The 1,093,656-nt window shown below is 41.4% G+C and overlaps 13 protein-coding genes, 1 non-coding gene and 4 pseudogenes across 32 annotated transcripts; 7 read left to right on the top strand and 11 right to left on the bottom strand.

Moving 5' to 3' along the window:
- The first annotated feature begins 92,220 nt into the window (after positions 1-92,220).
- Positions 92,221-139,692, top strand: ZNF41 (zinc finger protein 41). The gene is made up of 7 exons (XM_052662698.1): positions 92,221-92,309; positions 107,652-107,886; positions 110,873-110,878; positions 120,634-120,754; positions 121,019-121,114; positions 131,052-133,073; positions 139,580-139,692. Exons 2-7 carry the CDS (start codon positions 107,815-107,817, stop codon positions 139,690-139,692), a joined length of 2,430 nt encoding a protein of 809 aa, XP_052518658.1. The 5' UTR covers positions 92,221-92,309; positions 107,652-107,814.
- A 30,090-nt stretch (positions 139,693-169,782) lies between these two features.
- ZNF157 (zinc finger protein 157) lies at positions 169,783-200,264 on the bottom strand. The gene is given in 5 exon segments (XM_052662697.1): positions 169,783-169,903; positions 169,905-170,961; positions 173,854-173,949; positions 174,242-174,368; positions 200,193-200,264. Coding segments are annotated over 5 exon segments (1,473 nt in total).
- Positions 200,265-274,659: 74,395 nt separating this feature from the next.
- LOC128070480 (glutathione peroxidase 7-like) lies at positions 274,660-275,193 on the top strand (annotated as a pseudogene).
- Positions 275,194-280,815: 5,622 nt separating this feature from the next.
- Positions 280,816-295,881, bottom strand: USP11 (ubiquitin specific peptidase 11). Of its 7 annotated transcripts, none has more exons than XM_052663644.1 (21): positions 295,666-295,881; positions 289,108-289,217; positions 288,803-288,933; positions 288,393-288,510; positions 288,108-288,253; positions 287,923-287,984; positions 287,703-287,802; positions 287,160-287,333; positions 286,912-287,070; positions 286,296-286,520; positions 286,070-286,153; positions 285,857-285,951; positions 284,766-284,972; positions 284,018-284,109; positions 283,581-283,838; positions 283,436-283,506; positions 282,986-283,098; positions 281,899-282,048; positions 281,678-281,793; positions 281,422-281,510; positions 280,816-281,342 (listed from the first exon to the last, which is right to left on the bottom strand). In XM_052663644.1, exons 1-21 carry the CDS (start codon positions 295,812-295,814, stop codon positions 281,205-281,207), a joined length of 2,787 nt encoding a protein of 928 aa, XP_052519604.1. In that variant the 5' UTR covers positions 295,815-295,881; the 3' UTR covers positions 280,816-281,204. The 7 variants fall into 7 exon arrangements, with proteins under 7 accessions (XP_052519604.1, XP_052519605.1, XP_052519606.1 ...); XM_052663645.1 differs by having other exon boundaries at positions 283,596-283,838; XM_052663646.1 differs by having other exon boundaries at positions 283,581-283,841; positions 284,057-284,109.
- Positions 295,882-298,873: 2,992 nt separating this feature from the next.
- Positions 298,874-310,063, bottom strand: CDK16 (cyclin dependent kinase 16). 3 transcript variants are annotated; one of them, XM_052663653.1, is made up of 16 exons: positions 309,747-310,063; positions 304,678-304,885; positions 303,937-304,070; positions 303,709-303,834; positions 303,567-303,623; positions 303,354-303,468; positions 302,597-302,691; positions 302,437-302,499; positions 302,060-302,183; positions 301,738-301,858; positions 301,531-301,628; positions 301,341-301,446; positions 301,217-301,259; positions 300,979-301,069; positions 300,121-300,198; positions 298,874-299,707 (listed from the first exon to the last, which is right to left on the bottom strand). In XM_052663653.1, exons 2-16 carry the CDS (start codon positions 304,877-304,879, stop codon positions 299,667-299,669), a joined length of 1,494 nt encoding a protein of 497 aa, XP_052519613.1. In that variant the 5' UTR covers positions 304,880-304,885; positions 309,747-310,063; the 3' UTR covers positions 298,874-299,666. The 3 variants fall into 3 exon arrangements, with proteins under 3 accessions (XP_052519613.1, XP_052519612.1, XP_052519614.1); XM_052663654.1 differs by lacking the exon at positions 298,874-299,707 and adding an exon at positions 299,760-300,020 and having other exon boundaries at positions 309,747-310,060; XM_052663652.1 differs by lacking the exon at positions 309,747-310,063 and having other exon boundaries at positions 304,678-304,942.
- Positions 310,064-313,678: 3,615 nt separating this feature from the next.
- Positions 313,679-332,506, bottom strand: UBA1 (ubiquitin like modifier activating enzyme 1). Its single transcript, XM_052662843.1, has 26 exons — positions 332,444-332,506; positions 327,680-327,796; positions 327,492-327,550; positions 327,223-327,391; positions 327,000-327,134; positions 325,959-326,065; positions 325,607-325,697; positions 325,367-325,499; positions 324,777-324,874; positions 324,521-324,667; positions 324,213-324,389; positions 323,982-324,086; positions 323,814-323,894; positions 323,305-323,460; positions 321,503-321,668; positions 321,141-321,337; positions 318,785-318,849; positions 318,346-318,541; positions 317,547-317,621; positions 317,238-317,427; positions 316,014-316,102; positions 315,633-315,725; positions 315,325-315,516; positions 314,328-314,429; positions 314,125-314,225; positions 313,679-314,011 (listed from the first exon to the last, which is right to left on the bottom strand). Exons 2-26 carry the CDS (start codon positions 327,794-327,796, stop codon positions 313,876-313,878), a joined length of 3,177 nt encoding a protein of 1,058 aa, XP_052518803.1. The 5' UTR covers positions 332,444-332,506; the 3' UTR covers positions 313,679-313,875.
- Positions 332,507-342,878: 10,372 nt separating this feature from the next.
- On the bottom strand, positions 342,879-369,201 carry RBM10 (RNA binding motif protein 10). 9 transcript variants are annotated; one of them, XM_052663886.1, is made up of 24 exons: positions 368,888-369,201; positions 366,897-367,038; positions 358,039-358,222; positions 356,327-356,557; positions 354,464-354,533; positions 352,322-352,395; positions 350,881-350,967; positions 348,749-348,809; positions 348,429-348,608; positions 347,906-348,066; positions 347,644-347,741; positions 347,470-347,557; positions 346,676-346,790; positions 346,436-346,575; positions 346,216-346,333; positions 346,031-346,122; positions 345,779-345,943; positions 344,716-344,865; positions 344,341-344,406; positions 344,075-344,263; positions 343,921-343,995; positions 343,506-343,612; positions 343,301-343,430; positions 342,879-343,214 (listed from the first exon to the last, which is right to left on the bottom strand). In XM_052663886.1, exons 1-24 carry the CDS (start codon positions 368,955-368,957, stop codon positions 343,089-343,091), a joined length of 2,919 nt encoding a protein of 972 aa, XP_052519846.1. In that variant the 5' UTR covers positions 368,958-369,201; the 3' UTR covers positions 342,879-343,088. The 9 variants fall into 9 exon arrangements, with proteins under 9 accessions (XP_052519846.1, XP_052519841.1, XP_052519843.1 ...); XM_052663881.1 differs by having other exon boundaries at positions 346,676-346,862; positions 368,888-369,200; XM_052663883.1 differs by having other exon boundaries at positions 346,676-346,862; positions 347,909-348,066; positions 368,888-369,200.
- Positions 369,202-369,505: 304 nt separating this feature from the next.
- NDUFB11 (NADH:ubiquinone oxidoreductase subunit B11) lies at positions 369,506-371,909 on the top strand. The gene is made up of 3 exons (XM_052663891.1): positions 369,506-369,925; positions 371,399-371,529; positions 371,684-371,909. Exons 1-3 carry the CDS (start codon positions 369,719-369,721, stop codon positions 371,808-371,810), a joined length of 465 nt encoding a protein of 154 aa, XP_052519851.1. The 5' UTR covers positions 369,506-369,718; the 3' UTR covers positions 371,811-371,909.
- Positions 371,910-413,009: 41,100 nt separating this feature from the next.
- On the bottom strand, positions 413,010-428,947 carry RGN (regucalcin). The gene is made up of 7 exons (XM_052663705.1): positions 428,919-428,947; positions 426,749-426,926; positions 423,805-423,987; positions 416,321-416,536; positions 414,615-414,746; positions 414,104-414,258; positions 413,010-413,187 (listed from the first exon to the last, which is right to left on the bottom strand). The coding sequence occupies exons 2-7, from the start codon at positions 426,915-426,917 to the stop codon at positions 413,137-413,139; spliced, it is 906 nt and encodes a 301-aa protein (XP_052519665.1). The 5' UTR covers positions 426,918-426,926; positions 428,919-428,947; the 3' UTR covers positions 413,010-413,136.
- Positions 428,948-436,429: 7,482 nt separating this feature from the next.
- Positions 436,430-437,381, bottom strand: LOC128070090 (serine/threonine-protein phosphatase 2A catalytic subunit alpha isoform-like; annotated as a pseudogene).
- Positions 437,382-456,266: 18,885 nt separating this feature from the next.
- Positions 456,267-534,345, bottom strand: JADE3 (jade family PHD finger 3). The gene is made up of 11 exons (XM_052663794.1): positions 534,314-534,345; positions 525,471-525,527; positions 524,611-524,690; positions 504,262-504,419; positions 487,670-487,860; positions 484,289-484,500; positions 479,607-479,774; positions 477,196-477,312; positions 463,418-463,882; positions 461,541-461,658; positions 456,267-457,297 (listed from the first exon to the last, which is right to left on the bottom strand). The coding sequence occupies exons 2-11, from the start codon at positions 525,514-525,516 to the stop codon at positions 456,387-456,389; spliced, it is 2,466 nt and encodes an 821-aa protein (XP_052519754.1). The 5' UTR covers positions 525,517-525,527; positions 534,314-534,345; the 3' UTR covers positions 456,267-456,386.
- Positions 484,651-1,005,526, bottom strand: CHST7 (carbohydrate sulfotransferase 7). 3 transcript variants are annotated; one of them, XR_008201614.1, is made up of 3 exons: positions 1,003,935-1,005,526; positions 978,403-978,712; positions 484,651-484,660 (listed from the first exon to the last, which is right to left on the bottom strand). XR_008201614.1 is itself a non-coding variant. In XM_052663799.1 (2 exons), the coding sequence occupies exon 1, from the start codon at positions 1,005,424-1,005,426 to the stop codon at positions 1,003,966-1,003,968; it is 1,461 nt and encodes a 486-aa protein (XP_052519759.1). In that variant the 5' UTR covers positions 1,005,427-1,005,526; the 3' UTR covers positions 928,851-928,920; positions 1,003,935-1,003,965. The 3 variants fall into 3 exon arrangements, 2 of the variants coding, with proteins under 2 accessions (XP_052519759.1, XP_052519758.1); XM_052663799.1 differs by lacking the exons at positions 484,651-484,660; positions 978,403-978,712 and adding an exon at positions 928,851-928,920; XM_052663798.1 differs by lacking the exon at positions 484,651-484,660 and having other exon boundaries at positions 978,231-978,712.
- On the bottom strand, positions 626,294-676,302 carry RP2 (RP2 activator of ARL3 GTPase). The gene is made up of 5 exons (XM_052663801.1): positions 676,201-676,302; positions 646,353-647,018; positions 641,049-641,163; positions 627,835-627,920; positions 626,294-626,377 (listed from the first exon to the last, which is right to left on the bottom strand). Exons 1-5 carry the CDS (start codon positions 676,300-676,302, stop codon positions 626,294-626,296), a joined length of 1,053 nt encoding a protein of 350 aa, XP_052519761.1.
- On the bottom strand, positions 679,894-728,821 carry LOC128069543 (60S ribosomal protein L5-like; annotated as a pseudogene).
- Positions 728,872-777,349, top strand: LOC128069542 (FACT complex subunit SSRP1-like; annotated as a pseudogene).
- SLC9A7 (solute carrier family 9 member A7) lies at positions 804,387-971,891 on the top strand. Its single transcript, XM_052663795.1, has 17 exons — positions 804,387-804,714; positions 894,783-894,982; positions 898,690-898,767; positions 904,858-904,934; positions 909,068-909,180; positions 923,154-923,259; positions 923,591-923,732; positions 925,528-925,633; positions 927,102-927,190; positions 927,282-927,395; positions 929,900-930,011; positions 933,999-934,152; positions 943,762-943,821; positions 951,877-951,940; positions 961,625-961,707; positions 966,948-967,053; positions 971,616-971,891. The coding sequence occupies exons 1-17, from the start codon at positions 804,387-804,389 to the stop codon at positions 971,889-971,891; spliced, it is 2,208 nt and encodes a 735-aa protein (XP_052519755.1).
- On the top strand, positions 993,497-993,569 carry TRNAG-UCC (transfer RNA glycine (anticodon UCC)). The gene has a single exon. It is a non-coding gene; the product is annotated as a tRNA-Gly (tRNA).
- Positions 1,005,527-1,058,196: 52,670 nt separating the features above from the next.
- Positions 1,058,197-1,059,681, top strand: LOC128070493 (germ cell-less protein-like 1). Its single transcript, XM_052663796.1, has one exon. It carries the CDS (start codon positions 1,058,197-1,058,199, stop codon positions 1,059,679-1,059,681), a length of 1,485 nt encoding a protein of 494 aa, XP_052519756.1.
- Positions 1,059,682-1,093,656: the final 33,975 nt, after the last annotated feature.

The raw sequence follows: 1,093,656 nt of genomic DNA, 5'->3' as shown, positions 1-1,093,656 counted from the left end.
AGTTTATATGCCATGTCATCTGAAGTTCCTAGTTATGAGTTGCCTGTATGCCCCCTTATTGTTAGGTCACCCATTTTTATATTGATTTGCAAAAACTCTTTCCACCTTTTCATAGCTATGTTGCAAATATTTTCTCCCATACTGTGGCTTATCTCTTTATTTTAATTACAGTATAATTTGATGAACAAATCTCTTAATTTAATAGAGTAAAATAAATCACACATTTAAGATTTGTGATTTGGAGTTCTCATTTAAAAAGAAATTCCTTGCCACCAACTCATGAAGATATTCCCCTATCTTATCTATTAAAGGATTTATAGTTCTGCCTTTCTTATTCAGATCTATAATGCCCTGATAGTTGATGCTTAGTGGACAGTGTGAAAGAGGGAACCAATTTCAGCCTTTTTCCATATAGATACACAGTTGGCCCAGAGCCACTTATTGAAAAGGCCTACCTTCCCCATTGCTCTGTAATAACACCTTGATCATAGGTTAAGGGTCTCTACTGGACACACTTTTATACTTTCCATTCAACTTCATTTATTTGCTTGCCTGCTATGTCACTTCAACTGTGTCCAACTCTTTGTGACCCCATGGACTATAGCCCACCAGGCTCCTATGACCATGAGATTCTCCAGGCAAGAATACCAGAGTGAGTTTCCATTTCCTTCGCCAGGGGATCTTCCCAACCCAGGGATCGAACCCACATCCCTTACGTCTCCTGCATTGGCAGACAGGTTCTTTACCACTAGCGCCACCTGGGTTAGTATTTGCTTGCCTATCCTTATAACTATTAACATTGCCCTAATTTGTCAACATTCTGATATCTGGTGGAACAAGTTTTCCAAACTTGCTTTTCTTCAGAAAGATCATCTACACAATTTAAGGCCGGCTCTATCAGATCTTAAAGCAAAAATGAAGATACAGGCCACATACTCTCTATATATGTATAACACACACACACACACACACACACACACACACACACACACATACACACACATATCAATAATGCATATGTATATATATACGCTGGTAAGTCGCTTCAGTCATATCCGACTCTGCCCCATAGACGGCAGCCCACCAGGCTCCCCCATCCCTGGGATTCTCCAGGCAAGAACACTGGAGTGGGTAGCCATTTCCTTCTCCAATGCATGAAAGTGAAAAGTGAAAGTGAAGTCGCTCAGTCGTGTCCAACTCTTAGCGACCCCATGGACTGCAGCCCACCAGGCTCCTCCGTCCATGGGATTTTCCAGACAAGAGTAGTGGAGTGGGGTGCAATGGCCTTCTCCGATATGTGTGTGTATATATATATATACATATTTAAAAGATATAAATCTAACTAAAAATTTAACAAAACGTGTTGTCTCTTCCAGTCTTGACAAACTTCATACTGACCAATGACAGGTTTTTTTCACACTTTAAAAAATTAGTTTTAAATTTACAGAATAGGGGACTTCCTTGGGCTAGTGGTAAAGAATCCGCCTGCCAATGCAGGAGATTCAAGAGATGCAGGTTTGATCCCTGGGATGGGAAGGTCTCCTGGAGAATGAAATGGCAACCCATTCCACTATTCTTGCCTGGAGAATTCCATGGACAGAGGAGCCTGGCAGGCTAAAGTCCATGGGGTCCCAAGGAGTCGGACATGACTAAGGAAGTGAGCACTGCTACTAGTGGTCCAGTCTAAGAATCCACATTCCAATGCAGGGGACGTGGGTTGGATCCCTGGTCAGGGAACTGAGATCCCACATGCCATGGGGCAACTAAGCCCAAGTGCCACAACTACAGAGCCCACATGCTACAGCTAAGATCCGATGCAGCCATAAATAACATATTTTTAAAAAATAAATTTACAAAAAAATTGAGCATGGAGTTTCATAGAGCCCTGTCCCCCACATCTCTCCTGCCACTGATACAAGTTTCCTCTCTTATTAACATCTTGAATTAATATGGTATATCTGTTACAAGGAATAAATCTTTATTGATACAAAATTATAATTAAAACTCATAGTTCACATTAAGGTTCACTCTTTGTATTATAGTTTTACGCATTTTTGCAAATGCAAAATGATATGTATCTAGCATTACTGTATCATACTTGACAATTTCACCACTCTAAAAAATCCCCATGTGTCACCTATTTATCCCTTTCCTCCCTTATACTGAACCCTAGGCAACCACTGATCTTATATTGTCTTTATTGTAGTTTTGCTTTTTTCAAAATATCACATACTGGGAACCATACAGTATGTAGCCTTTCAGACTGGCTTCTTTCACTTGGCAAAATGTGTTTAAAATTCATCTGTATCTTTCATGGCTTAATAGTTCAGTTCTTCTTATCACTGAATTATATTCTATTATATGGATGTACTATGGTTTGTTTGCCTGTTCACCTATAGAAGGACAGTTGGATTCCTTCTGTGTTAGTCGCTCAGTCATGTCTGACTCTTTGTGACCCCATGGACTGTGGCCCACCAGGTTCCTCTGTCCATGGAATTTTCCAGGCAAGAATATTGGAGTGGGTAGCCATTCCCTTCTCCAGAGGATCTTTCCAACCCAGGCATTGAACCTGGGTCTTCTGCATTGCAGGCAGATTCTTTACCATCTGAGCCTGATCCCATTTAGTTTTGGGCAATTATGAATACTAATTTTTTTTTAAAAAATTTTGTTCCAGTTTTACTGAGATAAAATTGACATACAGCACTGTATAAATTTAAGGTGTATGGCATAATTATTTGACTCATGTACATCATGAAATGATTACCACAGTAAGCTTAGCAAACATCCATTATCTCATATAGTTTAAAGAAATAGAATTCTTTACTTATGATGAGAACTCCTAGGATTTACTATCTTAACAACTTTCATATATAACATACAAGTGTTAATTATGTTTCTCATGTGGTACATTTCATCCCTAGTACTTATTTATAACTAGAAGTTTGTACCTTTTGACAGCCTTCATCCAATTCCCCCTCCTCCCACCCTGTCTCTGGTAACTACATTTCTGATCTCTTTCTCCATGAGTTTGCTTTTGAAGTATAATTGACCTACAACACTATGTTAGTTCCTGTTATTATACACAACATAGTGATTGTATATTGCTATACATTTCAAAATTATCATCACAATAAGTCTAATTACTGTCTGTCACCATTCAAAAATATTACATAATTATTATATTCTCCACACTGTACATTTCATGCCAAGACTCATTTATTTTGCACCTAGAACTCTGTACCTCTTAATCTCTCTCACCTATACTAAAAATGATTTTTAAAAATCCACGTGCAGGTTTTTTGTGTGGACATAAGTTTTCAACTGACTTGGATAGTATGGTAAAACTATGTTTACCTTTGTAAGAAACTGCCAAACTGTCTTCCAAAGTGACACATTTTGCATTCCCACTAGCAGTAAATGAGGATTCCTGTTTTTCTGCATCCTCACCAGTTTTTGATATTGTCAGTTTCTGGATTTTAGCCATTTTAACAAGGACATAGTGGTATCTCACTATTGATTTAATTTGCAATTCTCAAATGACTTACTGTGTTAAGTATCTTTTCATATGCTTGTTTATCATTTGTGTATTTTCTTCATTCTTTCTTATGCTCAGATATTTTGCCCATCTTTATTTTTTGATTTATTTTTATTTAATATATTTTTTAATTGGAGGAAAATTGCTTTACAATGTTGTGTTGGTTTTTGCTGTACAATAACACGAATCAGTCATAACTGCATATATATCTCCTCCCTCTTGAACCTCTCTCCCACTCCATCCCACCACTTTAGGTCCTCACAGAGCACCAGGCTGGCCTCCCTGTGTTATACAGCAACTTCTCACTAGCTATCCACTTTACACAGATAGTGTGTGTATATATATATATCAATGCTACCTTTTCAATTCATCCCACTCTCTCCCTCCCGTACTGTTTCCACAAGTCCATTCTCTACATCTGTATCTCTATTCCTTGCCTGCAAATAGGTTCATCAGTACTATTTTCTAGATTCCATATATATGCGTTAATATACTATATTTGTTTCTATCTTTCTGACTTCACTCTGTATAACAGGCTCTAGGTTCATCCACCTCATAGAACTGACTCAAATCCGTTCTTTTTATGGCTGAGTAATATCCCATTGTACATATGTACCACATCTTCTTTATCCATTCATCTGTTGATGGACATCTAGGTTGCTCCCACACATGGTAATTGTAAATAGTGCTTCAGTGAACACTGGGGTACATGTGTCTTTTAGAATTATGGTTTTCCCAGGGTATGTGCCCATTAGTGGAATGGATGGGTCATATGGTAGGTTCCCCAATGGCTCAGCAGTAAAGAATCTTCCTGCAATGCAGGAGATGTAGGAGACTCAGGTTCAATCCCAGGGTGGGAAAGATTCCCTGGAGGAGGAAAGGGCAACCCACTCCAGTATTCACGCCTGGAAAGTCCCATGGACAGAGGAGCCTGGCAGGCTATAGTCCACAGGGTTGCAGAGTCAGACACGACTCAGTGGCTGAGCATGCACACACACATAGCAGATTTAGTCTCAGTTTTTAAAGGAATCTCCATTTCATTCTCCATAATGGCTGTATCAGTTTACATTCCCACCAACAGTGATGAGAGTACCCTTTTCTCCACATTCTCTGCGGTATTTATTGTTTGTAGATTTTTTTGATGATGGCCACTCTGACTGGTGTGAGGTGATACCTCATTGTAGTTCTGATTTGCATCTCTAATAATGAGCAATGTTGAGCACCTTTTCATGTGTTTATTGGCCATCTGTATGTCTTCTTTGTAGAACTATCTGTTTAGGTCCTCTGTCCATTTTTTGATTGGATTATTTTTCTGATACTGAGCTATGTGATCTGCTTATATATTTTGGAGATTGTCAGTTGCTTCATTTGCAATTATTTTCTCCCAATCTGATGGCTGTCTTTTAATCTTCTTTATAGTTTCCTTTGTTGTGCAAAAACTTTTCAATTTAAAGGTATCGTTTGTTTATTTTTGTTTCTATTTCCATTACACTAGGAGGTGGATCAGAGAGAATCTTGCTGCAATTTATGTCTAAGAGAATACTGCCTGTGTTTTCCTCTAAGAGCTTAATAGTTTTTCTGGCTTTACATTTAGATCTTTAATTAATTTCGAGTTTATTTTTTGTGTATGGTGTTAGGAAGTTTCTAATTTCATTCTTTTGCAGGAAGCTGTCCAGTTTTTCCAGCACTACTTATTGAAGAGGCTGTCTTTTTTCCATTGTATAGTCTCGCATCCTTTGTCAAATATAAGGTACCCATGCTTCCCTTGTAGCTCAGTCGGTAAAGAATTTGCCTGCAGTGCAGGAGACACGGGCTCGATCCCTGGGTTGGGAAGATCCCCTGGAGAAGGAAATGGCAACCCACTCCATTGCCTGGAAAATCTCATGGACAGAGGAACCTGGTGGATTGCAGTCCAGGGGTCTTAAAAAGAGTCGGGCACAACTGAGCGACTAACACACACACATATGTGTGTGAGTTTATCTCTGGACTTTCTATCTTGTTCCATTGGTCTATATTTCTGTTTTTGTGCCAGTACCATACTATCTTGATGACTGTAGCTTTGAAGTATAGTCTGAAGTCAGGAGTATTGATTCCTCCAGGTCCATTTTTCTTTCTCAAGATTGCTTTGGCTATTTGGGGTCTTTTGTGTTGCCATATAAATTGTGAAAATTTTTGTTCTAGTTCTGTGAAAAATGTCATTGGTAATTTGATAGATATTGCATTGATCTGTAGATCACTCTAGGTAGTATAGGCTTCTTGACAATATTGATTCTTCCAATCCAAGAACACGATATATCTCTCCATCTGTTTGGGTCACCTTTGATTTCTTTCATCAGTGTCTTATAGTTTCTACATACGCATCTTTTATCTTTTTAGGTAGGTTTATTCCTACATATTTTATTCTGTTGCAATGGTGAGTGGGATTGTTAATTTCTCTTTCTGATTTTTCATTGTTAGTGTATAGGAATGCAAGGGATCTCTCTGTATAATTTTATATCATGTGACTTTGCCAAATTATTTGATTAGCTCTAGTAATTTTTTGATTATTTTGTCCATTTAAAAATTTATTTTTTAAATTTATTTTAGGGCTGTACAGGTTCTTCATCCCTGTGCACAGGTTTTCTCTAGCTGCAGGGAGCAGTGGCTCCTCTCTAGTTGCGGTGTGAGAGTTTCTCATGGTGGTGGCTTCTCTTGTTGTGGAGTACAGGTTCTAGGGTGCACAGGCTTCAGTAGTTGTGGCACATGGGCTCAGTAGTTGGGGTTTCCTGGCTATAGAGCACAGGCTCAGTAGTTGTGGCGCACAGGCTTATTTGCTCAGCAGCATGTTGGATCTTCCTGGATCAGGGACTGAACTTGTTTCTCCTGCATTAGCAGGGGGATTCTTTACCACTGAGCCACCAGAGAAGCACTGTTTTGTCCATTTTTGATTGGGGTGCTTGTTTTCTTGTTGAGGTTTAAGTGTTGTTTGTATATATTAGATACAAGTATTTTTTTTTAATCAGGTATGTGTTTTGCAGATATTTTCTCTGAGTCTGTGGCTTGTCTCCTCATTCTGTTAACAGTCTTTTGCAGAGCAGAAGTTTTAAATTTTAACAACCATTTTTTCTTTCATGGATTGTGCTTTTGGTATTATATTTTAAAACTCACCGCCAGGCCTAAGGTCACTTAGATTTTCTCCTGTGTTATCATCTAGAAGTTTTATTTGTTATTGTTGTTCAGTCACTAAGTCATGTCTGACTCTTTGCAACCCCATGGACTGAAGCACACTGGGCTTCCGTGTCCTTCACTATCTCCCGGAGTTTGCTTAAACTCATGTCCATTGAGTCAGTGATGCCATCCAGCCACCTCATCCTATGCCGCCCCCTTCTACTCCCATCCCAATCTTTCCCAGCATCAATGTCTTTTCCAATGAGTCAGCCTTTTGCATCAGGTGGCCAAAGTACTGGAGCTTCAGCTTCAGCATCAGTCCTTCCAATGAATATTCTGGGGTGGTTTCCTTTAGGATTGACTGGTTTGATCTCCTTGCTATCCAGGGGACACTCAAGAGTCTTTTCCAGAACCATATTTTTATAGTTTTGCATTTTACACTTAGGTTTAAGATTCATTTTGAGTTAATTTTTGTGAAAGGTGTAAGGACTGTGCCTAGATTTCTTTCATATTGATGTTCAATTATTCCAGCTCCATTTGTTGCAAAGACCATCCTTTCTCCATTGAATTGCTTTTATTCCTTTTTCAGAGATCAATTGACTATATTTGTATGGTTTTATTTCTAAGATCTCTATTCTGTTCCATTGATCAATTTATGTATATTTTCACTGATACCACACTATCTAAATTAATGTAGTCTTAAGTTTAGGAGTTAGCTCTTTGACTTTGTTCTAGTTCAGTATTATGTTGGCTATTCTGGGTCTTTTGCCTCTCCATATAAACTTTAGAATCAGTTTATCAGTATCTACAAAATAACTTGCAAGGATTTTTGATTAGGACTGTATTGAATATATGCATAAATGAAGTTTCAGAGAATTCCAAACCATGAATACAAATCTGTTCATCTAGTTATATCTTCTTTAATTTCTTCCATCAGAGTTTCACAGTTTTCCTCATACACATTATGTCCATATTTTGTTAGATTTATGCCTAAGTAATTTTTGATGTTAATGTAAATGGTATTGTGTTTGCAGTTTCAAATACCAATTATTCATTGCTGGCACACAGGAAAGCAATTGACTTTTATATATTAATTTTATATTCTGTGACCTTGTTTAATTGCTTATGATGTCCAGAGGTTTTTGTTGTTGCTGTCGATTCTTTGGGATTTTCTACATAGAGAATCATGTTATCTGTGAACAGAGTTTACTTCATTTTCCCCAATCAGTATAATTTTATTTCTTTTTCTTGTCTTCCTGCATTAACTAGGACTTCCAGTACAAAGTTGAAAAGGAGTAGTGAGAGGGGACACCCTTACCTTTTCTTGATCTTAATGGGAAAGTTCTAGTTTCTCACTCTTAAGTATGTTATCTGTAGGTTTTTGTAGAGGTTCTTTATCAACTTGAAGAAGTTCCTCTCTGCTCCTATTTCACACAGAGCTTTTGTCTTGAATAAGTGCTGCTGCTGCTGCTGCTGCTGCTGCTGTTGCTGCTGAGTCACTTCAGTCATGTCCGACTCTGTGCGACCCATAGACAGCAGCCCACCAGGCTCCCCCGTCCCTGGGATTCTCCAGGCAAGAACACTGGAGTGGGTTACCATTTCCTTCTCCAGTGCATGAAAGTGAAGAGTGAAAGTGAAGTTGCTCAGTCATGTCCGACTCAGCGACCCCATGGACTGCCGCCTACCAGGCTCCTCCATCCATGGGATTTTCCAGGCAAGAGTACTAGGACTCATCAAACGTTTTTTCTGCACCTAGCAATATGGTCATACCATTTTTCCTCATAGGCTGTTGATGTCATGAATTACATTAGTTGACTTTCAAATATTGAACCAGCCTTACATACTTGACATAAATCCTACTTGGTCGTGCTGTATAATTGTTTCTTGGATTCAATTTGTTACTGTTTTGTTGAGGATATTAACATGTGTGTTTATGAGAGACATTGGTTTATAGTTTTCTTTTATTGGAACGTTTTTATTTTGTTTGGGTATTAAGAATCATGATGACCTTGCTGAATGAATTAAGAAGTAATTCCCTCTGCTTCTATTCTCTCTCTTTCTTCACATATAAATTATGCATCTTTTAAAAATTCTATTTTAGTGGTTACCTTAGAGTTTGCAATATACATTAAAACTAGGCCAAGTCCACTTTCAAATAAAGCTATAGTGCTTCATGGGTAGTACATGTACCTTATAACAGAGTGTTTGCAATTCTTCCCTCCCATCTTTTATAGCATTGCTGCCATTCCTTTCATTTATCCATGCTATAATCACCTAATACATTGTTGCTATTATCACTTTGAAGAAACAATTCTCTATTAGATAAGAATAAGAAAACTATTTTCTCTTGACCTCATTTATTCTTTCTCTGATGCTCTTCATTTCTTTATGTATATCCAAATTTATGAACTATATAATTTTCCATCTTTCTGAAGAATTTCTTTTGACATTTCTTGCAAGTCAAGTCTACTAGCAACAAATTCTCTGTTTTTGTTTACCTGATAAAGTCTCTTTTACCTTCACTTTTGAAGGACAATTTCACTGGATACAGAATTCTAAGTTAATAGGGTTTCTTTTTAGATTTTGAATATTTCACTCCACTCTCTTCAAGGTTGCATGGTTGACAGTATGCCTAGATATAAATGTTTTGGGTTATTTATCCTGTTTGGTATACTTTGAACTTCCTGAATTTGTGGTTTTGTTTATATCAATAAATTTGGGAAATTTTCAGCCATCATTATCTCAACTATTTCTTCAATTCATTTGTTCTCCTGATATTCCTATTACATTTTTTCTTACATCTTTCATAATCATCTTATGGATATTCTGTTCTGTTTTTCTCATTGGTTTTTTCTTTTTGCATTCTAGTTTGGGAAGTTTCTAGTGACAGACCTTCAGACTCACTGATTCTTTTCTCAATCCTGTCCAGTCCTCTGATCAGTGCATCAAAAGAATTTATTTCTATTACAATGTTTTTGATTTCTAACATTTCCTTTTTATTCTTTCTGGAGTTTTTATTTCTCTGCTTACATTATCTATCCTTGCATGTTGTCCATTATAGTCATTACAGTCTTATTCCATTACAGTCTTTAGCACGTCATCAGAGCTGTTTAAATTCTTGGTCTGATCATTCCAAATCTATGCTATATCTGAGTCTAGTTCTGTTGCATGTTTTGTCTCTTCAGACCATGTCTTGCATGTCTTGTAATTTTTTTGGTTAAAAGTCATACATGTACCTTAATTGGGTAATAGGAACTGAGGTAGATAGACCTTTAGTGTGAGGTTTTATATTGATACGGCTAGAGGTAAGCTGTGTTTACAGTTTGTCGTATCTTCAAGTTTCAGGGGCTTCAATTTCCTCTAGTGTCATTGTTTTACAGCTCCTATTGTTTTGGGGTTTCCCTAGAAACTTCTTCTTAAACGGAGACCAAGGCTCGAAGTTCTTTCAGCTTAATCCACTGCTGTTATACAGGAACCATGTTGATGGTAGGTGTGGGAGGAAGAGAAACTTTCCATAATCATATGATTAGGTTTCTCTCTTTTAGTGACTCTTTGCCCCTGGCCCGTGACATACACAAGTGTTTCTCAGCTCCTCCCTGACCCTTAGTTCAGACAGAAAGCCTGGAGAGGACTAAAGTTGGGTAATTTCCCTTCCTCCAAGTTGGATAAGGCCCTGGCAAAGACTTTTCCATTGTGAGGTAGTTCTTTGCTATGGGATTAACATTATGGGAGAACATTCTGGGATTATTTCTGAATGGATACTTTTCCCCCTTCCCTGGCCAAATGTAACCTATTTATTGGCTCCAGTAGCTTCTGCTTCTGGTAAACTAACATGAATTCTCTGTATTCATGGGTCTCTCCAGTTTGGGGGTGGAAGTTTGTCCTGTGACTTCAGTTCTCTGGTGGATCTAAGAAGAGTCATTGATTTTCAGTTTTACCAACTTTTTTCTTATTGTAAGTATGAGAGAGACATCTTCCAGCTCTTACAGGTTGGAGCAACTGTAGTTTTATGACTGAAAGTCAGCAAAATATCATAGGTGGCTAAATGTAATTACAGAGAAGGCAATGGCACCCCACTCCAGTACTCTTGCCTGGAAAATCCATGGATGGAGGAGCCTGGTAGGCTGCAGTCCATGGGGTCGCTAAGAGTCTGACACGACTGAATGACATCACTTTGACTTTTCACTTTCATGCCTTGGAGAAGGAAATGGCAACCCACTCCAGTGCTCTTGCCTGGAGAATCCCAGGGACAGGGGAGCCTGGTGGGCTGCCGTCTATGGTGTCGCACAGAGTCAGACATGACTGAAGTGACTTGGCAGCAGCAAATGTAATTATGGCTTCCCTGGTGGCTCAGATGGTAAACAGTCTGCCTATAATGCAGGGGGCTGGGTTTGATCTCTGGGTTGGGAAGATCCCCTGGAGGAAGAAATGGCAACCCACTCCAGTATTCCTGCCTGGGAAATCCCATGCACAGAGGAGCCTCGTGGTCTATAGTCCATGGGGTTGCAAAGAGTTGGACCACTTAACACCACATGCATCACAGCCAAAAATAAATAAATAAAATTAAAAATTGCTTTCTAATGTAAAGCACTTGGTGCTTTACATTATCATTATAATGTAATCACATTGTAATTGTCATTGCCCAGATGTATTCTGTTGATGAATAGCTGATATTTTGATGAATAATAAAATAAGAATTCACATAAAATGTTTAGGTTATTACATGTACATTCCATGTAATTTATTTTCATTTTAGCAAAAATACTAAAATCAAGATCTTGTGAAATTTTGGTTGTATTGATAGTAATGAACTAAAGGATTAAAAATAAAATGCAATTGAAATAAGTATACAAAATTTTATGTGTTCCATGACAATATAAATTAAATGAAATAGAAAAAGAAATGAAATGAAAATGTAAAAACTTTTTTACATTTAAAATTATTTGCTTCAAAAATACTCAATATTAACTGCTATAAGGAAAACGTAAATTGTAATTGATAAATTATAAATAAAAAGCTTTAACATGCATTTTGATGTTTAGTCGCTAAGTTGTATCCAACTCCTTTGTGACCCCATGGACTGTAGCCCAGGCAAGAATACTGGATTTCCCAGGCAAGAATACTGGAGTGGGTTGCCATTTCCTTCTTCAAGATTTAATATGCATACAAATCTTGATTTCTAAATTTCATTCCCCATTAAAAGGAACCTAGGGAAGAGAAAACAAATGAAATTGGAACATCTTGTGCAATTAAGTGAGGATGTGCTCAAACAATGATGGAGACACGTCAAAAGGACACAAAAGCCAGCTTGCACTGGCCAAATGTGGTATTATTTGAGCAAATATGGAATCATATGAGCATCAAAATAGATTGTCATCGTAATAGACTGTAACCATTTTAATAAACTAAGAATCCATGAATCCATACCATATATATATATTATATATCATATAATATATATGGGCTTCCCAGGTGGCCCTGATGGTAAATGACCTGCCTGCCAGTGCAGGAGACATAAGAGTTGTGGGTTCAATCCCTGGGTCGGGAGGATCCCCTAGAGGAGGGCATGGCAACCTACTCTAGTATTCTTACCTGGAGAATCCCATGGACAGAGGAGCCTGGCGGGCTACAGCCCATAAAGTTGCAAAGAGTCAGACATGACTGAAGTGACTTAGCACACACGTGTCTATGTTATATTAGTTTGTTCAAACTGCTAAAACAAAATACCACAGACTGGGTGGCTTACAAATGGCAGAAATTTATCTCATCGTTCTAGGGGCTGGGAGTCCAAGATTTTAGGGTGCCAGCATTGCTGGATTCTGGCGAAGGCCTTCTTCTGAGTTACACACTACCAACTTCTCTCTGCACCCTCACTTGGTGGAAGAGAAGAGGGAGCTCTCTGGGCCCTCTTTTATTCCATTTATGCGGGCTCCACCCTTGTGACCTAATCATGTTCCAAAGGCTCCGCTTCCTAATTCAACCACATTGGGTATTAGGTTTTCAACATATGAATTCAGCAGTATGCAAATATTCAGTCTATACCAAGTGCTTTACACTAGAGAGTACTTTTTAATTTTATTTCTTTATTTTTGGCTGTGATGCATCTTTCTTGTCGGGCTGGCTTTTCTCTAGTTGCAGCAAGTGAGAGCTACTCTAGTTGTGGTGCATGGGCTTCTCATTGCAGTGGCCTGTTGCAGAGCATGGGCTCTAGGGCATGTGGGCTTCAGTAGTTGTGGCAGGTGGGCTCAGTAGTTGCAGCATCTTGGCTCTGGAGCACAGGTTCAAAGTGGTGCATGTGTTCAAGTTGCTCCAAGGCTTATGGAATCCTCCCAGATCAGGGATTGAACCCAAGTCTCCTGCATTGGCAGATGGAGTCTTTACCACTGAGCTACTAGGGAAGCCCAGAAAGCTATTATTAAAAGTAGAAAAAAAATTAGAGTTAGAAAAATCATTATTTTCAACCATTCTTGATGTAGGCAAGAATAATCAATGAATGGGCTTCCCTGGTGGCTCAGTGGTAAAGAATATGCCTGCCAGTGCAGGAGACATGGGTTCCCTGGATCGGGAAGATCCCCTGGAGAAGGGAATGGCTACCCACTCCAGTATTCTTGCCTGGAAAATCCCATGGACAAAGGTGGGCTACAGTCCATGGGGTCTAAAAGAATTGGACACAATTTAGCAACTAAACAACAAAAGCAACAACAATCAATGAATGGGAGGGGAGGAGTTTGAGTCTATAAAATATCCTATTCATCAAAGTGTCTCCTTACAAGATACTTATTAATTAGGAAGAAAGAAATAGTAACTTTACAGTAGAGAAACCTGGCAATCATCACCTTACCCAGGTGATCAAAGTTAATATTGAAACAAATCTATTGTTTCAGATTAAAAGTAACTAAAATGAATTTGACAATAAAATGCAATGTGTGATTTTGGATTGTATCCTGGGCCAGGAAAAATTGTTTTAAAAGGCATTATTAGGAAAAGTGTCAAGTCTGAATAAGGGCTGTAGAGTAGACAATATTCATATTAATGTTAAGTTTCTTGAATTTTATAATTGAATTGTGATTTTGTAAGAGAAGGTCCTTGTTAATAGGAAATTCAATCTGAAGTATTTGATAAAATTTTAATATCTGTATTTATTCATATTATATTGAAAGTAAACATAAGATTTCAAGGCAGGTTATTTACTTACAGGAATAACTACATCAGTTTCCCTTTGCCCCTATCTTTCCCTCTTCTAGGGGAATTCATTATGAGTTAAATTGACAGACATGCAACACCGGGTTTAGGTTATAAGAGAGGAGGACCAAAATTAGGAATCTTGGAACTTATACAGGAATAGGACAGCTGCCCACCCATTTCCTTTCTATGAAAGAGAGAGAGAACCCATTGTACCTTAGTTCCAGTCCTTCAGAATCCTCTGGAAGGTAAACAACTGGATCTGGATTTCTTCTCACTTTGATATGTAAATTCATATCTTTGGGATGCTGAATTTCTCCCAGTGGTCTCCTACTATCTAATCACCCTTAAGCTTCTAAGGCTTGTCTTTTAGCCTAAATTTCTTTGCTCAGAAAACCCTGAACATGCAGAAACAAGAAAATATTTTCTATAAAGTCTCACAATGTTTAAGGGTAAATGGAAATCATGCCAAAATATTATATATATTGTGAAGTGGTATATTTCCTTTCATATCAATAAACAAGGATGTCACAGCCATCAACTCTCCTGGCCCTCCAAATGTGAATTTCTGGGCCCAGAGCGCACCCAGGAAGAACTGTGTTCTTCCGGCAGCCATCAAGCTGCCACCATGAGGCTGCAGCCACTCCCTGCAGTGAACTGAGAAAACCAAGGATATAAACCAAGGATATAAAAAAGCCAAGATACTGGCCTCAGATAGCAGAGATGCATATGAAAGGAATGATTTCAGTGAGCCCAGACTCTTGCTTCTTCCCATATATAGAAAAGGGCTAAGTTCCTTAACTTTGAGATATCTGGTTTTCCTTAATTAACAATAATCTTTTGATATTCAGACTACCTGCCTTTTGTTGCAAGCTTCTATATAACCTGACTCCCCTCCTCACCCCCACCTCCTCAGACGTTCTCTTAGGGTCTCTTGAGATGCTGTCTCCTGAGCTTGAAGTCCTAAAAATTTCCACCAAATAAAAAACAACTCTAGACCTCTAGGTTATGACTATTTTTTAAGTCATCAATATAAATGAAGGGAGGTGCAAAGAGAGAAGGATAAAGCAAATGAGACAAAATGTTAGCAAATGAGGAATCTGGATGAAGGAGTTCTTTCTACTGTTCTTACAAGTTTTCTAAGTTTAAAATAATCTCAAAATAAACACTTAAAAATGTAAAATAGAAAGCAAATTTATGGTTACCAAAAGGGAAAGGGAGAGGAGGAGGGATAAATTAGGAATATGGGATTAACAGATACAAACTACTATAGGAAGGATTTACTGTATAGCCCAGGGAATTATATTCAATATCTAGTAATAACCTATAATGGAAAACAATCTGAAGTATATATGTATATAACTGAATCATTTTGCTGTGCACCTGATTTACATTTTGTAAATCAACTATGCTTCAGTTTTTAAAAAGTAAAATAAAATATGGTGGGAAGGAGAAGGAAGACCCATCTTGGAACTAGAGAATGCTTACAAAACCACTTTTTCTATAAGTACAGTTCACTTACACATACATAAAATGCAGGTTTGGCTCAAGAATTTTCTGAGCCCTTCCTTCCTGGTTCAGCAAATGACCTGGTGGTAGACAGCAAAAGCTAGTTGCAGTGGGGGAAGATGAGTAGATCTCCGTGAAGAATAGTTGGAGAGTGAAATCTAAAAAATAAAACAAATAAATACAGCAAAATATAAACAAACTCACAGATATAGAGAACAAACTAGTGGTTACCACTGGCAAGGAGGGAGGGGAAAAATAGGGGTAAGGGATTAAGAGGTACAAACTACCATGTATAAAATAAATAAGCAGCAAAGATATATACTTCAGCACAGGAAAATATAGCCATTATAATAACTTTAAATGGAGTAAGTGTCTAGCTTTTTGTGGTCCCATGGACTGCAACACACCAGGCTTCCCTATCCTTAACTGTCTCCTGGAGTTTGCTGAAACTCATGTCCATTGAGTCCGTGATGCCATCCAACCATCTCATCCTCTGTCACCCCCTTCTTCTCCTTCCTTCAATCTTTCCCAGCATCAGGGTCTTTTCTAATGAGTTGGCTCTCTTCGCATCAGGTGGCCAAGGTATTGGAGCTTCAGCTGCAGCATCAGTCCTTCCAATGAATATTCAGGACTGACTTCCTTTAGGACTGACTGGTTTCATCTCCTTGCAATCTGAGGGACTCTCAAGAGTCTTTTCCAGCATCACAGTTTGAAAGCATCAGTTCTTCAGCGCTCAGCCTTCTTTATCATGCAACTATCACATCCATACACGATGACTGGAAAAACCATAGCTTTGACTATATGGACTTTTGTCAGTAAAGTGATGTCTCTGCTTTTCAATACACTGTCTCCGTTTGTCATAGCTTTTCTTCTGAGGAGCAAGTATCAGAATTTCATGGCTGCAGTCACCATCCACAGTGATTTTGAAGCCCAAGAAAATAAAATCTGTCACTGTTTCCATTGTTTCCCCATCTGTTTGACATGAAGTGATGAGACTGGATGCCATGATTTTAGTTTTTTGAACGTTGAGTTTTAAGCCAGCTTTTTAACTCTCCTCTTTCACCCTCATCAAGAGGCTCTTCAGTTCCTCTTTGCTTTCTGCCATAAGGATGGTGTCATCTGCATATCTGAGGTTGTTGATATTTCTCCCAGCAATCTTGATTCCAGCTTGTGATTCATCCAGTCTGGCACTTTGCATGATGTACTCTGCATATAAGTTAAATAAGCAGAGTGACACTATACAGCCTTGATGTACTCCTTTCCCAATTTTGAACCAGTCTGTTGTTCCATATCTGATTCTAACTGTTGCTTCTTGACCTGCATACTAATAAAATATTGCAAATCAACTATATTTCAATTAGAAGAAAAGAATAGTTGGAGAACCAAAGAATGAAGGAGGCTTGGGTAAGTCACAGCTGGATTTGGGGAGATAAAGGACCTGCTTAAAGGAGATAAGATGGTAACATGTTTAGTTTCCTGATAAGGGCATGTGATCTAGATTAGGCAGGCAAACCTTTTTTGTGGTTTTGATAGGGGAGCATTCAGGGTGTGAAAGTGCCTGGCACATAAAAAGAATCTAAATATTTGTGGAATAAAGGAGTAAATGATCTTTTAATTCAAAATATATGTTAATGACAGAGTCATCAGACAGGGTTTTCACCCCTCCTTGAAACGGAGATAAAAACAACAGTACTTCATAGTGCATCTTTTAAACTTTGTTTCTGGAAAAAAAGATCCATGCCTTCTTCACATAAGTGGATTCTTCCAATATTTTTCCCTGAAAAGATTAAAAATGACGAATTATATATTGTTATTATTCAGTCGCTCAGTTGTGTCCGACTCTTTGTGACTCAATGGACTGCAGCTCACCAGGCTTCCCTGTCCTTCACCATCTCCCAGACTTTGCTCAAACTCAGTCCATTGAGTCCATGATGCCATCCAACCATCTTGTCCTCTGTCATCCCCTTCTCCTCCTGCCTTCAATCTTTCCCAGCATCAGCATCTTTTCTAATGAGTCAGCTCTCTTTGCATCAGGTGGCCAAAGTATTGGAGCTTCAGCTTCAGCATCAGTCCTTCCAATGAATATTCAGGATTGACTGGTTTCATCTTGCAGTCCAAGGGATTTTCAAAGTCTTCTCCAACACCACAGTTCAAAAGCATCAATTCTTCAGTGCTCAGCCTTCTTTACGGTCCAATTCTATATAGGCTAACTGAATCATTTTCACATACATTATTTTATACCGTTCTAAAAACTCTTTCAAATAAAGATTGTTTAAAGTTGTTCCAAATGTTTTGAATCTTTTTGATAAGCATTACACTTCCTGTCTGTTGCTTTTTCATTCTTCTATATTTTCTCTTTTTGAAAGTGGAATATTCAAAACAAAAGAACTGCACAAACTGTAAAGTTTAGAGGAAAAAAGAATGTAGCAAAATCAACCATAATCTCTTCATTAATAACCATTGTTCACCACCACTGTGATGTGTTTCTTTTTAATGTATTTTTCCTGAGCATTTATGTTATACACCTGTATATCTTTCAAATACATTTTAAAATGAAAATAGGAACTTAGGGGAATAAAAGCTGCAATATAAAATACTTGCATGGTAATTCACATAATGGGGATAAATGGGGATACTTTTCCAAGCTGCTAGTTATTCTTAGAAACCATTTCTTCTGACTCCTTGATTAAAAGGAAGGGCAAACACCATCTGTTGTTAGCTGAACAGCTGTAACTAGAACTTGATAGCCCTGTGGTTGGAGTGTGGGTGGTAGGAGCCCTCATTCCTGATTCCCTAACTGGGTGTCTGCAGTGTCTTCTATGTATGCCTGACTGTGCCTCAGAACACAGAGCCCTCTTCTGGGCCTAATGCAAAATTCCATCCAGGGAGCTTTCTGGAAGGAAGCAAGCCAAGGAGAATGTAATGTAGGGAAAATTTTTTCTGAGAACCAAAGAAGACAACTAAGTATACATTTTATTTTGTATACAATTTGGAAACTTCTTAGAAGATATAATGTTTAAATCATCAAATTAGAAAGCTCATTTTTCCTCTCCTTTTTGTTAGCATTACCTGAGATGTATTGATGCATTAAGTTTATTTTTTAAATTTACTAACATGGTGCATTTTATTACCACTCTGAAAAGCAAAATTATGTCATTTTCAACATCCATAACTTTATTTTCTTCAGAATCTTACTTTTTTTAAATACTAAACTTGATATCCACCTGTGGGTGGTGTAAAAAATATGCTTCATGACTCAGCAGTTTTCTCTTCAGAATCACTTATTTCCTGCCACTTGTTGGAGCAAAGAATATCAGGAAAGCATTGCATTAGGTGTTTTGAAACCCTTTGATAAGAACCTCTAGGCATTATAAGTGTTGGTGTTTCTCCTATAACCTGGTTAGTTAAGATATTAACAAAAGGGAAGAATAAAAAAGAATACATTATAGATTTCCATATAATGAGATATATTTTTATTAAAACAAAAGCACTGATTTGGAAAGATGCCTTTATTTTATTTCAAAGTGAATAAAAATAAGTTGCAGAGCAATAAGCATTTACTGATCTTATTTTTTGTTAAAAAATTTTGTTGGTATAAGAATAGCAAAATGTTCAGAAGCATACACAAACAATTATATTTTTAGGAGGCTTAATTTATCAATGTTTTTTGTTTCATGACATCCGATCTGTCAATTATAAAAATATTTGTCCTTATTTTAATTTAACACTTTCAAGGTTTTTTTTTCTTTGAGTTTTCTTTTCTTTTTCCTTTTTTTTTTTTTTAACATTTAGAGTTTCAAACCAGATAGAATTTTCTTTTTTGGTAGAAGGAGAAGACAGATATCATGTTTTCATTTTTTCCTCAAATAACTACTAGATACCCCAGAAAACTGGAAATATTTCATTTATTTTTTATTTAAAAATCTGCAATTTTATAAGTAGTGAGATAGAGAAAGAAAATGCCATTAAACAGGTAATTAATCACTACCAAAAATCGAACAATGTCATGGTATTACTTGAATAGGGAAAAGTCACAACACCTGAAAATCATGATGCATGCTATTTTGAAATCAAAATCTCCAAGTTGGTAGGGAAGAAAAGAGTTCTTATTGCCTTCACCTACCTTAAGTTTATAAGAGAGTAGTTGTTTAAAGGGATTAATAGTACAAGGAAATTTTGTTCTCTAGCTTTCAGCCAACAGAATGTAAGGCAGCTAACTGAAATATATGTTTCCTTTACCCTTTTGTTGGGTAATACAATGTTGCTGAATGTGTACCACTCACAAAAAATGAACTCAAAATGAATTAAAGACTTAATTTAACTCTTAGAAGAAAACTCTCAGAAGAAAATGCAGGGAAAAGCTCCTTGACATTGGTCTTGGCAGCAACTTCCTAAATACATCAGCAAAAGCACAAGCAACAAAGGCAAAAATAAATAAGTGGGACTACATCACAAAGAGAAAACCAACAGAATGAAAAAAAGAAACCTATGAAATGGGGGAGGATATTTGCAAATCGTTTATATGATAAGGGGTTAATATCCAAATATATTAAAAACTCAAACAACTCAACTCTAAATGGGCAGAGGAAATGAATAGACAGTTTTCCAACAAAGACATACAAATGGCCAAAGATACAAGAAAAGGTAATCAACATCACGAATCATCAGGGAAATTAAAATCAAAACCACAGTGAGATAGCACCTCACACTTGTTAGAATGGCTATCATCAAAGAGACAAGAGATAACAAGTGTTAGTAAGGGTATGGAGAAAGGGAAACTTAGTGCACCATTGGTGGTAGTGCAAATTGGTATAGCCACTAGGGAAACAGTATGGAGCTTCCTCAAAAATTAAAAATAAAACTACCATATGATCCAGCAATCCCACTTCTGAGTATATACTCAAAGGAATAGAAATTGGGATCTTGTTGAGATATCTGCACTCTCATGTTCAATGCAGCAATATTTATAATAACTAGGAAATGAAAACAACCCAAGTGTCTGTCAACAGATGAGTGGTTAAAGAAGATGTTATATATATATATATATGCTGCTAAGTCACTTCAGTCGTGCCCTACTCTGTGCGACCCCATAGACGGCAGCCCACCAGGCTCCCCCGTCCCTGGGATTCCCTAGGCAAGAATACTGGAGTGGGTTGCCATTTCCTTCTCCAATGCATGAAAGTGAAAGTGAAAAGCGAAAGTGAAGTCACTCAGTCGTGTCTGACTCTTAGCGACCCCATGGACTGCAGCCTACCAGGCTCCTCCGTCCATGGGATTTTCCAGGCAAGAGTACTGGAGTGGGGTGCCATTGATAATGGAAGATTATTCAGCTGTGAGTAAGAAGGACTTTTGTGATGACTTGGATGAACCTTGAGGGCATTATGTTAAATGAAATAAAGCACCAGACAGAGAAATACAAACACTGAATGATATTACTTATATGTAGAACGTAAAAAAGCCAAACTCAGAAATGGAGTAGAGTGGTGGTTATCTTGGGTTGAGGGTAGGAAAATGGGGAGATACTGGTCAAAGGCACAAAATTCAAACTTTAAGATGAACAAGAACTAGGGCTCTTTTGTACAGTATGATGACTATAACTAATGATACTGTTTCATATACTTGAATGTTGCCTACAAACTAGATCTTAAATGTTCTTGTTACCAAGTCCAAGCTTGCTCTGTTCACTGCATGACAGGCCATTAATTCAAGAGACAAGATGTTGAAGCAAGGAATATGACGTTTATTTGGAAAGCCAGCAGACCAAGAAGATGGCAGACTAATGTCCCAAAATAACCCTCTTGTGGGGTCTAGATGCCAATTTCTTTTATAGAACAGAGGGGGAAGGTGAGGAAGTAAAGTAAAAAGGGCCATTAATCTTACAAATATCTCCTGGAATGGCCAGCTTCAGGGTAGAGATGTGTCAATTCCTTCCTTCCTGAAGCCTTCAACAGGTGGAAAGAGTCCTAAACAAAGGCATATCGGATTAACATTCAGGAAGGGGGGCAGGCTTCCTTGAGGCAGGCTATTATGTATAAACAGTATCTTTTTAGTGAACAAAAGCATTAGGAAGCAAACATTAAAGTAAAAGAAACAGATACAACATGGAGTCAAAGTTGGATCTTCCTTGTAACATTCTCACCACACACACAAAAATAAAATGGTAACTATGTGACAGGATGGAGGTGGTACCTAACACTATACTACCTGTCAATTATTGACTGAAGAAAAAAAAGCAAAACCTAAAAGTTGTGAGTTGGGTGTTATTCAAGGACCTTACTGAGGACTATAGCCTGGGAGACAGCCTCTCAGATAGCTTGGAGGAACTGTTCCAAAGTAATAAGGAAGGAGCCAGGATATATAGGAGTTTTTTTTTTTGTGGGGGAAATAACCCAACATATAGTCAAACATGAAAAGATTACTACTAACCAGAAAAACAGACATCTCAAGTTAATTACTTTAGTGCTTTTCTATGTATGGGAAGATGCAAGAATCTAGATCCACTGAAATTATTCCTTAGATATGCATGTTAACTACCTAGGGCCAGTGTCTTGTTTTTCTCCATCCTGAATTCCCCTCAAGGTGCATCATCAGTGGTGGCTTCAGTGATTGATGACTTGATGGCAGGCAACATTTGTCATTTACTTGAATGACAGGCAAGATTCTTTGTTTACTGAAATAGCAAGCAACATTTTTTTTCTCTGCACAATTATTATCTCAATAAAGCTGTTAAATAAATAAATACACATTGTAGAACAGGTTTGAATCACTATGAAGATCAAACACTTTAGCTACATTTACTCATATGATATTGAATATACTAGGTACAAATCATTTTTATATGTATGATGAGGAAAGCAATCATTTTCTCATTAAGTAGGTTTTACAGTATTGGAAGATCTCCAGTATTGGAGATGACTGCTGCCTCTGGTTCTTTATGAGATTTTATTCATGAGCCTGAGCATCTTCTATATGATTGTTTGCTTCTTTTTTCAATTACCTGCTTAAATTTTTCTTTTTCAGATTTTTAAATATCTGGACCATTTCTTTAAAGTTTTTATTAAATTTGTTACGATACTGCTTCTGTTTTTTATGTTTCGGTTTTTTGGCCACAAGGCATATAGCATCTTAGTTCCCAGGCCAGAGATCAAACCCCATGGACATGACTGAGCAACTGAGCACATTGTCCCAACAGCATTCATTATAGCAAAAGAATCCAGTTTAGGATTACGTTTAGCATTTAGTTTACATATCTCTTTCATATTCTTCAATTGGGAATAGTTCTTCAGTCTTGCTTCATCTTTCATAAACTTTTGAAGATCATGTGTGTTAGTTGCTCAGTCATGTCCGACTCTGCAACTCCATGGACTATAGTCCACCAGGCTCCTCTGTCCATGGAATTCTCCAGGCAAGAATACTGGAGTGGGTTGCCATTCCTTTCTAGAGCAGTTATTTCATAGAATGTCCTGCAAATTGGATTTGTCTAATGCTTCCTTATGATTAAACTCAGGTAATTAATCTTTGTCAGGGATAGCACAGAAGTGAGGCTGTGTCCTGAGTGCATCCAATCAGATGGCACAAAATGTAAATTTGCATTGTAACCAATGATAATTCACTATGATGACTCAAATAAGGTGAGTCTGCCAGACTTCTCCACTGTAAAGTTATTCTTTCTCCCTTTGTAATTAATATGTAATTTATGGAGATCATGTAAATATCCTGTTCCTCATCATATTTTCAATGTATTCATTTATTTATATAAATATGGACTCATAATTCCCTATTTATTCTATTAGTTATAATCTGTTTCTATTATTTTATTTTTTAATGTATATTATTTTTATTATACAAATAAGGATAAAGATGGAGAAGAATGAAGTAATTTAAAACAAAATCTGAATAGTCATTCAAATTATTACATAGATGCTATTTATCCCCAGAGCATAGTGAAATGCTCATGAGTTAAATATTCATGTGATATGATTTTTATGGAATTATTTTAAGATGTCAACTTAGTATTTCTGTAGCAATGCCAGAAGTTGAGCATATCCTTCCTCGAATAGAAATAACAAACCCTTGAGTGCTATGTATCAGTTGCTGTTCTAAATGATTTGTACATATTAATTCATCCACATTTTATAGTGAGGAAACTGAGGCACAGAGGAAGGGAGTAACTTAGCCAGGGCTGTAGAACTAGTATGTGGCAGAGTCAAGATTCTAGACCACTTAGTGGGGCTCTTGCCTCCATATGCTTGCTTGGTCTTCTCTTCTGCCTCCAGAAAATTTCCTCTTTCACTGCCTTATTCTCACTGCCCTTCTGGTTACTACTTTGTAGCCATGCTCTAAAGCAGAGATACACAGCCATCATGTGTGAGCTACGCATTTTAAAAAATGAAAGATTTTTAAAATTTTGAAAGCACTGTAGAGTCACATGCAATTGTAAGAAATAATACAGAAAGAACCTATATACCCTTTATCCAGCTTCATCTGTTAGTAACATCTTCCAAAATGACAGTACAGTATCATAACCAGGGAATAAACATTGACAGGAGGCACAGAATTGCTCCTGCTACCCTTTTACAACCACATCCACTACCTTTTAACCCTCCATGACCCTAACACCTGACATTAATTTGTTCTCTATCATTTTGCCATTTCAAGACTATTATATAAATGGAATCATATAGTATTAATATATGACTTTTGGGTTTGGCTTTTTTCATTCAGCACAATTCCCTGGAGATTCATTCAAGCTGTTGTGTGTATCAACGTTTTGTTCCTTTTCATTGCTGAGTAATATTCCAGAGTATGGATATACCACAGTTTCTTTTCCTATTTACCTGTTGAAGGTCATCTGGGTTGTTTTGAGGTTTTCACTATATTAATAAGGCTGCTATGAACATTTGTGTATAGGGTTTTGTATGAACATAAGTTTTTGTTTTTCTGGGACAAAAACCCAAGAATACAATTGTTGGGTAATATGGGCTTCCCTGTGGCTCAGACAGTAAAGAATCTGCCTGCAATGCAGAAGACCCACGTTCAGTCCCTGGGTCGGGAAGATCCTGTGGAGGAGGGAATGGCAACCCACTCCAGTATTCTTGCCTGGAGAATTCCATGGGCAGAGGAGCCTGGCGGGCTACAGTTCATGGGTTCACAAAGAGGCAGACACAACTGAGTGACTAACACTTTCACTTTCATGGCAATTCCATGTTTAGTTTATTAAAAACTGCCAAACATTTTCAGAGTGCTTGTGCCATTTTACATTCCCACTTGCAAAGTATGAGTAATGCAGTTTCTCTGCATACTTGCCAGCATTTGGCAATATGATTTTGTATTTTAGTTATTTTGAGTGTGTAGTGATAGCTCATTATGGTTTTCATTTTCCTAATGGTTAATAATGCTGAATATCTTCTCATATGGTTATTTGCCATGGTGTATCCTGTTCAGCAAAATATCTCTTCATACCCTTTTTGCCCATTTTCTCCCATCCAAATACAAACCAGGCCCTACCCTGCTTAGCTTCTGAGATCAGGCACATTCAGGGCAGTATGGCCATAGGCCCTTTGACCATTTCCTAAAAAGATTTTTTTCTTTAATGTTGAATTTTAAGAGTTCTTTATATATTCCAGCATATTATTGGTTCATGTTTTTAAATCCACTCTGCCAATCTCTTTTAATTAATGAATTTAGACCATTTATACTGTAACTATTCATACATTTAAGTTTACCATTTTAATATTTATTTTCTGCTTGTTTCCTCTTTAATAAACTTAACTTCCTATGGGTTGCTTGAGCATGTTTTGGATTCTATCTTAATTTATTTATAGTTTTTATTATTTTATTTATTTATATTTTTTGAGTGTATTGCTTTGTATAGATTTCTTAGTGGTTTCTCTAGGTAACTAGTAGATACATAGTTTATCTATTGGTATCAATATTTACCACTTTGAATGAAGTGCAGAAATCTTAATTTTCTTTTGTTTTGGTGAAGCCAGGGCACAATTGAAAATTTTCCCTTTTTAAGGTCATTTGATCACTTTTCTAGCTTTATATAAGAACTCTGTATATGCTCACTCAGTCATGTCCAACTCTTTGTGATCCCATAGACTGCAGCCCACCATGCTCCTCTGTCCATGGGACTTCCCAGGCAGGAATACTGGAGTGGGTTGCCATTTCCTTCTCCAGGGGATCTTCCTGACCCAGGGATCAAACCTTGGTCTCCTGCATTGCAAGCTATCCTCCCCACTTAAAAAATATAATTTTCTTGAATATCCCCACTATACACATTGAATACCACATCAGATGTTATCTATAAGAAACTCTCTTCAAATACAGTGACTTAAGTAGATTAAATATTAGTTTTTAAAAAGGCAGGAATGAAAAGTCAGATAAAGTAGACTTCAGAGTAGGGGGAAAAAATCTCACTAGAAACAAAGAGGGACACTGCAAATGATAAAAGGATCAATCTACCAGGAAGACATAATAATCCTAAATACACACATTTCAAACAAAAGAGCCTCAAAATACATGAAACCAAAAAATGATAGGGCTGAAAGGAGAAACAGACAAATGCACTATTATAGCTGAGACCTTCAACTCTTACCAACTGATCAAAAAAATCAGCAATGGAATAAGTGAACAAAATAATGAACCCCCCCAAAAGGGTGTATATATAAATACACCCTCCACTGTAGAATACACATTCTTGTCAAGTGTTCATAAAACATTGGTGGAGATAGCCTATGTCATAGGCCATTAAAAAAACCACAACACATTTAAAATAATTGAAATTAAACAGAGTATGTTTTCTGGCTATAATGGAAACAAACTAGAAATTAGTAAAATTTTCACACTTGGAAATTAAAGAATATATTCTTAAACAATTCATGAGTCAAAAAAGAAGACTCAAAGGAAATTGTTTAAAAGATAGAACTGAATGAAAATGAAAATATAACAAATTAAAACATGGAAAGCAGCTAAATCTGTGGTGAGAGGGAAATTTATAACACTAAATGCTTACATTTAGGAAAGAGGAAAGTTCTCAAATAAATAATCTAAGTTTCTACTTTGAGACTAAAAAAGAGCAAAATATGCCCAAACAATGGGAAGGAAATAATGGTAAGAACAGAAATCAATTAAATTGAAAGCAAGAAATCAATAGAAAAAATTAATGAAACAAAAAGCTGGTTCACTGAAAATATCAATAACATTGATAAACCTCTAGCAGATTGACAAAAGTAAAAGAAAAAAAAGATGTGAAAAAAGTAAAAAAGAAAAGCCATTAAAAGGATAATAAGAAAATAAATTCTACAATTTAGAAGAAATTGACCAATTCCTTGAAAACCACCAACTACGAAAGCACAACCAAGCTGAAACAGATCATCTGAATGGTCTCATAACTATTAAAGAAGTTGAATTTGAAATTAAGACTCTCCCCAAAGAAATTTCTCTCACTGGAGAATTCTATCAAACATTTAAAGAAAGAGTCCATACCAATTTTACACAATCTGTTCCCAAAATAGAAGGAAAGGAAGCAATTCCAAAACCCATGTTATGATGTCAGCAATACCCTGATACCAAAATAAAACAATCATGTACAAAACCAAGAAATTTATAGACTAATATCCCTTAAGAACATAGATTCAAAACCTTCAACAACATATTAGCAAACCCAATCCAGCAATGTAGGAAAAGAAATAGGCACCATGACCACGTGGGATTTATTCCAAGTATACAAGGCTGGTTCAACATTTGAAAATTAGACAATTTACTCCATCAGAAGAAAAATCATGTGATCATGAAAGAGTATTTGACAAAATGAGAGAGGGATTACCTCAAGCTGATAAAGAGCATCTACAAGGAACCTATAGCTGACATCATGCTTAATCATGAAATACTGAGCTTGTAATTACCTGTTGAAGCGACTTTATGGTGGCTGCTTTAAAAATCCTTGAAAGAAAACTTCAATATATGATTTATGTTCATGTTGAATGTCTTTTCTCATTCAAGTTGTGGATGTTCCCGGTTCTTGGTATGACAAGTGATTTAAAAAAAAAAAAAACAAATTATATCCAGAGCATTTTGGATATAATATTTAATCTTCTCTTTGGGAGAGGGCCTTTGGGATGCCAGCCCAGCCAAGGTGAAGGAGTGATTGTTCACAACGCCTCCATGTAGGTGAATGGGATGGAAACACACCTTCCCAGAAAAATGAGGACACAGACTGACATCATCTGCTTACCTCTGTGTGTGGGTGTAAGCTCACTTGCCTGCTGGGCCCTGCTGACACCAGAGGTGAGGGGAGTGGGGAATCCTGATTAGATCTAATCAGGTACTGCCTTGTTTAGGCTGTGGATGCTGGGTGGGGTGGAGGCTCAGTCCACTTCCTCCTGCTGAGGGCTGGGGTGGAATACCAGATCCTTGGTCTCCTGATGAAACATGGGAGTGTGCGTGGGATGCTGGTTTTCCCCTTGCTGTTTGGTTGCTGTAAAAAATGAAAGTGTTACAATGGAGTATTACTCAGCCATTAAAAAGAATACATTTGAATCAGTTCTAATGAGGTGGATGAAACTGGAGCCGATTATACAGAGTGAAGTAAGCCAGAAAGAAAAACACCAATACAGTATACTAACACATATATATGGAATTTAGAAAGATGGTAATGATAACCCTCTATGCGAGACAGCAAAAGAGACACAGATGTATAGAACGGACTTTTAGACTCTGTGGGAGAGGGAGAGGGTGGGATGATCTGGGAGAATGGCATTGAAACATGTATAATATCAGGTAAGAAACGTATCAGGTAAGAAACGAACCGCCAGTCTATGTTTGATACAGGATACAGGATGCTTGGGGCTGGTGCACCGGGAGGATCCAGAGAGATGATATGGGGTGGGAGGTGGGAGGGTGGTTCAGGATTGGGAACTCATGTACACCCGTGGCTGATTCATGTCAATGTATGGCAAAACCAATACAGTATTATAAAGCAAAATAAAGTAAAAATAAAAATTAAAAAAAAAATGAAAGTGTTAGATGCTCAGTTGTGTCTGACTCTTTGCAACCCCATGGTCTGTCCTTTCTCCAGGCAAGAATACTGGAGTGGGTTGCCATTCCCTTCTCCAGGGCATCTTCCCAACCCAGGGATTGAACCCGTGTCTCCTGCATTGCAGGCAGATTCTTTACCATTTGAGTTACCAGGGAAGCTGTAGGGCTGGTATTATCTAAAGGATTTTTCTGTTGTTAGGTCACCTTTTGCCCTGACCTTTGGCTAAAGGAAGCAGACTTTTCTCAGAGCTTTTGTTTGTTTTTTGATAGGTGCCTGTTGGCAGTTCCAGATCAGAGACTTCTGGAGCCCCTGGTGCAGGGTTTATCAGCCACAATAAGGAAGCTGAGGAAATTCACTGCTGTGTTATTCCTCACGTCCTGAGGTCCTTAGACCATCTATCCGCTTTCTTTTCACCTTCCAGAGTCTTCCTGTGTTTATTTTTTGAGTTATGTACAGTACGGGGGGTTTCAGTTGTAAGAGAGAGGGCTTGGGAGGAATGGGCTACTCCACCTTGACAGGCACAGGAAGTCGTTATTATTTATTTGGGGGCCCAAACTGTCCAAATTTGGCCCAGGGAGAGACCCTTCAAGCCACCTCCTGTATCATTCTGATATGTCCCCCTTATTCTCTGAGCAATTCATTACTTTCTGGTGCAAGATGTTCTAAGCACATCTTGTACTTTCCCTACTGTAGCCACAGAATAAGCCATTCCTCCAAAGAGCCCTGTATCCTTTAGCTGAGAGTGGTATTTAGAAACCATTAAAGATGGGGGTGGGGGTGGGGTGGAGTATGGGTGGGATTGGGGCTGGGGGGGTATGGGGTGGGGGTGGGGGTGGGGGTAGCAGACACTCTCCTCATCTCTCCAGGGCTCCAACGCTCAGCTTTTCCTGAATGAAGATGTGTAAAGGACAAGTTAAGTTGTGCCTCTGACCACGGTAAATGCTCCTCTTGCAGCTCCTGAGGTCCCCAGCAGGCGCTCCAGTCACCCGGCATCGGTCGCTAAGAAGGTACGGGCTTGGCTTTCTGGAGGTGAGCTTGCACTTTGCTGACTGCAGAGAAAGCTGCAGGGTTCGAGAAAGATCCGAAGGCTGAACCAATGAACGCCTTAGTTTGCTGCGCGGCGGAAGCGGGGGGGTAGCCGGTAGAGGGTAGCGAGGGCGGGGATAGGTTACGTGAGCAAGGAGACTTGCTAGTTGGGTGGGTGAGTTCCTGTTTCATCCGGTCAGATGCTTGCAATCTGTCAAGTCACTACAGGGTGTACCTTGGCCTGGAACCTCTCCTGCCGTGGGCGCCCTGTCGCCCTCTCCCGCATCTTCCCCTCTTTCGGGGAATGGCTACCCTCTGCCATCCTTCTCTCCCAGCCCCTCGGTCTCCAGCTTCTCTGCTGGCTGTTTAGTCTCCAGTCCCTCCTTTCCAGGTCGCCTCCTACCTCCCCTATTCCTTGTCCTTTGGAGGCTATGGGCGCCTCTCATTGGTGCCATCTTCGCCGCAGAGACAGGCTGGGACGCTCCTGACTGTGCAGCCCAAGTGGCGTCTCCTTGGCACTTGTTCCTTGGCAACAGGGGCAAGGTTTGTAAGATCCATAGGGAGTTGCAGAATGGTGAGTTAGTTCTTAGCCTCTTGTTCAGGGGTCCCCAACTTCTGGGATCTAATGCCTGATAATCTGAGGTGGAGATGATGTAATAGTAATAGAAATAAACTCAGGATGAATGTAACGTGCTGGAATCATCCCTAAACCATCCTCGCCACCCCCCCACCCCCAGTGCTATCGGTCTCTGGAAACATTGTCTTCCGTGAAACCGGTCCTCGGTTCCAAAAAGGATGGAGGCCGCTGCTCTAGTTAATAACAGGAGAGTATTGAAGGCTTACTAAGTGCCAGCCACCATGTAGCAATGGTTTACAAGTCCAGTACTTTAAGACTGCTTGAAATCTCATATAATTATCTGCATTTTCTTTTCTTTTTTAAGCTTTATTAAGGGATAATTGATATACAAAAATGTATGTATTTAATGTACACATCTTGATGACTTTGCATATATGCATACACCAGTGTTGTCATCACTAGAAGCAGGGTACTAAACATATCCATCACCTCTAAAAGTTTCCTTGTGGGGACTTCCCTGGTGGTCCAGTGGCTAAGATTCCGTGCTCCCAGTGCAGGGGGCCAGGATTCAATCCCTGGTCAGGGAACTAGGTCCCACATACCACAGCTAAGACTTGAGGCCATCAAATGAATAAACAAATAAATAAATATTAAAAATAAAATAAAATAAAAGTTTCCTTGTGTTCTTTTATGTTTCCTTTTCCTTCTGATGATAACACTTTACATGAGATCTAGACTCAATATATTTTGAAGTGTTCAGTTCCTTCTTGTTAATGACATGCAGTGTATTTGGTTAATTATATATTGGTACTGTGTTGTACTGGTCTCTAGAATTTATTCATCTTCCATTACTGAAACTTGATATCCATGAGCAACAATTCCCATTTTCCCTTCCTGTCAGCCCCTAGCAATCACCACTCTATTCTCTCTACTTCTAGGAGTCTGAGTGCTTTATGCTGCTGCTGCTGCTGCTAAGTCGCTTCAGTCGTGTCCAGCTTTGTGTGACTCCATAAACAGCAGCTCACCAGGCTCCTCTGTTCCTCGGATTCTCCAGGCAAGAATAGTGGAGTGGGTTGCCATTTCCTTCTCCAATGTATGCATGCTTTATGTCTCATTTAGATGGAGCCACACACTATTTGTCCTTCGGCAACTGGCTTTCTTCATTTAACATGAAGTCCTCTAGATTCACCCATGTTGTTGCAAATGGCAGGATTTCCTTCTTTTTTAAGGCTGTATAATATTCCACTATGTGCATATACAACATTCTTTTTTAAAAATGGGTGTACTTTTTAAAATTTCTTTTTAATTGGAGGATAATTGCTTAATAATGTTGTGTTGGTTTCTGCCATTCAACAACATAAATCAGCCGTAGGTATAAGTACCCTTCCCGCTTGAACCTCCCTCCCACCCTGAATCCCACATATGTAAAATAGATAGCTAGTGGGAAGTTGCTGTGTAACACAGGGAGCTCAACCCGGTGCTCTGTGACAGCCACATTCCCTTTATCCACTCCTCTGTCATGGGTGTTTGGGTGGTTTGCATGTCTTGAGTATTGTGGATAGTGCAGCAGTGAACATGGGAGTGCAGATATCTCTTGGAGATCCTGATTTAATTCTTTTGTGTATATACTCAGGAATGGGATTGATGCATCATATGGTAGTTCTATTTTTAATATTTTGAGAAACCTCCATACTATTTCCCCTAATGGATGCACCATTCTACATTCTCATCAACAGTGTAAAAGTTCTCCACATCCATACTAGCAAAATATTTGTTGTCTTTTGTCTGGATAATAGTCATCCTGATAGATGTAAAGTGACATTGCACTGTGGTTTTGATTTGCATTTCCCTGATGATTAGTAATGTTGGGCACATTTTCACGTACCATTTGTATATGTCTGGTGGCAGTTTGTGTGTCTTGTTTGGAGAAATATCTATTCAAGTCCTTCACCCATTTTTAAATTGGGGTATTTGATTTTTTAAGAAAATTTAGATATACCTGACATACAACAAATTGCACATATTAGAGTGTACTATTTGCCAAGTTTGATGCCTACTTCAGAGAACCCATCACCACAGTCAAGAGCATGAACACATCCTTTGCCCCCAAATTTTCCTCTTGCCCCCTTTTAATCATTCCCTTCTGCTCCTTCCTTTCCCCCCAGCCTCCCAGGGAACTCCTAATCTACTTTCTGTCACCATAGATTGACTTGCATTTTCTAGAATTTTATATGACTGGACTCATACAGTATGCACTTCTTTTTTGCATAACTTCTTTCAGGCAGCAATATTATTTTGAGATTCATAGGTGTCATTGTGTGCATCAGTATGAATTCCGTAATTACTGAGTAGTATTCCATTGTCTGGCACAGTTAATTTATTCATTCACCTGGACATTTGGGTCATTCCTAGTTTGGGTTGTTACAAATAAAGTTGCTATGAATATCTGAGTGCTAAATGGTATGTAAAAGTTTTATTACTCTGATCATTCTTGTGGGTTAACATATAAGATTTACCATTGGAAGAACAATATCTAGTTTATTTATAACATCTCTTTTCAACAACATGCATAAATTTTTTGTTGATGCTTTTTATATTATAAATCAAGTTTAGAAACCTTTTACAAATAGCTTATTTTTGAAAGTCACTGGAGTCAATAACATACAAGAATGATATTTTTTCAGTGAAGTATAGTAGGGGTGTTAGAATCACTCCCGTGGTTCCTGGGACACGGAACTCTTGATTTTTCATATGCCCCTCTGAGTAGCTCATTCAACATTTTATTCATTTAATATTTATTGTATAGCTACTCTGTACCAGACATTGTTATAAGCAGTTGAATAGATAGCAGTGAGGAAATTAGACCAGTCTTTTTTCTCATGGATCCAACATTCCCATGGAAGATAGCTCCTTCTTGGAATTTTCTTTTATTGCTGGAAATGTTCTGTCACTCTTCTTAAAATGTTTAAATTGAAGTATAGTTAATTTATTAATACAGTGTTGCCTTAGTTTCAAGGTACAACAAAGTGATTCAGTTACTATATATATAGCTTCCTTGGTGCCTCAGTGGTAAAGAATCCACCTGCAATGCAGGAGTCACATGATTTCCCTGGGTGGGAAAGATCCCCTGGAGGAGGGCAAAACAACCCACTCCAGTATTCTTGCCTGGAGAATCCCATGGACAGAGGAGCCTGGTGGACTATAATCCATAGGGTCACAAAGAGTCGGAGGACATGACAGCACAGCACACACAGCACCTATATATATATAGTTATATGTATATATATGTACTTTTTCAGATTCTTCCATTATAGATTATTACAAAATATCAAGTATAGTTGCCTGTGTTATACAGTAAGTCCTTACTCTACCTATTTAAAGTGTGTGTGTGTGTGTGTGTGTGCATGTGCACACTCAGCCTTTTGTGATCCCATGGACTACAGGCCACCAGACTCCTCTGTCCATGGAATTTCCCAGGCAAGAATACTGGAGTGGGTTGTCATTTCCTTCTCCAGGGAATCTTCCCAATCCAAGGATCAAATCTTGTCTTGTGTCTCCTGCATTGGCAGGCGGATTCCTTACCAGTAGCACCACCTGTGATGCCCTATTTAATACATAGTACTGTGTATATGTTAATCTAAAACTCCTAATTTCTCTCTCCCCACTCCCTCCTTGGAATTTTTTCAATCAACTTCTCACACTAAGCACTGTCTGTATATCTGGTGTTCCCTACCCTCTTGTTCTTGACCCTCTATCTTTCCTTTGCTTTCCTAGGACAGTCACCTCCTTGCTCATCACTTTAAACTTCTACCTACATGCTTCTCACTACCGAAGGTATGTTTCCAGCTCTGATCTTTCTCCTGCCTGACCGATGGGAATGTTTTACAGATCTTTCAAGCTTAATATACAATATCTAGGGTAATCTTGTCATCTTACAGTCCAATCTTCTTTATTCCCCTTCCCCATCCTCCTCCTTTAGTACTAATACACAAATAGCCCTGGAATGGAAATACTCCAAGGGCTTCTCATGACTCAGTGGTAAAGAATCTGCCTGCCAAGCAGGAGATGTGGGTTCGGTCCCTGGGTCAGGAAGATCCCTTGGAGAAGGAAATGGCAACCCACTCCAGTATTCTTGCCTGGAGAATCCCATGGACAGAGGAGCCTGGCGGGCTACAGTCCATAGGGTCACAAAGAGTCGGACATGACTTAGTGACTAAACAAGAAATAGTGGAGTACTCCAAACCTGGAAATTGAACTCTCCTTCCCTTACATTTCATGAAAGAGCAAGACTTGTGGATTTTACACCTCCAAATGAATTCTGTCCTAGTCCCTCCATCTTGTCTGTCCCTCCACAGCCCTAGTTTAAGTCCTGGGCTCCTAATCTATTCTCCCCCTTTATTATGAGCTGAATAGTTTCCTTGTAAAATTCATATGTTGAAGCCCTAACCCCCCAGTACTTCGGGATGTGATCTTATTTGGAGATGGGGTTTTTACAGAGGTAATCAACTTTAAATGAGATCATTATGGTGGGCTCTAGTCTACTATGATGTCCTTATAAAAAGGGGAGATTTGAACACAGAGACATGTACATAGGGAGAATGCCGTGTGAAGGTAAAGCCAGAGATCAAGGCGATACTTCTACAAACTAAGGAATACCAGAGATTGCCAGCAAACTACTGGAAGTTGGGCAAGAGGCAGGGAACAGATTCTCCCTCACAGCCCTCAGAAGGAACCAACCCTGATAACACCTTGATCTTAGACTTCTAGCCTCTGAGACAGTAAACTTCTTCTGGAAAGCCACTCAGTTTGTGGCACTTGGTTACAGCAGTCCTAGCAAACTAATACACCCTTCTATTTTGGATACCAGCCAACACTGCAGCCGGGGCAGGGTGTGGGGTGGGAGGTGGAATCAAATCTGAAGACAAGTTTTCCCGTGTCATTCTCCTGCTAAAAGTCATTCACTAACTTTTCTCATCTCCAAAATGTAGCCCAAAGTTCTTCCAGTGGAGTTCAAGGTTATTCATACTCTGGCCTCTCCCCTAGCCCCAACTGCTTTCAAGCCCTCCAGCTCTCCCACTTCAGCCTTATGCATCTGCTTTTCAAGTTCTGCACCACCTAGTGCTGGTTCCTGCCCCAGCCCTTTATTCCTGTGGTTCTTTCTGCCTGTGAATTCTTCAGTTTTCTTCTGATGGTTCAGTCTTATTCCTTGTACTTGGTGTTTTCTTTCAGGGGAAAATGCTCCCCTTCCCTATGCCTGATACAAACCCCTATCTTACTACAGTATTGACATGATCTCATTAGGAGTTCTGCTTTCCCATGAAGAGTTTCATCTGAAGGGTAAGGCATGTGTTGGCTTCATCTCCATATTGTTGTGGCCTTGCACAATTCCTGCATGATACCAAGTAGGAATTCATTAAAACTTAATTGAACAGAACTAACTTTAAAAAAAAAACACACAGTAGATACTCCAAGGATAAAGTGGCAAAGGGCCTGAACAAACAAGTATTAAGGTGATTTAAAGCTATGGGAAAATGTTCACTTTACTTGGGGAAAAAAAGAAACTAAAATGAACATAATCAGAAATCATTTTCCAGTATTGAAGTAGCATTAATGAGAAATGATGATACTTAGCACTGAAGATGGAGCAAAGTGCAGGTGGGAGTAGAAAATAACTCACTTGGAAAGAAATGAACATTCACTTAGCAGATGAATAAGAAACCTTAAGGAGAGTTATGCCCTTGGGCCTAGTAATCCTTCTGTGGTTATAGAACTAAAGGAGAAAATGGAAAAACAGGAAAATCTTTCCAGATGAAAGTGATTAGCTTCTACTCTTTACTGCCTCATCAGTGCTCATGTCCTAGTCTGGCCCTGGGCCACCCTGACATGGGGCCACAGTCACAAAGAAACAACTATTTCTTTTCTGTGCTTCTGAGAGCTGGAGGGCAGAGCCCCAGATGGCAATCATGGAACTGAGCCCTGGGTCAAGAAGAGCTTGACCACTCTTCCTGCATAGGTGACTGCTGCATAGCTGATGGTGTGGAGACAGGACTATCTTGTCTGTAGGCCATGAAGAGAATACCTATAACGAGAATTACTCCAATGTGATACTCAGTCTTCTCTGTTAGACAATGAGTCAGGGAAGTTATGTGGAGTGGGGGCAGGGACCTTTCTTCTGTTCTCTTTTTTGAAAAATTTTATTGAAGTATTGTTTTTCAAAGAAGTATTTATTTTTCACTCTGCTGGGTGTTCATCGCTGTGCACGGGCTTTCTCTATGCAGCAAGGAGGGCTATTCTTCACTGGGATGCCCGGATTTCTCACTGTGGTGGCTTCTCTTGTTGTGGAGCACTGGCTCTAGAGCACACAGGCTTCAGTAGTTGCGGCATGCAGGCTCAGTAGTTGTGGCACACGGGCTTAGCTGCTCCACAGCATGCGGACCAGGGGTCAAATCCATGTCCGCTGCACTGGCAGATGGATTCTCATGCACTGTGCCACCACGGAAGTCCCTGAAGTATAGCTGATTGTTACAATGCTGTGTTAATTTCTGCTGTAGAGCAAAGTGACTCAGTTATTTATACATGCTTTTTCATATTCTTTTCCATTATGGTTTATTACAGTATATTGATTATAGTTCCCTGGGCTATACTGTAGGAAGGGGGGACCTTTCTTTATGTTTCTGGGAGGGTGAGCAGGGAAGAACCAAGGAGTGTGGTAGCTTATGTTGCTACCCTGAAGGAACTCCCCTAGTGAGAGCTAGGGAGGGGCTCCACGTACTAACCTGGCCCTGGGCCGTGGAGGTTGCTCACAAGGGGGTCAGGAAGGCCCAGAGCCAGTTACAATGGAGGCCCTCCAGGCAGGGTCAGAAAGTCAGACCAGCTCTCTTCCAAGTCAGGCAGGGCTCTGAACTCTGGGCATAGCAGCCCCAGAAGCTTCCAGTTAGGCAGGATTCCCTCCCCTATCAGCCTGGAACAATCTGCTGGACCATTGGAGAAGGAAGCAACCAACCTATGGGCACATTTCTTCTCCTGACAGAGACATGTGGCTTCCAGGAGTGGGCTCTCAGAGTGGGCAGGTGCTGACTTGGGGGCCTTAATTCCCCCAGCTCCCCCCAGACAAGACCTGCCTCTTCCCATGCACTTCTCACCCATGTTCTCCTCAGATGAGGCCATGGTTGCCTGGGGCACAAGGCACTGACTCCATCAGACTGTCAGCAGGGCCCACTGGACCTCCAGCCCCTGCTCTTTCGCTTGGCATGTACTTCTGGAACAAGTCACAGGGGGTCGGTGTGCAGCAGACACTGAGTATATGATGCTAAAGAAATGTCTCTGGGATATATAGATCCTCACCCTCAAACACTCCCTCTTGCACTGTAAGACATGATTTTGGAGTGGAAGTTGCCCCAGACTGGACAGCGTGTGTGGGGGGATTATGGCGGGTCTCAATCTCTGGTATTTCTCGCACTTACACTTCACTGAAGATATGCTGAGGTTAATTCCACTCCTGGGGCTATAGATCCAAAACGAAAACAAAGGCACTAATTAAAAAAGATACATGCCCCCGTTTTAACAGCAGCACTACGGACAGTGATCAAGACATGGAAGCAACCTTAATATTCATCAACAGATTAATGGATAAAGAAGACACATACACATATACAATGGAATACTGTTCAGCCATAAAAAAGAATGAAATTTTGCCATTTGCAGCACCATGGATGGATTTGGAGGGCATTATGCTCAGTGAAATAAGTCAGACAGAGAAAGACACATACTGTATGATGTCACTTATATGCAGAATCTAAAAAATAGAGCAAACTAGTGAATATAACCAAAAAGAACCACACTCAAAGACATAGAGAATAAACTAGTGGTTACCAGTGAGGAGAGAAAAGTGGGGAGGGGCAACACACAGGTAGGGGATTAAGATCAAGCAGTGCACACTATTAGGTATAAAATAAGTTTTAAGGATATATTGTACAACAGGGAGAATATGGCCAATATCTTATACTAAATAAAATGGAGTGTAACCTTTAAAAACCTGTAACTTACATAATTTTGTACAATAACTATACCTCAATAAAAATTTAAAAATTAAAAAAAGATACAAAACACAAAGACAAAAAAATTTTAAAAAGAGAGATGTTGAGGTTACTGAGGCGTTGTGGGTAAATCCAGAGGAAGAGCTGGACCAGAGACCTAAGAACCCCGCTCGACCTCCATCTTCTCCGGCTACCATCTGAAAGACCTCCCTTCTCTCCATTTTCCTCCTCCTGTTCTGGTTCCTCCTCTCCCTCTTTCTCTTTCCTTCTCTCTCTCTTCTCTCTGTCTCTCTCTCTCTTCCCCTCCTCCAGCCCTTTCAAACTTGGTTTCTAGACCCCCGTCTTTCTCCTTCTCTATCCCTTTCTTCCCTCCTCCCATCCATGCACCCGTCTTCCTTCCTTCCCTCCTTCCGACCTAAGTGAAGAGATCTGCGCTCCTTAGGCCCCCTGGGTAGCTCAGGGTTGCGTTGTTGTGTGAAAGAGCACAGTGAGGTTGGGAGGATAAAGCTTGAGCCAGGGGATTCTGCAGTCTCTGCCTTCTGTTCCCTAACATCCACTTCACTCCTTATGTTGGAAAACCTCATGCGAGAGTGAAACTTTTTTTTCCTGGGAAGGGGAGGTAGTTGGCTGAATTTGAGCTAGACACAGGGGCTTGGGAGGCTGCCAAAGTAAGGTGAGGGACCACTGGGGCAGGAGGGTGAGGGCCTGAGAACCTCTCAGAGAACAAGCAGAGGCCCCCACAGCAATCCTCACCCTTGAGGAGAGCCCTTGAATGACAGGAGAGTGTGCTGGCCTGACTCATTTGGTCACCTCCTATGCTCCCTCATTTCTAGAAGCCCTTTCCAGAGCTGAAAGGGGCATGACATCCCTTGGGAAACTTGCCACAGTATTAGGAGCCAGAATAAGACTCCTAGCCTATACCTACAGATAGCACCCATGGGCCTGCTCTCTGACAGAATTTATCTCAGGGAGAGGGAAAAGTAGCAACAAAGCACTTGTTTGACACCAAGTAGTATGCCGGACACCATGCTGGCTGCTTTTCTCTAGCCTGACTTCAGATTCACAGGAAGCTTATGTGGGATAGGTGTACCTGCCTCCCCACAGCTCTTGCCTTAATTCATATCATCATCCCTTCTCATCTGTATTACAGTTTTCATTTCCTAAACCATTCTCTTTGCTTCCAGACTTTTGGTTTGCTTTGTCTTTATAGAGAAAGTTACAATATTTCAAACTTTTTTCAAACACATCTATGGTGACAAAGAACACCAACAAGTGACAGGTACATTTGTTAATGTCAGGATCGAAGGCCAGGAGCAAGCTTGAGAGAGGCTGCCAGTCCGTGCCCCTTCCTCCCCCTTACACCTGGCTGTCACTTTTGACAGCGGTTAAACACAGGCAGGGAACAAAATCAAGAAAGCTGGGCTCCGCCTCATTGCCAAGAAGTCCTTCAGCTTCTGAAGAAAAGCAGACATCGGAGAAGCCAAACTGCTCCCTGCCCTTGGCCTGCTCCATCCACAGTTCCACAGTCACCCAGGTCCTGGCTGGGACTTGGAACAGAGGAAAAACCAGGAGGGCACTCTCCACTCTGCCATACTGAGAAGCTGGAGAGACTGCGAGTCACTGACCCCATGAGACTCCCAAAGTAACAGGTGGAACTTTGGGTGGTTACCGTCTTCTTCTGGGGGAAGAAGTCGTTCAAGAAAGAACAGCAATTTGGTTCACACCAGGCTCAGGTCAAATACTTTGACGGAAATCTTAACCCATGACTAACCATCAACTTTTGGGCTTCTGTGATCATCTCTGCATTGTCCAATTTTTGCAAGAGTTCTGCTAAGTCAATTTAGCCAGAATCCCCCATTCTTTGTATCTGATCACCCCAGATAGCTGATGTGGTTCCCCATCCTCCACCATCTCCCAGGTGATGTCTGATCACCCTTGCTGCCCTCACCAAGAATCCCGTTAGATGGATTTAACTAGAATCCCACCTTACCCCTAGATATTTCGTTTTAGTAATTTTCCACCCACAGATATACCCACACCCCCACTGCTCCTTGGTGATAATTTTCACTTGCTCATTCTATATTCCAGAGAAGGAAATGGCAACCCACTCCAGTGTTCTTGCCTGGAGAATCCCAGAGACGGAGGAGCCTGGTGGGCTGCTGTCTATGGGGTCGCGCAGAGTCAGACACGGCTGAAGTGATTTAGCAGCAGCAGCATTCTATATTCAAAATTAAATCTGGTACTATATAGAGGTCTCTTTTTTTCCCTCTTGCAGTAGTCTTGAGTTAAATCTGTTTTTACTGCTTTAACTGAAGCCCCTGTTGGCTCAGAAGTTAAAGAATCTGCCTGTAATTCAGGAGACCTGGGTTCAATCCCTGAGTGGGGAAGATCCCCCGGAGAAGGGAATGGCTACCCATTCCAGTTATTCTTGCTTGGAGAATTCCATGGGCAGAGGAGCCTGGTGGGCTACGTCCAAGGAGTCGCAAAGAGCAACTAACACTTTACTACTTTAACTACTGTCCACTGTGCTGAGTCACTCAGTTGTGTCCAACTCTTTGCAACCCCAGGGACTGTAGCCCGCCCGGCTCCTCTGTCCATGGGATCCTCCAGGCAAGAATACTGAAGTGGGTTGCTATGCCCTTCTCCAGGGGATCTTCCCTACCCAAGGATCAAACTTGGATCTCCTCCATTGCAGGCAGATTCTTTACCGCTGAACCACCAGGGAAGTCCGACTGCTGTCCAGCTCTGCTTTATGTTTGACAATGGCAGGTCCCACCTCAGAGACCCCATGCCTCTGGCCCTTGTGTCCCACTTCCTGTGTCCGCGGGAGGGCCTGTTGGGGCCAGGGCGGTGCAGTCCCCCGGGTTTGATCCTTTATGGCATCTCCTCCGGCGACTACAGAGAGCAAGAAACCAGGAACCGCTAGGAGGCGCCACGAGCCCTGTGGCAAGCAGCCTCCGCTCAAGATCTGTGCTCTCCGGAGCTGGGAAGGGCTTGGGCCCCGCTGCCAGCGGTCCCCTCCCACTCGGGCACTATCTCTGCCTGCTCCTTTGGGTCTAACGACGGTAGCTAGTTCCGCAAGAGGCTCCTCCAGTTGGGAGCCTTAAATTAATAAGCGGAAGACTGGAGAGGGACACGGAAGGGAGGGATGAAAGACAAGGGATGTAGAAGCAAAATGGTGGAGGCACTGGCTAAGGGAACGAGCACTAAGAACAGCAGCCCTTTGCAGACTCACAACGCGGACGGCAGGGGGCGCCAGAGACCGCCCAAAGCCAAAGCTAAGCGCTACTGCCACAAGGCCCCCGCCCGGTTCTGCGCAGTACCGGGGCCTGTCCTGGGCTTTCAGGCTCTTGGTGGCTCCGCCCCTATCCGCAGCCGCTGCCCTGGTGACTGTCGTGCGCACTGCGGTCTCCGCTCCCCGGGACCACGGTTCTTAAGAAGGAGGAATAACCCTCCTCCCTTGCTCTGCCCCTCCTCCTCACCCCCGCCTCCTCACCCCCGCCTCTTCCATCTTCTCATCCATCTTCTCTGTATTTATCTTTTTTTGTTATATAGATAATGCATGCATAGATAAAGATATGTATGTGTGGAGATATTTATCCAAGCATTATTCGTAAAAACGGAAACATTTGGAATCACAGTTGCCGAATAATCAATTAAGGAAACCAAAGGTAGACGGTCTCTCTAAAAATATTACTGAAACGCTAAAACAGTCGTCTGTCAGGACCATGTAACATCATGGAAAAATGACTTCCATATAATAGTAAGGTGAAAAAAATGAATCACCATCTTAAAATGTTAGCTGTACACAGAAAGGGAATGACAACCAAAACTCCTCCAAAGTATGAATAATGGTTTTCTACAGGTACAGTAATGCTTTTACAGATCTTTCACATTCCTACAGTATGTATAAATTCACACAAAAAGAAAATGAAACCTTTTTTTACAAATAAAGGAAGCAAGCTACATCCGGCTCTGTGTCTGGGCAGGAGGGGGAGCCTGGGCAAGGCTTGAGTTGGGTATGCGGGCTTCTCAGTGACTCCTTGTCAGCTCCCCCATCCCAACAGTTCCTTGGATCTACCCCTACCCATCTCTGCAACGGTAGTTTTCTGCTCCCCTTCCACTGTGCCCAGGAATCCCTACCTTAAGATCTCCACCTCCTACACACCCCAACCACACCCACCCAAACTGAAAATCTTACTCTGTAGGCTTCTTGAAATAATCTCCTGTTAACATTTCTCGGTTCAAAATATTTAAGAATCTCTCAATTGATCTACTGAGTTGAAGAAATTTATCCATGCTTGGCTTTGAAAATGCTCACATTTTGGCCCCGCTTCTCCATCCGCATGTATATTAGACAAAGACGGCTTCTCCATCCGCATGTGTATTAGACAAAGAGGGGGTCAGCTTTCCATCCCTTAATTCCTCCTCGCCTCACTGATGGTGCTCAGCAATCCATGCCCCTGGGCCTTGAGCCCTGAGCCCTGATGGGCAGTACAAAGTACCTGCGTGTGTTAACAGAGGCCTTCAGTGTAATAGACGGGATTGAAGTTAAAAGACAAGTAAATGGTATGTAACTAGTTGCCTGAGTGGCAAATTCAAGTTTTGCTATTTTGTAACTTTCTGGAATATTTTACCAAACACACACACACACACACACACACACATATTGGCTGCACCCTGCAACATGTGGTGGGATCTTAGTTCCCGGACTAGGAATTGAACCTGTGCCCTCTGCAGTGGAAGCACGGATTCCTAACCACTGGACCATCAGGGAATTCCCTCAAATATTGTCAGTTTGGGGGTGTGGAATCTGCAGATGTGGAGAGTCAACTGTACATCTTTATGGAATACAATATACATTAAATGGCCACGAGTATGTTAAAATATCAGCAAAGTAACCAGCAAGGTTTTAAAATACACATTGAATATCAAAGTGTACAATCCACTTTATCATCATTTTCTGGCACTGCCAAGGCTATAGCTCCTAAAAGTAAATTCCATTTGAGTATATCAGGCCTAGGATGGCAGATAAGGAATTTGGATTCAGTCCTGGCTCAGTGCTCCGCACAAGGGTACAGAAAGACAAACAGCATCTTGTGTCCAGATATGAAGGAGTGCTCTGTCTTAACCCTTCTAGACCACTGGGGCAGGCAAAGGCTATGCCTGGGACCTTATTTAAAGCTCTGGCTGCAGTAGGGCAGAGACAGAGCTCCTGACTGAACTACTGAACTTCTGGAAGAGCCTCCTTTCCCCCCAGCACATCTGAGCTTCCTGGCGGATGGGGTGAAAGTGACCCCAAAATAAATTGGGGGAGTGGCAGTGAGAAACAGAAGCCATTCCTATTCTGTTGCCCTCATTCCCCTTTTCCCTAATCAGACCCTCTCCCTCATGTTCTCTGCACCTGACGTGTCCTTCTCTTCCAGCTTGTCACTGTGACTGGAATAAACGGAGGGATGAGTCAGGACCTGGCAGTGCCCAAGGAGCTGGAAGGGAGGGGCTAGGTCTCTGGCACTAACACTTCCTCTTACCAATTCGACCCCTGCCTTCAACAGCTAGATAGGTGGCTGGGAGGAGGGGACCCAGTGGTCGAGAATCAACATTGGTCATTTTTTCTGCTCCCCTCAGCTTTCTTTGGCTGATATTTCTGCCCTATGTCCCAGGCTGACCTGACACTCAGTCCCAATGTCCCAGCCCCACCAGGACCTCTGTCCCCACCCTATCCACTGCATGCCAAATTCTGATCCAGAATATTATTAGGATGTGAAACATGCATCTCAGAATCTACAGCACATGGCTTTTCTCGAATTGTCGAAGTTAAAATTGAAATGGTGCTTTTGAGGCCCATCTGTTTAAAGGGGCTTCCCAGGTGGCACTCTTGCCAATGCAGGAAATACGAGACATGGGTTCGATCCCTGGAGGAGGGCACAGCAACCCACTCCAGTATTCTTGCCTGGAAAATTCCATGGATAGAGGAGCCTGGAAGGCTACAGTTCATGGGCCCCCAAGAAGTCGGACACAACTGAAGTGACTTAGCATGCACGAATCTGTTTAAAAGAAGGAATCTAACATACATCTGATCATTGATATGTCCTTTCCCAACCCTGTTTGTTATCATTTTAAACATAATCTAGGGCTTATGGTTCATACAGTTATCAATATACTATGTAACAATTTTGTATAATAATCTTTCAATCATGTTTTGGCATTTGGTTTTTAATTGGATTTAGAATTTTATAAACCATGATTATGTCTAACCTGCTTCAGGCTTCATTGCCAGAACCTGCCAGGAGCAGCACTCTTCTGTAGAAAGATTTTGCAAGCCACTTAAAAATAAAATTTCTTGTAGCCACTTTATGAAAAGTAAAAAGAAACAAGTGAAATTAATTTTAAGAATACATTTCATTTAACCCAGTATGTCCTAAATTATATCATTTTAGCCTATGAAGAATCTGAAGTTATTAAGGAGATATGTGCATTCTTTTTTTATACTAGAATCATTGAAATCCTGTGTGTAGTTTGCATTTCTCAATTCCTGTAACTAGTGGCTACTGTATAGGACAGAGCAAGTCTGTGAATTCTCCATTCTTTCATAAACAGAGTGAGGAATCTTGCATTAATGTAATCTGAAGATGAAGCACTGGCACACTATTTTGAACTATGACCTCTTAGAGAATAAGCAGATCATAGAGCCAAGATAGTTCCAGTTTTTCTTTCATACAGTGTGTTGAAACAGGATAGCCGCTGTTTATGAACTATGTCAACTATACCTAATCTTTGTATTACTCATCTTAATAACAACAACCACTTATTAAGCATTCACTTCATCCCAGCTTATGTGTGTTTGATGGGATTTCTGGAAGCACATTGTTAACATGTGGCTCTGGAGGCAGACTGCCTGTGGATTAATTTTTTATTGAAGCATAGTTGATTTACAATGCATTAGTTTCAGGTGTACAGCAAAGTGATTCAGTTATATATATATATATTTATAAAACTGAATATATATTTATTCTCTTTCAGATTCTTTTCCCATAGGTTATTACAAAATACTGAATTTAGTTCCCTATGCTATACATTAGGTCCTTATTGATTTTCTATTTTATATATGGTAGTGTGTATATGTTAATCCCAAACTCCTAATTTGTCCCTCCCCCTCCTTTCCCCTTTGGTAAGTGGGTTACAGTCCATGGGGTCGCAAAGAGTCAGACACAACTTATCGACTAAACAGCAACAACAAACCATAAGTTTCTTTTCTATGTTGGCGGGTCTGCTTCTATTTTGTAAATAAATTCATTTGTACCTCTTTTTTCAGGTTCCAATATAAGTGATATCATATGATATTTGTCTTTGTCTGACTTACTTCACTTAGTCACTTAATCTCGAGGTCTACCCACATTTCTGGAAATGGAATTATTTCATTTTATGGCTGAGTAATATTCCACTATATATATATGTATATATATTTATATATATATACACACACCACATCTTCTGTATCCGTTCATCTGTCATCACCGTGGATTAATTTTGATTCAGTCATTTACTTCTGTAATTTTCAATAAGGGCATTGACTACTCTAATCCTGTTTTCTCGCTTGTAATATGGAGAATATAATAATGCCCACCACGTGGTCATTGTGAGGATTAAACGAGATAATTCTTATCAAGCCTTCTCCACATTGCCTCCCCCAGGCAGCCCCTCAATGCATGTTCATCTGCTACTATTACTATCCTACTCAGTCTGTATGACAACCACACCAGGTAGGTATTATTACTTCTATTTGAGAGGTGAGGAAACTAGGATTAGGTAGCTTTTCCAAGTTATAGGGGCTGTCAGACGATGAAACTAGTTTTTAAACCTGTTATCCTGATCCAGGGACTTGCCCAGTGGCTCAGCGGTAAAGAATCCACTTGCAATGCAGGAGCCACAGGGGACTCGGGTTCAATCCCTGGGATGGGAAGATCCCCTGGAGGAGGGCATGGCAACCCACTCCAGTATTCTTGCCTGGAGAATCCCATGGACAGAGGAGCCTGATGAGCTACAGTCCATAGGGTTGCAAAGAGTCTGACACAACTGAATTGTGTTAGCACATATGTTAGCACCCTGATCCAGAATCCAGGGTTTTAACTTCCGTGATACATACGCTCTCACCTCAGTTCTCCTCATGAGCTACATAAACTGAGGAATTGGTTACATATGATTTGGGATCCATCCAATACAGAGGCTTCTTACAAGGTTTTAATATAAAAGCTGAAAATAAATACATAATTGCAGAACCTTTGGGGAGGAAATGACTCCAGAAATAGAACAATTTTATGTAACTTTTATTGGCAGGACTTTTGGATACATTTTTTTTTAATGTGAATGAATGTATAACTTTTTCTGTTCTTAGATTGATGTTAATTGTTTATAAAATAGTTGGAGTAAACAGAACAGCATAAAGTCTTTTTAAAAGGCATCTGTATTCTCATTACCCTGATAAAATCACCAGACTTAGTAGATTGACAACAGAGAAGCAGACCAACAGAGACTGTTCATATGGGTATGGAGCTGAAAAGACTCTGTATGTGTGTGTGTGTGTGTGTGTGTAGATATTTAAATATCTGGACCATCCTCACGGCTTTTGCCTTGGAGAATGTACCGGAGTCCTGACATGTGAGAGCAGCTGACATGAGTAGAGGGCCTTTTTGCTGGGACATCTTAGAGGAGTTTCTGTTTCCCCCAATACTATGGAAGTCCTGCAATCAAACCTAGCTGGCCTTCAAAGCTAGACTCTCTGGGGCCTCCTCCTCCTGTTGCTGGATCCCCAGACTTTCACTCCTGTGCTGTATGATTATTTTCCAGTTTGTGGACTGCCTACCCAGCAGGTATGGGACTTGATTTTATCATGATTGCACCCCTGTCTTTGGATGAATGGTATCTTTTTTGGTAGGTTACAGCTTTTTGTTGTTGTTGTTGACGCCTTCCCTGATGGCTCAGGGCTAAAGAATCTGCCTGAAATGCAGGCGCTGCAGGTGATGCAGATTTGATCCCTGGGTTGGGAAGATCCCCTGGAGAAGGAAAAGGGCAACCCCTTGCAGTATTCTTGCCTGAAAAATCCCATGGACGGAGAAGCCTGGCAGGCTGCAGTCCAAAGGGTCGCAAAGAGTTGGATATGATGGCACACACATATTCAACAGTTAGTTGTGATTTGGGTGTTTTCATAAGAAGGGGTGAGCTCATGTCCTTCCACTCTATCATCTTGAGACTATAGTGGGACATTTCATAGGAGAACCACAAGATTATAGCCTTTTGGAACTTCCCTGGAGGTCCAGCGAAAACTCCGTCCTCCCACTGCAGGATGTGTGGGTTCGATCCCTGGTTGGGAACTAAGATCTCACATGCCACAAAGGGCAGTCAGAAAAAAAAGATTATGGCCACTTGTGTTCAGACTAGCTTTGGGCAAACAGTTGAGAATTTCAGTGTGAAAATGAGATGACATCATCGGCTTCCATGTTTTAATTGGCATCTCTATACCAGCCATCACAAGATTTATATTTTCCACCCATTCTTTTTTTCCTCAGCTTCAGTCTCCTTGATATTGTTATTTAAATGTTTCTGCTGTTTTTACAGCAGCATTAACCTCCTGTAGCAACTAGGATGTTAACCCCAGGGGCAGGACCTTTGTTTTGTTTGCTTGTTGTTTCACTCCTGTACAGTCAACACTTACAGTAGTTGCTCAATACAAATTTGATGAATTTTGAATAAAAAATAAACATACTGTTCCTTTCAGTTAAACAGTATTAGAGTATATTGCTATGACATAATTTACTTAAAGTATATATGCAGGGTTTTCCATGTGTAGAGGGTCTATTGCAAATAATATTTTCATTAAATTTTATGCCTATAGTTTTTAGTGATATTGAGTAACTCTTAAAAGAAAAATTCTGAGACATGGGGTTGACATGCTAAATGCTATGAACATTGGTATGGCGAATGATAAAGATTGTCAAATTGTTCTCCAATAGGGACTTTAAAAACATCATAGCAATGCTAGACTAAAACACAAGTGATTTTTAAAATATGTTTTAAAAATATCCTCATGAGTATAATCAGCATACAGTCTCCTTTGCTTCTTTTTCTTTGGCTTTTTTTTCTAGAAGTCTGGCTTGTCAAGCATTTGGGATGTCAGAGTAAGTGTCCAACTACTTTGGAAACAAACAGTAGAATAAAGACAAAACATTGCAGTTGAATATTTATTCTTAGATGTCTAAAAGGCATAATAAGATCTTTCCAAAGTAAATCTCAGACAGTTTATTCTTGAACATATAGATAACTTGCATCTCAGATATTTGAGATAATTTGCTAATATAACTGTGAAACTTATGAGTGGCAGGAAACAATTCCAAAATTTGCAACCTCTGTGGTTATAAACCACAACTGTACCAGCAGTTTGTACTGTATAAGGACCCCAAAGAGAACTCCAGCATGTCTTCCTTACAGACTAACTAGATAAGCTGGTAGATTCTGACAGTGAAAGGTATCTACATTATATTGATAAGGAAAACAAAGCAAAAAAGTTTCAATACTCAAAGCCACTGGCCAATATTTGCATCACAAAAAGAGACACAATGCAATATCATGTGTGTATCAATAGATGCAATTAAAAGTGCAAAGCATCTCCTATAAAATATTCTTATCAAAATATCACACTGGAATCTGCTCAAGCCTCTAATACCTGTTTACAGGAAATCCAGGTGATAGAGCTTTATATTGTAGGACACAGTGAAAACACAGGAGGCTAAATCCACAATGTGAAATGCTAGGACAAGTGACAAGGATGCTTTGAAAAGTAAAATATAATAATTTTAAAAAAGGGATAAGAAATGTTAATAATGAAAAGATACTTGAGTCTTATCAAGCAAACACAGTGTGGACAACATTAGACTCTTATTTGAATAATCTAGTTGTTAATAAGAGACTTCAGAGGCAATCAGAGAAATTTGAACATTGATAATATTAAGGAATTTTTGGTAAATTTTTAAGTATGATAATGGTATTATGGACTTCCCTTGTGACTCAGCTGATAAAGAAATCTGCCTGCAATGTGGGAGATCTAACCCATACTCTACTGTTGTGAATAGTCATACTATCTAGGTTAGATCCCTGGGTTGGGAAGATCCCCTGGAGAAGGGAAAGGCTACCCACTCCAGTATTCTGGCCTGGAGAATTCCATGGACTGTATAGTCTATGGGGTGGTAAAGAGTCGGACACAATTGAGTGACTTTCACATTCACATCCACAATGGTATTATGATTATGTTACTAGAAGAAAGAGTTTTTATGCTTAAAAAACACATAATATACTATTTACCTTAAAAATGATATGGTGTCTGGGACTTTCAAATATTCCATTGGGGAGTTGAAGTACAGAAAAAGCAAATTTAGTTATATTTTGATAATTGTTGAAGTTGGGTGATAGAAATATGGTCATTTTACTAGTATTTTTCTTTTATATAGGATTGAAAATCTCTATAATAAAAATTACATTTATTTATTAATAAACATATTTAAACATAGGCTTTGTGATAATGCATAATGCTAGAAGTTTTGGAAGAATTGTTGGGGTGTTTTGGAACAACTGTAAGATCAGAAGATATGTGCAAATAACATCAACAGTGATACAGTCTGGGAGGTTGCATTATAAATGTTTTTTTTTTCTGTATTTTAATTGTTTTCAATGATTGGATATTACTTTTTATCATTAGAAATATAGAAAGAAGTAAATTGAGATATATTCCCAAGAATATTTAGTTCAGCCTTTTGTAAGGTAAGTGGGGGGAAGAGATTCAATAAAGTGTGGTACAGACTTAATGTGTCACAACAGAATAGTATGCAGCCATTTAAAAGTATGGGTCTTGATGAATTTCATATCTATATCTATATATAACAAACCCACAGCCAAACAGCATACTCAATGGTAAAAGGTTGAAAGGTTTTCCTGTCAGATCAAGAGCAACATAGCAGTGCCCACTCTCACCACTTCCATTCAACATAGCACTGGAAGTCCTGGACAGAGCAATCAAGCAAGCAAAGAAACAAAAGTCATCCAAATCAGTAAGGATGAGGTAAGGATGTCTGTTTGCAGATAATATGATCTAATATATAGAAAACCCTAAACTCCAGCAAAAAAAAAAAAAAAACCCACTAGATCAACAAATTCAGTAGAGTTCCAGGGTATAAAATCAACATACAGAAAATGATTGCATTTATATACACTAACAACAAAATATCTGAAAAAGGAATAAAGAAAATAATCCCAGTCATAATAACACCAAAAACAATAAAATACTTATGAATAAATTTGACCAAGGAGGTGAAAATCGGTACACTGAAAACTACAAGACTTTATGACAGAGATTGAAGAAGACACAAACAAATGGAAGGATATCTTATGTTCACAGATTGAAAGAATTAATATTGTTAAAATGTGCATATTACCCAAAGCCATGTGTAGATTCAACAAAATCCCTATAAAAATTCCAATGGTATTTTTCACAGAAATAGAAAAAAACAATCCTAAAAGGTATATGGAGATACAAAAGACCCCAAATAGCCAAAGTAATTCTGAGAAAGGAGGATAAAGCTAGAAGCATCACACTTCCTGATTACAAAGCTGTAATAATTAAGGCAGTATGTTACTGGCATAAAAATAGACTACTGGAAAAATGTAGACTACTGGAACAGAAGAGAAAGACTGGAAATAACCCCTCATATACACACCCAACTAGTACTTGACAACGGAGCAAAGAACATTCAATGGAGAAAGGATAGTCTCTTCGACAAATTATGAAATTGGACCCCTACCTTACACTCCTTGTTCAGTCACTAAGTCGTGTCCGACTTTTTGTGACCCCATGAACTGAAGTATGCCAGGCTTCCCTGTCCTTCACTATTTCCCAGAGTTTGCTCAAACTCATGTCTATTGAGTCAGCAATATCATCCAACCATCTCACCCTCTGTCTCCCTCTTCTCCTCCTGCCCTCAATCTTTCCCAACATCATGGTCTATTTCAATGAGTCAACACTTCGCATCAGGTGGCCAAAGTACTGGAGCTTCAGCTTCAGCATTGCATCAGTCCACCCAGTGAATATTTAGGGTTGATTTCTTTTAGGATTGACTGATTTCATCTCCTTACTGTCCACGGGACTCTATTGCCAGCACCACAATTTGAAAGCGTCATTTCTTCAGCACTCACTTCGACCTTACACTACTCACAAAAATAAACTCAAAATGTTAAGATTAAAGGCTTAAACACCAGACCTGAAACCATAAAGCTCCTCAAGGAAAACATAGGGGAGAAGCTCCTTGACATTGGTCTTGGCAGTGACTTTCTGGGTATGACAGCAAAAGCACAAATAACAGAAGCAAAAATAAATAAATGAGTCTACATCAAACTAAAAAGCTTCTGCATTGTAAAGAAAACCATCAACTAAATGAGAAAGCCACCTATGGAATGGGAGAAAATATTTGCAAATCACATATATGATAAGGGGTTAATATCTAAAATATATAAATAATGCATAAAACTCAATAGCAAAATAACAACAATAAAAAACAAATAATCAGATTTTAATATGGGAAAGAGAAAATAAATAGACAGTTTTCCAAAGACATACAAATGGCCAACAGGTGTATGAAAAGATGCTCAACATCAAATACAAATCAAATATAATCAATACAAATTAAAACCACAATGAGATAGCACCTCACACCTGTTAGAATGGCTATTATCCAAAGACAAGAAGATATAACAAGTGTCGGTGAGGATGTGGAGAGAAGAGAACCACAGGGCACTGTTGATGGGGATGTAAATTGGTACAGCCACTATGGAAAACAGTGTGGAGTTTCCTCAAAAATTAAAAATAAAACTACCATATGATCCAGCAATCCCACTTCTGAGTATATATCCAAAGAAATGGTATCAGGATCTTATACAGATATCTACACTCCCATGTGCATATTACTTACAATAGGCTAGCTATGGAAGCAACCTAAGTGTCCACCATCACCAGATGAATCCATAAAGTAGATATGGTATATCCTTTTGTGTGTGTGTGTGTGTCTGTGTGTCTGTGTGTCTGTGTATAGACATATTACTTAGCCATTAAGAAAGAATGGAAACTTGCTATTTGCAACAACATGAATGGAATGGTATTATGCTTAGTGAAATAGTTAGACAGAGAAGGATAAATACTGCATGGTATCACTTATACGTGAAATCTAAAAAAGTCAAACTTAGAGAAACAAAAAGTAGAGTAGTGTTTACCAGGGACTGAAGGTGGGAAAAATGGGGAGATATTGTTCAAAGGCAACAAACTTCCAGTTATAAGATGAACAAGCTCTGGGGATTTACAGTAGAGCACAGTGATTATAGCTACTGTTACTGTATCATATACTTAAATGCTGCCTAGAGAGTCAATTTTAAATGTTCTCACCCCAAAAAGGAAATGGGAACTATGTGACAGGATGGAAGTGGTAGCTAACCTATGGTGGTAATCAATTCCCATTCCCAATAGACGAATGTATCAAATCAACATATTGTACACCTTGAATTTATACAATGTTATGTGTCAATATATCCCAATAAAGCTAAGGGGAAAATCCTGCCTAGGAGGGGTGAAGAAAGGTTTAAAGAAAATCACAGCAAAACTTTGATGAATGTCATTACATTTCAGGAGTATTCTTGCTCAACGAAAGAAGCCATAGATAAAGTCAATAGACATAAAAACAAAAATTGGGAGAAGATAGTTTAAAAGTCTAACACCAAGCAGGGTATTTACCTAGTATACACAAATGAAAGTGAAAGTCGCTTAGTCATGTCCGACTCTTCACGACTCCACGGATTGTAGCCTGCCAGGTTCCTCTGTCCATGGACTTCTCCAGGCAGTTCTACTGGAGTGGGTAGCCACCAGGAGTATATACAAGGACCCCTGCAAATCAATAACCACAACGAAAGATAGTGAACAAGCAGTTAACAAGTGAGATGCTAAGAAACATATGAAGAGATACTTAAACTTATTGATATTTAGAGAAATGCAAGGTAAAACAACTCTGATATTTATACCCAAAAGACTATCATACATTGAAGACCTCGGTCATGCCAAATTTTGGCAAAAACGAGAGACAGAGGAGATCCATTCCCAGTGGGTAACAGCAGCCTTTTGAGAGTGCCATCTGGCACTATTTTTTTTAATGTAAGTTAATACTACAATTTAGAAATCTGAATCCTAAGCAAATATCCCTGAGCAAATCGTGTCCTCACAGTGAACATAGATGAGGACATCTATTTGTTTGGAGGCAGCCTGGGTGTCTGACACTGGTGGACAAGCACTGTGAAAGATTAAATAGTGTATGGATGTATCTTGAAAATACAAGCTTCACAAAACAGGAAGAATCCAAGTAACTGTATGACCAACACCATTTGCATTAATCTTTTAATTAATAAACTTCTTTTGCAGTTTTAGGTTTGTGGAAGATTGATCAGATTATACAGAATTCCTATATACCTTGTCTCTCCATAGCTCACAGTTTCCCCTGTTGACAAAAATTCAAATAATAATCAAGTTAAGAAGAAAAAAAGGAAATTTTATTCAAGCCAAACAAGATTATAACCCAAGAAGAATCTGCTTCTCAGATTCTCAGAAAGCTCTGAGTTCTACCTGTTAGGAGTTAAAGTTTTGAGACAAAGGATTGTACATCAAAATGACATTTTAATATTTTACATAAAGTTCATTCACCGAGGTTACGTAGTCCAGGTAAACATGTACTAAGCGAACAGCAAGTCACCATGACCCCTTACAGAGTTGGGAAAGAATGCTATTCTTTTAAGAAGTTACATTGCTAGCATCAGAATAAAGGAAAAAATTGATCTTTATAGTTAAACAGGCACTTCTGTCTTTTAGGTGCTCTGATTAATGCATAACGTAGATGTACACTGAACATTAAGGAGGGAAGGAGGAGCACTGAACAAACAGAGAATTTGATATTTAATTTTTCTTGTCCTGCCTTAAAATATCAATTTAATTTCATCACCTCTGTTATTAACGCCTTGCATTGTTGCTATTCAGTCGCTAACTCGTGTCCAACTCTGTAACTCCATGGACTGCAGCACAGCAGGCTCCTCTGTCCTCCACTATCTCCCGTAGTTTGCTCAGAATCATGTCCATTGAGTCGGTGATGCTATGTAACCATCTCATCCTCTAATGACCCTTCTCTTTTTGCCTTCAATCTTTCCCGGTATCAGGGTCTTTTCCAGTGAGTCAGCTCTTCACATCAGCTGGCCAAAGTACTGGAGCTTCAGCATCAGTCCTTCCAGTGAATATTCAGTGCTGATTCCTTTAGGCTTGACTGGTTCAAGCTCCTAGAAGTCCAAGGGACTCTCAAGAGTCTTCTCCAACACCACAGTTCAAAAGCATCAATTCTTCGGTCCTCAGCTTTCTTTATAGTCCAAATCTCACATCCATACATGACTACTGGAAAAACCATAGCTTTGACTATAGGGACCTTTGTCAGTAAAGTAATGTCTCTGCTTTTTAATATGCTGTCTAGGTTTGTCATAGCTTTCCTTCCAAGGAGCCAAGCATCTTTTAATTTCATGGCTGCAGTCACCATCTGCAGTGATTTTGGAGCCCCCCAAAATAGTCTCTCACTGTTTCCATTGTTTCCCCATCTATTTGCAAAGCAATGAGACCAGATGCTGTTATTTTTACTGTTAGAGATCCCAAAAGAACGTTTCATGCAAAGATGGGCACAATAAAGGACAGAAATGGTATGGACCTAACAGAAGCAGAAGATATTAAGAAGAGGTGGCAAGAATATACAGAGGAACTATAGAAAAAAGATATTCATGACCCAGATAATCACGATGGTGTGATCACTCACCTAGAGCCAGACATCCTGGAATGCAAAGTCAAGTGGGCCTTAGGAAGCATCACTACGAACAAAGCTAGTGGAGGTGATGGAATTCCAGTTGAGCTATTTCAGATCCTAAAAGATGATGCTGTGAAAGTGCTACACTAAATATGCTAGCACATTTGGAAAACTCAGCAGTGGCCACAGGACTGGAAAAAGTCAGTTTTCATTCCAATCCCAAAGAAAGGCAATGCCAAAGAATCCTCAAACTACTGCACAATTGCACTCATCTCACATGCTAGTAAAGTAATGCTCACAATTCTCCAAGCCACGCTTCAACAGTATGTGAACCTTGAACTTCCAGATATTCAAGCTGGATTTAGAAAAGGCAGAGGAACCAGAGATCACATTGCCAAAAACCATTGGATCATTGAAAAAGCAAAAGAGTTCCAGAAAAACGTCTACTTCTGCTTTATTAACTATGCCAAAGCCTTTGACTGTGTGGGTCACAACAAACTCTGGAAAATTCTTCAAGAGATGGGAATACCAGACCATTTGACCTGCCTCTTGAGAAATCTGTATGCAGGTCAGGAAGCAACAGTTAGAACTGGACATGGAACAACGGACTGGTTCCAAATTGAGAAAGGAGTATGCCAAGGCTGTATATAGTCACTCTGCTTATTTAACTTCTATGCAGAGTACATCCTGCAAAATGCCAGGCTGGATGAAACTCAAGCTGGAATCAAGATTGCCAGGAGAAATATAAATAACCTCAAATATACAGATGACACCACCCTTATGGCAGAAAGTGAAGAAGAACTAAAGAGCTTCTTGATGAAAGTGAAAGAGGAGAGTGAAAAAGCTGGCTTAAAACTTAACATTCAGAAAACTAAGATCATGGCATCTGGTCCCATCACTTCATGGCAAATAGATGGGTAAAGTGGAAACAGTGTCATACTTTATTTTTCTGGGCTCCAAAATCACAGCAGATGGTGACTGCAGCCATGAAATTAAAAGACCCTTACTCCTTGAAAGGAAAGTTATGACCAACCTAGACAGCATATTAAAAAGCAGAGAGATTACTTTGCCAATAAAGGTCGGTCTAGTCAAAGCTATGGTTTTTCCACTAGTCATGTATGGATGTGAGAGTTGGACTGTGAAGAAAGCTAAGTGCCAAAGAATTGATGCTTTTGAACTGTGGTGTTGGAGAAGACTCTTGAGAGTCCCTTGGACTGCAAGGAGATCCAACCAGTCCATCCTAAAGGAAATCAGTCTTGAATATTCATTGGAAGGACTGATGCTGAAACTGAAACTCCAATACTTTGGCCACCTGATGGGAAGAACTGACTCATTTTAAAAGACCCTGATGCTGGGAAAGATTGAAGGCGGGGAAAGAAGGGGAGAAGGGGATGACAGAGGATGAGATGGTTGGATGGCATCACCAACTCAATGGATATGAGTTTGAGTAAACTCCAGGAGTTGGTGATGATGGACAGGGAGGCCTGGCATGCTGCAATCCATGGAGTCATAAAGAGTTGGACATGACTGAGCAACTGAACTGAATATGTGGAATATGCTGATAAAATTTACACATCTGGAAAAGGGCTCTCAATTCCATTACTGGTGTGCTGTGAGTTTAGTCTCTCAGTCGTGTCCAACTCTGTGATGATGAATAGTACAGTCCATGAGATTCTCCAGGCACGAATACTGGAGTGGATTGTCATGCCTTTCTCCAGGGGATCTTCCCAACCCAGGGATCGAACCCAGGTCTCCTGCATTGCAGGTGGATTCTTTACCATCTGAGCCACCAGGGAAGCATATGGAAAACTAAGCAAACACTTAGTCAGACAATTACTAGCTGTAGGAAAAACCAGAAGATGAGCAGGAAAGAAAAATTACAACATGGCTCAGTTCTGAATAGCTTACATAGTCAAAATAATAAATACTGACCATAGGTCTAACCAAATGACACAAACATGTTAGAAGTGTGGAGCTTGGGAAGTGAGGGTGTGATGCACAAAAGAAGGCTAGCTTTTTATCTTCCATGGTGGAAAAACAAGATCATGCCTGCAAGAGAAAGAACTAGCAATGTATGTGTATAATTTAGAGATGGGGAGGTAATGCAAAAGAGATCAGGTAGGCACCTGTGAATTCAACCAGAGTTTCTGGAGCCAGAAGGAAGATCCTGAAGCCTTCACTATGGTATCTGGCCCAGGGGCTCCACAGACACTCAGAGGAGCCTGGAGAGATAGTGTCCATATGGCCAGCCATTCAGCATTCACCCCACAGAATTTAACCATGAACTAGAGAGCAGATAGTGTCAAGGAATTACTAACTTTGTTAGGTTTCACAATCGTTTTGTGGTTATGTTAAAGCAAATAATAGGAAAACCTTGAATGAACTTTTTGGACAACCCAACACTTATGCCTGAAATAATAACGTCTGGGATTTTCCTTAAAAGCACTCTAGCAACGGCAAGGTGTACTGGCGTCTGCAATTCATGTTGCAGCGCATTAGTAGATAGGACGGATGGGCCTGGGGTCGGACCCCAGAAGAAGCAGGCAGATGAGAGCTGGAGCCTTCAAAGCCAGGTTTGGGGAATCTCCCCAAATGTATACCCCATTCAGCCTTCATCAGATTTGAGAAATTAAGTGTACCTGTGGTTTGTTGGTTCCTGGCCCTGATGCCATGTGCCAAGGCCCGGCTTCTGGGGTGGTGGAGATGGTCAGGGGAGTGGGTCCATCTCCTTCCCCAACACTCTTCTTGTGGGTACCAAAAGGTTGTGTTAGATCTGGGCCCCCTAACCAGGGCTGAAGGACAGCGTAACCACTGTCAGGATCCAGAGTCCACCTGCTGCACTGAAAAGGGGGCAGCTGGGACAGGTGGACAAGCAGTGCCGGGCTCTGCCTTTTACTGCCTCAGACTTTGGGTCTGCCCTTTCTCCTTGGTCTCCTCAGCTGAAGCTGCAGTGGTGGAAAGCGTGAGTTCTACAGCATCCCCAACCCCCAAACTTGGGCAGCTTTCCCAGGCTTCCAGCAGATCCTAGATGGAGCCCAACAAAGGAGGAGTGATGAATCCTCTTTAAAGAAAGTGCCTCTGCACCCGCTGGCAAGTGTGGCCTGAAAGGGAGGCCAGCTGGCATTCTGCAGGGGTGCTATTTCTTCACACCCTTTCCAGATAGATCAGCTTCAGAGCAGATGAAAATGAGCCTGTGCCTTCCTTGTCCCAGGTGTTGAATGACCCATCTTGCTTACACACCCCACTGTTTTCCTGACTGGGCAGGACCTATGGCAGAATCCAGGTCTACCTGGGGCAGGTAGATGTGGTGCCAGCGAGGATAATCATGGCACCAGTTGGACCCCTCACTTTGCCACTTATCTGTCCTGATTCTTTCTGGGCTAGCGCACAGGGATTTCAGGTTTTGCCCTGGTTAGGGGAGCCATGCTGAGCCCTAACACTAGGAATGCAAAGGGGAGTAAGATGTTTCCTGAGCCCCGGTGAAATCCATGGACTAGAGAGAGACGATCAAGGTGACAGGACAGTGCTATGATGGGAGCACAGCTGTGGGTTTCACCCATCCCTGGGATATGTGAGGCTCCTGAGCGAGAGAGAGCAGGGAGCTGGGGTCTGCAGGGCAGGCCTCCCCCTCCACTCACCCCACTGAAGTCCCTATGAGGAGCAGCCCACTCTGCCAGTGGGCAGGCTGAGGAAGAGTGGCTCAATGAGACAGAGCCTGGGGGTGGACAGGCACTCACCCAAGTCACCATCAAAACCCAGCTTCTGGTAATGTCTGGTGCTGGCAGGTGCAGGTCTGACGGCCACACCTGGGCGTGGGAATGTGAAGTTCAGGACTTGTGGCTTGGAGGCCTCATGACCTGGCTTCTCAGCTCTTTCCACCGGCTCTTCCTGCTGCCTTCCTGTTGTGCTCTCTGGGCTTGGGGTGGGATGACTCACTCCACTTAGCTGCCTCCATCCTGGGCAGAGGGTGGAATCTGTTACCAGGCTCTCCAGGTGGTTCTGGTGCTCAACCCAGGGCCTCAGCCTCATAAGACCCTGTGAGCAGAAGAGAGCTGGGTCCAGGGGATCAGTGCACACAGCAGGGCTTGGGTTCGAATCCTGGCTCTGCTACTTGGCCATTTGTGAGCTCCTTGCTGTGCTGATGTCTCTGGGTCTATTTCCCCATGTGTAAGATGACACAAGTTGGTGAAGAATCTGCCTGCAATGCAGGAGACCTGGGTTTGATTCCTGGGTCAGGAAGATCCCCTGGAGAAGGAAATGGCAACCCACTCCAGGATTCTTGCCTGGAAAATTCCATGGACAGAGGAGCCTGGTGGGCTACAGTCCATGGGTTCGCGAGAGTTGGACACGACTTAGCAACTAAACCACCACCAAGATGACATAACACACCTACCTATTGGGGCCACCCCGAGACTGAAATGAACCAACTCCCATAGCACCTGGCATTCCCAGGTCTGCCTTCATTGGGTGTTTTCTGCTGCCACCATCTGCTGAGACATCTGACTTGGGTCTCTTCTCCCACGCCCAGTGACATTGGGTCATTTACAACTTACATCTACAATCTGCAATATTTACAAGTATTAAATTCCTAACCACTCTCAAGGAAAAAAAAATCGGTGGGTAGAGGGATGCAGACATGTAAGCAAATATAGGAAAATGTTGGACTTCCCTGTTGGAACAATGGATAAGAATCCACCTGCCAATGAAGGGCACATGGAGTTCGATCCCTGGTTCAGGAAGATTCCACATGCCATGGAGCAACTAAGCCTGTGAGCCACAACTACTGAAGCCCCACACGTGTGCCATAGAGTCGGTGCTCCCCGACAAGGGAAGCCATCGAAAAAGAAGCCTGCACACTGGGACAAACAACAGCCCCTGCTCACCAAAACTAGAGAAAAGCCCACCTGAAGAAATGAAGACCCAGTGCAACCAATAGTATAAAATAAGTAAATAAATTATATATTAAAAAGCAGTAAAGCCCAGGCAAAATGGAGCAGAAAGTTCTTTAAAAATATAGCAAAATGAAAAAAATATAGCAAAATGTTATTCAGGTAAAGCAGACTATTGATAAAGTAAATATATTAAAATGTTAATTAGAGAATCTAGACAATAGGCACATGGGTATTCACTGTACAGTTCTTTGAACTTTTGTAGATATTTGAAATTTTTCGTAATAAAAAGTTGGGGGGGGGAATTCTAACAAAAAAAGATTTCACAGAATATATGAAACAGAAACGGCAAATGGATGACATTTGTTAGAGCTGGGTAACAGTTCATAGGCACTCTTTATACCATTCTCTCTTATTTTGTGTATGTTTGAAATTTTCCAAATTACAAGGATTTTTAAAAATTTTACTGGGATGAAACTTGAGGACATTATGCTAAGTGAAATAACCCAGTCAAAAACAAAAATAGTGCATGATTCCACTTACATGAGATACCTAGAGGAGAAAAATTCATAGAGACAGAGAGTAGAAGGGTGGTTGCCAGGGGTTGGTGGTAATCGGGGGGAGATGGGGCTCTAGTGTTTAACACGTACAGAGTTCTAATTTTGAAAGGTGAAAAATTTCTGGAGATTGGTTGCACAAAGATGTGAAAAAACTTAATATTACTGACAATGTACACTTAAAAATTGTTAAGATGGTAAATGTTGTGTGTATTTTACCACAATTAAATTAAAAAATTTTTCCATTTACTGGGCAACTATATTGTGGGGGCATCTGATCTGGTGACAGTGCTAGATACAATAAGCAAATTTCAGTGAATATCGATTCTAGATTTTAGTCATTATGAAATACTGGAAATACCACAAAATTCTGAGTAAAATTAACAAGTTTCGATTCCAGTTCTTCTTTTGACGTGTAAGACTAGTAAGAAGTTACTTCCTTTTTACGTATCTTAAAGATAAGTATGAAAATTCTTCTCGCTAAGTGAAAGACATTTTTATACAAAGAGAAGAGAATTTACCATCAGTGTTCTGGGCTTGAGGAAAATAGTTAACAAAATTCTTTAACCTTACAATAGAAATCTCAGCATAGGAGGAAAACAGTATCAAGCAATGACTTTTGCAACATATGCATAAAATGGAAGATGACTGGGCATTTAGGATAAATATTCTCAATTTCTAAGGGGTGCTTTTGAATTTTGGTGCTGGAGAAGACTCTTGAGAGTCCCTTGGACTGCAAGGAGATAAAACCAGTCAATCCTAAAGGAAATCAGTCCTGAATATTCATTGGAAGGACTGATGCTGAAGCTGAAGCTCCAAAACTTTTGCCACCTGATGTGGAGTCAACTCATTTGAAAAGACCCTGATGCTGGGAAAGATTGAAGGCAGGAGGAGAAGGGGACGACAGGGGATGAGATGGTTGGATGGCATCACTGACTCAATGGACATGAGTTTAAGCAAGTCCGGGAGATGGTGAAGGACAAGGAAGCCTGGTGTGCTGCAGTGCACGGGGTTGCAAAGAGTCAGACAAAACTTCAGTCAGTCAGTTCAGTCACTTAGTCGTGTCCAACTTTTTGCGACCCCATGAACCGCAGCAAGCCAGGCCTCCCTATCCATCACCAACTCCCAGAGTTGACCCAAACTCATGTCCATTGAGTTGGTGATGTCATCCAACCATCTCATCCTCTGTTGTCCCCTTCTCCTCCTGCCTTCAATCTTTCCCAACATCAGGGTCTTTTTAAATGAGTCAGCTCTTTGCATCAGGTGGCCAAAATATTGGAGTTTCAGGTTTATCATCAGTCCTTCCAATGAACACCCAGGACTGATCTCCTTTAGAATGGACTGGTTGGATCTCCTTGCAGTCCAAGGGACTCTCAAGAGTCTTCTCCAACACCACAGTTCGAAAGCATCAATTCTTAAGCACTCAGCTTTCTTTATAGTCCAACTCATATCTGTACATGACTAGTGGAAAAACCATAGCTTTGACTAGGCGGAACTTTGTTGGCAAAGTAATGTCTCTGCTTTTTAATATGATGTCTAGGTTGGTCATAACTTTCCTTCCAAGGTATAAGCATATTTTAATTTCATGGCTGCAATCACCATCTGCAGTGATTTTGGAGCCCCCCAAAATAAAGCCTGCCACTGTTTCCACTGTTTTCCCATCTATTTGCCATGAAGTGATGGGACCAGATGCCATGATCTTAGTTTTCTGAATGTTGAGTTTTAAGCCAACTTTTTCACTCTCCTCTTTCACTTTCATCAAGAAGCTCTTTAGTTCTTCATTTTCTGCCATAAGGGTGGTGTCATCTGCATATATGAGGCTATTCATATTTCTCCCAGCAATCTTGATTCCAGCTTGTGCTTTATCCAGCCCAACTTAGCAACTGAACAACAACACTATCAGTAACAGCTCTGGACTTGAAGATTTTTATTAAAGTAACATTATATATATATACATACAGAAGGCCATATGACACAAAAGTATAGTTTAATGGGCTATTATTAGGCAAACACCTTTGAAACTGCTAAATTCAAGAAGAACTTTGTCACTCACTCCAGAAGCCCCATCCAATTTCAACCTACCAACCATTACCCTGACTTTATAACAATTACTTTCTGACATTTCTTTATCATTATATCGCACAAGTATACATCCTAAACATTGTAATTTAGTCTTGCCCATAAAGAAAAATTGTTAGGCTTTTAAAATCTTTTACTGTCAAGTTTCTCAGTCAAGTCTAGATTTTCCACAGCCAAGATTTGAGTGATAGCACACATTTCACTTTCACACATGTGGTAGTACAGTGTGTGGAAAACCTACCATACTCCTCCTACACATGCCTCCTGTACTCTCACACTACTAGCACACTCACACTTCTGACATCAGATCCGTGGGGTTTTTTTCTCCCACACCAAGCAGTTTTCTGTAACACCAGCCAGATGTCCTACAGTTTAACTCAATTCTGACAGTATCGACCTGGATAGAGTGTCAGATCCCACAGGTTAAGGGCTCAGTCCCAGGATTCTTCAGATGCTAGTCACGTGTGCAAGTCTCTGTGCTTCCTACCAATCAGCTATAGATCAGAGGTTCCCATGATCCCCTTCTCGGATTTGATTAATTTGCTAGAGTTAATTTGCCAGTTTACTCACTGCATACCAGTTTACTTTAAAAGGATATGATAAAAGAAACAAATGAACAGCCAGATGGAAGAGATGTATAAGGCAAGGTATGTCTGAAGGGGCGCTTCCCTGTCCTCTCCCTGCACCTACATGTGTACACCAACCTGGAAGCTCCATGAATCCTGTACTTTGGGGATTTTTTTATGGAGCCTTCATAATATAGGCATGATTAACTCCATTTTCAAGCCCTTTCCCCTATCTAGAGAGTGCAGAGTAGAGCTGAAAATTCCAAGCTTCTAATCATGACTTGGTCTTTCTGGTGATCAGCCCCCATTCAGGAGCCTACTTAGAACAAAAGGTACTACTGTCAACAACAAATTCTAAAAGATTTAGGATCTCTGTGTCAGGAACCAGGGTCAAAGACCAAATATATACATACATACATACATATATATATATGTATGTATGTATATATATATATTCTGTTATTTCACATGTAGTTCAGTATACTTCTCCATATTCTGTTTCTGCAAATTGTCAGGTGAATGCAGAGGCCAGATCTCGTTCAGGTTTGACCTCTTTAGCAAGATTTCAGGTAGCTGCATGTACTCTCATCAGGGGCACTAATGTCCAGTTGTCATTCTTTTTGTGATGTTAGCAATCAAGATGCTGAAAGCCTAGATTCATTCAATAGTTGTTGAAAAATGGTGACATTCAAATTCTAAAACTTCTTTTTCATTTATTAGTTGCAATACTTTTTATAGAGTTGCTTTTATTCATCTGTCAGTTGGTTACCAATGCTACAGTTCATAAAGGAAAGGCAGGACAAATACTTTATTCTTTTCCTTTTATTTATCAGTTTTCAAGAGTATGATTTGGTTCCCTATCATCCTTCAAAGGTTACTGCTTTATTAAAGATCATTCTGAACTCACTCATTTAAACATATTAGATGGGTTTCAGTCAAATCACAGCTAGTATCGTCTCAGATTGTCTCATCTGAGACCATGACCCTAGTAGACCTTGAACATTTCCTCACCATTTATGACAGGATTTCAGATTCATCTTGTACATTTCCAGTCCCAATCATTTCTCTGAGAAATTCTGGTTTCTTTTCATGGGAAATGGCATTTCAAGGCCACAATCTGGATGCCAGGGTTGCTCATTACTACTGAATTGGTCACTGTTTCTAGGCCTCATCAGCCAACAGATGCTAGAAAGTACATACACACAAACACACAGCAGTCTTTTTAAAAAATAAATAAATAAATAAACCATCTTCTGAGATCATACCGATAGCTGTAATTCAAATTCAGGAATATAGGTTGGTTTCTTGGTGGGTTTTTTTGTTTGTTTTTACTAAATATCTGCTATTGTATTTGTTTTTCCTTTCTTCTACACCAAAAATATAGATTCTGAAAGATATAGAGGATGATAGAATTAGAATATCTCATAATTATTCATGCACTCTACCCCACTGTGTTAAGGGTTCCCAGGATCACCTCACATTTGATAACTTGCTAGAAAGACTGACAGGATTGAGCATATAATTGTATTCACAGTTAAGCTTTATTACAGCACAAGGATATGTGAGAGAATGAATGGGCAAGGGGAAAAGACACAGGTAGAGGCGCAAGGATGCCATGGAGCAGGCTTCCTTATGCTGTTTTCCTCCCACAATGGGTCCTGTAGAGCTCGCTGTTCCCTAGCAATGAAAACACAGCAACATGAAGCCGTTAGAGACTCACTGCCCAAGGTTTTGACTGGGGGCTGTCGCTAGGCACTCTCTGCCTAGCACGTACCAAAATGCCAGAGTCTTAGCAGGAAAACAGATAATATAAACCATGCTGTTTGTATAACAACCTGGGCAAGTGAGCTATCCTTATCAATTCAGCAATAGTAGAAATGCTCCCCAAATGCAAGTTTCCAGCCAAGGGCTAACCTTACAAGCAAGCCTTTCGAAAGATACCAGTCTCAGGCCTGTTCTGTTAATCCCTTTCTGGCTAGTACACCCCTTGGCCCTTGGCCAAGACATCTTTACAACAAAATTATCAGTAGGACCCCATGCTGCAGGTTGAGACCAACCTCCAGTATAACCTCACTTATACCCTCTAGAGGCTTTAGATTTCACCAGTTAAAATAAATCCCACTGACCACAAAGCTCTATCTTAGAAAGCCAGGTGGCTTCCTCCTTAAATTTCCATATGAACTATTTTTTGCCTGACTCATGGCATCCATTCAGGCACACCAAGTGCTCAGTAAGCAGAAGCTGAGCTGAAAGTCTTCCAGGCTGAGGGCAGGGGATATTCAAGGCACATGCACAGGAACTGCAATCCCAAAGGGTCACGTGACACCCCTGGAAACAAAGCTCACAATTGTTAGGGCGCACCAAGCAGGACATACATTGGGCAGGCAGGACAGCTCCCCAGGGCTCCCATGTGGCCTCCCACCCAGGGACCTGCCCCTCTAGGACTCCCCATCCAATTTGAATAATTCATTCATGATCTTGGTCTCAGGACAGACATTAGTAAGAATGAGCTAACAGGTTTCCCAGTGCGGCCTTCCACCTTGGAGCCTCCCACCCAGTCCAATCCAAATTATCCAGTCTAGTCCTTGGTTTTAGAGGGACTGCCTGAAGGCAGCCAGTCTCCATCATTTGGCTTGTCCTGTTCATTCCTCCTGTGGACTACAGCTGGAAGTGCTCTGCAGATAAAGTCCAGGGAGCTGGGGCCACCCCTGTGGTCCTGTAGTCTGAGCTCTGCCAGGTGTGACAGGTGCCTCAGCAGACAGTTTGCATTCCAAGTGCTCACAGCAGCTTGGAAAGGAAACACCACAGGGCATCTGTGTTCGAGAAGAAGGGAAAGTTTCCAGGAACAATTCAGAAAAAAGAAGCACATTAAGGCCCTCTCTACTCCCCAGCTTGTTTTTCTCCAGGGTTACAACATCAGAGTGTCTCATTCAGTAATCATAGCCTGACATTTCCCAATCACCCTCCTCCAGACCTTTTGTCTGGAAGGGCTCTATGCGAGAAGGAAACCCATTTTCCCAGGGAAATATTTTTATACAATTTAACCAGAAAGACACATCACGTTCAGGAATTGGTCAGGAAGAATCCTCAACTTTCAATCATTTTTCAGAATGGGGTCACATAACCTCTCATTTCTTTAACCTTGATCTCTCCAGTGAGTAACCTAGGGGGAAAAAAAAGTAGTCCCTTGCTGGGAACAGCTGTATTTAATTATCAAAAGCCTTGTTACAAGTGTGTGTAGCAGGAGAGAGATGAGATAAGTAGAGTCAGGCTATCAATTCACTGGTAAAAACTACAAATCTTTTTAGAAAGTGGAACACAGCAACTTAACAGCAGTGAGACACCACCGGCGGGAATCACAAGTCCCATCTGCATGGAGTTGAAGGGGGAGAGGTCACACTCCCTGTGATGTCCTTGCAGCCTTCAACAGTAACCACAAATTAGCCCCACAGTTAGTCTCTGTTGGGCTTCCCTGATAGCTCAGTTGGTAAAGAGTCCGCCTGCAATGCGGGAGACCAGGTTTAATTCCTGGGTCGGGAAGATCTGCTGAAGAAGAGATAGGCTACCCACTCCAGTATTCTTGGGCTTCCCTGGTGGCTCAGCTGGTAAAGAATCCACCTGCAATGTGGGAGACCTGGGTTATATCCCTGGGTTGGGAAGATCCCCTGGAGAATGGTAAGGCTACCCACTCCAGTATTCTGACCTGGAGAATTCCATGGACTACAGTCCATGGGGGATACAAAGAGTTGGACACAACTGAGCGACTTTCACTCGCTCACTTAGTCTCTCTACCAGAGTTATAGAGCCTATTAGCAACTCAGTTTCAGAGAACAAGCCCTTTGCCCTCAGCATGCGTATGATGATCAAATATCATACTCAGTCAGCGTCCATATTTTCATAGTTTATGGCCCCACAGAGGCTGTCTGAAATAAGCAACCGTTTCAGAATCTGAGTTCTGTTCTTTGAGATGCACTTTCAGTTCAGCACAGCTCACAGTGAGGCTGAGACAGCTGCAGAAGACAGTTTCAGGTTTCAGCTTAGTCGGGCCCAGGCCATTAGGATCTGTGAATCCAGGATGTTTTAAAAGCCAGTGGCTTTTCTTCAGTAGCAGCAAAACCACAAGCAGGAAGGGCCAGACAACTGCATTCTCAGTCCAAGTGACAAGCAATGGTTTCCTAAAAGCCCTTCTTTTTTTAATTGAAGTACAGTTGATTTACACTATTGTGTTAGTTTCAGGTTTATAGCAAAGTGATTCGGTTTTGTGTGTGTGTGTGTGGGTATGTTTGTGTGTGTGTGTGTGTTAGTCACTCAGTCGTGTCCCACTCTTTGCGACCCCATTGACTGTAGCCCACCAGGCTCCTCTGTCCATGAAATTCTCCAGGCAAGAATACTGGAGTGGGTTGCCATTCCCTTCTCCAGGGTATCTTCTTGATCCAGAGATCAAACCCAGATCTCCTGCATTGCAGGCAGATCCTTTACTGTCTGAGCTCCCAGGGAAGCCCATAGATAAAAATAGATTTTTCAGATTATTTTCCATTTTAGGTTATTTTAAGATATTATAGTTCCCCATGCTGTATAGTATGTCTTTGTTGCTTGTCTATTTTACGTATAGTAATTTGTATCTGCTAATCTCATATTCCTAATTTATCCCTCCCACCGTTTGAAGCCCTGGTGGCTCAGAGGTTAAAGTGTCTGCCTCCAATGAGGGAGACCCGGGTTCGACCCCTGGGTTGGGAAGATCCCCTGGAGAAAGAAATGGCAATCCACTCCAGTATTCTTGCCTGGAGAATCCCATGGACGGAGAGGCCTAGTAGGTTACAGTCTACCGGGTCACAAATAGTCGGACACGACTGAGCGACTTCACCTTCACCTTCAAGTTGTTTTCTATGTCTGTGAGTCTGTACCTGTTTTTTTGTTTTGTCTTTTTTTATAGCAATACAATCTTTTTTCTTTTTCTTTTTTTTACTTTAAAATACTGTATTGGTTTTACCATACATTGACATGAATCCACACAGGTGTACATGAGTTCCCAACCCTGAAACCCCCTCCCACCTCCCACCCGATATCATCTCTCTGGATCATCCCCATGCACCAGCCCCAAGCATCCTGTATCCTGTAGAACCTAGACTAGCGATTTGTTTCTTACCTGATAGTATACATGTTTCAATGCCATTCTCCCAAATCATCCCACCCTCTCCCTCTCCCACAGAGTCCAAAAGACTGTTCTTTACAATCTGTGCCTCTTTTGCTGTCTCGCATACAGGGTTATCATTACCATCTTTCTAAATTCCATATATACGTGTTAGTATACTGTATTGGTGTTTTTCTTTCTGGCTTACTTCACTCTGTATAATCGGCTCCAGTTTCATCCACCTCATTAGAACTGATTCAAATGTATTCTTTTTAATGGCCGAGTAATACTCCATTGTGTATAGGTACCACAGCTTTCTTATCCATTCGTCTGCTGATGGACATCTAGGTTGCTTCCATGTCCTGGCTATTATAAACAATGCTGCGATGAACATTGGGGTACATGTGTCTCTTTCAATTCTGGTTTCCTTGGTGTGTTTTCTATGTCTGTGAGTCTGTACCTGTTTTGAATTAGATTCATTTCTATTATTTCTAAAAGCTCCTTTTATCTTGTCGGTTTTAGAGACCAAATAGACTCACTCAAAAATATGTATATTGGGCTAGAAAACCAGCAGTCTCTGCAGGCCAGGCAGTTCATTTCAACAAGAGTACACTAGCAAACTAAAAGCTGGATTTCAAATCTCCAAAAGTACATTTCCATTTGGAGGCTGCCTCTATTTTCAAGTTGTCTCTCTTTTTCCAGAGGTTCTAAATAGGGAAAAAGCATTCATTATGGGGTCCTTTTCTGTTTATAATGCTGAAATAGTTTAAATTGTAATCACAAAAAAACAAGGGAACTATGATCCACAAACACCTTTTTTTTCCTTTGCAGCTTTCCCTATCAGGATGATCTGTCTAGCACTGGTGAATAAGGCATATAGCATTTTATATAACCTTTTATCATATGCCTGGATGTTATATACATAAATACAAAGTCTTTTAAAAATTCCTCACTTGGACCTGGAATGTATTATGCTTAATAAAATAAGTCAGACCAAAAAAAGACAAATATTATATGTTATCGCTTATATGTGGAATCTAAAGAATAAAACAAACTAGTAAATATAACAAAAAAGAAAGATTCACAGAGAACAAACAACTGGTGGTCACCAGTTGGGAGAAGGAAGGAGGGCAAGATAGGAACAGGGGATTAAGAGGCACAAATTACTATGTATAAAATAAGCTACAAAGACATATTGTACAGCACAGGAAATACAACCAATATCTTATAATAACTAAATGAAGTATAATCTATAAATTTTTGAATCACTATGTTGTATACCTGAAATAATATAATATTGTAAATCAACTATACCTCAATATTTTTAAAGGTAGGCAAAGGAAATGATCAGACCATATAAACACACAAATCTCCCTTTTTTTCCTCAAACCCGTAGCTATAAAATCAGCATTTATGGGGTTAACATTACAGCTGCCTAGAGATCCAAGCTGCAACTTAAGGTGGGGCTGCAGTGGAGCTGAGGCAGCTGCTAAGCTGAAGAAAAACTAGAGTAGCTTTTTGTTGTTTATTTCACTCATTTTTTCCCCTTCTGGCTTATCTAAAGCCTTACTCCAGTCCTGGGACCTGATTTAACTATTTCCCTTCCACTTGGAGTAGAGAGCAACGCAACCTTTTAACATTTTTGGTCCACCCAAAGCCTTCAGGAATTTGGGGACCCTTCCCCTTCTACCTAGAGGAGAGAGCAGCTACAAACTCATTTTTATTGTCTTTAGTTCATATGAAGCTCATTTGGGAAGACTATTTGGGTCCTTTCTTCTCCCACTTGGAGGAGAAAACAAAAACCAGAGCCATCAGCTGAGTTGCTCTTTTTCCTCCTTTTAGCTAGCACAGCCGAGAAGAGTCAGGGGATGGAGCAAGGCAACTCCTATGGTTGGATTTACCATTTTTCAAATTCCAGAGGGAATTTGCCTCTCACAAGAAATGGCAACTCAGTTGCTGTAGGTAACCCCATCACCATCCAGTCACTGGGGTTTTGTCACCACCCACCACCCGCCTCCCTTTTTCTTTCTTCTTCCCAAGTTGTGCTGTAGCCATATTTCAGTGAGTCAGTGTCTTTCTATTCTCTACTGCCGCTACTGCCACCACATCCGGTGATTCACTGCAAGAACTCATACCACCAAGGATATAATTGTGTTTGCAGTTAAGGTTTACAACAGCAAATAGATATGTGGTGGAATCAGTAAAGGAGAAATACACAGGAGGATGCACTGCACAGATTTCCTTACGCTGTCTCTCTCCCATAAGGGGTCACACAGAGCTTGCTGTTCCCTCAGCAACAAAAACACAGCAGTACGTGCGTGCGTGATGGTTCTGCCCAGCGAAGCCAATTATAGACTCACCACATAAGATCTTTCCTGGGACTTAGTCACCAGGCACCCTCAGCTGAGTATGTGAAATTCCAGATTCCCAGAAGGAAAGCATTCCCAGAAGTTTGGCATAAACCACACTGTTTGCACAAACAGTATAGGCATAATGGGCCACACTTTTCAGTTAGGGAATAGTGGGAACTTTCTTGAAATCCAAGTTCCTAGACTCCAGCCAAGCGCAAATATTGTGAGCAGGTCTTTCAAGGGAAGCAGTCTCAGGCTTGCTATGTTAATCCCTCTCTGGGCACACATGTTATTCAGCCTCAGGAAAACAATAATACCACCACTGATATAATTACCAAGAATAATTAAAAATTTTAAATATGGTCTCCCCATTCTCTCTCATATTTTTCATGAGAAAAATATTGTATTGCCCAAGCCATTACATTCTAAATTCTCCGTTTGAAATGTTATTTGGTCTTAATTTTTAGTTCAGTGCTTACCACCTGTTTTTGTGTTAAAGACGCTAATCATTTTGGTTTTCCAAAGCTTGTTCTTTAATAGGTTCTTTATGAAGGACATATATGGACAATATTCCTTGAGCTCTTGCATGTCAATAACATTTTGTCCACGTCCGTTATGGTTGAAAGGCAGTTTTTCTTGGTATAAATTCTTGGATCATATTTTCTTTTCTTGTTCTAGCTTAAATGTTACTCTACTTTATTCTGGCGTAAAGGGTTGCTAGTAAAGTCTGATGACTGTTGAATTTCCTTACCCTCAGAAGTCACTTGCCATTTTTGTCTAGATGCTACAAATATTTTTATCTTTAAATAATTTATGAGACTATGACTTAGTGGTGGTCATTCTGGGTGGATATTCTCAGGTACATGTTATTGTTTCAAATATTTTTTCTGTAGCTCCTACCTCCCAGAGATACCAACTACATATCTATTCAGTTCAGTTCAGTCACTCAGTTGTGTCCAACTCTTTGCAACCCCATGGACTGCAGCACACCAGGCTTCCCTGTCCATCACCAACTCCTGGAGCTTGCTCAAATTCATGTCCATCGAGTCGGTGATACCATCCAACCCTCTCATCCTCTGTCAGCCCCTTTTCCTCCTGCCTTCAGTCTTTCCCAGCGTCAGGGTCTTTTCCAATGAGTTGGCTGTTTGCATCAGGTGACCAAAGTATTGGAGCTTCAGCTTCAGCATCAGTCCTCCCAATGAATATTTAGGATTGATTTCCTTTAGGATGGACTGGTTGGATCTCCTTGCAGTCCAAGGGACTCTCAAGAGTCTTCTCCAACAACACAGTTCAAAAGCATCAATTCTTCGGCACTCAGTTTTCTTTATAGTCCAACTCTCATATCCATACATGACTACTGGAAAAACCATAGCTTTGACTAGACGGACATTTGTTGGCAAAGTAATGTCTCTGCTTTTTAATATGCTGTCTAGATTGGTCACAGCTTTTCTTCCAAGGGGCAAGCATCTTTTAATTCCATGGCTGCAGTCACCATCTGCAGTGATTTTGGTGCCCAAGAAAATAAAGTCTGTCACTGTTTCCATTGTTTCTCCATCTATTTGCCATGAAGTGATGGGATCAGATACCATGATCTTCATATTTTGAATGTTGAGTTTTAAGCCAGCTTTCTCCCTCTCCTCTTTCACTTTCATCAAGAGGCTCTTTAGTTCTTCTTCGCTTTTTGCCATAAGGGTGGTGTCATTGGCATATCTAAGGTTATTGATATTTCTCCTGGAAGTCTTGATTCCAGCTTGTGCTTCATCCAGCCCAGCATTTTGCATGATGTACTCTGCATATAAGTTAAATAAGCAGGGTGACAATATACAGCCTTGACATACTCCTTTCCCAATTTGGAACCAGACCAGTTTTTGTTCCATGTCCAGTTCTAACTGCTGTTTCTTGACCTGCATGTCCAGTTCTAACTGTTGCTTCTTGACCTGCATTCAGATTTCTCAGGAGGCAGGTAAGGTGGTCTAGTATTACCATCTTTCTAAGAATTTTCCAGAGTTTGTGGTGATCCACACAGTCAAAGGCTTTGGCATACTCAATAAAGCAGAAGTAGATGTTTTTTCTGGAACTCTTTCGCTTTTTCTATGAGCCAGCATGTTGGCGATTTGACCCCTGGTTCCTCTGCCTTTTCTAAATCCAGCTTGAACATCTGGAAGTTTTCAGTTCACGTACTGTTGAAGCCTGGCTTGGAGAATTTTGAGCATTACTTTGCTGGCGTGTGAGATGAGTGCAATTGTGTGGTAGTTAGAGCATTCTTTGGCATTGCCTTTCTCTGGGATTGGAATGAAAACTGACCTTTTCCAGTCCTGTGGCCACTGCTGTTTTCCAAATTTGTTGGCATGTTGAGTGCAGCACTTTCACAGCATCATCTTTTAGGATTTGAGATAACTCAACTGGAATCCCATCACCTCCACTAGCTCTGTTTGTAGTGATGCTTCCTAAGGCCCACTTGACTTTGGGCTCCAGGATGTCTGGCTCTAGGTAAATGATGACACCATTGTGGTTATCCGAGTTGTGAAGATCTTTTTTGTATAGTTCTTGCCACCTGTTCTTAATATCTTCTGCTTCTGTTAGGTCCATACCATTTCTGTCCTTTATTGTGCCCATCTTTGCATGAAATGTTCTCTTGGTATTTCTAATTTTCTTGAAGAGATCTCTAGTCTTTCCCATTCTATTGTTTCCCTCTATTTCTTTGCATTGGTCACTGAGAGTCTCTCCTTGCTATTATTTGGAACTCCACATTCAGATGGGTATATCTTTTCTTTTCTCTTTTGCCTTTAGCTTCTCTTCTCTTCTCAGCTATTTGTAAGGCCTCCTCAGACAACCTTTTTTTTTTTTTTTTTGCATTTCTTTTTCTTGGGAATGGTCTTGATCACTGCCTCCTTGATCACCGTATAATCTCAGGCACTCTATCAGATCTAATCCCTTGAATCTATTTGTTACTTCCACTGTATAATCATAAGGGATTTGATTTAGGTCATACCTGAATGGTCTAGTGGTTTTCCCTACTTTCTTCAATTTAAGTCTGAATTTGGCAATAAGGAGTTCATGATTTGAGCCACAGTCAGCTCCTCGTCTTGTATATATATTCAGTTCAGTTCAGTTCAGGTCAGTCACTCAGTCGAGTCCAGCTCTTTGCGACTCCATGAATTGCAGCACGCCAGGCCTCCCTGTCCATCACCAACTCCCAGAGTTCACTCAAACTCATGTCCATCGAGTTGGTGATGCCATCCAGCCATCTCATCCTCTGTCGTCCCCTTCTCCTCCTGCCCCCAGTCCCCTCCCAGCATCAGAGTCTTTTCCAATGAGTCAACTCTTCGCATGAGGTGGCCAAAGTACTGGAGTTTCAGCTTTATATATATACTAGGCAGCTTGATTTTATCTGTTCATTTTTCAGTCTTTTTTCCTCCTACATTTCAGTTTGGATAGTTTCTATCACTATGCCTTCAAATTCACTAATCATTTTTTTCTGCTATATCTAATCTGCTGTTAATTCTATCCATTCATTTTTCATTTCACATATTGTAGTTTTTCATCTCCAGAAGTTTTATTTGGGCCTTTAAAGAAAAGCTTCCATAAAAGCAGTGAGAATGAGCATTCTTACATCTTTGCCAACCTTAGGAGGAAAGCATTCACCACTAAGTATCACATTAAGAATAAATTTTTCTGTGGATGCCCATTAGCAAGTTGAGCTAGCTTTCATCATTTTTAGTTTGCCGAGTGTTTTTATCTCATAAATGTCTGATTTTGTAAAATTGTTTTAAAATATATCTATTGATATGATCATGGTTTTCATTCTTTATTCTGTTAATATGATGAATTATGTTCATTGGACTTTGAATATGTAACTGATCTTGCATTCCTAGAATAAATCCCACCAGACCATGGTTTTTTTTAAAAATTCCATGTCTCTACTTAATATGCATAATCTAGGCTTTTGAACATTTGTAATAGAGTTATAATGACTGCTTTAATGTTCTTCACTTTTGATTCGTAATCTATGTCATTTCTGGATCAATCTGGTCAGTTTATTTTTCTCCAAATTTTGTGTCCTACGTTTGCCTGCTTCATTGCATATCTCATTATTTTTTTAAATACTTCGTATTTATTTATTTATTTTTGGCCACACAGTATTTGGGATCTTTGCTCCCTGACCAGGAATCAAACCCATGCACCCTGCAGTGGGAGTATGGAGCCCTAACCACTGGACCACCAGGGAATTCCCCATGCATGGTTATTTTTTTTAGGAGATGAAAGACATTGTGAATTTTATCTTGCTTGGGGATGGATATTTCTGTATTCTTATAAATAAAAGATTTATTCTGGGACACAGTTAATTTATTGGGGAAAGTTGGATTTTTTTAGATCTTGCTTTTAGGCTTTATTAGACAGGCCCAGAGGGCTTCCCAGATATTGCTAGTTATAAAACAACAACAACAAAAAAACCTGCAAGAGACCTGGGTTCCATCCCTGGGTCATGAAGATCCCCCGGAGAAGGAAATGGCTACCCACTCCAATATTCTTGCCTGGAGAATTCCATGGACAGAGGAACCTGTCGGGCTACAGTCCATAGGGTCAGAAGAGTCAGACCCGACTGAGTGACTTAGCACACATGCATGCAGGCAAGGCCAGAGCAGCATATCAAGGTCAGGTGTTAGTTGCTCAGTTGTGTCCAACTCTGTGACCCCATGGACTGTAGCCTGCCAAGCTCCTCTGTCCATGGAATTCTCCAGGCAAGAATACTGGAGTGTGTTGTCATTCCCTTCTCCAGGGGATATTCCCAACCCAAGGATCCAAACCGGGCCTTCCACATAGCAGGCAGATTCTTTACTGTCTAAACCACCAAGGAAGCCCAGAATGACATATAGCCTAGGGCATATTTTGCCCCCACTGTTGGCCTTCTAAGTACTCTACTTGATTCCCTGTGGATTATGAGGTTTTTGACTCTATCTGATGAGATTAGGAACTATTTGCCGTCTTCTGTGAACTCAGACAGTAAAGTGTCTGCCTGCAAGGTGGAAGACCTGGGTTCAATCCCTGGGTCAGGAAGATCCCCTGGAGAAGGAAATGGAAACCCACTCCAGTACTCTTGCCTGGAAAATCCCATGGACAGAGGAGCCTGGTAGGCTACAGTCCATGGGGTTGCAAAGAGTTGGACACGACTGAGTGACTTCACTTTCACTTTCATTTTGAACTCTAAAGATAATTCTCTTTAATCCTTTCTGGTGGTTCTTTACCCAGCCTTCTGTTGTTTCATCACTTGCATGAGCTGAGGAGTACTCAGCCAAAGACTCAAGCAGGACCCTCTGCAGATCTCTGGAGTTCTTTCCATTTCTATGTATCTCTTTTCTCTACAGGGCCCTAACCTGTGAACTCTAGCTTCCTTGGTCTCCTTGGACTCCCAAGTCCATCTCCTTAACTCAAGGAGAGTACTGGGCTCCACCTGAATTTTCCATTGTCAGTGCTATGACGGGAAACTCTATCCAGGCTGAGGCATCTGTAGGACTCATTTCATTTGTTTCCCCTTCTCACGGGTCACTATTCTTCATTGCCAGATGTCCAACTTGAAGACCATTGTTTCATATTGTTTTTGTTCAGTCACTAAGTTGTATCTGTCTGTTTGCGACCCCATGGACTGCAGCACGCTAGGGTTCCCTGTCCTTCATTATCTCCCGGAGTTTGCTCAGATTCATGTCCATTGAGTCGGTGATGCTATCTAACCATCTCATCCTCTGCCACCCACCTTCTCCTTTTGCCTTCAATTTTTCCCAGCATCAGGGTCTTTTCCAATAAGTCAGTTTTTTGCATCAGGTGGCCAAAGTATTGGAGCTTCAGCTTCAGCATCAGTCCTTCCAATGAATATTCAGGGTTGATTTCCTTTAGGATTGACTGTTTTGATCTACTTACAGTCCAAGGGACTCTCAGGAGTGTTCTCTAACACCACAGTTTGAAGCATCAGTTCTTCAGTGCTCAGCCTTCTTTATGATCCAATTCTCACATCCATACATGACTACTGAAAAAACCATAACTTTGACTACACAGACCTTTGTTGGCAATGTCTTTGCTTTTTAATATGCTGTCTAGGTTTGTCCTGGCTTTCCTTCCAAAGAGCAAATGTCTTTTAATTTCATGGCTGTAGTCATCGTCCACAGTGATTTTGGAGCCCAAGAAATAAAATCTGTCACTGCTTCTACTTTTCCATCTATTGTTTCATATACTTTTTGTCATCATTTTAGTTGTTTCAGATTGGAGGGAAAATCTGGTCCCTGTTACTCTATCTTGGCCAGAAGCAGAAGGAAGTAAGGTGTTCTCTCTTAATATGCTGTTTTAATCATTTAAAATTATTCTAGGAAGTTTTCTGGAGCTATAATTTTTAATATTTGTTTTGTTCCCTCCATCTGGTTTTCTTTCTCAGGGACTTCTATGAAGTATGAATTGGATATTCTTTTTCTACCTTTAATATTGATCATTTGTCCTCAAATATTTTTCTTTCTTTCTTTTTTCTTAAAGAAACATGTTCCAGGGCTTTCCTGGTAGCTCAGTGGTTAACTGGGATGACCCAGAGGGGTGGTATGGGGAGGGAGGTGGGAGGGGGGTTCAGGATTGGGAACATGTGTACACCCATGGCGGATTCATGTTGAAGTATGGCAAAACCAATACAATATTGTAAAGTAAAAATAATAATAAATAAATAATAAAAAAAAAAGAAAAAAGAATCCACCTTGTAGTGCAGGGGACATAGGTTCAATCTGACTGAGTCCCACAGGCTGCAGAGTAACTAAGCCCTCGTGCCTCAACTAAGACCCAATGCAGTCAAAGAAATAAATATTTTTTAAACATTCCTCCTTTTTGCCTTCTATTTCCCTTAAGCCATCATGTATTGTGTTTATTTGCTTTGTGCTCCTTATAGTTTAATCTTCTATTCTGAAATTACTTATTCTTTTATCCCCAATATTTCCCAACATACAAGTTATTGCTGAATTTTTCTATTACTTGTTTGTGTTATTCTTTTATTGCCTTGTACCATTTTCTTAATGTCTTTTAGCTTGTTCTAAATAGCTGCCTCGGTAATTTTTTGGTGGTCCAGTGGTTAGGACTCCATGCTCTCACTGCCGAGGGCCTTGGGGTTCAATCTCTGATTGGAGCTCAGAAGTGGTGCAGCCAAAAAAAACCAAAACAAAGCCAAAGCTGGCTATAACTTTGATGTGTTCTATAAGCATGAGTTTCAATCACGCTTTCATTGTCTCTAAGGTTGATATTCTGCCTTCTTATTCTTTTATTTTACAGCACATTGTATGAGACTTGCTTTCTGTACTTTTTTTTGGCCTTCTTTCCTTTTTTTTTTCTCTTCTTTGTATGAAATTAGCTTTCCTTAACTTTTGGAAGGAGGCAGAGGTTCAGAGTAGCTTCTCAAATGTCAGAGCTCCCTCTTCTGTTTTTGCATAGTGCTAGATTATGGCAAGTTATTTCTGAGATTTCTTAACTCTATTCCCCTACTTTTACCTGGACATTCTCTTTTCTTACTGATGTAGACCAAATAATGGCTCCCTAAAAAAAGCAATGTCTGAATCCCTGAAACCTAGGAATGTTACCATATGGCAAAAAAAGGACTTTGCAGAGGTGATTAAGGATTTTGAGATGAGATTATCCAGAGTTCTCCAGGTGGGCCCTTTGACAAGTATCTTCATAAGAGAGAGGCAAAGGAAGATCACACAAATTGAAGAGGAAAAGGATATATGACTACAGAGGCAGAGTTTGGAGTGATGTGGCCACAAGCCAAGGAATGCCAGTAGCCACCAGGAGCTGGAAAAAGCAAGGAACAAATTCTCCCTTAAAGCTTCCAGAGGGAGCATGACTCTGCCAACACCTTGGTCTTGGCCAAGAGATACTGATTTGGATCTTTTGGCTTCCAAAACTGTGAGAGAATAAATTTATGTTGTTTTAAGCCACTGTTTGTGGCGATTTGTTCCAGCAGCAATAGGAAACTAATGCAGAGTTTGGTACTTGAAGTGGGGCGTTGCTATAACAAATATCTAAAAAATGTGGAAGTGGCTTTGGAATAGGGTAGTCGGGTAATATGCAGAGGCTGGAAGAATCTTAAAGAACATGACAGAAAAGCCTAGATTGCCTAAAATACACTTCTGATAGAAACAGAGATGCTGAAAGCACTGCTGGTGAGGGCTCAGAAGTGAGGAATGCTGGCAACCTGGATGGAGCTGGACGCTGCTGAGACCTTGATTCTGGCCCAGTGATACTGATTTCAGACTACTTGCCTCTAGAACTGTGAGAGAATAAATTACTGTTGCTTTAACCACCAAGTTTGAGGTAATTTGCTTCAGCAGCCTTAGGAAGTGAATACACCTACTCTCCATTGTCCTAACCTGCTCAATTTTTATTTTACCCCCAGAACTTTCTCCTCAGTGTAGAACTTTGTTCTGGAAGAGAGCCCTAGTGGACCGGTGTACAATGAAGGATTAACGCAACAGGTCTGTATTGTCCAAACCTTGCACATTCCAAAGAAAGATTTGGCCCTTGCCTAGCTCCTGGTAGACAACCTTAAAGCCATTGGAATAGCCTGTCTGTTAAGAGTATTTTTGTTTGCCTGAATCCATAAGCCATGCCATATAGTTTATTTTAAAGCTGTAATTTATGGTGGAGGTCTTGGGCCATCCAGAATCAGCTTGAACTTTGGAGGGACTTAGTAACTAAGGTCAGCTCTGCCCACATAACCAACTCCAAATAAAAATTCTGACCAAAGTTCAAATGAGCTTTCTTGGTTGGCAGTATGAGCTTCTGTGTGTTACCCCATATCTTGTTGGGAGAATTAAGCACTGGGCTAGATGACTCTGCTGGGAGAAGAGAACTGGAAGCTTGCTCCTGGTCTCTCTGCCCCATGTGATCTTTTCTATTGCTGATTTAAATCTCTATCTTTTTGTTGTAATAAACCTTAACAATGAGTATAACTGCTTTGCTAAATTCTCTGAGTTCTTCTGGCAAATCATTGAATTGGAGGGTAGTCTTGGGGACTCCCAAGCACAGTCAGAGTTCACAGCCCCCTCAGATCTTACTGCAGACCCCTTACATTCACTTGTTACTAGATGAAGTAAAACATCTCTCAGTTTCAGCTGCTGAATTCAAATTGGCATGCTACCCCTGTTGACTGTTTTGGCATTCTCCTATTCTCAGGTCTGTCAAATGCTCCTATTTCTCCCTGCTTTTTCCTACAAGGATAACTATACTATACAATTCTTGTGGCTATTGATGAGCTGTCTTCACCTTCACATATTTTGAGATTCATGGGTATTTTGACTATTTATTGCTGTGGAAATAAACTGCACCAAAACTTAGTGGCTTAAAATAATAACCATTTTATTGTTCACAATTCTATGGATCAAAAATTTGGGCAGGGCTCAGTGGAGATGGCTCCATTTCTTCCCCATATGGTGTCTGAGGCAACTGGAATGGGGTTGGAGGATCCAAGGTGCTTTCATTACAATTGGGACCTTGGTGCTAGTTGTCAGTTGGACCTCCGTTGTCATGCACATGGACTCATTTTTAAAATGGTATCTCAGAGCTTTGGTCTTCAGAAAGATAGAAAGACTTTTTTTACAGGGTGTCTAGGTTCCCTTCACATTAAAGCAGAAGTTCAAGTCCTCTTAACACTTAGGTTCAGAAGCCCCAGAATGTCACTTCTACTTCATTTTATTGATGAAACAGAAAATAATCCCAGCCCAGACACAAAGAGTGAAAAAATATGCTCCACATGTGAATGGAAGGAGTGGCAAGCCCTAACGGAGATAAAAATATTGTTGGCAGTCATATCTGCAGGAAATCTACCATGCTGGAGATATTGTGTCCCCTAGTTTCATTGAAAATATTGTCTATGGGTTTTGGTGTTGCTATGTGGTTGTTCTGTCTGTTTGCATGTTGGCATGAAGAGAGATTTAAAAACTGCTCTGCTGCCACCATGTTCCCAGCTTCCATTCTCATTTTTTAAAATTATCTCAGGAAAGAATAGAAATTTGGGTGAGGGTCAAATGAAGAAGTAAAAATTTCTAAATGATAACCTTCTCCTGAGAAATGAGGAATAAATGAAAGTGTGTGTGTGTGTGTTTCATGGACCAATAGAGAAAATTTGAATCATGTTTATAAGTAATGGAAGGATACTCACCAGCAGAACTGATAAGCAAAATCAAATTTCCAAATTACTAAGAGAGGGAGAAGGAGAATGAATAGACACAGAGACAGCAAATGAAATTGAAAAAGAGTGTCACTAAGAAAGCAGAAAAAGGGAAGCAGTCTGATGGAAGACAAAATCGGCATATTTTCATATGTTCTCCTATACAAAACTGTGAAATGGGTTTAAAAAACAAAAGTTACCCACTGTTTCCTAAAAGCACGTTTCACACAGAGGCAAAACTAAACACTAGTAAAGATACATCAGGTAAATGCAAGCATAATAAAGGAGGCCTGATGATACAATTATCAGGTTAAACTCAAAAGCCAAAAGCATTCAACAGATTTATAGAAAGAGACATTGTGTAATAATAAAGCATACATTAGATGAAGATATATTTAATAATGTATATAAATATTTACACTAACACCAATAACACCAGCAAAAATTCATAGAAAAGGCACAAAATTCTAAATTCATAATTTATAGTGGAGGTGATACCTCTTTCATAATATGATAGATCAAGCTAACAAAAATAATTAAAAGTAGAAAAGATATGAAAATTGTAATCAATAAGCCACATTTAAAAGACATAAGAGAATTTTGAATCTTACAAGCAGACTATATAATCTATACTCTTATGTCCTTACAACATTAAAAAACATTCAATTGTCTAATTTTGCCTCAGAGAAATGATTGATACATTTTTTTTCAAGTGGGACTTTGGCAGATCACATTCTCTGATAAAAGCCAACAAAAACAGAAATAAATTCAAATGTTACCAAAACATCTTTAATCAGTTGAAAATTAAGAAACACTATCTAAAATAAATTGGGACTAAATGGGTCTATAGAGTCCAGTTCATAGAGAAAGATGGAAGTTTCCCAGTTTATTTTATAAAAGGAGAATAATTTTAATACCAAAGCTGAAATATGTTGCGTGAAAAAGAAGATAACTAGAGACAATATTTCATGAATATGGTTAATTTTTCTAAATAAAATATCAACATATCAAATAAATCCAGATATGTCTTGAGAAAATAACACACCATAACCATTAAGATGATTCCAGGAAGGCTAGTATGGTTTAATATTTGTAAATCAATTGACATACTTCATTACACCAACACTTTAGAGAAGCCATGTAACACTATTAATATAAAAAGGTATACGATGCAATTCATGAGCTATTATGTTAATAATAAAACTAAAAAAACAGTAATAGAAGGAAACTACTTAAAATCGACAAATCCAATTTTCCAAAAATTGCCAGAAAACTTTATACTAAATGGTAAAATGGTTAAAATAATTTCCATTAAAAGTGACAACAGGATAAGAATGCTCTCTATCATATCTATTACTCAACATTATTTTGAAGGTTCTATCTCAGCATTGTCTAAAACAACTTTCCACAATGATGAAGTGTTCTATATATAGAGCTGCCTAATACAGTAGCCACAAGCCATGTGCTGCCATTGAGCACTTAAAATGTGGCTAGGTGACTAAGAAACTGAGTTTTATTAATAAATTTTATATAGCTTCAATAAATTTAAATAGTCACATAAACTTAGAGGCTACCATATTGGACAGTTAATTCAGTGAAAAAAAAAAAGAACTAATCACATCAATTCGCAGATACAAGAGAGACTATTATCTAAATTTGATATGATTATACAATTAGAAACCTAAAAGACTATACTACCAAAAGCTACCAGAATTGGTAGGGAGTTTTGGTGAGGAGCTGAATATAAGATAAAATCATAAAAATAGGTCTTTTCTTACTATACTAGCAGTTAGCAGATAGGATTAGCAAAAACTAGTCTTAACAATGACAATACAAATATTATAAATATCTAAGAATCAATTTGGGCTTCCCAGGTGGCTCAGTGGGTAAAGAATCCACCTGCAACACAGGAGATGTGGGTTTGATTCCTGGGTTGGGACGATCCACTGGAGGAGGGTATTGAAACCCACTCTAGTATTCTTGCCCGGAGAATCCCATGAACAGAGGAGCCAGGCAGGCTAGAGTGTATGGGGTTGCAAAGAGTTGGACACAACTGAAGTGACTGACATGTGCACACGCACGCACAAGATCAATTTACCTAAAAAGGTAGTGGACTTATAAGAAGAAAACCATAAAACATCATTGCAGCACATAATACAAGACATAATCAAATAAAGACACATCAAATCCTTAGATATAAAGCCTTATTATACTCAGTTCAGTTCAGTCACTCAGTCATGTGCACCTCTTTGCGACCCCATGGACTATAGCACGCCAGGCCTCTCTGTCCACCACCAACTCCCGGAGTTGACTCAGACTCGCGTCCATTGAGTCAGTGATGCCATCCAACCATCTCATCCTCTGTCGTCTCCTTCTCCTCCTGCCCCCAAACTTTCCCAGCATTAGCATCTTTTCAAATGAGTCAAACTATTGGAGTTTCAGCTTTAGCATCAGCCCTTCCAATGAATATTCAGGACTGATTTCCTTTAGGATGGACTGGTTGGATCTCCTGGCTGTCCAAGGGACTCTGAAGAGTCTTCTCCAACAACACAGTTCAAAAGCATCAATTCTTTGGCTCTCAGCTTTCTTTATAGTCCAACTCTCACATGCATACATGACGACTGGAAAAACAATAGCTTTGACTAGATGGACCTTTGTTGGCAAAGTAATGTCTCTGCTTTTGAATATGCTGTCTAGGTTGGTCATAACTTTTCTTCCAAGGAGTAAGCGTCTTTTAATTTCATGGCTGCAGTCACCATCTGCAGTGATTTTGGAGCCCCCCAAAATAAAGTCTGTCACTGTTTCCCCATCTATTTCCCATGAAGTGATGGGACCCGATGCCATGATCTTCGTTTTCTGAATGTTGAATTTTTTTTTTTTTTACTTCATCATTTTGAATGTTGAATTTTAAGCCAACTTTTTCACTCTCCTCTTTCACTTTCATCAAGAGGCTCTTTAGTTTTTCTTCACTTTCTGCCATAAGGGTGGTGTCATCTGCATATCTGAGGTTATTGATATTTCTCCCGGAAGTCTTGATTCCAGCTTGTGCTTCTTCCAGCCCAGCATTTCTCATGATGTACTACACCTATAAGTTAAATAAGCAGGGTGACAATATACAGCCCTGACACACTCCTTTCTCAATTTGGAACCAGTCTATTGTTCCATGTCCAGTTCTTACTGTTGCTTCCTGACCTGCATACAGATTTCTCAAGAGGCAGGTCAGGTGGTCTGGTTTTCCCATCTCTTGAAGAATTTTCCACAGTTTGTGGTGATTCACACAGTCAAAGGCTTTGGCATAGTCAAGGCAGAAGTAGATGTTTTTCTGGAACTCTTTTGCTTTTTTGATGATCCAACAGATGTTGGGAATTTGATCTCTGGTTCCTCTGTCTTTTCTAAATCCAGCTTGAACATCTGGAAGTTCATGGTTCACGTACTGTTGAAGCCTGACTTGGAGAATTTTGAGCATTTCTTTACTAGCATGTGAGATGAGTGCAATCGTGCGGTAGTTTGAGCATTCTTTGACATTGCCATTCTTTGGGACTGGAATGAAAACTGACCTTTTCCAGTCCTGTGGCCACTGCGGTTTTCCAAATTTGCTGGCATGTTGAGTGCAGCACTTTCACAGCATCATCTTTTAGGATTTGAAATAGCTCCACTGGAATTCCATCACCTCCACTAGCTTTGTTCATAGTGATGCTTCCTAAGGCCCAGTTGACTTTGCATTCCAGGATGTCTGGCTCTAGGTGAGTGATCATACTATCGTGATTATCTGGGTCGTGAAGATCTTTTTTGTACAGTTTTTCTGTGTATTCTTGCCACCTCTTCTTAATATCTTCTGCTTCTGTTAGGTCCATACAATTTTTGTCCTTTATTGAGCCCATCTTTGCATGAAGTGTTCCTTTGGTATCTCTAATTTTCTTGAAGATCTCTAATCTTTCCCATTCTATTGTTTTGCTCTATTTCTTTGCACTCACTGATCACTGAGGAAGGCTTTCTTATCTCTCCTTGCTATTCTTTGGAACTCTGCATTCAAATGGGTATATCTTTCCTTTTCTCCTTTTTTTTTTTTTTGCTTCTCTTCTTTTCACAGCTATTTGTAAGGCCTCCATAGACAGCCATTTTGCTTTTTTGTATTTCTTTTTCTTGGGGATAGTCTTGATCCCTGCCTCCTGTACAATGTCATGAACTTCTGTCCATAGTTCTTCAGGCACTATGTCTATCAGATCTAATCCCTTGAATTTATTTGTCACTTCCATTGTATAATCATTGGGGATTTGATTTAGGTCGTACCTGAATGGTCTAGTGGTTTTCCCTACTTTCTTCAATTTAAGTCTGAATTTGGTGATAAGGAGTTCATGATCTGAGCCACAGTCAGCTCCCAGTCTTTTTTGTTGTTGTTGACTGTATAGAGTTTCTTCATCTTTGGCTGCAAAGAATATAATCAATCTGATTTCAGTGTTCACCATCTGGTGATGTCCATGTGTAGGGTCTTCTCTTGTGTTGTTGGAAGAGGGTGTTTGCTATGACCAGTGCATTCTCTTGGCAAAACTCTGTTAGCCTTTGCCCTGCTTCATTTTGTACTCCAAGGCCAAATTTGCCTGTTAACTCTGGGTGTTTCTGGACTTCCTACTTTTGCATTTCAGTCCCTTATAATGAAAGGACATCTTTTTTGGGTGTTAGTTCTAGAAGGTCTTGTAGGTCTTCATAGAACCATTCAACTTCAGCTTCTTCAGCATTACTGGTTGGGGCATAGACTTGGATTACTGGGATAGTGAATGGTTTGCCTTGGAGACGAACAGAGATCATTCTGTCATTTTTGAGATTGCATCCAAGTACTGTATTTTGGACTCTTTTGTTGACTATGATGGCTACTTCATTTCTTCTAAGGGATTCCTGCCCACAGTAGTAGATATAATGGTCATCTGAGTTGAATTCACCCATTCTAGTCCATTTTAGTTTGCTGATTCCTAAAATGTCGACATTCACTCTTGCTATATCTCCTGTTAACCACTTCCAATTTGCCTTGATTCATGGACCTAACAGTCCAGGTTCCTATGCAGTATTGCTCTTTACAGCATCTGACTTTGCGTCTATCACCAGTCACATCCACAACTCCTTTTTGTTTTTTCTTTGCCTCCATCTCTTCATTCTTTCTGGAGTTATTTCTCCACTGATCTCCAGTAACATATTGGGCACCTACCGACCTGGGGAGTTCATCTTTCATTGTCCTATCTCTTTGCCTTTTCATATTGTTCATGAGGTTCTCAAGGTAAGAATACTGAAGTGGTTTGCCATTCCCTTCTCCAGTGGACCACATTTTGTCAGAACTCTCCACCATGACCCGTCTGTCTTGGGTGGCCCTACATGGCATGGCTCATAGTTTCATTGAGTTAGACAAGGCTGTGTCCATATGATCAGATTGGCTAGTTTTCTGTGATTGTGGTTTCAGTCTGTCTGCCCTCTGATGGAGAAGGATAAGAGGCTTATGGATGCTTCCTGATGGGAGAGACTGACTGAGGGGGAAACTGGGTCTTGTCTGATTGGTGGAGCCATGCTCAGTAAATCTTTAATCCAATTTTCTGTTGATGGATGGAGCTGTGTTCCCTCCTTATTATTTACCTGGGGCCAAACTGTGGTGGCCCCTAAGACTTCCCTGGTGGCTCTGATGGTAAAGTGTCTGCCTATAATTTAGGAGACCCAGGTTTCATCCCTGGGTTGGGAAGATCCTCTGGAGAAGGAAATGGCAACCCATTCCAGTACTCTTGCCTGGAAAATCCCGTGGATAGAGTATCCTGGTGAGCTACAGTCCATGGAGGTCACACACAACTGAGCAACTTCACTTTCACTTTTTCACTTTCATTGCAAACTGTGGTGGAGGTAATGAAGATAATGGCGACCTCCTTCAAAAGGCCCCATGCACGCACTGCTACACTCAGTGCCCCCAACCCTGCAGCAGGCCACCACTGACCCACGCCTTAGCTGGAGACTCCTGGACACTCCTGGGCAAGTCTGGGTCAGTCTCTTGTGAGGTCACTGCTCCTTTCTCCTAGATCCTGGTGCGCACAAGGTTCTGTTTGTGCCCTCCAAGAGTCTATTTCCCAGTCCTGTGTAAGTTCTGGCAGCTCTATGTTGGGGTTAATGGCGACCTCCTCCGAGAGGGCATATATCATATCCAAGTCTGCTGCACCCAGAGCCACTGCCCCTGCAGCAGTCCACTGCTGAGCTGTACCTCCACAGGAGATGCTCAAACACAGTTCTGTCTCAGTCTCTGTGGGGTCTCTGGGCCCTGGTGCAGACAAGGTTTGAGCCCTCTGAGTGTCTCTGGCTGGAATGGGGTTTGATTCTAAATGCAAATTCGCCCCTCCTACCATCTTGCTGGGGTGTCTCCTTTGCCTTTGGATGTGGGGTATCTCCTCAAAGTCATAATAAAAAGCATTAACTCTTTCCAAAGTATAATATTGATATAATATAATTCCAATCAGAATTACAATAGTTTTGTTTTGTGGAGGGTCTTTTTTTTGAGGAGGGGTAGTATTCAATTTTAAACTTTATAAAATGATTTTAAACTTCAAAGTTTCTAGAAAAAGTAAATCTGTGAGAACAAAAATCTTTTGAAATCATATAGATTACAGAGACACGATAGAGTTCAGATTAAGCTAAATATATTTGTGAACTTATATGACAGAAATGACATTTAATTCAGGGGCTTGTGAGTAATGTATTCCATAAATGGTGCCAGCTGATAATGTTGAATTTTACCTGAGCCCCGTGATCCTGGTAAATAGTGAAGGTTAAGAAATTCCCTTACTCTTTTGTGTTCTTCTGTGTTACTCTTTGCTTACAGCAAAGATCCCCCCTTCCCTGGATGACTTTGGACTCACAGACACCACTTGTTTGTTGATAACATGGCCAGACACAGACCCTCCACATTCTCATTCTTTTCCCCCATAAACATTGATTAACCACAACAAAATGCTTATTAGTCGAACTTTAGCCAAGCTTCTCTCTTTCCTACAGGTTCCTGAACTCTGCTTGCCCTCAAGACTGAGGAAGCTCAGAAAAAATGTGGAACATGCCCTTTTCTCAGCATCTCCTGAGAACTGGCTGACCACAGTGGACGCTCTTCTGTCAGATCCCATTGGTCATTTCCCTGATTGTGCAGGTTCTCTTCCACAGAGTCTGCTTATCTTGGCTTGCCTCCTCCTTATCCTATCTATAAAAGAAAAGCCTTCTTCTGTTTGGTTTTGAGATGCTTGCAGATTTCTGAGATGGGGATTCTTCCCCTATTTGCAATAGCCTTTCTTTCTAGTCTCTCCCTATCCAAGGCTGGATTTGTTTCTATTTGATGCAGCAATAATGAAGCTTGATCTTAATCTCATACCATACATCAGAGTCAATTTCAACTAGATTAAAGGTATAAGTAGAACATTTTAAAACACAAGTGAAATAAATGTTAAGACTATCTTTTTAGGAGTACTTGGGATGGAGAAGGGGTCTGTGCAAGGCAGGAAACACAGAAGCCAGAAAAGAAAGCTTTTTTAAAAAAATGTTTATTTTTGGCTGCCCTGGGTCTTTGTTGCTGTGCTTTCTGTAGTTGTGTTGAGTGGAGACCACTCCTATTGCAGTGTGTGGGCTTCTTGTTGCAGTGGCTTCTCTTCTTGTGAAGCATGGGCTCTGGGTGCATGGGCTCAGTAGTTGTGGTGCATGAGCTTAGTTGCTCCATAGCATGTGGAATCTTCCTGAACCAGGGATCAAACCCATGTCTCCTGCAGGCAGATTCTTAACCACTGGACCACCAGGGAAGTCCAAGAAAGCTTATTTTTGATGAAAGAATACATTTTTCTAATTATAGATAAAAGGACACCTACAAAATGCAAGGGACAAAATGAGTTGGGGGAAAATATTGCAATGTAACAAATATCTCTAGTTTACAAAGAGCTCTTACAAATTGATAAGAAAAAGACAAATCACTGCAAAGAAAACTTAACAAAAGCTATGAAGATTTGCAAAGAGAAAAAGCTAAATTGTCAACAAACAGAAAAAGAGCCTCAGTTTCACAAGTGGTCAGGGTAGTGCAAGTTAAAGCAGTTAAATTACCCCTCAGATTGGCAAAAATTAGAGCATCAACATTCAGTGCTAAAGATTTGCGTTGGTGGACTCATACTGTGCTGGTGGGAGTAGGAAATGCTAAAATATTTTGGGGAAGTGATTTGGCTGTATCTATTCAACAACACAATACCCTTGGATTTAATAGTAAAACTTCAAAATACAGGAAGCAAAAATTGACTGGTGCAATGAAAATCTGACTTACCAGTACAGTGGGAGATCTCTCTCACTAACTCAGAGAGCAAGCAGAAGAAAATCATCAGGAAGAACATACATATTTTAAATAGCTCAAGGGCTTCCCTGGTGGTGCTAGTGGTAAAGAATCTACCTGCCAATGCAGGAGACACAGGAGACACCGGTTCAATCCCTGTGTCAAGAAGATCCCCTGGAGAAGGAAATGGCTACTCCAGTATCCATTTGGCAATTCCAGTATCCTTGCCTGGAGAATTCCATTGACAGAGGAGCCTGGCAGGCTGCACAGTCCATGAGGTCGTATAGAGTTGGACACGACTGAGCAACTAACACCATGTCGACTAAAAAAGTATAGTCACAATCTGAAAGTAGAGGGTTATTTTGTTTGGTGGGAATGTTTAGGACTCTGAGCCAGGGAGACAGCATCTCAGTAGCTCCGAGAAAACTGCTCCAAGGAGGCAAGAAAGGAAGTCAGGCTATATGCAAGTTTGCAACAAAGTGAGCAGATAGTCTGAACACCACATATCAGGTATCAAGTTAAGGAATTTAGCCTTCTATGTATGGGAAGATGCAAGCTTCTGGGCTCACCGAATTCATTCCTTTCACGTGCACCTCAGCTATTTGGGGCCAATCTGTTTCCTTGTTCACCTTGCCTCTTGTATTTCTCCAGCTCCTCAGCAATCACTATGGGGGGTGGCAACGCCCACTGGATGGCAGTTTTGGGAGCGATCATTCACATTTGGAGGCCAGAAATAGCTGATGGCTCTGACATTGTAGAAGGCAGTGGCACCCCACTCCAGTACTCTTGCCTGGAAAATCCCATGGATGGAGGAGCCTGGTAGGCTGCAGTCCATGGGGTCGCTAAGAGTCGGACACGACTGAGTGACTTCACTTTCACTTTTCACTTTCATGCATTGGAGAAGGAAATGGCAACCCACTCCAGTGTTCTTGCCTGGAGAATCCCGAGGATGTCAGAGCCTGGTGGGATGCCATCTATGGGGTCGCACAGAGTCGGACACGACTGAAGCAACTTAGCAGCAGCAGCAGCAGTGACATTGTTGTAGCCTCGCATTCCTGGAAACAAACTCACTCAGAAGGACAATGCAGATAGTGGAGTGCAATTTATTACACTGGCGGGCCCAAGGCTGAGTGTCCTCTTAGCCAAGGACCCCAACTAGTTTTTGTGAAAACCTTATACACCCTAAGTGTACATGTTCAAACCCACCTCCTCAAATTCTCCGAAACTAGTCTGAACAAATGAAAAGAAAGATACAATGTTAACTAGTGATTCGTATGCCTTAAGCATAGGTAGTTAACAGTGGACAATTATCAATAGGCCTGTGGTCATACCCCCACAAGCATAATAGAATTTATGATTCTATTTGGTTACACAAATAATTAGGGTATTCTTTTAGCTGACAGAGAGTCTAGGTAGGAGCCCTGGGGCTCTTCCACCCCCGGGGTCTGGTTTTCTAGTTGTATGTTATTTCCATAGATACTGGGCATATAACTCAAAGTCCACAGTCCGGCCCAAGATGGAGCCTGTTCTCTTTCCTCCTTCAACATTTCTTGTTTATTAATATGGCAGGAGATTTTTCATTTCACAACTAACACACACACTAACAAGCTCAAACCAATAAACACATATGCTAAACCCAACAGCTGGAAAATACAGTCTTTTCCATCAAGTAATCAAACATTGCCGAAAACTGGGTCCCATGCTTGAGGCTCAAGGCAAGTTTGAGTCTTGGAGAAGTTTTGCAAGTTTGACACTGGATTTCTAAATAATCCTTGGGTCAAAAGGGGGAAACAGTTACAAATTAGCACTTGAAACTGAATACTAATGAAAATGTATCAAATCAAAACTTGGAACTTGGGGCTTTCCTGGTGGTCTAGTGGTTAATAATCTACCTGCCAATGCAGCGGAAACCGGCTCCAAGGTCCTACATGCTGAGGAGCAACCAAGCCCCTGTGCCACTATTGAGCCAAAGCTCCGTGACTACTGAAGCCTGGTGCCTAGAGCCCGGGCTCCCAGAGAAGCCACCGCAAAAAGCCGACACGCCACAACTAGAGAAAACCCGCAGCAGCAAGGAAGAAAACCAGCGCAGTCCAATATTAAATAAATAAATCTTAAAAAAAAAAAAAAAAAGAAAAAAACCTTGAAACCTTGGCTATTCAGAAGAGAGCTTTAGCCTTCATGCTTATATAAGCAAATAGGGAAGCCTGAGTACTCGAGTTTTTTCTTGTTTTAATGGATGACATGTCCCATTACTGATGTCACAAGCCCCCCCCCCCCCCCCCCACACCACTGCCGCGTGCACAGATACTTGGTTTCTGGCGCTCAACCACCTCAGCTCCCCGCGCCCACAGTGGTTAAACTCTCGCTGCGGGCGACTTCCGCTTCCTGGCCTAAATTTGACACGTACTATTCCCCCCGTGGCAAATACCCAGGGTCGGTGACAGCCAGAGCAGGGCGATGCCCCCAGCCGACGGGTGGACAGAGGCGCCGTCAGGTGGGCACCCAGCGGCGCCCGGGGCTCTGCCGCCGCGAGCCGCCTGCACGGATCAGGGGCCTTTCCGCACCTGGGGAAGTGGAGCGGGGGTGGGGGCTGGGGAGGGGGCGCCAGTGTCAGGCCAGTGGCTTGGAGGTGTCTTTCTAGCTAGGATAGGGAAGGGGGCAAGGGGAGTTACTACGTGTGAAGATGCCTCGGTCCCTGGGGATACGGCCGGAGGGCGGGGCCCCGGGACGCAAAGAAGGGAAGACACCAGGCCTACGCTTGGGGTAACGGCGGAGGATGCGGCGCAGGAGGGAAGAGTCTGGGAGCCGCAGCCCGACCTGCTGGGCCGGATCGGCTCCCAGGAAACCCCGCCGAGGCAGGTCTGAGGAGGGACCGCTGGTTCCGCAGCCGCAGAGATGCCCACCCTCCCAAGATGGCGACTCCCGGAGAGACACTCCCAAGAGGACAGCCATGTTAGTGGTCTGACAAAGTCACTAAAGAAAATTGGAAAGCCCGCCTCTCCTCTGACACACACAGACACGCGCACGCACTGACACCTCGTGAGTGCACCGGGTGTAATTGGGGTGGACGGCGGCTTCGGCGTCGACACTGAGCATGTGCAGTGTGAAATCCAGAAACGTCAGCGTCCCGCAGAGGCAGTTCCAACACTTTGGGCTCTGGGGCTGAGTTTAATTGAGATGGCGATTTAGCAGCAGTAAAGCATTGACATAATTATGGGGGCGTTAGGACATGGCTTTCTTGCTCAGTGATGGTACTCTGTGGGGTGAGTAATGGGGCTTCTCTGGAGTCTGTGAGGTGGTGCATAGAGCGACACAGGGGTTTGTGGGTGAATGATGGAGGCAGTAGGGAAAGTAATAAGCAGTCTGTGTGCTGAATTTTGGCGAATCTGTGCGGTCAGTGATACAGTCTATAGGGTGAGCATGGGGCATTGATGAGGTGAGCGATGAGGAGTCTGTAGGGTGAGTGATGAGCCTCCTTAGAGGCCACTGATGGGGTAAGTGACTGGGTCTGTGGGATAAGCAGTGCAAGTCTATGGAGTGAGTGATCAGGGGTAAGTGGAGTAAGGAATGGGGACTATAGTGTGAGTGATCCGATGTCAGAGATGTGATTCGAGCTCTGTGAGGTTAGTGCTTGGAGGTCCTGTGTAGCGAATCATGGGCGTTCTGTCAGGCGTCATGGGGATTACTGAGGTTATGTGATGGAGCTGTCTGTGAGGTAAATGATGAGGTTCAGTGATGTGAGTGATGAGGATCTTTTGGAGAGTAATGGGTGGTCTGTAGAGTGCATGGTAGAGAGCCTGTGAGGTGAGGATTGGAGAATGAGCGAGTGAGAGAGTTTTTGAGGTGAGTGATGAGGGCCGTGGGATGAGTGTTGCAGGGTCTATAAGGTATATGGTTGGGTTTATTGGGTGGATGGTCAAGGTTTCTGTGGTGTGAGTGATGGGGCTCTGTGGGATGAATGATACATTTATTTGGGACTGTGGATAGTGATAGAGGGGCCTATTAACCACATGCTGTGATCAGTGGTTTTAGAATTGAGATGTGATTGTTTCCAAAACCTACTTTTGACCTTCTCGGTCCTCCTGTATCTTTGTTTCCTGTGTCATTAGTTTCTGCCCTTGATTTCATTATCTCTTTTCTTTAGATTTTTTTCTTTTATTCCTATTTTTTAATTCCTAAATTGAATCCTTATCTCAATTAATATTCCATAATTTTTAGTATAGGCATTAAGTCCATGAATTTTTCTCTAAGAACACTTTAGTTTCATGTCACAAGTTTTTATATGTAACACTTCCACCATAGTTTATTAATAATGTTTTCTAATTTCTGTTGTGGTTTTCTCTCTGATCCCTTAGTTATTTAGGTATGAGATTTTGATTTCCCCCAAAGTTGAAATTTTTGTTATTGATTTCTAAATTATAGCCAGAGACTGTCGTCTGAGTGATCATTAGGTGCAGGAATGGATGTTCCTTAAAGTGGATGGTATGTATTGAAATTTCAGTTAAATTATTTTCCAAAACTTTTGTAAAAGTACATCTCCCACTAGCAGCATATAAAAGGGCTCACTCCAAAATCATCTCCCGTACTGATTGTTGCTGCTTTTTTAATTTCTGCTCTGAGGGCCAAACAAAACAGTATGTAGTTTACTTTGATGTGCATCTTCCTGACAACTGGTGGCCGAACATCTCCTATTTATTGACCACTGAAATGTATTTAAAAATTTTTTATATCCTCTGCTCTTTTTTTCCTTTATGTAGTTTGTCTTTCTCACTAATTTATGGATATTAACCTTCTGTCATTCATTGTAATTTTCCCCTTTATCTCTCTTTATATCTTGATTTTTGAAAATGTCTTCATATATAATTAGAAAAATAGTCATCTGATTAATTTTCCTTTACAAGTTCTAAATATCGTGTCTTGCCTAGTGAGTTCTCCCTGATTTGGTGCTTAAGTAAATATATGACTTAAATTTAAATTTTCATTGTTTAAGGGTTAAATTTTAATCCAACTGGAAAATTCTGGTGTGTGGTATGAGATGAGATTAAAGTTTGTATTTTCCATTTGGTTAGAAAATTGGAAAGCACCAATCATTAAATGAATACCCTTTTCAAACTCAGTTAAATGCCACTTTTGTCACATAAATTCCCAAATGTTCTATTTCTGAACTCAATTTTTTCTTCTGTATGTGTACCTACTCCCTTTCAAAAAACTGTTGTGACTTTAGGAATACTTTTAATATTTCATAGTGCTAATCCCCTCACTCTTCCTTTCTTTGGTTGTTTTCTTTAATATTTTTTAGCATTTATTCTTTCATATGAATGTTAAAAACCACTTTATTTTACTTCAAAAGAAACCATTAAAACTATATTTTATAGTTTTCTTCTTACAGATTTAGGACCTTTTTTTAAAGTTCATTCTTAGATATTTTACACTTGATTTCACCATCACAATAAATAGCACATTTCTCCATTTCCATGGGGGAAAAATATTGATTTAAATTTTTTTCTTTTTTGTATGGTATTTCTTATCCAATCCAGTTATCACATTCTCATGTGAATTATAGTTGCCTTTTATGGTCTCTTAGTTTTTCTAGATATAATATCATGTCACGTTCAATTAACAATGATTCTCTCTCTCTTCCTTTCAAATATTTTTTTCTGATTACTTCATTTTCTATTGCATTAGCTAGAGCTTTCAGAACAATGTTGAATGATACTTGATAGAGAGAGAACCTCTATCTTGTTGCTAATTTGGAAGTGAAGGATATTCATTCATTCATTCATTCAACAAATGTTTGTTAAATACCTTCCCCTTTCCAGATACTGGATTTGAAATCCTGCATGGCCACTTACTAACTACATGATCTTTTCTTTTTCTAACAGCTTTATTGATATAATTCACCTTCCACAAACTTCAACATTTAAAGTTTACAATTCAGTGGTTGTTAGTATGTTCAAGTTGTGCAAATCACCCTCATAATCCAATTTTAGAACATTTCATCACCCCCAAAAGGAAACATTGTACTGATTCCACATTCCCACCCCATACCTCCAGCTGCAAGCAGCCACTGATTTATTTTCTGTCTCTATAAATTTGCCTATTTTAGACCTTTCATATATATGGAATCAAACAATATATGCTCTTCAGTGGCTATCTTTTTTCACTTAGAATGTTTTCAAGATTCATCCATGCTATACCATGTATCAGTACTTCATTCTTTATTACTGAATAATATTCCTTTGTGTTGATATACCTCATTTTGTTTATCCATTCATCAATTGATAGACACTTGTGTTGTTTTTGCTTTTTGACTACTATGAATAATGCTGCCATGAACATTTGTGTACAAAAACTTGTACACAAGTTTGTATATTTTCATTTCTCATGGAAGTGGAATTGCTAGGTCATATGGTACCTTTAAAGAACTGCCAAACTGTTTTTCAAAATAGTTGCACCATTTTACATGCTACCAGCGATATATGAAGGTTTTAATGTGTCATTTTTAACACTTTGTTATTGTCTGTTTCTTTTTTTTAATTCTAGCCATCTTAATGATTGTGAAGTGGTGTCTCATTGTGGTTTTTATTTCTATTTCCCTAATGAACATTGAGAATCTTTTGATGTGTGCAATGGACTGCATGTTTATGTGCCCCGTCCCACCCAAATTCACACCTTGAACCCCTAAATCCCAGTGTGATAGTATTAAGAGGTAAGGCCTTTGGGAGGTGATTAGGTCATGAGGGTAGAGCCCTCATGAATGGGATTAGTGTCCTTATAAAAGAAACCTCAGAGAGCTCCTTTCCACCTTTTGCCATGTGAAGACACAAGAAGATGGCTGTCTATGAATCAGGAAGCAGGTTCTCACCAGACACCAAATCTGCTGACATTTGAGCTTGGATTTCCCAGCCTCCAGAATTGTAAGAAATAAATATTTGTTGTTTAAGCCAATATTCTCTAAGTAAAGTGATGGTGAGTGGGATTGCTGGGTCATATGGTAGTTCTATTTTTAGCTTTTTGAGAAACCTCTATACTGTTTTCCACAGTGGCTGTACCAATTTGCATTCCCATCACAGTGCACAAGGGTTCCCTTTTCTCCACATCCTTGCCAACATTTGTTATTTGTAGGCTTTTTGATCATAGCCGTTCTGACAGGTGTGTGGTGATATGTCATTGTGGTTTTGATTTGAATTTCCCTGATGACTAATGATGCTGAGCATCTTTTCATGTTCCTGTTGACCATCTTCATTTCTTCTTTGGAAAAATGTCTATTTAGTTCTGCCCATTTTTTCTGTGTGTTTTTAATTGGAAGGTAATTACTTAACAGTGTTGTGTTGGTTTCTGCTGTACAACAATGTGAATTAGCCATAATCATGCATATATATTACCCCCTCCCTCTTGAGCCTCCCCCACCGGATCCCACCCCTCTAGATCTTCACAGAGCACCCAGCTGGGCTCCCTGTGTTATAAAGCAGCTTCCACTAGCTAGCTATATACACGTGGTAGTGTATGTACGTCAGTGCTACTCTCTCAATTCCTCCTATCCTCTCCTCCCCGCACTGTGTCCACAGGTCTGTTCTTTATATCTGCGTTTCCATTCAGTAAGATATATTAAGAGAGAGAGGCCACATTTACCTAACTTTTGTCCCAATATATTGTTATAATTGTTCTATTTTATTATTAGTTGTTGTTAATCTCTTATTGTACCCAAATCATAAATTAATTTTATCATAGGTATGCATGTGTATAAGAGATACAGCATATATAGGATTTGGTACTATACACAGTATCATTTCTGCCCATTTTTAAATTGGGTTGTTTGTTTTTTGATATTGAGTTGTATGAGCTGTTTATATATAATATGTTGGATATTTCTTATCAGTCATATCATTTGCAAATGTTTTCTCCCATTCAGTAGGTTGTCTTTTCATTTTGTCAGTGGTTTCCTTTGATTACAAAAGCTTTGAACAATTTTTTGAACAGTGACATTGAACATCATTTAAACATTTTTTAATTGAAATATATTTTGAGATAACTGTGGATTCACATGCAGTTGTAAAAAAAATAATGCAAAGTGATCCCTTGTGCACTTTGCTCAGTTGTGACATTTTACAAAATTAAAGTATAATATACCAACCAGAATTGTGATCCTAATACAATTCAACCATCTTCGTCAGATTTCCTCAGTCTTCTCATACATATATGTGTGTACTAAGTTTCATACAATTTTATCACCTGTGAAGCTTTGTGTATCCATCACCATAGTCAAAATACTGAATGGTTCCAATATCACATTGATCCCTAGCCTTGCACTTTTATAACCACACTGTTCACCTCTTGTCTCTACTAACCCTTGGAAACCACTGATCTGTTCTCCATGTCTAAAATTTTGTCACTTCAAAATTGTTATATTGATCAAATCACATAGTATATAAACTTTAGACATTTTTTCAGCTAGGTAGGAGAGATCCAGTTATTCTGCATCCTCACCAGCATTTTTCATTGTCAGTATTTATTTTAGCTATTCTGATATATGTGTAGTGATATCTCATTGTAGTTTTCATTTGTATTTCCCTGGTAGATAATAGGGGAACTATTTCATATGCTTATTTGCCACCTATGTATCCTCTTTGGTGAAATGTCTGTTAGTATTTTCTAATTGAATTGTTTGGATGATTTTACTGTTGAGTTTTGAGAGTGTTTTATATATTCTACATACCAGTCTTTTGTCAGATATGTTATCTTCACGTATTGTTCATAGTCCGTAGCTTGTCTTTTCATTCTCTTCATCTTTCCCATCCTCTGGTCTTTTTCAGAGCAAAGGTTTTTAAATTTTTGACAAGACCCAGTTTATCAGTGTTTCCTTTTATGGATTATGCTTTTGGTGTCCATTCTCTGATTCTCTGACACCAACTGAATGTCCAACAACTCAATTTTTTAAACTTATTTATTTTAATTGGAAGCTTATTAGTTTACAATATTATAGTGGTTTTGCCATACATTAACATGAGTCAGCCATGGATATACGTGTGTTCCCCATCCTGAGCCCCCACCTCCACGCCCCTCCCCATCCTATCCCTCTGGCTCATCCCAGTGCACCAGCCCTGAGCACCCTGTCTCATGCATCGAACCTGGACTGGCGATCTGTTTCACATATGATAATATACGTGTTTCAATGCTATTCTCTCAAATCACCCCACCCTCGCCTTCTCCCACAGAGTCCAAAAGACTGTTCTATACATCTGTGTCTCTTTTGCTGTCTCGCATATAGGGTTATTGTTACCATCTTTCTATTTTGACACTGCCTACCAGTATTCTTGCCAGGGAAATCCCATGGGCAGAGAAGCCTGGTGGGCTACAGTCCATGGGGTCTCAGAGTCAAACATGACTTAGCAACTAAACAACAACCATCTGGAGTTAGCATCAGATCCCATAAATTAAAGGGCTCAATCCCAGTGCCCCCACTTCAGATGCCAGTCACTGCAAGTCCCAGGCCACCCATACTTCTGATTTACTGGCTATAAATTGGGAGTTCCCAGGACCTCTTCCTCAGGTTTAGTAATTACTAGAATAGCTCAGATATCAAGAAAACACTGTTTACCAGTTTATTATTAAGATACAACTCAGAAACAGCCAGATGGAAGGGATCCACAGGGCAACTTATGGGAGGAGAGGTACAGAGCTTCCATGCCCTCTCTGGACATGCCTTCCTCACAGAACATCTATATTCAACCTGGAAGGTTGCTCTGGATGTACAATTGTTCTAGCACCATTGAGTTGTTTTACATGTTTGTAAAAAAAAAAATCAGTTGGTCATACTTACGTGGGGCTATTTCTGAATCCTCTGTTCTGTTCCATTGATATGTGTCTGTCCCTCTGCCCAAATCAGTTTTGATTAATATATCCATGTAGTAAACTTTTAATATTTATTAGGATGATTCTTCCACTTTATTCTTCTTAGTTAAGACTGGTTTAGCTCTGGGTCCACTGGACTCTGAAGTCTACTGCAGAAGGTGTGGGTTCAATTCCTGGTTGGGGAACTAAGATCCTGCTTGCCACATGGCATGGCCAAAAAAACAGAGACTGGTTTAGCTATTCTAGGGGTCTTGTCTTTCCATATAAATGTTAGGATACGCTTGTCTGTGGATGTTGAACATATTCTCATGTGCTTATTTGCCCACCACATATTCTCTTTGGTGAAATGTCTCTTCATGTCTTTTGTCCATTTAGTTCTTTATATGTTATAAATATTAGTCTTTTGTCAAATAAGGGGTTTGTGAATATTTTCTCTCAGTATGCAGCTTGTCATTTCATCCTCTTAAGAGTGTCTTTTGCAGAGCTACAATTTTTAATTTTGATAAACTTACCTATTTTTTTCTTTTTAAAAAGTCATGTTTTTGGTGTCATACTAAGAACTCTTCACTAAGCCCTGAGTCCTGACAATTTTCTCTTCTGTTTCTTTCCAACAGTTTTACATTTTACACAGAAATCTATGATCCATTTTGAGCTAATTTTTTATGCATTCTCATGCTCAATTGCTTCAGTCATATCTGACCAACTCTTTGCAACCCTATGGACTGTAGCCCACCAGGCTCCTCCATCCATGGGATTCTCCAGGCAAGAATACTGGAGTGGATTGCCATGCCATCCTTCAAGGGATCTTCCCTACCCAGGGATCGAACCAGCATCTCCTGCATTGCAGGCAGATTCTTCACTGCTGAGCCACTATGGAAACCCCAGTGTAACAATTAGAATGAGATTAATTTGGGTTTATTTTGTTTGTTATGTTTATGTCTTGTTGTTTGTTTTTTGCTTGTGAATATCCAATTACTCTAGCACCATTTGTTGAAAAGATATTGAATTGCTTTTGTATCTTTGTAAAAAAATTTACATGACTGTATTTGTAGGAGGCGATATATGTGTCCTCTATTCTGTTCCATGTGCTTCGCTCAAGCGGCTATGAGGAGATATCCCACGCCCAAGATCAGAGAAACCTCAGCAAGATGGTAGGCCCTGGAGCAGCGGGAAAATGGCTGTCTGAGAAGGCCTTACAAATAACTGTGAAAAGAAGAGAAGCAAAAAGCAAAGGAGAAAAGGAAAGATATACCCATTTGAATGGAGAGTTCCAAAGAATAGCAAGGAAAGATAAGAAAGCCTTCCTCGGTGATCAGTGCAAAGAAATAGAGGAAAACAATAGAATGGGAAAGACTAGAGATCTCTTCAAGAAAATTAGAGATACCAAGGGAATATTTCATGCAGAAATGGGCACAATAAAAGACAGAAATGGTATGGACCTAACAGAAGCAGAAGAAATTAAGAAGAGGTGGCAAGAATGCACAGAAGAACTGAACAAAAAAGATCTTCATGACCCAGATAACCACCATGGTGTGATCACTCACCTAGAGCCAGACATCCTGGAATGCAAAGTCAAGTGGGCCTTAGGAAGCATCACTATGAACAAAGCTAGTGGAGGTGATGGAATTCCAGTTGAGCTATTTCAAATCCTAAAAGATGATGCTGTGAAAGTGCTGCACTCAATATGCCAGCAAATTTGGTAAACTTATCTGTGGCCACAGGACTGGAAAAGGTCAGTTTTCATTCCAGTTCCAAAGAAAGGCAATGCCAAAGAATCCTCAAACTACTGCACAATTGCACTCATCTCACTCACTTGTAAAGTAATGCTCAAAATTCTCCAAGCCAAGCTTCAACAGTACGTGAACCGAGAACTTCCAGATGTTCAAGCTGGATTTAGAAAAGGCAGAGGAACCAGAGATCAAATTGCCAACATCCGCTGGATCATCAAAAAAGCAAGAGAGTTCCAGAAAAACATCTGCTTCATTGACTACGCCAAAGCCTTTGACTGTGTGGATAATCACAAACTGTAGAAAATTATTAAAGAGATGGGAATACCAGACTACCTGACCTGCCTCTTGAGAAATCTGTATGCAGGGCAGGAAGCAACAGGTAGAACTGGACATGGAACAACAGGCTGGTACCAAATAGGGAAAGGAGTACATCAGGGCTGTATACTGTCACCCTGCTTATTTAACTTATATGCAGAGTACATCATGAGAAACGCTGGGCTGGAAGAAGCACAAGCTGGAATCAAGATTGCTGGGAGAAATAGCAATAACCTCAGATATGCAGATGACGCCACCCTTATGGCAGAAAGTGAAGAAAAACTAAAGAGCCTCTTGATGAAAGTGAAAGAGGAGAGTGAAAAAGTTGGCTTAAAGCTCAACATTCAGAAAACTAAGATCATGGCATCAGGTCCCATCACTTCATGGCAAATAGATGGGGAGACAGTGACAGGCTTTATTTTGGGGGGCTCCAAAATCACTGCATATGGTGACTGAAACCATGAAATTAAAAGACACTTACTCCTTGGAAGAAAAGTTATGACCAACATAGACAACATATCAAAAAGCAGAGACATTACTTTGCCAACAAAGGTCCGTCTAGTCAAAGCTATTGTTTTTCCAGTCGTCATGTATGGATGTGAGAGTTGGACTATAAAGAAAGCTTAGTGCTGAAGATTTGATACTTTTGAACTGTGGTGTTAGAGAAGACTCTTGAGGCCCCTTGGACTCCAACCAGTCCATCCTAAAGGAAATCAGTCCTGAATATTCATTGGAAGGACTGATGCTAAAGCTGAAACTCCAACACTTTGGCCACCTGATGGGAAGAACTGACTCACTGGAAAAGACCCTGATCCTGGGAAAGATTGAAGGTGGGAGGAGAAGGGGACAACAGAGAATGAGATGGTTGGATGGCATCACTGACTCAATGGACATGAGTTTGAGTAAACTCTGGGAGTTGGTGATGGACAGGGAGGCCTGGTGTGCTGCAGTCCATGAGGTTGCAAAGCGTCAGACACAATGGAGCAACTGAACTGAACTGAATTGAATTGAACTGATGCTGTTCCATTGATCTGTGTGCCTATCCATTCATCTATACCTCATTGTCTTGATTCCTATGTGTGGGTCCTATGTTGCTTCAGTCGTATCCGTCTCTTTGCCACCCTATGGAATGTAGCCGGCCAGGCTCCTCTGTCCATAGGATTTTCCATGCAAGAATACTGTAGTGGGTTGCTGTGTCCTCCTCCAGGGAATCTTCCCAACCCAGAGATCAAACCCACGTCTATTAAGTCTTCTGTATTGGCAGTCAGACACTTTACCACTAGTGCCACCTGGGGTAAATAAAAAGTATGAAATCAGGTATGTTGATTTTTCCCACTTGATTCTTTGTCAGAATTGCTTTAACTATTCTCTATTGTATATCCTTTGTCTTTTCACACAGATTTTAGAATAATTTTGCCTATATCTACAAAAAATTCTTGCTGAGATTTTGGTAGAAATTGTATTAAATCTGGAGAATTGGTATTTTTACCATGCCACAGACACAGTATCTATACATTTATTTAGATCTTTGTTGATTTGCCTCATCAGCATTTTATAGTTTTCAGCATTTGTTGTTGTTTTTGTTCGGTCACTAATTTGTATCCGACTGTTTGTGATCCCATGGACTGTAGCATCAGGCTCCTCTGTTCTGCATTATCTCCCGGAGTTTGCTCAAGTTCATGTCCATTGAGTCGGTGATGCTATCTAACCATCTTATCCTCTGCCAACCCATTCTCCTTTTGCTTTTAGTCTTTCCAAACATCAGGGTCTTTTCCAATGAGTCGGCTGTTTGCATCAGGTGACCAAAGTATTGGAGCTTCTGCTTCAGCATCAATCCTTCCAATGAATATTTCAGGATTGATTTCCTTTAGGATTTACTGGTTTGATCTCCTTGCTGTCCAAGGGACTCTCAAGAGTCTTTTCTATCACCACAGTTTGAAAGCATCAATGCTTTAGCACTCAGCCTTCTTTATGGTCCAACTCTCACATCTGTTGGAGAAGGAAATAGCAACCCACTCCAGTACTCTTGCCTGGAAAATCTCATGGATGGAAGAGCCTGGTAGGCTACAGTCCATGGCATTGCAAAGAGTCGGACACAACTGAGCGACTTCACTTTTGCTTTCTCACATCCATACAGATGGATGTCATCATAACATAATGATTAAGAGAACAGGCTCTGGAGTAAGACTTAGAATCTGTGTGACCTTGGATAGGTTATTTAAATTTTTTTCCACTTAATAATAATGAAGTGAAAGTCATTCAGTTGTGTCCGACTTTTTGTGACTCCATGGACTATACAGTCCATGGAATTCTCCAGGCCAAAGTACTGGAGTGGGTAGCCTTTCCCTTCTCCAGGGGATCTTTCCAACCCAGGGATCGAACCCAGGTCTCCTGCATTGCAGGCAGATTCTTTACCAGCTGAGCCACAAAGTAACAGTGTTATTTGTTCCAAATGCCCAATTACATTATTTTTCTTTACTCAGCTATAAGTATATATCAATTGCAATAATCATTTCTCAAAAGTGCATTCCTCCAATTTTGAGTTTTCTATTACTATTTACTTTGTAATTGTTTATACTATTCCCTTGAGTATTCTCCTAAGATGCTAATATTGCCATATAATACTGTAAATGTTTGTATGTCTAAAATTGTGTTTTGCTCTGACAGAAGAATGGTATTGAGTGTGAGTGGGTTTTAAATGCTTAAATCTCAGTCCCTTTCTCTCAGTAATTTTTAGATGTTTTTTGTCTAATATGTTTTTTAATTGTTGCAAATAAGTCTAGTGCCATTGTGATCCCTTTCCATTGTAAATAGCATGTTGTTTCTGCTTGGGAGCATTTTTTTTTTACAACTATTCTTTTAATGGAAGCTTTTCATGTGATATTATTTTTATGTATTTATTTATTTTTAAAATTTATTTGGTTGCACTGGGGCTTAGTTGTGGCACCTGATGTCTTCAGTATTAGTTGTAGCATTCAGGATCTTTAGTTGCAGCATGTAAACTCTTAGTTCCAGCATGTGGGATCTAGTTCTCTGACCAGGGATTGAACCCAGGCTCCATGCATTGGGAGCATGGAGTCTTAGTCAATAGACCACCAGGAAAGTCGCCCCGGCAGCATTTTAAAGTTTCTTTTTACCCTTTAAATTCAGTGCCAAACCAGATTTGGGGTTGGTTTGGTTCCTCTGGAAGTGAAGGATTGCAAGGATTTTTGTGGGGGAGGGTCATGGAGTTAAAGTCCAATAAGATTATCTGGAAAAGGTCAGTTTTCATTCCAATCCCAAAGAAAGGCAATGCCAAAGAATCCTCAAACTACCACACAATTACATTCATCTCACACGTTAGCAAAGTAATACTCAAAATTCTCCAAGCCAGGTTTCAACAGTACGTGAACCGAGAACTTCCAGTTGTTTGAGCTGGATTTAGAAAAGGCAGAGGAACCAGAGATCAAATTGCCAACATCCGTTCAATCATCAAAAAAGCAAGAGAGTTCCAGAAAAACATCTGCTTCATTGACTACGCCAAAGCCTTTGACTGTGTGGATCACAACAAACTGCGAAAAATTCTTAAAGAGATGGGAATACCAGACCACCTGATCTGCCTCCTGAGAAATCTGTATGCAGGTCAAGAAGCAACAGTTAGAACTGGACATGGAACAGCAGACTGGTTCCAAATCAGGAAAGGAGTACATCAAGGCTGTGTATTGTCACCCTGCTTATTTAACTTAAATGCAGAGTACATCATGCAAAATGCTGGGGGGAATGAAGCACAAGCTGGAATCAAGATTGCCAGGAGAAATATCGATAACCTCAGATATGCAGATGATGCCACCCTTATGGCAGAAAGTGAAGAAGAACTAAAGAGCCTCTTGATGAAAGTGAAAGAGGAGAGTGAAAAAGTTGGCTTAAAGCTCAACATTCAGAAAATGAAGATCATGGCATCTGGTCCCATCACTGCATGGCAAATAGATAGGGAAACAATGGAAACAGTGACAGGCTTTATTTTTGGGGGCTCCAAAATCACTGCAGATGGTGACTGCAGCCATGAAATTAAAAGACACTTGCTCCTTGTGATAGCTTATGGTAAACGATGTCCAATTCGTGATCTCCGAAGAAGAAGATTTAGCTTTGGGACGAGGGACCAGGCTTGATCTCTTAAGAGCTTTTGTGTAGCAGAGTTTTATTAAAGTAAGAAAAGGGACAGAGAAAGCTTCTGACATAAACATCAGAAGGGGGATGGAGAATGCCACCCCTTGCAAGTGTTAACAAGGGAATTATATACTTTTAAATTAATTATTACAATAAATCAAAAGAATGTCTCAAGTCTTTGAAAATTTTACCAGACCCAGTCCCATAATTTACACTGTAAGATATCAGGATTAGTCAGAAGGTTTTCAGGAAGGAGAAACTGTCCTCAGTCAGGATACACTGCTGTTGTATCCTGACTGAGGACAGTTTCTCAGAGTTTAAACTGAGCTGTTTGTGGTGTAATCATCAGTTTCATACTTAAAGAAAAAATGTATTATGTGACTAAGACTAAGGAATGTAGAGAAAAAAAGATGTTTGTCCTTTCCTCCTCCTTGAGAATTTCAGAGCCCTATCTCCACTTTGAGAGCCCCAGGCCCCTTTCTCCTCCTTGGGGACCCCTAGGAGATCTTATCAATCTGCCTAGGAATTGACTCTCTCACTCGAAAAAAAAGCTATGACCAACCTAGACAGCATGTTAAAAAGCAGAGACATTACTTTGCCAACGAAGGTCCATCTAGTCAAGGCTATGGTTTTTCAAGTAGTCATGTATGGATGTGAGAGTTGGACTATAAAGAAAGTTAAGCACCAAAGAATTGATGCTTTTGAACTGTGGTGTTGGAGAAGACTCTTGAGAGTCCCTTGGACTGCAAGGAGATCCAACCAGTCCATCCTAAAGGGATCAGTCCTGGGTGTTGATTGGAAGGACTGATGCTGAAGCTGAAGCTCCAATACTTTGTCCACCTGATGCGAAGAGCTGACTCATTTGAAAAGACCATGATGCTGGGGAAGATTGGGGGCAGAGGAGAAGGGGACGACAGAGGATGAGATGGTTGGATGGCATCACCGACTCAATGGACATGGGTTTGGGTGGACTCCAGGAGTTGGTGATGGACAGGGAGGCCTGGCATGCTGCAGTGCATGGGGTTGCAAAGAGTCGGACACGACTTAGCGACTGAACTAAACTGAACTGAACTGAAGATTATATAATTTGGGGCCTATAGACTGCATTCATGTTGAATCAGTGAGTGATAATCTTGGGAAATCCTTGAAGAAACATAATTAGACATATGTGGGTAAGTAATTGGGACCTCTGTAGAAATTTTTGAGGTTTTATAAGAGTTGGAGATTTGAAGTCATTGATCAGTCCATGAGAGTTATTGATTGGGACACTGAGGTGGTAAAAGAGTCATTGCAAGCCTTGGATTTCAGGTCTTTGGGGGTCAGTTTTAGCAACCCTATAGGAGTCATTGATTGGGACCTATGAACATTGGTAATTGCAGGACCTTTGATTTAGTATGTGATGGTCTATTTTGGGGTTTATGAGTGTCACTGACTCTATATATGGGCTGTGAGTTATAGAGTCCTACAGGAAGTCAGGTTGGACCCATTGAACAGATTAATAGTTGATTTTCTATTGAAGTTGTGTTGCCTGTGTTGTTGATTATTTGAAGAGCCTAAGGAAACCAGTTGATGGCACCATTTGGGACACAGTTTTTGTCAAGCAGTGTAGGTTACCAATTTAGGAGCCTGTGCAGACATGTTGACTTTCAGGGCCAGATGGGAATTGGGAGAGAGGGTACAAAGAGTTTATGTTTCCATCTTTGGCAAAAGAGAGTGGGCTCTAAATTTCCCAGAATGTACACTGAATTATACAAAATACTGGTTTATGCATTTGTGATATGGTCACCCTTCAGCCAGAGCACTTTAAAGGCAGCAAGAAACAGAAATAATGTTTGTTGTGATTCTTATCACAACAGAAATAATGTTTGTTGTGACTCATATAGAATACCATATGGCCCAGTAGTTAAAGAAAATGTACTTTAGAGTTAGGCAGACCTGGGTTTGAATCCCTGTCCTTCCCCTAATCTAAGTAACCTTGGGGTAATTTATATATATATATATATATATATATATATATATATATATATATATAGCTGCACCACGTGGCTTGTGGGATCTTAGTTCCCTGACCAGGGGCAAATTTCTTAATAGCTACAAACAGCTCTATCTGATGGTAAAGAGAATAATAGGAAAAAGTAATACCTAGTTCATATGATGAGTTTGAAAATTAAATGAAGTACTAACAAAACATTCCTTGCACCTTATAATAACAGCAATATTTAATATCAATGGGATGTGTTTTCCCAGTGCCAAATAAGAGTGAGTACTTTTGAAGTATCATGTCATTTAACTCTAATAGCCCTGTGAGATGGGTGTTTTCATTCTCAGTTTTAAAGTGAAAAAACTCAGACTAAAGTGACTTCCCTAGATTCTAGCTAGAATGCAGAAGAGCTGGAATTAAAATTCTCATTCATTTTTACATGAGTATTGTCCACATCCTACACAGGTGTTGGTTACTGAACACACTATCCAGTGTTAACTATTCTTTGGTGCCCCCAGGAAACGCTTGTGGGTTGAATGCTGAATGCTGAATGATTGACCACATGGACACTGCCTTTCCAGGTTTTTTGAAATCTCTGCGGAGCCCTTGGGCCAGACCCCATAGTGAAGGCTGCAGGATCTTCCTTCCAGCTCCACAAGCTCACACTGAGTCCACCGACCAGCCTGGCCTCAGGGTCTCAAGAAGAGCAGCGTTGTGGGCAAGAGAGTCCAAGGGTTGAAGAAGATGCCAGCCAACCAGAGCTATCGCCAGTGGTCCCCAGACCTGGCTGCAGAGGGACAAGGCAGCATGTGTGAGGTGAGGAGGGAGAGGGCTTCAGGGGCAGGAGTTCATTCAGTGAGGAGATGGTTCTGACCTGTTGCTAGGGACTTAGGGCGGGGACAGGAGGGGCAAATTGCAGACTTGCTGCCCCTGAAATGAATCACCATCCCCCTGCTGAGGGTGAGCACCACATGGCTGGTGTCCTGCATCCAGATCCCTTCCTGTTTCAGTGGAAAATATGATGCAGCTGATGGAGGAAAGGTGGGATGGAAGGTCAGCCGCACAGCCTGGGGGAAGGGGAAGCAGCTCCCTGCAGAGTGTCTGTGGGTAAGATCCAGCTAGAAGTGACCACTGGCCCCAGTCATGGAGACACTATCCCTGATGCCCTGCATAGACCCTCCACTACCCATTGGCTCTGTGCACACACTCAGCTGATCCTCGGGGATTTGCTGATTCCGCCTCTATCCTGATCTAGGGAGAAAAGTCCCCTTTTTTGGAGCTTAGAGGATGGCAGGGTAGTAGGGTGAGCACAGTCTCTAGGGCCCTTCTAGTTCTTCCTACTCCTCTCAAAGATTAATAAAGTGGCCTGGGAAGGTACATGACTTGCCCAGGCCCCTGGGGTTTTGAGTGACAGCAGTGGACTGGTACCAGGTCTCCTGACTGTGTCCTCCACCCTCACCACACTCCAGCCAAGACCAGCTTTCCCACTAAAAGTTCCCTGGAAATTGTGTAAACAGAGGAATACAAGGGAGCCAGACCCTGCCCCACAGCTTCCAACTATCCTGAGTCTACTGTCAACTCTGGGGACAGGCTGGTTGTCACAGGAGCTCAGGATCATGTGGTCATTAGAATAACATTAAGCTTTTAAAACTTATTTTGATATTTATTTTTTAATAATTTCATTATTTAGAATATGCAGGTAAGTAAATAGAAGAAAATAAAACATTGCTTGTAATTTCAGCATTAGTCAAAGTTAACCATTGTTAGCATTTAGCTTATTTCCATAGTTTTTTCCCTTTATATGTGCATGTATGTGGGTATGTGGATATACACATGTGGGGCTGAGAGTATACATACATACCACACACATATACACAATACAGTTGAAGTTTAAAAATGAAATTGTAATATTTGGTTGTTTCCTTTTTTAAGTTGGCACTTCAGTATAATTTTCTAGACAGTGAATATTTTTCTTCACATGATACATAAGAGCTTTTTATCCTTTGGATAAACTATCATTTAACCAGTCCACTGTATGTGAACTTAGGGCATTCGAGGTTTTCTATTGTGATGAAAACTGCTATGGTGAAATTCTTACATTTAAATCTTTTTGCCCAAGTCACTGAAGTTATATTTTGAGTAAAATGTATAGGGACATTGAATGATAAACAAACTGCTGCCTAACAGTAGGGTACTTCCACTCTGGAAAACTGTCCTTGTCTGGTTTCTGCTCTATCAGATCAGTCACAGACCCACGAGTTGGGGGTCACAGCCATGTGGTCCTCCCCAGTCCTTCTGCACATGGCCCCTTGCCCAGCCAATGTGTGGGAATTTCTGGATGAATGATTCTGGTCTCTGCAAGGCACAAGACTCGTGTCTTCCTTCCCAACCATAGACTTATTTTTTAATTTAATTTATATTTTTAACACCAAAACCATTTTTGCATTGGGGTATAGCCAATTAACAATGTTGTGATAGTTTCAAGTGAGCAGTGAAGGGACTCAGCCATACATATACATGTATCCATTCTCTCCCAAACCACCCTCCCATCCAGGCTGCCACATAACATTGAGCAGAGTTCCCTGTGATATATAGTAGGTTTTTGTTGCCAACCATAGAGGTATGCCCCCTGTTCAAGAAGAAATGGAAATGACAAAGACCCTGGTGAATGTTATTTATTCACGTATTTATTTGTTAAGTTCTTAGTTTTTTTCATTAGATGTCAAGAAGCAGGAAATGGGCAGAGATACCACGAAATCAATAAAAATGTCCCCGGGGGTAAGGAACAGCCAGTTGGGCTAAGAAATAGTGACTGAAGCTGAAAAACATGAAGAGGAGTCAGTAAAAGAAAGAGAGATAGGGAATAGCCCAGGGAACATCTAGAGGGACCATGGTGCACATACTTCAGATGGAAGATAGCCAAGGGGTACAGGAGACAGGTGGGAGTGCAGTGGAACAAACAGAGGCAATGGAAAAACAAGAGCCAGAGGCCAGAGAGCAGCAAAGAGACCAAGAAACAGTAGTCTAAGCTGGAGAAGTTTTACTAGTGGGGAGCACGCAAGAGCCAGAAGGTATGAGAACAATCAGAAAGATTTCAAAATAGGAGGAGAGACCAGGAGATAGAGGAATCAGATAGCAGCCAGAGGGAACAGAGACCAGCCAGAGGGATGAGGAAACAGAAAACTCAGCTAGATGGAAAAAACAAAAATGTTTGGTGTGTTGGGTAACAGCCTGCCAGATAAGCCACTTCAAAGATACCAGGGGTCAGACGGAAAATCTGAGGGGGTGGGGAAAGGCACAGGTATTGGGTGACAGGAAATGGGGAGAAATGGGAAAGACATGAGCCTGGGAGTAGGCAGCAGCCAGAGGAAGCTGCTACCAGCTGCTGAAGCTGCGGAACAGGTTGGAGGAGCAGGGAAGTGACAAACCCATGGGACAGTTGGAGAGACAGAAAGGGGCCTCCAAAGCTGAGGAGTAGCCAAGGGCACCAGGGGCAATAAGGAACAGTCGCTGAGGCTGGGGAACAGCAAAGCTGTGCTGGGTGTGCTCTAGAAGTTCTGGGGCCTAACCAGAGGACTAGGGAACAGCACAGTGGGCATCAAAAGTGTACCTGGTATTGGATAGTAGCCCGACTTACTAGCGAACAACTAGAGAGACTAGAGAAGAGCTGAAAGGCATAGTATCCATTCCCAAAGCCAGAGGCCCCATGTAGTGGGTACTGGGGTTAAGAGAGAGTTGCAGGAGCCAGGGAACATCCAGAGTTCCAGAGGGATAGGGCAACAGGGGCTTCCTGGGATGTGAGGCTTCAGTGCTAAAACAGGGAAAGTCCTGGGCATACTCGGACAGTTGTTCACCTTGCCCAAGAAACAGTCAAAGGACCCGAAGGTCAGACATAATGCAAATGATGGAGAAGATGAAAGTACAGTGTCACAGAGCACACAGAAGTAGTATACACTGATGATCAAGAGCCTAGACTAGGAGCCGGGTAGACCAGTGCTCCACAGAGTGTGGTCCATGGACCAGACACAGGAGCATCAGATGAGAGCATATTAGAAATGCATTCCAGGACAGCCTAAGGGACAGGAAAGAACTGAGTCTAGAGAGAAGTCAGAAAACTCAAAGGGCAGTCAGTCTGTGTCAAGTAGAAGGAATGAGAAAGCCTCATCAGGACCAGGGAGCAGTCAGATGGAATGGGCACAACCATAATGGTACCACAGACTAAGGATCAGCTAGAGGGACAGCTGCCAAAGGGAACACAGGACAGTCAGGGGCACCAGGGATCAGTCGGAGGGAAGAAGAAATAGGAGGCATGGAACAATGAAACAAGGGACCATCAGAGGAAGCAATAAACAGGCATCAGGAAAGAGACCAGAGGACACTCAGAAATAACAAGAAACATTTAGAGGGAACAGTAAACAGGGGCCAAGGAAGAGTCAAAATGGGGACCATGCAGAGGAAACAAGAGCCAGTAGAAGGAGCCGGAGAAGTCAGGGGACAGGAGTGGGCAGGGTAAGCACGCAAAGACAGAGGGAGGAGTACACAGAGAACAATCTGATGAGAAGGGAAACAGCCAGAGGGAGCAGGAAAGACCAGGGCACCCCCAGCTAAGTAGGAACATGCAGAGAAGTTGGGTATCTAGCCCTGAGTAAGGGCAGAGTGAACTACATTGCACTTTTTCAGGCAGCCTAGTAAGTGCCCTGAGAACGCGTCTGCTAGGCTGGGATAGGGTTTAGAAGGGCAGGATCATCTCACAGTAGGTGATGGAGAAGTGTGCTGGGGCAGGAGTGAGAGCAGCCCTGAAGCTGGAGGACTGAGCCCCAGCAGGCTGACTGCAGAGTGGGACAGAGCAGATGGCCAGGGACAAAATGGGCAGTGATTGACGGATCCTGGCAGCATAGTGTGCCCCAGGGCTGAGAGTGCAGAGTGTTCTGGGACACAGATGACCCTGAAGGGAGACACTGCTGTGTGGTTCACTGGTGAGCCATCAGGGGCTTAGCAGGGATCCTCACATAGGATGAGGAAGTCCTTGTAGGGGTTCTGGTGGTGGCAGAAACACAGGCCATCCTCCACGGTGGAAATGGGCCAGAAAACCATACCTTTTAGTATGTGGCTGGTGAGGCTAGAATCTGGATGGGTCTGTATTAGCAACTTTGTATCCTAATTGCTAGCTCCAAAACCCCCTGTCCATCACCTCACATAACCCCTCCCAGGCAGGGTAGAGTCCGAAAAAGTGTCTTATTTTGGTGGGGAAAGGGATGGAAGTGGGGCATCTGTGCCTGGCAAGATCTTTGTACACTTTCCCTGTGTGAATCCAAGGGAGGGAGAGACAGGTGAAGATGGTCTTTTTGTCTGCCAGCTTGGGCTGTCAGAGTTGTTAAAATGTTTCACAATGTTTGAAAAGGAATACATATATGCATATATAATACATACATATATATGAATATATATATATGTTTGCTGTATACCTGAAACTAACACAACATTGTAAATTAACTATCATTCAATAAAAAAGTTTTTTTAATGTTCAACAATGCCAAATGGTAGAATATTTTAATTTTTCCGCCCTAGTTGGCAAGTAGCCACCCCTCCCCCACATCTGAGGCTCCTCCCCTGTGTCACCTACACACCTCCCAGTCTGTCCTGGCTCAGGTCACAGGCAAGAGAACAAGGATCAGGAGGGTGGGCAGGCAGAATGAGAGCTTCCCTCCAGCCTGACCCTGGGACTTGCCCTGGGTAAGTGCCCTTGGGCAGTGAGGGAGAGCAGGTCAGGTGTGTGGCTAGAGGCTCCGGTGGATTTCCTCCTCTTGGCAACCTTTGAGGCTGTGCCCAGGAGAACTGGTGGGTGGAGAAGTGCTGGGCATGGCCCAGTGCTTGTGGATCTCCCTCTGCAGCTGCTGGTGGTGGAGCAGGTACTGTGAGTTCTGTGCCTGCTCTGTGTCCCTGCGCATTTACTAATAAGGGCCCCCAAAGAACAAAGGATCTTTCGATGAATAAAGGCTCCTCATTTCCTCATAGCTGAATCACTAGATCTTGTCTTGATACTTAGTGCATTTTCTGTCCTGTTTAAGAAATCCTTGCCTTAAACGAATGTTCACCTATGTTTTCTCCTGAGTTTTAAAGCATTGATCATTTTGAAACTTGTTTCTTTTGCCTTTCACCCCAAATCACTGTTAACATTTTGTCACATTTGCTTTCTCTTCTCAATTTATGTATTTATGTGTATGATGTTGTTCAGTCACTAAGTTGTGTCTGACTCTTTGTGACCCCATGAACGCGAAGGCTCCTCTGTCCACTATCTCCTGTAGTTTGCTCAGATTTATGTCCATTGAGTCAGTGATGCTATCTAACCGTCTCATCCTCTGTAACCCCCTTCTACTTTTGCCTTCAATCTTTCCCAGCATCAGAGTCTTTTCCAGTGAGTCAGCTCTTCACATCAAGTGTCCAAAATATTGGAGCTTCAGCTTAGACATCAGTCCTTCCAATGAATATTCAGGGTTGATTTCCTTTAGGATTGATTTATCTCCTTGTAGGCCAGGGGATCTCAAGAATCTTCTCCAGCACCACAGTTTGAAAGCATCAATTCTCTACTAACATACCATTTGTAAGTAGTTTCCCCAATTGTCACAATACATCCTTTTTGGCATTTCTGCCCGATTTAGGATCCAATCCAGGCACATGTATTGTGTTTAGTTCTCATGTCCCTTTAGCCTTTCTGAAAGAGTTCTAGCCCTTCCTTGACTTTCACGACACTGATCATTTGGAAGAATGTCCCTCATTTTGGGTTTGTTTCTTGCTTCCTCATAATTAGATTCAGGTTATTCATTTTTGTCAGGAATATCACAGAAATGATGCTGTGTTCTCAGTGTGTCATATCAGCAAGCATTCAGTATTAATTTGTCCTTTATTGATAATGTTAACTTTGATCACCTGACTAAGATGTTGCCTGTCAGGTACTAAATAAGTTACTATCTTTCTCTTTGTAATTAATAACTATTGGGTTGGCCCAAAAGTTCATTCAAGTTTTTCTGTAACCTTTTGTGGAAAACCCTGAATGAACTTTTTGGCCAACCCAAAATTTTGTGGGAAAATACTCTGGGACTATGTGAATATCCTGTTTCTCATGCTTTTGTCCATTGATTATAGCATCAAGCAACGATTCTTGCCTGTAGCAATTAATAACTGTGCTATTTTCCTAATGGTGTTTTTCTGATTCCATCATTTCTTCTATATTGATTAGTTGGCAGTCTCATATAAGGAAAAACATTCCTTGCTCTGAGTGCTGAAAGGACGATTATATGCCAGGCACAATGAGCACACCTTGATTTACCATTTGTCACTAATAGGAACTAGAACTTCTTGGAGAAATGACTTACTCCGGGGTTAGAACAGAGAAAAGTACAAAATGATTATAGAAGAACTCATTATGCTGGGAAGTAATGAAGCACTCAAATGATGGGAACATGTCAGAATGACACAGGAGCCACTTTTAAGGAGCTCCCTCTGGTCAAATCTGGGACAATTTGAGTAGCAAAAGAAATCATAATAGTAATAGATTATTATCTACTGAATAAAGTAGAAAGTGACCAGTCCCTATGGAGAACAATGTGGAAATTCCTTAAAAAACTGGAAATAGAACTGCCTTATGACCCAGCAATCCCACTGCTGGGCATACACACCGAGGAAACCAGAATTGAAAGAGACACGTGTACCCCAATGTTCACTGCAGCCCTGTTTATAATAGCCAGGACATGGAAGCAACCTAGATGTCCATCAGCAGATGAATGGATAAGAAAGCTGTGGTACATATACACAATGGAGTATTACTCAGCCATTGAAAAGAATACATTTGAATCAGTTCTAATGAGTTGGATGAAACTGGAGCCTATTATACAGAGTGAAGTAAGCCAGAAAAAAAAAAAAAAACACCAATACAGTATACTAAGGCATATGTATGGAATTTAGAAAGATGGTAATGATAACCCTGTGTGCGAGACAGCAAAAGAGACACAGATGTATAGAACAGTCTTTTGGACTCTGTGGGAGAGGGCGAGGGTGGGATGATTTGAGAGAATGGCACTGAAACATGTATAATATCATATAAGAAATAAATCGCCAGTCCAGGTTTGATGTATGATACTGGATGCTTGGGGCTGGTGCACTGGGATGACCCAGAGGGATGGTACGGGGAGGGAGGAGGGAGGGGGGTTCAGGATGGGGGACATGTGTATACCTGTGGCAGATTCATGTTGATGTATGACAAAACCAATACAATATTGTAAAGTAATTAACCTCCAATTAAAATAAATAAATTTATATTAAAAAAAAAGAAAGTGACCAGTCCCTATAATAGGTAGGTAGGTACACAGGTAGGCAGATAAACAGGAAAGAAGTGAATGCTCCTTTTGTTTTTTTTTGTTTTTTTTTTGTTTTTGTTTTTGACTGTGCTGCACAACCTGCAGGATCTCAGTTCTCTGACCAGGGATTGAACCCGGGCCACAGCAGTGAAAGCTTGGAATCCTAACCATTAGACCACCAGGGAACCCCTGTGAAGGCTCCTTTTTAATAACATCTTGATTTTTTTTGCTGTGCCCCTATTCCAGTCTTTCTGAGGATAATTTAGTAGTTTGTTAAAACTTTCTATTTGGAAATAATTATACATTTACAGGAAGTTGTGAAGATGGTACAGAGAGGTCTCATGTAACCCTTTACCCAGTTTCCCCCAATGCTTACATCCTGTGTTACTAGAGTACAATTATCACAAGCAAGAAATTGACATTTCTGCAGTGTGCTTGTTATTCTCTGCCATTTTACACATGTGTAGATTCCTGTATAATAATTACAGAATTATTCCATCACTGTATAGGCCTCTACTGGTGTTTACATTTTATCAGTTAGAGTGAAGTGTAGAAAACTTAGTTCCCTTTTAAGTCCCTTTACCCTCACCTGTTACTAATATCTTAAATATTTCCTCTATATACATGGAGATCCACATCATAAAAATGTTATACTTTTTGCTTTGACCTTCAAATGTAATTTAGAAAACCCAACAGGAAAAGGAAAGTCTATTGTATTTATTCATATTTTTTCTTTTTCCATTTTTCTTCTTTCCTGATGTTGCAGGACTTCTTTTATCATCTCCTTCCTATTTAAAAAGCTTCCTTTAAGGGTACATCTGCTGCCAACAGATTTTCTTAGTTTTCCTTCATCTGAGAATATCTTGATTTCCCCCTTTGTGTCTTCTTTCTTAGTGACAGCTTTATTGAGATATAATTCACCTACCATACAATTTACTCATGTAAAGTGTCCAATTCAGTGTTTTTTATATGTTTATGGGTATGTGCAACCATCACTAAAATCAATTTTAGAACATTTTCATCACCTCAGATAGAAACCTCATACCCTTTAGCCATCACTCTCTTCCACCTCACCTCCCTGCCTCCTCCAACACTAAGCAATCACTAATATGCTTTCTGTCTCTATAGACTTCACTATGCTGGACATTTCACATTAATTGAATCATATAACATGTGATTTTTGTGTCTGACATCTTTCACTCAGCATAAATAAATCATGATAATAATAGGTTATAACCCACTGAATAAAGTAGAAAGTCACCAGTCCATATGATAGCTCATTAGGTATATATGTAAGTAGGCAGATAGCTCATTAGGTATATATGTAAGTAGGCAGATAGGGAAGAAGTGTAGCATGGACATGTTGTAACATGTATCAGTATTCATTCCTTTTCATGGCTGAACAGTATTCCATTGTTCAAGTGTACCACATTTTGTTTATTCCTTTATCAGCCAATGTATATTTGGATTGTTTCCACCCTTTGGCTATTATAAGTAATACTGCCTGTAAACATTTTTATGTGGACATATATTTTCGTTTATCTCAAGTATACATACACCTAGGAGTAGAATTTCTGTTTAATCATTTGAAGAACTGCCAGACTGTTTTCTAAAGCAGCCACATTAGTTTACATTCCCACCAGCAGTGTGTGAAGTTTTCAATTTCTCCACATCCTCACCAGCACTTGTTATTATCTGAGTTTTTGGATCTAGCCATCCTAGTGAATATGAGGTAGTATCTCACTGTAGTTTTGATTTGTGTTTCCTTGATAATTAATGATGCTAAGCATCTTTTCATGTATTTATTTGCCATGATATTTCACTTCTTAAGGATAATTTTGCCAGATATGAAACTCAGAGTGGACAGTTCTTTTCTTTCAGCACTTGAAAAATGTTGTGCCACCTCTCTCTACCATGGTTTCAGATGCCGTCAATGTATTTTTCCCCTATAGGTAAGGTATCATTTCTCTCTTGCTGACTTCAAGATTCTTTCTATGTCTTTAAGTTTTTGGAAGTTTGACTATAATGTGTCTTGGTATAATTTCTTTGGCTTATCCTTTTGGGGTTTGCTCAGCATCTTGAAACTCTGTTTATATCTTTTACAAAACTTGAGAAATTTTCAGCTATAATTTTTTCAAACATTTTTCAGCCCCATACTTTCTCCTCTTCCCGGGACTCTGATGACATGAATGCCAGATCTTTTTTTATAGTCTCAGATTTCCCTGAGGCTCTGCTCATTTTTTCCCATCAATTTTCTTTTTGTTCTTCAGATTGGATCATTTCTATTGTTTTATCAAGTTCTCTAATTCTTTCCTCTGTCCTCTCTATTCTGCTGTTGAGCTCATCCATTGAGTATTAAAATTTTAGTTATATTTTTCAGTTCTAAAATTTTCATTCTGTTCTTCTTTATATCCTTTTTTATTATGAGACTATTTTTGCATTTAAATACATTGAAGCATTTTTATGGTGGCTACTTTACAATTGTTGATAACTCTAACATCTGTGTCATCTCAGCCTTTTCTCATTCCAGTTGAGATTTTCCTGCTTCTTCACATGATGCCTGATTTTCAGTTATGTCCTGGATATTTTGGGAACTCTGAGATTCTGGATACTATTTAAATCCTATTTTTTTACCAAGCTCCCTCCAATACTGTTCTGCAAAAAAATAAAAAAAAAAAAAGGAGAATCTCCTTTTTACTGCCAGGTGGAGGTGGAAGTTCAGGTCCCTACTTGGCCTCCTTTGACACCCCAGAGGGGACAAGCATCTTGCTGCTGCTGGGTGGATGTGGAATTTCATGCTCCGCACCAGACTATCTCTTTCACCATCCAGGTGGGGAGACAAAAAAGGCACCTCATTACTGGGTTGGGGATAGAAGTTCAGGACCCCCCCAAATTTACAGTGGCCTAAATTTACACTGTCAGAGAGGGGCCTCATTATTCCCAGGCAGGGATGAAAACCAGGACTCCCTCCCTGTTTAACCTTTACTGATGGGAATGGGGATGGGGCAGTAATTATCTAAATTTTTCTCCCTTGTTACATTGCCCCTTTCCTGGTACTTTGGCTAGAGAGAGCAGACTTTCTTGAGGCTGTTTTTTATCTGCACCATTTGGCATTCTGGATTGCCAAATTCTCCATCACCAAGTCCAAGATACATGGAACAAAAAGAAAACTCAGGGAAATCATCACTGTGTCACTCCTCAGGTTCCAAGGTCCCTAACCAAGTCTCTCCAACTGATAGTCTTCGTTTAACATGTAATGTCCAAAGATCATAGCTGTACTTAGTACCAGAAATAGGGAGAATTCTGTCTATTCCATTTTGGACCCATGGGTAATTTTTAACTTATTTTTTAAATAAGTAATACATTCACATGGTTCTCTCCCCCAATCCTACAGATCTCCCTAACCAAAAAACCAGTCTTGATTAGTTGGTGGGTGTGTGGTATATGCTTAGAGATTATACAGGTAAAAGCAACTAAGAAAATATTCTTGATATTTTCCCACAAAGAAAATAGATGCTATTATGTTACTGTTAACTTAAAACTTTTTATCATGAAACATTACATACATTTTGAATAATGCTGCTGTAAATACCCTTGGACATGCCTCTTGTTGCACATGAGCAAATATTCCAATTGAGCATATTTCCATGGATAGAATCACTGTGTCCTTTTGTATGCATGCTTCAACATTACCAGGTGAAGCCAAAATGCTTTCCAATGTGGTCATACCAATATACGCCTCCATCACTTTGCCCCTCCTCACTTCTCTCTCCCTACCAGTAACCACTTGTTTGTTCTCTATGTTTGTGAGTCTGTTTCTGTTTTTGTTATATTCACTAGTTTGTTTTTTTAGATTCCACATATAAGTGATATCATACAGTATTTGGCTTTCTCTGTCTGACTTACTTCACTTAGCCTAATACCCTCCAAGTCCATTCATGTTGTTGCAAATGGCAGAATTCCATTCTTTTTTATGGTTGAGTAGTATTCCATTGTGTGTGTGTGTATTCCATTGTGTGTGTGTGTGTGTGTGTGTATATATATATATACACTATATCTTCTTTATCCATTCCTCTGCAGATGGACACTTGGGTCGCCTCTATGCCTTGGATATTGTAAATAGTGCTGCTATAAACATTGGAGCACACATATTTTTTCAAATTAGTGTTTTCATTTTCTTTGGATATATACCCAGGAGTGGAACTGCTGAATCATTTGGTAGTTCTGTTTTTAGTTTTTTCAGGAACTGTTTTCCACAGTGGCTGTACCAGTTACTTTTTCTCCACATCCTTGATATTGCCAGTCTTCTTCATTGAAGACATTGTAGAAGTTGTGTAATGGTAACTCATTACTTGAATGTACATTCTCTGGTTACTAAGGAGGTTGAACTCTTTTTGTGTTTATTAATGCCTTGCATTTCTTTTTTCATAAAATCCTTGTTCAAATCTTTTGCCCACTTTTCTACTAGGTGGCCTCTTTTTTAAAAATTGGTTTCTAAGAGTTCTTTACATTTCTCTAGATAGGAGCCCTTTGTCAGTAATATTTACTGGAGATATCTTCTATTTGGTGGATTTTCTTTTTTTTCTCTTATAATATGGTCTTTTTTAAAAATAGAAATTTTAAACTTTATTGTAGACAGATATCAATCTTTTCTTTATGGTTAGTGTTTTTTGCATCCTGTTTGAGAATTATTTTCCACAATCCAAGATCATAAAGATATTCATCTATGTTTTTTTCCCTGTTACCTATTAAAGGTTTTATTGTTTTGCTTTTCCCCTCAATACATTTCTTTGAAATGCCTTTTAGACCCCTTTATATCTTCTTATGTTGGTTGTCCAAATTTTTTTTTCAAGTTGTTTTTTATTTTAGTCAATTCTATATTGCCATTGGCTGGCACATAATCAACCAGTAAATGTATTATGTATATAGTTCCTACATTAACTTGAGGACTTAAAGGGAGCCTATTTTAATCCTTATTTTTGAAGAAACAGGGACTGAATAAATAAATGAATGAATGTAATACATAGCAAATGTCTAGATACTTTAGTGTGTTTTTCTCTCACAAAATAAAATGCAAAACTGGGTGCTGAGTGAAAAGCCTACATGATACATTATGGTAAATATCATTAAAAACAACTAACTTCCTAGTCCTCTTCCTCCATCGCCCAGTGCTCACCATGTCATCTTGAATGGGACTGTATTTTTACAGGTGTCATTCGAGGATGTCACTGTGGACTTCAGCCAGGAGGAGTGGCAGCACTTGGACTCTGTTCAGCGGCGCCTGTACTGGGATGTGACACTGGAGACCTACAGCCACCTGTGTGCAGTGGGTAAGCACAGCTGCCCTATGCACTTTCTGGGGGCCTCAGAGAGGCTGCTTCCATTCTCTGCTGCTGAAAGCTCTGGGGCATCTGAAGTGTGTAACGGTGTCATCTTTGATTTGCCTGAGATTCTTCAGTCCTTTTACACTTCTGTGATTATTACTCTATTCCCAGGGAATGGGATTACTTTCCTGAAGAACAAATAGAAACGTGGTTGAAAGGCCTAGAAACCCAATTAATGGGAACCAATCCTGTATCATGTCCTGTTCACAGGTTACCAAGTTCCCAAACCAGAGGTCATCTTCAGACTGGAGCAAGGAGAGGGGTCATGGACATTGGAGAAAGAAACTCCACATCACAGCTGCTCAGGTGAGTGAGTGTGATCTGAGAAAATGGGGGATGCGGAGTGGATCTGTTTTTCTAGGAGAGGCTGATCAACCTTTGAAAGGCTCTGAAGATAACCTGTCTTGAAAGCTCTAAACTTTCGCGGTCACTTGGAGAGAGTTGACAGAAGCCCCTTTAATACCCGAGGGCCAACTCCCAAGTATGACCCTCACCAGTATCCACTGTCTTCTTTGCTTTTTGATAAAAGAGCTGTCTCTAACCTCTGTACCCTCTGTACCAGCACATATATAGTACCCTATCTTACTGGAGTGGGTAGCCATTTCCTTCTCTGGGGGATCTTCCCGACCCAGGGATTGAACCTGTGTCTCTTATGTCTCCTGCATTGCAGGTGGATTCTTTATCACTAGTGCCACCTGGGAAACTATTTTACCTGGGATCTTTTATTCTTCCTACTCCACTCCCACCCTCTTAGGTTCTTTCCTTGTACATTCAGGTATTTTAATTTTTTTTCCCTTTTATTCTAATTCCTCATATCCATTCCTTATGCCTCCTCCCACTGGTAACAGATCTAATGTATTTGATCTTTGAATTCATGTGGTATTCTCTTAAAGCCTAAAGTATGAGTTTACTTGTGGTTGTTGCTCAGCCGCTAAGTCGTGTCCAACTCTTTGTGACCCCATAGACTGCATCATGCCAGGCTCTCCTGTCCTTTTCTATCTCCTGGAGTTTGCTCAGATTCATGTCCATTGAGTTGGTGATGCTATCTAACCATCTCATCCTCTGCCAACCCCTTTTTCCTTTTGCCTTCAATCTTTTCCAGCATCTGGGTCTTTTACAGTAGAATACTATGCTGCATAGTATTCCACAGTGTGCCAGTACCACATCTTACTGAACCATTCTTCCAGTGGTGGAACCTAGGTTTTCATTAACGCCCATCTAAGACAAACAATTCTACAATACATTTCTACACAAATTTTCCTTTATAGAGTGTGAGATTTTCTCAGGGATGTATACAAAAGAGGGGTTGCCTGAGATCATTGTATATTCTCATCCTGAATGTTTCTCATTTTTTGGCCAACAATGGGTATAAAGTGGAATCTCATTTTTTATTTCTCATTTCTCCAGTACTTAGTTTGAGCATTTAATCACTGACCTGTTGTGGTCTCTTGAGTTTCGCTCCTTTGAGTGACCTTGCTCATCTTCCCCTTGTTTTGATTAAATTTACTCTGGTTCACACTGATTTGCATCCAGTTTTTTTTATTTTCCCACTTTTCCAGGCATCTCCTCATTATCCTCATAAGTGAGATTTCCCTATAAAGACTGTCTGCTGTTCACCAGTCTTATATATATGCAAGGATTCATCCATCCTGAAATTCTGATGATTCTGTTTTTGACATCTCAAGTCTTTTTTTCCCTAGTACTTTTTAGCACTATATTTAGCTACTCAGAAAGTTCCCTTGAGATGTTTCTCTTACTACTCAATATATTAGAAATTGAAATCATTACCTCATATATCAGAAGCCCTTCTCACTTTCCAACTTTTGTCACATTCTGTCAATGTTTCTTAAATCTTGCAGTCATTTTAAATTAATCACTCTACAGTTCCTATTGCTTTTTCATTTTTGCAAATATTTTTAGTTCTCAATCCATCTTCTTAGTTCTGAAAGGTTGTTGCTGAGCCGTTAAAGATGCCAGGATTTTTGGCCTCCAGAGGAGAGAAATTCAATCCAGGGCCTGTGATGAGGCTTGATCGCTCAGAGCTTTTGTGTGATAAAGTTTTATTAAAGTATAAAAGAGATAGAGAAAGCTTCTAGTCTTTAGCCAGAAGTTATATAGCTACTAGCAAAAAGTCAGACATGACTGAGAGACTAAGCTAAACTGAGCAGGCTGCTAATTAGAGAAAGGCAATGTCTCAAAACTCAGAGACTGGCACCAGGCCCCTCACCCACAACATGCATTTTGAGATAATATTGGCACAAGGTGAGTTGTCCTGGGCCATAAAACAACTGACATGAATCTTGAAGAAAGGCAGGTTTCCAAGCAAAGATGTAGTCTCATTAACATAGCTTAACAGAACATTTGCATGAGTAAAACATATTGGTTTGTCAAGTCGGTTCTGAGTCTTAGGCGGAACTGACTTGAAGAAAGACAGAGTCTAGGGTAAATGCATTCATTAACATAGCTAAAGAAAAATATTTCCATAAGCTCAACGTTTGAGAAAAGTTAAGTTCAGGTGGCAGCACAGAATTTTAAAAGACACCCGCTTTTAAATTTGTATATGTGTCAGTCACTCAGTCATGCCCAGCTCTTTGCAGCCCCATGAACTGCAGCCCACCAGGCTCCTCTGTCCATGAGATTTTCCAGGCAAGGATACTAGAGTGGGTTGCCATTTCCTTCTCCAGGGGATCTTCCCAACCCAGGGATCGAACCCGGGTCTCCTGCACTGCAGGCAGATTTAAATTTGTATAGAAAGGGGAAAAAAACCTGACATTTGTAGTTTGTTTCCTCTTGCAGCTTAAGACAGAGATTAAAAAATGTCTGACACTTGCAGCCTATTTCCTCCATTTGGAGACCCCTAGCCTTCCTGCCTGTTACCCTTTGAGTTCCATCCAAAACCAGCTCCATATTTTCTTATGCCTGGATTATAATTTTTCTATTACTGATTATAGTTGCTGATTCCATTCTTTTTATTAGTTCACTTCAAATACTAATGACAGATTTCATTGCCTTAAATGTTTTTATTTTGACATTAGCTTTATGAAAAAAAAACCTAATATTATTCACATATAACTGTTCATTCAAAAAGACAAAAAACATGGCCATGTATTTCCAATTCAAATGTGTGTCTGAATGTTTTGTATAACCTTTGCGCAACTCCACTTTTAACATATCTTATGATTTTATGAGGTCTATTTTTATTAATAATTCTATGAGTTTTGGGGAATTCCCTGACAGTTCAGTGGCTAGGACCCAATGCTTTCACTGCTGAAGGCCTGAGTTCGATTCCTGGTCAGGGAATAAAAATCCCACAAGCCTCAGAGTGTGGACAAAATAAAATAATAATAATAATAGTTATATGAGTTTTGACAAATGCATACAATCATGTAACCACCACGATAATTAAGATATAGAACAAAAATTACCTCAGGTCCTTTATTGTGTCACTCCTTCCCACTGCTTACAGACCTGGAAAATACTGATCTCTTTTCTGTTTCTGTAGTTTTGCCTTTTTCAGAATGTCATATAAATGGAATCATACCCCTGGCTTCTTTTACTTAGCATGATGCATTCAAAACTTACTCCTACTGTTGTGTTTTCCATAGCTTGATTCCTTTTTATTGCTGAGTAGTATTCCATAGCATGGATGTACCACAGTTCATCCATTTACCAACTGAAGGGTATTTGTCAGTTTGATTAGTATGTGTCTTGGTGTGTTCCTCCTTGGGTTTATCCTGCTTGGGATTCTCTGTGCTTCCTGGACTTGGTTGACTATTTCCTTTCCCATGTTAGGGAAGTTTTCAGTTATTATCTCTTCAAATATTTTCGTGGGTTCTTTCTCTCTCTCCTCTTTCTGGGACTCTGTATTGTGAATGTTGGTGTGTTTAATGTTGTCCCAGAGGTCTCTTAGGCTGTCTTCATTTCTTTTCATTCTTTTTCTGTATTCTTTTTCTATATTTCTATATTTGTGGCAGTGATTTCTACCATTCTGTCTTCCAGGTCACTTATCCATTCTTCTGTCCCAGTTATTCTATATTGATTCCTTCTAGTGTGTTGTTCATCTCTGTTTGTTGTTTAGTTCTTCTAGGTCTTCGGTAAACATTTCTTGCATCTTCTCCATTCTTCTTCCAAAATCCTGGATGATCCTGGATCATCTTTACTATCATTATTCTGAATTTGTTTTCTGGAAGGTTGCCTATCTCCACTTTGTTTAGTTGTTTTTCTGGGTTTTTATCTTGTTCCTTCATCTGGGAGATAATCCTCTGCCTTTTCATTTTTTATTAACTTTCTGTGAGTGTGGTTTTCATTCTGGAGGCTTCAGTACTGTAGTTCTGTTTCTTCTGTCTGCCTTCCAGTGGATGAGGCTAAGAGGCTTGTGCAAGCTTCCTGATGGGAAGGACTGGTGGTGGGAAAAACTGGGTCTTGCTCTGGTGGGCAGGCTGTGCTCAGTAAAACTTTAATCCGGTTGCCTGCTGATGGGTGGGGGCTGTGCTCCCCTCCTAGTAGTTGTTTGGCCTGTGGCGACCCAGCCCTAGAGTCTACAGGCTCTATGGTAGGGCGAATGCCAAACTCCCAAGAGGGTTCACACCAAGGGGCAACTCCCAGGACTGCTACTTCCAGTGCCCCCATCCCTGTAGAAAGCCGCTGCCGACCCACACCTCCAGAGGAGATCCCCCAACACTAGCAGGTATGTCTGGTTCAGTCTCCTGTGGGGTCACTGCTCCTTTCCCCTGAGTCCTGCTGTGTACAGGATTTTGTGTGTGCCTTCCAAGAGTGGAATCTGTTTCCCCCAGTCCTGTGGAAGTCCTGTAATCAAATCCCACTGCCCTTCAATGTGAGATTCTCTGGGGATTCCTAGTCCCTTTGCCAGATCCCAGGCTGGAAAGCCTGACATGGGGCTCAGAACCTTCACAACAGTGGGAGAGCTTCTTTGGATTATTGTTCTCCAGTTTGTGGGTTGCTCACCTGGTGGGTATAAGATTTGATTTTTATCATGATTGCAATCCCTCTACCATCTTGTTGTGGCTTCTTTGTTTTTGGACATAGAGTATCTTTTTTGGTGGGTTCCAGTGTCCTCCTGTCGATGATTGTTTAACAGCTAGTTGTGATTTCAGTGCTCTCACAGGAGGAGATGAGCGTACACCCTTCTACTCTGCCATCTTCAATGATCTGAAGGATATTTGGATAGTTTCCAGTTTGGGTGATAATGAATAAAAGTGCTATAAATATGTTTACATATTTTATGTGATGATGAGATTTCATTCACTTGAGTAAATATCTGTGAGTCAGACTGCTGGGTTGTATAGTAAGTATATGTTAACTTTATTAAAACTGCCAAATTGTTTTCCAAAGTGACTATACAATTTTAAATTCTAACCAGCTATGTATGAGAGTTTCAGTTGATCTATTTCTCACCAGCACTTGGAATTGTCCATTTAAAAAATTTTAGCCATTCTAACAGTAAGATAGTTGTATCTTACTGAGGTTTTAATTAGCATTTCCATAATATCTAATATTTGACATCTATATATCTTCTTTGGTGAAGTGTTTTTATAAATCTTTTGCCTAGTTTCTATAGGAAACATTGTTTTCTTATTGTTGAGTTTTAAAGTTCATTATATATTCAGGATAAAAGTTATTTATCAGATATGTGTTTTGCAAATTTTTTCTTTTTATTTGCTTATCAATATCTTTCATGGGGCATTTAAAATTTTAACAAAGTCTAATTTATCTTTTTTCTTGTTTTATGGATTGTGCTTTTGGTATTGCATCTAAGAAATCTTCACCTAATCCAAGGTCACAGAAAAATTAGGTTTTACATTTAGTTCTATGATTCATTTTGCATTAGTTTTTGTATGTGATTTAAAGTATGGATCAAAGTTTTGTGTTTGTTTTTTGTTTTTACACATAGCTATTCAATCATTTCAGCATCATTTACTTAAAAACCATCCTTTCAACTGAAATGCCTTTGCACTTTTATTGATAATCAGTTGTCATATGTGTGTGGGTGTCTTGCTAGACTCTTCATTTTGTTCCACTGAAGTATTCATCTGTATTTACACCATTCCCACACAGTCTTGATTACTGTAGCTATATAATAAATTTTAAATCATGTAGTATTAGTCCTCCAAGTTTGTTCTTCTCTTTCAAATTCATTTGGCTACTGTAAGAACTTTGTGTATCCATTTGAATTTTATAGTCATTTTTTGTTGCTATGAAAGTGAGTTTTGATTGTGATTAAATTTAATCAGTTTAGAGGTAATTAGCATCTTGATATTATCAACTTTTTCAATTCAGATATATAAATGATTTGATATATTTATATATTGCAAATTGATTACCACCATAAGGTTAGCTGCCACTTCCATCTTATTGCAGTTACTATTTCTTTTTTGTGATAAAAACATTTAAGATCTACTCTGTAGGCAACATGCAAGTTTATGATGCAGTATCATTATCTATAGTCCCTATGCTGCACAATAGGTTCCCAGAACTTGTTTATCTTGTAACTGGAAGTTGGTGCTCTTTGACCAGTATCTCCCCATTCTCTCCACCCTCCAGTCCTCAGGAACCACTACTCTACTCTGTTTCTCTGAGTCTGGCTTTTATAGATTCTATATACAAGTGATAATACCATGCAATATTTGTCTTTGTCTGACTTATTTCACTTAGCATGATGCCCTCAACGTTCAGCCAAGTTGTAGCAAATGGCACAATGTCCTTCATTTTCATGTATGATATTAGTGATATTCCATTGTATATGTACACCAAATCTTTATCCATTCAGTGTTGACAGACACTTGGGTTGTTTTCATATCTTGCTGTTGTGAATAATGCTGCAATGAACATGGGAGAGCAGATATCTCTAAAAGATCCTGATTTCAATTCCTTTGAATATATGCCCAGAAGTGGAATTGTGGGTTTTCTCTGAATTTTTTGAGGAACCTCCATACTGTTTTTCACAGTGGCTGCACCAATTTATACTCCCACCAACAGTGCACAAGGGTTCCCTTTTCTCCATCTCTTTGCCAACACTTGCTATTGCTTATCTTTTTGATAATGGCCATTCTAATAGATGTGAAGTGATACCCATTGTGGTTTTGACTTTTCATTTCCCTGAGGATTACTGATATTGAGCACCTTTTCATGTAGCTATTGGTCATTTGCACAGATTCTTTGGAAAAATGTCTATTCAGTTTCTCTGCCCATTTTAATTGTTTTGTTTGGTTTTTTGTTTTTGCTGTTTTGCTGTTGAGCTGTGTGTGTTCTTTATATATTTTGCCTATTAACTCTTTATCAGATATATGATTTGTAAATATCTTCTACCATTCCAGAGGTTGTCTCTTCATTTTGTTAATTCTTTTGCTGTACATTTTTAGTGTTTTCTTGATGTCTGCCATATTTGATAGTGTTTCCCTAATCTGATCCTACTCTGTGCTCTCTCTATCCAGATGATACATTTTCACCTTGTGATCAGATTTCACTATTTCATGAAATGGCTCTTAAGTACTCCAGAATGTATGTCTTTCTTTTTTTCTCATCCTCCATCCCACAGGAACTCAGGGAAAACATAGGATTTTAGGCCGTGTAATAACTGAGGCTTTTGTGTGAAGTGTTAGTTGCTCAATCATGTCTGACTCTTTGCAAACCCATGAACTGTAGCCTGCCAATCTCCTCTGTCTATGGAGTTCTCTAGGTAAGAATACTGGAGTGGGTAGCCATTCCCTTCTCCAGGGCATCTTCCCAACTCAAGGATCAAACCTGTGTCTCCTGCATTGCAGGTGGATTCTTTACATCTGAGCCATCAGGTAGGCCCCTAAGGCTTTTACTTGTATGTTTTTAGAAAGCTCCCAGAATTAAGAGCCTACTTTTCAGATTCACAGACATAAAGAACATACTTGTGGTTGCCAGGTGGAGAATGGGTGGACTGGGAGTTTGGGATTAGCAGATCAAACTATTATATATAGGATGGAAAAACAGCAAGGTCTTACTGTATAGCACATGGAACTATATTCAATATACTATGATAAACCATAGTGAAAAAAGAATTTTTAAAAAATCCATTCTTACACTGAAGAAAGAAAGCCAGTTTCTTATTGTATAACTTAGGGCCTAATCAGGGAAAGAAACTACATACTAATTTGAACAGGAAAAGTTTAACATTAATTATTGGCTATTGTGGGATTGAAGTAATAAAGGATTAGCCAGTAAGAGTAAAGAGAACTCTAATGAATAAAGAAATAGCAGATTAGTGTGTGAGAGTACCTCAAGGGCTGTGAAGGAACACCCAAAGAAGAGCCTCCTCTGCTTCCTACAGATGAATACAGACCTTATAGGGAGGGCATATCCACGGCTCATGGCATGGCAGAAGAGTTGCTGTTGTGCTGCACTGGTGAAACTTGCTGGAAATCTGTCCTCCGGTTCCAGAAAAAGCTGATCATGGGGCAGTGTTTCATTGGAAATATTCCACTGCAAATCATCTGAGAGGAGTGCCAGAAGTGCTGGGTGCTTCTGGCTGCAAAGAATTGCAGAAGCTGGGTTCTTGGGAAGCCATAGGAGCAGCAGGAGTTGGGTGCTAAAGAAGTCAAGATCTGGGTGCCTGGGAAACTGCATGTGTATCAGGAGCCAGATGCTGCTGAAGCCGCCACACTTCTGGAGCCTGGTGCTAAACAAGCTGCCCTTGCTGGAGGAGCATGCTGAGTGAGCTCACTAGAACCAGGAAGCAAAACCCCTTCTTCCAGTGTTTCTCCATCACCCCATGTTGATAAGGTTCAACATCATGCCAGCTACCAAAGGAAAAGAGACTCAGATCCATTTTTGTAGAGTGGGCAAGGAAGTGTGATTCGGGGTTAAAAGGCAATAAATTGATAACTGGAGCACTTATTCTTCAATTTTTCTGAAGCAAAGCATGGAGAATATTTATTAAACTTATTGAATTTGGGGAGATAGTCAGAGGAAGGTACTTTGTTCTCTTTCAGAAGGATTCTTCAAGTGTATGCTCAGAGGAATTCAAAAGACCATAGATTATATTTAGAAAGGGAAGATAACTGCATGAAATGTTAATAATGTCAGCCTTTGTGTGTGAATTCTTTATGTTGTAACAGAATTGTGCCAAATTGAGTATCAGTATGAGTGGTACCATATCTGCTTTATACATTCATAACAGACATTCATTTATATACCTCCCTAGAGGTGTACTGAAATTACAGCTGATAATCAAGGGCAATAAATTTTGAATATGCACAGAAGAGCAAAGCAACAAGCTTAATATAGCTCTATCCTCTCTTACATAAGCATTCTCATGTGAATGGGTCCATTCAACAAATCAACTCCGATCCTGTTGGGTTATTCAGGAACCATGTTCCAAGTTATTGCTCTGCCATCTCCTAGGCCATTGTTGTCAGCTGGGTTGGTTGATGTTGGATCATTGTTGAGTCCTTTGGGCTGGGGAAGGGAGAAATGGAGATTTGCCCACTGTCTTAAGGCCTGGCCTAGGTGCAGCAAATGTCACTTCTGCTCACACTCTACTGGTAAGAACGAAGTGAGACTGATAAAGGTAAAGTCCAGCTATGTTCTATTTCTATAAAAGAAGAGGTGAATAGATACTGCTTACAGTTTCTACCATAGATGGATGGCTTACCTTATTTGACACTTGTTGAAAGCGTATATTTTTCCTATAGACATAGAGGAATTGGTATTTGAGGACTATAAATTTAATGGAGATGCTCATAATAGTTCAGAGGGAAAAACAAAAGGAAGCAGAGAGATTATTAAGTTTTTAGAGCTAATATATAATAAGGACATGCATTCTGAAATATTTCTTCCTTTCATTCTTCACCCATAACAGACTTCAGTTTCGTCTTCTGATTACCCTACTCACTGTCCTGACTTCCTACATAGTGGATATGGATTCCCAAGGTTCAAACCCCATCTCTTATTTAGCTATTTAATCTTCAGCAAGTTACATAACTTCTCTGTGCTTCTGTTCTCTCATCTGTAAAACATGATTGATAATGATGGCTACCCATTAGGGTTTAGTGAAGATTAAATGAGCTATTTTGTGTAAAACACTTGGAAATAGTACCTGGTACATCATAAATGGTATATAATTGTTTTGCATATATTAAGTATTCTAGAAGAATTTTCATGATTGTTATATGGACTCTTCTATTTTTTTGTTCATCCTGTCCAAACTTCATGATAACTGTTCTGAAGTCATTTTCATTTTTTTCTTTCTTTTTAGATGAGGATTTTGGGCAAACTCAACAACAGAGAATTTCTGGAGAAGTTTCATTCCACTGTGAGAAAATTGGTCAATCCATAGGAAAAGATTCATTGTGTTCCATTATAGAAGAACTGTGGCAAGGTAATGACCAGCTAGAAAGAAATCAAGAAAACCAAAATAACCCTTTAAGTCATGTGAAAATATTGACTAAGGAGAGGGGCTATGAATATAAAAATATTGAAAAAATAATTCATGTGAGTACCAGGCTTGTTCCTTCAATTAAAAGACTCCATAACTTTGATACATTTGGAAAAAGTTTGATGCATACTTTAAATTTACATAACCACAATAAAAGCAATGCAACAGAGAACTTTGATAAGATTTTTGGAAATGGTAACAATTTTGCACATAGCTCTTCCTTTATTAAGAATGAGAATGCTAATAGAGGAGCAAAGTCCTATGAACTTAATCAATGTGAAAAACATCTTGAGCACAAACAAGTTCTCACCCACCATCAGAAAATTCATACTGGAGAGAAACTTTATGTATGTACTGAATATGTGAATACCTTTACCCAGGAGTCACATCTTTTTGAGCATCAGAGAATTCATGCTGGAGAAAAATCTCATGAATGCAATAAGGATGAGAATATCTTCATTCAGAAGCCACAAATTGAGGTACCTCAAAGTGTTTACACAAGAGAGAAACCTTTTATATGTATTCAATGTGGGAAGGCTTTTACCCTCAGGTCAAACCTCATTACACATCAGAAAATTCATACTGGGCAGAAACCCTATAAATGCAGTGAATGTGGAAAAGCCTTTTTCCATAGATCATATCTCTTTAGACATATGAGAATTCATACAGGAGAAAAACCTTATGAATGCAATGAATGTGGAAGAGGATTTTCTCAGAACTCTGACCTCAGTATACATCAGAAAACTCATACTGGAGAGAAACACTATGCATGCAGTGAATGCGGGAAAGCCTTCACAAGAAAATCAGCACTCAGGATGCATCAGAGAATTCACACAGGAGAAAAACCCTATATATGCACTGAATGTGGAAAAGCCTTCATCCAGAAATCCCATTTCAATACACATCAGAGAATTCATACTGGAGAAAAACCTTATGAATGCAGTGACTGTGGAAAATCATTCATTAAGAAATCACAGCTGCATGTGCATCAAAGAATTCATACAGGAGAAAAACCTTATATATGCACAGAATGTGGAAAGGTCTTTACTCATAGGACAAATCTCACTACACATCAGAAAACTCATACTGGAGAGAAGCCATATATGTGTGCTGAATGTGGGAAGGCTTTCAGTGATCAGTCAAATCTCATTAAACACCAGAAAACTCATACTGGAGAGAAACCCTATAAATGCAATGGCTGTGGAAAGGCCTTCATATGGAAGTCACGCCTCAAAATACATCAGAAATCTCATATTGGAGAGAGACACTATGAATGCAATGAATGTGGAAAAGCTTTTATCCAGAAATCAACACTCAGTGTACATCAGAGAATCCATACAGGAGAAAAACCCTATGCTTGTCCTGAATGTGGGAAGGCCTTCATCCAAAAATCACACTTTATTGCACACCATAGAATTCATACTGGAGAGAAGCCTTACGCGTGCAGTGACTGTGGGAAATGCTTCACAAAGAAGTCACAACTCCGAGTGCATCAAAAAATTCACACAGGAGAGAAACCCAACATATGTGCTGAATGTGGAAAGGCTTTCACTGACAGGTCGAATCTCATAACACACCAGAAAATCCATACTAGAGAGAAACCTTATAAATGTAGTGATTGTGGAAAATCCTTCACCTGGAAGTCACGCCTCTCTATCCATCAGAAATCTCATACTGGAGAGAGACACTATGAATGCAGTAAATGTGGGAAAGCTTTCATCCAGAAAGCAACACTAAGTATGCATCAGATAATTCACACAAGAAAGAAAGCTTATGCTTGCACACAATGTCAGAAGGCCTTCACAGACAGATCAAATCTTATTAAACATCAGAAAACTCATAGTGCAGCAAAACTATAAATCCAGTGACGGAAAATACCTTCAGCTGGAAATCATAATGGGATGTGCATCAGCTGTCTCACAGAGGTGACAAGGAGTGCCTGATGCTGCAATCATTGCACAGGGGGAGTAGATATGACAGACTATAAATAGCTTAAGTGAACAGAAGGTCAACAAAGCCAAGTATTCTTCAGTCAGGTGGAATACAAGTTGATATGCGATTATATGCGTAGGGAGCCACTTTGGTAAAGCATTTGAGCAATAGCTCTGATTGGTTTCATGATTCACACAGACACTCTCGTTCTCCTGCAGATGGTAGAGATAGAGACCCCAGGAGATGACTTGTAATCTCTTGTGCTTCACTTTTTGAATAAAGGGCTTTATAAATGCAGCACTGATTTGTTCTTCACACCCTGAAATGTAAAACTACTCAATACTGACCCAATTTTTTTCAAATTTCTAAGGTGGGGAGAAGAGCATTCATTGTCCAAACACTTCTAGGGCATTGAAGTCAAGGCAAAAACCAATTTAGGAATATATTAATAGATCTATGAGTAGAAGCCGGAAGTTTTTATGATAATTGACATTTAAGACACAGAAAAGATTGCCCTGAGGAAGCGCTCTTTTTCTTACCTTTGAGACATCACCGTGGTATATTTTTAAAATATGAAATACAATGTTTAAATTTAATTTCTGACTTTATGCATTGGCAAATTAAGCATAGCTCTAGCCTATGTTACAGGAATGTAACATATTAAATGTTACATATGCCTAAAGGTGGCAGTTGTTCCCTTATCAATTCCATGCTGTGGCAGCAGGTGATTCAGACTTGAAAGTAGTGAACACACCTTCTAATCTGTACTCCCAAAGCTATCATTTAGGTAAGCCACAGACCATAAACTTCTTATCCCCTTAGTAACTGAACCTAAGACAATGAAACTGAGCCACAGCACTCTGGACTTCCACTGAAGCTTCTGCTTTCTTGGGGGTTCCTGTTTGAAAAACAACAGTTGAGAAATTGGGTTTCAATACATAAAATGGTGGGTTTTCTTCCAAGTTAGTTAATTTTACATATTCATGTTTATGTGCACATTAAGAGTAATTTTGTGTGGATTGCTATGGGATAAAGAGTCATGTTGCATTAGTTATTTAGCCTAAGATATGATTATAAATTATAGTTGAATAACCAGAAGACTTCTCTAAAAAGAGCACTGCTTTTTTTAAGCACTGATATGTAAACACTTTCTTGTTTTTAATTAAAAATTTTTTACAATACTCATAAGAAAAGGGGCTTTCTTTCTAGCATGTAGTTTTATTTTGTTTTTAAACTTTTTAATTAAAGTATAATGCATACTGAAAATGCATATATCATAAGCATACAGTTCAGTGAATTCTAACAAACTGAACACACTCAGATCAAGAAACAGGACATGACTAGCACCCCTGAAAAACTCCCTGTGCTCCCTTCCAGGTCTTATTGTCCACCTCCCCCACTAGGTAAACACTATCTTGACTTAAATAGTTTTGTCTACTTGGTATTTTATATAAATTAACTCAGTAGTTATATTTCATATTTTGGTAATATACTGTTAAGTATCTGTCTTTCATTCACATTATAAATGTGAGATTTGTCCATATTGTTAAATGTAGTTGTAGGTAATTCATTCTTATTGTCATGTTAAATTACACTCTGTGAAAATTCAACAGTATATTTATCCATTCTATTGTTAATGGACATTTGTGTTGTTTGCAGCTTAGAGCTATTGGAAATAGTGCTAATATAAATATTTTAGTACCTATCTATTGGTGAACATATTTATGAACTCTGTTAGGCATATATCTAGGAGTTGAACTGCCAGATTATATTGTATCCATATGCTCAGCTAGTTTATGAAACTAGTTTTCCAAAGTGATTGCACCAGTGTATACTCCCACCAGCACAGTAGATGAGTTCTAGTTGCTTCTTGTCAATACTTGGTATTTTCCATCTTTTTTTTTAAAAAAAACTATAGCCATTATGCTGGATGTATAGTGATATCTCAGTGTGATTTAATTTTTATTTTCTTATCCTCCAACCCCACCATAGTATCTTCCCAAGACAGTTGCATGATATCTCAGATCTGAAACTTAGCATGGTTCTCACGTGGCTGTACCATTTTACATCTCACCAACAATAGTAAGCAATTAGTAACTTTAAATATTCCCATACAAAAATGCCCAAAGCTTGATGGTTTGATTGGTTGAGTGCATTTAACATTTGAGTAGAAATCTTTCAGAAAATAGAGGAGGAAGGAACACTCCCCAACTCTGTGAGGCCAGGATTACCCTGATACTTAAGCCATACAAACATATCACAAGAAAACTACAAGCAACATTCCTCGTGAATATAGATGTAAAAATCTGCAACAAAATATTAGAAATTGAATCCAGCAACATATAAAAGGATTATACATCATGACCAAGTGGGATTTATTCCAGTGATGCAAGACTGCTTGCTTCAACATTCAAAAATCAGTCAATGCAATCTACTGTATTATATATACAGAGTAAAAAAAAAGGAAAATCACATAAAGCACATAGTCTACATATTGAATACAACTTTATCAAATCTCCAGCAGGCTTTCTTCCCCAGAAATTGATTAGCTAATCCTAAAATTTATATAGAAATAGAAAAGACCAAAAATAGCAAATAAGAATTTGCCAAAAAGCAAAATAGAAGGACAGTAGCTTCCCAATTTCTTGATTACAGTTATCAAGACAGTATGGTACCAGTGTGGGGAGAGAGACAGAGATCAATGGAATAGAAAAGAATCCAGGAATAAACCCTGATACCTATGGTAAACATAGTTTTTTACAAAAATGTGAAGGCAATTCATTGGGAAAAGAAAAATCTTTTCAACATTTGGTGCAGGAATGATTACATATCCATATGCAAAAAGATGAATTTAAATCTTACTTCACACCATACTAAAAATTAACTAAAAATGGATCAGAGATGTAAATATAAAAGCTAAAACTATAAAAGGTTTAGTAGAAAACATAGGAGAAAAATCTCTGTGATCTTGTATTAGGCAAGGAATTCTTAAATACAACACCAAGAGCATGATTCATAAAGAAAAAATGATAAATTAGACTTCATCAAAACTCAAAAGGTTCAAACTTCAAAAGATACCATTAAGAAAATGAAAAGACAAAGCACAGACAGGAGCAAACATTTATCTGATAAAGAACTTGTACATGGAATATATAAAGAACTCTTACAACCCAATAAAAAGAAGATACACAACCCAGTTTACAATTAGGCAGAAGATTTGAAGAGATAGTTTACCAAATACTTTATATATATATAGGCTTCCCTGGTAGCTCATTTAGTAAAGAATCCATCTGCAATGCTGGAGACCCTGGTTCAATTCTTGGGTCAGGAAGATCCCCTGGAGAAGGGATAGACTAGCCAGCCACTCCAGTATTCTTGGGCTTTCCTGGTGGCTCAGACGGTAAAGAATCAGCCTGCAAGGCAGGAGATCTGGGTTCAGTCCCTGGGTTGGGAAGATCCCCTGGAGGAGGGCATAGCAACCCACTCCAGTATTCTTGCCTGGAGAATCCCCATGGACAGAGGAGCCTGGCGAGCTACAGTCCATAGGGTCACAAAGAGTCAGACAAGACTGAGCAACTAAGCACAGCACAGCATATATATATATATATATATATATATACACACACACATACATGAATAAACATGTGAAGAGATGCCCAACATCATTAGGCATTAGAGAAATTCTAACTAAAACCACAAGCTTCCCTAGTGGCTTCAGTGGTAAAGAATCTGCCTGCCAATATAAGAGATGTGAGTTCAATCCCTGGATCAGGAAGATCCCCTGAAGAAGGAAATGGCAACCCATTCCAGTATTCTTGCCTGGAAAATCCCATGGACAGAGGAGCCTGGTGGGCTAGTCCATGGGGTCACAGAAAGAGTCAGACATGACTTAGTGACTAAACAACAGCAACTAAAACCACAAAAATACCACTTTATATGTACTAAAATGGCTATAAAGAAAAGACAATTATAACAAATGGTGGCACAGATAGGGAAAATCAGGAACTTTCCTACATTTCTGGTGTGACTGTATTAAAATGACATAGCCATTTTGGAAATTTTGGCAGTTTCTTAAAACATTGATCATAAATTTACCAGAGGACCCAGTACTGCAACTTCTATAATCTACCCAAAAGATATACAACGTGTTCATACAAACACTTGCACTTGAATATTAATAATAACATTATTCATACAAGACAGAAAAGTAGAAACAATCTAAATATCCATCAACTTACAAATAGACAAAATATGGTATATTCAGCAATAAAAAAAGAACAAATGCTACAATATGGATGAACTTCAAAAATATGCTAAGTGAAAGAAGTGAGATGCAAAACATCTAGTATTATATTTGAATATTGCATTTATGTGAAATGTCCACAAAGGTAAAATCTATAAAGCTGTCTAGATCAGTGGTTGTCTGGAAGATCCCCTGGAGAAGGAAATAGCAACCTACTCCAGTATTCTTGCCTAGAAAATTCCATAGACAGAGGAATCCATGTGGTCACAAATAGGATACAACTGAGCTACTGACCATAGGGGTAAGAATGGGAATCATCACTAACTGTTAATTAGTAAGAGGAATCTTACTGGGAAGATAAAAATGTTACAGAACTTGACTGTGGTGATGGTTGCACAGCTAGGTAAGTTTAATGAAGGTCATTGAAGTGATCCTCAATTCCATTCCTGTTTAAGCATCTGGGTTCCCTGCCATAACATCTATTGCCACCCATATCTAGAATGAAGTGTTGTCTTGGAGCCTGTTGTACATTTAAAAATAAACTTTTTTTAAAAGGTCATTGAACTGTACAATTTAAATATGGAACCTAAATTATACCTCAATAAAGTTGTTTCTTTTTCAGAGTTGTTTTGGCTTTCTAGGTCCTTAACATTTGCATATAAATGGTAGAATAAGTTTGTTCATTTCAACAATATAAGAAGCTGCTGTGATTTTTATTGAGATTGGTTTGAATCTATAGATCAATTTGGGGAGAATTGAAATGTTAACAATATTGAGTTTTCTGACCAATAAATAAGACATATCTCTCCATTTAATTTCTCTCAGCAGTATTTTATAGTTTTCAGTGTACAGGTCTTTCACATCTTCTGACAAATTGTTGCCTAAGTGTTTCATATTTTGATGCTATTTTACTTGATGTTTTATTTCCACTTTACTGTATAGTATTCATTTTTTTTCAATTACTTATTGTTAATTACTAGTATATAGAAAAGCAATTGCCTGAAGAAGGGCATGGAAACCCACTCCAGTATTCTTGCCTGGAGAATCCCATGGACAGAGGAGCCTGGTGGGCTACAGTCCATAGGGTCGCAAAGAGTCAAACAAAACTGAAGCGACTTAGCACTCACACAGAAAAGCAACTGATGTTTGTATGCTTATCTTGGGCAGAAGTTAAAGGGAACAGTCCCTACATAAGACTGCCCTCACTTCCAACACCAACTGCAAGTTCAAGGGTCTCTAAGAACACCCTCAATTTTAATCATTACAATCCATCCTGTCAAGCCATTAAATACACATTCATATTTTATACCACTTTGATTATTCCTCCTCTCTGATCTGCCTCTATTTGTACCTTATGATAAACTTGTGTGGAACTATTTAGCTTATGATTAGCTAAATCCAGTTCTTCCTCAAGCTAGTCATTTGCCATCAATATTATATCCTGAAAAATCCTTTAACTCAATTTCCCCATATATTTGACCATCAATACAAATATAATCTTAGCAACAATGCCAGTGTTACACCATGATAGTAGTGTAACCTGCATACAACATTGATAATATGTGTAGCCTGCATACAACATTGTGCCTATAGTCAACATTATATACTCTACATTTTTTAATATAAATTTATTTATTTTAATTGGAGGTTAATTACTTTACAGTATTGTATTGGTTTTGCCATACATCAACACGAATCCACCACAAATATACACGTGTTCCCCATCCTGAACCCCCCTCCCTCCTCCCTCCCCGTATATACTGTACATTTAAACTGTATAGTGTTTTTCCAAAATAAAAGATATCAAAAGATACTGGCACATTACTAGAGTCCCACTAGGTCATCAACAATTAATCCAGTTCATCTCCCAGAACAATATCGCTCAGGTTTGCAGACTTCCATTTGACCTTCTCAGGTTTCAAAAGTAAGAGGAGTCTTGGCAATAAGTGGCTTCATTCTCTCTGGCATCTGGTTTAATTAAATTGAGATAGTATTATCACTTATTCTGAGCCTCTCGGGGCACCAATGTAATGGATTTCCCTTGTTGCATAACTTATTTATTCATTCTTTTACTTTCAGCTATATTCCTCATTCTCTCCATTTATCATTGAATTTGACCCGAATTTTTCCATCTTTGAAAGAGACAATAAGTTCAGCCACTGTGCTGGTCCAGATGGTCATCAACAATATCAATCTAGCAAATGCTTCCCCTTCAACCCACTCCCATTTGTACAGGATATCATTGCACAAGTGTGGAACTTATGGTTTGTCTCAACCACTTGGTAATACAGCTGTATTCACCATCGACCCCAATTTTCCAAGTTGGGTGAAGGCACAGTCTATCACATTAGGCCATTACAAATTCTGACATTAAAGTTTGAAAGTACAATGAAAGTTTCTTGCTTAGAAATCATCCCTGCTTCTGGCCCCTGCAATTGTGGCCCTGGTCCTGGGACCACTGCATCAGGTAGGAATAAAACGACATTGAGCTGCTGTTGGGGAGGGAGGGAGAACTGTATGGTCACAGTGGAATCCTCCCCCTCCTCCTTTTCCCCAGATTCTTCCAAAAAGTGAAGGAATCTATCTATTGGAGAACTTCCCTTGGCCATCCTCATGTTGAGTGTGAGCACACACTTGTGAAGACGTGAAAGTCAGCCCTTCATGCTTTTATCTCTCCCAGTTTTATTTTTTAATATCTATCATTTTAATTTTTTTACTTGACTGCACCAGGTCTTAGTTGTGGCCTGCAAATTCTTCACTGTAGCATGTGGAATCTAGTTCGCTGACCAGGGATTGAACCTGGGACCCCTGCATTGGGAGCACGGAGTCTTAAACACTGGACCACCAGGGAAGTCCCTCTCCCCCAGTTTTAGACAACAAATGTTTCAATTGCCTGTTCTCTATCAAAGCACTGCTCTTAGAATATCTCTTTGTTCACTGTTGCACATTATGAATTATTATTGTAGACTGAATTGTGTCCCCACAAAATTTATATTTTGAAGCCCTGACCCTTAGTGTGGTTACATTTGGAGATAGATACTTCAAGAAGGTAATTACAGTTTAAATGAGATCATAAGCGTTTGGTTCAGTTCAGTTCTTTTCAGTTGCTCAGTCATGTCCGACTCTTTGCGACCCCATGCACTGCAGCACACCAGGCCTCCCCGTCCATCACCAACTCCGAGTTCACTCAAACTCGATGGACAAACCATTTCATCCTCTGTTGCCCCCTTCTCCTCCCACCTTCAATCTTTCCCAGCATCAGTGTCTTTTCCAATGAGTCAGCTCTTCGCATGAGGTGGCCAAAGATTTGGAGTTTCAACTTCAACATCAGTCCTTCCAGTGAACACCCAGGACTGATTTCCTTTAAGATGGACTGGTTGGATCTCCTTGCAGTCCAAGGAACTCTCAAGAGTCTTCTTCAACACCACAGTTCAGAAGCATAAATTTTTCAGTGCTCAGCTTTCTTTATAGTCCAACTCTCACATCCATACATGACTACTGGAAAAACCACAGCCTTGACTAGATGGACCTTTGTTGGCAAAGTAATGTCTCTGATTTTTAATATGCTGTCTAGGTTGGTCATAACTTTCCTTCCAAGGAGTAAACATCTTTAATTTCATGGCTGCAGTCACCATATGCAGTGATTTTGGAGCCCCCAAAAATAAAGTCAGCCACTGTTTCCCCATCTATTTGCCATGAAGTGATGGGACCAGATGCCATGATCTTCGTTTTCTGAATGTTGTGCTTTAAGCCAACTTTTTCACTCTCCTCTTTCACTTTCATCAAGAGGCTCTTTAGTTCTTCTTCACTTTCTGCTATAAGGATGGTGTCATCTGCATATCTGAGGTTATTGATATTTCTCCCAGCAATCTTGATTCCAGCTTGTGATTCGTACAGCCCAGCATTTCTCATGATGTACTCTGCATAAAAGTTAAATAAGCAGGGAGACAATATACAGCCTTGACGTACTCCTTTTCCTATTTGGAACCAGTCTGTTTTTGGATGTCCAGTTCTAACTGTTCCTTCCTGATGTGCATACAGATTTCTCAAGAGGCAGGTCAGGTAGTCTGGTATTCCCATCTCTTTCAGAATTTTCCACAGTTTTTTGTGATCCACAGAGTCAAAGGCTTTGGCATAGTCAATACAGCAGCAATAGATGTTTTCCTGGAACTCTCTATGTGGATCACAGTCAGCATTTGACTGTGTGGATCACAAAAAACGGTGGGAAATTCTGAAAGAGAAGGGAATACCAGACCACCTGACCTGCCTCTCGAGAAACCTGTATGCAGGTCAGGAAACGACAGTTAGAACTGACATGGAACAAGAGACTAGTTCCAAAAAGGAAAAGGAGTACGTCAAGGCTGTATATTGTCACCCTGCTTGTTTAACTTCTATGCAGAGTACATCATGAGAAACGCTGGGCTGGAAGAAGTACAAGCGGGAATCAAGATTGATGGGAGAAATATCAATAACCTCAGATATGCAGATGACACAACCCTTACAGTAGAAACAGTGTCAGACTTTATTTTTGGGGGCTCAAAAACCACTGCAGATGGTGACTGCAGCCATGAAATTAAAAGACGCTTACTCCTTGGAAGAAAAGTTATGACCAACCTAGATAGTATATTCAAAACCAGAGACATTACTTTGCCGACTAAGGTCCGTCTAGTCAAGGCTATGGTTTTTCCTGTGGTCATGTATGGATGTGAGAGTTGGACTGTGAAGAAAGCTGAGCACCGAAAAATTGATGCGTTTGAACTGTGGTATTGGAGAAGACTCTTGAGAGTCCCTTGGACTGCAAGGAGATCCAACCAGTCCATTCTGAAGGAGATCAGCCCTGGGATTTCTTTGGAAGGAATGATGCTAAAGCTGAAGCTCCAGTACTTTGGACACCTCATGCGAAGAGTTGACTCATTGGAAAAGACTTTGATGCTGGGAGAGATTGGAGGCAGGAGGAGAGGGGGACGACCCAGGATGAGATGGCTGGATGGCATCACGGACTCGATGGACGTGAGTCTGAGTGAACTCCGGGAGATGGTGATGAACAGGGAGGCCTGGCGTGCTGCAATTCATGGGGTCGCAAAGAGTCGGACACGACTGAGCGACTGAACTGAACTGAACTGATGGCAGAAAGTGAAGAAGAACTAAAGAGTCTCGTGATGAAAGTGAAAGAGGAGAGTGAAAAAGTTGGCTTAAAGCTCAACATTCAGAAAACGAAGATCATGGCATCCAGTCCCATCACTTCGTGGCAAAGAGATGGGGAAACAGCGGCTGACTTTACTTTTCTGGGCTCCAAAATCACTGCAGATGGTGATTGCAGCCATGAAATTAAAAGACACTTACTCCTTGGAAGGAAAGTTATGACCAACCTAGGTAGCATATTCGAAAGCAGAATTACTTTGCCAACAAAGGTCCATCTAGTCAAGGCTATGGTTGTTCCAGTGGTCATGTCCATGTATGTATGCTTGTCATGTATGCTTGTGAGAGTTGGACTATAAAGTTGAGTGCAGAAGAATTGATCCTTTTGTACTGTGGTATTGGAGCAGACTCTTGAGAGTCCCTTGGACTGCAAGGAGATCCAACCAGTGCATCCTAAAGGAGATCAGTCCTGGGTGTTCATTGGAAGGACTGATGCTGAAGCTGAAACTCCAATAGTTTGGCCACCTGATGCAAAGAGCTGACTCACTTGAAAAGACCCTGATGCTGGGAAAGATTGAGGGCAGGAGAAGAAGGGGACGACAGAGGATGAGATGGTTGGATGGCATCACCAACTCGATGGACATGGGTTTGGGTGGACTCTGGGACTTGGTGATGGTCAGGAAGGCCTGGCGTGCTGCAGTTCATGGGGTCGCAAAGAGTCGGACACAACTGAGCAACTGAACTGAAGTTGCTTTTTCGATGATTCAACGGATGTTGGCAATTTGATCTCTGGTTCCTCTGCCTCTTCTAAATCCAGCTTGAACATCTCGAAGTTCACGGTTCATGTATTGCTGAAGCCTGGCTTGGAGAATTTTGAGCATTACTTTGCTAGCGTGTGAGATGAGTGCAATTGTGCAGTAGTTTGAGCATTCTTTGGCATTGCCTTTCTTTGGGATTGGAATGAAAACTGACCTTTTCCAGTCCTGTGGCCACTGCTGAGTTTACCAAATTTGCTGGCATACTGAGTGCAGCACTTTCACAGCATTATCTTTCAGAATTTGAAACAGCTCCACTGGAATTCCATCACCTCCACTAGCTTTGCTCATAGTGATGCTTCCTAAGGCCCACTCGACTTCACATTCCAGGATGTCTGGCTCTAGGTGAGTGATCACATCATCATGGTTATCTGGGTCATGAAGATCTTTTTTGTACAGTTCTTCTGTGTATTCTTGCCACCTCTTCTTAATATCTTCTGTTTCTGTTAAGTCCCTACCATTTCTGTCTTTTATTGAGCCCATCTTTGCATGAAATGTTCCCTTTGTATCTCTAATTTTCTTGAAGAGATCGCTAGTCTTTTACATTCTATTGTTTTCTCTATTTCTTTGCACTGATCACCAAGGAAGGCTTTTTTATCTCTTCTTGCTATTCTTTGGATCTCTGCATTCAAATGGGTATATCTTTCGTTTTCTCCTTTGCTTTTCATTTCTCTTCTTTTCACAGCTATTTGTAAGGCCTCCATGGACAGCCATTTTGCTTTTTTGCATTTGTTTTTCCTGGGAATGGTCTTGCTCCCTGTCTGCTGTACAATGTCACAAACCTCTGTCCATAGTTCATCAGCAATCTGTCTATCAGATCTAGTCCCTTAAATCTATTTCTCAGTTCCACTGTATAATCATAAGGGAGATCTTATCTTCCCCACTTTCTTCAATTTAAGTCTGAATTTGGCAATAAGGAGTTCATGATCTGAGCCACAGTCAGCTCCCAGTCTTGTTTTTGCTGACTGTATAGAGTTTCTCCATCTTCAGCTGCAAAGAATATCATCAATCTGATTTTAGTATTGACCATCTGGTGATGTCCAAGTGTAGAGTCGCCTCTTGTGTTATTGGAAGAGGGTGTTTGCTATGACCAGTGTGTTCTCTTGGCAAAACTCTGTTAGCCTTTGCCCTCTTTCATTCTGTACTCCAAGGCCAAATTTGCCTGTTAACTCTGGGTGTTTCTTGACTTCCTACTTTTCATTCCAGTCCCCTATAATGAAAAGGACATCTTTTTTGGGTGTTATTTCTAAAAGGTCTTGTAGGTCTTCATAGAACCATTCAACTTCAGCTTCTTCAGTGTTACTGGTCAGGGCATACACTTGGATTACTGTGATATGGAATGGTTTGCCTTGGAAATGAACAGAGATCATTCTGTCGTTTTTGAGACTGCATCCAAGTACTGCATTTTGGACTCTTTTGTTGACTATGATGGCTATTCCATCTCTTCTAAGGGATTCCTGCCCACAGTGTAGATATAATGGTCATCTGAGTTAAATTCACCCATTCCAGTCCATTTTAGTTCACTGATTCCTAGAATTTCAACGTTCACTCTTGCCATCTCTTGTTTGACCACTTCCAACTTGCCTTGATTCATGGACCTAAGATTCCAGGTTCCTATGCAATATTGCTCTTTACAGCATCAGGCCTTGCGTCTATCACCAGTCACATCCACACCTGGGTGTTGTTTTTGCTTTGGCTCTGACTCTTCATTCTTTCTGGAGTTATTTCTCCACTGATCTCCAGTAGCATATTGGGCACCTACCGACCTGGGGAGTTCATCTTTCAGTGTCTTATCTTTTTGCCTTTTCATACAGTTCATGGGGTTCTCAAGGCAAGAATACTGAAGTGGTTTGCCATTCCCTTCTCCAGTGGACCACATTTTGTCAGAACTCTCCACCATGACCCATCTGTCTTGGGTGTCCCTACACGGCATGACTTAGTTTCATTGAGTTAGACAAGGCTGTGGTCCATGTGATCAGATTGGCTAGCTTTCTGTGACTGTGGTTTCAGTCTGTCTGCCCTCTGATGCCCTCTCTCACTGCCTACTGTCTTACTGGGGTTTCTCTTACCTTGGACATGGGGTATTTCTTCACGGCTGCTCCAGCAAAGCACAGCCGCTGCTCCTTACCTTGGACGTGGGGTATCTCCTCATGGCCTTTGCTCCTGACCATGGACATCAGGTATCTCCTCTCAGCCACTTGCCACTCCAGCACTGCACAGCTGCCACTCACCGCTCATAAGGGTAGAGCCCTAATCTAATAGGACTGATGTCCTTATAAAAAGGGGAAATGACACCAATGGTGTGCATGCACAGAGACAATGTCATGTGAGGACACAGTGAAAAGGTGGTCATCTATAAGCTGGAAACAGAGGCCTCAGAAACCAACCTTACTGGCAGTTTGATCTTGGACTCCCAGTCTCCAGAACTGTAAGGAAATAAATCTGTTGTTTGTCACCCAATCTGTGGTATTTTGTTATGGCAGTCCAAGCAGACTAATACAGTTTTAAAGTGTGTCCCTTGGTCTGAAGAATGTAACTCAGTGGTACAAATCAATACAATGTGTTCTGTTCTGGTCCTTTTATAGTACTATGAACATTTGCATTTACCACCAGATATGCACAGCTCAGTTCAGAGTGTATTCCTGTCAGGACCCATTTGTAGCCTCTCAAATTGTTGAAAAGCATTAGTCTACATAACCAAGGGCTCAACAAACTCCAAGTAGGATAAATTTTAAAAGATTCAGGGCTTTCCTGGTGGTCCAGTGTTTAAGAATCTGCCTGCCAGTGATGGGGACAAGGGTTCAATCCCTGGTGCAGGAAGATTCCACATGCCATGGAGCAACTAAAAGCCCAAGTGCCACAACTACTAAGCCAGTGCTCTAGAGCCCACAAGCCGCAACTACTGAGCCCATGTGCTGTAACTACTAAAGCCCACATGCCTAGAGCCCATGCTCTGCAACAAGAGAAGCTGCTGCAATGAGAAGCCACAGAGAAAGAGTAGCTCCCGCTCAAAGCAACTAGACAAAGCCACACACAGTAATAAAGACCCAGCACAGCCATATATAAATAAATCTTTTTTAAAAAGGATCCATGCCCAGATACTTCATAATAAAAAATGCAGAAGGGCAAATACAAAGAGAAAATCTTGAAAGTAATGACTCATCATATAGAAGAAAACCCCAATAACATTCACAACTGACTTCTCTTCAAAAACAACAAAGGCTAGAAGGCAATGGGATGACATATCCAAAGTACCAAAAGAAAAGACCTACCAAGTAAGAATCTTATATCCAGCAAAAATTTCTTTTAAAAATGAAGGAAGAATAAACACACTCGCAGATTACTCAACTTCTTGAATCTGTAGGTTTGTCTTTTACTAAATTTAAGAAGTCTTCAGCAATTATTTCTTTAAGCAGTTCTTCAGGCATGCCCTATTTCTCCTCTCCTCCAGGACTGTTGAATATTTTATTGTAATCCCACAAGTCCCTGAAGATCCATTCATTTTCAAATTCTGTTTTCTCTCTGTTATTTGAATTGAGTAACTTCTGTTATTATGTCTTCCAATTCACTGCTTCTTTCATCTGTTTCTCCACTGAGGTCATCTTTTGAGTTTTTTTATTATGGTCATTCTATTTTTAAGCTCTAAATTTCCATTTGGTTTTTATTTTATATCCTATATCTTTGCTGGGTCTTTCTGTTTCTTTTCTGTGATACTATTTTGTCATTTGTTTCAAGTGGAAGCATTTTTATTATGGCTACTTTAAAGTCTTTGTCAGATAACTCTAACAACTCTGTCACCTTGGTGTTCACATGTATTGATTGTCTTTTTCATTCAACTTGATACCTTCCTGGTTTGTGGTATAACAAGTGATTTTCAACTGAAAGATGAACATTTTCAGGGAATTACCTGGCAGTCCATTGGTTAGGACTTTGTGTCCTCACTGCTGTGGCCCAGGTTCAGTCCCTGGCTGGGGAACTAAAATTCTACAAGCTACACAATCAAAAAAAAAAAAAAAGAAAAGAAAGAAAGAAAGAAAGATGAACATTTTCGATATTATTAGATCCTGGTTTTCTTAAGCCTTCTTTCTTTTCTCATTTTTAAAGCTTCTTATTTTGCTTTTTTAAACTTTTTATTTTATATTGGAGAATACCCAACTAAAACTGTTGTGACAGTTTCAGGTGGAAAGCAAAGGGACTCAGCCATACAGATACAATGTATCCATTCTCCCCCAAACTCCCCTCCCATCCAGGCTGCCACACAACACTGAGCAGAGTTCCCTGTGCTATAAGGGCTTCCCTGGTGGCTCAGTAGTAAAGAATCCACCTGCAATGCAGCAGTTGCAGGAGACGTGGGTTTAATCCTTGGGTTGGGGGGACCCTCTGGAGGAGGGCATGGCAACGCACTCAAGTATTCTTGCCTAGAGAATCCCCTGGACAGAGGAGCTTGGCAGTATCAGTCCATAGGGTTGCAAAGGGTCGGACATGACTGAAGTGACTTAACACACCCTGTGCTATACAGTAGGACTGAGTTTGTTACTCATTTTAAATATAGCCATGTGACTTGCAGGATCTTTGTTCCCTGACCAAGGATTGAACCTAGGCCACAGCAGTGAAAGCACCAACTCCTAACCACAAGGAAATTCCCTAAGCTTTCCTACTAAGGTGGCTTTTTCTGACACCACTCCAGATGGAAAAGGAGTGGAGGGTGCCAGTTTGCTAATGCCAACTATGAGGAGAAGTCTTGTTTCCCCACTCAGCTTCAGTTGATAACAGAAGATAGAGGCTCCTTGCTACTGCTGGGCAAGACTGGGAGTTCCACAAAACAAGTAGAGCTTCACTGATACTTTCCTGGCTGGAAGAGGTAGCAGTGCCTACCTATATCTTTCCACATGGCCTCCGATGACACCATCCTGGGGAAAAAGGGAGGGGTAACTTCATGCTGACATGTGAAAGAAGTCTAGGCTCTCCATATGGTCTCCGTTGATACCATATAGGGGAGGACTTGTTCCACCCAGTGGGGACAAGAGTCCTGGCTTCACAGTCAATTTTTTCTGACACCACCTCAAGAGTGGGTGGAATGACTCTTACAGTCTGTTGAGGGGAAAATACAAGCTCATCACTTGGCATTTGTTGGCATGGGTGGGAATTTGGCCACATTTTTTCTATACTGTTGGGGTGCAGTAAAGCAACTATTTTCTAAAAGTTTACCATATTGTTAAGCTACCCATTTCCTGGTTCCTTTACTAGAGAGAACAGGTTTCGTAGGGTCTTTTTTCTTGTCTGGGCCCACTGGTATTTCTAGGTTGCCAGGTTCTTCACTGTCAGATATATAAGGCAAAAAGAAAACCTATGGAACCAATGTTTTTTGTTTGTTGTTGTGGTGGGGGGGGGGGGGGGTTCTGTTTTTTGTTTGTTTTTTGCCACACCGTGCAGCTTGCAGTATCTCAGTTCCTCAACCAGGGATTGAACTGAGGCCTCAGCAGTAAAAGTGTCGAGTCCTAACCATCAGGCAACCAGGAAACTCCCAATATGCTCTTTTCTTTGGGGTCCTGAGGTTCCTAGTCTACCTCCTTCACTCCACCTTTCTGAGTCAGCTTATATTTGTTTTATAAACATCATTTTCAAAGTTTTTCATTGTACTTAGCAGGAATAGGAAAAAACACATCTGCTCCTTTTCCCCAGAAACGGAAATCCTGTAATTGGATATTTTAAAATGTTTTCCCAAGTCTCTACTTCCTTTCTGAGCATGTGGAATACATTTACAACTTTTAAAATATCCTTGTCTATTAATACTAACCTCTGTTTCAGTTCTGGGTTGGTCAATTGCTTTATTATTCTCATTACATTTCTTATTTTCTTAACTTTTTTCATCCCTGGTAATACTTAATTGAATGCCAGGTGTGAATATTATTTTGTTGGGTACTAGATATTTATGCATTTCTAGAAGTCACCTGGAGTTTTGTTCTGGGACACAGCTAAGTTTTTTGAAAGGAGTTTGATCCTTGGAAGATCTTGCTAATATAATTTTTTAGGTGTAACTGGAGCAGTGCTCAAGTGAAGGTGGAGGTTGCTTAGTCACCTCCAACTCTTTGCGACCCCATGGACTAGTCCATGGAATTCTCCAGGCCAAAATGCTGAAGTGAGTAGCCTTTCCCTCCTCCAGGAGATCGTCCAAACCCAGGAATCAAACCAGGGTCTCCTGCATTGCAGGCAGACTCTTTACCAACTGAGCTATGAGGGAAGCCTGGAGTGGTGCTCAGCCTAGGGGTAATTATTCCCCATTACTGAGGCAATAGCTTCCTGAATTCTCTACACAATACCCTATTTTTCCTGTCCAGCTATTGAGAACAGGCACTATTTCCAGCCCTGTGTGAGCATTAGACACCATTTCTTCTTATTCTTTCAGATGGTTCTCTTCTTGGCCTCAGTTTCCTCACACACATGTGCTGATTGGTACTCGATAGAGAATACTCGAGGAGGACCCTAGGCAGATCACCTGGATCTTCTTTCAGTGCAGTTTTCTCCACTGTGGTGGTATGTCCAAATTCTAGCTGCCTTTTTTCTCCCTAGATTCTCAGTTCCTTCTTAACTCAGGGAATTCACCAGTCTCTTCCTCAGTTTCCCCTCTCTGTGCAGTGCCCTGGCAACTCTCTCGAGGAAGTATATTGGACAAATCATAGGACTCACTTAATTTATTTCCCTTTTCTCAGGGATCACTGTTCTTTATTGCCTGAAATCTAGTGTCTTGAAAACAGTTGTTTGGTTTTTTTTTTCTCAATGTACTTTGTCTGTTTTTTGTTGTTTGTTCCTGGCATGAGGGTAAATCCAGGCCCTGGGACTCCATGTTGGCTGGAAGAAGTGACAGCCAGGAATTTATAAATGTGGAGATTTGCCCATGGACATCATCAGTAAGACATATATTTGAGTTGGTGTGATTTTTATGAGTGAGGAATATTGTAACCTGAGTTTGAGACAAGAATGCCAATGAGGCTGTATCTATAAATGGGGAACTTGTATCTATTAAGTCTGAATTTGGCAATAAGGAGTTCATGATCTGAGCCACAGTCAGCTCCTGGTCTTGTTTTGGTTGACTGTATAGAGCACAGACTGGTTCCAAATAGGAAAAGGAGTATGTCAAGGATGTATATTGTCACCCTGCTTATTTAACTTATATGCAGAGTACTTCATGAGAAGCACTGGGCTGGAGGAAGCACAAGCTGGAATCAAGATTGCCAGGAGAAATATCAATAACCTCAGATATGCAGATGACACCACCCTTATGGCAGAAAGTGAAGAGGAACTAAAAAGCCTCTTGATGAAAGTGAAAGTGCAGAGTGAAGAAGTTGGCTTAAAGCTCAACATTCAGAAAACTAAGATCATGGCATCTGGTCCTATCACTTCATGGGAAGTAGATGGGGAAACAGTGGAAGCAGTGGCAGACTTTATTTTGGGGGGCTCCAAAATCACTGCAGATGGTGATTGCAGCCATGAAATTAAAAGATGCTTACTCCTTGGAAGAAAAGTTACGACCAACCTAGATAGCATATTGAAAAGCAGAGACATTACTTTGCCAACCAAAGGTCCATCTAGTCAAGGCTATTGTTTTTCCAGTGGTCATGTATGGATGTGAGAGTTGGACTGTGAAGAAGGCTGAGTGCCGAAAAATTGATGCTTCTGAACTGTGGTGTTGGAGAAGACTCTTGAGAGTCCCTTGGACTGCAAGGAGATCCAACCAGTCCATTCTGAAGGAGATCAGCCCTGGGATTTCTTTGGAAGGACTAATGCTAAAGCTGAAACTCCAGTACTTTGGCCACCTCATGTGAAGAGTTGACTCATTGGAAAAGACCCTGATGCTGGGAGGGATTGGGGGCAGGAGGAGAAGGGGACGACCCAGGATGAGATGGCTGGATGGCATCACTGACTCGATGAACGTGAGTCTGAGTGAACTCTGGGAGTTGGTGATGAACAGGGAGGCCTGGCGTGCTGCGATTCATGGGGTCGCAAAGAGTCGGACACGACTGAGCGACTGAACTGAACTGAACTGAACTGAACTGAACTGCATCTATTAATTGCTCATCAGTGTGGGATAGATTGAGAAGTATTTATTAAGAAAACATTATTAATAAGAAAGGGGAGATATGTCAATGTAGGCTGTTAATGTAAGACATTCTCCAGTAGGTGAAAATTTACATTCTGCCAGGGTCCTGCCCCGGTGGATCCAGGGAATTCGAAGGGGAGATGGAGTAGGCGAGGGAAAACTTATTTATGTAGAAATATAACAGAAATTATGAAGAAATAGTATAGTAGGAAAATTTAGTGAAGAAAAGATGCTGAATAACTTGGTTTATGGGGAAAGCCAATAAAATTCCAGGACAAGAAGTTTGCACCATCTACATTAGGCCACCGGTGCTCGTTTGAATAGCAGAGGGTGCCCTGCCTTGGGCTCCCTCTCTCACGGGACTTAAAAGCCGGGGCAAGTTAGTAGACATGGCGAGCCTCCCCGCTCCAGATGGGAATTCAGCCAGAAAAGGAGAGGAAGGGAGAGAGAGAAAGAGAGAGAGAGAGACACGGGGGAAACCAGATTTTCAAGAAACTAGTTCGAGAGACTAGTCCGAGAAACTGGTCCATCCTTTATTGTTCAGAAGGCTTTTTATACTTTTGATTGTACATAGAGATCAATGGGTAATACAAAGTTATGCAGCATCAGCAGCCCTGACTCTTATTGAGACCAGGCTTTCTCTCTGCATACCTAGTTGTATACACAAGTCTTAGGTGATTTACATCATCTTCTGGCCAGAGAGCCAATTAGCATTTTACGGCCTTTTTTCTGATAAGGGTTTGTCAACCAGAAGACTTATTTATGTTGTTCTTCCCAAAGTCTGGTGCCACTCTCAGAAAGCACTAAATAAAGTTACATTCTTACATAGCAAAGATACAACAATTTATAACAATGAAAAGGAGTACAGTGATTTATAACAAAGAAAAGTAATTAACTCAAAAGTCTAGTGTTGCTAACATCAAAACTACTATATTCCTATTTCTATATCCCAATTACATTGATTAATATCCTTCAGGTGCCTAAAAGATAAAGAATATGGAGGCCTGGCAGCAGTCATTGACTCAACAGTGAAAATCCGTCACCAATATGATTTTTAGCTCTTTAGAAAAGGCTCTGTATCTTTAAGATGATTTAAGCTTCGAGCCTCTCGCGGTTGGGGGGCTGTAAACAATTCACAAGTTGTAAAAAAAAAGTCCGGGAGAACCTGTTAGACAAGTTAGAGAGCCATCAGAGGGGGTTTGAGCTGAAACATTCCTTTCAAATGCAGAAGACTGAAGCCCTAAGTTAACTTTTTCCAGAGAGTGTCAGAAGAGTGGAAAAGCACAGTACAATAAGGCAGGCAGATTTTGGTTTTGAGGGGTAGATGTTCAGGGAAACTCAGGGGGAACCCCTGAAGCCGGATCATGCCTTTGCGTTTTGTCGGGCTTCCTTCCTCATGACCTGTGGCACAAGCGGGATTCCTCACACAGGCTCCTGGCATCTTTCAACCGGTATTTTCAATGTATAAAAATTCCAGTGGGCAGGTATTTCCAAATCAGATTTGTAAATTGGGTTGTCAATGAATGACATGCCTTTGGTGAGTATTTAAGAATAAAGCGATTTGTCACCAGTAATCATTAATGAAGTTATACCTGGTTGTGAGGAGAGGTTTTTATGAATATAATCCTGGTAAATATGGAGCTACCAATTAGGGATACTTTGATAGGTGAATACAAATAGGGAGATATACAATAGATATTGTCACTGGGGTATATGTCAACAGAGATATTTATGATGGGTATATTTGTAAAACGAGCTGGGCAATAGGATATATGCCAATAGGAAAGTGTTTAAAAAACAGGGAAATCTGTCATCAAATCAAGTGGGTGTTTAAGACTATAGAGATTTTTCAATGGACAAACAACAATGAAGTATGTATTATGGAGATTTTTTATAAAAAGATTTTTCAATAAGGAGTATAAATAAAGAATCCAACGGATGTTTATGCATAAGATTTTTCACTGGCAGACATCTACCGATACGTCAATAGTTTTTATTTCTCAGTGAAGAGATTTGTCAAGTTCAGTTCAGTTCAGTTCAGTCGCTCAGTCATGTCCGACTCTTTGCAACCCCATGAATCGCAGCACACCAGGCCTCCCTGTCCATCACCATCTCCCGGAGTTCACTCAGACTCACGTCCATTGAGTCCGAGATGCCATTCAGCCATCTCATCCTGGGTCGTCCCCTTCTCCTCCTGCCCCCAATCCCTCCTAGCATCAGAGTCTTTTCCAATGAGTCAACTCTTCACATGAGGTGGCCAAAGTACTGGAGTTTCAGCTTTAGCATCATTCCTTCCAAAGAAATCCCAGGGTTGATCTCCTTCAGAATGGACTGGTTGGATCTCCTTGCAGTCCAAGGGACCCTCAAGAGTCTTCTCCAACACCACAGTTCAAAAGCATCAATTCTTCGGCGTTCAGCCTTCTTCACAGTCTAACTCTCACATCCATACATAACCACAGGAAAAACCATAGCCTTGACTAGATGGACCTTAGTCGGCAAAGTAATGTCTCTGCTTTTCAATATGCTACCTAGGTTGGTCATAACTTTCCTTCCAAGGAGTAAGTGCCTTTTAATTTCATGGCTGCAATCACCATCTGCAGTGATTTTGGAGCCCAGAAAAATAAAGTCTGACACGGTTTCTACTGTTTCCCCATCTATTTCCCATGAAGGGATGGGACCAGATGCCATGATCTTCGTTTTCTGAATGTTGAGCTTTAAGCCAACTTTTTCACTCTCCTCTTTCACTTTCATCAAGAGGCTTTTTAGTTCCTCTTCACTTTCTGCCATAAGGGTGGTGTCATCTGCATATCTGAGGTTATTGATATTTCTCCCGGCAATCTTGATTCCAGCTTGTGCTTCCTCCAGCCCAGCGTTTCTCATGATGTACTCTGCATATAAGTTAAATAAGCAGGGTGACAAGATACAGCCTTGACGTACTCCTTTTCCTATTTGGAACCAGTCTGTTGTTCCATGTCCAGTTCTAACTGTTGCTTCCTGACCTGCATACAGATTTCTCAAGAGGCAAGTCAGGTGGTCTGGTATTCGCATCTCCTTCAGAATTTTCCACAGTTTCTTGTGATCCACACAGTCAAAGGCTTTGGCATAGTCAATAAAGCAGAAATAGATGTTTTTCTGGAACTCTCTTGCTTCTTCCATGATCCAGCGGATGCTGGCAATTTGATCTCTGGTTCCTCTGCCTTTTCTAAAGCCAGCTTGAACATCTGGAAGTTCACAATTCACGTATTGCTGAAGTCTGGCTTGGAGAATTTTGAGCATTACTTTACTAGCATGTGAGATGATTGTAATTGTGCAGCAGTTTGAGCATTCTCTGGCATTGCCTTTCTTTGGAACTGGAATGAAAACTGACCTTTTCCAGTCCTGTGGCCACTGCTGAGTTTTCCAAATTTGCTGGCATATTGAGTGCAGCACTTTCACAGCATCATCTTTTAGGATTTGAAACAGCTCAATTGGAATTCCATCCCCTCCACTAGCTTTGTTCGTAGTGATGCTTTCTAAGGCCCACCTGACTTCACATTCCAAGATGTCTGGCTCGAGATGAGTGATCACATCATCATGATTATCTGGGTCGTGAAGACCTTTTTTGTACAGTTCTTCCATGTATTCTTGCCACCTCTTCTTAATATCTTCTGCTTCTGTTAGGTCCAGACCATTTCTGTCCTTTATCAAGCCCATCTCTGCATGAAATGTTCCCTTGATATGTCTAATTTTCTTGAAGAGATCTCTAGTCTTTCCCATTCTGTTGTTTTCCTCTATTTCTTTGCATTGATCGCTGAAGAAGGCTTTCTTATCTCTTCTTGCTATTCTTTGGAACTCTGCATTTAGATGCTTATATCTTTCCTTTTCTCCTTTGTTTTTCACCTCTCTTCTTTTCACAGCTATTTGTAAGGCCTCCCCAGACAGCCATTTTTCTGTTTTGCATTTCTTTTCCATGGGGATAGTCTTGATCCCTGCCTCCTGTACAATGTCACGAACCTCATTCCATAGTTCATCAGGCACTCTATCTATCAGATCTAGACCCTTAAATCTATTTCTCACTTCCACTGTATAATCTTAAGGGATTTGATTTAGGTCATACCTGAATGGTCTAGCGGTCTTCCCTACTTTTTTCATTTTAAGTCTGAATTTGGCAATAAGGAGTTCATGATCTGTGTCACAGTCAGCTCCCGGTCTTGTTTTTGTTGACTGTATAGAGCTTCTTCATCTTTGGCTGCAAAGAATATAATCAGTCTGATTTCAGTGTTGACCATCTGGTGATGTCCATGTGTAGAGTCTTCCCTTGTGTTGTTGGAAGAGGGTGTTTGCTATGACCAGTGCATTTTCTTGGCAAAACTCTATTAGTCTTTGCCCTGCTTCATTCTGCATTTCAAGGCCAAATTTGCCTGTTACTCCAGGTGTTTCTTGACTTCCTACTTTTGCATTCCAGTCCCCTAGAATGAAAAGGACATCTTTTTTGGGTGTTAGTTCTAAAAGGTCTTGTAGGTCTTCATAAAACCGTTCAACTTCAGTTTCTTCAGCATTACTGGTTGGGGCATAGACTTGGACAACTGTGATATTGAATGGTTTGCCTTGGAGAAGAACAGAGATCATTCTGTCGTTTTTGAGATTGCGTCCAAGTACTGCATTTCGGACTCTTTTGTTGACCATGATGGCTACTCCATTTCTTCAAGAGGGGTCATGAAAAGAGATATTTTAAGGGTTTTTTTTTTTTTTCCAATGGAGTGATTTTCTTCCCTAATAGGTTTATGAATGAAAGATTTTCCAATAAGTAGATATTTATGTGGAGAAAGAAATGACACCCACTCTAGTATTCTTGCCAGGACGATCCTTTAGACAGAAGAGCCTGAAGGGCTACAGTCCATGAGGTCGCAAAGAGGCGGACACAACTGAGCAACTGAGCACACACAGATATTTATGAGATGAGAGATTTGCCAATGGGGATCATCAATGGAGCAATGCCAGTGGAATATTTGGGAATAAGAAGGTAGTGGAGGTCTTTCCTCATGGTCCAGTGGTTAAGAATCGGTCTTGCAATACAGAGGACACAGGTTGCCTAATCAGGGAACTAAGACTTCACATGTTGCAGAGCGACTAAGCCCCCTCGCCACACTACTGAGCCCAGGATCTTGCACATTCCATAACCCATGCACCACAGCTAGAGAGGGTGTGCTGTGTAACTACTGAGTTCATGTGCCACAATAAAAGATCCCTCATGACACAAGGAAGATCCCGTGTGCTGCAATGGAGACCCAATGCAGCCAAATAAATAAATAAATTTTAATAGATAAAATTAAAATTTATGTTTTAAAAAAAGAAAATAGCACAATGTGATTGCAGGAGGCAGGATTCTAAGAATGGCTTCCAATATCCCTCTCAGCTTATATAAACATCTTCCCTTGACTGTGGGTCAACCAGTAGGGGTGATGAGTTACAATTCCTTGATTATAACTATATAGCAAATTAATTGCAAATAATTAAGGGTACTAATCAGTCTGCTTTAAAACAAGGAGATTATCCAGGTGAGCCTAATCTAATTAAGTACATTAGCCCTTCAGAAATGCCGAGTTTTCTCCTGCTGGTGACACAGACGCTGGAGAAACTGTAAGCATGGGAAGCAGTTGGCACATCCTAATTGACTTTGAAGACAAAGAGGCCCACATGGTGAGACATGCAGTTGGCCTCTAGAAGCACAGAGCAACCACCACAGGCTGACAGCCAACAAAGAAATGGGAACCTCATTACTACAACTGCAAGGAACTAAATTGTGCCAATAACATGAATAAGATTGAAACTGAGTCTTCCTAAGAGCCTCCTAGAAGAGACCAGTGTAGCCAACACTTTGACATTGGTTTTCCAAGACCATTAAGTAGAGAAGCTAGACAAGCTCACTTGGACTTCTGACCTACAGAACTGTAAGACCATAAATAAGTGTTGTTTTAGGCCACTAAGTTTGTGGTAATCTGTTACACAGTGATAGAAAATTAATACAGTATTTGCCATTTGGGTATTTGTGAAGGGAGATATGCTGCATTAAGGATAGGGTACTTTTCAAGGGAATTGTTTATTCAGGGCTTGGGGATTTGTCATAGGTTCTTGTCAGTAGTAGAGATTTGTAAACATGGGGATTTGCCCATAGTGAGGACTGCATAATGGGAAACTATTATGGGTTGTATTGTGTCTTCCAAAATCATACATAACCCTCACCATCTCAGAATGTGACCTTACTTGGAAATAAAAGCAGGAACAATATCATTTGGGGAGGGGTGGCTGTCCTCAGAAGTCTTTGAATGTTGGTATTTCTCAGTGTGAGCATTTTTACATTAGAAATTAGTATATGAGCATCATCATAAGAAAAACATTACAAATGAGCATATTAAAGAGAGACTTATCAAAATCATTAGTTAAAGGGGCCAGAGGGCATGAAAGTATTATTACTAGTATTATATATTATTTCCAATATTGTAAATTATCATTCCTAATAAACCATTATTTGCAATAATGTAAATAGTCATTACTAAGATTTATCACTACTGTTATAAATTACATTTACCATTACTATTACTGATAGTAACTAGTATAGAGAGCTATGTACCTAGCACATATATAATATATATAATACAATATATATATAATGTCATTTAATGTTCACACTGTCCTATGAGTTAGGCATTATTTTTACCCCCATTTTACACATATAGAAACTGAGGCATAGAGAAGTAATAAGATGTCCCCAAGGACACACAGTTAGGAAAAGGCAGGATTTCTTTCTCAAAATCATAAGCAGGAATTGTTTTTCTTTAAAAAAATATTACAAGGAATCAAATTGAGAAATACTGACCTAGTTAATATTTTTATTTTTATAATATTTCTTAAACTTCATTGAGATACAATTTACATACAATAAAATTTATTCATTTAATATGACAATTAATTTTAGTATATTCACAAAGTTGTGCAATCATCACAATAGAATTTTAGAATATTTTCATCATCCCCAAAAGAAGCCCATTAACATTCACTGTCCACTTCTCCCACCTCCTTCCCCAACCCTGGCCACAGACAAGCACTAATCTACTCTGTCTCCATAGTTTTACCTATTCTGCACATTTCATATAAATAGAATCATACAATATGTGGTCTTTTGTGACTGGTTTCTTTCAAATAACAGGTTTTCAAAGTTCCTGCATTTTGTAGTATATATCAGTACATCATCCCTTTTTATTACTGAATAATATTTTATGTTATGGATATACCACATTTTGATCACCCATTCATTAACTGATGGATATTTGGGTTGTTTCCACTTTGGGGCTACTATAAATAATGCTTCTATGAACAACTGTGTGTAAGTTTTTGTATGGATATACGTTTTATTTTCTCTTGGGTGGATATCAAGGAATGGCATTCCTAGATCAGGTGGTAACTCTGTTTACCATTTTGAGAAACTTCCAAACTTTCTTCCAAAACAGCTGTACACTTTACATTTTACCAGCAATGTAAAACAAGTCCAATTTTTCTACATCTTTGTCAATACTTGTTGTTTTTCTTTTTTATTCTAGCCATACCAGTGGTTATGCAGTGTTACCTCATTGTGGTTTTGATTTTTACTTCCCTAATGCTAAATGATGCTGTATAGCTTTTCATGTGCTTAGGCCATTTGTTTATCTCATTTGGAGAAATGTCCCTTCAAACCCTTTGCCCATTTTTAAGTTGGATTATTTATTTATGTTTTTATTATTGGCTTATGAGTCCTTTATACAGCCTAGATATAACTCCCTTATCAGATATATGATTTACAAATATTTTTTCCTATTTCTGTGGGTTGACCTTTTACTTTCTTGACAGTATTATTTGCAGAACAAAAGTTTTTAATTTTGATGAAGTCCAATTTATTTCCTTTGCTTTATACAATGTGGGGTTTCCCTGATAGCTCAGATGGTAAAGAAAGTGAAAATGAAAGTGAAAGTCGCTCAGCCATGTCCAGCTCTATACAGTCCATGGAATTCTCCAGGCCAGAATACTGGAGTAGGTGCTTTCCCCTCTCCAGGGGATCTTCCCAACTCAGGGATCAAACCCAGGTCTCCCACATCAGGTGGATTCCTTACCAGCTGAGCCACAAGGAGATCTGCCTGCAACGCAGGAGACCTGGATTTGATCCCTGGGTTGGGAAGGTCCTCTGGAAAAGGAAATGGCAACCCACTCCAGTATATTCTTATCTGGAGAATCCCATGGACAGAGGAGCCTGGCCGGCAACAGTCCACAGGGTCACAGTCAGACAGGACTGAGTGACTAAGCACTCACTGTATAGTATGTGCTTTTGGTGTCACAGCTAAGAAACCACTAAGACTCAAAATTTTAATATAGATTTGGCTCCAGTGCTCATATACTTCATCATAACACTACACTGCCTGTCTAGCAATTAAATCACTCTTAGTAATATTACACAGGAACTTATTAAGAGAGTTTTATGTTTTGACCTGAAAAACATACCCAATGGGTGAATGCACCCATGAATCATCCTCCAACGCTATCACAGACCTCAGAAGGATTCTGGGTAGGGACTATGAGGCCCATCTTTTAGGGAGAACTAAGAGGTGGCAAGAATACATAGAAGAACTGTACAAAAAAAAAAAAAAAACTTCACGACCCAGATATTCACAATGGTGTGATCACTCACCTAGAGCCAGACATCCTGGAATGTGAAGTCAAGTGGGCCTTAGAAAGCTTCATTACGAACAAAGCTAGTGGAGGTAATGGAATTCCAGTTGAGCTATTTCAAATCCTAAAAGATGATGCTGTGAAAGTGCTGCACTCAATATGCCAGCACATTTGGAAAACTCAGCAGTGGCCACAGGACTGGAAAAGGTCAGTTTTCATTCTAATCCCAAGGAAAGGCAATGCCAAAGAATGCTCAAACTACCACACAATTGCACTCATCTCACATGCTAGTAAAGTAATGCTCAAAATTCTCCAAGCCAGGCTTCAGCAATACGTGAATTGTGAACTTCCAGATGTTCAAGCTGGCTTTAGAAAAGGCAGAGGAACCAGAGATCAAATTGCCAACATCTGCTGGATCATGGAAAAAGCAAGAGAGTTCCAGAAAAACATCTATTTCTGCTTTATCGACTATGCCAAAGCCTTTGACTGTGTGGATCACAGGAAACTGTGGAAAATTCTGAAAGAGATGCGAATACCAGACCACCTGACTTGCCTCTTGAGAAATCTGTATGCAGGTCAGGAAGCAACAGTTAGAACTGGACATGGAACAACAGACTGGTTCCAAATAGGAAAAGGAGTACGTCAAGGCTGTATCTTGTCACCCTGCTTATTTAACTTATATGCAGAGTACATCATGAGAAACGCTGGGCTGGAGGAAGCACAAGCTGGAATCAAGATTGCCAGGAGAAATATCAATAACCTCAGATATGCAGATGACACCACCCTTATGGCAGAAAGTGAAGAGGAACTAAAAAGCCTCTTGATGAAAGTGAAAGAGGAGAGTGAAAAAGTTGGCTTAAAGCTCAACATTCAGAAAACGAAGATCATGGCATCTGGTCCCATCCCTTCATGGGAAATAGATGGGGAAACAATGGCTGACTTCATTTTTCTGGGCTCCAAAATCACTGCAGATGGTGATTGCAGCCATGAAATTAAAAGGCACTTACTCCTTGGAAGGAAAGTTATGACCAACCTAGATGGCATATTCAAAAGCAGAGATATTACTTTGCCAACAAAGGTCCATCTAGTCAAGGCTATGGTTTTTCCTGTGGTCATGTATGGATGTGAGAGTTGGACTGTGAAGAAAGCTGAGCACCGAAGAATTGATGCTTTTGAACTGTGGTGTTGGAGAAGACTCTTGAGAGTCCCTTGGACTGCAAGGAGATCCAACCAGTCCATCCTAAAGGAGATCAGTCCTGGGTGTTCACTGGAAGGACTGATGCTGAAGCTGAAGCTCCAGTACTTTGGCCACCTCATGGGAAGAGTTGACTCACTGGAAAAGACCCTGATGCTGGGAGGGATTGGGGGCAGGAGGAGAAGGGGACGACCCAGGATGAGATGGCTGGATGGCATCACCGACTCGATGGACGTGAGTCTGAGTGAACTCCAGAAGTTGGTGATGGACAGGGAGGCCTGGTGTGCTGTGATTCATGGGGTCGTAAAGAGTCAGACACGACTGAGTGACTGGACTGAACTGAACTGAAACTTGAGTGAGGGATGGGCCAGCCCCAAGGCTACACATGGACCTGGACCCCATGCTGCACACCACATAGGACTGCCACCCTCTTCGTGCCTCTCAGCCACCAGAGTCTCTTCCAATCAGAGATTCACACACAGACACATGAATGTGGGGGTGAGGGATAACTCACTTTACTTACCTTAATGGATTTTCTAGAAAGGTAATGAGAAGAAACATAGTGACTCACATCAGGACTCTGAACTAAGCCTCTCTGTAGAGTCTGCTTCTCCAGGGCAGCTACAGCTAAAAGGATCTACTGAAAGGAAGGTGCTCCCTCTGGAGCCTGCAACTACCACTTGCTGTTTAAGGCCCAGATAGTAAAGAATCTGCCTGCAATGCGGGAGACCCACGTTCAACCCCTGGATTGGGAAGATCCCCTGGAGAAGGGAATGGCAACCCATTCCAGTATTCTTGCCTGGAGAATTCCATGGACAGAGGAGTCTAGTGGCCTACAGTCCATGGGGTCACAAAGAGTCATACAAGACTGTGCGACTAACACTATCACATCCAGTGTATACAACAGTCCTTGGTGCTGAGACATAATTGGCAAAACCAGAAAATAGGCAATAGGAAGTGTGAACAAGCCTAGAATTGAGGTAAGATCAGGGAAGGCAAAGTAATCTATTTCATGTACTAGGGAACTGCTAGAAGAGGCAGTCTCTGGTTCCAGACAATAGGTCAGGGCTGAGGAAAAATCCCCAGACACTAGAAAACAGCCATACAGACCAGTAAACAGTCACAGCAGCGATGTGACCAGTCAGAAAAACTATCAAATGGCCAAAGAACGAGAAAACAGTCCTTGTAATTAGAGGACAGCCAGAGACACTCCAGAACAGTCAAATGGAAAGAGAAAATACCCCTAAATGTCATACAACAGCTAGAAATACCTAGGAGACAGCAAGACAGATAAGAGAACAATCTCAAGCTGAGAGCACAGCCAGAGAAACAAGGAAACAGCTAGCCAGACAAAGGGATAGTGTCTGGACCTGAGAAATAGGTGGGGGGCATCATCAAATATCTAAAGAGACCACAAAACAGTCCTTGTATTTGGAATACTGTCAGAGGGGCAACAAAAGAGCCAGAGCAACAGGGACTAAACCCTGAGGATCAGGTCAATAACATCAAGGAAGAGTCCCTGAAGTGCAGGGAATAAAAAAATTTTTTAAAGCAGTCTGTAGGACTAGGGAACCATCAGAGTCCAAGGAACAGTTACAGGGATTGAAACAGTCAACAAACCAATTTACAGAAATCAGGAAATGATTACTGGTCGTAACATAGGGTCATCAGAAACTGTGGGGAGTAATTACAGAAATCAAATACAGTATTTTAATGACTAGTGAGGATTCAACAGACACAGTCATGGGAGCTAATACAGCACCAGCAGACTTCATTATGGGGGCTCGTGGGAGTCAGACACTGTACTGGTGACTAATAGATCATCAGAAACCATGAAGGGTCTAATGGTAGGGAAGGCTCTAATGAGGCCCAGGTATTATGCTGGGGCTCATGAGGATAATACACTGTATCAGAGGATGAAGAACTGGCATCCACAGGATTGAGGGTAGCAAATGGGCTGATGCTTAGATGGAGACAAAAATCACTTTAGTGGTGGCTAATGGCTAATGAGCAGGATGATAAAGTACTAATATGAGATCAGCAGACACTAATCAGATTTTTTATGAGGACTCAAAAACACTCTCTACTCGTGACCAAGATTAGCAGACACAGTGACGACAGCAGATACTGTGAAAAAACATGAGCCAAAGACTCTAAACTAGTGCCTGGTAATCATCTGTCCCAGTGTTGAGGCCAGTATAAGGTTAGCAAATATAGAGATGGGCTGTAACATGTGGTCAGCATGCACTGAACTGGGGCATCATTGCATTCAGATACTGTATTAATGGCTAATGGGGAATCAACTGGCACAGTGATGATGGTTAACGCAGGATCAGCAACATTGTGACTGTGACTTACGAAGATCAGAGACATTGTACTCATTGCTAATGGGTGGTCAGAAAGGTGAGACTAGTGTGGAATCAGCAGATACTGTGCTGGAAGCTCCTGGAGGTTAGTCTCTGATCTTATGGCTACCTGGGGATCAGCAAGTATATTGCCGGAACTTCGTGCACATTGAAGAAAATGTACTGCTGCCTAATTGAAGATCAACAGACACTGTGATGAGAGCTAATGTGGGGTAAGCAAACTCTATGGCCTCAATGGATCAAAGACACAATGCTGCTGCGGCTGCTCAGTCGCTAAGTTGTGTCCAACTCTTTGCAACCCCATGTACTGAAGCTCTCCAGACTCCTCTGTCCATGGGATTTTCCAGGCAAGAATACTGGAGTTGGTTGCCATTTCCTTCTCCAGGGAATCTTCCTCACCCAGGGATCAAACTCATGTCTCCTGCACTGGCAGGTGGATTCTTTACCACTGAGCCACCTGGGAAGCCCCAAAGACACAATATGTGCAGTTAAAGGTGGGGGAGGAGGACTCAGCGCAGACACAGGGATTTGGCTACTGTAAGAACAAAAAACATGGTAATGGGTCCTCAAGGAGGTCATACTCTGTATTCAGTTCAGTTCAGTGGCTCAGTCGTGTCTGACTCTTTACGATCCCATGAACTGCAGTACGCCAGGCCTCCCTGTCCATCACCATCTCCCGGATTTCACTCAAACTCATGTCCACGGAGTTGGTGATGCCATCCAGCCATCTCATCCTCTGTCGTCCCCTTCTCCTCCTGCCCCCAATCCCTCCCAGCATCAGGGTCTTTTCCAATGAGTCAGCTCTTTGCATGAGGTGGCCAAAGTACTGGAGTTTCAGCTTTGGCATCATTCCTTCCAATGAACACCCAGGACTGATCTCCTTTAGGATGGACTGGTTGGATCTCTTTGCAGTCCAAGGGACTCTCAAGAGTCTTCTCCAACACCACAGTTCAAAAGCATCAATTCTTCGGCACTCAGCTTTCTTCACAGTCCAACTCTCCCATCCATACATGACCACTGGAAAAACCATAGCCTTGACTAGACAGACCTTTGTTGGCAAAGTAATGTCTCTGCTTTTCAATATGCCATCTAGGTTGGTCATAACTTTCCTTCCAAGGAGTAAGTGCCTTTTAATTTCATGGCTGCAATCACCATCTGCAGTGATTTTGGAGCCCAAAAAAATAAAGTCTGCCACTATTTCCACTGTTTCCCCATCTATTTCCCATGAAGTGATGGGACCAGATGCCATGATCTTCGTTTTCTGAATGTTGAGCTTTAAGCCAACTTTTTCACTCTCCTCTTTCACTTTCATCAAGAGGCTTTTTAGTTCCTCTTCACTTTCTGCCATAAAGGTGGTGTCATCTGCATATCTGAGGTTATTGATATTTCTCCTGGCAATCTTGATTCCAGCTTGTGCTTCCTCCAGCCCAGCGTTTCTCATGATGTACTCTGCATATAAGTTACAATGTACAGCCTTGACGTACTCCTTTTCCTATTTGGAACCAGTCTGTTGTTCCATGTCCAGTTCTAACTGTTGCTTCCTGACCTGCATATAGGTTTCTCAAGAGGTAGGTCAGGTGGTCTGGTATTCCCATCTCTTTCAGAATTTTCCACAGTTTATTGTGATCCACACAGTCAAAGGCTTTGGCATAGTCAATAAAGCAGAAATAGATGTTTTTCTGGAACTCTCTTGCTTTTTCCATGATCCAGTGGATGTTGGCAATTTGATCTCTGGTTCCTCTGCCTTTTCTAAAGCCAGCTTGAACATCTGGAAGTTCACAATTCACGTATTGCTGAAGCCTGGCTTGGAGGGTTTTGAGCATTACTTTACTAGCATGTGAGATGAGTGCAATTGTGTGGTAGTTTGAGCATTCTTTGGCATTGCCTTTCCTTGGGATTAGAATGAAAACCCACTTTTTCCAGTCCTGTGGCCACTGCTGAGTTTTCCAAATGTGCTGGCATATTGAGTGCAGCACTTTCACAGCATCATCTTTTAGGATTTGAAATAGCTCAACTGGAATTCCATCACCTCCACTAGCTTCATTCGTAGTGATGCTTTCTAAGGCCCACTTGACTTCACATTCCAGGATGTCTAGCTCTAGGTGAGTGATCACACCATCGTGATTATCTTGGTCATGATGGGTATCTACAAATCAGAAGACTAATGTGTGATCAGCAGATACACTGATGATTGGGGCTATTTAGGGGTCTTTAGGTAAAGAACTTGGAACTTGGTAAATGGGGGATCAGAAGATAGAGTGACAAGGTCACGTTCTACAGACATTGTGCTGGGGCTCAAGAGGATCAAAGTCTATTGGTGACTAATTAGGAAACAGCAGATAAATATTGGTGTAACTATGCTGCATTGTGGGTTCATGAGGTCAAAGACACTGTGAAAGTGTTAGTCGCTCAGTCGTGCCAAACTCTTTTCGACCCCGTTGATTGTAGCCCACCAGGCTCTTCTGTCCATGGAATTCTCCAGGCAAGAATACTGGAGTGGGTAGCCATTCCCTTCTCCAGAGGATCTTCCCGTCCCAGGGCTCGAACCTGGGTCTCCTGCATTGCAGGCAGATTCTTTACCGTCTGAGCCACCAGGGAAGCCCCAAAGACAGTGTACTGATGGCTAATTTAAAAAATCAGATATAATGAGGAGATCTAACGTAGGATCAGCACACATGTCAATTAGAACTCATTGGGTTAAATATACTGTACGGTGGCTGATGGGGAATGAACAGACAAAACGGTGAAAACCAACATGGAGACAACAGCCACTGCAATAGGTCTAAAGGAGGTTATAAGTTACACTGCTGGGAGCCAATGGAAGGGAGGTTGGTAGCCACCATGCTGAGTCTAAAGGAGGGCAAAAAGATGTGATAGTAGATCATCAGTCACTAAGCTGTAAGCAAAAGGAGTGAAAAGATGATATGCTGTGAGCAAATGGGGGTCAGCAAAACTTGTAATGGCAGCTGAAAGAAGTGGTGAGACATGATGATATGAGCTAAAGGGAGTGAGTAGATTCTGCTGGAACAAAAAGTGGAAGAAGACAAACTATTGTGAGCTAATGGTAGGTTAGCAGACATTGTGCTCTTGACTAGTGTCAATGATAAGAACTGCTATAAACTAATGCGGTGTTAGTAGATACTGTGCAGACATGTCATGGGGGTAAAAACTACAGCCTGGTAGCTAATGGAGTATGAGGAGAGACTGTGCTTAGGCTATCAGGAGCCACATACATACAGAAGTGTTGGCCAGTAGGGTTATCACATAAGTGACGGTAGCTAATGGAGGACCAGCACAACCCACCATGGAGCCTTAGTAAAGGTCATTTTCATGGAGTAAAACCATTTCTAAAGCCTTGAAAGAATGAAGTCTCCCATTGCCAGTGTCTTTCATCTGATCTAGTGGTCAAGATTCTTTGTTTTTCTCCCAGGCAGCCTACATCTGACTCCTGATATGGAAATGGGAAACTTTTTATTGTTGTGCTTTAAATTTTTAATTGAGAGATAATTTACATACAATAAAATGCACAAATCTTACATTTAATCATTTGATGACTCCTGTGTATTCTCATTAACACACACTCAGTCAAGATACAGAACAGTTCCGTCATGCCTGGGGAAGTTCCCTCCTACCTCTTAGGAGTTAATTCCTACTCCAGAGGCAACCACTGATCTGCTTTCTGTCACCACAGATTACTTTTTTTCATGTTTGACATTTTCCATAATAATAGTCATTTTAAAACATCAGATTTAATTTTTTAATGGATGAGCTGAAGATTGGAAGAAATGAGGAGATGGCATCTTGATAAACGTAATGCTTAGCAAACAAGGGTGAGGGCATGCTATATACAAAGTGAGAAAAGTGTAATATGTATATTCGAGTGTATGCTGTATTGGAGGACATCTAATAGTTAATTCAAATACCCTGGGTTGTCGTAATCCTTATGGAACACTCAGGGGGAAAAGCAAAAAAAAATCATGTAATTTAGTATCAATATTTATTATGGCACAGTGCTACCCAGTACTAAAAGTGAAGGATTTGTTTCTGCTTATCAAAAAAGTACAAGGGGAAGCATGCACAAGGTTGAGAGATTTGTCATTGATAGACCTCCGCTAAAGAAAACTCTAAAGGATATTATTCAGGTAAAGAAGAAAATGATCAGGAAGGAAATGTGGGAAAAAATAAAGAGCAACCAAAGTGGTAAATATGTAGGTAAAATAAATATATAAAACAAAAGTGTTTTCTGGGGAGACATGCACACGTGTATACACACATACTTAACATATAGATAGATACATATATTACATATATATATACCCCATAATACATCATATTTTAAAATATATGTATATACATATATATGAGCAAATTTTCTATTAAAAGATTAACTTTCAAAGACAATTTCTTAGAGAAAACCATAAAATACTACTTAAAATTTAACAGATTTTAAATGAGTTAGATAAAAAGACAAATACATTCAAGGATGGAAGGGCTTAAAGCCATTTTACACCTTTCAGATAGGCAACAATTTATAAAAAAAAAAAATAACAGATAAGTCCTAGTGAATATGTGGGAAAATGTAAACTTTTTCTCAAACTGCTCATGAGAGTGTAAAATAGTACAATTTTTAAAAACTTTAATATTTAGTCAAATTGAAAAACTTCTATATCAATCAGAACCCAGCTAGGAGACAGAAGCCATACCAGTTACTTTAATAGAGAGAATTTATTATTAAAAAATTTTTACTAGTTATGAAGTTATTATGAAGTTACTAACCACATACCTTAAAAGCAAAAAGAACATTAAAATTCTCATGGACTCAGCAACTGCAGAAAGCAGTGGGGCTAGGGTAAAAAGGGAAGAAGTTGGAATTACTAAAAATAGAAGGTTTTAAGTGGGCTCTCATGTGACTGAGATTCATAGTTCTAAGGAGGTGGCACTAGCCAGATGTTCCAAGTGTCTCTGAGGGGGTGCAGTACCATAGAGCTGTTAGTACTGGGAAAGTGCAAACTGGATTAAACTGCTGCTACCATGAGGATCTGCTGCTGCCCAAGTGAAGAAGCAATGCTGGGCTGATACTCAGATAAACAGGGTGCCAACTGGAATTGAAAAAAAAAAAAAGAACAAGTCCCTTCTTCCTTCCAAAGGCTCAACATTTATATTTCATATCTCTTATTGGCAAGACCCAACAGAGAGTAGCAGCTGGCAAGACAGGAATGTGTTCTATAGAGTCATGGCCCCAGCATCACAAAGTCCCAGTATAGAAGGGCAGGTTTGGAACTGGGGCACAATAGATTAATAACTGGCATACTGCCTACACCCTATGACCCATCATTGCCATTTCTAGATTTAAATACTAAACACAGAAATGATACAAATGCCTTTCACTAGGGGAATGGAGAGATAAATAGATAAACCAGAGCTATATTTACCAACATGGATAGATCTTGGAAAGGTAACATTTCATGAAAAAAAGCAAGCTGCATAAACAAAAATAGTGTGATACTACTGATGTAAAGTTTCTAAAATATAGCATTATATATTGGAGACTTCATATTATACAGCAAAAACTTAGGGTAGATTAAAATTCTCAATGTTGAAAATGAAACCTTCACTTTAGAGGAAAGTATAGGAGAATATTATCACCTTGAAACTAATAACATAAAAACATAAAACCTAGGCAGAAGAAAAGAGTTAACAAAATTAAAGAACCAGTCACAGACTGAGAGGAGATATCTGAAACACAAATGACTGAAAAGGGATTATGTTCTCATATATTTTTTTAAAGAACAAGGAAAACAACATTTAAACCAAGAAGTAAAAGACAGCCTATTAGAAAACAATGAGCAAAGGACATGAACAGTCATTGCACAGAAGAAATATAACAATGACCAGTCAACAGGTAAGCTGATTCTCAACCACTAATTAGGGAAATCCAAATGAAATGAAAACAACAATAAGCCACTCCCTAAGGGGATCAGGACAATTTTCACACCAAGGTAGGAGCCATATTGTTACAGGTACACTCTGTGTGCCCCAGTTATCAGATGGCCCAAAGGGCTTGATCAAATGGTGAGGGGAGTCTTCTCAGAGAAGCTTTCTCCACAGTAAGGGCTGGCCTAAGTGAGTTCTCTCATGTTCTGTGAGGTGTGCCTTCTGGCAGAAAGCTTTCCCACATTCTTGACATTCAAAGGGTCTCTCCTGTGTTAATGAGGCATACTTTCTCAGAGAAGGCATTTCTTCATTCACAAAGTTTCTCTCCTGTGTGAGTTCTCTGGTGCTGACAAAGGGATTTCTTCATACTGAAAATTTTTCCACATTCACTACATTCATAGGGTTTTTCTCCTGAATGCATTCTCTGATGTTCAATGAGGCGTGCTTTGACATAGAAGGCATTACCACATTTGTTACATTCATAAGGTTTCTCTCCTGTGTGAATTCGCTGATGTATTCCAAGAGATGAGTGCACACTGAAAGATTTCCCACATTCATTACACCGGTAGGGTTTTTCACCCGTATGAGTTCTCTGGTGATTATTGAGAGTCATCTTCAATCTGAAAAATTTCCCACATTCACCACATTTATAGGGTTTCTCACCTGTATGAATTCTTTGATGTTGGTTTAGGGATTTTTTTGCACCAAAGTTTTTCCCACAAGCACCACATTCATAGGGTTTCTCCCCTGTGTGAGTTCGCTCATGTTGAGTAAGAGATATCTTAACACGAAATGTTTTCCCACATTCGCCACATTCATAGGGTTTCTCCCCTGTGTGAGTTCTCTGATGAATCATGAGGGTTGCCTTCTCAGAAAAGGTTTTCCCACACTCAGTACATTCATAGGGTCTCTCTCCTGTGTGTGTTCTCTGATGTAGAATGAGTTGTGACTTCCTGCCAAAAGATTTTCCACATTCATCACATTCAAAGGGCTTCTCTCCTGTGTGAGTTTTCTGATGAGCAATGAGGTATGATCTTGCACTAAAGGTTTTTGCACATTCACCACATTTATAGGGTCTCTCCCCTGTGTGTATTCTCAGATGTTCAATAAGGTTTGATTTCCTGCAGTAAGTTTTCCCACATTCATTACATTCAAAGTTTCTCTCTCCTGTGTGTGTTCTTTTGTGTCCAACAAAGCTCGTTCTCTTGTAGAAGGCTTTCTGATATTCAACAGTTTGATCCAAAGTTTGAATCTTCCAATGCTGAAGGTCACTATCATGCCTGAGGCAATTACCCCAAACAGAACTGTTGGCACCTGGCAGTGAAAAAGAGCCTTTAAAAATAAATCAGACCATATCACTCTCACTCAAAACCCAACATAGGCTTTCCCTTGTCACAGTATAAAGCTTAACAAAGCCTATAAAAACTCTACATAATTTAGTCTCCAGCTAACTCTCAGATCTGTGGGATATTCTAAAAGAGATGGGAATCCCAGACCACCTGACCTGCTTCTTGAGAAATCTGTACACAGGTCAGGAAGCAACAGTTAGAACTGGACATGGAACAACAGACTGGTTCCAAATAGGAAAAGGAGTACGTCAAGGCTGTATATTGTCACCCTGCTTATTTAACTTATATGCAGAGTACATCATGAGAAATGCTGGGCTGGAGGAAGCACAAGCTGGAATCAAGATTGCCGGGAGAAATATCAATAACCTCAGATATGCAGATGACGCCACCCTTATGGCAGAAAGTGAAGAGGAACTAAAGAGCCTCTTGATGAAAGTGAAAGAGGAGAGTGGAAAAGTTGGCTTAAAGCTCAACATTCAGAAAACGAAGATCATGGCACCTGGTCCCATCCCTTCATGGGAAATAGATGGGGAAACAGTGGCTGACTTCATTTTTCTGGGCTCCAAAATCACTGCAGATGGTGACTGCAGCCATGAAATTCAAAGATGCTTACTCCTTGGAAGGAAAGTTATGACCAACCTAGGTAGCATATTCAAAAGCAGAGACATTACTTTGCCAACAAAGGTCCATCTAGTCAAGGCTGTGGTTTTTTCAGTGGTCATGTATGGATGTGAGAGTTGGACTGTGAAGAAAGCTGAGTGCCGAAGAATTGATGCTTTTGAACTGTGGTGTTGAAGAAGACTCTTGAGAGTCCCTTGGACTGGAAGGAGATCGAACCAGGCCGTCCTAAAGGAGATCAGTCCTGGGTGTTCATTGGTAGGACTGATTTTGAGGCTGAAACTCCAATACTTTGGCCACCTGATGCGAAGAGCTGACTCATTGGAAAAGACCCTGATGCTGGGAAAGATTGAGGGCAGGGGGAGAAGGGGACGACCGAGGATGAGATGGTTGGATGGCATCATCGACTCGATGGACATGGGTTTGAGTGAACTCCGGAAGTTGGTGATGGACAGGGAGGCCTGGAGTGCTGCAGTTCATGGGGTCACAAATAGTTGGACACGACTGAGTGACTGAACTGAACTGAACTCTCAGATATCACTTCCTAACACTCTCACTACCCAACCTTGATACACACCAGCATCTTTGCTAGATACCCCTGAGGTATATATCCCTCAGACTAGGCTTAGCACTATCTGTTCTCTCTGCTCAGAATGCTACTAAAATCTACATGGCTCGGTCTCACTTCACTGGTGTTGGTGTACTAATGTTCAGTTCAGTTCAGTCACTCAGTCGTGTCCGACTCTTGGCCCCAATCCCTCCCAGCATCAGAGTCTTTTCCAATGAGTCAGCTCTTCGCATCAGGTGGCCAAAGTATTGGAGTTTCAGCTTCAAAATCAGTCCTACCAATGAACACCCAGGACTGATCTCCTTTAGGACGGCCTGGTTCGATCTCCTTCCAGTCCAAGGGACTCTCAAGAGTCTTCTTCAACACCACAGTTCAAAAGCATCAATTCTTCGGCACTCAGCTTTCTTCACAGTCCAACTCTCACATCCATACATGACCACTGAAAAAACCATAGCCTTGACTAGATGGACCTTTGTTGGCAAAGTAATGTCTCTGCTTTTGAATATGCTACCTAGGTTGGTCATAACTTTCTTTCCAAGGAGTAAGCGTCTTTGAATTTCATGGCTGCAGTCACCAACTGCAGTGATTTTGGAGCCCAGAAAAATGAAGTCAGCCACTGTTTCCCCATCTATTTCCCATGAAGTGATGGGACCAGATGCCATGATCTTCGTTTTCTGAATGTTAAGCTTTAAGCCAACTTTTTCACTCTCCTCTTTCACTTTCATCAAGAGGCTCTTTAGTTCCTCTTCACTTTCTGCCATAAGGGTGGCGTCATCTGCATATCTGAGGTTATTGATATTTCTCCCGGCAATCTTGATTCCAGCTTGTGCTTCTTCCAGCCCAGCATTTCTCATGATGTACTCTGCATATAAGTTAAATAAGCAGGGTGACAATATACAGCCTTGACGTACTCCTTTTCCTATTTGGAACCAGTCTGTTGTTCCATGTCCAGTTCTAACTGTTGCTTCCTGACCTGTGTACAGATTTCTCAAGAAGCAGGTCAGGTGGTCTGGTATTCCCATCTCTTTCAGAATTTTCCACAGTTTATTGTGATCCACACAGTCAAAGGCTCCCCAAAGAGTCTTCCCTGACCACATTCTCCAAAAGCACAAACCATCTCTGTCTACTCTTCTTATCTTGAATTGATTTTCTTTTCTCCACCAAACATCATGTATTCATTTGTTTCTGGTCTCTTTTCCTCATTAGACTGCAAACTCCAAGAGAAGAGAGATATTACTTTATTCACTATTGGACCCCCCACCTAGAAGGTGACCAGCATATAGTTGACCCTCATTTAAGATTTGGCAGATGACTAAATGAATGTATAAATGAGTGATTGACAACAGAAGGCATCCAAGACAACGGAGGGAAGGAAGACAATTGAGAATACTAAAGAGAAACAGACTAGCTAAGAATAAATATCTAAGCTGAGGCAGGCAGGGAAAGACAAGAGTGGTAAATACAAAAATCGAGATAAAATAGGAGAGAGCACTTAAGTGTGAGCATGATATGGGGATGTAGGATTTAGGTATCTAAAGCATATAGACCTTCTGTCCTCCAGTCATTTTCAAAGAGCAAGGGCCTCTGAAAAGAGATTCCTGAAAAATACTACCCAAAGATAACCTTTGATTTGAATTCCTTAAGTCTTATTTCTCCTACTTTTCATATGTTGAGTTTTTGCTCACTCACCTGTGTAACCATGGTCTGAGGATTCCTCCTCTAATATCCACAGTTCTTCCCCTCGCTCCAACTTGAAGATCATCTCTGGTTTGGCCACGCAGAGGCCTGTTAATGGGAAATGGCACAGGACGTGGGCCAGGTTGCCTGAGCTTTAGGGCCTCTGATGGAGGAGAAAGGTGCATCTTCATGAACTGCACAAGGAAGGGTACACACTGAAACCTTTCACTGGGGGAAGTGAGAACACACACACTCTTCCTGGTGCTCCAAACTGATAAATTATCTATGACCCCTTGAATCTAGAACTGAAGTATCACTGAACTCTACAAAGGCTGCCCAGGTGATAGCAACCAAGAAAGGAAAAACATGCTACCAGGAGTTAGGTGGACAATATCCTCACCCACAGATGCCAGGTTGCTGTAGTTCTCCAGCATCACATCCCTGTGCATGGTCCTCTGGGCAAGATCCAGTCTGTGCCACTCCTGTCGGGTAAAATCCACAGCCACATCTTCGAATGACACGGATCCCTGTAACAACAATCTGCAATGATCAGGATAGAACATCTGGAAAAGATACGTGGGAACTAATTTTTCCAGTAGAGCACTTCTGAAAGTTGACTAGAAAAAGCTTCACTGGTGTCAACTGAAAAAAAATGTACAACGTGAGAGTTGTGAGTTAAGTTTTACTTAGGGCAAAATGAGAACTATAGCTTAGGAGACAGCATTTCAGATAGCTCTTAGGAACTGCTCTGACAAGGAAAGTGGAGGTCAATATATATGTGATTTTGGTGAAGGGGGTACATACAATCAAGCACACATCGCAGTAGAAGATTGCTGCTAGTCACAAGAGGCAGATGTCTCTGTTAACGATCTTAGTGCTTTTCTAGATATGAGAAGATACAAGAAATTGGGTTCAGAATATTTTCTCCTGAAAATATCTATCTGAAGGTCTGCTCAAGACTATCTCATTCCTGATCTCTGCCCTCAACTCCTTTCAGGGTATGCTGAAGGCCAGTGACTACAGTAGCTAGTGACCTAATCCTTATAGAGGCAAAGAACAAGTGACAATCTTTAGCTGGCACTGGAAACCTGACTCTGTCTTGCTTGATACCATCCTTTGGGAAAGAAAAACCTAGAACAGTCCTGCTAGTGTATTAACTTTTCGATTCATGGAGAAAAGACCACTGACTGCTGAGTTAACACTCTGTGTCTGGACGCATCCTAACTGCTGAGGAAACAGAGTGCCTGCTCCCAAGGAGCTCATACCCCAGTAAAGACACCTGCATAGGTATGCATTGTCTTACAGCACTTTGCTTTATTGTGCTTCAGAGATACCATGTTTTTTCACAAATTGAAGGTTTGTGGGAACCCTGCACTGTCCAGATGGTGGTTAGCCTTTTCTAGCAAGAGTATTTTTAAATTAAGGTATGTACATTGTTTTTTTAGACATGTTATCGCACACTTAACAGACTACAGTATAATGTCGGTGTGACTTTTATATGCACTGGGAAACCAAAACTTTCACGTGACTCACTTTATTGTGATATTTGTTTTACTGCGGTGGTCTGGAAACAAACCTGTAGTATCTCAAAGGTATGCGTGTATATGAACACACCCCTGCTTTGAGATGTTACAGGAGCTATGCTGGACATGGGTACAAGGTGCAATGGGCTTTTACAAGGGATGGAATAAGATTACACCTTGTGTTAACAGACTGAACTTCACTTGGGGAGGCAGAGCTTTGAATCCTTAAACAAGAATATAATCTTCCTCAGGAATATGGGGCAGTAACATAAAAAAAAAGGCAGGAAGACACGAAACATGCAAGATGAGTTAAGAGAACTACATATAGCACAGTATGACAGGAAAACAGTGCTTTGGACAGTGATGAGATAAAGGGTTACAGAGACATTCAGGGGCAGGCAGTGGAGGGATTTCCAACTTTTTTTTTTTCTAAAGATCATCAATCTCCAAAATACTTGACTATACAATCAGAATATTTTCTGACATTCCCACAATGTATTTACATTTATAAATTACACAGAAGTACTGTCAAGTAAGAGAAAGGGAGAGAATATTACTCCTAGGATAACAGCATGAGCAGCTGAGTTGAGGCTGGTGCCATATATGATGGTGGTGGTTTAGTCGCTAAGTGGTGTCTGACTCTTGCAACCCCATGGACTGTAGCCCTAGCCTTCCAGGCTCCTCTGTCCTTGGGATTTCCCAGGCAGTAATACTGAAGTGGTTTGCCATTTCCTTCTCCAGGGGATCTTCCCAAGCCAGGGATTGAACCCACTTTGGTGCATTGCAGGGGCTTCCCTGGTGGCACTGGTGGTAAAGAACCCACCTGCTTATGCAGGAGATATAAGAGATGCTGGTTTGATCCCTGGGATGGGAAGATCCCCTGGAGGAAGACATGACAACCCACTCCAGTATTCATGCCTGGAGAATCCCATGGACAGAGGAGCCTGGGAGTCTATGGACCATAAGGTCACAAAGAGTCGAACACGACTGAAGAGACTTAGCACGCATGCATGCTCCTGCACTGCAGGCAGACTCTTTACTGCTGAGCCATCAGGGAAGCCCCGGTACCATGTACTGAGAATAGCAAAAAAGGAACACAAGGGGCTGGCAGAGGGGGAGATTAAGATCAATCTTGGACCTGAGCTGGAGTGTTTATGTCACATACTGATAGAGATGTCCAGCTGGCAGATTAATATATGATGCTGGAGCTCTGAGAGAAGGCTAAGACAGACCAGTGATTGAGAGGCAATAGTATTTCAGTACCAACTGAAGCCACCATAATAAACTGGATGGCTAAGAGAACACAGAGCTTGAAATAGGCACCAAGTGCATGGTCAGTGGGTATACCAACATGACATGAAGATTGAAAAGGAGTTGGGGGGCTCCTGTGGGACAGAGAAAGCCTCTCTTTTCTTTGTCATGCAGTCCTGTTCCAAAGTAAATCCCAGTACCAAAGCTGCAACCTTGCAGTAGCAGGCCCCTCAGACTCTAAGGGAGAAGAATCCTCTTCTTTGGCCAGAGAATAATGTTCTGAAGAGTGTTAGAAGGATCCCCATTGCCTTTTTTATAACCTATCACAACTTGGACCCAAGGGCAAACCTAGTTGTAGAAAGTGAATACCAGGGTAGAGATGAAAGCCCTAACTGTCCAACTAGAGGAAGGGGAAGCCCTGGGAACAGAGGTGTGGGGAAGATTGCCCTTATTAGATTGCCCTATATTATTATATAGCTTCAAAATACATGAAGCAAAACTAAAAAAATCTGGAAAAAAAAATAGGACAATCCACAAACATGGCTGTCAACCTTTATCACCTCTCTTAGTGGTTAAAGGAACTAACTAGTAGACAAAAAAAATCAACAATGATATAGAAAACTGAACATTACCAATCAACCAATTGATTTCGTAAAATATTCCACTCAAAATTGAGAGATCAATTGTTTCTTCAAGAACACATGGAATGTTCACCAAGCTAGACCATATCTAGGATCATAAAACAAATCCAAAAACAATCAAAGGGAGCACTGGGTACCAAGGGAAATTGACTTGGAACAATCAACTCTGAGATATATCCTAAATAAAACTATTAGAATTTAAAGACAAAGAAAAAAATTTCTCAGGGCCTTCAGGCAAAAAAAAAAAAAAATTAGATTGGCATCAATTTCTCAAAAACAACATACAAAGCAAGGCAATATAGTAGTTTCAAGAAACTTAAAAAATACAAATCAAGGAAATTATACCCAGCCAAAGATACCCTTCAAATATCAAGGGTTTTATGAAAAGTTGTAAATATACCAGAATATGTGTGGTCTTCATAAGGAATTTGCTAGAGCTGCGCTAATATGGTAGCCACATACCATATGTGGCTATTTAAATTTTGATTAATTAAAGTGGAAGAAAATTTAAAACTCAGCTCTTCAGTCACACTAGGCACATTTCCAGTGCTCAGTAGCCACATGTGGTTGGTTACAGTATTAGACAGCACAGATACAGAATATTCCCATCACTACAGGAAGTTTTATTGTATACCGCAAGCTGGAATCAAGATTGCCGGGAGAAATATCAATAACCTCAGATATGCAAATGACACCACCCTTATGGCAGAAAGTGAAGAGGAACTAAAAAGCCTCTTGATGAAAGTGAAAGAGGAGAGTGAAAATGTTGGCTTACAGCTCAACATTCAGAAAATGAAGATCATGGCATCTGGTCCCATCACTTCATGGGAAATAGATGGGGAAACAGTGGAAACAGTGGCAGACTTTAATTTTTTGGGCTCCAAAATCACTGCAGATGGTGACTGCAGCCATGAAATTAAAAGGTGCTTATTCCTTGGAAGGAAAGTTATGACCAACCTAGATGGCATATTAAAAAGCAGAGACATTACTTTGCCAACAAAAGTCCATCTAGTCAAGGCTATGGTTTTTCCAGTAGTCACGTATGGATGGGAGAGTTGGACTGTGAAGAAAGCTGAGTGCCGAAGAATTGATGCTTTTGAACTGTGGTGTTGGAGAAGACTCTTGAGAGTTCCTTGGACTGCAAGGAGATCCAACCAGTCCATTCTAAAGGAGATCAGTCCTGGGTGTTCTTTGGAAGAAATGATGCTAAAGCTGAAACTCCAGTACTTTGGCCACCTCATGCAAAGAGTTGACTCATTGGAAAAGACTCTGATGCTGGGAGGGATTGGGGGCAGGAGGAAAAGGGGATGACAGAGCATGAGATGGCTGGATGGCATTACCGACTCGATGGATGTGAGTTTGAGTGAAATCCGGGAGATGGTGATGGACAGGGAGGCCTGGCGTGCTGCGATTCATGGGGTCGCAAAGAGTCGGACACAACTGAGCGACTGAACTGAATTGATACTAAACAATAGGGCTTCCCCGATAGCTCAGTTGGTAAAGAATCCACCTGCAATGCAGGAAACCCCAGTTCGATCCCTGGGTTGGGAAGATCCCCTGGAGAAGGGAAAGGCTATCCACTCCAATATTCTGGCCTGGAGAATTCTACGGGATCACAAGGAGTTGGACATGACTGAGTGACTTTTTTAATATATATATACTAAATAGTGAGCGTCAACCGAAAACAATGGATGGGAAAATTTTGGCAAAAGGACTGACAGTAAGTATTTCATATATTTAACTGCAAAGCTAAGACTAAAAAATAATTTTAAAATGCAACTAAAACTGAATAAGATCATTTACTATTGTATAGGAAACAGATGAGAGACAAATTAGATAGTAAAAGATTAATAAAGAAAAAAAGTAAAAGGGAGGGTATATATGTATATTAATAGCTGATTAACGTTGTTGTATAGCAGAAAACAACACAACACTGTAAAGCAATTATCCTCCAATTAAAAATAAATTTAAAAAAAAAGAAAAAAGGTAAACTGGTATAGCCATTATGGAGAACAATGCAAAGGTTCCTCAAATAATTAAACGAGAACTACCATATGATCCATCAGTCCCACTTCTGGGAATATATCTGAAGGAAAGGAAATCACTATCCCAAATATTCACTGCAGCATTATTTGCAATAGCCAAGATATGGAAACAACCTAAGGGTCCATCAATAGATGTATGGATAAAGATCTGGTATATAAACTGCTGCTGCTGCTGCTGCTGCTGCTGCTAAGTCGCTTCAGTCGTGTACGACTCTGTGCGACCCCATAGATGGCAACCCACCAGGCTCCCCCATCCCTGGGATTCTCCAGGCAAGAACACTGGAGTGGGTTGCCATTTCCTTCTCCAGTGCATGAAAGTGAAAATTGAAAGTGAAGTCGCTCAGTCCTGTCTGATTCTTAGCGACCCCATGGACTGCAGCCTACCAGGCTCCTCCATCCATGGGATTTTCCAGGCAAGAGCACTGGAGTGGGGTGCCATTGCCTTCTCCCGGTATATAAACAATGGAATATTATTCAGTCATGGAAAAGAAGTAAATCCTGCCATTTGCAACAACAGGGATGAACCTGGAGGACATTACACTAAGTGAAATAAGTTAGACAGAAAGACAAATACTGTATGATCTCACTAATATGTGGAATCTAAAAAAAAAAGTCAAACTCAGAAGCAGAGAGAATGGTGGTCACCAAGGGTATGGGGGAAAGGGGAGAGATATTGGTCAAAGAGACAAAGTTACATTTATGGAGAATAAATAAAGTCTAGAGATCTAATATACAAGCATGATGACTATATTTAATAATATTATACTGAACAATGGAAATATGCTAAGAGAGCAAATTTCAGGTGTACTCATCACACACACAAAATGGTAACTGTAATGAGATGATAAGTTAATTAGTTTAACTGCAGTAATCATTTCACTATGTATATGCATAGCAAATCATGTTGTACATCTTAAATATATACAATTTTATAAATAAATATGTAAATAAAAAGATAAAAGGGTTGAGTAAGAATACCACAGAAGAGATACATACAAAGGTAACCACCAGAATGGGCTTCCCTGGTGGCTTAGACAATGAAGGAGGCTTGGATTTGATTCCTGGGCCAGGAAGATCCCCTGGAGAAGGGAATGGCTACCCACGCCAGTATTCTTGCCTGGAGAATCCCATGGTGGGCTATGGTCCATGGGATCGTAAAGAATCAGACACAACTGAGCAACTAATCACAACTACCAGCATAAAAATACAAACCTTCCTAACTACCAAAAACATTTAGAGGAAACAATAGAGAAAGAAACACAGTAAATATAACATTTACACACTGTAATTACATCATAAGATAAAACAAGAAAGTTGAGGACATTTTGTATTAATTATATTACAAATAGTAATACAAATAAATGTGAATAGGCTTACTTCATCTATTAAAAGAAATAGATTTTCACATTGCCTTGTTAAACCAAAACCCAACACAATGCTGTATACAAGAGGCATGCTTAAAACAGTCTTTCAAAAAGGCTAAAATTAAAGAGATGGACAAAGATTTACCAAATGAAAATGATATAAAAGCAGGAATTGAAATCCTGATACCAGACAAAGTAGAATTCCAAAAGCAATTATATGAGATAAAGGATACTTTGTAATGTTAAAAGCCCTGTTCACAACAAAGATATAAAAATAAAGATATTTGTAAATTTCTAGATCTCAGGCCTATGGGCAGAGACGCTGGCCAGACTGCCCCACCTATTTAATTGTGGGTCTGAGTGGGGAGCATGTGGCTTCTGCCCTATTGCAAGTCATCTCATCTGTTGGCACCAGAGGTGTACCACAGCAATAACTCAGTCACCTAGGTCATATCCTGATTTCCAGGCCTTTTCTAGCCTAAGCAGTAATCACTCTCCCCCTTTCTATTACCCGTGCCATCAACTAGGAGAAGGTGACTGTGTTAATGGCTCAGATTTCTCCAATCCAAACTCTTACCATTCGTCCTTAGTAAGCAAGCATGTCTGGCATCTGTTGGCTTCCTTGAGTTCTGCCCAGTTGCCATGTCCAAGCCAGGAGGACTAGAATAGCTGCTTGAATGTGCTGTGGATAGTGCTCCTAGGCTCCTTGGGGCCCCTTTTCAGACTAAGATGCTTACTGGCCCCAGGACCTCATGAATCAAGCAAAGCCAAAATAGATACAAATTAGCAAGAGGGAAAAAGGAACATTCTGGGAGGGAAGTTGATAATGATGTATAGAAATGGAATTCTCTGTCCTGGGCTCTCATGAAAGGAAGCATAGTTGCTCAGGGGACTTTTGGGGCAATACCTTCTGGAAAGGCCTTATTACATCCGTGGGAAATTCATGGGGGTCAGGGAGGCTTAGATTTCTGCTATAATTTTTGCCCCTCATTAATCAGTGAGGAAATCCATTCTCCTTATGAGTCTCAGTTTCCCCAGTAATAATATATGGGTGGCATGGGCATACGTTAGGCTTCCCTGATGGCTCAGCAGGTAAAGAATCTTCCTGCAATGCGGGAGATGAGAGTTTGATCCCTGGGTCAGAAAGATCTCCTGGGGGAGGAAATGGTAACCTGCTCCAGTGTTCTTGCCTGGAGAATCCCCATGAACAGAGGAATCTGGTGGGCTATAGTCCAAAGTATAGCAAAGAGTTGGACATGACTGAGTGACCATGCACACACACACAGCACATGGGCATAGATTTGACTAGACTAGTTTCCATATGTAAGACAGAAGACTGGGCTACCCCCAAGTGACCTACGGAATTTTGTCAACTACCTAAGTCCAGCACGCCCCACCCTATTCTAATTCAGTTGGACTTGGGGGAAGTTCTGTTGTGGTTCCCAGTGTGACTGTTCTACTCTGACTAATGGCTACCTTCGCTGTGACCCCCTGGGGAGTCCTTAGCAATACTGGAGCGAGCCATTGGTGGAGGGAACCTCTAAAGACCTTTCTTAGATCATCAAGAAAACTGCCTTGGTCAGCTCTAGTGCTATTCTCTGGCCTGCTTGGGCGCTGGGGTTGTGCGTAGTGAATGGCCCTTCTTTGTTTCTCATTTCTGTTTAGAGCAGATGGAAATCTGATAGACAAGAGACATGTGTGCAAGTCTTTTGGAGGATGCTGTCGACAAGCTGCTAGCTCTCTACTGCCTCTACCCTGACTGGATTCTGGGCCCCAGTGACTGTGTTCCTCTTCTCTCTGGATAATTCCTAGACTTTGGCCTGTATGATTTTTGTGGGCCAGACCTAGCCAATAGGAACAAGTGGCCTGAGGTAGCACTTTCTAGTCTGCAAATTCCTTCTATCTCCATTATTTTCTGAAGCAGTTGGGCAGAATGGATGACTTTATCCCAACTTTACAGATAAGGACATGGAGGCAGTGAGAAGCGAAATGACTTGCTCGTGGTGATCTAGAATACTGACTGCAAGTCAGGATGGGTAAGAGGATGGGCAGGCTGGGGTGAAAGATGTGGTGTAAGAGAGTACTGCTACTAATTTTCCAAGCACAAAATAAATAATATAATTGATATGTGCCAGGCACTAGACACTTTAACTGCATTATCTTGTGTAATGTGTATCTTAACTACATGAGGTTGACATTATTGTATCTGCATTTTCAGATAAGAAAACAGAGCCTCAGAAAGGTTAAGACCCTTGCCAAAATTCACACAACCAGGTCATTAGATTTCAAATCTCCTGCTTTTTCTGTTGCACTTGTAGTGAAGCTGCTGTTTCGATGTACGTTGGGGTTCTAGGGGTTGAATCTCGGCAGCAGGCCCAAAGTCAGAGCACCCGAAAGCTAAACTGGACCTCTGGCTGTCTCTTTATCCCACTGAGCCCAGCCAAGCTTCCCAGCTCCAAGCCCAGGTCGGAGGCCCTTGTGAGCCCAGGGAGCAACTACTTTCCCCCATTCCCACCTCTAGCCTTGGATCTCTGGGAATTGTTCCCAGCCAGGTGGGCCTATCCCTTCTCCCATTTAAACCTGCGAATAAGCAGCCTGGGGAAAAAAAGATGACTAGCAGAGTGAAGCAATAGATGTGAGCTTGGAGAACTGGCATCTGGCCACTCAGACCTTCACCATCAGTTGGAGCATTTCCTCATGAAGAGTTATTGCAAATCACTTAACAGTCACAGTGAGAAACAGTCTCATTTTCTGGAAGAATAATTGCTGTCTGATGGGCTCTTGAAGGCTACTCTCCTCTGTTCCTTCCGTTTCTCTCCTGCTTTTCCACTTCCTCCCTCTGGATGCCTGAACATATTTTCTCTCAGCCCACGGAGAACCTCATGAGATTTCCAATGGGCTCCTATGTAGAACCCAGTGCCAACAGGAAGTGCGTGCTCTGTCTGTCCACAAATGCTGTGATTAAAATTAATATTTATGTCCTTCAAGAGGCAGAAAATGGAATGGACATCTGTGTCCATCCACAACCTCAGATGTGGGCGGGCAAGAAAATAGTCCTTGTTTGTTTTATTTAAAGTAACTGAATTCTGACTCCAAACCTCCCATTCTAGCAGAGAAGCAGAAAATTCCATGTTTTTCATGACTGGGGACCCACTTAAGGTTGGCACTGGAATCCAAGGGGTACTTGTATTACCCAGAAATTAGGCAAGGGCAAATAATCTCTAATCTATTCAGTCATCACTGATATCCTCATTTTCCATGCCTGCAGTGATGGAAGTGAAGCTGAGAGCCCCAAGGTCCTAGGTCCTGCCTCCCTCTGGGTACCTTAAAACCATCTCCTCCCCATCTTTGAGGCACTGCCCTAAGCAGTTTTTGTGCTTCTCTACTGCCCCAGACTTAGGAGCTCTCCATTCCCACGTGGGGCTGGGAGTAGGAGGGATCCCTCTTCATTTTTTTTTTCTTTCAGGACTTTTCCTTGTCCTTTATGATTATATATCAATGGTGTTTTCATACTTTTATAAAAGAATGATAGATTCAGTGATGTCAGCCTGCTTTGGCTTTCTACACTGTGAAATCCATCTTGCAAAAGGTCTTTTAAGGGCCTGGTTACCTCCATGTAGCCGGGGGTATGGGGTGTGGGGATATAGAGGAGGAGCAAATAAATAAACATGAATATTTCCAGAAGTTACCCTGCCACAAAATACTGCTTTATTGAAGGAAAAAATTATTTCACTGTCCTACAATTTAGGACACCAAGATTTTAGTCCCTGTTCTACCTGCAATTGATGGAAACTTCATATCTCAGAGCCTCAGGTTCTTCATCCTTAAATGAGTTGGAGAACACAGAATCTCAGACTGTGGTCCTTTCCTTACCCTTTCCTTTTTTGATGCTTAAATTCTTCCTATATCATCTGTCTTGCTCCTACTCACCTCCACTGGCATAGATTCCTGGGGCAGTTTTAACGCCTGCTGCTGCTGCTGCTGCTGCTAAGTCGCTTCAATCGTGTCCGACTCTGTGCAACCCCATAGATGGCAGCCCACCAGGCTCTGCCGTCCCTGGGATTCTCCAGGCAACAACACTGGAGTGGGTTGCCATTTCCTTCTCCAATGCATGAAAGTGAAAAGTGAAAGTGAATTCGCTATTTACGTTGAGTTGGAATAGGCCTAGCTTAGTCCCTGGGAGTCACACAGATCCTATTTGCTATCTACTCTCTTTGCCCTATAACAGTCCTTCCAGATCTGAAGGCAGAGATGGTATTCTTTGGTTCAACAAATGTTAAGTACCTATTCTAGGTGCTGAGGGTCCAGCAGTGAATAAGCAAGATTAAAAAAAGAAAAATCCCTCTCCCCATCCCCCCACTTATGGGACTTACTTTTTTCTGCAGGTGGGCAGATAATGAAGCAAAATAAATAAAGTTATCATATGTTAGATGGTGATAGGTACAATGGAGGGAAATAAAGGAAAGACAGGAGGTTCCAATTTAAAATAGAGTGGTCAAGAGAAGACTCACTGTGCAGGTCACATATGAGAGAACTGAAACCTCAAGGTAAGAGAAGATAATAAATACCAGGAACAACCATGAGTCCAGTGTACCTGAAGTGGAGTGAGTGAAGGGATGAGGTCACAGAGGTAATGCTGGAGTGAGGGAGATGAGAAGACTGTTGAAAAGACTTTGACTCCTGTCCTGAGTTAGAAGGGAGCAGAGAACGACACGGAGAAGGAAATGGCAACCCACTCCAGTGTTCTTGCCTGGAGAATCCCAGGGATGGTGGAGCCTGGTGGGCTGCTGTCTACGGGGTCGCACAGAGTTGGACACGACTGAAGCGACTTAGCAGCAGCAGCAGCATGTACAAAGTAACACAGCAAAAGCCTACAGAAGCTAAAAACTACAGGAACACAAGAAGAAATAGAAGTTTTCTCTAGTGGAAGACTTTTAACATACTATTCATAGAATTGGCCAGATTAAGTGAACAAAAAAGAAATAGGTAATGCTATAAAAGAGCTAATCAATAAGGTGGGACTTGAGGGAGTGGGGAGGAAGGAAAGAAGGAAGGAAAGAAAGGGAGAGAGAAAGAAAGAAAACACTACATCCAGATCATACAGAATATACTTTTTCTCAGGTGTACATGGAGCATGATCATATACTAGCACACAAAGAAAACAATCTTAAAATAGAAATATGACATAACGCTAATTATAATCAATAAAGAAATTTAATAATTAAAAATTGACAAGCTTATTCTAAAATTAATAAAGAAATAAAACCACATGATTTAGAATAAATGAAACTATTTTGAAAAAGAAGAAAAAAGAGGACTTACATTATCTCATTTCAAGACTTATAATGCTATAGTTTTCAAAACAGTGTAGTATTTTTGTAAAGATATACATGAGACAAAATAGAATTTAGGAATAGATTCACACATATATGATCAATTGATGTCTGACAAAAGTGTCAAGAATATTCAGTGAGGAATGGATAAGCTTCTGAACAAATGTCTCTGGAATAATAAGATAGTCACATCCAGAAAAAACTTCAGAATTCCTATAATTGCCCTCTGTTCTTCCTCAATAGCATATTGAACACCTTCCAACCTAGGGGGAGCTCATCTTCCAGTGTCATATCTTTTTGCCTTTTCATACTGTTTATGGGGTTCTCGCAGGAAGAATACTGGAGTGGTTTGCTATTTCCTCCTCCAGTGGACCATGTTTTGTCAGAACTCTTCACAATAACCCATACATTTTGGGCGGCCCTGCATGGCATGGCTCATAGCTTCATTGAGTTATGCTAGCCCCTTCACCACAAGGCTGTGATCCATGAAGGGGAAGGATATGTACTGAATTGTTAAGACTGATTATCTCCAAAAGATGAGATTATGAGGACTTTTCAAATTAAAATTTTTATGTTTCTATTAAGATAGTGTTTACCAGGTTTCTCCACTGTATAGTTACCAATGTCCCTATGTAATAAGTGAGTAATCTGTAGGAATATACCTTGAAACTATGTAAACACTTTGTTCCTCATTAAACTTTCATCCAATAGCTTTGGCATCCATCAGTGATTCTTTCTTGGCTCAGTTATTATTAACTACAGTGGTTGCAAAAAGTTATTTTTCTAACTCCGTCATTTGTTCCATATTACTATTTGGAGTGCATGCATGCTTAGTTGCTCAGGCCTGTCTAACTCCTTGCAACCCCATGAACTGTAGTCCACCAGGGTCCTCTATCCATGGGATTCTCCAGGCAAGAATACCGGAGTAGGTTTCCATTTCTTTCTCCATACTATTTGGCATTGGACCTTAAAGAAGAGCTTTCCTGTCTCCCTCATTCAAGCATTTATTATCAGTATGAACTCATGGTTTATCTTAGTCTCTAGCCAGGCTCAACACCCAGATGGGCACCCAAAGGCTGTATGGACATATGTAGGTAAATGGTCAAAAGGCAGAGAAGAAACTTTTCTGGGACTCTTTGACATGGAAGAATAATGCACTGTGATTTCAAAATCTGTTGGTCAAGTTCTAACAAGGGCCACAGTTAGGTTAGAAGGCTACAGGGATGCAACAGTTGATGGAATTAAAGTGAAAGTTTGCAGGAAAATAGGAATATTTGAATAGATTTCAAGTGAAGTACATCTCCTTCATCTAAATGAATTCCTCAGATGGATATTATATCTGACAGGGGAATACTTCTGTCTTGTTCAGTCACTCAGTCATGTCCAACTCTTTCCAACACCATGGACTGTTCTTCACTATCTTCTGGAGTTTGCTCAAACTCAGGTCCATTGAGTTGATGATGCCATTCAACCATCTCATCTTCTGTCATCCCCTTTTCCTCCTGCCCTCAATCTTTCCCAGCATCATAGTCTTTTTGAATGAGTCGACTCTTTGCATCGGGTGGACAAAGTATTGGAGCTTCAGCTTCAGCATCAGTCCTTCCAATGAATATTCAGGGTTGATTTTCTTTAGAATGGACTGGTTGGATCTCCTTGCAGTCCAAGGGACTCTCAAGAGTCTTCTCCAGCACCACAGTTTGAAAGCATCTATTCTTTGGCGCTCAGCTTTCTTTATAGTCCAACTCTCACATCCATACATGACTACTGAAAACACCATAGTTTTGACTACATGGTTTGAATTCAGGTGAATTCTTAAATAGGTTTTTAAAATATATATATACCATCAAAAACTAAAAGTGAAGTAAGTACGTACAAGCTCTGTTTTATTTATTTTACCATGTGTGCTCAGAACCCTCCCTTTTCACCTGCGTTTATCTCTATATTTGCATTTATTTTAGTTTAAGACTCAGTCATCCCTTAGTAATTGGAATAACTAAAATAGCAAATGTAGTTGCTAGTGTGTGTTCCTGGGTGGCACATGAAAAAGGTGGATGGCTCAGGGAGACTAACAGCAGACCATCAATAATTAATTAGTATCACCAGTATCATCAGTAGTTCCTAATTTGGTTTCAGAGTAGAAAAATACCGAAGCTAAAGGAAAGCGGTTCTCAGTGACTGATCCTGCAAATGTTTTTTTCCTTTATCTCAACATAGGAAAAGAGTCAATTGTAGTTTGCTTTCATGTAAAAAGGTCCTAATTTACATTTACTGTACTGCCAAAATGTTATTGAATTCAACAGCTTCATAATTCAACTGTCATAATTTAGTTAGAAGGGAATATACAATGGAGAAAAGATAATTTCTTTAACAAGTGGTGCTGGGAAAACTGGTCAACCACTTGTAAAAGAATGAAACTAGAACACTTTCTAACACCATACACAAAAATAAACTCAAAATGGATTAAAGATCTAAATGTAAGACCAGAAACTATAAAACTCCTAGAGGAGAACATAGGCAAAACACTCTCCAACATAAATCGCAGCAGGATCCTCTATGACCCACCTCCAAGAATATTGGAAATAAAAGCAAAAATAAACAAATGGGACCTAATTAAAATTAAAAGCTTCTGCATAACAAAGGAAACTATAAGCAACATGAAAAGACAGCCTTCAGAATGGGAGAAAATAATAGCAAATGAAGCAACTGACAAAGAACTAATCTCAAAAATATACAAACAACTCCTGCAGCTCAATTCCAGAAAAATATATGACCCAATCAAAAATGGGCCAAAGAACTAAACAGACATTTCTCCAAAGACATACAGATGGCTAACAAACACATGAAAAGATGCTCAACATCACTCATTATCAGAGAAATGCAAATCAAAACCACCCTGAGGTACCATCTCACGCCAGTCAGAATGGCTGCTATCAAAAAGTCTACTAGCAATAAATGCTGGAGAGGGTGTGGAGAAAAGGGAAGCCTCTTACACTGTTGGTGGGAATGCAAACGTACTAAGCCACTATGGAGAACAGCGTGGAGATTCCTTAAGAAACTGGAAATAGAACTGCCATATGACCCAGCAGTCTCACTGCTGGGCATACACACCGAGGAAATCAGAATTGAAAGAGACACGTGTACCCCAATGTTCATCACAGCACTGTTTACAATAGTCAGGACATGGAAGCAACCTAGATGTCCATCAGCAGATGAACGGATAAGAAAGCTGTGGTACATATACACAATGGAGTATTATTCAGCTATTAAAAAGAATGCATTTGAATCAGTTCTAATGAAGTGGATGAAACTGGAGCCTATTATACAGAGTGAAGTAAGCCAGAAAGAAAAACACCAATACAGTATACTAACGCATATATATGGAATTTAGAAAGATGGTAATGATAACCCTCTATGCGAGACAGCAAAAGAGACACAGATGTATAGAATAGACTTTTGGACTCTGTGGAAGAGGGAGGGTGGGATGATTTGGGAGAATGGTATTGAAACATGTATAATATCATATGTGAAACGAATCGCCAGTCCAGGTTCGATGCATGATACAGGATGCTTGGGGCTGGTGAACTGGGATAACCCAGAGGGAAGGGATGGGGAGGGAGGAGGGAGGGGGGTTCAGGATGGGGAACACGTGTACACCCGTGGCAGATTCATTTTGATGTATGGCAAAACCAATACAATATTGTAAAGTAATTAGCCTCCAATTAAAACAAACAAATTTATATAAAAATAATTTAGTTAGAAGGGATCTGGACTTGATGCAGGTCCCAAGTATATTTAATAATATACTACAGCAATGATAACATGATGATATTAGAAACTGAAGATCAGAAACTGCTAAGATTGACTTAAATGCAATAGGGACACATAGAATCAGCAGAGGTTAGTTGATAAATCCAACAAAAATCTAAGGGCCCACTTGAATGGTGAAATTCTTAGGACTATTCTGGGTAGTAGTCCTCTGATCTGGCAAGGTCCCCTGGAGAAGGCAATGTCAACCCACTCCGGTATTTTTGCCCGGGAAACCTCATGGACAGAGGAGCCTGGCAGGCTATGGTCCATGGGGTTGCAACAGTCAGACACGACTTAGTGACTAAACAACATGACACACATGACATTCCACAGGCAACAAAAAATGAACTGCTATTGCCAACCCCTGCTACTAAGAAATGCAGCACCTGAGCAGGTCACTTGGATTACGCAGGATGCATGTTCCACATCTGCAAACATTGCTAGTTCCTCTCTATCAAATGACCCCACAGAAGGCCATATTTGTATAAGGGCCTGAAAAAAAAGTAAGTTATGTCTGAATCACAAAAAAGCAGTAGCTCTCTTGATGTCTTTGGGCATTCTGAACAGAATGTTTGCTGACAACAGGCAAAAGTGGAATTCAAAAGGGAAAACTTATGCTAGAAAAAGAAACACTGCTGCAGTAACTCAATTCTGTCTTCTTGACGGTTCTTCCTTTCTTTCTTTATAAGTCAGTTCCCTCTGGATGCTCCTGGAGAAAAAGCATGGCTGTTTGCTGCATACTCAAAAAGGTCAACTGCATTTACGATGCACTCTCTCACTGGAGACATTTGCACACTGCTGGAGACAGTACTTTATCCATACTTTGTCATCTTGACACTGATTAGCAATTTCTTATTCAGTAATGCTCTTCCTGCTCAGACTTCTTTGATAACATCATCAGAACCCTCAAACTGTACCATCTAGCAACTCAGAGAAAAACAGAACCAGCCAGAAAGGAGTGTCAGAAAAGCAGGCAGAAGACTTCAAAAAGGAAGGGAGATAGATTAAGGACTCAATGATGGTCAAGATGAAAATACTTGGAATGCAAATTCCATGTGCATGGACTCCCCATGACGGTGCGAGACTGGTACAATATGTGCAATAAGTACTGCATTTCTCTTACAATTTAATTCATCCGAAATTCTACTGGATGTAGGATTACTTTATGTTTTCCAATTAATCTTTATTTAAAGTGTCTTTAATACTGTTTAGTGTATGTGGTTAAAACTGTCTAAATCAGAAAAGTCAAGAGATAAAATAAGGAACAGGCTGTGAAGCCCTTGCATATAGCAACCAACTGTTAGAAGCCTAAAGAATCTAAAGGTCTTATATGTAATATAGATAAACAAGGTCCTACTGTATAGCAAAGGAAACTATATTCAATATCTTATAATAATGCAATCTTGTAATGAAAAAATATATATATATATAATATATATACATGAAACTGAATCACTTTGCTACACATCAGGAACTAACACAATATTGTAAATCAACTTCAATTTTAACTTATCTATTTATAACAATAGATTTTAAATTTTATTTTTGACTGTGCTTTGTGTGGGCCTTCTCTCATTGCGGTGAGCAGGGACTACTCTTCGTTGTGGTGTGTGGGCTTCTCACTGCGGTGGCTTCTCTTGTTGCAGAGCACAGGCCCTAGGCACGTTGACTTCAGTAGTCGCAGCACACAGGCTCTGTAGTTGCACCTTGTGGGCTCTAGGGAACGAGCTCAGTAGTTTTGAAACATGGACTTAGTTGCTCCACAACATGTGGAATCTTCCCAGACCAGGGATCAAACCTATGTCCTCTGCACTTACAGGCAAATTCTTATCCTCTGCACCACCAAGGAAGTCCTATACTTCAATTAAAAACAAAAGAATCTAAAGGTCTGACACAACTACCTTCCATCAGCTTTCTTACGTAGCATTTTATGTACCAAGTATCCCTGTGCTCTCAGATATCATATTTTGTTTAGAAGTATTTTGGTCAAAAATGCTTAAGCCCATACAAAGTAACTGGTATACCACTGAGTAATTTGACTCTGGGTCAGATGAGTTAATTATACAATCAGAGGATAATTTGTGCTCAGTCTTTCTCCTGCAATGCAGGAGACATGGTTTGACCTCTGATCTGGCAAGGTCCCCTGGAGAAGGCAATGGCAACCCACTCCAGTATTTTTGCCTGGGAAACCTCATGGACAGAGGAGCCTGGCAGGCTACGGTCCATGGGGTTGCAACAGTCAGACATGACTTAGTGACTAAACAACAGCAGTGAATAATTCTGCACTTATAACTTAGATGAAATGAAACAATTCATAAAAAAAAAACACAAATAAACACAAGTCATCCAATATGAAACAGATAATTTGAGTAGCCCTATAACTATTAAGGAAAATTTATCCATAATTTAAAATTCACCAAAGAATCTAAAAATAGTAGGTCTATGATATGTATTTTATAACTGATTCACTTTGCTGTACAGCAGAAACTAACACAACATTTTAAAGCAATTATACTCCAATAAAAATTAAAAAAAAAAAAATGAAACTCAACCCCCAAAAAAGGTATTTCTGGCCAAACGGTTTCCCTGGAGAATTTTACCAAACGTTTTAACAAAAAATTAACACAACTATATAATCTCTTGCAGGAAACAAAAGAGGAAATAACTCTTTCATACTCATTCTATGAAGCTAGTATTTTCCTTGAATAGGTAAAAAGAGGCCCCCAAAAGACATCCACATCCTAATCCTTGGAAGCCATCAATATCACCTTATATGGCAAAAATATAAAGGTCTTTGTAGATGTGATTAAGAATCTTCAGATAAGGAGAGTATCTTGGATTATCCATGCAGCTTCTAAATGTAACAAATATCCTTTAGGAGAGGGAGGCCAAAGAAGATCTGATGCACACAGAAAGCAGTGATGTGAAGACAGTAGAGAGAGATTTGAGGATGCTGACCATGAAAATGAAGGGATGAAGCCACAAGCCAAGGGATAGTTGCAGCCCCCAAAAGCTGGAAGAGGCAGGGAACAGATTCCCCAGAGCCTCTGCAGGGAGTAAGCCCTGGCAACACCTTGATTTGGGCCCAGTGATGCTTATTTTGGATTTTTGGCCTTCAAAAACTATGAGAGGATAAATTTCTACTGTTTTAAGCCACTAAGTTTGTGGTAATTTGTTGCAGCAGCCACATGAAACCAACACATTCCCTGATTACAAAATCAGATAAATATAATACAAAAAAAAAAACCTACATAACAATAGCACTTGTGAATATAGAGGCAAAAATTCTTGACAAAATATTAGCAAACATAATTCATTAATATATTAAAGGAATTATACATTGTGACCAACTAGGGTTTATTCCAGGGATGCAAGACAGGCTCAATATTCAAAAACCAATCCATGCAATCCACCATATTAACAGGATTTTTTAAATTAAAGATAAATATATATTATTATTAAGTTTGAGGTTCTTATTTTTTAATTGAAAGATAATTGCTTTACAGAATTGTTGGTTTCTACCAAATATCAACATGAATCAGCCATAGGTATACATATGTCCTCTCCCTCTTGAACCTCCCTCCCATCTCCCTCCCCACCCCACCCCTAACAGGATTTTAAAAATCACATGATCATATCAATCAATATAGAAAAACACTTGAAGAAATACAACATTCATTCCTCCAAAAACTGGAATAGAAATACAGAGAAACTGCCTCAATTCGATAAAGAGCATCTAAAACAAAACTACAGGTAACATTATATTGGGTTGGCCAAAAAGTTCGTTTGGGTTTTTCCATAATAAACTTTTTGACCAACCCAGTACTTCATGGTAAGAGACTGAAGACCAAGAACAAGACAAGAATGTCCATTCTCACGACTCTTATTTAATATAGTGCTGGAAGTTCTAACCAGTGCAACAAGGCAAGAAATTAAAAGGCACACATAATAAAAAGGAAGAAATTAAACTTTTCCTATTTTCAGATGACAACATCATAGGAAGCATAGAAAACCACACAAAAACCAAGTGTATTTTTATATGTTAGCAATGAAAATGTGGACTCCAAGGCAAAAAACTATGAAACCATTGATAATTACTCAGAAGTATGAAATGCTTAATTATAAATCTAACAAACCAAAAAAGCAAGACATAAGTACTGAAACACACTGGCAATCTTGAAAAAGAAGAACAACACTGGAGGCATCACACTATCCAATTTCAAACTCTTGAACAATGAGGGACTGGAGTATCAGTGCACTGTGCAATTGAAAATCCCTGTAGAATTTACATTTAGCCCACTGTAAACTTGGTTCCCCCTTAACCCCAGTTTCTCTGTTTCCAGAGCTTCAACTAATTGTAGATTGTGTAGTACTGTAGTATTTACTGTTTAAAATAATCCACTTATAAGTGGACCCACACAGTTCAAACCTGTGTTGTTCAAGGGTCAACTGTACATTACAAAGCTACAATAATCAAAACAGTAAGGGAGAAAACTATAATTCAAAAAGATACATGCACCCCAATGTTCACTGAAGCACTACTTATAATAGCCAAGACATGAAAGCAAACTAAATATCCACTGACAGATGAATGGATAAATAAGATGTGGTATATATACAACAGAATATTACACAGCCATGAAAAAGAATGAGATAATGTCATTTGAAACAATATGGATGGACCTAGAGGTTATCATACTAAGTGAAGTAAGCCAAAGACAAATATCCTATGATATCACTTATATGTGGAATCTAAAAAAAAAAAAAATACAGGGAGTTCCCTGGTGGCCTAGTGGTTAAGACTCAGCACTTTCACTGCCATGGCCTGGGTTCAATATCTGGTTGAGGACCTGAGATCTTCCAAGCCTTGTGGCATGGCAAAAAAAAAAAAAGATACAAATGACCTTATTTACAAAACAGAAACAGACTCACAGACGTAGAAAACAAACTTATGATTACCAAAGAGGAAAGAGGGGAAGGGACAAATTAGGAGTTTAGGATTAAAACAGATAACCAATAAGGACCTACTGTATAGCACAGGGAACTATACTCAGTATTTTGAAACAACCTATAAGGGAAAAGAATCTGAAAAAAATTATACATATTTATACACACACATACACACACACACACATATATAACTGAATCACTGTGCTGTACACCTGAAACTAACACAATATTGTAAATCAACTTCACTTCAATTAAAAAATTAAAATTAAATAAATTTAGTGAATAAAAAAAATATGGTACTAGTATAAAAACAGACACAACAACAGAATGGAATAGAGAGCCCAGAAATAAACCCATACATACGTGGTGAATTAATTTATGACAAAGAAGCCAAGAATATGTAATGGGAAAAGAACAATATCTCCAAAAAATAGTATTAGGAAAACTGGACAGCCACATGCAAAAAAATGAAACTTCAGAGCACTATCTTACACCATACAAAAAATTAACTTGAAATGGATTAAAGAGTTGAATGTAAGACCTGAAACCATAAAAACTCCTAGAATGTATGGGCAGTAAGTTCCCTGACATCAGTCTTGGAAATGATTTTTTGGATCTGACTCCAAAAGCAAAGGTAATAAAAGCAAAAATAAACAAGCGGGACTACATCAAACTAAAATTCTTCTGCACAGCAAAGGAAACTATCAACAAAATGAAAAGGCAACCTACTGAATGGGAAAAAAACATTTGCAAATCACATATCTGATAAGGGGTTAATATCCAAAATATATAAAGAACTCATATAACTCAATAGCAAAAAACAAACAATCCAATTTAAAAAGGGACAAAGGATCTGAATAGACATTTTTCCAAAGAAGTCATACAGATAGCCAATAGGTACATGAAAAAATGCTCAACATCACTGATCGTCAATGAAATGCAAATCAAAGCCACAGTGAGCTATCACCTCACACCTCTTAGGATGCTAAAAATTATCAAAAGGACAACAAATGACAAGCGTTGGTGAGGACACAGAGAAAAGAGAACCCTTGTGCACCGTTGGTGAGAATGCAAATTGGTGCAGTCACTATGTGAAACAGTATGGAGATACTTCAAAAAATTAAAAATGGAACAATCATATGATCCAGCAATTCCATTACTGGGTATTTATCTGAAAAAAATGAAAATACTCACTTGAAAAGATATCTGTACTCCCATGTTCACTGCAGCATTATTTAGAATAGGCAAGATATGGAAGCAACCTAAGTGTCCACCCAAAAGATGAATGGATAAAGAAAACATGAGATAGATATAGATATATACACATACACAATGAAATAGTATTCATCCATGAGCAAGGACATCCTGCTGTTTGCAACAACTTGGACAGGACCTGAGGGCATTACGCTAACTGAAATAAGTAGGATAGAGAATGATAAATAGTGTATGATCTCACTTATATGTAGAATCTAAAACAAAAAAAAAAAAAAAAAACAACCAAGCTCATAGATTTAGAGAACAGGTTGGTGGTTGCCTGAGGTGAGAGGAGGGGGTAATATGCATGAAGGGAGTCAAAAGGCACAAATTTTCAGCTAAAAATAAATAAGTCATGGGGATGTAATGTACAGCATGGTGACTACAGACAATAATCTTGTTGTATTGCATATTTGAAAGCTGTATGGTGATGGATGTCAACTAGACTTATGGTGATCATTTAACAGTACATACAAATATCAAATCATTATGTTGTATATCTGAAACTAATATAATATTGTAAGTCACTTATACCTCAATTTAAAAATAAATAAGTAAAAGTGTGATACTGGTAAAAGAAAAATGGACAAATTTGTCAATGGAACAAATAAAGAGCAAGGAAATAGACCCACACAAAAACAGACTACTGATCTTTGACAAAGAAACAAAGGCAATTCAGTGGAGAAAGGATAGCCTTTTCAATAAATGTCATTGAAACACTTCAATATCCACACACACACACACACACACACACACACACACATCCAGACCAAGTCCTTACAACTTTCACAAAAATTAACTCTAAATGGATCTTAGACCTATATGCAAAATGCGAAAAAATAAAACTTCTGCAAAATAGGGAGTTCCCTGGTGGCCTAGTAGTTAGGATTCCAGGCTTTTATTGCTGTGGCCCAGGTTCAATCCCTGGTCAGGGAAATGAGATCTTGTCAACTGTATGGTGCAGCCAAAAAGAATGTAAGCAACTGCAAATAACAGGAGAAAGTCTAAGTGACTTTGGGTTTGGCAATGTTTTAAAATATAACACCAAATGTACATTACATGAAGGAAAAACTGACAAATTGGACTTAACTAAAATTAAAAAAATTCTGCTCTTTGAAAGGCACTGTTAAGAGAATAAAGAGACATGCCCAGAACAGGAGCAAATATTTGCAAAACACATATCTGATAAAGGACTTGTATTTAAAATATATCAATACAAAACACTCTTAAAATCAACAATAAGAAAACATACAATCCCATTAAAAATATGCAAAAGATGTGAATAGACACTTGACCAAAGAAGATATACAGATGGGAAATAAGCATGTAAAACCATGTTCAACATCATTTTTCATTAGGGAATTTCAAATTAAAACAATGAGTTACCACTACACATTTATTAGAATGGTTAAAATCCAAAAAACTGATAATACCAAAAGCTGGCAAAGATGTGAAACAAGAATGTTCATTTGTTACTGGTGAAAATGAAAACAGTGAAAAACTTTGAAGACAGTTTAGCAGCTTCTTACAAAGTGTTATCATATGACCTACAATTGCACTCCAAGTTATTTATCCAAATGAACTGAAAACTTCTGTACATACATGTTTGTAGCAGCTTTATTCATAATCATCCAAAACTGGGAACAACCAAGATGTCCTTCAATAGGTGAATGGGTAAGCAAATTGTGGTACATCCCTCCAATGGAATATTATTCAGTGATTAAAAAAAAAAGGAGGAACCTTAAATGCAAATTGCTAAGTGAAAGAAGTCAATCTGAAAAGGCCACAGACAATACGATTCCAAATACATGCTGCTGCTAAGTCACTTCAGTCGCGTCCGACTCTGTGCAACCCCATAGACGGCAGCCCACCAGGCTCCTCCGTCCCTGGGATTTTCCAGGCAAGAACACTGGAGTGGGTTGCCATTTCCTTCTCCAATGCATGAAAGTGAAAAGTGAAAGTGAAGTCGCTCAGTCGTGTCCGACTCTTAGCGACCCCATGGACCGCAGCCCACCAGGCTCCTCCATCCATGGGATTCTCCAGGCAAGAGTACTGGAGTGGGTTGCCATTGCCTTCTCCAAATACATGACATTTTAGAAATGGCAAAACTATAGAGACAGTAAAAAAAAGTCAGTAATTACCAGAGTTTCAGGCAGAGGTAGAGGAAAGATGAACAGCTAAGCACAGATGAAACTGTCCTGTATGAACTGTAATGATGGAAACATGTCATTGTGTATTTGTCAAAACCCATAGAATATGCAACACAAAGAGTGACCCATACTGTAAACTGTTGAATAATAACATATCAATATTGGTTTATTTAACAAATGTACCACACTAATGCTATCATCTCAATTATTCTGTAAATCTAAAACTGTACTAAAAATTAGGTCACTTAATTGTTTTAACGCTCTTAGCATATAATCAGGCAATGGCACTCATGTTCATTCATTTGATACAAAAACCTTACACAATCATAGCATCCTTATTTGTAACAGCCAAAAACTGGAAACAACCAAGATATCCTTCAACTATTGACTGGTTAAGCAAACTGCGATAAATCCATACCATTGAATGTTATTCAGCAATAAAAAGGAACAAGCTATTCATATATGCCAACAATCTGGATGGATCTCCAGAGAATTATGCTGAATAAAAAACAGCCAGTCCCAAAAGGTTACATACTGTATGATTCTATTTATATAACACTTGAAATAACAAAACTATAGAACTGGAGTACAGATTATGGATTGCCAGGGGTTAAGGAGGGAAAGCAGGAGAAGGGAAGTGCGCATGGCTATTAAAGGGCAACATGATGGAAATGTTCTATGTCAATATCCTAGTTGTGATATTGTACCAAGATTTTACAAGATGTTATGATGGGGGAAACTGGGTAAATTGAATCTACAGTTCAGTTCAGTTCAGTCGCTCAGTCCTGTCCGGCTCTTTGCGACCCCATGGACTGCAGCACACCAGGCTTCTCTGACTATCACCAACTCCTGGAGCTTACTCAAACTCATGTCCATTGAGTCAGTGATGCCATCCAACCATCTCATCCTCTGTTGTTCCCTTCTCCTTCCCACCTTCAATCTTTCCCAGTATCAGGGTCTTTTCACATGAGTCAGCTCTCCGCATCAGGTGGCCAAAGTACTGGAGTTTCAGCTTCAGCATCAGTCAATCCAATGACTATTCAGGACTGATTTCCTTTAGAATTGACTGGCTTAATCTCCTTGCAGTCCAAGGGATGCTCAAGAGTCTTCTCCAACACCACAGTTCAAAAGCATCAGTTCCTTGGTGCTCAGCTTACTTTATGGTCCAATGCTCACATCCATACATGACTACTGGAAAAACCATAGCTTTGATTACACGGACCTTTGTTCATAAAGCAATGTCTCTGCTTTTTAATATGCTGTCTAGGTTGGTCACAATTTCTCTTCCAAGGAGCAAGCATCTTTTAATTTCATGGCTGCAGTCACCATCTGCAGTGATTTTGGACCCAAAAAAGTGAAGTCTGTCACTGTTTCCATTGTTTCTCCATCTATTTGCCACAAAGTGATGGGACCAGATGCCATGAACTTAGTTTTCTGAATGTTGAATTTTAAGCCAACTTTTTCACTCTCCTCACTTTCATCAAGAGGCTCTTTAGTTCTTCTTCGCTTTCTGCCATAAGTGTGGTGTCATCTGCATATCTGAGGTTATTGATATTTCTCCAGGCAATCTTGATTCCAGTTTGTGCTTCATCCAGTCCAGCATTTCTCATGATGTACTCTGCATACATGTTAAATAAGCAAGGTGACAATATATAGCCTTGACGTACTCCTTTCCTGATTTGGAACCAGTCCATTGCTCCATGTCCAGTTCTAACTGTTGCTTCTTGACCTGCATACAGATTTTTCAGGAGGTGAGTCAGGTGATCTGGTAGTCCCATCTCTTTAAGAATTTTCCACAGTTTGCTGTGATCCACACAGTCAAAGGCTTTGGCATAGTCAATAAAGCAGAAGCAGATGTTTTTCTGGAACTCTCTTGCTTTTTCAATGATCCAGCAAATGTTGGCAATTTGATCTCTGGTTCCTCTGCCTTTTCTACAATTATCTCAAAATTAAAATCTGTCTAAAGTAAAAAAAAATTTTGTCTAAAAAAATAAAAAAAGGGAAAAATGGGAAAAGTAGGTGCTCTTACTTACCTCAAATGATCCACCAGGTTTTCCTGGAACCAGGGCAGGAAACCTCTGGGGTGATTTCCCATTAGCTGGCATGTTGACTCCGGATACCAGTCCACCTTCCAAAGCTGGAGAGGTGTGTATATATGGGCTGCAGTCAAAATAAATGGAAGATCCTGCAGCCTCCATTAAGGGGAAAGCTCAACAGCTCCACAGAGATACCAACAAATCCTAAAAGGACAGTATCCATGTCATCAGTGTCATTCCACATTCACCCCACAAAGTTCAGCAATTCTCTCTCTGAGCATTATTCAGGGCAGATTATGGAAATAATCATGATACTTGGAGTCAAACTAATGAGCTCAAAGGGGTGCTTCACATTTTACCCGACAAGCCTGTCCCTCAATTCCAGGTTCAAGGCAGATCTGGGTTTGGGGAGAAGGTAGACCTGAGGGAAGTGAACGGTGCTGAAGTCCCATGGAATAGGCAGGGGAAGGACTTGTACATGGGGTCCTGGTGGGTGACTGTGGAAGCAGAAAACCTGGAAACTTGGTAATCTAAATGAAAGAGATCTCTTTTGCCCACTTTAATTACTTCGCCATTCTGGGTGAAAAATCTCTCTTAAATTCTTTTACAAGGGGACTTCCCTGGTGGTCCAGTGTTTAAGAATCTGCCTGCCAATGCAGAAGACACAGGTTTGATCCCTGGTCAGGGAACTAAGATCCAACATACCCTGGAGCAACTAAGCCCACACGCTGCAAGTACTGAGCTGGCACCCATGCCCATGTGACACAACAAAGATCCTGGGTGCCACAACTAAGACCTGAAGCAGCCAAATAAATAAAAATAAATTTTAAAAAATATTCTACAGGGAAGTTCTCAGCCTGTTCTTTCTAGAAGATGTTCAACATTAATAATATTTATTAAATCAACCCATTAGAGGGGGAGAAACACACTGCTTTTAACTTACACTAAGAAAAAGGCATTTGACACAAGTCAACAGTCATTACTAATAAAAACTCAAAATTAGGGAAGAAGTAAATCACTTAAATATCACAAAAATCATTTACAAAAAATAGCTCTGAAATACTATGTTGAAAAGTAAAATGATGAAGCAACTGCCATTAAAATTAGTAAAAAGATAGGGATGGCCAATACAATTCAAAATTTTCCTGACTCTAGCACACACGAAAGATGAAATAATCAGAATAAATATTGCAAAGAAATGAAAATATAGCTTTCTTTGTCAGTGATATGATTTATACATAGAAAACCTACCAGACTCTACCAGAATTCATAGGGTAATTTGATACAGGACTGGATACAAGATGAAGTTATAAGAGCAGACAGTTTTTTTCTGTTTAATAACAATCACAAGAAAACAGAAAAAACCATTAGTAATAATAACAAGAAAAATATAAAAGTATGTAAAATAAACAAGAGCTATATCTAAAAATTTTTAATTAAAAAAATTGATATAGTCACACAAACAAAAAGATTTAATTAAAATGGAAGAAAAAATTTAATTACAACGTTAACCCTCCCAAAAGCATTACAGCAAAGAATAAAAATGAAAAAGAAAAATTAAACACAAAGCTCAATAATAATAAGATGGTGTCTAGAACACTTTGCAGAATGCAGCTAAAGAGATTCTTAAAAGGGAAATTCATGCTCTGAAATGTTTTGTAACAAAGAAAGGTTGAACATTAATAAATTAACAACCAATTTAAGAAGTTAGATAAAAGAGAAAATAGTACAACTAGAAGGAATTACGGAAACTGAAAACAGGTACATCAGGGAGGATCAACACTACCAAAAGGTGGTTCTTGGGAAACGCTAATAAAACTAGCAAATCTCTGGGGAGACTAAGGAAACCATCTAAACACACATACACTATTAGGACTTGACAGCAAGATGCAGCAAGGAATCTAAAAACTGACTACTTAAGAAGCCTCCATCCCTGACCCGCTAGATTCTCATTCATCAGACTCTTCAATTCCCCACCAACTGACCGCACAAACTGACAGTCTGCAACTCCCCAGAGCCAACAAAGCCATCACCTCAAAATCACTGTCACGCCCCAAACCCTCGTGTACTCACTCACTTTAGTGCCGCGCGCCAACAAGACTTAAAACAGTCTGAAGGTCACTTCCGTTTCCTGCCCTCACCTCTGCCACTGCCCCTTCTGGGGCTGTTGATTTCGCACACAATCACACAAGAGCTCTGAGACTGTGGTCCACTCACTCTGAACAATGTGCAGTTAGAGACTGCAGAGACTTGAACCATGAGCAGCGGCGACGGGCGAGGAACATGGCTGCGCCGAGGTGTTCCACCATAAGGGCCGTCATCTTAGCGTCCTTTCCGTACAGTGGGCTGTTCCACAGAAGGCGACGGCGGGGGGCGTCGCTCATGCGTAGAAACTTTCTTAAGGCCAGGTTTCAGGAGAAACTGACCTTTGGAACTGGGTTCTATGGGTCTGTGCAAAGTTTACAGAAGCAGAAGTTCCAAACCGCATCCCAGGGGAAGGGGAGATGTGCCCGGATCTTCAAGGGAGGTACCACTAAGAACGGGGAAGAAAGGCAGGATCACAGTTTCCCCTTGGGAGATATCACTGGATGAGAGAAGGAGTCAGGGTGGTACAATCCCCTCCTTGAGGATACCACTGGTAAGAGAGGGGAAAGTCAGGTCCCCTCCTGGGCGATACCACTGTAGAAGAGAGAGGAGGAGTCAAAGTGGTACAGTCTCCTTTTAACGTACTGTGGAATTGGTATCAAGAAGTGTTCGAGCCCTCAATTTTCATTACCCCACAAAAATGATTGTAGCTAGGAATAATGTTACTAGTCTTTGATATAGATAATTAATGTTTTTCAGAAAATTATCAATAGAAAGACATTTAGAAAAGTTATAAGCACACTTTCAGTGAAAATGAATCTCTAAGATGCACCCCCAACATCTGCTATCAACCAGGTTAGCCTCTCTTATACAGAAATTCAGGAGCTGCTGCTGTCTCTTGGGACAGAAGAGGATTCTGGGTGTTCTTCACCTCTGAATTCCTATGCACGTGCTTTAAAACCCAGTCCCAGTATACCCTCCTGCAGGGAACCTACTCTGACAAGAGGTAAAGAGCTCTTTTCTCTGCTGAAGGTGTTTCAAACCCAGCAGGTAGACCCTGGCTAAGTGTGGGTATGGATTGCTGAGTACCCTGAGGACATTAATTTCTTCTCTCTGGGCCTCAGCTGAATAATCTGGAGTAGTTATGAACTGGATGAAGACAGAATGGCAAATGTGAGAACATTGCTGTAACACACACACCTCTACATAAATTTCCAAAACTTATTATTGTTGTGATTTCTGGTCAACATCTCAAATCCTAGACCCTATTTACTTCCATCAGTGCCTCTCTGAACTGATGTCAAAGCTGAGCCTTTCTTAACTCTACCAACACCTATGTGATCTGGATTCATGTTCTCTATTAATCCTTTACTGAAAGTTTTATTTTCCTTTTAGGTATGAAGGATTCATTAACAAAAGAAACCACTTGTTATATACATATAAACAATCTCAATTTTTGATAGAAGAATATTTAACTTAATTTCAATATATAGTCATTAGAAGCATCAAAAGAAATAGAAACAATAGAGAAAAGCAATAGCATCTACGTGGCCAAATTGGGCTGACACTTACATCCAGACTTGACCAGCACTTAGAAAGTCCCAAATGACAGCAATCTGGAGTCCCAGTTGAGAAAGGGTCCTGGGCAGAGAGTCCACTCCATGAATAAGACTTCACACTGAAGCTTTGGAGGCTCCCCCATATAATCCCAGGCCACAGACTGATATCATCATCCATTTGCTGGCAAAAATGCAGCTGTTTTTTCTTTTTTTTTTATAATGCTGTTTGTTTCACCTTGTGAGTCATAAGATTAGTTAGACCTCAGGAGACTAGCAAGGTCCCCAGCAGCTTAAGAAATTCCAAGACCTACTCCCTTTCTTATCTAAAGTGTCACTTGACTTGCTGGTAACAATTAGTGTGCTTGCAGGCAGGCATGAAGTCCAGGCAGGGTCAGGATTCGGTCAGAGGCCTGCTTCCCTGATTCTGACACCTGAACAAGACTACCTCCATTTTAATTTCCCTAACAAGTAATGATTTAATCAATGTTCTTGTATTTTGACTTTTGAAAATATTGCACTAAAATGTTGTTTTGATTACTGAGCTTTGGGTTCCCCTTTAACTTTTGTACTTTTGCTACGGGAAGTACACTGATTGAAACCGCCCACCCTGGCCAGGCACCATAGTAACTATTCACATGAGTTGTTTTACGGCGGGAGGTCCTGGTAAGGAACAGGGAACTAATAAGCCTCCACCAACCAGAAGAGTTTGGGAAAGGTCAAAAGGAGACACCACCTGTCCAACCACCTCCCAGAATCCTTCTCACTGGTGCACAAGGGCGTGCACCACCAGGAAGGACTCTGAGTCAGAATGATTGGCTAAGGACAACCCAGAAACTAATCCCATCACCATAAAACCCGAGACTGCAAGCCATGTGGCAAAGCTGTTCTCCTTGGTTCCCTTACCCTACTGTTCTCCACCCGGGTGCCCCTTCCCAATAAAATCTCTTGCTTTGTCAGCACATGTGTCTCCTCGGACAATTCATTTCTGAGTGTTAGACAAGAGCCCAGTTTCGGGCCCTGGAAGGGGTCCCCCTTCTTGCAGCACTTTGAAGTGAGTGTCTCTTTTGCCTGAAGCTAGTCCCAGCCCTACTAAAAAAAAAACTTGTTCTCTAACATCAGAACTTTATTAATTGAAATTATGTCAGTAAGAATAAAACATCCCACTCTTGCCTGGAGGATCCAAGCTACTTTGGCACAGAAAAGCAGAACTGATTTCCAACCCAGGTTCAGAGATTCAAATAAGGGGCATCTGAAGTGTCATATCTTTTTTTTTTTCTTTTATTTATTTATTTTGGCTGTGCTGGGTCTTCCTTGCTGCACATGGGCTTTCTCCAGTTGGAGAGAGTAGGGGCTACTCTCCAGTTGCGGTGCTTGGGCTTCTCACTGTGGTGGCTTCTCTTGTTGCAGAGCACCATCTCTAGGGCACCTGGGCTTCAGTGCTTGCAGTGTGTGGGCTCGGTACCGCCACACACGTTCAGCTGCTCTGCAGCATTTGGGATCTTAATTGCCTGACCAGGGATCAAACCCACATCCCCTGCATTGGAAAGGGGATTCTTTACCACTGGACCACCAGGGAAGTCCCATGCTTCATTTAAATTTTAACTAAACTCCACTTTTCCCCAACATCTTGTAGTAATCCTATTTCTTCCTTTGTTTGGTGGGACTAGGATAATCAACCATCCCTGTGTGTGTAGGACAGACAGGTTTATTGAAACAAGGGAACTTCAGTGCTAAAATTAGGAAAGTCCTGGGAAAATTGAAACAAGTTGGCCACCCTAACTGAGATCCTGCACAGTTCCTGTGATGTGTGGCCTCCTTGTTACAGCAAGTTAAAACCTATTTCTAGGGAGTTCTGAGCTTTCACTGCCATGGCCCAGGTTCAACTCACAGTTGGGGAACTGAAATCCCATAAGCCATGGGGGCACTGTCAAAAAAAAAATTCTGTCCAACTATGGACGTGACACTTGCGGTCTTTATCAGATGGACTTTATCAAGGTCATTAATGTTGGAAGGGTTCACAGAAGTTGAGTTTGAGATCACTCTTAGTATGCATTGATGGTGGAAAAATTGCCAGGCCTGGGTTCCAGCTCCAGATCAGAGAGACTTTGATGGAAGAATAGTTCATTGAAGGCTGAATGTTAAATGATACTAGGAAGAAATTGATGGTAGAAGAATTATCAGAGTTCTAGATTACCAGTCAGACTAGAGCAATACTGAAAGGGTTGAAAATTGGCCGAAAGGTAGTAGAATTGTTAACAGTGGCCTGGATTTTAGCTTTTGACAAGAGAGTCATTGATGGTTGGTTAGTAAACAAATGACCAAATTCAAGGTCCTACCATATGAGTGACTTCCCTCATAGCTCAGTTGATAAAGAATCTGCCTGCAATGCAGTAGACCTGGGTTCAATTCCTGGGTTGGCAAGATCCCCTGAAGAAGGAAATGGTAACCCACTCCAGTATTCTTGCCTGGGAAATCCCATGGACAGAGGAGCTTAGCAGGCTACAGTCCATGGGATCGCAAGAGTCAGACACAATTTAGCAACTAAACCACCACCACCACCTTATGAACAGTGGTGGTGGAAGAGTTAATGCAAGCCAGTAATTTGAGCTCTCTTGTCTAGACCAAGGGGTTGCAAATAGATAGTACAGCTGGCCAATGGCTGTGTATAATAGCTGGGATCTGGTTTCTAGTGACCAATAGGATGAAACAGCAGCCTGTTACCAGGGAGAAGCCCCTGCTGCTATGTGCAGAGTGAGAAAGGCAGGCTCTAGCCTGAGTTGCTACAGACAAATAGTTAGCCAATGACTGCAGACACTGGGCTTTAGCTTCGATAGCCTACGGTAAACTATTGCCAAGTAGTAACCCTTATTGCCATATGAAAGGAGGCAGCCAAAGTGGCACCTGAGAGGCTGTAGACAAAAGACAGCCAATGGATGAGTAAGAATGGGGCTCTCTGGCCTCCCCCAAGCAGGTGAGGCTTCCTGGTCTGTAAATCAGGGAGGTCCTCATTGTCCAACGCAGGGAGAGGGCAATGCATAGCCTGAGGGTGTGCAGATAGGTAACAGAGCTGTGTGTGGGAAGTGGAAGTGGGTGGGAGTGGAAACAAGGCCTGAGGTGCTTTGGGCAGGCGGTGCAGCTAGCCAATGGCTCTGTGTGGGAGGCAGTCTTCAGTCTCCCTGCCCAAGCCAATGCTAACAACCCTGTTACTATGCAGAAATAGCTTTGCTCCAAATTGTATCAGAAAGAATGGAGCCTCTCAGTCTTGCCTGTGCTGTGCTGTGGTAGTCACTCAGTCATGTCCAACTCTTTGCAACCCCATGGATTGTAGCTTGACAGGCTCCTCTGACCAAGGGGATTCTCCAGGCAAGAATACTGGAGTGGGTTGCCATGCCCTCCTCCAGGAGATTTTCCCAGGGATCCAACCCAGGTCTCCCATGTTGCAGACAGATCCTTTACCATCTGAGCTACCAGGGAAGCCCCTGGAGAAGCTAAATCACTTTGACAAAGAGCAGCAGCCTCAATTTCCAACACAGGAAGAGGAGGAGGAAACGTGGCATGAGGGGTTGCAGACAGGTGACAAAGGAAAAGAAACAAATGAAATCACTTTAATAATATAGTTTATCTAAATTACATATCCAAAATATTATCATTCAACTTATAATCAATCTTTGAAATTATTAATGAGATATTTGGCATTCTTTTTGTTGTAGTAAGCCTGTGAAATCAGATGTGTACTTTACATTTACAACACATCTCAATTTGAATGCTAAATTTTCGTCAGAAATACTTATGAAGTCTAAATATAATGGACTTCATAAAATTTACTGTGGAGGACTTACCCCGCAGTCCAGTTATTATGACCCTCTGCTTCCACTGCAGGAGGCTCAGGTTCAGTCCCTGGTTGGGGAACTAAGATCCCACATGCTGCACTGCGTGGCCAAAAATAAATAAAAATTAAATTAAATTTATAGATGATAATTTAGGTTAATATTCACAGGTTGTTCCAAACATACTTTAAAAGTTTTCTAATAACTGAATTGAGTATCTATTTTTTAACAGAAGAAATGTCTAATATTACCAAAATGTACAATGTTACATTTAGAATAGTTTTTCTTTCAAATGGCAGCTAGATATTTGAAAGGTTTGCCACAGAAAGGAATGACTATAATCTCAAAGCTCAATTGGTGGCCAGTAGAGACAGGACGTCATTTCAGATCTCTTAATCCAAAGTTGTAACACATTTTATTGAAGCACCGATCTTCTGTTTGTGCGTCTATTTCAAAATTTTAATTAATTAAAATTAATAAAATTTTAAATTCAATTTTCAGCCTCATTTCAAGTGCTTAATAAGCTACATCTGGCTAGTGTCTGCCATATTGAATGGCACAATTCTGAGCTATGTGCCATTGATGGTGGTCAAGTTGAAAGAGCCATGGTTTTGAGTTGTAGACCAGAGGAGCAGGGATGGTAGAAGAGTTCATAGAGACTAGGATTGAAGATATACTAAGATGAGCACTGACGATGAATTGCTGACAAAAGCTCACATTCAAGGGCAGAGCAAAGTAGCACTGATGGTGGAAGAGCTAGCAGAGGCTTGAGTTTGAAGTCAGACCAAGATGTTCATCGTAAAAAAAAAAAAAAAAAAAGAGAGATCCAGTTCAGGCAAGATAGCATAAACCTGTTTTTCTCCCTGTTCCTTCCTGCTACACACAACTATCAAGCTTTGAAATAAAACAAGGGAAATCCATATGAAAAATATGAAACATGGTATAAGGAAGGTAGACTCACTTAGGATCCCAGGACTGAAGGAACAACACACCTGCCAGGCATCATGTCCTCCCACCCAACAGAAGACAGCAACTCAGGCCCAACATTTCCTGATGTCCAGCCTAGCAACAGAAGACAGCTCAACTAGGCTCATTCCTACCTTGAATTAAATGGAATTCTCTCTGACAAAGGGGGCTTCTCCAGTGGCTCAGCAGTAAAGAATCTGCCTGCAGTGCAGGAACCACAGGTGACACGGGTTCAATCCCTAGGTTAGGAAGATCCCCTGGAGAAGGAAATGGCAACCCACTCCAGTATTCTTGCCTGGAGAATCCCATGGACAGAGGAGCCTGGAGGGCTATAGTCCACAGAGTCACAAAGAGTTGGAGGTGACTGAAGTGACTTGTCACAATACCCAACGGCTCTCTGACAACATGCAACAAACCCAACACCATCAAGAGGATGGATTTGGAACCCACTTATAATAAGGGACATGAGAAGTGCTCCCTTTCCCCAGTGGGCCCTGAGAAGGCAGGGGGAACCTGCAGGAGAGATACAGCCACAGCAAGAGACCAGGCCTAGAAACTTCTTTTACCTTGAAGGCCCAAGAGATCTGAGATTCCCTTCTCCCAACAGGAGACATGAGGCAAAAAGAATCCCATCAGGCAGCCAGACTTGAAAAACCTCTCCCCTACCCAGGGCACCAGGGCAGGCACATAGAAACAGCAAGATGGACCTAACCACAGCAAGCATCCTGAACCAGGATGCCACTTTGACCTTGTAGATCTGAGATTCCCTTTCCTGGCACCAAGACACCTGGGCAGTCAGAAGGCACTTGTCAGTGGGGGTTAGCACATCCCTCTATCACTGAGCAACCCCCAGAGGTCTGACCTGTAGAAATCCTACATACCCTTATACAGCACCAATAAAGACAAGTGGAAGCCCCAGAGGAACCAGATAGACCAAGCAGACGGAAGTAACACCACCATAGCTCAGAAAATTAAACTGATATTGGAAGCACAGCATCAAAATTAGGCCAAAATTTTCATAGCAAACCAAAACAGAGTGACTGACTACTAAAATAAAACATTTCAATAGGACCCAGCATTTCCTAACATCATAGATGAAGGCGTGGAATACAATAGAAAATCATCTGTCACATCAAGAACCAATACCAAATTGAGTGAGAAAAGACAATCAACAGATGCCAACACTGAGATGACTTGGATGTTCAAAGTATTCGACAAGATTGTAAAGCAGCCAGTATAAAAATGTTTCAACAACAATTACTGATGCTGAAAGCTCAGCTTCTCTGTACACCAGTGCTGAACCAAATCTCAGAGATAGAGCTTTGGTGAAATAGAAAAGGATACCTTTATTGCTTTGCCAGGCAAAGGGGGACACAGTGGGCTAATGCCCTCTCAAACCCGCATGTCCCAACTTGAGGAAGATAATGAGAAGTTTTATAGTAATGATTCAAAGTGGGTGTGATCAGCTCGTGGACTTTCTTCTGATGGATTGGTGGTGAGGTAAGTAGGAGTCAGCATTATCAACCTTCAGGTCCAACTGGTCTGGGGTCACGTGCTTGTGAGCAGCATACCGTTATTAATCGTTAACTTCTCCCACCTGGAGGGGGTTTCAGTATCTGCAAAATAACTCAAAGATATTGTGTGTATCCCTTGATGAGGAAATAAGACCTTGCCCCAGCACTGCTCTTGGGGAAACACTGACTGAACCCGCCTGCTCTGGCCAGACACCACAGTAACTATTTGCATGAGTTATTTTAGGACAGGAGATCCTGGTAAGGAACAGGGAACTAACAAGCCACCACCAACCAGAAGAATTCAGAAAAGGTCAAAAGGAGAGAGGAGACACCAGTCTACATGTCCTTCCAGAATCCTCTCTGGAATCCATCTTGGTTGAGCAATGAATGCACCAGCAGGAAGGACTGTGAGTCATAATGTTTGGCCAGAGACAACCCAGAGATGAGCCCCATTACCATGAAACGAGAGTGCGAGCCATGTGGCATAGTCCACCTGGGTTCCCCCAGCCTGCTGCTCTCTCCGCAGGCGCCTCTTCCCAATAGTCTCCTGCTTTGTCAGCGCATGTGTCCACAGACAATTCATTTCTGAGTGTTAGATAAGAGCCTACTCTCAGGGCCTAGAAGGGGTCTCATTTCTTGCAATACCTTCCCTTCCTTAATTAACAACTGCTTGAATCTGCCCATTGGAACTCAGGGAAGATCATGGAGGCTGAATGAAGGCTGTTTCCTGTAATCAAAGAAATGGGGGTGTAGCCTAAAAAATTAGTTTACAACCTTAAAGCAAACTGTTTTATTCAGAAGGGAAAATCTTAGGACTTCAAGCCCGGGAGATAGCATCTCAGGTAGTCCTGAGAGATTGCTCTGAAGCGGTGGGAGAAGGAGTCGGACTATATACAAGTTTGCAACAAAGGGAGCAGACAGTCTGAACATCAAAGATTATTGTTAAGTAAGGAAAACCAGATATCATACCAAGTTAAGGAATTTAGAATTTCTCTATGCATGGGAAGATGCAAGAGTCTAGGATTATTGAAGTCATTCTTTCCATATGCATTTCAGCTATCTGGAGCCAGCATCCCACTTTTCTGATTTCTCACAATCTCCTGAGCTCCTCAGCAATCCCGATGGAGAGGGGTGGCATCATCTGGATCACAGGTATTGTTTCCCCTTTGGTGAGCTTTCATTTACATTTGGAGGCCGAAATTGCTGATGGCTGTTACATCCTTGTTTAGTGGTATGGCAAGAGATATTCCATTTAACAGGGGACACAGAAAGCCTTTGTGCCCAGGAGTCCCACAGAGCCCTGCTCAGAATCATTATAAACTCTACAAATTCTATTGGAACAAATGAAAAATGAGAAGAATCTCAGCAAAGTTTTTTTTTTTTAAACCCAAATAGATATCTGTTGTTATACAGTCACTCAGTCGTGTCTGACTTTTTGTGACCCCATGGACTGCAGCAGGCCAGGCTTCCCTGTCCTTCACCAGCTCCTGGAGCGTGCTCAAACTCATGTCCAACCATCTCATCCTGTTTTCCCTTTCTCCTCCTGCCTTCAGTCTTTCCCAGCATCAGTGTCTTTTCTCATGAGTCAGCATCAGGTGGCCAAAGTATTAGAGCTTCAGTTTCAGCATCCGTCTTTCTAATGAACATTCAGGACTGATTTCCTTTAGGATTGACTGGTTTTATCTCCTTACAGTTGACTGGTTTTATCTCCTTACAGTCCAAGGGACTCTCAAGAGTCTTCTCCAATACCACAGCTCAAAAGCATCAATTCTTCAGCATTCAGCCTTCTTTTTGGTTCAACTCTTACATCCATACATGACTACTGGAAAAACCATAGCTTTGACTATACAGACCTTTGTTGGCAAAGTAATGTCTCTGCTTTTTAATATGCTGTCTAGATTGGTCATAGCTTTTCTTCCAAGGAGCAAGCATCTTTTAATTCCATGGCTGCAGTCACCATCTGCAGTGATTTTGGAGCCCAAGAAAATTAAGTCTGTCTCTATTTCCATTATTTCCCCATCTATTTGCCATGAAGTGATGGGACTAGATGCCATGATCTTTGTTTTTTTAATGTTGAGTTTTAAGTCAGCCTTTTTACCTTCTTCTTTCACCTTCATCAAAAGGTTCTTTAGTTCCTCTTTGCTTTCTGCCATAAGGGTAGTGTTATCTGCATATCTGAGGTTATTGATATTTCTCCTGGCAATCTTGATTTCAGCTTGTGCTTCATCCAGCCCGGCATTTCGCATGATGTACTCTGCATAGAAGTTAAATAAGCAGCATGGCAATACACAGCCTTGATGTACTTACTCCTTTCCCATTTTTGAAAAATGGATATCACAGAAACAAAAAATGCAATGACAGAAATAAAAATCTCACTGAATGGGCTCACTAGTAGAGTAGAGATGACAGAAGATGGAATCAGTAAACTTGAAGACAGATCAAAAGAATTTACCTAATCTGAAAATATTAAACTGAGCCTCATAGACCTGTAAGACAATAATAAAAGACCCAGCATTCATATCATGGAAATACCAGGAGGATAAGAGAAAGACACTGAGACCAAATGAGTACTTGAATAATTAATGAAATGTCACACATTTGGCAAAAGATACAAACCCAAGTCGTGCAGTTGGTAAGAGTCCATCTGCCAATGCAGGAGACAAAAGAGACATGAGTTCAATCCCTGACTTGGGAAGATTCCCTTAAGTAGGAAATGGCAACCCACTCCAGGATTCTTGCCTGGAAAATCCCATGGCAGAGGAGCCTAGTGGGCTACAGTCCATGGGGTTGCAAAGAACTGGACACAACTGAACACACACACACACACACACACACACACACACACACACACACACAAACCTACAGATCAAGAAGCTGTGGGAACCTCAACAGGATGAACCCAAAGAAATTCATGTCAAGATATATCATAATTAAACTTTTGAAAACTAAAGACAATAAAAATAACTTTAAAACAGTGAAGGGAGAGAGAAACTGATCCTTCTAGGTTCTTTGACTGCTTTAATAATTAAACTGACGTAAGGCAGATTGACTGGAGAAGGTGATGGCACCCCACTCCAGTACTCTTGCCTGGAAAATCCCATGGACGGAGGAGCCTGGTAGGCTGCAGTCCATGGGGTCGCTAAGAGTTGGACACGACTGAGCAACTTCACTTTCACTTTTCACTTTCATGCATTGGAGAAGGAAATGGCAACCCACTCCAGTGTTCTTGCCTGGAGAATCCCAGGGACGGGGGAGCCTGGTAGGCTGCTGTCTCTGGGGTCGCACAGAGTCGGACACGACTGAAGAAACTTGGCAGCAGCAGCAAGGCAGATTGACAGGAGAAAAACAAAAGTTTAGTAACATGTATACCTCCTGTACACATGGGAGATACCCAGGAAAACTAACTCTCTGAAATGGCCAAAGCCATCATCTTAAATATCATCTTCCAACCATTGACTAAAAAATTAATCACAATCTGAAAGTAGAGAGTTATTTTATTTGGTGGGAATGTTAAGGACTCTGAGCCCAGGAAGCAGCATCTCAGTAGTCCTGAGAGACTGCTCCAAGGAAATGGGAGAGGGAATCAGGCTATATACAAGTTTGCAATGAAGAGGGCAGGCAGTTTGAACATCAAAGATTATTGTTAGTAAGGAAAACTAGATATACAGCTAAGGAATTTAGTGCTCTATGTATAGGAAGGTGCAAGCCTCTGGGCTCACTGAATTCATTCCGTTCATATGCACCTCAGCTTTGATGTTGTTCAGATGCTCAGTCGTGTTCGATTCTTTGGGACCCCATGAACTGCAGCACACCAGACTTCCCTGTCCTTCACCATCTCCCAGAGTTTGCTCAAACTCATGTCCATTGAGTCAATGATGCCATCCAACCATCTTATCCTCTGTTGCCCACTTCTCTTCCTGCCCTCAATCTTACCCAGCATCAGGGTCTTTTCCAGTGAGTGGGCTCTTCACATCAGGTGGCCAAAATATTGGAGCTTCAGCTTTAGCATCAGTCTTTCTAATGAATATTCAGGGCTGATCTCCTTTAGGATGGACTGGTTAGATCTCCTTACTGTCCAAGGGACTCTCAAGAGTCTTCCCCAGCACCACAGTTCCAAAGCACCAATGCCAACTCTGTTTCTTGATTGCATCCTTAGTTCCTTGCTTACCATGGGTGCATGCTAAGTCGCTTCAATTGTGTCCGACGCTGTGTGACCCTGTTGGACTGCAGCCCACCAGGCTCCTCTGTCCATGGGATTTTCCAGGCAAGAATACTAGAGTGGGTTGCCATCCCCTTTTCCAGGGGTTCTTCCTGATCAGGGTTTGAACTTGCGTCTCTTACCTCTCCAGGATTGGCAGGCAGATTCTTTACCACTAGCACCATCTGGGAAGCCCCCATATGGTGGATGGCTGCTTCTTGCATTCCCCCTAACTCCTCAGCAATTACAGTGAGGGGTGGCAGCATATGCTGGATCACAGGCATTTTGTTCCCTTTTGGGAGCCCTCATTCACATATGGAGGCCCGAAATCAGAGATGGCTGTGACATTTCTTGCCCATGGATGTGGCAGGAACTATTTCATTTCCCACAACTAAAGATGAAAGAAAATCTTGGAGGGTGTGGGAGGGGAGTCAGTTATGGAAGATGACTGGGGAAAGCATGGTAAATAGGGGTAAAGTTGTTATGCATCCTGAACTTGTTGCCTTCTCCATTAATAAGAGCTTTCTAGAGATTTAAAGTCATCTTTCTCTTCCTGATACAGGAGGGAGATACCCTAACAAATGGAGATTTCCCTTATAAATGTAAACGTTTCTTACAAAAGGGTAACTTCTACTCAGTTTTCAGAACTCTCAGGGCTGTTGTCTTTTAAAAAATAATCAGCTTAAAGTAATATGCCAAAAAGACATATTTTGAGGTGGCAAAATCTGCTCCCATTTAGCAGCCAGTGAAAAAAAAAAACCAAAAACAAAACAGTATTACCTCTAGGGGAATGCCAATTTAAGTGACAGCAAAATGAGCAGGGAAATTGGAGAGATGCTGTTTAAGAGTACAAACTTGCAAGTAGTAGATAAATAGGTTCTGGAAATCTAATACACAGCATAGTGAATATAGCTAGTGAAAATGTATCGTATATTTGAAAGTTGCCTGAAGAACAAATCTTAATTGTTCTCATCGCAAAAAAGAAATGGTAACTTGTGATGGGATAGAGGTGTTAGCTAATGCTATGATGATAATCATTTTGCAGTACATAAATGTATCAAATCAATACATTGTCTACCGTAAACTTATACAATGCTATATGTCAATTATATCTCAATTTTTTAAAATTCAAAAGAGACAAAAAATGAAAGTAGATTTCTCACCAGTGGCAAAATATTTTTTAAAGTACAGAGAAAATAGTTGTCAAGTGCAAATTCTTTATCTGGTGAAACTATCCCTCAGGTAAGAAGGGGAAATAAAGAGCTTTCAGGGTGATGAACATGTGAAGATGTGGGAAAAGGGGTGCACCTAGAGAGGGCATAGAAGCTCCGCCCCTCCCTCCCTTCCCAGACATCCTGCTCTATGCATCTCTTCCATCCAGCTGTTCCTGGGTTATATTCTTTTTTTTAAATTTCAATTTATTTATTATTAAAAAAATTTTTTTTGACTTTACAATATTATATTGGTTTTGCCATAACAGAGGGTTATATTCTTTTATAATAAACCTGTAATCTAGTAAGTAAAATATTTTCTGAGTTCCGTGAATTAATCAGATTTCTGCTTTGTGGAAACTCTTAGTTTGTACTTAGTCAGTCAGAAGTACAGGTGACAATCTGGGCTTGTGACTAGCATCTGAAGGGAGCTGGGGGGAGGGCAGTCTTGTAGGACTGAGCCTGAACCTGTGGGATCTTGTTACCAAATTGCTCAACTTGACGTACCCTGGGGTCCTAGCCTGGGCTGAGGCCACTTGGCTAGGTCAGGGAGTTTATTTTTCCTCAGATTTGCAGTCAATCATGAAACTGATGCTAAGACTGGAACAGCACAAGCTTTATTCAGTGACCAAAGAATGAAGAAATGGGAACCTAGTTTGCAAATCAACTTCTCAACTCAATTTGGGTGAAGACACCATGTATAGATTGCAAGGAGAAATATCAATAACCTCAGATATCCAAATGACACCACCTTTATGGCAGAAAGGGAAGAAGAACTAAAGAGCCTCTTGATGAAAATGAAAGAGGAGAGTGAAAAAGCTGTCTTAAAACTCAACATTCAAAAAATGAAGATCACCTGATCCCATCACTTCATGGCAAATAGATGGGGAACTAATGGAAACAGTGACAAACTTTATTTTCTTGGGCGCCAAAATCACTGCAGATGGTGACTGCAGCCATGAAATTAAAAGACGCTTGCTCCTTGGAAGAAAAGCTATGACCAACCCAGACAGCATATTAAAAAGCAGACGTTACTTTACCGACAAAGGTCTGTATAGTCAAAGCTATGGTTTTTCCAGTAGTCATGTATGGATGTGAGAGTTGGACTATAAAGAAAGCTGAGAACCAAAGAATTGATGCTTTCGAACTTTGGTGTTGAAGAAGACTCTTGAGAGTCCCTTGGACAGCAAGGAGATCAAACCAGTCAGTCCTAAAGGAAATCAGTCCTGAATGTTCATTAGAAGGACAGATCCTGAAGCTGAATCTCCAATACTTTGGCCACCTGAACAAATGACCCATTGGAAAAAACCCTGATGCTGGGGAAGACTGAAAGCAGGAAGAGAAGAGGACAACAGAGGACGAGATGGTCGGATGACATCACTGACTCAATGGACATGAGCTTGAGTAACCTGCAGAAGATAGTGAAGGACAGGGAAGCCTGGTGTGCTGCAGTCCATGGGGTTGCAAAGAGCTGGACACAACTGAGCAACTGAACAACAATCTGAGGACAGGGGTGTGGTTTGGACAGGCTTTTTCAGTCTTTGTGTGGGCTTTTCTGATTGCTGTCATGGCCGTTGCCACCTGTCATGGCGCTGGTGGGTGTGCCATTTAGCATATGCTAAAGTATTACAATGAGCTCAATGTCTACTAGAAGGCAGATCTTCCATCTTGGGCCTAGTTGGTCCTAGCCAGTTATTTTTCTCTTTGCAGCTTCCTCTTGAAACTTAGGTTAAGAACAAATGGTTTCCATTTGAGGAAGGGACTGGGGTATGATTTGGAGCAAAAGCCTTGGTAGCAATCTGGCACTTAGGGAAGGTCAGAGAAGTGGTGGAAGGTATCACTCATTATCAGAGAAATGCAAATCAAAACCACCATGAGGTACCATCTCATGCCAGTCAGAATGGCTGCTATCAAAAAGTCTACAAGCAATAAGTGCTGGAGAGGGTGTGGAGAAAAGGGAACCCTCTTACACTGTTGGTGGGAATGCAAACTAGTACAGCCACTATGGAGAACAGTGTGGAGATTCCTTAAAAAACTGGAACTAGAACTGCCTTACGACCCAGCAATCCCACTGCTGGGCATACACACCGAGGAAACCAGAATTGAAAGAGACACGTGTACCCTAATGTTCATCGCAGCACTGTTTATAATAGCCAGGACATGGAAGCAACCTAGATGTCCATCAGCAAATGAATGGATAAGAAAGCTGTGGTACATATACACAATGGAATATCTCTCAGCCATTAAAAAGAATACATTTGAGTCAGTTCTAATGAGGTGGATGAAACTAGAACCTATTATACAGAATGAAGCACGCCAGAAAGAAAAACACCAATACAGTATACTAAGGGACATATATGGAATTTAGAAAGATGGTAACAATAACCCTGTATGCGAGACAGCAAAAGAGACACAGATGTATAGAACAGTCTTTTGGACTCTGTGGGAGAGGGCGAGGGTGGGATGATTTGGAAGAATGGCATTGAAACATGTGTAATATATATGAAATGAATCACCAGTCCAGTTTCAATGCATGATACAGGATGCTTGGGGCTGGTGCACTGGGATAACCCAGAGGGATGGGATGGGGAGGGAGGTGGGAGGGGGGTTCAGGATGGGGAACATATGTACACCTGTGGCAGATTCATGTCAATGTATGGCAAAACCAATACAATATTGTAAAATAATTAGCCTCCAATCAAAATAAATAAATTTTTAAAAAAGAAATATACATAATGTAAAATCAGAAGTTTATGATTACATATTACTTGTGATATGAAATAAAGATGTTCTTAAAAAGGATGCAATTAAAAAAAAAAAAGAAGTGGTGGAAGGAAGCCTGTTTCTTACAAATGAGAAAATGAGGGACACAAAATGTCTTTTGTGCCTACGAGGGAGCCACAGCATTCTGCTCAGTTTCAATTACCTATCTATCTATATACACACACACATGTATAACATGATGCATTTGTTATAAATGAAACATATGAATATGCACATTTGGAAATAGAATAAATGTTTTATATTTAGATATATGGGCATCTTTCTAAATCTTAAGCTGAAGACATTTAGTGGTCATAAGTGGATTTAGTTGCATAATGGTGAAATATAGTGGCCAATTCTGAAACAGGAGGGAAGGGCTAGGGCACAACCTTTAAAAGAATGATATAGCTATTGAGGATACCAGTTAGAACCAACTAGGTCCAAGATGGCAGAAGATTCCACTTTCAGTAGACCTTGAACCTCATTCTACACTCATTGAAATATGTTAGCATATGTCAAATGAGACACCAACCAGAGCCGAGACAGCTCCAAGGCTGATCATAAAAGGCCAAAAAGTGGGCAGTGACTAAATCTTAGAAATCCCTGCCCTTTCTCCAAAATAGTCCTCCCATTCACTAGCCTATGAATTTACCCAGCTCATAAACTAACCAGCCCATATTTGGGGGACTTTCTCACCTTTTGAGACAAACTGAATTTTGTCTGTGGAATGTGTATCCCTCTAAGTAAATCCGTTTTGTCTCTCTCTGAATTCTTTCTGTGACAAGACATAAAAACCTGAGCATTAAGTCCTGAGGCCAGGTGAGTGATTTCAATTAAATGACAGTGGGTTCAATCCCAAGTTTTGGTATACACACACAAAAAGACAGTGGGGTTCAAGTCCCAGGCCACAGGCTCAAGTCTCAATCTGAGTTTTGCCTGGTTTTGAATTCCATCTGAGTTACACAGTTCCAATTCACCCTATGTACTTACAAATATTAACTGTTGGTGACATATATGTGTGTGTGTGTGTGTGTGTGTGTGTGTGTGTGTGTGTGTGTGGCTCATTTGGTAAAGAATCCACCTGCAATGTGGGAGACCTGGATTCAATCCCTGTGTTGGGAAAAGCCCCTGGAGAAGGGAAAGGCTACCCACTCCAGTATTCTAGCCTGGGGAAGAGCCCCTGGAGAAGAGAAAGGCTACCCACTTGAACAACATATTCACTGTTTTGTTCCATTACCTTCTGCCATTTGCCAGGTAACTTCATAATTCCATCTTCCCAAATCTTTTTATTTTTTTGAACAGAGAACTGTTCCAAGTGCCTTCTACAGTCTTCCAGGGAATTGGAATTTTTTCCATTAACAGAATTTTGTAAAGACCAAAATAAATGAAAATCCAAGGGTGCAATGGTGCAATGTCTGGTGAATATGGCAGATGAATCAGAACTTTCCAGCCAACCTAAAAAGTTTTTGTCTGGTCATCAAAGAAACATGCAGTCTTGTATTATCCTGGTGGAAGATTTTGCATTTTCTGTTGACTAATTCCAGACACTTTTCACCAAGTGCTGCCTTCAGTTGGTCAAATTTGGAGCAGTACTTGTTGGACTTAATCCTTTGGTTTCCTAGAAAGAGCTCTTAATAGAGGACCCCTTACAATCCCATGATCGGAGAAGGCAATGGCACCCCACTCCAGTACTCTTGCCTGGAAAATCCCATGGGCGGAGGAGCCTGGTAGGCTACAGTCCATGGGGTCGCTAAGAGTTGGACATGACTGAGCAACTTCACTTGCACTTTTCACTTTCATGAAGAAGGAATTTTGCATTGGAGAAGGAAATGGCAACCCACTCCAGTGTTCTTGCCTGGAGAATCCCAGGGACGGGGGAGCCTGGTGGGCTGCCGTCTATGGGGTCGCACAGAGTCGGACACGACTGAAGTGATTTATCAGCAGTAGCAGTACAATCCCATGATATATACATCACCTTCTTTGGATGAAGACCAGCCTTTGGTATAGTTGGTGGTGGCTAATTTCACTTGCCCCATGATTTCTTCCACTCCACATTATTTTACAGTATCCACCTTTCATTGCCTTCACAATTTGTTTTTAAAAATGGAATGTTTGCATTACATTTAAGTAGAGGGTCTCGTGCAGAAATACGGTCAAGAACCCAAACATCGAAGCGATGAACATAACCAAGCTAGTGCAAATGATTTTCAGTGCTTGATTTGGATATTTTGAATATGTTGGCTATCTCCCATGTGGTATACATTGATTGTTTTCAGTTAATGTCTCGATTTGATCACTAACAACTTCAACTGATTTATCTGATCATGGAGGATCGTCCAGCAAGAAATCTCAAGCATGAAATTTTGACAACCATTTTGATATGTTCAGTCACAGCACATTATCCATACACTGCACAAATCTTTTTTGCACTTCACTTGCATTCAGTTCAGTTCAGTTCAGTCACTCAGCCGTGTCCAACTCTTTGTGACCCCATGAATCGCAGCATGCCAGGCCTCCCTGTCCATCATCAACTCCCAGAGTTCACTCAGACTCACGTCCATCCAGTCAGTGATGCCATCCAGCCATCTCATCCTCGGTCATCCCCTTTTCCTCCTGCTCCCAATCCCTCCCAGCATCAGAGTCTTTTCCAATGAATCAACTCTTCGCATGAGGTGGCCAAAGTACTGGAGTTTCAGCTTCAGCATCATTCCTTCCAAAGAAATCCCAGGGCTGATCTCCTTCAGAATGGACTGGCTGGATCTCCTTGCAGTCCAAGGGACTCTCAAGAATCTTCTCCAACACAACAGTTCAAAAGCATCAATTCTTCAGCACTCAGCTTTCTTCACAGTCCAACTCTCACATCCATACATGACCACTGGAAAAACCATAACCTTGACTAGACAGACCTGTGCTGGCAAAGTAATGTCTCTGCTTTTCAATATGCTGTCTAGGTAGGTCATACCTTTCCTTCCAAGGAGTAAGCGTCTTTTAATTTCATGGCTGCAATCACCATCTGCAGTGATTTTGGAGCCCAAAAGAATAAAGTCTGACACTGTTTCCACTGTTTCCCCATCTATTTCCCATGAAGTGATGGGACCAGATGCCATGATCTTCATTTTCTGAATGTTGAGCTTTAAGCCAACTTTTTCACTTTCCTCTTTCACTTTCATCAAGAGGCTTTTTAGTTCCTCTTCACTTTCTGCCATAAGGGTGGTGTCATTTGCATATCTGAGGTTATTGATATTTCTCCCAGCAATCTTGATTCCAGCTTGTGCTTTTTCCAGCCCAGCATTTCTCATGATGTACTCTGCATACAAGTTAAATAAGCAGGGTGACAATACACAGCCTTGATGTACTCTTTTTCCTTTTTGGAACCAGTCTATTGTTCCTTTCTTTAAATAATAAAGCATAAAATTCCAAAAATGTTGCTTTTTTCTTCAATATTAAAATGACTAGGCAAAAATTCACCAATGTGAGTAAGTTTTTTAATACATACTGATATAACAGCTGTCACAATACAATCTAATAAAATTGTTTTGAATGAAGTTAAGAACAACTAAGTGCTATTAGAGCCATCTTATGGAAAAAGTCAAACGAACTTTTGGTGGTGGTTTAGTCACTAAGTCATGTCCGACTCTTGCACCCCTGTGGACTATAGCCTGCCAGGCTCCTCTGTCCCTGGGATTCTCCAGGCAAGAATACTGGAGTGAGTTGCTATTTCTTTCTCCAGGGGATCTTCCCAACCCTGGGATCGAACCTGGGTCTTCTGCATTGCAGGCAGATTCTTTACCAACTGAGCTATGAAGGAAGCAATGAACTTTTGGGGCAACCCAATAGTTCTATATGTTGCTAGACATAAATGACACGATGCTTTAAGGAGTGTGCCTGGAGTTGGAGTAAAGTAAGGATGAAAAGAGGAAAATAAATGTTACTGAGTTCAAGCTCTCTCTGGTTGCCGCACGACAGGCCAATAAATCTGAGAGATGAGGTGTTGAGATAACGAATAGGACTTTATTTGGAAAGCCAGATGACCAAGATGATGACAGGCTAATATTTCAAAATAACGATCTTATCTATGTCTGGATGCGGATTTCTTTTATAGAATCAGAGAGAAAAGCAGTGAGGAACTAAAATAAAAAGGCAGAATGGAGAGGGAGAGGTAATGAGGAAGTAAAACATCACCTGGAGTGGCCAACATGGGGGAAGGGATGTGTTAATCTCTTTTTCCTTGCAGCCAGTCACAGGTGGGCAGTCTTATTATCTCTCCTGAGCTGAACAAAGGCACATTAGTTCAACAGTCAGGCAGAGAAGCAGTGTTCTCTGAAGAAGGTCATTATATATGATTATAATAACAAAAGCAACGAAAAGCAAGACAAAGAAACAGAGCCAACATGGAGTCAGAATTGGCTCTTCACTGCAACAAATATATATTAAAAAGTACAATTTAAAAAGCAGGGAGAGGGGCGTCCCTGGTGGCTGTGATCAAGAATCTGCCTGCCAGTACAGGAGACTTGGGTACATGGGTTCAATCCCTGTGTTGGGAATATCCCCTGGAGTAGGAAATGGCAACCTGCTTCGGTATTCTTGCCTGGAAAATTCCATGGACAGAGGAGCCTGTTGGGCTACAGTCCATTGAGCCTCAAAGAGTTGGACAAGACTGAGTATGCATGCATTCCAGACCTGAAGATTATAAGGATAGGATGACATTTGTATTGAGCAAGATGAGTTTGTTGCATCTATGTGACATCCAAATAGAGATATCCATCAGATAGTTGGATAAAGGGGTTAATGGCAGCATTTCCTGAAGCAGTTTTCCCCCAAAATGATAGTTCTCTAGGGCATTAGCAAATGTTAAAGGGAAAATAAAGGAGAGGGCTCTGTGTAAAAGAACTTAAGGGGAATGTTTCGTTACACGAAGTTAAACAGGTACTGAACCTTTAATATGTTAATATACATTGTGAACTTCCAAGAGCAAAGGTATTTCCCAAAATCATTTGACCATGGACCTGGTTTTCTTTCCATACAGTGTCTTATGGGATTCATGTTGCAAGGAACCATTTTTGAAATGCTTGCTTTGAGCTTGAGAGACAAAAGTATGGAATAGCAACATGAGAGCACTCTGCGTTAACATGGCAACTGAAGGCATGGGAACAGCAACATTAATACAGAGTACATGGAATGAGAAGAAATGTTGGCTGAGAAGAAAGTATGAAGACAAAAGAGAGCTTCGAAAGGACACCTTGAAGGATTGGCGTGGACAAAGAATGTCACCTGCCATTTCAGTAAACAAAGGGTGTTGTGGCCAGCAGCCACTGCAGCTGCTCCCTGCTCCCCCACTGCTCTCTGAAGGGAGTTCAGAATGGAGAAAAACAGGATGCTGATCCTAGATTTTTGTTGTTGTTCAGTCACTCAGTTGTGTCTGACTCTTTGCGACCCCATGGACTGCAGCACACCAGGCTTCCCTGTCCTTCACCATCTTCTGGAGGTTGCTCAAACTCATGTCCTTTGAGTTGGTGATGCTATCCAAGCATCTCATCCTCTGTTGTCCCTTTCTCCTCCTGCCTTCAATCTTTCCCAGCATCAGGGTCTTTTCTAATGAGTGGGCCTGACTGCAAACTAAGGTGCCTTTGTTCAGCTCCTGGAGAGATAGTTTGTCCCTGCCCACCTGTGCATAGAAGAGATTAACACTTCCCTTCCAAAGGCTGGCCATTCCCTTGGAGATGTTTTGCAAGACTGAAGATCCTTTCACTTTACTTCCCTACTGCCTCTCTCTCTATTCTGCCTCCTGAGTTTAGTTCCTCATTGCTTCTCTCTCTCTCTCAGATCTATAAAAGAACCTGGCATCCAGACCCCAATAAGATGGTGATTTTGAGGTGCTAGCCTGACATCTTCTCGGTCTGCTGGCTCCCCAATTAAAATCTCTTCCTTGTTTCAACACCTCATCTCTCGGATTCACTGGCCTTGCCTGTGGCAAGCAGAGCGAGCTTGGACTCAGTAACAAGCTGATAGTGTTCACATGGGGGTCTCATTGTTAAGATGGCTCATTATGTTGACCTCATGAACAAAGAATAAAATCACAGTGATCCTTGAGACTGACCAAATTGCCCAAATGACATTCTGTTTTCTCACTGGCACCTACCTTCTTTAAAGCTATGAGACCACCAGATTCCAGACTTCCAGCTATGTGAACACAGGACTCAACTACAGGCTAAAAATTAACAATCCCTTCAGAGAATTTTTCATTGGTGGGGTACAAGAAAGACCCCATCAGAAAGGGAGGACACTGGCTCTCCTCAAGGGCCAGTCATCCTCTCTTTTCTCTCTAATAAATTTCCCTTTTCTTGCCTGACTGCCCAGCTGGCTCTCTTTTTCTCTGCACTCGCCTTACATTCTGGTGCCGAACCCTGGGAGGGAAGATCCACCGAAACTGAGTGGGCTCCTCTCACGAGCCCACCTCCGGTGGTCCCCTCCCTTGGATCTTGTTGAGAAACTGAAATGCGCTCCAGGACAGGACTTTTCACTTGCCTTGCTGGGCTGACACTCACACACCGGCCCACATTTCATCCATAGGTTACAAGGGCCTCATTTCCAAGTCTTAGCGCTAGGCGGGAGGATCCCCATGGGCTTCAGGCCGTTGGCCTTGTGCCCCGTCTGACTTTGACTATTATTACTTTCTGAGAAAGTCATGAGAACGGGGACGCCTTTTCTCTTGGTCCTTTCTCCTCGTTTTCTCTCGCCCTTGTCTAACCTCCCTATTCAGCCGCAATAGGAAATTCTCAATCCCAGACTTCAAAATCTACTCCTTTAGGATGCCTTCTCCAAAACCTAAAAGCTTTGGGCTTCCAAGCGGAGATAAGACCAAAAAGACTTATTTACTATTCTAACATTGCCAGGCCTCAATACAGACTTGATAATAGGGCCCAATGGCCAGAAAAATGGAACTCTTGATTATAATACTCAATAACTTGGGCCACCGCAAGGACAAGTGGTTAGAAATCCTTATGTTCAGGCTTTGTTCACTGTTTGCTCTCGACCCTCCCTCTGAGAATCTTGTTCTACTTCGCAAATACTCTTATCCCACTCTAGGCCACTTTCTCCTAATACAATGTCTCCCGATCCTTGTTCAGACTTTTCTTCTTCCTTCGACTGTTTTGACCACAGTTCAGTTCAGTTCAGTTCAGTCACTCAGTCGTGTCCGACTCTTTGCGACCCCATGGACTGCAGCACTCCAGGCCTCCCTGTCCATCACCAACTCCCGGAGTTCACCCAAACTCATGTCCACTGAGTCAGTGATGCCATCCAACCATCTCATCCTCTGTCATCCCCTTCTCCCCTTCTTTCCCCGCCTTCAATCTTTCCCAGCATCAGGGTCTTTTAAAATGAGTCAGTTCTTCCCATCAGGTGGCCAAAGTATTGGAGTTTCAGCTTCAGCATCAGTCCTTCCAATGAACACCCAGGACTGATCTCCTTTAGGATGGACTTGTTGGATCTCCTTGCAGTCCAAGGGACTCTCAAGAATCTTCTCCAACACCACAGTTCAAAAGCATCAATTCTTCTGCACTCAGCTTTATTTATAGTCCAATTCTCACATCCATACATGACTACTGGAAAAACCACAGCCTTGACTAGACGGACCTTTGTTGGCGAAGTAATGTCTCTGCTTTTTAATATGCTATCTAGGTTGGTCATAACTTTCCTTCCAACTTCTGACCACAGCTACCCCCTATCGCTCCCCAATCCCCTTGCAGCTGCTCGAGATCCAGTTCCACAACCTTCACCTTACATCCCCTTCTCCCTCCCTTCTTCTCAAGCACAAGCTGCCCACTCCCAACTCCCCTTCCCTGCCTGTGCTGGAGGCAAACTCTGAGACCTCAGCCCCACCCTCTACTCCGAGGGTCCCAAGGCTTTACCCAGACCTCCCTGGATTCCCTTCCCTGTACCCAGTCCAGAACAACTTTAAAACAGGAAACTTCACCACAGGACCCCACTCCTTTCCCTGATCCACTCTCCCTTTATGGGAAGTAACTGGAGCAGAGGTATTGTTCGGGTTCATGTCCCATTCTCCTGCACGAATCTATCTCAGATTGAAAAGCGTCTTCGTGCCTTCTCCTCAGACTCTGATAATTATCTAAAAGAGTTCAAGTCTCTTATCCAGTCTTACGACTTAACCTGGCATGATATTTACATCATACTTTCCTCCACTCTTCTCCCAGAAGAGAAGGAACAAGTATGGTAAGCCTCTCAGGCGCATGCTGAGGACTGATGACACTAAGCCTGTGGGGGCAATGGCTGTCTGCTGAGATGACCCCAACTGGGATTATCAGGCAGGGAGACCTGGACAAGCAGCCCGTAATTGTGATCATTGCTTGCCTCATTGTGGGACTTCAAAATGCAGGGCATAAAGCCGTCAGCTTTGATAAGCTCCAAGAAATAACTCAAAGACTAGACGAAAACCTGGCACAATTTCTAGCCAGGTTAATGGAAGCCCTATAAAAATGTACAAAATTAGACCCCACTTCAGCAGAGAGCACCGTTATCCTTAACACCCATTTTATCTCCCAATCATCCCCAGATATCCAAAAGAAACTAAAACAGGCAGAAGAAGGCCCTCAAAACCCTCAATGAGACCTTTTAAATTTAGCCTTTAAGATTTTCAATAACCAGGAAGAACAGGCAAAGCTAGAAAAGGCCCAATGAGATCAGGCCAAATACCACATTTTAGCCACTGCCCTACATGGCTCCAAGCCTCCATCAACCAATAAAAAAAGGAAGCCACTTGGCCCCTGCTTCAAATGCGGCAAAGAAGGCCACTGGGCCTGCTCATGCCTAAAGCCAAGGCCTCCTCCAGGTTCGTGTCCCAGCTGTGGCATAAAGGGACATTGGAAGGTTGACTGCTCAAATTCCCCCTCCAGGGATCTGGACATCCCCTCTGGTCCCAAGCCCAGCCTCCTCAGACTCACCACTGAAGACGAAGGTGCTTAGGGCTCCAGGCCCCAACTCTCATCACCTCTGTGGAGCCCAGGGTAACTCTTACAATGGCAGGTAAGCCTATCTCCTTTCTCATTGACATGGGGGCCACTTACTCGGCTATGCCTGCCTACTCTGGAAAAACCAAGGTCTCTCAGGTCTCTGTTGTGGGGGTTAACGGTTTAATATCAATGCCACAAATAACCAAGCCTCTACCTTGCACAATTCAAAATACCCCATTTTCCCATTCTTTTCTCATACTCCCAAAATGTCCCACTCCTATACTTGGGAGAGACCTTCTTTCAAAATTCAAAGCCTCTATTACTAATCCAAGCCCACTGTCTGATCTAGCCTGGCTATTGCTCCTCAACCCCACCTCTTCTTCCCCAGCCACATTGCCCTCCTCATCGGTAAACCCCGTAGTTTGGGATACAGATAAGCCATCTGTTGCCTCTCACCATGTTCCAATTCATATCTGTCTCAAAGACCCCTCTAAATCCCCCAATCAACCACAGTACCCCATCTCCCAAAAACATCAACAAGGGTTATAGCCTATCGCCGCTAAATTCCTACGTCACAGCCTCTTGCGCCCAACTCACTCTTCCTATAACACCTCTATCCTACTTGTCAAAAACCCAAATGGCTCGCTCCTATCGCCTGGTCCAGGACCTGAGACTTATCAATGTGACTGTTATCCCCATATAACCAGTAGTTCCAAATCCCTACACTCCTCTCTCTCATTCCCTCTTCCACTACCACTTCACTGTTATAGACCTCAAAGATGCCTTCTTTACCATCCCTTTACACCCAAATTCTCAGGACCTCTTTGCCTTTACCTGAACTGATCCAGACAATCATCACTCCCCACAGCTGACATGAACAGTCCTCCCATAAGGCTTCCGTGATAGCCCTCATTTCTTTGGCCAAGCTCTAGCATCAGACCTAACCTCTCTTGACCTTATTCCAAGTACTGTCCTCCAATATGAGGATGATCTCCTCCTTTGTAGTCCTTTGCTTAGACACTCTCAACAACACACTAATACAACTCCTCAATTTTCTAGCTGATTGAGGCTATCTCCCACCAAGGTTCAGCTCTCTCTTCCTAGAATCACCTATCTTGGAGTCCTTTTAACACCAATAAAAGATATATTACTACTGATAGAAAGCCCCTTATATCCACCCTATCACTCCCTACATCAAAAACAGATCCTGTCCTTCTTGGGGTTAGCTGGATATTTACGCCCCTGGGTTCCTAATTTCTCTATCTTGGCACAACCCCTATATCAAGCCACCTGAGGAGATCTTTCAGAACCCTTACAGCTAAAATCAAACATCCGTTCAGGCTTTAACACCCTTAAGCAAGCCATTCTCTCAGCCCCAGCTCTAACACTTCCTGACCTTTCTCCCCCCCTTTATACTCTACACTACTGAGAGACACAAAGTTGCCCTAGGAGTTTTGGGACAAAATCAGGGCCCCTCCTTCACCCTTGTCACTTATCTATCAAAGCAATTAAATACCGCAATTCAAGGATGGCCAGCCCACTCAGGAAAGTAAAAATCTTACTTTTGGAGCACCCACTGTCATTCGTTCACCACATGACTTTAAGGACTTACTTACTCACAAACCCAAGACCCTTCTATCTCCTTCATGCATCCAACTAATTCATGTCACCCTTCGTGAATCTCTCGAGTTCTCCTTTGAACGGTGCCTACTCTCAACCCTGCCACCCTTATCCCTAATTCTTCTGAGGCCCCCATCCATACTTGCAAAGAGGCATTAGAAGATCTGATGCCTCATTTCTCCCGCATTTCCTCAACCCCTTTAAATAACTCTGACTTTACTTGGTATCGGAGAAGGCAATGGCACCCCACTCCAGTACTCTTACCTGGAAAATCCTAAGGATGGAGGAGCCTGGTAGGCTGCAGTCCATGGAGTCGCTAAGAGTCGGGCACAACTGAGCGACTTCACTTTCACTTTTCACTTTCATGCATTGGAGAAGGAAATGGCAACCCACTCCAGTGTTCTTGCCTGGAGAATCCCAGGGACGAGGGGAGCCTGGTGGGCTGCCGTCTATGGGGTCGCACATCGAACACGACTGAAGTGACTTAGCAGTAGCAGTTACTTGGTATATTGATGGCAGCTCCTCTACAACATCAGAAAGGAAAAAAGTAGCTGGATATGCAATTGTCTCTGACACTGAAATTATTGAATTCCATCCTCTCCCCTTGGGATCCTCTTCCCAAAAGGCAGAGGATCTTACTGCATTAACTAGAGCCCTTACCCTCACAGCTAACAAGAGATCAAACATATACACTGATTCTAAATATACTTTCCACATCATACACTCACATGCTGCCATCTGGAAGGAACGAGGGCTCCTATCTACTAAAGACTCTCCAATAACTAATGCCCTGATTATACTCCAACTTTTTTTCTTAAATTTTATATTTATTGGTTGTGCCAGGTCTTAGTTGTGGCATGCAAACTCTTACTTGCAGCATGTGGGATCTAGTTCCCTGACCAGGAATCGAAGTCATGCCCCCCTGCATTTGGAGCATGGAGTCTTAGCCACTGGACCACCAGGGAAGTCCCTATACTCCAACTTTTAAAAGCAGCTAACATGCCAATTGAAGTAGGCATCATACATTGCCGAGATCACCAGGTGACTTCAGACCCCATTTCATGGGGCAACGATGCTGCAGACAGAGAAGCAAAGCAAGCCTCACTCCAATCACCAGCTCAAAAACTTATGGTATCTCCAACATAAAGCCCCTTTACCTCCCCGAAGAAAAACATGATTATTACAAGAGGATGCACAACCACAAGGAGACTGGTTACAGAAACAGGGTCGCTATGTCCTTCCCCAATCTCAGGCCACACAGATTCTTAAAGATATTCATCAGGCCCTACATGTAGGCACTAAACCTCTTCATCATCTCTTAAGATCTCTTATCATCTATCCTAACCTTCTTTCACTCCTACAGCAAATCACTCACTCCTGTATTAGCTGCTTCTCAGTCTCACCGCAGGGAGCCCTAAAGCCTATTCCCTCATTCCCAACACACCAGGCTGGAGGACATATACCAGGAGAGGACTGGCGAATTGACTTCACTCATATGCTTCCAACACGAAAAATAAAACTCATGCTCACTCTAGTAGACACTTTTTCAGGGGGTGGATTGAGGCTTTCCCTACGAGATCAGAAACTGCCTCTGAGGTAACAGTTTCTCATATGAGAAATCATCCCTCACTTTGGCCTCCCACTCTCTCTCCATTCCAATAACAGGCCAGCTTTTATCTCCCAAATCACTCAACAAGTAGCCCAATCTCTGGGACTTCCCTGGTGGTCCAGTGGCTAAGACTCTGAGCTCCCAGTGCAGGGGGCCCAGGTTTGATCCCTGGTCAGGGAGCTAGATCCCACATGCTACAACTAAGACCCAGAGCGGCCAAATAAATAAATAAAATTTTATTTAAAAAGTAGCCCGGGGATGACCCAGAGGGATGTTGTGGGGAGGGAGGTGGGAGGGGGGTTTATGTTTGGGATCACATGTACACCCGTGGTGGATTCATGTCAATGTATGGCAAAACCAATACAGTATTATAAAGTAAAATAAAGTAAACATAAAAAGTTAAAAAAAAAATAGCCCAATCTGTTAGCATAACCTGCAAACTACATATTCCTTACAGACCCCAATCCTTGGGAAAAGTAGAAAAGGCAAATTCTATCCTCAAAACGCACCTAACCAAACTCTCTCTAGAACTACAAAGGCCATGGACCGAGCTCATGGCTTTGGCTCACATTAGGGCTACTCCACAGGCCTGTCTTTCCTCAGTCCTTTCGAGCCCATGTATGGACTCCCTTTTCTCTTAGGTCAGATCCCTACTGCCAGCCCCTTGCTGGGAGATTATCTTCCCACCCTTAACCTTATTAGACACCTCATGAGAGAACATGCAGATCACTCTCTCCCAAAGCCTCATCAAACGAATTCAGCTGACTTAACACTCATACCGGGAATCGAGTCCTGCTTAAAACCTTACACCATAAGGACCTCAAGCCTCTAATGGACTGGTCCATTTAAGGTTATTCTAACCACATCAACAGCTGCTAAACTAGTAGGTCATTCCTCTTGGTTTCATATCTCTATTTTAAAGCAGGCCCAGGAGACTCTCCATCTCTGCCAAGAAACATTCCACACTCAGATGCTCCTCACTACACCAGCACTGTCCTGGGACCCACCAGGCTTCGATTGGATCAAAGTCCAGAAGAAACAGAACAGCCAAAAACAAATATTGATAAGTAAAACAAAAACAGAAGTATTGGTTACTAATTGGACTGGGATTTCCCCTACTTACCCAATTCACGATAGGACTTTACTCTGTGTTTCCCCCTGAGTGGACTATCATTCAAAAGCTTTCCCTCTGTTTTACCTACTTCTCCATAGTTCTTGTTTTGGGGGGCATGGCCCTCCTTTTACTGTGATCAACCTAGATGAATTCATCATCTACTTTCCTTCACGGAGTAACACAAGCCCTTACCTTTCCTGGAAACACCGCTGTTACTGATCTCCTTTTACTCCTTGACTTTATAACTGATCTTTGGCTCCAGGGAGATTTCATAGAGTTCACACCAACCCAAATTGATTTCTACACTTGGATTCTTATTTTTATCATTTTCTCCCCTTAGACATGAGCCATCATATCCTGACTTTACTCTTACTTTCTCTTCTTTTACAGTCCAAACTTCACATTAATACCCTGCCTATAACTCACGCTGCCCCAAACCTTGCCTACCTATTCAGAACTCTAAATCTGACCCATCATTTACTCAGTACCTCAAACCCAACCCTGGCCAGTGATTGTTGGATTTGCTTATCCATCTCCTCGCCCAGAGGATCAGCACTCCCCATTTCCACAGATAAATGGACTCACATAAACACTTCTCTTTATCACACATACAAACGAGAATCTCTCTTTCTATCATACATATGTTATTTCTATTCAATTGATCAAATTCACAATCCTGACAAGATACTGACCTCCCTCCTTACAGATCTTCTACTCATAAAGGACCAGCTATAGCAGGACCTGATGTGAAGAACTGACTCATTTGAAAAGACCCTGATGCTGGGAAAGGGTGAAGGTGGGAGGAGAAGGGGATGACAGAGGATGTGATGGTTGGATGGCATCACGGACTCAATGGACATGAGTTTGAGTAAACTCCGGGAGTTGGTGATGGACAGGGAGGCCTGGCGTGCTGCAGTCCATGGGGTCACAAAGAGCTGGACATGACTGAGTGACTGAAATGAACTGAACTGACAGGAGGACCCACCACCTCTGACGTTCATCTACAACAACAGGCTCCTTTCTAAGTTTTTCCAGACAAAACTCTATAAACAATTCTTACCCCCAACTAGGAACTATACCACCACACCTCTGTAATCACACTTCATATCTCTCCTTCCTTTACCACGTCTCAGGAACTGCAGAACACTCTTTTACTTTCTCAGGGAGATTCCCTTCTGCATATGGTGTAAATACTCCTCTTGTAGGCTCTACACTGGCGAGTTCATTGTCAGTTTCAGAGACTACTAACAAGTTCCCAGAAAGACTCCTATTTGCTATCGATTTCGGCTGTTGCCTTCTTACTCCTGGAATATTTTTCTTATGTGGAACCACCACCTGTTTATGTCTTCCCACTAACTGGACAGGAAAACTGCACCCTGGTGTATCTGGCCCCAGATATTTCTATTGCTCCTAACAATCAGACCCTTCCTATCCCACTAACTCATAACCGACCCAGACGGGCAATTCAATTCATTCTTCTATTAATCAGTTTAGGAATAGCGGCTGGGATTAGGACAGGGACCACAGGACTCTCTTTAAATTACTATCAAAACCTTTCTAAAGACCTCACTGACAGCCTAGAAGAAATAGCTACCAGCTTTATCACTATCCGAAACCAGCTAGATTCCCTGGCAACCGTGGTCCTCCAAAACAGAAGAGGATTAGACCTCCTCACAGCAGAAAAAGGAGGCCTATGCCTATTTTTGGAGGAAGCCTGCTGCTTCTACGCCAATAAATGAGGGGTTGTAAAGGAAGCAGCAAGAAATCTGACAAACAGGGCCTCGAGAATACATCAATACCTCAGTAATTCATGGGAAAACTGGTTAAGTGATTGGAATTGGATGCCCTGGGTCCCACCTTTTCTAGGCCCTCTCCTTCTACTTACTCTCATCCTAACTTTTTGACCATGTTTAATGCATCTTTTTTCAAAAATTCTTCAGGACCCCTTACAAGCCTTCACCAACCGAACTATCCACGAGCTACTTCTAACTCACTCAGATTATCAAAAACTTCGACCCCACACAAATCCCCTTGACCCACATTCCAGCCTTTTCTTTTCTCACCCCCATGAAGCCCCTGTCCCTCAGGAAGCAGTTACAGAAGACTGACCTTTGGCCCTTATCCTAAATCAAAAAGGCTGGAATGACAGGGCTCACATGGGGTCTCTTTGTTAACACAGCTCATTTTGTTGACCTCGCAAACAAAGAATAAAGTCACAGTGATCCTTGAGACTGACCAAATTGCCCAAATGACATTCTGTTTTCTCACTGGCATCTACCTTCTCAAAGCTACAAGGCCAGCAGTTTCCAGACCTCTGTCTACATGACCACAGTACTCAACTACAGGCTAAAAATTAACCATCCCTTCAGAGAACTTTTTATTGGTGGAGTATAAGAAAGGCCCCATCAGAAAGGGAGGACACTGGTTCTCCTCAAGGGCCGGTCACCCTCTCTTTTTCCTCTAATAAATTTCCCTTTTCTTACCTGACTGCTCGGCTCGCTCTCTTTTTCCCTGCACTCGCCTTACACAAGCCTTTGCCTTATAGAATCCCCTAGACTCCTCTTGGAGGGAGGGCACAGTTCTTGAGGCCTGAGCCTACTATGATCCCCTCTCCAATGGCTGAGAATAAAAGCCACCTTTCTATTTTCCCCAAACTCTGTCTCCCTACTTTTCATTTGGCTTCGGTGGGCAAATAAGGGCAAGATTTTGATTGGCAACAATTTTGGGGGCTTGTCCGGGATTTGGTGGCAGGCAGGAAGTCCCACAGGGCCCCTTGGCTAGTGGACAGCCAGGGACTCCTGCCGTAGAGCCCTGCCTGGGATAACACCTGACCCTCCTGACCACTCGGCTGGGGAACTCTGAAACTGTGGTGGAGAACTGGAAAGAAGTTACCCTTTGCAGCTGCCAAGGCTCCTTTTGTCTTAAGGGCTCTTTTTTTCTTCTCTTGTCCGCACCAGCCCAGACTTGGGCCCGGGGAATACTAAATATTGGAGGATCAGAAAGAGGGTGTCTAGTAATGTCACAACACCCACCAGCATTTTGTAGGTTTCTTGAGGTACACCTTCTGTTTGGGGAACTGTTTGCTGCTGTTAAGTCGCTTCAGTCGTGTCCAACTCTGTGCAACCCCATCAACGGCAGCCCACCAGGCTCCCTCGTCCCTGGGATTCTCCAGGCAAGAACACTGGAGTGGGTTGCCATTTCCTTCTCCAATTTGGGGATTCCTCTCTATAAAGGAGGATCCTGTTGGTAAGGCGCTGCTTTGGAGAAGCGTCACAGGCTTAGTGGAACTTGAAAGTCACATCTGGGCAGTTTTGCCTGTTGGTTTTTGGATTTGGGGCACTCCTGTGCCATTTGTTTTTTCTGGTGACTTCTCACTGGCATGGTTTTGTTTGTCTGTCTTGGTACAAACATCTGGTACTAACTGCTCAAGATAAAATGGGAAGCACTATCTCTAAAGTTCCATCTCAGAGTCGATAGGTAAATTTCTAGGTGAATGATCAACTATAATTATGACAAGTATTTACTTAATTGGAAGTTAAAGATGATCACATAAAAAAATAATTAAAAAATTTTTTTTCCGGGGAGGTTTTTGTTGTTGTGTACATAATTAAGGTGATGAGAAAAAAAGGTGGCTTGATAACTTTAAACAAAGCCCTCCTAGGGGTAAACTTACATTTCTCTGTGTTTTTGAGATGTAAATGTTCTATCTGATCTTCTTAAGTTCTATTGTGTGTTTGTTTGTTCCTGTTAGGCCTATAAGAGGTCTTTTTATAATTTATTGGTGGCCAAGTGATGGATCCTTCTAAAATTAGAAAAACTAACAAATTATTAAATCTAGAGTGCTTTCATTATAAATAACTGCTTTGTGCACACCTATAAAACAAGAGTCAAATTAACCTGAGAACGAGGAGAACTGGTTTGGGGAAATGTCATTGTGATCTTCCCTTCAATGTCTCTTTGTTGTTCAGTTGCTCAGTCATGTCCGACTCTTTGCGACCCCATGGACTGCAGCACACCAGGCTTCCCTGTCCTTTAACATCTCCTGAAGGTTGCTCAAACTCAGGTCCATTGAGCCCGTGATGCCATCCAAACCCTCGTCCTCTGTCATCCCCTTCTCCTGCCTTCAGTCTTTCCCAGCATCAGGGGCTTTTCCAGTGAGTCAGCTCTTCTCATCAGTGGCCAAAGTATTGGAGCTTCAGTTTCAGCATCAGTCCTCCCAATGAATATTCAGGACTGATTTCCTTTAGGACAGACTGGTTTGATCTCCTTGCAGTCCAAAAGACTCTTAAGGTCTTCTCCAACACCACAGTACAAAAGCACCAGTTATTTGCCTCTCAGCCTTCTTATAGTCCAACTCTCACATCCATACATGACTACTGGAAAAACCATAGCTTTGACTATATGGAACTTTTTTTGGCAAAGTAATGTCTCTGCTTTTTAATACACTATCTAGGTTTGTCATAGCTTTTCTTCCAAGGAGTAAGCATCTTTTAATGTCATGGCTGCAGTCACCTTCTGCAGTGATTTTGGAACCCAAGAAAATAAAGTCTGTCACTGTTTCTATTGTTTCCCCCATCTATGTGCCATGAAGTGATGGAACCGGATGCCATAATCTTAGTTTTTTAAATGTTGAGTTTTTTTTTTTTTAATATTGAGTTTTAAGCCAGCTTTTTCACTCTCCTCTTTCACCTTTATAAAGAAGCTCTTTAGCTCCTCTTTGCTTTCTGCTATTAGGGTGGTGTCATCTACATATCTGAGGTTATTGATATTTCCCCTGGCAATCTTGATTCCAGCTTGAGCTTCAAGCAGCTTGGCATTTCATGTGATGTACTCTACATCAAGTTAAACAGGGCGACAACATACAGCCTTGATGTACTCCCTTCCCAATTTTGAACCAGTCTGTTGTCCCGTTCCAGATCTAACTGTTGTTTCTTGACCTGCATACAGGTATCTCAGGATACAGGTAAGGTAGTTTGTTATCCCCATCTCTTTAAAATTTTTCCGCTATTTGTCGTGATCCACATAGTCAAAGTCTTTAGTTTAGTCAATGAAGCAGAAGTAGATGTTTTTCTGAAAACCTCTTGCTTTTTTCTATAACCCAACAGATGTTGACAGTTTGATCTCTGATTCCTTTGCCTTTTCTAAATCCAGCTTTTATATCTGAAAGTTCTCTATTCACATACTGTTGAAGCCTAGCTGAAAGGATTTTAAACATTACCTTGCTAACATGTGAAATGAGTGCAATTGTACAGTAGTTTAAACATTTTTTGACGTCGCCCTTCTTTGAGATTAGAATGAAAACTGACCTTTCCCAGTCCTGTGGCCACTGCTGAATTTTCCAAATTTACTGGCATATTGAGTGCAGCATTTTAACAACATCATCTTTTAAGATTAAAACAGCTCAGCTAAAATTCCATCACCTCCACTAGCTTTGTTCCTAGTAATGTTACCTAAGGCCCACTTGACTTAACACTCCAGGGTGTCTGGTTCTAGGTGAGTGATCACACCACTGGTGTTATTTGGGTCATTAAGACTTTTTATTGTACAGTTCTTCTATATATCCTTGCCATCTCTTCTTAATATCTTCTGCTTCTGCTGGGCCCATACCCTTTCTGTCCTTTATTGTACTCATCTTTACATGAAATATTCCCTTGGTGTCTCTAATTTTCTTAAGGAAAACTCTAGAAGTCTGGTCTCCAACATTAAAAATCAAACAAGTCTGTTCTATTTACCCTAGTTTTGAGTTATATATTTAAGGGGCTAAAAAATTTTACACTGAGATATCTGTCCAACAATTGAGATAGTCAGACAGAAAGGGTCTGACCTCCTCAGCTCTACCCAACTCCGGGGATCCCGGAGCCTTTTATATAAAAACTGCAATTTTACTTTGACTCATTTTATAAATTTAAAAAGGTCTTTGCTGAATGGCTTATACAAAACTTTAAAGACTCGAAACTTTATAACTCAGAATTTATACAACATAAAACTTTGTAAAATAAATTTCAGTTTGACTAAAAATCTTGTCACTGATTTTAGTAACTTTAGGTGACAGAACTGTTCCTTGAAAGACTAAGCAGCTATCTTTGTCTTACAAATGTCTGAACCAAAATGTAAATACAGGCCTCAAGGACCTGCAACCAAGAAAAAAAAAAGGTGACACTTAAATCTAAAGGCTCAAAAAGTCCCTTAGCCAAACTTACAGATAGTAGGCCTTGGTCATCTGAACAAACAACCTTAATATATATCAACTACTTATAAACTAGTAAGTTTCTGTTGTAATACCCGATTCATAACTAAACTTTTAAATGAGTCCATGAGATCTCTAGTTTGCCTGTTTATGTCTGTGTACATATTGTATATGAGATATCTCTACCTCTAGAAAGTAACATCAAAACTAAGACCACAGAAAGAGAAAAGACAGTGTGGCTACTGTCTCTGGCCTTAGGCTCTGGAGAAAATAAGCTAGGCAAAATTTCTTTTAAAATTACAGATTATGCAATTAAAAAACAACTAACTTGTTTTAAAAAATGCCTTAAAAAAAACCTTGAAGTTAATTCTAATCATGTCCTTAAGATACACAGCCCACTTTGCCTGAAACTTCAGCTTTGGTTTAATTATTAATAGTAGCTTATGCTCACCCATCTATAAAATGCTAATATAAAGGTCAGTTCTTGGTTGCTTAAAGAAAATAGGATGTGTGTTTTTGCTTAAAAAAGATATGAGAAATAAAATTACATATTTTTAAGAAAAAATAAGTTTGACTTACAGGTGACTGCTTCTAAATGGAAAAAGTGACAGATACAAAAACTTAAGAAAAAAATTGAACTTTTTTTTTTTTAATTAAAAGTTTGTTTCTAAACCTTATCTCACTAATCTATCTTTGGATGAAGGTCCAATGTCCTGTGACTTGGAAACAGAGGATTGCACATTCTGGAAAGGACAAAATTCAAAGGACCATCACCAACCTGGACAGAAGGACTCTTTTCAAGTTTTCTTAACTAGCTCATGTACCATGAAACTGAAGGAAATTAACTCTTAGATCAATTTCCACTCACAAAGGGTCCCTGCATTGGACTGACCTAGAGAGAGGATAGCTGATCTCCAAATCACCTTGAAAACAATGCTCAGAGGAAAAACTACACTCACGTGAAAATAAAAAGATGACATCAGTAGACAAATTGCCTAAAATCCTCGACCTGATTCATATGATCTTTTAAAATGTTTTCTTGACTTCTTGGACCTTTACATATAAGTCCAATGTTTTTCTATGATAGACATGATCCTATGCTAGTTTTAAGGATCAATCCAATTTTGGGTTTGTGCCAATTACCTATGACTAGCACTTCTGGGTTACCTTAGTGGATTTCCCTACTCCAAGGCTCTAATTAGCTGACTGTTAGAAAATTTACCTTTAAAAAAATTATAGTCATGTTCAAGTCACTATTGACATTATAAAATCTCCTCACCTTATCAATTAATAATTGATAAGTTTTTTTTAAGGAAAAACACACATCCTATTTCCTCCTGCAATGCAGGAGATCTGGTTTTGATCCCTGGGTAGGGAAGATTACCTGGAGGAGGGCATGGCAACCTACTCCAGTGTTCTTGCCTGGAAAATCCAATGGACAGAGGAGCCTGGCAGGCTACAGTCCACGGGGTTGCAAAGACTGAGCAACTAAGCACACACAGCTCTGACCTTGGCCATAAATAGAAAATTTACTCTATTACTCAAGTTTAATCAGAGCAACAAACAAAATTTCAACCAAGAAATAAAACCTCCCACAGTTACAGGATGGATTTATACAGTTAACATCAGGCTATGGTAATTTAAATTCAAAGGCTCCTCTATCTTGGGAACAATTAACTCATATTAAGATAATTAGTCTAGTAACACTAGAAAACAGGCTGGGTGCCTTATGGACAATGCCAAAATATAGTTTCCCTAAGAAATAAAGATTGGTACAGAACAAACTAAATCAGATGACATAGGTATAATCTGGGGCGAAAGTGAAAAGTAAAAATCGCTTAGTCGTGTCCAACTCTTTACGACCCCACAGACTCTATATACAGTCCATGGAATTCTCCAAGCCAGAATACTGGAGTGGGTAGCCTTTCCCTTCTGCAAGGGATCTTCCCAACCCAGGAATCGAACCCAGGTCTCCTGCATTGCAGGCAGCTTCTTTACCAGCTGAGCCATAAGGGAAGCCCAATATACTACAGGGAAGCTCCATATACTAGGGTATGTACACCTAAGAGAGGTCCTTAAGTTCTTACTTATGACTTTACTATTACTGCTAACTATACTGCTTTGTATCCTGCCTGTTTCATGAAGTATTGTCCCTTGCGCTATGAAGTGTGTGACTGAGCCACTGATAAAGTGATGGTATACAGTTCCGCAGAAGATCAGTGATTATGATAGTGGGGCTCTAGATATGGGAGGAAACAGCAAAAGAAAAATATTTCCTTGGACCACAAGAGACTAGTAAGTACAGGTAGTTCAGAGAATTTTGAATACTGTTTTATGGTCTAGTCCAGTAATAGCACATTGAGTGGCCTGTCAACAAAATTTTCACAAGACCTGGGAAAGAAAGTGCAGTTCCTAGCACTGTGGAACGAAAAGGTCATGTAATGCCCTCAAACCATGGTCAAATTCATTACACTGAAGGGGCTCTGGCAGTTGGAAATTGGCACTTGTCATCTGTCTCTACAAAGATGGGCCACTAAAGCTGCTGACCTTCAACACCCCTGAAAGGAATTCAGGGTGGAAATTAGGAATGAGGCACTCTATGCTCTGGAAAAACTGGTAGAAGTGGCCTTCAGGTAATTAAGACACTTTCAGGAGGAGATTTTTATGAACCCTGATTCTTGCATCTTATCATACCTAGAGGAACACTAACGTCATTGACAATGACAGTCACTTTGGCTATTAAGTAAAAATTATAATTAATGTCAAAATAGAGTAACTAAGGAAATAACTAGGTGACACTATGGTGTGATTTCAGAAAACTCCTTGTTTTGTTAAGAATTTGAGTTTTCTGAGCTGTGTCAGAATCAGGATGCCATCAGCCATTCTAAAAACAGATCTGCCAGCAGCAGGTGACTACAACCTTATTTTATTTTTTAAGATCTCTTCTTGAACTGTTATATGTTTAGACAATGGGATTGCTCTGGACCATATGTTGAAAAACAAGAAAAATGCATGTGTAATAACCAATAGTCATGTTAAAGGTTAAGACCTACCATCTCCTCTTCCATCGTACACTTCTCCTCCTGCCTTCAGTCTTTCCCAGCCTCTGGGGCTTTTCCAAAGAGTCAGTTCTTTCCATGAAGTGGCCAAAATATTGGAGTTTCAGCTTCAGCATCAGTCCTTCCAATGAATATTCAGCACTGATTTCCTTTAGCATGGACTGGTTGGATCTCCTTGCTGTCCAAGGGACTCTCAAGAGTCTTCTCCAACATCACAGTTCAAGAGCATCAATTCGTCAGCACTCAGCCTTCTTTACAGTCCAACTCTCACATCCATACATGACCACTGGAAAAACCAAAGCTTTGACTAGGCAGACCTTTGTTGGCAAAGTAATGTCTCTGCTTTTTAATATGCTATCTGGGTTGTGAGCTTAGCTTTTCTTCCAAAGAGCAAGCGTCTTTTTATTTCATGGCTGCAGTCACCATCTGCAGTGATTTTGGAACCCAAGAAAATAATCTGTCACTGTTTCCATTGTTTCCCTATCTACTTGCTATGAAGTGATGGGACCAGATGATCTTTGTTTTTCGAATGTTGAGTTTTAAGACAGCTTTTTCCCTCTTCTTTTTCACTTTCCTCAAGAGGCTCTTCAGTTCCTCTTCACTTTCTGCCATGAGGGTTGTATCATCTGCATATCTGAAGTTATTGATATTTCTCCCAGCAATCCCAGTTTGTGCTTCATCCAGCCTGGCATTTTGCATGATGAACTCTGTGTATAAGTTAAATAAGCAGGGTGACAATATACATACTTGACATACTCCTTTCCCAATTTGGAACCAGTCTGTTGTTCCATGTCTGGTTCTAACTTGCTTCTCGACTTGCATACAAATTTCTCAGGAGGCAGGTAAGATGGTCTGGTATTCCCACCTCTAGAAGAATTTTCCAGTTTGTGGTGATCCACACAGTCAAAGGCTTTGGTGTAATCAATAAAACAGAAGTACATGTTTTTCTGAAATTTTCTTGCTATTTCTATGATCCAATCGATGTTGGCAATTTGATTTCTGGTTCCTCTGCCTTTTCTAAATTCAATTTGAACATCTGAAAATTCACGGTTCACGTACTGTTTAAGCCTGGCTTGAAGAATTTTGATCATTACTTTCTAGTGTGTGATTAAGAGTGTAACTGGACAGTAGTTTGAACATTCTTTGACATTGTTCTTCTTTGGGATTGAAATGAAAACTGACCTTTCCCAGTCCTGTGGCCACTGCTGAGTTTTCTAAATTTGCTGGCATATTGAGTGCAGCACTTTCACAGCATCATCTTTTAGGATTTGAAATAGCTCAACTGGAATTCCATCACCTCCACTAGCTTTGTTCATAGTGATGCTTCCGAAGCCCCAGTTGACTTCACTTTCCAGGATATCTGGCTCTGAGTGAGGGATCAGACCATCGTTATTATCTGGGTCGTGAAGATCTTTTTTGTATAGTTCTTCTGTGTATCCTTGCCACCTCTTCTTAATCTTTTCCGCTTCTCTTAGGTCCATACCATTTCTGTCCTTTATTGAGCCCATCTTTGCATGAAATGTTCTCTTGATATCTCTAATTTTCTTGAAAAGATCTCTAGTCTTTCCCATTCTGTTGTTTTCCTCTATATCTTTGCATTGATCACTGAGGAAGGTTTTCTTATCTCTCCTTGCTATTCTTTGGAACTCTGCATTCAAATGGGTGTATCTTTCTCCTTTGCCTTTAGCTTCTTTTCTTTTCTCAGCAATTTGTAAGGCCTCCTCGGACAACCATTTTGCCTTTTTGCATTTCTTTTTCTTGGGGATGGTCTTAATCATTGCCTCCAATACAATGTCACGAACCTCAGTCCATAGTTCTTCAGGCACTCTATCTATCAGATCTAATCCCTTGAATATATTTGTCACTTCCACTGTATAATCATCAGTTCAATTCAGTTCAGTTCAGTCACTCAGTCATGTCCGACTCTTTGCGACCCCATGGACTGCAGCAAGCCAGGCCTCCCTGTCCATCACCAATTCCCGGAGTTCACTCAAACTCATGTCCATTGAGTTGGTAATGCCATCCAACCATCTCATCCTCAGTCGTCCCCTTCTCCTGCCTTCAATCTTTCCCAGCATCGGAGTCTTTTCAAATGAGTCAGCTCTTGGCATCAGGTGGCCAAAGTATTGGAGTTTTAGCTTCAGCATCAGTCCTTCCAATGAACATTCAGGACTGATTTCCTTTAGGATGGACTGGTTGGACCTCCTTGCAGTCCAAGGGACTCTCGAGTCTTCTCCAACACAACAGTTCAAAAGCATCAGTTTTTCAGTGCTCATCTTTCTTTATAGTCCAACTCTCACATCCATACATGACTACTGGAAAAACCATAGCCTTGACTAGATAGACCTTTGTTGACAAAGTAATGTCTCTGCTTTTTAATATGCTTTCTAGAGTGGTCATAACTTTTCTTCCAAGGAGTAAGTGTCTTTTTATTTCATGGCTGCAATCACCATCTGCAGTGATCTTGGAACCCCCCAAAATAAAAGTCTGTCACTGTTTCCACTGTTTCCCCATCTATTTCCCATGAAGTGATGGGACCAGATGCCATGATCTTCGTTTTCTGAATGTTAAGCTTTAAGCCAACTTTTTCACTCTCCTCTTTCACTTTCATCAAGAGGCTCTTCAGTTCTTCTTCACTTTCTGCCATAAGGGTGGTGTCATTTGCATATCTGAGGTGATTGATATTTCTCCCAGCAATCTTGATAACAGCTTGTGCTTCATCCAGCCCAGCGTTTCTCATGATGTATTCTGCATATAAGTTAAATAAGCAGAGTGACAATATACAGCCTTGACGTACTCCTTTTCCTATTTGGAACCAGTCTGTTGTTCCATGTCCAGTTATAACTGCTGCTTCCTGACCTGTATACAGATTTCTCAAGAGGCAAGTCAGGTGGTCTGGTATTCCCATCTCTTTCAGAATTTTCCACAGTTTATTGTGATCCACTCAGTCAAAGGCTTTGGCATAGTCAATAAAGCAGAAATAGATGTTTTTCCTGGAACTCTCTTGCTTTTTTGATGATCCAGAGGATGTTGGCAATTTGACCTCTGGTTCCTCTGCCTTTTTTAAAACCAGCTTGAACATCTGTAAGTTCACAGTTCACGTATTGCTGAAGCCTGGCTTGGAGAATTTTGAGCATTACTTTGCTATCGTGTGAGATGAGTGCAATTGTGTGGTAGTTTGAGCATTCTTTGGCATTGCCTTTCTTTGGGATTGGAATGAAAACTGAACTTTTCCAGTCCTGTGGCCACTGCTGAGTGTTCCAAATTTGCTGGCATATTGAGTGCAGCACTTTCACAGCATCATCTTTCAGGATTTGAAATAGCTCACCTGGAATTCCATCACCTCCACTAGCTTTTTTCATAGTGATGCTCCCGAAGGCCCACTTGACTTCACATTCCAGGATGTCTGGCTCTGGGTGAGTGATCACACCATCATGATTATCTGGGTTATAAAGATCTTTTCTGTATAGTTCTGTGTATTCTTCCCACCTCTTCTTAATATCTTCTGCTTCTGTTAGGTCCATACCATTTCTGTACTTTATTGAGCCCATCTTTGCATGAAATGTTCTCTTGGTATATCTAATTTTCTTGAAGAGATTTCTAGCCTTTCCCATTCTGTTGTTTTCCTCTATTTCTTTGCACTGGTCACTGAGAACGGCTTTCTTATCTCTCCTTGCCAGTCTTTGGAACTCTGCATTCAAATGGGTATATCTTTCCTTTTCTCCTTAGTTTTTTGCTTCTTTTCTTTCACAGCTATTTGTAAGGCCTCCTCAGACAGCCATTTTCCTTTTTTGCATTTCTTTTTCTTGGGGATGGTCTTGGTCACTGCCTCCTGTACAATGTCATGAACCTCCATCCATAATTCATCAGGCACTCTGTCTTTCAGATCTAGTCCTTTCAATCTATTTCTCACTTCCACTGTATAATTGTTAAGGATTTGATTTAGGTCATACCTGAATGGTCTAGTAGTTTTCCCTACTTTCTTCAATTTAAGTCTGAATTTGGTAATAAGGAGTTCACGATCTGAGCCACAGTCAGCTCCCGGTCTTGTTTTTGCTGACTCTATAGAGCTTCTCCATTTTTGGCTGCAAAGAATACAATCAATCTGATTTCGGTGTTGACCATCTGATAATGTCCATTTGTACAGTCTTCTCTCATGTTGATGGACATGAGTTTGAGCAAGCTCTGGGAGTTGGTAAAAGCCTGGTGTGCTACAGTCCATGGGGGTCACAAAGAGTTGGACATGACTGACTGAACTGAACTGAAATAAACCTAGACAACTGGCTACGTGGCTACAAGTCTCCTGAAAATGTTAAATCTAAATTAGGATTCATGCTTAAATTTTTCTATTTTGTCTATTAATGTTGAGGTTGTCATTCCTCCAACTACTTCTGAGTCCAAATGGCTCCATTCCTTTGGACAGGATGACCCATCCACTGACTCTACCTGGACCACAGTCAAAATTGTCATCAAACATGACTTGATTCTTACTCCTTCTTTGATCCTTAATTACATTAACTTTTACTGATCCAAGGTCTCTATTAAAGAAAAAAAAACTTATATTTTGTCTCCTCCAGATGACAACAGATTTAGGTCAAGATAATGATGATATGGAGAGAAAACCCACACCCCCAAAGAGATTACAACCACTCCTCTGAACAGATCCTGTGGAAATAACCACAAAAGTCACCCTGGGGCCCCTTAATAAAACAGGGAGCAAACGCTGTGACCTCCATCTACGTAGGGTCTATGAATCCCAGGTCAGCATTAAAGTTACAGAAGACTGACCACCTGTCCCTCATCACTCCAATAAAGATTTTTTGGAGTTCACATCTCTCAAGATAAATTTAAAGTAGGAGATAAATGGGCCTCTGGGCCGAACAGCTGGTGATTGTCAAACAGAACAAAACTGATGTTTATCCTCAGCCAGACAAGAATGCCATCTATTTCCCTTCCTCTATTGATATGGAGAGAATAAACTGACAGGTGGAATTTGTTACATTGAAAAGGAAAAAAGAAGAATGAGTGTTTCTCTTTCCTTTTCCTAAGAACAAAGAAGAGAATAGTGAGCAGGCCTGAACACTCCAGGTTAACTTTTCTGCCCCCCTAACTCTGCAGGAGCTACAATTCACATTTTCTCCTTTGACTCAACGCTAAGTACATCTCCTATCTGGTGTTTATTCTTACAACACTCGTCTTCTTGTAGTTACATAACAGAGAGAAGGCCCTCAGAGCCACCGAACTGCCAAACTACAGGGTTACTGACATCAGTTTATGACTACCTTTAAAACAATGCAAGAGGAAGAAATCAAAATCCTATCATCTTTTTTCCTCATCACCAACTCCTGACCTGGCCCCCTTACCTTATATAAGCTCCTAGACTCCTCAAGGAGGGAGGGCTAAGTTCTTGAGACATGAGACTACTGTGTTCCCCTCTCTGCTGGCTGAGAATAAAAGCCACCTTTCTATTTCCTCTAAACTCTGTCTCCGCATTTTTCTTTCAACCTTGGTGGGCAGAGAACACCAAGATTTTGGCCGGCAACAGGCATGACACTTTAATGACACTGGGTTATTGTAAAAGCAAAAAGTAAAAATAGTGACCTTACCCAAATCGCTCTAATTCTGCAGGTTTAGATGGGCTCGGTTTTCCTTACACGATTTCTTCAGTAATAGGGTTCATTATATTTATAATTATCATAGATTCCTGTACCTAAGGCTGGTTCCAGGAGTAGGGACCCCTCCTTATATTTTGGATTTTATATCATAGTATGAGACATTTTCATGCATTAATTTGTATACATTATATGCATTCACATGCATTTATTTTTTTATTTTTTTTAATTTTTTTTATTTTTTAATTTTTTATTTTTTATTTTTTTAATTTTAAAATCTTTAATTCTTACATGCGTTCCCAAACATGAACCCCCCTCCCACCTCCCTCCCCATAACATCTCTCACATGCATTTAAAGGATATGACTCTCCTATCCCCTCCTTAACTGAAACTTTCATTTACATGGTTCTGTAAAACACTGGGTTTCCTAGGTGGCGCTCATGGTAAAGAACCTGGCTGTCAGTGTAGGTGACATAAGAGACTTGGGTTCGATTCCTGGGTTGGGAAGATCCCCTGGAGAAGGGAATGGCAACCCACTCCAGTATTCTTGCCTGGAGAATCCTGTGGACAGAGGAGCCTGGTGGGCTACAGTCCATGGGGTCGCAAAGAGTCAGACAAAACTGAAGCAACTAGCAAGCCAGCTAAAACACTATTTGGCTGAAATTATCTTACTCTTAAGATTTTGACTGCTTTGGTCCCAAACATCACTATGAATATCTGATGGTCATTCAAACACAAATACTATCCTGGCTGACAGCATCAGGGAAGGGCTTTCAACAACCATCTTCCTGGAGCAAGAGAAGAAAGTATTACTGAGTCCAAGCTTGCTTGCCACATGAGAAGCCAATGAGAGAAGCCAATGAACCCAAGAGACAAGGGGTTGAGGCAAGGAGGAGACTTTAATCAGGGAGCCAGCTGACTGAGAAAACAGCAGGCTAACGCCTCAAAATAACCACCTTACCGGGGTCTGGATGCCAGGTTCTTTTATAGATCAGAGATGGGGGCAGGTGAGAAAGCAAAGTAAAAATGCCATTAATCTTGCAAACATCTAGAATGGCAAGTCTCGGGCAGGGGATGTGTTAATGTCTTCCTTTCTGCCATCCACACGTGGACAGGGTTCTGAACAAAGGCACTGTAGTTTAACAGTCAGGCCAAGGGGCAGGATTCTCTGAGGCAGGTCATTATGTATGATTATAATCACAGCAACAAAAAGCAAGTCAAAGAAATAGTTCCAACATAGAGTCAGAATTGGCTTCTCTGCAACAGAAGCACATGGGTTCTGTGCTAAGAGTGTTCCAGCTTCTCTGGAACAGCAATGAGAGCTGAGGCTGTGTAATGCCAGGGCCTACAGTTGGTGGAATGTAGCATTGCCTTTTGCCTCTGAGTTGGGCCACAACCCAAAGAAGTGCCCACTCTCATCTGCCTCTCACTATTTCCTTTAGTTTTTGAAACATGGTTGACATTGTGTCCCCTATAGTATTATACACCAAGTTTAAACTTAAGTAAGTATTGTTATTGCTTCTTTTTTTTTTTGCTCTAATTTGAAGTATAGTTGATTTACAATGTTGTGTTAATTTCTGCTTATACTGCAAAGTGATTCAGTTAAATATATGTATACATTCCTTTCCATTATGGTTTAATCACAGGATATTAAATATAGTCCCCTGGGCTATACAATAGGACCTTGCTGTTTATTCATTCTGTATATAATAATTTGCATCTACAGTATTATTTCTTTATATAATTTTTATAACTCCATTGTATGCACAAGGTGCATTTAAAACATTTAAAAAATGTTTTGGAATGCTATATTAATAGCATCTAAGAGCCAAAAGAAAAATGTCTATAGTGAATGCACATCAAGCGTATTATCTCTTGAAAGGTCTCCAGTGTTTTATAAGGTTTTTTAATAAGAAACTCTATTAGCTGGGAATGAAAATTTCAATAAAGAAGTATAATTTTCCTTCATGAATCTTGTAATTTTTTAAAGGTGATTTCAATTACTGGCCGTTGCAAAGGTTAAGATTCTTAGAGATTATTCTAACAATTTTCAGAAATAGTAAAGCCTAAAAAATTGGCATATTCCCCCCTACTATATAAAAAAATGAAACATCTTTCCTCTTCCTTTTTTTCCTTTTACCTTTTTTCTTCTTTTATACTTCCAGTTACTCCCTTATCTTTTATCTTTCCTCTACTTTTCAATGTATCCTTATAAGAAAATTTTACTTTATGAAAATATTACCAGCTGCACAAAGGTTTTTTTTTTTTTTTTATTCAGTTTAATCTAAAGCCTGAGGGGACACAGAATTTACCCAACATAGAATGAGAAATAAACAGGTAACCATGTGTTAGAAGAAATGTAGATGTTTGATAGTAATATTGATTTAAACATATCTCTGGAAACAGAAAGCTGTTTTATTTACACTACTCAAGGGTTTACAAAAAGTGACTATGAATGTGCAGCAACTGTACAAAAGACAAATGTCAAAGGACCTTTACATTTATTTATTTATTTATTTATTTCATTTTTTGCAAAACAGTGATCTTTACTTTATTGTCATCTCATCAAGTTTTATCTGTTAGAAAGCCTCCAGATTATGAAACCCAGAAAGAAAAAAAATAATCAACCAAAAGCAGGACCATCAACTTGATAATCCAAACATGCAAACCAAACAGGAGTTACAAGATCATAGCATTCCTCTATGACCTGGTTCCTGTAATTCAGGTAGAGATAGGAACACCGTGCACTATGGAATCTGGGGTGTGCTTTGAAGGTCTAGTTTCTCATGTACAAATCTCTGTGATATTGGGCTACTCAGTTTACCTTGAGAAGCCTTGGTAGTCTCACCTTTTTCTTTCCTTTGTTTGTTTAACTTTTTTTTAATTGGAGGTTAATTACAATATTGTAGTGGTTTTTGCCATACATTGACATGAATCAGCCATGGGTGTGTATGTGTTCCCCATCCTGAACCCCTCTCCCTCCTCCCTCCCCATCCCATCCCTCAGAGTCATCCCAGTGCATCAGCCCCAAGCATCCTGTCTCATGCATCGAACCTGGACTGGCGATCTGTTTCACATATGATAATATACATGTTTGAATGTTATTCTCTCAAATCATCCCACCCTCGCCTTCTCCCACAGAGTCCAAAAGACTGTTCTATACATCTGTGTCTCTTTCGCTGTCTCGCATATAGGGTCATTGTTACTATCTTTCTAAATTCCATATATATGCGTTAGTATACTGTATTGGTGTTTTTCTTTCTGGCATACTTCACTCTGTATAATCGGCTCCAGTTTCATCCACCTCATTAGAACTAACTCAAATGTATTCTTTTTAATGGCTGAGAGATATTCCATTGCATATATGTACCACAGCTTTCTTATCCATTTGTCTGCAGATGGACATCTAGGTTGCTTCCATGTCCTGGCTATTATAAACAGTGCTGCAATGAACATTGGGGTACATGTGTCTCAATTCCGGTTTTCTCGGTGTATATGCCCAGCAGTGGGATTGCTGGGTCATATGGCAGTTCTATTTCCAGTTTTTTAAGGAATCTCCACACTGTTCTCCATAGTGGCTGTACTAGTTTGCATTCCCACCAACAGTGTAAGAAGGTTCCCTTTTCTCCACACCCTGTCCAGCATTTATTGCTTGTAGACTTTTTGATAGCAGCCATTCTGACTGGCGTGAGATGGTACCTCATTGTGGTTTTGATTTGCATTTCTCTGATAATGAGTGATGTTGAGCATCTTTTCATATGTTTGTTAGCCATCTGTATGTCTTCTTTGGAGAAATGTCTGTCTAGTTCTTTGGTCCATTTTTTGATTGGGTCGTTTATTTTTCTGGAATTGAGCTGCAGGAGCTGGTTGTATATTTTTGAGATTAATTCTTTGCCAGTTGCTTCATTTGCTATTATTTTCTCCCATTCTGAAGGCTGTCTTTTCACCTTGCTTACATTTAAATGTATAAAATAATTCTACCCCAAAGCATAAAGACTTTACCTTACACTTATCCTTTTATCATAATACTAAAGTCCTTAGCTTTAATTCTTCTGTTTTCGGTTGCCCGGCGTCTTCCTTGCTGCACAAGGGCTTTCTCTAGTTGCGGTGAGCAGGGGTTACTCTTTGTTGTAACGTGCAGGCTTCTCACTGTGGTGGCTTCTCTTGTTGCAGAGAACAGGCTCTAGGTACATGGGCTTCAGTGGTTGTGGCGCACAGGCTCAGCTTTGGTAGCTCAAGGGATCTAGAGTGTGGGCTCAGTAATTGTGGCTCAAAAGCTTAGATGCTCCACGGCATGTGGAATCTTCCCAGACCAGGGAAAACACCTGTGTTCCCTGCATTGGCAGGCCGATTCTTATCCATTGCACCACCAGGGAAGTCCTAGCTTTTAATTCTTATTTTACCTATTTGCCTCTATGTTTTTATTAGGGGAATTCCAAAGTCATAATAATGAATGGCACATGAATAATAAGAAAACATTCATTTTCTTTTCTTTTTTAAATATTTATTTTCTTGGCCGCACTGGGTCTTAGTTGTGGCATGTGGGATCTAGTTCCCTGACAGGGATCGGACCTGGGCCCCCTGCACTGGGAGCATGAAGTGGATTTACAACACTCGTTCCCTCTGGAAGCCAAGTTTAGAAACGTACTATCTTCTACAAAACAGGGAATGGTTGTCAGACTTGTAACTTCTGGTAAAGTTCTGTGATTAAAGAGCCCCCATTACACTGGGCATTGGCCCACCTGCTCCTAATAGATTAACATCATACCTGTGACACTCTTTCTGGTTATCAGTGGTGCCTCATCACAGTTGATGTTTGTTCAAATTGTGTTATATTTTACTTGATGGACATACACCCAAGTGGTTCTAATGGATGCTGCTAAAAGTACTGGAATAATAGATGTTTTAACTATGCATAATGGTTCTCTTGATTGTATGGAATGTTTCCAGTGGAGAAATGCCACAACTAAAAGTAGCAGTAGAATAAGACACAATCAGGAGCCCACCTGGCTTCCACACCCATATGGTATCACTGAAACAATACAAGATGGGGAAAGGGGAGCTGATCATGGTATTAAAACAAAAACCTAATAGAGATGGATGTGCTTTTTAAAAAAATTCAACAGATGTAAGAAAAAAAATTCTATAGTATGCTCATGTACCCAAAGCAAAGCAAGAGGAGAGAAGCAGAAGAATAAGAATCAGAGAAAACAAATAATAAAATGGCAGAAATAAGCCCAGATATATCTCACTAATTACTTTAAGTTTAAATGGTCCAACTATACCAACTAAAAACAGAGATTGGCAGAGTGGATAGAAAATACAAACCAAATATATACTGCCTACAAGAAACTCAACTTCAGGGACTTCCCTGGTGGTTCAGTGGTTAAGACTCTGTGCTTACACTGCAGGAGGCATGTTGGGGAACTAACATTCCACATGCTTTGTGGAGTAGCCAAAATAAAAAAGGAAAAAGATAAGCAATGCAAACATATATTTTTAAAAAGTAGACTTGAGGGCTACCCTGGTGGTCTAGTGGTTTAAGTCCACCTGCCAGTGCAGGGGACACAGGTTTGATTCCTGGTCCAAGAGGATCTCACATGCTGCAGACCAACTGGGCCCATGCACCACAACTACTGAAGCCCATGCGCCTAGAGCCTGTGCTCTGCAGCAGCAGAAGCCACCACAGTGAGAAATCCGGGCACCACAACTAGAGAAAGCCTGTGTGCAACAAAGAAGACTCAGCAGCGTTAAAAATTAATAAGCCAATCAATCTCTTTTAAAAAAAAAAGTAGACTTGGGAGCAAATAAATTTATAGGGACAAAGAGAAACTTTGTATAATGATAAAAGAATCAATTCACCAAAAAGACATAGCAATCCTAAATGTGTGTGCACTAAACAAAATAGCTTCAGGATATATGAAGAGCAAAAACTGATGGGGCTGAAAGGAGAAATAGATACACCACAATTATAATCGAGGACATTAGCAATTAATAGAACTAGTGCAGAGAAATTCCAGCAGTGATAAAGAACTGAACACTACCACTGATTAACAGGATCTAACTTATATTTATAAAACATTCTACCCAACAGTAACAGAAAACACATTCTTTTCAAGTACCCATGGAACAGATTCACCAAGATGGACCATTACCTGAGCCATAAACCAAATCTCAACAAATTTTAAAAAGGGCCTGCGGTTCAGTACTTGGTCAGGAAATTAAGATCCCACAAGCTCCACAGCCAAAAAAAAAAAAGGTGGAATCAAACTAGAAGTCAATAACAAAGACAACAGGGAAACATCTAAAACGCTTATTTAAAAGCATGCTTCTTGGGACTTCCTTGGTGGTCCAGTGGCTAAGACTCCATGCTCCCAACACAAGGAGCCCAGGTTCAATCCCTAGTCAGGGAACTAGATCCCACATGCCACGACAACAACAACAAAAAAGTTCCTGCATGCCACAACTAAAGAACTAATGTGCCACAGAGATCGAAACTGCTGTGTACCACAACTAAGACCAAGTGCAGCCAAATAAATAAACATAAAAAAAAGATTCTTAATCATCTATCGGTCAAAATGGAAGTCAAAAGGAAACTTTTACAAATACACAGAACTGAAAGAAAAGAGAAAATAAAACATCAATATTTGTGCAATGCACTAAAGCAGTGCTGAGAGAGATATCCACAGCACTAGACGCTTACATTAAAAAGGAGGAGTGTTCTCAAATCAATAATCAAAATTCCTACCCCAAGAAACTAGAAAAAGAAGAGCAAAATAGATCCAAAGCAAGCAGCAGGAAGGAAATAATAAAAATAAGAGCAAAAATCTGGGACTTCCCTGGTGGTCTGGCAGTTAAGAATCCACCTTATAATGCAGGGGATGCAGGTTTGAACCCTGGTCAGGGAACCAAGATCCCACATGCTGCAGGGTAACTGAACCCATGCCTGTGTGACACAACTAGAGAACCTGTGTGCCACAATTAAGACCCAATGCAGCCAAGAAAATAAATAAATAGATATTTGTTAAAATCAAGAAAATTGAAAACAGAAAAACTGTAAAAGTCAATGAAACAGAAATTTAGATCTTTGAAAAGATCAATAAAATTGAAAAACCTCTAGAAAGATTGAGAAAGATTTAAAAAAAAAGAGAGAAGATACACATCACCAGTATCAGGAATAAAAAATAGGATAGCTCTACAGATACTGCAACAGTTAAAAGGATTATAAGATATAATAAAACTATGAATGACTTTAGGCTCATAAATTCAACAACCCAGAGGAAATAGACTGAATACTGCAAAACCACAAACTACCAAACTCATCTAAATAGTCCTATAGCCATCAAAGAGATAGAATTTTTTATTGATATTTAGCCCCCGAAAAGGAACTCTCTAGGCCCAGATGTTTTCACTGAAGAATTCTACCAGACATTTAAAGAGAAATTAGCACCAATTTTATAGACTCTCTTCCAGGTAAGAAAACACTTCCCAACTCATTTTATAAGGCCAATTTTACTTTGCTATCAAAACCAGGAAAAAAAGGAGAAAATTACACATTGTTATCTCTCTTGAACTTATCCACAGAAATTCAACAAAATGTTAGCAAATCAAAAACATTAAAACAAAAACAAATCAAAACATTACCAAGGTTTATAAAGAGTTATACACCACAACCAAGTGAAATGTATCCCAGGTATGAAAGGCTGGTTCAACATACAAATTATACACCACAAATAAGTGAAATATAGTCCAGGTATAAAAGGCTGGTTCAATATACAAAAATCAGCCAATGTCTGCCACTATACCAAGAAAAATCAGATGATTAAATTGATGAAAAAAAAAAAAACAAACACCAAAACCCCATTTGACAAACTCTAACAGCCAGATTTCTGGTTTCTGGAGATGATGGAGTAGACATACTTTTCCCTATTTCTACCTCTAAGTACACTTAAAAACCTAGATATTGTATATAAACAAGACTCTAGAAGACTCTGAAAGGTGGAGAAAAGACAGCAGACTGGCTAGAGACTCAAGGAGGGAATGACATGGCAGTTAGTCCCCTGGGTTTTATTTCTGCATGATAGATCCAAGACGAGGTACTGGAAAAACCAGCAACTTCAAAACACGAAGTAGTGCAGACAAGAAAAGATCCAAGCCAAAGAAGCAGGCAACAGGCAGCCTGCTCGAGAAAGAAGGCGAATGTTGCGACATGAAGATGATACATGGAAAAGGCTTGGAAACAAACTTGCTATGTGCAACTGCATTAAGAAAAATCTCAATTCTCCTCCTACCTTTCTCCTTTACTTTCACATAGAACACCACTTCTGATTTTTTTTTTTTTGGCTGTGCCAAAAAAAACAGTTACTGTTACTGTTACTGTTAAGTCACTTCAGTCGTGTCCGACTCTGTGTGACCCCACAGACGGCAGCCCACCAGGCTCCCCCGTCCCTGGGATTCTCCAGGCAAGAACACTGGAGTGGGTTGCCATTTCCTTCTCCAGTGCATGAAAGTGAAAAGTGAAAGTGAAGTCTCTCAGTCGTGTCTGACTCTTCGCGACCCCACACGGCTTGCAGGATCTTAATTCTCAGACCAAGGATTGAAACTGGACCCTCAGCAGTGAAAGCACAGAGTCCTAACCAGTGGACTGTCAGGGAATTCCCACTTCTGATAATTCTGGTCATTAAATGTGTGGAGGTTTGTCCCCTACCAAGCAATTCCCCGTGACACCAGTTGCATGTCCTACTACTCAGCTCTGACACACTTATCTCCCTGGAGATTGCATGGGATCTGTCAGGTTAAGGGCTCAGTCCCACAAGACTCCTCCCACAACTTTGGATGCCAATCGAAAGTAGTAGGTCCCCAGGTTACCCACAACTTCTGTCTGACTCAGCTACACACTGGAGATTCCCGTGACCTCTTCTCCCTTGGATTCACTGAAAAAAGCTCACAGAACTCAGGGAAACATCCACATTTATCAGTTTATTAAAGGATATGATAAAAGATACAGATGAACAGTCAGCTGAAGAGACACACAGGGTGAGATCTGAGAGAGTCCTGAGCACAGGCGTTTCATCCCCATGGAGTTGGGGTACATCACCTCCTGGCATGTGGACAGTTCACCCACGCAGAAGTTCCTGGAACTCCATGCTATTGGGATTTTATGGAGGCTTCCTCATGTAGGCACAGTCAATTATTAACTCCACTTCCAGCCCTCGTCCCTTTCTGGAGGGTGAGGAAGTAGGGCTGAAAATTCCAAGTTTCAATCACTGCTTAGTCTTATTGGTGACCAGCCCCCATCCAGGAGCCTATGCAGAGTCACCTCATTAGAAAGTCCAAAGGATTTAGGAGCTCAGTATCAGGAAACGGTGAAAGACCAAATATTAGAAGAAAAGATTCTCCTGCGCTCTTATCATTTAAGAAATTACAGGAGTTTTGGGAGCTCTGCGCCAGAAAGAGGGGGTAAAGATCAAATATATATTTTTTATTATAAATCACTATATCACAGTAACAAAGACAGAGAAGCTACTTACATTTCTGGGCATGCATGATCTGTCTAAATATTTCATCCAAGGAAAATAAATCAAAGAGATTTTCTCACTTGATTAGGAGATATTAATATATAAAAGGGATTCAAAAGAAGAAATTCAAAATGTATGTGGCTTAGCCATGGAGATATGTGCCTGTGGCCTAAAAATAACCATAATATTACTAGTGAGAATTAAACATTAGAAAGCTTTTTAAGTGTAAATGACAACTGATTGTATTTTTTTGGTTTGTTTGTTTAGTAATAATGGAAATCTGCCTTTGAGAAGGAACTTGAATATATCTTAAGAGTGTTAGTCTGACTCTTTGTGACCCAGTGGATTATAGCCCACCAGGCTCCTCTGTCCATGGAATTTTCCAAGCAAGAATACTGGAGTGGGTTACCATTTCCTTCTCCAGGGGATCTTCCCGACCCAGGGATCGAACCCGGGTCTCCTGCATTGTAGGTGGATTCTTCACCACTGAGCCACCAAGGAAGCCTATGGCCCATGATCAAATACAGGCCACTGTCTCTTTTGGTAAATAAGTTTTATTGAAATACACACACATGCACACACAAATGGCATTTCTGTATACTATTTATATTAATATAGATAAAAACACAATGCCGTTTATAATTGCTCCAAAGAAAATGAAATACTTAGGTATATAGTTAACAAACATGTATGCTAAAAATTACAAAATACTGATGATGGAAACCAGAGGAGCTCTAAATAACTGAAGAGATTTCTTGTGTTATGGATTGGAAGACTCAATGGGGTAAGAAATGTCAGTTCTTACCAAACAGATCTATAAGTTAATGCAATTACTATGAAGATGTCATAGATATATACAAAGATTTTCTAAGATTTATATGAAAAAGCAAAGGCTAAAATAGCTTAAACAATCTTGGGGAAAAAAAAGGAGGAACCATTCCACATGGTATTAAGGTTTACTATAGAGCTATAGGAATTAAGACAGTGTGGTGTCTGCAGAGGCATATGGATCAAAGGAAAAGAATGGAGAGTCTGACATAGACCCACACAAAGACACCCAACTAATTTTTGTCAAGGGAGTGAAAGCAAGCCAATGGGAGAAGGACAGGCTATTCAACAAATGGTGCTAGAGCAAATGAACATCAAAGGGAAAAAAACCTGGAATCTGGAACCTCACATCTTACACAAAATTAACTCAAAATGGATCACAGACTTAAATATAAAATGTACAACTTTAAAAACTTTGAAAAGAAAATATAAGAGAAAATCTTCAGATATCAGGCTAGACAAAGAATTCTTATACATGATGCCAAAAACACAATCCATAAAAGGGAAATATGACTAACCAGGTGTCAGCAAAATTAAAAGTTTTTGCTCTGGGAGGAACTCTGTTAAGAAAATGAAAAGACAAGCTACAGACTGGGAGAAAATAATTGCAAAATGTATACCTGACAAAAGACTTGTATCTAAAATATGTAAAGAACTCTCAAAATTCAACAGTGAAAACCAAAAAATCTAATTAGAAAATGGGCAGAAGTCATGAAGAGACATTTTACCAGAGAGGATATACAGATGGCAAATAATGATATTAGGCATCATTAACCATCAGGGAAATAAATGAAAACTATAGTCAGATATCCTTATGCAACTATCAAAATGGCTAAAATGAAAAACTGTAACAACACTAAATACTGGAGAGGATGCAGAGATCACCTACACATTGCTAGAGAGAGTTTTAAATGGTAAAGCTACTTTGGAAAATAATTTGAGTTTGGCAGTTTCTTAAACAAGCAACTAGTATATGACCCACCGTTGCATTCCTCAGTATTTATCCCAAAGAAATGAAAACTTATGTTCACCCAAAAATCTGTATAACAAAACAGTCTTAACAGTTTTATTCATAATACCTGAAACTGGAATTAGCCAAGATATCAAGTTGTGATAAAGCTTAGTTGCTGCGCAGTATGTGGGATCTTAGTTCCCTGACCAGAGATCAAACCTGTGCCCCCTCTGCATTGGAAGGTGGATTCTCAACCACTGAAACACCAGGGAAGTCCCAATTTCCTCATTTGATATTGTACTATAGTTATGAGAAAGCCCCATTGTACATTTTTCTTTGCAGGAAACCCTTTGTATCTTTTTTTTTTTTTTGCAAGTTCATGTGAATTTATTATTTCAGAATTAAAGAAGAAAAACTGTGCATGGAGAAGGGACTCGCACTCAATAGGCAGAGCTGCAGACTGTGGAGCTTGCCCTGGACATATGTAGCCTGGCATCAAGGTGACTGGATCATCAGCCTCCATGGGGACAACAGTATGGCAGCAGATCGTTTTAGACTCACAGTTCTGTTTGTGACCCATGCAGTGGATGCCTAAGGAATAGGACCCTTTCGGGATTTGCATCAATAAATCAACAAGATGGTAAGCACCATGCTACCCAGATAAGGACTGTGGGCTCCTACTGCTACAGTTCAGGACCGGGCCCCAGAACAAGACCTGGAGATTGCAGTACACGAAGGCTTCTTCATGAAAGAATCTCCCATTTGGAGAAAATGTTTTAATTATGAAGTTGAGGGGTAAGAGAAGAGGCCCAAACTGACTGTAAGAGACCCAAATCACCCAAGTAGTCTTTTTCATTCTGCCTCTTCCCTTCCACTCTGACCTGCACAAAGCCAGGACTTGGCAACTAGGTGAGAAGAGATGGGAGGCTGGCATCACTAACTTGGTGTTTCTCTTTCCTCCAGGTTAATGATAATCATAGGTATGAAGTGACGACTTCTAAGTTGGTCCTGGAGGGGTGCACACATCTGGGGGTGGGAGACAGTCTAGAAGGGCACAAGGTATACAAAGAAGAAACCACTGAGCCATCTTAGGATGAGTGTAGACAAAAGGTATGAGAAACACATGGGGAGCTTAGAAGATGGGAGTGCTTTTGGAGACTGGGCATACCCATCACATGACCACAAAATGAGACTGAAAACCTGGGCTGATAGGGAAAAAAACACCTTAGACCCAGGGATTGGCACAGATGGGGGAACATTAGGCTCTCTTGGCTCTTGCCTGCAGGACCCCTGACCTGTCCTGTCATCTCAGAAAGCTGTGGTAACCTTGTCCCAAGGCAACAAAACATTGTTGCTGAGGTTGCAATAAACCTATTAGCAGAATCTGGTTACCCCAGATGGGGCTTCCCAGGTGGCTCAGGGGTAAAGAATCTGCCTGCAATGCAGGTGACTCAGGTTTGATCCTTGGGTCAGGAAGATCCCCTGAAGGAGGCCATGGCAACCCACTCTAGTACTCTTGCCTAGAGAATCCCATGGACAGAGGAGCCTGGCAAGTGGCAGTCCATAGGGTTGCACAGAGTCAGAAATGACTGAAGCAACTAAGCAGCAGTTACACCAGATTAGGCAATGGCAGGGGGCTGAGTTGACTGGGGTTGCCTAATCATTCTCTTCAGAAACACTTCTGCTTGCTTTTACAGAAAGATTTAAGATTCCCTGATGGCTCAGATGGTAAAGAGTCTGCCTGCAATGTGGGAGAAACATGTTCAATCCTTGGGTCAGGAAGATCCCCTGGATAAGGAAATGGCAACCCACTCCAGTATTCTTGCCTGGAAAATCCCATGGATGGAGGAGCCTTGCAGGTTACAGTCCACAGGATTGCAAAGAGTTGGACATGACTGAGCAACTTCACTTTCACTTTTCACAGGAGCTATTTAATTCAGCTGAGTTTGTTTACCATAAGGCACAGAAAACTGGTTTATTCCTGTCATAAGAAATGATACACTTCTGCAACAGTTTATGCCCCAGTAGGGTTCCACTTCTGACATGGACATCAAGCCTATACTTGTCTGCCACACATGAACCAGTCTAAGCAGTGAAGCAAGACAAACTACCAGCATACAGAAAGGCCGCCCCAAACACAGTAATCTAAACAAGATGAAAAGGCAGAGAAATGAAGGAACATGATAAATGCCCACCAAACCAAACAAAAGAGGAAGAGATAGGGAGTCTACCTGAAAAAAAATTCAGAATAATGATAATAAAAATGATCCAAAATCTTGAAATGAAAATGGAGTTACAGATAAATAGTCTGGAGACAAGGATTGAGAAGATGCAAGAAATGTTTAACAAGTACCTAGAAGAAATAAAAAAGAGTCAATAGATAATGAATCATGCAATAAATAAGATAAAAAAAAAACACTCTGGAGGGAACCAACAGTAGAATAACTGAGGCAGAAGATAGAATGGTGGAAATAAATGAAGCAGAGAAGAAAAAAAAGATTTAAAAGAAATGAGGACAACCTCAGAGACCTCTGGGACAATGTCAAATGCTCCAACATTCGAATTATAGGAGTCCCAGAAGAAGAAGACAAAAAGAAAGGCCATGAGAAAATACTTGAGGAGATAATAGTTGAAAACTTCCCTAAAATGGGAAAGGAAATAGCCACCCAAGTCCAAGAAACCCAGAGAGTCCCAAACAGGATACACCCAAGGCGAAACACCAACAGACACATATTAATCAAATTAACAAAGATCAAACACAAAGAACAAATATTAAAAGTAGCAAGGGAAAAACAACAAATAACACATAAGGGGATTCCCATAAGGATAACAGCTGATCTTTCAATAGCAACTCTTCAGGCCAGGAGGGAATGGCAGGAGATATTTAAAGTGATGAGAGAGAAAAACCTACATCCCAGATGACTGTACCCAGCAAGGATCTCATTCAAATATGAAGGAGAAATCAAAAGCTTTACAGACAAGCAAAAGCTGAGAGAATTCAGCACCACCAAACCAGCTCTTCAACAAATGCTGAAGGATCTTCTCTAGACAGGAAACACAGAAAAGGTTTATAAACTCGAACCCAAAACAACAAAGTAAATAGCAACAGGATCATACTTATCAATAATTACCTTAAATGTAAATGGATTGAATGCCCCAACCAAAAGACAAAGACTGGCTGAATGGATACAAAAACAAGACCCATATATATGCTGTCTACAAGAGACCCACCTCAAAACAAGGGACACATACAGACTGAAAGTGAAGGGCTAGAAAAGATATTTCACACAAATGGAGACCAAAAGAAAGCAGGAGTAGCAATACTCATATCAGATAAAATAGACTTTGAAATAAAGGCTGTGAAAAGAGACAAAGAAGGACACTACATAATGATCAAAGGATCAATCCAGGAAGAAGATATAACAATTATAAATATATATTCACCCAACATCAGAGAAGGCGATGGCACCCCACTCCAGTACTCTTGCCTGGAAAATCCCATGGACAGAGGAGCCTGGTAGGCTACAGTCCATGGGGTCGTGAAGAGTTGGACATGACTGAGCGACTTCCCTTTCACTTTTCACTTTCTTGCATTGGAGAAGGAAATGGCAACCCACTCCAATGTTCTTGCCTGGAGAATCTCAGGGAGGGGGGAGCCTGGTGGGCTGCCATCTATGGGGTCACACAGAGTTGGACACGACTGAAGTGACTTAGCAGCAGCAGCAGCATTCACCCAACATAGGAGCACCGCAATATGTAAGGCAAATGCTAACAAGTATGACAGGGGAAATTAACAGTAATACAATAAGAGTGGGAGACATTAATACCCCACTCACATCTATGGATAGGTCAACTAAACAGAAAATTAGCCAGGAAACACAAACTTTAAATGATATAATAGACCAGTTAGACCTAATTGATAGCTATAGGACATTTCACCCCTAAACAATGAATTTCACCTTTTTCTCAAGTGCACACAGAACCTTCTCCAGGATAGACCACATCCTGGGCCATAAATCTAGCCTTGGTAAATTCAAAAAATTGAAATCATTCCAAGCGTCTTTTCTGATCACAATGCAGTAAGATTAGATGTCAACTACAGGAAAAAAACTATTAAAAATACAAACATATGGAGGCTAAACAACAAACTGCTGAATAACCAACAAATCACAGAAGAAATCAAAAAAGAAATCAAAATATGCACAAAAATGAATGAAAATGAAAACATAACAACCCCAAAGCTATGGGATTCAGTAAAATCAGTGCTAAGGGGAAGGTTCATAGCAATACAAGCTTACCTCAAGAAACGGGAGAGAAATCATATAAATAGCCTAACTCTACACCTAAAGCAATTCCAAAAAGAAGAAATGAAGAACCCCAGGGTTAATAGAAGGAAAGAAATCATAAAAATCAGGGCAGAAATAAACTAAAAAGAAACAAAGGATCATCCCAGTGCACCAGCCCCAAGCATCCTGGGAGGGAGGTTGGGAGGGGGGTTCAAGATGGGGAACACGTGTACGCCCATGGTGGATTCATGTTGATGTGTGGCAGAACCAATACAATATTGTAAAGTAATTAGCCTCCAATTAAAATAAATAAATTTAAATTTAAAAAAAAGAAACAAAGGAGACCATAGCAAAAATCAACAAAGGTAAAAGATAGTTCTTTGAGAAGACAAATAAAATAGACAAACCATTAGCCAGACTCATCAAGAAAAAAAGGGAGAAGAGTCAAATCAACAAAATTAGAAATGAAAATGGAGAAATCACAACAGACAACACAGAAATACAAAGGATCATAAGAGACAACTATCAGCAATTATATGCCAATAAAATGGACAACTTGGAAGAAATAGACAAATTCTTAGAAAAGTATAACTTTCCAAAACTGAACCAGAAAGAAATAGAAAACCTTAACAGACCCATCACAAGCACGGAAATCGAAACTGTAATCAGAAATCTTCCAGCAAACAAAAGCCCAGAACCAGATGGCTTCACAGCTGAATTCTACCAAAAATTTAGAGAAGAGCTAACACCTATCCTACTCAAACACTTCAGAAAATTTCAGAGGAAGGTAAACTTCCAAACTCATTTATGAGGCCACCATCACCCTAATACCAAAACCTGACAAAGATGCCACGAAAAAAGAAAACTACAGGCCAATATCACTGATGAACATAGATGCAAAAATCCTTAACAGAATTATAGCAAACAGAATGCAACAACATAATAAAAAGATCATACATCATGACCAAGTGCACTTTATCCCAGGGATGCAACGATTCTTCAACATTCACAAGTCAATCAATGTGATACACCATATTAACAAATTGAAAGATAAAAACCATATGATTATCTCAATAGATGCAGAGAAAGCCTTTGACAAAATTCAACATCCATTTATGATAAAAAAAAAATAATCCTCCAGAAAGCAGGCATAGAAGGAACCCTCAATATAATAAAAGCCATATATGATAAACCCACAGCAAACATTATCCTCAATGGTGAAAAACTGAAATCATTTCCCCTAAAGCCAGGAGCAAGACAAGGGTGCCCACTCTTACCACTACTATTCAACATAGTTTTGGAAGTTTTAGCCACAGCAATCAGAGAAGAAAAAGAAATAAAAGGAATCCAGATTGGAAAAGAAGAAGCAAAACTCTCAGTGTTTGCAGATGACATGATCCTCTACATAGAAAACCCTAAAGACTCCACCAGAAAATTGCTAGAGCTAATCAATGAATATAGTAAAGTTGCAGGATATAAAATTAACACACAGAAATCCCTTGCATTCATATACACTAACAATGAGAGAACAGAAAGAAAAATTAAGGAAACAATTCCTTTCACCATTGCAACAAAAATAATAAAATACTTAGGAATAAATCTACCTAAAGAAACAAAAGACCTATATGTAGAAAACTATAAAAGACTAATGAAAGAAATCAAAGATGACACAAATAGATGGAGAAATATACCATGTTCATGGATCGGAAGAATCAATATAGTGAGAATGAGTATACTACCCAAAAGAATTTATAGATTTAATGCAATCCCTATCAAGCTACCAATGGTATTTTTCAGAGAACTAGAACAGATCATTTCACAGTTTGTATGGAAATACAGAAAACCTCAAATAGCCAAAGCAATCTTGAGAAAGAAGAATGGAACTGGAGGAATCAACCTGCTTGACTTCAGGCTCTACTACAAAGCTACAGTCATCAAGACAGTATGGTACTGGGACAAAGACAGAAATATAGATCAATGGAACAAAACAGAAAGCCCAGAGATAAATCCACGCACCTATGGACACCTTATCTTTGACAAAGGAGGAAAGAATATACAATGGCAAAAAGACAATCTCTTTAACAAGTGGGAAAACTGGTCAACCACGTGTAAAAGAATGAAACTAGAACACTTTCTAACACCATACACAAAAATAAACTCAACATGGATTAAAGATCTAAATGTAAGACCAGAAACTATAAAACTCCTAGAGGAAAACATAGCCAAAACACTCTAACATAAATCACAGCAGGATCCTCTATGACCCACCTCCCAGAGTAATGAAAATAAATGCAAAATAAACAAATGGGACCTAATTAAGCTTAAAAGCTTTTGCACAACAAAGGAAACTATAAGCATGGTGAAAAGACAGCCTTCAGAATGGGAGAAAATAATAGCAAATGAAGCAACTGCCAAAGAATTAATCTCAAAAATATACATCCAGGTCCTGCAGCTCAATTCCAGAAAAATAAACGACCCAATCAAAAAATGGGCCAAAGAACTAAACAGGCATTTCTCCAAAGAAAACATACAGATGGCTAACAAACACATGAAAAGATGCTCAACATCACTCATTATCAGAGAAATGCAAATCAAAACCACAATGAAGTACCATCTCAAGCCGGTCAAAATGGCTGCTATCCAAAAGTTGACAAACAGTAAATGATGGAGAGGGTATGGAGCAAAGGGAACCCTCTTACAGTGTTGGTGGGAATGCAAACTAGTACAGCCACTATGGAGAACAGTGTGGAGATTCCTTAAAAAACTGGAAATAGAACTGTCATATGACCCAGCAATCCCACTGCTGGGCATACACACTGAGGAAACCAGAATTGAAAGAGACACGTGTACCCCAATGTTCATCACAGCACTGTTTACAATAGTCAGGACATGGAAGCAACCTAGATGTCCATCAGCAGATGAATCGATAAGAAAGCTGTGGTACATATACACAATGGAATATTACTCAGCTATTAAAAAGAATGCATTTGAGTCAGTTCTAATGAGGTAGATGAAACTGGAACCTATTATACAGTGTGAAGTAAGTCAGAAGGAAAAACACCAATACAGTATACTAACGCATATATATAGAATTTAGAAAGATGGTAACGATAACCCTATATGTGAGACAGCAAAAGAGACAGATGTCAAGAACAGACTTTTGGACTCTGTGGAAGAAGGCGAGGGTGGGATGATTTGAGAGAATAACATTGAATCGTGTATATTATCATATGTGAAACAGATCACCAGTCCAGGTTCGATGCATGAGACAGGGTGCTCAGGGCTGGTGCACTGGGATGACCCTGAGGGATGGGATAGAGAGGGAGGTGGGAGGGGGTTCAGGATGGGGAACACATGTACACTCATGGCTGATTCATGTCCATGTATGGCAAAAACACTACAATATTGTAAAGTAATTAGCCTCCAATTAAAATAAATAAATTTTTTTAAAAAAAGAAAAATAATATTAGATAACAGTATTCATTTAGTATATGGATATGGCCAAAGTAGTGATTGTACTAAAATTACTAAATTCTTTACAGCACTGTTTTGTTATATGAACATGTTTTCTATGTATGTGCATCACATATGTATATGTATCATATGGAATAGATATAATAGAAAATCCATATATGTGTATACACACACACACATACACACACAAATATATAATACAGTCTACATATTAAAACTCTGGAAATTATAAGGAAAGTATCACAGCCTCTGGATTTCTTTTTTCATTTTTAGCTGTAGCTAGAATTTTTTGTGATGCAGTGAATTGAGGAGAAGTCAACAGGAGAATTAAGCTCAAATGAATACATCATACACCAACTTCAAAGAATGGACTTCATCGGCCCTTTGCCCATGGCTGTGTTTTGAGCACCACCTTGTTAGTAAGCTGAAACTTAAAGCAGTTCTCTTGACTCCAGTGCTTGAGTGGTTTACATTATGCTATGTGAGTTAGTAACTGGGGAAACCACATGTGATAAGAAAAACCTATGGTGATGACAAGAGAAATTGATTTTTTCCATAGTTTTCACACAACATAAAAACATAAAAGGAAGGGTTTATTCTGAACAATTTTCCACTGTTACATAACTATACAATGTTCTGAGTAAAAAGAAAGACCACTCTGAGACTTTTGAATTCAAAATATCTCCATTTGCTGTACAGCAGAAACTAACACAATACTGTAAAGCAACTATACCTCCAATTTTAAAAAATGTGGGAAAGGTGGAGGCAGGAAAATCCAAGCTGCTAGGTGGAAGAGAGTCCTTTCAAATAGTGCTTTGCATGATTGTCTGTAGCTAAATCAATAAGAAAGTCAGGTAAGTTACTTAGAATTTATCATAGGATATATGTAATATAAGGAACTAAAAAAATAGTCTTCATGAGTACCACCATTTGATGCTTATCTAAACAAAATTTGCATCATTTGCAAAAAAATCTCCCTATAGTGTCAAAAATGGAGCGGGAGAGGAGTAGATATTTACTCCATAGAGTATTACATTAAACTATTTTAATATATTATATGAAATCTAAATGTTCTAAAGGCCAACCTTAAAATGTAGACAAAAATGTTGCAACTGTACTAACACTCATTACACATATTTAGACAACTTTATCACTATTGCTCAGGAAAGGCCTGTCCTGGTCTGGTAGAATTCTACAGAAAAGTCTTGTGTTTGGTGTAGTAAAGGATACTGGGCTCTAGCAGCCCACTAATCTAATTAATAAAATGGTACCCTTTGTACCAGGAAATGTCAACCCACTCCAATCTTCTTGCCTGGGAAATCCCATGGACAGAGGAGACTGGTGGGCTACATACAGTCTATGGGGTCGCAAAGAGTCAGACATGACTTAGCAACTAAACAACAACAATCACTTTTCATATCACACTTGAATTATTAATTTTTCAGAGAATTTGAATGCAAAAAGTAACAATCAATATAATTTAAATGTCATCTCACAATTAAGAAAGTATCTCACAAGTCTGTTCAGTTGCAAGTTTTTATGTTTTATTACATTGCTAAGAAACAGATACCTGGCGCTTCCCTGGTGGTCCAGTGGTTGAGATTCAGAACTCCCAATGTGGGGGGCCTGGGTTCGATCCCTGGTCAGGGAACTAGATTCCACATGCAGCAACTAAAAAATCCCATGTGCTGCAACTAATACCAGGAGCAGCCAAATAAAGAAAAATAAATTTCTTTCTTAAAAAAAAAAAAAACAGATACTCTTTCTGAATCATCCTTGTGATTCAGGGAATCACAGACTATTCCCTGGCCATTTCACAAACTTTGTTGGATGTGTTAGAATTTTCTAGGTGGTAAAAAGAAAGTTTTTAATTTTTTAAATTACTATGGACTTAAATGAGTAGCAAGTTTCTGCCCTGTATTTCTGAAAAAATATCTGGGAATAACTATAACAATAACAAAAGCTGAAAATTATTTTCAAGGACTAAAGAAAACAAATGCATTATCGTGCATGCTACATGTTATCAGTTAAAATAGCCAACGGTGATGAAATATCTGAGGGAAAAAGTAGAGCCTTTTACAAATGTAGAAGAAAATGTTACTTCTCTGGGTCTAAGTACAGAGTACCAAGGACAAGGAGAAATACGTCAGAACAAGCAGAAAAATTGGGTCATATACCTCGAGAATCAAAACTTCTTATTTATTCTCACTGAGAGAATTACTGTGAATAACTAGGTGAGTTTGATACCAGCATAAGGAACAGAAAGGGAATGAGAAAAGCAGGGAGCAAATTCGAATAGCCAGAAGAGTGGCTTTGACTATGAGCATGGTGTCAGAATTTCAAGAATGACAGAAAAAGCAAGTAGACAGATGGCAGAGACACTTGCTGAAACCATAGGGAAGAGAGTTTCAAATATGTTATCATTGCTTTTGAACATTCAGTCAAATATGTTATCATTGCTTTTGAACATTCAGTGCCCATAACTCTCTGTGAGGAAAGCTCTGCTAGCCTTTAAGACCTTTTGCATTGGGAAATATGGGAGGTTTAAACTGAAAAAGCCTAAGGTTTCTTGAGGAAAACAAATCTATGATGGGGCATTCAAACCCAAAGCAGCATTTTAAAAAATCGAAGTACTGATGATTTGCAATACTGAGTTAGTCTCACGTGTACAGCAAAGTGATTCAGTTATGTATTTTTTCAGGTTATTTTCCGTTACAGGTTATTACAAGATATTGACTGTAGTTCCCTGTGCGTGTGCGTGCTAAGTCACTTCAGTTGTTTCCGAGTCTTTGCAACCTTATGGACTGTAACCCGCCACGCTCCTCCGTCCATGGGATTCTCCAGCAAGAATACTGGAGTAGGTTGCCATTTCCTCTTCCAGGGGATCTTCCCAACCCAGGGATTGAACCTGGGTCTCTTATGTCTCCTGCATTCACAGGCAGGTTCTTTACCACTAGTGCCACCTGGGAAGCCCTGTAGTTCCCTATTAGTGAAGTCACTCAGTCATGTCCGACTCTTTGCGACCCCATGGACTATAGCCTACCAGGCTCCTCCATCTTAACCTATCCCTCCTCTCCCTCCCTTCCCTTTTGGTAACCATAAGTTTATTTTCTATGTCTGTGAGTCTGTTTCTGTTTTGTAAATAAATTTATATGTATCATTTTGGGGGTGCTTCCCTGGTGGCTCAATGGTAAAGAATCCACCTGTCAATGCAGGAAACATGGGTTCAATCCCTGGTCTGGGAAGATTCCACATGCAGAGGAGCAACTTAGGCCCAGTGCCACAACTACTGAGGTTGTGCCCTAGAGCCCACGCTCTGCAGCAAGAGAAGCCACCACAGTGAGAAGCCCAAGCACCACAACTAGAGAGCAGCCCCTGCTTGCCACAACTAGAGAAAGGCCCTTGGGCAGCAATAAAGACCCAGCACAGCCAATAAATAAACCAACAAATAAAACTATTTAAAAAAAAAAAAAACAAGGTCAATGCAGAAAGGCATCACTGAGAAAGGTGTTTGGGGTGAGGGAGAGGGGAAGTAAATACAAAAATCATCGATGTAATCACCTGTTTTTTCCAGAAAAAGCTTAAAATGAGTCATCTCTCTCCCTGTGTCTCCTCTACCCACCTCCTCCACCACTCTTATGATTCCAGAGAGGAAATAATAGCCAGTAATCACTGTGGTCACAAGTAACTGATGGTCACAAATGCATGATCATGTACATAAAATTATTTCTACTTTAAAATACAAATTACCAAAATGAGGAAATATATGCATACACTCAGTTAATGAAGGTTAGCATAGAGACAGCCAGCTGTACTGTTCCCAGTTACTGCTCTTCATTGCTCAGAATGCATCTACTATAATTATATTCTTCCTAGAACACTCGGATACACATGTTCATGTGCACACACACACACAGGCAGGCTAAACACAGTCAAGCAACATATTCCCACAAAATTTAGCTTATGTTGTTATTTCATCTGTGCTCTTGGAACCATGGAAATTCAGAGCAACAAGAGGCTCTGTGTCCAGAGTCTTATCCAACATACTACGGTTGCAGCTGTAGAAAATTAGGTCAAAGCCTGAGATGGGAGTTAGGAGCAGGCTTCTGACTAGATTCTGAGTGTGCTCCTTGTCCCAAGATTAAGATGGCATGAAAGAGACTCCCAGAAAATGCTAACTTCCCATCAAAGAGGCCCCCTTTGACATTGGAGAGTGACAACATCTATCATACATAAAGCACTATTGTGAGGACATTACTGAGCTCTGGAGTGTGAATTATTCTTTTATCTTTAATTTTATCATCTAATAATGCTTTGAAAGTACAAATATCATTTTTTGATGCTATGCCTGCAGGGAAATTAAGAAGTGATCACTGCAGTTTTAAACACTGTACTTCCAAAATAGACATATAACTTGTGATTTGGGAGGAATGTTGTCACCTAAGGGGCTGGATTATAAAATTCCAACTTAAAAACAGGATAGGTGTGAAAGGTGTTAGCTGCTCAGTCGTGTCCGACTCTTTATGACCCCATGGACGATGGCCCACAAGGCTCCTCTGTTCATGGAATTCTCCAGGCAAGAATACTGGAGTGGGTTTCCCGACCCAGGGATCAAACCCAGGTCTCCCAAATTCTACTTTAGGAAAGTGTTGGAGGAAAAGTGGGGGAGGGGATGTTAGAAGGATACCATAGGGAAATTAAGAAATATCACAGCATTCCAAAAAAAGTTAAAGAGGAATCCTCATCCCCTCCCCCACTTTTCCCATAACGCTTTCTTAAAGTAGAATTTGTGGAAAACCTATTTTGTTTTTAAGTTGGAATTTGATAAGCCAGCCCCTTAAGTGATTGCATTCCCCCAAAATCAGGAGTTATGTGTCTATTTTGGAAGTACAGTCCTTCCTTCAGGGGCTTCCTAGGTGGCTCAGTGGTAAAGAAATCTGCCTGCCAATGCAGGAGATGCAGGTTTGATCCTTGGATGGGGAAGATGCCCTGGAGAAGGAAACGGCAACCCACTCCAGTACTCTTGCCTGGGAAATCCCACGGACAGAGGAGCCTGGCGGGCTATAGTCCATGGGGTCGCAAAGAGTTGGACACGTCTGAGCACAAACATCCTTCTTTCAAAAAGATCTCAGAACAAACTGGAGGCTGCCAGAGAGAAAGGGTTGGGGGTGCTGATGAAATAAGTGAAGAGGATTAAGAAGCACAAACTTCCAGCTATAAGATAAATAACTCCCATATATATAATGTACACATCAGGAATATAGTCAACAATATTGTAGCATACTTGTCTGGTCATGGATCGTGACTAGACTTACCATGATGGTCATGTCACAGTATATTCTACTGTTCTGTTCTACTGTTCAGGGCATGTGCATATACACATGCTAAGTCACTTCCATCATGTCCAACTCTGCGACCCCATGGACTTTAGTCCACTAGGCTTCTCTGTCCGTGGGATTCTCTAGGCAAGGACACTGGAGTGGGTTGCCATTTCCTTCTCCAGAGCATCTTCCCAACCCAGTGATCGAACCTGCATCTCTTACATCTCCTGCATTGGCAAGCAGGTTCTTTACCACAAGTGCCACCTGGGAAGCCCAATATATATCACAATATATACATATGTCCAATCATCATGTTGTACATCTAAAACTAATACAATGTTCTTTGTCAATTATATCCTAATAAAACCAGGAAAAGCAAAAAAAAAAAAAAAAGAAAAAAAAACCTTTTTAAAAAAGACCTCAGAACACATACCACCACATACATGCCAACTTGTATTCAGCACTCACTTTCCCTGAATGCTCAGATCTCTTTGCTAAGAGATTTAGGGCTTAGATGTAGTCAGGTAATACATATACACTTAATACATTTTCTTGTCATTTATTTCAATATATTTAGTAAAAGTAGCCTGCTGCATATGTCTAACTCTCTTGGGCGGTTCCCAGTTCTATCTCCTACAAAACAATTTCATTTGGAGTTTTCCTCTGAGTTTTAACATCAGAAAAGATGAAAGCTTTGGACTATTGTTGTTGTTTAGTTCCTAAGTCATGTCCAACTATTTTGCAATCCCATGGACTGTAGCCCACAAGGTACCTCTGCCCATGGGATTTCCCAGGCAAGAATACCGGAGTGGAAAAAAAAAAAAAAAGAATACTAGAGTGGGTTGCCATTTGTTTCTCCAGGGGATCGTCCCAACTCAGGGATCGAACCCACATCTCCTGCATTGGCAGGTGGCTTCTTTACCACTGAGCCACCGGGGAAGCCCAAGCTTTGGACTATAGTTATTATAAACTCTCTTCATTCTCCAAAAGCACAAAATTAACTTGTTTTCTTATAAATAAAATTACTCCACTGACTACAACAGCACAATCTGAAGCTTCCAGTATTTCTGTATCCTGTGACAATGGAGAAGCAGCCCTGTGTGGTTCCATGATGGGAGTCCTCAAAACATGCCAAAGATAGAGATGGAGATATGGATGAATTACACTGTAGCAGTCAAAGCAGGCAATTTTCAGTCTCTGCTTGGGCAACAAAATAACCAATCTCTTCATTTTTTGATTCTAGGTTAAAACAAAGAGCTACCACAAATAGCTGAAATTTGGTGGTGGGGGATTCCTAGAGAAAGTCAGCTTCGTTAAAGTGCTATCTATCAAACCTCATGCCAGAACCACTAAGAAAGTAAGAAATCCCCTGAACTTGAGACATTTCGTCCTTGCCCACCCTGTGATGATGGAAACTCCTTTAGTAACCAGGAGGCATTAATCTCACCATGGCAGGGTGCAAAGAGATAAAACTAGGGAACAGGATGGTCTAAAATAATTAACAGCTCTCTAAAGAGTTGGCCCTACTAACATGGCTCATTCTTTCCAAATATAGGAATACATTTCCTTGGGGTTTTGTTTTTTTTTTTTTTTTGGCCCTGCCATGCAGCATGTGGGATCTTAGCTCCCCAAACAGAGACTGAACCCATGCCCCTCTGCAGTGGAAGCTCACAGTCCTAACCACTGGGCCACTGGGGAATTCCCAATACATTTCCATTTTTTAAAAAGCTTACACATGATTAAATTCATTAGGAGGACTGAAAGTACTATCTTTTTCTTCAAACAAACAAAATTGCTTTTCAGCACATGTTAGAAGGAATATAGTAGTAGAAAGAGTGGGGCTGTAAAAACAAGACCTAGCTAAAAGATACCACTTATTTGCTATATGACCTTGGGCAAGGGCAAAATGCATACCTGCCTCAGCAGCAGCTCCATCACAACTATAACACCATATTCCACAGTCTCATGCAGAGAGCAAGTGAGAATGTATCTCGAAACTTTTTGGTAATTCCTGAAGTCTCATATACATTGTTTTTATGACATTAGAATAGTACACAGTTTATAATAATTACTAAAGTATTTTTGTCTGCAGGATAGATTAAAAAACAAATTTTATGTGAAAACACATATTTTACCTTCACTGAAACTCATACCCCTATTCGTACATGACAAAAAGAAAGGGTCAGCTGAAAGCTAGAGACAGGGACAAGAGCTGAGGAAAAGGCAGCAGTGTTACCAAATAGACACAAAGTCTGCTGCTTTCAGTACAGCGTCCTTTTGGAAAGAGGAAAGGTCCTCCCCAACCTGCCCCATCTCCAACTGGGCACAGGAAACCTATTAACTGAGGGAAGGAGAAAGAGAAAAGCACTTTAGTGACTGCAACTGCTAGCACACACCAAACCTAAGAATTTGTTAGGTTCTAATATGGAAAGAAAAAGATTTTAGAGGGGCTCAGAGAATAGGACAGGAATCTTACACAGAAATAGAAAAGAAAGGAAGAGCCCTTGGAATCCTGATTTTAGACATTGTTCATTCTTAAAAATACAGAAAGCTATATTCTCAATTAAGTTTTCTTCTATAGTGTATTTACATACTGGTGTTTTTAAATTTTATTTTATTTTACCATTTTATAGAGTAGCTAACACAGGCAGTGGTCAGCTCATTGGGGTGGCTGGTGAATGCACATGGACCATGACCAGTCATGCGTCACATTCTATGGAAACTATAACTGAAGATATAGAAACCATAAGGGTTATATGCCATTTCTATAAACCTCATCCATGTGCTACTTTTTTCTAATTTTCTGTTCCCTCTTCTCCTTGCTTTCTTCTGCTGTCCATATTTCTTTTGTAACTTACAAATTGCTCTCTCTTCTATCTCCTTTCCACACAGAAAGAGTGTACAAGTTTTTAAAGGTACGATAAGTTTTCAAAATACAGAGATATCCATATTTATATACATTTTGTCCAGTTGTTAAGGAAACTTTTTTCAAGATTGAGTCTATGATAGCACCAAAAAAACTGTAAGTGTTTCACAAATGCATTACTTTTTATTTAAAGAATTCAACAGTGTCAAAAGTAATCTATTTACATGGGGTTTTCACAATCCATGTTTCTCTGTCTTTTATTATCTAGGATTATAAACATAACAGGGCTTCCCTGGTGGCTCAGACAGTCTGTCCACAATGCAGGAGACCCAGGTTCGACCCTGGGTCAGGAAGATCCCTTAGAGAAGGAAATGGCAACCCACTCCAGTATTCTTGCCTGGAAAATCCCATGGATGGAGGAGTCTGGCAGGCTACAGTCCATGGGGTCACAAAGAGTTGGACATGACTGAGCGACTTCACTTTCTTTCTTTTCTATAAACATATCAAGGCAAAAAGTTATAATAATTAATGAACTAAGTCTTCATCTCAAGAAGTGAGAAAAAGAACACTGAAACAGTAAATTTTATACAGTTGAAGGACAGCAGTTCTGCTTCCAGCCACATGGACAAGACTCACCCTCCACGCAATGCAACTAGAGTAGCTCCCGATCACCCACAAGGAGGGAGAGCCCGCATGCAGCAACGAAGATCTGGCACAGCCAAAAAATAATGTGCACTATAAACCATAAAGCAATCAGTGAATAAAACCAAGAGTTAGAGCTAGTAAGCCAAAAAAAGAGATGAAATGAAATCATTTTAAAAAACCTAATTCAAAATAAAGCAATAAAAAAGGGAAAATGACAAGAGGGAAGGGGACAAACAGAATCAGATAGCTGCCTCACCATGCCACCTGCTCTAGAGCGAGTCATGGTGGTGGCACTGGTGGCCTGGTTGCTCCTGGCATCCATGGCTGGCATGCAGCAGCAGCAGGACACCAGTAACCTCAAGGCCGTCAACATTCAGGGCAAGCTGGTGTTGCTGAAGAAGTACGATGGCTAGGTGTCCCAGGTGGTGAATGCAGCTAGCAAATGCGGCTTCATAGACCAGCACAGCAGGACCTGAGGCCCCAGCACTTCAATGTGCTTGCCTTCCCCTGCAACCAGTGTGGCCAGCAGGAGCCCGACAGCAGCAAGATTTAGAGCTTTGCCCCGCCTCACCTACAGTGTCACTTTCCCCATGTTTCGCAAGATTGCAGTCGCCAGCACTGGTGTCCACCCTGCCTTCAAGTACCTGATGGAGACTTCTGGCAAGGAGCCCAGCTGGAACTTCTGGAAGTACCTAGTGGCCCCAGATGGAAAGGTGGTAGGAGCTTGGGACCCAAGCATGACGGTGGAGGAGATCAGGCTCCAGGTTACAGCACTGGTGATGAAGCTCATCCTGAAGAAGCAAGAAGACTTATAACCACTTTCCTTCCTCTCCCCCATCCCCTCCCCCCACCATGCATGAGTGACCAGAGCAAACTCAAATGGTGCTACAAAGACTCTCCTCCACTCTTATCCTGATACCTAACCCATCACTCTTGTCAGGGGAAAATTCTAGTAGTTTGATTATTTGAATCTTAGAGCAGCTTCTAGGAACCAGTGAGAGTTCTTGACCAATGACTTACCAGCTGGTAAGAACCTCTAGCCCATGAAAACATGTGGCAGATAGAAGCATTTCAAGCAGTAATCTCCTATCTATAAAGTGGGATCAATTCCTACCTCACAGGGCTATTGTGAGGATGAGGATGAAAAGCCTATGGAAGCGCCAAGGGCAGTGCCAGCTAACCAGGAGGCATTCAAGAAATGGTTTTTGCATATGAACCAAAAAATAAGTTGTGATCAACAAAAACTTGAACCCAACATGAATTTCTAGCCCTAAGAATCCAGGCCAAATATTTGCTGTTGTTACTGTTTTCCTATGTATTTTTTTCAATTACAAAAGTAATACATTTCATTGTAAAATAATACATGATACAAAATAAAAAATGAAAGCATCTCCCTCAAAAAAATAATCAGATAGCTAGATGAAATACTAAAACTTAAACATATCGATAACAACATTAACTAAGTGATCTAAGCATCTCAATTAAAACTCAGACAATGTAAGATTATGTAAAAAGATCCCAATTGCATTGTTTCCTACGTGTGTTAAGAAACACACTTATAATACACAAGGGGAGTGACATTAGCAACATGGCAGACTAGGAAGCTCCAAGCTTATGTTCCTCAACAAAAACCTAAAACTAAATTTGAAAAGAAAAAAGCAAGCAAGCCAAATTGTCAGAACCAACTGTCAGCACTTCTGGAAAAGTCACAGGTTTACAGCAACAGAACAAGTGTCCAATCAAGAAAAAGTCATTTTCAAAATCATGGGAAAGTTTTGCAGCATTCTTACTGACCCTCATCCCAGCTTCTACCTAGGATGGTGGTAGTTGTGGTCTGAAAGCAGCTGCCTGATTCCCAGTCCCCTCCCTTGAACTGGAGGAAACACAGCAGATTATTTGCAAGTGGTTGCCTATGTGCTTTCTACCCATCCACCATGTTCCATGTTCCTTTCTTCTTGCCTTCTTTTGGATTATTCATCTATTTCCCTCCCTCTTGTTTGAAATGTGTCAGTTCAGTTCAGTTCAGTTGCTCAGTTGTGTCCAACTCTTTGCGACCCCATGAATCGCAGCACACCAGGCCTCCCTGTCCATCACCAACTCCCAGAGTTCACTCAGATTCACGTTCATTGAGTCAGTGATGCCATCCAGCCATCTCATCCTTGGTCGTCCCCTTCTCCTCCTGCCTCCAATCCCTCCCAGCATCAAAGTCTTTTCTAATGAGTCAACTCTTCACATGAGGTGGCCAAAGTACTGGAGTTTCAGCTTTAGCATCATTCCTTCCAAAGAAATCCCAGGGCTGATCTCCTTCAGAATGGACTCGTTGGATCTCCTTGCAGTCCAAGGGACTCTCAAGAGTCTTCTTCAACACCACAGTTCAAAAGCATCAATTCTTCAGCGCTCAGCTTTCTTCACAGTCCAACTCTCACATCCATACATGACCACAGGAAAAACCATAGCCTTGACTAGACGGACCTTAGTCAGCAAAGTAATATCTCTGCTTTTTGATATGCTACCTAGGTTGGTCATAACTTTTCTTCCAAGGAGTAAGTGTCTTTTAATTTCATGGCTGCAGTCACCATCTGCAGTGATTTTGGAGTCCCCAAAAATAAAGTCTGACACTGTTTCCACTGTTCCCCCATCTATTTCCCATGAAGTGATGGGACCAGATGCCATGATCTTCGTTTTCTGAATGTTGAGCTTTAAGCCAACTTTTTCACTCTCCTCTTTCACTTTCATCAAGAGGCTTTTCAGTTCCTCTTCACTTTCTGCCATAAGGGTGGTGTCATCTGCATATCTGAGGTTATTGATATTTCTCCTGGAAATCTTGATTCCAACTTGTGCTTCCTCCAGCCCAGCATTTCTCATGATGTACTCTGCATATAAGTTAAATAAGCAGGGTGACAATATACAGCCTTGACGTACTCCTTTTCCTATTTGGAACCAGTCTGTTGTTCCATGTCCAGTTCTAACTGTTGCTTCCTGACCTGCATACAGATTTCTCGAGAGGCAGGTCAGGTGGTCTGTTATCCCCATCTCTCTCAGAATTTTCCACAGTTTCTTGTGATCCACACAGTCAAAGGCTTTGGCATAGTCAATAAAGCAGAAATAGATGTTTTTCTGGAACTCTCTTGCTTTTTCCATGATCCAGTGGATGTTGGCAATTTGATCTCTGGTTCCTCTGCCTTTTCTAAAACCAGCTTGAACATCAGGAAGTTCACGGTTCACATATTGCTGAAGCCTGGCTTGGAGAATTTTGAGCATTACTTTACTAGCATGTGAGATGAGTCCAATTGTGTGGTAGTTTAAGCATTCTTTGGCATTGCCTTTCTTTGGGATTGGAATGAAAACTGACTTTTTCCAGTCCTGTGGCCACTGCTGAGTTTTCCAAATTTGCTGGCATATTGAGTGCAGCACTTTCACAGCATCATCCTTCAGGATTTGAAACAGCTCAACTGGAATTCCATCACCTCCACTAGCTTTGTTTGTAGTGATGCTTTCTAAGGCCCACCTGACTTCACATTCCAGGACGTCTGGCTCGAGATGAGTGATCACACCATCATGATTATCTGGGTCGTGAAGATCTTTTTTGTACAGTTCTTCTGTGTATTCTTGTCACCTCTTCTTAATATCTTCTGCTTGTTAGGTCCATATCATTTCTGTCCTTTATCGAGCCCATCTTTGCATGAAATGTTCCCTTTGTATTTCTAATTTTCCTGAAGAGATCTCTAGTCTTTCCCATTCTGTTCTTTTCCTCTATTTCTTTGCATTGATCGCTGAAGAAGGCTTTCTTATCTCTTCTTGCTATTCTTTGGAACTCTGCATTCACATGCTTATATCTTTCCTTTTCTCCTTTGTTTTTTGCCTCTCTTCTTTTCACAGCTATTTGTAAGGCCTCCCCAGACAGCCATTTTGCTGTTTTGCATTTCTTTTCCATGGGGATGGTCTTGATCCCTATCTCCTGTACAATGTCATGAACCTCATTCCATAGTTCATCAGGCACTCTATCTATCAGATGTAGGCCCTTAAATCTATTTCTCATTTCTACTGTATAGTCATAAGGGATTTGATTTAGGTGATACCTGAATGGTCTAGCGGTCTTCCCTACTTTTCTTCAATTTAAGTCTGAATTTGGTAATAAGGAATTCATGATCTCAGCCACAGTCAGCTCCTGGTCTTGTTTTTGTTGACTGTATAGAGCTTCTCCATCTTTGGCTGCAAAGAATATAATCAATCTGATTTCGGTGTTGACCATCTGGTGATGTCCATGTGTAGAGTCTTCTCTTGTGTTGTTGGAAGAGGGTGTTTGCTAGGACCATTTTTTTAGTTTTTATACCCTTATTAAAATATAGTATTAGTCTAACTTAAAATCTTCTAGAAGATGCATTTCTTAGTATGCCCTAAACTGTATTCAATTCACAAAATCCTTCCTTGGCTAGGTCTGATTTGTTGCTAAACTCATTCATTGACTTTTTCCTACTAAATGCTAGTTTTAGTGATATAGAATTCTATTATTTTCTGTTGACCAACCATAATACAATGGTATTAAGCAAACGTTAGTTACATAATCACAACAGTAAAAGATGTTTATCGGTTTCACAGTAAGTAGCCAGACAAAAAATAAAAGATAATTCTTAAGTTTTGCTATTATCTAGCTCAGATCTATCACTTGTTGGTTCTTTCTCAACTTATTTTTACTTGTTTTCATTTTCACTTTTAAAGGTTTTGAATTTCTTTTTCACATGTATCTCTATTTCCATGACCAGAATAAGCATGTTTTTCACTGATGTCTGAGGATTCTATTGTGTCTCTGTGTTACTGTGTTGTATTTTATTTCTCCTGATTCTTAGGCATGTTGTCTTTTCAAGGTGTCTTTGGTTAAACCAGGGAAGTTATTTTGAGTTAATTCCTTTTAGGTGGATATTTGTCCAGGAATGATTATTCATAGCTAATGAGGACTTATTTTGAACCAGCTCTTCATGCCTGCTTCATCTGCAAAATGGGGTAATAGTGCTTAAACCATATAGTCTTGAGGACTTCAGTTCAGTCAGTTCACTCAGTCGTGTCCGACTCTTTGTGACCTCATGGACTGCAGCACACCAGGCCTCCCCATCCATCACCAACTCCCGGAGTTTACTCAAACTCATGTCCATTGCATCAGTGATGCCATCCAATCATCTCATCCTCTCTCATCCCCTTCTCCTCCCGCCTTCAATCTTTCCCAGCATCAGGGTCTTTTCAAGTGAGTCAGTTCTTCACATCAGGTGAAGTATTGGAGTTTCAGTTGTGAGGACTAAATGACAGCTTATGAGCCCCTGGATCCAGTATTTTTATTTTTTGCTTAAGTTAGTTTGAGCTGAGTTCCTCAGAGCAACTATCTTGATTTCGCCTGTATCTACAGCACGACTGACTGGAGGTTTGTGGGTGATAAGGCTGGGCTGAGTGCCCCTCAGAGGGGGCTTCGCAGGCCCAGTGCAAAGGCAGCAGGCTTGGCAGGCGAATGATCTCTCAGCCGCCCTGATCAGGATTCCCTTCTTCAGTGTGAAGGGCTGGGGTGCTTGTCTATGTCCAGATACTGCACACTGGTCCACTCTATTCTGCCCCACAGTTGTCCCCACTGGAGCTCTGTTTCTCTGAGGTGAGAGCTGGCACCCACAGGAAGGCTCAGGCCGGTGCGGGGGGTGCTGTGCAGTGCTTAGGTGGCATTTTCTGCTCACACAATGCTGCACCCATTCTATAGGAGGTGTTCCATCTCACTCTTCTGTGGGATGAGGCTGGAGGGACCCTGCCTGGTGGGGAAGCTGCAGTCATGGTGGGAGGCTAAGCATAGAGGCAACACAGACACAGCCCATCTGTCCTGTCACTCTGGGTGGCTCGGGCCAGATGTACCCCCTCCTCAGATGACACTACTGGTGGCCTGTGAGATGGTCTGGTTAGTATCTTTATATCCAGAACCCAGTCACTTGCCCCCACACATGCCTGTCTGTTCCAGGCACACCTTTCCCACAGTAGCTGAGCACAAGTCATGTCCACTACCACTTCCATCCTGGGTCCACAGAGGTCAAATATCCCCTTTGGGGACTACTACCTCCAGTGTAAGTGATGAGGTGCCTGGACCTCTGGACATAACCAGAGCAATTACTTGACCTCTGCATCTGTTCCCCATCTGAAATTGGCGATGACAACTCCTGCGTGAGACTGTTGTGAGGATTGAGTCAATATTTGCAAAATGCTTTGGAAAACACTGGGCATGCAGTAGGTGCTGAGAATTGTGTCTGGCACACAGATGGCGCTTCATAAGCACTTAGAATAGGACCTGGCACACAGATGGTGCTCAATGAGCACTCAAGAGCAGCAGCCATCACACACCTGGCATTCACTATGCACACAGGCACAATATTGGTGCTTGGTTAAGGATGCGGAAAAAAAAAAACCCACAATGCCAAGGAACACACTGGCACTTTTATATATACACAAGCGCAAGGTACAGGGTCTCAATAAGAAAATACACTCTGTTCAGGTGCACCCCACCCCCACCCCCTGAGAACACCCCAGATTGAGGACAAGAAGGAAAGGGAGAACCATAAATAGAGAATAGAAGGGAAGGTTAATGCTCTAAAGGGCAAACACGGGCAGGGAACACACTGCTGGAAGGAGACACGACCTCTTCTTCCCTCGGAGAGCGCAACATAGCAGCAAGGAGAACAGTAGCCACAACTAAGCCTGTGACGTCTGGCGTGGGGCACCTAACTCAGGTTAAGAGAATGGGGGTGACTTCAGGAAGGAAGAGAGCCAGGACAGTTTCCTTCCCGGGCAGGGACAGGGCCCCTCAGTTTACAGCCATGGACTCCGATTTGGGTGGGGCACCACAGGCAGACGATGCGGGGGGCTTTGACGAGCTGGCCTGGGTTTGCAGACGGCGTGCCACGTCCTGGCGTTGGTAGAAGAGGACATAGGCTGCCTTGGACTGTGAGGAGAAGACAGGAGTCAGTGTGGGTTGGGGAAGAAGGTGTCAGGAGAAGGGGAGGAAGGAAGATAGGAATCACCTCAATCTGATTCTCCGTCACAGGTGAGACGCTGCTGTCATCAAAGTAGTGCCACTGACCGCTGTCCTTGTTGCAGGCAAATGTCGTGTCTATAAGAGAGGGCAGGCTGTCCTCACCCACCCTCCTGCCCCTAAGAGGGGTCCACATTGGCTCTCTCCTCCGGCACCAATGACCTCGCCACCGGTTCACACATCTACTTACCCACTGGGGCATCCCAACCCATCCCCCCGCCCTGAGCATGCCCCCGGGTACATACAGTGTCCATCCCGCAGGCCCCCATAATGGTTGGAAACTGCGATCAGATCGTATTTGTACAGCTCCCGGGCTGAGTCATTCTGCGGCTTGATGACAAACTCAGAGAAGTCCAGGTCCCTGTGGGTGTGGCAAGGGTTACTATCAGTGGCACCCCCTTCCCCCTGTCCCTGCCTTCCTCCCCACCCCACTCCTGCCCCCAGCCAGCCTCCCCAGGCCCCAGACCGGATAGGAAACTCCACAAGGGTGTCCAGCTTTTCTCTGGAGAACTTGGTGTAGGAAAAGCGCTTCAGGTGGATGATGAGTGTCTCTGGCAGCATCCACAGGTCCAGCTTCTTGGTGGCCAGCTGGTGCTGCTTGCAAGTGGGGCAGTACCTAGTGATGGAGCCCAGGTCAGGAAACAGACACTTTCTGAGCTCTTGTTGCCATACAGCTTTGATGGGCCACATCTGGTCCAGAGATGCTACTCCTACTCCTATGTTACTTTAGCATGCTTGTTAAAACCTTGCCACGTACTTATCAATTGCCCAGCATATGCACTTTTGTACTGACATGCGTTTTTGTTTGGATTCTGGTCTGGCAGACCCTAGTCATCTTTTTGAGCCTGCCTCTGTCCCTCTGGTTTTCTCTCTTCTGTTTTACTCACTCACTCGCCAGGTATTTGCTGACGGCCTACCGTTGATATCTTTGGCACTACTTCTTAATTTGTTCCCTTTCTGCTTCGTGGAGATGCTCCTCTTATTTTCAAGATTGGCTTTATCTTTTCAGTTCTTTCTGTTTTGCTTATTCTCCAACAACTTAATGAGCATCTACTGCACAGCCCACACCATTATAACCAATGAGAAGAGACACACAGTGAACTTAAAAATGTTTTCACTCTCAAGGGGCTCACTCTAACAGCAAAGACAAAAAACGACTTAGAAGAATCTAAGATGTGACATCAAGGGGTGTTATGGAGCAAGAAAGATATGGTTGCACATGGAAGGAATAGAGGGAGCTGATGGCTGGGGGAGGAGCAGTTTTTAACAGAAGAATAAGAGAAGGTCTCTCTGATAAGGTGATATTTGAAGAGAGACTTGAGCAAAATGAAGGAGGTCAAGTCCTATAGATAACTGGAGAAAGGATGATTTTGGGAGAAGGAACAGCTAGGGCAAAGGCTCTGAGGTGGAAACAGGCTTGGGGTGTTGGTGCCCAGAGGGGCAGGAGGCGATCGAATGAGCAGGTGGGGCAAGGTGTATATAGTGGTAACAGAGGCTGGGCGGAGGTGGTCCTACCTAATAGCACCCCTAGAGGCCCCGTTCTGGTCCCTTACCAGGGGTTTTCCTTCTCCAGGGTCTCAACGGTGGTAAAGAGCTCAATGCATTCCTGCAGCTGCACTGGTGCCTTCTTCAGCACGTACCCAACGCAGTCATGCTTCACGTAGCCCTAGGTTGGGGGAGTGGATGGCCAGGTATGAGGATGAAAAGTGAAAGTCACTCAGTTGTGTTGGATTCTTTGTGACCCCATGGACTGTAGCCTGCCAGGCTCCTCTGTTCATGGAATTCTCCAGGCAAGAATACTGGAGTGAGTAGCCATTCCCTTGGGGGATAAAAAGGAGTGGGGTGGAAGATGCACACCAAGTGGTTAAGGGCATAGACTTTGAAGTTAAGAATCTGAGGCCCCAGGAGCTCTGTGATTACAGCTCAGCTGAGGTAGGAGAGGGCGTGTGTGGTGCCAACTGAAAGTGCAGCCCCCTCCCTGCCATCCCCGAGATCTCCTTTACCTCAGCCTCCACCTCGTCATAGTAACGCTTCTTCATCTCTGGTTCCCAGTCGATGGCAATGTACGGCTGGGCTAGGGGCGAGGGGAGGTGGTCATGGGCCCTGCTGCCAAGGAATACCCCCTCCCGCCTCCCAATCCTGGCTCACAGCTGAAGGAGACACCATGGGTATCCTCGTTGAAGGTCGAGCGGTCACTGGTCCCATTGGAATTCACTGTGTGCAGGGTGAAGAGGTGCTTGCGCCGTGCCCTCTGGGGCCAGTGAGATGGCCCAGGAGAGTTGTCCACAGGAGCCCGACTTCTGCTCACGACTCTGGAGCTGGGCCCAGCCTGCTCCAGCCCAGGGTCTTGGGAGCTGCCCTCAGTCACACGTCCAGGCTTAGGGAGGCTATCCTTATCCTCCAGGTCTGCTAGGATTGGGGGAGGATGTCAGAGGTGGGAATGTGTGAACCCCAGCGGGCTGAGCAGCAATGCACATCCAGATGGACCCTGTGTGCGTGTCAGACCCACCCCAGACCCACCGCTGACCCACTGACCCTCCCTCAGGCCATGGGAGACCCTCATCCTTGTAGATCCATGTACAGACCCTCATCCTTGTGGATTCTCTCTCCTTCCTCTTCCTCACCTTTCTCATCCCCATCATCCTCATCATCTGAGCTGGGTCTGGTCACATAGCGTCTGCCAACAGAACAGAGGAGACTCTCAAGGAGGGGGCCCGAGGGCGGGGAGGACAGAGCCCGGAAGTCTACTTTGCTTATGATGGGAAGCCATGGGTCAACCCCCACACACACAGTTGTGGAGGAGGAGCCAGAAGGTCTCAGGAGATGCTACAGGAACGTGGGAAGAGATGGTCTGACAATGGAGGATCTTGTGGGCCACAGTTAAGGAGTGTGGATCTTAAGTATGATAAGCCACTGTTATACAGATACATGATCAGCTGCACATTTCCATCAGGGAAGGCCTCCGAGGAGCATGCATAAGTGCCACGTGAGGGAGAGGTGAAGCCAGATAGTGTACTGCTGTTTGCCTGGTGGGGACTTTGGGTTTTAAGCACAATAAAAATCGATTGAAACACAAATACCCAAGACTCTCCTAGGAAGACAATTAAGTACAAGATGACGTCTGCCATGTTCACTCCTATATTCCTGGCACCTAGGTGAGGTGGTGGCGAAGTCAGAAATTTAGAGGAAGAAAAAAACCTACAAGTTACTCTCTGGCCATGTTAAGTTTGAACTGTCTTCGGGAGCTGGACGGGAGGTGGCAACCAAGCGGTTAGACACTTGGCTCTGAGTTCTGACCCCACCTCCCCACCTGACCCAGAAGCGCAGACTCACGAGAGGCGGTACAGCAGGATGTGATACAGGGCGTCCCACGAGAGCCGGTCCCGGGGCACCGACACCAGGAGCGGGTGCCCAAAGAGCATCAAGCCGTAATAGGAACTGTTATAGTCCCGGGCTGGGGTGCGCTCCCGCAGGTAGATAGGAAGCACAACATCCTCTCTGGAGTTCTCACCAATAGCAGCCCTGCCAGACACCTCGTATCTGTGGGAGATGAACATCAGGTCCCATCTGATAAATATACCCAAGAGGGATTCAAGGATTCTGCCCAGTTGCTCCAGCCACTCACCACTCACAGCCTGAAAGTATTTTTATTTTTGTTTTTTATATTTGTACTTTTTTTTTTAATTTTTATTTTTACTTTATTTTATTTTACAATACTGTATTGGTTTTTAAAAGGGTCCAAAGAGTCACCCAGGGTTTTGGATCATTTACACAGCACCTTGTTTATGTGACATTAGATAAAGTCTTCTGGTGTTATTAGAGCACTGAGGGAGCTGACAAAAATTTTTTGCGACACAAGGATCTAAAACAATTTTTTGTTTTTGAAAACTGCTTGGTTACAAAGAACTTTTCTACTCATAAAGCACCTTCTATTTCAGTTACCCAAACATTTCAAACATCTTTTTTCTTTTTGGCCACACCACATGGCATGTGGGACCTTAGTTCCCTGATCAGGGATAGAACCCATGCTCCCTGCAGTGGAAGCACAGAGTCCTAACTGCCAGGGAAGTCCCAAACTTGTTCTGAATGCTTGTATGTTCAGAAAGCAGCTTAGCATTCCCTATCTTAAAAATCATTTGGGTTTTGTGGCCTGCAAAGTAAATAAGGAGTGCAGATCAGCATCTGATATATACGAGGTACTAGTTAAGTGCTGAATAAAATAAAAAGGAGCCTCCCTCACATAATAAGGAAGAAAACACCCAAGGACACCCTGCATAAGGATTTCACCCCACTCACTGACAGCCCCTAGAAGCCTGCCCTGCTAAGGTACATGGCTGAAGCCCTGAGCAAGCTGAGGGAGAGGGAAGGTGGTTAACAAAGGAGGTTCCTAAGAAACCCCCATCTCCCCTTGTCTTCTTACTCACATGAAGATATCATCTCGGTCTAAGATGCTGCTCAGGGACTCCTCCAGCTGGTAGATCTTGTAGAAGCGGTGACTGAAGACATCAGCCACCATCATCTGCGAATGGGTTACGGAGAGGGGACCAATCAGTCTGCAAGATCTCCCACAGGCCTTTCTGCCTTCCTTGGACTCCTTGCCCCTGTATCCCACCTTCCTTCCATCTGCAGAGCCTCACCCTTTCTGGCGAGATGCCAGTGTGTTTGGCCAGAGCCACACACAGATCCGAGATCTTGCCTTTCTTGGGGACCACGAGCCGGTGCTGAGGGAGAAACAGTAACCACAGAAGAGCAGAAGGATGTGTGGTGAGTTAGTGCAGGAAACCCTGAGGTATGGCTGAGTAATCAAACCAACTCTATGAGTGCAGGTCCCTCATTGCACCCCAGTCCTCGTTCCCCTCATACCTGCTCCGGCTTGCGGCGGGGGTCCATGGAGACAAAGAAGACCTCCATGACCCTCTTATGGCTCACAGGCAGTGGGACACTGAGGTAGCAGAAGGGGTCGAAGGTCACAGACACATTGCCACAATCAGGGCACACCAGTGTGGACTTGAAGAGGCCATGGAAAGTGTCCACGATTACAGAATCATTCCGCCGTTTGTGGTTCTGCCAGGCTTCCTGAGCAACCTCCTGTTGACAGTGTTGTGCTGAGTGGTGAGGGATGCTGGGGGCTGGGGGAAACCATGGTTTGCAGGTGGGGTGCCCATGGGAGTAAAGGTTAAGGCCACTGGTAAAGTCCAGAGACAGAGTTATAGTGAGGGCCACCTGGAGACTGTGTTGTTCACTGTCAGGGCTAGGGGTTACTTGGGGAAGGAGAATGGGTGGGAGTTAACTCTCACTGGGTGTAGGAGCAGATGTGGAGATATGGTGAAGACGACGATGGGACTGAGGTCAGGGAAGATGAGCTTAACCAAAAATGGGGAGTGGTGAGGGTATCCCAGGGGGCCAGAAAATCCCTGTGGCAGAGGTCCTAGTGGCTTTAACAAGGCTCTCATGATGAGGGTCTTCTGGAAACACCCACCTGATCCGGCCTCCCAGCAGCATCACACAGCTCCACATATTCCTTCTTCTTGACGCGATTGAGGTCCTCGTGTAGCCCATCCAGGAGGAACGACAGCAGCTCCTGTGAGTCATGCTGCTGGTAGCCCAGAAACTGGGATGCAAAGTGGCCGACCTTGGTCTGAGGAGATGGGCAGGGCGTCAAGGCATGAGGGAGGCAATAGGTGGAGGCTGGGGGGCAGATAGGGGCTAGCCAGGGCTGAGCCACACCTTGAACACCTGGGGCACAATGGAGCGGTGGTGGCCAGACCACGCCTGTTTCACCAGGTCCGCATAGGCCTGTGCAATCTCCCCCTTCATGCCCAGTGGGTTGCAGAAGTTGAGCTCCTCCAGGTATCGGTTTTTCAGGAAGTACTCGGTGAGCTGCGGCACGTTACTGAGGCACTGCAGGAGGCAGGGGCCAGGTGAGTGAAGGGGAGAAAAAGGTAACCAAGGTGGGGATGGATGAAAGGAAGGGGGAGGAAGACGAAGGGGAAAGAAAGGAACAGGCAGAGGAGTAAGGGAGAGGAGAGATCAGCACTTCAGGAGAAAGAAGAATGTGGTGACGAAGCAGAGGAGACTAGGCAAAGCAGGGAGCAAGTGGAGAGGAAAGGCACGGATATTTCAGAAAGAAACATGGGCACATCAAGTCAGACTGTGGGGACCTAGCTTCCAACCTGACACCTTGCCCTGCAGTGCCCCCAACTCTGTCCTCCATTTCCAATTCGTGAATCCACCCCCATGCTGCACCAGACCTAGATCTCATGGTCCAACCTGCAGGGCCGAGTTCATGAAGCACGTGTTGCCCAGATTGGTAAGACCACAGATGCCTGGCTGGCCCTGGAAGTCCTCTTCCTCCTCCAATGTGCTGCTCCTGAAACAGATGAGAAATTTTTATCAGCTGAGGAACTACCATGCGCAGAGAGAATGTGCTCATGGGCTCAGTGTGCCGACTGTGAGATCCCACTCTGGACCGGAAACCCCGAAGGCTCACGTGTCATGCGACTGCGCACTGGGCCAAGTGCCATCCTTGTTTCGGGTCTCCATGACAACCACCTGGGTTGGAGAAAGAGGAGTAAAAAACAGGGAAGGCATTCACGGAGGGCCCATGGGTACCGAGCTCTCATTTCTCTGAATCTAAGCACGGCCTGTGGGCAAACAAGTCCTCCCCTCCCTCACCTGCCCAGTCTTGAGAGCGGCGTCAAGCACTGTGACACGGGTGTTGCACAACCTCTCAAAAGAGCCCTCCGCGTTCTTGATCCACAGCCGGGTCTCTTCCTGGGGGCTCACCAGAAACTGCTCTCGAGCGGTGTGTAAAACTAGGTCTGTGGAGGGGAATGGTGCATGTTCAAGGTCTTCCTGGCACCCTGAAGGATCCCCTCCTTCTTGACTTCAGACTCCTTAGGTCCCTGAACCATGACTGTTGCCGGGAATGCCAATCCATTCCATGACCCATGGGCTCACCAACAGAATCTGTCTGGCTGAATTGAGCCGTGTGAGGTGTGTCCATATCACTGTGCTGGACAAGCAACAGTTCTACTGAGTACACTTCAACCTTGTGGATGCTAGCCAGTTCCACAACCTGCAAGGAGGGAAGGGTACACACACTGGCGTACCCACCATGTGCACACTGACACAGGGTGACGACCTCTGCAATCAGAGGAGCATCCACAGAGACAAACACACATGGCACAGACACAAGTACAAGGCTGTGTGAGGTGAGCACACACAGGCAAGCAAACACAGGGAACACAGCAAGATACCGTCTAATGACCTAAGAAGAGCAGAGCCAGGTGTATGGACCCGTCCTGGACCTCTAAGGCCTTCTTCCTACGCTTCCCCCCACCCTGCAGCACCCGCGCCACCCACTATACCTTGCGTTCAATGGGAGGCTGGCCATGCTCTAGACCATACCAGTTGACCAGGTAATGCCAAGCAGCCGCTGGGAGCAGCACATAGTCCTCACCTTCCACCAATCCCTTCTTGAGGCGCCAGTTTACCTGGTCTGCAGGAGGGCGGGGGGAGGTGGCAGAGGAACAATCAGGGAAGGAAAGTGATGAGTCAGTCTGGCCATCTCACCAATGACCTAGCACAGAGAAGGGGCTCATGATCGTTTGTTGGGACAGAGATGACAAGAAGTCCAGGGCTCAGCTGACATGGGGAGGCAGAAGCCTGGTACCTTCAAAGAGTTCAGCATTGTTGATGCAGCCAGGGAAGGTGCTGGAGTCCCGATCTCCTCCCTGCACGTACACCTCCCACTGCTTGTACCAGTGTTGCCCCACGAGGAACCTGGACCAGACAGGTGACAGGGGTGTCGCACAGTTACTGGTGGTGTGTAGTACTGCCAGATACACACACACCACATCCCATGGTTACTGAACTAAACGTATCCACACATTGCCAAGAGGATAAGTTTCATGAACATCTGAAACTAATACAGAGCTAAAAAATAAAACAACAACCAAAACCAAACTCATACCATGATGCCAGAAAACATGAGATTTTATAATAGAATAAATGATAATTTACTTGTATTAGTCTGTGGCGTAACACAATCAAATTAGATTCAAAATAATTGTTATTTGCAGCTAATGTTATAAGACTTCAGCCATTTTTTGAATGTGTAATGTTTGTACAGGATACATAACTCTTCAGCTAAGAAATGGATTGTTAAATATGGAAAATCCAATGAGAAATTTTAAAAAATTTCAACTGCTAAAAAAATCACAAAGTTCTCCTTCAAAAACTGCACACTGTGACCTTTAAAATAATTTTTTTGTCTTTAGGATTTATTTTGATGTTATAATTTCTAATCGTATGGTGACTAGCTCACTCTGTGTAAAAAAAAACTGTGAAAAACATGTAACATAAAATTTACCATCTGAACCATCTTTAAGTACAGTTTGACCTGCTCTCTTTTAAAGGAGACACTTTTATAGGCACTACTAGGATAAACATTTAGGACTGCTGAAATCTGCCTTTGTAGAATGCCATGAGAAATTCTCAAGTCTGCAGAATATCTGATATATAGAAAGTGGTAAATAAACATTAGCTGTTATCATTCCAATCCTAGGGCTTAGACAAAAAAGGTCACGTACACATTATCCTCATGCTGGCCCCACCCCCACCCCCACCTCAACGCTCTGCAACAGAAACCTGCTCTGCACCGGACTTTTTTTTGAGGGGGGGGCATGCCCCACAGCATGAACCTAGTACCCCATCCAGGGATTAAATCATGCCCCCCTGCAGTGGAAGCTGACAGTCTTAACCACTAGATTGCCAGGGAAGTTCCTGCTATGCAACTTTTGATACATAGAAGGCTATCCAAAGTATTTAACAGCCTCAAATAAAAACTTTTAAAAAAGCTACAAAATGGATGAAAAATATGTAACCGTTTTCTAGCTATTTAACTCTATACATTGGATTCTTTAAAATGGCACTTTTCTTTGTTAACCTGGAATGTTGTCCAAAATAGGCAAACTTTTCTGTGGGCTGTTTTATTTATTTGGGGGGGGGCGGTTTGCAGTGACCCCCACAGATCCCGCACTTCACTCAGGCCGGGGACACACACACACCCTCCCCAGCCTGGTCGTTCATGCCACAGACACTCATCTAGAAGATTCTATCACGGACTTTACCCTCTACCACTTGCACCTTCAAGGTTTTAACTGGTTCCATGGATGGTCTATGAGGTAAATTTACTCAGTAAAGCTAGTTTCTTGTTAATGGGAACTTTGACACAAAAGGAGGCACAGCTTAACAGGTTTTTTTAAAGCAAATTTTAAAGGAAAATTAACATTAAAATAACTTTTTATTTAGAGTGGTAAACAAAACCTCCACACCTGGCTACAACATAAATTTCTGAAGCCTTCATAGAAGACTGAAGCTTTACATAAATTTTCACCAAATATTACTACCATGTTTTTTTCAATTCAAAGACACTGAATTTTTTTTAACATTTCTGAATTGGGATTGGTCATAATCTGTCAGCTCAGGTGACAGGCATGACATATAGAGTTGTCACTGTCTAATGGAAGAGCACACACATCATTACATTTACTCCTACATGCTCATGGTTTTGTTTTTTTTTTTTTTGGTTGCTACTGTAAATGTATCTCTAAAATTTTAACTTTCTAATTTCTTATTGCTAATATCCAGAAATAAGATGGATCTTGTTAAAGTCACTTATGTTTCTGTTTCCTCCAATTTGTTCAAGTGATATGAAACTTGTACTTATGGAAAGAAATTACTAAACAATATTGTCTGTCCTCTAGATTTCTTGTGTCTGGAGAAAATATCTGTTATTTTGGTTAATCATTACATTACTAGGTATAATAATTATGGAGAAACAGAAATATGGATATAAACTAAGATATGATTTCCTACTCATTTTATTAAAAGGTTGTTAGCTTATTCGGATATAAATTACACTGTTCTAAATTACTTATATATCTGTATAAGCCTAAATACATAAATAAAAATGGATATAAATAAGTCCTTTCTGTAAATTGTTACATGAATAATGTACCAAAGGAGAAAAACTAGAATTGGGTTTGTTTTTTTTTTCCCCTAGAAAATGACTACGTTAACTTATGCCCAGACTGGAAGCTCCTTTTTTGTCACCAAATTAGTTTAACTCTTGGTGCCTTTTGACCTCTCTTAACTCACTTTTAAAAAAGAATTCTTGCTTTTAAGAAAAGTTAAGCTCCTAATAATCATTGCTATTTATCACTGTATGTTTTACAAGGTTGACTATAAATATTTGATTTATATCTTGTTTTAAAAAAAGCAACAACAACTATTCTTGGGATTCCCTTGCTGGTTGAGACCTGCCTTACCATGCAGGGGATGGGGGTTTGAACCCTGTAAGATCCCACATGCCGAAGGGCTACTAACACACTGCAACTAAGACCTGACACAGCCAAAAGTACAGAAATAAATAAAAAACAACGAACTATTCTTGCTTTGTCTTTCCAAAATTCAGGCCAAAGTAAGAATAGTAACATTGTTCAAATGTTATTTTTTGCCTAAACTATCTCTGGGAGATACCACAAAGATCTACTCCTTCACACTACAAAAGGAATGCATTAGGTTTACCTAAAATTCCCCCAATTTTAATTAACTTAAATATTTTAGAAAAGCTCTTTCATTTTTCAAACTTTTTTAAATTTTTAAAAATGACAAACCAAAAAGAAAGTTTATCTTCCTAGGTTAGTTATGATTAATTACATTTATATTAGATATACTAATATAAAAACCTTTCAGTAACTGCATACTTTTGAAGCTAAACAGCATACTCGTGTTCAAGCAACAAAGACTAGTACTACAATAACTTTCTACCAAAAGATCCCCCCTCTAGAATTCTAGACTCACAACCCCCTTTCCCTTTTTGGTTCATAAAAAATCTGAGCAGATACTAGGGGTGCTGACTCAATTACAGGGGAATTGTTGGAGGCCTAATATTTATGTCACTCTTTCATTAGATCCAGTGGCCAAGGCATAATTATCCTGTGTAACAGCTTTAGGAGAAGTCTGCACAGCACTAACCTTTAATGAAGACCCTAGAACTAAACCGACTGAAATTTTCACACTTTTGGTTGGCAATTGCTGCTATAGCTGTTACACAGGATAAATATGCCTTGGCCACTGGCTAGTCTCTTAAGTTCTGGTGAGAAATTGTTTTCCCTTCACACATCACAATCGATTCTGCAACACTACACCCAGGCACCCACCTTCTTCGATCTGAACAAAGACAGACTCATGCTTATTTACCTCTTGTTAGGAAACTATCTACACCCTGCAAACAACCAGAGGTTCCTTCAGCTACCCCAGATTTAACTTCAGATGGTTCACTTTCGAAAATTTGCCAAGGAGGCTATACTATCATTGATTTGAATTTTCTCTTAAAATTTAAGCTTCTCCCAGAAATTAATCAGCTTAGATAGCCAAATAAATTAAATGTCCTCACCCAGATCTGCCAGTTGACAAAAGCTAGAAAGTGCAAATATTAACATATGTATTTAGGTATATGATTTGGGGTAGGTCCGAGACTTTGAAATGCTTTATGAACACAAAAGTCCTCATCACTCCAGTGACCCCTTATAAAACAGACAGCAAATTAAACTGGCTTCAATGCTTACCCAACATTGATGGGATAACTTTTTATTGACACATCATCATTTTATTATTCATATAACATAAAATTAACCATTTAAAAGTCAATGATTTAGTGGCATTTAGTACATTCAGTGTTGTGCAACCACAAACTCTATCTACTTCCAAAACATTTTCAACACACCAAGAGGAAACCTGGTATGGGTGGGATACTTTTAAAAGCTATTGTCACAAGGCTGTAAAGGTAAGTAAGATGGGGCAGGAACCAAAGCCTGCAAGCCCTTCTGAACACCTCCAAATGGGCTATATATAGAGCAATATTTCTGTTGTTGTTTACTCTCAAGATGGACTGAGGCTTTACCTTGCTGGAGAGCTATAGTGTAATAGTAAAACTGCTTGGTTTCATATTTCTGATTTGGGGAATCTCAACTTGTCTCTCCAGTAACAGGAATATGTATTTCGCTAGTACTGTGATTAAAGAACTCTAAAAGGAGCAAACCTCACTCCTATCCTAAAGGCTTTCAGGTGAGAGCTTGCTTGCGGCGATGGAGGAACGCCAAGAGTCCAATATAGCCGGATGGAGAAAATGACGGGGGAGGGTAATCTGAAGAGAGATGGGAGAAATGATCACAGCCAGACACCAGCCTGGAAACTGTAAAGCCCTGCAAGTCACTGTAAGAATTTTAGCATTTACACTGCATGAAACAGTAAGACTGTTGAAACGTTCTGAGGAAAGGATGGACATAAAGAATCACTGTGTATAGAAACAGGAAAATAGTACTAGCACAGTGGAGAAACCCAGCAAATACCTTCACCAAGTGATCAAGGCTAACGTCACCAGTGACATCATGTAGATACTGAGTACCACATGATATGATGCAAAGGGTACTCGATACACAGCCAGTCTGATTTCACACATAGCCTCCCATAAAATGAAAGCTTAGACCACAAATACTATTCAGGGATGCATACAATGGTGGGAAACTGATAACGAAATCAAAAATTCAGGGTAATAATTTCCTGTGGCAGGGAGGGGAATTTTCATCAGGGAGCGGCACAGAATTTCTTAAGGTAACGGTTTGAATCTTAACCTAGGTGGTTAATTCACAAATTTTGTATTATTCTTAAAATTATTAACTTAGAAATAGACTCAGAAAAGTCGTAAAAATAATACAAAGAATTTCTGCGTGCCCTTCATTCAAGATTCTCCAAATTTAAATTTTTACTCACTTATTCGGTCATTATTTCTTTAAATACGTCTTTATATATGCTATTCTTTCAACCATTTCAGAGTAAGCTTGCTTACACAATGGTTCTTTAACCTTAAATACTTCGGTTCTTTAACCCTAAATGAATGTCCTAAAAACAAAGATATTATCTTTCACAATCACAATACAATGATCAAAACCAAGAAATTAGCAGTACTAACATCTAGTCTACAGACTTTGGTAAACATTTTATCAATTTCCCCATTCATATCTTTTACAGTAAAAGAGAGAAAGTTCACTTTATGAGGTGAAAAAAAAAGATTTTTAAATAATTTATTTTTTCTGCTCCGGGATCCAATCTAGGATCACACATTGCATTTAGTTATGCATTCGTTAAATCCCGTTAATTTCTTCAATTTGGGACAGTTCTTCCCGACCTTGAAATTTTTGAAAAGTACAGATCGTCTATTTTTATAAAATGTCCATCAACCTGGCCTACGTAAACGTTTCATATAATCTTTGCAGGTCTTACGTATTTCACAACTTAAAAAACGAGATGCAACTCGGCGAGAAATAAAATGAACCCAGAAACAGTACATTTCGAGCAGAGGTTAGCAAAGAAAGCAATTAAACAAGTCGATTTATCAAGATACGCATTGATATTTTTAAAATAGCTGTTTTTTCTTGATTACAAAACAAAGCACTACTAAAACAGAAAACAAACGCAACATCGAAGGCCCCTCCCGTGCCAATTACCTGCACTTTCTCCCGTCCTGGGAAAATGAGCTTGGTCAGAGGCAAAAACCTCGCCGTTTCACAAGCTTTGCTCACTCGCAGGCGCCATTTTCTGCTTCACGGGCACCACCTCCCCTCTGCAGTCTATCCACGGCCTCAGGACACGCCCCTCGGCCTCGTCACAAGCCTCGTTCCCAGGCTCCAGCTCTCTCCACCACGCAGGGTCTGACTCCCTCCCTCTTCCTCCACCCGCTCCGCCCCCGGCTCCCAATCCGCTCCTTAGCCAGACGTCACCGGCACTGACTTCGTTCTCAGGCGCTGTGCAGTAGTCACGGTCCGCCCCCAGATGCTTTGTAACGCCCCGCAGACTACGCTCCCCAGCTCTGTTGTTGAGATCCCCTCCTTCCCAAGTTCCAAGGTCCACCTCGCTGGCCCGGCCCTGCCGCCGCAGCCTTCCCTTCTCATGACCCGCCCCCTGCCTCTCCACGCCAAATCGCGCCGCGCTATCAGGCTGCACCGCACAGGCCCCACCTCTTTCTCAGACTAGGCACTTCCCCGCCCCTCTCGTTCCCAGTCCCATAGGCCATTCCTCCTCCCCAGAGCGGCTCTCACAAGGACCTCCGCCGCCTCGTTCCCCACAGTCCCCTCAAGCCGAGGCTCCGCTTTCAGCTCTGCCTTACCAGCTTTCGCCGACCTGCAGCGGACGCCCTCGCCCATTCTCGATCTGGCGCCGCTGGCTCTCCAAGCCTGGCACCGCTTCCCGCTGTGGCTCTCGGTCGTCGACCGCAGTCGCAGCCGTATCCGCGGGATTCGGTGCGACCGCCGCCATAGCTGTTTGCCCTCCTCTAGCGGCCACCGCAGCTGGGAATAGGAAGGGCCCCTCAAGTGCCACTTCCGGATTTTGGTCCCGGAAACGGAAGCAGAGCCCCTCATACAGCCAGGGGGCTACTGCGGTCTTGAAAAGGGACCCGTGCGCTCGGACTCGTCGAAGGGCTGGGTGGGCATAGGCCCGTGGGCGGTGATTTCCGCCACCGGTAGGCGGGGTAAATCCTCCAGTTGGGAACTAAGGACCAGGGTGTCTTGTGGGATTCTAACGCCATGTTGAGTCAGGACAAACGACTGTGTGGAAAGTAGAGGTAGTGGTCCCCAAGGTGGACATACTGGCGCGTGCTCAGGGGAAGCTTCCAGGACCTTTCGGTCCCATTCTCTGCTGAGGACCGCGCGCCTGTATCCTGGGAGCGGCCTTTTTGCAAGCCTGACCAGGATGCCCTTCCTTCATTGCACTACCCTTCTCCGTCAGAAACTAATGCAAAAGAGGGCATCACTTCCAGGGCGCTACCCAGGCCTGCGGGCCTCTTCCTTGCGTGAACTAGATTTGTCCTCTTGACAAACGTGTTGAAGGCAAGTCAGCCCCAGGCCAGGTATATTTTTATTGGAGTTACAGCACTGATAATAATAGTTGGCCCTGTTTAGGTGTTTTATTGCACATAAATAGTAGTCTTAGGCAGCAGGTTGCCTATGGGAAACAATGGGGATATTGAGGACCAGAAACGTTAATTCACTTTGCCCCACTAGTAAGTAGTGGAGTTGTGGTTGGAACTCAGGAATTCCAGTTCCAGACGTGCCACCTTTAAATTCCAGGCCAGAGATTTTCAAACTAGGGTCCTTTTTGGCTTTCTACCCGTTCAGGAGACCCTTTCAGGTTCACGAAGTCAAAACTATTCACAAGACTTTTTCATGGTCATTTTCTATTGCGTGTGCCATGGAATTTTCCAGAGACTGCATGACATAAGCAAAAGCTCTTTGGATATCCTTAAGAATATGAAGGAATTCTGAGACCAAAAGTTTGAGAACCAGTCCACTGCACCAGGGTTTTTCAGCTTAGGCACTATTGACATTTCTGTTGTAGGATGTTTAGCTGCATTGGTGCCACTACCTGCTAGATTCCAGTAGCATCCCCCAATTGCAAAACTTCCACTGCGGGTTGGGGAGATTATCTCCTGCCGAGAACCGCTGCTCTAGGCTATGTCTACATTTTCTCTGCTGGGGCTCCCCGCCCTCTGTGTTGGTGATAACTAAAATTTCCCTCTTTGGCTCCCTATTGGCCTGCCTATTGGCTGTACCCACCTAACCATTGCACAAACTCCCTAAGACAGGATCATGATTCTGGGTCTGTTTCAGTGTATTTCCCTCACAATCACTACCCATTCCCACACGCAAACACACACCTTGCTTTTTCACCTTTAGGCCCATGCACACACAGGTGTCCAAAATACCCTTTGCACAATTTCAAACCCCACTGCCACCAATACACATGATCTCACAATTTACCTCTATTTTCAGTTAACTTTGGTAGGGCAGGAGTTGTGAATTACTGATGCCAGCCTCCAGCTCAGACCTGGCACAGATGAGGGGGTCACAACTCAGTTGTGTAATCTTTGAGGAAAGGCAACAGCCATTTCACCTCAGGATCTGTAAAGTGGCATTCGAGTTGGATCTGGCACATGGTAGATACATGCCCTTCAGGCCTACCAGAAGCTTGTCAGGTTCTCTGAACTGACTCTTGTTGCCCATCTGCAGATACCTCCTCCCAATTTAATTTGAAGCCTGTCCGTCCTACAATCCAACAAGAGGCCTCCCTCCCTAGGTTTGATTTCTCCACTTTCCAGAGACCAATCTCTGCCCACACTGATGACCCTACCAGTTCTGAGAGCAGTTGGGTGAATTCTAGTCCTAAGTCCTGCCTGGCAATCTTGTCCCCTTTTGCAAGGTCTTCATTTTCCCCACCTCCCTTGCTATCAGAAGTGGCCATGTCAACTGATTCTAGCCAAAGGATGGCACAAAAAGTCTGCTGAGGAGCTTAACAGTTTTAGCCGTTATAAGGAAACAGGGAGGGTGGTTTTCCTTGCTTTATTTCCCATCTTTGGGGACTTAACAGTCATTGTGGAACCATAAGGCTGTAGACTATCACCAGAGTGCTTACAGGGACACAGTAGAGGTCCACTGGCACCGCTGGACTTCAGCAACCAGCCACTTAGGCTTGCATTTCCTATAGCATCTGGCAGGCCCTGCCAACCCCACATCTTCTGCCTGGAAATCTATCCTAGGCTTTGCTCAAGATGGTGGACAGGAGCTAGAACTCCCAGGACAGAGGAAATCAAAGCCTCAACTTGAGTCCCAGGCTATCTATAGACTTCTGGCCTCACAAACCTTTGCATTCTTTCCACAGTCATCTCATACATGTCCATGGTTTCCATTACTTCCTAGATACCAATAACCTAAACTTCCATCAATGGCCCTAGTCCTAAATTTGACCCATGTATTAAAAAGATTCCCGTATCTTCTCCATGGTTTAAAATCTACCCTATCATATTCCCAACTGGCCTGCCTCATGGTCCCAGCTAGACATGTCTTAGTCATACTCTTATCTCCCCCAAATCCTGGTTTTATTGGGCCTTTCAAGTGTCTTTCAAAGAAACAGCCTCTCCATAGCTACCAGTCTATCCTCTATCTGGTTTCATATTCTGGGGTAAATCTAATTCCTCTCTGCTCAATCCTTAGCCCATCCTCTATACAGCCTGCTCTACCTGCTATTATGTTCCACCATGGTATGTGCAACCCCTCAGATGCTTTTTCATAGTCCGGACACATCCCTGGCCCACTCGCAGTGCTCTTCTAGACAATAGGCACCCAGTGTGAATTCTCCAAGGTCCCAGTACTCACCCTGGGTTGAGCCCACCCCCACAGGGATTTGCAATCAGGTTTTTCACTTTAGACTTTTTAATATTTCATACAGCGATTACGGTGCATTCAGGAACCCACCCCTCCCAACTCCCCTAGGAGGGCCCCTGCCCCTGCCCTCCCACCCCATCTGAGGGCCCCAGGGTTTAGAGTGGAGGAAGGGAAGGTAACCACCCATCTGGGAATTGACCCCAGAGACTGTCCCTGCCCTGTCTCACTTTTCCCAGAGGTTATGGGGTAATGCCTGGGCACAACCTCCCATGCACCCCTCTGTCCCTGCTTGTGCGCATATATACACTATGGCTCCATTGCTGAGTTGGTCAGTTCCTGGCAGGGCCCCTACTCAACAGCACCGTGAGGGATGGGGGCAGGAGGGCTGGGCTAGGGAGACCCTGAGAAGGAAGCCCCAGCTATGGGACTGCAGGAGGGAAAGAGTGGGGGCCCCCCACCTCATCCATCTCCCAGAGAGTCTCCAGTAGTCCCCAAGTCCCCCTGTGGCTGGGGATGGCAGGTGGGGGTTGGAAGGCGAGTTGTCAAGGCATGCTTTCCCTTAGCTGACCCCAGGGTCTGGTGATGATCAGGGTTCTGAAGAGGGGCTATGTCCCTGCCATGAAAAGGCTGGGAGCAGGGCTTCATTGCACAAAATACTGTGGGAGGGCCACACACAGTGAGTGGGGCCCAGCAGTCTGTATACAGAGATATTGCATTTAAAAAATGAAAACCTCATTTAAAATAATTAAAAAAACAACAATGAATGAAACAAACAAACAAGGCCCACACAACATGAGGCAGGAAAGCAGGAAGGGGAGCCTCAGACCCAAGGCATCACCATGTCTTGTCTGAGTTGAGATCCCCAGCCTGGGCTAGCTCCAGACCCCTGGATGGCCATGGGGTAGTGGTCCTGGGGGAGGGTATGATGGGGAGAGGTCTAGGCCTGGCTTCAGTGTGGGAGGCTGGCACGGCCACGCTGTCCACCAGCAACTACCAAGACAGAGAGAGAAAGAGACACAGACAGACAGACAGACAGACCAGGCGAAGGAGCGATGAGAGCTTTGTTAGCACCCAGCAGACAGGCCAATGGGTGGGCCAACAGGCCAATGGTCGGATGTTCAGACAGGCAGCAGGGGACATGTGGGCATGGGAGCATGAGTCAGGCAGGTAGGCAGGCAGCAAGCAGGGAGGATGCAGTTGGGGGCTGCCCTGTGAGGGGTGTGGCATCCCTCCAGCTGCTGCCTGCTGGGGCCTCGGTCTGTGGCTTAGAATTCGGTGTCCACCACTCGATAAGCTGGCCTGCCTGCAGGGGAAAGCAGAGCGGATGGCTGTTGGTGAGCAAGCAGGTAAGTGGACGGGGGCCAGGGGGCAGGGAAGAGGGCAAGGGTCACACCTACACTTACCTGAGTCAGGCAAGGACGAAGATCGAATGCTGGCCTCCTTTTGTAGCTGGATCTCCTTTAGTGCAAATATGGAAGTAGCTGTGGGTGGAGGAGAGACAGAAGTGGGGCATGACCCATGAGGCAATCCAGGACCACCTCCCGTGTGACCCCATCAGGGCAATTAGAAAAATTTCTAATTTTCTTTGAGTCTTGACTTTCATCGGCCAAATAATCCCACACACAAACCAGCTACTAGGGAAAATGGAATGTAGACTATTACGTGACACTGAGAAATTAGTAATTTTGTCAAGTGTGACAGTGGTATTGCAATTACCACCTGTTGAATCTAGATGATGGATGATGTTTGGGTTGTTACTGACATTAATCCAATGTGTGTGTGTTTTTTTTAGTGTGACCGTTGTATTATTGTTGTGCTTAAGAAAATATTTTAGAGGTACATGCTAAAATTGTATAGATGAATGATGGATCTGAGACTTGATTTAAAATAATCAGAGTGAATATAGATAAAACCACTCTGGCCATGAGTTGATCACTTGTTGGAGTACTGGGGACTTATTATTTGGTTCAATATATAATAGACCATATTACTTGGTTTAATATATAAATATATGGGATTTTAAGGTAAAGTGATGGATGTTCTGTCAGGTTTTATGTTTGAAAATTTACATGAAATGTAAAAGAAACTGAAAGCTAAAAAACTTTTTTGTAAAAAACAACATATCACATATGTGAACAAGGGCATATGCCTCACCCATCAGAGGTGGCACAGCTAGAACTCAACACAACTGCCCAGCTATCTGCAGAAATCCTGTTCCATAAAGCCCCCCACCAGCTAGTCCATTCCCCAGCCCCACTCACTGTCAGGAAGTTTGTGGATCCGATCCCCCAGACTGAGGAAGAATGGATGTTTCATGGCATCCTCTGCGGAGATCCGATTGCGACCTTCAAACTGAGTGTGTGTTGGGGTGGGGGAGTATTGACACTTTCAACAAGTAGGCTTCTCTTCCTCCCTGCCCCAGACCCTGCCCCTGTAGCTCTGTTTCCCCACACCTGGAATCCGCTAGCCCCCTAGGGTGGCCCAGGAAGGTGGTCTCACCTGCAGCAGCTTGGTGAGGAGGTCAGCCCCGTCGCTGTCAACTCTACCTCAAGGACAAGGGGACCTGTTTTAAACTGAGTTTGGGTACTCTGGCCCCTAACAGCCACCCACCCACCAGCCTCACCGGGGTGCATGGCTCAAAAGGGCCTCGGCTCGGTACTTGGGGTAGTTGTATGTCCTGAACTCTTCATTGGACAGGATGCCTGGCCACGTATCTTCATTTGGGGTTCCTGGTGGGGAAACGGAGTTATCCTAAGCATCTCACAGGGCCTCCCTGCATGTCCCCACAGTTCCTAGGGTTCATGCCTCCTTACCCAAGATGCGGAAGATGAAGTGCAGCTGCTCCTCCACTGTGGAGCCTGGGAAGAGGGGCCGGCCTGTGGCCATCTCATAGAAGATGCAGCCCACACCCCTGGGCAGGGAGAGCACAGTGAATAGTCAGGTAGTTGGCTGGTTGGCTGTTGTGACCAAGCCACTCCCCTTTACTGCGTGGCCCCTGCCACACTTCAGCCTGTCCTTACCACATGTCAATCTGAGTGGAGTAGTCCGTGGACCCGAGCAGGATGTCAGGGGGCCGGTACCACAGTGTTACCACCTCGTTGGAGTAGGTCTTCGTTGGAATTGACTTGGCCCGGGCCAGGCCTGATAGGTGGAGATAATGAGCAGCTGGAATTGAGGAGGTCATGGGCCGTCTGGGGGAGAATGTAGTTGGGACTGAGGGTTTCCCAAGTGAAGCTTAGAGAGGCTGAAGGGGAGGGACTGAGACGAGGTGGTCAGGGGGAAGGAGGGGCTGGGAGAGTAAGGTTGGGGGATCACTGGGATGAAGGGGGAGGCCAGGGGTACCGAAGTCAGCCAGCTTGAGCTCTCCTCGCTCATTGATGAGTAGGTTCTGTGGCTTGAGGTCTCGGTGTAGCACCTTCTGCCGGTGGCAGTAGGCCAGGCCACGGAGCAGCTGGAACAGGAACAGCTGGGGACCCAGGAACGGCAGGCAGAGGTCAAAGAGTAGCCAGCAGCCTGACCCTAAGCAGGCACTGCTCCCCCTCCCAAACACAAGCACTGAGCCCAGAGCCTTGTCTCACAAATAGAGGATAGGGTCCCAACGCCCTTCAAGGGCTCCCAGCAAAAAAGCCAAACGGGAAACGTCTGTTTCTGGGAGATTTGTGGGGTGGAGTGGGTGAGTGGGGGCCCCCTTGTGCCCCTGCTTCCTGCCCCACACCCACTTTCACGTTGTGCATGTTGATGATGTTCCCACAGTCATCCAGGTACTGCTTCAGGTCCTTGTCCTGAGGAGAGAAGAGCAGGTAGAGGAAAGAGGGTCACATCCTGTGGCTCCTGGCCATCTCCCCACCTCCCCCAGGACCCATGGCCACCCAACCTTACCAGGTACTCAAAGACAAGGGTGAGGGACTTCTCCGTGTGAATAATGTCATGTAGCGTGACGATGTTGGCGTGTTTGAGGTCCTTGAGCAGGGACACTGCAGGAAGCAGGGAGTTGGGACGGGGGACGAGTCAAGGCCCATACTCAGGACAGAGGCGAGGAGGAGGACTAGACAGGGTCAAGCCCAGGGTTTCCTCCTTTCCCTGTGTGGTTTGGGATGGTGGCTCACAGTCCACTCCAACCCAGCTCCAACCCACCTGCTATCAGGAAGAAGTTGTGTTCCCAAGTTCCAGACATGCAGAGCCAGAACCTGGGATCGCAGCCTTAAGCTTACATGACACTAGATCTTTACAACCAGTTTTTGGTTTTGGAAAGGGCCCGTGTTCTAACCCTCAGTATACAGACCTGCAGCTTCATGTAAAAATGAGTTTGTACACTCAATTTCTATACAATTCAGACTCATTCCATGTGATTTTTCTGACTAGAAACTATTGTGTCAAGTAAACTGGTGAGCACTTCAGGGATATTCCCAGAACCAAAGCAAACAATTTACCTGACTCTTCTCAACACAGGAAGACTCCTGGTTACCCTGATTTATTATCTGGATATGTGGATGATGAGCATTTTTTCATGAAGCCCAGAGCACCATGAGAGAAGTCCCAGAACCCCCAGTCCTGTCCTCACTATAGGTGTGTATGTGCACATACACACCATGGGGAGAGCCTGGGAAGCCTGGAACAGATGGGGTGGGACCTGTACCTTCCCGGATGGCGGTGCAGGGTGCCCCCTCTTCGTGTTCCAGTCTGATCTCCTTGAGTGCCACAAGGTTGTCTGTGAGCTTGCTTTTGCCTTTGTAGACAGTGGCATAGGTACCCTGGGATGTGAGGAACAGTGACAGGAGAGAAGCTATGAGGCTACATGGAGTTCCCACTGATCCCCAGCCTTACCATGGGTCTCCTGGCTGTCTCTCACCTCTCCCAGCTTGTCCAGCTTGATGTAGGTCTCCAGTTTCCCAAAGCCGATCTCAGACTGTTGGGTAAAGGAGGGAGACTGAAGTAGGCTCAGCGGAAGGGACTGGGAGGAGGAAAAGAGGACAGGAATAGAAGATGCTCACCAAGCTGACACGGCGGAGACGGCGGCTGAGGGGCTTGTCAAAGATGGGGCTGTTGAGGGTCAGCTTCTCAAGGTAGCCCTCAGGCAGCCGGATGTCGGCTGGTAGTGATAGGCGCTTGTTGATGTCCTAGCAGGCAAGATGGGGGAGAAACAGGACCATCAACTACAAATCTCCATATCTAACCCTTTTTTTCCAGCCCCACCACTGCCCGGACAGGGAGTTAAGCACCTCAGTGGAGATCTTGCGTGGGGGATGGTTGCGCATGCGCACCCTCACTGGTGACTGCACCTCATCGGAGGACGTGGCTGAAGCCTGGTCACTTTCCCCGTCAGACCCCATCTTCAAGTCCTCATGCACAATCTCTGGTAGTGGGGACAGGGGGAAGGCACACCAGGTGGGCTCAGGAGCCCCAGGACAAATCCCCCCACCCCCATAACACATTCCCTCATCACACATTTACGCACATGGACTCCAGAGCAGCCTGGAGTTCCTCAGGGAAGAGGGTGGGAAGACCCCGGGAGGTTCACACAGGTCAAGACAGGTTGAATTGGGCAGGGGGGGCAATAGTCACCTAGTGGAGCACCCCGTGTCAGCGGCGAGCTGAGACTGTGGCTTGCCCAGGGCCAGTGGGCAGGCAGCGGCAGAAGTAGCCGAATGCCCTGGGAAGGCAGGCCTGGGGCAGGCAGGTGCCAGGAGGCCTGAAGGGGCTGTCACAGAGCGCAGAAGGGCAGAGGGAGGCTTGGGGCAGCTGTGGCAGGCGGGGTACCCTTCCTCCCCCTGAGACCTGGGCACAAAGCCAAGGAAAGGGGCACAGATGGACAAGAGAGAGAGGGTGTTGAGCAAGGATGGCAGAGGTGGGGGAGAAAATGGAGAAAGGAAAGTGAAAATAATACAAGTCTAAGAAGAAATCGGTTGGCAGGCAGCACCCCTGGGGACCAGGCTAGGAGCGGGAATGGTCAGTGGACCCACCTGGTGCAGAGCTGAGTGGGCCCCGTACAGAGCGAGGTTCCCCAGGGGCAGCACGTGTGGGGGCCTCTCCAAGGTCACTGCCGCCGCCCCCGCCACTCTCATCCAGGCCTATCTGTTCAGGGGCACCATTGGTCTTATCTATACCTCGGCCCCCTCGGAGTGTCATTGACAGCTGCCGTTTGATCTTCTTCATCCGATCCATGGCGACCTGAGCAGGGCGTAGGGATGGGAATGGGTCCCACCCTAGCAGTCGCCTGACCCTCATGGGCCCCCAAAAACCCAGTGAGGTGCACTGACAGGAACCTGCGGCAGTGCCCACCCAACCACTGTGGAACCCTGGAATCACGCAGGATTCCTGGAAACCTGGCACGGATGGAGACCTCAGTCAGTGCCCGCCACCTACACCAACCAGACCCAGCAGACCCTGCTCCTAAGAGCCCACCTGGGTACTAAGGCTTGGGTGGCTGGCTGAGGGAAAGGGCACAACTGGTGACGTGTTGGCCCCTTTGGGGGCAGCCTCACTGTGGGAGCAGAGGGCTCTACAGCAGGCATTCTCAGGTGCAGCGGCACTGATGGACCCAGCCATTGGTGAGGTGGGGGACTCTCTCAGGACCCTGAGACCACTGACACGGCCCCAGGGATGTCCATACAATGGCATGTTCCGCTGGCACCAGCCCCACATCACCCCCAACTGCCAAGGCAAAACGCTCCCCGTGGCCACAAGGTCCCTCCCGCCTCCCCCAGCAACCATCCTCCCCCAGCAACCATTGTCAAGGTGACTAGTGGACTACCCCACTGGGCTACCCAGATGAGGGGTGCAGGGAGAGGGAGAGGTTTCCTGCCCAGACCCAACCACTGGGTGGGGTTGTGGGGGGAATCTCAAAGTACACCAGCTATCCTGAGAGTTGCTGGAAAGGTTCCATCAGGTTTGGACCACAGGGTCCCACCGAGATTTTTACAAGCCAGGTCACATTTCTTGTCTAGCTGAGAATGTACTATGTGTCCCTTATCACCCCAAATAAACATCTCAGTCCTTCATGTGGCCCACAAGGTCTTACCCCACTCACACTACTACCCTTCTGGCCTCACCTCACTGCTCATTGCTGTTCTGCAACTAGAAGTCCCTCCTCAGGGCCTTTGCAGTGGCTGTTTCCGGTACTTAGAATACTCTTCCACTAGATTTCAAAGTAGCTCACCCCCTCACCCCCTTTAGGCCACTGCTCAAATATCACTTTTTTTCATAGATAACCATGAATAACCCTATTTAAAAATCTGAACCATCCTGAGCTCCCTCACCTTGTCAATTGTCCCCTCAGCACTTATCATCTCCTCAGAAATCACACCATCTACTTATTGGTTTCTTTATTCTTTACTGTCTCCTCACCACCATAACTAGAAGATCAGCTCTGCCAGGATAGATGGATGTCTGTTTAGGTCACAGCTATATCCTGAGGACCTGGAACAGTGACTGATAACACAGCAGGTGCTCAAAAAGTGCTCATGGCAGAAATTAATGAATCAAGAGCTAAGGACCTAGGACCAACATTTGTCAGGGTGAGTCCCTGCTACTCATTAACAACCCCAGACAAGGTGGCCCAGGGACACTGGCATTGGCAAGATGATGACCTAGATGGGGCTGCTGGCAGGAACGGGGCCACCAAAAGGCTTAGGCTGGCCTTCTGCTTCCTCCTGGCTCTGGGCCAGCAAGGAGGGGGAAAGACCTGGCCCAGGGACCATCTGGACTCACAGCATGGCCTAAGATGGCCCTGGGCCCAAGGGAAGCTAGATAGGAGGCTGGGCTGGGGCTGGATTTGAGTAGAGAAGTGAATCATCTGTTACCGTGAAATCAGGTGCTTACCCCAGTGGTCCCCACACCCCACTTCTGCCTGCCTGAATTCATCACCCCCAAAAGGGTAGAGGGGCCAGCCTAGCAGAAAAGACCCCAATAAAGAGGATGAAGTCCAACCTGGGATAACAAGAGCAAAAAGACCCAGGAGAGTGAACACTGGACCTGAGGCTGAGGAAGATGAAACACGGCTAGTCCCCAAAGACTCTTGTGTCTGTCCATATGGCATGGATACCCAGTTGTTTTGCCTGTTGTGGAAGGGAATAGGGGATCTGAGGAGGGTGGGGGGAGTGTATTGTAAGTAGGGCTGGATGGAGGAAGGAGCCAGAAGGAGCCATGAGTCCATGACCTCTAAGTGGAAATTCCAAGGGCTGGACATGTTCCAGGGCTTAGTTTTGGGGAGATTTTAGGAAGATGGGGGTACAAAACCTGTGTTTCATGCAATGCTCCCAGGAGGGGGACCCTGCACCAGGTCCTGTGAGCAGAGACACTTGAACATTAACATGCAGTAAAACTTTTAAATATCATCTCAGTTTTCTCAGCTTTTTAGATTTTAGAATAGTGAATGAGGAAGCAAGAAGCTGGATACACAACCACACTCAAAAAAGGGCACATGTTCTTTTTGACTCTCCAAGGGGATGTTTCCATCCTCAAAATATTTTCATACCCAAGGATACTCACCACCTCACATCACACCAGCCACTGAGGACACAACGATCACATTCTAGTAACTCCCATAGGAACATACCATCCTCATTCTGTTCAGGCACATCATCCCATAAGCACACACTGGACTCTCAGTGTCCTGCTTCCTTCAGTACACACTGGACCCTCAGGAAGGCTTCTCTGCATTTTAACTGCCAACAGCACCGCAATGTCCCTATTTATCTTTGACCCTATTAGCATACAAAGCCTCAACAGAACACTGAACTCTGTTAGCACCCAGCCGGCTCCTCTAAGTTAACTCTTAGCACGACATGCTGCCTGTTAGCTTCTCCACAGCACTCACTGTTCCCCAGCAAGATTCTGATCCCTATTTACATGCACTTGGGACCCTCTACAGCTGTAGAGAGTAACCTACATTAGCACTCACTGGACCTTCGTACTGCCCTGAATCCCATTAACACAAAGTGAATCTTGCAGATCCCTGAACCTGTTTTTGCCCATACTCAGACCCCTCCACAGCTGTGATCATTATTAACATGTCTTCTGGTCCTCCCACTACCCTGTCTCCCCACTTCCCATCAGCACAGGCTGGACCTTCACTTCACCCTGACCCCTATTACCATGCACCGGGCCTCACAGTGCCTCCCCATTAGCACACCCTGAACCTGTACTCAGCCCCATTCTCCAGGGACACACAAACACGCTGTTCTATAATGGCCTGACCCTCATTAGCACACACAGATCTTCATCCAGCCCAGAGTCCCAGTAGCGCACTTCAGCCCTCCATGGCTCTAATCCACTTTAGCACACCTAGACCATCACATATTCTTTTCTTTTATTTCTCTTTGCTTCAACACTTCCTCAGCTATAACCCCTGTTGGTTGACAACTGGATCCCTTCACAGCCCTCATCTTCTTTATTGCACACAAGATCTTCTCCATAGCTCTATCCTCCATTAGCATTCCCTGCTGCTGCTGCTAAGTCACTTCAGTCGTGTCCGACTCTGTGTGACCCCATAGACCAGGCTCCCCCGTCCCTGGGATTCTCCAGGCAAGAACACTGGAGTGGGTTGCCATTTCCTTCTCCAGTGCATGAAAGTGAAAAGTGAAAGTGAAGTCACTCAGTCGTGTCCGACTCTTCGAGACCCCATTGACTGCAGCCCACCAGGCTCCTCCATCCATGTGATTTTCCAGGCAAGAGTACTGGAGTGGGGTGCCATTGCCTGGAACCTCAACAAATCTCAGGCACTCAGGAACACACTATCTTTACAATATTCTGACACTCACTAGCATACTCCAGAGCTCATACTGCTCTGATTCTCCCCACACTGCCACACATTTACATACTTCTGTCACTAAACCCACATGAGCAGTCACTAGAACTTCATACATTACCCTCCCTCTTCTTTATAGGGCGTCCTGGTGGCTCAGACAGTAAAGAATCTGCCTTCTATGTGGGAGACCCAGGTTCGATTCCTGGGGTGGGAAGATCCCCTGAAAAAAAGCATGGCAGCCCATCCCAGTATTCTTGCCTTGAGAATCCCCACAGACAGAGGAGCCTGGCAGGCTACAATCCAAGGGGTCACAAAGAGTCGGCCACGACTGAGTGTCTAACACACACATACACACAATTTCACATCCCATGACCTCATAGATACAAACTCATCTCACACCATTTTGATCCTTAATACAATGAACCTCTTACAATGCTAAGATTCTTCCCTGACCACCAATCCCCACTCCCCACACACATATATCCACAATTCTGATACCTATTAGCACAGGGCTCAGGTCTTCCACCGGTTTGCCCTCATTAATATACTGGGCCTTATACTGCCCAGATCTTCATTACCATATGCACATACCCTTGAGAGCTACCACCCCACTGGCACCCTCTCAACACTGGACCCTGCCCTCTATGAGCACACTGTATCCTCAAACCCTGCAGTCCCTCATAGACAAATACACATGTTAACACCATCGTGACTCCCTTACCACACATAGGACCTCAGAGCTCCGATCCCACCAGCGAACCTTCCGGCACCTCTACCACCTATCCACCAGCAACACCCACAGGGCCTTTCTACAGCTATAACTCCATTTGCATATCTCAGCACTCCTCTGACGTCCTCTTCCTTGTTATTCATCCTCGGGTCCAGCACCGCCCCTCTGCTAGCACACACTGAGCCTCAAAACCTTACACAGCGGTTAAGACTTATTACCACATGCTCTGACCCCTTCACAGCTGAGGCCCCCGTTAGCAAACCTCTAATCTTACACCACTCTGCCACCCATTTACACACCCCCTGGTCCTTCGATCACCCTACTCCCCACTAGCACCCATAGTACTTCCCATCCCTAGCTCCCAGACCAGGCCCAGGGCGGGGCCAAGGTCAGTGAGGCCCTGAATGACCCCCCACCCCGGTGCATTCTGGGAAACTCGCTGGGGGAGGGGGCACAGGCCAGCGGTGCAGCCCAGACCCCTGGGCACCGCCCGGGGTCTGGGTTGGTTCTGCAGGAAGAGCAGCCCCCACCCCATGCCTCGTGAACGCGCTCACCGGCGGGGGCGCGCGAGCAACCTCAGTGCCGCGGGGCCGGCGCGGTGGCGCCTGGGGCGGCGGCCCGGGCTGAGGCCGCGCGACCTCCTTCTCCTCCAGTTCGCCGCAGGCGCCCGTCCCAGTAGTCTTCGGCCATGGCTGCTGGGCCCGGGCCGCCGCCGGCTGAGGAGGAGGAGGCGGCGGCGGCGGCGGCGGCGGCTGAGGCGGAGGCGGCGTCCCGCTCAGCCGGCCATGAGCTTGGCCGCTGCGGGCGATGCCCCCGGGCTCGCTGGCGCCGGCTGGAATCCGAGAGCTCACGGCGGCTCGCGGTTCAGAGCCTACTGCTCACGGAGACGCGGCGAATCCCAGGGCCGAACAGCCAACGGCCAAACCGCTGCGCGCGCCGCGCTCCGCGCATGCGCACGCACGCGCTGGAAAGGGTGAAGTGGGAAGGAGGGGACTCACCTCGGACTGCAGGTACCAAAAGACCCGTCCGCAGCGGTAGGGGGCGCGGCCATTGCGCGCCCACTGGGGAATGTGGCGCTGGCCCTGGAACGGCGCCAGCGGGGAAATGTAGAGGTTATTTAGTACTGACTTCCGATCTTGCTAGAAGTTTGCTAACGCCGAAGTGGGCAGCAGCCAGTGACCAGCGTGCTGGTCACCACTCGCTCACCCTACTCGGTCTCACTTGGTACATCCCCATAATAGAAAACGGGACTTTTGCAAGGAGGAAAAAGACAGATGAGGCAGTCAGTCCTAGTCCCCCGAGGTGCCTCGGGAGGCAGGGATTTTAAAGGTTCGCGAGATGACTTTTCTCGGAGAGGCGGCCTGGAGAATCATTGGCCTTTTCCACCTTAGATAGGACAGTGTCTAGCCCCGCCCAGCAGCTCCCCCGCCTTCCTCCCGGACCGCGAGCTCTTTCCAACTGTGAACGTTTGCAGCCCCGCCCTTTGAGGTGTCGCCCCGGCAATCGGATTTGCTCCCTGGGGTGAGGCTGAGCAAGAATGAAGGGCGTGGCCTGCCTTGAGAGGCGTGATTTCACCGCCCTGACCACGCCTCCGCCAGGTTTTCATTGGTTTCGCCGTGGAGGGGGCGGGTCTCCTTTTTGTTCTGAGCTCCCCTTACCATAGGTCGAATGCCTCGCAAGGTGATTGGTCAAAAGATCGCTCAATCGAATTTCATCCCGCCTCTAGCCACTCCCATCTCCTTCAACGAAGCTCACAGGGTGGAGCCTAGGCTCATGGGAAAGACGGACCTTTAAAGGGGCGAGTGCATTACTTGGCATGGCTGGGGCTTTGACTTGGAAGGGGACGTCTTTTTCCCTTCGCCCGAGGACTTGCACCCTAAATTGGGTTTTACTGCCACCTTTCACCGACTCGATGGACAGGAGTTTGAGCAAGCTCCAGGAGTTGGTGATAGACAGGGAAGCCTGACGTGCTGCAGTCCATGGGGTCGCAAATAGACATGACTGAGTGACTGAACTGAACTGCCACCTCTCAACTACCTCTTCTGAGCCTCCAGAGCCCCGCCCATGACTCCTCCTGCGTTCTCCAAGTTTTCCATTTTATTTATTGCGTGCCTGTCGTGTGTCAAGCATTGCCAAGCCAACCTAATCCCTTACCCCTCTCTGCCTGGAAAACTCCTACACTATCACCAAGCCCAGTTCAAATGGAGGTAGACTCCATTGCACATCTTTACACAGTCTAAAGCCATATCCCCCACCTCTTCTGGGCTTCCCTTTATGATACCCTTGGCCATACCAGTTCATGCAAACAAGGATTTACCAGAGCATGTTGAGATTGGAAAAACTTGACAAAAGTCCACCTCAGGATAGATCTTCAGGTCCATTACTTCCCAGGCCTCATCTGTTACCCTTCTCACTCCACTCCAGCCATACTATTATCCTAGCTGTTCCTGAATAAAGCAGGCACAATCCAGTCTCAGGGACTTCGGACTTGCTGTTCCCTTTGCCTGGAATGCTCTTCCCTCAGATATTCACATGCCTCATTCTCTTCAAGTCCTTGTTTTAATGTCTCCTTCTTCATAAAGCCTTCTCTGACTCCCCTATTTAAAACTGCCTACCTGCACCCCATCATTCCAGACCTCACCTGGCTCTACAGACCTTTTGAATTGCACTGATCAACTTCTAACATGCAATTTACTTACTGTGGTTACTGTCTATTCTAGGTCTCACCAGTATGTGCATGCACACACACCTCCCACCCCAGGACAGGGATTTTTAAAAATCTGTTGCTGTCTCCAATGCCTGCAATACTGCCTGGCTCACAGTAAGCAGCTGACAAATGTTTGTTGTGACTGATGATAAATAGTATTAGGCAGCGACAAGAGACCACCTTATCCCTACCCTGTCCTTTGTGCCTGCTGGATGCAGAGGGCTCAGTGCAGTGACTAGAAACTCTGCCCACTGAGCCCTGGTCTCCCATCTTGCTGGTGTTATAATGGTAGACAAAAATGACAGAGAAGTAAAATGGCATGTGTGGGCAACAAAGATGCAACCAGAAATCATGGGTTCTTGATGAAAAAGCTGTTCTCATACCTTGTGTGAATTCGGTAGCAAGGGGATCCAGGAGCTGTGCTGAGGGGGATACAGTGAACAAGGCCTAAAGTACCCACAAAGGTACCAGGATAGTAGAAGCAGAAAATCAAGTTCGTGTGCAAGCCTCAGATGCTGCAACAGTAAAAACAGTGGACAGAGGTAGAGTGTTTGGGGTACTCTAGAGCAGCAATAATGGACAAAGTAGTTGTAGTGGGAAAACCTCTCCACTTGACCTAGCCAGCCAGCATGACCAGTAAATGGATCCCAGAGGTAAAGCACTTCAATCCCTAATGTCCTGGTGGAGAATGAAGGGAAGTATGGAAGGATGAGGTCACCCAAGCAGCAAAGGCCAAGAAAAGTAACCAGAGAGAGGTAGGCAAGGGCATCTGGAGCTGGCCCAGGAGGCAAAAGTTGTGCAGACAGGCTGTGATGGGTGTCAGGTCAAGTTCAGGCCAGGCTGTGCAATTCCCAATACTCAGGTTTGAGTGAAGGAATTTCTAAATGGAAAAGGAAAAAGTTGGAAGTCTGGCTAGGTGAAAGACAGTGGTTATGAATGGCAACCTCTGGCACCATGTGGCCAGTCAGACTGGTGCTTTCAACTGTCTGGTGTGCTCAGCCAAGACCTAAGACAGAGTGTGGGAAGTTCTGTAGTCCTGGTAGGGTTTGTGGTGGGCCTCCTACTGCCTGCTCTAACCAATCAACAACCCACAGCCGGCTCTCACAGGTGGGAAGCCTCATGACAAGAAGCCCAGACCTGAGGGACAGGAAGAAGCTTTTCCTCCACAGATGTTCTCAGCCGAATATTTTCATCACAACTTCAAAGTATGCACAAACACTGGCATTCCTCAGTCCAGCAGAGCTGTTGAGCCCTCCCTTCAGCAGGGAAGTTCAACGAAGGGCACCACAGGCATTCCTGGCGCTGGGAACCGTGATGCTGAAGGCTTGTCCAGGGTCTGAGTGCTTCGATCCAGGTGGGAAGGGATCTTCCCCAAGGACATAAGCCACAGTGATCAAGCCCTGGCTGACTGGTTGCCATACGTTTTCCTTCACAGAGGAGGAACAAGGTTAGAGAAGTTAAAGGACTTGTTCAAACACTACTTTTTACTACCTCTCAAAATCAATAAGGCAGGGAGTTAGGAGCTAAAGACAGAGAAGGCTCATTTGAACCCAGCTCCAATGAAGTCACAGAGACCAAGATACCTGCTCTCTATGGCCTCACCCATGCTGCCACTTCTTCCTAAGCAGAAGGACAGGGGGGAAGACATGGCAATTCCCACATTTTCTCTGCCTGGGATGCTGGCAGCTGGGATGAGGCTGAGCCCTTTGGGTTACCACATGAACTACACAGCTCCAGGAAGTCCCTTCTTTCCCTGGAACCAGCAGGGTATGCCACATCTGGGTTAACAATTCTTTATTAGGAGTCAGGTTCCGAACAAGGTAGAAAGCAGTGGCAAAAGGAGTTCAGGTAGGGGGATGAGGAGGGGAACACCAAGCCTGGCTAGCTGGGCCACTGCCAGAGGTCAAACGGGAGCCCTGGGATGGAAGGGATCTGGAGAGGGGGTGCTGGGGTCAGTCTACAGGAGAGGACACAGATCAGCGGATGGTGTATCGTACATAGGGGACCTCAACGTCCTCGCCGCTCTCATCGTTACAGCACAGCTCAAGCACCAGTGCTCGCACATGGCGCCCAAGCTTTCGTTTCGACACACGGCTTACAATCTCGGTCATCCTGGGGACAAGGGAGCAGAGGGTCAGGAAAGCAAAAGGTGAGAAGGGGGCAGCTGGGGGCAGTGAGCAGCAGTCGGACAGCTGCAAGTTGAGGCTCCCCACCACCCAACTCACGGCTGATCCAATCGTTCCTTGAGCTTGGCGGCTGGCATGAAGAAAGAGTAGAGCATAGACACGCCCTGGGACAACATAGTGATCTCCAACTTATGTTCTGTCTGGAAGAGGGGGAGGACATCAGTGTCACAGGGGTGGACAGGCCAGTCAGTCACCTGCACACGCCACCCCCAGGTCGGGTGAGAGTCAGAAAGGGCTCTCACCTTGAAGTAGTCGAGGAACTGTTTGAGGGTCATCTCCTCACCGTTAGGCTGCAAACCCTGTACCTCAAAGCGATCCCACAACGTCCACTCTTGGTTATAGTACTGTGGGGAAAGTAGCAGTCTATGGGATGGGGGCCATCAGGGCACCAAACCCCATCAGTCTCCCCCTCATTCATGCAGACATGCTAAGTCAGACCACAAGCCTCTTTTGTCCAAAACGTTCTTGTGGCTTTTGTCTGGCCTTGAGTAAGCAGTGAAACCCTTATGATAATTGAGACAAGGCTTTACATCATGGAATCATATTCTCTTCTGCTCATTTCCTATCCCCTCATCTCTCCCACATTCTGCTCTAATGACTTCTTCTTCAAACAGGCCAGGCACACTTACCTCAGTACCCTTGCAGACACTGGTCCCTCTCTCTGGAATGCCTTTCTGGCAAGGCCTGGCCTGTCTTCTCACCTCCTCCAAGTCTGGACTTACATGTCACCTTCTCCTTAAGGCCATTCCTGACTATCCCACATTTAAAATTCTAAATCCATCCCCTTGCCCCCTGGTATTCCCAAGTTCTCCTTATCTTGTTCTTTTTTGGAGGTTCTAAAATTGTTAAATATAACCTTAGCACCTGTAAGAGTACCTAGCCCACAGTAGGTGCTCAATAAATATTTTAGTGCATAAATGAATGAAGCAAGTAAAAGCACTGAGCATAGTAAGCACTCAATAAATGTTGGGTGCTACTTTTGTGCAGTTATTAATCATAATCTAATATTCAAATATCTTTTCTGAGGGCTCCCACAGTCAGAATCAGACACCTACTTAACACATAGAAGGTACTTAAAAAAAAACATGGTGAGTGAATAAATGAACAAGGGTATACACGAAGGAAAGAGGTACACATTGACAGAAACCCTCTCCTGGTGACAGGCTATGAAGCAAACTACAGCCAGCTCTACAGACAAACATCCCACCCACAAACCCACTTCCTAATGTAGACCCTCACCTGGTGACGAGGTGCTGCAAGGGGCTCGGAGAAGCCAAAAAAGGGCAGGGCCAAGTTAAGGAAACCATTCTTGTAGGAGTTGAGCTGTCGGTGCCCCTGCACCACCTTGTACAGCTCTAAACACACAAGGCCAACCACGGCTGCTGTGGTTGTGGCAATGGCTGGGATGATCTTTCCTGCAATCAGCTTGCTCTGTGAGGCAGAAAGGTAGAAGTTAAGAGTAGAAGAGGCTGAGTCTAAAGAAGGGATGAAATGTGGGCAAATCCAGCCCGGGAGAGGGTGGAACATTGGGTCTGGGTTTGCCCCACCTTGTGCCGGTCTGCAGGAGGAATGTCATAGTTCTCTGCTCGGAGGTTGGATGCGGCCACAATGAAATCCATATGGAAGTTGGTGTCATCATCCTTTTAGGAGTGAGAGGTTAAGGGAGGAGGGTGGGGAGACAATAGGAGAAAATCAGAGGAAGAGGATTCCTGGCCTCTAGGGGCACAAGTATCCACTGCAATTACCTGCTGGGCTCTCAGATCACAAAGGCATGGCTGGGAACATCTATTCATTCAGGGCCGCGTAGCAGGCCCATGATCCAGTCCCACAAAGGCCTGGGGCTGCCTCCCGATCCTTAGAAGCCTGTTCTGTCCAGCCCACCTATGTTTATCCCATCCCCACTGCCTGCTGGGGCCCCCACCCAGCACCTTCTCAAAGTCGATAGGGTACATCTTGAACCCAGGGAGCTTTTCGGGACTGGGCAGTGTGGCCTTGAGTTCTTCCAGACGGCTGTCATCTGCAGGGAGAGAGGGACACCATCAACGCTTTAGACCCAAGGCCAGGGTCTGAGGTAGAAACAAGGGGGGCAAAAGGTGTTTAGGGAGACAAAGGATTTGAAAAGGAAAGATATCCTGGGAGAGACGAGGGACAATGGCAAGAAACAGTGCAGGACAACAGAGTACAAACCTGAAGAAGATTGGGGCGGGAAGGGTGCAGTGTGGAATATCAAGAGAGGCAAGAGAGACTAAAGAACTGAAACAAGGACATTAGGAGAAAGTGGGGGTGGACAGATAAGGATGGGAGAGCAGTAGATCTCAGGGAGAATGATGCAGAGAGGTGGGGAGACATGGAGGATACAGGGGAAAAGGGCAGGGAACTACAGAGAGGTAGTTGGGAGAAGTGTGCAGATGTGGTTAAGATGGGAGGACAGAAGATACAAAAAAGTAGAGAATGGGGCATATATAGAGGGTGAGATAGGTGAGAAGCCTGTATACACCCTATATATACTCTACATACACTCTGTCTGCGTGTATATTACACACACACACACAATGTTTATACCCATTTTACATGTACCTGTGTATGTTTTATACGTATACAAATACATGTATATGAGGAAAAAGATGAAGGAAATATGGGTGAAATGCAGAAGTAGAAAAAATATACAGAGAGGAACATGAGGGGGTAGATATCTGGGAAGAAGATGGGAGACATGGGAGAAAATAAAAACAGCCACATTCATTCATCGTGGATGGCTGCTTTTGGGCTTCAACTGCAGAGATCATTAGCTGCAGACACTATATGGGCTAAAAGAGTCAACTGCTTGGCCCTTCACCCGATAGAGAGAATGAGCTGGGGGAGAGAGATGGGCAACTGGGGTGGAAATATGAAGAAGGGGATGAGGAAAACTATGTGGAGGGTAACATCACGGAGAAGACACACACGGAGGAACATGGGGTGAGAAGATGGGAGCAGATACCAAAGGAGCAAGACCACTGGTGGAAATCACACCTTCCAGATAAACAGATCAAGAAGGAAGTCTCAGGACAGGGTTGCACAGTAGTGCCGGGGCAGAGAACTGGTGAGAAGGCTGCACTGGGCAGAGGACCAGTGGGGCAGTAACTCCTGGCAGAGGGGCCAAACATCCTCACCCACAGAGGCATTGGCGCTCTGCAGCTCCTGGTCAGAGACATGGATCTTGACTCCAGACTTGGGGGTGAACTCGGGGACCTGCACGGACTGTAGAAGCGTGGCCACAGCAGCTCGGTCCTGAGAGCCTGTCAGCCCGTAGGTCTGGGCGAACAGGTTGGCAGCAGCTATCACGTAGTCCAGATGAAGGGGCTGGGAGAAGGCAGGGCCCAGAAGGGTGAGCACGTCTGCCCTCACCTGGGGAGTCTCGGCCTCCTTCCCTCCCACCCACTCTCCACCTGACCCTAGGAGACCCCAAGGAGGAGACTTACGTTGCTGACATCAAAGGTGAGTGGGTGTGGACAGCGTTTGGGCCCAGACCAGAATGGAGCTCCTGAGCTTGTGAGCTAAAGAAGCGGAGAGATTTTTGAGGAGTAGGATCTAAAACTGGAGCCTCTCCAGCAATCCTAACTTCTCACCTGGCCCTTGGGTGTGCCCTATTCACTAGCCCTGGCTGGGCACGCATGGCAGGGGATGGAGTCAATCATGAACAACCCAGACAGTAAGGGTCCTGTGAATGGAAGTTCTGATGCCAGGGTGAACTAGGGGTGTTGCTGAAAGAACTCCTGGCACTCACTCTGTGCAAGACACAGCTTAACAAACTCTTTGAACTGCCAGGTACTGTACTGAGTTAATATTAACAAATACTAAGAAATCCTCACAAGAACCCTCATGAGGTAATTATTACCACCTCTACTTTACTGACAAGGAAACTGAAGTATATAGAGAAGCTATGTGACTTGCCCAAGTGCAAATGGTGCTTGGAGTTGAACCCCCACTGATTTCCTGAGCTCTTAACTCCAAGATTTCTCCTCTATGATCACTACAGTCCTAGGAGGTGGATGAGTCAGCCCACCCCACAGGTAAGGGAAACAAAAATGAAAGTCTCTTGCTGCAAAGAAAGGGGATGGCAAAAATAGGTCAAGTTCAATCATTTTTCTGAGACTCCCCACACCTTGGGGCATATGCCACAGCTGGACTAATCTCCAGGAGGAGCCAGAGAACTCATAGCAGGCTCCCCTTATGGAAAAAAACACACTCTGACAAATGGACCTGGCAAGTGGGCGTTACCTGATCAGGAGGGAAGTTGTGTAGCAGCTGCCGGATGTTGTTAGAGTACTGCGTGTGCCAGTGGTGGCAGGCCCAGGTCACACAGTCAGCCCAGGTCTGTGGCCGCTGCAGCACAAGACTGCGCTGCACAGCCTCCAGCACCTCCAGGGGTTGGGTGCCCGCCAGTCGCAAAGTCCGCTCCACAAACTTGGAGTCTCTATCAGGAATTGGGGGGGTCAAAGGGGTAGGATTACACAGAGGCCTCAGGAGTGGGCTCCAGGGCAACCTCACTTTCTCCAGAGAAAGCTAATCCTGTCTGCCAATGGAATGAGGCCCAAGCCTCATTCACAGATTCATTTGAGAAGTGTGCCTGTGCTGAGTGTCACAGCAATGAGGAAAGCAACCAGGATGCCTTGACTGGCGGGCAGGGGGTGGGCTGAGTGGACATTTGGTTACTTACGTGAGGTATTGGTTGACGTTTTCTGCTGGCTGCTTGAAGAGGCCTTCGAACTCATCTCTAGCCCACTACAGACAAACAGATTACAGGGGGCAATGGTGGACAAAACAGACTTCTGGAAGCATTAGAAACACCATCAGTGAACAAATCCAATGGGAAGAACATAGCTGCTCTGGGAGAAGGTAAGCCCCCCCAAACTTCCCCACTCCTTGACCCCCTAACACCTCAACTGAAAAACCAATGAACTTGACCTGGACAGTGGTTACACTAGTGAATGTGTGAAAAAAAAATTAAGATCTGTATACTTTACTTGAAATATGTCATGCCTCAATAAAAAAAAAAGTTCAGTTATGTATATATTAAAATTTACAAATAAAAAAAAAAAGAAAATTCAGACCAAACCGAAAAATAATTTCTATACAGGCCCTGAAGATTCAGCAGCAAACTGGACAGAGGCTCTGCCCTCTGAGTGGGTTTGGAGAACACAGATGTGAGATCTAGGTTCAAATCCAGCTGTTACATAGTATCTAACTTTGTGACTTCACGAATACACTTAACCCTGTGGTGGTGCTGCTGCTAAGTCACTTGAGTCGTGTCCGACTCTGTGCGACCCCATAGACTGCAGCCCACCAGGCTTCTCCGTCCCTGGGATTCTCCAGGCAAGGACACTGGAGTGGGTTGCCATTTCCTTCTCCAAAGCATGAAAAGTGAAAAGTGAAAGTAAAGTCACTCAGTTGTGTCCCACTCTTAGTGATCCCATGGACTGCAGCCTACCAGGCTCCTCCGTACATGGGATTTTCCAGGCGAGAATACTGGAGTGGGTTGCCATTGCCTTCTTTCCCAAATAGATACTATAACAGTCCTAAGTACCTCAGGGGTTGCAAGTGTGTATACATTTACAGTTTATTTAAAATAGCACCAGATACATAGTGAATGCTAAGTGCTTTACAGCAACCCTGTGAGGTATACACCACTGTCAACTCCATTTCATGAGACAAAGAAGCTAAGTCCAAGGTTACTTACTAGTGACCTAGTGACACTGTGACAGGTGCACAAATATAAACACACTCAGCCTGGAACTAGAGAGGGGGAAGGGAAAATGATGGAGGAAACTTTTTTTTCCTCTCCCTATTTTGTTCGCATATCCCATACTTCAACTAAACATTCTGAATGGTCTGCTTTCAAAGACTGCAGTAAGAATCATCTGATAGCACAAAATCCTCAGGTTCTGACTGGAGGCATAGGTGCTGGATAACCTAGATATATTCATTTTGTAAAAACCTCCAGGCAGATAATATGTGCACTGCTGTGTATTATATATGTATATGCATCATACCAACAAAATCATCCTGGAAAACCAGCTGTTAAACCCATTTGGAGCAATAGCAGGGGACACATGAATATGAACTGTTAGAGACAAATAAGTAACCAGGAGAGACAGTAAGAATTACCACTAATGTTGTTCAACATGAAGGTGGTGTTTTGGCTAGATGCAGCAGTTCTCACCTGGGAGGGATTCTGCCCCCAGGGGACACCTGGCAATGTCTGAAGACATTTTTAGTTGTCACAAACAGAAGAGGGTGCCATTGGCATCTCGTGGAGCCAGGAATTGTGCTAAACATCCTATGGTGCTTAGGATGCCCCCAGGATGCCCCCATGACAAAGAAATATCAGGCCCCAACTGTCACCAGTGCTGAGGTTGAGACCCTGTTGTGTGGGAATATAGCCTCCCTTTGAAGAAGTATAGGGAGTGAAGCATTGTGATGTCCGCAGTACACATGAATCTAAGAAAATGTGGCAAAACATTAACAAATGTTAAATCTAAGAGTATTTGAGTGTTCCTTGTACTATTCTTTGTATTTTGTCTAAATGTTGAAAATTTTTCCAAAAGAGAGAAATAAATGGATCATTCTAGCAATATAGGCTGCAATTTACACATTCCATGCAATTCTCCAGGCCAGAATACTGGAGTGGGTAGCCTTTCCCTTCTCCAGGGGATCTTCCCAACCCAGGGATAGAACCCAGGTCTCCCGCATTGCAGGCAGATTCTTTACCAGCTGAGCCACAAGGGAAGCCCAAGAATACTGGAGAGGGTAGCCTATCCCTTTTCCAGCGGATCTTCTTGACCCAGGAATTGAACCAGGATCTCCTGCATTGCAGGTGAATTCTTTACCAACTGATCTATCAGGGAAGCCCTAAATGTTGAAAATTTTCCCAAAAAAGAAAGAAGTGGATCATCCTAGCAATCTAGGCTACAAGATGGGAAGTAAGAGACATAGGTTTAGAGAAAAAGCAGAGGGGCTGGTAGCCATGAGGCCAGAGTGCCTGCTCCCTGCTCTCTCCCACCAATGCTGATCACCTGCAGGGTGTGCTCGATGGCATTGGGGAAGTTCTTCAGTGTGCAGATGGGGATGGACTTTTCAGGCGGGTCCTGGCTGGAGCTGTAAGATTCTGTTAGGAAGGGGATCACCACCTGCACGTTGCCCTTGGTGCCCAGTGTGCCCGACTCCAGCAGTGGCTTACGGTAGTACACGCAGCGGCGGTCCATGTACATGCCTGGGGGTGGGGTCACAACATAATGTGAGTGGCAAGATGGAACATTAGGAGGCAGGAAGACAGACACCTCCAAAACATACACACACACACACACACACACGTGCGCACGCATACATGTAACTTGGCAACTTGGCCCCTGACCTCCTCACCCGCCTCCAAACTCACGGGCATCCACATTATCCAGGGCATTGGTTACACCATCCAGGTTTTGGAAGAAATCATCGTCATAGATGCGCTCAGTGTCAGGACCTACACGGTTCTGGTGGCTTGTCACTTGGATATGAGGATTCATCTGGCGCACAGCTGCAGCAGCTGTGTCAGACTTTAATTTCTAGGGGGAGTGAGAGTGGGAATGGGGGAACAAAACTCAAGTTATTCATGTGTGCAACCAGAGAACCTCTACAGAGCTGTCCTCCTAAAGGCTGACATATTTAATGCTGCGAAGAACTAGGCCCTGAGTTCAGGAAGCTCTCTGGTTTGGCAGGAGACAGTTCATGACAGTACCACAGGGCTAGGGCAGGGACTGATATGCCAGGGGTTCAGTGGAAAGGGAAGCAGTAGACAGGCACAGATTGGAGACAACAGGCCAGCCTTCTGTCCTTCTGCCTACCCAACATCCACTGTTCTTTCAGGTAATGGCACCTAGGCTGGGGAACATTCCCCCCAAACAAAACAATCTTAGCATACAGACAAGAAGTTCAAATCAGGCCATATCCTTCCTCTGCTGAAAACCCTCCCTTGCTCCCACCTCCACCGAAGGTAAGATGACTTGGTCCCCATTTCCTCCAGCTTATCTCCTACTCCCCTCCCACCTCAGGATCTTTGCCTGAGTGGTTGAGGAACTCTACTTCCTCACGCCCTCCAAGCTGGCAGAGATGAGCCCTTCCACATATCAAAATTGCAAACTGATCTCCCTGGCCTGCCCACTTCCCTCATCGTGCTGTTGCTCTTTCCTCTGCACAGCACTTACCAAGAACGCTGAGTATAAATTTTATTACTGTACTGTGTTTATTCTTTACTCTCCGTCCCCACTCCACCAAATCTTTGTTTCCTTGGTGTACTCCAAGTACCTACAAGAGCACCTACATGGATAACTACTTGGTGAATAAATGAATGAACAAAAGGGGAGTCGATCCTGGCCAGGCAATGATGCTGTTCCCCACAGAAGGCCTACTAGCTAGATCCCTGTATAACCTAGCTTCTATCTGTGCAGAGAACAGTGAACCTAGCACAAGGCTCTCCTAGGAAAGAGGCCTCCTGGCCAGGTTGGGCCTTGGCTGCAGTCTGGAAACCTGGATTTCAAGAGTTCTTACCATTCCCCACCTGGTAAAGGCTGCTCACTGGGCCTAGGCTGCTTATGAAAACCCTACGGTTTAGGCCAAACTCCTGCTCTCCTTTTGGAGTCTGCAATTTGGGGATGTTCCCAGAAGAGGGAGCCTACATGACCAGCCCACAGTAAAATCTTTGGGTACTAGGTTTCTTACAAGCTTCCCTGAATGGCAACATTTCACATGTGTTGTTGCAACTTGCTACTAGGGGAATTACAGGTGTCCTGTGCAACTCCACTGGGAGAGAGTCTTGGAAACTTGTGCATGGTCTCCCCCAGACTTCACCCCAACTTCTCTTTGCTGATTTTGTTATGCATTCTTTCACTGGAATAAATCATAGCCCTGAGTATGACTATATGCTGAGTCCTGTGAGTCCCCCTAGTGAATCACTACACTTGGGACCCCCAACACACTGTCCCAACCAGCATTCATAAGAGGTCAAGGAAAAAGAAAACAGGACATGAAAAACGGTGGATTCAATGGAAGGGTACTCAGCATTCATTGAACGAGTGACAGAAATTGAGGGAGAGCTGGAGGAAAGAAAAAGGCAGTAAAGCCCCCTTTCTAGGAAGAATGGGAACAAAAGACAAGACGAAAACAAGATGACAAAGTACCGCCTCCACCCCTCATCACACTCACAGTGACATCCCAGGGCCGGAACAGAAACTGTCTGTTCAAATTTGACTTCTCAATGGTGTCCATGTCTGTGACAACAATTTCTCCATCTTCTGCACAGCCCAGCCCAATCATGGCAAAGTTCTTGAGCAGTTCACAGCCAATGGCCCCTGCGCCCACCTAGAAGACAACCAAGAAGAGACACAGAGTGTCTGGGTCAGGGTGATGCAGGTCAGCGTGAAGTCATTCATCACTCTGTACTCTCACTCCCCAGAAGACAGCAAGAGAGGGTTGTCTAGTGCCACATCCTTAAGTGCCACAGCTATGAAAATAACCTAGTCATCTGAGGGTGGAGGCACAGATGGGGGAAACAGGACATACTAAGCTTTCCCAAGATTAAAAAAAAAAGGCAAAAGTCATGTGATACAGATACAAGAACCAAAAGACACTCCCTCAGGTGGCAAGAGACATCGTAACAGGTAGCCAGAGGCCAGGGGATATGAAGGAAGCACGTGTCCCAGCGGATCACTCACCAGGAAGTACTTCTGCTTGCCCAACCTCTCCTGCAGGTCGGAGCCAAATACAGCCACCTGCCCATCATAACGGTTCTGGCGCTGAGGAATGCAAAGGGAGAAAGGTCAGAAAGCAGCCTCACCAGAAATGCCCCCTATGTCACCTACCCCAGGGCCCTACTCACATACCGGGAGGCACTTGTCCTCCGTGAGGGCCTCTTTGTCCTCAGGGAGACACTCGAGGGCATCAAAGTACAGCCACTGCATGATGGGCATAAACTTCCCAGAGCAAGCCTGGAGAATAAGCAGGAGAGGGGAAGTAGTCAGTGCTTACCTGGGGCCTCATGCAGATGGGACAAGTGACAGAGGCAGGGAGGCGCCTGGCCTATGCCAACCCTGGCCTTTTCCACCTATGCTGACCTTCATGACCTCCTGGGCAGCAAGGCCCCCAATGAAGGCATTTATGGGAGCCAGGTCCCCAGCAGCCACATATGCTAGCTTCCGGATGAGGTCCTCATCCAGGCTGCCCTGCTGCACTGCAGGCAGGGATCGAGTGTTCACAGCCTGGGCTATGGTCACCAACTCTGCTGCATCCTCCTAGTGGGGCCAAAGGAACCAAGAGCATGCCTGTTAGGTCACTGTGTTGGGGGCGAGAGGTGTAGGGAGAGGGGCAGAATGGGCCTGCAGTGCCAAGGTCATCTACCCTGGCTTGGCTCACCCACACCCACCTCATTGTGGGGTCGAGGGGACCGACCATGCTGAGCACAGAAATGGTGCAAGGCCTGGAAGCCAATGTGTAGCTGGGCAGGGCGGGAATACTTGGCGAAGTCTGTCATCACAAAGTCAGGCTCTGCTAGGGAGGCTGGCAAGGATTTCTGTGGGAAGCAGGGCATCAGAGAAAAAAAAAAAAAAGAATCAGAAGAGAATTGAGAACCGTGAGATGCCCAGCCCCAGCTCCTACAGCCCACTGCCCCTCACACTCACAAAGCTGATCTTCTTGGGTACTTTGACCTGGCTGACGATGCCTCCGCGGATATAGTCAGAGAAGCTGGAGGTGTCACAGATGCTAAAGGTGTAAGGACCTAGGGCAGACAAAACAGTCAGGACACCCACTCTCCCTAAAACCTACAACCACCTACAAGATGAGGGAAAATCCATTCCTGACCCAGCTCAGACATCAGGAGTAATCTCCTCTCCATCCTGAGTTCTACTCGAACTTCAGAAACCATCTCCCCTCTACCCCAGACCCAGCGCCCACGGGACCCCACGTCTCTGATCCCAAGTCTACAACGGAAGACGTTCTCTGCTCCCTGTCTGAATTAGCTCAGACACAAGTGGATCCTCTGATCTTTGTTCAAACACCAGAGACCTTGCCTCCCCTCAGTGCAGCTATCAGGGGCCTATTCTACGAACAGCTCAAACACAAGACAGCATTTCTCCCCCACACCCTGCTGGGCAGACCTTAGGAGACTCTACCTCTGGTTCATCCCAGATACCCAGGATATGTCTCCCCTCACACAGAGCCCAGGGAAACGCCTCCTATCTCCCCTGGTTCCTCCCTGGCCCTAGCTCACCCAGGACTTTGATTTCCATGGGCTGACTTCCATTGAGTTCAATCATGCCCTGTACTTCCGAAAAGGAGACGAAGTCGCCACTCTCAAAGCCATGTCGGGCCTCATCCAGACAGGTAACCACACCGGGGTTGTCCTGGTTGAAGGAGGAGTACCTCAGAGGCAGGTTCAGGGTACTGGGAGCAGACAGGAAGGCCTGTGACTGCCCATCCGCCTGCCAGGACCCAAGGCTGGCCTCCTCACCTTGGTGACCATAGAAACCATAGCACTGAGCGGCTGCTCCCCATTGGAATCAGTGAGGATCATTTCCTCTCCAAAATCACAGAAGAGCTGCCTGTAGAGGGAGGCAACAGGGCTGATGCCCGAGTCCCACGCACACTGAGACTGCACGTGTCCCTCAAGATGCAGCGAGTATTTGCTGAGCAAATTCAACCCATCACTGCTGGGAATCAGACTGTGCTCATGCTACGTGGGGCAAGGTAAACACACAGCATCCAAAACCCAAAGGCCTAAGGGGGGCTGAGGGCAGTCAGAGCTTGGGGGTCTTTTCTTGGGCAAGGCAGGGGTCGGGGTGGAAAAGAGCAGGGGCACTCACCCGAACAGGCCCCGGGTGTCTGCCACCACCAGCTTGATGCCATGGCTGTGACAGAACTCACCCACCCGCAGCTGGTCCTCCAGGGGGCTGTTAGTGAGGACCACCACCTGTGGAGAGGTGGAAGCTCAGGCGAGGGCCCAGCACCAGGGTGAAGGGTAAACGGAGCGATCATGGAGGAAGGCTGGTAGGAGGGCTCACGGGGTCCTTAAGGCTTTGCTGGTTCAGCTCTCTATCACAAATAGAAAGTATCTACCACGTATCAGATTCAGCCCAAGCAAAACTCAATGAAAGGAAATGTGAATCCCTAGACTATGGCAGGCAAGGTAAAGAGACAACTGGGAGGACAGTCTGGGTAACAGCTGACTCCTTCATTTGCCAACACCCACTGCTGCCTGTTTACAGCCCTGCCATGCCCTGGGAGAGACAGAAGTAAAACTGTCCTCAGCCAAAGTCTGAGCTCACTCCTACCACACCCACTTGCTCCCAATTCTTAAAACACCTGCTCAGCCATGGGTCTCTGCTGAAAGCCTACCCATTCCCATCAGGGTAAGCTCCCATGGCTACAGCAGGGTTCAGCAGCAGTGTCCTGGCTTTCAGGGACACCCTGGGGCAGAATTTCAGCTCCCACAACTCCTCCTTCTGGCCCAGAGTTTTTATTTAACCAACAACCAGCTGCTAGTCCATAGCCCTCACAAAACCTTTATCAAGTCAGCATTACTACCATTCCCATGTCTGCAGACAGACAAAGGCAGAACAGGAGACTCCATGACCGGCCTGACGTATGCAAGTACAATGAGAGACTCATGCCAAGGCAGTTTGGCTCCAGTCTGTGCAAATAACCACTATGCCTTCCCATCTGCTGGCTCACATATTCCTCCTAAAGAGGCAGGCCCAGGGTCTAAAGCCTGCTCGTATTCCCTCGCTGCAGCCTTAGCGTGAAACCTGACACACAGGCTAGCCCATTAAATGTTTATCAAAAGAATAAACCAGAGCTGGGCTCTGAGAGAACTGAGCAGGAGGCCAGATGATGGCCCATGGTACCTGGAAGTCACTGAGAAAGTCCTCCACAAGGGGCCCGGTGTAGGCGCTGACAGGCACATAGCTGTTGAGCTCAGCGAGGCGGGGCTGGGAGACCTCAGCTCGGTTTTTCCCTATGTCTTCTTCCCGCAGGTAGAACTGCAAAGGAGAGTGGAGGAAGAAGTGAACTGGCTGTATAGCCCAGAGGGCTGGGGCCTTGGCAAAGAAGGGGGATGGTAAGAGGAACCTGGGAGGAGAGGTCGGCCCACTGGGCAGTGCCCTGGTCATGCAGGGTGACAGCCTTGACCCCACCAAGGATGATGTTCTTGGCAATCTCCACGCCCAGGCCCCGAAGGCCTGATACCAGTACGCTGGAGGTCTGGAGCCGCTTCATTGCCTCATGGCCCAACACATACCTGCCAGGTTAGAGGGTGTCACAGGTCAGGGTCACACCCTCCTGACCCTATCCACTCAGAGCCCCCTCCCACCTCACAGTCCAACTTCGGCCCCACTCACAGCTGCCGGGAGTAAAGGCCTTCATCTATGTCTGCGTCACTGCCATTTTTCGCCATTCCCTAGAAATGGAGGGGAAGACTAGGTTCAGGGAGATGTGCAGGAGGAGGGACGGGACAGACAGGACAGGCATACAGAAAACGTTCCCACCCACCACCCCGCCTGCCAGTCTCTAGGAAGAACACACTCACGTTAGTTGGCACCGAGGGCACTTCGGACAATACGGAGTGGGCAGGGGAACAGTTAGAACCCGGCTTTGGATCAGGCCCGGACACGCGACGTTTCTTGGACAGCGGCGAGCTGGACATCTGGAGAGGATAAAAGTAATCAGAAGTGAGCCTGGGGCATGGGGGTGTTCCTGCTGGTTAGTGATGACTGGGGGGGGGCGGGAAGGAAGATGTAAGGGCTAATATCCCCATTTTACAGAAAAGGAGACAGGTACAGAGAGGTGAGGTGACTTTCCCAGGGTCACATAACTGTCAGAGCTAAGATCTGAACCCAGGTGATCTGGCTTGCAATCCATGCTGCTGACCACCAGGCCATTCGCTTTTCTCCCCCACCCAGCATAATGAGGGAGAGACTCCAATCCTGTGGGAGGAAAGGAGTGACAAGAATGTACTTGTTGGGGAGTCAGAGGAAGGATGTAGCTTCAGGTCAGACCTTGCCACTCCTCAACAGATATCATTTAACCCTTATGGGCTTGGTTCCCTTGCCTGGAAAACACAGGTGAGAATACCACTTACCTACCCCATGGAGTTGTTGAAGCAATGAGATATAACACAGACCAGAGAGCCTGACATGGAGCAGGGAGGGAGGCAATAGCAAGGAGCCATTCTCCTCCCCCTTAATCCCAACGACAGGGGTTAGAGAGGGACACGTGGCTTGGACATCCACCAGGGTGGCATGATGGCAGGAGATATTATGCTGAGAACTCAGCTCCCAGAGGGGTTCAGAGAAAAGAGTTTCACAAAGTCCAACCCCCTCCCCACCACCTCCAGCTCCAGGAGGGGAAAACAACCAGAGCCAATAAAAGAAGTTGCAGAGAGAAAGAGAGAGGAAATACACACTTCCCAAGCCTTGTCCCTGTGTGGAGTCCTTTAAACAGATCAACAATGATACATGAATATTTATTAGGAGTCCTCCCAGTGCCAGATATCAAACTAAGCACTTTATGAGCTATGCCTCACTTTGTCCTCAGGGCACCTCTGTGGGGTTTGGACTACTATCAGTAAGACCGCCCCTCAACTCACACTGGAAGGAAAAAAATCCACTCAGGGACTTTGGAGACTTGACCGAGGTCCCCACAAAGAGAGTGGCCAAGCTGGAATCACACTAGGACCTGCTGACCCTGGAAGCCCAGGCTGCCTCCTAACCTTATGGTGTTTCATCCACTCAATGGTCCTGACCCTGCGAGGCAGGGCTGAGTGTCCTTGCCAGACAAATGGAAAAACCTGAGCTCATGAGGACTAGGTCCCAGAGACAGAATAATGCAGCCTGCTGTGAAAGTGAGATCTTGGAGCGAGGGGGTGACTGGACCCAGAGGCTGGAGATGACAGGACTCTGCCTCATTTCCCCTCACCCCCAATGCACCTCTAAGCCTCTGTTCTCCTACACTGAGCCTTTTCTGACACCAATCACACCAAGTACCCCCACTGTACCTAAGAGGCCACTTTGGCACTTGTCACATGCTAGCACTAAGCAAGATAACAAGAGCACCCTAACATCTACTAGGAGCTTACTGCCAATCAATCTCTGGGTAAGGGGCTTTGTCTAGTTCTAACAATGCTCACAAACCAAATAACCTTATACCTATGCCACAAATTAGAAAACAAGGGCTCAGAAAACTCCAGTCACTCCAGTCTAGCTGCTGCTAGACTGTTTACCAAACACCTCCTGGGGGAACAGAGTCAGGACCCAGCTTGGGGCACAATCCACATGGCTGACAGATGAGAGGTGAGGGAGGGGTACCCAGGAGGCTGGCTACGGTCCAAGGCACCCAGCTGAACTGCTGGGAATGCCAAGAACCAACCTAGGTAGAAGAAGCTTGGTGAGTTAGTTGGGAGACCAAGGCAAATTCCATTTTCCATGACTGACTTCCTGAGACAGAGTAGGGAGCTCATTTCCTTTGAGCCCCATTTTCTCCGCCCTCCCCCCCCACCGCCGGCAAAGCAGGGACAAATGGAAATACCCTCAAGGGGCTGCTGCTGCTGCTAAGTCGCTTCAGTCATGACAGACTGTGCGACCCCATAGATGGCAGCCCACCAGGCTCCTCCTAGGGAGGTTAAAAAAGTCAAAGTCTGTGGTCAGAACTCAGCGACTTAAGCTCCTCCCCAGACACCTCCAGAGAGGCCCGCATTATTTAGTCATCTCCTTGCCATGCCACTGATTTGGTTGTTGAGCACACACCATCTCCCTGCACCTGAAATTAGAAATGGTCCAGGGCCAGAGAGATCTCTGCTCTCTAGACTGACATCTGGATCCCTAGGGCTGGCAGTGAGGGTCTAAGCAGGTTTCAGCAGATGGTCTGAGAGAGGACTTCAGTTGCAGAGATTGGGAACAGGCCAGTCTCAGGGCAAGCAGAAAGGGGTTTGGGGCAGAAACCCCAGAGCAGATCTAAAGATCCTCCACCCCAAGTATAAAATCAATACCTTTTCTCTCTCAACACATGCTCAGGCTCCAATGAAGACACACGTACTACCAAATGTTCAGCAAACCTGAACGAGGACTCAGAGAGCTTCAGAGCTTGCCTGAGATCTCCAAACTGCTGATTTTGAAGCCTGAGCATTCTCTACCACCCAAATCAGAGACGGTTTGAGGTAGGAGCCCTGGAGCAGGCTTGAGAGCAGGCAGCCACAGGTCAAGACATCAGCACGGGGAGAAGGTAGGACACAGGATGCTGGGGCCTGTCAAGCCTCCTAAGAGGGATTAACTGAGAAATCCCTAGGAATATAAAAGAGAAGCATCAGGAAGCGGTTGCCTGAGCCTCTGGAGGGTCAGAGGGAGACAGGAAAGGGGATGTTAGAAGTCCGGGGGGGGGGGCGGGGGGGGTGTGTTGTGGACAGCCAGGGTGTGACTAGGCAAGGTTGTTAAGACTCAAATCCAGGTCTTTAGAAAAGGAGCTTTCAGGAAAGGGCGGGGAAATTGCATTTGAGGCCCCAGTGGTTACACAGGGAATGGATGGCGGATTCTGGGCCCCAAGGAAGTTTCAGGAAGATGATGGGGTCTCGGGGTAGGGATGCTCTCCATCAGGAGGATGCTGGGGCCCTGGGGATCTACACTGGTGGCAGAGGGAAATCTTTGACCAAAATTAACAGGGACTTGCAGGGGAAAAGGTGTCTCTGACCTTGATATCAGAGATCCAGGAGGCTACAAGGGTGGATGCTGAGGGTGGGGCTGTGGAGGCATTTCTAATGGAGCAACAAGGCCTCGTGTTGATCTCTGATTGGTACATGCTAGGTACTGTAACTGCTCTGAGGAGTGGAAAGAGGTTGAGCCCAGACAGTTCTGGCCCTAAAGATTTCAGTAAGCAGGGTTTCTCTGACCAATTATGTGGAAGCCCATGGAGGCTCTGAGAGTCAGTGCTGAGGAGGGGTTTTCTACTCTGATGGAGAACAAATGGACCTGTTGTGGGAAGGGACAACTGACCATGATGTTGGGGTCCAACAAAGCTGAAACCCTGAATGAAGATGCTGGGATCCTGGAAGGCTTTGAGGGCAGATTCTGAGGCCTGATGCAACGTTAAGCGATCTGTGAGAGAAGCTAGAACCCTGGTTGGCTTTTGAAGGCAGAGGTTGAGTGAAGGGTGGGATTTGAGAGGCAAGTCTCTGATGCAAGGGGCTAGGAGCCAATAGGGTCTGCAAGGGCAGAAGCTGGCAGAGAGATCTCTGATGGAAGATTATATGTCCAAGAAATGCCTCCCTCCTGTCTGGTCCCCTGGGAAACTCTGAGGGAAGATACTGGGGGTTAGGAGTGTCTGATGGGGGAGATGTTGAGGCCCTCAAAGGATAGTCTCTAAAGAGAATACTGGGACCACAAATAGGAGGCACTCAAAATAAAGGAAGTCTTTAAGGACAGAGTCTAGGAATGAAAGCAGTCTCTAAAGGTGAATGCTGAAGTGGACCTCTGAATAGAAATGCTGGCCCAGAAGGGTTTCAGAGGTAAGATGCTAGAGCCAAGGTGGGTTGGGAGACCTCTGGTATGTGAAGGAGTGGTCTCTGACATGGAGGCCAAGCACAAACTGCCTTTTACAGGGTCTAGACTCCTTGAAAGCTCTAAGGGCAGACTGTGTGTGTGTGCCTATGCGTGTGGAGGGTGGTTCTGAAGGAAGATGCTAGAGAAGGTTAAATGAAACCAAATGGACCCTTCCTGAGGTTTGGCCCCTCTTGGAAGCTGCGAGGACAAATTCTGAGGAACGAAGGGTGAATGAAGAAAGATTCTGGGGGTACGTCTTTAATGACATACACTGATAGGAGGCTTTGACCAGGAATGTCGATCCCGTTTAAGTCTCCATTGCTGACTGGGGGAAGTTCCGATCTGCCATGCAAGAGGCAGGACAGGGCCAGGTCCCTGATTAGGAATGCTGACTGAGTCTCTAATAGCAGATTCTGGAGGTCTGAGCCTAAGGTCAGATTCTGGAGCCGGAGGGACAGGGCTGGTCCCGGATGGGGAATATCGGCCCCGCCCAAAATGGACCCCTACTTCTCTTCAACGATCCCTCCGTCCAAGTCATCACCACCTGCCCCGACATCAGCTTGGCCCAGCACCGGCCCAAACCATCCAATCCCGAAACCCCTGCCCCGGCCAAGGCGCTGAGAAAGGCCGTTTGTTACCAATGCCGGTTCCCCGGGTCGCGCCGCCGCCAACTCCTCTAGGAGCCGAAGCCAAGCCCGGCCGCCACCCTCCTCCTCCTTCTCCTCCTCCTCCTCCTCCCCGCCGCCTGGGCCGCCTAGAATCACCGCCGCCGACTTCTCCCGCGTCGTAGTGGTTCTGCTCGTTCCTGCCACCTCCTTCACCTCCGCCGCCGCCGACACAAGATGGCGGCCGCGGAACCCGAGGCCGGAACAAAACCTTGGGCCCCACCCCCTAGAAACCCGGATGTACGCAGGCCGCGCCCATTCATGAATCATGTATGATGGTCCCCGTTTGTAACTCATTCGAAGGGGAACACCACCATCTGGTGGCTACTCTGGCAGTAACTAGGCAAACAGGTAAAACGACAGAAGGCACACCCGCCAAACGTGAATAATGAATACACTGTTACAGCCAGGCTACCATGGAAACCAAGACAGGCCACCAAAGACACATTTCCTGATCGTGAATTATGCATGAGGCCGGGTGACTGGTTGACTAACACCCCGCAACCAGAAAGCCAATGTTAAAACATGGAAGCCACACCCCGATGCTCATGAATAATGAATAATCTTGCTGCAGCCTGGAAGCCAAGGAGACTGAGGCGACATCTCATGAATAATGCATAAGGTGGGCAAGGACAAAAGAGACAGGTCCGCCCACTGCTGCATCTGATACCCTGTAAACAGAGAAATAGGGCTAACACAAGAAAACACTCTCACCTGGCTCATGAATAATGAATAGTGATACTGCTGCAGCCCAACCTGGAAACTCAAGAGAGGTCAAGAAAGGTCCCACCCAGTTACTGATGAATTATGCATGAGGCTGGATGGACAGAAATACTCCAGCCAGCCCTGCCCAGCAAGTAAGGATTATTGTATTCCAGCCAAGGCAACGTGGTCACCGCTTCCTGTTCATGAATAATGAAAGATGCTGCAGAGCCGCAGGGGAAACCCACGGGGAAGTGGAGCTGCCTCCTCCCCACCGTTAACTAAAAGCACGTGAACCAGAGCTGCTTTGGTCCACCCGAATCCAGGTTTACTACCTGCGTTTGGCAGTTGCCTGTTTCTACAACCGTAAAATGGGGGTAGTAGTAGAATCCACCTACATCATAAAGGCAAAATGTGTCACTATGAAAACCAGAGAGTATAAACTATGAAATGAACTCAGAGCAGTGCTGGCACAAGAGCACTGTTACATTTTTAAAGCATTATATATTAATGTAAAGGTAACATGTAAAAATAATATTTTGTATTGATATAAAATTAGTTATGGGTGAAGGTATACCCAGACACCAGAGAAACCCCCAACTTGGGGCATTATATAAAAAATAATGCCTTGAAACACCCTTCCAGATTTACACTGTAAAACAGAGCACTAAGGCCACCAATGTTCATTAAATAGGTAGCACAGACTACCAGGTCACCAGAGACACAACTGTATACCAAAGCCCCAGGCACACGATAAACACCCACTACATTTCTATTTAATAATAATAGATCACATTAACCAATCGCCTGCTATGTGGTGGTTCCTTTGGTGAGTCCTTTCCATGCGTTGTGCCACTAGTCTCAGGAATGCAGAGCAGGGAATCACTTCCTTCAGGTCTCAGGTCAAAGGAGACCTCCTGAGTTCTCAAATCCTCACAAAAAATCACTTCCACCCATCGATGACTAGCTTTGTGACCTGGGACCAGACAGTTCTCTGGGCCACTGTATCCCTACCCATAAAATGAGAACAATAGTAACCTACCTTGTGATGAAGTTTAAATGAATAAACATGTAGAAAGGGCTCAGAACAGTGCCTGGCCACCTGGTGCTATATGACTAACAGTAGTAGTAGTAGAAGTACCAGTGAATTGGGTGGGTGGGAGAGAGACATTATGGTATTTAAGACTACAGACTCTCGAACTAGACTAACTGGATTTCAATCCTGGCTTAGCCACTCACTAACTGTGAATAACCTTAGGCAAATTACTTAGCCTCCTGGTGTCCCAGTTTCCTCATCTATAAAGTGGGACGATAATAACCTACCTCCCAGGGTTGTTGTGGGGATTAAATGGTCTAATAAGGCTGCTAAATGAGTGCAAACTAACCTGATCACCATTATGCTCAGACTCATTTTTTCAAGTTCACAGATCTGCCAAAGATCACACAGCTGGCAAGGATAGATGTGACTTGAATCTAGAGTCTTTGTTGATAATCTGGGATTATCGGGCCGCAAAGAATGAACAGTGCGCCAGGCCTCATCCCTTCGTGAGACGCAAAACTTTTAAATCCTGAAACCTCTTAAGGAAAAGCCAACAGCGGATCGTGCCGATGAAGCCCTAAAAGCTACGCCCCTCATGAATTATGCACAATGCCCCTAGACAAGCCACAGAAAACTCGGGCCGCTACTCACCTTCTTACGCTTTATCTGTGTGATCTAAATTTACCCGGCAGACTGCAAGGCGCCCCTTTCAGCACGCCTCTTAAGCACAATGAACCGCTCCCTTGTGAATAATTCACACGCTGATACTTCCAACGAACCAGGTGCGAAAAGGGCCAAAATGGTCTTCCTCAACAGCTCATCTCCTCATACATAGCGAATAAAGCCATGGCAAAGGAAAGCCGGTGACACTCTGTCCCCTCGGAAGAGCCTAGCACGCTAGGCTCCAGCGTCCCTTCTACAGCCTGGGCTGGGGGCTCCTCTTCCTAAAACAACATGTGGGCCTCAATGTGTCCGGTCTCTCAGCCTTTAATACCCAAGCGCGGTGAGACATCATAATAGAAGCAGAGGTCACAAAGGCCATTAGGTATCTCCACATGCCACGTCGGTCCCGCCTGTTCCCACCGTCACCAGGACCCTTCCTGAATCAAGCCCTTCCCAAATTCCGCCTTGAGTTCAGGAACCTCAAACTTTGCCTCTCCCCTTGGGAAGCACACCAAATCCCTACCTCATGGACAAGAGTATTCATACACGGATCCTAAGGGTCTCCCCAAACATCCCCCTAAACCCAGTCTCTAAGGGGTATAAACCCTGCCTCCGAGGGACGCTCGGAAAACAGACTTCAAAGTCCCACCCCGGAGTCCCTAACGCCACTTGCGTCCCCTCAAAAACAGCCACCTCTAAATGCCACACGGGGCTCAGAGCTCCCAAATATGCCCCTTCGAGGATCCCAGAAATTGAGCCCCCTCCTTCGAATGCTGTTCGGGGGACTGGGGGGAACCTTCATCCAGCTCACCCCCTGTGCCGGGCGGAAGCCTCGCCTTCCTGCTGGAGATGAGCCGAAGCCACGGGGCAACGGAAGAGCAAATCACCTCAGGCGTAGAAGAACCAGAGTTTGCGCTGAGCTCAGAAGCGCGGGGCCTTGAGGGGGCGGGGGGGGCGGTTTGGGACGTACCACAGGTGCTAAGCTAGAGGGGAGCCCTCCCCTGATCCTGCTCTCTTGGAGCCTGTGTCAGACCCAGACACCCCTATGAGTTGTGGTACTTCCCAAACGCGCGAGGCATGCTGGGGGTCGTAGTCCAGTTGGGCCGGTGCCTGGTGCACGTGGTGGGCAGGAGCGCCCAGGGTACTGGAAAATGTGAACCTGGGCTGTGGAATTCCGGGAGCTGTACTCTGGGGGGTGGGGTGGGTAGGAAAAGGAATCAGAACACGGAAATAACTCCAAATGGAAAGGCACATTCATCCTACAGATGGAAAAGCTGAGGCTCAGGTGACCAAAGGAGTTCATTCATTTGACACTTATAGAGCTCAAACTGTGGGCCAGGTGCTAGGCATCTTCCTTGCTCTCAGGGAGCTGACAGACTAGAGAGGACAGCCCATAAATGTAAAAATTTTATCTAATAAAATGTATCAATATTTGTAAATGTTACATGATAACTAGTATCAATATGTAAATAATTTACATCTGTAGGGAATTCCCTGACAGTTAGGACTCTGCTCTCACTGCCCAAGGCTCAGGGCAATCACTGATGGGTCAGCTAAGATCCTACAAGAGAGCAGGGTTGCCAAAAAAAAACCCCTACATATATAATAAATATATACACACTGTGTATAGTCTATATTCATATGTGAATATACAATTAAATAGACATGTAAATATGTGTTGTGTATATGTGATAACTACTACGGAGAAAAATAGAACAAGGTAAGGGGAAATTAGGCTTCCCAGGTGTCGCTAGGGGTTAAGAACCCACCTACCAATGAAGGTAGACATAAGAGACACAGGTTTGATCCCTGGGTCTAGAAGATCCCTTGGAGTAGGAAATGGCAACCCACTCCAGTATTCTTGCCTGGAGAATTCCATGGGCAGAGGAGCCTGGCGGGCTACAGTCCATGGGGCCTCAAAGAGTCTGACATGGCTTAAGTGACTCAGCATGCACAAGGGGAAATCTGTGGGGGAAGGTTGCATTTTTAGGTAGCCTGGTTACAGAAGGCCCTCCAGAGAAGGTGTTGCTCCAGCCAAGGTAATTAACACAAAATGCCTTCATCGCCTTATCCCAAATTCTGTATCACATATCCTGTCCTCAAATCCTTCAAATTTGCTCATCTGAAAAAGATTCCTTGAGTGCCTACTAAGTGCAGGGCTCCGGGAACATAGCAAAGAACACAGCAAGGAGACTCAGTTCAGTTCAGTCACTCAGTCATGTCTGATTCTTTGTGACCCCATGGACTACAGCATGCCAACCTTCCCTGTCCTTCTCCATCTCCCGGGGCTTGCTCAAATACATATTCATTGAGTTGGTGGTGCCATCCAACCATCTTGTCCTCTGTCATCCCCTTCTCCTTCTGCCTTCAATCTTTCTCAGCATCAGGGTCTTTTTCAATGAGTGAGTTTTTCACATCAGGTTGCCAAAGTATTGGAGCTTCAGCTTCAGCATCAGTCCTTCCAATGAATATTCAGGACTGATTTCCTTTAGGATTGACTGGTTTGATCTCCTACCCCCCTTGCAATGGTTAAGAGCACTTTTCCATCACATCTTTTCCTTCTATCATTTGCCTCTCTCTGAGAGATCTTCTCTGATGTCCCATGTAGAGTAGTCAGGGAATAACCCTCTGAGGAGGTGGCCTGTGAAAAGTGAGGAAGCAAACCACGTATATTTAACATGGGGGGAAGCATCAGATAGAGGGAATGTCAGGTGCAAAGCCTTGAGGTTGGAAATTCTTGGAATGTGTGTAGCTGGAGAAGAGTGAGGAAGGGAGAGCACTGGGAGATGAGATCCAAGGCCATCTCAAGCAAAGCCTTGTACACCAGGCTGTGTGTTTGGTTAGGTTTTTATTCTAAGACCCGTGGGGAGCCATAAAAGGATTCCACATAGGGAAGTTGCATTATATGAATTATATTTTAGAATAAACAATCTGGCTGCTCTGTGTGGAAGGAGAAAAAACTGTTGGGGGAGGGGGGTGGGCAGAGAGAGGAAGCAGAAAAGCCAGCGAGAAAGCTACTAGAGTCCAGGAAGAGATGAGAGAGTGTCAGGTCAAGGGGGATGTGGGGGTGGGGATTAGATTTTTCAATTTATTTTGAAGGTAAAGACACCAGGGTTTGCTGAGAAATCAGATACAGGGCATGAAAACTAGAGAGGAGCCCTGGCTGACCCCTGGGTTTTTAGCCTTAGCTGTTGGAAGGATGGTGTTGTCCTTAACTGTCAGGGGAAATACTCCATTAGGAGCAGTCATGGGGCAAAATCAGGAGTTGGTTTTCAAATGTGTTACATTTTCAGTGCCTGTTAGACATCCAAGGTCTGGTATATGTCAGTTGAGTGAAAACTTTGGGGACTAGATCTGAGATGCAGGGGTTGGATTTGGGGGCCATCAGAGGTGGCAACTGAAGCCATGGGTGTGGCCAACTTCTCTGAGGAATTGACTGCCTTCAAGTGGATCAGTAGGAGTAATTGAGACAGGATTTGGCCTTTCCCAAGTGAGAGGGAAGGGCACTATAGTCAGAGGGAACAGCTTCAACAAAAGCCTGTGGAAGTAAGAAAGCAGGGAGAGAGAGAAGTGGGGGTGAGCAGTGTATCATTCACATTGCCCACAGCCACGTATGATAGTGCAGCTGGTTTATTGCTTCACTGACAAGATCGTCAAACCTTTGGATGTTTGCCAATCTGGTGTAATTATAATATGCGTTTCTCTTACTAGGCATGAACTTGGGCATCTTTTCATAGATTTAAAGGTATTTGTCATTTTTCTGAGAGTTTTCGGTTTGAATCCTTTATCCATTTTCTATGGGGTTGTTGTACTTCTTATGGATTTTTTGGGACTCTCTATATATTAGCCTCTTGAAAAATGGAGTCTTGAGGATGAGAGAGATTTGAACAGTTGTGGTGTGTATATTTATTCGTGCTTCCAAGGTCCAGTATGTGCCAAGCCCTGTTCAAGGCATTACAGGCACAGTGGTGAGCAAGACAGACCAAAGTCCCTTTCCTCATGAAAGCTTTCATTCTAGTGAAGGAAACAAATAATGTAGGAAAAAACATATAGTATATTAGAAATTGAGAAATGTTATGGAGAAAAAGAATACAAAGAATAGGGCATAGGAAATATTGACAGGGCAGAGTTTGGAACCTTAAATGGGGTAGCCAGGAGGCGACATTTAAAAATTCAAATGGGATATCTCCTTCAGTCTGGAACAGTTCTTCAGTCTTTCCTTGACCTTCATGACACTGACACTTTTGAAGATTATAAGCCAGGAGTTTTGTAGACTGTCCCTTAGTTGGACTTCCTCTGACATTTCCTGTGGTTAGATTCAGGTTCTGCATATTGTCTAGGAGTATCACAGAAGCGAAGCTGTCTCCTCCTTTCATCCTATCGGCTCAGGATTTTAATACTGCTTTATTGACTACGCCAAAGTCTGACTGCATGGATCATAACAAACTGTGGAAAATTCTTAAAGAATGGGAATACCAGACCACTTTACCTGCCTCCTGAGAAATCTGTATGTAGGTCAAGAAGCAACATACTGGACATGGGACAATGGACTGGTTTAAAATTGGGAAAGGAGTACAACAGGGCTGTATATTGTCACCCTGTTTATTTAACTTATATGCAGGGTACATCATGTGAAGTGCCAGCCTGGATGAAGCACAAGCTGGAATCAAGATTGCCAGAAATATCAATAATCTCAGATATGCAGATGACACCACCCTCATGGCAGAAAACAAAAAAGAACTAAAGAGCCTCTTGATGAAAGTGAAAGAGGAGACTGAAAAAGCTGGCTTAAAACTCAACATTCGAAAAACAAAGGTCATGGCATCCGGTCCCATCACTTCATGGCAAACAGATGGGGAAACAGTGGAAACAGTGACAAATTTTATTTTCTTGGGTGCCAAAATCATTGTAGACGGTGACTGTCATGAAATTAAGACACTTGCTCCTTGGAAGAAAAGCTGTGAGAAACCTAGACAGCATATTAAAAAGCAGAGACATTACTTTACCGACAAAGGTCCATATAGTCAAAGCTATGGTTTTTCCAGGAATCATGTATGGATGTGAGAGTTGGACCATAAAGTAAGCTGAGTGCTGAGGAACAGATGCTTTTGAACTGTGGTGTTGGAGAAGACTCTTGAGCATCCCTTGGACTGCAAGGAGATTAAGCCAGTCAATCCTAAAGGAAATCAGTCCTAAATATTCATTGGAAGGACTGATGCTGAAGCTGAAACTCCAATACTTTGGCCACCTGATGTGAAGAAATGACTCATTGGAAAAGACCCTGATGCTGGGAAAGATTGAAGGCAGGAGGAGAAGGGAATGACAGAGGATGAGATGGTTAGATGGCATCACCGACTGGATGGACATGAATTTGAGCAAGCTCCAGGAGTTGGTGATGGACAGGGAAGCCTGGTATGCTGCAGTCCATGGAGTTGCAGAGTTGGACACGACTGAGCGACTGAACTGAATTTCACTTTTCCCCCTTCATTAAGATGGTATCTGTCAAGTTTCTCTACTGTAGAGATACCATTTTCTGCCTTGAAACTTTGGAACTATGTAAATATCCTGTTTACGTCAAAGTGTAACCACTGGCTTTAGCACCCAGAGATTTAATCACAGCTGAACATCATTACTGTACTGATTGTTAGTTGACATTCTACTGTAAAGGAGATATTTCTCTTCTCCATTTATCTTTAATTTCTGTAAGTATGGATTTATGGATTCTTGAACTGTATCAAACGCTATTTCTGTGGTTGCTGTTTGTTTTAGTCTGTTTATGTACTGTATATAGAGTATATATATATATTCTCTATTGTTGACCCAATTTTGCATTCCTGAGATAAAGTATTTGATTAAAACATATTTGCTAAATATACTATTGGACTCTTTTAGCTAGGATTTTATTAAGGATTTTTACATCTACAGGTTCAAGTGGCTTGAAATGTTTTCTTGTATTATCTCATCTGTTTTGGGGATCAAGATGACACCAGTCTCATAAAATAGACAGCTTTCATTCTTTTTTCTTGTATCTAGAACAACTTTGTATGAGATAGTGATTAACTGTTCCTTGGGAGTTTGGTAGAGTGCATCTATAAAAACTATCTGGGCTCTTATTTTGGTGAGGAGAGGGAAGATTTCAACTTATTTACTACTTTGCTCTATTCGAGTAATCTGTTTCTTCACAGAAGTTTTGGCATTTTATATCCCTCTACTAATATATTCATTTCATCTATATTTTCAGATACACTTTCTCTGTTGCATCTGTAGTGAATTCCCCCCTCTGGTTTGTATTTTGTATTTGGTCTGTTTGCTTCTTTTTAAATTGATCAGTCTTGCCAGAGGTCTGCTTTTCCTCTTAATTTTTGTTTCAAAGATTCCACTCTTGATTTTATTAACTTGTTGTTTCCCTCCCTACTTCATCTATTTCTGCTCTTCTATTATTTCCTGTTCCTGAGGTTTGCTCTGGTGGTCTTTTTCCAACTTCTTGTATAATTTATGACAAAATGCCCAGATTTTAATTATATAGCTTATTGAATGTATACATAGTTATACACACATATGACCAGCACCCCAGTCAAATACAGAACATTTCATTTTTCTAGAAAGCTGCTTTGCAACTCTTTCCAGTAAGTCCAGAAAATCTATCACGGCAAATGTGCTGAGAACTCGATACAAACAGAACAGTAAACAATGTACTTCTTTTGTATCTTTTTTTACTTAACATGTTTGTAGTTCATTTGTGTTGATTTTTGTATCAGTGATTTTGTCACTTTTTATTGCCAGTTTGTATTCTGTTATATGACTATACCACAATTTATCCATTTCCCTCTTGCTGGATGTTTGGGTTGTTCCCATTTTGTGGTTATTCTGAACACAGCTGCTGTGAATACATGTTAACAAGTCCTTTTGTTGACATGTTTGCATTTATTTGGGATAAACATCTAGGAATGGAATTTCTTGTTTACAGGGTAACCTTATGTGTACCTTTTTATGAAACAGCCATATTCCAGAGTGGCTGTACCACTGACTATTGCCAGCCATGTATGAGGCTTCCTTGACATGGGATTCCTGGGGGCTACACTCTAGGGAACCGCAACAGGGAAGGGAACATGGGGGTGTCTCCAGACTGAAAGCCACCCTTTCAGGTGGCCTCTTTCTGTTCCTATTTCCTCTCCCTTTCCCACTGGGCCAACACCCCCACCCCAGATCAGCACCATCCCACTCCTAGGGGTCCCCATCTTTCTCACCTGTCCCTGCCACTGGTGTGCGTTGATGTCTCAATGCAGACTATTAAGTGGGGGAGGGGCTTTGAGCCAATTGCTCTTCCTACACCACCTCCCTTCCTGTCTCATAAGCTTGTATGTTTGGGGGAGGGGCGGTTCCTGGCCCTGTTGCACAGCCCAGCCCCCTAAAGCCCGGAGAGGGCAGGCCCAGCTTTGTGTTCTGCTGTATTCAGACCTGTGCTGAGAGCACACACATGTATTTGTGAACCACAGGGTGTAGAATGGTTAGCATGACCAGAGCAGTAGGGCACTGTGGTAAAAGCCATGGAGAAGACTGGGGTGTGGGCGGGCCCAAATGGTGGGGCATCCCTGGGACCTGGGTTTGGCAGGTTGACTTCTCTATCTCCACGCCTCTGAGGTCATCAGCTCGTTGAGAGCACAGGGCCCACTGGGGCCAGAGTGCCCATTATCATTCGCTTAGAAATGCCCTCAAGCACGGTCCCCAGACCTAGGGAGGGCCAAGTACAGTGTAGCCTCGTGACTGTACAGCAAGTGTAGCTGTGGGGTGGCGAGGCCAGGGGGTGGGGGTTCCTCGTCCTATTTCTGATCTGGAGGGACAAGCCCAACAGTACCCTGGTGGTGCTTGACTTCCTGGTACAGTCTAACCTGCTGGACCCGAAATGGTGAGGCGCTGTGACCAGGATCTTGCATGCTGGGGCACAAGCCAGAACACCATGTCTTGCTACCAACCCTCACCAAGCTGGGAGCCACCGTGAAAATCACTGTGAATGCCACCACTGCCAACCACCTCAGCCTGACAAAGCCTTGTCTATCTGTGTTTATGTCCCCATGTCTGCATGGGCCACAGACCACTCTGGGACATGAGAAAGAGACACAAGCTGCGGACTTTTCAGCTTTTATTACAAAAACAAGGGTGATTCCAGCCCAGTTTTCCAATAAAAGTCTGCAACTCAAAGTTTGACTTGGTCACAGCTTCTCTGGCTGGGGAGTAGGGCTGGTAGACAGGTGCAAGGCTTCGCTTTAACCACCCAGTATTTCATTTTCCCCCGCCCCACGCTGGACCCCTGATGCAAGTATAAGTAGGTCTTGCAGCTGCTCACTGGGCCTCGTTGAAGCGGGTCACCATGGTCTTGTGCAGCGTCTCCTTGTAGGACTCAGTTGACGTGACCCCATAGGAGCTGCCTCGGGCACCCAAGCCAGAGCCCCGCACCCGTGTCTGGGCCTGTGTGAAGGAGGCAGACTCTGTTAGTCAGTCAAGGCTACAGTGGAGAGCACTGGAGGATGGGCAAGGGATCCCAGCAGGCTCACCTCAATGGGAGTCACAATGCCCTGCTTCTTGCGGCCCAGGCCACTGCCCTCTTTCCAGCCCATGGCTTGGAGCATGCGACTGCCAATATTGTCACTGCCCAGCCCATCCCGCGTGGGCTGCTCAAAGTCCCTGCAGGGGACAGGGGCACAGTGTGAGCGGCAGACCTGCTGGCCCCACGCCCCCCACCTGGCCCTGGACACTCACACGGAGGCCGCAGACATGCTGCTGTACTTTCTCCTCTTGGGCTCCGGTGGCTCAGGGATGCCGTACTTCTCTCTGCGTTCAGCTGCGCGGTCCCGGTACTTCATTTGCTGAAACAGTGTATATGTGTGAGAATGAACGGGCTGACAGCTCTTTGCAGGAAACATGGGCACAGCTGGGGTCGGGGGGCCCACAGGGAATCAGATCTGGCCAACAGGTCTGAGGTCCTGCAGCTACCAGCCGCCCGCCAACACGGGGTAGTTGGGAAGAAGCTCGTGCATGAGGACAGATGTGAGGTGGCTGATGGCAGCCAGGCTGTGTCTAGCTGAGGAACTTGCCCGCACCAGTTGCCTGCATGACAGACGGGGTGCTTGGCAAGGGACCGACGGATGGAGCCGGGGAGTGGGTCACACCTCACCTCCATGTCATTCTTCTCAAGTGCCTCCAGCTCGTTTTCTGACAGGTGGGCTCGCCGGTGAATCTCAAGGTTTTGCTGTAAAGGAGGACAGGAGGAGAGTGAAGCGGTTGGGCCAGGCCAGGCTGGGGTTCCCTGCCAGGCCTCCCTCAGTCACCTTGTGGAGCCCGGAGAGCTGCTGGTGCCGGATGAGCGCCTCCTTGCTGGGGAACTGGCGCCGGCAAAGCAGACAGGCCAGCTTCTGCCAGTCGGTGAGCTTCTCCTCCCGCTCTGGGCCCCCGCGTTCCTGCTCCTCCTCACTGTCACTCTCCCCACTGTAGGCTGCCACCAGCCCCCTAGGTGGGCTCTGGAAAAGGGGAAGGCAAGAGGTCAGGCTTGGCTAGTTCACAGCCCCCCACCCTTCTTTCTGCCCCAGGCACTCACTGGGCGGTCATCGCTGGCCAGTTTGGGGAGGTCCATGCTGGTGTGCTGTCTCTCAGCTAGTGCTCCCTGGGGTGGAAAAATGTAAGTGTTAGTTGCTCTGTCATGTCCGATTCTTTGCAACGCCATGGACTATAGCCCGCCAGGCTCCTCTGTCCATGGGATTCTCCAGGGAAGAATACTGGAGTGGATTGCCATGCCCTCCTTTAGGAGATCTTCCTGACCCAGCGATGGAACCCATGTCTCCTGCATTGGAGGCAGATTCTTTACCATCTGAAGCACCAGGGGTGGAGGGACAGGGAAATTCAGGGACTCCACAGAAGGACCAAAGGGATGACAAGCCTGGGGACAGAGCACAGATGGATGGCCACAACACACCTTCTTCTCAAGGATGGCGTAGCCTGCATCGGCAGTGGCTGACTCCCGCCTTTCATCATCTCGCAAGTTGCTGATCGGCTGGAAGCTGTTTTTGAAGTTTTCTTTTTGTTTGTTGAGGCTGCGGGCCCAGCGTTCCATGTCCTTCGCAATCTAGGGATGAGGGTGGTGGTGGGGTGAGGCTCCTAGGAATCTACCAACTGCTGGGGTCACCAACTCCAACCACTGCCCTTGTAGCAGCCCGCCCCTTCCTGCCCTGCAGCCTCAAGTGGAAGGACAGAGAGGCAGAGGTTAAAGTCCCCATTTCTCTGTCATCCTGTCATTAGTGCTCCTCAGCAACCCCCTCCCTTGCTGTGTCCCTATTCTGCTCACAGGTGTCCATGCTATTAGGGTCGCTGTGAGTTTTCATCATTCTGAAATGCATAGAATGGCTTGCTCTGCATACAATTTTAATTAACAGGTGTGATTCTATGCCACACTTCGTATTGATGCCCAATCCCTACCCAGGCACACCATCAGTTTTAGAATTTACCAGGCTATCAAGGGAACACGAAGTTCTTGCTTCTAAGTGTCGCACCCAGACTGTCACACTCTTCCTCCTCAGAGAAGACATGGAGGTTCCCTCCAACTGCCCACCACCACAGAACACTGCAATGGCTGTTTTCCTGCCCACCCCCTGATGGGCCTGGAAGAAGTTCTCTGGCATGTGTATACACAGACAGATGAATACACACCATCAGGTGGGGTTCTGGGCCCACAGGAGCAGACTTGTGCATCTGTTTCCCTAGGCAGGATTAGCCTGGCTTCAGGTGTGCCCAGACCAGCCCACACTGTCACCAACAGCACAAAGGTTCCCACCAGGGGACAGGATAGTGGATAGACTGCACTTGGATGGCAGTGGCCACCTCAGGAAGGTGGGCAGCCTGACTGTGTACCGAGGAGACGGCCCTGGCTCAAGATCACACAGCGCAGAGCAGAGCCAGACCAGGAGCTGGGTCTCTCTCAAGCACAGATACTACCCAGAAGATACCTAACGGATAGTGACTGCTGGGCTCCCAGTGTTCACCTGTTGGGCTGTCTTAGTCTTGTGCTTTTCCTTCTTCTCTTTGCCCTCCTTGGAGGGCGCTCCTGTCTCCTTATGCCCGTCAGCTGACTGCTCCAGGGCAGGGACGTAGGTCCGCCTCTCCCCATCCCAGTACAGGTACTGCTGGCTCTGGGCATTGTAGTAGTACTGGGGTGACGGGAGAAGAGACGTGAGGGAGGACTGAGATGCCGCAGAGCAGACGCCACCCCCTCCCCTCCCGGGCTGCCCCATCACCTGAGAGTTGGGATCATAGTAGAGACCAGTCTGGGGGTCGTAGTAGTAACCAGATGTCTCATCGTACTGGTAGGTGGAGACGTCAGGAACAGCTGGGGAGTGACAAGTGTGTGGGAGGGGTGTCACACACCTCACTGCTTTGTGAAGGAGCCCCCTGCCCCTCGCTGCAGGCTGTGGCTACTCACGGTACTGGCTGTAGGACTCTTGGGCAGAGGGACTCGTGGCCGGTGGCAGGGTAGAGCTGGGATGGGTGGGACTCTGGAGCTCTGACTTGAGTACAGCAGGTGATATGATGGTGTATGACTGGTCATGGGGGCAAGAACAGGGAACAAGGCTCAGTGTCTGCCAGTGACCCCATGTCACCCAGGAGCCCCACAAGGACCCTTCCCCCTTGATTTCCCTCACCTGGCTGTTGGCAGCGCCCTGGCTCCCACTTGCTTCAGCTGCTGACTGCTGGTAGACACCAGGAGTGGCACCAGGCTGGGCACGGGAGAAAGCCTGTAGGGACACAGAGTCCACCCCAGGCTCCAGGGAGGTTTCGGGACCTGGGTAGGGGAACAGAGAAGAGAGAATGTGAATGGCAGGACCCAGGACCCTAGGCCTGCCAGTCCCCACCGTGGGTTTGGGGGAGACGCTGAGGCTCACCTGCTCCAGCCGGGTCCCCTTTGGTTCCGGTGATGCCAGGGCCCTTTGCGCCCTTGAGGTAGCCATGGGCATAGAGAGAGGACTCTGTGCCCTGGCTGCCGCCATAGCCCTCATCCTGTTGGTAGTAGCTGTAGTCGACCGTTGGCTCCTCGGGGGTGGCCCAGGCACCCTCCCCACCCTGGGAGGCCTGAGGGGCAGGTGGGAGGGGCTCATTAGCAGAGGAGGTGGTGTAGAGGGGAGGGGAACCAGCTAAGAGGCATGTGCCCACAAGGGAAGCTAGTGTCTGTCTGCTGACAGAAACCATGCAGCCTTCAGACAAGAACACCGGGCCACAGCGGAGCGGGGTGGTGACAAAAACAAGACTGGAACAAAGACACGTGCCAAAACACTCCCAGAGCTGACATTGCTAGATGTGCTGTGTTATATGGGTTGGGGGGGTCAGACCAGGGAAGATACCATCCTCCCCGCCTATATTTTCCTCTCCCAATTTTCTTACAGCCACTTCTAAGTTCCCTTTTATCAAAAAAAGTTGAAACAATTCACAATGACACATGAGCACCAAACAGAAGAGAAAAGCAGCTGTGTGGCCCTGGAAAGGGAAGCCTGGGAGGAGGGGCTGGGGAATGGAGCTGCCATCAGGCCCCTGCAGCCCACACCGGCAACCATCGGGAGAGGGTTTCTGGTCCACGGGAAGCCGCTACAGCAAGGCAGCCCTCCTGTTTGCAGAGAGGGAGCGGGAGGGTGGAGGTGGCCCAGGTATGGGGGAGCTGGGGTGGAGGGGAGTCTCTGAGTACCTGTGAGATGGCCCACTGGGCCGCGGCAATGGCAGTGCTGGCCACAGAGGCAGCGTTGATGCGACTGCCTTCGTTGGAGGCCATATCCCTGGGGAGGATGTCAGAGACTGGAAGTGAGACAGGAGGTCCCAGGCTGGGGGGCAGGCTGAGAAGGGACACAGGTGGGGCCCTGACCTCTTAGAACCCTTGGCAAACTCGACGTTGATGGTCTTGCCGTCGATGGTAAGTGGTGGGTGTAAGGCCTGCAGGATCTGTAGTAGCTGGGCTGCCTCCTGGGGGTGGGCAGGGCAGAAGGGTCAGGCCCGGGGAGGCCCCCGGCTCCATTGCCCCATTTCCAGGTTTGGGGCCGCGGTTGGGGAGCTAGGGTCAGTGTCCCTCCTCCCTGCCCTGGGGGCCGGGACTCTGGCTGCCCGGCCCCCCCCTGTGCCGCCCTCACCACGATGGTGGAGAGCTGGATAAAGGCGAAGCCACGGTTCAGTTGGGTCTGCTTGTCCTTGATGACGCGTACATTGGAGGAGGACAGCACTGCGTAGGGTGCCAGGGCCCCCAGGATGGAGTCCATGGTGCTATGCGGGTTCAGGTTGCGCAAAATGATGGCTGTGGGAAGGGACTCAACATTAGGGAGCACCGATAACCCCCTCCAGCCCTGCCCTCTGCTGGCTCCCCACTGCTTCCTCTCCCTGGCCTCCATGTTCTTGTACCTGTTGCTTCCTCCCACCTCTTCCTCTCTGCTTGTCGGCCCAAGTCCCAGCTCAGCCACTTGCCTGGTGAGAATCGTCTCAACACACCCTTCAAGTAGAGTTTGGTAATGCTCTTATTCTGCTCTCCCTACATTATGTGTCTGACTCCAAACCCGGTGGACCCCCGGGAAGACTAAGTCCTGGTCACCACCGTCTCTCTGGCCTCAGGGAGCCCAGCCTAGACACCCTAAGGCAGAGAGGAAGGAGCAATGGACTCACTGTCATTGGCATTCTCCGAGCTTGGCTCCGAGCCCTGTGACAGGGCCTGGGAGGCCAGCACTCCCTGGGCCTGGTAGGGCTGTGGCAGGGGCAGCAGGCCCTGGCTTAGCTCCCGACCCCCCAGCGGCAGCGTCTGCTGATCCAACCTCGCGCCCAGGGGCAGCTTCTGCTCCGCCTCTGCTAGGGGCATCAGGAGAGAGGCTGGTGACAAACTGGAAGGAGCTCCCAGGCAGGTCACCCTCCTTCCAGAGCTGTGACCTGTCACCCTTCGCCCCTCTCCCCACAATGTCCCAAGGAAGAGGGAGGTAGGAAGGCCATACCTGACTTGGGCACCCCACATTTGAAGCACTTCTCGCGGCGTTTGAAGTTCTGGACGCCACACTGTGAGGCACAGGCCAGGCTGTCAGAGGCAGCAGGGGGTGGGGGGTGGGGGCTTTCCGTTGCACCCTCCAAACGTGGATCCAGAAATCTTCCAGGGATCCCGCCATGCCCCAGGAAGGTCCCAGGGTCAGGGGAGCGGGGAGCAAAGGGCTTTGGGGAATGGCTGTCATTCTCAGACACACGACTCTTTACATGGTTTCAAATTTCTCCTCAGCGCCCACCCCTCAACTCAGGAGTCGGTAACCCACCCCCTACCTCTGTTACCAACTGCTGCCTCCTCCAAGGGACCAGCTCAGAGACGTTTCCGCCTCCAAAGTCCTTTTAGTAGGTTCCTCTTCCCAGAACGTACTTTCCTTCTCAGAAACCTTCATCACTTTTCTATCCTTAAAAAGTCAGTAGCCCCTCTCCTGCCAGGCCTCACCCCTTCATCTCGAGGTTGGATCTTGCCACTCTTGAGAAATAAATCTGCCTTGGGCATTGCAGCCTCTGGAGACCCCCAGTTTTCACCACATTTCGGTCTCTGATCCGCGGTCAAGTCCTGAGCACTGTTCCCATGCCACGCTCTCCGCAGCATGCGGCCTAACAGTAGGGAGCGGATGTAGCACAGAGGTGCAGCAGGTCAGTCTGGAAATGGTCACCACCAGGGACTCCAGGAGAGGAGTGGGCCTTGAGGCCCAGCTTACTCAGCTGGGTATAGTCCGCATGGCTGTTTCACCTGGGAGGCCCAGAGGTTTGGTTTTGCTGGGAAGCACTTGCTAGCAGAGGACACAAGACATTTTGTGTAGCTGGTGTAGGAGGGTGGAGAGAAAGGCAAAAGCCAAGGCTAGAGAAGTAAGGTGACATTAGATCCCAGAGGAGCGTCACACTCACGTTCAGATATGTGCAGGTTTTTGGCAGAGTTGGAGGGACATGGTCAGGAGTGGGTGTGAGGAATGCCAAAGGTGAGGGAGTGGGAGACAGGCAAGAGGCCAGAAAACCAGAGAGGGGCCCATGGTGACTGTCTGGAGGAGGGGTGAGGACCAGTCTGCACAGTGACAATGGCAATGGAAGGTGTTTGTGTGATGGACGTGACAAGACCAGAGAGCAATAGGATGTGGTAGATAAAGGAGAAGAAAGAACAGACTGCCCTAGTTTTAAGGAGTATCTGAAAATACAGGAGAGATGGAGTGAGTCCTCCTGTCACTCTCTTCAGAGAGGTTGGACATCTGCCTTCTGGTATTACTCTTTTCATTTTCAAACAAAGAGCCCCCCCCCTTTACTGGGCAGAGTTCTTCTTGGGGAGAGGCTTGGGGGCCCCTGCAAGCTCTCAGGACTTAGGTCTCAGGGCTGCCAGCTGGCTGCAGAAGGTGAGGTTGGCCTAAGGGGAGACCTGAACCCACGGTGGCACCCACAGCCTATGATTAGGGATAAGACGCAGCTCGAGGTTCCATCTCTCTGAGCTTCAGCCTCCTCCCAGGGAACATGACCGCAAAGACCTACAGCTTGTACAGTCAGTCTCTGTGGACCTGGCTCTGTCAGGGGTTGGGTCATCTGACACAAGCTCTCAGAACACCCTACACGTTATTTAGGACAGCAGCTGACAGGCGCTGTTCCAAGTGCTACCCTCTCATCACTGCATTTCAATCCTTCTGACCACCTCTGGGTATTTAGTATTTGCATTTTCGAGATGGGGAGAGTGAGGCAAAGAGAGGTTAATACTCTGACCTCAAGGGAGATTTTGAGGGAGTCTAATTTCAGCCAGTCTGGCCCTGATGCCCACTTTTCATACACCATGTTATGCTTCACCGTCACTAGTCACTCACATAAACGTCTGTGTGACATCTAATGGGGCCTCAGGCAATATCGTGCTGCATGAGGGCAGAGCCTGGCACTGAGTGAAAGCTCAGTATGAACTGGCAGCTGGCTGGGTGGACAAGGAGGGGAGTCGTGGGGGAGGCAATGAGCGGTGCTGCTGGAGCTGAGCCAGTTCCTCCATGCCCACACCACTCAGAGGCCCCAGGGAGACAGACATGTTGCCACCCCTGCCGCGGCTGTCTCAATCCATGGCACCTGCGTCCCACCGCCCCTGTACCTTATTACACAGCCAGTCCTCATTGATCTTGGGCTTGGGGTCGCTGTAGTGCATGGATACCTTCTGGCCCAGGATGTTGAGGGAGTGCTGCGGGGAAAAGCAGAGCACAGTGAGGCCTGGGCAGCAGTGCCCCACGCACCGTTTCAGCACAGGAGAAGAGAGTGAGCGAGCCCTTCAGCTGGATGGATGAGGGACAGGGAACGGAGGGAGGTCGGAGAACTGACAAGGGAAGAAGGAAGGGAAGGAGGGAGGGAAAGAGCCACAGCCCTCGGGCGCAGCTGTTTGCTGCCTTTCCGGGCACGCACACGTGAACACACTCCACCAGGCATACAGTGCTCGGCTGCCCAAAGCTTGCCGGACAGTGCGGCAAACCCCCACTCAGCCCTAACACTGCCAGGCCACACCCAGGGCCAGCACTACACAGGCTACACTTGGGATGAAGGGGACAGGGAGGGGAGGGAGAGGAGGGGAGAGAAAGAGAGAGAGAGCGCACGCGCGCTAGTGCTGGAGAAGGGGAGAAAGAAAGAGCCATATTTAAAAGATGGACGGTCCTGCAGTGAAGCTGTCTTCCCGTGGCCAGCTGGGTCCTTGGGCCCACTAGCCTGTGGACCAGCAGAGATGGCCCCAGGGCCGCCATATCGCCCCATCGCCCCATTCCCCTTCCCGAGGCACAGTGCCCCATAGCAGTCAGCTGGGCTCTGGGTGGGTGAGCAGAAGCTTTGGGTCTCTGAAGGTCCCAAAGCTGTTGGGTTAGGAGCCCATGCCAGGCTAGGGGAGTGAGCTCCCCTCCCTTCCGGACAGCAAGACTCCTTGCTGGGAGGGCAGGCCTGTCCCCAGTGGAGACTCCTGGGCAGGCAAGGTGCAGTGGGAGGGGTGGGGCACCAAAGTGAGTCCTGGTGAATGAAACTATGACCCCTGACTGGTACTTTAGGTCAATAGAACCCTGCTGGCCTGTCCTATGGAAATCACAGGGCCAAGCTCACAGGGAGAGAGCTGGCAAAACAGGACTATGCCAACAACTAAGTTTCCCCAGCGGCTGGACTTGCAGTGGTGCCTGAGTGAAACAAAGTCCTGGCTCTGCCTCACCCCAGGGCAGGGTGGTCCCCCGGGGAGTGGGCACCTGGGTGGAAGAACCCCCCTACCACCCCCAAGGCAGCCCTTCCTCTTAAAACTCAGCTGGGAGAGGAGCAGAGGCAGAGCTAGCGCCTGACCAGCGGGAAGGGCCAGTGGCAAGTGTGGGCTCTTAATGGGAAGCCCAGTGGGTAGCGAGAGACAGGAAGAGGAGACAGTGAGGGTCAGGAAGGGGTAGAGAGAGGGGTTGGGGGGGATGAGACACAGGACCACAGGGCAGGGAACTGTGTCCGTAAGAATCAGGCGATGGGGAGCGCTCGATTACAAAGTAGTATTTGTTTGGGGGGGGGTTCAAGTGCGGCAAAGCAACCTGATTGGCTTCCATCCATCGTGTAGCGTCCTGCAAGTGACTAAACTCGACGAAGGCGAAGCCCCGGCTCTGACCTGGAGACAGCATTCAGATACAGACGCAGTGGGTTAGTCAACAGCTTTGGACACACGGCGTTCCCGGGGGCGGGACCCGAGGGGAGAGGACTGGGGGTGGGGGGCAGAGAGGGAAGTGGAGAGAGGAAAAAGGAAGAAAGGGAGAGAGAAAAGCAAAGAGAGAAAGACCAGGATGTGGGAGGCCAGGGAGATGGTCGGTAGGGGCAGGAAGGAGGGAAGAAGGGAGGCAGGAAAACACAGCCGGAGAGGAGTTGGGGGCGGGGGATACACACACGGTAGCTGGGAAGAAAAGACAGAGATGGGGGCTCAGGCACACCTGCCCAGACAGCCTGGGGTGACAGAGACGGAGAGAAGGAGCTGGGAGGGAAAAAGTACAAGGAGAGGTCTGTCTCCAGAAAAGGAAGGAGGGCAGAGGGGCAGGCTGATGGTTTCACCTGGGCCAGAATCACCAACTGGAATGGTGAGGCCCAGCACGAGGCCAGGGTAGTCCAGGAGGGGTCCCACAACAGGTGTGTAATGGAAGGAGCAAAAGAGAAGCGGGGCTAGGCTGCTTGGTGAGGCTGGAGAGGCTCCAGGACCATCAGGAACCAGGGGAAGTCAGGGACACAATGTTTCCCTCAGCCTCACCACCATGCAGGGAAGGTGGGACTCCCCAGGGAGCCACCTCAGGGCCAAGCTGGGAAGACTATAGCCACCCCAGTCCAGGTCCTCCAAGATGGCAGGAGAATGGGGGCCAGGTAGTCCAAGGAGACCTTCAAGAATCTGTAGGGCCGTGGTAGGAGCACCCGGGGCCACAGAGGGGGCCTGGGACACCACCCCGGGGAGACCAGAATCCTGCCAGCCTGGCTAGGGTGCAGCAGAGCAAGACCAACATGCTACCAAGAGAGACTCCAGGCCTGGCTAGGGCTGGGAGAAGGATCCAGGGCTTTAGCCCGCCGGAAAGCAGCTCCTCCTTTGGAGGTGCACACACTGGGAGGGCTTAGACACGGCGGGGCATGCTTGATCTCCAAAAGAATAACGGTTAGGATGCACAGGAGGATGAAATGGTATAATTACAGAGAGAGTGAGAGGTAGGGACAGAGAGATAGACACACACACACACACACACACACACACACACACACACACACACACACACACACACACACACACACACACACACACACACACACACACACACACACACACACACACACACACACACACACACACACACACACACACACACACACACACACACACACACACACACACACACACACACACACACACACACACACACACACACACACACACACACACACACACACACACACACACACACACACACACACACACACACACACACACACACACACACACACACACACACACACACACACACACACACACAGAGATGGAGGAGTGGGGAGGAGACTGAAGATGGAGAGAGAAGCCCAGGCAGAGCGAGGCCTCACTGGGCCTGACTTGGGTAGCCTGGGCCGGAGATCCTGCAGAGACACCCCACCCCGCCCACTAACCTCAGGCCAGCTCCAAGCAGCCTGCAAGAGGGAGGGAGGGAACGAGCGAGGCCAGCGACCTGGGCTGTTCCTTGGGATGCACTCTTGGACAAGAGCCATCCCCTGCCTCCCCTCCTGGGACACATGGGTGGGACCTACTTTCTGGTCAGAGGCTGTTACCAGAACAGTGTCAGGGAGAGCAAGGAGCAGGGAAAGGAGAAGAAGAGGGAAGGAAGGGAGTCTACGAGGGGGACGGGGTACCGTCTCAGATTCTCAGAGTCCCACAGAGGACGATCCTGGAGCCTGGCCCTGGCCCTGCCCCCGGGGAGCACTCAGCGCAGCTCACAGCTGCACCCCCTCCCCGACAGGCCCGCATCAGAGGCTCCTGGCCAGAGCTGTGAGGAGGGTGGGAGGAGGGGTGAGAGAAGAGAGGGTACCCCCAAGTGGCCCATTCCCAGCTGTGGCAGGAAGGCAGGGTGGGGAGGGTGGGGGAGAAGGCAGAGGCAGGAGGGAGACTCGGAGGCTGAGGCTGGCCAGCAGAAGGGGAGGGTACTGGAACGAAAGCTCACCTGAGGATTTGTTCCGCATCAGCCGGACCTCCCGCGCTTGGATGCCATGGGATTGCAGCTGGCCACGGATCTGTATGGGGTGATATGGATTGAGGCAGGCTCAGCACAAGGGGGCTGTCTGTGGGTACCAGGGCCTGGATGGAGGTCTCTGGGACCCCAAGGGGGTCACAGGGGTTGTGCACACACTGTATCCACTCCCTCTCTCAGTGATTCTCCCCCAGTGATCACAGCTCCGGCCCCCTACCAGTACCCAGTCTCAGCTTTCAGCCCCAGATTTGCAGAGGGAACCAAAGGAAGGAAGGGGTGGGCTGCAAGGTGAAGCATGGCAGTGTAAGGACCTTCAGAGGCAGAGAATGTCAAGAGCAAGTGAGCCAGCAGCTCAAGAATGGTGGGCATGGGTGGTCTGAAAACGGGCTTGTTGCAGCCACAAAGCAAGGAAAGCTGGGGCGCAAACCTGGCCCTTCATGAATGGACTGCCCTCCAGCTTGCATCGAGAGAGACCCATGACACAAGCCCCAAACTGGGAAGGACTGGGGTCTGAGCAAAGCCCAGCCATGGGCACTAGATCACGAACAGAGTGGGAACTTGAGGTTGAGACCAAAAGGCACAGCTGTGGGGTATGGAAAGCTTCCTGGATAACCTACACCAGGCGAAGCTGCAGATGCAACTTGGGATTTGGACCAGGTGAGGCAGGGTCCTGAGGCCAGTGGCGCCTCTCGCCAACAACTGGATGCCTGTGCTGGGCACTCTGGGCCAGTGGCTATAATGCCTCTGGACCTCAGTGCCCTCACCAGGGTCAGCAACAGATTGGAGGTTCAACAGGCACACATGAGAATGGAGAAGAGAGATACACAGGAGATCAGGATCACAATACTCAGGGAGGGCTCAGGAAACGGCTGGAACATGGGCTCTGGGGCTCAGCTGCCCAGGTTCAGACCCCAACTCTGCTCTGTCACTTGCTGGCTATGGGAACTGGGGCCAGCTGCCAGGGGCCTGGCCTCCTCATCCGTAGGATGAAAAACACAGAGGACCTTCCCTGAAAGGCGGCTGTGCATGTGGCCCACCATGTGACAGATCCTCCACAAATGGAAACATGCAGCTACTGCCTGACCCTGAACAGGGCAGGTGGGCCAGACCTGAGAGCTCTCAGACACACAGGTGGGGTTTTCTCTGCGACAGCACAGGCAGCCAGCAGGTTTCAGGGGAGAGCTGAGTGGAGCCTTCACAGGCCGTGAGGAGGAGGAGGAGAACTGGGTAGGGTAGTGAGGAGGCTATTCTAGTGGCCCACATGGGGTTTTCCTGCTCATGAAGGGAAGTTGGTACGGACAGGGAGGGAATGTCACACAGGCAGACAGGGTGGGAGGGCTGCAACAGCAGTGAAGGAAGGAGGACTCAAGGCTCTGTAGTTGTGCCAGTGAGGAGATCTGGGGCTGCTGGCAAAAGAGAGCAGGTGGTAGGGAATGAGAATAAAACCTCAGAAAATCCCATGGAGAGCCTCCCCAGCCTGCAGGGTCTCCACCTCACAGCAATATCTGGCAGCGGGCCTGGTGAGCATTTGGCCTTTGATCGGCATATGCAGAAGGGATGATCACCAGCAGAATGCGTGGAAGGAATGCTCTATTCCCTCCCACAGCCACCGCTGCAGCTCCCTGGCCAAACCAGCCTGTGCCACACTCCTCCCTTCCAGATTAGGAGATGACGGGGCCTGCCCCGGGGGCAGAGCAGTGCTGGGGGACAGGGCTGGGGGGAGAAGGGCTGAAAGGTGCCGAGGAAGTGGGGGTAAGGGAGGGGCTGAGGGCCCTGGAGGGGACCCAGCCTGGCCTCCTGCTCTGCCGCCTGCCCGGGGACATGGGGAGCACGTACGTCATCCTCAGTGGCTGCCTGTGGCAGCATCCTCAGCATGACGATGTTACTGGCCTTCTCCTCCTCCTCCTCCTCCTCCTCCTCCTCCTCCTCCTCCCCTTGCTCGGTCCGATAGTCCTGGTCCCGATAGTCGCCGTCTCGGGGGAAGCCTGGCGGGCCGGTAGGGCTGTGCCTGTGCCGCCGCCGCCGCCTACGCTGAGTCTCGGAGCCCGGGGAGGCCTCGTAGGAATCCTGGCCAACAGAATGAGACGAGAGACACCAGGCGGGCAGTCAGTCTGAGGGTGGGCCTAGGGGCTGGCCGCTGGCTCTCCGAGGCAGGCAGGCTCTGAAAGCCAGGGGTGGGCGGGCTCCGGCTAAAGGCTCGGGGCAGGCAAGGTGGGCAGGCCCTAAACTGCAATCCTCCTGGGAGTTGAAATTCTCCCTCAGATGCTTTGCGGGGGCTGCTTTGATGGGGAGTTGGGGAGAAGCAGGGGGCAGTGTTGGTGTCGGGGAGGAACTCCCACAGACAGGTGAGCAGACGTCCCTGAGACGAGACTGTTGGAGGTTGGCACACTAAACCCTACACTCTTTCTGCCCCCTCCTCCCTCGCCAGCTCACCTAGTACAAGCACAATTGTTCCCTGTGCCACAGAAGGACACACGTCACTTAAGACGCCCAGCCTGGGCCCTGTCACCAAGTTGTGGGTTTAGGAATCGCTTAAGACCTTGGCCAGAGTCAGCCAGCAAGGGCTGGCAAAGATTGCGAGGACTACAGCACTGCCCCTCGGTCCCTGATCCTCTGCCTGGCCAGTCCTCCGTCACCACCATGCTCCTTCCTAACAGGGTGTGGTCACTGGATTCCTGGGCATTGCCCAAACCCTTTGCTCAGCACTAAGCAAGGCAGGCCTGGGTCCATGCCCATCCTGCCCTCACGGGGGCCGGAAAACTCAACTCTCCACTCTTGCTGGTCCACCCAGGGCCCACCCAGTGCTCTGGACATATCCAGGCACAGCTCACAGTTGCCACCAAGGAAGCCTGACTGCCCACCATAGGGGTCTTTGTGCTGGACCCCCAGAGGGTGGCTGGCTGCCCATATTCTGCTTCCCAGGGCTGGGGTTGCAAGGGTACCCTTCCCACTCCTCTGTACCTGTGTGGACCAGGGCCCTGAGTACCCCCTCAACCTGGGGTTTGCATAAGGCAAGGCTGCTTCATCCCCTCAGATGGGGGCTCCCTGATGGTGGGCATTATGCCTTCCCCTCAGGCCAGGGCTAACTATCCAATATGGAAGTGGCTAGCTGGAGCTCAGAGGAGAGTCCTGAGGGGGCTTTCCTTTCTGTCTAGGGGCTCTGCCACCACTGGGAATGCCCACATTTAGCCTCCCAGAGCCACTCCGCTTGTTGATACCCACGTGACATCCAGGTACCCTCCTGACCCTAGGTGCTGGGTCCCCAAACTGGCTGGGAGCAGGCAGTAGAGGGCTTGCAGTGAACCCTGAAGAACAGGGAAGAAGGGAGAGAGGTGGTGGCCAGGGGACCTCAGAAGTACAGAGCCAAGCACGTGGAGGTCAGGGAGACCCAACCTGGGAGAGGAGCCCTCAGAGAGGGGAGTGGGGACAGACCCTTCAGGTGAGGCAAAGCCCTTGAGCACAGTCTGAAGGCATGGGAATGGAGAGCTACTGCACGCGGGGCTGCAGCCAGATCAAGGCCCTGCAGGAGCCGGCCCCCCAGCCCTCACCTCTGCACTCTGCTCCTCGGACGAGTCATCATAGTCATGCTTGCCCTCCTGGCTGCCATACTCGCGGGGATATGAGCGGTAGTCCATGTCTCTGTAGTCATGATCCCGGCTACGGTTTTCCCCACTGTCATCCTGTGAACGATCGGTGGCTCCGTAACGGCCAGTCCTGTCTCCACGTCCCCCTCTGGGGAAAGAAGGATGGGAAGGGATGAAAGGACAGTCCTTTCCGAAAGAGGTCCTCAGCTCCACCTCCACAGGGATCCCTAAGGCCAACCCCTAATTCCCAGGCTGCCACCACCTCTCCCTCAAAGCCAGCCCACTTCTCTCCTTCCCTTCCCCACCTCTCCATTCCCTCACTGGGCCTTCAGATGTAGCCCCCTGCCTGGTCTCCTCAGCCCCCACCCAGGCCTCCTCCAGTTCTTTCTCTCCACCCTCAAAGCAAGTGAGTGTTTCATAAGGCAAAGCCAATCAAGCCCAACCACAATGCTCCTCCGATGGCTTCCTCTTATTCTCAAGACACCAAAATGCTCACCAAGATCCTACAAGGCCTGCAGGGTCCTGTGGGCTGAGGTCCCTGCTGACCTCTTTCCCTTCAGCTCCCTGGGCACTGCACCACTCTGCCCCTCTGTTTCATGGTCACCTTGCTAGTGCTGGCAGCTGTTTTATTAAAATTTCTCCTACTGAAATAACTGTAAAATAATTAGCTCAACACTGATTTAATGTGCATTTCTTTGGTGATTGAGTCTGGGGAAGGGACCACGCCTGTTTGGTTCACTGCTGTATTCCCCAAAGCTTAGCTTAGTGCCTAATACTCAGCAGGTGCCCAATAATTCTCTTTTGATAAAATAATGACTCTAAAGAGCACTAAGTCCTAACCACTGGACCAGCAGGGAACTCCCAGTATTCTAAATGCAACCAATACGTATCTACTTAAAACAAGAAAAACTGGACACCAACGTAGACTACTACTAGCAGGATCGTAATCCTGGTTAGAAATGACACTAGAATGCCCATTATCAACACCATGATTATTATTCTAAGAAACTAGCTAGTAAACAATTAAACAAAGGAAAAAGAGATTAAAAGCTGGAAAGGAGATGGTAAAATTACTATTACTTGTAGATGATATGAGGATGTATCTGCCTCTGCCTAAGAGAATCAATGGAAAAATCATTACAAATAAATCAGTCAAGATGCTGTGTTCAGAAATTAATATTCAGGAATAAATACCTTGCTGGTATTCAGAGAGCCACTGTTCAGAAATCAGAAGATTCCAAGTGTAATTGCATCAAAAGATTAAATACCTAGACATATGCAAGATCTTATGACTATACGTCACACATATGAGCCAGAATTCATCTGAAATTGGTCAAAGATTTAAATGGAAGAAATGAAACCATAGAAGAAAAGAAGAAAACATGAGATAGTTTTTTTTTAATAATCTCGAAATGGAGAAAACTGTGACCCAAATCAAGAAGCCATACAAGAAAAGGCTATCAGATCTGACCATATAAAAATAAAACATATCTGTTTGGGAAAAAAAACAAAATCAGAAAAACAAAAACCATCACAAGCCAAGTCAAGACAGACAATAAACAAGGAAAAGGTATGGGGGAAAAAAAAAGAACTGGATTTACAGAAAATAATACAGTTGACCCTTGAACAAGCACTGACCCTCTCCTCTGTTGAAAATCCGAGTATAATTCATAGCCGACCCTCTGCATTTGTGGTTCCTCTACATGCTCAGATTCAACCATGGATTGTAGCACACTGTAGTATTTATTCCAGGTTCGGTGCATGATACTGGAAGCTTGGGGCTGGTGCACTGAGACGACCCAGAGGGATGGTATGGGGAGGGAGGAGGGAGGGGGGTTCAGGATGGGGAACACGTGTATACCTGTGGCAGATTCATGTTGATGTATGGCAAAACCAATACAATATTGTAAAGTAGTTAGCCTCCAATTAAAATAAATAAATTTATATCAAAAAAAAAGAATCTATATATCAACAGACCCGTGCAATTCAAACCTGTGTTGTTCAAGGGTCAACTGTACGGACGGTTTATATTTGAAAAGATGCTCTATCTCACTCAACAAAAGATGAAAATTAAAACTATACCAGACAGTTCATTTTTGTAACACTTAAAATTTATTTTTGTGTATTTTCCCAAATCTTTTTTTGTGATAAATCATATACATAATTAACAAAAATGTTACCATTTTAAAGGGTACAATTCAGTGAGTAGCACAATGTACACTCACAATGTTGTGTAATCATCACTACTACCTGTTCCAGAAGCTTTTCATCACCCCAAACAGAAACTCCATACTTTAATTAAATAATCATTCCCCACACCACCTAGCAACCTCTATTCTCCCCTGTAAGTTTGCCTTTTCTACGCACCTCATATAAGTGGAACCATATAATATTTATGCCTTTGTGTCTGGCACGTTATCTCAGCAGAATGCTGTCAAGGTTCATGTTGCAGAATGTATTAGAATTTCATTTCTTTTTATGGCTACCACATCTGTTGACAGACAACTGGGTTATTTTCACCTACTGGTTATTTTGGACACTATGTATAATGCTGCTATGAACAATGGTATACAAGTATCTGTTTGAGTCTATTTTCAGTTCTTTAGGGTACATACCCAGGAGTGGAACTGCTGAATCCTATGGGTTTCCCAGGTGGCTCAGTGATACAGAATCTGCCTGCCCAATGCAGGAGACACAAGTGATACCAGTTCGATCCCAGGGGTGGAAAGATCCCCTGAAGTAGGAAATGGCAACCCATTCCTGTATTCTTGCCTACTCCATGGACAGAGGAGCCTGGTGGGCTACAGTCCATGAGGCTGCAAAGAGTAGGACATGATAACTCTAATTTTTTGACGAATTGCCAGTGTTCCATAGCATCTGTACAATTTTACATTCCTACCAGTGATGCAGTTGCCAGTTTATCCACATTGTCATCAACACTTGTTACTTTGCCTTTTTTTCATGTGCTTATTGGTCATTTATACCTCTTCTTTGAAGAAATGTCTATTTGAATCTTTTGCCCATTTTTGAATTAGGTTTTTCTGTTACTATTGTAGTTTTTGATATATTCTGGGTGTTAATCCCTTATAAGATATATGATTTGCAAACACATCCTCCCACTCTTTAGAATGTCTTTTCATCCTTTTGAATAGTGTTCTATGATTTACAAAAGTTTCTAATCTTCAAAAAAAATTTATTTAATTTTTTGGCTGTGCTTGCTCTCAGTTGTTGCAGTACGCAGGCTTATCCCTAGTTGTGGCATGTGGGGTCTCTAGTTGAGGTGTGCGAGTTAGTTGCCTTGAGGCATGTGGGATCTTAAGTTTCCTGACCAGGGATCAAGCTCATATTCCCTGCACTGGAAGTGTGGAGTCTTAACCACTGGACTACCAGAGAAGTCCCAAAGTTTCTAATCATGATAAAGTTTATTTTAAAAAATGATAATTTTAGATTTACAGAAAAGTTCAAAGATAATAGAATTCTCATATACACTTCACACAGTTTTTCCTCATGTTAAGAGAACCATGGTACATTTGTCAGAACTAAGAAGTTAACTGATCTATAGATTTTATTAGCATTTCACTATTTTTCCACTACTATCCTCTTTCTGTTCCAGGATTGAATCCAAGATACCATATTGCATTCAGTTATCATGCCCCTAGTTTCCTCTGGCCTGTGAAAGTTTCTCAGTCTTGCCTCGTTTTTTTTTTTTTTTTTTTAATGACCTTGACAGTTTTGAAGCATGCTGGTCAGGTAATTTGTGGAATGTACCTCAACTTGGGTATATCTGATATGTTCTTGTTATTAGATGAGGTTAACAGAGCTGACGGAGAAGGCGATGGCACCCCACTCCAGTACTCTTGCCTGGAAAATCCCATGGACGGAAGAGGCTGGTAGGCTGCAGTCCATGCGGTCTCGAAGAGTCGGACACGACTGAGCGACTTCACTTTCACTTTTCACTTTCATGCACTGGAGAAGGAAATGGCAACCCACTCCAATGTTCTTGCCTGAGAATCCCAGGGACAGGCGAGCCTGGTGGGCTGCCGTCTCTGGGGTCGCACAGAATCGGACACGACAGAAGCGACTTAGCAGCAGCAGCAGTAACAGAGCTGAGCTACCCATTTGATCACACTACATCTCAGGTGCATGCTATCAACATGACTTACTACTGGTGACGCTGAACTCGATCATCTGGTTATGGTGGGGTCTGCTGTAAAGTTTCTTTTTCCCTTATACTCCATTCTGTAGAAGCAAGTCACTAAATCAGCCCACACTCAAGAGGAGGAAAAATTAATCTCTACCTCCTAGAGTGGGGAGTATCTACATATATTATTTGAAATTCTTCCCTAAGGAAGATCTTGTGATCAAATGTTTTTAACTCAACAAATCTTCAAAAGTCCAAATGTTTAACAACAAACTGTTGGCAGGGCTGTATGGGAAATAGGCACTCTCATATTGGTGGTACGAGTGAAAATGGAATGATCCCCATGGAGGGGAACTTGGCAATAGCTGGCAAAACTAAAAGTCTATATGCTTTCTGACCCCCAATTTTTCTTCTGGGAATTTAATGTGCTGAAGCAGTATGTATACAGAAATAGTATTCAATGTGACACTGTTTATAATAGCAAAGGACAAGAAACAACTTAGAAGAGTCAGGAAAATTCTGTTTAAAAAAAAGACTAATGATGGGGAGAGGAACCCCATCAACTATTAAAATGTATTATAAACATCCTAAAAGGACATTTTTGGAACAACTGATGACATCTGAAAACAGACTTAAAAGACAAAAGTACTGAATCAATGTTAAATTTTTTGATATTGATAAGTATCTTGTGATTATGAAAGAGAAAGTAGAAGAACTGTAATATTTTCTATAGTATTTACTGCTCATCCACTAACTCAAAAGATTCTGAAAGAAAAAGGTGTTACGTATAGAAAAGGAGAGGGAGAGGGGAAGGGAGAGGGGAGGAGAAAAAAAGAGAGAGGGAAGGAGGAGGGAAAGAGTAGGCTTGTAGGTAGGCAAAGCAAATGTGGCAAAATATTTACAGTTAGTGCTTCTGGGTAGAGGATTAAGGGAGTTCACTGTACTTGCAATTTTTTTTTTTTGGTAAATCTGAAGTTTTTTCAAAGTAAGAAGTTATAAACATACATATACATACCATGATCAAGGAGGGTATACCTTAAGAATATCAAGGATGCAATTTAATGCAATTATGAAGTTGATAGACAAAAGGAGAAAAAAGCATGTAATTATGAAGTTCAATACTCATTTATGATCGGTTTTAGCAAACCAAAATTAGAGAATTTTCTTGACTTATTAAAGACTACATTTTAAGAGCCTACAGTACACATCACACTTGATGCCAAAGCAAAGGAGGTTGCCTATCAGGCCCGGACTGATTTAGAAAGACAATAAAAATCAACAATGATTGAGTAGAAATAACAAGAGAACACAGCAGAGATAAGGTAATTTACAAAAATCAGCAGCATTCATTTACCCCAGCAAATACCAGCTTGAGAAAAAAAAAGATGCCAATAAAAACTACTGAAGCACCTCTGAATTACTTTAACAAACAGTACACAACCAGATTAAATTTAAAACCTTTTGCACAGCAAAGAAAACCATCAACGAAACAGAGACAACTGACTGAATGGGAGAAAATATTCACAACCGGTACGACCAATGAGGGATCAATATCCAAAATATATAAACAGCTCATAAACTCAATATCAAAACAAACAAAAACAAACTTGATTTAAAAACATAGAAGACCTGAATAGACATTTTTTCGAAAGATGACATACAGATGGCCAAGAGGCACATGAAAAGATGCTCAACATCGTTAATCATCAGAGAAATGCAAATTAAAACCACAGTGAGATACCACCTCACACCTGTCAGAATGACTATCATCAAAAAAAACACAGACAACAAATGCTGGTTGAGAATGTGGAGAAAAAGAGGACCTTCATACACTGTTGGTGGGAATGTAAACTGGTGCAGCCACTGTGCAAAACAGTATGAAGGCTTCTCAAAAAACTAAAAACAGTCCACTCCTGGGTATATATCTGAAAAAAAAAAAAGATCAAACACTAATTCAAAAAGATACATGCACCCCAATGTTCACAACAGCATTATTTACAATTGCCAAGATATGGAAGCAACCTAAGTGTCCAGCAATAAATTGAGTGGATAAAGAAGATGTGTTATACACATACACATACACACACACACACACGAATTAATCAGCCATAAAAAAAAAAGAATGGGATTTTTCCATTTGCAACAACATGCATGGAGTTAGAGGGTATTAATGCTAAGTGAAATAAGTCAGACAGAGAAAGATAAAGTCTGTATGATATCACTTATATGTGAATCTAAAAATTAAAACCAGTGAACATAACAAAACAGAAATAAATTCACAGATATAGAGAACTAGTGGTTACTAGTGGAAAAAAGGAAAGGGACAGGGACAAGATAGGTGAGAGCATTAAGAGGTACAAACAACTATGTATAAAATATATAAGCTACAAAGATATATTGGACAGCAGGGGGGATACAGCCAGTATTTTGTAATAATTATAAATCAAATGTAACCTCTCAAAATATATCACTATGCTGTTCACATGAAATAATGTACATCAACCATACATCAATGGAGAAAAAAAAGGAGTATCCAAGACTTGTATTTTAGTTTATTCAGATTTTTATGTCCTTTAAATGAACCTTATAGGTCTTTATGACCTGTTTAAGAGGATGAGATGACTACTTACAAAGATGACAATTTTCCTGAAGTATATAAATTTAATGCAATCTCAAAGTTCTTGAACTTTTTGAAAGACTTGATAACTTCTTACATAAAGCTACAAAATGACTAAGTCAATTTCGAAAAATAAGAGCAGAGTAGGCACTATTAAGACATTCTATAAGGCCACAGAATGCTAAGGTTCTGCAAAAGAATAGCAAAAAGACCAATGCAACAAATCAGACCACTCAAGACAGATCCATGTACATGAGGGAACTTGAGATGAGATGAGGTACCACAAATCAATAAAGAAAGAATGACCTATTTTGGGGGTGATACTAGGAACACTGCCTACTATATGGAGGAAAATAAAACCAGAACCTACATTATAACATATTTAAAAGTGGACTCTAGATGGATTTAAAGACCTGAATGCAAAAGGTAAATAAAGTTAGGGATCCAGAGACAATAGAGAAGATTTTTCAAAGGACAGATTTTAAGAAAAAAAGTGATGAGTTTTAGCACACCAAATTTAAGAACAGATATCCACCCTTGAGAGAATTATTAAATAAGAGGCAGCAGACACACCCCATGGTGTCCTTGGGACCAATTAGAAGCAAAGCACTAACATACAGGTAGCAATACAGACAGATCTTTAAAATGCAGTGCTGAATAATATAAAGCTCAGGAAACAGAATGAAAACTGTAACATTCTGCCATTTGTGTAAATTGAAAACACTCCAAACAAAACCACATATTTTAGAAGGATACATTTCAAAGACAACAGAGCTGCCTACAGCTATGGGAATTGCAAATAAAACAGGAAAAAATAAATATGGCAAGAGGCGGTCTTGTACCAACCTGTGACAGAAACATACCTTGAACTGGAAAAGTATGATTAACTCAAACCCTTGCACTTGAGGTTCTTTAAAAGCCCAAAGAAAGCCAGTGACTTTACCTTGTAATGAAGTCTGAGGCAAGTAAGCTACCTACTCAAAGTTAGAAATTGCCACACAGCACTACTATTGAATACCATCCAAAATCGAATGCCTTTCACAAGACATTTTGAAAGGTCAAGGCTGAATAACACCTGATGATAACCACATCTCAAATTCGGGCTCATCACTTTTCAGAAACCAAAATGTTATAATTCTACATTTTTCAAAAGGGGGTGGTAGCAGAAACACTTTGTAAGGCAATAAAAAAAATTATTTCCTCCATGACTTTTTCATAAATCTACTGTCTTTTGATAGAGGCTCTCTGGGACAGTTAGGTCTACTTTTCTATACAATCTTTAAATATCAGGAATGAATCATCTACATTAGAATCAAGTAAGGTGATCCACCAGTATGGTAAGGGTATGATCTAGGATCTCTGTATTTTACCAAGTGTCCCATCTGTTTCTGGTTAGTCCCAGAGTTTAAAAATAACTGGATAAGAGTGTCCACACCAACTTCACCCCATCCTGTCCCTGAATCCCAGATCTTAAAAAGACCGTGGCTGAGTAATACTATCTGACCTGGTTTGCCCCATACATTTTCTGGGCAAATTTCTGACTCTGAAGGCAACCCCTCCCCCATCCATCCCTCAAACCCAAAGCTACAGCCCACACCTCTCCCCTGAGAATCCACAGGCACTTACAACCCAACAATTGCCCACCTGTCACCCACCTTTGTCTGTCCTGTGGTGGCTGTCCATACCTTCCATACCTACCTGGGTCATCCAAAGTGGAAACCTGGGCATCAGTCTCCATGCCTCCCTTTCTCTTGATCCCTTCCCACCCTTCAACTGCACGTGGTGCCTATCAACCAGAAACTGTGTGGCCTCCCTTGTGAGACCCTAAGTGAGGAGAAGGCTGCAATCTTACTTGTCTCGTTTATCAATGCACTCCCAGAGCCCAGTACATGTCCTGGCTCTTGAGTGCCAAGTACATGTTTGCTGAAAAGAAACCAATCATCTGCGGCACTGTTTGGTTTTTTCTTGCCCAGATGCCCCCTCCAAGCACTTTCCTGGATCGATTCTCACACAGGAACAAACCTAAGCTGCTTGGGAGAGGGTGGGGTTTAGAGGGGAACTCACCGTCTTTCATACTCCATGTCCTGACAGGGCCTGCGAGGGCTGCTGGGGCCCCTCCTCAGCCGCTGGCTCCGTTTCACTTCCCAGCCACCCCCAGTGCTGCCACCATGATCTGCCAGCCTGGGTGATGCCTCCTGCAGGGACTCTGGGAAGAGCAGAAGGAAGAAAGAGGTCAGGGCAGTTGTGGCAGAGAGGGTCTCCTTGAGAAATGCTTGGTGCCGAAGCTCTCTGCTGTCCCCAAGCCCAGCAACGCTGTATCCCAACTCCTAGGGCTCCTGAGGATTGGAGCAGGAAGGCAGCCCTTATTTGGCCTGCTGCTTCCCTTCCCTACAAACACGAGGCTAGAGCCGGCCACCCTGGAAATAGCACAGCCCTCGGCAGGCACGGAGCATCTTGCAGAGAGACCTGGTGGTGCCACCCATCCTGGGATCACGGCTTTGCCATCTGAGACTGGTAGACCAAGCCTGGAGCTACTTGCCCGGGGGTGGGGGTGGGCTCTCAGTGCTGGACGATTTGTCTGAGATTGGGCACACTAGGCATGGAGGCAAGTTTTCATGACAGGAGTCCCAGGCACCCACCAGGCTCCTTCCATGAGCTGCCAGGTGCCATTTCATCCTTCCAAGAAGATGTTGGCTGCCCACTATAAGACGGCAGGAGACCATGAAAGGCTCCGGGGGTAAAGGGGCGAACTTGGCAATGAGACAGCTGCCGCCTCCCTAGGCTCTGGGCCAACACAGTTTTGGTCCTCACTCGGCAACTGGCTCGGCCCTGAGCCTGTCTCTTATGCACAGCCAGGTTCCCCAAGACGGCTCCCTACCCAGGGCTCTGGGCCCAAGTTATTCAGAGGTTAAAAGCAGCCCTTTTGGAGCCTGTTTTGAAGCATTGTGTTATTCTACTGGAATGGGAGAGCAGTCACTTCACGGCAACCCTCAGTGCTGCGGTGAGAACTAAGGAGGGCCGAGAGCCATGTGACCGGGCCAGGGGTCACCACAAAGTATCCCTGAATCTTCAGGCCCCACCCTCTGAACAACAATCAAGCAAAAGCCAGGCGTTAACAGCACCTGCCCAACACTAGGTTGCCACCACACCTTTCCTTCATGTATACACTCCTACCAATTTTCTCTTCCTCCTAAAGTCTCAGGGAATGAGAGTTACCTGCTCCCAGATGGGTAAGACTTAGAATCACAACCAGGGAACCCAGTGGATGAGAGCCAGAGACAAAACCCTCAGTATATCTGGCAAAGGCATCCATAACAGATAGGGACCCAAGTCACAGGCTCGAGCCCCGAAGAACTACAGGCCAAAACCACGGACAGGGACCCACAATAAATACGGGTCATAATCACACAGGACCCCCTTTCACAGAACAAGCATTAGAGTAACCAATACGAACCTCCCCTCCCCCCCAAAAAAGGAGCAGTCAAGTCTTACACACCTTCCTTGCACTTTCCTCCCCCACCCAGTAAGTGGATTATGGCCAGTCCTAATAAGACTCTATGGGTAAGGACCCCCTCCCCATGGATAACCAGAGTTACAGACAGAGGTTCCGAGGATAGAGACCCGAGTCAGATCGACGATTTCCCTTCTCCTCCACCCAAGAATAAGGACCAGAGCCACAGAACACTTCCCCATGGGTTGGTTAGTACCAAAGTCACACACGAAAGCAGAGAGCACACTTTTTCGGCTAAAAAGAAAAGTCGCAGACAGCGGCCTCCCACGGAAAAAGTTCGGCGTCGCAGACACAGTGAGCCATAGGAGCCCACTCCCATCCGTCCCTCCCTTCCCCCAAGCCGCGTGCACCCATCCAGTGCCCCAATCGCGCACGCGCCTCTGCTCTCAAAAGGAGAAAAACAAAAAACAATAAAAAAAAGACACCCTCTCCCAGGCTCACAATGTGCAAAGCATCGGTCGGTTCTGCGCGAAGCCCAGACCCATCGACCACAGTCCGCCCTCGTGGGTCCTCTATGCAACCCCCTCCACCCCCGGCCCCTTACCTCCGCCCCCACGACCAGCGTCGACTCTCACCTTCTGCACCCGGGCTGTCAAGGGAGGGCTCCCGGACATCACCTCGGCCCGCCGCCACCTCCTCCAACTCTTCCAGCTCTGCCCGAGCCGGTCCGCGCAACTAGCAAGTCCGAGGCTGGAGGCAAAAGGGCGGAGGAGGGGAGGGGAAAAGCGCCAGGAGCGCTGCCCTCCCCGGGAAACCCACTGTCGCCTACTCCCAGCCGGCCGCGATCACCAACACAAAATGGCGACGATGAGAAAGGAGCCGGCGCTTCGACCACCATCCACCTACTAAGGGAGCGCGCTCTGGCCAACCCCGTCTATTGGTCGCTGTCAGCCCTCGGTCATCCCTGGCCTATTCTGATTGGCAAGCATATTGCCACCCCTTGCGAACGCCCGCAAGTAGAGAAAAGCGGCAGCTATTGGCCAATCCGGCGAGGCTGGCGTTTTAGAAGCTTGGCTTCCTTCGAAGCTGAAAGACCAACGGAAGCTCCGCCCCTTTCGCCGGAGGGCGAGGCAGCTCTCCGCGCGATTGGTTGGGAACATCCACGCAAGTGTCATTGCTTTCTTTTCGTCAAGTAAATTCCAGAGCCTAGCGGTCAGACGTTCCATAGTCTGAGAGAATAAGAGGGTGGTTGCTTCCCTGAAGTCATGACAGAGTGAGGCAAAAAGAACCTCTCACCCGTTCTAAAGCAAAGTCCTGATTCGGGACCTATTTCGTGCGGCGGGGGCGGAGCGACAACTCTCGCGCTTAGAACAACTGCAGCTGCGCGGAGTCACACTTCCGTCCCCGACCCCGAGAGCTTGCAGAAAGATCTGTTATGGCGGCGGGGATGTTGGGTTTGTGCGGCCGCCGCCTTTTGGCAGTAGCGGCGACGCGAGGGCTCCCGGCTGCCCGTGTTCGCTGGGAATCTAGCTCCTCCAGGGCTGTGATCGCCCCGTCCACTCTGGCGGGAAAGCGGCCGTCAGAACCGACTTTACGCTGGCAGGAGGACCCAGAACCCGAGGACGAAAACCTCTACGAGAAGGTGAGAGGGAGGGGAAACGGGACGCTGGAAGGGTCAATCGGGGACCGGCGGATAGGGCGCCGTAGAGGACGGTCTTAGTCGGCTGGGAATTGCGCAGCTGGCGAAATCTTCGAAGATTTGGAAATTCTGCCTAGCTTGTTTCCTCCTTTGTATGGGTTCAGGGTCAGAGATTGGCCTTATTTTGCAGACAGACATCAAACCTGAAGTGGGCAATGTTCAAAGCACGTTTGAAGCAATATAGAATAACAATGTTAGTAAACACTGGTGTGGTGCTTGCTCAGGTGTTTGAAGCACTCATACATTATAATAACCGTATTTCGAGGTAGGTGTTTTGGTGTACCCATTCTACAGATGAGGAAACTGAAGCATAAAGATGTTAAGTGACTTGCCTAAGCTCACATAACTGAATGTGTGGCAGAACTAGGTTTGCTGTGCTATCTTATAGTGGACTGAAATCAGAATGCCATAGTTGGAATACAGGCATTGACCTTGGGCAAGTAGCTTAAGCCCTTGATGCTTCAGTTTCTTTTGTAAGATAGGGAAAGTATTAGGACATTTTCTAAAAGAATAAAATACTATATGTGCCTCCGGTATTTAAATGAGTCAAAATGCTCAAAACGGCAGCTGGCACTTAGTACAAATACTCACCATTAGAAGGTTTTTGTTGTTTTTTTTTTTTTTTTTGCCACTTTCCACCTCAATGGGTTATTGTGCAATTTGTGCTTGTGAAAAGGCCTGGCATATAATAGATGCTTCATCCATAGTGACCCCTTGTTGAGGGGCTTGGATATATAGGATACTCATTCATGCATTCTGTAGCTATGCATTGAGGGCCTGCTGTATGCCAGGCTAAGTTCAGGGTGCTATAAATTCAGCAATATAGAAATCAGATAAAGCCCTTGCTTTCATAGAGCTTATGTGGTACTGGAGAATACAGAAAATAAACATGTAAAATATTAGAAAACAGTAAGATAGGGTATGCAACCAATAATATAATGTGATCAGAGTATTTGAAGGATATGATACTTTGGTAAACAAATAAATGCTTGAAAGAAAGTTAAACAAGATAAGTGGATGGAGTTATGGGGATAGGAAGTTATGAGGTTGAAGAAATAGGAAATAGCCAATATCAATCATTTTTGACCCGTAAAAATGTCAATTTCCTATAGGTCAACTTAACAGATAAGGTGACTAGGGAGTGCCTCCTAAGGGGAATGAAGATGAAGCCGAAAGCTTGAATAAGGAGACAGATCCAGTCCCGACTAAATCTGGGGGAAAGGCTTTCCAGACAGAAGGAACAGCAAGTGCAAAGGCTCTGTGGTGGCAAGGAGCTTGACAAGTCCTAAGAACAGACAGGAATTTAGGGAGGGAGGAGAGATTGGTTCAGGGTGAAGTTGGAGACCAAGTTATACAGGACCAGCATCAGGCTCTGTGGAACAGCAGGAAGCCCTCATTGACTTCTCTCTGCCATAGAACCCAGATTCCCACGGTTATGACAAGGACCCTGCTGTGGACGTCTGGAACATGCGAGTTGTCTTCTTCTTCGGATTCTCCATCGTCTTGGTCCTTGGCAGCACCTTTGTGGCTTATCTGCCTGACTACAGGTGCGTGGGGTGTCCAAGAGAGTGGGATGGATGGGGACAGAGGCAGGGGTGGATACTGTAGGAGACTGCCAGGAGTCCATTCCCTGGGGAACTAAGATGGGGATTGATGTCCACTGAGGCTCCCTCACATCTTCCCCCATGCTGCTGCCTCCAGGATGCAGGAGTGGGCCCGCCGGGAAGCTGAGAGGCTTGTGAAATACCGAGAGGCCCATGGCCTCCCCATCATGGAATCCAACTGCTTCGACCCCAGCAAGATCCAGCTGCCAGAGGATGAGGACTAACTGGTTGCCAAAAGAGGCATAAGAAGCACCACCTTCTCTACCCTGCCTGCCATTCTGCCCTCTCCTCAGAGCCCCTAATTAAAGGGACTGAAAGTGTGACTGGCTGGTGTTGCTTCTGTTGTGAGAGGGATGTGGGAGTGGGGGCGTCAGAGTAGGGGTGCCTCTTCTGGGTATTCTGGTTATCTGTTGCCATGTGACAAACACCCTAAAACTTGGTGGCTTAAAACAATTTAGTATTATGTTTCATGGTCCGATGGTTGACTGGGCTCAACGAGGTAGTCCTTCTTGAAGATTTGGGTGGTTGCAGTCAGATAGTGGCTGGGGCTGGAATTATTGGAAGGCTCAACTGGGTTGAACGTCCAAGATGGCCTCTTTATTTCCATGTTTGGTACTTGAGTCTTCTATGTGGCTTCTCTCTCCAGCAGAATAGCCTGGGTCTTTTGTACGGTGGCTCAGGCCTCCTCTGCATAGAGGTGTAGCACATGGGAAGAAATGGACAGCAGCCATCTTTAGAAAAAAAGCTACCATACTGGGACTGCTTATGTTGGAAGAAGGGCCAGGGTGACCAGGGATTGAGGGTGGTGGCTCAGAGCTGGGCTTTTCTATTGCTGAGGATGAGTGTTTGTCTCCCTCCCTGCCTTCTCTGTTTTTCTCAGTGCTGGGGCTTTCGCCTCTGCCTTGTGTCTTGGTGAATCTGGATGCCTCTCTCTTCCCCTCTGTCCCAATCTGAGTGGTCTCTGACTCAGGATGCACATCTCTCCTGTCTGTGCATGTGTGTCCATTTCTCTCCCTGCCCCCTTATCTGTCCCTGTGTTTCTCTGTCTCTCTTTTGAGCAGGAAGTCTCTCCCCACTGCCTTACCCCAAACATTCTTTTTTCTGGGAGTAGGCCATCTGCTTGCATCAGGGACTCATTCTCAGACTCTCTTTGTCTCTGGATCTGGAAGATGGAGTTGGATACTTGTTCTGGCTCTTTGTTTCTTTCTGGGGAATATCTCCTAAGATCTCTGTTAACTCGCCATCTGGGCTCCTCTTCATGCCCCTGCCATCTCTGCCCTCTTCTCTGTGGCCCCCTTCCACAGCTCCAGCTTTCAGATTCCCACATCATGCACTCATTGCTCCCATCTCTGTGAGTGTCCCTGCCTGGGATATCGGAAAGTGCAAGAGCCTCCAGTCACTGGCTACCAGAAGAGCATCTGGCCTAATGAACCCTCCACTACAGGTGATGCATATCCCTAACTTCTGACTCGGGAGGAGTCCTAGTTCACTTGTATGTGGCTAAGGTGAGAGCAATGTCCATGTAAACCTTCCTGGAAGTGAGCAGTGTCATTCCCTGAGTGCTCTCCTGTGGGGCCAGTCTCCCAACTTGAGGGCAGCTCCAGAGCAGACAGTACTAGTGTGTCAAGGGAGCACTCCTACTACTGGGCATATACCCTGAGAAAACTACAGTTCAAAAAGACATACGTATCCCAATGTTCATAGCAGCACTTTACAATAGCCAGGACATGGAAGCAACCTAGATGTCCACTGACAGATGAATTGATAAAGATAATATCACACACACACACACAGAAATATTATTCAGCCATAAAAAGGAACAATTTTAAGTCAGTTGTAGTGAGGTGGATGAACCTAGAGCCTGTTATACAGAATGAAGTAAGTCAGAAAGAGAAAAACAAATACCATATATTAACACATACATATGGAATCTAGAAAAATGGTACTGATGAACCTATTTGCAGGGAAGGAATGGAGCTGCAGAAGTAGAGGATGGTCTTGTGGGCACAGCAGGGGAAGGAGAGGGTAGGACAAATTGAGAAAGTGACATTGACATATATACATGATCATGTATAAAATAGATAACTAGTGGGAAGCTGCTACATAACACAGGGAGCCCAGTCTGGTGCCCTGTGATGACCTAAAGGGGTGAGATGAGGGCATATATGTGTGTGTATATATATATATATATATATATAAAATTATGACTGATCCTCACTGGTGTACGGCAGAAACCAACACACCATTGTAAAGCAAAGATCCTCCAGTTAAAAATGATAAAAAAAAGGATGATGTGAAACAAATGCTAAAAGCTCCCTTCAGGTCCAATCTTCCACCCCAAGGGTAATCACTTTCTGGACTTCTAACGACTTTTGATCTTATGATGTTGGCACGATGGATCCACGTTGTTATGGAACTTGTGGTTTGCCCATGTTCACTGCTGTATTCTCTTCCATTGCTGTGAGTAGATCACACTTCATCTATTCCATTGTTGATGGGCATTTGGGTAATTTTCTATTTGGGGCTATTAAGAATAATTCTTCTGTGAACATTCTTGTATATATCTTTTGATGGATATATGCAGTCATTTCTCTTGGGCATATACCCAAGAATGCAATTGTTCAATCATGGGAGTAGACATATGATCAGCTGTGTAAATCATGCCAGTTCTCCAATCTATGCTTCCCCAGTGGTGAATGCCACGTCCTCAGTGCCACATGGCACTCCCCATCTGTTTCATCGTAGCCATTCTGATTACTGACTGACCTTCTACGGACCACATTGGGATGAAGGGCTGGGAGGTGAATGCCTACTGGTGCCAAGCCCTGACAGGGTGCCAGGAATGACAGATACCAGGATCCCTGTCCTCGGGAATTTCACAGGGTTGGGGTGGAGGCCAGTGTGAGTGGTCAGAGACTTAAAGTCAATGTTTTCATCCTGCTGTTTGGCTCCAAGGATATTTGAACCTTGCTTTTGGGGTCAAGCTTTGCTCCAGCAACATAACAGGTAACAAGCACCTTCATCCTTCAATCTAGGGGAACATTTATTATGGGCAAGGCCCAGTGAACAGGATGGTCACAGTCCCTGTGGCAGACACTGTCAGTTCCCTGCCCATAACCCTGTGACCTCACTGCTTTACCGTGTGCTGGCCAACTGGCAACTGCCTGAGTTTGTATCTCTTGGCTAGAGGGCTTCCTCTCAAGCTGCAGAAGGCTGTTCTGCCTCCAGGTCTGGCAGGCTGGAAGGGGCTAGGAAATGAACACCTCCTGGCGGCAACCCTCAGCCAATGACTGACAAGAGCTGGTAGATAAATACCCCTTCCCCCTTGCCCCTCAGATGGGACATGCCTGAGGTCTATGTTCTCCATCAATCCTTAGAACTCCACAGTGGGAACAAGCCCCAGTGCTAAGTCGCTTAGTAACACTCTTCATCGACTGCCCTCCCTTTGTCTCACTTCCTTACTTCCCACTGCCCGACAGGTGCTTTCTGGAATCACATTCTAGATAAGCTGTTTGACTTCAATCTTTGTCTCAGGGTCAGCTTCCGGAGGGACATAAATGAAGACAGTCTCTGTCCTCATGGACTTTACCTCAAGGTGGTGGGTAAGACTGAAGTAAACAAGCATGGAAACCAACAGAGGAGATAAATTCCACCAGAAGGCCAGTGTGGTTGGAATATTGTGCTTACTAGAGTCACTGGAATCCTCCTGCAAAAGAATAGTTACAGATGAGATTATAGAGGTGGTCATGAGCCATGTCTGTAGGTCCCCATGGGCCATGGTTGAATGGAGTTTAGATTTTTTTAAATTGAAGTATAGTTGATTTACAATGTTGTGTTAGTTTCAGCTGTACAGCAAAGTGATTCATACACACACACACATATAGGGGCTTCCTTGACAGCGGTAAAGAATCCGCCTGCAGGAGACCCCGGTTCGATTCCTGGGTCAGGAAGATCTGCTGGGGAAGGGATGGGCTACCTACTCCAGTATTCTTGGGCTTCTCTTGTGGCTCAGCTGGTAAACAGTCCGTCTGCAATGTTGGAGACCTGGGTTCCATCCCTGGGTTGGGAAGATCTCCTAGAGAAGGGAAAGGCTACACACTCCAATATTCTGGGCTGGAGAATTCCATGGATTGTATAGTCCATGGGGTCGCAAAGAGTCAGACACGACTGAGAGACTTTCACTTTCATATATATATATATATATATATATATATATATATATATATATATGTCCATATATGTATGTTTCAGATATATATTGCAGTTATATATCAGATACTTTTCTGTTATAGGTTATGACAAGGTATTGAATATGGTTTTCTGTGCTCCACAGTAGGTCCTTGTTAGAAGGAGTTTAGATTTTATACACTATACAAAGTTGACCAGAACCTTACTGAAAAGCCAGCTTAGCAAAGCCCATTTCAGACAATTCCTGAGTGTCTAAGGGGACTGCTTACAATTTTTCTCCTGGATTACCCAGGAAATAAAAACAAACTATCTTACCAGTTTCACAGTGGCTATTACTGATAGACATAATCACTGCAGAATAAACTGACCACAGCTAAAACAGATAGATCCAATGCTCTCAACCAAACATGAACTTGCAAATTTCAATCCTGAAATATTAGACTGGGTGAAAACTTGTCACAAATAAAGCTCAGAAGAACTAGAGCTGTTCATTCAACAAATATTTATTGAGTACCTACTGGTTGCCAGGCACTATTATAGGCAGGAGGGGATATAGCCAGGAACAAAAGATTCAAAACTTCCTGCCCTCGTGGAGCTTTTATTCTAGTAGAGGGAGATAGACAATAAAGAAGGCAATAAATTACATTATATTTGTATATTGGGGTGTGATAAGTATGAATTAAGTGAAGAATAAAGGCAGAAGAGGGATAAATTAAGACTTTGGGATTAGCAGATATATAATATTATATATAAAATAGATAAACAACAAGGATCTACTGTATAGCACAGGGAACTATATTCAATATCTTGTAATAACCTATAGTGGAAAAGAATCTGAGAAAGAATATATATATATATATACATATGTGTGTGTGTATGTGTATATATATATATATACATATATATATGTATCAGTTCAGTCACTCAGTGGTGTCCTACTCTTTGCAACCCCATGGACTGCAGCACTCCAGGCTTTTCTGTCCATCACCAACTCCTGGAGCTTGCTCAAACTCATGTCCATCGAGTCGGTGATGCCATCCAACCATCTATCTATCCTCTGTCATCCCTCCAATATTTTGGCCACCTGATGCGAAGAACTGACACATTGGAAAAAACCCTGATGCTAGGAAAGATTGAAGGCAGGAGGAAAATGGGACGACAGAGGATAAGACATATGTATATGTATATGTATATGTATATGGCTGGGAAAGATTGAAGACAAAAGAAGTGGGCAGCAGAGGATGAGGTGGTTAGATGGCATCACCGACCCAATGGATATGAGTTTGAGGTAACTCCAGGAGATAGTGAAGGACAGGGAAGCCTGGCATGCTGCAGTCCATGGGGCGGCAAAGAGTCAGTCACAACTTAGTGACTGAACAGCAGTGTGTGTATAATTGAATCACTTTATACTTGAAACATTGCAAGTCAACTATATCACAATTAAAAAGATAAATAATTTTAAAATAAAGGCAGTAAGGGGGATTCGGAGTACAGTATGGGAGAAGATTGTATTTGAATAGGGTAGTCTGCTTAGGCCTTGTTGAAAGGTGATTTTTTTTTTTTGAGGAAAAAAACCATGAAGAAAGACTACAGATGCAAGAACATTTCTGGCAGATGGAACAACCGTACAGTTCCTGAAGCAAGAACGGGCCCGAGATGTTCAAGGAGCAGCCTGAGGTTAAGGAGATATCTGGGGCAAAGCTATTATTGCTGAAATATGACACAGATAAGAATGTGTGGATCTAATCATCACTGTAAAGATTAACCCAAAAATGAGTCATCCCAGTGAAAATAATTTCAGAAAGTGAAAATGGCCAAAATTGGCTCTGGGTTAACTTCATCACTGTATGGCATTGAATGAGGAATTACATTGGCTCAAAATTCACTCCAGGGCAAACTTTCTCAATAGAAATTCATCTGCATTGGTATAATTCTGATTTTAAACATTAATATTTGTAAACAGAGCCAATATATCTGCGGTAAATAGCATGGGAGTTCGAAGGGTGAATCCAGGGCCAGCCAGGGTCCAGGCAAGGTAGCGTGGAATCAGCCATCATTGGAAGGGTTCATTCACTCACTTATTCATTCATTCCACAAAGGAAGGGTTCATTCATTCATTACACAAATATTTGCCAAGTGCCTACTGTGTGACAGGGGACACAGCAACAAATAAAACAGGTGAAAATTCTTGCCCTCTTGCAGCTGACTCCTAGTGCAGGAGACATATTAAATGTAAAGAACAAATAATAATTTGTGATAATCATTGCAAGATAAATGAAATATATAATATAGTGATAAATGTTGAGAAAAATTACTCAAGAAAGGACATAGTGAGGGAGAGTGTGTGTGTGTATAAATTTTAGCTAGAATGGCCATGGAAAAGGCCTCACTGAGAAGACTTTTAAGAAAGACATAAGGAAAGTGTCTATTTGAAGAAAGAACTTTGAAACAAGAGCCATGATTGCAAGACAGTCATAGGGGTTAAGGGTATGGATTCTAGAGTCAGACGGAGTTCAAATCACCAGCCCTCTCCATATCCAGTGTGTGACCTTATATTTCCATCTTCCTCATCTATCAGCTGGGGCTAGCAACATTAATTACCTATGTGTGTGTAAAGTGGTAAAGAATCTGCCTACCAGTGCAGGGGATGCAGCTTCCATCCCTGGATCAGGAAGACCCACTGGAGGAGGAAATGGCAACCCACTCCAGTATTCTTGTTTGAAAAATTCCATGGACAGAGGAGCCTGGCAGGCTATAGTCCATGGAGTTGCAAAGTCAGACACAACTGAGCAACTGAGCACACAAGGATCTTGAGAGAATTAATCTGAGAAAACTTACAACACTGCCTGCCACAGATTGGGTATTTGTAAATGTTGGTTGAGTGAATGAATCCTCATTAACATTAATGTAGTGGCCATGGACATGCCCTATAAAATGAACTTGTGGTAGTCATGGTTTTGGGGATGATCAGGTTGTGGAGTTGGTGTGGACGGTGGTTTGGAACCCTAGCAGTCAATACTGAGAGGTTTAGGGTCTGGTATAGAAAGCTGTGGTTCCAGGAGACAAGGTTTGAAAAATTACTCAAGCCAGCCTGTTTAGTTACTCTAAGTAGTAGCTATTGGAAAAGCTGCATGATTCTTGGAATCAGTTGTCTCAAAGGTATAGAGGGTCTGGCAAACTCTGCCAGGGTCGGAATAAGGATCTGGGGTCTCAGCTGTAGAATAGGAAGAGAGCAGCCATCAGTGAATGCCACAAGGTGTCAGTTAGAGGTACATTTCTGGGGGCCCTGCAATGCTCTGGCCTTATCTTTTTATTCTTTTTCCAACTTCTCACCTCCTTCAATTCTTTGCTAAATATCAGCTTCTCAAAGAGGACTCCTCTTATTTAAAAGAATAATCCCCCTTACTATTCATTCTGGGTGTTTTTTTTTTTTTTTTAGTTCTTTTTTTCCCTTCATAGCACACACAAACTGCTTTATGTGTGTTGTCTTTATAATTGAGGTCATGTTACCAGTAATTAAACAAAAATAAACTAGATTGTTATTTTAATGAGGGGGAGAGAGAGAAAAGGAGAGAGAAAGGAGGAGGAGAAAGAAGAGAGAGGAAGGGGGAATGAATTTTCAAAAACCCTAAACCCATCAAGGTGAGGTAGGAATGGTGCTTTGGGGCCAGATCATACTGGACTCTGAATGTCACACTGATGTTAGGCATGTGTGTGTGTGTTTCAACAAATTCCATCTAAATGAAAAACATCCTCTGCACAGTTTCCAAACTCTGCTTCTGCCAAGATTCTAAGACATAACGACCTCTGGGCCACTGTCTTTTCTCACCAGGAATCCACTTTCTCCAGAGAATTTTTCAGAAAATTCCACTCACCCTACAAACCTGGCCTCTTTTGGGGGAAGAGCTCACTTTGAAAAAAAAGCTCAGAGGGGTTGCTTGGGATCTGACCTTGAAAAAACTTTTGATTAATGAAATTTACCACTTTAAATTTAAAGTCTACTTTGTCTGATAATGTAGCTACACTTGTCTCTTTTTTTTAGCAATCATTTGCTTGAAATACATTTTTCCATCCCTTTGCTTCCAGTCTATATGTATCTTTAAGACTAAAATGAGTCTCTTGCAGGCAGCGTATGGTTGGGACTTGTATTTTTTATCTGTTTTACCTACATCCTTTGATTAGAACATTTACTCTATTTACATTTAAGGTAATTATTGATAGGTAAGGATTTACTGTGAGTTTGAGCAAACTCTGGGAGATAGTGATGGACAGGGAAACCTGGCATGCTGCAGTCCATGGGGTCCCCGAGTTGGACATGACTTAGCAACTGAACAACAAGGATTTACTATTGCCATTTTGCCCATTATTCTCTGGCTGTCTTGGAAGTCCTTGTTCCTTATTTCTTATCCTGCTGTCTTTGTGTTTGTGTGTTTTTCTGTGTGTGTGTGTGTGTGAGATGTCTTTCCGGTATCAGTATGTTTGGACTTTTTATCATGTTCTTATGTGCAATTACTGCAGGTTTTCCCCTTATGGTAACCATGAGGCTCAAGTAAAGTATCTTAAAATTAAAACACCCTATTATAAGGTGATAACTTCAATAAAATTTTACACTTTTCCTCGCAATTTAGGTTTTTGATGTTACAGTTAATATATATTTTTATATTACGTAATCAATGAGTATTGTAGTTATGGTTATTTTTTACTACGTTTGTTTTCCAGCTCGAGTTGTAAGTGAATTACGCACCGCCATTACCATATTACAGAATCTTAAGAAAACGCAATTACAGAAAGTTTAAATATATTTTGAAAAAATCAGACATGCACACACGCAGGTAAAATTTCCCACGCAATCTGAAGGAAAGCCAATACTTAAGCGCCAGGTGAGAACACCAAAGCAGCTCAGCAGCTCGCTGAGTTAAATCTTTAAAAGTGTTTTGGACCCACCCTCAGGATTTTGTTTTTCCAGAATGCGGCTGCGCGAAGACTCTCTTTCAGTCTGGGAAGCCAACACTGCCCCAAAGTACCCCTTTCCTGGTCGAGACAGGCCTCCAAACTGGACATCTTAAAAGGACCAGCAGAAGAAAGCTGGGATGGACGCAGAGCCTGTTTGTGGGCCCGTGTCTTCGTGTCAATAGATGTCTGGAAAGAGGCAGAGCCAATCGTGATAGATCTGTGCGCTAGTGACAGCCCTTGGGATAATCAGCAGTTTATCACAGCAGCTTTGCCTCCTTTGGTGGGGTGGGTTCTCCATTTGAAAGGGCAGCAGGCGGCCAATCAAAAGCTCTGGCTCCTGGGGGCTCTGGGTGTGCTGGGCCAGAGGGTAGAAGACTGATTCAGCAGCCACCCTGTCTGTGAGTACAGGGTCTGGACCCACTCCTCTTCTGCTAGCAGGGGGCGGGAGAGAGACTTGATTGATAGCCTTCCAACCAGTGAGAACGTCTGAGTCACAGGGCATGTGTCTATTGGCAGTCGAGGGTAGGGTCGTGCTTTGACTGACACATTTATCATCCAGTAAGCATGTCTGCTTGAGTTGGGGGGCGGGATGGCTCGTGGCAGAAAAGGCAGGGTCTTGTCCTTGACTGACCCTTGTTTTGTTTAAAGAGGAAACTGAGATTTCACAAGAAGCCCCCGCCCTTTTCTGTTTTTGAAAAGGCTATGATACTTTACAAAATTGGAAAATTACAGCTTTAGAGCAATTTAGCATTCTCATGCTGGACAGAAACGGCAGCTCACTGAACCTGTGAAAAAGAGCAGCCCCTAGGAAAGGTGATCTTAGAGGTGGAGACTGGAACTGGAAGTGGTTCTCAGAAGCAGCTGAACAGCAGTTGGCATAGAGTTAGGACTTGATTTGAATTTTAGGGCTTGAGAGACTGTGATGGAGGAGGCGGTCTAATACAGGGTCTCTGGTGAGAGTGATGGGGGTTTCTGAGGACAGTGGTGGGAAGTCTGTAATGGATGGTGAGTGGTTGAAGTCAGTCTGGGTGACCCGTGTTGACGCTGATAGTTCAGGTTTGTTCTTTGATGAGACCGACTGGAATCAAGCAATGGATGGAGCCTGCACTGTGCAGATCACTGCTGCTGCACCTTGGACATGGCATCATATCCACCACTAGAGACTGGGTACAAAGTAAAAATCTCTGTGTTGCTAATGCAGACTGTTTGCAGTCTGACAGTGGTGCACCCAGGGATGCTTCCTACTATCAGCAGATATCTGATATTGTTGAACATTGTGTGTTGTGTTTACTCAATCATGTCTGACTCTTTGTGACCCCATGGACTGTAACCCACCAGGCTCTTCTGTCCTTGGTGATTCTCCAGGCAAGAATATTGGAGTGGGTAGCCACACCCTCCTCCAGGGGATCTTCCCAACCCAGGGACTGAACCCAGGTCTCCTGCATTGCAGGCAGATTCTTTACCATCTGAGCCACCAGGGAAGCCCTGAACATTGAACAGCCTCCTAAGAAATGAACTGAAGGATTTCAGATACTACCTCTCTCACCTCTTCCTGGTTCACACACTTAAATAAGTCAATTTGCTCACTGAATGTGACTGTCACCTGAAAGGGATCATTGCCTATTGGGTACCTTCTGGATAATGGTTAGAACAAAAGAGGTGACAACTCAGCCCAAAATGGGTCTAGGGGATTTGAACTTCATTCTGGTTCAGTCACCTGGATTTTCTTGTTGAATGGACATGATTGTAGATCATAAAAGCATGATGACCACTTAACTGGAGACACTGTTCACTGAATTCCCCTCCAGTGGCCCACAGGGGCCAAGATAGATGACATTTAAATAATCTCTGTAAATTTTATAAAAATGCCTTTTATCCTCTTGCATCTGACCCAGCGTCTGGATGAAAGGTCTGTGTGCAAACAGGAGATGATTGAATAAAAGTGAAGTTATAGGCGCTAGAATGAGACACCAATTTCATGGCTATGGAAGGAATGTACTTGGGGAAGGAAAATCTTAGACCCTGAGAGGTGTGAGATGGGAGCCAGTTAGTATTCTTTGTCTCCTACATTGAGCACTAAAACCTGGCCAAGCAATCGAATGGTTTCCCAGAGTCAGGCAGACAGCTAGCAATCTGACCTGCTACTAGTTGTGTCATCCCTTCCATGGGATGACAAAAACAGAAAATCTCACTTGAACATGGCTGGTCTTAAACTATTCTGCTGTGCCAGAGGCCGTCAATGTCACCTCCTGAACACAGACTCCCTCGTCACTGTACAAACGCAGGGGCCAACATGACTTTATTTAGATCTGACTGATACAAATTCATCTTCTCCTGATACCTGAGAGGTCTTGGATTATGCCACATTTAGCGATTGATGTTACTAAGCATGAGACTTAATCAAATCCATGTTGTGGTGTTCCCAATCAGATCTAACAACAAATTCTGAACTGAGTTGAACCATGTCCCTTTGGGTTATGTGTATGTATATGGAGGAAAGACAGGGGTGCAGATCATCTCTCCACTGGGATTGGGGTTTGATTTTGGACTCTGTCATTATTGCCGGTGACACCAAATATGCAAAAGTCAGTCTAAACTCCTTTGTGTGGGTTGCAGTGTAATAGCCTGGCCTTAAACTACTTTGTGGTTGTCGAGGAGTGGGCTCTGACCACTTACTACCTTAGCCATTTCTCAGGGCTATGTTGACAGTGAGGAATCTTGAGGAATGAGGTAATGTCTCCCTCTGGGACAAAGAGCTGGCTGGATTCCCAAGTTCAGCTTTTCATGACTGTGATGTAAACCCACTGTGTGTGCTACATCCACCAGGGTCCCTCTGTGTCACCTCTGCGGGACTTAGAGGACATGGGGTGCTGATATGATGTGAGTGCTGCGCCCACGGTGAGTAGTAAACTTCCTTTGTCTCTGCCTCAGGAATCTCTTGTCTTCTGTCATCATCTCTAAAATTTGCTATCCTATAAGAGAGTAAAGTCTCAGACCCTTTACAGAAGAATCTTGACCCTGACTGGGTCAGTCCCTCCAGGACTGAGGGATGGTTCTGTATATTCTGATAGTCCCTGTGATTTGGCTATTGGCAGTTTTGGAAGGTCAGTGATCTGCTGCCGGTGGTGTCAGGAACACGATTCCAAAATTTTGAGTCCTGAGGTAATTAGTGATTGGAGACCTGCAGGGCTGCTGGCATGTGACTGTCAATCACTGGGAGGGAGGCTGTGCTGATAGAATTTATGAGGCAGGGGGCAGTGACGAGTAACACTCTGATGGAGTTTTGTTGTCTCCTTCGTTGGATTCTTTGAGGGTCAGTGTTTGGGGCTGTGTCATGGGTGTTTGGGGATTTCGGAGGACCCTGTGGGAAATAGAGCTGTCTTCAGAAAGATATGGAATCTTCAGGGAGATATTGGATAGAATTTTTCTTAGATAATAGTTACCCTTTAGATTAAGACCCACCTGCATTTGATACTTAGCTCTTAAAAGTGAAAGAAAGTCAAAGTGAAAGCCGCTCAGTTGTGTCCGACTCTTTGCAACCCCATGGACTGTATAGTCCATGGAATTCTCCAGGCCACTCTTATAGTCCATGGAATTCTCCAGGCCAGAATACTGGAGTGTGTAGCCTTTCCCTTCTCCAGGGGATCTTCCCAACACAGGGATCGAACCCAGGTCTCCTGCATTGCAGGCAGATTCTTTACCAGCTGAGCCACAAGGGAAGCCCACTTAGCTCTTAACCACTTACCAACTGTGCAGAAAAATCATCCAGCCCTTTTGCTTCTGTATAGGAAAAATAAAATCCTACTCTCTCCCTTCCTTCTCTGTCCCTTGCTAACACTTTACTTCTGGCACTCTGGTCACCAAATATGTGCAGGTTTTTCCCACATCAAGCAAAATTCTCTGCAACACCAGCTGGTATCCTACAATTTAACTCAATTCTAACACTACCTGGAGAGTACATCAGATCCAAGAGGTTAAGGGCTCAATCCCACAAAATTTTCCCATACCCCACTACAGATGCTAATTACAAGTAGTAGGTCCCCAGGTTACCCACAAATTCTGTCTGATTTGGTTGCAAATTGGAGGTCCCCATGACCCCCTCTTCAAGTTAGATTAATTTGCTAGAGCAACTCACAGAACTCAAGGAAATACTTACGTTTACCAGTTTTTTAAAGGACATGATAAAGGATACAGATGAACAGTCAGATGAAGACATACATAGCGTGAGATCTGGGAGGGTACCAAGTGCAAGAGCTTCTCTGTCCCTGTGGTGTTGGGGTACATCACCCTCCTTTAATGTGGATGGTCTGCCCATCCTGAAGCTCTTGGGACTCCACACTATTGGGATTTTATGGAGGCTTCCTCACGTAGGCATGATCAATTATTAACTTTATTTCCAGCCCTCTCCCCTCTCTGGAGGATGGGGAGATGGGTCTGAAAATTTCAAGCTTCTAACTATGGTGTGGTCTTTCTGGTGACCAGCCCGCATCCAGGAGCCATTCAGACCCACCTAGAGTCAGTTCAATGAAATAAAAGATGCTGCTGGTGCTCTTATCACATAAGAAATTACAAGAGTTTTAAGAGCTCTATGCCAGGAACCGGGGGCAGAGACCAATGTATTTATTTTATATTATCTCACACCAACACAGTTTTACCTTGGTCAAATTCCTTATTCCTTCTGAGCCTCAGTTTCCTGATCTGTAAAATGGAGATAATATATAGTACAAATAGTATATAAAATGTATAACAGATTATTGTGGAAAATGCTCAGCATGTCCATAGTATAAGACTATACACAATTTGGGGGAATGGGTACAGTAATACACTGGGATAACTCCTATGGATTCAGGACTTGCAGGATGGGGGGACATTGTGGATAGGGAGTGACTTACTTTACACTGTATGATATATTTATTAGGATTTTGTTTTAAATTTCAGCAGTTACTTTTTAGACATCTATTAATTATTACCTGTTATTTTCTTGTTTAACTTGATTGTATAATAAAAAATTTCTGATGTTGATCCTTGGATTTATTTTAAATATATTTTATTATAGCATAGTTGATTTACAATGTTCTGCTCATTTCTGCTGTACCACAAACTGATTCAGTTACATATATATACATTTTTTCATATTCTTTTCCATTGTTGTTTATCACGCATATAGTTCCCTGTGCTCTACAATAGAACCTTGTTTATTCATTCTATATATATAAATTTGCATCTGCTAACTGTAAACTCTCAGTCCTTGCTCTTACTTCCCCATGGCAGCCACAAGTCTGTTCTCTATGTCTCTTGAGTTTGTTTCTGCTTTGTATATAAGTTCATTTGTGTCATATTTTAGATTTCACATATAAGCGGTATCATATGGCATTTGTCTTTGTCTGATTTACTTCACTTAGTATGATAATCTCTAAGTCCATCCATGTTGCTGCAAAAGGCATCATTTCATTCTTTTATATGGCTGAGTAGTATCCACTGTATATATATATTTATATGTATATATGTGTGTGTATGTAAGAGTCCCTGAAATCAACCCTTTTATTAATAGCAAATTTCTAGTATACAAAACCATATTATTAACTATAATCATGTAGCACATTAGATCTCTAGAACCTATCCTACAGAACTGCAACTTTCTCCACTTTGACCAGCATCTTCCTATTTCCCCAACCTCATGACCATTGTTAACCACTGTATTTTTCTTTTCTCAAGATTGTTTTTGACCATTCAAATTTTAGAATTGTTTTTTCTATTTCTGTGAAAAATGTCATTGGAATTTTGATAGGGATTGTATTGAATCTGAATCTGTATAGCACAATATTGATTCTTCCAGTTGATGAATACAGGATAGCTTTCCATTTATTTGTGGCTTCTTTAGTTTATTTCATCAATGTTTTATACTTTTCAGTGTACAACTCTTTTACCTCCTTGGTTAAACTTATTTCTAAGTATTCTATTCTTTTTGTTGCTATTAGAGATGAGATTGTTTCCTTGATATCCTTTTCAAATAGATCATTGTTGGTATAAAGAAACACTACTGGTGTTTTTTGTTTGTTTGTTTTTCCATGCCGAGAGGCATGTGGGATACTAGTTCCCTGACCAGGGATTGAACCTAGGCCCCCTGCATTGGGAGCTCGGAGTCTTAGTCACTGGACCACCAGGGAAGTCTTCCTCTTTCATTTCTGACTTTATTTGAGTCGTCTCTTTTCTGTAGTCAGTCTAGTTAAGGGTTTGTTGATATCCCACTTCCACAAACGCACTTAGTTTTTGGATTTTTCTACTGTGTTTCAAGAAAATTAGGGATACCAAGGGAACATTTCATGCAAAGATGGGCTTGATAAAGGACAGAAATGGTATACACCTAACAGAAGCAGAAGATATTAAGAAGAGGTGGCAAGAATACACAGAAGAACTGTGCAAAAAAGATCTTCATGACCAAGATAATCATGATGGTGTGATCACTCACCTAGAGCCAGACATCCTGGAATGTGAAGTCAAGTGGGCCTTAGAAAGCATCACTACAAACAAAGCTAGTGGAGATGATGGAATTCCAGATAAGCTATTTCAAATCCTGAAAGATGATGCTGTGAAAGTGCTGCACTCAATATGCCAGCACATTTGGAAAACTCAGCAGTGGCCACAGGACTGGAAAAGGTCAGTTTTCATTCCAATCCCAAAGAAAGGCAATGCCAAAGAATGCTCAAACTACTGCACAATTGCAATCATCTCACATGCTAGTAAAGTAATGCTCAAAATTCTCCAAGCCAGGCTTCAGCAATACGTGAGCCATGAACTTCCAGATGTTCAAGCTGGTTTTAGAAAAGGCAGAGGAACCAGAGATCAAATTGCCAACATCCTCTGGATCATGGAAAAAGCAAGAGAGTTCCAGAAAAACATCTATTTCTGCTTTATTGAATATGCCAAAGCTTTGTGTGGATCACAATAAACTGTGGAAAATTCTGAGAGAGATGGGAATACCAGACCACCTGACCTGCCTCTTGAAAAACCTATATGCAGGTCAGGAAGCAACAGTTAGAACTGGACATGGAACAACAGACTGGTTCCAAATAGGAAAAGGTGTACATCAAGGCTGCTTATTGTCACCCTGCTTATTTAACTTCTATGCAGAGTACATCATGAGAAATGCTGGGCTGGAAGAAGCACAAGCTGGAATCAAGATTGCCGGGAGAAATATCAATAACCTCAGATATGCAATGACACCACCCTTATGGCAGAAAGTGAAGAACTAAAGAGCCTCTTGATGAAAGTGAAAGAGGAGAGTGAAAAAGTTGGCTTAAAGCTCAACATTCAGAAGACGAAGATCATGGCATCTGGTCCCATCACTTCATGGGAAATAGATGGGGAAACAGTGGAAACAGTGTCAGACTTTATTTTTGGGGGGGCTCCAAAATCATTGCAGATGGTGATTACAGCCATGAAATTCAAAGATGCTTACTCCTTGAAAGGAAAGTTATGACCAACCTAGATAGCATATTCAAAAGCAGAGACATTACTTTGCCAACAAAGATCCATCTAATCAAGGCTATGGTTTTTCCAGTGGTCATGTATGGATGTGAGAGTTGGACTGTGAAGAAAGCTGAGTGCTGAAGAATTGATGCTTTTGGACTGTGGTGTTGGAGAAGACTCTTGAGAGTCCCTTGGACTGCAAGGAGATCCAACCAGTCTGTTCTAAAGATCAGTCCTGGGTGTTCTTTGGAAGTACTGATGCTAAAGCTGAAACTCCAGTACTTTGGCTACCTCATGTGAAGAGTTGACTCATTGGAAAAGACTCTGATGCTGGGAAGGATTGGGGACAGGAGGAGAAGGGGACGACAGAGGATGAGATGGCTGGATGGCATCACCATCTCGATGGACATGAGTTTGAGTGAACTCTGGGAGTTGGTGATGGACCGGGAGGCCTGGCATGCTGTAGTTCATGGGGTCACAAAGAGTCGGACACGACTGAGCGACTTGAACTGAACTGACTGTATTTCTATTGTCTATTTGATTTATTTCTACTCTGATCTTAATTATTGTCTTCCTCTGCTAACTTTGAGCTTAGTTTGTTTTCCCTAGCTTCTTGAGATTTAAAGTTAGGTAATTTAGTTGAGATCTTGTTTTTAATGTAGGCATTTACACCATAAACGCCCCTCTTAGTCTGATGTTGAGTCCCTCTACTGAATTTTTCAATTCAGTTATTGTATTCTTCAGCCCTATGATTTCTGTCTGGTATTTAAAAAAATATTTTCTCTTTATTGAAATTCCTACTTTGTTCATGCATTCCTCTCCTGACCTCAGTGAGAATCTTTATGACTGTTATTTTGAATTCCCTGCCAGGGGAGTCACTTATCTTCATTTCATTAGGGGGAAGTTCCTGGAGATGTATCTTCCTCTTTTGTTTGGAACTAAAACATCTGTTTCTTCATTTTCCTTGACTCCCTCTGTTGGCTTCTGTGCATTAGATAAGCAGCTGCTTCTCCCAGTCTTAACAGACTTACCTTGTGTAGAGATGAACCTCACCCAACTTACCCAGCCAAAGATTTGGAGTGCCTCTCAAGCTTTTGTGCTTGTCCAAACCACCATCTTTGTTCTTAGTGGGGCCCCAGGAGACTAGGGTGTACCTAGTCCTTTCAGTGCTGTAGAAGCAAGGCAGAACCTCACATGCCTGTTCAGTCTCCCGAAAGACTACTACTTGCCTGCCCTTTCAGCTCCCAGTGGCAAGCTAATTTGTTTGTTTTGTTTCTTGTCTGTTTGCTGCACTGAGTCTTGTTTGCTGTGTGTGGGCTCTAGCGTGCAGGCTTAGTAATTGTGGCACATGGGCTTAGTTCCCCCATGGCATGTGGAATCTTCCCCAGTCAGGAATCAAACCTGTGTGCCCTGCAGTCGCAGCTGGATTCTTAACCACTGGACCACCAGGGAAGTCTAAGCAGGTTAATTTGAAGCTTGACATTATATCTACTACTGTGGGCAAGAATCCCTTAGAAGAAATGGAGTAAGCCTCACAGTCAGCAAAAGAGTCTGAAATGCAGTACTTGGATGCAATCTCAAAAATGACAGAATGATCTCTGTTCGTTTCCAAGGCAAACCATTCAATATAAGTCTATGCCCCAACCAGTAAAGCTGAAGAAGCTGAATTTGAATGGTTCTATGAAGACCTACAAAACCTTCTAGAACTAACACCCCAAACAGATGTCTTTTTCATTATAGGGGACTGGAATGCAAAAGTAGGAAGTCAAGAGATACCTGGAGTAACAGGCAAATTTGGCCTTGGAATACAAAACGAAGCAGGGCAAAGGCTAACAGAGTTTTGTCAAGAGAATGCACTGGTCATAGCAAACACCCTCTTGCAACAACACAAGAGAAGACTCTACACATGGACATCAACAGATGGTCAATACTGAAATCAGATTGATTATATTCTTTGCAGCCACAGATGGAGAAGCTCTATACAGTCAGCAAAAACAAAACTAGGAGCTGACTATGGCTCAGATGATGAACTCCTTATTACCAAATTCAGACTTAAATTGAAGAAAGTAGGGAAAACCACTAGACCATTCAGCTATGACCTAAATGAAATCCATTACGATTATACAGTGGAAGTGACAAATAGACTCAAGGGATTATATCTGATAGATAGAGTGCCTGAAGAACTATGGATGGAGGTTCATGACATTGTAGAGGAGGCAGTGATCAAACCATCCCCAAGAGAAAGAAAGGCAAAATGGTTGTCTGAGGAGGCCTTACAAATAGCTGAGAAAAAAAGAAGTGAAAGGCAAAGGAGAAAAGGAAAGATATACCCATTTGAATGCAGAGTTCCAAAAAATAGCATGGAGAGATAAGAAAGCCTTCCTCCATGATCAATGCAAAGAAATAGAGGAAAACAATAGAATGGGAAAAACTAGAGATCTCTTCAAGAAAATTAGAATTGGGGGCAGGATGAGAAGGGGACGGCTGAAGAGAAAATTAGAGATACCAAGGGAACAAGAAAATTAGAGATACCAAGAGAACATTTCATGCAAAGATGGGCACAATAAAGGACAGAAGTGGTATGGACCTAATAGAAGCAGAAGAGATTAAGAAGAGGTGGAAAGAATACACAGAAGAACTATATAAAACACATCTTAATGACCCAGATAACCATGAAGGTGTGATCACTTACCTAGAGCCAGACATCCTGTAATGCGAAGGCAAGTGGGCCTTAGGAAGCATCTCTATGAACAAAGCTAGTGGAGATGATGAAATTCCAGTTGAGCTATTTCAAATCTTAAAGGATGATGCTGTGAAAGTGCTGCACTCAATATGCCAGCAAATTTGGAAAACTCAGCAGTGGCCACGGGACTAGAAAATGTCAGTTTTCATTCCAATCCCCAAAAAGGGCAATGTAAAAGAATGTTCAAACTACCGCACAATTGTGCTCATCTCACACACTGTCCAAGTAATGCTCAAAATTCTCCAGGCCAGGCTTCAACAGTATGTGAAACGTAGACTTTCAGATGTTCAAGCTGGATTTAGAAAAAGCTGAGGAACCAGAGATCAAATTGCCAACATCCGTTGGCTCATAGAAAAAGCAAGAGAGTTCCTGAAAAACATTTACTTCTGTTTTATTGACTACGCCAAAGCCTTTGACTGTGCGCATCACAACAAACTATGGAAAATTCTTCAAGACATGAGAATACCAGACCACTTTATCTCCCTCCTGAGAAATCTGTATGCAGGTCAAAAAGCAACAGTTAGAACTGGACATGGAACAATGGTCTGGTTCCAAATTGGGAAAGGAGTACATCAAGGGTATATGTTGTCACTCTGCTTATTTAACTTATATGCAGAGTTCATCATGCGAAATGCCAGGCTGGATGAAGCACAAGCTGAAATCAAGATTGCCAGGAGAAATATCAATAACCTCAGATATGCAGATGACACCACCCTTATGACAGAAAGCAAGAAAGAATTAAAGAGCCTCTTGATGAAAGTGAAAGGGGAGAGTGAAAAAATAGGCTTAAACCTCAACATTCAGAAAACGAAGATCATGGCTCTGGTTCCATCACTTCATGGCAAATAGATGGGGAAACAATGGAAACAGTGAGAGACTTTATTTTTGGGGGGTTGCAAAATCAGTGCAGATGGTGACTGTAGCCATGAAATTAAAAGACACTTGCACCTTGGAAGAAAAGCTATGACCAACCTAGACAGCATATTAAAAAGCAGAGACATTAGTTTGCCAACAAAGGTCCATCTAGTCAAAGATATTGTTTTTCCAGTAGTCATGTATGGATGTGAGAGTTGGACTGTAAAGAAAGCTGAGGAACGAAGAATTGATGCTTTTGAACTGTGGTGTTGGAGAAGACTCTTGAGAGTCCGTGGACTGCAAGGAGATCCAACCAGTCCACCCTAAAGGAAATCAGTCCTGAATATTCATTGGAAGGACTGATGCTGAAGCTGAAACTCCAATATTTTGGCCACCTGATGCCAAGGACTGACTCATTGGAAAAGATCCTGATGCTGGGAAAGATTGAAGGCAGGAGGAGAAGGGGACGACAGAGGATGAGATGGTTGGATGACATCACCAACTCGATGGACATGAGTTTGAGCAAACTCTGGGAGTTGGTGATGGACAGGGAAGCCTGGCATGCTGCAGTCCATGGGGTTGCAAAGAGTCAGACATGACTGAGCAACTGAACTGAGCTGAACTGGGTCTTCGTTGCTGCATGCAGGTTTTCTCTAGTTGCAGAGAGAGGGGGATATGCTCTAGTTGTGATGCATGGGCTTCTCCACTGTGGTGGCTTCTTTCATTGCTAAGCACAGGCTCTAGGCACACAGGCCTCAGGAGCTGCACACAGGGTCAGTAGTTGTGACCAGCTGGCTCTAGAGTGTGTGGACTTCAGTAATTGTGGCACAGAGGCTCATAAGTTGTGGCTCTCAGGTCTTAGAGCACAGGCTCAGCAGTTGTGGTGCACGGGCTTAGTTGCTCCACAGCATGTGGAATCTTCCCGGACCAGGGATCAATCCATGTCCCCTGTGCCCTCAGAGAATTCCTGAAGCAGCAGGTTTTAAGCACTGAACAGCAGGCAACCAAGGACTGAGAGATGGGAAACAAATGAGGTGAGTACTTAGGATTCCTTGAGACTGCCTTGAAAAAGTGTTCAGACCATGGCACAGGGTGGAGGAAGTGAGGCAGAGCCCAACTGACTCCCTGAGTTGAGGATTTGGAGCTGAGTCTCCTGGAAGATTGAATCAACTAGAGATGATAGAACAAAGTACCAAAGAGTGAAAAAAAATGTGCAGAGAATGTGACAGTTAATTTTTTTGTGTCCACTTGAGTAGGTCACAGTATCCAGAGGTGTGGTCAAACATTATTCTAGATTGTTTCCTATTGTTTTAGACTGTTCCTGCTGGTTCTGTTTCTCTGGGTGAACACTGACTAATGCAGAGAACCCTGGAGAACTGAAGAGAGTACCCCTGAGTATTCAGAAGAGTACTAATCAGTGCATGCATGTGAAAAGAACACCTGAGGCCACAGAAAGAACCATCTGAAATGATTAGAGGGAACAGTGCCTGAGACGCACACAGGAACAAGAATAGGTCCTGCTCCCACTAGTCAGACTGGGAAAAACACCTAATTCATCAAACATTGAGTAAAGTCCTCAGGAAAGTCTTGCCTCAGAATAACTGTCTCAGGAGAATAATCAATCCTAGACTGAGCATTGGTCAGGATCCCATCTAACAAATCCTAAGGGCAAGACTTGAAAGGATACAAATATTTCTAAGAAACTTAACTACATTCCAAAACAAAGTTTAATAACATTTATAGTAATATAAAAGTATCCAGCACCCAACAAAATGAAACTCACAGTATCTGACATCCAATCAAAGCTTACCAGAAAAGGCAGGAAAATATAAAAACAATAATCAATCAAAACCAACCCAGATTTGACACAGATATTAAAATTAGCAGAGAAAGACATTAAAAGTTACTATAATGGTATTCTACAAGTTCAAAAACTCAATGAGAGACATGGAAAATATAAAAATGATCCACTGGAGCTACATCTTTAAAGTAATGAATTAAAAAAAAAAAAGATAGCCTAGAATTCTATACCTGGCCCAAAAAAAAAAAAAAAAAAAAGCTGCAAAATTGAAAGTTAAATCGTCTAGTTTTGAGAACAAGCAGGACTCAGTATTTCTAAGTCTCCCATGACCACAGAGGACAAAGAATTCTTTTTAAATGGGTGTACAAATACTACTGATGGCTACTCCCCCTGGTTCAGCACAGAAAAACAGGCAAAAACACCCAGATTGTAGTTCCTCCCTGAAAGGGGATAGACTGCAAATTTAATGACCTGACTTTCCCACCTGCTGCCCAAAGATCAGTTCAGTTCAGTTTAGTCACTCAGTCGTGCCAAACTCTGCGATCTCATGGACTGCAGCACACTAGGCTTCCCTGTCCATCACCAACTCCCAGAGTTTGCTCAAACTCATGTCCATCGAGTTGGTGATGTCATCCAACCATCTCATCCTCTGTCGTCCCCTTCTCCTCCTGCCTTCAATCTTTCCCAGCATCAGGATCTTTTCCAATGAGTCAGTCCTTGGCATCAGGTGGCCAAAATATTGGAGTTTCAGCTTCAGCATCAGTCCTTCCAATGAATATTCAGGACTGATTTCCTTTAGGGTGGACTGGTTGGATCTCCTTGCAGTCCACGGACTCTCAAGAGTCTTCTCCAACACCACAGTTCAAAAGCATCAATTCTTCGTTCCTCAGCTTTCTTTACAGTCCAACTCTCACATCCATACATGACTACTGGAAAAACAATATCTTTGACTAGATGGACCTTTGTTGGCAAACTAATGTCTCTGCTTTTTAATATGCTGTCTAGGTTGGTCATAGCTTTTCTTCCAAGGTGCAAGTGTCTTTTAATTTCATGGCTACAGTCACCATCTGCACTGATTTTGCAGCCCCCCAAAAATAAAGTCTCTCACTGTTTCCATTGTTTCCCCATCTATTTGCCATGAAGTGATGGAACCAGAGCCATGATCTTCGTTTTCTGAATGTTGAGGTTTAAGCCTATTTTTTCACTCTCCCCTTTCACTTTCATCAAGAGGCTCTTTAATTCTTTCTTGCTTTCTGTCATAAGGGTGGTGTCATCTGCATATCTGAGGTTATTGATATTTCTCCTGGCAATCTTGATTTCAGCTTGTGCTTCATCCAGCCTGGCATTTCGCATGATGAACTCTGCATATAAGTTAAATAAGCAGAGTGACAACATATACCCTTGATGTACTCCTTTCCCAATTTGGAACCAGACCATTGTTCCATGTCCAGTTCTAACTGTTGCTTTTTGACCTGCATACAGATTTCTCAGGAGGGAGATAAAGTGGTCTGGTATTCTCATGTCTTGAAGAATTTTCCATAGTTTGTTGTGATGCGCACAGTCAAAGGCTTTGATGTAATCAATGAAACAGAAGTAGATGTTTTTCTAGCATTCTTTTGCTTTTTCTATGAGCCAACGGATGTTGGCAATTTGATCTCTGGTTCCTCTGAGATCAATAACCTCAGATATGCAGATGACACCACCCTTATGGCAGAAAGTGAAGAGGAACTCAAAAGCCTCTTGATGAAAGTGAAAGAGGAGAGTGAAAAAGTTGGCTTAAAGCTCAACATTCAGAAAACGAAGATCATGGCATCCGGTCCCATCACTTCATGGGAAATAGATCGGGAAACAGTGCAAACAGTGTCAGATTTTGTTTTTTGGGGCTCCAAAATCACTGCAGATGGTGATTGCAGCCATGAAATTAAAAGACGCTTACTCCTTGGAAGAAAACTTATGACCAACCTAGATAGCACATTCAAAAGCAGAGACATTACTTTGCCGACTAAGGTCCGTCTAATCAAGGCTATGGTTTTTCCAGTGGTCATGTATGGATGTGAGAGTTGGACTGTGAAGAAAGCTGAGCGCTGAAGAATTGATGCTTTTGAACTGTGGTGTTGGAGAAGACTCTTGAGAGTCCCTTGGACTGCAAGGAGATCCAACCAGTCCATTCTGAAGGAGATCAACCCTGGGTGTTCTTTGGAAGGAATGATGCTGAATCTGAAACTCCAGTACTTTGGCCACCTCATGAAAAGAGTTGACTCATTGGAAAAGACTCTGATGCTGGGAGGGATTGGGTGCAGGAGGAGAAGGGTATGACAGAGGATGAGATGGCTGGATGGCATCACTGACTCGATGGATGTGAGTCTGAGTGAACTCTGGGAGTTGGTGATGGACAGGGAGGCCTGGCGTGCCATGATTCATGGGGTCGCAAAGAGTCAGACTGAACTGAACTGAACTCCTCTGCCTTTTCTAAATCCAGCTTGAACATCTGGAAATTCACGGTTCACGTACTTTTGAAGCCTGGCCTGGAGAATTTTGAGCGTTACTTGGCTAGTGTGTGAGATGAGTGAAATTGTGCAGTAGTTTGAACATTCTTTGGCATTGCTCTTTTTGGGATTGAAATGAAAACTAACCTTTTCCAGTCCTGTAGCCCAGCATAGCCAAAAATAAATAAATAAGCAATGAATATAGCAGTGTGTACATGTCAAAGAAGCCCCCTATTGTTTCATTCATTCTGTCAGGGTCCTTTGATTGTTTCGTGTGGGAGTACAAATCTGGTCCCTGTCTATATTTGATGGAAGCAGAACCAGAATCATACATTCTTCTCCAATATAACCGCTCAATATGACTTAGAAGAAATCTAGACGAAACCAAATAATTTACTTTCAAATAACTTGGGCTCTTCAAAAAAGTCTTAATTGGGTTTCAATAAATCTAAATGAAAGGAAGTACTTATATGAAAATAAGCTCAGGGACTTCCCTGGTGGTCCAGTGGTTAAGAATCTGCCCTCCAATTCAGGGGACTCGAGTTCAGTCCCTGGTTAGAGAACTGAGATCCACATGCTGTGGGGCCACTAAGCCCTTGTGCCATAGCCACTGAGGCTGCACTCTAGAGCCCACTTGTCACAACTGGAGAGAAGCCCGGGAGCCGCAACCAAGAGCCCCCAGGAAAGACCCTACGTGCCCCGACCAAGACCCGACACAGCCAAACGAGTAATAAATAAATATTTTTTAAGAAGATCAGCCTCTAAAAAAAGAAAAGAAAAGAAAGAAAGCAAGCTCAGAATCTGCATTCTTCTTCAAAGTAACTTCTCAATACCAGTTAGAATAAAATCTAATGAAACTAGCAGTTTCTATGTAAATAGTTTAAAATCACATATTTCCTGTAAATAAACTCTTTACAGTGAGTTAAAGTAAATCTAAGTGAAACTAAGAGCTTTATTTTATTATTTACTTATGGCCATGCCACCTGGCTTGTCAGATCTAGTTCCCCGACCAGGGATTGAACCTCGGCCCTCAGCAGTGAAAGTGCAGAGTCCTAACCACTGGACCTCCAGGGAACTCCCAAGAGCTTTATTTTAAAACATATTCAGAATCAGAAATTTTTCTTAAAAGTGCTACTTTTATGGATAGAGTAAATGAAGAAGAAACTAAGCTGTATATGTTTAAATAAGCACAGGATCACACATAATTCTAAAAAATTATGCATGTAGTGATTTAGTGCAACTTAAATGGAATTAAGCAATATAAATGAAAACAAGCTTAGAATCACACATTCTTCTTAGAAGTAAATCCTCAGTGAAAATTAGGGCAAACTTAGACAAAAAGAAGCAGTATGTTTTAAAACAAGCTCAGAATCTCAGTTTCTTTGCCAAGAAAACAAATTCTTGAAAGTTAGAGCAAATTTAGATTAATCTAAGTAGTATATGTAAAAATGTGCCCACAATCACACATTCTTCTCCAAAGTAGCTACATACTGTGATTTAGAGTAAACTTTGATGAAACTTAGCAGTGTTTGTGAGGACAAGGTCAGTGAAAACATTAAAATAACACATTTTTCTTAAAAGTAACTTCTTATGACTAATAAGAGAAAATCTTTTTATTATTAACAGTATATGTAAAAACAAGATCAGAATAACACATTTTCTTGCAAAATAAGCATAGGATCAGGTTTAGAGATAATATTAGTATCAACGTTATGGCTAGATTTAGGATCAGGGTAAGGTACAGGATCAGGGAAACAGTTAATTTCATGATTAGTGTCAGGTTCATGGTCAGAGTTAGAGTGAGTGTCAGTTTCAGAATCGCTATCAGAGTGAATCAAGCTCATTGTCAGGGTCAGAATTAGGGTTTAGTATTAACTTCAGGGTCAAGATTAGAGTTAGATGTGAAGTTATGCCAGGTTCTCAGTAAGGGTTAGTGTTCTGGTTAGGTTTCAGTCAGGGTCAGGTTCATGATTAGGGATAGGGTTAGGGTAAAAATCAAGTTTAGGATTAGGTTAAGGGTTAGTTAGAGTCAGGGTCATGATCAGGTAATGTTTAGGATCTAGTTTATGGTTAGTTTTAGGGTTAGGGTTAGGGTTAGGGTTAGGGTTTATAGTCAAGTTTAAAACTAGGTTTTGTTGTTGTTCAGTTGCTCAATTGTGTCCGACTCTTTGAGATCCCGTGGACTGTAGTCCACCAGGCCTCCCTGTCCTTCACCATCTCCTGAAGCTTGCTCAAACCCATGTCCATTGAGACAGTGATGCCATCCAACCATCTCATCCTCTGTCCTCTTCTCCTCCCACCCTCAATCTTTCCCAGCATCAGGGCCTTTTCAAATGAGTCAGCTCTTCGCATCAGGTAACCAAAGCATTGGAGCTTCAGCTTTGGCATCAGTCCTTCCAATGAATATTCAGGATTGATTTCTTTAGGATTGACTGGTTTGATCTCCTTGCAGTCCAAGGGATGCTCAAGAGTCTTCTCCAATACCACAGTTCAAAAGCATCAATTCTTTGGTGCTTAACCTTCTTTATGGTCCAAATCTCACATCCATACATGACTATTGGAAAAACCATAGCTTTAACTTTAGGGTTATGATTAATGTGAAGGTCGAGTTCATGGTCTGAATCAGTGTTTGGGATTAAGTTTAAGTTGAGGTCCATATTTAATTGTTCAATTTCGGGGTCAGGGTTAGCTATGGCTGAGAAAGAGGGCCAAGAAGCTCCTTACTTGACATTGGTTAGATAGCTGGCTACAACTGGGATTGGGGGAGCATGTCTTGGGGATTGGGATCACCCCAATTCCATAGTAAGCCTTTTCTAAAAGGTCTCTGAGTCCTCTGTGTTGAATTCCATGGACTTCCCACAGATATCCCCCACAGTCTCTGCACCCCTTGCACAGGCTCTTGAGGCCTCTTGGTACTGGTTCTGCTCCTATAGACCTCCTCAGGTTAGGATTGGAGGGGTCAGAGGACAATCAGAACTATGCTAGGCAGCTAGCTATTTACAGGTCAGGGAGCACAGTGTTGGGTTTCAGATGGCCCTGCGGTCTGCTGAAATTCCACCTGATATGCTTCTTCCTTCACTGCAGGGACTCTCAAGGGCTCAAGTCTTTTCAAATGCAAATGACTTCTTCTAGCTGATAACCAAAACCAAGATGTCACTGGGTTGTAGTAACCTGGTTAACTTGCTGCAGTTTGAGGAGGAGTTTGATCTGGAGGTAGGGACTAGCCCTGAATGTCAGAGCTTTCTTCATAAAGGCCTCTTCTTCTCCTGAAGAGGCCCCCAGGGCTCCTGGCACTGGTCCTACTGATTGCAACGTAGGAACCCAGGGCCCCACAAGCTTATCCTGTGTGGAAGCCATCAAAGGACCAGGAAGCCTGTCCTACTACTCTCTGACCTCACCTCTGAGAACTGGGGCTGGGAAGCAACAGGGTTGATGTGAAAGTGTTAGCCTCCTGAGGTGTGAGGAGCTTGATCTGAGGCTTTTCCTAGAGCTAGATGTGTGGAGGGGACCTCCTAAAAGGCCTCTGCACCCTGTGTGGAGGTCCAGGCGAGCTGACCAAGTCAGTCAACTTTCCAGACTACAGCATGAGAGAGTGACAGTGTTAGGCTGGAGAGTGTGGAGCTTAGATGAGGTTTCAAATGGTCCCTGTTCCATAGGAGGTTCCTCTGAAAGATTTCTTTATACTTCACATTGGCTCGTGGGGTCATTGCATAGGATTCCTTTGCTCCTTCACATGATAAACTGGAGCACAGATCACTGGTAGTTATTGGAAAACTAGCTGGATGCAGAGAGGGGGGCTGCTTGGGGCCTCAGATCCATCCAGTTCTGACATTGCCCCTCCTGAAAGGCCACTCACTGCACCCACCAGGGAGAACACCAGAGTTGACTTGTGCTATTTTCATGAATCTTTTATCCCCTACATAAGAAAGTGAAAGTGAAGTCGCTCAGTCGTGTCTGACTCTTTGTGACCCGTGGACTGTAGCCCACCAAGTTCCTCCATCCATGGGATTCTCCAGGCAAGAATACTGGAGTGGGTTGCCATTTCCTTCTCCAGGAATGAGGCCACAAAGTGTCCAGGTGCAGGTTGTGTGTCTAGCCAATGCTGTTGGGAGAACATATGCTTATACTTGGGTTTACCCCTTTTTCCCAGTGGGTCCATCCTGAAAGGCCTCTGATGTTGTGCCACTGCTCTCCAACTTCCTCTACCCAAGAAAGAGGGCTTCTAGGTGCCTGGGTCATTATCAACAGACCAACCAGCCACAGAAGGTAGGAAGGGCCTGCTCAGAGTCTCTTATTGTTCCTGGTTTTCCTAGGATCAGTCCTGAAGGGACTCTGTACCTTCTCTGGAAGACTCCAGGGTCTACCTTTGCTAGTCTCTCCCCTTTCCTTTCTCCTCTGCCTGAGAAATGGTACCATGAAATGTTTGGTTAAGGGCAGGTGGTTAGATAGCTTTGGCGATCACTTGTGGAAGTTGGGACTTAGCCTCTTCACTGAAAATTGGAGACTTCATCTCATGACTAAGAACAAGGACTTAGATCCTGGAGCTGAAATTGGGACTTAGCACTTGGATGGGGAGTAGAGATTTGGCCTCTGGTAGAGAAATTGGGGAACTTATTGATCATGGCACAGGATGGGAGGCAGAGAGCCTGACTTGATTTCTGGCAGGAGAGGTCAGAACGTGGTCTCTGTAGGGAAAGACTGGAATCTAGTCTCTGAAGCATAAAGCAGGAGGTAGATTCTGGAACTATATGTGTGGAATTAGCTTCTGGAGGGGGAATTGGGGCAGTAGTAGCTGGCAGCAGAGGTTGGGAGTTGGTATCTGGCAGGGGGGAGACAGGATCTAGTACCTGGTATGAGGAGCTGGTGTTACTGCCTGGCCTGAGGGCCCTGGACTCAGTGTCTGATGAGTGCAGATCAATGTCCAGAACTGTAAAGCATGGCTCAGATGGTAAAAAATCTGCCTTCAATGCAGGAGATCCACGTTCTATCCCTGGGTCGGGAAGATCCCCTGGAGAAGGGACTGGCAACCCACTCCAGTATTCTTGCCTGGAGAATTCTATGGACAGAGGAGCCTGGTGGGCTATAGTCCATGGGGTCACAAAAGAGTTGAACATGACTAAGAGCGACTAACTCTTTCACACTGAGATTTTACCCTACTTACAAGCTAACACGCTATCCTGTTTCAAGCAGAAGACATGAGACTCCTGGGTCAGAGATAAAGGACTTTACTATTCACAGCAAAAGCAGTAGCCAAAGAGCTAGCATAGTGTTTGAACTGGTTCTCCAAGCGGGTAATACAGGTGAGCCTAGATACATGCCTGTGCACATAGTGGAAAGGAACACTAAATTTGGGGTATTAATTGCTCCAAAAAGCAGCAACAAGCCTACTTTTTGTCTGGAAGGAAATATTACCTCATTTCTCAAGGGAGCTTGCTGCAAACACAACTCTGAAAAATAAACTGAGTAAAGAGTGACTAGGGCCTTGCATTCTTGGCATGCCCAGCAAGAAATGTGCAGGTACCCTCAGAGATAGTAAAAAAATTTCCCTTTGATAAGTCAAGGTGACCAGATGATCTGCTTTGGGGTTTGACAAGATGTTTTGATTCAGGGGTTGATCTGAACTGTGCATTTGTGAGTTAAACAGATATCTTGATTCACTGCCAAGTAGATGTTATTTTAGAAGTTTGGTTGACTAGATGGCCATCTGGGCAGCTAGCCAGAAAAGACTCAGATAGTGCAAGGGGGTTGTTTGTCATGGGAAAGACTTCCACTGCCAGGGAAGGGGGCTAGAGCCTGGGTTCCACTAGGTTGAGTTTCTGGGTCTAGGGGTCTTGGAGAGAGGAGAGTCACTCTGGAAGCTTGGAATCACCTGAAATTCTAGATTTGCTCCTCAAAGTCCTTAGACAAGCCACCTTGGTCCCTGGAGATCCTCTGATATTTCACCACTCTCTGATCTACCTTGAATGATGTGCCTCCTCAGCCATTCCACAGCTGCCACTCTTTGGAAGTGAATGGGTTTAGAGGTGAGCCAGCTGAATTAAGGGAAGGAGAAGGTGCCCTATTTTGTGTGTCAGATCATCCCTGGTCTCCTGATGGTCTACAATAAAGCTTTCCATACCCTTCAGGAGTGCTGGGAGTCTCCTCACCCCAGCCTAGTTGCTCTCTGAACTCCCTTGAGAAGTGGAAGTAGGACAGGACCAAGCAGAGATCAGACAACTAGAGGACTGCAGTGAAGACTGGGGCAGAAGGCTGGCTGAGGCTTCAGATCCACCATGCTTGCGTGAGATCTCCAATGAAAAGGCCTATGCAGATTGAGCTTGAGCCCAGGTATTCATAAACAACTTTATGGAGTTTCTTTCCCTAGCAACTGACCTGCACGTGCATGGATTGGATCTTGATTAAAGATCCAAAGACTTTAAGAACTGAGCTAATGCTGTACCTCTCCCCTGGTCCCAGACTCACCACTGGGGAGTACACACATGAGGCAGACTTGAATAACACTGAAAAGCTTGTGAAAACTGAACTGACACTGGAACCACACTTGCAGAAGATAGGATAGAACCTGTGGACTGAGCTTAACTATGAAGATTGTATGTTAAAACAAATGTATCAACATTCTTCTGGCTTCCCTGGTGGCTCAATGATAAAAAAATCTGCCTGCCAATGCACGAGATGTGGGTTCGATTCCTGGGTTGGGAAGATATTCTGGAGAAGGAAATGGCAACCCACTCCAGTCTTCTTGCCTGGGAAATCCCATGATAGAGGAGCCTGGTGGGCTACAGTCCATGGTGTCACAGAGAGTTGGATGCAACTTAGTGACTAAAACAGAAACAGCAATCAACAGTCTATATAGGATTTAAATAAGACCTAGAGTCTCATAATGTAATATTCAAAATGTCCAGGATACAATCCAAAATTACTCAGCATATAAAGAACAATGAAATATTTGATTCAAGTGGGGAATGACAATCAACAAGTGCCAAGAATGAGATAATGCAGATGTTGGAATTATCTGCTAAGCACTTTGTAAAAATGATTGAATGAACAATCATGAAAATTCTCAAAACAAATATGAAAATGGAAAGCATTAGAATATAAAAAAGACATAAAAATTAACCATTTTCATTTGTTTCTATGCATTTTTAAAATTTCCTCTGTTATTTATTGTTTATTCAGAAGCATGTTGTTTGGGAGAAGGCAATGGCACCCCACTCCAGTACACTTGCCTGGAAAATCCCATGGACAGAGGAGCCTGGTAGGCTACAGTCCATGGGGTCACTAAGAGTCAGACACGGCTGAGCGACTTCACTTTCACGCATTGGAGAAGGAAATGGCAACCCACTCCAGTATTCTTGCCTGGAGAATCCCAGGGACGGGGAAGCCTGGTGGGTTGCCATCTATGGGGTCGCACAGAGTCGGACATGACTGAAGCAACTTAGCAGCAGCAGAAGCATGTTGTTTATCCTCCATATATTTGTACCTATGGGATTCAGTAAAAGCAGTGCTAAGGGGAAGGTTCCTAGCAATGCAAGCTTACCTTAAGAAACAAGAGAAAAATCAAATAAATAATCTAACTTTACACCTAAAGCAACTAGAAAAAGAAGAAATGAAGAACCCCAGGGTTCATAGAAGGAAAGAAATCATAAAAATTAGGGCAGAAATAAATGAAAAAGAAACAAAGGAAACTATAGCAAAAATCAACAAAACTAAAAGCTGGTTCTCTGAGAAGATAAACAAAATAGACAAACCATTAGCCAGACTCATCAAGAAACAAAGGGAGAAGAGTCAAATCAACAAAATTAGAAATGAAAATGGAGAAATCACAACAGACAACACAAAAACACAAAGGATCATAAGAGACTACTATCAGCAACTATATGCCAATAAAATGGACAACTTGGAAGAAATGGACAAATTCTTAGAAAAGTATAACTTTCCAAAACTGAACTAGGAAGAAATAGAAAATCTTAACAGACCCATCACAAGCACGGAAATCGAAACTGTAATCAGAAATCTTCCAACAAACAAAAGCCCAGGACCAGACAGTTTCACAGCTGAATTCTATCAAAAATTTAGGGAAGAGCTAACACCTATCCCACTCAAACTCTTACAGAAAATTTCAGAGGAAGGTAAACTTCCAAACTCATTCTATGAGGCCACCATCACCCTAATACCAAAACCAGACAAAGATGCCACAAAAAAAAGAAAACTACAGGTCAGTATCACTGCTGAACATAGATGCAAAAATCTTCAACAAAATTCTAGCAAACAGAATCCAACAACATAATAAAAAGATCATACATCATGACCAAGTGCGCTTTATTCCAGGGATGCAACGATTCTTCAATATTTGCAAATCAATCAAGGTGATACACCACATTAACAAATTGAAAGATAAAAACCATATGATTCTCTCAATAGATGCAGAGAAAGCCTTTGACAAAATTCAACATCCACTTATGATTAAAAAAAAAACCCTCCAGAAAGCAGGCATAGAAGGAACCCTCAATATAATAAAAGCCATATATGATAAACCCACAATAAACATTATATTCAATGGTGAAAAATTGAAAGCATTTCCCCTAAAGGCAGGAATAAGATGAGGGTGCCCACTCTCGCCACTACTGTTCAACATAGTTTTGGAAGTTTTAACCATAGCAATCAGAAGAAAAAGAAATAAAAGGAATCCATATTGGAAAAGAAGTAAAACTCTCACTGTTTGCAGATGACATGATCCTTTACATGGAAAACCCTAAAGACTCCACCAGAAAATTGCTAGAGCTAATCAATGAATATAGTAAAGTTGCAGGATATAAAATTAATACACAGAAATCCCTTGCATTCTTATACACTAACAATGAGAAAACAGAAAGAGAAATCAAGGAAACAAGTCCTTTCACCATTGTGACGAAAAGAATAAAATACTTAGGAATAAATCTACCTAAAGAAACAAAAAAACTATATATAGAAAACTATAAAACACTGATGAGAGAAATCAAAATGACACAAATAGATGGAGAAATAGACCATATTCATGATTCAGAAGAATCAATATAGTGAAAATGAGTATACTACCCAAAGCAATCTATAGATTCAATGCAATCCCTATCAGGCTACCAATGGTATTTTTCAGAGAACTAGAACAAATAATTTCACAATTTGTATGGAAATACAGAAAACCTCAAATAGCCAAAGCAATCTTGAGAAAGAAGAATGGGACTGGAGGAATCAACCTGCCTGACTGCAGGCTCTACTACAAAGCTACAGTCATCAAGACAGTATGGTACGGGCACAAAAACAGACATATACACCACTGGAACAAGATAGAAAGCCCAGAGATAAATCCACGCATCTGTGGACACCTTATCCTTGATAAAGTAGGAAAGAATATACAATGGAGAAAAGACAATCTCTTTAACAAGTAGTGCTGGGAAAACTGGTCAACCACGTGTAAAAGAATGAAACTAGAACACTTCCTAACACCATACACAAAGATAAACTCAAAATGGATTAAAGATCTAAATGTAAGACCAGAAACTATAAAACTCCTAGAGGAAAACATAGGCAAAACACTCTCTAACATAAATCACAGCAGGATCCTCTATGACCCGTCTCCCAGAGTAATGGAAATAAAAACAAAAATAAACAAATGGGACCTAATTAAGCTTAAAAGCTTTTGCACAACGAAGGAAACTATAAGCAAGGTGAATAGACAGCCTTCAGAATGGGAGAAAATAATAGCAAATGAATCAACTGACAAAGAATTAATCTTAAAAATAAACAAGCAGCTCCTGCAGCTCAATTCCAGAAAAATAAACGACCCAATCAAAAAATGGGCCAAAGAACTAAACAGGCATTTCTCTAAAGAAGACATACAGATGGCTAACAAACACATGAAAAGATGCTCAACATCACTCATTATCAGAGAAACGCAAATCGAAACCACAATGAGGTACCTGTCAGAATAGCTATCAAAAAGTCGACAAACAATAAATGCTGGAGAGGGTGTGGAGGAAAGGGAACCCTCTTACAGTGTTGGTGGGAATGCAAACTAGTATAGTCACGATGGGGAACAGTGTGGAGATTCCTTTAAAAACTGGAAATAGAACTGCCATACGACCCAGCAATCCCACTGCTTGGCATGTACACAGAGGAAACCAGAATTGAAAGAGACACGTGTACCCCAGTGTTCATCGCAGCACTGTTTACAATAGCTAGGACATGGAAGCAACCTAGATGTCCATCAGCAGATGAATGGATAAGAAAGCTGTGGTACATATACCCAATGGAATATTACTCAACTAGTAGAACACATTTGAATCAGTTCTAATGAGGTAGATGAAACTGGAGCCGATTATACAGTGTGAAGTAAGTCAGAAAGAAAAACACTAATATAGTATATTAACATATATATATGGAATTTAGAAAGATGGTAACGATGACCCTATATGTGAGACAGCAAAAGAGACACAGATATAAAGAACAGACTTTTGGACTCTGTGGGAGAAGGCGAGGGTGGGATGATTTGAGAGAATAGCATTGAAACATGTATATTACCATATGTGAAATAGATGACCAGTCCAAGTTCAATGCATGAAACAGGGCACTAAAAGCTGGTGCAGTGGGACAACGCTGAGGGATGGGATGGGGAGGGAGGTGGGAGTGGGATTCAGGATGGGGGACACATGTACACCCATGGCTGATTCATGTCAATGTACGGCAAAAACCACCACAATATTGTAAAGTAATTAGCCTCCAATTAAAATAAATAAGTTAATTTTTAAAATTAACCAAATGGATATTTTAGAACTGAAAAGTAAAACAACAGCAAGAACAAAAAAAATCACTGGATGGACTCAACAGCAGAATAGAGATAACAGAGAAACAAAAGCTAGTGAATTTGAAGCTAGATCAGTAAAAATTATCCAACCTGAACAAGAAAGAAAGAATATTGAAAAAATTAACTGAACTTCAGGAACTTGTGGTAAAACAATAAAAAGTATAATATTCAGGTAATTGAAATCCCACAAAGAGGAATATGAGGCAAAAAAAAAATATATTTTAGAAACAATGGATCCCCCGAACTTCTCAAGTTAGGTAAAAGACATAAACCTATAGATTTAAGATGCTGACCAAACCTTAAACAAGATCAACCCAAAGAATTCATCTTCACACACATTATAATCAAATTGCTCAAAACTAAAGACAGATTGAATAATCTTGAAATCAGTTAGAGAAAAATGACTCTTTGCCTGTAGTGGAACAATGATTTCAACAACTGCAGATTTCTCATCAGAAACCATGAAAACCAGAAGGAGATGGCACATTTTTAAACTGCTAGAAGGCTGAAAGAAAAGAACTATCAACCATGAAGTCCATATCCAGTGCAAATAGCCTTCAAGAGTGAGGGTGAAATAAAGACATTCTCCTACAAAGAAAAATTAAGAGAGTTCATAGCCAGCATATCTACTCTAAAAGAACTGCTAAAGGAAGTTCTTCAGACAATAAAAATAATATAGGAAGGAAACTTGGAATATCAGAAATGAAGAACAACAAAAATGGTAAGTATCTTGGTAAATATAACATTCTTCTCTTGAGGTCTTTCAAACATGCTTGAGAGTTCCCTGCTGGCCCAGTGGTTAGGATTCTGGGCTTTCATCACCGTGGCCTGAGTTCAGTTCTTGATTGGGGAACTGTGATCTCACAAGCCACGTGGCATGGCCAAAAAAAAAAAAAAAAAAAAAGAATTGAATATGCTTGATAGTTGAAAGCAAAAAATTTAACACTGATGATATAAATATGGTATGTAGATATAGTATGTATACAGATATAGTATATAATACACTTATAACATGAAGGAAGAAGGGTAAAGGGACATCTATGGTGGTAAAGTTTATACATTCCAAGTAAAGTGACAAAACATTGATTCTAAATAGACTATGAAGAATTAACTATGTATTTTATAATCCCCAAAATACTCATAAAATTAACGTAAATAGATACAATCAAAATCATGATAGACACAAGAATAAGTTCAACTAACCCAAAAGAAGGCAGGGAGGAGCAAACAGAGGAGTGTTAAACAGGAAAAAAGAGAGAGAGAGAGAAAGCACATAATAAAATGACAGACTAAATTCCAACATATCAGAAACTATACCAAGTGTAAATAGTTTAAACACATCAGTTAAAATATGAGATTATTAGAAGATTTTTTAAAAATGTCTCAACTTACGCCTGAAACTAACACAATATTGTAAATCAGTTATTCTTCATTTTTTAAATACTCAATTATATGCTATCTAGAAGAAACTCATTTCAAATATGATATAGGTACTTGAAAAATAAAAGTTTGGAAAAAGATATACCATGCAAATATGAACCAAAAGAAACTGACAAAGGAGACTTTGGAACCAAGAAAATTACCAGGGATAAAGAGAGACCTTACATATTGAAGAAGAGCCAATTCACCAAGAAGACATACAATTCTAAAGGTATATGCACCTAACAACAGAGTTCCAAAATACACAAGCCCAAAACTGTCAGAACTGAATAGGGAAACAAATTCAAAATTATATTTGGAGATTTCAACACTCCTTTCTCATTAACAGAATTAGGATGTAAAACTGAACAACACCATCAACTGAATCTAACTGACATCTGTAGAACACTCCACTCACAACAGCAGAATATACATTTTCCTCAATGCACATATAATACTTAGCAAGATAGCAATACTTACCTAGGTCCCAAATCAAACATCAATGAATTTCAAGACCTGAAATTATAGAACGTATGCTCTCTGACCATAATGAAATTAAACCTGACATCACTGCCAAAAAGATAACAATAAAGCTCTCCAATCATTTGGAAATTAAGCAGCACTCTTAAAGAAAGTCTCCAAGGAAATTAAAATATTTTGAACTTAACAAAATGGAAATACAACATATCAATCTTTGAGGGCTGCAGAAAAAGCAGTGCTGAGGGAAAAATTATAGCATTAAATGCTTGTTTTAGAAAAGAAGAAATGTCTCAAGTTCATAATCTAAGATTCTAATTTAAGAAGCTAGAAAATGAAATAGACATATATACAAATAAACATAAATAGAAATAAAGCAGAAGGAATAAAATAATGAAGACAGGGTAAACCAATGAAATAAAAAATTGGTTCTTTTAAAAGATTAATAACCAGATAAACTTCTGGAAAGACAAAGAATAAAGAGAAGACACAAATAATCAGTACCAAAGGAAAAGGGGGATGTTATTACAAACCTCATAGACATTGTTAAAAAATATGGAAACACTATGAACAACACATAAAAATTTGACCATTTATATGAAAATGAACAGTTCCTTGAAAGCCAGAAACTAGCAAACCTCACCAAGATTAAATAAATAACCTGAGTAGCCTTATAATTACTTAGGAAAGTTTGAAAAACCTTCTGAACAAGAAATTTCCAGGTCCAAATGGCTTCACTGGTGCATCTGCTAAGTATTTATAAAATAAATAACCATAGATAAACACCATCTTCTCCAGAGAATAGAAGAGGAAAAACTACTTTCTAGCTCATTTTCTGAGGCTAGTATTATCTTGATATCAACACCAGACAAAGACAGTAGAAATAAACTAGAGACAAATATTCCTGATGAGCACAGATACAAGAATCCTAAACAAAATTTTAGAAGGTTGAATCCAGTAATATATAAAAAGAATAATCCAGGGCAGGGTTTATCCCAGGAATAAAAATCTATCATAGCAATGTCTAAAAAAGAAAAGCCATATGATCATATCAACAAATGCAGAAAAAATGGATAAAATCTATCCATAATAATAATAATAACTCTCAGCAAAGTAAACTAGAACAGAAATTCCTCAACCTGAGAAAGGCCATCTACAAATTACTACAGCTAGATAATCATGATGGTGTGATCACTCACCTAGAGCCAGACATCCTGGAATGTGAAGTCGAGGGGGCCTTAGAAAGCATCACTACGAACAAAGCTAGTGGAGGTGATGGAATTCCAGTTGAGCTGTTTCAAGTCCTGAAAGATGATGCTGTGAAAGTGCTGCACTCAACATGCCAGCACATTTGGAAAACTCAGCAGTGGCCACAGGACTGGAAAAGGTCAGTTTTCATTCCAATCCCAAAGAAAGGCAATGCCAAAGAATGCTCAAACTACTGCACAATTGCACTCATCTCACACGTTAGTAAAGTAATGCTCAAAATTCTCCAAGCCAGGCTTCAGCAATACTTGAACCATGAACTTCCAGATGTTCAAGCTGGATTTAGAAAAGGCAGAGGAACCAGAGATCAAATTGCCAACATCCGCTGGATCATGGAAAAAGCAAGAGAGTTCCAGAAAAAACATCCATTTCTGCTTTATTGACTATGCCAAAGCCTTTGACTGTGTGGATCCCAATAAACTGTGGAAAATTCTTCAAGAGATGGGAATACCAGACCACCTGACCTGCCTCCTGAGAAACCTATATGCAGGTCAGGAAGCAACAGTTAGAACTGAACATGGAACAACAGACTGGTTCCAAATAGGAAAAGGAGTACGTCAAGGCTGTATATTGACACCCTGCTTATTTAACTTATATGCAGAGTACATCATGAGAAATGATGGGCTGGAAGAAGCACAAGTTGGAATCAAGATTGCCAGGAGAAATATCAATAACCTCAGCTATGCAGATGACACCACCGTTATGGCAGAAAGTGAAGAGGAACTCAAAAGCCTCTTGATGAAAGTGAAAGAGGACAGTGAAAAAGTTGGCTTAAAGCTCAACATTCAGAAAACGAAGATCATGGCATCCGGTCCCATCACTTCATGGGAAATAGATGGGGAAACAGTGGAAACAGTGGCTGACTTTATTTGGGGGGGCTCCACAATCACTGCAGATGGTGACTGCAGCCATGAAATTCAAAGACACTTACTCCTTGGAAGAAAACTTATGACCAACCTAGATAGCATATTGAAAAGCAGAGACATTACTTTGCCAACAAAGGTCCGTCTAGTCAAGGCTATGGTTTTTCCTGTGGTCATGTATGGATGTGAGAGTTGGACTGTGAAGAAAGCTGAGCGCTGAAGAATTGATGCTTTTGAACTGTGGTGTTGGAGAAGACTCTTGAGAGTCCCTTGGACTGCAAGGAGATCCAACCAGTCCATTCTGAAGGAGATCAGCCCTGGGTGTTCTTTGGAGGAAATGATGCTAAAGCTGAAACTCCAGGACTTTGGCCACCTCATGCGAAGAGTTGACTCATTGGAAAAGACTCTGATGCTGGGAGGGATTGGAGGCAGGAGGAGACAGGGACGACAGAGGATGAGATGGCTGGATAGCATCACTGACTCGATGGACATGAGTCTGAGTGAACTCCGGGAGTTGGTGATGGACAGGGAGGCCTGGCGTGCTGCAATTCATGGGGTTGCAAAGAGTCGGATATGACTGAGCGACTGAACTGAACTGAACATCATATTTAATGAACAAAGATTGCATGCTTTTTTCCTAAGACTGGGAATAAGGCAATGATATCCACTCTTACTATTCTTATTCAAAATAATACCAGCAGTTGTAGTCGGTGCAATAATGCAAGAAGAAGAAGTTAAAATGTACATATTATAAAGGACAAAATAAGACTGCCTACTCACAGAGGACATGATTTTATATTCAAAGAATCTCAGAAAACCTCTAGAGATAGTCAAGGAAGTAATAAAGAACTAATAAGTGAGTTTATTAAAGTCATCACTTGCAGGGTCAACCTACAAACACCAATCATAATCCCATAAGTGAGCAATGAACAACTGGAAATAAAAAAATTAAATAATAATGATACTTATGACAGCTCCAGAAAATGAAATACTTGGATATAAATCTAACAAAACATGTATAAGATTCGTATGCTGTAAACTACAAAATGCTGATAAAAGAAGTCAGACAGGATTAAATAATTGGAAAGACATGCCATGTTCATGGATTTGAAGAATCAAAATAGTAAAAATGCCATTTCTCTTCAAATTGTTCTACAGATTTAAAGCAATTTCAATTAAAATTGCTCCAGGATTTTTCATAGATATAGTCAAGCTGATTCTAAAATTTATATGGAAGGCCAAAGGAACTAAAAGAGCTAAAGCAATATCGAAAAAAAAAAAAAAAAAGGAAGTTGAGAAATCACAGTATTCAATTTTAAGGCTAATTTATAGTGACAGAAATCAGATCAGTGGTTTCCTGGGGATGGGGGCAGGCATACAGAAGGACCAAGGGAAAGACACAAAGGGACACAGGGAAGGTCTTGGGGTAGTGGATAGATTCATTATCTTATTTGAGGTGTTGGTTCCATGAATACACACACACACACACACACACACACACACACACACACACGTCAAACTTATCAAACTGTACACTTTAAATATGTAATATGTGTAGGTCAATTATAACTCAATAAAGCTATTTTTTAAGTGTTCTTTCCAAAGTGATGCATTACTTTTACATCTACATCTAAGTGGCAGTTGGAACCATGCATTTTGCCAAAATGTTTTATTCTTATCCTCTAGCAATGTTTTAGTTTGTAAAATAACATATAGGAAGAGTAATATGAAGATAGGCTGGCTTTGCAGCATTTAAAACATTTTTCTGCAGCATTTTTTATATGATTATGATGAAAATAAAAAGGAACATAATCACAATAAGTCATTGCCAGACTACTACTTATTAGTGTTTTGAAGCTTTAGGTATAGTAAGTATGGAATGCAGAGTAAAGAACAGATACAGTCTCTTCTCCCTCCCTCAACTCCACCCGCAATTTGCAAAGAATCAAGAAGCTTCATTGATAGTTAAACACCCCTATATTTCTATAGTACCTTTGCAGAAGGCCTTATAGTAGGTTATCAAGACCACCTGTCACCCCTTGTTAGAAATGCTCTACCTTTTAAAAATTGTAAATAAAAATTTAATCCTGTTAATGTCATTGCTTCGTTTTTGGTAACTAGATGGAAATTTCAGCTCCAGAATTTTCTAATTGTCCTCTACGTCTCCTCCACTAGGAAGAGGATGTCACTCATCCTGTGTAAGGATAGGGAGGAATTCCTTTGACTCCTAGGCCAGTTATCTGTTAAAAAAAGAAAAGAGAGAAACTCTGATACAAGGTAATTCACAAGTATTCTCCAAAAGCCTTTTTATGATTCACAATAGTATATTTAGCCAACTATTATCCTTGTTTTATTTCCTATAATAAAAAAAGAATTATTTGATTAGGTATTTATGGTCCAACCAATTATTCACATGATAATAATTCAACTAGCAACCATTTACAATTGGGATTGAAAGCTGAATTTATTACTATCTTCTTCCTATCTGTTTAGCAAGGGATTTCTACATTTCTTTTCAACTCAAAAGGTCTATAATTTTTACCAGTGTTTATTTCACTGCCAAGAAGTTAAGAACATGAAAATATTCTTGTAACATCAAAGCAATCGACTAATCTTATCAGCACGTTTTAAACATTGATTTTCTAAGCCTATTCTACTGATTTATAGAATTTAGACAAACACTACTGAAGCAAAAAATATTTTAAAGTACTGTTCAAAGTAAGCTAAACACATTGTCCTGGACTTCAGATAACTTAAGGTCTGTGGTGGTGGTAGTTTAGTCTCTAAGTTGTGTCCAATTCTGTTGACCCCATGGACTGTAGCCCACCAGACTCCTCTGTCTATGGGATTTCCTAGGCAAGAATACTGGAATAGGTTACCACTTCCTTCTCCAGGGGATCTTTCCAACTCAGGGATCTAACAGGGATCTTGAACCCACGTCTCTTGCATTTCAGGCAGATTCTTTACCACTGAGCCACCAGGAAAGCCTAACTTAAAGTCTAGAAAATCTAAATAAAATGTTTTTAAGCCTAGCACGATGAGCTTAAAATGCCAAGTAGAATTATGTTTGGAAAGTATGAAAAAGCACTAATTACTGAGTTACTTAACTGAAAATCTCCCACCTCACCCTCAAAATATAAGAGATAGCCAGATCACCTTGAAAATTCCACCAGCCTCAGGTTGCTGCAGAAGACCCTTGGAGTCCAACCCATCCCGGGCACAGGTCACGTACATTTCAGAGTAATCCTTCCCTCCGAAGCAGCATGAGGTTGTTTTATCAACAGGCAACTTCACAGTTTGGAGTCTTTTCCCTAGATCACCAAATATTTCATTCAAAGTCTAGCTCTAGCAAATCTCCAACTACACAACATTTTGGGACCCCTTGTGGAGCAATAGGAAAGTTCAAAGAAGATTTGAAGGTCAATTCTCCCAGGAGTTTCACCTATCTTTCTTGACAATTTCTTTTGAGAAAAAAGATTTACCTCTACAGATAAAGGAGTTCTGACCATAACATTTGCTTTATCTTTGGCCTTTATTTACAAAATCATCCAACTGAGACCTTTGAATATATTTCTCTATAACTTCATTAGTCAGGAAGTTTCTCTGGCCCCTAGTGTCTGGTGTTTTCTAGACATGGTGGGAATTTATCATTTTGCTGTGGGCCTACCTGTCTCAGGATCCAAACGGATCACTCTTCCTCCATTGTAACAGGCCACCCAGAGCTTCCCCTCAACATCAATACACATTCCATCTGGGATTTGTTCTTCCTTCTCCAGCTTGTAAACACTTCTGCGGTTGGCTATGGTAAAAAAGAAAACAAACCAAAACAACACCAAACCACACTCACATATACACGCCCACCCCAAAACCACAGGTCACTCACTAGTGAGCATCAAACAATGAGCAATCAAGTTGATTATAAATACTGATTACTTCTGCTTATCCAGGGTCTGACAAGTGGGTGCCACAGGCAGGATGATTCAGGAGGATTCCTAACTCTAAAAAAGTTTAGAAACATGAGTGGGCATCCTTCAACGAAGGATTTTTCACTGTAGGATTTGGGGTGGATTTGCTCCCTTCAGTCTGCATACAGACACGGCTCTCTTAAGCTTTCAGAGGAGGAGAGAAAAAGGAAAGCAGAATTCTTAATAAAATACCAAAAGACCTTTTTGAGACTTACCTGAACTGAAGCCCTGCCTGCCCACCTCAGATACACTTCAGTCTATGGTTAAACCTTTGCCGCTTTACTTCCAAAATTGCCTGCTTTGTGGAATTCCCTGGCCGTCCAGTGGTTAGGACTCCATGCTCTCACTGCCGAGGGCCTGGGTCCGATTTGCAAACAGTTCATGCACAAAAACTGGCAAGACGTAAAGGCTCTGTTTCTGCCCAATTAAATGCTCCAAAATCACCTTATTGAAACTAAATATTAGAAGGGCTTGTTTCTGAAAAAAGGGGGTATTTTGAAACCAGCTGGCTGGCCTTAAAGAAAATCATAATATACAAAATAAAACAAACATCAAAATTCAGAGGAACTTTACACTATACAATCCAAGTCATTACAGTGATCAGATTGAGGTATAATGGAAGGAATGTTGAAACCATGTGTAAGTAAAATGGGTAAAAACAGTCATGAAATAGGGCACTACATATTTCAAAGCAAAACATCTATGCTGGAAATTTTCTGATTAAATCTGTATAGACTCTTAGGATATTTTTCAAGTCATTTTTATGATTGGTTTTGCTCTTGTGGTCTGGCACCTTTCATGAAAGTTTCAAGCATGCCCTTTTAAATTCCTCCCAATAATTCCTTCCATCCCAGCTTCCAACTATGGCTCATTTAGAGCCCAGTGGTAGAGTTGAACAATCTGTAACTACCTTTTTAATTTTTCCATTTTGAACAGTTGTTAATTTGTCTTTGAGTATTTGCTTTTAGTTAACTAAAGTACAAATAAGAAATATCAACCCCAAACTCTGATTTTCTGTTCTTTTGTCCCATTCGGCTGTATATTATTTGACTTTAAACACTGGCTGGCAGAACAGGATCCGTTTTACAGAGAGCCTCTTTCTAGTGATGGTTGCAAGAAAAAAGATTGAGGACCCAGCCATCTTATGACAATAGCGGCCATACTGAGTTGAGAGCTAAAGCCATGAAAGCCGTGGCTGAGAGCCAGGGACTGAACCCAGGTCTCCTGCTGACAGCCATGGCTTGACGGGCAGCATAGTCAAGTCTGGTAATCATTACAGTATTGGAATTATAACATTGGGCAATTCTCTGAAAAGTAAGGACCTTTTCAAATGGATTAAGGGAGCAGCAGCTGACTAGTCATATGCATGTGAAAAAGATACCATGAAAAAGAATGAAAAGGCACATACAAATCTTTCCCGTCTGCAGGTCATAGTCAAAGGCATCCACGGAGTAGGACAGGCTATCTATGTAATAGAAGATTTTGTGGTCCATAGACCAATCCAAACCGTTGGAGATGTCCACCTGGTCAAAGTACTTTTCCACATGGTGGTCAGGAAAGAGGGAGTACAGGGACCCTTGGCGGCGCTCCAAAACTGCCGGAGCTGTTTCCTCAGCCATGGTACCTACAAAACCCAAAGAGCATGGAGCTCAGCCACACAGCCTCCTGCCTGTGCACGGTGTCATCTTCTCTCACCAGGGCTCCTTCCCCATGACGAAATCAAGGAAATGAAGATACAGTCCCAATCTGGGTCCTATGCTTTGTTTTTTTAATGGCAACTACCTTGCTTGCCATGCTGATTAAAACTACCCGGAGAGGTTTTAGTTCAAGACATCTGCACCAACCTCATTTTCTCCCACTGAGCAAACTCCAGTGTTAGTTGCTCAGTCATGTTGCTCAGTCAGTCATGTTGCGAACCCATGGACTATAGCCCACCAGACTCCTCCATCCATGGGATTTTCCAGGCAAGAATACTGGAGTGGGTTGCCATTTCCTCCTCTAGAGGATCTTCCCAACCCAGGGTCGAACCTGGGTCTCCTGCGTTGCGGACAGACTCTTTACCGTCTGAACCACCGAAGCAAACGCTAAGACTTGGACAAAACACACAGCGTATTTTTTTGAGAACTCTGTGATGTAAGTCGGCTCAGAGAAGAACACAGAATTTGAAGTATCACCTAACCAGTGGCGAGGTTTCAAGTTCTCCATTTTATCCTCCAGTGAGGGACTAAACACAGCACAACACATGTCCCGGCCTGAACTCAACCCAGCCTGAAACGTGGAAGTGAGCACTGTGGTGCAGGCAGAACGAGGTCCAAAAGAAACCTCCGAATCTGGCACAAGGAGCAGAAAACACTCCTGCGGCTCAGAGAGAGAGAGAGTGGAAGAAATCCCCTGCTTATATTCCACTCCCTTTTTTCCATTTTCTCATGCATCAGCCCCCAGGCAATTTTGCAGCTAGGGCAGCAAAGGCAGAGAGCCGTCAGCAACAGGAAACTACAGGAATCAAAGGTGCCATTCCTCTCCATTTAGTGAAGCTTCAGGGACAAAAGGGCAGCTCAAATGCTGTTGCTTTCATGTTCTCTCTCTCTCTCTCTGCCTGCCACTTGGCCCTGAAGGCAGAATAATCATAGAAGTGGGTGGTTTCTGGCTGGAGGAATGAAAAGGAGAGCTCCAGGAAGCTGGAAAGTACTAGAAGCTAGTGAAGAGGGATGATGCTCAGGAATGCAATCTCATAAAGTTGTTTGTGATCTGCTTGTCCATGCACGCATCTAATTCTCATTAGCATACTAAAAGACTTGGAGAATGGAGCTAATGGATAGAACTCTTTCTGATTCTCAGACTGACCACTGAGGGGCACACTTAATGCCGCCTAATAGAAAGCAGGTTGGAACTGGTGGGTGCGTGTGTGCTCAGTTGCTTCAGTTGTGTCCGACTCATTGCAACCCTGTGGACTGTAGCCCACCAGGCTCCTCTGTCCATGGGATTCTCCAGGCAAGAATACCAGAGTGGGTTGCCATGCCTTCCTCCAAGGGGTTTGATTGATTTCCTCCTCCAAGGAATTGATGCTTTTGAACCATGGTGTTGGAGAAGACTCTTGAGAGTCCCTGGGACTGCAGGGAGATCAAATCAGTCCATCCTAAAGGAAATCAGTCCTGAATATTCATTGGAAGTACTGATGCTGAAGCTGAAACTCCAAATCTTTGGCCACCTGATGAGAAGAGCTGACTCATTGGAAAAGACCCTGATGCTGGAAAAGATTGAAGGTGGGAAGAAGGGGACGATAGAGGATGAGATGGTTGGATGGCATGACTGACTCAATGGCCATGACTTTGAGCAAACTCTGGGAGATGATAAAGGACAGGGAGGCCTGGCGTGCTGCAGTCCATGGGGCTTCAAAGAGTTGGACACAACTGAGCGACTGAACTATGAACTACCTCCAAGGAGTCTTCTGGACCCAGGGATCGAACTTGCGTCTCTTACGTCTCCTGCATTGGCAGGAGGGTTCTTTACCACTTGCGCCAACCTAGGAAGCCCTTTGAGAAGCTGAATAAACCTCAACAGGATCAGCCCAAGGAACCTATACCTAGACACATCATAATTAAATTTCCAAAAACTTAGGTTAAATAGAAATCCTTAAGATTAATAAAAGAAAAATTACATACTACCTATAGGAGAATAATGATTTCAATGACTATTGATTTTTCATGAGAAACTGGAGGTCAGAAGGAAGTGATGAATATTTAATTTGTCAACCTAGGTAGGATTCTATATTAAGTGAAAATACCCTTGAAGAAGAGAGGAGAAATAAAGACATTCTCATGTGAAGTAAAACTAAGAGAATTCATAGCCAGCAGACTTGCTCTAAAAGAATCGCTAAAGGAAGTTCTTCAGATAGAAAGGAAATATTGAAAGAAAAAAATACCAAAAGGAATATCAGGAATGAAGAAAGAGCTATAGAAACAGTAAATGTATGAGTAAATATAATAGAAAGCAAAAATTACATTTTCCGATGGGATTTTTAATCTATGTATATAAAGACAACTATAACATAAATGGGTGATTATCAACTGAAGTGGTAAAATATTGGTTCTAGATAGACTGAAAAATTAACTATATATTTGCAACCCCTTCAGGAGCCCTTAAAAAATTACACAGAAAGATATGATGAAAATCACAATAAATAAATTGAATTCTATAAAATACTCAAATAACCCAAAAGAAGGCAGGAAAAGGGAAACAGAATAACAAAAAAATACAGCGGGAAAGAAGAGAAAATAACAAAATGGTAGCTCTAAGTCAAAGCGTGTGCTTGTGTACTTAGTCGCTCAGCTGTGTCTGACTCTTTTGTGACCCCATGGACTGCCAGGCTCCTCTGTCCGTGGGATTCTCCAAGCACGAATACTGGAGTGGGTTGCCATTTCCAACTCCAGGTGATTTCCCCACCCAGGGATCGAACCTGCGTCTCTTGCATCTCCAGCATCGGCAGGCGTGTTCTTTACCACTAGCGCCACTTGGGAAGCTCAAGATACATACTATGCAAATATTAACTTAAAAAACTGCAGAGGCTATGTTAATATCAGATAAGATATACTTAGAGCAAAGGAAGTTACCAGGGATAAATAGGAGTACTATATATTGTGAAAATGGTCACTTTACTAAGCCGACATAATAATCCTAAATGTTCCTGCTCTTAACAACAGAGCTTTAAAATACACAAAGGAAAAGCCAGAACTGAAGAGAGAAACAGACAAATCCATAAATCTGGCTGGAGATGTCAGCATCCCTTTCTCAATAATAGATCCATATAGATAGAAAATCAGCAAAAAAATAGAAGAACTGAACACCATCATCCAACTGGACCTAAGTGACATTTATAGAAAACACTCCACTAACTCAGGTGCCCATGGACAATTCACTTAGATTTGAGTGTGATCTCCAGGGACAGAGTAGAATTTCACATAATGTAGAAACTGGAAAGCTCATTTACTGTGATATACTACATCTGAAAGAAGAGTAAGTGAGAGCAAAATGGACTGAAACCGGGAAGCCTGAATAGGAAGCTGGACAGGGTAAATCCTTCCTCCCTGTTTTCTTGCTATAAGACAATTGGGCTTGTTTCGTTACTATTCCACTGCACCCCCTCCCCAACTCATCTCTTTCCCCCACTACCTGCCTCACAGAAAGAGATGTCTGTAACATGAAAGGGAATCCCCCACTGCTTGGAAAGGGCTCTTCTTTAGTGGGAAAGAACAACCTGGAGCCCTGGTTTATGCATCACTGTCTAGTAGTGAGACCCAACAGGTGAGAACATGGGTGTTGGGATACCTTCAGGGTACTACCCACCACTAAGAGACCCCATCCAGATTATCAGATGGTCTCACCCTTTTCTGGGCCAGGGACAGCTCTCAACACCTGCCGAAAGCTATGAACTCTCTGTAGAAAAAGGTTCTTTGATGCTACTGAGAGATGCACACGACCAGTGTGTATACTCACACTGATGCCTACAACTTTATGGGGTCTCCAGAGGGCAAAGGTTAAGAGCTAGGGACTGGGGACTCCAGGCTAAGAAATCAGGCCTCTGAGGACATTATAATTTTGTCTCACCAAATGCCACAGAGCTGTATACTTATAGCTAAGAGGGAGAGAGAAAATCAATTTCAACAGGAGGCAGGGTATCTGATCATATTTCTTCATCCCACAGAAATTACTGGCTGAAGGGCTTCCAATGGATTCTCAGCTTTAATCTTTCAACCTGTCTTGGACTAAATCTGTGGTTGTATAAAGTCCAGGTAGATGGGAAACTATTCACACCACCTGCTCAGATCTTACCTACCTTCAATGTTGAAAGTGAATGAAGCCAGACAGCATGGCTGATGATGTGAGGGGCTGAGTGGGGAGTGGAAACAGCAGGCATTTAGAATCAACTTTGGCTAATTATTGGGCTTCCCTAGTAACTTAGACATAAAGAATCTGCCTGCAATGCAGGAGACCTGGGTTCAATCCCTGGGTCGGGAAGATCTTCTGGAAGAGGAAATAGCTACCCACTCTAGTATTCTTTCCTGGAGAATCCCATGGATGGAGGAGCCTGGTGGGCTATATAGTTCAGGGGTTTGCAAGAAGTCTGACACAACTGAGCACCTAACACTTGGCTAACTATAGGGTTGTTATGTTGGGATGAAAATGAGAACTAAATATGAAATGCATTATTAATTTCAACATAGACTTAAAATTCATTTTAAGCTGTGTATAAGTCATTCTGCGGCCATCTTCTTAAAGATGGCTTCAAGCAAAAATCATCAAGTAACATAAAACCTAAGGGAGAAATTTTGATGAGGACCAGGATATTTGCTTGAACTTAAAGTGTCTCCTCATGTTGTAGCCAGTCTCTAGGATGGCCCTGAATGATCCCTGCCTCCCAGTATTCACGCCCTTGTCTAGTCCCCTCCATAATTATGTGGCCAATAGCACTGGCAGAAGTGATGCTATGTTATTTCTGAGATTGCTTATAATAGGACTGTAGCTTCCACCTTGAGTGTTTTCTCTCTTTCTCTCTCTCCCTCCCTCCCTCCCTCCCTCTCATCACCGGATCTAGGGAAGCCAGGTCCTGAGCAATCTTATGGAGAGGCCCACGTAGTAAAAAACTGAAACCTCTTGCCAACTGCCATGTGAGTGAGCTCTGAAGCAGATCCTCCAGACCCCTTTAGAGACTCTAGCCTCCTCCAAGGCTATAGCCCCAAACAACAACTTGACTGCAATTTCATGACATAGCCTTGAACCATCCAGCTAAGCCAGATTCAGGTTTTTGACCTTCAGAAGATAATAGATGTTTGTTATTTTAATTACCAAATTTCAGGGTAATTTGTTACACAGTAATATATCACTAACAAACCCCACAAGCTGCTTATAAATCTCAATGAAAAATAGTAACTATGCAGTAGAGAAATCTAAGACCTCAACTGGGTGATCAAAACTAATATCATTGATGGGGGACAGATGGTACCCAGACGGGAACCCTGAGAAGGACAGAACTGTGCAGTGATTCCAGCCATGAATGTATGCTGCTGCTAAATCGCTTCAGTGGTGTCCGACTCTGTGCGACCCCATAGATGGCAGCCCACCAGGCTCCCCCGTCCCTGGGATTCTCCAGGCAAGAACACTGGAGTGGGTTGCCATTTCCTTCTCCAATGCATGAAAGTGAAAAGTGAAAGTAAAGTCGCTCAGTCGTGTCCGACTCTTCACGATCTCATGGACTGCAGCCTACCAGGCTCCTCCATCCATGGGATTTTCCAGGCAAGAGTACTGGAATGGGGTGCCATCGCCTTCTCCGCATGAATGTATATATAGCATCAATCTAATCACAAGGAAACAGTAGACAAATGCAACAGCATGAGGAATCTTCTATCAAAACAGAGGCGAGTTGGGTAGGACTGTAGTCTTCAGTACTTTATGGCAATGTCATAAAAAAAAAAGAAAGGGTATGTTCTGTTCTAGAAGAAAAAAAATGAAAGAGAAATGACAACTAAATGCAGCACATAATCTTAGACTGGATTCTGTACTAGAAGGAAAAATACTACTCTTAAAAACATTTTTATATATAATGTTTATATAAACTATATAAATGTTATATTATATAATTATATATTTTAATACATATAGCATACATTTTATATAATATGTTATATATTTAATAATAAACTATATTATATATAAATAATATATATGTAAAAAGGTTGGTGAATTTGGTGAATTGACAGAATTGGAATGTAGGCAGTGCATCAGATAAAATTGTTATATAATGTTAAACTTCTTTGAATTGATTACTGTACTGTGGTTATGTAAGAATATATCATTTTTTTCTTGGGAAACTCACAGGGAAGTATTTTAGAAGTAAAGATACATGATATATACAACTTACTTTCAATGATCCTGGAGAAAAATGTTTATATGTACTAAGAACAGACAGAACAAAATGCTGTTAATAGGTGAGTCTTCTGCTGCTGCTGCTGAGTCGCTTCAGTCGTGTCTGACTCTGTGTGTGTGAGTCTAGGTAAGGGCTATCGCAATGGCACCCCACTCCAGTACTCTTGCCTGGAAAATCCCATGGACAGAGGAGCCTGGTGGGCTGTAGTCCATGGGATCACTAAGAGTGGGATACGACTGAGCGACTTCACTTTCACTTTTCACTTTCATGCATTGGAGAAGAAAATGGCAAGCCACTCCAGTGCTCTTGCCTGAAGAATCCCAGGGACGGGGCAGCCTGGTGGGCTGCCATCTATGGGGTCCCACAGAGTTGGACACGACTGAAGTGACTTAGCAGCAGCAGCTGGTAAAGGCTATACGGGTGTTGTTTGTGCTGTTCTTACTTTTTTTTCCTGTAAATTTGAAATTATTTCCAATTTAAACAGCAATCACAGTATAACCCTGTATTAAAACTTATTTAAACTACACAATACCATACAAATTTAGGCTGCCTCAGACAGCAATTGAAAGGAATATCTATGAAGTTTTTCTCATGGGATTTTTTTTTTTTGATACAAGTGACTTAAGTAATAAGAAAAGAAGAACCCAAGACCCATTATGGATACTTCTTTTACCACTGCAGCTGTGAGACTTTTATAAGTCATATTCTTCTGTTTTTTTTTTTAAAGTCATTCAGTCATGTCTGACTCTTTGCTACCCCATGGAATGTAACCCTCCAGTCTCCTTTGTCCATGGCATTTCCCAGGCAAGAACACTGGAGTGGGTTGCCACGCCCTCCTCCAGGGGATCTTCTCAACCCAGGGATCGAACCCTCATCTCTTGCATCTCCTGCTTTGGCAAGGGGGTTCTTTACCACTGAGCCACCTGGGAAGCTCCAAATCTCAGTGAGTAGGTTTTAACAATAAACCATACCGGCAAAGTATCTCCCAGCAGGATCCACCTTCCCATCATTGAATCGATTGTTTTTCTTCTCTTTATCTACTGTGGCCAAGACAACTGCTGACTGATCTTCCCAGTTCAAAGCACAGAACTTTGTTCCAACTGTGGCAACATAGCCTCCCGACTGGCGAAGGGCCACAGAGCTGACAGGGGCATCTGCAGAGGCAAAAGCAGCAGTTAGAAGGTAGCCAGCAGTCACACTGCAGCCATCACACTATCCCGCATATCTAGGTGTGTGCAGCTCTTTGACAATAGGAGTGCTCCCTCCTTTCTGTTGAACAGTGAAGGCTACATAACTGAGTATATTCATTGAGCATGAACTCTGTGTGCTGCTCTGGGCATCAGGGATGGAAAGATGGATGAAGTCCAGCTCCCAGCCTAGTGGGCGAAGCAGAGAAGTCAAACCACAGCAGTCACCATACACTGGGGCAGGCACCAAAGCAGGTTCAGAGGAGAGGTTCCTAAGCGTGTGTGTGTGTGTGTGTGTGTGTGTGTGTGTGTGTGTGTGTGTGTGTACCAGGACAGTTGACACAGAAGAAGTGATACTCAATTTGCCTGATCTTCAGGAAATTCAGAGACAAAAATTGTGTTTTGTTTTAGCAAGAGGGTTTTGCACCATCTCTTTCTCCAAAAAAGGGCTTGTCTTGTTTTTCTTTTTAATTAGGACTTATCTTTTTTTAAGGGACATATTTTGTATACTTTTAATTGAAATTTTCTTTTCAAATCCTTTTTGGTAGTAAGCATAGTAAAAAAAAAAAAGAAATGTAGATACAGTGATTTAAAACTCACATTGTCTTTATAGTACTCTATTTTGTATATTTAAATTTTAGGTTTCCTGGGTTTAATATTTTTCCATGGAAACTTTTTTTTTAAGTGGATAAATTGATTACTGTGGTGACTGCTCAAGGGAAACAAATTGACAGAATTTATGGTGAAAACATTTTGCAAGCAGCTATTCTGTACAAGACGGTGCTTGGGAGCATCTGGGTGTTTGGGAAGGGCTCTTAGCTAACAGCCCTGCAAAGTAGTGGATTCCAGCCGTGAATTGTCCCAGGGAATGTGTGTGCGCGTGCTCAGTGATGTCCGACTCTTTGTGACCCCATGGACTGTAGCCCGCCAGGCTCCTCTGTCCACAGGATTCTCTAGGAAAGAATACTGGACTGGTTTGCCATTTCCTCCTCCAGGGGATCTTCCCAACTCAGGGATCGAACCTGTGTCTCTTACATCTTCTGCATTGGCAGATGGATTCTTTACCACCTGGTGGCGCTAGCGGATTCTTTACCATCTGATGGTGCTAGCGGATTCTTTACCACCTGGTGGCGCTAGTGGTAAAGAATCTGCCTGCTAATGCAGGCGATGCAAGAGACTCGGGTTTGATCCCTATATTGGGAAGATCCCTGGCGGAGGAAATGGCAAGTCACTCCAGTATTCTTGCCTGGAGAATCCCATGGACAGAGGAACCTGGCAGGCTACAGTCCATGGAGTCACCAAGAGTCGGGCACGAGTGAGCACTCGCACACACATTCCACCTGGGAGGACTCTCAGGGAATGTGCAGGACACTATTAGAAGCGTCACATCCTCATCAGGGATCCCAACCTGTGGCCTGTGATGTATTCTGTGCTTAGTCGCTCAGTCTGCTCAGTCCCAACCCAGGAATCGAACCGGGGTCTTCTGCATTGCAGGCGGATTCTTTATCAGTTGAGCTACCCGGTTAGCTTTTAAGCCCTTCAGAGGGTTTGGGTTTTTGTCTTTGTTTTGCAGATTAGGGTAGGGATATATCCCTGGGCTTCCCTGATAGCTCAGTTGGTAAAGAGTCCGCCTGCAATGCAGGAGACCTCTGTTCAATTCCTGGGTCGGGAAGATCTGCTTGAGAAGGGATAGGCTACCCACTTCAGGATTCTTGGGCTTCCCTTGTGGCTCAGCTGGTAAAGAATCCACCTGCAATGCAGGAGACCTGGGTTCGATCCCTGGGTTAGGAAGATCCCTTGGAGAAGGGAAAGGCTATCCTCTCCAATATTCTGGCCTGGAGAATTCCATGGACTGTATAGTCCATGGGGTTGCAAAGAGTTGGACACGACTGAGTGACTTTCACAATTCACATATATCCTTAATATGTGCACCCTAGGAAAGGGAGTCTAAAGAAGGTCGTGGGTCCCTCCCCCCACTCTGATCATAGCAGGTCATAGTCATTATTGCCTTTAGCCACAGTCATGTCCCTGAGTGTATTAAAAGCTGTTCCCTCTCATTAAAAAGAAAAAAAGTCCCCAGTTCTGAATTGAGAGAGTGTCCTAAGGTCACAGGACCCTGGTATCTCTTTCCCACCAGCACAATAAGGAAAAGAAACTTCTTTATTACTTCTGAATCCCATACCCTTGGGCCATAGAAGGTGTTAAACCCCTCCTTGGGAAATCACAGGGCCATTAACAGGCGCTTGAAACTCTCTTGTGAATCCCATTTAAAACAACAAACAGAAAGTCCAGGTTTGTGCTTTCTAAGTCCAAAAGCTCTTCTTTGCACATTCAAAGAGAGGATATATCTGTTGTTTATTTGTTTGCAAACTAAGGCTTTGGACTGACCCAAGGTAGATAACTTTTGCTGTGCCACAAACTGGGTCTCCAACTTTCAATGCTGGTGTTTGAAGGTATTAAGGAAAGAGCCTACTTTCTTGGACTGTGACTCACCATCCCAAACAAGACAGGGAATGTGGCACAGCACCCACAGGGGAAGAAGAAAGTATTGACTATCCAGATTTTACTCTTGGGTCAAAGTGGGGGATCCAGAAAGGGTGACAATGCAATAGTTTTCAAGCATAAGCTTTAACAATCAAGTCTCAGAGGAAAAACACACTAGGTGACTGCCCCTCCCCAGGGAAGAAATGGCTGTGTGGGCAGATCCAGGCCCATCCTTCATCCTTACCCATGGTCATTCGCTGCACTTGCTTGCTGAGAGAATCCCACCGGCAAACCTTTTTGGCAGGAATATCTACGAAGAGCAGAGAGTTGGACGCCTCCTCCCACACTGGAGACTCACCACAGCGGCAGTTCTCCCGCAAAACACACTCAATCTTCATGGAAGACATTGTCATGGGGGAGACCTACTGCAGGCAACAGAGATATGTCATCGCATAGAGCAAATTCAGTAAAACACCTGACTTAAGACCCTGGTAAGATCCCAATAGAGGCTGTTTTTAAAATCGGAACTGGAAAGGCTGGACACAGTTTCTCCAGGTAAGAACACAATATGCAATGTGGCAGGAGGAGATGCATAAAAAAGAAAAAAGAAGCCATAACACAAAACATCTTCAATCAACTTACCAGTGTTTTTTTTTTTTTTCAAGGTTTCTGTAAAAAAGAGAACAAAAACAACACTCCAACATCCACACCTTGGCTCTAGCTGACTCCCAGAGAGAGCTGGCTGGTTGCACAAGGCAAGGCTGCTTTTATGCCAGCACCCAAGCCCCCAAGGCTGGTCAGGGGGCGGAAAGTTCCCTCATTGGGCGTCTGCAGGTCACCTTCTTCTCTGCCCTTCAGATCCGCCCATGGTGTCGATTGCCTTCTCTCACTGCCCAAAGGCCAATCTTCCTTCTCTGCATTTTTAGAAATGCACTAAATACACTAAATTAGAACTAACATCCATTTTCTTTTTTAAAATTGAAATACAGTTGACTTACAATGTTGTGTTAATTACTGCTGTACAGAAAAGTGATTCAGTTATACATATATATGTACATTCTTTTTAAAATATATTATTTAACATTATGGTTAATCTTAGGATATTGAATACAGTTCTCTGTGCTGTACAGTAGGGCCTTGTCTATCCATTCTATATATAAAAACTTACATCTGTTAACTCCAATGTCCCACTGCATCCCTCCTCCAAACCTTCCCCCTTGGAAACCACCAGGCTTTTCTCTATAACATTCATTTTCAAATTCAGACACCAGAAAAGGGGGAGAAAAAGACCTCTCTGGGGTACCCTTGTAGGAAATGACAGGCCCTTAGCTATTCCTTGCTATCTAGGAAGACACCCTGCCAGTTTGGCAAGGATTCTTGAATTCCACAGGCAGGAACATTTTTTTAAATATAAATTTATTTATTTTAATTGGAGGTTAATTACTTTACAATATTGTATGTAAGCCAGAAAGAAAAACACCAATACAGTATACTAATGCACATATGTGGAATTTAGGCAGGAACATTCTATGCTGGGACTTTTAGGCCAGAGGCTGTGACTGGTGAACTGGTAGAAGAAAAAGAAAAATTATCAGAAAAGAAAAAAATCCTTACTTAAGCAACTCATGTGGGAGAGGAAAGACAACTTTTCAGAGCTTTCTCTCTTTCCCAAACTCTGTCCTAATGATAATCAAAATTGCCTGCATCTTTATCCTTTTTCCTGACAGCTATCTGATTTGAAGTCAGTGGTTCCACACACAGATGGGCAAATTGACAGGGGGAAAAAAAAGAAAAGTAATCTTTGGTTTAATATTTCCTTCTATAAACAGGTTTTTTTTTTTAAAGAAACATACAGCTCAAATCGTCCTCACATACAGCCTGTCAGCGCTGTAGCATCTCACTGGTTGTTCAAAATTGGCAGAGGTTCCAAAGGCCTTCCTGCTATCAATTTGAGATAAGGCCCAAGATCAGACGCGGGACTTTTGCAATCGCAACTTTCAGCCCCACGCTCCGTGGCGCAAGCTGGGTGATGCTAATAACCCCTTTCCGCTCGGGCTTCAGAGAGCAGGGCGTGAGAGGCCATGGCTGTGAATGGGTGGCCTGCCCGGCGGGGACACGACGTCATATGGCCGCGCTGCGCGGGGCCATCTGTGCGGGCGAGGGGGCCTCGCCCCCGCGCACCCGCTGGCGGCGCGGCTGCGGCCTCGCGTGACCGCGGGAACGCTGAACGTTGCGCCTGCCTAGTCCCCAGCCCCCGTCGGCCCCGTGGGGTGCGCGCGGGGCGCGGGTCCCCGGGGTGGCAGAGGCGATCGGTCTTCTTCCGGCCGCGCGGGTTTGTGGGTGGGGGTGGCTGTTGCCAGATGGTGCCTCTCCAGGGAGGGGGCTGGGAGGCCGGCCCGACCCGGGGAACTCACCAGGCTGATGACTAGGAGGAGGCTGGCGGTCAGATGGACAGTCGCCTGGCCGGGGCTGCGGGTTGGGGGTGGGGATCGGCTCCCTCCACGCCGTCCTCTACTCTTTGGCTGCAAGAATCTGGCAGAGCTACCGGGGGCAGGGAGGTGGGGCAAAGGCTTGGGGCCCAGTGAACCCAAGCTTTGGAGTTTGGACGGATAGCTAAAGGTTATCTCTGACTTAACAGAAAAAAGATATTGAAATGCCTCAATGAGAGATTGGGTCGAGGGTCTGATTAAACACAAATAGGTTCAAAGGGAAAGTTCAAAGCGGTTAAACAAACCTTCAGTTTTCCTAGTGGAGGCCAACTCTTGCAAAATAGTTTTTTTTTTTTTTTTTGGTTGGGGAAGAGGAGAGGCTTTAGTTGATGTGAAGTGAAATAAGCCAGACAGAGAAAGACAGATACTGTGGGATCTCACTTATAGATGGAATCTAAAAAATACAACAAACTAGTAACAAAAAGAAGCAGACTCACATATAGAGAACAAGCTAGTGGTTATCAGTGAGGAGAGGGAAGGGGACTGGGGTAAGAGACAGGGGTAGGGGATAAAGAGGCACAAACTATTATACTATGTACATATGTATAATATACTATGTATAAAATAAAGAAGATACAAAAAATATTGTACAGCACAGAATATAGCCAATATTTTATAATATCTATAAGTGGAATATAACCTTTAAAAATTGTGAATCATTGTGCTGTACACCTCTCCAGATGTTGAGGTTCTCTTGTGTCTTCTTCCTACCCAGCAGCTTCCTCTAACTCCTCACTGCTGATGACTCCCCCAAATATATCTCACCTCAGATGCCTCCCCTAAACTACAGTCCTGTATCTCAAACCCTCTACTTAACAGCATCATTGAGCTGTCCAAAATCAAGCCCTTCCTCTGCACAAACCGCCTCGGCACTCTCTGCACAAACCGCCTCGGCACTCTCTTGGTGACTGGGACCATGGTCCAACCAATGGTGTGTCTAAGAAACTTGGACACTGGACCTCGCTTTTTCCTTGCCTCAAGTCCAGTTAGTCACCAGGTCATAAATATTGTCCCTTCAGTGTCCTTCTAATTATGTTGGCACTGCCCTAGTTCACTCAGGCCTTCCCCGCTTCTTGCCCAAATTGTTGTCATCTTCTTGGAGATCCTGTCTCACACCTTTGGATCTGCTGCCAAGATGGCCTCCTAGACTGTGAGTCCAGTAGGGTATGGGAGCATCTTATTCACTCTCACCTCCCCAGGTCCCACCACAGTGCTAACACATAGAACCTTTCAACTACATGCTTTTATTTATTTATTTTTTGGTAGTTCAGTTCAGTTGCTCAGTCGTGTCCAACTCTTTGCGATTCCATGAATCGCAGCACGCCAGGCCTCCCTATCCATCACCAACTCCTGGAGTTCACTCAGACTCATGTCCATCGAGTCAGTGATGCTATCCAGCCATCTCATCCTCTGTCGTCCCCTTCTCCTCCTGCCCCCAATCCCTGCCAGCATCACAGTCTTTTCCAATGAATCAACTCTTCGCATGAGGTGGCCAATGTACTGAAGTTTCAGCTTTAGCATCATTCCTTCCAAAGAAATCCCAGGGTTGATCTCCTTCAGAATGGACTGGTTGGATCTCCTTGCAGTCCAAGGGACTCTCAAGAGTCTTCTCCAACACCACAGTTCAAAAGCATCAATTCTTCGGCACTCAGCTTTCTTCACAGTCCAACTCTCACATCCATACATGACCACTGGAAAAACCATAGCCTTGATTAGACGGACCTTAGTCGGCAAAGTAATGTCTCTGCTTTTGAATGTGCTATCTAGGTTGGTCATAACTTTTCTTCCAAGGAGTAAGCGTCTTTTAATTTCATGGCTGCAATCACCATCTGCAGTGATTTTGGAGCCCCCCAAAATAAAGTCAGCCACTGTTTCCACTGTTTCCCCATCTATTTCCCATGAAGTGATGGGACCGGATGCCATGATCTTCATTTTCTGAATGTTGAGCTTTAAGCCAACTTTTTCACTCTCCTCTTTCACTTTCATCAAGAGGCTTTTGAGTTCCTCTTCACTTTCTGCCATAACGCTGGTGTCATCTGCATATCTGAGGTTATTGATATTTCTCCCAGCAATCTTGATTCCAGCTTGTGTTTCTTCCAGTCCAGCATTTCTCATGATGTACTCTGCATAGAAGTTAAAGAAGCAGGGTGACAATAGACAGCCTTGACGTACTCCTTTCCCTATTTGGAACCAGTCTGTTGTTCCATGTCCAGTTCTAACTGTTGCTTCCTGACCTGCATAAAGATTTCTCAAGAGGCAGGTCAGGCGGTCTGGTATTCCCATCTCTCTCAGAATTTTCCACAGTTTATTGTGATCCACACAGTCAAAGGCTTTGGCATATTCAATAAAGCAGAAATAGATGTTTTTCTGGAACTCTCTTGCTTTTTCCATGATCCAGAGGATGTTGGCAATTTGATCTCTGGTTCCTCTGCCTTTTCTAAAACCAGCTTGAACATCAGGAAGTTCACGGTTCACGTATTGCTGAAGCCTGGCTTGGAGAATTTTGAGCATTACTTTCCTAGCATGTGAGATGAGTGCAATTGTGCGGTAGTTTGGGCATTCTTCGGCGTTGCCTTTCTTTGGGATTGGAATGAAAACTGACCTTTTCCAGTCCTGTGGCCACTGCTGAGTTTTCCAAATGTGTTGGCATATTGAGTGCAGCACTTTCACAGCATCATCTTTCAGGATTTGAAACAGCTCAACTGGAATTCCGTCACCTCCACTAGCTTTGTTCGTAGTGATGCTTTCTAAGGCCCACTTGACTTCACATTCCAGGATGTCTGGCTCTAGATGAGTGATCACACCATTGTGATTATTTGGGTCGTGAAGATCTTTTTCGTACAGTTCTTCTGTGTATTCTTGCCATCTCTTCTTAACATCTGCTTCTGTTAGGTCCATACCATTTCTGTCCTTTATCGAGCCCATCTTTGCATGAAATGTTCCCTTGGTATCTCTAATTTTCTTGAAGAGATCTCCAGTCTTTCCCATTCTGTTCTTTTCCTCTATTTCTTTGCATTGATCGCTGAAGAAGGCTTTCTTATCTCTTCTTGCTATTCTTTGGAACTCTGCATTCAGATCCTTATATCTTTCCTTTTCTCCTTGGCTTTTCACTTCTCTTCTTTTCACAGCTATTTGTAAGGCCTCCCCAGACAGCCATTTTGCTTTTTTTGCATTTCTTTTCCATGGGGATGGTCTTGATCCCTGTCTCCTGTACAATGTCACGAACCTCATTCCATAGTTCATCAGGCACTCTATCTATCAGATCTAGGCCCTTAAATCTATTTCTCACTTCCACTGTATAATCATAAAGGATTTGATTTAGGTCATACCTGAATGGTCTAGCGGTTTTCCCTGCTTTCTGCAATTTAAGTCTGAATTTGGTAATAAGGAGTTCATGATCTGAGCCACAGTCAGCTCCCGGTCTTGTTTTTGTTGACTGTATAGAGCTTCTCCATCTTTTGCTGAAAGGGTAATTGTATTTTGACAAAGTTGCAGTCTTACAGAATAGTTACAGAAATAATATAAGGAATTCATGACTATCCTTTGCCTAGATTCCCCAAATATTAAGTTTACCACATTTGCTTTATGCTTCTTTCATTTACATATATATTTTTTTTTTCTGAGCAGTTTTCTAAACAGTTTGAGAGTTAGTTATGGACATGATTTTCCTTTTCCTAAATGTGGTGCACATTTCCAGAAGACAAGGACATTTTCTTATATAACCGCAGTACAATTATCAAAATCAGGCAATTTTTTTTTGGGGGGGGTGCTGTGCCACATGGCTCCTGGGAATCTTGACCAGGGATTGAAACTGAGCCCTCAGCAGCAGTGAGAATGCAGAGTCCTAACCACTGGAACCCAGGGAATTCCCAAGATCAGGCAATTAACATGGACATAGTACTATCTAGCTGAGTTACATCAGTTGTCCCATTGACATCCTCTCTAGCAAAAGAAGAAAAGTATTTCATTCCCAAATCCAGTCCAGGGTAAAGCATGGTGTTTAGTCATGTTTAGTTTCCTTGAACCTGGAACAGCTTCTCAGCATTTTTTGTTTGTTTGTTTCATGACATTGATATTTTTGAAGTTCAAAATGTAGAATGTTCCTTAATTTGCAATCATTTAATTTTTCCTCAAGGTTAATTCAATTTATGCCTTTTTTGCAATACAACAAAAGTGATGCTGTATCCATCTTAACATCTGGAGGTAAATGATTTTTTAACTTTGATCGCAGTATGTGGTTATTGAATCTTCATAAAATACAATTTAATCCTACCACCCTTCAGTGGACCTAAAAGCATATAAGGCCCAGAAGACTTGTTGGTAGTCCCTGCTTGACCTCAGCCATGGTCTAGTTATATACTCTCTCTGCTTCTTGCCTTTGAGCTTATTACTCTCTCTGACTAAAACATTATTTTCCTCCCACTGAATCCAACCCCTGCCTCTGTACTGGGCTAACTTCTACCTAAGATTCACCCTAGTTTCCCCTGTCCCAGAAAGCCTTCACTGACACCCCTGGCTCTGATATGTCACTTGTACAGCATCCTGTCCTTATGTTTTATTATGATATTCATCACACTGACTGAGAACTGTTTCTTTGGCTCTCTTGCTACATCATGAGCTCTTAGGGGGCAAGTCCTGGATCTTTTATTATGATGTAAGTCCTTTCATTCATTAATTTGTTCATCTAGTCATGCAAATCTGAGTTCATTGATTCCTTGTCATGAGGGAGAACATACATACCACGGGATGTCTCAATAAGAAGGTGTTAGATTCTTTTATGGGATGTGGCCTCATATAAGGCGATTTGTGGGGGAGATTCCAAGGACTGGAGGTTCTTAGAAAGTGAGAGTGATTTTATGATTGGGTATATTAATTCTTATCTAGAAAGGTGAGGCGAAGGGAGTGATTGACAAAGAAGCAGCACCCATTTATTTACATGAGCTAGGAGAGGGTAATGTTTAGTCATTTTGGGAATTTGGACAATGTTTATTAGTCTAGTTTTGGTCTTGATCCATTAGTCACAGAGTGGCCTTGTCTGATGTTGGGAATCTGTTCAACAGGAGAGCACCAGCGCCTTGCGGTGAGTGCCAGGCCAGCTCCTGCATGTCAGGGGCTGCATGTCTCTCTTGCTCCTCCCTTTCATCCAAGGCCAGATGAGGTCAGGCCACAGGACATGAATCTATGTGTTCTAATCATCACCATTACTGAGATTTTGCTGATCTAGAGGTAGCACTGAGAGAGCTGTCTGCAAAAGGACTTGGGCAGGTCTCTCATGCTCCTTTTATTGCAGGATGAAGTGCTGAATCTTGTGATGTGACAAGGGCTGCTCAATGGCATTTAAGACTCTGGACAGGCTCTGCCCCAAAGCACCACAGGCAGTTACCAGAAACAAAATGATGATCATTCATCCTTGTAATAGACCCTGGACATAGAAGCCTAGGTGACCTAACCCAGGCCATGGAAACATGCCCTATGGTTCAGCTGGTCTCTTGTAGACAGCCCGGTGCCTTTTTCTTTTAGCCTCGTCAGAAATTGTTCTATTGACCTGTAGTTTTTATGTAAATGCCTCAAGAGGTGTTTGCTAAAGGAGAACCCTTTCCTCTGCTAGCCAAGGAAATCAAGGGCTATAAGACTGCTAGTGACAATTTGGCTAATTAATTTAGACATTTTTTTGGGCGGTGAGGGGGTCTTCTTGAGTAGAAGTTGTGTCGTTTATGGCATCTGTTAAGATAAGAGACAGGTTTGGGGCCACATTTTCACCAGCGTGGGAACTGCAGCTCACAGAGGATGCATGAAGAATCAGTTACCTTTCTGGAGCTGTCCAGATTCTGCTGTTTCCCTCTACTTTTCATGAGAATTTGATCCATTGGAAGACAGGTAGTTTTAAATATCTGAAAATCTCTAACAATTACCTCAAATATATTGGATAAGTTAGTGTGTGGCGGGTGGGCATAAGTCTGATGATCACAAAAGAAATGGTATCCTAATGGAGCACAGACCTTATTGGAAGTATAAGTATCATTTTGCGTGAGCTAATTATATGTCCCTTAAAATGGGTGGATAATGTGAGTGGAAGTAAACAGTTCCCCAAAAGAACAGTCTCTGAAGAGAAAAGTATTTGTACCCTTGGTTGTCCAATGGTTAGAACTCCGTGCTTCCACTGCAGGGGGCCTGGGTTTGATCCCTGGTTGGGGAACTAAGATCCTGCAAGCCTTGTGGCGAGGTTAAAAAAAAAAGGGAAGCCTGGTGTGCTGCAGTCCATGGGGTCACAAAGAGTCGGACATGACTGAGCAACTGAACAGCAAGCCTCAGTAGAAGTATTTTGTTGATGTGAGGTCAGTTTTTTTAGTGGCCTTGATTCTTATTTTTCTTTATCTGGAATTCTACAGATTCTAAAATTAATCAATTGATGCATCCTTTAAATAAACAACACCAGTCTTGCCCATTGATCAATTAAAATTTGACTTTCTCAGTTCTTAGTTCACAAGTTTATTATGAAAAAACACTGCAGTGCTCTTGTGCAGTAACATCATTTTATAGGAGGGAGAAAAAAAAAAAAAAACTCCGTTCAAAACAAATCACCAGGTTCTGACAGTAACAAAGGACAATATGAGGCCAAGATTTTAGAAGCGGAGATAAATTAAGGCAGACAAATCATATGATTAAATCAAATGGTATCCCTAAAAATAAACAAAATGATTTCAAAACTCACAAATAGAAGGGATGCTTTGGTGCTTATTTTTAAAAATGTTCATTAAGCTCCAATGATTGCTGCTATTCTTATCTACAGGCATACTGAGTAAAGCTATAGCTAAATGGAAGTTAAATTGTATTCACAAGGTGTTAATGTTTACATCTTATTATCTGCAGTTTCTCAGAGAAAGCAAAGTAACTACAAACAGCGCTAGGACAGAAATCGGTTTCTTGACCAACAATGTCGCTTCAGCATGCAATGAATTGGTTCATTCTAAAGTGGTCATGGCTGTTGATGACAAGTTCAGTTCAGCCTCTCAGTCGTGTCCAACTCTTTGTGACCCCATGGGCTGCAGCACACCAGGCTTCCCTGTCCTTCATCTCCCAGAGCTTGCTCAAACTCATGTCCATTGAATCAGTGATACCATCCAACCATCTCATCCTCTGTTGCCCCCTTCTTCTCCTGCCTTCAATCTCTCCCAGAATCATGGTCTTTTCCAATGAGTTGGCTCTTCGCATCAGGTGGCCAAAGTATTGGAGCTTCAGCTTCAGCTTCAGTCCTTCAGCTGAGTCCTTCATCAGTCCTTCCAAGAGGCTTTGTATTTTTATATGGAACATCTTTTTGGTCCACGTGAAAACAAGTTTTTTTGAGTGTTAACTGTTCTCTGACACTTGTGGAGTTGCTCTTCCCATATCCATTATATGGCATGGAAAGAGCAAAACTATACAAGTTTAAAATTTCATTACAGGAAGCAGTCTAGGGTACCATGAGTAACATGTGGCTCAGTTCTGCAAGGTGCTGGGAGTATTTTCAAACTGCAAGAAAACTTGATATTTTAGAATATCAAGTTCCATGATTGCAGCTTGGTTACCACAAGGATAACAACAGTCTGGAGCACTGAAAATCGTTACTCCATTTAGGTCATGGCACCAGTTATATTCCTCCATCACCAGCTGATGAGCTCTAGACACCAAAGTGAGGCCATTGACATGATTAAATGTCTCAGAAATATCTTGCCCCAAGGTGTAACCAGCTCCTCGAGGAGATATAACCCAACCTCCACCGTTCATCTGGATCTGACCACAGCAAGTCACACACTGGACCCTAACGGAGAACTTCTCGTAGATGACCAAGTGCTCTGATGTGATCCAGTGTTATCTATGGCTGCTGAGTGGCCACCGTGTAGACAGATCTGCCCATCCAGTAATAGGAAGTGATATCCTATTCAGTGAGAGGAAGATAGTCAAAAAGATTTGTAAAATATTTCTAAACATTTGCATTTCTGTAGTTTCTTAAACACTCATCATAGAAACCATATACTTGTGTGATCTGTCTGCACTCATGATTTCCCTGAAGAAAGGTGATACTTTCACGGTAATGAACCTTAAGAGCTACAAGCAGAGTAACTGTTTTCACTGAATGATATCCTCTGTCAAAATAATTGCCCATAAACAAGTAATTCGTATCTGGTGATGTGCCACCAATTCTAAACAATTCCATGAGATCGTGAAATTTCCTGTGCACGTCTTTACAGACAGTGACTAGACATTGAACGACTTGCACATTGGATTCTTTTGTCACAATTTCTTTAGCCTTCTGGTGGAGGCTCCTGACCTAGGACTTGGACAGCTGATTGCACTTGTTCAGCTGCTTGGTCCACTGGTCAGCTCCTTGGTGAACACCTTCTCGTCCATGATGCCACCCGCCGGAACCGCGCTCTTTCCACACTGCCACCTGCACACGTGCCACAAGCACATGCCGTCGCCAGTTCCCAGGGTACTTGTGCAGGTACTGGTGGTTGCTTGGTGCCAGTGCTGGCCCTCTCGCTCGACCCTCTGTGCTTGGCCACCAGCCGCTGCCCTCCTCCACTTGCTCTAGCTCCAGAGCTCTGCTCTCTGTAATGGTGGCTGCTGGTGTAGTGACGCCACGCACAATGTCAGGAGGTGGTGGGATGCGGAGGAGTAGAAGGGCCGGAACCGGAGCTGCAGAACTGGAGGCCAGTTACTATATGACCAAAGTTTGGGATTGATGATGTAAGGGAAACTTAAGAACCAGACAAGTGGGTTAGTGGCTTAGTCGTGTCCAACTCTTTGCGACCCCGTGGACTGTAACCCACCAGGCTCCTCTGTCCATGGGATTCTCCAGGCAAGAATACTGGTGTGGGTAGCCATTTCCTTCTCCAGGGGATCTTCCCAACCCAGGCATCAAACCCAGGTCTCCTGCATTGCAGGCAAATTCTTTACCGTCTGAGCCACCAGGGAAGCCCAGAAGAACCAGAATGGGCCTTAATAGGAAATGTATCTTCTCAAGTGTTTAAAAGAAAAATGATTAAAATTTTGTCAGCAAACAGTTAAGTTCAGAGCAGTAGTTTTGGTTTGAGAAAGACCTGTCAGGACGTTTTACTTTTTAAGTGGCAGAAGGTCGTATAGGGTCAAAAGTCGCAGGATGAAGGTAAGGGAGAACGTATTGAGAAGACTTACTGGGGAGTGTAAAGTACAATAACAGGCATGATGAGTGGTAAAGGGAAAGAAAAAGGCCGCTGAAGGATGAGATTAACCTTGGGCAGAAGCTGTCCACTTCTGCAGTCAGCAGTTCCTGGAGGGATCCTAAGAATAGTGTTAAATTGTGCCAATGGAATGGCCATCCAGTATTCAGGATGAAGTGATATATGTCTTTTAAGTCGGAAAACATAACTTCAATACTTTGGAGTTTTGTTGGGTCAATTGCTAACAGTACCTGAAAATCTCTTTTCCATTGAGGCTCAAGGGCAGTTTTTCTCTGATGCCTCTTCAGGAAGCCAAGCCTTCAGGTTAGGGAGCATGCAGAGGCTGCTTAGGTGGGTGTTTCAAAAAAAACAGCTGTACTTGTTGGTGATAAAACTGAAGGTATGCGTCCTCTGCTGTAATTAGTGATAAAGGCATGTCATAGGGTAGAGTCTAAGATGGAGAGTGCTTTCCAAATCCATGGGGCAACCCGTTATTTACTCAGAAGGAGGTAACTTGTGGATCCTAGAGGAGACAGATCTTACTGCTATTAAGGATAATGGCAAGACTTTAGGCCATGGACATTCAAGGAGTTTCTGAGAGCTTTAAATTTTTTGGTTTTGAAATCTCATTAGTTCTCTTCACTTTTCCTGAATTTATGGAAGATAAGGACAGTGCTGTTCCAGGGGATAAGAATAAAAAATTGTGTTCAATGACCAGTGTTTTGTATCTGTTTCTTACATAGTAACTGTCCAGACAGCCAAAGATTATTTATTAATTAACTTAACCTTTTATCTAAGGCCTTAAAGGTAGTCAGGATTTGGAAATTTCAATTTTAGCTAATATGTTAAATTTTTGTGATTTGTAGCAACTCAAGAATTTCATAAAATTAAACTCTTTAAAAATGCATTTGTTATTGTCATTTGTTTGTATATATATTTTCTCATAAAATTATGGAGACAATGGTAACTTACTTAACTCATAAAACCAGTGTAAGAAATTTAGAAAGTTTAAATAATTTAACCTTGGTTTTGTACAAACCAAAATATTGTGGTGACATTATTTTTAAATGGTAAGCTAATTTATAAAGACTCTCAATTGTATCAAAATCTCTCCTTCATCTTGGAATTAAGTTCTTTTCTCATAATCAGAATAACAAAGGCTATTATGTAAGTACACTTTTCAGTGTCGACAAGAAGAAGCATCATTAATAACAGTTTCTTTTCTTGTTTTTAGACATTTTGATGGCTTTATTTGGACTAGAAAAGTGTACATACACATAACAACTGAATGTTTTTTGATCAGTTAATCTTTAAAAATTTCCTAAAGAGGTAAAACAGAGAGAGGGACAAAAAAAATTTAGGAGGACCCAGCTTCAGACACGGAGAAGGCAATGGCACCCCACTCCAGTACTCTTGCCTGGAAAATCCCATGGATGGAGGAGCCTGGTGGGCTGCAGTCTATGGGGTCGCTAAGAGTCGGACACGACTGAGTGACTTCATTTTCACTTTTCACTTCCATGCATTGGAGAAGGAAATGGCAACCCACTCCAGTATTCTTGCCTGGAGAATCCGAGGGATGGGGGAGCCTGGCGGGCTGTCGTCTATGGAGTCGCACAGAGTCGGACACGACTGAAGCGACTTAGCAGCAGCAGCAGCAGCAGCTTCAGACAAGATTTCCCAGGTGGTACAGTGGTAAATAATATGCCTGTCAATGCAGGAGAAGCAAGAGATTCAGGTTCAATCCCTGGGTCAGGAAGATCCTCTACAGTAGGAAATGGCAACCCACTCCAGTATTCTTACCCTGAAAATTCCATGGACAGAGGAGCCTGGTGGGGAACAGCCCCTGGGATTGCAAGGTGTTAGACATGACTGAGTGACAGCATGCACAGCTTCAGACATATGTGAAATTTTACTTTTTAAAGGCTATTTATGTTGCTTTTTGAAGGAGAAGAAAGAATGTATTGATACAGAAACCACATTTTGACAAACAAAAGAAAGAGAAAGAGATAAACAGATATATAGATATTGAGATTACAGCTGGTTGGACAATAACTCAGGCCACTGACAATTTTACCAATCTAAATAAATCTAAAGCTACCATTCATTAATCCTTGAAGTATAGAAACAAAGCTAATATAGTCTCTTATGTTAAAAATATTCTCTTTTTAAACAATTTCCTCATGAGAGTTTCTTCCCTTTTTGTTCTAATGTACTTATTTTTTTTTTTTTTTGGCCATGCCACAAAGCTTGTGGGATCTTAGTTCCCTGACCAGGGATCGAAACTGGGGCCCTCTTAAGTGAACAGTCTTCATGTCAAAAATTCCCCAATGTGGCCATGGTAATTTCAAATTGACCCTAGAGAAATTATGCCAGGTAGAGAGTATGCTAGTAGGAAAATATGAAGGAGCGGGTGTGTAGCATGGAAGAGTTGCAGTTTTAGATTCAGAAGACCCTCATGAGGACTTCATGAGCCGTCAGGTCGGTGTTTGCGCAATCTTGTGTCTTTAGAGCCTGGCTGAAGCCCAACCATTACCCATCAGAAGCTAAATAAAACCTCCTGATTCCAGGCCAATGAAACAAAGTTCTTAGGGGCACAGAGACATAATTTAAGAAGTCTTTTTTTTTTAAGTCTTTCTAAGGTTTTATTTTAATAGCTTTATTGATGTATAGGAGACATACAATAAACTGACATATACAAAGAGTATAATTTGGTTAATCTCAACATATGCCTGAAGCCATTACCACCATCAAGATGAGGAATATATCCATCACTCTCCAGAGTTTCTTCTTGCCCCTTTATTATCTCTCTGTCCTACCTCCCTGTGCTCCTAACTCCCAGGCGACCACCGATCCACTGTTACTCTAGATCGGTTTTCATTTTCTAGGTTTATATATATATGGAATTATACAGTATATTTTCTATTTTGTCTGGCTTCTTTTACTCAGTATAATTATTTTGAGAATCAAACTATCCACCCTGCTGTGTGTGTAGTTCATTTCATTTTGTTACTAAGAGATATTTCACTGTATGTAAATACTACAATTGTTTATCCATTTAAGTGTTGGTGGACATTTGTGTTGTTTCTAGTTTGGGCAATCATAAACAAAGCTACTATGAACATTTGTGTTCTAATTTCTATATGAACATTTGCTTTCATTTCTCTTGAGTAAATATTTATGAGCAGAATGGCTGAATCTTACGGTAGATGTATGTTTAACTTTGTAAGAAGCTTCCAAACTGTTTTCCAAAGTGGCTGTGCCATTTTACATTCCCTTCTCCCATTATATGAGAGTTTTAGTTCACGGGGTATGGTGAGTCTTTTCAATTTTAGCCATTCTATTAGAAGTGTAATGGTATCTCATTGTGGTTTTAAGTTTCATTTCCCTAATGACTAATGGGGTTGAGCATCTTATTATGTGAGCATTTGCCATTTATTGTCTTCACTAAAGTGCCTGCTTAGATGGCTTACTCATTTTTTAAAATTTATTTTTAATTGAGGGATAATTGCTTTACACTATTGTGTTGGTTTCTGCCATACATCAGCATGAATCAGCCATAGGTATAAACATATCCCGTCCCTCTTGAACCTCCCTCCAACATCCCACCCTATTCCACCCCTCTAGGTTGTCACTGAGCACTGGGTTTCCCTACATCATATAGCAAATTCCTGTTTGTTTTTAAAATTTTTTGTAAGTCTTTATTGAATTTGTTACAGTATTGTTTCTGTTGTTTTCTATGTTCTGGTTTTTTGGCCACAAGGCATGCGGGGTTTAGCTCTCTGACCAGCGATCAAACACACACACCCTGCATTGGAAAGGCAAAATCTTAACCACTGGACTGCCAGGGAAGTCCCCTTGCTCATTTTTTAATTAGATTATTTTCTTTTCCTTTTTTGGCTGTTCCAGGTCTCCGTTGCTTTCTGAGGGCATTCTCTATTGTGGCGAGTGGGGCCTGCTCTTCATTGCGGTGCGCAGGCTTCTCATTGTGGTGGCTTCTCTTGTTGTGGAGCACAAGCTCTAGGAGCTTGGGCTTCAGCAGTTGCAGCATGTGGTCTCAGTAGTTGCAGTGGAGGAGCGTAGTTGTTCTGTGGCATGTGGAATCTTCTCAGACCAGGGATCAAACCTGTGTCCCCTGCATTGGCAGGAGGATTCTTACCCACCGTGCCACCAGGGAAGTCCACAGTTAGGTTATTTTCCTGTTATTAAGTTGTAAGTATCCTTGACACATTCTGGATACCACTCTTTCATCAGATAAGTGATTTGCAAACCTTTTTTTCCCCCAATCTGACTTCATTTTTCATCCTTATAACAGTGTCTTTCAAAAAGTAGTTTTAATTTTGATAAAGCGTAATATAAGTATGTTCTTTTAAGGAAAGCACTTCTGGTGTCATATCTAAGACATTTTTACCTAACCAAGATCCTAAAGGTTTTATTTTTGTCTAGAAGTTTTATTATTTCAGATCTGGCTGTTTGACTCATTCTGAAATTAATTTTATGTATCATGTGAGGCATTCATAAGAACTGTTTTACTTTTTACATATGGATATCTAATTTTTCCAGCACAAGTTTTTTGTGTGTGTGGCACTGAACTGGGTCTTCATTGCTGCACTCAGGATTTTTCCAATTGTGGCAGCGAGGGCTACTATCTAGTTGTGGCACTCAGACTCCAGAGTGTCTAGCACACTTCTAGGGAAGAGGATTGTTGAAGACTTCTCTTTTCACTAAATTGCTCCACACCTTTGTTGAAAAACAGTTGCTCACATATATGAGTCTACTTATAAATTTATTCTGTTTCACTGAGCTATATGTCTACCTTTACCGCAATCCCACATTGTTTTGATTTGTTGTTGTTCAGTTGATCAGTCGTGTCCGACTCTTTGCAACCCCATGGACTGCAGCACGCCAGGCTTCCCTGTCCTTCACCATATTGTAGCTTTATAATTAAGACTTGAAATCAGGTGGTGTCAGTCCTCTATAACTTCATTCTTTTTGTTCTAAGTAGTTTTGCCTATCCTAGGTCCTTGCAATTTCATGTAAATTTTAAAATGAGTGTATCAATTCTCCCCTCCCTCAAAAATCCTGGTGTGAGTTTTAAAAATTTATTTATTTTAAATGGAGGATAATTACTTTACAATATTGTAGTGGTTTTCGCCATACATCAATATGAATCAGCCATGGGTGCACATGTGTCCCCCCATCCTGAACTCGCTCCCACCTCCCTCCTCACCCCATCCCTCTGGGTTGTCCCAGAGCACCAGCTTTGGGTGCCCTGCTTCATGCATTGAACTTACACTGGTTATCTATTTTACATATGGTAATATACATGTTTCAGTGCTATTCTCTCAAGTCATACCACCCTCGCCTTCTCCCACACAGACCAAAAGTCTGTTCTTTACATTTGTGTGTCTTATGCTGTGTTGCATGTATGATTGCTGTTACTATCTTTCTAAATTCCATATATATGTGTTAATATTCTATATTGGTGTTTCTCTTTTTGACTTACTTCACTCTGTATAATAGGCTCCAGTTTCATCCACCTCATTAGAACTGACTCAAATGTGTTCATTTTTATAGCTGAGTAATACTCCATTGTGTATATGTACCACAACTTCCTTATCCATTCATCTGCTGATGGATATCTAGGTTGCTTCCATGTCCTAACTATTGTAAACAGTGCTGCAATGAACATTGGGGTACATATGTCTCTTTCAATTCTGATTTCCTCAGTGTGTATGCCCAGCAGTAGGATTGCTGGGTCGTATGGCAGTTATCTTTCCAGTTTTTTAAGGAATCTTCATATTGGTCTCCATAGTGGCTGTACTAGTTTGCATTCCCACCAACAGTGTAAGAGGGTTCCCTTTTCTCTACACCCTTTCCAGCATTTATCGTTTGTGGACTTTTTGATAGCGGCCATTCTGACTGGTGTGAGATGATACCTCATTATGGTTTTGTTTTGCATTTCTCTAATAATGAGTGATTTTGAGCATCTTTTGCATGTGTTTATTAGCCATCTGTATGTCTCCTTTGGAGAGATGTCTGTTTAGTTTGGCCAACATTTTGATTGGGTTGTTTATTTTTCTGGAATTGAGCTGCATGAGCTGCTTGTATATTTTTGAGATTGTCAGTTGTTTCATTTGCTGTTATTTTCTCCCATTCTGAAGGCTGTCTTTTCACCTTGCTTATAGTTTCCTTCATTGTGCAAAAGCTTTGAAGTTTAATTAGGTCCCATTTGTTTATTTTTGTTTTTATTTCCATTTCTCTGGGAGATGGGTCATGAGGATCTTGCTGTGATTTGTCAGAGAGTGTTCTGCCTATGTTTTCCTCCAAGAGTTTTAAAGTTTCTGGTCTTAACATTTATATCTTTAATCCATTTTGAGTTTGTTTTTGTGTATGGTGTTAGAAAGTGTTCTAGTTTCATTCTTTTACAAGTGGTTGACCAGTTTTCCCAGCACCACTTGTTAAAGAGATTGTCTTTTCTCCATTGCATATTCTTGCCTCCTTTGTCAAAGATAAGATGTCCATAGGTGCGTGGATTTATCTCTGGGCTTTCTATTTTGTTCCATTGATCTATATTTCTGTCTTTGTGCCAGTATCATACTGTCTTGATGACTGTAGCTTTGTAGTATAGTCTGAAGTCAGGCAGGTTGATTCTTCCAGTTCCATTCTTCTTTCTTAAGATTGCTTTGGCTATTCGAGATTTTTTTGTGTTTCCATACAAATTGTGAAATTATTTGTTCTAGTTCTCTGAAAAATACCATTGGTAGCTTGATAGGGATTGCATTGAATCTATAGATTGATTTGGGTTCAATTCAGTTCAATCACTCAGTCGTGTCCGACACTTTGCGACCCATGAATTGCAGGCCTCCCTGTCCATCACCAACTCCCAGAGTTCACTCAAACTCACGTCCATCGAGTCAGTGATGCCATCCAGCCATCTCATCCTGGGTCGTCCCCTTCTCCTCCTGCATCCAATCCCTCCCAGCATCACAGTCTTTTCCAATGAGTCAACTCTTCGCATGAGGTGGCCAAAGTACTGGAGTTTCAGCTTCAGCATCAGTCCTTCCAGTGAACACCCAGGACTGATCTCCTTCAGAATGGACTGGTTGGATCTCCTTGCAGTCCAAGGGACTCTCAAGAGTCTTCTCCAACACCACAGTTCAAAAGCATCAATTCTTCAGCACTCAGCTTTCTTCACAGTCCAACTCTCACATCCATACATGACCACAGGAAAAACCATAGCCTTGACTAGACGGACCTTTGTTGGCAACGTAATGTCTCTGCTTTTCAATATGATATCTAGGTTGGTCATAACTTTTCTTCCAAGGAGTAAGCGTCTCTGAATTTCATGGCTGCAATCACCATCTGCAGTGATTTTGGAGCCCCCAAAAATAAAGTCTGACACTGTTTCCACTGTTTCCCCATCTATTTCCCATGAAGTGATGGGACCAGATGCCATGATCTTCATTTTCTGAATGTTGAGCTTTAAGCCAACGTTCTCACTCTCCTCTTTCACTTTCATCAAGAGGCTTTTTAGTTCTTTTTCATTTTCTGCCATAAGGGTTGTGTCATCTACGTATCTGAGGTTATTGATAATTCTCCTGGCAATCTTGCTTCCAGCTTGTGTTTCTTCCAGTCCAGCGTTTCTCATGATGTACTCTGCATATCAGTTAAATAAGCAGGGTGACAATATACAGCCTTGACGTACTCCTTTTCCTGTTTGGAACCAGTCTGTTCGATGTCCAGTTCTAACTGTTGCTTCCTGACCTGCATACAGATTTCTCAACAGGCAGGTCAGGTGGTCTGGTATTCGCATCTCTTTCAGAATTTTCCACAGTTTATTGTGATCCACACAGTCAAAGGCTTTGGCATAGTCAATAAAGCAGAAATAGATGTTTTTCTGGAGTTCTCTTGTGTTTTCCATGATCCAGCAGATGTTGCCAATTTGATATCTGGTTCCTCTGCCTTTTCCAAAACCAGCTTGAACATCAGGAAGTTCACGGTTCACGTATTGCTGAAGCCTGGCTTGGAGAATTTTGAACATTACTTTACTAACGTGTGAGATGAGTGCAATTGTGCGGTACTTTGAGCATTCTTTGGTATTGCCTTTCTTTGAGATTGGAATGAAAGCTGGTCTTTTCCAGTCCTGTGGCCGCTGCTGAGTTTTCCAAATGTGCTGGCATACTGAGTGCAGCACTTTCACAGCATCATCTTTTAGGGTTTGAAATAGCTCAACTGGAATTCCATCACCTCCACTAGCTTTGTTCGTAGTGATGCTAAGGTCCCACTTGACTTCACATTCCAGGATGTCTGGCTCTAGGTGAGTGATCACACCATCATGATTATCTTGGTAGTGAAGATCTTTTTTGTACAGTTCTTCTGTGTATTCTTGCCATCTCTTCTTAATATCTTCTGCTTCTGTTAGATCCATACCATTTCTGTCCTTTATCGAGCCCATCTTTGCATGAAATGTTCCCTTGGTATCTCTAATTTTCTTGAAGAGATCTCTAGTCTTTTCCATTCTGTTCTTTTCCTCTATTTCTTTGCATTGATCGCTGAAGAAGGCTTTCTTATCTCTTTTTGCTATTCTTTGGAACTCTGCATTCAGATCCTTATATCTTTCCTTTTCTCCTTGGCTTTTCACTTCTCTTCTTTTCACAGCAATTTGTAAGGCCTCCCCAGACAGCCATTTTGCTGTTTTGCATTTCTTTTCCATGGGGATGGTCTTGATCCCTGTCTCCTGTACAATGTCACGAACCTCATTCCATAGTTCATCAGGCACTCTATCTATCAGATCTAGGCCCTTAAATCTATTTCTCACTTCCACTGTATAATCATAAGGGATTTGATTTAGGTCAGACCTGAATGGTCTAGTGGTTTTTCCCACTGTCTTCAATTTAAGTCTGAATTTGGTAATAAGGAGTTCATGATCTGAGCCACAGTCAGCTCCTGGTCTTGTTTTAGCTGACTGTATAGAGCTTCTTCATCTTTGGCTGCAAAGAATATAATCAATCTGATTTTGGTGTTGACCATCTGGTGATGTCCACGTGCAGAGTCTTCTCTTGTGTTGTTGGAAGAGGGTGTTTGCTACGACCAGTGTGTTCTCTTGGCAAAACTCTATTAGCCTTTGCCCTGCTTCATTCCGTATTCCAAGGCCAAATTTGCCTGTTATTCCAGGTGTTTCTTGACTTCCTACCTTTGCATTCCAGTCTCCTATAATGAAAAGGCCATCTTTTTTGGGTGTTAGTTCTAAAAGGTCTTGTAGATCTTCATAGAACTGTTCAACTTCAGCTTCTTCAGCATTACTGGTTGGGGCATAGACTTGGATTACTGTGATATTGAATGGTTTGCCTTGGAGATGAACAGAGGTCATTCTGTCGTTTTTGAGATTGCATCCAAGTACTGCATTTTGGACTCTTTTGTTGCCCATGATGGCTACTCCATTTCTTCTGAGGGATTCCTGCCTACAGTAGTAGATATAATGGTCATCTGAGTTAAATTCACCCATTCCAGTCCAGTTCGCTGATTCTTAGAATGTTGACGTTCACTGTTGCCATCTCCTGTTTGACCACTTCTAATTTGCCTTGATTCATGGACCTAACATTCCAGGTTCCTATGCAATATTGCTCTTTAGAGCATTGGGCCTTGCTTCTATCACCAGTCACATCCACAACTGGGTATTGTTTTTGCTTTGGCTCCCTCCCTTCATTCTTTCTGATGTTATTTCTCCACTGATCTCCAGTAGCATATTGGGCACCTACTGACCTGGGGAGTTCCTTTTTCAGTATCCTATCATTTTGCCTTTTTATACCATATTGTTTTGGGTAGTATACTCATTTTCACTATATTGATTCTTCCAATACATGAGCATGATATATTTCTTCATCTATTTGTGTCATATTTGATTTCTTTCATCAGCATTTTATAGTTTTCTATATATAGATCTTTTGTTTATTTAGGTAAATTTATTCCTAAGTATTTTATTCTTTTCATTGCAATGGTGAATGGCATTGTTTCCTTAATTTCTCCTTCTGTTTTCTCATTGTTAGTATATAGGAATGCAAGGGATTTCTGTGTATTAATTTCATATCCTGTGACTTTATTATATTCATTGGTTAGTGCTAGTAATTTTCTGGTGGTATCTTTAGGGTTTCTATATAGAGGATCATGTCATCTGCAAACAGTGAGACTTTTAGTTCTTTTTTTCCAATCTGGATTCCTTTTATTATTTTTTTTCTTCTGTGATTGCTGTGGCTAGGACTTCCAAAACTATGTTGAATAGTAGTGGTGAGAGTGGGAACCCTTGTCATGTTCCTGATGTTAGAGGAAGTGGTTTCAATTTTTCACCATTAAGGATAATGTTTGCTGTGGGTTCATCATATATGGCTTTTCTTATGTTGAGGTATGTTCTTCTATGCCTCCTTTCCTGGTGTGATTTTGATTGGAATTGTATTGAATCTGTAGATCAACTTGGGGATGAATGAAATTGTAATAATATTGAGCCTTCTGATCCATCAACATGGTGTCTTTCTCCATTTATTTAGGTCTCTTATTTTTCTCAGTAATGTTTTAAAAAATTTTAATTGGAGGATAATTGCTTTACAACGTTCTGTTGGTTTCTGCCATACAATACAAATCAGCCATAAGTGTATGTATGTATGTATGTATATGTATATATCCCCTCCCTCTTGAACTGCCCTCACCCTCCCATCCCACCCCTCTAGGGAGCACCAGGCTGAGCTCCCTGTGTTGTATAGCAACTTCCCACCTCTGTAATGTTTTAATGATTGTAAAGTTCTTTCACATCTCTTGTCAGATTTGTACATAAGAATTTCACTTTTTTGGATGCTGTCATAAATGGTATTATTTTTATTATTTTATGTTGCATTCGTTTTTAAATTGGAATATAATTGCTTTACAATGTTGTGCTAGTTTCTGCTGTACAACAACGTGAATCAGCTGTATGCATACACATATTCCCTCCCTCTTGAGCCTCCTTCCCACTCTCCCATTCCACCCATCTAGGTCATCACAGAGCACCGAGCTGAGCTCCCTGTATTATACTGCAGCTTCCCGCTAGCTATCTATTTTACACATGGTAGTGTTTTTATATCAATTCATCCCTCTTTCCATCCCCCACTGTTTCTACAATCTGTTCTCTATGTCTGTGCCTCTATTCCTGCCCTAAAAATAGGTTCATTGGTACCATTTTTCCATGTGTGTGTGCGTTCAGTTGCTCAGTCATGTCTGACTCTTTGCGACCCCATGTACTGTACCCACCAGACTCCTCTGTCCATGGAATTTTCCAGGTAGGAATCCTAGAGTGGGTTGCCATTTCCTCCTCCAGGGGATTTTCCTGACCCAGGGATCAAACCCATGTCTAGATTCTATATATGTGCTGTGCTGTGCTTAATCTCTCAGTCATGTCTGACTCTTTGCGACCCCATGGACTGTAGCCAGGCTCCTCTGTCCATGGTGATTCTCCATGCAAGAATACTGAAGTGGATTGCCATGTCCTCCTCCAGAGGATCTTCCCAATCCAGGAATCGAATTGGGGTTTCCTGCATTGCAGGCGGATTCTTTACCAGCTGAGCTACCAGATCCATACATATGTGTTAATATATGATACTTTTCTCTTTCATAAATGGTATTATTTAAAAAATTTCAACTTCTGATTGTTCTTTGTTAATATATATATATTTTTGTATATTGATCTTTTATCCTCCAGCTTTGCTAGACTGACTTACTAGTTTTGGTAGCTTTTTTTTTTTGGTGAATTCCATCTGATTTTCTACATAGAAAATCATGTCATCTGAGAATAAAGTAACAGGTCTTCCTTTCTAATAAGGATGCCTTTTATTTCTTTTTCTTGCCTTAATTCACTGACTAGAAATTCCAGTATAGTGTTGAATTCTTACTCTCTGTATTGAGTACAGATACTCTTGTCTTATTCCTGATCGTAGAGGTTAAACATGAAGTCTTTCACTATTAAATGTGATGTTAGCTGTAGGTTTTTCATACATGTCCTTTATCAGGTTCAGAAAGTTCCCTTCTATCCTTAGTTTGCTAAGCATTATCAGGAGTGAATATTGAAGTTTGTCAAATGCTTTTTATGTATCTTTGTGATACAGCAAATTACATTTTTTTTTTGAATGTTAACTCAATCTTGCACTTCTGGAATAAACCTTACTTGGCCATTGTTTGTTTGACATTGACTGAAATGTTTGTGTGTCCCCAAATTCATTTGTTGAAGCCTTAGCCCACAGTGATTTGGTATTTAGGGGTGAAGTCTTTGGGAGAAAACTAGGTTTAGATTAGGCTAGAAGGGAGGCCTCATGAGGGGATTAGTGCCCTTATAAGAGAAAGAGATGTCTTTCTCCATGACTAGGCACCCAGGAAAGGCCATGTGAGTACACAGTGAGAAAGCAGTTGTCTACAAGCCAGGAAATGGGCCCTCACCAGACATGAATCTGATGGCAACTTGATCATAAACTTTCCAGCTTCCAGACTGTGAGAAATAAATTCCTGTTTAACCCACCCAGTCTATAGTCTATAGGTTTTTTTGTTAACTTTATTCTATTTTGGTCAGAGAAAACATACTTTGTTTTTGAATTGTTTTAAATTTATTAAGACTTGTTTAATGGCCCCAAATATGGTCCATCTTGGTGAGTGCTCCACTTGCATTTGAAAAAAGATGTATATTTTCCTATTGCGGGGTGGAGTGGTATCAATTAAACCTAGGTAGTTGATAGTTTTGTTCAAATCTTCTATATCCTGTTTTTGTGTACTTGTTCTATTAATTAGACATAAACTGTAATTGCAGGTTTGTCCACTTCTTCCTGAAGTTCAAATCGCTTTTCCTTAATGTATTCTGAAGTTATGTTATTAGGTGTGTAAACATTTAAGGCTTTTATGGCCTCTTGATGAATTTGCCCTCATGTGATACTAATATAGCCACTCCAGCTTTCTTTTGGTTAGTGTGAACATGGTATTCTTTTCCATCTTCTTACTTTTAACTTATTCATGCCTTATATTTAAAAGTGTTTCTTGTGGGCATTATAGAGTTGCATTCTTTAATCCTCAAACTCTGCTCAGGTCCCTGGGACCTTCAAGAACTCTTAATTCTCCTGGCTACCCATCTCCTTATAGGAGGCTGTGATAATTAGAGCATCATTCCTCATAATGAGAGCCCCGCCTGCCTTCTATCACTTCCCTGCCCCGCCCCCCTTCCCCCCCCGAAATAGCAGTGAATTGTTTCCACTTCCCCAGGACAATTTTTCAAACATGGACATCCAAACCTATGGCAAGTCCTTAGGCAGTGCCAGATCCAGCCACACTGGATCAAGCAGGCCCATGGAAGATTACCCAAGGCTACTTAAGAAGTACCAAAGGCTACCTTGGAAAAAGTAAGTGTGGGGGAGAAGGAGAGAGAAAACTAATATCTAAGAGGAAGGATTTTATTGACTGAAAAATACCACCTGTACTTTTTACATTTCCAGAAAGTGTTTCAACTAAGATTGAAAAAACAAGACCAACCTAGAGTGCTCAGCTGCAGGCCAGGCGGGCCCTTTGGTGAGGAGGAATGTGCTCCTGAAGGATAAGAAGCACTTGCTCTCTTCCTAGTGTATTAGTTTCCTATTTCTGTTGTTAATAAATTACCACAAATTTAGCAATTTAAAACAGCACAAATTTATTCTCTTATAGTTCTGGAAGTCAGAAGTCCAAAATCATGGTGTAGACAGGGCTGGGTGCCTTTTGGAGACTTCAGGGGAGACTTCATTTCTTTTCCTTCTTCAGTTTGTAGAGGTCACCTGCATTCCTTGGCTCACGGCCCTTCTTAGCATCACTCCAACCTCTTGCTTCCATTATCACACTCCTCCTTCTACTAATGCTAATCCCCTTTGCCTCCCTCTTAAAAGTGCCCTTATGATTATACTGGTTGGGTTCACCTGGACAACCAAGGATAATTTCCACATTTCAGGTCCTTAACCTTAATCACACCAGCAAAATCCTTTCCGGCTACCCAGGTAGCACTAGTGGTAAAGAACCTGCCTGCCAATGCAGGAGACTTGTAAGAGATGTGGGTTTGATCTCTGGGTCAGGAAGATCACCTGGAGGAGGGCATGGCAACCCACCCCAGTATTCTTGCCTGGAGAATCCCACAGAGGAGCCTGGTAAGCTATAATCCATAGAGTTGCAGAGTCAGACACGACTGAAGCAACTTAGCATGCATGCAGAGTGCTTTTTATCATGCAGGGTAACACATTCAGATTCCAGGGATTAGAAGGTGGACATCTTTAGGGGGCCATTATTTAGCCAATTACAGGTTAGACTAGCTATGGAGAAGTCAAGTTCACCAGGTCCTAGCTCTGCCACGAGGCCTGTCGAGTCCAGATTTGTGTGAATTATCTTGTTCTTTGAATGTGAGCCTTTGAACTGTTTGCCTTTGTGTTAGATGACTAGTCCAATCATCTGTCCATACGGCAAGAATCAAGTGGTACAGAATTCATGAGTAACCCCCTCCTCAGGTTGCTTTCTTCAGGGAGAAGCTGAGTAGAAACTTGCTATAGCAAGTACAGCTTAATCAGCCCAATTCCATCTTTTTAGTTAGTTTATAACCTGACAATCAGTTAAAATAAAATGAAACTGAGAAGGTAGGGTGGGAAGAATAGTCAGGGGAAGAGAAATTAATGCTTGGGAGTGTCCAAGACTTGAGGTTGGAATGCTCACACCCAAACTCACTTGAACAAGATGAAAAATGATGGATGTTCTGTTTATTAAGATAATGTATTCAGGGAGTGTCAAGGCAAAGAACTCATCAGTGACTGGACAAGGCAGAAGGTACTGGTCTGGGGTGTGACCACCCCCTTCATATTGGTTCACTTCAAGGATAACTGTCCTCATGGTAGGTCATGCAATTCATTCCAATCCACGAAGTAAAATGAACTGAATTCACAGAAGCCTCCCTCAACAGTGGTGAACTATTACAGAGCTCCATGTGTAGGAGAGACAGTCTCAGGGTAGGCCTTTATTAAGTTATTTAAAAAATTAATATGTAATTGATGCTTTTCATAAAACTTGAAAAATGTGAATTAAGGTTATGAAAATCTAATGAATATTTGTTATAAATGATACATTTTTGAAAATATTACATGAAAATTATTCAGTGGTGAATTAGGTTTAAATCCTATCATGTATTTTCCTTCCATTCTTAAGGGTCAGCAAGCATACTGAGGCCTGTAAAGTCCTGGAGGGGAAAAGCCCCAGGACTGTATATCCTCTAGTTTATTCTGTGAATTTGAGTTTCTTCAACGTAAAAACAAAGGTTCATCTCTTATTAGAAATACAGACATCAGCATAAACCCAAAGCTTTGGTTGGCTAAAAGAGTGTTATTCGTAGTTTTCGTACCACAACATTTTACCTAGAAATTTACTGAATCAGAAGTTATCTATGAATGTGGTGTTGGGGAAAATGCAGGGGGAGGGGGAAGAAGGAGGGGAAATGAGAAGGGGGAGAGAAACTATAAAAGATAGTTATCTTTTAACTATCTTCACTAATGATTTACCCAGTGACCTTTACCAAATACATTTTGCAAACATAATGAAAATGTTTATAATGCCCTCAAAATCCCCATGACACAACATAACCTTTATTACATTAATATATTCACATGACTCCAAATAGAATGAATATTGTAAAGAATGTATATTTAAAAGTGAGGCTTGATCTAAGCCCTCTGAGCTTTGTGACTTTAGATAGGATCCATTTCCCTAGTGATTTCTGTCGACCCTATGGTTCCATCTTAACAGCCCAATGAAATTGTGATTTCCAGGTAGAGTCCAATTCCTCAGAGTTCTCTTTGGTCCCTAGTATTGACACAAATCATGAATTTGTGCTTCTAAACATTCAATCGCTCCTTCTTCTTCCTTTCCCCTTACCATCTGTTTTGTTTAATGAATAAGATTTTTTTTATATAAAAGGCACATATGTAAGTTTTTCAAAAGCCCAGATGCCCAAATAAAAAATTACCACACTGATAGCAGTTAGCAGTTTTCATAATTTAATGAAAAAGTATTGGTAAAAAGGTGACATTTGAAAAAAGACAGTTTGTCTTTGAAAACTGGACTATATAAGACAAAATGAAAAAGATTTAACAAGAAGGTTAAGAGGTAATACTTCAAACAACAGCAAAATGTAGCAAATACATTTTGGGGCAGTTGAAATGTATACAGCTGAAGGCTCCTTCATTTATTTAGGAAAATTCTGTAAAAATATTACAACTATATTTCCCTGACTGAAATTATTTTTGTCAATACTATCCCAATGGCATTACATATATGGAATTTGGCTGAAGCACTTTTTTCAATGTTTGCTTTTCTTCCCACTCACTCAGAATTGAAAGGCATGAAAGGACACAGGTTACTGTACTGGCCTTTAACAGAGGAGTTTATAACATAGCTCCACTAGAATGTCATTACCATGAAGGTGTCAAATTATTATCTAACCCAGGAAATGCAAAGAAAAAGTACAGAAACCTAGTGCATAAATTGGAGAAATTCTCTTCCTCATTTGGATAATCCATAGCCTTTCCCTTTGTATTCAAATGAAATACAGGACACAGATCACACATGCTATGGCATGTTCACACATGTACACAGGCACAAAAGAAACATTTTGAAGGTGTAGCCAAAGGAGAGGAAAAATACAGAAATTTTCAGAAAAGGAGGAAGAAATAAAACCAAAGAAGGCTACAGAAACAAAAGTGGGAAAGAGGTTTTGAAAACTACTGAGTTTCCCATATTTATGGAGAGAAGGGCCCCTGCCTTTACTGCAGCTGGGATATTTCACCAGGAAGCAACTTTAAAAATCTAAAATGGCCTCATTGTCTGAAAAGTCTCACTACATGTTCCCAAAATAGAAGAAAGAGAACATTAATTTAAGGCTAAGAAAAGTGAGCAGAGTATATATAGTTGGCTTCACATTTTAAAAACTGTAACATTTTCTTCTTCTTTAAATGGGAAGCAGGTATGTTTTATCCTCCACCAACCTAACTATTCTCTTCCTCCCCAGAATTAATCAAGGCTGATAGTTTGGGAACAGAGTATGAGCAGCTTCTGAAAAACAGCTCCAGCCTTTTTGTTTTGGAAATTGCCTTGGATTCATAGTTGGTACAAAGCTAAATTATATCCATGTGTTTTTAAACACATGCTTTCAAATTCTGTTTGACAATAAAAATCTGTTTCAAAATTAAAGCAGATAAGAATATTTAACTTCTCTGCACTTTATTATCTTTTAATTATACCTCAATAAAAACTTTATAAACATTAAAGCAGGCATACAAAAACTGTCAGCCAAACTTATTTAAGCCAAACTTATTTGAAAACAGTTAACACAAAAACCCTGACCTGATATAAATCCCTCAGAAATGTTCTCACTTTGGGAAAGGCTCTGGGATCCTTCACAAGCGCCTAAACTGAGAGAATCAGAGCATTTTCCTTGAAAGTATTACTTTTGTAAACACTATCCACAAGTTAGCTTTTTATGCTTGTTAGCTGGGTGAAATAGTTACGAGTGTGTCCCCAACAAGCAAGTCTAGGAACAGGCACTGAACACTTATAAGCATTAGGTGTATTGACTTGGTAAATTAAGATACTGTGAAAGGAACTCAACCTTGTGCAGAGCAAAGGAAGAGGGTAGTGAGTTTGACAGTATCTGAAATATTGGTCCCTGGTCTCTCCCTGAAGAGTGTTTCCAGGTACCAGTGGAGTTAGAAACTTCCTACAGACACCAGGTCTGGGAGTCACATGCTGTAGCTTCAAAAGATAAATAGTTTTAGTGTCTGATAACCATGGTCTCTTGCAAATCCATTAACAATGCATGGACTCTTAATATGTATGTATATCAATGTGTTATTATAATTGGAATGCTGCCCCCAAAGTATTTACTGAGCAAATTACTCTGGTCCCAGCTGTTCTCACTGGCCTCTGGCAAAAAAACCCACAACCACCCAAACTTTTGGACAATATTAATCCCTATAATGTGCTTGTAAAAACTAGACTTGATACCAGTTCAAAAACTGCAAACCAATTTAGTGTGGAAAAATTTATTCCATCTTACTACAATTCCTCCCAACATATACTATAGTCATTTTGGTGTATGAGTTTTCCCCAATATATGAGGCAAAGGCAAAGATGGAGGTTTTCTTGGAATTTCTAATCACCTCTGCATTGAACTGTGGGAAAGAGGATATGTCTTGCTTTTACCATGGCAATCCTGTTTGGAATCATGGGGAGGATTTTCCCTGTCTGAACTCTCTCTCTTTACCCTGACTTTTTCTTCATTCCCATCACTTTCTGTTTCTGAATCACTCAGCTCCACATCTGGGCAATACCCATCATTCTCCTGATATGGAGCTCTCCCTGCAGACCGCCTAACAAGTTGCTTGCCCCAGAGCTGCTCTTTGGGGTTAATATTCTTGGCTGCCTTCACATAGCGCTGGAGGCTCTCTGTGGTCTTCATCCACTTATTGGTGGCCTCCTTAAAGGACCTGCTGGAGTGCTCTACAGTAGATTTTCTAAGGCTGCCCTGACTACCCAAGTGGGAGCTGAGCATGGGCTCCTGGTCAGAGAACATCTCACCTGAGCTGTCTTTTTGGGTGACATCCCCAGACCAGGTACCCTCTAGGCCATTGGATTTGGCAAACTTGGGGTTAGGTTGATTTTTCCCATTCCCAATGGAAGACTGTCCATGCAGGGCAGCCTGAAGGACCAGAGGCTTTCCCAGAGACTGCCCATGATAGAACTTAGGAGATGTAGGTTTGCAAGCAGGACTGGGATCCTCTGCTTCACTTCTATCATCGCTGGGATTGGTCAGTAAACAGTCAGTCTGGCTCTCTTGTGGATGCTTTGGGTATGACTTCATTCTCATTTCCAGTGAATCTTGAGCCACCTGCATGCTCCTCATATTACAAACAGGGGAGCTGTCATCAGGAGAGAGAGGTCCATGATCAGGCTCTGTGGAGCTGTTACTACCATCTTCTGTGGCTGATTTGGGCATTTTTAACTTTAAGGTAATTCTTGGTGGTGGGTAAAACAATGAATTTTCTAGTGCATTTGTCACAGGAAGCCCTGAGATTAAAAAAAAGAAAGGTTTATTTTAACAACCAATCTAAATAACAGCATCTGTTTTCATGCAAATGGAAATAACAAGAAAGTGGGGGCAGCAATACTCATAATTAGACAAAGTATACTTTAAAACAAAGTCTATAACAAAGACAAAGAAGCACATTAAATAATGATAAAGGGAGGAATACAAAAGGAAGGTATTACACTTGTTACCACATATACCCAAATAGAGGAACAACAAATATAAACAGCAAATACTAACAGAGATGAAAGAGAAATTTACAATAATACAGTAATAGTAGGAGACTTTAACGCCCCACTTACATTAGTGGACAGATCACCCAGACAGAGCATTAACAAGTAACTGTGATCTTAAATGACACAATAGACAAGTTGGACTTAACTGATATCTATAGGATATTACATCCCAAAACAGCAGAATACACATTCTTTTCAAGTGCACCTGGGATGTTTTCCAGGATATATCATATGTGAAGCCACAAAACATTTCTTGGATTATAAGAATTAACATTGTTAAAATGGCCATACCACATTTTTTACAGAATTACAATAAATAATCCTAAAATTCATATGGAACCACAAAAGACCCTGAACTGCCAAAGCAACCTTGAAATAAAAGAACAAAGCTGGACGTATCATGTGCCCAGACTTCAGACTATACTATAAAGCTACAGTAATCAAAACAGCATGGTACTGGTGCAAAAACAGACACACAGATTGATGCAACAGACTAGAGAGCTCAGAAATAAACCCACACACCTGTGGTCAGTTACACTTGCCTGCAACAAAGGAGGCAAGAATATACAATGGAGAAAAGACAGTCTCTTTAACAAGTGGTGCTGGGAAAACTGGACAGCTTCATGTAAAACAGTGAGATTAGAACACTTCCTCACATCATTTATGAAAATAAACTCAAAATGGATTGAAGACCTAAAATGTAATACCTGAAACCATAAAATTCCTAGAAGAAAACAGAACACTTTTGACATAAATCACAGCGGTATTTTTTTTTTTTTGGCTCTGTCTCCTAAGATCAAAGAAACAAAAGCAAAAATAAACAAATGGGACCCAATTAAACCTAAAAGCTTTTGCATGCAAAGGAAACCACTGACAAAATGAAAAGACAACCTACAGAATGGGAGAAATTTTTTGCAAATGGTACAACCAATGATGAGTTAATATCCAAAATACATAAAACAGTTCATACAACTTGATATTATAAAAATAAGCAACCCAACTAAAAAATGGGAAGAAGACCTGAACATTTTTTGGAAGACATATAGATGGCCAACAGGCACATGAAAAGATGCTCACCATTAATAACTATTAGAGAAATGCAAATCAAAGCCAGAATGAGATATCACCTCACACCTGTCAAAATGGCTATCATCAAAACATTTGCAAATAATAAATGTTGGAGAGGATGTGGAGAAAAAGGAACACTTGTACACTGTTGGTGGGAGTAAACTGCTGCAGCCACTATGGAAAACAGTAGGGAGGTTCCTCAAAAAGCTAAAGTTAGAACTACCATAGGACCCAGCAATTCCACTCCTGGGTATATACCTGGAACGAAACAAAAACACTATTTCGAAAAGGTATGTGCACCCTAATTTTCACAGCAGCACTATTTACAATAGCCAACATATGGAAGCAACTGAAGCGCCCATGAACAGAAGAATGGATGAAGAAGAGGTGAGATAGATATATATATATATATATATGCACACACACACACACACAATGGAATATTACCATAAAAAGAATGAAATTCTACCATGTGCAGCAACATGGATTAACCCAGAGAATATGCTGAGTGAAATACGTCAGCAGCAAAAGACAAATACTTTATGACATCACTTATATGTGGAATCTAAAAAATAATACAAATGATTATATATGCAAAACAAACAGACTCACAGATATAGAAGACAAACTAGTGGTTAGCAAAGGAGAGAGGGAAAGGGGGAGGGAAAAATTAGGGTATGGGATTGAGAGATACAAACTAGTATGTATAAAATAAACAACAAGGATGTATTGTATAGCACAGGGAATTATAGCCATTATCTTTTAGTAACTTTTAATGGAATAAATCTGTAAAAATACTGAATTACTATGCTGTGCACCTGAAACTAATGTAATTTTGTAAAGCAACTATATTTCAATAAAAAAAATAAACAAATAAAGGCATACATTCTTACAGCAGTGTTCACATACCCACTCTTCCAAATACTGAACAAACACCTATGTTTGATATGTGCATATAGCAGCTGAAGTTAGCTGAACTAGAGGTTAGGGTGGGAATTGCTACAGGTGGAAAACTTAGCACTGCCACTTTTTGCTGTGTGACTCCCAACCTCTTCACCTCTGTTCTCCTAGTCTGTAAAAATAATCACAAAGACTAGTGTGATGCCTCATACATCCTTTCTGCTCCTTCTATTTCTGAAAAGAATGTCACTAGCAATGGTTTAGAATAGGGCCTTCCTATTTGTGTGTCTGTACATGTGCATGAGTGGGTACCGCATAGCATTCAGAACTTGCCTTAAACACAGTCGGGCTTCCCTGGCGGCTCAGATGATAAAGAATCTGCCTGCAATGTGGTAGACCTAGGTTCGATCCCTGGGTCAGGAAGATCCCCTGGAGGAGGGAATGGCACTCTGGTATTATTGCCTGGGAAATCCCATGGACGGAGGAGCCTGGCAGGCTACATACAGTCCATTGGGTTGCAAAGAGTCAGACATGACTGAGCGACCAACACTTTCCCTTTCTTTTACTCTGAACATAGACATTTCAGATCACACTTTCCAGTCTTCCTAAAGCAAGTCAAATACAAACTCACAAGAATGTAGTACAGGTTTTGGTGGTTCCCATATATTTTATGTCCTTAACTTAAAATAATTTCTTCACTATGAATGACCACCATGGAGGTGTGGGGCAGGTTTTGTAGTGGCAAGGCCCCCAGAAAAGATCATGATGTTTCTGCCAATCATAATATTTCTGCTGTTATGGGCTTGGCCTTGGGAGTACTGGCAACAATTACCTGGTTATATCAACTCTATAATCATATTTAGGACAAGTCTTCCTCTCTCTATTATTCTGAGTGTTCTGAAATCAAAAGGGCACTAGTATCAAACAATTTATTTTTGTATAAGGACTTGTCCTTTGCCCATTACCATCTCACTGCAGCCTCACAAAGACGACATACAGAGAAGACAACTATTAGGTGCCCCAGTGGACATCTGTTCCCTCAAGGTCCAAACTGAACACTCAGTCCCCACTTCTATCAGGGCCTGCCATCTGTTGCTGCCACAAGCAGTTATGGGGCTGGGTCCCACTAATCAGAAGCCACATGGTCTAGGGGCCAATTTCCTTGGCACCATGGAGGCTCTTCCTGCTGTCCTCTGGTTCTCCTTGTCTTGTCTATCATGGTACTCTTATGGCTGAGCAGCCCTGCTGTCTCCTCCTACACCGTTGTGCCGTGGCTTCTGATCCTCACAACTTTCCATAAGACTTTGACACCTACCTGACACCTTATTTCTGGGTGTCTCTCTTGCTCTATAGCTGGCCCTTGGCAGAAGCTGGGTTCTGCACACATTGCTCAGTGACCCCTAGTTGTCCAGGCTCTGCCACTGACCTCTGTATTAAATGAGGCAAAGGGAGGTTACAAATATCTCTGAATATGACTGTCATCATTACAGCCAAGCTCCTATGCTTAGAGTACTGTAATTATGTTCACTTGTTTCTCTCACCAAGTGGGCAGAGTTCTCTGAAGGAAGGAATTCTGTCTTGTTCGCTGCTCTGTCTTCTAGCTCAGCTCTTAGTTCATAGGAGGTGCTCAACAAACATCAGTGAATAAGTGAAAAGATAAGAACCCAGATCTCCTACTAAATTCTGGCTAAGGATTTGTCATTAATATAACAGACTGTTAGGATGAGTAACCCTGGAATTAAATGTTTTCCGGAAACTAGGATTAGATCGGATCCTATTGATTTCTAAATTAATCCAATGATTTTAGAATCATTTCATGGCTCCAACTAACAGCCTCCAATATCTGTCTGGGACGTAAGTTATCTGTCCTAGATTTGCAACTCCACCAAACTCTACCCTGGGATTTCTTGCCTCATGAGTCAACAGTGAAATGGGCCATGTTACATCATGGTTGGACTAGAACAAATGAATTTAAAAGATTTTTAAGTGAAACAATTGATACAAAATTTATCCAGCTTACCTGCAGCAATTTCCTCATTAGCAAGCTTGACTTGCAAACCAAAGATCTGTTCTTGTAATTTGTTGTATGATAGTTTCATTTTTTCTCGTCTGCTTATCATGTAGCACAGGTTTCGGACCTGTAAACCCAACCCCCAACAAATAAGAGAGTTTTGTCATGTTACACAAACCTGACAACTGAACATTGTTTAGCTAAAACTAAGACAAGTTAACTTTAAGTTACATGGGGTGGGGGGCTGAGGAGAGAAGACAGAACCTAAAAGCTGCATAAAGAGAGCTGCTACATAGGTATTCACATGGCACGGTCAATGGTGGGATCATGGTTCCCGTATTAATCAGCAGCACAAGCAAAAGCTCCAAAGCTACCTTCTCAAGTCTACTATTCCTGTCGTGTCATGGGCTTGATATTTATCTGTGCAGTCAGGCTGGAGAACTGAATGATGACTTAACAGTTTAGCTTTCCATTTAGATCCCTGAGTAAATGGTGGCAATGCTGGATCCAGTATTCTAATGAGTGCTGGACCAGCAGGATAAAAGTCTGCTGGGAAGACTGGAAGTAGCTTTTTTGCTCACACTTTCAGCTCAGTCAAGTTTCCATAGCCACAAGGGTGAAATCCTCACTCTCTCATGCTCTCCCATCTGGACAAGTTACTCAAACTTTCTGTGTCCCAGTTTAATCATCTGAAAATAGGGATAAACTGTACCTTCTTCATATGCATGTCAGGATTATGAGTTAATATTTACAAAATGCTTAGAAGAGTGGTACCACATAGTAAGTGCTATATATGTGTGAGTTAAATTTTAAAAAGTGAGTGCAATCAACCTTGCAACACTGGAAGGACTGAAGCTGAACCTCTAATACTCTGGCCACTGGAAAAGACCCTGATGCTGGGAAAGACTGAAGGCAGGAGGAGAAGGGGATGGTAGAGGACAAGATGTTTGGATGGTATCACTGACTGAAAGGACATGAGTTTGAGCAAACTCTTGGAGATGGTGACGGACTGGGAAGCCTGGCGTGCTGCAGTCCATGGGGTCGCAAAGAGTCGTACATGACTGAGTGACTGAACAACAAAAAATCTATTAGTTCCTCTCCAAATTCTGGTAGCAGAGAAAAAAACAAGCCACCATTACACTTGATTATAAGATTCTCTAGGGTAAACACAGGACCTAACTTATCTTTAAATCCCTACAGTACCTAATTTAGTGTGAGTGAGTGAGTGAGTGAGAGAGTGAGTGAGTGTGTGTGTGTGTGTGTGTGTGTGTGTATCTCATGAGTTACACTGAATTATCTGGCACAGAGGCTCTCAACCAGGAGTAATTTTTCACCCCTAGATGGCATCTGGTAATTTGGGAACATTTTTGGTTATCACAATTGGGCATGTTGGGGGTTTGCTACTAGCATCTAGTGGGTAGAGGCCAGGGATGCTGCTAAACATTTTACAGTGTCCCCCACAACAAAGAACCATCCAGTCCCAAATGTCAATAGTACCAAGTTTAAGAAACTCTGATCTGGCACTTTCCTAAGCAAAATTCATTCTTTCTTCAGCCTGCAGTCTCATAAGTGTGTCAGTAAAATATAGCTGAGCCAATTTAGGTTCAACAGTGGAAAAAAAGTAAACCAAGTGAAAAATTTATTTCATATTTAAGGTTCATAAAGCATCTAAGTGAGGATAGACTCTTCTATTCTCTGATGTGTCTAGTAGAATTTCAACTAAGCCCAACATTTGGGGCCACAGTGAAATCAGAAGATAAGCAAGGGCACAGAAGCCTATACTACAACTATAAATGGTTGTTGTTGTTTTTTTTTAATCTAGAAGTGTGGCCTCCATTCCTATGCAGACCAAGACGTATACACTAGGTCATAGTTGGTCACCTTACCCTCTCTAGGTCTTGCCGTAGGTGCATAAACATTCTCATGCGAGTGTGAATACTCTCTTCTCTTGGCTGTACCAGGACATTTTCTTCTTCCTCTTTTGGAGGAAATAATGGCTTATTGAAGTTACTCTTCCGCTTCAGCTTCCAGTAGTTATAGATGAAGTCCACAATTAGCATGGGCAGCCCGAGCTCTGTGGCCACATCTTCCACTTTGACCATGGAATAGAACTCCTCCTCCAGCTCCCGAAGCTTCTGTGCCCGCAGACTGGTCTTCTCACTCTTGGCCTGGCTTTGCTCTGAAGCCCTGTGTAGGGGGTACTCAGACTCCCTGAGCCTGCTTTGGCTGTGCTTGAGGCAGTATGACTTGAACTTTACTTCATCCCCCTTATCTAGGATGGTCTTCATTTCTAGGCTGTGCTCGAAGGCACAGGTGACATGGAAGGCAGTGATGCAACTTTTTATTGAGCACTGTGGGGAGAAAAGATATGTTAAGGCAGCAGGGCTGTGTGGGGAAGAGGAAGCTCTATGTACCTGGGCCTAAACTGAGAGCTCATAGGAAGCAAAGAAAAGACAGGGAGAAAGTTGGTCTTAAACTGACTATGACGGACACCTTACAAGAAAGCCTGGAAATCTGCTCTTTTACAAAACAGTAAAAACAGAGGCAAAAAATTTTTTTTTCAAACTCTTCTTTAAATTTTAGCACAAGCGTTAAGTTTTTCTGAGAATTCTTCTTTGGCCCCTATAAAGAGTCATGCTGTATTTTTTCTGTGACCCCAATATCACCTAATGGTCCTTTTAAACTATACTTAGAGCATAACAAATGTAAAATTCCTGGCCATGGTTCTTAAAGACAGAAGCTGTGTCATTCATCTTTGCATTGTCATCAACTATTGAACTAGCAAGTGCTCAAGAAATGCTTCTGAACAAATGAAAGAAAAACAGAAGCAATATTACTGCCAGAACAGCTACTGGTTCTAAAAAAGTCACAGGAACTCCAATATTTAAGTAACCTAACTTCTTGAAATTGGTCTTATAGAGCTGTGCTGTCCAACATGGTAGCTAAGGTAGCCAACTGGCTATCTTAAATTACATATAAAATAAAATTAAAATTACATACAATTAAAAATTCAATTCCTTAGTCACACTAGCCACATTTCAACCATAATGGACAGCACAAATTTCCATCACATCACAGAAAGTTCTACTGGACAGTATGGTTACAGACAATATGGAATTAAGTTTATAATATTCTTCAATTCATAGATGTAACACATTTCTTAGGTACCATTATGGGACATGCACTGAGGATTCACAGGGAGGCAAAGAGAACCTAGCCCATGACTGCTAGACTCTTGTGCTTCAGTTAGTTTCAATTACCATTTGTTATGGCTATGTTACAGTTTTCCTCCCAACGATTTAACATGCACATGTATTTTTATTTTTATGCAAATAAAAGAAGGAAAGCAATGGAGGATCTGTTTCAAAAGATATGTGGGAATTCCCATGATTAAAGCCAAGTCTCACATCTTTTGGAAGCATGCATCTGGAGGGCAGACTGCTCAATTATCTATATGTTGGGTTTTTGATAACAAAACATAGAGAATGACCTTGGATACGAATAAAGACTAAAAAAATGAAAAACCTGGCAGGCTTCCTTAAAGATTGAGAAATTCAACACTTGAAAATACTGGCAACACAAGAAAAGATATTCAACATCGCTCGTTATTAGAGAAATGCAAACCAAAATAATAGTGAGTTATCACCTCATGCTGGTCAGAATGGCCACCATCAAAAAATTTTACAAAGTATAAATGCTGGAGAGGATGCAGAGCAAAGGGAACTCTCTGGCACTGCTGATGAGAATGTAAATTGATAAAACCAGTAAGGAGAACAGTATGGAGATTTCTTTAAAAACTAGGAATAAAGCTATCATATAACTCAGTAACATATAACTGAGTAATCCCATTACTGCGCATGTACTCTGAAAAACTGTAATTCAAGACACATGTACCCCCAATATTCATTGCAGCACTATTTATAATAGCTAGGTCATGGAAGCAACCTAGATGACCATCAACAGATGAACAGATAAAGAAGTTGTGGTACATATATACAGTGGAATATCAGCCATAAAAATGAACAAATCTGAGTCAGTTGAAATGAGGTGGATGAACCTATAGCCTGTTATACAGAGTGAAGTCAGTCAGAAAGAGAAAAACAACTATCGTGTGTTAATGCATATATATGGAATCTAGAAAAATGGTACTGATGAATCTATCTTCAGGGAAGGACAAGACGTACAGGACTGTCTTGTGGGCACAGTGAGGGAAGGAGAAGGTGTGAGGAATCGAGAGAGTAGCACTGACATATATACACACTACCATGTGTAAAATAGATAGCTAATGAAAAGCTGCTATAACACAGGGAGCCCAGCCCAGCACTGTGACGACCTAGAGGGGTAGGATGGGAGGCTGGGAGGGAGGCTCAAGAGTGAGGGGATGTTTGTATGTGTGTATGTGTATGACCTTCCATGACCTAGCTATTATAAATAGTGCTGCAATGAATATTGGGGGTACATGTGTCTTGAATTACAGTTTTTCAGAGTACATGCGCAGTAATGGGATTACTCAGTTATATGTTACTGAGTTATATGATAGCTTTATTCCTAGTTTTTAAAGAAATCTCCATACTGTTCTCCTTACTGGTTTTATCAATTTACAACACTTATGGTTGATGTGTTGTATAGCAGAAACCAACACAACATAGTAAAGCAATTATCCTCCAATTAAAACAAAGAATACTGGCAACCACCAAAGCTTTAATGGGAGCAGATTCCACTTAATCTAATTTCACAGGATAAAGAATTCCAAGGATGAACAACAATTCAAAGATCATCTTATCCAACCTCATACGTGTTATTACTTGTGAAAGTAGTGAAAGTGTTAGTTGCTTAGTCGTGTCTGAATCTTTGCGACCCCATGGACTGTAGCCTACCAGGCTCCTCTATCCATGTAATTTTCCAGGCAAGAATATTAGAGTGTGTTGCCATTTCCTTCTCCAGGGGATCTTCTTGAACCTGTGTCTCCTGAATTGCAGGTGGATTCTTTATTGTCTGAGCAACCAGGGAAGCCCATTATTACTTGTACTTCCTGTAAAGTACCCGATTTTCTACCTAAACTGCCCCCTACCCTCAACTCCTACTTTTCAGTTAAGTGGTAGTCCTAAAACAGCCCACCCCAACTTAGCTTAACTGGAAGAGTTTGTTCCATTACACTGAAATTTGTATCCTTAAGAAAAGCCTCATGAAAACAAGGATGATGAAAAGCCCAGACTATACTTTTATCTGGATACCTTCTGTTATCCCTTGACTAAGAAACTAACTGGTCGTTTAAAAAACAAGTAGCAAAAGGCATTCCATAGGAAAAGGTTAAAAATGTTGGGCATAGTGTTCTTCTGCTGTTTAATAGACAAAAATGAGGGAAGAGAAAGCAAAAGGAATGTTTTCTGTTCCAGGAGATGAGTGTGTGACATAAAACTACTACTGATGGGAAGCTAAAAACAGATCTCTCTCAGATCAAATTTATAAAATGTAGACACATAAATATAAATTACTCAAAATAAAAGACAATAACATGAACAAGAATTGGGTACATAGATGAAAAATGAAATGTCCCTAGGAAATTGCCATAAAATCCATCTAGTTTCAAAAAAGGTCATTCTAAGGTCATACTCAAAGCTGGAAGTCCACATACTTATCTTGGTGATAAAGGAGAAATGCTAACCAATCAAATAACTTTTTACTTTTTTCCAAAAATATATATTTGGCACATTCTATTAAACAAAATGCTTTTGTAAATATCTCATTTCTACTGTAATCACTTAAGGTGACAGGGGTGGTGGTGTTTTAATGCCCATTTAAAAAGAACAGCTTTACTGAGATATAATTTACATACCACAAAACTCATCAATTTTAAACATTTCAATTTAAAATTTAAATTAAATTCAATTTAAAACATTTCAATGTTTTTAGTGTATTTACAGAGTTGTACAACCACCACCACTATGTAATTCCACTACATTTTCATCACCCCCAAAAGAAATCTCATTTCTATTTGCCACTCCCTGTTCCCAATCCCAGCCCTGAGCAACCACTAATCTACTTTGTGTCTCTATAGAAATGCCTAGTCTGGGCATTTCATGTAAGTGGAATCATAGGTGGCAGTTGATATCTGGTTTCTTTCTTAGCATGTTTTCAAGGTTCATCCATGTTGCAGCATGTATTAGAATTTCATCCTTTTAAAAATATGGCCAAATAATATTCCATTATATTGGATATACCACATTTGTTTATCCATTCTTCAGTTGATGGACATTTAGACTATTTTTACTTTTTAGCTATCATGAAATAATGCTGCTATGAAGATTTGTGTACCAGTTTTTGTGTGGACATGTTTTCATTTCTCTTTGGTAACATGCAATAAAAGATTAACTTTGCCAAAGAAAACTTTGGCCCTTTGCCTCTAGCTCCTGAGAAGTAACCTCTTAACCTTCAGAATGTCCTGTCTGATAAGAGTGTCTTTATTTACCTGGAGGCCTTGGGCCATGTCAGATAGTCTCTGCTAACAATGTGATTTATGGTGGAGGCTCTGAGTCATGTGGTATCAGCCTGACTTTTGGAGGGACTGGAGAGACTAGAGACTAAGTCCAGCTATGCAGGTGGTCAGTCATGTCTACGTGACCAACTCCTAGTAAAATCTCTGAACACCAAGGCTTGGGTGGTTTTGCTGGTTGGCAATACTCTGTGTATTATCATACATCAGTGCTGAGAAAAATAAGCACTGTCCACAAGATTCCTCTTAGAGAGGAAACTGGAAGCTCTGTGCCTGGTCTCTTCTGGATCCTGCTCTATGTACCTCTTTCTTTTGCTGATTTTAATCTGTATTCTTTCACTGTAATAAACTATGACCATGAGTATAATTGTTTTTTGAGTTCTGTGAGTCCTTCTAATGAATTATTGAATTTGAGGGTGGTCTTGGGGACCTCTAACTTGTAGATATATACTTAGAAGTGGAATTACCAAGACATATAGTAACTCTATGTCTAACTTTTTGAAGAATTGCCAAACTGTTTTCCACAGTAGTTATGCATTTTACATTCCCACCAGCAACACATAAGTGTTCTAATTTCTCCACCTTCTTGCCAATAACTGTTATTGTCTGCTTTTTTGATTATTACCACCCTAATGAGTATGAAGTAATATCTCACTGTGGTTTACTTTTAAAGGGGTTAAGAAGAAATAATTTTCTACTTATTTTTCAGAAATTATAGAAGAGAAATGAGTTTTTGAAATACTTTCATTAGAGGGAAAATGCTATCCTTACATGTTCACATTTGTAAGGGGAGTTGGAGTTTCTTATGGGATGAGAATTGAATCAGATAGGGTGGTTAGAATAAAAATCTTTGAAAAAGAACACCAGAGACTGATTTAGGAATTAAATTGTTTCTTGCCTCTTTAAAGAAATATTTTATTCCTCGCCCTAAAAGAAAACAGTGTGTACTCCTCAAAAGCAGATAACATCTGCGCTAAACACCATGGGCCTGGTGCATTTGTCCTCAGCAGTTTTTATCCTGCTGCAGGACAGTGTCCATTTGGTTGCCCTTAATACCCAGTAATCTGTGAACAGACAAATGGGTGATATCAGAGCAATTTTCTCAAAGTCTGGTCACTGACACCATGTCATAAATGGTTCAAAGTCAGCCTACAAAACTTATTTAGCTGTTATGTACTTAAACTCTAGCACCAACAATAGTCATCAGTCCTTCTGATCTCTCATCCCTAAGGGTCTGCAAGGTCTGATGGGTGATGTCACTTGAGTGTTATTTAACTTTTCTCATGTTTGCATCTGGTCTCCCTTAATAGACTATATATGCCTGAAGGCAAGAACCAGAAATATCTTAGAACAGGAACAATCTGTACTCGCAAATAAAATTTGGAATATATGAAAAAAATATTAAGGTGCTTTCCCTCTTATTTTTTTTTGGTGCCCTTTAATCTTAATATTTAATTTCCTTCTCTACTAGTACCACCTTTAATAGTCACTGAGTAGACATACTTGCATTTCCCCACTTGTCAAAGATTTTCACTTGTTTTAAAAAAGTTCACTTCCCTCATAGTCAAAAGCTGTTTACTGTTAGCCTAACAGTAAACTCCTGGCTGCCCACCAATTTATTCTGACTTCAATATACATGCATGTAACTCCAGACATGCCCACATTCCTCTACTGTCAAAAGGGGCACCTATACCAGCACCAAATGTTTAATGATTCTATTCAGTTTGGCTGGATGAATGCCAGGACTTTACATCAACAAAGTCAGATTGATGCCAGGAAATAATATTAATATGAACAATAACAACAAGTACAATTACTAGTACCACAAATATTTACTGAGTATTCAGTATCTGTTAGGCACCGTGTTAAGTTCTTCACCACCTCCTTAAGTAGGTACTATTTTATCATCTCCATTTGTAGTTGTGGAAACTGAGGAACAGATCTGGTAGGTAACTTCCTGAAGACTACATAACAAACAAGAGACGGAACCAGGATTTGGACCCCAGGAATCTGGCTTCAAATGTCATATTTTTAACAACTGTTCTTTCTTTCTTTTTCCCTCAAGGAAGGCCTAAAACATCTAGATTTAGGCTTAATGGGGCTTGAAGATAAGATACATAAGGACCCTAAAGGAATTCTGGAAAGGTGGCAGATGGACTGTATGTCCATGGTCTAGGCAAAATTTGGAGCTGTCTGGGATATCTGTTTAGAACCCAGTCTTTAGGATCTGTTCCAGGATTACCAGAAACGTTCATCCTCAGAAGAAAGGTTCTAGCTCCCAGATATGGAGGCTGTAGATAGTGGCTAGTCTAGACCCCAAAACCACCAGTGTAATATTCTATCCTTGCCGAATGAATGTTTCCAAATCCAAAGAAGGGGAGAGATGTGGGTATTCCCCACTGCTGGAAGGTAGGAAGAATAAATACAATTCACAGTTAAGAAATCTCTATGAAGAGTTTATAAAGCAAAGTACTCGAAATGTGTGACTAATCACAAATACCCTTAAATAAACCTCTGAAAAACAATGATGCTAATAAAACTTGACCCCCACCCATATTCGGCTTATACTAATAGAGTGTGCTTTGTTTTCCATAGCTGACATCTAGTTTTACTGTGGCAAGTGAAAGTGAAGTCGCTCAGTCGTGTCCAACTCTTTGTGACCCCGTGGACTGTAGCCCTCCAGGCTCCTCCATCCATGGGATTCTCCAGGCAAGAATACTGGAGTGGGTTGCCATTTCCTTCTCCAGGGGATCTTCCCGACCCAGGGATCAAACCCAGGTCTCCCGCATTGCAGGCAGACGCTTTAACCTCTGAGCCACCAGGGTTTTACTGTGGCAAAAGAGACCAAAACCCCTTTTCCCTTTTAAGCCACCATTAAGTTAATTCCAAACTGGTAAGTAATTTAGAATCGTGTTTCCTGTATGGGAATCAAAAGCAGTAAACAAATACAGTATATTGGTATAAGCAGAACATAGGTGGAGAAAAACACAACCACACTTCACAAGGTCACCTGCAGTTCACTCTCCCTCACCTCGGGGGAAGATCTTTAATGCAGCCCGGCACTTAAACTGCACTTTCCCAAACCAAAACACTATTTCACACCTCTTCTCTCCCCAGACTGGAGACTTCACCCACATCCTAACTCTCAGCTGATGATTCTGTTTCCTGCCTCACTGAGGAAATTACAACAATCAAAAGAGCACTATGCAGATTCCCAGCAGCACACCTACTTAATACTGTGCCTACATACTCTGCCTTTGAGTCTGTTACCCGGGAAGAACAATCTGTGCTCTTACCTGAAGCTGCCCCTCTCTCACCTACTGAAAAACCTCTATCCAGCAGTTTTTCCTCTGGGTCACTCTCTTTGCATGCACACTGTTATGTTCTGTATGTTAACAAGCAAACATACAGTGTTAAGTGTTAGTCGCTCAGTCGTGCCCGACTCTTTGTGACCACATGGATTGCAGCCCACCAGGCTCCTCTGTCCATGAAATTTTCCAGGTAAGGATACTGGAGTGGGTTTCCATTTCCCTCTCCAGGGTATCTTCCCGACCCAGGGATCGAACCTGGGTCTCCTGCACTGCAGGCAGATTCTTTACCGACTGAGCTACAGTAATACACAGGGAACTGGTTCTAGACTTCCTGTGGGTACCAAAATCCACGGATGCTTAATCCCTTATATATTGATAAAATGGCGAAGTATTTACATGTAACCTATGCACGTCCTCCCATACTTTAAATCATTATAAAAGCTAATACAATGCAAATGCTATGTAATAGTTATCTGTGCAAGGCAAATTCAAATTTCCTTTTTGGAACTTTCTGGAATTTTTCCTGAATATTTTCAATTTGCCATTGGTTGAACCTGTGGATGTGGAACCTGTGGAAACAGAGGGCTGACCGTACACACTTGTTATTTCTTCCATCTTTTTTTTTCCCATTCTATTTTATTTTTTATTTATTTTTACTTTACAATACTGTATTGGTTTTGCCATACATTGACATGAATCTGCCACGGGTGTACATGAGTTCCCAATCCTGAACCCCCCTCCCACCACCCTCCCCGTATCATCTCTCTGGGTCATCTCAGGGCACCAGCCCCAAGCATCCTGTATCCTGTATCGAACCTAGACTGGCAATTCGTTTCTTACATGATAGTATACATGTTTCAATGCCATTCTCCCAAATCATCCCACCCTCTCCCTCTCCCACAGAGTCCAAAATTTCTTCCATCTTAAAGAGTGAACTTCTTTTCCCCACTTTTCCAGACCTCCTACTCTATTTCTTTGCCCTGACCTTTGGCAATGTAGCTTTTGCCATCACTACTCCACCTAAATTGCTCATCCAGATTACTAATAAGCACATTGCTAAATTCAGGGATCAATTTGTAGTCCTCATCTTACTTCAGCAGTATTTTTACATCACTGATCATTTCCTTCTCCTTGAAATGCTTTCTTTCCTTGGTTTCTAGGCTACTACACTCTCTTGGTTTCCTCCTGTCTCCCTGATGACTTCTCAGTCTCCTCTCCTCTCTCTCCCTATTCCCCCAACTACTTAACACTGGAATGGTTCAAGGTCTAGTGCTTGGTACTATTCTCCTCTCTGTCTACACACACTCACTCAGTGAACTTACCCAGTTCAGGGTAAAGATATCTACACGACAATGACTCCCAAATTTATGTCTTCAGTCCAAAACTTCCTCACAAGTCCCACAGACAACCATCAGTTTGACATTTCTACTACGATATCTGATAGACATCTCAAACGTAAATATCTAAAACTGAACTCATGTTGATCTTTCCCTCCACATCTCTTCTAACTGGAGATTATTCCATTCAGTATATGGAAACTTTACCCTTCTCCCTGTTTGGGCCAAAGTCTGGAAACATCTCCAACTCCTATCTTTCTCTCTCACCATGTGTCCTATTCGTAGCTAATCCTGTTGGCTCTATTTTCAACATTCATCCAGAACCCAATCACTTTTCACCACCTCCACAGACAAAGCCACCCCAGCCATCTCTCAAGGATTACTGTAAAAGCTTCTGAATTGCTTTTCTCGTTCCTAACCTCCCCTCCTCACAGTCTACTCCAAATAAGAAGCCAGAGTGTCTATTTTTGTTTGTAACATTTTACTATGGAAAAATCTACATAAAAGCATAGAGAACACTCATTATATACTCATTATCCAGCTTTGATAATTAATGTATGACCTATCTTGTTTCATTTTTAACCTCTGTAGTACCCTGCTCTCCAGACTGTTTTGAAGCAAATCTTAGACATCATTCCATAGTGATCTGTTAAAAATATAAATCAAATTATGTCACTCATCTGCTCAAAACCTGCCAAAGCTCCCCCTTTAAATGCTGAGCAAAAACAAAAGATTTTTTTTTTTAATCTTTTGGCAGCACTGTGTGGCATGTGGCATCTTAGTTCCCTTGAAAAGGGACCAAACCCATGCCCTCTGCCTTGGAAACTTGGAGTCTTAACCACTGGACAGCCAGGAAAGTCCTCAAATAAAAGACCTTATAAGGGCCCTGGGAACCCTTCACCATGGGCTTGCACACCATGGCCTGCAGACCAAATGCAGCCAGCTGCCTGTTGTTTTGTGGCCCAAGAAATAAGAATAGGAGCTTAAGATGGTTTTTATGTTTTTAAAAAGTGGAAAACAATCAAAAGAAAAAGAATATTTTATGACAAAGTGACTTCCAAATTTTAGAGTCCATAAATAAAGTTTTATTAGTATATAGCCATGCTCATTTGCTTAAGTACTGTCTATGGCTGCCTTTGTGCTATAAAGACAGAGATGACTAATTGTGACACAGAGTATATGGCTTGAAAAGCTTAAATATTTACTACCTGGCCCTATACAGAAAAAAGTTGCCAACCCTTGCCCTAACCAGTCAGGTCCCTGTGTAATCTCTCTGATCTTCTCTTCCTACACACTCCATTACAGTCTCACTGGCCTCTTTCCTATCACTCAGACAGGCCAAACACACTCCTGTCTCGGGGCCTTTGCACTGGCTGATCCCTCTACTGGGAACATTTTTACCCCAAATATATGCAGTGTCTTCTCTCACCTTCGAGTCTTTGCTCAAATGTCACAACTATGGTGAGTCTTACTCTGACCACTTTATTTAAACTTGTAGTGTATGCCCCCTGCCTGACAATCCCCATCTTCTTTCTATACTTCATATTTTGGCACATTTTCCCTTTCCATAGCACACACTGTCTTATAATGTGCTATTTAGTATCTATTGCTTATCACTGATTTCTCTCCAATCAAAATGTAAGTTCCCTGGTGCAAAGTTCTTTTTTAGTCCATTGATAAATCCAAAGTGCCTAGAACAATGCCTGGCACACAATTAGGCACTCAAATATTTGTTGACTAAGTGAAATTCCTAATAATCAAAATTTTAAGAGACTTTTATGATCACCACAGCAGCATACATCTCTACTTCACTGATCCATGTATCAACACAATGATGATTGAAGCATGGCAGGTACCTCACAGAGGAAATTCTCCACCTGATACTGACCACAGTGAGGTAACAAGAAAGTCAACATTGTTTACACCAAAGAGTTGCTGAAATCTCTTACCCAAGCCACTGCTGCCAGTTGTTGGCATAGCTACGAATGCATGATAACTATAATGGAGAGGCTGGCAGATAGTTACCTAACAATCAAAGGACATTATTTAAAGTATACATTCAGTGGCTCCTAAACCAAGGAAGAAGAAAAGTTGAGCTATGCATCCTACGTAGCTGCTATTTCTCCAGTGGCTTTGGATGCTGATCAGCATTTGGGAGATAGTTGAGGTGGTATAGCAAAGGTCCAAATAAGAGAGATTAGCCAGAAAGAAATACATGGGGTGTGGAGTCTGGGATCAAGGCATGACAAGATAATGATGGCTGAATTCCCAAGGAGAGTCATTATGTAGAAAATGGAGACAGTCACATACACACAAAAAAACCCAAAACATGTCTAGTTTGGGCCATTCAGAGAAGTCCACCAGAACAAAGCAACTGGAATGATGAAAAGTGTTATTGAATCTTCTCATTGCTTAACACTACTTGCTGGAAACACCAGAGTCAGAATTTTGAAGCCAGATTATCCTTTGCTTAGAACTTAATGCTGGTTCATGAAACTACATGCAACAGAGGAACTGGAAGGGGAATGTTGAAACAAGTAAAATGATGAATGTATTTTCTTTTATTACCTCAACAAGAAAGCTGAGAATTAGCTATTATATATCTGTATTTTAACAACCATATTTTAAGCCACTACTTTCATTTAGTAAACTCATAGTATACTAAGCAGAGATATTACAAAAGTAAAGGTAGTATAGATGTATTACAAATTATCTGTTATAAAAAGGTGTTGGATCTGTTAAGATTGAGAAAAACTAAGACTTCATTGGAACTTCATTAAATCTCTAATTTACTCAGTAAAAAAAAATTAAGTCTTAATTTGGAAAGACCTTTACAAAATCCAGAACCTAAACTCTAAGTAATAAAAACAAACCCACTTCAGTGCAAATGAAAAACCCACTCCAGAATGTTTTTCCATCCATCTATTCATCCATCTTCCACCTATCGATCTAATATTTATTGTCAATCTGCCATGCCAGGGGTTTGGAGGATCAAAGGATGAAACAGTCCAAGCTTGCAGCCTCCTAGGGAAGCTAAGACTTGTAGGTAAGTAACTACAATACAGGGCAGAATGTGATAATATGGTGTGTTTTTTTTCTCTCATCACAGTCATGATGCCAATTACTAACTGCTGTAAAAAAATCATCCTTTAAAGCAGCAAATATGGGGGAAAATGCAGGGAGAACAATAAGGACAGTAAGTAAATTAATGGATATAAATTCAATGTGCTATTATAAAATGACTATATGGTAATTATGAAAACATGGAAAATACTTTTTTTACTGGGGAGAATGCATATTACATTTAATCTATGATACAATTAAATACAGTTATAGTTATTCAATGGGCTGACACTGGGCAGGCATTCTCCTTTGTGCTAGGGAAACAATGATGCATAACCTTGGCCCTCAAGAAGCTCACATCTGGGGAGCAATCAGAGGGAACTTAGAAAAGCATAAAAAGGCAATGTGTTAATGCAGTAGACCTGATGGGAATAGTTTTCCTTAAACAATTTCCTCCTTATACTTGCTAAAGTCCTATAGTTAAATAAGATTAGCCAGAAATTTTTTTTTAAAAAAAGCAAGACAAAGTATGCAGTCCTGTCAAATGTTAAAATGAGTTTAAAAGTCTACAAGAAGAATCAGATAGCAAGAAACCTCATGAAACACCTAGAGACACTGTCCCTAAACTATGACATCATATGGCCCCCTTTCTGTGAAGAAAGTGAACATGTAAACCTAACTGCAACCAGCCTGTAGCTTCTATGCAAGAGGTCTGGGGAGTGGAAGGTCAGCCCTTCCTCTCTTCTTGCCAGGAAAGCCACCTTATTACATTTGGAATAAAAGGTGAGATGACATTCTGGAAAACTAGATTATGAAGGATCAATATTTCTGCCTTTTCTGGTTGTGACTGGCCATTCTCCACCCCACCCCACCCCCAAATGCTGCTTTTGGGTACGCCAGCTACAACTTCTACTTCAAACAGCTAAATTTCTATGCCTCAAATGTCTCAGAAAACTCTACTTGCACTACCATATGCAACAACTGTGCCTTTGAGAATGACTTTCAAGTCTATCAAACCAGAATTTATCCATTTAGATGCATCTTTCCTATTAAGTGAGTTGCACTTAGTCCAATAACAGAATCATCTGTCAAACTGCCCTGGAACCTAAGTCGTCCATCCTCCATGGGTAAGTCACACAAGAACATGGACCTGGTTGTTTAGAAGTTATGGCTTGTTTCCATCCAGGATTATCTAGCTTCAGAACTCACCTAATTCATCAGATCTGACAGCAAAGGATGAAAATTAACTACCACTATGGCTACTGAGAAGAATAAGCTGAAGGGTCCAGAGGCACCATCCAAAAAACGGTTCCAGAAATGGTCTGCACAGTAGCAGAGCTCCAGAAGTGAGTGGGAGGTGGCTTCCTGAGTAAGCTTTCGGTTAGCAGGATGCTCTAACTGGGAGGGTAAGTTTGGCTAATTTGGTGTTATCCCACTCAACCACTTTTCATTGGACTTACCTGTATACAAGCACCTGTCTTCAACTTGCACAGGCTGCAGACTAAGGCCCACCGACTGGGCGGAATATGGGAGATCTTTGTGATTGGTTCCATTCTCTCAGGACAAGCAATGCTGACCTACAAATAAAACACCACCATAAGGCAGAAGGCACCAAGGCATGCAGAAGTACCTTTCACAAACCGTGAGTGGTATTACTCGCAGCTCAGAACATCAAAACAATGAGGTGAGCCATATCTCTTAAGGTTATTATGGAACTAAGAATAAATGAAACCTGTCTCTAGCCACTGCTCAGGCCTTCAATCATTTCCAGTAATATAAACAATTCATATATAGGAGGAGAGGGCAGAAGTAGAGGCTAAGCATGGTTACCTTAATGAATCAAAGATATCTACACTTTACTTAGGAACCAAAGCAAGCTACTGAGGAAAAGAATTAAGATTCACAAAATCTAGCACCTCTTACATGTTTGAGATGGTGCCACACGCCTTGTTTTTTTCATTTAACTAATGAATGATGAAAAACAGTGGCAGTGACATAATATTATTGGAAAGTAGTAGCAATCTGCAGCACATAAGTAGAAAAGATGAGGATGCTAACATTTTAAAATCAGTCTTTAAAATCATGTAACTATTACCAGCTTAGTCTATTCTCCCAGCCAAAGTAGCTTGCTTGCTTTGTTTATTTTTCATTTTTTTTGGCCATGCCACGTGTACAGGATCTTAGTTTCCTGATCAGGGACTGAACCATGCCTCCTGCAGTAGAAGCAGAGTCCTAACGATGTACTCAAAGTAGCTTTAAAGTGAAACGAGTCTTTGAGAGAGTGCTGGAAAAAATGCTTTTTAAAAAAAGATGGAAATTTGTGTGTGTGTGTGTGTGTGTGTGTGTGAGTGAAAATAAGCGGTCAAGCAACTTCTGGTAAGAAGTGTTTTCTTTTCCTTCTCTTTAAAAATATATAATGCGTGTTTTAAAAATTTTTTAAATATAAATTTATTTATTTTAATTGGAGGTTAATTACTTTACAATATTGTATTGGTTTTGCCACACATCAACATGAATCCGCCACAGGTATACACGTGTTCCTGAACCCCCCTCCCTCCCCGTACCATCCCTCTGGGTCGTCTCAGTACAGAAACAACTTTAAAAAAGTGAAGGACCATTGAACAAGGACAGTCAAATGAGTACAAGTTCCACCCACACCAAGAAAGCAACAGTAGAAAGATCAGGGACATCTTGAACAGGCCCAAAAGTACTAAAAATCAGGTACTAGAAACCATAAGAGGTCAATGGTGAGAAAGCATCTTTTGAAAAAAACTCTGAGTCATATTCCAGACTTTTAACATTTTTTTCAGACTTTTAATATTTTGAAAGAATCTGCTTTATTAGGGAATTTGCTACTGGAAATTAGTGATTCTATAGCCAGAAACCTCAGGGTTCATTTTACATGTCTATTTAGCTGGATGTTCTTAGTAAGAAAAATAAAACCACTACTCAAATTAAAAAAAAAAATACTGACTTCTTAAGAGGGCTTCCCAGGCGGCGCAGTGGTAAAGAATCCGCCTGCCAATGCAGGTTCGGTCTCTAGGTCAGGAAGATCCCCTGGAGTAGGAAATGGCAACCCTCCAGTATTCTTGCCTGGGAAATCCCATGGACAGAGGAGCCTGGTGGGCTACAGTCCATGGGGTCGAAAAAAGTCAGACTCAGCACACATATCCATAAGAATACCTATGTACCTAGGATTTTCAGTTCAGAAGTTGCAGCTTGCAGGCTCTAGAGGATGTGGGTTCGGTAGTTGTGGTGCACGGGCCTAGTTGCCCGGGCATGTGGAATCTTCCTGGACCAGAGATTGAACTCATGTCCTCTGATTGAACCCAAGGCAGGCAGACTCTTCATCACTGGATCACCAGGGAAATCCAAGATATGGTACTTTTAAGGTAAGTGAAAAGTGAAAGTGAAGTCGCTCAGTCGTGTCTAACTCTTTGTGACCCCGTGGACTATAGCCTACCAGGCTCCTCAGTCCATGGAATTTTCCAGACAAGAGTACTGGAGTGGGTTGCCATTTCCTTCTTCAGGGGATCTTCCCAACCCAGGGATCGAACCCAGGTCTCCCACACTGCAGGCAGACACTTTACCATCTGAGCCACCAGGGATTACTTTTAAGGTAGGTTTTACCTTAAAAATATCTGCTGCTTATCCCCTCTTCTCTCATCCAAATGTATCCAATACCACTGGTAGTACCACCTATAAATTAATTAGCATGGGCTCACATGCATCCAAGAAGGATGTGACAGAGGTCAAGGTAAACCATTATCAACTCAAAATCATGGGCAGGCATGAAGCATCTCTATGAAGCCTGAGTCAGTTTGAATGCTGTGGGAGAACAAATGGCTCACAGACTTGGATGAATTCTTACCTCTGGAATCCACAGGGCACAGCTGACATGAGCCCATTTAGTCCCTGTTTTGGTGCTCTTCATGGCTCCACCTTTCTTTGGACATAACAGACATTGTGGATGAATGCCCAGGACACAGGAGCGACACAGCCAGCTGCCTTCTGGGACCTTGAGGATGCCGTAGCAGGCCTGGAGGCACGGGAAGGAGAGCAGGGAATGGTTAGCATCTACTTACTGGGCCAATGTCTGCTCTGGTACATGGTCACTGAGTACCCTCCACTTTTAGGAGAAAAGGTCAAACAAGCTCATATCCAGGATTTAGTAATTTTAAAACACTCGAAATAAAAAGCAACTTCTAGCATCTGTTCTAAGATCAGCATGTCTCTCTATGAGAATTGATTTAAGGGCAACAGAATAAGACTAGAAGGATACACACACAAAGGTTAGCCCAACTGTTATGAGTTTTGTGATTACATTTTTTTTCTTTTTTGCCTCCATTTTCTAAAGTTTTCTCAATGCTTATGTATTATAGTCAGTCAGTCATATACTTACTGAACAATGTCTGTATGTCATGCACTGTTGTGATCAAGGAAAAAGTGTTAGGAAATAAGCAGAATGACACTTCTGAAAAGCAAATGAGCTAATGTTAAAGAGCCTGATAGTGCCTGGTGCATAAAAAAGCACTCTCAACAAATTGGAGCAATTACTTGCTTCGGTTGAAGGAAAAGGGACTTAATGGATCCTAAACCGAACACAATATTAGACTAATCACAATACTCCATAATGAGTTCTTGAAGCCACTTCAAATTCCTTACAGAATAAAGATGGATAAATAAATAAATAAACTACTATGGAGGGGAGGGAGATTAGATTGGGTAATATTTTAGATTTCCTTTTCACTACCTCTAATCTCACCCATCCTTCCCCCTTACTGCTTAATCCTGACCATTAGAGACTATAGCTGAGGGCCACTTGGCTCCCCAGGTGGCCTAGCATACCTTTACCAATGACTGATTCACCATTGCAGATTCAAAGTCTGTGCCTGCCCCAGAGAGTTCACCCAAAGCTCAGATTCAACAGTCATTATTATGTTAGCCCCCAACTAGCCTAGCCCCCTTTCCAAACTCTATCCATATCACCACCATACTTTGCAGCTTCCAGATCCAAATTCCTTGATCCCTATTATCCACTTTCCTTCATCTATTGTCCCCTGGGCTTGCTAATATTCCCTTCAGAGTGGTCACTAGACTCTGACCACCTTTTCCATCTCCACCACAACTACTCCATCAAAGTCCTTATTCATATCATGCCTGGACTGATTTATTTCTAAATTCTCTTCTTTTTCCTTCATACCTTCAATCCTTCTATTTGGCTGCTACAGTTTTCATACCAATGCACAGCAATAAAGCCTCTAAAATCTCCTTCTGCTCCCACCCCCAACCCCATCTAAAACCAGGGGTTGGCAAACTACTTAAGGCCCATTTCATAAGGGGTACTTGGTCAATATCATGTATTCTTCTCTAACTGTTATGTTTTATCTCCTCAGTGATACTGTAAGGTCACTGGGGTAGGTTCCTTATCATCAATTTATCTGGATGGCTCTCTATGCTGAGCTTGAGTAGGTGGTTTAGTAGAACAAATACATTTAACTCAAGAACTGAAGCTGGATTCTAACTAAGCTGCTCTCACAAAAGCAGGACATCATTTTATAAGGTCCCTAACCTTCAAAGCTTTTTCCTTTTCTGAAATTCAGAAAGTCTGCAAAGAAATGAAAGCAAGCTTCCTCCCTAAAATAGAGCCTCTTTCAGACCAGCAGAAGAAAAACCAGTAGCTGGTTCTAGGAATACCCTTTATTATATGGCCGTTTTATTGGGTAGAAAATCTTTTACTGAGCTCTTATGTAGACTTATTCCTAGTCATAAGATCACAGAAGCTTGTAATTCACTGTAGCTGCTCTCAACTCTTCCTAGACTACAAAATGATGAAGGCTGGACTCTCATTTAAAAAAAAAAAAAACTGCCCACATGCACGAATATATGTTTCACATATAACTTCAGGGGGTTAATAAATTTAGTGCCAAACATTATATATATGACAGGTATAAAAACTACGAGCATGTACCTTCAGGTAAATTAATTTAGGCCTCAGTTTGAGTGTTCAATATTTGGGCTAAGAAGCAGAAAATGGAACACATTAAGGGACTTGGAATGGTCCCAATTTTCACACTTTTTAATGAAAAAAATTTAAGTTCTTTTTAAAATCCAAAATCTACTGATGTAAAATAAAACTCTCTTCTAAAGCACTGACCGTAAGTGTACTGTAGTCACGAAGAAACAAATATTTGATATAATATGGTGGCAGTAAAGAAGAAAAATTATGTTTAATAAAAACAATTGTCAACATGTCCCCAATTCTGTTAAGTAAACCAAATCTTCCAAATCATTTAAAGTCACTTTTCAGTCAACAGAGGGAGCTCTAACCTAAGAATCTCTTTAGAATTCAAGTGAACATACTCACTTCGGAAGAATTCTCTTACATGAAACTTTGTGTGGCACCAACATTCAGCTTTAATACATACCAGCTTACATTCTGCAAGGCCTGGTCACATGTTATTGTCATTTCTTTCTACGTGAGGAAAGGGACCATTTATAGTCATTATTGGGTATGTTTTCAAAGTAAAATACCTTTAAGGAGAATTATTATGCTACATTTTGTTACCCAAATAACCTGGAAGTAATTCATTAATATTTTGTCCTAACTGTGAAGGAAAAATACAGAAAACGTATACAGATGATCTTGGTACTATTACCTTCAAATCTATTAAAGATCCACAATCATTTATCTGAAAACTCTAGGGTAAGAAATATCAGGAAATTTAGAACTGTGCATATCTCAGGAAAGTAATACAGTATATACATGGCATATTATATAACCCCATAATGGGATCAGGGCAGTACCATATAATCAAATACAATGCATTAATAGTTCTCTAACAAAATATGAGTATTTTCACAAAATGGACTAAAGACTACAAAAAGCCTCACACTGGGTAAGTCCTGCATCTTCCCTCAAATCATTTGGTGCCAAACTTATATAAAAAACAAACAAACAAAAAAACTTATAGTTTTCACAGCTTTAAAATTCTGGAAATGCAGAGAAGGGGCTGTGGACCTGTGCTGTTAGATATTTATATATTTAAGTTTATACTTAAGTGATAAAGATTTTCTCTGTCACTAAAGGTGGGACATAAATGCTAATACTTGGTAGAGTGAAGATAAATTTTCAAAATTCACTCCAAAAGGATGCAAGTAAAAGGAAGAAAGAGACCCAACTGATTACAGAATAATTCTGAATACCTTTTAATACAAAGGGTTAGGTTAGGTGGCCCAGAGAATTAAAGTCTTAAATCCTGGTTTCTCTCTCCTGTATTATTTAATCATTTGAGTAATTTTGTAGCCAGAATGACATTTCTGAATTACAAATCATATCCTTTCAGGGTTGACAGGACAAAACCGAAGTTCCTTAGTTTATCAGGGAAGGCCTTTCACGTCTCTCTAGTCTCACCCTCCATGCCTTCCCTACTCGACCCCATCACTCTCCACAGTTCTGAACTGCTCAGAGTTGCCTCTGACATACTTTGCCTACTCTTACTACCCCACCTGAACATGTTCTCCTCCCTGCCTGAACACATGCTGCTGTTTTTTTTCTGGCATTTCCCTTTAGCTGTTAAGACTCAGCTTGGGTGCACCTCCTAGAAGTTATCCCCAACCTCTATCCCTCCCATGCACTTCTACAGCAGCATGGACTTCTATCTACAAAAACACTTGGCATACTATGCTCAATGGGCACAGTATGGGCAGTTTCCTCGTAGACCCTACACCAGACTCTGATTTCCCTGGGGGCAAAGACCTTGTCTGCCTCTTCATCACTGTGTCTTCAGCATGCAGCAGAGTTCTGGTACGTGGATGGTGTTGCATACCTATTTGCTAGATAAATTAACGAAATGAATGAAACACACATGTTCGAAAGGGTGAAAAATTACTTAGGGTAAGGGACTTCAAGAAAGGACTTGAACTAGATCTTGAAAGATACGTAGTTTTGTTAGCCAGAAGTGGGAGAGGCTTTAAGAGGTTGGGTAAAGTCACTTCATCTCTCTTGGTATTATTTGTAAAATTAAGGAGTGGGTCAGTTTTTTACAATCCTAAAATTCTACTGTTTAAAAGTAGAGTGGACCAAGTTTCCTGGGAGTGGTATATTTGGGAGATGGAGGAGAGCTTTGGGTGCCAGGATGAGAAGTCCGCACTTCCAGATACAGGAAGTGTAAACTCACCAAGGAGTGAGTTATTGACCATGGGTGTAACCTGATGATATAAAAGGGACTCCAAGGCAGAGGAGAGACTCCCAGGCAGGTAGCAAGGAGACTCCCCAGGGGACTGTAAAAGTATTGAACAAGGCGATCTCAATGGCTTGGGCATGATGATACACAATGAAGACCTGGGTTTAGCCCCCTGGATTAAAGTTAATAAGTCAACTTGGGGATCATAAGAAGTATTATTTCGAAAGGAATTACTGGAGAACAGCCAGGCCAAGTTGGTATTTTCACCCTTAAATGCAAGTTGCTACCCAGATATGGGTGCTGGAGATCATCACTGAGCTTCAGAAAGGGTGACCGTGGGGAGGTGGCGGTCTCCACTCTCACTAACCTGATGCACACAGATGTTACACTTATCACAGAACACCATATCATTCCCTTCTTCACTGTCTGGAGACCGGCACACATCACAGATCACATCTTCATCATACTCTATGCCTAGCCCTTCCTCTGTCTCAATAGCATGGTTCATATTTTCATGGCAATGGCGTTCCAGGACTTCTACTGTCTTTTCCATAAGATTCTCATCAACTGGCCCATAACCTGCACAGAAATACAAACAATCAATCAACCCATCAGTCAGCTGTCATTCCCAAATCACCTACTGTGAGCCCGGTGCAAGGGTGTGGGGATTCTAAAGGATAAAATCATCTCTTCCCTGATTTTAAAACCAGATTTTAAAGAATCTTTTACTAGTGCTGTTCTAAAATTAGTGTTTGACACATAAAAGGAGAAATACATTTCAGCATATTCCTTGTAAGTTATACACACTGACCCTTTCAATTTTCTGTCCAAATCCTAGCCAGTCTCCTCCTAAATTTGTTTTCTCTCTTTCTTTTTTATTTTTGGCTGCACCACGTGACTTGCAGGATCTCAGTTCCCCAACCAGGGGCTGAACCTGGGCAATGGCAGTAAAAGCCTGGAATCCTAACCACTAGACCACCAGGGATCTCCTCTGAATCTGTTTTCTCTTAATCCCACTGAGGGAGGACTGTCACTGAACTTTGTAATTTTGAACACTTTAATTTATAGTGTAATAATTAGAATCATGTAACTATTTGGATATAAATAACATTCATTCTCAGCAAACTAGTTCCAATGAGCACATTTAATGGAAATTTTCATACAAAAAGGTATTACTTCATAAAAGAAAATTCTAGGTACTGTATATGTGACTATACATATGAAATACTTGTTTTTCAAATCTGATTTTTAGAAAATCCAATAGTATTTTCTAATGACAAACTATAATACAAAATAAACTTATCAGCATTCATAAATCTAATTGGAAATTCTGAAATTACCTTTTTTTGCCTCTTGATTCCTTTTCCTTCTATACTTTTAATTTTTCTCAGTCTTCTATACATAATAACCCAACCAAAAGATTCATATGATGGCTATTGGTAACAACTAACATTTTTCTTTTTAGGGGGACTGATGATTTTGTGAGAGCACACATGTATTTACTCTAACAGCTTATAAACCCAGGAATAATTCTCAAAATGATCCAAAACAAATTTACCCAAATATTTCACTTAATTTGTAATATAAGACCCTAAGGAACTTTAGAATTTCATATAAACTACCTTTTCAATGCTGTAGCTACTTATAAAACCAAAAACTACTCAGGAAGTATGTTTAATTTTTCCAGCCAAGACAAATTATACACTTTTCCCCATGAAGTGAAGGACTATAGTGTCTGGTTAAAAAAACACTTGGATTCAAATTCCCACTTGACCTCATATTGGTTACATAAGTTTTGCAGTTGATGGGGTCGCAAAGAGTCGGACACGACTGAGAGACTGAAGTGAACTGAAGCTTTGACAAGTTATTTGCCCTCTTTAGGCCTTAGCTTCTTTATCTATAAAAATAAGGATAATAATACCAAACTCTTATTTTCTTATGAGGCAGAGATGAGATCATGTTCATACATTGCTTAGTATGGTGCAATGTATAGTATAGTATGTACAGTATAGCATGCAGTAAGCTCTCAATTTTTAGAATTCCTTAACCTGAATTAAAAACATGAAGTTAATATTATTTTTTAAACTTTATTTTAAGTTCTTAAAACCTTACTACAATACCACTCTAAAGGAAGGCTTGAGATAAAGTTATCCTCTTTTAAAAACTCATTCAAGCCTAAATGCAGTGTGGTATCATGGATGGGATCCTGGAACAGAAAAAGGTCATTAGTGGAAAAACTGGTGAAAACCCAATGAAGTCTAGAATTTAGGTAATATAGCACTGTACCTGCACTGGTTTCTTAGCTCTGACAAATGTACCATAGTAAAGTGAGATGTTAACATGAGGGGAAACAAACTGCATGAGGGGTATGTATACTGTATTAAATCTGCAGCTTTTCTTCAGACTTAAAACTTTCAAAAATCTTTTAAAAAAAACTCATCCTAAGAGAATTAATGTGAAATACCAAAGGAATTTTGTTATAAGGCAGTGTCATGTTGAAGGCAGCACTGTAATGTCTTCAGTGTATATGAATGCTATATGGTTCATAAATACAATTGCACATTGAGCCATCGATCCATTTGATTATACCCTCATACTCTCATTTTCCCTGTCAGTTTTTTTATTCCCTTTTCTTTGGGGTTCCCACCCTAAATTTTTTTTTTTGACTCCTCTCTTTCCTCTTAGAAGGCAGAACAAGAGAAGACACTAAACAAAAAGTTTTAGAAAGCAAGAAGTAAGTATTGGTTACTGGCAGAATAACTATCACTATCATGCCAAACTGAATTTAATATAATTTTAATTTTTTATTCACATGCATTCAGATACGAACCTCAAAAGAAAGAAAAAAGAGGGAAGAAAAGGAACACCACTGATCCCTGTACTAACAAAGAACAAATGTGATTCAAACAAAAGCAAATGTATCCTTTACTGTATCTCATACAGAGAGTTAAGAACCACCCAGTTTCACAGGACCACTTGGACCTAAACACTGTTTAGATGGAAGACAGGTCAAAAAGAACTGTGTGTGAGTATAAGGTGAGCTTCCTTTCAGCCCAGAATTTCCAAACATTGCTGGTATGGTACTGTATGGCATGTTTACTTTAAAATTACTACTATGTGTACTTCCAAGTTTTTTGTTTGCTTATTTTTGCTTCATTTTATTCTATTTTTTGAGAGTTGCATGACAACTTTAGAACTCACTGGAGGTGGCCAAGAACTGCTTTGGGGATGTTTTGCCTTAGGCCTGCCATTCTTCTTCCAGGCAGCAAAATTCTAAATCCTTCATTAAGGCATCCTTGGTTATATCAACCTGTCAGTTGCAGTGGTGCTGCTTAATGCTAAAGTTGGAGCTTCTTGACATTAGGTGGCAATGTTAGAGGTGCCACTACCCTTGGCCCTGCTCACTGATCACAGTACTTTCCAGGGCTGAGTGAAAAAACAGTCTCAGAATCCTTCTCAACATACTCAGAAATGGGAAACAGCCTCATGAAACCTACATGCCATCCCTGAGCCATGATATTTACCATAAACAAGGAAAGAAAAGGTCAGATTTAAATACCACTGCTCTACTTCAATATATTTATGTGCTTCAGGAAATGCCTCATTAAGATTCAAGAGGAAAATAAATGAAGAGCCCAGAAAAGAAAGGAAGCCACAGAATGAAAGCAAGTTAGATGGTCCTGACAACTTAAAAAAAAAAATAACAGATTCAGACAAGGAACAAGTTACATGTGAGGAAACAACTCACCCATTGCTGTGAGGTCTTCATTGAGTTCCTGGAGCCAGAAGATGTCCATGTCGTCTAGGTCATAGCGGCACACAGATGCCGCCAGCTCCATGATGTTGATGTAGCCAGGCTCTGTGGTCTCTGGGTTGGAGCACTGGATATATTTCCGGGGCCGGACAAACAGGACCTCTTTTTTCTTGTCGGCCATAATCCTAGCAAAGCAAAAAAAGACAGTGATAACAATCAACGAATGACAGATTCTATGCACTGACTGGATGGCTCAACACCACTCAGGCCATACAGTGGAGCTAAATGTTCTCCCTTCTCACCCTGGGGAAATCCCCTGCTCTGCCAACTGAAAGGCATGATAAGACCCCTTTTTAGAAGGCAAATGGTTCTACAAATCCAGTTTTGTCATTTGCTGCGAATATTCTTTTAATGAAATGCTTCATTTACCCTGTGGCTCCTAAGTCCCTACTACCACTCATTCTAATAAAATGTTGTTGCATTGTGCATTCTTGGTGCACAATGGCCACCACATTTATTTAGAAGGGGAAATAGCAGAAGGAGTGATACTTGTACAAAGGCACAGCCAGATTCTACACCAAAGGTAAGTTTTAGCTAAACTCATGTTTTCTATCATAGAGGCCATACTGGACGGTAGTAAAGAGTATAGGCTATAGACTCACACAATCTGTTTTTTACTTCCATTCATTCACATGGTGATCTTGGGCAATTACTTAATTTCTATAAAGTCTAGTTTTCTTAGTTAAAATATAAGGATGATAATCATAAATTATAATAGTATCAAACTTATAGGGTTATTATGATTATATGAAATAAAATACATAAAGTGCTTAGGACAGTGTATAGTAAAAAGCTGGATGATTAATAATGCCATTGTTATTTTTATATCTCTTATTTTCACTATTTATACAGATGAGTTAAAGCCAAGAAGCTATAGATTTATACAAACTTGAGGCATTTATCAACCATAAATGATAGTGACTGTAAGTCTGGGCCAGGATAAGGCAATGGGATGAAAGATTCCCATTCTTCCATCAAATTATCTAGCAGGCCTGAGTCAACCCATATTTCCCCTAACCTCTCCTGACACTTAAGATCCTAAGGAAAGGAAACCAAATAAGGGAAGAAACAGAAATTCTCACACCAATGACTGGCTCCATAATCAATGTTTTAGATGCTACATGAAGTATCAGAACACATAACAAGAGGGGATCTGAATAATTATTCCCTGGAAATTTTAAAGAACAGGGTAAGCCATCTAAAAAATAAAGAAATAGATATACAAAGAATAGGGTAAGCCATCTAAAAAAGAGAGAAAGAAATATATATACATATATAAAATAGTGAAAACTGTTTCTCTGGAAGCCTTCTGGAGCCAGTTTCCCTACTTTAGAGTTACTATGTATGTAGAATGATTCATAAACATAAATGTATTCATATGAATACACATAACTATATTAGGTTGGTGCAAAGGTAACTGTGCTTTTGCACTGAATTTTGCCGTTTGATATTAGAATGCATCCTTAAATAAACATGGCTATGTTACACATCATTTTAATGTACATTTCTTGCTTTATGTTTTTTGCTAATGGCTTATTACTTGCTGTTTATTTTATATTTATTTTAAACTATAGAAATGACGTTAGACAAAAAGTAAATTCGAACAATTTTTTTATTCAAGTTCAAAATGAGTTGTAAAGCAGGGGAGACAACTCACAACATCAACAATGCATTTGGCTCAGGAACTGCTAACGAACATACAGTGCAGTGGTGGTTCAAGAAGTTTTGCAAAGGAGACAAGACCCTTGAAGATGAGGAGTGTAGGCTGGCCATCGGAAGTAACAACAACCAATTGAGAGCATCATTGAAACTGGTCCTCTTACAACTATATGAGAAGTTGCTGAAGAACTCAGTATCGACCATTCTATGGTTGTTCAACATTTGAAGCAAATTGGAAAGGTGAAAAAACTCATTAAATGGGTGCTTCATGAGCTGAGTGAGAATTAAAAAAAATTGTCATTTTGAAGTGTCTTCTTCTCTTATTCTACACAACAACAAACCATTTCTTGATCAGATTGTGATGTGTGATCAAAAGTGGGTTTTATATGACAACCAGCGATGACCAGCTCAGTGGCTGGACCGAGAAGCAGCGCCAAAGCACTTCCCAAAGCCAAACCTGCACCAATAAAAGGTCATGGTCACTGTTTGGTGGTCTGATTGACTACAGCTTTCTGAATTCTACCAAAACTATTACATCTGAGCAAGTTGATGAGATCACTGAAAATCGCAACACCTGCAGCTGGTATTGATCAACAGAAAGGGCCCAATTCTTCTCCACGACAATGCCTGCCCAACTGCACATCACATCACCAATGCTTCAAAAGTTGAACAAATTGGGCTATCAAGTTTTGCCTCATCTGCTATATTCTCCTGACCTCTCGCCAACCGACTACCAGTTCCTCAAGCATCTTGACAACTTTTCTCAGGGAAAACACTTCCACAACCAGCACAAGGCAGAGAATACTTTCCAAGAGTTCATCGAATCCTGAAGCATGGAGTTTTGCACTACAGGAAAAAACAAACCTATTTCTCGTTAGCAAAAATGTGTTGATTGTAATGGTTCCTACTTTGATTAATTTAAAGATGTGTTTGAGCCTAGTTATAATGATTTAAAATTCATGGTCTGAAAATGCAATTACTTTTGTACCAACCTAATATACAGAGGCACAGTCCACTCTGTAAATATAGAGTGAATATTTCCTAAGCATTCTTCTAGAAACTTATGATTCCAAATAATGCATGTTGTTAACTACATGCAATCACATATTTTAATTTTTTAAAAACCATACGAAGCTTTTAAAGCCAAAGGCAATAAAATATTTGAGGAAAAAGTGGAACTCTAAAATAATTAATGGAAGCTAAAAATTTGGGAAATGCTATCAGAGGCCTGCTTCCCACTGAAATGAACCCAACTGAAAAGGCCAAGACATGCATATGAATTCTCCACAGTCTATGAGATTAAATATGCTGTGCTTTTTGGTGCATGCTTTATGAGGTAATTATAGAATATTTTTTTCAAGATTCATCTTTTTCTAAAAGGAATAATATTTTGCTTATCTATTCATCTTAATTGCCTCAAATTTCCTGTGGAACAAGGTAGACCTATAGATGTTCTTGATTTAAACTAATACATTTATTAAGCTTCTGGAAGAAAATAAAAAGGAATATTTTTATGACCTTGGGATAGACAAAGATATTTTAAGTAAGACACAAAGTCATTAACCATAAAGGAAGAGATTGGAAACACTGTTTATCAACAGTGTATAATAAACTTTTACAAATCAAATAGAAAATGACAGATAAGTCAATTAAAAACTGGGTAAAAAATTTGAATAGACATTTCACAAATAAGGCTATCCAAATGGCAAAAATCTCAAAAGGTTCTCAACTTCATCAGTTAATACAGAAATGCAGACTGAAATCATAATCACCATTACCTACCAGAATGGCTAAACTTGAAAAGATTGACCAAAAATTGAAGATACTAAGTGCTTCTAAGGAAATGCAGCAAACAGACCACTGCTGCTGGAAGTGTGAACTGGTACAATCATTTTGGCAAACTATCTGGCAGCAGATATTATGGCTGAACATATGCATACCCTATGACCTAGCAAACCCACTCCTAGGAATATACTTTAAAAAGTATACATACATATATATACATACATATATATATATATATACACACACACACTAAAAGATGAACAAAAATGTCCATATTAGCATTTTTCATAATAGCTGAAAACTGAGAGCAACCCAAATATCTATCAAAAGCAGAATGGATAAATAAAGTGTGGTATATTCACACAATGGAATATTACACACAAGTGAAACTTAATGAAATGCTACATGCAACAGCATGGATGAATCTCACAACCATAATGAGGAACAAAACAACCCAGTCTCAGTTATGAAGGTTAAAAACTGGCAAAACTGTCACCTATAGTGAATGAAGTCAGTGGGGAGGAGAAGGAGGGCTTCTTGGGTGTTGATAATGCTCTATTTCTTGATCTGGGTGGAGGTTAAAGAAGTGTATCATGAAAACTGAGTTATACAGTTATGCATTAGTTATCTTTCTGTGTGTATATTTCAATACAAAATTTATAACATGATGATGATGATATCTCATTCATCTTTTCATATGTCTGAATCTAACAACTAAGCCTATGACAATAAAAAAAAAAATTATAGGCTGAAACAGTAATGCCAAAGGATACCCACAAGGAGAAATTCTTTTGATAGAGGGAAGGTCTATAACAATAAGTGAAAAAATATTGCTTTGGGTTTTGTAAAATTCAGCTTTAAGATCTTCAAGTACACATTATATTGCTATAGCTGGTGGAAATCCCAGGATCATTCCTTGGTGATTTTCTTCTCTGGCCACTATACGCTAGGTAGAGGGACATTCTCTGAATGGTCATCAGATCACTGAACAACATAGCAAAAGCACACAAGCCTAGAGGTATGAGCAATTTTGTTAGGGTGATGTAGTAAGTGCAATTTTAAATTTGGATGTTTGAATGTAAATGAAAGTCTAATAACTTTCTGGATGACCAATTTTGGTCAAAGGACCCAAAACCACACCTGCTTAGCCTCATAGAAAGAAGGCCTCTCCACCTGCTCCTCAGGGTAGGTCAGCTAACCTCTGGCCTATGTGAACACTGCTGTGACACTAAAGAGGCATTAAAAGGAAGCTGGAACCACTCTAAGCTGACCTATAGCCTCTTCCAGTGTTTTATGTGCACTGAGTCCTCAGTGAGTCTTCAGTTGATCTAAATATTTAACAGGGAGAGACTATTATTAAAGAGACTTCATTTCCTAATGAGTGGATCAGAATCATTTGTGAATAGCACAAAAATTGCACAAATACCGTAACATCATGGACTTTTAAAAGGCTTGAGTAAATGTCTTAAAAGCTAACTAAATAGAAGTCCCTTTTAATAATATCCCTAGGAATAGTTTCCCAAGATGCCCCTTGTTAATCTTGCCACTCTTGCTTCTCTGAAAGACTCCATGTCTCATCTATGAAACAAAGGACAATTATAACCTCTATGACAGATGGTATTTAAAAAATTCCACATGCTCTTCTACAATGTGACTCTGTCCCTCCCCCAAGTGGTGAAGTCTATTTCCCCTCATCTTGAATCAGGGAGGGCATATGACCGTTTCCACCAATGGAATACAGCAGAAGTGATGCTATGAGAATTGCAAGGCTGGGTCATAAAAGGGAAAACAGCTTTCACCCTGTTTGCTGGAACACATGCATATGGACCCCTGTACCTAAGGCCTGTGAAGAGTCTGCCTACACTGAGGTTGTCATGCTATGAGGAAACCAAATCAAACAGGGAGGCCACATGCAATATTTACATCATCCCAGCCCAGGGAGCAGACATGTTAGTGGAAAAACCTTTAGATGATTCCAGCCCCCAACCACTGAGTCACCCCAAACTTCAAGTCTTCCTCACTGAGGCCCTAGACATCACAGAGCAGAGACTAACCATCCCAACTGTGCCCTGTCTGAATTTCTGACCCACAGAACCTGTAAGTATAAAAACACGGTTGCCTGACAATAAGTTGGGGAGCAACAGTAACTGAAAAAACAATTTATAGAGCAATAGTAACTGGAAAAACCACCAGAAGACTGCTTTAAACTTTAAATAAGATAGATGTGTATATAAAAGTACTCTTTATTGATTCTCATAACTGAAAGCAAAATGGTGGACTGCTGCTGCCTAAAACAGAAAGGAAAAAGAGCTGAAGAGTGGGGCAAGGAGAGTACGGGGAGGTGAGAGAAGTATGATGGTGAAATACAGCAGTGGAGTGGGAGGTAGGCTTGTGCTCCCATATATCACTAGGGGCCATTCTTCCTTTGACTTACATATATGAAATCTGATATATCTTGAAAGTAGAACCAAGGGGATCCCCTTTGATACTGAATATGGGGTATGAGGCAATGAAGAATCAAAGATGATTCTATGAATTTTGGTCTGAAAGACTGAACAGGAAGAATGAATCTGCTATCAGTTAAATGTATAAAATTACAGGTGGAACTAGTCTGGGAAGAACATCAGTAATTCAGTTTGGGACATTTTAAGTCCGAGATGTCTACTGGACATCCAAGTGGAAATGCTGCATTGGTGTTTACCTATTTGAGTCTAGAGTTTAGTGAAGAAAGTACTGCTGTCTGTAACCTAGTTAACCAAACATTTACATTCCAAGGAGAAATAGGGGCCTCTCTGGGTATTTAATCATCCTCTCTTTCAGTATCACTAATGACTCAGAAGTATATTTGTTAACTGAAAAAAGCAAGCTACAGAATATTCCCATTTATTTGTACATACATATGTACATGTTGTCAGAAAAGGCAATGGCAATCCACTCCAGTACTCTTGCCTGGAAAATCCCACGGACGGAGGAGCCTGGCAGGCTGCAGTCCATGGGGTTGCGAAGAGTGGGACACGACTGAGGGACTTCACTTTCACTTTTTACTTTCATGCACTGGAGAAGGAAATGGCAACCCACTGCAGTGTTCTTGCCTGTAGACTCCCAGGGACGGGGGAGCCTGGTGGGCTGCCATCTACGGGGTCGCACAGAGTCGGACATGACTTAAGCGACTTAGCAGCAGCATGTACATGTTGTATAAGCACACACATACAGTTAATATTTGTGTTCTGATGTTTTTGTTTCTACAGTAAGTCAATTAATAATTCATCTAAGGCTTCCCAGGTGGTGCTAGTGGTGAAGAATCTGCCTGCCAGTGAAGGAGCCACAAGAGATGAGGGTTCCACCCCTGGGTCGGGAATGGGATCCTACTCCAGTATTCTTGCCTGGAAAATTCCAAGGGCAGAGGAGCCTGGCTGCTACAGTCCATGGGGCCACAAATAGTCAGACATGACTGAGAGAGTGAGCATGGGCACACAAGCACACACATACAACATTAACCATTTATGTGTAATATAACTTATAATGCATGCTTCCTTTCAAACAAACATAAAGCATTGTTTTCCTTCCATCGGACCCTTACTGTTAAAGAAATTATTTTAAATAAACAGATGAAAACAAAACAAAAACTATCTGAAGCTTATCACTGATGAGCATCAAAATCATCCAGTCTACCTAAAAAACATGTAATGGTGTTACTATCATTTTTATTCGTTGAACTGAACTTCAAAAAATTCCTGTGGTAATGAACAGGCTTATCTAAACAGCTGAAACTTGCAGTGCAAGATGGCTCTGTTTCATAATTCTCTGTACCCCTCACCTCAATCACCACATATACATACTACACTATCCTAAAGGACAAGAGAATTGCAGAAACAACAATGGAACAGAGAGGAAAACCTTACCTGAAAGCCAGAACAATTCTAAAAGGATTTGCTTCACCTATCTGCTGTATCTTTTTCCATCCCTTTTCAGTTACTACAGCAAAGAATAAGAGTAATTCTAGGACCCAAGAAACATGTCAATTCATATACATCCAAAATGTCTTCTATAAGTCCATTAGAAAACACAATTGTGAAGTATTTTGACAATCTTGTGACTTAATAATAAATAAAAAGCATGTTTAGTTTTATTAGTATTTAAGTTTCTCTAGCTGATTGACTTAATCTGGCTGTAGGCAATAAGACAAGTAACTCAAATACAAACATTACAAACAATACTATTGTGATGGGCTGAAGATAGTCACAAATCCTTTGATAGTCCTGTCAAGAGGTAGGGTCAATTTCCCTCCTCTTCAGTCTGAGACTGCTCTAATAAAATATGGTAGAAGTAGTACTGTGCCATTTTCTGAGCCCAGGCCTTGAGAATGGCACCTTCTACTTCTTATCTCTAAGAATACTCACTCTTGGAGCCCAGAGCTGCCATGTAAGAAGTCAGGCTATCCTGATCATGTGGACAGGTCCTAATACTAAATGGGAATCTGGGCAGTACACATCATAGCATCAACTAGAGGGTTACAGTGGTGAATAAAATCAGTAAGGCTCCTGTGCTCATGTAGCTTTGAGTTTATAATGCCACTACCAAAGTGTAAGAGAGAAATGCTAATATGCTCACCAAACCCTAGATGTCTTCCATCTAGGCACATAGCAAGGCTGCATTCCCTAGTACCCTTTGCAGTTAGGTGGGCCATATGAATGAGTTCTGGCTAATAGCATATGTGCGGATCATCTACTTCAAAGTCTAGACCCCCTCCAAATCTACCTGCATCACCCTCCATGCTGTCTTGTCTTTTCCTGCAAACTGGATTTAGAAGTTTGGGGGTGGAAGAGTGGGAAAAGACCTAGCAGATAGAGGAGGCACTCCAGAAAGAGCCTGAGTCTTTGAATGACTTTGAGTGGCAGAGATGATTGACATCCCAAACCCACACTGGATGGAGACATGTGCAAAAAATAAAACCTTCATTGTGTTAAGATGCTGAGATTCTTGGAGATGTTTGTTATAGCATTTGGCCTATCATGACTAATACATACGTAATGGTTAAAAGTTATTTCCCAGTATTTTCATGTTTGTTTCCACTTAAGTAACTATTGCATTACATTAGATTCATTCTTAAATTTCTCTAACAGATTTATATTTTGGGGTATTCTCTCTAGAGATATCCATCAGTAGAAAATAACCAACCAACAAGGTTTAAATTTTACTAAAACTAATATGGAGGAGTCAACTCAAAATAATATATTAAAAGATTTTTATTTTTACATTCTGATACTTTTTATATGGTATTGTGAACTGCTGCAACATTCTTTATTAAAAACATTTAGCACAAAATCAAGGAATGTCCTCATGCTTTTACACACACATTAATTTTTTAAGTTTGGGAGGCAGGAAGAATTTTTAAAATTAAATAACTATTAGTGAACATTTCTTTTTATTTTTTTTTAATGCAACAATATTAATTTAATGTAATAATGTTTGGTCAAAACTAAAATCACTATTCCAAAGATGAATCTAGCACTGATTCTTGAGGTGCAGGTTTTGAGTTTTATGTGCATAAACCACCCAGTGAATATTTCTTTGTATATGAAAGTAATATAATAATCATTGAAAATATTAGTTTTAAATTTAAATGCAATCATAGCAAGGGTTTGTTATGAAACATTTACATTTGTTTAGATTTGGCAGTTGTGTCAGAAGAAAATACTTCACTTTATTTTGAGAATAAAGCTACATCTTTTAATTTCAAAAACTAAGTATTCTCTCAATAGTGTAAATAACCACATTGTTACCAGGCACCTCCTTAACTGCTAGGAAATTTGTAATCTATGAAAAAACAACAAAAACATATAAAAAGAAACACTAACATTAAAAGTTATAAAATTAACCAATAAAAAGGAACATATCTGATATTGTCCTATATAGTGGGAAAAAGTAGCATCTTAGGACAGAGTGAAAGGACAGTAGAGAAATTAGCATCTCAGTTTAAAATACGAATAACTAAAAAAATCAATTTGGTAGATTTGTGAAAGGGGATTTAAAAAAATGGAACTGGGATTTCTTGGTTATTCAAGAACCATGCTTTCTTTCTTAGCAGCCTGGTGGAACCAAGGTGGTTGAGGTTGGGATATAGTGTCCATTTTCAAAAAGGAAGTTGCTCAACAAGTGGTGTCGGGACACTTGGATATCCACATGCCAAAGGATGAAGTCAGACCTTTAACACCTCACACCATACACAAAAATAAACTGAAATGGATCAAAGACCCAAATATAAGAGTTAAAACTACAGGATTCTGAGAAGAATTCTAGGTATAAAACTTCATCTTGGTTTAGGTAATGATTTCTTAGATATGACACCAAAAGGACAAGCAACCAAAAGAAAAAAATAGATACACTGAACTTCATCAAAATTAAAAACTTCTGTGCCTCAAAGGACACCATCAATGAAGTGAAAAGACAACCCAGAGAATGGGAGAAATTATTCACAAATCATGTATCTGGTAAAAAACCTGTATCTAGACTATGTAAAGAACTTTTACAATTTAACAATAAAAAGACAAATTAACACATTTTTATAATGGGCAAAAGATGTGAATAATTTCCCCAAAGAGATATACATAGGAGGTATGCATGGATGCATCAAGTAAAAATGGAACATTCTACAACTGCTAGTCAGGGGACATCATCACCCTTTTCACTAAAAGGCTAGATTTTCAGCAGCCAAAGGCAGCCATTCCAAAGTGAATATGACAGAACATAAAGAGATGAACTGACATGTTTCACTTTACAGTTTGAACAGTAATGTTTCACAGGAAAGGAAAAAAAAAAACCATTGTATTTGCTAACCACATAAAAGCTTCTTCTCTTTGTAATAAAGTACAAAAGCTCTCTTCCAAGAACATGCAACTGGCTGATAAGCACATAAAGAAAAGATGTTAGGACTACTCTAGTGGTCCAGTGGTTAGGAATCTACCTTCTAATGCAGGGGATGTGGGTTCAATCCCTAGTCTGGGAACTAAGATCCCACATGCCCAGGGGTAACTACTGAGCCTGTACCACAAAACTAGAGAGACCAGGTGCCACAACTAAGGCACAACATAGCCAAAAATAAACAAATAAATAAATAATAAAAAAGAAAAGATGCTCAACATCATTAGCCAACAAGCAAATGCAAAATCACAATGAGATGTACTTCATACCCACTAGGATAGCTATAATTTAAAAAATAGAAGTGTTGGTTAGGATGAGAAAATGGAATCCTCATAAAATGCTGGTAGGAATGTATGGTTGACCCTTGAACAAGACAGGGGTAAGGGGTGCTGACACCTCATACAGTCAAAAATTCACATATAATTTACAGTTGGCCCTCCATATCTGTGGTTCTGGATCTATGGATTCAAACAACAGCAGACTGTGTATTACAATAGTATTTACTATTGAAAAAATCCACATATAAGTGGACCTGCACAGTTCAAGCTCACATTGTTCAAGAGTCAACTATAATATCTTTTGGTTGTTTACTAATTTTCTTTCCTAAAACCCACCCACTTTCCTCTTTGCTTCGTTTATCCTATTCTCTTTACAATGATAAATGTATACTGAAAACCTACTATTAGGCAGTAAGGCTTCTGCTCTTAAGTAGCTTATAGTCACATTTGTTGTCTTTCCTTTTCTTTTCTAATCACATACTGCTGTGCTGTCATGTGCCCACTACCACATTTTCTTAACATCTACACACTCCTCTATTTGTGATGATTGCATATTTTTTTTGATTGCATATTTTTATAATTATATATATGGATGATATTTTTATTAACATTACTGAGGTATAAATGACATATCAAGCTACATATATTTAAAATGTACAAATTAACAAGTTCTGACACACATATAAATTTGTGCAACAAGAACTACAACCAAGATAATAAATATAACCATCACCTCTAAAAGTTCTCTTATATCCTCTTGCTCCACTGCCCACTTCCAAAACACCCAATGATCTGCTGTCACCAAAGCAGGTAGTCCTCACTTTGCACAGTGGTATTGTACTGTAAAAATGACTGTGCATGAAACTGTGAAAAGCAATCTTAATAATCACTGGGGAAATTATGATTTTTCAGTGACCTTTAAAATTTTTGTCAAAACATTTTACTCCCTTATTGTTGGCTATATTATATAGGGAAATAAAAAATATTAAAACCAATACGCATTTAATACCCTATCATTTGAAACACTGAGAATTTAAACTCTTTTATCTCTTTGTAAAACTTATCAAGAGCACAGTGCTTAATTCTTAATTTACAAAACTTATGAAACAGAATAAGCAACTCTTCTATGTCCTGGAAAGTTGTCATACTGTTCTATGAACTTGGATTAGTTTCCAACATTTTGTCCTTTGTGCTTTCACTGCTGTAAAATTTTTTGAGAGTTCCTTTAATGTGGGTTTTATTCTGGCATCATTTTATCTGGAACATCTTCATTCTTTTAATCACAATCACTTTTTTCATGTCTGTATGTCTGCCTTCATTAAATTCCTCTAGCTGCATATCTAGAGCCTCAAACTGCAACAGTATATCCACATTCCCATGTTCAACTATTTATTCTATAACTACATTGAATTTGATTCAAATTTCTCTTTCAGTATTATCAGTTTTTATTTCTTTAAGTATTTGGTAGAATTTCCCAGTTGAAACCATCTGGGCCTAGAGGTATTTTTATGGAGAGTTTTTAATTACAAATTCAATTTCATTAATAGTTATGAGGCTATTCAACTGATTATTTCACATTGAGTAAGTTGTGGTAATTTGTTTGGATAACCCCCAGAAAGGCAGGAAAAACAAAAGAGAAAAATAAAAAACAGAGAACACTCATATACACACACAATAAAATAAAAGTCTGTTAGGACAGACTTAAGCCCTAACATATCATTAATTACATTAAATGTAAATGGTCTAAACACATTAAGTCAAAGGTTGGCAGAATGGATTAAAAAACGATTCAAATATATGCTATCAAAAACACTTAAGATAGAAGCATATAAATCAGTCAAAAGTAAAATAAAGGAGAAAGATATAAATACAAACATTACTGAAAAGAAAGCAAGAGTGACAACATTAATATCAGATTAAGTAGCTTTCATAGCAGAGAAAATTACCAGAGATGGGGAGGAATATTACATAATAAAGAAAGGATAAATTCACCAATAAAATATAGCAATCATAAATATATGTGCACCAAACAACAGTGATACAAAATATTTGAAACAAAAACTGATTGGAATGAAAAGAGAAAAAATAACTTCCCAATTATGGCTGGAGACTTCAACCTCTGTGATAGAACAGACAGAAAATCATCCAGGAGATAGAACTCAACACTATCAACTAAGAGAATTGAACTGACATTTATAGAATACTCCACCCAACAGCAGCAGCACAGGCATTATTTTCAAGCACCCATGGAACATATACCATGATAGACCATATCCTGGGCTATAAAATAAAACAACAAATTTAAACAAATTGGTATTATACAGAGTGTTCTCTAATACAATGGAATCAAAACTAGAAATCAGTAATAGAAAGATAAGAAAATATTCAAATAAAGTAAAAACCACACTTTTAAATAAAAGAAGTCTCAAGGGGAAAAAAGTGAAAAAGTCTCAAAGGAAAAAATACACTAAAGTGAATGAAAATGAAAATATAACACATCAAAATTTTTGTGACATAGCTAAAGCAGTGATGAGAGGGAAATTTATAACATTAAATGCTCATATTGGAAAGAGGAAATATCTCAAATCAATAAGCTATGCTCCCATCCAAGAAACTAGAAGAACAAAATAAATCCAAAGCAAGTAAAATAATTGAAGTAGTAGAGATAAGAGCAGAAATAAATTAAAAACAGAAAAGATAATGAAACCAAACTCCAAATTCAGATTCACATTCTACAACTTATCATGTCAAGGGTCTGCTATAATACCTGGCTGCAGTGAAGTGCTTACCACTGGTTTATTGTGATTATCATGGCCACTCCTGAAAGAAGAATGTTATTTATGTATGGCTGCAGCACCAAACAGACAGTGTGGCATATGAATGACAATGCAGCTTCATGTGATGCTGTGGAACATGTGGGATACTGAACATTGCCTAAGATTCTGAGCCATACTGCCCCAGCATTTTGCATGAGCAGCTATATAGCTTCGCAGTAGAAAAATCTAAAGAATCTACAGCACATGTTGTAGTTCGGAGAAAGACAGAAGCACAAAGAAGCTATACCATGGAGAGTACTTTGTGTGGCTGTGATCAGGGAACATATAAGGGTTTACAGATTGGTACTCAAGAATTGGAAGAGATGGGAGCAAAATTTTGTGTTGGCCTATCGTGTTTGAAAAGACTGATATCCCCATTTGAATATAATCTGCCTTCCAGTCTGCTTGACTTTGAAAATGACTTGATTGAATGGAGCTGCAAAGTAACTAGCCCCACTACTTATGTTTTGGATGAAGATGAACCTCGATTCCTTGAAAAAATAGATTACAGTATAGATAGTAATAATGAGTTAGATATCAAATTGACTGAAAACGCAAGAGACTATGAACCTTCTGCCCAAGAAGTAGTAGTTTCTGACTCTGAATCAAGAACCCTTTGATTCAGAGGGTTGAGTCCTTTGCCATCTCTTGTTAATTGCAAAGAAGAAACAAAATATCTTGGTTTTTATTACACAGCAAGTTTGAGAGAAATGAGTTTATAGAGAGCTGACTCAGATAAACAGAGAGCAACTTGGGCCTGTTTGGTTTCAAGACAATGAATACGTTTATTAATTCATGATAAAAAGATGGCTTTGTGAAATGGTCAGTAAAAATGACCACCCTATAGCAAGTAAAAAAGGAGATAAAAATGGCCAATATCAGGTATGAAAGAGGGGGGATATACTACTGTTTCTTTTGCTTTAAGTGTGTTCATAATTGCTCACTGAAGCATTTTTATGATGGCTCCTTTTAAATCTTTGTTAGACAATTCTACTATCTCTGTCACGTTGGTACTGGCAGCTACTGATTATCTTTGATCAAGTTGAGATCTTTTTAGTTCTTGATATGAGTGTTTTTCCTCCACTGGAACCTGTGTATTATGCTACAAGACTCTGGATCTTCTTTAAACCTTTTATTTTTACTGGCTTCCTCTGACACTGCTCTGGCTGGAGATCTGGTTGGGGAGGATATCACCTCATCACTGTTAGGTGATTGTAGAAGTCCTGGTTCACCATTTGGCCTATGTTGACATTCAGGGGCAGGAATTCTTTGTTACTACTGGGGGAGGCTGAGAGTTCTGGCTTCTCACCAGGCCTCCACTGATACCTCCCTTGCTGGGATTGGTAAGATAACCTTACTACTACTACTACTACTAAGTCACTTCAGTCGTGTCCGACTCTGTGCGATCCCATAGACGGCAGCCCACCAGGCTCCGCTGTCCCTGGGATTCTCCAGGCAAGAATACTGGAGTGGGTTGCCATTTCCTTCTCCAATGCATGAAAGTGAAAAGTCAAAGTGAAGTCGCTCAGTCGTCTCTGACTCTTAGCGACCCCATGGACTGTAGCCCACCAGGCTCCTCCGTCCATGGGATTTTCCAGGCAAGAGTACTGGAGTGGGATGCCATTGCCGTCTCTGATAACCTTACTACTGCTCCCTATATGGTCTTCACTGATACCATGTGGCAGGGGGAGGTATCCTCATCACCTCTAAGGAGTGGTGAAAGTCTCTGATATTACCACAGATGGGAAGGAGAGGGATACATGATTATTACTGGTTTAAGGTGGTAGTCTGGGCTCCTCGCTGTTACTGCAACAGTATATAAAAATACTGACAGTAAAGACATGAAAATGTCTGACTCTTATGTTCATTCATGATATTGTTGTGATTTCTAGAGATTGTGGCAATGATGATGAGCTAGTGAGGGTAAGTATGTGTGTTGGGCAAGACTGAAGTTTTTCTTAACAGAGAATAGACAGTCTCTCTGTGGGTGGGACAGCCTGGGCTTGCATTTTTAGAAGTGATTTGATAAGCATTTCTGGAACATGACTAAGACCTAAGAACCTGCTGCTGCTGCTAAGTCGCTTCAGTCGTGTCAGATTCTGTGTGACCCCAGAGATGGCAGCCCACCAGGCTTCTCTGTCCCTGGGATTCTCCAGGCAAGAATACTGGAGTGGGTTGCCATTTCCTTCTCCAAGAACCTGATGCTAGGGACCAAAAATTCAAGAATGTGGTCTCTGATCTTTAAGAACCTAATAGGTACTAGAAATAGATAGCTGTACAATGAGATGTACAATTTCTCATAGTAACCAGGAGGTCCCACCAGCCCCTTTATCTGATGCTATTCCTTCTTTCCCTCACTCTTTCATTTAAACTTATACCAAGCATTTTATTTCATGCTGGCCTTCATGCAAAACACTGGCAAAGACCAGTAGGAAAAAATGGCTTCCAAAACTAGTCATTACTCTTGAAGAGCTAAACTTACTATGTCCTCTTGGCAAAAAATACTCTCCTACTTAAACTTCTTCTCAAGTCTTTGCAAAGGAAGGCTGTGTGCTTATGGTTAACCCAATTATTCCAGTTATCCCCTTTTACTTGGGTTTATGCATTTTACAAACTCTGTATGTTTTGGCCCTCTGTTTACAGATGCTATCACTATGAGGCCCCTATTAAAATGAAGCAACTTCTCATGGAGTTATATATTAATAGGGTTATTATAGGGTTATGTAATTAGTGCTCTGTTTCTCTTCAAAGGCTAATAAATGCTACTGATTGTTGAGTCAGACTGGGAAATCTTGGTCTCCAAAACCTTATCATAATTTCAGATGGGACTTCAAACAGTTTTATCCTGTGAATAGATACATATTATATCCCTAAATAAAGAGTCTGACTGACTACTGACCTATCTTAGTCTGGTATAATCTGCCATTGGTCTGAGTGAATTGCTGAACATGTATGTGACTTAGCATTATAAATGTATAGTTAGCCACTCAAAGTCTCCCCTCAAGCAACTCACAGACTACTATAAGAGCATTCATCCCCTAAATCAAAGATACAACCATGAAAATACCTGACAGAAGGCTGTGGAAGAGTGTCTGGATTGGCTGGTACTTGGACTCCCTTTTCCCATTCTTCTTTCCATGTATCCGTGAAGAGGTAATAGTTGTCAGGGTTAATATGGTGAGAGTCTGGAATCTTCATGGCACTGATAAGGTCCTTCCGGAATACCTGTTAAGACATTGCACACACCTTGAGAAGACCATTATTATGGAATTAACACCATTTAATGTTCTCCTTTTAAAAAGACCATCCCCACCAACTCTGCACTCCAGCAAGAGAGACATCTCTAACTTCCTAAATGGTCAGATCAACTTCTATTTGGAAAGGGTGTGAAGAATTGACAGGAAAGTCAGCTTATTCTGGATTTAATAAAGAGTAAAGGGGTTTTTCCTGAATTTTCTTGGGCTCCTTGAATTTAAATCAACAGTATAGGTTACTCTTAAAAAGTCTCTGTAAAATAAAAATCCTTAACTCTCTCAAATTAATCAACAAGTATTCTGTGATAATTTATAATTATTTAGCTATCACCTTATTTTAAAATTATTTCAGTTCAGTTCAGTTGATCAGTCATGTCTGACTCTTTGCGACCCCATGAATCGCAGCACGCCAGGCCTCCCTGTCCATCACCATCTCCTGGAGTTCACTCAGACTCATGTCCATTGAGTCCGTGATGCTATCCAGCCATCTCATCCTTGGTCGTCCCCTTCTCCTCCTGCCCCCAATCCCTCCCAGCATCAGAGTCTTTGACAATGAGTCAACTCTTCGCATGAGGTGGTCAAAGTACTGGAGCTTCAGCTTCAGCATCATTCCTTCCAAAGAAATCCCAGGGTTGATCTCCTTCAGAATGGACTGGTTGGATCTCCTTGCAGTCCAAGGGACTCTCAAGAGTCTTCTCCAACACCACAGTTCAAAAGCATCAATTCTTCGGCGCTCAGCCTTCTTCACAGTCCAACTCTCACATCCATACGTGACCACAGGAAAAACCATAGCCTTGACTAGACGGACCTTAGTCGGCAAAGTAATGTCTCTGCTTTTGAATATACTATCTAGGTTGGTCATAACTTTCCTTCCAAGGAGTAAGCGTCTTTTAATTTCATGGCTGCAGTCACCATCTGCAGTGATTTTGGAGCCCCCTCAAATAAAGTCTGACACTGTTTCTACTGTTTCCCCATCTATTTCCCATGAAGTGATGGGACCAGATGCCATGATCTTCGTTTTCTGAATGTTGAGCTTTAAGCCAACTTTTTCACTCTCCTCTTTCACTTTCATCAAGAGGCTTTTTCATTCCTCTTCACTTTCTGCCATAAGGGTGGTGCCATCTGCATATCGGAGGTTATTGATATTTCTCCTGGCAATCTTGATTCCAGCTTGTGTTTCTTCCAGTCCAGCGTTTCTCATGATGTACTCTGCATAGAAGTTAAAGAAGCAGGGTGACAATATACAGCCTTGACGTACTCCTTTTCCTATTTGGAACCAGTCTGTTGTTCCATGTCCAGGTCTAACTGTTGCTTCCTGACCTGCATGTTGGTTTCTCAACAGGCAGGTCAGGTGGTCTGGTATTCCCATCTCTTTCAGAATTTTCCACAGTTTATTGTGATCCACACAGTCAAAGGCTTTGGCATAGTCAATAAAGCAGAAATAGATGTTTTTCTGGAACTCTCTTGCTTTTTCCATGATCCAGCGGATGTTGGCAATTCGATCTCTGGTTCCTCTGCCGGTTCTAAAATCAGCTTGAACATCAGGGAGTTCACGGTTCATGTATTGCTGAAGCCTGGGTTGGAGAATTTTGAGCATTACTTTACTAGCATGTGAGATGAGTGCAATTGTGCGGTAGTTTGAACATTCTTTGGCATTGCCTTTCTTTGGGATTGGAATGAAAACTGACCTTTTCCAGTCCTGTGGCCACTGCTGAGTTTTCCAAATTTGTTGGCATATTGAGTGCAGCACTTTCACAGCACCATCTTTTAGGATTAGAAATAGCTCTACTGGAACTCCATCACCTCCACTTGCTTTGTTCGTAGTGATGCTTCCTAAGGCCCACTTGACTTCACATTCCAAGATGTCTGGCTCTAGATTAGTGATCACATCATCATGATTATCTGGGTCGTGAAGATCTTTTTTCTACAGTTCTTCTGTGTATTCTTGCCACCTCTGTTAGGTCCATACCATTCCTGTCCTTTATCGAGCCCATCTTTGCATGAAATGTTCCCTTGGTATCTCTAATTTTCTTGAAGAGATCTCTAGTCTTTCCCATTCTGTTCTTTTCCTCTATTTCTTTGCACTGATCACTGAAGAAGGCTTTCTTATCTCTTCTTGCTATTCCTTGGAACTCTGCATTCAGATGCTTATATCTTTCCTTTCCTCCTTTGCTTTTCGCTTCTCTTCTTGTCACAGCTATTTGTAAGGCCTCCCCAGACAGCCATTTTGCTTTTTTGCATTTCTTTTCCATGGGGATGGTCTTGATCCCTGTCTCCTGTACAATGTCCTAAAATTATTTACATAATTTTAGTATTACAGAGAAGTTACAAAAATAATACAGAGATCCCATATATCCTTCTTATATTTCTCTCTAATGTTAACATCTTGTATAACCAGAGTATACCTAAACCAGGAAATTAGCATTCATCTACAACTAATTTTCCCCCTAATGTCTTTCTGTTCCAGAATTCAATCCAGAATCACATTTTGCAGTACTTGTCATGTCTCCTTTGTATCCTCCAGTTTGTGATAGTTTCTCCTTTTCTATCCAGACCTTGACACTTCTGAAGAGCATCAGTCACATACTTTATATAATGTCTGTACAATCTGGGTTTGTCTGGTATTTTCTCGTGATTTGATTGAGGTTATTCATTTCTGAGTAAAAAACGCCACAGAAAGGATGCTATGACTCTCTTATCCCATTATATAAGGAATGTATGATGCCAATGTCATCTTAGTGGTGACGTTAAACTTGATCAGTTGGTTAAGATAGTGTGTCTTGCTGGTTTTCTCAGCTGTTAGGTTACTATATTTTCCTTTCTACTTAATAAATATCTTAGAGGAGGTACTCTGAGATTATAAAAAACACCCTGTTTCTCCTCAAACTGTCATGGACTAATTTTAGCATTGACAGATATATTTCTTCCCTGCAAAAGTTATTACTTTTGTTATGGTATTCTAATGGTGATTTGTTATCTTCCTCAGTTCTACCAGCCCTACATTTATGAATTGGAATTCCTCTGTTAAAAAAAAAAAAGCCTGCCCCTTCTCCCTATTTTTTTGTTCATTCATTCAATTATTTATTTATATCATTAGCACCTCATGTGGTGGTTTCTTGTTTTAGTTGCTAAGTCGTGTCTGACTCTTGCAACCCCATGGTCTGTAGCCTGCCAGGCTTCTCTGTCCATGGGAGTCTCCAAGCAAGATGGAGTAGGTTGCCATGCCCTCTTCCAGGGGATCTTCCCAATCCAGGGATCGAACCTAGGTCTCCTGCATTGCAGGTAGGTTCTTTTACTGACTATGAGGGAAGCCCCCAGAACCTCATGGATCTATTTTATTCTTTGGGTTATAATTTAGTATTACTGTTAATTATTTTGATGCTGAAATTGTTCTACCTTTGGTCACTGGGAGCTCTTTCAGGCTGGCTTGCACCTATGCACTTTTGACACATCCCACTCTTTGAGTACTTTTTAAACTTCCTACATTACAACGTGCCTAGGCATCTTCCACTTGATTATAAAAGCTATTGATTTTATATGTTAACATCATATCCTGCCACCTTGCTGAATTCTTTTTTTTCTGGTGATTTTTTAATTTGATTTATCCAATAAATGGAGAACATTATGTGAATTTAACACTATTGGGTTGCTTTCTCTGACCTCTCAAGTTCAAGACATTTTTAAAAATTAATTTATTTAATTGGAGGCTAATTACTTTACAATATTGTAGTAGTTTTTGCCATACATTGACATGAATCAGCCATGGGTGTACATGTGTCCCCCATCCTGAACTCCCCTCCCACCTCCCTCCCCATCCCATCCCTCAGGGTTGTCCCAGTGCACCGGCTTTTAGTGCCCTGTTTCATGCATCGAACTTGGACTGGTCATCTATTTCACATATGGTAGTTAATATACATGTTTCAGTGCTATTCTCTCAAATCATCCCACCCTCGCCTTCTCCCACAGAGTCCAAAAGTCTGTTCTTTATATCTGTGTCTCTTCTCCTGTCTCGCATATAGGGTCATCATTACCATGAAAGTTGAAGTATAGAGTATGATACAATAAAGCAATTAATTCTCAGTTGGTGTAGTCTGTTTAAATTGACATTTCACAAAGTACAGGACTGAACAATCATATAATCAGTTCAATTCAGTCACTCAGTCGTGTCCGACTCTTTGCGACCCCATGAACCACAGCACGCCAGGCCTCCCTGCTGCTGCTAAGTCGCTTCAGTTGTGTCCGATTCTGTGTGACCCCATAGACGGCAGCCTGCCAGGCTCCCCTGTCCCTGGGATTCTCCAGGCAAGAATACTGGAGTGGGTTGCCATTTCCTTCTCCAATGCATGAAAGTGAAAAGTGAAAGTGAAGTCGCTCAGTCGTGTCCGACTCTTAGCGACCCCATGGACTGCAGCCCACCAGGCTCCTCTGTCCTTGGGATTTTCCAGGCAAGAGTACTGGAGTAGGGTGCCATTGCCTTCTCCGCACCAACTCCCGGAGTTCATCCAAACCCATGTCCATCGAGTCGGTGATGCCATCCAACCATCTCATCCTCTGTCGTCCCCTTCTCCTCCTGCCCTCAATTGTTCCCAGCATCGGGGTCTTTTCAAATGAGTCAGCTCTTCGCATCACGTGGCCAAAGTATTGGAGTTTCAGCTTCAACATCAGTCCTTCCAATGATGTCATTTAAATGAATAAGGACTCATTCCATTTGCTACTTTGCAGGGACAACTCTACAAATGCCTATTGGTTTCATTTAGGGAAGATTTAGAATTAATAATATGACCTGAACAGGAAACCAACGCTGAACATGCTGGTGATGAAGTGGTAACAAAATGACCTTCCTATGAAGAATCCTAGCCACTTAATTGGGTACTGTGTGGGGAGAAAGCTAAGTCTATAGGAAACAAAAATGGGAGGTTTATTACATAATGCTTTGTGTAAGGAAGTAAGAGAGGATCACAGACATATCTATTAACATATTTTGCACAGAGCTCAGTGTTCTGGGTGGCCAGTGGGAGAAACTGAATCACCATTTTGCTGAAGACTCTGAACCATCTCTATAAATTACCAGAGTGCCTTTAATGAGACAGTGGTTAAGAAGAGGTAGCAATTTACAATTGTGCTCAACTACTGCCTCTGTGAAACAGGGTTCTGTGGGAAATCCTACCTTAGCTCTGGAAAGACTACTACAACCAAGTATTTTTCAACCTCCTAAAATATTTCATTATTTTCCATATGATATATTTCTCAAAATAAATCAACTGACTGCAAAGTCATGCTTTGGGTTTAGTAACAATCACATAGCAATATACCATGTCTTCATACCTGATAAAATTGCTTATGAAAATCTGTTCTGTAGCATTTTCTAAGTTAGCCTAGAGACACAGAAGTGGGCTGAGTGGTGCCCAGCCCAACTTCAAAAACATGTCCACATCCTAATTTCTGGAACCTGTCAATGTTACATTACTTTAGAAATGAGTTCTTTGCAGATAAAAATAATTTAAGGATTCTGAGATGAAATGATAATCCTGGAAAATCCAGGTGGGCCTTAAATCCAGTAACAAGTGTCTTTATAAGAGAAAGGCAGAGGCAAATTTGAGACAGAAGAGAAGGGAGCACAACCATAGAGGTAGAGACTGGAATGATTCATTAATCCACAAGTCATTAAGTGCTGACAGCTATCAGAACCTGGAAGAGCAAGAACAGAATTTCCCTAAAGTTTCTGGAGGGAGCAATCTGGTCGATTTTGGACTTGTGAGAAAATAAATTCCTGTTGTTTTAAGCTACTCAGTTTATGGTAATGTGTTACAGCAGCCCTAGGAAACTAATACACACGTTTACCAAACATAAGAGAAACTTGAAGACTCTAGACAAAGAGAAAAAGCAGAGGCCAATGAAATTTGGCTCTTGTCCATTGCTTCAGAAATAGCAAACTCCCAGGGAACAGGAATACTGTGAAGTCTGGGGAACCTGGGACTGTAGAAATACCAATCAATTCATACCTATTTTTCTTAAGCAAATGAAAGCTAAATCCAATGACTACTGTAATTCTCTCTTCCACCTTTAGAAAAAAGACTTACATGGTAAGCTTGATTTCAATTTTACAAGCTAGCCAGATTAAATAGCATCAGATCCAAGGTTTCCAGAGAAGCATTTTTACTCAAGGCAGAGTGCAAGAGTCTGCCTTATCTTGCTGTAGAAGTCAAACATTTCAAGTATGAGGCAGAATATAAAATGCTGAAGAAGGGATAGGAATGCAAGTTCAGTACTCAGGAAGATATCTGCAAAGTGATACAAAATATATTTACCAGACTGGTCTCATAAATTTGCTTCTGGTAAGAAAAGGTATTTTTTTAAGGTTTTTAAAATAAACATGGGCAAACAAAATAGTTATAGTGTATCCTGATAGAGGTATCAGTTTTATTCATATATAGTAGTATACACATACGTTCATATTTGTATTTATTTTCATAAAGAAACAATAAAAAGATAAGCCAAGAACTTACAAAGAAAACCATTTAACGGTAAGAAAAGGGGAGAAAATAGGGACAAGAGAGAGAAAGGGGAAAAGGGAGAAAAGAGACAAAAGCTGGATCTCTCTGAATGTATTTTGTTTCATAGTTTGATATTTGAACCAAACAAATGTTTTAAATGGTTAAAAATAAATTAAAAATCTTTATAAAGAAAGGAATATGGGTCTAGGGACAGACTGCTGGGATTGGTCTACTAATTTTACCACTTACTAGTTTGGGGAAGTTGTCTAAATTGTCTATGTCTCAGTTTACTTATCTGTAAAATAAGAATAAGAACCCTTAACCTCACTGGGATAGTTGTGGGGATTAAACAGGTGAATTTATGTAAAGATCTTTAGTATGGTATTGGGCTCATGGTAATTGCTAAATAAACCTCAGCTGCAGTTATTTTACTATCATCAACATAGTCTCAGCTTTAGTTCTAAAAGCAGAAAGTTCTCTTTTCCAGTCCATAAATTGTTGATAGGTAAAAGGAGACGTGAGTTCATGGCTCAACTAAAACGTGGACGGTCTGACTTCCAAAGACAGTGTTCCCAAGCAAGAGCCCCATCGAGAACTTTAACCAACATTCTATAGGTCACAAGATAATGCAGAAGCTTCACAAAATGAAACATGGGTATTTGCTGCTAAATTAAAGATTGTTAATGAGGGATCTGGATATTGACACTGACCTAGGTAATGAAGTTTAGAAGTTTTACAAGTTCTTAATTGTGTGCCTATTTTATATGCACTGGTAGTTTCCCCAAAAGTTCCTGAAACAAAAAGATTTTGTACTTACCAGATATCTGCTCATTTATGGTCAAAGAGGGAATTCACAGCCTAACATACAGCCCAGAAGCTATGCCAAGTCCAACAGTGCATGCCCATCCTGGCCCCTCAGATGCTTGCAGAAACAAAGGAGGCCTCACTATGAATTCAATTAGAATATCAATGCTTAACCTGCCAGAGCCACAAAATGAAAATGCCCTTCATGGACAGCTCTGGCTTTTACTGTTCTCACTAACATCTCTCAGTGGGCAGTTTCTTAAAGCACAGCTAGTCTGAACATTTCTGTGACATTTTTTAGAGGAAAAGCCAAAACATTTACTTCCTATATGACACAAAGGGGAATACTGTCTGGTCCACGTATAATGACGCAGAGAGATTGATCAGTTTTGATTAATAGTCACTAAATCTAAAACTATACATAACTGATGACAAACAGATGTCACCCCAAAAGCATTAAAAAAAAAAAAAGCTGCAAACACAGTAACTATATCTAATCAAAAGGAATAAACTGTAAGTGATTTTCTTAGAATTATAAATCTTAAGGCAAAAAGAGACTTTTCAGGTTATCTAAAAAGAATAAACCATTCAAAGCAGAGAAAGCCTAGCAAAGAATTTCTATAAACAAAAATAGCCAATGTTGTCAAGACATTATGTCCCACAGTGGTTTTTCCAGTGAAGCAAAACTTCTTTCTCAGTTTAAAGCTTTAAAAAGCATGGACATATCTTTCAGATACTTTAAAATATTTCTCAGGTTTCTTATAAAGAATAAATAGGACATTTCTGATGGCTATGGGCTGACATCAACTGAAACACTGATTCCCAAAAAGCAATGTACTTTTAGGCTGCTTAGGTAGGTTTGATAATTCTCCTTACCCTGTATCACAGAGGTATTTACCATGATATTGATATATCCTGGTAATGGAGGAGTGGGAGCAACTGAGTCTGACTTGGAGATCTGAGCAATTTTCACATAAGAGATGACATCTGAAGTTTGCTTTCAAAGTTTTTCTCCCATTCCTCAATGTCCCTTTTTGTGCAATAAGTGTGCATTTGCAAGCTTAGTACTTTTTATCTGCTGTGGGTCAGAAAACCAAATAATCAAGTTTGTTAGAGATACAGGTAAAATGATATGAATAGGCTCTATTTGAGAGTATGCAGTGTATTCTGCTGACTTGAAATATATGAGCTTTCACCCTGCTGCTATGAAAGTCTCAGATGTGACAAATGAGACTCTAGGCCTAGAGGAGACACGCAGTCAATCTTTTAAGATAGGTTGATATGTTTTATAGACCAGTTAGACTAATATTAGGTGAAAATATCCAGGCTTTGAGAAAGAATGAAAGATTTTTTAATATATTCAAATTGGTCACCTAGTACTATGAACTTTTTCTACAGCAATTAGCTTTTTAAAAACCTCTTCAAGAATAGCGGCTCACTTGAGAATCAGAAGAAGGCTACTAGCTCAGAAAAAAATATACATAAAAACATATCCTTAAAAGTCTGCATACAATTTTCAGAAGGTATCAAAGCCCCTGAACATATGTGGAATTCACACACCCCTAGGAAATGCTTCTCTAGAGGATAAATCAGGGGGAGGCACACACAGGAATCTCAGCAAAGCACTAAACATCAAAGAAAATATTTGTCTATCTGTGTAGCCAATTAAGCCTCAGAGAAAAAGATCATTTATACTGCATTTCAATGATTAACTCCTAGTTTTAAAAAAACACATGAGGTTTCATCTTGGACCTGTAGGGAGTCAGAAAAAAGAAATTCTCATCCTTACAAGAAGAAAAAGGCAGGAGAGGCAGCAAATTAACGATTTTTTGTGAAACCGTTAGAGAAATGAGTCACAGGACAAATGGTCAGACTCAAAGAGAGACAAGCATGCCTGCAGGGAGACATAGGACAGAAGCATTTACTTAGTTCGGGCAGAGGTCACAGTAGGAACATTAAATTAGAAATTCTGATGAATCTCTGGGGGCCAAGTGGGGACTACTAAGAGAATATGAAGTTTCTGGGGGCTGTACTCATAGGGAGTTCCCACCTTCTTGTAAGCTTTTTCTCTAGAAATCTAGGAGGGCTCTCACAGGGAAGTTAGGGAGAGAACCTGGAGAAAAAGCTCCCCCAGTGGTACTGTCTGGGTTGCTGGTGTTCAGTGTCCTGGCTCCCTTACTGAACAAAAGGCTTCATCTACAGAAGAAGGATTTCAAGTGAGGGCACTGAAATAATTTGACTGGTGCTATGGGAAGGGAGAAGCACCCAGCCTCAGCTTCCCTGTGTTACTCAAGGGAGAAAAAAGTCTTAATCTCAAGAGAGAGAATCTCAAGGACACAGACTGAGAATACCAGAGGATACCTGCTATAGGCAGACAGGATAATAGTGGGCAGGGGCAAAATGCTCTATCCCTGAAGGCCACTCCCCAACCTTGCTCCCACACACAGGACTACTACACACTCCTAAGATTGAGATGTAATCAGAAGAATAGAGAACACTATCCCACCTAAATATCCTAAATATTTAATACCATTACCACCACACTAAAGCCTCCAATGATAACAGTACCTATACTAGAAGAGCTGCAGAAGACAAAATCTCTGAGGACAAGCATAAAGGAAAAGGTCAAGAAAGGAGACAAAAACAAGGTCACCAGAGGAATTCCAAGTCTCTTGTACCCATAGTAAGAACTAATTTCAAACACCCTTGTACACTGCTGGTGGGAATATAAACTGATGAAGCCCCTTTGGAAGACAGTCTGGCATTCTCTCAAGTGGTTAAACAGTTACCATAGGACTCAGCAATCCTATATCTAGGTGTTTTTGAAAACATATGTCCAACTAAAAACATGTATATGAAAGCTCACAGCATCATTACTCATAATATTCAAAAAATGTAGACAACCCAAATTTCTATCAACTAAAGAGCTGATTTTTAAAATGTGATATATGCATATAATGGAATATCATTTGGTCATAAAACGGAAATGAAGTATTGATACATGCCACAACATGGATGAATCTTGAAAATGTTAAGTGAAAGAAGTCAGTCACAAAAGGCCACATATTGTATGATTCCATTTATATGGAATGTCTAGAATAGGCAAAACCATAGAAACAGAAATTAAGATTAGTGGTTGCCAGTGGCTGGGAGTGGGGTCTGGGGAGTTAACTGCTAATGGATAGGGTGTTTCTTTCTGGGGTGATGAAAATATTCTAAATTTAGATTGTGGTAATGGTTACCCACACAACTCTGTGAATATACTAAAACACCCTGAATTATACACTGTAAGTAGATGAACTGTATGCTTTAAGAATATCTCAAAAAAGATGATAAAAATGTTTTTTTAAAAAGAACAATCCCTATGGTACTAATGACATCATCTGAAAGGCTTTGACATCCACTCTCACTTAGCAATAACAAGGCATTCCTCCTCCTCCTCAATGCAATATCAGTAGAGACTGGGTAGGGAGCCTAGACTGTCGCCACTGTCCATCAGTAATGCAGCAACTGTCACCACACCACTCCCTGCTATAAGTGGAGGCAACAAAATGCGGATTTCCATCCCTGCCAAGTAGTAATGAGTTACCCTTCCCCATTCCCAGAGAGAACAGAACTACCTCCCTAGAGAGATAACAGAACTAGGATGAAGAATGTAGGGAAATCTGCAACTGGTGGTAAGAAGTCAGCATGCCTCTTCCCCACCGGTCTGGTTATTCTGGAGGCCTGCCAAAACAGATTTAAATAAGACTTAGTGTCTAAGCTTCCTTGGTGGTTCAGTGGTAAAGAAACAATCTGCCAATGCCAGAAACACGGGTTTGATCCTTGATCCGAGAGGATCCCACATGCTTCAAAGCAACTAAGCCAGTGCACCAGAACTATCGAGCCTATGCTCTAGAGCCCAGGAGCCACAACTACTGAGCCCATGTGCTGATACTACTGAAGCCCACTTGCCCTAGAGTCCGTATTCCGCAGTAAGAGAAGTCACTGAAATGAGAAACCCATGCACTGCAACTGAAGAGTAGCCCCTGCTCTCCACAACTAGAAAAAAGCCTGTGCAAGAGTGAAGACCCAGCATGGCCAAAAATGAAATAAACAAAAAAAATTTTTGAAAAGACCTGGTGTCTGTTATCATAATAACCCCCCACCCCCACCCCATGAAAACCTAGCCCAGGATGCAACAGAAAACTTCTCAGAATACTAAGAACCAGGAATGAGAAGAGACTAATAAATAGACACCAACACCAAGATGACACAAATGTTTTAATTATCTGACAAGGATTTTAAAGCAGCCATCACAAAAATGCTTCAACGAGAAATTACAAACATGTTTAAAAAAAAATGAAAGTTTCAGTAAAAAAATAAGAGGATATAAAGAATAACCAAATGGAAAATTTGAAATGAAATAATACAATAATCAATAATACAATAATACAATAATCCTTATTTTCAAATTCAGACTTAAATTGAAGAAACTAGGGAAAACCACTAGATTATTCAGGTATGACCTAAATCAAATCCCTTACAGTGGAAGTGACAAATAGATTCAAGGGATTAGATCTGATAGAGAGAGGGCCTGAAGAACTTTGGACAGAGGTTTGTGACATTGTACAGGAGGCAGTGATCAAGACCATCCCTAAGAAAAAGACATGCAAAAAGGAAAAATGGTTGCCTGAGGAGGCCTTACAAAAAGCTGAGAAAAGAAGAGAAGCAAAAGCCAAAGGAGAAAAAGAAAGATATACCCATTTGGATGCAGAGTTCCAAAGAATAGCAAGCAGAGACAAGAAAGCCTTCCTCAGTGATCAATGCAAAGAAATAAAAGAAAACAATAGAATGGGAAAGGCCAGAGATCTCTTCAAGAAAATTAGATACCAAGGGAATGTTTCATGCAAAGATGGGCACAAGAAAGGACAGAAATGGTATGGACCTAACAGAAGCAGAAGAGATTAAGAGGTGGCAAGAATACACAGAAGAACTATACAAAACAGATCTTAATGACCCAGATAATCATGATGGTGTGATCACTCACCTAGAGCCAGACATCTTGGAATGCAAAGTCAAGCTGGCCTGAGGAAGCATCACTACAAACAAAGCTAGTGGAGTTGATGGAATTACAGTTGAGCTATTTCAAATCCTAAAAGATGATGCTGTGAAAGTGCTGCACTCAATATGCCAGCAAATCTGGAAAACTCAGCAGTGGCCACAGGACTGGAAAAGGTCAGTTGTCACTCCAATCCCAAAAAAAAGCAATGCCAAAGAATGTTCACACTATCACACAATTACACTCATCTCACGCTAGCAAAGTAATGCTCAAAGTTCTCTAAGCCAGGCTTCGATAGTACATGAACCGTGAACTTCCAGATGTTCCAGATGGATTTAGAAAAGGCAGAGGAACCAGAGATCAAATTGCCAACATCCACTGGATCACGGAAAAAGCAAGAGAGTTCCAGAAAAACATCTATTTCTGCTTTATTGACTATGCCAAAGCCTATGACTGTGTGGACCACAACAAACTGGAAAATTCTTAAAGAAAAGGGAATACCAGACCACCTGACCTGCCTCCTGAGAAATCTGTATGCAGGTCAAGAAGCAACAGTTAGAACTGGACATGGAACAACAGACTGGTTCCAAATAGGAAAAGGAGTACGTCAAGGCTGTATATCGTCACCCTGCTTCTTTAACTTCTATGCAGAGTTCAGTTCAGTTCAGTCGCTCAGTCGTGTCTGACTCTTTGCGACCCCATGAATTGCAGCACGCCAGGCCTCCTTGTCCATCACCATCTCCCGGAGTTCACTCAGACTCACATCCATCGAGTCAGTGATGCCATCCAGCCATCTCATCCTGGGTCATCCCCTTCTCCTCCTGCCCCCAATCTCTCCCAGCATCAGAGTCTTTTCCAATGAGTCAACTCTTCACATGAGGTGTCCAAAGTACTGGAGCTTCAGCTTCAGCATCAGTTTTTCCAATGAACAGTCAGGACTGATCTCCTTCAGAATGGACTGGTTGGATCTCCTTGCAGTCCAAGGGACCCTCAAGAGTCTTCTCCAACACCACAGTTCAAAAGCATCAGTTCTTTGGCGCTCAGTCTTCTTCACAGTCCAACTCTCACATCCATACATGACCACAGGAAAAACCAAATGCCAGGCTGGATGAAGCACAAGCTGGCATCAAGATTTCCAGGAAAAATATCAATAACCTCAGATATGCAGAGGACACCACCCTTATGGCAGAAAGCAAAGAAGAACTAAAGAGCCTCTTGATGAAATTGAAAGAGGAGAGTGAAAAAGTTGGCTTAAAATTCAACATTCAGAAAACTAAGATCATGGCATCCGCTCCTGTCACTTCACGGCAAAGAGATGGGGAAACCATGAAAACAGTGAGAGACTTTTTTTGGGCTCCAAAATCACTGCAGATGGTGACTGCAGCCATGAAATTAAAAGACGCTTGCTCCTTGGAAGAAAAGCTATGACCAACCTAGACAGCATATTGAAAAGCAGAGACAGTACTTTGCCAACAAAGGTCCATCTAGTCAAAGCTATAGTTTTTCCAGTAGTCATGTATGGATGTGAGAGTTGAACTGTAAAGAAAGCTGAGCAGAGAATAACTGATGCTTTTGAACTGTGGTGTTGGAGAAGACTCTTGAGAGTCCCTTGGACTGTAAGGAGACCCAACCAGTCAATCCTAAAGGAAATCAGTCCTGAATATTCATTGGAAGGACTGATGCTGAAGCTGAAACTTCAATATTTTTGCCACCTGATGCAAAGAACCACTCACTGGAAAAGACCCTGACACTGGGAAAGATTGAAGGCAGGAGAAGGGGACAGCAGAGGATGAGATGGCTAGATGGCATCACCGATGCAATGGACATGAGTTTAAGTAGGCTCCGGGAGTTGGTGATGGACAGGGAAGCCTGACATGCTGCAGTCCATGGGGTCACAGAGAGTCGGACACAACTGAGCGACTGAACTGAACATAATAATTGACATAAATAGATACTATAGGCTCAATAGAATAATGGAATTAAGAGAATAAAGAATCAGGGGACAGGAGCTGGGAGTGGGCGGCGTGGGGCCTGAGGGCTGTGGTGCAGGCGTGGCTGTGGGGCTCATGCAGCCGCTCTCTGGCGCTCGTATGCATGGCCCATGGGCTCCATGCTACGAACTGGCAGCCCTCAGCTGGGCAGGGGTCAAGCGGGCATCCACTGACCCTGTTGGCAGCCATGATCGTGAACTCGGTGCCCTGCCCTCTGCTGCTCTGCCTGTGCCTCATGTGGTTAGACAAGCCCCTAGGAACCTGGCTGCTCTGTTTACCATGTACTTGGAGCACTGGTCTGGCAGCAGACCCAGGTTGTCTCCCAGACTGGTACATGTTATCTCTCCTTGGCACTGGAGCTGTTCTGATGTGTGAAGCAGGCTGTACTATTAATGATATGTGGGACCAGGACTATGATAAAAAGGTTACAAGAACAGTAAGTCACCCAATAGCTGCTGGAGACATTTCAACTTTTTGATCCTTTGTTTTTCTTGGGGAACAGCTGACCTTGGCCCTGGGCATTCTTCTGTGTTTGAATTACTACAGCTCTTGGAGCAGCATCCCTACTTCTTGTCATCACCTACCCGCCAAAGAAAGGAATTAAATACTGGCCTCAGTTAGCCTTGGGACTGACATTTAATTGAGGAGCATTACTTGGGTGGTCTGCTATCAAGGGCTCCTGTGATCCATCCACTTGCCTTCCTCTTTATTTTTCTGGAATTATGTGGACTCTAATATATGATACTATCTATGCCCATCAGAATAAAAGAGATGATGCTTTGATCGGGCTTAAGTCCACAGCACTGCAGTTCTGTGAAGACACCAAGAAGTGGCTCAGTGGTTTCAGTGTGGCCTGCTGGGGGTGCTGAGCCTGGTGGGAGTGAAGAGCGGCCAGATTGCACCCTACTACACTGCCCTGGCTGCTATAGGAGCCCATGTGGCTCACCAGGTTTATACTCTGGAGAGCCACAGACCTGAAGACTGTTGGGAAAAGTTCACCTCCAACCAAACAACAGGATTAATAATTTTTTTAGGGACTGTCCTTAGGAATTTGTGGAAAGCAAAGGAGACCAATGAAACAAAGTAAAATAAAGAAAACAGAATAGAAAATTAGCAAATTAAATTTATCTAAGAATTTCTAAAACAAATTTTTACAAAACACTCTCAGGTCTTCTTACCATATAATTAGATTTGAGTAAGTCTTACAGTATGTTAATAAATTACAGACCAGTAAATGAAGTTTTAGAGCACTGTGGCCTAGATTTTAGTTCAAGTATGTACATGTCAGATTCTTCTCCTGTCACAGACACCAGGGGACTTTGCAGGATTTGCAGTGACCTGGAGTATTTAAGTTAATGCTTTCTTCCTGTTGTAATTCTCACCTAGAGTTACAGGAATTATATGATTTTTAGCACTTTAGCAAAAAACCCTCATATACATCTCATCTGAATGAATGTCTCTTTAGGAAAATGGACTCTCTTTTTCAGGGAAAAATAAAAAGCTGCTACAGAAAGTTGGGGCTTACTGATCTTTGTATTGACCTTTATTTACTGCCAAAAGCTGCAATTCAGGAAACCATTCAGGTTTTTATATTTTAGGAGAAATCTAAGTAAGCAAATAAAATTTTTTTACCTACCAAAAAAAAAGAATCAGCGAACAAGAGAAATTAATCTAACCAACAGAAAGAATATACACTGGAAAAAATGAGTCTCAAGGATCTGTGGGAAAATAACAAAGGATCTAACATTCAAGCAACTGAAGTCTCAGAAGAAGAGAAAAAGAGGTGAAGCTGAAAAATACCTGAAGAAATAATGATTGAAAACAAACTTGGGAGAAGATATAAACTCAGATTATATAATCTAACTTAGGATGAAATCTCAAACAGGATAAATCCAAAGAAATCCATGCTCAGGTATGCAGTTGTAAAGTTTTCTTTGGAAAACTAAAGATGAAGAAAAATCTTGAAGGCAACTGGAAAAGAAGTGACTGGTTACCTATAGAAGAGCAACCATTTGAATGAGAACAGATTTCTCATTAGAAACCATGGAGACAAGAAGGAACTAGCACATTTTTCAAGTGCTGAAAAAAAAGTTTTGTCAAACCAGAATTCTATATCAAGTGAAAATACCCTTCAGGTGAAAACAAGACATTCTCAAATGAATGAAAACTAAGAGAATTAATCACTAGCAGAATTCCCCTAAAAGAATAGCTAAATGGAGTTCTTCATAGAGAAAGGAAACAAAAGGAATAAGTTGGAATATCAGGAATAAAGAAAGAACAAGAGAATAAAAATATGGGTAAATAAAACAGACTACTCCTTTCCTCTTGAATTTTATAATAATATTTTATGGTTGAAGCAAATATTCTAACATTGTCTAATGTAGTTCCCAATGTATATAGAGAAAATATTTAAATAACTATATGATAAAAGTCGGGGGTGGATAAACAAACCTAAATGGTGGTAGCCTTCCTTTTACTTCACTCAAAATAGTATATATAAAATGTAGAGAACAGTAGACTGATAAGTCATTTTGGAAGATGGTCCTCTCTTTAAAAGGTTGCTTCTCAAGAGCAACCACTAAAAATCTACACAAAGATATATGTGTCTTTAAATCTTAAAAGCCACCATAGAAAAATCAATATGGGGGAAATTCCCTGGTGGTTTAGTGGTTGGGACTCTGCTTTCACTGCTGAGGTCTCAGGTTCAATCCCTGGTTGGGGAACTAAGATCCCTAAGCTGCATGCCACAGCCAAAAGAAGAAAAAAAATCAACAAGGAATTTTAAAAAATATTCAAGTAATCCACAAGACAGAAAATAAGAGTGAAAACAAAAAACAGAAAATAAATAGAAAAACAGTAAAATGGCATACTTAAACCAAATCATAATAAAAATTACATTAAATATAAATGTTTTAAATATGCCAGTAAAGAGACAGAGATTTAAAGAGTAGGGTAAAAAATGACCCAACTATATAAGAAACCCATTTCAAAAAAAAATCATATGTGTAAAAGTAAAAGGATGGAAAAATATACCATATACCATGTAAACATGAATCAAAAGAAAGCCAGAAACTATATTAGTATTAGATAGTATAGACTTCAGGAAAAATAAAATTACCAAAGACAAAGAGGGACATTACATGATGATAAATTCACCAAAAAGGTACAGTAATCCTAAATATGTATGTAGTTAACAACAGAACTTAAAAATACACAAAGCAAATCTGATAGAAATAAAAGGAGAAAGAGGCAAATCCACAATTACAGTTGGAGACTGCTACAGCCCTCTCTAAACAATGGATACTACTACTAGGCAGAAAATCAGCCAGGATACAGAAGAGTACCATCAACTAATAGGACCCAACAGCAGCATAATACACATTGTTTTCAAGTGCCCATGAAATATTCACCAAGATAAACCATATCTTGTGCCAGAAAACAAATCTTGACACCTGTAAAAGAACTAAAACCATACAGATTATGTTCTGTGACAAAAGTGAACTCAAACTAGAAATCGGTAACAGAAAGATAGCAAGAATAGTCTCCAAATGCTTGAAAACTAAACAACACTTTTCTAAATAACACATGTATCAAAGAGGAAGTCTCAAGGAAAATAAAAATACTGAAATGGATGAAAATGAAAATAAACGTACCAAAATTAATGGGGTGAAGCTAAGGAGTATTTAAAGGGAAATTTACAGCACTAAAATTCTTATATTAGAAAAAAGGAAAACTTTCAAAGCCTAAGCATCAACCTCAAGAGTCTAGAAAAAAGTACAAAATAAAACTAAAGCAAAAAGGAGGAAAATAATAAATATAAAAGCAGAAATCAATAGAGACTGAAAAGAGAAAAATAAGACATAATTTCACTGATTACAGACTAACTTTGGCAACCCAATATATTATGTAGTATTGGATTATAACCCACAGTATAAAATAAATATACATGAGTTCATACAGATATAAATAAGCCATTAAATAAAATTTTCAAATGATGGAAGCATCTAAGAATATTTTTATAATTGCTTACTTTTGGGAAACAATTAGACAATCTAATATAAAGCTCTAGCACATAAAATTTCAATGAATGGAACCTATGAGAGGTAGATGTGATAATGTCCATGTTATAACAACAAAACAAATTACCTCAGAGAGATGAAATAAACCAGCAAAACATGGAATCAATCTCTTCTAATGCCAAGGCTGGTTTTGCTATACAATATCAGGTTCTTTCTTTTGTAACAGAATGGGGCATATAAATGAAAAAAAAAAATTGCTTCCAGTAGCCCAGGTCTTCAATCTTTTGCTAAAGAATGATATTCTAACTTGGAGGCAACAGGCCTTGTGACTCAAAGCTCTTGAGTCACTTTACCTTCTAGGACTGGTTGTCCTAAATGGGAAAGTAGGAAGGTTTCTTTCTCATCAATTCTGCAGTCAAAGCCACCTCTGGATAGATGGGAAATTTGTTTTATTCCTGTTTATGTGTATTTTATTTCCTAAGTTTTTCTGTATGACACAGGCACATATAAATACACACTGATAGTCTACTGTGCCCAGAAAGATCTGGCAAAAGACAGAAAAGTGATCTCTGAGAAAGGGAGGAATGCTCTCTCTGACACCCAAAAGCAATGCCTCCCCCCACCACCCTGCATGCGGTCAAATGGAACCTGGCCTTCTTTCTAATAAACAGAAAATGGCAAACATGATGGGACATCATTCTCATGATTATGTTATATAAGCCTCAGTCAGACTGGAGTAAAAGACTCTCCCCTCACTGGATTTCAAAGTAGGCTACTGTGTTTTGAGGGGACCCATGGAAAAGGCCACATGGCAAAGAACTATAAGCAACCTACGAGTGGAGGGTGGTCCTCTACCAAAAACCAACGATGACAACAAACAGGGACCTCTCAGTACTCCAGCCAGAAGATGAATTCTGCCAGCAACTTGAATGAACTTGGGAACAAATTTTTCCCTAATCAAACTTCCAGATGAGAACACAGCCCAGCCAGCACACTGACTGCAGCCTTGAAAGACCTTGAACAGAGAGAATCTAGTCACGCTGTAGCCAGACTCCTGACACACAGAAACTGATAATAAATGTGTGCTGCTTTAAGCCACTAACTTTGTGATAACATATAATGCTGCAATAGTTTGCTAATACATTCTCTTTTCCTTTGCAGCCAAGAAAGACTACTTATAGTAGAAGTGAAGATAGGCAAGATCAGTTTCTCATCATTTAATTATCACAGAGGAAAGTCTGTAAGATCCACTAAACTATTCCCAAATCCAAGTGCACTTTGCTGCCCTTGAGGCAGATGACCAGCCTCACAAGGACTGGGACATTTTTTTTTGGCTTCGTGGTAGTGCCCTGAAGGCTGTGAACATTTACCATAGCCCCAAAGATCTCCAACCCAGTCTTTTCCTTCTCTATCAATGACTTCTTCATCTACCCTTTCTGCATTGCCTCCCACTTACCAACTTAGATCTTTCCTATCATAGGCCAGATCATTGGCTCTTTTGGTCCATCCCAATTCTCTGGGTTACTCTGAGTTCTTGGCTAGGGGAGGATTTATATTCTAAAGCCAGGCACTTAGGTGCCATTACCAAAATGGAAGCAGAGTGTAGACCACTGTTTTCCCAAAGGAAAAATAAAACGGAATCTTTCTTGAAAAAAAAAAAAAAAGTAGATAGACTTGTTTTCATCAGAAATACAAGCCTATCCAGTGGAACATAGTTTACTCCTCACATCTCTAAGATCTGGGTATTGTAGATATGTAGGCAGAAGGTAGCTGTCTAATTTTTTAAGTCTAAAAATTTAATATCTGATCTCACCTCGGCAGGCTTCTTGCGTTCATTTGGCATTTTTGACTTGCTCCTATACATTGAGCCAAAAGTAGAGGAAGTGGAAGGATCTGTAAAAGATAATTAGAAAAAATACTGAAACGTATTACCTGCTATTATAACTAAATGTCATCCAAGAGTATGTGAAATACATGATGGAGAAGAGCACGGTGATCTCATATCACTAAAGAAAATAGTTAAATTGCAACCACAAAAGCCTCATAAAGGAGTTTAATGACATTTATAGGTGACATTCCAGGGTGCAAAAGCTTCAACAATGCTAATACTGAGGAGATTCAATTTGGTATAATCATACTTCATTATAATCTAGAACAAGACAATTTATGTTCCATCTAGAGAAAAAGTATCCACAAAAGCAACTGAAAAAACTAAAAATGTGGAGCAAGTAATCTGCCTATCCTTCAGCATTTTCCCAAATGCTACTGTTAATAAAGTTGTCTTTTACAAATGATGACACACCCAAACACTTAGTACCTCAGCTAAAATAAAAACTGTAGGGTCTACTGTAAAAACTGTAGGGTCTACAATTTATGCTCTCACACTTTTCTTTCTAGAAAAGCACTGTTCCATTGGTAGATGTGGCTTTTGTTGCCTGAGTAAGTAAAAAGTGCAAAACAAAATGCTATATGCCACACAAAACCAATTCTTTCATCTAACTTACCTATGTCTAATGGAATTCAAACAAGTAAGAAAAATGGTACCCCAAGTTTTCCTTCTTAGAAACATTTTTTAACCCATTGAAAGAAGCATGAAACAGCTTGTTCTCAAGTCAAAGAAACTCTAACAGATTATAGTTACAGAGTTACCAGCTGTTGGCTGGTTCTACTCACTGTCCTCTGAACTGTCACTGCTGCTGATATTTCTATGGCGTTTCATCCTGGAGCATCCTGGGAAAGAGAAGACAACACTGAATAAATACTCAACACACAGATCCATCTCATAGGGCAGTCAACACTGTTCAAGAAGCAGCAGCAGGTGAATTACACAAATCAAATTATTTTTGTTAAGAATATTCTCAAATGACCTAGAGTGGTGGGAGAAGAATTCTACCAAATTCTCCCCAATATAGAGTGTGAAAGACTGGGTGAGGCCACATACTAGCTTTAGGAGGAAATCTAAGCTGCAGAGGATGAATGACATAGGACTGGCAAGAGCCTCAAATGTGGCCACATGACCACTATCCAACCAAACAAAGAGGGGTAGCCACTGGGTCATTATCAGTCAGGGATCCCCAATAAGAGATGAGCAAGAAAGGAAAAGCAGTTACAAAGGTAGAGATGTCAAAGGCCAAGGTTGAAAGGCATGAGACAAGGCTGGCTGAAGAAAGAAGTGAGGCACGTCCCATCTTTGAAAGCACAGTTCATTTCAGTCGCTCAGTCATGCCCAACTCTCTGTGACCCCATGGACTGCAGCATGCCAGGCCTCCCTCTCCATCACCAACTCCCGGAGTTTACTCAAATTCATGTCCATTGAGTCAATGATGCCATCCAACCATCTCATCCTCTGTTGTCCCCTTCTCTTCCCACCTTCAATCTTTCCCAGCATCTGGGCCTTTTCAAATGAGTTAGTTCTTTGCACCAGTATTGGAGCTTCAGCTTCAGCATCAGTCCTTCCAATGAATATTTAGGACTCATTTCCTTTAGGATGGACCAGTTGGATCTCCTTGCAGTCCAAGGGACTCTCAAGAGTCTTCTCCAACACCACAGTTCAAAAGCTTCAATTATTCTCTGCTCAGCTTTCTTTATAGTCCAACTCTCACATCCATACATGACTACTGGAAAAAACTATAGCTTTAACTAGATGGACCTTTGTTGGCAAAGTAATGTCTCTGCTTTTTAATATGCTGTCTAGGTTGGTCATGACAGAATGTGGTCCACTGGAGAAGAGAATGGCAAACCACTTCAGTATTCTTGCCTTGAGAACCCCATGAACAGTATGAAAAGGCAAAATGATAGGATACTGAAAGAGGAACTCCCCATGTCGGTAGGTGCCCAATATGCTACTGGAGATCAGTGGAGAAAAAACTCCAGAAAGAACGAAGGGATGGAGCCGAAGCAAAAACAATAGCCAGTTGTGGATGTGACTGGTGATAGAATCAAGGTCCAATGCTGTAAAGAGCAATAGTGCATAGGAACCTGGAATGTTAGGTCCATGAATCAAGGCAAATTGGAAGTGGTCAAACAGGAGATGGCAAGAGTGAACGTCGACATTCTAGGAATCAGCAAACTAAAATGGACTGGAATGGGTGAATTTAACTCAGTTCAGTTCAGTCCCTCAGTCGTGTCCGACTCTTTGCGACCCCATGAATCGCAGCACGCCAGGCCTCCCTGTCCATCACCGACTCCCGGAGTTCACTCAGACTCACATCCACCGAGTCAGTGATGTCATCCAGCCATCTCATCCTCTGTCGTCCCCTTGTCCCCCTGCCCCCAATCCCTCCCAGCATCAGAGTCTTTTCCAATGACCATTATATCTACTACTGTGGGCAGGAATCCCTTAGAAGAAATGGAGTAGCCATCATGGTCAACAAAAGAGTCCGGAATGCAGTACTTGGATGCAATTTCAAAAATGACAGAATGATCTCCGTTCGTTTCCAAGGCAAACCATTCAATATCACAGTAATCCAAGTCTATGCCCCAACCAGTAATGCTGAAGAAGCTGAACTTGGAATGATTCTATGAAGACCTACAAGACCTTTTAGAACTAACACCCAAAAAAGATGTCCTTTTCATTATAGAGGACTGGAATGGAAAAGTAGGAAGTCAAGAAACACCTGGAGTAACAGGCAAGTTTGGCCTTGGGAGTACAGAATGAAGCAGGGCAAAGGCTAACAGAGTTTTGCCAAGAGAACACACTGGTCATAGCAAATACCCTGTTCCAAAAACACGAGAGAAAGCTCTACATATAGACATCACCAGATGGTCAATACTGAAATCAGATTGATTATATTCTTTGCAGCCAAAGATGGAGAAGCTCTATACAGTCAGCAAAAACAAGACCGGGAGCTGACTGTGGTTCAGATCATGAACTCCTTATTGCCAAATTCAGACTTAAGTTGAAGAAATAGGGAAAACCACTAGACCATTCAGGTATGACCCAAATCAAATCCCTTATGATTATGCAGTGGTAGTGAGAAATAGATTCAAGGGGTTAGACCTGATAAGAGTGCCTGAAGAACTATGGATGGAGGTTCGTGATGTACAGGAGGCAGTGATCAAGACCATCCCCAAGAAAAAGAAGTGCAAAAAGGAAAAATGGTTGAAAGCACAACCCACTGCTTTTCTGCCTGCCCTTTTCCCCCTTTTGCGCTTTCTCCCTTGTTCCCAACTGACAAACAACTAGCCTAACTTAAAGTTACATCTATCGCAAGGAATGCTAAGAAAAGTGAAAGTGTTAATTGCTCAGTTGTGTTCAACTCTTTGTAACCCCATGGACTATAGGCCCGCCAGGCTCCTCTGCCCATGGGATTCTCCAGGCAAGAATACTGGAGGGTTGCCATTTCCTTCCCCAGAGGATCTTCCCAACCCAGGGATCAAACCCAGGTCTCCTGCATTGCAGGTGGATTCTTTACTTTCTGAGCCACCAGGGAAGCCCAGACAAATGAAACCCAGTATTTCAGTGCCGAGGAATGTTACAAAAAGCTCCTATATTGGGAAAACTAATGTCTCTAAATAAAATTTCCAGTGGTTTAAGCATCTATGTGTGTGTGAGAGAGACAGAGACAGAGACAGAGACAGAGAGAGACTACACACACTTTCAGGCAAATGGGGAGAGTAAATAGACTTCAGTAAAATAATGCAGCCAGTCACTAAAGAGCCCTGGGGGCGGGTGGCAGGGCGCCGGTACTGAATTGTTATATTATCTAAAACACCCAGTTTTCATCAAAAAATTATGAGACATGCATGGCGAATGAATTCACACCCTAGTAGTGAAAGTGTCAAGTCCTAATCCCTGGACCACCAGGGAATTTCCAAATATGGTACTTTCTAAATTAATACAGTAACAATCCTTTTCTGTTATAGATGGAAACCAAAAATCTTGTATTATCAATAAACAGCCTAGGAAACAGATTAACACCAATAACACCAGTCCTGGAAACTGGGTTGCTTATAACTTAAAGAAAGCAAAGCAAGCAAATTTGGGGGTCTGGGCTGTTAAAGTCCACTGATCTATTTCAGTGATCACTGCTGTTTTAATTACTATAGAAAAATGACAAAGAACAGTAAATATCAGCAGAATAATTCCATGATGGTAAACCTTTAGATCTGTCTTTATTACTTTTAATCAAGTTTATAGAACAACAGCAGTTCTATAAATATCATTACCACCATTTTACCGATGAGGAAATTGGGGCTCAAAGTCAAAGTTTTAGTCACTCAGTCGTGTCCGACTCGTTGCAACCCCAAGGACTGAGGCCCACCAGGTTCCTCTGTCCATGGAATTTCCCAGGAGAGAATACTGGAGGGGGTTGCCATTCCCTTCTCCAGGGGATCTTCCTGATCCAGGGATTGAACCTGGTCTCCAGCACTGAAGGCAGATTCTTTACTGCCTGAGCCACCAGAAATGTTTAAATAACATGCTTGGAGCTACATGGCCACCAGAGGGCAGAGCACAGCTGGCAGGTATACGGAGAATGGATACTCCAAGTTGACTCTGAGACCTGAGGCAGGCTAGGGAGTTAACAGCAGGAATGCTGCCCCTTCTAAGTCCAAGCTTCCTGAGCATGGCCTTGGAGGTCCACAGCATTTCAGCTTCAATTTGTCAGATCTCATCAGCTGCTGCTCCCCTACCTCCTGCACGTGCTATGCCCCATGTGATTCCATGTATCACATGGAATCTATCATCTTGTTTCATACTTGCCACCCTTTGGACAGGGCTCTTCCCTCTGCCTACAGTACCCTGCCTATTTACCCGGACCATCCCATTTTCTCTCAACCTGGTCTGACTCATTTGTTGGATCTCCTCAGTAAGGTTCTCTCTATACATACTTCAGTCCATGTAAAATGCTCTTCATTTGCACTGTAAATATTCTTTACATGGTCAGCCCTGCCACAAGACCACAACCATCTTCAAAGCAGTAACTATGTCAAATTCATCTTTTACCCCCAGGTCTCAGCACAGTGTCCTGCACAAGACACTGCACATGAGAAAGAGTAAAAGATGCCTTACCCAGATCTCCTTTACTAGCTAGCATACCCATCTCCCAGCTACTGCCTGTTGGCTGCTAATGGCTCACAGCTGTCCCCTTCCCCAAGGGCTGGAGTCCTGCCAGGGAGATTATACTCTTTTTCCCTCCCAGGGGCAGCCAGCAGCCAATAATTGCTCTACACCTGCCCCTAACCATAACTGGCTAAGGCTAGACTTTCCTAAGACCATATCTTCACTTTAGCTCCTTCCTCTTCCCTACCTTCTTGTCCTTGCTCCCTTGTAAGTTTCTCCTGAGAGGATTCCCTCAACAAATCATGTACATTCAAATACAGTCCCAGATTCTGCTTCTCGCCACCCCTAAAACAACATGTGAAACTTCACTTGGAGGCACACTTTAACAAGTACTTTGGAATAAAATTTCTTGCTAAGCAAATCCATAAATAAGTACAGTGCAAAGCACCTCATTGTCTTACATCTGGATACATTATTCAGCTGTTTATAGTCTAGTCTTCTATTTAGGATGCAGACTTTACAAAGGCATTATTTTCTTCCTTACCTCCCACAATGAGTATTCCTTTGTTTTAGCAGAAATGAAATATGTACCAGCCCTCACCTTGCACCCCTGAGAACAGTAATTTGAAGGCAGTTTTCAGACCTTGAAGTGAAGGGAAGGGAAGTCACTCAGTCGTGTCCGACTCTTTGTGACCCCTTGCACTTTAGCCCACCAGGCTCCTCCATCCACGGGATTTTCCAGGCAAGAGTAATGGAGTGGGCTGCCATTTCCTTCTCCAGGGGATCTCCCCAACCCAGGGATCGAACCCAGGTCTCCTGCACTGCAGACAGATGCTCTACCATCTGAGCCACCAGAGAAGCCTTTTCAGATCTTATTCCTACTATAATCTCACTCAAAACGATTAACAGGATTCTGATTTATCTTAAGTGCTGTAAGCCAGGCAAAATACAATTGTATAAAGGAAATGCCTTCCTTGGGTGAAACTCCTTCTTAAAGGAGCACTGTCGGAAGTCAACTCAACTAGGATTATTTGGGGCTGAGAATCTAAGCCTGTGGTTTGGTGGCTACTTGATTCCCCATTAGGACTTCCCTGGTGGCTCAGATGGTAAGGCGTCTGTCTACAATGTGGGAGACCTGGGTTCGATCCCTGGGTTGGGAAGATTCCCTGGAGAAGGAAATGGCAACCCACTCTAGTACTCTTGCCTAGAAAATCCCATGGATGGAGGAGCCTGGTGCAGGCTACTGTCCATGGGGTCGCAAAGAGTTGGATACAACTGAGCGACTTCACTTTCTTGATTCCCCATTAATGTTCCAGAAGAGCAGGGGGGGCAGGAAAAGTGATTAACTCAAACATAGCCCTTTCCTTTCCTTCTATATGCCCACCAGACATACTTATGCAATGCATGGTCAGTGCAAAGAGCCACAATTGAGTGCCATCTGTGGGGCTATGCAGCAGCTTAAAAATAATTTGAGGCTCCACTTTAAACATATCCACACCCTTTGATCCAGGAATTCTACTTCCAACATCCATATCTGAAAAATAATTCAAAACACAGAAAATGATTTATGAACAAAATGTTCATTAAAGCTCCCTAATAAAAATAAATGAAATCTAGCTATCAAACAAAAGAGGAATAAAGTATATTAATATGGTATTTCATTCAATTATTTAAACATGATATACAGAAAATGTGTATGTTAAAATGTTGTGGAAAAAACAGTATAAAATTAGTTTTATAGCAAGATTGTATCTATGAAATAAAATATATAGAAAATAACGAAAGCCATAAACCAATTTACCGACATTAGTTGCATGAATAACACTGAAGTTTTCTGAGTGACAAACATTCTTTCCAATTTTTTCCATTCTCCACATTTTTTACAGTACACACAGGACGTTTATAATTAGAAAAAACTTCTAAGATTTCAAGGTATTTGTTCCCCATGTCACTCACAAACGATGCAGCTGACCTGAAAAACTGAAACTATGAAAATGATTCTCACTGTTGTTCAAGATGGACATCAAGCAGGGCTGGAAAAAATCCAGAAAAGCACAATATAATCAATTGGATATATAAACCTCCATATTTATAAAGTTAGTCCCCAAAGCACCAAACCTTACAGTTTAAAACAGACAAAGACAAATATCTAAAGCAGTGGTTTCCAACTGAAGGCAATTTTGTTCCCTGGGGACAATGTGGCAATATCTAGAGACATCTTTGGTTGTCACAACTGGCAAGGGGCATTGTTACTGATATCTAGGGGATAGACACCAAGGGGGCTGCTACATATCCTGGAATGCACATATTTATCTGGCCCCAAATGTCAATACTGCCAAGGCTGAGAAATCTTGCTCTACAGGAATGAAACAGATTGATAAGAATCAAGAAGAGTGTGGAAATTGTTGACATTATTCACCCAATCACAAAGTTAAAGTAACAAAGGGGCACTCCCTGTAACCTAAAGGCAATTTTATCAAAAAGAAAGCAGGACTTTAAGCAATGCTTAGGGAACTTAGTGAACTCATCAGCTCAAGAAGTGGAACAGAATGAAAATGTAAACAGGTTCAAGAAGGACTGAGATAAAAATCAGGGAAGATAAATCCATGGTGGTATTTGGAAGTAATCCTTAAGTAAAAGAGCATCTGAAAGTCCAGCTCCCTCAGACTTTCAGGAATACCATTCAGAGCCATTAATGGAGAGAGACGTTTGAGTTAAGCCACTAGTCAGACCAGAGTAGAACACTTCTTTCATCCTTAAGGATCAATTCCTGCCCATGTGGGCAAAGAACCTCCCAAACTTTTCCTTAAATAGAAGTCATAAATATTATAAATGTATTTCTTGAGTAGTCCAGTAACTAAAACCATAAATACTGAACAGAGTAAACAAAAAAATCAGAAGAAAAAGAACATATCCTACATATTTTACTGCTTCTCCTGTGTCTTTAAAAAAGATACCAGAAGTTGAAGTAGATGAACTTTTCTGTACTTTCTAAAAATAAGCCTGCCTTCATCTCAGTCATTTTAAAGCTTGTTTTTAAAAATTAAAAGACACATTGAGTGACTCATGAGTCCCCTGTGATCAGATGAGTAGTCTGGAGGTCAACTCTTTTCCAAAGCTCTCAAAAACCATTAAAGAAAAAAGAAGAAAATACAAATTTACCTAGATAGGTGCCTGCCACTCAGTAAAGTATTTCTATGTCAACCACAGTTATCCCTGTTGCCAGGAAACAAGCTTACCCTCTTTAATGTTAATAGACATGTTAACAAATTTCAAACCTCCTGGGTAGAAATCATCTTGCATGGGAAGGCCACATTGGGAAGGGAGTTTAAGTCAGGGTTCAGCAAAATTTTTTGTAAAGAACCAGATAGCAAATATGTTTGGCTTTGTAGGCCACATGGTCTCTGTGGCAATTACTCAAATCTGCTATTGCAGTACGAAAGCAACCACAGATAGTACATAAACAAATAAATGATCGTGGCTCTGTTCTAATAAAACTTTATGATACTAAAATTCAAATTTAACATAATTTTCACATATAATGAAATACTATTCATTTTTCAAATTCACTGAACATTTCACTAAACCTATAACTAAAAATGTTAAAAGCCATTCTTAGCTCCCAGGCCATACAGAAACAGGTGGCAGGCTAGATTTGGCTCACAGGTCACACCTTGTCAACCTCTAATCTAAACTATAAGAAACCTTTCTTTTAATGATAGAATATTAAAAATTGGAAGCATACAACTGAATTATCACTATCCTAACAACATTCCTTCCTTTCCAATCTCTCAGCCCACTGGTTAATCAGACCTCACTTGAAGGTTTTTAGCTTGGGTGGCCTATTCTAATGGTCCTAGACCCTTTCTAAATTAAAATCTGTTTTGTGTCTTTTAAGCAAAAAGACCTCAGTTCTAATAACTTTTTAAAACTTAGTGGTACATTTTCTTTTTTTCCTTTTTTTGACTGCACCTCATGGCTTGCAGGATCTTAGTTCCTTGACCAGGGACTGAACCTGGGTCATGGTAGTGACAGCACAGAGTCCTAACCACTGGACCACCAGGGAATTCCCCACATTTTCTTTTTAATTTATAACATATATTCAACAATTTCAACTACCCAGATAAATAAGTAGGTTTGGCATCTTAAGAATAAAGAGATATATGTACAAAGCATAAATCCTTTTAAGATAAAATACCATTTGCAAATAAGACCTCTTAAGAATTAAGTAAATCACAACAGCTTTTACTATGAAATACATAACTCTTTCTCTAGAAAGAAACTCAAAACAACTTTAAAAAATAATGATTTTCATTATGTCTTATCTCCTGCTGTGGGTTGCTGCCACATTTAAATTTAGTCACATGTACCCCTAATACATTGACAATAACATCTACCTGATTTAAAATGATCATCAGAATTTATTAGGAGGAAAAATACCTTTATCCCAGATTTTAGAAAGAATAACAGGTCTCACATGAAAGGTCAAACAAATAAACAACCCCAAACTTACTGAGCAAGAGCAAATCCACTGCACATCAACTGTTAGTACTGTATTAATAGAGGGCAGGCACTGCACTGGCCACCAGAATGGAAAAACCAAGTCTTTTGGCTCCCTCAGAGACAGGTCACAAGACCACGTGCGCTAGACACACTGTTACTATGGCTTGGGTGATTACAGCCTAAAGCTAGTGACCAATGATGTATGACAAACCAATCAGAGGGGGGTTTTGGGGTTAATCCCAAATCAATCAAGGTGGCGAGGGTGTGAAGTGGAAGGGGGTTACAGTTAAATGTTCACCTCTGATCAGAGACATACTAAAGGCCAAAGAGTAGTCAGACAGGGAAGTTAACATATAAGGGAAAGGATCAGCACTGACTTTAAGGACAACAAAAAGTGAGAGAAAATGAAACGGCTACAAATTTTTCTCAGGAGAAATGAAAAGTGGCTGGGCAATAGATGCCAACACAGTTTAAACCCTGAGAAAATTATCTGGCCTCCCCAGCAGAGATTCTCAATCCTTATTAAACATTTTCTGGGATTAAAAATCATCTGGGGAGATTGTAAAAATTCCACCGCCCAAACTGCACCCATTACCAATTAAGTCAGAATTTCTCTTTTCAAAGAGCCAACTTTTGGATTCATTGTTGTTCTCTATTGTTTTTGTTTTCAATTATATTAAGCATTCTTTATTATTTCCTTCCTCCATCTTACTCTCAGTTTATTTTGCTCTTCTTTTTTCTATTTTCTCAAGGTGGAAGCTTATTCATTTGTGACTTTTCATCTACTCTTCATATAAGCACTTAGTACTATAAATTTCCCACTCAGCATTGATTTTCTTACAAGCTACAAGTTTTGATATGCGGCATTTTCATTTTCACTCAGGTCAAGGCATTTTATTTTCCTTGGAGACTTCCTCCTTGACCCATGGATTAATAAGTGTGTTGTTTAGTTTCCAAGTGTTTGAAGACTTTCCTGTAGTCTGTTTTTTATTTCTAGTGTGATTCCATTATGGTCAGATAATATACTCTGTATGATTTTAATTCTTTTATATTTGTTGGGGTTTTTTTTTTTTTTTCATGACCTGGGATATAGTCTATCTTGGTGAATATTACATGTGTACTTGAAAAGTAAGTATATAATGCTACTGAAGTTCCCAACTGTAACTATGGATTTATACCTATCAATATTTCTCAGTTACCTGAGAGTTTTGCTTCATGTACTTTGAAGTTCTGTTGTTTGGTGCATACACATTTAAGATTGTCCTGTCTTCTGGGTGGATTGACCCTCTGAATCATTATGTGGTGCTCCTTTTGTCTTTTGTAGTTTTCTTTTGCTCTGATGTTTAATTTATCTGATATTAGTATAGCCACCCCAGCTTTCTTTTGATTGGCATGTGCATGGTATGTCTTTTCCCACCCATTTACTTTTAAACTACCTGTATTGTTGTATTTAGTTCAAACAGTGTGAAATGTGTCTACTCCATTTTGTTTGGAAGAGGAAATTTGCTCTCTATATTATTTTTGCAATTCCTCTCTAAATTTAGACATATTATCTCAAAATCTCTTATTTCAAAATAAAAAATGTGACTGCTAAAAACTTAAGTATACGATTAAAGGGGCATTTTATTCATGTCCCTAACATGATGGGAGAGTATTAAGAAAGGAAAATCAACCTGAGAGATTTTCACTTACTGCATTCTCTCAGAACAAGAAAACAAACAAGTAAAATTTACAGGCCTAGAAGTAACTGGGGGGCTGATCCCTTATCTGAGGGCCATAAGAAGGAAAAAGTCAGTTGGTAACAAGGATGCATCTATTTTTCCCTAAAAGATAAATATCCACCACACCTGGTGCTTATTCTTGGGTCAGGGGAATTGTTTTTCCCCAATACTTGCATTTTCCAGTTTTTCTGTTATGGATTTGTTGTTTTATTACATATTAACATTTTCAAAAGTTTAACAGAATTTAAAATGTACAACTTGAGAAGGAATAAAAGTCTAAGTAATTAGTTATACCACTTGTTAATTCTGTAAAAGAAGTGAGTGAGAAAGCTGGAAAGTACTGACTAAAATGTGGCTTTCTGAGAATTAGTTGAGTTCAGTAATTTATGCCGTTCATGCTTCAGTACCCCAGGAAGCCAGATTTGGATACAGATAAGTAGTCATTTGAGACTAACAGCAAAATTTACCCCTGAACTGTTTTAAACACGACCCAAAAGAACCACTAAAAAGATCTAAGATGAGGACTAGAGAGCATAGATGGAAACTATCTGCTCTTGGCCCTTAAAAAAAAAAAAACAAAAAACAAACCTCTATGTAAACTAAAAGCATCCATATAGGAATATGAATCACAGAAAGAGAAAAGGAAACAGGTTTTTCTTCTCTATCCATCTCAGTACAATTTTAATTATTACAAGGAACAGTGTTTTACAAAAATGATGGACAGATAAAAAATAAAACTCTCAAAAATCTGAAATAAAGGCTTTGGTGTTGTATGTGGAAAATGACTACTTTGTCAAAAATACCTGTGAACTCAGACCATGATCGACTGTCATAGTGATGAAACTTTCCTGGACACTGAGACTCAATATTTTCTTATCTGAGAATCTGCAGTTTAATTTCATCCTTCAAGATCAAAGGTATGTAAGTTAACTTGGTCCATTGATTTGATCAATCTATGGAGAGCTGCCAGGCAACACAAGTCTACAGAATAACTCATCAGTTTATAATGCTTAAAACACTTTGGGCAAAGTGTTGAGAATTGAACAGAGACTAAAACACCCAAAGACACTCACCAACCAATATATCTTTCTACACATCTAAATCTAACCTCTATTTGACCATGCCAGTGACAGGGAGCAACTATCTAATAAGGCAATCCATTTTCATTTTTAGACAGCTCTAAACAAAGAATAGCTTTCTGTGACTAGAAAAAAAAGTCTGCCTTTATACTAAGACTTGTTTGTGTTAACAGATTCCAATCTCTCCCTACCTTTATTCCCAGATTATCTCTTGCCTTACATCATTTTTCTCTGTGTGCTGTGCTTAGTTGCTCAGTTGTGTCTGACTATTTGCGACCCCATGGACTGTAGCCTGCCAGGCCCCTCTGTCTATGAGTATTCTCCAGGCAAGAATACTGGAGTGGGTTGCCATGCCCTCCTTCTGGGGATCCTACCAACCCAAGGATCAAACCCAAGTCTCCCACATTGCAGGCAGATTCTTTACCATCTGAGCCACCAAGGAAGCCCAAGAATACTGGAGTGGGTAGCCTATCCCTTCCCCAAGGGAACTTCCTAACCCAGGAAGGAACTGAACCGGGGTCTCCTGCATTGCAGGTGGATTCTTTACCAGCATTCTTTACCCAGGAAGCCCTCATTTTTCTCTTTTTAATACCTAATCTCTTTCCCTTCTTTTGGAAACTTCTCAAAATGTAGTCTATGGTCTGTCTTCCTTTCCTGGCTCTCAGTCACTCCTCAATTGGCTTCTATAGAGTTCTTGGAAAAGTCATCAGTTTGTGCAGTCTCAACCCCCTTCTCTTAAGTATCTGTATGTTGCATTTGACATATGATTGTTCAGTCCCTCCCTCCCACTTTCCCTCTTGAAACAGATTCCTTGGTTTCCAAAGGCTTTTTTCCAGGTTCCCTATATTGCTCCCTCATATCCTTTTCTTCCTCTAACCATCTTGTAAGTGGTGGTGTCTCCCCAAAGTGCCCTACTACATTAAACCCATGTCATGGCTCGCAGAATAGAAAGAGGCATAGGAGGACAGAGGAAGGAAAGGAAAAGATAAAAAAAAAGAAAAAAAAATTGACCACCACCATCCTCCTACACACATCCCCAACCCCCACCAACCAGACACATCAACCTGAAAGATGATCAACAACAACACCATTATCTTTTTTCTACTGGTTTTCTCCTTTCTAGTGGTTTCATTTGGCACCCTCCACTCAGCTACAAAATCTAGAAAACATTCCTTAACTCTTCCTTTCTCTCATCCTAGCACATCCTCATCAAACCCTGCCAAGTTAACCTCTGAAATAATCTTCTAAATTAATACTCCTATCCCATTTCAGCCTTCATTTTCCTAGCTTGGGACTTAACCGTCTCCTGAAACTGCAACAGCGGCTTCCTAACTTGTCTTGGGGCTCCTGATCTTGTTGTCCTCAATTCACCCTCTACCCAAATGCCAGAGACTTACCTGAAACACAAACTGGACCATGCCCCCTCATTGTTGAAACTTTAATGGCTTCCCTTCGCTCCTAGATCTTTATTAATGTCCTCATCAAGGCCAACAAGATCCTCCAAAGTTGAGCTACACCTACTTCTGCAGCTTTATCCCTCAACACACTATGCTCCAGTTTTATGCTCAAACAATGCTGAACCTCTGTAGTTTCCACACTCACATTGCATCTCACCCCTTTGCTTTATATAATTATACTATCTCTTCTGCCTGGAAGGCTCTCTTCTAACCTCCTCACTTTGCAAACACATAAACTCATTCTCATAAGGCTTAGCAAACATGTCACCTCTTCTAAAAAGCCTCCCTTGTCTGATTCACCCCCTTGACAACTGCCGCCAAAGCAGTATGCTCTCAGAGTGGGCTGTGTACAGCACCATCGCTTACATAAGCTATTTTGTAGTCACCGGTACATGTTTAAAAATCTCCAACTAGAATATGAGTTCCTACCAAGTATGGGTGGGTTTTTAAAGAAATTTATAGTTGAAGTTATTGTTTCTTTAGCTCTTTTAAAATAAACTTTACAGAGTGAAGTAAGCCAGAAAGAAAAACACCAATACAGTATACTAACACATATATATGGAATTTAGAAAGATGGCAATGACGACCCTGTATGCAAGACAGGAAAAAAGACGCAGCTGTCTATAACGGACTTTTGGACTCAGAGGGAGAGGGTGGGATGATATGGGAGAATGGCATTCTATCATGTATACTATCATGTAAGAATTGAATCGCTAGTCTATGTCTGACGCAGGATACAGCATGCTTGGGGCTGGTGCATGGGGATGACCCACAGAGATGTTATGCGGAGGGAGGTGGGAGGGGGGTTCATGTTTGGGAACACATGTAAGAATTAAAGATTTTAAAATTAAAAAAAATAAAAAAATTTAAAAAAAAACTTTAAAATCACTCTAAAATGATTCTCACTGGGAGTAAATGTATTTGCTGGTGGCTAATTTGGACAACTGTTCTCACTTTGAGGTTTTAGATTGTAAGCTAACTTTGGAGAAAGTTCATTTCCCTCCTTCTTCATTGACACTTTCCATTGAGAGTGGCTTCCTCTCAGCATTCTCAGTCCCATTCCACCAATAGGGATAAAAGTACAGCTGCAGACAGTAAACTTCACACACACACACACACACACACACACACACACACACACACACAGACACACACACACACACACACACACCCCAAACAGTTTCTCTCTGCTTTTCTGTCTGTCACTACAAATGGAAGTAACATCTTTTTCAGTCTCTGTTCATGAGCAACCTCTGACTTTGCACAGCCAGGGATCATTTCTTTCAATCACAGAGTGTTTTGATTTTCCATTATCTACAGAAAAACAATTCTCGGCCATCTCTACATTCTTCTGGATCTAGAGTCCAGTAGGTCAGTAACTAGAAGCTCATGACCAATAATCTTCACTTACTATTTGATATGTTTCTGGTCCAGAGATTTATCTTTTCTTCATCACAGATTGTGTCTTTCTAATTTTTTATTTTATCTATTATCACTTTATTTAGACAGGAAAAATGGGTGTGAAGCATGAAAGCAGAGTCATCTTGACGAAAGCCCTTAGGTTTAAATGTTACAAGTACAACATAATCTTTTGGAGCAGGGGTCAAATGCTCTGGCCTATAGGCCATATCTAGCTCACTGCTGATTTTTGGTATAGCCCTTGAGGTAAGAATCGCCCTTACATTTTTTAATTGTTGAAAAAAAATAATATTTTATGACATGAAAAATTCTTATTTCAGTGTTCATGAAACAAGTTTTACTGGAATACAGCCATGGCCATTCACTTCTTCTGTTCCAGTTATCTACTGCTATGTAACCACTATAAAATGCAGTGGCATAAAGAACCATCATTTTATCATCTTACAAATTCTGTGAATCAGGAATTCAGGTGACACACAGTAGGGATGCTGTTTTTCTACTCTATGATGTCTGGGACCACAGCTGGAAAGACTCAAAGCAGCTGGAAATGATCTAGAGGATTCTTCACTCAGCTAGCCCCTTTGACAGAGATGACTGGGCTTAGCAGAAACTACCTCTGAACTGTCTACACAAGGCCTCTGCAGCATAGTAGCCTCGGGGTAAACAGACTTCTTACATGGCAGCTCAGGAGTCCCAGCATAAATATTCTAATGAACAAAGCAGAAGCTACATGCTTTTTATAACAGCCTCAGGATCACATACTCTATCACACTGGTTGAAGCATTCACAAGCCCACCCAGATTTAACTGGAAGGAGATATAGGCTCTACCTCCTGATGAGGGTAATGTCAAAGAATCTGTGGCTACATTTTTAAATTTCCAGTTATGCTCATCACATCACTTAGTAGCAAGGATCCAGAGTTAAAGGAATTCCCTGGTGGCTCACACAGAAAAGAGTCTGCCTGCAATGTGGGAGACCCGCATTCAGTCCCTGGGATGGGAAGATCCCATGGAGAAGGAAATGGCAACCCACTCCAGTATTCTTGCCTGGAAAATCCCATGGATGGAGGAGCTTTGATTTAAAATGTGAGGCACATTCAGAACATCCAAGTACCCCCCAAAAGCCAACTTCACGAAAGGACTATAATCACGGCTCTGACTTGTGAAAAACTTAATACTTTCTTGTTTCTGATCAGTCTTTAACCCTGTGAATACAAATGATGTGAATATACAGAACACATGAGTTTTTAAATGTTACAGAAGTAACTGAAGCCTTTAAGAAGAGTAATCTGCATTTGTCTGATAGCACAAATGGTCTCAATTCTCCACCTTCTTTATCTATGCTCTTTCAAGGTGATTTTGAAGCTCCCTCCCATTCCTTGAATCTGGACTGGCTTTGTGACTAGCCTAGGCCAGCAAAATGTAGCAGAGGTGATGCTATGCCAATTCTAAGCCTCAAGAGGCCTTGCTGCTTCTATTCAGTCTTAGAAACCTGCCCAGCTATTATGAAAACAAGCCTGGGTAGACTGCTGTAGGTTAAGAGATGGATAGCCCAATACTCTTACCCTCCACCATTGTCCCAGTTGACAGTCATAGCCAACTTGAGAAACAGAGCTCCCTGCTGACCTATAGTTGACAACAGGTATAAAGGAGACCAGCTAAGAACAGAACTGGTCAGCTGAACCCAGCCCAAATGGCCAACTCACAGAACAAATAATCATTACTACTTTGAGCCACTAACTTTTGAAGTGGCAAGGTATACAGCAAGAGTTAACTGATAGAATTTAGAAGTCAGTTTTTAATGATTAAATATAGAATAGAAATTTCATTACATACCACAACCCTACTATACTGACACTTTAGACAGTAAATACTTCTCCAAAGCAGGCACTACTGTTGGGCTCCACTAGAGAAGAGTACTCTAGAAGGGTACTCTTAGCTAATGCCAAGATCACAGAGGGAGTCAACCATCTGATCCCAAAGAAGAAATTTGTAATAACGGCCACACAAATAGCAAATGTCACTCTATATGTAAGTCTCTCATCCTACCTGATGCCAAGGCAGGTACCTCTTCAGACCAGAGGCAGTGGTACCTACAATAAGCATTTAACTAGTTAACATGGCCCACACCCCTAATATCTCACCTGAAGAGAACTCAGCATTGCTGCTAGAACCCCTATTCTTTTTATTTATAATCCCCATCCTCTATCTGCACACTGTTACCCTTCAGTGTACTCCAGTAAAGACAGGGCAGATACCAACTCAAAAGGTTAATTACACAGATGTATGTAACTATGAAGTAATTAAAAACCCAAATATACCAGAATTCACACATTCAATTATAGGCTGACTTCCAAGAGATCCTCTGAAGCAAACGCAATTCTTCAAAACACTTAGGACATTTTTTTATTTGAATTTGCTTTTTGTCCCTTTGGCGTATCATATTTCTTTGAATAAGGTCAATGGAAGCAATTTTTCTTCCTTTGAGAGTGAATTTCACTTTTGGAAAGAATCAAATGTTATTCAAAATCTATTCAAATGGGCATGTGATGGAGGTATGTAAAACCAGTTTTAGTCAGTAACAAGCTGGGAAAATAAACTGTAAGACTGATTTACAATTCCAATTCTACTGTCATTAGCGGCAGTTAAAAACTCTAAAAGCGTAAAACATTCAATGGCTCCCTACTGCTCACAGCACAAATTTCAGACTCCCAGGCTTAGTATCCCGGAGAAGGCAATGACACCCCACTCCAGTACTCTTGCCTGGAAAATCCCATGGATGGAGGATCCTGGTGGGCTGCAGTCCATGGGGTCGCTAAGAGTCAGACAGGACTGAGCGACTTCACTTTCACTTTCATGCATTGGAGATGGAAATGGCAACCGACTCCAGTGCTCTTGCCTGGAGAATCCCAGGGATGGGGGAACCTCGTGGGCTGCCGTCTATGGGGTCGCACAGAGTCGGACACGACTGAAGCGACTTAGCAGCAGCAGCAGCACTCTTAGTATCCAAGGCATTCCACAATGTGGCTGTGGGTCACCTTGCCAGTGTTATTTTCCTTGCACAGTCTCTTCTCTAGGGAAGATGTGCCACTCATTGCTCCTCACTCACATGTCCTGGTGCTTTCCTGCACACATGCATCTGTTCACACTCCTTCCCTGGACCATCTTCTATGTCCAAGTCATCTGCCTCTGTATCTGATATAGTGCCCAACCTTGTAAATGGGAGAGGGGAGGAGAGGGTGAGATGTATCGGAAGAATAACATGGAAACTTACATTACCATATGTAAAATAGATAGCTAATGGGAATTTGCGGTATGGCTCAGGAAACTCAAACAGGGGTTCTCTATCAACCTAGAGGGGTGGGATGGGGAGGGAGATGGGAGGGAGGTTCAAAAGGGAGGGGATATATGTATACCTATGGTTGATTCACATTGAGGTTTGACAGAAAACAAAATTCTGTAAAGCAATTATCCTTCAATAAAAAAAATAAATTTGAAAAAACTGAAACATTTATTGAATGAATGAAGTGAATAATCAATTCTGCATGTGGTTTATTAAATGGCTCCAAAGGTAATTCTGAAAAGGAGAGCCTCAAAAACATTATGAACAAGGGAGTGTCTCCAACATGCATTTTGAGAACGAAGTTATGAAATGTCAGAATAACAACTGATTTATAGTCAAGCCTAATGACTGCCTAAGAAAGCCTAGTGAATCAGGTACTGAGCCAGAAATGAACTAAAAATTCCAGGCTACCCCAGACTATCTAGACCACTGATCACAATGCCATTGTATTTAAGAGAGCAGGCCTTGGGGCTCTGGATTTCTTTGGGATTCTCTCTCAAGAATATCCAAGTTAAAAACAAACATTATTTTTGGAAGTGAGATTGCTGGATCACATGGTAGCTGTTATTCTTAATTTCTGAAGAATCTGCATACTGTTTTTCATAATGGCCGCACCATTTTACATTCCCACCAACAGTGTGGGAGTAAAGAGTTCTAATTTCTCTACATCTTCACCAACACTTAGCTTTTTTATATATAATAGCTATCCTAATAGGTGTGAGGTGATATTATGGTTTTGATTTGCATTTCTCTGATGATTAGTGATGTTGAGCACCTTTATATATATATATAGACACACACACACACCTGTTAGCCATATATATCCAAAATAACTGAAGTCAGAATCTCAAAGAGATATTGGCTCTCCCATATTCACTGCAGCATTATTCACAGTAGTCAAGAAATAGAAAAAACCCAAATGTCCATTTGACAGATGAATGGATAAGGAAAATGTGGTACATACACACAATGGAATATTACTTGGCCTTAAAAAAAGAAGGGAATCCTTTCATTTATGACAACATGAATGAACCTGGAGGACATTATGCTAAGTGAAATAAGCCAGGAAAAATACTGTATGATTTCATTTATATGAGGTATCTAAAATAGTCAAACTCACAGAATCAGGCAGTAGAATGGTGGCTGCCAAGGACTGTGAGAAAGGGAAAATGGGAAATTATTATTCAATCAGTGTAAAATTTCAAAACTGCAAGATGAATTAAGTTCCAGAGATCTACTAGGGTAAATCTCATGTTAAGTGTTCTTATCACAAAAAAGAGGCAAAAGGAAACTTCTGAAGGTGATGGATATGTCTATTACCTTGACTGTAGTGATGGTTTCACAGGTATATGCAGAGTCCAAACTCATCAAATTATATACAATGGAAAGTGTGGTTTTAATGTATCAGTTATACTTCAATAGAATTGCTAAAAACACATTTGATAAGTCATGATTATGTCATAAATTATTATAAATGACTTTGTAAGAATTTATGATCTCCTTCCTCCTCTGATGAAGTTATGCCCAATAAAATAAGCTGAGAATATTTTCAAAGCATTTGTGTGGTGAAATTAGTTTAGACATATCAAGTTAAATCATATGAAATTGCCATTGTTGAAGGTAAAAATGTTTGAGTATCAGCAATATCATATTGTTCAATCTGATACTGCAGGATCTTGCTCACAAACAAAAAAAAAAAAAGAAAAGAAAAGGCCCTATCCTTTGTTTCTCTTTCTTTGTCTCCAATGCTCTCACACACTTTGAAAAACCTTAATTTCTATGAACTTTTGAGGACTTATAATAAACAAAGAAAGAATGCAAGAAGCCTCACCTATACATATATTATTTCTTAGTTCAAAACACCTAGTTTCCTTTAGGAGTTGTATTCCAGTTACCAGACTCAAGGTAATTGGCCTGTGAGTCCCCAGTGGGGTGTTAGGTCTCTCCACCTACATCTCGAATTTCTAGGTCAGATCTGAGCATCCTCTTCCCATGTTCTATTTACACACCGCAAATAGGCCATCACACCCAGGATTCCTAAATGTTGTTTAATGTAAGATGAGGTTGTCAACAAAAAGGTGTCTAATCATTATTATTAGCGTGGGCTTGGGGGTGGGGAGGAGATGATTTTATTCTCATTTTTGCTGCTCTTCCTGCCCCAGCATTGCAGCCAGCTGGCTAGACTATTGTTTCTGGATCACCTGTCAGTCAGAGCAGGAGAAGAAGCCTCAGAGACAGGATTTCTAGCCTTGCATCTGTGGCTGGAATGCTGAGGCAGTTTTCCTCCATCTTCCTGGACAGCAGCAACAAGACCCTGTGAGGAGGCGCAGGTGCTGCAACTAACTGGCACATTCCCAAGCCACAGTCAACACCACGTGCTCAGAACAGAGGCTCAATTTTAATCCTTCTGAGACACTATTTCAGGAATCAGCCAATACATGGGACATGTAATCAATGTGATGCTTTTGTGTACTATTGCGGGTCTTGAACTTATGAATTTCCTGCATAGAAATTTTCCCAAGACAAATATAAATACAATCTCTTTTTAATGGTAAATGTTATTTCATGAGAAACAGTGAATACATAATTTCAGCTTCAATGGTCAGAAGATCCTGTGCTTTCAAGTTTACTGATAGAAATGCAAAACAGGGACAGCAGAACTCCATCATCCCACCTCTGTTCCCTCAGTACAGTATGTTTTATTCTTTCAAAGGTTTTTGAAGAAAATAAGATCTTTCATCTAGTGTTTTAAATAACCAACTTTCTCTATTTCCCCAAGAAGATTATCGCATGGTCTAATTAGGTTTCCCCTTAGGAAACATCAGCCCTGACATGCAAAGAAAGATAAAACAATGGTGGCAGATTGTGAAAATAGGAATATTTTTTACCAATTGAAAAACTATAAAACTCAAAAGTGCCAAAATCACTCCTAAGCTGTTAGCATGTGAAATATCAGCAATTCACAGGCGGGAGTAAAAGTTGATTATTTACTGTTTTCCCCACGTTCTGAATTCAGAACCCCACATTCCTTTGACAGTTGACAGCATCCTAACCACCTAAAAAGAAGTTCAGAGGGTTCCACTGCAGACAGTATAAATGATGTTTGCTTTTGCATAATCTGTCTCAGAAGTAAACCAGAAAAGGAACAGAGTTTCACAAGTTCACTCTTACAGAGTTCATCAAAGAACTCAATAAAAATTTGATGAACGAACCTGGGCTGGAATTCAGGAAATCTGGCTGTTACATCAAATTTTTAGTCCATTATAACACTACTTTTATGACACTGGCTTTGTAATAAGTTTTATTCTGGTAAAGCAGACTCTACTTACAAATTCTCCTGACAATTCTTGGGCATTTATTCTTCCCCAAATGTAAATCTGATCGTGACTCCTTAGTGTAAAACCTTTCCATTGATCCCCTATCACAGGTTCCCTTGCAGGCCTCCACAGGCCTAAAGTTCAGTAGAGTGGAAAGTACAAGTTTAGGACCAATAAAAGCAGAGTACAGTCAGTGCCACCACCAGAGAGCCTCTTTCTCTGCCCTAGTTCCTCACCAGACTCATTCACTCCTTCAAAACTAAGTGTTGAAAAATGCTTAACAATGGTTTTGCAGGGGTGCTGTGTCAGGACTTCCCAAGACCACCCCAAGTTCTGTGATGCACTAGGAAGATTCACAGAGCTCAGCATATAACCACTCATCCCCTATGATTTATTACAGTGAAGAGATACAAAGCAAAATCAGTGGACTGAAATACAGGGAGACCAGGCACAAACTTTCAAGAGTCCTCTCCCAGTGGAGTCACACAGGATACATTTAATTTCCCTAGCAACAAGCTGTGACAACACACATGAAATGTTGTCCACTAACGAAGCTCATTAGGGATTCAGTGCCCACAATTTTGATTGGAGGTTGACCACATAGGCACCCTCTGATTAGCAAATATAAAAATTCTAGACCTCAAGAAGGAAAGCAGGTGTTCAGCAGAAACCACATTGTTTGTATAAACAGTTCAGGCACACTGGGCCACCCTTCTCAGTTCTGGGAATGGTACTGGTGCGAATCCCCCTGAAAACCAAGTTCCAGATGCCAGCAAAGGGACCCTTCCCAGTCAGGCCTGCTTTGACAACACTTTTTCACACAAGTGCCAATCATTACTTTTTCACACAAGTGCCAATCATTAGCCTGGGTTGGCATCAACATGTCCTGCCCAGGTGTAGATGGGGTATAAAACCATGAGTGTCTTCTGAGCAGCATGAATGGAGGAACACCTACCCTTTCCCACTGGCAGGAAGGACTGCTTCCTGGGAGAGGCAATGCCTAAGCCAGGTCTAGACACGTGACAGATACTGTGGTGTGCCTAGATTTAAGTCCCAACCATGTGGGTAATCCTGGCAAGTTAATTATCTAGACTCAGGTGAAGGAAGTGAGTTACCCACATGGACTAGAGCTATTTGTATGGTTTTCAAACCTCTTGCCAAGCCCCGAGGCCTTGCAAGAAGTGGCACCAACCTACTTCTCCAGCCCCACATGTACCCCTCTGCCCTTCAGTCTCTATGATCCAAACATCCTGCCCTTATTTCAGTGCCTGGAACGTGCTCCTTTCCACCTCCAAGGCCCTTTACATTCCACCTTCCTCCACCAATTGCTGGCCATCAATCTTCCTATCTACTTCACACAGCTAACTCCTACTCATGTCAGATTTCAATCCATGAAGCACTTCCTCAGGGTAGCCTTCCCTTACCTGCCCCAGAGTAGGTCAGAACCCCTGTCATTTGCTTTCCAGCACTAGTAACTCCTCCTTTATTACTCTGAGCAGATTAAAGTCCATTAAAAAAAAACACTTATACACTTCAAGAAGGCAGAGATGGAGCTTCCCTGGTGGCCCAGTGGCTTGATCCCTGGTCAGGGAATTAGATCCTACATGCCACAAAAGTTCACCTACCACAACTAAAGATCCTGCCTGCCACAACTAAGACCCAGCACAACCAAATAATCAAAAAATATCTTTTGAAGAAATCAAGGCAGAGACTTTGACTATGTTGTTTACTATAATAACCCCTGAGCCTAATAATGACATCTATCACATAGTGGGCACTTGGCAAATGTATGAAAATGAAAGAGGAATGAATGAGGGCTAACTCTCAGTTCATGCAGTCTGGGTAAGGGCAATCTCTGCCTCGCTTCCCAACACATACATATCTCTTGAGTCTAAGGCACATGAACCAGGCTAGATCAACAAGTCATTCAAGGGTTTTGACAGAAGTACTGGAAAACAAGTAATGCATCTGCTGCAGACAGCCTGCCTGTGAGTGAAACTAAGAGGAAAGCAAACGTGAGAGGAGGATCAGGGATGTGATGAGTGAGAGAATGCAGCCATTTCTAAAGGCAGCCATCCATCCATGGGGTTATTCATAAACCAGTAAACTTTCTTTTCCTTTGTTAGGCTAATCTGAGTTGGGATGATGATACATGTAACTAAGAAACCTAATACAAAAATAGGAACAAGAATTAGACATGCAGTTGGTCCCAAAGAACGAGAGAAAGATCATCAACAAGCCTAACATCAGCTACTGGCCAAGGGAATCCTTTTTGTTCCTAAACCATGAAAAGGTTTGGTTCTGGTGCTGGAAGAAAAGACATTGGCTGGGAAAGAGAGCACAGGCATTCCGGCTGCTCATAATCCTAAAAACCTCCCTGTTCCTCTCCCCCGGGATAAAAAACTATTTGCAGCTATGACAGCAGAATCACTTCCTTTCATCTATGAAAACTCACAGAAACCAGACCTCTGAACAGACTGGAGAGAGGCAAAAATCTCCCTTATTTTCAAAGGGTATAATTATTACTGATAAAAAAACTTGAATCTCACTCCAAATTAAATTCTATACCAGATTAATAAAGCACTAGTTGGATAAGTACTTGAAAAAGAAAATATAATCACTAACACTCAGCACAGACTCTCTAAAATCATGACACACCCAACTTACCCCAGACTTCTTTCTGTTCCAGTCACTCAATTCATTTATTGGGATAATTCTTTTTAGGTAGAGTATATGTGGCGTAGCTGACAAAGGCCATCAGGATTTTCCAGTTGATAAGACGGAGAATCCTGCAGACAGGCAAACCTGAAACATGTCTCATGGTAGGACACAGAGCTATGCCCTTGGCCCTGGCTGATCCAAACTTTGATCAGTAATGTAGATGAACCTAGGATTACTGACATAGGAGGGGTAACATCAGAGGAAAAGGGAAAGTCAAAAGCTAATATAATAAGCAAAAAGAGGATGAAATTGAATGAGAACATATGTAAAGCCACTGAAAGTTTTTAAACTCTTAAATACAGGATATATTCTAAATACAGGATGACAGATGTTCAGTTTTCTATGTCAGCAAATACCCCAAGGTGATGCAGCTACTCAACTTGGGCTGGATTCAAAAATATATCATCTACCTCAGTTGGACAACAACAGGACAAGCAAGTTCCAGTCTTGAGTATCACAAAGAAACAATAACCAACAAAAGTGAATCCAGAGAAGGGAACCAAGATTAGGAAAAAGGTTTGGGAATCATGTCACTCAAATGACAGTTGAAAAGGTGAGAATGTAAATTGATACAGCCACTTTAGATAGCAAAGACAGAATCCTATAAAACTGAAAATATCCATATCCTGTGAGCCAGCTAATCCTATTTCTAGATGATATATTCTGGAAAAACTCTCACAAATTTACACAATTACCAGTACAAAATTGTTTATAACAGCAAATTTCAGTAAATCTTTAGGCTTCTTCTGTCAATAGGAGAATGGCTAGATAGAATAAGGTCTATTCAAACTGTGAAGTATCCTTTGCAGCTGCTAAAATCAGTGATGTAGGTGTAAGTATAAATCAGGATTGGATAAGTTTGCCAAATTAATGAAAGGAACCTAAAATCTCAGTGGCTTAATACAGCAAGTCTATTTATTCCTTACACTACGTGTTTAAAAAGTGAATTGGCAGGAAAGTCCAAGGCTTTCTCAAACCCAGGCTGACAGGGAGACCCCATCTCTATTTGTCAGGGGAATGAAATATGGTAATCTCATACTGGCTCTTAAAACTTCCATTTGAAAATGCACCCATTACTTTTATTGACATTTCATTGACAAAAGAAAGTCACATAGCCACATCATCTAATTTCAAAAGAGGCAGGACTACCGACCAAATGCCCAGATGGCAGACAGCCAAATATTTTATGTTTTATATATATAATGACTAATACAATACACAGTAAATGGGAAGATTAATACAAAACATATGAAAATATCTAAGACATTTGCTTTATGGACAAAATATATAGACATATCCATAATAACACCATTTGTGTAAATTAAAACAAGTCTATATGTTGTTTATATATATATATCTATGTATGCATGACACTGAGAGGGAGGATGAAGACACTAGAAGGGGTGATGAAAGGAGAAATAACCATTTCTGTAATGCTTTAATTCTTTTACTTAAGAAAAATATGATAAAATCATGAAGTGAAGTGAAAGTTGCTCAGTTGTGTCTGACTCTTTGCAACCCCATGGATTATACAGTCCATGGAATTTTCCAGGCCAGAATACTGGAATGGGTAGCTGTTCCCTTCTCCAGGGGATCTTCACAACCCAGGGATTGAACCCAGGTCTCCCACATTGCAGGCGGATTCTTTACCAGCTGAATCACCAGGGAAACCCAAGAATACTGGAGTGGGTAGCCTATCCCTTCTCCAGCGGATCTTCTCTACCCAGGAATCAAACTGGGGTCTCCTGCATTGCAGGCAGATTCTTTACCAACTGAGCTATCAATCTTAATTGTTGATAATTTTGGTTGGTTATATTATTATTCTTTAAATTTTCCATGTGTTAAAAATCCTTGACATAAGCTGTTGAAAGAACCACTAACTTTTTTAGCCTGGGGTCACAGACGGGAGAAAGGGAAAGTAGGAAAATAGATGGCTTTAACCATGCTGGGTGAAGGAGATTTGCTTTGTGCAGTAATGGAGAAGCTAGGAATAATGGTGTGAGACCCTAGAAGGCAGATCTTGGCTTGGGAATAAAAAAATGACCTATCATGGAAAGATAAGTGAATAGCATCAAAAATGTATGGAGGAAAAATATATATATTCTTTGGGGGAGAAAAGTGGTAAAGAGTCAAACAACTGTCTGACAGAATATCGTGGAGAGGATTTTTGCACTGGGAAGGTACCTGGATTTGATGATCCCCAAAGCCCTTCTAGTTCTCAGGTTCCATCAAGGTTAGGTAAGAACCGCACAGTTTAGAGCTCACAGACTCTGGAAAATTCAACAGTTATCTCAAGACAAGCTTTAAAAAATAATGCAACAATCCAAAATCAATATAGCCTTTCATGGTTTTACCTGGGAATATTTCACAATCAATGAGGAATAATTCACTTAATTGGGCCTGAAAATTATTACAGGTCTGGGGAGGGGGGCAGGGGATGTTCAGGAACTATACTGGCCTTAAATAAAACTCACTTTAATTCTCATGCCTTGGTTGACTTTATGTACATAATTAACTATTGCCTATTTAATCACTGTTTCTGTGACTTACTGTTTTTCTAAAGTACCAAAGTCAAATTGCTCTGATAGTGAACGAGATCTCCACAGAAACATGCCACTGAAATGAGCATTACTGTGTAAAATGAAAGAGTTAAAAAGAAAACACACTCATTATTCTAACTAGTTGCTTTGGCTACTACCAAAAGAAAAAAAAAAACACAAAAATCTTAGCAGTGAAAAACAGTTATCATTGACCTGAAAAAATGAAAATTTAATCAGTGGAAAAGAGTATCATTGACCTGTCCTTGTATAAGGAGGGCCAGTCTGGCATAAAAACAGTGGGTCAGAACTCAGGCAGCTCCCTGCTGCTGCCCTGTTCTCAGACAAGAAGATAATGAATTTCAGTGGGAGTAAATGAGACAACATGCTGTACCTGATGATTTTCTTTCCAAAAGGTACCATATCTTTTGTGTACCTACAAATTTTATCTACACATAGTTAATATACATAGTTAATACAGGCCCAGAAGATTATGAGTTGAGCAGTCTTTGCATGTCTGGAACCTGACGGATCTGAAGAGACATCTGGGAAGCCCACTGTGGTTTTTAAGGAATGTTATGTTTCCACCATAAAAATATTGAAGGTGTGCTGCAACATAAAAACTTGTGCTTTGCCCATGTGTTTTTGCCCTTTTAGGATTTCCTTCCTGCAGTAATTCTGTACTACCATAACAAACAATAGGAAATGCTTGCATAAAAGTAACTTATTTAATAGTTTCTTCCTATTAAATCTCACAATTAACAGCAAAACAAAATAGCTCAGAAGACTCTGATTTATTCCCAAGTTAATGAGGTTAGTGTGGCTTGAGCACTACCTTCTTTTTGGACCAATATTTCTGGCTGTGCTGGAGCTCCACCAGACCTAGACCCACTCTCACCAGAAATATTGTATGAGAGGAAAAGCCTTAATATGCTGAAAGAGCAGCTGGCGAGACCACCACAATGCCTTGCAGGGACTCAGGTCTGGCCCTAATCTATAAGCAAAAGCTGCTTACTCATCCTCCATCTCCCCAGCCTAGCTTCTCCACCCTTCAAGTGCAAGCACTTATATCCCAAGAGCAGTGTATTTATCCTTGGAAGACAGGGTCTGGTGATAAAATGGAAGAATGTAATGTTCGGAATAAGAGAGTGTGGGGAAACTAGAGACAAATGGGGGAGGGAGTAGGAGGAGAAAGGAGTTGATGAATGAAGTCCTGAGGGGCAAAGGTTACTGAAAAACAGCAGGTCAGAAGTAAGAGAATGTGACAAAGAGGCAAGGCCAAGGAAAACAAGGAGGTCAATGATATGCTGCATGAGGACAAAGAACTGTGCTTCCGGATGAAGTTACCATATATGCCTTGCAGAAAAGTGTCTTTTTCAGGAGGTGATGATTCTGCCAATAGTGCAGCTTCTCTGCTTACACGTAGAAACTTTTGTCCACTTAACTACACCAAACACTGCACGTTTGAAACTATTATTTCAGAGATATAAATACTTTGGGGAGTTGAGGAAGCCAATTGAAAACATCATTTAAAATATCAGTTAGACTTCTGGTTGCAAGTAAGATGGAATCACCATATTCACCTTTCTGTCCACTGAAAGCAGCAGCTATAAAATCTGCACAGAATGCTTGGGCACCTGTTACAGAATTCCTTAAAGTATATTATCAGCAGGTGAATCAGGAAAGAGTATCAGAATGCCCAGTACAACTGAACTTCACTCCTTTTTTTCCTCCAGTATTCCCTGGCCTGAAAACATACCAAAACCTGAAAGTGAGCACTATGTTTAGAACACACATTCTGGCTCAAGGAGCTGTTTTTGGAAAAGGGAACTTTTAAAACTCAGAGAGACTGGGGGGAAAATCCCCTGGGGTTTTCTCTCCTTTTCTTCCTTTCTCTCATGTCCAGAAAATCTCATGGTGGAGGTTGCGCCAATAGCAACAAAATTGATTGGCATAGTGAGACTGTAGGAGTTAAAACTCTTGAGGGAAAGAACGTTCCATTCCATTTGGTGAAGCTTATAGCTTAGCTCCAAAAGGGCAAAACCAAGTCCCACTGTTTTTTCTTACTTTCTTTCTGTCTGCCTGTCCTTTATGCCCTGGAGGCAGTACATCGTGAAAGCGGGTGGTTCCTGACTATAGAGGACTGAAAAGGAAATCTCTAAAAAACCAGAAAGTACCATGGTAAGGTAATAATTCATAATTACCATGGTAATAATGAATAAGGAAGACCTCAGGAAAGCTAACCCATAAAGCTGCTTATGAACAACTGTGATCACCATCCCATCGTGTATGTATGGATTTGATCCTAATTAGCGTGTCAAAGACTTTGAGAACTGAGCTAAGAGACACTCAGGTCTCAGACTGACCAGTGAGCATCACCATGGGACAGATCTAAATAGCACTGCAAAGGCAGTGAATACTGAACTCATATTGGAACTACAGCCCATTACAGAAAGTGAGCTGAAACTTGCAGTCTGAACCTAACCAGGTCAACTGATGGCTGAACAAATAATCAACATTCTCCATTAGACTGAAATAAGATCTAGAGTCTAATAATATTCAGAATGTCCAGGATAAAACCTAAGAAAACAAAAATGCCAACTAACATGGGAAAAGACAATCAACAGGTGCCAACAGTGAGATGACCCAAATGTTGAAATTATCTAACAAGCAGGTAAAAACCTATTATAAAAATGCTTAAATGAGCAATCACCAGACTTGAATACTCTTAAAATAAAGGTAAACAGAAAGTTATTGGCAAAGTACAGAGAAGATATAACCAAATTAAAACTTTAGAATTGGAAAATAAAATAACTGAAATAAAAAACTGACTGGAAGAATGCAATAGCAGAATGCAAGAGGCAGTGAAACCGAAAACAGACTAACTAGTCAATTTAAATAACAGAAAGAAAAAAGACTGTGCAGGGGGAAATCAAAGTGTCAGAGACCTGTAGTATAGCAACAAATGATCTAACATTTGTGTAACTGGAATCCAATACAGAGAAGAAAAAGAGTGTGTTGTTGAAAAATATCTGAAGAAAAAAATGGCTGGAAACTGCCAACAAGCTGAGAGAATATCAAACATAATAAATACAAAGAAATCTACACCCAGACACATCATAATCAAACTGCTGAAAACTAAAGTCAAAGAACTGAAGAAACAGAGAATTCACACTAACAGGGAGTTCAACATCCCACTTTTGCTAAAAGAACTAGATAAGGCAACAGAACTAGAAAGAAAATCAAGCAAGAATATAGAAAACTTACACAACACTACCACAAAATTGACCTAGTTGGCATTTACAAAACACACCTCTCATTTACAAAATACACATGCTTTTCAAGTGAATATGGAACATTCTCCAGGGATTGGTTGGTCTATAACTTGGTTCAGCCACCTTGGAAAACAGTTTGGCAATTTTTTTAAGAAGTTAAGCATAAATTTACCACACAACCCAGCAATTCTACTCCTAGGAATCTGCTCAAGAGAAATGAAAACATATGCCCACATGAGGACATGTACATAAATGTTCACAGGAGCATTACTCATGAGAATCCCAAACTGGAAACATCAAAAATGTCCATCCAAAGAGAATAATCATTATGTGGTATATCCATATAATGTAATACCATCCAATAATAAAAAGGAATGAATTACTGATATGGTATATTCACGGATGAATCTCAAAAGCACTGTGACACATGAAAGAAGCCAGACACAAAAAAGCATACAGTGTATGAACCTATTTATACAAAATGTCCACAAAAGGCAAACCTGTAGAGACAGAAAGTAGATTAGTGGTTGCCTAGGGCTTTCCCTGGTGGCCCAGGGGTAAAGAACTTGTCTGCCAATGGAGGAGATGCAGGTTCAATCTCTGGTTAAGAAGATTTCCTAGAGAAGGAAATGGCAACCCACTTCAGTATTCCTGCCTGGGAAATCCTATGGACAGAGAGGCCTGGTGCGTTACAGTCCATGGGATTTCAAAAGAGTTGGACATGACTTAGCAACTAAACAAGAACAACAACAAGGGCTCAGGGGAGGGAAACTGAGTGATGGGTAAATGGGCACAAAGAATTTTATTGGAGTGATGGAAATATTCTAAAATTGAATTATGTAGATGGTTACATAACTTGGCAAATTTATTAAAGAGCATTAAATTGTACATTTAAAGTATGTGAATTTTGTTGTATGAAAATTATACCTCAATATAGTCATTTTAAGACTGTTATATAAAAGAAATTATTCAGTATATAAACTTTTGAAATTGACTTTTTCCATTTAGCATAATGCTCCCGAGATCCATTCAAGCTGTTCCATTTATTAATAGTTCATTCTTTTTACTCCATTATCTGGATATACTAGTTTAACTATTCACCTACTGAAGGACATTTGGATTGTTTTCAGTTTTTGGTTACTGCAGATAACACTGCTATGAACATTCCTGTATAAATGTATAAAAAGGATACTCTTCAGTCAGTTCAGTCACTCAGTCGTGTCCAACTCTGTGACTCCATGGACTGCAGCATGCCAGGCTTCCCTGTCCATCACCAACTCCTGGAGCTTACTCAAATTCACATCCATCCAGTCGGTGATGCCATCCAACCATTTCATCCTCTGTTGTCCCCTTCTCCTCCTCCCTTTAATCTTTCCCAGCATCAGGGTCTTTTCCAATGAGTCAATTCTTTGCATCAGGTGGCCAAAGTATTGGAGCTTCAGCTTCAGCATCAATCCTTCCAACGAATATTCAGGACTGATTTCCTTTAGGATTGACTGGTTTGACCTCCTAGCAGTCCAAGGGACTCTCAAGAGTCTTCTCCAACACCAAAAGCATCAATTCTCTCAAGAGTGTGAAAAGATTCTCTCAGATTAGAATAGACTCATATCCAGGCTACATAATCAACTCCAAGAAACTAATAAGACAAACAACTCAAAAGAAAAATGACAACAGTCTTGAATAGGCTCTTCACAAGAGACTGTCAAATGGCAATAAATTATGAAAAGATTTTCAACAGTATTAGGCATCAGGGAAATACAAATTAAAACCACTGTAAGACCTTTAAAAAGAAGGCTGAGTGCCAAAGAATTGATTATTTTGAATTGTGGTGAAGAAAACTCTTGAGAGTCCCTTGAACTGCAAGAAGGTCAAACTAGTCAATCCTAAAGGAAATCAACCCTTAATATTCATTGAAAGGACTGAAGTTCCAATTCTTTGGCCACCTGATGCCAAGAGTCGACTCACTGGAAAAGACCCTGATGATGGGAAAGATTGAAGGCAAAAGGAGAAGGGGGTGGCAGAGGATGAGGTAGTTAGATAGCATCACCAACTCAATGGACATTAGTCTGACCAAACTCCAGGAGACTGTGAAGGATCAGCAAAGCCTGGTGTACTGAAGTCCATGGAGTCACAAAGAGTCGAATACGACTTAGCAACTGAACAAACAGCAACAAAAGACTTCAAAAAAAAAAACACCCCAAAATGTCCATCAATAGGAGAACAGATAAACAAATTTTGGTACATTCATACAATGAGAACAGAATATATTACTGATACATACAACATCATGGATGAAATCTCAAAAACATTATATTGAACAAAGTATTAATAAGCCAAATGTTAGCTTACACGCTGTATGATTTTATTTACATAAAGTTCAATAATGGCAAAACTAATCTATGGTGACAAAAATTGGCATCATGGCTGCTGGTTGGAGAGAGTCAAACGAAAAGGTTCTTTCTGAGTGACAGAAAATCATCTGTACCTTGACTGGGGTGTGAGTTACATGAGTATATATATTTGTTAAGAATCAAACTTTACACTTAAAATCTTTGCAGTTTATTGTATGTAAGTTATACCTCAATTAAAAAAGAAATAGAATATGTATGGCTGAGTCCCTTTGCTGTTCATCTGAAACTATCACAACATTGTTAATCAGCTATATCTCAATATAAAATAAAAAGTTTAAAAATGAAATAAAAAATGGATTCATTTGAAGTATATTAAAAAAAGTAATAAAGCCACAATGAGATACCGCTACTGTCCATTAGAATGGCTACAATTCAAAAAATTAACACAAGTGTTATCAAAGATGTGAACAAATGGTACCTTTTGTATGCTGCTGGCAAGAATGGAAATTAGTGTAAATGCTTTGAAAAGCTGTCTGACAACTTCTACTAAAGCTTATCATAAGCATACCCTATGACTCAACTCTTAGTTATATATCCAACAGAAATGCACACATTTGTTCCTCAAAAGATGTGTGAGAATGTTCAGATGAGACATGTTCATCACAGTATAGATTTTTAAAAACCATATGATATATTATGTATATATTTTCCATCTATACAAAGTGAAAAGATGGCATTAATCAATATTGATGGAATTCAAGATAGCACTAACTTGGTAACCTTCAGGGTAGAGGGAAGGGGTAAGTCATTGTCAGGAAGGGGCCCTCTGAGGTGCTGATGATTTTCTTTTTCTTGACCTGGGCACTGGTTAAATGGATGTGCTCACTTTGAGGTTATGAATAGAGTTGTGCACTTATGACCTATTCACTTTCTCTTCAGGTACATTCTACTTTCACTTATATTTTAGACTGTCACTTATGCTATATGTACGTATAATTCAGGCTTTCTCTCTTTGCTCACTACCACCACCACTACTCTGTCTGCCCCATTTATCCTTCTTTAGCATGTAAACTTCTCTTCCTTTGAATTCTTGTCTGCCTATCAATAACACTTGGTACTTAACCTGAATCTTCATTGGCAGTTATTAGGAACAGAACACATAAAGTCAAAATTGCAGTGAGTAAAGCAAGCCCACAAAAAAACTGCAGGGAGAACACAGGCATCCTTTAAACAGGGAGAATTTCATGAATCAGCATCAAAGAAGTCAGCCCTTGTCTATCCACAGAGAGGAAACCATCCTTTAAACAGTAGGATTAGTTTATTTGCCCACATAATTCTAGGACAAAGCTGGAGACCCAAGAGTGACATCCTTTAACATGTTCCTTCCTGTATAGGGAATTTTCCCAAAGGCAATTTCACATACTTTAGCAATTATCAGAGTTGAAAAATATTATAAAGGAGGCAAAAAGGCTGTCTGGAATTGATTCTTAGCCCACAATGTAAAATATGGACTTAAGGAATCTTAATTTTAAAAACTCCCACAGGCTAACTTAACTTCCACATTCCCTAATTTCAAAGAATGTTATTTGTTAATTTACCCACAATCTAAATTTACATACAAGATCCCACAGGCCTGACACCGTGCTCAATACTGCAGATATAGGGACAGTAAAACTACAAGGCCTGTAATTTCAAGGAGCTCACAGCTCTGGTGGAGTGATAAGGAGAGGAAAACAAATTACCAGGGTGATAGGGTTTCTAACAGAAAAAGAAGGGAAGGCTCTGAATTTCCTAGGAGCATGCAAGGATAGTGACTAAATCTATCCAGAGACAGTATGGAGATTCCATGTTGGAAGTGACCCGTTAGCAGGATCTGGACCAACCAAACAGCATGGGATCTCTCAGTATGAGACATCTCAAGAACCTATAATTGCAAAATGCAGGTGTTTACTCTGAGAAATGACTAGTAAAATCCACATTTGGATGTGACTGAACACCTATGGGGGCAAACCCTCATACTGCCTGTACAGGTGACCAAAAAGCTCAACACCTAAAATTTCCAACAAATTAATTTGGGAGTGGCCTGGATGCAAAAAAAAAAAAAAAACAAACACACAGTTTGACTTCACTTTAGGGAAGCAGGATTGAAATGTGACTGACTACAGCTAGGAGCAAAAATAATATTACATTTTATGTTCCACTTAGGATGGAAAAAGACAGAATAAAAAGTAGATCAGGACTGCAAACAGAAAAGTCACACAGTAAGAAGTTCCCATCTAAGCATGGCTCAGAGAAGACAGGGCTCATGTCCAAGTACCCAGCCCTCTGGGCTGAAGAACTGGAACACCAGTTTCAGAAAAGGACTGAGAAAAGCTCTCATGCTGGTAACATCAAATATGAGAATCACTAAAGTCCCTGGTCCAAGTCCACACTTAAGTGTAAAAATCTTGTGAAGATGGTTTGGCTTCCCACACAACCTGCCCAAAGAGACAGATAGTATCAGCGGTATGCTGATAAATGTTTAACAGGCTCTCCAGGAGGGTGGGGGAAAGCTCTGATTTGTAGTTTACTGATTTCTAAAATGTAGATACTCTCACCATGGTCAATTTCAAGCTATTAAGATGATGTCACTCATCATGGAGTTTGAAAGTGATACGCACAACTGGCTCTTGCAATCTGGTGTGAAGTGACTACCATACCAACATGCAATCAGTTAAATTTCCACTATATATCAATAAATTGTCATCTTGGCTTATAAAGATCAGATCTCAAGAGCTAAGTGACCTTAAGTCAATCCCTAAGTAGGGGTCCATCCTTATTGGAGTTTGGAGTCCACCAAGTGGAAGTCCAGCCCTGGACCAAGGTGAATTCTCCAAGGTGAAGAGCATAACACACATGATGGCATGGAAAGGCCCATCATGCTGAAAACAAAATAAAATTAACAAGCTAACAGACAAAGAAATAAGTAATTCTGCATAGACTAGAATATTCACTCTGTAGATTATAAGAGATGGATGAGCAGTGAATTTGGGGAGCCAAGCTAGGGACAGAATATAAAGAGGGGATTGGGGTATCATACTTATGGGGGTACCCTTTGCTGTGGTAAATACTTCATATACTTTAATTCATTTAGTCATACCTGTCATGTGATATCGGAGAAGCTGATGACACCCCACTCCAGTACTCTTGCCTGGAAAATCCCATGGACAGAGGAGCCTGGTAGGCTGCAGTCCATGGGGTCGCTAGAGTTGGACACAACTGAGTGACTTCCTTTTCACTTTTCACTTTCATGCATTGGAGAAGGAAATGGCAACCCACTCCAGTGTTTTTGCCTGGAGAATCCCAGGGACGGGGGAGCCTGGTGGGCTGCCGTCTATGGGGTCACACAGAGTCGGACACAACTGAAGTGACTTAGCAGCAGCAGCAGCAGTCATGTGATATTATCCATTTATACAAAAGAGCCTCAGTGAAGGATTATGGACATGAGGTTTTTACCCATAGACTGATTCCCAAAACCGTATCTCCCCATTAGTTCATGCTACTTCTATGGGAAGGCTGGGTGATGATGTAAGAATGCCCCTTCCTAATCCTGCCCCACTGCCTCTTAAGTTCTCTACATTTACCTGAACTCCTAAAAGGGAGACTGAAATTTTTCTCTCAGGCCCAGCTAGGAAATTCTACTATATACTTTTGGAACCCATCTCAATAGTTGTTAGAAATACTTCCTTCTTTTCTTAAACCCATCATAGCAATAAAGTTCTTATATTATTTTTAGTACTCATAATTGGCCACTACAAAATTTTGTTTAAATTATCCCCAAGTACTGAAGGAGTACCCTCAACCTTCTCTTTTGCAGAGTCAATAATCATAATGCTTTACCAGCTACTCTAAAGTCTTGCTTTCCAACTCTTTATTATTCTCCATGTTTTCCCAAGCCAAATACTCTTCTAAAAGGCATGACCACTGGTGAACACCATAAGGAGGTTACCCTGTAGTTCCTGTATTTTGTATTACCATATATTCATCAATTATTAGAAAAACCATGGGAACTCTCAAAAATGGAGTTAAGAATAATTAAGCTAGTTGAAGAACTTAAAAAAATTTACTTAATCCTTACTAATAAATACAAACATTATTTAGGAAGAGGGAAACAAATATTATAAACTTACTTTTATACAAAGACACCATTAGGGTGAATATAGGAATTAGAAATGTGAAAAATATCGAACATAAATTAATAGTCCTTTAAAGACTATGATTTGTCCCTTTCCCTATCATCTATCCTAAGCATCTACTGTACAAATATTTTGCATAGAAGAACAATGGCTTTAATTAATATTGACTTATAAGACATGAAAGATACCCCACAAACACTTTGCTGGACCCTGAAAGACCAGCAGGAACCAGTAGAACCAAGAACAATGTAATCTGGGTACAAACAGAGCCACAGGATGCCAAGGTCTGAGGATATCAAGATTACACAATATTAAATATGTTTTCAGGGGGTGAGGAGCTGAATTTTTTTTTTGAGTGGACTGCCAATCTCCTTGAACACAAGAAAACAGAAACTCAGAAATATTCTAAATTTTCTTCCTCTGCTCCATTTTACCTTGTCAGTCTCTACCAGTCATTTAAAATTCAGCACAGTCATCATCTCTGTTGGAGGCCTTACCTAACCTCCCCTCCCACTACCAAGCTTTAAAATGCCCATACTAAACTTTACCATAATATTCATCCCCTGTGATCATTTGATCATTTGTACATGTCTCCCAGTGGACTCTAAATTCCAGGAAGGTGGAGTGTGTCATGTCTTATCTTTATGTTTCTAGTACATAACCCAGTATTTAGCGTCCAACAGAAACTCAGTGAGCATTTTTAGATGGATCTGCTTAGTATCATTTGTCCAATGTCACAGAATTGCTGTATGGCAAAGGAAGGCCTATGTCCCAAGACACTTGGCTCCTCATCTAGTGAGCTTTTCATTATAATATGTATTTAAGAGTCACTCATGAAGAAGTTAGACACAAATCTAGAAAATACATTCTATAGATAAGACATTTTATTGGTCTCTGAATGACCAGCAAATATAAATGGTCCAAATAAGCCAATCAGAAGACAGAGAGAGACTGGCAGAGTGGGTTAAAAAACATGATCTATCTATATGTTGTCTGCCACAACTCACTTCAAATATAAGGATATAAGTAGGTTGAAAGTGAAAAAAATGGAGGATATAAAATATAAATGTTACACAAAAGAAAGCAGATGTGGCTATATTAATATCAATAAAAAGAAAATCACTACAGATGGAGTACATTAAATAATGATAGAAGGGTCAATCTACTAAGACATAGCAATCCTAAATGTGTATGCTCTAAAAAAACATAACTGCAAAATATGTTAAACAAAAACTTGAAAGGAGAAACAGATAAATCCAGTCATAGTTGGAGATTTCAAAATTCTTCTCTCAACAATTGACAGAACTAGTAGAAAGAAAATCAGCAAGGATATACTGATAGAAGAACTCAACAAATACAGTCAACCAACAGGATTTAATTCACATCTGTAGAACACTGCATCCAAAACAACAGATTACATTCTTTTCAAGCCCCCACAGTTAATATACCAAGATAGAGCATATCTTGGGCCACGAAACAAGCTTAAAAAAATTTAATAGGATTGATATCATGTGGAGTGCATTTTTGACTACAATGGACTCAAATCAGAAATCAATATCAGAAAGACAACAGGAAAATCTCAGTAAATAACATACTTCTAAATAAGCCATGGGTCAAGGAGGATATATCAAGGGAAAATTTTAAAATACACTAAACTGAATAAAAATGAAAATAGAACATATCAAAATTTGTGAGGCATAGCTAAAGTGGTGTTAGGAGGGAAGTTTATAGTACTAAATACATTAGGAAAGAAGAGTCTCAAGTCAATAATCAAAGCACTTGCCTCAAGAAACTAGGAAAAAAGAGGGTAACAATTCTTGGAATAGGATACAAAAGTAGATGAAGATTTGGGAAGAATGACAGTCAACTTCTATGAAACAGCAACACTGGATAGGTAGGTCAATGACTCAGGTCTGAAATGGGCACCAGGTGGTACATGGCAGAATGTTTGGGCAGGGAGAAGGCCAAACGAATGCTAACATCTCAGATGAATGCAAGAGATGGCCTAGTTTAGGTAAAAGTAGAAAATAAGCTCTGGGCTTCTTACAGTTGCTGTCCAGTTTTAAAATCTCTTCAAGGATATGTACCACAGGGCATATATTATCAGTACCTACACATAGACTTACAGAGGGGCCTAACTTGAGTAGAAGGTGATTAACAGATTCTCACCTGTCAGGTGTGCAGTCTATCTTACTAAGAATCTAGTTTCTTGAGGGACCAAGAATTCCCTAGTAAAGAAGGGGTTCCCAAAGAAGATTGTAGCTCATCAACTGGATCTAGAGGCAATACCCACAAGATATGAGAGAGGAATGACTCAGAAAACGGGAGGGAAGGGTGTTATTCAGGTTTATGTAAAAGCTTAGCTTTCAAGGACTTGGCTCAGAATCCAGTAAGAGATGGACTTACCACAGAAATCTAAACAAGCTGACATGCAGCCCCCACAGCCCCAGAAACTCCAGCTGCAGCAGGAGGATGAGAGAGAGTCAAGAGTCATAGCACAGACACCAGTACCCTTAACTGGGTACTGTATGATTGGGTCATCCATGTGGACAGAATCAGGCATGTCAGTGGTATTTGCAGCACTGAAGGCTGTACAAACACAGGAGAACCTATAGCGGTTGAAAACACTAGAAGCCCATCAAGGACCCTGCCCCAGAGGTCAAAGCTAAGAGGAAAGAGGAGAGGAGGGAGATGACACTTGGAGCTCTAGAATACCTATTCAGGAAAATACCAGATACCTCCAGGGTAAACTAGTATGTTTGAAGACTTCCCTGGAAGCTGTAGAACTATAACAGAGATAGCAAAAGTCTACGGGACTGATACTCAAACCCTGCTTTCACCTCCAGAATGGTGTGGCCAAGGACATTCAGAACAGCTATATTTCATGATAGTAATACATCCAAGAGTGGCTATATAATTATAGAACACACATACATAGAAAATACATATGCATGCATAGCACAGAGAGATTTGTTTTCCACAGAGAGATTTGTTTTCCTGTCACCTAAAAGGTAAGCTTCCAAATCAAGATAAAAATATTCTTACCCTAAAAATTAATGTGTATGCATTAAAATTGGTTGTTGCTAGGAACTCTATGATAGGCAACCCACCTGAGATGTTTAAATTTTAATGGGCAACAGAAGTTCACTCAGACTTAAAAAAAGTCCTTAAATGCATGCATAATTCAGATGTGGTTCATTTGGTCCTTGAGATGGAGCGAAGAGGTTATAGCAGAAACAGGCCATGGACATCTCAATGGACTTCTGATGCCAGCTGGCAAGGCAGGTCAGTAAGCCCAGAGGAAAGGCCTACCTATAGGGGTTGAGTTGAGTGGCAATGATTCCTAGTCTGAGTTGGGCTTTCCTCTTCATTTAAAAGTGATCAGCCATTTCCTCTCATTAGTCCTAAAGAAAAAGACTCACAAAAGCCCAAACAGAGAAGCAGGAAAAACAAAATTTAAATAATGACCTTTATCTCGTCCAGCCAAGAAAACCTCCCAAAGTCCCCCCACTTGGGCCTCAAATACCCTCAACTGACAATCATCTTCAACCAGGTAGAAACAGTTCTGGCTTTTCTTCTAATCAATTCCTCCTGATCTGACAGGCTAATTTTACTTTTTTGCCCTTTATTTATTTAATTTCTCCCTCAGTTTTACTGAGGTATAATTGACAAATAAAATTATAATATATTTAAAGTGTATGATGTGATGATTTGATTTGATATACCCATACATTGTGAAAGGATTCCCACCATCAAGTTAACACTTCACAGTTACCTTTTTATCTTTTTGTGGTGAGAACATTTAAGATCTACTCCCTTGTTGTTTAGTCACTAAGTGGCCTTCGATTCTTTTGCGACTCCATGGATTATAGCCCGCCAGGCTCCTCTGTCAATGGGATTTCCCAGGCAAGAATATTTGAGTGGGTTGCCATTTCCTCCTCCAGGGGATCGTCCCGACCCAGGGACTGAACCAGTGTCTTTTACATCTCCTGCATTGCAGGCTAATTCTTTACCACTGAGACCATGGTAGCTAGCAGTCTCTTAACAACTTTCGAGTATAAAATAGAGTATTGATAACTATAGTGACCATGCTGTACATTACATCCCCAGAACTTATTGATCTTATAACTGAAAGTTTGCACCCTTTTACCAACCTCTCCCCACCTCCTCCACCTCTCAGCCCCTGGCAACCACAATTCTAATCTGTTTCTATGAGTTTGACCCCCTGCCTTTTTAATACCATATGTAAGTGATACCATGCAGTATTTGTCTTTCTCTGTCTGGCTTATTTCACTGAGCATAATGCCTTCCAGGTTTGTTCATGGTGCTGCAAATGCAGGATTTCCTAAAGGGCTACTTTGAAAAGAACAGAATATTGCAGAACTGAAAACATTTAATACATGTCAATAGACTAGTACTGCAATCAGTTAATAATTCTTATCTTCTACTTTTCTTATACCTAAGACACTTATTCAAAGAGCAAAGTTTGAATTCCAGCTACCCTTTTCACACAGTTCAGATCAATGACATCCTAACTCAATTCACCGGACATTGTTCTAGATAAGGAGTTAGCAAACTTTTTCTGTGAAGGACCTGACAGTATATATTTTTGGCTTTGCAGGCCACTCAGCCTCTGTCTTAACTATTCAACTCTGCCATTACAGTATAAGAGAAACCACAGACATTTATTTATGTACATAAATGAACATGGCTTTATTCCAATAAAACTTCACTTACAGACATTGAAACCTGAATTTCATATAATTGTCACGTCATCAAATATTCTTCTTTTGATTTTTTTCAACCACTTAAAAACAGAAAAACCCATTCTTAGCTTATGGACTGTACAGAAACAGGTAGTGGGCCAGATTTAGCTGGCACACTAGAGCGTACTAGTCTTTGCTCAAACCAAGACTTGATGCCTCCCTGAAGGAATTTAAATTTCAAACCTTCCCTGATTTTTTTAAAAAAGTAGACATTTCAAACCAGCATCTCATCATAAACTTATGTTAAAATTTCAGCTTTGGAGGAGAGATAAATTCTGTCAATGCATAAGAACATATTACAGTAATGTAAGCAGAACTTGAATGCTAAATTAGAGACCTGCAAATTTACTAGGTGTGTAAAAGTACAAAACTCATTCTCTCTGAAGCTCAATTCTCTCCATTCTAGTCCATTTGCAATAATCTTCCACATACCTGAAAGGGAGCAAGAGTTACAACTATTATTCACTAATGTTAAATTCTATCTGGGATATACAGAAAGATTTCTTTTCTACTGTGTGAAGGTCCCTATGAAGCAAATATACTTCCATAAGAAGTATTCTGTCATTATTATTCCAATCTATTCTGGAGCCACAGCCTGCTCATAGGACGACTTTGAATAGCCTGAGCAGTGAAAAAATCCCAAACAGAATAAACCCAAAGAAACCTGTTTTCAGACATATCCAAATCACATTGCTGAACATAAATACAAAGAAAAAATCTTGAAAGCAGCCAGAGGAAAAACACATTATCTTATCAGGGTATAAAAGTTTGAATTACAGTGGATTTCTTTTACCAGAAACCATGGAAGTCAGAAGGAAATGACACAACCTGTTTGAAGTGTGGGGAAAAAAGAACTGTCAACATACAATTCTATATCTCGCAAAAATATCCTTCAGGAATGAGAATTTATAGCAGCAATCTACTCTAAAAGAATTGTTAGAGGAAGCTCTTCAGTCAGTTGGGAAATTACAACAGAAAGAAATTTAGCACATTAGGAATGAAGAAATGGCAATATAAATAGTAAAATTTGGGTAGATATAACAGACTGTTCTTCTCTTGAATTATTTAAAATGTGTTTGGCAACTGATAGCAAAAATAATGAATGTGTGAAGGGATTTTAAATGTGTAGATGCAATACATAAGACAAATATAAAGGGGAGAGGATAAAGGAACCTACAGGGTATAAGGTTTCTGCATTCCTCTTGAAGTGGTAAAGTATAGATTCTAAGTAGACTGTGCAAAGCTGTATATTATGATCCCTAGAGCAACCACAAAAGATATGCCAAGCAATAAACTCAAAAATCACAGTAGATGAATTAAAATAGAGCACTAAAAATGTTCAAATAACCCCAAAGGCAGGAAAGTAGAAAAGAGAGGAAATAATAACAGAGGTAACATAAAAAATAATAAAATGGTAGGTTTAAACCAAGCATATCAATAACATTAAGTGTAATGGTCTAAACATACAATTAGAAGACAGAGACTGTCAGAACAAATTAAAAAAAAAACACAATCTCACTACACAGACTATAAGAAAATAATTAAAAATATAATGATATGGATAGATGAGAGGTAAAAGATGAAAAAAGATATAATGCAAATGCTAATCAAAAGAAAGAATTCAGAGCAAAGAAAATTACAGGGATAAAGGTATAATACTCTCCAGTTCTACCATTACCATTAATGTAAGTAATGTTTGTAAAATTACCTAATAAATGTCTGCTTAAAAGTATTTTAATTGTCTGTTAAAACTACTTTTCTGCAGATTGTTTCATTGAATGCAGTGTCCAATTATGAAAATTAAAGTGCAGTAATGTTTGAAGACTTTAAGTGATGGTGTATCTTGTTTCTAATATGGGAAATGTCTTTGTTTTTGCTTTATGAGAGAGTTGATATGTCTGTGTTTAAAATGCTCTTTGGTATAATCGGTGTAAAATAGATTCTGTAAAAGAAGAGTGCAGAAACTAGCCATGCAGATTTATTGGTGCATGTGATGAAATCTACAGCTTTTGGGGGGTGATACAATGCTCTGCTGGTTTACTCTAAAGTGGCTATTTTATGGAGTTTGGCAAGGACAAACTTTTTAAATTGGATTTTCCTTGTCTTAATCCTTTATCATGATCATATACAGAAAAACAATGAAAGTTGATAGGGCCCACATTTTTAGACCTAATCTAATATTCAATTTATGTAATTGCTGCTTCTGAAAGGTGAAAAGTAAAGGAATGCCACCATTTTAAAGAGAATTGAATAAACCTGTTGCAAGAGGGTTTTACAAATGAAACATCCTGGCTAACCTAAATTAAAATGCTTTGGCCTCCATGGTACCACTAAAATTCACATAAAAGGTGGGAGTTCCTGGTTCAATCACAAAACTGGGATCTGTAGAATACTGAACTTCATGCAAAATAATCACGCTATTTACACTGGTTACTGAAACAGATGGAAACTGCACATTAGGTAAATGAGAAGGGAGTTAATTAGCCCTAAGATTTGTAAACTAGTGATGCTGCTGCTGCTGCTAAGTCGCTTCAGTTGTGTCTGACTCTGTGCGACCCCACAGACAGCAGCCCACCAGGCTCCTCTGTCCCTGGGATTCTCCAGGCAAGAATACTGGAATGAGTTGCCACTGCCTTCTCCCTAGTGATGCTAGGATTGGGAAATTGGTGTTCATCAAATACCTTTCAAGTGCGGGAGGACAGAAAAAGCTTGGACCAAAACTTTAAATGTTTTATCTGCAGTATTACTTGGTGACCATTATGAAATCTCTAAGCCACCTTAGTGGGGAAATAGGGTTGGTTTTATTTAAAAATAACATTGCAAAGTCTAATCAGTGTTATTATGGGTCAAGTCACTTTATCCATTCCCATAAGGCTACTGAGAAAAGTCATGTAGTTGGTATCAACACAATTTCAGTTGGTTTCCAATTTTGTGTGTTGCCTACAGCTATCTTTCTCATCCCTGCTCAAACTATCCTCAAGAGCCTCATCATTCCACAAACTTGCCAGGCCACCAGTTGTGGTTGGGCATACCACCACATTCTGCTTGCATCATGTCTTCCCATTAGACTAGGCTTCTGTTTCCCAGGGTGGATTTGGGTATATAGGAAATATACAGTAATTGCCCCAGTTCTTTCCAATTCTTGGTTTACTATCTTCACAGGTAGTTTAATTTTGAAATCTAATTGCTGGTTTTCTTGAACCAACTTTTATCATATTTTCTTCAAGGGGCTTTTAAAAAACTCACTTAAATGACTGCCAGAAAACATGTATCAGGCTCACAAAAATTTCTGAGACCCAAATTCCTTCCCACTCAAAAAAAAAAAAAAAAAAAACCATACAATTGTGTGTGTAGCGGCTGTTCAACTATATATAATAATAGAATAAATGTATATTAAACTAAAGGATAAAGCGGGATATAAAGGGAGTATCATAATGCTAAAAGGGTTATTTAATTCACCTCAAAGACTTAACAATCCTAAATTGTAAACACCTAACAACAGTGCTTCAAAATAGGTGAAGCAAAAACTCTTAAATCTAAAATCAGAAGCAGAAAAATCCACAGTTATAGTTGGAGGTTTCAATATTGCTCTCTAATTAATATATAGAACTAGTAGACAGAAAATCGGCAAGAATATGTAAGAACTGAACACCATTATCAACCAAGTGGAATTAGCCAATAGATACAGAACACTCTATCCAACAATAGCAGAATATATATTCTTTCAACAAGAAAGACCACATCCTGGGCCACAAAACAAACCTCAAACATAAAAGAATTGAAATCATAAAGAATATGTTCTCTGACTATAAAGGAAATAAAACAGAAATCGACAACAGAGAGATAAGAGGAAAAGCTCCAAACACTTGGCTACTGGATAGCATGCACCTAAATAATTCATTAATCAAAGATAAACTTTTAAGGGAAATTAGAAAATATTTTTAATTAAAGAAAAATGAAAATACACATAACTCAATTTGTTGACTTGAAAACTCATAGCAATAAATAATCATTTAGATAAAAAAAGCTCTCATATAAATACAGTTGACCCTTGAACAATGCAGGGGCCAGGGGTGGCAAACCTCTGCACAGTTGAAAATCCTTATCTAACTTATTGTCGGCCCTCCCTATCCATGGTTCCTCCATAACGTCTATTCCTCTGTATTGCCAGTTCCACATCTGTGGATTCAACCAATCATGTAGTACTGTAGTATTTACTACTGAAAAAAAATCCACATATATGTGGGCCTATGCAGTTCAAATCCCTATTGTTCAAGGGTCAACTATAATCTACACTTCCACCTTAGGAAACTATTAAAAAAAGCAAAATAAACTCAAAGCAAGCAGAAAAAGGAAATAATCAAGATAAAGCAGAAATCAATGAAGGTGAAAACAGAAAAATAACAGAGAAAGATAAATGAAAACAAAAGCTGATACTTTCAAAAGAGCAATAAAATTGATAAACCTCTAGCTTATCTGAGAAAGAAAAAAAGAACAAATAACCTAATATGCAGAACAAAAGAGATTATCACTATAGACCCCACAGACATAAAAAGATAATAAGGGGGATACTATGATGAATACCTCTATGCATGTAAGTTAGACAACTTAAATGAAATACACTGCTCAAACCCCACAAACTACTAAAACTCATTGAAGATGAAATAGGTAACCTGAATAATGCTCCATCTATTATTAAGGAAATTAAATTCATAGCTAAAAATCTTTTTGGAAAGAAATGCCTAGGCCCAGATAGTTTTGCTTGCAAATTTGAACTTAAAAAAAAAAGATAACCCTAATTTTGTAAGATCTCTTCTAGAAAACAGGAGAGGATAGAATTTCTCCCAACTCACTTTATAAAGCCCTGATACTAAGCCCAGACAAACATAATACGAAAAAGAAAACTATAGACCAATATCCCTCAGGAATATAACAGAAAATACCCTCAACAAAATATTACCAAATCTAACAGCAACACACACACACACAGACACACACACACACACACACACCCCAAAACACTAACACCTTGCCTCCCAGGTGGCACTAGTGTTAAAGAATCTGCCTGTGAATGCAGGAGATGCAAAGAGATGCAGGTAGATCCCTGGGTTGGGAAGATCCCCTGGAACAAGAAATGGCAACCCACTACAGTATTCTTGCCTGAAAAATTCCACGGACAGAGGAGCCTGGTGGGCTATACTCCATGGGGTCACAAAGAGTTGGACACAGCTGAGCGACTGAACACACATATACAACCAAATGGGGTTTCTCCCAGGAATGCAAGGCAGGTCCAATATTTGAAAGTGTAATCAACATATTGAGTCTAAGAAGAAAAACCAAATGATCATATCAGTTGATGAGGACAAAAGCATCTGACAATATTCAGAATGCATTTGTAATAGAAACTCTTAGCATACTAGGAAAAGAAGGGAACTTCTTCAACTTGATAATGAACTTAAAGGTGAAACAAGAAAAAGATGTGCCCTTTCATCACTCCTATTAAAGCTCATACTAGAAATCTTGGCCTGTGCAATAAAGGACAAAAAATATATAAAAGGTATAAAGATTGAAAGAAAATGAAAGTATCCCTACTCCTAAACAACATGATTGTTTGTTTAGAATATATCAGAGAATTTACTTTTTTAAGTACTATAACTAACAGCCTAGCAAGGAAGCAGGATATAAGGTCAATACAGAAATCAATCATATTTCTATATGGTGGCAATTAACTAGAAACTGAATCTCTGAAAAAATTTCTCCTATTCCTGTTCCATAGCCTCAACCCACTTCACCCCCTCCTCTCTGGTGTTTTAGAATTTTGATTCAGACTTCCTTTGCAGAGGATTCCTTACACTGCATGGAAACTTGGCACTTTGGTCTTTGTGAGAAAGGGCACATTTGGATTATTTTTGAGTTTGAGTATTTATTGGAAGGTATTTGTTTCATACCTCTTTCAATAAAGTTGTCAAGCTGATTTCAGAATATTTATAAATACAAGTTTGTTTGTGAACCACGTTTTAACCCACCCTTCCTGTTTCTCAGGATGTTTCAAATCTATACATTTAATATTCAGTGGTGTTGTAGATCATTAAATTGTTTTAAAGTGAAACAGATCCATTCTTTTGCTTGACTCCATTTTAAATCTTTTGGGTGATGACAGGGCAGACTGCAACCCTACATTTGGGTTCTAGTCTCCATTTTCATCCTGGACAACTGAAAATCAATGATTGATACTGAGTACTAGCTGAGCCTGCTTAGGAAGAAGGTGAGGGCAGTCAGGGCTGAGTAGTGCCTAGTACCTGGAACTCACTGAGCATCTGCTGAATTTGTTAATTTGCTTATGCTATTCAGTGGTGTGAAAAATAAAGTGTTAAAATAAAACCTGTTAGGGAAAAGGAGGCTCTATCACAACAAGCTGCAGTATATTTTGCCAAAGCTATTAGATTTTTGAGGCAGCTGCTAGTTTATCAATTTTTAGTGCCCCAATATAGTTATTTTATGGCCATTACTAGCAAAAGCGGATTATAGGATTAATGTTTAACAGGAAAGAAGGGCCCAGTGTGAGTCTGTTTGCTCTGGATCTCTAAAACCACGGTTCTTAATGCCATCCTCTTGGTTTATAGATAGAGAACAGTAACAGGATAGGAAAGAACATCAGTTTCGAATTTTGTGGGAGTAGTTCCAGAAAGTGTTTCTGCAGTTTTTTTGAGCACTTGCAGAGGCACTTAGTTTTTTTCCTGAGAAGACCTCTTTAGGTACCAGCATGATCAAAAATGTATCTCAAGGTGTTCATACAGCATTAAAACCAGCAATCAGTAGATTTCAGTGACTTTGTATAGGATGGGGCATGGTCCACAGACAACATCATAGGATGTTTGGAGTGTCAGATGTAATTTTCAAAATTAAAAACACGATGCTTGGGGCTGGTGCACTGGGATGACCCAGAGGGATGGTATGGGGAGGGAGGTAGGAGGGGGGTCCAGAATTGGGAACACGTGTACACCCGTGGTGGATTCATGTTGATGTATGGCAAAACCAATACAATACTGTAAAGTAACTAGTCTCCAATTAAAATAAATTTAAATTAAAAATAAAATAAAAAACAAAAAAAAATAATCTTAAAAAAATTAAAAACGTGACTCATATACAAATACAGAATGAGTATGTCAAAGACTAATTTATTAGTGAGGGCCCAGAATTATGCAAGGCTGATTCAAAGAATATTTGAGAGACTCAGTATACACAGATACTGAAAGTAAAAATGCTAAAATAAGATAGCTAAATTAGATAGAAATGTGGTTAATGCACTATAGGACAGTTAATCCATAGTCTTTGGGATTATTTCTTCTACCAAACAGAATTTTTTTTCATTTCTACCAGACAAAAATCTGTAAGTTAACATGTCTCTTCAAAAGGTCTAGATCCTAATCATTAGTGAATAATAAGCCAAGCAAAGATGTAATTCCTTAGAGAACTAAATAATCCCTGGGTGGGCCTCTCAGACAATGCTCCAGGATGACAATGAAAGGACATTTGATCATTCTTTTGTATTACTTTTAAGTTTTAAAATAATCTCTATTAACAGAGGGTTAATAGTTTTATATGTGAGTCTAAATCTTTGGAAATAAAATTTAAGGTTCTAGGGGGCTCACCTTTAGAATAGTGTGGTAGCACTTCTGTATTTCACTTTACACATACATTCCAAAATAATAACTTATTTACCTTTCAAACCAATCACAGGATCTTAGAAGTCATCTGAGATCCAGCCATCTCCTAGGACAGGAATGCTTTCTTTTACAGTCTTGACAGGTAATCATGAAGCATTTGTGTAAAGGGAGGAAACTAACGTTACTGAGTGCCTATTATGTACAAATTTATTTTCTCACAGTAATACATTACCTATACATTTAGCCACTTTTATCAAATAAATAGATCTCTTCAGCATAATTGCTTTGAATTATACCTTAATTGAAAAATTTACACACAGTATAATTTACCCTTTTTAATATACAGTTCGAGTTTTGACAAATACCTATGGTTGCAATTACCATCAGAAACAAAATACAAAACAGTTCCAAGCATAATTTCCTCTTAAATGTCAATTAATCAACAAGTATTTATTGACTACTGATGTGTCCAATAGTTACTGGTTAGTCTTTGGGGATAGCAGGAGAGTGTAAAAAAGCAGAAGTTAAAGATATTATGTCTGTCTCCAAAGAACTTTCACAGTCTAAATCACAGGGCACAGTTGCACACATAGGAACCAAGCATAAATAAGCAATCTACTAGGTGATAATCTACATGACATGTGGGTTCTGGTATTGAGACTGCCACCATGTGACCCTGAATAAGCCATTTACTATTATTATTTTTTATCTGAGACCTTCTTTCCTCACTCATAACTAGAAGCGGTTGTCCTAGACAATCTCTTGGGTCTCTCCTAACTATAAGCACATGTGAATCAGGTGGTTAGGGTTCAGAGTGATGATGGAAGGCTGGGAAATTGAGAACAGCTTTATGGCACTGAGGCAGTCCATGGGTGGCCCCTCAGAGTTAGTGAATGAGGTAAGTAGTGAGGGATGCAGAGTAGAGCTGAGAGATACAACCTGTCACAGGGGTGTGAAGGGAGCAAGTGAATGGATTTTGGTCCAGTGGAGCAAAAAAGAACTACAAGGTGTCATTCTGGAAGACAGTGTTGAGCTCAAGCTTTGCATTGTTTGAGAGCCAGGGAGAGACATGAGGACTGGGAAGTTTGGTTGCTTATAAGTAAAGAGAGGAATGACACCATAATGACGGTTATCCACGATCTCTTACTGAAAACCTATCATGGACATACTCTCTAGAAGCCAGGAATACAGCAGAACAAAATCTGCCCTTTCAGTTATTTATTGCTACATGAAACAATTCACCCCGAAACTTAGTGGCTTAAAATAACAACCATTTTATTTGTTCATAATTCTCTGCATCAGCAATTTGGGCAAGAATCAGCTGAGTGGTTCTTCTGCTAGTCCTTCCTAGAGTCCCTCATGAGGTTAGTCATCTGGCAATATGATCAGGGCTGAATAAAGATGGCTTCACTCACATGTCTAATGGTTAGCAGTTGACTGGCCTCTCCACACCATCTCTTCCTCCAGCAGACTAGTTGGGGCTTCTTCACATGGTTGCTTCAGAGTTCCCAGGGAAAAGAGGAAAGCTACAAGACTTCTTGAGATCTAGGCTCAGAAGTCACCCAGAGTTACTCATGCTGCATATTTGGCCAAAGCAAGTTACACAAACAGCCCAGACACATGGAGTAGAGAAATATATTCCACCTCCTGATGGGAGGAGCTGCAGTCACACTATAAAGTGGTATATATACAGAGATGTAAGACCGGGTGGGCACTAAGCACTCTATCACACTATCCCATTTGGGAATATAAGTGTTGAGCACATAGTTCTTGAGCCTTGAGAGATGGTAGGAACCACTGAGGTGAAAAAAATATGAGCTTCTGAGTGGATCCTGAGAAACATGCAGCTAGAACAAACACAGAGGAATGTGCAGAACTTCAGGCAGAGTCAGTACAGACGGAGTGGCAGGATGACTCATGGTATGTTTAGACTCTAGTGAATGTACACTTGGGTACAGTGGGTAGAGGAGAGGATTTCAGACATAAGTGGCAAGAATGATGGGAAAGGTTATACTTGGCTGTGGCGGACTTTACCTGCTAGGCTCTCAGGAGTACATGCAGAGAGCAGTGAGGGGTGCATGGTGGCCTTAGTGGCAGAAGTGGGTATACAGAAGAGGCCTTTACAACGTGCATCTTTATGAACAGCCATTTGGAAGGAAGTTGAGTTGGACCTGGAGTGGTACAGAGATCATGGCAGGAAATCAGCCTAGAGACGGTTTCCCTAAAGCCAAGTGCTTACATGGATTCTGCTCAAGGTGTTAAAGGGCATAATTGGAGTTTTTACAAGCAAGCTTATTTAGAAGTATAAAAAAATGTTTATTCTGGATTTAACTGGTTATCCTCAGTTAGTTCAGTCACTCAGTCATGTCCGACTCTTTACAACCCCATGGCCTGCAGCAAGCCAGGCCTCCCTGTCCATCACCAACTCCTGGAGTTCACCCAAACTCATGCCCATTGAGTCAGTGATATCACCCAACCATCTCATCCTCTGTTGTCCCCTTCTCCCGCCTTCAATCTTTCTTTCCCAGCATCAGGGTCTTTTCCAATGAGACAGCTCTTCGCATCAGGTGGCCAAAGTATTGGAGTTTCAGCTTCAGCATCAGTCCTTCCAATGAACACCCAGGACTGATCTCCTTTAGGATGGACTGATTGGATCTCCTTGCAGTCCAAGGGACTCTCAAGAGTCTTCTCCAACACCGCAGTTCAAAAGCATCAATTCTTCGGCGCTCAGCTTTCTTTATAGTCCAACTCTCACATCCATACATGACTACTGGAAAAACCATAGCCTTGACTAGACGGACCTTTGTTTATAAAGTAATGTCTCTGCTTTTTAATATGCTATCTAGGTTGGTCATAACTTTCCAAGGAGTAAGCGTCTTTTAATTTCATGGCTGCACTCATCATCTGCTGTGATTTTGGAGCCCCCCAAAATAGTCTGCCACTGTTTCCACTGTTTCCCCATCTATTTTCCATGAAGTGATGGGACTGAATGCCATGATTTTGTTTTCTGAATGTTGATTTTTAAGACAACTTTTTCACGCTCCTCTTTCACTTTCAAGAGGCTCTTTAGTTCTTTGCTTTCTGCCATAAAGGTGGCGTCATCTGGATATCTGAGGTTATTGATATTTCTCCTGGCAATCCTGATTCCAGCTTGTGCTTCATCCAGCCCAGCATTTCTCATGATGTATTCTGCACATAAGGTTATCCTAGAGAGAGCTAAATTTAGACTCATCACACACACACACACACACACACACACACACACACACCCCTCTCTCCTGTGTAAGATGCAAGTTTCACGTGTGACAAGTAGGATACAACTGTTTACAGTCAAAGTTTTGTCTATATTTGAAAAGAAAAAATCCTAGTGCTCCTTAATATTATAAGTAGGCAAGGGTTGTGGATAAGGCTGGAAACTATGATGGAGCCAGGTGAAAGCTGCCTGCAGTTTTGACTGTAATCTATACTGTGAAGCCATGCTCTGCCCAGGCAGACGGTATAGCTACACTTTTCACATTGGCAGCATAGGAAAATACCAGTTTTCTTTTGACAGTCTGCAAAATGTGTATTTCTTTCTCCCAAATTACTGCTTTCCACAGGACTTATGTGGCCATCAGAATATGCTATGTGTGATTTTTAAACACAAAATGAGAAGTGATATTTGGTTTGTTAATTAAACAGCAGGCAGAAAATAGATAACCAACAAGGACTTACTGTATAGCACAGAGAACTATACTAAATATTTTGTAATAATTTATAAGGGAAAATAATCTGAAAAACAATCTGTGTGTGTGTGTGTGTGTGTGTGTGTGTCTGTTAGTCACTCAGTCGTGTCCAACTCTTTGTGACCCTGTGGGCTGTAGCCCATCAGGCTCCTCTGTCCATGGAATTCTCCAGGCAAGAATACTGCAGTGGGTTGTCATTCCCTTCTCCAGGGGATCTTCCCAACCCAGGGATCCAACCCGGGTCTCCCACATTGCAGGCAGATTCTTTACTGTCTGAGCCACCAGGGACTGAACCCACGTCTCTTATGTCTCCTGCATTGGCAGGCGGGTTCTTTACCATTAGTGCCACTTATATACATACATATATATGTATCTGAATAACTCCGCTGTACATCTAAAACTAACACAACATTGTAAATCAACTATACTTCAATAGAAAATAAAAACTTCAGCAGGCAACATTTCTGTTTCAGGTATTTCTGAGAGATAAAATGTAGAGAATTTGAAGGCTTCCTAGCACCATGGGAGTAGCAGTCTAGTTGTAACCTTCAGGTCATGTGTATATGAAATAAGTCACAGAATAAGGAAGTATGGCATTAGTTGCCAAAGTGAATACAAAAGACAAGACTTTAAATGAGAGAATATGGTGTAGAGGATTACATCCAAATGAGTGGCCTTTGGGGAAGCGGGGAATCTCCTGCTAAGCTAGAATTTCCAAGAATTTGGAATTGGCCCAGGCAGGACTGACTGGCAGGGCAAAGAGGACATGATGATCCAGTTGTGAAGAAAGGCTCCTGGTAAACTGGAGTGCTGGAGTGCTGGTGGTATTGGTAGAGGGGAGGCAGTGAGGAAACAACTCAGAAATGACTTCCCAGACTGTTCCACCTAGTTGCTCTGAAATTCCAGGTGAGGAACTGTCTTCAGTTGATGGATTGTATCATGGGGAAACATTACAAACAACTCAACTGACAGACAGGAAAAGAAAGGATATTTAGGTTCCTTTTTGCATATACAGGACTTCATCTACTGTCTGGTAGGTGAATGGGTGGCCCTTTGTGAGCACATCACAGGATAGGAAAAAGTTCTTCAAGGGAAAACACATCTCCTCTGCCCTTGGTGCTTGCTCAGACTGAGCCAGACCACAGTATACAGCAGTTATGCAAGAAAGGGACCTCCACTGCATTTTCTAATGACATAGTGTTCTAGGGAGAGATCTGAGTGGGCATGCTGAGTTTTTGCCAATTCTCTCAATGTGCTCTTCAAAACTGGGGAGACTTCCTTTAAAAATATGTGTTTTATTTTAGGATCTGAGAAATTATAAATGGTTCACATCATGGAGGTTCCAAGAAATCATGCCTCATTAGTGTCCTTAACAGTTAGCTTTTTAAAAAAGTATAAAAATAACATTTAGTGATTATCCAAATTATTTCATGGGGAAGATACTCAGGTTTATATACTTGAGGAGTGTCTAGACATGGGCTTGGTATACAGCAAGCACTCAAAGAATGTTAATTGATTCTAAACTACCTGATTCTGAGCTTTTTGCAGCTTCTTTATAAAATATAGCAATACACTAAATTTTTGGTGAACTGATTCTTTAACATTGGGAGGACAAGGAAAACCATTAACAGTGGGCATCTGGGTTGTTCAAAAGTGGGTCCAAGCTTCAGATATTATATAGGACTCCCATACATCTATATGTTCCTAAACTTTTTCACCACTAAGGACAACTTTTAAGATTTCACTCATAGACAACATACTTTGAAGACTTGCCTACCAAACACACCACCCCTATGGATTATTTAATTTCTACATTTTAACTGACTAAAGGTAAATGTGTCTGACAAGTAAAGGTTCTATTAAACATGAGATGATAAGAATAATGTATTTGTTTGCCAGACACTGATCAGCATTTTATTCTTAATATGCCATTAATTCCACACATAATCCCATGCATGCTAAATCACTTCAGTTGTGTCCTACTCTGTGACCCCGTGGACTGTAGCCTGTTAGGCTCCTCTGTCCATGGGATTCTCTAGCAAGAATACTGGAGTGGGTTGCCATGTCCTCCTCCAGGGGATCTTCCTCACCCAGGGATCGAACCAGTGTCTCTTGTGTCTCCTGTACTGGCAGGTGTGTTCTTTACCACTAGTGCCATCTGGGAAGCCCATATGAACTTCATTTTACTAACAAGGAAACTGGGGAGTTCCCCATCAGCCCAGTTGTTAAGACTCCACCTTCCAATGCAGAGGGTGTGGGTTCAATCCCTGGTCAAGGAACTAAGATCCCACAAGCCAAGTGGTGTGGTGAGGAAAAAAAAAAAAACCTCAATTAAAACTATACTTGGGGCTGGTGCATGGGGATGACCCACAGAGATGTTATGGGGAGGGAGGTGGGAGGGGGGTTCATGTTTGGGAACACATGTAAGAATTAAAGATTTTAAAATTAAAAAAAAAATAAAACTATACAAATAAAGAAACTGTGGCACAAAGAGGTTAAACTCACTTGAGGTTGCATAGCTAGAAAAAGGCAAAAGGAAGATTTAAACAACTTGGCTCTTTGCTATTCTATCCATTCTAGCATTCAAACTTTAGCTAACTAGTTTTACCATGAATGGCAGTGTAATTCTAGCAATCTCACCCTCAGATATTTACCCTAGAAAAAAATGCAAATTTATGGGCACACAAACACTTGCATGTGAACTTTTATAGCAGCTCTACTTATAATCACTCAAAACTGGAAACAACCAAAATGTGGTACATTCATACAATAGAAGATTACTCAATAATAAAAAGGAACAAGCCATTTTAAACACACAACTTGGATGAAATCTCAAAAGCATTATGCTGAGTGAAAAAAAAACAAGATTCAAAAGATTACATATAGTCTGACTACATTTATGTTACATCAGAGTGACAAAACTAGAGTATGATAGAGCACAGATCAGTAGCTGCCAGGAGTTGGGGTGGGAACAGAATGTGACTGAAAGAGGTAGCACAAAGGAATTTCCTGAAGTGATGGAATTGTTTTGTACTTTGATTTTGGCAGTGGTTACACTGATCTATATACATGTGTCAAAATCCACACAACTATACATATCCTCCCAAAAGTCATATATACTATATGATAAAGAAAAAGGCAACAGGTCATCATCTTTTCAGTCAGTACTAATTTCTGTATTTCTCATTTACTCACAATAACCTTCTACAGTTCAATGTATCACCAACATTAGTTTTCAGGTTTAAAAATTAGAAGAGTTAAATTATAATGTGAAGCAAAGAACCATGATTAGGCCACACATCCAATCAGAATGATGACAGTTGCCTCTAATAAACACTCCTTAAAAGTTAAATGAATTTGGGTGCTTATTTCCTTAAAAATAAAAGTATTTCACAGGACTTCCCTGAAGGAAGTCCAAGTTAAGACTCTGTGCTTCCATTGCAGGGGGCATGGGTTCGATCCCTGGTTGGGGAACTAAGATCCCACATGCTATGTGGTGCGGCCAAAAAATATTAAAAGTATTTCAGTAAACTTATTAGATGATATATTTAATATAGCAATTTGCAGACTAAAACAAAAGTATGTAACCAACATTAACTCTGGAAAGGAGAACGTGATGGAATGAGTGTCATAAGGATGTCATGGACAACCACAGCTCTTTCTACAACTTTTCAGTTTTTACTAGAATGCATTCATGCATCACTAGTATAATTAAAAACAAAAATTTAAAAAGAACTTAAAAAATCCTTCTCAATTAAAATGGAGATGATTCTAATGTTACAATATATTTCCATCCATGGGGCTTCCATTGCCTTCAGGCACCCCTTGGTTACTCTATTTACCAGGTTAGGCTTGTATTCTACTTAACACAGTGCCTCACTCATAACACAGTGGGCACTCAAATATTAGCTGAACTGAACTGCACCTGGAAATGCGGAGAATAAAAATGACAAACACATGGTCACCAACAAACCCTATAATCTAGAAAGGCTAAACCATGCTCTAATTTTGTTTTTTTTTTTTTTTTAAGTTTTTTATTTTTTTAATTTTAAAATCTTTAATTCTTACATGTGTTCCCAAACATGAACCCCCCTCCCACCTCCCTCCCCATAACATCTCTGTGGGTCATCCCCATGCACCAGCCCCAAGCATGCTGTATCCTGCGTCAGACATAGACTGGCGATTCAATTCTTACATGATAGTATACATGATAGAATGCCATTCTCCCATATCATCCCACCCTCTCCCTCTCCCTCTGAGTCCAAAAGTCCGTTATACACAGCTGCGTCTTTTTTCCTGTCTTGTAAACCATGCTCTAATTTTGAATGAAGCAAATTATTATTGACTGCTAACAACATACTCAATAATTACAAAGGCACACACAGAATTCTGAAAGAGAGCAAGACAAACATTTAACATACTGCCAGTGGTATAGAGGTTTTTAAAGTCTAAAATAGGCAGTAGCCAAACCAGAATCAATTATTCCTGGCTCCCTAACCATACAACTATAAAATTCAAGGGTATGAGAAAAATAAAAATAGGGGGAAAAACTAACCTGCACTAAATTTCTATGAGCTGCATACTAGAGATTTATGTAGAATAAAACTTTCTTTGAGGACTTAAGTGTCAGTTCGGTCATGTAAAGTATTGGGAGACCATCATTTCCACCTTTACAAAAAGAAAGAAGCTAGATCCACTGAAAATCAATGACTCCTCTTGATATGTCCAACGGCCCTATCAGAGAAATGAAGTCACAGGGCAAACCCCCATCCCACTATCTGAAGAGATTGGTGCCTGCAGGTAGACACAGGATCCGAACATGTAAGCTGGTAGGAAGATTAAACCAGAGATTCTGACAAATTACTGGAGACCAGAGTATGGAAACATCATGAGAGTTTGAAGTTCCTGGACTCCACATTGTGGGGGTGGGGTTTCCCATCCTCAAGTTTTACCAAAAGGAATCCCACAAGGTTCCTACAGGGAGGATTAGGAAAAATGTCAAAGCTTCCACCAAGGTGCTGGTTGGCTGAGGAAAACAGCACTCACTGTGAAATCCACCCAGACCCCTTTCCTTTATCACACAGAACAAAAGGCTTAATTTGCAGGGGTTTGAGGGGTGGACTTAAAATCTCTGGCTTGAGGATACTGGTGGATACTCACTGCAGCTGGGAGAAGGAACAGAGGTAAAAGAAAAAGAAGCTCCACCCCCGGAAGAGGGGCAGGAAATCTTGTGAAGGACATACTCAAGACACACTAAAGGCAGTTCTAGCACCTGCCTGAGAGTTAATCAAATCATCAGAGAACTCCTCCTCCCCCACCAACCACCACCTGGAAAACCAGCTACTGGGTTAGCAATGGTGGAATACAACTGGGAGGGCTATAAGAGACAGCTCTTGGGAAAAAGCACAAGGAAAAACCCAAAGCTAAGCAGGAGTCAAAAAGAAGGTATCACTAGAAGAATCAGAAATCTCTGGAGCCCGTAGCAAAAACAAAGATGGAACATAGGCCAACTCCTGATTAATTTAAATCCCCACACTAAAGGCCTAGCAGAAGGAAACTTGTGTTCTCCTGCCCATGTTCAGCTTTCAGCTTATTTATGAGGTATAACAAAAGGCAGTGGCTCAGATGGTAAAGCATCTGCCTACAATGTGGGAGACCTGGGTTCGATCGCTGGGTCGGGAAGATCCCCTGGAGAAGGAAATGGCACCCCACTCCAGTACTCTTGCCTGGAAAATCCCATGGACAGAGGAGCCTGGTAGGCTGCAGTCCATGGGGTCACAAAGAGTTGGACACGACTGAGTGACTTCACTTCACTGCCTTTCTTCAAGATTCATGTCAACAGTTTGAACTTCCCTGGTGGCTCAGACGGTAAAGCGTCTGTCTACAATGTGGGAGACCTGGGTTCGAGCCCTGGGTTGGGAAGATCCCTGGGAGAAGGAAATGGTAATCCACTCCAGTACTATTGCCTGGGAAATCCCATGGACAGAGGAGCCTGGTAGGCTACAGTCTATGGGGTCGCAAAGAGTCAGACACGACTGAGCGACTTCACTTTCACTTTCAGGAAGACATTACAAATGCCAAAACAATCATCAGATCCAGACTCAGTATGACACAGAAGTCAGAGCTATCAGAAATGAAATCTAAAAGAATTATGATTACTATGCTAAAAACTCTTAATGGAAAAGGTAGACAATATGCAAGAGCAGATGGATAATTTCACCAAAGAGGTGTTAACTGTGATAAAGAATCAAATGGAAACGCTCAATAAAAAAAAAAAAAAAAACAGTAAAAACACACCATGCTCAACAGCAGAACTGACACAGACAAAGAAAGAATAAGTGAACATACAGATCAAGTTTACTGATCAGGTCAATAAAAATAAAAATGAAAAGAGACAAAAGAGAAAAAAATAGAACACAGCATTCAAGAACTGTGGGGCAATATCAAACAGAATAACATACTTGTAATTGGAACCCCAGAAGGAAGGAAAAAAAAAGAACTGGGCATAATAATTATTTGAAGAAATAATGGCTGAGAACTTTCAAAATTAGTGACAGACAACAAACCACAGATACAAGAAGCTCAGAGAATACCAAGCAGCACAAATATGAAAAAAAGAAAGCCACACCTAAGCAAATACAAAGTGATTGAAGGGAACCAGAGGCAAAAAGACAAATTAACTATGGAGGAACAAGATAAGAATTACAGCAGACTTATCAGAAACCATGCAAGCCAGGCAACCAGTGGAGAAAGGAAAAAACTGTCAATATTCCATGAAAATTCCACATTCCATGAAAATGTCCTTCAAAAGTGAGGGAAAAAAAGACTTTCTCAAACAGAAACAAAATATTTACTGACAGTATATCTGGCATAAAAGTTAATGTTAAAGGAACATTCTTCAGGCAGAAAGATTAAGAATAAGGTAGGAACTTGGATTAGCATAAAGAAATGAAAAGCACTGGGAAAGGAATAAATGAATGTAGAATATAATATTTTCTTTTCAAGATGTTTCAAAAATGAGGGACTTCCCTGGTGGTCCAGTGGCTCAGACTCCACACTGCCAACACAGGGGGCCTGGATTTGATCCCTGGTCAAGGAACTAGATCCCACATGCTGCAACTAAAGAATTCACACACTGCAACAAAGATCAAAGACTGTGCGTGCCGCAACCAAGACCTGGTACAACCAAATAAATTTTTTAAAAATGTTATTTAAAAATGTTTGAAAAGCCAATTTCCCAGATACCAGTCAAGGGTCAATCTTTCCAGCAGGTCTTCTAAAGATAGCAGCCTTAGGCCTATATTAAATCTTTTCAGTGTGTGTGCATGCTAAGTCTCTTCAGTCATGTCCAACTCTTTGTGACCCCAAGGATTGTAACCCGCCAGGCTCCCCTGTCCATGTGATTCTCCAGACAAGAACACTGGAGTGGGTTGCCATGTCCTCCTCCTGGGGATCTTCCCGACCTAGGCACTGAACTCGCATCTCTTCCATCTCTGCATTGGCAGGTGGGTTCTTTACCATTAGTACCACCTGGGAAGCCCTATTCAGCACAAGAGGCTTAAAAAAAACCCTGCAGCTAACATCATACTTAACAGTGAGAAATGGAATACTTTCCAAGATTGGATCAAATTAAGGATGTCCTCTCTCACCACTAAAACTCTGATAAAGAAGAAAAAATATCAGTATTCATATTACATGATTTCAAGAATCCTATGGTCAGTAGGTGCCCAATATGCTACTGGAGATCAGTGGACAAATAACTCCAGAAAGAATGAAGGGATGGAGCCAAAGCAAAAACAATACCCAGTTGTGGATGTGACTGGTAGTACAAGCAAGGTCCAATGCTGTAAAGAGCAATATTGCATAAGAACCTGGAATATCAGGTCCATGATTCAAGGCAAATTGGAACTAGTCAAACAAGAGATGGCAAGAGTGAACGTCGACATTCTAGGAATCAGTGAACTAAAATGGACTGGAATGGGTGAATTTAACTCAGATGACCATTATATCTACTACTATGGGCAGGAATCCCTCAGAAGAAATGGAGTAGCCATCATGGTCAACAAAAGAATTTGAAATACAGTACTTGGATGCAATCTAAAAACGACAGAATGATCTCTGTTCGTTTCCAAGGCAAACCATTTAATATCACAGTAATCCAAGTCTATGCCCCAACCAGTAATGGTGAAGAAGCTAACTAGAACGGTTCTATGAAGACCTACAAGACCTTTTAGAACTAACACCCAAAAAAGATGTCCTTTTCATTCTAGGGGACTGGAATGCAAAAGTAGAAAGTCAAGAAACACCTGGAGTAACAGGCAAATTTGGCCTTGCAATACGGAATGAAGCAGGGCAAAGACTAATAGCATTGTGCCAAGAAAATGCACTGGTCATAGCAAACACCCTCTTCCAACAACACAAGAGAAGACTCTACACATGGACATCACCAGATGGTCAAAACCAAAATCAGACTGATTATATTCTTTGCAGCCAAAGATGGAAAAGCTCTGTACAGTCAACAAAAACAACAGCTGACTGTGGCTCAGATCATGAACTCCTTATTGCCAAATTCAGACTTAAATTGAAGAAAGTAGGGGAAACTGCTAGACCATTCAGGTATGACCTAAATCAAATCCCTTATGATTATACAGTGGAAGTGAGAAATAGATTTAAGGGACTAGATCTGATAGATAGTGTGCCTGATGAACTATGGAATGAGGTTCGTGACATTTTATAGGAGACAGGGATCAAGACCATCCCCATGGAAAAGAAATGCAAAAAAGCAAAATGGCTGTCTGGGGAGGCCTTACAAATAGCTGTGAAAAGAAGAGAAGCGAAAAGCAAAGGAGAAAAGGAAAGATATAAGCATGTGAATGCAGAGTTCCAAAGAATAGCAAGAAGAGATAAGAAAGCCTTCCTCAGCGATCAATGCAAAGAAATAGAGGAAAAGAACAGAATGGGAAAGACTAGAGATCTCTTCAAGAAAATTAGAGATACCAAGGGAACATTTCATGCAAAGATGGGCTCGATAAAGGACAGAAATGGTATGGACCTAACAGAAGCAGAAGATATTAAGAAGAGGTGGCAAGAATACACAGAAGAACTGTACAAAAAAGATCTTCAAGACCACGATAATCACAATGGTGTGATCACTCACCTACAGCCAGACATCCTGGAATGTGAAGTCAAGTGGGCCTTAGAAAGCATCACTACGAACAAAGCTAGTGGAGGTGATGGAATTCCAGTTGAGTTATTTCAAATCCTAAAAGATGGTGCTGTGAAAGTGCTGCACTCAATATGCCAACAAATTTGGAAAACTCAGCAGTGGCCACAGGACTGGAAAAGGTCAGTTTTCATTCCAATCCCAAAGAAAGGCAATGCCAAAGAATGCTCAAACTACTGCACAATTGCACTCATCTCACATGCCAGTAAAGTAATGCTCAAAATTCTCCAAGCCAGGCTTCAGCAATACGTGAACAGTGAACTTCCTGATGTTCAAGCTGGTTTTAGAACTGGCAGAGGAACCAGAGATCAAATTGCCAACATCCTCTGGATCATGGAAAAAGCAAGAGTTCCAGAAAAACATCTATTTCTGCTTTATTGACTATGCCAAAGCCTTTGACTGTGTGGATCACAATAAACTGTGGAAAATTCTTCAAGAGATGGGAATCCCAGACCACCTGACCTGCCTCTTGAGAAACCTATGTGCAGGTCAGGAAGCAACAGTTAGAACTGGACATGGAACAACAGACTGGTTCCAAATAGGAAAAGGAGTACGTCAAGGCTGTATATTGTCACCCTGCTTCTTTAACTTCTATGCAGAGTACATCATGAGAAACGCTGGACTTGAAGAAACACAAGCTGGAATCAAGATTGCTGGGAGAAATATCAATAACCTCAGATATGCAGATGACACCACCCTTATGGCAGAAAGTGAAGAGGAACTAAAAAGCCTCTTGATAAAAGTTAAAGTCGAGAGTGAAAAAGTTGGCTTAAAGCTCAACATTCAGAAAACGAAGATCATGGCATCCAGTCCCATCACTTCATGGGAAATAGATGGGGAAACAGTGGAAAACAGTGTCAGACTTTATTTTTTGGGCTCCAAAATCACTGCAGATGGTGACTGCAGCCATGAACTTAAAAGACGCATACTCCTTGGAAGAAAAGTTATGACCAACCTAGATAGTATATTCAAAAGCAGAGACATTACTTTGCCGACTAAGGTCCGTCTAGTCAAGGCTATGGTTTTTCCAGTGGTCATGTATGGATGTGAGAGTTGGACTGTGAAGAAGGCTGAGCGCCGAAGAATGGATGCTTTTGAACTGTGGTGTTGGAGAAGACTCTTGAGAGTCCCTTGGACTGCAAGGAGATCCAACCAGTCCATTCTGAAGGAGATCTGCCCTGGGATTTCTTGGGAAGGAATGATGCTAAAGCTGAAACTCCAGTACTTTGGCCACCTCATGCGAAGAGTTGACTCATTGGAAAAGACTCTGATGCTGGGAGGGACTGGGAGCAGGAGAAGAATGGGACGACAGAGGATGAGATGGCTGGATGGCATCACTGGACTTGATGGACATGAGTCTGAGTGAACTCCGGGAGTTGGTGATGGACAGGGAGGCCTGGTGTGCTGCGATTCACGGGGTTGCAAAGAGTCGGACACGACTGAGAGACTGAACTGAACTGAAGAATCCTATGAATCTATTGTAGTCAAGACAGTGTGGTAATGGCAAAGTGATAGACACACAGATCAACTCATCAGAATAGAGATTTCAGAAATAGACCCACACAAGCATTGTCATATGTCACAAGCATTGACAGAAGTACAAAAGCAATTAAATGGAGAAACACAGTCTTTTCAACAAATGGTTCTGGAACTACTGGACATCCATACACAGGAAAATGAACTTTGACATACAGTCATTTTCACGGCTGGTGGGAATGCAAAATGATAGAGAATCATTTTGGAAGATAGTTTGGCAGTTTCTTATAAAAACTCTGCAATCCCATTCCTAGGTATTTACCCAAGTGAACTGAAAACTTATGTCCACACAAAATGTTTATTCAGATTTACTCATAATTGCCTGGAAGCAACCAAGTTGTGTCCTCAAACAGGTAAATGAACAAACTGTGGTACGTCCATACAATGGAATGCAATTCAATGATAAAAAGGAAAAAGTATTATTAGATGAATCATGTAAAAGCAGACCAAAAAAGGCTACATATTGCATTTATTCCATTCATATGACATTTTGGAAAAGGTAGGGCTATAGTTAAAAATTCAGAAGTATGCTATTCTGAGGCATTTCTAGGAAACAAAACTGGCTGGATATATTTTTTAACAAGGATAGTTCTGACCAGGTCAATGGAAGTTCATATCACCATAACTATACACCATTTCTTTTTAGATAAATGTCCTTAATTTTTAAATAGGGTAATATATTCACATGGCTTAAAATTCCCAAAGTATACATAAAAGTTTATGTAATGAAGTCTCCTTCCTTCCCTCTACCCCAGCCATGTGTGCCCCAAAGCTCAGTGTCTTGAGTATCCTTTCAGAAATATTTTATGCTTATATAAGCAAAAATGCATGTATTACTGCCCCACTGCTGCTGCTAAGTCACTTCAGTCGTGTCCGACTCTGTGCGACCCCACAGATGGCAGCCCGCCAGGCTCCGCCGTCCCTGGGATTCTCCAGGCAAGAACACTGGAGTGGGTTGCCATTTCCTTCTCTGATGCATGAAAGTGAAAAGTGAAAGTGAAGTCATTCAGTCATGTCTGACTCTTAGAGACCCCATGGACTGCAGCCTACTAGCTCCTCCGTCCATGGGATTTTCCAGGCAAGAGTACTATTATACACAAATGTTAGTATACAATATACAGTGCTCTATTTCTTGCTTTATTTTTCATTTTGTACATCTTGAAGATCATGCGATATCAATGTAATATTTTACTGTAGAAATCAAGCCTTGATTGATCCTTAGGCTATAACCACTCTTTTGCTATTATAAGCAATACTCCAAGTAATATGCAAGTATTTATTGAATTCATTTCTGCAAGTGTTTGCTGGGTCAAATGATATGTGCATTTATAATTTTGATGGCTATTTCCAAGTCATTGACTTAAAATATCAGGGATGTTTAATTTTTATCCTAAGAGGAAAAAAAAGATACTGAGAGTCTATCACCAGGCAATTTTCTGGAGCTCTAAGATGTACAAAATAAAGCCTTCTACTCAGTTTTCCCCATGTGCTTACTAGGATCCAGTTGAATTTTCATGTAATATATTTCAGGCCACAAGCTGGTTGCAAAGCCTATTTCAGGTATGTAAAAGGTGTTACTTCTAAAATCGTCACAAGCAAAAGCCGGCTGATGCCCCAAATTACTAATCACTGGCCACTAACTCTGTAGCACAACAGTGGATTCTCCACTGCAACCACACAGAGATTTTAAAATTTTGACCAAATAAAACATACCTAACAGAATTCTTTGTCCTTGTTATAATGCCCAAATAAGGATTTCTTCTCTTAGATAAAATTGTAACTCACATAAAGGTTATGAAGAAAGGCTGCAGAAGTTTCTCTCATCTTTCAGGTAGTGATGGATTCCCAATTAACTATCTTTTTGCTTGACCTCAAAACCTAGTGCAGTCTAGCACATTACAGTTTTTGTGCTAAAGCTTGAACCAGAGGTTGAGGAAACCCAGGGGCTCCTTTGATAATAGCCATATAAGATCAGTGAGCAACCAAGCCACTCATGAGACTGTATCTTGAGCCACACTGTCACCCTTTGGCTTCCTTCCAGAAAAACCATCACTCAGCTTCAAACCGATAAAAGAGAGATGGCACAATCATATTATTTAGTCTCAAGAATACACTACATTGGGACTTCCCTCGTGGTTCAGTGGTTAAGACTCTGTGCTTTTAATGCCAGGGGCACAGGTTTGATCCCTGGTTGAGGAACTAAGATCTCACAATGCTGTGTGGTGTGGCAAAAGAAAGAGAATACACTACATTTATAAGTAAGTGTTTAAAATGATTTATCAAAGGAAAACAGATTATATTTATTAATAATTAATATGCATTATTGCAGTAATGGTCCCCTCCCACAATGACTCTGGGCTTGGCCAAGGAACTTCTGTGGTTTGGCTGATGGGACAGTATCAAATGTGACAGACACTTGAGAAGTGCTTTTGCCTTGGTGCTTGCTCTCATCTGCTACTCTTTGTGCCTTTGAGACTATGATGTTAACAAGTCCAAACTAGCCAGCTGGATGAGGGACCACTTGGAGTGAGGATGAGCCATCCCAGCTTAGGGCCTCCTAGACCAACCAGCCTGGCAACTACCAGATGTATGAGCAAGGCCATCCTAGATCATGCAGTTGCCAGCTAACCACCCTCCCTCCCCTCCTCCAAAAAAAAGTTAACTGACATAGGCTACTCCAAAGTAAATATATCTGTGGTCCAATACATATGGAAAGGGGAAGAGAACACTGATCTTCCCCTATGAAGTTTACTCTGCACATAATAGTTCCAAACAGAAAAACCTGCAGTACCTGGATGAGAATAAATATGTGAGTATCGAAAAAATTCCTGAGTCCTCCTGGATTCTCACAAATGAGCTGTCTGCCATCACAGATGGCACACACTAAAACACACATACACACAAAACACAAAAAATTTCCATTTAGTCAATGAAGCATCTTTATCATGATATATTTAAACCAAAGTCTTATAGTCAACAGTTCCATTTCTAACATGAACTCAGGTTTCCAGGAACTACTTTTTCTTTCAATTCTACTTGTTTCCCCATTTGACAGGGCTTGGTGAAAGCTGAAAGAGCTCCCTCGATGCAGCCTAAAAAGCATCAGGTAATACGAGCCCAATTAAACCTCCTTCTAGAAGCATTCCACAGGACCAGCTTCTTCCAGTATCACACACAGCAACTCTTTTTAGCCATGTTAATGGTGGGCAGTAAAAACTGTTTAAGATCTACACATTTGGGCCAGAAATATTGCCTCTATTGGATCACTAAGTGAGACACTAAAAGGGAAATGACTCTCTTAAGCCACTTTTGTTTAGGCTTCAGGAGATGCCTTTCTGGATTGACACATACACACACAGAAACACCTTCTAGCAGCCTCCTACAGCCCTTGGAGTAAAACACAAGCTCCTTAACGAGGTCCCATAAGACCCTGTCAATCTTACCCTGCCTGTCTCATCTCTTTCTCCAGGTCCTAGTCAAACCTCTTTGGATCCTTTCCACCTCTCTCCCACCTCAGTGCCCTTACAACACCTGCTGTTCCCTCTGCCTGGCAATCCCTTCTCTCTTTTACCCTGCTTTTTCCTGCTAAGCCTTCAGGATCCAAGGCACCATGCTGGTCTCCATCTCCCTCTCTGAAGCATTCTACGTCTTACTTGCTGTTTGACTTTAGGCAAGTTACCTTTGCTTCACCTCTTTGAGCTTCATATCTCAGAAAGAAACCCTGTGATAAGCACTTAGCACAATGCTTAGCACACAAGAAATGGTTAACAAATCATCACTGCTGTTATTGCTATTACCTCATAGTAAATCTTCATCGCAATTTAGTACAATTAGTAATTAGATATTTATTTGTAGAAAAATAGAAACACCTCCTTGGATTTCACCTTAATACCTAATCCCTTTCATGCTATTTCCCCCATAATGCAATTCTGGAAGGGAAGATGAATGTTTATAGAGCAATTATTACCTCAAAAGTGTGTTTTGGCAGATGAAGAAATCAAGGCACAGTGAAGTTAAGTAACTGGTCAAAATCAAGTGATGGATTAAAATCCAAGTTGGCATGACCCTACAGCCTGTGCTGTATATGACACCAAAGGTTTCTCTAACTCATGAACCTTGTCAACTAAGAGCAGTGAGCATCAGAAAAAATGAATCTTCATATTTACATACTTCCCAAACGACACCCAGGTATTTAAATCTTCAAATCCTTAACCAGCCTGATGTTCCAATCAGCCATGTAAATTCCTTCAGCAGAATACTCTTCCCCTTGATTGAGATGGTAGATTTCCTTACCTTTCCACTGGATGTTGAGCTTTCAAGGGGATGAATATCTTTTACCTCTTATACCCCTAGCAAACAAATTTGTTAAATAAATTAAAATGTTGGAGAATATATAATAAGTACAAAGTTGGGGAGTGGTAGAATGAATTTTCATAAAAATATTAAAGTCTGGCATAGCTAAAAACAAATTTGACAAAAATGACAACAAAAAGGGAGTTTATCTTAACCACTTTTACAACTGATAATGATTTCTATATCTAGCACCAGAGATTCCATGTTATTTACAAACGGGTATTTTACAACTTTAGGTAGACCACTCACCAATATTTTGCTATACGCAGCAGCTGCATTCGAGCCACCCTCATGAGCAGATGCCTTTGACAAATATCTCAATGGTTACTTTCAAATGGGTCATAAAAGAAAACAGAGCAAATGATAAAGCAAATGGGAGCAAACTGTTAGTAAATGGTAAGTTTGAGTAAAAGGAATACAGGAGTTCTTTGTACTATTTTTGCAACTTTTCTGTAATTATAATATTATATCAAAATAAAAAGTTCTGAAAATTTGAAATTAAAAAAAAAAAGATATTCCCAGGGGATTGAACACACAAGGTACTGGCCATGCTGGTACCATATTACCTTGTCACGTGTTCCAAAAAACACACTCGAGAGTCATGTTTCCTTGCCTATCAGCCAATATCAAAGGACAAAAATCCCATGGGCAACAGGGCTCAGCCACCACTTCTGGGTTGGGTCAGAGATTAAATTATTTATTGCTTGAAGAGTACTAATGAATGCATAGGTATCTCCTATTAGACAAAGCTCCAGTACTATTCCCCACACCAAGCACCCTACTTTCTTCAGTCAGCTACCCTCTGAGTCCTTACTTTCCCTTCCCCAAGCTCAGTTATGGGGCCAGGCAAATTCTCCTCACACTTTCTTGTTCACTGTTCCACCCACACAAGAGCAGCACAGAGACAGATCTGATGGTAAGAGCTTTGCTGCTATTGTCTATGGAGAGACTTACAGAGAGTAAGAAAAAATAACCCTGGGGGAATCACAAAGATTCCAGAAAACGGAAAACTCAAAGCAGTAGTTACTTGGTCTGTAACGACCACTTGCTAGCACCCTTTTATTCATTCATCACTTCTACCTACTCATCCTAGACCTTCCCCACTCCTCAAAACAGAATGCTTCAGCTTTCCTAGCCACTGTAAGTAGGACAACAGATAGAAACTTGAAATCATTCAAGTGTCCCCATATTAGCCATTTCAGAAGAGTGCCACATGGGTGTCACCCAACACTCAACCCTCACCTATAAGGTGAGACAAATGAAGATCATAGTAAGTTATCCTTGGATGAGATTTTCTTAATGTAAACCAGCACATGATCTCTACCTTCGTCAGCTCCTGTTTTGTGTAAGCTCTATGAGGAGGTAGATGCATTATGTCCTACACAATGTTCAACCTCTGTATCCCTGATCAAGGCTTATTAGAGCCCTCTGTAATGCCATGTCTTCAAAAGCACCCAATGCCTTCTGCCTCGTGCCTCCCCCCCAAATACTTGCTTAGTTCCAGCCATACCTCAAAGTATGTATAAAGAAGAAATGGCTTTGTGTAGCTTAGGGGAGAAATGGGTTGTTAGAGTTGGTGGAACACAAAGGAGAAAAAAGACAAGCATTACCAAAGAAATTCATATTCAACCTACAGCCTTCAACATCCTTTGTTCTTAAATATTTTAACTTTCAACTCAACTATGGGAGCCATGAACCATCATCTGTCCTGCTCCTGGGAACCTTCTCTACAGGCCAGAAGGTGGGTCACAGGTGCCCCTCAGGCTGCTTCCAAGTCACTCCTGGTGGCCAACTGATCACAAACACTTCAGGAAGGACTGAGAGGCCGTTCTTCACTCTCCCCTACCTGTGACCAAGATTCACCAACTCACAGCAACACGACTCAGAAAAGTGGGAGAATGAAAGTGTAGGTTCTAGAACCAGACAAGGACCCCTGAATATTTTAGAAATGACTGGATGAAGAATGCAAGAAACTCTGTCAAGGCACCAAGACTAGGTTACAAGCACTTCTCAAGCAAACAAAACTGTAGAGAAGAGCACAGTTGAAGAAAAGGTGTCAGTGATGGCAGCTAACACTGAGAAGATCTCATGTAATTCTTTCACCCTTGGAGAGAATTTTTACCCTCTTACAGTTCAAGTATTTAAATTCAGAGCTCACTTTAGATGAAAAAGAAAATGACACGTTATAAAGGTAGATAGAATGCCTGCCTGCTAAGTCATGTCGGACTCTTTGCGATCCTATGGACTTATAGCCCGCCAGGCTCTTCTGGTCCATGGGATTCTCCAGGCAAGAATACTGGAGTGGGTTGCCGTGCCCTCCTCCAGGGGATCTTCCCAACCCAGGGATCAAATCCAAGTCTCCTGCGTTAGCAGGTGGGATCCTTACTCCTAGGCTATAAACAGAAGAGAGGGGAAAAAAAACTACATCTATTTCACTTACCCACATGATGCTATAAAAGCATGAGAACTACACTATTTAAAGGGTACAGAGGCCTAGGATCCACATTCCCATTGTTTACAGATGTTATGAAAGTATTAAATAAAAATAGAATGCTTTGTTCAGGCCGACTCCTTTCTCACCGCCACCCCCCTCCCCCCCCCCCCCCCCCCCCCCCCGCCACCTCACCCCCCAGGCTGACAAGAAATGGCTGCAGGGAAGGTATTTAAGAGAACTACTCTGGGAAAGTGGATTCTGGGTTGCTTAAACTAAGCCAAGATGTTGTGCAACCAGTCTTTACCTAAATTATTTTCCATTACTTCGCCAGTTTAGAGAGAAGCAGACAGTTATCTTTATCAGAGAATGAGGTCGCCTTTCCCTCCAGGCCACTGGAATCACCATCAACACGGTTTTGATTTCTTACACAATCAGGCGCGCGCGCGGTGGGGGGGCGGGGGGGGGTGGGGGGCCGAGGAGGCCCGCGGGGTAGGGGGGCGGACACGGGGATCTCAACCTCAGCTTTACAGATCAACGGATCTCACATCCAAAACAACCCCATGAACATCTGAGAGCATGGATTTCCTTGCATCTCAGAAAGTCAGAGAAGCGGCCAAACAAGTTTCTTGCCAAATGCTTGGAGCTGCATATGTCCCAGGGCTACACAATGATACCAACTTCTAAACATGCCTTCACATACCACCATTATGGTCCCACACTCGAGGTCCCTCCCTCCCCCCGCTTTCCCCCCTCACAAATAATAAACGCAGGTTGGTTACCGCGTGCAATTTAAAGTCGGACTTCACCGAAGCAGTAGCTCGAGAAAAGCGAGAGGAAAAGATTGGAGGCAGACTTTTTTTTTTTTTTAATCGATATCACCATGGCGTGGGGAATAAAACCAACTCAATCGCTGAGAAAAGTTAAGTTTTCCGTGCCCAGCTGTGGGAAAAATTTTCCCGTAAGATTCGGAAAGCCCTCCCGTTTTTCCCACCCCCGCCCCCCCGGACCGCCCGGCACTCTCCGGTCGCGGCGGCCCGGACCGGCAGCTCTGGAACAATAACGCGAGGGGGAGGGAAAGTTCGTCAGCCCGCGGGACGCCGGGGCTCACTAACGGCGGGACCACGCCGCCGCCCGCACCGCCCGGCCCCCAGTCTCTGGGACTCGGTTCTTCCCGCCCCTCAACAGCGAAACAGTCGGGGTGCGCCCCCGCTCCCTGGAGCATCCGGCCCCAGGAGGCCCGCAGAGCGCGTCCTCACGCCGCGGGTCGGACCCCGGGAGCCCCGAGAGCAGGCAGTGAACCGGGAGGGAGGGGGCGCCAGGAGGGGGCACCGGAGGAAACGGCCGCAACAGTTATGGCGCTCAATTTCTGCCCGAGTGTAGCCGCAGCCGAACCCGGCCGGCCGCCCCCACCACCCACGCCCCCGGGCCCGCCACCCAGCGCTGCCCGGAGCCGGCTGAGGAGCCACCGGGCACTTTTACCTCAGCCCACACACGCTCTCGGCTCCAAGGCTCTGGGGACGCCGGAGGCCACCGCCGTGTGGAGCCGGACCGACCCGGAGCGCGGCGAGGTTGGTCTGGGACGTTGCGCTCCGTGGCGCCCGTTTCCACTCCCTGAGGCCGCCACTCCCGCCACCCACCCGACGCGACGCCCCCCAAACCCGCTCGCCCCGCGTCCAGCGTCAGCGGCGCCTACCTTGGCGCGGCGCGACCGCTGCTCCTTCCCGGCTCCACACTAGGGCCCGGCAACGTGCCGGGCGAGTCCGGTAGAGGTGGTAACCGCCCCCTGAACCGCTCGCTTTCTTCTCTCCCCTCCCTCGCACCTGCCCCCTAATCTCCTCCCTTACCCCCCGCCCTCCGCCCCGCCGCCGGATCCGCCGGGGCCGGCCCCCGCGCCTCAGCTCCCGCCCTCGGCCCTCGCCCGCCCGCCCGGCCCGTCAGGCCTCAGCGCTGGGCAGGCGGTTGGGCGGCGGCGGCAGCGAAGGAGGCGGCGGCGGCAGCGGCTGAAGCGGCGCGGAACACTATTGTATTCCTGACACTGTGCGCTCCCACGCTCCGCCTCTTCCCCTTCCTTCCTTCTCCACCGTCTCCCCAACCTCCGCGTTCCACTCCAACCGCCCCCCCACCCGCAGCCAACCGCCGGCCGCGCTCGCCCTACCCGTCTCGGGCTCCCTGCTGTCCGACCGCTCTGACCGCCGCGCGCTCTTCTGGCGGGCCAGGCGCAGTTTGCCACCGCCGCGCGCCTTGAGGCCCCGCCCACTTAGTGCTCCCGCACGCGCCGCGCGGGGCTCCAGGTGGGTTCCTCTCAGCTCCTGCTGGGTGCGCTGCAGCCTGGAGGCGCCTCACCACCTCTGAGGGCTGGAGACGCCGACGATGGGGAGGTGCCTGGGTTGTGGTGAAATGCTACCTAAGCTTTTCATGGCCCCTTTCAACTCTGAAGTTCTATAAGTGGACCCTCCTGTATGCAACTTGTTGTCGGTCGCTATTGATTTAAGCCGTTTGCGCTTGAATTACACCTATAATAATATTCAAGCCGAAGTGGCTATTCACAGAATAAATTTATTCAGTTGCAGGCACAAGTGGTTTATGAGGTGTGGCTTTTTGATGAGTCAACTTGGTTAGGGTACAGCCCCCAGTTATTCAGTCAAACACTAACTGAGGTGTTGCTGTGAAGGTATTTTCGTGTAATTAAAGCTCCTGATCAGTTGACATAAAGTGAGGGAGATTATCCTGGATAATCTGGATGGGTCTGGTCATTCCTTTCTGACTGCGTGCCCTATAGATTTTGGATTCGCCTTGCCTGCCCCACATTTGTAAGCCAATGTCTTCTAATCAATGAATGAATAAAAGTGTGACTGTGTGTGCGTCTTTGTGTGTCTGTCTCTGGATGAAAGCTGACTCATACAGATGTTTAAGCAGCAAACTCTTTACCATGAACTCATAATTGTCATTTTCATTCACATTTCTAGGCTAAACAAAAATGTGGGCTCTTTTTGTATTTTGCCTGTTTTCAGTATTAAAGATGTAGTTCTATTTCATAATGTGCAAATATGTGAATTCTAAAATATTCGTGATCCTTCAGACTTACCTCATTTATTTATTATCCTCCTTTTATTTACCTCAGTATTGCTGGACTGTGCTGTGCTTAGTCGCTCAGTCGTGTCCGACTTTTTGTGACCCCATGGACTGTAGCCCACCAAGCTCCTCTGTCCATGGGGATTCTCCAGACAAGAATACTGGAGTGGTTTGCCATGCCCTCCTCCCGGGATCTTCCCAACTCAAGAAAGGAACCCAGGTCTCCTGCATTGTTGGCAGATTCTTTACCAGCTGAACTACCAGGGAAGCCTTACCTCAATATTATACTTATTTTGAAATAATTATAGATTCACAGGATCTGTAAAAAAAAAAAAAGTATTACAAAACAGTTTCAAGTACTCTTCACCCAATTTTCTCCAATGGTAATATCTTACATAACCAAGATATTGACATTGGCACAAGCCACAGTCCTTACTTAGATTTCGCCGGTTTTAAATGCACTCATTTCTGTGTCTGTATGTATAGAACTGTGCAATTTTATCACATGTGAATGGAATCATACCTTTTGAAACTGGCTTTTCTTCATTTCAGCATCATTTCCTTGTGAATCATCCAAGTAGTTGCACATATCAATAGATCATTCCTTTTTATTGCTGAGTGGTAGTATTGCTATGGATGTACTACAGTTTAACTATTCACCTGGATGCGTATTAGGGTTGTTTTCAATTTTTGTGTATAAGAATAAAATTTCGATGAATATTCATGCAGAGTTTCTTGTGTAAACATTAACTTCTCTGTGACAAATAGCCAGGAGTGCAATTGCTGGGTTGGATGGTATGAGTATGTTTAGTGTTATAAGAAACTGCCAAAAATTTCCAGACTGTCTATACCATTTTACATTCCCACCAGCAATGTAGAGATCCAGTTTCTTTACATCTTTGCCTGCATTTGGTGTAGTGACTATGTTTTTATTTTTATCATTCTAATAGATGTGTTGTGATACCTCTTTGTTTTAAATTGCATTTCCCTAATAGCTGATGTTGTTAAACAGCTTTTTATATGCTTATTTGCCAATTGTATATCCTCTTTAGTGAAATGTCTGCTCATGTATTTTGCCCACAACAGTAAATTTGTGTGTGTGTGGCTCTGCTGGGTCTTTGTTGCTATGCAGTCTTTTCTCTAGTTGTGGCAAGCAGGGGCTTCTCATTGAGGTGACTTCCCTTGTTGTGGAGCACGGGCTCCAGGGCATGCAGACTTCAGGAGTTGTGGCACGTGAGCTCAGTAGTTGTGGCTCCTAGGCTCTAGAGCACAGGCTCAATAGTTGTGGCACAGGGGCTTAGTTGCTCCCTGGTATGTGGGATCTTCCTGGACTAGGGATCGAACCTGTGTTTCCTGCATTGGCAAGCGAATTCCTCACTACTGAGCCATCAGGGAAGCCCTGCCCATTACATTTTGAGAATTCCTTATATATTCTAGATACAAGTTCTCTGTCAGATAAGTGATCTGCAAATATTTTCCCAGTCTGTAACTGGTCTTTTCATCCTTTTAAGAGATTTTGAAGGTCAAAACTTTTAATTTTGATGAAGTCCAACTTATCAATCTTTGCATTTATGTATCATGGATTGGTGTCATGTCTGAGAAAAATTTCAGCTAGCCCTAGGTCCCACAAAATTTTCTCTTGTGTGTCCTTGTAAAAGTATTATAGTTTTATATTTTACATATAAGGCCATGATTCATTTGAATTAATTTTTGTATAAAATGTGAACTTGAGGTCAAGGTTCATATTTTTGCCTATGAATGTCTGATGGCTGAAACACAATTTGTTAAAATAACTATTTTTTCTTCCATTGAATTGCTTTTGCACCTGTGTCAAAATCAGTTAGGCATATTGTATTTGGCTGTTTGGGGGCTATTTCTAGGTTCACCATTCTGTTTTCCTGTTATACCTGTCTATCCCTCTGTGAATACCAAGCAGTCTTTCTTAAAATTTATTTTTAATTGGAAGATAATCACTTTACAATGTTGAATTGGTTTCTGCTGTACAACACCAAACAGTCTTGATTACTGTAGGTATGTATTTCTTTATTCTTCTTCAAAACTGTTTTAACCATTCAAGGTTTTTGCCTTTCTATATAAATTTTGGAATGAGCCTGTCTCTATCTACAAGAACCTTGCTGGGATTTTGATAGGAATTGTGTTGAAACTATAGATCAGTTTGGGGCAAATTGAAATCTATACTATACTGTCTTCAAACCTATAAACACAATATATATCTCTCCATTTATTTAGATATTCTTTGATTTCTTTCATTGCATTTCGGAATTTTCAGCATGCAGATCGTGTACATGTTTTGTTAAGTGTATACCACTTAATATTTCATTTTCTTTGGAGTGACTGTAAATAATATTGTGTTTAGAATTTCAACTTCTTTATTCATTATTAATATATAGAAACACAGTTAATTTGGGGTGTTGATCTTGTTCTTTGACTTTTTTTTTTTTTTTGCAGCAAAGAGCTCAGCTTTTTATTGAATGTGTTACTAAAACGGTTTAGTCAAAAAGACCAAAGTCCATGTCATCATTAGGCTCTTCAGATTCTTCTTTCCTTGCTTTTACTTTCTTCTTAGCTGAGGCAGCAGTGGTGGAGGGAACAGGACCTCCTGCAGGATCAGCACCAGCTGCTGGGGCAAGTCCTCCGGCCCCCACGTTGCAGATGAGGCTACCAATGTTGACATTGGCCAAAGCCTTCCCAAACAAGCCTGGTCAGAAAGGCTCAACACTTACACTGGCTGCTTTAATGAGGGCATTGATCTTACACTGTGTCCTGCAGGATGAGGGCCGAGTAGATGCAGGAGAGCTCCAAGGAGGCTATGGTGCAGGCGAGTGCCAGGTGGGGGCTGCTGGGAACGCTGCTAGTCGCCCAGATGAAATGAGGGTCTCACCCCAACAGGGCCTTAGCTTCCTTGGAAGGACTGTGTACCTTAGCGGCAGCTGAGGAAAGCCTTTGACTTTGTTGAATCCACTTATTAATTAGTCTTAGCAGTTTTTTGCATAGATTCTTTGGGATTTTCTCCATAGACAATCATGTTGTCCATGAGTATGGACAGTTTTATTTCTTCCTTTCCAATCAGTATGCCTTTTATTTCCTTTTCTTGCCTTATTGTGCAGATGAGAACTTTCAGAGTGGCCTGAGCAGACATCCTTCCCTTGTTCCCTATATTAGGGGGAAACATTCTGTCTTTCACCATTAAGAAAACTGTTAGTTGCTGTGTGTTTGTTTTTGTAGATGCTTTTTTTGTCAAGTTGAGCAGATACCCTTCTATTCCTAATTTGCTGAGAGTTTTTATCATGAATGAATGGTGAATTTTGTCACGCTTTTTCTACATTACGTGATATGAACATATGATTTTTCTTCTATAGCCTGTGGATATCATAGTTTGGTTTACACTGATTGAATATTGATTTTTTAACTAATCTTGCATAACTGGAATAAACCCTACTTGGTGATGGTATAATTGTTTTTATACCTTTCTGGATTCGATGTAGAATAATTTGTTGCAGATTTCTGTGTCAAAGTCCCTAAAAGAAGTTTGGAGAGTTTTTTCATAGTGTGTTTGTCTGGTTTTTGTATTAGGTGAATACTGGCCTCATAATATGAGTAGAGAAGTTGTACAGAAAAGAGTTAACATAGCAGGCCCTTGGTGGGCCTCTGGGAACTGGGATTTCAGGAGGATTTCCACCATCCCCAGAACTGATAAGAGTGACTCACTATGCCTAAACTGTTTGTACAAATGTGATTTATGCTGGGACTAAAATTCAAGTCTCCTGATTTCCAAGCTGTGCGGAAGAGTTAACATAGCAGGCTGACTGTTATCCTTTGAAAGTCCTGTTTGCAAAGTTGGTTCTTTGATGGCATCTGGAAGCTTGGATTTGGGGTGAGTTCCTCCCATTCCAAGGACTGATAAGAATATCCTACTCAGCCTAAACTGTACAAACAGTATGGTTTATGTTGATCATCTGCTTTCCTTCTGGGAGTCTGGAATTTTGGTAAGTGCTAAGCAGCGAGTGCCTATATGATCAACTCTCAATAAATGCCCTAGGAACTAAGTTTCTAATGAGCTTCCCTGATAGACAGCATTTAACATGTGTTGTCACAACTCTGCTGGAGGACGTGAGTATATCTTGTGTGACTCCACTGGGAGAGGACTCTTAGAACCTTGTACTGGTTTTCTCTGGATTTTGCCCATGTGCCTTTTTCCTTTGAAGATTTTGCTCCGTTCTCTTTCACTGTAATAAATAATAGCCTTGAGTCTGATTGTATGCTGAGGTCCTAGTGAATCATTGCACGTGAGCACAGGGATGGTCTTGGAAACCCCTTACACAGAAATGCTCCCTTCTCTTTGATAGTCTGGAAAAGACTGTGGAAAATTGGTGTTAATTCTTTAAATGTTTGGTAGAATTTTCCAGTGAAACCATGTGGACCTGGAACTTTTCTTTCCAAGACCTTTTAAATTACAAATCTAATTTCTTTAATAGTTATTGGACCATTCAGATTATAAATTTCATATTTTCTGAGTTATGATATTTTGTGTTTTTCAAGGAATCAGTCCATTTTATCTAAGTTGTTGAATTTATACACATAGGGTTTTTCATAGTATTCCTTTTTTAAAAAAAATTATTTATTTTTACACCACATGGCATTCAGGATCTTAGTTTCCTGACCAGGGATTGAACCCATGTCCCCTGCAGTCGAAGTTCAGAGTCCTAGTTACTGGACTACCAGGGAATTCCCCATAGTATTCTTTTCTTTTAAAAAATAAAAACACATCCATCATCTCACATATTTACTCTCCCTTTCTTTTTCTTTGGTAAGAACATTTAAGTTCTACTTTCTTAGCAATTTCAATTATACAATATAGTATTATCAACTATACTCACGATGTTATACATTAGATTCTCAGACCTTCTTCATTTTATAGCTGAAAGTTTGTACTTTTTTTTTTTTTTTTTTTGGCCCATGTGCCATGTGGGATCTTAGTTCCCAGACCAAGGACCAAACCTGTGTTCCCTGTTGTGGAGGCACGGAGTCCTAACCACTGAACCACCCAGGAATTCCCTGGAAGTTTGTACCATTACACCAACATCTCTCTGTTTTCCCTACCCCATCAGTCCCTGGCAACCACTATTCTATTCTCTGTTTCTATCAGTTTAACTTTAAAAAAAAATTTCACATGTAAGTGATACCATGCAGTATTTGTCTTTTCTCACACACACATATATCATATTTACTTGATCCATTACTTGATCTGTTGACACACACTTAGGTTGCCTCCATACCTTGGCTCTTGTGAATATTGCTACCTTGAACATGGGTGTGCAGATATCTCACGAGATCCTGATTTCCATTCCTTTGGATATATTCCCAGAAGTGGAATTCCTGGATCATATGGTAGCTTTTTTTTTGGGGGGGGGGTGTTCCTAATGTCAAAGAAATACAATAATTTGCAAGTTTCTTTTCCAAATAGTGACATTTTGGGGGTGTTCTCTGGTGGCCTAGTGGTTAGGATTCTGGGCTTTCACTGCTGTGGCCTGGGTTCAATCCCTGGTTAGGGAACTGAGATCTCACAAACCACACAATGTGGCCAAAAAAAAAAAGAGAGAGAGAGAGAGAGAGAAAGAAAAAAAAAGCAAATAGTGACATTTTAAAATGAATATTTTGGTTATGGATTGACTATATGTTTGCTATAGGCAAACATTTCCATGGCATCTTTCTTCCAAAGACTTTGGGTACTGGGTTGAGAACTTTATTTTCCTTTCAGTTGGCTGCAGGATCTGTGGAAAGATTTCTCTGGCTCATTTGTGATATTCGTGATTTATGTCTTCTCTCTTTTTTATCTTAGTCAATTAGTTCTATAGGTTTATAAATTTTATTGACCTTTTCAGAGAAACAGCTTTTTGTTTAATTGATTTTCTCTATTGTTTTTAAATTTCGTTGATTTCTGTTCTTATCTTTGTTATTTCCTTCCTTCTGCTTGCTCACTTTGGGTTCATTTTCTTTTGTCCTTCTTTTTCTAGTCTCCTGTGATGGGAGCTTATATGATTGATTTGAGACCTTTCCTCTTTTCTAATGTAAGCATTTAGTTCTAAATTCCCATGCCAGCACTATTTTAGCTACATTCCACAAATTTTGATGTGTTGTATTTTCAGTTTTATTCAGTTCAGTATATTTTTTAAAATTTCCCTTGAGATTTCCTTTCGACCTATGGATTAATGAAAAATGTGTTATTTAGTTTCCTAGTATTGGGGGATTTTCCTGTTGACTTTGTTATTGATTTCTAATTTGATTCCATTATGGTCTGAGAATATACTCTGTATGATATCAGTTCTTTGACATTTTGTTGAAGTTCGTTTTATGACTCAGAATATGAGCTATCTTGGTGAATGGTATTTGAAAAGAATGTGAATTATGATGTTTTTGGGTGGAGTGTCCTATAAATTAGGTCCTCTTGTTTTATGATGTTGTTGAGCTGTATAATCTTGCTGATTTTATGTTTAGTAGTTCTATTGCGAAGAATGAATATTGAAGTTTCCAACTATAGTTATAGATATGTCTGTTTCTCTTTCCAGTTCTATTAGAGTTTACTTCATGTGTTTTGAAGCCCTGTGTTTGGTGCATACACGTTTAGGATTGCTATGTCTTCCTGGTGAATTGACTCTTATCACTATGTAATATTTCTCTTCTTCCCTATAATTTTGTTTGCTCTGAAGTCTACTTTATCTTATATTAATATAGCCACTCCTAGTTTTATAAATTAATGTTTGAATAGTATATCCTTTTCTATCATTTTACTTTCTACCTACCCATGTTATATTTGAAGTGAGTTTCTTGTAGACAACATATAGTAGGGTATTTTTAAAAGCCATTCTGTTAAATGCCATTAAAATACAGAGATATTTTTAATTCATGGATTTATACTATTTACCTTTAGCACAGTCATTGATACCTTAGGGCTAAAGTCTAATGTTTTCTTATTTGCTTTTTGTTTTCCCCTCAATTTCTCATTCCTCTGTTTTCCTTTTCTTGCCTAACTGTAGGTTGCTTGAATTTTTTTTAGAATTCCATTTTTTATTTACATTGTTTTTTTGAGTATATCCTTTTATATAGGGTTTTTTTTTTTTTTTTTGCCCTGCCTTATGGCATGAAGGATCTTAGTTCCTGGACTAGGGATTGTACCCAGGCCCCCAGCAGTGGAAGCACAGAGGCCTAACCACTGGACCACCAGGGAATTCCTTGTATAGTTTTTTTAATTTTTGCTCTAGGTATTAAAATACACATATGTAATATCACAATGTACTATGACCATAATTTTACCAATTCTAGTAAAGTGTAGAAATCTTATTTTCATTTATGTCCCTTTACCCTCCCACTTTTAAAATACAGTTTTCTTATCTGTTTCTCTGTATACATGAAACCCAACATCAGATGGTGTTATAATTTTGCTTCAACAATCCATCATGATTGAAAAAAATTCATGAGGAGAAGGATAATCTACTATTTATCCTTATTTCGACACGTTTGTTTCCCTTCATTAAAAAAATTTTTTTTTACTTTCTCATTTTTTTTTTACTTTTATTTTTTAAATATAAATTTGTTTATTTTAATTGGAGGATAATTACTTTATAATATTGTGATGGTTTCTTATTTCCCTTTCTTTCTAAAGTTCCAAGCTTCCTTCTGTTATCATTTCCATCCTGTTTGGCGAGCTTCTCTTTATCATTCATTAATAGTAAGTCTGTTAATAAAAAATGTTATAAGTTTTCTCTTATCCAGGAATGTCTTTATTTCCCCTTTATTCCTAAAGGATATTTTGCTGATCATGGAATTCAGGTTTGATTTTTTTTTTGTTTTTTTTGCGCTGTACTATATGGCTTGCAGATCTTAGTTCCCAACAAGGAATTGAACGCATTCCCTCAACAGTTAAAGCATGGAGTCGTAACCACTGGACCACCAGTGAATTCCCAGATATGACTATTCTTTTCTCCCATCTTTTGAAAAATGTGTTACTTCCTTCTAGCCTTTGTAATTTTTGATGAGAAATTCCCCATCATCTAAATCAGTGTCATTCTGCAGATAATAAATTTTTTTCTCTTTAGTTTCTTTCAAGATTTTTTTTCTTTATCTTTAGTTTTCAGAAATTATTTGTGATGTGTCTTAGTGTGGATATTTTTTAGTTTTCCTATCTGGGTTTCACTGAGCTTCTTGAATTTGTAAATTTATGTCTTTCACCAAATTTGGGACATTTTCAGCCATTATTTCTTTGAATTCATTTTCACCTCTCTTTCAGTGACTTCAGTTTTATGAATATTAGCACTTTTGTTGTTACTGTCCAACAACAGGGGAAGTTTTACCCCTCTTTTCTCTCTTTTGTTCAGATTGGAGAAATATTACTGTTCTGTCCTCAATCACTGATTCTATTCTGTCATCTTCATGCTACTATTGAACACCTCCAGTGAGTTTTTGATTATTGTATTTTTTATTTCTATACTTTGGTTCTCTTTTTGAAACTTCTATCTCTTTGCTGAAATTTTATGTATTTCTCCATTTGTCTCTTTTCTTTGTCTTTTTTTGGCTGTGCCACATGGCTTGCAGGAATCTTAGTTCCCTGACCAGGGATTGAACCCAGGCCCTTGGTAGTGAGAGCAGGGAGTCCTAACCACTGGACTGCCAGGGAATTCCCTCTCCATTTGTTTCAAGAGAATTTGTAATTGCTCACTGAAACATTTTTTATGACAGCTGCGCTAAAGTTCGTTCAAGATAAATATAACCTCTGATTGATCTCAGTGGTATATCCGTTAATTCTCTTTTCCCAGTCAAGGTGTGATTTTATTAGATCCTGGTATGATGAGTGTTTTTCCATTGTCTCTTGGACATTTTGCACATTAGGAGACTCTGGATACTACTTAAATCTTCTATTTCAGCAGGCAATAATCCTATTTAGGTTTAGTGCACAGGTGCTAGCCTTCTTTTGTGGGCTGTGGTTCCAATGACAATTTTGTTTTCAGAACCTTTGCAGTACTATCCCTGTCTGCTTTGTTTGTGTACTATTTGAAACGACCTTGACAAGTGAAGAGGTATTCCACACTGTAGTTCAGTTCTCAGACCTTCAGACATGTTGATTTAGTCGGTTTTTCCTTGTGGTCAGTCAGGTATCTTTCCAGGACTTCCTATATAGATTTAAAGAATCCCACCCCAGCCCCCTCCTCTTTAAGATCCTCTTTTCACTTTCTTATTGAGAGAATGAGGGCAATAGTTGCCACTGGCAGACAAGGGTAAAAGTCTAGACCTCTCACTTGGTCTCCACTGACACAGCAGGCAGGGGGAGGGGCTCTCTGGATCCTCTCTTTGTGCTTTGTGGGAGAGGAGTAACAGAGATCCAAACTCCCCCGTGTGCTCTCAGCCAACACCCTGGTGGGAGAGGAAAGTGACTCCCCACCACCTGCCACTTGATGGGGGTCAGGAGATCCTGTGCCTCCCTGGCCTTCCCATGTCACCAGGTTGAGGGGAGGGGGTTGGGAGGTGGCAGGCCTGCTGGGGCTGAAAGTGCTAACCCTGGCTACCTGTTTCGGGGTGGGCCACAGTGGTGTGGATTTCTTGCCGGCAGAGCACAGAACCATCCCCACCCCCACTTTTCCCTCCCCCCTACTCCCACCTGTGCCACTGTGGCTGCCACTGTGGCTCCAGCTTGCTCTCCATGAGGGGTGGAGTGGGGGTAGGGAGGGCTTCCCAGGCTGTCTGGTGCTACAGGACTCCCACTCACACGGTTTGTGCTCTTTGAGGAAGAAGAAAGCATAGGAAAGCGTTTTCCCTAGCTGACTACAGCTACAGAATGGAGGACCAAAGTCTAGTGCCGGTCCTCAGTTATGTCAAAAAGGTTTCTCTCCTGCTGGACTGTGTTTCTCTCCTTTCCAGGTACTTTGGCCAGAAAGAACAGGTTTTTCTTTGACTTTGTTTTTGTTTGCTTCTGTCTGCTCTGATTGGAGATTCTAAGTTGCAGGCTTCTCCAGCACCCAATCTAGAATATTGAGAAACCAGGGACCTCACCTCTATGTTTCCTCAAGTCCTATGGTATCTGGCCAGCCCACATTCCTCTTTCCAGCACCAGATTCTCTTTATGATGGACTTTTATCTATTTTGAGGGATTTTAGTTGTACTTAGCAGGGAGGAGTGAGGAGAAATGAGCCGATGGCATCTTGTCTAGAACATGAAGTTACCTCATCATTTAAAAGAAATTAATGAAATGATTAACAAAGAGATTTTTGTTTCAGTTGGAAAACAGAAAGAATTTGCCATCATGATTACTTCAGCTTGCACTTTAAAGCCAAAACTATTTTTCTTTCTTTCTTTTTTTTTTTAATTTGTAAATTAGAAGTACTAATGCTTGGACTTCAGTGGAGAGAGACTTTCAGAAGGCCTAGGGGACTGTGTATCTGTCTTTGTTGAGCCAGTCCTTGATAAAACTGATGTAAGATCTTTATACTGCCTATGCTATCGTGCAGACATTATGATGGTGTGTAGCTTGCCCGAAATGGGCTCAGGAGACTGAAAGTGAAAAGGTCAAAGAAATACAGTGAACTAAATTATCACTTTTGGCAAGACCTTCCATCCTTCTCTTTTCTTTCCAGTCTCTCTTACCCATCACACCAATTTTATATGATAAAAATCAATAATAGGCCCCATTTTCCTTAGACAAGCAAAACAGCTACTTTCCATATAATTTCATCTGTCTGTGTACTGTAATATATGTGTAAATCCATAGACAAATGGTCTGGAAGAATACAGACCAAATTGATGATGGTAGTTATCAATGGGGAGTAGGAATCAAACAGGATTTTAGATTTATTTCCATTTTTCTCAGGGAAAATAAAATGGTATTATTTGTGTGAAAGTGAAAGTCTGTCAGTCGTGTCTGACCCTTTGCAACCACATGGACTATATAGTCCATGGAATTCTCCAAGTCATACTACTGGAGTGGGTAGCCTTTCCCTTCTTCAGGGGATCTTCCCAACCCAGGGGTCGAACCCAGGTCTCCTGCATTGCAGGTGGATTCTTTACCAGTTGATCCACAATTAACAATTAATAATAAAACAAAACAACCCATGTATCTTCCAGGCCACATGAGAAAGACTGATAAGGAAAAGAATTTAAGATATGCTCCCTTTTCCTCAGCCAAAAATTATTTCAGACTTGTGAAATCTGATGACACCTAACCTTTGTTCAGAACTTCGAGACTATGACTCAGGAACATTTTCAGATAAAATTTGAAAAATTGTTGATTTTTCAAACAAAAAAGCAATTGTAAACACATGGAGAATTTTATCTGCACTCGCGGTTGAAATGATAACATGTAAAGATGCACATAAGTAAATAGAAAGGAAACTACAGTGAGAGAGTATAGCCAGTGTGATAAATTCACAAACACTGGTAACCTCGGTTGATTCTTTGCTATATATTGATATCCAAAATAATGCTGTCAAATAGAAACAATCTGCAAAGAACATTGGAGAGAACTTTTAACTCACAAGATTTCACTTGTGAAGGCTGTCATGGAAGGAGACAGAAAATCAATGTACGGAGAATCTACTGTGTTTCAAGTGTTTCAACTTACATTTTCTCATCTAATCCTTCCCCAAACCCTCCAGATAGTAATCATTATTCCCACATCACAGGTACACAGACTGAGATTCAGAGAGAAAATAACTTTCCCCACACCATTAACAGAGAGTAGATATGCTTCAAACAAAATGCTTTTTACTCTTGTGTAGGTTTCATTATTTAAAACATCCACCATTTTTATTTCAAGGGAGAGTAAAAGTTGTCAATTAATCTAGCCCAATATTCATTAAACATTTGTTGCATGATGGGAATTCCCTTGGCGGTGCAGTTGTTATGACTCAGCGCTTTCACTGACGGGACCTGGGTTCAATCCCTGATCGAGAAACTAAGATCCTAAAAGCTGTGTAACACAGCCAAATAAATAGATACATGATTTACAGATGAAGAAATACACACCTATGCCTTGAAATGCTTTCTTCCTTTTTAGGTGTTAACTGCAATTGAGTTGGAGAACTAGTTTTCTTACCAATAGAAAGTAAAAGTCGCTCAGTTGTGCCCGACTCTTTGCGACCCCACGGATAGTCCATGGAATTCTCCAGGCCAAAATACTGGAGTGGGTAGCCTTCCCTTCTCCGGGGAATCTTCCTAACCCAGGGATCAAACCCAGCTCTTCTGCATTGCAGGCAGATTCTTTATCAACTGAGCTATCAGGGAAGCCCACTAAGTTGAAAACAATTTAGTGGAATCAAGCAATAGCATACACCCAATGGGTGAGTTATAATCAATGAAGTTTCCTTTTACCAGATGGCTAATGACCTTTATAGACCAAATATGTATTAATGCTGATGCCACAGATTGATAATATTGGCTCTCTCTCTTCTTGGAAGCTCATCCAGGTTTGTGATTTATTATCACAAAGAACAAAGTGTTAGGATGGAATTTGAACACAAAATAAATACCAAGCAACACCATTAGTGTTACAGGGCTAGGCTATAGTTCCTAACTATTCATTTAACAAGTAATCAAGTGTGAAGGCAATTTGTAGATATGATTCAAGTCTACAAACAGTTGACTTAAAGTAAGGAAGATTATCCTAGATAATCTGGGTGGACCTAATTCAATCAGTTGAAGGCCTTCAGAGCTAGGGCTTCCCTGAAGAAGAAATCCTACCCATAAACAGTAGCATCAGCTTGTGCCTCAGAGCTTCAGCCTGCCCATCCTGATACCCCCATCTACAGACTTCAGATTTTGGACTTACCTAGCCAGCCTCCAATCACCTAAACCAATTCCTTGATTCTGTTTCTCTGGTGGAATCCTGAATGATACAACCACTGTCTTTACTTTTATGTATAAATCCAGAATCTAGAACTTTGTCTTCTCTCCTTAGGTAGGATTTTTCTAGATTGGAAATTTCAAAAGGGATGAACTGTCTGATTCCAGAGGATGCTCAACTTTAGAGACTAACCATCATTTTCTATATTAGAAGTAAACTGCACCATGTGTGGCTTAGGAGAGAGTGGTTCCTCTTGGAAACCATCATCTAAGTGAGTTCTCCGAAGCATCTGTATCTGACTTTCTGAAGATATAAGCACCAGGATCTTATGGCATAGACAGAAGGCCATGAAAACTGTTCTAGGCCTTCTGTGCTCTAGTCAAGGCCATCCATAAATTATGCATCTCTAATGACCAGTTTTCATTCCAATCCCAAAGAAAGGCAATGCCAAAGAATGCTCAAACTACAGCACAATTGCATTCATCTCACACGCTAGTAAAGTAATGCTCAAAATTCTCCAAGCCAGGCTTCAGCAATACGTGAACCATGAACTTCCTGATGTTCAAGCTGATTTTAGAACTGGCAGAGGAACCAGAGATCAAATTGCCAACATCCGCTGGATCACAGAAAAAGCAAGAGAGTTCCAGAAAAACATCTATTTCTGCTTTATTGACTATGCCAAAGCCTTTGACTGTGTGGATCACAATAAACTGTGGAAAATTCTGAAAGAGATGGGAATCCCAGACCACCTGACCTGCCTCTTGAGAAACCTATGTGCAGGTCAGGAAGCAACAGTTAGAACTGGACATGGAACAACAGACTGGTTCCAAATAGGAAAAGGAGTACGTCAAGGCTGTATATTGTCACCCTGCTTATTTAACTTTTTATGCAGAGTACATCATGAGAAACGCTGGACTGGGAGAAGCACAAGCTGGAATCAAGATTGCCGGGAGAAATATCAATAACCTCAGATATGCAGATGACACCACCCTTATGGCAGAAAGTGAAGAGGAACTAAAAAGGCTCTTGATGAAAGTGAAAGAGGAGAGCGAAAAAGTTGGCTTAAAGCTCAACATTCAGAAAACTAAGATCATGGCATCTCGTCCCATCACTCCATGGGAAATAGATGGGGAAACAGTGGAAACAGTGTCAGACTTTATTTTTTGGGCTCCAAAATCACTGCAGATGGTGACTGCAGCCATGAAATTGAAAGACGCTTATTCCTTGGAAGGAAAGTTATGAGCAACCTAGATAGCATATCAAAAAGCAGAGACATTACTTTGCCGACTAAGGTCCGTCTAGTCAAGGCTATGGTTTTTCCAGTGGTCATGTATGGATGTGAGAGTTGGACTGTGAAGAAAGCTGAGCACTGAAGAACTGATGCTTTTGAACTGTGGTGTTGGAGAAGACTCTTGAGAGTCCCTTGGACTGCAAGGAGATCCAACCAGTCCAATCTGAAGGAGATCAGCCCTGGGTGTTCTTTGGAAGGAATGATGCTAAAGCTGAAACTCCAGTACTTTGGCCACCTGATATGAAGAGTTGACTCATTGGAAAAGACTCTGATGCTGGGAGGGATTCGGGGCAAGAGGAGAAGGGGACGACAGAGCATGAGATGGCTGGATGGCATCATCAACTCGATGGACGTGAGTCTGAGTGAACTCCGGGAGTTGGTGATGGACAGGGAGGACTGGTGTGCCGCGATTCATGGGGTCGCAGAGTCGGACATGACTGAGGGACTGAACTGAACGGGATACATGTTTTTGTTTGTTTCTTTGAATCACAACAGCAATAATTTGGTTCCTGAAGTTCTTCAGAAATTTCTTGGGAATTTTTTTACTCCTCTGAGAGATTTTACCCAAATAATCTCATTCCATTCTTTATTCCTCTGAAAAAACTTTTGGGCTATTTGGGGAAATGTTCTTAAACTTTCCTCCTCCCATTTGTTTATGGTATATTCTAAACTATACAGATTATAAGTTTCATGTTGCAAATACTGATAGTTGCTTACCAAATAGCCATTATTTTGATCTTTTCAATTTACTGTCAGAACCTTAATTTTTCAGGGAGACAACATGCCCAGTAAGAATAGGGTATACTTCCTAGAAGGTAGGATGGCCATTTGATTGAACTCTGGCAAATGAGATATAAGTAGAAGTCCACTGAGTGAGACTTCTGGGAAAGTTACTATTTTCCCAATGGAAAAGTACAGACTTAGCTGGCCTTTTGGCATTCCCCTTCTGTGTTATTTCTACCTAGAAAGCAGTCACCATATTTAGAGGTATGAAAGCCATGATATTGGCATAAGAAAAAAAGTTAACATGTTTAGGATGGCAGAGCAGGAAGATACAACCTAGGATCTTAAAGACATTTTGGAGTTGTTGGGCTGCCTAGCTGCCTAGCTTAAGACTTTGTTACATATGACTCATCATCTCAGCTCATAAAAGTTCAATGTTCTTAGGGTACTCAGTCAGAGTTACTGATTGAGTGGCATTAGAGTACTAGAGGGCTTCCCTTGTAGCTCAGCCAGTAAAGGATCTGCCTGCAGTGCAGGAGACCTGGGTTCGATCCCTGGTTTGGGAAGATCCCCTGGAGAAGGAAATGGCAACCCACTCCAGTATCCTTGCCAGGAAAATCTCATGGACAGAGGAGCCTGGTGGACTACAGTCCATGGGGTTGCAAAGAGTCAGGCATGACTGAGTGACTAACACTAACACTAACACTAACTAGAGTACTAGAGCCCCCTATACGTGTTTATATTTGTATTCATCCAACCAGTATTCTGTCTTCTTGGAAGCTTGTTCAGGCTTGTGATTTATTTTCACAAAGATCAAAAAGTGTTCTGATGGAATTTAAAAACAAAATGAAACACCAACCAACATCATCAGTGTTACAGGGCTAGGTTATAGTTCCCAGCTATTCATTCAAACGCTAATCTAGATGGAGATGTGAAGATGTTTTGTAGATATGGTTCAAGTCTACAGTCGTTGGTATTCAAACCTACAATCAGGCAGTATTTGGCTGCCTGAGGCTAACAGACGGCAGGTACAGAAGTCTTGGTGTCTGTCTGCAGTGAATTTTGTGCCATTTTAGAAAAATAAGACACAAAAAAAGTAACACTTCAGGGTTCTGCATGATTAAGAAGAGTTAACACTAGTCTAGAAATTTCACTTTATTTCACTGAGTACTCAAAATAACTGAAAAGCAGGCATAATTTTCATTTTACAGAGGATAAAACTATAGACATATATGGCTTTTGGAGATCTACACAGGTAGTATATATAGCAGAATTTAAGTCAAATCCAGATCTGATGGTTCTTAAATCCATAATTGTTCTTTGCAACTCTGACCTGACTTGTTCAAACGATCAGATGCCAGTGGCTTACTGTAGGAGATAGAAATCAGGCCAGTCCTGAAAGAAGGGCAGAATTTGAAGCTTTGGGGTAAGGGGGGGCAGTAAGAATGATCAAAGTTTCCAGGCATGGAGAGGAACATAAGCAAAGATCAGTTTTCACTGATCATGACTATTCGACAGCCAGGAGATCAAATGGCTAAAGTGGAGGACTGAGCTCTTTAGACAAATAAGTAACTTGACTTTTGTCAGCATCCTATGGTAGCTGCTGTGGGCTATGCCAAAGTTAATTTTGTGGAAGTACCTGGCATGTAGTTGTTGCTCAGTTTTTTAAAAATTTATTTTATTGAATTATAGTTGATTTATAATATGTTAATTTCTCTTGTATAGCAAAGTGATTCAGTTATACACACACATATATATTCTTTTTCATATTCTTTTCCATTATGGTTTATTACAGGTTATTGAATATAGTTCCCTGTGCTATACAGTAGGACCTTTATCCATAGTAGTTGTTTATCCATTCTATATATAATAGTTTGCATCTGCGAATCCCAAACTCCCAATTCATCCCTCCACTACTCCCCTCCACTTGGTTTTTGATGTTGTTTTTGTTCTTTAAGAAAGTGGTCCTAGACTTGAAAATGAAAGTGTTCATCATTTGGATTACTCCAAGCTGACAATCTAGCTTGGGAGAGAATGAAATTATTTAAGAGTTCCACAATAGGAAGTGGCATAAGATGCTGTGAGATTAATGGTAACAAAACCACCCCCAAAGGGAGATTGAGGTTGATATATACATACTAATGAGAAACTACTGTATAGCACAGGAAACTCTACTCATTGCTCTATGGTGACCAAAATGGGAAGGAAATCTAAAAGTGTGGATATATGTATATGTATGGCTGATTCACTTTGCTGCACAGCAAAAACTAACACATTGTAAAGCAACAATACTCCAATAGAAATTAATTTAGAAAACTACCCCCAAAGGCTACGCTCTTAACTACTATGTAGGGCAAAACCTTGCAGTGTATGGGATGTATGGGAGGAAGTGAGCAAAGATCTTAAATAGGGTTTCTAGTGAGAAGACTGATATAAAAACCATGCAGGTACATTAAGCTGATAAGTATGGGCATGAAAAGGAGAGGATGGAGAACAGAAACATTTCAACATCAGAGCTAGTTAAGAGCTGCCTAGCAAAAAACCAAAAAAACCAAAAGCAGAGCTGCCTAGCAAGGGGTGGGTTGGGTGGGGGAAGAACATTCTACTATGACTCCAAATGCAATGGTATAACTGAGATAATTGTGTGTCATCAATGAAAACAAAGATGCCAGGACAGGGAGACCATCTAGGAAGGAGAAATGCGATGAGTTCAGTGTAGTATGTGGTGAGACCAGGAGAACAATTAAAATTTAACTACTGGAGTGGACATATTTGGTAGAGTTGAAGATTGAGCAACAGCAGTCAGATAAACAGCTGTCCTCAGTGGTTCTGGTTGAAGCTGTGAGAAAGGTTCATGGAGCCAAAGGAGAGGACATGGTGATCAAAGCAGAGGATTCACAACTGACCCTTGTACTGTGATGACAGCTGAGATGGAAGAGGGAAAATGAAGGTCAGAGAATAAAAAAGAAATGAGGAGCTATCCAAAGAAACTAAGTCTCAAAGAAGTAGGAAAAATTGAATCTAGCACAGTGCCTGGCCCAAGAAGGAGCATTCAGTGAATTCATGGATGGTGGATAACTGCATCATTATCACAGGAACCAAGGTGGGAGAAAGTTTAAAGAAAAAGGCAATGATTATCAGAGAAAAATGCTACAGGGAAAAAGTGTGATTTTAAAAACTAAAAGACAACCATTATCTATGGATCTTCATGAGAAGATTTAGGGTCACTCTTCTGAAATATAAGTGGCATTGACACTCACAGCAAAAAGTGGGAGGGGCTCCCCTGGTGGTCCAGTGGTTAAGACTCCATGCTTCCAGTGCAGGGAGAACACATGCCAAAGAGGGCAGAGTAATGCACAGGAATAGCAACAGAAGATGTGCCACTGACTTGATAGTTATTTGGTTCCTATCCCTTCATCAAGTTGGATTCTTCCTCAACTCTCTCAGTCACTCAGGTAATATCTTTTCTATCTGGACCCCAGATTCAGTCTAAGCTACCAAGCCAAAGGTCATCTCTTTCCAGCCATCTCTGTGTACTAACTTTTTACTTTCCCTAAATTCCCTCCAATTACTTTACCAACAAAGGTCCACCTAGTCAAAGCTATGGTTTTTTCCAGTAGTCATGTATGGATGGGAGAGTTGGACTGTAAAGAAAGCTGAGCACCGAAGAATTGATGCTTTTGAACTGTGGTATTGGAGAGGACTCTTGAGAGTCCCTTGGACTGCAAGGAGATCCAACCAGTCCCTCCTAAAGGAAATCAGTCCTGGATATTCATTGGAAGGACTGATGCTGAAGCTGAAACTCCAATACTTTGGCCACTTGATGCGAAGAACCGACTCATTGATAAAGACCCTCATGCTGGGAAAGATTGAAGGTGGGAGAAGGGGATGACAGAGGATGAGATGGTTGGATGGCATCACTGACATGATGGACATGAGTTTGGGTAAGCTCCGGGAGTTGGTGATGGACAGGGAAGCCTGGTGTGCTGCAGTCCATGGGGTCCCAAAGTCCATGGGGACACGACTGAGTGACTGGACCGAATTCCCTCCCAAGTTAAAAAAATAGTCTTTGGCAAAAGTATTATCATGAATTTTTCTATCTGTTCTTATTCTTTTCCTCTTTTACTCTCTAACCACCTTCTTCCTGCTTTTTACCCCCAACTCAGATCTAAAAACAGGTAATATATTTACAAAGTTCAAAAGTCAAAGCTGTAAGGAGTCTCAGCCCCACTTCTGACCTCATCCCCCTTGGTTCCTCTTGCCTCTTGTGGGCAATTTTTGGTTTATTTGCCCTTTCAGTAGTCCTTTTTGCAAAATTAAGAATATATGTGTGCGTGTACTTATTATCTCCCCTGTTCTTATACATAAGGTAGCATAGTGGTTACACTGTTGTAGACCTTAGTTTTGTAACCTACAAGTAACATTACTCCTTATCAGTACTGCCCACTGAAGAAAAGTGCACAACATAAAAGTTGTGAGTTATGTTTTATTTGAGAACCTTACTGAGAGAGGACTATAGTTGAGGAGCCAGCCACTCAGAAAGCTCTAAGGAATTGTTCTGAAGAGGTGAGGGAGGGGCCAGGATATATAGGAGCTTTTGCAAAAAAAGTAGTTGAACATCAAAAGATTACTGCTAATCACAAAAAATCCAGTTACCTCCAGTTAATGATTTTCGTGTTTTTCTGTGTATGGGAAGATGCACTGGTTGCTGAAATTGTTCCTTTGATAGGCATCTTAACTATCTAGAGCCATTATCTTGTTTTTCTCCATCTGAATTTCTCTGAGGGTCACCTTGGGGTGAGGGTTGGGGGCTGCAGTCCCTGACGTCTTAATGGTGGGCAACATTGTTGTTTACTGAGATGGCAATCCACATTTTTTGTCCACGGTACGTCAAGATGGATCTTTGGTTTTTGCTATGTGAATGTTGTTTCTCTGCCCATCTTTGATCTTCTTCCCCCATCTTTAATGCTTTACATAATCATCTTGTTTAGACTTTCTAACTGCCTGAAGGGCCATATATATTTTGAAAAATGCTGCTGCTGCTGCTGCTGCTAAGTCACTTCAGTCGTGTCCGACTCTGTGTGACCCCATAGACGGCAGCCCAGCAGGCCCCCCTGTCCCTGGGATTCTCCAGGCAAGAACACTGGAGCGGGTTGCCACCTCCTTTTCCAATGCATGAAGGTGAAAAGTGAAAGGGAAGTCGCTCAGTCGTGTCCGACTCTTCACGACCCTGTGGACTGCAACCCACCAGGCTCCTCTGTCCATGGGATTCTCCAGGCAAGAGTACTGGAGTGGGGTGCCATTGGTACCCACAAGTAATTTTGATAGGCCTCTCTCTTTGTAATAATGGTTAAGACACAGCCATTTAAACCCCAGCTCTACCACTTATTTGCTATGATAATGCTGGTCTTCAGGGAAAGGAAGCTCAGAGTTACTCTTCTCCTCCCCTACTTCCCTGGATAATCCTGCATGTGTTCTGTTGATGGTGATGCCACTCTCATCCCTAAGCTCTCTCGAGGTGGGAAGATGTCAAGAGATAAAGAGGGAGGATAACATCTGAGAGGGACTAAGTGACTTTCCCCACAAGCCCAAAGCAACTAGCTGACTGCTGTTTAACTCAGCCCCAGCACCACTCGGGTTTATGCCACACGTTTCCTCATTAAGTGGGCTTCCCTGGTGGCTCAGCTGGTAAAGAATCTGCCTGCAATGCAGGAGACCTGGGTTTGATCCCTGGGTTGGGAAGATCCCCTGGAGAAGGAAAAGGCTACCCATTCCAGTATTTTGGTCTGGAGAATTCCATGGACTATACATGGACTGCCACTCTTTGGTGGCAAAGAGTCGGATATGACTGAGCGACTTTCACTTTCACTTGTGGCATGTACCCCTACAAAATAAGCTTGAGAGTATATATATTTTAACTATTGGATTTTAACAACAGCATATGTATTGCCTACCAGTGCCCACCATTTGAAGTACCTACTTTGTGCCCACTTGTGAGCCTACAGTGTACTTATTATGTATTTGTGTGCATGGATTGTATTTATTGTGCATAGCCCCCTCTTTATATTATTGACCAGAGCCTAGATAACCAAATGGAGGTCCATAAAAAGCACTGGAGAAATGGATATATAACTGGATGGGCAAATAATTACCAGATAATGGTTGAATACATTGGTTCAGCGATAGATATATTACATTTCTGAATAACAGAAATACCATGAAGCTTTTCTTATTGTCTCTGGGATATGGCCTGGATGTTCTCAGAAATCTGGCTTTATTAGTTTCCAACTGCTTCTGCAATAAATTATCACACTCAGCTGGTAAATAATCCGCCTGCAATGAGGGAGACCTGGGTTCGATCCTTGCATTGGGAAGATCTGCTGGAGAACGGATAGGCTACTCAATCCAGTATTCTTGGGCTTCCCTGTGGCTCAGCTGGTAAAGAATCCACCTGCAATGCAGGAGACCTGGGTTTGATCCCTGGGTTGGAAAGATCCCCTGGAGAAGGAAAAGGGTACCCAATCCAGTATTCTGGTCTGGAGAATTCCATGGACTATATAGTCCATGGGGCCGCACAGAGTCAGACACGACTGAATGACTTTGACTTGACTTTCCTCATTAAATAAAACCTGAATATGAACATCAGATGAAAAGTTAAGTCAGAAACTGCTGTGCTCTTATCTGTTTACAATGCATACCACTGATGTTCTTAAAGCTGCCTAGGAGCCTCAGTGGGCAGAGACCCTGGTTACTATTTCAACACAAAACATGGGGGGAGGGGGCAGGGAGTAAATATTGTAGAATGTTTTTATTCCAAAGCCAATCAAGGAGAGTATGTGAAGAGAGGAATTACAGGAAAGACTAAGATCTGATAAAGAATTAATAGAATGAAGCACTGGATTATTTCATTCAGTCAGAAACATTTATTAAATGTAATGATCACATTAGTTCAGTTCAGTCGCTCAGTCGTGTCCGACTCTTTGCAACCCCATGAACTGCAGCATGCCAGGCCTTCCTGTCCATCACCATCTCCCGGAGTTCACTCAGGTTCATGTCCATCGAGTTGGTGATGCCATCCAGCCATCTCATCCTCTGTCGTCCCCTTCTCCTCCTGCCTCCAATCCCTCCCAGCATCAGTCTTTTCCAATGAGTCAACTCTTCACATGAGGTGACCAAAGTACTGGAGTTTCAGCTTTAGCATCATTCCTTCCAAAGAAATCCCAGGGCTGATCTCCTTCAGAATGGACTGGTTGGATCTCCTTGCAGTCCATGGGACTGTCAAGAGTCTTCTCCAGCACCACAGTTCAAAAGCATCAATTCTTTGTCACTCAGCCTTCTTTACAGTCCAACTCTCACATCCATACATGACCAGAGGAAAAACCATAGCCTTGACTAGACGGACCTTAGTCGGCAAAGTAATGTCTGCTTTTGAATATACTATCTAGGTTTGTTATAACTTTTCTTCCAAGGAGTAAGCGTCTTTTAATTTCATGGCTGCAATCACCATTTGCAGTGATTTTGGAGCCCCCCAAAATAAAGTCTGACACTGTTTCCACTGTTTCCCCATCTATTTCCCATGAAGTGATGGGACCGGATGCCATGATCTTTGTTTTCCGAATGTTGAGCTTTAAGCCAACTTTTTCACTCTCCTCTTTCACTTTCATCAAGAGGCTTTTTAGCTCCTCTTCACTTTCTGCCATAAGGGTGGTGTCATCTGCATATCTGAGGTTATTGATATTTCTCCAGGCAATCTTGATTCCAGCTTGTGTTTCTTCCAGCCCAGCGTTTCTCATGATGTACTCTGCATATAAGTTAAATAAGCAGGGTGACAATAGACAGCCTTGACGTACTCCTTTCCCTATTTGGAACCAGTCTGTTGTTCCATGTCCAGTTCTAACTGTTGCTTCCTGACCTGCATACAGATTTCTCAAGAGGCGAACTAAAATGGACTGGAATGGGTGAATTTAACTCAGATGACTATTATATCTACTACTGCAGGCAGGAATCCCTCAGAAGAAATGGAGTAGCCATCATGGTCAACAAAAGAGTCCGAAATGCAGTAGTTGGATGCAGTCTCAAAGACGACAGAATGATCTCTGTTCGTCTCCAAGGCAAACCATTCAATATCACAGTTATCCAAGTCTATGCCCCAACCAGTAACGCTGAGAAGCTGAAGTTGAACGGTTTTATGAAGACCTACAAGACCTTTTAGAACTAACACCCAAAAAAGATGTCCTTTTCATTCTAGGGGACTGGAATGCAAAAGTAGGAAGTCAAGAAACACCTGGAGTAACAGGCAAATTTGGCCTTGGAATGCGGAATGAAGCAGGGCAAAGACTAATAGAGTTGTGCCAAGAAAATGGACTGGTCATAGCAAACACCCTCTTCCAACAACACAAGAGAAGACTCTACACATGGACATCACCAGATGGTCAACACCAAAATCAGACTGATTATATTCTTTGCAGCCAAAGATGGAGCTCTATACAGTCAACAAAAACAAGACCGGGAGCTGACTGTGACTCAGATCACGAACTCCTTATTGCCAAATTCAGACTTAAATTGAAGAAAGTAGGGGAAACTGCTAGACCATTCAGGTATGACCTAAATCAAATCCCTTATGATTATACAGTGGAAGTGAGAAATAGATTTAAGGGCCTAGATCTGATAGATAGAGTGCCTGATAAACTATGGAATGAGGTTCGTGACATTGTACAGGAGACAGGGATCAAGACCATCCCCATGGAAAAGAAATGCAAAAAAGCAAAATGGCTGTCTGGGGAGAAAAATTAGAGACAGCAAGGGAACATTTCATGCAAAGATGGGCTCGATAAAGGACAGAAATGGTATGGACCTAACAGAAGCAGAAGATATTAAGAAGAGGTGGCAAGAATACACAGAAGAACTGTACAAAAAAGATCTTCAAGACCACGATAATCACAATGGTGTGATCACTCACCTACAGCCAGACATCCTGGAATGTGAAGTCAAGTGGGCCTTAGAAAGCATCACTACGAACAAAGCTAGTGGAGGTGATGGAATTCCAGTTGAGCTGTTTCAAATCCTGAAAGATGGTGCTGTGAAAGTGCTATACTCAATATGCCAGCAAATTTGGAAAACTCAGCAGTGGCCACAGGACTGGAAAAGGTCATTTTACATTCCAATCCCAAAGAAAGGCAATGCCAAAGAATGCTCAAACTACTGAACAATTGCACTCATCTCACATGCTAGTAAAGTAATGCTCAAAATTCTCCAAGCCAGGCTTCAGCAATACGTGAACAGTGAACTTCCTGATGTTCAAGCTGGTTTTAGAACTGGCAGAGGAACCAGAGATCAAATTGCCAACATCCGCTGGATCATGGAAAAAGCAAGAGAGTTCCAATGATCACATTACTGGACCCTAATGGCTTCTCTTGTGGCTCACTTGGTAAAGAATCTGCTTGCAATGTGGGAGACCTGGGTTTGATACCTGGGTTGGGAAGATCCCCTGGAGAAGGGAAAGGCTACCCACTCCAGTATTCTGGCCTGGAGAATTCCATGGACTGTATAGTCCATGAGGTCGCAAAGAGTTGGACACAATTGAGCGACTTTCACTTTCACTGGACCCTAAACTACTCTCTATGAATACAAAGGTTTCTAAGCCTTGATTTTAGTGCTTGAGGAGCTAATAGTCTAGGACAAAGCTTCTCCAACTTTAAGGTGTGTATGAAGTATGTTAGTCACTTAGTTGTGTTCGACTCTTTGTGACTCCCTGGACTGTATCCCACCAGGCTCCTCTGTCCATGGAATTCTCCAGGCAAGAGCACTAAAGTGGGTAGCCATTCCCTTCTCCAGGGGATCATCTCCCCTCCTCAAACACTCTACCAAAAAAGAAACCATTTTCACAAAAAAGTTTTCATTACTAAAATTAAAATGAAATTTGAGTTTTTAAGATTATACTTTTAAAGGGTGAAATATTTTCTAGAATGGATTTTGAAGGAGAATCATACCCTAATTACAATATCTTCTCTTCCTATGGAAAACAGAGTTAAAAATGAGAAAAAAAATTTTTAACTCAGCACAGCAAGAATTATCCAATAAGCAGGAAGTAATTTTTGCTGCTGTCTTGTGCAGTTCTGTTTTTTCCCCTAATGCTCTAAATGTACATGTAGAAGCTTTATACATAGAAATAATAATAATAAATGTTATTTTAAAAACTCACCAATCTGAAGTTTCTCTGATTTATGGGCTGGGAGAGGGAGAAGCTAGATAGAAAGGCTGGTAAATTTGGTAGTAATTTAAAAATAAGGTCTACTTGAATAAATCTGAAAGTATGTCACAATTTGCTATTTTCTCAAATATGGAAGAAAAATATGCCTAATCTTAGTAAGTATTCAATCATAACAAAATGTATCTTTTAACAAAGGGAACATGATACTGGAAATTCCTCAGATTAAAATAAGTTTTCTACTTCCTCTGCATTTCTCCAGAGAGCTTTGTACACACAACATGGCATACAGTTCATTTCTCACTAATATAAGACAGATTAGACCACTGTATTTTACTCTTATCATTAAAAAAGTTGTGTCATGATCAAATTTTGGTACACATATGAATAAATTTATACTATAGAAGTGCTCTTCAAAAATTAGTGTTAAATCAACTTCATTTTGACAATATTTATTACAAATCACATTTTATAAACACTAGATAAATTACATACAAAAGCTAGACATAAATATATAGAAGTAAAAAGCAGTACTATTGACACAAGAGAAATAAGCTAATATAATGTCAAACATCTATAAACTTAATAAAATTACTGTTTTCATTGCTAATACATTTGCATGAATCCAAAAGCTATTCAGAAATAAAATGTATAATACTAATCATAATCAAGGTTTAAGGTGATAGAAACAACAACCATAGTACTACTTATTTTTAAAAATCTTTTCAAACATTCAGAAGCAAGAACTGTCCTAAAAGACAAACTAAATCTGGGTAAAAGCTCTTACCTAACTGAAGAGTATAAAATTTTAGGCTTTGGTTAATAGACACTAAATTTAGTGGAAATTTTTAAATTAGCATCTGCCTTATATGTAATATTCCTGAGTTTTTGCTAAAATACCATAGATAAAGAACTCAGTCTATAGCGTTGCATAACACTGTACTATATTTTTGGAAGACAAAAAGTATTATGATTTTTAAAACTGTGAATAACGAGATTTAATAATATAATTATGATCAGAAAGAATATGCTTAATTTAGCTTATCTATGAGAAAAATTAATGCCCTCTGACCACTATTTGGCAAAGCTCATTTGTAAATTATGATCAAAATTATATTAAATCCATCACTGATTTTTACTTGCATCTTATAAAATCATTTTGATTTTAATGAGAGGTTATGTAATATAGAATGCTCTTGTAAAAAGACTGAAATGATATGATGCTAATACAAGGTGAGGTACAGGGTAGGTGGTCAACATTACTTATTAGTTTAAAGCGAAAAGTCTTTTAATGTATTATTTCTGAACATTGGACATACAATACAGTAGTTGTAAATGAATCTGAAAATATCCACAAAGAGTTCAAACATGAAAATAAATTGTTAGTTACAATTTTAAGAGGAATTTTTACAAGTGATTTTTTTCAGTCTTAGTTTTATCAAAATAGAATTAAATTTAAAAATAGACCTATGAAAGCTAACTTCCAATTAGCTACTCTGTATGGAGAAGGAAATGGCAACCCACTCCAGCATTCTTGCTTGGGAAATGCCATGGATGGAGGAACCTGGCAGGCTATAGTCTATGGGGTTGCAAGAGTCGGACACGACTGAGCAACTAAGCACACAGCACATGATGTAGATGGCAGGTTCAGTCCCTTCTCACAAGATCAACCTATCAAAATCTTCTGATTACTTTCCGTTACAACAACCCTCTCAAATCAGTTTTCCCTGGGCACTGAATCAATGCACCTAAGGACTGGTCCAAGAATGTGGATTTTTAAATAAGTAGCTCCCTCCTGCCCCCTGGTAAATTATTACGTTCAGGTTGATTTGGAAAAAATGCTTTAAAGCAACCAAAATAATTTTTATCAGACTTGAACATTGATTGATAGGAATTTATCTAGCATCTTAACAATCTGCATAATTCATCAAGATGCTTAAGTATTTCTTACGTAAAAATGCTGCAAGGTTTTGTTTTAATTCTAATAGCTCATAAGAGTTGATAAAACAGTAATCACCTTTGTGAACTGCTGGTGATTGGGCTTCTATAGTTTCATTATTCCATATACCTTTTCCTACCAGGAAGCAGAAAAGTCATCTAATAGTTTTATTAAAAAACTAAACAATGTGGAATATATTCAAATAAGCATACAACTGTTTAGTCTTTAAACAGTTATACCAACATGAGTTACTTGCAAAACTGGTTATCAAATACCTATTAATTAAAAAATTCAATTTACAACGTATTATGTCAACTCTGTATACAAAATCTCATTTTCCATATTATGGAACTAGGAAGCAAATATTTAACTGGATATGTATACATGAAAAATGTACACAGGTTCATTTTAACTGATCAGCTAGTAAGAAATCCTTCTAAATTAAAAAAGAAAATGGAAGATATTCTCAAACAAGTATTATAGAGTACTGAGTAAAGTGTAAATTAGAGATTTGAAAGAACGTTTAATTAGGATTAAAATAATGAACTGCTAGTCACTTCTGTTCTCTAATAACAGTATCATATGCAGAGAAAACCTACAATCTCACTGAACTGGGTTAAGTGGGTTTTAAGCTGATTAAAACTATTTAATTTAAAATGAACTCTTTCCAAATCTCATGTAAATGATGCAGCATTCAACAATTTATTTTAAAAACGACTTTAACAATTTTAGCATCAGTTTAAAAAAAAAAGCCATTGCTAACACACAAATTGAAAAGGGCTTAATACGAAGTCCTTGGTTCTGCATTGCACTTCATATTCCCATCTGTATATCAGCAAAATTGTAGAAGCTGTCTACATCTCCAGGTGCCGTCTCCTTGCTTTCTGATACAAATATCTACGTTAAATGTAAGAGAAAAAAATAATGTATTAGTAATCCCCAAATTCCAAAGCCCACATCCTCCACAAAACAGTCAAAAGCTTGCTATTTAAAAGAAATTCTGGATTTTCTGTAGAATTCATGCAGTATAGTTTCAATTAGCTATGATGTAAATGGAGCTCTTTTTAAAGCATTTATGATATAATTAAAGTCTTTGCTTTATAATGCTTTGGTTGTATTTTACTACTCTTGGAATTTCAGTTTTTAAAATATGTAAACCAATATTATGAAAGCTACTGAATAAAGAGATTTATGTAAAGAACTCTTAATTTCTTTTATTTTCTAATAAGAATCTCAATAGACCAAGAAGCAAAACTTGATATTTTTTTTTCAAAGCTGCTAAAGATATTTTACTAATTTTAAATTAACTATTTTCCAAACATCAACAAAGCAGTACTCAATAGAACCCTTCAAAAACAGCTTTTATAAATGTCTGCCAGAAATCAGAGGAGACCTGAGTTCTGTTTATCTTGATCATAACTAGCTGAATGATGCTGACAATTTAATCAACCTCTCTGGGCTCCATTTCCACATCTATAAAATGAGAAAGTTGGATTAGATAATCTATAACTCATTCAGATCTAAAAGCTCCAAATCATATAAACATTTTCTCTCTGTTTCCTTTTCTATTCAATCTGATTATATTTGCCCTCTCCCTTAGTACTTGTTGCAATGATCAAATGAGACAAAAGACAAAGTACTTTAAATTATGCAAATTCAAGGCCCATAAGCTAAATCAGACTACAAAACCAAATGTTTCCTCTCAGATATTTATTTTAAAAGTTACGTATACTCATTTAATCATCTTATATGTTTGTTTCTAAGCTATATTAAGTTAAAATTTGAAATTCTTAGACTCATCAACCACATCTAGAAAATACCTACATGTAATGATTTCTAGATATAGCTCAAGTTTTGATGAAGCATTACTGAAGCAAATAAAAGTGAACACTGAGCAATAGGCTTGTCCATTTAAAGTATACAATCTTAGAAATGTAACATTTTCAGCATATCACTATTTTTATTTATTTGCCACACTGTGTGGCTTGTGAGGTCTTAGTTCCCGGACCAGGAATGAAACCTATGCTGCCTACACTGGAAGCACAGATTTTTAACCATTGCACCGCCAGAGAAGTCTCAACATATCACTATTTTTAAAAAAGGAAGAACTTGAAGAGACATTTGGTGAGACATTTGACTTTAGAAACACGTATGATTGAGATTTTTAACATGTAGACACTTTGTAAATTTTTAAGCTATTAAAATTTCAGTTTGGCAAGGAAAAACCAATGCTTAGTTCTCAATTGTTTACCAAAGTTTTAAAAATCATGATGTGCTAAAAGTACTATTTAATTGTAATGAAAAGAGAAGGAAATGAAAGGTTTGATTGAAATATAGTCAACAGTATCTTGTACCTTGGTCCCCCTGAATGTCTCGTTGACAATAAGTTGACATCCTTCTACAGCGCCATCTCCATTGAACTCCAAGGCAATAACAGGACCTATAAGCAAACCCAGGAAGTGTTGTCTTATCATGAACACAAATCTATTCTCAAATTAATCTTCTTATTCTTCCTTGAAAAATCTACAGCCTTTTCTTTGGGGGTAAGAGAAAAGAAAGAAGAGAGTAGACAGATAGGACACATCACTTTAGCTACTTCTTACTCTAATCATAAAACAAATTAACATAGAGTTTTATCACATGACAAATAGCGTCAGTGCCATTACAGGTCTAGTGTCACATTTTTAAGTGTTGTAAATAGTCTGGCTTTTCTGGCTTTCATTCTTCTATGAAAACTATAAAAAGTCCATCCATTTAGCAATATAAAAAATAGCTGATAAAATGACAAATAAGATCAAAAGCTATTCAAGTCATTTTGCCAGGCAGCCAGTCTTTCTTCCAACTCTCCCACTTACAGCCAAGTTTTGGGCCACCAGTAATGAAGCCAAGCCACGTAGGAATTGAGGCCAGGTACCAAAAGTCATGATCATTTGAAAGTGTTTTCTTGAATGTACCATAAAACTATATTCTGGAACCAAAGAACAAGCTTTTATTTTTTAATTCTCTGGATAGAACATTTGTGCCTCCTTTTCCATACTTAATTTGATTACTTTTAAACCACCTGTACTTGAAATTCTGGCGTAAAGATTAGTGATTCAGTTTGGGCTGGGATTTAAATGTAGCACTGGCACTACTGGTGTCAAGTTATTGACAAACGTGGCCATAAGTGAGCCAAACAAAACAAGCCTTTCAATTCAATTCAATTTTTTCAGTTATATTCCTAATAGATTTGATCTTTATCTCCCAGTAATGTAGAAGTTCTGACCTCCAGGAAATTACAAATTTCTTGAAAAAAGACATACATCTATTAAACAATATGGAACAAGGGAGGATAATGAAGTATTAAGGAATGAAATACTAAGATGAATGTAGACATGTGCCTCAGAACAAGGCACAAGAAGGAGAGAAAAGGGCTTGTGACTTAATACAGACAACAAATATAGAAAAGGCAGGCTATGTCACAGTCAACTATACAATTAGATACACTGAACAAGTTTGAGTTTTGGCAGCATCACAGTATGTAGATCAAGATAGGTGCTGAGTAAAGAAGATAACTGAGGAATATTTTCTCAAAAAATGGATGAGTCTATGTCTGAGGCAAGAAATGAGTAAGATCAACCTGGAATATCTTGTTGAGCCAAAAAACAATCAGGCTATCAAAGACCAATAGGGTTTTATCAAAAGGATATAGGAGCCAGCTTGAAGAGGCTACTAATGGCCAAAGATGATACATAGTGAGATCAGAAGGAATAATGATGGCAACTTATTAAAACATACTGAACATATAAAGTCATGAGCTCATAACATTCAAAAAAGACACAAACAAAATTCATTGGACACCACTGAACGTTGCTAGGGCACCAACTTTTTACTCTGAAAATGGATGTTTAATGATTTTTCCTTTATTTACTTTGCATTTCTGATATGAAGCATATTTCAAGTTAGTCAAATAGCTCAGTGTACAAGAAGTTCTGTTAATATCCATTAATAAATGCAGAGGTAGTCACACAATTAGAAAATGATCATTTTGAAACTGTTAATAAAATAACTGGCTCAGGCAACAATCACCAATGGCTTTAGCATCCCACAGGGAAGACTGACAGGAAACTACAATAAAAAGATTGTCACCACCTGAGCCTAAGAATCTTAGCATCACTAGAAGTACAACAATCAAACATTATGTGCGTTCTCATTACAGAAAAGAGTACAACCTGTGAAATATTCTTACCCTCCACTCCCCCCCAAAAAACGCCTTAAACCTGAGTGTAAACAAGGCTTTGATTTAACTTCTAATCCACAAGAACTACAGAAGGACAAATTAAACAAACCCATGCATACTCTGGGACAATTGACCAGGTTTCTTTTACAAGACAAAGGCATGAAACAAACAGGGGACGGGGAATACCTGTTTCTGGTTAAGAGTGATATAAGATACAAAACAACCACATCCAGTGAGTGAGGAGGCCAATTTTAGATTTGGATCAAATTAATTGTAAAAATACATAAAGAATGTTTTTAGACAATTAGGGAAATTTGAATATGGACTAATCAGTAGATATTAAGAAATTGTTAATCATGTTGGATGTGATAATACATACCACTTAGGAGAACATTTGTGTAGTATATAAATTATATCTTTATTTAAAAAGAAAACAGTTATTTTTAACTTCATTTTGTTTAGGACATATATTGAAATGTTTAGGGATGAAATGACAGGACATATCAAAACTTGATTAAAATACTTAAGCAGAAAAGAATATAGATTATTTTTTAAAGTATGGCAAAAAGTTGATAAAACTGGGGTATGGGTACACATGGAGTCATTGGAAGCTACTTTACAGTAGAGATAGTACATATAGAAATTTGCAAAAAAAAGTTTAAAAATGCATTTTAAACTGAATAAATATTGAATTAAAAAGAAAAAGTTGATAATGTACGGTTTCCAGTTTTGCAGAGAATGGAAAGTTTTAATTAAGGTAGAACGGAATATGCTTTTATTCAGGATCACTAAAAGATACATACATATATATAGATACATATATACACACAAACACATATTATATATACACACTATATATATATAAAGTCAGACATTTATTACTGAAAATTCCTGTATTCTACAAAGACAATAAAATCTGTAATTTGGAAATACAGTTTTGGTAGAATTACCCAAGTATGTAACTTGGTTGCTATCCTTTGAATAGAACATTAAGAACTTCTGATAAATGACTTAATTTGCCAACAAAGAAACATCAACCAAAAAGGTGGACAAGCGTATCAATTTTGATTAACATGTGTGCATTACCCTAGATTTTAAAAAAACTACACCACCAACAATGCCGTTTTTAAGCAGTTCTAGTCATCTCTGAAGCAGAGAAGGCAATGGCATCCCACTCTAGTACTCTTGCCTGGCAAATTCCATGGATGGAGGAGCCTGGTAGGCTGCAGTCCATGGGGTCACCAGGAGTCAGACACAACTGAGCGACTTCACTTTCACTTTTCACTTTCATGCATTGGAGAAGGAAATGGCAACCCACTCGTGTTCTTGCCTGGAGAATCCCAGGGACGGTGGAACCTGGTGGGCTGCCGTCTATGGGGTCGCACAGAGTCAGACACGACTGAAGCGACTTAGCAGCAGCAGTAGCAGTCATCTCCAGTCATCTAATGATGAGGACTACAATGACTTCAAAGTGATTACTTCAAGTGATTATTTCAAACTGAATTATGAGGTCAAGAAGATCACTGGTCATGTTTTCAGTGTTTTAATGTGAGTGTCTTATCAAATAGCTTGCAGTAGCTTTAAATCTAAATATTCGAACTATCATGAAAAAAATGTGAGACTCTGAAGTAAACAAAAATGATTTCTGGATATCCTATCTAATGAACTCTGTGTTATTTAACATGACCTTGGAACAAGCCATTATCACGTTTCAGTTAGATTACAGCAACAGCCTCCCAGCTGGTCTCTCCGTTTTACTCTTAGAGTGACCAGAATGATAAAAGCTACATTTTAAAGGGACCATGGCATTCCTATGCTCTAAAACCTCCAGTAAAATATGTCTATATTTTTCTTATTTTTAATTGTTCTAAAAATAATGGACAGTTTAGGGAGCAGTTGTCTCAGGATTACCTGAGATGCTGTCTCCCAGGCTTGAAGTCCTAAAACTTTCCACCCAAATAAAACACAACTCTTAACATTTAGGTTGTGGATATATTTTTCTAGTTGGCACTTAAAAATTTATTTATTTATTTGGCTGCTCTGGGTCTTAGTTGCAGCATGTAAACTCTAAATTGTGGCACATAGATCTCATTCTCTGCCCAGGGATCAAACCCAGGCCCCCTACATTGGGAGTGTGGAATCTTGGCCACTGGGCCACCAGGGAAGTCCCTTGTTGACACTTAAGTTTCCAATTCTTACAAATATGGATCAATTTGTACCACAGAAGGACAGTGAATGTGAAAAAGAAGAACTGCAGAAAGAACCTGAGGACAATGAACATGAAAAAGAACTGCAGAAGAAACTTGGTTTTACCCTACACATGCACAGCTTAATACTCAACAGAATTAAGAGAACTCTAAGCAGAAATTTAGAGTTATTTCTTTGTAAAGCTGCTCCTCACTGTTATTTTCTATAAAACCCATCTGCCTACACCCAGAGAAACTGATCTTATTCCTTTCAATTGAAGGATACCATCAGGTTTTCCTGGTATCACTTTTCTTGAAACTTAAGTCTGCAATTGTCTCAAGGCAGAATGCCAAGATCATCAGGGGACTCAATTTATCTCTCTCTACTTAGGAAAACACATTCTAAAAAGGATTCTGAAAATGACATTTTACTTTTATTTCAATAATTTGAAAATTATTTCAGAAAAGATGTACAGAGAGCTTACTATAAATTGTTAATTTCATTTTTGATAAAGAAATATAGTTAGGAGGGCATGGTAACTGTTAAATAATTTTTTTCCAAAGTTAAAAAAGAATATTTGCCTAATAGTCTTTGAGAAAAATAGTTCATATATCACACTGATTCCCTCTTTTATTGAGAAGCTCTCTTGAAGTCATGTAAGAATCTGTGAAAGAGAAATAATGCATAATTCAGGGAGAAGGGAGGGAAGAGAAGGGCAGTAAAAAAGAAAGAAGAGGAACAAAATAAAGAAAACCAGTAGGAAATGCTGGCAACTGTGGAGAAGGAGGAACAGTGAGGGGGGAAAAGGAGAAAAGAAAGAAGAGGAGTAAGAAGAAGAAGAAATGGAGGAAACAATGCTACATTTCTTAGATCGTGAATAAGGCTTGTCCAGAACTTTCATTACACTCGTGTTGAAGCTTGTATTATCAAAAAAGGAGAAAATAAGCCCTGCATAAACGACACGAGAAACAAAAAAAAATGGTAAATGAAAATATTTAGAAATAACCATGGTAAAAAGTTTAAAACAGTAGGATGAATATAAAAAATAAAAATAAAAATTAACTTTTTCTTCCATAAGCTTTCTTTAAAACTGAAATAAAGGGCTTCCCTGGTGGTCCAGTCGTTAAGAATCTGCCTTGCAACCGTGCAGAGAACACTGGTTTGATCCCTGGACCAGGAAGATCCCACATACCGCAAGGCAACTGAGCTTGCGTGCCTAGTGTATGTGCTCTGCAACAAGAGAAACCCCTGCAATGAGAAGTCCTGACACTGCAACTAGAGAGTAGCCCCCGCGCGCCAGAACTAGAGAAAGCCCTTGTGTAGCAACAAAGACTTAGTGCAGCCAAAAATAAATATTTTTAAAAACTTAAAAAAATGAAATAAAGAGTACAGTTATTCAACACTGAGATCACACTCGTAAGTACCTCCATTTTTTCCCACTGAAGGATATTTTACATATTCCTTTTATTTTACGTTTCTCTAATAATGAAGGATGTTGAGTTCCTCACTTACTTGTACTGTGAATGCTTCATATCCATTGCTTCTTTTTATTGGACTTTTGGATTCTCTTTGCTGATTAGCAGTGTATATAAGTCATAGAAATAAGGCCTTTATACGTGATATTATGTACAAATGATCAAAGCATATCTAGAATTTGTTCCCTTCTCTCCACCTCTTTCCATGACAATGGACTTACTGGACAATATTTCTCTCCTGAGTGACTACAATAATCTTGCAACCTTATTTCTTATTTCTGCTGAAAAGATATTAGATGCCCAGAAGCGTTTTTGTGGTTAGGGGATTAACAGCAGACAACTCTTGTAGAGGAACAACTTCTGATAAATTGAATATGTTCTTGAATGTCTATCAAAATCCTTGAGAAAAAGAAAAAACTGACAGTTAAATAATGTGAACAATGCATTAGGTGTTTGTAGAATATATAATGGAGAAGGCAATGGCAACCCACTCCAGTACTCTTGCCTGGAAAATCACATGGGCGGAGGAGCCTGGTAGGCTGCAGTCCATGGGGTTGCGAAGAGTCGGACACGACTGAAGTGACTTAGAAGCAGCAGCAGCAGCAGCATATATAATAGTAAAACATATAGCAGTGACACAAGGATAGGAAGGAAATCAGTAATAGCAACATATCTGGACAATCTCTCAAATGTTTGGAAAATAAACATTATACTTCTAAATAATCCATGGATCAAATGGAACGTCTCAAGGGAAACTACTACATCAGGGGTCAGCACACATTTTCTGTAAAGGGCCAGATGGGAAACATTTTAGGCTTAGTGTCTAAATACAATGTTTGCCACACCTAATCATCTCTGCAGCAGAGATGTAGCAGCAAAACATATTAAATAAACAAGTGCGGCTGTGCTCTGATAAAACTTCATTTACAAAATATACAGTAGGCCATACTTTGCCAAACCCTGAGTTAAATGAAAATAAATCATATTAAAATTGGCAGGATGCAGCTACAGCAGCACTTAAAGGAAAATTTCTCACACAAAATACATATACAGTCAATCTTCATTATTTGCAGGTTCCTTATTTGCTAATTGCTTACTTGGTAAAATTTATTTTACCAAACAGGCAAAATATTTTACCTAATATCAATACTTGCACTTTTTTCATGGTCATTCATGGACATATACAAAGTGGCAAAAAATATGAGCTGCCTCACATCCATGCTCCAAGGTAAATTTGAACAAAGTGATGCTCTGCCTTCTTGTTTAAGCATTCATTCTGTAAAGAAGTGGCTTTTTCACAGTCCATTCAGTACCACATTTTTACATGTTTTGTTGGTAATGTTGGTGAACGGCCTTCAAATGTAGTGCTCAAGTACAGTCTAATGTTCTTAAGCTTAGGAAATCTGTGATGTGCCTTACAGAGAAAATATCTGTTATTAATAGATAAGCTTCATTCAGGTACAAGTTATAGTGCTGTTGGCTGTGAGTTCAATGTTAATGAAATCAAAAAAATATACTAAATGAGGGCTTTAAACAGAAATACATGTACAACAAGGTTATGCTGATTGGTTGAAAGAAATGCTGTGACTGGAGACTTGCAGGAACCTAGCCCTACATTTCTCCTAGGAGTAGCAGTACAGTACTCACTGATTCATGTTCACAGCAACTTTATAGAACACATTTACTGTGAATAATGCGAATTACTCTATTAGAAAAGACAAAACCAGTAACGCAAACTAAAACCTTAAGAAACTAGAGAAAGAAGAGCAAATCAAACCCAAAGTAAATAAAAAGTAAATAAGCATTAGAGCAGAAACCAATGAAACTTAAAAGAGAAATAGAGAAAATCAATAAAACAAAGAGTTCTTTCTTTGAAATTATCAATGAAAGTGATAAACTATCAAGGCCAATGGGAGAGGGAGAAGCCTCAAATCACCAACAGGAGTATAAGGACATCACTACTGATTCTGCATACATTAATAAGAATAAGGAAATACTATAAATTCTACACCTATAAATTTGATAACTCAGATGAAATGAAATAATTCCCTAAAAGACAAAAACTATCAAAACTCACCCAAGGTAAAAAAATATATCTTGAAGTGCTCTATATGTAATATATAAATAAATTAATTAAATGTGTGGCTACAAATCTTCCCCTCAAGTCTTCAGGCCCAGATGGTTTTGCTGGCAAATTTGACCAGACATTTAAGGAAAAAAATGATACTAATTCTCTATAATCTCTCCAAGATAACAGAAGATGAAGGATACTTCTCAACTCATTTTATGAGGCCAGTATTACCCTAATATCAAAGCCAGACAAAGATACTACAAGAAAACGACAGACATAGTATGCTTCATGAACAAAAATGTAAAAATTCTCAATTAGCAAATTGGATCCAGCAATATATGAAAGGGATAAAACATCATGATCAAGGGCATACATCTCAGGAATATAAGGCTGGTATGACATTCAAAATTAACAAAAGTCACTGACCAGATTAAATGACTCAATAATTTTAAAAAAATATGGTCATCTCAATAAATGCAGAAAAAGAATTTAACAAAATTCAATATCCATGTGTGATAAAAACAAACCAGGAATAGAATGAAACTCCCTCAGTCTAATAAAAGATATATATGAAAAAAATCTGTAACTAACATCATTCTTAATGGTGAGACTGAACACTTTTTATCCTGAGATCAGAAACACGGCAGAGATGTCCTCTTTTCACTAGTTTACACAACAAGACCTAGCCAACACAATAATGCCAGAAAAAGGAAATGTCAAAGAGACAGAGGAATTAACCTAAAACAGCTCCCAAAGAATAAAATTGGAACAATTTGACAGTATTGGACTATAACCCAAAGAATAAAATACATATCTATGAGTCCCTACTGACAGACATAAATGACTGAATAAATAAATGGGAGAGAAGGGGCAAATCTTTCATATAGAATTCCAAATAATGTATGTAGATACTCCTCTCTCTAGGAGGTGATGCTTAATTCCTTCTTCTTGACTGTAGACTGTTCTTAGAGATTCAATTTCCAAAAAACATAGAAAGAACTTCCAAAGAGTATAGAAAGGGGGAAAAAGGAACTTTACAGTATTTAAGAAACCTGGCAGATACCACCTGAACCAAGTCACTAAGGGCAACATCACCAGCATTAAGTTATGTTGCTATCACGTGCCCTATGGTGTGGTGTGATGGGATGTGATGTGATGAGAAAGGCACTTCACCTCTCCTCCAAAACTCAAAACCCCAGTATAACCAGAGAAAACACTAAGACACACACAAATCGAGGGACATTCTACAATAATTTACCAGTACTGTTCAAATATTTCAAGGTTATGAAAAAATAGGAAAGACTTAAGGAACTGTTACAGATTAGAAGAGATTAAGGAGATATGATGACTAAGTGCAATGTGGGATCGCATTAAATTCTGGAACAGAAAAAGGACATAAGTGAAAAAAAAAAAACGGTGAAATTTGAATAAGGTTGATAGTTTGAATAAAGAGTATTTTACCAATGTAGTTTTGACAAATGTACCATGCTTATGTCAACATAAGAGGAAGGTAAGTAGTAAAACTCTCTGTACTACCTTTGTAACTTTTATGAAAGTCTAAAATTATTCCAATACAGAGTTTATTAAAAAAAAAAAATGTCTAGTAGATTCTCATCTCAGTCAAACTAGAAGCCAAAGTCTCTATAGTGGCTCACATGGCCCTATATTATCTGATTCTTCCTTTACTACTTCTCATATCTCATCTATGTTTGCTGAATAAATGATCCTTTAAAACAAAGGAACCCAAATCTGACTAATCATCAGAACCATATGGGGAACTTTGCAAAATGCAGATGCCAAGGGAATATCTCAGAGATATTTGAATCAATCCTGATGTGGGAGTTGGAAATTTAAATCTTTAATAGTACCCCAGGCAGTTCTGAGAATCAGTCAGATTCGAAGGATTCTCAGGATGAAAGACACAATGAATTCTCTCATTAAGCTGTCAAATAGCTTCATTAATAGAAAGGAAATAACTGTGACTACTTTAACTGATGACGAAAATTTAGAGACTCTAAAATAAAAACTATTTGAAATAAAAGCAAATTTTCCCAAGGGTAAGTCCACTCCCCTCCCCTCTCAGAACAGTGGTTTGCAACTGGGGGCAAATTTAGCCCCCGAAGGGGCATTTGGCAATGTCTGGAAACATTTTTGGTTGCCATAATTGGGGCAGTGTGCTACTGGCATCTAGTCAGTAGAGGCCAAGGATGTTGCTAAACATCCTATAATGTACAGAACAACCCATCACAGCAAAGAATTATCTAAAATATCAAATACTGGTGAGGTTGAGAAACTCTCCTTAGAGTGACTGATGGCCACTTTTACATAAAGACCCAATGCCTCCAACACCTACAGGAATATCTCCATGGACAGCCTGTTCATTATTCCATATCAATCAATGCATTACTGGGCCGCTTAAAATTTTTGCCCAACTTTTATTTTGAAAAATTCCAGATATTATAGAAAAGTTGGAAGAATGACAAACATCCATTTGCTCTTCGCTTGCATGCATGTTAAGTCGCTTCAATCGTGACCAACTCTTTGCAACCCTATGGACCGTAGCCTACCAGGCTCCTCTGTCCATGGGATTTTCAAGGAAAGGATACTGGAGTGGGTTTCCATGCCCTCCTCCAGGGGATCTTCCTGACCCAGGGGTAGAACTCACGTCTCTTACATCTCCTGCACTGGCAGGCAAGTTCTTTATCACTAGTACTACCTGGGAAGCCCTTGCTCTTTACCTATACCCATCAAATGCTAACATTTGGCCACATTTGCCTTGCCACACACTATACACATACACACACATGCACACAGACATGCACAAACACACACTTTGCATTGCTGAGCCATTTGAAAATAGTAGATATCATAACACTTCAGCATGCATCTCCTATATAAATGACCACAGTACTATTATCATACTTAAGGCTACAACAATAACTCCATAATATCATCTTCAAAATTCCCCAGTTGTCCCCAAAATGACTTTTACAACTTTAGAGTTCACCCCACCCTAATCCAAAATCCAGTTAAGGTTCATTCCTTTCATTTAGTTGTTCAGTTCAGTTCAGTTGCTCAGTCGTTTCTGAATTCTCCAGGCAAGAATACTGGAGTTGCCATTCCTTTCTCCAGGTGCTTAATACACATATATTAACTGAATACATTAAATACTATTGATTTTTCAAATTAGACAAAAAGCATGGGCTGATGAATTTTATAGAGATATTCCTCAGATTATAAAAACAAATTTTAAACAGATGATTTGTGATTACCTAGATGAGAAACTGATTATTACTGTGAGATCATTTGGGGTCCTGGAGAACTGGTCATTTCAAGCTAATGGAAGAGTGCTTCCCTGGTAGCTCAGATGGTAAAGAATCTGCCTGCAATGCAGGAGACCCAGGTTCAATCCCTGACTTGGAAAGATCCCCTGGAGAAGGGAATGGCAACCCACTCCAGTGTTCTTGCCTGGAGAATTCCATGGACAGAGGAGCCTGGTGGGTTACAGTTCATGGGGTCACAAAGAGTTGGACATGACTGAGTGACTAACACATACATAGGAAGCTTCTAGATCATGGGAATATCTAGCAGTCATTCATGATATCCATGTAGATCATACAGTTAGGTAGATTCCAAGATGACTGGGTATGCTGGTCCATGGTTCCAGTGCCAATTTCCTCTCTCCTCTTTTTTATTACCACTATGGATCCATGGATTTCTGTTGTTGTTAAATCAATTCCCTTCCTTATTGTGGTTTTTTTCTGGGGCGGCCACACCACGTGGCATGTGGGATCTTAGTTTCCTAAACAGGGATTGAACCTACACTCCCTACTTCATTATGCTTTTGATGCTCAAATTGTCCCAAATTTGACCAGTGGAAATTCCTTGAGATTCCTTTAAACTGACTCCTGTGACCTTTTGACATGGCCTCATTAGTCTCTGACTACTTCCTATGGACATCTCTGATTTTAAAAGCTGTCTATATATTGATTTGCTGAAATTCTTAAAACATCTGTCCATTAGTTTGAGTTCTACTTTTTGCAGGAACAGAACACTTCTTCCATGTGGAATGTTATGTGACTTAAAAACACAAACTATGGTTGTTGTTAGAGCAATTCTATGAAATTGCTCTTCACTATTCCACTTCACTAACATTACACGAGCATATAAATCATTAATTAAGGTCTATTCATATGCCCACTTCATCCCTAATCCTCACACTTTCATATGTCTATTACACTTATTATTTGATTGACTTTTCTGAAAGGTGCTAAGGGTTTAAAGATTTATTTTCAAGGTTCCATCAGAATGTTCCTGTATCAATAAGGCTGCATCAAAGGAGCCAGGTCATAATTTCCTATATATAATCTGGGATAGATTCATACATTGGTTAGAGACAGTCTATGCTACTACCAGAGGAGTCACAAAAGTACATAAAATATATTGTATTAATATTTAAGGGCTAAATCACACCCAGCATTAGTTATTAAGATTATCCTAACAATCCTCCAATATTTTCCTATAGCTTTTTGCAGTTTATTACAACTTATTTATACATAAAGAGCATATGAATGCAGATGTGCCCCCTTTCCAGGGTATATCCAATCATCATTATGTATTATTATATATTTCGCTCAGGCCAGTCAAGAAAAGCCTGATGAATCTTTAGCAACAACATCCCTGCTCTGACGGATGAACTCTGTCTTCTAGAATCAGGACACCTTCAAATCAAACAGCAACACTTCAGAAGTACACATGAACTCTAGTTCCTCTGTTCGTAGACATATTTCCAGCATCCGAAATTTACTGGTGGCATTTGCCCACTGGGGAAAACAATTCTAATTATGCATAGAAACTTAATCAATCATGTTAAGTACACAGAATGGTATGCCCTTTGATTTATATTTCTTATTTCTTTTCCAGTATGGTCAAAGCACACTCAGTGAAGGCAGAAAGAATCTTTATCAAGTCCTTTATAACTGGCAGGGAGAAGGAAATGGTCACTCACTATAGTATAATAATACAACAATAATAAAATAATAATTAAACATGATAAAACACATAATAATAAAATGTGACTTTCAAGAACTAAGATGATAGAACAGGGGAAGGAAAAAACCTAATGCCCAATGTCTAGTTGCAGGGGGGGTTGCAGATCAGTGGTAAAGCATGTGCTTCACATGTATGAGGTCCCTTCCATCTGTCTTTGGGGCTTTCTTGGTGGCTTAGATGGTAAAGAATCTATCTGCGATGTGGAAGACCCAGGTTTGATCCTTGGGTAGAGAAGACCCAAGGGAAGGGAATGGCAACCCATTCCAGTATTCTTGCCTGGAGAATTCCATGGACAGAGGCGCCTGGCAGGCTATAGTCCATGGGGTCAAAAAGAGACATGACTTAGCGACTAACACTTTCACCTTTCACTTCATTAATGTCTAGTTAATTATATATCGCATTTTGAATGATGTGACATTTTGACATTTCTGAATGGTAACAGGAAAAACATAAAACAAATGACAAAGAGAAGACAATTTAAGAGAAATACTAAAGGCAAGAGTAAGTCAAATCAGCAGTTTAAGAGAATAACCACAAAAAATATACCAATCATCCAGAAGGTACCTTTGTTCAAAAGAGGAAGGAAGTCAGGTGCTTTTTCATGAAAAACCCTTTGAGCATCTTCGGCTTTCATTGACACCTCCTTTGTCTGAACTAGGAAAAAGCCTTTAGCAACCATCTGTGGGAAATAAAATTTCATTCAGATTTTAAAATGACCTGAGGCTAAAACAATGTTTTCCTTCTACAATTTTTCTATATATAATGCAACACAGCACTCTGATTTTCATTTTAGTTAGAACTGTAATTCAGGGTGTTTACTGTAACAAGTTTTCACATACACAAGATTCTTCCTTCCAGATGCATGGTTCTGGTTAAGAATGAGTACTGCTATGCTTACTGTTACAATTAAGAGCCAAAGAAACACAAATTAGCCCTCAAAATTTTAAGCTTTATTTAAATTTTTTTGCCTAAAACTAACAAATAGAAGCTTTAGTTTGGTGATAGTGCAAATACCCAATTGAGAGGAGAATGGTTAAATAAATTATGGTACGTTCACATGATAAAATACCATAGTTCATTAAATATAACAAATAATAATGGGGGAAGCTTATATAATAATGTTAATTTTAAAAACCATGATTCAAATTTACATAGTATAGCACAACAATGATAGATTATGTTTATGGAACACTTACTATGTGCCAGGCAGTTTTATGTATTCTATATGTATAACATACTTAACCCTCTTACAAGACAGATATTATTATTACTCTCATTTTACAGATGAGAAATTAAAGCACAGAGTGGGTAAGACATCTGCCCATGATCACACAACTATTAAGTGACAGAGCTGTGATTTGAATCCCATTAATCTAACTGCTGTTGTTCAGTTGCTAAGTCATGACCATGTTTGCAAGCCCATGGACTGCAGCATGCCAGGCTTCCTTGTCCTTAACTATCTCCCTGGGTTTGCTCAAATGTGATTACAGACTAAATAAATTAAAAATCATTCCTACAAAGATAATTCAAGGTACAGCATAAAAAGTTTATTTCTATTCTATTTCTATAGTTCTTTACAGTGAGTACACATTTTTTTTAAACATGCAAACACAATTTATTGTGTGATAATTTTCATCCATCTTGGGCAAATATTTAGGAATAGGACTGTTCAGTCATATATAAAATGAGTATGCATTAATTTTTAAGATAATTATGAAAATAGTTTTTTAAAATGTAAAATTATGGACAGAGTAACATGGAAACTTATTACCATATGTAAAATAGATAGTCAATGGGAATTTGCTGTATGTCTTACGAAACTCAAACAGGGGTTCTGTATCAACTTAGTGGGGTGGAATGGGGAGGGAGATGGGAGGAAGGTTCAAAAGGGAGGGGATATATGTATACCTGGGGCTGATTCTCATTGAGGTTTGACAGAAAACAACAAAATTCTGTAAAGCAATTATCCTTCAATTAAAAATAAATAGATTTTTAAAAAATGCAAAGTGACTCAATTAAAGCCTATTGAAAGTTTTAATCATAAAAGTAACAAATAAGCTCAATATAGAACATTAAGAAAAAAAACAGAAACAAAGAAATATTGACCAAACTGCCACTACTCAAAGATGCCACTGCTGTAATAAGTACACCTTCTTTTTTGGGCCGTGCCACATGGCCTGTGGGCTCTTAAAAGTTCCCTAACCAGGGATCAAACCCATGCCCTCTGTAGTGGAAACTCAGAGTCTTAACCACTGGACCACTCCACCAGGGAAGTCCTGGTATATTTCCTTTCACCCTTCCAGTTTTTGTTCCCCCATTACAGAAATAATACAGGTTTTATGTAAAATCCATAGAACTAAAAACAAGAGAAGAAAACTCTGCTCTTAATCCACTTCCTAAGAAGAACCACAACTATTAACATTTTAGTATATATAACTTTCCAAACTTATCTACTTAAAAAAAATCAGATACATAATATTCTACAAATTTTCACTTACTTAGTTATAAACATTTTCCAACTTCTACTATAAAATCAGTTTTAATGTTTGATAGTATTTCATTCTATGGCTACATTATTCCATACCATTTCATCAAATTGGATTCAAACTCAAATCCTTTTTTAGAGCCCTCAATGCTGCCTCAGAAATAAAAAGAAACACCCATTTAAAAAGTAGAAGAAAATTACATAAACATCACTGCCAGATGATGACTGCAAAGTTACTTAAAATATCAGAAACAATCCTACATCTGTTTCTAATTCTCTAGACTGCTCATTACCTCTCATTTTATAGTCAGACACATAAACTGACAAAAAATAAAATGATTAATTCAAAATACCATTACCTAAAAACAAATAATGAACTATGAAACTAGTATATCTAGTTTGATATTTCACTGCAGACATGTGAAGAAACTGTTTCATGAAAATTCTACTTTTAAAGACTTGAAAGTAGCAGTAACTACCCAACTTAAATTATCCAATACTTTACTTCCCAGATGGTGCAGTCGTAAAGAACTCGCCCACCAATGCAGAAGTAGGAGACGTGGGTTCGATCCCTGGGTCAGGAAGATCCCCTAGAGGAAAAAATGGCAACCCACTCCAGTGTTCTTGCCTGGACAATTTCATGGACAGAGGAGTCTGGTGGGTTACAGTCTATGGGGTCACAAAGAGTCGGATATGACTGAGCCCGTATGCATGTGGTTACTTCCAAACAACTCAAACTACTTTTACTTTAATTTATCCTATGCATATCTGTGATGCAGTTAAGAGCCAGCAGGAAATCAGATTTTTAGATGAGAAAATTGAGGCTCCAGTGATGCCATCCAACCATCTTGGATGACAGAGGACGAGATGGTTGGATGGCATCACTGACTCAGTGGACATGAATTTGAGCAAACTCCGGGAGATGGTGAAGGACAGGGAAGCCTGGCATGCTGCAGTCCATGGGGTCCCAAAGAGCTGGACATGACTGAGTGACTGAACAACAAGAATTTCTCTTGACTCCTATGAAATGTGTTTTCTGGTTTACCCAGTTTTTCTAGACTTCCTACTCTCTCAAGTTTTATACTTTCTATCTCAAAAAACTATTATAATAGCTTTAATTTATAAAAAACAGTATGAAAAACATTCTGTGCTACTCCTCGGGTTTAACAAAACCAGAGCTAGCGTTCACAGTTTTAGTCTAAGCTGTTTTAAGACATTTGTGTTATGATATGGAAAGACTCAAGTTTTATTTTTTTCCATCTCAGCACTAACTAGCTTCTACACATATTTTCTAAGGAACTCTAGCTTCATTTAAAAAAAAAAAAACCTATGTAATCTCTCTCTTAATATATAAGTCACTGATCTTTCAGCATGTTGTGATATCCTGTTCACATGTACTTGGCATTTTCTTCATTTTGTTCTCTTTATTCTGTGATTTCAGAATTAGTTAGGATAACTCTAGCCAAAAAGTTCCATGGTTCTTCCTTCTGGGCTGGAGGGTAGTATCTGCTTTGCCTTCACACACTTTTGGTCACATTTCTACTCCACCAGGCATTTACAAACTTTCCTTTACCTCTGAGGCAGCATAACAGTATCATGCTTAAGGGTTAAGACTATGGTCTACAAAGCCAAACTCCCTGGATTTAAATCATGGCTCTGCTGCTTACCAGCAAGTGACCTCTTGCTGGTTACTTACTTTCTCTGTGACTCAATTTCTTATCTGTATAAAGAGGAACAATGGCACCTATTTCATAGGTTATTCTGAATTAAGTGAGTTAATTCACTTAAATACTATACAATAAACACTATATAAATGTTAGCTATTATTATTATTGCCATCATTTTAATTTTTGTTATTGTTGCATTTTTATTTCAGTTAGTCTGTAATCCAGAAGGCTATATAAAGAACACAAATCTTTCTGGTCAGGTTACTTTCAAGTGCACACAACCTGTCATTTCACATATCAGATACCAAGTTAAAAGGTTAAGAATGTCTGATGACTCATGAAGAATGACAGTGTTTGCTTCGATGGCTTTTTTCTTTAAACATATTATACATTTTTTATGTTCTCTTTGAACTATCAACCAAAAAGGAGTTTAACCTGAATAATTACTTCTTTTGAAAACTGTATGTAGATTTTTTTAAAAAATCACCATACAGTATAATGAAAATGTTTACCTCAGATGTTGGATTAACATGTGATTAGACAGCTCAAAGGCCAGAGCACTTTTTCTACATCTCACCAGATACACAGCACATGTTTATCAGATTGGCATAATCAAAAAGAAAATATCAAATTCTTAAGATTATACTTGGCTTCAGTTGTTTGGAAAACTGGACCTCAGATATACTTTGTAGATTTCAGACATGGGCTTTCTACATTGTGGAATGTATAAACTACAGAGAAGCAGTCACTTGTAGTTGTTTTTCCTTTTCCTAAAACCATTCTTTTTGACAGAAATGTTACAACTTAAAAAAATCCATTCAAAAAGAGTTTTCTGTTTACCTCTCCATTTCTGGAAGTTTGATTTTCAAATTCAAAGAGACTTCCTGAAGAAAGCTTGATTAATGGATAATCAATACATCCTACTGCTGCCTCCCCATTGGAGCACCCACCAACCAGGAAACTACTTCTGGAATTCCTAACCTCCAGATTCTCACTTATTTCTCAAGTGAAAGTTGCTACCCAAAGAACCCTTCTCTACTCCTGAATGCACTAAAAGCCCCTGATCATGAGCCTACAACCTCTGGTGTCCCAGCTGCCACCTCATTCTACCACACTAACTTCCTCTTCATGGCAATAGGGTAAAGGGAAGTAAGGAAAGTAATGTGGAGGTTGCTCTCACAGTCAAAACAAGCTCCAAAAGGTGATTTCCGAAATGTCCTTCCCACACCCTAAACAATTAAAAACTCCAGATAAATTTCCCCAGTAACTAATTATAAAAGGTCATGCTTCACTTTGTAGTACTACTTTGGTGATAAAGAATGGAAATTATTTCAGGGAAGATAATTTTGTCTGTGTATCTCTCCTCACAGCATATATTACATTTCATCAGCTCTAAACTTCCATCAATTGTAAGACGCATTTCAGAGAAGCAAAACTGGAAAACAAAGGTATATCCTATAATCAATGAAATATGGTAACAGTAACTTCCACATAATGAGTGCTTAACGGATGCTTCCTGAATTAATTATGTTTTTAAAGTTTCTTTGGTTAAGCATTTGAGGCCTAACTTCAGATAAATCCATAGTGGGCAGAGGACTATAATTTAAGGATTGCCTGTATTTCTAATAGCCAATTTGAAAAGAATGGATGTTCTCCAGGAAGTGGTTTGTTCCTATATAGGTGTATGTCTGTTTCAGTTCTCTCTCTTCTCCTTACCTCATCAATTAGTTTTCTGGCATTTGCTATAGTATAATCACCAGCAAATAATACCACTAAGCATGACTCATCACTGCTCTTCTGTCTCTGACCCCGGGACACTGGAACGATACTTCTACTGGCTTCTGTGGAAACGCGGACAGCTTTGAGCTCTTCGGTAGTAGGTAGAGGAATATGGTCCTGAACGACAGCATCTTCTGGAAGAAGGCTCCAGTTGCGTTCTCCTGACACAGGTGTAAAGTCATGAATGTTACTCCAGGTATTATTGAAGATACTGAGCCCGGCATCTTTGAACTGGAAAGCTAATTCAGGGTAGTACCATTGAAAACAGCTAAACTTGATATTTGTGGAAGACTCAATAATGGGCTGAGTGGCGCAGCACAAGAAGACTTCCAGCTTTCTACAGTCCCGCACACGAAACTGTTGGCAGGCTAATGCACACTTACAATCTCTGCAATTCCGGAAAAACACGCTGCCTTTCACAGGTCCCAGAAAAACAACACAGTTAGTACAGTCATCAATAGTAACGGTAGCAGAATGATCGAAAATATAGATATTACAGTTCTCACAGTCTTGAATGAGAAATTGTTGTCCTGCCACTTTCCCAGGTAAGCGACCTACTGTTACATCCTTCAGTCCACTGAACATGTAGTCTTTCAGATCAACCTGTAGGAACAAAACACAGACCTTCAGTATTATTAACATTATTCAGCAAACATTGTCTATTAGGTGTCAGGAACAATTTTTTAAAATGCCAGAACAGAGACTCAAGCCAGGTTTTAATGATCACTGTGTAGTGTTCAGAGCCCAGAGGCACCAAGGTTTGCCAGCCTGGGAATACACAAGTGGAAAGCCTAGGATCGTGGACACGGGGAGGCCTGCTCACTTTGCCAGCAGGGATACAATCAAGTACAGAGCTAAGGACACACAGAAAACTGGAATCAGTCATCTTTACTCTCCCCAGGTGGGGTCTATACACTCCTGGCTCCTTCCTAGGAGCCTCATAAATACAGGGAAAGAAAAAAGATCACAAATAACCACACAGACAGATTGTAGAGCCCTGACATACTCTGTCTCCAGGACACCTGCTTCCTGGGAGACATGTCTGGTTGATGTGGGTGGGGGTGATGGCACAAACTTTTCTTATAACCAGACCTGGCAGTTTCCTACACAGGGTTCCAGTGAGCTTACATATGCTGAGTACCCAGTCCCCAAAGTATAAAGCTACCTTTGGGTTCTAGTCATTGAAACCATGGGAGGAGGCCAATCAGTCCAATCTCTTGGTGGGGCAGTCAGGCACATCTACCCATCTCTCAAACTGGTAGGTTCTGGCTAACCTAGTGGATACAGTGGGGCAACTAAGAGCTGCAGGGCCTTTTATGATACCCTAAACTGGGTAGGACTTATGAAGAAAATGGCCTTCCTAGTCTTTGGGAACTCAGCTAGGAGTCCCAGAAGACCTACTTCATTTGACATTCACTTGAAAGATTTTCAGAGCCCTACATGGTGCCTAGAAGGGAAGGAACAATTTTTAATGATAAAATAATACATTCCAACTCTTACTGACTTTGCAACATAGTGAGAAAATAAACATGACAAATTTTTTTTAATAAATAAATAAAAGGCATGGGAGGGAAAAGGGAGAGGAAACTGTTATAGATAAAGAAAGGCTCAAGGACAAACCAACCAAACAATGTGTGGACACTGCTGGATCCTGTTTCAATATATCAACTGTAAAAGTAATTTTTAGAAACAATTGGGGAAATTCTCATACATACACACTACATATTGGATGATATTAAGTAATATTTCAGCTTTGACCCTTTTCTTTTTCTGATGCTTCACTTAAAAAAAAAAAAAAAACCTGTTCCTTTAAAACTTCTGAATTTGGAAATACACCCAGATTGGAATATGCTTCTCTCTTCTTCTATAAACTGATGCCTGGGGTCTTACTTTCTAAACCCCAACTGATTTCTGCAATGTGCTACAGAAAATGGAAGAACGTGAAGGCATAAGAGTCATTGTATGTTAGAATTTGTAACTACAAATTTGATTCAAACATTTATTAAGCTACTCCTACAACATAATTTTTTTCCCAAATTTCACCATTTCTAGCTTTAGGTATTTTAAACTAAAACCCACAGAATCTTTTAAACAGTATACCTGGAATCTGTCACATTATCTTTTAAATTTTAGCTGACCTCTCAAAATATAGTCATTAAAAGACCATTTTGATTTCTCCAAATTACTTTGAAATCTACTTGCACTGTCTTACCTCTTTGTGAATATTAAGTTTCAGGCAAAACTATTTCATGTAGCAGAAACAGGCTCCCATAGGTATAGTACATCAAAAACTTCATTATGTACAAAGGAATAATATAATCACCTTAATCATTTGCAAACTAGCTTAAAGTGACTTATTCAGTATTACACAATAAATGTACTCATTTGGTTTTACACAATGTACTGGAAGAAATATTGGTCTGTAGCATGAGGCAACAAAAGAGGCACCTCTTTTCTAGTCTCAATTTGGTCACCTATAAGCAACATGAATGAAAAAGGCACTTTAACTTTCTAGATCTTCAGTCACTCACCCATTCAGTCACCTGAACACCCAATAAGAGCCAGACATTGTTTTAAGCACGAAAATGAATATGGCCAGTTTTTTCCATAAAAGAACTGAACACTAACTAAACAAATAATTTTAAAACAACCTGGCTGATGTTATGGGAGTCTGGGGGTAAAAGGATACATATATACGTATGGCTGAGTCCCTTCACTGTTCACCTGAAACTATCACAGCATCATTAATTGGTTATACTCCAATACAAATTAAAAGTTTTAAATAAATAAATTGGACATCTGAATTTTTGGGGAAAAAGAAACAATAAAATAACATGGCTGGGTAATGAGAGATGCCCAGAATATTCTGGAAATACAGAGAAGCAACACCAGGGGTAGGGAAGGTAGGGGTATAAGACTTCCTATTTAAAGTGAGAATGAATAAGCTGAAGTTCACCAGGTAAAAGGGATGGGAGTAAAGGATCTCCCTTCCCTTAACAGGCAAAAATGAAAGAAATGAAACAAAATAACTCTTCAGGGAGTGTGAGGAAAATGGAAAGTGGTTTGGTGTTACCAGTGAAACTGTAATAGGAGCAAATAAAGCTAGAGAGAAAGGCAGGGGCCATATTATGAAACTTGGAAGTGATCTATGGGTAATAGGGTACCACAGAAGGAAATAAATAAGCAAAATTTACATTTTAGGATGATTATTTTGGTAAGAATAAAGACAAATGGCATGGGGATTGGAGTTCAGTTCAGTTTCAGTTCAGTAGCTCAGTCGTGTCCGACTATTTGAGAACCCATGAACTGCAGCACACCAGGCCTCCCTGTCCATCACCAACTCCTGGAGTTTACTCAAACTCATGTCCATTGAGTCAATGATGCCATCCAACCATCTCATCCTCTGTTGTCCCCTTCTCCTCCCACCCTCAATCTTTCCCAGCATCAGGGTCTTTTCAAATGAGTCAGCTCTTCGCATCAGGTGGCCAAAGTACTAGAGTTTCAGCTTCAACATCAGTCCTTCCAGTGAACACCCAGGACTGATCTCCTTTAGGATGGACTGGTTGGATCTCCTTGCAGTCCAAGGGACTCTCAAGAGTCTTCTCCAACACCACAGTTCAAAAGCATCAATTCCTTGGCACTCAGCTTTCTTTATAGTCCAACTCTCACATCCATACATGACTACAGGAAAAACCATAGCCTTGACTAGACGGACCTTTGTTCATAAAGTAACATCTCTGCTTTTTAATATGCTATCTAGGTTGGTCATAACTTTCCTTCCAAGGAGTAAGCGTCTTTTAATTTCATGGCTACAATCATCATCTGCAGTCATTTTGGAGCCCAAAAAAAAGTCAGCCACTGTTTCCACTGTTTCCCCATCTATTTGCCATGAAGTGATGGGGACAAATGCCATGATCTTAGTTTTCTGAATGTTGATTTTTAAGCCAACTTTTTCACTCTCCTCTTTCACTTTCATCAAGAGGCTCTTTAGTTCTTCTTCACTCTCTGCCATAAGGGTGGTGTCATCTGCATATCGGAGGTTATTGATATTTCTCCTGGCAATCTTGATTCCAGCTTGTGCTTCATCCAGTCCAGTGTTTCTCATGATGTACTCTGCATATAAGTTAAATAAGCAGAGTGACAATATATAGCCTTGATGTACTCCTTTTCCTATATGGAACCAGTCCGCTGTTCCATGTCCAGTTCTAACTGTTGCTTCCTGACCTGCATACAGATTTCTCAAGAGGCAGTTCAGGTGGTCTGGCATTCCCATCTCTTTCAGAATTTTCCACAGTTTATTGTGATCCACACAGTCAAAGGCTTTGGCATAGCCAATAAAGCAGAAACATGTTTTTCTGGAACTCTCTTGCTTTTTCCATGATCCAGAGGATGTTGGCAATTTGATCTCTGGTTCCTCTGCCATTTCTAAAACCAGCTTGAACATCAGGAAGTTCACAGTTCACATATCGCTGAAGCCTGGCTTGGAGAATTTTGAGCATTACTTTGCTAGCATGTGAGATGAGTGCAATTGTGCAGTAGTTTGAGCATTCTTTGGCATTGCCTTTCTTAGGGGTTGAATGAAAACTGACTGTTTCCAGTCCTGTGGCCACTGCTGAGTTTTTCAAATTTGCTGACATGTTGAGTGCAGCACTTTCACAGCATCATCTTTTAGGATTTGAAATAGCTCAACTGGAATTCCATCACCTCCACTAGCTTTGTTCGTAGTGATGCTTTCTAAGGCCCACTTGACTTCACATTCCAAGATGTCTGGCTCTAGGTGAGTGGCCACACCATCATGATTATCTGGGTCATGAAGATCTTTTTGTACAGTTCTTCCGTGTATTCTTGTCACATCTTCGTAATATCTTCTGCTTCTGTTAGGTCCATACCATTTCTGTCCTTTATTGAGCCCATCTTTGCATGAAGTGTTCCCTTGGTATCTCTAATTTTCTTGAAGATATCTCTAGTCTTTCCCATTCTATTGTTTTCTTTTATTTCTTTGCATTGATCACTGAGGAAGTCTTTCCTATCTCTCCTTGCTATTCTTTGGAGCTCTGCATTCAAATGGGTATATATCTTTCCTTCTCTCCTTTGCTTTTTGCTTCTTTCACAGCTATTTGTAAGGCCTCCTCAGACAGCCATTTTGCTTTTTTGCATTTCTTTTCCATGGGGATGGTCTTGATCCCTGTCTCCTGTACAATGTCACGAACCTCCGTCCATAGTTCATCAGGCACTCTATCAGACCTAGTCCCTTAAATATATTTCTCACTTCCACTGTATAATCATAAGGGATTGGAGAGACGGTTGCAGTCATCCAGAAAGGGCTGGAACTAGATCAGCGGTTAGCAGGGAAGAGGAAGATAGGATGAATTTGAGAAATTGAGGAAGTAGAATCAGCAGATTTAGTAATTCAGTGGCTGTAGGAGGTAAGGCAGAAGGATGAGTCAAACATGATACCTAGCTCTCTAGTCTGGTTTTTCAATCTTTTTGACTACAATCCACATTAGAACATTATCCAGCACAGCCCAGTACACATATATATGAATATTTGCATACACATACCAATGAAATTAAAGTTTCACAAAATAACACTTGTGCTTATTTCGTGTTAAATCCCTAATATTTTCTATTATCCCACCCACAGGTTTGAAAAAACACTGCTCTGGTTTATGTGATTGGATGCTGGTGGTGCAGGTAGCGCTAGTCATAAAGTATATGCCTGCAATGCAGGAGACATAAGAGACACGGGTTTGATCCCGGGGTGGGGAAGATCCCTGGAGAAGAGAATGGCAAACTACTCCAGTATTCTTGCCTGGAGAATCCCATGGACAAAGGATGCTGGTGGGCTACAGCCCGTGGAATCACAAAGAGTTGGACATGACTGAAGTGACTTTGCATAGCACAGCACAGTGTCACACACCAAAAAGAAAAAAAAAAAGAAAATACAAGAGGCAAAACAGGTTTAAAGTGGGAAGGGGTGTTCAAACAATTCCATTTGTAGGATTTTACAGGTGATGCATACATATAAAGGTACAGTGCTCCAGTTTGGTCTCTACCAAGATACCGAACTAGCATAGTTGTTGGCTCCCAACTGCCCAAGATCAATCTCAAATGGACCAAGTAAGAAAAACACTAAGAAAAGGGGAAATGATGAAAAACCCCTGTGGTGGGTGTGAAAGATAAAACAGAAAAGGAAACTCAGATTTCTGCTCTTGCTTCTCCCCCTCCCAAATCTTGAGACAACAATACTTCCCCTACACCTACTGGGACTCAGACTGCTGGTCTAGAATTCCTTGGGAGCAAATTCAGGACAGGGTAAAAACCCTGTGCTTGTGAAGAGCTAAGCAAAAATGGGTGGTGATTAACTTTGATAGTGATTTAGGATCTCTCCAGATCCTCAGAACTAGCAAATTAAAATCTAAGGAGTGTTTTCTAATGCTGCTTCTCAAATATTGATGGGTCTAGCAGACCACCCCCAACCCCCGCCACCAAAAACATCTCCTCCCAAATTCCACAATTCTAGGAGATCCAGAATACACAATGAATAAGTTTGAGTTCTAGCATCCAACTAGTAGCGTATACACATGTTTTTCTCTCAAGCACACATGGGAGATTTTTTTTAAACATCATGTACTAGTGTTCAGTTCAGTTCAGTCATTCAGTCGTGTCCAACTCTTTTGTGACCCCATGAATCGCAGCACGCCAGGCCTCCCTGTCCATCACCAACTCCCGGAGTTCACCCAAACTCATGTCCATCGAGTCGATGATGCCATCCAGCCATCTCATCCTCTGTCGTCCCCTTCTCCTCCTGCCCCCAATCCCTCCCAGCATCAGGGTCTTTCCCAATGAGTCAGTTCTTCATATCAGGTGGCCAAAGTATTGGAGCTTCAACTTCAACATCAGTCCTTCCAAGGAATATTCAAGACTGATTTCCTTTAGGATGGACTGGTTGGATCTCCTTGCAGGCCAAGGGAATCTCAAGAGTCTTCTCCAACACCACAGTTCAAAAGCATCAATTCTTCAGCGCTCAGCTTTCTTCACAGTCCAACTCTCATACCCATACATGACTACTGGGAAAACCATAGCCTTGACTAGATGGACCTTTGTTGGCAAAGTAATGTCTCTGCTTTTCAATGTACTATCTAGGTTGGTCATAACTTTTCTTCCAAGGAGTAAGTGTCTTTTAATTTCATGGCTGCAGTCACCATCTGCAGTGATTTTGGAGCCCCCCAAAATAAAGTCTGACACTGTTTCCACTGTTTCCCCATCTATTTCCCATGAAGTGATGGGACCAGATGCCATGATCTTCGTTTTCATGTACTAGTACTAGATCATAAAGAAAGTCTCTGTTTTAAATAATAGATAACCTAAAATATTTAGGATTAAATGTTAAAAAACCATCTATGGAATGCACCAAAAATGGTGCTTATATAGCTGCAATAAAAACTCTCAGATTAATGCATTAAATGTCCATCCTAAGAAATTAGACAATAAAAAGGAGAATAAACTGACTTTCTGTAGTAGAAGGAAAAGAGATAAAAATAATAAGACTACTGATTTAGAAATCAAATATACAGTAGAAAACATCAGCAAAGCCCCAAATAGGTGTTTATTTTTTTTTGGTGGAGGGTGGGGATCTAAAAATTAGGTAACTTTCTGTCAAGAATGATCAAGGAAAAAGAACAAAAACACAAACAGTGGAAGGGGATGGGAATGCGGTCATGGAGCAGGATAATAGGATATTGATCTAGTCAGCAACATGCAAGAGTGGTTGAAGCTGGTTCTGCTTTAGGCCTTAAGCAGGATAAAAAACACTCTCTAGTCTTCAGCTTGTCTCTTGGCACCAGTCCACCTCCCACAGTGGGAATGAGAAGATCTAGAGCAGCAGCAGAGTGCCACCAACAGGTTTTTTTGTTTTTTAAAAAAGAGCCCAGGAGTTGGTCTGTCTCTACCAAGGCCTCAAACTCAATGAGCAAGGGGAAATCTTCAAGCTTCAGTATGGTTACTCTCACTGTACCAGAAACTCCTTAAAATTTTTATGTAAAAGTTTGTGTGTATTTTCCTGGGGAATTTATTTGGCTTCAAGATCCTGGACAAATTATCTTTGTGTAAGACATAGATAGCAAGTTCAAAAGTCTGCAAGCATTATTTATCTCAGAATTAAGTAGGAAACAAACCACTGTTTGGATAAAGATAAAAAATAAAACAGTTAATACTTCTTAAAGGAATTCAGCTATTTTTTTGGCATGGGAAATGATTTATGATATATTATAAACACACAGTATTTAACATACAGAAATTTCAACTATATTAATTATAATATAACTAGTACTATATCACTAGTGTAGTTAAGACTTGTTGCAAATGCAGAAAGAAAATCTATCCTTAACTTCAAAAATACTGAGCTGCTGTTTTAGGCTTGGGCTGCATTATGGACTGAATGTGTTGTCTCAAAATTCATGCCTTGAAGCTCTAATCCCTTGATGTGATAGTATTTGGAGGTGGGGACTTTGGAGGTAATTAGGTTTGTTTGGTGGTTTAGTCACTAAGTCCTGTCTGACTCTTGTGACCCCATGGACTGTAGCCTGCCAGGCTCCTCTGTCCATGGGATTTTCCAGGCAAGAATACTAGAGTGGATTGCCATGTCCTTCTCCAGGGGATATTCCCAGCCCAGGAATCAAACCCAGGTTTCCTGCATTGCAGGCAGATTCTTTACCGACTGAGCTATGAGGGAAGCCCAACTAGGTTTAGAGGAGGTCATGAGGGAGGAGCCCTCAGGATGGGATTAATGCCCTTATAAGAAGAGATGCAGGCAGGCACTGAGGAAAAGAAGGGCATGTGAATACACAGGAAAATGGCAGCTAACTACAAGCAGGAAGAGGGCTTTCACCAGTGAGAAATACAGGACTCTTGGCACGCTGCAAGCCCATTCAAATCCTTGCACTAAGAAACTTGACCAAACTCTAGCAAGGCTTCTAGTAGCACAAGGCTATGTCCTATTAAAATGTCTGCCTGAGAAAGCTCAACCTTGCATGAACATTTACTATTTGTTCTAGCCAATATCTGATGATAGGCCCGTGATCTCCCTTTCTTAGAACATTTACTGAAAAGGGCTTACAATTGTGACTGTATTCCTTACTAGAAGTGTCTTTCTCAAGGACCAGAGAGCCACTGCTACGAAATGTAATTATTAGGAAGGACAGGGTCTCTGTTTACCAGTCTCTGTGGGAAGATAAGATCTTAACTTCTAAATTGCCAGCTAACAAACATGGCTGGCCTATTCTCATTTACCAGGACCAACTTTGTAATTTTTCACTTCTCTGACTCTACTGAGGCCCTGCTCTTCCCCCATCCCTCATTCTCTTTTAAATGGCTTAAATCACTGCTGCACAAATTGGAATGGAACTCAGCTGTTTCCCCTGTCAGGAGTTACTGAACAAGATCTGTTTTCACTGCTTTAACTAATGTCCAGCAGTATTTATCTCTGACACCAGACACTGCATCTGCTGGCACCTTGATTTTGTACCTCCCAGCCTCCAAAACTGTGCAAAATAAATCTCTGTTGTTTAAGCCACCCAGTCTATGGTATCTTGTTATAATGGTCTGAGTAGACTAAGGCTGGCTGCCATAAGAAAATAATACAGACTGGTTAAGTTAAACAACAGAAATTTATTTTTCACAATTCTGGAGGCTGGGAAGTACAAAATCAAGGTGCCACTGGGGTTGGTTTCTGGAGAGACCTCTCTTTTTGTCTTTTGGATGGTTGCCTTTTTGAATTATCCTTACATGGTCTTTCCTGGGTGAGTGCAGGGTAAGCTTTCTGATGTCTCTTCTTATAAGAGTACTAATCTTGTCAGATCAGGGTCCCACCTTTATGACCTCATTTAACTTTAATTATTTCCTTAGAGGCCCCATCTCCAAATAAAATCAACCATACTGGGAGTTAGGAATTCAACATATGAATTTGGAGGTGGGGGTGGGGAACCACAAACAATCAGTCTATAACAGCTGCTAATGCTGAGGAATTAAATGTAATTTACTATTCTAAGTATTTCACCTGGACACTTCAGTTCTCACATTTCATTCAGAAATTAATCCTATAGCTAAAGAGTTCTATAGTATAAAGTTATTTGGACTATCAATATGATCTACAAAAAAAGAAATTTAGGATTTATGTTGCTGTACTTATTTTCTTAACAATTCCTAAAAGCTCTTCAAAACAAAAAGTGATAAACAACTTGAAGTTTAGTACTGTAATACTTTTACAAAAGTTACTAGTCCTCAAAGTACCCCAAATCACAAACACAAAAGTTCAAGTTTTTAAACTACTTTTTCACAAGAATTACTTTTGAAGTGAGGTTAGTTTAATCCATATTTCTAACTACAAGCTTTGAAACGTAGTGGATATACTCTCAAAATCAAAGAAACATTTCAGGAATTGGGATTCCCCAGATACAGCTACTAAACAAAGGAAAATATTATTTTCCTGACTGAAAACAAAAGTGAACATATTATTTTTTTACTGAGCCGTTATGGAAATTTTTCATTATTATTCATCTCCACAGTTAAATTTCCATAGTAGTCTGAGATGAAATAATGGAATTTGTTAGTTTCAGTGGAAATCTGGTCTTGGTAGAAGCTCAAAATAAAACTCAGGAGTATAAGAAGCATTACATAGGTACCAGGCACCATTTAAATGCTTTATAATCATTCACTCAATCCTCATAAAAACCCCTATGAAGGTTGTGTACTACTGAGGCAGGCCTGGGACCTGGGACCCTTTGCTGCAGTGCTGCAATGCTTGTACCTAGACACACTTTTCCTCCAGCAACAAAATACAAAGAAACTACACGGGACTAAAAAATAACTGCATGCGAGCTCAGTTCAGTTCAGTTCAGTCGCTCAGTCATGTCCGACTCTTTGCGACCCCATGAATCGCAGCACGCCAGGCCTCCCTGTCCATCACCAACTCCTGGAGTTCACCCAAACTCATGTCCATTGAGTCGGTGATGCCATCCAGCCATCTCATCCTCTGTCGTCCCCTTCTCCTCCTGCCCCCAATCCCTCCCAGCATCAGGGTCTTTTCCAATGAGTCAATTCTTCAGATCAGGTGGCCAAAGTACTGGAGTTTCAGCTTTAGCTTCAGTCCTTCCAAAGAACACCCAGGACTGATCTCCTTTAGGATGAACTGGTTGTATCTCCTTGCAGTCCAAGGGACTCTCAAGAGTCTTCTCCAACACCACAGTGCAAAAGCATCAATTCTTCAGGACTCAGCTTTCTTCACAGTCCAACTCTCACATCCATACATGACCAGTGGAAAAACCATAGTCTTGGCTCAGTTAGGGCAAATTCTGGACCCAAAAGATACAAAGAGACCAAAAAACTCAACTGCCACTTTTGAAGAGCCTGCAGCAAAAACAGGGTGTGTCAAGAGCAAAAGCAGGATACTGCAGCATGCTGTCTGCACATGACACCACCTCATGGGTGGGCAAAACACCTAAGCCACCCCTCCAGCCTGACCCCTAGACACACTCCTACACTCATCTCATATAAGGAACAAGCTTGCTGCCACCCCCAGCAGGGAGTGAACAAGCAAGGGGATCTGCTGTTTGTTCTTGCACCACCCTGCTGCTGCAGCAGGGGACCTAGTAAAGCCTTGCCTGAGTTTCTTGTCTGTTGTTGTTCAGTCGCTCAGTCTTGTCTGACTCTGTGAGTCCATGGATGCAACATGCCAGGCTTCCCTGTCCTTCACTATCTCCCAGAGTCTGCTCAAAATCATGTCCATTGAATCGGTGATACTATCTATCTCATCCTCTATCAGCCCCCTCTTCTGCCCTCAATCTTTCCCAGCATCAGGGTCTTTTCCAATGAGTCGGTTCTTTGCATCAGCTGGCCAAAATATTGGAGCTTCAGATTTAGCATCAGTCCTTCAAATGAGTATTCAGGGTTTATTTCCTTTAGGATTAACTGGTTTGATCTCCTTTCTGTCCGAGGGACTCTCAAGAGTCTTCTCCAATAGCACAGTTGAAAAGCATCAATTCTTTGGGGCTCAGACTTCTTTACTGAGATGGACTTCTTTTCAGTCCATCTCTCAAATCTGTTCTTGTCTGGACTCTAGTCAATTGCTATTGATTGGGGTAGGCCAAGAACCCTAGTCTGTAACACTATCAATATAATTATCTCTATTTTACAGATGAGAAAATTGAGGTACCCAGAGGCTAAATAACCTGGCCAAGGTGACAGAGTAAGTGCTTGCTTAAACTGAGACTCAGATTTAGGCAGTATGGCTCCAAAGTACATTCTCTTGGCTGCATCTTCAATTCAACCATATTTAAATAGAAACCAATCTTTACTATGTGAATAGATCAGTGCAACAGAATAGAATTCAAAAATAGACTTATGTATACACTGACAAGAGTGCGAAGCCAATTCAATAGAAAAGGTCAGTCTTTTCAACAAATAGTGCTGGAACAATTAGACACCTATATATAAAAAAATAAAAAGTATCTCTGGGACTTCCCTGGTTCTCCAGTGGTTAGGACTCTATGCTTCCACTGCAGGAGGCATGGGTTTGATCCCTGGTTGGGACCTGAATGCTGCAAGGTGTGGCCAGAAAGTAAAAAGCATCGCCCATATCTTGTATCATATTTAATAAGTAACCAAAATGGATCAGAGAACCTAAATATAAAACCAAATTATAAACTTCTAAAAGAAAACAGATGAGAAAATCTTTATAATTTGGTTAGGCAAAGATTTCCTAGATGTGAAACTAAACATGATTGATAAAAGAAAAAAGTAAGGGACTTCCCTAGTGGTATAGTGGCTGGGACTTCGCTCCCAGTGCAGGCGGCCTGAGTTTGATCCTTGATCAGGGAACTGGATCCCATGTGCCATAACTAAGATCTGGAGCAGCCAAGTAATAAATATTAAAAACAGAAAAAATTGAAAATTGGACTTTTATCAAAATTGAAACTCTTCTTCAAAATATATCAAGAGAAGACACCTCATTATTTGAGGGGAAAATATTTGCAAGACACACATTATAAGGGACTTGTATCCAGGATATGTAAAAAAAAAATTCTCAAAACTCAATAATTGCAAAACAATCCAGTAAAAAAAAATGGGCAAAAGATTTTAATAGACACGTCACCAAAGAAAATATAGAGATGGCAGATAAGTAAACGAAAAATGCTCAACATAATTAGTCATTTGTTGTTTTCAGTCACTCAGCTGTGTCCAACTCTTTGCAACCCCATGGACTGCAACATACCAGGCTTCCCTGTCCATCACCAACTCCCCGAGCTTGCTCAAACTCATGTCCATTGAGTCAGTGATGCCATTTATCCATCTCAACCTCTGTCAACCCCTTCTCCTCCTGCTTTCAATCTTTCCCAGCATCAGGGTCTTTTCCAATGAGTCAGTTCTTCACATCAGGTGGCCAAAGTATTGGAGCTTCAACTTCAACATCAGTCCTTCCAAGGAATATTCAGGACTGATTTCCTTTAGGATTGACTGGTTTGATCTCCTTGCAGTCCAAGGGAATCTCAAGAGTCTTCTCCAACACCACAGTTCAGAAGCATCAATTCTTTGGTGCTTGGCCTACTTTACCATCGAACTCTCACATGCATACCTGACTACTAGAAAATCCATAGCTTTGACTAGACGGACCACTGTCGGAAAAGTAATGTCTCTGTTTTTTACTATGCTGTCTAGGTTGGTCACAGCTTTTCTTCCAAGGAGCATCTGTGTTTTAATATCTTGGCTGCAGTCACCATCTGCAGTGATTTTGGAGCCCCCCAAAGTAAAGTCTGTCACTGTTTCCATTGTTTCCCGATCTATTTGCCATGAAGTGATGGGACTAGATGCCATGATCTTAGTTTTCTGAATGTTGAGCATTAAGCCAACTTTTTCACTGTCCTCTTTCACTTTCATCAAGAGGCTCTTTAGTTCCTCTTCACTTTCTGCCATAAGGGTGGTGTCATCTGCATATCTGAGGTTATTGATATTTCTCCCAGCAATCTTGATTCCAGCTTGTGCGTCATCCAGCCTGGCTCATTTCCCATGATGTAATCTGCATACAAGTTAAATAAGCAGGGTAAAAATATACAGCCTTGATGTACTTCTTTCCCAGTTTTGAACTAGTCCATTTTTCCCAGTCGTTCTAGCTGGTGCTTCTTGACCTGCATACAGGTTTCTCAGGAAGCAGGTAAGGTGGTCTGGTACTCCCATCTCTTTAAGAATTTCCCACAGTTTATAGTGATCAACACAAAGGCTTTAGCACAGTCAATGAATCAGAAGTAGATGTTTTTCTGGAATTCTCTTGCTTTTTCTATGATCCAACGGATGTTGGAAACTTGATCTGTGGTTCCTCTATCTTTTCTAAATCCAGCTTGAACATCTGGAAGTTCTCAGTTCATGTACTGTTGAAGCCTGGTTTGGAGAATTTTGAGCATTACTTTGCCAGTGTGTGAAATGAGTGCAATTGTGTGGTAGTTTGAACAATCTTTGGCACTGCCTTTCCTTGTAACAGGAATGAAAACTGACCTTTTTCAGTCCTGTGGCCACTGTTGAGTTTTCCAAATTTTCTGACATAATAAATGCAGCACTTTCACAGCATCATCTTTCAGGATTTGAATAGCTCAGCTGGAATTCCATTACCTCCACTAGCTTTGTTTGTACTGATGCTTCCTAAGGTCCATTTGACTTCACACTCCAGGATGTCTGGCTCTAGGTTGGTGATAATACCATCATGGTTACCTGGGTCATGAAGATTTTTTGGTATAGTTCTTCTGTGTATTCTTGCCACCTCTTTTGAATATCCTCTGCTTCTCTTAGGTCTATATCATTTCTGTCCTTTATTGTGCTCATCTTTGCATGAAATGTGCCTTTAGTATCTCTAATTTTCTTGAAGATATCTTTAGTCTTTCCCATTCTATTGTTTTCCTCTATTTCTTTGCATTGATCGCAGAGGAAGGCTTTCTTATCTGTCCTTGCTATTCTTTGGAACTCTGCAGATGGATATATCTTCCCTTCCCTTTCTCCTTTGCCTTTCGCTTCTCTTCTTTTCTCAGCTATTTGTAAGACCTTCTTAGACAACCATTTTGCCTTTTCCACTTATTTTTCTTGGGGATGGTTTTGATTACCACCTCTTGTACAGTGTTACAAATCTCCACCCATAGTTCTTCAGGCATTCTGTCTATCTGATCTAATTCCTTGAATCTATTTGTCACTTTCACTGTGTAATTAAAAGGGATTTGATTTAGGTTGTACCTGAATGGCCTAGTGGTTCCCTACTTTATTCCATTTAAGTCTGAATTTTGCAATAAGGAGTTCATGATCTGGTCTGAGCCACAGTCAGCTCCCAGTCTTGTTTTTGATGACTGTATAGGGCTTCTCCATCTTCGGCTGCAAAGAAAATAATCAATCTGATTTCAGTATTGACTATCTAGTGATGTCCATGTGTAGAGTCATCTCTTGTGTTAGGAAAGGGTGTTTGCTATGACCAGTGCATTCTCTTGGCAAAATTGTTAGCCTTTGGCCTGCTTCATTTTATATTTCAGGGCCAAACTTGCCTGTTACTCCAGATAGCTCTTGACTTCCTATTTTTGTATTCCAGTCCCCTATGATGAAAAAGACATCTTATTTTGGTGTTAGTTCTAGAAGGTCTTGTAGGTCTTCATAGAACTGTTCAACTTCAGCTTCTTCGGCATTAGTGGTTGGGGCATAGACTTGGATTACTGTGATATTGAATGGTTTGCCTTGGAGATGAATAAAGATCATTTTGTTATTTTTGAGATTGCACCCACGTACTGCATTTTGGGTTCCAGAAAAACAACTACTTCTGCTTCATTGACTATGCTAAAGCCTTCGACTGTGTGGATCACAACAAACTGTGGGAAATTCTTCACGAGATGGGACTACCAGACCACCTTACCTGCCTCCTGAGAAATCTGTATGCAGGTCAAGAAGCAACAGTTAGAACATGGACACGGAACAACAGACTAGTTCCAAATCAGGAAAGGAGTACGTCAAGGTTGTATATTGTCACCCTGCTTATTTAACTTGTATGCAGAATACATCTACAGAAATGCCAGGCTGGATGAAGCACAAGCTGGAATCAAGATTGCAGGGAGAAACATCAATAACCTCTCAGATATGTAGATAACACCACCCTTATGGCAGAAGAGGAACTAAAGAGCCTCTTGATGAAAGTGAAAGAGGAGAGTGAAAAAGTTGGCTTAAAACTCAGCATTCAAAAAATGAAGATCATGGCATCCAGTCCCATCACTTCATGGCAAATAGATGGGGAAACGAAGGAAACAGTGACAGACTATTTTCTTGGGTCCAAAATCACTGCAGATGGTGAGTGAAGCCATGAAATCAAAAGACACTTGCTCCTTGGAAGAAAAAGTATGACCAACCTAGACAGGATAGTAAAAAGCAGAGAGATTACTTTGCCAACAAAGGTCCATCTAGTCAAAGCTATGGTTTTTCCAGTAGTCATATATGGATGTGAGTTGTACCATAAAGAAAGCTGAGCACCAAAGAATTGATGCTTTTGAACTGTGGTGTTGGAGAAGACTCTTGAGATTCCCTTGGATTGCAAGGAGATCAAACCAGTCAATCCTAAAGGAAATCAGTCTTGAATATTCCTTGGAAGGACTGATGTTGAAGTTGAAGCTCCAGTACTTTGGCCACCTGATATGAAGAACTGACTCATTGGAAAAGACCCTGATGCTGGGAAAGATTGAAAGCAGGAGGAGAAGGGGACAACAGAGCATGAGATGGTTGGATGGCATCACTGACTCAATGGACATGAGTTTGAGCAAGCTCCAGGAGTTGGTGATGGACAGGGAAGCCTGGCGTGTTGCAGACTATGGGGTCACAAAGAGTTGGACATGACTGAGCAACTGAACTGAACTGAACTGCATTTTGGACTCTTGTTGACTATGAAGACTAGTCCATTTCTTTTATGGGATTCTTGCCCAGAGTAGTTCATATAATGGTCATCTGAATTAAATTTGCCCATTCCGGTCCATTTTAGTTCACTGATTCTAAAATGTCAATGTTTACTCTTGCCATCTCCTATTTGACCACTTACAATTGACCTTGATTCATGGATCTAATGTTCCAGGTTCCTATGGACTATTGTTCTTTATAGCACTGGAGTTTACTTTCACCACCAGACACATCCACAACTGGGCATTGTTCCTATTTTGATTCAGGCTCTTCATTCCTTCTGGAGTTATTTCTCTACTCTTTTCCAATAGCATATTGGGCACCTATTAACCTGGGGAGTTCATCTTTCAGTGTCATATCTCTTTGCCTTTTCATACTGTTCATGGGGTTCTCAAGGCAAGAATGCTGAAGTGGTTTGCCATTCCCTTCTCCAGTGGGCCACATTTTGTTAGAACTCTCCACCACGACCCCTCCATCTTGGGTGGCCCTACACAGGCATGGCTCATAGTTTCGTTGAGTTAGGGAAATGCAAATTAAGCCACAATGAAATACCACTACACTCTTATTAGAATGGCTATCCTTTTTTAAACTGACCTTACCAAGTACTGGTGAGGATGCAGAGAAACTAGATTTCTCATACGTTACTCACAAGAATGTAAAATAATAGAGCCATTTTGGAAAAGGTTTTAACAGTTTCTTAGAAAGTTTAATATACAATTTCCATATGATCAGAAGTCTCATTCCTAGGTATTCACTCAATTGAAATGAAAGCTTACTTCTGTTCAAAAACCTGTATGCAAATATTTCTGGTAACTATTTCTAATTACCAAAATTTGTAAACAACCCAAATGTCCTTCAAGTGGTGAATGGATACGTGGTACATTCAAAAAAATGGATTACGACTCAGCAATAAAAAGGAACTGATATATGCAATAACATAGACGAATCCTAAATGTATGATGCTAACTGAAAGAAGCCAGATTCAAAATGTTATCTACTACATGATTCCACTTACAGGAGATTCTCAAAAAGATAAAACTACAGGGATAAAAAAAAAAAAAACTGATCAGAGAGACTGTGGTGCTGCAGAGGGTATGAAGTCTAGTCCTTCATTTTATAAATGAGGAACCTGGAGCAAGGACGTCCTCCAAGGCATGCAGCTGGACTGGAGGCATAAACTATGTGACCCCCAGTACATTCCTGCTTGCAGAATGACAACCTGGAAGACAAGGTTAGAAACAGAAGTCTTACCAGGACTCTCCTGAAATGAGGATCTGAGCCTCCAACCTGGACAGGTGGAGCTTGCAGGACTGACTTGGGGACCCAGATGGGAGTGGTTGCAGTGCTGTGTGTTGCAAAGCATGTGGTGGAGATGCACATCTGGAGATACCAACTTGGTGGGGCTGTGGGGACATCTTTTTTGAATTCTGGTCCCACCATTGAAGATCCCCTGTTCTTTTTTGAGATTAAGCCCTGAGCTTTTAGAGTGGGACCACTGACTCCAAGACCCTAGACTATCAGAGAACTAACCCTCAGTTCAGTTCAGTTCAGTCGCTCAGTCGTGTCCGACTCTTTGCGACCCCATGAATCGCAGCACGCCAGGCCTCCCTGTCCATCACCAACTCGCGGAGTTCACTCAGATTCATGTCCATCGAGTCAGTGACGCCATCCAGCCACCCGAGGGAGTATCAGATAGTGAGAACTCACACAGAGGAAACCACTTGAATATAAGACCCAGTGTCACCCAACCACCAGTAGCACCCTGTGTTTATGCCTCATCTAGACAGCAAACAAAACAAAACTACAAACCAAATCATCAGTAGACAGGATTACCACCTCACTCAGCCTTGCCCAGCAGAGGAAAAACAAACAAACAAACAAAAATTAAGCACAAATCTCACCCTATAAGAAGCTTACACAAACCACTGGACCAACCTTATGAGGGCAGAAACCAAAAGGAAGAAAGAATTCAGACTTGAAGCCTGGGAAAAGGAGACCTCAAACACAGTAAGTTAAAAAAATAATAATGAAAAGGCAGAGAAATACTACACAAATGAAGGAACAAACTAGAAACACAGAAGTCCAAATAAATGAAGAGGAAATAGGCAAACTACCTGAAAAAGAATTCAGAATAATGACAGTAAAGATGATCAATAACCTTCAAAACAAAATGGGGAAAATGCAAGAATCAACTAATAAAGACTTAGAAGAATTAAAGAATAAACATGCGGAGACAAACAACACAATTACTGAAATTAAAAATACTCTAGAAGGAATCAAGCAGAATATATGAAGCAGAAGAATGAATCAGTGAGGAGGAAGGTAAAATGGTGGAAATAACTTCTGAAGAGCAGAATAAAGTAAAAAGAATGAAAAGAACTGAGGGTAGTCTCAGAGACCTCTGGGACAATTTCAAATGCACCAACATTTGAATTATATGGGTCCTGGAAGAAGAAGAGAAAAAGAAAGGGTATCAGAAAATTTTTGAAGAGATTAGAGTTGTAAATTTCCCCAACATGGAAAAGGAAATAGTCAATTAAGTCCAAGAGGCACAGAGAGTCCCATACAGGATAAACCCAAGGAGAAACACACCACGACACACACTAATCAAAGTAACAAAGACTAAACACAGAGAAAGAATATTAAAAGCAGCAAGGGAGAAGCAACAAGTAACATACGAGGGAAACCCCATAAGATTAACAGCTGATCTTTCTGCAGACCAGAGGGAATAGCAGGATATATTTAAAGTACTGAAAGGGAAAAATCTACAACCAAGATTACTGTACCCAGCAAGGATCTCATTCAAAATTGATGGAGAAATAAAAAGCTTTTCAGATAAGCAAAAGTTAAGAGAATTCAGTACCACCAAACCAGCTTTGCAACAAATCTTAAAGGGACTTATATAGTCAAGAAATACAACAGAAGATAAAAGATCTACAAAATCAACCCCAAACAATTAAGTTGCAATAGGAACATATGTATCAATAATTACTTTAAATGCAAATGGATTGAATGCTCCAACCAAGAGACACAGACTGGCTGAATGGATACAAAAACAAGACATATATATATGCTGTCTACAAGGAACCCACTTCAGACCTCAAGACGCATATAGACTGAAAGTGAGAGAATGGAAAAATATATTCCATGCAAATGGGAAGCAAAAGAAAGCTGGAGTAGCAACCTTCATATCAGACAAAATAGACCTTAAAATAAAGATTACAAGAGATAAGGAAGGATACTACATAATGATCAAGGGATCAATCCAAGAGGAAGACATGACAATTGTAAATATCTATGCACCCAACATAGGAGAATCTCAATACATCAGACAAACACTGACAGACATAAAAGGAGAAACTGACAGTAACACAATAATAGTAGGAGACTTTAACACCCCACTCACACCAATGGACCGATCATCAAAACAGAAAATTAATAAGGAACACAAGCCTTAAATGATACATGAGATGAAATGGATCTCACTGACATCTTCAGGACATTCCATCCAAATGCAGAAGAATACACCTTCTTCTCAAGTGCACATGGAACATTCTCCAGGATAGACCACATCTTGGGTCACAAATCAAACTTCAGTAAATTTAAGAAAATTGAAGTCATATCAAGCATCTTCTCTGACCACAATGCTATGAGACTAAATATCAATTACAAGAAAAAAAAAAAAACTGTAAGAAGCACAAGCACATGGAGATTAAACAGCACATTTCTGAATAACCAACAGGTTACTGAAGAAATCAAGAGGGAAATAAAAAAGTTTCTAGAAACAAATCACAATGAAACAGGACAACTCAAAACCTATGGGATGCAAAAAAAGCAGTTCTAAGAGGGAAGTTTATAGCAATACAATCCTACCTCAAAAAATGAGAAAAACGTCAAATAGACAACCTAACTTTACACCTAAAGCAACTGGAAAAAGAAGAACAAAAAACCCCAAAGTTAGTAGCAGGAAAGAAATCATAAAGATCCAAGCAGAAATAAATGAAAAAGAAATGAAAGAAACAATAGTAAAGATTAATAAAACTAAAAGCTGGTTCTTTGAGAAGATAAACAAAACTGACAAACCCTTAGCCAGACTCATCAAGAAAAAAAGAGAAAAGAATCAAATCAACAAAATTAGAAATGAAAAAGGAGAGGTTACAACAGACAATGCAGAAGTACAAAGGATTATAAGAGACTATTATGAACAACTATATGGCAGTAAAATAGATAACCTGGAAGAAATGGACAGATTTTTAGAGTAGTTCAATCTTCCAAGACTGAACCAGGAAGAAATAGTAATTATGAACAACCCAATTACAAGCACTGAAATTGAAGCTGTGATCAAAAATCTCCAAAAAAAAACACAAAAGCCCAGGGCCAGATGGCTTCACAGAATTTTACCAAACATTTAGAGAAGAGCTAATGCCTATCGTTTTAAAATACTTTCAAAAAATTGCAAAGAAACATTTCCAAACTCATTCTATGAGGCCACCATCACCCTGATACCAAAACCAGACAAAGACAACACAAAAAAGAAAACTACAGGCCAGTATCACTGATGAACATGGACGTAAAAATCCTCAACAAAATTTTAGCAAACAGAATTCAGCAACACATCAAAAAACACATACACCATAATCAAGTTGGGTTTATTCCAGGAATATAAGGATTCTTCAATATACGCAAATCAATCAATGTGATACACCATATTAACAAATTGCAAGATAAAATCCATATGATCATCTCAATAGATGCAGAAAAAGCCTTTGAAAAAATTCAACACCCATTTATGATTAAAACTCTTCAAGAAATGGGCATAGAAGGAACCTACCTCAACATAGTAAAGGCCATATATGATAAGCCTACAGCAAACATTATTCTCAATGGTGAAAAACTGACAGCATTCACCATAAGATCAGGAACAAGACAAGGGCGTCCACTTTCACCACTATTAGTCAACATAGTTCTGGAAGTCCTAACTACAGCAATCAGAGAAGAAAAAGAAATAAAAGGGATCCAGATCAGAAAAGAAGAAGTAAAGCTTTTCCTGTCTGCAGATGATATAATACTGTACATAGAAAACCATAAAGATAGTATCAAAATATTACTAGAGCTAATCTGTGAATTTAGCAAAGTTGCAGGATACAAAATCAATACACAGAAATCACTTGCATTTCTATATACTAACAATGAAAAATCAGAAAGAGAAATTAAGGAATCAATCCCATTCACCATTGCAACAAAAAGAATTAAAAATCTAGGAATAAACTTACCTAAGCAGACAAAAGAGCTGTACACAGAAAATTATAAGACACTAATGAAAGAAATCAAAGATAGCATAAACAGATGGAGAGATATTCCATGTTCCCGGGAAGAATCAATATTATGCAAATTACTACCAAATACAATCTATAGATTCAATGTGATCCCTATGAAATTAACAATGACATTTTTCACAGAACTAGAACAAAAAATTTCACAATTCATATGGAAACACAAAAGACCCCGAATAGCCAAAGCAATCTTGAGAAAGAAGAATGCAGCTGGAGGAATCAATCTTCTTGACTTCAGGTAATACTACAAAGCTACAGTCATCAAGACAGTATGCTACTGGCACACACAAAAAAGAAATATGGACCAATGGAACAAGATAGAAAGCCCAGAAATAAACCCATGCATCTATGGATACCTTATTTTTAACAAAGGAGGCAAGAATATACAATGGGGCAAAGACAGCCTCTTCAATAAATGGTGCTGGGAAATCTGGACAGCTACATGTAAAAGAATGAAATTAGAACACTTCCTAACACCATACACAAAGATACACTCAAAATGGATTAAAGATCTAAATGTAAGACCAGAAACTATAAAACTCTCAGAGGAAAACAGGCAGAACACTCGATGACATAAATCAAAGCAAGATCCTCTGTGACCCACCTCCTGCTACTGCTGCTGCTAAGTCGCTTCAGTCATGTCCGACTCTGTGCGACCCCATAGACGGCAGCCCACCAGGTTCCACCGTCCCTGGAATTCTCCAGGCAAGAACACTGGAGTGGGTTGCCATTTCCTTCTCCAATGTGTGAAAGTGAAAGGTGAAAGTGAAGTCGCTCAGTTGCATCCCCATGGACTGCAGCCCACCAGGCTCCTCTGTCCATGGGGTTTTCCAGGCAAGAGTACTGGAGTGGGGTGCCATTGCCTTCTCCTAGAGTAATGGAAATAAAAACAAAAGTAAACAAGTGGGACCTGATTAAACTTAAAAGCATTTGCACATCAAAGGAAACTATAAGTGAGGTGAAAGAAAACCCTCAGAATGGAAGAAAATAATAGCAAATGAAACAACTGACAAAGGATTAATTTCCAAAATATCCAAGCAGCTCATACAACTCAATACCAGGAAAACAAACAACCCAATCAAAAAGTGGGGAAAAGACCTAAACAGACATTTCTCCAATGAAGACATACAGATGGCTAACAAACACATGAAAAGATGCTCAACATTGCTCATTATTCAGTTCAGTTCAGTTCAGTCACTCAGTTGTGTCCGACTCTTTGCGACCCCATGAACCGCAGCACGCCAGGCCTCCCTGTCCATCACCAACTCCTGGAGTTCACTCAGACTCATGTCCATCGAGTCAGTGATGCCATCCAGCCATCTCATCCTCTGTCGTCCCCTTCTCCTCCTGCCCCCAATCCCTGCCAGCATCACAGTCTTTTCTAATGAGTCAACTCTTCGCATGAGGTGGCCAAAGTACTGGAGTTTCAGCTTTAGCATCATTCCTTCCAAAGAACACCCAGGGCTGACCTCCTTCAGAATGGACTGGTTGGATCTCCTTGCAGTCCAAAGGACTCTCAAGAGTCTTCTCCAACACCACAGTTCAAAAGCATCAATTCTTCGGCGCTCAGCTTTCTTCACAGTCCAACTCTCACATCCATACATGACTACTGGAAAAACCAGAGCCTTGACTAGACGAACCTTAGTCGGCAAAGTAATGTCTTTGCTTTTGAATATGCTATCTAGGTTGATCATAGCTTTCCTCCCAAGAAGTAAGCGTCTTTGAATTTCATGGCTGCAGTCACCATCTGCAGTGATTTTGGAGCCCCCCAAAATAAAGTCTGACACTGTTTCCACTGTCTCCCCATCTATTTCCCATGAAGTGATGGGACCGGATGCCATGATCTTTGTTTTCTGAATGTGGAGCTTCAAGCCAACTTTCTCACTCTCCTCTTTCACTTTCATCAAGAGGCTTTTTAGCTCCTCTTCACTTTCTGCCATAAGGGTGGTGTCATCTGCATATCTGAGGTTATTGATATTTCTCCCAGCAATCTTGATTCCAGCTTGTGTTTCTTCCAGTCCAGCGTTTCTCATGATGTACTCTGCATATTAGTTAAATAAGCAGGGTGACATATACAGCTTTGACGTACTCCTTTTTCTATTTGGAACCAGTCTGTTGTTCCATGTCCAGTTCTAGAGAAATGCAAGTCAAAACTACGAGATATCACTTCACACCGTTCAGAATGGCCCTCATCAAAATGTCAACAAACAATAAATGCTGGAGAGGGTGTGGAGAAAAGGGAATGCTCTTGCACTGTTGGTGGGAATGTAAATTGATACAGCCACTATGGAAGACGGTACGGAGATTCCTTAAAACATTAGGAATAAAACCACCATATGACCCAGCAATCACACTCCTAGACATATACCCTGAGGAAAGCAAAATTGAAAAAGACACATGCATCCCATTGTTCATTGCAGCACTATTTACAACAGCTAGAACATGGAAGGAACCTAGATGCCCACCAACTGATGAATGGATAAAGAAGTTTTGGCACATATACACAATGGAATATTACTCAGCCATAAAAATAAACACATTTGAGTCAGTTCTGATAAGGTGGATGAACCTAGAACCTATTATACAGAGTGAAGTGAGTCAGAAAGTAAAAGATAAATATCGTATTCTAACACATATATACGGAATCTAGAAAAATGGTACTGAAGAATTTACTTGCTGGGGAGCAATGAAGAAACAGACATAGAGAATAGACTTATGGACACTGGGAGAGGGGAGGAGAGGGTGAGATGTATGGAAAGAGTAACATGGAAACTTACATTACCATATGTAAAATAGATAGCCAACTGGAATTTACAATATGGCTCAGGAAACTCAAACAGGGGTCTGTATCAATCCAGAGGGATTGGATGGGGCTGGAGATGGGAAGGAGGCTCAAAAGGGAGGGTATATATGTATACCTATGGTTGATTCATGTTGAGGTTTGACAGAAAACAACACAATTCTCTAAAGCAATTATCCTTCAATAAAAAAATTTAAAAAAAAAACTGATCAGAGGCTAGAGGCAGAGTTGACTACAAAAGGGCATGAGGAAATTTGGGGAAATGATCATACTGTTCTGGTTTTTGGCTTATTTGAACTTTTTGGCCATTACAAATAATGCTGTTATGAATATATGTGTACAAGCTTCTGTGCGGAAGTATGTTTTAATTTCTCTGGGATATACTTAGGAGTGGAATGTAACGGCCAAAAAGTGGAAACAAGCCAAATGTCTAACAAAATGGATAGTAAAATAAATAAAATTTATTTATAAATAAGATGAAGTAAAATATCTACTCTATGTTAAGGTTATTCAGCAATAAAAAGGAATAAATTATTGATATATGCTATAATATGGATGAATGTCAGAAACATGCTAAGTGAAAGTATACAAAAGAACACATACTGTATGATTTCACTGATAAATGTCCCAAATAGACAAAATCTCTAGAGATTGAAAGTAAAATTATAGTTTCCTGGGGCTTTGGGGAGTAGGGAGTAACTACTTATGGATCTGGGTTTCTTTTGTGATGGATGAACATGTTAAAAAATTACATCACAGTGATGGAAACAGAACTCTGTGAACTTGTTGTATGCCTATTAATTATATCTCAATGAAACTATTTTTAAATGTATAAAGAAAAAACTAGTTATTTCCATTAAGTGACAACTTTATGTACAGGATTTAAAACAAGTCGACAAGTTTGACATTTCTCCCATCAAGAGAACCCCTTCCTTTGGATGTAGGTGACACCTGTGATTGCCTCAATAAACAATATGGCAGAGACTTCCCGGGCTGTCCAGTGGTTAGGATTCTGGGCAGGGGGCACAGGTTCCATTCCTGGTCTGGTTGGGGAACTAAGATCCCAAATTCCACATGCTTCGAGGTATGGCCAAAAAAAAAAAAAAAAAAAAAAAGGCAGAAGTAATGCTACATTACTTAAGAGAGCAGTTAGAAAAAGCCACGCAGCTTCTGTCAGTCTCAGGACATTTGCCTTTGGAACCCAGCCATCATGCTGTGGGGAAGCCTGGGCTACATGACGAGGCCCCTGGCCCTTAGCCCCAGCTGAGCTTCCAGCCAAAAGACAGCATCAACTTGCCAGTCACCTCTGTGATTAAGTCATATTGAAAGCAGATCCTTCATCCCCCAGTCAAGTTGCCGTGATTGATGACACACAGAGCAGAGAGCCAATCAGGCTAAGCCCCACACAAATTGCAGAGTTGTAAGCAAAATAAGTACTTGCCATTATTCTGTGACATTAAGTTTTGGGGTAGTTTGGTAGGCAACCATGGGTAACAGAATACCTTAGGTACTTAAGAGGTTAAAAACACCATCTACTCAAAAACAGCCCCCTATTCAATGTAGATACTTCTTTCCAGTAAATCACCATCCAACCTCTATGTGAATGTTCTGACCAACATGAAGATTGGTCACCACCCCTTCTGGTGATAAACAACTCTTGAGTTATGATCTGCCTTGTATTAAGGGTGTTCTTTGGAAGCAATGATGCTAAAGCTGAAACTCCAGTACTTTGGCCACCTCATGCGAAGAGTTGACTCATTGGAAAAGACTCTGATGCTGGGAGGGATTGGGGGCAGGAGGAGAAGGGGACGACAGAGGATGAGATGGCTGGATGGCATCACCGACTCGATGGACGTGAGTTTGAATGAACTCCAGGAGTTGGTGATGGACAGGAAGGCCTGGCGTGCTGCGATTCATGGGGTCACAAAGAGTCGGACACGACTGAGCGACTGAACTGAACTGAACTGTATTAAGACTGGTTCTGCCTGTCCAAGTTCTGTCCTCAGAGGTAGCCAGTACTATCTAACCTCTCTTCCTCAGGACAGGTCTTTACCTTACTAAATAGTAGAGAAATCTTTACCAGGTTTCATTTTGTAGCTGAGAAAACTGAGCGGATATAATATGTATTGTCCGTGCTCAAAATCACAACTTTCATACCTATGCCACCATTTCTATCATCTAGGAAGAGAACGGTATAAGTAACTAGAAAATGAAAGCTATTTTTCTGTACTACTCATCCTTCCTTTGTACTTAAATATTTCCTGTTTTAATTTAAAAATGCCAGTTAGCTCTTCAAGGGCATGGAAAATAATTCTTGTCATTGTGAGTCTTCCTTGGTGTTTGAGGACATATATATTGAATAATTTACCTAGCTATGGGAAGCAGCATACAGATAACAAGGATACAAACATTTCTTTCCAAAGGATTTAAACACAGATCTTACAATCCAAAAATACTTTGCATCTTATCAATGTAGTAACTGTATGATAAGTTTTCTTTCTTTTTCAAAGTCAGCAACAGAAAATGAGCTTCTTACACTGTTGATTACAGTAAGTCCGTTGTCATAACAACACCTAAGTCCCCAAACATTCTTTCTAATTGAGACAATTTCTTCTAGCTTCAGTCCCCTAAGACTGACTCAATTACACAACTCAAAATCCAAACCCCTGAGGGTGCCTCTCAATAAGGATACTGATTATGCAACCTAAGGAAAAGTCTAAACACCACTTTTCCAAGTTGCAAGGAAACTTTTCAGGCAATGCACTTTGTTTTTACAGCTAAGTCTTACAAGTTGAATGGTAATTTTCTGATGTAACTTTAAAATTGTTTGTATTTCATGATCACATTACAGAGATCTAAACTTTTAATACAAACCATTCTGTTAATATAACTTCAATATATCTCATTCATGTTCTCTGGGCTGTATTTACATCCTGTTTCTTTTAAGGTACAATTAAAATCTTCTAGGAGCAAGCAAGACCATGCTAAACTCAATAAAAGTATCACTGGATTAATATAGAACATATGTATACTACCCATAACGAGCTCATGAGTTAAGGAGCAGAAAAAAAACTTTAAAATCATATAAAACCTTAGCAGGTCATCATAAATTAGAGGGGTCCAAGAATGAATTCTTAGTAATTCCAAAAGAATAAAAAATTCCAAAAAGAAAAAGCAATGTTGGGAAATGTGTTATCTCTGTTGTTTCAAAATGTAAGCTGGTAATTCTCTAACAGTAAAAAAGATTTTTAAAAGGGCTTGCTTTCAGACAGAAAGTACAGTACTTTCCACTCCTACATTATAAAATGCTGCTATCCCAATGAAAATTTGCTGTATGACTCAGGGAACTCAAACCCAGGCTCTGTAAGGACCTAGAGGGGCTGGAAAGGGTGGGAGGTGGGAGGGAGGTTCAAGAGCGAGGGGACATATGTACACCTATGGCTAGTTCATGTTGATTATCGCAGAAAGCAAACCAATATTGTAAAGCAATTATCAATCAATTAAAAATAAATATAATTTAAAAAATGCTGCTATCAAGTATGGATAAAATAGAATAAACCGACTATGCCACCCTATGAAGCAGGGGCAGAAAGATGGGGCTGAGAAGTCTGTAAAAAGGCGTCCAATTTTTAAAATCTGACACTTGGAGAACCGAGTTTATGTGAATAAACTCTGCGGGGGACTGGAAATCATGTAGGATGGTCTATGAAAACAAATCATTAATAAAACATTTACTATAAAGCATTCATTGATAAAGATGTTTTATTAAGCAAGGAGTTGTATTAGCTGTTCATAACACTCATTTAAAAATTTTTATCATTTTGTTTAGAAGAGAAAAAAATTAATGGATCTATCAAAGTATTTTTCTAAACATAAATGGAGAACTATGTAGAAAGAGGAAGCATTATGAAATTTATGACTAAGTGTGTTTTGTGTAAGACTGTAAAACTGTTCAAAGGTAGTGGACGTGTTCAAAGGTTTTCCGTTTCTGGCTATAGGGAAAAGTAAAAATAAGGGCATTTTCATTCATTCAACAGTAAAATACTGCCTAGCTTATGTAGATTATTTTCACCTTACAGTCTTAACACACATTCCAAAGACTGATTTGATTTTCATTATTCCTTTCGGGGAAGAGGAGGGAAAGCAGGGCTGTATATGTCAAATGGTCCACTTCGTCACTGAGAAAATTTTGCAGTGGAATACATCAGGAGGCACCAGAGATTTACTGACTAGGGAACAGAAAAGAGAAAACAGCCACAGAAAGAACATAAGCTGCAAAAGAGATGAGATCAGTCCCAAGAGTAACTCGAGGACTGGACAAAACCCTGCTCGGCGCTGCAAGTGCAATGAGCAGACGTGATTTGGGGCATTCCAGGTTCTCCTTCCTTCTCCGGAGTCCATTCTTGGACCGGAGAGCAGGATGCAGAGAGGAGGGAAAGCCCGCAGTGTCCAACTGCCTGGACAATGAGCTCTATGGCCCCATCCAGAGCTGCACCGCCCTCCTTGAAGCCTTCTCTAGCGTTCAATTTCACGGCTCCCCCAAAAGTCATTCACTTCGACTTCAACAACTCGCGGGAGAGAGCACGCGCGCAAGGGCAGCAGCTGCTGGGCCCGCCCCCTTAGCGCTGCTGGCCGCGGGGGACCCTTGCCGAGCTGCTCAGCAGGACTGAGACCAGCCGCTAAGGGAATCTACCTTCTCGCGCTGGTCCCAGCTGTACTGCTTCGGCTGCACTTCCTCGTCCTCCGGTTGCGACTCCTTCTCAGCCTTCCGCCTCTTGGAGAAGAAGCAGCCCATGGTCTTGGCCCGCGGGGTCTCACTGGCCGCTACTCCTCGCCGGCCCGCTGGCTCAGACACCTCCTGGAGTTGTGATGTGAACCCCGGGCGCCTGGGCCCCGCAGCGGTCTGAATACTGCCCCGCGGAACCGCCCAGTAGCCCGCAGCCCAGGTTTACCCGCCAGGCCCAACAGCCCTGTTCTTTTTCCTCTCAGTTGTCCTGACGACCCACTGCAGCCAATGACCGCTCAGCGCTCGGGGAACCAATCAAAGCCCCGCGAGCAGCCTGCGCGGCCTATGAAGAGAGGTCGACGCACGAACACAACCAATCTTCGCCGGGCTCCTGCGCCAGCCTCCAGGGGCTGATCCGGCCGGCTTCGGCGCCCTCACAGCCGACCCAGCTCCCAACCTGCCCCGCCCCTCTTAGAACTCAACTGGACTGTCCGGCTGCCGGTAGTACATCTGCGACAGCCAGGTCTTTTTGCCCTGGGTTCTGTTTCCAAGTTCTAGACGCGGAAGGGCAACCTAGTTGACATTAGACTTCAGTTTTGTGATGCTATTGGTGAGGGAACAGGAATTCCTGCTTGTGCAGGAAGGGTCCTGAAATTCACTGGCCTCAATCCTGGACCCCACGTCGTCTGGCTAGTGTCACCCCCCCAGGAAATCCCCCCAACGACCTTTCTGACCCTCCTTGCCCTCTCTAATGTGCTTTCTTAGAGCTTCCACGAATGACTCTAAAATTGAACAAGAACTTAGAAAAATAAGTATTTTTGTACCGTCTCCTTATTGGAACTGTGAATTTCTCGAGACAAAAAGCCCTGTCTTTTTTCAAATCCCCCAAACCTTGCTTAACTCCACACTCATTGCTCAATAAGACGTTTGTCAAATGAATGCTTGCACACTAGTGAAGGAAACATTTACAGCCTTTCCCTATTCTTTCCCAAAGTGGCTCAAGAGGAGGGGTCGGGGAGAGTAATGGTAAAAGGGTTCTCTTCATGGAGTTTATAGCCTCATGGAGGACGTAAGCATTGCCATATAAACTATCAGATATATTCTCAATAAATGCTGTAGGGTTTGTCTGAAGATATTTTTTAAAATATATATTGAATATTAACATATGCTATGCTTGGGTTGACTTTTACTACAATACACATGTATTGCTTGTATAATAGAAAAGATAAGTTGTCGGTTTAATTCTCTGAGCACAGTATTTTGGCATTTGGTAGGACATCAAATGCAGGTTAGGTAGGCTTAAATTTGGTTAACTTTCTACATTCCCACACTTATTCACATCTAATGTATATACTTAATGAGCCTCTGGCTTAACTTGAGCATTAAGAATGTTCCCTTTTTCACTTCCTGCCATTTATTGCACAATCAGGAAGAAAAGTACATGTGCTCAAGTATTAGAAATTACTGTTAATTTAAGTTCCAGATCTTAGGCAATCAAGTCTTTAACCAGTACACACTTTTCCTTCTTCAGAGTGAGATGAAAAGTCTATGTGACCATGTTTTGAGTAAGACCCTTAGATGTTTTATATTCATAAAAGGTTAAAATTGTGACTTCCAAGTAGTACAGTGGAGGAAACAGAGGTCCACAGAAGTGAAGAGACTAATCTGTAGTCACAGTGAGAGCGGTTCGACAGGGTCTAGAAAGATCCAGAGTCTGCGCTGTTCAGGGCTTCCTCCTCCTAAATTTGTTCTCTGATTCATCTGAAAGAAGTAAAGAAGTATCTGCTAGGCCTTCTGATGCCTTGGGAGCTCTGTCCCACAGTGATGTTGTTCCTCTTAATGAACAAACAAAACTAATTTTAGAGAAACAATCTCTAAAGCTCATGGTTTTGAAGTATTCATTAATGAGAAACTTAAACCTAAAACAAAATCTATATCCAATAGTGATGTTTTCAGGAAACCTTAAAAAAAAGTGAAGATAAAATCCCCTTTCTGTTAAATGCCATCCCACCATCACCCCTAACCAAAAATGAAATAGTTTAATAATTATTCAGTTCAGTTCAGTTCAGTTCAGTCGCTCAGTCGTGTCCGACTCTTTGCGACCCCATGAATTGCAGCACGCCAGGCCTCCCTGTCCATCACCAACTCCCAGAGTTCACTCAGACTCGCGTCCATCGAGTCAGTGATGCCATCCAGCCATCTTAAACTAGGACATATTCAAAGCCAATGAAAGAACTACCTAGAGTTCACTCATGCTCTTTCTTTTTCTTTCTTTTCTCCCCCCTTCCTTCCCCTGCCAATGAATTTTCATAACTGCTTTTTTCCCCCTGCAAACCAGCACTCTTTACTTACTTATTGGCATACATATGGCTGAGAAGAGTCATCACACCCTGATTCCTCATTCCTTTCTGTCCAAGTGTATGCTAGGGTCTCTTTATATCTTAGCTCAGATTCTCAAGGAAGATAACCAGATAAAGTGTTGGCCAGTCAATAACAGATTGGACTTCCCCAGTGGCTCACTGGTAAAGAATCCGCCTGCAATGCAGGAGCCGCAGGAGACTCAGGTTGGATCCCTGGGTTGCTTTGGGAAGATCCCCTGGAGGAAGGCATGGCAACCCACTCCAGTATTCTTGCCTGGAAAATCCCATGGACAGAGGAGACTGGCAGGCTACGGTCCATAGGGTCACAAAGAGTCAGACTGAAGCCATTTTGCATGCTCACACCCAGCACAATAATGGAATGGTTACCCATCGGTCATGTGCACACCCCTGGTCTAATTACTTCAGTCATAAGATGAGTTCTATTTTGCAAACACGAGTGGGGAGCAGGTCCTAAAAGAGCACATGTGCTGGCAGTCCTAACTGTGTAGAGTCCAGAAAGAAACTGGTCATTCCTTCTGCCTGTAATCCTGCTACTTATACTCTTGTTATATCTTTTCTATAGAAACTTATCCTTCATGTTCAGTGAATAGATGGATATTCATCTGTATTAATAAGCTGAGTGGTGGGTTTGCACCTGGACACAAGCTGCAGATATGGTCTGGGTCCCCTGAGTGTCTTGACCACAGAAATGATAGAGTTATTTACCTCTCAGAAGACATCACTGAAGACATATATCTTCACAGCACGGATAAACAAGTTACTCCAGCAACGGTGGCTGGAAAAGTCCCTTTTCTCGAGTTGACCTGACCCATGCTTGCTCACTCTGTACTCAACCTAAAGAAACACTTTACAAGTGAAGGAGAAAAGAGAGGAGTGTTTCTATGATCCATTGCTGTGTAACAAACTTAATGGCTTAAAACAACAATTATTTATTTTCCACTTGAATCTGTAATTTAAGCAGGGCCCAGGGGGGACAGCTCAATTCCAGTTTCATGCTACATCCAGAGCTTCAGCTGAGATAACTCAAATGGCTGAATCATTCTACATAAAATCTCAGAGCCTCTCTGTGTGTGATCTCTCCAACAAGGTAGCTTTAAGGTATTCGGATTTTTAAATATAAATTTATTCATTTTAATTGGAGGCTAATTACTTTACTATATTGTATTGGTTTTGCCATACATTGACATGATTCCGATTTTAATACATGATGCTGAAGGCTCCAAGGATAAGTTTTCCATGAGACCAAGGCAGAACCTGCAAGCCCTCTTATTTATTTATTTTTTTGCTTGTTCAATAAGTTTATTATTGTCTTATCTGAAAAATCTTGATAGAAAATTGTGGTTTGGTTTAACTCTCAGCAGCTCGTTCTTGAGCTCTAAGGAAGCTTGCCTTCTTCTGAGCTACCCGATCTTTCTTCTGGGCAAGTGACATTTTGGGATGGTTCCACCTCTTCTTTTTAACTTCTTTCTTAGGCTTCTTCTCATACACTGGATTCTCTCGTATTGCAGTATGAGCTTTCTCATACATCTCCTCCATCATGTCTGGAGTTACGTTGTTTTTTATGTACTGAGAGAATTGTTTCTTGTAAGCATCTTCATCTTCTTCAATTAGGTAATGTGTGTAATCTGCAATGTTTTGCCCCATGATGTGCTTTCGGTGTACCTCAGCACTGAACTCTTTGCTTTCTGAATCATAACCAGGGAACTGTTTGGTACTGTGAGGGATAGACAAGCCTCCATCGACAGCTCACTTTAGAGCCCCAAAAAACTTTATTCCCAGTAGTAGTTCTGGCAAGTCCTGCATCCAAGTAACAGGTGAAGGCACCAGGTTGACCATCAATGCTTTCCACATTGTATTCATCTCCACTCACCTTGACTTGGCCTTCATAAATTTTGTCCATACCAAACCTATTAAGAAGCCTGAGGGCCAGCAGCAGGCCAGTACAATATGCTGCAGCATAATTTGTCAGGCCAACCTTCATACCGTATTTTGGGAGTTGGTGAGCATAAGCTGCACAAACGATCATATCTCCTTCTCTACGGGCATAAGCAATCTGACAAATGATTTCTCTGTTCGTTACACGAACAATCATTCTGTATTTGGGTGTGTTGTACTTATTTTTATCTTGGATTACCAATCGTTTCTGAGCATAGTAGTCAGTTTTGCCCTCTCGCCTTCTGAATTTCACTTGGTATCTCTTGAAGTAGGCCTTGTTCTTGACAACTTAACAAACCCCATCCTGCAGAACAGAACCCCAACTCCGTGGCTTGCCACAGAGCTGCAGAACCAGCACGGCTCGGGGAAGTGGGTGGGGCAGAGGGTGGGAGGAGTGCAAAGCCTCTTAAAATGTAACTTCAGAAAAGACACATCCCTTTCACTGGATTCTGTTGATCACATAGTTCTTGGCATTTGGCAAACAGTGGAAATTGACCAGAGGCCAGACAAGAAATCGAGATAAGGCTTTACTGGGGCCCCTGCTGCCGCAGGCAGGAGAGAGAACAAACAATAAGTTCCCTTTCTTGATCACTCTCTGAGTTGGGGGCAAGCTTGCTCCTTACGTGGGGTGAGTGTAGTAGTGTGTCCAGGAGTCAGGCTGGAGGGGTGGCTTAGGTGTTTTGCCCACCCATTAGGTGGCATTGTGCTTAGGGGGGCATGTGCAGTACCCTGCTTTTGCTCTCGACACCCTGCTTTTGCTCCTGACACTCTGTTTTCGCTCTCTACACCCTGCTTGTGCTCTCGATAGCCTGTTTTGCACTAGGTTCTTCAAAAGTGGCAGTTGGAATTTTTGGTCTCTTTGTATCTTTTGGGTCCAGTATTTGCCCCAACTGTACATGTACGCAGTTATTTTTAGTTCCATATAGTTTCTTTTGTGTTTTGTTGCTGAAGGAGAGGTGTGTCCAGGTGCAAACATTGCAGCACTCCAGCAAATGGTCCCAGGCCTGTCTCATTCCCCCTGAGACTCCACACTCATTCTTAAGGTATAATCAGTGGTAAAAAATCCAAGTTCCAAACAGGGCAAGTGGGTTCGATCCCTGAGTCAGGAAGATTCCCTGAAGAAGGAAATGGCAACCTACTCCAGTATCCTTGCCTAGAGAATCCCACGGACACAGGAGCTTGGTGGGCTTCTGTTCATGGAGTTGCAAAGAGCCAGACACGACTGAGCGACTAAACAAACAAGGGGCTGAATATCTCTTCTTTTGAAACTTCTTCCTGCTGGACAGGGGCCGCAGACCCTAGCTCACCCTAGAGGTGTAGAAGCCTCTCACTGACTGTTCTGAGGAACTGTAGGAACCTGGCCCACTTACTGCTGGAATGGACTGAATTCCTTGAGCCATCATTATGAGCCTTATTTCAAACCGTTGGAGCCTAAAAGATGCAAACTAACCAAGAGGTTAAACAAACAAGGGCTAAAAGGAGAGAAGAACAACAATAGCCATGAAAGGGCCTAGTAAGGGAAGGAACCAGGGTTAACTTTGGGCTTCCCTAACTGTTGCCCAGACAAGGAAGGCAATATTGCCTCTGCCAAAATCATGAAGCCACTCTGCCTTGTTCTACCAGAAGGCAATCAAAGGTCAGAGAATTGTCAAGAATCACGTCAGCCAAGGAGACAAGAGAGGTCCCAGGTCACATTAAGGTTTCAAATAGGAGCCAACGTACTACATCATTCTGCTTATCTGTTGATGGCGTCTGTCTTTTGAATAGGTACATCAGATCTTCCACTGGCTTATGGGTGTATTGTTCTGCTGTGACCTGCAGGGTTTCTGAAGGTAAATGCTTTGGTTTGGATAAATGTACCCAACTGGATATCCCTTGCAGTTTGACAACAATGGAAGTGGTTAAAATTATATTATAGAAGCCCTTGCATTTTTGGAATAGTTGGTATTGGGAGGAACCCCTCTGTCCAGATTTTAAGAAAAACTTGGTCCCTGGGGTTTATTTGTGTAGGAACTGCTCCTTCCTCTGTATTTTTAGTGGGAGCGGGCAGTGCCTTGGGGGCACAGTACTGGATTGCCTTCTGACCTTGTCCCAGATTAATAATATATCTCAGGGCTTGGCTCATGTCTTCATCCAGTAGCAAGTCAGTAGTAAAAAAAGGCCTCCATTGGTCATTTCAAATGGGCCAAGCCTCAGACCACTCCTGGGGGCTACATGGACCCTGAGGAGTACAATAGAAAACAAGTTGGTCCAGGGTTCATGAGCTTTTTGGCAGAGCTTCACTGTGGTTTTCTTTAAAGTATGGTTCATTTTCTTTACCTTCCCTGAAGACTGGGCATACCAAGAGGTGTGTACTTGTTCCTAGGGCCATTGTGAGCCCCTGTGTGATTTTGGCTATAAAAGAAAGCCCGTTATTGCTCTGGAGGGATTTTGGAAGTCCAAACAGAGGAATTATTTCTTTTAAAGGGGACTTACAGATGTCCTTAACCTCTTCAGATTGGATGTGGAAGTATCAACAAATGCCAGAAGATGTTATATCCTGACAGTGGGTACATTTGGATGAAATCTAACTGCCACTGTTCCTCCAGGTAAGTTATCTTGGTGTTGGACTGACCTGAATAATGAAGGGGGGGATTGGATGGGTCTGTGGGTTATTGTGGGCACATAAATCACAAGCATGTATTACTTATTTTACTGTTCTTTTAAGCCCCTTCACCGAAAAGACCTTCTGCATCAAGTCCCATAGTACATCCCTCCTAGAGCCGGTGGCATCAGGTAAGCTCTTAGTGAGTTTACATTGTTGGGCCTCAGGGATTAGAATCTTATCCTCCTTTTTAGTATCACCCTGTGATTCCCTTCTCATAGCCTATTTCTCAGCATGTTCTTGTTCCTGTGTGGAATACTGGTGAAGGCTAGGGAGTTCTGGGGGACCAATCGCTAGAGCCATAACTTGTTCAGATTCCTATGATCAAGCTGCCTGTTTTACAATTTGATCAGCTTTGCTATTCCCCTGACTCACAAAGGATCCACCCCTCTGATGGGCCCTATTTACTGTTACCTGGGTCAGAAGCTGCACTGCTTTGAAAAGAGCCAGAATCAAATCTTTATGTTTTATGGGGGAATTTTTAGCAGTTAACATTCTCCTTTCTTTCCAAATGGTTAGAGTTAGTAAAAATCTTCAATTTCTTATCCTTCCCTAATTTCAATGCTCTCATTAATACAATTAGTTCAGCCTTCTGGGCGAGTGTTTGAGGTGGCAAGGTCTTGGCTGCTATAACTTCATCTACACTGACTATGGCATACCCTGCCTTTGGGGGTTCCCATTTCTACAAAACTGCTCCCATCAGTAAAGCATTTGACCTCAGGGCTCATCTAGAAGATCAGACCTCCTGAAATAAGTTTATTCTGTGGCCTCTATACACTGATGCACTAAGTCTCCACTCTCAACAGCTAGAAGCAAGGCTGTTGGATTTGTTGTTTGGCTCACCCTTAAGATAATGTCAGGGGTGTCCATTAGGAGGGCCTGAAATCTTGATAACCTTCCTCCTGTCATCCAGTGATGTCCTTTGACTTCCAGCACAGACTGTACGTGATGAGGGGTTAACACATCTAAGTGTTGTCCCAGGGTGATCTTGAAACCTAACCAACAGGGCTGTGACTGCTACTGCCCACAGGCAGCTTGGCCATCCCAGGGTCACTGATTCCAGTTGTTTTGAAAAATAATTCAGTGATCTCTGATCCAGTCTCAGATTTCGAATCAACACTTCTAGTGCAATCCCTGACCTCTCATGAACATATAGGGTAAGTTCAGTTCAATTGAGTTCAGTCACTCAGTTGTGTCTGACTCTTTGCAACCCGATGGACCGCAGCACGCCAGGCCTCCCTGTCCATCACCAACTCCCAGAGTTTACTCAGACTCATGTCCATTGTGTCAGTGATGCCATCCAACCATCTCATCCTCTGTTGTCCCCTTCTCCTCCCACCTTGAATCTTTCCCAGCATCAGGGTCTTTTCAAATGAGTCAGTTCTTCCCATCAGGTGGCCAAAGTATTGGAGTTTCAGCTTCAGCATCAGTCATTCCAATGAATATTCAGGACTGATTTCCTTTAGGATGGACTGGTTGGAACTCCTTGCAGCCCCAGGGATTCTCTCAAGGGCTTGCGTGAATTTGGAAGCTTCAGTGCTGGTGCTCCACTCAACTCAGTCTTTAGAGTCTCAAAGGCTCACTGGTGGTCCTTATTTCATTGAAGGGGTTCCCTTTCTCCTCCCTTTAGAGCCTTATATAGGGGTTTTCCTATAAAGCCATAATTTGGAATCCAGGTATTACAGAACCCAGACATCCCAAGAAAGCCTCAAAGCCGCCCCCTTGTGGTTTCAGATGGTAATGCACTAATTGCTATTTTCCCATCTGTGACCCTGGGGTCAAAACAAATCCTAAATATTGAACCTGTTGCCGTGAGATCTGAGCATTGGTTGGAGAGACTTTATATCCTCATTTTTGCCAGAAAATTTAGGACCCTAACAGTGTTTTGATCTGAATTTTGTTTAGTCTCATTACTTGCCAATCATCAGCATATTGTAGTGGAGTTCCCTTCTCAAGGCTCAGTTCCCTTAGTCCCCTTGCTAATGCATTTCCAAAATGATGGGAGCTGTTCTGAAAACCTTGGGGAAGCACTGTCCAGGTATATTGGTTAGCCCCCAGGTGTCAGGGTCCCTCCATTCAAAGGCAAAAAGTATTGAGAGTCTGGATGTAGAGAATAGAGAAAAATGCATCTTTGAGGTCCAAAACAGAGAAAGTGGATGTTCCCTGGCACTTGGATGAGGAGCGGGTATGGGTTTGTTACCAGTGGGTGAATAGGGATGACTGCCTCACTCACTGCTTGTCAGTGTTACACAAATTTATACTCCCTGCTAGGCTTCTGAGTGGGGAGGATGGGGGTGTTGCAAGGGAACTGGCAGGGCGTAATGGGTCTATGTTTTAGGGATTTGCTGAGCAGCAGTTTGAGTCCCCTCAGGGCCTCAGGCTTTAAGGGATATTGTCTCTTCCAGGGGTATTTCTCCTTAGGCCTTAGTCCTATTTTTATTGAGGGAACACATTTAGCCCGTCCTGGCACTGAGGTATCCCAAACTGCAGAATCTACCTGTTCTCTGATTTCTTGGAGGATGTTGTGGGGGATATTTTGATGCCCAGTGGGTGGGTCATCTGGGGCTACTAACAGATGCATTCTCTGTTCAGATTCTTTACCTCTTTGGACTTCACCTGTCTAGATCCTTATTTACCAGATCTCTCCCGAGGACGGGCACAGGGCATTCTGGCATATGTAAAAAGAAGTGAGTAATAATAATGGACCCGATTCTGCAGACAAGGGGAGACATAAATCCCCTTATCTTTGGCTGCCTCTCAACTCTTGTCAGTACAGTTATGGTTGGAAAGGGAGGCGGCCAGCAAAGTCAAAACAGGGGAGGTAGCTCCAGTGTCTACAAGAAATTCAGTTCTCCTACCTGCCGCATCAAAGGCGATCCGAGGCTCCACTGGAGTAATGAGGATGGATTGCGTGGGATCTGGAGCTGGGAAGGCATGTAGGCCCATCAGTTGGTGTGTGGGGATCTCTCATCTGGGAGATTCACAAGGAACTGGGGCTGGTTGGAGTTGCCCCTCTGGTGTCCCACAGGAGGGCACTCAGGACATTCCTCCCTCCAATGCCCCCCTTTACAACCAAAGGTATATTGGTTTGGGCCCAGGGAGGTTCTGGGTGATCTGTCCAGCCTTCTTGGCTGTCCAGGGTCCCGTCAAGGTGGTGGGTGAATCAGAGCAACAAAAGCTGTATTTTCTTTATTAACCTCTTATCCTCATTGGTCTCTTCCATTAAGTCTCAGTTGTTAGAGACCTTGATGGGCTCTTCTACCAAGGTTGATGATGGGTTTTGGGGCCCAGCCTCAAGCTTCTGTAATTTCCTCCAGCCTTTAGGAGTAGCCTGAGTGATAAAATGCATGGCCAATATTGTCCTCCCTCCTGTGGACTCAGTCTATATTGGTGTGCTTCCTGAATGCCTCTGTCACCTGACTCAGGAAGACTGCCAGGTTTTCATCTATTTCCTGTGTAACCTCTTGGACCTTATCATAATTTACAGGCTTCATCACATACCTTCTTCATTTCTTCTGATAGACAAGTAATACAAAGTCTCATCCTAGCCTGGCCTACACAATCTTCATAGTTCCCAGGTGGGTCATGTTCTGGGATTGCATCCCCACCCACCTGATAAATTTGGTAGTGCAGATTGACGGCCAGTAGGCCATTTGCGAGTTCCCTGGCATTTCTCAGTATACACTCCTTTTCATCCGGGGTGCAAGAGCGAGCCAGAATAACCATGATGTCCTGCCAGGTGAGACAGAACATCAACGCCAGCCTGACAAATTTATCCCTAAACTTGCCAGGGTTCTCTGAGAACGTGGCAAACCTCTCTTTATAGATTAACCCAATTAGTTTAGGATCTCTCTTTGGGATGTTCCAGGGGCCCCTTGAAGCACCCCGAAGTTAACTGGAAGTCAAGAGAATTTCCATAGAATTTGATATTTGAGAAGTCTGTCAAAAGTCTCAAATAGTTTTAAAATACTTGATCACATAGAATCATGGGTCACTGTGAAATCATTATTTCTTAACCTAAAGTGGAAAAAATATTTAAGAAACTCACACAATCTGATATCAAAAGGAGCATTCCAGGAAAACTTTGTTCTCTTATGAGAGAGAAAAACCAAACCCTGTCCTGTATCAGCCTACTCTTAATAAAAATCCATTTACCTAATTAAATCTAATCCAACTTAGAAGACCCTCGCCACATATAAAATTCTTTTCTCAATGTTCCCTTTCTGAAAACCTTCTGTAACTTTCTGAAGCTGTACTTTGTTCCTTACTCTTTCCATTCAGAAATAACCAGCTGGAGGATGAAATCAACCTTTTCCCTTTCAACAAAATATATTTCCATTCCTCACATCTTCCTTTCTGAAAACATACGCCCTGTTTTCCTTAAGCAACCATGAACTGTCTTCTAAATTAGCATTCTATAGATTGGTTAAAAAAAAAAAAAAACACATCTCAAGGTGACACCAAATATCTTTAGTTTCTCTCACACAAGAAGACAAAAGTAGGTAAATTTAGACCTGTTTAGCAATTAATGTTCTCAGTTATTTTATCTTATTTGAAATGACCTGGATATTAAATGAATTCCTATTATTCAACTTAGTTTAGCTTCAATTTACCAACATTTAGAGAGATTATTTTAGATGAATGTTTCCAAAACATAATTTTTTATAGCATTTACCATAAAGTTCTTATTCCAGTTACATTTACTTAAAAATTTTATTCATGTCAGGTTGTCTTTCCTATCAACAGATATCATAACAAAGACAATAGGCACTGATTGACTTCCAGTAAACCTAGGTACAGTAAAAGTAGTATACTTAACGTTGATAACTCTAAAGAGGGGTCTGTATTAATTAAACCCACAAGATTAAGCTAGTTTTAATACCAGATAGTAATTAAATATTGAATATTACCCAGATCACATGAACCCAAAATGTATTCTGGTGAAAGTGAAAGTCGCTCAGTCATGTCCAACTCTTTGTGACCTCATTGACTATACAGTCCATGTAATTCCCTAGGCTAGAATACTGGAGTGGGTAGCCTTTCCCTTCTCCAGGGGATCTTCCAACCCAGGGATCGAACCCAGGTCTCCCACATCGCAGGTGGATTCTTTACCAGCTGAGTCACAAGCGAAGCCCATATTATGGTAAGCCTCTTCTATATTTTTGAGAATATATATGAGGCTCTATTTCCTTTTTTTTTGGCCCGTCCTGTAGTGTGTAGGATCTTAGTTCCCCAAGCAGGGATAGAAGCTTGGCCCCCTTGCATTGAAAGCATGGAGTCTTTTTTTAAAATTTATTTTTAGAAATTCATTATTTCTTTGTGTATTTTTGGCTGCGCTGGGTCTTGGCTGCAGCTCGCCAGCTTCCTCTAGTTGCAGTGCGTGGGGGCTACTCTCGAGTTGCGGTGCGTGCATGGGCTTTGCATTGTGGTGGCTTCTCTCGCTGTGGAGCACAGTCTCTAGGGCATGCAGACTTCAGTAGTTGTGGTTCACGGGCTCAGGAGTTGTGGCACAGGGGCCTAGTTGCCTCATGGTGTGTGGAATCTTCCCAGACCAGGGATTGAACCCATGTCTCCTGTACTAGCAGGTGAATTCCTAACCACTGAATTAAGAAGGAAGTCTAAGCATGGAGTCTTAACCACGGGACTCCCAGGGAAGGAAGTTCCTCAATTTCCTTTAAGCCAATTAAGTACAGCTCATTTACAAGTTAATTTTTACATAAAGACAGAATCAGAGATCTCATTGTCTTCCCATTTGAATTTAAAAGGGGCCCCTTCTTCTCCCACCAGTCTGGGGGACTACAGATGAATCATGTAGTTCCTGAGAGCCCAGGCAGAACAGTTACATTGCAAAGGCAGAGGAGGGGAAAATGCAAGCTCCTGTCTTTTCTTTTTGTCCTTTGGGAGAATGGCATTGAAACATGTATAATATCATGTAAGAAACGAATCGCCAGTCTAGGTTCGATGAAGGATACAGGATGCTTGGGGCTGGTGCACTGGGATGACCCAGAGAGATGGTATGGGGAGGGAGGTGGGAGGGAGGTTCAGGATTGGGAACTCATGTACACCCGTGGCAGATTCATGTTGATGTATGGCAAAACCAATACAGTATTGTAAAGTAAAATAAAGTAAAATAAAAAAAAAAAACAGCAAAAAAAAGAAAGAAAGAAAGAAAGAAAAATCCTACTAAGTAACCCAAGGCTGGAGTCTTGGGCAATGTGGGCTGTTTGTGTTTCAAGGCTTAAGTGCTCCACTGTGCCCACAATGTTGGCAGAGACTTACAGGAGCAGTTGGACAGACAAAACTATATCACAAACAAAGATACCAGTCACAAAACAAAGACACAAATAAGACATTTTTGGATAAAGGGGATGGGAGGGCAGGGGTGAGGATCAAAGGAGAGGTACAGAAAGGAGGGATAGAAAAGATGAAAAAGAGACAGAAAGAGAAAGAGAGATTGCAGTTTCAACTCATCTGCTGTAGACGTCTATTCAGGCACCAGCCCGCACGCTTCCAGAAAGGGCCAGTGAAGGAGGGAGCATCCTGTCCACAGCCCACTGGGGTGATCAACCTGAAAACCAGCCTGTTGTATGTTATCTGAGGGACTGCAGTCCACAGGTGAAAGTCTTATCCAGCATACACCAAAATATAGAAATCTGCCACTTCAGCCTGTTCCTAATGGGACTTCTCACGGTGGCAGGAAATTAAAGGTGAGAATATTAGGACAGTGGTACTTTCAGCCACTATAGAATGTGAGGTTTGAACCTCTATCACTCTCATAAATCTCTTATGAAGGAGAGCCCACTGGACCAAGGTTTGTACTGTGTGCTGTGCTTAGTTGCATCTGACTCTTTGAGACCCCATGGATTGTAACCTGCTAGGCTTCTCTGTCCATGGGGATTCTCCAGGCAAGAATACTGGAGTGGGTTGCCATGCCCTTCTCTAGGGGAATCTTCCCAGCCAAGGATTCGAACCCAGGTCTCCTGCATTGTAGGTGGATTCTTTACCATCTGAGCCACCAGAGAAGCCTAAGAATACTAGAGTGGGTAGCCTATCCCTTCTCCAGGGAACTTCCCAACTCAGGAATTGAACCAGGGTCTCCTCCATCGCAGGCGGATTCTTTACCAGCTGAGCTATCAAGGAGGCGTTAAGGTTTGCACAATGTGAGGCGAGCCTCTCCCACCTCTGCTTGTCACCTGTTAAGGTGAGCCACTGCAGGCCAGAGGGAGCAGGTCTCACAAGCTGAGAGGAGTGATGCTGTAGCTGTCTGATGTCCACTGTCTCAGAAGGAGAGGACAGAAGTAAGAGAGGACAGAGAGAGAGGTAGAGAGAGATTTCAAGAGAGGGGAAAAAGACAAAGGGGAAAAGGAAAATGGTGAGGGAAAAAGTACAAAGGGGAGAGAGGAAAGCACTGGCTGAATGAGGGTCCTGAGGCCCCCAGGGGCTAGGAAGGCAGACTTACCAAATGTGGTGATGCTGAAAGAAGAGGTTCAGGTGGCCGCATGTCACCCACGGAGAGCTGTGTTAGGTGGTCCTAGAGGTGCTCGTATCCTCTCCCCAGAAGGGGACAATTGCCCTACATTGGGCGTCAAAAAGTATGTTACTGATCAGGGTTCTTGGCCTCCTTAATCAATAGAAATTGACCAGAGGGCAGACAAGAAATTCAGGCAAGGCTTTCCTGGAGCCTCTGCTGTAGCAGCAGGGAGCTTGCTCTGTGCAGTAACAACACAGGGTTGGCCCTGACTCCCTAAGGGAGGGGACTAAACCAACGAATAAATACTGGAAGGCATAGATTTGGAGATGACATAGCAGGAATCAGTTCTGTCAATATACGTACTGTATGTGTGTATGTATGTTTGTGTGTGTGTGTGTGTGTGTGTGTGTGTGTGTATACTGAAGAAGAAATTGAGAGGTTTAAAAAATGGTATAAGTAGATAATTTCGTTTCTTTTCATAGAATTTTGAACCAACATCTCTTCTCATACTTTAACTTTTAGGTAGTTCTTATCTATTTTTTTTACTCTCTTATCAGTCAGTTCTAATGATTTTCTTAAAAGCATCAAAAATTGTGGGTAATCAGACTATAAAGACTGCATATTTCTCTGACTGCTCTTGTTGACTGTTGTTGGTAAAATTCTTAATGTAAACCAAGCAAGCAATATTTGGAAGTAGGGAAGGAATGACAAAGGAAACAGACTTTTCACTGAAACAGGAGTAGGGAGGGTGGAAAAGTCAAGAAATGAGTCTCAGAAGTGAATGGTTTTAGCAGCATATAATAAAAATCATTCCAGTAAGTTTACAGCAAAGCAGTTCCAATGAAAACTATTTTAAAAATAGTTTCTGGACTAAAAAATCTTCTAGTGAAATTTTCATTTTCCAGACATTCATTTCAATACTTTTCAGGAAAGGGACAAACTGTGATGAAACTAAAACCACAGAGCTACTCAGAGTGTGTTAGTTCATAAAATTTGTTTTTACCTTTGGGATCTTATTAATAAAAGAGCTACTTCCCATTTCACCCAAGCTAAATTAGATATTTTATTTCCTAGTTTCCTCCATGCATGTGGGTAAAACACAAGCTCTCAATCCGACATAAAGATCCCAACCCACAAAATTGCTATTTGTCAACAATTTTATAGTATACAATTCCAAAATAGTCAATAAGAAAGATTTGGCCAAGAAAACTGATGCCATGAGGCAAAAAATTTAGTAAAAGGATATTTAACAACGTTTCCTACATCTTACATGAGGAAGTGGTTAATATAGAGATGGCCAACACCTAAGCAGGCTTGAAAGTCCCTGGGACCTTTAAAAGTAGGATTTCTTTCCTACTCCCCCTTCTTCCCCTCCCCTGGTTCCTGGAAAAAGTGAAAAAAAAAAAAAAAAAAGGTCAGGGCTCATTCTAGACGAAATCTTCCCTAAGAGTTGCCTTGCCAGGTTTCATGCATTTTCCACTTCTTCGCCTCCCTACCACAAACACCCAGCTGCATGAATCAGGCAAGAAAACATAATCTTTAGCTCTTTTCTTTTATTCATTTATAAACCTATACAGCATATTAAAAAGCAGAGACATCACTTTTTCAACAAAGGTCCATATAGTCAAAGTTATGGTTTTTCCAGTAGTTATTTATGGATGTGAGAGTTGGACCATAAAGAAGGCTGAGTGCTGAAGAATTGGTGCTTTCAAATTGTGGTGCTGGAGAAGAATTTTGAGAGTCCCTTGGTCGGCAAGGAGATCAAACCAGTCAATCCTAAAGGTTATATCCCTGAATATTCTTTGGAAGGACTGATGCTAAATCTGAATCTCCAATGCTTTGGCCACCTGATGTGAAGAGCCAACTTGTTGGAAAAGACCCTGGTGCTGGGAAAGACTGAAGGCAAAAGGAGAAGGGGGAGATAGAGGATGAGAGGTTAGATAGCATCACCAACTCAGTGATCATAAATCTGAGCAAACTCTGGAAGATAGTGAAGGACAGGGGAACCTGGCGTGCTGCAGTCCATGGGGTCCCAAGAGTTGGACACAACTTCGCGACTGAACAACAACAGGAATGGCATCTAATCAACAACAGTTTATCCTAAGAGAGAAAGCCAGGATTTGTAGGGTTTGTAGTTTATACAACTTAGCTTGGATCTTTTCTTGGAAAAATAATACAAATTAGGAATACAAAATTGCTAGGAACCCTCCTGAGGTGTGTACAGGACTCATGCAAATGGAGGGCCCTAAAGTTTCCATTCCACTTGCTGTACTACAAGCCATTTGTCCAAAAGTATTAGGGATATTACTTCTTGGAAAGTGAGGGTATGAATTCACATATATTACATATTTTTCATATACTAATTGGCTTCAGAATGTATGCATGATGGCACATGATACAGAAAAAGAATAGGAAGACCATATTTTCTTGGCAGTGTTACAGATCTGCCACAATTATGAAAAATCTCAATGGGAACAGGGAAACCCATAGGTACTCACTGATGAAAACCAATAAAAAATGAGCTACTGGAGTCAGATATGCAAAGAAGAAAGTTTCTAATGCAAATTTACTGACTGATTATTAATCCAGAGATAACTAGGTAACCAGACATTCAGATGACCAGAAGTGCCAATTTGGTCAAACTCTTTTTAAAAACTTTCCTGTGAGACAGATAACTTAGAATCTTGAAATTTATATGTGGGCATGGTATTTTAATTTGAAATTAGTGTGACTGCAAATTTTTCTTTTTCTCAAACTCTTTAGAAAACTCATGCTTATAGTTCCTGTTGAGACAGTGTAAGTTCTTTTCAAACCTGTTGTATCACTCTTCCCTGCTGGCAGAAGTAAACTCAGTTCCTACATCTCTCGTCCAGCTTTTTAACAATGACAATTCTATCTTACAGTTATTTACCCTACTGCCTCCTAGTTGACAACCTTTGCTTGAAAAGGATACTGCCAAGGTATAATTTTCATAATATTAAAACATAATTCATAGACAAATTGACAGTGAACCAGTATCAAATGTTGATTTAATTCATTAATGAGGAAGCCAAAAGTTTAACAAGCTGATTCAAAAATAATATGAGAAGTGAGTGAATATATAGTGAGTGCATATATAGTGAATGAATAAAAGGGAATGTTGAAATAAGATTGCTACCATGGATACAAAACCAGTTAAAGTCCTAAGGGCCCTAAAGCCATAAGCTATGAGATCTTTTCTAATAAGCAGAAAAGAATATCATCACACTGGACCAGTTTTTGGTAAGTTCCTCTAACTTCACTGATTTATAAAATTTTTAAATCCTAATCAGTAGTAAATTGTATGTCAAGCAAGTTACATCCCCCTAGAGAGTCACCTGAACCTTAGTCAGGCTTGTTGGACAATGTTCTAACACAGCATTAAAAGGTCATACAAATAACTTGCTTGTTTTGACATTTTGTCTAATTTTTCTTTTCAGCTTTTATTTATTTAATTGGAAGATAATTGCTTTACAATATTGTGATGGTTTTTGCCATACCTCAACATGAATCTGCCATAGATATACCCCCTATGTTCAGGTCCCCTCCATCCTGAACCCCCCCTTCCACCTCCCTCTCCACTGTGAAGTAGGTGTCTAATTTTTCTTAGCCCTGCTCGTAGGCGATATGATTGCTGCTATTTTCCAGTAATCTATAGCTAAATCATAAGACTTTCCCTTTGGCATCAGTGTGCTCCTTAAGAATTTTGGTCCTGAGTTTGAAGCCTTGTAGGTTTTCTTCTTTGAGTTTCAGGATTGTAAAAAATGTTATTTCACAATTTTTTCTTCCCATCTTTTTTTGGTCAAAAGTATCCTGCCAAGTTAGTCATATTGAACAATGGCTCTCAGTGACAGAACAAGAAGGAAAATCTTAGGCTGTATTGTACATTGAATTATATCCCCTCAGAACTCATATGTTGAAGTGGTCAGTCAGTCAGTCAGTTCAACTACTCAGCTGTGTCCAACTCTTTGCGACCCCATGAATCGCAGAATGCCAGGCCTTCCTGTCCATCACCAACTCCCGGAGTTTACCCAAACTCTTGTCCATAGAGTCGGTGATGCCATCCAGCCATCTCATCCTCTGTCGTCCCCTTCTCCTCCTGCCCCCAATCCCTCCCAGCATCAGAGTCTTTTCCAATGAGTCAACTCTTCGCATGAGGTGGCCAAAGTACTGAAGTTTCAGCTTTAGCATCAGTCCTTCCAATGAACACCCAGGACTGATCTCCTTTAGGATGGACTGGTTGGATCTCCTTGCAGTCCAAGAGACTCTCAAGAGTCTTCTCCAACACCACAGTTCAAAAGCATCAATTCTTCGGCACTCAGCTTTCTTCACAGTCCAACTCTCACATCCATACATGACCAGTGGAAAAACCATAGCCTTGACTAGACAGACCTTTGTTGGCAAAATAATGTCTCTGCTTTTCAATATACCATCAAGGTTGATCATAACTTTCCTTCCAAGGACAAAGCGTCTTTTAATTTCATGGCTGCAATCAACATCTGCAGTGATTTTGGAGCCCAGAAAAATAAAGTCAGCCACTGTTTCCACTGTTTCCCCATCTATTTCCCATGAAGTGGTGGGACCAGATGCCATGATCTTCGTTTTCTGAATGTTGAGCTTTAAGCCAACTTTTTCACTCTCCTCTTTCACTTTCATCGAGAGGCTTTTTAGTTCCTCTTCATTTTCTGCCATAAGGGTGGTGTCATCCGCATATCTGAGGTTATTGATATTTCTCCCGGCAATCTTGATTCCAGCTTGTGCTTCTTCCAGCCCAGTGTTTCTCATGATGTACTCTGCATATAAGTTAAATAAGCAGGGTGACAATATACAGCCTTGACGTACTCCTTTTCCTATTTGGAACCAGTCTGTTGTTCCAGTTGAAGTGGTAACCCTCAGCATCTCAGAATGTGACCTTATTTGAAGATAGGGTTTTTATAGAGGTAATCCAGTTAAAGTGAGGTCATAAGAGTGGGCCCTTATCCAATATGATTCATGTCATAATAAGAAGGGGAAATTTGGACACAGACGTAAGACTAGGAAGAAACAGGGAGAAGACAGTCACCTATAATCCAAGGAGAAACACAGGGAGAAGACAGTCACCTACAAGCCAAGGAGAAAGGCCTGGAAAGATCCTTGCCTTACCAAGAACCAACCCTACAGACCCCTTGATCTGAGACTTCCAGCCTCTAGAACTGTGAGCCAAGAAATTTGTGTTGTTTAAAACTCCCCATCTGTGGTATTTTTTTTTTACAGCAGCCCTAGCAAACTAATACAGGCTGTATGTGGAGGTTTTCTTTCGACAGCCATGTGGAATGATGATTTGGTTTTGTTTAGACCTGTGATCAGAATGGGCTTCCCAGGTGGTACCAGTGGTAGAGAACCTGCTTGCCAATACAGGAGATGTAAGAAATGTGCATTTGATCCTTGGGTTGGGAAGATCCCCTAGAGGAAGGCATGGCAGCCCACTCCAGTATTCTTGCCTGGAGAATCCCATTGACAGGAGAGCTTGGTGGGTTATAGTCCATAGGGTCACAAAGAGTCAGACACGACTGAAGTGACTTAGCACGCAGCACACATGTGAGAGGTTTGGAACACAGTTATCAACAGAGGAGTCACAGGATCTTTTCAACTGGCTGTCTGGGTTTAAAGAATTTCCCAAAGGACAAGAAACCTATTTTAGCACTGTCTTTTAGTTCTGAAGAATCAGGGCTGCAAAAGAAAAAACCAAAACCCAACAAACAAAACACCAAATAAGAATTGTATTTCAGCATCTGAAGTGCTGTTTCACTCCGTATATAATGAAAAATATTTCAGTTAGCACATTAGCCATGCCAGTTTATATGTGCCATCCCTCTTCAAGATAAGTCCTAACATCCTCAATATACACTAAGACCCAGAAATGTTACTGAGATCATTAGAGGCTTTTGTGAGACCAAGGAATAGGATGCAGTAATCTTGGTATGGTTCCATGCGCCTGCTTTCTGGGCCATATTATGGCTCAAAGACACAGAAGCAGACATAGAAAATAATCTTATGATTACCAAAGGGAAAAGGGGGTAGGGATAAATTAGGAATTTGGGATTAAGATATACATGCTACTATATATAAAATAACCAACAAGGTACTACTGTATAGGACTGGCAACTTTATTCAATATCTTGTAATAACCTATAATAAAAAGGAATCTGAAATGGAATATTACTTGGCAGTAAAAAAACACAATGGACTAATGCCATATATAGTAACATGGATGGACCTAGAGATTATCATACTAAGTGAAGCAAGCCAGACAGAGTAAGAAAAACAACACATAATGACACTGATATGTGGAATGTAAAAAAATGTTACACAATGAACTTATTTAGAAACAGAAATAAACTCATAGATAGAGAAAACAAACTTATGGTTACCAAAGAAGGCGAGGGATAAATTAGGAGTTTGGGATTTACATACACACAGTACTATATATAAACTAGATAATCAATGAGCACCTATTGTATAATACAGGGAACTATACTCAATATCTTGCAATAATTTATAATGGAAGAGAATGTAAAAGAGAATATACATATTTATATATACATATATCTGAATCACTTTGCTGTATACTTCATGTTAACACAAATTTGTAAATCAATTGCAGTGCAATAAAAATTTAAAAGAGAAAATAATCAGAAAAAGAAGATATGTATAGATTTCAAGCACTTTGTTGTACACCTGAAACCTTATAAATTAACTATACTTCAACAAAAATTTTTTTTTTAAAGACACAGCAGGATCCGAAGAAAGTATGGTGTTAACCAGTTGTGGCAGCTGCCAATCCACATTTAGGGTCTCTCTGGCAAGAAAATAATTGCTATGGGTGCATGTTTTTCATTGATCTTGTGGGTAGTGGAGACAATGGCCTGTTTGAAACCAGTTCAGTCACTCAGTCATTTCTTACTCTTTGCAACCCTATGGACTGCAGCACGCCAGGCCTCCCTGTCCATCACCAACTCCTGGAGTTTACTCAGACTCACGTCCATTGAGTCGGTGATGCCATCCAACTATCTCATCCTCTGTTGTCCCCTTCTCCTCCCACTTTCAATCTTTCCCAGCCTCAGGGTCTTTTCCAATGAGTCAGCTCTTTGCATCAGGTGGCCAAAGTATTGGAGTTTCAACTTCAACATCAGTCCTTCCAGTGAATATTCAGGGCTGATTTCCTTTAAGATGGACTGGTTGGATCTCCTTGCAGACCAAGGGACTCTCAAGAGTCTTCTCCAACACCACAGTTCAAAAGCATCAATTCTTTGGTGCTCAGCTTTCTTTATAGTCCAACTCTCACATCCATACATGACTACTGGAAAAACCACAGCCTTGACTAGATGGACCTTTGTTGGCAAAGTAATCTCTCTGCTTTTTAATATGCTGTATAGGTTGGTCGTAACTTTTCTTCCAAGGAATAAGTGTCTTTTAATTCCATGGCTGAAGTCACCGTTTGCAGTAATTTTGGAGCCCCCAAAATAAAGCCTGTCATTGTTTCAACTGTTTCTCCATCTATTTGCCATGAAGTGATGGGACCAGATGCCATGATCTTCGTTTTCTGAATGTTGAGCTTTAAGCCAACTTTTTCACTCTCCTCTTTCATTTTCATCAAGAGGCTCTTTAGTTCTTCTTCACTTTCTGCCATAAGGGTGGTGTTATCTGCATATCTGAGGTTACTGATATTTCTCCCAGCAATCTTGATTCCAGCTTGTGCTTCATCCAGCCCAGTGTTTCTCATGATGTACTCTGCATATAAGTTAAATAAGCAAGGTTACAATATACAGCCTTGACATACCCCTTTTCCTATTTGGAACCAATCTGTTGTCCCATGTCCAGTTCTAACTGTTGCTTCCTGACTTGCATACAGGTTTCTTAAGAGGCAGATCAGGTGGTCTGGTATTCCCATCTCTTTCAGAATTTTCCACAGTTTATTGTGATCCACACAGTCAAAGGCTTTGGCATATTCAATAAAGCAGAAATAGATGTTTTTCTGAAACTCTCTTGCTTTTTCCATGATCCAGAGGATGTTGGCAATTTGATCTCTGGTTCCTCTGCTATTTCTAAAACCAGCTTGAACCTCAGGAAGTTCACAGTTCACGTATTGCTGAAGCCTGGCTTGGAGAATTTTGAGCATTACTTTACTAGCATGTGAGACGAGTGCAATTGTGCTGTAGTTTGAGCATTCTTTGGCATTGCCTTTCATAGGGGTTGGAATGAAAACTGTCCTGTGGCCACTACTGAGTTTTCCAGATTGCTGGCATATTGAGTGTGGCACTTTCACAGCATCATCTTTTAGGATTTGAAATAGCTCAACTGGAATTCCATCACCTCCACTAGCTTTGTTCGTAGTGATGCTTTCTAAGGCCCACTTGACTTCACATTCCAGGATGTCTGGCTCTAGGTGAGTGATCACACCATGGTGATTATCTGGGTCATGAAGATCTTTTTTGTACAGTTCTGTGTATTCTTGCTGGAGAAGGCAATGGCACCCCACTCCAGTATTCTTGCCTGGAAAATCCCATGGATGGAGGAACCTGGTAGGCTGAAGTCCATGGGGTCGCGAAGAGTCAGACATGACTGAGCAACTTCACTTTCACTTTTCACTTTCATGCATTGGAGAAGGAAATGGCAACCCACTCCAGTGTTCTTGCCTGGAGAATCCCAGGGACGGGGGAGCCTGGTGGGCTGCCGTCCATGGGGTCGCACAGAGTCGGACACGACTGAAGCGACTTAGCAGCAGCAGCAGTGTATTCTTGCCACCTCTTCTTAATATGTTCAGCTTGTGAAACCAATGAGTTTTCTTAAAGCTCTGTTAAGTTGAAAAGTGGTCTAGACAGAATTCCAAGACTCCTTACCTGTACCTTGTAAGGAGTGGCTCCACCACAGTGCCCTGGTAACCTTGCGTGTATCCACATAGACTGAGAGTCAATGCTTGTACCACATTTGGATGTAAGTCTTGACAGAATGCCTCTGATCATTCTGGAACATGAGAGCCTGGGAGGCTTGCGAGGAGCTGTTGTCAAGCCATTTTCCATTCACCTCCCTGTCTTCCCTGGGAGATACCAATCCAGGAAGCTGTCATATGATAGTTTCTTTTTTATGGAAATCTAGTTGACATATAATATGTAAATTTATCAAACCAATATGCTAATTTGATACATTTATATATTATAATCTGATTGTCACTGTAAGGATAATTAGCATTTCTAACATGTTAGTTTATTTCTTTTTAGTGCTTGGAATAGTTAAGTTCTAGTTTCTTAGCAAGTAGGATGATTATCATAAAATATTGTGTATTATTCACTCAACTTTGCATTAGCTCTACAGGACATATTTACTACTCATTGCAAGTTTGTACCCTTAAACAAAATCTCTATTTCCCACCCTCACTCACTGGTAACCACCATTTTACTCTGATTTTTTATAAGTTCAGCTTTTTGTAGATTCCACATATAACTGACACTATACAATATTTGTCTTCCTTTTTCTGACTTATGGATTGCTGTACAAGATGGAGGAGTAGAAGGACGTGCACTCATCTTCTCTTGTGAGAACTTCAAAATTACAACTCACTGCTGAGCAACCATTGTCAGGAGAATGTTGGATCCCACCAAAAAAAGACACCTCACATCCAAGTGCAAAGGAGAAGCCCCAGCAAGACAGTAGGAGAGGCGAAATCACATTTAGAATCAAACCCCATACCCACCAGAGATGCTTGGAGGGCTCAAACAAAACCTTGTGTGCACCAGGAGACCCCACAGAGACTGAGCCAGACCTGCCTTTGAGTGTTTGAGTGTCTCCTGTGGAGGTACGGGTCAGCAGTAGCCTGCCACATGGGCAGGGACTCTGGGTACAGCAGGCCGGGGTCACACAATATGTAGCATAAGCCCTCTTGGAGGAGGTCACCATTAACCCCACCATAGAGCCACTGAGCAGACAATTCACAAACAGCAGAACAATTATTCCAAATAAATTCTCACGCTGTTAAGAAAGCTCTAGGACCCACAACACAACAGTGACAAATAGATTCAAGGGATTAGATCTGATAGAGTGCCTGAAGAACTATGGATAGAAGTTCGTGACATTGTACAGGAGGCAGTGATCAAGACCATCCTCAAGAAAAAGAAACACAAAAAGGCAAAATGGTTGTCTGAGGAGGCCTTACAAATAGATGAGAAAAGAAGAGGAGCTAAAGACAAAGGAGAAAATGAAAGATATACCCATTTGAATGCAAAGTTCCAAAGAAGAGCACAGAGAGATAAGAGAGCCTTCCTTAGTGATTAATGCAAAGAAATAGAGGAAAACAATAGAATGGGAAAGACTAGAGATCTCTTCAAGAAAATTACAGATACCAAGGGCACATTTCAGGCAAAGATGGGCACAATAAAGGACAGAAATGGTATGGACCTAACAGAAGCAGAAGATATTAAGAAGAGGTGGCAAGAATACACAGAAGAACTATACAAAAAAGATATTTATGACCCAGATAATCATGATGCTGTGATCACTCACCTAGAGCCAGATATGCTGGAATGAGAAGTCAAGTGGGCCTGAGAAAGCGTTATTATGAACAAAGCTAGTGGAGGTGATGGAATTCCAGTTGAGCTATTTCAAATCCTAAAAGATGATGCTGTTAAAGTGCCACACTCAATATGCCAGCAAATCTGGAAAACTCAGCAGTGGCCACAGGACTGGAAAAGGTCAGTTTTTATTCCAATCCCTAAGAAAGACAATGTCAAAAAATGTTCAAACTACTGCACAATTGCCCTCATCTCACACACTAGTAAAGTAATGCTCAAAATTCTCCAAGCCAGGCTTCAATAGTATGTGAACCAAGAACCTCCAGATGTTCAAGCTGGATTTAGAAAAGGCAGAGGAACCAGAGATCAAATTGCCAACATCCATTGGATCATCGAAAAAGCAAGAGAGTTCCAGAAAAACATCTACTTCTGTTTTATTGACTACACCAAAAGCCTTTGATTATGTGGATCACAACAAACTATGGAAAATTCTGAAAGAGATGGGAATATCAGACCACCTTACCTGCCTCCTGAGAAATCTGTATGCAGGTCAAGAAGCAACAGTTAGAACATGGACACGGAACAACGGACTAGTTCCAAATCGGGAAAGAAGTACGTCAAGGCTGTATATTGTCATCCTGCTTATTTAACTTATATGCAGAATACACCTACAGAAACACCAGGCTGGATGAAGCACAAGCTGGAATCAAGATTGCAGGGAGAAATATCAACAACCTCAGATTTGCAGATGACACCACCCTTATGGCAGAAAGTGAAGAAGAACTAAAGAGCCTCTTGATGAAAGTGAAAGAGGTGAGTGAAAAAGTTGGCTTAAAACTCAACAGTCAAAAAACTAAGATCATGGCATCTGGTCCCATCACTTCATGGCAAATAGATGGGGAAACAATGGAAACAGGAAGAGACAATTTTTGGGGGCTCCGAAATCACTGCAGATGGTGAGTGAAGCCATGAAATTAAAAGACACTTGCTCCTTGGAAGATAAGTTATGACCAGCCTAGACAGCATATTAAAAAGCAGAGATGTTACTTTGCCGACAAAGGTCCGTCTAGTCAAGGCTGTGGTTTTTCCAGTAGTCGTGTATGGATGTGAGAGTTGGACTATAAAGAAAGCTGAGCACCAAAGAATTGATGCTTTTGAACTGTGGTGTTGGAGAAGACTCTTGAGAGTCCCTTGGACTGCAAGGAGATCAACCAGTCAGTCCTCAAGGAAATCAGCCCTGAATATTCACTGGAAGGACTGATGTTGAAGTTGAAACTCCAATACTTTGGCCACCTGATGCGAAGAACCGACTCATTGGAAAAGACCCTGATGCTTGGAAAGATTGAAGGCAGGAGGAGAAGGGGACAACAGAGGATGAGATGTTTGGATGGCATCACCAACTCGATGGACATGAGTTTGAGCAAGCTTCAGGTGTTGGTGATTGACAGGGAAGCCTGGCGTGCTGCAGTCCATGGGGTCGCAAAGAGTCAGACACGACTGAGTGATTGAACTGAACTGAACTGTCTGACTTATCTTACTTAGCATCATGTCCTCGAGTTGTGGAAACAATCTAAGTGCCAGTCAGTGAACGAATGGATAAAGAAGATGTGTGTTTGTGAGAGAGAGACTACTACTTAGCCATCAGAAAGAAGGACGTCTTTCTATTTCCATAGTTTCTTATCATCTCCTGGGTTCTGCTGAGTAAGAAGCTTTCTGCCTTACCCCCTTAAGGCACAGCTGCAGGCAATGAACACATTCAGCTGCAGTGTAGAATGGGCTCATCAGCAGCACAGTGTCCTGTTGTCCGAGTTGCAGTTAATTGGCCCTTTCTATTTCCAAGCTGCCCTGCTTCAGGCCCATGGGGAGCGCATACCTTTGGCTGCCCTTCCTCCTTTTGCTGCCTTCGTGATTAATAAAGTGTCTGAATCTAAAAGGGTTTGTTATTTCTTTATGAATAGAATCTATGATGTCTTGCTTTGCCTTGTGCTTGACACACATTTCACCTGCTACCCAGCCTAACACAAAGGCCAAGGTGTTGTGGGAAGAGAGGATGTGGGGAAAGTTTACCTGGGACAAGTCAGACTGTGACTTCCAGCACCTAGAATCCCAGCTCTCTCATTTTCTTTCCCAAATTCCACTTTAATATTTTCATATAGGTGGCATTTGACTAAAATGAGCAGCAAAGAGATGGGCACAATCATGGAAATACAATGAACTATTAAATACTGAAAACATTTTAATTTCACTAGTTATGAACATATGAAGATTAAAACAACATTAAGTTGGCAAAGTGCTTTTAAGAGTGTGGAGTGGGGCAAATATATATCACTTTTCTGGAAAGGAAATTGGCGATATGTAAAAAGTGCTTTTAAAATATCTATTCCCTTTGATCCAGTAACCTTGTTTCTAGGAATATAACTTGAGGAAATAACCCGAAATGGGAATAAAGCTCTGTGAACAATATTTTTATTGTGATATTTTTAATAATAGAAAATGGATACACTAAATATTCATTAACTTGAGATCATTGAGAATATGGACACAAACATTTTATGGAATATTATGTAGGCATTTAAAATTATGCTAATATTTTTTAAATGTCTGTGAAAATACTTATATATGATGTGGTGAAAAACACCATAAATTACATATTGATATGAAAAAAATCAATGTAAAATTCATATAAGAGTTGAAAAATATTCAAGGAACTATGTTAAAAAATTAATTGATTGTGGATGGAAGGAATGTAGTGATTTTTATTTTATTATCTGTATTTTCCAAATCAAAATGGGCATTTATTGTAGGTATAACCTGCTTCACCAAATTCATTAAAAAAAAATCACATCTTTTAAAAGTTGTCCAATTATTCTCTTGATGTTTCCTCTGTCCTTACAAGTAGGGAATCCAGTATCTTTCCCCATAGATCTCCTCACTCCAGCTCCCAGGCTTTGAAGAATGCTGAGGCTTACTCTAGTCAAAGGACATCAGTCCTGTGTGCAAAAGCCTAAGGTGAAATAATAACAATTTTAAAATCAGATATAGCTGGCTCAGTGGTAAAGAATCCGCCTGCAATGCAGGAGACTTACATGATATTCATGTTTGATCCCTAGGTCAGGAAGATCCCCTGGAGAAGGAAATAGCAACCCACTCCAGTATTCTTGCCTGGAGAATCCCATGGACAGAAGAGCCTAGTGGGCTACAGTTCATGGGGTTGCAAAGAGTCGGACATGACTGAACATGCATGCACACACACACAGAGCAATAATTAGGATTACTATTTATTGAACTCTTAATGTGCCAAACACAATTTCAAGTTATTAAATCTTTCTAAAGACTCTGTGAAGAAAGACTTTATTATCCCCATTTTTCAGATGAGGAAAATGAAACACAGGGGATAACTTGCCCAAGGTTACCTACTAAGTGGCTGAGGTAGGCTTTGAATCCTGGCAGGACAACTCTGAGCTTGCTCGAAACCACTATTTAGGATTCATCCAGCAAAAACTGGAAAATGGGATCAGTTCCCTGCTGCTCTTGTTTCCAAAGTCTCCCAGAATAGCTTTTGAAGTTGAGTCCTGCCTAGTCCTATGGATATTCAGCCTCTCTGCATGGATGCTCATTTGTAGGGGTCCTCATACAGGCCTCAGTGATGTCCCTCCCATGGGCTCAAACGTTATGGCTCTGTGGTTCCCATTCACATGTGAGCATCTCTCCTCAACAGAACACCACGCCAGTGAGCCTCAGCCTCATCAACTACCCTTATGCTGGGTCTGGGTTCATCCCAACTTCTCCTTCCTTCCTATTGAGTTCCTTTTGGGGATTGTTGATGTTCTTTCCCACAAGCAATTCTTAATCGGAGTCATCCAGGTCTACACCCATCTCAGGGAGCCAAAGCTGAACTTGATTCACACACCAAGGATTATTCAGGAGGTTCTAACTTTGACGAACCACAAAAAGATCCCTCACACTCTTGCCTCAGGGTAAAGGGAAGCTGCTGTGATTTTCTGAATGCTGAATATTGGCAAAATGTTGGGAGGGTGCTGGTCTCAAGTAGTGGGTTAACAGGAGGCTTCTGACATTCTCTGCTACAAAATACAAGGTGGTCCTAGGCGACCTCCAACCCCCAGAACTGCGAGAAAATAAGTATCTGCTGTTCAAACCGCCAAGTCTGTGGTATTCTACTGTGATAGCCCCAGTAAACTGATGTCCAAAGGGAAAGGATGGATGAAGATACCACAAGCAGATGGCATTCTCTTCTGATGGGCAGTGTGGGTGGAAGTAGGAAGAGGGCACTGGAGCTGGGTAACCCAGGCCTGTGTTGCCTCAGAAGCTTCCTTTCCCCCAGGTTCCTACTTTCCTCTTCTGGGTCTCAGAAGTGGGAGGAGGCAATGGGAGGCCTGTGACACCTGCCTCAACCTGCGTTACACCACAGATGCCTTTCACTCACTGTGGTTTTATGATGTGTGTGTTTGTATGTGTTTATGTGTGCACACGCATCTATCAACAGTACTGTCTTACCTTCACATTTGCCTTTCCAGATTTAGAGAACTCTAAATTTCTGGTGTATGTGGATCAATTAGCTATCTCTATTTCATACAATTGTTATCATTCTCTAGTAGATATAAATTGGAGAATTTTGTCCTGTTCAGTTTCTTAAGCTGAGATCTGAAAAGGAGGTTGCACTGTTGAATCTTGCATGCATGCTCAGTCATATCTGACTCTTTGAGACCCTGTGGACTGTAGCCTGTCAGGCCCCTCTGTCCATGGGATTCTCCAGGCAAGAATACTGGAGTGGGTTGCCATGCCCTCCTCCAAGGGATCTTCTCAACACAGTGATTGAGCCTGCATCTCCTGCATTACAAATAGATGCTTTACTGCTGAGCCACTGGGGAAGCCCACTGTTGAATCTTAGGTTTATTTTTAACATTAACAAAAAGCAGCTCTGTTGTTATTCAAAATGGTAAGACCCTGAAGACGAGGGTGGACTAGCTCCAGGGTTCATCACTGATGAATAGGCACACCTGTCCCGATGTCTCTGAGGCTCTTGCAAAAGGAGGAAGGTTTGCAAGAAGAGGAGCCCAGTCAGCATATCCCTGCTCAGAGGCAGCTCTTATGTGAATCAGTATTCCACACACACAAGTGTCTCTTCTTGGCAGTTGGCATTGCGGTAGCCAGAATTCTTTCATGCAGTGGGTAGGAAAAGTCAGAAAATTTAGGAAAAGAGTGTATTTTCTCCCTTTGTAGTTCTGTGGGAGTATTGCTACTTAAGTAAAAGAGAAGAACTGAGCAAAGTAAACACAATTGTCTCTTAATAAAGTAGCCTATTTTCATCTCATATTCCTCTTTGTTGGTTTGAAGTTTAAAGGATCCAATCTTACTTACACTTTCTTTCCTTATTCCTGAGAAATGTACTAAGAGGGTAAATTTCCCCCTCTCTTATGATTCTTAGCAGGGTTGGAAAATAAGCAGAAAAGATCACTAAATTAAGTATTATGGTCATAATGATGAAACAGTTTCTTCAGGTGTTGTTTAAGAGATAGAAAAAGCTCCTTCCAAACAGTGTTGGAGCATTTGCCTTGGGCATCTACTGGGGATCAGGATAGGAGGAATCCAAGATGGCAGGAGGGACAGCAGGAGTTTGTGGCCCTTCATCCCAGTGCTCTGCTCTTATTATGCTTAAGCTACTCTGTGTATGTCTGCTTATTTCTATCCAACTACCAGTTTGCCTCCAAATCGTTATCTTTTCAGTACCTCATGTTACTTTTATTCAGTTTCTATTCTTTTGTAATTTCTCCTTACACATGGGCCATCTTAGCTACCAATTGTCCAATTATTTTGACATTTCCCAGTTAAATTCCTCAGAGTGGAGAATCATCCAGTAATGCAGGAAACATCCCTGGGTTGGGAAGATCCCCTGGAGGAGGGCATGGCAACCCACTTCAGTGTTCATGCCTGGAGAATCCCATGGACAGAAGAGCCTGGTGGGCTATAGTCCATAGTGTCGCAAAGAGTTGGACATGACTGAAGCAACTTAACACGTATGCACACAATCTTGTCTTAGCAGGTGAAATCCGAGATTGCTGACCTGTCTATGGATTTGTAGCTTTTGGGTCAGATGAGTACTTGACCTTCACTAAATATATGTGGCTAGCAGGACATCAAAGGGCTTAACAATGAATGTTGAAGGTATGCTCCTTGAGTGGGAGCTGTGGGTGGAATCCATAGTACACTTGGCACATGGATACAAAGTCCCATGCCTCCTGGCACTCCACTAACTGGCTAACTCACTGTTTACCTACTGTCACCCAAATATTATATATCCTCTTTCCTTGGCTTTAATTAAGTGTCTTAGAAACTACAGAACCTCTTGAAAAGTTAAGAATGAGTAACAGCTGTTGTTGGTTTATCTGCTAGGCCAGTGATGTTCCTGTTGCTCTGGATGTGACTTTGCTGAAGAGGAGGCTTACTGGACAATCATGCAACATTCTTAAACTCTGGTGTGAACAACAGTGTGTCTCTTTCCAGGTCCACAGACCTGTCAGGACTCCACCTCTGTTCCTAGAAGAAGGTATAGGGTGTGTTTTTCCCACAAGTAAAATTTGTAAACATCCCTTTGTGCTGTGAGTTTGTGATTAAAAATATATAGTAAAATGTTGGACCAGGTATCAGTAGAGTTTAGCAATTATAGAGACAGTAATTCAGGTTTTTTTTTTTTAAAGTAAGCAATCTGCTAATTTTAGCTCTCGAATGGAATTTTCAACAAAATAATTATTGAGTGCCTACTATGGGCCAGGTACCATTCTGGGCACTGGGGATATAATAGTGAACTAAACAGACAACCTCTTGCTCTCATTAAGCTTACATACTAGTGGTGTAAACAAAAATGAATAGTGCCAGGTGGTGATAAGTGCTGTGGCAAATCATCTCCAAAGACAGTCATGGCCATCATCAACTCTTTCCCTCCTGTACATGCATCCTGTTCTTCCCACCAAGTGGTGGAGTCTGTTTTTCTCTCTCCTTCTATCCAAGGAGAGATAGAAGGCCTTATTTCTTTTCCTTCACCAAGGGTGTGTTGCAGAAGTGTTGCCAGATTCATTCTGCATCTAGCTTTTCAAAAACATGGCAACTTCCACTTCATTTAAGGGAAAACCAGCCATCATGTAAGAAATCCAATTATCCTGAGATCATCTCTCCGTGAGGAATCTCAAGCTGGCCATGTGCAGAGCCCATCATGGAGAAGAATTGAGAAACTTAGGTAACAGCATGATGTGAGGTTCTGTACCTAAGAGGCCAGTTCCCAGCCATTAAATCCATCCCAGCTGAGGCTCCAGAATGCCTGAATTTCCATCCCACAAAATTGTGAGTAAATAAAATGGTAGTTGTTTTAAGCCACTAAGTTGTGAGGTGATTTGTTTTCTTTTATTTTTGGCCATATCACATGGCACACAGAATCTTACTTCCTCCACCAGGGATCAAACCCGTGCCCCATGCAGTGGAAGCACAGAGTCCTAACCACGGGACCATCAGGGAAGTCCCTGTGGGGTGGTTTGTTACACAATAATAAATAACTGGGACAAGTAAATCAGAGCAAAGACACACACACACACACAGTATTTTTCTCGGAGAGGGTGGCTAGGGAGGAGATGTTTGAGCAGAAACCTGAGGGCAGTGAGGGACCAAACCATTTGGCAATCTGGAACAAGTGCATCCCCGGCAGAGGAAATCTCAGATGCTGGCACTAAAAGGCAGGAAATGTCTGGCATGTTCTAAGAACATCACAAAGACCAGTGCGATACAGCCAGAGAGCAAGGGGATTGAACAGAATTTTTCTGCAAGAGGAGAGGCACCACCAGATCAGAACTCTGAGTTTGACACAATCTGATTTATGTGTGAAAAAGATTACCCCAGAGTGGAGAACAGAATGCAGGGAAGGCAAGGATGGAATCAGGGCAACCAGTTAAAAGGCTATTCTATGTTCTCCTCTAGGAGTTTTATATTTTCTGGTCTGACGTTTAGATATTTGATCCATTTTGAGTTTATTTTTGTGTATGGTGTTAGAAAGTGTTCTAGTTTCATTCTTTTACAAGTGGTTGACCAGTTTTCCCAGCACCACTTGTTAAAGAGATTGTCTTTTCTCCATTGTATATTCTTGCCTCCTTTGTCAAAGATAAGGTGTTCATAGGTGTGTGGATTTATCTCTGGGCTTTCCATTTTGTCCTATTGATCTATATTTCTGTCTTTGTGCCAGTACCATACTGTCTTGATGACTGTGGCTTTGTAGTAGAGCCTGAAGTCAGACAAGTTGATTCCTCCAGTTCCATTCTTCTTTCTCAAGATTGCTTTGGCTATTCGAGGTATTTTGTATTTCCATACAAATCTTGAAATTATTTGTTCTAGCTCTGTGAAAGATACCGCTGGTAGCTTGATAGGGATTGCATTGAATCTATAGATTAATTTGGGTAGTATATTCATTTTCACTGTATTGATTTTCCGATCCATGAACATGGTATATTTCTCCATCTATTAGTGTCCTCTTTGATTTCTTTCACCAGTGTTTTATAGTTTCCTATATGTAGGTCTTTTGTTTATTTAGGTAGATATATTCCTAAGTATTTTATTCTTTTTGTTGCAATGGTGAATGGAATTGTCTCCTTAATTTCTCTTTCTGTTTTCTCATTGTTAGTGTATAGGAATGCAAGGGATTTCTGTGTGTTGATTTTATATCCTGCAATTTTACTATATTCATTGATTAGCTCTAGTAATTTTCTGGTGGAGTCTTTAGGGTTTTCTATGTAGAGGATCATGTCATCTGCAAACAGTGAGAGTTTTACTTCTTCTTTTCCAATTTGGATTCCTTTTATTTCTTTTTCTGCTCTGATTGCTGTGGCCAAAACTTCCAAAACTGTGTTGAATAGTAGTGATGAAAGTGGGTACCCTTGTCTTGTTCCTGACTTTAGGGGAAATGCTTTTAATTTTTCACCATTGAGGATAATTTTGCTGTGGGTTTGTCATATTGAGATATGTTCCTTCTATGCCTGCTTTCTGGAGGGTTTTTTTTTTTTTTTATCATAAATGGATGTTGAATTTTGTCAAAGGCTTTCTCTGCATCTATTGGGATAATCATATGGCTTTTATTTTTCAATTTGTTAATGTGATGTATTACATTGATTGATTTGTGGATATTGAAGAATCCTTGCATCCCTGGGATAAAGCCCACTTGGTCATTATGCATGATCTTTTTAATGTGCTGTTGGATTCTGATTGCTAGAATTTTGTTAAGGATTTTTGCATCTTTATTTGTAACTGTCAAAAACTCTAAACAAGCCAAATGTCCTTTAAAGTGCAAATAAATAAACAGTGGTATATCCATTCAACAAAATACTACCCACTCAAAAGGAGGAATATACTCTTGATATACATAACAACTTGGATTTTTATCATGTTTTAAGGGTATTATGCTTAACAAAAAAAATTAACCTCAGGAACTAACACAATAGTTTTAATTATACTCCAACAAAATTTTTTTTTTTAAAAGCTAATCTCAAAGATTTCTTTTATATAATACTCTTGAAATGAAATTTTAGTGATGAGAAAAGATTAGTGGTTTCCACAGGCTAAGGATAGGTTATGACTATAAAAGGGGAAGTTTCTTTGTGGTGATGAAATCATTCTGTGTCCTGATTGTGATAGTGGATACACAAATGTGTGCCATATACTTTGCCTCAAAATGATTGCATGCAAAATTGGTGAAATCCAAATAACGCCTACAGTGTCATTGTACCAGAGTCAGTTTCTTGGTTTTGATTATATACTATGGTTATATCACATGCTATCTTTGGGGAAAGCTGGATTAACAGTACATGAGACCTCTCTGTATTATTTTTACAACTTCTTGTGAATCCTAAATTATTCTAAAATTCAAGTGTTTAATAAGATATAATCAGTGAGTTAGGAGAAAAGTCCAGAGACCAAAGGAAGAACATCTTTCATGTAGAACAAAGGGACCATGGGATTTGGTTACATGGAGGTCACTAGGGACTTAGACAAGAGCATCTTTGACAGAGGAGGAACAAAAGCCTGACTGGAATATATTCAAGAGAGAGTGGAGGGAGAGGAAGTGGGAAAAATAATTAAAGTGTGGGGAAAGTTAAGAGCCTTTTTGTAAAAATACTAATAAGCAAACAAAAAACTGAACTCAGTAATTTCCATTTCATAGGTTTTTTTTTCCTGTTATGTAATAAGTTGTAAGTCACCATTAAATTGTCAAAAAATATCTGATTATTTAACTTTCTAAGTAGGCTCTGGTGTCAGAAAATATATATTTTCCTGTGCCTTGTTTTGAGGTTCTGTTTTTAAAAGCACAATTATGTCACTGTGAAGGCCTCTGAGGGATAAATTATATTACTTGTTAATAACCAGGATATCAGGGGACTGAGTATTAAGAGAGGGTGAAAAAATAATGCAGCAGATTAATTAATAATGTGACACATCTGAATGTTTTCAGCTCTCACACTGCAGTAATGATCCTATTTCCTTGACTACCAGCAGTTGTCCATGCTTGTCATCAGAAACAAGAATGAAGAGCCTTGCAGAAGCTTAAAGTGGAAATAGTATGTAGAAAATTGCCTTTCCTCTACAAAACGACAACCCCAAACCTCACTAAATTTCTTTCCTTCAATCACGATGATAAAATTTGTTACAAACAGGTACTCAATGTGTTAAAAACAAAGCCCTTACAAATAACAAAATTAAGAGATTTCTGTGGCCCTTTAGGAGGAAGAATTAACTGAGATCCCAACTATAGCATCTATGTTGGAAGAAAACAGTCAAAACAAAAACCCCATAAACAAAGAATCAGGTTCAACTCTCTCTATGACTCTATCTGATCAGGATCCTGAGACATCCTTAGCACATGTTTTTACAAGTGGACCAAACAAATGCCTGAAATTCTGTTTTTTCTTTTCTTTTGCTTTTTTCCCAGTTTTATGGAGATGTAATTGCCACATAATATTGTGTAAGTTTAAGCTTTACAAAGTGTTGATTTGATACATCTATATATTGCAATGGCACCCCACTCCAATATTCTTGCCTGGAAAATCCCATGGACAGAGGAGACTGGTAGGCTGCAGTCCATGGGGTTGCTAAGAGTCAGACATGACTGAGTGACTTCACTTTCACTTTTTACTTTCATGCATTGGAGAAGGAAATGGCAACCCACTCCAGTATTCTTGCCTGGAGAATCCCCGGGGCGGGGGAGCCTGGTGCAGGCTGCCATCTATGGGGTTGCACAGAGTCGGACATGACTGAAGCAACTTAGCAGCAGCAGTAGCAGCATATATTGCAAAGTGAGGGATCACTGTAGGGCTTTCTAGATAGCTCAGCTGGTAAAGCTGCCTGCAATGCAGGAGACCCTGGTTTGATTCCTGTGTCAGGAAGATACACTGGAGAAGGGATAGGCTACCCACTCAAGTATTCCTGGGCTTCCCTTGTGGCTCAGCTCACTGTAGAGTTAGCTACCATCTGAAGTTTGGTTCTTTTTTTTTTTTTTTAATTGAAGTGTAGTTGATTTACAATGTTGTGTTAGATTCAGGTTTACAGCAATTCAGTAATTTATATACACGGCCTTCTCTGGTGGCTGAAATGGTAAAGTATCTGCCTGCAATGCAGGAGACCCGGGTTCAATCCCTGGGTTGGGAAGATCCCCTGGAGAAGGGAATGGCTACCCACTCTAGTATTCTGGCCTGGAGATTTATATATATATATATATGGCAGATTCGTTCATACATTCATGTATTTAGCAATTATTTATTGACAGTGGGGATACAAGAATGGACAAAGTATGGTGTCTTCTGTTCTCACAGAGCTTACAATCTAGTGAAAGTGAAGTGAAATCGCTCAGTCGTGTCTGACTCTTTGCAACCCCATATACCGTAGCCTACCAGGCTCCTCAGTCCATGGGATTTTCCAGGTCAGAATACTGGAGTGTGTTGCCATTTCCTTCTCCAGAAGGAAAAGGAATCTACAGTCTAGAGGGGAAAATAAATAGACTTCAAGAGGATGTAGTAGTTGTTGCTATCATCATCATCCCTAACATTTATTGTGTACTGTCTATGTGCTAGGTGCTATCCTAAATGCTCATCCTGCATAATCTTGGTGAATTCATACAACAGTCCTGTGCCTTGTGAGGTAAGTGAGATTATTGTTCCTATTTCAAAGATGAGAAAAATAAAACCAAGAGAGTTTGGGTAACATAACCCAGGTCGTACAATTTGGACAACTCCAGGGCTATCTTACTCCAGTCAGGAGCACAATGAAACAGGGTTTGGAGCCTAGTGTGTGTGTTCAGTTGCTTCAGTCATGTCCGACTCTTTGCTATCCTATGGACTGTAGCCCATAAGGCTCCTCTGTTCATGGGATTCTCCAGGCAAGAATACTGGAGCAGGTTGCCGTGCCCTCCTCCAGTGGATCTTCCTGACCTGGGGAGAGAATCCACGTCTCTTATGTCTCCTGCATTGGCAGGTGGGTTCTTTACCACTAGCACCACCTGGGAAGCCCTCTGAAGCCTAGGGACTAAGATAAAGTTTTCTGGACTGGGGATGATCAGCAAAAGATGAAGTTAGAGAGAGAATCAGGGGTCAGATCATCACAGGCATGGCAACCCACTCCAATATTCTTGCCTGGAGAATTCCCCTGGACAGAGGAGCCTGGCGGGCTACAGTCCACGGGGTCGCAAAGAATCTGACACGACTGAGCGACTAAGCACAGCAAGCACACAAAGATTTAGGACTTTATCCTGAAAGCAGTGTAATAATATTTGTTTTAATTATAAATGTAAAATCTACTCCAAAATTTAGAGGCTTAAGCCAAGTACCTTTTAGTTGTGGACAATTCAGCTGGTTAAAAATTTGAGCAAGGATTACCAGGGGCAGCCGGACTCCTCTCTGTGTGATGTCAGCTGGGATGGCTCCACGAGGGCTGAAGGATCCTAGATGGCTTCACGCATGTGTCTGGGACCTCGCTGGAGGCTTTTGGCTGTGTGCCTCTGTTCTCTTCCACAGAGTTTGCAAAAGAGCAAAAATGGAGACTGCAAGGCCCTTTAAGGCCTATACCTTGAACTGGCACAGCATCATTTCTATCACATTGTATTAGTCAAAGCAAGTTATGAAACCAGATAAGATTCATGGGTGAGAAATAAGCTCTGCCTCTTGATAGGAGGAGGTAAAATATCACATTACAAAAGACGCTCAGGATGGATAGGATTTTTGTGGCGATCTTTGAAAGCAATCTACCACAGCACTGCAACGTTTTAAGAAGGGATGTGGTGTGCAGGAAGGAGAAGGAAGGCTGCTGCATTTAACCTGCGTGAGAAGTTAGGTTGGCCTGAAGTAAAGCATTGTTGTGAAGAACTGACTCATTTGAAAAGACCCTGATGCTGGGAAAGATTGAGGGCAGGAGAAGGGGACGACAGAGGATGAGATGGTTGGATGGCATCATCGACTCAGTGGACATGGGTTTGGGTGAACTGTGGGAGTTGGTGATGGACAGGGAAGCCTGGCATGCTGCGGTTCGTGGGGTCGCAAAGAGTCGGAGCGACTGAACTGAACTGAAACCTGGTTGATGACCAGAATTACCTGAGGGGAGCTTATTAAAAATACAGATTCCCAGAACTGATCACAGACATATGGACTCACATTCCCTAAGAGTGGATCCTGAAAATAGACATTTTCATGCTCTTTCTTTCCACAGATACTTTAATGAACACCTTCTCTGTGTGTGTTAGGCACCATTTGTGCTTTGGGGATAAGATGGTGATACTTTCCAGTGTAATCTTAACCTGCTTAGGTTGGGGAAAGATTTAGTAGAAAACAGTGCTTCAGCAAACCACTCCTGGTCCAGTCCCATTGCCATGTTGCTGCAGGGATCCAATTCTTGTCTTGAAACCAGTCATCCCATTCCAACTACAGAAAAATCTAAGCAGCTGACTAGTTGCCCTCTTGTTCTCCTTCTCCCAATTTTCTCTTTTTATGTAAAAGACAAACAAATGACTTGATTTCCCTCCCTCATCAAAAAAAAAAAAAAAAAGATAGTGAATGAAATAGACAAAGGTCCTCTTTTTCCCTGGGGGCAGAGAGTGAGGAAAGAGAGACAAAAAACAAATGAATGACTAAATAAACAAATGAGAATCCTTTTGGATTTTGTGTCAAATCCCCCAAAAGAGGGGATATATGTATACATATATAACTAATTTCCTTTGCTGTACAGCAGAAACTAATACAATATTGTAAAGCAACTATATTCCAATATGAATTAAAAAAAATTCTCTCCAAAAGGAAACAAAATGAAATGCTGCAAAGTCACAATAAATAATTGAGAAAACAGGTGGATATAGAGAGAATGAACACATGTAAAAGTTGTTTATAATAGCATTGCTTGTAAGAGCAATAGATATGTTAAAGGTAATTTTATTTTTTTGTTCTTTTAATATATTTTAAATTTTATTCTTCTTTTTAACTTTTCTTGTTAAAAGCAATTTTAATGGGGTGCAATTTAGGGAAAATCAACTGCACCTATCTAAAGTGTACAATTCAATGAATTTTGACAGATGTCACATTCCCATCTCTCCATCTCCAATTCCCAAGCAACCACTAATCTGCTTGCTGTCACCATAGATTAGCTTGTAATAGTTAGAATTTCAGACAAATGGAATCATACAGTATATAATAGCAATAGATCTTTAAACAACTTATATGAGTAGCAAGAGTGGTACTTTGTGGTACATTTATTCAGCAAAATGCTATATATCCATGGGAAGGGGGAGTAAGCTTTTTATATTCTAATTTGGAGTGATTCCCTAAAAATATTTTTAGGTGGAAAAGGCATGGTGCAGAATAGGACATAAAATGTGCTACTGATAGCTTACGGTGAACAGTGTCAGATTTGTGATCTCCAAAGAAGTAGATTTAACTTTGGGACTAGGCACCAGTCTTGATCACTCCAGAGCTTTGTATACCAGAGTTTTATTAAAGTTTAAAAAGGGGCAGAGAAAGCTTCTGACATAGACATCAGAAGGGGAACAGAGAGTGCCCCCCTGCTAGTGTTAGCAAGCTGTTTTATGTCTGTTAGAAAGCTATTAATCAGATAAGAGAGACACCTCAAGGCTGACGGAGTTTCACCAGGCCCCCTCCCACAATATGCATTTTTGAAATAGGATGGAACAAGGTGTGTCATCCCCCAGCCATAAAACAATTGATATGAATAGTGGCTTGTTGAGCTATTATCAGCCCAAGATTTGAGAAAGGAAAAAAGTTAGTCTTAGGTGGAACCATTTTGAAGAAAGGCAAATTCCAAAGCAAATATAGTTTCATTAACATAGCTTAAGAAAAACATTTCCATGGAGAGTTTGTTTCCTTCTGCTGCTTAAGGGAGAGAGAAAAAAATGTCTGACACTTGCAGCCTATTTCCTCCATTTGGAGACCCCTGGCTTTCCTGCCTGTTACCCTCTCACTACCATTTGGATAAAAAGAGAATAAAGAAAAAGAGATCCAATTATTTGTTTGCATAGGCATAGACTATCTGAAAAAATCTGACGACATAGGCTGTCTCAGGAGAGGAAAGCATGGTATCTAGGAGACAACAGTGGGAAGACTTTCACCATAAACCCTCTTGTTCCATTTGAATTTTGTACCAACTGAGTTTATCACCTAGTCAAAGAACAACTAAAATTTAAAAATTTAAAGTCATAATAGAATGAGGAATTTCCCCCAATCTTGGCAGATGACTTGGCAATGTCCAGTAAAAAACTATAAGCTTCAGCTGTTCTATTTCAGGTGTGATTAAAATATAGTTAACTATATTTAATGATAGTTAAACACACAACTGAGTGACTAACACTCCATTATCAGCTAAACAGAAAACCTTGAGGAAAAAGAACTGTAAATAAAGAAGTTGAGGAATGGAACTAAATAGGTTGATCCTGAAATTCACATGGAAAGAAATAGCCAGAAAAATCTGAAAGAAAAAGGAACAATGATAGGGGAATTGAATGATCAAATAATAAAACATATTATAAAACCTTGAGAGTGGAACTAGCATATGAATAGATGGACAAATGAAATAGAACAGAAAATTCAAAAATGAAAATTAATGTATAATAAAAGTGGTATCTTGAAACAGTAGGAAAAAACATGAACTTTGGGGTAGTGAGTGGGGACAGGGGGCAGTGAGAATGGCTCAGTTTAGGTACAGGCAATAAGGAATTTGTTGTTACAGAGAATTTAAAACAATGACTGATTAAATCAGCTTGATTTTGAGCATCATCAGGCAGCATTGATTATAAACAATGTCAGTGATAAAATGATAAAATTCTCTCCTCACTCCAGCAACTGGGTGGACTGCTCCCATCTGCCCCTTCTTGGGAATATTGCTGAATGGATCTCTAATACATTTTGCTGGAACACCTGGATAGTGAAAAAGATGACTCAAATAGAGGATAAAGGCTTTATACAGCTGCTGTACATCAGGGAACACGACAAAATTAGGCAACGACCTGAGCCAAAGCAGAATTGGAGAACTTCCATGGTGGCTCAGATGGTAAAGAATCTGCCTGCTATGCAGGAGACCTGGGTTTGATCCCTGGGTGGGATCAAGAAGGGAATGGCAACCCACTTAAGTATTCTTTCCTGGAGAATCCCGTGGACAGAGGAGCTTGGCAGGCTATAGTCCATGGAGTCACAAAGACTGAGTGACTGATAACAACAAGGAGAAGAGAAGGGCATGGGACTTTGGTCTTGTCCCAGGTTGAAGTTTTCTTTATGTGGAGTCAGACATGACTGAGCAACTTGAACAACAACAGCAACTGCTGCAAAGCTTTCTTGGATGGGATGGTATCGGTTTGATTTTTCAGTTCTTTCTTGGGATGGATGATGCAAGGTGCTATCTCATTTTGAGAGCTCTCTCTCTCTGTGTGTGTGTGTGTGTGTGTGTGTGTGTGTGTGTGTGTGTGTGAGAGAGAGAGAGAGAGACAGGGAGGGAGACAGAGGTTGGGTGGGGGAGAGAGAGAATCTTTAGTCAAACCTAATTATAAATGTTCTCTACTTAACAACTTCTGGGCCAATTTGGTCATTAAGCCCACCTCTGGAGCAATAAGTTTTCAGGGGAAATAGGAGGTCGATTGATTGTTTTAAGCCTGGGATTTTTGAATTCCCAGCAACAGCAAAGGAATTAGCACAACGGGCCTGAACTTCTTCACCCAAGTTGAGCCACCTTCACCCAAATTACACAGGCCTAACAAAAAGAGGCAGATACTGCAACAAAATCAGGTTTCTTCAAGAAGCAGGATAAGGGATGGGTGGATGCTGGATAGGTAGCCAATGATGTCACCATAAATGCTTATTCCAAAGTGAGGGGCATGTGTATTGTTACGAACTTTTAAAGCACCTTTACAGTTTTAAAACTAGACACACGGGCCTCAGAAGGTAAAACATCGTGTTTAAGAGCATGAGTTTCAGCTATTAAAAATAATGCATTTGAATCAGTTCTAATGAGGTGGATGAAACTGGAGCTTATTATAGAGTGAAGTAAGTCAGAAAGAAAAACGCTAATACAGTATATTAACACATATATATTAGAAAGATTGGAGAAGGCGATGGCACCCCACTCCAGTACTCTTGCCTGGAAAATCCCATGGACAGAGGAGACTGGTAGGCTGCAGTCCATGGGGTCTCGAAGAGTCGGACTCGACTGAGCGAGTTCACTTTCACTTTTTACTTTCATGGATTGGAGAAGGAAATGGCAACCCACTCCAGTGTTCTTGCCTGGAGAATCCCAGGGACCGGGGAGCCTGGTGCGGGCTGTCGTCTATGGGGTCACACAGAGTCGGACACGACTGAAGCGACTTAGCAGATTAGAAAGATGGTAACAATGACCCTATATGTGAGACAGCAAAAGAGACACAGATGTAAAGAACAGACTTTTGGACTCTGGGGGGGAAGGCAAGGGTGGGATGATTTGAGAGAATAGCATTGAAACATGTATATTATCGTATGTGAAATGGATCGCCAGTCCAGGATTGATGCATGAGGGTGCTCAGGGCTGGAGCACTAGGACGACCCTGAGGGATGGGATGGGGTGGGAGGTGGGGGAGGGGTTCAGGATGGGGGACACATGTACACCCATGGCTGATTCATGTCAATGTAAGGCAAAAACCACTACAATATTGCAAAGTAATTAGCCTCCAATTGAAATAATTAATTGAAAAAAGGGCATGAGTTTGAATTTAGATGGCTGGAGTTTGAATTCCAGGAACCTTGTGACCACAAGCAAGTTAATTTCCTGAAGTTCACTTTCCTGCTGCTGCTGCTGATGATGATAGGATGGTATGCTACAGATTTCATAGGATCATTGTGAGGACTAAATGAAACAATGTACACTAAAGCAGGGTACAAAATAAGTGCTCAAAATCACTAAGTCATTGACCAGGGGTTGACATTTTTTTGTGTGGTATTGAATTTGATCAATAATTGTTCTTGTGTTAGGAATGACAGTAGTTCTTCTTTTTTTTTCTTTTTTAACTTGAAATGTAGTTGGTTTACAACATTGTGTTAGTTTCAGGTGTACAGCAAAGGGATTCAGTTATACTACATATATGGAGGTTTAGTCGCTTAGTCGTGTCCGACTCTTTGCAATCCCATGGACTGTAGCCCACCAGGCTCTTCTGTCCATAGGATTCTCCAGGCAAGAATATTGCCTGGGTTGCCATTTCTTTCTCCAGGGCCTCTTCCTGACCCGGGGATTGAACCCAGGTATCCTGCTTTAGGAGGCAGATTCTTTCACCACTGAGCCACCAGGAAAGCCCTCGTGTGTGTGTGTGTGTGTGTGTGTGTGTATGTGTGTTCTTATTCAGATTTTTTTGCTTTATAGATTATTACAATATATTGAATATATTTCCCTGTGCTATACAGTAGGTCCTTGTTGGTTATCTATATTTAGGATAAGGAATGAGTGGATGCTGGATAAGTAACAAATGTTGTCACCATAAATGTTTATTCCAAAGTGAGGGGCATGTGTATTGTTACAAACTTTTAAAGCACCTTTACAGTTTTAAAACTAAACACACAGGCCTTAGAAGGTAAAACATCGTGTTTAAGAGAATGAGTTTGAATTTAGACAGCTGGAGTGTATATATGTTAATCTCAACCTCCTAAATTATCCCTCCCCACATCCACCCTCCTTTCCCCTTTGGTAAAAATTTTGTTTTTTTTCTTGTGGGTCTATATCTATTTTGTAAATAAGTTCATTTGTATAATTTTTTAAGATTCCACATGTAAGTGATATCATATGACTGTAGTCTTTCTCTGGCTTACTTCATTTAGTATGATAATCTCTGGGTTCATCCATGTTGCTGCAAACAGCATTATTTCATTCTTTTTATGGCTGAGTAATATTCATTGTATATATGTACCACACCTTCTTTATCCATTCCTCTGTTGATGGACCTTTAGGTTGCTTCCATTGACAGTATTTTTTGAGATGTTTCACAATGATTTCAGCTACTAGCATATGTTTTCTCCTGGTACCATCAACAGACTCTTGTGTCAAGAGCAATTCTATCTGCTAATGTCTGGGCTGATCCACCTGGCCCCTTTACCTGAAAATATAAAATCGGTGATGGTATTTTCATGATAACATTTACTAAAGATCCCCTTGTTTTCTCATCTTTCAGGACAATATCTACAGCTTGACTCACCACTCATAATCTTGGTGTGGCTCCAGTATCCTAACAGAGTGCCAAGGCTTCAGACAACACAAGTTTTATGTGATTTTAATATATTTCCTTAGCTCAACCTAGCTAGAAGAGAAGTTGCCACACACCTAGGGATGTTTCATTGACCCCTTGCTTGAAGCTGAGTCCAGTTTCTCTCCTTTACTTCTTACTAGAGCAATGCAGACAAAAAAATGTTGCCTGCCATTCCAGTAAACAACTAATGTTGCCTACAGTCAGCCTCTATAGCTGTCTCTCTTCCTCAGCCCCAGTGGTGTCCCTGAGGGGACTTAGGATGGAGAAAAACAGGATACTGGCCCTAGATAGTTAAGATGCATAATCAAGGAATGATTTCAATGACCCCAAACTCTTGCATAGTCTCATAAAAAGAAAAACACTAAAATCATTAATTGGAAATGTCTGCTTTAGCAGTAATCTTTTGATGTTCAACTACATTCCCCCCCCGCCCCAGCAAAACCTCCTGTATATCCTGGCTCCTCCCTGACCTCTTTGGAGCAGTCCCTCAGAACTGAGTGGCTTTCCTCCAGCTATAGTTCTCAATGCATGCTCAGTCAACGTCCAACTCTTTGTGACCCTATGAACTGGAGCCTGCCAGGAGGTCCCTAAATAACACATAATTTGCACTTTCAAGTCATGCATTTTTCTTCAATCGACAGTACAGTACAGCGGAATGCAGTGAAAAATGGAAAAAACTGAAGTCTCCCCTTAAACCATCAGCTACTCCCATTTTTTGAAAGGTGATCAACATTTTCTCAACTTTATGTAAATTGTTAGACAAATTCAGCTCAAAGATGGATCCCCAGAAGGCCTTCCTTAACTACAGATCGCCATTTGAGCTGCTTCCTACCAAAGCAAATTCTGAAGCCACTAGTAACTGAAATCTGACTCCCTCCTTTCTTATCTCTTAGATTAGACTGCAATCTATTCCTTTTATCCAACCACAAGAAAGCCACTATCTTTCCCAAGGCTGAATTCCCAGAACATTCAGTTCAGTTCAGTCGCTCAGTCTTGTCTGACTCTTTGCGACCCCATGAATCGCAGCACACCAGGCCTCCCTGTCCATCACCAACTCCCGGAGTTCACTCAGATTCATGTCCGAGTCAGTGACGCCATCCAGCCATCTCATCCTCTGTCATCCTCTTCTCCTCCTGCCCCCAATCCCGCCCAGCATCAGAGTCTTTTCCAATGAGTCAACTCTTTGCATGAGGTGGCCAAAGTACTGGAGTTTCAGCTTTAGCATCATTCCTTCCAAAGAACACCCAGGACTGATCTCCTTTAGAATGGACTGGTTGGATCTCCTTGCAGTCCAAGGGACTCTTGAGTCTTCTCCAACACCACAGTTCAAAAGCATCAATTCTTTGGTGCTCAGCTTTCTTCACAGTCAACTCACATCCGTACATGACCACTGGAAAAACCATAGCCTTGACTAGACGGACCTTTGTTGGCAAAGTAATGTCTCTGCTTTTGAATATGCTATCTAGATTGGTCATAACTTTCCTTCCAAGGAGTAGCATCTTTTAATTTCATGGCTGCAATCACCATCTGCAGTGATTTTGGAGCCCCCCAAAATAAAGTCTGCCACTGTTTCCACTGTTTCCCCATCTATTTCCCATGAAGTGATGGGACCAGATGCCATGATCTTCATTTTCTGAATGTTGAGCTTTAAGCCAACTTTTTCACTCTCCTCTTTCACTTTCATCAAGAGGCTTTTTAGTTCCTCTTCACTTTCTGCCATAAAGGTGGTGTCATCTGCATAGCTGATTTTATTGATATTTCTCCCGGCAATCTTGATTCCAGCTTGTGCTTCCTCCAGCCCAGTGTTTCTCATGAAGTACTCTGCATATAAGTTAAATAAGCAGGATGACAATATACAGCCTTGACGTACTCCTTTTCCTATTTGGAACCCGTCTGTTGTTCCATGTCCAGGTCTAACTGTTGCTTCCTGACCTGCATGTTGGTTTCTCAAGACGCAGGTCAGGTGGTCTGGTATTCCCATCTCTTTCAGAATTTTCCACAGTTTCTTGTGATCCACACAGTCAAAGGCTTTGGCATAGTCAATAAAGCAGAAATAGATGTTTTTCTGGAACTCTCTTGCTTTTTTGATGATCCAGCGGATGTCGGCAATTTGATCTCTGGTTCCTCTGCCTTTTCGAAAACCAGCTTGAACATCAGGAAGTTCACGGCTCACGTATTGCTGAAGCCTGGCTTGGAGAATTTTGAGCATTACTTTACTAGCGTGTGAGATGAGTGCAATTGTGCAGTTGTTTGAGCATTCTTTGGCATTACTCTGATTCTATCATCAGCTTTGACACCCACCTCTGTCCTTCATCCTTACACTGACCTTAAAAAATATATCCAGTGCCATTGGCATATCTGTCATGACAGGATGGATGTCTGTCATGTACATGTGCTGGAGACAGTCCAACGTGAAGTGGGAAGGTAAAGCAGGAAGCCAGGGAGGTGAAATAAACATTTTATAATGTATAAAGATATAGTTAGGAACACAATTTTAATCCCTTACCCCCAATACTTGGGCTTGGACCTTTATGTGTTTTCACATTCACAAATTAGTTTCATCCATAAACAGGAGATCTACTCTCCATTCTTGGATGACCTTATTTCAAAATGAACCAACAGTCTGTAAAGTGGTTCTTGTAATTCTACAGGTTTCATTTTTATGTCTGTGTTAACAAAAAACAATCTTGTTTTATTTTGAAATGTTTTCAAAAAATTTTTGAAATATTTAATGAGTTTCAAAGAAAACTTGTAACTTTGTAGACTTATCCATAGTTCAACTTATTTAATTATAATATAACTGCTTCCGGGGAGATAAGGAGAGCTGATAAACATTTTGGAAATTTTCTCTGTCCCTTTGCAAAATGAAATGACCAAATACAGAGAGTTTTTTTTTTTTTCTCTGTATTTGGATGAGGCTGATGAGAGTATGTGTAACCTGAACATGGATTCGCTAAATGGTCTTTCTTTTAAAAGCAGGGCAGGGTGAAAATACTGAAGGGAAAAAATTATAAGTGGTTGGAAATTTTATCCCATGATGGATGATGATATGGGTAGAGCTAACCCCTTAGATCGGAGAAGGCAATGGCACCGCACTCCAGTACTCTTACCTGGAAAATCCCATGGAAGGAGGAGCCTGGTAGGCTGCAGTCCATGGGATCGTGAAGAGTCAGACACAACTGAGCGACTTCACCTTCACTTTTCACTTTCATGCATTGGAGAAGGAAATGGCAACCCACTCCAGTGTTCTTGCCTGGAGAATCCCAGGGGCGGTGGAGCCTGGTGGGCTGCCGTCTATGGGGTCGCACAGAGTCGGACACGACTGAAGCGACTTAGCAGCAGCAGCAGCAGCAGGAACCCCTTAGAGACATCACGTTGCTGACAAAGGTTCATCTAGTCAAAGCTATGGTTTTTCCAGTAGTCATGTATGGATGTGAGAGTTGGACAGCTCAGAAAGCTGAGCGCCAAAGAATTGATGCTTTTGGACTGTGGTGTTGGAGAAGACTCTTGAGATTCCCTTGGACTGCAAGGAGATCAAACCAATCTAAATATTCATTGGAAGGACTGATGCTGAAGCTGGAACTCCAATATTTGGCCACCTGATGCCAAGAACTGACTCATTGGAAAAGATCCTGATGCTGGGAAAGATTGAAGGCAGGAGGAGAAGGGGGCGAGAGAGGATGAGATGGTTGGATGGCATCACCAATTCGATGCACATGAGTTTGAGCAAGCTCTGGGAGTTGGAGCTCTGCAAGCTCAGGGAAGCCTGACGTGCTGCAGTCCATGGGGTCGCAAATAGTTGGACACGAGGGAGCGACTGAAATGAACTGAACCCCTTAGGAAACAGGCTCATAGACGCAATAATGACTACGGCCAGCAGGTGGCAGCAGGGGGCCATATAGGAGAATTTACTGACCTGGAAAAGCTCTAGCTGGACCTTCGGGCTTAGGAACCAGCAGCACTGGAAGCTGGTAGAAGGTATGATGTGTTTCTCGGCAGAAAAAAAAAAAAAAACAAAAAACAAAAAAAAACAGTGACAGTCTTACAGAAGCCCAGGGTTAGAGTCTTGTGTCTAAAATGAAAGGCCCACACAATGTAGTGATTACAATCAACAATACTACATTATAAACTTCAAAGTTGCTAAGATACTAGATGTTTTTAATTTTTTAAACTGAGGTAGAATTGATTTACAATATTAATTTCAGATGTACAACATATGTGATTCAAAATTTTTATAGCTTATTTGAAGTTATAAAATATTGGCTATATTCCCTATGTTACACAGTATATCCTCATAACTTAATTTATTTATGCATTTTTTAAAGAGTATATATATTTTTTGCATTTATTTATTTATTTATTTTTGGCTGCTCTGAGTCTTCATTGCTGCACTCAGGTTTTCTCTAACTGCAGCAAGCAGGGGCTACTCTCTAGTTACAGTGTGCAGGCTTCTCATTGTTGTGGCTTCTCTTGTTGTGGAGTAGTCTCTGTAGCATGGGCTCAGTAGCTGTGTGCCCAGGCATAGTCGCTCTGCAATATGTGGAATCTTCCAGGAGCAGGAATCAAACTGGTGTCCGTTGCATTGGCAGGCAGATTCTTAACCACTGCACCACCAGGGAAGTCCTGCTTTTTTATTTTACACATACTAGTTTGTATCTCTTAGTCCCCTACTCCTATTTTGCTCCTCCCTCTTCCCTCTCCCCACTGGTAACCACTAGTTTGTTTTCTTTATCTGTGAGTCTATTTCTGTTTTGTTATATTCATTCACTTGCTTTATTTTTTAGATTCCATATACAAGTGACAACATATGGTATTTTCTTTTGTCTGATTTATTTTACTGAGCATAATAACCTCCAGATCCACCCATGTTGTTACAGATGTCAAAAATTTATTCTTTTTTATGCCTGAGTAGTATTCTACTGCACACATACAACATATGCCACATCTTTATCCATTCATTTGTTGTTGAACACTTGGGTTGCTTCCACATCTTGGCCATTGCAAACATTGCTACTATGAACATTGGGGTGCATGTATTTTTTCTCTTTTAGAGGTGCATTATCTTCTTATTTTTAATGACATATAGCTGCTTTACAGTGTTGTTTTAGTTTTTGGTATACAGCAAAGTGATTCAGTTACACTCTTTTTCTTTTTTTTTAATTTTTATTTTTACTTTATTTTACTTTACAATACTATATTGGTTTTGCCATACATTGACATGAATCCACCATGGGTGTACATGAGTTCCCAATCCTGAACCCCCCTCCCACCTCCCACCCCATATCATCTCTCTGGATCATCCCCGTGCACCAGCCCCAAGCATCCTGTATCCTGTATCGAACATAGACTGGTGATTCGTTTCTTACATGATAGTATACATGTTTCAATGCCATTTCCCAAATCATCCCACCCTCTCCTTCTCCCTCAGAGTCCAAAAGTCCATTCTATACATCTGTGTCTCTTTTGCTGTCTTGCATATAGGGTTATCCTTACCATCTTTCTAAATTCCATATATATGTGTTAGTATACTGTATTGGTGTTTTTCTTTCTGGCTTACTTCACTCTGTATAATAGGCTCCAGTTTCATCCACCTCATTAGAACTGATTCAAATGTATTCTTTTTAATGGCTGAGTAATACTCCATTGTGTATATGTACCACAACTTTCTTATCCATTCATCTGCTGATGGACATCTAGGTTGCTTCCATGTCCTGGCTATTATAAACAGTGCTGCAATGAACATTGGGGTACATGTGTCTCTTTCAATTCTGGTTTCCTTGGTGTGTATGCCCAGCAGTGGGTTTGATCCTCTACATAGAAAACCCCAAAGACTTCACCAGAAAATTACTAGAGCTAATCAATGAATATAGTAAAGTTGCAGGATATCAAATCGACACACAGAAATCCCTTGCATTCCTATACACTAATAATGAGAAAGTAGAAAAAGAAATTAAGGAAACAATTTCATTCACCATTGCAACAAAAAGAATAAAATACTTTGGAATATATCTACCTAAAGAAACTAAAGACCTATATATAGAAAACTATAAAATGCTGATGAAAGAAATCAAAGAGGACACTAATAGATGGAGAAATATACCATGTTCATGGATCGGAAAATCAATACAGTGAAAATGAGTATACTACGCAAAGCAGTCTACAGATTCAATGTAATCCCTATCAAGCTACCAGCGGTATTTTTCACAGAGCTAGAACAAATAATTTCAAGATTTGTATGGAAATACAAAATACCTCGAATAGCCAAAGCAATCTTGAGAAAGAAGAATGGAACTGGAGGAATCAACTTGTCTGACTTCAGGCTCTACTACAAAGCCACAGTCATCAAGACAGTATGGTACTGGCACAAAGACAGAAATATAGATCAATGGAACAAAATGGAAAGCCCAGAGATAAATCCACACACCTATGGACACCTTATCTTCGACAAACGAGGCAAGAATATACAATGGAGTAAAGAATCTCTTTAACAAGTGGTGCTGGGAAAACTGGTCAACCACTTGTAAAAGAATGAAACTAGATCACTTTCTAACACCATACACAAAAATAAACTCAAAATGGATTAAAGATCTAAATGTAAGACTAGAAAATATAAAACTCCTAGAGGAGAACATAGGCAAAACACTCTCCGACATACATCACAGCAGGATCCTCTATGATCCACCTCCCAGAATGCTGGAAATAAAAGCAAAAATAAACAAATGTGGTCTAATTAAAATTAAAAGCTTCTGCACAACAAAGGAAACTATAAGCAAGGTGAAAAGACAGCCTCCTGAATGGGAGAAAATAATAGCAAATGAAGCAACTGACAAACAACTAATCTCACAAATATACAAGCAACTTATGCAGCTCAATTCCAGAAAAATAAACGACCCAATCAAAAAACGGGCCAAAGAACTAAATAGACATTTCTCTAAAGAAGACATACGATGGCTAACAAACACATGAAAAGATGCTCAACATCACTCATTATCAGAGAAATGCAAATCAAGACCACAATGAGGTACCATTTCACACCAGTCAGAATGTCTGCGATCCAAAAGTCTGCAAGCAATAAATGCTGGAGAGGGTGTGGAGAAAAGGGAACCCTCCTACACTGTTGGTGGGAATGCAAACTAGTACAGCCACTATGGAGAACAGTGTGGAGATTCCTTAAAAAATTATACTTTTTCATGTTCTTTTCCATTATGGTTAATTTCAGAATACTGAATATAGTTCCCTATGCTATACAGTAGGACCTTGTTTATTTTATACATGTATGTTTTTAAATTAGTGGTTTTTTTCCTTCAGAAAAATACTCAGAAATGGAGCTGCTGAATCATATTGTATCATTTTGAATCAGCATATTCATTTTCTTTGGATATATACCCAGAAGTGGAATTACTGGATCATATGGTAGTTTTTTGGATATCTCTGTACTGTTTTCCAAAGTGGCTGCATCAATTTACCTTCCCACCAGTATACCAGAGCTCCCTTTTAAGAAACTAGATCTTAATTTTCCCTACCACAAATAGAAATAATTATGTGACATAATAGAGGCGCTTGCTAATGCTACAGTGGTAATCATATTGCAATATGTAAGTGTATCAAACTGACACATTGTTACCTGAAATTTGCACAATGGGTGGCCGGACGTGGGGCTGCGTACGGGGGAAGAGCCTGCCCAGTGACCTGGCCCAGCCCCCGCCTGCCCGCCGTGCACCACGCCCCCAGCGCTCCTAATGCTTGGGCGCAGGCGGCTGCTGCGAGGCTCCAGCTCCAGGAGATCCCCAGCATGCCCTGCATCTGCGTGCCCACCCAGGAGTTTTGGGGGGGACCAACAGGGCTAGATCAGCATGGCAGAAACCCTGGAGTTCAACGACGTGTATCAGGAGGTGAAAGGCTCCATGAATGATGGTTGGCTGAGGTTGAGCCGCCAGGGCATCAACTTTAAGAACAGTGAGATGGGCAAAGTGGACAACATCCAGGCCAGGGAGTTGACAGAGGGCATCTGGCACTGGGTAGCTCTGGGCCATGGGCTTAAACTGCTCACAAAGAATGGCCATGTCTACAAGTAAGATGGCTTCTGAGAATCGGAATTTGAGAAACTCTCTGATTTCTTAAAAACTCACTATTGCCTGGAGTTAATGGAGAAAGACCTATGTGTGAAGGGTTGGAACTGGGGAACTGTGAAGTTTGGTGGGCAGCTGCTTTACTTCAACATTGGAGACCAGCCAGTCTTAGAAATCCTTCTCAGCAATGTGTCCCAGTACACCACAGGCAAGAATGAGGTGACACTGGAATTCCACCAGAATGATGACGTGGAGGTCTCTCTCATGGAGGTGTGCTTCTAGGTGCCACCCACCCAGGAAGACAGTGTGGACCCTGTCAAGGCCTTCTCCCAGAACATACTGTCAAAGGTGAATGTGATCCAGGCCACTGGAGACGCCTCTGCATCTTCTGGGAGCTGCAGTGTCTGACTCCCCGAGGCCACTATAACATCCACATCTACCCCACCTCCCTGCACCTGCATGGCAAAACTACAAGATCCCCTACACCACGGTGCTACGGCTCTTCCTGCTGCCCCACAAGGACCAGCACCAGCTGTTCTTTGTGATCACCCTGGACCCCCCATCAAGCAGGGCCAGACCCGCTACCACTTCCTCATCCTCCTCTTCTCCAAGGACGAGGACATCTCCTTGATGCTCAATATGAACGGGGAGGAAGTAGAGAAGCCCTTCGAGGGGCAGCTCACCAAGAACATGTCAGGATCCCTCTACGAGATGGTCAGCTGGGTCATGAAAGCACTAGTGAACTGCAAGATAATGGTCCCTGGCAACTTCTAAGGGCGCTTGGGGGCCCAGTGCATCACCTGCTCCTACAAGGCCAGCTCAGGGCTGCTGTACCCTCTGGAGTGGGGCTTTATCTACATCCACAAGCCACCCATGCACACGTGCTTCCACGAGATCTCCTTTGCCAACTTTGCCTACAGTACCACCACCACGCATTCCTTTGACTTTGAAATTGAGACCAAGCAGAGCACCCAGTATACCTTCAGCAGCATTGAGAGGGAAGAGTACGGAAAGCTGTTCGACTTTGTCAATACCAAGAAACTCAACATCAAAAACCAAGGACTGAAAGAGGGCATGAACCCCAGCTATGATGAATACACTGACTCAGAGGAAGACCCTGGACTTCAAGGAGATCAAAGCAGTCAATCCTAAAGGAAGACACTAATTTTTAAAAGCGGTGAGAATAAGTGGAAGCAATATAAATGTCCACCAACAAGTGAATGGATAGACAAAATGCTATATATTCATACAATGGAGTATTATTTAGCCTTTAAAAACAAGGAAATGCCAATACATGTTAAAAGGCAGACAGCAGACATAGCCTTGAGGACAAAGTGGCTAAGTGAAATAGGCAAGTCACCAAAGGATAAATACTGTGTAATCCCACTTATCTGAGGTATCTAGAGTAGTCAAATTTATAGAGACAGAAGGCGGAATGGTGGCTGCCAGGGGTTGAGGGGAGAGGAAACTGGAGAGACACTGATGAATGGATGTAGAACTTTGGTTTTGTGAGATGAAAAAGTCCTAGAGGTTGGTTACATAACACGACTAAACCGTACACTTGAAAATATTAAGTTGGTAAGTAAGGTTCCATCTCTTCTGATCCTTAAGGAGTGATGGGCTGTTCCAGGCAGGGTGGTAGGACAGGATATGACATCCAATATTCAAGTACAGATGTGAGAGTTGGACATAAAGAAGGCTGAGAGCCAAAGAAGTGATGCTTTTCAACTGTGGTGCCTGAGAAGACTCTTGAGAGTCCCTTGGGCAGCAAGGAGATGAAACCAGTCAATCCTAAAGGAAATCAACCCTGGAAGGACTGGTGCTGAAGCTGAAGCTCCAATACTTTGGCCACCTGATGCAAAGAACTGACTCATTGGAAAAGACCCTGATGCTGGGAAAGATTGAAGGCAGGAGGAGAAGGGGACAACAAAGGAAGAGATGGTTGGAGGGCATCACTGACTCAGTGGACATGAGTTTAAGCAAGCTCCAGGAGATGGTGATGGACAAGGAAGCCTGGCATGCTGCAGTCCATGGGGTCACAAAGAATTGGACATGACTGAGCGACTGAACAACAACATATGTATGGGAAGAGGCAAGAGTTTGGGCTCATTGAGATTGTTCCTTTCATATGTACCTTAACTGTCTTGAGCTAGTATCCTCTTTTTCTCCATCCTGAATCCCCTTTGGGTGCACAGTCTGGGGCTGCTGCAGGGCTCATGGCTTGATGGCCACATCATCCTTTGTTTCCTGATATGACAGGTGACATATTTTGTCCACATTAGTCTTCTATATTCAACTGTTTCCTATTCTTTCTGGGCCTCATTTTTACCCCCATAAGCTGTGCTCTGACAGGCAGTTGTTGTTTTTCAATTCCTAAGTCATGTCCGACTCTTTGCAACCCCATGGACTGCAGCATGCCAGGCTCCTCTGTCCACCACTATTTCCCGGAGTTTGCTCAGATGCACTTCCATCGAGTTACTGATGCTATTTGACCATCTCATCCTCTGCCACCCGCTTCTTTTGCCTTCAGTCTTCCCAGATCCAGGGTCTTTTCCAATAAGTCGGCTCTTTGTATCAGTTGGCCAAAGTATTGGAGCTTCAGCTTCATCATAGGTCCTTCCAATGAACATTCAGGGTTGATTTCCTTTAGGATTGACTGGTTTGATCTCCTTGAAGTCCAGGGGACTCTTAAGAGTCTTCTCCAGCACTACACTTGAAAGCATCAATTCTTTAGTGCTCAGCCTCTTTATGATTCAACTCTCACATCCACACATGATTGCTGGAAAAACCATAGCTTTGACTAGATGGACTTTTGTTGGCAAAGTGATGTCTATGCTTTTTTTAAATATGCCACCAAGGTCTGTCATAGCTTTCCTTACAAGGAGCAAGCATCTTTTAATTTCATGGCTGCAGTCACCATCTGCAGTGATTTTGGAGCCCAAGAAAATGAAATCCACTTTTCCTGCTTCCACTTTTCCTCTTTCTATTTGCCATGAAGTTATGGGACCAGATGCCATGACCTTAGTGTTTTGAATGTTGAGTTTCAAGCCAGCTTTTTCACTCTCCTCTTTCACCTTCATCAAGAAGATCTTTAGTTCCTCTTCACTTTCTGCCATTAGAGTGGTATCATTTGCATATCTGAGGTTGTTGATATTTTTCCTGGCAATCTTGCTTCTAGCTTGTGATTCATCCAGCCTGGCATTTCACATGATGTACTCTGCATAAAAGTTAAATAAGCAGGGTGACAATATGCAGTCTTGTCTGTCATACTCCTTTCCTATTTGGAAGCAGTCCATTGTTCCATGTCTGGTTCTCACTGTTGCTTCCTGACTCACACACAGGTTTCTCAGGAGACAGGTAAGGTGGTCTGGTACTCTCATCTCTTTAAGAATTTTCTGCAGTTTGTTGTGATCCTTACAGTCAAAAGCTTTAGTATAGTCAATGAAGCAGAAGTAGATGTTTTTCTGGAACTCACTTGCTTTCTCCATGATCCAATGAATGTCGGTAATTTGATCTCTGTTTCCTCTGTCTCTTTGAAACCCAGCTTGTCCTTCTGGACATTCTCAGTTCAGGTACTGCTGAAGCTTAGCTTGAAGAATCTGGAGCATAACATTGCTAGTATGTGAGATGAGCACACTTGTACAGTAGTCTGAACATTTTGGGCATTGCCCTTCTTTGGGATTGGAATGAAAATTGACCTTTTCCAGTCCTGTGGCCACTGCTGAGTTTTCCAAATTTGCTGACATATTGAGTGTAGCACTTTAACAATATCATCTTTTAGGATTTGAAAGAGTTCAGCTGTAATTCCATCACCTCTACTAGCTTTGTTTGTATTAATGCTTCCTAAGGCCCACTTGACTTCACACTCCACGATGTCTGGCTCTAGGTGAGTGACCACACCATCATGGTTATCTTGCTCATTAAGACCTTTCTTGTATAGTTATTCTGTGTATTCTTGCCATCTCTGCTTAATCTCTTCTACTTCTGCTAGGTCCTTACCATTTCTGTCCTTAATCATGCCCATCCTAGCATGAAATAGTCCCTTGATATCTCTAATATTCTTGAAGAGATCTCTAGTCTTTCCCATTTTGTTGTTTTCCTCTGTTTCTTTGCATTGTTCCTTTAAGAAGGCCTTCTTATCTCTCCTTGCTATTCTCTGGAACTCTGCATTCAGTTGGGTATATCTTTCCTTTTCTCCATTGCCTTTCATTTCTCTTCTTTTCTCAGCTATTTGTAAAGCCTCCTCAGACAACCACTTTATCTTCTTGCATTTCTTTTTCTTTGGGATGGTTTTGATCACTGCCTCCTATACAATGTCACAAACCTCTCTCCATAGTTCTTCAGGTATTCTCTGTACCAGATCTAATCCCTTGAATCTATTTGTCACCTCCACTGTATAATCATAAGGGATTTGATTTAGGTCAGATCTGGATGGCCTAGTGGCTTTCCCTACTTTCTTCAATTTAAGCCTGAATTTTGCAATAAAGAGCTTATGATCTGAGCCACAGTCAGCCTCCAGGTCTTGTTTTTACTGACTGTATAGAGCTTCTCCATCTTTGGCTGCAAAGAACATAATCTGATTTTGGTATTGACCATCTGGTGATGTCCATGTCATCTCTTGAGCTGTTGGAAAAGATTGTTTCCTGTGACTAGCATGTTCTTTTGCCCAAACTTTGTTAGCTTTTGCCCTGCTTCATTTTGAACTCCAAGGTCAAACTTGCCTGTTATTCTTGGTATCTCTTGACTTCCTGCTTTTGCATTTCAACCCCCTGTGGTGAAAAAGACATCTTTTTTTGGTGTTAGTTCTAGAATGTCTTGTAGATCTTCATAGAACCAATCAACTTCAGCCTCTTTGGCATCATGATTGGGGCCTAGACTAGGATTACTGTGATGTTGAATGGTTTGCTTTGAAAACAAACTGAGACCGTTCTGTCATTTTTGAGATTGCATCCAAGTACTGCATTTTGGACTCTTTTGTTAACTATGAGGGCCATTCCATTTATCCTAGGGGATTCTTGCCCAGTAGTAGATATAATGGTTATCTGAATTAAATTCACTCATTCCTGTCCATTTTAGCTCACTGATTAAGATATCAATGTAAATCCTGCCATCTCCTGTTTGACCACGTCGAATTTATCTTGATTCCAGGTTCCTATGCAATATTGTTCTTTACAGCATCAGACTTAACTTTCACCACTAGACACATCCACAACTGAGCATCATTTCTGCTTTGGTCCAGTTGCTTCATTCTTTCTGGAGTTATTAGTAATTGCCCTCTACTTTTCCTCAGTAGTGTTTGGGCTCATCTTCTTTTTGCCTTTCCATACTGTTCATGAAGTTCTCATGGCAAGAATACTAGAGTGAGGTGCCATTTCCTCCTCCAGTGGACCATGATTTGTTTGAACTCTCCACTATGACCCATCTGTCTTGGGTGGCCTTGCATGGCATGTCTCATAGCTTCATTGGGTTATACGAGCTCCTTTGCCATGACAAGGCTGTGATCCATGAAGGGGCCAAGAGAGAATGCAAGATGCCCAAGTTCAAAGTTTGGCCCCGGTGCTTCCTGAATATGTGGTCTGTGGCAGGTTAGTTATCTCTCTTGGCTTTAGTTTTCTCTCTGGTAATAACAATTCCTGCCATCTCTAAGACTTCAATGCATATTTTCTCTTTTAATTTTTCTCAGCCTTGTGACTTCAGGAGCAAATGGTGCCCACTGCATTAGGAGTAATAGGAAATATCTCTTTGAGATTTTCTTCCTGCAGCTCATCTTACCACAGTATTCTTGAGGCTATTTCCAATGTCATTTCCATAGAACTGTGTAAATTTCAATCAAACAGGAAAAGAAATTATTTGCAGCACACAGATTTCACATTTAATAAAACTTGATGACTTTAAGGGTTTAAAAGAAAACAGTAAACAGAAAACCTGAATGTGAAATTGACTGTTCCACAAAGCTTCTTAGAGATTAGGTGGAAGCTGTGAGGGATATTTCTGGCACATGACCTCTAACAGTTTCCCTAAAGTATCTGTTGGGGTGACATTCTGGGTAATAAAGTAGATATTTTCACTCATCCAGTCCATAGACTGTCAACCACATTGAACCCCAGGAAAGCTTGGCTCTGAAATTTCAAGAGGCAGTGCTTTCACATCAGCTACAGTCTTGATCTGTTGGAGATGGTATTTTTCAATTCTTTCGATTCAATGAGTTCTTACATTCTAATTAAATCCTCAAGTGGAATTCCTCACTTCTATTTGTTAGCAAGAGAAATTATCCTAGCTACTGTGAAGATAAAAGAACTTTCATTTAAATTTCTTGAACACTGATATGCAATGCTCATTCGAGGGTATCTCGAAACATTAACTAAAAGAGGTTATCTTATAGAGAGAAAATTCTAAGCTTTAAAACTATTTAACTAAGACCTCTTGATATATTTTATGACTAACACAACTGGACCAACCTGTATTTTATATTTAGTTGATGTAAAAATACACACAAACTGCACAGAAATAAGATTAAATTGTAAAACATTCATTTAGGATCAGCAACTAAACCGTGGTTGATGACTAATTTGTCCCCTTCTCTGAGTCATCTTAACTTTTGGACTTTTTTGAATGACCTGGATTCAGTTGTCATATACTTGCCTCCCAAAAATGATGCTTTTAATCAAGAAATTCTCCTTTCTAATTCTCCAAAAGGGAAAATTTCTCAAGGTCATTTCCGGATTTCTGCAGAGCCAAAAGATGCATGAGAGCCTATTCTGTAAGCGTGCAAGGACAGATCTGAGAATTGATCACAAGAAACTTCGTGTCTTATGTGTTCTGGTTACCATTGTGTGTTAGTCACTCAGTCATGTCCGACTTTTTGTGACCCCATGGTCTGTAACCTACCAGGCTCCTCTGTCTATGGAAGTCTCCAGGCAAAAATACTGGAGTGGGTTGCCATTCCCTTCTCCAGGGTATCTTACCAACCCAGGTATTGAACCTGGGTCTCCTGTGTTGCAGTCAGATACTTTACCATCTGAGCACCCAGGGAAGCCCTGATTACCATTGCTCAGTAACAAATTACCCCCAAACTTAATGGCTTACAGTAACCATTTTATTCTGCCCACTAATTTTGTGGGTCATGAATTCTGACAGAGTATAGTGGGAATCATTTCCATTTGTTCCACCATGTCTGGGGCCTTAGCTGGGAAGACCAGCTTAGGGTAATTCAAAGTCTAGTCCCAAAGACTGGAGTCATGGGGAGGCTTCTCCATTTTTGGGTTTGCCTATTGATGCTGGCTGTTGGCTGGGACTTCAGCTGGAGATGTTGATAGAACTCTGCCCTGTGTCTTTTCCATGTGGCCTGGCCTACTGCACAGACTGGTGGCCTCAGGGTAGGCTAGATCTTTTTCATGGTGAGTCAGGGCTTTGAGGTTAGTGTCCCAGGGAACAAGGTAGAAGCTGCATCACCTTTTCTGACCTGGCTTCACAAACATGCAGCATCACTTTCTCCTTATGCTGTTGATTACAAGTCAATCAAAAGCCCACCCCATATCACCAAAAGGAGACAGAGGCTGTACACCTCAAGAGAAGGAGAATCAAAGAATTTATGGACATGTGTGATAGTTATGCAAAAGCCTTTGACTGTGTGGATCACAATAAACTGGAAAATTCTGAGAGAGATGGGGATACCAGACCACCTGACCTGCCTCTTGAGAAATCTGTATGCAGGTCAGGAAGCAACAGTTAGAACTGGACATGGAACAACAGACGGGTTCCAAATAGGAAAAGGAGTACATCAAGGCTGTATATTGTCACCCTGCTTATTTAACTTATATGCAGAGTACATCATGAGAAATGCTGGGCTGGAAGAAACACAAGCTGGAATCAAGATTGCCGGGAGAAATATCAATAACCTCAGATATGCAGATGACACCACCCTTATGGCAGAAAGTGAAGTGGAACTAAAAAGCCTCTTGATGAAAGTGGAAGAGGAGAGTGAAAAAGTTGGCTTAAAGCTCAACATTCAGAAAACGAAGATCATGGCATCTGGTCCCATCACTTCATGGGAAATAGATGGGGAAACAGTGGAAACAGTGTCAGACTATATTTTGGGGGGCTCCACAATCACTGTAGATGGTGACTGCAGCCATGAAATTAAAAGACACTTACTCCTTGGAAGGAAAGTTATGACCAACCTAGATAGCATATTCAAAAGCAGAGACATTACTTTGCCAACAAAGGTCCGTCTAGTCAAGGCTCTGGTTTTTCCAGTAGTCATGTATGGATGTGAGAGTTGGACTGTGAAGAAAGCTGAGCGCTGAAGAATTGATGCTTTTGAACTGTAGTGTTGGAGAAGACTCTTGAGAGTCCCTTGGACTGCAAGGAGATCCAACCAGTCCATTCTGAAGGAGATCAACCCTGGGATTTCTTTGGAAGGAATGATGCTGAAGCTGAAACTCCAGTACTTTGGCCACCTCATGCAAAGAGTTGACTCATTGGAAAAGACTCTGATGCTGGGAGGGATTGGGGGCAGGAGGAGAAGGGGCGACAGAGGATGAGATGGTTGGATGGCATCACTGACTCGATGAATGTGAGTCTGAGTGAACCCCAGGAGTTGGTGATGGAGAGGGAGGCTTGGCGTGCTGCAATTCATGGGGTCGCAAAGGGTCAGACACAACTGAGTGACTGAACTGAAATGAACTGAACTGTGATAGTTAATTTCAAGTGTTAACTAGATTAGATCATGGAGTGACCAGATACTTGCCTAAACATTATTTCTGACTGTTTCTATGAGGATATTTCCATATGAAGTTAACACTTGAATTGGTGAACTCATTAAAATGGTTTGCTCTCTCCACTGTGGATGAACATCATACCATCTACTGAGGACCTGAATAGAACAAAAGGATGAAGGAAGGAAGAATTTGGTCCTTCCTGCCTGATTGCTTGAGTTGGACCCTTGGTACTCCTAGTTCTCAGGCTTTTGGAGTTGGACTAAATTACACCACCAGCTTTCCTGAGTTTTCAGCTCTTTCAGAGAGCAGTAGCCAATTCCTTATAATAAATCTCTTCATATATATGTGTATCTGTGTATCCTCACAGGATGGGGACCCCTTCCAGAGCCCAAGAGTGGGCTCTTGTCTAACACTCAGAAATGAATTGTCTGAGGACACATGTGCTGACAGAGCAAGAGACCTTGTTGGGAAGGGAGGCCTGGGCAGAGAGCAGCAAGGTAAGAGAGCCCAGGGTAATTGCTCTGCCACGAGACTTGCAGTCTCGGGTTTTATGGTGACAGTGTTAGCTTCCAGATTGTCTCTGGCCAATCATCTTGCTTGTGCCCATATTTGGTCTGACTCAGGGTCCTGCCTGGTGGCATGTGCATCACTCAGCCAAGGTGGATTCTAGCAAGAAGGGCTCTTAGAGAGTGATAGGACAATATTATGGGCTAGCATCTCCTCCATCTTTTTGTTGTTGTTTAGTCACTAAGAAATGTCCGACTCTTTGCAGCCCTATGGACTGTAGCCTGCCAGGCTCCTCTGTTCATAGGATTCTCCAGGCAAGAATATTGGAGTGGGTTGCCATGCCCTCCTTCAGGGAATCTTCCTGACCCACGGATCCAACTTGTGTCTCCTGCCTTGGCCAGCAGATTCTTTACCACTAGCACCAAACCTCTAATTTTAATCTACCATGCTCAGTTGCTCAGTTGTGTCCAACTCTTTGCAACCCCATTGTCCATAGCCCACCAGGCTCCTCTGTCCATGGGATTTCCCAGACAAGAACCCACTCCCACTGGAATGGGTTTCCATTTTCTTCTCCAGAGGATCTTCCTGACCCAGGGATCCAACCTGTGTCTCCTGCATTGGCAGGCAGATTCTTTACCACTGAGGCACCTGGGAAGGCCTCGCTCTTTTTGGCCCTTCCCAAATTCTCCTGGTTAGTTTTTGTCATCAGCACCATGTTCTTTATTGGGACCTCCCATTGTGAAACTACTCAGGCAAGTGGTTGTCATCAAGCCAAGGTGGGCAGTCTTCGTTAACAGTTCCCTAACACAGCAGTCCCCAACCTTTTTGGCACAAGGGACCAGTTTAATGGAAGACAATTTTTCCTTGGGCGGGGGGTGGAGGGATGGTTCAGGCAGTAATACAAGCAATGGGAAGTGGCAGATGAAGTTTCAGTTGCTCACCTGCTGCTCACCTCCTGTTGTGTAGCCCAGTTTCTAACAGGCCACAGACTGGTACTCATCCACAGCTCAGGGGTTTGAGGCCCCTGCCTTAACATATATATGCTGTTGGTTCTATTTCTCTAGAGAACTCTAATACAGCATGTTTTTTAATTGCTGCAATGTGTTAAGCTTTATATATTTATCTCTGAAAAATTATGTCATGATTTTCTAACAATACATCAGACTGGACAAAAATGATGAAAAAAATGAACTGTAATCTCCAAGATGAATGAAAGGAATATAGCAGAATTGCCACCAGATACTGAGCTCAGGGATCCTGTGTTTAACATTGACTTAGGTGAGCTTCCAGGATCAGTGACTTATGCCTCTTAAAGGAAGAAGAGGGATGAGCTTGTTGGCCCAGTTGCTAGGTGTGCTGTGGGTAGGCAGCTTTGCTCAAGGCTCTCATCCAATGATGGGTGGATGTGGGAATATATGTCCTGGTCATTTTGGCCCAGCCCAGGACAACTCTGAGGGTCCATTTATCTCTACCATGCCTCATAAGGTTGGTTGAGGTTGTTGGGTCTATTTTGTAGCTTGACTTCTCTCTCTGCCCAGTTCTTCTCTCTTCCCTTTTTGTTCCTGTTTGTGTCAACTGAAAAAATGCACAACGTAAAATTGAGAATTATTTTTTATTTGGTAGACAAAACTGAGGGCTTAAGCCTGGGACACAGCCTCTTAGGTAACTCTGAGGGACTGCTCAGAAGAGACCAGGAAGGAGCCAGGATATATAGCAATTTTTGCAACAATGACTGGACAGTTAGAACTTCAAAAGATAACTGTTAAAGAAAACCAAAGATATCTCAAGTTCAGGAATTTAGCACTTTGCTATGTATGGGAAGATGCAAGAGTCCAGTCTCACTGAATCACTCCTTTGATGTACATCCTAGTTATCTGGAGCCTGTGCTTTCTCATCCTGAGTACCATTAGTGTGCACCCTTAGGGGTGGCTGCCATGGCTAAGAGCTTGGCAGAGGGCTGCCCAGCCCTTTTGTCTCCATCCTGAATTCCCTCAGTGCTCACTGTGAGTCAGGGGGCAGCTGTAGTGGCTTGATGGTTGTGACATCCTTTGTTTACTGATACGATGGAAATACTTTTCATTCACATTTTCAAGGGCACTCTTTAATAAATATCCTACATGCTAAACTCTGTCTCAGAGTCTGCTTCTTAGAGAACACAAAATACAACATCACCTGGACTCCTGAACTTTAGCTTCATGTTATATCCTATCAACTTTGCCTGGGACTGGGCCCCAAACTGGGACTCTCATACATTCCTTGCTTAGTTATGGTGCGTGCTAAGTTGCTTCAGTTGTGTCTGACTCTTTGCAACCCCATGGACTGCAGTCCGTCAGCCTCCTCTGGATTCTCCAGGCAAGAATACTGGAGTGGGTTGCCATGCCCTTTTCCAGGGGATCTTCCCAACCCAGGGATCAAACCTGAGTCTTCTTCAGCTCCTGCATTGGCAGGTGGATTCTTTACTATTAGCCCCACCTGGGAAGCGTTAGTCATGGTATCTGTCTCTTTTAACTCAAAATTGACCCAGCTTTAATCTCTACTCAGCTTTTATTTCATAGATTGAGCTTGGGGCTCTGTTCCACCATCCAACTTCTAATGCGGTTTAGTATACAATTTGGGTGCTCAGTTTGAAACACAGGGCTTACCAACATGAAGTATTTACTGAAAGCAGGGTCAATAGTTGAGGGTCAGTTGGCATGGGAAGAAGACAACCGTAGTATTTTAGATCCCTTTAGGGCTTCCCAGGTGGCACAGTGGTAAAGAATTTGTCTGCCAATGCAGAAGATGCAACAGATGTAGGTTCGATCCCTGGGTTGGGAAGATTCCCCTGGAGGAGACCATGGCAACACACTCTGGTATTCTTGCCTGGAAAATCCCATGGATGGTGGAGCCTGGTGGGCTCCCATCCATGGGGCCGCCCGCGACTTGAGTGTGCATGCACGCACACACACACACACAGGAATCATGAATTCATAACACTGAGGAAAGTCAGCAATTTAGTTCTGATGGAAAGAGATAATGTGCAGTTGTTGCGCATAATTGAACTGAAGAACACACAAATAAGTTAGCATAATCAGATATACAGCTAGAAATCAGCAGTGGACTTCCATGGTGGTCCAGTGGTTAATGATCTGCCTGCCAATGCAGGAGACACTGATCCGATCCCTGGTCCTGGAGGATTCCACATACCTTGGAGCAACTAAGACCTTGCAACACAACTACTGAGCCTGCACTGTGAGCCAAAACAAGAGAAGCCACCACAATAAGAAGCAATGAGAAACCCATACACTGCAACTAGAGAGTAGCCCCCACTTGCTGCAACTAGAGAAAACCCACATGCAGCAACGAAGACCCAGCACAGCCAAAAAAAAAAAAAAAAATTGGTATGACAGAGGGAGGTGTTTGGTTCCGGATCCCCCAGAGAACCTCACCAATGGACACACAGTTGTAAATAGCAAGTCTGAGAGAAGTAAGCTCACATGGAAGCTTCTGGAAGCTCAGCAATATCAAGACAGAGTACAGTGCAAATCAGAATGCTCAGACATCTGTGTGGCATTTATTTCTCACTCTCATCTCGCTAGACAAACCCAGGCTGGGCCAACCCCTTTGCAGAGCCTAGAGCTCTGAGAATGAAATGAAAGTGGCCCTGACATCTCTCTGGGCTCTGAGATCAGCTTTAGAACCAATCCTGGAGGAATGTATTAGAAGGAGCAATGATAATGTGTTATAAAAATGATGTCCAAACAAATTCCACCTATGAATTTGGTGGGAAAATCAATCAAGTATGTATTTTAGAACCAAGTAAAGATTTTGTTAAAAGGAGATTAAGTATTCATATGGATAGGGCAAGTGACTTTAAGTACAATTAAAAGCACAAAACTAGGAGGGTAAAAACCAAGGAAGATATCATAGGAAAGCATTAAAAATTATGACTACATCATAAAAAATTAATTGGTAATCACTGTTAGTAATAATGCAGAGTAAAGGAATAGTCCTTTGCAAACATTCTGTTTGAAACTGAAATCTGCCTATTTATTTTGTACATGTTTTTATGGGTTGTCTGAAGTGGAAGTGGAGTCATACAGTCATGTCCGACTCTGCGACCCCATGGACTGTAGCCTACAAGGCTCCTCTGTCCATGGAATTTTCCAGGCAAGTGTACTGGAGTGGGTTGCCATTGCCTTCTCCAGGGGATCTTCCTGACCCAGGGATCAAACCCGGGTCTCCCACGTTGCAGGCAGACGCTTTACCGTCTGAGCCATCAGGCAAGATTTCTGTTGACTTGTCTGTAAAATAGACATTGACTCAGCGATCAGGTTGCTATGGCTTCTAGTTTGTATATGTAAGGTGCCAGATGCATGCTAGAAATTAGAAAAAATTATGTCCAGGAATGATGACAGAGGTCACAAATGTATTGAGGCAAACGTGGGTACCAAAGATGAGAGTCTGACACTGATGTGTTAGTAGATTAATGGCTCCAATGAATAACTCCTCCCAGTATCCATACCCTTTGACAAGGAACATAGAGGCTCCTCTCATTGTGGAAACTGAGTATATTTCTGTGCCCCTTGATTCTGAGTTTAGCTATGTGAATTTCTTTGGCCAGTGGCATGTTAGCCGATGTGAGGCATGCAGAAACATTAAAAAGCATTTGCATGTATCTTCTTCTGTTCTTGCTCCTCTGGGAACATGCCCAGGCTAGCCTGTTGGAGGATGAAATACATATGAGGCAGAGTTAACTCACCTCAGTATCAGGAGAGGTTATCTGAGATAAGCTGCAGCTAACTTATTCCCAGAAAGTAGAGTGAGCCCAGTGAAAAACAGGAACCACCCCCTACACCTCCCCTCCACACATACAATCTGAGTTCAGTCTGTTAATACATTTGCTGAGCCATGTATCTGAGCTAAGTACGTGCTTACTGTTTTTTGGGAGGTGGGGTGGGGAGGGGGCACACCACATGGCTTGTGGATCCTATTTCCTTGACCAGGGATTGAACCTATGTGCCATGCACTGGAAGCATGGAGTCTTAACCATTGGACCACCAGGGAATTCCCATGCTTATTATTACTATTATTATTACTTAAAAAAATGTCTTATTTGGCTGCACCAGGTCTTACTTGTGGCACTTGGGATCTTTGATCTTTGTTGGGACATGCAGGATCTAGTTCCCTGACCATGGATCTAACCTGGGTCCCTTACATTGGAAGCCCAGAGTCTTAGCTGCTGGGCCACCAGGGAAGTCCAGATTATTGTTTTTAAGCCACTGAGTTTTGGGGTAATTTGTTATGCAGCTTGTTGTTGTTCTGTTGCTAAGTCATGTCTGACTCTGTGACCTCATGGACTGTAGCATGCTAGGCTCCTCTGTCTTCTGTTATCTCCTGGAGTTTGCTGAAATTCATGTCCATTGAGTCAGTGACGCTATCTAATCTCATCCTCTGCTGCCCCCTTCTCCTTTTGCCCCCAATTTTCCCCAGCATCAGGGTTTTTTCCAGTGAGTCGGCTCTTCATATCAGGTGGCCAAAGTATTGGAGCTTCAGTTTCAGCATCAGTCCTTCTACTGAATGAATATCCAGGGTTGATTTCCCTTAAGATTGGTTGGTTTGATCTCCTTGCTGTCCAAGGGATTCTCAAGAGTCTTCTCCAGTACCACAATATGAAAACATAATTTCTTCAGTGTTCAATGGCTCAGACGGTAAAGTGTCTGTCTACAATGCGGGAGACCAGGGTTCAATCCCTGGTTTGGGAAGATCCCCTGGAGAAGGAAATGGCAATCCACTCCAGTACTATTGCCTGGAAAATCCCATGGACAGAGGAGCCTGGTACAGTACAGTCCATGGGGTTGCAAAGAGTCGGACATGACTGAGCGACTTCACTTTCAGGCTTATTTGGCCAAGAGATGTCTCTGATTTTTAACACGCTGTCTAGGTCTGTCATAACTTTCCTCCCAAGGAGCAAGTGTCTTTTAATTTCATGGGTGCAATCACCATCTGCAGTGATTTTGGAGACCAAGAGAATAAAATCTGTCACTGCTTCCACTTTTTCCCATTCTATTTGCCATGAAGTGATGGGACCAGATGCCACGATCTTTGTTTTTTGAATGTTGAATTTCAAGACACCTTTTTCACTCTCCTCTTTCACCTTCATCAAGAGGCTCTTTAGTTCCTCTTCACTTTCTACCATTAAAGTGGTATCATCTGCATATCTGAGGTTGTTGCTATTTCTCCTAGCAATCTTGATTCCAGCTTGTTATTCATCCAGCCCAGCATTTCATATGCTGTACACTGCATATAAGTTAAATAATCAGGGTGACAATATACAGAACTTTAATACTCCTTTCCCAATTTTGAACCAGTCCATTGTTCCATGTATGGTTCTGACTGTTCCTTCTTGACTCACATACAGGTTTCTCAGAGAATTTTCCACAATTTGTTGTGATCCATATGATCAAAGGTGTTTGCATAGTCAATGAGGCAGAAGTAGATGTTTTTCTGGACTTTGCTCTCTCCATGATCCAATGAATGTTGTCAATTTGATCTCTGGTTCTTCTGTTTTTTCTAAATCCAGCTTATACGTTTGGAATTTCTCGGTTCACATACTGTTGAAGCCTAGCTTGAAGGATTTTGAGCATTACCTTGCTAGCATGTGAAATGAACTCAGTTTTACATAGTTTGAACATTCTTTGGCATTGCCCTTCTTTGGGATTGGAAGGAAAACTGACATTTTCTAGTCCTGTGGCCACTGCTGAGTTGGATCCAAATTTGCTGACCAATTGAGTGTAGCACTTTAACAGCATCATCTTTTGGGATTTTAAATAGTTCAGCTGGAATTCCATCACCTCCTCTAGCTTTGTTTGTAATAATGCTTCCTAAGGTCCACTTGACTTCACACTCCAGGATGTCTGGCTCTAGGTGAGTGATCACAACATTGTGGTTATCCAGGTCATTAAGACCTTTTTTGTATAGTTCTGTGTATTCTTGCCACCTCTTCTTAATCTCTTCTTCTGTCAGTTCCTTACCATTCCTGTCTTTTATCATGCCCATCCTTGCATGAAATGTTTCCTTGATATTTTCAATTTTCTTGCAGGGATGTCTAGTCTTTCCCGTTCTCTTGCTTTCCTCTACTTCTTTGCATTGTTCATTTAAGAAGGCCTTATTTCTTCTTGCTGTTCTCTGAAACTCTACATTGAGTTGGGTATGTCTTTCCCTTTCTCCCTTGGCCTTTTGTTATGGAGCAATGTTGTGCAAATAGATAATTAAGCAGTCAAGACTGAACATGTTCTGAGGAAGAGTACAGAAATGAAGACCAGGTAGGCAGAAGCAGAGATAAGCACAAGAGTATTATCCATGAGGTGTACTAGGGGCAAGGTACTTCCTTCGGATGAAGCAGATAGTTTGGCAGAGGCTGCCCTTTGCTCACCTTCCATCTCCATCGCTGTCCTCTTCACTCCTGCTTTTCAATAGAGCCATCCAACATACACATTCTGTACATGTTTTGCCAGATTTATACCCAAGTATTTCATTTCCAGAGACCTTGTGAATAATACTTTTCCCTCAGCTTTATTGAGATACAGTTGACATATAATTCTGTGGAACTTTAATATGTGCAATGTGTTGATTTGATACATTTATAAATTATAAAATAGGACTTCCCTGGTGGTTCAGTGGTTGAGACTCTGTGCTTCTACTGCAGGAGGTATGGCTTTGATCCCTGGTCAGGGAACTAAGATCCTGCTTGTGGCAGTGCAGCAAAAAAAAAAAAAAAAAAGAAAAGAAAAGAAAAGAAAATAAGTGATTAGCATCAAAGTCAGGGTAGTGTTTACCTCTTGGGGGAATGCAAGGGAAGAGAGTAGGGATCCAGCCAAGGGTGACAATAATATTCTGTTTCCCGACCTGCTTAGTGGTTACACAATATTTACTTAAAAAAAAAAAAACTTTAATAGGCTTTATTTTAAGAGCAGTTTTAGGTTCACAGCAAAATTGACCAAAAATGCAGAGCATTCCCATTTACCCCCTAATCCCACACATGCACAGCCCCCTCCACTGTCAATATCCCACAATAGATTGTACATTTGTTACAATCAGTAAACCTATATTGATGCTTCATAATCACTCAAAACCCACAGATTATATTAGGGTTAATTCTTGGTCTTATACATTCTGTGAGTTTAGACAAATATATAATATATACATCCACTATCATAGTATCATACAAAGTAGTTTTGTTGCCCTAGAAATCCTCTGTCCTCAACCTATTCCTCTCTCCCTTCTCTGTAAATCTTGGCAACGACCAATCTTTTTACTGTCTCCATAGTTTTGCTTTTTCCAGAATGTCACATAATTGGAATCAAACAGTATGCAGCCTTTTCAGACTGACTTCTTTCACTTAGCAATAGGCATTTAAGGCTCCTTCATGTCTTTTCAGGCTTGACAGCTCATTTCTTTTTATCACTGAATAATATCCTATTGTCTGAATGCATCACAGTTTATTTATCCACGCGTCACCTACTGGAGGACATCTTGGTTGCTCCCAAGTTTTAGCAATTATGCATGAAGCTTCTAAAAACATTTATGTGCAAGTTTTTGTGTGCATGCAATTTACTTTTTAACCATTTCATAAAATGTGCCTATAACTTTTATCTTTTGGCGTATTTCATACCGAAACATATTTGAAAATAAGAGAACACACCTAAAGCATAATGTTTGGAACATAATTAATGCCTGATAATCCTGCACGTTATGATTAATAAACTTCCATTCATTTCCCTCAAACAAATTTGAGTACCATTTAAATCAAGGGGTCTTACCAAAGCCAAATGTAGCAAATATGGACTTTTTCATATAATGTTTCTGATAACACTATATTTCTGCTTGTTATGGAGATATGACTCCATTATGGCACAAAGGACTTAACTGTGCTTCATCAAGTATTTCCTTAAATGTACTTGGGTTTTTTTTTTTTTCTTCAATTTTTATTTATTTATTTATTTTTTATTGTATTCGTTTTATTGTCTCAGAGATACTGACTTTTAAAAAAAACTTGGGGTTATATGTGTTCCTAGTCCCCTGTTATCTCCTAAGGTGTTAACAATGCAAACATTTCAGTATTATCAGCAAGCTTATTGAGGATCATCTCAATCACCATTTTTAGATCACTGATAAGAATACTCATTCAGACACTTAACTCTTTTGGGCAAGGACTGGACTCAGTCTTCTCCACCAGATTTATGCCCTTCTGGGATTGAGAATGTGATAGTGTATGTGTTTTGAGGGTACAGGATGACAGCTCAGAAATGAAGGCCTGCTTGACCTGCGTTTGATTACAGCTGTTGTATGCAAATCTCTCCAACCCTGCCCTAGCACCACTCCACGATGCTCTGTCCTTCCTAGGGTCCTTTGTATGCTTTAACCTCTGTTAGCCCCACCTCCATGTTGATGCCCACTCTCAAGGTCAAGATGGAAGACATCTAATGAGGGTTGTGATTTTCCCATGATTCTCTTGTGTGTTCCAGTGAAGTCTTGTTTACTCAAGTAAATGAGCTTCCTGGGGCAAGCACAGTTCTGCATAAGGGAATTTTCTTTATTTTTTGTTTTATTGGAGTATAGTTGACTTATAATGTGTTAGTTTCAGGTGTACAGTGAAGTGAATCAATTACACATATGCATATATTCTTTCTTTTCGAGATTCTTTTCTCATATGTTGTTGTTCAGTTGCTCAGTCATGTCCGACTCTTTGCAACCCCATGGACTTTAGCATGCCAGGCTTCCCTGTCCTTCACAGTCTCCTGGAGTTTGCTCCCATATAGGTTATTACAGAATACTGACTATAGCTCCCTGTGCTACACAGTAGGTCCTTATTTGTTATCTATTTTATATATAGTAGTCTGTGTATGTCAATCCCAAGAGGAAATTTTCCATATAACCTCTTTTAGTGCCAAGGTTTTTTCTCTAAAATTTAACACTCCTTATAGAATACTTCTTAAAATAGATCATAGAATTATCTGCCTTCTTTCAAAGTATATATTAAATATAATTTAATCTTTCCTTTGTGTCCCATGATGCCATGGCTACCTAGATGTGTAGGACTGTTTGCCCTGTGGCTCACCTCTGAGTGCTTTTATAGTTCTACTAGCTTTGGAGAAGGCAATGGCACCCCACTCCAGTACTCTTGCTGGGAGAATCCCATGGATGGAGGAGCCTGGTAGGCTGCAGTCCATGGGGTCTCAAAGAGTCGGACACGACTGAGAGACTTCACTTTCACTTTTTACTTTCATGCATTGGAGAAGGAAATGGCAACCCACTCCAGTGTTCCTGCCTGGAGAATCCCAGGGATGGCGGAGCCTGGTGGCTGCCGTCTGTGGGGTTGCACGGAGTCGGACACGACTGAAGCGACTTAGCAGCAGCAGCAGCAGCAGCAGCTGGGGTTTTAAAGTAACATTAGCTTTTCACCTCATATGAAAGTATTACCTCTTTGTTGTAGAAAATTTGAAAATTAGAATAAGGTAGCGAGAAAATTATTCATTTAGATTTTGAAACATTTAGGTATATTTCCTTTCAGTCTTTTTTTTTCTGGTTTAATTCTTGTTTTATTCTTTATTTTCCAATTCTCATGACTTTGATTTTGTTGCGAGCAAAATGACACAAAGACAAAACACGAGACACACAAGAGACAGACAATACACACTCCGGCCGGAGGAACAGAACTACGCAAACTAATTGTGGTTTTATTATTATAAAAGCCCCCTAGGCAGAATTCCAGACTGCATGAATAAGCCTTTTCAGTACAGCGCAGGTGCATACATGTTATTGTACAGCAAAGGGGAGTGAAATCCCTGTCTACTGCAGAGTCTGCCCAAAGCCCTCTTTTCCTTCTTATCACAAGAAGGGAATGCTCCCTCGTTTGCAAGTGACCATTAGACTCAGGCTGTGTCCAGACTCTTTGGCAGAATGCCTCGTTTGCAAGGACGTTCAGCCCAAGCAGAGAGACCCGTTTGCAGGCACATCTCTGCTACCCTATTAACCCTTCATCTCCCCCTTTTTTATTTGCTTCTATAAATTGTAGCATGGTCTGGATCTTCTCTGCTTCGCACTTTGGTTGTTTCCCTTTCCACCACCGCTGGAAGACTAGAAAAGCAACACAACATAAAAGTAATATAAACACAGTGTTCCCAAAGGTAGTCCCAATTAGTGAGGATACATGCCCTAATGGATTTAAGTTATTCATTCCCTCTTGAAGACTTTTCAGCAAATCAGACCCCGTAATGTCAGGTAAAGTCCTGCTAAAAGTAGACAAAATTTGTCGTTCCAGGTCCATAATCTCCGTAGTGAGATTTTGATGCCCAGTCAAGGATTGTTTTACTTTATTCCATCCTTCATTTGTGTTAAATGATACAGGTGTTATACAAAACTGAGAAGAATTCCAATCACATTTCAACACACTTCGTGTAGATAAAACAGCCAATTGATCTCCAAGCCAGGAAATGGTGCGTTGAAGATTGAGCACGTCGGTAGCAAGTTGTGCATCCAAATCTCGCTGTTGTTGCCATAACAAATGAGAGTCTTTATGCCAGTCCCGAATAAAATCAGCTGTTTGAATTCCTTGGTGTAATGCAAGACCTGCTACCACCGCTGTTGCAGTTACTGACGCGACTGCTAGAATCGAAGCAATGACCACACCAAGCATACGTTGAGATTGGTGTAGCAAAGTCTGTACAGTGGTTACTAGACGAGAAACAGCAAAAGAATCTGACCACGGCCGAGTCAGATTTATAGGTAACCATACTTCTGTCCGAGCCTTAACAATTACTAACGAGAAATTGGAGTTATAGGCTCGTCTTTCAAATTCTTCCCACCAAGACTGATTTACACATTGAGTTAGATTACAATAGTCACATGACACAGACTCCACAGTATCATTCCAGGTCCAATTCCCATATAACAATGCAAAAGGATATTTTACACATGCCATTGTGGAATAAGATTTATTAACATGTAAATTAACATGGAATGGACCTGAAGAGTCACCACTGTCCAAAGTATAGTTTCCTGACCAGATAGTGAGATTACCAGAAACTGCCCATAGTTTCCAAATATCTCCTTGAATGTGCGGATATCCTTGCAATTGTAATTGAGGAGGGACAAGTGCAAATTGCTGCCATTTAACTGTTTCATTACCATTACCCATCAAAGTGCTATTTGCACGATGCCACCTAAGAGATTTATTTGACCATTTTTCTAAGAATTGCCCATGATCTGGACTCCAATCTACAATGATGGCCCCAGAATAATTCATGACTTTAAAGGGTCGATGACCTCGGCAACGTTCCCACTCCAAAGATTCTAGAGAAGGAGCAAAAAAGTTAACAGGACATAGCGACATGTGTTTTCCATTATGAATGTCTATTGGTTCTGTCAAGGTGTTAAATCCCCTGGTGGAAACAAGCACAGTAAAAGTAGCAAAATGGTAATTATTATACTTTACCCCCCATATATTATAAGAATGATGAGAATGTTCGTTGGTGGACAGACAAAAGGGGTGTCCTCCTATGCACAAAGGAATACCTTCCACTGCAATGGTCAAATTACTAATATTATATTGTTGTTTATGATGAGATAGTTGTTCTATTCCCCCGCAAGCTGGCGGGGGAAAGAAGGCAGTCTCATTAGTACACACCTGCACTTCTGGTTCCCCCCAGGAAACTGCTCTTACTAATGGGAGATTAGGTATATATGCCCAATATGTATGATTACTTGCCGATACACTGATTACCTGACATGTCACCACCACCATCATGGCAAGCAAAAGATTGGTAGGATTCAGAGGTTGCCCTGCCTTCATTAACGTCTTCTCTGCTTCCTGGGTCAACCTCTTCATTTGACCCCACGTAGGAGATGTTGCTTCCCTTGTACGGAAAGTAAAGCTTCTCTGCATAGTAAGCTCTTCGAATTTTTGAACAAAGGGATCAGCCATTGTTGATTTTGATCAATCTTGCTGGGGTCCAAAACCTGTAATTATTAACAGAAATGAAAGCATACCCCTGTCCCAAATATATTAATGATGCTGGGATCCAACCTTTCTCTTTCTCTTTATACCAAATAGGTGTATTCAAGATCTTCTTATCCTCTTCTTTCCTTGAAAATGCACCTCTGCTGCTGATAGATTTCCCTTGCTCCAAACATTCAAAAAATTTAGGGTAAGTAAGGTTTTATTCAAAATGTCTTTAGATTTCATAAATCTCTCTTGTTCCCCCTTTTTTATTTTTTCAAGATAATCACACAAGGTATGATTAGCTCTTTCAATGATAGCTTGCCCTTGACTATTATAAGGAATACCAAAAGTATGAGTTATATGGTATTGAGATAAAAAGTGAGCTAATTTTGCGGATTGGTAGGCAGGTGCATTATCAGTTTTCAATTCAATTGGTAATCCCATAACTGCAAAACAAGATAACAAATGAGTAATAACAGCGTCAGCCTTTTCAGAATGTAATGCAGTGGCCCATTGAAAATGTGTGCAAGTATCTATAGTATGATGCACACATTTTTGTTGTCCGAAAGAAGAAATGTAAATTACATCCATTTGCCATATCTGATTTGCTTGTTGTTCTCTCATGTTGACACCTGGTGGGGTAAATGGCAAAGCAAAGGGTGCACATATGGAACAAGAACGAACAATATTTTGAGCTTGTTTTCGAGTAATAGCATTAGATTTTTGTAACCCTTTGGAGTTGGTATGCTGTAAGAGATGTTCTTGTTTTGCTGCTTCTATAGGATAAAGTAAGGCATCAATTGTAGCATTTCCAAATGATAAAGGTCCAGGAAGGGCAGAATGTGCACGGATGTGAGTAAAGAAAATTAACTCTGAACGCTGCAAGAGCAATTGTTGTACTTGGGTAAAACAATTTATCAATAGCTGTTTTAAGGGTCAGTGGAAGGGAGACATGGGGAAGCTGTAGGCAAGATAGAACAGCATATCGAGAATCTGAAACAATGTTAATAGGAAGTTGGGGAAAATCTTGCAAAACTAAATAGATAGCCCAGAATTCAACGGGCTGTACAGAAGAAAATGAGTGGGGGAGAACCTTCGAACTTTCCGGGGTCCAATATCCAGCAGTATTTTTATTTGCATCTGTAAAAATAGTGGGTCCCTTAACTGGAACATCTGAAATTGGGGAATGAGATATCATAGCGTTAGTCTGGAGAAAATCAATCAATTTAGATGATGGATAATGATTAGAAAATGAACCAGGATATGAGGCAAGAGAAATTTGCCAGTTTTCATTAAACTGTAAACATCGAGATATTTGAGCAGTTGTTAACTGAGTAACAATCTGGTGTGGTTCACATCCTGACAGTTGTAAAATACGATGGCGACCTTTTTGTATAAGGAAGGCTAATTTATCCATATATGTAGTCAATTTTTTGGAAAAACTGTTAGGTAAGAAAACCCATTCTATTAATCCTTTTTCTTGAGCAATTACACCAGATGGAGAATAAGGGACATGAAATATTATAAACGAAATAGGTTGAGACGCATGTAAGTAAGTCAAAAAGCCCTCGTTTAGTCGTTGCTCAACAAATTGAAGTTCCTGTAAAGCCAATGGGGTTAAGGTCCGGGGGCTATCTAGAGCTGTATCTCCTTCTAAAGTAGAAAACAAATGTCATAATTGATAAGTAGGAATCCCAAGTACTGGGTGTAGCCAATTAATATCTCCCAATAACTTTTGAAAATCATTTAAGGTTTTGAGGTGGTCTCTTCTAATTTGCAACTTTTGGGGCCTTATTCTATGTTGTTCCAATATTGTCCCTAAATATGAAATAGGAAAGTCCTTTTGAATTTTTTCCAAGGCTATTTGCAAATTGTATAGTCTTAAAGCCTCCTGTACTTTTAAAAAGAATTCATCACGTTCAGCAACACTAGGAGCTGCTAATAGGAGATCATCCATATAATGATATAGAATATAATTGGGGTATACTCGATGGAGGAATTGTAAAGAGTGAGCTACGAATTCTTGGCATAAGGTAGGACTATTTATCATTCCTTGTGGTAAGACTGTCCATTGATAACGCTTAACAGGCTAAGCATGATTAAGAACAGGAACTGTAAAAGCAAATTTATCTCTATCTTGCAATTGTAGGGGGATGGTAAAAAAACAGTCTTTAAGATCTAGCACCATTAAGGACCAATTCTGAAGAATAAGAGCTGGAGAGGGGAGTCCCAATTGTAATGCTCCCATAGGTTCAATACATTTATTAACTTCTCGTAAATCAGTTACCATTCTCCATTTTCCAGATTTCTTTTTTATAACAAAAACAGGAGAATTCCAGGGGGAGGTAGAGGGCTCTATACGACCAAGGTGGAGTTGTTCTTGTACTAATTGTTCTAACGCCTCGAGCTTCATTTGTGGTAATGGCCACTGCTCAACCCATTTTGGAGTATTAGTTAACCATTTTAATGGGAGTGCTCGAGGAATTTGAGCAGTGGCTATTAGTTTTCCTATGGAATGGTTACAGAAGCCCCCAAAGGAGAGAGAAGATCTCTTCCCCATATATTAATAGGTATATTTACAATATAAAAGGTAACAAACACTGATCTTCCATTATGGAATTGACATTGCAAGGGATGGGTACTCTTCCAGACATCTGCAATGGAGCCCGATCTCGTCAGCATTAAAGGGCTTTTTTCTTTTTCCCAATCTTGGGGCCATTGTTGAGAAGAAATGACTGAAACATCTGCCCCTGTGTCGACTAGTCCCTCAAAGTTGTTTCCTTGTATAATCAAGGAGAGAACAGGGCGAGAATCTTTGATAAGCATTTCCCAAAATATATGTCGCCCAGCACTTCCAAATCCTCCTGTTCGTTCATTAGGAAGAGCCAAAAGGGGGTGATAAGGTAGGAGAAGTATTTGAGCAGTACGTTCCCCAGCTAACAATGTAAGTGTGGTAGAAGCAGAGACCATAATTAAAATTTCCCCAACATAGTCAGAGTCTATTACCCCAGGAATTATGGTTAAACCTCTCAAAGCTGCACTGCTACAGCCTAATATCAAGCCAAAAGTGCCCTTAGGCAGTGGTCCAAATACATTTGTTTTTAATTTATAAATGCCTCCCCCTGGTGACAAAAGAACATTATCAGCTAGTGGCACATCAGCAGCAGCACTCCCTGAAGTAGCAGACCAAAAGTCTGAAATCATCATCTGAGGTCCTTTTAATGGGGCATCGACTCGTAACGGTTGCTGGGAGGGAACAGGGTTGGGGCAGGTGGGATGGTAGGAGGGCAAGGAGGAGAAGTCCCTGGTATTGTTCCTGGGCCCCAAGGACTTAGGCCCGCAGGATAGTTTCCCGGTATCGGGTTGCCCATTTTATCTGTTTTAGATCTGCATTCATTAGTCCAATGAAACCCCTTCCCGCACCGACGGCAAAGTCCAGGAGGAGTCTTATTCTTCCCAGCAAGAGATCTGTCTTTAGGAATTGCACCTTGATCAGCTTTTAATTTCTGACACTCTCTTTTCATATGAGCAGGTTTTCCACAATGGAAGCAGTTACCTCCCTTTTGTGGTCTCATAGCTTTGGCCAAGGCTGTAGCAAAGACATTAGCCTGATGCTCAGCTCCTCCTACTCCCGAGCAGGCTCTGATATATTCAGCTATAGATGCACCCTGTCCCTTTAAAGGTCCCAGTATACGCTTGCATTCAGGATTTGCATTTTCAAATGCTAAAGTTTGTAATAATATCTCTGAAATCTCATCCGTCCCTACAGCCCATTCCACAGCTACCCTCAATCTTGCTAGAAAATCAGTATATGGCTCATTGGGGCCTTGCATTGTTTTAACAAAGGAGGGCTGGGCGTGGCCAGTAGGCACCACACGGCGCCATGCTCGTAAAAAGACCTGGCGGACGTGTTGTAAGTCCTGATCAGAGTACTGAGCCTATTCTCTTAAAGCCCGATAAGGGCCCTCTCCCCTTAGCTTGTCCTCAAGAGGACCAGGGGGATTCTGTCCCTCATTAATCCGAGCCTGTTTTCTAGCTTCTTCTTCCCACCAGCTACGAAGTTGCAACCACTGAGTACCCTCCAAGACAGCTTGGGCAATAGATTCCCAATCTAATGGAATGATCAATTTGCCTTTTCCCAATGATTCCAGCATAGCAAAAACAAAGGGAGATTGAGGACCGTACTGCACTACTGCAGCTTTAAGATCTTTAAAAAATTTATATTCCAAAGGAGTGTATTGAACATTTATCACATTGTCATTTTGCTGTCTCTGGATGGGAAATAATTGTGGAGGATCGATAAACCCACCAGGGGGAGCAGGCAAGTCATCATGATGAAGCATAGACAAAGGAAAGGAGAACCGACAATATTCCCTGCCCACATCGGGCCGATTAACCACAGTGGGGAAAAAAGAAGCACAAGGAGGAGCAGAAGGTGTAGATTTTTTCTCCTCCTTACAGGATTTCCACCAGTCCTGGAATAGATGGGTCATTTCTTTAACCTCTTTGCCCTCCTCTGACAAAACCGAAGAAGCCTCCGAATCTGATTCTGAACTATCAGATGTTTCACCATTTACAGGAGGAGGCTCACTTGTATCCTTGCCTTCAGGCGATGCAGAAGCCCCACCAATGTCTGACACATCCTCATAAATTATTTCTCCCCTCCTTGAAGCATTAGATTTAGTTACATTATCAACAGAGAGCAAGGTCAAGGCCTGTGTTATAGCACTACACAAAGTCCATAACTTCAAAGGGATCACATTACCCTTCTGATGCTGCTTTCTCAATTCCTTTTGAATTATTTTCCACTCCTTCAAGTTTAACTGTAACTTAGTTTGATATTGAAACCAATGACAATATTGCTCCACCAAGCGAAAGAGCTCACTCAATTGATGAGTCGAGGCTTTAACACCTATGGAGTGGAGAAGTCCTTTGACTAACTCCATGTATTATGTCCGTAATGATGATGAGTTATTCCCCATGATTTTCTGAAAGTTCCCCTGCTAGGGTGAGGAATTCCCCATGAATTCCCCGAAAGTTCCCCTGCTATGGATTTAAAATCCCCTGGGGTTATTCACCCTTTCAGTTTCACTCGAGCCCCATGTTGGGTGCCAGATGTTGCGAGTGAAATGACACAAAGACAAAACACGAGACACACAAGAGACAGACAATACACACTCCGGCCGGAGGAACAGAACTGCGCAAACTAATTGTGGTTTTATTATTATAAAAGCTCCCTAGGCAGAATTCCAGACTGCATGAATAAGCCTTTTCAGTACAGCGCAGGTGCATACATGTTATTGTACAGCAAAGGGGAGTGAAATCCCTGTCTACTGCAGAGTCTGTCCAAAGCCCTCTTTTCCTTCTTATCACAAGAAGGGAATGCTCCCTCGTTTGCAAGGGACCATTAGACTCAGGCTGTGTCCAGACTCTTTGGCAGAATGCCTCGTTTGCAAGGATGTTCAGCCCGAGCAGAGAGACCCGTTTGCAGGCACATCTCTGCTACCCTATTAACCCTTCAGATTTACTTTATTGCATTATCACACTGGCAGGATTTCTTTTTTTAGTATAAATTTATTTATTTTAATTGGAGGCTAATTACTTTACAATATTGTATTGGTTTTGCCATATATCAACATGAATGTGCCACGGGTGTACATGTGTTCCCCATCCTGAACCCCCCTTCCACCTCCCTCCCCGTACCATCCCTCTGGGTCATCCCAGTGCACCAGCCCCAAGCTTCCAGTCTTTTTTAAAAAAATGTCTTTGAGACATTTTTCTATGTATAGCTTATTTGTTCTACTTACTTGTAATTTCTTACAGCTTGCACAAATGGTTCTGTGATGGGAGGCAGAGATATTGAATAAATTGTCCAAACTGAAAAGGATCTTTGAGACTACAAAATGAAGAGGGCAACTTCATAAAGGGCAATTATGAAGTTTATTGTGGGTAACTTATATACAAGCAGAACTAGGTGGATGATGATCCAGAGGCATTAGAAGCTGCACTCCACACCGATAAAAGGGGTACAGAGGAATTTAAAGGGGTCAAAACTAAAAATAAAATCTGCCTACCAGTGAGGAGGAGTTGGTGAAGGACAGAAAAGCCTGGCAGGCTACACCCATGGGGCCACAGAGTCGGACATAACTAAACAACAAGAACCAAGAAAGCACTGCCTACATTGATAGGAACTGAGGATTTTTCCTCCCCTAGGGGTCTCATGACCATTAAGCATCTACGTTAGCAAAAGGCACTCTTCCAGTTTTTATATCAGATGAAGCCAGGGTAAAAGTTGACTGGGGACTTACCTGGCTTGGATTAAAGCTCAGTCATGTGGAAAGAAGAAGATAGGAGTGCAGGCTGACAAAATGGAGTCAGTGTGGTTCAGCCACACATTCTGTCTTCTCTCTCTTAGCCTATTACTCATCCCTTCTTACTGCCTTTAGGGTCACCCTGTCCTCTCCTTCTCCCTTTCATAATCTGTGACTCCTAAACTGTGAGCAGGAGAGTGAGTTTACCATGACTATTAAATTTGTAGCTAAAAGTAACAATGGATAGATTCTTCAGGAAAGCCTGCAGCTTGCATCACCATAGTCAGATATGTGGGCTTTGACATGCCTGCTCCAGCCAATCCGTAGGTTTCTTGCTTTTTCTGCTCCACTCTACATGTCTGAGATTATTAGAGAGTCTACTATTCCTTAAAGGTATTGGTACTCTTCTGCAAGTACCTCTTGTCATTGATAAGTTTTAAGTACCTTGAGGGTAGGAACTGTTTTCTAACACTGCCTTGTATTATGTTCCACACATGTTAGACACTCCAGAAATGCTTTTGGTGGCTAATGTTCAGTTGGGACATTCCCAGTCTCAATCCAGACTCCATCTTACTGATATGCTTTATCTTCACCAAAGTTTAGATTTTTACCTGAATAAAATTAAGAGTGTCTCAGGGAGTGATTGTGTGAACATGTCTGGGTATCCTTTCACCCAATCTCTGGCCACATCCCATGGCTTTCATATGACAAATTATTCCTCTTCCACCCTAACTCCCTTAGTGTGAAGCATGTGAGCTGAGTCTAAGGTAATCAGCATCACCTTCTCCTAGCCCAGTGATTGGTTAAGAGTTGGGTCACTTGACCCAGCTAGGCCTAGTTAGAGTGAATTTGAAGAATTTTGGGGGTGCTGGAATAAATGAAGATGCTTGCTTCTTTTTTTGTTGGCTGTGAAATTGGAAGGATACCCCAGAAGTTCCTTGCTGCCACCTTCTAGCCATGAAGTTGCCTCTTATGAATGAGCGAACATATGAGCATGAGTAGAACTGTACTGAGAGACAGAAAGCAGAGCTTCAGTACATCTTTGAGTATCTGTATTCTTGTGTATGGCCATGCCTAAAGCCAAATATACCACTGGTCAATTAAATTATTGTTGCAGGTTGGAGTCTCCAAAAGCAAACATTGAGATGTTTGGGGAGCAAGATGGTTACAAGGGGTCAACACCTACGGGGCTTCCCAGGTGGTGCTAGTGGTAATGAATCCACCTCCCAATGCAGGAGACATAGGAGATGCAGGTTCTATCCCTGGGTTGGGAAGATCCCCTGGAGTAGGAAGTGTCAGCCCACTCCAGTATTCTTGCTTGGGAAATTCCATAGACAGAGGAGCCTGGTAGACTATGTTCATGGGGCCACAAAAGAGTTGGACACAACTGACCAACTGAGCACCTTTGAAAGGAGGAGGAGGAGGCAGGACTGGGCAGAGCAACAGTGAGGCAGGTCTGACAAAGCCTTGGCCAATATAGCAGGGATCTCCAGAGCAAGTGTTTTCTGTCAGAGTTCAAGTCTCAAGGTAAGTGATCCTCTGCTTTGCTCTGTCATTAGATGTGGGCCTTGAAGGGTGTGACCTTGAGGGAGGTGACTCTCTGCACTTTGACGCAGCCCTGGAAAGTGCTGCCAACTGGAGGCTATCAGAGCTCTCTTAAGGGAGACCTGGGGGGTGCATCTTCATGTGTAGCACAGTGATGTAAGCATTATCATTTTTTGTTATTATTATGATGATGCTAAATTAGTTTGAGCTGAATTTTCTACCACTTGCAGCCAAAAAACTTCAAATCAATACAGTGATTATTTTGATAGTGAGTCCCACTGTGATGTGATAGAGGCAATTCTCTCAGACCCAAATAGTACTTGGATTTAAGTATTTCAGTTTGAGGTGTTGGATAGACATCAACACTAAAGCTTTACCTGGCGCTAGGATTCAGGAACTGATTAAGTTGCTCTTGCTTAAATGGTCCTCATACATCCTTCTCTTATGTTTCTATCCCCATGTGGTTGTTCAGTTGCTCAGTTGTGTCTGACTCTTTGCGACCCCATGGAGTGCAGCATGCTAGGCTTTCCTGTCCTTCACCATCTCCTGGAGTTTGCTCAAACTCCTGTCCATTGAGTCAATGATGCCATCTGACCATCTCATCCTCTGTTGCCCCCTTCTCCTCATGACCTTAATCTATCCTCATACCTGGCTTCAGAATGTTGGAAGGAGAGCCCTCTTTCAATATTCTTCATTATTTGGAATGGAGGCTATGTCCTCCACAAAAATAAGGGATATTCTCCTACAATGAAATAGTCACTAATTCCAGGACCCAGACAATCTTATATGGAGTGAAGTAAGTCAGACACAGAAAGATAAGCATCATATGATATCACTTATATGTGGAATCTAAAAAAAATGGTACAAATGAACTTATTTACAAAGCAGAAATAGAGTCACAGATGTAGAAGACAAACAGGGAGAAGGAGGAGGAGGGATAAATTGGGAGATTGGGATTGACATATACACATTACTATATTTAAAATAGGTAATTAATGAGAACCTACTGTGTTGCACAGGAAACTACTCAATACTCTACGGTGACCTGTATGGGAGAAGAATCTAAAAAAAGGGTGAATATATGTATAACTGACTCACTTTGCTGTACAACAGATACTGACACAGCATTGTAAATCAACTATACTCCAATAAAAATTAATTAAAAAAACACACTGGACCCAGACAATCTGATGGTTGGATCCTATGGTATATTAAAAATAGCCACAAGCTCTTTGCCAATCCTCTCATCAAGCGCTGGAATCTGTCTTCCCACACTTTGAATCTAGTGTGGCCGTTATGACTTGCTTTGACCAATGGATAAAGGTGAAAGTGTTATTAAAGGATTTATGAACCCAGGCTTTAAGAGGGAATGACAGCTTCTGTTTTTTCCTCTCAAAACCCCAGCTGCCATGCTATAAGGTCATCCAGGCTAGATAGCTGAATGATTAGAGGCCATGTGGAGTCTGAGAGGTCATCTTAGAGGTTCTAGCCACAGCCACCCTTAGAGATCCCAGCTGAACACCACTGCATAAGAGATCCGTAGACCAGTCAAAGAACCACCCAGCTGAATTCCAGCCATCCGATAGAATTGTGAGAAATAATAAACAATAATTATAATAACACTTTTATTTTTAATTGTGGTTAAGACACAATTAACCATCTTCAAGTGTACAGTTCAGTAGTGTTAAGTGTATTTGCATCATTATATAGCCAATCTCCAGAACTTTTTTCATTTTGAGAACTGAAACTCTGTACCCACAAAACAACCCTCCTGTCCCCCTCCTTCCCAGCTCCCGTCAACCTCAATTCTGTTTTCTGTTTTTATGAATTTGACTAGATACATCAGGTGAGCGGAATCATACAGTATTTTTTGTGTGTGTGAATAGCTTATTTCACTTAGAATAATATCTGCAAGGTTTATACATGTTGAGTAAATAATTATTTTAAGCCACTAAGGTTTGGGATGGTTTGTTACACCACAATAAATAGTGGATACAGTGTCATCTGACAAAATTTGTTTCTCAAAAAGAATACACATTATAATTTTATTCATTGAAGGGGCTGGGCCTATAGAACAATTAGAAAACTCAGCTTATTTGCTGATAGTTTGTAGCATATTTCTTTTTTAAATAATTGGCTTGCTCGATAGCACCTTGATTAGGAATCTCTTTTCTTTCTGTTTTATTGACATATAATTGACATTTAAAGTTTAAGGGATACAGCTTGATGATTTGATACATGGATATTTTGTGAACTCATTACCACAGTACAGTTAGTTAACATCTCCATCACCTCACATAATTCTCTTTTTTTCTATTCTCAGCAACATTCACGTATATATAATAAAGTACTGTTAACTATAGTCACCATGCTGTACATTCAATCTCAGAACTAATTCATTTTCTAACTGGAAATTTGTGCTCTTTGGGGAAGAAAATTCCCAAATGGGGATTTCCAAATGGGGAGGGATCTCCCCATTTTCTCCACCCACAGGCCCTGGTAACCACCTTGTTTCTATGTGTTCAGCTTTTTTAGCTTCCACATGTATGTGAGGTCTTACAGTAATTGTCTTTCTCTGCATAACTTACCTCACTTAACATAATGCCCTCAAGGTCCATCCATGTTGTTGCAAATGGCAGGATTTCATTCTTTTTCACGGTTGAATAATATTCCATTGTGTAAATAGGTAGATAGATAACATCTTCTTTACCCATTTATCCATTAACAGACACTTGTTTCCCTATCTTGGCTATCATGAATAAAGCGCATTGGACACTGGAGTACAGATATTGTGAGAAAATCCTGACTTCATTTCCTTTGCATATATATCCAGAAGTGGAATTGCTGAAATGTATGGCAGTTCTGTTAGTAATTTTATGAGGAAGTTCCATACTGTTTTCCACAGTGCTGCACCAATTTTCCATTCCTACCAACAGTGCCCCAAAGTTCCCTTTTCACCACATCCTAACCAACACTTGTTATCTCTCTCTCTCTTTTTTTGGTAATAGCCATTCTAACAGGTGTGAGGTGATATTTTTCACTGTAGTGGTTTTTTTTTCATGACTTCACTGGGTCTTCACTGCTGGTGTGTGGGCTTCCTTTAGTTGTGGCGAGCAAGGGTTACTCTTCATTGTGGTGCACAGGCTTCTTATAGTGATGGCTTCTCTTGTCGGGAAGCATGGGCTCTAGATGCATGGGCTTCAGTAGTTGCAGCATGCAGACTCAGTAGTTGAGGGAGGTGGGACCTAGAGTGAGCTGGCTTCAGCAGTTGTGGTTTGCGAGCTTAGTTGCTCTGTGGCATGTGGATTCTTCTTAGACCAGGGGTCGAACCTGTGTCTCCTGCATTGGCAGACAGATTCTTAACCATTGGACCACCAGGGAAGTCCTCACTGCAGTTTTGATTTGCATTTCCTTGATGATTTGTAATGTTGAGCATCTTCATGTACCTGTTGGCCATTTGTATGTCTTCTTTGGAAAAATGTCTATTCAGGTCCTCTGCCTATTTTTTAATTGGTTTGCTCGTTTCTTTTATTATTGAGTTGTATAAGTTCTTTGTATATTTTGGATACTAATCCCTTATCAGATACATGACTTGTCATTATTTTTTCCAATTCCATAAGTGGCCTTTTCACTTTGTTGATTGCTTCTTTTGCTGTGAAGAAGCTTTTTAGTTTGATTTAGTCCCATTTATTTATTTTTGCTTTTGTTACTTGTGCTTTTGGTGTTTTAGCAAATGTAGCATATTTCAAAAACACTGCTTTAACTTGTTCAAACATTTGGTTTGATAGTGTAGTAAAATTATTGGAGCTTTGATTTTTCACTGCTTGACTCAAATAAGCTATTTATATAAAGAAACAGGAACTAATGTTAACATTCACATCAGTTAGCCATACACACTTATTCATAGGCTTGTGAAGGAACTTGATAGTGTATTTATTTAGCCACTGTCTCCAAGCAGACATATCCTAGACAAATAGAGGAAGTTTTAAGAGGAACTAGCAGAATTATTTTAAAGAAGCTGTGGCATAGTGGTTAAGAGCACAGACCTGGCTTTAAGTGTGGGTTCTACCATGAGTTTTACTTCCGTAAAGTGGGCAGAATGATAGCACCTACCTCACTATCTCAGTCTTGAAAAGTAAATGACTTCATGTATACAAAGGACATAGTAAACACTCAGTAAATATTTACTAACTCAGTAAACCACTCCAGTGTTTAATCACATCTTTAATATCAAAAGCTTCCCCATATTTTTCAATGTGTATTTCAAAACTCACATTCAGTTCAGTTCAATTCAGTTCAGTTGCACAGTCATGTTTGACTCTTTGTGATCCCATGGACTGTAGTGCTTCAGGCTTCCCTATCCATCACCAATTCCTGGAGCTTGCTCAAACTCATGTCCATTGAGTTGATGATGCCATCCAAGCATCTTGTCCTCTGTCATCCCCTTCTCCTCCTGCCTTCAAGCTTTCCAAGCATCAGGGTCTTTTCCAATGAGTCAGTTCTTTGCATCAGGTGGCCAAACTCATATTAAAGCAAATTAAAAAAGAAGACCACCTGAGGAAGAGTATTATTGTATTTTACCTCCAGCCATAGAGATAATAGTCTGTTTTCACTCAAAAAATATGTATTGAGCACCTAGAATGTGCCAGGCTCTGTGTGGGGGTGAATAAGATGATATTCTTGGGCTTCCCTGGTGGCTCAGTGGTAAAGAATCTGCCTGCCAGTGCAGGAGACACAGGTTCCATCCCTGGTCTGGGGAGATCCCACATGCTGTGGAGCAGGTAAGCCCGTGTACCACAACTACTGAGCCTATGCTCTAGAGCCTGGGAGCCACAACTACTGAAACCCACACACCCTAGACTTTGTGCTCCACAAGAGAAGCCACTGCCATGAGAAACTGGTGCAACTCAACGAGTTGGAGCTTGCTCAAACTCATGTCCATTGAGACAATGATGCCATACAACCATCTCTTCCTCTGTCGTCCCCTTCTCCTCTTGCCTTCAATCTTTCCCAGAATCAAGGCCTTTTCCAATGAGTCAGCTCTTTGCATCAGATGGCCAAAGTATTGGGGTTTCAGCTTCAGCATCAGTCCTTTCAATGAATATTCAGGGTTGATTTCTTTTAGGATTGACTGGTTTGGTCTCCCTGTAGTCCAAGGGACTCTCAAGAGTCTTCTGCAGCACCACAGTTCGAAAGCACCAGTTCTTCAGTGCTCAGCCTTCTTTATGGTCCAACTCTCAGGTCCGTACATGACTAGTGGGAAAAACACAGCTTTGACAAGATGGACCTTTGTCTTCAAAGTAATGTCTCTGCTTTTGAATATGCTATCTAGGTTTGTCATAGCTTTTCTTCCAAGGAGCAAGTGTCTTTTAGTTTCATGGCTTCAGTCACCATCTGCAGTGATTTTGGAGCCCAAGAGAATAAAGTCTGTCACTATTTCCATTGTTTCCCCATCTATTTGCCATGAAGTGATGGGACCGGATGCCATGATCTTAGTTTTTTGAATGCTGAGTTTCAAGCCAGCTTTTTCACTCTTCTCTTTCACCTTCATCAAGAAGCTCTTTAGTTCCTCTTTGCTTTCTTCCATAAGGGTGGTGTCATCTGCATATCTGAGGTTATTCATTCATGAGCAGTAACAATGTTCCATGATTGAAAAGTGAAAGTGTTAGTCGGTCAGTCATGTCTGACTCTTTGCTAACTCCATAGACTATAGCCTGCCAGGCTCCTCTGCCTGTGGAATTCTCCAGGCAAGAATACTGGAGTGGGTAGCCATTCCCTCCTCCAGGGGATCTTGGTCCCCAGGTCTCCTGCATTGCAGGTGGATTCTTTACTGTCTGAGCCAACATAAAAGTTTTCTCTTGCTGGAGTAACAAAAAAATGGCTGCCCAGAGGTATTCTTTACACTAACTCTTTTATTTCATTCATGAGCAGATAACAATGTTCCATGATTACAGCAAATTCTAAAGATGGTGCATGCAAGGCCAAGAGTTTAGAACTGTAACAGAGGTTAATGTGAACCCATTAATGACACGATCTGGTCAAATTGACCTTCAGTCAGACCCTTTCTTTGCACGCATCTTCCAAATGATGCCACCAATATCTTTACTGCCCAAGTCAGAGCCAGAGAACCTGTTCAATCACCAAGTCCAGTCACTTCTCGCAAGTCAGTCTCTCATCCATCCCCACTGTCATTAAAGTGATTTGTTTCTTATCATTTATTTCCTTCTGAATTACAAAAAGTTACTTCCCAGCTATTGTGGTGGATTGCAGAAATGGACACAAACAATCGCAACTCCTTCCACCAAGGGATGGAATCTTGGGACTTCCCTGCAGGTCCAGTGGTTTAGACTCAGCTTTCACTGGAGGGGGCACAGGTTTGATCTTTGATTGGGGAACTATGTTCCTGCATGCTGTGCAGTGTGGCCTAAGAAAAAAAAGATGGACTATCTTTCTCCAGTCCTTGCTCTGGGCTGACCTTGATGCTTGCTTTGCAGTTGAAGCAATATCATGTGAATTTCAAGCAAGAGGCTAAAGAGACCTTGTGTGCTTCCACTCTTGCTCTTGCTCTGGAAACCTACCCCTACTGCCACGTTGGAAAACCCAGAAGAGCCTGCTGGAGGCTGAGAGACCATGTGAAACAGAAACAAGCCATCCCATCTCAGCTATCCTGGACCAGTCAACAGCAAATGCCCAGCGAAGTTCAGCCAGGCTTGGCCCAGATCAGGAGAGCTGCCCCTGTGAGCCCAGCCCACATTGCCAAAGCACAAAATAGTGAGATAAGGCTGTTAAGCCATTAAGTTTGAGCTTAAGTTTCTGCCACAGCAAAAAGCTAGCTGATACTGAAATGGAGCAGGACCTTGCCCCCCACCCCCCACCCCATGTCCTCTGCCTGCCTTTTGTCTCTGGAAAACTTTAATCAAAGAATAAGTTTAATCAGAGAAATGAGAAATGTGGAAACAAAGGAAAACAGTCAAAGGAGACCAAATAAGAATAATGTAGTCATTCAGCATAGTCAAGGACCTTTAGTTCTTTCTCAAGGGCTATAGATAATATTTTGAGCTATATCCTGTGAGCTGTCTTATCAATACTAAAACACCAAGTGGAGAAGTTAATTATATGATGAGCAGACTGTACCCAGGACATGAGCTGCCACAATTCTGAGAATTGACTGCAAAGAAATGGGAACAAATGGAACCTGGAACTGAAAATTAACTGTACCTAAAACAGACAAGATGATGCTGGTCAGACCACTGATGACACATTTGAAGATGACTGTCAGAGATGACTGTGTTGTTTCTGTCTATAGTCCTCCCCCACTTCTGTCTATAAAAGCTCTTGCTCCACTGGTTGCCAGTGAAGGCGGAGAGTTGGCCTTTGGACAGATGTCTGTTACCCTCCCCTCCCAGCTGCTGGCATCTGAAATAAAGTAAACCTTCCTTTCCACCAACCTGGCCTGTTTAGTGGCTTTTGAGTGGTGAGCAGCTGGACCCCCATATACCTTTTGGTAATGATACAGTTCATTTTCTGACTTCTGCTTTTGGTACCACCATAATCAGTGATCTTTCAGAAACGTGACCCGATTGGGAATTCCCTGGTGGTCCACTGGTTAGAACTCTGAGCTTCCACTGCAGGGGCTCCAGATTTGATCCCTAGTTCAGGAAAGTAAGATCCCATAAGCTGTGTGGCCTAAATAAATAAATAAAAATGTAACTAAAAACCAAACAAACAAACATGATGCTGCCCAACATTTTCTCATCATCTTTGTGTAAAACCCAAACTTCTCAGTTGTGCCTCATCATTCACCATTCAACCACAGGTTATGTCAATTTCCTGCGACTGCCCAAGCATACAATGTATCCTTTCCCTTTCATACCTTTGTGAATAACTTGTCATGGGCTGCAAATTGTGTCCCCTCTCCCAACTCATATGTTGAAGTCCTCAGGACCTAGAGTGTGACTTACTTGGAGACAGAGCCTTTAAAGAAACAACTGGTGTAAAATGAAGTCATATAATTGGGCCCTAATCCAATATTTCTTGTGTCCTGATAAGAAGAGGGAGTTAGGACACAGACAACATTGACACAAGGATGCCCATGTGAGGATGCAGTGAGAAGGCAGTCACTGGAGAGTGGAGGAGAGAGGCCTTGTGTGTACATGCTCAGTCAGTTGTGTCCAATTCTTTGCAACCCCATGGACCATAGCCTGCCAGACTCCTCTGTCCATGGGATTTTCCAGGCAAGAATACTGCAGTGGGTTGCCATGCCCTCCTCTAGGGGATCTTCCTGACCCAGGGATCGAACCCAAGTGTCTTCTGTCTCCTGCATTGGCAGGTGGATTCTTTACCACTAGCGGCACCTGGGAAGCCCCAGAGAGAGGCCTCAGGACAAGCTAATACTGTTAGATCTTGATCTTGGATTTCCAGTCTCCGGAACTCTGAGATAATAAATGTCTGTTGTTTAAGCCCCAGTTCGGGGCTTTCTTCTTTGGGAGCCCTATCAAACTATTATAATGCTGTTCTTTCTACCAGGAAGTTCCTTCAAACCTCAGTACACCCACACCTGCTACTTCTTCACCTGGTAATAATTCTGACTTATCCTCCATACTGAGCTCACCATCGTGGGGAAACCTTCCCTAATTTCCTAAGGCTGGCTAGGTGACCCTGGTCTGTGATTCTCCCCCTGTACAGAGCACTTATCCCAGTGTATTAAAATTTGTTTGTGTGTGTGTGGTAAGAACACTTTAACATGAGATCTACTCTATTAACAAAATTTTAAGTGTATAACGGGATAATTTTAACTAGAGCCATTGTGTTGTAAGGCAGATCTCTATAACTTAATCATCTTGCAGGACTGAAACCTTATACCGATTGAACAGCAACTCACCATTTCTTCCTTCCCCCATCCCCTGGCAACCACTATTCTACTGTTTCTATATGTTTGACCATTTTAGATGCCTCATGTAAGTGGTATCATGCAGTATTTGTCCTGTTACTGGTTTTTTTCACTTAACCTAATGTTTGGGTTCATCCATGTTGTCACATGGGGAAGAATTTAATTCCTTTTGAAGGCTAAACAATATTATATTGTACATTCTCTATCCATTCATCTGTTTATGTTGTTTTCACATCTTGGCTAATGCTGCAATAAAAGTGGGAATGCAGATATATCTTTTTGAGATCCTGATTTTAATTCTTTTGGATAAACACCCAGAAGTGAGATAGCTAGATCGTATGTAGTTCTATTTTTAATTTTTTGAAGAACCTCCATACTATTTTCCATAGCTGCTGCATCATTTTACATTTACACCAACAGAATACAAATGTTCCAATTTCTCCACATTCTTGCCAATACTTATCTTTTTCTTGTTGTTGTTATAGCCACACTAGAAGGTATAAAGTGATATTGCATTATGATTTTGATTTTCATTTCCCTAATAATTAGTGCTTTTGAACATCTTTTCATATACCTGTTGGCTATTTTGTATGTTTATTTAAGTCCTTTGCCCACTTAAAAATTGGATTAGTCATTATTTTGCTATTGAGTTGAAGGAGTCTTTATACATTTTGGATATTAACTTCTTATAGATAGTTTGAAAGTATTTTCTCCCACTCCATAAGTTGCCTTTTCACTTTGCTGATGGTTTCTTTTTCTGTACAGCCTTTAGTTTGATCTGACCTCTGCCTGCTAGACTGTGGACACCTAAGGAGAAAGAATGTGCCTTTCACTTCTTATTCTCCAGGGCTGAACAGAGTGTGTGGCGCATAGCATATGTTTAATAAGTGCTTGTTGGAATAAAATTTCCTGTCATTTCCTGCTTCTACATTTCCCCAACTCTGTGTATTTATTTTCTCATGTTGCCCCCTCACTGGTAATGCTCTTCTTCACATTTTGCCTAGTCCACATGATACCGTCCTATAAAATTCATCTTTTGGAGAATTTTTTCTCTGTCGCGCCAGCTAGAAGTGATCTTTCATTGAAATGCCCATTCTACTTCATAGGTAGCTCATTTAATGGATTTTTGGTTGATCCATTGCCTGATATCTGTACCCCCTACCTCTGTCGCTCATCCTATAAAATTTTTGACAGATCCCACCTTCCGCTGCCAAATCTAAAAAGCTGGTGCTTGCTTTGCCTGCCTTCCTTGAAGCTGGGGGCCTGGCACATGATCTAGGCTGAGCTGATGAAACACATCCACCTGGTACTTTGTATCAAAAGTGGGAGAGGTAAAGAGTTACCAACAAGTGAGGAACCTGTGTGGTGCTGGTGGTGATGACAACAGTGACATCCAGTCTCCAGGGCAGCAGTGGCAATGAGATGCTGGGACCCGAGTCACAGTCTAAACTCCAGCCTCCAGGAATCACAGGAAGCAGCAGGGGTGCTTCTGCTAGAAAGGTTTGGGGGGACACTTTGGTCTGTTCTTCTGGCTGCCTTGCTTACCTTGGTCTCTGCTCATTTTCTGACTGTGGTATTTCAACCTTGCCAACAGCTCTATGAAAAGCCTACATTTGTGGTTGGAACAGAAGAACCTTGACTTGTAAAGTATGACAAGATCTTTGATGGCAGGGCTCTGACTTCGTGAATTCACTAATTTGATTGCAGGTCTTTGTACATGGGAGGAATTCGTTAAATATTTCCTGAGTCAATGAAAAATAGTAATTATTAGATAAAGATAAACCAATTGTTTATAAATTTCTTTTCCATTTGTGCTGCTTGCATTTTTCATCAATGGCACTTTTCTTTGATATATGGACACTTACCTTTAATACACTCTATATTTAGAGAAAAGACTTTAAGTATTGAAGTTGGTTCCTTTAAGCTATAATGCCCACTATAAATTATAGTGTATACATATGATTGACCCCAGATATTTCACTATTTGATGAAATGAAGCATTGAGAAAAGTACTTTAATTACAGTTCTGTGATCTGTGTGGCTGAATATGGGGAGAGAGGAAACTTGACAGAAGACATATTTGCATGTCTGCTCACATATGTGATCTTTTGGTTTTTCCAGTAGTAATGTACGCATATGAGAGCTGGACCATAAAAAAGGCTGAGCACTGAAGAACTGATGCTTTCAAATCGTGGTGCTGGAGAAGATTCTTGAGAGTCCCTTGGACAGCAAGGAGGTCAAACCAGTGAATCCTAAAGGAAATCAACCCTGAATGTTCATTGGAAGGACTGATGCTGAAGCTCCAATACTTTGGCCACCTTATGTGAAGAGCTGACTCATTAGAAAATACCTGATGCTGGGAAAGACTGAAGGCAAAAGGAGAAGGGGGTGGCAGAAGATGAGATGGTTAGATAGCATCACCGACTTGATGGACATGAATTTGAACAAACTCTGGGAGGACAGAGGAGCCTGGAGTGCTGCAGTTCATGGGGTCGCAGAGTCAGACATGACTTAGCGACTGAACAACAACAGGTGAGGTGAACATTCACCCATGCATAAGCAAGTAGAAAGATATACATGAAGAAGTGATGTTATTTGTGCAAGAAAAGATTCAAACAAATAGTAACTTGGATATGAGATTTTCTGTTTTGTTCTTGACTTTATTTATTTATTTTTACACTATTGTAGTCAGAAAAAGAATTTCGATGACATCCATAGCAATGCAAGGCTACAGCAGTTAATTGTGTAGCCTCTGTCTATTATGCAGAAACCCCTCTGAGGCCTCAAGGCTATAAAAATCCTCCTCCAGTTACCTAGTTTCATCTGAAATCCAGTGGGTCTGAAAGCCCATTATATGCCATTCAAGGATGACTATTATTAGGAAACAGAATAAAAATCATCTCTGTTTTGTTCTGGCTCATTCTTTTCTATTTTTCACTTGCATCTCTGCAGCATTTCCCTGTTGCCACTTCTGTCTATTGCTTCAAATCATTGCAGAAACATTTTTTTCCTCCTGGCTTTGAGAGGTCATTGAACAAGATTGGTTTGGAAGAATTCAGCATGGTTTTATTCTCATTGTTTGCTTTTGGTGAAAAGAGGGACAAAACAAAACTCTGTCGCTTCAGTTTTAGTCAGAAACAAACTTAGCCTTTGGAGGGAAGTACACATGGTTTTGCCTTTGGAAGATGATTTATTAATAAAAATCACTCCTTCCTTTTCTGAGTTCCTTTCAAAACACACTATCCATTACAGATGCTTTAGATCATCACTGTCAAGTAGAGCTTTCTTGATGATGAAATATTCTAAAGTCCTGGCTATTTTAATACATTAGTCTCTAGTTCTGTGTAGCTACTCAAGATTTGAAATCTGTCATGTGATTGAGGGACTGAGCATTTAATTTTATTGACTTTTAATTAATTAAAATTTAAATAGTCACATGTGGCTGGGGGTGGTGGTTTAGTCACTAAGTCATTTCTGACTCTTTGCAACCCTATGGACTGCAGCCCATCAGGCTCCTCTGTCCATGGGATTTCCCAGACAAGACTACTGGAGTGGATTGCCCTTTCCTTCTCCAGGGGATCGTCCCAACCCAGGGATTGAACCTGGGTCTCCTGCACTACAGGCAGACTCTTTACCAACTGAGCCACCAGAGAAGCCGTATAACTAGCAGCCAACCCAGAACCATAAGACTATCTGATAGGATTAGCAAGATGCAATCCTTCTCAGGGGCTTCCCGTTTGGCCTGGAGGAGGAAATGGCAACCCATTCCAGTAGTTTTGCCTGGAGAATCCCCATGGACAGAGGAGCCTGGCGGGCTACAGTCCATTGGGTCACAAAGAACTATCCAGACAGGACTGAGCAACTGAGTATACATGCAGAATCCTTCTCAGATTTCTGCCCTGGTATCCTTAGTATGCAGGCCTCCATCCTCACACTCCTTGACTAGTGGCTACAGATGACTGTTGTACCTCTAACCATCACATCTGCATTCCAGTAGGAAAACGGAGGAAGTGGAAGAAAAGAAACTAGAAATCATCTGTACTTGTCACAGAACTTAACTGTAATGGAGATTGGGAAATGGAGTTTTTAGTTTTTATAGCTTCCATAGCATAGGTAGGGAAAGAGAAAACAGAGTTTAAGTCAGCCAATCTATAACGTCCATCTGAACACTGAAATTTATTAAACCCTCATGGATTGCTGAGAAAATACAGATGTGCTGAAAGAAAAATAGCTGATTAGGTAACTAACTGCCTGGCAAGGGGGCAGGCAGACAGCTGGAATCACCCAGGTGATTTGGTGTAAAAGTGATTTTCAGTTCACGAAATCCAAGAGACTTAAGTGCAGAAAGGTTAAGTGATAATACAGGTACTACCTTAAAGAGTAGGAATTCTCAACCTTGCCTGGGGAACGGATCACCTGGGAAGATTTTAAAAATCCTAATGCCCAGCCTGTACCCCTGACCAGTTCATTCACTCTCAAGGAGGGCAGGGTGTTTGGAGTGTAGCTAAGCTTGAGGATGGTGTTGCAGTTACCAAATTACTCAAAGACTCTGTGCCTTAAAACAATCATTTTCTTATGGTTACTGTGGCGATTCTTCCCTTCCAGGTGTGGTGTTGACAGCAATCACTCTATGATGTGCATCAAACAGATGAACTAGTCTGGAGGGTCTAAGATGGAGCCACCCATACGCCTGGCACCTTGATGGATATGGTTCTACGGAGGCTGGGCTCAGCTGGGACTGTTGACTAGAGCACCTACATGTGGCCTCTCTAGCACTGGGGCCTCAAGATAGAGAAATCTTACATGGCCGCTCAGGGCTCTAAGAGAGAATATTATAATGAATAAGTTAGAATATGATCTAGCCTCAGAAATCACACAGCATCACTTGTGCCATATGCTACTGGCCATATCAGTGCCTTATAAAAAAGACCCCAGAGAGCTCCCTCACCCATTCCATCATGAGTGGATACTACAGAAGGTACCAGCTATGAACCAGAAAGCCAACCCTTACTAGAAAGCCAAACCTCACTATGCTAGTGCGTTGATCTTGGACTTCCCAGTCTCCAGAACGATGAGAAATAAAAGTTTCTTTTATTTATAAGCTACCCAATCTGTGTTATTTTGTTATAGTAGCCTGAATGGACTAAGATAGGAGGGGTCTCTGCCCCTTCCATAGATGCTGGGGGAGTCACCTATGAGTCAGCCATAGATGAGCGTGCCTCGGACTATGGCCAGAATTAAAGTGCTCACAAATGGAGGGCATTTATTCATTTCAACATTTTGTTTTTATTTTTTAAAGTATGTTGTATAATTTTTAAGGGCTTCCCTGGTGGCTCAGACAGTAAAGAATCTGCCTGCAATTCAGGAGACACAGGTTTGATCCCAGGGTCAGAAAGATGCCCTGGAGAAAGGAATGGCAACCCACACCAGTATTCTTGCCTGGAGAATTCTGTGGACAGAAGAGCCTTGCAGGCTACAGTTCATGGAGTCACAAAGAATTTTTATTTTTATTTTTTAAAGTTTGTTATATAATTTTTAAAGATTACTTTCCATTTACTGTTATTAAAAAATATTGACTATATTCCTCATGTTCTACAGCACATCCTTGGGTCTATGCTACATCCAATAGTTTGTACCTCCCACTCCCCCATCCCTGTATTGCTGCCCACACCATCCTACCCCGCACCTTAGTAACCACTAGTTTTTTCTCTACATTTGTGCTATTTCTTTTTTTGTTATATTCACCAGTTTGCTTTATTTTTTAGATTCCACATATAAATGATGTCATACAGTATTTGTCTTTCTCTGACTTATTTCACTTAGCATATCAAAACTGTTTATGAGAGCACCCAGAGCTGCTGTCACTCCGCAAGAAACCTCTGTGTGAATTACAAAAATGCTCACTTTCTGGGCAGGTGTAGCTCTTCTCACTCAGTTTGGGGAGCCCAGAGGAACCTTTGTGCAAATTAGAAAAGTCCTCATCTTCCCAAATGGAAGCAGCCCCCACCAGGGAATAGGTTTGGTGAGCAGGGAGGGCTAGATTTTAGTCCTGGCTAACGCCTTATCCCCTTCGCATCCACTCTAGGAAACAACCTGCAAAACCATACCTGAAGCCCTAGATGACTGCTCTGCCCAAGGCCCTGTGTGCTGGGTGTTGGGGAGAGTGCAGAGAAGAAAGCAGGTGTGATTTCTGGCCTCAAAACATTCAGGTGGGACCAACTTATATTCCAGAGCTGAACAATCTACTCAGCAGCAATTGGGAAGTAGCAGTAGTTAGAAATCTGGACACGTAGTTGATATGTGAGCTGCTGCAGTTGATAAAGACATATCGAAAATCTTTGAAGTCCAGATACAAGGAAACAGACTCCAACACTGGTGGAATTGAAAGACTCAGACAGAAATGCTCCCCTAATCACAGCCTAAAGCTTTCTCTTCAGGGAGAAAAATTAGAAATTAACATTGGAGCCACGGGGTATATTTTGTATTATGTTATCAATGCATTTAGACTTCAGTTCATTGATAGTGAATCATTTAAAGCTGAGTCATTCTTGACTAATTCTCACCATTTACTTCATTTCTTAAGTACAGGGTTGGAAGAATCATTTCCAGGGATAGTTCTCATTAATGCCTTTGGGAGCCCAGTAGGTTCTATACAGATTTGAAGCATTCAGTTTGAGAAAATACAATGAGGGGATTGTGGGAAACTGCAGAGTACATGCCCCCTTACCATATTCAAATATAATAAAAATAATAAACATAATAACAGTATTAATAATAAATGTCATGGCCAAACAAAATATACTTACAGAATGGGTTTGGCCAACCTGTGACCTCTAAGGTATACTGATAGAAATGTACTCTTAGTGTTCTTATCAGACTGACCAGGTAACTGGCAGCAACACTTGTTACAGAACAGGCTCTAGCCCTGTAGGCAGGTCCATTCTTACCTTAGAGGGGAGTATGTTACTCATGCTCTGGGCTGTACTATCTTGAATGATTTAGAGAATGAAGGATTGCCTAAGGGAGGTTATGCTGCTGTATATTTTACAATTAAGTTTCCTGTAAGAAACAACCCCTTCTCCTAACAAATAAAAAGATAGAAACTTCGCTCCCATATCTCCTCAGGTAAAGGAAATCTGGAATTAGGCTGTGTACGAATAGTGCAGTGTCTTGTCTTGTCTCCTTTTGCCTGACCATACTCAGAGCACAGCTTCCATCTTCAAAGTCATCTCGTGGTTCAAGTTGGCAGGTGATGTTTCAGCCATCAAGTCTGTTTTGCAGGCTGGAAGGCAGAAAAAAAGAGAGAGAGAACAAATGGTCATGCATTGTTAAGGATCCTGCCTGGAAGACCCACCCAGTGCTTTCATTCACATTTCACTGAACAGAACTTAGTCTGATGGCCACACTTCACTTCAAGGGATGCTGGGAAATTGTAGTTTTCTATTTTTGCTATTTAGTTGGGCACATTGACTAGGTTTCATTTACTAAGGAAGCAAACTATAGAATAAGGGGATATTGAACACTGATTTGGAGAAGGCAATGGCACCCCACTCCAGTACTCTTGCCTGGAAAATCCCATGGACGGAGGAGCCTGGTAGGCTGCAGTCCATGGGGTCTCGAAGAGTCAGTCGAGCGACTTCACTTTCACTTTTCACTTTTCACTTTTATGCATTGGAGAAGGAAATGGCAACCCACTCCAGTATTCTTGCCTAGAGAATCCCAGGGATGGGGGAGCCTGGTGGGCTGCCATCTATGGGGTCGCACAGAGTCGGACACGACTGAAGCGACTTAGCAGCAGTAGCAGCAGCGGAACACTGACTAGTTATCTTGGCCTCAGCTGCAAATTGGTTGCTCTTACTGAAACTACTACTGCCAAGATGAGTTTGTAAGAGCTGAAGAATAAGTGTTACACAAAGATTATTTGCACAAAGCTGGCCTTCATTTTTTCAGCAGAAGGCAAGAGAACACCCTTTTACAGTGAACAATTCAGTGGCATTTGGTATATTCACAGTGTTATACAAACATCATCTCTAATTCCAAAACATTTTCATTACCTTAATGGAGCCTGAACCCATTAAACAATGTCTCTCATTCCCCCTTGTCCTCAGCTCCTGGTAACCATCAACCTGCATTCAGTCTCTATGGATTTACCTGTTCTGCATATTTCATATGAATGGAATCATACCATAAGTGAATTTTTGTGTCTGGCTTCCTTTACTTAGCATAATGTTTTAAAGTTCATGGATATAGCAGCATGTGTCAGTACTTTTGTTACTGAAAGGTGTGTCTGTGGGAGTCTGGCTGCTCGCTGCTCAAAAACCAATAAACAGCCCAGGTTGGTGGAAAGGAAAGTTTGCTTTATTTCAGATGCTGGCAACTGGTCGGGGGGATGGTGGTGGACATCTGTCTAAAGGCTGACTTCCCTACCACTGGCAACCAGTGGGGCAAGAGCTTTTATAGTCAGAAGGAGGGGGCTATGTGCAGAAATAGCACAGTCAGCTCTGACAGTCATCTTCAAATTGGTCACTGGTGGTCTGACCAGTGCCATCTTGATCGTTTCAGGTAGTTAATTTCCAGTTCCAACGTTAACTTGTGCCCATTTCTCTGAGGCCAATTCTCAGGATTGTGGCAGCTCATGTCCTGGGTACAGCTGGGTCATCGTGTAGTTAACATTAGTATCTGTAAGACAGCACACAGGATATGGCTCAGAATATTATCTATAGCCCTTGAGAAAGAACTTAAAGATCCTTGACTATGCTTAATGACTACAGTATTCTTATTTGGTCTCCTTTGATTGTTTTCCTTTGTTTCTCACTTCTCTGATTAAACCTGTTTTTGATTACAGTTTTCCAGAGACAAAAGGCAGGCAGAGGACATGGCGGTGGGGGTGGGCAAGGACCATAGTGTCCTGCTCTGTTTCACTTTGTTTCTTTTTCATGGCTGAACACAGGAGAAGAATCTGCTTAGCAGGTACAGTATCTGCCTCCTTCCATGGCACATTCTAAACAAAGGTCTTTTAATTGGATATAATGTACCTGCACAGTCTTGCTGAGGCAGACATTGGTATAAGTCCCAAAACTTTGGTGTAAGTACCTTTTTCATAGCTAATGGATCCTTGATTTTCTATGAAGTAGCAGGCTCACAACTGCACTAAGCCAATTGTGATAATCCTGTTCCTTGTTTCCTGTTCCTTGTTTTTGCTCTTGCAGCTAGAGGTGGTAACAAGTTCTGGGTGATGAGACTCAAGCTGAAATATGCTGGGTCTCAGAGAGATAGATCTGGAAACTCTCTTGCCTTCTTGGTATAAGGATACAGCCTACAGAGGCCCTTTCCCCATTTTCCTGCTCTGAACCCAGACCTGAAGGTTGGAGCTGTATTACCAAACAGAACGTGGGTGTGCTTGCCCACTGCACTGCACAGCCAATTCACTGACACCAGACTGAGACGAAAGAAGGTACAGTAAGTCCCCTACCTACGACTGAATTCCATCCTGAGACAGCACTCATAAGTCCAACAAAGTAAGCCTAGATACCCAACTAACACAATTGGCTACATAGTACCATACTATAATAGGTTTAAATAGTTTTCACCCAATTAATACATAAAAAATAAACACAAAAGTACAGAAAACATTTTTAATCTTACAGTAGAGTACCTTAAAAACTACAGTAGTATGTACAACATTTGGCACACAGGGACTGACATGGAGTGAACAGGCAAGAATTACTGACTGGAGGAGGGAGAAGAGGTGGGAGCTGGTAGAGCTGAAGGATCATTAGCAATAGGAGTTGGAGGGCAAGCTGCAGTTTCACTCACACTTGACATTGATGGCATAGGCTCTGGCTGGATTCAATTCTATCTACCCTCTTCAAAAAATGACCTAGGGATGCCCAGGTAGCCTCTTTTTTTTTTTTTCATAGATGACTTGGTAGCACTGGATTGCATTCTGAATGGCTGCTGCAACATTTGTGTACCGTTCTGCATTCAGGTTCTTGTGCCTCAAAAACTAACCGTGCCTCCTCAGATAAAGAAAATCCCCTTGCCATTCCTTGTGCAGTGAATCTCTTCAGTTGTTCAGTTGCCTCTTCTTCCTCTCATCACTCTACTTTCTCAATTATTTTCACTTTTTTTCCATTGTTATCACTTGGTGCTTCTTTGTAATACCAGCTACATCACCACTACTTTTATGCTTGCTTCTGGACATCCTGGACTTGAAACAAATATACTGTACTACTGTATTCTATACAGTTGTTGTTGTTTAGTCACTCAGTCGTGTCTCTTTGTGACCCCATGGACTGTAGTCTGCTCCTGTCCATGGAATTCTCCAGGCAAGAATACTGGTATGGGAGCCATTTCCTCCTCTAGGGGCTCTTCCTGACCCAGGGATCAAATCCGCATCTCCTGCATTGTAGGTGGATTCTTTATCACTGAGCCACGAGGAAAGCCTACTCTATACAATACTGTACAGTAAAGTACACAAAAACACAACCACTTGTAGAGGATGCACACGCATGACAATGGACACCAGACACGTGACCTAACTTTCATGATCGGATGTGAACACACATTCGCATCTTTGAAAGTTTGCAACTTGCAGGTTTGTATGTAGGGGACTTACTGTATGAGCACTTGTTGGAGAATACCGATCAAGGAGAACTGGAAGCTTGTGCTCACAAGGCCCAAACTCCCAGATGGCTTTCAGGGGAAGGGTTTTAAAGACATTTGGGGTGAGGTTGCAGCTTGTAGATTTTCTTCTGATTGGTTAGTAGAGAGGTAACAAGGTGATTTCTCAGGAATCTCAATCATCAGCCTTCTGATTCCAAATAGTCTGGGGTCTATGTGCTGATGTTCAGCATGTAGTCATAATTCTCCACCTGGGAAGGGGGTCTTAGCTCCCATAGAACACTCAACGGTATGTGTCAGACTGTTACATATAATTCCTTGAGGAGGAACTAGAACTTTGCTTTATTGCTATTATTTAAGTTATCATTACTTTTCTTAATATTTATTTATTTATTTGGGTGCTCTGGGTCTTAGTTGTAGCACATGGGATCTTTGCTCTTTGTTGCGGTGTGTGAACTCTCAGTTGCAGCATGTGGGATCTAGTTTCCTGGTCAGGGACTGAATCTGGGCCCCTGCATTGGGAGCATGGAGTCTTAGCCACTGCACTACCAGGGAAGTCCCTGTTTTTCTTTCTTAACTGCTTTTCATTTGTGTCTGCATTCCCTCACCTCTTTTAACAAGTTGGGGAAATTTTCAACTCTAATCTCTTCAAAAATTTTCTCATACCCTTTCTTTTTCTCTTCTTCTTCTGGGACCCCCATAATTCAAATGTTGGTCCATTTGACATGGTCCCAGAGGTCTCTGAGGCTGTTCTTAGCTCTTTTCATTCATTTTACTTTATTCTGCTCTTCAGAAGTTATTTCCACCATTTTATCTTCCAGCTCACTGATTCGTTCTTCTGCTTCAGATATTCTGCTATTGATTCCTTCTAGAGTATTTTTAGTTTCAGTAATTGTGTTGCTTGTCACTGTATACTATTATTTAATTCTTCTAGGTCTTTGTTAATTGATTCTTGCATTTCCTCCATTTTGTTTTGAAGGTTTTTGATCATCTTTACTATTATTATTCTGAATTCTTTTTCAGGTAATTTTCCTATTTCCTCTTCATATGTTTGGACTTCTGTGTTTCTAGTTTGTTCCTTCATTCATGCAGTATTTCTCTGCCTTTTCATTTTTTTTTAAAGTTATTGTGTTTTAGGTCTCTTTTCCCAGGCTTGGAGGAAAGTTGAATTCTTTCCTTGAAGAGGGTTGAGTTCTTTTTTCCTTTTGGTTTCTGCCCTCCTAAGGTTGGTCCAGTGGTTTGTGTGAGCTTTGTGCTTATAGGGTGAGATTTGTGCTGAATTTTTGTTTGTTTGTTTTTCCTCTGATGGGCAAGGCTGAGTGAGGTGGTACTCCTGTCTGCTGATGATTGGGTTTGTATTTTTGTTTTGTTTGTTGTTTAGATGAGGCATCCTGCAGAGAGTGCTACTGGTGTTGGGTGATGCCGGGTCTTGTATTCAAGTGGTTTCCTTTGTTTGAGTTCTCACTATCTGATACTCCCTAGGGTTAGTTCTCTGGTACTCTAGGGTCTTGGAGTCAGTGCTCCCACTCCAAAGGCTCAGGGTTTGATCTCTGGTCAGGAACGAAGATTCCGCAAGTGGTTTGTTATGGCATTAAGGGAGAGTAAAGCACATATCCAAAAAAGAGAAACCAAAGATGAACCCCAGACAAATTGCAGTTACAAAATCAGGCAAATAATACTTAAAATAATGGAATATACATATATATATATACACCCATGAGCAAACTGAAAACAGTCCAACAAAAATAATGTACAGTAGGTTGATTTGATGAACAAAGGAAATAAAAAATTATATTTACCAGTTAAGAACAAAAATAACTTTAGCAGAAACTGGAAAACAAAACTAAAGCCCAATGTAGAACCAGAGGTTTATAACAACAATAGAAAGTGTAACTGAATATAAACATATACATATAAACCCATAAGAAAAATAAAAACATTCCAACAATCAATCTAATCTCTTAAGTACAATAGATTTACCTGGCAAACAAAGGAAACCAAAAATTATATCTACTAGAACAAAACTAATTAAAGCACAAACTGGAAAACAAAACTAAAGCAAGGTGCCAATTGGGGAGTAAAGCAATGAAAATAAACTTAACAAATATGTTGAGAGGAAAGGAGAGAAAGAAAAGAAAGAAAGAATAGATATGCAAAGTTAAATACAGGTAGATAAAGAAGATTTATATACATTAAAGATTAACTGCAAGGGGGAAAGAACCGTAGAAAAAGCAAACAAAGGAATAAATAATAATGAGTTTAAGAAATTTTAAATTAAAATTTAAAACAAGAGAAAAGAAAAAAAAAAAAGAGGAAAACTCCACAGAACTGCAAAAGCCCAAGGTAGAGGCAGAGGTTTATGACAACAATAAAAAAATGTGACTGAGGGAAAAGAGAAAAAAACAGCTCAAAAGCTTAATTGGATTTCTTAGTGCCAATGAAATCGACAACTACAACAGAGTGGAGGAAAAAGAGAAAAATCAAAAGAATCTTCAGAACAAATCAAAAGATAAGAATAATAAATGTTTTTCTTGAATCACTGCTGTCAGAGTCCTTTCCTGTGCTGGGAGTAACAGTCCACCTCACCTCCCTAGGATGCCCTCCAACACTGTGCTGATCTCTGGACTGGCTGAGGGGGCAGCTCAGATTCTAATCTGGTCCTACTCCTGTGTGTTCTTGCCTCCAATGTCCACAGCTATCAGAGCGAGTGCATTTTCTTTTGTGGGAGCTCTCAGTGGCCTTTTATATATTCCATAGACATAGAGTCTGCTTAGTTGATCGTGTGGATTTAATCTGCAGCTTATACAGCTTGTGGGAAGGTTTGGGGTCTTGTTCCTTAGCCACACTGCCCCTGGCTTTCAATTGTGGTTTTATTTCCACCTCTACTTGTGGGTCATCCACTAGGGTTTAGCTCCTGAGGCTGTCCTGCAGGGCTTGGGTTTGCCCCTGTGAGGGCCAGCTGTGGAGGTGGTGCAGCTGCTTGGGTCACAGGGGTTATGGCAGCACCAGGTACTCAGGGGGGTTGGCGGCTAGAGCAGCAGGAAATATAGTGCACTAGAAGGGTATGGCAACCAGTATTGGCCAATACACTCCAGTATTCTTGCCTGGAGAACCCCCTTTCTGACAGAGAAGCCTGGCAGGCCAGTCTACAGGGTCACAAAGAGTCGGATAGGACCTAAGCGACTCTGTGTGCATAAACACAAGACTTTTTTTTTTTTGGCCTGTGGCAGCTCTGCCCCAGTGAGAGTTCAGCATAAAGGTGGTGCAGCTGCTTGACTTGCAGGGACCTTGGCAGCACCAAGTGTTCAGGGACACAAACTGCCTCAGCAGCAGGAGTTATGACCCTATCAGTCCTTTTTTGAGCCTCTTGTAGCTGGTGATCAGAAGGCCTCTTTGGCTAGTCTTCTTCCATAGCTCTTCCCTTTCAGGCACTTAGAAGGATCTCTTACCTGGGGTCCTTCTCTGTTGCTCATCATGTCAGGCACGTAGAGGTGCCCCCCTGACTGGGGTCCTATTCTGTAGATCGGTGCATCAAGCACTTAAAGGGGCACCCTGGGTGGCTCCTACTCTGTAGCTCAGTGCGTCAGGTGTTTGGTGGGCCAGCCTCTCTATTGTTCAGCTTCGGATGCTGGCGTGTGGAGAGAGAGAGGCTATGGTGATGGCTCCACCCCCTACATGTGACTCAGCAATACTGCCTTGCTTCCATGGCTGCCTGGCTTTCCTCCACAGGTATTTCCCACCATGATCTCCTCCCTCACATCCCCTTGATCCGTCTCTCTGTAGTCAACAGCAGCCCTTGCACTGGGATTGCTCCACAATCCCTAAACTCCAGCTCCCAGCCGCTGCCCCTTTCAGGGGACCCGCATTCCTGCCCAGCATATGTATGGCTTCGGCAAGGACTGTCTGATTCTCATTCCATTTAGGCTGCCACAGATGAGCTGTTTCACTCTCAGCCTTAAATGTTTCTCCTCTGACTCAGACAATTGCCCTGCTGTGGGGATAGGACCCCTGCTTCAGTTCCTCCACCCACTGAGGGTAGGTCCAGTCCTACTAACACTTCTGTTTTTCCCCCTAGTTCCTTCGTCCTACCAAGTTTTGGGTGGTTCTATATATTCTTTTCCACTGGTCAGGTCCTGTCCCCTCTCAGCTGGTGTTCTGTATGCACTTCTGTGTCTGAAGGTGTATTCCTGATGTATCCATGGAGAGAGAAGTACTCCATGTCCACCCACTCCTCTGCCATCTTGTTCTCCTACTCAATTTCAATCGCCATTTTCTTTGATACTCCTCAATCCTAAGAGAAACAGGGACAGGACAAGAAAGGGAATAAAGTTTTGGATGGAGAAGTTAATCATAAACTTGGCAGAGAAACTCAGTTTCAGGGCACTCAGTTTTAGCTACAGTATTTGTCTCTCCATCATAGATGCTGGGGGAGCTGTGGTCCTTACATCGTTTAGGCACTGAACCTATACAAGCAGTTTTCTACAGAGAGAATTCCTGTTATATGAGTAAGATAAACTCTTATTTGCTTTAGCCATTGAGAAACAGGTTTTTCTACTACTTATAGCAAAAATATTTCTAATAAACCTGCTGAGCTCCTTTTATAATAATTGATGAGTTTTCCTGTACATGTCCGAGGCAAAAGTTTATAGCCACCATAGGAAGAAGGATGACGTCTATGGAGGGGACTCTAAGGTCAGTATAGTCAAAGCTATGGTTTTTCCAGCAGTCATGTATGGATGTGAGAGTTGGACCATAAAGAAGGTTGAGCACCAAAGAACTGATGCTTTCAAACTGGTGCTGCGGAAGAGTCCTTTGGACTGCAAGGAGATCAAACCAGTCGATCCTAAAGGAAATCAACCCTGAATACTCTATTGGAAAGACTGACAGTGAAGCTGAAGCTGTAATACTTTGGCCACCTGATGTGAAGAGCCGACTCATTGGAAAAGACCCTGATGCTGGGAAAGATTGAGGGCAGGAGTAGAAGGTTGTGGCAGAGGATGAAATGGTTGGATGGCATCACCGACTCAGTGGGTGTGTTTGCTTGAGCAAACTCTGGGAGATAGTGAGAGACAGGGAAGCCTGGCGTGCTGCAGTTCATGGGGTCACAAAGAATTGGACATGACTGAGTGACTAAACAACAACAACAACAACAACAACCTCTGACTAGAGTCTGAGGCAGCACTTTTCTAACATGGCTGCTGCTGCTGCTAAGTCGCTTCAGTCGTGTCTGACTCTGTGCAACCCCATAAACGGCAGCCCACCAGGCTCCTCTGTCCCTGGGATTCTCCAGGCAAGAATACTGGAGTGGGTTGTCATTTCCTTCTCCAAAGCATGAAAGTGAAAAGTGAAAGTGAAGTCGCTCAGTTGTGCCCAACTCTTAGTGACCCCATGGACTGCAGCCCACCAGCTTCCTCCATCCATGGGATTTTTCCAGGCAAGAGTACTGGAGTTAGGGTGCCATTGCCTTCTCCATCTAACATGGCTGCTGCTGTGGCTGCTGCTAAGTCACTTCAGAATCATAAACATATAGTCTGTGTGGTTTTGTGCAAGCATGAAGGCAGTGGTACCTGGGTCTTCATTGTGTCTTCTGTCCATCTTGCATTAAGAAAAGGATCATCTATTTATACCTATGGCAGTCAACACATCCACAGAAGTTCCCTAGGGGCTATTCAACCTTAGCTGTCATCAACTCATGGAGTGGTGCACTGCAGCTATCCCTGGATGCAAGCCCAAATTTGGAGGATGCTAGAAGGAGCTTTGGAGAAGGCAATGGCACCCCACTCCAGTACTCTTGCCTGAAAAATCTCATGGATGGAGGAGCCTGGAAGGCTGCAGTTCAGGGGGTTACTGAGGGTTGGACAGGACTGAGCGACTTCACTTTCACTTTTCACTTTCATGCATTGGAGAAGGAAATGGCAACCCACTCCAGTATTCTTGCCTGGAGAATCCCAGGGATGGGGGAGCCTGGTGGGCTGCCATCTATGGGGTCGCACAGAGTCAGACACGACTGAGGTGACTTAGCAGCAGTAGCAGAAAGAGCTTAACAAATGGAATATTGAAAAAAAAAAGGCAATACCTACATTTTGCTTAATGTAGTGAGACAGGAGCAGGCAGATAGAAGCGACAAACCTGAACTGTCAATAAAAGCTTTGAGAAGTATCTTCAGTTCATTATAGGCTCTTTTAAAAAAATTTCAAACATCTTGATAAGGACATTTTCTCCAACATTTGCTTAACTATCTTCAGAATACTTTAAGATAATTAAAAAATAATCTGGAGATTTCCCAAGGCTTTGCTTAAATGATTCACATTTAGAGAAATGTCAATGTGTTTAATGAGAAACGTAAAACTATGAGTGTCTAGAAATGACTTTGCCTTTTTTCAAGAGAATCTGAACTGAGACTGAATTTGAATTGGGAGGGATTTTTGGTCTTTGGAAATAGAATAAGAATGGAGCGTTGTGATTTGGGGATGATAAAATAGCTGAAAAAACCCCCCAAACCTTATTTTATTTTTAAAGTAACCTAATATTTAATTTGGAATATTGTACAAGGGTATTATAGCATTAAATACAAAAAGATATTTAAATCCTTTCCAGTTTCCCAAACTGCACTGAATTTTAACTATACATATTTACTGACACAGATCAAGAAAGTGGATCTTGCCAGCTGATCTTTCATAGAGACAGATCAATGAAAATAAGCAGGATGCAGAAAATGTATTGGACAAAGCAAGCAATAACTAAAAATATATGAATTCTAGATAAAGTAGATGATCAAAAATCCACATGCGGTACCTTTGGAAAACATAGAATTCACAAAATGACTTCCATTTATATTGCTTTGTGTGTATATAACTAAACATTAAAATAAATATATCCTCTTCTTTATTTATATATGTTTAATAATTTATTTAGCAAATTTTTTGAACATCTGCTATGTACCAGGCATTGTAGTTAATGCATTATTTACCAGAGATAAATATAAAAAGCAACAATACAAACACAACAGCAACAACAACTCAATCCTAACCTCTAAAGAACTTAAAGTGGGATATCAGCAAATAAGTAGATAATGTGATACAACATGGGAAGGATCATATTACAATTAACCACAAGGTGTTAGGGGAATATAGAGGAAACAGACCTTACCCAGATTAAGGAGGCTTCCTGGACCAGATAGCATCTCAACTGGGTTTTCAACAACCGGGAGCAGGTATTAAGTCAAAATGATTAGTAAGGCAAAAAGAGAAGCAGATGCAACAGCCCAGAGGAGATAAGCTTTCTGAATGCTCTTATGGGAGAGTGAGAGAGTTGGGGCCACAGCTAGAGATGAATCTAGAAAGATGGGCAGGAGAGAAATCGCAAATGTATTAGGATAGGCTAGATTTGACCATGGTAATGTTATTGAATGCAAGTTTGTGTGTCTGACACACAGTGAGGCCAAATGAACTAAAATGTCAGAGTTTGGAGCAAAGACTGATCACAGGGCCAAGCAAAGAGAATAGTTGCTCATGCTCAGAAAAACCTGAAGTCTCCATGGCTTTCAGGGAGCAGTTTTTATAGGCAAAATTTGGAATGAGGGCTGCAGGGTGTGTGACTTTCTTCTGATTGGTGGGTAGTGAGGTAACAGGGCTGTGTTCCAAGAATTTTGTTCTCAGTCTGAAGTTACTTCTCCCTGAAAGCCATGGGTGGGGACCTTATTTCCTGTAGAAGAGCTCAAAGATACGCTGATGTATATTCTTTGAGCAGGAACAAGGATGCTGCTTTAAAGCTGCACTGTTGTTTCTTGACTGCTCCTCCTTTGTTTCTGCATTCTCTTATTTCCCTGAGGAGCAACGGTTTGAATCTGCTCTTTGGGACTCAGGAAAGGTCATGGAGTTTGAATGAAGCCTATTTCCTACAAACAAGAAATGGGGGACACAGAAAGGCTTTTGTGCCCTTCAGGGTCTTGCTTGGTTTCAGTAACAGCCCCATAGTAAAAAAAAAATCTGCCCAGACTACTTGTAATACATGGGCTTTTTGCAGTACATGCTCTCCTCTCAACCTGAGGGTTCAGGATTCACCACTGTGGGGGAGGAGAACATAGAGAATCATGCACCTGCACTTAAATATGTCTGTCCAAAAGTGCCACTCATCATTTCTGCTCTCATTTCATTGGCCAAAAGCAAATCATAAAGCCACCAAAAACTTCAAAGAGGTAAAAATGTCAATCCTCCCTGGGTTCAGAAGTAGAAAATGATGGCAAAATCTCGGCCTCTGTGTACCTGTGCTGAAGTGAATCTCAGAAAGAGTTTTGGGTGAAAGAGAAAATAATAGTTTTATTGCTTTGCCAGGCAAAGGGCGGAGAAGGCAAGGGCACTGCATTCCAGTACTCTTGCCTGGAAAATCCCATGGACAGAGGAGCCTGGTAGGCTGCAGTCCATGGGATTGCTAAGAGTTGGACACGACTGAGCAACTTCACTTTCACTTTTCACTTTCATGCATTGGAGAAGGAAATGGCAACCCACACCAGTGTTCTTGCCTGGAGAATCCCAGGGATGGCAGAGCCTGGTGGGTTGCCATCTATGGGGTCTCATAGAGTCGGACACGACTGAAGTAACTTAGCAGCAGCAGCAGCAGCAGGCAAAGGGGGACACAGTGGGCTCATGCCTCAAAAACTTGTCCCAACCCAGGGGGATTTGGTGAAGAGTTCTACAGCAATGCTTCAAGGGCGGGATTGCTGATAAGGATCATGGTGTGTGCAGGGCCTACACACCTTTAATCTGGCCTCAGGTGGTCTCCTGACGAGCTTCTCTGGATCCTTTAATCAGGTACGAGGTCTCTTCCTTTGTCTCTCAATTCCCTCCGCTTGTGGATTAGCAACTGTTCAAATCTGCCCTTTGGGACTCAGGGAAGGTCATGGAGGCTGGAGTCTATTCAGTACAAATAAGAAATGGGATACAGAAAGACTTCCGTGCCCAGGAGCCCCACAGGTCCTGCTCTGTTTTAAGGGAACTCACACATACTGCTTTCAAATTGTGGTGCTGGAGAAGACTGTTGAGAGTCCCTTGGACTGCAAGGAGATCAAACCAGTCAATCCTCTGTTTCAGGAAATCAACCCTGAATATTCATTGGAAGGACTGATGCTAAAGCTGAAGCTCCAGTCAGGTGGCATCCAAGCCACCTGATGCAAAGTGCTGACTCATTGGAAAAGACCTCGATGCTAGGAAAGACTGAGGGCAGGAGGAGAAGGTTGCAGCAGAGGATGAAATGGTTGGATGGCATCACCGACTCAACGGGTATGAGCTTGAGCAAGCTCTGGGAGATAGTGAAGGACAGAGAAGCCTGGCCTGCTGCAGTCCATAGGGTTGCACAGAGTTGGACATGAGTGAGCAAATGAACAACAACAACACTCAAAATGGGGGCTACCAGCAAAATCTGCCATAGACCTTATGTACCATGCTTAGGAATTTTTATTTTATCCTCAAATTCGGGCACAATTTCAAGCAGAGGCAAAACAAACACAATAAGCTCAGGGTCAGCTGTACCATTGGCTGCCCTCAGACTGTACAGTGTGTTTCTAGAGAGGGTACTTGGGCTTCCCTGGTGGCTCAGTGGTAAAGAATCTGCCTAACCATGCAGGAGAAGCAGATTCGAGCCCTGGGCTGGGAAGACCCTTTGGAGAAGGAAATGGCAACACATTCCAGCATTTTTGGCTGGGAAATTCCATGGACAGAGGAACCTGGTGGGCTACAGTCCATAGGGCTGCAAAAGAGTCAGACATGACTGAGACACCAACTAAAACAACAGCAAGAGAGGGGTCTCAGGGTCTAGTCAGGAAAATAGAACAAGTAGCTGTTTCAACAGAGGAGGTGTGATACAAAGAATTGGCTACATAGGTGTCGGAGAAATGAGAGTAAAAAGGCAAGTATGAGATAACAGAATAATTTCAGGCAGCAGCTGCTATCCCTAGTGTTGAAAGCATAGCAGGGAACAGATGGGGTTACCAGAACCTAGGGGTTCAGAAGAGATGCCCTGTGGAATTGATATTTGGGCCTCATGGGGTCCTGTGGCTGAGGTTGGTTCTGGAAGCTCTGAAGGAAGCTCCACTGGGGCAGCGCAATCTGGAGCAGCAGAACTCAGGAAGGAAGTTTGTGCCCCGCTTCCTTGCTGCCTTCCATTCTCCCATGAGGGCCTTCCATTGGCCAAACCTAAAAGGACTGCCTGCTGTGGTCCCAGCTTCTCTCACACACCCCTGACCCCTGGTCATTTATCAAACTTCTTTCTTTGTCTCTCCAGCTTAGGGTCTTCGACTTTCTACTTCCTTGGGGTACATCACATTCCAGCTTTTCTATCCATTGTATCACCAATTACCTGCAGAAAATTTCTTCTGTTGAAAATACTCAAAGTGATTTTTTTAAATTAAATTTTGAGTAAGTTAGTAACTCCGCAGCTTATTTGTGAAAACCTACAAGGGAGTTAGGGTTTCCCATGTGGTGCTATTGGTAAAGAACCCACCTGCCAATGCAGGAGACTTAAGAGATACAGGTTGGATCCCTGGGTGGGAAAGATCCCCTGGAGTAGGAAATGGCAACCTACTCCAGTATTCTTGCCTGGAGAATCCCTTGGACACAGGAGCCTGTTGGGCTACATTCCACAGGGTTGGAAAGAGTTGGAAAGGACTGAAGTGACTTAGCATGCACACACCAGAGAGTTAATTTTGGATACTTGATTTCCAATTCTAGAAAACAGGCCCCTCACCATGATGATTTATGCCCTCAGACTTCATAGTAACCTGCGGAAGTGCCTGGACTTAAGGGTTCAGGTTTCTTTTCCTGTCACATCCTGCCGCATTTCAGGTAACTGAACTTAGGACACATCTCTAGGGGACTTCTTTTTTTTTCTTCAAATCATGGTTTTTATTTTATTTTAGAGTTACTTCCACTTTCACTGAGGTCTAATTGACATATATGACTGAGTTTCAAGTGTACAGCATAAAGGTTTGACTTATATTGTGAAATGTTTAGGGGACTTCTTGAGGCTTGAACCACCTCCCTAAGCTAACATAAAATTGGAGAATGTCCAAGGGTAATGAAAGAGTTTGTTAACATACAACAGGGAGGAATTATTTGAAGTAACACACAGCAAAATGCATTTTTTAGTATGCACTTGTATGAATTTAACACATGTACAGATTCATATAACCAGTACCATGATCAGGATACAGAACAGTTCCGTCATCCCCAAGTCCTCCTTTGTATTACCCCTTCACTCTTCCTCTCCTGCTAACTCCTGGCAACTACTGATCCATTCTCCATAACTACAGTTTTATCTTTTCAAAACTGCCCTAAAAAACTATGTGATAGGATGAAAGTGGTAGCTAATAATGTGATGATAAATTTTTAAAATTTATATAAATGTATCAAATCAACATTTTGCACACCTCAACTTATACAGTGTGATGTGTCAATTGTTTCTCAATAAAGCTGAGGAAAAGAGAATGTCACAAAGTAGATTCATATACTATGCAACCTTTGAGACTGCCACTCATCATAATGTCTCTAGGATTCATTCAGGTTATTAGGTATATCAACTGTTTAGTTTTTTTTTTTCATTGTTGAGTAGTATTTCATTGTGTGATGTACTAGAGTTTACTCACCCATTGAAGGACACTTAGGTTGTTTCTGGTTTTGGGGGGTGTTACAAATAAAGCTGTGATTAACAATATATACAGGGGTTTTATGAACATAAGTTTCATTCTTGGATATACACCTAGGAGTGAGATTGCTTGCTCTTATGGGCAAATATGCTATTTCAAATCCTGAAAGATGATGCTGTGAAAGTGCTGTGCTCAATATGCCAGCAAATTTGGAAAACTCAGCAGTGGCCACAGGACTGGAAAAGGTCAGTTTTCATTCCAATCCCAAAGAACGGCAATACCAAAGAATGCTCAAACTACCGCACAATTGCACTCATCTCACAAGCTAGTAAAGTAATGCTCAAAATTCTCCAAGCCAGGCTTCAGCAATATGTGAACTGTGAACTTCCTGATGTTCAAGCTGGTTTTTGAAAAGGCAGAGGAACCAGAGATCAAATTGCCAACATCCTCTGGATCATCAAAAAAGCAAGAGAGTTCCAGAAAAACATCTATTTCTGCTTTATTGACTATGCCAATGCCTTTGACTGTGTGGATCACAATAAACTGTGGAAAATTCTGAAAGAGATGGGAATACCAGACCACCTAACCTGCCTCTTGAGAAATCTGTATGCATGTCAGGAAGCAACAGTTAGAACTGGACATGGAACAACAGACTGGTTCCAAATAGGAAAAGGAGTACGTCAAGGCTGTATATTGTCACCCTGCTTATTTAACTTATATGCAGAGTACATCATGAGAAACACTGGGCTGGAAGAAACACAAGCTGGAATCAAGATTGCCGGGAGAAATATCAATAAAATCAGCTATGCAGATGACACCACCTTTATGGCAGAAAGTGAAGAGGAGCTAAAAAGCCTCTTGATGAAAGTGAAAGAGGAGAGTGAGGGAGTTGGCTTAAAGCTCAACATTCAGGAAATGAAGATCATGGCATCTGGTCCCATCACTTCACGGGAAATAGATGGAGAAACAGTGGAAACAGTGTCAGACTTTATTTTTTTGGGCTCCAAAATCACTGCAGATGGTGACTGCAGCCATGAAATTAAAAGATGCTTACTCCTTGGAAGAAAAGTTATGACCAATCTAGATAGCATATTCAAAAGCAGAGACATTACTTTGCTGACTAAGGTCCATCTAGTCAAGGCTATGGTTTTTCCAGTGGTCATGTATGGATGTGAGAGTTGGACTGTGAAGAAGGCTGAGTGCCGAAGAATGGATGCTTTTGAACTGTGGTGTTGGAGAAGACTCTTGAGAGTCCCTTGGACTGCAAGGAGATCCAACCAGTCCATTCTGAAGGAGATCAACCCTGGGATTTCTTTGGAAGGAATGATGCTAAAGCTGAAACTCCAGTACTTGGCCACCTCATGTGAAGAGTTGACTCATTGGAAAAGACTCTGATGCTGGGAGGGATTGAGGGCAGGAGGAGAAGGGGACGACAGAGGATGAGATGGCTGGATGGCATCACTGACTCGGTGGACATGAGTCTGAGTGAGCTCCAAGAGTTGGTGATGGACAGGGAGGCCTGGCGTGCTGCGATTCATGGGGTCACAAAGAGTCGGACACGACTGAGCAACTGAACTGAACTGATGGGCAAATATATGTTAATTTTACAAGGAAGTGCCGAACTGTTTTCTTGAATGGTTGTACCAGTTTGCATTTCTACCAGTGGTGTGCAAGTGTTCTAGGTACTTTGCATTCTCACCTTTACTTGGTATTGTCAGCTTTATTGATTTAAGCCATTCTAACAGGTCACTCATGGCTTTAATTTTCGTTTCTTTAATGGCTACTGCTGTTAAACATCTTTTCATGTCATTATTGTCATCTACACATCCTATTTTGTGATGTGTCTGTTGAAGTCTTCACCCATTTTTAAATTGAGTTCATTTTTTATATATGGATAGCCAATTGTTTCAAATCATTAGTTGAAAATAAGGTATTTTTCCCACTGAATTGCTTATGTACTTTTGTCAAAAATCAATTCATCATATTTGTGTACAGACCTTATTTCTGGATTCTATTCTATTCCACTCATCTATATATCTATTCCTTTTACCAATAATACCTTGCCTGGATTGCTTTATGCCTTACTACTAGTACCTTTATAATAAGTCTTCTGTTTCATTGTTTTTGGCTGCACTGTGAGGCTTGTGACCAAGGATTGAACCCATAGCCCCTGCAGTAGAAGCACAGGGTCTTAACTACTGGACCACCAAGGAAGTCCCACTTTGATGTTCCTATTAATTTTAGATTTCCGTTGTCTATATTTACAATAATTTCTGCATAGATGTTGGTTTGAATTGCACTAAATCTGTATATAAATTTGGAGAGAATTAACATCTTTGCCAAGTTTAGTCTTTTGATACACGAATATGGTATGTTTCTCCATTTATTTAGACATTCTTTGATTACTTTCATCAGTGTTTTGTAGTTTTTAGCATATAAATCCTGAATATGTTTTGTTAAATTTATGCCAAAGTATTTTCTTTTATTTTCTACTATTGTGGATGATATATTAAAAAATTTTTCATCTCAAATTGCACATGGCTAGTATATAATAATAGTTCTAAGATTTTATGGATTCCTTGGGATATTCTAAGTGGACAATCATGTCATCTGTGAATTGGAGAAATTTTCTAATAACCTTTGAGAACTCTTTTTTATCCATTTCCTTTTCATTTTGTTCTTTCTGGTTTTTTTTGTTCCTCTGTTTCCTCAGTATCTATTTAAATTTATATATTGTGATTTTTGCAATATCTGTATGTCTTTTATTATTTTTTCTGCTTTATTTCACTAAGAGTTTCAACCCACTGTTAAATAGGTATGGTTATAGTGGACCTTCCTGCCTCTTTCCTCATCTTGCCTGCATGCATGCATGCTAAGTTACCTCAGTGGTGTCTGACTTTTTGCGACCCTATGAAATGTAGTCCACCAGACTCCTCTGTCCATGGGATTGTCCAGGCAAGAATACTGGAGCCATTCCCTTCTCCAGTGGATCTTCCCAACCCAGGGACTGAATCTATGTTCCTTAGTCTCCTGCATTGGCAGGTGGGTTCTTTACCACTAGCGCCACCTGGGAAGACCTTTCCTCATCTTCGTTGTTCAGTTGCTCAGTCATGTCTGACTCTTTGCGACCTCATGGACTGCAGCATGCCAGGCTCTTCTGTCCTTCACTATGTCCTGGAGTTTGCTCAAACTCATGTCCACTGAATCAGTTATGCCAGCCAACCATCTCATCCTCTGTCATCCCCTTCTAGTCCTGCCTTCAATCTTTCCCAGCATCAGGGTCTTTTCTTCATCTTAGGGGGAACTAATTCAGTCTTTAACCTTAAGAATGTTCTTAGTTATAGTGGTTTTTTTGTTTGTTTTTATATATGGTCTTTATCAAGTTGAGGAAGTTCCCTCTTATTTCTGTTTTGCTGAAAGTTACTATCGTGAATGGACAAGTCAACAATTTTGTCAAATACTTTCTCTGTACCAATATAATCATGTGGTTTTTCTTTAGTTATTATGGTAGATTTCATTGTGTTAAATCAGCCTTGCAATACCAGGAAAAGCACCACTTGATTACAATGTATAATTCTTTTTATTGTTAGATTCAATTCCCCAATACTTTGTTGAGGAGTTTTATGTCTAAGTTCATGAGAGATAGTGGTCTGTAGTTTTCTTTTCTTGAATTGTCTGTCAGTTTCGGTATCAGGGTAATGTTAGCCTCATAAAATGAGAAGTGTTCACTCCTCTCATATTCTCTATGAGGGATTGTATAGTACTGGTATTGTTTCTTCTTAAAAATGGAGTTAACCAGTGAACTCACCTGGGTCTGTAAAATTCTTCTTTGGAATGTTTTTTACGAGTTCAATTTCTTCAACAAGTTTATGTGGTATGCTGAATTATGGCCTCCTCTATCTACATCCTAGTTCCCAGAACCTGTAACTATGTTACCTTACTGGCAAAAAGGACCTTGCAAACGTGATCAAGTTAAAGATCTAGAGATGGGAAGATTATTTGGATTATCTGAGTGGGCTCAGAAAAAGTACTTGAAAGAGTCCTTAAGAAAGGGAGGCAAGAAGGTCAGAGGAGGAAGTAGGAGAGGTGGCAAAGGAAGCAAGATGCTATATTGCTGATTTTGAAGATGGAGGAAAGGCAGGTAATATAGCTCCATTAGGTGGACGAGGCAAGGGAACTGATTCTCCTCTTGAGCCTCCAAAAGGAAACAGTCTTGCTGAATTTAACCCAGTGAAACTGGTTGCAGACTTTTATTCTATGTGCACGTGTTCAGTCACTAAACTGTGGCAGACTCTTCAACACTATGGACTGAAGCATACCAGGCTTCCCTGTCCTTTACTATTTCCCAGAGTTTGCTCAAAATTCATGTTCATTGAGTTGGTGGTGCTATCTAACCATCTTATCCTCTGCCTCCCTCTTCTCCTTTTGCCATCAATTTATTCCATGTGTACTTAAAGACAATGTGTATTCTGCTGTTGTTGGGTGGAGCATTCTATAAATGTCAATTATAGCCAATTGGTTGATGGTAGTGTTCAGATATATTATATCCTTGCTGATTTTCTGTCTATTGGTTCTATCTGTACACAGACAGGAGTATTGACACCCCCAACTGTAATTGTGGATATGTTTATTTCTCCTTTCAGTTCTGTCATCTTTTGCCTCATGTGTTTAAAAGCTGTGGTAATTGATGCACACATTGCTAGACATTGTGTGGTAGGCAGTCCCTAAGAAGGTGCATCCAAATGAACTCACCTCTTGATGTTCATGCCTTTGTGTAATACCCTCCCACTGAGGAGGGGCAGGACCTGGGACTTGCTTCTAATGGGTAGAATATGGAGAGGGTTATAGATCGTCACTCTCTTGATTTTTATGATACATAGCAAAGATGATGAAATGTCACTCCCATAAGATTCCATCCTAGCAAACTGGAGTGAGAGATTATCTTTGTTGGGTTGATGAAGTAAGAAGCCATGTTGAGGAAACCCACATGATCAGGAGCCTCAGTTAGCCTCTAGGAACTGCATATGGCCTCTTATGTTTGACGGTGGCTTCCAATGGGCAGTCAACAAAAATCCAGGGCCCTAGTTAATCTAGTCAGTCATACTGCTGCAAGGAAATGAATTCTTCCCCAAATCCGGGTGAGTTTGGAAATGCATTTTCCCCTAGTTAAGCTTCTGATGAGACTGCATCCTTAGCTGAGACATAGATGCAGACACCTGAAGCAGAGAGAACGTAATTAAGCTATGCGCTGACTTCTGATCTATGGAAACTGTGAGGTAACAGATGCGTGTTGTTTTAAGCCACTCAGTTTGTCGGTAATTTGTTACACAGCAATGGAAAACTAATACAGATTGCAATGTCTTCTTGGTGGATAGATCAGTTATTATCAGGGAATGTTCTTTTTCATTCCTAGAAATTTTCTCTGCTGAGAAGTCTAAGTCTGATACTAATAAAGCCATCCCAGCTCTCTATTATTCATGTTTACATGGTATATATGTTTCCATCCTTTTACTTTAAACCTACCTATGTCAGGGTATTTGAAGTGAATTTCTTCCTTGTTCTTTTTTGTTGTTGTTGTTTGAATGACAAAGTCAGGTTTATTGCCCTGAGTTAAACCAGTGGACAGGATGTGGGGAGAAGGAGGGTGGACATGGAAAGTGGCTGAAGGCATCCTCTTGCCCTTGGCCTGTGTGGGGTCGTCGGCATCCTGGGGAGCTAACCAGTGTACTTTGGACCTACTGATCACCTGCTCATGGGCCAGGCCCCCATTAAAGTTCAAGGCACAACTCAAGGCTCTCCAGAGTGAGGCCCCTCCTCCCTATGGAGTTACCTGCACAGGTCTGAGCAAAGAGGAGGGGGCTGTGGTGATGGCTTCTTCTGGGGCAGCATTCTTAGGAAGGTGTCTTGGTGGAGGAGCAAGTTGCTGCCTTCTTGGTGAGGGTCTTCAACAGTGCTAGCTTCTTGGGCAGCCTGGTGCTGGCTTTCATCATGTCATATCTGATGCTCTTTTGGCTTCCAACCTCCAGGTTTTTCTCAAGCTTTTGCTTCTGCACAATTGTGCCTTCTTGGGTGTGATAAACCATCAGCCCTTCCCCGGGTCCCAGTTTTGCTCCAAGGCCGCTCTTTGCTGGCTTCTGTGCTTGAAGTGATTTCTAGGTGCTTATTTTAGGGTCCTGGTTTTTTTACCTATTTTGTTATAATGATTATGACACTCTTAATTGATTTGTTTAGACCATTTACATTTAATATAGTTATTGATATGTTTGGATTTACATCTGCCCTTTTATTATTTGTTTTCTTTTGTTCTCTCTGTTTCCCTCCCCGCCATTTCCCCTTTCCTGCCTCTTTTTGGGTTTCTTTGAACGCTTTTTAGTAGTCCATTTAGTCTATCTATCGTTTTACATATTTTTTTATCTCTTTGTATATTCTAGGGGATACAACATACATACTTAAGTTTTTACAACCTACCCAGAATCAATATTTTACCAATTCAAGTGGAATATATATATAAACCATACTAACATATAGTATGTTATCCTCCCACTCCTTTATGTTATGGCTGTTTGTGTATTACATCTACATACATTAAAAATCCCATTTGATCATGTTATCCTTTTTGTTTCAAATGAATGAGCCTGTTTTAAAGAGAAGAAGAGCTTCTGTTAGCCATCTTTTTATAGCATGTTGGCTGGCAGTGGATTTTCTGTTTTCCTTCTTCAGAGACTGTCTTTATTTCACTGTATTCCTGAAAGCTAGTTTTGCTGGATATATTATTTGGGGTGGATGGTTCTTTCAGCACTTTAAAAACGTTGTACACTTCTTTATGAGCATGTTGGTTTCTGATGAGAAATCCATCAGTTCAGTACAGTTCATTTGCTAATTCATGTCCGACTCTTTGCGACCCCATGGACTGCAGTATGCCAAGCTTCCCTGTACATCACCAACTCCTGGAGCTTGCTCAACTCATGTCTATCGACATGTACCATGTACATTGGTACCGTGTACCAACCCCTGGTACTCTGCAGTACCTTGGAGTTCCCCTTTTCAATTCTTTGGTAAAAAATCTGAGTCTTTATTTACTTCTCTCTGCTGTTCACTTTCTGCAACTTTACCCAAGCAGTAGGATGGTTGGTGATGTCACCAACCATCACATCCTCTGTAGTCCCCTTTTCCTCCTGCCTTCAATTTTTCCCAGCATTAGGATCTTTTCCAATGAGTCAGTTCTTGGCATCAGGTGGCCAAAGTATTGGAGCTTCAGCTTTAGCATCAGTCCTACCAATGAATATTCAGCACTGATTTCCTTTAGGATTGACTGGTTTAATCTCCTTGCAGTCCAAGGGACTCTCATAGTCATTTGAATTGTCATTATTCTAAATGTAATATATAAATATTTACATTTAAATAAATATAAGTTTATATATAAAATATATTTATAAATATCTGCTTTAAATACATAAATATTTTCTTTGTCTTTTCAATAGTTTAAATATAATTCGTGTGGACATTGATTCTTTTGAGTTTGTCCTTTTGCAGTTTGTTTAAGTGCTTGAATCTGTAGGTTTACTTCTTTTGCTAACTTTGGAATGTTTTCAGTTATTATATGCTCACATCCTTTCTTTCCTGTGTCACACTCTTTCTCCTGTCCTGGGACTCCAAACACAGGAATGTTAGACCTTTTGTTACTATCCTACAGGTCTTTGTGAAGTCCCTTGGACAGCAAGGAGATCAAACCAGTCAATCCTAAAGGAAACTAACTTTAAATATTCATTGGAAGGACTGATGCTGAAGCTGAAGCTCCAATACTTAGGCTACCTGATGTGAAGAGCTGACTCATTGGAAAAGACCCTGATGCTGGGAAAGATTGAGAGCAGGAGGAGAAGGGCATGACAGAGGATGAGTTGGTTGGATGGCCTCACCAACTCAATGGACATGAGTTTGAGCAAACTCTGGGACATAATGAAGGACAGGGAAGCCTGGCATGCTGCAGTCCATGGGGTTGCAAAGAGTCAGACAAGATTTAGTGAATGAACCACATATTAATGTATTTCTCAGAATTTCCTCTCTGTTGTTCAAGTTGGATACTTTCTATTAATCTATCTTCAAATTTACTGACTCACCTTCATTCTGCTACTAAGCCTATTTATTCACCTTTAAAATTTTCAATTATTTATATTTTTCAATTATAACATTACAATTAGGATCTTTTAAAATTGTTTACTCCTTTGCTGAGACTTTCTAGCTTTATATTCATTTTAAGATTGTTTGCTTTAAACTGTTGGAGCATTTTTACACTTGATCTTAGCCAAAAAGTGGAGAAGTGGTTGTTGGAGCACTTTTATAATAGCTTTTTAAAGTCTTTTTTAGATAATTCCAACATTTATGTCATATGTTATCTCAGCATTGTTGTCTGTTGATTGCCTTTTGAATAGACAATCAATAGTTGAGATTCTCATGGTTCTTCAAATGCTAAATAATTTTTGGGTGCAGTCTGGACATTTTTAATATTATGTTATGGGGTTTTGCATCTTGTTTTAATCCCATGGGGACTTATTTATATTTTTGTTTTAGCTTGTAGTCAACATGGTTGGGTCCAGATCTTAAGTTGTGACCTGTCTTTTTTGGATCATGGCTTCAAAATGAATTCAATTTTCAAAAGTTTTGCTGTGCTATTTAGGGCTTCCCTGGTGGTTCAGACAGTAAGGAATCTGCTTGCAATGTGGGAGACCAGGTTTGATCCCTGAGTCGGGAAGACCCCTTGGAGAAGGAAATGGCAACCCACTCTAGTATTCTTACCTGGAGAATTCCATGGACAGAGAGCCTGGCAGGCTACATTCCATGGGGTCGCAAACAGCCAGACACGACTGAACAAGTAGTGCACACACACACACACACACACACACATATGGTTTTCATCCAGTGCCTAGTCTAGATCTGGTTGGAGATCTGTTTCTTAGTTCAGTTACCAGTCTTTGGTTTTGTAGGTAGGATCATATACACATGCAGGTTGGGGTGAATCTAGGAGCTCATAAAACAATGGAATAGGGTTATTTTTCTGAGCATCTCCCTCTCCACAATCCCTGGTACTCTGGAGTACCTTGGAGTTCCCCTTTTCAATTCTTTGGCAAAAAATCTGAGTCTTTATTTACTTCTCTCTGCTTTTTACTTTCTGCAACTTTACCCAAGCAGTAGGAGGGCAAAAAGAGAAAATAAAATTTGGGGTTGCCCCCACTGTCTTGGGGCCACAGATACTCCAATCAGAGAGGAAAGATTCCCCCTTCCCTCGCCATTTCAGGCACTTGAAAGCACTCCTGCTTCCATCGTCATGGTTGATTCAGCTGTTGTAAGGGGACTGTCTGTTGGATAGGGTGTGAGAGAATGGAGAAATAACTTGGTGTAATTCCCTATTTTCTCTGAATATTAGGAGATGTATTTCCTGCTCTTTCCAGCGTGCCCCCTACTGGGTTTTGGGCTGCTTTCAGTCCAGTCCGTGGCTACTGGAGGGAAAAAATGGTAAAGTCACGACCAATCGTTTCACTTTGAATTCTGGTGTTTTTTCTCAACTTGCTTGGTACAATATATTTTTTTAACAGTTTTTGAATAACTGCTCCATGCACTCTGTTCAGGTCTTATAGTTTCACTCAGTGGGAGATAATGGGTTGTGTGTGATTATTCTGTGTTAACTGGAATCAGAACCCTTGTATAATCATACCCCTTGTATACATTAGTTTTCTTTTTTATTTTATTTTATTTTTTTTAATTTTAAAATCTTTAATTCTTACATGTGGATAAATATGTATAGATAATGAAGTGTTTTCTTTGGTGTATATTTGTGAATAGTTGGTGCTAATCTTTTTATACTCTACCTGAGGCAACCACTTTATACTATAAATACTCTCCTGGTTATTTAATACTTTTTTTTTTTGGCTTGCACCACGCAACATGTAGGATCTCAGTTCCCAAACAGGGGTCAAACCTGCACCCCATGCAGTAGAAGCATGGAATCTTAATCACTGGACCACCAGGGAAGTCCCTGGTTATCTATTGCTGTGGAAGAAATCACCTTTAAACTTAGTAGCTTAAGATAACACAAATCATGTTATTATTATAGATTAAAGCATTGATTAGGCTTAGCTAGATGATTCTTCCTTGGGGGGGTCTCTCATATATTTATAGTAAAATGGTGGCTGAGGATAAAATAATCGGAAGGCTCACTCATTCATGTATGTGGCATCTCATCTGGGAGCACTCCAAAAGCTGGGGCTTCAGTTGTATTCATCTATACTGCTATATGGTCTCTCCATGGTTTCTCCAGCATGAAAACGTCAAGATAGATAGATTTCTTTTTTTAAAAAAAATTTCAGCTTTATTGAGATATGATTGATATATAACACTGTGTAAGTTTAAGGAATATGACATGTTGATTTTATATACATTGCAATATGATCACCACTGTACCACTAGCTAATATCTCCATCCTGTCACATAATTACCCCTTCTTTTTTGTGGTGAAAACATTTAAGCTCTACCCTCTTAGCAACCTTCAAGTATATGGTACAGTATTATTATCTATGATCACCATGCTGTACATTAGATTCTCAGAACTTGTTCATCTTATAACTGGAAGTTTGCACTCTCTAACCAACATCTCTCCATCTCTTCCATGTCCTCAGTCCCTGGTAACTAGCACTCTACTCTGTTTCTATCAATTTGGCTTTTTTGGATTCTACATACAAGTAAGACCATACAGTATTTGTTTTTCTCTTGACTTATTTCACTTAGCATAATGCCCTCAAGTTTCATCCATGTTGTTGCAAATGGCAGGATTTCCTTCTTTCTCATGGCTGAATAACATGGTGTATATTATATATTGCTGTATATATATATATCTAGCACATCTTCTTTATCCATTCATCTGTTGATACTTAGATTGTTTCCATATCTTTGCATTGTGAGTAATGCTGCAATGAACATGGGGCTACAGGTATCTTGACAAGACCTGATCTCAATTTCTTTGAATATATACCCAGAAGTGGGATTTCTGGATCATATGATAACCCTATTTTTAGTTTTTTGAGGACTCTTCATATTGTTTTCCATAGTGGCTTCACCACCATAGACATGTTGGAATTTACATCGCCACTAACAGTGCACAAAGGTTCCCTTTTCTCCACATCTTCGCCAGCATTTGTTATTCTTGCCTTTTTGATAATAGCCATTCTGACAGGTGGTGATATCTCATTATGGTCCAGATTTCTTACACGGAAGCTCAGGGCTCCAAAGTGAGTGGAGAGCAAGAGTGTAACAGTGAGCCAGGCAGGAACCAGATTGCCTTCTATGACCTAACTTTCCAAGTTGCAAACTTCTGTTCTTTGAGGTGGTTGTAAGGGTCTACCAAGGTTCAAGGAATGAACATAGATGCCATCTCTTAATGGGGGAGTGGAAAGGTTCTGGAAAAATATGTGAGATTGGAAACATGGTTTCTGGCACTTTTAGACAATACAATCTGTTGTAAATACTATGAAATCTGTACTTTTAAGGTAGATTCTAAGTTGTTCTCAGTGTGAATTACAAAGAGAAGCTCTTTTCTTGACTTTTCGGAATCTATGAGGTTGAATATCAAATTTTAGGATCAGTATGGCCAATTTTCAGCAAAATGGATTTTAGTGAGTCTCTAGAAATTAGATCAAGTTTTCCCATTGGTTAACTTTCTCGAGTGTTTGCAATTTCATTGGGAACTTCCATGAAACTTCAAGGTATATGGACTTTGTAGAGGTTGTTTGACAGGCTGGAGGAATATGGAAAGATGCTAGCTAAAATCTAGACTAAGAGATTCTCTTGCTGCAAAGAAGGTATTAAATAGGCTTGGCAGAAAGGACTTGAAGGGGAATCAGGAAATCTGCGGTGCTCCAAATATCTTTCCTACCTGATGCCATCTCTGCCCTTATTACTTTTTTTAGTTAAACTTCGCTTTCTTCAATGAATCCTCGTAAAAATGCAAACTCCTCTGGGAGAAAAAATATGGAAAGTTGGCATAGAATTCAGAGTGCTTCAGCAAACACTTATGAGCACAGAGCTAGGCACTGGGAATTCAGTGATTCATTAATTCCAACTCTCTTTCCTTCAACCAGGCGAATAAGGTGGATTGAAAAATTCTAGTTCCTGAGGATTTGTTCTGAGAGGCTTTATCATCCAGAGTCCACTTTATGAATTTTTTTTTTTCTGATGGAGCTGGGCCTGGTCTTAAGAATCATCAAAAACTCCCTGGGCTATCAGGAGGTCAACATAAAAGGGCCACCAAGGTAATTCTGCCTCATATATTGTCACCTTGCTTATTTAACATATATGCAGAGTACATCATTCAAAATGGATGAAACACAAGCTGGAATCAAGATTGCTGGGAGAAATATCAATAACCTCAGATATGCAGATGACATCACCCTTATGGCAGAAAGCGAAGAGGAACTAAAGAACCTTTTGATGAAAGTGAAAGAGGAGAGTGAAAAAGCTGACTTAAAACTCAGCATTCAAAAAAATGAAGATCAAGACATCCAGTCTTATTATTTCATGGCAAATAGATGGGGAAACAATGGAAACAGTGACAGACTTTATTTTCTTGGGCTCCAAAATCACTGCAGATGATGACTGAAGCCACGAAATTAAAAGACACTTGCTCCTTGGAAGAAAAGCTATGACCAACCTAGACAGCATATTAAAAAGCAGACACATTACTTTGGCAACAAAGGTCCACAGTCAAAGCTGTGGTTTTTCCAATAGTCACATATGGATGTGAGATTTGGACCATAAAGAAGGCTGAGAGGCAAAGAATTGATGTTTTTGAACTGTGGTGTTGGAGAAGACTCTTGAGAGTCCCTTGAACAGCAAGGAGATCCAACCAGTCAATCCTCAACGAAATCAGTCCTGAGTATTCATTGGAAGGACTGATGCTGAAGCTGAAACTCCAATACTTCAGCCACCTGATAAGAACTGACTCATTGGAAAAGACCCTGATGCTGGGAAAGATTAAAGGCAGAAGGAGAAGTGGGTAACAGAGGATGAGCTGGTTGGATGGCATCACTGACTTGATGGACATGAGCAAGCTCCTGGAGTTGGTGATGGACTGGAAGCCTGGTGTGCTGTAGTCCATGGGGTCACAAAGAGTCGGACATGACTGAGCCACTGAACTGACTGAACCACCTGCTGCTCATCCGCCCAGAAGGGCAAGTGTCCAGTTCTTTTGGTTCAATCCACTTCCCTGAGGGTTAGTTCCACAGTGCAGAAAAAGAAGTCCCTCTACTTGCCAAGTGATGAAGGTGCTATTTTTAACACTGCTCCCTCATTTTAATCCCTTATTGGTTCTCACTTTGGGTCAGGCTAAAGTAGAGGTTTGTTTGAATGAAGCCTGACGGATTCTGGGAAGCCCGGAATGCTGGAAGTCACTCTGAGAGATGCGGGAAGAGAGGTGTACGGGGGTACCGTGACTTCAAGGTTTCTGGGCTCCTCCAGAACCGCCACTTTTACTGCGCCCAGAGCGGCTACACACTGGCCGGGGATCAAACATTTCAAGTGGTCCCAGACACAGGAATCGAGACCGCACATCCAAGAAGATGCTCTTGCCAGGCACGGGCGACATCTGGCGTCCCATTTACGAAGCGCGGCGGCGAGTGCCCAGGAAGCGGCCCCGCGAGCCCAGATGGCCTGGCCAGGTACGCCGGGACCGAGGGAGGAGCGCAGTGAGGAGAGGGGCCCGCGGCTCGGCCCGGGGGCTAGAGGGCTATAGGCGACCTCGCTGGAGGGGGGAAGGGAGGCTGGACCGGGTTGGGGGCGGGGGGGGGCGGGGGGGACGCGGCGCGGCGGGGGGCCGGACAGGTACGCGGGCGGGGGGCGGTGCTTGGGGATCCTGCGCACTGCGTGCGCCCCTCCCCCAGCGCGACTCCCGGCGCGTCCCCGGTCCCTGCCCGGCGCGAGCTGGAGGAGGAGCTGCAGCGGCCGCGGCTACTCGGGCAGGTCGGTGGCGCCGGGGGAAGCTACCGACGGTGCGGGCTGCCGGTCCCAGCGTGCAGGAGGCGCGGGCGGCGCTGGGGCCATGGAGCCTGGTGACGCGGCGCGCCTCGGCCCGGGGCGGGCGGCCCGGGCGCTGCCAACGCGGCTGCTGCTGATGCCGCTGCTCCTGCTGCTGCTGGGTCGGGGGCTGCGCGGGGCGGCCGCGGCCTCCTCCTCTGGGGCGGCGGCTGAGGACAGCAGCGCCATGGAGGAGCTCGCCACGGAGAAGGAGGCAGAGGAGAGCCACCGGCAGGACAGCGTGAGCCTGCTCACCTTCATCCTGCTGCTCACGCTCACCATCCTCACCATCTGGCTTTTCAAGCACCGCCGGGTTCGCTTCCTGCACGAGACCGGGCTGGCCATGATCTACGGTGAGCACACCCCGCACCCTCGCCCACCGTCCCCTACTCCCCTCGGGCACCCGTGCTGTTGTGCTTCTCCCCACCCCTTCCCCGCCCCGCGCCGCCTTGTGCTCCCCCTTCACTTGCCGACGTGTTTCGTTTCTTTTCCGTTTCCCGCTGAGACAGTCTCGGCTCCCAAGGTCAACTGTCTGCATTTTCGGGCTCCCTATTACCATGAAAATGAATTCCACCTCATCTCGACGTTTCTTCCAGGGGAACCGGGAAAATGAAAGGCACCGGGGTGGTCTGGTTCAGTCCAATCGGGACTGAACTGTTTCAGCTTCGCACCCCACCCCTCGCGCCCCCGCCCCCAGCCCCAGTTCAGCTCCACAGGATGTGTGTGGCGGGGCAGGAGGGGGTGACCTCCTAGGGATCGCTCCGCCCCAGGAGGCAGGCCACCGTGAGGGTGGGTAAGGGCTGAGGTTTCCTCGACTTGGGTAAGGACTGACGGGGCTTGGTGGATGCCACATCAATGGTCAACCTGGGTGGGCGCCCAGTTCTGACATCTGTGTTCCCGGATGTCTTGTGAATGAAGTCAGAGCTTGAAGCACTGTGAAAGGGGAGAGTGGTCCAAGACCTACGGTGATGTACTGCCATGGCGGGCCCAGTAGGGAAGATGGGCACGCCTCCCACCCTTGTGTCCAAGTGGGAAGTTATACCCACTTGCTTTCTTTAAGAGAAGAGGAGCTTTTGCATTCCTCCGTTTGTAACAAGGACGCTGCTTTGAAGATACGTTTAAGGGTGTATGAAGAGGAAAAGTAGTGGTTTTAATTCTGGAGTCAGCCTTCTTTTGTTGTGAAAGATGGACTATGCCATCATCCTTTTCTGAGTTTAATGGCACATGGTGTATTACATGCACAAGGGTCAGCACAAATCTTGGCGTCACTGCATGGATGTCAGCCGCAATCTGAATCATCCCTCTTCCCCTGCCATGCCACCCCCTCCACCCTCACACCTGCCCACCATGACATGACTTCAAACTGGAACCAAGTATTCTCCTTTTGAATTTAATTCAATGGAGTTAAGGCCCAGGTTGGCATCTTCATGTGAAATAGATGAGTCCACTTAATGACTGTTCCCAGTAGGAAACATTTGACTTCATCAGTTATACTGGAGGGATCTCTCCACTCAATTTCCATTCAGGATTCTGTGATAGAGAATGGAAAGTGAAAACGTTAATCTTTAATGTGACAGTTACCCTTGGCCCTGGGCCTTACTTATTCATGGTGCTTGATTGTTGACAGCCCTGGCTCATGGTCACCAAGGTTATGAAGTGCTCTCCGGGAGCCCTCTAGGTTCTAAAGAGACCTGGCCTAAACAGGTCTTGAATTGAAGCAGGACTAGGTCTAAAACTGAGTTTGGTTATTGCAAATTACAGATGTGAACAAAAAACCTGGCCATTCTTGAGGTTTGTGGTTTGTGTCAATCTGTGACAAATGACTGATGCCCAGGCTAAAGCAGGTAAGCTCGAAGGTTTCCTGAGCTGATAGCAGAGTGGGGAGTTGAAACATGTCATTTCAGGCGGTTGACTCTGAGCAAATGAGCATTGCCTTTAGCCATAAAAATATTTTTATTTTATAGCTCCTAGATCCAATTCATTAAAGTACAGTGTGAATACTTTTAGAAGGTAAATTGGACGGGCTTATAAATATATGCTCCAAGTGCATGGAAAATGAGATTTAAAAATATATTTTCTGAGGAGTACTCCATGTTCTTAGGAGCTCAGTCACTTTTATCTTAAGGCTTGAAAACAGCAGTAGAATTTTCCTTTGTGGATATGTACTTTTTAAACTCATCTCAATCTCTTAGTCATTGGGATTGTGCTACCAGTGTACTGTTTCACTTTGTGTTACGGAAATCTGGTTTAATTGATGATGTTCAGAAAAGGCAACATCCTCTCATAGCATTCGCTGTAATTTTCTTCTGTCTTTGGCTTTTAGTGTTACTTTGAAATGCAGAAAGAAATTTGTTTGTCAATATGTGATGTCCTAGGTTCTGCCAAATATTAATATTTTGATCTGGATTGCCTATAACTGAGAGAAAATATTTCTTTTTCTCTAAGAGATATTTAGTCTTCTGTTTTAAGTTCTGCCCCCCTCCCAGCCCCAAATCTGAATTCTGATGTCATTTGATTAGCTAACTAAATATATATATATACACACACACATATACTTAATGGATAGGAATTCTGATTTTAAAAAATTCAATATGAAAATCTTTGAATACTTAAGTGAATGCAGTGCAGATTTCAGGACTTCTCTTTCTCAGTAGAAAGACATCAGATTTCATTTCTTGATATCAGTAGAGGAAGTGCGTGTCCTCTGAGTAATAAAGGGCAAAATGATATAAGGAAACATTTGTTAAGTATCTGCTGTGTACTGGGTGCCCAAGTTAATTTATGGAGATAACCAATTGAACTTTTAAATGTTGGTAGGTTTTCATGAGTGAAAGAGTTCAACTGTGAATTTCAAAACTTTTACCTTGAAATGAAAAAAATCTAATTCCTGGCACTTTAAAAAATACTTAAGTGGTACTTTGAGAGGAAAGGCTTTAATATTTAAAATAAATTGTGGTATATATATATAAACAATATATTAATATATAGTAATATATTAAAATAAATTGTGATAATATGTATATTTGCTGGTATAGTCATAAAACATCTCTAGGAGGATATGCAGTAGCCTAACACCATTGGTTTCCTTGTAGGGGAGGAAAAAGGTAGGTGGACCGTAGGGGTGGGAGGGAAGACATCACTTTATATACTTTTGTGCCTTTTTTTTTTTGAATTTTGGAAGTGGAATCACCTAATAGCATGTCCATGCTTCCATTCTGTGGCATTCTTGTGGCATTTTAAGATACTCCTCAAATCATCCAGTTTGATGCCCACTACTCCCTATTTAAATCAAATTGCTATTAATTTTCTGTGACTTTTCAGCTGTTGGCTGTACCCGTGGAACTTTCGGAGCCCTGGGTCTGGAATGGAGACATAACTGGGAAAGGGGGGAGGTTTTTCCTCTTTTTCCTTTCTCCTTTTATCTCATTGTCTCCAAAGAAGAGTTGATGTACTTTAGGAGTGGTGTGCACAGATAGATCCCAAAGGACCTAAGGACTGTAAGAGACACACTGTGAATACTTAGCACTTAAATGGAAAGGAATTCCACCACCCACCAAGGGACAGTTAGAAGCACTCTTCCTCCCTGACCACTGGTCCAGGCAGCTACCAGGGAAGGTGACCATAGACTCTCCAGGGACCTTGAAGGCAGCCGTACCCCCCTCCCCCCACCCCCTGCCAGACCCTGTGATGAGGGCTGCAGGGCAGCGGATAAGGCGCTCGCCTGGCATCAGTCTAACCTGTTTTGTCAGTGCAGGGAGCTCCCGGCTGTCTGGCTCTGTACGTGATTAAGTGCCATCCTAAAGTTACCAAGCCCCTCGTGTTTGTGCAGCAGAAATAGCAAGTGTTTGAGGAGGAAAAGGTGGCATAAACAGACTGTGTCAGTGAATTGTGGTTCTCTCGTGTGTACAGTAGTTCCACTTTCCCCATAATGTTTTTGTGACAGCTGATATGGGTCCAAAATATCTAACTTCCTCATGCTAGCCTACCACCTGCTTCTTGCTTGCCCCTCCTCTGCACCTGTCAACTTTTCAAGTATGTGTTGGTCAGAACCTTCCAGGTTCCATGGACTGTGGGCTTATTGTTGTTTTGCGGGTGCTGGATTGCTAAGCACAGGCTGAGGGAGGGTTCATAGGCAAAGTCTGAAAGGGGAAATTATGGCTTTTTGCAGTAGTGTGAAAGTAACATTTGAGCCTGTGAACAAACATTTCAGAACCACAGTCTTCCTGGTTAATTGGGAAGCTCTGTATAGTCTCAGTTTGGTACCAGATGCCCTGGGTTCAAATGCTGGCCCTCTTACTTGTCAAGCTGTGTAACACTGGGCAAGCTCTCTGAACCTTTGTTCCTTTTTTCAAAAATGGAGAGTGTCACTCACTTCACAGAATTTTTGTTATTGTGGTATTGTAAAGGTCAAGTGTGGTGTGTCTGCTGCTGCTGCTGCTGCTGCTGCTGCTGCTGCTGCTGCTGCTGCTGCTGCTGTTGCTGCTGCTAAGTCGCTTCAGTCGTGTCCGACTCTGTGCGACTCCATAGACGGCAGCCCACCAGGCTCCACTGTCCCTGGGATTCTCCAGGCAAGAACACTGGAGTGGGTTGCCATTTCCTTTTCCAATGCATGGAAGTGAAAAGGGAAAGTGAAGTTGCTCAGTCGTGTCTGACTCTTCGCGACCCCATGGACTGCAGCCTACCAGGCTCTTCTGCCCTTGGGATTTTCCAGGAAAGAGTACTGGAGTGGGTTGCCATTGCCTTCTCCTACTTACTTGGTAAATATTAGTTCTCATTTTCAATTTAGACTTGTGATTCTTTGGCCAGCATTGCTACTTGGGTAGAGTCCTACTGTAATTTTAAAAGGCAGTAAGATACAGTTAGTGGGAGTGATGAGAATTGTCATTTCCTTTTTTAAAAAATTTATTTATTTTTTAATTGAAGAATAATTGCTTTGCAGAATTTGTTGTTTTCTGTCAAATATCAACATGAATCAGCCATAGATATACATTGTAATTTTTTGTGGGCCATTTGTTAATACTTAGAAAAGAATTTATAAGGTAGCTGTTCTACTCTTTTATCCAGTAGTCTCCATTCTTGGGCTTTATTTTTCAGAAATAATCACATTAGCGTGTTACATTATATAGATGACAATATTCATTGCAGCAGGAACAAGTTGCAATACTCATTAAGAAGGAACTGGTTAAACTACAGCACATTCTCACTAAGGAATACTGTGCAGTTGGGAAAAAGGTGTTTTGAGATGTCCTTTTAAGGCAGCTCACTTAGTGTTGTGGAAAAAACAAGGCACAAAGCAGTATGTATAGCATTTCATTTATTTTTCTAAAGTCCTGTGATATAAATACATAAACATGATATATATACATTTACATATGACATGTATGCATCTCTGGAAAGAGGCACAAACTTTGATAGTGGGATCAGTTGTTGGGAGGGAGGAAAGGGAGATGTTACTTTTCCTTTTATACTCTTCTGAATGGCCTGAACTTTCTATAACACTAACCATTACTTCTACAATTGAAACATTTAAAAAATAAAGCAAACAACCTTTTTATAGCAAAAAATGCATTAGAAACAGATCAGTTATGTGGTTAGGTAGCATTTGTTACTTAAAAGTTATAAATGGAAGTAAAATTATCTTAAAGTTAGAAAAATGACATTTCCTGAAAACATTTCTTAGAGCCTTTTTGGAGTGATATAATTAGAAATCACCATTTCACAACCCCCAAAGACAATTAACTTTGACAAGGATTTTCAGTGAATTCCAGAGCCATAGGTGAGAGGTTGTGGGGGAACATGGTACTTGCATGGTGTTGAATATTACACCACAGATTACTTATCTATCACAAAGGAAAGAAGGTGCCTTTACAGTAGAGAGGTCTGGCAGTCAGCATCTTATAACCAGGTCATCAAATTTATCCTTGGTCCTCATGGAACTGTCCAGTATTATATGCCTCCTGTTGTGTTACAAGAGGAAGCAGACAGCTTTACCTGTGTGGTATTCATCCTTCAAATGCTTCATCTGAATCTAATGGAGGTTTTAGGGGCATCTTCCAGTTGATAGGAAATATAGGGGATAGGGAAATAAGTTATAAAATACCGTGTGAAAACGGACATATCCAAAATATGGGACAATCTGTAAGACAGTTGTCCTGGTTCCTTCCAAAAGTCTGTCTATGTCAGGGGAAGCAGAAAGGCAGGATAAGTGACTGAATTGTGTTCTCTCAAAAATTCATATGTTGAAGTCCCATTCCCCAGTGTGATGGTCTTTGGAGGTGGGGTCTTTGGGAGTAAATTAGATTTAGAAGGGGTCATGAAGGTGGAGTTTCCATGATGGGATCGGTGCCCTTATAAGAAGAGGAGACCAGATTCTCTCACTCTTCTACCATGTGAGGATAAACCATCTGTTACTCTCATTAAACTCTCTGTGACACTGTGAAACTCTAACAGTAGGTTTCATGAAATGGTTAGGCTCACATGACTTGAGAATCTGTAACTTCCTGTTCATTTCAGTGTTTTGGTTTGATTTTCAGGTTCACATGTCTTTTGAAAAACTGCCTCTGTTCCACTTAGAAGGGCATATATATATATGTTAGGAGACTTTTCTCTTTTGGTTAAAGCTTGCTCCCTCTCTTTTAATCAACGTAGCCATCTGTATTAGGGTAATGCTAGCTGTTATAATTGGAGAAGGAAATGGCAACCCACTCCAGTATTCTTGCCTGGAGAATCCCAGGGATGGGGGAGCCTGGTGGGCTGCCGTCTCTGGGGTCACACAGAGTCGGACACAACTGAAGTGACTTAGCAGCAGCAGCAGCAGCTGTTATAATAGACCAACCCCAAATTTCCATGGCCTAACTTGAGAAACCTTCATTTTTTTCTCATGTAATGGGCCAGTGCAGGGATCTGGCAGGTGGCTCTCCATGTAGTGGTGATTCAGGGTCCAGGCACCTTCCATTTTGTGGCTTATCTGTCCCTTGGGCCGTTGGAATTCTCCCCCTCCAGCCCATGAAGGAAGGACAGAGAAGAAGATCACAAGGGGAAGACTTACATACTAAACCTGGAAGTGGCACACATTGCTTTGCTGTTTCTGTTGGGCAGAATTTAGTCACAAGGCCACATTGAACTGGAAGGGCGGCAGGAAGATGTAGTCTAGTTGGAGTAAGAGGAACAGGTTTGGAAAGCAGAGCTAGCCAATCTCTGCTGAAGTATTTAATTAATACTTTGTCATACATAATCCAGAAAAGAAACATAGTAAGATTTGCATGCATTTTTGTTGTTGCTTGTTGATAAAGTAAATTTTCAAGTGATCCAGTTTGAACAGGGCATTCATCTCGAGTTTTATGAAGCTGTTTCAATGAACCTATCAGTATTGCCTGGAGAGCTTGTTAAAAATGGCAGGTCTGGCCCCAGACTGATTGAGAATGTCTCAGTGAGGCCCAGAAAATCTGTGATTAAATGCATTGCCAGGGATTTTAAATACTGAAATTTGAAACTCACTGCTACAGAATATTTGTTTTGATCCTTTAAATACATTCACTACACTGCTTGTAATTAAATAAATGTGGTAAAAAAATAGCACCTGTTTATTGAGTACCTGCTATCATGGTCAAGCACCATATTATTTTGCATAGTTTATGCCATATAACCTTAACAGAAAATGTAATGACTGTATTATTGGTTCCATTTTGCCAGATGAATAAATTGAAAGTTAGGTTTAGTACCTCATTTGTTTAGGGTCACACATTTGAGATTGGTAAATGGGGATCTATTGAAGGATGGGATCAATAGGTTGAGGATGTATTTGGCTAGGATAGAGGGAAACCTGGATTCTGCCCTGATCATCTGCTTCCAGGAGGTCTTTGAGGGAAATTCATGCCCAGAGTATAAAACAAAGCAAAGTGACCCTTTATTATTAGCTGGGGCTTTGGCTTCAAATTCCAGTGTACAGCTGCAAGGGGTGAGGTTGGCCAGTTTGGAAGAATCCCTTTTCCTATGCTAGATTGACCTTGGGCCCTTGAATCCAAGTGAAGCCAAGATACCTGCTCATTTGTATTCCAAAGACCACATTCCAGGTGTTACTCCATTGCTATGCGTTATGGACTGAATGTCTGTGCCCCTCAAAAATCCTATGTTGAAATCCTAACTCCCGGGGTGATGATGGTAATGGGATGTTTTGCCTTTAGGAAGTAATTAGGTTGAAGGTGGAGCCCCTCATGAATGGGATTGGTGCCCTTAAAAAGAGGCCCCAGAGAACTGTCCATCCTGTGAGGGTACAACAGGAAGTTGGCAGCGTGCAACCTGGAAGAGGACTCTCACCAGGACTGGAACATGCCGGTACCCTGGTTTTGGATTTCCAGCCTCCAGGACTGGGAGAGAGATATTTCTCTGGTTTATAGGTTGCACAGCCTGTGGTACTTTGTTACGGCGGCCTGAACTAAGACAGTATGACAGAAGGCTTCTGGTGTTATGGGGGAAAATAGTCAAACAATGATCAGAGTGGCTGCTCTAGGCCTTCTCAGGTGGGAGCAGTTGCCTAAAAGTATTCTCATTTCTACACACCACTATCACAGAGGTGGGGAGGCAAATTGAGCTGGGTCTGTCACACTCTTGGGTCTCTCTGCTCTTACTGTGCTAGTTGTCACAGGCATATCAGTCTCCTGGACAGAGTTTCCAAAATATGTTAGAAAGATACCCAGTGCAGGCCGGAGTGTCTTTTGTTTGCTGCTGTCTTTGTCCTTAGAACAGTTGTAACACATAGTAGGTGCTATGGCAACATTTATTTAATGGATTCTACCTTGTCTAACAAAAAGATGTTGTAACACCGCTTAGCACTAAAGATCCTTCAAGTTCTTGTGCCTCAGATTTACGCTGAGAAGGAATCTTTTGTGAAAACATCTGCTTGAATCACAGAGAACTGTTTAAGGAAGGAGAATGAAGGGATAGGTGAATAGATGTTTGCAGAAAATTGTATATGTAGCTGATAAGCCACATGGTGGTTTTTTTCTTTTTTCTTGTGGTAAAATATGTATAACATGAAGTTTGTCATTTTAATTATTTTATCTGTACAATTCACCAACATTTGTAACATTTATAAAATTGTGTGGCCATCATCACCATTTCCAAAATGTTTTCATCTCCCCAAACAGAAACCTTACACTCATTAAGCAATAATGCCCCATTCCTCCCTCCTCCTAACCTCTTATAACCGTTAATTTACTTTCTGTCTCAATGAATTTGCCTATTCTAGAGACTTCATATAAGTGTATTCATACAATATTTGATCTGATTTTTTTCACTTAGAATAATAATTTCAAGGTTCATCCATGTTGTAGTAGGTATATGAACTTCATTCCTTTCTGTGGCTGATTAGTATCCCATTGTAAATATACACTATATTTTGTTTATTCATTCATCAGTTCAGGGACACTTGAGTTGTTTCTACCTTTTGGCAACTGGTGGTATAATGCTGCTATGAACATTTGTATACAAGTATCTGTTTGAGTTCCTATTTTCAATTATTTTGAGTATATACCTATAAGTAGAATTGTTGGGCCATAAGGTAATTACATGGGTAACTTTTTGAGGAACTACCAAACTGTTTTCCAAAGTGGCTGCAATATTTTACACTTCTTCTACAGTGCACAAGGGTTCCAATATCACTGCATCCTCTCCAATATATATATATTTTTAGTAGTCACCCTAGGGACTTCCTTAATGGTGCAGTGGCTGAGACTCTGCACTCTTAATGCAGGGGGCCTGGGTTTGATCCCTGCTCAGGAAGCTAGATCTTACATGCCACAACTAAGACATGGTGCAGCCAAATAAATAAATATTAAAAAAAAAAGACAGTCACCTTAGTCTTTGTGAACTGTTAGTTTATTATGGGTTTGATTTACACTTCCCTAAGGAAAGACATAAGCATCTGAATGCAGAGTTCCAAAGAATAGCAAGGAGAGATAAGAAAGCCTTCCTCAGCAATCAGTGCAAAGAAATAGAGGAAAACAACAGAATGGGAAAGACTAGAGATCTCTTCAAGAAAATTAGAGATACCAAGGGAACATTTCATGCAAAGATGGGCTCGATAAAGGACAGAAATGGTATGGACCTAACAGAAGCAGAAGATATTAAGAAGAGGTGGCAAGAATACACAGAAGAACTGTACAAAAAAGATCTTCACAACCCAGATAATCACAATGGTGTGATCACTCACTTAGAGCCAGACATCCTGGAATGTGAAGTCAAGTGGGCCTTAGAAAGCATCACAAAGCTAGTGGAGGTGATGGCATTCCAGTGGAGCTATTTCAAATCCTGGAAGATGATGCTGTGAAAGTGCTGCACTCAATATGTTAGCAAATTTGGAAAACCCAGCAGTGGCCACAGGACTGGAAAAGGTCAGTTTTCATTCCAATCCCCAAGAAAGGCAATGCCAAAGAATGCTCAAACTACCGCACAATTGCACTTATCTCACACACTAGTGACTGCTAAGTCGCTTTAGCCGTGTCCGACTCTGTGCGACCCCAGAGACGGCAGCCCACCAGGCTCCCCCGTCCCTGGGATACTCCAGGTAAGAACAGTGGAGTGGGTTGCCATTTCCTTCTCCAGTGCATGAAAGTGAAAGGTGAAAGTGAAGTCACTCAGTCGTGTCCAACTCTTAGCGACCCCATGGACTGCAGCCTACCAGATTCCTCCGTCCATAGGATTTCCCAGGCAAGAGTACTAGAGTGGGGTGCCATTGCCTTCTCCTACACACTAGTAAAGTAATGCTCAAAATTCTCCAAGCCAGGCTTCAGCAATACGTGAACCGTGAACTTCCTGATGTTCAAGCTGGTTTTCGAAAAGGCAGAGGAACCAGAGATCAAATTGCCAACATCCGCTGGATCATGGAAAAAGCAAGAGAGTTCCAGAAAAACATCTATTTCTGCTTTTTGACTATGTCAAGGCCTTCGACTGTGTGGATCACAATAAACTGTGGAAAATTCTGAAAGAGATGGGAATACCAGACCATCTGACCTGGCTTTTGAGAAACCTGTATGCAGGTCAGGAAGCAACAGTTAGACCTGGACATGGAACAACAGACTAGTTCCAAATAGGAAATGGAGTATGTCAAGGCTGTATATTGTCACCCTGCTTATTTAACTTCTATGCAGAGTACATCACAAGAAATGCTGGGCTGGAAGAAGTACCAGCTGGAATCAAGATTGCTGGGAGAAATATCAATAACCTCAGATATGCAGATGACACCACCCTTATGGCAGAAAGTGAAGAGGAACTAAAAAGCCTCTTGATGAAAGTGAAAGAGGAGAGTGAAAAAGTTGGCTTAAAGCTCAACATTCAGAAAACGAAGATTATGACAACTGGTCCCATCACTTCATGGGAAATAGATGGGGAAACAGTGGAAACAGTGGCAGACTTCATGTTTTGGGGCTCCAAAATCACTGCAGATGGTGATTGCAGCCATGAAATTAAAAGACGCTTACTCCTTGGAAGGAAAGTTATGAGCAACCTAGACAGCATATTGAAAAGCAGAGACATTACTTTGCCAACAAAGGTCCATCTAGTCAAGGCTATGGTTTTTCCAGTGGTCATGTATGGATGTGAGAGTTGGACTGTGAAGAAAGCAGAGCGCCGAAGAATTTTGCTTTTGAACTGTGATGTTCGCAAAGACTCCTGAGAGTCCCTTGGACTCCAAGAAGATCCAGCAAGTCCATCCTAAAGGAGATCAGTCCTGGCTATTCACTGGAAGGACTGATGCTGAAGCTGAAACTCCAGTACTTTGGCCACCTCATGCGAAGAGTTGACTCATTGGAAAAGACTGTGATGCTGGGAAGGATTGGGGGCAGGAGGAGAAGGGGACGACCGAGGATGAGATGGCTGGATGGCATCACTGATTAGATGGACATGAGTTTGGATAAACTCTGGGAGTTGGTGATGGACAGGGAGGCCTGGCGTGCTGTGATTCATGGGGTCACAAAGATTTGAACATGACTGAGTGACTGAACTGAACTGAAAGATGTTGAGCATTTCACATGGTCATTGGCTGTTTGTATATCTGTTTGGAGAAGTGTTAATTCACACCTCTGCCTGTTTTACAAATTGGGTTATTTTTTGTTGTTGGGTTGTAGGAGTTCTTTGTATATTCTGGATATTATTCTCCTAGATATGTGGTTTGCAAATTTTTTTTTCTATCCATTGGGTTGCCTTTTCACTCTGTGATAGTGTCCTTTGATGTGCATGGTTTTAATTTTGATTAAGTTAAGTTTATGTATATTTTTTCTTTTGTTGCTTGTACTTTGGTATCATATCCAAGAAGAAATCTTTGCCAAATCTAATGCCATAAAGCTTTCCTTCTATATTTTCTTCCAAGAGTTTTATAGTTTTCGGTTCAGTTCAGTCACTCAGTCGTGTCAGACTCTTTGCGACCCCATGAATTGCAGCATGCCAGGCCTCCCTGTCCATCACCAACTCTCGGAGCTCACTCAGACTCACGTCCATCGAGTCAGTGATGCCATCCAGCCATCTCATCCTCGGTCATCCCCTTTTCCTCCTGCCCCCAATCCCTCCCAGTATCAGAGTCTTTTCTAATGAGTCAACTCTTTGCATGAGGTGGCCAAAGTACTGGAGTTTCAGCTTTAGCATCATTCCTTCCAAAGAAATCCCAGGGCTGATCTCCTTCAGAATGGACTGGTTGGATCTCCTTGCAGTCCAAGGGACTCTCAGGAGTCTTCTCCAACACCACAGTTCAAAAGCATCAATTCTTTGGCGCTCAGCTTTCTTCACAGTCCAACTCTCACATCCATACATGACCACTGGAAAAACCATAGCCTTGACTAGACAGACCTTTGTTGGCAAAGTAATGTCTCTGCTTTTCAATATGCTATCTAGGCTGGTCATAACTTTCCTTCCAAGGAGTATGCGTCTTTTAATTTGATGGCTGCAGTCACCATGTGCAGTGATTTTGGAGTCCCCCAAAATAAAGTCTGCCACTGTTTCCACTATTTCCCCATCTATTTCCCATGAAGTGATGGAACCAGATGCCATGATCTTCGTTTTCTGAATGTTGAGCTTTAAGCCAACTTTTTCACTCTCCTCTTTCACTTTCATCAAGAGGCTTTTTCATTCCTCTTCACTTTCTGCCGTAAGGGTGGTGTTTATTTATTTGCCTGAGCTGCACAGCTTGTAGCATCTTAGTTCCCTAACCAGGGATCAAACCCGGCCCCTGCAGTGACAGGTCTGACTCCTAACAGCTGGACTTCTAAGCAATTCCCAGTTTTAGCTTTTAAGTTTAGACTGTTGATCTGTTTTGAGTTAATTTTTATATATGATTTTAAAAAATTTCCTTTATGATTGTTCATTACTAGCATATAGAAGTAGGACTGAAGTTTTTTTTTTTTTTTTTTGGCGGGGGGGAGGTGGTGGTGTTGATTTTATACCCTGTAGCTTTGTTGAATTTGTTTTATCATCTCTAATAGTTTTTTTTTTTTTTTTGGTGGGTGTGTGTGTATTCTTTGGGGTTTTATATGCAAGGGAAAAAGATGTAATAGGTGGAGTATGAAAGAGTCTAGATTGTGGGCTTCTAAAGGGTGGGGTTTCACAGAATAAGCTTCTTCCAGCAAGTAAATGCAACAATGTGTGCACAGTGTTTCTGCCTAGCAAAGCTTGTTCAAGACTCAGATATTTTATTAAAATAATGACTGATTAGGTACTCTTACCAAAATTTCTGGTTCCCAGAAGAAAGCAGGTGTGCTGTATGAATTACATTTGTAGAAGCTATCTAGCCATATTCAGTATTCCCGGCACATGAAACAACCTTATCAATTAGTAGCATGGGGGATATTTTACAAAAGGTCAAATTCTCAGGAACTATTGTATGGGTCAGTCATACAAGCAGGCCTCCTAGAGACAGCAACATCCGGCCTATTATATTAACTTATTCCTGAAGGGTGGTATCATCTGACTGTTAGCTTTTTGTGCTCCTGAGGCTTCTTCGATTTCATGACACTTTTATTTTTAAAAATCATCTCTTTTTTAGATTTATTAATTTTATTTTAAAAATTATCACAAGTAATATTGACTTTTGATGTACAGTTTTATGAATTTTATAACATGTATAGATATGTGTAACCACCACCACCACAATTGAGGTGAATATGGATTCCTTCACCCTAAAAAACATGCTACCACACTGCTCTGACAGTCACTGACCTGTTCATCACTATTGTTTTATCTTTCAAGTATCAACATAAATGGAGTCCTTCAATATGTAACCTTTTGGGATTAATTTTTTCACTCACCGTAAGGCCCTTAAGATTTAGCCATGTCATTGCAAGTATCTATAATTAGTTCCTTTTTATTGCTGAGTTGGATTTCATTTTATGGATCTACCATAGTTTGTTTGCAAATTGAAGGACATTTAGATTGTTTCCAGTTTTTTTGTGTGTGATTATGAATAGAGCTACTGTGAACATTACTGGCTCTCCTGGTGTCTCATTGGTAAAGAATCCGCCTGTAATGCAGGAGATGCAGGTTCAATCCCTTCGTGGGGAAGATTCTCTGGAGGAGGAAATGGCAACCCATGCCAGTATTCTTGCCTGGGAAATCCCAGGGACAGAGGAGCCTGGCAGGCTACAGTTCATACAGTCCATACAGTCCATGGGGTTGCAAAAAGTCAGACAAGACTGAGCTACTGAGCAGGCATGAACTATGAACACAGGTTTTTGTGTGAATGTAAGTTTCCATTTTTCTATGATAAATACCCAGGATTGGGATTGATGGGTCATAGGGTAAGCATGTGTTTAGCTTTATAAAAAAATTGCCAAACTGTTTTCTAGAGTAGTTGTACATTCCAACCAGCAATATATAAGTGTTCCAGTTGCTCTGCATTCTCTTCAGCACTTAGTATTGTTAGTATTTTTAATTTTACCCATTCTAATAGATGTGTAGTGGTATCTCACTGTGGTTTTAATTTGCATTTTCCTGATGCTTAACATCTTTTCTTGTACTTATTTGTCATTTTTCACATATTCTTTTTGGTGAAGTGACTGTTCAAGTGTTTTGCTCATTTTCTAATTGTATTGTTTTCTTTGAATTTTGAGTTCTGTTTATATTCTGGAATCAAGACCTTTGTTAGATATGTAACATGAAAATGTTCTCTTCTAGTTTGTAGCTTTTTTTCATCTTACAGTGTCTTTTGTAGAGCAAATGTTTTCAATTTTGATGTAATCCAGTTTATCAGCTTTTCCTTTTTTATTGATTATGCTTTTGGTGTCATGTCTAAACATTTTTTCTTTAACCCCAGGTCAGGAGGGTTTTATTTTCTTCTAAAAGCTTTAAGGTTTTGCATTTTGTACATTTAGATCTGTGATTTATTTGGAGTTATTTTTTGACTAAGGTAAGTTTAGGTTGAGATTCACTTTTTTGCGTATGGATGTTTCATTGTTGAAAAGGTGATCTTTTCTTCATTGAATTACTTCTGCAAATTTTTCCAAACTCAGTTCCATATATATATATATATATATATATATATATAGCCATGTCACACAGCTTACGGGATCTTACTTCCTCAACCAGGGATTGAACCCTGGGCCCTGGACAGTGAAAGCACACAGTCTTAACCACTGATTGCCAGGGAATTCCCTCAAATGCCCACATTTGTGTGGATGTATTTCTGGACTTCCTCTTGTGTTCCACTGATCTCTATATCTAGCTTTTTGCCAATACCATACTATCTTCCTTGCTGCAGCTTTGTAGTGCATCTTAGAATTGGGTAGTGTGAGTCCTCCATTTTTATTCTTTTACAGAATTGTTTTGGCTGTTTTATTTCAAATCTTCTGTATTAATGATTTTCTATGTAATTCTATCAATTATTCACCACAACTTTAGAGCACTTTTATTATGCCCCCCCAAAACCCCTGTAGTCATAATCCTCTTAAATTATTCTTTCTCCTCATAGGCATATGCTTATTTCTTCTGAATACCTGAGGGAGAGACCCCTGTGGAACGCCAGGATTCTCTCTCTGTTTGGGTCTCCTTTCTGGTACTCAGTCCTATGAACTTTAGCTGCCTTTGTATCCAGAATCCCAGCTTTGTCAGTTTCGGGAGTTAGCTAGACATGTCTCTGTTTCCTCTCCTTGTTTTGTGGCTTGGAAACTCTCTTAAGGCAATAAGCTGGAGCAGTCAAGGACTTACCTTATTACCCGCCCCCATCTCTCAATCACCTCTTCTTCATTGCCTCCTTTCAGTGTCTTGAAAACCATTATCTCATGTATTTATGTTTGTTTTTGTTTCAGGCATGAAGCTAATTCCAGTCCCTCTTTCTCTGTCTTATCTCGAAGTGGATGCCTTAATTCACTTAAGGAGTTTTGGTCTTTTTTTTTTGGTCATTGTAACCCCCATACACACTGTTTTTGTATTACTTATATTGAAATCTGGACTTCATGTTTGTATCTGTGTTTTTATACAGCTGTGCATTTTTTATTTGAGGATAATTGCTTTACAGTATTGTGTTGGTTTCTGCCATACCTCAACAGCTATGCATTTTTGTATACACATGAACACACATTTAAAACAAGCCTACCATGGATGATCTTATTCTAGTCTAGGAATCTGTTGGCTATTGTACATTTTTACTAACGAGAGAACCAGGGAAAGAAACAATTGTATTCATTAACAGAGTAGGCTATGAATGAGCTGGAGTGATTCTCTTTAGTGGTATGAATGAGAAAATTGTCTCTTTTCAATGGCAGTGTTGTACAGAGTGTTTATGATGGCACTGGAGAGAGACACAGACAAGACGGTAATACTGCAGTGTCACCTGAAAAAAAATGTATGACATGAAAGTTGTGAGTTTTATTTGGGGGAACTTCTGCTAAGAGGTGATGGAGAAGCCAGAATATGTATGAACTGGTGGGCAACTGTATTGGCTAATGGTTTGATCTTTGTAGAACTGGAATGACAGGCAATATTTTTTCTTTACAATAGTGATTTTTATTCATTGTGGGGATATTTGGTAAAGGGTGGAGCTCTGATGTGGCAGATGAAGCCTCAATCCCAGTCCAGTCAGAAAAAAAGAGGCAAGTAGTTCAGTAGGAGACAGTTGTAAAACAGGTGTTGGAAAAGCTGAGAAGCCAACCAGGGTGCATTGAAGTGACCTAGAGATAAAGCAACAGCAGGAAGCCACTGTCACTCCTAGGGTGGACATAGGGAGAAGGTGGTATTACCAGAGTCCTGGAGTGAGGTTGCCTGAGATACCCTCTCCTCTTTCCTCTCACCCTCTTGTCTCTCACTGGTGCCACCCATTGGATGAATTTAACTGGAAGCCACTTGGAAGGGGGCCTGGAAATGTAGATTACAGGAGTTCCTCCTTGATTCCTGTCCCCTGGAACATGTAGCAGAACAACAAAGGGTAGAAGATGGATCTGAGGTCACATAAGCCCAGGACTGGTGTGAATATCCTTCCTCAAATTGAATGTCCATTCTGAAATACAATATTTCTAATACCTAGATATGGTCCAGAAGGGAGGAGGAAAGCTGCATGGTCAAGGGTCCAAGGAGCCAATATTCCTGTCAGCAGTCTGGGGGAAAGGAAGCTAGGTGTTGAGGTAAAAGCTGCATTTGCTATGATAATATATGCCTAAAGAATGAGATGAGATAATTATGATAAATAGTTGTTCACAGTTGAAATGTTAAGTATCTGCATGAACAGATCCCGCATTAGCTATTTTGTAAGCTTATCTACTGATGCTGTTTGATTGAGTTATTATACATTATTTAAGGAGAGGAAGTGATGGTAGATATGAGAAGAGAAGGAAGGACCCTTATGGTTTTTATTTATTTTTTATTTGGCTTTGCTATGTTGCTTGTGGGATCTTAGTTCCCCAACCAGGGATTGAACCCAGGCCATGACAGTGAAACTGCTAAGTCCTAACCACTGGACCAACAGGGAATTCCTGGAAGGACCTTTTTTGTAGTGTAATTACCATTATAATTTAATATACATGTTATTCATCTTTGTAAGCAAAATGGTAGATATTTCTGTAACAATGTCTTTTTGTTTTTTAATCACAGGGCTACATTAGCAGTGATACCCTAGCATCTCTAAGCCCTTTATTGATGAATTCAGCCAGGGAAACTGTGCCTGTGGAGGGTACTAATCTCTGAGTTCATGTTTTAGAGTGATATCTCTTTAATTTCTACAATTCAGTTAACTAGGAACACTCCTGGTTACAGTTGGATTTCTGTAAAAGAGACATCTCCAGGGGAGTGAGTCAGTTAAGCACCTGCTGTATTCTCAGTCTCCACCACTGGTATGGAGGGCCTGGTTAGGCCCTGCAAATGACACAAGGTCAATGATACAGGTTTGAGTTTAGTCTACCTCAAAAGGCCAAATGGACGTCAAACATTTTGTGTGTTACAGGAACATATAAGTTGGTGAAAACAAGTTGTTTGTGTTTTTTTTTGCCTTACCGCGCGGCTTGTAGGAATCTTAGTTGCCTGACCAGGGATTGAACCCATACCCTTGGCAGTAAAAGAACAGAGTCCTAACCACTGGACTGCCAGAGAATTCCCAACAATTGAAATTACTGTAACCCAGGCAGGTATATCAGTTATTTCAAACTGATCAGAATCCTTAATTAGATATCCACACTTTAGGAATGTTCAATCTTTCAATTATTTGTTGGATTAGCAAAATGTCCAGTGAATTGTTAGTACATTGTAATTTGCTTGACAGTCTTTCAGTGTTTCAAATATCTAGACTTTGTGGGAAAAGACTGCATGTAAAGTATAAGTACACTTGAAAAGCTAATGAACAGCCTTCTGGTTTCAGTTCAGAGATGTGCACTGTAGAGTTCCCATCCTTAAAACAAGAAAAAAGCTAGACAAATTGCAAATTCATGATTTTTCTTGAACCCAACAGAACACTGAGGTTTCTGGGCATACTACTAACCCCAAATCAGAAGACACAGGTGCCACTGTAGGGGTAAATAGCACGGGAACATTAGCTTACCTGAGATAGACACTGCTGAATGTCATATAAGCCAGTAAGATCAAATTGTTAATGAATTGCCAAAGGTTGGGGGCCGTAGGTTTAGAAGGTTCTCACCCTCTTGCAGACTTTTCCTTCAGGGTCCCCATCAGGTCTTCCCAGGGAAGATCAGGGAGATTCCTGAGAAAGTGTCTCCTGCATGCTGGCTAGGATAGTGGAACAACAGCCACTGCCCAAATCTGCTCAGACATATCTCCTCATCTCCCAAAGGAACAAAAGTTTTCATTTGTGGGAAGAAAGGGAACAAAAACAGGTAGAAACCCACTGCACCTGGGAAAGGAGAGCAGGAAAAACAATGAAGCTATATTCAAGCTCTGGGAGTAGGTGATGGACAGGGAAGCCTGGTGTGCTGCAGTCAATGGGGTCACAAAGAGTCGGCCCTGACTGAGTGACTGAACTGAACTGAACTCTTAGGGGAGGGAAGGAATATCATCATTCTGAGCCCAGAATTTTGCTTTGGACGAGGATCACATGCTTATGAAGGCCACAGCCTCAAGACCCAGGGCCACAGTACCTATCTAATATTGAGAACTGATCCAAACAGAAGAGACTGCCCCTGTTTCCCACCTCCCTGCTTCCAAGCCAACAAGCATCAAGTAAAGATAGCAATAGAATTGATAAAATGGAATCATAAAAAATACTCAGTAAAGCCTAGAGAAAGCAGAGAGGAAAAGACAAATGAAGAACAAATGAAACAAATAAAAACCAGCTAACAAGACAGTAGATTTTAATCCTGCCAAATCAGTAGTCAGTAATTACTGATCACAATTACTCAGTAATTTAAATGTGAAAATGTGAATGGTCTAAAAGACAGAACTTGTCAGATTGTATTTTTTAAAAGATTAAACTGTATGCTGTTTACAAGGAATCCACTTTAAATATAAAGATACAGATTCAGAATAAAAGGAATGATAAAGATACACCATGCAAGTGTTAAACAAAAGAAAGCTGAAGTAGCTTGTTAATTTCAAATAAAGTAGACTTCATAACAAGGAGGATTTGAAAAATCATTTCACCTTTATCATATAATGTAACATAATTACAAGAGTGCTATCCTATCACCTTTGCCATATTCCTTTGGTTAGAAGCAAGTTAGAAACCCTACCCACCCAAAACATAGGTAGTCCTCACTTCGCATCAGTCTGATATGAACGAATTTCAGTGACCATGGTTAAATAGCACCAGTCCCCTAACAACATAGTTCAAATTTTGCTCAGTTGTGTCTGACTGTTTGACCCTTTGGAGTGTAGCCTGCCAGGCTCCTCTGTCCATGGGATCTCCCAGGGAAGAATGCTGGGGTGGGTTGCCATTTCCTCCTCTAGGAGATCTTCCTGACCCAGGGATCAAACCTGAGTCTCCTGCGTCTCCTACATTGCAGGCAGATTCTTTACCCACTGAGCCATCAGGGGAGCCCATCATATATTAACTGTGAGTAATTGCGTAAAATTCAATCTTTCCTGCTAACTGTTTGTACTACATAAATAACAGATGGACATCAAGATGAGTGACCAGTCTTTCAGAGTCTGTCCGTGATGGTCACCACCCACCTATTATTCAGTTCATACACAGACAGCAAAGCTTGCAGTTGGGTTGCTTCCTTGTCTCTCAGTGACAAACCCATGTGACATTTTGGAAAAATGGATAACTGAAAGAGGGAATTGGCCAGCAAAGATGAGAGTGCAGCAGACAAGTGAAAAGTGACAACACTGGAAGAGAAATTTGTATCAAACATAAAGGGAATAATAGAAGAAAGAGTTGGTAGCAGAAATGTCAACACTGCCACCATTTGAGAAACACTAGATATACAGCTAGATGAACTTAGTGAAGAATTTATTGATATAAACGAACAAAGTGGTTGTGATGAAAAGGATGATGACCCAGAGGAAGTGATGCCAGGAAAAAAAAAAAAAAAGGCACTTCAGATTGAAGGAGCTGTTGGAGAGATTTCAAGACATAAGAAGTGCTAAGGATATAATGTGAAGCCGATCCTAACCTAGAAAGGAGTGTGACAGTTCACCAAGGCATAGAAAAGATGCTTAGTCGGTATCCCTCTGTAATGTAAATTATACAGTGAGAAAAAGAAAGCGAGCACTGTTCAAACTACTTTTGATAAGTTTTTTTTAACAGAAAAAAACTTTTAATTCTTAATATTTTGGGTGTTCTAAAGTATACTAATAAATATTAGTTTTGTCCTCTTTTCATTTCTTTTACATTTATAGCCAAGAGTAAGAGTCTTAATGTTTTGATGATATTTTTTAAGGATCATTGAACAATTATGTTTTCCCCATTGATTATTAAGATTGCTTTCCTTGCTTTCAGTTTGCACAGTTGTTTTTGCAGTCCCTATTACCCTGGGGGACTGTTTATACTATTTAGTGATTAAAAAGAATGAAGTAGTGATTCATGCTAAACCATGAATGAACCTAAACATTATGCTAAATGAAAGAAGTCTTGCACAAAAGTTCGCCTACTGTGTGATTCCATTTACATGAAATGTTTAGAAAAGGCAAATGCATAGAAACAGAAAATAGATTAGTGTTGCCTGGAGCTGGGGGTGGAAACTGTAAAATGGTACCAGGGTTCTTATGGGGTGTTGGTGGTGATGGTTGCATAGCTTGGTAAGTTTAGAAAAAATGATTGAATCATACATTGGGTGAATTTTATGGAATATAAATTATGTATAAACCAATAAGTTTATTTTTTCTTAAAAATGAAGGTAAAGTAATGACATTTCCAGATAAAGACTGAAAGAACTTGTTTCTAGCAGATATGCCTTATCAGAAATATTAAAGGAAGTCTTTTAGTATAAAGGGAAAATCTGTACAAGGAAATAAAGACCATTGGAAAATGTAAATATGAGTAACTATTAAAAACTGCATAAGTATATTTTTCTCTTCTCTAAACTTTTAAAAGAAAGTTGAATTAAGCATTAGTTATACTGCTGTATTGTTAGGTTTGTACTATATACAGAAGACTTATATTTTAAAATACTACTATGAAGGAAGTGGAGAAGGCAATGGCACCCTACTCCACTACTCTTGCCTAGAGAATCCCAGGGATGGGGAAGCCTGGTGGGCTGCCGTCTATGGGGTCGCACAGAGTTGGACATGACTGAAGTGACTTAGCAGCAGCAGCAGCAGCATGAAGGAAGTATGTGGAAATAGAGCCAAAATCGAAGAAACTTTCAATATTTTACTGAACTGAAATCAGCATCACACTGAAGTAGATTGTGATCAAAATGATTGTTATAATTCCTGGAACAACTATGAAAATAAAAAATAGCACAAAAATATAATTTAAAAAAGGAATTATAATTCCATATATTCCATATATAATTCTCTCTCTCTATATATATATATATATATATATAGAGAGAGAGAGAGAGAGAGAGCGAGTGAGCACACACACAAGTGCACCAGGGAAAGCAAGCATGCATGTGCATGCACACAAGAAAACAGTGAGAAAATAACAAAGAACCAAAATGACATGTAACGTAGAAAAATCAGTAGCAAAGATGGCAGTCATAAATCCAACCATTAAGTGTGACTCTACTAAATACTGCAATCAAAAGGCAGAAATTGTCACACTAGGAGAAAAACTGAGCTCCAACTCTATGCTGTCTAAAAGTGAAAGTGTTAGTCACTCAGTTGTGTCCAACTCTTTGCGACCCCATGGACTGTAGCCCACTAGGCTCCTCTGTCCGTGGAATTTTCCAGTTAAGAATACTGGATTGGGTAGCCATTTCCTTCTCCAGGGGGATCTTCCTGACCCAGGGATTGAACCCAGGTCTCCCGCACTACAGGCAGATTCTTTTCCATCTGAGCCACCAGGGCTGTCTAAAGGAGACGTAATTTAGGTAAGGTTTCTCAACCTTATACCATTGAAATTTTGGACTGAATAATTCTTGATTTTGGGGGCTATCCTGTGCACTGCAAGGGATTTAGTAGCATCCCTGGCCTTTATCCATTACATGTCAATAGTAGACGTGCAGTTGTGATAAACATACATTTCTCTAGCTGTTGCCAGATGTCACTTAGGGGGCAAAATTGCTCCCTGTTGAGAACTACACTTTGGATTCACAGACAAACATGCACACGGAGGTTGAAAGTAAAAGGATAGAAAAGTACGTGCTACCTAACATGAACCATAAAAACAATGGAGTAACTATGTTAATATCAGACAAGATAGACTTTAAGACAAGAAATATTATTATAGATAAAGAGGGACTCTTCATAAGGGCATCAGGAAGATACAAAAATTATGAATGTGTATTTACCTAAAAACATCTTAAAAACACATGAAGCAAAACCCGACAGACTTGAAAAGAGAAATATATAATTCAACGATAATGAGTCAGTTCAGTCGCTCAATCGTGTCCGACTCTTTGTGACCCCATGGACTGCAGCACTCCAGGCCTCCCTGTCCATCACTAACTCCTGGAGCTTACTCAAACTCATGTCCATCGTGTCGGTGATGCCATCCAACCGTCTCATCCTCTGTTGTCCCCTTCTCCTCCCATCTTCAATCTTTCCCAGCATCAGGGTCTTTTCCAGTGAGTCAGTTCTTCATATCGGGTGGCCAAAGTATTGGAGTTTCAGCTTCAGCATCAGTTCTTCCAATGAATATTCAGGACTGATTTCCTTTAGGATGGACTAGTTGGACCTCCTTGCAGCCCAAGGGATTCTCAAGAGTCTTCTCCAACACCACAGTTCGAAAGCATCAATTCTTTGGCACTCAGCTTTCTTTATAGTCCAACTCTCACATCCATACATGACTATTGGAAAAACCATAGCTTTGACTAGATGGACCTTTGTTGGCAAAGTAATGTCTCTGCTTTTTAATATGCTATCTAGGTTGGTCAAAACTTTTCTTCCAAGGAGCAAGCATCTTTTAATTTCATGGCTGCAATCACCATCTGCAGTGATTTTGGAGCCCTCCAAAATAAAGTCTGTCACTGTTTCTATTGTTTCCCCATCTATTTCCCATGAAGTGATGGGACCAGATGCTATGATCTTAGTTTTCTGAATGTTGAGTTTTAAGCCAACTTTTCCACTCTCTTTCACTTTCATCAAGAGGCTGTTTAGTTCTTCCCTTTCTGCCATAACGGCGGTGTCATCTGCATATCTGAAGTTATTGATATTTCTCCTGGCAATCTTGATTCCAGCTTGTGCTTCATCCAGCCTGGCATTTCTCATCATGTCCTCTGCATATAAGTTAAATAAGCAGGGTGACAATATACAGGGTGACTTGAAAAGAGAGATATGCAATTCAACAATAATGAGTAAGGACTTCTATACCTTTCTTTCAATAATTGAAAGTGCACCTGGATAAAAATCATCAAGATTACAGAAGATTTGAACACCACCATAAACCTACTTGACCTAACTGGCATTTATATAACAGTCTACCCAACAAAAGTAAAATATACATACTTTTTAAGCACATGGGCTTCCCTAGTGGTTCAGACAGCAAGGAATCTGCCTGTGATGTGGGAGACCTGGGTTCGATCCCTGGGTCAGGAAGATCCTCTGGAAAAGGAAATGGCAACCCACTCCAGTATTCTTGCTTGGAGAATTCCATGGACAGAGGAGTCTGGTGGGCTATAGCCCATGGGGTCACAAAGAGTCAGATACAACTGAGCAAGTAACTCTTTCACTTTCACCTTTTTTTAAAGCACACATGGAGCATTCTATAGAATAGATCATATGCTTAGCCATAAAACAAGCCTTATGAAAATTTAAAAGATTGAGATAACATAAAGAATGTGACCAAAAGGAATTTTAGTTGGACTCAACAAGAAAAGAAATTTGGTAATAATTGAAATAGTATATATAGTCTTATGACAAGCGTAAGTATCTCTTAGTAATTTTATTGTTTAGTCTTGCCTATTTTTTGCTTTTCCTGAGTCTCTTGCAAGTATTTAAGAAATTTTGAATAGATAATGTATTTACGTGGTCCAATAGAAAAGAAATTGAAAAGAGACACATTGAAAAATGAGTGCCCCAGGACTTACCTGGTGATCCAATGGCTAAGATTCTGCACTCCCAATGCAGGGGGCCTGGGTTCCATCCCTGATTAGGGAACTAGACCCCGAAGCCACAACTGAGAGTTCACTAGCCACAGCTGAAGATCCCTCATGCTGCAGTGAAGGTCGATCAAGGGCCTGACTGCAACTAAGACCCAGGGCAGCAAAGTAAATAAATAAATAAATAAATAAATAAGCCCCAACCCCCTGTATTTATTTCTCCTTGACATTGTAGTAACCACTTTTGTTAATTGTTTGTCTTTCCTTTATTTCTTCATGTAAATGTAAGCATATGCAAATATAAATGCTAATTTCAAACAGTGGTTAAATATAATACTTGGTTCCCTGATAAAGGCAGTTTTGATTTAGAAATTTGGCATTGGGTCAAAGAAAATGTTGAACAAGCTGTTAGGCAGGGAGAAAATATTCCAATTGATTTCTGGCCCCTATGGGCTTTCATTAAAGCTGTAATTCTACCATTTCAAGGTAAATTCTAGCCCTCCCAATATTCAACAACAGACAGAACACTTATTACATGAATATAAATTAAATGATAAAACTTTACAAAAGGCCCAATTAGAACAACATAAAATATTTCAAAAATTTTCCTACTAGCCCTGCCCCGGCTGCTCCAAATGCTCCTCCTCTGCCAGAAGGCACAAATCCAGAAGTCTCTCCTTTGCTAGAACCTAATAATTCTGATAACGACTCTCCTGAGATGTTTTTTGACACCCAAACTGGCAATGCTCTTCTGGACAATAATGATAAGTCCTTGGCACAGACTCATATTTGCAAAAAATCAGCACTTACTCGCTCTCCTCCACGACAGAGGCTCTCTGAATTACTGGCTTTGCAATCACAAATCTCTGAAGCTGATGGTTTCTCTGTCTTTCCAGTTTTAAGAAATCCTAACGCTCAAGGGCACATAATACCTCAATATGACGGTATTAATCTTTTTTACATGCAACAAATTGAAAAGGCTATAACTATGTATGGCCCACATTTGCCTTTTACTAAAGAGCTTCTAAATGTTGTGGCATCTTCTATTGGAAACTGTATTCTCTATGATTGGCAAGTTTTAATAAAAACTCTCTTTAAACCAGGAGAATATCTTCAGTGGACAGTGTGGTTTCATGATATAGCCAGAGATCATGCTAACAAGAATGCTCGAGCTGGCACTCCTCAAAACCAAATTACCTTTGAAATGTTAACTGGTGCCGAACAATTTGATACCGTAGAAGCTCAAATACAATGTCCTCCCTTGTTGCATGAACAATTAAAAAGAGTGGCCCTTGAAGCCTTGGATCAAATTACTCCTCAAGAAGAGCCTACAGGTAGCTACACTAAAATATTACAAGGATCTAAAGAAAATTATGCTGATTTTTTAGCTAGATTAGAAACTGTTATTTCCCATACTGTAATCGGAGAAGAAACCAAAAAACAGCTAGAGAAATTACTTGCTTATGAGAATGCAAATCAGGAATGTCAAAAAGCTATCGCTCCAATTCATGAGACTGGGACTATTGTTGATTATTTGAAGGCTTGTCACAATCTAGGATCAAAAACTCAAAAGATACAAATGCTAGCTGAAACAATGGCTGGGACCTTTAAAAAGGGAAATAAAGGATGTTTTACAAGTGGTGATAAGAACCATTTAAAAAGGGACTGCCCTAAGAAGACTAATAAAATCCTCCAAAAATCTGCCCTTGCTGCTGCAGAGGAATGCATTGGGCCAAAGATTGTAGATCTAAATTTGATATTGAAGGAAAAGCTATTCCAGGAAACTCCAAGCAGGGGACTTCCCAGGTCCCCTTCAACAAAAACCAGGGGCAAATTCTATCTTTTCCCTCAAACCCTCAACATCTGGCAGTGCTGCTGTCGATATACCAGCCCTAAATGATTTTTTCCTTTACCCTCAAACAGTCCCTTCTAAAATACCTACCGGACTTTTTGGACCCCTGCCCTCACAAACCTTCGGTCTTTTATTTGGCCGATCTAATTTGACTTCTAAAGGAATTACTGTTCACCCTGGAATAATTGATTCAGATTATAAAGGAGAGATTCAAATTATGATGTCATCTCAGATTCTATGACAATTCAAAAAGGGGGACAAAAGGGGACAAAATTACTCAATTTACTTCTTTTACCTTACATTTCTATTAACTCCTCTAATAATGTACGGACAGGCAGATTCAGCAGTACAGATCATAAACAATCCTTATGGACATAATTGGTATCAGAATATGCCTGACCAAATATAAATACCAAAATTAATGCTAAAAGATTTTCTGGTCTCCTCAGCACTGGATCTAATATTACTATTATTTCCAAACACTTATGGCCCAAATCCTGGCCTATACAAAAAATCTCTTGCCAAATTGCAGGAATTTCTCAAACCAAAGTACAAGAAAATTATCAAAATGTTCAAATCTACCCATATGCAAGACCAAAAGGCCAGCCTGCAACAATAAGACCTTATGTGATAGATGCACCCCTTAATCTAATAGGAAGGGACTTATGCAATGGCAAACTCAGATATACACTCCAAATTTTTCCTAAGGGCCACTGCTCATTTAATAAACAAAGCAATTATTAAAATAACTTGGAAGAATGACGAGCCTCTTTGAACAGAGCAATGGCCCCTTACGAAAGATAAATTACAGGCTACTAAAGAACTTATAGACACAATTAGAATTAAAACATACTGAGGAATCTTGCTCTCCTTGGAACTCTCCTATTTTTGTTATAAAAAAGAAATCTAACAAATGGCATCTCTTAACAGACCTTAGAAAAGTTAATGCATCTATGAAACCTATGGGTGCATTACAACCAGGGATCCCTACTACTATTCCTCAAAATTGGCACATTATTATTACTGATTTATAAGATTGCTTTTTTAATATACCTTTACACCCTTTAGACTGGGAGAGATTCACTTTCACTCTCCCTTATCCTAATCATATCGGGCCTCATAAAGGATTTCAATAGACTATGTTACCTCAAGGTATGCTTAACAGTCCTACTATTTGTCAAAATTTTGTAGCCAAGGCTTTACATGCAATGTGACAGCAATTCCCTCATGCATATATCATTAATAATATACTCTAACTACAAAAAGGAGAAATGATATTTTTGACACTGAATGGCCATGATATTCTTTAGACTCCAGAGAAAACTGATTAAAATAAAATCTTTTTTGAAATTGCAAAACTGATTCTTCTTACACGTGCAGTTAGGAAAAGGTTAACTTGTTAAAATACTTTTTTGGAGCTCCAATTCTGCCTGGGAAACAAAAACAGGCTTAAGAAAAAACCTAAAGTTGACTCTTATCATGTCCTTGGGATATACAGCCCACTCTATCTGGGACTCCAGCCATAAACAAATTGATAGAACTCAATAAAAAAAAATATATGTATATCAAAAAGAGATTTTAAATTTAAAGCAGAAAACTATATCTATCTAAAATTATTTATGTCTCAATGTATGTCTTTGTTTTTGGATAATATGAAGTTAATGAGCTCTATTTAAATTCAAGTTCACGTGAACTGAAAAATATTCAATATAATGTTTATTTAAATATACATATAATTTAAATATAATTATTTGCTAATATAATTAAGACATGTCTTAACTCATCAACATTATATAATACTTTTATTATGCCTGGGTTTAAGGTAGACTAAATTTGTCAACAAAAAGGTAACTCTTTATATATATACATATATATATATAAAATATATAAATGAGATGAAAACTTTTAGAATCTATTATTATAATCTAAAATAATCTCTTAGGATAGGGGTAACTTAAATTTCTAGAATTGTACTAAACTAAATGATAAAAGTTTATTAAATAGCTAGGTCATTTCCAAGTAAAATAAAATTTTGAAACATTAATTACTGAACATTAACTTCCTCTTACAGAAAGTCTTTCTTACAGAAAAACTAAAGTGATTTTAGACTATTAATAAATGTATTATATAATGTATATATATATTTATATATAAATATAAATAGTCCTTGACTGTACCTTGTGTTTTTTCTTTAAGTTATCCTAGAGATGTTGCCATATTAGAACAAAGTTCCCCGTTCTTTTATAACTTCAAGGTAGGAGACGCAGGAGATGTGGGTTTGATCGCTGGGTTGGGAAGATCCCCCTGGAGAAGGAAATAGCAACCCACCCCAGTATTCTTGCCTGGGAAATCCCATGGATAGAGGAGCCTGGCAGGCTACAGTCCATGGGATCACAAAGAGTCAGGCACAGCTGGGCAAAGCACACAGTCTGTTGTGTGGACGTACCATAATTTAGTCTTTTGGTGGATGCTAGAGTTGTTTCCAGTCTTACTGTAACCAAATCGTATTGCACTGGATACCCTTGAACATCTTGTACAAGTGTGGTTGTACCTGTGAGGCAGATTCCTAGAAGTAAGATTGCTGGCTTAAAAGGTAAATACATTTGCAATTTGGGGTGATATTGCCAGACTCTTCTCATTAGAAGTTGTACCATTTTTCACTCTTACCAGCGATGAAAGTGCCTGTTTTCCCAGTCTTGCCAAAAGAATGTGTTGTCAGACTTGGATTTTTGTCAGTTTGAGAGATAAGAATGGTGTTTCAGTGTCATTGAATTTGCATTTCTCTTATAAATAATGATAAATATCTTTCCAAAAGCTTAAGAGCCATTTATAATTTCTTCATGTGAATTATCTATTTATATGTTTTATTTTTTCCTATGGACTTGTCTTTTTCTTGATTCTAGGACCTTTTAATATTATATACTAAGGGAGATTCACCCCTTTGTCTGTGATAAGTTGCAAATATTTTTTTCAGTTTATCTTTTTTAACCTTGATTATATGTTTTCCTGAGCTTCTCAGGTGATGCTAGTGGTAAAGAACCTGCCTGCCAATACAGGAGACATAAGAGACATGGGTTCAGTCTCTAGGTAGGGAAGATCTCCTGGAGAAGGAAATGGCAACCCACACCAGTATTCTTGCCTGGAGAATCCCTATGGACAGAGGAGCCAGGTGGGCTACAGTGCATAGGGTTGCAAAGAGTCAGACATAACTGAAGTGACTTTGCATGTTTTCCTCCTCAGAAGTTTGTTGTTGTTGTTTCTATCAAGTAGTGGAAGTTTTTACTTCTAAGTTGTCTGGACTTCATTATTAAAAAGGTGCTCCCTAAATATCTACTTAGTTATCCTAACACCAGTTACTAAAAAGTTCATATTGACCCTGTTCATTTGAGATGCCTTCTCTATCATATCTTAAATACCTGTATGTATTTCAAATCTGTTAGGGCTAATGTCTCTCACTGATCTTTTTTCCACCTAAGTTTTCCTAGTTCTTGTCTGTTTAGTTTTGTGTGTGGCTATAGATTTCTGTGAGCTATTTCAAATCCTAAATGATGATGCTGTGAAAGTGCTGCACTCAATATGCCAGCAAATTTGGAAAACTCAGCAGTGGCCACAGGACTGGAAAAGGTCAGTTTTCATTCCAATCCCAAAGAAAGTCAATGCCAAAGAATGGTCAAACTACCACACAATTGCACTCATCTCACGTGCTAGTAAAGTAATGCTCAAAATTCTCCAAGCCAGGCTTCAGCAATACATGAACCGTGAACTTCCAGATGTTCAAGCTGGTTTTCGAAAGGCAGAGGAACCAGAGATTAAATTGCCAACATCCGCTGATCATTGAAAAAGCAAGAGAGTTCCAGAAAAACATCTACTTTATTGACTATGCCAAAGCCTTTGACTATGTGGATCACAACAAACTCTGGAAAATTCTTAAAGATATGGGAATACCAGACCACCTGTCCTTCCTCCTGAGAAATCTGTGTGTAGGTCAAGAAGCAACAGTTAGAACTGGACATGGAAAAACAGACTGATTCTAAATCTAGAAAAGAGTACATCAAGGCTGTATATTGTCACCCTGCTTATTTAATTTATATGCAGAGTACATCATGTGAAATGCTGGACTGGATGAAGCACAAGCTGGACTCAAGATTGCTGGGAGAAATATCAATAACCTCAGATATGCAGATGACATCACCTTTATGGTAGAAAGTGAAGAACTAAAGAGCCTCTTGATGAAAGTGAAAGAGAGTGAAAAAGTTGGCTTAAAACTCAACATTCAGAAAACTAAGATCATGGCATCTGGTCCCATCACTTCATGGCAAATAGATGGGGAAAAGTGGAAACAGTGTCAGACTTTATTTTTGGGGGCTCCAAAATCACTGCAGATGGTGAGTGCAGCCATGAAATTAAAAGACACTTGCTCCTTGGAAGAAAAGTTATGACCAACCTAGAGAGCATATTAAAAACAGACATTACTTTGCCAACAAAGGTCTGTCTAGTCAAGGCTATGGTTTTTCCAGTAGTCATGTATGGATGTGAGAGTTGGATTTTAAAGAAAGCTGAGCACCAAAGAATTGATGCTTTCGAACTGTGGTGTTGGAGAAGACTCTTGAGAGTCCCTTGGACTGCAAGGAGATCCAACCAGTCAATCCTCAAGGAAATCAGTCCTGAATAGTCATTGGAAGGACTGATGCTGAAGCTGAAACTTCAATACTTTGGCCACCTGATGTGAAGAACTGACTCATTGGAAAAGACCCTGATGCTGGGAAAGATTGAAGGCTGGAGAAGAAGGGGACAACAGAGGATGAGCTGGTTGGATGGCATCACTGACTTGATGGACATGAGTTTGAGTAAGCTCTGGGAGTTGGTGATGGACAGGGAAACCTGGTGTGCTGAGGTCCATGGGGTTACAAAGAGTTGGACACGACTGAGCAGCTGAACTGCACTGAACTGATAGAATTCTCTAGTTCCTGCCCAAATGCCTACTGGTGTTTTTATTGGGATAGTGTTGAATTTAAGAATCAATGTGAGAAGAATGATTTTTAGAATGTTAATTCTTCCTATTCAAGGACCTCCTATGCCTTTGCAGTTTTCAATACTCTTGTGTTCTTCAGGAATATTTTTGAGTTTTCCTCTTCAGTTGTGCACATTTCTTATACCTAGGTATTTTACATTTTTGTTACTATTATATTAATGAATGAGGTCTTCTTGTCCATCATGTCTTTAAACTGTATTATTGTTCTGGAATGCTTTTGTTTTAAATTTGTGTGCGTGCTAAATCACTTCAGTTGTGTCTGACTCTTTGCTATCCTGTGGACTGTAGCCCACCAGGCTTCTCTGTCCAAGGGATTCTCTGGGAAAGAATACTGGAGTGGGTTGCTGTGCCCTTCTCCAGGGGATCTTCCTGACCCAGGTATCAAACCTGCATCTCTTACATCTCCTGCATTGACAAGTGGATTCTTTACCACTAGCACCACCTGGGAAGCCCTATTTAGATTTGCTTAGACACATTATTTTTTATTTTCATTTCCATAGCCCAGGATAGTTCCTGAAAATTATCATATACTTTTTACTATATTTCTACTTTGAAATGAAGTGTTGGGTTGGCCAAAAAGATCATTTGGGTTTTTTCTATAAGGAAAAATCCCAACAAGCTGTTTGGCCAATCCAGTATCTTGAAAATTAATGTTAAAAAATCAAAGTACTGAAAATGGCTTAGGGGTTCTAGTGTGATTGTTAGTAATGGTGGATTTATCTTAAGGTTTGAAGGCAGAGAAGGCTAATCCAGAATGCATTTTGATATTGATTTGGTGGAGGCTGGCTTGGAATCCTGAAATCACATGTATTAGAGATACACTGAATATTTTGGCTAATTGTTGAATGGTAAGTTGTGAAAATTCATATTTGGCCAAGACCAAACCAAAATATCACCATCTTAGAATTAACCCGAGTTCCATAAATCTAATATTCTATTCAGGGATGAATTGTTACTGCAATTTTATTAGAAATGTCAGTCATCATATTTTCAAAGTTTGAGATTACAGAGTATAATTTCTCAGCACTGTCAGCTGCTAGATTGCATGAGAGTTCATTACGTCAGATGTGTGTGACACCAAAGAGATAACTTGAAATTAAATACAACTCTAGAAGTTTGTTTTGTGACATTAATACATGCTCAGTTGTTTCGGTCATGTCAGACTCTTTGTGACCCTGTGGACTGTCGCCTGTCAGGCTCCTCTGTCCAGGGGTTCTCCAGGCAAGAATACTGGAATGGGTTGCCATGCCCTCCAGGGAATTTTTCCAACCCGGGGATCCAACCCATGTCTTTTATGTCTCCTGAATTGGCAGTCAAGTTCTTTACCACTAGCACCACCTGGGAAGCCCTTGTGGTATTAATGGCACCAAACAATTCTACACGGATTAGAATTATAACCTAATGTCTGCTATTCTATCTTGTGTTGTTACTTAAGGTTTTAAGTTATTTGTTGACTTAACCACATATATTATTTTTCCTTAAGTTATTTAGCAGTTGTACTGTTCATTCAACAAACATTCACTGTCTGTTTACCTGTTTATTTCTTAATAATGTATTTCTTTTTAAAAGTCACATTTATTGAGGTATAGTTTACATACAGTAAAATTCATTTCTTTTACATATACAGTCCAGTGAGTTTTTCCCCCCACACGCCCTTGTGTGATCACCACCAAAATTAAGGTATAGAACATTCATCCCTCCAACAGAGTCCTCATGAACCTTTGCAGGCCATGCCTACCTCCTTCTATCCCAGCCCTCAGCAACTACTAATCTATTTGCTGTCCTGATAGTTTTGCCTTTTCTAAAATTCGAGGTGAATGAAGTCATATATTAGCTACCCTTTTGTGTCTAGCTTCTTTCGCTTAGCATAATATTTTTGCAGCTCTGTGTATATCGCTAGTCTGTCCCTTTGTTATTACTGAGCAGTATTCCATTGGAAGGGTGTATCAGGGTTTACTTGCATATTCACCATTTGTTGAACATTTGGTTTGTTTTCAGTTCTGGGTATTATAAATAAAAGCTACTATGAACATTTGTCTACACATATTTGTGTGGGCATGTTTTTTTCATTTCTGTTGGATAAATACTCAAGAGTGAGATTTCTGGGTTGTATGGTAAGTGGATATATAACTTTAGAAAAACTTGGCAACCTTTTTCAAAGGGACTAAACATTTTGCATTCCCTGCAGCAGTGTGGAAGATTGCCTTACAGCCTTACCGATTTTTGTTACTTAGGAATTTTCAATTTTAGCCATCCTAGTGTGAAGTGGTATCTCATTGTTTTAACTTGCATCTGTCTCCCCAGTGATCAGTGATGTGAAACTTCTTGTGTTTATTTGCCATCCATATACCTTGTTTGGTGCACTGTTCATATTTTTGGCCCATTTTAAAACTTTTTTGGGGGTCTTCTTGTTGAGTTGTGCTTTTATATTTTCTGGGTACAAATTCTTTATCAAATAAGAAGTTTGCAGTTTTCTTCCCTGTCTATGGCTTGTCTTTCATTTCCTTAGCAATGTCTTTTGAAGAGTAGAAGTTTTAGATTTTTGACCAAGTCTAATTTCTCAGCTTTTCCTTTATGGTTTGTACTTTTTGTGTCCATCTTAATACATTCTTAGTGAGTTAACTTTTGTATATAAAATCAACAGCTCTCACAGTTATTAATCAGCATTTATTCTTGATTCTCTTAAATAAAGAAAGAGACTGGTAGAATTTCTACATACAAAAGCACATAAGGCTATCTGTACTCCACATGACAAATAGGCTTTGTAATAAATATAAAAGACATGCCTTGTTTATATTACTTATGTTAATATGCTAGTCACATGTGATGACATTCTATATATATGTTATGCCATGATCATTGGTCACTAACAGTAAAAAAAATACCCAGTACTCCCCGTTGCAGGAGATGAGACGTTCAGTTACTTCTGAAGTCTGAAGCTGATTTTTGCCTCAGTCAAACTTCAGGACATCCTTAATTTATTTTGATTAGTTCCTTGCTATTTTGATGTTGTCTATTAATGACAGATTTCAGTCTTTCCCTAAAGAGACCCAGGTAAACCCAACCATGATTTTCGCAAAATTAAGTCGTGTATTGACTAGCCCAGCATTTGTGGCTATTTATTGTACAGAGACACAGACCTTCTTCACAAAGACTGCTGTGGGAGTGCTGTGTGCAGGGGGTTATTAAGAAATTAGCGTTATGATCCCTCTGGAGCTGCTTCTTCCTCCTCTGGGAATCAAAAGAGTGGTTTGGATTAGGCTCGTAGTCTTTAACATTTCATGTGGGTTCTCACTGCCATCCAGACACTGAGACTTTTAAAATGACAGAGCATCCCTTCACTGTAGCAGAATAATTGTGACCCAGCTTTATTAGTTGCTTAAATGCAGTTAATATTTTGCTGAGTTTTTCAGGTTTAAGAGACTATGTTGTGGTGCCAGGCAGTGGGAAAAGGAAATAAAGATAAGGGGTCTGCCCCCAGGGAGTTAATACCGAGTGGAACACAGTGCACCAAAAGCCAGGTCAGGCTATGTGGCTGAGGTTAGGGCATATGGGAATCACTGTAGGTCATAATACAGGAAACACAGGAACATAATACAGGGAACAGATTGTGGATCTCTGTTGCCCTTTGGGAGTTCTGAGGCTCTATTATGTTAAAAGATTGGTGAATATTCATGAGCAACACACACAAAGGCTTGGGTTGATTTAGATCTGCCTGAAGAATGATCTTGGTTTCCCATACTTGGTGTGTTTGAAAACAGTTAAGATAATTGGGGGATGTTGTGCCTGCCTCGGTTGTTGTATGGAGTTGTACCTGGCTGGGGGAACTGTCAGTTGGCATGCGGACCTTTGGCCTACAGAGGACAGTATAAAAAGTCTGATGGCAAAAGGGGCTGTGGCATCTCAACAAGACCCACAGACATCTTGGCTCCCACTGTGGCAGTCACTCACCACCTGTGTGAGTGAGGGGACAGAAGAACTGTGCACTTGGATGGCTTCTGGGCCTCTTGTGGAGATGAAGCTGCTGTGCCTGATGTATTTCCTGTCCCATATCCTTCTCTAAAGGGATTCCCAGGTGACTCAGTGATAAAGAAACCGCCTGCCAATGCAGGAGATGCAGGAGACATGGGTTTGATCCCTGGGTTGGGAAGATCCCCTGGAGGAGGAAATGGCAACCGACTCCAGCATTCTTACCTGGGAAATCCCATGGACAGAGGAGCCTGGTGGGATACAGTCCCTGGGGTCACAAAAAATCAGATGTGACTGAGCACATGCACACATGCACACACACATTCTTTAAAACTAAGTAAATATTGTATTAACTGAAAACCTGTTTGTGTCTTGGGAGTCTTATTGCCAGCTTGAACCCATCACTGCAGCTTCACTGCTACCTGGGAATGAGAGATTAGTGATACGAGCTGGGGAGATGCCTCTAGAGCAGTTGTGTTGGGGATAAGGAGGACCTGAATCAAGCTTATAGCAAGGAGAAGATGAGAATACTGAATATCTGTACCCATAATGGCCACTGAGACTCCTGTTAGCACTTCTGGCAAGTGATCTAGGAGAGCAGAACTCCATCTACAGCTCTGATGAAAGGTCTAAATGGGGTCAGAGCTCTTCCTAGTTGTGTGAGCACTTTCATTTCAATATTTTTACTTTTTAAAAATTTAGTAAACTGTGCTTCATATGTGCCAAGTACTATTCCAGGCACTTGATATTCACTCACTTAATTCCTCATAACAACCCAATACTACTTACCATTTACTGATGGGAAAATTGAGGTGCAAAGAAGTAAAGTGGCTTGCTTGAGGCCATCCAGCCTAGCAAACAGTAAAGCTGAGATTTGAACCTAGGCATTCTGGCTCCAGAATCTGTGCTCTGAACTGTTTCAATTCCGCTAACTTCTCTTCTGCATTCTTCCTTGTGGCAGATGAATGGAGTTATTTATTTTTTAAATGTCATCATTGATAACTGAGTCAGTATGCTCATGTGGGTTACAGCTGCACAGAGTTATGTTATTGGGTACTTTCTGGGGAGCACGGATTCCTTATGATTTTGGATGCATGTAGCAGTGGGCAGTAGCTTACAGTGAGCAATAGCTAGCTGTGAGCAGTGGTTGGAAGCGAGACCTTAGTTCCCTGACTGGGAATTGAACCCTAGTTGCTTGGGTGGAAACCAGGAATCCAAATTGCTAGACCATAGGGGCCAGTGGCTAGAATCTAAATCTCCAGTCCTTGTCTACCTTGAAAGGAAGAATCTGACAAGGAGACAGAAGGTATAGAGGAAAGTGAAATATTTATTAGAAAAGCAGAGTACATGTGGAAAGACTCATGGGGGAACTCAGTGAGAGAGTCACAAGAGTCACATCTTGGGAAGATTTAAACCTTTATAAGGGGGCAGTCTTCTGCACCTCTATCTTCTTCTTGGCCAGTTGTCTTGCTTTGACCCTGTGGATAATTTGTCTCAGGACATTCCCCTGGGTGCGCACACATCTCTCAGTCAAGATGGACTTCATCACAAAGGCATATGGGAGGAAAATAGCAAGACTTATGGTCTGGTATCCCCTGCCCTTTTAAAATAATTATTTTTTGTTGGAGGATAATTGCTTTACAACATTGTGTTGGTTTCTGCCATACATCAACATGACTCAGCCATAGATATACATATGTCCCCTCTCTCCTGAACCTCCCTCCCATTTTCAGCCTTATCCCACCCTTCTAGGTTGTCACAGATCCCTGATTTGAGCTCTCTGCACCATCCCTTGCCTTTTTGAGCTCTTGAAGACTTTGGCGCATGTGTCATGTCTCCCTTGCCCCAAGGGTGGGAAATGTATGACCTCTTGATCTTCTAACAGCCCCTCTCTGTTCCTACCATAAAAGTGTCCAATGTCTGGTTACCCACCCTATTCTTGTTGTTGTTTTGTACATGGGAGTGCAGATCTCAACATGTAGACAGGAGTCTGGTCATAAATATGTAGCCTGGAGCCTATTTGTCTTTTGCTTTGGGAAACGTAAACAGGGGGCTGGTAGTGAATGTCTGGCCTGGAGTCCATCTTTTTCTCCCCCCAGGAAGTATGAACAGAGGGGCAGATATAAATGTGTAGCCTGCAGCCCATCTATCTCCTGACTTACTTACATGGTACATGGGTGAGGGGAACACCTACCTTTTGGCTTGTACCCCCATCGTGCTACCAGGGGAGGCTTGTACTACAGTAGTAGGGCCTTACTTCATATCTGTTGACAGATAGGAACTCCCTCAGAGTTCCTCTTGGCATCCTTTGCAGGGCTTATGGCTATGATGCTCCTGCTTTGCACCCCCTTGTAGCAGAGTGAGGGAGTTTGCTCTGGGAGGAAACCCAGGTAAGGTCTGAGCAATGGGTGTGCACTTAGGGCCTTCTCAGGGCTTCAGACATTGCCCTGTTGAAGGTTTGTTTTGCCTTTTCTTGCGAGAAATCTCATCGTTAATACATGGACTGCCCCACCCAGGCCCTTCAGTCACAGCAAAGAAAGCAAATTGTTCCTTTTCCAAGATGAGCCCTATGTGCATGTACACAGTTGCTCAGTCGTACCTGATTCTGTATGACCCCGTGGACCGTAGCCCACCAGGCCCCTCTGTCCATGGGACTTTCCAGGCAAGAATACTGGAATGGGCTGCCATTTCCTTCTCCAAGGAATATTCCAGACCCAGGGTTTGAACCCCAGTCTCCTGCATTGACAGATTCTTTGCCACTGAGCCACTGGGGAAGCCTCTAATAATATAATATAATATAATATAAGATAAGATAATGCTGCTAAGTCGCTTCAGTCCTGTCCGACTCTGTGCAGCCCCATAAACGGTAGCTCAACAGGCTCCGCCGTCCCTGAGACTCTCCAGGCAAGAACACTGGAGTGGGTTGCCATTTCCTCCAATGCATGAAAGTGAAAAGTGAAAGTGAAGTCGCTCAGTCATGTCCCTCTCTTCGCGACCCCATGGACTGCAGCCTACCAGGCTCCTCCGCCTATGGGATTTTCCAGGCAAGAGTACTGGAGTGGGTTGTAATATAATATAATATAATATAATATAATATAATATAATATACTACCTCTCACATCAAGTCCTCCACTTATGTGTAGTAGTGATTTATGTATTTTATTCATGTTTCATTGCTAGGTGGGTAGATTGAAAGTGACTTTTTCATCATGATTTTTATTCTTTGCTGCAAAGCAGTGATAGGCCAACACTGCAAGCAGCCTGAGGTTTTACCCCAGTACTCCAGTTTCCTCTCACTGCTGGCTAAGCAGGGGCTGCTCAAGTATACTGTCGACTGAAAACAAAACCCCACAGAACCTAAGAATTGAGAGTTATGTTTTATTTCAAGGCTTTACTGAGGACTATAGCCTGGGAGTCAGATATGACTTGAGCATGTGCACACACGTACACACACACACACACACATTTCTGTGTATGGGAAGATGCAGGAGTCTATGCTCCTTGAAAACATCAAATTATTCCTTTGATATGTGTCTTAACTATTTAGGGCCAGTACCCTGTTTCTCCCTAATCCTGAATTCTCCTCAGGGTGGCTTCACTGGCTCATGGCTTGATGGTCAGCAAAATTTAGGTACTTGAATGGCAGGCAACATTCTTTTATTTGTTTATATTTTTTACTGAAATGACAGGCGACTTTTTTTTTTCCACAGTACTGTTCAAGTTGTTGGTATTTTCATTGTCCTATTTTGTATCAAATGAAGCATGACACATCCCACTCTATGACTGAAGCTGTGACAGTTGTTTCTGTGTGGTGGCCTAAAATGACAGAAGGTTACTGCTTACTATGGGAGAATCTTCTGGGGTTCCCCCTTCCTGACACACCTCTTTTTTGAGCCCAGAGCAGAACTTGTGTATGGCATCTAGTAAATTGCAGTCTTATTGTTATAATGACCTGCAGGCACAAAGAAGGAATAGCTTTGTCATATAAAGTTTTAGAGCACTCAGATCGCATACTTAGTGCTATTTTTCATGTTTTTATTGGTAGAAATGCCTGTGAAAAGGACTTTGTGATCAGCATCTGTCTCTTACTTTCTTTAATATTCCATTTCTTTGTGCATAATGCTTGAATTAAATGTCATAAATGAGGTTGATAAAACTCTTCTTGCCTCACTGAATTTTAGTTTCTGCAACTAGAGTAATTTAGGTAGCTAAGATTTGTCACCCTGCTTATTTAACTTATATGCAGAGTACATCATGAGAAACGCTGGGCTGCAAGAAGCACAAGCTGGAATCAAGATTGCCGGGAGAAATATCAATAACCTCAGATATGCAGATGACACCACCCTTATGGCAGAAAATGAAGAGGAACTAAAAAGCCTCTTGATGAGAGTGAAAGAGGAGAGTGAAAAAGTTGGCTTAAAGCTCAACATGCAGAAAACGAACATCATGGCATCTGGTCCCATCACTTCATGGGAAATAGATAGGGAAACAGGGGAAACAGTATCAGACTTTATCTTTTTGGGCTCCAAAATCACTGCAGATGGTGACTGCAGCCATGAAATTAAAAGACGCTTACTCTTTGGAAGGAACGTTATGACCAACCTAGATAGCATATTGAAAAGCAGAGACATTACTTTGCCAACAAACGTCTGTCTAGTCAAGGCTGTGGTTTTTCCAGTGATCATGTATGGATGTGAGAGTTGGACTGTGAAGAAAGCTGAGTGCTGAAGAATTGATGCTTTTGAACTGTGGTGTTGGAGAAGACTCTTGAGAGTCCCTTGGACTGCAAGGAGATCCAACCAGTCCATTCTGAAGGAGATCAGCCCTGGGTGTTCTTTGGAAGGAATGATGCTAAAGCTGAAACTCCAGTACTTTGGCCACCTCATATGAAGAGTTGACTCATTGGAAATGACTCTGATGCTGGGAGGTATTGGGGGCAGGAGGAAAAGGGGTTGAAGAGGATGAGATGGCTGGATGGCATCACCGACTCTATGGACATGAGTTTGAGTGAACCCCGGGAGTTGGTGATGGACAGGGAGGCCTGGCGTGCTGCGATTCATGGGGTCTCAAAGAGTCGGACACGACTGAGTGACTGAACTGGACTGAATGACTTCACCACCACCACCGTGGCATGACTGGCTTTTTTTGTGATTCAGAGAAACTAATCTGGTGGTAGTTGGAGAATGTATGATGATTAAGGAACCAGATTAGAAGCAGAGAGGAAAGTTAAGAAATTATTGTGGAAAGTTCAGGCAGGAGATCTGAACCAAAGTAATATTAGTAAGTTGAACTACTAACTCATTATGATGAGCAGAAAGAGTGACTGCTTCAGTTGTAGAGTTGGCAGGACTGGAAAAGGATAGAATGTGGAGGTGATGAGGTGCCCCTCAGTGGTACCAGGCTTTTGTGCTTGACTCAAGTAATTGCTCAAGTGCTTGAACCAGAGTTGCTTTCTTAGGAAACTCTTGTTTGTGAATTTAGAACCTCTCTTTAGCAGGCAAGAATATACAAATCAAGATCTTTTTTTTTTTTTTTTTTTTTAAATAACAGTATCTTTACAACTGGCACACTTGGAAACTGTAGTTTATAGAGCTTTTAAGTAACCAGCTATTCAGGTCCTCAGTTCTGATCTTAGTCATGTTGGTCTTTCATCCTGCTTGTGTCAGAAGCCTGGCTGAAAATTTTAGAATTTGAGAATGTTCTTAAGGAATATCTAATTTATTAATTCTTGAAAACATAATTTCAGGACTTCCCTGGTGGTCCAGTGGTTAAGAATCCACCTGCCAATGCAGGGCAGATCGGTTTGATCCCTGATCCAGGAAGATCTTGCATGCCACAGGAACACTAAGCCCACGCACCATGGTTAATGAGCCTGTGGGTAAGCAACAACCACTGACTCCATGTGTAGCTACTTGTGAAGCCGGTGTCCCTGGAGCCCATGGTCGGCAACAAGAGAAGCCATCACAATGAGAAGTCCACGTGCCATAACTAAAGAGTAGTCCCTGCTCACTACTACTAGACAAAGCCCACCTGCAGCAATGAAGACCCAGAACAGCCAAAAAAAATTAATAATTTCATCCTAAAACACCAGGAAATAAAAGATTGGACTGTATTATTTTGCCCTGAAGTAGGGTTTCCCAGGTGGCGCTAGTGGTAAAGAACCTGCCCACCAGTGCAGGAGACATAAGAGATGTGGGTTTGATCCCTGGATGGGGAAGATCCCCTGGAGAAGGCCATGGCAACCCACTCCAGTATTCTTGCCTGGAGAATCCCATGGACAGAGGAGCCTGGTGGGCTACAGTCCATGGAGTCACACAGAGTCGGACACTACTGAAGTGATTTAGTGTGCACATGCACATTCTACCCTCAGAGTTGTCCCTATAGAATCAAACTGGTATCATGTCTTTAATTTTGTCTGAGGGCTACTTATATGTGGAACGCCTTAAGTCAACTGTTGACCTTAGTGGCTCTCTTCCCCTCAATTTCCAGAAAGACCCTGACGCAGATTGTTCTTAGAGAAAAGGACCAACAAAATAATTTTTAAATTTATCAACCTTTAGGCTAGATAGGGCTTTCCTGGTGCTGCAGATGGTAAAGAATCCACCTGCAATGTGGGAGACCTGGATTCAATCCCTGGGTTAGGAAGATCCCCTGGAGAAGGGCATGGCCACCCACTCCAGTATTCTTGCCTGGAGAATCCCCCTGGGCAGAGGAGCCTGGTGGGCTACAGTCCAAGGGGTTACAAAGAGTCGGACGTGACTGAGTGACTAAGCACAGCACAGGCTAGATAGAATAGGAAACTCATGTTTATTCTCATGTTTGCCACTTTGCTCTTGTCAGCAACAAGCACAGAATTTTAAGCTTATTTTCTGTGGTTTTCCTCAGGTGAATTTTTCTTTTTTTGATTATGGATTTTTTCTGTTTTCAATGTATTCATTCATCTTTTAACTTTATTTATGCTTTTACTTCAAGTCATTTTAATCAGTTGGATATATATTAAATTATGGGGTTTTTTTGGGGGAATGAAGGTTTTGGGTGACCCTACATCATTATTTATTAGGGTATTTAAGAAGAAGACTGCTTAGACTTCTTTGAACAGTATTTTTTCTCAGTGACATTAAAGTAACACTTTATTACCCAAACATAATTAATCAGAGAACTATTAGGGCAATTTTTGTGGTAGTAAGTGGGATTTCTTGATACTTGGCCCTTTGTATAATTACTGTCTATATTAGATATATATATCCATTTTATATTACTTGGAGTACCTTTTGAGTATTTTCTAGGAATAGGGACTGTAACTGCAGCTTTGCTTTTTGATGATGTAAATCCTGTCTGCAGTGCTCAAGAATGTGATACCTTCTTCCCAATTATTTCATTATTTTGGGGGAAAAAGCAATTAGATTATTTAATGACTGCTTTGGCATAACTCATATGACCAAATATCCAGGGCGAAGAACCAGGACTAGTTTTTTTTTTTTTTTTGAAGTTATCATTTGTTTATTTTACAACTATGTGAAAAGTTAAATGTTATATCCACATTGTGTCTTTATAGTTTATTTTCTTTTTTGTTGCTTTAAGCTTTTTTTTTTTCTTCTGGTATTATTGAGATAAAATTGACGCACATCACTGTATAAGTTTAAGGCATACAGCATAATGATTTGGCTGATGGAATAATTAGTAAACATTCATCATCTCATATAAATACAAAATTGAAGAAATAGAAAAAAATTTTTTCTTATAATGAGAACTCTTAGATTTACTCCCTTAGTAACTTTCATATATAACATACAACAGTGTTAATTATATTTATCATGTTGTACATTAATTACATCCCTGATAAATATTTGTCTTATAACTAGAAATTTTTGCCTTTTGACTACTTTCATCAAATTCCACCTCCTCTCCCCTGCCTGCCTCTAGTAAGCACAAATCTGTTCTCTTTTTCTATGAGTTTGCTTATGTTTGAAGTATAATTGACCTATAACCCTATGTTAGTTCTTGTTACACAATGTAGCAGTTTAATATTTTTATACATTTCGACATGATGAGCACCATAATTCTAGTCACTGTCTTTAACCAGATGAGGAGATATAATTATTGATGGATAGAAAAGATGTGGTTATATATATATATATATTGTACTATATTACACATACTTATATATATATATGGAAAAGAGAGAACCATATGGATGAAATGTACATTGAAATGTGCAATGTTTGTACTATATATATATATATATATATATGGAAAGGAGATGACCATACAGATGGAATGTACAGTGTGGGGAATACAGGCCTAGGGTTTTTGTTTTGTGTTTGTCCTGGGCAGTGCTTATCTTTTTGGTCAGACTTCTGGCTTTATCTGGAAGTCAACTGACTTCAGGATAAGGTGGTTCTCCCTTTCCCCAGGAACTGGAATAAGAAACAGGAAAAAAAACACAACAAGAAATTGAGAAAAACTAAACCATAATCAAAACAACTTCAAATTGGGTCTGAAAGTCAGTTGGGAATTATTTGCCTGTTGATATCAGAGTCATCCCTTCCTGTTTGGTTATAAATCAATTTCCTGTTGCTGGGTATTTTGAATGAGAAGAATTAGTGCCTTCACAATAGGCTTAGATCTCTTGCAGTTTGATATTTCAAGTGTTTTTCAGAGTGAGTCAGTGGGGAGTTTGAGAGCAGATTAGGGCAAGGTAGTTACTTCCCCTCCTCTGTGCTTCCTTAGCACTTGCCTCTACTGCAGCTCTCCTGCCCTGTGCTAGAGCATCTTGTCCTGTTGAGTAGGATCCTGCCTTAGGCATCTCAGGGCTTTCAGCATCCAGTGGCTGAGTAATGCAGGCAACTGGGAGTCCTTTATTGGCTGCTTTCCATTTGTTATGAGCTGTTCAGTTCAGTTCAGTTCAGTCGCTCAATCGTGTCCGACTCTTTGCAACCCCATGAATCGCAGCATGCCAGGCCTCCCTGTTCATCACCATCTCCCAGAGTTCACTCAGACTCACGTCCATTGAGTCCGTGATGCCATCCAGCCATCTCATCCTCGGTTGTCCCCTTCTCCTCCTGCCCCCAATCCCTCCCAGCATCAGAGTCTTTTTCAATGAGTCAACTCTTCGCATGAGGTGGCCAAAGTACTGGAGTTTCAGCTTTAGCATCATCCCTTCCAAAGAAATCCCAGGGTTGATCTCCTTCAGAATGGACTGGTTGGATCTCCTTGCAGTCCAAGGGACTCTCAAGAGTCTTCTCCAACACCACAGTTCAAAAGCATCAATTCTTTGTCACTCAGCCTTCTTCACAGTCCAACTCTCACATCCATACATGACCAGAGGAAAAACCATAGCCTTGACTAGACAGACCTTTGTAGTTACTCTAAACATAAGCATATGTTACCAGAAGTTACTGGAAGGCAGAGCTCTCTAAGGCCCTGCAAATGTTCACTTAACCAGTTAGCCACTTGGAGATGTATTGTGCATACAGTTCTATTTATATGAACACTGGCTTAGGAGTCAGAAGTCTTGGGTCTGAGTCTTTGCTTCACTCTTCAATAACCATCTGTACTTGAGCAGACCACTACTGTCTGTAGATCCCAGCATTTTGATTTACAAAGTAAGGCTAATATGTGCACTGCCTACCTTGGAGGGCTTTTGCCAGGAGTAATATTAAGTAGTGTATGTGTGAAGACTTCCCAAGGCTGAAAAATAGATTCTATGTGACATTTGTCATTCTTAACTAACCAAGGATACATGGAAATTTGATTGGATCCAGAAATTTTATTACTGGACTCATATTTTAATTTTAGGATCAGTGAATCACACTATAGTTATTAACAATATTGTGACCATTTCCAGGAGCTAATTGTAGTTGAGCCATTATAGAGAAAAAGCTGTTCAGTTAAGCTGGTTTTATGTTGTATGTTCCCACATGGCAGAAGGGATCTCTCTGGAACCTCTTTTAGAAAACACTAATCTGATTTATGAGGGTTCTACTTTTATGATTTAAAGACCTTCTAAAACCCTCATCTCCTATATTACATTTGAGGGTTAGGATTCAACATATGAATTGTGAGGATGGAGGGGGCAAAGGAAAGGGACACACATTTAGACCATAGAAATCAGTATTTTAAAATCTATTTTAGCAATCTTTTTTTGCTGTATTCTTTCTTCCATTGACTATATATACTGATCTTCCCTTTCTTCCTTGAAACCAGCTTTTTACCATTCTGCTTGTTCCCTAATTAAGCAGTTAAATATTTTGACATTTGTTCACTATGTATTTTAAAGATAATCTTGTTTTTAACTCTTTGACATTCAGACTTTGACAATAATGAGAACCTAGAAATAATATATACTGTGGTTAATCTCCAACCATCTTCCAAATAGATTTAGTCCACGATGTAGCTGTTATAATATACAATTAAACTTTACAAAGGGGTTCCCTGGTGGCTTAGTGGTAAAACATCTGCCTGCAATGCAGGAGACACAGGAGACATGGTTGGATCCCTGAGTTGGGAAGATCCCGTGGAGGAGGGCATGCCTACCCACTCCAGTATTCTTGCCTGAAAAATCCCATGGACAGAGGAACCTGGTGGGCTACAGTCCATGGGGTCGCAAGAGTCAGAACATGACTGACTCTTGGTTGCTCATACACACACACTCACAAACTTTAGAAAATTAGACTCCTGTAATGACAGTAATTTAAGGATAATGTTATGGAATAATGTTAAGGAATTTTTTCTTAATTGACCTTTTTTGGGGCTGTGTGGCATGTGGGATCTTAGTTCCCCAACCAGGAATGGAACCTGTGCTCCCTGCAAGTGGGAGTGTGGAGTCTTAACCACTGGACCACTCAGGAAATCCCCTGTTAATTGACTTTTTGATGACAAGTAGGTTTGATTAAAGGATAGTTAACTATTCTGATAGGATAGTTTATAGAAGCTCAATACTTTCAGAAATTAGATCCCATTGGTTCTTTATTATCAACCCTTATCTCAGAGCTTCTGTTGTTTGTTTCCTTGATATGAGTGTATTCTGAGCATGATTCTTACATTTTCCAAATCACAGACAGTGTCCTTGGTTACAAATATTAACTCAACATTATAAGGCAGGTACTGTTATTAACATATCTACTTTATAAATGAGGAAAACACAATATGATAAGTAATTTACCCACAGCCATCAAACTAGTAATTGAGAAACAGAGATTTGAACTCAGTCAGGTTTAGGCCAAAATTCACCCACTTAACCTTGCTTGAGCAGAGAGCTGCCTGTCAGTTCTGGCTTTGCAAATAGAGCTCACTTAACCTTGGCTGCCAGGAGGGAAAACTGAGGCCCAGGAGGGCCCAAGCAATTTGCACACTGTTCATTAACTAATTAGTGGTAATTGGATAGTTAAGTATTTATTGAATGCCTGCTGTGTGTACTGTGCTATCTTAAGTGGGGGATGTAAAAGAAATCTAAAGCTAGTCCTTAGGAGTTTATAGTTTAGTTAGGGATATGGAATAACTTAAGAACTAGTGTGATCTATGATGCAAATACTTTTTTTTTTTTGCTGCATTGCACAGCTTGCAGGACCTTAGTTTCCCTATCCAGGGATAGAACCCACACCCCCTGCAGTGGAAGCACAGAATCTTAACCCCTGGGCCACCAGGGAAGTCCCAAATATTTATTATTTTAGAATAATAAGTAATTGTTTAGAGAAGAGAAAGATCAGTATGAACAAGAAACTTGAGTAGACTTTTAGAAAGTTGAGTTTTAACCTGGAAATGCAATCCAGGTGAAAAGAAAGTTTGTGAGGTTACAGAGATGGAGAAATAGAATCTAGCACAATGTCTGATACATAGTAGATGTTCAATAAATGTTAATTTGCTTGACAAATGAATCTCTTTCAACACATTTATCTTCCCGTTTGCCACTGTGTCTAGTCTGCTGTTGAAGCTGAAATAAAATTCTCAGCTTATGTTTTTCCATTCTAGAGTTTATACTGTTTTTTTCTAAAATTGCACTATTGCACCTCATACTACTTTAACCCTTTCTCTGCTTTTTCTTTTTTTTGCCTTTGTGCTTACCATGTTCTTTACTTACATAATTTATTTTGTTTCTTGTGTTTTTCCCTCTTTTAAATGGACTGGAATGGGTGAATTTAACTCAGATGACCATTATACCTACAACTGTGGGCAGGAATCCCTTAGAAGAAAGGGAGCAGCCATCATGGTCAACAAAAGAGTCCAAAATGCAGTACTTGGATGCAGTCTCAAAAATAACAGAATGATCTCTGTTTGTTTCCAAGGCAAATCATTCAATATCACAGTAATCCAAGTCTATGCCCCAACCAGTAACACTGAAGAAGCTGAAGTTGAATGGTTCTGTGCAGACCTACAAGACCTTTTAGAACTAACACCCAAAGAAGATGTTCTTTTCATTATAGGGGACTGGAATGCAAAAGTAGGAAGTCAAGAAACACCTGGGGTAACAGGCAAATTTGGCCTTGAAATACGGAATGAAGCAAGGCAAAGGCTAATAGAGGTTTGCCAAGAGAATGCACTGGTCATAGCAAACACCCTCTTCCAACAACACAAGAGAAGACTCTACACATGGACGTCACCAGATGGTCAAGAGCGAAATCAGACTGATTATATTCTTTGCAGCCAAAGATGGAGAAGCTCTATACAGTCAGCAAAAACAAGACAGGGAGCTGACTGTGGCTCAGATCATGGACTCCTTATTGCCAAATTCAGACTTAAATTGAAGAAAGTAGGGAAAACCACTAGACCATTCAAGTATGACCTAAATCATATCCCTCATGATTATACAGTGGAAGTGAGAAATAGATTTAAGGGACTAGATCTGATAGAGTGCCCGATGAACTATGGACAGAGGTTCATGACATTGTACAGGAGACAGGGATCAAGACCATCTCTATGGAAAAGAAATGCAAACAAGCAAAATGGCTGTCTGGGGAGACCTTACAAATAGCTGTGAAAAGAAGAGAAGCGAAAAGCAAAGGAGAAAAGAAAAGATATAAGCATCTGAATGCAGAGTTCCAAAGAATAGCAAGGAGAAATAAGAAAGCCTTCCTCAGTGATCAATGCACAGAAATAGAGGAAAACAACAGAATGGGAAAGACTAGAGATCTCTTCAAGACAATTACAGATACCAAGGGAACACTTCATGCAAAGATGGGCTCGATAAAGGACAGAAATGGTATGGACCTAACAGAAGCAGAAGATATTAAGAAGAGGTGGCAAGAATACACAGAAGAACTGTACAAAAAAGATTTTCACAACCCAGATAATCACGATGGTGTGATCACTCACCTAGAGCCAGACATCCTGGAATGTGAAGTCAAGTGGGCCTTAGAAAGCATCACTACGAACAAAGCTAGTGGAGGTGATGGAATTCCGGTTGAGCTACTTCAAATCCTGGAAGATGATGCTGTGGAAGTGCTGCACTCAATATGTCAGCAAATTTGGAAAACTCAGCAGTGGCCACAGGACTGGAAAAGGTCAGTTTTCATTCCAATCCCCAAGAAAGGCAATGCCAAAGAATGCTCAAACTACCATGCAATTGCACTCATCTCACATGCAAGTAAAGTAATGCTCAAAATTCTCCAAGCCAGGCTTCAGCAATTTGTGAACTGTGAACTTTCTGATGTTCAAGCTGGTTTTAGAAAAGGCAGAGGAACCAGAGATCAAATTGCCAACATCCGCTGGATCATCAAAGAGATCCAGAAAAAGAGAGTTCCAGGAAAACATCTATTTCTGCTTCATTGACCATGCCAAAGCCTTTGACTGTGTGGATCACAATAAATTGTGAAAAGTTCTTCAAGAGATGGGAATACCAGACCACCTCACCTGCCTCTTGAGAAACCAACATGCAGGTAAGGAAGCAACAGTTAGAACTGGACATGGAACAACAGACTGGTTCCAAATAGGAAAAGGAGTACGTCAAGGCTGTATATTGTCACGCTGCTTATTTAACTTATATGCAGAGTACTTCATGAGAAACACTGGGCTGGATGAAGCACAAGCTGGAATCAAGTTTGCCGGGAGAAATATCAATAACGTCAGCTATGCAGATGACACCACCCTTATGGCAGAAAGTGAAGAGGAACAAAAAAGCCTCTTGATGAAAGTGAAAGAGGAGAGTGAAAAAGTTGGCTTAAAGCTCAACATTCAGAAAACGAAGATCATGGCATCTGATCTTGTCACTTCATGGGAAATAGATGGGGAAACAGTGGAAACAGTATCAGACTTTATCTTTTTGGGCTCCAAAATCACTGCAGATGGTGATTGCAGCCATGAAATTAAAAGACGCATACTCCTTGGAAAGAAAGTTATGACCAACCTAGATAGCATATTGAAAAACAGAGACATTACTTTGCCAACAAAGGTCCATCTAGTCAAGGCTATGGTTTTTCCTGTGGTCATGTATGGATGTGAGAGTTGGACTGTGAAGAAAGCTGAGTGATGAAGAATTGATGCTTTTGAACTGTGGTGTTGAAGAAGACTCTTGAGAGTCCCTTGGACTGCAAGGAGATCCAACCAGTCTATTCTGAAGGAGATCAACCCTGGAATTTCTGTGGAAGGGATGATGCTAAAGCTGAAACTCCAGTACTTTGGCCACCTCATGCGAAGAGTTGACTCAGTGGAAAAGACTCTGATGCTGGGAGGGATTGGGGGCAGGAAGAGAAGGGAACGACAGAAGATGAAATGGCTGGATGGCATCACTGACTCGGTGGACGTGAGTTTGAGTGAACTCCAGAGTTGGTGATGGACAGGAAGGCCTGTCGTGCTTTGATTTATGGGGTAGCAAGGAGTCGGACATGACTGAGTGACTGAACTGAACTGAACTAATAAGTAGAGTTCCATGAGAGCAGGAATTTCTCTTTGTTTTGTTCACTGGTATGTATCCCCAGAGACTGGAACAGTGCATGGGTCATAGTAGAAGCTCAGAAATATTTGTTGAATGAATATATGGTCTGTAAATGTGGAGGCAATGATAAAAACTGTTAGATCAGATTGAGGGAAGAGGTCCTTGTACAGCATTGTAGGAAATCAAATGGTGGGTGGAATTTCATTGTGGCCAGATTATAGAGTAGTTGTGTTGAGGGGAGGTTTATGAGTTCAATAAAATAGGTAATATATTATTTATAAAGCTGAGCAAAATTTTACCTATAATTCATTCATCATCTGGGAGGCATCAGAAAATAGCAGAAAGAATTCTGGCTTTGGAATTGAAATATATGAGTTTGAATCCTAATTCTATACAGAGACCAGCTTTGTGACCTTAGGCAAATTATTTACTCTTTAAAATCTAGTTTTCTTAACTGTAGTGTTAATAATCTCTACTTCCTAATTCAAGTTATGGTGAAAATTAAGAGATAATGTTGTAAGTAAAATCCGTAAAGTGGGTCTTTAGTATTTCTTATCCTGCAGTGATTGATTTGAAACTGTTATCTCTTAAGATACTAAATGTACCTTATCTGTTTGGGGCAAATTACTTAGACTAATAGGAAGAAGCAAACAACATTGGGGTAGTGTATGGTAACTGCTGTTTAGACAAAATAACTACTGAATATGAGTAAAAATGAAAAGGAACATACTATGCAATCATGAAAAAAAAAAAAAAACCACACGGAAATAACCAGTATCCTTTCACTTCTCCAAAATGGTTTGAAACCTTGAGTAAACAGGAGAGAGGAAAATCCCCTAATTATACCAGAGTCAGTAATAATATGGTCTCCAAAACTACCAGACCACAGGGAAGCCATTAGGCTTTGAGGGACAATTGGCCTTTTCTGAGTGGTCAGGTCCTCATGGATGTCTCCCTCCAGGCTGGAATCTCTTGTTGAAACTGGGGCACTCCCGTGACCTTCAGTGGAAAAAAATTTTAAGTTAAGTCTTCTGCTTGTTAAGGGTAAACCAAGGAAACATTCTCCTGGAGAAGCCTTGTGCATTTTCCGTCTAACTGGTTGTGAAAGACATTATCCTTTCTTGCTGTTTGAACTTAGATGAAGGCTCTTATGACAGATTTGTTTTGGAATGAAGCAAGCATTCATTTTACTTAGCTGGTTTATTTCCTTTTATCAGATGATGCAAATCAGCTAGAACACAAGTTTTCTTTTTGTTTCAGTTGTCAAGAAACCCAGAAAGCATGTAATGCGTGACTACAGCAACAGAAAGTTAAGGAAGACCATACATTTAGTTCCTCCTTTTATGTACGGTGGGCTTCCCTGGTGGCTCAGAGGTTAAAGCGTCTGCCTTCAATGCAGGAGACCTGGATTTGATCCCTGGGTCAGGAAGATCCCCTGGAGAAGGAAATGGCACCCACTCCAGTATTCTTGCCTGGAGAATCCCATGGACAGAGGAGCCTGGTGGGCTATAGTCCACAGGGTCACGAAGTCGGACACAACTGAGCGACTTCACTTTTATGTACGGTATAGTTAATATTGTCAGTTTCTATTTTAATTGGCTTGCTGTAGGGTACCTTAACAGAGAAGGCAATGGCACTCCACTCCAGTATTCTTGCTTGGAAAATCCCATGGATGGAGGAGCCTGGTGGGCTGCAGTCCATGGGATCGTGAAGTCGGACATGACTGAGCAACATCACTTTCACTTTTCACTCTCATGCCTTGGAGAAGGAAATGGCAACCCACTCTGGTGTTCTTGCCTGGAGAATCCCAGGGACAGAAGAACCTGGTAGGCTGCCATCTCTGGGATTGCAGAGTCAGACACGACTGAAGCGACTTAGCAGCAGCAGTAGCAGGGTACCTTAAAGGCTTTAGAAACAATCAGATGGTACTTGAGATTGGTCCATTTGTTTAGTATTTAACTGGTTTAACATTTCCCCTGATATGATCCAAATACTGTAATTTAAGTGTTTAAAAGACCCAGTTACTTAGTAATAGGGGAAAGGCTTAATAAATGTGATGCATTCATAAACCCTAGTTTAGGATTAACAGCTCCTAAATTCTAAAGCACATGTCATGTGAGCCCTTATAAGATGCACAACATACAACTGAACAGCAATGAATATGCATGAATGTTTATGTTTTGAATATGGATACCTCTCGAAAACATCATGTTGAGCAAAAAAAGGGTGATGCAGCAGAATCCATCCAGTAAATATAGAAGAGAATGCTACTTGCCCCTGAATATCTGCTTTGGCCTTCCCTGGTGCTGTTAGTGGTAAAGAATCTGCCTGCAATGCAGGAGACGTAAGAAGCGTACTTTTGGTCCCTGGGTTGTGAAGATCCTCTGGAGAAAGGAATGGCTGCCCACTCCAGTATTCTTGCCTGGAGAATACTCATGGACAGAGAAGCCGAGCAAGCTACAATCCATGGGGTCACAAAAAGTTGAACATGACTGAAGCGACTGAGCACACACACACAGTGGAATTTTAGAAGGGAGAAATGGCTTCCCAAAAGAAGGCTTTCTTTTCTAGCCTCTCTTGCAACAAGATTTGACCATATGGTCAGGTCCTGGGCAGTGGGGTGTGAGTGGAAATAGTATGTGCAATTTAAAGACTATCCCCATAAAGAGAAAGGGAGGGCCTTTCCTTGTCTGGTCTCAGTTCTCTTTCCCTGAAATGTGAACCTGATGATGAGGGCAACACCTCATGGAGGGTAGAGGCATGAGACTAGGGACCCGCTATTTTATCTCAGGAATACTTATACTCTCTTAAAAAAAAAAAATGGGGCTTCCCTTATAGCTCAGTTGGTAAAGAATCCACCTGCAATGCAGGAGACCCCGGTTCAATTCCTGGGTTGGCAAGATCTGCTGGTGAAGGGATAGGCTACCTACTCCAATATTCATGGGCTTTCCTTGTGGCTCAGCTGGTAAAGAATCTGCCTTTAATGTGGGAGACCTGGGTTTGATCCCTGGGTTGGGAAGATCCCCTGGAGAAGGGAAAGGCTACCCACTCCAGAATTCTGGCCTGAAGAACCCCATGGACTTACAGTCCATTGGGTTGCAAAAAGTCAGACATGACTGAGCGACTTTGACTTTAAAAAAATTTTATATATTTATTTATGGCTGTGCTGGGTATCTGTTGGTGCATGGGATCTTCTCTAGTTGCAGCAAGCAGGGGCTACCCTCCAGTTGCAGTATGCTGGCTTCTCATTGTGGTGGCTTCTCTTGTTGGAAAACACAGGCTCTAAACATGTGAGCTTTAGTAGTTGTGGCTTGTGGACTCAGTTATTGTGGCTCCCAGACTCTAGAGTACAGGCTCAATAGTTGTGGCATATGGGCTTAGTTGCTCCATGGCATGTAGAATCTTCCTGGAGCAGGGATCGAACCCATGTCTCCTGCATTAACAGGTGGATTCTTTACCACTGAGCTACCAAGGAAGCCCCTATACTCTGGCCTTTATGTGAATGAGAAATAGACTCCTGTTTCAGTTAAGCCAGTATTATTTGGGTCTTTGTTCCATAAGCTGAACCTATTTCCTAATTCTATATGATACTATTTGTATAATTTGAAGCAAAAGAACATTATATATTTATGGATATTTAGTAAACCTTGGACTGGATATAACCTAAAGTGAGCAATGGTTGTCTTGGAGGAAGAAGGGAGAGAATGGGCCTTGGGAGGGGAGTACAGCCTGCTTGCTCTGTGTACATTAACCCATAAGGGGTTCTCTCTCATCTATGGGACTGCTCAGTCAGCCACATCTGAGTGGGACAATTGATTCAGTGATAAAGGATGAAGAGTTTGTATATTTGAGATTTTTGTGGTTGCTTTATGCCAACCTGTTTTCTGATGGCTTTTAACTGTGACTTTTACCCCTGTATACAGTGAATGGGTTAGCAGAAAATATTGGTATTATCTAATCACCAGAAAGAATGAAGGGATGGAGCCAAAGCAAAAACAATACCCAGTTGTGGATGTGACTGGTGATAGAAGCAGGGTCCAGTGCTGTTAAGAGCAATATTGCATAGGAACCTGGAATGTTAGGTCCATGAATCAAGGCAAATTGGAAGTAGTCAAACAGGAGATGGCAAGAGTGAACACTGACATTCTAGGAATCACCAAACTAAAATGGACTGGAATGGGTGAATTTAACTCAGATGACCATTTTATCTACTACTGTGGGCAGGAATGCCTTAGAAGAAATGGATTAGCCATCACGGTCAACAAAAGAGTCTGAAATGCAGTACTTGGATGCAATCTCAAAAACGACAGAATGATCTCTGTTCGTCTCCAAGGCAAACCATTCAATATCACAGTTATCCAAGTCTATGCCCCAACCAGTAACACTGAAGAAGCTGAAGTTGAACGGTTCTGTGCAGACCTACAAGACCTTCTAGAAATAACACCCAAAGAAGATGTTCTTTTCATTATAGGGGACTGGAATGCAAAAGTAGGAGGTCAAGAAACACCTGGGGTAACAGGCAAATTTGGCCTTGGAATATGGAATTAAGCAGGGCAAAGGCTAATAGAATTTTTCCAAGAGAACGCACTGGTCATAGCAAACACCCTCTTCCAACAACACAAGAGAAGACTCTATACATGGACATCACCAGATGGTCAACACCAAAATCAGACTGATTATATTCTTTGCAGTCAAAGATGGAGAAGCTCTATACAGGCAGCAAAAACTATACCGGGAGCTGACTGTGGCTCAGATCATGGACTCCTTATTGCCAAATTCAGACTTAAATTGGAGAAAGGAGAGAAAACCACTAGACCATTCAGGTTTGACCTAAATGAAATCACTTATGATTATACAGTGGAAGTGAGAAATATATTTAAGGGACTAGATCTGATAGAGTACCTGATGAACTATGAATGATGTTCATGACATTGTACAGGAGACAGGGATCAAGACCATCCCTATGGAAAAGAAATGCAAAAAAGCAAAATGGCTGTCTGGGGAGGCCTTACAAATAGCTGTGAAAAGAAGAGAAGCGAAAAGCAAAGGAGAAAAGGAAAGATATAAGCATCTGAATGCAGAGTTCCAAAGAATAGCAAGGAGAGATAAGAAAGCCTTCCTCAGTGATCAATGCAAAGAAATAGAGGAAAACAACAGAATGGGAAAGACTAGAGATCTCTTCAAGACAATTACAGATACCAAGGGAACATTTCATGCAAAGATGGGCTTGATAAAGGACAGAAATGGTATGGACCTAACAGAAGCAGAAGATATTAAGAAGAGGTGGCAAGAATACACAGAAGAACTGTACAAAAAAGATCTTCACAACCCAGATAATCACGATGGTGTGATCACTCACCTAGAGCCAGACATCCTGGAATGTGAAGTCAAGTGGGCCTTAGAAAGCATCACTACGAACAAAGCTAGTGGAGGTGATGGAATTCCGGTTGAGCTACTTCAAATCCTGGAAGATGATGCTGTGGAAGTGCTGCACTCAATATGTCAGCAAATTTGGAAAACTCAGCAGTGGCCACAGGACTGGAAAAGGTCAGTTTTCATTCCAATCCCCAAGAAAGGCAATGCCAAAGAATGCTCAAACTACTGCACAGTTGCACTCATCTCACATGCAAGTAAAGTAATGCTCAAAATTCTCCAAGCCAGGCTTCAGCAATATGTGAACTGTGAACTTTCTGATGTTCAAGCTGGTTTTAGAAAAGGCAGAGGAACCAGAGATCAAATTGCCAACATCCACTGGATCATCAAAAAAGCAAGAGAGTTCCAGAAAAACATCTATTTCTGCTTTATTGACTATGCCAAAGGCTTTGACTGTGTGGATCACAATAAACTGTGGAAAATTCTTCAAGAGATGGGAATACCAGACCAGCTGACCTGCCTCTTGAGCAACCTATATGCTGGTCAGGAAGCAACAGTTAGAACTGAACATGGAACAACACACTGGTTCCAAATAGGAAAAGGAGTACGTCAACGCTGTATATTGTCACCCTGCTTATTTAACTTCTATGCAGCGTACATCATGAGAAATGCTGGGCTGGAAGAAGCACAAGCTGGAATCAAGATTGCTGGGAGAAATGTCAATTACCTCAGGTATGCAGATGACACCACCCTTATGGCAGAAAGGGAAGAGGAACTAAAAAGCCTCTTGATGAAAGTGAAAGAAGAGAGTGAAAAAGTTGGCTTAAAGCTCAACATTCAGAAAACGAAGATCATGGCATCTGATCCCATCACTTCATGGGAAATAGATGGGGAAACAGTGGAAACTGTGTCAGATTTTATTTTTTGAGCTCCAAAATCACTGCAGAGGGTGATTGCAGCCATGAAATTAAAAGACGCTTACTCCTTGGAAAGAAAGTTATGACCAACCTAGATAGCATATTGAAAAGCAGAGACATTACTTTGCCAACAAAGGTCCATCTAGTCAAGGCTATGGTTTTTCCTGTGGTCATGTATGGATGTGAGAGTTGGACTGTGAAGAAAGCTGAGTGCTGAAGAATTGATGCTTTTGAACTGTTGTGTTGGAGAGGACTCTTGAGAGTCCCTTGGACTGCAAGGAGATCCAACCAGTCCATTCTGAAGGAGATCAACCCTGGAATTTCTTTGGAAAGAATGATGCTAAAGCTGAAACTCCAGTACTTTGGCCACCTCATGTGAAGAGTTGACTCAGTGGAAAAGACTCTGATGCTGGAAGGGATTGGGGGCAGGAGGAGAAGGGGTCAACAGAGGATGAGATGGCTGGATGGCATCACTGACTCGGTGGACGTGAGTTTGAGTGAACTCCAGAGTTGCTGGTGTACAGAGAGGCCTGGTGTGCTGTGATTCATGGGGTCACAAAGAATCGGACACGACTGAATGACTGAACTGAATCACCCTTAAAACAGGTAAATCACCCTTAAAACAGATATGGAGGACATAGCCGTCCTTGACATTAGAGGAGTGAGCGGTGAAATTGAACTGGGAAAACAGAAGCTCTAGTTAAGCATGGCTGATTCATGTCAAAGTATGGCCAAATTACCTCAATATTGTAAAGTAATTAGCCTCCAATTAAAATGAATAAATTTATTTAAAAAAAAACCCAAATACAAAATTAAAGAAAAAGTCAATAGAGAAGCAAGAAAAAAAAAGACCCATGGCTCAGGTGTTGCTAGGTGAATGCTGGCAGGCTCCAAAGGTCACACTGGTAGCATGTACCTTGGCTCAGACTCTAGACAAGGACATTGCCTGCTCAAAAGCTGCAGTTTTCAGCAGCTTGAGTGAGTCTGTTTTCCATGGCCAGGCTCATGTTGGTCGGGCTCAGAGAACCTGTACCTCAACCAGAGTACTACTTTATTAATTTATGGTAAGGAGTTGACTATCCAGCATAGCAGAATGTAGATTCAGGCAGTGTGGAGCTTTTTCTGTGTAGCAGCAGAGGACCCTGGCTTGTCATCAGATGCTTGTTGACGACAGAATAAGGACACAAGCAATTGGTTAGGCTATGCTTATATGCCGACTGGGAAAGGCTGATGAACCCATCTCCTTGCCAGGGATAGTCTTGTCCCCTTCCCTCTGTCCCCACTGCTGGTGCAGGGCAGGCACTGTATCCTTCCCATATGCCAGTGGTTGCGTGGATGGTCTCATCATCTGACTTTGGAAGGTTAGCTTTTCTTCCTCTATTTTCCATGGTATTCAAACTGGGTATCACATGAGGGAGTGTCTTTCCCCACAGTGAATCTCAGGTGCATCCCAGGTGGGTTGCCTTGTGGTTTGGGGATTCCTAGGAAGCAACAGTTAGAAGTGGACATGGAACAACAGGCTGGTTCCAAATAGGAAAAGGAGTACATCAAGGCTGTATATTGTCACCCTGCTTATTTAACTTCTATGCAGCGTACATCATGAGAAATGCTGGGCTGGAAGAAGCACAAGCTGGAATCAAGATTGCCGGGAGAAATATCAATAACCTCAGATATGCAGATGACTCTACTCTTATGGCAGAAAGTGAAGAGGAGCTAAAAAGCCTCTTGATGAAAGTGAAAGAGGAGAGTGAAAAAGTTGGCTTACAGCTCAACATTCAGAAAACGAAGATCATGGCATCTGGTCCCATCACTTCATGGGAAATAGATGGGGAAACAGTGTTAAACTTTATTTTTCTGGGCTCCAAAATCACTGCAGATGGTGATTGCAGCCATGAAATTAAAAGACGTTTTACTCCTTGGAAGGAAAGTTATGGCCAACCTAGATAGCATATTCAAAAGGGGAGACATTACTTTGCCAACAAAGGTCTGTCTAGTCAAGGCTATGGTTTTTCCTGTGGTCATGTATGGATGTGAGAGTTGGACTGTGAATAAAGCTGATTGCCGAAGAATTGATGCTTTTGAACTGTGGTGTTGGAGAAGACTCGAGAGTCCCTTGGGCTGCAAGGAGTTCCAACCAGTCCATCCTAAAGGAGATCAGTCCTGGGTGTTCTTTGGAAGGACTGATGCTGAAGCTGAAACTCCAGTACTTTGGCCATCTCATGTGAAGAGTTGACTCATTGGAGAAGACCCTGATGATGGGAGGTATTGGGGGCAGGAGGAGAAGGGGACGACAGAGGATGAAATGGCTGGATGGCATCACCGACTCAATGGACATTGGTTTGGGTAAACTCTGGGAGTTGGTGATGGACAGGGAGGCCTGGTGTGCTGTGATTCATGGGGTCGCAAAGAGTCGGACACGACTGAGTGACTGAACTGAACTGAGGTTCTTCAGGGCATAGGAACAACTGACCCTTCTGGTTTGCTCCCACATATGGCAGTTTTGCTGACTAACTCTGAGGAAAGCCTTCATTCTCTTACCTTTACCTCTGTGGGAGCCCCTCACTTCTCCCCTATTCCAGCTACATTCACAATGCTTTCAGTAGTATTTTTGAATGAGGTTCTTTCCATCACACAGGAGGGTCTTCTGCCTGCCCAGTTGTCCTTGCTTTCACTCTGCCGAAATGTGGAGGGACTCAAGGGCCAGTCCTCATTCTCATAACTTTCAGTCCCTGATCTGTGGCTTCAGATGTCACTTTTGCATAGCTGCCTTACAGGTCTTTGTATTTGGTCCACATGTTAACAGGTTATTTTGAAAATTGAAATACATTGGGTTTTGCTTTCTGTCTTTTATGATTTTATCTTGCTGTCTTTTAGAAATGTGTGTGTGTATATGTCTTACTTTTGCAATAGGAAAATCACTTTATATACTAATAATTAATCAGGAAAAATGTAATTCCTTCAATACTGTCCTGAAACTCACTTTTTAAAATTAATTTTTTGACAAGATAATACATAGCATGGTACAAAATTCAAAACTTCCAAGAGGAGCCAACTGAAAAATAGGCCTCCCTTTGTTGCTGGACAGAAATTAATCCCATTTTCTTCCCTTGGAGTCAAACGGTTTCCTCATTTGGGCCTTTTCCCCCTGAAGGTGCCATGGTCTTAAATCAGTGACAGAGTTGGCACCTTCTACTTTTAATACCAGCTTTCCCACTAAACATTCTCATTTCTGTAAATGATATACACTTACTAGCCACCTACATGCAAAGCTGTGGTGTTTTCTTTTACTTCTCCTTTGTCCTTTTGCCTCATTCTTGTCTTTTTAATTGTCTTATTTCATTGACTAATTCTGCTGCTGTATCTGCAGCAGGCCTTTCCTTTCTGTTACACTAGGCTGCCATCAACACCCCAGTAGACAGTGAGGTGACATCCCTGTCCACACAGCATTTGACTACTTTGTGATTCTTCTGAGAAGCAAGAGCATCCACTGGATGCTGGAATATAACTAGAAGGATGGTAGATGTATTCTGTCTCCAGTGCCTTTTTTTCTCTTCTATAGTTTGTCTTCAGTTGGATTATGAACTTTCAGAGGGCAGCAATCATCATGTACTATTGTGGTCTATCCCCTTTAGTGCTTGATATGGTCTTATACATAGAGTGACATACATAAATAGAGGATGAGATGGTTGGATGGCATCATCAACTCAATGGAAATGAATTTGAGCAAGCTCCGGAAGATCGTGAAGGACAGGGAAGCCTGGCATGCTGCAGTCCATGGGGTCACAAAGAGTGGACATGACAGAGCGACTGAACAACAACAAAATATATAGAGTGGGTTCTCAATATATGTTTGTCAAATGATGAGATGAACACTGTTTTTTTTTTGGTTAATTTCAGTAATTAAGATGTGGGCATTTATTTTATTTTATTTTTTAAAATTTATTTATTTTTAATTGAAGGATAATTGCTTTACAGAATTTTGTTGTTTTCTGTCAGACATCAACATGAATCAGCTATAGGTATATTGCTTTACAATTTTGTGTTGGTTTATGCTGTACAACAATGTGAATCAGACATAATTATATATATATATACACACACACACACACACCCCTTCCCTCCATCCTTCTCCTCCTTCCCCTCCCCCAATCCTACCCCTCTAGGTCATCACAGGAGACAAGACTGGGCTCTCTGTGTTATTTAGCAACTTCAAGATGTGGGCATTTTATTTTTAGAACTATGAACAAATAACTAGTGGAGACTATAATGGTACTTCTTTTCACTGAAACCTCTTTCCTTGCTCTGTAATACTGCACCACTGTCTTACCCCAGGACCATCCACAACACTACTCCTTTCCTCCTTTATCTCCTCCTTAGTACTTACAATGTATTATTTAACTTATTTAGCTCGTTTTTAAACCATTCTTTCCCTCCGTAGAATGTAAACCCTATGAAGGCAGGATTTTTGTCACTCTCATTGACTGCTGTACTCCCAGTGCCTGGCATGTGGTAAGCTACTCAATCAATACTTGTTGAATGTATACTCTGGAGAGGTACCAATTATGGGTGTTGTCATTAAATTGACTACTGTCACCAATCCCAGATTTCACTTTGTTCTGTTCAGTGTTATTTAGTATCAATGCTTTGAGGCCTGGGAGACTTTAAAAAATTTCTCTGCAAAAAAAACAAAAAAACAAAAAAACAAAACTGTAGTTTGGAGCTGAGTGACTGAGAGGCACATGGAAGGGGAAATAGACAACATAGTTGATATTATTGGAAAAAGACACCTTGACCTCTGCTGCCCAGGGCCTGGCCCAGTCTCTGAACACTCCCCACTTGCATTCTGGTAACCTATTTTGAATACCTTTTATAAAGATGATTCATATGCCTGTTTGTTATTCTTACCACAGAGTATGTCCTTTTTCTTGGCTTTTCCTTCTTTTATGATTAATATCTGGATTCCTTTGCTTAGGAGCTGTTACTCTGATGTTAAGGAGGAGAACAGTTGATTGGGTTTGAATTCAAACTTTAAATAGATTAGTCACACAGAGCAAAATTCTGTTTTGAGGCCACATTTTGCTTATCTAGGCAGCCAGTCACTGTGAATATATGAGCTGTGGGTCCCATCTCTTGTGGAGGCAGTCAGGTGGCCATGGCATGAATACACTGGCCGATGGTGGCTGAATGGTGACACTGGCATTCCCATAAGGGCTGTCTGGCCACCCTGCCCCAGGAGGTGCCTCCCTGTGACTGTGGCTGTCAGAGGTGAACTGGCTGTGGCTCTTACTAGTCAGATAATGAGTTCTAAATTGGGTTTCATGTTCTCTGTGAGAACTGGATTCACTAAGATGGTATCAGGAAAACCTCAGGACCTGATAAACACAAGGAGAGTGACAGCATGCTTTGCTTAGGAGTGGAGACATTTGTCCTGTAGATCTCGAGGAGCTACCAGAAGGCTCAAAGCTTGGGAGATGTGTTTATTGTAGACTGCTATCCTTGCAATGGTTTTGAGGTGGACTGCTGAGGAGCACGAGGTGGGTGCCGGAAGGCTGTTCAGAAAGCAGCTTATGCAAGAAGAATTGTGCTACCTGTGCAGAACTAGATGACTGCCTTGTGAATGAATGAGAAGGATTCAGGGACAGGGAATGGGGGCGAGAAACAACGTTTATAGGGAGGAGTGAGAATTACCTCTCGGACCTGTTGAGTTAGAGGTGTTAGGGAAATGTCAAGCTGAAATTCGGATGTAAGATTCTGGAGCATGGAGGAGAAGACTGTCTTGGAACTACAGTTGCTGGAATCACTGCCTTGAAGCTTCAAGTTGGGTGAATGCATGCATACTAAGTCACTTCAGTTGTATCTGACTCTTTGTGACCCTATGGACCGTAGCTGACCAGGCTCCTCTGTCCATGGAATTCTCCAGGCAAGAATATTGGAGTGGGTTGCCATTCCCACCTCCAGGGGATCTTCCTGAACCATGGATCAAACCCAGGTCTCTTATGTCTCCTTCATTGGCAGGCGAATTCTTTACCACTAATGCCACCTGGGTGGATGACTTTTTTCATTTTTTATTATGGAAAATTTCAAACACATAAATGTGAAGACAGTAAATCACACTGTCACAAAAATTATGATAGTGTGATTTATATTAAGAAATATAATGTGATCTCTTTGTTCCTGGCACCATGATCCTAAAAACCTTGGAATTTCCTAAGTAATAAAAGCTAGAGTGGCATCTTGATATTCATAACAATCCCCTTTCAACTGAATCTCAGTTTATGTTAATGAGATGACTTTCTGAAAGCACCTTAGGGTGGAGGCTGGTTGCCAAGGAAACCAACTTGTGATTATAGAGTTGGGATTTTCAGTCCCACCCCACCTCCCTGGCCTCTGGGGAGGGGCTGTGGGGCTGGGTTTGAGCTCAGTTCACCAGTGGCCAATGATTTAGTCAATCATGCCTGTGTAATGAAGCCTCCATTAAAAACCCTAAAGGACACAATTGTAGAGGTTCTGGGTTGGTGAACATGGGGAGGTGCTGGTAGGTGCCGATGGTGCTCAGAGAGGGCAGAAACTCTGCACTCCTTCCCATATACCTTGCTCTAAGCATCCCCTGTGTGTGTGTGTGTGTGTGTGTGTGTGTGTGTGTGTGTGTGTTAGTCACTCAATTGTGTCCGACTCTTTGCGACCCCATGGACTGTAGCCCACCAGGCTCCTCTGTCCATGGGATTTTCCAGGCAAGAATACTAGAGGGAGTTCTTACTCCCTTCTCCAGGGGATCTTCCCTTTCCTTCTGGCTATTTCTGAGTTATATCCTATTCTGATAAGCCAGTAACTTAGTAAGTAAAATGTTTCTCTGTGTTCTGTGAGTCTCTCCAGCATAGTCAAACCCAAAAGACAATGTTGTGGGGGCCATTGAGCTATGGCCAGCCGGTCAGAGCACAGGTGAGTAACTTGGACTTGTAATTGGCATCTGAAGTTGGGTTGAGGGGGTATTGTGAGACTGAGCCCTTAACCTGTAGGACCTGATACTATCTCTAGGTAGATAGTGTCAGATTTGACTTGAATTATAGAAAATGCAGCTGGTATTGGAGAATTTCTTGATGGTGTACAAAACACACACAGAAAGAAGTATAATAAACCAAACCTTGTGTACCCATTACCCAGTGTTGTTAATTACCAGCTCACAGTCAATTGTGTTTTATCTATATGCCCCACAGCTACCCCTCCCCATGTCATTGACACAAAATTCCAAATTTTATTCGTAAATATTTTTGTATTCATCTCTAAAAGATAAGGAATCTTTTAAAAACATAGCCATAGTACATTATCACCCTTCAAAAATAATGATCATTTTATAATATTTGCTAGATATCCAGTGAGTTCACATTTCCCCAGTTGACTCTTTTCTTTTCAGTTTGATATAAGATGCAAATAAGGTCCCTATAACTACATTTGGTTGATTTGTCTCTATAGGTCTTTGTTGTTCTGTTGTTCAGTCACTAAGTTGTGTTCAACTCTTTGCGACCCCATGGACTGTAGCACACTAGACTTTCCTGTCTTTCACCATCTCGAGCTTGCTCAAACTCATGTCCATTGAGCCGGTATGCCATCCAACCATCTCATCTCTGTTGCCCCCTTCTCCTCCTGCCCTAAATCTTTCCCAGCATCAGGGTCTTTTCCAGTGAGTCGGCTCTTCACATCAGGTGGCCAAAGTATTGGGACTTCAGCTTCATCATCAGTTTTTCCAATGAATATTCAGGGTTGATTTCCTTTATCATTGACTGGTTTGATCTCCTTAAAGTCCAGGGGACTCTTACGAGCAGCCATAGCTCAAAAGCATCAAATCTTCACTCCTAAATCTGTCTTAATCTGTAGGTTTGGGTGGGTAACTTTTCAGAGCATCCTGGGTCCTACTTGTTTGAACCCTAATGATAACCAGCTCTTGAACAAAAGAAAGAGGTGGAGGCATATGGGATAATATAGGGATCTTCTTAATTGGTGAAATGATTTTGACATTTTTTCCCTGAGAGGTGTGGTGTTTCTAGGAAAGCTTGATGAAGTTCTTGTACTTGTAGCCTCTCTCTCCAGCAGTTAATTCTCTGTACTGCTGCTGTGGTATCTTCCAAAAGTCAGGCCTGATCATGCCCCTTCTTAGCTTAAAAGGCTCTATGGCCCTTGTTTCCTGTGGGCTAAAGTCCGCTCTTGTGAGCTTGGCTTAAGGAGATGGCTCACCATCTTTTTTCCCGTGTTGATACTCAGTCTCCACCTTCCTCCTTCTCCCCAGCCTCGTTGCTCAAGTCAGTGTTGACTTTCCCACCTCATGCTGAGGTCTTTCTCTGAAATATAGACCCCCCCCCCCCCTTCTCCCATGGACCAAGGAGCATGGTAGGCTGCTGTCTGTGGGATTGCAAAGAGTTGGACATGACTGAGCGACTTCACTTTCACTTCTTTCATCAACAGAAGTCTGACTCATCTTGAAAGGCCCAACTGAGAAGTCGCCTTTTCTGTGAAGTGAAGTGAAGTGAAGTGAAGTGAAGTCGCTCAGTCGTATCTGACTCTTTGCGACCCTGTGGACTGTGGCCCACCAGGCTCCATGGGATTCTCCAGGCAAGAGTACTGGAGTGGGTTGCCATTTCCTTCTCCAGGGGATCTTCCCGACCCAGGGATCGAACCCAGGTCTCCCACATCGTAGGCAGATGCTTTAACCTCTGAGCCACCAGGGCAGCTTTCCTCAACTATTTTTTCACATGAAAGAGTTATTCATTCTGTTCCTCACTGTGCCACCTTTTTATGCCTCTGTTTTGTGGTGCTTGTCACAGCTTGACTGACTTCATTGTTAATTATGTGTTCCCAGGGTGGGCTAGTGTGTGTTTATGTGAGTATGGGTGGGTGCTTAGGGGGCAGATACTATGTCCCAGTCAGTTCAAAGTCTCCTCAGCACCCAACCTAGAGCCCTCCCCTCTTGGAATGTAGTATGTGTGCATGTGTGTGTGTGTGCATGTGTGTTTGTTTGGTACCAACTCTTAAAAGGGTGAACAGCAGATTTTCTATCTGAGCTTCTCCACTCTGTGTTTAGTTTTAAAATAATTTTATCAAGTAGGCTGTTAAATATGATATAGTTTTGAGCTGGACTGAAATAAACCCAGTGAGTAATTACATTTTTTTCTGCCTACATAAACACATAAAGCATTTTGCTGGGTACATTATGTGAAGTGTCTCTGATTGTGTTATTAGTGATCATTCTGGTTGTTGACTTTGGCTACTTCCCAGACACAAATTTCATGACTCAAGAAATTGCTTCAAAAATACAAAACTGTAATCTTTCCAGATATTGTTTCATTGCCTGCCAAACCCCAGACATGAATTGCAAGGGAAAAAAGCATTACCTTCATAATTTAGGGATCCTTCCCTATGTGTATAATCTGTCAGTATTATTTGTAGTCAAATCATAGTTTTTGATTTTCATTGTCTCATTCTTTTGGCAAACATTTGTTGAGTGACAAAAACATTCCAGACTTTGTGAGAGGGCCAGAGTTTATTTAGCCATTACCGTTTGGAGGAAGCACGGAGATCTTTTATAATAATGTGTTGTTATCCATTCCATGATGTAGATTGGAATAAGTGAGCAGCAGGGTGCAGAGGTGCATCTATCACAGGGTGCAGAAATGACTATTGAAAATACTGTATTCAACTCTTAGTCCAGATTGTGTTAACAAACAAAAAAAAAGTCAAGTGTATGTGGTAAAGAGCCTAAATAGAATTTCAGGAAATTGAAAATAGTAATTGAAAAAGCAAATCCAATGGAGAGGGTAAAGAACTGAAGAGAGAACTGGCGAACTAGATGATGTATCTGAGGCATTATCCTGGAAGAGGCACAGAGAGGCAGAAGGAACATTACACAGCAGGGAGACCATGTGAACCATTCTTGTCCTAATAAATTCTTGTGAAGAATATTAAATGTTTGAAATACTATGTATAACTTATGTACAGGTAAAAATGGAATAAACACTTGTATTAAATGTCTAGAAAATTAGCAGTACCTTTGAACCTATTTGTATGTTCCTTCCCAATTATGTTATTATTTATCCCTTATGTACACTATACCTATACTTTTAGGTATCTGATATAATTCATACTAAAATTTTAAAAAGGATGCCCTATAGTCTTTATTTATTTATCTTTTTGTGAACTATCTTTATGTGCATTTTTTAATACATATATCCCCTCCCTTTTGAACCTCCCTCCCATTTCCCTCCTCATCCCACCCCTCTAGGGTGATACAGAGCCCCTGTTTGAGTTTCCTGAGCCATGCAGCAAATTCCCATTGACTATTTTACATGCTGCTGCTGCTGCTAAGTCGCTTCAGTCATGTCCGACTCTGTGCGGCCCCAGAGATGGTAGCCGACCAGGCTCCCCCGTCCCTGGGATTCTCGAGGCAAGAACACTGGAGTGGGTTGCAATTTCCTTCTCCAATGCATGAAAGTGAAAAGTGAAAGTGAAGTCGCTCAATTGTATCCGACTCCTAGTGACCCCATGGACTGCAGCCTACCAGGCTCCTCCGTCCATGGGATTTTCCAGGCAAGAGTACTGGAGTGGGTTGCCATTGACTTCTCCATCTATTTTACATATGGTAATGTAAATTTCCATGTTGCTCTTTCCATACATCTCACCCTGCCCTCCCTCTCCTGATGTCCATAAGTCTATTCTCTATGTCTATTTCTTCATTGTTGCCCTGTAAATAAATTCTTCAGTACCATTTTTCTAGATTCTGTATATGTGCGTTCAGTTCAGTTTAGTCACTTAGTCGTTTCCAACTCTTTGCGACCCCATGAACTGCAGCACGCCAGGCCTCCCTGTCCATCACCAACTCCCGGAGTTCACCCAAACCAATGTCCATAGAGTTGGTGATGCCATCCAGCCATCTCATCCTCTGTCGTCCCCTTCTCCTCCTGCCCGCAATCCCTCCCAGCATCAGAACCTTTTCCAATGAATCAACTCTTTGCATGAGGTGGCCAAAGTACTGGAGTTTCAGCTTTAGCATCATTCCTTCCAAAGAACACCCAGGACTGATCTCCTTTAGGATGGACTGGTTGGATCTCCTTGCAGTCCAAGGGACTCTCAAGAATCTTCTCCAACACCACAGTTCAAAAGCATCAATTCCTCGGCGTTCAGCTTTCTTCACTGTCCAACTCTCACATCCATACATGACCACTGGTAAAACCACAGCCTTGACTAGACGGACCTTTGTTGGCAAAGTAACGTCTCTGCTTTTCAATATGCTATCTAGGTTGGTCATCACTTTCCTTCCAAAGAGTAAGCGTCTTTTAATTTCATGGCTGCAGTCACCATCTGCAGTGATTTTGGAGCTCAAAAAAATAAAGTCTGACACTGTTTCCACTGTTTCCCCATCTATTTCCCATGAAGTGATGGGGCCAGATGCCATGATCTTCGTTTTCTGAATGTTGAGCTGTAAGCCAACTTTTTCACTCTCTTCTTTCACTTTCATCAAGAGGCTTTTTAGTTCCTCTTCCTTTTCTGTCATAAGGGTGGTGTCATCTGCATATCTGAGGTTATTGACATTTCTCCTGGCAAACTTGATTCCAGCTTGTGCTTCTTTCAGCCCAGCATTTCTCATGATTTACGCTGCATAGAAATTAAATAAGCAGGGTGACGATATACAGCCTTTACGTACTCCTTTTCCTATTTGGAACCAGTGTGTTGTTCCATGTCCAGTTCTAACTGTTGCTTCCTGACCTGCATATAGGTTTCTCAAGAGGCAGGTCAGGTGGTCTGGTATTCCTGTCTCTTTCAGAATTTTCCACAGTTTATTGTGATCCACACAGTCAAAGGCTTTGGCATAGTCAATAAAGCAGAAGTAGATGTTTTTCTGGAACTCTCTTGCTTTCTCTGTGATCCAACGGATGTTGGCAATTTGATCTCTGGTTCCTCTGCCTTTTCTAAAACCAGCTTGAACATCAGAAAGTTCACTGTTCACAAATTGCTGAAGCCTGGCTTGGAGAATTTGAGCATTACTTTACTAGTATGTGAGATGAGTGCAATTGTGTGGTAGTTTGAGCATTCTTTGGCATTGCCTTTCTTGGGGATTGGAATGAAAACTGACCTTTTCCAGTCCTGTGGCCACTGCTGAGTTTTCCAAATTTGCTGACATATTGAGTGCAGCACTTCCACAGCATCATCTTCCAGGATTTGAAGTAGCTCAACCGGAATTCCATCACCTCCACTAGCTTTGTTCGTAGTGATGCTTTCTAAGGCCCACTTGACTTCACATTCCAGGATGTCTGGCTCTAGGTGAGTGATCACACCATCGTGATTATCTGGGTTGTGAAGATCTTTTTTGTACAGTTCTTCTGTGTATTCTTGCCACCTCTTCTTAATATCTTCTGCTTCTGTTAGGTCCATACCATTTCTGTCCTTTATCGAGCCCGTCTTTGCATGAAGTGTTCCCTTGGTATCTGTAATTGTCTTGAAGAGATCTCTAGTCTTTCCCATTCAGTTGTTTTCCTCTATTTCTTTGCGCTGATCACTGAGGAAGGCTTTCTTATTTCTCCTTGCTATTCTTTGGAACTCTGCATTCAGATGCTTATATCTTTCCTTTTCTCCTTTGCTTTTCACTTCTCTTCTTTTCACTGCTATTTGTAAGGCCTCCCCAGACAGCCATTTTGCTTTTTTGCATTTCTTTTCCATGGGGATGGTCTTGATCCCTGTCTCCTGTACAATGTCACGAACCTCTGTCCATAGTTCATCGGGCACTCTATCTATCAGATCTAGTCCCTTAAATCTATTTCTCACTTCCACTGTATAATCATGAGGGATTTGATTTAGGTCATACTTGAATGGTCTAGTGGTTTTCCCTACTTTCTTCAATTTAAGTCTGAATTTGGCAATAAGGAGTCCATGATCTGAGCCACAGTCAGCTCCCTGTCTTGTTTTTGCTGACTGTATAGAGCTTCTCCATCTTTGGCTGCAAAGAATATAATGAATCTGATCTTGGTGTTGACCATCTGGTGATGTCCATGTGTAGAGGCTTCTCTTGTGTTGTTGGAAGTGGGTATTTGCTATATGTGCATTAGATTATGATATTTATGTTCCTCTCTCTGACGCACTTCAGTCTGGATAATAGGTTCTAGGTTCATCCACCTCATTAGAACTGACTCAAATGCATTCCTTTTAATGGCTAAGTAATATTCTACTGGGTATATGTACCACCACTTGTTTTTCCATTCATCTGTTGATGGACATCTAGGTTGCTTCCATGTTCTTGCTATTGTAAATAGTGTTGCAATGAACAGTGGGATACACGTGTCTCTTTCAATTTTGGTTTCCTCAGTGTATATGCCTAGGAGTGGGATTGCTGGGTCATATGGTGGTTTTATTCCTAGTTTTTTAAGGAATCTCCATATCATCTTACATAGCGGCTGTATCAATTTACATTCCCACCAACAGTGCAAGAATGTTCCTTTTTCTCCACACCCTCTCCAGCATTTATTATTTGTAGATTTTTTGTTGATGGCCATTCTGACTGGTGTGAGGTGATATCTTATTGTGGTTTTTGATTTGCATTTCTCTAATAATGAGCGATGTTGAGCATCTTTTCACGTGTTTGTTAGCCATCTATATGTCTTCTTTGGGGAAATCTGGTTAGGTCTTTTTCCCACTTTTTGATTGGGTTGTTTGTTTTTCTGGTATTGAGTTATATGAGCTGGTTGTATATTTTGGAAATTAATCCTTTGTCAGTTGTTTCATTTGCTATTATTTTCTCCCATTCTGAGGGTTGTCTTTTCACCTTGCTTATAGTTTCCTTTGCTGTGCAAAAGATTTTAAGTTTAATCAGGTCCCACTTGTTTACTTCTGTTTTTATTTCCATTACTCTAGGAGGTGGATCATAGAGGATCTTGCTTTGATTTATGTCATCGAGTGTTCTGCCTATGTTTTCCTCTAAGAGTTTTATAGTTTCTGGTCTACATTTAGATCTTTAATCCATTTTGAGTTTATCTTTCTGTATGGTATTAGGAAGTGTTTTAATTTCATTCTTTTACATGTAGCTGTCCAGTTTTGGGTGTTCTTTGGAAGGACTGATGCTAAAGCTGAAACTCCAATACTTTGGCCACCTCATGCGAAGAGTTGATTTATTGGAAACGACTCTGATGCTGGGAGGGATTGGGGGCAGGAGGAGAAGGGGACGACAGAGGATAAGATGGCTGGATGGCATCACCGACTCAATGGCCATGAGTTTGGGTGAACTCCGGGAGTTGGTGATGGACAGGGAGGCCTGGTGTGCTGCAATTCATGGGGTCATAAAGAGTCAGACATGACTGAGCAACTGAACTGAACTGTCCAGTTTTCCAAGCACCATTTTTGGAAGAGGCTGTCTTTGCCACATTGTATTTTCTTGCCTCTTTTGTAAAAAATAAGGTACCTTTAGGAGCATGGATTTATTTCTGGGCTTTCTATCTTGTTCCATTAGTCTATATTTCTGTTTTTGTTCCAGTACCATACTGTATTGATGACTGTAGCTTTGTAGTATAACTTGAAGTCAGGAAGGTTGATTCCTCCAGCTCCATTCTTCTTTCTCAAGACTGCTTTGGGTATTTGGGGTCTTTTGTGTTTCCATGTGAATTATGAATTTTTTTGTTCTAGTTCTGTGAAAAATGCCATTAATAATTTGATAAGGATTACATTGAATCTGTAGATTGCATTTGGTAGTATATCATTTTCATAATATTGATTATTACCCAAGAACATGAAATATCTCTCCATCTGTTTATGCTATCTTTGATTTCTTTCATTACTGTCTTATAATTTTCTGTGTACAGTTCTTTTGTCTCCTTAGGTAGGTTTATTCCTAGGTACTTAATTCTTTTTGTTGTAATGGTGAATGAGATTGATTTCTTAATTTCTCTTTCTGATTTTTCATTGTTAGTATATAGGAAAGCGAGTGATTTCTGTGTATTGATTTTGAATCCTGAGACTTCTGAATTCACAGATTAGCTCTAGTAATATTTTGATACTATCTTTAGGGTTTTCTATGTACAGTATTATGTCATCTGCAGACAGTGAAAGCTTTACTTCTTTTCTGATCTGGATCCCTTTTATTTCTTTTTCTTCTCTGATTGGTGTAGCTAGGACTTCTAGAACTGTAGTGAATAATAGTGGCAAAAGTGTACACCCTTGTTTTGTTCCTGATCTGAAGAGGAATGCTTTCAGTTTTGTTCCATTGAGGATAATGTTTGTTGTAGGCTTATCATATATGGCCATTACTATGTTGAGGTAGGTTCCTTCTATGCCCATTTCTTGAAGAGTTTTAATCATAAATGGGTGCTGAATTTTGTTAAAGGCTTTTCCTACATCTATTGAGATGATCATATGGTTTTTATCTTTCAATTTGTTAATATGGTATATCACATTAATTTGCATATATTGAAGAATTCTTGCATTCCTGTTATAAACCCAACTTGATCATGGTGTATGTGTTTTTTGATGTGCTGCTGAATTCTGTTTGCTAAAATTTTGTTGAGGATTTTTGCATCTATGTTCATCAGTGATATTGGCCCATAATTTTATTTTTTCTGTTTGTTGTCTTTGTCTGGTTTTGGTATCAGGGTGATGGTGGCCTCATAGAATGAATTAGGAAGTGTTCCTTCCTATGCAATTTTTTGAAAGCATTTTAAAAGGATAGACATTAGCTCTTCTCTAAATGTTTGATAGAATTCTCCTGTGAAGCTATCTGGTCCTGGGCTTTTGTTTTTTGGGAGATTTTTGATCACAGCTTCAATTTCAGTGCTTGTAATTGAATTGTTCATAATTTCTATTTCTTCCTCATTCAGTCTTGGAAGATTGAACTTTTCTAAAAATGTGTCCATTTCTTCGAGGTTGTCTATTTTATTGCCATATAGTTATTCATAATAGTCTCTTATTATCCTTTGTATTTCTGCATAGTCTGTTGTAAGCTCTCCTTTTTCATTTCTAATTTTGTTGATTTGATTCTTTATTTTTTTCTTGATGAGTCTGGCTAAAGGTTTGTCAATTTTATCTTCTCAAAAAACTAGCTTTTAGTTTGATTAATCTTTACTATTATTTCTTTCTTTTTCACTTATTTCTTCTAGGATCTTTATGATTTCTTTCCTTTTACTAATTTTGTTTTGTTGTTTTTCTTCTTCTTCTTTTTCCAGTTGCTTTAGGTGTAAAGTTAGGTTGTCTATTCGATGTTTTTCTCATTTTTTAAGGTAGAATTGTATTGCTATAAACGTCCCTCTCAGAACTGCTTGTTTTGCATCCTATAGGTTTTGAGTTGTCATGTTTTATTGTGATTTGTTTCTAGAAACTTTTTGATTTCCCTTTTGATTTCTTCAGCAACCTGTTGGTTGTTTAGAAACATGCTGTTTAATCTCCATGTGTTTGTGTTTCTTGCAGTTTTTTTCTTGTAATTGATAACTAGTCTCATAACATGGTCAGAGAAGATGCTTGATACGATTTCAGTTTTCTTAAATTTACCGAGGTTTGATTTGTGACGCAAGATGTGGTCTATCCTGAAATATGTTCCATGTGCACTTGAGAAGGTGTATTCTTCTGCATTTGGATGGAATGTCCTGAAGATTTCAATGAGATCTATCTCATCTAATATATCATTTAAGACTTGTGTTTCCTTATTACTTTTGTGTTTTGATAATCTGTCCATTGCTGTGAGTGAGGTCTTAGTCTCTTACTATTGTTGTGTTCCTTTCAATTTCTCCTTTTATGTCTGTTAGTGTTTGTCTTATGTATTGAGCTCCTATGTTGGGTGCTTAGATATTTACAGTTGTTATGTCTTGCTCTTGGATTGATCCCTTAATCATTATGTAATGTCCTTCCTTATCTCTTGTAATCATCTTTATTTTAAGGTCTATTTTGTCTGATATGAGGATTGCTACTCCAGCTTTCTTTTGCTTCCCATTTGCCTGGAATATATTTTTCCATCCTCTCTCTTTCAGTCTATATGTGTCTTGAGGTCTGAAGTGGGTTTCTTGTAGACAGCATATATATATATGTATATATCTGATTTTTGTATCCATTCAGCCAGTCTGTGTCTCTTGGTTGTAGCATTTAATCCACTTGCATTTAAAGTAATTATTGATATATATCTTCCTATTGCCATTTTCTTAATTGTTTGGGATTGATTTTGTAGATCCTTTTTCTTTCATTGTATTTCTTGCCTATATAAGTCCCTTTAAGATTTGTTGCAAAGCTGGTTTGGTAGTACTGAACTCTTAACTTTTGCTTGTCTGAAAAGCTTTTTATTTCTCCATCAATTTCGAATGCAATCCTTGCTGGGTACAGTAATCTTGGTTTGATTTTTCCCTTTCAGTACTTTAAATATATCCTGCTATTCCCTTCTGGCCTGCAGAGTTTCTTCTGAAAGATCATCTGTTAAGCATATGGGGTTTCCCTTGTATGTTACTTGTTGCTTCTCCCTTGCTGCTTTTAATGTTCTTTCTTTGTGTTTAGTCTTTGTTAGTTTGATTAGTATGTGTCTTGGTGTGTTTCTTCTTGGGTTTATCCTGTATGGGACTCTTTGTGCCTCTTGGGCTTGATTGGCTATTTCCGTTTCCATGTTGGGGAAATTTTCAACTCTAATCTCTTCAAAATTTTCTGATACCCTTTCTTTTTCTCTTCTTCTTCTGGGATCCCTATAATTTGAATGTTGGTGCTTGGTGCCAGAGGTCTCTGAAACTATCCTCAATTCTTTTCATTCTTTTTGCTTTATTCTGCTCTTCAGAAGTTATTTCCACCATTTTATCTTCCAGCTCACTGATCTGTTGTGCTGCAGATATTCTGCTATTGATTCCTTCTAGAGTATTTTTAATTTCAGTAATTCTGTTGTTAGTCTCTGCATGTTTATTCTTTAATTCTTCTAGGTCTTTGTTGATTGATTATTGCATTTTCTCCATTTTGTTTTCAAGGTTTTTGATCATCTTTATTATCATGTGCCTGAATTCTTTTTCAGGTAGTTTGCTGAAATAGGCAAACTAGGAAATACTCTTCATTTATTTGGACTTCTGTGTTTCTAGTTTGTTTCTTCATTTGTGCAGGATTTCTCTGCCTTTTCATTATTTTTTTAACTTATTGTGTTTGAGGTCTCCTTTTCCCAGGCTTCATGTAAAGTTGAATTTTTTCCTTGAAGAAGGTTGAATTCTTTCTTCCTTTTGGTTTCTGCCCTCCTAAGGTTGGTCCAGTGGTTTGTGTGAGCTTTGTATAGGGTGAGATTTGTGCTGAGTTTTTATATGTTTGTTGGTTTGTTTTTCCTCTGATGGGCAAGGCTGAATGAGGTGGTAATCCTGTCTGATGATGATTGGGTTTGTATTTTTGTTTTATTTGTTGTTTAGATGAGGCATCCTGCACACGGTGCTACTGTGGTTGTGAGATGCTGGGTCTTGTATTCAAGTGATTTCCTTTGTGTGAGTTCTCACTATTTGATACTCCTTAGGGTTAGTTCTCTGGTAGTCTAGGGTCTTGGGGTCAGTGCTTCCAGTCCACAGGCTCAGGGCTTGATCTCGGAAATGCTGTGTCCCAGGGTTAAGTCCTCAGCTTTGTCCACCGAATAAAATGTAGCTGTCAACTTCTGGGCTGTATGTTTTGTCTTTAGTTTGAGGCAGGAGATAGATGGGCCCCAGGCTGAATAGCCTCTCCCTTGCAGGTTCCAGAGCAGCTCTAGGAAACAGGAGACTCAGCACCTACTCCAAGGATGCCCTATGGCCTTCTTATAGTGATCTGACTAGTATATGTAATTAATAAATTTAAAAAATATATAAATTTATTTATTTTAATTGGAGGTTAATTACTTTACAATATTGTATTGGTTTTGCCATATATCAACATGTATCCACCACAGGTATACACATGTTCCCCATCCTGAACCCCCCTCCCTCCTCCCTCCCCATACAATCCTTCTGGGTCACGAGTCACCAGTCCAGGTTCAATGCATGATACTGGATGCTTGGGGCTGGTGCACTGTAATTAATAAATTTGAACTTAAATGTTTGTCCCACTTTTTTGAATTGTATTAGTCGTCTTGGGCTTCCCTGGTCTCTCAGTTGGTAAAGAATCTGCTGTTGTGCAGGAGACTCTGGTTCAATCCCTAGGTCAGGAAGATCCCCTGGAGAAGGGAATGGCAGCCCACTCCAGTATTTTTGATTAGTCATCTAAATAAAAAATTATGTACTGTGTGCCTGTGGCTAAAGTTCTAAGCACATTTTCATCATCATCCCAAGTGTGTGATATTTTAAAAACATTAATGAAAATTAAACTTGGATATGATCCTATGATGTTTGATCAGGGAGGACAGAGGTATGGTAATTTCTTGGTTAGTGCTTTAGCATAATACTTTCTACAAAAGTGGGACTTCATGTCAGGAGGCCAGTATTGTGAATCTTCTTTGGAAGATTAAGAATACTCATTGTGGTAATGGTATGAGAAAAGCAAAACAAATAAGCTGGAAACATCTCTGAACAGGGTTTAGGGACCCTATGTTACTGTTAACATTGGGATCTTCTAATCTGAGAAGGACACGTTTCCTTGTTGGGAGGTTGGGATGTGAGTTAGCTGTAGAGATATTGCTGATGGTCCAGAGAAGCCACCTGCAGTTTCTCAAAAAGACGGTGCATTCATTTGCTTGGGCTGCTGTAACAAAATGCCACAGACTGGGTGGGTTAAACAGTAGAAATTTATCTTCTCACAGGCTGGAAGGCTGAGATCCAGATGCTGGCAGGGTTGGATCCTGGTGAGGCCCTTCTTCCTGGCTTGTGGATAAGCTACCTTTTCACTGTATGCTCACTTGGCCTTTCTTCTGTGTGTGCGCACACACACAAAGATATCTCTTCCTTTTCTTAAATGGCCACTAATTCTACTGGATTAAGACCCTACCCTTATGACCTTATCTAACCTAAATTACCTGCTAAAAGCCCGATCTTGAAATGCAGTCACTTTAGGGATTAGGGCTTCAGTATATGGAGTTGAAGAGGACACAGTGAATCCATTGCAGATAGTTTATTTTGGTTGGTTGTTGTTCACTCACTCAGTCATGTCCAGCTCATTGCAACCCGATGGACTACAGCATGCCAGGCTTCCCTGTCCATCACCAACTCCCAGAGTTTTCTCAGACTCATTCTACTAAATCAATAATACCATCCAGCCATCTCCTCCTCTGTCGTCCCCTTCTCCTCCTGCCTTCAATCTTTCCCAACATTAGGGTCTTTTCCAATGAGTCATCTCTTCAGATCAGGTGGCCAAAGTTATTGGAGCTTCAGCATCAGTCCTTCCAATGAATAGTCAGAACTGATTTCCTTTAGGATTGACCAGTTTGATCTCCTTGCTGCCCAAGGGACTCTCAAGAGTCTTCTCCAACACCACAGTTTGAAAGCATGTATTCTTTGATGTTCAGCCTTCTTTATGGTCCAACTCTCTCATCCATACATGACTACTGGAAAAACCATAGCCTTGACTATATTGTTTGAATTCAGGTGAATTCTTAAATATTTTTTTTCCTTAATATGGCATCACAAACAAAAAGTGAAGTAAGTATGTGCAAACTCTCATTTATTTTACCATGTGGTCTCAGAACCCTCCCTTTTCACTTGTGTATGCCTCTAAATTTGCATTTATTTTAGTTAAAGCTCAACCATTCCTTAGTAATTGGAGTAACTAGAGCAGCAAATGTAGTTGCTATTCTGTGTTCCAGTTTCATGGCTCTCTAAGATAGCTGTGATTAGTGCATTTGTTTATTTGCAGTGTTGTTTGAATTCAGGGCTTCTAGGAAGTAGATTCTGTAATATGCCTCAAAATTATTTGAGTGTTTTTTTTTTTTTGCCAGTTATTTATTTGGCTGTACCAGGTCTTAGTCGCAGAACATGTGAACTCTTAGTTGTGGCATGAGGGATCCAGTTCCCCATCCAGGGATCAAACCTGGGTCCCCTGCATTGAGAGAACACGGTCTTAGCCACTGGACCACCAAGGAAGTCCCTCATTGAAGATTTTTTTATCCTATAAGAGTACTTGACTTTTATTTATTTATTTGGGCCAATTATAAAGGCTAATAAAGTTTGGCACCCTTGAATTTAATGGCAGGTAGGAGGTTGAAGAGATGGGAATAGCAGACTACCTAACCTGCCTCTTGAGAAATCTGTATGCAGGCCAGGAAGCAACAGTTAGAACTGGACATGGAACAACAGACTGGTTCCAAATAGGAAAAGGAGTGCGTCAATGCTGTGTATTGTCACCCTGCTTATTTAACTTATATGCAGAGTACATCATGAGCAACGCTGGGCTGGAAGAAACACAAGTTGGAATCAAGATTGCCGGGAGAAATATCAATAACCTCAGATATGCAGATGACACCACCCTTATGGCAGAAAGTGAAGAGGAACTAAAAAGCCTCTTGATGAAAGTAAAAGAGGAGAGTGAAAAAGTTGGCTTAAAGCTCAACATTCAGAAAACTAAGATCATGGCATCTGGTCCCATCACTCCATGGGAAATAGATGGGGAAACCGTAGAAACAGTGTCAGACTTTATTTTCTTGGGCTCCAAAATCACTGCAGATGGTGATTGCAGCCATGAAATTAAAAGACGCTTACTCGTTGGAAGGAAAGTTATGACCAACCTGGATAGCATATTCAAAAGCAGAGACATTACTTTGCCGACTAAGGTCTGTCTAGTCAAGGCTATGGTTTTTCTGGTAGTCATGTATGGATGTGAGAGTTGGACTGTGAAGAAGGCTGAGCACCGAAGAATTGATGCTTTTGAACTGTGGTGTTGGAGAAGACTCTTGAGAGTCCCTTGGACTGCAAGGAGATCCAACCAGTCCATTCTGAAGGAGATCAACCCTGGGATTTCTTTGGAAGGAATGATGCTAAAGCTGAAACTCTAGTACTTTGGCCACCTCATGCGAAGAGCTGACTCATTGGAAAAGACTTTGATACTGGGAGGGACTGGGGGCAGGAGGAGAAGGGGACGACCGAGGATGAGGTGGCTGGATGGCATCACTGACTCGATGGACGCGATTCTGAGTGAACTCCGGGAGTTGGTGATGGACAGGGAGGCCTGGCGTGCTGTGATTCATGGGGTCGCGAAGAGTCGGACATGACTGAGTGACTGAACTGAACTGACTTGAACTGAGGTTGAAAATAGGAGTCAGAACTAAAGGCTCTTAAAACTCAAATTTTCTTGTTAATACAAGGCTGTTGGCTAACATCTCTATAGTGTATTGTCATTTATTCAGTGATTGTAGTGGTCAGATTGCAGGCATGGGAGGTGAGTGCTTATTGCACATTGCTTTCAGGAAAATTAACCTTCAGGGTGAGAGTCAGGCACTTATGTGGCAGTCCCAGTGTAGTGCAATCATTGTTCTGATAACTGTTCACTATCAGAGACTGTTTTGAAAATGCATGATGAGATGGGTTGCCATGTATGGTTGTGTTTGTTGTGCCCTGAACAATTTCAGGAAGCCTCTTTCATGTTGAAGTCTGTGAGGGCAACCCTGATTGTGAAGAATACATCCCAGTCCTGAGGTATCAGGATGGGCTTCTCTGCCTGGAAGAAATGATATCTACATTGTGACTTGAAGGGTGAGTAGGAGTTAATCCAGTGAAGATGGTAGGGAGCAGAGAGTGGGAACAGAGTTCCAGGCAGAGGCTCAGGGGAAGGATTGATTAATTTATTTCAAAAGGTAGCTGATGTTTAGTTGAAAGTCGTCCCAGACCTTTAAAGAGTTGCGAATGGGTCAGGCTGTGGTAACATTGGTAGTCCTTTGGCAGTTGACGTGAATTTGATTAGTGTGTTTTAATTAAATTGGGGAATGCACAAAACAGCAAGTAAAATGTGTTGAGTGAATGACTCAGCCACGGGCGACTGTCCTTGATTTCAAGAAATGTCAGAGTATGAGATAGAATCAAATAAATATTCATATACCTGACCTAAAGTCCTTAGACCTAATCCAGGAATCTACTAGCCTCCCATTATTTTTTCAAGCATCTGTGAATTTTATTTTTTTAAAGAAAATATGGTTAAGACTTTAAGTGGTCATCCATATTGCTTGGGATTTGAGGGGTTAAATTAGTGATACTCTCTCTGCTATCAAAATTAGAACCATTTGGGAGATAAAGGAGCCAGATGGGTAGAGCTTGGAGAGTGTGGTTTAGGTGTGACAAAATGGCTTCCTGAGACTATAGCCCTGGATTAGGCAGAAATAATCCCTCCAGGCCTTAGAGGTGTTGAGCTAGCAGAGGCCCCATATAGAATAAGGCAAATTGTAATCTATTTACACTTGGGTACCATACTGGACTCCTCTAGTTAAAAGTTCAGTCATTGAGTCCAAGTCTGCCTCCTTGGTTCCTAGTTTTCAAATGAAAGACTCTCCCACTCTTCCATTATATATTAGAGTGGGCATCTCCAGTTTGTAAATATTGTCAGAAGGTATGTGGTATCTGGTCACCCACAGAGAAATGCTGTGAAGCACAGACGTGATGGAAAGATGTTCCTGGTGTCCTAAGAACGTCATGGGACAATATAGTGATTTTTCCATGTCTTGTTTTCCCAAGTAGACATCTAAAACCTAAAGTCATTTTCTTCCTCTTGTTCTTAACTGTAACATTACCCATTTGGGGAAACTAGAATTGATGTTATATTTTGAACTACATAAATCTGTCCCATGTTGGTCTTAATCAAATCTTTGGAATTTCAGCTACTGAAAAAGAGGGGCATTGAATTGGAGGTTGAACTCTTAGCTGATGGGCCTGATCTTCATTATATTAGTGTCACATATACTAAGGAAAGCAAGACAGAATATTTGTCTTGCAGGACTACAAACTCACTTTATTTTTTAGTTAAAATCTACCTCTGTCAGAGTAGCATTACTCCCAGGCTGGCTGATTGGCTATTTGCAGATTTTCTGTTGTATTGTCAAGAGTTTTCAGATTCAGAGCAACTAGAACTCTCATACCTTGCTTGGAGGGTGGGTGGATTGTTGTGAATATGGTATAGAAACTCTGGGAAATGATTTGGCCAACTCTTATAAAGTTAAACATATGCTTGCCCAATAACTGAGCAATCCTACTCTGTGTATTTGCCCTAGAGAAGTGAAAACATGTTAATATAAAACCGTGTTCTCGAGTGTTCATAGCGGCCTTATTTGTGATAGCCAAAAGCTATAAACAAAGCAAATGTCCCTCAGCAGGTTAGTGGATAAACTGTAGTGTATTTACACAATGGAATACTACTCAACAGTAAAAAGGAATGAAGTTAGGTATTTGGCTGAGCAAGAGAAGCTAGTCTCAAAAGGTCACATACTTTGACTCTATTTAACCTTGAAAAACATCACTACAAAAAGCATCACTATGAACAAAGTTAGTGGAGGTGATGGAATACCAGTTGAGCTATTTCAAATCCTAAAAGATGATGCTGTGAAAGTGCTGCACTCAATATGCCAGCAAATTTGGAAAACTCAGCAGTGGCCACAGGACTGGAAAAAATCAGCTTTTATACCAATCCCAAAGAAAGGCAATGCCAAATAATGTTCAAACTACCACACAATTGTACTCATCTCACATGCTAGCAAAGTAATGCTCAAAATTCTCCAAGCTAAGCTTCAACAGCACGTGAACCATGGACTTCCAGATGTTCCAGGTGGATTTAGAAAAGGCAGAGGAACCGGATATCAAATTGCCAACATTGGTTTGATCATCAAAAAAGCACAAGAGTTCCAGAAAAACATCTATTTCTGCTTTATTGACTACGACAAAGCCTTTGTGGATCACAACAAACTATGGAAAATTCTTAGAGAGACGGGAATACCAGACTACCTGACCTGCCTCCTGAGAAATATGTATGCAGGTCAAGAAGCAACAGTTAGAACTGGACATGGAACAACAGACTGGTTCCAAATCAGGAAAGGAGTATGTCAAGGCTGTATATTGTCACCCTGCTTATTTAGCTTATATGCAGAGTACATCATGAGAAACACTGGGCTGGATGAAGCACAAGTTGGAATGAAGGTTGCTGGGAGAAATATCAATAACCTCAGATATGGAGATGACACCACCCTTACGGCAGAAAGTAAAGAAGAACTAAAGAGCCCCTTGATGAAAGTAAAAGAGGAGAGTGAAAAAGTTGGCTTAAAACTCAACATTCAGAACACTAAAATCATGTCCCATCCGGTCCCATCACTTCACAGCAAACAGATGGGGAAATAATGGAAACAGTGAGAGAATTTATTTTGGGGGGCTCCAAAATCACTGCAGATGGTGACTGCAGCCATGAAATTAAAAGACACTTGCTCTTAGGAAGAAAAGCCATGACCAACCTGGACAGCATATTAAAAAGCAGAGACGTTACTTTGCCAACAAAAGTCCATCTAGTCAAAGCTATGGTTTTTCCAGTAGTCGTGTATGGATGTGAGAGTTGAACTATAAAGAAAGCTGAGCGCCAAAGAATTGATGTTTTTGAACCGTGGTGCTGGAGAAGACTCTTGAGAGTCCCTTGGACTGCAAGGAGATCCAACCAGTCAATCCTCAAGGAAATCAGTCCTGAATATTCATTGGAAGGACTGATGCTGAAGCTGAAACTCTAATACTTTGGCCGCCTGATGTGAAGAGCTGACTCATTGGAAAAGACCCTGATGCTGTGAAAGATTGAAGGCAGGAGAAGGGGACAACAGAGGATGAGATGGTTGGATGGCATCACCGACTCAATGGACATGAGTTTGAGTAAGCTCTGGGAGTTGGTGATGGACAGGGAAACCTGGGGTGCTACAGTCCACGAGGTTGCAGAGAGTCGGACATGACTGAGCGACTGAATTGAACTCAATCTTGAAACAACAAAACTCTAGTAATGGGAAACAAATCAGTGACTCTTGCTGTTATAGGTAGGGTGAAGGTGTAACTGTCAAGGGATATAGTACAAGGGATTTTTTCTGGGAGTGATAGAACTGTTTGGTATCCTGATTGTGGTAGTGCTTACATGAACCTATGCTGTATTGTATACAGAAGTACAGATATAGTGTTGTACCCATGAAATTTATATAATGTTATAAACCAATGTTACCTCAATAAAAAATAAAATTTAAAGATTCATAGAAGTGTACACCCAAAGGGAACAAAATCCATGTTATTGTTAAGACAATTTAAAAAGTAAGAAACATTTTAAGACAGCATCAAGAGAGTTTAAAAAAAGAAAAGAAAAAACAAGTCACAGACTGGAAGAAAATATTTTCAAATCATATATTCAATAAGAACTTGTATCAGAATACACCAAAATCTGTTACAATTCAATAAGACAATCTAATTTAAACATGGCAAAAGATTTGAATTAATAGACGTTTCACGAAAGAAGATATACAAATGACCCATAAGCACATAAAAATATGCTTGACATCATTAGGCATTAGAGAAATCCAAATTAAAACCACAGTCAGATACCACTTAATACTCTCTAAAATAGATACAATCAAAAGACAATAAGAAAGAATTTAGAGCATGTCAATAAACTACAACTCTGATACCTTGCTGGTGGGGATATGAATTGTATAAAATGGTATACAGTTTCCCAAATGAAAACTCTTCAACAGTTTCTTAAAGTAATAAGTATAGGTTCACCATATGTCATCGTGGTTCCACTCCTAGGTGTCTGCAATAGAGAAATGGAAACATATGTCTATCCAGACTTGTATGCAAAAGTTCATAGCAGCATTACTCATAATAGCAGAAAAATGGAACCAATACAAATGCTCATCAACTGGTGAATAGATAAACAAGATATGTTATATCCACACAGTGGAATACTATTCAACAATAAAAAAGTAATGAAGTACTAATATCTTCCTTCCACGTGAGTGAGCCCTGATAAGATTATGCTGAGAGAAAGAAGCCAGATACAAAAGACTACATACTGTATGATTTCTTTTCTATGAAATGCCCAGAAAAGTCAAATCTATAGAGACAGAAGATAGATCAGTAGTTGCATGGGGGTGGGAGGGGGAAACAGAGTGACTGCAAAAGGAAATGTTCCAAATTAGATTGTGATAATTGTACAGCTCTGTGAATTTAATAAAATCATTGAATTGCACACTTAAAATGGGGAATGTTATATTATTTAAATTGTACATCAATAAAATTGTCTTTAAAAAGTTATTTCACTACATGTTCAAAACTAGCAACAAAATATTTTAAATGAATTCTCCTTGAAATGAATATATCAGTGAATAACACAGCTGTGTAAAACAAGTAAAAAAGGATATTGAAAAGGCTGTAACGTACATTCTCAAAACCAGAGTCACTTGAATGACTCCCAAATCTGAAAAATCATTGTCACTGCTGGGATCCATTGCATTCTCTTAATTTGCTCAATTAGAAATAGTTATCACTCTCTTCAGACGCTGTGTAATGGAATGTGGAATGGGACATTTTGTTTTCTCAGAATTTCAGATGAAACCTTAGAACTCAGAACAACTTCTACAGTGCTGTAAAAATCCCCATAGTGGTGGCCAAACCCTACTGATGATCGTCTGCTCCTAGTAGCTCATATAAGGGGAGGTGGAGTCTCATTAGAGAACAGGGCATCCATGCACCTGTTCCCAATTTCTTAACAAAGGCTTATTGATGGAGACACTTAAATATCGCAGCAGGTGGATAGTTGTACAGCCCAGTGTCGATTTGTTCAACTGTCTTCCTGACAAACTCAGTCACAGAATGGAGGCTAGTTTCTTTTATGGCCTTATAGAATTTTTCAACCATACTTTGTCCATAATTAACTTCCTTCCTCATACCACCAATGGGAACATTCATAAACTGTATATAGGGTTCTTTTTTTGGTTAGGTGTTTCTTTTAAACATTAGAAAATCTGGCAGTTGTACACCATCAGCACAATTAATAAATACAGGAATTTTTTTCATACTCAAAACTTTGAAATAGTCTTTAATTTTTTTCTACTGAAAAAGTTTTGAATTTTTGCACCTTTGGAGTTCATCAGGCTGCTTTAAACCACATCAGATGTCAAATGAATTTCATCTATATTTGCTTTCTATTAAAGTTCAGAACTAAATTTTTTCCTAGCATTAGCCATATACCTGTGAAATCAGTGAGTCTGTTTTCATCAGCTGACATGTGCTTTTCTGGCCCACACACATAGATTATTGCTCTTTGTAATCTTGAACATTATGATGTTGATCCAGTAAAGTCATTAATGCTTCCATTGCTTTCCGTCATTTTTGGGGGTGATATTGAACTTTCTAAGCTTTGAAAAATATCTAGTGTCAAATCCTAATTCCTTGTAGTTATGATCTCTCTATAGTTCCCTGTCAGGGGATGTCTTCCATGCCTAGAAGATGGAAATATGCCATTCATGTTTTTTCTAAGTCTTTATTATATTCTTTCTAAGCTATCCCTCTACACTCCTAATACTCCTAATATCTTATTCTTTCTTGAAGTGGAAGATGTCACAGGTGAACTTAATGTAGCAGTGACTGTCCTTTAGTGCCATGGAGTACAATGGTAATAAATATGAATGTAGATGTTTTAAGGAGTTACTCAAACTCTGTCTTGAATTAGCAGACTGTTGTTGTCATGTTTTAACACAAGGGGGCAGCATCATCATCTTTATTGTCACCATCACATGTTTAACATAGGCATCTTGGGCCCAGGTAGGGAGGGTAAGATTTTATAAGTATGTAAAAACAGTATTCATCATCTAATAACGCTTCTAAGTATGATGGTGATGATTACTGAGAGAGACTTCAAGGACATTTCCTGTAGTAGAGGAATTTGTCTGCAAATATGAACCTCCTATAAAGAAAAATCTCCTGTATCCCTTCTGTTCTTAATACTCTCACTAGACACTTCTGTGACCACATGTATGGGAGTTTTCTCATGCCAAGCAATTCTCCAGCTCTCAAGTGAATACGGACTGAGCATCCCACAGTTTAACTCAATTCTGACACTATCTACCTGGACGTAGCATCAGATCCCACAGGCCTCACAAAACCTCTGCCCCTCTCACTTCAGAGGTTAGTCATAAATCCAACTTCTGACCAACTGACTGTAAGTCAGAGGTTCCCATGTTCCCCTCCTTGGCTTTGATCATTTGCTAGAATAGATCAAAGAACTCAGGAAGCCTGTTTACTTACTATATTACTGATTTATTAGAAAAGGATATAATTAGGAAACAGCCATACGGGAGAGGTGGATGAGACATGTAATGTAGGAATGGGCACGGAGTTTCCATCAGCTGCCCTTCTCTGCCCTCATGTGTTCACCAGTCCAGAAGCTCTCTGAACCTGTGTGCTATGGGGATTTTGATAGAGGTTTCATTACATTGGTATAGTTAACTAAATCATTGGTCATTAATGATCAATTTAACCTCTAGCACCTCTTCCCTGCCTGGAGCTCAGGGGTTGGGTGGCTTTAAAAGTTCCAACTCTCTAATCACCTGGTTGATTCCCTGGGCAAGCATCCCCCATTCAGAGGCTAATCTTGGAGCCCCCAGGTATCAGTCATCTCATTAGCATACAAAGAGACACTTAGAGCCTTAGGGGTTCCAGGGGTTTTAGGAGCTGTGTGCCAGGAAACTGGGAGGAAGACCAAATATATATTTCTTATTATAAATCACAATATTACACCTCCTCTTTTGTTAGAGTAGTCATTGTGAAGGCCCTGTCCTATTATGGTTTAGCTTTATAGTTAGCTTTGCTAATAACAAGTAAACACAGTGAGTTATGTGAAGCAGCTATTGATTTGGGAGGACAGCCTTTTATAAATGACTTATTTTGGTTTCCTGATGAAGACTTTGTTGACTGAAGAAAAATGTGTTTTATTCAGGAACCTTGCTGACAACTATACAGCCCAGGAATAACATCAAAAAATTACTGCTAATCTCAAAACCCAGACCTCTCAAGTTAATGAATTTAATTCTTATCTATGTATGGGAAGATGTAAGAATCTGGGCTCATTGAAATTATTCCTTTGATATGCATCTTAACTATCGAGACACACAGCCTATTTTTCTCCATTTAACTTCTCCCCAGGGTGCACCTTGAGGGGTGGTGGTGGTGATTTCTTTGGTCTGAAATATTCTTTGTTTACTAGAATTGCAGGCAACATTTATTTTGTTGTTGTTCACAGCACCTCCTGTTGGATGTAAATTAGATCAAGTTTTAGGAGGCATTTCTTGACCAATTAATTTGTCCCATGGTGCTAAGAAGGCTAATTCCTAGATCAGATGAGAATTATGTTGATAGGCTGTTCAGTGTGCTAAGTTTTGGATTAAGCCCTGTTGATAACCTTAAATTCTCTGGATCTTCTGTTTTGCTAGTCTATTATGATCCAGGAAGTATTTTCTTTGTTGCTTATTCCCACATCTAGAGTTGCACTATTACAATTAATTCTATATAGAGTTAAATGTATGATTGACCATGTCAAGACGTGTAGCCATCATTAATTTTGTCAGAGGCCTGGTTACACATTGGGTAAAAATTGACTTACAGTTGGCTTAAAAGCACATACATGTGTGTGTGTGTGTGTGTGTGTGTGTGTGTGTGTGTGTGTGTGTGTGTATTGGAAAGACTAATGCTGAATCTCCAATACTTTGGTCACCTGATGCGAAGCACTGACTCATTGGAAATGACCCTGATGCTGGGAAAGATTGAAGGCAGGAGGAGAAGGGGACGACAGAGGATGAGATGGTTGGATGGCATCACTGACTCGATGGACATGAGTTTGAGAAAGCTCTGGGAGTTGGTGATGGACAGGGAAGCCTGGTGTGCTGCAGTCCATGGGGTCACAAAGAGTCAGACATGACTTGAGTGACTGAACTGAACTGATTGGGACCCTTTAATGTTGGGAACCAGTAGTGGGGGTCCTTCTGGCCCATCCAACCTTAGATAGTTGTTGTGGTCTGTGTGTGGCTTAGAAAAGAATTTCCAGACACAAAGTATTTCAGAAGAGAGTGAGTTTATTGAGAACAAAGAATGAAGATAGTAAAGGGTGCTGCAAACATAGCAGCTGATTTCCTGACAGACCAGGGAGAGCTGACCCATTTCACAGGCTAGTGGTCAATTTTATAGCCTCAAGATGAAGAAAATTCCTGCTAGAAGGGTGGCATTAGGTGATTGGTCAGAAAGCTATATGGTGAATACTTTATCCAATATGAAGTCAGGGAACAGGCTAATTTAAATTTAGGTCAGGAGGGCTCATGGCAACAGTTGCTATGGGGGTTGGTCAATTCTAGAGATTTTTGTCCTGTGACCTCAAGATAGAGCTCCACAGTAGTGTTGTATCAAAATATTTTGTTTTGATCCCATTAATATCTATTTTTTAATCTTATTTCTTGATAACCATCTAAAGATTTTTATCCTTTTGGGATGAGTCCCTTTAAAATTTTCACCTTGTTATAAAGAAATCTATAAATCAGCCTAATTAACAATCTAATGTTTTTTATCCATGATCTAATTTGTTTTTCATAGGTACCAATAAAATAGCTGTTTATAATGAGAGCTAGAAATTGGCCAATTTAGAAGTTTCACCAGTTTAAAGAATCCATCCTCTGGCCATTGATGAGATATACCTTAATAGTGTGACTCACACCAAAAACATGCAAGAGCCTCTTGCACAAGAGAGTACATAGGATGCAACCTTCACAAAATCTAGAAGGTTTACTCCCCAAAATAGTTTAAGAAAGTAAAGGACCTTGGTTGTACAGGTGGACACAATGAAAGTGAAGATGACAAAGGCCCCTTATGGACAGCTCTTATGACAGATTTTCCTGAGAGTTGGCACAGCCAAGCCAGACAAAAAGATTGCCCAGGATTCCAGTCTTTTTGGCTGCCAAATGTATACCATGTGTGTACCTTCTGGATGGTAGAGACCAAGGTCTCAAGCTGAGATTTTTAAGAACCTCATTTTAAATTTAGAGTAAAAATTTACGACTTTATTTTTTCACGAAGTTCAAGTATGTTAGAACAAGTCTTTAATAGTAATAATAACAACAGCAATAATAAAACAATAGACACAGAGCACAGAGTGTGACTTAAAGAACTATATCTTTCTGGATTTTATATATTATTCTTCAACAATGTCTTGTGAGTTCTTATATATCTTGGTGATAAGAGACATTGTAGAACATTATACATGAAGTGAAGTGAAGTGAAGTTGCTCAGCTGTTTCTGACTCTTTGTGATCCCATGAAGTGTAGTCCACTGGGCTCCTCTGTCCATGGGATTTTCCAGGCAAGAATACTGAAGTGGGTTGCCATTTCCTTCTCTGGGGGATCTTCCTGACCCAGGGATCAAACCCGGGTCTTGCACACTACAGGCAGACTCTTTACCATCTGAAGCACTCTTTACCACTAGGGAAGCACATTATACATGGGATATAGTAAACATTGTTCTTTCTTTTTCTCATATAACTTTCTCCTTTAATGGCAAAATGAGGTGGGAGGAGCATTGTACCGTTCTCTCTCTTAATATTTCTAACAAAGAACTGAACTTAAAGAGAAATCTGAAATTTTCCTCCTAAGAGAGAATTATAGAAAGTGTCTTGTGGTTATTTGTGTGTTTTTTTTTCACATTTCACTCACTTTTACTTGGGCATATGTGACTCATATCTAGGACCAGGGGAGCAACATTTCTTTATAACTCATGGGATTAAATGCTTACACACAGTTTTGCTGTTTTTTTCCTCCTAAAGGGAAAACCCTACTAAGAACAGAATGTGATGGAAAGACTTGCAGCTAATTATGCTAGCTGTGTCAATGCTGCAGCCCCAAGAAGCCAGCTCTCCAGTTCCTGAATCATGACTGTGAAAATTTACACTGTGGTGTTTGGCTCCCTAAGGGATATAATTATTTTCTCCATGATATCCAGTACTTGAAATGACCTAAGCAAAAGCCTTTCTTTTCTTCCCTTCCTCTGGTGTGTGGCAAAATAAGTTGCTTTTGTAGCAACTAGAAATTCTCGAGGCCTTGTCCTTGCTGGTGGATGGCCTGAGGGATGCTGCTGGTAGAAATCAAAGAGCTCAGTGGTTCTGCTGGGCAGAAAACAACTTTGCCTTTTATCACCCATCTTCCTCCCACAAAATCCTGGGATGTGAGACACTATTAGTGGTTCCAAATACTAAGAGTGCATCATAACCCTGAAAGGTACTGGCCTACCTTGTCCTCCTGGTGGCTGAGGGACCCAAACCAGAATAGATGGATGCCTAATCCTTCTGAAGGACTGTAGAGTTGTTCCTAAAATACGTACCCTCTCCTTGGCCTCCAAAAAATAATCTCTCTGTCCTTCCACAGGCCTGATGTTTTCTTCCACTGTGTTTCAGGACTCATCGTCGGGGTGATCCTGAGGTATGGCACCACTGCCACCAGTGGTCATGACAAGTCACTCAGCTGCACTCAGGAAGACAGGGCCTTCAGCACCTTATTAGTGAATGTCAGTGGGAAGTTCTTTGAATACACCCTGAAAGGAGAAATCAGCCCTGGCAAGGTCAACAGTGTAGAGCAGAACGACATGCTGAGGAAGGTGAGCTGTTGTGGTCCTGACATGATCTTTGTTTTTTAATGCAAAACTCTTACTGCTTTACTTAATTAAAAACAACTAATGTGGTATTTGATTTTCCAATTCTGTCTTGACCTTGTGAAGAGAAATATTTTCAAATTCCTAGAACATCAATAACATTCCTGGCTCTCAGTTTGGCTAGGAAGCTTTTGGACTGTGATGAAGAGAAGGAACCAGATTTGAACTTTAGCCTTTTAGCTTTGTCAGATTGATGTGGGCCACCAGTGGTTTCCCTGGTGGCTCAGTCGGTAAAGCGTCTGCCTGCAGCGTGGGAGACCTGGGTTCGATCCCTGGGTTAGGAAGATCACCCACTTCAGTACTCTTGCCTAGAAAATTCCATGGACTGAGAGGCTCCTCGGAGTCTGGTAGGCTACAGTCCATGGGGTTGCAAAGAGTCGGACACGACTGAGCGACTTTACTTACTTACTTACTTACTTACTTACTTAATTTACCAGTGGTGCACTGTGCTTGTACATCCCCACTCAGCTCCTCTCTCCAACTCCCATCTCTTCTTGACTATGTTTCTTATCCTTGTTATGGTTTAGGGATGAGATTGTTTCTTTCTTAAAATAAGATTGGTTTCACATTTTTCTTTTAGCTTGTATATTCAGTGTTCAGAAGTTATTCTTAGTTCTTCATCATTCTTTCTACTGTATTCTACAATTTACGTTTCCCAATTTATTGACTGCAATTAGTGATTGCAGTCATAGAGTATAGCCTGTATTCCGAAAATTATTGTTCTCTGGATCTGCCATAGTCCTTAAAGAAAATTATTTTCATCCTGGAACATTAAACATGCCCATCATCTCTCTGTCCCTAATGGCAATTCTAGTGAGCTCTTTGCTTTTAACCCTTCATAAGAATGTGTAGGATTTCCATGAACATTTGTGAAATTAAATGCAACTGAGAAAGATACCCAGTGTAAATACCACACTAATGGCTGTTTTGAAATGGCCACCCAAGTCCTTCATACTAGAGAGGATATGGGGGAAAGGGGAAGGACCCCAGCCCATTTCCATCTTTGAGTTTCATAATAGAAGATGAAGTTGACCTTTACTCTGTTATCTTTAGAAAAACATATATTCAGATCCCTCCTTTTTAAACTTTTCCCACATAAAGCAAAGGTGGGAGAACAAACACAGCTAAGATTATTGTTGTCAGTTGAAGGGAGAAGAGGCCTGTTGAGGCAGCTTGGTTAATGCAGAGTTTTGGAGTGGGTGTCAGGGAACTCTTGTGCTGATTCATACATTTCTGGGTTTGGAGACTTCAGCAAGTCACAAACTCTTTGGCCCCAGTGTCCTCATATTAGATAGATATTGTCCAAGGCCCCTTCTCATTCTGATATTCTCTGCTTTTCAGACTACTTTTATCTTTAGCAAGAAGATAGAATAAAACATAATTTGAATTAAAACATACTGTGAATTAGGCTAATCAACAGTTTCAGTTTCTAAAGCGAAATGCTAATTTAATAATTAGAATTATTAAATCTTTAATTATTAAACATTTAATAATTAGAATGAAGATTTAAAATAATTAATTGAAATAAGAGCCAGTTAATCTAGAAACACGAGCAAATTCTTTAAAAGGGTTAGGAGGCTTTATAGAATGTTTAATTCTTTTCTGGATGTCATAAGACTTTGTTAATAGTTTCACAGTGATTTCCCTGATTGTGCTGTGCTTAGTTGCTCAGTTGTGTCTGACTCTTCACAACTGCATGGACTATAGCCTGCCGGGCTCCTCTGTCCATGCAGATTCTCCAGACAAGAATACTAGAGTGGGTTGCCATGCCCTTCTCCAGGGGATCTTCCCAACCCAGGGATTGAACTGGGGTCTCCTGCATTGCAGATGGATTCCTTACTAGCTGAGCTACTAGGGAAGCCCAGTTTCCCTGATTACCTACAGGTAATTTTAGTCTCCTTAGTACATGAACTTTGAACTTCCAGATGTTCAAGATGGATTTAGAAAAGGCAGAGGAACCAGATATCAAATTGCCAACATCCGTTGGATCATTGAAAAAGCAAGAGAGTTCCAGAAAAACATCTAGTTCTGCTTTATTGATTATGCCAAAGCCTTTGACTATGTGGATCACAACAAACTCTGGAAAATTCTTAAAGAGATGGAAATACCAGACCACCTGACCTGCCTCCTGAGAAATCTGTGTGCAGGTCAAGAAGCAACAGTTAGAACTGGACATGGAACAACAGATTGATTCCAAATTAGGAAATGAGTACGTCAAGACATTATATTGTCATCCTGCTTATTTAACTTCTATGCAGAGTACATCATGAGAAAAGCTGGGCTGGATGAAGCACAAGCTGGAATCAAGATGGCTAGGAGAAATATCAATAACCTCAGATATGCAGATGACACCACACTTATGGCAGAAAGGGAAGAGGAACTAAAAAACCTCTTGATGAAAGGGAAAGAGGAGAGTGAAAAAGCTGGCTTAAACATTCAGAACCCTAAGATTATGGCATCCAGTCCTATCATTTCATGGCAAATAGAAAGGGAAACAATGGAAACAGTGACAGACTTTATTTGGGGGGGGGGGTCCAGAATCATTGCAGATAGTGACTGCAGCCATGAAATTAAAAGACACTTACTACTGAACTGAACTGAACTATTCTTAGGAAGAAAAGCTATGACCAACCTAGACAGCATATTAAAAAGCAGAGATATTACTTTGCCAACAAAGGTCCTTCTGGTCAAGGCTATGGTTTTTCCAGTAGTCATGTATGGATGTGAGGGTTGGACTATAAAGAAGGCCGAGAGGCAAAGAATTGATGCTTTTGAACTGTGGTGCTGGAGAAGACTCTTAAGAGTCCCTTGGACTGCAAGGCGATCCAACCAGTCAATCCTAAGGGAAATCAGTCCTGAATATTCATTGGAAGGACTGATGCTAAAGCTGAAACTCCAATACTTTGGCCACCTGATGTGAAGAACTGACTCATTGGAAAAGACCCTGATGCTGGGAAAGATTGAAGGTGGGAGGAGAAGGGGAAGACAGAGGATGAGTTGGTTGGATGGCATCATTGACTTGATGGACATGAGTTTAAGTAGGCTCCGGAAGTTGGTGATGGACAGGGGAGGCCTGGCGTGCTGCAGTCCCTGGGGCTGCAGAGTCGACCACGACTGAGCAACTGAACTGAAAGAGTTGATAAATTTCTGTTGATGTTCAGGAAGCCATTAACACTACTGGAGACTTTGGTCTAGGCCACATCACATATCACGAATGGCTGTCAGTCAAAAGAGACTTAAATTCATTACAATTATATCTATAAATCATTAGGTGGTAGGATGCAGAAAATTAGTAAAGAATCATGCCTGCACCTTTTATTATAGTTGAACTTTTATAACAGTTTAATAAAAATCAAGATGTCTTCATTTGTTGTTTAAGAATATTGACCAGAAGCTTTCTGTTGGTTCTCAAATTTGCACTGAATTGTTGTGTCTTAATACATATTCAACAGCCCATCAAGAGTGCAGAAGTGCTGTATGGAGAAGAACAGACCAGTGTTCATGGGAGCTGTGGCTTCTCTCCTGTGTGATTTTTCACATTTATGTCATTTTTGAAAATATTCAAACTTTAGTCAGTGGCTTAAAATATTAAGGAAATAATATAGCACCAATTAGTATTAAATAAAAATTACTTTTTTTTTTTTAACTTTTAGGTAACATTTGATCCAGAGGTCTTTTTCAACATTCTGCTGCCTCCAATTATTTTCCATGCTGGGTACAGTTTAAAGAAGGTAAGGGATTTTTTTACGGTATTTTTTAAAGCATGGGAATATCTGTGTTAAGTTACCTGCACAATTTTCTAGTCTTTTTCCTTCTCCTGGATTGCTTATTACTATGTTCTGTACATACTCAGAGATAGCAGCTGATTCATCATCATCAGTGACTCATTTCTGTTTTAAAGTCCAGAACTCTCATCCATTGCTGTCGGGAATGTAAAATGGTATAGTCTCTCTGGAAAAACACGTTTGCAGTTTCTTATAAAACTAAAGTTGAAATAACCATTTGGCCCAGAGATCTTAATTCTGAGGATTTATCCAAGAGAAATGAAAACTTTTATTTACACAAAACACTGTACATGATTATTCATAGCAACTTTATTTGTAATAGCCCAGAACTGGAAACAAACAATGTCCCATGATAGGTAAATGGTTAAACAAACATCCATACTGTGGGATACTTCTCAGTAATAAAATGAAACAAACCACTGATACACAAAACAGCCTGGATGGATCTCAAATGCATTATGCTAAGTGCAAAAATCCAGTCTCAAAAGGTCACATACTGTATGGTTTCATTTATATAGCTTTCTAGAAATGAAAAAATTATAGGGATGGAGGACAAATTAATGGTTGCCAGTGGTTAGGGATGGTGGGGAAAAGAAGTGGGTGACTGTGACTATAAATGGGATAGCATGAGGGAAATATTCATGAAAGTGGAACAGTTCTGCATCTTGATTGCAGTGGTGGTTATAAGACTCTACACATGTGATAAAATGACATAGAATTATGCACACATATTGTACCAATATCAGTTTCCTGATTTTGATATTGTAGTACAATTATTTGAGGTATAACCAGTGAAGGTACCACAGGATCTCTCTACACTATTTTTGCAACTTCTGTGAATTTATAATTACTCCAAAATAAAAAATTTAAAAAAATCATTACTGGGACTTCTGCAGTGGTCCAGTGGTTAAGACTTTGCCTTCCAATGAAGGGGTCATGGGTCCAAGCCCTGGTTGGGGAACTAGGGTCCCACGTGCCAGAGGGTGTGGCCAAAATTTAGAAAAAAACAAAAATAAAAACTTAAAAAAAAATCTATCATTTTTGAGGGAGGGTCATTGTGCTCAGCAGCAAGATTGGGTCTAAGCCTCTAAATGTTTAAAATACTAAATACCTTTATAAATAGTGTTAGTGGCTGCCTTCCTCCCCTACTGTGGGACTATTCTTTGAAAATTTAGTTTCCAAAAATGCCTACTTCAAATAACAGCCAAGGACCTTGTTTCAGCTGTCTTTCTGAATGGGGACTAAGGGAAACCTTTTCAGTGAGCCTAGAAAAGAGAGATGTTGACTGCCAATAAAGCTCAATAACATCCTTAGGAAGTAGAGAATGCCTTCCAAGTTGATAAATCTCTAGATAGATCAATCAAGGTTAAAAAAAAAAGAGGAAAGAAACAAATTACGTATATCAAGAATGAAAGAGGTGACATTGCTACAGACCCTTTACAGCTTAAGAGGACAATAAGAGTATAATATGAACAACTTTGTACAAGTAAATTTGACAACCCAGGTGAAATGGACAAATGGACAAATTTCTTGAAAGGTACAAATTACCAAAACTGACCCAAGAAGAGATGGAAAACTTGAATAGTCCTATATTAATGAAATAAATTGCTTTCATAATTAAAAACCTTTATACAGGCTCAGATGGCTTCATTGGTGAATTCTATTTAGCATTTAAAAAAGAAATAATACCAATCCTACACAAAATCTTTCAGAACCTAGAGGAGGAAACAACCTAAACTGATTTTATAAGAAAGTGCCTCTCCATTTGGCCAGTTTTTCTGTCAAAGCAACTCTGCAATTTTCAAAATGTTTTTAAACTGTTTCCAACCCACACAAATACAGTTATTTATGGAGCATCTGATATAAGGAACTTTGCATATATCCTTTACTTCTGTTTTTACATACATTATTTCTAATCATCATAGAAACTGTAAGAATATGAGGGTGGTAGATTACCTCATACCCTTTCTCCCCCAGGTTTCCAACTCATTTATAAACAGACACAAGAAGCTAATTGGCAACTGAATGATCAATTTATGACCCAAAGTTCCTGGTAGTGCATGTTGAATGATAAAGATTAGCCCTTGGTAATGGGGCTCCTTATCACTGACTCGATGGACGTAAGTCTGAATAAACTCCGGGAGTTGGTGATGGACAGGGAGGCCTGGCGTGCTGCAATTCATGGGGTCACAAAGAGTCAGACACAACTGAGCGACTGAACTGAACAGAACTGATTACCAACCTCATTAATTGAAGACACATGCCCTTTAGCCATCAGGTTGGTCACAGTCACAGGTGGGGAGGCTGAAATGGAAAGATCCTAGGAATTGCTGGGCCTGCCAAAGGCTGCCTCTGTTGCTCATAGCATAGAGACTATGGGAGCAATAGTGCTCCCCCACTTTTTATAAGAGGGTCAAGGCTGCAAGTCAGGGTCAAGCCCATCTCTCCCTTTAGAGATCACATGGTCCTTCCTTACTGCGTCATCTTCAGGGAGAAGGGATAGAACTTAAGTTCCCTCTCCACAATGGATGGCTGTATTCCTGCACAGCAGCCCAGCACACATATGTATACTCACAGACATGTAGAGAATGTCCTGCATTTGATTAATACTGATGAGGATGTCAAACTCAAGTGACATGTGAGGTTATGTAGGTGGTTCAGGACTGAGTCAAGGTTATGACCTGTCTGTCTGACTGGAGGGACTAGGATTGTTCTTGTTCCTCTGAGTTATATTATCTCTAGATTTAAGTTTTCTGTACAAAAAGTGTATCTTTGGGCTTCCTTGGTAGCTAAGTGGTAAAGAATCTACTTTCCGATGCAAGACACACAGGTTTGATCCTTGATCCAGGAAGATCCCACTGCTGCAGAGCAACTAAGCCTGTGCACCACAACTATTGAGCCCATGCTCTAGAGCCATGGAGCCACAAATACTGAGCTGTGTACCTCAACTCCTGAAGCCCCCACACGCTAGAGCCCATGTTCCACAACAAGAGAAACCACCACATGAGAAGCCCGTGTACTGCAACTAGAGAGTAGCCTCTGCTCACCACAAATAGAGAAATGCCCTCACAGCAACAAAGACCCTGCAGAGCCATAAATAAAAAAATAAAACTTTTTAAACGTATACATTTTCTGAGTAATTTATGAGGTTGCCAAAGTAACCAGAATCTGTATGTCAGCTGTTGACATGTAACAAATAGATGATCTTACAGATATAAATGATGTTATTCTTTATTTAAATGAAGAATTTGGGAACTGCTCTTCAGATCAAATGGGTGATGAAGAATTTGGTATTTTAAATAACTTACCTTAATGTATAATCAAGGTCATAGTTGCTTGAAAATGAAACCAAATCATTGGTTGTTAAAGCCACTGTAATGGCTGAAAAAAAGCCTTTTCTTTGTCAGCTTCATTTTCTCAGAAGAAAAAAAACAAATAATAGGCTTTGCCAGTTACCAATTTAAGTTGTTTTTGAAATGCTAGTCTGAAAGGTTATTATTAGCTATTAGTTTAGTCTCTTCCTCTTTGATCAGACACGTAAATAGTTGGTTCTTAGGTAGTTGCCATCTCTGATTAAATGTTTTCAGTTTAAATGTGTAATAAATGTTTCACCAGTTGATTGCAGATATGTAAACAGAGTCATACCCCTTGACCTATGTACATATAGTTGTCATTCAGATGCGGGCCTTTCTTTTTCTAACCTGAAAAAAGTACTGTGGCCTTAGCTTTGATTTTGTGTTACCACTCATTTTGCTTACAGGGCATTAACAGGGAAAGAATTTGCCTGTAGAGGCTTTCATGTTTTGTGAATTTCCCCCAGAAAACACACACACACATCACATCATGTTAAAATTTTTCAGGGGAATGGAAGATGATAAGGTTTCCCAAGGAGTGGGAACGTAAGACTTAGAATGGTACAACTCGGAATTGGGATGCCAAGGTAGATTTTCATTGAAAATCTTGGTCTGTTTTAGGTTTATATTCTTAATGGCATTACCAGGGCATGCCATCTCCTTTTGTTTCTTTTTGCCATTCTATAATGGAAAGGGAAAAGTAAGGGAGAGACTAAACCAGTCATTTTTTTGTGACCCACACATGACCGTGAACTGTTAAGGCCAAATTAGAAGATGAAAGATATAGGATTCCATGAGACACCTCCTGTTCTTCTTCCCTAAAAGGATGTGGTACAATGCCCTGGGATCAGCAGACCTGGTTTCCAGTTCTAGTGCTTCAGTGTGGTGGACATGTGACTTCAGGCAACTCACATCCCACTTTTGAGCCTTAGATGTCTCTCATAAAATGGTCCAAGGGACACTTTCATGATGGAATTGTTGTGAGAACTGGATGAGCTAATATATGTGAAAGTACTTTGTAAAGTATGAAGTATGTAGTTAAGTACTACTAAGTGTAATAATATACAAATAAGTGGCGTGTTACACCTTTTCAAAGTGCATTAAAATTCCAGTTCACATCAGCTGATATGATTGGGGATAGGTAATTTGTGTGTACATTGTGTGGTGATGTCAGAATATATCATGAATGCATTTTTGGTAGTGGATTTACATTTCTAATTTTCTGCTTTGGCTAATAACATGAATACAGATGTATTTAACATATTTAAACCAACCATGGGAATGATTACCAGAAGAAAGCCAAGTGGCAAGGGAAAGCATATCTAGGATTAAAATTTTGCTCATGGGTACTCTGCATGGGTTTCATTGGTCTCATGTCTTGTCCTTGATGTATTCCCTCTCTGGTTTAAGCACTTGATGGAACTTTTAAGGGCTCACAGTTTTTGAGTTTTTTTTTTTTTAAATCAAACTGTTTTCCAAAACAGTGGCATATAAACGCATTAGCATTAAAAAGATAAAGACTGAGGACAGTGACTGATATAGGAGGCAAACATAATATGTCTATAATATGTGCGGGCAGTGCCTTCTTTTTGTGACTTAGTGTGGGAAGCCTTTGAAGGATTCTCTTCTGAGAAGATGGTGTATGGGCACTAGGGATTCCTTGATGCCTTCTTTACAGCCTCAGAGAGGGGAAGGCTGAAGCCAAGGTCTTAGATCATCTGTCTGAAATGCAGGCCAGTGAATGCCCATAGCCCTTGGTCTAGTCAGACTTCGTGATGGCTCCTTGATCTGGGCCAAATTCTTCTTATGCCTTCTCTTTCCCTGGTGGTGCACAGCTCACATGCTGGGGCTCTCCTGCTTTTTAAAATTTTTAGATGAAATATTCCTGATTCCTGTTTGATGAGAGTGTTTAGGAGATATTGCTTGTCCCATTTTTGGTTACATAGTTGATTGTCCAGTGAGAACAGCTTTATGCCTTGAGAAATAAGGATCGTGGCTCAGGGTCCCACAAATGGGGTTTTTCCCCATCATAGTATCCACAAGCCTGATGATTTATGAGAAGTAAATCTGTGCATGTGCGTGTGTGTACACCCTTATAAATTTGCCCATTTCAGATGAAACTAGCTGTTTCTTGTTTCTCCACATCTATCTCTATTGTGCCTCTTTCCCAGGCTTCAGAGATTAATTCACATGAATATCAGGAGACCCCTCAATGCTGAGTTAAGCTGAAAACTCCTTTGTACTTTCATAGCTTATTAGTTTCAAACTTGTATCTGTAATGTTCTTCTAAATACCACCAGAACTGGAAGTGACTAGTTGAATCACTAGGATAAAATAGTTTGGGTTAAATCTGTGAAAATGTTCAGTCTATTCACACACACACACACACACACACACACGCACACACACACACACACACACACACACACACAGTGATTTAATACAATCAGCCAGAGTAGTTTTTTCTGAAATTTACTAAAGCCTTGCTTGTTTGCTCAGTGATTGGTAGGACAAAGAACATCTTAAAATCATGATGTTCTAAGGCTAATTGCATTTTTCAGGAGTAACTGCAGTTGTTACTTGATTTGATGAAAGCAGTAAGTAAAATTTCACTTTTTAGAGACTTGTCTAATGTTCATTGTCAAAATTCACAACGTGGTTCCTGCTTTTTTGTTTTATTCAGAGACACTTTTTCAGAAATCTTGGGTCTATTCTGGCCTATGCCTTCTTGGGGACTGCTGTTTCCTGCTTCATTATTGGGTAAGTGAACGCTTTGTCATATAACCAAATTACCACACTTCCAAAGAGATGAGATCCATATGGGTCCACAGAGTCAAATATTTTTCCCCAGCTTTATTGAGCTATAATTGACACGTAACATTGTGTAAGTGTAAGGTATACAATGTGTTAATTTGACACATTTGAAAATTGCAAAATGATTACCACTGTAGTCTTAGCTACCACCTTCATTGGTCACATGGTTACTATTTCTTTTTTGTGGTGAGAACATGTTAGCAACATTTAATTAAGTATATGATGCAGTATCATTAGCTGTGATCTTATGTTGTACATTAGATCCCCAAACTTATTAATCTTATCACTGAAAGTTTGTACCCTTTGAGCAACACCTCCCCATTTCCCCTGCCCCTAAGTCCCTGGCAACTACCAGAGTCCAATATTTTGATGTTTCAGTTCAGTTCAGTCGCTCAGTTGTGTCTGACTCTGCAACCCCGTGAATTGCAGCACCTGTCCATCACCAACTCCCGGAGTTCACTCAAACTCATGTGCATTGAGTCAGTGATGCCATCCAGCCATCTCATCCTCTGTCGTCCCCTTCTCCTCCTGCCCCCAGTTCCTCTCAGCATCAGGGTGTTTTCCAATGAGTCAGCTCTTTGCATGAGATGGTCAAAGTATTGGAGTTTCAGCCTCAGCATCAGTCCTTCCAATGGACACCCAGGACTGGTCTCCTTTAGGATGGACTGGTTGGATCTCCTTGCAGTCCAAGGGACTCTCCAGAGTCTTCGCCAACACCACAGTTCAAAAGCATCAATTCTTTGGTGCTCAGCCCTCTTCACAGTCCAACTCTCACATCCATACATGACCACTGGAAAAACCATAGCCTTGACTAGATGGACCTTTGTTGGCAAAGTAATGTCTCTGATTTTTAATATGCTGTCTAGGTTAATCATAACTTTTCTTCCAAAGAGTAAGCGTCTTTTAGTTTCATGGCTGCAATCACCAGCAGTGATTTTGGAACCCCCCAAAATAAAGTTTGACACTGTTTCCACTGTTTGCCCATCTATTTCCCCATCTATGAAGTGATGGGATCCGATGCCATGATCTTAGTTTTCTGAGTGTTGAGCTTTAAGCCAACTTTTTCACTCTCCTCTTTCACTTCATCAAGAGGCTTTTTAGTTCCTCTTCACTTTCTGCCATAATGGTGATGATTATAATTAAGATTTAGAGTTACATCAGCCAGTGCGGTAGCTTCTAGCCACATTGTGTGCATGTACATGCTCAGTTGTGTCTGACTCTGTGTGACTCTGTGGACTGTAGCCCGCCAGGCTCCTCTGTCCATGGGATTTCCCAAGCAATAATACTGGAGTGAGTTGCCATTTCCTCCTCCAGGGGATCTTCCCCACCCAGGGATCAAACTCATGTCTCCTGTGTCTCCTGCATTGCAGGCAGATTCTTTACTGCTTGAGCCATCAAGGAAGCCCTAGCCACATGTGACTATTTAAATTGAAATTAAGATTAATTAACATGAAATAAAATAAAACCTAGTCCCAGGATCTTGGTTTCTAATGTCATTCTTCAATGTGAAGAGCCAAGGCCCTTTGCAGAAATGGCTGATTCTAGGCTGGGATGGCAAATATGCAGGATGACAATGGAGCATCTTGTAGTGCCAGAGAGTAAGGGAGTGCTCAGAAACAAGCAAAGAAAAGGGTACCAAAGCATGTCAAAGGGACACAGAGCCAATCTCAAACCACCCCCTAATGACTAAAGAACAACAAAATAAATTACATTTTTCTGCGTTACCATTCAAAGTATAAAACAAGTATCTTTGTGTCTATATTTATATAAAGGGCTTCCTGGTGGCTCAGATGGTAAAGAATCTGCCTGTAGCGTGGGAGACCCAGGTTCGATCTCTGGGTCAGAACGATCCCCTGGAGAAGGGAATGGCTACTCACTCCACTGTTCTTGCCTGGAGAATTCCATGAACAGAGGAACCTGGTGGGCTACAGTTCATGGGGTTGCAAAGAGTTGGACACGACTGAGCTACTGACACACACATACTGATATAAATAAATGATTGGATGAATAAATAAATGGGGGAGAAGTGATATGTTAGAAGAATTCCAAATAATTGGTGCAGATCCAGTCCTCCTCAAGGAAATGAAGCTTGGCCTTTCCCCCCTTTGACTGTGGGCATAGTGACTTCCTTACAAAGAGTACAGCATGCAAAGTAAGGAGTAGCTTTACAGTGGAGAAACCTGACAAATACTACCTCAGCCAGGTGATCAGGATTAACGCCCAAATTAGTAAATCATGTTGATACTCTGTACCTGATATTTGTGATATGAATGGCATTTACCACTATGTCTTCCTCCTAAAATCAAAGTACCTTAGTCTAATCATGAGAAAAAAAATCAGACAGGTCTCAGATTCTACAAAATACCTGACTAGTACTCCTCCTAACTACCAAGGTCATCAAAAGCAAGCAGAGTCTGAGAAACTGTCAAGAGGACACAAAACCAAGAGGAGACAAAAGAGATATGATGACTAAATGTAATGTGGTATCCTGGATGGAATCTTGGAACAGAAGAAGGATATTAGGTAAAAACTAAGGAAACCTGAATGAACTGTGGACTTCAGTTAATTAAAAAAATTATCTGGAAAGCTGGAGATAAAAGCAGTAGCCTTTTATGCCACCAAAAAAGGAGGGGCTTGGACTTTGTCCGGTAAGAGAGTGACAGGATATTGGCATTTGTGATGATGGGGAAAATGCTGCCAGAGAGAAATCTATTGCTCAGGTCTAAACTTACGATAGAAGGAAATGTCGAGGAAGGTCTAGTTTTAAGAAATACTTAAAAGGTAGATGAAAGAAGCCTTGGATAAGCAACAAGGAGCAAATCAAATCTATATCGTAGAGTTCAGTTGCTCAGTCGTGTCCAACTCTTTGCAACTCCACAGACTGTAGCCTACCAGATATCTCTGTCCATGGGATTACCCAGGCAAGAATACTGGAATGGGTTGCCATTTCCTCCTCCAGGGTATCATAGAGTTCCTGTGAATTGAAATATTAACTGATTAAGTGTCTGGAACAATGTCCAGCACACAGTAGGCAAAACTAAATTATAACTATTTATTCTCAAAAGGATTCAACTCTGCAAATAGTTCTTGAGGTCCTAGATAATCAATCTACAGTTCTAGACACCCACGGTACAAAGATGAGCAATGATATGGTCTTGACTATCAAGAATCTTTTTACTGAAGATTGGCTATAGGGTACAATGAGTCTATACTGTGTCTATTTATTTTTGGTTAAATCTATTCCTAAGTGTTGTATTCTTTTTGATTACATTGTAAATGGGATTGTTTTCTTAATTTCTCTTTATTCTGTGGTTGTTTGTATTCCCCTAATCCCTACAGCTGCTGCCAACACACACACACACACACACACACACGTTTAATAACAAGTACTAGGCCTTTTAACACTCCTCACTCCCCCTAATTTGTGAGCTGTCCTGTAGGAAATGTACTCTGCTCAAGGTGTAAGGAGGGCTGCCTGTCTAACCCATGCAAAGAGTGAGGAGCCAGATATGTCAGTGAGTACACTGATATTTTAATGGAAGATTTTAAAGAGTTTTGCCTCTTTTCCCTGTTTTGTAATAATTATTGGCAGAGAAGGTTGACCAGTTGGATTCTTGTGGCCATCCCATTTTTTTTTCTCTCCAGCTTGATCCAGTCCATTCATATCCATGACTTTAAATACACTGTCTTGGAATCCTTGGAGTTTTGTAGCAATTTCATTACCCATTCTGCAGGGTTCTTACTCTTCCTTTCTTCCCTACTACCCAGTTGCTTAAAATGCCCTAACTGTTGCTAGTTGAGGATCGTACTTTATAGTTGTAAGTACAATTTTTAAAAAATGGAATGCTCAATATACTTCAGGAAGATGACAGTAACTGCAGACCATTACTTGGTGCCAAAGTCTTATTTGCACATGTTCCTGGTTAGTATCCAACCACAACAGCTGCCTGATGTTTCCACAAACCTCTTTGGAAGTGCAGTATTCTAGTACTCCTCTGCTTATGTATTTGCCAGCTTATTCGAGTAGGTGGGTTTTCTTTTCTTTTTCTTCTGACACAGTTTACCTTTTCTTGTTATAGAAATCTCATGTATGGTGTGGTGAAGCTCATGAAGATTGTGGGGCAGCTCTCGGATAAATTTTACTACACGGATTGCCTCTTTTTCGGAGCAATTATCTCTGCTACTGACCCAGGTATTTGCATCTTTGGCCTTATTGTCATAATGTTCCATTATTTAAATCTTAAAAAGCTCAGAGCAATCATTAACTTTCATAAAAGTAGAGGAAGAGACCAGTAAGTCAAGTGGTCTAATGGACTTAGATGGCTTTTCTAAGAAGGGCCTGCCTTTCCCTTTAAAAAAAATTATTATTATTACTGTAAAAATAGCATAAAATTTACCACCTTAATCATCTTTAGGTGTATAGTTCAGCAGTATTGAGTATATTCATATTGTTGTGCAACCAATCTCCAGAATTTTTTCGTCTTGCAAAACTGAACCTGTGTACCCATTAAACAACATCTCTTCATTCTCTCCCCACTCCACCTCCCAGACCTGGGCAACCACCATTCTACTGTCTGTCTCTATGAGTTTGACTACTGTAGATACCTCAGATAAGTGGAATCATCAGTATTTGTCTCTTTGTGTCTGGCTTATTTCCTTAGCATGATGTCCTCAGGGTTCATCTATGTTGTAACATGTGTCAGAATTTCCTTCCTTTTAAATCTGAATAATATTCCATTGTATGAATATACCATATTTTTGCTTATCTATTCACCTGCCAACAAGTGCTTGAGTTGTTTCCACCTGTGTTTCCTCCTTTTTGTCTTTCATTTTAGAATGTCTAATTTGGTCATAAGTTTTACACTTAGACTGTCTTTTTTTCTCAGTGTTATGCTTTTGCCTTCTTTTTAGGAGCATATAATTTGGTTTAAATAATATCTTTGCTTAGTAGAAATGTACACTAGTACTGTAGTGAATGTAATTTAATTTGTGAAGTCCTTTTGTGCAATGCTCCTATACACTGTGATGTGGTTCCTATTCATAAATCTCTTACCTTGTATTTTTCAAGTGTTATTTGAACCAGTTCTTAAAAGTGGAATTATTATATACCCTTCCTCCCCTGCAGCCCAGAACAAACAAATAGGCACTCCTCTTCAAGTTGGAACTCATAATTGATTTAGTTCACATAAAATAGTTACAGCTATTCTTTCCTCTAGTGTTAACTACTGAGCATACCAGTGTAGGGAAAGAATTTATGGAGAAAGAGCTAATCTTGTTCTCATAGTACAGATGGAAAGGTCTTTTCAGTGTCTATGATGCCTCTAACATTCTGGGCAGTGATGACCTCTAAGATACTAAAATTCCACCCCCCAAACAACTTCCCTATGCCTCTTGGGGGTCTTCTAAATCAGTGCTAGCCAGCAGACCTATCTGTAGTGATAGAAATGTTCCATAATCTTCCTAGTGCTTTACAGTAGCCAGTGGCTATGTGTGGCTATTGAACACTTGACATGTGAGGCAGTGCAACCAAAGAACTGATTTTTTTAAATTAATTTATTTTTATTGAGGGATAATTGCTTTACAGAATTTTGCTGTTTTCTGTCAAACCTCAACACATATCAGCCATAGGTATACATATATCCTCTCGCTTTTGGAACACCCTCCCACCTCCCTCCCCATCCTACATAGCTCCAAGTGGCTAGTGGCTACCACATTGGATAGCACAGCTCTAGACAGTTGTGTGGCTCTGAAAAATCTTGATGATCCGAAAAGCATTGGCCTCTTTCACCCCACTATTTTCTTACAAACACTCTAAGTAAACTGATACTGAAGACTTGGCTGGTTGAAGCACCTTTGTTTGTGACAAGAATGTGGGGTGTGGAGTTGCAAGTGGTGGTTTGAGTTCTAGCCCTGCCAGCTACTGACCGGGTATCCTGGGCACATTTTATCTCCTGAGTGCCAGTTTTCTCATTTATTAATTAGGACTAATGGTACCTATTTCCTATTATGAAGGGCTGGTGTGAAGATTTAAATGAGATAATGCATGTAAAGCATTGAGCGTAGCATCTGCTGATTATATTGGTCTCTATAAAAAGACCCTGATGCTGGGAAAGATTGAAGGCAGGAAGAGAAGGGGATGACAGAGGATAAGATGGTTGGATGGCATCACTGACTCAATGGACATGAGTTTGAGCAAACTCTGGGAGTTGGTGAAGGACAGGGAAGTCTGGCGTGCTGCAGTCTATAGGGTCACAAAGAGTCGGACACAACTGAGCAACTGATCTGAACTAATAAACATTTTCAGACTCAGGCAGAGATTTCTGTGTTTTCCCTGTGTGTATGTTTAATAATAGGTTACCATTTAACACAAGTACTCTGAAATGTAGCTTTATTATTCTAATACTACAATATCTGTAACATTTCAATAGATGTGTGTCTATTGAAAAATGATTCTTTAAAGTCTAAGAAAGATGTTTATTGTTTCTGAAAATATATTACTAATTATACTCATCTATAAGTTTATTACTAATATCTTACTGGTACCACTGATAAGCAAAGGCAAGTTAGCATAACATAAAGATTATTGATACTGTCTTCTGAACTATTAGTGTTGCTGCATTTAATTGGATAGAAAGGTTTATTTTTCCATATTATCTTTGTAATTATTTACTTCACTTTAATGTGTCCATAGTGTGGTAGAAAATAGTGGAAGGCATTACCATGACACACCATTTTTATTTGGCCTGTGAAGATTGGCACAGTAAGGGTTTTATATAAAATGAAGTTCTAGAAAATTGAAATTTGAAACTTACTAAACATCAGAACATGAACTTTAACTTCTTTTTAATGGAAATCTTTCTGAAATGTAGAATGCTTTTGTAAATTGAAACTGTTTTACCAGCTTCCTAAAAATCTGTTGTTTGAGAATTTGGGCCATAAAAGAAATAAAAACTTCAGTGTAGAGTTAGAGGGAAACATAAGACTAGATTGACTTCTTGGGCATGGTGTATCCAACAAAAATTCTGATTTGGGGTTATGTCGTGATATTGAGGGATATGAAAAAATAAAAGTCCTTGTTTGTGACTTCACTGTACTTGCTCCAGTCTTTGGTCTTCCTGTTGATGGGAACAGTGTATGTGTGGGGTGATGTAGGCTGCTCTGTAACCAGAAGCCCTCTCCATTCTGTACTTGTGTGCCACGAGTGCCACATGCCATCTTTGTGCACTGGACTAAAATTGGATCCACAATACAGGAAAGAAAAATGTTTCCAACCCATAGTACATAGCTGTAAACAGCTACCAGAGGAAATGAGCACCGTTCCTATGAACCATTATGTGGTGATTCCTCTCATTATAATCCTGACACCTTTACACCCCTCAAGACAACCGGACCCATTCATAGGTTTCAAAACCTGTGATCAGTGCTGTCAGAAAGTAATTCTCTAGTTGCACCACCCAGGCTGGTCAGTCTTTTGCTTAGTCTTTGAAACTGAATTCAAATCTGCCACTTGCCTAGTTATTCTTCCTTTACTGCTTCAGTTAGTAGCTCTTACAGCTCTAGAGTCAGGTCTGTTTCTTATGTAACATTACTTGCTGCTTTGTGCCGAGGGTTTACAGGTGCTCAGTGCTCTTTTGTATACAAATGGAGTCTTCAGGAAAAGTTAGTTGAATGAACAAAGTCAGGTTCTTGATATTTTGTCTTTCTTTGTTTTTCTGTTATTCTTTTATTTTTCCCCACGTTTTTAAGATACCTGTAACAGCAGTCTTCAGTCAGTGAATTGTAATTTCTCAGTCCATGTTCAGTTGGAAACAGCTGTTGTGACCCTGTTCTCTCTGATTCCAAGGGTTGGGCTGTGAGGGGAGCAGCCTGTTTACTCCCTGTCTTTAGAAGTCACCTGCCTAGTCTGTCATCCCCTGCCTATCTCTGCCACCCCGCCCACCGCCATCACCTGATTGTCCACACCTGTAGTCTTCATCTTGGTCAGACACAGAGTTGCCCAGGAGGGCCATGGGTGACTTCTTGCCTTGCTTTCTAAGGTGATGGGCAGGAAGAATGAGAGATTGAAAATCAGAACAGCCAAGTTTAGACTAGTGCAAAGTGTTAATTATTAAAATTAATTATAAAGCTAGTATTTATCATCATGGATAAATAAGCTAACTGTACATTATATTTTTACTATTGGTATGGTAGTATTTTGGACTTCCCTTGTGGCTCAGCTGGTAAATAATCTGCCTGCAATGTGGGAGACCAGGGTTCGATCCCTGGGTTGGGAAGATGCCCTGGAGAAGGGAAAGGCTGTCCATTCCAGTATTCCGGCCTGGAGAATTCCATGAACTGTATAGTTCATGGAGTCGCAAAGAGTCAGACACGTCTGAGTGACTTTCACTTTCACAGTAGTATTTTAGGAAAATAGTGTTTAAAAGTCAAAAGGGCTTTTGAAAATTATGTAGCTCAAGCCTTCACTTTATTAAGTCTTTGGACTTTGCTGTGCATTGTTGGATGGCTTCTAGTCGCCCCTCCAGGTTTACACACCATCCTTCTCCACTCTCTTCTTGGCGCTGGGAGGCTGACTTGTACAGAAGATTTCTACTTTCCCATTGGATTTGTCCATGGGGCAGCACCAGTAAGACACTTAAACAGGGGTAGACATGCAGGGTCCCTGTGGGCTGCCTGTGTTCCTTGATCAGAGGTCACAGCTCCTGTTGAGTGACCCTCTTCACACAGCTCCTGGTTCTGACAGTCACTCCTTCGGGCTCAGGGATGGCATAGAAGCTCCCTGTTTTCAGCTGCAGGTAACTGCCCTCCCCCTCTCCCATACTCTCTACGTGCTCGTGCTTAGTCGTTCAGTTGTGTCCGACTCTTTGCGACCCCATGGACTGTAGCCCGCCAGGCTCCTCCATCCATGGAATTTTCCAAGCAAGAATACTGGAGTGGGTTGCTATTTCCTTCTCCAGGGGATCTTCCCAACCCAGGGATCGAACCCGGGTCTCCTGCATTGCAGCCAGATTCTTTACCATCTGAGCCACCAGGGAAGCCCTGTGCTCTCTCTACACGTCTATAAATAATCCCTTTTTAAACACTCTTCAAATTGCTCATCTAGTTCTTGCCAGGAACCTTGCTGATAAAGTCCTAGAACCCAGGTTTCCTGGACTGCCAGCCCTATGCTCTGCTCACTGAGATTGACCTACACCAGTCTTCAGTTCCTGAGTGAGTGACTGACTGACTGTTGTGAACAGAGGCTTCTGGTGCCAACCCCCAGTAGACATACTGTATGAGTAATCAATAAAATTTCAGTCAGGTCCGACCACTGAGATTTTGGGAAGTTTGATACTGCAGCAGGAAAACAGCCCATCACACAGGGCCTGTTTTCTCATCTCTAAATTGGGGGATACGATAATACTATTCACTTAGGGTTTTCATGAGGACTAAACAAAATTGTAAAATGTTTATCATAGTGCCTGCTTCCTGGTAAAACCTTAATTATTGTTGTTGTTTTGATAATTTTTCTTCAACATTGGGTTCAAAACAAGACAGTTTTTATATAATAATAAACTAGAGTAACAATTTTGTATTAGGGTTTTTCAAAGAAACAGAATAAATAGATATGTGTGTGTGTACATAGCGGGGAGGAGGAGAGGGAACAAGATATTAATTGATTATAAGGCCTTGGCTCATGTGATTATGGAAACTGTAGAGGTCCCAAGATCTGCAGTGAAATCTTCAACCAATTTGATGAGTCCCACCCTCATTGAGGAGGGCCATCTGCTTTACTCAGTCTACTGATTCAAATGTTAATCTCATCCAAAACCTCAGACACATCTACAATAGTGTTTAATCAAATATCTGGGTACCCCATGGCCCAGTCAAGTTCACAAATAAAAGTAACCATCACAGGTCTTTTGTAAGGAGACACACATATTGTTCATGTAATATATAATCCACAAAACAAGAACTTTTTTTTTAGCCTAATCCCTAAAGATTTTTCTGGTTGTGTAACTTGCTTAACTGTTTTTAGGGGTGGAAGAAAGAGACTGACCTTGTATCTTGAAGATGTATTATGAAGAGGTGACATGTCTGTCTCTTAGAAAGTAGGCCTGCTGGTGATGCCTCATGTTGATGTCTGGCTCACATCTGAATGCTTACAGTAGTGATTTTATTGCCTAGATTTATGATTATCTAGATCTGCCTTGTGATATAGTTGACATTTTTCAAATCCAAATTACTTTTTGTTTACTCTCAAATAAATGAACTAAACTTTTTGTAAAGAAAGGCACAATGAGGGGTAGATTGGGAATCTCCCTTAATCTCTATCAAAAATAGAGCAAGCAGGACAGCAAAAGAGAAAACAGACTGAGCTAGCTGACAGAATATCTTGATGAATCCCCTGATATCAACTGGTGGGGTCAAACTACCCACAGCAGTGAGACTTTGGGATAAGAACAGCAGCTATGCTGGAGGAAGCAAAGGGAAGAGGGGACTGCTGGTTGTTTTGATTGTCAGGGCACCCAGAAATATCCCGTAAGTATTCACACTCAAAAGAACGGGTCCCTGCTGGGAGTCAAGAATTTTATGGTTCTGTCAGGTAACAATAGTTGATATTGAGAGGAGGCTTTTTAGGGTTCCATTTGTGGGTGAGGGCAAGGAGACTGGAGGAGGCGTGAGGCTGCTGAAGGGACCTGGATCCTCAGGGCTCTTAGGAAATCCCTTGTGGAAGATCTCTCTGCAACAACAGAGGTACTCCCTAAAAATGACCTGCTCGGACCACTGACCTTGATTGACAGGGCATTAAAGGAGAAAGAAAGCTCAGATTTTAATGGTAAGGGAGAGCAGAGGGAGTAGATCTCAGATTGAGGAGGTGGCTGGATTGAGGAGGTGGCTGCACCCAGAGGCCATATTTTTTAATATTTCAGTGTAAAACCAGAAGAGGGAGCCATAGAGCCATGAAACTAGGAAAGCTCTTCTGGGCTTCTACCACCTCACTGTGAGCAGCAGAAATGGATTGAAGTTGAATTTCATGTAAACAGAAGAAAAAGTGGGGATAACCCCTCTGAATAATAAAGTTACAGATAATGAAGTCATACCAGAAAAAGAGGCTCACAAAGGAGATGAAACTTTATTAATATGCCAACAGAAGCTAAAGGAAGTTAACAAAACGGTAGAAGTTAGAACTGTATACATCAGGATTGGACGGTTAAGAAAAGAGAAAAGTAAACAATAGGGCATTATGAAAAGAGAGCTAACAGAAAGGAATGAAAGGGGGAAGCCATAGAGTAAAAAACATGTCAGTTCAGTTCAGTGGCTCAGTTGTGTCTGACTCTTTGTGACCCAATGGACTGCAGCATGCCAGACCTCGCTGTCCATCACCAATTCCCGGAGTTTACTTAAACTCATGTCCATTGAGTCGGTAATGCCATCCAACCATCTCATCCTCTGTCTTCCCCTTCTCCTCCGACCTTCAATCTTTCCCAGCATCAGGGTCTTTTACAATGAGTCAGTTCTTCGCATCAGAGGGCCAAAGTATTGGAGTTCCAGCTTCAGCTTCAGTCCTTCCAATGAATATTCAGGACTGATTTCCTTGAGGATTGATTGGTTGGATCTCCTTGCAGTCCAAGGGACTCTCAAGAGTCTTAGCCAACACCACAGTTCAAAAGCATCAATTCTTTGGCACTTAACTTTCTTTATAATGCAACTCTCACATCCATACACGACTACTGGAAAAACCATAGCCTTAGCTAGACAGACCTTTGTCAGCAAAGTAATGTCTCTGCTATTTACTGTCCTGTCTAGGTTGGTCATAATTTTTCTTCTAAGGAGTAAGCATCTTTTAATTTCATGGCTGCACTCACTATCTGCAGTGATTTTGGAGCCCCCAAAATAAAGTCAGCCACTGTTTCCCCTGTTTCCCCATCTATTTGCCATGAAGTGATGGGACCAGATGCCATTATCTTAGTTTTCTGAATGTTGAATTTTAAGCCAACCTTTTCACTCTCCTCTTTAATCAAGAGGCTCTTTAGTTCTTCTTCACTTTCTGCCATAAGGGTGGTATCATCTGCATATCTGAGATTATTGATATTTCTCCTGGCAATCTTGATTCCAGCTTGTGCTTCTTCCAGCCCAGCGTTTCTCATGATGTACTATGTATAAGTTAAATGAGCAGGGTGACAATATACAGCCTTGATGCACTCTTTTTCCTATTTGGAACTAGTCTGTTGTTCCATGTCCAGTTCTAACTGTTGCTTCATGCCCTGCATACAGATTTCTTAAGAGGCAGGTCAGGAATTCCTGATGGTATTCCCATCTCTTTCAGAATTTTCCATAGTTTATTGTGATCCACATAGTCAAAGGCTTTGGGATAGTCAATAAAGCAGAAATAGATGTTTTTCTGGAACTCTCTTGCTTTTTCCATGATCCAGTGGATGTTGGCAATTTGATCTCTGGTTCCTCTGCCTTTTCTAAATCCAGCTTGAACATCTGGAAGTTCATGGTTCACGTACTGTTGAAGACTGGCTTGGAGAATTTTGACCATCACTTTGCTAGTGTGTGAGATGAGTGCAATTGTGTGGTAGTTAGCGCATTCTTTGGCATTGCCTTTCTTTGGGATTGGAATGAAAACTGGCCTTTTCCAGTCCTGTGGCCACTGCTGAGTTTTCCAAATTTGCTAGCATATTAAGTGCAGCACTTTCACAGCATTATCTTGTAGGATTTGAAATAGTTCCACTGGAATTCCATCACTTCCACTAGCTTTGTTCGTAGTGATGCTTCCAAAGGCCCTCTTGACTTCGCATTCCAGGATGTCTGGTTCTAGGTTGGTGATCACACCATCATGATTATCTGGGTCATGAAGATCTTTTTTGTAGGTCTTCTGTGTATTCTTGCCACCTATTCTTAATATCTTCTGTTTCTGTTAGGTCCATACCATTTCTGTCCTTTATCAAGCCCATCTTTACATGAAATGTTCCCTTGGTATCTCTAATTTTCTTGAAGAGATCTCTAGTAGTTCCCATTCTATTCTTTTCCTCTACTTCTTTGCATTGTTCATTTAAGAAGCCTTATCTCTCTTTGCTGTTCTTTGGAACTCTGCATTCGAATGGGTATATCTTTCCTTTTCTCCTTTGCCTTTTGCTTCTCCTTTATTCACAGCTGTCTGCCTCCTCAGACAACCATTTTGCCTTTTTTGCATTTCTTTTCCTTGGGGATAGTCTTGATCCCTGCCTCCTCTACAATGTCTCGAACCTCTGTCCATGGTTCTTCAGGCACTCTATCAGATCTAATCCCTTGAATCTATTTGTCACTTCCACTGTATAATTATAAGGGACTTGATTTAGGTTATACCTGAATGGTCTAGTGGTTTTCCCTACTTTCTTCGATTTAAGTCTGAATTTGGCAATGAGGAGTTCATGGTCTGAGCCACAGTCAGCTCCTGGTCTTGTTTTTGCTGTCTGTATAGAGCTTCTCCATTTTTGGCTGCAAAAAATATAATCAATCTGATTTTGGTATTGACCATCTAGTGATGTCCATGTGTAGAGTCTTCTCTTGTGTTGGAACAGGTGTTTTCTATGACCAGTGCGTTCTCTTGGCAAAACTCTATTAGCCTTTGCCCTGCTTCATTCTGTATTCCAGGGCCAAATTTGCCTGTTACTCCAGTTATTTCTTGAGTTCCTACTTTTGCATTCCAGTCCCCTATAATGAAAAGGACATCGTTTTTTAGTGTTAGTTCTAGAAGATCTTGTAGGTCTTCATAGAACCGTTCAACTTTAGCTTCTTCAGCATTACTGGTTGGGGCATAGACTTGGATTACTGTGATATTGAATGGTTTGCCTTGGAAACGAACAGAGATCATTCTGTCATTTTTGAGATTGCATCCAAGTACTGCATTTCAGACTCTCTTGTTGACAATGATGGCTACTCCATTTCTTCTAAAGGGATTCCTGCCCGCAGTAGTAGATATAATGGTCATCTGAGTTAAATTCACCCATTCCAGTCCATTTTAGTTCGCTGATTCCTAGAATGTCGACGTTCACTCTTGCCATCTCCTGTTTGACCGCTTCCAATTTGCCTTGATTCATAGACCTAACATTCCAGGTTCCTATGCAGTATTGCTCTTTACAGCATCAGGCTTTACTTCCATCACCAGTCACATCCACAACTGGGTGTTGTTTTTGCTTTGACTCCGTCTCTTCATTCTTTCTGTAGTTATTTCTCCACTGATCTCAGTAGCATATTGGGCCCCTACTGACCTGGGGAGTTCATCTTTCATTGTCTTATCTTTTTGCCTTTTCATACAGTTCATGGGGTTGTTCTCAAGGCAGGAATACTGAAGTGGTTTGCCATTCTCTTCTCCAGTGGACCACATTTTGTCAGACCTCTCCACCATGACCCATCCGTCTTGAGTGGCCCTACATGGCGTGGCTCATAGATTCATTGAGTTAGACAAGGCTGTGGTCCATGTGATCAGGTTGGTTAGTTTCCTGTGATTGTGGTTTTCAGTCTGTCTGGCCTCTGATGGAGAAGGATAAGAGACTTATGGAAGCTTCCTGATGGGAGGGACAGACTGAGGGGTAAACTGGGTCTTGTTCTGATGGACGGGGCCATGTTCAGTAAATCTTTAATCCACTTTTCTGTTGATGGATGGGGCTGTGTTCCCTCCCTGTTATTTATCTGGGCTAAACTATGGTGGAGGTAATGAATATAATGGCGACCTCCTTCACAAGGTCCCATGTATGCACTGCTACACTCAGTGCCCCCAGCCCTGCAGCAGGCCACCACTGACCCAGGCCTCTGCCAGAGACTCCTGGACACGTAAGGGCAAGTCTGGGTCAGTCTCTTGTGTGGTCACTCCTCCTTTTTCCTGGGTCCTGGTGCACACAAGGTTCTGTTTTTGCCCACCAAGAGTCTGTTTCCCAGTCCTGTGTAAGTTCTGGCGGCTCTATGGTGTGGTTAATGGTGACCTCCTCCAAGAGGGCTTATGCCATACCCAAGTCTGCTGCACCCAGAGCCCCTGCCCCCACAGCAGTCCACTGCTGACCTGCACCTCCACAGGAGACACTCAAACACAGTTTTGTCTCAGTCTCTGTGGGGTCTCCGGGTCCTGGTGTGCACAAGGTTTGCTTGAGCCCTCTAAGCGTTTCTGGTAGGTATGGTGTTTGATTCTAAAGGTGATTTCACTCCTACCATTGTTCTGGGGCTTCTTCTTTGCTTTTGGACGTGGGGTATCTCCTCAGGGCCGCCTTAGGGCCATGCAGCCACTACGCAGCTGCTGCTCCAGCGCCTACCATCTTCCTGGGGCTTCTCTGCCCTTAGATGTGGGATATCTCCTCACTGCTGCCCTCACACCATGCAGCCACTGCTCCCACAGATGGTGAGTGCAGCCATGAAATTAAAAGATGCTTGCTCCTTGGAAGAAAAGTTATGACCAACCTAGACAGCATATTAAAAAGCAGAGACATTACTTTGGCAACAAAAGTCCATCTAGTCAAAGCTGTGGTTTTTCTGGTAGTCACATATGGATGTGAGAGTTGGACTGTAAAGCAAGCTGAGCACTGAAGAATTGATGCTTTTGAACTGTGGTGTTGGCTGAGACTCTTGAGAGTCCCTTGGACTGCAAGGAAATCCAACCAGTCCATCCTCAAGGAAATCAGCCCTGAATATTCAATGGAAGGACTGATGCTGACGCTGAAACTCCAATACTTTGGCCCTCTGATGCGAAGAACTGACTCGTTGTAAAAGACCCTGATGCTGGGAAAGATTGAAGGTGGGAGGAGAAGGGGATGACAGAGGATGAGATGGTTCGATGGCATTACCGACTCAATGGACATGAGTTTGAGTAAACTCTGGGAGTTGGTGGTGGACAGGGAGGTCTGGCATGCTGCAGTCCATGGGGTCACAAAGGGTTAGACATGACTGAGCGACTGAACTGAACTGAGATTGGGATGGAATATATTGTGAGGTGCTTCTGTGGGGGTTGGCAAAGTTACAGTTTCCTGTGCTGGATGATGGTTACGAAAGTGGTTGGTTTATAATACTGCTAAATAGTAATGTGTTTGGTTGCAAATAACAGGATGGTGTGGCTAATACTAACTTAAACAGAGAGCTGTTTATCTTGGCTAAGAGCTCCAGCTGGTGCCATGGTTCCCATGACAATCAGGCACTCAGTCTTTCTAGTGCACTACCTTTGGATTTCAGACACACCTTAACTGCCCCATGGAGGCAAGATGACCGCACTGTATCCAGGCTTCACCTTCTTCCAGGCAGCAAGAGGTGGCACTTACCACAAGGGAAGCTAAAGAAGTGAGTTTAGTTTCTCAGTTTCTTATGGCAGAAACTAACAAAACAAAAGGTAGTTGAATGTGAGTGTTGCAAGTGAACCCCACCTGCATGTACAGATTAGAGTGGTGGTTCTTGACTGGGAATGATTCTGCCCCACCACAGCAGATGTTCAGCAATGTATGGAGACATTTTTGGTTGCCAAAGCTTGGCAGGGGAGAGTGTGTGATGCTACTGGTATCTTGTGGGTAGAGGCCAAGGATACTGCTAAACTATCTTATGGCACACCAGGTGGCCCCCATGACAAAGAGGTATATGGCCCCAACTATCAGTAGAACCAAAGTCCAGAAACTCCAAAACCCTTTTGGGGTTCCATAAGGTCAAAACTGATTTAAGAGTGATAGTAGTATATCATTTGTCTTTTTTGCTTACATTCTTTCTTAGAAGTGTACTGTTGAGTGGAGTTTTCCAGGGCTTACATAACTGTAACACTGACTCCCTATTGATCAAATATAGAAACAGATGTGAAAACTATGTTCCATTACTTCAGATATTAAAAAGACCTGAGAAAATGTAAAACAGTAGTTGTCTTTACACTATTTTATGGAAAAATTATTATTTTTCAGTAAAAAATGTTCACATAGAATGGGTTTACTAGTAATTTAAATGAATAAATATTTAATTTTTTTGTTTTACTCAATACTGTAAATATTGAAAGCTATAATCCACAAAACTAAAACTCTTTGCCGGCCTCAGAATTTTTTAAGGATGTAAAGCAGTCCTGAGATCAAAAGTGTGAGAGCTGCTGGTCTGGAAAAAGTTGATTTTTAAATACCTGCGAAATGTGAAACCTGTGAGAAGTGTAATTATGTATAGCCTGTCATAAATGAGGACTTGCATTATTTTACATATCTTTAGTATAGCCTTGAGAAGGCAATGGCACCCCACTCCAGTACTCTTGCCTGGAAAATCCCATGGAAGGAGGAGCCTGGTAGGCTGCAGTCCATGGGGTCGCTAAGAGTTGGACACGACTGAGCGACTTCACTTTCACTTTTCACTTTCATTCATTGGAGAAGGAAATGGCACCCACTCCAGTGTTCTTGCCTGGAGAATCCCAAGGGCGGGGGAGCCTGGTGGGCTGCCGTCTATAGGGTCGCACAGAGTCAGACACGACTGAAGCGACTTAGCAGCAGCAGCAGCAGTAAAGCCTTCTCTGTGCCCTGACCCTATGCTGGAATCTGGGAGCACGATGATCAATAAAATAGGGTTTCATTGCAGCAATGATGATGGACCTAGAAATTATCATACTAAGTGAAATAAGACAATGGAAGACAGATAGCATATGATATAACTTTCATGTTAAACTTAAAATACAACAGAAATGAACCTATCTGTGAAACAGAAACAGACTCACATAGAGACATAGAAAACAGACTTGTGGTTGCCAAGATGGAGGAGGGTAGGGAAGCGATGGGTTGGAAATTTGGGATTAACAGATGTAAACCATTATATATAGAATAAATAAACAGCAAGGTCCTGCTGTATAGTACAGGGAACTATATTCAATATCCTGTGATAAACCATAATGGAAAATAATATGAAAAAGAATATATGTGTATAGCTGAATCACTTTGCTGTACAGCAGAAGTTAACACAACATAGTAAATCAACCATATGTCAATAAAATAAAAAATAAAATAGGGTTTCTGCCTTAAAAGAGATTTCAACTATCAGTAGAGCTAAGTCACATTAAATGTGATGATTTTTAAAATTCTGCAGTAGAAGTATTTTCAGAGTGTGATGGGATTACAGTGGAAAGCGCAGTGTTGTTAGAATCAAGCATCATATCACTCCTCATTCAGAAACTGCAACCAATTTATATGCTTTTGACCCATCTTTTAGTGACCGTACTGGCGATATTTAATGAATTGCATGCAGACGTGGACCTTTATGCACTTCTGTTTGGAGAAAGTGTCCTAAATGATGCTGTTGCCATTGTACTGTCCTCGTAAGTAACAATATTTCTGCCTGGGAAAAGAGACTCTGGCTTCCTGAATGCTCTGGGCTAAAATCAGAGGCCCACCTTAAAAGTGTTAAATTTTGAATTGGGTGCTTTTCTAAATGAGGTTTATAGACTTAGTTGATAAAGTTATGTTGCTTTGTCCAGTGGTATCAGAATGCTGATACCTTCATAATATGGCTCCTGCAGGTTAAATTAAATGAATACACCATGGGGAGTGCTCCGCAGAGTGTAGATATCTATGTTTGTCGATACTTGTAAGTACCATGGTATAAAACCAGCCCAGTATTTCCTAACTCTCTCTCTCTTTAAACTCCAGGTCTATTGTTGCCTACCAGCCAGCAGGGCTGAACACTCACGCCTTTGATGCTGCTGCCTTTTTTAAATCAGTTGGCATTTTTCTAGGTATATTTAGTGGCTCTTTTACCATGGGAGCTGTGACTGGTGTCGTGACTGCTCTAATATCCTTTCTGTGGTTTCTGCACCCACCTGAGTATGATTATGTGACCTTGCACTTGTGAAAAGAAAGTTCTCATTTCCTCCTTCCAGAAATGAATCTTAAATTGGTTGTTCCACTGGGGGCTGGGGGCCCCCAAAATGTCACCCTTTGGTGAAACTTGACAGCCGATGGCCTAGTTAAGAGTCAGAGAAAATGTTTGAGAGTGTAGCTCTGGGCTTAGCTCTGTCCTCACCTTTGTGTTTCTCTTCTTCCTATAAACAAGCTGGAGACAGGAACTTGGAGGAAGCATCATTTGGGGGGTGTGGGAGGCGGCACAGAAACAGTGGAAAAGCCAGGAGGCTGGGAATTGGAGACCACCTGTCAGGAGGCTGGAAGGAAGCAGGCTGTGAAGTACTTTAGCCCCAGACTGGCTGCTGTCATCCGCTGTTCCAGGCCATATGGGGCTAACATGGCCTTCACTAGCCAGGGGCTGTCTGTGGGAATTATAGCAAGGTGACCTTCCTTAAGCCGAGGACTGCATGATATTGAGTTGGAAACCAACAAGCCAGTCAACCAACCAGCATAAAAGCAAAGTGTGGAAATGAGCAGGCAAGCCTTCCACAGGTGCTCTGAGTTCTTCATCAAATCTTCCAATAGCATTTAGATCACCAGGGACCAATACAGATGTAATGGGAGCCACAAATGTGAGCCCCATCTTTTCAGCCTACAGTAGATACACAGATTATTAATAGAATTTATACAAGTTAGTAATGAGATTTTATCCCTTCAGGTTTTGTACCAAGTCTTTGAAATATGGTGTGTATTTTGCTCTTACAGGATAAATCAATTCAGACTAGCCATATTTAAGTGTTGGGTAGTTACATGGGGCTAGTGGCTATCATATTGGACTGTGCAGATGTAGATTGCTTTCTTCCTCAAGGCTCTCTGATGCTCTGAGGACTTATATTGCTCAGTGAAACCACTCAGGACATGGTTCTAAGCTGCACTGCCCCTCCACCACTCCATGGAATGGCAGTGTGAGGAAGGGAATTGCCAATCCCCAAAAGTGACAGCACTTTGTAGTTGCCGTTGGAGTTGTGCATTTCTCCCTCCCTCTCTCCCTCATGCATGCATTAGGCACCTGTGATGGACTCAGGCCTTAGTAGTCCACAGAGGTCAGAGTCTCCCTGCCTCATCTTCTGAGGCCTGCCTGAGGCACTCCCAGCACTGTCAGAACCCATCTGCCAGTCACACCTCAGGCCTCAACTGTGCATCTCAGAAATATGGGCATTGCCAGGAGCACAGAGAGCCCATCTCTAGTTCCATTGGAAAGCTTGATTAAAAAAACAAAACAAAACAGCTTTATTGAGAGGAAATCCACATGCTGTATAGTTCACCCATTTGGTTTTTGGTATATTACGTTATTATTATTTTTTTAATTGTGGTAAAATATGCCTAACATTAAGTTTGCCACTTTAACCATTTTAAATATACAATTCAGTGGCATTAGGTGCATCCACTGGTGTTGTGTGACCATTGCCACCATTTCCAGAACCTTTCTCATCATCTGCAACAGAAACTGTGTGCCTGTTGAATAGTATCCTCCCTATCCCCCCACTCCCAGCCCTCAGAAACCTCCATTCTACTGGAGAAGCTTCATTTTCTTTATATTCAAAACCATGCAGCAGCTTTGGGGCCCCAAAGGAAGAGTTGAAAGGAAAGAGTAGCCCTTTGGGGAAGGGTCCTGGGCTAACAGAGAATGATTCTCAGTGACCGTGATGTTTGTTGCTGGAGACAGTTCCTTGACAGGAGCTGACGTGACCAAGTTCACCAAGCTGCACTGCTTTCCCCTGCTGGAGACTGCACTCTTCTTTTTGATGTCGTGGAGCACGTTCCTCCTGGCGGAAGCTTGTGGGTTCACAGGTGGGTTTCCTCTGCCCTTGGGTTTCCCTTATACTCACTGTGGCTGGAGCTGTGGAAGCTTGAGGGGAGGGCAAAATTCTTAATAGCTGTGGCCTGGAGTTGATAGACCGCTCACAGAATGTCCATATGCAGGATTGCCAAGTGAGCCATGTGTGCTGCAGTAGGAATAGTTTAGTTTTCCCCAAAGCTATATATTTTTAAAAATATATAAAATGTTGAAGCTTTATTGTTTCAAACTCAGAGCTTTGAGTACTCATTCTGACCATAAATAGATGCCTAGCTGCAAAAGTTACCGAATATATTAATACCTTGTTTGTAAAGTGAAAATGAAAGTCGCTCAGTCGTGTCCAACTCTTTGCAACCCCATGGACTGTCCCTGGAATTCTCCAGGCCAGCATACTGGAGTGGGTATCCTTTCCCTACTCCAGGGCATCTTACCAACCCAGGGATCAAACACAGGTCTACCTGCATTTCAGGCAGATTCTTTACCAGCTGAGCCACAAGGGAAGCCCACCTTGTTTGTATCCTCCCCTGAATTGCTATGTTACTTTACAAACAGTAGTGATAACAAGCAAAATATATATCTTTTTAAAGATCATTTTGCATCTACTCAGATGAGTGTGAGCACAAGTTTTCCTTGTTTTGTGTCTGGTCTGTTTAATCACCGTTTTTCAAGACTGTGTTTTTATGGTGCTAGATTCATAGATTATTAGTGTGGGTGATTGTGTGTTGTTATTTCTTCACATTCTCTCATTAAAAAAAAACTTAATCATTGGATTTGTTCTGTTAGAAAACTCAAGTACAGTTGCTCTCCATGACCCAGGTAATTAGGAAGTGCTTTTTATCATCTTTTGTAAATACTGCAATGTATCTTTATGTGACCTACTTCCTTTAAAACTTGACAACCATCTGTAAATATATAGGCAAAGTCCCAGGTGTGTTAATTGTGTTGAACAACAAAATAATCACTATTAACCAGAAATCTAGATTTTTCAGGGCTGGGATAAATGGACTAGTACTCTGGATCCATTTTGTCTGAATCCCTGGACCATGCAAAAATACAAAGCATTGGTTTGAAATTAAATTCATTCATTCAGCAAACAGAGAGGAATATGACAGAAGTGTGTGACCAGTACATACTTCACAGTCTCTATGAGGGAGTGAATGCTGAATGCCACATCAAGATGGTCAATTCAGTAGGAGTTTAGAAGAGGGGAGAGAATACCCTTAAAACTGGAACAAGGTGGAAAATTGAGGGCCTTGGCTTTGAAGGAGAGCAGAGTTGGGAGAAGGCAAAGGTTGATATGAGAAGTGGGGGCGGGGACACTTTCAGTAATAGGCAAATTTCCAAAACTTTCAGGAAGTGGGATACGCTGGGCTTTCCTACCTTAACTTTTTGTTTTAGGGAGAGATTGTTTCCAGCTTCTTTCCCTGCCCCCTTTGTATTTTTCTTGAATTCTCTTGCCAGGTGTGGTAGCTGTCCTTTTCTGTGGAATCACACAAGCTCATTACACCTACAACAATCTGTCAGTGGAATCCAGAAGCCGAACGAAGCAGGTGAGGGAGAGTCGTGTGTCCTCACCAGTGATCTGGAATATGAGGGAGCGGACCCACGGGGTTTATGGTTTGCTTTTCCCTTTCTGTGCAGCTCTTTGAAGTATTACACTTCCTGGCAGAGAACTTCATCTTCTCCTACATGGGCCTGGCACTGTTTACCTTCCAGAAGCACGTTTTCAGCCCTGTTTTCATCATTGGAGCTTTTGTATCCTTTTTTGGTTCTACCATTTTCTACACAGAGAGATGACCGCTTCCAGGGAAGCCATAACAACAATAATCTCTGGTTTGGTGGGGAGGTGACTGAACCAGCACTGGTTCATGGTGTTTTTATGATGAGAAAGCGTAAGTGGTAAATGTATAAAGCTAAAAGTATTTGATTTCAAGGACTGATGTTGATTCTAGGTGCCCTTTCTGAGTTTTCTGTGTTGATGTTGTTGTTTAGTGACTAAGTCATGTCCTACTCTTTGTGACCCCCTGGATTGCAGCATGCCAGGCTTCTTTGTCCTTCACCATCTCCTGGAGTTTGCTTAAACTCATGTCCATTGAGTTGGTGATGCCATCCAACCATCTCATCCTCTGTCACCCTCTTTTCCTGTTGCCCTCAGTCTTTCTCAGCATCAGGGTTTTTTTTTTTTTTTCCAGTGAGTTGGCTCTTCACATCAAGTGGCCAAAGTATTGGAGCTTCAGCTTCAGCATCAGTCCTTCCAATGAATATTCAGGATGTTGTTTCTAGTTACCCTTTCTTCATTTTCTGTGTCAGATGGCCTTTCTGTTACACAGGTGGTTGGCAGGTGGTAGTTTGTTTTGTAAAGCATCCTTCCTAACAGATCTAAAAATCAGCAACCCATATCTGTCCCCCAAATTGTTTTTTCTCATTGGCACATGAATTCCAATCCAAGAGGTTAAGCTTCTGTGACCCTTGCTCTCAACTGCACGCAGGTACAGGCAGCCTGCATGTGGTGTGTGTGCTTTCACCCATGCCTCCCCATGGTGGAAAAGACCCCCCTTTTGTTTTTCAAAAATGGAAATGGAGAGGAATGGAAGATAAAATGGAGAAATGCTTGGTTCCTTGATTTAGTCCCATTGTGACAGCAGTTTTTTGGAAGAGAGACAGTTTGGGGTTGGCTCCTCTGAAGTGAGGAGATACATGAATGCCCAGCAGTGCATTGATAGATGAAGACTTTGCTCTCTTGGCCTCAGACCCTATTGTTTTCATTAAAGTGAACTCTTCTGGGCTTTGAAACTATAGCAGTTCAGCTCCAAACCCAGAGCAGGAGGCCACTATTGCTGCCTATTCCCTTTTGCCTTTTCTGAGGCCTCGTGCATATCCTTAGATTTTGGGATGCTGGTCCCCCAAAGAGGAGTGTTTTTCTTTTCTGAGCTTTTCACTTATTGTGGAGGAATAACTGATACTCACCAAGCAGCTAGAAAGAGAGACAGTGGCCTCATGCCATGCCAGACTCCTGCCTGTTAAGAGTAGTATCTGCTTCAACTGGGCTCATTTCCTAGGTTTACACACTCACCAGACAAAGAGCTAAAGATCTGGCAGATCAGTGTTTTTATTCTTAAGAAAGACCTTGCATGTCTCTGTGATTTGTATTCTTAGCATGGCATCCTGTGAGACATAGTGAAAGCGCTGTCCTTGTTTACAGTGGGGGCCTTGTTCAGCGGGGAGCCAGGGCCTCTGTGAATCCTGAAGGCCACTTCCGCTTGAGGACTCCTCTTCTCTCCTGTTAAAAACAAAACAAACACAACAGTAGCAAAAAGGAAAAGAGGGAGAGAGAGAGAGAGATAAAAGAAGCAGAGGAGAAGTTCGAATTATATCCTAGGGAAGGCAGAAGAGAGTCCCACCCTTGCTTCAGTCTGAAACAGCTGCAGCTCCGGCAGCTGGTGGTTGCTCTGCTGAAACGGAAGCTCGCTGTTCCTCTGGCTTGCACAGTGGTTTCCTGCTGTGAGCAGGGCAGTGTGCCTCTCTCTGTTGGGCTCTGTTCTAAACTCAGCAAGTGACGAATGACCAGTTTCCTTGAATTCTTTGGTTTGCACAGTGAGTTCCTCTTCCACACTCTACCTTTCCTCCATCTCTTACCTCCCCAAAGGCATGTTAGCCACTTTGGCAGAGAACTCTCCCCAGGCTGATCCTTGTGAGAAATATGAATGTGTATTCATTGTATAAATACTGTAAGCTTCCCCACCCCTTACTTGTAGGCTCTTCCTGGTCATACACACCCTGAATGTTTACCAAAGCTTACAACCTTACCCAGCAAACCTTCTGTTTATAGTTTGACACAGGTTAGTAATTTTTTTCTTCTGATGATTTTTTTTCCTCCCAGTAGAGTCCAAACACACTCTTTACTTCTCTTAACTCTGAACCCCAGCCATGGTACCTTAGCTTCTCTCTGGACTCATTTTTTTTAGATAGATCAAGAGACTTGGTCTGTATCAGTTTAATCAGATCAAAAAGTTACAACAGTGTGTTTAACAGGCCAGAAATTATCTCTGTGAGCAGGAGGTTGGGAAAATTGGCCAGTCGAATCCCACTTGCTGCTGAGACTTGTTTAGAGGCAAATGAGACAGCCTGCCTTCTCTGTGCAACTCTCCTGATCATAACAAGGTGTCACAGTGTTCCTGAAATTCTATGCCCAATCAGAGGTTGTGTGAAAATGCCATTTGGGAAACATGTTGAGCCCTTAACCTCCATCTGGTGGTCAGGTTGCCATCTTCTTGGGGAGAGCCGCCCACATCTACCCACTTTCCTTCTTCCTCAACTTGGGCAGAAGGCACAAGATTGGCTGGAATTTTCAACACATGATGATGTTTTCAGGTAAAAAAAAGGTCAATAAAGTGAGTTTTATTAAGCAGGCAGTGTAAGTATGATTAAAATGAAATCAATAAGGTTCATAAAAAGACAGAAATTCAAGTTTCTGGTTCTTTGGGATCCCCTGAAGTGCTGAGTAGACAGACAGACAGACATATTAAATAGAGCTGATATTGATTTTGTAAACCATACTACCAACATGTGAACATTTTCCTCTAAAATACTTGCATGTTTATCTCTATCATCCAAGGAGATATATACCTGGAGATATATATGTATTTAGAGTGCTTGATTGTTTTCTAGTAGGTGTTCATAACCCTTAATCTTCCAGAAGGGCTTCAGACCTATAATTAGAAGGAAAATAAGTCTTCAGTGATGAAGAGTACAGGCCAAATTATTTGACACCTCCCAGCTTCAGTGTCCTCTCCTAATGAAATTGAAATAATCAATTGAGATCCCTCCTAGCTCTAACTTTCTAAGAAATAAAATACACTCACATTAGCAAGATGAATCCCAGACTGGAAGATAAGAGCCATGATAGTTCTGCTTGACTTACACTGTCTCCCAGATGCCCCCTGTTCAGTATAAAGCTGAGAAAAGTGGAGAAGCCACTGAAAGGACAAAGGACAATAAAGAAATATGTGAAGGAAAAGAAAAGAGAGAACAATTGGCATGAGCAGATGGTTCAGTGAGAGTGGAAAACATCCGATTTTATAGACAAGACTCAAGTAAGAGCATCCCTGCAGAGCAGAGGGAGAAGATAGTGGGTTAAAAGGCCACTGTGACCCTTAGAGGTACCTCTGTCTGGGAAGGGGGAGGGGATGTACAAGAGGGACAGCAAGCAAGTGGCAGCCCTTTACTGCCACACAGTAGTTCTTGGAGGCCTCAGAGAGTCATACTAAAATCATATCATTAGGCACTGCTCAGCAAAGCAATTGTGTTGTCTTGTACTCCCTTGCATCTCCATTTAAGTACACAGCCAGCCCTAAAGATTTCCTTTCACTCTGACACACGTTTGTTGGGCATTCCCTTCATAAAAGCCATGCTTCTAGGTTGTGGAGGATATAGAAACCAGCCTTCTTCAGGGAGCTCACAGTCCACTGAGGGGAGACACTATATAAAAGCTAACTGTCTCCCAAGAGAGGGTGGTGAATTGCACAAAAGAGATGTGACATAAATGTGGGGAAAATCAGGGCCCAGGGCCATCATCATCCAGGGGGTAGCCTTCCAACTGGGCTTGGATTCAGTGGCATTTCAGGAGGCAGAAGGTCAAAAGGGCAGGAAAGCATTGCTGTGTGTGGCCTTTTTAGGGAAGAGTCCCTTGGACTGCAAGGAGATCCAACCAGTCCATTCTGAAGGAGATCAGCCCTGGGATTTCTTTGGAAGGAATGATGCTAAAGCTGAAACTCCAGTATTTTGGTCACCTCATGCGAAGAGTTGACTCATTGGAAAAGACTTTGGTGCTGGGAGGGATTGGGGGCAGGAGGAGAAGGGGACGACCGAGGATGAGATGGCTGGATGGCATCACTGACTTGATGGACGTGAGTCTGAGTGAACTCTGGGTGTTGGTGATGGACAGGGAGGCCTGGCGTGCTGCGATTCATGGGGTCGCAAAGAGTCAGACATGACTGAGCTGAACTGAACTGAATGGTCTGGTTTAAACATGAGACACACAGGCTAATGCAGAACGCGGGTGAGGTTGGAAAGGGAAATTTCATGTGAATTGGTGCAAACCTTCAAGTTGCATGTGAATCACCTATTGGGCTGGTTAAAACTGATTTCTAGGCCCTACCACCAGAGAGTGATCTGAGGGAATGGAGTGGGCCCCAATAATTTGCAGCTCTAATGTTTTCTCAGCTGTTGCTGCTGCTGATGGTGGTTTGAGGACCACACTTTGAGAATCATTGCTGGAGTCTAGACCACAGAGAAGCCCCAGTGCCATGCCAAAGAGTTGGGCTTTTATTCAAGAGCATCTAGGAAACATTAGAGGCTTCTCAGGAGGGCAAGACAGAGCAGAGCCTCCATACATATGAGAAAATGCCAGTGGAAAAGAGGAAGATGAATTGGAGATAACTTGGTCACCTAGATAAAGTGTGTTCATCATCTTCTGTGTTAAAAGACTGAGAGATACACAGTACTGTTTAAAGATATCTGCTATCAAAACTATCAAAATTATTTTCCTCAAGGCTATGAAAGAAATACCTGAGGTTCCACTTTCATATTGCTTACATTGTTTACCTAATAAAAAAAAAATGGAGCACACATTATCACTCTCTGACCCTCAGGTTTTCTTCTTTGAGATAGCATCCATTTAAAGGTTGAAATATTAAGCAATGTCATAGCTGGCTGTAGGATGATCTAGATGTGTGTCAGTATTTCAATAGGATAAATTAATAGAGTACATCAACCTTGCTCTGTTTTTTAATATAACTTTTATTAAGTTGCTCCAGTGAATTGCAGTGAAGTTCTCAGATGAATGAAATCATGAAATTGTTGGGAAAAGTGGAAAAATATACAAATAAATATAGTGAGTATAACTTTTCATTCTCATACGATACAGGCAGTCTTACCCATGGTGAATAGGAATTTACGCTGTGTACTGTGCTTAGTCGCTCAGTCATGTCTGACTCTTTGTGACCCCATGGACCCCGCCAGGCTCCTCTATCTATGGGGATTCTCCAGGCAAGAATACTGGAGTGTGTTGCCATGCCCTCCTCCAGGGGATCTTCCCAACTGAGGGATGGAATCCAGGTCTTCCACATTACAAGTGGGTTATTTACCATCTGAGCCACCAGGGAAGCCCAAGAATACTGGAGTGGGTAGCCTATCACTTCTCCAGTGGATCTTCCCAGCCCAGGAATTGAACTGGGGTCTCCTGCATTGCAGGTGGATTCTTTACCAGCTGAGCTACTAGGGAAGCTCTTATAATAGGGTACTTATATATTATACTTATTATATTTTTAGTTTTTATCAATAAAATTTTGTGGAAATTTGTTTTTTTTCTCTTTTATGTACATACCTAATATCCTTGATTTTTCCTCTTGGCCCACAAAGCCTAAAATATTTAGTATCTGACCCTTTATAGAAGAAGTCTTCATCTCCTGATATAGATCAGGTTATATTCTTACTTCTCTGCCTGGCTTTGCTAAGGAAATGCTGTTTTGTACATTTCACATATTCATACCTACCCTGTATCTTAAGTTTATAACGACTGTATAGCACTTGTGTAGTGCTTGAATCACAGACTTGGAAAGCTTATATTATTATTTATATTTCTTTTTATTTCATGTTACTAGCAAGGGAATTCTTTCAGTAATGAAAGAGTGTTATTATTCTAAGGGGCTTCCCTGGTGACTCAGTGGTAAAGAACCTGCCTGCCAATGCAGGAGATGGGTTCCTGGAGAAGGAAATGGCAACCCACTCCATATTCTTGCCTGGGAAATCCCATGGACAGAGGAGCCTGGCAGGCTACAGTTCATGGGGTCACAAAGTGTAGGACATGACTGAGCAACAAAACAACAATCAAGGCCATATGCACTTTTGGTTTGATGGGCAGTTGTATGTTTCTACTTTTTCTGATGAGTAGACTTTGGTGCTTGAGTTTCTTGCTGATTGCCAAATACTAGCATCAGTGTGATTCCATGGGTATGGGATAAGCTTCACAGGTACTCTCAGCAGATCTATAAAAGTTGTTTATTTAGCCACACACCAAGTTAGATCCCAAACTATGGGGTATTCACATATGGGATTCTCACAATGTGCTGTACAAAACAGGGCGGTGTTTTTCTTATTGCCTTTGGGCATTTTGCAAAAGAAGTCTTCAAATAGGAGGAAATTGTTGAAATTCCTTTAAGATTCTTTCTGTAGAAAACAACTTGACTCTTGAAGCATAAGCAGATACAATTTATTAGACTTGTGTGGCTAAGCAGTGGGTCTGGGGACAAATTGTTATTTATCCTTATGACAAGAGAGTTTCCTCTTTCATCCCCACAGGCCTCAGGGGAGCAATGGCATTTGCACTGGCCATCCGAGACACAGCATCCTACGCACGCCAGATGATGTTCACGACCACTCTCCTCATCGTCTTCTTCACTGTCTGGATCATTGGTGGAGGCACGACGCCCATGTTGTCATGGCTTAATATAAGGTTGGTTTGAAACAAGGCCAGTTTTGTGTCTAACTATGTCACTATTCCCATGCAGAGGCTGCTACATAGAGCTTAGCACATGGAAGCCTTTTATATATATTTTTTAGTTTTGTTTGGGGAAGGATTAACATTTTTTAAAAATTAATAAAAATTCAGAGTATTGAATTTTCCATGAAAAAAAAATCATTAAAATGTTTGTGGGTACAAAAGCAGAGTAAGAAACACCTGGACCTTGCTAATGCTGAGACATTAAGGCGAGAATTCAAAAAGTCTTAAAGCTACAGGACAGGGAATAGACATAGCTGCTAACAGTGTCTGGCATTTCATACTCCTCTGAAATCAAATCTACGGGCTTGAAAAATAAGCTCATCAGCTGGAAGTAAGGAGAAGCAATTAGAGTTTTGTTTTAGGAGGAAACTATGCTGCGCTTCTTCTTGCTTGCATGCACAGAAGAGGTGACATTTCCTGCATCACCCTCATTTCTTGCATCACCCTCATTTCTTGCAGCCTCATGGACATCCCCTGCCTGTGGTTTTGTTAGCTGTGTCAGGATGGAGGAGCACTGACCCAAGTTTAAGTTTTTTTTAAGAGCATTTGAATTCCAAGCTGTGCTTGTGAGCTGGTCCAGCATCTTACAGTAAAGAGGACATTGAAATGGGTTGAGAGACTTATACACTAACTCTGGCCCTGGTTTAAGACAAGTTCCTCATGCCTTTGGGCCTCCATATGTCTTCATGTTAAACGAAAGCGTGCTGTCAGCTTTTCTCCAGGTCCCTCTAGCTCTGAGTGTGCACTCTACGTCATTGGAGGTGCCCTCACCACCTGCCTCAGTTTCAGATCTGCAGAGGGTAAACATGCTGGGGATGAGAAGACTCTGGTGGCACATAGGTATGAAGAATTCTCTGAAAATCCACAAGATGGCAATGTTTTTTTCTTTTTTTCCTTTCTCTGCTGGCTGCTGGTTTGTGTGGAGCTGACAGCTGCGGAGCACACCTAGTTTGGAGAAGAAAGAACCAACAAGGATCTTGCAGTGATCCTTGGGGTCAGGGAGAAAACGGGTTTGAAAGAATAGTCTTTCCCCTCTGGAACTTTTATATTGGTGGGAGGCAGGGGTTGCTGGGCATGGCCACCATTGGTTGTCACCAGGAGTTGTTGGTGCTGGCTGCACCATTTCTGAGCTACCGTGTCTTAGCCTCAGATCTGGGTGGGTCTGCAGAACCTGGGTGGACTTATCAGTAAGAGTCTTCTAATAGCTAAAACTTGTGCTGCAGCTGTGTTTTGAGATGCTAACACTTACATTAAGTTCCTCATAGCATTCCTATAAGGGAGCTAATACTATTATGTTCATTTTAGAGCTGAGGAAACTGAGACATAGAGCAGTAACTTGCCCAAGGTCACAACGCTGTAAGTGAACAAGCTGGGATTTCAACCCTGGCATGCTCTTCACTACTGTACTATACTGCCCAAAAGACTTGCTGTGTTAGTGACTGTTTTTGTGTTGGAAAATCTGGGATGATTAAAATTTCAGTTTCTTTGTATGAATCTCAAGAGTCACATGAAGGAAAATAGTTCATCTATGGAAATAGAAATCTGAAGAAGAAAACGTACAAATTTTTGGCTTTAAACTTGAGACATAAGATGGTACCATCTCTGTTCTGTGTAGCAAAATAAGAGCAAAAAAGGTTTACCCTGCACACAGTTGAGAATCTGTATTTGGTGACCTCTCTGTGATTACTTCCTGCTCCAGTTTACCTTGTCACCCAGTAGATGCCCTGGATGCTCAGAGCCAGGTTAAATCGCATTTTTCAGGCTATTTCATAAGTTCCTTTTCTGATGACCCCACCTATCATTATCCAATGAGAGTAGAGAGTTGACTTTTGACATTTTGCCCATTCTCAAACCCACTTCAAAAAGTGGGTCATTGAAATAGTCCTGCCCAGAGCTGAGAGCATGGGTCTCTTTCCCTGATGCACACAAGCTGTATATGTACACATATAATAATTGGATTGTTGTGTAAATATTACAGCGATATATATAAATTAGCACTTAAAAATAACAGCTCCTACACGGTAAAAGGTCACAAAATGACTGTGAATATGAAAGATCCAATTTTTCTACATCCTTGCCAGCATTTGGTATTGATACGTTTTATTTTACCTGCTCTAATAGGTATGTGGGGATACCTCATTGTGGTCTTAATTTGCATTTCTCATGGCTAATGATGTTGAATATCTATGGTGAAATATCTGTTCAAGTTTTTTGTCTGTCTTCTAGTTGTATTGTTTGTTTTTTATTGAGTTTTGCATTTGTTCTAGAAACTAGTCTGTTTTCAGATGTGTGTTTTGTGAATATTTTCTACTCTGTAGCTTGTCTTTTAATCCTTTTAAAAGTCTGTCATAGAGCAAAACTTTAAATTTTGATGAGATGCAAGTTATCTTTTTTAAAATGCATCATGCTTTTGGTGTTAACGCCTAAGAACTCTTCATCAAGCACTAGTCCCAAAGATTTTCTTCTATGTTCTCTTCAAAAAGACTTTTTAGTTTTATGCTTTACATTTAAATCTGTGATCCATTTTGACTTAATTTTTAATATTAGACATGAGGTTCAGGTTGAAGTTTTATTTTGTCTGTGGCTATCCAGTTGTTCCGGGGTTCACTGGTGGCTGAGCTGGTAAAGAATTTGCCTGCAGTGTGAGAGACCTGGGTTCAATCCCTGGGTCAGGAGGGTCCCCTGGAGAAGGGAATGGCTACCCACTCCAGTATTCTGGCCTGGAGGATAGTCCATGGGGTTGCAAAGAGTCAGACATGACTGAACTTTTTTTTTCACTTTCATCCAGCTGTTCCAGCATAATTTGTTAGAAAGACTATCCTTACTCCATCGAATTGTTTTTGCTCCTTTGCCAGAAATCAGTTGGTGGTATGCATGAGAGTCTGTTTCTCTTTGCCCTGTTGATTTATATGTGTGTACCTCCAGCAGCACCATACTGTTTTGATAACTATGGTTATATGTTCAACTTGAGCATCAGGTAGAGTGGGTCCTCCCACTTTATCCTTATTTTTCAAAATTATCATAGCTCTTCTAGTTTCTTTCCATATATATTTTAGAATGAGCTTGTCCATATCCTAAAAAAAATTGTGCTGGGGTTTTCAAAGAAATTGTGTTAAACCTGATTTATCAGTTTGAGGAGAATTGACATCTTTACCTTGTTGAGTCTTCAAATCCATGAACATGGCATGTTTCTCTGTTTATTTAGATCTTCTTTGATTTCTTTTATCAATATTTTATAGTTTTCATTACACAATGTGCACATTTTGTTAGATTTACTTCTAAGTATTTCTTCTTCTTTTTGAGCTATTTTAAATGTTATTCTATCTTCAATTTCAGTTTCCTTGTGTTCATTGCCAAGATATAGAAATATAGTTGGTTTTTGTGGGTTGATCTTATATCCTGCCACCTTGCCAAATGTTGAATTTTATCAAATGCTTTTTCTATACTAGTTCATATCATTATATTTTGTTGTTGTTTAGCCTGTTAATATGGTAATTACATTGATTAATTTTAAAATTTCCAACCAGCATTGCTTCTTTAAAACGAGTCTTGCTTGTATAATGTTTTACATATTACTGAATTCTACTAGCTAATATTTTGTTAAGGATTTTTGTGTCTATGTTCATGAGGGATACTGGTCTGCAGTTTTCTGTTCTTGTATTGCCTTTGTCCGATTTGGTATCAGGCTAATCTCACCTCACAAAATGAGTTGGGGCAATTTTCTGAGTCTTCTGTTTTCTGGAATAGGTTGTGTAGAATTGGTGTTATTAATAATTCTTCTTGAAAGTTTTATGAAATTCTCCGGTGAAACCATCTGGTCCTTTAGTCTTCTTTTCCAGGAGTTTTGTTACATAAATTATGAAGCCAATATCTTTAATAGCTATAGGGATATTAAGATTATCTATTTCATATTGGTGAGTTGTGATAGTTTGTGAAATTGGTCCATCTCATCTAATTGTCATGTTTGTATTGTTCATAGCCTAACCGTATTGTTGTTTTGGTGTCTGTGAGATCTATAGCGATATCCCATGTTTCATTCATGATATTGGTAATTTGTATCTTCTCTGTATCTTTCAGTCTTGCTAGGGTTTTGTCAATTTTAATGATTCTTTTAAAGAACTAGCTTTTTACTTAATTGATTTTCTGTATTGTTTTTCTGTTTTCAATTTCATTGATTTCTGCTTCTATCTTTATTCGTTCCTTCTTTCTATCCAACTCTACCCAGACAGTGTAATGCAGCAAATTGTGCCATGGGTAAACAATACATATGGTGTCAGTTCATTACATTTTTCCAGATGTGTATAAATAGTGATTGTGTAGGAGACAGAAACTGACATTTACAGTGATTACATCAAAACAAAGTCCCCCAGACATAAGGTAATGAGACTGACTGGTTTTTCTGGCTTGTGGCTTATGGTGTTAATGACCACGAATCATTTATGTGAAGCAGGTTCTTATTCTAAAATAATTCAGAAATCCCCTGAAGTTCAGGGTGGTGTTTTGAGCTCTATGACCTCAGTGAAATCAATACCAAGTTGTTTCTTACTTCCCCAGGCTGTTGACAGAACCCTGATAAGGTACTTAGTGGCTTCTCAGAAGTTCAGAAGCCCAGGGTAGGACGTGGAGTTAACAATGACTTTTAACAAAGCTAGTGGAGGTGATGGAATTCCAGTTGAGCTATTTCAAATCCTGAAAGATGATGCTGTGAAAGTGCTGCACTCAATATGCCAGCACATTTGGAAAACTCAGCAGGGGCCACAGGACTGGAAAAGGTCAGTTTTCATCCCAATCCCAAAGAAAGGCAATGCCAAAAAATGCTCAAACTACCGTACCATTGCACTCATCTCACACACTAGTAAAGTAATGCTCAAAATTCTCCAAGCCAGGCTTCAGCAATACGTGAACCGTGAACTTCCAGATGTTCAAGCTGGTTTTAGAAAAGGGAGAGGAACCAGAGATCAAATTGCCAACATCCGATGGATCATCGAAAAAGCAAGAGAGTTCCAGAAAAACATCTATTTCTGCTTTATTGACTATGCCAAGCCTTTGACTGTGTGGATCACAATAAACTGTGGAGAATTCTGAAAGAGATGGGAATACCAGACCACCTGACCTGCCTCTTGAGAAACCTGTATGCAGGTCAGGAAGCAACAGTTAGCACTGGACATGGAACAACAGACTGGTTCCAAATAGGAAAAGGAGTATGTCAAGGCTGTATATTGTCACCCTGCTTATTTAACTTATATGCAGAGTACATCATGAGAAACACTGGGCTGGAAGAAACACAAGCTGGAATCAAGATTGCTGGAAAAAATATCAATAACCTCAGATATGCAGATGACACCACCCTTATGGCAGAAAGTGAAGAGGAACTCAAAAGCCTCTTGATGAAAGTGAAAGAGGAGAGTGAAAAAGTTGGCTTAAAGCTCAACATTCAGAAAACAAAGATCATGGCATCTGGTCCCATCATTTCATGGGAAATAGATGGGGAAACAGTGGAAACAGTGTCAGACTTTATTTTTGGGGGCTCCAAAATCACTGTAGATGGTGACTGCAGCCATGAAATGAAAAGACGCTTACTCCTTGGAAGGAAAGTTACGACCAACCTAGATAGCATATTCAAACGCAGAGATATTACTTTGTCAATAAAGGTCCGTCTCTTCAAGGCTATGGTTTTTCCAGTGGTCATGTATGGATGTGAGAGTTGGACTTTGAAGAAAGCTGAGCGCTGAAGAATTGATGCTTTTGAACTGTGGTGTTGAAGAAGACGCTTGAGAGTCCCTTGGACTGCGAGGAGATCCAACCAGTCCATTCTGAAGGAGATAAGCCCTGGGATTTCTTTGGAAGGAATGATGCTAAAGCTGAAGCTCCAGTACTTTGGCCACCTCATGCAAAGAGTTGACTCATTGGAAAAGACTCTGATGATGGGAGGGATTGAGGGCAGGAGGAGAAAGAGACGACAGAGGATGAGATGGCTGGATGGCATCACCGACTCAATGGATCTGAGTTTGAGTGAACTCCGGGAGTTGGTGATGGACAGGGAGGCCTGGTATGCTGCGATTCTTGGGGTCTCAAAGAGTCGGTAATGACTGAGTGATTGAACTGAACTGAACTGAATTTCTAGTCTGTGTATAATATAAAATGAATATAACCACAAATCCAGAACCAGGTCACTGCCTTCCAGAAATCCAACTTGTGTTTTTAAATTAGAATTTTATGATTGTTATTTTATTTTATTTTTATTTTAGACCAGTTTTAAAAATTGAAATATTGTTAATCTATCATGTGTTAGTTTCAAGTTCTTTTACATCATAGTTTGTTATAAGATACTGAATATAGTTCCCTGTACTATTCAGTAGGACCTTGTTGTTTATCTATTTTATATATAGTAGTGTGTATGTTAATCCCAAACTCCTATCCTCCCACCCCCACTGTCCCCTTTGGTAACCATAAGTTTGTTTTCTATGTCTGTGAGTCTGTTTCTGTTCTGTAAATAAGTTCACTTATATCATTTTTTGAAATTCCACATATAAGTGGTATTATATGTTTGTCTGACTTCTCTTAATATGATAATCTCTATGTCCATCCATGTTGCCACAAATGGTATTTTTCATTCTTTTTTATGGCTGAGTAATATTTTCATGTGTGTGTGTGTGTGTGTGTGAGAGAGAGAGAGAGAGAGAGAGAGAGAGAGAGAGATCTTCTTTATCCATTCCTCTGTTGATGGACATTTAGGTCGCTTCCTTGTCTTGGCTATTGTAAATAGTGCTGTGTGAACACTGAGGTGCATGTATCTTTTCAAATTAGAGTTTTCTCTGAATATATGCCCAGGAGTGGGATTGCTGGATTATATGGTAGTTTTATTTTTAGCTTTTAAGGAACCTCCATACTGTTTTCCATAGTGGCTGCACCAATTAATATTCCCACCAACACTGTAGGAAAAGAAAGTGAAGTTGGTCAGTTGTGTCTGACTCTTTGCGACCCTATGGACTGAAGCCTACCAGGCTTCTCCGTCCATGGGATTTTCCAGGCAAGTGTACTGGAGTGGGTTGCCATGCCCTTCTCCAGGGAATCTTCCCAACCCAGGGATTGAACCCAGGTCTCCTGCATTGCAGGCAAATGCTTTTTACCCTCTGAGCCACCACACTGTAGGAGAGTGGTGGCATTCATTCTCTAGCATTCATTGTTTGTAGACTTTTTAATGATGGCCATTCTGACCAATGCGAGGTGATACTTCATTGTAGTTTTGATTTGCACTTTTCTAATAATTAGTGATATTGAGCATGTATTTGCTATTTTAAAACATGATGACAAAATTCCCAAATTGCTTTCTGGTAGTAAACTACTACATGGGGGCTTCCCTAATGGATCAGCTGTAAAGATTCTGCCTGCAATGCAGGAGACACAGGAAACTCAGGTTCAATCCCTGGATTGGGAAGATCCCCTGAAGGAGGAAATGGCAACCCACTCCAGTATTCTTGCCTGGAAAATCCTATGGAAAGAGGAGCCTGGTGAGTACAGTCCATGGGGTCACAAAGAGTTGGACACAACTGAGCAATAAACTGTGTAATATTTTTTTTTAGTCTCTTGAGCAAGTGTTGTTATTCACAAAGGTGTAATTTTGGCAACTTCAAAAAACTATCAGATGAGCAGATTCAGCAGATGAACCTTGTGTATGTCCTGAGCACATTTTGGTGACATGGTGGCCATCCTCTTGGAAGGCCCAGCTTCAAGTGACACGCCCATAAAGTGGTGGTGGTGATGGGGGGATCAGTGACATACACCCAGGCAGCCAAATGAACAGGAAAACCTTCATACCCCAGAGTGCAGCAATACAGTCATTCAAGGACAAGTAAGGACACTCTGCTAGGTATAATCCTGTCACACTGAGAGTTTAAGATAAAGCTCTGTGTAAGATAATTTAAGGAATAAAGGCAAGGAGAAGCTCTGAGCTCTTTATGTAATATCCTTTGCAACTGGATATTTTAAAAGAATTTAAAGATGCCACCTTCTAGCCTGTAAGTTGTAGCACTGTGGCTCTGGGTCTAACAGCCTCAGTTGTAATCTTGGTTCCACTGTTTTCTACCTTTGTGACCTTGGGCAACTTCGTAACCTCTCTGACTCTCAGTTTCCTCACCAGGTAATGGGGATGACAATGTTATGAACATAAAATGTGATACTAAATCAACGTGATAAAGAGTTCTCCCATTAAATGTACCATCTGGCATATGGAAAACATTTAGTATATTTTAGCTATAATATTATCATTAGTAATCATAGCATTAGAACTGCTGCTAGTACTGTTACTAGTGCATTTTGCATTAATGGAATCCAGCTTGCTTTTCTGAAATTTGTTATAGCTTTTTAATACTATAGTAATATATAAAGTCTGATTTAAGTCACATTCCCAACATGTGCCTAATTAAAAGTACCACCTTAAGATGCATCATGTTCTCACTTGTATATTTCAGTGTATATTAGTAGCATGAGAATTTGGGCACTCTCTAGCACAATGTCTCTCAACCTTTTTTTCATCACTGCTCCTCTGAGGAGCCTTTAAAGATGTTCTTTTTATCTATCTCTTCCATTGATTTTTTTTTTTTACTACAACAGATCTATATATCTGTTTATGTACTATGGAACTTTAGAGGGCTGTAAACCACTGTAATATCTAAAAAAATTTTGTCCCTAAATAACAGATTTTCATGCCCTTGGAGGCTGTATCACCCCCCATTGAGGATGCAAGATTTAGTGCAGAGGTTCTCACCTTTGGGCATTTTTGCCCTCTCAGGGGACATTTGGCAATGTCTGGAGACATTTCTGGTTGCTTCAGTTGGAGGAAGGTGCTACTGGTGGTATCTTGCAGGTAAAAGCCAGGGCCCAAAATGTCAGTAGTACTGAGATTGTGAAATCCTGCTCATTAAAATTATGGTAAAATTCTAATGTATTCTGAATAACCCAGCAATTATTGAGGGAGGTGAAAATGGACTGTGTCAACTCTTAAGGCCATAAGATAAAGAAAATAGCAGAAGTTGGGTTCTTGACCTTTAGGTTGAACCCACGGATAATGTGATTACTTGTAGGAAAAAAGGCCATTTCATTTTCCGTTGTTGTTGTTTTCAGTAATTTTGTGTCCTTTGCTCTTCCTGTCAAATATGTGTAAAAGTGTGTATAAACACTTCAAATATATGTCATTAGCTTTCTGTTTTCTAGTTTTTGTATGGATGTGTCTTGCATTGTGAAACAGATGAATTTGTGAAAAGTAGTTTGAAGTCATTTTCTGAGTTGTGTTTTTTCCCCTGATTTCATTATATTTTGAGAGGCTTGTCTTCATTCCTAATCAATCCTCATTTGACCTGGCTTCTAACATTGTTGCTTTCTATGTAAATTTAGCACCCTCTCTGGGTTTCAGAGAATGGGGACAATTTATGAGAGGGTACAAATTTAGGTGTAAAGTAAGATGGCCTGGTCTTTGATGGATGTGGTCCAGGTCACGTGCCTAGAGCCCCTGGCTCCCCTGTGGTCCCTGTCACACTCATGTTCCCTTCTTCTGCTGCCCAGAGTTGGCATCGAGGAGCCCTCCGAAGAGGACCAGAACGAACACCGCTGGCAGTACTTCAGGTGACACAAGGGCTTCCTCAGAAGCAAATTAACCAGGCCTGGCTTTTTTTCCCCCTCTCTCTAACCTGAGATGTTTCTCTTTATGCTATTTGTCTCTTTCTTTCTTCCTGTGGGCACGAGTCCCTTGCCCCTTAAGGGGCAAGAGGTCTGGTCAAGTCTAATCGTTCTTCTGCCCTTCTCTGAGTTGATTGATGTGTCGGTGTTCCTGACAGTCTGTCCCCTTCCTCCCCATTTTGTATAGTTTTTGTCAGCACCAAGGCCAGAGTTGATTGAGTAGCTGCTTGACAGCTGAGCTTTGTGTTAAGAGTAGCCCATTTTCAGAGCCACAAACACTTTCCGCACAAAATCCTGCTTGTGATCTAGTAAACAAACCTTTTAAGTCATAAAGAGTACTCGAATTTTGTATTTCAGCCATGACTGGGATATGGTTTACATTTAAGCACTGATGCCATTTTAGTTTTGAAGTATGGATTTTTTTTAAAAAAACAGAAGATCGTGAAAGACTTTTCTAATGCAATTTGTTTCTCAGTGACCAAATTTATGACAGATTATGCTTAAGGGTGGTGATATTGGGCAATCAGAGTAAAGACTTTAATATTTCTTCTTTCTTTATCGACCTTTTACTGGCATTCTTTCTTCCTGATCTGATTCTGGGTGCCGGTAGATAAAGCAAATGCAAAATAGACTTGAAGCCTGTTCTTCTGGTGAAAGTGTTTTACTCTCTGAGGACAGTGGTGAAAGCAACAGTACCTGTCATGGGGCATGAATTTGGGAACATTGCCAGGCCCCAGATGTAAACTGTTAATGACATGTATACAATTAATTGAAGCATTTGAGATCTCTGGATTCACATTTTTTTCCTAAAATACACACACAAAGATGTTCATATTAGAGACCTGACTGTAGGTACCAGTTAAGTTTCAGAGGAAACCCTTTTCTTTGAAATATCCAACCTTCAAGGAGGAAGGCCCTTCCAGCAAAGTACAAGTTACTATGCTTGGAACATGAGAGAGTTCAGATTCTGATCAGTTGTTTAAGATTTGATATGAATGCATGTGTCTCATATTCCCCAAATTTATTTAGGACCCCAGCCATTCAAATTTAAAAAAAACCCATCTATTGATTAAAGTAGAATGCTTCTAAAATTTCGGAGATTTTGTGGCATTTTATGTGGTGGTTAATCAGAATGTACATATATCAAAAGGGAAATGATTCATATCCTATATTTATTCATTCTGGAATGAGCACATCAGTGTGATTGCTTTTTTTCTCATTTGGTATGGGATTACCACATTTGTCTCATTCTTAATGAAAATAAGGATAATTCAGTTCATTCTGGAAAGAAAGACTGTTGTATGTGGTCAGATGAACTCAACCCTGATGTATCGGGACTGCTAAAATATGATGTAATAAACCAGCACAAAAGTTTTAGATTTATACAGTGGCCTAGATCAAAAGCATTATAATAGGTAAGGAGGGAAATGTATATCATGGACAGTTGCCTGAAACTAGGAATTTCAGAAAGTTAGAGAACCCCAAGTCTTCTGAGGCATTATACTTGAAATAATGTACCTGATCTTTCTTGCTACTCAGCACACCACCACACGCCCTGTCCCAAGGGTGAGGCCCTTTGTAGGGATCTAGTATCATCCTGGGGGATTGGTCCAAGGATCCCTCAAGCCTGCCAGAAAAGTAATCATTCAATTGTCCTGAAGTAAACAGCCTTGAATGGGGAAAGAGCAGAACTCCATCTGTGTCACAAGGCTCCTGGTCTGTTTTCTTCTGGCATTTAAAACCCAGTAGTAAACCTTTCTCCTGTTTAGCACTTAAATCAGTAGCAGGGACCTCTGAGACCCTCCAATGGGCCCTCCTGCATTTCTCTGTCTGTAGGAGGGCCCTGGCCCGTCTTTGGAGGCTCTGTGTGGTCAGGAGTAGGGCTGCATGTCAGGCAGGTAGTTGGTAGAAAATGGCTACAGCAAGGATCAGAGCTTCCATGGAGGGAGGAAAGAACAGGAAACGGGGGTGCTGGGTAGGACTCTGCTCAGAACTGTAGGTTTCCAGGGGACATGCACAACGAGATCTGAAGATTAACCACATGTTTCAATAACATAAAATTTTTCTCCTGCCCTTCATTTTTAAGAGAAGAAGCTCAACGAAAGATTGGAGGATTTATCTGGGGGAAAAAACATGTAATTGCTAGACTCTGTACCTACCTATTTACCTATTTTAGCACCTTACGTCCATGAATCTTTACAATTTGTTGTTTTTAGACCCTGGACTAATATGAGATCCTGAATCATCATTATTAGTAAGTTAGATTAAATCAGAGAGACAGAAATATTACTCGTGTATCAATATTTGTAAAACATTTTCACCAAAAATATAATTAAATGTTTGTTTTAAATTGTGGAAAATTTTAAATCTGCAAAAAAGCTGATAGAGCAATAAATATCCAAGTTCTAACCTGAATACACCAATTGTTAACATTCTGTCATTTTCTTCTTTCTCTCTCTCTCTCTCAGCCATTTCAGAGTGCTTCAGAGTACAGTATAGACATCATGACTTTCTGGCCCTAAAATACTTCAGCATGTGTCCCTTAGGAACCTAATCTTCTCATGATCACAATACTTTTAGTAACCCAAATTTTATACACACATGTAGGCTCCAGGATCCAATCAAAGTTTCCTTTGGCTGTCATCTCTTTTTTTGTTATCTTTTTTTAAAAATTTCAGGCCCATGGTGGCTCTGTGCCCTCTTCCTCTGACTGACTTGGTTGTCATCTCTTTAGTCCTTTAATCGAGGATAATCCTACTCTCCTCCTTTTGATTGCTTATGACATTGAGGTTTTGTTTTATTTTTTAAGGATTTCCAGGATTGCATTCAGTTCAGTTCAATTCAGTCACTCAGTCATGTCCGATTCTTTGCGACCCATGAACCGCAGCACACCAGGCCTCCCTGTCCATTACCAACTCCTGGAGTCCACCCAAACCCATGTCCATCGAGTCAGTGATGCTATCCAACCAGCTTATCCTCTATTGTCCCCTTCTCCTCCTGCCCTCAATATTTCCCAGCATCAGGGTCTTTTCCAGTGAGTCAACTCTTCGCATCAGGTGGCCAGATATCAGTCCTTCCAATGAACACCCAGGACTGATCTCCTTTAGGATGGACTGGTTGGATCTCCTTGCAGTCCAAGGGACTCTCAAGAGTCTTCTCCAACACCACAGTTCAAAAGCATCAATTCTGCTCTCAGCTTTCTTTATAGTCCAAATCTCACATCGATACATGACCACTGGAAAAACCATAGCCTTGACTAGACGGACCTTTGTTGACAAAGTAATGTCTCTGCTTTTTAATATGCTATCTAGGTTGGTCATAACTTTCCTTCCAAGGAGTAAGCGTCTTTTCATTTCATGGCTGTAATCACCATCTGCAGTGATTTTGGAGCCCCCAAAAATAAAGTCTGACACTGTTTCCACTGTTTCCCCATCTATTTCCCATGAAGTGATGGGACCAGATGCCATGATCTTAGATTTCTGAATGTTGAGCTTTAAGCCAACTTTTTCACTCTCTTCTTTCACTTTCATCAAGAGGCTTTTTAGTTCCTCTTCCCTTTCTGCCATAAGGGTGGTGTCATCTGCATATCTGAGGTTATTGATATTTCTCCTGGCAGACTTGATTCCAGCTTGTGCTTCTTTCAGCCCAGCGTTTCTCATGATGTACTCTGCATATAAGTTAAATAAGCAGGGTGACAGTATACAGCCTTGATGTACTCCTTTTCCTATTTGGAACCAGTCTGTTGTTCCATGTCCAGTGCTAACTGTTGCTTCCTGACCTGCATACAGGTTTCTCAAGAGGCAGGTCAGGTGGTCTGGTATTCCCATCTCTTTCAGAATTTTCCACAGTTTACTGTGATGCACACAGTCAAAGGCTTTGGCATAGTCAATAAAGCAGAAATAGATGTTTTTCTGGATCTCTCTTGCTTTTTCCATGATCCAGTGGATGTTGGGAATTTGATCTCTGGTTCCTCTGCCTTTTCAAAAACCAGCTTGAACATTTGAAAGTTCACGGTTCACGTATTGCTGAAGCCTGGCTTGGAGAATTTTGAGCATCACTTTACTAGCGTATGAGATGAATGCAATTGTGTGGTAGTTTGAGCTTTCTTTGGCATTGCCTTTCTTTGGGATTTCCAGTCCTGTAGCCACTGCTGCTCTACAATCTGGAATTTTCGGATTTGTTTTCCTCTTGACTAGAGATAGAGAATCATTTGAGTTTTGGCCAAAAATAAGGTAAAAGAAAGTTATGCATTTCTTGTTGCATCATATCAGGTGGTGCATCTTGTCCAGCTGTCCCTCATTATTAGTGATGTTAAATTTGACCACTTTAGACCCCAGGTCTTGCCACTTGTAAAAGCACTGTTTTCCCTTTGTAACTAAACAAGTAACCTGTAGAGACTTCCCTGGTGGTCCAGAGATTAAGACTCTGCCTTTCAATGCAGGGGACATGGGTTTGATTCCTGGTTGGGGAACTAAGATCCCACATGCCCCGGAGCAGCTGAAGCAGTGTGCTCTACAGCCCAGTACACCACAACTAGAGAAGCCTGCAGGTCACCACTAAGACCTGACGCAGCCAAATAAATATTTTTTTTAAAGAAAGCCTTTAACATCATATGAATAGTCAGAGTGCCAACAGGCTTTTACCCACTGGTAAAATTATACTCTGATGACCTTTGCTTGAAGCAATTATTACCCTGTGAGTGAAAAACTGGTAATTTTCTAATCCTGTTATTCTTTTCATATTTTTGAGGATTATCTATAGAGAAGAACTTTCAGAGAGTTTCAGTGTTCTTTTCTATGCTGGTGAAGTGAGATATCTCTCCAATGTCTGAGTAATCAGTTCAAGCAAATTTTTATTTAATATATGTGGGACTACAGAGTTGTGTCTCTGCAGGATCCCAGCAAGAATCTCAGGTGTTATTATTGAGGTGGCAGAAGGTAACAGACAGTTGTCATTTTTTCTGTAGAGGAAACAGTGATGCTAGAGAGACATGGCCAGAATTAGTATTGGCTTGGCCAAAAAGTTCGTTCAGGTTTTTCAAAACGCAAGCAAACTTTTTGGCCAACCCAGTACTTATTAGACTGCACTAATTCATTAGCCACTCACCACATGTGTCTGTTTGAATTTAAATTGCAATTAATTAGCATGAAATAAAAGTTAAAATGTAGTTCCTCAGTCCTATTGGTCACATTTCAACTGCACAATGGCCACATGTGGCCAGTGGCCTCCATATTGGACAGTGTATATCTAGAAGACCACCATCATTGCAAAAAGTTCTACTGGATGATGTGCATCTAGAATAACTCTCAAGTTCCCCCAAGCAAAAATGTCAAGCCAGTTTGAGATAAGGTTAGGATGGACCTAATTTTGTGAATTTATCAGTGTTTTCCAATGTTTTATGCTCCACTGTTTGAATTCTGGCCTGGCCATGTGGGCATAGGCTAAATAGATGAGTTCCTCTTACATTGCCCGGACTTGAATGAAAATAGTCCAAACCTAGTCTTTATAAGCGGGCTTTCCTGGTGGCTCAGATGGTAAAGAATCTTCCTGTAATGCAGAAGACCAGGGTTTGATCACTGGGTCAGGAAGATCCCCTGGAGGATGGCACAGCAACCCCCTCCAGTATTCTTGCCTAGAGAATTCCATGAACAGAGGAGCCTGGTGGGCTACGATTCATGGGATTGTAAAGAGTTGGACACAACTGAGCGACTAACACTAGTCTTTATAAGCAGTTCTTGTTAAACAGAATTTATTTTCGTTCTCTTCTCCTAGAAGAGGTTAGTGGAAAGAATCGAGGGGGCTAGATTTCATCTGGCAGCTTTTATTATGCGTGGCTTTGTTTTCTTCATCGTAGGACAAGGCACACTTAAGACTTTTCTCATACCCAGAGGCTTCCTATTTCATCTCGGCTGATAAAATCCATTTGTTTTATCTTTACCGGTGTGGAAGCCAATTACAAAGGCTAATGCACATTTTTCAGAATTCGTGACCAAGAAAGGAGAGACGATCTGGGTGGATCTGAACTGCTGATGCTCCTGCCTCCACAATAGCCTGTCCATGGTTAGGCAGAGGGCTGCTGTGTCACTGGGCATGGGTAACCCATGCTCTGCCCCTCTCTGAGTCTTTACTAGGAAACTCATCTAAGTAAATGAGTCTGCCATGAAGTGGCTCCATTCACTGACAGAATCCGCAGAACAAGGCCTAATATTGGACTTTCAGCTGTTGATCTTACAGATGCTAACACCATTTAGAGGACTTTTCTCTATGAAACGTTCATTAAGAGACCCTCAAAACCGGTGAGAGTTAAAGATCAACAGCTAGGCATTCAGTGTGACCTCTCCTCTGGTACGTCAGACCCTTCAGGCACACTGAGGCTCTCTCGTGTGACCTCTGTGGGTAGCTAGCCCTGGTGCCTCGGAATTGGATGAATTTCACATCCAAAAGTCTCAAAGGTTTGATGCTCAAAAGTCCCTGGCTAATGTCCAACTGTGAGGCCAAGCCTCCGGGCCTCAGAAAGCAGCCTGTAGACACAACAGAGTCCATTTAACTCACTACCGAAAGCCCATCAAACTTCAGGTCCCTGGGGAGGAAATCTGGTGCCAGGTACATTACAGGTTTTAACTAAGTGCTCAGAATAAGATCTGGCATTGTAGGCACTCAGTAAATATGTGCTGAATACATGAATTCATCTTGTAGTTTTTAAACTTTGCCTTCAGCAAAATATGGGGTAACTGTTCCCTTTCCTTCTGTACCTCCCTGCCTCCATCTGGGGGCACAAACCTTGGCTTAGTGCTCAGCAAGCCTGGAATAAGTCAGGGTAGAGGTTGCATTTGAGAAAGGGGTACAGATGTTGTCTTCTATTCCTTCTTTGCATTACTCTCGTTTCTCAAGATCTATCCTGGACATCACAGGTGGAGAAGCGGGAGGGAGAGGAGAGAAATTAAGGCACACATGAGGCTTTGCATATCCACTGTCTGTTCATCGCAGTCAGCGCCCTGGTTCCAGACTACAAATAAAACCCCTGGTCAGGGCCATTTGGCAGCTCTCTTCAAACTCCGGTCAGATGTGCTGAAAGCTGTGTTTCTTGTTTTCTTTTTATGATACCAGCCATTCTTTGCAATTCCTCCTCCAGGGGATCCTCCAGACCCAGGGATCAAACCCACGTCTCCTGCGTCTCCTGCATTGCCAGGCGATTCTTTACCTGAGCCACCTGGGGAAGCCCCTGGAGGAGGAAATCGCAACCCACTCCAGTATTCTTGCCTGGGAAATCCCATGGACAGAGGAGCCTGGTGGGTTACAGTCTGTGGGGTCGCAAAGAGTCGGACACGACTTAGTGATTAAGCACACGTTCTTTGCAGTACTGGAGGGAGAAGTGAACTCCAGTTCTGTTTCCTGGATTCCAGGACTGTTTCCTGGCATCTTTGTTTTCTCCTCCGTTGCCCCCATATTATCAATGTCATCAGTACTACTGTTCCCTGCCTTAAAATGAGGAAGTTTCAGGGATAAAGAATCAACAGATGCATAGAGCAATAGTTGGTATGTTGCTGCTAAGACAACGACCCTAGTGCTTTCATGGAATTCGTTATTAGCAGATTTTGCCACCTTGCTTTTTCTTTCTGTCTTCAGTTATTGATTTCAAATTGTGAGTTCTCAGGTCAGGTGGAAGGGAGGAAGCAGCAGACAGGAAGAGGCAGGACCCACCTTTGGCTACCTAGGACCGTCTGGTGCAGAAAGGCAGGCAGACAGTTTCCTGCTTGTACCGTTCCCCAGAGGCCTTGCTTAAGGTGTTAGCATACAGATTGATTACCCAGCCTACCCCTGGGTGGTACAACTGCTTTCTCATAACTTTCTGCACGACAGCCTTCCCCTTCTTTTAGCTAACCACTCCTTCCACCTTGGGCAGGTGGTCAGCCTCTTAGCTGCTTTCAACCGGCCTGGCTGCCATGGTCCAAGCTAACACTATGTTTTTCTCTCCCTGTCTTTCTCCCTGATGACTTACAGAGTTGGTGTCGACCCAGACCAAGACCCACCACCCAACAACAACAGCTTCCAAGTCTTACAAGGGGTAAGTCACAAAAGATGCTTCTTTGTGGGAAGGTGTTATTAAAAATAGCTAGAATTTATTTGAGCATTTACTACATGCCAAGCAGTTTACATGGATTCCCTCATTGTGATCTTGAGAACAACTTTATGAAGTAGGAACTGTTATGCCCAGTTTACAGATTAGAAGTTGAAATTGAGAGTCAAAGTGTGTCTCTGTGATCAGACAATTTGAAAATTGATCAGCCAGGATTTGACTCGAGTCCCTGTTCTCAAACAACTTATTAAGGGGCCAAAATGAGCATTTAACCTGACTCTCCCCTTCCAAAAATGGATACATGGATACATTGGCAATTGGCTCATGGTAGCTTGTTCTGGGAAGGAGAAGGATGGGATCAATTTTCCAGCCCAGAGAGCATGAGTCAGAAAGAAGGGATGCTGGGTGATAGCTGGCCCTCCTGCTTCTCCATGGTCTGGCAGCTTCCATGGTCCCATAGTAGCAGAGCAGCAGTCCTCAGCCCCATAGGCCGTGAGGGCAAGAGCCCTGTGTCTCATCTCATGTGATAGCAGGGAAGAGTTCCTGCTGCTGCAGAGAATCCTGATGGAGACGGTGCTGGGGGATGGGGGAGAGGCATAGGCTAGCCATTGGTTTTGCCATCGGCTCTAGTTACTCTGGCAGCATCATGAGGTGCTCCAAATGTGAGGAAGTGGACAACGATTTCTCATCCATAGGTGTTGTCTAGGTCAGGAATTTGCAAGGGGCATAGTGGGGACAGCATGCCTGTGCTCCATGAAAAAAGCTGGGGTCAGTCAACAGCTGGGGACTAGAATCTTCCAAAGGCTCATTCACTCTTGTGTCTGGTACCTGGGCTGGAAGACACAGACTAGGACTGGTGAGCAGGATGCCTGTGAATGCCTGTGATGGCTTCTCCTTGGCCTCAGGGTGTGGGACTTCTTACCTGATGGCTCTGGCTTCCAAAAGCCCATGTCCCAGCAAGTGAGGTGGAAGCTTTCTGGCCTTTTGTGGCCTAACCTTGGGAGTCATACAACATCACTTCCAGGACTTTCTCTTGGTTATGAGTTGCTCAGGCCAGCCCAGATTCAGCGGGAAGAGATAGAGACCATCTCCTCTGGACGGAATAAGCATCAGCGAAGCAGCAGCCATGTTTTAAAGCTGGAGGAAACTACCCAGCAACACTGCCCCCCTGCCTTTCATTGGACACTTTGGAAGAGTACCCTGTGGTTAAAGGTCCCATGGGACATGGAAGTGTGTGCTTTTTGGATATGGGAGTGAGAACTCATGGTTCGAAATTCCAGAGGCCAAGTCAATAGCAGCAGGCACCTGGGTGGTTTCAGATGCAAGAGAGGCAGTGTGTCTGGGGGTGCATGCTCAGCGAAGCAGAGGCAGAGTGTCACCCCTGTTGTAGGCCTGGTGGGGTGATTCTGCCTCCAGGTTTTGCCCCTTTCTCAGGCCAGCATTTCCTGGGCAGGCATGGTGGGGGAAAGGGAAGTTATGATAGGAGCAGAAATTTGCTTCCAAAATGTTTCTCTTTGGCCTGGGGAATGAAGAACTATTTTGTTCAGTGTTGAATACCCAGTGCTGAGCACAGTGCCTGGCCCATGGGGGCCTTGATTGGTATTTGATGGGAAGATGGGGGAGCAAGAGTGGCACAGGGTGTGGGAAGCTCCATTGACCATGTGCATATATCATCTGCAAAGCCATATCAAGTGTTTGTTTTCCCTCCAGTCAGCTTTGAATCACACTCATCATTGCAGTTAATCCTAAATCGAGTTTGCATGTCTTAGGTTCCCTAGGATCTTCTAAATAACTCCAGCAACCACGTCAGATTTTAACAAGTCTCACAAAATGTGGTGCTGTGTTGGGCCCAGGGATGCCACCACAGCTTTCTCTGAGGTCTTTCTCTGTGAGGGTGGTCACAGCCTGATAGGCCATTCTTCGGTTGAGGCCCCATAAGGGACCTCTGAAAGTTCTAGGCATTTTGGGATGAACTTTCAGTGAGCTTCATTGGAGATTTGGTGCCCACTTTAATGGTGCTCCAGAAGACCTTTGCGACTATATTAGAATCAGCCATTGTGCCACTTGGGAATATGTGGTTTCAATGAGAAGTTCCTTTGGAAAAGTTGCTATTTGACTAGAGCTGTAAGTCCCTGGTGGTTCAGATGGTAAAGAATCTCCCTGCAATGCAGGAGATTGGGGTTCAATACCCTTGGTCAGGAAGATCCCCTGGAGGAGGGCATGGTGACCCACTCCAATTTTCTTGTCTGGGAGATCCCATGGACAGAGGAGCCTGGCAGGTTACAGTCCATAGGGTCACAAAGAGTTGGACACAACTGAGCAACTAATGCTTTCACTTTCACTTTAAGGACTTTAGAAAGTAGGAGTTCAGGAACTGTGCCTCTTGCAGCTAACTTAGAATCTAACAGTTTGGGTATCTCCAAACTTGGATCTGAGGAAAGCTGGGTGAAATCCGTAATGGACATCCTTATTTCACTGAAAGGAAAATAATGGCTGTGGTAGGATACACCACATCCTGCCTATACCTGTGGCTAGTCAAGATTAATTTTGTAAGAAAAGCAGGTCACTGCCAGCTAGATAGCCAGGGCTTGGGGCAATTTCATCTTGACAGTTCCAAACCAGTCAACACCCTTAACCCCCCCACTGTCCCCCTACCGCCTGCCCTTTTGCTGTTTTCAATTGCTCCTGCCTCTGGACTTAAGCATCTCTCAAAGGAAATATGTGAAATGGTTTGATTGGTTCCATGTAGCTGAACTTTAGAGAAGGCAATGGCAACCCACTCCAGTACTCTTGCCTGGAAAATCCCATGGGCGGAGAAGCCTGGTAGGCTGCAGTCCATAGGGTCGCGGAGAGTCGGACACAACTGAGTGACTTCACTTTCACTTTTCACTCTCATGCATTGGAGAAGGAAATGGCAACCCACTCCTGCGTTTTTGCCTGGAGAATCCCAGGGACGGGGAGGTTGGTGGGCTGCCATCTATGGGGTCGCACAGAGTTGGACACGACTGAAGTGACTTAGCAGCAGCAGCAGCTAAACTTACTGTATCTCTCAGAGACACTGGGCTTGTAGCTAGACTTACTAACAGACTTGCTGTGGAAATGTTTAAAAAGCAGTGCATCCTAAGTGCTAAGGGTTTTGGCAGTGCATTTAGTCCACACAGTGATAGCTAAGGTAGCACCCCTAGCCCCAGGGTGAGCCTGGGATGCCATCCTTTGGGCCAATTTTGATCACACATGTGACGGTCACTTCTGCTGCACTCCCAGTGGTGCCCCTTCAGCTGGCCCTAGTCAGGAGCTATGTCACACCTTCCCTTTAACTGGCCACCTTCTAAGCCTCATACATATTATGCAGAAGGCCTTTTGGCATTTTGAGTCTTTCTGTCAGATGGGGGAAGAAAGGTGAACTTCAAGCATGGTTTCTCAGGTCACATTCTGAAAAATGACTCATGCCCTCGTGCAGAAAGGGCCTCATTTATCCACGTCCTCCTGGCCTGACCTTGTTGCTCCAATAAGCCATTAAAAATAGGGCTGGGAGCACTCAGTGGTCATGAGAAACCAGTAAAACAGAGAAGTAAATGGGCTTCTCATTTTTGGGTGAAACCCTGGGTTTTTGCAGCTTCCCCAGAACTGGATCCAGGTCACATGCTCAGTGTTGTCATGAAACTGAAATCAGAGATGGGGAAGGTCCAGATGTTTGTTCCCCATTAGAAAAGAAAGGGCACTTCTCTTTACCTCATTTCTAAATGATCTTGCTAAATGAACAAACATGCAAACAAAAAAGTGCTATTTGATGGGAAAGCACTTTTTATAAGGAGCACCGTTTTCCTCACCAGTGTTAGAAGCCTGAGGTTATAAACAGAGTCATGGCTACAGAACCACAGAATATTAGCTCATGTGGGCGAAAGAAGGGAGCTGTTGGCCAGAACTTTTGGCTCTGGGTGAGGGAAGCATAAGAATATTGTGGATAGACTTCAGTTTCATGTCCCTGGCAAGTTTGACTCATTAGAACAAAACAAAACAAAAAACTCTGTTGCCTTGTTTCTCTGGAGGTCTTGGTGACTTTGCAACCAAAACAAAAACAAGCCCAGCTGGAGGCAAGCTGCCTGGGCTTGGGGGTGGCCTCCCAACCCATTCAAGAGGGGATGTTTTATGCCAGACACAGCTGAGATTTATGTTGGCCGGACAGGCAGACACATCATTCATTTCCTTCCCCGAGTTTACAAAGCATGCTCACTGATGCGGCCGATGTGGAGTAGCTCGGAGCATGAATCTGAATGTATCCTGCCTCTGTCATCTCCGCAGGACAAGGTCACAAGCAGGATATTAGTGGAATGTGGAGGAAGGAAAACTGCTATGTTTGTGGTGCCTGTGTGTGTGTGACTGAAAACTGCCAAAACTCAGATATTGCACTGACATATACCTTTCTGGGCAAGTTGGATTTGTTTGTTTCTGGGTCCTTCCCCCAGCTTCCTTCCAGGCTGAAATCTGATAGCCAGGCCCTTACATCTTTAACTTCAAAACAGTTGCTCAAGTGCCTTTGCTCAGATTACTATTCTCTGACCCCTTTCCCCATGACACTTTTTCTTTTTTTGATTGTCTCCCATCGTGGCCCCCAGTTTCCCTATCTTTTTTTTTTTTCTTAGAAGTTCAAACTTGATTTATTCATTCATTGGACACATATTTATTGAGCATCTGTTATATTTCAGACATTCTTTCAGGCTCTGGGAGTACATCTACAAACAAGACAGATGAATCATTCTCCTTAAGGGCTTGGTGACAGTGTGATGAAGGATGAGGGTAGAGAGTGGCAGAAGCGAGATCGTAGAGGGTCTTGTCTGCTTCTCCACAAGGTACCACAGGCCTCTCCCCATTGTTCTGAGTGTACCCATGGACGGCAACCTGGGCATCACCAGAGAGCTTGTTAGAAATGCAGACTGTCAGGCCACAGCTAGACCCGCAGAATCAGAATCTTCATTTTAGCAGAGGGCCCAAGAAGTTTGTGTGCAGTTGACAGTTTGAGAAGCCCTGGTGAAGGCAGTGTAGAGCGCTTTGTTGTTCAGTCGCTCAGTCGTGTCTGACTCTGCCACCCCATGAACTGCAGCACGCCAGGCTTCCCTGTCCTTCACTGTCTCCCGGAGTTTGCTCAAACTCAAGTCCCTTGAGTTGATGATGCTATCCAACCATTTCATCCTCTGTCATCCCCTTCTCCTCCTGCCCTCAGTCTTACCCATCATCAGGGTCTTTTCCAATGAGTTGGCTCTTCACATCAAGTGGCCAAAGTTGAGCACTTAATTCCCTGTTTTTAAACCCTTTGTTAGCCCTTCTGAGAAATCTTGGCCCCCATCGTTATCAACTATGTACTTTTTAACTTTGCATTAGTGTGCTATCACTGCTATAACAAATTACCACAAACTCAGTGGTTTAAAACAACACAGTCTTACAGGTTTGTGAGTCAGAAGTCTGGTAAGCTCTACTGGCTTCCCTCTTTCAGGTTTCTCAGTGTCAAAGTCAAGGTGTCTGTGGGGTTGGGCTCTGGGGGAGAAGCCATCACCAGGCTCGTGCAGGTTGCTGGTAGAATTCACTTCCACGTACTTGTAGGACTGAGGTCCTGTTTCCTTGCTGGCCATTGGCCGGGAATCAAGCTTAGCTCCTAGAAGTACCCACATTTCCTGACTCTTGGCCTCTCCACCTTCAAAGCCAGCACCATCAGGGCAAGCCCCTGTCATGCTCTGAACCTCTCCTGCCTCTTCCCTCACTACATCACTCTCTTGCCCACCCCACCCCCTGCCCGCTTATCAAGGTCCATGTGTTTATACTGGGCCAACCTGGAAAACCTTAAGTCCATCCACAAAGACCCTTTTGCCAAGTAACATAACACACTCAGGCTCCCGGGATTAGGATGTAGAAATCTTTGAGGGGAAGGGCAGTATTCTACTACCTCTCTTAAAAAAAAAAAAAATAAGCTCTTCTTATTATTATAGTGACCTTAACATAAAAATATATACTTTAACCATAAAAATGCAATGAAATATAACTCTGCCCAGAAATCATTATTCATTAGTTCTAGAAAAATTATTTCAAAATAGGACCTTTGGCCACTGCCCAGGTCTTTAACCTGCTTTCTTTTTCTTCACCACATACACATAGGTCTGTCTGTCTCCTCCTCTGGAAATGTGCTTCTCAAGTGGCTGGTGTGAGGTCTCATTCCTCTTTGTGTTTGGCAGCACTGAGCATGGGGCCTGGCACACAGTAGGTGCTTAATGAATGCAAGAGAAAAGCCACTCATAGTTTTATGCTCAAAAATTTGGTGATAGGCAGAGCTGGTGGTATTTGTTTGCTGGTGGGGATGTAGGTTTTGAGGAGGATGTGGTGTGAGAGCAAGTCCCTGCATATTTTAGGATCACCTGCACCCATACCGACCCTGGCTCAGAGCCCGCAGCAAGGGCTCACCAGTTTGTCCATGGTTACCATCCAAATCTTGCTGGGAAACAGTTGTTGGCTATCTTCTGGGTCAACTTAAATCAGTCTTGTTCCACACAGATCCTCCCTGATTTTCCCAGAGGCTTTGGGGAAGAATCCAAATTCTTCCTGTCCAGACACCCTGCTTATTTAACTTATATGCAGAGTACATCATGAGAAACACTGGGCTGGAAGAAGCACAAGCTGGAATCAAGATTGCTGGGAGAAATATCAATAACCTCAGATATGCAGATGACACCACCCTTATGGCAGAAAGTGAAGGAGAACTAAGAGCCTCTTGATGAAAGTGAAAGAGGAGAGTGAAAAAGTTGGCTTAAAGCTCAACATTCAGAAAACGAAGATCATGGCATCTGGTCCCATCACTTCATGAAATAGATGTGGAAACAGCGTCAGACTTTATTTTTGGGGGCTCCAAAATCACTGCAGATTTTGGAGTGGTGATTTTGGAGTGGTGATTACAGCCATGAAATTAAAAGACGCTTACTCCTTGGAAGGAAAGTTATGACCAACCTAGATAGCATATTGAAAAGCAGAGACATTGCCAACAAAGGTCCATCTAGTCAAGGCTATGGTTTTTCCAGTGGTCATGTATGGATGTGAGAGTTGGACTGTGAAGAAAGCTGAGCACTGAAGAATTGATGCTTTTGAACTGTGGTGCTGGAGAAGACTCTTGAGAGTCCCTTGGACTGCAAGGAGATCCAACCAGTCCATCCTAAAGGAGACCAGTCCTGGGTATTCATTGGAAGGACTGATGCTGAGGCTGAAACTCCAATACTTTGGCCACCTCATGCGAAGAGTTGACTCATTGGAAAAGACCCTGATGTTGGGAAGGATTGGGGGCAGGAGGAGAAGGGGATGACAGAGGATGAGATGGCTGGATGGCATCACCGACTCGATGCACATGAGTTTGGGTAAACTCCGGGAGTTGGTGATGGACAGGGAGGCCTGGTGTGCTGCGATTCATGGGGTTGCAAAGAGTCGGACACGACTGAGCGACTGAACTGAACTGAACTGATAACCATGCTTCTGGCCCCTTCTCTTGGAAAGAGAGGTGTTTAACACCCCTGTTGCAGAGCTGCACCTTTTATTTGCCCTGAATTTGTAACCTTTCAGGGTTGATTCTTAGTGTCTTACATTTGTGCAGTCACTTTATTTGTGGACTGCAGGCATATCTCTTTGTAGGCCGAGGAAAAATTTGCTTAATTTGCCTTCAGAAAGAAACCTTTCCCTTGCTTTGCTCATTTTCATTGTCCCTCTTGGGGCTTACTTATATAAGTCAGTCTCCTGTAGCTTCCTTGAGGTGAGATGGCAAGAACTTAAGTGTTACAGGTGATGAGAATGCATTGTGGTTTGACAGTGCAGAGGTTAGGATAACAGAATAGAGGTTTTCCATTTTTATCGTTGTTTTAGTGGGAAAGCAAACAAAACTGACTTTCGGGAACTTACCTTATGCCTGATGGTGTATAGCATCCTTCTGGAAGATGTTTATCATCTTGTTAGATTTGTCTTTAGTAAGATTCTACAGACAGAACCAAGAATTTAGAGCCTGTCACTTGATAATAAGCATTTAATTTCTTTGTAAACAGTCATCTCTCAAAATGGTCATCTACCACTTTTCCACTCAGTCATGTGGTATGAGATCTCCCTAGAGTTGTTATTAGACTAGCAATTAGTTAGCTGAAGAAATGATCATTAGCTACAAATGGAGACATTCTGTGCCCCCTTTCTCCCACATAATTTATTAAAATGTGAAATAAAATTGGTCTCTAGGGTCTCTCCTTTTTGTTTCCTCATCCACAGACAGGCCCATTTAACTGAGCCATTTCCATATTGGTTACTGTGTTAAGTCACTTCAGTCGTGTCCGACTCTTTGTGACCCTATGGACTGTAGCCCACCAGGCTCCTCTGTCCGTGGGATTCTCTAGCCAAGAATATTGGAGTGGGTTGCCATGCCCTTCTCCAGATACAGGTTATTAAACATTTCTCAAATACCATGGGGGGACTCTGTTTTAAAAGTCATCTTGGCCATTGGAAATTTTAGGAATGTAAATAGTGCTTGCTAACTTCTCTGCCTCTACTTGTGTATATGTTACCTTCTCAGAAATTTTTGACTCATCCTTGGCATCTGTTACTATAGGTAGAATTTACACCCACTGAGATTTAGAACTGTTGATACATACTTGAAATTGTGACTCAACTTTTATTTGGTTGTTGTCCATTGCCCCTCACTTGTAGAGCTGCCTCCCCCTAGAACAGTCAAGAGGAAGATGATAAAGCTCCTACGTTTCACAAGCAGCCTGTACTTTCTAGAGCTTGTCATTCAGCAACATGGAACCCCAGGAGTGCCCTCAGATTTCTGCCATCCATCCACTTTTTAATATTAAGTGTGCTGCTTGTAATACTTGCACAGAACAGATTTCCTAAACCTTAAATGAATGTTTGATTTTTGCCAATTCTTTTGAAAATGAAATGATGGGGATGTTTGAGTTGGAAAGGCATGAGAAGAATAGTAAAGGAAGCTACTACTTGAGGGCAGAGAAAATAACAGAGATGCTGGTTCTGGCTCCCTTTGCCCTGCCCATCACCTTTGCCTTCCTAAAGCTGGTAGGGCAAGTTACTGCTTGGAACACAAGGCAGTTGCCTGGCTGGGTAAGGACCACCAAGAACCCTTGATTGGTTTGTTAGGAAACTCAACTCTGTGATTTCTCTAGGCCAGCTTGGCGGGGTGAGGAGCCTTGAAAGTTGGTTTTACAGATACTTTCTTTAGTATTCTCTAAAAATTAATTTTGACTTGTTAGGATCTAGACTACTTTAGGGTAATTAATCTGCCAAAAGGCACTCTGAGGAAAATTACTCAGAAATTGTGTGCTTCATTGAGTTGATCTAACCCCCCGACATAACCAAGCCTTTTTCTTTGGGGGATTGATTGGTCTACCTTTGGATTTATTCAGTTTCTTTTAACACATTATTGACTGGGGGGTTTTTGCAGAAACTAATGTCTATAATGTTAATACATCTCTGATCAATAATGTGTTAAAATATTACCTCCCGATATATCTTTGAAATTTTGGTGATACAGGAGGTTTGACTCTGAGCTCAAATCTCTAAAGACTGTGGTTAAAAGGGAAGCTTTCCTCCCTTATATCAACCCTCTCTCTGCAACTAAATATCTGTCTTCTTGTTTGTTCCTAGGATGGTTCAGATTCTGCCAGAGGAAACCGAACAAAGCAGGAGAGTGCATGGCTATTCAGGCTGTGGTACAGCTTTGATCACAAGTATCCTTTTTAAGGGGCTTCCCTGTATTTGTGAAACACTGATGATGAAATTCTCTTGTTGTATTGTCAGCGTGACTTCTGATGAATAAGGAAAGATGTGTGCTTGCTACAGATATACCCAGTCCTCTCTTGGGACACATGCAATGGTCATTCAATCACCTCTAGTCATAACAAGCATCTCCCTAGCCAAGAGGAATGTGCACATCATTAGGGTAGCCAGCCCATAGCCTGGTAGACTTATGTGGCTTTTAAGAGCTTTGCATTCAAGGGAAATATGCCTATGTAGGTAAATTAGTTAAAATTATACTTGAACCATGCTGTGGTCAAGAATGGAAGTGAAGGTTGGCCAGTTAATTCACGTGGGAAGGATTATTCCTATTGGCTGGACCAAATCTGGCCAAGTCTGATCCTGCCTTCATTGGACTACATGCAGGGCAGATTCTATTCCAGTAGATTATCTTGGCCGCAGGTGAGAATTAAAAACCAAAAAGGTACACCTTCATGGTTTCTTAAATTAACATAGTGATCAAAGGGGTAGGTAGCTTATATATGGTCTTTGCAGATTTTGAAGATGTTTAAAATTTTGTATTGACATAAAGAATATATATAGTAAAGTACACAAATCATAAGTGCTCAGTGAGTTATTACAAAATAGGTACACTCATCTATTACCAAACAGGTCACAAAACACAAAATTACCAGTTCCTCTCATGCCATTGGGACTTCCCTGTGGCTCAGTGGTAAAGAACTTGCCTGCCAATGCAGGAGACGTGGGTTGGATCCCTGGGTGGGGAAGATCCCCATGAGAAGGAAAGGGCAACCCACTCCAGTATTCTTGCCGGGAAAATCCCATGGACAGAGGAGCCTGGCAGGCTACAGTCCATGGGTCACAAAGAGTTGGACACAACTTAGTGACTAAACAACAGCAGCAATGGCAAATCCACAGCTAACATCATACTTAGTGGTGAAAAGCTGAAAGCTTTTCCTCTCAGATCTGGAACAAGGCCAGGGTATGTACTCTTGCCACATCTATTCAACACAGTACTGGTAATTCTAACCAGAGCAGTTAAGCAAGAAAAAGAAATAAAATGCATACAAATCAGAAAGGAAGAAGTAAAATTGTCTCTGCAGATGACATGATCTCATATGTAGAAAACCCTACAGATTGTATCAAGAAACTGTTCAAAGTTTTTAAAGTAAATCATTAAAGTTGCAGGAGATATTATCAGCATACAAAGATCAGTTGCATTTCTATATACTAATAATGAACTATCCAAAAAAGAAATTAAGAAAACAATTCCATTACAGTAACATCAGAAACAATAAAATGCTTAGCAATAAATTTAACCAAGGAGGTAAAGATCTATATATTGAAAATTAAAGAACATTGATAAAAGAAATTGAAGAAGACACAAGTAAATGGAAAGATGCCTGTGTTCATGAACTGGAAGAATTAATATTGTTAAAATGTCTGTACTACCCAAAGCAACCTCAGGTTCAGTACAGTCTCTGTCAAAACTCTGATGGCATTTTTCATAGGAAAACCATCCTAGAATTTGTATGGAACCACAGAAGACACTGAATAGCTAAAGCAATTTTGAGGGAAAAGAACAAAGCTAGAGGCATCACACTTCCTGATTTCAAATTACATTACAAAGGTACAGTAATCAAAAAAGTATGGCAATGACATAAAAACAGACACACACATCAAGGGAACAGAATAAGAAGCCCAAAAATAAACCCTTGCAAGAACAACAAGGCAAGGATACACAATGGGAATAGGGCAGTCTCTTCAATAAATGGTGTTGGGAAAACTGGATATCCACATGTGAAAGAATGAACCTGGACTTCATCTTATACAACTCACAAAAATCAACTTAAAATGATTAAAAGACTTAAATGTAATACCTTAATCCAGAAAATGCCTAGATGAAAACAAAGGGGAAAAGCTCCTTGACATTGATCTTGGCACTGATTTTTTTTTTTTTTGTCTTTGACATCAAAAGCACAGGCAGCAAAAACAAAAATAAACATGGACTACATAAAACTAAAAAATATCACAGGCACAAGAAGGGAAACCATCAACAAAATTGAAACCATTAAAAAATTGAAAAGAGGCAGAAATGTAAATGAATTAAATTTACCATCCTTCTTAAAAGCTTCTGACTACAGTGCATAAATCAGGAAATAGGCAAAAAATGAAAGCTGTAGGATGAAAAAATTTTTCTGAGCTTAGAATTCTACACCCAAACTATTAATCAAAAATAAAAAAGAACAGTGGCTTTCAAACATGCAAGAATTCTGAAAGTTTAGCACCATGAAGCCTCTGGGAGAAGGGGGAAAAGTAATATCAGAATTAAACAAAGCAAAATACAGCTAAGGGGACACCATTGAAGAAGCAGTGATTTGTTATAAACCAGAAGAAATAAAATCAAAAAGAAATTTTAAAAGATCTTTTTTTTTTTGCAGGATACTCAAATTTTCTCTACTGACAGAGTTTAAATGACATTGTATTACATTTACTTTAAGAGTGTCCCAACTACTCTGCTTGGTTATAGTGAATAATATTCATAAATTGCATTATTATAAGTGCTGCTTATTGGTCATTAACATTAGGCTCAATCCATAGACAAAGCAGAGATTTGCTTATTAGTTACAGAATGCAAATGTTAAGTATCTCAAGTATAAAATTAATTATAATAAAAATTAGGGAAAAAAATTGAAAAGAGGCAGAAATGTAAATGAATTAAATTTACCATCCTTCTTAGAAGCTTTGACTACAGTGCATAAATCAGGAAATAGGCAAAAAATGTATTCTGTAAAGTTGTAATGGTAAATTACCAGAAAGACTGGGTGGGAGAGAGGTTTGATATTTCATTTTTGCCCTTCCAACAACTTGATTATTTAAAATCTGTAGATATTTTTCCCCTTTTAAAAAAACTTCTTAGATGGCCTTTTATGTTTGGGAAGAGGCAGCTTGTCTTTGAATTGCCCAAGACAGGGAAGTGAAAGGCAACCTCCAGCTTCTCTGGGACTCTTGTATTAGTCATTCTGTGAATCCAGCCAATGACAGCTTCTGAGGTGAAGACACAAAAAAACTGATAGGCCTAAAGGGGCTCTTTCTAGGAATAAGGAGAGCAGGCAGAGGGAGCTTGTTCTGTTTATAACGAGTCCCAGCAGAGCCCACACATCTTCCTTTGGTGAGTAATTTCCAGCCAGAAGTTTACCCCAGGGTCACCCTTCCATCTCCTCCGGTTCAGTTCAGTTCAGTTGCTCACTCGTGTCCAACTCCTTGCGACCCCATGAACCGCAGCACTCCAGGCCTCCCTGTCCATCACCAACTCCCGGAGTCTACCCAAACCAATGTCTGTCAAGTCGATGATGCCATCCAACCATCTCATCCTCTGTCATCCCCTTCTCCTCCCACTCTCAATCTTTCCCAGCATCAGGGTCTTTTCCAATAAGTCAGCTCTTCGCATCAGGTGGCCAAAGTATTGGAGTTTCAGCTTCAACATCAGTCCTTCCAATGAACACCCGGGACTGATCTCCTTTAGGGTGGACTGGTTGGATCTCCTTGCAGTCCAAGGGACTCTCAAGAGTCTTCTCCAATACCACAGTTCAAAAGCATCAATTCTTCGGTGCTCAGCTTTCTTCACAGTCAACTCTCACATCCATACATGACCACTGGAAAAACCATAGCCTTGACTAGACGGACATTTGTTGGCAAAGTAATGTCTCTCCTTTTGAATATGCTATCTAGGTTGGTCATAACTTTCCTTCCAAGGAGTAAATGTCTTTTAATTTCATGGCTGCACTCACCATCTGCAGTGATTTTGGAGCCCAGAAAAATAAAGTTTAACACTGTTTCCCCATCTATTTCCCATGAAGTGATGGGACCAGATGCCATGATCTTCGTTTTCTGAATGTTGAGCTTTAAGCCAACTTTTTCACTCTCCTCTTTCACTTTCATCAAGAGGCTTTTTAGTTCCTCTTCACTTTCTGCCATAAGGGTGGTGTCATCTGCATATCTGAGGTTATTGATATTTCTCCTGTCAGTCTTTATTCCAGCTTGTGCTTCCTCTAGCCCAGCGTTTCTCATGATGTACTCTGCATACAAGTTAAATAAGCAGGATGTAGAGCAACATTTTCTCTCTCCTGCTGCTCTGAATGAAGACAGGAAGTGCTGGTGCTTGGAATAGTCATATTCTTGAGTACAGCTGTGACTCCCCATCTGCCTTTAAAGTCTCTTGGCCATTCCTGTATCTGAGCTGATCCTGTTGGTCTCTACCTTTTCCCATTGCTTACTTATACTGGGGATATCAGAAATGGTCCCACCTCCATCATAAAGTGATACATGCTTCATGGTGCTTCCAACACAGGACTCCACATTTGGTAGCACACATATCCATAGATTGGTAAACCTTGAACCAATTACCACAGAACAGTTGACCTTTGTGTTAGAGCAGGGGGCTCAATCAAGGACAAGTTTTCTCCTCGGGGGACATTGGGCAATGTCAGGAGACGTTTTTGTAGTCACACCTAAGGGAGGGGTTGAGGGTGCTCCTGGCATCTAGTGAGTAGAGGCCAGAGATGCTGCTAGTCATCCTACAATGCAGGACAGTCCCCACAGCAAAAGTGATCTGGCCCATGATACCAGTAATATCAAGGTGGAGAAACTGTTGAGAGAATCTGGGAGAGAGGCAGCAGGTAGAGGGAAGAATAGTCTAGTATGGGAAGGTGGGGAGATTGAGGTCTGAATGACCTTCGTGAAGCCATTTTGCCTTGTCCTCTAAGTTCCTGTCCACCTCAAACATTTCCACTGTGTGAGTTCTGAGCAACGGGGACCCAGGTGCTGTAATATCTCCATTCCAGCTACACGATTTCCTGTTTCCAAAACATGAGCTCGTTGTGTGTCAAAAGCTGGAAGGCTGATCAAAACCAAAATTCTCATTCATCATAACAAAGAAGAGAGAAAGGTATTTTAATCAAGTATTTTTAACTAAAAATGGGGAACTGGCAACCTGAAAGTTAATGGTTAACACTTACGGATGATGGGCTATAGTTTATTCTTGGATTCAGATATTTGCAGACTACAAGTACCATACTTTCTGTATTGTACTGGTAAAATGGGGGAAAGTGGGGTAGAATGCCAGATGATTTACTCCATGGGATTTCTGAACACATTTTGTTGGGTGTGTGTTTTCTTTGCAGGCAGTTTTCCTTAATTCTCTTTTTTAAAGTTACCTGAAACCCATCCTCACGCACAGTGGCCCCCCATTAACCACCACCCTCCCAGCCTGGTGTGGTTTGCTCGCTCAGTGTCTAACCAGTCCCCAGGTATATGAGGTAAGTACAGCATGGCCGAGTTGCCATGGTAATACTGCAGTTCTGCCATGGCCTTTGCTTTCAGTTGCCACCAAACATGGCAGAGAACAGCATCAATGTCTCCTTCACCTAAAGACAGTTGAGCCTTCCAGCTTCCCCAGCCCCTCCTCATATAAAAATGAAATTCCTGTGCCACCTCTGATAAACTGTTTTTAAATTACAAAAAAAAAAAAAAAAAATGGGTCAGATGCTGAGAGCACCATTTCCCTTTGGTTTTGTCAAGTGATTTTTAATGCTTGTGGTGAGTTTTTAATGGAATATGAGCCTAGATAATCTTTTATGTTGGAAGGATACAGACCAATAGATTAAAAAGTTAGTTTTATGATTTCCCATCCCATTTTATTTAATAAATCTTTTATTTGAGTGTGGAATACTTTGCTTAGTTTGGACCTCTGTGTAAAGTGACAGTGTGGGTCATTTGGATGTGTTCTGTCATCAGAAACAAAGGGAAGTTCAGGAAGATCAGGACTTGGTGTCCTGATCGCTTCTGCTTAAGAAGCTCAAAAAAAAAGCTCTGACTGATCACACTGATTTTGTTTCACTGGGCTTCCTTGTGTCTTGGCCTTCCAGCTCTAGTGTCTTTTAAGCAGTTTCTAAAGCCTTCATTCTTTCTTCATTTTTATAAGGGTCACTTTTCATGTCTCTGTAATAGTAAAATAACTCACCCACTATTAAAACTTCATATAGATCTTAAAAATTGGAAACTTAACCAGCTATTGCCTCACACCTCAGAGTAAACTCCATATACTTCCAGGCACTTAATTGAAAGTGCTTCCCTCACCACTTCAAGATTTTGCCCAAGGTTTGCTTCCTGGGGTCATGTTTGGGCTGCGGACTCCCCACAGCCAACCCAAGATGGGGTGACTTGTTCTGCAGGTTAGAACCACCCTCCATACTGCCACTACTGCCTGGGGCTGGGGTCCTGACTGAGGTCTCAGCTCCAGACATGGAGAGGCCTGCTGCTGAGAAAGTGAGAGCAGAAAGTCTTTGGAATTTTAACTGAGGAAGTCAGAGGTGACAGAGTGGAGTGGAGTACTGGCTGAGGGCCTCAGATGAGCCATTCTTTTGACTGTTTGACACACTGTTGGGTAGCCCTCCCCCATCACTTGTAGGACATTTTATACTTAACCGAGGTTCTTTGGGAGATATGGATAGTTTTCATTATTCCTTATTTGTACTTACTCTAAACAAAATTTAGGTTTGAGAACTGCCTAGAAAACAGGGTTCTTCCACTTAATGAAAATGTGCATGTGTGGTAAGTTGCTTCAGTTGTGTCCAACTATTTGTGACCCCATGGACTGTAGCCCACCAGGCTCACCAGAATCCCACCAGAATACCATGGACTCTCCAGGCAAGAATACTGGAGTGGGTTGCCATACTCTCCTCCAGGGGATCTTCCTGACCCAGGGAACGAACCCATGTCTCTTTCATCTCCTGTGTTGGCAAGTAGGTTCTTTACCACTAGCACCACCTGTGGCTATTTAAATGCGCAAATTACCACAATGCTCTTGCTTGCAGGTGTCTGCAGGGTTATTTGGTCACATTTCCAGAGCAGCCCTCACTGGAAAGCTAGTTATGTAATTACCCAAACCTCAGCTGAACAAAAATTTGTTGATCCTGTCATCTGGAATTAGAGGGGGTGGGATGGTTTTATCATCTGCATAGAACATTCCTTAAGCATCAATCTGGAAATCCTCCACTGGGTTTTACTGCATCCCTGTTTCTGAGTGACCGTTCCCAGGGTACTGTTTGTCTGGGCTTGGGGGTTTCATTGTGGAATGGGTCACCATCCAGTCTTGTTTCCTCCTGTCGGTGAACTTTGGCCCTGCTTCCCACTGTGAGGGGTCAGGGTGGGCCATCCCAGGGCTCCCATTGAGGAGCTCTGTGCTGCTGAGGGGGTGGCTTGGCTCCATTTGCGGAATTCCCCATGCACGCAATTGTTCTGTCTGTGTTCCTCTCTGTCTCCACGTGACTCCAAACCTCAAAATAGCAAAATATGTGCCAGGAGAGTCTCCTCCTGAACACTGGGAGCTAAGGAGCCCTGGGAGAAAGATTCTGACAGAGATAAACAAAAACATTACTTAGCACGTGTATGAATGGGAGAAATGGAGCGTGCTAAAACAGGGAACATGATGCCATCTGTTGTTAAAGAAACCATCACAGAGCAGATGGGGGTTCAGGACTTTGTGAACAACTAATGGAGATGGGGGAATGGGGCAGGTTAGAGTGAGTTTTAGAATTATACTTTGCCTGACTAGAGGATTTTTATTGAACTGTACATTGGTACCCTGCCTCATTCCAGTGAGGACTGGAGGCAGAAGGCAAGAGGATTCGTGTGCTTGGCTGTTAAAAGCCCTGGTTAAGTGGGGTGATGCTGTGGAGAGTGGAGAACCCAACATCACTAAGAAACAATGCAGGAAACAAGCACGTGCTTGTCACCAGTACATGCCCAGAGATGGGCCAGGATAGGAGAGGTGAGGCAGGCAGAACCCAAGGGTCTTCCCTGGGTCAGTGCATTTAACAGACATCTCCTATATGAGGTCTTGGTGGCTCAGATGGTACAGAATCTGCTTGCAATGCAGGAGACGTGGGTTCAGTCCCTGAGTTGGGAAGATCCCCTGGAGAAGGGAATGGCAACCCACTCCAGTATTCTTGTCTGGAGAATCCCATGGACAGAGGAACCTGGTGGACTATAGTCCATTGAGTCACAGAGTGGCATGCTCAGTTGTGTCCAGCTCTTTGTGTCCCCATGGACGGTAGCCCACCAGACTCCTCTGTCCATGAAATTTTACAGGCAAGAATACTGGGGTGGGTAGCCATTCCCGTCTCCAGGGGATCTTCCCAACTAAGGGATCGAACCCAAGTCTCCTGTGTTGCAGGCGAATTCTTTACCTCTTAGTCACCAGGGAATCTATCGAGTCACAGAGAGTCAAACACAACTGAGCGACTAACACTTTTCACTTTCCTATGAGGTCAGCAGCTCAAGGAAGGGTGCCAGGAAGAGGAGGGAGGTCAGTACTGTTTGGTGGTTACTCACATAGATGAGGATCCCAGGCCTGAACACGGGACTGTGACTGAACCTCTGGCTGAGTGGGGACCATGTGGCTGTCAGGGAGGCAGATTCGGCATCCTGCACCAAGGAGACCCTCTCAGGTAGAGGCCAAAGGATTTCCGATGTGCTTTGAAGGTAGGTTGGAAATAGGAAAGAAAGAACCATTTACCTGGAGCAGCTTGGAACCATGTGTTTGCCATTTAAGGAAGATGTTCCTAGTATTTGATGGCCTTGCAGGGTGGGTGGGAGGTGGGCGGCAGTGCAGGGAGTGCACCACCCCTCACTGTCTATAAAACCATCCAGTGGGTGAAAGGTTGTGTCTGACCCCACGCAGCTTCCTGATGCTCTCCCTGTAGTCTTATAGTTTCAAGTGGCTGCCACTTGGCTAATTTAGCCTGCTTTACTCAGCCTTGTCTGTTCTGTTACCACCACTGCTTAGCATGAGATGCCTGCCAGTCCTGTTCCCCAATGGGGTAATTTTTCACATCCTTTTTGTGGGAAGAACCCGTTTACTGGCAGCATAAATCCTAACTTGTTTCCAAGCAGCCAGACAACCTCGGGCAGATCCCATGGGGTCTCTCCAGTTTTCTTCTCTGTGACCTGAGTGTGTGCGCCCTTCACAGGGAAGGGGCAGGGATCAAATGAGAGCTTTTGTGACATTTGTGACAGGCGGACAACAGATGCTCAAGAAAACGTCCCCTCCCTCTCAGTCCCTCACTTCATCTACCTAAGGGCTTCCTTCCCATTAGGATGTTTCTGTGGGGATGGGAAGGAAATCCTAATTAAGGCTGATCCTCTTCCTCAATTGCTTAGTAGGACAAAGAGCAATTTAAATATAAACCAGATGGGTTTAGGATGGTTTGTGTAGAGCAGGAGCCCACCCCACCTCCCAGAATACTTTCCCGGAAAAGAGAAGACCCAAAATCTAATTTGCAGGACCTTACCTATTCGTTTCTTGTTGGGTTGAAAGTGAAAGTGTTGGTCACTCAGTCATGTCAGACTCTTTTACGACCCCATGGACTGTAGCCTGCCAGGCTCCTCTGTCCATGTGATTCTCCAGGCAAGAATACTGGAATGAGTGGTCGTTCCCTTCTCCAGGGGATTTTCCCAACCCAGGGATCAAACTCGTATCTCTTGCATTGCAGGAAAATTCTTCACCACTGAGCCACAAGAGAGGCTGAAAATCCAGACTAATCACCTCTTCTTTCCTTTTGTTACTTTTTGTCCCTATGCTATCAGGCATTTAAAATCAGAACTACTCACTGGTCTTCAAAGTCCTGGTTCAGCAATAGTCTTACATGGGCTAGCACTCTAGAGTTTACACTCAGTTATCACACTAGGGGCTCAAGGCAGGCCAGTTTTATGATCCCCATTTTCAGATAAGGAGTTGGGGCTGGCTTTGGCCCAGGAAGATATTGGTCTCCCATTTGTGGTTGATGTGGTTGATGATGATGTTTGCTGCACTTTTCAGAACCAAGAGCCACTGAGAGAGGAAGACTCTGATTTCATCCTGACCGAGGGTGACCTCACCTTGACCTTCGGGGATAGCACAGTGACTGCGAACGGCTCCTCAGGTTCCCACACGGCCTCCATGAGCCTCGAGGGTGGTCGGAGAATGAAGAGCAGCTCTGAGGAGGTGCTGGAACGAGACCTGGGAATGGGAGACCAAAAGGTTTCCAGCCGGGGCACCCGCCTAGTGTTCCCCCTGGAGGATAGTGTGCGCCTTCCCGCCCAGAGCCCTGAGTGATGGGGTGGGGGAGGACCCACTGGCGGGTTGAGGATGGCTGCAAGCCCCAGCATTGTTGAGATGGGGCCTTGACTGAATGGAACTAACACTTCTGTTTTATTGGGGTCTGAAGATATCTTATTTAAAATTTCAGCCAAGATGCAGCTGGTAGGGTGAAAGTGTCTCTAAATCAAGGCAAATGCAGACCTATTCCCACTTTTTTCACATTGTAGTGCACTGTTCAGAGTTAAACAAATAGCATGCTTTAACGCTGTCTTCATTCATTCACCTGCAGATCTGAATAAGGTGTGGCAGGTGGTGGGGGTTCCTCCCTGGAGAGGCTTCGGATCCAGACACAGCGGTGTAGGTTTCATTGGCTATAGGCATACAAGGAGAGAACAGGCTAAGATTGTGAAGGATGGCAGTTGCTATTAGACCTCCAAGGACTGTGAGAAACTGGTGTTAAATGGACAGAAAACATGAGAAAGCAATTTGACTGGAGGCTGTAGCAACGAGGTTGTGTGACTGCACCCTCCTATCAGGATTCCTGCCCCTTTTTGACTCCCTGTGTTTATTCTAGACTGAAGACTGGAAAATATGTCCATGAACATTTCAACATGGAGGAATGAATTCCAATTCCTTCTCTGGAAATCTCCATAAGGAAGAAGTTACTGGAATGTTTGAAACCAAAGGCAAAATAGTGTTATACTGTTGTTTTTAACTAATCTGAGTACAGGAGAAACTGTTTAGAAACTGATGGTGATATCACTGCAAAAATCTGTAAGTTCTCAAGGTATTCCATATGAGCTGACTGCCTGGGAAATAATGAATAGGATTGGGTTTTACTGTGGCTTTAGAAATAACACCACAATTTGTGGGATGCAGTCTTATCTATGAACGAGAAAGCAGCAAGAAGCCTAAGAGGCAACAGGCTAGTATTCAGAGGGAAGAAATCTCACTGCAAACAAAATTAACTGCAAAGAAAATACAAGATAGTATTCTAATGACTGAGTAGAATTCCAAATTTTGAGTTCATAAATGCATGAGATTTCAGTGGCCACATGAGGAATCAGAGGTGAGTCAATGGAGAGTTAAGCATTATTCAAGAGGAATAATGGAAGGTTGGAAGGTTCTGTCGACTATTGTAGACAGCTTGAGTCTGGATGTCTTGACATTGAATGCCATGTAGAGAAGGGCCATTTTCATGGTATCTGGGGAGCCTTGTACCAACTTAATGTGTAAGTGTGGTTTAAAATTTAGGTTTTTGTCAAGAGTTTGGGTTCTTTATAGATGAGCTATTTCACCTGCCCACACCTGTAGTAGTGAAATACTGAAAGAACTCTTAGAAACTAGGCTAGCAAGTCTTCCTATGCTTCAGTGAGAGCCTATTTGAAAACCCAATTTCTAAAAAAAAAAAATGCTTTCATAAAATGTGGGCATTTTTCTTATTATGGCAGATAAAATATTGGCCCATTTCAATCTAGGACACTCATAATGAAATCAACCATTTAATCTTTTTAGCTGACATAATTTTTAAATAAGACATTGCTTGACACTTTGTTTTTGAATTGATAAATTGTGCAAACCAGGAAAACTTTATTATTAGGCTTAGTGATATGAAATTACTGATTTTCAACCATTTAAGAAAACAGAAATGGCAGTTTCATATGATTCAACATAATATAAATTAATCATTTTTATTCCCTTCTTTCCTTTGTATCTAAAGTCCATTTTGATTTTATGGTCCACCAAGGACTTCCCTGGTGGCTCAGATGGTAAAGCACCTGTCTACAGTGCAGGAGACCCGGGTTCAAACCCTGGGTTGGGAAGATCCCCTGGAGAAGGAAATGGCAACCCACTCCAGTACTATTGCCTGGAAAATCCCATGGACAGAGGAGCCTGGTAGGCTACAGTCTATAGGGTCGCAGAGTTGGACATGACTTCACTTTCATTTTCACAGGCTTTGTACTCTCCACTGCAAACATTTCATTCTAACCTGCTTAAATATAAGTAAACGGAGATTTGCTGAGCCTAAAACTTAGCTAGATTTGTAGTTATTTGGTTAGATTTTTTTCATTCAGTGAATCATTAAGTCACTGACCTGTGGTCCTAATTTTTGTTTGCATGATGTGGAGATTAATCCTGACTTTACCAGGGGTCCTAGGAAGTGAGTTCACTTATTAAAAAACTTCCACCTCTCAGAAGTATCTTGCCTATGCTGAGTGACAAAAAAGTAATGTGCCACAAAGGCCAAAACCTCTTCACTCAAGGCCAAGTATTTGCTGCCAATCTGGCAGAAATCAGATCGAAACTGCTAAGTAATGGTGCAGCCATCTAAAGAAAGTTCCCCCAAGAGAGGGTGATCCCAAGTCATCTTAGAAACATGTTTGTTCTGGGTTGGGGGGGGTGGCATTTCAGTAGTCAAAAGCTCTAGAGCACAGGTTCTCATACCTGGCTGCATATTAAGATTACTTGGCCAGTTTTTACAAATACTGAAGCCAAGGCCCTACCCTCAGAGATTCAGATTCAGTAGGTTGGTGCCTGGCTGCCATGTTTTGTTGTGGATCCTCAAGAATTCTAATGTGCAGCTAGGATTGAGAGCCTCTAGTCTAGAACTTGCAGTGGACCCTATCTAGAACCTTAAAGAAATGGTCTAGGAGAGAACATTTTAAATTGTTAGTCACGTGGAACAAACAGGGTTGATCAGCAAAACCGAGAGGGTAGTTGTGAGAGTTTCATGCTAATAATCTTTGCAGAAGTCAAGAACATACTTTGTAAAGTACAACTGAAAAGGTCACTTTTGAAAATCTTAGAGCATGAGAGGGAGAGATGGGTGACTAGAGTGTATATATGGGGGAGATTAAAATTTGTCATCTTTGCTCCCATTTGTTGGGGGGAAAGGGGGTTTTGTCTTAACTGGACTGCTGACTAGTCAAATGTGACAGTTTCTGAGATGCTATCTTTGTAGTTTAACCTGATAGTATATTAATAGTCCCTTTCACAGTCAAGTGAACTTTCTCTTCACATTTTGCTTGTACTCATGCCTGCATCCATGCTGGACTCCTCAAAATAAGAATGGACCCATTCATTGCCAGAGCAAAGTAACCATATTACTTGGAAAGTTGTGATCAATCTGCTGTCTGATGTGGCAGTGGTGTCAGTAGCAGGTAATTAAGGAGATGCAAACTTTTGTATAGCACCAACAGAGGAAAGACAAAACCACCTGCAAATCCTTTTCATGCTCTTTTTGAGGACTACAAGGAGAATTGAACTAAAGAAGGAAATTTGGAATTTAAAGAAGGCTGTATTTCTTCTTAGGAAACAGGCATAGGAAGGGCATATGTGATTAAATGGACTCTGGCCATCAGGGTACTTATTGGAGTGACCAGAAAAACAAGCATTGATGTCCTGCAGCCAAAAATCACACTGTGACGTCAAATGTTTCATCAAGTAAACAGCAAGGAGCTCTTTAGGCTGTGTTCTCTAGACCTGAAAATGTCCTCCATGGTTCAGTCAACAAATATTTCTGTAGAAAACCTGAAAAAATGTTCTCTCAGCTATCCATGAACATTTCAGTCTAGGGCAAACAAGTAATGTTTGTTTCAAAAACAGAAGTCTGTTTCACGCACACATGCCCAAGCCCCATCATAGCTCCCCCTTTCTTTGTCCTCAGCGGAAGTTAATGTTTTCATGTCAGCTATCTAATGTGAACAAAATGATTTCTAAATATAGAAACACTGCTGATGCACTTAGGTGAAATTGCTGGCAGGGCAAAGAAGCAACTCATTGTGGGGGAGTCATCCTCTTGGAAACCTACCTTGGTACCCATTGTGAGCTCTAAGAGGTGGATCAGAAAGCTGATTTTCCCATCTGCTATAAATTGGAACCTGGACTGAGGGCATCAGGAAAGTCAGCTTGTTGATTCAGTAACTATATGACTTCTTTTTCCGCTTCAGAAATGGGGCACTTGACAGGTTTCATGCTTGCTTTTTGATGTTGCTTCTGTAGATGAGTTAGTGAAGGAGCTAGTCTGTCAAATACTGTCATTGAATTCTGATCCCTTCTGTGTTTTTAACTGACAATCTGACTCACCAGTGTCAACTGCTGCATTCTGATACAGGTACAGTAAATTGAGGGCATTTCGTGACCAAGACTTACAGTTTAGAAACAACCCACCTGAATGCTGCTTTCACCATGTGGATACCTGAAAAGACCTTCCCTCTTTCTAAAACCTAATAAGAACAATCTACAGAGAAGTATTCTGGAAACCAATGCTAGTGTCTAATGAGGAAAAGCAAGTAGGCTCTTTGACAATCCTTTCAAAACAAAACCTAGAAATAAACCATTTTTCTTCCAGTTCTGAGTTTCATAAGCAGAGCTGCTGTAAATTAACAAACCCATTTGTCAGCCAGTGCTAGCAGAAGTTGTGAAGAGCAAAACCAAAGTTTTTGATGTTTTATTTTTGTAAGCAGGGTATACTCTAACCACGGCCTACATGGCACACACAGGCAGCCAGTTTTCTGCTACATGACCCTTGGAGAAAATGACAAGGAGGGCTTGCCTGTTCTGCTGCCTTTTGAAAAGGTCTGAAATAGACACAAGAGCACTTAGGAGAGGTCACTTTCTTACCCTGATGGCCACCTTTTCGAAAAGCTTCACAGAACTGCCAAGTGTCACGGTCAGCTTGACTTTTGGCCAGTGGAAAATTATCTGGGTGGGCCTGTATGTGTTGGAGGAACTCAGATGGAAAAGGACTTGGAAACATCATGAAGAACTCTACATCTGCTGTCTAAAGCACTTCAAACAAGTTAAGATCCCAGTGTCAGTGGGTGAGTGTCTTAACTGCATGGACATTTGGGGGTTGACTTTAGTTATGGTATTCCAGCTGTGAACTTTGGAGAAGCAATGGGGTGGTTTTTCAGTCATGTGGGTGTTAAGTCTATGGGTTTGGAATCTGTCACTGAAATCACTCATTCAAAAGTATGACTTCATAGTAGGGTCACTTAGGTTTGTTTTTTACCTAAAATACATCTGGTATTTCTTAGGAAGTTTTACTATGTCCATTAAAATGATTAAATGGGGAGGTCACCAAGATTCATTTAATAGCTGAAAAGCAGTTTTTTAAATAGACTAGGATGAATTTAATAAGGTCTGATGTGACCTTCAGGGGAATTTTTTATAGAGAGCCTCCATACTGTAATTGGGGAAATTTTTGTCTTTTACTTCCATTCAATAGTAGCAAACTGGTGGTTTTATAAAATTAACATAGTGTGTTATATAAACATGTTATATAAAATAATATTAAAACATGTCTAACTGTGAAAACGTGAAGATGGAGTTATCAGCAACCTTTATGTGCAATAAAGAAAACTGGAGTTAGGCCCCCAATGTGTTCCCTCTCCTTAGCATTTTACTTAATGTTGCCTTTGTGTATATGTTTAGATTGATATTGTAAAGCTAGCTACATGTTTTCCTGCCCTTTACTGATATTTAACACATTTTTCTCAAAGCCTTTTTCTTTCCCTTTTTTTTTAACAAAAATCAAAATAAAAAGATTAACTGGCTGAGCTCATCTCGTTTCATATTTTTAAAAGTGTTGTCCATTAGTAAAGGAATGCAGTATGGGCCTGTTCTTAGTTTGTTTCTTTCCCACACAGAGAGGTTCTGTTCTGGGTGGAAGCTATTCCTCTCCAACTTCATTTAAAACAGAGATGGACAAATTAACAGTGGCCCCTGGATCAAATCTAGTCTACTGGTTGTTTTTGTAAATAAAGTTTTATTGGCATACACTCTACTCACTCATTTTGTCTGTGACTGCTTTCATGCAGAGCTGAGTTGTAAGGGCACTGAACAACTAGCGCTCATAAAGCCTGAGCTATTTACTATCAGAGTCTTCTCAGAAAAGGCTTTTCCTGACTGCTAATTTAGATGCTTGAAAAATTTTTAAAGATTGGATCTAAAAAATCACAGCAACACTTTTAGACTTTAAAAATGTGCCTTTGAGTTAAAATAAACACTTGGAACCTGTGACTTCTCCCAGCCTGCAAACATCTTTAACAGGCTTTGAGTGTTGGTGAATTGCTAAGATTCTTGAGCTTCCTACAGTTTCTCTCATAGTCCTTGTATTCCTCTATATGTAGACTAACTGCTCCCTAAATCATGCAATTGAACTACATCATAAAATCTGCTCCCTAGCAAAATAAAGCAAAAATAAATCTTGTCATTAACAGTGACTCCAGAATCATTTAATAGTATAATTACAAAAACATCAGAACAATTTAAAAGCAAACATTTCTTTCAGTTCATTAGGGTTCTCCCACCCAAGGAAATTACTTTTAAAAAATCCATTTAGGGGTGGGGGCCAGGGGAGCTATTTGAAGAAGAGCTGGATGAGTCAGATTTTAAAATATATGGCCCAGATCTTTTATTTTATATTAAGTAATTTAATCAAGATACACAGGACTGCACTTGGCCCGTCTTCACATTGATGTTTTGTCCAGGCACCTGCTGATGCGAAATGGTACCAAATCACGTCTCTTCTTTGTTCTGAGAACGCCTTGTTGAATTGACTCCAACAGAGGCAGGGTCAGGCTGGGAACTAAAGCTCTTCCTATTTTATTGCCATAATTATCTGCATTGCACTGTCACTTCCTTACTGGAAACTTCGTTTCAACCAATGTGTCAGTCATTATTTAACAGCTCATGATATTCCTGTTCCAACTGCACAGCAGTTGGTACCAAGTCAAGCCCCAGTCTCTGACAGTGTGATAGATTGCCCCCACAGTGTGGCTTCTTCCAACGCTGGGACAACATGCTGAGTGTCCCGGTTTATGGTGACTGACCTGGAAGGAAAGAAACAAAGGATGTTTGAACTTCAGAACACAGAAATCCATAGATGGAAAGCCTGTTGAACTTTGACAATATAAGGCCTCTTAAATATGAAACCTGTAATCTTCCTTACCTAAGCTGCATTATCCAATGCTGTAAATCCATACAGAATCAGTATTTATAACTTCTGCTTGTGACCCAAGAGGCATTTAGGGAGGATAGACAGGAAAAAGATGGGGGCTCCTCTTCTAGTGTGACTGTGCTTTCTGCAGCTGCTGCTATGGAGTGCTTATTGAGGAGAACTTTCTGAGACCTGCTGGGTAGAGTGGGGTAAGGGCTGGGACTGAAGCTGTATCTTTAGGCACCAACCATGTAACCATCCAGGGCTTCCCTGGTGGCTCAGAAGGTAAAGTGTCTGCCTGCAATATGGGAGACCCGGGTTCGATCCCTGGGTCAGGAAGGTCCCCTGGAGAAGGAAATGGCAACCCTCTCCAGTACTCTTGCCTGGAAAATTCCACAGACAGAGGAGCCTGGTAGGCTACAGTCCATGGGGTCACCAAGAGTTGGACATGACTGAGCAACCTCACTTTCTTTATGTAACCATCCATCTTTCACTTGTGTCCCAGTTCATGTGTGAAATCAATCATTCCAACCACTATTAGCTGTTCTATAAAACTGAGGCTGTATGTAAGCAATGTGTCCAGCTTCCTACCTTTGTGGGATCTGGGCTTTTCCCCTTCTTTCACTAAAACACAGTGCTGTATCACTTCATGGGAGCAGCAAATGGTGAACTATGTTCATGCTAGTTCTGCCACCAGTTTTCTGGCTTTCCTGTGATTTTTCCTCTGATCCTGGATATGTGCCAAATTTGACATTCTTTTTAATTTTTATTGTATTGGGATACAGTCAATTAACAACGTTGTGATAGTTTCAGGTGAACAGCAAAGGGACTCAGCTATACATATACATGTATCCATTCTTGCCCAAACTCCCCATGCATCTGGGTTGCCACATAACATTCAGCAAAGTTCCATGTGTTATATAGTAGGTCCTTGTTGGTTATCCATTTAAATATAGCAGTGCGTACATGTCCACCTCAACAACCCTAACTATCCCTTCTCCCCATCCTTCCTCCTGGCAACCATAAGTTCATTCTCTAAGTCTGTGAGTCTCTTTGTTTTATAAGTTCACTTGTATCATTTCTTTTTAGACTCCACATACAAGGGGTGTCATATGATATTTCTCCTTCTCTGTCTTATTTTGATGACAATCCTTAGGTCTATCCATGTTGTTGCAAATGGCATTAAGAAGATATGGTACATATATAAAATGCAATATTACTCAACCATTAGAATGAAGTAATGCCATTGATGTCATTTTCTAATGTGATGAAACAATAGAACTACTGATGGCAGTGTTTGGGTAAGAAGCACTTTCAAGATGATTAAAAATGTACAATAAAAAAATACTAAGCACTAGGAAAGAGCTGATTTCACAAATGCCTTGAGGCCAAATGACCCTCAGCCTTCTGTTAGTACAGGTTATTTACATAAAGAAAGCCCCAGCATGTCAAATTTCAGTATAATTAAGTTTAATAAAAACCAGTCTCCAGATGGGTTGACTATGGTTCCAGGTAAGATAGAATAGATGCATTTCTCCTTATTCTTCCCACAAAGTATAACTAAAATTCTTCCCAAACATGATTTATAAAATAAAGAAAAGACTCTGAAAGAAAGGGAAAAGAAGGTAGACTGATTAGGGATGTTGGGAATTGTGGAACAACACAGCTGTGAGTTGCCTGGGTTTTCTTTTTGCTGCCTCTATATCCTAAAAAGGGTGCTGAAGAATCCAGCAGACCAGAAATGTCAATGGCCATAGACCATAAAGGCTCCATGAAAAGCCCGTTTTCTCTAGCCAAAGGAGAGGGGGAGGGTCAGTCTAGAAAGACAAAACCCAACCACCTCAGAAAAAAAAAAACAAAAACCCTCCTGTCAGTAGAGGGCTTCCCTAGTGGCTCAGATGGTAAAGAATCTGCTTGCAATGTGGGAGACCCAGGTTCAATCCCCGGGTTGGGGAGATCTAGAGGAGGGTATGGCAAGTATTCTTGATTGGAGAATTCCATGACAAAGGAGCCTAGCAGGCTACAGTCATGGAGTTGCAGAGAGTTGGACATGACTAGGTGACTTAGTGTGCATGCACACATTCCTGTCAGCAGAGGCCTGGTGGGAAGCCAGGGCTTCTGGACTACCCCACCTACCTGGCAGTAATCAGGTGATGCACCCTTTCTACCAGTGCACTGTCAGTGGAGGCCTGCTAAAATAGAAGACTTAAATAAAATTCAGAGATTCATAACATATTCAAATATACAGCTAATGTTCAGGATACAATAAAAACCACCTGTCAAACCAAGAGCCAGGGAGATTTTGACTTAAGTGAGAAAAGACACCTGACAGATGCCAACATTGAAATGACATGGATACTGAAATTTTCCAAGAAGGATTTTAAGCCACCATCATAAAAGTACTTCCAAAGAAGCACAACTTGAAAACAAAAATTCCTGGCAAAGAAATATAAACAAAAATGAAAAAAGAACAAAATGGAAAATTTAGAACTGTAAAATACAATAACCGAAATTTTAGGGTTTCGCTGGTGGCCCCATGGTTAAGAATCTGCCTGATAATGTAAGGGACACAGGTTCAATCCCTCGTCTAGGAAGATCCCACATGCCATGAGGCAACAGTCCAGGAGCCACAACTACTGAGCCCATGCTCTGGAGCCCAGGACATGCAATTACTGAGCCTGCATGCTGCAGCTACTGAAGCCAGTGCATGCTATTGCCTATGTTCTGCAACACAAGCCACCTCAATCAGAAGCCTACACACTGAAACTAGAGTAGCTCCCACTCGGCATAACTAGAGAAAGCCCTCAAACAGCAACAAAGACCCAACATAGCCAAAGATAAATAAATAAAAAATTTAAAAGCTCACTGGATGGTCCCAGTTGTAGAATAGAGATGACAGAAAAGAATTAGTGAATCTGAAAACATAACTATAGAAACTATCCAATCTGAACAAAAGAGAGTCAATAGAGTGAGAAGAGATGAACAGAGCATCAGAAACCTGTGGTATTACAATAAGATATCTACTGTTTATTTTTTGACGTTTCTAAAAAGAGAGGGAAAAAGAGATTGAGGCTGAAAAAGCACTTGATAAATATGGCTAAAAATTTCCCATATTTGGCAAAAGACATAAAACTACAGATTCAAGAGACTGGGTGAACCCCCAACAAAACCCCAAAGAAATCTACACCAAAATACACATAATAAAATTTCAGGAAAGTAAAGACAAAAACATCTTGAAAACAACTAGAGAGAAATGATGCATTATTTATGGAAATGATGATATGAATGTCAGTGGCACATTGTTAAAGAGCTGAAAGAACATAATTGTCAACTCGGACTTCTATATTTCATGATATCCTTCAGAAATGAAGGTAAAATAAAGACACTCTCAGATGAAGGAAACTAGATTTTGTTGCCAACAGAACTGCTAAAGGAAGTTCTTCCAGCAGAAAGGAAATGATAAAAGAAGGAACTTGAAACATCAGAATGAAGAAAGAAGAGGATAAAATACAAGTAAATTTAATATACTATTCTTTTGAGTTTAAAAAATTACGTTTGATAGTTGAGGCAAAAATTATAACACTGTATAATGTGGTTCTCAATATACAGAGAAAATATTACAAGAGAATTATAAAGGGCACAGGATAATGGAATATAAATGGACATAAAATTTCTACACTTCACTTGAGGTAGTAAAATGTTGAGAACAGCAGATTATGATTAGTTACATAAGTGTAATCTAAAGAAGCCACTTTTGCACAGCAAAGCAAACCGTAAATAAAACAAAAATACATCCAACAGAATGGGAGAAAATATTTGTAAATGATGTGACTGACAAGGGATTAATTTCCAAAATATACAGACAGCTCATATAGCTCAATATCAAAAAATCAAACAACCCAATCAAAAAAATTAGCAGATCTAAATAGACATTTCTCCAAAGAAGATGGCCAAGAGGCACATGAAAAAATGCTCAACATCACTAATTATTAGCGAAATGCAAATCAAAACAATGAGGTATCATCTCACTATGGTCAAAATGGCCATCATCAAAAAGTACAAGTAATAAAATCTGAAGAGGATATGGAAACAAAGGGAACTCTCTTGTTGGTGGGAATGTAATTGGTACAGCCACTATGAATAATAGTATGGAGTTTCCTTAAGAAACTAAAAATAGAGTTATCATATAATCCTATAATTCCACTCCTGGACATATATCCAGAGAAAACTATAATTTAAAAAGATCCAATGTTCAATACAGCATTATTTACAATAGCCAAGACATGGAAGCAACCTAAAAGTCCATTGACAGATGAATGGCTAAAGAAGATGCGGTGTAAACACACACACACACACACACACACACACACACACACACACACACACACTGGAATATTACTCAGCCATAAAAAAGGATGAAATAATGCCATTTGCAACATGGATGAACCTAGAGATTTTTACACTAAGTGAAATAAGCCTAAGAAAGACAAATATCATGTGATATCACTTATATGTGGAATCTAAAAAAAATAACATACAAATAGACCCACAGACATAGAAAACAAACTTATGGTTACCAAAGGGAAAAGAGAAGGGGTGGGGGAGGGATAAATCAGGAAGTTGATTTATACACAGTACTATATATAAAATAACCAACAAGGATGCACTATATAGCACAGGGAATTAAATATTTTATAATAACCTATGAAGAAAAAGAATCTAGAAAATATAAGCCCTATACTATGAATAATTACATTAACTATAAATGGTCAAACCCCACAAATATGGTATACAAAAAGACCAACAGAATGGTTTTAAAAACATGATCCATCTATATGCTCATATTAAAAATATATATGTATATATAATTCATTTCAAATATGATACAGTTGATTGAAAGTAAAAGGATGAAAAATATAACCATACAAATATTAATTAAAAGAAATGAGTAGCTTTATTAATATTAGATAAAATAGAGTTTAGTAAAATGTTCAACCCACCAAGAAGATGATAGCAACCCCAAATGTGTATGTGTATAGCAAACAACAGAACTTTAAATTCCTTGAAGCAAAAACTGAAATAGAAAGGAGAAATAGACATGTCCAAATTTACAGTTAGAAACTTCAATACCTCTTTCTGAGCAATTGATAGAATTACTGCACAGAAAATCAACAATGATAGAGAAGAACAAAGCAATACTATCAATCAAACGTTTGAATTGACATTTATACACCATTCCACCCAATAACAGTAGAAACACTGTTCTTCTCAAGCATATATGAAATTATATATGAAATTCTTTTTAAATATATATGAAACATTCTGTACACAAACCATATCCTGGTTCATAAAACAAACCTGAACAATTGAAAGGAACTGAAATAACAATACAGAGTGTGTTCTCTATCCTGATGCAATCAAACTAGAAATCTATAGCAGAAATATAGGGGGAAATTCTCCAGACGTTTGGAAATTAAAGAATATATTTCTAAATAGTCCATGGGAAGTTAAGAAAAACATATTAAATGAAAATGCAACACACCAAAATTTGTGACACATGGCCAAAGCAGTACTGAGAGGGAAATTTACAGTATTAGATGCTTATATTAGATAAAAGGAAAGGTCTCAAACCAATAGAGCACCCACCTCAAGAAAATTACAAATTTAACACACTGACTAAATTTAACACCCTTTCATGATAAAAATTCTCAGCAAACTACACATAGAGAACTTCCTCAACTTCATTTTTTTTAAATCTACATAAACCTACATCTAACCTCAAATCTTAAGGGAAAAATTGAATATTTTCCCCTTAAGATTGGGAAGAACACAAAGGGATCTACACTTAACATGCGTATTCAACATAATGCTAGAGGTTCTAGCCAATTAAATAAGGCAAGAAAAAGAAAAACCATATGTTTGGAAAGGAATAAAACTGCCCCTATTTGTGATTATATGATTATGTACATAGAAAATTCCAAGGAATGAACAAAACAAACTCCTTGAACTAATAAATGAATTCAGCAAATTTGCAGGTTACAAACTCAATATTAAATAATCAATTATATTAAAAAATAAAAAAAATAAAAAATCAATTATATTTATGTATACTAGAAATGAACATTTTTAGAGCAAATTTTAATACTCATTTATAATCACTCAAATTAAATACTTAGGTATAAATCTAACCAAAGAACTAAAGGACTTGTATGCTAAAAACTACAAAACACCAAGAAAAGAAATCAAACAAGATATAAATCAACAGAGAGATATAACTATGTTTGTGGATTGGAAGATTCAAGTAAAGATGTCATTTTTCCTGAAATTGATTTATAGGTGTAATAATATTCCTATCAAATTCTATCAATGACTTTTACACATACAGACAAGCTTATTCAAAAATTTACATGGAAAGACAAAGAAATCAGAATAGCTAAAACCTTTTTGGAAAAGAATAAAGTAGGAATAGGGCTTCCCAGGTGGTGCTAACAGTAAAGAACCCACCTGTCGATGCAGGTAGATGTAAGAGACATGGGTTCAATCCCTGTGTCAGGAAGATCCCCTGGAGGAGGTCACGGCAACCCACTCCAGTATCCTTGCCTGGAGAATCCCATGGACAGAGGAGCCTGGCAGGCTCTAGTCCATAGGGTTGCAGAGTCAGACACAACTGAAGTGACTTAGCAAGCTAGCAAACTGGGAATAATCACTCTATTCAATACTAAGCTACATTTAACTATATTAATCACATGTAATGCTGGTGAGGGCCAGATAGTTCAGTGAGGGAAAAAAAAGCCCAGACACAAACATATATATGTGTATGGCTAACTAAATTTTGACAAAAGTGCAAAAGCAATTCATTGGAGGAAAGACAGTCTTTTCAACAAATGGTGCAAAAGCAGTTAGATATCCATAGGCAAAACAAAATAACAAAAAAAAAAAACCTTGACCTGAACATCATACTTTATACAAAAATTAACTCAAAATAAATCAGAATTAAATGTTGATATAAATAAGCTTATCCTAAAATTTATAAGGAATGGCAAAATAAAAAATATATAAAACTCACACAAGAAAACAGGAGGAAATCCTCAGGGCCCCAGGGCTAGGCAAAGAGTTCTTAGACATTATGTCAAATGTACAATCCACAAAAGAAAAAATGATAAATTGGATCTCATCAAAAAGTTTTAACTTCTGCTCTTTCTCTGGTTAAGAAGATTTTTTAAAAAAAGATACAGTGTGAGTCTGAGTGAACTCTGGGAGATGGTGATGGACAGGGAGGCCTGGTGTGCTGCGATTCATGGGGTCGCAAAGAGTTGGACACGACTGAGTGACTGAACTGAGCTGAACTGAACAGTCTTGAGAGAAAATATTAGGAACCACATATCTGACAAAGGCCTTTTATCTAGAATATACAAATGACTCTCAAAATTCAAGGGTAAAAAACAATCCAGTTAGTAAGTGGGCAAAACATCTGAATCAACATTTTTCCAAAGAGCAGACATGGATGGCAAATAAGCACATGAAAAGATGTTCAACATCACTAGCCACTAGGAAAACGGAAATGAAAACCACCCCGACATACCACTTCATACCTATTAGAACAGTTAAAATGCAACATAGTGACAAGACAATACCAAATGCTGATGAGGCTGCAACAAATTTCCCTCTCAAAGATTTGATGGGAATGTAAAATGGTACAGTTCAGTTCAATTCAGTCGCTCAGTCGTGCCCAACTCTTTGCGACCCCATGAATCGCACCACGCCAGGCCTCCCTGTCCATCACCAACTCTGGGAGTTCACTCAGACTCACGTCCATCGAGTCAGTGATGCCATCCAGCCATCTCATCCTCTGTTGTCCCCTTCTCCTCCTGCCCCCAATCCCTCCCAGCATCAGAGTCTTTTCCAATGAGTCAACTCTTCACATCAACCACCCTGAAAAACAGTTTGGTAGTTTCATATTCTTTTTGGTAGTTTCTTATAAAACTAAACATACATATACCACACAATCCAGCAATTGCACTTTTGGGCATTCATCACAGAGAAATGAAATTTTACATCCACATAAAAACCTATACACAAATATTCATAGCAGCTTTATCTATAATAGTCCCAAACTGGAAACAATCCAAATGTCCTTCAAATGGGTTAATGGTTAAACAAATTGTGGTACATCCATGTTATGGAACACTACTCACCAATGAAAAGGAATGAACTATTGATCAGTGGTTCAGCAGTAAAAAATTTGGCTGTATTCAATACTAGAAAAATAAATGACCCAATCAAAAAATGGCCCAAAGAACTAAACAGACATTTCTCCAAAGAAGATATACAGATGGCTAACAAACACATGAAAAGATGTTCAACATCACTCATTCTCAGAGACATGCAAATCAAAACCACAATGAGGTACCACCTCACGCCAGTCAGAATGGCTGCAATCCAAAAGTCAACAAGCAATAAATGCTGGAGAGGGTGTGGAGAAAAGGGAACCCTCTTACACTGTTGGTGGGAATGCAAACTAGTACAGCCACTATGGAGAACAGTGTGGAGATTCCTTAAAAAACTGGAAATAGAACGGCCTTATGACCCAGCAATCCCACTGCTGGGCATACACACCGAGGAAACCAGAATTGAAAGAGACACGTGTACCCCAATGTTCATCACAGCACTGTTTATAATAGCCAGGACATGGAAGCAACCTAGATGTCCATCAGCAGATGAATGGATAAGAAAGCTGTGGTACATATACACAATGGAGTATTACTCAGTCGTTAAAAAGAATACATTTGAATCAGTTCCAATGAGGTGGATGAAACTGGAGCCTATTATACACAGTGAAGTAAATCAGAAAGAAAAACACCAATACAGTATACTAACGCATATATATGGAATTTAGAAAGATGGTAACGATAACCCTGTATGCGAGACAGCAAAAGAGACACAGATGTATCGAACAGTCTTTTGGACTCTGTGGGAGAGGGAGAGGGTGGGATGATTTGGGAGAATGGCATTGAAACATGTATAATATCATATAAGAAACGAATCGCCAGCCCAGATTTGATGCAGGATACAGGATGCTTGGGGCTGGTGAAATGGGATGATCCAGAGAGATGATATGGGGTGGGAGGTGGGAGGGGGTTCAGGATGGGGAACATGTGTATACTCGTGGCAGATTCATGTTGATGTATGGCAAAACCAATACAATATTGTAAAGTAATTAGCCTCCAATTAAAATAAATAAATTTAAATTAAAAAAAAGAAAACAGACAATCTCAAAAGGTTATATATTATGTGATTATAATATATATTATAATTATGTGATTATAATATATATTATAATTATATGATTATAATATATATTATAATCATAATTATAATCATTTAATATTATATGTTTATATAATGAATAGTATATATGTTTATATAATGAATATTATATATCATGAATATATGTGATTATATATTATAATCATATAATATTATATATTATAACAATCTTGAAATAATACATTTGCAGAGATGGGGAACAGATTAGTGTTTGCCAGGGAAAGTAAGATGAGGTATGTGACTATAAATGGGTAGCATAAGAGAGTTTCTTTTTGCTGATGGAACCATTCTGTATCTTGATTGTGATAGTATTTACACATATGTGATAAAATTGGACAAATCTATACACATAAATACACATAAAATTAGTGAATGTAAAAACTGTTGAAAACTGACTAAGGCCTGTAGATTGTACCAATGTCAATCTCCTAGTGTTGATATTGATCGACATCTAAGATGTGTAAGACATTACCTTTGGGAAAAGCTGGGTGAAGGGTACACTGGATCTCTCTATACTATTTTTGCAACTTTCCATGAATCTATACTTATTTCAAAATAAAAAGCTTTCCTCAATCACTCTTTATGCAATGAGTTTAGCTCTCCATTGGGGTCATTTTAAAGATCTGAGAACAACCTGGCAGTAACTCGGGGTGGCTGTCTGTCTATAACTGACCAAGTGCTAAATGTTGCCTGATCAGATCCCATGTCTCGACAGACATTTATGGAGATGCTATCAGTCCAACCTCCAGACCCGTTAAGTAGTCTTTAAATCCTTTTATTAAAAACCTTCCTTAAATATTTTTTTAAAAATCTGCCTGAAAAGCTGCTTTTCATAAGTTCAGATTTTTTATAACATCACCCAGCATTACAAGGTGGGAGGAGAGAGAGACGTGTGTGTGTGTGCTCAGTTGTGTCTGACTCTGCAACTCTGTAGCCCAGCAGGCTCCTATGCCCATGGGATTCTCCAGGAAAGAATACTAGAGTGGGTTGCCATTTCCTACTCCAGGGGATCTTCCTGACTCAGGGATCGAACCCACATTTCCTGCATCTCCTGCATTGGCAGGCAGATTCTTTACCACTGCGCTACCTAGGAAGCCCATAGAGAAGAGATAGGTGCCCTCAAAGATCTATTACTGCTTCGGGGGTATTTGAAGAACAGTTCTGAAGTCCTGCTAAGCCAGGCGGGGCACAGCAGCAACCCCTTCACATTGGAAATGGATTCCCATCTTCTGGGTTTGGTCTCAATTTCTGAATGTCACTGCACCAGAGCAGCGTGACTCAAATACCTTGCAGTTCTGACTTCACCTCCAAGTAGATCCTATAAAAACTCTCAGTTAATTTCCTACCATTTTTCATTAATTTTTGGATGTGTTTAAAACATAAACATGTCCATGAATTCTTAGTGTGATGTTCCCCCAAATTCTTAAATTCTTTAGATATAGGATTAAGAACTCCAGACCCCACTCTTCTTAATATTATGGGGACTGATTTATTTAGAGTGATGAAGTATTCACGTTCTTGTGCACAGTTTAAAATGGAACTCTCAGGTTATCAGCCAGTTACAGTTACCAAGAATATAGCTTTGCCCTTTTTCCCAACTGCTAGATGTTTAATCATGTAGAATTAAATTTTAAGGTACTATATTTCTTGATTAAAATGATTTCTACTTGCTCAGCATCTGGGGAGAATGTTTGCTACTGCCTGAACCACCTGAAATGGTGTAGACCCTTCTGGTCACTCCGAAGTCAAAACTATTTAAAGACGTACGGTAAGAAAGAATAGATAATTTTAAAAAACTATCTTAGTGAAATTAATTTCCAGAATTACAGAGACTTCTACATATTGTTTTGTGATGCATCTATAAAAGGTTCTTTTAATATGTGGCACTGAAGTGTTGTCATTCCTTAATACTCAAACTAATTCACAAATTCACTTGCACTTTTAAAAAACAGACTGTTCACTTAAAGATAGAAAGTCATACTCCCATGAGTTGGGTGTATTTTATCTCCTTTGCTACAGTTCCCTTGAGTATTTAAGTGACCAGCCAGGCCCTAAATACAGCTGGTTGACCTACTAACAGCCTCACTGCCATTAAAGGGAAATTTTCGTTCCAGGCTGCAATTGCTTGCAGTTGGCTTGGCTGAGGCTCCCTCGGTGGAACAACTCAGAAAAACACTCAGCATTTTAATCATACTTTTTTCAACCTTCGAAGCTGGGATGGGGAGGAGGAAGAAATAATTTCCTGCCGGCTTTCAAGGTTGACAACAGAAGATTTGGCCAAATGAATTTGCCTCTCTCTGGCCTTCTTGGCCCATTTCACGTTAGGTAGCCCTAGGTGTCGCCAGTGGCTCTGCCAACCTGCATGGGCACCTCCCTCCCTTCCTTGAATTGCACTAGTAGATTTCTCTTCGCCCTTCTTTCCTTCCAGTTTTTCTTGGTTTCGCCTGTCCCTGCCTACACACTTGTGCCAGTTAGTTGCCCTGTGTTCCCCACCAGAAGCCACTTCACAGATGCTAAACACGTCAGTGCCAGGACTTGGCACTTGGGCTGAGGGAGCTGAGGTTTCCGGGTATTCAACCCATCCTGTTATCACGGGGGTATTATTTTCCAGCCTATTGTAACAGCCTTCCTCCCAGACCTGCTGCAGAACAAATGGGCCGAGGATAGGCCTTCAGCCTCCTTTTCAAGGGCGACAGGTTCTTGGGCGGGGTGGGGTGGGAGGGGTCATCTTCCGATATCCTATTCTGGAACCACAGCCTGTGGGTGATGTTACCATCTAAGCTTATCTGTTAACCTGGGTTAAGCTTTCTTCACCTTCCTGTTTTCACCTCAAATCAGTGAGCTGCAGTACCAAGGAAAAGGGAAATGACTGACAATGTTTGTGACAATACAGCCATTAAGTTGTCTTTTTTTTTTTTTTAAGGGAGCTGCCTAGGGATAATGTTAAAATAATGCTTGAAATACCAGCAATGTCAAAGTGCAAGCATTCTCTCCCTGTGATTGTGAAGCAAAATGGAACAGGAAACATTGAGTTTGCTAATATAACAGCACCCCCCCCCCCGCCCACCCTTAAATAGCCTAGAAAAGTACTTTAAGCAGTATACATGCTATAAATCATTTCCAAACTTTTAATCTGAAAAATTAAGTGGCAGTGGCAGGGGACACTAGTCTATCTGCATTAGTCAATAATTCAGTCCTACTTAATACAACTTTCCCTTCAGGTGAAAACAGAGACTTTAAAAAAAAAAAAAAAGCCATGAACAAACAAAACTCTTGCCTGGGGAGTAAAGGGAGAAACAAGAGGAGAAGCCACCAGCCCATGTCCAAAGCTGAGCCACACCCCTACCCCTCCCTACTCCCAGTGGGAGAAGAGGCCTCACTTCTCTACTCCAGAATTCAGAGTAAAACCTCATTCCATGTGATTCATTAGCCAAACCCCAGAGTCAGCCAGTGCAGAAATGAAATGGCCATTATGAGAATAAAATAATTTTATCTTTTATTTATTTTAATTTTACCTTTTATTTCCACTTTTATCATACCCACCACCAGCTAAAAATTTCCCAAATTTTTTTAGCTCACTTCAGAACAAAAGGAATGTACTCCAAACCAGTATTAATAAAACTTGGGAAGAGGTGAATTTACCTCGTTGACTTGGGATTTTCCTTTCCTTTGAGCTGCTCTGAGGCACAATTTTAATTAGCATACATAATTGCTTTTGTGAGTCAAGTCATCCCTAACTCAAATAAAGGAACAGGAGTCAGTATTTTATACTATCTATTTGACTGCCCACTTGCAGCTGTTTGCCATCTACCAAGTGGGGGTGGCAGGGGCTAGGAAGTACCCAGAGCTTGGACCTGTCATTCAGGCAGCCCTTTAGCTGCTACAAGGCTATAAGTCAATGGAGTGGGGGGCACTAGGGCTGCCCCCACCATCAGCTTCAGGATTCACATGTTAGAATAGCTAGTCAGGGTACAGAGTCTTTGGGTCAGCCCAAGTCTAGCCCATCACTTCTGGTTCTATCTCCCTTCTGAGAGATCAAGGCACCACCCTTTCCTAGAACTGCCTACAGTCTAGTGGGGATAAAATGGCACCATGACCAAGTGCAGGTTCACTCCCGAAGGACATTCTCCTCTCCTGGGCCCACAGGCTTGCCAGAGATTGCCATACTTAGGAGCAGGAGATGGATTTTTCCTGAGCTCAAAATAATTTATCTTCCCCTTTGACTGTGGAGAAATAAAAACAAATGTAAAAGGCATTTAATAATGCTGGGAGTTTTGCTGTTCTTTGGGAGGGCTCTGTGTGTTTATTTTTAGCCAACCATCTCCTTTTTTTCAAAATGGTCCCCTTGGCAATCCCTAGCTTGGGGGATGGGGTGGGGGAGGGGAATGGACAAAAGGGCAACAAAGTTTAACTTTTTTATTGTTTTCCCTTCTTGCATCCCTGTTAGGGATAATCCTTTATTAGAGGAAGGGAGAGCATCTATTTTATTGCTTCTAAAATCTGTATATTTAACATACGCCAGCTCTAGGCTGTTTGAAAGGAAGTCCTATTTTTAAACATTATCTTGATGTTAGTGTTTTTGGCTTGCTGTTCCCATAACCTCTCTAAGGCAGTAATGAGTCCTTTTTGGTAATGTCTGGTCTCAGTCATGGGCAAAGTGACCTTCAAAGCCTTGAGATATTTTTCCTTGATGTTCACCTGAGCTGTATGTATGTCAGGACTGCTTCAGCCTAGTTTGTAGGAGGCTGCTCATAACTTTTCCCAGTCCATCATCTTTACAGAAGAACTCAGTCTCCAGCCCCCACCTGCTCCCCATACTTTACAAATGCTTTTGTAATGCTCTATTTCAGCCTTTCAGTTAAGCTGGTTTCTCTGCTTCCAGCCTGCTGGTTACCAAGACCAAACTATCTTAATCATGCAATATTAATCTATCCAAGCCAGCCCTCTATGCATTTGGATTTCAGGCCAGATTTGGGGCTTCTTGCTATCAGGGCCCAGAGATCTCTCTGTGTCCTCACAACACTCCTGTGCCTTCCAGGTCTCCTTCTAATGCTGCTGCCTGAAGGTTAACATTTTAACAGAAAGGGCTTTCATTCCACGAGTGAAAAATAAGTCTACAGACTTCCCAGGACTTCCCAGGTGGCACTAGTGGTAAAGAACCCACCTGCCAAAGCAGGAGACATAAGAGATGTGGGATTGATCCCTGGGTCAGGAAGATCTCTGGAGGAAGGCATTGTGACCCACTTCAGTATTCTTGCCTAGAGAATCCCATGGACAGAGAATCCTGGCAGGATACAGTCCATGTGGTCCCAAAGAGTCAGGCACGACGAAGCAACTTAGCACATGGACTTCTCAGGTGGTCCAGTGGTTAGGACTCTGCACTTCCACTGCAGAGGGCACAGGTTTGATCCCTGGTCAGGGAACTAAGATCCCCCATGGCACATGGCAAAAAAAGTCTACCTCAGTGGCTATCTTTGGAATGTGACTCTACAGCCAAGCACCCTGCTGCATGCATTCCAGGGGAGGGGAATCTGCTCGCTCTGGTCATCACTGAAGTCAAATAGGGTGGTCGTCTTCCACTGCTTCTTAACCCCCGAATTTCAAAACATTCACTATCAGCTGCTGTTCTGACATCTTTTCAGCACCCAGGATGACGGCCTCTCATGTGCAGAAGGCCAGATGCCGCTGGCTTGGTGCCTGTGGGCTGGAGCAGAGCTGAAGGCTTCCTGTTCCCATGAAGACATCACTGAGCTTGGTAACTTTTCTCCAACTGAAACTGCTTCCTGTTCAGTTCTCCAATAGTTCTCCACTTCCCTGTGCTTTTGAACTTGGGCCAGCGCTTTTTCTTATTTCCTACTGTTTTTTTTTTTTTGTTTAAATATTGCACCTGAGCAGAAACTTTTCTGGGGAGGGGGGCATACCATGGTGGCGTGAGGGCTCTTAATTCCCCAATCAGGAATCGAACTCGTGCCCCTAGCATTGGTAGCATGAAGTCTTAACCACTGGACCCCAGGGAAGTCCCTAGTTCTTTCAGTAGAGCAGTTTCCTTGGATTCCACTATGAAGCGAGAGGATGAGGGGCCAGAAGACCCATGGAGACAGAAGTTCATTCATTAATCACCTTTTTTGACTGGACACATAAAATGAAGCCCCATTTGCCTTTTTTTAGTTTCAGTCTTTCCTGTGCTGCTTATGCTGAGAGCTGAGAAAAGAAGTACTGAGGAATTTTAAGCCAGCTGCTTATAAATGTTTTTTAAAAACATCACCCCCAACTATTTACTGGAGAAGGCAATGGCAACCCACTCCAGTACTCTTGCCTGGGAAATCCTATGGACAGAGGAGCATGGTAGGCTAGTCCATGGGGTCGTGAAGAATCGGACCCGACTGAGCAAATTCACTTTCACTTTTCACTTTCCGGCACTGGAGAAAGAAATGGCAACCCACTCCAGTATTCTTGCCTGGAGAATCCCAGGGACAGGGGAGCCTGGTGGGCTGCCATCTATGGGGTCGCACAGAGTCAGACACAACTGAAGCGACTTAGCAGCAGCAGCAACTATTTATATTCCATTTGTATTCATGGGAAACAAATCCCTGCACAGACTAAAAAAAGCCTCTTTGAAAAACCCCTCTGAATCCTGCCTCAACAATGTCAATAGGCACTTCTGCCTGCCAACCCTGCCCCGCACAATAAAGAAGGCTCTCAGGAATACAGTGAAAATGTATAGAGTTCAATCTTATTTAAAAGCAATTTTTAAAAAAAAGTAAAAAAAAAAAAAAAGCAGCCTCAGTTCCCCAGTGATAGTCTCCTGAAATAGCTGAAGTTCAAGTCACTGAGTACAATCCCCTGTAGCAGTAATGGAAGGTCAGCTTAATAAGAAGCTTGCTACAACCTGACAGCCTGTGTAAGTGTGGTTTAATAAAGGGAAGACATTTAAAAATATATATTTATTTATTTATCTTTGGCAGTGCTAGGTCTTTGTGAGTGAACACAGGCTTTCTCTAGTTGAGGCAAGCAGGGGCTACTCTCTAGTTGTGGTGCATGGGCCTCTCATTGCAGTGGCTTCTCTTGTTGCAGAGAACAGGGTTTAGGGCATAGGGGCTTTGTACTTGTAGCACGTGGGCCCAGTAGTTGTGGCCTGTGGGCTCCAGAATGTAGGCTCTGTAGTTGTGGTGCATAGGCTTAGTTGCTCCATGGCATGTGGGATCTTCCCGGACCAGGGATCGACCCGTATCCCCTGCATTGCAAGGTGAATTCTTAACCACTGGACCATCAGGGTAGCCCAGGATGATCATTTAGATTTCAAAATATGTCCAGTCTTTCAAAAGAATCACAGAAATGACACTTTGCAAATACAGGTGCATTGAAGAAGGACTAAGAAGTGAATTTCATCTTGGCATCTGGTTACCACAACCTGAGGTTTGCAGCAATTATTCACTGTCTGAGATAAACTGTAGGGTCAGAGAGGGCCCTGGTGTTGGGAAAAGGATTTTCTATCCATCATACTAGCCACATTGAAAAAAATAGAAAAATTGCTGAAAATTGTTGCTGAAAGTCTAAGAAACAGACACTCCAAGAAACAGGTGGTGGGGGTGGAAGTTGGTGCAACTTTCATTGCAGTAGCTTCTCTTGTTGCAGAGCACAAAATGTAAAGCCTATATACCCTATAGGTATATATATATATGAAGTGAAGTGAAGTTGCTCAGTTGTGTCTGACTCTTTTCGACCCCATGTACAGTAGCCTACCATGTTCCTCTGTCCATGGGATTTTCCATACAAGATACTGGAGTGGGTTGCCATTTCCTTCTCCAGAGGATCTTCTGATCCAGGGATTGAACCCCAGTCTCCCACATTGTAGGCAGACGCTTTACTGTCTGAGCCACCAGGGAAATCCATATATATATATATATCCTATATACTCATTCTTCTATACTGTAGAAAGTTTTCTTAGGGATGTACTTCAGTTCAGTTCAGTTCAGTCGCTCAGTCGTGTCCGACTCTTTGCGACCCCATGAATCGCAGCATGCCAGGCCTCCATGTCCATCACCATCTCCCGGAGTTCACTCAGACTCACGTCCATCGAGTCAGTGATGCCATCCAGCCATCTCATCCTCGGTCACCATCCAGCCATCTCATCCTCGGTCGTCCCCTTCTCCTCCTGCCCCCAATCTCTCCCAGCATCAGAGTCTTTTCCAATGAGTCAACTCTTCGCATGAGGTGGCCAAAGTACTGGAGCTTCAGCTTTAGCATCATTCCTTCCAAAGAAATCCCAGGGCTGATCTCCTTCAGAATGGACTGGTTGGATCTCCTTGCAGTCCAAGGGACCCTCAAGAGTCTTCTCTAACACCATAGTTCAAACGCATCAATTCTTCGGCGCTCAGCCTTCTTCACAGTCCAACTCTCACATCCATACATGACCACAGGAAAAACCATAGCCTTGACTAGACGGACCTTAGTCGGCAAAGTAATGTCTCTGCTTTTGAATATACTGTCTAGGTTGGTCATAACTTTTCTTCCAAGGAGTAAGCATCTTTTAATTTCATGGCTGCAGTCACCATCTGCAGGATGTACTTACATGTACATTAAAATGTAATTAAAATTAAAAATCCAATTAAAAATGTAGCAATGAAACATTGGGACTAGGAACTAGTTAAATATGTTACAATACATTCTTACAATGAAATACTAGATAGTCATTAAAAAGAAGATGGGGACTTTTTTTACTTTTTAGGTTTCATTAGTTTTATTTTGGGAGAAGGCAATGGCAACCCACTCCAGTACTCTTGCCTGGAAAATCCCACGGATGGAGAAGCCTGGTGGGCTGCAGTCTATGGGATCAATAAGAGTCGGACCCGACTGAGCGACTTCACTTTCACTTCTCACTTTCATGCACTAGAGCAGGAAATGGCAACCCACTCCAGTGTTCTTGCCTGGAGAATCCCAGGGACAGAGGAGCCTGGTGGGCTGCCGTCTATGGGGTCGCACATAGTCAGACACGACTGAAGCGACTTAGCAGCAGCAGCAGCAGCAGTTTTATTTCTGTAACCTTTAAATCACACCCCACGAATTAGATTTTGTCACAACTGGATTTAGGGATGGCAGAGGAATCAAATTCACTATTTTCTGAAACACTGACACACAAAAGGGGAGGGAAGAATTACTTAGCTAAGGTTATTCACAAAACACCATCAGAAAAATCCATAAACAAAAGCTAAACACTTAATCATTAAGTTTAATGCTAATTGGTAAAGGATTCTAAATCAATTCACTGGCATAAAGTTTCTTGTTTAAGTCCACAAATCTTTCTCTAAACATTACTGATCCTTTGCCAAAGGATAAATGGATGATTTCACCAGTATCTTATGACACAGCTAGCTGTTGGAATATTCCAGAGTAAAATGGAAAATAATTCTGTAAGAATGTGAAGGCAACAATTAGCAGCCAATATTCTCAGTTCAGTTCAGTTGCTCAGTCATGTCTGACTCTTTGAGGCCCCATGGATTGCAGCACACCAGGCCTCCCTGTCCATCACCAACTCCCAGAGTTTACTCAAACTCATGTCCATTGAGTTGGTGTTCATCCTCTCTCATCCCTTTCTCCTCCTGCCTTTAATCTTTGCAAGCATCAGGGTCTTTTCAAATGAGTCAGTTCTTTGCAGCAGGTGGCCAAAGTATTGAAATTTCAGCTTCAACATCAGTCCTTCTAATGAATATTCAGGACTGATTTCCTTTAGGATTGACTGGTTGGATCTCCTTGCAGACCAAGGGACTCTCAAGAGTTTTCTCCAACACCACAGTTCAAATGCATCAATTCTTTGGTGCTCAGCTTTCTTTATAGTCCAACTCTCACATCCATACATGACTACTGGAAAAATCATAGCTTTGACTAGATGGACTTTCATTGGCAAAGTAATGTCTCTGCTTTTTAATATGCCATCTAGGTTGGTCATAACTTTTCTTCCAAGGAGCAAGTGTCTTTTAATTTCATGGCCACAGTCACCATCTGCAGTGATTTTGGAGCCCTCTAAAATAGTCTGTCACTGTTTCCATTATTTCCTCATCTATTTGCCATGAAGTGATGGGCTGAGATGCCATGATCTTAGTTTTCTGAATATTCTCAGAATTTCCAATTATCAAAAGCATATACAATTTTAATCTAGGAAGGTCAACTTTATAAACTTAAGTTTTTAGATTCAAAAGCATCCCACTTTAACTGGTACAGGAATACTGAAAATAGTCCCTAAAAATCTCACTAAACAATTTATAGAAAGAAAAACATTCCCTTATATTTAATAATGTAGTTGGTAATGGATTCTTCAAAACAGGTGATATACATGCTTTTAACTGATGACCAGGGACTGATGGGTGGGTGACTGAGAGAGGTGAACATACTCAAAGGCCACATTCTCCGCATTGCTCAGTTTCAAGTACTTGCCCAAGGTAGTGATTACCTTGTTATTTAGAATCTGAAACTTGTGAATTCAAATTCTCTCCACTGTCTTCTTCAAAGGCATGTTTTTGATAACCTCATCTTTGCCATCATGTTTGTGGACTTTAGACAGATGACAGCAGAAATCCAGTATGGCAAAGCGTCTCTCCTGGTCACCCAAGAATGGTGGGAATGTAAATTGGTGAAGCCACTATGGAAAATGGGATAGGGGCTCCTTAAAAAGTTAAACATAGAACTACCATATGATCCAGCAATTCTAATCTTGGGTATTTACCCAAAGGATATGAAAACAGTAACTCAAAAAGATATCTGTACTCCCATGTTCACTGCAGCATTATTTACAACATCCAAGATATGGAAATACCTATGTGTTCATCCATGGATAAATGGATAAAGCAAATATAGTATGCAAGGAATTACTATTCAGTCATAAAAAAAGAATGAGACTGCCATTTGTGACAACCTGGAAGGCATTGTGTTAAGTAAGTCAGAAAGAGAAAGACAAATACCGTATAATCTCAGTTATATGTGAAATCAAGCCCTCTACTCCCCTCCTAAAACCCATGAACTCATAGATGCAAAGAACAGACTAGTGGTTGCCAGAAGCAGAGGGGGCAGGGGGCAGAGGTTGAAACAGGTGAAGGGGGTCAAAAGGTATAAACTTCCAGTTATAAAATAAATAAGTCATGGAGATGTAATGTACAGCATGGTGACTAAAGTTGATAATACCATATTGTGTGTGTATACACACACACACACACACACACACACACAATGACCATGTCACATGGCTTGTGGGATATTAGTTACCCACCCAGGCATTGAACCTGGGACCTCAGCAGTGAAAATGCTGAGTCCTAACCATTGGACCATTAAGGAATTCCCGTATACTTTAAAGTTATTAAGAAATTGGATCTTAAAAGTTCTCATCATAAGAAAAAAACTATATAATTATGTGTGGTGATAAATATTAACTAGACTAATTGTGGAGATCTTTTGCAATACATATAAATACTGAACCATTATGTTGTACACCTGAAAATAATATAAAGTTATGTCATATCTCAATTTAAAAATTTTAAGGAGTTAAAAAGATTTAAGTACAAAAGGGCTTTATATTTCTGTTTGAATTTGCATAAAACATTCCTAGACACACATCACAAGAAACATAGTGATTACTTCTATGAAGTGAGCCTGTGTGTGTCTTAAGTCACTCAGTTGTGTCTGACTCTTTGCAACCCCATGGACTAGCCTGCCAGGCTCCTCTGTCCATGGGATTCTCCAGGCAAGAATACTGGAGTGGGTTTCCATGACCTTCTCCAGGGGATCTTCCCAACCCAGGGAGTGAACTCATGTCTCTTTCATCTCTTTCATTGGCAGGCAAGTTCTTTTCTACTAGCGCCACTGGGGAAGCACTGAAGGAATGTGAGAGGGTGCTATATAGAGCCATGATTAATTTAAGCTGTTTTCCCTATTTCCATATTAACACTGTATAGCTGTGTGGTATTTCACAGCTCCAAGCTCCTCCACATGAATGATTGTGGCAGACAGCTCACTGCTCATCAACACCCTTTTAGTCCCCATCCTGATCTTGATCCAGTGGCAACAGCTCAGCCCAGGGCATGAAGCAAGACTGGTCCAAGTTGGTGACTCTCAACTTTGGCTGCACTGTACAATCCCCTGGGGAGCTTTTAAAACATCCCAATAACTGGATCCCACCCCAAACCAATTGTATCAGAATCTCTGTGGATTGAGCTCTTTTAATAGTGACATTAAAAAAAAACAACAAAAAACAAAAAACAACAAACTCCTCAGGTGAAGGTAATGCTCAGCCAGGGCTGAGAACCCACCGGTCTAAGCCAGTCAGGAGAATGCCTTTCCCTTTCACCAATTACTGGGTTAGGTCAGACCACGTGACCCAGTTCTAGCCAGTGAGACATAGAAGGAAGTCAGCTGGGGTAGGGGTTTCTGGGGAAGGTTTTATAACCAGATTGAAGGCAAGAGAGACATATGAGGGAAAACTGCACCCCTTACTAACCAGCTTCCTTCTTTTCTGCATTTTCACAACCCTGCACAGTTGGGTGAGAAAGTGATGCTTCTTGCTGAGACTACCATCTTGTGACAATGGGAAGACAATTTGATGAAGAAAAGCCAAGAAGATAGAAAAGACGGAATAGGCCTGGCTCCTTGGTGACTTGGTTTGTTGCTACAATTCCCACCCAGACCTGAAAAAAAGTGCACTGATCTCCCACCCTACCAAATCCTGGCTGTCAGGTCTGGAGCATCCAGAAGCCACTCAGGTTAATTCACTGCTGAGCCGGGGGCATGCTGCAGGGTCTCAGGTGAAGGACAGCCATGGGGAAGATGGCCCTAGCTAGAGTCACAGGCTTTCCTGTGTAGCTGCTGTTGGCAGTGCTCAGGGATATTTTATTGGGTTTTTCAGTATTAGTAATAAAGCTAAATGTGGTTCTCACCCTAGACTAGCCACTAAACCTGGCTGTGGTGGTGCCAAAGGTGTGCCAGGAGATAGTAAGTGGTGGGGGGCAGATGAGGGTGTGTTATAGCGGAGAGATTCTGAGCTCTGGGGTCTAACACCACTGCTGCCTGACCTTCAGTAGCCCAGGTGTAACTTTGGGCAAGTTATTTGATTTCTCTGAGTCTTTGATTTCTCATCTATAAAACTGATAATATGCTGTGATGAAAGAAATGCTCACATATGGCAGTATGGGGAAGTCCTTCTGGTTTATACATGATTTAACTCAAATGTGATGCTAACTAAAACAGCCTGTTTGTGGCCTATCAAACATACACTGTTCATCTACTTTATTAATGACAAGGGCACAGAAGTAAAATATTGTCCATGTTAAAAATAAAAATTAAATGTCTCGCTTCCTGGGATACCAATGCTGGTGCTCCTTCCGTGATGACTCACTTCCCAGGGGCTGAGGCCATACTGACTGTGTAGGTGCTGATTTTTTTTTGAAACCTGGACAGAATGGATTCCTGACTTGCTTAGTGTTCTTTGTTCTGAAAAAATATAAAACTGAGCTGAAAACCATGTTTCTCTGGAGAAGTTCTTCAGAGTCATCCGTCTTCCTGTCTTCCAGGCTATAGTCCTCAGTTTGGCTCAAATAAAACTTTTTCTATTCCTATTATAGATTATTTATTATTTTCATTGGCAGTCATAACAATGATATAGCCACTATGCCTAACTTAATGCATTGGTACCCAAGGATCCATCCCCTTCCCATCCCTAGAGTGCAATGTGACAGACTTTTGGAAACTCATCAGTTGGCCAATAACATTATCCTTCTAGGAACCAGGAATACAAGCATTTTAATAAATCCACTGATTGGTGGTGACATGGTGCTTGCCCGATAATTCCAGCGGAAAGGCCGGAGGAAGAGTTCAATCACCAGAGAATGAAAGAGCTTAAAGCTTGTTCCCAGATGTCCCTGCAAGCTTGCAAAGGAAACCTCAATTGGCTGTTCCAAACTCCAGCACCAATGTCTGGCCCCATAGTCACTGCCACCCACACAGAGTCTAACCTCCTAGAGGATGAAGACTTGTGGCCTCGAGTCCTACTCTCAGTTCACTTTCTTACCTCACCCCAGTCAGTGCCAAATGTTAGTAAAAATGAAAAAAATAACAGTAAAAATTTCTGGGAGACTGTCAGCTCTTAAAGCCATAAAACACTGCAGTTAATTTGTCCTCAAGAGACGGCCCCTCAGACCCATAAAGGAGGGTTGGGAACCATTGTGTTACTTACATCTGTAAACACAGGATTAGCAGATGAAAGGATGTTTTTGTTAAAAAGTGACAAGTTCCAAGTCACCCAGTGCCTTTTACCTTCACTCTTCTTAGGAAAGAACACAGACTTCCTAAGCAATTACAGAAACTAAGAAAACCACTTGATCACTGGAAGAAAAATCAGCTTCCAAAATCACTCTGCAACCCTGGCTCCATTAACAGCAAAAAAATCCATCTTCATTAACATCTTCAACTTTGTCCTCAGAGCTTCATCCCAGAGGAATACTAAATTACACTGTAAACTAATGAATGGAAACTTAAGTCACTTCCGCCCAGCCCACGATGCTTTTCCTCCTCTGGACTGCACCCTTCCAACTCATACAAAGTTTGGGGAATCACATTCCTATTCCACTCACTAGACTCCTGAGGTCAGCATCATGCAGAACAAACTTCCCTCAGCCCAACGAACAGGCCATAGGCTGACCCAGACACTGAACACATTTTGAGATCATGTAAGCCCCATTTTGGCATCTTAGGATAGCTTTGGATATATGCTTTACACAGAAAGAACCAAAAAAAAAAAAAATGGGGGGGGGGATATCTTTTCACAAAGATCCTTCTGCAGTCACAGCCAAAGATGTTAATTGCCCATCCAAGGTTCCATCTCTCATGGGGAGGGGACGGGGCAGAGCTGGGGAAGCCCAGCCCAGAGGTTCTGTCTGCATTAGAGCAAGCAGACGAGGCAGCTTTTGTGAGCTAATGTGAACGGGATATGGTCAAATATCCTGCGGGTGCCAGCAATTGGGGGCGGGGGTGGGGGGAGTCACCAGGGGAAATAAAAATCCATTCCTGGCCAATATACCAGAGCCTGAGACACACACACACACACACACACACACACACACACACACACACACACACGTGCAAAAACTGTCGCAAGAGAGGCCTGACTACGCCTGTCTGCTTGGTAAATCCGAAGGAAAGCCTCCGAGTCTGCAAGTCAGAGAGGCAGAGGCAGAGAAGAAATATGAAACGGATTAGGGGCAGGTAGGATAACAGTGAATAACTTTCCCTCAAATCTTACTTTTTGGTTTTCTCTGTGCCTACAAACACTGCTTCAAAAGGTTTCCCCATAGGACAGAGTGGCCTCAAGATGAAATGATAATGATGGACCTCAAATGGTCCACAAAATCCTATACTTTCCATGTCAATTCCCAATATCGAGCTTCATTGTGACTTTCAAACCTTCTCTACTCCGCTCAGACCCCTCCTCCCTCTCCTTTCCCCACTCCCTCATTCTCAACAGACCATACTACCTCTTACTTCAGAGAGGAAACAGAGTGCGGAGGCTTGGGTCCCGCCTCAGCCATCAACGTCTACCTTCTCAGGGTCTTCCTCTGGGAAGGCAGGTGGCTATTCTAGAGATCCAGGTGACTTTCCCAAATGCTCCCAGCTGGGCTTACCCCACCGCTCGGATCTATTTTCACCCGCTGAGATCCATCTGGGACAGCATCCCTCCCCTCCCCCTGCAGGCTGATCCAAGCGCCCCGAAGACACTTTCCTGTCGCTTCCCTGCCTGGGGGCCACCTTACCCGGATCCGTCCCGGGGGCGCGGGTGGCGGACTACGTGGTGCCGTCCGCCTCGGTCTCCAGCTGTGTCTCCTCGTCCTCAGGCGGCTCGACATCACCATCTTCCCCGCTACGAGGGTATGCCAGCAGGCGCATGGCTGGGGCGCAGGCGGCCTCCACCTGGCGCACCTGCTCTCGGCTCAGGCGCTCGCGCCAGGCGTGCACGGCCTCGCGGGCATCGCGCGCTGACAGGTGGAAGGGCCGGTCGGCGCCATAGGCCGCGCCGCGCGTCATGTTGAGCGCGAAGGCGTCCAGGGCTGCGAGCGCGCGGAGCCCGGCGAAGCGTTGCAGGCGGCGCAACTGGGCGCGCGGCTGCCGCACCAGGTCCTCGTAGCGCAGCCTCAGGTAGCGGCGCCGCAGCCAGGTGGGAGCGCCGCGCGCGAACAGCAAATCGCGCATCCAGGCTTCGCAGATCACCTCGAGTGCGCCGGTCAGGAAGAAGTCGGCACGTGGCGTGGCGGGCAGCGCGCGGGATGCTCCTCCGGGGCGAGCACCCACGCCATGCGCCAGCAGCACGCGGTGGAAGCGGTCGCCCCTCTGGCGGGTGCGCAGCACCTGGATGCTCTCGCGCAGCAGCCCCTGCCGGGACTTGAGACGAGAGTTGTGGACAGCCCGCGGGTCGCGGAAAAGCTGCACCACCTTCAGGTTGAGGCCTGGGTCGCGCAGAAGGGGCACCAGCACGCCCAGGTCGAGGAGGCGCACGTCCTTGATGACCACGACCGGATACTTGTGGCACTCGGCCTCCAGGGCTCGGAGTGCCACAGGTGGGCAGCTGCGCTCGCAGGCAGTGTCCTCGACGAGGCCGACCTCGGCGCGGGCCCGGGGTCCGCCAGGGCACAGCGGCGGCGAGCAGATGACCTTGTTGGTCCGCCAGCGAAAGAGGGAGGCCGTGGTGAGATTGGCCGCGTCTGGGGGGCGCGCGGCAGGGTCACCGGGCGGCGCGTACAGCTGCAGGACTGAGAAGTCGCAGCGGAAGAGCGAGCGCAGCATGTCGCGGAGTGCGCCCTGCAGGCTCTCGGCGTCGCCCGGATACAGCGCCTGCCACAGATGCCACATGGGCTCGTACAAGTAGAAAACGTCCGGGTGCTGGTTAAAGAGCTCGCCCAGGAACGATGAGCCGGTGCGCCAGGTAGCATGCACGTAGATGTGCTGCTTTTCGCGAGACGCGGCCTCCCCGACGGCGCTGTTGAGGTTGCCCGAGGACCTGGGGGACCCGCCAGCGACCCCCTCCTCGGCTGGCCGCGCCTCCGCGCCCTGCTCGCGCTCGCCCGCCGCCGCCGCCTCCAGGCTCCACACTCCCAGGCTGCGCTGCAGGCCCGGGCAGTGCCGGGCGCCCTTGTCCCCATCGCGGCCGCCGTCCAGGACCGAGGGGACGAGCAGAAGCACCAGCGTGTATAGCACCAACAGCAGCGCGAACTTGCAGTACTCCCGGCGCCGCCGCCGCCGGCCCTTCATCTTTCACCTAACCGCTCCAGAGCGGGTGGAGCGCCCTTCCTCTCTCCTTTCTCAGAAATTCCGTCCCGAGTCCGCTCCTCCGGCTTCTTGAGACCCCTCTGCGCCGGGAGGAGCGGAGTCACCGGGGCCGTGCATCCACAAGGGAAACTCTGGAGGCGCTGGTGCTGCGTCCCTGCCCTTTCCTGGCTCAGCCCTGGAGAGCCGCCTATTGGCCGGCTTGAAGCGGCCGGCCCCGCCTTCCACCCGGCAGCTTCTCCCCGCCTCTCTCTCCGCTTGGGTTAGCTCTGTCAAATCTGGGCGGGGTTGTCCTGGGGTGGGGGACGCCAGCTGGGGGCGCATGGAGCCAGACCCCACCTTTCCCCAACCCCTCCTTAATGAAGTCAAGTCTTCATGAATTGACTGCAGGCAAGGAAGGGGCTCGTGTGTACAGAATGTACCCAGTAACAGGACGTGGACCCCATCCGGAGAACTCCACTGCCTCTCCTGTTTTATGTCCCCTACTTGGCCATCTCTGTCGTAAGCAGACCCTCCTCCACACTATTTAGAATGGGGTCCCTGGTCACTATCTACATCTGGCGCCCCCGTCAGCCACGGGGTGGGTGTTACTGAGTGCTGGATGGAAGCACTTCTTTAGGATAAAGACAGAGGTTGCATAGTGCATCGTGGTCCAGAGGAATGGGAGGCCCTACTTGCACTCTCACAGAGTGTTTACTTGTCTAGGTATACCCTGTGTGGAAATGTAAGTGTTATGTTCCTAGGGCTTGCTCTAACTCATGTCCATCGAGTTGGTGATGCCATCCAACCATCTCATCCTCTGTCATCCCTTGCTCCTTTTGCCTTCAATCTTGCCCAGCATTAGGGTCTTTTCCAATGAGTCAGTTCTTCACATCAGAGTACTGGAGTTTCAGCTTCAACATCAGTCCTTCCAATGAATAGGTTGATCATAGCTTTTCTTCCAAGGAGCAAGCATCTTTTAATTTCATGGCTGCAGTCACCATCTGCAGTGATTTTGGAGCCCCTCAAAATAAAGTTTCTCACTGTTTCCATTGTTACCCTATCTATTTGCCAGGAAGTGATGGGACCAGATGCCATGATCTTTGTTTTCCACATTTTGAGTTTTAAGCCAACTTTTTCACTCTCCTCTTTCACTTTCATTAAGAGGCTCTTTAGTTCTTCTTTGCTTTCTGCCATAAGGATGGTGTCATCTGTGTAGGTGAGGTATTTCATATTTCTTCCAGCAATCTTGATTCCAGCTTGTGCTTCATCCAGCCTGGCATTTAGCATGATATACTCTGCCTATAAGTTAAACCAGCAAGGTGACAATATACAACCTTGACGTACTCCTTTCCCTATTTGGAACCAGTCTGTTGGTTCATGTCCTGTTCTAATTGTTGCTTCTTGACCTGCATACAGATTTTTCAGGAGACAGGTAAGGTTGTCTGGTATTCCCATCTCTTTCAGAATTTTCCAGAGTTTGTTTTGATCCATACAGTCAAAGGCTTTGGCGTAGTCAATAAAGCAGAAGTAGTTGTTTTTCTGGAACTCTCTTGCTGTTTGGATAACCCAACAGGTGTTGGCAATTTCATCTCCGGTTCCTCTGCCTTTTCTAAATCCAGCTTGAACATCTGGAAGTTCACGGTTCATGTACTGCTGAAGCCTAGCTTGGAGAATTTTGAGCATTCCTTTGCTGGCGTGTGAGATGAGTGCAATTGTATGGCCGGTTGAACATTTTTGGCATTGCCTTTCTTTGGGATTGGAAAGAAAACTGACCTTTTCCAGTCCTGTGGCCACTGCTGAGTTTTCCAAATTTGCTGGCATATTGAGTACAGCACTTCAATGGCATCATATTTTAGCATTTGAAATAGCTCAACTGGAATTCCATCACCTCCACTAGCTTTGTTCATAGTGATGCTTCCTAAGGGCCACTTGGCTTCACATTCCAGAATGTTTGGCTCTAGGTGAGTGACCACAACATCGTAGTTATCTGGCTCACAAAGATCTTTTTTGTATAGTTCTTCTGTGTATTCTTGCCACCTCTTCTTAATATTCTTCTGTTTCTGTTAGGTCCATACCATTTCATACCATTAGATGGGGAAACAATGGAAACAATGAGAGACTATTTTGGGGGGCTCCAAAATCACTGCAGATGGTGACTGCATCCATGAAAGTAAAATACGCTTGCTCCTTGGAAGAAAAGTTATGACCAACCTAGACGGCATACTAAAAAGTAGAGACATTACTTTGCCAACAAAGGTCCATCTAGTCAAAGCTATGGTTTTCCCAGTAGTCATGTATGGATGTGAGAGTTGGACTATAAAGAAAGCTGAGCACTGAAGAATTGATGCTTTTGTACTGCGGTGTTGAAGAAGACTCTTGAGAGTCCCTTGGACTGCAAGGAGATCCAACCAGTCAATCCTAAAGGAAATCAGTTCTGAATATTCATTGGAAGGACTGATGTTGAAGCTGAAACTCCAATACTCTGGCCACCTGATGTGAAGAACTGACTCATTGGAAAAGACCCTAATGCTGGGCAAGATTGAAGGCAAAAGGAGCAAGGGATGACAGAGGATGAGATGGTTGGATGGCATCACCAACTCAATGGACATGAATTAGAGCAAGCTCTGAGAGTTGGTGATGGACAGGGATGCCTGTCTTGCTGCAGTCAATGGGGCTGCAAAGAGTCAGACACGACTGAGCGACTGAACTGACTGACCAAAGATACTTGAAGAAAATGTGGTAAAAGGCTAGGTAATGTTGAAGATTACTACAGATTATTTAGCCAGCATGTGTAATTTTTCTTTCAAATTTGGAATATTCATTTTACAAAATTTCCAATTTTTTTCTTAATATATATAGTTTATTAAAGTATAGTTGATTGACAATGTTTCAGGAGCACAACAAAGTGATTCAGTTATATAAATGCACATATATTATTTTTGAAATTATTTTCCATTATAGGTTATTACAACATATTGACTATAGTTCCCTGTGCTATACCTGTGTCTCCTGCATTGAACCTATGTTTCCTACATCGCAGGCATAGTCTTTACAATCTGAGCCACAAGGGAAGCCCTAAATATCCTACTCTATCCCTATCATTTATACTTGCATTTCCATCAGAAAATGTCTGTATGTAACAACATTATTTAAGACTAAAAATTTACTTTTTTTTAAAGTGTGAGACTCACAGAGCTATTGTTGTGGGTCTTAAGGGAAATGTTTGGGTGATCTTGTATTTTATCCCCATCCCATCTTCAGAGGAGATGAATTCTCAGCTCCAAGTTTTAAAAATTTGGAACTTTTCATCAGAGGGCAGGCAGAAGAAGCAAAAAGAACTGAAGTCCCACAGCAGCTAAAACAAAAACTACATTACAGAAAGTTCATTAGGATGAAAAAGCAGAAAGTTATGTCCCAGATAAAGGGACAAGATAAAACCCCAGAAAAACAACTAAATGAAGTGGAGATAGGCAATCTTCCAGAAAAAGAATTCAGAATAATGATAGTGAAAATGATCCAAGATCTTGGGAAAACAATGGAGAAGATGCAATAAATGTTTACCAAAGACCTATAAAAACTAAAGAACAAACAAACAGTTGAATAATGCACTAAGGAATCAATAGCCGAATAACTGAGGCAGAAGAATAGATAAGTGACCTGAAAGACAATGGTTGAAATCACTGTCACAGAATAGGATATAGAAAAAATAATTAAAAGAAACAAAGACAACCTCAGAGACCTCTGGGACAACATCAAATACACCAACATTCACATTATAGGGGTCTCAGAAATAGAAGAGAGAGAAAAAGCACCTGAGAAAATACTTGAAGAGATAATAGCTGAAAAATTCCCTAACATGGGAAAGGAAACATTCAACCAAATCCAGGAAGCACAGAGTGTCTCAGATAGGATAAACCCGAGGAGGAACACATGGAGACACATAGTAATCAGACTCTCAAAAATTAAAGAGAGATAAAATATTAAAAGCAACAAGGGAAAAATGACAACATACAAGGGAACTTTCATCAGTCTATCAGCAGATTTCTCAACAGAAACCCTACAAGCCAGAAGGGGATGGCATGATATATTTAAAGTGATGAAAGGGAAGAAACTACACCCAAGAATACTCTACCCAGCAGGACTCTTATTCAGATTTGATGGAGAAATCAAAAGCTTTCCAGACAAGCAAAAGTTAAGAGAATTCAGCACCACCAAACCAGCTTTACAAAGGAACTTCTCTAGGCAGGAAACACAAGAGAAAGAAATGACCTACAGAAAATAAACTCCAAACAATTAAGAAACAGTATTAAGATCATACATATCAATAATTACCTTAAATGGAAATGGATTAAATGCAGCAACCAAAAGACATAGACTGGCTGAGTGGATGAAAACATGTGCATGTATGCAATTCTACTTACCACATCATTCTGCTTGACCCCCCCCAAATATTGTTAGGTTAATCTTGTTCCCAATGTGGCTTGAAATTGTAATTTCTTTTTTGTCTGGCTATTGATTGTGAAAACTATTCTTTTCTTGGTTGTGAAAATGAATAAACATCTTTTACTATCATGATTATATAACTATTACACACTTAATACCATTGTATCATGATTGCTCAACAGATAAACAATAGAACTCTGTATCATCAAAACTACCATTTAATAGAAAAACCTGTATTCACTATTTGAAATCCGGATGCATATCACAATTATCTTGAAAGCTTTTTGAAAAATAAAAATGCCCAGGTATTGCTGTTTTTCACCAGAGCTCCACATATGTTTCTAATGAGCAGCCATGTTTAAAAGCAACTGAACTATGTGATGGTCTTTTATCTTTTTTGTTTCACTCTTTCTAGTTCATATTCACCGCTCCCATTGAATTTAATTTATATTTTTCAATTCCTCCATCTATCCTTTTTTGATCTTCTTTCTTTCAGAAAATTTATGAGGAAACATTGAACATAAACCACACTTTGGATGAGATGGACTGAACTGACATTTACAGATTATTTATTCTAACAGAATACACAGCACACATGGAACATTCCCCAGGATAGATACTACTATAGACTAACAACAAGCTTAATAAATTTAAGAGGATTAAAATCATATCAAGCATTTCTCTTGTCCATACTGGTATAAGACTTTTTGTCCTCACTGGTATAAAACTAGAAATAAATTGCAAGGGGAAAGCTAGAAAATTCACAGTTACAAATTCATATGTGGTGATTAAATGATATGCTACTAAATACTCAATAAATCAAAGGAAAAAATCAAAAGAGAAATTTTTAAAATATCTTTATAGAAATGAAAAAGGAAGCAAAACACTAAAATTTCTGGATTACATCAAAAAGAATTCTATGAGAACAGTCGACAGCAATAAATCCCTACAATAATAAAAAGGGAAGATCAATAATATGCCTACCTTTATACCTTTCAAGAAAGTATAAAAAGAAGAATGTACTCAGCCCAAAGTTGGTAGAAGCAAAATAGAAATAACTGAAATAAAAACGTGATAGAAAAAAAGAAATACAATTTAGAGCTGTTTTTTGAAGGAATAAATAAAAGAAACAAACATTTCACTAGATACTGAAAAGAGTGGGGATTCAAATAAATAAAATTAGAAGTGAAGGAGAAGATATTATAGCTGATATAACACAAATAGAAGATCATGAGACTACCATGAACAATAATATGCCAACATATGGACAACCTAGAAAAAATGAACACATTCCTATCAATATATAATCCACCTAGACTGAATGATGAAGAAATAAAAAATCTGAACAGATTAATTACAAGTAAAAGACTTGAATCATTTGAATCAAACCTCCAAAAAGTAAATATGAAGAACCAGTTGGCTTCACTAGTGAACTCTACCAAAATTTTAGTGAAGAATTAGTGTCCATTGGCAACCCACTCCAGTACTCTTGCCTGGAAAATCCCATGGATGGAGGAGCCTGGTAAGCTACAGTCCATGGGGTTGCAAAGAGTTGGACATGACTGAGTGACTTCACTCACTCACTCATTCTTAAAATCTCACAGATCAGAGAAAACTATCAAACTAATTTTACAGGTGACAATTACTGACATACTAAAGTGTGATAAAAACACTGAAAGTAATAGTTACAATCTAATATCTATGATGAACATATGCAAAAATACTCAACAAAATATTAACAAATGGAATTTAACAATACATTAAATAGGTCTGACAACATAATCAAGTGGGATTCATTACAAGGATGGAATTATGCAGATCAGTGAAGGTGATATATCACATTAACAAAATGAAAAATAGAAATCATGTGATCTTTCCTTGGCTTCAGATACAAAGATGGAGTTGATTTAGCTTCTACTGTTTCTTCACCCCTTGGCAGTAAGGCATTATAGCACTATGCACAGATTTTAGGCACACACACACAAATCTTGGGTTTCCAGGTGGGACAGTGGTAAAGAATATGTATACTAATACAGGAGATACAAGACATGACAGTTCAATCCCTGGGTTGGGAAAATCCCCTGGAATAGGTAATGGCAACCCACTCCAGTATTCTTGTCTGGAAAATTCCCTGGATAGAGGAGCCCAGTGGGCTACAATCCATGGGGTTACAAAGAACTGGACACAACTGAGCACATAGCCAATAGATATACAAAAATATTTGACAGGACTCAACATCTAATTATAAAAACTCAACAAGCTAGGTATAAAGGAAACATACCTCAATAACATAAAGGTCATCTATGACAAGCCCAAACTAACATCATATTCACTGGTGAAAAGCTGAAAAATTTTCATCTAAGATTATGAAACATACTTCCTACTTTATGCAACATAGTACTGAATCTTGGCAGAGAAATGGCCAGTAAAAGAAATAAAAAGCATCCATATTTAAATAAAGAAATAAAACTGTCTTTATTTACAGATAATATGCAATTGTGTATAGAAGAATCTATATTTCACAAAAAATGTTAGATTTAATATACCAATTTTGTAAAGTTGCAGGATACAAAATCAATATACAAAAGTCAGTTGCATTTCTATGCACTAACAACACAATATCAGGAAGATAAATTAAGGAAATAATCTCATTTCCAAGTAAATTGAAAAGAATAAAATATCCAGGAGTAAATTTAATCAAGGAGGTAAAATAATTTAAATTGTACATTATAAAGTAGTGATAAAATCAACTAAAGACAAAAAAATGTAATTAAATTCTGTGCTCATAGATTGGAAGAATTAGTAGTGTTAAAATAGTCATACTACCAAAACAGCTGTAGAGTAAAGGCAATCTCTATCAGAATGTCAGTGGCAGTTTTAACAGGAAGAGAAACAAAATTCTAAAATTTGTATGGAACCATAAAATATCTCAATTAGTCAAAACAATCTTGAGAATGTTGAACAAAGTTGGAAGTATCACACATCCTAATTGCAAACTATAACACAAAGCTATAGTAATCAAAACAATATGTTATTGGCATGTAAATAGATGCAATAGATCAATAGTACAGAATAGGTAGCTGAGAAACTCATGCATATATGGACAATTAATTTATAGCAAAGTAAGAACGGATATATAATGTGGAAAGTATCAGTTCAGTTCAGTTCAGTCGCTCAGTCGTGTCTGACTCTTTGCGACCCCATGGACTGCTTCCCTGTCCATCATCAGCTCCCAGAGCTTACTCAAACTCACGTCCATCGAGTTGGTAACGCCATCCAACCATCTCATCCTCTGTCATCCCCTTCTCCTCCTGCCTTCACTCTTTCCCAGCATCAGGGTCTTTTCCAAGGAGTCAGTTCTTCACATCAGGTGGCTAAAGTATTGGAATTTCAGCTTCAGCATCAGTCCTTCCAATGAATATTCAGGACTGATTTCCTTGAGGATGGACTGGTTGGATCTCCTTGCGGTCCAAGGGACTCTCAAGAGTCTTCTCCAAAACCACAGTTCAAAAAAATCAGTTCTGCGGCGCTCAGCCTTCTTCACAGCCCAAATCTCACATCCATACATGACCACAGGAAAAACCATAGCCTTGACTAGACGGACCTTAGTCGGCAAAGTAATGTCTCTGCTTTTGAATATACTCTCTAGGTTGGTCATAACTTTTCTTCCAAGGAGTAAGCGTCTTTTAATTTCATGGCTGCAGTCACCATCTGCAGTGATTGTGGAGCCCCCCAAAATAAAGTCTGACACTGTTTCCACTGTTTCCCCATCTATTTCCCATGAAGTGATGGGACTGGATGCCATGATCTTCGTTTTTTGAATGTTGAGCTTTAAGCCAACTTTTTCACTCTCCTCTTTCACTTTCATCAAGAGGCTTTTTTGTTCCTCTTCACTTTCTGCCATAAGGGTGGTGTCATCTGCATAGCTGACGTTATTGATATTTCTCCTGGCAATCTTGATTCCAGCTTGTGTTTCTTCAAGTCCAGCATTTCTCATGATGTACTCTGCATATCAGTTAAATAAGCAGGGTGACAATATACAGCCTTGACGTACTCCTTTTCCTATTTGGAACCAGTCTGTTGTTCCATGTCCAGTTCTAACTGTTGCTTCCTGACCTGCATACAGATTTCTCAAGAGGCAGGTCAGGTGGTCTGGTATTCCCATCTCTTTCAGAAGTTTCCACAGTTTATTGTGATCCACACAGTCAAAGGCTTTGGCATAGTCAATAAAGCAGAAATAGATGTTTTTCTGTAACTCTCTTGCTTTTTCCATGATCCAGCGGATGTTTGCAATTTGATCTCTGGTTCCTCTGCCTTTTCTAAAACCAGCTTGAACATCTGGAAGTTCACGGTTCACGTATTGCTGAAGCCTGGCTTGGAGAATTTTGAGCATTACTTTACTAGCATGTAAGATGAGTGCAATTGTGCGGTAGTTTGAGCATTCTTTGGCACTGCCTTTCTTTGGGATTGGAATGAAAACTGACCTTTTCCAGTCCTGTGGCCACTGCTGAGTTTTCCAAACTTGCTGGCATATTGAGTGCAGCACTTTCACAGCATCATCTTTCAGGATTTGAAACAGCTCAACTGGAATTCCATCACCTCCACTAGCTTTATTCATAGTGATGCTTTCTGAGGCCCACTTGACTTCACATTCCAAGATGTCTGGCTCTAGATTGTGAAGATCTTTTTTGTACAGTTCTTCTGTGTATTGTTGCCACCTCTTCTTAATATCTTCTGCTTCTGTTAGGTCCAGACCATTTCTGTCCCTTATCGAGCCCATCTTTGCATGAAATGTTCCCTTGGTGTCTCTAATTTTCTTGAAGAGATCTCTAGTCTTTCCCATTCTGTTCTTTTCCTCTATTTCTTTGCACTGATCGCCGAAGAAGGCTTTCTTATCTCTTCTTGCTATTCTTTGGAACTCTGCATTCAGATGCTTATATCTTTCCTTTTCTCCTTGGCTTTTTGCCTCTCTTCTTTTCACAGCTATTTGTAAGGCCTCCCCAGATGGCCATTTTGCTGTTTTGCATTTCTTTTCCATGGGGATGGTCTTGATCCCTGTCTCCTGTACAATGTCACCAACCTCATTCCATAGTTCATCAGGCCCTCTATCTGTCAGATCTAGGCCCTTAAATCTATTTCTCACTTCCACTGTATAATCATAAGGGATTTGATTTAGGTCATACCTGAATGGTCTAGTGGTTTTCCCTATTTTCTTCGATTTGAGTCTGAATTTGGCAGTAAGGAGTTCATGATCTGAGCCACAGTCAGCTCCTGGTCTTGTTTTTGTTGACTGTATAGAGCTTCTCCATCTTTGGCTGAAAGGAATATAATCAATCTGATTTTGATGTTGACCATCTGGTGATGTCCATGTGTAGAGTCTTCTCTTGTGTTGTTGGAAGAGGGTATTTGCTATGACCAGTGCATTTTCTTGGCACAACTCTATTAGTCTTTGCCCTGCTTCATTCCGCATTCCAAGGCCAAATTTGCCTGTTACTCCAGGTGTTTCTTGACTTCCTACTTTTGCATTCCAGTCCCCTAGAATGAAAAGGACATCTTTTTTGGGTGTTAGTTCTAAAAGGTCTTGTAGGTCTTCATAAAACCGTTCAGCTTCAGTTTCTTCAGCGTTACTGGTTGGGGCATAGACTTGGATAACTGTGATATTGAATGGTTTGCCTTGGAGATGAACAGAAATCATTCTGTCGTTTTTGAGATTGCATCCAAGTACTGCATTTAGGACTCTTTTGTTGACCATGATGGCTACTCCATTTCTTCTGAGGGATTCCTGCCTGCAGTAGTAGATGTAATGGTCATCTGAGTTAAATTCACCCATTCCAGTCCATTTTAGTTCGCTGATTCCTAGAATGTCGACGTTCACTCTTTCCATCTCTTGTTTGACCACTTCCAATTTGCCTTGATTCATGAACCTGACATTCCAGGTTACTATGCAATATTGCTCTTTACAGCATCGGACCTTGCTTCTATCACCAGTCACATCCACAACTGGGTATTGTTTTTGCTTTGGCTCCATCCCTTCATTCTTTCCGTAGTTATTTCTCCACTGATTTCCAGTAGCATATGGGCACCTAATGACCTGAGGAGTTCCTCTTTTGGTATCCTATCATTTTGCCTTTTCCTACTCTTCATGGGGTTCTCAAGGCAAGAATACTGAACTGGCTTTCCATTCCCTTCTCCAGTGGACCACATTCTGTCAGATCTCTCTACCATGACCCACCCGTCTTGAGTTGCCCCGCAGGCATGGCTTGGTTTCATTGAGTTAGACAAGGCTGTGGACCTAGTGTGATTAGATTGACTAGTTTTCTGTGAGTATGGTTTCAGTGTGTCTGCCCTCTGATGCCCTCTTGCAACACCTACCATCTTACTTGGGTTTCTCTTACCTTGGGCGTGAGGTATCTCTTCACAGCTGCTCCAGCAAAGCACAGCCGCTGCTCCTTACCTTGGACGAGGGGTATCTCCTTACCGCCGCCATTCCTGACCTTCAACGTGGGATAGCTCCTCATGGTGCTAACTGTACACAGTCTGTGTGGTTTCCTTAGGTTTTCAGAATTGGGCCAGCTTTTTGTCCATGGTCACTAGCCATCTGAAAGTCTCACACGTGCTGTCTTCGGGGTCAGCCACAGGGTATGTATACATGTGTTAGGAACATAATGTTGGAAGTTCCTGTGGGCCAGTTAGGGGATTCTCAGGTAAGACAACCCTAGCAATTTTGGGGTGAACTAACTGGAGTTGCCCATGTCATGGATATTAGGCTTTATATGCCTTTCATTTCCACTGAGACCCTCAGCTTCTGTTCATTCAACCTTTCCCCAGTCTCATTCATGGAGCAAAACACAGTTTTGTTGATAGGGTGAAAAAGAAGTAGATCTTTTTGGCAGCATACCTCACATCTGGTAAATCTGGGTGCTCTTTTACATGCTCTCACTTTCCCCTGAGGGAGAAACCACAGGTGAAAAAAGTTTTCTCTTGGTGTTTAGCCGTGTTGCCTTGGGAGGAGGAGTGATATCAGCAAAGTGAAACTGTACCTCTTGTTGTCTTTATTGAATTCAATCTCAGATATATTTTTTTCTAGTGGCATATTATAACATCTCCACTGTGCTCCTGGACTTCCACAGGGGCACACTTGTCTGTGTGTGATTGACAAAATCAGTGTTCTTTGGGGAGTAGATGCTACAAAATTTCTATTTTGCCAACTCTATGATAAAAAGAAGATAGGCTTTCTTGAGTATAGACCTTGTGTTTCTTAAATATTTCATAAATAACACATGATTAACCCATTTAAAATGTATAATTGAATGGTTTTAAGTATATTCCTGTATATGTTAAACTATGACCACAGTCAATTTAAAACATTTATTACCTCAAAAAAAATTTAAAAAAAAAAAAATGAGCTTCTTGGAAACAATGGTGGAGTAGAAGAAACTTGAGCACATATCCTTCCACAGGCACACCAAACTCACAACTAATTGTGGAACAACCATCATTTAAAAAGACTCAACCTACCAAAAAAGGTAGCTTACATCCAAAGAGATAAAGAAGAAACCACAATGAGACGGTAGGAGGGGTGCACTCAAAATTTAATCAAATACCATACTATCAAGATGGATGAGCCACAAACTGGAGAATAATTTTGTTGAAGAAGTTCTTCCACAGGAGAACATTACGTCAGGCTCCCCAGCGTGGAGATTTGGCATGGAGAGGAAGAGCCTCCAGAGAATTTGGCTTTGAAGACCAGTGAGGCTTGATTGCAGGGGCTTCACAGGACTCAGGGAAACAGACTTCACTCTTGGAGAATGCACACAAGTCTCATGTGCACCAGTACCAAAAAAAAAATGACTTCACAGAGCCCAGGCAAGGCTTACCTGAAGATCTTGGAGGGTCTTCTGGGCATGCAGTGGAGGACAGCTGTGGCTCATTCTGGGAATAAGGGCACTGGTAGCAGAGGCATGGAGGGCATTTATTGATATGAGATCTCCTGAAGGACAAAATTTTGGCAGCAAAACCTGGCCCTATTCAACAGACTGCAAGCTCTGGTGCTGGGACACCTCAGTTCAAACAGTCAACAAGGTGGGAACACAGCCACACCCATAAGCAGATAGGCTGTCTAAAGATTTCCTGAGCTCACAGGTTTGCCTCTAGACAAACCCCTTTACATGGCTCTGCCCACCATTGGGCCAAGGCCCAGCTCCAACAAGTGAGAGAGCATTCTCCCCTCCTACCAGGAAGCTTACAGAAGCTGCTAGATCAGCCTCACCCACCACGATTCAGACATCAGAAACAAGAAAACTACAGTCTCACAGTCAGCAGAACTGAGTGGGCAAACACAGGTCAGAAACTACCATGGAACCAGCTGGTCCCTGATCCTTGGATGATGAGAAGCAGTTGTACTGCTGGGACATAAGACATCTCCTGCAGAGGGACAGTTCTCCAAGGTAGAGAAACATAAATAATCTTCCACATACCTAATGCCTTGTGGAGAGTCCTTTCATCATCATGCAATCAGTCTCATCGCAGTCAAGGGATACCATGTGGTGAGAGAGAACTCCCATCACCACCACACACTCATGAGGATCTATGCCCTTTCTATGTCTACAAAGGTAGATATGGGAACTTGAACTTCTATTTCCACATAGCAGTAACAAATTGACATTCCCTTGACAAGCAATAGGCTTCCCTGGTGACTCAGATGGTAAAGAATCTGCCTGCAATGCAGGGGACTTGGATTCGATCCCTGGGTTGGGAAGAGCCCCTGGAGAAGGGCATGGCAACCCACTCCAGTATTCTTGCCTGGAGAATCCCCATGGACAGAGGAGCCTGGCAGGCTAAAGTCCGTGGGGTCACAAAGAGTTGGACACAAGTGAGTGACTAAGCAAATGACAAGAAATGTTAAAAAAAACTAACAATAATACAATGTTTAAATAGTTTTGCACTCATAATAAACATAATATGAAAATATCCATTAAAGCATTTATTAAAAATATCAACTGAAAATTATCTGCCATACCAAAAAGGAAGACAATAATGATTTAAATGAGAAAAGAAAATCAACAGATGCTTACACTGAAATAAGATATCACAGATGTGAGAATTATCACAAAAGGATTTTAAAGCAGATATTATAATGAAATTCTAAGAAACAATTATGAACATCTTTCAAAAAGTAAACAATAGAAAGCCACAGTCAAGAAATAGAGCTTATCAACAAAAAAATGAAAGAGACACAATTTGGAAAAAATTTTACATTTATTTTTAATCTTTTTTTCTATTTTAAAAAGCTTTAATTTTATATTGGCACACAGTTGACTTACAATGTTGTGTTAGATTCAGGTGTACAGCAAAGTGATTCAGTTAACACATACATATATTTATTTATTCTTTTTTAGAATTTTTTTCCATGTAGGTTATTACAGAGTATTGAGCAGAGTGCCTTGTGCTATAGAACCCACCCTTGTTTATTATCTATTTATACTAGCATGCATATGTTAATTCCAAACTCTTAATTTACCCTCTCCCCCCAACCTTTCCTGCTTGGTAATCATAAGTTTGTTTTCAACATCCATGAGTCTGTTTTATAAGTAAGTTAATTTGTGTCATATTTATAGTTTCCACATATAAGTGATATCATGTGATATTTTAGTCTGTCTGACTTAAGTCATTTAGAATGATAATCTCTAGGTCCATCTATGTTGTTGCTGCAAATGGCATTATTTCATCCATTTTTATGGCTCAGTAACATTCCACTGTGCATATGTATATATATATATATATATATAGAGAGAGAGAGAGAGAGAGAGATACCACATCTTTATCTATTCCTCTGTCAGTTGACACTTAGTTTGCTTCCATGTACTGGTTATTATAAATAGTGCTACAATCAATGTTGGGGTCGATATGTATTTTCAAATTATGGTTTTCTCTGGATATACACCAAGGAGTGGGATTGTTGAATCATACAGTAGCTCTATTTTTTAGTTGTTTGAAGAAGCCTCCATACTGTCCTGCATAGTGGTTGAACCAATTCACATTCCCTTCTCCAGGGGATAACAGTGTAGGAGGGTTTCCTTTTCTCCACAAGTCCTCCAGCATTTATTATTTGTAGATTTTTTTTGATGATGATACCTGTAAATTTGCCTTGCATTTCTCAACTAACTGGCAATGTTGAACATCTTTTGTGTGCTTTTTTGTTATCTGTATGTCTTATTTAGAGAAATGTCTGTTGAGATTTTCTCCCCATTAAAAAAATAAAATAAAATTTGAGCTTCATGAGCATGCAAATTTTGGAAATTATTGCTTGTCAGTTGCATCATTTTCAAATATTTTCTCCCATTCTGTAGGTTGTCTTTTCGTTTTGTTTCCTTTGCTGTGCAAAAGCCTTTAGATTTAATTAAGTCCCATTGCTTATTTTTGTTTTCATTTGCATTACTCTAGGATGTGGATCCAAAAAGATAATGCTTTGATTTATGTCAGTGAGTGTCTGCCTATGTTTTCCTCTAAGAGGTTTATAGTATCTGATCTTGCATTTAGGTCTTTAATCCATTTTGAATTTGTTTTTGTGTGTGGTATTAGAGAATGTTTTAATTTCATTCTTTTACATGTATCTCAACATCACTTCGGAGAAAGCAATGGCACCCCACTCCAGTACTCTTGCCTGGAAAATCCCATGGACAGAGGAGCCTGGTAGGCTGCAGTCCATGGGGTCTCTTAGAGTCAGACACAACTGAGCAACTTCACTTTCACTCTTCACTTTCATGCATTGGAGAAGGCAATGGCAACCCACTCCAGTGTTCTTGCCTGGAGAATCCCAGGGACGGCAGAGCCTGGTGTGCTGCTGTCTATGGGGTCGCACAGAGTCGGACACGACTGAAGCAACTTAGCAGCAGCAGCAGCAACATGACTTATTGAAGAGAATATTTTTTCTTCATTGTGTATTCTTGCCTCCTTTCTTGTAGGTTAATTGACCATAGGTGTGTGAGTTTACTTCTGGGCTTTCTATCCTATTCCATTGATCTATAAGTCTACCTTTGATGTATAAGTATGTCACTATCATAGTGTTTTGGTTACTGTAACTTTATAGTATAGTCTGAAGCCAGGGATCCTGATTCCCCAAACTCCATTTAAAATTGGAAATTTCATGATTGAAAAATACAGTCAAAATTAAAGCTGATATCAAAAGAAGAGTTGAAAAAAGAAGGAAAAATCAGTGACTGAGAAGACAGTGAATTGCCTAACTTAAACAAAAGAAAAAAAATAATAAACGAAGGTCCAGAAATCTGTAGATTTAGGGGGAAAAATTGAAAACTTTTGTCATTGGAGTCCAAAAAAGCAAAAGAAAGCAGGTTTGATAATTAATTGAAAATTTACCAACTTGCCAAAAGATGTAATAGTAAAGAATTTTAAAACATGATTGAATATTGAACAATAAAGGGAGCCACACAGAGACACATCATAATTAAACCACTGAAAACTAAAGACAATTTAAAAAGTGTTGAAAGTATCCAGAGGCGAAGATCACTTTGTCTACCTAGAGAGGAATAAAATTGAATGAAAAAATTCTCATGAGAAATCATGGAAGCCAGAATTAAAAAGCATATTTTTCATAAGCAGAAAGAAAACAACTTTCAACCCAGAACCCTGTATCTTTCATAAGCGAAGAGGAATTCAATACATTTTCAGAAGGGAAAGTAAATGAATGTGTTACCATCAGACCTACCCTAAAATGTTCAAAGAAAGTTCTATAAACAGAAAACAAACATACTAGTGAATTCCAGGAGTTAAATGTATGGGGGATGAAAGAAATAATTGTAGCTATATATACATATATACATAGGCCATCCTAAAGAAGGTCAGTCCTGAGTGTTCATTGGAAGGACTGATGTTGAACCTGAAACTCCAATATTTTGGCCACCTGATGTGAAGAACTGACTCATTTGAAAAGACCCTGATGTTGGGAAAGATTGAAGGTGGGAGGAGAAGGGGACGACAGAGGATGAGATGGTTGGATGGCATCACTGATTCAATGGACATGAGTTTGAGTAAACTCCAGGAGTTGGTGATGGACAGGGCTGGCATGCTGCAGTCCATGCTGTTGCAAAGAGTCGGACATGACTGAGCAACTGAACTGAACTGATACATAGGCAACACCATCCAAGTTCCAGTCCTGCATGTAAAGAGTTTATATATTATTGCTCTTATCTTCACAAAATGTAAAAACTAAACAAACTGAAAATTGACAACTCTTTGATCCATAGGAGAAGGAGGTTATATTGATAATCATAGCTCTCTAAATTAGAAAATATGCAGGCAGAAACACAGAAGTAAAACTTAACAGAGTAGAAGCCCAGGAGGAAAAAAAAAAACCTCTGCAGAAACCAGTACCAAGGTTCAGTTCAGTTCAGTTCAGTCGCTTAGTCATATCCAACTCTTTGCGACCCCATGAACTGCAGCACGCCAGGCCTCCCTGTCCATCACCAACTCCTGGAGTCCACCCATGTCCATTGAGTTGGTGATGCCATCCAACCATCTCATCCTCAGTCGTCCCCTTCTCTTCCTGCAGCAAAACTTAAACTACCATTGACAAATTGAAGCAAGTTCAGTGTGGGCAAGTTGGAGATTTTAAAATGCCATCAGGGTCCAGTTTTAGAGAGGATCTGTATTTTTGTTGCTTTTACCTTCAGCAAACCTACCAGGTTCTCACAGAGTAGGATGGGAAACAAATCCCATGCTTGTGGCAAAGTGAGAAGAAAAGTAGTCATTTTGAAGTATATGATGAATATTCAGTTCTTTTTACCTAAGCCTTCCCTCAAGTGAACTATTTTATCAGAACCCAGCATAATGGGATATTAACAGAGTTTAATTTTCCTACTGAGATTTTAATAGCTTAATTTTCTAATGAAAGAAAAATACCCAACTCCAGCCCCTTCCACTCTTCTATATGGGAATAAGAAAAATATCCAACTCCAGACCCCTTTAGCTTTCCTATCTCATCAAATTAAAAAACAAAACAAAACTGAGAAGTACCTGCAAAAGTCATAGTCCAGAGGCACAGGCACACTAAAAGATTGACATCAGGTGAAAAGCTATAGAATGTTTTTCTTCTTTCCTCAAATCAGCAGGACTCCTATGTAATCATAGGGGAATAAAACTTATCAAACTGCATACTATAGGTCTTATTTAGGAAAAAATATCTAGGTAAAAGTAAATGTAATGAAGAACAACAAAAAATAAATAATACATGTGAGAAAATTTTAATATCTAACACCTAAAACTACTACAAACACTAAACACAGCATAATTTCCAGCCAGGTAAACATAAAATCTCACACCATAATCCTATTTACTTCAGTTCGTTTTACCTAGTATGTAATGCATACCTTTAAAAAACTTAATAAGGCATACTAAAAGACAAAATACACAGCTTCTAAAACTTGAGCAACCATCAGAAACAGATTCATATATGACAGATATTGGAAATATCAGACAAATAATTGTTAAAAAGTAAACAATGATTAGTATGCAAAGGGATATAATGGAAAAAGTGGATAACATGCAAGAGCAAATGAGAAATAAAAGGAGAGAAGTAAAAACTCTAAGAAAAATCAAAAGTAAATGCTAAGATATGAAAAAAAACACTGTAACAAAAATAAGGTATAAATGTATTTGACATAGCCAAGTAAAAACTAGTGAACTTGAAGAAATGTCATAAAAACTTCCAAAAGTGGGAGTGTCTACAGCAAAAATATGAAAATTATATAAAATAAATTATACAAGATTAATGGAATAAATAAAAATGGTATAACATGTGGGTAGGGGAAACCAGTAAGAGAAGAATGAGAGAAAGAAACACAAAAGTTTGAAATCATAACAACTGAGAATTTTCCAAAATTAGTGAGAGTCATAAAATTGAAGACCAGGAAAGTCAGAGAATACCAAACAGAACAAATTTAAAAAGACCAACAAACCTACATCTAGGAGTATCTCATTCAAATTGCAGAAAATCAAACAGGAAATTATGAAAGAGGTCAGAGAATAAATTACCTTACATATAGAGGGTTGGAAATAACATCAGATTTCTCTTCAAAAATCATGCAAGGAATAGGGAGAAGATCAGGATGGTGGAGTAGGAGGATGCAGAGCTCACCTTCCCTTATGAACACATCCAGAATATATCTACATATGAAGCAATTCTCACTGAAAATAAACTGGACCCTGGCAGAAAGACTCATATAATCAATAATATAAGAAAGAGCCACACAGAATCAGGTTGGAAGGTAAAAGAAGCCGTTAGATGGGAACCTGTTTCCCTAGGAAGAGACACAAAAAAAGGAGGAGGATTAAATGGGCTTTGAGATTGTCCATGGGGAGTGAGTAGCTTAAACCACACGTTGGATGTCCCAGCCCTGGGGCCCAACACCAGGAAGATAAGTTCCCTTAGCTAGTTTGAAAACCAGTGGGACTAAGAGCAAGGCTGTAAGAAATCTAGGCTACGATAATGAAGAGCACATGCAAGCTTTCTTACTCCCAAAACAATGTGGGGAAGCAGATTGAAACTCACTGGGACTCTGGCTGGTTTATTGTGACCACCCCAACATACACCCTGGTCCTAAGTGAGTGCTTATGCTGGCCCTTCTTGCTCAATGGTACAACTATCACTAGGATAGAGGCTGCCATGACAGGAGGGTATAGAATTAAGTGCATGGAGCCTGCTCAAACCTAGCACAGAATCTGAAAGGAGTGAGGGTGGTCATTACTGGTATTCACTAAAGTGGCAGATTTGGAATGATGGGGGGCCCTAACTAATGTCAGGACTGCCCAAACACATGTCCTCACTCATGCCTAATGTCCACACCAAACCCTCCTGCTCTGCAGAACAGCTCCCCACTAAGGAAAACGTTAGTGTGGTTTAAGAGAATGCAAATTGTAGGGGGCAGAGTCAGTTTGGACCTGAACTTCAAGGCTTCTGCTCCAGCAAATTGGGATTCAATCCCACCACCATAGAATGGTTTGGCCAGTGAGCAGAAGAGAAGCCTCGGCTCTGACTCTAGTCATCTCCAGTCCCAACTCCTACCAAGGTAAGCGCTTCCAGCATGCCCTGGTGGAAGATATGACTAGTGCTCAATTCAGATCTGGCTATTCTACAAAATTCACTGGACAAACACAGACTGTATAGGTATGCTGCCACACAAGGACACCCATTCAAGAACAGGATAGGTAACCATTTCATGTATTTCATCAAGACAGAGAAAGTTAAGCAAAATGAGAAGAGAGAGAAATTTGTTTCAAATGAAAGAACAAAAGAACCTGGAAATACAACTAATGAAACAGAGATCGTTTACAAGATGTGAAGAGCCAACTCACTGGAAAAGATCCTGATGCTAGGAAAGATTGATGGCAAAAGGGGAAGAGGGTGGCAGAGGATGAGATGGTTAGATACTATCACTGACTCAATGGATATACATTTGAGAAACTCTGGGAGATAGTGAAGGACATGGAAGCCTGGCATGCTGCAGTCCATGGGGTTGCAAAGAGTTGGACGTGACTTAGCGACTGAATGACAACAACAAAAGTGTTCAAAGCATTTTCAAAAAGAATGCTAACTGATCTAGGGGAAAGGATACATGAACACACTGAGAATTTTAACAAGGAACTAAAAAATACAAAAAAGAATCAGTCAGAACTGAAGAATACAATAACTAAAGTGATAAATACATTAGGAATAATTAACAGGAGACCAAGTGATACAGAATAATACATAAGTTTTCCGGAAGTTAGAATAATGGAAATAACTGAATAAGAACAGCAAAAACAAAAACAATTTAAACATGAGGACTACTTAAGGACCTCCATAACAACATTAAGCATACCAGCATTCACAATTACAAGGGTCCCAGAACGTGTGTTTGCATATCCAATCACGTTAGTTAGTTCATATGTCTGGCATACATTGTCACGTGTTTGCACCTTCTATAAGTAGAAGGAGGAGAGAGAAAGGAATCAAAATGAATTTGAGGAAATCATGGCTGAAAACACCCCAAAACTGATGAAAGAAACAGATGTACAGATACAGGGTGCACAGAAAGTCCCATAAACAAAGACATATAGCTAAAATGGCAAAAGTTAAAGATAAAGAGAGAATTCTAAAGGCAAGAAAAGGAAAGAAAGTCACATACAAGGGAATCTCCTATAAGGATGTCAGCTGATTTTTTAATGACAAGCATGCTACAAATAAAATCATCCAAACACAGGGATCAAACTAAAAGAAGAATAAAAGTCTGAGAAAAACTACAAAACAACCAGAAAACAAGTAATAAAGTGGAAATCAGTAATACCTATCAATAATCACTCTAATGTGAATGTAATATATACTCCAAACAAATGACATAGGCTAGTTGCAATGATCCAGAGAAGGCAATGGCAACCCACTCCAGTGTTCTTGCCTGGAGAATCCCAGGGATGGGGGAGCCTGGTGGAACCCTCCATCTATGGGGTCGCACAGGGTCGGACACGACTGAAGTGACTTAGCAGCAGCAGCAGTTGCAATGATTAAGAAGGACACATTGATATGCTACTTGTAAGAAATACACTTCAGAGCTAAAGACGCAGAGGCAAAGTGAGGAGATGAAACCAGAAATTTAATACAAGTGGAAATGGCAAAGAATCCTGGGGTAGAAAAACTCATATCAGACAAAATATACAGGAAGTCCCCTACATAGGACCCTTCAAGCTGCAAACTTTCAAAAATGTGAACGTGTGTTTGCATATCCAATCACATTAGTTAGTTCATGTGTCTGGCATACATTGTCACGTGTGTGCATCTTCTATAATTAGTTATGCTTTTGTGTACTGTACAATACTGTACAGAGTACAGTATCTTTGTTTCAAGCCAAGGATGTCAAGAAGCAAGCATAAAAGCAGCAGTGATGTACCTGATACGGTACTACCCAGACATCTCTAGATCATTTTTCTCAAGAGGGTAGATAGGATTGAATCCAGCAAGGAACCAGAATCTGTGCCATCAACGTCAGGCCTGAGTGAGACTGCAGCTTACCCTCTGTCTCTTATTGCTGATGATCCTTCAGCTCTACCATCTCCCAACTCCCCTCACTCTTCCAGACAGTAACATTCTTGTTCACCCAATGCTAGCCTCTGTAGCTATACAGTACTATAAGATTAAAAGGTTTTTTTATGCATTACTTGTGTGAAACGTATTATAAACCGATTACAGTACAGTTCTACATAGCAAATTGTGTTAGTTGAGTACCTAAGTTATCATTGTTAGACTTATGAACAAATTGGGCTTATAAACCTGCTCTTGGAAGGAAACTAATTTATATATAGGGGACTTCAGTTCAGTTCAGTCACTCAGTCGTGCTCAACTCTTCACGACCCCATGGACTGCAGGACATCAGGCTTCCCTGTCCATCATTAACTCCCAAAGCTTGATCAAACTCAAGTACATCGAGTCAGTGATGTCATCCAACCATCTCATCCTCTATCATTCATCCCCATCTCCTCCTGCCCTCAATCTTTCCCAGCATCAGGGTCTTTTCCAATGAGTCAGTTCTTTGCATCAGGTGGCCAAAGTATTGGAGTTTCAGTTCAGCGTCAGAACTTCCAATGAATATTCAGGGCTGATTTCCTTTAGGATGGACTGGTTGGATCTTCTTGCAGTCCAAGGGACTCTCAAGTCTTCTCCAATATCACAGTTGCAAATCATTAGTTCTTCTGTGCTCAGCTTTCTTTATTGTCCATCTCTCACATCCATACATGACTACTGGAAAAACCATAGCTTTGATTAGATGGACCTTTGTTGGCCACGTAATGTCTCTGCTTTTTAATATGCTGTCTCAGTTGGCCATAGCTTTTCTTCCAAGGAGCAAGTGTATTTTAATTTCATGGCTGCACTCATCATCTGCAGTGATTTTGGAGCCCCCCAAAATAAAGCCTCCATTTCCATTGTTTCTCCATCTATTTGCCATGAAGTGATGGGACTGGATGCCATGATTCATTTTCTGAATGTTGAGTTTTAAGCCAACTTTTTTACTCTCCTCTTTCACTTTCATCAAGAGGCTCTTTAGTTCTTTGCTTTCTGCCATAAGGGTAGTGTCATCTGCATATCTGATGTTATTGTTATTTCTCCTGGCAATCTTGATTCCAGCTTGGGCTTCATCCAGCCCAGCTTTTCATATGATATGCTCTGCATATAAGTGAAATAATCAGGGTGACTGCCAGGGTCCAGCCCCGGTGGATCCAGGGAATTCGAAGGTGGGGACAGCATCAGTGTCCTTGGAAAAATACATATTTAATTACAGGGATATAGAGAGATTAGAAATGGATAGTGTAGTAGGAAAACTGGTGGAGAAAAAGGCTGAATCACTTGGTTTACGTGGAATAGCATCCATGCTCCAGATGGGAATTCAGCCAGAAAAACGGGGAGCAAGAAAGAAGTGACATGGGGGAATCAGTCTTTCTGGAAACTGATCCGATTTCTTTATTTTTGGGTTTGCTTATACACCTTTTGTTACATATAGGGATGAATACAGAGTCATGCAGGGGTCAGTAGTCCTGACCTTTATCAAAATCAGGTGCTCCACATAAATGTATAAAAAAAGGTCTTAGGGATATTACATCATCTTCTGGCCATGAGATCTGCTGACATTTTATGATCCTTTCTTTCTGATAACCAAAACACTTATTTCTTCCAAGGGTGTTTTTTCTTAAACTAGGCACGACCCTCCAAATAAAGTTACATTCCTTTAGGGTGAGGGTGTAGTGAGTTACAATCAAGAAAGGAATTTATTTAACCCGAGGTTAACATGATTAATCTTAAAGGTTAATACTTTTTTCTCCTATATGCTTAAAGGTTAATACTTATTTCTCCTATATGCTAGTTATATTCATTATAAGGGCAGGGAACATGGGGATTTAGCAGCAAACATCAACCCAACAAATGAAAATCCTTTCAACAACGTTCCCCTTAAGATCTATTTAGTCTTAAGATAGTGATAAAGTTACATTTTTACATAGCAAAGACACAGTAATTTATAACAAAGTACAGTGATCTATTACAAAAGAGAAAACTCATTAACTCAAAAAGTCTAGTATTGCTAACCTTAAAAACTACTATATTTCCTTTTCTATATTCCAAATACATTGATTAATATATTCCCAGGTGCCTAAGGATATGGAGGCCTGGCAGCAATCATTGACTCAACAAGAAGAAAAAGCCCTATGCTAATTAAGACTCTCAAAATACTCCAAAACTCTCTGTGCTGTTTATGGTTGAGAGGTAGTAAACAATCATGTGTGTAGTGGCAGCAGTATGGATAATCCTGTCACACAAGCTAGTCTGTCAGCAGAGGTTTGACCTAAGACACCCTTGTCACACCCAGGGCAGGGAATTAGCAGCAATTATTGGCACACCAAATGAAAACCCCTTCACCAATATAATTCCTAACCAACCCACTATACTAATAATTTCCAACTCCCCAAGAGAATTTGCCTTTAGTAAGTCTAAAACATCTCATGCCTCTCAGATTGGGAGGCTGTAAACAATCACATGTGGCCAGACGAACCTATACAGGCGGGCTAGATAACCTTCAGAGGAGTCTGTAAGCTGAAACACTCATCACGCCCAAGAATTTTTATTGCCTTGGAGCTGCATGTTTACTCCTTCTCCAAGAAAAACGGTTATGGGGGAGAGTCCCCCGTAAAGTCAGAGGTGTAGGTGACAGCATAAAACAGACTCTGTTTTTGGGGTATATGCTCAGGAACAGGGGGTTTCCTGAGGCTTGATCACGCCTTTGTGTATGCCAAGGCTCCTTCCTCATGACCTTTGCCATGGGCGGATTTCCTCACGCTGGCCCCCCGGCAGGTGACAATATACAGCCTTGATGTACTCCTTTCCCGATTTGGAACCAGTCTGTTGTTCTATGTCCAGTTCTAATGGTTGCTTCTTGACCTGAATACTGATTTCTCATGAGGTAGGTCAGGTGGTCTGGTATTCCCATTTCTTGAAGAATTTTCCACAGTTTGTTGTGATCCATACAGTCAAAGGCTTTGGCATAGCAAATAAAGCAGAAGTTGATGTTTTTCTGGGACTTTCTTGGTTTTTCAATGATCCAGCAGATGTTGGCAGTTTGATCTCTGGTTCCTCTGCCTTTTCTAAATCCAGTTTGAACATCTGGAAATTCATGGTTCACATGCTGTTGAAGCCTGGCTTGGAGAATTTTGAGCATTACTTTGCTAGCTTGTGAGATGAGTGCAATTGTGTGGTAGATTGAACATTCTTTGACATTTCCTTTCTTTGGGATTGAAATGAAAAATTACCTTTCCAGTTCTGTGGGCACTGCTGAGTTTTCCAAATTTGCTGGCATACTAATTGCAGCACTTTCACAGTATCATCTTTTAAGATTTGAAACATCTCAACTGGAATTCTCTAACCTCCACTAACTTTGTTTGTAGTGATGCTTTCTAAGGCCCACTTGATTTCAAATTCCAGGATGCCTGGCTCTAGGTGAGTGATCACACCACTGTGCTTATCTGGATCATGAAGATCTTTTTTGTATAGTTCTTCTGTGTATTCTTGCCACGCCTTCTTAATATCTTCTGCTTCTGTTAGGTCCATACCATTTCTGTCTTTTATTGTGCCCATCTTTGCATGAAATGTTCCCTTGGTATCTCTAATTTCCTTGAAGAGATCTCTAGTCTTTCCCACTCTTATTTTCCCCTCTATTTCTCCCCTCTATTTCTTTGCACTGATCACTGAGGAAGTCTTTCTTATCTGTCCATGCTATTCTTTGGAACTCTGCATTCAAATGGGTATATCTTTCCTATTATCCCTTGATTTTAGCTTCTCTTCTTTTCTCAGGACTTTCCTTGTGGCTCAGTTGGTAAAGAATCTGCCTGCAATGCAGGAAACTTGAATTAAGTCCCTGGGTTGGGAAGATCCCCTGGCCAATGGAAAGGCTACCCACTCTAGTATTCTGGCCTGGAGAATTCCATGAACTGTATAGTCCATGGGGTCGCAAAGAGTTGGACACGACTGAGTGACTTTCACTTCACTTCACGTCTCTTCTTTTCTCAGCTATTTGTAAGGTCTCCACAGACAACCATTTTGCCTTTTTGCATTTCTTTTTCTTGGTGATGATCTTTGATCACTGCCTCATGTACAATGTCACGAACCTCCATCCATAGTTCTTCAAGCACTCAATCAGATCAAATCCGTTGAATATATTTGCCACTTCCACTATACAATCATAAAGGATATGATTTAGGTCATACCTGAATGGTCTAGTGGTATTCCATACTTCCTTCAATTTAAGTCTGAATTTGGCAGTAAGGAGTTCATGATCTGAGCCACAGTCAGCTCCTGGTCTTGTTTGTGCTGACTGTACAGAACTTCTTCATCGTTGGCTACAAAAAATATAACCAATCTTTCAGTATTAACCATCTGGTGATGCCCATGTGTAGAATCTTCACTTATGTTGCTGGAAGAGGGTGTTTGCTATGACCACTGTGTTCTCTTGGCAAAACTCTGTTAGTGTTTGCCCTGCTTTGTTTTGTACTCTAAGACCAAATTTGCCTATTACTCCAGGTATCTGTTGACTTCCTTCTTTTGCATTACAGTACGGTATGAAGGAAACGGCAACTTTGGGGGGTATTAGTTCTAAAAGGTCTTGTAGGTCTTCATAAGACCGTTCAACTTCAGCTTCTTCAGCATTACTGATTAGGGCACAGACTTGGATTACTGTTATACTGAACGGTTTCCCTTGGAAATGAACCAAGACAATTCTGTCGTTTTTGAGATTGCACCCGAGTACTGCATTTCAGACTCTTTTGTTGACTATAAGTGCTACTCCATTTCTTCTAAGGGATTCTTGTACAGAGTAGTAGATATAATGGTCATCTGAGTTAAATTTGCCCACTCCAGTCCATGTTGATGTTCACTCTTGTCACCTTCTGTTTGACCACTTCCAATTTACCTTGATTCATTGGCCTGACATTCCAGGTGCCTATGCAATATTGTTCTTTACAGCATCAGGCTTTACTTCCATCACCAGTCACATTCACAACTGGACGTCATTTTCACTTTGGCTCTGTCTCTTCATTCTTTCTGGAGCTTTTTCTCCACTCTTCTCCTGTAGCATATTGGGCACCTACAAACCTGGGGAGTTCATCTTTCAGTGTCTTATCTTTTTGTCTTCTCATACTGTTCATGGGGTTCTCAAGGCAAGAATACTGAAGTGGTTTGCCATTCCCTTCTCCAGTGGACCATGTTTTGTCAGAACTCTCCATCTTGACCCATCTGTCTTGGGTGTCACTTCATGGCATGGCTCTTAGTTTCACTGAGTTAGACAAGGCTGTAGTCCATGTGATCAGTTTGATTTTTCTGTGATTGTGGTTTTCATTCTGTCTGCCCTCTGAAGTTTAAGGATAAGAGGCTTATGGAAGCTTCCTAATGGGAGAGACTAACTGTGGGGGAAACTGGGTCTTGTTCTGAATGGTGGGGCCATGCTCAGTAAATCTTTCATCCAATTTTCTGTTGATGGATGGAGTTGTGTTCCCTCCCTATTGCTTGACCTGAGACCAAATGGTGGAGGTAATGAAGAGAATGGCGACATCCTTCAAAAGGTCCCATGCACACAGTGCTGCACTCCGTGTCCCTGACCCTGTAGCAGGCCAGTGGTGATTGACGCCTCCACCAGACACTCCTGAACACCACAGGGATGTCTCTGTCAGTCTCTTTTAGTGTCACTGCTCCTTTCTCCTGGGTCCTGGTGTGAACAAAGTTTTGTTTGTGCCCTCCAAGGGTCTATTTCCCCAGTCCTGTGTAAGTTCTGTAATTGAATCCCACTGGCCTCCAAAGTCAAATTCTTTGGTGGTTCTCAGTCCCTTTGCCAGATCCCCAAGATTGGGAAATCTGTTTTGGGTCTTAGAACTTTCTTAAGAGTGCGAGAATTTATTTGGTATAAGTGTTCTCAGTTTGTGGGTCATCTGCTCAGCGGCTCTACGGTGGGGTTAATCACGACCTCCTCCAAGACGGCTTATGCCACACACTGTGTCACCCAGGTCTGCTGCACTGAGAACCACTGCCCCTGTGGCAGGCCACTGCTGACCCGTACCTCTACAGGAGATACTCAAACACTCAAACGCAGGCCTGGCTCAGTTTCTGCGGGGTCTCTGGATTCTGGTGCGCACGAGGTTTTGTTTGAGCCCTCCAAGCATCTCTGATGGGCATGCGGTTTGATTCTAAATGCGATTTCACCCCTCCTACCATCTTGCTCTAGGCCTTTGCCCTTGGACGTAGGGTATCTTTATTGGTGGGAGCCAACATTCTCCTGTTGATGGTTGTTCAGCAGCGAGTTGTAATTTTGGAGTTCATGCAGAAGAAGATGAGCGCACGTCCTTCCACTCTGCCATCTTGCGTGGGTCCAAGAGGGTCCATACAGCTGTATGTGTTCAGGTATATTTGCTCCCTATTGTATCAGTGATGGTCAGTGGCAGCTCTGCCTCAGTACGAAGATTCACTATTTAAGTCCGTTGGGCTTTGAAGCAAGCATGCTGCATCTGCATATGTGGGATAAATGATGTGGAGCTCCCCAATAGCTCTCCTGCTGAGCCAGCTGCAAGAAAAAAGTTTCCTTTTGAGCAAAGTAGCCATCTCTCTTGTGAACCTCTTTTCACTCTAGGCCCTGTCCTCTGTGCTGAGCCTGAGTTCAAAGTTCACCTCACAGAGCACTCAAAGCCAAAACTCAGATCCATGTGAGGTTGTCTAATTATGGCATGGGGCCCTGGGGGAACAAACTCCTAGAAGATGAGGAGGGAGGTGAGGGCAGCAGTGAAATGAATGGAAGTTGCAAATGAATGTGTATAGATGGTGGTTTCCATGGTTACCAGTGGAATATAGCATGTATCCTTCGGAGAAGTTAAATCATCATCAGAATATGAAGGGGATTAAACTTTCAACAGCTATGGAAGACAGATGGTCAAGTTCTACACAGTTCCCTGCTGAACAGGTAATCCCCTTCAGCCATGCCCTCTGTTGTCAGACAGTGAAAATATTCTCGATAGGGGGGCTCAGGCCACGAGTCCCTGGTTCATTTTCTGGTCCCAGAGAGATCTTCTCTAGAGAAATGATTGGCCCCATGAGTTCTTTCCTTGAGATCAAATTCCCCTGAGCTAGCCAGAGTGCACCAACGTTGCAGAGAATCTAGGCCTTCTCCTCCTGCCTGCTATCTTTCCCAACATCAAGGTCTTTTCCAATGAGTCTACTCTTTGCATCAGATGGCCAAGGTATTGGAGCTTCAGCATTAGCCTTCCCAATGAATATTCAGGATTCATTCCCTTTAGGATTGACGGGCGTGATCTCCTTGCTGTCCAAGGGACTTCCAAGAGACTTCTCTAGCACCACAACTTGAAAGCACCAATTCTTCTGCACTCAGCCTTCTTTATGGTCCAACTCTCACATCTGTAAATGACTACTGGAAAAACCATAGCTTTGAGTATATGGACCTTTGTTGCCAAAATGATGTCTCTGCTTTTTAAAGCACTGACTAGGTTTGTCATAGCTTTTCATTCAGGGAGCAAGAGTCTTTTAATTTCATTGCTGCAGTCACCATCCACAGTGATTTTGGTGCCCAAGAAAAGAGCATCTATCACTGTTTCCACTTTTCCCCCTTCTATTTGCCATGAAGTGCACGATGGGACTAGATGCCATGATCTTAGTATTTTGAATGTTGAGTTTTAAGCCAGCTTTTCACTCTCCTCTTTCACCCTGATCAAGACTCTTTAGTTCCTGTTCACTTTTTGCCATCAGAGTGGGATCACCTGCATATCTGAAGTTGTTGATGTTTCTTCTGGCAATCTTGATCACAGCTTGTGATTCATCTAGCCTGGCATTTTGCATGACATACTCTGCATATAAGTTAAATAAGCAGCGTGAAAAATCCTTTCCTGATTTTGAAGAAGTCCACTGTTCCATGTCTGGTTCTAATTGTTGCTTCTTGATCTGCATACAGGTTTCTAAGGAGGCAGGTAAGGTGGTCTGGTATCCCCATTTCTTTAAGAATTTTCCACAGGTTTTTTGTTTTGTTTTGTTTTGTTTTTAATCCACAAAGTTGAAGGCTTTAACATAGTCAATGAAGCAGAAGTAGATGTTTTTTTCTGGAATTCCCTTGCTTTTTATATGATTCACCAGATGTTGACAATGTGGTCTCTGGTTTCTCTGCCTTTTCTAAATCCAGCTTGTACATCCAGAATTTCTTGGTTCACCTACTGCTGAAGCCTAGCTTGAAGGACTTTGGGCATTACCTTCCTAGCATATGAAATGAGAGCAACTGTAAGAACATTCTTTGGCATTGCCTTTCTTTGGGATTAGAATGAAAAGCTTTTCCAGTCCTGTGGCACTGCTGACTTTTTCAAATTTGATGGCATATTTACTGCAGCACTTTAACAGCATCATCTATTGGGATTTTAAACAGCTCAGCAGGAATGCCATCACCTCCACTAGCTTTGTTCATAGCAATGTTTTCTAAGGCCCACTGGACTTCACACTCCAGGATGTCTCGCTCTAAGAGAATGATCACACCATCGTGGTTATCTGAGTCACTAGGACCATTTCTGTCTGGTTCTCCTGTGTTTTCTTGCCACCTCTTCTTAATCACATCTGCTTCTGTTAGGTCCTTGCCATTTCTGTCCTTTATTGTGCCCATCTTTGCATGAAGCGTTCCTTTGGTATCTCTAATTTTCCTGAAGAGATCTCTAGTCTTTCCCATTCTATTGTTTTCCTCTATTTCTTTGCATCGTGCACTTAGGAGGGCTTTCTTATCTCTCCTTGCTATTCTTTGGAACTCTGCATTCAGTTGGGTATAGCTTTCCCCTTCTCCTTTGCCTTTCACTTCTCTTTTCTCCCCAGCTATTTGTAAGGTTTCCTCAGACAACCATTGTGCTCTCCTGCATTTCTTTCACTTTGGGATGGTTTTGGTCACCGCCTCCTATACAGTGTTATGAACCTCCATCTATAGTTCTTCAGGCACTCTGTCCACCAGATCTACTCCCTTGAATCTATTTGTCACCTCCACTGTATAATCATAAAGGATTTTATTTAGGTCACACCTGAATGGTCTAGTGGTTTTCCCTACTTTCTTCAATTTGATGTTGAACTTTGCAAGAAGGAGCGCATGATCTGAGCCACAGTCAGCTCCCAGTCTTGTTTTTGCTGACACTATAGAGCTTCTCCATCTTTGGCAGCAAAGAATATAATCAAGCTGAATTTGGTACTGACTATCTGCTGATGTCCTTGTGTAGAGTCATCTCTTGTGTTGTTGGAAGAGGGTGTTTGCTATGACCAGTGTGTTCTCTTGGCAAAACTCTGTTAGTCTTTGACCTGCTTCATTTTGTACTCCAAGTCCAAACTCACATGTTACTCAGTATCTCTTGATGTCCTACTTTTGCATTCCAATCCTCTAAGATTACAAGAACATCTTTTACGGTGTTAGTCCTCCAAGGTCTTGTATGTCTTCACAGAACTGTTTGATTATTGTCTTCTTTGGCATTAGTGGTTGGGGCATAGACTTGGATTACTGTGACATTGAATGGTTTGCCTTGGAAATGAACCGAGATTATTCTGTTGTTTTTGAGAATGCACCCAAATATTGTATTTCAGGCTATTTTGTTGACTATGAGGGCTACTCCATTTCTTCGAATGGAATCTTGCCCACAGTAGTAGATATAATGGTCATCTCAGTTAAATGCACCCATTTCCATCCATTTTAGTTCACTGATTCCTAAACTGTCAGTGTTCACTCTTGCCATCTCCTGTTTGACCATGTCGAATTTGCCTTGGTTCATGGAACTAATATTCCAAGTTCTTATGCAATATTGTTCTTTACAGCATTGTAATTGACTTTCACCACCAGCCACATCCACGACAGCGTCGTTTCCACTTTGGCCAGCCTCTTCATTCTTTTTGGAGCAATTTCTCTGCTTTTCCCCAGTAACATATTGGACACTTACTGACCTGGGGGGCTCATCATCGGGTGTCCTACATTCTTGACTTTTCAAACTGTTGATGAGGTTTCCGAAGCAAGAATACTGAAGTGGTTTGCCATTCCCCTCTCCAGTGGACCACATTTTGTCAGAACTCTCCACCACGACCCATTCATCTTGGGTTGACCCGCACGGCGTGGCTCATAGCTTCATTGAGTTACATGAGGCTGTGTTCCGTGTGATCATTTTGGTTAGCTTCCTGTGACTGTGGTTTGTGGGGAGCTCACAAATTCACCTTCCTCCTGCAGGGAGAGAGACAACAGTTGCAGCTACACAGCCCACCTTCAGAAACCAGACTAGAAGTGTGTATCTCCATAAAACCTAGGTCTCAATGATTTCTACCAAGTGAGAGTGCCTGCTTGGATTCCCAGTGGTAAAAACTTCCCTTGTGGCAGCCCTAGAGAGTTTCTCCTCTTGTTAGCGAGCAGGTCTCAGATTTCACACTTGTGTCTCATCATTGCATGCCTGGCGGTTAAGAGAGCACAGGCAGCAGGTCCAACAGCCTTTAAAGGATAAACCTATTGTTCATATTCAGTTCCTCCTGTACAAGGTCTCTGGGTGCTTGGGAAAGGAAGCCAGCCCAGTCCTGTGTGAGAACATAAGGCTATGGGTTAATGGGTCTTGTGTGACTTCTGAACAGAAGATGTGAATATGCTCTATACATTTGAAGTACTAGGAAGAGAGTACAATTTTCCCAGGGTGAGCAACTATAACAGTATTTTAAAAGTTAATTTATTTTTTAATTGAAGGATAATTGCTTTACAGAATTTTGTTGTTTTCCGCCAAACCTCAGCATGTATCAGCCATAGGTATACATATATCCCCTTCCTTTTGAATCCACCCCCCATGTCCCTCCCCATCGCACTCTGCCTAGGTTGATACAGAGCCCCTGTTTGAGTTTCCTGAGCCATACAGCAAATTCCCATTGGCTATCTATTTTGCATATGGCAATGTAAGTTCCCATGTTACTCTTTCCAAACATCTCACCCTCTCCTCCCATCTCCCCATGTCCATAAGTCAATTCTCTATGTCTGTTTCTCCATTGCTGCCCTGTAAATAAATTCTTCAGTACTATTTTCCTAGATTCTGTATATATGCGTTAGAATAGATGTCCATCACCAGATGAATGGACAAAGAAGTTGTGGCATATATACACAATGGAATATTACTCAACCATAAAAAAGAGTGCATTTGAGTCAGTTCTAATGAGGTGGATGAAGCTAGAACCTATTATGCAGAGTGAAGTAAGTCAGAAAGAGAAATATAACAGTATATTCTTCCCTCTGGATTTAGTGGTTTCTTATTCTATCTATTGAATACGGACATAAGTTCTTTTTCTTTTAAATTAAATTTTCTCTTCTTCCCAGTATAAGATGACATTTCAATCACTGAAGAATGGATAATTTGTCACTTAAGAACAGCAAAGTTATGAGTCATTTCCCCTCATCAGTTTTTGTCCATTTTCAAGCCTAAAGGCAAGTGAGAATAGTGCAGTTAAAGTATTCAAGTTGCCAACACTGGTAAACACATAGACTTTGTTAGCACACAGGCATCTTTTGCCTTGCTCCTCCGTGGACAGGGCTCTGATGGGCATGGCTTTAAGTGAAATCCAAGTGTCCTCTCTCCCTGTTTATCTCAGGTACAGCTATCAAGAGAGTAGAGCAACATTTCAGGTATAAACTAGTCTATTCCTGAGGGGAACATGTGCTATTCACACTCATGGTGTAAAAGGCAATCTTACCATACACCTAGTCTCTTCTTGCAGGTAGGACAGGCAAGCCCTGGGTAGGACTAGAATGCAGAGGTCACAGTGTGTCTGCCCTACCCCATGACACCCGCTTTGTGCCAGAGCCTAGGTTTTGTAGCAAAACTCATTTCAGGCCAAGGAGCCCTGGGTCCAACAAGAATTATAAGTGGTCTATTAAAGCTCTGGACGTGGGTAGTCCTGCTGCTTCAATCATTAATTCACCAGAGAAACAATATGATGATAGAGAAGGTGCCTATTTTTGACAGCATATCAAAAAGCAGAGACATCACTTTGCTGACAAAGTTCCGTATAGTCAAAGCTATGGTTTTTCCAGTAGTCATGAATGGATGTGAGAATTGGATGAACAAGAAGTCTGAGTGCCAAAGAATGGATGCTTTCAAATTGTGGTGATGGAGAAGACTCTTAAGAGTCCCTAGGATAACAAGGAGACCAAACCAATCAATCCTAAATGAAATCAATCTGAATATTCATTGAAAGGACTGATGCTGAGGCTGAAGCTCTAATACTTTGGCCACCTGACTCACTGGAGAACACTCTGATGCTGGGAAGGATTGAGGGCAGGAGGAGAAGGGGGCCACAGAGGATGAAGTGGTTAGATAACATCACTGACTCAATACGCATGAGTTTGAGCGAATTCTGGGAGACAGTGAAGGACAGGGAAGTCTGGTGCACTACAGTCCAAGGGTTTGCACAGAGTTGGACACGACTTAGTGACTGAACGACAACAGGGTGCCTATGATTCATGTAACAAAATAGCGGTAGAAGGGACTCCCCTAAACTGATAAAGGATATGAAGCCAATTATTAATGCATTGCCTCCCTGCTGTAAATTCACTCTTTATGATAAGCTCTCTGATAACGGATGGGTTACTTTAAGAATCCCTCCTTCAGAGTGATCATGATGTTCCATTTTCTCAGTTAGAAGACACTGGATGGACATTGAAGGAGGAAGTAGCTCTCCTGTGACTTCTGGCTGTCAGAAGTGTGAGTGTAATGATAGCCTAGGTGTTCTGCTCCAAGTATGTGCCCAGAACAACTGTCCCTGTTGGCTGTGCAGAACCAGTGTGGCCTGCTCATTGGCTTTCTGTGGCCCTCTTCATATGGATATCTTGTGCTCCAAGCCACCTACCCGCAGATTCCCCCTACTTAATTTCACTCATTCCCCCACCTTACCCCGTCACTAGGTTTATCTCCTGTACTTATCCCAAGGCTGCAGCCCTCACAAGATCAAGGCCCTCCTGATCCTACGTATAGGACATTGCCAGCTCCAGGCCTCCAACTCCGCCAAGTCCCTTGTTCCTACTACATGTCCACATGCCAGCCACCAGCTGTGGCCTTTCCACACTGATATGCTCCAGAGGGTTCCTTCCTGCTTACCCTTCAACTGTAGACCAGCTCTGGTTCTGCAGACTGGCTCTGGTGCTGGTAAATTAGCAAACTTCTCTGCCTTCAGAAGGTTCCCCTACACCTTCTCCAATGATATGTGATCTCCAGGCTTGCGGAGGAACCCCCATTTTAAGTTTGTCTTTCTTTGGGAATGCTTCTTAAACCCAGGATACCATATGGAGTTTTACTGCATCCTATATATTCTGCATGTGTCATGGTGTTGGAGAAGACTCTTGAGAGTCCCTTGGACTGCAAGGAGATCCAACCAGTCCATTCTAAAGGAGATCAGTCCTGGGTGTTCTTTGGAAGGGAAGATGCTAAAGCTGAAACGCCAGTACTTTGGCCCCCTCATGCAAAGACTTGACTCATTGGAAAAGACTCTGATGCTGGGAGGGATTGCAGGCAGGAGGAGAGAGGGACGACAGAGGATGAGATGGCTGCATGGCATCACCGACTCGATGGACATGAGTTTGAGTGAACTCCCCAAATTGGTGATGGACAGGGAGGCCTGGCGTGCTGCAATTCATGGGGTCGCAAAGAGTCGGACACAACTGAGCGACTGAACTGAACTGGACTGAACTGTGTTTAAACATTATGTTAAATTTTATGTTAAATGTCCCCTGACCACTGTGTACTTTCCATCTCCTGATTGGATCCAGATTGCTACAGAACACAACACCTACAGCAAATATCATTCTTGGAATTACTGAAAGCTTCCTTGTGAGAGCTGCATCAAGGTGTCCACTATCACCCAGAGAATACAGTAGGTGGGAACAGAAGGAACAAAGTGCTCGGAAAGGAAGAAGCAAGACTGGCATTGTTTGCAGACGGTATGACTCTGTACGCTAAATTCTACAGGCATTTACAGAGAAATTGGTACAATCAATAAAAGTTTAGGTAGCTGTTCACAGGATAAAATATTAACATGCAGAAGCCAATTTTATTCTCTTTACCAGCAACAGATTTACAAAAGGAAAATTTCAAAGGCACTGTTTGCAAAATACGAAGTGCCTAGGATAAAATGCTCTCTTATGGGGGAAAAAAAAAAGAAATATTATTGGGACATATTAAGGAAGTTTTTATTAAAAGGAAAGGTACACCATATCCATTCAATCACATTCTATATTATAGACAAGAAGTCAAATCCAAAAGTGCAATGCAATCCTAATTAGAACCCTAGAAAGGATTTTGGTTGAACTTTTTCTGATGAACTGATAATTGAAATGGACTCGAGAGAGGCCAAAAATAACCTATATATTCTTGAAGAACAAGGTAGATTTGAGTGGCCTTATCCAAATATCAGAATTGACTTTAGATTTGTAGTGATGAATACTGATATGTGGTATTTTAAATAGACAGATAAATTGGGCCATGGGGCTTAATAGAGAGTACACAAAGTAGCCCATACATAGGTAGGTGTTTGATTTATGACACATGTGGCACTGCAAATCTGTAGGAAAAGGGCAGACTTTTCAATGAGTGGTTCACTGAAATTGGGAGAATCAATAGAAGTTTAGGTAGCTGTTCATAGGATAAAATATAACAACGGAAAGAAACCCTACTCAACATTATACACACACATCACTTGTAGCTGGATTATGACCTAACTGTGAGAGGTAAAACCATAAATATTCCACAAGACAAGATAGAGAATAGTTCCATGGCCCCAGGGCAGGGACAGATTTCTTAAAACAGAAAAGCACTGGCCATAAGCAGAAGAATGATAAATTTTGACTATGTTATCATTAAGTATGTTATATAATTAAGTATGTCTTAATTACAGTCTGTTCACAAAGCACAGCACAAAAGAGAAAATACAAACAACAAAGCGAAAGATTATTTTAGCCACACATATAACTGGTATTGAAAACACATAAATAACTCACTGAATCAGTAAGAACAAGATGGAAAAGAGAATAGAAAAATGGCGAAAGAGTTGAACATGAACAGGCTTTTCATAGAAGAGAATGTCCAAAAGGTTCATAAAGGTGAGTATGTGCAAAAACTTAATAGTAGTGATAAACAAGTAAATTAAATGTTGGCAACACTTGGTGTAGATGAAGATGTGCAGGCAGAGAAACTCTCTGTGTTGCTGCTGGGATTACATGTTGTTACAACCACTACAGAAAACAATTTGTCACCATGCAGAAAAGCTGAATATATGTATAACTACGGGCCAGTGATTCTGTTCTTGCATGTATACCTAAGAGACTTCTAAACATGAGTCCCATGAAAAACGCCCAAGAATGTTCATAAGAAAAAGCTAAAAGCTTTGTTAGAAAAAAAAAAAAAAAAGCTAAAAGCATCCTAGTGTTCACACAGTGTAGAATGGTATAATCATGTCAAAATTACTTTGCTAAAATCATGCATTGGAATGCTAGTCAATGATGGAGACAAAAGATCTAAGGCTACTAGGAACAAGATGGAGGAGTCTCTCAAATAAATATGATAGAGTGAAAGAAGCAGGCCGTAAAAGGGAGCATGCAGTCTGAGTCCTCTGATACAACTTCAAATAAACTGTATTGCATAGGAATGCATACAAAAGTTGTAAAGAAAGTGAAAGTGAAGTCGCTCAGTCGTGTCCGACTCTTTGCGACCCCATGGACTGTATAGCCTAACAGGCTCTTCTGTCCATGGTATTTTCCAGGCAAGAATGCTGGAGTGGATTGCCATTTCCTTCTCCAAGGGGTCTTCCCGACCCAGGGATCCAACCCAGGTCTCACGCATTGCAGGCAGACGCTTTACCGTCTGAGCCACCAGGGAAGCCCTTATGAAAGTTGTAAGGTCATCTCTTTTTAGAAAAGCACTGAACTGATTATCATAAAGTCAAGATCCATAGGGGAGGGAGTGGGTTGTGATTGGGAGTAATACCGGTGGCTGTATTCTGGAAGGCTGGCAATGGTCTGTTTCTTGACCTTAGTCCAGATTATGTAGGTGTTTGCTTTTATAAGGGACTTTCTGGCATTATCTAAACCTGGCATATATGTTTTATGCACTTCTCTATGCACTTCTCTATCTGGAAAAAAAAAAAAAAAAACTTCCTCCCAAAAAATGTAATGATGATTACATTACAAAAATATGTAATGTAGCAATTTTGATGAGATTTGAACTGTTATGGATGAAAAACTTGATCTTTTAATCGAGAGATTAGCAAGTGTCCATTATCATTAAAAGAGGAGAAAGAAGGAATTATTTAAACTGTCGTTTAGCCACTAAGACATGTCCGGCTCTTTTGCGACCCCATGGACTGTAGCTGGCCAGGCTCCTCGGTCCGTGGGATTTCTGGAGTGGGTTGCCATTTCCTTCTCCAGAGGATCTTCTCGACCTAGGGATGGACCCTGTGTCTCCTGCATTGGCAGGTGGATTCTTTATCACTGAGCCACCAGGGAAGCCCATTTAAACTATAGCTATCCCATAATCTAGTCATCACTTGAAACCTTTTTCTTGCCAGATAATTCACCCTGTATTTATATCGATTTCCAGCTCACTGATGACAGACAAATTGGAAGATCATCATCAACATTAATAAGATCATTAGGCATCACAGACCAAATCCATTACAGTGAGACTAGGCCAGCACACTTAAACGCAAGCAGGCACACCTGCTTGGGCAGGCAAGAGGCATCTGTGGCTTTTTCTCAGGAGAGTCCACTACAGTAACTTAGGGTTTAACCTTGTCACATTTCACCAGTGCTGTTGTCCAGAGACCTCCACGTGCTGGAGAATCTAGAGTAACCTGAGCAATGGCCTCATCATGCTGTGAGACTAGACATGAAATTTACCATGGTGTACCCAATGGTGGAAGAGCAAAGAGTTGGTTTAGGTTGTGCACCTTATAGGGAGAACCCAGGAGTAGGTTGGGCTTTCCAGATTTCAATACAAATTGGTTCATCCTTTAGGCCTTGCATTTCTCGGGTCAACAGTGCTACTCTGTTTTGACCTCACCTCTTACTCTGCACCAGCAGGATGAAAAATGTAACTCTGGTCCTGAGGACATTGCTCAAGACAGTTCTGAATGTGGAAGCAAAATTTTTTAAAAGGCATCATTTTCCACTGTGTATTCTCTCAGGAACTTTGTCACCTATCAATCCAGCCATCCATCCAATACACAATGTTTAACACATGGTAAGTGCTAACTGCCATGCTTAGCACTGGGAAGGGCTGGGGTGTGTATGTTTATACCGTGCGGTATCGATTTATGTAGATAGATACCTAAGGTATTCATTCCAGCACTTTTTACTGAAGTGAACTGCCACTTCCCCTGTATCTCAGAAGACCTCCTTGATTTCCTGCTAATATTAACAGTGGAACTTATTTATGTATACGAGGCTCTGCCCCTGGGACTTCTATTCTGTTCTAGAGACCCAGTACAAGGATAGTTAAATCACGGTGGCGTTAAACACATTTTAATATCTGATAGGGCCAGTTTCTGCGCAGTGCACATTTTGTTTTTTCTCCTTTCAGGACTGTGCTGGGCCGGCGGCAGGGGGCGGGGTTGAGCCTCCTCCGCGGCTCTGGTTTCAGTGGAGCTTCAAGGACGCAGAGATGGAAATATCCCAGGCTGCTCTCGGCTCGCGCGCGGCGCCCGACAAGGCGGCGGCGGCGGCGGCGGCGGCGATGCCTTCTTTCTGGTGCTGTTGGACCCGGTGGGTGGAGACGTAGATAACGAGGGCGCTGGTCGGGGCGCAGGGCCCGTGTGGAGGGGGGGCAGGCCGCGATGGGCCCAAGGCTCCTGGGGTCGAAAGCGGCGCGAACCGCTAGGGCCGCTCTGCGCTGGGCCCCAGCTGCCTGTCGGCTATCCCCGCCCCAGGCCCAGATCCCCGCCCCAGGCCTGGGCCCTGCCAGAGGCCTTCATGGGCACAGTCCCTATTCACACCCAAAACCTGCTGTCTTGCTTGGAGAACAGCGTCCTCCCCCTGGCCACACCCCAACCGCCAGCCTGGGTCACCTTTTTTGCCACATCCTTGCCAACCTTTGTTATTTCTGTTCTTTTTGATGATAGCCATTCTCACAGGCGAGGTAATACCTCCTTGTGGTTTTGATTTGAGTTTCCCTGATGATTAACGATGCTGAACATCTTTACGTGTGCCTGTTGGTCATCTGCATTCCCTCTTTGGAAACATGTCTATTCAGTTCTTCCTCCCATTCTTAAATCAGAGCACTTTTGTTTGTTTGTTTGTTTTGATGTTAAGTCATTTGAGCTGTTTATATATGTTGGGTATTAACCTTTTATTGGCTGTGTCAATTGCAGATATCTTCTTCCATTTAGTAGGTTTTGTTGTTTGTGGTTTCCTTTGTTGTGCAAAAGCTTTTAAATTTAATTAGGCCCCATTGGTTTATTTTTGCTTTAGTTTCCTTTGCTTTAGGAGAGGGATCCAAAACATTATTGTGATTTATATCAAAGAGGGTTCTGCCTATGTATTCCTCTAGGAGTGTTAATAGTATTCAGTCTTCATTTGAATCTTTAATCCACATTGAGTTTATTTTTGGATATGGTATTAGAGAATGTTCTAATTTGATTCTTTTACATGTAGCTCTCCCGTTTCCCCAGCACCACTTGTTGAAGAGACTTTTTTCTCCATTGTGTCTCCTTGCATCCTTTGTCATATATTAATCGACCATAAGTGTGTGGATTTATTTCTGGGATCTCTATTCTATTTCATTGATGGATATGTCTAGTTTTGTGCTAGTACCATACTGTTTTGCTTACTATAGCATTGAAGTATAGTCTGAAGCCAAAGAGGATGATTCCTCCAGCCGTGTTCTTTCTCAAGATTGTTTTGGCTATTCAGAAATACCATATCTTCTTTTTTTCATTAAACTATAGTTGATTTGCAATACTGTGTCATTTTCAGGTGTACAGCAAAGTGATTTAGGTTTATATGTGTGCATACACACATACATATAAATCACTCTATATAATGACATATATATATATACATACACATGTATGCTTTTCAGATTCGTTTCTAGTATAGATTATTACATGGTATTGAATATAGTTTCCTGTGTTATACAGTAGGTCCTTTTGGCTTATTTGTTTTATATACATTAGTGTGTATCTGTTAATCCCAAACACCTAAATTTTCCCTTCCCTCTCCTTTCCCCTTTGGTAACCACATGTTTGTTGACAAAGTCTGTGAGTCTATTTCTGTCTGATTCCACTATATGTGATATCATGTGATATTTGTCTTTCTCTGACTTGTAGTACTTCATTTAGTATGATGAGCTCTAGGTGCATCCATTTTGCTGCAAATGGCATTATTTCATTGTTTCGTATGGTAAGGAATGTTTCATTATCTATATATTTGTATGTATGCATATGTATTTATATGTGCCATGTCTTCTTTATCCACTCACCTGTCGATGAACATTTAAGTTGCTTCCATAACTTGGCTATCATAAATAGTGCTGCTGTGAACATTGGGGTGCATGCACCTTTTCAAATTAGAATTTTAGTCTTTTCCAGATATGTGTCCACAAGTGGGATTGTTGGATTACATGATAATTCTATTTTTAACTTTGTCAGAACACTACGCAGTGTTCTTTTTAGTGGCTCCACAATGTACATTCACAGTGTCCTCCTTAGTGGCTGCACAATGTACATTCCCACCAACAGTTTAGCAGGGTTCCCTTTCCTCCACACCCTCTCTACCATTTATTATTTGTAGATTTTTTTGATGATGGCTATTCTGACTGGTGTGAGGTGACACTTTGTGGTAATTCCGATTTGCATTTCTGTAATAATTAGTTGTGCGAACCGTCTTTTCATGTGCCTGTTGGTTGTCTTTCTAGGGAAAATGTCTATTTAGGTCTTCTGCCCATTTTTTGGATTGGATTGTTCATTTTTTTTTATATTGAGTTGGATGAGCTCTGTATATTGTAGCAATTAATCCCTTGTCAGTCATATCATTTTTAATATTCTCTCCCATTCTGTAAGTTGTCTTTTCATTCTGGACATGAATTTGACCAAACTCTGAGAGAGCGTGATGGACAGGGAAGCCTGGTGTGCTGCAGTCCGTGGGGTCACAAAGAGTCGGACATAACTTAGCGACTCAACGACAACAACAAATGGTCAATTAATCTATGATGAAGGAGGCAAGACTATACAATGATGAAAAGACATTTGATGTCTTTTCTTTGATGGTTTCCTTGCTGTGTAAAAACTTCTAAATTTAATTAGGTTCCATTTGTCTATTTTTGCTTTGCTTTCCTTTGCTTTAGGAGATGAATCAGCGCCCCCCCCCCCCCCCCAAAATAAAGAAAGAAAGAAAGAAAGAAAAGATTGCCACGATGTATGTCAAAGAGTGTTTTGCCTATGATTTCCTCTAGGAAGTTTACTGTATCTGGTTTTCCATTTAGGTCTTTAATCCATTTTGAGTTTATCTTTGGACATAGTGTTAGAGAATGTTCTAATTTGATTCTTTTACATGTAGCTGTCCACTTTTCCCAGCACAACTTATTGAAAGTGACTGTCTTTTCTTCATTGTATAGTCTTGCCTCCTGCACCATAGATTACTTGACCATTTGTTGTTGCTGAGTCACTAAGTTGAGTCCAACTCTTTGCGATCCCATGGACTGCATCATGCCAGTCTTCCCCACCCTTCGATATATCCCAGAGTTTGCTCAAATCCATGTCCACTGAGTCAGTGATGCTATCTAACCACCTTCCCCTCTGTCACCCGCTTCTCCTTTTGCCTTCTATCTCTATCAGGATCAGTGTTTTTTCCATTGAGTTGGCTCTTTGCATCCACTGGCCAAAGTATTGTAGCTTCACCATCAGCATCAGTCATTCCAATGAATATTCAGGGATGATTTCCTTTAGGATTGAGTGATTTGATCTCCTTGCAGTCCAAGAGACTCTCAAGAGTCTCCTCCAGCACCACGATCGAAAGCATTAGTTCTTTGTTGTTCAACCTTCTTTATGGTCCAACTTTTGTATCGGTACATGACGACTGGAAAAACCATAGTTTTGACTATAGGAACCTTTGTCAGCAAAGTAATGTCTCTTCTCTGTGTTATATAGTGGAAGTGAGAAATAGATTTAAGGGACTAGATCTGAGAGACAGAGTGCCTGATGAACTATGGATGGAGGTTCCTGACACTGTACAGGAGACAGGGATCAAAACCATCCCCAAGAAAAAGAAATGCAAAAAAGCAAAATGGCTGTCTGAGGAGGCCTTACAAATAGCTGTGAAAAGAAGAGAAGTGAAAAGCAAAGGAGAAAAGGAAAGATACAAGCATCTGAATGCAGAGATCCAAAGAATAGCAAGGAGAGATAAGAAAACCTTCCTCAGCGATCAATGCAAAGAAATAGAAGAAAAGAATAGAATGGGAAAGACAAGAGATCTCGTCAAGAAAATTAGAGATACCAAGGGAACATTTCATGCAAAGATAGGCTCAATAAAGGACAGAAATGGTATGGACCTAAGGGAAGCAGAAGATATTAAGAAGAGGTGGCAAAAATTCACAGAACTATAGAAAAAAAAATCTTAACGACCCAGATAATCACGATGGTATGATCACTCACCTAGAGCCAGACATCCTGGAATGTGAAGTCAAGTGGGCCTTAGGAAGTATCACTATGAATAAAGCTAGTGGAGGTGATGGAATTCCAGCTGACCTATTTCAAATCCTGAAAGATGATGCTGTGAAAGTGCTGCACTCAATCTGCCACCACATTTGGAAAACTCAGCAGTGGCCACAGGACTGGAAAATGTCAGTTTTCATTCCAATCCCAAAGAAAGGCAATGCCAAAGAATGCTCAAACTACTGCACAATCGCATTCATCTCACACGCTAGTAAAGTAATGCTCAAAATTCTCCAAGCCAGGCTTCAGCAATACATGAACCGTGAACTTCCAGATGTTCAAGCTGGTTTTCGAAAAGGCAGAGGAACCAGAGATCAGATTCCCAACATCTACTGGATCATCAAAAAAGCTAAAGAGTTCCAGAAAAACATCTATTTCTGCTTTATTGACTATGCCAAAGCATTTGACTGTGTGGAGCATAATAAACTGTGGAAAATTCTGAAAGAGATGGGCATACCAGACCACCTGACCTGCCTCTTGAGAAACCTGTATGCACGTCAGGAAGCACCAGTTAGCACTGGACATGGAACAACAGACTGGTTCTAAATAGGAAAAGGAGTACATCAAGGCTGTATATTGTCACCCTGCTTATTTAACTTATATGCAGAGTACATCATGAGAAACGCTGGGCTGGATCAAGCACAAACTGGAGTTAAAATTTCCAGGAGAAATACCAATAACTTCAGATATGCAGATGACACCACCCTTATGGCAGAAAGTGAAGAACCTCTTGATGAAAGTGAAAGAGGAGAGTGAAAAAGTTGGCTTAAAGCTCAACATTCAGAAAACTAAGATCATGGTATCCAGTCCCATCACTTCATGGCAAATAGATGGGGAAACAGTGGCTGAATATTTTTTTTGGGGGGGGGGCGCCTAAATCACTGCATATGGTGATTGCAGAAACATGAAATTAAAAGAAGCTTAGTCCTTGGAAGGAAAGTTATGACCAATTAGTCAGCATATTCAAAAGCAGAGACATCACTTTGCCAACAAAGGTCTGTCTAGTCAAGGCTATGGTTTTTCCAGTGGTCATGTATGGATGTGAGAGTTGGACTATAAAGAAAGCTGAGCACCGAAGAATTGATGCTTTTGAACTGTGGTGTTGGAGAAGAGTCTTGAGAGTCCCTTGGACTGCAAGGAGATCCAACCCGTCCATCCTAAAGATCAGTCCTGGGTGTTCACTTGAAGGACTGATGTTGAAGCTGAAACTCCAATATTTTGGCCACCTGGTGCAAAGAGCTGACTCATTTGAAAAGACCCTGATGTTGGGAAAGATTGAAGGCTGGAGGAGGAGAAGGGGACGACAGAGGATGAGATGGTCAGATGGCATCACCGACTCAATGGACATGAGTTTGGGTAAACTCTGGGAGTTGGTGATGGGCAGGGAGGCTTCGTGTGCTGCGGTTCATGAGAGTGCAAAGAGTTGGACATGAACGAGTGACTGAACTGAACTAGGTTTGTCACAGCTTTCCTTCCAAGGACCAAGCATCTTTTAATTTCATGGCCGCAGTCACTGTCTGTAGTGATTTTGGAGCCCAAGAAAAGAAAATCTGTCACTGCTTTCACCTTTCCCCCTTCTGTTTGCCATGAAGTGATAGAACTGCATGCCATGATCTTAGTTTTTTTGACTGAGGTTTTTTTTTTTTTTTCTGAGGTTTAAGTCAGCTTCACACTCTCCTCTTTCACTTTCATCAGGAGGCTCTTTAGTTCTTCTTCACTTTCTGCTATTAAGGGTAGTATTATCTGAGGTTGTTGATATAGGTGACTGGTTTTATCTCTGGGATTTCTATTGTGATCCCATGGTCTGTATTTCTGTTTTGGTGCCACTACCATGCTGTTTTGGTTACTGTAGCTTTGTCGTGTATTGTGAAGTCAGGAAGCCTGATTCCTCTAGCTCCGTTTTTCTTTCTCAAGATTGCTTTGACTGTTCTAGGTCTTTTTTGCTTCCAAACAATTTGTAAACATTTTTGTTCTATTTCCATGAAAAATATCACTGGTAATTTGGTAGATATGGCATCGAATCTGTTAGTCAGTTTGGGTAGTGTAGTCATTTTCCCAATATTGATTAATCCACTCCAAGAACATGGTATATCTCTCCACCTTTTTGTGTCATCTTTGATTTCATTTACCAATCCTTATAGTTTTCTGAGTACAGGTTTTTTGCCTCCTTAGATATGTTTTCTTCTTAGGTATTTTTATTATATATTTTATGTGATGTAAAGTGGGATCGTTTCCGTAATTTCTCTTTCTGATCATTCGTCGTTAGTGTATTAGAATGCAAGAAATTTCAGTGTGTTCATTTTATATCTGGCAGCTTTACCACATTCATTGATAAACTCTGGTAGTCTTCTGGTATCATCTTTATGATTTTCCATGGTTAATATCATCTCATTTACAAACAATGACAATTTCACTTTTTTCTCCCGTTTTTGATTCCCTTTATTTCTTTTTCTCTGATTGCCATGGCTAGACTTCAAAACTCTTTTGAGTGGTAGAGCGAGTGTGGCCATCTCTGTCTTGTTCCTGGTCATAGACAAAATGCTTTCAGTTTTCCGCTGTTGAGAATGATGCTTGCTGTGGGTTTGTCTTTTATATCCTTTATTATGTTGAGGTAGGTTCCCTCTGTGCTCACTTTCTGGAGAGTTTTTAATCATAAATGGTGTTGAATTTTGTTGAACGTTTTTCTGTATCTGTTGAGGTGATCATATGGCATTTGTTCTTCCATTGGTTAATGTGGTGTATCACATTGATTGATTTCCATATATTGAAGAATCCATGCATCCCTGGGATAAATCCCACTTGATCATGGTGTATAATTCTTTTAATGTGTTGTTGATATATGTTCTAGAGAGGTTTTATCATAAATGGATGTTGAATTTTGTCCAAAGCTTTTTCTGCAGATACTGAGATGATCATAGGGCTTTTACTCTTCAATTTGTTGCTGTGGTGGTATATCACAGTGATTTGTGTGTGTGTGTGTGGATATTGAAAATTCCTTGCACCCCTGGGACAAATCCTACTTGATCATGATGTATGATATTTTTTAATGCATTATTGAATTTGCTTGACGAGTATTTTGTTGAGAATATCTTCCTCTGCAATTTTTTGGAATGGTTTCAGATGGATCAATATCAAATCTTCTCTAAATGCTTGATAGAATTCACCTTTGAAGCCTGGGTCCTTGTTTTGTGAGAATTTTAAATTACTGATTCAATTTCAGTATTGGTAACTGGTGTGTTTTTATTTTCTATGTCTTCGTGGTTCATTCTTAGGAGATAGTACCTTTCTAAGACTTTGTCTTCCTCTTCTATGTTGTCCATTTTATTGGTGTATAGTTGCTCATTGTGGTGTCTTATCATCCTTTGTATTTTGTAGTTTTGGTTGTAGCTTCTTTTCTATTTCTGATTTTATTGATGTGGGCCCTCTCCCTTTTTTCTTCATGTGTCTGGCTCAACGTTTATCAATTTTATTTATGTTTTCAAAGAACCAGCTTTTAGTGTTATTGACCTTTTCTACTGGCTTCTTTTTTTAGCTTCTAGTTCATTTATTTCTGCTCTGATCTTTATGATTTCTTTCTTTCTACTATCTTTGGGTTTTGTTTGCTCTTCTTTCTCTAGTTGGTTTAGTTGTAAGGTTTGGTTTTTTATATTAGATTATTTTTGTCTCCTGAGACAAGTTTGTGTCACTAAAAACTTCCATAATGGAACTGTTTCTGCTATGTCCCATACATTTTGGATTGCCATGTTTCCATTTTCAGTTGTCTCTAGATATTTTTTAGTTTCCTCTTTAATCGCTTCAATGATCCATTGGGTGTTTTGTAACATAATTTTTTTAGCCTTCATGTGATTTTGTTGGATTTTCTCATTTTTTGTTGTTGTTGTTGTTTGTTTGTTTTGGTAGTTGATTTCTAGTCTCAGAGGTCTGTGGTAAGAAAAGATGTTTGTATGATTAAATTTTTCTTAAATTTACTGAGGCTTTCTTGTGGCCTAGCTTGTGATCTCTTATAGAGAGTGGTTCACGTTCATATAAAAAAGAATGTGTAATCTCTTGCTTTCAGATGGAATGCGCTCTGTCTCTCTTTCTCTCTCTCTCTCTCTCTCTCTCTCTGTGTGTGTGTGTGTGTATATATATATATGTGTATATATATATATGTATATATACATATACATACATATATATATATATATATATATATATATATATATATATATATGTTATCGGAGAAGGCAGTGGCACCCCACTCCAGTACTCTTGCCTGGAGAATCCCATGGATGGAGGAGCCTGGTAGGTTGCAGTCCATGGGGTCACTAAGAGTCAGACAGGACTGAGCGACTTCACTTTCACTTTTCATTTTCATGCATTGGAGAAGGAAACGGCAACCCATTCCAGTGTTCTTGCCTGGAGAATCCCAGGGACGGGGGAGCTGGATGGGCTGCCGTCTATGGGGTCGCACAGAGTCGGACACGACTGAAGCGACTTAGCAGCATATATAAAAATATAAAAATATATATATAAATTAAGATAAAATTAAGAGCATTTAATATGTAATGTGTTAATTCAGGCCTGTGTTTTCTTATTCATTTTCTGTCTGGATGATGTGGGGTTGATGTAAGTGGGGTGTTAGAGTGTCTTAGTATGATTGTGTTAGCGTTGATTTTTCCTTTTATTTCTGTTAGTATTTGTCTCATATATTGAGGTGCTCCTTTTTGGGTGTATATCTTTGCAATTGTTATATCTTCTTGTTGGATTCATGCTTTGAACATTATGTAGTGTCCTTCTTTGCCTCTTGTAGCAGTCTAAAGTACATATTGCCTGATATAAGTATGGCTTCTCCAATTAACTTTTAAAAAATTTCCATTTGTTGGAATACCTTTTTCAATCACCTCACTTTCAGCCTGTATGTGCCTCTAGATCTGAAGTAAGTTTCTTGTAGGCAGTTTATATCCAGGTCTAGTTTCTGATCCAGTCAGCCATTCTGTCTTTGGTTGGAGCATTTAATCCATTTATATCTAAGGTAATTATAGATAAGTGTGTTTTTCTCGCCATTTTGTTAATTGTTTGGGATTTGTTTTCCTTTTTTGTCTTTTGTTCTCTTCTCTTTTGGTTTGATGACTATAATTAGTGTTATGTTTCTGTTACTTTTTTGTGTTTATATCTATTATACATTTTCAGCTTCCAGTTATCATGAGGCTTTTTTATATCAGTCCATATATATATACACATGATTGTTTTAATTTGCTGATCTCTTTAATTTTAAACACATTTTAGAAACCCTGCATTTGTACTCTCCTCCCCTCATGATGACTGTTTTTGAAGTCATATTTTGCATCTAACTGCTTTGTGGATACCTTGGCAACCCACTCCAGTACTCTTGCCTGGAAAATCCCATGGACGGAGGAGTGCCTGGAAAATCCCATGGACGGAAGAGAAAGAAATATCTACTTCTACTTCATTGACTGCACTAAAGATTTGACTGTGTGGATCACAACAAACTGTGGAAAATACAGCCTTGTGATGGTGATGTGTATAACTTAATGAAACTATGAGTCATGCCATGCAGGGGCACCCAAGATGGATGGGTCATAGTGGAGACTTAGTGGAGAGTTCTGATAAAATGTGGTCCACTGGAGGAAGGAACAGCAAATCACTCCAGTATTCTTGCTTTGAGAGCCCCATGAAGAGTATGAAAAGGCAAAAATTCACCCAACGATGTCAGGCCTAAGGCATCTATTAAGTTTCACTGAATATTAGGTTCTAGTTTTGTTAATTAAGATCTGTATTTACTAAGACTGATTTCTAAGGTATTTCCTTGTGGTTATGTTATATTGCTAAGAAGTTTAAGTTATTAAAAAGGACACTCTGAGTTTGTTTCTGAAGCTTATCTCAGTAAGCAGTCTTTGAATAAAGATCAGATGCTCCAGGATCTACAACCAGGAGATTAACAACAGGCTATAGTCATTTAGCACAGTAAATCAGATGTTATGAATATGTCACTGGGCTACACCTTGAAGTTCTTGACTGAAGTTCTTACTGATGATTCTACTATTACTTCTAACTATATTGTTTTCTATACTGCCTGCTTCAAGAAGTGTTGTTCCTTACATTATCAAGTGTGTGACTGAGCCATTGATATAATGATGGTGTACAGTTCCATATGAAATCCATAATTATAATGGTGTGACTCTGTATATGAGAAGCAACAAGACAGAATATTTTCCTGGACCAAGAGACTAGTGAGACAGATGTGGTTCAGAGACTTTTGTTACTCACAGGGCCTAGTCCAGTAATAACACATTGAGTGGCCTATCAGTGAAATCTTTGACAGACCTGGGAATGAACCTTCCCAGCACCATGGGACAAGATGGTAATGAATGCTCTACAAACCATGGTCAAACTCATGGCCATAAAAGGGCTCTGCTCTGGTAACTGGCACTTGCTATCTGCCTCTACAAAGATTAACTCATGGACACTACAGCTGCTGACCTTCAGCATCCCCTGAAAGGAGTTCAGGGTGAAATCAGAAATTAGGCACTCGCTCTGTGCTCTGGAAAAATGGACAAAACAGGCCTTTGGATAGTTAGATATTTTCAGGTAAAGATTTTCTTGAGCCCAAATTCTTGCATCTTCTCATACCTAGAAAAATACTAAAATTGTTAACGGTGACAACTACTTTGGCATAAACATTAATACCACAGTAAGAAGCCAAGGCCTACCTGGACAAACTTTGACAACTGGCTAGGTAAAGCACCTGTCTACATTGGGTTATAGACTCATTCACCTGAAAAGAAATTATAAGATTTATTTTGTCTGTTAAATTTCAGGTTTTCATTCTTTCAACTACTTCTAACTAGGTTTGTTTTACCTACATTCAAAATGTATATGAACACGCCAGATGGCTCCATTCTTAAAAATAGGGCAGCCCAAGTGTTGACTCTATCTAGACCAGGATCAAAGTTACTACCAAATTTAACCTGATTCATACTCTTGCTTGGACTGCTGATTACAGTAATTCATCTACTGATATTTGGTCTCTGCCTTTTAATCTACTTATCTAGTTTGTTCTTCCTAAAGGATACAGTGGCTTCCCAGACAAAGTAAAAGTGATGCATAGATTCTGGTCACTCTTCAAAAAGGACTCCCCTGATGTTCCGCCATGGTTACAGATACAATCTTGGTTTACAAGCTCTCCTTTGTGAAAAACTATCTTGACTATAATCATTGTAATCATTCTGTTTTTTGCTGTTTGCTCCTTACATATATAACTGTGTATTTATTACTTGGGGCCCTTGGATCAGAAACCCTAAATAAAAGGGTAAGGAGAATATGTTGCTTCAACCACTTAGGGTCAACCCCTCACCTGCAGGAAGCAGTTACTGACAGATTTCTCTGCCCCTTTCCCCTCAGCAACAATATTCTCCTAAAATAAAAAGGGGGAAATGAGAGAGTTAACTTAGGCAGGTTGATAACGAGTCAAAGCCTAAGGCCCCTTTAAGGAGGAGATAAACATTCTTTCTTTTTCACATTCTTTGCTTTAGATATGTAGGCCTTGTAGGCAGCAGTATTTCTTATTCAAGGACATGCCCTTTTTTTTTTTTTTTTTTTTTTTAAAGCTTTGGATATATGTTATGGGAGAAGATCCGGATAAAAACTTCCACAGCTGTAGCTCTGGGTTAATCTGTTCCTTCTGGCTAATCTCGTGCTGATGTCATCCCAGGAGGTATGTTACAGGAAAGGGTCTGGAAAAATTCTTGCAGTCTTGAGGTATCTTTTATCTATTCTCAGCAGCTAGTTGAGAAGTGTATAAAGCCTTGCTTATACTAGTGAGGTGGGTTCTCTCCTGCTCCCTTCTGATGTCTATGTCAGAAGCTTTTTCTGTTACTTTCACTTTAAATAAAATCTACACAATGCTCCAAGTGACTGAGACTGTCTTTGGTCCCAGAGTTAAATCTTCTCCTTTGGAGACCACGAATCTGGTGGCACCGTTACCATTCACCATAAGCTGTCACAACTCTACAGTCAGTATTCATGTTTGTCTCATGCCAAGCACCACTGAACCTGAAGCATTATATACATTATATAGACCTTCTTATCAACTTTCTATAGCCATCTAACAGAGAATATTTAAAATGTGATTTAAGGTTATCCTGTCTTATTCAAATTGTGTAAACATTCTACTCACATAATTTGAATAGGACAGAATCTTTGTGACCTCATGGACACTAGTTTGCAAGTCTCTGCTATTCATGGAATTTTCCAGGCATGAATACTGGAGTGGGTTGTCGTTTACTCCTCAAGGAAGTCTTCCCAACCCATGCCTCATGCATCTCCTGCACTGAGAATGTTTGGGAAGCCCCAAACATTCTACTTAGGCAAGGCCAAATGACCTGAGAGACTTACCATTTTCAAAGTTTTTTCCCTTGTATTGTACTTTCCTTGTCATTGAAAGGTCCAGACTCTCTCTACACCATATAATTTGTTTAGCATATAACACTTGTCAGTATTTAATATTATTAATTTCCTCAAAAATCAAAATCCATCTCATTCATTCCTCATTTCTTTCACTGATTAAGTTTGTTACATGCTTAGCTGGTGTCTGGGGCTGATAATCCAAAACCTTTGCCTCACACATTCAAAAATCTAGTGGTGAAAATAATATAATGAAATAATTGTAGCCTTTTGGGGAAAATGTTTGATTAAGGTCTGATGGGAGTACAGTTGAGAAAAGATGTATATCTGCCTTGGAAGTGTGCGAAATGGTGGACTTTTAGCCAGTTATCAGACAATGAGGAATGAGTAGTAGTAGCAAGAATCAAGGAAAGTGCCAGAGGACTCAAGATGCACACACAGGTGGGGTAGGAAAAAACAAAAAACATCTAAAAGTTCCCAATGGAACTTAAGATATTCCCCAAAGTTAAGGTTTGTGTACCTATGGAAAATGGAGACATGAGCCTCAAGAAGCTGATATGGACACACACAGTTTTAAATGGTTCTATGACTGGAAATGCTATTTAAAAACAAAAGATAGAGACAAAAGCAAAGACTGGGCAAACATTGCCACTTTTATCACAGAAAATGTTTTCACAGCCACAAATGATGGGATAACCTAAGAAAATAATTACAGAAATTAAGGTGCATAGAGCACAGAGCTGGAACCAAGATGTAATTATCCAAAAAAGGAGTGATCACTAATTATTTCAAATGGGGAAGAGGAAATTATGTTCTTAAAATTCATGGGGAAAATTCATACACAAAGTTCTCTGTTCCACCATTATCCTATGAAGGGAGCCCCAGAGAAATCATCCCTGGAGGGAAAGATACACAGAGTAGAATTCCTGGTACAGAGTGTACTTATCCTGTGATGGGGAGTGGGAGGGGTAGCGGAAAGCCTAGTGGGTGTGGCCTTGCGTGGCGTCCAAGATGACGTCACAAACATCAACCGTACGCAACGGCACCGTGGGCTGAACTGGCGCCAGAGACAGCTGCGTCTGGTGAGGAAGCTTGCCGTTTGTACCCCTAAGGTAAAAGCCATGGGAGCACTAAACAGTCGGATGCCCTGGAACAGAGTGGGGCATGCCCCAGATGAGCCAGGTGCCCCTGAGGGGGAGGAGGAGTCCGAGGAGGCAGTGATAGAGGAAGGGGAGGAGAATGAAGAGGCCAGACCCAGCACTAGTCAAGGGCGCCACAAGCGGAAGACAGGCCCAGAAGGGCAGCTCGCAAAAGCGCCCCACCGGAAGCGAGCAAAAGACATTTATGAGACACTTTTTCTGAGAGGAGAAGGGAGTGACGTGCAGATCCGTGCCCTGGGGGAGGAGTGGAACTTGCACAAGGTCTACTTGTGCCAGTCAGGATACTTTGCTAGCATGTTCAGTGGTGCGTGGCGTGAGACATCCATGAATACTGTAGAGTTGCAGATGCCTGACGAGAACATTGATTGTGAGGCGCTACACGAGGCTTTAGGTTGCCTGTACCGAGGCTCTGTGCTCGTCCCACCCGGTCGAGTGGTCCCCATGCTGGCCACAGCCAGCATGCTGCAGCTGGACAAGCTGATTCAGCAGTGCGGAGAGATAATGAAGGAGACCATCAGTGATCAGACCGTGTGCAGCTACTACTACTCTGCTGAGAGCTACGGACTCCAGAACATCAGGGCCATGTGTCTTCAGTGGCTGCTGGACAACCTGATGACCCAGCATAGTGAGGAGTTATTGAGAGAAGTTAGCCTGGATCTCATGAAAGAGGTCATTGCCTCTTCAGACCTCTTCGTGATGGAGGTAGAGATGGATGTGTACACGATGCTGAAAAAGTGGATGTTCCTGCAGCTGCAGCCGACATGGAGAGGCCCCCGCAGAGACCTACTGCCTGACGCCAACTCGTGGTTTGCCGGGTCCAGGCAGGAGTCAGAAGGCACCCCTTTTTTGGAGACCGAGCAGGGCAGAGCTTTCGTGCCAGCATTCCAGCAGCTGCGGCTTGCCTACATAATCTGCGACCTGCCGTCAGCACGCATCATCGACCAGGATGCGCTGATCCCTGCTACCTGGCTGACCCCAGTGTACAAAGAGCAGTGGCTTGCCCTCCTCCGGGCTGAGCAGACCAGAGACCGCGGGCCCGTGGATGTCTACGTGTCCGACCTCCAGAGGACCAGCATGCGGTGCGGAGGCCAGCTCCTCAGGGATGAGCAGTGCACCTGGCGGTGGGCAGGCTTCAACTTCGGCTGGGACTTGGTGGTGTGCTATGCCAACCGGCGTATCATTTTCAAGCGCAGTGCACTGAACAACTCTTGCGGTCTCGGGGTCAGCTTACTCTGGCAGAGAAAGGTCGCGTTCCGCTTGCGCCTGGCCTCTTTGGACAGGGCTGGAAGAGCCATTTTCCGGAAGGAGACAGATTACCAGGTGCTTTCCCTGGGAAAGGACGAAGAGCTAGAGGTGATGAATCTAGAGAACGAAGATGTGGGTTTCCCCATATATGTGACCTATAATTTCCTGTACCTCCCCAGAAAGGGGCGTTTTTCTGAGTAAGGACTCCTGAAAACAAAATCTCGGAGAGGTGAGCAGCTCTTTTCCTGGGGTCAGGGCGACCAGCTTTGTCCAGATGCCAGCTCCTTCTGCGGGACCAACCGGACTTGCCCACCTCTGGTGGCCCAACTCTGTCAGTCTTTGTTGAACTGTAGCTCATAATACTTGAGATTGTTTACCTGAGCCTATGAAGAGGAGAAATTTTAAAGCTCCCCTCCCCCAACACCTTTAGAACTTATTTGTGCTGTTAATGTGGCAACCTGTCGTCCTGGTTTACCATCCATCAATGCCCCCTCCCATCATTTCTGCAAAGTCAAAGACCAGCTGACTTTAGAGAGGAGCTGTGAACCTACCTACTCTACTGCTGTTATTGAAACTCTTAAAATATGCATTTCCTTTAGCTTGATTAAAGGAATGTTAAAGAAACAGTTTGGTTTCTCTTTCAGTTCGTGTGTTTAGAGCCGCTCTGCCCCACTCATTACCACCACTACTGCTAGCTTCTAGCTTCGTTTGGATTGTTTCCCTTTCCCCATTTCCATGATCTCTCACTATGTGAACACACCCAGGCTATACTGATGATCTTCTCTTTATTGATTGTTCCTCAATATTCTTAGGTTAGTTGACTTTATATCATATCTTGATGTTAGTTCGGCTTTATTTTGACTTTCCTAGCATTTTAACCCTAGAAAGACGTCTCAAATCTCATACAGCCCTATATTGGGGGTGGAGTGGAAGGCAGCAGATTGATTCTATGAGGATGTCTCCATACTAGATAGGCTTTTTCTGTGGCATACAGTCATGAATTATTTATGCACCAGAATGCACTCTTGAAGCACATTGATGGCCTTTGCCCTTCAGAAACATTTGACGTTTGAATTGTACTTGGAAAGACTCTTTCCTGCTTAAAAACAGGTCTGGAAAGGAATGCTTTTGAATTATAATGGGAATTATTTGGCATCTGGAAGTGGGATCGTGAGAAGTCCACACTAGTAATCAAAAGGGTAAGATAAAGTGTTTTTGTCACAAAAGGAGAAGCACACTAGTCATGACTTGAATTTGTTAGTTTCTGATTACTGTTAACTTACAAATTGTCACCATCCCATTCCCTCCATTGAGTCATTTTGAGGTCAAAGAATGGAAAACTCTATTTAAGAATCCATACAAATAATAAATACATGCTTGGAAAAAGTGTGATAAATTAATACAAGATGAACAAATAAAAAAAAATAGTCACCAGATTTAATGTTTTACTTAGTTGAAATCAGAATTTTCCTTACCAGTGGTTTATGTTTCTCTTCCCAATTAGATTTTATCCATTGTCATTCAGTGAACAAATTACTTTTGACTTCATTCATTCATTCCTTTTTACTCTTTAAGGAGATTTAAAAGGCTTCGTTATCCCAAACCCACATACTAGTATTAGAGTAATATTTACATGACAATTAGTTATATGAAATGGTTCAACCAGGAAGCTGCTGTTGGCATCCTTCGATGTTTGCCCTTAATTTTACATCCCCCTACCCTTTCTTGTGTTCCCTTATATTCCATATACCTAACCAACTACAAACAATAGACTTCATTTTATTTATTTTTTAAAATAACTGGGGAGAAGAGTAAGTCATGATTCAGTTGAAAGGTAAAAATTATTATTATTTTTTTTTGGTAAGAATTTCACTTTCTTTATATAAACTCTCTAAGCAATTTGAAATTACTTTTTCTTGAGCTGAATGCCAAGATGCCATTTTATCTAAACAGAGGTGTCCTCACTTAGGAAATTCAGAGACTACTTAGCTACAAGTGTACCTTGACTGAAAGATCTGCTTTTGTTTTCCTACCCAACTAGCTTTAAATCCTTAAATTGCTTGTTGCTGCTTACAATAGAAAGATGTTCAATAATGTACAAACAGTGACAGCTGAAATACACTCATTTAAACATTTAAACTCTCACAAACCCTGACTGTTGCCATTTGCCAGTTTGGGCAATTTATCCAATACCTGTCTCTATTTTTTCACTTTTTTTTTTTCTTTTCTTTTTGGCTGCTCAGGATGAGGAAGAAAGCTTTTCCCACCTTGATACTCATTTTGTTAGCCTCTTCGTAAAGGCATGGGGAGATGGGGAGGCAGGACAAAATGTATAGTCATGGTAATGCTATAGGAAGCCATCAAGCTAAATATCAGCAAACTAAATGCCACACTAAAGGAGATGTACCCCTATGGGATACCATGTGGTCCTTGACAATGATGAGGATTTATCCCTGTCTCTGTCTTTCCCTCTCTGTATGTCTGCCGCTCTCTGTCATCCCCTAGCTCTGTCTCCATTATGTCTGTCTGCATCCCTGTCTAATTTCTATCTACCTTTGTCTTTGTCTACCTCAGTCTCTGTCTCAGACTGCCTATCTTTGTCACTCTCTGTCTCTATCTTACTGTCCATATCTTTCCGTTTCTGACAGTCTTTTGTGTCTGGGTCTCTATGTTTCTGTCTCTGTCTCTGTATTTCTCCAGTGCTTCTGTATCTGTCTGTATCTGCATCTCTCCATGTCTCTTTCTCCATCCGTCTTTGTCTTTCCTTTTCTGTCCCGATCTGTCTCTGTCTTTCTCCCTCCCCACCTTGTTTCTCTCTGACTCGCTCTCTCCATCACTATCTCTATGTCTGTTGTCTCTCTTTCAGTGTGCCTCTGTCTTTCTCTGTCTCTCAGTCTGTCTCTGTCTTTCTGTGTCAGTCAGCCTCTGCCTGTCTCCCCGTCTCTGTCTGTAACCATCATTCTTTGCCTTAGTTTGAATGTGTGTCTGTTTGTCCCTGTCTGTGCCTGGCTTCCTCTTCCTCCCTGTCTCTGTCTCCATTTATTTCTACCTATCTGTTTCCATCTATTTCTACCTGTCTCTGTCTGCCCCTTTCTGTGTATCCCTTTCTACCTGTGTCTTTTGTGGGAGGAGGTATAATATCTGAGTCTGTCCATCTGTTGGGCTTTCTCAGCCTGCCTGACCAGCTATCTCTGTTTTTCTGTCAGGCTGTCCTGTCTCTGGCTGTTTCTGCATCTGGCTCTGTTGCATCTTTTGATAGTCCATCTCTGCTTCTGCCTGTCTTAAGGAGACAGGAATGAAATGCTATTACAATTAGGTAGACAAACCCTCTTCTCTCATCTTCCCTTCCAGTGGTGTCCTAAAGATAGATGCTGTAAGAAGATAAAGGTTAGCATTCGTGTTCAAAGACACAAGAGACTTAAATAAACAATGACTTATGAAGGAGAAAGCAGTGCCCCAGGGATGTAAGTGGGATGGACACAGACAGCAGACCAGTGTAAATTATGCTACTGTGGAAAGGATCTATATATAAATAGCACAAAGATGACATTGGAATTTTAATGAAAGATAAATCATGTGCTGGAAAAAGAAAACCATCTTTTTAAGAGAAAAATAAAAAAGAAGAGGGAGTGTCTAGCCACAAGGTCTACAGGAAGGTACTTGCCAAGTCTCAGCCACAGAATTTGGACATGAAACTGCCTGATGAGAGTTAAAATAGCAAAATTCACTTATTTTATATAAGCACATCACATAAGTTTAACCATGCAATTAAACTTAAACTTTTGAATTGGGGTAAGCAAACACACACACACACACACACACACACACACACTGAAATAAGTGGACTGAAGCAGGATCCAAGGTTTTTATGTCATCAACCGTTCAGCTAGTAACATGACTCCTAGACATTCATACACACACACACACATTTATATTTTATGAGCCCATATGAGGTTCCACCCTTTCCTTGTCCACTCAGCTACCTGGGCCTTGATGCCCTTCCCTTTATTCAAGATAAATCTCTTGAAAGGGGTGTGTCATCTGCCCCCTGTTGTAAGGTTTACTTGCTTGACTCCAGGCACCATCTATATGTCGTAGACTCTCAAATTCATAGCCCATGCACAGACCTTTGAATTCAGACTTATAACTAACAGTCTGCCCCACCACTTGGAAATCTCAAAGGTGGTGCAATCTACAAAGGAACAAAATAGAACTTATAGTCCAGGCAACCAATTTTAATCTAAATGTAGCTTCCTTCCTCATTTGAGTAAATAAATAGAAAGACACTGATGCTGGTAAAGAGAAAATAACCAGGATGTTAGCTGAAAGTTATACTTCTTCAAGTGTTTGTGTTTCAGAAGTAAAATTTGTCTATTCATGACATTCTAAAGAAAGGTGGCAATTTTTTTTCTAGTAGGTAAGAGAACTGAAATTTACCTCATTTATTTAGACAATAGCCAATCGATATATGAACAGTCTTTGGGAATGATTTGTTCTAACAATGTAGATGAAAGTTTGGTTTAGTCTGTGAACACGTTTTCCATGTCAGTTGCTATGATTAGACTCTGAGATCAGACACCAGAGGATAAATTTCACTCCACATTGTAGCAAAATTCAACTATCAAACTTGGTTTAAAGACTAGCAGGGTAATAAGATGCAGTGGAAGGAACAAAAACTATCTGGGCAAATTCAAGGTAAGATTTGAATACCCAAAAGATCCTTAATTCTCTGAGAAGTATTCATCACATAAACACACTGCATTACATTGGTGACATCTGTCAATTATTTAAAAAAATAAAAATAGTATATGGTGATGGCAAAAATAGGAATCTACAAGCAGCTGATGGTTTTGATTAGCATGTTTGCAGTACATGGGATTTTATGAAGAGTGGTGACTCTAAGTGAATTAAAATCGTCCAAGCAGTCACGAAGAGCATGTTTTGGGTGAAGGCAAGTGGGTGAGTATGGTCCACCACAGGTGAGGAGACTTCCTATAGAGGTATATTCTTAAAAATGGTAGCCCCTAGTCATATGTGATTATTTAAATTGATTAAAATTAAATAAAATTTAAAATTCAGTCTCTCAGTCTCGCAGCATTTGAAGTGCTCAATGGCTACATGTAAACCAGTGGCTACTATACTGTGTGCAGCGCAGATATGGAACATTTCTATCAGTGCAGAGAATTCTGTTAGATAGTGCTCTTCTATCATCAGTCATTCCAAGTAAAATTTACATTTCTTTCTACTTCTGAATACATAGGTCGCCTGGATAACCTATGTGGGGGTGGGTGATGTTTGTGGGGATGGGGAGGAGTTAGAAAAATGGAGATACAGAATGGTCACATTTGGATTTACAGGGTCTCATCAGGGTCTTATTCGTCTCACTGTGCTTACTGAGATGTTATGGAGGCTGGGGACAGGGCTTGAGGAAGGTTGGTAGCTACCCAAAGGAAACCCTGTGCTTTGGAATGTGAAGAATTTGGGTGTTATCTTCTGCGGCCCATATAGCATCTGACCTGGTGGTCAGGCCATCATCTCAAACTCATTGTCCAAAACTCAACCTTTGCTTTCTTTCTCCCATTCCACTATCATTAATATCTATTTTCAATATATTTTATGGTTGGTCTTTTACTGTTCATATTGTTAATATCTCCACCAGTATACCAGCCGCCTTCTCAGTCTCTAGGCCTTGAAATTGCTGGTTGAAAGGATACAAAATAAATGTCTTTGTAAACTGAAAATTACGTTAGAAATAATAGCATGTGAGGTTATTGTAAATACATTTAGATACAAGTACATAAATCAAATACATTTGAGGCTTCTGTTTTGCTTTGTCATCAGGTTTAATGTGATATGATATTTCAGTGCCTCCCAGCTAAAGACCAGCAGGAACACATTTATAGTTGAACAATTTGAGTTTATTATTCTTTGCAATGAAGGAGAACACACACAGTGAAGGAACTGTGGGCCACATAAGTACATGGGTGATAGAAAAGGGATGTTAAAAGATTTGGGCTTGGGACTTCCCTGCTAGTCCGGTGGATGAGACTTGGCCTTCCAAAGTAGGTGGTGTGGGTTTGCTCCCTGGTTGGGGAAACTAAGGTCCCACGTGTCTTGTGGCCAAAAACCAAAACATAAAAAAAAAAAAAAAACAGAAGCAATATGGTAACAAATTCAATAAAGACTAAATAAAGAAATAAAGGGACCACATCAAAAAAAAATTTTTTTAAAGAGGTGGGCTTATTTTCGGTGATTTGGGTGAGGTTTTAAAGAAGCAGAGTTTTGATCTGGATTGGATACTGTCAGGAAGGCAGGGTATTCCTATGACAGTATCTTAATAAACCTTTTGTATAGAGAGACTAGATTAGAGTGAGGTTAAAGCTGCAATTGCTGAAAACACACAAAGAAACAAAGCAAAGGGGAAAACAAAACCCCCAAACTAGCAGTCACTCATACTAGCTAGGAGAGGGATATATGGTGATTTGTACAGTGATTTTGCTTTTGTTTGTGCTTAGGGAAAAAAATCATGAAGTGGCCTTTGTTTTGTCTTAATCATGATCTCAGAGTGACAAGATCTCATGATCTCATCTGAAGTTGGCATTCCCTGAGATTTTTTTCAATGTCTAAAGAGAATAACATGGAGAATAACATGTCCTAGCCTGGATGTCAAGAGATATTTTTTAGTACCCTCTTCTGGCCACAAGCCATTAATCCATGTTATCTAGATTATCAACACTGCTCTGATTTTGATGATCAGGAATTTGTTTAGAGAATGTAGTCTGTAGTAGGACATGGGCTGGTCTCTCCTGCTCCTTTTGCCGTAGAATGCATCATTGAATACTCTGGTGTGACACGGGCTGTGCAATAGCATTTAAGACTCCAGACAGGATGCACTGGCCAACTGCAAAACAAGTAATCAAACGAAACACAGTGATTATTAGTCCTTGAAACAAGACTTGAAGTCAAGGGCTTGGGTTATAAAAACCAGGCAATGAGTCCAGCTGGGTTCACCTTTGAGCACCACATGACTTTTGTCGAATCAAAGACAAGTTTTGGACCACCCTTGCTTAGCTATTATTTTCCCTAATGTGAGAATAGCAAGTCACAAAGCCTATATGAATAGGGAGTCAGTTATTCTTTGTGTGTGTGTGTGTGTGTGTGTGTGTGTGTGTGTGTGTGTGTGTGTGTGTCTGTTAGTCACTCAGTCATGTCTGACTCTTTGCAACCTCATGGACTATAGCCCACGAGGCTCCTCTGTCCATGGTATTCTTCAGGCAAGAATACTGGAGTGGGTTGCCATTCCCTTCTCCAGGGGATCTTCCCGACCCAGGGACTGAACCCAGGTCTCCTGCATTGCAGGCAGATTCTGTACCATCTGAGCCACCAGAGAAACCCTTCCTGGTGAGTTTTTAAAAGAAATTGGTTTGACTGTTACTGGATAATCCCCTCTCTAACCCCTCCCCCCTCCCCCACCAGTTTCTGGGAAACAAGATCTGCTGGAATGTTTAGTTTAACATATCACCAAGTCTCTAGCAACTATCCTGAACACACAAGATAAGTTAGCATATGCCATATGGGTGTTATATAAGATGTTACATAACAAATAGTACCTCATTGTGGCACGGCCTTTATCAGCAGAATAAGCATCATTTATCACAACTAGAGAAAGCCGATTTTGTGTTCCTCAGGGTAAGTGATGTATTTGGCAGAACTTCCCTTGTGTGGCTCAGCTGGTAAAGAATCCACCTGCGGTGCAGGAGACCTGGGTTCGATCCCTGGGTTGGGAAGATCCCCTGGAGAAGGGAAAGGCTACCCACTCCAGTATTCTGGCCTGGAGAATTCCATGGACTGTCGCAAAGAGTCGAACACGACTGAGTGACTTTCACTTTCACTTTCAATCAGTTTCACAAAGCAGGCTGACTATCATGAACAAATGGAATACCATGAGCAAATTTGACTATCAGGGTCAGGGTGGCCCCAATAATGGAGCCTACTCTTGATTGAGTAGGACTCGCTGATAGGATTATAATGACCTCTGCAGGAGTATTTTGCTGAGATGAGGTCACTGTCCAGTTTTTAATGTCTGGAGGTTGGGATTAATGCTCTAAGGGAAACTGACAAATAGCATTTGTTTCTTTTGTCAGCAGGGTGTGATGGGGAATGTCAGATGTTTTTCCTTAAGTGGCAGGAGACCACTGGAGTTAAAAAATAATACAATAAAAATAAGGGGAGCTCATAGTAATGTGCTGGAAGACATCAGAATGTAATGGTAGGCAACAGTATTAGTAAAAGGGGAGGAAAAGTTCCCAGAGAATCAGAAAATTAATGTTATTCTGTCATCTTGGGGAGGAATCTGTCCACTTTCTGAAGTCAGTGACACCTGGAAAGCTGCTAAGAATCCTCAATTTAAGGTCTTCAGATGGAGTGGATACCCAGTATCCAGGGGGATGTGTTGAGGAACAACTCAAGGATCAGCACTCTGGCGTTTTAGTGATGTTAGTTGTTAATAGTACCTGGTAAACTTTTTTCTTTCTTTCTTTCTTTTTTTAACCTAGGCTCAAGGGCAGATTTTTCTGATGCTTATTTCAGAAGACCAAGGAGTCTCCAGGTTGAAGATCATGGAAAGGCTGTTTAGGTGAGTGTTTGGGAGATTTGCTCATATCTGTGTGATAAAGCTGGAAGTGTTGTATGAGTGCTTTCAATTAATTAATCTTATCAGCTTGTAAAAATGGTAGAATCAAAAATTGCGGATGAGATTCCCAAGTATATGGGCTGGCCTCATGTGTATTAATAAGTAGATAAACTATGAGTCCCAGATGGGGTTGATCTTACATACATTAAAGTTAATGGTAATATTTGAGGCCATGGAAAACTGTCCAAGGGCTTTACCAACTTTAGTTTTAGCATTCCATATTTATTATGGAATACATTTGCAATATAGAAATGATCAGTCTATTTCTGTTTAACTTTGATAGATTGAGAAAATTATTTCATCTGAGTTTTAAAATAAAGTAATTCAAATTAATTTGGTATAACAAAAACATCTACCATATTCATAATGATTACTTCTTTTCTTATTCCTAGTATCTTCTACTTCTCTCTCTCTCAATAACTGTTGCTGTACATTTATTAGTTTCTTTTGCATTCCCTAGCAACAAGCTAGGTTTGTTTGAATCTACTTTGAAGCAAGTTTGGTCTGCTTGAACTTCTTTATGGATTTTTTGTTTTGTTTTGTTTTCTCTTTAGTTTTGGTAAATGTTCCTTCTACTTTCTTGCATTCATTCTGTTATTCTAATTTCATATTTTGGTTGCTTAGCTCATTAATTTGTGGTCTTTCTTCTTTTCTAATAAGCATTTGGTGTTATAAATGTCCCTCAAACTACCACTTTCGTGTATCCCACAAGATTTTATAGGTGCTATTTTCATTATCATTTGGTTGTAATATTTCCTAATTTCTATTATGATTAATAATTACTATTTATCCCTTGTTGGTCATATGTATCACTTGATTCTGGTCATATCTTTTCTTTTTAATGTTCCTACCCTAAGTGGTTTGTTTCTGTTTTCCCTTGGGTTATTATTTTTTTTAACTCAATTGCACTGTGTTCAGAGAGCATTGTTTTATGCTTGAAAATTGCTGACATATATTTGTGGACTAGTGAATGATCATCTTTTCTAAATGTTCCATTTGTGCTCCCAAAGAATATATATTCTCTAATCTTTGGACCTAGTATTCTATACCTGCTCATTAGAACAAGATTTAATAGGGTTCTTCAAATCTCCCTTATCATTGCTAATAGTTATTGTTTTCTTAATTGATCAGTGTTAGCGAGTTAAGTCGCTCAGTTGTGTCTGACTCTTTGCGACCCCATGGGCTGTAGCCTACCAGGCTCCTCTGTCCATGGTGTTTTCCAGGCAACAGTACTGGAATGGATTGCCATTTCCTTCTCCAGGGGATCTTCCCAACCCAGGGATTGAACCTGGGTCTCCCGCCTTGTAGACAGACGCTTTACCATCTGAGCCATCAGTTACTGAGAGATATACTAAAAGTTCCCACTCTATGAATCTGCCAATTTCAGTGAATTTTTGCCATATGTATATTTGAGCCTTCAGAATTATAATCACAGTAATTAGCCCTGAATCCCTGCTTTTAATCATTTAAGAGCTGAAAGTCCACAACTGCTTCCTTTTAACCTTTTCGTGCCCTCCTCTTTTTAAGATCATATGGCTCCATTTTGAATTTTTCCTAGTAATCTCTATTTTGCAGTTGTTTCTGTCATCTTATTTCTGCTTCCTATTGATTGGGGTTTTTTTTCCTATGCTTCTTATGTATTATTCTCTTTTATCTGTTTTCCATTGGATCGATTGAGTTTCTGTCAGATGGATTGAGTGTCCTTTAGTACTGTATTTCCTCTAGTGAGTTGGGAATAATGTATCCTATTTCTATTTTTCAAGTTCACCAGTGATGTTTTATCATGCTCTCCAAAGCTGCCAAGTCAAGTGTGATGCTATGAGTAAAGAGTTGTTCATAGACTGCTTTATGCTTACCCAGTGTTCCTTAGGGCAAAATTCAAGACATCAACAGAATCTATTGAACATCACGACAATGATTTAAATCCAGTTGTTTTGATTTGGAGGTGGAAGGGTTGTAGTAGAGCAGGGAAATGACATTTACTGAACAGCTGTAATATTCCAAGCACTTCATGTGCATTTTTCTCATTTGACCCTTGCAAACACCATACTTGGTATGCATTCTTATATCCTCATTTGAAATGAGAAAAGTGAGAATCAGAGAGGTTAAGTAACCTTTCCCTTACATTAGCTAATAATTTCTGGAGTGAATCTAGGTCCCTTTGATGGTAAACTTCAGGGGTTTTTCAATATTCCACACTGTCTTCAAAGGTAGAAACATAAAATGGAGCCACCTGCAGCTTCTCATATTGAATAAGTTAAACTTATGAGGTCCGGGGCTGTGTTCAACCCCAGCAAAGGGACTATTTATCTGTCTCACAACTCAGCTTTTCTTTTTCCCTCAGAATTGGCACTGCCACACAACTGCAGATAACCCATCTTCCATCGATTTTCACAGAAAAGAGAAAACTTATGTTTTACACCTTTCATGGGTTATATGCCATCACTTGGTCCACCTTTACCTGCTACCTGTTGAAGTCTTGCTTCCTTAGAGAGACAGAGAGATGGTCTCTAGTGATTGCAACATGTACAGATACAAGAAGTATATACACAAATAGTGTGCAAGTTCTTGAATATTCACAAATACCTATTTCTTCATCAGTGTTTTGCCTTTTTCCCAAAAGTTCATCTTAAGTCATTCACCTAACATCCTTGCTTAGCAAACCACTTCCCACCTGCTCACACCACACACACACACACACACACACACACACACTGGGGGAGGGGGCAAAAAGCCGTGGGTCCCATATCTGCAAAGTAAGGTAAAGAAAATTAGAGACAACACAAAATAATTCTGACATGTAGTAGGTACTCAATTCAGTGGAAATTTGTTCATCATCTTTATTATAACATTGTTAATGGAAATATTGCATTTTTGTGTACTCTTTCTACATTGAGAATCACAATGTAAATTTTTCCTTCCAACCACCAAACACAATTTAGAAAACTCAAGAGGGGTAGGAAACTCTATTGTCTTTACAGATATTTTTACTCTTTCTGCTGTTCCCTTTTCCTTTCTGACAATTCCTACTTTTATCCTTTAATTTCTGTTTCAGGAACTTCCTTTAGTCCTTTTTTTTTTTAATTTGAAGTAGGTCTGCTGGCAACAAATTCTCTTAGTTTAGTTTTTCTTCATCTGAGAATGTGTTTATATTTCCCCTTCATTCCTGAAAGTTATTTTTACCAGTTATGATTTTCTGGGAAGACAGTTCATTTATGTCAGAACTTGAGAAATGTTATACCACTTCCTTCAGGCCTCCATGGCTTCTGATGAAAAATCCACTGAGAGACATTTTTTTATAGTCTCACAGGTCTCTGAGGCTCTGTTCATCTTTGTTTCCAGTTTATTTTCTCTCTCTTAGTTGGACTGGGTAATTTCTATTGTTCTGACTTTAAGCTCAGAGTCTTTCCTTTTTCCTCTCCATTTTGCTACTGAATCCATGCATTGAGTTGTTAACTGACTTTCACAAATATTTTTTCAGTTCTAAAATTTCCATTGGGATCTTCTTTGTATCCTCTATAAACTTTGCTGACTCTCCCTATTCTTTTTCATTTTTTCAACTGTTAATAATTCCTCATTGAAGCATTTTAATGATAGCTGCTTTAAAATCCTTGTCAGGTAATTCTAACATCTGTGCCATTTTGGTGCTGGCATCAGTTGATTGTCTTTCCCATTCAAGTTGAGCTTTTACTGGTTTTTGGCATGATGAATGATTTTCGATTTTATCCTTCCTGGACATTTTGGTTGATTTGAGAGTCTGGGTATTATTCAATTCTGTTTTAGCAGACTTCCTCTGACACTGTACCAGCAGATGAAGGCAGGAGTGGAAGTCCAGGTTCCCCACTTAGGCCTGTGTTTATACCATGGGGGAGGGAGATGCCTCTGGCACTGCTCCCCATCTGGCCTGCACTGAAAGCGCATGGCATGCAGAGGGCTTGTTACCCCTGGGAAGTTGTATTTATTTCCTATTGTTACAGCAAGCAGGTAGCTAGGCTTGAGATGAGAAATGGGGGGCAGGGGCCAGGTGGCAGGAAACCATACATCTTGTAAACAGCGGGGGTCCATGGGCAGACAGAGGGAAGCAGGAACCTTCAGACAGAAGGGAGACCACACATTTTGGGTGGTAAGGATCTGAGTAGCAGACAAAGAAAGCTGGGGAACTGTGGGAATCTCCTGCATCCCAATGGAAACTTTCCCTCATCTGTGCTCTCATTACAATAAGATTAGCCTTACAGATAAGAAGTACTCACCATGTACCGACACATGACACTTCTAATCTAAGCTAAATGGGAACAGAAATCACTCCTCATCTTGGAAAAATGGAGCTGGGATGGAAGTCAAGGAAGTCAACTCCCAAACCCCTCCTTCTCTACACAATATTCTGCCACTTCACTTGCTTACCCCTCAGAACAGGCTTGCCAATGAGGCCCAGGGCAGCATCTCTTCACTTGTTTGCCCGCTCTCCCTCTGAGAATGTATCTTTGCTTAAATACACTTTCACTTTACTTTCTTAACCTCTCTGCTTCTGGTAGGGGAAATACGCTGACTGAAACCGTCCACCCTGGCCAGGCACCATAGTAACCATTCACGTGAGTTATTTTAAGACAGGAGGTCCTATTAAGGAACACGAAACTGATAAACTACCACCAACTGGAAGAGTTCAGGAAAGGTCAAAAGGAGACGCCACATGTCCTACCACCTCCCAGAACCCTCCTCGCTGGGATCCATCTTGGCTGAACAACACGTGTGCCCCCAGGAAAGATCTTGAGTCAGAATGATTGGCCAGAGACAACACAGAAACTAATCCCATTACCATAAAAAGTGGCAGAGCAGTTCTCCTGGGTTCCCTTACCCTACTGCTCGCCACCCAGGTGCCCCTTCCCAGTAAAGTCTCTTGTTTTGTCAGCATGTGTGTTTCCTTGGACAATTCATTTCCGAGTGTTAGACAAGAGCCCACTCTCGGGTCCTCAAAGGGGTCCCCCTTTCAGCAACAACTGGCAATCATGCAGGGACCCCTGTTTACTGTGGCTGACATCCTGACCACTCAGGGTACTCGAGAACCAGCTCACCTGCTGATGGATCAGACACAGTGGCCACAACCGGGACCCCTTTGTCCCTGATCTCTTTCCTGAACAACGGCTGGAGTGCCCCGACCAGATAAGGAATAAGACACTTTATTGACTTCCCTGCCCCTTCCTTTTTTTTTCTCCTTCTCTCATCCCTCTTTTCAACCCCTCCTATCCTACTTTTCTTTTCTTCTCCCCCAGTATTGGACTCAGGAGTCTGATTGAAGGGCCTCAGCCTGAACTGAGGATCACATCCTGATCACCTCCAGTTGGCAGAGAACTCGAATTCTGGTTCTGGTCTGAAATGGCCTGATTTCTGGTTTTTGGTAGGGCCGAGTTCCAGTCCTCCTTTCCTGGAAGCTCAGGAGAAAATTCCCATAACATCTGGGCATCTGCAGGTGGCAAGACGACTGTAAGGCCACTGCCTCTTTTTTTTCTTGTCCCCTCCCAACCCTAACCGTTTTTTTTTTCTCCCCTCCTCCTCTTTCAACCTGTCCTCTTTCCCGCCCTTTGAAGACCCAAGGTATTTCTATTTACTCTGTCTATCGATACTCAGACCTGAAGTTTTGAGTCTTTGTGAGAGATTTTCTGAGAGACCATGATCTCTCCTCCCCATAAATTGTGCTTTTTGTTCTTGGGGAGATAATCGGGCAATAGGAGCCCTCCATCAGGTGCCCTATTTCTATAAACTCAGCCGTTTGATTGTTCATTTGGCCAAGTGCTTCAAATGGAAGTGATTGATGGGGCTCAGTATAGTCGCACCTGGTCTTGGGTGAAAGTTAATACCCGAGACATATGTCTACCTTTTGGGGCCAGACCTACAGCCCCTCTGATTGTGCTTACTGCTGAGCATTTCCTTTGGCTCATGGACAACCAGGTGATCTGGGGCGAAGAGAGAGCTTGCAACCTCTCTAGAGTCAGATATTTGACAGAGGAGGCAAAAACATACAATGGAGAAAAGACACTCTCTTCAACAAGTGGTTCTGGGAAAACTGGTCAGCTATGTGTAGAAGAATGAAATTAGAACACTTTCTAACATCATATACGAAAATAAACTCAAGATGGATTAAAATCAGAAACTATAAGATCAGAATGGGAGAAAATAATAGCAAATGAAGCAATGGACAAACAACTAATCTCAAAAATATACAAGCAACTCCTGCAGCTCAATTCCAAAAAAATAAATGACCCAGTCAAAAAATGGGCCAAAGAACTAAATAGACATTTCTCCAAAGAAGACATACAGATGGCTAACAAGCACATGAAAAGATGCTCAACATCACTCATTATCAGAGAAATGCAAATCAAAACCACAATGAGGTACCATTTCATGCCAGTCAGAATGGCTGCAATCCAAAAGTCTACAAGCAATAAATGCTGGAGAGGGTGTGGAGAAAAGGGAACCCTCTTACACTGTTGGTGGGAATGCAAACTAGTACAGCCACTATGGAGAACAGTGTGGAGATTCCTTAAAAAACTGGAAATAGAACGGCCTTATGACCCAGCAATCCCACTGCTGGGCATACATACCAAGGAAACCAGAACTGAAAGAGACACGTGTACCCCAATGTTCATCGCAGCACTGTTTATAATAGCCAGGACATAGAACCAACCTAGATGTCCATCAGCAGACGAATGGATAAGAAAGCTGTGGTACATATACACAATGGAGTATTACTCAGCCATTAAAAAGAATACATTTGAATCAGTTCTAATGAGGTGGATGAAACTGGAGCCTATTATACAGAGTGAAGTAAGCCAGAAAGAAAAACACCAATACAGTATACTAACGCATATATATATGGAATTTAGAAAGATAGTAATGATAACCCTGTATGCGAGACAGCAAAAGAGACACAGATGTATAGAACAGTCTTTTGGACTCTGTGGGAGAGGGAGAGGGTGGGATAATTTGGGAGAATGGCATTGAAACATGTATAATATCATATATGAAACGAATCACCAGTCCAGGTTCGATGCATGACACTGGATGCTTGGGGCTGGTGCACTGAGACAACCTAGAGGGATGGTACGGGGAGGGAGGAGGGAGGGGGGTTCAGGATGGGGAACACGTGTTTATCTGTGGTGGATTCATGTTGATGTATGGCAAAACCAATACAATATTTTAAAGTAATTAACCTCCGATTAAAATAAATTTATATTTAAAAAAAAATAATTCAGTAAACAATTCCTGGAGAGGATATTAAAATAAATTTGCTGTACTATTCCTGAGGTCTAGACTGCCTTTTGTTTCATATAAAGTAATCTTTCAAATTGAAAAAAAAAAAAAAGAAAGAAACTATAAGATCAGAAACTATAAAACTCTTAAAGGAAAACATAGGCAGAAACTGACATAAATCACAGCAAAATCCTCTATGACTCACCTCCTAGAGTAATGGAAATAGAAACAAAAATAAAAAAATGGGACCTACTTATGCACAATGAAGGAAACTATAAGCAAGGTGAAAAGACAACCCTCAGAATGAGAGAAGATCAGTTCAGTTCAGTCGCTCAGTCGTGTCCGACTCTTTGCGACCCCATGAATCGAAGCACGCCAGGCCTCCCTGTCCATCACCAACTCCCGGAGTTCACTCAGATTCACTTCCATCGAGTCAGTGATGCCGTCCAGCTATCTCATCCTTTGTCGTCCTCTTCTCCTCCTGCCTCCAGTCCCTCCCAGCATCAGAGTCTTTTCCAATGAGTCAACTCTTCGCATGAGGTGGCCAAAGTACTGGAGTTTCAGCTTTAGCATCATTCCTTCCAAAGAAATCCCAGGGCTGATCTCCTTCAGAATGGACTGGTTGGATCTCCTTGCAGTCCAAGGGACTCTCAAGAGTCTTCTCCAACACCACAGTTCAAAAGCATCAATTCTTCAGCACTCAGCCTTCTTCACAGTCCATCTCTCACATCCATACATGACCACAGGAAAAACCATAGCCTTGACTAGATGGACCTTAGTCGGCAAAGTAATGTCTCTGCTTTTGAATATGCTGTCTAGGTTGGTCATAACTTTCCTTCCAAGGAGTAAGCGTCTTTTAATTTCATGGCTGCAGTCACCATCTGCAGTGATTGTGGAGCCCCCCAAAATAAAGTCTGACACTGTTTCCACTGTTTCCCCATCTATTTCCCATGAAGTGATGGGACCAGATGCCATGATCTTCGTTTTCTGAATGTTGAGCTTTAAGCCAACTTTTTCACTCTCTTTCACTTTCATCAAGAGGCTTTTTAGTTCCTCTTCACTTTCTGCCATAAGGGTGGTGTCATCTGCATATCTGAGGTTATTGATATTTCTCCCAGCAATCTTGATTCCAGCTTGTGTTTCTTCAAGTCCAGCGTTTCTCATGATGTACTCTGCATATCAGTTAAATAAGCAGGGTGACAATATACAGCCTCAACGTACTCCTTTTCCTATTTGGAACCAGTCTGGTGTTCCATGTCCGGTTCTAACTGTTGCTTCCTGACCTGCATACAGATTTCTCAGGAGGCAGGTCAGGTGGTCTGGTATTCCCATCTCTTTCAGAATTTTCCACAGTTTATTGTGATCCACACAGTCAAAGGCTTTGGCATAGTCAATAAAGCAGAAATAGATGTTTTTCTGGAACTCTCTTGCTTTTTCCATGATCCAGTGGATGTTGGCAATTTGATCTCTGGTTCTTCTGCCTTTTCTAAAACCAGCTTGAACATCTGGAAGTTCACGGTTCACGTATTCCTGAAGCATGGCTTGGAGAATTTTGAGCATTACTTTCCTAGCATGTGAGATGAGTGCAATTGTGTGGTAGTTTGAGCATTCTTTGGCATTGCCTTTCTTGGGGATTGGAATGAAAACTGACCTTTTCCAGTCTTGTGGCCACTGCTGAGTTTTCCAAATGTGCTGGCATATTGAGTACAGCACTTTAACAGCATCATCTTTCAGGATTTGAAATAGTTCAATTGGAACTGCATCACCTCCACTAGCTTTGTTCGTAGTGATGCTTTCTAAGGCCCACTTGACTTCACATTCCAGGATGTCTAGCTCTAGATGAGTGATCACACCATCGTGATTATCTGGGTCATGAAGATCTTTTTTGTACAGTTCTTCTGTGTATTCTTGCCACCTCTTCTTAATATCTTCTGCTTCTGTTAGGTCCAGACCATTTCTGTCCTTTATTGAGCCCATCTTTGCACGAAATGTTCCCTTGGTATCTCTAATTTTTTTGAAGAGATCTCTAGTCTTTCCCATTCTGTTGTTTTCCTCTATTTCTGTGCATTGATCGCTGAAGAAGGCTTTCTTATCTCTCCTTGCTATTCTTCGGAACTCTGCATTCAGATGCTTATATCTTTCCTTTTCTCCTTGGCTTTTTGCTTCTTTTCTTTTCACAGCTATTTGTAAGGGTTCCCCAGACAGCCATTTTGCTTTTTTGCATTTCTTTCCCATGGGGATGGTCCTGATCCCTGTCTCCTGTACAATGTCACCAACCTCATTCCATAGTTCATCAGGCACTCTATCTATCAGATCTAGGCCCTTAAATCTATTTCTCACTTCCACTGTATAATCATAAGGGATTTGATTTAGGTCATACCTGAATGGTCTAGCGGTTTTCCCTGCTTTTTTCAATTTAAGTCTGAATTTGGTAATAAGGAGTTCATGATCTGAGCCACAGTCAGCTCCTGGTCTTGTTTTTGTTGACTGTATAGAACTTCTCCATCTTTTGCTGCAGAGAATATAATCAATCTGATTTTGGTGTTGACTTTTCTTGACAAAGCATAAAATAATAAAGATTGATAATAGATTTAGATTTACTAGTAATAGTAAAAAGAACTCAATTCAGATTCTTTCCTGAAAGTTTTAAAAACATAATTATCAATATAGATTTCTATATTTATTTTCATATGACCATGCTACTCCTATCTTCAGTCTCCTCCATTTTACTTTCTTTACCAGCAAATTCAATTCCCAATTAGAAATGTAGTTCCCTCCTAGTACTTGAGATCCTTTCCTTGATATTGGACATCTGGCAGCGTTATTGTATCCAACCATTCTAGCGAAATGCTATGGCGCAATCTATCACCTTAGCATCTTTCAGGGTACTAAAATGATTAGTCTGCTACTATTTCTCCCTCTACTTAGGTAACACTTACTATATTGAATAGTTACTGTAAAAGGCTAAGCACAGTGAGAAGATAGAAAAAACAGTAAGGCCTCTGCCATTGAGAAATCTGCTGTCCATTTGTGGAAAAAAGAATTATATTGAAATAAGTAATTTAACAGACCATATTGATAAGCAAATACACACACACACACACACACACACCAACACACACACACACACACACACACCCCCCAACACACACACACACACACACCCCAACACACACACACACACCCCCCAACACACACACACCCCAACACACACACACACACACCCCAACACACACACCCCCCAACACACACACACACACACCCCAACACACACACCCCCCAACACACACACACACACACACACCCCAACACACACCCCCCAACACACACACACACACACACCCCAACACACACACACACACACCCCAACACACACACCCCCCAACACACACACACACACCCCAACACACACACCCCCCAACACACACCCCCCAACACACACACACACACACACCCCCCAACACACACCCCCCAACACACACAGACACACCCCCCAACACACACACACACACACACCCCAACACACACACACACACACACCCCAACACACCCAACACACACACACACCCCAAAACACACACACACACCCCAACACACACACACCCCAACACACACACACACACACCCCAACACACACACACACACACCAACACACACACACCCCAACACACACACACACCCCAACACACACACACACACACCCCCCAACACACACACACCCCCCCAACACACACACACACACCCCAACACACACACACACCCCAACACACACACACCCCAACACACACACACCCCAACACACACACACACACACCCCAACACACACACCCCAACACACACACACACACACACACACACACACACACACACACACACACCCCCAAGCAGGGAAAGAAATTTTAGAGTAAGAAACAGATAGAGGAAGTATGTAGGTATTTTAATTCAGAGTTAATAAATGAGGCCAGTGGTTCTGAAACATCTATTTGCTTAAGAATGATCATTTGAAAGGTAGCTAAGCTTAATGGTTAATTAAGGGCTTGAATCATGGGGGCAGACTTCTCAATATAAAGCCCAATCTTGGTAATGATTAGTTGTAAGAACATGAAGTCATGACTTTTCTCTTATCCTTATTTTTCATCAGCAGTGAATAGAGAAAAACAGTACTTTTTTGGAGGGAGGTAGGGTGGTGGTTACTATGAGGAATAAGTAAGTTAATTTTTAAAAAAAGAGCTTAAAAGAGTACTCGACCCACCGTAAGCACTTGATAAATCTTAATATTATAATCAGTATTATTGGAGCATTTGTTCAAAATGTAAATTTCTTAGATCCCACCCTCAGAGTATTCTGATTCAATAAGTGTAGGACAGTGCCCAGCAATTTTCATTTTTTACCATGCTGCCAGATGGCTGACACAGATGATACAGAAGCACTTTTGATAAAAACTAGGTTAGACAGAAGCAGAATTAAGAATGACAAGTTGTAGAGCATGTTTTGCAAATTTCACTGTTTGCTACCCCTTTGTGTTATAAACCCCTTCGAGAAGTTAAGGAAAGTAAGTGTCCTTTAAAAAAATAAATACGTATTTGCAAACACTCACAATTTTGCATATGATCTCACCTAACTTATAAGCCTCCTGAAGTTCGTTGATGAGTTCCTAAGAAACTAACAGAAGAGGGTATTTGGGAGGAAGGATTCCCAAAGTTCCTGGTTAAGAGGCCATGAAATACTTCATATCCACAAGGATGGCTACAATCAAAAAGACAAACGGAGTAAAACAAGGTTGGTGAGGATTTTTATTTTATTTTATATTTTATTTTACTTTTTGGCAAGGAACTAGAAATCTCATTCATTGGTAGTGGGAATGTAAAATGATGTATCCACTCTGGAAAATGGCTTGGCAGTTCCCCAGAGTGTTAAATATTATAAAGTTACCATATAAGCCAGCAATTCCACTCCAAATACAATATATCCCCAAGAAAAAGAAAATGTATATTCCTATAATGGCATTATTCATAATACTCCAAAAGGGGAGACAATGCAAATGTCCATCAACCAATGGGTGGATAAATAACTGTTTTACATACCTATACAATGGAATATTTGTTAATAAAAAGACACTTGTTACAACATAGATGAACCTTGAAAACATGCTAAGTGAAAGAAATCAGTCACAAAAGACCACATATTATATAATTCCATTTATATAAAATGCCCTGAATATGCAAATCCTTAATGACAGAAAGTAGATTAGTAGTTGTTACCTAGGACTAAGGGGAGAGAAAAAGAAGAAAATAAGAGTGACTGCTAACAGAAAAGGGTTTCTTTTTGTGGTGATGATGAATATGTTATAAATTCCAAGTGTGGTGATGGTTTGCACAATGCTGTGAATATACTAAAAACAATTGAATTTACACTTTAAATGGGTGAATTTCATGGTATATAAATTATCTCTCAATAGAGATGTTGGGCAAAAAGGAAGAAACCATGAAACAGATTGATTATGACAGAGCCCCAGACTAGGGGGAAAAAAGGGATTAAGAGTGAAGAGAGGTTAAGGTGAGAGAACGCAGGCTTGGAAGTCATCTGGATATTGATGACAGGTGAAACGTTAAACTGACTCTTATATAACAGGGCCTGAAAAACTGAGAAAATAGGGCCCAGAGGGATTCCTACACTTCCTCTGAGGAAAGCCAGAGAAGTCAAAACTACTTGAAAATGGAATAAAATATATAGCATTGTCACAAAATTCAAGGAGGAATTTTAAGGTGAAGTCATCAGAGGTAATGTCAAAAATCATGATATTAAAATACTTACTATTAATCAGATTGAAATATTTGTCTGTAACTGTGGAATCTTAACCCAAAATTGTTAACAATTTTATTCTCCCTACTCATGTACTTAGGTAACTTTGAAAAAAGAAAAGAGTGATGACATCTTTTAGTAGTGAAGGTAAATACACAGTATGAGTTTACTTGCTACTACAAAATAAACACTACTGAGCTAAACCCAAACAGATTATATCCCAAGTGAGCTGACAATACAGAAATTCAGTCACATACCTATGTTTAAACATGTAAAACCCAATTTCAATACTTTTGAAATTTCAAATCTAATTTGCAACATATTGGTGTGTGGTAAAATGTAAAAACACATCTTTTTTAAGCCACCAAGAAATACCAAACTTTGAATTATATTTTAAAATAAGTAGAACTCTGCTTTAAATCTTAGTTATATTTATATAAAAATCAGACTGCCATGAATTGGATGTACTTACCTGTGTGAGTACTTTGAAAATTAAAAATACACACAAAGAGTTAGCATTTAACACTATCAGATGTCCAAAATAAGTGAATTCATAATCTAAAACAAAATACTTATATCTTTAGAAGATAAATCCATTGGATAAATGTAGAAAAGTATTTTAAATACATGTGATTTAGACATAATATTGTATATTATCCAACTTACTCTTCCTCTCCATTAAGAATTACTGTTTCTAATGAATATATGAAAGTGATTCTGTCATAAATTTTGTAAAAACTTTTTAAAATATGGCAGAATACAAATAAAAAAAAAAACATGGCCATCATTAAGGTTAAATCAACAACAAAAAATTTATGAACACTGTGCTCTCACTTCGGAGAAGGCAATGACACCCTACTCCAGTACTCTTGCCTGGAAAATCCCATGGATGGAGGAGCCTGGTGGGCTGCAGTCCATGGGGTCGCTAAGGGTCGGACATGACTGAGTGACTTCACTTTCATACATTGGAGAAGGAAATGGCAACCCACTCCAGTGTTCTTGCCTGGAGAATCCCAGGGATGGGGGAGCCTGGTGGGCTGCCGTCTATGGGGTCACATAGAGTCAGACACGACTGAAGTGACTTAGCAGTAGCAGTAGCAGCAGTGCTCTCACTTTAGACAATGGAGAGGTCCAGGACCTGGAGCCAGCTTGACACTGGCTCCAGCCATGATCAGTTGAACTTCAGAGGTATAAAGTGCCACAGAAGATGACTGCAGCCATGTTTTCACAACTTCCAGTGGCCATGTCAGAATAGTTCCCACTGTACCACCACACCACATCCTCCGGCAAAGAGGAGAGCTAGTGGAGAAGGCAAATAAAGTGTTTTTCAATAGGGACCGGGAGGAGGAGGTCAAAAGGGAGGAAAGAGAAGCCCAAAAGGATGGAAGGATAGAGAAGCCGATCCAAGCCTTAGCCCAACAACAGGCTAAAATCTTGACCTTGGTTCACTGTACCACTGTGTGAGAGTTATGAAGACAGCGAGAAAGAAAAAAGGACCCTAGGGATCCACCACTGAGATGCACCCAGTGTGCCTACTGCCAAGAGGATGGACATTGGAAAGGGTAGTGTCCATATCACCCTAAGGGAAGGCATGTTGAGACCCCTATACCTGCTCTGTCTGTGTTAGTTCTAGGAGACCAGGGCTGAGGATGCCCAACAGCTTGAGAACAGCTCCCTGCCCTGCCTTTTCTGAAACCAGCTTGAACATCAGGAAGTTCACGGTTCACGTATTGCTGAAGCCTGGCTTGGAGAATTTTGAGCATTATTTTACTAGCGTGTGAGATGAGTGCAATTGTGTGGTAGTTTGAACATTCTTTGGCATTGGATTTTAGTTTAACCCAAATAAGATACGTAGGATTTATAATCACAGAGGAGAAAAAAAGAAAAGGCTCGACCCTCCAGAGGAAATCCCTCAGCTTAAATACCCCTTACCCTCAAATGAGGAAACAGCTTAGGGGATTTTTAAGAATGACTGGATTTTCCTGGATCTGGATTCCTGGTTATGGGAATCTGGCCTGACCCCTGTATGAGAAACTAAGAAGGAAAGAGGAAGGACCACTTGACTGGAATGGAGACCTGCAAGGTTGCCTTAATGCCTGGAAAGGGGCTGTCAGTATGGCTCCAGATTTAGACCTCCCAAACATGGAAAAGCCTTTCAGGCTGTATGTCTATTAGAGAGTAGGAACTGCTCTTGGGATGTTAGGACAAATGGTGGGGCCCACAGTACAGCCTGTGGCCTACCTCTCAAAACAACTAGACAAGGGAGCCAAAGCGTGGCCTGCTTGGCTCGAGGCAGTAGCAGCCACCACTCTTATGGTTAAAGAGGCCTCCAAGGTGACCCTGGGTCAGCCCACCACAGTGTGTACACCTCACCAAGTGCAAGCAGTCTTGGAGACTAAAGGGGATAGATGGATGATAGGGGAAAGGATCACCCAATGCCAGGCCCTCCTCCTTGACACTCCAAAAATAATATTAACAGTCTGTCAGACTTTAAATCCAGCCACCTTAATGCTGGGCCCCTATACTTCCCCTTTAGACCACCAATGCATGCAAGTCATAGATGAATTACACTCTTCTCCCCTCAGCCTATCCGAGACACCCTTATCCAGCCCAGAGGAAGAATGGTACACAGATGGCAGTACTTTTGTGGGAAAAAGAGAGAGGAAAGCAAGATATGCCATAATGAGCCTAGAAGAAACCAGAAAAAGTGGGTCTCTTCCCCCAGGCACCTCAGCCCAGAAAGCTGACAAGAGCTCTGGAACCAGGGAAAGAAAAAAGGACTAATGTCTATACAGACCTTAAATATGCTTTTCTCATCCTGAACACCCATGCAGCCATCTGGAAGGAAAAAGGGATGTTCAGTGCCAGAAGCTCTCCTATTAAACACAAAGAACTCATTCTCAGGCTTCTGGAGGCGGTCAAACTTCCTGCTAAATTAACTACTGTCCACTGCAAGGGTCACCAAAAGGAAGAAGAAAAGGAGGCCCAGGGAATAGGAAAGCTGATCAGGAGGCAAAACAAACCACTAGGGCAGCTACCCCTGTCACTGCTATCTGCTCCCTTTTCTCCAAGGAAACCCTGACTCTGAGTTATACCCCAGAGGAACATTCCTGATGTGCCAAGCAGTGCTGGGAGACTGGGTAATGTGGGTGGTTCCAGACTGACTAGGCTCAAATAATACCCCCTGACTCTCAAGTCTGGAAAATTATTAACTCCTTACACAAAAGTTCCCATTTTGGAAGAGATAATCCAGAAACCTTGCTTAAGCCCATTCTCTGCCACCCCCGGTTGGCTAAAGTTACTTGGCAGATCACACAAGAGTTGTGATACCTGTCTAAGAAACAATCCAAACACCAGACCCTTGCCACTTCCCCTAATTAAACCTGTCCAACATCAAGGGTCATACCCAGGAGAAGACTGGCAGGTGGATTTTACAGCTATGCTGAAACCACAAGGGTTTTCTTATTTTTTAGTCTTTGTTGACACATTCACAGGATGGATTGAGGTGTTCCCTACTAGGACAGAGAGAGCTACAGAAGTCTGCAAAGCTCTGTTAAAGGAGATAGTGCCCAGGTTTGGGCTGCCTCCATCTCTTCAGGGTGACAGTGGGCCCTCAATTACAGCCATGATATCCCAGAACCTGGCTGCATGCTTAGGAATCAAATATTGCCTCCACTCATCTTGGTGGCCTCAAGCCTCAGGGAAGATAGAGAGAAAGCCAACCAGAATCTTAAAAGGGCTCTGGCTACACTATGTCAAGAAACACACAATAAACAGATCCATATGTAGGACTATATTGTGCTGGATGAAGCACAAGCTGGAATCAAGATTGCCCGGAGAATTATCAACAACCTCAGATACACAGACGATACCCACCCTTATGGCAGAAAGTGAAGAGGAACTAAAGGGCCTCTTGATGAAAGTGAAAGAGGAGAGTGAAAAAGCTGGCTTAAAACTCAGCATTCAGAAAAATGAAGATCATGGCATCCTGTCCCATCACTTCATGGCAAATAGATGGGCAAACAATGAAAACAGTGAGAGACTTTATTTTCTTGGGCTCCAAAATCACTGCAGATGGTGACTGCAGCCATGAAATTAAAAGATGCTTGCTCCTTGGAAGAAAAGCTATGACCAACCTAGACAGCATATTAAAAAGCAGAGACATTACTTTGCCGACAAAGTTCCGTCTAGTCAAAGCTACAGTTTTTCCAGTGGTCATGTATGGATGTGAGAGTTGGACTATAAAGAAAGCTGAGCACCAAAGACCTGATGCCTTTGAACTATGATGTTGGAGAAGACTCCTGAGCACCCCTTGGACTGCAAGGAGATCCAACCAGACCATCCTAAAGGAAATCAGTTTTGACTATTCATTAGAAGGACTGGTGCTGAAGCTGAAACTCCAATACTTGACCACCTGATGCGAAGAATAGGCTCATTGGAAAAGACCCTGATGCTGGGAAAGATTGAAGGCAAGACGAGAAGGGGATGACTGAGGATGAGATGGTCGGATGGCATCACCGACTCAATGGACGTGAGTGAGCAAGCTCCGGGAGTTGGCGATGGACAGGGAGGCTTGGCGTGCTGCAGTCCATGGGGCCGCAAAGAGTCAGACACAACTGAGTGACTGAACTGAACTGACTGATATGTGGGAATTTAAATGTTGCTACTTTCTCAAGGCCCTGTTTTCTGGAGATTGTTCTGTTTTTCTCTTTCCTACTTATGTACTCTTTCTCATGCTCTTAAGACAGATACCTTGGCTGACATGTCAGCCTCAGTAAATGTTGTTCTGCACACAGAGCAAACTTCCTTATCTTCAAAGCCTTACTATTGCTTTGCTGAGCTCTGGTACTGAATTCCAGGTAAGTTCTCAATAAATATGCACTCACCGTTTTCTCTAGGAGCTGCTCTTCCACAAGCTCTCCCTGCTCTGTCTCTCATATTCCCTGTCTGGTTGTGAGAATTAATTCAGTGTGAAACTGCCGCATCTGGAGCCTGAACAGGGACCTGAAGGCTCGCTATGCACCTGTTCCTCAAGCCTGAGCAAGAGAAAAGGATGCCTGCTCATCCAGGTAGGAACTACAGCCTATAAGGCTAGCGATGGAACAGTCTTTTTTTTTTGGGGGGGGGGGATTTATTTTTTAATTAATTAATTTATTTTAATTGGAGGCTAATTACTTTACAGTATTATAGTGGTTTCTGCCATACATTGATATGAATCCACCACGGCTGGAATGAAGTCTTTTTGACGTGCAGTACTTTGGCTTTTGCCTATGGGTAACTCGTTATCCCCCTAAACAGTGTGCTCATAAACACCAGCTTTCTTTTTTGCTTGCTGCTGCTGGTTGCAAGATTTCTGATTTAGATTTAACTGAACTTCTTACCGTTATTAGTACTCATTGTCCTTAGTATCCACAAGAAGCTACCTTGAAAGTGTCTGATTGGGAGCAATAAGCCATTGGTTGAGAAATGGAGTAGGTATTATTAATGTACAACACCTGAATACTTGGAATTTATGCCACAAAGCCCTCTCGGCTATAGAAAAGGACAAGGTTTCATGGGCTGATCTTATTCCTCCCCCCGAATTGCCTCCACCACCTCCTCCAGAAGCTTCTAAATTTGCTTCTATTGAGCCTATCAAATCTGCTCCTCCACTTGTCGACTCGCTCTTAACTCAACCTCAATGTTCTATGATAGAAAATATGTTACAGGAAGAAAACTTAAATGGAAGATCTGTCTCCACCCCCATCTAGAGCAGGGAGGGACACCTCCAGTAGAAAAAAGCCAGAGCACTGGGTGCCACTGTTTTCTCTCTTACAGATGGGAGCTAACAATTCCAAAACCACCCCTTTAAATTGTATCTCAAAAAACTGGGATAAGTTTGATCCCCAGAGCCTAAAAAGTCCCTTTTATGCAGGCTTTCTTTGCTTTAAGAGAAGACTTCACCTCCCCAGAGAGACAATCCCTGCTGGGAAAGCATCTTATCAGTCAGTCTACCCCTGTCATCAGAACCAATTTGAACACTCTATTTAAATTTTAGCTATGAAACTATGACTACAAAAAGGACAGATGACATTTTTGACACTGAATGGCCATGATATTCTTTAGACTCAGAGAAAACTGGTTAAAATGAAATCTTTTTGAAAGTACAAAACTGGTTCTTTTCGCACATGCAACTAGGAAAAGGATAGCTTATCAAAATACTTCTTTTGGAGCTCCAACCCTGCCTGAGAAAATAGAAATATGCCTGGGAGGGGCGGAGGAAGGAAACCTAAAGTTAACTCTTATCATGTCCTTAAGACACACAGCCCACTCTGTCTGGGACTCCAGCCATGAACAAATTGGTAGAATTTTAAACCAATAAAAAAAGGGGAGGGGCAAAAAAAAAAAACATTTTAAATTTCAAGGAGAAAACTATGAGATCTGTCTGTCCAGATTTACATGTCTCAATGTGTGTCTTTATCTTGCTAAGATTAATTTGTCACAGTTGCTAAAGAAAATTAAGATGCATGTCTTTAATAAAAGGGTATAAGGGATAAAATCACATTAAGGAGAAAGAAAGTAAATCTAAACTTATAGGTGGCTATTTTCTGAACAGACAAAATGATGGATACAGAAAATGTAAAAAAGGTTTATGACAAATGGAAGAGAGTTTTATACATGATACAAGACATTAAACTGCCTTTAAAGTCTTTTATTGTTACTTTGACTAAGTAAATAACTATTGTTTCACAGTAAACATAGGCTGATACCAAACTAAAATTTAGTTTTCTTGCCCTGTTGAAAAAACAAAGTTTCCTTGGAATGTGGCTTTTGATAATAGACTATGGCACACATAGACAAAGCTCATTCCACTTCTACTAAAATTAACCCCTCATCAGGGAATTTAAAATGAATAAACGATGGCTATAAACCAGAGCTGGGGCTATGGGAAATCCAAGTCCAAGACTGCTTGCCTGCTTGGCTTTTCTCAGCTCTCTGACAAACCTCACCTTTATTTTGATAGGATAAAGCCTTTCCTGGCTTCAAGGTTAATATCTCACAATGGAGGGAAAAAAAATGGTTAAAATGTTTTCTACAGTCTCCAACAATTGGGGCACCCACTTTGCTGGACAGGTCATACAGACATTGGCAAATACTTCATGAGCTTCTTGGAGACTATTGTTTTCACTGACATCCTCAGTCATCAGAAAAGGATGGCAAGGGATCGATCAAAGGGATTGATTACACGGGATTAAATAGACTACTAAATATGATAATAATTTTCATGACTTTTTGACTGACATATTACTGGCTTCTAATCTTTGTTTTTAGATATAAAGACGCTCAGAAGCTCCTCTCAAGTTATTGATGGTTTAAAACAATTTAATGATTTACACCAATGGATAAAATTTAAACATTTTTCTTTTCTCTCTGCCTTGTCCCTCCAGAAATTGGAGACACTTGGGGTCTGAACAGCCTTATCAAGGTAAGAAAGACTGTCTCCCAACATATACGGAAATCTCAAAGTATACTGGGGAGCTCTAAAAGAAAAATCCACCCAACTAATGTCAGGCCCATGGTATCTATTATGTTTCACTGAATATTAAGTTCTAGTTTTGTTAATTAAGGTCTCTGTTTACTAAGGCTCACTTAGACACTTCCTTGTGGTTATGTCATATTGCTAAGAGGTTTAATTAAGTTATTAAGAAGGACACTCTGAGTTTGTTCCTAAAGCTTATCTCAGTAACCAGTCTTCAAATAAAGATCAGATGCTCCAGGATTTACAACCAAGAGATTAACAACAGGCTACGGTCATTTAGCAAACTAAATCAAATGACCTGGAGATATCACGGGCCTATACCTAATGGAAGTTCTTAAGTTCTTACTTACGATGTTGCCTACTTCAAAAAATGTTGTCCCTTACATTGCAAAATATGTGACTGAGCTACTGATATAATGATGGTATACAATTTCATATAAAATTCATAATTATAACAATGTGACTCTCTATATGAAAAGAAACAACAAGAGGAAATATTTTCCTAAACCATGAAGCTAATAAGACAGGTATAGTCCAAGGACTTCTGCTGCTCACAGGGCTTAATCCAATAACAACACATTAAATGACACTTACTCCATGATTTGTGAACAATAAATGCTAGAATACAACCTATGGGACACTTCCAACCTGGTCTCCCTATTCCAACATTAATTCCTGAAAATCATGATATCATTGTTATAGACCTAAAAGATTGCTTTTTTACCATTCCTCTACACCCAGATGATAAAGAAAAATTTGCATTTTCTGTTTTAACTCTTAATAATCATCAGCCTTTACAGAGATATCAATGGACATACTTACCTCAAGGCATGATGAATAGCCCGACTATATGTCAGAGATTTGATGATCTAACATTATGGCCCTTAAGGCAACAATATCCCACTGCTAACATTTATCATTGGAGAAGGAAATGGCAACCCACTCCAGTATTCTTGCCTGGAGAATCCCAGGGACGGGGTAGCCTGGTGGGCTGCCGTCTATGGGGTCGCACAGAGTCGGATACGACTGAAGCGACTTAGCAGCAACAACATTTATCATTATATGGATGATATTTTAATTTCTCATTCATGCCCTAGAAAAACCAACAGAAATCCTTTCCTCTCCACAAGTCTATTTAACTTACTCAAGGATTAATCATCACTCCAGAAAAAATTCAAATTTCCCTCCTTGGAAATATCTCGGACTTCAGTTGCTCCATACTTCAATTAAACCTACACAATTTTCTTTTCAGCTTTTTCTGATGAACTGATAATTGAAATGGACTCGAGAGAGGCCAAAAATAACCTATATATTCTTGAAGAACAAGGTAGATTTGAGTGGCCTTATCCAAATATCAGAATTGACTTTAGATTTGTAGTGATGAATACTGATATGTGGTATTTTAAATAGACAGATAAATTGGGCCATGGGGCTTAATAGAGAGTACACAAAGTAGCCCATACATAGGTAGGTGTTTGATTTATGACACATGTGGCACTGCAAATCTGTAGGAAAAGGGCAGACTTTTCAATGAGTGGTTCACTGAAATTGGGAGAATCAATAGAAGTTTAGGTAGCTGTTCATAGGATAAAATATAACAACGGAAAGAAACCCTACTCAACATTATACACACACATCACTTGTAGCTGGATTATGACCTAACTGTGAGAGGTAAAACCATAAATATTCCACAAGACAAGATAGAGAATAGTTCCATGGCCCCAGGGCAGGGACAGATTTCTTAAAACAGAAAAGCACTGGCCATAAGCAGAAGAATGATAAATTTTGACTATGTTATCATTAAGTATGTTATATAATTAAGTATGTCTTAATTACAGTCTGTTCACAAAGCACAGCACAAAAGAGAAAATACAAACAACAAAGCGAAAGATTATTTTAGCCACACATATAACTGGTATTGAAAACACATAAATAACTCACTGAATCAGTAAGAACAAGATGGAAAAGAGAATAGAAAAATGGCGAAAGAGTTGAACATGAACAGGCTTTTCATAGAAGAGAATGTCCAAAAGGTTCATAAAGGTGAGTATGTGCAAAAACTTAATAGTAGTGATAAACAAGTAAATTAAATGTTGGCAACACTTGGTGTAGATGAAGATGTGCAGGCAGAGAAACTCTCTGTGTTGCTGCTGGGATTACATGTTGTTACAACCACTACAGAAAACAATTTGTCACCATGCAGAAAAGCTGAATATATGTATAACTACGGGCCAGTGATTCTGTTCTTGCATGTATACCTAAGAGACTTCTAAACATGAGTCCCATGAAAAACGCCCAAGAATGTTCATAAGAAAAAGCTAAAAGCTTTGTTAGAAAAAAAAAAAAAAAAGCTAAAAGCATCCTAGTGTTCACACAGTGTAGAATGGTATAATCATGTCAAAATTACTTTGCTAAAATCATGCATTGGAATGCTAGTCAATGATGGAGACAAAAGATCTAAGGCTACTAGGAACAAGATGGAGGAGTCTCTCAAATAAATATGATAGAGTGAAAGAAGCAGGCCGTAAAAGGGAGCATGCAGTCTGAGTCCTCTGATACAACTTCAAATAAACTGTATTGCATAGGAATGCATACAAAAGTTGTAAAGAAAGTGAAAGTGAAGTCGCTCAGTCGTGTCCGACTCTTTGCGACCCCATGGACTGTATAGCCTAACAGGCTCTTCTGTCCATGGTATTTTCCAGGCAAGAATGCTGGAGTGGATTGCCATTTCCTTCTCCAAGGGGTCTTCCCGACCCAGGGATCCAACCCAGGTCTCACGCATTGCAGGCAGACGCTTTACCGTCTGAGCCACCAGGGAAGCCCTTATGAAAGTTGTAAGGTCATCTCTTTTTAGAAAAGCACTGAACTGATTATCATAAAGTCAAGATCCATAGGGGAGGGAGTGGGTTGTGATTGGGAGTAATACCGGTGGCTGTATTCTGGAAGGCTGGCAATGGTCTGTTTCTTGACCTTAGTCCAGATTATGTAGGTGTTTGCTTTTATAAGGGACTTTCTGGCATTATCTAAACCTGGCATATATGTTTTATGCACTTCTCTATGCACTTCTCTATCTGGAAAAAAAAAAAAAAAAACTTCCTCCCAAAAAATGTAATGATGATTACATTACAAAAATATGTAATGTAGCAATTTTGATGAGATTTGAACTGTTATGGATGAAAAACTTGATCTTTTAATCGAGAGATTAGCAAGTGTCCATTATCATTAAAAGAGGAGAAAGAAGGAATTATTTAAACTGTCGTTTAGCCACTAAGACATGTCCGGCTCTTTTGCGACCCCATGGACTGTAGCTGGCCAGGCTCCTCGGTCCGTGGGATTTCTGGAGTGGGTTGCCATTTCCTTCTCCAGAGGATCTTCTCGACCTAGGGATGGACCCTGTGTCTCCTGCATTGGCAGGTGGATTCTTTATCACTGAGCCACCAGGGAAGCCCATTTAAACTATAGCTATCCCATAATCTAGTCATCACTTGAAACCTTTTTCTTGCCAGATAATTCACCCTGTATTTATATCGATTTCCAGCTCACTGATGACAGACAAATTGGAAGATCATCATCAACATTAATAAGATCATTAGGCATCACAGACCAAATCCATTACAGTGAGACTAGGCCAGCACACTTAAACGCAAGCAGGCACACCTGCTTGGGCAGGCAAGAGGCATCTGTGGCTTTTTCTCAGGAGAGTCCACTACAGTAACTTAGGGTTTAACCTTGTCACATTTCACCAGTGCTGTTGTCCAGAGACCTCCACGTGCTGGAGAATCTAGAGTAACCTGAGCAATGGCCTCATCATGCTGTGAGACTAGACATGAAATTTACCATGGTGTACCCAATGGTGGAAGAGCAAAGAGTTGGTTTAGGTTGTGCACCTTATAGGGAGAACCCAGGAGTAGGTTGGGCTTTCCAGATTTCAATACAAATTGGTTCATCCTTTAGGCCTTGCATTTCTCGGGTCAACAGTGCTACTCTGTTTTGACCTCACCTCTTACTCTGCACCAGCAGGATGAAAAATGTAACTCTGGTCCTGAGGACATTGCTCAAGACAGTTCTGAATGTGGAAGCAAAATTTTTTAAAAGGCATCATTTTCCACTGTGTATTCTCTCAGGAACTTTGTCACCTATCAATCCAGCCATCCATCCAATACACAATGTTTAACACATGGTAAGTGCTAACTGCCATGCTTAGCACTGGGAAGGGCTGGGGTGTGTATGTTTATACCGTGCGGTATCGATTTATGTAGATAGATACCTAAGGTATTCATTCCAGCACTTTTTACTGAAGTGAACTGCCGCTTCCCCTGTATCTCAGAAGACCTCCTTGATTTCCTGCTAATATTAACAGTGGAACTTATTTATGTATACGAGGCTCTGCCCCTGGGACTTCTATTCTGTTCTAGAGACCCAGTACAAGGATAGTTAAATCACGGTGGCGTTAAACACATTTTAATATCTGATAGGGCCAGTTTCTGCGCAGTGCACATTTTGTTTTTTCTCCTTTCAGGACTGTGCTGGGCCGGCGGCAGGGGGCGGGGTTGAGCCTCCTCCGCGGCTCTGGTTTCAGTGGAGCTTCAAGGACGCAGAGATGGAAATATCCCAGGCTGCTCTCGGCTCGCGCGCGGCGCCCGACAAGGCGGCGGCGGCGGCGGCGGCGGCGATGCCTTCTTTCTGGTGCTGTTGGACCCGGTGGGTGGAGACGTAGATAACGAGGGCGCTGGTCGGGGCGCAGGGCCCGTGTGGAGGGGGGGCAGGCCGCGATGGGCCCAAGGCTCCTGGGGTCGAAAGCGGCGCGAACCGCTAGGGCCGCTCTGCGCTGGGCCCCAGCTGCCTGTCGGCTATCCCCGCCCCAGGCCCAGATCCCCGCCCCAGGCCTGGGCCCTGCCAGAGGCCTTCATGGGCACAG

This window comes from Budorcas taxicolor, chromosome X (assembly GCF_023091745.1).
Source record: "Budorcas taxicolor isolate Tak-1 chromosome X, Takin1.1, whole genome shotgun sequence".
Lineage (NCBI taxonomy): Eukaryota > Metazoa > Chordata > Mammalia > Artiodactyla > Bovidae > Budorcas > Budorcas taxicolor.
This window is presented reverse-complemented; position numbering and strand designations above follow the sequence as displayed.

Bases quoted from the DNA above. Each gene is read 5' to 3' on its own strand.
- ZNF41 (XM_052662698.1), top strand. From the start codon at position 107,815: ATGCCAGCCAACCAGAGCTATCGCCAGTGGTCCCCAGACCTGGCTGCA. The intron at 121,115-131,051 runs GTGAGTGAGTGT...CTTTCTTTTTAG, and splicing joins TCCACATCACAGCTGCTCAG to ATGAGGATTTTGGGCAAACT. The intron at 133,074-139,579 runs GTGCAGCAAAAC...GTGCTGGTCCAG, and splicing joins TAAACATCAGAAAACTCATA to ATGGTCATCAACAATATCAA.
- USP11 (XM_052663644.1), bottom strand. From the start codon at position 295,814: ATGGCGGCGGTCGCACCGAATCCCGCGGATACGGCTGCGACTGCGGTC. The intron at 286,521-286,911 runs GTGGGTGTTTCC...CACTGTCAACAG, and splicing joins CTGCTGGGAGGCCGGATCAG to GAGGTTGCTCAGGAAGCCTG. The intron at 281,794-281,898 runs GTCTGGGGCCTG...CCACACCCACAG, and splicing joins CTTGTGGAGTTTCCTATCCG to GGACCTGGACTTCTCTGAGT.
- CDK16 (XM_052663652.1), bottom strand. From the start codon at position 304,942: ATGAGGGTCAGGCGACTGCTAGGGTGGGACCCATTCCCATCCCTACGC. The intron at 304,071-304,677 runs GTGGGTCCACTG...CCCCACTACCAG, and splicing joins CCCACTCAGCTCTGCACCAG to AGATTGTGCATGAGGACTTG. The intron at 302,184-302,436 runs GTGGGTGTGGGG...CTGGGTCCCCAG, and splicing joins TCAACATGCACAACGTGAAA to CTGTTCCTGTTCCAGCTGCT.
- UBA1 (XM_052662843.1), bottom strand. From the start codon at position 327,796: ATGTCCAGCTCGCCGCTGTCCAAGAAACGTCGCGTGTCCGGGCCTGAT. The intron at 323,895-323,981 runs GTATGTGAGTAG...TGCATTCCTCAG, and splicing joins CGGAGGACAAGTGCCTCCCG to CGCCAGAACCGTTATGATGG. The intron at 317,622-318,345 runs GTAACGCCCACT...CCGCTTCTTTAG, and splicing joins ACAACTTCCCTCCTGATCAG to CTCACAAGCTCAGGAGCTCC.
- RBM10 (XM_052663881.1), bottom strand. From the start codon at position 368,957: ATGTCCGGGAGCCCTCCCTTGACAGCCCGGGTGCAGAAGGTGAGAGTC. The intron at 356,558-358,038 runs GTGAGGGCTGGG...TCTGTTGGCCAG, and splicing joins CCGAGGAGCAGAGTGCAGAG to GATTCCTACGAGGCCTCCCC. The intron at 354,534-356,326 runs GTACGTGCTCCC...CACCCCATACAG, and splicing joins AGGCAGCCACTGAGGATGAC to ATCCGTGGCCAGCTGCAATC.
- NDUFB11 (XM_052663891.1), top strand. From the start codon at position 369,719: ATGGCGGCGGGGATGTTGGGTTTGTGCGGCCGCCGCCTTTTGGCAGTA. The intron at 369,926-371,398 runs GTGAGAGGGAGG...TCTCTGCCATAG, and splicing joins ACGAAAACCTCTACGAGAAG to AACCCAGATTCCCACGGTTA. The intron at 371,530-371,683 runs GTGCGTGGGGTG...TGCTGCCTCCAG, and splicing joins GCTTATCTGCCTGACTACAG to GATGCAGGAGTGGGCCCGCC.
- RGN (XM_052663705.1), bottom strand. From the start codon at position 426,917: ATGACAATGTCTTCCATGAAGATTGAGTGTGTTTTGCGGGAGAACTGC. The intron at 423,988-426,748 runs GTAAGGATGAAG...TTGCCTCTGCAG, and splicing joins AGTGCAGCGAATGACCATGG to ATGCCCCTGTCAGCTCTGTG. The intron at 413,188-414,103 runs GTGATCTGGCTA...TTTTTTTAACAG, and splicing joins AGGCTGGTGGAATTTTCAAG to ATAACTGGCCTAGGAGTCAA.
- JADE3 (XM_052663794.1), bottom strand. From the start codon at position 525,516: ATGAAACGCCATAGAAATATCAGCAGCAGTGACAGTTCAGAGGACA. The intron at 463,883-477,195 runs GTAAGTCCAATG...TTCTCCCCACAG, and splicing joins AGACAGGTGCTTGTATACAG to TGCTCAATAAAAAGTTGCAT. The intron at 461,659-463,417 runs GTAAGGTGACCA...TTGGGTTTACAG, and splicing joins TACGGCAAGACCTAGAGAGG to GTCCGAAACCTGTGCTACAT.
- RP2 (XM_052663801.1), bottom strand. From the start codon at position 676,302: ATGGGCTGCTTCTTCTCCAAGAGGCGGAAGGCTGAGAAGGAGTCGCAA. The intron at 647,019-676,200 runs GTAGATTCCCTT...TTGTTCCTACAG, and splicing joins GCTGGGACCAGCGCGAGAAG to GTTGATCTGAAAGACTACAT. The intron at 626,378-627,834 runs GTACAAGATACT...CATTTAACGTAG, and splicing joins AGACATTCAGGGGGACCAAG to ATATTTGTATCAGAAAGCAA.
- SLC9A7 (XM_052663795.1), top strand. From the start codon at position 804,387: ATGGAGCCTGGTGACGCGGCGCGCCTCGGCCCGGGGCGGGCGGCCCGG. The intron at 927,396-929,899 runs GTATCCTTTTTT...TCTGGTGGTCAG, and splicing joins TTTTCATCATTGGAGCTTTT to GTTGCCATCTTCTTGGGGAG. The intron at 961,708-966,947 runs GTATCCTTTTTA...TCTTTTTTAAAG, and splicing joins TGGTACAGCTTTGATCACAA to TTACCTGAAACCCATCCTCA.
- CHST7 (XM_052663799.1), bottom strand. From the start codon at position 1,005,426: ATGAAGGGCCGGCGGCGGCGGCGCCGGGAGTACTGCAAGTTCGCGCTG.
- LOC128070493 (XM_052663796.1), top strand. From the start codon at position 1,058,197: ATGGGAGCACTAAACAGTCGGATGCCCTGGAACAGAGTGGGGCATGCC.